The 989,543-nt window shown below is 42.2% G+C and overlaps 1 protein-coding gene and 1 pseudogene across 3 annotated transcripts; both read right to left on the bottom strand.

Annotated features, from left to right (window-relative positions):
• Positions 1-16,823: 16,823 nt before the first annotated feature.
• LOC144595861 (partitioning defective 3 homolog B-like) lies at positions 16,824-933,812 on the bottom strand. 3 transcript variants are annotated; one of them, XM_078403665.1, is made up of 23 exons: positions 932,776-933,812; positions 862,103-862,204; positions 646,446-646,617; positions 587,556-587,680; positions 539,395-539,474; positions 534,150-534,236; positions 523,858-523,983; positions 522,644-523,011; positions 512,667-512,806; positions 488,678-488,806; positions 454,256-454,441; positions 452,532-452,702; positions 437,738-437,843; positions 434,242-434,347; positions 432,945-433,072; positions 423,969-424,013; positions 386,908-387,114; positions 368,502-368,736; positions 278,252-278,356; positions 231,566-231,850; positions 137,778-137,910; positions 70,155-70,231; positions 16,824-21,639 (listed from the first exon to the last, which is right to left on the bottom strand). In XM_078403665.1, the coding sequence occupies exons 1-23, from the start codon at positions 932,893-932,895 to the stop codon at positions 21,243-21,245; spliced, it is 3,630 nt and encodes a 1,209-aa protein (XP_078259791.1). In that variant the 5' UTR covers positions 932,896-933,812; the 3' UTR covers positions 16,824-21,242. The 3 variants fall into 3 exon arrangements, with proteins under 3 accessions (XP_078259791.1, XP_078259793.1, XP_078259792.1); XM_078403667.1 differs by lacking the exons at positions 862,103-862,204; positions 932,776-933,812 and adding an exon at positions 850,456-850,546; XM_078403666.1 differs by lacking the exons at positions 862,103-862,204; positions 932,776-933,812 and adding an exon at positions 663,570-663,630.
• Positions 724,603-724,842, bottom strand: LOC144595862 (U6 snRNA-associated Sm-like protein LSm6 pseudogene; annotated as a pseudogene).
• Positions 933,813-989,543: the final 55,731 nt, after the last annotated feature.

Below are 989,543 nucleotides of genomic sequence, written 5' to 3'. Positions count from 1 at the left end.
GTATGCGTTTTCACACTCTGTACCTCCTTCCTGATGGGAGAGGGGAGAAGAGGGGATGACCGGGGTGAGGCTCATCCTTGATTATGCTGGTGGCCTTGCCAAGGCAGCGTGAAGTGTAAATGGAGTCAATGGAAGGGAGGTTGGTTCGTGTGATCGTCTGGGATGCATGCACAATTCTCTGTAATTTCTCGTGATCTAGGATGAAGCTGTTCCCATCTCGATAAAATGCTTTCTATGGCGCATCTGTAGAGGTTGGTGAGAGTTGTTGGGGACACAGCAAACTTCCAAAGCTTTCTAAGGAAGTGGAGGCGTTTGTGTGCTTTCTTGGCCATTGGTTCCATATTGCTGGTCCAGGACCAGTCGCTGGTTTTATTTACTCCTTGGAACTTAAAGTTTTTAACTATCTCAACTTCGGCACCGTCAGCGAAATGTATGTGTACGGTTTCGCTTCCTGAAGTTCATCACAACTCTTTTATCTTGCTGACATTGAGATAAAGGTTGTTGTCTTGACTCCAGGTCACGAGGTTCTCAATGTCCTTCTTGTACTCTGTCTCGTGACGATTTGATATCCGGCCCACAACGGTGGAGTCGTTCGTGAATTCATAGATTGAATTGGATTTGTACTTGGCTGCACAGTCGTGATTGTAGAATTGAGATCCAGATACAATGGAAGTCTTGCATATGGCCGCATCACAGGCACTTTGGCGCAGACAACATACAAAAACATAACTTACACGTAAATCCAGCAAGCCAGTAAAAATAAATAATAAATATTAAAAAGGTTGTGCAAAACCAAGATTTTAGTGTAAAAAAAATTAGAAACAAAAAGTACACAATAGTATAAAAGGGGTTAAGAATCAAGAGTGTTTTATTGTCATATGTCCTGGATAGAACAATGAAATTCTTACCTGCAGCAGCACAACAGAATATGTAAACAAAGTTAAATCTTGTTTATCAAGGTAAATCTTGGTGTTCCTTTGCCGAGGTAGGATTATGGCTGTGCAGATTGTCGTAGGAAAGTAGCTGTTCCTGAATCTGGTGGTGTGGGACTGCAGGCTTCTGTACCTCCTGCCTGGTGGTTGCAGAGAGACGAGGGCATGGCCCGAATGATGCATTTTCTTGATGATAGGTGCCACCTTGGAGTCATAGTCATAGAGCGATACAGTGTGGAAACAGGCCCTTCGGCACAGCTGCATTAGTCCCACTTGTCTGTGCTTGGGTCATATACCTCCAAACCTGTCCTATCCATGTACCTGTATAACTGTTCCTTAAATGATGGGATAGTCCCATCCTCAACTACCTCCTCTGGCAGCTTGTTCCATACACCCACTACCCTCTGTGTGAAAAAGTTATCCCTCGGATTCCTATTAAATCTTTTCCCCTTCACCTTGAACCTATGCCCTCTGGTGCTTGATTCCCCAACTGTGGGCAAGAGACTGTGCATCTACCTGATCTATTCCTCTCATGATTTTGTACACTGTAAGACCTCCCCTCATCCTCCTGTGCTCCATGGAATAGAGACCCAGCCCACTCAACCTCTCCCTACAGCTCACACCCTCTAGTCCAGGCAACATCCTCGTAAACCTTTTCTGAACCCTTTCAAGCTTGTCAATATCTTTCCTATAACATGGCGCCCAGTACTGAACACAATATTCTAAATGCAGTCTCACCAACGTCTTTTACATGAGGAAGCACCTTATGTTGATGCTCTCGATGGTGGGGAAGGGTGTGCCCGTGATTGACCGGAATGAGTGGCCAGAGGAAGTGGTAGAGGTTTGTGTAACATGGTCACAATGTCAGAAAATCACAGGGACTAAGGAATTTATTATAAATATTATCCATGCGAGTGGTTTACTTCTCACAAGCAAATCCTCAATGCAACTTTTCCTCAATTATAGAAGTAAATGCTATGACTCAAATGTCCAGCCCCAGGAGACATGATTCTGTGTTGCTGCCATCTCCTCCAGACACCTGGTTTTAACTATAATCCACCCTCCCAGGTGTGAGCTGCTGCATTTTTATTTATTTTTTATACAGAGGCTGAAACGGGATTAAAAAGTCAGCTGTCTCAGCAAGGAAATTCTGATGAGCAACTTGATAAAGGGAATGGGAATGGGGAACATCTCCAAAGTAATTACTCAGACACCATGTGCTGAAAATGCCTCAAAACTGGTGTCAGCCTTCACTTTCTCTGAGTTTTTAAAAAAAAGAGCAATTTCTCCACTGAACATGATGTGCGTATTTGAAGTCTTTTGGTAGTTTGAAAGTTCAAGCTGTGACTAACAGGCACCTCAAATCTACCTCAATTTTGTTCAGAGGACATAAATACACTTTGATACAGCACATTGCTAAAATTAAACCCTGACTAAGTGGGTTTGCATTGGACAGGTTTTATCTTGAAGCTACCTCTACCTTGTATTCAGGGAGAGTGCTGCTGCTGCTGCTGCTGCTGGTCTCATGGAGAGCTGTGGGTATCCTTCTTGTCTCTGTTATAGAATCCTATTAGGGTTCAAGTCATACATGAGTGAATGGAAAAGAAAATCCAAAAGCTACATTCCCAAGGAATGCCAGACTGTCTACGGTGTCATCTTTCAGCGTGTTAAAGGTAAATCCTGTCCAACTCAGATACATCATTCATATTGACATTCTTTTCATATTTCATAAAGATGTGAAAGGACAGAATTCAGTACATCAAGTCCATGCCAACCCTCCCAACAATCTTATTATATCCCAATTCTCTTTCACATGACCATTGATGATTCACCAAGAGGTTTCTTCCTTTTGTCCTGGGCAATATTTATTCTTCAACATACGGACGATGTGACCAGTTATTTCTTGTTATCTGCGGAAGAAAGTCGAATGCGATGTTTCCTGCATTACAACAGTGACTATATTTTCAAACTAGTTATTAGGAAGTAGTGAAGATAGACTCAAAGTGCTGGAGTAACTCAGCGGGTCAGGCAGCATCTCTGGAGAAAAAGGATGGGTGACCTTTCGGGTCGGGATCCTTCTTCAGACTGAAGTGTTGTGTATGTGGCCAAGTCCATCACACAGACCAGCCTCCCCTCCATCCACACTCATGCTGCCTTGGGAAAGCAGCCATTACAATCAAGAACCACTCACACCCCAGCCATTCCCTGTTCTCCCCTCTCCCATTGGAAATGTTTGAAAGCATATACCACCAGATTCAAGAACAACTTCTTCCCTGCTGTTATCACATTACCAAACTGACCACTCACATGCTAAGGATGCATTTCTGATCTTCCCATCTACCTCATTATTTTATTTGTACTTTCTCTGCAACTTTAATACTGTATTCTGCACTCTAGTTTCTCTTTTGATGTAGTCATGTATGTTAAGCTCTGCTTGCAGAGCATGCAAAACAACATTTTTTACCTTGGTGCACGTGACAAGAAATAAACCAATGGCCATACCATGGCATGATTTAGGCAGGTAACTTTATTTCGTCGGGTATGAAAGGTCTGTGTTGTAGATTTTCCCTGATTACGAATGGAAAATTTGAGAGGGTAATGCAGATTTTTGCACTTCCAGGCAAACCGAAAGTAGAGATAAGTATCAGTTCAAGAACCACAAGCAATCCAAAGTCTGAAAAATGTATTTCTTCAGAGAATGGCAGGGAGGAGAATTCACAACTAGTGGACAAGATGATTATAAATTAGGTGAAATTAGATAAGGATTCCGTGGAGGAGTGCAAATGACGACGATGGTCAGATGTAGGGAAGAGAGTGGGGGAGCAATACTCCAGCACAAAGCAGTGGTCATGAATGTTGTGTTACTGCGCTGTAAATTCAGTGTAATTCCAGGGATGTCCAATTCATTGTGGATGAACATTTTGTATTTAATTTGCAGATGTTGAAAATCTGAAATAAAAAACAGAAAATGCTGGAAACACGCAACAGGTCAGGCACTGTCTGTGGTGAAAGAATCAATTATTCTTGCTTCCAAGACTCTTTCTGGACTTGAAGCATTAACTGTCTCTCTCCACGGATGCTGCCTGACCTGCTGAGTGTCTACAGCAGTTTCTGTTTTAATTCATCGTGGAAGAGGCTATCTTTCCCCACAAAACAATTTAAAAATATATTCTTTAGGCAGTTTCACCGCTGTTAAAAGGGTATGTGTTTTGTGCATCAACAATCTGGGTTATATTCTTCCCATTAGGTCCTGCCTGTCGTTGCTCCATTCCCAAAGGTGTCCGTACTTAGCGGAGATGCATTTCTGGAAGCAGTGGTATCTCACTCATTCCTTCTGCATGCTGAACCATCTTGCATTGGATGTCCAGTGAACGATATCAGGCATCCCCTCTCAACCCCAGCACATTTCCACTTGACTACCACTGCTGTCATTAAAAGCCATTTACTTGTGTTCAGACATTCCCTTTCAACTAAAAGTAAACCTTTTCACCTAGAAAGTGGTTCGAATCTAGAGCGCAGATTGAGATGGTGGTGGACGCAGCTGTCTGCCTAACATGTAATTATCCAATTGAACACTTGAATTGGCAAGCCATAGAAGGAATTAACAAATGCACATGCTCACTGACAAGCCAGGAACTTGCTTCAAAGGTCGAGGACTTTGAAGAAACTCCTGCTGGTGTTTCCCTCTGTACCTACACCTGTCCCCGTGCCATTAGACTTGGTGACTGACGGTAAATGTCAGCTGAGTGAAAATCATCTCCCAACTGAACACGGGGGAGACTAAAGCCATCTTCTTGTTTCCCATCAGGAGCTCTCACCTCCGCCTTTAATTGTCGTTAATTAGTGCCAGTCAGAGCTTGGTTGGCAACTCTCTCACTGCTAAACCACTCCGGAGGTGAGCACAAGATCCTGGTAGTTTGACGTTCCTGTGCAGTTCCAGCTGCCTTTCACTGTCACAGAGTCACACAGCACTGAGTGTGACCCAGGCCCTCGCTAACCATCAAACACCCATCGCCATTAGTCCTATTTATCAACACTTGCTCCATTCAAGATGATACTTAAGTCTTCTGAGAGTATCTGCCTCCACCACCTCCTCAAGCAGAGTGTTCCAGACTCCAACCACTCGCTGGGTGAAAAGGTTCTCCCTCAGATCCCCAAACGTGATCCTGTCTGACCTCTTATAAAGATCACACAGCACCAAAGGACAAAGGAGATTTCCTCATGCCTTGCTTATCCCTAAAATAAAATTGCTAAAGGAAATCACACAATTGTACAAGGAAATTATATTTTCTTTTATTTCATTGAATTGTGTGGAACCTTGCTGTGACCATTTTGTCTGCTGTAAAAAAGATACAGGATGCTAGGGTAACAGGCAGCATCTCTGGAGAGCATGAATAGATGATGTTTCGGGTCAGGACATTTCTTCAGAGGATTGTGAAGGGGGAGGGGGGAAGAAAGAAAGCTGGAAGAGCAGAGGCAGGCCAAAGCCTGGCAAGTAATAGGTGATACGGGCAGATGGTGGACAAAGCCCAGAGATGAAAAGATAATAGGTGTGAGACAAAAGGATTGAAGAGTTGTGAATTGTGAAGCTAGAGGACGGAATGTAGGTGGAAGGGGAGAGATATGTGAATCTAAGTGGGGCACAGATGAGAGGTGGGAGAATGTGTGGAGAAATAGGTGGTGTTTGGTGGTTACCTAAAATTGGAGAATTCAATGTTTATACCATTGGGTTGTTAGCTATCAAAGTGGAATATGAGGTGCTATTCCTCCATTGTACATATGTCCTCACTGGCAATGGAGGAGTCCCAGGACAGAAAGATCAGTATGGGAATGGGAAGAGGAGTGAGTTAAACTGGTTAGCAATCGTGAGATCCAGAAGGCCTTGGTTTACTGAGTGCAAGTGCTCGGTAAAATGCTTGGTCTCGCCGATGTACAAGAAGCCCCATCGGAAACACTCTATACAGTATATGAGGTTTGAGGAGGTGCATGTGAACCTCTGTCTCACCTGGAAGGACTTCTGGGGTCCCTGCATGGTGAGGGAAGGGGTATAGGGACAGGTGTTGCATTTCCTGCGGTTGCTGGGGAAGGTACCTAGAGAGGGGTGGCATGGGTGGGAAGGGATGAGTAAACCAAGGAGTTGCGGTGGGAGCAGTCTCTGTGGAAGGAGGAAAGGACTGGGGATAGGAAGATGTGACTGGTGGTGGGATCATGTTGTACATGACTGACAGAAAGATGAGGACTAGGGGAAGTATATCATTGTTCCGTCTCAGGGGAGGGGGGGGGCAAGAGCAGAACTACGGGACAAGAGGAGACACAGGTAAGGGATTCATCTATGACAGCAGAGGACATCTCGGATGTCCGAGAATGGAAAGGCTAACCTTGGGATCAGATGCAGTGGAGGCAGAGGAATTGAGAGTAGGGGACAGTGTCTTTGCAAGAGATAGGTTTGAAGGAAATGTAGTACAGATAACTGTGGGAGTCAGTAGGACTATCAGTCGATAGTCAGTCCCCTGTAATGAAGACAGAGAGATTAAGAAAGGGCAGAAAGGTGTCAGAGAGGTGCAAGTAAATTTGAGGACAGGGGTATATTTAGGGGTAAGTTAGTGGTAAAGTTAATTAAATCAATGAGTTTTGCACGGGTGCAGGAGACAGCACCGATGCAGTCATTGATGGAGAAGAGAAAGAATTAGGGGATGGTGCCAGTGTACGTTTGGAAACAGGACAGTTCGACATAACCAACAAAAAGGCAGGCATAGCTGGGGCCCATACGAGTGCCCATGGCTACACCTTAAACTTGAAAAAAGGGAGAGGAGTCAAAAGAGAACTTATTGAGGGGGAGGACAATAGACAATAGACAAAAGACAATAGGTGCAGGAGTAGGCCATTCAGCCCTTCGAGCCAGCACCGCCATTCAATGCGATCATGGCTGATCACTCTCAATCAGTACCCCGTTCCTGCCTTCTCCCCATACCCCCTCACTCTGCTATCCTTAAGAGCTCTATCCAGCTCTCTCTTGAAAGCATCCAACGAACTGGCCTCCACTGCCTTCTGAGGCAGAGAATTCCACACCTTCACCACTCTCTGACTGAAAAAGTTCTTCCTCATCTCCGTTCTAAATAGCCTACCCCTTATTCTTAAACTGTGGCCCCTTGTTCTGGACTCCCCTAACATTGGGAACATGTTTCCTGCCTCTAATGTGTCCAATCCCCTAATTATCTTATATGTTTCAATAAGATCCCCCCTCATCCTTCTAAATTCCAGTGTATACAAGCCCAATCGCTCCAGCCTTTCAACATACGACAGTCCCGCCATTCCGGGAATTAACCTAGTGAACCTACGCTGCACGCCCTCCATAGCAAGAATATCCTTCCTCAAATTTGGAGACCAAAACTGCACACAGTACTCCAGGTGCGGTCTCACCAGGGCCCGGTACAACTGTAGAAGGACCTCTTTGCTCCTATACTCAACTCCTCTTGTTACGAAGGCCAACATTCCATTGGCTTTCTTCACTGCCTGCTGTACCTGCATGCTTCCTTTCATTGACTGATGCACTAGGACACCCAGATCTCGTTGAACTCCCCCTCCTCCTAACTTGACACCATTCAGATAATAATCTGCCTTTCTATTCTTACTTCCAAAGTGAATAACCTCACACTTATCTACATTAAACTGCATCTGCCATGTATCCGCCCACTCACACAACCTGTCCAAGTCACCCTGCAGCCTTATTGCATCTTCCTCACAATTCACACTACCCCCCAGCTTAGTATCATCTGCAAATTTGCTAATGGTACTTTTAATCCCTTTGTCTAAGTCATTAATGTATATTAAGTCCTATCACGCATAGGAGAGTGTCAGTAGAGGGAAATTGATTGGGCCTCTTTTCACAGAAGAACCGAAGGGTCTTGAGACCTTCCTGAGTGAGGATGGAGGTGTAGAGGGACGGTGTTCATGGTAAAGATGAGGCAATTGGGGCGTAGAAATTGAAAGTTATTGAAGAGTTGAAGGACATGTGAGGTGTCTCAGATGTAGGTCGAATGAGACTGGACACAGGGGGATTGGATGGAATCGAGGTATTTGGAGACGAGTTCTGTGAAGCAGGGGCACATTCATTTCCGTCACCATCAATGTGATCGCTGCCACCAGTCACATCTTCAGATCCCCACCCTCATCTGACTCGCAAAGACTGCTCCCTCTGTATTCTTTCCTCTGGCTTAATAATTTGCAATTCTTCAATCCTGTTTTCTCACACCTTGTCTTTTCATATCTGGCCTTTGTTCAACCATCTGCCTATCAACCCCCCTCCCCCCCCTCACCTATACCCATCAATGACTTGTCAGGCTTTGTCCTGCCCCTCCTCTCTTCCAGCTTCCCCTCCCCCTTGACATTCAGTCTGAAGAAGGGTCCAGACTCGAAAAATCACCTATCCATGTTCTCCAAAGATGCTGACTGACCCGTTAAGTTACTCCAGTATTTTGTGACTCCCAAACAATTCCAACTACCCTAACCATCTTTTTGATTTGTCTGAAATTCCCATTCCATAAATTCAAGCTCATTTCAAATTCACCCATGAACAGTAATTCCTGGTTCTTGCTCCACACAACATATATCAAAGGTATGAATATTGATTTCTCAAACTTCAAGTAAAACCAGCATTCCCTCTCTTTCTATCCCTCCCCCAGCCAGGTGGCACCAGCTTCTCATTTTCATCCAACAATCAGCTAACAATGGCCTGTTTCTTTTATCATCGTTACTCTTTTGCATATCTCACATTCATTGTTCTTTATCTCGCTACATCATCGTCTATATCTCTTGTTTCCCTTTTCCCTAACTAGTCTGAAGAAGGGACTCGACCCAAAACGTCACCCATTCCTTCTCTCCAGAGATGCTGCCTGGCCCGCCTAGTTACTCCAGCAGTTTGTGTCTATCTTCGGTTTAAACCAGCATCTGCAGTTCCTTCCTACATATATCAAAGCCTTATCATCAACAAGATAAGGTTTAAATTTCCTCACCATTAAATCCCCCATGTGACCTTGATCCAGTCCAAATATTTGTGACTCTGTATTTCCAAACTATCTCTAGATTCTCAGCCTTTCTGAAGGGTACAGAAGATTGGAAAACAGACTCCCTTATTCAAAAATGGAGAAAGACAGAAGGCAGGGAACTAAAGGCCAATTAATTAACACTGATTGTTGGCAAGATTTCCAAGTCAATTATCAGAGGAAATAACTAATCATTTAGGAAAGCTGCACACAATCAAATCTAGTCAAGGTAAAAGATAAGGTAAACCATGTCTGACAAATATGTTCGAATTCTTTGAGGTTAAGAAGAATTAATAGAGTGGAACTTAAAGATGTATTTATATTTCCAAAATGCATTTGACAGGTTGCCACGTAAAAGGCTGATGCATAAATTTGTAGCTGATGTAGAAATTTCAGGAACTTATAGACAATCGACAATAGGTGCAGGAGTAGGCCATTCGGCTCTTCCAGCCAGCACTGTCATTCAATGTGATCATGGCTGATCATCCACAATCAGTACCCCGTTCCTGCCCTCTCCCCATACCCACTGACTCCGCTATCATTGAGCTCTATCTAAGGGGTCCAAGTCCATAAGTTCCCGAGAGTGGCAACACGTAGATAGACTGGTAATGAATGCACATGGCATGCTTGGCTTCATTGGTTGGTTCATTGAGGGTAAGAGTCAAGAAGTCATGATGTGGAATGATAGGACTTTATTTGGCTGCATTTGAAATATTGAGTGCAGTTTTGGCCGCCCCATTATAGGAAAAATGCAGAGGCTTTGGAAAAGATGTGGAGGAGGTTTACCAGGAAGATAAAAAGAGACACAGTGTTGGAATGATCAACAGGTCAGGCAGCATCTCTGGAGAACATGGATAGGTGACATTTTGGGTCAGGAACCTGTTTGTCAGGCTGTTTGTGGTGAAGCAGGGATTTGAAATAACGTCACCTCCCCTCTCCCTCTCTTCTTCATCTGTGAGAGGGACAGTTTAAAGGAGATGTACAGAGCAAGTTCTTTTACACAAAGGGTAGTGAGTGCCCGGAATGCACTGCAGGGCAGTGATTGAGGCAGGTAGGACAGTGGTATTTAAGTCTTTTGGATAGGAATGTGGATATGCAGGGAATGGAGGGATGTGGATTATGTGAAGGCAGATAGAATTTAGTCTTGGGCATTGTGGGCAGAATGGTTTGTTCCTGTGCTGTGCTGTTATATGTTCAATGTTCTAATATTGGACGTTTGCAATATGGTTAACCAAAGAACCTTAAATACTGGAAAAGAACAATGGAAAATTAGGCCAACCTGGTGAAGGTAACTTAAAGGTAATTTTACAATGAGCATGGAAGGTTGCTATACCATATATGGACATATGCATGCTTGGCTGAATGTGAACCTCTTTAGACTTTAGAGATACAGCGCAGAAACAGGCCCTTTGGCCCACCAAGTCCGTGCTGACCAGCGATCACCCCATACATTAGCACTATCCTACACAACCTTCCCCCCACTGGCTGCGACCTTCCCCCCCCCCCCCCCCCCATTGACGAACTGTACACTGCAAGGGCCAGGAACTGAGTGGGCAAGATCATCTCTGACCCCTCTCACCCTGGCCACAAAATCTTTGAAGTACTTCCCTCTGGAAGACGACTCCAGACTGTCAAAGCAGCCACAGCCAGACATAAAAACAGCTTTTATTCCGCGCGTAGTAGTTCTACTCAATAACCAAAGTCTATGGTCTCTTTTTTGCTCTGGTTTATTTTCACTCACATGTTTAGACCGTAATGTTGTATCCTTATTGTTTTGATGTGTTTATGCTTTATTCTAAATTGTTAACTGTACGTTTGTGTTGTCATTTGTGAGCGGAGCACCAAGGCACATTCCTTGTATATGCACATACTTGGCCAATAAACTTATTCATTCATTCATTCATTCATTCACATTAGGGACAATTACAATGACAGAAGCCAAATTAACCTGCAACCCTGTACATCTTTGGAGTGTGGGAGGAAACCGGTGCACCTGGTTTCCTAAGTGGTCACAGAAACCTACGTGGTCACAGAAAGAACGTACAAACTCCATACAGCCAGCATTCAGGATAGAACCCAGGGTCTCTGGCGTTGTATGGTAGCAACTCTACTGCTGCACCACTGTGCCACCCTCTCCTCACCTGCTCGAGTCCCAGGTTGGAAGTAATGAAGGAGGTGTAGGGACAGGTGTTACATCTCCTGTGGTCGCAGGGGTAAAGTAGCTGGGCAGGGGATGGGCTGGGTGGGAAGGGATGAGTGAGCCAAGTAGTTGTGGAGAAGTAGTCTCTGCGAAAAGCAGAAAAGGGTGGGGACACGTTGTTAAATGTGGGTTGGGTGGTGCTTTAAGACCACCGAGACTGGCCACAAAGAGACTGAGCATTATTAATATATAATTGATTCAATCTTTTCTTTGAGCTTCTTCACTGAACAACAAAAGCGAAAAGATTGCATCTGCGCAGCGCTGGAGACGGCACAATGAAGTAATTAGCTTCTGCATATTTCAAGCTTCTGCCAGGCAGAGATCTGGTTACAAACCACCAAAGCAACTGATGAGCACTTGAGGCTCACACTTAATATAATCAACAGGCAGTTCACTTCCCAACTTCACACACCTCCAATTTCCCTTCAAACCAGGAGATCAATATTCGGCTGTTGAAGGAGTGTATTGTAAATTGAATCAATGATGGACTTGCTTTAACGCGTGCTAGGAGATGGTTCCTTTATTGCTGTGATTGGTGAATTGAGACAGCGCTCGCTACATTTCATTAAAGAGTGCAAAGCTTCCTGGCTGGGAAAAAAAGGCTGAATAAAATAGAATCTGAAGAGGTGTCCAGCGTGCAGAGCTGTCAGTTATTGTCCAGCATTACACCGGGATCTCTGAGTTAAGCCCTGCGGTGTGTTCTTTATGGTCTTACAATTATGCTACATCCAGCTGAGCCACCAGGGGATGCTGTGCATACCTGCCACAAGCTGTTGAAGGGGACAGTTCAATCTGCTTTAGTTTCCCCCTTCCCCCCCCCCCCCTCCCCACCTTTAGTTTTCATGTCAAGCTGTGCAATGACGTTCTTTATTTGAAGAGACGGTCTCATTAACCTGGCTCATTTGAAGTGTAAAATATCACACTGTCACGAAGGATCTGCATCCTTGTTTGAAGCACTTCAGAGAAGAGCTGTTCTGCACTAACTGTTAACTGAGCTGCTGATCCTCGCTCCTGCTCTCCTCTCAGTGGGTTGGGATTGGGTTTATTATTGTCACGTGTACCAGAATACAGTGGAAAGCTTTGTTTGCATTTTATCCAGTCAAATCTTCCTATCCGGGAGAACAACCAGTGTGTACATAAGTGCAACAGGTAGTGCAAATAGAAAAAGGTACCAAAGTGCAGAATATTGTGTCACAGCATTATAGAGCCATACCTGCCACAGAAACAGACCCTTTGGGCCAACTCCTCTACACTGACCAAGATGCCCCATGTACGTTAGTCCCATTTGTCTGCTTTTGGCTCATAAACCTTTCCCATCCATGTACTTCTGCAAATGTCTTTTGCACAAAAGTGGCACCATGGCACAGCGGTAGAGTTGCTGTGTTACAATGCCAAAGACCTGGGATGGATCCTGACCATTGGTGCTGTCTGTACGGAGTTTGTACCTTCTCCCTGTGCCTGCATGGGTTTCTCCGGGTGCTCCAGTTTCCTCCCACACTCCAAAGACGTACAGATTTGTAGGATAATTGGCTTTTGGAAATTATAAAATGTCCCTAGTGTGTAAGATGATGCTACTGGACAGGGTGTATAAGAAAATAACTGCAGATGCTGGTACAAATCAAAGGTATTTATTCACAAAATGCTGGAGTAACTCAGCAGGTCAGGCAGCCTCTCAGGAGAGATGGAATGGGTGACGTTTCGGGTCGATACCCTTCTTCAGACTGATGTCAGGGGTGATCGCTGGTCAGCGTGGATTGGTGGGCCGCAGGGCCTGTTTCCACGCTGTATCTATAATTCTAAAGCAGTCTTTCAAATGTTGTTATTATATCTATCTCAAGTTCTCCCTCTAGAAAAACACAAAGTGCTGGAGTAACTCAGCAGGTCAGGCAGTATCTGTGGAGGGAACGATTAAGCAACGGGATGGGACCCTTCTGCAGGTTGCTGTAGTCGGGCGGAGAAAGCTGGAAAAGAGAGGTGGGGATGTGGCAAAGTCAGACAAGTGAAAGGTGGACCCAAAATACTGGAGTAACTCAGTGGGACAGACAGCATCTCTGGAGATAAGGAATGGGTGACATTTCGGGTCAAGACCCTTCATCAGACTTCTTCTTCAGTCCGAAGAAGGGTCTCAACCCGAAACGTCACCCATTCCTTCTCTCCAGAGATGCAGCCTGTCCCGCTGAGTTACCCCAGCATTTTGTGTCTATTTTTTCTTTTTTATGCACTTTCCTGTAGCTGCAATACAATATTCTTTTTTTTAGTTTTAGTTTTAGAGATACAGCACGGAAACAGGCTATTCAGCCCACCGAGTTTCACCGACCAGCGATTCCCGCATATTAACACTATCCTACACACACTGTGGACAATTTACATTTATACCACGCCAATTAATCTACAAACCTGTACGTCTTTGGAGTGTGGGAGGAAATCGAAGATCTCAGAGAAAACCCACGCAGGTCAGGGGGAGAATGTACAAACTCTGTACTGACAGCACACGTGGTCAGGATCAAACCCGGGTCTCTGGCGCTATAAGGCAGTTGTTCTACCGCTATTCCATCGTGCTGCCCTGCAATTCTGCACTTGTTTATTTTTTCTTTTGCTAATGTACTTGTGTATGGTATGATTTACCTGAACGGCATGCAAAACAATTTTTAAATAGTATCTTGGTACACATATCAACAATAAACCAACACCAATACTTAAAACGTGTAACTGGCTGCAGATTTGGATCCTCTGAATTCATGAAAGGTGCTGTTGAAATGAAAGGCTGTCCATTCTTTTTTCTTGCATTTGCCAGATAATCCCTAAACCCTGTAACTAGTCTTTATGTATCTCCCTCACCTTTATAATGACGCACCTTTGATCAAGCTTGTGCTCATCTGTCCTTAGAAACCCTAAATGGCTCTGACAATCATGCCAGCTTTATCTTCTTGGGAGAGGCATTAATGGTGTTACATCAGATGCAAGTTGTTAGGTATTATTTGTGCACTCCAATCTTTCTCAAGATTGGCATTTCAATCCAGTAACAAAGGAATACTGCACTGGTAGTGGTATTGTCTTATGAATGAGGCAATTTATCTTGCATCCATCTGTACTGCAGGTAGACGTAAAAGATCCCATGACACTATCCCCAAATCCCATGACACTATTTTGAAAAGGTTATCCCTGAAGTCCTACCTAATACTTCTCTCTCAATTAAATGTAGGTTTTCTGCTTCCTATCCCAGAGCTGTTTGTGAGAGTTCGTGCAAAAGTATTTCCACATTTCCTATCCTAAAACAGTAACTACAGTCCAGAAATATTTTATTAGAATTTTGTGACGTCCTATAATTGTGATGGGTGCCATATGAATATAAGTCTTTCTTTCCACTTTAACTGGTCTATTACATTGCTATCTGGTTTGTGGCACCATCACTATCAGGTATTAGCAGAATACTTTGTGCTGAGTATGTTGTGAGTGAGTGTAATTTAGTTGTTATCTTGGTTTGTCCTGTGAGAATGCTGTTGTTCTTTTCTCTTGCTGGAAACCAAACAAGTATTACTGAATGTATGCCTGCTGCACAAACAATTATTTGTACTGAACAGAATGTTTGGATGGAGTTTGTACATTCCCCCTGTGAAGGCGTACGTTTTCACCGGATGCTCCGGTTTCCAAAGACGTACAGGTTTGTAGGCTAATTCCCTTTGGTAAAAAAATTGTAAATTGTCCCTAGTTTGTAGGACAGTGAAAGTGTACGGGGATCGCTGGTCGGCGCGGACTGAAGGGCCTCTTTCCATGCTGTGCCTCCAAACAAAAATGTAGAATGCACAGCACTGGTATATTGGGAAGATTTAAAAATGTTCTATTTCATTCAGTTAGCTCCTTTATTTTTTCACCTTCTCCACAACCTAATTGTTCATTTCGGGAAGGGAAAGCTGAAGGACCATGCGGCATTGGGAGTCAATAGCTTCAAGTTTCCAAGCGTCCACATCTCTGATGATCTGTTCTGAATCCAGCACATGGATGTCATTACAAAGAAAGCTCACCAATGTCTCTAGTTCCTCAGTTTTGAGGAGATTCAGCATCTTGCTGAACACTCCATTGAACTTCTACAGGTATTCGGTGAAGAGCATTGTGAGCAGTTACATCATGGCCTGGTTCAATAATGCGAACACCCAAGAACGAAAGAGGGTGCAGAAATTGGTGCACGTTGCCCTCGTGAAGGTAACTAATATCATCAAAGACTCACACCATCCTGGCAATGCTCTCATCTTGCTGCAACCATCAGGAAGAAGGCACAGGAGCCTGAGAACAACTTTCTTCCATCAATCATCAGGCTCTTGAACCACCCTGTACAACCTCAACAACAATCTTACCTCAACACCGAAATACGATGGACTTTGTATAATGTTGCACTATGTACTTCGAGTTTGCATCATTATGACCTGGTTACCCAGTACAATGGATAATTTATTGCAATATTGTTTATTGTGTATTTATTTGTTGCATGATTAGTCCGTGTAAGGTTGAAAATAGTAAGAAATTCATTGTTCAAGTCCCTGTGCACATGACAATTAAACTCTTGATTCTTATTGTGCAGAGAGAAACTGCAGAGGAAAGGAATAAGTGAGGTTGGGTCTCGACCCGAAACATCGCCTATTCCTTTTCTCCAGAGATGCTGCCTGACCCTCTGATTTACTCCAACCTTTTGTGCCACTCTTGATTCCTAAGCAGGGTGAGACTGTGGATTATGTTGAATGCAAGATTGAGAGCTGACAGATTTTGGGTTAGTGCTTCATCTAAGATATTCTCTCACCAGCAATCAGCTGGTTCAGTTTTCCCTCCCATAAGATGAGACCAGACAGTTGATGCTGTAAAATAAATGGTCTTCAGTTAGCCTGGAGAGATTTAAGAAAATATTATGCCTCCTTACTCCAAAAAACATGCAGAGCAATTCAACGCATTGAAGTGAGTCAGTCCTGTGTGTCACAGTGGCAGTACTGCTCCTGGGCCACAGGGTCAGACCTCCAGGGGTATGATGGGATGTAACCTGCTCAGATGCCTGAAGTGAAATGGCAGCCCTGCTGGGCTGGCAGGAGTGAAGCTGCTCAACATTGGTGGAAGAACTTTTAAAAAAGAACTGATGCTTTTAAATTGGCAAACTATTTGTGAAAAACATGGAATGTAGGTGATGTGTTTCCCTGAATTAGTAAGCAATGGCACAGCATAAAGAGACCCTTGGCTGATTTATGTAGAAAGGAACTGCAGATACTGGTTTACACCAAAAAGATAGACACAAAATGCTGGAGTAGCTCAGCTGAACAGGCAGCATCTCTGGATAGAAGGAATTGATGATGTTTCAGGTCGAGACCCTTGTTCAGACTGAGGTCTCCCTCCCCAGACCCTCCCTCAGTTTGAAGAAGGGTCAAACTTCATTCCTTCTGCCCAGAGATGCTGCTTGTTCCGCTGAGTTACTCCAGCATTTTGTGTCTATCTGTTGGCTAATTTAATCAGGCTTGCTGAAATTAACTAGGCCTTGCCTAAAGCAGAATAAACCAATGCTCAGGTAAATAATGTTGTTATAGAAAGTGTGTGTATGGTTGGGGAAAACAATTAATTGACTCTGTTAATTAATAATAAATGTTTATAAAAAAGAAAAAAACAAAAGCACAAGAGGTGGGAGAAAAGTTCTCCAAATCAATTAAAATCCATAATTCCGTTACACTTTTGGCTTTCATGTTGAATTGTTTCAGTGACTTAAGGTTGTTGTAATTATTCCCTACAAGGACTCATACAGAATTTCAGTATCTGGACAGTCTTTATTATCTCATGGTGTCGAGCCATTCCAACCCGTTATTGGATTGAATATCCAGAAGTCATTTACAAGCGATCAACAGCAGTCGTTCTGAATGGCAGACCAGATTCTACATTTTAGTCATCAATTAAGATTATATTTGAAATCACCCTGGATTATCCGTTATTCCTTACCTTTAAAATATCAACATTTAAGTTAGATTCCAGGCACGATGAACAGAAAACTAGTCATCAGATGCAATTAGGAAAGTCAAGCTGAAGTTCTGGGTAGAACACTTTGTCAAAAACTTCTTTACATTTTCATTAGATTAGAAAAAGCAATCACACGCGCCTATTCAATTCTTCTATACAGGAGATATTTCAACTCTTAATAACAATGATTGCAGCCTGTTCTTTGCTCCTGAATCTCCATTATTCTCTACTTCTGCTGCAGCATTTCATCTCTCTTGAGAACTGAGCTTTCAAACGTTCACCTGAGGATATTCTGAACAGGCAGAGTTTAACAAAGTGCCGCAACTGGGCATCCATCACGGTGTCATCACACGAGCGAGGAGAGAGATTTACTGAGCTACAGCTAAATTTGTCAAAGCTCCAGACCTTCAACAAAAAAAAAAGCAAATAGGAATAGGAAAGAAATAGCAGGTCATTGCAGATACTGTGGCATAGAGACAGACCACTTCTCTTATGAAGGATAATGGGTTAAAACTGTAATTTTAATGTTGCAGATTTATCAAGGCATAGGATAGGGGCTGGTACGACAAGGGAGACTTTCCCTTACGAATAGAAGAGGTGAGGGAATTTTGTAGATGACAATAAGAGAACAGTGGGAAATATTTCCTCAATAGGTAAGTTCAGGGTAAAGGATCACAACAAAATTAGAGCAGTCATTTGGATTGCACAAAGAATAGTAGAAATCTGGAAATCTGCCTTTGGGGTGACTGAAATTATTAACTCAAGTGATTTTTCTTTTGCTAAGGAAGTTTGATATTCAGGATTAGATGGAAATCAGTACAAATTTGCCATAATCTAGCCAAACAGTAGATCATGTTTGAGGGAATGAATGGCTATTCCTTTTTCTTTGGGGCTACACAATTGTGCAGCTAATGGAGCACCCGCTTCACAGCTCTAGTGACTCAGGTTCATTCCCCACTGAGGGTCCTGAGTGTGTGGAGTTTACCTTGTTACTGCGTGGGTTTCCTCCGGGTGCTCTGGTCTCCTCAAACATCTCAAAAAGACGTGCAGGTTGATAGGCTAATTAGCCATTGTGGACTTCCCTTATTGAGCGCGAGAGTAAGAGAATCTGAAGGGAGTTGATGGGAATGTCGGGGAGAATTAAATAGAATTAGTGTAGCTTTAGCGTAAATGGTGCTTAAAGGTCAACGCATAGTGGGCCGAAGGGCCTGTTTCTATGCCGTAGGTTCCCAGGAGCCAAGAATCACCTGTTTAAGGAGTCTCCTTGATTCTACTCACAGATTAGGTGAAGTATATGGTTATCAAAAATAAAGATATAGTGGAACGAACTTGTGGAATAAAAGGTCTTCTCCCATTCCCATGATGTCACAGGCTTTTGTGTTTTGCAAGATCCACTCAAGGTGACCACAATTCAATTAGAGCCATCTCTTTCTCTCTATTGCTCTCTCTTATGTAATGATTCTGTGGTGGAAAACCACTTTAATGAAATACTGGCATACTGAAACCACATGTAATGGATTAGTTAATCAGGGCCGAATGGGTCATCATAAAATGATAACCAATCACACACTGAAAGCTTCTCGCAAATGTAAATTGTTCCATTGCTGCATCATTCAAAGGCCAATCAAATTGTCATGAAAACCTGCACAAAATCCCAGAGGGAATAGATTTATCAAGCAGATGTTTTTTTCATTCTTTGAACAATAATAATAATTATTATTGACTGCATGATGAGGGGAGGGCAGTGGGGAAAGAGTGGGTGAGGTAGCATTTCTTTCCATCTCCTTTTGTGTCCATTTTCTGGCTACCTCATCCTCTTGGTAAATTTTCACGATTTTCATCATCAGTAAACTTCAATACATTCAAAACTCCGCTGCCCGTCTACTCACCCACTCCCCGATCCGTGACCATATCACCCCTGTCCTTTACAAACTCCACTGGCTCCCCATCCCCCAGAGAATCCAGTACAAAATCCTCCTCATGACCTACAAAGCCCTCCATAACCTGGCCCCATCCTACCTGACTGACCTCCTCCACAGGCACACTCTCACCTGCACCCTCCGCTCTGCTGCTGCCAATCTCCTGTCCCCCCCCATCCGGACCAAACTCAGATCCTGGGGGGACAGGGCTTTCTCCATCGCTGCTCCCACCCTATGGAACTCACTACCCCAAACCGTCAGAGACTCCTCCTCACTCACCACATTCAAAACATCACTGAAGTCTCACCTCTTCAGCACTGCCTTCAACCACTGAAGGTCACCTCACCTTCTGTCTCCTTTCTCTGTTTGTTTACTTATTTATCTATTTATTCACTTCTCTATGTTCTAGAAATCCCTGTAAAGCGTCTTTGAGTGTTTGAAAAGCACTATATAAATGTAATGCATTATTATTATTATTATTATTATTATTATTATTATCTCTACAGCTAAGCAGCGAGCGACTGAGGTACATGGAACCAAGGGAGGTGACAGCAGGTGCATCTCAGGGGATTTGCAGCCATATCTGTTCTTCGTGACCCTGGGCATGAGTGAGTGAGTGAGAGGCGCAGATAGCTGGGTAACTTAACAGCAGCAGGTTGACTGATCCGGTCCCCCTTCCACACTCAGAGGCAATCTGGCCAAAATGATCTCGCTCAGCACAAATCAGCAATTAGACCTTTCTCATTTGTTTGGCTCAGTCACGATACATACAATTCACGAGTCAGACACACTGATGAGAGAGTATGACTGGAGGCCTTTTGTCATCAGATCTGGCATCATGCTGTCCTATTTGATACTAACTGAAGTTGCATAGCGACCTGGAGTTTAATTCTTTCTCGCGGCGTATTTCTTTTGCACAAATTGCGCCGTAAGCCCCAGAAATACATTTTCTATTTAATTACAGGTGAAAAAAGCCATTTTTAATTAAACTTAATTACAAAAGCCCTCTTAGACTGACATTTATGGCTGTCCTATATATTTTAAGCCAACTGCATGACATCATTACATGGTGACAGGGGGCTGATGATTCCCTGGAATGTACTAAACTGCATCTCTTAGCAGATGGAAAACAGGCTTGGAAACTAGCAGTCACTCTGAAATCACAAATTATATCTTGCTAACTACAGATATTACAGGAGTATTGACATATTAAAAGGAATATTATTGCTTAGTTTGCGGAGACATAATAAATTGAATAGCTGCAGCTGAATGAGGCTGGGAGTGACGTAATTTAAAAGCGATGTTGGAAGACTTATCAACTCTTGGGTGCTGCCGATAACGGAGACTACTTTCTTGAGAGATGATAAGAGGGTGGATTAACAATAAACATTCACCATATACCATATCAGGGAAACTGGTTAAAAATTGTAGCATTCATAATGTTTCTCGTTGGTTAATACCTTAAAGTAGCAATAAACAAGCAGAGTTGGTGTCACACTTCTAAAGTCTGTACCACAATGACTTGGCAAAGTTCCTCTTGACTGAAACTATGCAGGCCATTGGAATCTCGGCGTGGCATTCATACCAATAATATCTTGTTCAATCCTTCACAGAACGGTCGAAAACCTGCCTATTTATGAATGGCAAACCTTCTCAACATATAATACAAGAATACGGGGAGAATACCTAGAAGAGGAGGTAATGATTACATTTGGTTCAATAGTTCATATAAAGTCTTTAAAAACTCATCTGAAGCATGTGATCAACCTCCAGCCCAGTAACATGTCGTTAATACATTTATAAGGCATGCCATTTTTAATGTTATACAGAGGCCCAAATACCTTGCAGTCAAATCAACATAGCTGTGAGGTGATGTTCTGAGAAAGAATCGGCAATTGCATTATCAGGTCCCTACTATGGGAAGCGCATCCCCCCACTTCAGGGTTCATTTCATTCAGCTTCTTTCTGTAGCAATGTCCGAAAGCCCGGTCCGGGTGGATGGTGCTTCATGGTTTATTTTCATTCTTGTTTCGGGGACATATACCTATTCTTAAAAGAGGGGATAAAATGGTCCTTCTCTGGCTGATGGGAGGGGAGCAGTGGGGGACCATGCCTGTTGACGTGCCGCCCTTGTGCGATAATGCAACGTCTTGGCACCACTTCCACGCTAGACAGCCGCAGTCATGCCATTCTTTTGCCTGGGGTCTTGATGCCGGCCATCCTGATAGGGATACCTGTATCGCTCCGGGCTACCCTCCCTGTACGTCACCTTGCCCTGGTCGTGGTAGCGAGGCATCTTAAAAGTCTGCGTTGGGGACGGAGGCACGTCATGCCTATGGGGTCCCTTGTACTGCGCTGGCGGATTGTACACTGCCTCCCGCAGTCTGGCACTGCTCACGTAATCCGGGATCCTGGGATCCAGTCGAGCGTCGGCAGCATTCCGCGGGTAGTTCCCTTGAGGCGGGTATCCAACGGCATGGTGTTGGGTGCTTAGGTATCTGGGAGGTTCTCTGTCACCGTAAGAAGCTCGGAGCTGATATTCCTCTGGGTCTCCAGGAACATGCCTAAAGTAAAACAAAAACATTGGTTTTACTTATGACCTGCACACAACTCGTCACTCCCCACCCCCGTGCTTGCTGACCTGCCCTGGTTCCGACATGTACATTTCTTATCAAGGACCAATGTTTAGGTTTATTATTGTCACATATACCGAGCTACAGTGAAAAGCTTTGTTTTACATGCTATTCAAACAGATCAGATAATCCTATACATAAAAAAACAATCAGGTCAAACTCAAGTACAATAGATAGAGCCAAGGGGAAGATACAAAGTGCAGAATATAGTTCTCAGCATTGTAGCCCAGTTCCATCGACAAAGTCCATTGTCTGCAATGGGGTGGCGGTGAATTGGACAGGACCATAGCTCATGAAAAGATCATTCAGACGCTTGATAACAGAGGGGAAGGATCTGTTCCTGACTCTGATCGTGCACACTTTCAAGGTTCTGTATCTTCTGCCCGGACGGAGTGGGGAGAAGAAGAAATGACCGGGGTTGGACAAGCATTTGATGATGTTAGCTGCTTTTACGAGGCAGCATGAATGCAGATGAAGTAAATGATGGGAAGTCTGGTCTGTGTGATGGACTTGGCTACATCTGCAACTCTGCAATTTCTTGCGGTCTTGGACAGAGCTGTTCCTAAACCAAGGTGTGATGCAACCCGACAGTATGCCTTCCATGGTGCATCTGTAGACGTTTGTCAGTCACCTGAAACATGCTGAATTTCCACAGTCTCCTCAGGAAGTCGAGCCCTTCTTGGCTGTCACGTCAATGTGGTTGGTCCATGATAGATAATCTGCACAAGTCCCTTCACAGCAATAAACCCTCCTAACCTCTGTCACCTTCTCCAGCCTTAGAACCTTTGAAATGGCTACAAACCCAACTACTTGCAACCTCACATTTTAACTGCTGTGTCACTTGTGGTTCTCTCTTTTATGCAAAGTCTCCCGGGTCTGGGATTTTCTTTCTAAATCTCTTTAGCTCTTTTGTCTCCTGGCATGTGTCTGCTTTAGGGATACAACAGGATGAAGATGCTAGAATGTGGAGCTGGCAGCAATCTGCAGGAGGAACTCGGAGTTGAGCAGCATCTGGAGTTGGGGAAAGGGATTGTCAATGTTTTGGGTCAAAACCATGCAATACGACTGAGCCCGGAGATGAAATACTCTCCAGGTACATGGATGAGTGCAACTTCAACAATACTCCAGAGGCTAGACATCATGCCACATCTTCCAACTCATGACGTCTACCAGCTAGAAGGACGACAGCAAAAGCAACGCCACCACCTAGAAGTTGACTCCAAAGCTACATGCCATCCTCATTTGGAAATATATCACCGTTCCCTCACCATACAACTTCATCGATAACAGCATTTAGTGTATACCCACACACACCTCAAGGACTGCAACAGATCAATAAGGCAGCTCATCAGCACCTTCTCAAGGGCAATTAAAGATAGGGAATTAAATGCCTGTTCAGCCTGCAAAGATCAAAGCCCTAGAATAAATTAAAAAAGACCATTTGCTGGTCTTAAAAAACACTTTGATTAGTAAGGGTGTCGGGGTTTATGGGGAGATGGCAGGAGAATGGTGTTGAAAGTGAAGGATAGATCAGCCATGATTGAATAGTGGAGTAGACCTGATGGGCCGAATGGACTAATTTTGCTCCTAGAACTTATGAACTTATGAACCATTACAGATATCCCAGAGTAGTGCCCCACACTGTTCTGATGAAGTATCCCTGCCCTGAAATGCTAACCATTTCTCTTTCTGAAGATGCCGCATGACCTGCTGAGTTTTTCCACCATTTTCTGTTTCACTTTCCCATCTTCATTTAAGTATTAACCCTTTGTGCTACCCATTCCTCCCCCACCCTCTGCGATCTAAATCTATCTTGTTTTATCCCTTTCCCAATTCTGAGGAGTCTTCAAACTGAGAGGCTGACTCTGTTTTTCATTCCACAGATAATGTCTGACCTGCTGTTTATATCCAGCATTTTTTGATTTTATTTCAGATTTCCAGCATCTGCAGTTATTTTTCAATGATCAATATTGGCCTTGCCTGGTTATAATAGATAGGCAGATTTACTTTTCACTGGATTGCAGGCTGCACACAAACCTTGTTAAACACACTAGCAAAATAAGTTTAGGATATCGCCACAGAACATTACCCGGTCCACACTTCAGTCATACCATTCATACACCTGGCTTGTTGGCATTTGGAATAAAATTATAAATGAGGGTTGAGATGGAGGCGGAGGGGAAGGATGTGCAGGAGGAGGGGTGTGAGAAAAGAATGGTCCATCACATCGTTTACTTTGTTGTTTAAAAAAAAAAAATTTGAACATTGTTTGTTTTTATTATGTCATCGATTGAGTACTGTTTACAGACCTGTTATGCTGCTGCATTGTTCCGTTTCAATACATATGACAATTAACCACTCTTGACTCTCTTTGTCTCCTTTCCACCATCAACATTATCCATGCCCCTCCCTCAAGATCGTATGGTTAAATGAGGAACTGAATGGAGTCCGAGGACAGAGTCCTCCATTGTCAGAGTGAGGCTAAACGCAAATTGGAAGAACAGCATCTCATATTTTGCTTGGGCAGCTTACAGCCCAGTGGTATGAATATTTATTTCTCGAACTACAAGTAACCCTGGCATTCCCTCTCTCTCTATCCCATACAATTCTCTATTCCATACAAGTCGCACTAGCTTCTCGTTTTCACCCAACAAACAGCTAACAATGGCCTGTTTCCTTTATCATCGTTGCTTTTTTGCATCTTTGATTCATTGTTCTTTATCTCTCTACATCATCGTCTATATCTCTCATTTCCCTAATCCATAGCTAGTCTGAGGAAGGGTCTTGACCGTCCCCCATTCCTTCTCTCCAAAGGTGCTGCCTGTCCCAGCTGTTCATGTCTTTCTGCAGTCCCTTCCTATACATTTAAAATAAAGCATGCAAGTTAAACAGTTCATTTTTGGGCAGACCCTAAAAACCCAAAGAGGGTTCTCCAGGGTTGCGTGGGGATTGTTTCACGAGAATATTATAGGCAGGCCATGTCAAAGAGAGCTCAGTGGACATTAAGGATGTTAACCAATGATGGAGAATTTTAGTCATGAGGAAATTTTGCCTAGGCTGGAGTTATTTTCTCGAAAGCAGAACTGACCTAGGGAAACAATTGAGCTCCATTTCAAATATAGGGTAAATAAAAACAGCAATAGCAAGGTAATTAACTATGGGTAATTGAGTTAGAGGAGATTTAAGGAAAACAGTTCTCACCCTGAACAATTTTTGGACCTCGCTGATTGAAAGATTGATTAAGGGAAAAATACATTTAAACATTTCCAAGTTGTAGGAATGTTGCATTGACCTGTGTATTTCTCTAATTCAATCTTTCTTCTGGTTAAATGGTGGAAAACTACTGTCTGGAAACTTAGACACTTCCAGTAAGAATAGAGCAAATGCAAGAATTCCTGCATTTTCTGAGCAAACTGCAGAGGCAGAATAATGAATGCATGTCTTGAGTGAGTGTGGTTTTTGAAGCTGACCATGTGGGTAGATGATGGGGAAGCGAGGCGTTACACCACATTACTTCAAATGGTGATTAAATAGAACAAGATGTCCCTGCCACTACTTCTCAGTGGATTGATAATGCAGTATTTTATAGCATAATGCAACAGGGGATATTAATTGAAGTGTGACAATCACGCAAATGCACAAGACATGCATGATAAAGATCTATATTAATGTCAAAATATCTTCAACACACCAGGGCATCGTAGAGCTTATGAATGTGTGCCGCTGGTGCTGCAATAATAGATAATCAATTGCACTAGAAAAACAGGGATGGCTAGTTATGACTTTGTGTCTCCTTTTGTAAACCAGCATGTTTAGTTCTTTGTTTCTGCTATGGGTTTTTATATTGTATCCTGTTTTTTCTGCGGAGATAGTACGGCACCTCTAAAATGTTAAATGACATTATTTTGTTTTCCGCCACATGACACATATGTTTATTAAAAGTGCATACCTGCACCATTTTATCTGTAAATAAAGGGTACTTTTTGCATCAAAGCACAGGATGAAACTCTCTGGTACCAAGTCCCATGGTCTGACATGTTTTGAATGTGTAGTACAAATTTAAAAAAAAAAGTTTCGTTTATTTTATTGTCACGTGTACCACTGTAGGGAAAAGCATTACTAAGCTTTACTAATTAATTAATTATGTACTAATTAATTGATTCTAACTAAAATCTAACTATTTTATAACCGATTAACCAACCAGTGCAACTTTTGCATTCTCAGTCAACAACATTTCCAACATACAGACTTTGGGTTACGGATAGTTATCCGAACCCTCAAATAACCCAGGGAGTGCGTAAAAGAACAGCGTTAATACGCACAGTTCCCTGCCGAGAGGAAGGTAATCGGGAACATTTTCTGTGGCCTGGCACCAGTCGAGTCCCAATGGTGCCGGACTGGAGAGTTTCAACCTGTTCCCAAATGTACAATATAAATAGCTGTGGAGGTAGATCTATAATTTGAAGGTTTCCATGACTGGCAAGCCCCCAACTTACTGTTCCCTATTCTATATCTTAGCATGGCAATCTATTATTGTAATGTCTCTGAAGGATATTGTTTACTCATTTCCTTTGGTTACATTTCATGGAACACCTGTGATCTTTTGCAAAGTATGATCAACAACTGATCTGTTATTTTGCCTTGAGATTTAACTCTGCCAAGCACAGTGCCCTCCATAATGTTTGGGACAAAGACCCTTTCTTTAATTATTTGCTTCTGTACTCCACAATTTGAGATTTGTATTAGAGAAAAAACAATCACATGTGGTTAAAGTGCACATTGTCAGATTTTAATAAAGGACATTTTTGTACATTTTGGTTTCACCATGTAGAAATTACAGCAGTGTTTATACATAGTCCCATTTCAGGGCACCATAATGTTTGGGACACAGCAATGACATGTAAATGAAAGTAGTCATGTTTAGTATTTTGTTGCATATCCTTTGCATTCAATGACTGCTTGAAGTCTGCGATTCATGGACATCATCAGTTGCTGGGTGTCTTCTCTGGTGATGGTCTGCCAGGCCTGTATTGCAGCCATCTTTAGCTTATGCTTGTTTTGGAGGCTAGTCCTCTTCAGTTTTCTCTTCAGCATATAAAAGGCATCCTCAATTGGGTTAAGATCGGGTGATTGACTTGGCCTCTCAAGAATTGACAATTTTTTAGCTTTGAAAAACTCCTTTGTTGCTTTAGCAGTATGTTTGGGATCATTGTCTTGCTATAGAATGAACTGCCGGCCAATGAGTTTTGAGGCATTTGTTTGAACTTGAACAGATAGAATGTGTCTATACACTTCAGAATTCATTATGCTGCTACCATCAGCAGTTGTATCATCAATGAAGATAAGTGAGTCAGTACCTTCAGCAACCATATATGCCCAGGCCATAACACTCCCACCACCGTGTTTCACAGATGAGGTGGTATGCTTTGGATCTTGGGCAGTTCCTTCTCTCCTCCATACTTTACTCTTGCCATCACTCTGATATAAGTTAATCTTGGTTCCATCTGTCCACAATACCTTTTTCCAGAACTGTGGTTGCTCTTTTAAATACTTCTTGGCAAACTGTAACCTGGCCATCCTATTTTTGCGACTATCCAGTGGTTTGCATCTTGCAGTGTAGCCTCTGTATTTCTGTTCATGAAGTCTTCTGCGGACAGTGGTCATTGACAAATCCACACCCGACTCCTGAAGAGTGTTTCTGATCTGTCAGACAGGTGTTTGGGGATTTTTCTTTATTATCGAGAGAATTCTTCTGTCATCAGCTGTGGAGGTCTTCCTTGGCCTGCCAGTCCCTTTGCGATTAGTAAGCTCACCAGTGCTCTCTTTCTTGTTAATGATGTTCCAAACAGTTGATTTTGGTAAGCTTAAGGTTTGGCTGATGTCTCTAACAGTTTTATTCTTGTTTCTCAGTCTCATAATGGCCTCTTTGACTTTCATTGGCACAACTTTGGTCCTCATGTTCATAAATAGCAGTAAAAGCTTCCAAAGATGATGGAAGGACTGGAGGAAAGACTTGTTGCTGAGAGCTCTCTTATACCTGCATTAAGGAGGCAATTATTACACACCTGAGCAATTACAAGCACCTGTGAAGCCATGTGTCCAAAACATTATGGTGCCCTGAAATGAGGGACTATGTATAAACACAGCTGTAATTTCTACATGGTGAAACCAAAATGTATAAAAATGGCCTTTATTAAAATCTGACAATGTGCACTTTAACCACATGTAATTTTTTCTATTATAAATCTCAAATTGTGGAGTGTAGAAGCAAATAAATAAATGATGGGTCTTTGTCCCAAACATTATGGAGGGCACTGTATATTTACACTTCCTCTTGTTACTAACGTGGCCTGCTCAATTGGGTTTTTATGTGCTCTACTGGATTCAGTCTCTGGCTGGCTGTTTTGACTATGGTACAGATGGGAGAGGATTCTTGCTGGGGCCTCATCTGCATGAAACACATCACACCCGCATGCTCTTTGCTGTGACCTTATGTGAGATTATACTGAATGCACAGGTCAAAAGCAGTCTGTCTGGCCCAACTGGTTACGTATCAGAGAAGCATCTTTCCAATTCTCTTTATCTAACCTCGCCAGCATATCCCTTTATGGCTTTTCATCTTGTATGCCAACTTTTCCCCTCCTTGAAAGAATCCATGACATTTGCTGAGACTATTCTATATAGTAGAATAGTCCATATTCCAACCACTTTCCTGGTTAAAACATTTCTCCTAAACTCCTCATTGGGATGTGAAATTAACTATTGTACAGTAAACCCTCACTATAACAGACCATAGGAGGGGAGTAGTGTCCATTATTGCGGATTGTCCTCTATAACCGAGTAAGGGATTATCGAGCAATAGAGTATTATTGCACAAGTACTAGAAACAAAGAACCATAGATGCTGGTTAATACTTAAAAGGACACAAAATACTGGTGTAACTTAGCAGATCAGGCAGCATCTCTGGAGAACATGGATAGGTGGTATTTCAAGTCGAGACCTTTCTTCAGGCTCCCAGTCTGGTACTGGGCCTGGAATCCAGGTGAGTTGATGGCCCCGGACTGCTGGCGGCTGGGGGAGAGGCGAACATCGGCAGTTATTGGTCGCGACCTGCGGGCAGCCAGAGTTCAGGTAAGGGTCGGCGGTGGGGGTGTTGGCAGCTGGCACGGGTAGGAAGAGGCTGAGGAAGCTGTTTGGGTCGACGGTGGGAGCAGTAGGCCCAATGGAGGTGTGGCGGGGTGAGGAAACCCTGTCCCGCTCTAAGTCAGATTCCAATGACCAACCGCCTGCCTGGAGTTCAGCGTGAAATGACCCCAGATGTTTACAATAGTAAATGTAACATCTCTAAGTTTGCGGATGACACCAAGCTGGGTGGCAGTGTGAGCTGCAAGGAGGATGCTATGAGGCTGCAGGGTGACTTGGATAGGTTGGGTGAATGGGCAGAAGCATGGCAGATGCAGTATAATGTGGATAAATGTGAGGTTTTGCACTTTGGTGGCAAGAACAGGAAGGCAGATAATTATCTGAATGGTGCCAGATTAGGAAAAGGGGCGATCCAACGAGACCTGGGTGTGCTTGTACATCAGTTACTGAAAGTAAGCATGCAGGTGCAGCAGGCAGTGAAGAAAACTAATGGCATGTTGGCCTTCATTGCAAGAGGATTTGAGTTGAGGAGCAAGAAGGCCCTACTGCAGTTGTACAGGGCCCTGGCGAGACTGTACCTGGAGTATTGTGTGCAATTTTGTTCTCCTAATTTGAGGAAGGACATCATTGCTATTGAGGGAGTGAAGCGTAGGTTCACCAGGACAATTCTCGGGATGACGGGACTGACATATGATGAAAGAATGGGTCGACTGCGTTTGTATTCACTGGAATTTAGAAGGATGAGAGGAGATCTCATAGAAACATATAAAATTCTTAAAGGATTGGACAGGCTAGATGCAGGAAAAATGTTCCTGATGTTTGGGGAGTCCAGAAGCAGGGGTCACATTTTAAGTATAAGGGGTAGGCCATTTAGGACTGAGAGGAAAAACTTTTTCACCCAGAGAGTTGTGAATCTGTGGAATTCTCTGCCACAGAAGGCAGTGGAGGCCAATTTACTGGATGTTTTCAAGAGAGAGTTAGATTTAGCTCTTAGGGCTAAGGGAATCAAGGGATACGGGGAAAAAGCCGGAGCGGGGTACTGATTTTGGATGATCAGCCATGATCATATTGAATGGCGGTGCTGGCTCGAAGGGCTGAATGGCCTACTCCTGCACCTATTTTCTATGTTTCTATGACATCGACCATAAACATGAACTCCATTTCTAACCTGCTTAACCTGCTGAGTGTACAAAGTTCTATTTACCAGCTAAACATGTATTTTTGTAACTGCAAGCTAAAATCCTAAAATTTATTTGTTACATTGCTTAATGGGGTTAAGTGTTGATGGAAGCAATTGCTTGTCAATTTCAGTGTATTGTCAATTTCAATGGCCTCCGTTGTGTAACAAGCCGCCAGTGTTCTTAAAGAGAGAGTCCGCACTAACCAAAATCTGTTACAAAGAGGTCTGTAAGAACAAGGGTTTACTGTATACTCATGGCCCACTGGTTTGAAAATATTTTTCTCTCGGTCTGTATCATTAAACCTCTGTAATCCTAATGGCCACTGTCCACACTGCCTTCTTATGTTATGCAGATTAGAGCAATGCACAATGTTGGGTGCTCTAAACAAGATTATGAATGCATTTTACAGGACCACTTCTTACCATTCTCTCTTTACAAACGAACAATAATGTTCTTGTGGCTTATCCTGCGACCCCTTACTAATCCGTACAGTTACATTTAGTGATTTTATATCCATGCCACTGGAACGCTTTGCACCATTTTAAGACTTTTAATTATCTCAGGACAAGGTGAGCTCATTAGTCCTTTGTCCAGAAAGCAGTGCTTCACAATTCAGTGTTGGCATGTTGGTAATTTCTGAATAGACACAATGCCAGTATTAATCCTCGTAGAAGGCTACATCCCGCACTATCTCTTGCTTACAGCTTGCACAATGGCTTGAGTGAGTAATGGATTGAGCTACGTACAGCGAGAAACTGAGATGTAAAGACCCAAGGTAGCCCAAGTCTGGCATTAAACAGTGCTACTAGATCTGCAGCAATGTTGCAATACACCTTGTGTAGGAAGGAACTGCAGATGCTGGTTTAAACTGAAGATAGACACAAAAAGCTGGAGTAACTCAGCAGATCAGACAGTATCTCCGGAGAAAAGGAATAGGTGACGGTTCGGGTCGAGACCATTCTTCAGATGGGTAGTCAGAGGAAAGGGAAACGAGAGATATAGACGATGCTGCAGAGAGATATAGAACACCTTGAACTCTTATGGCTGCAACACTTAGAAGTTGAACTTAAGGCTGCAACACTTAGACATGAGGTTGCAACATCTAGATCTCAGGGTCAAGCTTACAAACACTTGGCTTGAGCTGTTAAACTTGTACATCTGACACTGATCATTTTAAGTTTGCTTCAGTTGAGGCTACACCACTCAGACCTGAGCTGTTATAGTTGTATCACGTGCCTTCGGTAGTCAAGTAGATATTACTTGCTTTTGGCAGACTGCACTGCATCATTTTTTGACAGCGGTTCAAACTGAATTGCCTAACCCTCACACAAGTAAGAGTACAACATTTAGACCCAAGCAATTAAGGTGGAAACAATTGGCTTTAATAGTTAAGATCACAAAATTATTTGAAAAATTAAGAGTAAAGTCAATACTTGATTATGTTGTCATCAGCAACAAAATATTAAAGTGCATCATCTTTCCAATGCAGTGTTCAAAATAGGCACCAAATCCATATTAATGTGGCTCAGAAGAGAAACTTTGATTTCTCTAGCATTTTTCAGAACCAGCATGCTTACAAATAATTAAATTATTTAAATATGCAGTCTCCTGTAATAAGGAAATGCAACACATCATCTGCTCCCAGCACAGTCCCTTAAGCAGTTTTTTTTAATTGGCAAAGAGAGGAACTTGGTTGTTTCTCCCGAAAACACTCGCCCAAGACAGGACCTCTATTTATTGGGCCATCATGAAACATTTGTGTGTGCCACGAATATAATACAAAATTCAAGTAATTTGCTCAAAGTCATTGTGATTTTCTGCAAGGGTATTTTGACAGATTAATTAAAGGGGATTTCTAGAATAAATTGTAAATTGATTAATTGTAATGTAATTGTAAATGGCTCCTGGTGTAGGCTGCTACTAGGAAAAATAGGAAGGTTTAATTGTTCAGGGTTTATCATCAAACCCGCTGACAAGGGAGGTGCCGTGGTAGTCTGGCGCACTGACCTCTACCAGGCTGAGGCCAGGCGACAACTCTCAGACACCTCCTCCTACTTATCCTTGGACCATGATTCCACAGACGAGCACCAGGCCTTAATCTCACACACCATTTCTGATTTCATTACTTCTGGTTGTCTGCCTTCTGCAGCCTCCAACCTTATCGTTTCCCAGCCCTGCACAGCCCGGTTGTATCTTCTCCCCAAAATCCATAAACACAACTGCCCTGGCAGACCCATTGTTTCTGCCTGCTCCTGTCCCGGGAAATGATTTCCACATACCTCGACTCCATCCTATCCCCTCCTGGTCCAATCTCTCTCGATTTATGTCCAAGATACCTCATATGCCCTTCATCTCTTTAATGACCTGCTTTCCGAGGCCCCGCTCCCTCATCTTTATTATGGACATTCAGTCACTCTACTCCTCCATCCCCCACCAGGAAGGCCTTAAAGCCCTCTGTTTCTTCCTCAACTGCAGAACCATCCAATTTCCCTCTACTAACACTCTACTCCGCCTAGCGGAGCTGGTCCTCACCCTTAATAACTTCACCGCATGGGCCCCAGCAATGCCTGCCTCTTTGTAGGGCACATTGAACAATCCCAGTTAGAGGCATACACTGGTCCTGTCCCCAAACTCTATCACCGTTACATTTATGACTGGACTGGTGCTACCTCCTGCACCCATGCAGAACTCATGGACTTCATCAACTTCACCACCAATTTCCATCCTGCACTCAAATTTACTCGGACAATCTCTGACACCTCCCTCCCCTTTCTTGATCTCACAGTCTCCATCATAGGAAATAGGCTCTCGACTGACGTCTATTCCAAACCCACTGACTCCAACAACTATCTCGACTACACTTCTTCCCACCCTGCTTCCTGCAAAGACTTTATCCCCACTCCCAATTCCTCCGTCTACGCCACATCTGCGCACAAGATGACGTGTTCCATACTAGAACATCCGAGATGTCCTCATTCTTTAGGGAACGGGGGTTCCCCTCCCATCATAAATGAGGCCCTCACTCATGTCTCCTCGGTACCCTGCAGCTCGGCCCTTGCTCCCCCGCCCCATAGTCGCAACAGAGACAGAGTCCCCCTACTCCTTACCTTTCACCCCATCAACCTTCGCATACAACACATAATCCTCCAAAATTTCCACCACCTCCAACGGGATCCCACCACTAGCCATATTTTCCCATCTCCACCCCTTTCTGCCTTCCGCAGAGACCGTTCCCTCAGCAACCCTCTGGTTAACATCCCTTCAAACCCAAACCACCTCCTCCCCAGGTACCTTCCCCTGCAACCGCAGAAGATACAACACCCTGTCCCCATACCTCCTCCCTTGACTCTGTCCAGGGACCCCGACAGACCTTTCAGGTTAGGCAGAGGTTCACTTGTACCTCCTCCAACCTCATCCACTGTATCCGTTGTTCAAGATGTGAATTCTTATACATCGGCGAGACCAAACGTAGACTGGGCGATCGTTTTGCTGAACACCTTTGCTCAGTCTGCCTGCACATACCTGATCTCCCAGTTGCTAAACACTTCAATTCCAATTCCCACACAGACCTTTCTGTCCTAGATCTCCTCCATTGTCAGAGTGAGGCTAAACGCAAATTGGAGGAACAGCATCTTATATTTTGGTTGGGCAGCTTACAGCCCAGTGGTACTAATATTGATTTATCTCACTTCAGGAACCCCCGGCATTCCCTCTCCCTCTATGCCTCCCCCACCCAAGTCGCACTAGCTTCTCGTTTTCACCAAACAAAACAGCTAACAATGGCCTGTATCATTGTTACATTTTGCATATCTTTCATTCATTTTTCCTTATCTCGCTACATCATCGCCCACATCTCTTGTTTTCCTTATCCCTAACCAGTCTGAAGAAGGGTCTCGACCCGAAACATCACCCATTCTTTCACTCCAGAGATGCTGCTTGGCCCGCTGAGTTACACCAGCTTTTTGTTTTCAACTTAAATGTTCATGGGCACTTAAGAGAGTAGTATGCAGGGAAAAAAGTGGGGTAATACAATTGCCTTGGGAGTCAGCATAGCCTTAATGGGCTGAATGGCCCTCCTCTATGTCATAAGGCAAAAGACATTTGCTAATATAAAAAATATGAAGCAACAATGTTGCATCCTTCAAGATCTATAAGGAACAGTGCTTTCCTGTGATGGTACCTGGCGATAGATATTAAAGATATTATAGTTTTTATTCAATCTAAAAACTAGATATTCATGTTTTTTGAATTTTCAACATGACATAGATTACTAAAATTTCAAAAATAAAATTTCTTAATTAAATTAAGAAGTCAGACTTAAGCAAGCTTTAGCTTAAGCGGCTTACAGGATGATGATCCACCATAAATACCAGCGGCAAGGAACAATATGCATTTCAGCACCTTTATGTCTACAAAAAAAGCTCTGACAATGAGTGATGAGTGAAGGAAGTATCAGACGTAGAAAGGGGTGGAATAAAAGGATGAGCATTTTAACCTTGACTGGACAGAGTGAATATTGTCTCAATGGCCAAGGCACAGGAATGCTGTACTGGTGTGTGAGGGCCTTGGCAGAGGGCAGGAATTGTGAATTATAAGGTGAGAGATTGGCAGCAGCTTGAGGCTCTTTCAGAGGAATAGCCACAATGAATAAGTAATATTCTTTCAATTCATTTAGCTTCAGTCAACGGCTGTGAAATCAGATAATGCTGCAATTTAATCTAATCCTTAGCAATCCTGCTCATAGAAAAACATTGGATCTACCCCTCCTCTGCTAATAGTTGCTCACCTCCTTGTATTTTAAAATTAATTCTTCATTTGCAAACTGCCAGTAATACTAATTCTGTTTTCTTTAAAATATTTATTATGTAATTACAATTTAAGTAGAACTTGCCTGTGACAATACAAGTAGAGAGTTCAGACCACAAATGTGAGAGGGAGTAACTTGTGTAGTGATTGCAGGCAGTATTCAGTGCCAAATTTCCCTTATTTTTCAGTATCAAACCCTAAGTTCACATACATTATGGGAAAAGGGTAAGCAAACATGGCAGGTTGCAATTACACACTCCTGCTAATGCTCCAACACTTCAATTGTGGGAGTGGGACGTTACGACATATTGTTTGACTTCTACAGGCAAAATATTTCTGAGCCATATCCTTAAAATAGCAGAAGAGATTAGAGATATGCATAGAGCCAATGGAACAAAGTGCACTGATGTTGCGCAGAAGTGATAGTTTGTACTGGATGCCAAAGCATGATCACCACAATGTTGCAACTCAATGTCAAATAATTTCCCAAAGTAAGTGGAACCAATGGGACATTGTTTGACAGAGCAACACCGCTGCAGAAACATGGTTATTCGAACCTCTTAGTTGAAAGGCAGTATGCAGACAAAACCTAAAGGCCAGGTTCCAAACAATCACTGGCTTAGGCAAATGGGTGGACCATGCACTCAGCATCCCAAGGCTAAAAGGCCCCTACCAACCTGCCTTTGCACAATATCATAATGCCATCTGGTGACAAATGTTCAGCTCAGATGTGGATCAAATCCCATATTTCAGAAGTCACCTTTCAACAGAGGCTAATATTGATGATAAAATTCACCTTTGCCTTCAAAGGCCCTGCATAGCCTAGGGTTGATTGAGAGTAATTATAATTGGAACAAAGGCTTCATGCCTGGCACAAAATCTCTGGTCCACTGGGCGGCAGTGATCCCTGTATCTACCAAAATACTTTTGAGATCTGGGCTACCAACAGCTGGCTTCTCAAGGCATGAATGAGATACCATCAACACTGTCTCAACAATATCCTCCAAGTTCACTGGAAGGAAAAGCAAACCAACATCAGTTTCCTCGCTCAGGCCAAAGCAGGAGCTTTAGCTGCACTGAGGTCCTGTTTATATTCAGTTTAGTTAATAGTCATGTGTACCAAAGTACCGTGAAAAGCTTTTGTTGCACGCTAACCTGTCAGCAGAAAGACAATACTGACTTCAATCGATCCATTTACAGTGTATAGATACATGATAAGGGAATAACATTTAGTGCAAGGTAAAGACACTCAGTCATTTAATTTCTGTTCACATTCCCTACATTGGATCTATTCCAAATGCTGGCATGGGAAGTGATAACCACATGGTTAGATGGGAAGATTCAAAACACAACATCCCCATCGACTCCTGGGAACCTCTGGCCCATGACTACTTCAAGTGGAGAAAGGAGCAATCAAGAACTAGAGGTCAGTGGGAAAGTCAGTGGGACACACAGTAAGCTAGAGGTCAGTGTTCAAGTAGAAATTACTGTCAAATGCACGTCTAACGATGAAAATCTTGCTTGTAGCAACATCACAGGCCTATAGACTCAGACATTACACAAAAATATACATTATATACTGTATAAATTCTTCATAACTTCTACAAGACACTGAAAGGAAAACTGCAAAATGTAATTAATGCAAAATGTAATAAAAAAAACACACCCATGGTAGTGCAGAAGGTAGTCTGTAGTGTTCTGTTGCTAATGATTCTAATTAACAAAGTAGAAATGAATAAAATTTTGGTTTCTTTTGACAGCATTCTCACTACTGGCATCAATAATAATGGCAGCGTGAACACCAAATGCAAAATCTAACTAGCACGGCTCACACAAAATCTGCCCAAATAAAAAACATTTTCAACTCTATACTAAAATATATATTATTAATCGGAATGAACCAGCCTACCTTTCAAGGCAGACCCTCAAACTTAACCCACACTTGCTATGTATACTACCTGTCACTGAATTGGTGGGTGGTGGGTTCAAATCCCACTCCAGTGATTTGAGCACATAATCCAGCCAGACAATCCTGATCAATATTTGTTCATCAATCATAAAAGAAGTCTGAAGTACGGTCTAAAGAAAGGTCCCGACCTGAAATATCACCTCTCCATTTTCTCTAGAGATGCTCCCTGACCCACTGAGTTACTCCAGCACTTTGTGCCTTTTTTATCTGATAGTTTCTAGAAAAGCAAATGAAAATTATGTCGGCAAAATTAGTTGCAGCACCCGTACATCTCAACTGTGAGAGCACATTAATTGGCTGGTCAAAACACGGGGGGGGGCTTCTGATTGTGCTCACGGAAGCAATCACAGGCAGTTCTGCTATAACGCGATACTTATTAAACCAGCAGAGATTTCTTCAGCCGTCACAACACACAATGCATAAAGCAAAGATAAGGACAGATTCAGGTCCAGATGAGTTCAGGTTAATCTAGACTCCTTGCAGCATCGCAAGGGCACACAGTCAGTTCTTCTCAGAACAAGTCTTGTAAACTTAGATACTAGCCAATTAACTGGCCTCAACAATCTCAGAATTTTGGACATTATTTAAGTGCGGAATTATAATCTGCCAAGTTTGCCCCATCAATTACTTCTGTTTATCAAACTAACTATGGGCCAAATGTCTGCCATATGAAATGAGCCATGCATCTGACTTTTAAATACAAATACCTTGCAATTGCTTTGAATTTCAGGACTCCTCATATTTGCAATAATGACTTATGGTGCAGGAAGAAACAAAGAATTTTTGAATGTTTATTCAACCCTTCTATTTCCCCTTTTTGAGGCCTGCCCCATAACTTCTGTAAATTGAAGATAGACACAAAGTAACTCTGTGGGTCAGGCAGCATCTCAGAAGAAATAGGATGGGTGACGTTTCAGGTCGGGACCCTTCTTCAGACTCTATCTTCTGTAAATTTTATGGCATTTAAATTAAAAATTCCAAATCTGAGGTTTCTGAAGATGCTTCACCTGATGTTTAAATGAATTCAAGTTTAAGAGGTAAACTAGTGTGTGTTCAGCACTTTGTACAAATGCCTCAGCTGATTTACACTTGTTTGGATATATTGTGTTAGAATTGAAAAGAAACACAAATTTAACTCGACATCAGCATGGCTCTATTTTGACTGTCCGTCAAACTTTCTGGCATTCAAGGATTCTTTACACGTCTTGCTTGAGAAGGACATCCAAGTTTCAAGGCTGGTCAAAACACAGAGTGGACTTCTGAGTGAGCACGGAAGCATAGACCTGTAGATTTTTTAAGCAACAAATGGGGGCCATGATGGAATATATGAATATGAATATGAATTCATATTCATCATATGAATGATCATATCATTCAGTCACATATGATGAAAGAATAGGTCGACTGGGCTTGTATTCATTGGAATTTCGAAGGATGAGAGGGAATCATAGAAACATATAACATTCTTAAAGGATTGGACAGGCTAGATGCAGGAAAAATGTTCCCAATGTTGGGGGAGTCCAGAACCAGGCGTCACAGTTTAAGAATAAGGGGTAGGCCATTTAGGACTGAGATAAGGAAAAACTTTTTCACCCAGAGAATTGTGAATCTATGGAATTCTCTGCTACAGAAAGCAGTGGAGGCCAATCACTTGATATTTTCAAGAGAGTTAGATTTAGCTCTTGGGGCTAAAGGAATCAAGCGATATGGGGAAAAAGCAGGAACAGGGTATTGATTTTAGATGAGCAGCCATGATCATATTGAATGGCGGTGCTGGCTCAAAGGGCCGAATATATGTTCTGTTTCTATACTCACACTATATGTTCTTTCCTTAAGTTTGAATGCCTTGCCTGCATTCACACAGAGAACCACACATATTTTACATGCATGGAAGGAGACTAATTGGCTGATTGTGTTGATGGCAGAGCTTTCCAGCTTTTTATCCATAGCCCTGAAAACCACCCTTTCACTGGGATATATCTAATTCCCTGCTGAAAGTCAGTAATGAATCAGGCTCCAGCGTTTTGCATTGCAGATCAACAACTTACTGCACAAATATTCCCTCTTTGGATTTATTCCTTCGAAGCTTATCTTAAATATATGCCTTCCAATTTATGACCTTCCTGCCATATGAACACAACAAATAGAAGCAGGGAAGACAACATGGTACACAGATAAAGAAGCATAATGTGCTATTCTAAGCATAATCACATGAACCTATTTGGATATTCTGCGATATTCCATTAGATCCACTTGTCAATCCCCCACCTTCACTGCCACTGAAAACTGACTGGTTTTATTTCATAAGGTCATAAGTGAAAGGAGCAGAATTAGTTCATTTCCATGAGTTCTGCAGGAGGTAGCCCCAATGCAATCGTCAAACTTCACTACCAATTTCCATCTTGCACTCAAATTCACTTGGACCATTTCCGACACCTCCTTCTCCTTTCGTGATCTCACCATCTCCATCACAGGAGATAGAATATCGACTGACGTCTATTACAAACCTACTGACTCCCACAACAATCTAGACTACAATTCTCCCCACCCTGCCTCCTATAAAGACTCTATCCCCTTCTCCCAATTCCTCTGTCTATGCCGCATCTGCGCCCAAGATGAGGTATTCCATACCAGGACATCCGAGATATCCTCATTCTTTAGGGAACCCTTGCAACCTCTCTCTCTCTCTCTCTGTCCCTTCGCCACCCTAGTTGTCGTACTAGCTTTACTATCATCCTGTTGAGTTAATCCGTTTAGTCGTTGTCATGTCCTTCCAAGTCATGCCCCACATTTCTTTGATTTTCATTGCATTTTGCATATCTTCCATTAATTTCTCCTTCGTACCATCGACATCTCTCATTCCTCTTTCCTCTGACTCTCAGTCTGAAGAAAGGTCTTGACCCGAAACGTCACCTATTCCTTTTCTCCAGAGATGTTGCCTGACCCGCTGAGTTACTCCAGCCTATTGTGTCTGTCTTCCGTTTTAACCAGCATCTACAGTTTTGCACTTCTCCCAAGACCTTGACAACCCACCTGAAGTGTCGTATTCTGAATTGGATCCATTTATGACTGTAAATAAATGTTTTATAAAAATGTATTTAACTTTTTGCTTTTATATAATTGGCACTACTAATAAAGACAGAAGTACTTTCTTGAATTGCCTTTGCAACTTGAGTCACCTTCGAAAAGGATGTGTGGACACAAACTCTCACACACCTTTCAAAGTAGCACAGTTTAATTTCCATCTTCTCATCTGCCCACCACTTCCAAATGAAATGCATATAAGATGATGACAAAGAAATAAAATAAAAATGTCACTGAGCTGGCTAGTAAAAGCAACAATTAAATATAGAATTTTGAATATAAATCTCCATGTGTTCAAACTGTTTAGTTTACCATTTGGTGCAGCAATGGTTTGTCAATATGAAGTTCAGTTAAATGGAGAAATGAGAGGAGCTGGGATTGTTTGAGCAAAGGGAGATAAGGTTTTCAAAACTATGAGGGCATGCAAAAGAATGAATAAGGAAAAATATTAATATATCTGCCAGAAAGGCCAAGAGCAGATTTAAGATGCAAAGAAATTCTGATGAACTGTAACTCATAATCTGATATCCAAATATTCAGAAGTCCCAAAGGTTCTGGCTCACTGCACAATATGAGTGAGATTGCAGTCAGGATCACGAGTGCAGGCAGAGTTAAGGCCAGGGTCAGCAATGCTAAGAATCAGGAATTTAAGTAAGTTTGCAGCCGGAGCCAGGGTCAGGAGTGCTTATGTATGTTAGCTTGTTTTAACCAACTCCAGCAAACAAACTGAAATGCACTGGGTTCTATTTCAACGTCTCTTTAAACTCACCAAGGCTCACTGGAAAATGTATTGTACTGCTGTGCAACATGTCGAAAAAGTGAAACTTAAGTGTGTTTGGGTATTACTTGGAGTAATATTAATTACTTGGAGTAGTATTACTTGGAGTAATATTAATATCCGGGAAATCTGCCAGTCAGATGGATTATCAGAGCTTTAATGTAGAACATAACATAGAACTGTGCAGCACAGGAACAGGCTCTTCACCCCACCAAGTCTGCACTAACCCTGATACCAATCTAATTCCCATCTGCCAGCAAATAGTCTCTCTCCATTCATGCATCTGTCTAAATGCCTCATAAACATGCCTATCGTTTCTGCTTGTACTATTTCTCCTGGTAGCAAGCTCCTCATAAAACCCACTACATAATAATACACGCCTTCCACATCCCTGTAAACTTTCTCCTCTCTCCTCAAGTCTATGCCCTCTAGAATTCAACATTTCCATTCTGGGAAAAAGACCGACTGCCTACATAACCTCCGCTTACCATAATTGTACATATTATTATCAGGTAGCCACTCAATCTCCGCGATCCAGAGAAAACAATACAAGTTTGCCTACATCATCCTTCGACATTTGTGTCACCTCCAACGTGATCCTACCACCAGTCACATCTTCCCATCTCCACCCCTATCCGCCTTCCACAGAGACCACTCTATCCGCAACTCCTTGGTTCACTCATCCCTTCCCGGCCAAACCACCCCCTCCCCAGGTACTTTCGCCTGCAATCCAGGAGACGTAACACCTGTCAGACCTCCCTCCTTGACTCCATCCAGGGACCCCCAATTGTCCTTCCAGGGGAGACAGAGGTTCACATGCACCTCCTCTAACTTCATCCGGTGTTCCTGATGTGGGCTCCTGTACATTGGCAAGGCAAAGCTTAGACTCGCCGATTGTTTTGCTGAACACTTATGTTCGGTCCGCCAAGGCCTACAGGATCACCATATTTGCTAACCACTTTAACTCCCCTTCCCATTCTGACCTTTCTATCCTGCCTGAGCATCCTCCATTGCCAGAGTGAGGCTACATGCAAATTGGAGGAACAGCACCTTATATTTTGTTTGGGTAGCATACAACCCAGCGGTATGAACGTTGAAATCTCTCATTTTAGTTAACTTTTACAAACACCTGCAACTCCCCTTCCCTCACCCCTTCCTCCACTAAAAATCCATTAACCAATTCCACAGTTTGCAACTACATATCATTCTTTGGCTCACACCTGTCTCTAGTCAAAAAACAGGGAATCTCCTTTCCCGAGGTCACCTGTTGCCAGCCCTGATTTGGCCTGATTTTTTTCCTCGCATCCAGTCTCGCTCTCTCTCTCCCCCCCCCCCCCCCTCCTACAATGAGTTTGAAGAAGAGTCCTGACCCAAAGCATCACCTGTCCATGTTCTCCAGAGATGCTGCCTGACCTACTGAGTGATTCTAGCATGGTGTCTATTGGCAAGTTTGTCTAACGGCTCCTTATAGCTAGTATACTCCAGTCCAACAAACATCTCTGTTGAACCTCATCTGCACGCTCTCCAAAGCCTCCATATCCTTCCTGCAGTGTGGTGATGGAAACTGCACACAAATGTGGCTGGACCAAAGTTTTATACAGCTGCAGTATGAATTGCCAACTTTCATAGTACCCTGACAGATGAAGGCAAGCATAATGTACGCCTTTTTTTTAAACCATAATCTACTTGTGCTGCCACTTTCACAGTTATGGTCTTGTTCCCCAAGATCCTTGTGTACATCAATGTTCCTTTCACCTCCCAAAATGCAACACAGTACATTTGCCCAGATTAAATCTCATGCCATTTCTATGCCCAAATTTTCAACAGTTCTACATCCTGTTGTATCCTCATTATCCACAACTGCTCCAATTTATGTCTTCAGCAAACTCAATAATCAGATCACCATCGTCCCAAATAATTGATATATTAAAGACACTGGTCCCAGCACTTATCCTCGCAGAACACACAAAGCTCCAGTCAGAAAAAAACACGTCCACCCTGTCTTTTGGATAATCTCAACTACCCTTCTTAAACAAAGTCTTCTGAGACCTCACCTGCAGCTAAAGAGGATACAAAGATCTCTTTTAAAGCCTCAGCAATCACTTCCCTTACCGACTTCAGTATCTTGGGATAGATTCACCTTATCCACCTTAATATTTTTGAAGACACCAAACACCTCTCCTTTCTTAATATTGACATGCTCTAGCGCATTATCATGTTGATAATTGGCAAAGATTCAGAGAGATTAAACAATATAGGAAGTTGTTATGATCCCAAACACATGGCTTGAAACAATAGTGAAAGCAGACGTAATTGCAACTTTCAGAAGAAAAATGAATATACAAAATAGGGCTGAATATTCTCCTTGTGTGTATGTCTAGTGAACTACCCAATGGCATATCACATGCATTTTTAAATCCACATGTATAATTTAGCATTTGAATGGTTAATAACACCTGCTTTACGCCTCTAGGTACAACCATGCCAAACATGCCAATTAGAGTACCTGTACAATAAGAGTTAAATATACCATATTAGTGACTTAAAGCAGAGATGAGTTTAGAAGCACTTCCTTTTTATTACAAAAAGGATCTTTATCACAAAGCATAAAACCAAATAAAAAGAAAATCACAGCTTTGCAAATCATGACCTGCAGTGCTGACTTTAAATGTCACTTTATTCACACAAAGCAAGGTCCTGGCTCATCAAAACCAGTTTCTCATGTTTTAAAATAGGTTACAAAACCCCCCTCAAAATGTAGATTAAATGAATGGGAGTAGGTCAGAGAGAAGCAGAGCATGTGCTGGGTGCTCTCACATGCATGGACAGTTTTAATTGCAACGTTTAAAGTGTAATGATCTTTAGAATATAGGAAACGAAGCACACATTGCAACTAATGTTCAAGCACTGAGACAGATAATTTTTTAAGGAGCATAGTTGCGAAAAGTGAACATTAATGACCACCCATTCAGAAACATAAGTAATAGAAGGAATGCTTGGAGAAGGGAGATTAATGATGAACGCCTAAAGAATGCATCTACTGGCTGGGTTCTGTCTCTCCTGACCCTCAGTTTAACTCCCCTCACTGTAGTTCCAGATGTACTAATGGCCAAAATCTGAAGACAACCTGCGAGTTACTCTTCAGTGGAGATTAATGGCCAAATGAATTAAAAACAGAATATTAGGGAGAATGAGAAATATAAATCAGGGGAATGGGATTGAAGGATTGCTCGTCTGGGAACCTGCATAGACCTAATAGGCCAAATGGCCTACAGAGTTGTTATAAGATAATGGAAACCAAAAGGTTAGAACTTACTGAAGGGCTTGTTTCCATGCTTTATGGCTCTATGACCCTTATGGACATGTATTCTGTATTTGGAATTTCTAATAAATGTTTATTTTTTGTTTTAACATAACTGTTTTTCCTTCATCAGCCAGGAAATCCAAGTACTGGATGGGTAGTTGTTCAACATAGAACCGCATTTAGTTTTTCTCTGAAGCACATCTCCTTGAAGGCCAAGTTCTTGGCCCTCTTTTACTTCCATTCCACTTCAACTGGGCCTTTGTGCAAATGAATGAAATTGCCTCTCTTTTAAAGTAGTATTTTTGTCTTTGGTTTTATCCTTTGGCCTTTTCTACACCAATTTTAAATGTAATTAAATAATGATAATCACTATTATCCAGATGTTCTCTTGCAAAAGGGTCTCTTGAAAAGCATGAATGTGGATAAATCCCTTGGGCCTGATATGTAATTTCACAGGTTATAGCACGGTGCGCAGCGGTAGTGTTGCTGCCTTACCGCGCCAGAGACCCAGGCTTGATCCTGATCACTGGTGCTTGTCTGTACGGAATTTGTACGTTCTCCCGAAGACCTGTTTTCATGCTGTATCTCTAAACTTAAACTAAACTAAACTAAGCAAGGCAAGAGAGGAGATTGAAAGGGCCTTGATGAAAATGGTTGAATCCTTTTTAGCCATTGGTTGGAATGCCGGAGGTTGAGGGGTGACCTGATAGAACCAGATAAAATTATGATTGATACGACATGGATAGGTAGACAGACAGAACCTTTTTCCTCGGGTGGAAATGTCTAAGTATAGAGGGCACAGCTTTAAAGATGGAAGGGGCAAAGTTTAAAGGAGAAGTACTAGGCAATTTGTTTTGCTACATAACAATGGTGGGGGCCTGGAATGCGTTGCCAGGAGTGATGATTGAGTCAAATATGATAGTGACATTTTAGAGGCATTTAGATGTGCACAAGGATATGCAGGGAATGGATGGATAGGTATCATGTGCCGGCTGATGAGATTAATTTATCTTGGCATCATAGGTAGACACAAAATGCTGGAGTAGCTCAGCGGGTCAGGCAGCATCTCTGGAGAGAATGAATGGGTGACGTTTCGGGTCGAGACCCTTCTTCAGACATCTTGGCATCATATCTTGGCATCATGTTCAGCACAGACATTGTGGGCTGAAGAGCCTGTTCCTTTGTACGTTCTAGCCTTTGAACCACCTTACCTCAGCACCAAAATAGTAAGGACTTTCACAAGGTTCCACTATAGTCTGGTTACATAGACTAACTGATAGTTTTTTGTGTTATTCGTTATTATATGTTAATTTGTCGTGTTGTTGTATTCAATATGCCTGTAAAGCAGCAGCAAGTAAGAATTTCACTCTTCCAGTCCCGGTGCATGTGACAATTAAACACTCTTGATAGTCAAATTTCAGACAGAATACAGAGCAGCGAGAAATTAGAAAAGGATATATCAAAAAGGAACAAAGAGAACGTGGAGACAAATTAGCAGACAAGGCGAATCAATACCCAAGGGTTTGGGACAAAATCGTGCAGTTGCAAAGGATATGAATGATATACTGAATTAGTGCTGCATCTGAGCTCACAAAGGCAATTAGCGTTGCAAGATGTGTAGACTTACTCGAAGGAAAGTAAAAGTATAGAGTAAAACCTAGTGTTAATCCTTACCATAACCTGAGGGAATCAAAATAAAATTATGTTTGAACTGCCATGCATGTCATGCCAACAAAATACTTTGATATTTTGCTGTTAAAATAATCACTTTTTCTTTCACGGTTGTGCGCCACTCTAAGTTAACTGGTCATTTGGACCAGAGGCAATGTATCCAGAATTGCAGAAAAACAAAACTAGGATGGATAATAAAAGCTTTGACAGCAATTTTTCAATTCACTTGGATACGGGAATGGTCACATTGTACTTGAGCTTTGAAACATTGCACCTTGATAGAGAAAAAGGGGAAGATCACCGTGACAACACAGACAGCTGGCCCAACATCGGGCGTGGGAGATCTACACACTGCCATTGTCAAACACAACACAAATTTTCATTTGGAGAATAAGTCAGATAACATAGATTTGAACTAGGCTTTCCCTCAAAACAATGAAATTATCTTTCTTTCGAAACATTCTTTGATTTTTATCTTCAGCCTTTTGCATAACAATTTTAAGTTAAATTAAATTATGACCATGATTATCTGGCTAACATGATTCAACTCTGATGAAAAACCACACAGCGTAGATCATTGCAGTGCCATGAATATAGATTAATTCTCAAAAAGCCTTTGATAAAAGATAGCCTCATAACAGATGTTATTGAAAAATAGCAGAGAGCACGAAGGAGGCTCCAGTCACTTAGGCACTGACCAAGAGGTAGAGGGTAGAGGGAATGGATTTTGAATGTTTTCCTGAATGGAAATATGCGGCAGAGACTGTAGAGGGTGATTATTAGGACAATTGTTTTCCTTGTTTTATAAATGATCAGGAATAGAAATTCCAAGCCCGTGTAGTTTGGCAAAGTGGTGAACAGCAGATTTTGGATGGCACAGAACTTCCTTCAACTAAACGAGAGCAAGTCTGAGGTCATCCTATTCGGCCCCCCCCGACTCCATCAAAACGATAACAGGCAGCCTTGGAAGCCTATCCTCCCTGGTCAAACCACATGTCAAAAACCTTGGCATGGTATTTGACTCTGCATTAAACTTTGACAAGCAAGTCAAAGCTGTGGTAAAAGCCAGCTTCTTCCAGCTTCGTACCATAGCTAAAATCAAACCATTCCTCCAATTTGACGACATTGAAAAAATCATCCACGCATTCATTTCCTCCCGCCTAGACTACTGCAACTCCCTATACACTGGGAACAGCCAATCATCTTTGTCCCGCCTGCAATTGGTCCAAAACGCCACAGCGAGACTCTTGACGGGTACCTGTAAAAGAGACCACATCAACCCGATTCTGGCCTCTCTCCACTGGCTCCCAGTACAGTACAGGATCAACTTCAAGCTCCTCTTATTCACATACAAAGCCCTAAACGGGCTTGCCCACCCCCTCCCCCATATCAAAAATCTTCTAATCCACCACTCTATCTCCAGGTCCCTCAGGTCGGTCGACCTGGGGCTACTGACTATCCCGTGGTCTAGGCTTAAGCTCAGGGGTGATCGCGCTTTTGCGGTTGCAGCTCCTAGACTGTGGAACAGCATCCCTCTCCACATCAGAACTGCCCCCTCCATCGACTCCTTTAAGTCCAGGCTCAAAACCTATTTCTACTCCCTAGCGTTTGAGGCCCTCTGAGGGGGCGCTATGAACTGTTTATGTATGTGCTGTTATGTTTGTGTGCCATTGTTTGTTTGTTTCTTAGTACCTGAACTGATGTACAGCACTTTGGTCAACGTGGGTTGTTTTTAAATGTGCTATACAAATAAAATTGACTTGACTTGACTTGACTAAACTCATTTCCCTGACTGAGAAAGGCCAGCATGCTAAAAGCTTTCTTCGTCACCTTATTAACGTGTGACTTCACTTTCAGCGAACTATGTACGTGTTCACTGTGACAACCCTGCCCCTTGACTTCCCAAAATCCAACATCTCGCACTTAAACTCCATTTGACCAGCTGATCAAGATCCTGCTGTAATTCTAGATAACCATCTTCCCGGTCTACGATAACACCTATTTTAATGTCATCTGCTAATTTACTAATCATGCTTTGTATATTCACAATCAAATTACTGATATAGCCAACAACCAGCAATGGGCATCCACACTGACCTGAGACACACCACTAGTGAGGGGCCTCTAATCCAAAAAACAACCTTCTACCACCAACCTCTGCTTCCTACCATGAAGTCAATTCAGCACCCAGTTAGCTAGCTGTCCTTGGATGTCATGTAATCAAACTTTCCTAACCAGTTTACTATGCTGAAACTTATCCAAGGTCCACATAGCCTATGTCTATGGCTCCACTTTAATTTTCTTGGTTACCTCTTCAAAAGACTTAATCAAATTCATGAGACATGATCTCCCCTGCATAAAACCATGCTCACTATCACTAATCAATCCCTGTCTTTTGGAAAAATTGAGATCATCTGTCTTGGCCTTTTACCAGGTTCCCATTCAACACAAAAGCCAATCTTCAACAATTCAATTCATTCCACATGACATCAAGAACTGCCAAGCAGTTTGGAAACAGAAAAGTTTAAGGCTCTGGCAATATTTTGGCTGTAATGTTGAATAATTGTTCTTGAGAATTCATCCGTCCTGCTAAGCATTCCAGCACAACTACAACATGGTATCAGTTTGATCATGGGGAAACTGCCCAGATATCCCATCTCCACAAATAGAAAGGGAAAATGGAACCCTGGCCCATTAGGCAATTGCCAGCTAACTAACACTGTCAATGTCACCATTGTAATTATTTGCCAATATCAGCTTTGCAAAGCTCAGTTTGTGTGCCTTCTGTACCAATTGGATCCAGACTTCAATAACTCTTTGATTCGAACATGGACAGTGGAGCTGAATTCCAGAGGCGAGCTGAGCGATTGCCCTTGAAATCAAGGCAGCAGCTGAGAGAATGAGCAATCAAGAACCCGAGTGAAACTGGAATCAATGTGAACATTTTCCATGGGTGGAGTCACGGCTAGTACAAGGAAGATTGCTGTGGTTGTTGAATAAAGCGCAATCAATTCAGCCTCAGGACTTTGTTGCAAGAGTTATTTTAAGCTGCATCCCAGACACAACCACTTCCAACACTTCATCAATGGTGTTCCTTTCAATCATCGCAAGGTCAGGAATGGGGATGTTTGCAGATGATTGCACAGTGTTTTTTCCCCCCTCACAACTGATCAGATGATGAACTACTATGCAGCAAAACCAGCAGGCACACGTTTAAGTGTAGGCCAACGAGGCACGCACCACTCACACAGTGCGAGTGCCAGGTAATTACCATTCCCCTCCCCAAAGTAAAAGGTAGTCTAACTCTCCTTCATTAAATGGCATTTCCATGACCAAATCCTCCACATAAATATTCCAGTGCTCACCGGTGAACAGTAACTTAACAGACCCATAAATGTGAATATTTTGGCTGCAGCAACAGGTAAGCATCTCATTGTGAGGGACTTGCTTCCCTTGCTAGAATTTACTAAATATAAGGTCGCTGTATAATGGAATATCATTGCCCTGTTGAGTGCAGTTGCAACAACAGTTAAGCAGCGCAACACCAAAGGCAAACAGCTCACCCGCATGTTACTCACTCACCAACACTCGCACGCCATGCCTGTAGTGTGCAGAATCTGCAAGATCTACTGTAGTAGTGTACCAAGACATTTGCAACCACATCTCCAAACTTAGGACCTCCACACTTAGAAGGGCATTAGAGGCAAGAGAATATTATCTCCAAGTCCCACACCTCCATAAATTTAAATTATCATCATTGTCACTGGCTCAAAATCTTGGAACCCTAATTCCGACTGCACTCTCAACGCATGGATTGCAGCAGACCAAAATGACTCACTCGGGGGACAGACAATAATTATTTGCTTGGGCAATAGTTATTCACAACAATGCTCATATTTCCTGGAACTACAACAAATATTTAAAGAAAATTAAAGGTCATAGAAATAAAAAAATAGATAAAATAAAAATTAGGAAGTTAAAAAAAAAATTCCCTCCTCATGTTGTTGTCAAGATATGGAACATATCTATCCTGAAACTACAAAAACAAATTTATTTGAATTCATAAAAGATATGGTGACACAGTACAACAGTCCTCTGCCAGTGTGCAACTCTAAAATGGACTGTTACCAAATAGCTTCCTTTGGTGGTCGTAGAATCCAATGAGACCAATGATTGACTTTTTGAAGAAGTGAGCAAAAAAGTTGATGAGGACAGAGCTGTAGATGGTGTACATGGACCTTAGTAAGGCGTTCGACAAGGTGCCGCATGCTAGGCTGCTCTGGAAGGTTGAATCTCATGGGATTCAAGGAGAGATAGCCGAATGGATAGCAAATTGGCTCCATGGAAGGAAGCAGAGGGTGATGGTGGAAGGTTGCTTCTCAGAATGGAGGCCTGTGACTAGTGGTGTGCCACAGGGTTCGGTGCTGGGCCTGTTACCATTTGTAGATGCACAGTCTTTTACCCAGAGTAGGGGAATCGAGGACCAGAGGACATAGGTTCAAGGTGAAGGGGAAAAGATTTAATAGGAATCTGAGAGGTAACTTTTTCCACACAGAAGGTGATGGGTGTATGGAACAAGCTGCCAGAGGAGGTAGTTGAGGCTGGGACTATCCCATTGTTTAAGAAACAGTTGGACAGGTACATGGATAGGACAGGTTTGGAGGGTTATGGACCAAGCGCAGGCAAGTGAGACATTGTTGGCCGGTGTGGGCGAGTTGGGCCGAAGGGCCTGTTTCCACGCTGTATCAATCTGTGACTCAATAAGACAATTATATGGTAATGATCCTAGAAATCCAAAGACATTTAAAAAAGTTCATGATAATTTAATAAAAGCATGAAAATAATAGTCTTCTTGTAAAATACAATCATGATGTGGACCACATGATGAGTCTGGATGAATACATTATTTTGCTCTACTTCATCTCTAAATAGTAGCCTTTCTATTCAATATGAGGTGGTGTCTATACCCAGCTCTGTGGCTGGCCTGAAGCCAGACTGTCATTTAGCGATTATCACCGGATATTGCTGCAGAAGAAAAGTAATGAACTTTGTTGTAATGCTTCTCTTTGCCCTAAGGATATTCAACTTGGTAACATCAACATTCTTGGCTCACGTGCCAGGATTGGGCTCTGGGAAACAACCCAACAAGGGTGGATTGGGCGGCACAATAGTGCAGATAACAGAGCTTGATTCTGTTCTGACCTCAATGTGACAAGTGTGCAGTTTGCATTTTCTCCCTGTGAACTTCTGCATCCCAATGATGTGTGGATTGGTAGGATAAATGGCCACTTTAAATTGCCTGTTATGAGTAGGTAAGCAGTAAAATGTGGAGGCTGTTGATGGGAATGTGGGGAAAATAAATGGGATGAGTGCATACGGGTGCTTGATGACCAACTTAGACTTGCTGGACCGAAAGGCCTGCTTTGATGCTGTCTGACTGTGTGATTGATTTTGTTACTCCAATTGCCTTACAAGTGTCAAAGACCTCATTGGAGTAAAGTGAGGTAGATGGCTTGAGGAAAGAATTCCAGAGTTTGGAGCCTTTGTACTGAGGGCAGTGATTAAAATTTAGGATGAGAAAGAGACCAGAGATGAATGAGAGCCGATACCCTGAGGGTTTTAGGGGTTGGCAGGAGCTAGAAAGCTCCAATAGATACAAAGAATAAGTATTTCAAAACTGAGGTGCTCCTAACTGGAGAGCCAATGTGGATCAGGGTGTAGAAGGGTGATGGGTAGATGGTAAGCAGAAGTGAACAGTTTTGGTAAACTAACTTAATCTAATGTGATATCAAGAGACTGCAAGTATTTGAATCTGGAGCATTGGCTAGAGAACTCCATCAGGTCAGGCAGCATCTGTTGAGGGAAATCAACAAATGACATTTTGGGGTGAGACCTTTCTTCATAGTGATGGAGTCAAGGGGGGGACTAGCTGATGGGAAGAGATGAGGGGAAGGAGTGGGGCAAGAGCACCACCCCTTCCCTTTGCCTCTTTTATTAGCTATCTTTTATTAGCCGTCTACTCCATTGGTTTGAAGAAAGATCCAGATAGTCTGTCCATCTGAAATGTTAAATTAAACGACACGGTAGAGAGTTGGATATTTGAAGTGCAGTAGTAAACCAAGACTGCGGCTTTTCCAAGATAGAACCATTAAAGGAAGTTGGAGAGAGGTGTGTGTAAACAAACATCTGCCCTCCCACACATACAAAACACAGACAGAGGCACACACAAATAGAGAGAAAACAAACCTGAATTTCTGCAATGCCTTTTATGAACATTGCAAAATGTTTTACAGCCAATGATGTGAGAGTCACAGACACACACAAATACCAAATGATACCACTATGCCAATATTAGGTGGCAACTGCTTGTCATCCTGCCAAACTGCACAAGAGCAACAAGAGTAGTTTTATGATGTGTTACACTTATTTTCCAACTCAAAACATGTTTAAAACGACAGACTGGATGCTGGCCTCGCAAGCTGTGGGCCTACTCTGGGGAGAGGAACTGGCCTCAAAGCTGCAGTGATGAAGCAGTCCTCAGCTGCTAACCCGTTGCTATGGCACCCAACTTCACTGTAGACTGATGGCTGTGGAGCTGTGTTGCTAGGATTCTGCTGCCATCGCGACAGGCTAATCTTCGGCAATGTGACAGAACAGTACGGTTGGCGAAAGCGTTATTTTCAGCTGCCGTCTTTTGGAGGGAAACAATTTCAGGGCTCAAAGCTCGAGGGAGGACGAGAACCAAAACTGACTCCTCTTTTCCAACATTTGCCCCAGTAGGTGTTTGTCCAGATTTAGTCGTCCAGATCGACTTTAATACAATATTCAGAATTATCTTGAAAGGATAGTTATCGTGGAAGCAGAGCCAAATACAGTGATAATGCCAGTATCATTGCTATTTCCCTAAACAACAGGTTCCCTAAACAACATTATACTGCTAACATCAAAACATCCCATGGCACTTCACAGGAACAATTGGATAAAACGTTTCACTGGGCCACTTAAGGTATCAGGGCAGGTGCGCTAAACTCTGTTTTTGTTTGCTCCAAGAGGATTAGGGAGGGAGATGATTAAGAGGGAGTGAGAATAATATAGTTCAGAGGCTACACCTGAAGGTGCAGCACCAATGGTGGGCAAAGGAATCTGGAATTGCTCAAGGCCAGAATGAGATTAGTGCTGAGATCTTGGATGGTTCAAGCAGTGAGTAATGACAGGGGACTATCGTTAATAAAAAGGGAGCACTGGCATTGTTTACGTATTCATCCTGAGATATAATCATGGGTATCTCCTCCATCCAGGGAGGAAAACATACTGTGGTTGAAATTATTGTAGAAATGTTTTGTAAACTCGTCCCAGCTCGAGGGTAGTTTTGTAAACTCAAATCCCACCTCTGATTCAGCCTGTTGTCTGTTTAACCCGAGCACTCAATCCAGACTGAAATTTCAAAGTAGTGTCGAGAGAAATAGACTGAGAGATGAGGCCTAGTTAGCTTTCTCCAGCTAACAAATCCCCCTCAACACTATCTTGAGGAAAAGAGGGTCTTCATTTCAGTTTCTGGTCGATATTTATTCCTCATATATCATAATAAATATGTATCATCTGGCAATTACCACAGTGTAGTTGTGTGCAAATTAGCTGCTGTTTTCCATTACTGGAGCAGCGACAATAAATGGATTCAATTGGCTGCAAAGCACTTCAGATACCCTTAAAAGACTCCGGTCCTTTCTCTCCCAGCACAAAAGTAACCATCTGTTCTTCTTAAGATACACAAGTCTCCATTGCTGAGCGTCAATGTAATGCATCTCATCAAATGGCGTTCGTGTCTCATCTGCTTTCTGAAGAGTTCTTGACCCCTATTATCTTGACAAGGCATCACATTTTTCAATTAATAAAATTAAGAAGCTAACAAAAATGGAAAAGCAGTGGCATTATTCTCTGACCTACATGTAATCATCATGTGACGTTTCTGCTTGATAGTAGATTTTCAATCGTCTGCTATGAAGACAGGAACCCTTTTGTTAAATCAAGATGGACCATCCAAATGCACTGCGTTCTCCTTCAGAGTTATCAGCCATCTCCCAATGATTTCATTATTTTAAGTCAATTTTATAAAAGAGAAAAATAAACTGTGTATGTGAGACTAAATTGACCAGCCGCTGACTCCTTGACCTTCAAAGACTTGTAAAATTGTATTTTGCTCTGTTAGCCTAAGGTTTATATTAATGGGCTTTAAATTTTTCTAGCAATCTCTCTGCACAGGTCACCACCAATACATACGAGTGTTAAAGATTAGTATTCAAGGTGGGCAAGCTGCAAACTGTAATCGATCTCAATGCTGGTCAGTATAACAGAATGATCAACGCAGATTGCCACCTCTGCGAATAATCAGCGTTAGTCAACAATATGCAAAGATAAAATTAGAAAAATGGAAAGTGTGGTCACCACATGTGTGATCAATATTGGCCACTGGAGTGCTGGTGTAAAGAATGGCCGATACTGATCATTATGTGTGAGACTAATCATTGAAGGTCACGCTATTTGAGTGGTCAAAGCGGTGGTAATTATATGTGTTTCATCTGTGAACAGTCAAAGCTGGATTCTCATCTAATTTTTAAAAATTATTTCTTCACTCATGCAAAGTAAACATTGCTGGATTGTACAACAGCACTTACTGCCCATATCTAATTGCCCTCCAGGAGCAGTTTTTGAACATGGTCACTACAGCCAAGGCTGCTCAATGCTGGCCATTGAGATGGGTTACATCTATCAGCAAAAGCTGGATAATACTGGGCATGACATTTGAGAGTGCTCAATGCCAGTCATGGATCTGTGCAACCAGGGAGCACGCACACACCTCTGGGAACTGAATCACATGACACCTTTGTTGTTACTGTGGAAACTGCATTTAAAATGTGGTTAAAGAATGCACACTTTGGATGAGAAACTCCCACCATCAGGATCTGTGTTACAATTAAGCTCAGCTTGATACTCTGCTGATGATGCAGTACTTCCCAATTCAAAATTCTCAATATGAATGGGTCTCATCCTTTTACTTTGTACTTTTTTTAATGTTAAAAGGTGGTGGTGATGTAAACTACAAAGCTCTTTATCCTATAACTCAACACAAAGGAACAATACAAGCCTCGTTGTACACAAATGATCAGAGTGCCAGTGGGTGTTTTAGGCTGTCTCGTTATGCATATTTAAAATTGGTTCACCGTATACTCCATGGCGCAGAATACTAATCCACCAAGTGGATCACAAAGAGTGGTTAACACAGGCCCACAGTGCATCCTAGACTGTGATACGCAGAGGGTCCAGGGTGCCACTAGACACTGGCCCAGGGTGCATCCCAATTAGCTCTGGGCCGGTGTCACTGGGCTACAGCACCTCCCAGGCAACTCATGACACCGGTTCAAAGCATGTCTCACTTTGGTCCATGGCGCCTCCCTGGCAGCAATCAACATTGCTCCAGAGCATGTCCCAGACACCGCTTGATGCCGATCCACTGCACATCCCACACTGGTCCAAACAGCACTCAGCACAACATTTCCTGTTTCATCCATCCCTCTATCCAAAAGTTTATTTTTTTGCCGCTGTAATTGTTTACACTTGACAGCCTTTTGCCTCGATGCAAACTCCAACATGTTTGTCTAACAGGAGGCAGCAAGGCACTGAGCTACAGTCCATCAACATCCACCCATCCATTGCCAATGGAGCACTCTTAGAAGATAAGTCATTGAAATGCTATTCAATGTTATTTCAGCTGGACCAAGGAACCCACTTTCTAAATCATCCAAACCCAGTTGCAACCTGATCAACTAATCAAGTCTTAGTTTACGAAACCTCTTCCAGCTACAAAATGAAAAATAATTCCATTCCCACATTTGTATTTTTCGGAAGGTAAACACAATTGTATCCTTGAAGTGAATCTAACAGGTGACAGGAGGGGAGGAGGGTGCTACACCAATGCAGGAGTGGGTTAGGCTCAATGGGTCCACTTGGTCTAGTAAGAATTAAAATTCAAGGAAGATATGCCCTGACAGTGCCATATTTTTCAAGGTGCTGTTATTTTATTAGTGTGATATTAAGCCAGTTCCTCGCACAAGAATAAAGCATGCATGCTACTAATCCACAGAACAGTACTTGAAGTACTGGCTGATATTTATCCGAATAATATAATTTAAAGACTAAAGATAGACACACAAATCCGGAGTAACTCAGCGGGCCAGGCAGCATCTCTGGAGAAAAGGAATTGGTGACATTTTGGGTCGAGACCCTTCTTCAGACTGAGAGTCAAGGGAGAGGGAAACGAGAGATATGAAAAGGTACAAAGAACAACTGAATGAAAGGTATGCAAAAGGACAAATCTTGTTATAATCACATTGTTGCTTACACAGTATCACAAATTGCCCTTTATGTGCCCAAACTTAACCATATTTTATTGCCATCAAATTTTACTTTGGTAGAATGTGTTACAGATATACAGGCTCCATTGTCAATTGATGAGCCTGTAATTTTAGAAACATGCCATGACTAAGCCCTTTAAAGGTTTGGAGATTTTTGCCTTTGTGCTGATTGGAGATTTTATATTGGAGAAAAATACACGCAGAAACCCCCTATCCAAGCATCAGACACCACTTTCCCGAAAGCATCAAACTAGAAATTTATGAGTGTTAAAACAGAGTAGCACAGGAGAGCCATTGCACATGATTTTTATATGGACTCCACATGCAAGGGCTTGAGCGTGAGAATTAGGAAACTCATTGATTTCTCAACTCAAACCTAGTAACCATGAGTACGATGGACCAAAGATTGTTTCAGGGACTGTAAACAAAGTCCAAATGAAAGTGAAATGCAATGTGCAATGAATAGTGATTCACCATTCAGTTCTTTACTGTCCAATATGCAAATTGATCTGGACCCAATGGATGCAAAGGAGGTTGCAGATGAAACACACATTGGCTGTGTGGATGATAGTGAGGAGTTTTACATAGATACAGAGACAATAGGTGCAAGAGTAGGCCATTCGTTCCTTCGAGCCAGCACCACCATTCAATGTGATCATGGCTGATGATCCACAATCAGAACCCCGTTCCTGCCTTCTCCCCATAACCCCCTGACTCCGCTAGCCTTAAGAGCTCTATCTAACTCTCTTTTGAAAGCATCCAGTGAATTGGCCTCCACTGCTGTGTCAGAGAATTCCACAGATTCAAAACTCTCTGTGTGAAAAGGTTTTACCTCATCTTGGTTCTAAATGGCCCACCCTTATTCTTAAACTGTAGCCCCTGGTTCTGGACTCTCCCAACATCGGGAACATGTTTCCTGCATCTAGCATGTCAAATCCCTTAATAATTTTATATGTTTCTATAAGATCCCCTTTCATCCTTCTAAATTCCAGTGAATACAAGCCCAGTTGCTCCATGCATCATATGTCAGTCCCGCCATCCCAGGAATTAACCTCGTGAACCTAAGCTGCAAGAATGAAAGACGTGCAGGTATGTAGGTTAATTGGCTGGGTAAAATGTAAAAATTGTCCCTAGTGGGTGTAGGATAGTGTTAATGTACGGGGATCACTGGGCGGCATGGACTTGGAGGGCCGAAAAGGCCTGTTTCCGGCTGTATATATATGATATGATAATAGCAAGAATGTCCTTTGGACTGCAGGAAATAGACAGTTTGGTTAGTTAGGCAGAAGGATGACAAATAGGGAATGTAAGATGCAACAAAGGTGGGGATTATGCAATAAATGGGAACACATTGTGTAGTATGAAGCAGCAGGGTGATCTGACCCATAATAAATGTTTCGATGAGCATTTGAAACATGGACAAAAGGCTATGGTTGAGTGTTGAAAATGGTATTATTATGGACAGGTATTTGATGGCTGGCACAGAGATGGCTGGTCAATGGGTCTGTTACTGTTGTAAGACTGTAAAGAAGCCGGACAGGTAAATAAGGTATTTAAAAAGACATGGGGGAAGTTTGTTTTTTAGTGAAGACATAGAATAGAACAGCAGGGAGATTATGCTTATACCACTATCTGCATACAGTTAGTTTTAATTTTATAGATACAGTGTGGAAACAAGCCCTTGTTTCCACACCAGGTCAATGCCAACCAACAATCACTCGCACACTAGTTCTATCCTACAACCTAGGGACAATTTACTGAAACCAATTAACCGACAAACCCGCATGTCTTCGGAAGGGGCGAGGAAACCGGAGCACCCAGAGAAAACCTATGAGGTCACAGAGAGAATATATAAACTCCGCAGAGAAAGCACCCATAGTCAGGATCGAACCTGGGTCTCTGGCATAGTAAGGCAGTAATTCTACCACTGCATAATTGTGCTGCACCAGTTCTCGTCACCATATCACAGGAGAGTTGGAAAATACACCGCAGAGGATGCAAAAGAAGTTGCGAGGATGTATTTAGATAATGTTTGTTCTTGCTATACGATGCATGGAGCTAATTTAGGGAAATGGAATGGGATTATATGCCAGATAACCAGATATTACAACTTGAGGTTTCAACAATCACTAATAAGGCTGGTTCATCTCGGAGGTTCACGAGACTGGGTGGATCATGGGAGTACAGTATCATGAACACAATGTGGTTCAGCCACTGCCCTGCATTGGGTCTTCTGAATCTAGGTTCATGACCACCTGTGTCCCCAGATTCAAAAACGATCTGGAAACTTCCACCAGCAAAGTCGTGCCACTAAATTATAACCTGCCACTGACTCCTCTCCTCAACCTAATAAATGTACATTCAGTGAATGATCATCCTTCATTGGATGCACAATGGAATGAAACAAATGGCTCAGATCCCATCCTCTGGATCGTTTATGATGGTAAGGCATAAAAACAAATTATTACGATGCAGTGTGTCCACCTGTGACTTGTTAGTGATTTATTATCAAATCAAAAAATCATCTCTCCAACGCGGGAATGCGTGTGAACAGAATGAGAGTAGAGTTTGTGATCTTGTCTACCCTCATGCTGAAGTAAAGAATTACAGATTTCCATAGTACTTTGGTCAATATTTAGCCAACTAAAGCATATTATCCGATTCAAGCATGTTGATGGGTATAGAGATATGCTGAATTACCTGAGGCACTTCCAATAAGCCATAGTATTTACATTTCTAAAAAGAACAGCAGTGGAGTTGCTCCATAGAGCACCAGAGACTCCGGTTTGATCCTGACCACAGGTGCTGTCTGTATGGAGTTTGTATGTTCTCCCTGTGACCGTGTGGGTTTTCTCCGGGTGCTCCAATTTCCTTCCATGTTCCGATGATATGCAGGTTTGTGGGTTAATTGGCTCTGTAAATAGTATCTAAGGTGTAAGATAGAACTAATGTATGATTGATAGCTGTTCCGCACAGACCCGTTGGGCCGAATGGTCTGTTTCCACGCTGTATCTTTAAACTAAACTTTAATTGGTTATGAAGTATTTTTCAACATCCTTGTCATGTTTTTTTTTGCAGGCAAGTCTTTCATTTAACATGTAATGGAGAGAAAATGCCAGCGTGCTTCACTTGTAAGGACATGTGCATGCGAGGTTCCAGGTTTGCAATGATACTTGACTCCATTAAGCGGTTTTTTATCATAACTTAAGCCATTTAGGAAAAAAAATCTCAATTATTAAAATACATTCCTATGTCTATGTTGGATGACACACATTAAATTTTCCCAGCTGTAGATTGTGTACATCTTAAATAAATGATTCTATAAACACCTCACAAGTCAATGCCAGATTAGGGCAGCTGTATTATGTTTGAAATTTTATCCTGCAAGTGTTTTCTAATTAAGAGGGTTTATGTCAAAGGTGAGCACAGTCAGGCAATGAGAGAGGAACACGAGAAACTCCAAATAAATTACTCCCGGGACCGATCACCGTTTGTTCACAGGAGCTAAAACATCAAGCTCATCTTCTGAATCTAGGGTGCACGAAAGAATCCATGACACCCTTTAAGAGGACATATCGTCTGGATTTCTTTCACTGTTCTTTGATTTGTTGGACAGCTTTTATCTCAATGTCATTAAAAAATCCATTTTGTTTGGGTCATGCATCTCATTGAACTATTTGAGGGACCATGTCATGTAACTTGAGTCGATTTCAAAAGGGTGATTGATTAGTTGTCAAGCTGCACATAATGCTCTCTGGGTGTAATTCGAGAGGAAATTCCACAAATAAACCTTCCCTTCCTTTTTTCCCCACAAGGCACAGACCAATGATTGACCAACAAGATGTAGCTTAAAACCTTATAGCCTTATGTGTGACTTTAAATATAATTAGTGTAGGAAAATAACTGCAGATGCTGGTACAAATCGAAGGTATCACAAAATGCTGGAGTAACCCTTCGCTCAGTTCGCCTTAACCAACCAAACGCAGGCTCGGCGATCGTTTCGCTCAACACCTTCACTCAGTCCGCCTTAACCTATCTGATCTCCCGGTGGCTGAGCACTTCAATTCCCCCTCCCACTCCCAGTCTGACCTTTCTGTCATGGGCCTCCTCCAGTGCCATAGTGAGGCCCACCGGAAATTGGAGGAACTGCACCTCATATTTCGCTTGGGCAGCTTGCAGCCCAGCGGTATGAACATTGACTTCTCCAACTTTAGATAGTTCCTCTGTCCCTCTCTTCCCCTCCCCCTTCCCAGTTCTCCCACTGTCGTCCTGTCTCCACCTATATCCTTTCTTTGTCTCGCCCCTCTGACATCAGCCTGAAGAAGGGTCTCGACCCGAAACGTCAGCCATTCCCTCTCTCCTGGATGCTGCCTGACCTACTGAGTTACTCCAGCATTTTGTGATACCTTAAATATAATTACATTAGGAGTCAGCTGTGTCCCACTTCAATTCAGAAAACCTGAGCTCAAATCCAGTAGCACACTAAGTGTTACACCATCAGAGGTTCTATCTTTTGGATGTAACATTTCATCAAGACCTAGTAACAGGTTCTACTCTCGTGTTTCAAGAACACCAGAAGAGCTATCACTGAAGTCCTGTCTGAAGTTTGCTCCTCGACCAACAAAGCTAAAACAGATCAGCTGGTCATAATCACATTGCTACTTATGGGAATTTTCTGTGTAAGAATCATCGGCTGTGCTTGATGCTGCTGTTACTGTTTTTTAGGAAGTCCCCCAGAATAGAGGATGATATGCTTTCACTACATTTTTGTGGGATCCCTGGATTCAGAGGAGGCCAATGAGATAACTTGCAGGATCCTCCATAGGTGGTGCAGGAGATGGCTGAAGGACATGCAAGTGGGCAGTACATGAGGTGGTCTGCTGTTTCTATCATTTCTGCAGGGCCATCATGTGCTCCCGATGTATGTCCGTGAGATTCTCAACACCAATGCAACTGCTCCTCTTCCACTTGAATGGTCATTAGCCAGGGATTCTAAAGGTTCAATGAGGAATAGTGACAAGTTCATAAGTGACAGGAGTAGAATTAGGCCTTTCAACCCATCGAGTCTACTCCGCCACTTAATCACGGTTGATCTATCTCTCCCTCTTAACCCCATTCTCCTGCCTTCTCCCCATAACCTCATTCACCCATACTAATCAAGAATCTATCTCTGCCTTAAATATATCCACCGGCTTTGCCTCCACTGCCTTCTGTGGCAAAGAATTTCACAGATTCACCTCTGTCAAAATAAATTCCTCCTCATCTCCTGCCTATAAGAACATCCTTTAATACTTCAAAAATATTCACTCACTCTGAATTACTGTAGGGTCCCCAAAGTTCTAAAGAGGCCATCGATATCAAGGTTTCTACTTTCCCTTTAGCACCATGTTGTGTTCATTAAATTTCTAGAGAGTATTCAATGGAAACTTCAAGAATCAACACTGGCACAGGCAACAGTGTAGCAAATGAACAGCAATATACACTCATACCGACAGTACTGTGGCACATCTACTGCTGCCTCAGATAAAGGGCTACAGTATCTTTTCACTCTGACTACAGAATTGCATATCTCAAAATAATCTGAGTTTGCCACCCATGTTGGAAAAGCAATTTATTTTAAAATGTATACTCCAAAATAAACTCCCTTTTTTGTACAAATATATTTTGGGATGAGGAAGACAGATAAACACAATGAGAAGCAGGAGCAGGATATTCAATACCTTTCAGCATGAACATGGCTGACCTTTGGTATCAACGCTACCTCCACATTTCTTTAATTCCTTAATATTCAAAAATATATCAATAGCTGCCTTGAATTTTAAAAAAGGCTGGAGATATACAGGGGGACAGTTAGCATCGGCAGAGAGAGAAATAGACAGCTTTTCAGGCCTACTCCAGCATTTTCTAAGCCGAATATCAGTGGTCAAGCCTCCACAGCCCTATTGAGGAGAAAATCCCAAAGATTCACCACTCTTTGGGCAACAAGATTTCCTCTTCTCTTAGTTACTCCTCTATTAATTACACTGTCAAACCCTGAAATATATATTTTTAAATGCCTTTTATTCCTTGAACTCTAAACATTATAAACCCAGCCCGCTTAATCTCTTCTCATTGGACTAACCCCACCCATCCTGAGAATCAGTCTGGTGAACTTTGCTGCACAATTTCTGCACAAGTTGATCTTTCATAGAGATTGGTTCTGTACATTATCTTCCAGAGATGATCGCACCAGAACTCTACAGGTCATCTCTGGGCAACAAACAGGTTCTGTTTTTATGGATGTCCATAAGTCGAGTTTGCCCGTATATTGGAAAATACACAAAAAAACAGTCGATATGGTAACCATACCCACATAGTAATGTAATAAATGGCATTAAAATATATGTCGGACAAGAAAGAACAATTACAGAAGTAGAAAGTTCTGCTGTTTATAGGAACAAAATGTACATCAGACTTTTGAATTTAATAATATAATAGGAGCTTGTTAAAATGTACAGGTGTCAGACGATCTTAGTCCAGGGACTGCCTGTATATCATTTCAGTGAGACAGCTTTATGCATACACTCAAAAAACAACAAACCAATTGCCTTCTCAAATGGTTGTACAAATATGTACATTAAAAGGGTTGCATACGTAGCATTTTCAAAGCCTAATCTTAATTCATTCTCCACACATCAACCAGTCTGAACAATACAGGTGGAAACATTTCCCTGTAAGTTGAGGATTCAAACACCATAGACCCAAATTGCTAAAGAGAAGCTGGAACAACACAATTTTTGGTGCTTGCTGCTTGCTAGATTTCCTACATTACAACAGTGGGTACATTTAGAAAATTATTTCATTGGTTTTAAAGTCATTTTGGGTTCTACAGGACTTGAAGACACAGTATAGATGTAAAATCTCTTATCTTTAACCTCTGCCAGGAAAATAAATGCGAGAGCAGGAGCGAGCACATGTGCAGCTGTGTACTTTGCTACTTATCAGTACTGAACCGGCAGCCACACTGAGCCAACAGGTGTTTGCTTTAAAACATTAAAAACCTATTATTTTATTTGGGGATATTTTGTGATTGAATTGTCAATATTGTTGATACGGCCACCCACAGCACACATTTTTTTTCAATTAAGAATTTGTCTTTAGTCTTTAAAGTTCAGCCACAACATCCTGAGATAAGCATTCCTCAATAACAGAGCTTAACATTACTTCTCCACAAATCCCATAAGCTCACTAACCTCATGAAAAACAAGCATACTTCCTTTCCCCCACTTGGAATTCTCCAATTTTCTTTGGTAAACCTACACAGTTTGAAACATCTGTTTTCTGGATTTGTGCGAGAGATTATAATTCTCCTGGCCGTGCTTAAGGTGAAATCTACATCCCCTTTCCTGGCAGTTTTTTCCTCTCCCCCTTCCCTCTCTCCCAACAAGTAATAAAGGGACACAGCTCAGAGCACCTTTAAATAATGTAATCGGAAAGGATATCCCATGACAAAGTTTAAATGGAGCAGATTTTCATTTACTTCTGCTTACTGGCTTTTGCTATTGTGTTGTTTACTTTGTCACCAATGTCGACTGATCTTGAGAGAGTGCTGCCTAGGTATGTAAAGTTGTTCACTAACAAAAGTCTCTGACTGGCCAAGGTATGAAAACTTGTTCACTACTGAAAGCCCCTGACCATTCACAAAGATGTTTGATTCTGTGTATGAGGTGTTTGGTGCACATTGAGATTCAAAGACTCTCTTAGAACATCTCTGAAGAGATGCCACACTGACACGCACCACAGCAAGCAATGGAATTGCCGCGTTTGGCATCTCCGCATAAAAAGCAGTGCCCACTCATATGAGGAAACTGGAAAGGAGGAAGCAAAAAGGAAAAGGGAATCTCAAAATTCAACAACCACTGATGCTACAGTGGCCTCTAGACCTCTGTTACCCATGTGAAAGGAGTTTTCTAGCCCTGATTGGTCAAATCAGCCATCTATGCACACATCGCAACATCATAGACAAGATGTCATGGTCTTACTCGGGAACGAGTGGTAAATAATCCACTCATTGCTGTTTATTAATGGGCCCAGCACATTGATGCAATCATATAGAATGCCCATCAATGACTCTACTTTCTTAGTAGCTGGAGGAAATTCTGTATGTGGACAAATACTCTATCAAACTCCTACTCTCTCGAATGGTGGAGAATAGATTGACTGGTTGCATCACAGGCTGGTTCAGTGACTCGAGTACTCAGGAATGAAGGAGATTACAAGAACTAGTCATTGCCTGGTCCATCAGGAGTACTAACCTCCCTACGATCAAAGGGATCTATAGGAGGTGCTACCTCAATAAGGCAGCCAGCATCAGACCCACACCACCCTGGCCACACTCTCATTTCACTCCTATCATTGGGAAGAGGGTGTAGTTGATGAAAATCATGAGCAGCAGGTTCTTTCCAGCGATCATCAGGCTTTTGAACACTGTATAACACCCTCAACTATGAACTTCTATGGATTGTCCATGTTTGCACTAAAGACCAGACTTTTTAGCACTAGTATTGGAATTATTAATTTATTGTTTTTTTGTTTATAATATGCCATGTGTACAGTGTTTACAGTCCTGTTATGCTGCTGCCAGGAAGAATTTCATTGGTCCATTGTCAGTACATATGGCAATAAAACACTCTTGAAAAATGTATACTTACTGGCCGAATTGGGAATGATAGGAATATGAAGCAAATGTGCTCATCATATGACACCGAGAGTTTACCATGTGTTGCAACGTGTACGGGGATGGCTGATTTGGTCAATCAGGGCTAGAAAAAACTCTTTTACACAGGTAACAGAGGTGTAGCGACACTGTAGTATCAATGGTTCTTGAATTTGTGATACATTGGCACATCATTCTGTAGAGCTCTGGGAGCTGGGACAATTAACCATCATGTTCATTTTATTTAACTCTGAGCTTTGTAGTTGAGAAGATCCCATATTTTATCAATTCAGCCAGGATTGAAGGTGATTCAGTTATAAGGAGAGACTGACTCTTCCTTGAGGCCGAGGCAGCTGAGAAGTAGTTGTAGAGGCATATAAGATTAGGAGGAGATATAGGCAGAGTAGATAGTAAAAATATCTTTCCTTTGTGGTGATGTCAAGAGGGCACAGATTTAAGACGAGGTGCAGGAGGTTTGAAAGGAATATGATGTGAAATTCTTTCACACAGAGAGTAGTTGGATTCTGGATTATGGGCTGCCTAAAGTAGTGGTGGAAGCAAACCCTCCAAAGACATCAAAGAAACATCTGGAGAAGTACTTGAATCCCAAGGCATAGACTGCTATGGACCTAATACGGGTAAATAAGATTAGTGTAGTTAGGCACAAGGGAACCACACGTCTGTTTCCTTGCAGTACAATTTTTAGTCTGTCAGCTGCTCCTATTCAATACTGAAGGCTGCTGAAGAGTGGGAGCACTGGGGAAGGTCACCATCACAGTAATATTCCTTCCCCCTCCTCATCCTCCAGTCAGAAAGCTATTTGGTATTCAATTTTTTTCAAAGCAGCAGGAAACAAGTGAAAAAATTACCAGGTCTCTGGTGGAGATACGTATTCCTTCCATAGCCATGGGTGAATTGCCTGAAGGCAGAGGGTAGCTAATAATGTGCCTCTATTTAAGAAAGGCAGCAAACACCAGAGAACTACAGACCAATGAGCCTCACGCAAGTGGTGAGTACGGTATTGGATTCTGAGAGATGGGATCTTCATGCTTTTGGAATGGCAAGGACTGATTGGGGCTAGTCAGCATGGCTTAATGTATGGGAAATCTCATGAATGTCTCATGAATTTGAATGAGCTTTTTGAGGAGGCGAGCAAGAAGATTGACGAGGGCACACACAGTCAGGGGATTGGGACGTCATGTTAGAACCATATAACTTGTTGGTAGTAAGGCCACATTTGGAGTATTGTGTAATGTTCTGGTTGCACTGTTATAAACTTGAAAAGGTGAACAAAAAAAGATTTATGAGGATGTTATGGGTCTGGAGAGTTTGTGTTATAAAGGAAGCTGGTTAGGCTGGGTGTTTTTCCCCTCGAGTGTAGGAGGCTGAGAGGTGATCTTTTTGAAGTTTACAAAATCAAGAGGGGCAGAGGTAAGGTGAATAGCCGCTGTCTTTTCCCTGGAGTAGAAAACTAGAGGTCATAGATTTTAGGAAAGGTGGGAAACATTTAAAAAGGGACCGGAGAAGTAACTTCATTCACACAAAGGGTGGTGTGTAATTGGAATGAGCTGCCGGAGGAAGTGGCAGAGGAGGAACTTGGACTGGTACATGAATAGGTAAGGTTTGGAGGGATATGGGCCAGTCACAGGCAAGTGGGACTAGCTTGGTTAGGCAACTTGGAGGCACGGACAAGTTGGGCGAAAGGATCTGTGTCTGTGCTCTTTGACTCTATTGCTCAGCGATACATTTCTGATGGAAATACGCTGTAGCACTAAGACGTGTAGGATGGTTGGCTGGAATTAAGATGCAGGTCAGTCATTCAGTTGAATGGCAGAACACATTTGAAAGAGGTTGAATGGTTAGTTCCTGTCCTCGTGGTCCATGCATGTCCAATGCACACTAATGCACGTGACTCAAACATTGTCAGCATCCTCACACACATGTGCAAATTAATTTTGCTTAATTGTGGAGGTGGGTGGGAGGGAAAGGAAGTGAATTAGGAAGGGTCAATAACACTAGATGACAAGAGGACAAGAGATCAGAATACTTACGTGTCCATGTGGCTGACTACACATGGAAACCGAAGGCAGAATGGAAAATTATATTGTAACTAAATTCAGTTCTCAACTTGGCATCTGCTCACAAACATTGCCCCTGGAGAACACCAGATAATTCAGGTGTTGGCATTGAATGAATCCCCTCACCTTTGCTTTATTCCATGACAATGAGACAAGAGCAATGACTACTCTTGGCTTTTTTTATTCTTGCGGTCTGGTCCACTGATATCATTGACTGGGGACAGAAGACAAGTCATGTGAACATTCATGCCAAAATCGCACGTCCAATGTGCAAGGGCACAGTGTGTCCAGATGATGTCTTGATTGAAAATAAGCTTCCCGCTTTAAAAAATATTTTTTTTTTAATCCCCATATTGAAACCTGTATTATGGAGCTCATCTTTCAAACCTGAGACCTTAACGCAGAATTTATTTTTCAAGTTACAAAATAAACACATCTTTCCTGTCTTATAATATTTGCTGGAACAAGTTTGTGAGTGCGCATTTATACTGATCAAGGTGAGAGATTGCTGGCAGGGTAATGAAACACATTCTTTGCTGAAGTGTGTGATAGCATCAAGCAATCCCAGGACAGAGATACTTAGTTTATGTAAAATTCATCACCCCTTCTTTACTGTCCCTTTAATGCACCATTGCCCAGCCCCAAGGATCATAGTTTGTAGTGTTTTAGTTTAATACTCTCGCATCAGGCAAGTCTTAACAATCTCCCTGAAGGAAGCTGCCCGATTACCTTCACACCAGGGCCTGTTTGAGGTTCTGCACTGAGATCAATGAGGCATTCAAGTTAACACTGTGTAAACCCTTGGGAGATAAGACAGGTATCAAAGAAAAATGGTTCACTAGCTGGGCAGTCTGTGGACAAGTTCCCACAATGCATTTTGTGCTTCCTGCTCCCATTAGTGGAAAGCACAAAATTCTAATCCATTGTGCCTGCCAGAAGTCCCTTCCTTTGTAATGTTATAAACTAAAGAAAACTGCCTGGATTGAAAACTATTGGAGTGATAAACTATTCATAGAAGATGGAGTATAGAACAGTTCAGCACAGGTATCGGCCGTTCAGCCCAGAATATTGGTGCCAAATACAATGCCAAGTTAAACTAATCTCCACTGCTGCACATGATCCATATCCTTCCATTCTCTGCATTGCCATATGCCTAATCCAAAAGCCTCATAAATGCCACTATCCTATCTGCAAGATCCAGGCACTCAGCAGACTGTAAAAAAAAAAAATTGTCCCACTCATCTCCATTAAACTTTCCATCTCTTATCTTAAAGCTATGCCCTCCAGTATTTCACATTTTCATCTTGGAAAAAAAGATTCTGACCATCTAACGTTATTTGCCTCTCATATTTTTATATACTTTCACCAGGTTTCCCCTCAGCCTCCATCGCTTCAGAGAAAACAATCCAAGTTTGTCTAACCTTTCCTCATGGCTAATATCCTGTAATCCAAGCAGCATTCTGGGAAACCTCCTCTGTTCACTTTCCAAAGTCTCCACATCATTCCTGTTATGGCTCCAAATGCAATCTAACCAAAGTTTTATACTGCTGCAACATGACTTCCTGACTCTTATATGCAATGCCTCGACTGGTGAAGGAAGCATACCATATGCCTCTGGATTCTAAACACTGACTGTCCAAGAAAGACATCCAAAGGATCTGAAAGAACATGCTTTCAGATTTCTATGTTCAAAGCTGGTTGACAGAGATATTGCACCACAACTGAAATGCTATAATGCTGTAATATTATATCCTGCACTCTGGTATTTTCCACTTTGCACCACCTGTTGTATGTCTATGGCTTGATGCATGTATACATGCATAGTATGATTTGACTGGATAGTGTATAATGTTTTTCATTGTATCTTCGTACACGTGACTAAAGAAAAAATACAATACAATAAGGTAGACAATTTATGCACAGCAATGTCCTGTAAACACAAATATGACACAGTCCAGGTAACCTCCATTATTTATCAGAACACAAATGGGAACTTGCTTGCTCCTTTTAAAACAGTACCACATCCCCATGAAGGCAGGGAGCAGCTTAACAGATTTTCTGCCGACATTCATGCTCAAATACCTGAAGTGGGACTTGAACTCACATTGTTCCAACCCATGAAACCAGAGCTCTACCAAATAGATACCTACTCAGGGGAAAAAGTTACCTGTCAAATTCCTTGACAACCTTCTCCTTTGATCTATAACAATCCAAGAGTTCACACAGATTGGCATAATGAAGCCTTTGTAAAAAAAATTTTTTAGTGTAACAAAGAATGTTTGGCTAGATGTTTTTCCAAAACATAGATTTGATGTGATTTACCATGATTAATTTCTTAGCTACAAACATATTGATCAAATTTGGTTGTCAGTTAATTATGGGATCAGATTTCATGCTTTATTGGAACAATGGGCAGATATTTACAAAGCAAACACCAAAATGTCATCCAAGTTTCAGGTGAGTTTGATGTGTTGAGGAATTTTCTCAGACTGTAGTGCAGTGCAAGGATAACTAATGGTATTCACTAACAGCTGGATTAAGTAACATTTAGGAACAACACAAGGACTTCAAATACAGGCCGAGAGAACTGTCCTTTGCTGCCGGACTCCTTGGAGTAGAATATCAGAAAGCAACAAAATCAGGAAAATATCATGCAAAATGAGATGTCACCAGAATTTTGATGTACTTCGCAGACAATATGTTAGATGAACAGTAAATGGTGGGTTGGTACCTACTCTATCCTTAAAAGGCTCAATGGATCAATTGCCCAATCACATATTATATTTTCTTGGTGTCATTTACTCAGGATTTCCTCAACCAAAGGGACAATGCTACTGGTCAAAGGTAGACACAAAATGCTGGAGTAACTCAGCGGGTCGGGCAGCATCTCTGGAGAGAAGAAATGGGTGACGTTTCGGGTCGAGACTCTTCTTCAAACTGATGTCAGGGGAGGGGGTGGGACAAAGATAGGATGTAGTAGGAGACAGGAAGAAAGTGGGAGAACTGGGAAGGGGGAGGGGAAAGAGAGCGACAGAGGAACTATCTGAAGTTAGAGAAATCAATGTTCATACTGCTGGGGTGTAAACTGCCCAAGCAAAATATGAGATGCTGTTCCTCTAATTTGCGCTGGGCCTCACTATGACAATGGAGGAGGCCCATGACAGAAAGGTCAGACTGGGAGTGGGAGGGAGAGTTGAAGTGCCGAGCCAACGGGAGATCAGGTTGGTTAAGGCGGACTGAGTGAAGGTGTTGAGTGAAACGATCACCGAGCCTTCGTTTGGTCTCACATGCTACTGGTCTCACATGCTACTGGTCAAAGTTTCCTTACCTTGGCAGCGTGGTGTACTGGTGTTCTAGTTCTTCAAATCTAGATCGACCATTTAGTCCTTTAACAGGAAGCTGTACCTGTAAACAAATTTATTGAATGTTAATGACATTTCAAGCATGATGTTTAGACATAGCCACAAATATGTAAGATAAATATCCTAACAAACAAATTAATCACATTAACAATTTAACCTAATTACCTAATCAATTCCATTGACCAATCCAAGCAGCCAAGGCATCAATTAGCTCTTTAACCAAATCCAGTCAACCATTTCAAGTTGCTTATGTTAGCAACTAATCAACCAAATTAGCTCATCAACCACCAGATCACTCAACTCAGTTCATCCTCTGAATAAACTATGTCTGTATGAGTCAGCTATTTATTCTACCATTGGTACTACTATAGCAATCAAGCCCAACTTAATGCAAGGAACATGGGTTGAATTATGTTAGATCAGATGATCTTTACCAGAGAGTTGTAAGTCATTGGAATCATTTGCTCATGGGTGTACTGTGATTTGATCCTCTGTACAAATCAAGAGGAATTAGAAGCAATTATTTTATACAGGAAACTCTCGTTTTAATAGACCCCTTTGTAATAGATTGTGGATATAGCGTACGGACCTGCTGATGCCACCCCCAGCACGCACTGCCTCCCCGGACGCTCGGAACACCAGCTTCTGTGCCACCCCCAACTCGCAGAGTGCACCAGTGAGACCTTCGTCACTCACTGCACAGTCCAGTGGACACAGCTGTTATTGAAGCTCACATTGTAGGACCAGCACTTTCTTCAGGCTGTCGCAACCGACAGGATGCCCTTAGTCACTGTGGGGCTCTCAACCCTCCCACCTATTGCTTCTTCCTGTCGGCCATCGCTTTATCTGCTCCCTGCTCGAACACCACAGCCTCCTCATTCTCCTGTCACTCTGTCTACTTGGCCTCTCCCTCCCCCCCCACCCACAACCACTGTCTCCTACTCCTTCTCCCCCAGTCGCCAACATACACAACCTTGGAAGCAGCAGTAGGTGAGAGGGGAGGGAGCCCAATGGTGACATTGGTTGCAACAACAGCCGCATCAACCAGTGAAGAAGGACTCAGTGCAGACCGCCGGCATTGGTGCCTAGTTTTAAAGTGAAACTACACAAAGTGCTGGAGTAACTCAGCAGACTGGATCAATCTCAAGAAGGGTCCTGGCGTCACCTATCCATGTTCTCCAGAGATGCTGCCTGACCCGCTGAGTTACCCCAACAGCTTGTATCCCTATGTGTATTAACCATCATCTGCAGTTCTTTGTTTCAATTACATACAATGATAATACCTTACTCTGTTACAACGGACAATCAGCAATAATTGACACAATCCCCCCCCCCCCCATATGATTTGTTATAACAAGGGTGTATTAAGCAAGTGATTTTATAGAAAGCACTTCTTCCAAGTGTTGTCCAGGAATAAGTCACTCGGCCGCGGGGACTTCCATCCCCTTGCGGGGACTGTGCGGGTCGGTCGGGGACGAGCTGTCTGTCCGTGGGCGTGGGGAAGAGAGTGGAAGTTTTGTTGCCTCCATCACAGTGAGGGGGTGTTTGGAGTCACCGTGATGGATGTTTGTGTTGGGGTCATGTGTCTTGTGTTCTTTTTTTTGTGTGACTGCTGGAAAGTAATTTCGTTCGGTACCTCGGTACCGAATGACAAATAAAGCTCTGTATTCTGTATTAACCATGAATTTGAGCTGCCTCCCGGTTTCTAGTGAAAAGTTTAATTAATTGTTCTGCCATAATCAGTGCAAAGGATTTCAAAAATGAAAGCATGCCGTCAACTTAAATAACTGTATAACATCTGCCTAAAATAAACATTTAACTATTTTTAATTCTTTAAAACCAAAGAGGTGGTCAAAAATAAAACAAAGCCCATACACCGTGAAACCAATAAAATTTTAGCAACATTTTAACCATCCAATTAATCCAAGAATGATCTACCAATCAACATGCTACAGCACCAATGCTCTGCTCCTGTTGGAACAAAACTAAGTGGATCGTGACACAGTCAATTAAATGTCATTGTAGAGGAGTAATACAGGAACAGTAGAGGCTCTTCTGCCTTTTCCACAATTTGGTTAGAGAATATGGCTGATATGCATCTTGATCTACTTTGGGCTTTAACACCTTGTCTAACATTTATCTTAATCTGAACATTTTATTTGACCCAGTCAAGTTATATTTGTCCGCTTTCAATTGATTGAAAGTGTGGTAACTATTTTTCCTCAATGACTATTAAAAAAATCTATAAACTTGATAGTCTTTTTCTTACCCTCTGCTTGCTGCAGAAAGTTAGACAGAACAATGCTCCAGATACTGTTGCCAAAAAATACAAAATGGACCACCACCAGAACAAACTCTATAATACTGGTACCAGCAGGCTCATCTCAATGAATTTTTAAAAAACCTATGTCGGACGTGAGACCTTTGTTGTTTTTCCATTTCTGACTGGAGCCCCCCTGGTACACTCACTCTCAACGAGGAATTGGTAATGAGAAGGAAAGTATGTTCAGATAACCCACAAACAGCTTGAAACTTTTATTACCAACTGAGAGATCAAAGATCTGCACAAACATCTCACTCTGTCAGCATGCACAGCGTTTTTTGGAACATAAAGCAGAGGATTCTTGATGGTGGGGAAAATAGGCTTTCTGAGCCAAGCAGTTCTGGAGTTAATGCGATAATAAAATTCAGCAAATGCACAATACTGCAGAAAAAATATATTAGGAAGAATGTATAACCTTTCAAGAAACAAAGTTGAGGGTTTAGACTGAATATCCAGATGGATAGATTTGATTATTATATTAACAGTTTAACAAGAAATGGACTGGTTTTAGTTGATTTTATTGATTTTAATATGAAACCAATATGAATCATGAATTATGAAATTATTGTGTGCCACTGACATAATTTTAAATATGAAAAAGATGTTTTGATTGTTTTGAATAATCATAATATATTTACTAAAATAAATGCATCTTGATTTTGATGGAAAAAGTAGGTAACTACTTATCCATTCAACTATTTATTTAAATAGGCAGGCAGAGGAAGATGCAGTCCTAATCAGAGCAAATGGGATTAGTGTAAACTAGACCAAGTGGACCAGTTGGGCCCAAACCTCCCCTGCATTGGTGCAGCACCCTCTCTCTCCTCTCCTCTCTCCCCCCTCCCCTCTACCCCCCCCCTCTCCACCCCTCCCCTCTACCCCTTCCCATCTAACCCCCTCCCCTCTACCCCCCTTTCCCTCTACCCCCCACTCCCCCCCTGCTCCCTCCCCACCCTTCCCCTCCCCCCCACCATCCCCCTCAACCCCCCTTATCCTCCCTCCCTCCCCCCCTCCCCCCTCCCTAGGAGATAGATTTAAACTTTAAAATGTGAATAACAAAAATATAACACCGATTTCAATGAACCTTCTTTCATTAGCACCAAAGGGATGTCGGTGAGTAAGGTGGGCCTAAAATTGTTTCGCTGTCGTGTACCGTTTTGGCTGTAGTTCCGGAACAAACAAACGAGAGTTTTAGTATATAGATTGGCTAAAATGTCAGCATGGATGTGATGGTCCAAAAAGCCTGTTTCTATGCTGTACAACGCTATGGTAATATTGTATACAGTCATATTTAAAGGTCGGCAGTGAAATTAATCAAGTGAATGGAAATGTACTCTATAAATCTGGAAGAATCAGTCAGGATGGTTTTTCAATGGTTCTTTTAGGTTCCTATTCTATTTCATTGACATGGCACAATACATCAAAGTTTACTTCAAAATGTTTGAAATTTCTGTAAATAAAAAAGAAATTGATTAATAATAGTGGCAGCCCTTTAGAGGCAATTATATCATTCCAATAGTCTCTTGCTCTAATTTGCTCGCACAGCCACAGTACCTTTGGTCTCTTGTACAACAACTTTTATTAATGTTGTGCTATTATAGCTGGACAGATCTCCCACATTTTCTTCACTGGTGAGGGAGATCAGGCCTTCCGGACTCGAGGGACTGTTATAGAGAGACCAGACAGACGAGGAGCGTGGGAGATAGAGGGGTAATCTTATGGATCAGGAGGGGCATAGATAGGGTGAATGCACACACCATGCTAGTATGGAGAAGTAGGGAGAAAGAGTCCTTTGTGATTTCAAAATCCCCGAGGAGGAGGATAATGTGAGGAGGATAATGGGCAATTTTCAAATGTATGAGTTCCACAAAACAGCATCATATAATATATGCTCCAGATGTTGGAATCTTGAGCAAACACAAAGTTCTTGAGGAACACAGCAAGTCGTGCAGCATCTGTGGAGGGACTAAACTCATAACCTTTCAGTTCTGGATCCTTCTTCAGATTATCTCGGAGTCTGTGTGGAGTTTGCACATTCTGTTTATGACCACGTGGAATTCTTCGAATGCATCAATTTCAGTCACAAAAATGTGTGGATTGGTAGATTAATTAAGAGACACAAAACACTGCAGATGCTGGAATGTTGAGCAAAACACAAAATGCTTGAGGAACTCAGCGGATCAGGCAGCTGGACTGAAGACTGGAGTGTGAAGAAGGGTCCCGACCCGAAATGGTGTTTGACTATACCTTCCACAAATGTAGCCTAACCTGCTGAGTTAATATCATCATCAGTTTTCTATAGCACACAACTAAAGCTTTTCACTGTACTTCGGGACACGTGATAATAAACAAGACTGTCCTACACTGAACTGATTGTAGTGACCGGGAAGTGCATATGTCAGAAATATATAGAAAAATAGAAACATAGAAAATAGGTGCAGGAGGAAGCTATTCGGCCCTTCGAGCCAGCACTGCCATTCATTGTGATCATGGCTGATCATCCACAATCAGTAACCTGTGCCTAACTTCTCCCCATATCCCTTGATTCCACTAGCCCCCAGAGCTCTATCTAACTCTCTCTTAAATTCATCCAGTGATTTGGCCTCCACTGCCCTCTGAGGCAGAGTTCCACAAATTCACAACTCTCTGGGTGAAAAAGTTATTTCTCACCTCAGTTTTAAATGGCCTCCCCTTTATTCTAAGACTGTGGCCCCTGATTCTGGACTCCCCCAACGTTGGGAACATTTTTTCTGCATCTAGCTTGTCCAGTCCTTTTATAATTTTATATGTCTCTATAAGATCCCCTCTCATCCCTCTAAACTCCAGTGAATACAAGCCTAGTCTTTTCAATCTTTCCTCATATGACAGTCCCGCCATCCCAGGAATCATTCTCGTGAACCTACACTGCACTGCCTCAATTACAAGGATGTCCTTCTTCAAAGGACACCTTGGCGGCACGGTGGCACAGCGGTAGAGTTGCTGCCTTACAGCGAATGCAGTGCCGGAGACTCAGGTTCGATCCTGACTGCGGGCGCCGTCTGTACGGAGTTTGTATGTTCTCCCCGTGACCTGCGTGGGTTTTCTCCGAGATCTTCGGTTTCCTCCCACACTCTAAAGACGTACTGGTATGTAGGTTAATTGACTGGGTAAAAATTGTCCCTAGTGTGTGTAGGATAGTGTTAATGTGTGGGGATTGCTGGGCGGCGCGGACTCGGTGGGCCGAAGGGCCTGTTTCCGCACTGTATCTCTAAAAAAAAAATCTAAAATAAAATCTAAATTAGGAGACCAAAACTGTACACAATACTCCAGATGTGGTCTTACCAGGGCCCTATCCGACTGCAGAAGAACTGCTTTACTCCTATACTGAAATCCTCTCATTATGAAGGCCAACATGCCATTAGCTTTCTTCACTGCCTGCTGTACCTGCACGCCAACTCTCAGTGACTGGTGTACAAGCACACCCAGGTCTCGCTGCTTCACCCTTTACCTAACCTGACACTATTGAGATAATAATCTGCCTCCTTGTTTTTGCTGCCAAAGTGGATAACCTCATATTTATCTACATTATACTGCATCTACCATGCATCTGCCCACTCACTGAACCTGTCCAGGTCACCCTGCAACCTCCTAACATCCTCTTCGCAGTTCACACTGCCACCCAGCTTTGTGTCATCTGCAAAATTGCTAGTGTTACTTCTAATTCCTTCATCCAAATCATTAATATATATGGTAAATATTTGCGGCCCCAACACCGAGCCTTGCGGCACTCCACTCGCCACTGCCTGCCATTCTGAAAAGGACCCGTTTACTCCTACTCTTTGCTTCCTGGCTGCCAACCAATTCTCTATCCATGTCAACACCCTACCTCCAATACCATGTGGTCTAATTTTGCTCACCAATCTCCCGTGTGGGACCTTATCAAAGGCTTTCTGAAAGTCTAGATACACCACATTCACTGGCTCCCCTTCATCCATTTTACTTGTCACGTCCTCAAAAAATTCCAGAAGATTAGTCAAGCATGATTTCCCTTTCATAAATCCATGCTGACTTGGATTTATCCTTTTACCGCTATCCAAATGCACCTTTATTACCTCTTTAATAATTAACTCCAGCATCTTCCCCACCACCGATGTCAGGCTAACTGGCCTGTAATTCCCCGTTTTCTCTCTCCCTCCTTTCTTGAAAAGTGGGATAACATTAGCTATCCTCCAATCTACAGGAACGGATCCTGAATCTATTGAACATTGGAAAATGATCACCAATGCGTCCACTATTTCTAGAGCCACCTCCCTGAGTACCCTGGGATATGTGGGGAATGTTGTAGGATCTTCTGAGCGTACTTTTGAGAACTGACAGGGTTTTAGAAGAAGCCTCCTCTGAGAAACGTTACTTCTGAAATTTATGCAACCAGGCATCACAAGGAGGAACAGTGCCAAGAAAACTATATTTCCCTCTATCTGTCACCCATTCTATTAAGTAATTAACTTGCTAAAAGGATTTGTTTCAACTCTTGCACAGATATTTTCAGAATATTATTTTAAGACATAAATTTGATGTGGCCTCACTCAGTGGAGCTCGGAGCTTCATGTTTCTTTTTATTCAGTGTGAGGGGGAAAATTTGACAACACATTATGAGTGGCACAAAAGAATTTGAGAGATAGAATTTGTGAATTTGAATTGTTTAGCCACTTGACTGTCAGTCAGGGACACAAATATTTGTCAGCACGAGACACAAATATTTGCACTGACACATATTTAATATCCATGGTGGCAAATAAGCAGCTTCCATGCACCTGCAAGTATGCACTCTTCCGCATGAATGCAAGTATTCCAGCAATGGGATCAGGCACTTTGCCAGGAACAGCTGGGTATCTGTGCAATGAACAAGTCGCCTTCAGTAAATGCAAGGTTGGCATGCAGAGAAACCGGAAGAAGAAAGTGGCCTATAATAAATGCCACTGGCTTCAGATACATGGACTGGTCTTGGCGGCATATACATATAAGCAGTGCTATTTTGTGATGGTATGCACCAGTACAGTGTACCAGCACCTGTAAAAAGTTGAAAACCAGATTGATGTACAGCAGCGAATTACCTTGTGTGAACTATTGTATGTGTACTGGCACCTTTCCTGTCTACAAAAAAAAGCCCTGCCGGAACATTGGGAATGTTTATAGGAAAATAACTACACATGCTGGTACAAATCGGAGAACCATTCCTTCTCTCCCAGATGCTGCCGGACCTGCTGAGTTACTCCAGTATTTTGTGATACCTTGGGAATATTTATAGTCAGGGCATGGATGTGGCTTTTTTGGAGGTACTTTCGTGATGAAGATGATAAGCCTCACTCCAGAGATTGTGATGGTGAGCATCTGCCTTGTGCAGATGGTGGGCCGAAGGGCCTGTTTCTGCGCTGTATCGCTAAATCTAAAAAATCTTTCTCTTTTTAAATTCCAGCTATGAATGGTTTCTTCAATAAAACTGTTTCTCTTTCCATAATTGCTCACTTAAGAGTCATACGACACAGAACAAAATACTTTGGTGCACCACATTAGCACTGACCATCAATGACATGAATCCTACACTGAGCCCATTTTATTCTCCCCACATCAATGGTAGCTCAGTGTCACGGCTGGTTGAGCTGCTGCCTCACTGTATTAGACACCTGGGTTTGATCCTGACCTCAGGTGCTGTCGGTGCAGAGTTTGGACGTTGATTGCATGGGTTTCCTCTGGGTGCTGAGGTTTCCGCCCATATCCCAAAGACGGTTCAGTTCAGTTCAGCTTAGCTTATTGCCATGTGTACCGAGGTACAGTGAAAAGCTTTTGTTGCATGCTAACCAGTCAGCAGAAAGACAATACATTATTACAATCGAAGACTGTTCTCCAGTTCTTCAGTTCTGAAGAAGGGTCTCGACCCGAAACGTCACCCATTCCTTCCCTCCAGGGATGTTGCCTGTCTCGCTGAGTTACTCAAGCATTTTGCATCTATCTTTGGTTTAAACCAGTATCTGCAGTTCCCTCCTACACATGATTACAATCAATCCATTTACAGTGTATAGATCATGATAAGGGAATAGCGTTAAGTGCAAAGTAAAGCCAGCAAAGTCTGATCAAGTCCGAGGGTCACCAAAGAGGTAGATCGTAGTTCAGGACTGCTCTCTGGTTGTGGTAGGATGATCCAGTTGCCTGAAAATAGCTGGGAAGAAACTGCAGGTTTGTAGTTAATTGGGCTATGTAAATTACCTCTAGTTTGAAGGGAGTGGGAAAGTAACATTAAACTCGTGTGAACAGGTTATCGATGGTCAATGTGTTTCCATGCTATATCTCTAAACTAACCAAAACATTCTCATCCACTCTCCCCAGGTTCTGCCATTCACTTGCACACTAGGGGCAATTTACAGTGGCCCATTAATCTACCGACTTGCGCATCTTTGGGATGTGGAAGAAAACCGGAGCACAGGGAGAATGTGCAAACAACACACATAACACTGAAGAAAGGGATTGACCTAGGAGGCAGGAGCTGAGAGGCAACTGCTCTTTTGGCTGCACCACTAAGGTTTTCCAGCAGTTTCTGTTTTTGCGTCATTATACATACACAAAGGTGAGATGGAAGATATGCCTGCGTATTAGGGGGTTGAGGTGGCAGGGAAAGCATTCCTCAGCAGAGATTAGGGGGTTGAATGCATGGCAAGCAGGAGATTTTCTGAGGGACCTACAAACCTGTCTATATCCACAGGACGATGGTGGAGAGAGTCCAAAACTTCAAGTCTCTGGGTATAGATATTTCTGATCTTTCTTGGATGCAGCCACACTGATGCAATTATAAAGAAAGCATATCAACGCCTCTACTTCCTGAGAAGGTTGCAGAGATTCGATATGTCAGAGTGGACTCTCCTGAACTTCTGCAGGTGTGCAGTAGAGAGCATATTGACTGGTTGCATCACGGCTTGGTTCGGCAACTTGAATGCCCAGGAAAGATGAAGACAGACAATTAAAAGTGGTGAACACTGACCAGTCCATCATGGGTTCTGATCTCCCCACCATCGAAGGGATCCACAGGAGTTGCTGCCTCAAAAAGACAGCCAGCATCATCAGAGACCCACACCACCCTGGCCACACACTCATTTCACTTCTGCATCAGGAAGAAGATATAGGAGCCTGAAAACTGTAACTTCCTACAGCCATCAGGCTATTAAACACTACAACCTCCAAATAAGCTCTGACCTGCATAGTCTTGGGGCATAGGTTTTGTCTTTTTGCACTGTTATTGTTTTTTTTATGTGAATGCATGTGTGTGTGTGTGTGTGTGTGTGTGTGTGTGTGTGTGTGTGTGTGTGTGTATGTGTATGTGTATATATATGTGTATATATACATATATATATATATATATATATATATATATATATATGCATTGAACATTTTTTTCTTGTTTATTATATTGTTTACCGAGTACTATGTTTACACATTCTTTTATGTTGCAGCAAGTAAGAATTGTATTGTTCTGTCTGGAACATATGACAATAAAACACCCTTGACTTGTTGTGAAAGTTAGTGAAAATGAGTGAATTGTGAATAAAATTTGGTAAAAAATATGCAAATCCCCTTTGCTTTTTGTATGACCGTAGGGTTGAGGAGAATGTGCTTTTTTCACAATTGTTCAAGAAATAAAGATCTTATCCAGGAGTAATTTCTGTAAAAGAATTTAATAGATTCTCTCGAATCTTTATTTGTTTGGTAAAAGATTTCAACGTCTAGTTTTCTTTAGTCATGTAAATGATTTATAGTTCCTGTCTCAGGTTTGAATATTGGATTCTGAATTGAAGTAGCAAGACACTTAAAAGCAATCTTGATCGAAAGCTATATGTTGTTTAGGTATTTATCATTATATCACCAAGATATTGAATATGACACAAAGATGATTGTAGAGGAGATCGAGCTGAACAATATTATATTGCTATTCGGTGTGAAATTGGGCTTGAAAAGTTAGTTCAAGTGATGATAGCATTAAAATTTATGTTTTAAGAATTTCTGATTGGGATTGAATGACTCAGGTAGTTAGGATTCTTATGCCATCTCAGGACCTGGAGAAATGGAATAGAAACAAGTCATCCTTGACCCTGACAGATAGCCTAAGCAGAGGTTAGCGCAAGATTTCAGGCTACGATCGAGCTTTTTCAAGTGCATGACACCACAGAGATGAATGGGAATGGCCAACTCAGTTCCAAAGTCGGTGCAAACCCACATCATTAGGCTCCACTGATCCGACAGTTGCCGTCGATTGATCAGTATGGCAAATGGAAAATTCAACTTTGCTGGTGAAGCAATGCAGGAAATGTTTACTCTGCAACCTATCTGCACAGTAAAATTATACCTGAGATGCTAATGCCAATGCAACTGCATTAAAATAATATTTCCTAACCTACGACAATCACGCAGAAATTCTAATTTTTATTAAATATTATTAAAGTAGAAGTTTTTGTTATCTTACGGTAGACCCACCTGCCTATCTGTGCACATTGAGAACAAAATCTGATGTACAAATGCATTACCATGGCTTACTTATTTGACCAACATTCAATCTTGGATGGGCTTGCATTTCCTCCATTTAAACAATGAGAACCTACATGTTCAAATTCCATTTCCCAACACATATTCCATATCCCTCCCTAGCATCTGCCCCAGCATACACCATGTCAATTCATTTCAAACCTACTCTTCCATTCAGATCTCAGCTGAGCCAAGGACACACGAGTACAGTTACCTAGTATTCTGATTATTAATTTGTTGTGTTAATGATTATTATATATTTATCTGTGTATCATTGTGTTAAAAGGTCTGTTAAGCTGCAGCAACTAAGAATTCCATTGTTCCGTTGTCGGTACATGTGACAATTTTGTTCAGAACTAATGCTTGCAAATTTCTCCCTTAAACCCCACTCTTTTACCTATCAATCATTCTTTCATCTTTAAATGCTATTTGTTCAACGTGACCGTTCTGAAAGCAGAAATGTATCCCATTGCAATCTGTAAAGTTCCTCACTGTACAGTTACAGATGCTGGGGCATTGACTAATAAGGAATACAGAAGGGCATCTCCAAACAATTAGGTGCCAACTGAGCAAAGGTTGTAGCCCAGTACCATCTGCATGCTAGCAGCAAATATAGCATATAGTAGACAAAGCTAAGCAGTCCCACAAATAAACCAGGCAAAGGTTCTGCAACCACACCATCTCTCATTGTGAATGATACTGAACAGTTAAATACCTGGCAGTGGGAGGCAGCAGGGTCCATGTGAGTGATAAAGTCAAGGCAGAAGTGGGTGATCCATCTCGGCTCTCCTCTGAAAACCCCGCCAACTTAGAAGCCAGTCTTCAGCCAGTCTCATTCACTCCCCGTGTCGTTAAGATATGGCTGAGAGCACTGGATGGTAGCAAAGGCTGTGGGACCAGACAACATCCCAACTGAAGTACTGAAGACATGATCTCCAGAACCAGCTGTGCCTCTAATCAAGCTGTTCCAACACAGCCACAACACTGGCATCTGCCCAACAATGTGGAGGATTGCCCAGGTGTGTTCTGACCACAATAAACAACAAATGCAATCCATCTCATTACCATCTAACCTGTCCACTCTCAAGCATTAACAAAGTAATGAACTGTGTTGCCAACAGTGAAATGAAGCAGCTACTTACTGAACAGTAAACTGCTCACAGATGCCTGGTTTGGTTTTGCCAGGACCAAGGCTCTAAACTGCATCACAGCCTTGGTCTGAACTTGGACTGAGGAGCTGGATTCCAGAGGAGAGGTGAAAGTGAATGGCCTCAATATCACGTCACTGTTTGTCCAAAGACAGCATCGAGGAATCCTGGTCAAACTTGCCTTGATAGATACCAAAGCAAAAACACTCCTATGGTTGGAGTCAGACCTCACTCAAAGGAAGATGATTGTGGTCGCCAGAAGTTGATTGGTCCAGTCCCAGAACTGCAGTCCAGGGATTCCTCAGGCTAGTATCCTTGGTCCAACATCTTTAGTTGTTGGAAATGAGAAAGTTTACTGATGATGCCAAATGCCCAATTCTTTTTTACAACTCCTCAGAAAATAAAGTAGCTAATGTTTCCATACAGTGGAGCCAAGTCAATAAAGTATCACTTAATCAAGTCAGACATTCAGATATAGGTTGATAACTGGCAAGGCAGACTTGTGGTACAGAAGTGCCAACAATGACCTTCTCAAAGAAGAGAGAATACCATCACCTACTGCGGACATTCAATGGCGTTAGCATTGAGGAGATCCCCACCATCAATATTCTGAGGAGCTCCCACTGATAAGTAGCTCCACTGGACAAGCCATAAAGACCATGGATACAAGGGTAGGTCATAGGCTGGGTCTCTTGCTGTGAGTGACTCATTCCAAACCCTAGACACAAAAAGCTGGAGTAACTCAGTGGGTCAGGCAGCATCTTTGGAGCAAACGAATGGGTGACGTTTTGGGTCGAGACCCTATCTGAAGAAGGGTCTCGACAGAAAAAACGTCACCCATTTCTTCACTCCAGAGATGCTGCCTGTCCCGCTGAGTTACTCCGGCTTTTTGCGTTTATCTTCGGTTTAAACCAGCATCTGCAGTTCTTTCTTCCATACTCATTCCAAACCCTGTCCATCATCCGTGAGACACAAGTCAGTGGCATGTGGAACACACTTCATTTACTTAGATGAATACAGCTCCAGCAATATTGAAAAATTCTCAGCACAATTTGGGGTAAAGAAATCTGCTTGACTGGCTCTTCATCCATCTGTATTCAATCCCTCCCCCACGATGATGCAGTGTGTGCTATGCACTTGCAACTACTTGCCTAGGAAGTCCAACGGCATGTGCTGAATGCATGGGTAGTACCACCAAGAGAACAAGAGCAGCAGGCTCATGTTAACATGACCACCTCCAGGTCTCCCTCCAACATCAACCCGAGTTGGAAACATATTGCTGTTCCTTCATCATTGTCGGGTCTAATGCTTGGTAGTTATCAACGATATGGGAGCACCTTCACTGAAAGGAGTGGAAAGAAGGCAGCTCACCTTCCCGGGGACAATCAGAGATGGGGAAGGCTTTGCCAATAATGCCCAGATGTTGAAAAATGAATAAATTACAAAGGATTTTGATTATCCTTTGCTTGGGCTGGCATTCAATTTTTGTACATTATACCTCTGGAATACATCTGGAGTTGATTTTACATTTAAAAGGTGCCATAAAACAACAGCACAGAGATTTGGATCAGAAGGCATGCCCAGCAACATCACAGGGTTGCACAATGGCAGAACTGGAAAGCCCAAATATCTTAGGAGATCCTAGGATAAGTCCAATTATAGAATCATTCAGAATTGAAAGAGACCATTGTGTCGCTGCTGCACTTCTGAAAGAGTTAACTATTTAATCTCACACTAATGTTCTTCCAACATAGTTCTGGAACTGTTTCTTTCAATTACTGGTCTGATTCCCTTGGAAAAATAACAGTAAATTTGCTTCCACAGGCAGTGTATTGCAGACTAAAACACTTTTATGACATGAAAATGAACTCCGCTCCCTCCAGATTATTTTAATCTCAAATCTGTGTTCTCTATTGGCGAACAGAAATAGCTTTCTTTACTAACAATATTGAACTCTAATAATTTTAAACGTCTTTATTAAAATGCCCCTTCCATTCATTGCTTTCCCTATCCTTCCACATGATTAAAAACAGGGGCTGATGCAATTGCTTTTTTTTTTTTTTTAAAGGCTTCACAAGAGACTGCAGATGCTGGAATATTGAGCAAAAGATAAAGTGCTGGAGGAACTTAGCAGCCAGCCATCATCTGTGGAGGGAAAAGCACAGATGATATTTCGGGTCGGGGCCCTTCTTCAGACTGATGATGGTACTCGACCCAAAATGTCTCGCCTCCTGAAACTTCACACCTTATCAACTGCAAACAAGGTACAAATCAGCAGTTTGCTGGAATATTTTCTTGGATGAGTATGATTGCAATATCAAGACAATAAAGACCACAGACAGTGGAATCTTAAGCAGTAAACAAACTGCTGGAGGAGCTCAATGAGCTAGGCAGCATTTGTAGAGGAAAATGGACAGACAATGTATCTCCTCCGCCTAACCCATCGGCCAATCAATCCCACCTATCACTTGCCTGCTCTTGCCCCAGCCCTTCCTTTCACCCTTCTTGCACCTATTTTCCCTCTGGGCCATCAGTCTGAAGAAGGTTTCCAACCCTGTCCACTTCCCTCCACAGATGCTGCCTGATCACTGAGTTTCTCCAGCAGTTTGTGTTGATTGCGATATTACTTGAAAAACCTCACACTACATTTAGGAACCTATCTTACCTGAGAAAGAGAAACTAGGAAAGGGATCAGGCCATTTGGCCTATTGAATCTATTCTACCATTCAATACCATATTCTCTAACTCAATACCCTATTCCTGTTTTCTACCCATGACGACTTTGGAGTCATTAAATCTAACTGCCTCATTGTTAAATATATTCAGTGAGAAAGTGAGGTGTAATTAAAAACATAATTCTGGAAACACCAGGTGGTCAGGCAGTCCGTGGAAAGAGAAACATAAAATGGATTCAGTTTGGAGACCCCTCCTTAGAACTGGGGTGACTTGAGTGTCTTCAGTATAAAGCACAGCTACCACTGCTTGATAAAGCATGGACACGGAATCAGAAATGGATAGATCTGGAGGATCAGTGTGCTTACTTGAAAAATCTTTTAAGAATGCTCTTTCATCCCAAAATTGAAAACTTGGGGTCAGAAAATTCACTGGATGTTGGGGGGAGTGGTGGGGGGGGAGGGGGGGGGGGAGGATAGTTTAGCTAAACTAATTCTTTCCCCAATAATGTATATGCATGCTGTTGTTTTGGGTATTTTAGGTCAATTATAAAGGGTTGAGTAATCGAATGTGGAACTATTTTACATTTCTTGTATTTACTCCTCAAATCATGAAGTCAATCCACAAGAATGAGTTTAGCTTGTTCTCACTCCCTGTCTCTTGCTGGGTGGCATTCAACTTAATCCTATAATTCCACACAGCGCTCCTGTTTCTAAATTTCCCAGTTTCCACAATCAGTACCAGATTTAGCATTTCCTCTCCATTTCTCCACCAATCTTTCCCACCTTTTCCCCGCAGTTAAAAAACAAGAATCAATTTACTGGCATGTGCACAGAAATAAACAGTGCTATATTGCAAACTACCCCCTAAAAGTCCGAGGCCAAAGTTCAGCGCGGCTTACACAAGTTGCTTTTGTGAATGCTTTCCAATGCAACCTGCCAGAGCCCAGAACAATGGCTTCTTTCTGTGAGCTCACACATCCTGACCAAAGGCAGTCATACTTTTCAGTGGAACATTTCAAGCCTCTTATCAAAACAAACATAACCACAGGACGCTCCCTCTTGGACAGACGGTCAGCTTCAATTTGCACAGGGTCTCCTCTTTCACAGAGATACAATGCTTGACAAGTGTGGTGGCTGAGCTGAAAAAACCCCTGCTTGACAGTGGATTGACTGTGCGCAGGGATCATTAGGAAAGCAATGCGCCTATCCAAATTAAACTCCTTGCCGCTGGTGCATACACCCAGCAGGCCTGGCACGCTCTTCAGAACCCTTGGTTACATGCATGTGAAGGGGTTTCTTGTACCTCTCTGACTGCAACAGCTCCAGCTTGACTAATGACCTCTCTAGATGTTTTAGGTATGTTGGAAACCACTATCAATAGACAAAGAAACCAAACCAGGGCTGTCTGCACAGTGTCAATTCACACATCTCAAACATGTCCCCTACTCAAAGACAGGACCTCCGAAGCCAATAGCTTCTCTGTTTTAAAACAAGCGCGTTAGTATTAAAAACACTCCTCTTTTTAAGAATATCTCTGTGCAAAGACATGTACCTTCTGTTTGTAGGATGATAATGACATAGACTAAATATTTCATGCTCTCTTACAACTTTTTCCAATCTCAAAAAATAGTTCTGAGCTTACTAGACAGCCCAACCACCAAAGTATTTTAAGAGACTTCGGATTTCAGTAAAGGCTGTAATCAAAACAAGTCCAACTCTTAATATGCCAGTGAATACATTAACAGACTCCAAATCCTATGTGACGCTTTTCACACTTCAAGATGCTGAGGACTAAATAAAGATCACAGTGAAGAGTGCAACATCTGGCCCACTCCACCACAGATACCTTCGAAAAGTTGTGGATTTAATAAAGATAAACGCGAGTCTCTTGATGCGTTCTTCATAAGCCAGCCTTATTCACAATCATTGGAGTATCTGGAGGCTCAGTTACACTTCCTAACTTGCAATAGAAATCTTTTCAAGTGTTAATTGAGGTGGATACTAATCCTTCATAAAGTTACATCACAAGGAAAAACATAAATGAACAAATGCACAGCAGAACTTGCATGTTTCATTCTTATACATTCACGGTCCCTGCAGGACCTGCACATCTTTAATCCATAATTGCATAAACTTGATACAGTGCTCCACAGTAAAAATTTAAGTAAAGCTTAATATTTCTGCATTTTAAAAGATATTAGACCAAGTGGACCCGTTGGGCCCAAACCTCTCCTGCATTGGTGCAGCACCCTCTCCTTCCCCCCCCTCCCCCCTCCCCTCCCCTCCCCTCCCCCTCCCACTCTCCTCCCCCTCCCCTCCCCACTTCCCCTTCCCCCTCGCTATCCCCCTCAACCCCCCTTATCCATCTTCCTCCCCCCTCCCTCCCTCCCCTTCCCTCCCTCCCTCCCTCCCTAGGAGATAGATTTAAACTTTAAAATGTGAATAACTTAAAAAATATAACACCGATTTCAATAAAACTACTTGCTTTACCATTAAAGCGATGACGGTGAGTAAGGTGGGCCTAAAATTGTCAAGCTATCGTGTACCGTTTTGGCTGTAGTTCGATCACAAATAAACAAACAAACGATAGTTTTAGTATATAGATGCTGTTTTTACTCAGTATTGTATTTGGAATTCAATTCCAGGAGCCTATTGTCTGGTACTGTGCTCCTGACATTGAACCCTGGTGGAAAAGACAATTTAAAAATAAAGATATAAGCTGTAGTATGCCTTCAGATTGTAATGTATCATGGGACTGATGCAATTGATAACCCTCTCATGTATTGTTCACATGGTTAAGTTATTGTATGGAACTCAGTGGCCATACTTTATGCTTGAAATATCTATTTTCATTGTGTGGAAATTGAGCTCAAAAATAAAGTTAAACATAGAGCAGAACATTGCTCTGAACTGTATAAGAAAATAACTGCAGATGCTGGTACAAATCGATTTATTCACAAAATGCTGGAGTAACTCAGCAGGTCAGGCAGCATCTCGGGAGAGAAGGAATGGGTGACGTTTCGGGTCGAGACCCTTCTTCAGACTGATGCTCTGAACTGCCCTGCCTCTCTACAAGACAAAGGTATCTTATCAGTGTCCCTTACATTAAACAGCATGGGTGCCTTAATTAGCACTGGGTTATGGGCCAAAACATGAAAGCTTTGTCTACTAAAGTACACTAAAGACAGCATTTAATTGCTGTTAAACATTTGTCTTGACATTGATGTCATGGCATTTGTCTTAGCATGGATTAAATTTGATTGTGAAGTCTTAGGCCTTCTAATATTATTTATTGAAGAGCTATGAAAATATTTTCAACATTTTCCGTGTGTTCTTTCTTAATCTAACCTTATTTTACTCTCTTCTGTGATTTCTCCTTGAGAAGGTTGTGGTGAATGGCTAATCAAACTACTGTGGGACTTGTAGTGAACATGTTCCTACAAAGTTATCGGGGATGAATTTCAAAGTTTTTAACCCAGCCGTAATTAAAAAAACACAATGTGTTCAGCGGGTCTGGCGGCATCCATGGACGACATGGATTGGTGACATTTCGGGTTGAGACCCTTCTTCAGACTGATTGTAATAGGGGGATAAAAAAGGAGAATAGGTAGGGGTGACAAAACCTGGCAAGTGAATGGTGAAAGCCCCCCTTAAGATTACCCAACCTCTCCCTATAGCAGTCCCTCCAGCCCTGGCAACATCCTCATGAATCTTCTCTGCACTCTTTCCAGCATGAGATATTCAATTTGTTGCTCAAAAAGTAAGTTACTTATCAAAGCACAAGCAGGTTCTGATGTACCCATACATTCATAGTATTTACAGAGCTGGTCCAGTTGTATTCTTGGCCACCGGTAAACACTTTGATGCTGCCAGTGATGTCAGAAACAGTCGATTAAACTCTCTCTCTTGATGGAGATGTTGCGTGGCATGAACATCACGTTTCACTTGGCACATTTAATTTAAATTTAATTTTAATTTTATTTGTCATATGTAGGCTGGCACAGGGTCAATGAACTGTATTTGACAAGACAACGGGTCACCTCAGCAGTAATATTCCAACGATAAATAAGATAAAAAAGACATTAGTAAGATAAAAAGACAATATTAAAATAATCAACACATATGATGTGAAATGTGTTTCTTAAATGCTGCTTAAGTCTTGTCTGTAGACATGAACTGCTTCAAGAAGGGTCTCGACCCGAAACATCACCTATTCCTTTCCTCCAGAGATGCTGTATGACTCGCTGAGTTACTCCAGCTTTTTGTGTCTATCTTCATTTTCTAAAGAGTTGTGAATTGGATTGAAAGGTGAAACCATCTCAAACTGCACTGCCGACTTTGTCACAGAGGTGGTCATTGATGAAATGACCAAGAAACTGCTTTGAGAAACTGCTACAGAATTTCTGGAGCTGAGGTTACTACCTTCCAATTAATATCTCATTTTATATTTAGTGTGTTGTGGGTGGGGTTCGAGTTTCCCTCTTGACTTCTATTAATTTACATTTTTCTGGAGCTCGCTGATGCAGTACTTGGTCAAATGCTGCCTTGGGCCATTGCCTGAGCAATTCAGTTGTTTTGTCCATTTTTGGTTTAAGGTTGTAATGAAGCAGTTTTATGATTTTTGCCAGAAAAGGGTTAGAGGTGTCACATGGAGTGAATAAATAGGAAATGCCAATTAGACATCAAGGCTAGTTGATCCACTATCAAGATCAGAGGCCAAGATTAGGAATGACCATCAAAGGAAGGATAGAATAGGCTTAACCAGGAAGGGGATGGAGAGTTATGCGGAATTGTTAGCTTCCAATTGCTACTTTCAAAGAGGAAAAATTCAAAGGAGGTTGGAAAAAAGAAAGGAACATTTCAAAGCGTGTAATTTAGAATTAGTAAAGACAAATTAAAAAACTATCACAGATGTTTGATTTAGTACATAGTATTTCCGTTAATGATGCAAAATTTTAATTAGCAAGATTTCAGGAGTGCTTAGGAGGCGAGATATCATTTGAATATGATATTTAAATTTTTATCATTTTAGTTTATTGTTGGAATAAAGGCAATGCTGGCAAAGACACATTTATTGTTCATCCCATGTTCAGGAGACAGTCTTGGGTCATCTCACAGACGTGGTGTGGCAGTCCTGTGATGTATTAGACATGGAATGTTTTTATTATCCAGCTATTTAAAGAGTTCTCAAATCTCAATCTATTCAGTATAAATTTTACTGCACACCAAAATGCCTATGATTTGCATGCATGAAAACAATGGAAAATAGGCTCTGTTTTACATAAGAATGAAATGTTTCTTGGGAGCTCATTTATAGGTTAATCTGACAAACAATGGAAGGCACTTTATGACTGTTGCGTTAGATACAACTATACTCAAGGCCCAATTGTTGTGGCTTAGCTAAATCTATCAGAATCCTTCCTAGCATTTGCAGAGGCCACAGATTTAAGGTGAGGAATAGGTGATATAGAGGGGGTTCTGAGGATGTTTTTCTTGTCACAATGAGGGTGGTTGCAATCTGAAATGAACTGTCTGAGATGGTGTGGTGGCAGGCATTCTCACATCACCTAAAAACTATCTGGGCAAGCATTTGAATTGTCAAGGCATAGAAGGTTAAAGACAAGAGCTCGGAAGATGGGAGTGGTATGGATTACGTCTGAAGAAGGGTCTCCCGCTGAGTTACTCCAGCATTTTGTGTCCATCTATGGATGGATATTTGCTGGACAGCATGGACTGACAGGCTGAAGGGCCTGTTTCTGTGCTGTATGATATCCTGATTTATATTGACCATTCATTTGTAAATGTGTGATCTTATTATGCAATAACTTGGCTGCATTTTAACCGCACATCACGACAATCAGTCCAAATCGAAGTAATTCTGTGTTAAACATTTTATTTTTCTGAAAGCTATATAATAATAAGATAAAATGCTAAGATTAAAATGTACAAAAAACATAAACAGGAAATAAATGCGGGCAAATATTTCACGAATATCTGATGTTAGGAACCTGAGGGGTAACGTTTTTACACAAAGGGTGGTAGGTGCATGGGACAAGTTGCAGGAGGAGGTAGTTGAGCTATGTACTAAGAAACATTTAGACAGGTACATGGAAAGGAAAGATTTAGAGGGATATGGACCAAACGCATGCAGATGGGACTAGTGTAGATGGGGCATGTTGGTCAGTGTGGGCAAGTTGGGCTGAAGGGCCTGTTTCCAAGCTGTATGACTCTAATTGTTCTAATTGCTGTAATGTTAGTTCCCAACCTGTGCATGAACAAAGATGGACCACTTTATATTTTATAGTACCTTTCCTGGACTCAAAACATCCTGTATGAATTATTAGCCTATATTCCAGTGTGGGGTCACTATTGCAATGTAGGAAATTTGCTAACTAAATTGCATATAGCAATTTCTATACACAACCAGGTTAATCCCTGGGATGGAGGGACTGTCATATGAGGAAAGCTTGGAAAGACTAGGCTTGTATTCACTGGAGTTTAGAAGGATGAGAGGGGATCTTATAGAGCCATAAAATCATAAAAGGACTAGACAAGCTGGATGCAGGCATCCAGAGATACCGCCTGTCCCGCTGAGATACTCAAGCTTTTTGTGTCTATCTTCTGTTAATATGTTGCTGGCTCATGTTGGGTCCTTTGGTTTTAATAAGAACATTTTTACATTCAGATCCCTCTTGGGATCAACCCTCTGGCCATAAACCACTCCCAACTCCCGGTCCACTTCCTCTATGCTGACTGACTGTCCTGCCTTCAGCTGTCCAGACACCACCCAAAGCTTTCCGTCTACTTCTCTTTCCTCATTAAATCCATTCCTTAAAACATCTCTTTGACTAAGCCTTCCCTGTCCTAATGCGAAGAAAGGAACGGCAGATAGTGGTTAATACTGAAAATAGGCACTAAGTGCTGGAGTAACAGCGGGACAGGCAGCATTTCTCGAGAAAATAGATGATTGACGTTTCAAGAAGGGTTTTGACCCAAATCGACACCCATCCTTTTTTTCCAGAGATGCTGCCTGACCTGCTGAATTACTCCAGCACATTGTGTCTATCTGCCCTGTCCTAATTTCTCCTCGCAGGATTCATATTCTGCCTAAAATGCTCCTATGAAAATGATTCAAGCACATTAAAGGTGATACTTAAATGCAAGTTGTTATAAATATAGCTCTGCACACATACATTCAGACACACAAGTATGTTAATATTTGATGCTTAATTTATCATTTACTAATATTCTAATGATCCTTTTTAAATGTAAATGAAAATGAAATGAAGGAAGTGTTCTAATTGGATTGAGATTATTCAGCTTCTCTAAAGCAGGCTGCTTAAATCAGATGAGATAAGACCCCATCCCGAGAGGCCATACTGCTTGACTTGCTGGGACTTTCCACAGTGGTTTCTACAACAATTATAGCAAACTGCAATCCTTAAAAGGATAACAAAACTCATTACGCTTTTGGCTCTGGCTTGTGCAAGACTGAAAATGTGACATAGTGAGGTAGAGTCACACTGTTTTATAAGCAAGCTTAACATTGGAAGAAACGCACATCGGTGTTTGTCAACAGTAGTTTATGGTGCAGCTAAACTCATGATAATCTTTCAAGAACAGTGTCACCATCCTTATATAGCGCCTTTCACATCCCATCTAGTGAGTCAAAAAGCAGTTGTAGCCAACAAGATACTTCTTCCCGAAACGTCACCCATTCCTTCTCTCTCGAGATGCTGCCTGACCTGCTGAGTTACTCCAGCATTTTGTGAATAAAAACCTTCGATTTGTACCAGCATCTGCAGTTATCTTCTTATACTTCTTAAGTGTAGTCAATGTTAGAATGTAGGAAATAGGGCAGCCAATATGTACAAAGCAAGGTGCCCCTGAGCGGCTCGATAATGACTGCATAAGCTGTTTTTACTAATCCTGGGCAATGATAGATATTAGTCAAAATACTAGGCATCATTTGCCTGCTCTTTTTTGAAATATTGCCATAGGATCTTATGCAACCAGTTGAGAGAGCAGGCAGGGTTAGTGCCTTGGTGATACACTAAAAGTGACAGCCTGGATTATGATGCTTATCTGGAATTGGACTTGAATTCACAACCATGCTCAGAGGTGCGAATGTTACCTACTGATCCACAGCTGACAATTAAGAATTAATTTCCAGAACACTGCTGCAAACCAAATTCCAGGAACTAAACGTACAGTAATAAAAAATGTGTTTGAAAAATAATTCATGTGAATAATGTTATTTTAGTGAGGGGATAAATTAAAGAAACATCCGAGTGGGAATCGAATGATAGCTAATCATGTAACATGGAGTGTTCACATTCACCGATTGTAGTGGGAACACAGAGGATGCATCTGTTGGAGGGCAACATGAGAATGTGAGGTCAGGATTATCAGAGGCAGGTGCTCATTTAATGAAACCTCCAGGAATAAGTTCAAACAAATTTGGCAAATTAATATGGTCAACGGTTGATTTAAAGTGATTTTTATTTTATAGCTGCAGAGTCAGCGCTTGAGACACAAAAAGATGTCTAAAAAGAGGCAAAGAAAAATTGGGGGCAATGATTGGAGGAAAAAAAACAGATAAAGCACATTGATCTTTTGTAGTTTCTATATATTTGTACTAATCTTCTCACCTTTCTTCAATTTGCTGACTTTTTGCTGGAGCATAATTTCACACATAACTTTACTTTAGACTTTAGACCTCAGAGATACCATGCAGAAACAGGCCCTATGCCCACCCTGTCCACGCTGACCAGCGACAACACTGTAAACTAATTCAAACTTACACACCAAGGACAATTTACAATTTAACCGAGGCCAATTAACCTACAAAACTACTTGTCTTGGGATGTGGGAGAAACCCACACGGTCATATGGAGAATGTACAAACTCCATACGGACAGCACCCGTAGTAAGGATCGAACCTGGGTTTCTGGCGCTGTAAATTGGGAGCATCCAAATTTCATTCCTATTCTCCAGGTGATGTCCACATCTTTTTACTTCCCGAAAACTGCAGCAAGAGGGTTGGCTATTTTCTCTCTCCCTCGTATTGTTTAATTGAGGCAGAATTTCCACACCCAAGCTAAGATAGAACTTTAAGTTGTATGTGAAGCCTCTTAGCCTTGATGACAAGAAGTACTCAACAACTTAGAAAACTGAAGAACAAGTTCAAAGTTTGCAGTTCTACCTATTGCAGGATGTGCCAAAGCACCTTGCAGCCAATGAGTCGTTGTAACAGCCACTGCTATAATGAAAGAAATCAACCACATGGTGTGTATCTGGAGTCATCTGTAGACCAGGCTGGTAGATTTCACAAAACACAGAACATAAAACAGCCAGCAGTGTGCAAGAACAGGCACACCACTCGCTGTGTAAAAAACCTGCCCCACACATCTTCTTTACACATTCCCTCTCTAACCTTAAAACTAGGCCCTCTAGTCTAACCAACCCACCAACATTCATGTCCATGTCATTTATAAAAATCACAAACAACAGAGGTCCCAGCACAGATCCCTGTGGAACTCCACTGGTCACAAAACTCCAGCCAGAATAACCCCCATCCACCACAACCATCTGTCTTCAATGAGTAAGCCAGTTCTGAATCCAAATGAACAGGTCACCATGGACCCCATGTATTTTAATCTTTTATGTCAGTCTACCATGAAGACTTTATCAAAAGCCTTATGAAAATCTATTTAGACAACACCTACTGCCCACCTTTGTCACCTCCTCAAAAAACTCAAATCAAGTTGTACATGATCTGCTGTGGACAAGGCCGTTTTGACTGTCCCTAATTAGCCAAATGAGAGAAAATCCTATCCAGAAGAAAACCCACGTGGTCACAGGGAGAATGTACAAACTCTGCACAGACAGCATCCGTAGTCAGGATTGAACCCGGGTCTCTGGCGCTGTGAGACAACAGCTCTATTGCTGTTCCACCATGCCACCCTACTTCCCTTCTACTCTACTTCCCATTTTATACAAAGGAACAATATTGACTTCCTCCTTGGTTACTCTCCAGTTCTCCAGGACTTCATCTGTGGCGAGAGAAGATACAAAATTCTTCCCCTCCAATCTCCTCCCTTACCTCTCTCAATAACCTGGGATAGATCCGATCAGACCCTGGGGATTTATCCACGTTAATGGCCTTTGAGAACTGCAATACCACCTCCGTCTTGATCTCAAACTGCCCTAGTATTTTAGTATTCCCCAAACTGATCTCATTGTCCTCCATATCCATCTCCTTGGTGAATACAGATGCAAAGTACTTAACTTGTATCTCACCTTCATCCTCTGACACCAAGCATAAATTCCCTTCTTTATCTTGGAGTGCTCCTTCCTTGTCCCTGGTTACCCTCTTGATTTTAATGTACGAACAAAAACCTTGGAAATTTCTTTAATCCAACTTGCCAATGCATTTCATGGCCTCTTTTGGCCCTTCTAATTCTCTGCTTGAGTTTTTTCCTGCTTGCTTTATCTTCCTAAAGGGCTTTGTTTGATTTCATCTTTGTAAACCTTGCATATGCTTCCTTTTTCAAATTTACAACCTCTGGTCATTCAAGATTCCCTTAGCTTGCCATCCTTATCCTTCCTCTTTACTGGAACATGCCAGTCCTGAACTCTAATCAACTGGCCTTTAAATGACTCCCATATGTCAGATGTGGACTTACCCAATAGTAACTGCTCCCAATTTACGCTGCCTAGCTCCTGCCTAATACGCTCCTGCCTAATAATATTGTATTCTGCCTTACCCCCAATTTAGTACTTTCCCCAAAGTCCAGACTTATCTATATATCACTAAAACTCTCATCTTGTCTGTTTGTTTGATTGTGCGTACCCGAAATACAGCCAAAATGGTACACGAGAGCGCAACAATTTTAGGCCCACCTTACTCAGCATTGACCTGCGGTTCAAATGGTTGTTATATTTTTAAAGTTATTCACTTTTTAACCTTTAATAAATCACTTTTTAAACTAATAAATTTGATTGGCTCTACCACCTCCCCCCCACATGGCGTCCGGCGCGTCCTGATTGGCTCCTGCTGCTCCTCCCCACATGGGGTCGATTGATTGGCTCCGACCTCTTGCTCGACGCCCGATTGGTCGCTGTTCCGGGTCCCACATGGGGGGAGCGCCGCCGCCGCTGCAAAGCAATGGCCGTTGCCGTCAAGCTGCCGCTGCAGGAGAGGTTTGCGCCCGTGTCCATGGGTTGTTCTGGCCGCCGCGATGGCCGCCTGGGGCCGGGATGAGTGGCTCCCTCTCCCTTTTCCTCTCCCCCCCGGGGAGTGGCTGGCAATGGGTCCACGGGTCATCGGTTTGGGGAGGGTTGCAGGAGAGGTGTGGGCGGAGATTTTCCGGGGTCGCAGGAGAGGTTTAGACCCAACGGGTCCACGCCCATTTGTCTTTATTAATAACTATCTGAGAACTTATGGAGTAGTAATCATTGTTCCCAAAAAGCACTTCCACTGAAACACTTCCCAATACAAGCTAGCTTCCCAATACAAAATCTAGTATGGTCTCTGTTCGAGTTGGACTATCCACATACCATGTAAGACCATACCATATCTATTTCCTCCCCTTGTGAACATTAATAAAGCAGATGAGTTTTTTAATAACAATAGAATAGTTTTGCGGTCTTCATTACTACGATTTAGTATTTCGAGATTTCATAAAATTACAAATTAGTAATGCAATTTAAATGCTGTGATTTGAACTCAGGTCTCTGGATTTTTTGTATAGTCTCTCAATTGACAACTTAACCAGTGCATCACCACTATACCCAGGCGGGACAGTGGAGAACCAGCTCTAAAGCCATTTCTGATTAACTCGTGGGTTAACTTGAGGAACTATTATTCAGCCTCTTTCTCAAGCAATGCGATTGATGTACATGAAGATGGCTGATGTGCGAAAGCATTAGACTTTGGAATCTATGGAGAGATAGCAACAATGGTCCAGGGTTGTGGGGGAGAGTGGGGCTCTCAACGGAGCAGCAGAAAGTGACTCTCAACTTAAGGGCCAATGAAAATGCCCATCGTGAAAATATCAAGGAAATAAATCATGTGCAAAAATAAATCATCTGCGAAATTATGAAGATCCTGGAACAGGAAGAATTGCAGATTAATTTTGGGAAGAGAAACTGCCTACCCTAGTGAGAATAACAAACTATCAACTCTGATAAAAGCAGAACTGGGAGCAAAAGATGAGTCAAAAGCTCTCATATGCTCCTGAAGCCAATGCCCTCTAGTTTAGAATCTTCAACCCTGGAATAAAAGTGTGACCGTTCACTTTATCAATGCCCCTCACGTTCTTGTACACCTTAATGAAGTCATCCCCTCAGCTTCCTACACTCCAAAGAAAAAAGTCCCTTTCCCTATAACGCATGCCCACAAGCCTAGATAACATCCTGGTAAATCTCTTCTGCACTCTTTCCAACTTAATGACTTCTTTCTTATAGCTGAGTGAGCAGAACTGCACTTGGTATTCCATCTGTGGTGGACGTACATAGAAACATAGAAACATAGAAACATAGAAAATAGGTGCAGGAGTAGGCCATTCGGCCCTTCGAGCCTGCACCGCCATTCAATATGATCATGGCTGATCATTCAGCTCAGTAGCCTGTACCTGCCTTCTCTCCATAACCCCTGATCCCTTTAGCAAAAAGGGCCACATCTAACTCCCTCTTAAATATAGCCAATGAACTGGCCTCAACTACCTTCTGTGGCAGAGAATTACACAGACTCACCACTCTCTGTGTGAAGAAATGTTTTCTCATCTCGGTCCTAAAAGACTTCCCCCTTATCCTTAAGCTGTGACCCCTGGTTCTGGACTCCCCCAACATCGGGAACAATCTTCCCGCATCTAGGCTCTCCAACCCCTTAAGAATTTTATATGTTTCTATAAGATCCCCCCTCAGTCTTCTAAATTCCAGCGAGTACAAGCCCAGTCTATCTAGTCTTTCCTCATATGTAAGTCCCGTCATCCCAGGGATCAATCTGGTGAACCTTCTCTGTACTCCCTCTAAGGCAAGAACGTCTTTCCTCAGGTTAGGAGACCAAAACTGCACACAGTACTCCAGGTGCGGTCTCACCAAGGCCCTGTACAACTGCAGCAGAACCTCCCTGCTCCTAAACTCAAATCCTCTTGCTATGAATGCCAACATACCATTCGCTTTCTTCACTGCCTGCTGCACCTGCATGCTTGCTTTCAATGACTGGTGCACCATGACACCCAGGTCACGTTGCATCTCCCCTTCTCCCAATCGGTCACCATTCAGGTACAACTGCATCATGATGGCCTGACTTTTGAACTCATTATCCTTCCTAATAAAGGCAAGCATGTCAAATGACTTTTTGTCACCACACTGTCCTTCTGAGTCACAATTTTAGGGAACTGTGCACCCTTCCAGATCTCTCTGTTCTGCAGCACTCTCCAGAGCTCCATCATTTACCGTGTAAGTCCTGGTCTGGCTTGATATACCAAAATATAACACGTCACACTTGACAGAGTTAAATTCCATTAGCCATTCCTTGGCCCACCTTTCCAATGGATTTAGATCCTGTTTTAAACTTAGCTTTCCTACCTCACTGTCTACTCTGCCACCAGTTTTGACGTCATCTCAAATTTACTAGCAATGGTAACTACATTGTCATCCAAATCGTTAATATATGGAACAAAAATCAGGGGACCAAGCATCGACCCCATGGCACCCCACGGGTCATAGAGTTCCAGTGAGAAAAACAACCTTCCATAACTACCCTTTGACTCTTTCTGCCAAGCCAATTTTGAATCTTATTTGCTAGATTTGGCTTGGACACCAAGTGGTCCAACCTTCCAGATTAGCCTGCCATGTGGGACCTTGTCAAATGTCTTGCTAAAGTCCTTAAGGACAACATCCACTGCCCTGCACTCATCAGTCCTCTTCGCAAACTCTTTGAAAACTCTTTCAGATTAGTGAGACACAGTTTCCCACACACAAAGCCATTCTGATTGAGTCTAAGCTGTCCATACCTATCTAAATGTCGGTAAATTCTGTCCCCATGGATACCCTCCAATGACTTTCCCACCACTGATATCTGGTTCACCAACCTGTAGTTTCCTGGCTTGTCATTGCTGCCATTCTTAAATAATGGTGCAATATTAGCCACCGCTCCGGAACTCCACCCGTGGCTGAAGATGATGCAAATATCTCTGCAATGGCCTTCCAAATCTCCTCCCTAGTTTCCGACAAGGTCCAAGGATGCCTTGGGATTTTGTTCACCTTAATGTCTTTTAAACTGCCAATACCTTTTTGGTAATTTGTATATAATCTAAGACGTCACAACTCCTATGCCTCAAGTTATTATTTTCTCCTCAGTAAAAATAGTAGTATTGATTTAAAATCTCCCCCCTCTCTTGGGGTTCTACACAAAGATGGCCCTGCTGATCTTTAAGGAGACGTATCCTTTCTTTAGCCCCCCCTTTCCCTTTTACTCTTAACATACCTGCTGAATCTCTTGCCATTTTCTTTATCTTGCTTATCAGCTTTATTTCATGTTCTCTTTTTGCCCTCCTGATGATTTTCTTAAATGTACCGCTGCCCTTCTTGTATTCACGGAGAGATTCACTTGATCCCGACTGCCTAACTCTGATGCATGCCTCCTTATTTTTCCTGACCAGAGCTTCAACATCTCTCGACAACCAGGGCCCCCTCAACATGCCCGCCTTGTCCTTCACACTAACAGGAAATGCAGCCTTATACCTTTGCTATCTCATCTTTGAAACTCTCCCACTTGCCAAACATTCACTTACTTACAAACACACTCTCCCAATCGACCTCTGCAAGTACCTGCCAAATGCCTCCAAAATGAGTTTTGCCCCAGATTTAGGGTCTTATCATGTGGTCAAAGGTTCCAAAGTGCTCCTCAACTGACACATCAGTCACGCTCCATCTCGAACCCTGAGGAGGTCCAGTTTTGCACCATCTCTAATGGGGCCTCTTTATATTGTTAGAGAAACTTTCTGGACATATTTAACAAATTCCTTCCCAACCAAACCCTCTACACTGTGAGTGATCCAGTCAATATTAGGGAATTTGAAATCTCCAATTCATAGTACCCAATTATTTTCATACAATAGACAATAGACAATAGGTGCAGGAGTAGGCCATTCGGCCCTTCGAGCCAGCACCACCATTCAATGTGATCATGGCTGATCATTCTCAATCAGTACCCCGTTCCTGCCTTCTCCCCATACCCCCTGACTCCGCTAGCCTTAAGAGCTCTATCTAGCTCTTTCTTGAATGCATTCAGAGACTTGGCCTCCACTGCCTTCTGAGGCAGTGAATTCCACAGATTTACAACTCTCTGACTGAAAACGTTTTTCCTCATCTCCGTTCTAAATCGCCTACCCCTTATTCTTAAACTGTGGCCCCTGGTTCTGGACTCCCCCAACATTGGGAACGTTTCCTGCCTCTAATGTGTCCAACCCCTTAATAATCTTACATGTTTCGATAAGATCCCCTCTCATCCTTCTAAATTCCAGTGTATACAAGCCTAGCCGCTCCAGTCTTTCAACATACGACAGTCCCGCCATTCCGGGAATTAACCTAGTAAACCTACGGTGCACGCCCTCAATAGCAAGAATATCCTTCCTCAAATTTGGAGACCAAAACTGCACACAGTACTCCAGGTGCGGTCTCACTAGGGCCCTATACAACTGCAGAAGGACCTCTTTGCTCCTATACTCAACTCCTCTTGTTATGAAGGCCAACATATTCCATTGGCTTTCTTCACTGCCTGCTGTACCTGCATGCTTCCTTTCAGTGACTGATGCACTAGGACACCAAGATCTCGTTGTACGTCCCCTTTTCCTAACTTGACACCATTCAGATAATAATCTGCCTTCCTATTCTTACCACCAAAGTGGATAACCTCACACTTATCCACATTAAACTGCATCTGCAATCTTCCCACGAATCTGCTCCTCTCATTCAAGCAAGAGTCCTATAATACATTCCCTTCAATGATTATTCCCTTCCCATTTCTAAGGTCTACCCATGTAGTTTTACTGAACGATTCCCCAAGAGAATCATGAACTCAATCATGGTTTTGATTTTCAAAGCTGATCTAAAAACTCATTCCTATCAAAAAGAAAACGGTGGTTCTCCAGAAAGCCTCTTCATTAAATTTGCAAGAATTTCTCCTGAGAGCATGTTTGATTGTCACTGATGAAAAGGGACTGTTCAGCAGGACATTACTTTGTGTTTGCGCAGAGTTCTGGCCAACATTTCTCCTGCCATCAAGACCAAGATACAGACTATCAATTTCTGTGGAGCTTCCAACTTGATTGCTCTATTTCCTACATTTAACCGCTTCTGCTTCTTTGTATTTCTTCGATTACTATTTTATTTTCAGAGTTAGCCCATGACTCTCCATCTTTGACATACTTCACAAGTGTAAGAGCCATTTGTTATTTGCTCTAGAGTCCTTCCACATTGTCACTGACACAGAGCAAAGCCCCAAGGAAAACCAGTGGCAGTGTAGAATTCCAGGAGTGCCCTTTAGGAGTACTTTGTCTGTGTTAATAGGAGCGAGGAACCAGGAGACCAATCCCCCAGTCTTGGAAATTCCCAAGCATAATGGATCCTTTTGGTCACTTGCTCTAATATTTGCGTAGGTGATTTGTTATTAATTTTTCATTTGTTAGTATTCTTGTTATGCATCCTGAAATATTAAAAAGGATAAATAAATGCATTTTGCTTTTGTTCTCTGTTTTTCTCTGTCTCTGTCTCTATCTCTAGTACGCAGACACGCAAACACTTCGTCTGTTCACATATATAAATACCAACATCATTTGCAGCAAGTTGCAATCATTTTATTTTTAAGGCTACTAAAGTTGTTCCCTGGCTTGAAGGGAAAGTAGAGGAATAGACAAGATGAGGAACAAATTTTACATTATTTTTAACAAAAACAGAATATGGTGGAAACACTAAACAAGAAGCAGTATCCAAGAGGAGAGAAATAGAGTCAATATTGTAGGTCAGGAACCCTTTACCAGAACTTAATGTTTACACGGTTCCTGTATCTGAAGTTAACTGCAACACTGCAGCACCTCTGGTGTATACTCAGGCTAACAATGGTATTGAGTAACTTGGAAAGCTGTTATCAATTTGTGTGTACTCTTGTGGAGAAGGTCTCTTCATTATTGCACAAGGGTGAAAAAGAATATGGGAGAGCAGGATCTTGCACTCCAACAGACTCCGAGCTGTCAATATCCACACAAAAATATGAGCAGCAACATTAATAAATCAATAAGAGCATAATATATTGAAAATCCTCGGGCAAGAGATCATTAATCAGATCGATGCAAGAGTACAAAATTCAGCTCCCACGTCCATTCTTGCAAGCCACAGTTTTATACATTTTGTTTTTTTAAATAATCTTTGTGTTTACAGTTGGTAATAGATTTTATTCCCAGCACAGGAGAGAAACAGCAAGCTGACACATTCAATACATTTAAAGAATTTTACAAAACAGAAAGCATTTAAAATGTGCAGCATGCTTAGCAGTTACTGAAAGGGATAAATTCACATTTGAATTTACCAACTGGGATTGGCCTTTTGCAATCCTGAAGTCATTTAACGTTTAAAATAATCTTTATAATAATTCCAGCCTTGCGCACTTAGTCCCAGGTACCATTCAGCTGCCCCGGGCTGCTAATGGAATCTTGAATACAGTTTGTGGGGAAGTTTTGGATCTGCAGTTCCAAGGAGTCATAGATGTGTAAGGAAAGAATCAAGCCAAGAAAAAAATCAAGAAGAACTTATGCAGTCAGAATAGTGAGGATGGGAAGCTCACCAGGTGGTGAGAATAAGACTTGGCAAAAGGTGTATGGATAGCTTGGATGCATTTAAGCTTGCTTGTGGAGGAAGAAGAAAGAGTTAGAAGGACATATTTGAACAGGATAGCATGACAATAATTTATGTGGAGCAGTATTAATCTGTTGGGCCAGATGGTCTGTTGGGTCAAATGGCCTACTTCTGTGTTGAAATCCTCTGTAAATCCAGGGTGAATTTTGAAACTCTTCTCTAAGATTTCTGCTCACAAATTAAGATATTCCGGATGAAAGGGACAGATCCAAGTGAGGTTCCATTGAAGTTCTTACATTTCATTTTCATTCTAAAATATTCCCCTTATTATCTCAGGAAAACTATTTTTTGCTTGGAAAAGTAAAACAAATGAAAAAGACATTCAGTTGACACCTTTGTTATTAATGATAAGTGCAAAATGCACACCCAATAACTCCCAGGTTGAGGTTATCCATTTCGGTGGCATTAACAGGAAGGCAGATTATTATCCGAATGGTGCCAGATTAGTGTGCTTGTACATCAGTCACTGAAAGTATGCATGCAGGTACAGCAGGCAGTGAAGAAAGCCAATGGCATGTTGGCCTTCATTGCGAGAGGATTTGAGTTTAGGAGCAAGGAGGTCTTACAGCAGTTATACAGGGCCCTGGTGAGACCGTACCTAAAGTATTGGGTGCAATTTTGGTCTCCTAATTTGAGGAAGGACATCATTGCTATTGAGGGAGTTCAGCGTAGGTTCACCAGGATAATTCCCAGGATGGCTGGACTGACATATGATGAAAGAATGGGTCGACTGGGCTTGTATTCACTGGAATTTAGAAGGATGAGAGGAGATCTTATAGAAACATATAAAATTCTTAAAGGATTGGACAGGCTAGAGGCAGGAAAAATTTTCCTGATTTTGGGGGAGTCCAGAACCAGGGGTCACAGTTTAAGAATAAGGGGTAGGCCATTTAGGACTGAGATGAGGAAAAACTTTTTCACCCAGAGAGTTGTGAATCTGTGGAATTCTCTGCCACAGAAGGCAGTGGAGGCCAATTCACTGGATGTTTTCAAGAGGCAGTTAGATTTAGCTCTTAGGGCTAAAGGAATCAAGGGATACGGGGAAAACGCAGGAACGGGGTACTGATTTTGGATGATCAGCCATGATCATATTGAATGGCTGTGCTGGCACGAAGGGCCAAATGGCCTCCTGCACCTATTTTTCTACGTTCTATGTTTCTATATTTAGTTGAGGGATATGAAGATACCAAGAGAACTTCCTTACATATTTCCCAAAATAGTGAAGTGAGGTCTTTATATCTCAGGGAGTGGGCAGACATAGATTGATATAACATCTTCGTAGACAGATGTAATTTCCAACATCACCTAACTCTCTCAAAGACGTGTGATCTGCACTATAAGAAGGTTTCCACGGAGGGCTTTAAATCCATGCTCTTCTGACTAATGGGTGAGAGCCCCAGAGGGGAACCAGGCCACCCAGACATAGATAGAAGTGTCAGAAGGTAAATGTTCTTTCTTCACATTTCCCCATGATGGTCTGGACAAGGCAGCCGTGAACCTTGAATCTGTTGAAGCTCCGATGTGGAGATTGAAGAAGTTATTTAATTCTCTGATTGTTTTAAATCTTGAAAGCAAATAATCTGGAAGAATAAATGGTTTATTTTCTTGTGTGTTGGGGAAGATGAAGAATGGCACAAACAATTTCAAATATAGATTAAGATGGTGCATCATGTTATGCATATTGATTATACAGAGCGTTGCAAGCTTGACTGTGCAATGACCCTTGCAATGCTCATTTGAATGCATAAGCCATTTATACATAATGTGAAGGCTATCTAACCCATTTAAACCCACTTAACCGCGCACAGGATAATGGGATGGGCAAAACACAGCTGATGCCAGATGCAACAGACTGTGGAATGGTATGATATGCATAGTGTAATCCAAAAGTGATCACCATTGAGGGATAAGGGCATTGGAAATTTCAGACCTTTCCATTGCAATTCTGATTGAAAAATACCATTCTATTCAATTATTAATGAACTTATAGAATACATTGAGTCTGAAAACACTGTCACTCATTTCCTACTCGCCACCCCCACTTCCTGAGTATAGCTTTGTCTTTATCAAATTCAAACATTTGTGGAAAATTAGCATTCCCTGCTACATATTCAAACCTTGATTACAAGGCAGGGAGAGGGGCCACCAGGGCCTTGTTGCTCCATCTCATTAAAAAAAACAGTCTTTGAAGGCACTCTGCTTCAAATGAGTACGGCTTAGTAGACAGACAAGGCATCGTAAAGCAGTTGAGACTGATTTACAAAAGCTACACGTTAAGATTCAAGACTTCCCTTTTAATAGAAAGAACTATTAAACTTAATTTTGTCACACAGTTGCACAGGACACTGTGCCTATCTGCACTAATGGATGTGTTAGCTGTGGCTCATTAGTAGCACACTTCCTAATGAATCAGAAGGTTATGGCTTTCCACTCAAAAAATGGGCAGAAATCCAGGTCAAAACCACACCATTTCATGAAATTGGGGAATTTAGTCTATTCACCCAGACAATCAGTTAGAACCACATTGAATGTAGGAAGGAACTGCAGATGCTGGTTTAAACCGAAGATAGACACGAAATGCTGGAGTAACTCAGCGGGACAGGAGACACAAAATGCTGTTCTTACTGTCTCCGACTACATTTTATCTTAGTATGCTTTGTTGTTATCTTCTCCCAGCTAACAATGATCTATTCTACATGCTCCTTGAACCTCATTCCCTTTGTCCTATTTTCACACCTTACACTTCCTTATCTATGTATCTCCTTCTCCCCTGACATCAGGCTGAAGAAGGATCTTGACCCGAAACGCCACCCATTCCTTCTTTCCAGAGATGCTGCCTGTCCCACTGAGTTACTCCAGCATTTTGTGTCTATCTTAGGATCACATTGAGTCTGATGGGAACTAAAAAGATAGATGCTGGAAGACTTTATAGTTCCTTTACAGGGACAAGAGACCGCAGGAATCTGGAGCAAAAAACAAAATGCAAGTAGAACTCAGCAGATTAGACAGCACAAAAGGGATGTGTCAATCAGTCCTGATGAGGGCTTTAGCTTGCTGCCATTAAATATCCTTTCTGTTCAATATATAACTTACTAAAATATCCTTCAGTGTGTTTCATCCATAACACTGGGGAGACGTGTAATCATCTCCACACAAAATATATAGAAAGCATTTAAGAAAGGCCAACCAGCATCTATGAAATTATCCGCAAAGCAAAAGTAAAATTGTGACTGATATCTAAGTCACAGCTAATCTTACTGTAGATGTTTTAAGTATTGGATATTGGGTGTCTACATTACGTACATAAGTATGTACGTGCACTTCTAACAAAGCTCCACATTTGTCATTGCATTGGGCTACATCCGTCTCCATTCCATGGTTTCCTACAGTTTATTCTGTAATGCAGAAAGGTCAAACATATTGGTTGCAACATCATTCTCATGATTGGAACCAAGAACTGTCAATTAGTTTCAGAAATACAGATACTTCTTGACCTATGTAAGGGTTCTGTAAACCATTATGTAAATCAGATTTTACACAAGTTGGAATCACCTTAAAACTAGGTAGAAACAAAGAACTGCAGATGCTGGTTCATACACAAAAGGACACAAAGTGCTGGAGTACTCAACAGGTCAGGCAGCATCTCTGGAGAACATGGATAGTTGACGTTTTCGGGTCGGTATCCTTCTTCAGACTGATTCAGTCTGCTGAGTTACTTCAGCACTTTGTGTTGTTTCATCTTAAAACTAGGTGGTAAAGCCACTGGTCTGCACCAACGATCCCTCTTCAACTGCTGCCACACCGTCCGGTTGACGGGGCTGTTGTTGCGGTTCACGTTGTAGCCCCTGGCTGACAGTGCTTTCTTCAGGCCGCTGCCACCAACAGGCTGCACTTGGTCTGCCTTGGGGCTCCCTCCCCTCTCATCAGCTGCCGTTTCTGCTTGTTGGCCATCGCTTTGCCTGCTCCCCCCTCCACCATCACCTCCCCCTCCTTCTCCTGTCGCTTTGTCCCCTCTGCCTTTCCCCCCTCCACCGCCACCTCCTCCCCAAGGTGGAAGACGTTGGCGACTCCGGCCAAGGAGGAGGAGGAGGGGGGAGCAGGCAAAGTGACGGCTAACTGGAAGAAGCTGCTACTGGTGAGGTCCAACAGAAACCAACACAGTAATGATTAATTTACTTTCTGATTCCATCGTTTGAAGGACAGCGATGTGACTTCCTTGTTCTTGAAACAGTTTCTCGTAGTTTGTTCTTTTCAATTTTGGATATCCCTATTAAATCCCCTCTTTACTTTCAGTGCGGTAAGACCTGCTTCTTGCAGTTTTTCCCCTTAACTGATGTTCCTTAAGGAATTCCCCATGGAATCTAATGTCAACCTACTTTAATGTCACTTCTGAAAGATGACATTCCCATCGTAATGCACTCCATTTTGTGCTCAGATTTCTAGAAATGGGACCTCAATCTGCCACTTTCAGCTTCAGAGATGAGAGTGCTTTCAATCAGTCTAAACTAACCCTATATTTACTCTTGGGTGACTACCAACTGGAGTATGGTTCACAGTACCCAAAAGCTACAATATAATTCAAGTTTTCAACTGTGATTCATCTGCCTTGTATTGACTATTTTGATTGTACATGGAAAATAATCGGATGTTATTATCTTAATTATTTTATAATCATAGCCAGGCAAACCCATTGTCCCCTGGGTAAGAATATTGTAGATTAAAGCCCACTTTATGGACAATCTAACCTTGTACTTCCAATCCTTAAGGGAGGAGAAAATGAACCGAGTTAAGTAACTAGGTAGGAGTAGGCTCGGTTGTGCGATTATGGTGCCACAGTTCCGAAAGATGGCAAGGGGTTCTGAGAGAGCACAGATTGGATTTACACCAGGAATAAGGAACATCAGTTAAGGGGAAAAACTGTGAGAAGCAGAAGTCTTACCGCACTGAAAGTATAGCGGGGATTTAATAGAGATATCCAAAATGGAAAAGAATAAACTAAGAGAAAATGTTTCCACTGTCAGGACCATCAACGGGAGGGAACAATTTAAGATAATTGATAAACGATCAGAAAATAGAACAGAAAACAGCACAGTACAGGAACAGGCCCTTTGTCCAACTTCTCTCTGTAGCTAATATCCCCTGGTAAACCTCATCTGCATCCTTTCCAAAGCCTGAGTAGAATTTTTTGTCTTTTTTTTTAGGTTTTAGAGATGCAGCATGGAAACAGGACTTTCAGCCCACCGAGTCCATACTGGCCACCACCTATCCATACACTAGGCTTTTCCTACACACTAGGGACAATTTACAGAAGTCAGTTAAAATGCAAACTGTACATCTTTGGAAAATGAGAGGAATCCGGAGCACCCGGAGAAAACCCACACGGTCACAGGGAGAATGTAGAAACTTGGTACAGACAGCACCCGAGGTCATGATCAAACCCAGGTCTCTGGCGCTGTCAGGCACCAACTCCATCATTGCGCCACAAATGGTAATATCTTTTTTCCCATGGTAAGTTAAGACGTGGACTGCACCTGAAACAGCAGTGGAAGAAATTTCAAAGAAAACTTTTAAAAAGTTGATTAATACTTGAACAAGAAATCTATATAAGCTAATGGGACAGAGCATGAGTGAAACAGCTCTAAATACCAGCAGATTGCAATGATCAACTGGCCTCCTGTGCAAAAAGATTCCTTGATTTTCTGTTTATAGCCAACAGAGGACATCGTTATCTGAGGCCAAATTCATATCTGGGCCCCAAATATCAAGAAGGCATTGTTCTGCATCACTTAGCACCCAGTTCCCATTGTTCTTAAATAATATTCATGATTTGGAACCATTTCTTGTGCTAGTTCAAGTTACAGATTTTGTAAAAACATGCTCTGTAAGAAAATTTAATCATCGAACAATGAAATCTGCGTGTGGTGCTCAACAAACTCAGGAGCGAAAATAACTTATTTACCTTTCCTTGTTGTATTTTAATCAATCCTGTCCTTTAATCTAGCACAATTTATTTTTGTGCTTTCCCCTGCTCTTACACTTTCATTTTCTTTCCCAGCATATCTCAAAAATATCATCCAATTCTGAAGTAATGTCACTAACTTTGATCAGTCTGTAAAAGGGTCTCTCGACCTGAAAGGGTCTCAAACTATTCATTTTCTACAGAGATGCTTCCTGACCTGCAGATTTACTCCAGTACATTGTAAACCAGCATCTGCAGATCCTTGCTTTTTCATTAACACCGTTCTTCTCTCCACAGATTATACCTCAACTTCTAATTTTTCTGAAATCTGATACAGCACTGGTTTGGCACAGAAGGAAAACCAGCTGAGGAACTGTTCAGACTTTCTTTTGCTGCTGTCTTGGCTAGAGTCAGCCTGTTTTTAATCACAGGGAGATTAATGTAAAAGCAAGACTTGGCCTGGGAAGCCCTGCAACACTAAAGGCCACAAAAGGATTTGGAAGTATTTACAAAGCACTTTTCTCTTCTTAGCGTTCAGTATTATTAAAGTACTTGGCCAATCTCACAGCTGGGCCTCAATCTTACATGTGTTTCACCAGTGCCGCAATCTCACACCCACTGAGGAGCAGATTTTACACTATTGTGTCAGCCCTTAAATCAACTGTGAAATACAAGACAAAAACTCCCTTCAATCTCTGTTGGATGCTATATCAGATTAATTTTGATGGATTTAATTCAGTTATGCTCAAGGAAAATGAAACATTTACCTTTGCATCATACAATTTCGTGACCCGAGTATGTCTCAAAATGATTTGCAGCCAATTAAATGTCTTTTATAGTTAGGATGCTGTTATAGTGCAATAAATTAGGCAGCTGATTTGTATAATGCATAGTCCCACAAACCACAGGGTTGGCAATAGTAACAAATAATCTGTTATGGTGATGTTGGGTGAGAGATAAACATGTCGAGCCCGCTGGATCTAGTGACGATGCCCTTTTACAGCTTTTAGATTTAAATTTAGTTTCGTTTATTGCCACATGGACTGAAGTACAGTGAAAAGCTTTTGTTGCATGAAACCAGTCAGCAGAAATGCATGATTACAATTGAGTCATCCACACCATATAGATACATGATAAAGGGAATAACGTTTATTGCAAGATAAAGCCTAAAGTTTAGTTTTAGTTTAGAGATACAGTGCGGAAACAGGCCCTTCAGCCCAACGAGTCCAAGCTGACCAGCGATCCCCACACATTAACACTATCCTACACACACTAGGAACAATTTACACTTATACCAAGCCAATTAACCTACAAACCTGAACGCCTTTGGAGCGTGGGAGGAAACCGAAGATCAGGGAGAAAACCCACGCGGTCTCGAGGAGAACGTATAAACGACGTACAGACAGCACCCGTAGTCGTGATCGAACCCGGGTGCAAGTGCATAAGGCTGCGCCACTGTGCCGCCTAGTCCGATTAAAGATAGTCCGAGAGTCTCCAGTGAGGTAGATAGTAGCTCAGGACCGCTCTCGAGTTAATAGGATAGTTCAGTTGCCCGATATTTCAGTTACTGGTAGTTCAAAAGGATGCTCTACGCTCAGCTGATTTGGCCCTATTTAAACACTCATCTGCAAAGTGGCACTCACAACAAAGCATCAACCTTTAGATATTGCATTGCAGTGTTAAATCAAGTCAAAACATGTCAAGTGGAATTTATTGTCATAATGCACAAGTACGGTGAGAAACAGGTACAGGGAAAATCTTGTTTTCAGCAGCATCACAGGTACAGAGACCCAGACAACACACAACGACATACATTTTACATAAACTATACAGATATTGCACGCAGAGTTCTGCAAGAGTAAAAAGACTGCAAAAATCAAGACACACTACAAACACAATTAGAAAAACAATCAAGTGCATGGTAGTGCAAACGGTGTCCATGGTAGTCCCTAGTGTTCCATTATCAAGATAGGATTAGTTTAGTTCAGTTTAATTTACTGTCACCTGAATCAAGATATAGTGAAAAACCTTTGATTGTGTTGTGTTCTATCCAGTCAGTGGATTTTCCCTCTCACTCCATCTCCTCCCCCTTCCCAGTTTTCCCACCAGTCTTACTGTCTCCGACTACATTCTATCTCTGTCCCACCCACTCCTCTGACATCAGTCTGAAAAAGGGGTCTCGACCTGCAACATCACCCCTTCCTTCTCTCCAGAGATGCGGCCTGCCCCGCTGAGTTACCCCAGCATTTTGTGTCTACCAGTGGAAAGACTATACATGATTACAACTGAGCTGTCCAGTGCAGATTGATTCAAGAACATGATGGTTGTAAGAGGACACAAAATGCTGGAGTAACTCAGCGGGTCAGGCAGCATCTCAGGAGAGAAGGAATGGGTGACGTTTCGGTCGAGACCCTTCTTCAGACTGATGTCTGGGGGGGGGGGGACAAAGATAGGATGTAGTAGGAGACAGGAAGACTAGTGGGAGAACTGGGAAGGGGGAGGGGAAAGAGAGGGACAGAGGAAAGAGAGTAGCTGTTCTTGAACCTGGTGGTGTGCATTTTCAGGCTTCTGCATCCCCTGCTCTTTGGTAGAGGGAATGGGCCGGATAGTGGGGGATTCATAATAACAGATGCCACCTGTCTGTGGCACTGCATCACGTAAATGCTCTGGATGGTGGGGAGGACCGTGCCCAAGATACACCATTCTCTGCAGCCTCTTGCATTTCTGTGCATTGGAATTGCTTTCAATAGTGCATTGTATAAGTTTGTTAGAGTATTTGGTAACCTGCCGAATCTCTTTAAATTTCCAAGAAAGTAGAGGCGCTGGCACTCCTTTTTTCTTGATTACGTCTATGCGCTGTGCCCTGGACAGATCATCTGAGAGGTTAGCACCCAGGAATTTGAAGTTGCTGACTCACCAATGAAAACTGGCATGTGGTCTCCTGATTTCCCCTTTCTGAAGGTTATTGGCTCCAAATTATTTTAAGCAAAAAATGACAATGCTGTAAATATGAACTAAAAAACAGAAATTGCTCAGCAGTTTAGATACGTATCTTTAGCATTTTCTGTTTTATTTTCCAGATTCACAGCATTCTGCATTCTCAACTAATCAATGTATCCTTCTATACTCTCTTGCTTATCAAGAATCTATCTACCTGTTTTAAAAATATTCACAGATTTGCTTCCACCACATTTTGCAGAAGAGAGGTCCAAAGTCATATGACTCAATGAGTAACAAAATTTCGCCTCATTTCTATCTGAAATAGTTGAATCCTTATTTTTTTTAAAGTGATCCTTCCCTAGATTCTCTTATGGGAGACAACATGCTCTCCACATTCACCCAGAGGGATTCCTAAGGATCTTACAGTTTTCTTTGAAAATAACTTGGTATTCATGCACGTTTGAGCATAGATAATATTTAGGTCATCAGTTGGCAGTTATCTTTCGAAACAAAGGCACAGCAAATAATTTAATTCCAGTGTGTGATGCAAACTCACTTTTGCACAGTAGGTTGTAGCCAACCTTGACAGCCCTGACTGACAAACTGTTTTATTAACCATGATTCAAGCACTGCATTAGTACAGGTAAGACAAATGTCATTGTTTATATGCTTCCCTAAATCAATACATTTCTCTAGCTACTCTGGTCCCACTCTGTTTGTCACTGGGAGGGGCAATGCCTTTTTTGACTCTGGGAGCTGTTTCCTCAATCCTAGATGGATTCTATCCATCTGAAGCGCAGTGGACAAGAATTTCTCAGAGTGTCAAATCCACACAACTCTAATTCTACCTTGCCAATGGAATGCTGTGGACCACCTCTTGCACTACCGGGGGCATGTTATTTTCTAATTGTGTTTTGCACTAATGTCTTGTTCTTTGTTCAGTTTAGTTTAATGTCACCTGCATCAAAGTACAGTGAAAAGCTTTTTATTGCATGCTAACCAGTCAGCAGAAAGACAATACATGATTACATTCAATCCATTTACAGTGTGTAGATACATGATAAGGGAATAACGTTTAGTGCAAGTAAAGCCAGCAAAGTCCGGTCAAGGTTAGTCCGTGGGTCATCAAAGAGGTAGATAGTAGTTCAGCACTCTCACTGGTTGTGGTAGGATGATTCAGTTGCCTGATAACAGCTGGGAAGAAACTATCCCTGAATCTGGTGGTGTGCGTTTTCATTCATCAATACCATTTGCCTGATGGGAGAGAGGAGAAGAGGGAGTGGCCAGGGTGTGACTCATCCTTGATTATGCTGGTGGCCTTGCCGAGGCAGCGTGAGGTATAAATGGAGTCAATAGAAGTCTCCTTTTCTTTTTCACTCTTACAGAATTTATGTGTAATACTATGTACAATTTAGGTATAATTTGAGGCTCTGTGCGTTGTCTGAGTCTCTATGCTTGTGACCCTGCTGCAAGCAAGTTTTCCATTGTAGCTGTACCGTTCTTGTGTATGTGACAATAAACACCATTTGACTTAGTCAAGGACCTTCTGCCCCACTTGTGATAGTCTCTGCAGTTCCCATATTGGCTTCATCAACCATCACAAAACGTAAAAGAGTGGAAGCAAGTTATCCTTGATCTGAGATGCTCCTTTAGAGAAGATTCCTTGGGCAATTCCAGTTATCATTCTGCCTTCCCCATTTGTACCTCTTCCTCTTCTGTGGTTTATCCCCTCACTTTCCTAATTGCCTCCTCTTTCACTTTGCACCCTCTTCCCTTTTGTCACTAATCTCTCTTGCCTTCCCCCAATCAGTAATATTCTTCTAACTACTGATGCTGCCTGATCTATTGAGCTTTTTCCAGCACATTTCCGTTCAAATCAATATTTAAAATCTGAATCCTCTGCGGCATTTTGTTTGTGTTTTAACTGTCTGTCTTTAGCCATCTGTCCATTTTTTACTGGCAGATATAATCATAGCTTTACATGAACAGCCATAAGAAACTCAGCTTAGCTTTGAGTTCAGTTAGACTGGAGAGTTGCCGAGCAACTAAAGGCAAGCTACAGTGCATGGTGATTGGTCGCAAGGCATTCCACCTTCACATGGATATGTTTTTTAAATAAATTATTTTGTTTATGAAGCAACTTGACACAGAATTTTATAACACCTTATGAATTGCTTCTCACAAAAGCATACCAAAAAAAAAGTTGAGACAGAGCATCTAACATAGAGTATAAGAAAATAACTGCAGATGCTGGTACAAATCGATTTATTCACAAAATGCTGGAGTAACTCAGCAGGTCAGGCAGCATCTCGGGAGAGAAGGAATGGGTGACGTTTCGGGTCGAGACCCTTCTTCAGACTAACATAGAACAGTATAGCGCGGGAACGGGCCCTTCAGCCCATAATCTTTGTGCTGAACGTGATGCCTAGCTGAACTGATCTCATCTGCCTGCACATGATCCATACACCTCTATTCCCTGCACTTCTATGTGCCTATCTAAAAGCTTCTTAAATGCCACGACTGTATCTGCCTCCACCACCATCCATGACAATGCGTTCCAGGCCCCCCCACGAACATCTGTGTAAAAGAATTTCCTCGCATATCTCAAGAAAACTTTCCCGCTGTCACCTTTTAGCTATGCCCACTAGTGTCGGGCATTTTCTCCCTGGGAAAAAGCTTCTGACTGTCATTTACCAATGTTTGTCCAGTGTTCATTTTTATCATAAAGCTGTAGAGAAATACAGTGTGGAAACAGGCCCTTCACGCCATCGAGTCCACAGTGTTTACCTGTGCTTGCCCAGATGGTAGAGCCACTGCTTCAGAGCTCAAGAGTCTGAGGTTCAAACCTGATCTTGGGTGCAGTCTGTGTGGAGTTTGCACGTTCCTCCTGTGCCGCATGGGCTTCAGTTCCCATCTCAAAGACATGCGGGTTAGCCAGTTAATTTGCCACTGTAAAATGCCTCCATTGTGAGGGTGAATGGTAGAATCTGGGAGGAGTTGATGAGAATGTGTGCAGAATAAAAAATGGGATAGTTGTCATGGAGACGATGGCCAGAAGGGTCTGTTTCCATGAAGAGAGCACTCACCGTGAGTGTGAAGGTGGCGTGTCTCTCTGTGGCTCTGTCATAAAACTAAACACTGAACAACTTCTGCAACTTCCAGTTATCTGCAGGTGTTGCTTTGGGAAGCCTGGGCCCTGGAGTGAGTTTGGAATCCACCATCTTCAAACTCACTCGCTGAACTAACGGGGCTCATGTTGTCGATCTCCTCATGGTGAGCCCTGTCAACTGACCTCGGGCAGGCGAACGCCAAAAAACAGAGACAGCAGAAGCAGAAATAGCAGAAATAACAACGAACAAATAACAACATCCTTCAGCCCAAATGCAACCTCAGTTGCTGCAGCTTGGCGCCAACCCGGAGCATGCGTCCTTCGTAGGGCGGGCACCTACGATGTCGAACCGGATGGCATCACCCTGCTACAGCTGAATGCGGAAGGCCTCACCAAGGCGAAGAACACCATTATTGAACATCTGCTACAGACCCACAAAGTCACTGCAATCTTGCTCCTAGAGACTCACAAAAGTGACAGCTCCCATCGGAAGATCCCTGGTTATACCCTGGCCGCCTACACCAAGAGCGACACCCACGGGGTTGCCACTTTTGTCTACAGCGCCTGGAGGGCGTTACATAACTTCTGCTGCCTCAAACGCAAGAAGAAGAGAAGAAGCTGAACTAACGATTGAAGCAAATAAAACATACCAAAAACATTTTAAAAAAACAGGAACACTCAGCAGGTCAAGAGAGAAAAACAGAGTCAAAGTGTTTATGTCGATGAAGGTCAATGACTCTGTTTCTCTCTACTGAACCTGACTGACTGAGTGAAGATTTTCTACATTTTTCCTCCGAATTAGGGCTGATATCTGAAGGAAATTACCCATTTGTGGAGCTGTTAATCAGCTCTGATAGTTTAATTCTCCCATCACATGCAGGAGTAATTTAAACAGAACTGGTGCCACTGAAAACGTGGGACGTCAGTCATGTTCACGCTGTCATGACCCTAAATGAGAAGTGTCAGAGGTGAACTCGATTCTGCAGGCACATACCGTGTCTAATTCTCCCTCACTCTACAATGTTACACTCTACAGCTAGTGCTGCTGGCTCTGCAGCTCCAGCAACCCATGTTTGATGCTGCGTGTGCAGTTTGCATGTTCTCCCTGTGACTGTGTGAGTTTTTCCCTCAGATGCTCTAGTTTCCTTCCACATCCCAAAGATGTGCAGGTTGGTGGGTTAACTGGTTACTGTAAACTGCCTTGCTGCAGATGTGTGGGAGGAAAACCAGAAAGGTGTCAATGAACATGTAGGAACAAATAAAATAATGGGCTTTAAGGAAGCAAGTGGGGGAAATGGGGTTGATGAGATTGCTTTGAGAGCCGGCAACGACTTAATGGGTCAAATGGTCTCCTGAGTAATAGGGAGACATGAAATTATGAAAAATTTGCACAGGCTCACATGTCCAGCAAATTATAAGCAGGGGAGAGTACACGGAGGTAGGGAACTGGAGCCTTGCTGGTCTCTATTACTCATTCATGCAATGTCCATACAAGAACAGAAGTAGGCATTCCAATCCTTGCTTGCCTGTTCAGCGTCATTTACTGAAGAGAGGTTGGTAGATTCTATAGATAAGGAGACCAAGGAAACCCTCACCACAGTTTCTATAAAGAGCTGAGATATACGTTCAGGATCTAACGGGAGGGAGGCAGGTGCGCATCAAGAAGGAACCTTCTGCCTCTTGCATGAGGTCATGTGTTAGGGATGACCACCTTTCCAGGATGTTAGGGCTCACGTGACTATAAATTAGAAACTAAATTAGTGGATAGGGATTGTCCTCACGGGGGGAGGAGTATTTCATGAAGTTAGCAATGCGCAAACATTTGGAGTTTCCTACATTTCATTCAAAGATGGAAAAAACCAAAACACATGTATCATGACTGCGTGATGACATAAAAGTGAACATTTACTGAATAGTTGATGGCATAACTTTCCACGGTGATCGCCAAATATACTTGTAATTACATATTGTATGTACTTATTAACTCCTTAGATGGTGGACTTAACAATATGTCAACTGACTAGTGTCAGAAAGAGAGGAACAACTGCCAACTCCCTGCTGCATTGAACCAAAACAGAAATGGTTACTGGGGAGCAATTTCACGACTGTAAACCTCCTTGTATTGTACACTGTTCAGGCTTCATGCCAGTTGTCTATGGCATTATTGAACCACTGCTTCGGCATGAAACCTGAACGGTGTACAATGCAAGGAGGTTACAGTCGTGAAATTGCTCCCTAGTAACCATTTCTGTTTTGGTTCAATGCTAAGCAATCTCTTTCCTAACATTTTGTATGACTTGAGTCATCAGCACTTTTTAAGCAATGAGACTGTTGCAAAGAATTACAATTAACAATAGTTTCAGTCTGTCTCTGTCAAAACCTGAATAGTTAGCTAAAAAGGTACTTGTTTGCGACAAATAACATGAAGAACAGAGTATGAATAGCAAAAAAGAACTGCAGTTGCTGGAAATCTGAAATGGAAACAAGAAATACAGTAAATACTCATTGGGTCAGGCAGTTTCTGTGGTGAGTGAAACAAAGTCAATGCTTTAGGTCAATGACCTTCATGAGAACGGGAAAAGTGGAAAACAAGTGTTTTCGAACAAGAGGAAGGGGTGGAACAAACAAAGGAAATTCTATGGTAGGGTGAAGACCATGGGAATCCAGGTAATACAATTGTTACTCTCTAGGGTGGGATGCTCAAAGCTTTACAATCAAGGCTGATTCATCTGCAGGAGATGGGAGTAGAAGGGGGGGGGGGGTTGAATGAGGGCAGAAGAGCAAAGGAAACCAAATTTTGAACTTTGAGGTACAGATGTAACTTGTCGCAAATCAGAAATAAAAGAGAATGCTGGTGATACACAGCATGTCAGATAGCACCCGTGAAAAGAGAAAATCTGAGTTAATAGTACAGTGGATGACCTTACATCAAAATTGACCTGTTCTGACAAAAGCAGGGGTGGCCGGTTCACCAAAATTCTGTCCTCATTTGTCCCTCCCTTCCACACCTCTTCCAGAAAATTAGTTGTGATGAACAAGCATTTGTCACACTTTCATAGGTGACATCTACGTAGATGACAGAAGGGGTGGCATAGTGGCACAGCAGTATAGTTGCTGACTTACAGTGCCAGATACCCGGGTATGATCCTGAGTACGTGTGCTTGTCTGTACAGAATTTGTACGTTCTCCCACCCTCTGCGTGGGTTTTCTCCAATATCTTCGGTTTCCTCCCACACTCCAAAGATGTACAGGTTTGTAGGTTAATTGGCTTGGCATGAATGTAAATTGTCCTAATGTGTGTAGGTTAGTGTTAGTGTGCGTGGATCGCTGGTTGGTGTGGACTCAATGGGCTGAAGGGCCTGTTTCCGTGCTGTATCTCTCAACTAAATTGAACACATTGACAATATATAGGTCACTTGGACTTCTTGTTTCCACCTAGGTTTCCACCTTACCTTTGTTCTCCCCAAATCTCTCACCATTTAAAATATATACAACCCCCCCCCCCCGGTTTCCCACTCCTGATAAAAGCTAATTGACCTGAAACGTTCATTTGTCCCTCTCTCCATTGATGCTGCCTGACTTGCTGAGCTTTTCCGGTATTTTATGATATAACGAAAATAAGATGTATCTCTTTTCATTTATTAATTTATTAATAGGCATATTTGTTCCTTTATATTATTTTATTACTATACAACATGTTGTGGCATCGGCGTGAGGATGTGGTGTTGTAATGAATGAAGAAACGTGCATTTATTTAACACATTTCATTTGTAACAACATCCCAATGTGTTATGTAGCTAATGAAGAATTTTTGAAGTGTGATCACTGTAGTAAAGTAGGAAACCCATCAGCCAATTTATACACCACAATTTACAGTAATGAAATAAAATACCAATTATGTTTTAATGATGGTGTTGAGAAAAGAATTGAATCAGATACATGTCTTTTCAAAACAGTACCACTGGATCACATATGTTCACATGTGTAAGCAGGTGAAGCTTTGGTTTAAAGAAGTAAAAGACGGCAGCTCCGATTACGATGCACTACTCAGTATCGCACAGGGAACGCGGGGAGAATAACATGCTCAAATCTCTGGATTAAAATATTATTTCATGTTGATTCCAAATAAAAGTCATTTAAATTTGCTAAGCACCGTTCTTGATGATATCATCAGAACATCTGGGCCAAGAAGCTACTGTATCCAACTGCAAAAGGAAGCTGAATAACTATTTTGGGACTGGGTCATTGACTATGTACACATAATTATCACACATTATCTCACCACTGAGAACATATTGACATGTACCTTCCAGCTACTTCCCCTTACACAGGTGCAATATAATGCAGAATATTCCAATACTTAGTACCAGCTAACTGTTGCCTGCCCCCTCCCTTTTACCCCCCCCCCCACCAGAAACCAACCAATGAGCACTCTGACTGACAGCACTGCAGAAAGAAAAACTATTTACAGTGGAAGCAGGGCTAGTATCTATTTTATTGCAGTAAGCCTCCATTAAACAGTTAAAGTAATTAGCTCTGAACGTTCTTCCCATTTCTTCCACCCCGATGAAGCATACCTACCCTGCAGATTCTGCATGGAAACAGGCCCTTCGGTTCATTGTGTCCACCTGACCATCAATCACCTGTTCACACTAGTTCCATGTTATCCCACTTTTGCATCCTACACACGAGGGACAATTTACAGAAGCCGATTAATTTATAAACCTGCACGTAGTTGCAATGTGGGAGGAAACTGGAGCACCTGGGGAAAACACAAGCAGTCACAGGGAGAACGTACAAACTCTACACAGTCTGCACCCGTAGTCAGGATTGAACCCAGTTCTATGGCAGTGAGGCAGCAACTCCAATGCTGTGCCATATTCAATCTATATACCTTCCATGGGTTTACATACCTCTGCTAGATTCGCTCACTATTCCCTTTGTTCCAAGTTAAAAATAATAGAGACCTGTTTTCTAAATTGTAAGAGATTGGTGGTTAGAGGGAGCATGGCGCCTTTGTCGATGAATCCACTGCCAACTAATATTCAGGCACATGAAGCAATTAGGAAAGTAAAAGGTACAGTATGTGGCTTTGATTGCAAGAGGAGAAACATTTTGCTCCAATTATATGAGTTCTTAGTGAGATCACATCTGGAACATTAAGTACATGTCAGCCTCCCCACGCAAGGAAGGATACACTTGCAATTTTGGGAGTAAAGTATAGCAGAGATTCATCAGATTCAGAACATAGAACAATTTAGATTAGTTTTACAGTTTAGAGATACAGGCCCTTCAGCCCACCAAGTCCATGCCAACCAGCGATCCCCGCATATTAACACAAACCTAGGGACACTAGGGGCAATTTTTACATTTACCAAGCCAAATTACCTACATACCTGTATGTCTTTGGAGGAAACCAAAGATCTTGGAGAATGTATTTTGTGTGTTTCGTTGCTTTTTATTGGTATGACTATACGACAAATCAAATTCCTCATATGTTGTAAAATATACTTGGCTAATAAAGCATGATTATGATTATGAAAATCCACGTGGTCATGGGGAGAACATACAAACTCCATACAGACATCACCCATAGTCGGGATTGAACCCCGGTGTCTGGCGCTGCAAGCACTATAAGGCAGCAAGTCTACCGCTGCACCACCATGCTGCCCTATAAAATGTTCGGCCTATGATGTCTGTAATGAACATAATGTCAAGTTAAATTAATCCCTTCTGTCTGCACATGGTCCAAATCCCTCCTTTCCCTGCATATCCATGCACATATCTAAAAGCCTCTTAAACGTAACTATTCCACTACCACCACTGGCAGCGTATTCCAGGCACCTACCACTCTCTGCATAAAGAGGCTTGGTCCACATATCTCCTTTAAAATTACCCCCTCTCACCTTAAAGCTATGCCCTCCAATATTTGACATTTCCACCTTGGGAAAAGATTTTGACTATTTAGCCTATTTATACCTATATTAATTGTATAAACTATTAGGTTTCCCCTCACCTGTTGATACTCCAGAGAAAACAATCCAGAGAAAACAAAAGGAGAAGTTTGTTCAACTGAGCTAATAATCTCTAATTATTGCAACTTTCTGGTAAATCTCTTCTGTACCCTCTCTTTTCTTTTTGGAAGGAGATGAAGAGGAATTTCTTTAGTCAGAGGGTGGTGAATCTGTGGATTTATTTGCCACAGAAGGCTGTGGATGCCAAGCCAGTGGATATATTTAAGGCAGAGATAGATAGGTTCTTGATTAGTACGGGTGTCAGAGGTTATGGGGAGAAGGCAGGAGAATAGGGTTACGAGGGAGAGATAGACCAGACATGATTGAATGGTGGAGACGATGTGCCGAATGGCCTAATTCGGCTCCTATCACTTGTGATCTTTTGATCTCCAAAGCCTCTACAATCCTCATCAGGATGACCGGAACTGCACACAATACTCCAAATACGACGAGATGTGCACACAATATTATTATCAACCCCAATGTCTAGGATATGGTATGAAACCCGAGCACCTGTAGAAAATCCATGGGGTCAGAAGGAGAACATGTGGAGTCCACACAAAACAGCACCAGAGGTCACGGTTTATTCCTGGGTTGGCAGGTTTTATATAAGGTGGGATGTAAGCAGACTGGCCCATAATTCTTGAGATTAGAAGAATGAAATATACAAAAACCTCAAAGGATGGCAGGATGTTTCCCAGAAGTCGATCCCTCAAAATATGGGATTGGCCATTCAGAACATGAATACCCTTAGGAGTCATGGATTTTCAGTCACTGCGGATATTGAAGAGGATCCATTAATTTTTAGATATTAAGGGAATCAAGCCAATGTGATCAGTGGAGGAAGGTGGTGATATAGTATCCAATCTACCATGATTGACATGAGGTACAAAATGGCTTCAACCTTTTCTTATGTTCTTCACTCCATCTTTTCAGATAGCTAAAGTCCCTCCATTCTGGAATAATTTTCATAAAATTCAGCACCGTTTCTAAATCTTTACCTCTTTCCTAAAGAGTAGTGTTCCACTCTGGATACAATAATGTTGTTTAATATATATTTACAATATATATTAATGATTTAGATGATGGGATTAAAAGTAACACCAACAAATTTGCAGATGACACAAAGCTGGGAGGCAGTGTGAACTGCAAAGAGGATGCTAGAAGGTTGCAGGGTGACTTGGACAGGTTGAGTGAGTGGGCAGATGCATGGCAAATGCAGTATAATGTAGATAAATGAGGTTATCCACTTTGGTGGCAAGAACAAGGAGGAAGATTATTATCTCAATGGTGTCAGATTAGGGAAAAGGGAAGTGCAACGAGACCTGGGTGTCCTTGTACACCAGTCATTGAAAGTAAACATGCAGGTACAGCAGGCAGTGAAGAAAGCTAATGGCGTGTTGGTCTTCATAACGAGAGGCTTTGAGTATAGGAGTAAAGAGGTCCTTCTGCAGTTGTACAGGGCCTTAGTGAGACCACATCTGGAGTATTGTGTGCAGTTTTGGTCTTCTAATTTGTGGAAGGGCATCCTTGCTATTGAGCCAGTGCAGCGTAGGCTCACGAGGTAAATCCCGGGAATGGCGGGACTGTCATATGAGGAAAGATTGGAAAGACTAAGCTTATATTCACTGGAATTTAGAAGGATGAGAGGGGATCTTATAGAAATGTATAAAATTATAAGAGGACTGGACAAGCTAGATGCAGGCAAAATGTTCCCAATGTTGGGGGAGTCCAGAATCAGGGGCCACAGTCTAAGAATAAAGGGGAGGCCATTTAAAACTGAGATGAGAAAAAAGATTTCACCCAGAAAGAGTTGTGAATTTGTGGAATTCTCTGCCACAGAAGGCAGTAGAGGCCATTTCACTGGATGAATTTATGAGAGTTAGATAGAGCTCCAGGAGCTAACGGAATCAAGGGATATGGGGGAAGACCAGCACAGGTTACTGATAGTGGATTATCAGCCATGATCACAATGAATGGTGGTGCTGGCTCGAAGGGCCAAATGGCCACCTCCTGCACCTATTTTCTATGTTAATAAATGTTGATCTTGATTTCTGTACTATATTCTGTGTCTCTATTTATAAAACACCATGATATTGATTTATTTTCTTGGCCACTTTCTCAACCTAGATACCACTTATGATAAACATCGCACTATATGCATATGTTCTTGTATTTCTTTAAAAATTATGCTCTCTATTTATATTGCCTCTCCTTATTCTTCCCACCAAAAAGGGTGGAACAGTGTTGCAGCTCGTATAGATGCTGGCTGACAGCGCCATGGACATTGGTTTAATCCTGATTTCTGGTACTGTCTATGCGGAGTTTACACATTCAGTTGTCGCAGTCTACGCAAAGAAGGATGTAGCTAAGATTCTGTTTCAGCTAAAAGTTGACCTAGAGGAGGTATCAGAAGGATCAACTGCAGTTACTGTATAAATCACCTGATCCAGATGGGATTCCTTTGGGTGCTCTCCCACATCCCAAAGTCATTGGGCTTGATAGGTAGATTGGCTGCTGTAAATTGCCCCTGGTATGTAGATAAGTGGAAAAACCCGATGAAAATAGATGAGAATGTGGAGAGAATGTAAAAATGGGATAATGTAGGATGAGTCAGCATTGCCTCAGTGGGCTGAAGGCCCTATTTCCATTCTGCATCTTTCTATGACTAAAGTGTAACACTTTGCATTCCTCAGCATTAAATGGCATCTGTCCGCAATCACCTACTAGCCTGTCTTCCCTATTACTATCCTGCTCACATTTCACTGTGCCTCCAAGTTTGTTGTCACCTGAGATTGAAGATTATGCCTGCTGCACAAGAATCCAAATATTTAGTAACCATTATTATGAAAAGCAGTAGTCCAAACACTGAACCATGGGAAACTCTACTGAAAACTATTACTATTCCGTTTCCTGTTACATAGCCAATTTATATCCTTGCTGCTGCGACAGCTCTTTTTATAACATTGGCTTTCAATCTTGATGATTCGCTTATTACATGGCACCTTATCAAATGCCTTTTGGAAGTCCATTTAAATCAACAAACACATTTCCTTCATTAAAACCATTGTTACTGTAAAAAAAAAACTACCAGGTTCAACATGATATTCTGTTCACAAAGTCATTCTGGCTTGCTAATTGGTTGAAACTTGTCCAAGTAATTGTTGAAAGTCTGTCCCTAATTATCATTTTGAGAACTTTCCCTCGCTGTCAAGGTTAAATGGACTGATCGGTGGTTTACTGGGTTTGTCTTTACACCTTTTTTGAGCAAGGATGTGATATTTGCACTTTTCCAGTGCTCAAGAACCACCGTGGAGCGTTTTGATGCTTGGAAGGTAACAGCTAAGGCTTTTGCAATATCCTCTCAACCACCTAGGGCGCATCCCATCTGGATCAGGTAATTTATACAGTAACTGCAGCTGATCTTTCTAATACCTCCTCTTGATCAACTTTTAGCTCAAACAGAATCTTAGCAACATCTTCCTTTGCTTAGACTCCATCAACACCTCCTTCTTTGGTGTAAAGATCGTTCGGTATCTTAGTCATACTGTCCACGAACAGATTTATTTTTGGTCTCTTGATCAGTTCCTCATTGAAAGATATTCAAAATCCAAAAGGACATTCCTAAAAGTTATTTTTGGATTCTTTTTTATGTTTCCTACCCATCTCTTCTCATCTCCTTTCTTTGCCTCTCTTATTTCTTTCATTACCAGCCTTCTGAAGTTTAGGTAAACGGTCTGGTTGTCACTTGTGTTGAAAACTTAATGTCCGTCATTTGTTTCTTCGTTGTTGTTTGCTTTTACTCGTCAACTTCATGGCCAACTGGATATGTCTTGTTTTAATTTCTCCTCCCTTTCACCCTCCACTTTAAAAACCTTCTGCTGCTCAATTATACTTCTGCCAGCTGTTTTGACTCAGATTTATCAAGACCAGATTTGTTTTAATCCTAATTCCACCTCTTACATTATTGTTTTTCTCTAATTATACTCTTGTCTGTTTGTCTGTGTGTGTCTATGTGCCCATGATGCTGCTGCAAACACCATTTCTCACTGTCATTCAGCAATGACACATCCCTTGTTTGGCCAAAAAGATACCGAGCGAACAATTTATCCTGATTACATTTCACAAACTCTTCCACTCTGATGCTATTGCTGTACCAGTTCATATTTGGGTAGTCAGAATCCCCCATTTTTGTCACCCTATGGGTTTTGCATACCTCTGCAACACACGGCCAATTTTTTTAATAGATTTTGCTCCTCAGCACTATTCCCACGAGTTGGCTGACTATCAAATAGTCCCCACAGTATTGTTTCTTAACTCTAAACAAATAGTTTCACTACTGGATCGTACCAGGACAGTTTCTCTTTCCAACACAGCAATATTCATATTAATCAATACTGCCATTCATGTCCTTTCTACCTTCCTTGTTCTTCCTGTGCACCTTGTATCCAGAAATATTTAGAACTCATTCCTACCTTTTCTCAATCAGGTCTCTGTGAGCCCCAACAGCATAGTTATCTCAAAAATGTAATTGTGCCTATAGTTCCCTCAATCTAATTTATTTGGCTTTGTGTATTTATGTGATGCAGTTTAAATTGGTTAGATCTCCTTGTACTCTCTCTTAGTCTTATCTAAAAACTTGCAATTTCTTGTTCTTGTGCTATTCATTTCTCCCTATCTGTTGTGCATTTTGTTTCATTTTCAATTCTGCCCATCTCCTGGCTAAACCTCCCCATACACTAATAAAACTCTCTGTGAGGAATTTTGTCCTAACTCTGTCACGGTGTGAAATCGGCAGTCTGTTCAAGTGCCATCTACCCCTGAATTGGACCCAATGTCATAGGACTCTAAAGCCCTTCCTCATGTATGATCTCCTCAATAATACATTTATCTGGATCATCCTATTTCTAGATTCACTACGATCACTGAGTTCCTGCTTCTTAAATGTTTTATTAGTTTCTGGAAACAAAATCCACTTTCTGATTCCTGCTGGGTTTTTGGGTCAGGGAAAGTATTTCTTCATTCTGTGAAAGTTAAGATCAAGTTCGGAGAGTTGGCAGCTCTGCTGCCAATGGAAAAAGTGAAGCCCCTTTCATTATGTGCATGGGAAAAAGAAAGAATGCATCTTGCAGTCACATCATACCTCACAACTGCTCTTGGGAAGTCCCAAAGTGGTTCATTATTCATTTTGGAATACAGTCACTGTGGTCACACTATGTTAGTGAAAATGGGGCGGTGACATAGTGCACAGAAAATGGGCCACTGTGAGGTGAATGGCCACTAATTTTGCACCTCCATGTTTCAGGATCCAAGTAGGACATAGGCAATCTGCAAGCCCATGACAAAACGCATAGTAAAGAAAGGTTTTAAACAGGCATAAGGAGAAAAGTTATATACAAAGCATTGGAGCTTTCTGCAAATTGATCAAGGTTTAATACACCTTTCCTGAGAGAATGGAAAACAAATAAATGGGCAACAAGGCAACTCTTGGTACAGTGCACTTCTTGATTGGAAATCTGAATAAGCAGTTAGGATACATAAATAATGGCTGAGCTTTTATTCTCTGAACACATGACAGGAAAGTGCAAGTTTAGCACAAATATCAATGGTTCCTCATTCCCTGCCTCTCAAAGAATAATGAAGGGCAAAGCTTGTCTCAGGCTCTGTGGAAAGTATCACAAACTTCCACAAGGAATGCTAGAATATGAGAACGTTCCCAGTTGATATTCAGTGGTCTTAGTGAGCACCGGATTCTTCAAATACCAATGTAATCAGCTTGTAAGTAAACAGCATTATATGTCAGCTGTCGTCACCGGGGGTGTTTTAGCTTCTAGATGGGAGGCTTGTGGGCTCCAGGTGCATGAACACAAAATAAGGCGCCATGCTGCAGAACTGCTGTGTTTTGACTTTGGCATTATTTAAGATTAAGTCAACTCTCTCTCAAATGATTGTAAAGATGTCAGAGCACAAAGAACAGTGGAACCTTCATAGTACTAGTACCTGGAGTATTGTGAACTGTTTTTTGTCTCCTTACCTAAGAAGCAATGTGCTTGCCATACAGGGTGCACTAAAGATTGACACAAAATGCTTGAGTAACCCCTGGGACATGCAGCATCTCTGGAGATAATGCAATGGGTGATGTTTTGGGTTAAGACCCTTCTTCAGCACACTCTATGGATTCCAGGGGTAATGGGTTGTTCATATCAGGAGAATTGAGTAAATTAGAACTGTAATCCCTTGAGTTTAGAAGAATGAAAGGAGATTTCATCAAAACATACAGAAGTCATGAAGGGATTGACAGGTTGGACACAGGACGGAGGTTTTACCTGGTTGAGAAGTCTTGGACCAGAGGCTAACTTTCAGAATAAAGGGGAGACAGTTAAGAACTGAGTAGAGATGTGGGTTGTGTTCATTCAAGGCAGTGATTGATTGGTTTCTGATCTTTAAAGGAATCGAGAGATAGTACTGGAAAATAACTCTGACCTAGAAGATCAGTCCTGATCTTGGTAAATAGCGGAGCAGACTTCAAGGGACAAGTTAATGACACCTGCTCCTACTTATTTTGCTCTTACATTTATAACTAATATAATTTTTTTTTAATCATACAAAGTGCTGCAGTAACTTAGGGGTCAAGCAGCATCTCTGGAGACATGGATGGGTGAGTTTTCATGATGGGACCTTTCACAGACACTGAGTTACACCAGCACTTTGTGTCTTTTTTGTAAACTGGCATCTGCAGTTCATTGTGTTTTCATAAAAATGGTTTGATATTTATCACATTGGTATTTGTAGAAGCTTGCTGTGTATAAACTCGCTGTAATGTTTCTCACCAGGACAATGGTGTCCGCCTGCAGTTGAGAAAGTATATAATTGACTATAAAGCCCCCTTTGGGATATCCTGAGTTAATGACCCTGTGTTCTGGTCCACAGGTTTCCAGCATACTAATCGTCCAGTGCACCTACGACTCACACACAGCAAAGCAGTTGCTATGCACTGCAGTCCCTGATGAACAAGAAAGTAGCGGAACAGGGAGCCCTCATAAAATCCACTTTTACTGACAGCTTGGTTTAAGTGAAATTTTATTGAATTCACAGCCTGTGTGCTCCACTCTACCCTCCTTCCACCTTACATCATCTCATCCTATCAACACAACTCTAAATCCTTTTTCCCTCATCCACTTAGCTGGCTTCCTCTTAAAGGCATTTATATTAATTGCCTCAACTATTTTATTTTAACCACTCTCCGGCTGCAGAAAGTCCTCCAGAATTCACTTCTGGGAATATCAGTGACCAATGTAGATTTATGACCCAATATTTGGAGATGTAAGTTCTGGGTTTGGACTAATAAAATCAGCTTTAAACTCTCGAAATGCATGCAAAATGGTGCGGGTAAAAGAACTGTCATCTGATCTGGGAACATTGAAATTGCATTAGAATACAGTGAACACTTCATCATGATCCAAAGGCAAGAAAACACCAGAAAAAGAACATTCATTAGAATTCGGCTGTAATGAAGTTTATTTCCTGATTTTCCTCATGATAATACTGACTACAACTAATGATAAAACTGACCCGTGCTCATAATTAAATTTCCCTTTGGGAGCTGACTTATGAAATGGATTGCCTTGTTTTCTACATTAGATCAGTATCATTTCAAAAGAATCAGTATCGATTCAAAAGCATCTCGTCTACTTCCCACACATCTGCTCTCACCCCTCTTTATTTGAACATGACAAAAACAGAGATTCCCTGGTCTCCACCCATCATCCCACCAACGTCAGCATCCAATAGATCGGCAATTAGAATTTTTGCCAGCTCCAACAATATTCAATGCCAGACCTATAGGAGTGTTTGAAAAGCGCTATATAAATGTAATGCATTATTATTATTATTATTATATTTCCTCTCTTTGTTTTTCACCATTTCAAAGGGATTTTCCCCCTTGCAAGTTGCTGGTCTGCTTTTCCTTCCCAACTCCCTGATTAATAGCACCTTCCTATGCAACCTATCTTCTTCTCTTCCCACCATCCAGGGACCCAAACATTCCTTCCACATAAATTCATTTGCACTTCTTCCAGTCTTGTGTTCTGCATTCAGCATTCACCAGGTGTCTCTTCTTCACTGGGGGCACCAAATTGGGTGACCGTAACACTTGGGTACGGTCTGATTGATGGCTCCTGAGCTTCTGGTTGCTTGCCACTTTAATTCACCATCCCATTGCCCACCCCAATATATTGGTCTGTAGTCTCCTGCACTGTTACAATGAGGCTCAGTGCAGGCTGGAGAAACAAAACGCCATCTTCAATCTGGGCACATTGCAGCCATCGGGATTCCGTGTCAAAGTTATCAGCTTTAAGTAGCTCGATTTCTGTCTCTATTGGAACTGGTAATTTTTGCCTGTTACCCATTTGCAATTCTGACTCAGTTTATTTCTCTCCATTTGTATAGCTTCCCCCCAAGGCCATGACCTCTGTTGGTCCAGCAAAAGTGATAATCCAGCAAGGGCCTGGAAATCAGAGTGCCAGAAAATCAGTGGTGGACCTGTAATAAAATGTTTTGTGGCATTCGTTAATAACTGGATGCAGTGTATATTCTATAAATTTAATTATGGTTAGTATTAAAGGGATTATTTAATGAAATGATACAATTATAGCAAGTGTATGCCGAGCGATATAGTACGAGTTTTGATAGAAACAGATATTTCTGATTTGGCTTATGAGAAAATGGCTTATGGACAGTACTCAGGAAGAGAATCCTTTCATAATCCAGGGACTGCCTGTATATAAACCGCATGTGCAGACACTAAGGTGCCAATTCACTCTCACACTAACCTTCATTAGGTCTCAGATTAAGCTTCCAAATGTGGGCTCCTGAGCGAGCTGGCTTCGGAATGACAGCGATATGATACGGGAGTATCACTTTTCATCACACAGATTTATTTTAGTTTGATGCTATTTGATGTGAGCAGACTTGCAGATGGGCAGCAGATGCATTAGCCTGGATTAATTCCAGACATAAACTACCAAAAAGTGAGCACACGCACACACACGCACCACCATTCCTCTTTGGAACAAAAATATACCAAAATCAAAGGGCTTTCTTTTCCTTAGCCACCTCCATGCTTAAGAGAAACAAACCGCTGTGCCTTCTCCACAGTTCAAAGGCAAGTTTCCAGTTTCAGCAGATAAATTGACTATTTAAAGGAAGAAGAGAAAAAGGGATGCATTCATATATAGCATTACCAAAAAACCTTGAGATGTCCTAAAATACTTAACAGCCAATGCAGTAATGTAAAAGTGCATTCAAATAATTTGTGATTCAATGGATGCAGAATGTTATATGTGCACAGTGCCCTCTCACAAACAGCAACGATTGAATTTTTGTTGAGTGAGAATAAAAACAAACTGCAGATGCCAGAAATCTGAAACATAAGCAGAAAATGCTGCAAACTCTCAGCTGGTTAAGTAGCATCTGTGGAAAGAGGAACGGAGTCAATGTTTCAATGTAAAGTGTTGGCTCAGGAATAAATGTTGGCCAAAACACTCAAAAGAAGGCGTATGCGTATCCTTTAATAATGCCATAGAAGATATAAAAGAAAACTCCACTATCTTTTCACAAAATAGGCGGAAGACATTTCATGTTCCCGTGACATCTTATTTCATGTAAAATCTCAGGACTACCTCATCTACAAGCTGTCTTATCCAGCTAAACTGCACTTCCTCAGTACTGCACTTGATTGCTAACCTAGATTTTGTCATCAAACACTGGAACGGACTTTAAATAATTTGCACTTGTTCAGAGTTGAATATTCTATTGACTGGACCTCAGGTAACATCCATCCAAAAACAAACTAATTGATTGTTTTGTTTGTCCAACAATACAAGTGCAATATTATTTTCCAGTTAGTCACAATTGTCACTCACAGGCTAACATTACAGCCCAGTTACAATAGGCAGGCCCTCAATAGTTACAACTACTCGAAAATGGAATTAATTGCAGTGAAAAGGCAAAGGTGGAAGCAGATTTCTAAACGACACTGTCCAGGAAGCTAGACGTTACTGTGAATGTCAGCCACTTAAAGCTGCCAACATAGGTAAGACAGGCAGACAAATAGGGTAGTCTGACCCACATGTCCAATCAGAGCTACCCCTGTGACAGTCTGTCTTAAGCTACCCTAAAAATGCTAATCGACACAGTAGATTAAATTCTGCTGTTTTAGGCTAATGTTACTATGAAAGGTAAATGAACAGGTCGAGTAAGTGAGTGGATAACCCACTGGGTATATTGTTCAGTAAATGCTTTGAAAGTTTAAAGCATTTTCTTTGAAGGAGAATTCTGGCCTTTGGTAGTGGGAATAAAGGTATAGACTATTTTCTAAATGGGGAGACTTGGGAATGCTGGTGTAGGGTTCCCAAAAGGTTTATTTGCATGTTGAATCGGTTGTAAGGAAGGCAAATGCAATGTTAGCATTTATTTCAAGAGGACGAGAATATAAAAACACCAATGTATTACTGAGGCTTTATAAGGTACTGGTCATACTGCATTTGGAGTATTGTGAGCAGTTTTGGGCCTCATATCTGTGCTGGCATTGGAGATGGTCCAGAGGAGGTTTACGAGAATGATCCTGATGATGATTGGGTTAACGTATGATGAGCGTTTGAAGGCACTGGGCCTGTACTCGGTGGAGTTTAGAGGGATGAGGGGGGACCTCATTGAAATTACCAAATAGTGAAAAGCCTAGATAGAGTGGATGCAGAGAGGATGTTTCCACCAATGGGAGAGTCTAGGACCAGAGGGCACAGTCACAGAATAAAAGTACATACGTTTAGAAAGGAGATGAGGAGGAATTTCTTTAGTCAGAGGGTGGTGAATCTGTGGAATTCATTGCCAAGTCGTTGAGTATTTTTAATCGGAGATTGACTGATTCTTGATTCGTAAGAGTGGCAAAGGTTATGGGGAGAAGACAGGTGACTGGGATTGAGAGGGAAAGATAGATCAGCCATGATTGAATGGCGAAATAGACTTGATGGGCTGAATTGCCTAATTCTGCTCCTATAACTTATGAACATAATGCAATTTTTGAAACAAATCAGTGGAGTTCCCCCTCGTATTCTGCCTCCTATTAAGTCCTGAACCAGCATTGTTAAAGTACCTAATAGCAATTTGTGGTTTCTGGACTTGCTGTATGTAATTTGGTTGCCATGTTATTTTGGAAAAAAATAGAACAGGCATCACAATAGGAGAATGCTTAATTGGGTTGGTGGGGAAGTGAAGGCATTGTAGAAATTCAAGTCTTTGGACAAATCTATCCAGAAAAATACAGATATAATCCTTGGGATTCTCCAGAAATGCTGATGCCTTCCGCGACACTCCCTATGAATACATTCAATGGGATTTCCTGTCCTCACTGTACAACGCAGTGTCAGTAACACAATTTGATAATATTCTATTTTAGTATTAATACATTGAAAAAACAAAACTAATTTAGTCACACAGAAGTAAACATGGAAACATAAGGAGTAGAGAATTCTCGAGATACTGTTTACAACACAGGAAATGACCACTCCACACAAAGAAATAATCATCTTACACACATCCTTTGGTCTGTGGAATACCAGTAAAAAGTATTGGCAAAGTATGTATGAAGTCTTCTTATTCACTTGGCTATGAAAGTTTAAATAAAGGTGATCACTTCCAACAGTTGAGCAAGAGAAGGGCATTCATATTCTGAAATATTCTGTTGAAAAACACTCAATAAATTCCATCTTATACTGATAGCAGTGGACAGCTGTGGATAAAGCAATATTGTACCTTTATAAATGACTTTTTCTGGAACTTTTTGTTCAAATACGATTTTTTTAACTATTTCATTATTCATGATGGCTACTTCCCTGGCGACTCCACTTACATTGGTTGTTATCTTTCCCCCTGGGAAGCATCCATTTTATAATGGCTATGCAATAAACTGTAGCACTTGTGATGAAGTCCTTTCTGCTTCATGCATTCACTCCAATGATAACTTCATTAACTAGTCTACCATGACCAAAAGCACTCATCTGCCATGACATTTCAAGTCCAAAGCTCAGCTTGCCAAGAAAATGCAAACCCTGACATCCATCTCAGAATTATGACACAAGACCGTAAAACATTCAGATCTTGCAGGGAGAGAAACAGAATTAACATCGGGTTGATGACTTTTTAAACAGAACTGGGAAAAGTTAAGGGATGAATAAACTGGAGAGAAAAGGGGGAAGAATAGAGAGCATAAAAGGAAGGTCTGGAGAATAGAACTGATTGAATGACAAAGGTGGTAAAGGCAGGTGATTATCAAAAGGTATGTCTGGGGAGACGTAATAGGAGGCGATTAATGAAATCTGGAATGACAAAAAAGGGCAAAAGAGTTGAATGCGAAATATGAGCTACAAGGCTTGAATGGCTGATTATCCGAATCTACTGAATCCAGTTATTAATTCTGACGGCTGTAACACTTCCAGCTTGAAAATTAGGCACTGTTCCCATGGCCTAGGTTGGGTTTATTGAAGCAGCATAGAAAGCTGAAGACAGACAGGTCAGAGGAGAAGATGGATGAAAAATTATAGTGACAAGCACCTGGAAACACCCTGAGACTAAAGGAAGATGTTCTGCACAGCAATCACCCAATTTTGTATTCGCTTTCTGATTGTCAAGCAGCCTAGAATGCAGTCATGAGCATAGAATGCAGTGACTTAAGCTAGAAGCAGTGCATGTATTTGCAGAGAGTGCTCCAACATTATGCATTCTGTTTTGGATTTCCAGTAGCTGCAGGATTTTGTGATCAAAATATGATAATTCAACTCGGTAGGGTGGCGAAGCGGTAGAGTTGCTGCCTTACAGCGCTTGCAGCGCCGGAGACCCGAGTTTCATCCCAACTACAGGTGCTGTCTGTATGGAGTTTGTACGTTCTCCCCGTGACCGCATGTGTTTTCTCCGAGATCTTTGGTTTCCTCCCATTCCAAAGACGTACAGGTATGTAGGTTAATTGGCTTAGTGTACGTGTAAATTGTCCCTAGTGTGTGTGGGATAATGTTAATGTGCGGGGGTCGCTGGTTGGCGCAGACTTGGTGGGCCAGAGGGCCTGTTTCCACGCTGTATCTCCAACTCCTGGTGCTCTGTTGGACCACATAATCTCATATTTATTAGCAACTGTGAGCTCATGAACTAGTTACAAATTATGTTTGTAAATTTCCACCAGTCTGTTTGTGACACTGTGTATCAGTACGTCCATGTGTATGATCATGGGGTGAGTGGGTCATGGTTCAGTAAAAGCTGGTGGTGTTTGCAATCATTATTAACTCCTGATCTTGGCAAAGCAATAAGTAAATGTACTGAAAGGAGCTCCAAAAAACAGCAAAAACAGTTAAGTACACTTGGGAATCTCATCATTGATTATAAAGCAATGAATACAGATGTCTCACTGAATATCACTTACGCATACCCATTAAGTGGAGCAAGTCATCCTATATTTATCACAACCTTATGCCCAAGAAACCTGTGGCTGCCTGACCCCCTTACATTATGGCAGGTTGACCTCTGGCATCTGATGGGAATAAGGAAAGTTTAATCTTTAAGTATTTTAAGCATCACTGTCTGTGTCTGTTAACTACTATTGGCTTGCTGCCTATCTACAAACGTCTTAATTATAAAATAGTCATCCAGTAATTTCATTTGCTCCTTGGCCTCATACCTCCCCAACTGTGACTTTATCCAATGTTACAACCCTCCGAGAATGCGGCTTTGCTCCAACTTTGGCCTCCCACGCATTGTTAATTTACCTCACCCACCCACTGATATCTCTCCAACTACCTTGGCCCCAAGCTCTGCATTTGTGTCTCTAAACCTCTTTCTTTAATATATACTACTTTCACCAAGATTGTTTACATCATCCAGACTAGAAGGCATAGCTTTCAGATAAGAGGGGTGGTGCTGGAGGAAGTTGAGATAGTGGTGTTTAAGAGGCTTTTATATGCAGGGAATGGAGGGATATGAATCATGTGCAGGCAGATGAGATTAGGTTACCACATCATGTTCGGCACAGACATTGTGGGCTGAAGAGCCTGTTCCTGCCTCTTCCTGCCCTGCACAGTTCTTTATTTTATGTACATTAACATGAACTTTTGTAGCTTGCTATCAAATTTTATCTGCCTAGATTCCTGTGAGCCGGTAAATTAACTGCAAGTTGCTGTTGTCAGATACAAATCAGGAAAAATCATGACAAATGTAACAAAATATTCAGATGGTTCAAGGTCCATCTGAAGACTGCGATGCACTGACTACAATAGTAGGAAGCAGGCATGGTCTGAGGAAATCCCCTGGCTGATGTCTCTGCAACAAGCCATCAACATTGTTTTACTGGTGAACAAACATGATCCCTTGATAAAACCCATGAAAAGTATTTTCTCATCATTAAAATGAGGGAATTAATTCTAAAAAATATAAACACCATTCTGCACAGCTTTTCTTTCACACCCATAAGTCAAATTCACATGGCAAATTTAAACAAATTTGTCCAATATTCCTGCAATCTTTAGCTCCGGTGGACAAATGGTAAAGAAGTCATTGTATTGGTTCCCTACTCTGGTTTGATGTTTTCATGCAGGTTTTATTACGTGGGCTGTTATCTCCACGCACCACATCCACTTGATCAGATTTCATCACCAGGCACATCTTCTCCTCACTCTCCCTCTTAGCATTCTGAAGGGACTGTGACTCTCCACCTCCACCATCCACTCCCCTTCCCATGACCCTTTCTCTATACTTCACCTGGTCTTTACTTCATCTCCTGCCACCTTCCAGGGACCCATTGAGATGTTCCATGTGAAGCTGTGATTCACTTGTGCTTCTGGTGGTGGTGGACGTTCGTAGACGACGACAGCATGGCTGTGCCGTCTCATGTCTTGTGTGATCGAGTGTGGCTTACGAGTCTGATGCGTGAGCCACACACGCGGGAGCAGTGGGGGCACATGAAGGCCGCTGTGTGAGGAATTAGGGCTGCAGCCTTCCTCCTGTCTCTGACACTAATGAGTTGGCTTCGGTGATTGTCTTCGAAACTGCTGACCGCTTTCCTAGTGGTTGTATGCCAGCAATTCCCTCTTCCACTTGCACCTACCAATGAGGTATACTCCATTTGGTGCTAAAGCTTTGAGATCCAGTACTATATGAAGTGCCCTGCTCTCCGCTTTATTGGAGAAAATTTAATGTTTATTCGGAGACTTCTTTAATGAACGCCTCCATTTGCTCCACAAGATTATACTGGGCTTCCACTTGGCTGTCGCTTTAATTCTCTGAGTCATTCCCTCTCTAATCTATCTGTCCTCAGCCTAATATACTGCTCTGATGAGCCCAATGTAAATTTGTTAACCTCATCTGGTGTCTAGGCACGTAGCAACCATTGCGACTCAATATCAAATTCAACAATTTCAGGTACCTTTTTGCCTGTTTGTATCTGAACTAGCCAGGGTTATATATTTGTAATATTTACTCCGTTTCTCTCTCTCTCCACGGACACCACCTGACCTGCAGGGCATTTCCAGCATTCTCCTATTGGATTCAGTTTCAGTAATTGGGATTAACTATAATGAGAGAGTCAAAGAGAGATACAACATGGAAACAGGCCCTTCAGACCAGCGAATCCATCCCGACTATCAACCATCTATTTATACAAATTCTACATTAATCGTATTTTTTTATTCTCCCTGCATTCTTATCGACTCCTTATAGATTCCACCATTCACCTACACAACAGGGGCAATATTCACTGGTCATTTAACCTATCAACCTACACATCTTTGGGATGCAGGAGTAAACTGTAACATCCGGAGGAAACTCACTTGGTCAAAGGGGGAACGTGCATACTTCACACAGATAGCACTGGAGGTCAGGATCGAACCCAAGTCTCTGGCACTGCAAGGTAGCAGTTCTATCAGCTGTGCCACATACGTTGCCAGCCCTGGCCTTATCTTGTCAGAGATATTACCTTCTCCAATGGTTCCTTTTTTCACTCTTTCTTCCATCTGAAATGTTAACTCTGTTTCTCTTTCCAAGGGCAAGATGCTGCCTGACCTGTTATGTGCTTCCAGCATTTTCACCTAAATCCATACAATTAAGCCTATTCCAATCCCTGTTATATTAATATAATTAGTAAATGAAATGTTCAAAGGAAGCACTGCATATAAAGTTCTATCTCAAAGGTCTTGAGTTCTTTCATCTTCATTTCAGTATGGAGGATTATTCCCCTCAGATTGAGAGAGGTTTGTATGGGGATAATTAGTCGCCTCTTCTCCAGTAAGGAGTTAGTCACAGTATCATTCTTAAATGCTGTGGTCAGCTATACAGAAACACATTGCTTTCAAAACCACCCAACTGCCAGTTACTATATTGAAGTAATTGTTTGTTTTCCTGGTATTTGGAAAGCCTGCACTGTTTTTCTTTCCCTGCTTAGTAAATCAAAATAAACTGATTTGAACTGCTTCCCCTGCACTTGGGGAGGTAAATCCCCAAAACATGATGCCCTTAAGGGATAAACAAAAAAACATTGCTGTAGAAATGGTCGGAAAAACATTGCCTTGATCTAAAGTTAATGCTCAAAAAAAGTCTGTGGATAAATAATACAGAATTCTCAATGAGGTATCCAAATAACCATCCATCTGGGACAAGTCAAGAAACCATATGGTGGCATAAGTAAATATTTATTGTTGCCTACTGCTGGCCAAAATACATTCGACCTGTGCTGTTCAGTTCCATTCCAGTTTGCAAAGCACATGCTCAAGACAGCTGTGATTGAAATCAGCGCAACTGGTACTTAAGTTAAGGCCACTGTAGATTTTTACTTCTGTCCGGTTGCATGAGAAGCCAGACCTGTTTGACTGGGTTAGAGCATGGTAGTGATCCCTTCACAGAAAACCTATAAGACTTACCCAAGTGGGCTGGTAGTCTCCAGGCCGCCACCTGTCTTCGTGCTCTTCGTACGATGGAGCAGCACCTTCCCTCCTGGCCTGGTGATACTCCTTCCTCAGCTGGTGGATACGTTCCATGTTAGTTGGTCTTGAACTGTAGAGAACAATTGGACATGTTTAGAAATCGACCCTGTTCATCCTCACAGATACTCAAGAATTCACTGTTAAACATCATGGAAGACAGATCAGTAATTTCTCCTTTTTTGGAGAATGAAAATCATAGCATGGAAACAGATCCCTTGGCTGACCAAATCCCTGTTGATGACCACCCATGCATATTAATTGTACATGAATCCCACTCTTATTCAGCTCATATCCTCATCAATTTCCACCTCCAACACCCCCCCCACCTCAGATTTTATCACTAGGGGCCAATTTACCTCCCGATTAACCTACCAATGAGCTAGTTTTTGAGTTGTGGGAAGAAACCAGGCCTCGCAGAATCCCACACTGACAGCACCTGACGTCCAGTCAGGTTTATTTACCATACATCGAATCACACCTTTTTGGAGGTTTGTTCCCTTCTTCACTTTGTTGTTAAGTCACACAGGAGGAACAGTCTATCTCTCATTAGGACCAGGGCCATGGAATGTTCCAGGCTAGAGCATAATTCCTCTTTGGCCTCATTCGTTGCTCCAGCTTGATGTGAATGCACTGATGACAATGATATGCTTGTTCCACATTAGTGAATCAGAAGGTCATGAGAAGATCAGACGTTGTTTGTCACCTTCTGCCAGTAATATTTCACTCATTCTGGCCATGTCAATGTCAAAGGTTTGAGTTCTCTGATGGTGATAGCAGTATAAAGTTCAGATGAGTCACTACTGGAGTTGTTCAGGAGGGTTCCACTATTCCTGGACCGTTGTTGACTTTATATTTTGCCAGAAAGGCACTTTCAGCTGTATTAATAAAATTGCAAGAGGCTACCATCTTTAAATGGTGAGTGGTCACCGTCTTTTTCCCAGGATGGAGAATCTAAAACTAGAGGGCATAGCTTTAAGGTAAGAGGGGAAAGATTTAAAGGGAGATATGAGGAGCAACCTTTTCACATCCAGGGTGGTGGGTATTTGTAACATGCTGACAGAATAGATGGTAATGGTGGGCATAATTACAATATTTAAAAAACATTTGGACAATTACTTGGATATGAATGATTTAGAAGGAAATGGGCCAAATGCAGGCAATTTGATCAGCAGGGTTGAGTTGGGCCAAAAGGCCTGTTTCCACTCTATGGCTCTGAATATATCAATGTATCAGTAAACAAACAATTACATTGCATCATGATAGCTGATAGTGCTGGCACATGGGTGAAACGATGTTTGTAATTATGGAAATAAGTTTCTGTGGAAACTTGATTGGCAACAAAACCAACACAACAACCTAACTGCTCCCAAATCTGAACCCTCAGGGTTTTACCATTTAAATCAGGATTCAGTGCGTGTTGTTTTGGAAGCCTCTCATTATCGTAGCAGGATTCAGTTGTGGCAAGACCATTTTGTTACTGGTGTTTTCCAGATTTTGTGGATGTTGTAATTTAAAGCAGTATTTCTACCTCACATCAATTGTATCACCTCAACCACCAAACCAACTCAATCATTTCAATAGGCATTTCTGAACTAAACCTACAAACTGTTGCTACAAATCGAGGAATGTATGAGACTACACAAAGACCTCCAACTGACCAAATACATCAGTTGCTAGATAAAGATAGGCAATGCACAGTTCTACCAAAACATCAACAATCTAAGACCAAGTTGGAGGCCTACTTAAAGAATCAGCTCCCTGCCTCTGGGGAAGGAGCTGGATAAGGAGAAAGGATTCATGCAGGAGCGAGGAAGAAGATATGAGGGAATATTTGTCTGGCCATGTCAAAATGACAAGAGAAAATAAGTGAATCGGACAAAAAGCTACCTAGAGAAAAAAATGGTGAAAACAAATCGTATAGGAGGGAAACGCAGAGGCACAAACAGTCAACATTTTCACTTTCTCAATGCAGGAGATGCCATAGGAAATGTAAGTAGTAAATGGAATCACACAGTACAGGAAGGCACCACATTTGCTCTGTTTGTGGAGGAAAAGTCATTTTTGTTAAATAATAATGATTGTTAAGGCTTCAAACCCAGGGCTAGTCAAATACAGCTAGCAGGCAAATTCAAAAATAAACAAATATATTAACTGCAGCAGTCCACCAGTGAAGACAGCACACATCAAGCGAAAATAAGATGCATACCACATAAAAACAGACATTACCCTCCACAACCAATTACATGAATGGTAACCCTGATCACAGCATACTGAAATGTAAAACATCTGTTTTATAGAATTTTAATAAAGCTGCATTCATCACAGTGTACAAGCATTTTTCTTTCTTCAAATGCACGGGACAGGCATTTCTGTCGTTATTACTTGCAGCCGAAGCATGTCACGCATTTTTAATTTAGAAGAGATGACCTGCAGCTAGCATGAGGGAGGTTCTCTCAGGCAGCATTCGCTATCTATATTATGAAAAAGCTATTAGCGATCCTTTGTTGTGTTCAGGAAAATAGACAAGGCTGTGGAACGAGGGCCATATATTTTAAAGTTACAGTCAGTCACAAGTCGCTGGCAAGTAGTTTTAAATAACCCTACATTTATCTCTTCACAGCAATCTCAGATTTATCTTCTCACAATGGCAGAGGAGCAGAGGAAAATTATTCTCGGTAAACAAACAGAAGTGTATTATCCAAAGGGTATTCCATATGGAAACAGTGAAATGATTAGAGTAAGTTACATTTGGAATATTAAATAGAGTGGAGGGAGTCGCACCACAATGAGACGGAGGGCATTATCTGAACAGCTATAGGTTGGAGGGCATCACCTGGACAACAGTGAGGTGGAAGCTGTAACCTTCAGTAAGGTTCAAGTAGCTACCTGGACAACAATATGGAGCAAGGAGTTACTGATGCCTTGATACTGGACCCTTTAAATCCTGATATATAAAGAAATCTTCCCCTTTCTTTCTCCTACCATGGGCAGAATATTCTGTGTCTGCGAGAGCATTGTGTGCATTGTTCAGTGCTTAGTTTAGAGATACAGCGAGGAAGAAGGCTCTTCGGCCCACACCGATCAACGATCGTGCATTAACTAGTTCTACCCTACACTCTATGGACAATTTACAGAAGCCAATTAACCTACAAACCTACATATCTTTGGAATGTGAGAGGAAAATGGAAAACTCAGAGAAAACCCAGGCGGTCATATATAGAACGTACAAACTCCATACAGGCACAACCACAGTCAGGATCGAACCTGGGTCTCTAGCTCTGTAAAGCAGCAACTTTACCACTGCACCACTGTGCCGCCCGGCGTGTAAAGGAATGGTTGAACACTGCTAATGTGGGAGTTAGCCACCTGTGGTTTCATGCATAATATGTGGGATGATGTAACAGAGAGGAAAATGAATGTGACAAGGCATAACTGTAGAATAAATTAATTATTAGATGTGACAGGCCATTCCAATTAATTGGGTACGTACAGATGGCAGGTACATGATAAAACATGGTCTATGTGTATTATAAAACATATATCTTGCACTTATAAAGCCACGAATGTTTAATAGATACAGAAACATTTCATAGAAAGAAGCAGATCTGGAAAAGAACAGGAAATCGCAGAGATCAAAAATATTCACCAATTTCCTGGTTGGAGCCTTTGCGAAGATTTTTACATAAAAGTGATGTGGTTTTCGGGAGAGTTCCATCACACAATGTGAATAAGTCCTAGCACAAGCATTGGGGCAGAGGGGAAGGATGTTGGGGTGGTGAGGAGAGAGAGATCACAGATGTTGATACTCACATGATTTACTGCATCCTTTACTGCTTTATGTTTCAGTCCCACATACATGTCCTACAGTACTCATTAGGAATGTTGCTGAACAGAATTAGCATGTCATTTAAATGATGCAATTATGTTGTGAGAGTTGTGTGGTGCTGAAAAGTTCCTAATTATTTCTGGGTCAATCTGAATCACTAGAGATCCCTGCCTTATGATCCTGATACACTTTTGGGGTTACCTGTATTCCACATTCTTTGGAGTAGTATGGGAGAAATTAGACCATGCAATCCCAGAATATATGTTATTAGTCTCTGCCAGGTCAATGTCGCCTTCTCAGTGCAGCTTGACTGGGATATATACGAGTTCAGGTTCAAGTTTATTGTCATATGCACAAGTATGATGAGGTACAGGTACAATGGAAAAGGCCAAGATCCCTTTGATCCCACTCTAGAGCAGATCTGCGATCCCCACAGCCTGTTTCAACAGGTGGTCTCTGATCCACTGACACATCTTGATTGCTAATCTCTCACACCCATGAGCTTATCAACCAGCGCCCACCTGATTCAATCACCACTTATCCACAAAATAGTGGCATTTTATAGTGGCAGAACCAACCTGCACCTCTTTGGGATGGTACAAACATCCCAGACAGGCAGCACCTGAGGTCAGCATTGGACCTGGATTGCTGTTAGGGACCAGCATCGTTATGCTTAGGAAGGAACTGCAGATGCTGGTTCAAATTGAAGATAGATACAAAATGTTGGAGTAACTAGGCGGGACAGGCAGCATCTCTGGAGAGAAGGAATGGGTGATGTTTCGGATCGACGAGGTTTTGGGTTGGACCAGTCTGAAGAAGGGACTCGACCCAAAACATCACCCATTCCTTCTCTCCAAAGATGCTAACTTTCCCGCTGAGTTACTCCAGCATTTTGTGTCTATCTTTTTCATCATTATGCTCTCCACATGTGGAGCCAATGTGGACCAACAATTCCAAGTTGGATGAGTGAATAGATCTTGAACACCAGATCACATTACCTGCCTCAGACTCTCCATGCTGGCTATAATTTCAACTTGGAAACTTGCAGATGCCCTGTTAAGAGTTAACTAAAGTTGTTGGCTGTAATTTGGAAAGAAGGCAGGCTTCAATAAACTGCCTACTGAGAATGATATCTAATACAATGTTCCCAACACAACATCTGTTCTAAAATAGCTCCCCTTCAATCTGTGAGCCTATCTCACAGACATTATGCACGGTAAAGTACCATTAATGGACCACAAATAAATCTACCACAACTGTACAGTCAGATCCCAAGGAGGCTTTAAAAGACGCTAACGTAAAGTCACTAGGTTTGGTAAGATCAGAAGTTTAATAACTAACTGCCATACTGCAACAAGACAAAACCTGTGAATAGTGACTCCTGCCTTGGAAGGACAGGTCAGAATAATATGAAGTTACTAAACTCCAACCATAAGACTGTAAGGACGGGATTATACGAATAATACGATTAATTTGGGATTATACGAATACGATTATACGAACACACGCACTGCGCGTCACACAAATATATGAAGCAAAAGAAAATGGGCTGTCATGAATCTTTTAAGTATAATAGAACTCCATTAGCAAAGCTCGGCAGATAATTACGCCTGCCATTTTGATTAAGTAGGCACAAACAGCACTGACTAACAACACTATCAATATTAAATTAGATTTGAGCCAGTGTCTGACTGCTTGAGTGTTCAGTCTCTACTCTGCAGAGTGAAATGAACTGTGCACTGCAATAAATTATCTTTCGCTGTTGTGCTTATTCATTGAATATATTTAAAAGCGGTAAACCAAGAAGATGAAGCATCTCATTCTACCAGCATGCTGCACTGCACAAAGTTTATAGGAGCATTATTTTTCCTGTTTTAGGTTACTTGGCATTTTTCATCTCTCTATACACCACAAACTCCAGGGTTAGTGTACAGTCAGTCAGGGACAAATGCACAGCTTATTCGGGACTTTTAAGGGATTTTCCTGTTCTGCTTTGGACTGAGGAACTCAACCTCCTTCTATGATGAAAACTTCCATTGATATCAATGTACTAAAAATGTCCTAAGGAGTGATGCCCATCAAAATCTGATACTGAGCCAAAGAATTCAATGATTGTTCAACAAGGTAGGTTTCAAGAAATATAACACTCTTCCTCTTTCCTGATCATGGAGTCAGTGTCAGCTATTCACAAACAATCATTCTGGCACCCTACTTCTCAGGGGCTAACTTAATTTCTCCCCAACATTTCATTCTCTCCCCTCTTCCTGCACCCAAACCACTCCATCAGAGGTGCTGAGTCTTGTAAACAATTGAGTTCTGCAACTTCCAGCTGCCTTCCAGAATTTTATCCAAATGGGCAACCAATGTGGGATGAGCTTAGAAAGTTGTCCTCCTCTTCTCAAGCAGTTTCTCAGGATCAAGGCTGACTTACTTCCACTCTGGTTTTGTGGGTTCTGAAAAGGCTAAGAACAATGTCGAAACCATTGGGTTCAACTAAAAAAGCAACTGCCTTCTCAAGACAAGAGGCATGGGAAAACGCAAGCCCCAGTCAATGGTGTTGCCCACCATGGGACAAGCAGAGAGACTTCATTAGTGAGGATTTCTGGTCCTGCCCACGATCCAGTGATCAATACTGTAAAGATGCTGCTGAGGAATCATTGGGTGCTGGCAGCATTAGGTTCAAAAGCAATGCCTCGTCTATTCAGTTTGGAGAGTACACAGGATCATCCTTTAATTAAGGCAGGAGAATGAGATCAATGCCTGCAAAATACTTGCATTTTAATAGGATTGTACAGCAGAAGGAGACCAGACAGGCACTATACAAATAGACCCATGGCCCTGCACTTTGTCCACAGCACTGCAATCTTTCCATTACAAGTGCAGTACAATTCCAATAATCTGGTTTCCAATGGTTCAGAATCTGGATCACCAAGCAATGCTTGCCATGCTCCTTTCTGTCACTGAGGCTCTAGTTCCTGCACTCACTTTAAACTTAACTTTGTCCCGCCCCTCCTGACATCAGTCTGAAGAAGGGTCTCGACCCGAAACGTCACCCATTCCTTCTCTCCTGAGATGCTGCCTGGCCTGCTGAGTTGCTCCAGCATTTTGTGAATAAACACCTTCGCTTTAAACTTAACTGGTTCACTGATAAATTTATATTAGACAACATCTTTTAAAAAAGTGAATAAAAAATTGTGCTGGGTGTTACATTCAATAGTCTGAAAAATCTGCTGGTCTGGCACTACCAAAGTTCAGAACATGACAGATCCATGGAATTATTGCACCAATCTTTTTGAATATTCTAATTGAATCTGGTCCCAACTTCCAGATCAAAACACAGTTCAAAAATATACTATGATAGACACAAATACTGGAGTAAAACTCAGCAGGTCTGGCACCATCTCTGGAGAAAAGGAATAGGTGACCTTTCGGGTCCAGACGTTTCATCAGACTCAAATATCTTCAACTCAAATACAAATATCCTTATTTGTCACTCATTTCCGCCAGCTTCTTTTGCAAAATATCTTTGATTACTTGGCTAAAAATGTTAACGAAAGAGTAAATATTGTGGTCGCATTTTAATCACCAAAAATTGTGGTGGCAGCACTTTGACTTTTGAAAGTATGTTTTTATTTTACGCCGTCTTTATTTGTACAGCGTATTCATTTGACAGCTCCAACATAAGCTAAATTGTGAACATTTTGATAATTGAAATTAACCCCTGGTGCCTGAAGTGTCTGTAAAGATCTTGTGACCTTCTTCATCTTTCGTGGTTATGTTTCCAGAATTCCTCACTTCATGTAGGTTTAAGGGCCCTCATGCCGTAATTAAACTCCCTCTGTGGGTTGTGAAACATGAACAAGAGTTTTAACCACATAATAGTTTCTGCAGATTATATCAGCCAGACAGATGGAAGCCAGATGAGTCACCTGATTTCTGCTGGACGATGGAATGTCATGTTGTTTTGCATTGAGCAAGAGGGTGGGAAAGACGGGAAAGTATAAACTTGCTCTGAGTTTTGATCACAGAATTTTAATGCTAAAAAAAATATGTTTCACCGAAACTTTATTAAACAGGCTGGGGAACTAGAGAATGTGCAAGAGATTACATTAGAAATTATAGTCAACAAATTGTGTCTTCTTTCTCCAAAGAAGGTAATGCTGATAATTGGCCGAATATAAATCATTAGATTGCAAAAGGGTTTAATATGGTGAATGTAAATATGTTTCTACCCGTGGGTGAGTCAAAAGAATGGGCTATAAATATTAGATGAATAAGGGACAAATGCGCAGCTCATTTGGGACTTTTGAGGACATTTCCTATTCTGTTGAATCTGGTGAATCTCTGCTGCACCCTTTCCAACTAAATGACATCCTGCCTAATGCGGGGTGACCAGGACTGCATACAGTACTCAAAATATGGTCTCACCAACGACTTGTACAACTGCATCATGATGACCCAACTTTGCACTCTGTACCCTTCCCAACAAAAGCAAGTGTGCCAAATGCCTTCTTCACGGCACTATTTCACCTCACTGACCACTTTCAGGGAACCATGCACTGGTACTCCCTGATCTCTCTGTTCTGCAACACCCATTTACTGTGTAAGTTCTGCACTGGTTTGACATAGCAAAGTGTATCATCCCACTGTTAGAGTTCCATTTGCCAATTCTTGGCTCACCTTCACAAATGACTTAGATCCTGTTGTAACCTTAGATATCATTCCTCACTGTCTACCGCACCACCACTTTTGATGTAATTTGCAAATTTACTAACGATGTTAACTACATTGTCATCCAAATCATTACTGTAGATAACAAACAGTAGACCCAGCACTGACTCCTGTGGCACTCCACTGGTCACGGGCCTCCAATCAGAAATGCGAACCACCATAACTACTCTTGGACTCCTTCCTCAAAGCCAATTTTAATTAAATTCGCTAGCTGGATTCCATGTGATCTAACCTTCCAGACGAGTCTACCATGCAGCACTTATCAAAGTCCACAGACACATTGTCCACTGCCCTGCCTTCATCAATCCTTTTGGTGTCCTCTTTAAACAACTGTACCAGATTGGTGAGATGTGTTTTCTCATGCACAAGGCCATGATGACTATCCCGTACCAGCCTGTTCCTATCGAAAAACAGTCCCTAAGTGGTAGATACTGTCCCTAAGAATCCCCTCCAACAACATTCCCACCACATCATGTCAGGCTCACCGGCCTATATTTATCTGCCTTGTCCTTGCAGCCCTTCCTCAATAATGGTACAACATTAGCCACCCTTCAGTCTTCTGGAACTTCAGCTGTGGCAAATATCTCTGCAAGAGCCTCTGCAATCTGCTCCCGACCAAGGTCTGAGGATGCATTTGTTCAGACCCTGGGGATGTGTCCTAATTAATGCACTCTAAAACTATAAATACCTCCTCATTGGTAATTTGCATATGATTGAAGACATCATACCTCTTATGCCCCAATTCTTAGCATCTATGATATTCTCCTTAATAAAAACAGATGAGAAATATTGATTTAATATCTCCCCCATCTCTTGCGGTTCTAAACAAAGGTGGCCATGGGGACCACCAATCTTTCCCTAGCCAGCCTTTTACTCTTAACATACCTGTAGAATCTAATTGATGTTTTGGGACCTAGTTGTGCACAAACTGTCTGCCACATTCCCAACAATATAACGATGTGTGCATTTCAAAATCACGTCATTCACCGTAATGAGTTTTAGAATGTCCCATGGTTGCAGAATTTGCAGTACAAGTGCAAATATTTTGCAGAACAGCATACAGCCTTGGTGCAGGAGAGATGCAGAGGAAAAACTTTAAGGGGTTTGGTTGTAGGGAGAGAAATGTTTTAGGTTTGAAGCAATTATATAGGAGACAGCATGAAATCTGGAGCAAGGAAGGAGAATACTATAAAAACAAAATGTGAATAAACTCTTGGGGACCATTCTATTTAATTATTATTCTGTTAGGGCTCCCAACTGGATATGCTTTTCACAAAATGCTAACAACTTGACTGAGCTATTCAAGGGAATTAGATTGACGTTATCCCATTGATGAAATCCTTGAATTTCAATCCTTTCCAAAGGGAGAGGCCAGTTCCGTTCTGTTAGTTATATAATAGTCCTTGCACTTCTTAAGTAACACTTACATTTATGGGAAAACATCCTCCCCGGTACGGTATCATCTCCCAGGTCAGTGAGACCTTTTGAGCCAAACATCTGGGATTGACAATTCAGACTGTACAAGATAGTGGGGGTGGGATCCTGCCAATGTATTTAAATGGCAGGATTTAATTGAAAACATTCACTCAAATGTCAACTTTACAGCTGGCTTGTATTATGTCTAAGTGTTAGCGCTCACAGAGAGCACCTGGGCCACAGAAGGAAAGTTGTGGGGGTGGGGGTTAGATGGTAGTGATGGGTGGTGTCAGAAAAGCAGAGGGTATTAGCACATTTAATTAAGTACAGAAACTGCACCATCTCATGAACGATGCAAAACTTTCCCGTCAAAAAACCTCACCAATCAACAATTTATTCAAATGACAGATGGTCATAACCTAACTCTGACTGTTTCAAAGATAGGCATGAAATGCTGGAGAAACTCAGCAGGTCAAGCAGCATCCCTGGAGAAAAAGGATGGGTTGATATTTCAATTTGGGACCTTTCCTTTTTCTCCAGAGCTGCTGCCTGACCCACGGAGTTACTCCAGCACTTTGTGTCCATCTTTGGCATAAACCAGCCTCTGCAGTTCTTTGTTTCTACATCTGATTGTTTCAGGTCATTTCCTAACCTGACTTTTACAGAACGCTCCTTACCATACTTTGTCTTACTACTACCTCTATAACCCAAAGTACTGTTTTTGGTAGCTTATCTTTTTTCAATATTGTTTATAATTGCCAATTCCTAATATCCCTCAATGTGTATGACACAAATATTGTTCGATCCAAATGCAATGCCTCGCAATTGTAAATGTGCTGTAAAATGTAAGCCTAAACTGTTGGCCATTCACAAGATGTTGGATGCAAGCCTCCACATCTGGGAGCATTTCCACTCGAGTGTTCTCCCCAAATTCACAGTGTTTTCACAGGATGCAGTTGAGAGTTCTGTGCACATCTGGATGGGTGGTTGAGGGGGTAGGTGAAGTTAGAAGGATGAAGAGTTGAACATGAGTTACTAAGCAACTCAGAACACACTTGATATTGTCGACTCCAGAGGCTGCAGATGCTGATATCTTGAGTAAAATAAGGATGGTGGAGAACTCAGCAGGTGGAGGGAATCCACAGACAACTTTTTGGATTCTGACTCTTCTTCAGACTGTACCTGATATTGCTCTTGCTTACCAATCATTGGCGCTTTTCCTAATGGAGAAAAAGAATGAGTCTGCAAATTCCAAATGCAGCCTATCCATTCCCACCACAGATGGTGCCGGATGCGCTGAGTTACTCCAGCACTTTGTGTTTTGCTCAAGATTTCAGCATCTGCAGCTCCCTGTGTCTCTATTGTTGTTAATTTACCATTTTTTAAATTGGATTACAATCAGGAGGTGCTGTTGAATTCCTCAAAGGGATAACCAAATCAATGGAAGTTTAAGCCATTTATTGCTCAACAATGTATTTCATGTTTATACCCAGTATTTTATGAATTGTAGTCACCATACAATGCACTGATTGCTTCGTAATTAAATATTTAACAAATAAAATTGCTCCTGCTCAGTAAATTGCCCCACTTGTGTCATTTAGCTCTCCCTCTGAGCAGATATTACAATCCTGATTACATTTCCTTAATTCACACACAATATCTTCCATTTTGCAAGATCCAAAAGAAATCAAGAATGTTTTTGTAAATGCAAATGAATATGGAGAATATAAAGAATTAAATAATTCCACAAAGGAGTTCTTTTTGCTGTTTATAAATAACCTAAATTTCAATAAATACGATCCACACTTATCTGATTCGGTCGGGTTCAATGAGTACAGATTTACACATCATTTTTTATTGAAAACAAGTTAAAGGCAATGCACTTAGTGCGTACTTTCAAAGCATTTCATCTCTACTCTCTAATTATCTCTGCTTCATTCCTGAGGCAAGTGGACAAGCTACCCTGCAGTCAGGTCTCTGCTACGTTCGACCCAGATTCAATACTCAGGGTCCTGAAGGAGATCAGGAACAGTTACGCATTGAAACATAGAAAATAGGTGCAGGAGTAGGCCATTTGGCCCTTCGAACCAGCACCACCATACAATATGATCATGGCCGATCATCCAAAATCATTCCCCCGTTCCTGTTTCCTTCCCCATATCCCTTGATTCCGTTAGCCCGAACAGCTGTATCTTCCATACAGAAGGGAAGAAAGGATAGTATAATATGTGTCTTTGATGACATCAGTGATTTGATAATGACCAGATAAGCTACTTTAGTAAAACAAAAGGTCGGAAAAGCCCTCCATACTTTGTTTTATGCTGGAAAATACTCAGCAGGTTTCTGTGGCGAGAGAAACAGAATTGATGTTCCAGACCAATTATCCATTCTATGTATTTTTCTGCAGCACATTGCTTCATTTACTGGTTCTTTCCTTCCAGGAAGAGTCAAGACAATCAAGTCAAGAGTGCTTTATTCTTACATGTCCCAGCATGGAACAATAACATTCTTACTTGTGGTAATGCACAGAATAAATAAGCAAAGTACTCTGTAAACACCATAATAAACAACAAAAATGTTCAGTATATAAAACAAACAAGTGATAATAGTGCAAAGGCAAAAACAATAAAAACAATGCCCTCCAAGTCTATGTAGTTCAGAGATTAGTTGGAGGTTGTAGTATTTAATAGCCTGAAGGTTGTTGGGAAGAAGCTGCTCCTGAATCTGAATGTTCCAGTTTTCAGGCTCCTGTACCTTCTTTCGGATGGCAGGACTGAAATGAGAGTGTGGCCAGGGTGGTATGAGTCCCTGATCTTGCTGGCTGCCTTTTTGAGGCAGTGACTCCTGTAGGCAACATTGACTGTAAAGAGATTCTTCTTTTCCCACCAATGGGACATTTGTTTTACCTTCATTATTTTTCTCTTCTCATTCCCGATCTACCAAACTAGCTCTCACAGTCACACCTCTCCCCTTAGTTATTCTTTCTCACTCCAATATTCTGCAACGATCCAAGCTAAAATTCCATCATTTTTTTAGTTTGATTCTCCACCCACCTCCACCTTGATTACAGATGACTCCAAAGTATTTAGCAAGAATTGCTGCTCTCACTTCATCCTGATTTTCAATGAAATGTTATTGATGTGACCCAGAGCAAACTGCTTCCTTCTCCCCAGATGCTGTCAGACCCATTGAGCACTTCCAGTATTTTCAGATTTCCAGAAAATAAAAATAAAAATTGCAGCTGCTGGAAATCTGAAATAAAAATAGAAAATGCTGGAAATGCTCTTTGCGTCAGCAGCATCTGCCATAAGAGTGATAGTTAATGTTTCTGGTCCTGGACCCTTCAACAGAACTGGAAAGAGAGAGCAAAAAGACAGTTTTCAGTAACAAAAAAGGATGGGGAAGGACTGGGTAGAACAAGGGAATATCTCCAATAGGGTGAGATCCAATGGCTTGATGTAGATAACTAAACCAGAATTATTTTGTTTTGTGTCTGTTTTAGGGATATAAGTTAATATTGATTTTGGTACAATCCCTGGTCTTTGTTATAGTAGACCCATGAGATTTTAATAGATGTATTCTCTTACAAACAGGACAATGTTCAGAATAGATTAAAAAAAAGATTTCAACTTTCATTTTATAGAATATACTTTGCAAGCTTATTTTTTAAATGTTTCTGCAGAATTAATAATGCTTAATTCTGTAACAACAAAAAAATGTCAACACAAAAGATTCAAAAGTATTTCAATGTTATTTACTTCCTGAAACAATTTTGGATATGACGTCTGCAGTTCCACAATTCATGAGTAACTTCCTCTTTCCAATATTACTGGAATAAGTAGCCAGTTAGCCAGTAATGTTGTCCAACAAACTGCATCAGTCAATGGAACTTATGTCACGAAGCTTGAATGTTGGTTGCCTAGTTTATCTGAATAATAAATTCTAAATAAGGCAAATTCTGCTATTGCAAACTTGAATGCAATAATGGATGAGGATAGTGAAGCTGGGTTATCAATAATTTCTGCAGAAGGGTCTGAAGAAGGGTCTCGACCCGAAATGTCACCCATTCCTTCTATCCAGAGATGCTGCCAGTCCCGCTGAGTTACTCCAGCATTTTGTGTCTATTATCAATAATTTAACTGGCTCTCTTCCTCTGGTGTTCCCGGGAAAAGATATGCAGAGGCACTCTCTGTCCCAAAGATAAATGATCATGGATCCAGGTAACATTACACCATTATTTATTTTGCATGGATTTCTTGACTACATTCCAAGGTCTAATAACTCAATGATTATTATATTCCACTTCCGTGCCAATTTGAAATAACGGAGACGAATGCTAAAAAATAAATTTAAATATAATTTATAGTTTAATGCAAGGATCTTTGCATCTTTCACTTGCCCATGTGAAGAAAGCATTGAAACAGATCCATGCCCTAAGCAGTTTCTTTGAGTTATGAGAAACAGCAGTAAAATATAACACTGAATAATACATAGTCCAGGCTTCAATCTGGTACTAAAGGAACACTGCATTATCTTTTGGCTGAAACGTTAAACAAAAGGATAGCTTTTACTATTCAGGTGGATGTGAAAGATTCCATGTTTTTCTAAAGAGACGGACAGAAGTACTCACTTAGACAACATTCATTCAGTCTCAGTAACTAGCTCCAAGTCTGGTAGTTTATTTCACTGCTGTTTTTTTTGGATCTTGTGCAGGCATTAGCTGGCTTGTTCACCTACGTAACAATATTGACTGGACTTCACAAGTCATTAACATGCTCACGAGCACCTTGGGGCACAAGAATCATGTGATTTACAAATGTGCCTCTTCTTCCATGGCTTCTTCAAGGCATCTTGGTGGTGCAGTAGGCAGCGCTGCTACCTCATAGATCCAAAGACCCAAATTGGTCCTCAGCTTGGGTGAGGAGTTTGCATGTTCTCCCGATGGCCAGATGCCCAGGATATGTCAGTTTCCTCCCATATGCCAGACATGCTGGTACATTAACCAGCTGCTGTAAGTGACACACCCTAGCATAGAAGGTGGTAGGAGAATAAGGGTGGAGCTGATGAGTGTATTACAGAGAATAGGTAACAGGGACATGGGATTATTCTGCTGGGAGCTGTCATGGAACTGATAAGACTTGAGTAGCATGATTGCTAGATTTTAGATTGCTATCAACACATGAAATAGCATTGGGTAGAACGATGCAGTAAGATACAGATGATGGAGAGTAAATCAAGAAATGTCAGTGGACAACAACTTACAAATTATCTGTGAAAAGAAAAAGAACATTAAAACTTTTGGGAAAAGAATCTTCAGACATCCAGAACTGGAATTTTAACATCCGTTTGGATTTGTCAGTCATTCAATTTCATGTAAGTTCATTAAGAAGGGAATATACCTTCACTGGTTGAAAAAATAGCAACTGCCATGCAAGATATATATGCACATAGAATCATAGAGCACAAAAACAGACCCTTCAGCTCAACATCATGCCGACCAAAATGCCCCATCTAAGCTAGACCCATTTGCCCGTGTTTGGCTAATATCCCTCTAAACTTTCTGGTAGACACAAAACTTATTTAGACTTTCTGGTGACTTTTAAATGCTGTTATATTGGCTGTCTCAATTACCATTTCTGACAGGGGAATAGATTGGGTGAATGCACAGAGTATTTTACCTAGGGTAGGGGAATCAATAACCCGAGAATATAGGTTTAAGGTGAGAGGGGCACGATTTAATAGGAACTTTAACAGGAACCATACCCACCACCCGCTGAGAGAAAAGGTTGCTCCTCAAGTTCTAGACAAAGCGAAAAGGAGGTTTCTTTGAGATGTTCAAAACTCTGTGCATCCCTCTGCAATTGGATCCTCGACTTCCTCATCCACAGACCACAGCCTGATCGAATTAGCAGAAATACTTCTTCCTCATTAATAATCAGTACGGGAGCACCTCAAGGCTGCGAGCTCAGCCCCCTGCTCCACTCACTCTACACTCATGACTGTGTAGCCGGACGCAGTGCAAACTCCATCTTCAAGTTCACTGACGACACCACCGTTGTTGGATGAATTACAGATGGTGATGAGTCAGAGTATAGAAGTGAGATTGACTGATTGACCAAATGGTGCCAGCACAACAACCTTGCTCTCAATATCAGTAAAACCAATGAACTGATTGTGGACTTTGGAAGAGGAAGGATGAGGGCCCAGAATCCAGTTTTTATTAACAGGAGAGGGTCAAAAATGTCAAATTCCTGGGCGTACATATTTCCGAATATCTTTCCTGGACCCAGCACACTGATACAATTATAAATAAAGCACATCAATGCGTCCACTTCCTGAGAAGATTACGGAGATTCGGTATGTCAGAGAGGATTCTCTTGAACTTCTACAGGTGTACAGTAGAGAGCATATTGACAGGGTGCATCATGGCCTGGTTCAGCAACTTCAACGCACAGGAGCGGAAAAGACTGCTAAATGTTGTGACCACTGCCCAGTCCAACATCGGCTCTGACCTCCCCACCATCGAAGGGATTTATCAGAGTCGCTGCCTCAAAAAGGCAGCCAGCATCATCAGAGACCCATGCCATCCTGGCCACACACTCATTTCACCCCTGCCATCGGGAAGGAGGTACAGGAGCCTGAAAATTGTAACGTCCAGGTTCAGGAACAGCTTCTTCCCTGCAGCCATCAGGGTATTAAACACTACAACCTCAAATAAGCTCTCAACTACAATAGACTATTATTATTATTATTATTATTATTATTATTATTATTATTATTATTATTATTATTATTATTATTATTATTATTATTATTATTATTATTATTATTATTATTATTATTATTATTATTATTATTATTATTATTATTATTATTATTATTATTATTATTATTACACTACTATTGTTTGTCTTTTGAGTATGTGTTTGTATTTATATATATATGTGTGTACTTGTGAGTGTGTGTATATATGCACACTGAACTTTTTTTCTCTCGTTTATTCTATTGTTTACAGTGTACTATGTTCACATATTCTGTTGTGCTGCAGCAAGTAAGAATTTCATTGTTCTATCTGGGATGTATGACAGTAAAACACTCTTGACTCTTGAACTATGTTTTTAATTTTGATAGTGTTGATAGGGAGAAAATCTGCAGAAATAAAACACCAATTTTAGAGACACAAGAAACAACAGTTGCACAAGAATATTGAGCAAAAGACAAAGTGCTGGAGGATTCCAATGGGTCAGGCAGCATCTGTGGAGGGAATGGATAGACAACGTTTCGGTTTGGGAACCTTTGGGCTGATGCAGATTTCAGATGTCAGACAAAAGAACACAAGGGAAAATGAGCAGCAAGGTGTTTACATAGTGAGTAGTTATGATCTGCAATCCACTGAATGAAAACAGATTCAATGCTCACTTTCAATAGGATGTATACTTGAAAATGAAAAATACTGCAAGTATATGGGAATATAGTAGAACTGAATGGATAGCAGTTTCAAAGAACTGGTATAGGAATGATCGGCGGAATGCCTGCATTCTGTGAAGTGTTCTGTAACGCTGGAGGGATTGTGAATAAGTGACATCTCAAGATTTTTAGTTCAGGACAATGAACATGTGAAATCAGATGACTTTATGCTCAAATACTCCAACAAAATTGTAAACTTCAGTATGTCATGTTTTATTAAAAACACACACATCAACACAGATGGCAGCTATAATGGGTATTAGAGTAGACATTTTTATAAATCCTATTACAAATTTGTCACCAAAACATGCTTGTGCTTTCAATTACTGCCTTGCTTGCTACAAGAAATATTATTTGTCATCATGCCTTACTGAAGATATAATCTGATGTTAATTGGAGCTTGCATGTAAAGGAATAAAATATTATAAAGCACTTCACAGAAAGGTTATCAGACTAAAATTGGACCCACAACTACATACTTAGTACAGTGAGAAGAGGTTTTAAAGAGCACGGGATAAATCGGGAAAAGTTTAGGAAATAAATTCCAGGAAGATGATATCTTTGAAGGCATAGCCACAAACGGTGGGTAGTAGGACAAGTAAAAGGCCAGAATTGGTGGAACGTGTAGCTCTTGGAAGGTAACAGGGTGAGGGATGTGAAAAGGATTGTGGTCAGCATGCTTTCCTATTGAGCTGTCATATTTCCGAAGAAGAATGGTGAGACTCATTACCATTTACAACTTGATGACTTGTGATCCAAGTTCACGGAAAGAGGGATATAACTTCACATGTGGTTCCCCAAATACCACATGAATTTGAAATCCTAGACATTCCTGTACTGAGTACACTTTTGAACAGGATTGTCAGAAAGCACTTGGAAAGTTCTCGCATGGGAAATAAATAAGCCTGTATGTCTTTACCTATAAAAGGCAAATTCCCAGTCTCAGTAAACAGTTGACAACATGCGCTCACACACACACACACACATATATATATATATATATATATATATATATATATATATTTATTTCCCATGCGAGAACTTTCCAATATATATACACACTTTATTTTGTGCATTTTGTGTAATGCTTATACAAAGCCATTGCTGCTCTCCACAAGGGCTTTTCCAGAGGTTATTGACCGGGACAATGAATGCACCCACTGCAGAAACTAATTAAGTTAATGAGAGTACGTTCACCAGTGAGTCGCTGGTCTGACATGAAATGTCTGCAACTTAACAAAAACCCAGAAAATCTTTATATGTTTTGATGTTTATTGCTTAGACACATTTCATTTCAGTCCATCACAGAAATCTTAAAATCTAAACTCGTAGAGATTTTATGTGAATTGATCATCTTTGGGGAAAAAAACACAAAGCGAAATAACTGTTTCTCATTTCAACTCTCTCCCTTAAAATAATATTCTTTGCAAAAAACCCACAGGAAATGTGCAGAGCTGAACGGGCTCTGCCCTTTGGACTGTTGACCCAACTACAAATGATTGAATGGTGTCTTGCTGACTCACCATAAACAAACACACTATTATCATATCATATCATATCATATATATACAGCCGGAAACAGGCCTTTTCGGCCCTCCAAAGTCCGTGCCGCCCAGCGATCCCCGTACATTAACACTATCCTACACCCACTAGGGACAATTTTTACATTTTACATTTACCCAATTAACCTACATACCTGTACGTCTTTGGAGTGTGGGAGGAAACCGAAGATCTCGGAGAAAACCCACGCAGGTCACGGGGAGAACGTACAAACTCCTTACAGTGCAGCACCCGTAGTCAGGATCGAACCTGAGTCTCCGGCGCTGCATTCGCTGTAAAGCAGCAACTCTACCACTGCGCTACCGTGCCACAATTGCCTGAGAATTAATCATCATGAATGGGTACCATGATGAGTAAATTTCTTTGGTTCTACAGTTGGCATATTGTAGCCCTGTGAAATGAATATTGAAAGAGGTTGTACTAAAACACAAGGACTACGTTCCTTTCTTCAGAGTAGCTAGGGTGTTACAGCACACTGATTGCTTTTTACTTACCTTCAGGGCAGGCAGGAAGAATTATCATCAATGCATTGACTTTTACACATCCTGTCCACCAACTACATACCCATTTGTCTTTTGGTTCATGATGGTTATGGTAAGAAAGGAGGACCTAAAACTGAACTCATTCTGAGCACCAATCTTCCCAAGACAGCAACTTGAATGAATCCTCAAGAATTAAGAGCATTTATTGGTCATGTCCAGTGGATATAGGCTAGAAATTATTACAGCAATTTCACAGGCACATTAGACACAACAACAACAACAATAATACATACATTATCTGTTATACTACATATGGTAGACCATGGTAGACCATTGAGAGAATGGACTTTTATAAGTACCTGGGTGTTTACCTGAACAATAAACTGGACTGGACTGATAATATTAATGCACTGTATAAGAAAGGCCAGAGCAGACTGTACCTGCTGAGGAGACTCAGGTCCTTTGGCGTGCAGGAGGCACCCCTGAGGACCTTCTTCGACACTGTGGTGGCATCAGCCATTTTCTATGGAGTGGTCTGTTGGAACAGCAGCATCTCAACTGCTGACATGATGAGACTTGATAAACTGATCAAGAAGGCTAGCTGTGTCCTGGGATGCCCCCTCGACTCTGTGCAGGTGGTGGGAGAGAGGATGATGATACTGTCACTGCACTGAGCAGCTCCTTCAGTGACAGACTTCTTCACCCCAAGTGTGAGAAGGAGAGATATCGAAGGTCCTTCCTTCCTGCTGCCGTCAGACTGCACAACCAGCACTGCTCCCAGCAGACCAGTAAATAAAGATCATTACCGTTATTTTTTTTTTAAATGAATGCTTATTTATTTTTGCTATCCACTTTGCTGCTGTAACCCTGCAAATTTCCCCGTTGTGGGACATTTATTATTATTATTATGATAGCACAAAAACCGAAGTACGAAGAACAACCATCACAATGAAAAGTTTGTAGACTTCTCAATATCTGGCATGAATCAAAAGTAGTGATACAAGAAACTGCAGATGCTGGAATCTTGAGAATAAAAATTCCCTGCATTTGTATGTTGCCTTCTTGAACTTAACGCTTTCTAATGTTGGAGTACATTTGGTGAGTGGTTGTGATGTGGCGCAGGTGAGAATTAATCTGCACCTGATAGGATTTCAAGATAGTGATGTGATGATCACCATGTCATTTGTTTTAGTGACATGGTTTAAGAATAAATATTGATCTGGACACCAGGTGCCACGCCCCGTCACGCTTCAAGATAATGAAATGGGATCTTTAGAAAAGAATTTGAAGGCCAGGCATGGCCTTGGTAAGTACCTCAAATGAAAGACGTTTTCATGTCGGCACGGTGGTGCAGCGGTAGAGTTACTGCCTTACAGCGACAGAGTTTGATCCTGACTACGGCTGCTTGTCTGTACAGTTTGTACATTCACCCCGTGAGCTTCATGGGTGTTCTCCGGGATCCCCAGTTTCCTCCCAGACTCCAAAAACATACAGTTGGTAGATTAATTGCCTTGGTATAATTGTAAATTGTCCCTAGTGTGTGTAGGATAGTGATAATGTACAGGGATCGCTGGTCGACGTGGACTCGCTGGGCTGAAAGACCAGTTTCCACGCTGTATCTCTAAACTAAACTAAACTAATCTCAGTGCTGTTTTGGAATTTAAGATGGCAATTCTATGCTCAAGCTTCTAGATTGGGGTAATGAATCCACTATTTTCTAATTTGGAAGCCACCCACAGCCAAAGTATTATTTAACTTCTCAAAAGAAAGGACCCTTCTATTTATTAATTTATTTTTATGAACTTCCAAGGGCATTTAGAACTAGCTCAAGAGACTGGCTTTGGTCTTTCCATTGTTTTCCCCCCACAAACATTGAGTTATAGAAATAGATCATAGAATTTTACTGCACAGCAGGAGGCCTTTTGGCTCAGTGTCAACACCCACTAAATGTAGACAAACCTTACTTCCCTGGCCTAGACCATAGCCCTGCTGGTTATGACTCTTTAAATATGGTGATGACAGCGCACACTGTTACTTGAGGCCTGAATGCAAGATTAAGAGTCAAGTTGTAAAATGTGTGAAGAAACTGGAAAACAAAAAAAAACTTTGCAGTTGTGTCACATTTTAACATGGTAACACAATCCCAAAGCCCTTTGTAGGCATTAGTGTGTGCTGGAAGAGATTGGCAGGGCAGATAATCATTTATTCATTCGCAAGCGGATCATGTATTAACGTGCTCTCCTAATATGCCCATTTAAGATTCCTGTTCATGCCTCTGCCAAGAGGGATATTACCAGAGACACGAGACAGCAGATGCAGATATATGGAGCAAACACAATCTGCCGGAGGAACTCAGTGGATCATGCAGCATCTGTGGAAGGAAATGGACAGTCAATGTTTCAGGTCAGACCCCGCATTAGGGCTGAGGGTAGAGAATGAAGATGGCCAATATAAAGAGGAGAGGGGGAGTGCTGAGACAGGGGCTAGTGATTGATTGCTGGAGGAGGAGTAGATGGAGCCAGGTGGAGGAGGGATGGTCAGGATTCGGAGACAGGTGGATGATCGGTGGAGCGGATAAAAAAGGTCAAATGGAGCCAGATTGGGGGGGGAGGTGAGGATGGAGTGGAGACAGCATTAAGAGTGATAATCAGGAACACTAAGGCTCCCTGTTCTGGAATGTGATTAGTAGGGAGGGTAATGTTGGGAACTGTTAGGGGAGAAGTGAAGGGCAGATAGAACCAGAATCAGATAGAGAGGTGGGAGAATCTGATGGTTGAAATGTATGGATAATAGCTGGATGGGACCAGGATAAAAGTGGGAGATGTGAGTTGGAGAGGGACAAAATGGGAGGACTAGAGGTGGACTGGAAGGATAGGAGGGGAACACAGGATGCAACGGTTACCTGAAATTGGAATATTATCAGACACGATGTGACATAATTAGCCATTTGGGATGAAAACTAAAAGTTCACTCGACAAGGCAAGCTTAAATGATGAGGGAAAGGAAATTTAGAGCTCAAGATGTAACTACTTGAAAGTTAATGTGAATTTGATGGTGAAGGTCTGACACTTGGCTAGTGAGTTAGTAGTGCCCTTGTAATTCTGCAGCCTATGATTGGGTGCAAATTAAACACATTCTACACAGGGCTGTGAATTCCAAATCAATACTTATTAGATCTGCATGGAGACCATAAGTAGCAAGGTGTAAATAGGCTGTCACAGGGAGCTCAGCAAAGCAACATCAAACCAGTAAATGCCTTTAATGAGGATCTTATAAACAACGAGGAAACATACAAACTCCAACTGGTATGTGGAGATGAGGAACGCAGAGCCAGATCTGTCCTTTTTGTTTGCTTTGTCATCCAATTATTGTCATCCAACTGACCGCGAACGCGAACTCGACAGGTACAAGTGGCCACTTTAAAATGAGAACCCTTCCTTCTGTTCCTGTTGTAAAATCACACTTGCAACCATTACACTGATGGAGCACCATTAAGGTAACTGAACAATGGAAGACACCAATGAGCGTTATCAAGGAGAGACGGAGCATCAGCTGCTAAAAAGCACACTGCTTTGCAGCTAAACTTGACATCAGAAATGATCAAGAGGGCAGAAATGCAGGGCTGCAGGAAGTTACAGAGATGGGGGAATGAGTCAAGGAGGAAGCTAAATACGAGGATTATTATTAAACTGAGGCAATGTTGAACCCAACAGCCAGAGCAGGTCAATGAGCAAATGCGTGTGGGTAGATGGGACATTATACAGGCAGCAGAACTTTAAACATCCATGTCCAACTAGGATGAAAGACGGGTAAACAGATCAACTAGACATTGGAATAGTCAAGAGTTGACAAAACGAATAAGTTTCTACAGCGGATAAGTGCTTCAGGTAACAGCAATGTTACAGAAAAGATGTTTAGGTTTAAGTTTATTTTTTGTCACGTGTGCCGAGGTACAGTGCAAAGCTTTGTTTCGCATGAAACCAATCAAATCAGATACCATATATAAATACATTCAAGCAAGAATAACAGTTAGAGCAAAAGCAAAGATACAGAGTGCAGAATATAGGACTCAGCATTATAACGCACCCGTTCCATAGACAAAGTCCAATATCCGCATCGGGGTAACGGTGAATTGACAGTATCCTAGCTCATGGAAGGACACATACACATCTTAGCATGAACACGAGTTTGCCAAGATTGTGAAAGGCCTGGGTTTGCTGCAGGCTTTTGCCAGGGCAAGAAATAGAATTGAGAGGGAATGGAATTTCAACTGTTCCAAATAATCAGAAGGACACTACTGCTCATTCAATAAAGGATGTCAAACAGTCCGAGAAAACTAGTCAAAGAGAAGAGGGGCAGCAAGATGGAATGAGTATCAGCATCACACATGTGTAAATGACATTGTGTTTTTCACCAATGTTTCCTGGAGGCTGTCGATAGATGAGAAATGCAAGGGACTCACAAATTAAGTACTTCAGATTAGCGACGTGGCAGGGGGAAGAGAAGTAATTCACTGGCTGTAGTATATGGGATAAAAATGAAACCACACAAGTATGGTTCCAACCATATCAATAGTGTGGGACACTCATTGGAGAACAATCTTGTGGTAACCATTTCTTATCACAGCAACAATCACGCAGGTTTACGTCTTGATTTCATCCTTAATTTGATCCTGCCATTAACTCAAGACCCTGACCTTTAATGCAAGGGCGCCTAAATGAGAAATACATTACTCCTCTCCATCTCATTTCTAATTTTCCAATCATCCAGAGTTTCTGTGATTCCTCCATTTCTGGCATTTTGCCCATCACCTGTTTCCTTTGCACCCTTCACTGGCAGATGTCTCTGCATCTCCTGAGACCCTATGTTTAGGAAACCTTATCTAAATCCTTTTATTCCTTAAAACCCATGTCTTTTACTAAAAGCTCTTACCTATCCGACGGTGCCAAACTTTGAAGATGTTCCCATGAAGGACCACACAGCATGTTAAAGATACACTAGGAAGTTGTGATCTTCAGTGAATTTATATTCAAAGTATTATTTTGAATGTAAATGGTCTCACAAAATGTCCTGTGTGTATAGACCGTAATCAACAAAGTGGATGGGAAGTCACAATTACATAGCACTTTATTGGACCTTTCAGTAAACCATCAAGCATCTAATGTGCAACAAATTACTTAATGATGCAGCTGGTGTTGGTATCAACCATTATGAACAGGGCAACGTGCCACAATGGCCTTGCTAGTAAAGAGCTACATAAAGTCTAAATAATTTCTGCATAACTCAGCATCTTGCAAGATCAGTAATAGAAAATGATTCAAAGTCCAATAATTAATACTGGAATTAAATCTCCAGTAATAGAAAATGATTCAAATTCCAATGCGCCAGTGCTTAATTAATGTCATCAGTCTAGGTCTTCATTGTGTTATCCAATTTTTTAAATACCACACCTTAGAAGAATATAAAATTTCTATGAGAAATCTGCTATGAGAACCATAGATGGGGGAGAGAGTCAGAATCTATTTCCTAGGATGGAAAATCAAGTACGAGAGGCCATAGCTTTAAGATGAGAGGGGCAAAGGTTAAAGGAGACATGCAGGGTAAGATTTTTTTATATAGAGGATGATGTGTGCATGGGACGTGCTGTTAGGGGTGGTAGCTGAAGCAGATATGTTAGTGGTTGATGCCAATGTGGGAATTGCAGATTCTTCTACAGATACGGCAGGAGGTGCCTGATAGTGCAGGAGGACAGGTAGGTTATGAGCTGGTGCTTTCCTCCCACTTCTGTCTCCTCCCGATGAATGGATTCAAGGTTCCCTCTGCAATCTGGAATGCTCCTTTAATATCCATTGCATATATTCTTGAATCATTTCCACTGTCCCCTTGATAATCTCCTTCTGCGATCGAGCTGAGAACAGGTGTGGTATCGGGTGTGTGAATGACATGGGCCACCAACATAGCTGACTGAGCATAACTAGAGACTCGGTGCTGCAATTGTGGACTATGATTAAGACTGCTCTTACCAGTGGATCCTCCTAATTTAGGTGTGCTAAAGCAGAAGGACACCTCTGGTTAGTTGCTCCTCTCTTCTCTCTGAATCAGGGCATGCTGGGTTCAAGTCCAACTCCAGGAACTTGAGTATAAAATTAAACCCAACATCCTTGTACATTACTGGGTATAAGCTTACACAGATGATTTGGGAACATGTACAGGCAGTCCCTGGGTTATGTGAGGACTCGTTTTCTGATAATTGTCTGCAAGCTGCAAGTCAGAAAAGTTTGTTTTCTGTAGCAACCCACATCATACTGCTCTATGTGTAGTTGCTATAATTCTTTCATTTCATTGCATATTCACCATAATATTACCCACAACGAAACTAATGGAACATATACTGCATCCAGTCACTAATGAATACCATAAAACATTTTATTATTAGTGCCTGCTCAAAAAATGCTTTAAAATGTTTCAGAGATTTTAGGTAAAGTCTGATTTCCTTACATAAGATTATTCATTATCTGGGAAGCCTGGTTTTTAGTTTAATTTAGTTTAGTTATACAGCGTGGAAACAGACCTTTCGGCCCACCCAGTCCATGCCGACCATTGATCGCAGACACACTAGTTCCATGTTATCACACTTTCTCATCCTACACACTAGGGGCAATTTTACATGGGACCAATTAAACTACAAGCCTGCACATCTTTGGAATATGGGAGGAATGCAGAGCACCCGGAGAAAACCCACAGGGAGAATGAGCAAGCTCCACACAGCACCCGAGGTCAGGATCGAATCGGGGTCAATGGAGGCAGTAAGGCAGCAGCTCTACCGCTGCACCTCTGATCTTATTGAGGTGTATAAAATCATGAGAGGAATTGATCGGGTAGATGAACAGTCTCTTACCCAGAGTTAGTGAATCAAGGACCAGAGGACATAGGTTTAAGGTGAAGGGGAAAAGATTTAGTAGGAATCTGTGGGGTAATTTTTTCACACAAAGGGCGGTGGGTGTATGGAACAAGCTGCCTGAGGAGGTAGTTGAAGCTGGGACAATCCCAACATTTAAGAAACAGTTAGACAGGTACATTAATAGGACAGGTTTGGAGGGATATGGACCAAATGTTGGCAGCTGGGACTAGTCTAGCTGGGTCATGTTGGCTGGTGTGGGCAAGTTGGGCCGAAGGGCCTGTTTCCATACATATACTCTATGACTATATGACTCTAAGCACAAATCCTTCATTCTTTTCTTCAGAAAGATACATCAGACACTTTTTTCTGATACCTCAATAGAATAAGATTACAGGCAGTATCATAGATGACGAATCTCAGCCCACATGAGCTCTAAACTATGGAACACTTGGGAAAACATCAAGAGGAGCACCTGAGTATTCTATTCACTAAAATATGCATGTATGCATTCGAGCCCCCAAAGTCAGTTGTGATCACAAAAGTGGAAGGGAAAGTGATATTTCAACACAGGGCAATTTCATGTTCGCATTGGAGCCCAAAGAAAATTAACATCAAGTATTTCTGCAGATTCAGACAGTCAGTTATTCCTGGTTGTCAAGTCAAATTGAGTTTACTGTCAAATGCACAAGTATGGTGAAGTTCAGGTACAATGAAGATCTTGCTTACAGCAGCATCACAGGCACAGACTCAGACAAGATACAGAACATCAATTATACATAGGTTACACATAAATTCTAGAAGTCAGTGAAAAGAAAGACTGCAAAAACATCAGTGTAAACATACACATTCAGAATACATATACATCAAAGCTACTTCAGTTGTGCTAGTGAAAGCTAGTGCACAGTGCTTATGAATTGAGGGGAAACAAGCAATGAGATAGATAATGTAACCTGTGGCAATAGGCGTGGAGACAGAGGAAGCGGTAAGGAAACAGTTTGAATAGGGCAAATCAGGTTTCTGACTGCTAAGCAACAGTGGAGAGTATAGATAGATTCATGATTGTCTGGTGATAGCCGACACTCTCAGATCCTCATGCTTCCTGCTGCAGAATGAAAACTAGTGCAAATGTTAATGGATTGAGGGTCGTTCTATGAAATGGGCTGGAGTACCAGCTGAGCCTCAGGAGAGAAGTGTTGGCCTTAGAAAGGGTTACAACACAGATTCATCAAAAAGATAAAGGGCACATTAAAGGGTTAAATTACAAAAACTGTTTGCATAAACTGGTGTTCTATTCCTTTGGGTTGAGACGGTTGAAGGCTGATTGAATGGAAGTATTTAAATTATTAAGCAATTTGATGCAGCAGATAGAAATAATTTCCTCTGCTGAAGAGCGCAGAATAATTGGGCATCCTCAAAATTAGAGGCAGACCACATAACAAGGAAACCCACATGTTCTTAACACAAGGGATAGAAGAAAAATGGAATTATCTCCTCAAACAGCAATGTATAATGGGTGAACTGAAATTTTCATGATAAAAATTGATAGATTTAGTTTTGAGGTAAGGTTTATCAAATGCTACTTGATTTTAGGGGGCATCCCTGCTGTTGGAGAGCTCTATCATCACTGAGGCACAGGCTTCTGGGCTCAAGTCACACACTTGAATCCAGGAATCCAGACTGACAATCCAATGCAGTCCTGAGGGAAGGGCAACTAACAACTTGCTGCCGAGATAGTAAACCAAAGATGAAAGATGCAATAGCAACATTTCAAATTGTCCTCAGTATCCAGCCCAGTATTTATCCCTAATTAAATACCAGTAAAACAGATTATCCAGTTATTCAGTCTGAGGAAGGGGCTCGACCCAAAATGTCACCCATTCCTTCTCTACAGAGTTGCTGCCTGTCCCGCTGAGTTACTCCAGCATTTTGTGTCTATCTTCGGTTTAAACCAGCATCTGCAGTTCCTTCCCACACATTCAGTTATTATCTCTGCTCTTCGTAGGTTATCACTAACTACTGTATTACCCATATTACTGCATCCACAACATTTCAAAAGTACTGAAGATAGACACAAAATGCTGGAGTAACTCAGTGGACAGGCAGCATCTCTGGAAAGAAGGAATAGGTGACATTTCAGGTCACCATCTACAGACTGAAAATCAGGGGACAGGGAGTCTAGAGATATGGAAGGGTAAGATGTGAAAACGACATAAAAAAAGAAGCTGCTAAGGAAAAGTAGAATGGTTCGTTGATAGATAGATCAGCCATGATTGAATGGCAGAGTAGACTTGATGGGCTGAATGGCCTAATTCTACTCCTATCCCTTATGACATAAACTAGTAAGAGAACTAGGACGAGGGAGGGACGGAGGGAAAGAAAGGGTATTTGAAGTTAGATAAATCACAGTCATGCCACTGGGTTGGAGCATGCTGAAGCAAAATGAGTTGCTGTTCCTCCAATTTGCGTGGGCCTCACTCTGACAGTGGAGGAGGCCCTGGACAGAAAGGCCAGTGTGCGATTGGCAGGGGGGACTATGGAATGGCCAGAACAGAGCCATATAAAAGCATCTCCCTTTGTTTCTTTGTATGGAGCTAAGGCAGCTAGATCAGGTCGAGGTGTAGATCAGCACAATCTACTTCAGCCCTGGCTCTGAGGTGCTGTGCTGGCATTAAATGCACTGTCTAAACCTGTGTAGATGAATTGTCAGGAAAGCACCCCAGCAAAAGTCTGTGCTTCAACACACGGAACATAAAGAAATGCAGAAAAGAAGATGACAACTGCAGAGAAGATGTGCGGACAAATGAATAGTAATTATTATTAGAAAGATTTGCTACAGTGAGCCAATCTAACACAATTCCTCTACTGATTCAGATAACATCCATTTGCAAAAGTAACAAGGGAGGTGGCAGGAAATAGAGTACAGCATCACACTGCAATGATTTTATGACAGTAGCTACTCCATGCGATTGTTACAATTAATCAAATTTATCTGCTACTGCGATTTTAGAAGCAGGGAAAAATTGGCCATTGCTAAATTCTTGCTGATGGGTTATATTTTTACGATCCAATGTCAGGCTGAATCTATTACTTTCAAATTCTAGAAGCTTTCCTTGATTTGCCACCCGTGACTAAGATGTGAAATGATATCCAATGTCATTCTGTGTAATGTATAGTTTAATTATCAATACTATAAAGTTCCATGTAGCGGAATGAAAGAATTACGTTGCTAACTCACTGATGAATGGACTTCATAAAGCAGTAAACTCACCTGATGAGTAATTAAATAATGGAAATAGTGCGTATTATCTATCATTTGAAATAATGCATCCCAGCTCAGTTTTGTGTATTAACAGAATTTATATTCAGGAATTCTTCATCCATATAAAAGAATGACCCACATTCATTACATATCAAGAAGAAAAGATGCTGGCATGGGTAACTTCACCAACTATAATATATCCTTGCAGCTGCACGGAATTTGTAACTAGTTTCAATTTGCCGCACAAGAACGTAATGATACAAAATTGATAACAGAGCGACTCAATGTGATATGGGTGGGTGATGTCTGTAAAGAATTTGCATGCTTTCCCTGTGACCACGTGGGTTTTTGCAGGTTTTCTGTATGGTCATCTTCGAACCCGAAGGACGAACAATAACAACAACGATATTTTCCCACATCCCAAATTGTGAAGGTTGGCAGGTTATTTGGCCACTGTAGGTGAGTGGCTGAATACGGGGAAGAGTTTAGTTTCCTTTTCAGGTGTAACAAGGTACAGTGAAAAGCTTTTGTTGCGTGCCAACCAATCAGCAGAAAGACAATACATGATTACCATCGGGCCATTCACAGTGTACAGATACATGATAAGGGAATAACGTTTAGTTCAAGATAAAGCCAGTAAAGTCCAATCAAAGATAGTCCGAGGGTCACCTATGAGGTAGATAGTAGTCTCTAGTTGCGGTAGGATGGTTCAGTTGCCTGATAACGGTAGGATGGGTCAGTAGGCTGATAACAGCTGGGAAGAAACTGTCTCTGAATCTGGAAGTGTACGTATTCACAACTTCAGAGGGGAAGTTGATGGGAATTCAGGAAGAAGAAAAAATAGGAAATGTGTAGGTAGATAGGTAGGTAGATGTACATGTACCTACCACATGTAGGTGGATAGATTCTTGTTAAATAAAAGGGTGGTACGGTGGCAAAGTGGTAGAGTTGATGCCTTACAGGGCCAAAGAGCCGGGATCGATTCGGACTACAGGTGCTGTCTGTTCAAAGTTTGTACGGCGTGACCGTGTGGGTTTTTCCCGGGTGCTCCGGTTTCCTCCCACATTCCAAAGACGTACAGGTTTGTAGGTTACTTGTCTTCGGTAAAAATTGTAAATTGTCCCTAATATGTAGTGTATGCCAGTGCAACGGGGATCTCTGGTCGGCGCGGACTCGGTGGGCCGAAGGGCTTGGAACGCATTGCCAGGGGTGGTGGTGGAGGCAGATACGATGGGGGCATTTAAGAAGCTTTGAGATATGCATATGGAAGTGCGGGGAATAGGGGGATATGTGTGCATGCAAAGATAAGTTTGATCAGGCATCATGTTCAGCATGAAGATAGACACAAAAAGCTGGAGTAACTCAGCGGATCAGGCAGCATCTCTGGAGAGAAGGAATGGGTGACGTTTGGGATCGAGACCCTTCTTCAGACTAATTAGGGATAAGGGAAACGAGAGATATAGACGGTGATGTGGAGAGATATAGAATAATGAATGAAAGATGTGCAAAAAAGTAACGATGATAAAGGAAACAGGCTGTTTGTAGGGTGAAAATGAGAAGCTAGTGCGACTTGGGTGGGGGAGGGATAGAGAGAGAGAGAATGTGTGGGCCAAAGCCTGTTCCTGTGCTGTACTGTTCTACATTCTATTTGTGTAAATGGGTGGTTGTTGATTGGCATGAACTTAAAGGCCTGTTTCTATGCTACACGATTCTATGAAAAAGTCGTAGAGCTAAGATGAGGAGGAATCTGGCTGTTCCAGCATATGATGTGAAAAAGGTTTGAAGAATGCCATTGTAGCAAATAAATAGGAAAGCTCTTAGCACATAACTGTTCATTGTTGGGGGGATTGAAAACAGAAGTAGTTAAATTTCACATATAAAAGGCAGTAAGTGAGACCACATCTGGAGTCCTGTGTGTAATATTGGTCTCCATAACATGGAAAGATGTTGGTGCATCGGAGGCACTCGAGACTGCAGATCTGGCTGAAACTGGAGCAAAAAAATGAGAGCTGGAGGAACTCAGTGGTCAGGCAATATCTATGGAGGGATATAAACAGTTGATATTTTTTGGTACATTGAAAGCAGTTCATACATGTATACATGGAATGGGCAAGTTGACTTGTGAGGAAAGCTTGGACAGGCTATATCTCCAAGATATAGAACAATGAGAGGGGACTCGAGTGAGGCATACAAGATCCTGAGGGGTCTTGTCACAGTGGAGAAGAACAGAATGTTTTCTCTTGTGGGAGAATCTAGAACTGCTTTAAAATAAGAGCTCACTCTTAAGATAGAGAAAAGATGAGATTTTCTTTTCAGAGGTTATTGTGATTTTGGAACTCTTCTTCAAAGGCTGTTGAAAACAGGACCTATGACTATTTTTAAGGCAGAGGTAGATATATTCTTGATAATGATAAAGGCAAAAGATTAACAAAGTTACTGTGATTGCAGAGCTGATGTTATAATAGATCCATCATTAAATGGCTGAGCAAGGTGGGGAGGCTGGGTGACCTTTTCCTGCTCCTATTTCTTATGTTTGTCATGGATGCATAGAGACACACAGTGTGGGAACAGGCTATTCAGCCGAACACACCCACGCTAATCCCATCTGCCTGCAATTGGCCCACACTCATCTATACCTCAGTGATGCAGGTGCTCATTTGAAGACTTCTTAAATGCTGTCAGTGACCCACTTCAACCACTCTCTCAGCCAGTGCAGTCCAGTTACTTATATCCCACGTATATCCTCTTCGAATCTCTTCCCCTTTACCCTAAATCGATGTACTACTGTTTTTGCCTGATATGGGGAAATGTTTTTTGTAATCAATCCTATCTATACCCTTTATAGTTTTATAATGCTCAATCATGATCCCTCTTAATATTGCCCATCTGGCCCTGGGAATTTATCCACCTACACACCTTTGGTATCAATTAGCTTATTTTCGTTTATTGACCCTTGCACAAGATCTTCACCTTCCTCTATGCTATTTTTTTCAAATATAAAGTCCATTTCCCAGATGAACATTAATGAAAGTGTCCATTTTGGACCACTCCTTTCCCTCCTGGCTTTGGACGCAGCTGGGCCCATTGCCCCCACCGTTTCCCTGGTTATTCTTTTGCCCTGAATGTACTTGGAGAATGCCTTCAGATTAAGCATAATCCTGTCTGCCAGTCATATGTGGCCGTCCTAATTTTCTTTTTAATCACCTCTCTACACTTTTTGTACTCCTGATGGTTCTCCCACATCTTTAGTTCCTGTCATATGTTTCCTTTTATCTCTTTATCCAACTTTCAATGACTTTGGACATGGAATGGAATGGAATACTTTATTGTCACATGTGACAAGGGACAGTGAAATTCTTTGCTTGCATGCCCAAACCTTGCATACCCAACCTACATGCAAGGTTCAATTAAATTGTTACCCCTAGCTTTTGCCCTTACAGGAGCATGTCCCTAAATTCATGCTATTTCTCCATTGAATTCTTCCCACAGAGAAGATGTGGACTTGTCCAGCTAGTTGAGGCTCCCATTCAACCTTAGTGATGTTCTGTCTTATATGACAAGGTTTAAGATGTTTATTTCCGATCTATTCCTATCTTTATCTATCCCTAAAATATATGGAGCTATGGTCACTATTTTTAAAATGCTTCCCCACTGACACTCCCTCTATTTCACCTGCTTCATTCCCCAGGATAAGGTGGTATTTGGAGTATTGTGAGCAGTTTATTTGGAGTTTTGTGAGCTGTTTTAGGTTCCAAATCTGAGGAAGGATGTGCTGGCGTTGGAGACGGTCCAGAGGAGGTTTACGAGAATTATCCAAGGGATGATTGGGTTAACATATAATAGGCGTTTGACGGCACTGGGCCTGTACTGACTAGAGATTAGAAGGCTGAGGGGAGACCTCATTGAAACTTACCAAATAGTGAAATGCCTGGATAGAATGGATGTGGAGAGGATGTTTCCACTGGTGGGAGAGTCTAGGACCAGAGACCATAGCCTCAGAATAAAAGGACGTACCTTAGAAAGGAGATGAGGGAGAATTTCTTTAGTCAGAGGGTGGGGAATCTATGGAATTCAATGCCACAGGAGGCCGTGGAGGCCAAGTCGAGGGATATTTTTAAGGTGGAGATTGATAGGTTATTGATTAGTTAGGGTGCAAAGGTTATAGGGAGAAGGCAGGAGAATGGGGTTGAGAAGGAAAGATAGCTCAGCCATGATTGAATGACGGAGTAGACATGAGGGGCCGAATGGCCTAATTCTGCTCCTTCAACTTGAGCATGATAAGGTCAAGTGATGCTCCTTCCGTCATTGGTCCATCTATCAACTGCGTCAAAAAGCTCTGTTGAACAAATTTCAAAAATTCCACCCCCCTGAGTCTTTAATGTTCAGGCAATCCCAGTTAATATTCTGGAAATTAAGATCCCCTGGAGATATAAACCAACTTTTATTGCATCTCTCTGATATCTGCCCAAGTATCTGTTCTTCTATCTCCGGTTGACTGTTGGGAGATCTGTAATACATCCCTGCCCTAATGCAACTATTTCTGCTCTAGGTGGTTCACATGCATGAAGCTTCCAAAATATTCAGCAATGGTGGGCAAAGGAAATCTGGGAACCACAAGAGGCCAGAATTGGAGGGATGCCGAATTGGAGGGATGCCAGAATTGGAGGGTTGCCGAATTGGAGGGATGCCGAATTGGAGGGATGCCGAATTGGAGGGATGCCGAATTCTCAGAGAATCACATGACTGGATGAGGTAATAGAAATGGGGAATTAGGGGCTGTGGAGTAACTTAAACAGTCTCAAAAATTTTACCTTCTCTTTTTTTTAAACTTTAATCTTTATTGCTTTTATGCATACACAAATAAAACACACATATAACAACGAAACTTACAACAGTGCAGCGTTCAGTTTACAAATGAATGATGCAGTATACATAACTATCTTCTTATTAAAACATTTTCCAATAACTTACATTATTGTCAATAAAATTATAGTGTTTATGTCTTTATTTCTATACCTAATCCATTTTCCCCATTTTATGTTAAACTGGTCTTCTTTCACTCTTAGAGAATACTAGACCAAGTGGACCCATTGGGCCCAAACCTCTCCTGCATTGGAGCAGCACCCTCTCCTACCCCCCTCCCCTCCCCCTCCCCCTCCCCATTTCCCCTTCTCCCTCTCCATCCGCCTGAACCCCCCTTATCCACCCTCCTCCCCCTCCCTCCCACCTCCCCCTCCCTCCCTCCCTAGGAGATAGATTTAAACTTTAAAATGTGAATAACTTAAAAAATATAACACCGATTTCAATAAAACTACTTGCTTTACCATTAAAGCAATGACGGTGAGTAAGGTGGACCTAAAATTGTCGCACTGTCGTGTACCGTTTTGGCTGTAGTTCAATCACAAATAAACAAACAAACGAGAGTTTTAGTATATAGATGTCATTTTCTCCATCACAAATATTTCCTGTACTATGTCTAACCATTGTCTAAGTCTGGGTGTGTCCGCTACAAGCCAGTTTCTTGTAATGGCCTTTCTGCTAGCTGTAAGTAGGATTTTAACCAAGTGATGATCTTGCTTCAGCACCACTGTAATTATATTACCCAGGTATAAAATGGAACACTTCTTGGAGACTATATATCCTAATACCTCCTTTAATACTGAATTCACACCGTCCCAAAATGATTCTATTTTTGGGCAACTCCAGAAGATATGTGCATGATTTGCATCTGTACGGCCACATTGCCTCCAGCATGTTTGTTGCCTTAGAATTTGCTTGCTTTTTATGTTAGGCATAATAAAGAAACAAATCAAATTTTTCCAATTAAATTCTCTCCATTTTTGTGAATTAGTGGATGTCTGTAGTGTTACACACATATGATGCCATTCTTCTTCTGAGATTGTGATGTTCAATTTTCCCACTTAAATTTTACATAAAATGTAGTTTTAGCTTGACATTCCATTAAATTATGATAAAGTTTAGAAATAATCCTTGATGTTTTTTGATGATACGCATTGACTATCACTTCTACAACTGGATTCTTTTCTTCTGGTGCCTCCCTTTTTAGTTTTTTGTTGTAATATTCTCTCAGTTGGAGGTATCTAAACAAGTCTTGGTTCCGAAGTGCAAATCTGTCCTACAAATCTTGAAAACTTCTTACGTCTCCGTTTTTAGTAACAGTACAAAATGCAGTCATTCCTTTTTTCATCCACTCTTTAAATGTTGAGTCATACATCCCTGGTTTAAATTCACTATCCAAAGCTATCCATCTTAACACTTTTTGTCCTTTATTCAATTTAAGCTGTCTGGTAAGAGTGAACCAGGTTTCTAAAGTAAATATCGTTATTGGATCGATTATACTCCTGATATGTCCAGGAAGCGGTTTTTCTCCCAAGAGTGTTTGGATGTGGAAGTTAGGGATATATGTCTCAATCTCTTCCCACCCAGCTATGTAGCTATCCTCACACCAATTAATTAGTGGTCGAAGTTGGGCTGCATAGAAATATATCCTAAAATTTGGAAGTGCCATTCCATCTTTGTCCTTTGGCAACTGGAGTGTAGTGTATTGAACTCTGGCCTTCTTTCCTCCCCAAATAAATCTAGATATTAATTTATCCCATTCTGTGAATTGTTTTAGTGGTACCTCTATTGGCAGAGATTGAAACAAGTACAATAACCTTGGCAAAATATTCATTTTCACCACATTTATCTTACTACTAAAATCCATTGGGTAGGTGGACCATCTTTCTATATCCTTTCTTAAGTTATGTTTTGATGTGATTATAATTGGCCCCATAAAACATTGATATATTTTTCATTATATATACTCCTAGGTATTTGATTGGTTTTGAATCCCATTTAATATTATACTTGTGCTTGATTTCTTCTGGAAGAGCACAATTACATAGGAGGATTTGAGTTTTTGAAATATTCAATTTATATCCTGCATAGAAATTAAATTTCTCCATGATCCCCATCATCCTTGGAAAGGAGGTGTTTACATCCGTGAGATACATCATTACGTCATCTGCAAAAAGGCCAATTTTATGTTCTCTGTCTCTTATAGTTACTCCCCTCAGTTCCCTATCTTGACGGATCGCTTGAACCAATGGATCAATATATATAGCAAACAGGGTAGGGCTAAGACAACATCTGTCTCGTTCCTCTTCCTAACACAAATCTCTCAGTTAAGGACCCTTTCCCCCTTACTCTTGCAGTAGGTTGCTGGTAAATTGCTTTAATAACTTGAATCTTCGGTAAAGCCAAATCTTTCTAGTGTTTGATATAAGAATTCCCAATTAACCCTATCGAAAGCCTTTTCTGCATCTAGGCTTATCAGGACAGCGCGCGTACTTTCCTTTTGAATCTTATGTATTATATGTAGGGTTCTTCTAATACTGTCCTGTGTTTGTCTGCCTATTATAAAAACCAGTCTGGTCTTCATCAATTAAATCTGGCATGAACTTTTCAAATCGTATGGAGATAATTGAAGAATATATTTTATAGTCCACATTTAGAATTGATATTGGTCTGTAGTTGGGTCAATTTTCCTCGTCTTTGTTCTCTTTGGGGATTAATGTTATAATTGCCTCTTTCCATGATGGGGGTGTCTTGCCTTCTTTGATGATCCAGTTAAAGGTTCTCAGAAGAAGTGGGTTCAGCTCATTCCGAAATCTTTTATACCATTCTATAGGGAAACCGTCGCTGCTTGGGGCCCTGTTTGTTTTTGTCCTACCAATTGTCTTCTCTATCTCCTCCAGTGATATTTCTGCTGTGATTGTTTTATTTTGTGTCTCTCCAATACAGGGCAGATCTATTGTACTTAAAAAAGTTCTCATTGATTCCCCATCTACTGTAGAGGGTTGTGTATATAATTCTTTATAATATTCCTGGAAGATATGTTCTATTTCTTTTGGATCACTCTTCAATTTCTGTGTACAGGGGTCCTTAATCTTGTGTATGGTGTTGTCAGCCTGTTGTTTGCGTAGCCTCCGGGCAAGTAATTTAGTGGATTTAGGGCCTAGCTCATAATGTGCCTGTTTTACAAATCTTGCTTTTTTTCTCCACCTCTTGACCCAATATTCCATCCATTTGTCCCCTCAAATCTTCTATTTGTTTATGTTCTCTGGTCCTTATTATTTTTGTACTTCTGTTCTAAATCCTTCAGATCTAATATCAACGTTATATGTTTTCATATCTTACCATCTCCTATATAAAGTGATAACAAAATAAAAGAAATACTACACCAAATTAAACAGGAGGATATTACCTAAATGCATATGCTGGTTAGGAGACTCGCCTGTGAGAGTTGAAATTTGGGAGCAGTTTACAATTGTTAGGTTGTTAATTTTAATCAGACAGAAAGCCCTGGAGCATGTGAACATGCATTCCTGGTTCTGTGTGGTTCTGACATGGGATTAGTCATTTACAATCATTTAGCAAAGCAGTGTCTGTACAAATTCTTCCTTTTTGAGAGATAACTGCTATCCCCTGGTATGGTACGTCTCCTTTTCCTGTCATCTGCAACAGCAAACTTGCGTAGCAGAACTTTTGATGGTAAGGTTCTGCATCCCAGATCGATTTGTGGAGGAAAGGAATTCCTCACTTCATCAATTACTTTAAATACTTCTCTCATCACCATCCACACTCCTGTCAAGAGGAACAGTTTCTCCCATTCACTGTCAAAGTTATGAGCAACAGGAATCCTAGGATTTCACATTGGATTATTTTATTGCCTAACAGAAACTGATCAAGCAACAACAATTAATCAAGAAGTAGAAGAACCAACTGTGTGGAGTTTGTACGCTTTCCCAGTTTTTCCTATTTTTCTGGTTTCAATAGACAATAGACAATAGGTGCAGGAGTAGGCCATTCGGCCCTTCGAGTCAGCACCACCATTCAATGTGATCATGGCTGATCATTCTCAATCAGTACCCCGTTCCTGCTTTCTCCCCATACCCCCTGACTCCGCTATCCTTAAGAGCTCTATCTAGCTCTCTCTTGAATGTATTCAGAGAATTGGCCTCCACTGCCCTCTGAGGCAGAGAATTCCACAGATTCACAACTCTCTGACTAAAAAAGTTTGTCCTCATCTCTGTTCTAAATGGCCTACCCCTTATTCTTAAACTGTGGCCCCTGGTTCTGGACTCCCCCAACATTGGGAACATGTTTCCTGCCTCTAACATGTCCAACCCCTTAATAATCTTATATGTTTCAATAAGATCCCCTCTCATCCTTCTAAATTCCAGTGTATACAAACCTAGTCGCTCCAGTCTTTCAACATAGGACAGTCCCGCCATTCCGTGAATTAACCTAGTAAACCTACGCTGCACGCCGTCAATAGCAAGAATATCCTTCCTCAAATTTGGAGACCAAAACTGCACACAGTACTCCAGGTGCGGTCTCACTAGGGCCCTGTACAACTGCAGAAGGACCTCTTTGCTCCTATACTCCACATATTAGAAATATGCTGCTTGGTAGGCTAATTGGTAACTTAGTCTGTAGTGAGTGGAATGGATGAGCATGTGAAGGATAATGGAAGGACAATATCAAAGGAAGATTATTCTCAGAAGAAGCCCAGATATGATGGGCCAAATGGCCACCTTCTGTGTCACAAAAAAATGTAAGACAAGATAAAAGAGACTCAGTGGAACTGCCATCTGCCAGTCTCAGAAAGGATAGATCCAACGATAGAAAAACATGATGATTTTGGGAGTTTAGAAAATAGGGATATTGATAGAGGGGTCACTGTTATTTCCGCAAGTGAACAATTTAAGTTGATGGACTACTGGCTAATGAGAATCCATAGATCTTTCTAAATAATAGTAAAAGAATTTCTGCAACAGTGGTGTCAAATTGAAATGGGTCATCTATGTATTACAAATTCTTATCTTGGGTATTTGTGGGTTTGTGTGTTTGTGAATATATATTTTTTCGAAATATAGCCACAACAGTACGTGATAGCGCGACAATTTTAGGCCCACCTTACTCACCATTGTCCTGGGGTTCAAATGTTTGTTATATTTTCAGTTTTTCGCTTTTTAAACTTAAAAAATCACTTTTTAAACTTTAATAAATCCCTTTTCAACTTTCAGTTGCCGGTCAGCCGTGTTCGACGTCACAATGGGAACCCAACAGCCACCCGAGGGTCGAGGGCGGGATGGGATCTGTCCAATGGGAGCTCGTAACCCGCCCGAGTTCCCCTCCGTCTCCTCCAGCGCCCGCTTCAACCAACAGTGTCATCGAGTCCCAGCTCCCGCCCGGCCCCAGCGCCCCCGACCATCACCGGACTACAACTCCCAACGGGCAGCTTCTTATCATCCTCCTCCCGTGCGTCGACAACTCAAACAACAATGGCGGCTGGTCACCTTCTTTTCCTCCTCCCCCTGCTCCGTCATCTTGTGTGTGCCTCCCGCCGCCATGCTATACGCCGGGAGGTGTAGTCCACGATCCCGCCGGGCCCCAGCGCCCTGGACCATCATCGGACTACGTCCCCCAGCGGGCAGCACGGCACACACACACACATACACACGCACACACACACGCACACACACACACACACACACACACACACACACACACACACATCTCCACGCTAATAGCAGCTTCTTTCTCTCTTCCTCCCACGTCTCCTCCAGCGCCCTCTTCAACTGACGGCGCCGTCACAATGGGAGAAGGTCCACACGTGTGCAGTTAGGAGCTCAAAGGGGGGGCGAGACCTGCCCGAGTGATGGGAGTGGCGGTCAATTAGGGGGTCTGGAGGGGGGGGGGGGGGTGAGGAGAACTCTCCTGTTGCTGCCCGCCCGGGGGGGGGCGAGTGGCTCCCTCTCCCCTTTCCTCTTCCCCCTCACCCGGCCCCGGGGGAGTTTTAAGGGGGGGTTGAGGGGGGAATGAAGTGGGTGAATGGGTCAGGGGGGGATGAAGTGGGTGAGTGGGGGAAGGGGGGTTGAGGGAGGATGGAGTGGGAGTGGAAAAGGGGGGGAAGAGGGGTTGAGAGGGGATGGAGTGGGTGTGGGGGGGAGGAGGGGGGATAAGGGGGATGGAGTGGGTGAATGGGTGAGGGGGGGGTGGAGTGGGTGAGTGGGGGGAAGGGGGGTTGAGGGAGGATGGAGTGGGAGTGGGGGGGGAGGGGAGGGGAAGAGGGGTTGAGGGGGGATGGAGTGGGTGAGGATAAGGGGGATGGAGTGGGTGAGTGGGAGGGAGGGGGAGGTGGGGGAAGCAGGGAATGGGGGGCAGGGGGAATGGGGAGGGGAGTGTGCTAGACCAATGCAGGAGAGCTTTGGGCCCAACGACCACCCTTTTCTATTTTTAACTAAATAATAAAATTTGTTTTTGTTTTTGTAATAGCACCACCTTTGGTTGGAGGATTGTAAATGATTAAATAAACCACAGTACAGCTGTGCAGTCATGTTCCGGTCAGCAGTGAGTTAACTTGTTATTCTGTGTCTGAGCTCAAGATATCACAAATTGGCGACGAGGATGGGATCGTCGATTCCCTAGCTTTACTTGTTTGTGTAGATAAGGAATTCTACAGAGGCACGGAGAAGGTTGTATAACTTTTGGTGTCAAGGAAAGCTGGAAATTGGGTCACAAAGTTGAATTCTGTGGGACTGTTAAAAAAAAAATCTAAAATCCAGTGGATATATTGGAAGATTGGGTGAGTTCCAGCAAAGCTGGGAAACGTTCAGTGCAAACATCGAACGTTTAGAGATGTTTTTTGCTGCAAATAACATCACTGAAGTAGAAGTTTCTGATGCAGAATCAAGACGGTTGAATGAAGCAACTCAAACTAGGAAAAGAGCAATTTTTCTCACTGAAATGGGTCCCGATGTTTATGATACAGTAAAGAATTTATTAGCTCCAGCCAAACCAAAGGACACGCCTTTGAAGGATATTCTGAAGAAGTTAACAGAACATTATGACCCTAAGCCCTTAGAAATAACTGAAAGCTATCGTTTTGGAACGAGATGCCAACTTCCAGAGGAGGATATTAGTAACTTTATCGTGACACTCAAGAGGTTATCAATTCATTGTAATTTTGGAAATTTCCAAGACCGGGCGTTAAGAGACCGTTTCGTGTGTGGAGTGAGAAGTGAGCAAATCCGAAGTAAGCTGATGACGGTGTATGACCTGACCTTTGAAATAGCTTGTAAAACTGCTTTGTCAATGGATATGGCAGAAAGGGGTTCTAGAGAAGTCCGGGCAACTTCTAGGCAACCAGCGGATGAGTTGAACAAGCTGCAGTCCAGCAAACTAAAGACGGATAAGTCGACAAAGACGTCAGAGAATCGTTATCCATGGAAGGGTAGCAAGACGACTGCAAAGTCATGCTATCGCTGTTTGGGCTCACATCTAACACAGTCTTGTCCATTCTTCAAGGCAGAGTGTTACTCGTGTCACAAGATGGAACACCTAGCGAAGGCTTGTTGAAAGACTAAGCAGAAAAAAGGTTCAACAACAAGTAAGAGCTGCATTCTGTGGATCAACTGCAGGCAGAGGAAGAGCTTCTCGATATATACACCATCTGCAGCAATGAGCTAGTAAACCGGAAGACAAAGAAGGTGTCCGTGCAAGTCCAGTTGAATGGAGCTCATGTTAGCATGGAAGTCGACACAGGAGCCTCTGTGAGCGTGATTCCAGAATTTGTGTATTGGGAGAAGCTGAGTCAAATTCCTTTGAAAGCGAAGCGAATTGAGCTACGTGGTTACTCTGGAGAGAAGATTCCAGTGTTAGGATGCTTACATGTACCAGTTAGGTATAAGTTGCCCCTCGTAGTTGTAAAGGGAGACAAACCTGCATTGCTTGGTCGGAATTGGCTGCAGATCTTGAAGCTTAACTGGAACGAGATATTCCTTGTTCGTGAAGAATTCAAGTGTCCGTAGGACATAATCAAGCAACATCCAAAGGTGTTTAGCGACCAGGGAGAGCCAATCAAGCGGTACAAGGGGAAACTACGCGTGAAGCAGGATGTGACACCAGTGCATTGCAAACCACGGGTTCTGCCGTATGTTCTTAAGGACAAGGTTGAGAAAGAACTGAAAAGACTTGAAGCTGAGAACATTATCAGTAAGGTAGAGAGTAGTGAATGGGCAACACCCATTGTAGTTGTACCTAAACCTGATGGTAGTGTTAGACTTTGTGGGGATTATAAGGTGACCGTAAACCAGGTACTTGAAGATAGCATACCAGATACCCTATCAATGGCAGAGGATTTGTTTAGCACCCTCACAGGCGGCCAAGTCTTCACAAAAATGGACTTGACAAATGCCTACTTGCAGTTAGGTGTAGATGACGAATCTAAATCCAAGCTAACTATTAACACGCATTTGGGATTGTTTCAGTTCAATAGGCTTCCATTTGGTATATCATCAGCCCCAGGGATTTTTCATGGGGTAATGACACAAATTCTAGAGGGAATTGAAGGTGTGGTGTGCTACTTGGATGACATCCTCATCTCAGCCCCTGACCAGGCAGACACATGATGAAAGGTTGGAAGTGGTACTCAAACGACTTGAAACACACAGAGTAAGAGTGAAGGCACAGAAATGTGAGTTATTTCAGAACTCGGTAGAGTACTTGGGTCATAAGATAGACAAGGACGGTCTACACCCCACCAAGGGTAAAGTTGATGCAATCAAAAATGCGCCCAATTCCCAGAAATATATCTGAGATCCGATCCTTTTTAGGATTAGTGCATTATTATGGGAAGTTTGTGCCAAATCTGTCCACCTGTTTACATCCCTTGAATGAGCTTGTGAGAAAAGATGTACCATGGAAGTGGACACGTAAATGTGAACAAGCTTTCAAGTCATGTAAAGCTCAGTTGGCAGAGAATTCAATGCTTGTTCATTACGATGTCAATAAGCCAATGAAGTTAGCATGTGATGCTTCACCATACGGTGTTGGTGCTGTGATCTCTCATGTGTTAGAAAATGGAGAGGAAAGGCCAATAGCATTTGCGTCTAGAACACTCAATGCCAGTGAGAGAAATTATGCACAAATAGAGCGAGAGGCTCTTGCATTGATTTTTGGCATGAGGAGGTTTCACAAATACTTGTATGGCAGAAGGTTTGTAATGGAGACAGATCACCAGCCGTTGACAGTGATCCCAAATCCAAAAGCACACATACCAACTCTGGCAGCAGCCAGAATGCAAAGATGGGCATTGATATTGTCTGCATACCAGTATGACATTCAGTATCGTAAGGCAGCAGAGCACAGCAATGCTGATGCCATGTCTAGATTGCCTTTGGAATCGGAGGTTACCCCAAACAGAGAGGACTTGTTTTACTTCTCTCATGTAGATGAGTTACCTATCACATCAGGGGACATTCGGAAGGCTACTCGCACTGACAGATTTTTGTCAAGAGTGCAGGAATATATTACAAATGGATGGCCACAAAATTGCCGAATTCAGAGGCAGAACTGAAACCATTCTTTGTACGTAGGAACGAACTCTCAGTAGACCAAGGTTGTATCATGTGGGGAGCGAGAGTTGTAATACCTGAAAAATATGGAGTAAAATTGCTAGAAGATCTTCATGATCAGCATTTGGGAATGTGTCTAACAAAGAGTCTAGCTAGAAGCTATCTATGGTGGCCTGGTCTAGATAAGGACATAGAACAAATGGTGAAAGAGTGTAACACATGTCAAGCAGTTGGAAAGAATCCACCCACAGTACCGCTACAGCCATGGAAATGGCCGGTTAGAGTGTGACAAAGATTACACATTGACTTTGCAGAGTTAGATGGACAACAATTGTTCATTGTGATTGATAGTCACTCCAAGTGGGTTGAGGTGTTTTCGATGAAAAAAACGACATCCAGCAAAACGATAGACATTTTGCGAGGGTTGTTTGCATCCTATGGATTTCCAGAGGAAATGGTGTCTGATAACGGACCACAATTCTGTTCACAAGAGTTTGCACAATTCATGAAGGGAATGCTGTAAAACACACTAGATTAGCTCCATACCATCCCACTTCCAATGGAGCAGCAGAACGCACAGTGCAAATTGTGAAGCGTACATTAGTCAAACAACTGCTGGATCCAAATCCAAAGAAAAGACAGTTGTCTTTGTTTCACAAACTGGCTAACTTTCTGATTACATATCGAAGCACACCTCACACCACTACTGGTCAAACACCAGCTGAACTGTTCTTGAAAAGATAACCCAGAACAAGGTTTTCACTGTTGAAACCAAACTTGGCTCAAACAGTAGAAGAGAAACAGGAGAAACAAAAAGCATATCATGACGGAAGTAGAGTAAAGGAAAGGAGTGTTGAGTTGAATCAGAAGGTAAAGATGAAAAACCATCATCACAAGTGGGTGAAGTGGTTACCTGGAAGAGTAGTGAGAAAGTGTGGACCACGGACATACTTGGTCAAGATGCTTGGAAGTGGAAAGGTGAGAAAAGTACACATTGACCATGTCATGCCTATGCAAGCACAGACAGGGTTGAAATCAGACCAATTAGACGAGTCAGATAATTGGGTTACCACTCAAGTACAGGTACCAGATGAACCAGAAATGGTACAAGAAGGTACACAAGTTAGTGAGAGTTTGAATCAGCCTGAAAATGGAGGTTCAAGTGGGGTTGATAGTCAAACAAAATTGACTGATGGACTGGAATCTATGAATGTAGGTCAAAAGGAAGTCTTGACTCGATTAAAAATGAGTCCAAGTGGTTCTAAACAGTCAGAAACTTTTGGTCAGGGAAGATATCGAGAAAGAAGGAGAAACCCAGTGGTTAGGTTAAATTTGTGGTTATTTCCTGAAATGTACATATCATTGTATATGCAACATATAGGCATGATGCCCTCATTTTATTCAGGTTATATAAAAGTAAACTATCAGACAAGATTGTAATAATTTCATACCGTTGGTTATATTTAAAAAAATGTCCACCAGGAAATATATATTTTTAAATTAGGGTGGAAAGAGTTGTAATAGCGCCACCTTTGGTTGGAGGATTGTAAATGATTAAATAAACCACAGTACAGCTGGTCAGCAGTGAGTTAACTTGTTATTCTGTGTCTGAGCTCAAGATATCACAGTTTTTACTGCTGTTATTTATGAGGACAAGTACACTGTATAGTATTTTTTAAACAGTAATGTTGGCAACTTAGGAGAGAAGGGAAAATAGATTTTAAAAAGGCTGAGAAATAAAAGGGGTGATGGCAGTATAGCAAAAATTATTACAATCAACGTGATTGACTTTATTTGTTAATTTTTAAATTGTGTTTATAATTTTGACACACAATTATGTATTCTACTCTGGATTCTGAAAGCGCTGTGCGAAGAGTAGCAACTTGAGGCATGTGGTCAAAGGCACAACACACCCTGGATTTGCATGACTTGCAGAAAATGCCTGAAGCTATTTTTTTCCTGGGTTATGACATTGCTGTGATATTATGGTTCCAGATGTTTGCCCCTGGTGCAATGGGAGATTAAACCACACCAGGAGGACATTTGAGTTTGAGAGCAGCTGAGTTAGTCAGTCCCATTCCCTTTCTCCTACCCTGCAAACTATTTTTTTCCCTCAGTGGCCAGTCTAATTCCGTTTGGAGCCATTTCCACACAGCTTTTCGGCAGTGTCTGCCGGACATACCATCTCCAGTTCATCATTTCTGGTTGGGCAGAGTAGGATCAAGAATCATCACAGTACCTGTGTACAAGAGGCCAGTGATAGAGCATAGAATAGTACAGCACAGGAACAGAACCTTCGGCCCACTATGTCTGTGCTGAACGTGATACCAAGCAAAACTCTTATCTGCTTGCACATAATACACATCCCACCATTCTTCACTACTCTATCTACTTGTGTTGCCATTTTCCAGAGAATTATGAAATTGGATTCCAAGATCCCTCTATACACCAATGCAGTTAATAATCTTGCCATTTTTTGTACATTTTCCCCTTACATTCAATCTTTCAAAGTGCAACACTTCACACGCTCAGATTAAATTCCATCTGCCATTTTCTGGATCAGTTTACCATGGAGCACTTTCTCAAATGCCTTACTAATATCCATGTAGACCATATCCACTGCCCTACCCTGGTCAATCACTTTTGTGCAAACTCAAGCACAATAGGTAGAGCAAAGGGGGAGATAGATGCAGAATATAGTTCTCAGCATTGTAATGCATTAGTTACATGGACGAAATTCAATGTCCTCAATGGGGTAGCGGTGAATCCAACAGGACCCTAGCTTATGGAAGGACCGTTTAGAAGCCTGATAACAGAGAGGAAGAAGCTGTCCTGAGTCTGGTAGTACTCTCTTTCACGCTTCTGTATCTTCTGCCTGATGGGAGTAGGGAGATGAAGGAATGTCTGGGGTGCGACAAGTCTTTGATTATGTTGGCTGTTTTTCCTTCTTAATTAAAGAAACATTAGCTACTCTTCAGTCCTCTGGGACCTCACTTGTGGCTACTGAAGATGCAAAGATCTTTGTCAAGGCTCCTGTAATTGTTTCTCTTGCCTCTCTCAATAACCTTACATCAGGCCCAACGGATTTATTCACATTTATGCTCCTCTAGAGCATCTTCCTTCTTACATCTTCCTTCTTAATCTCAAACTGCCCTTGGTTAGTCGTATTCTCCACACTGGTTTCACTGTCTTTTATGCCCTTCTCCTTGGTGAATACAGATGCAAATTACTTGTTCAGTACCTCATCTACATCCCTTGACTCCAAGCACAATTTCCCTCCTTTTTCCTTGAGCAGTCCTATCTTCTCCATGGATCGATCCCCTCTAGTTTTTAATGTAAATATAAAAAAAGCTTTGGAGTTTTCTTTATTCCGACTAGCCAAAGCCATTTTGTAGCCCCTTTTGGGCCTTCTATTTGCCTCTTGAGTTCTTTCATCCTTTCATAATATAATTCTAACAGGCCCTGTATGATTTCATCTTCTTAAACCTTCCAATGCCTCCTTTCTCCTATTGACCAAATTTACAACTTCTTAGGTGCCCTTACTTTCTTTACTTTCCATCCTTATCCTTCCTCCTTACTTTTTTAAAACTTTTTAGAGATACAGCATGGGAAAACAGGCCTTTCGGTCCACCGAGTTCGCGCCTACTAGCGATCCCCGCACACTAACATTATCCTACACACACTAGGGATAATTTACAATTATACCGAGCCAATTAGCCTACAAACCTGTATGTCTTTGGAGTGTGGGAGGAAACCGGAGAACCCGGAGAAACCCCATGCAGGTCATGGGGAGAACATACAAACTCCTTATAGACAGCACCCATAGTCATGATCGAATCCGGGTCTCGGCGCTGTCAGGTAGCAAATCTACTGCTGTGCTACCATGTCACCCCTACTGTTACATGCTGGTCATGAACTTTGATCAACTAGCCTTTGAACATGTCAAATGTGGACTTATCCCCCCCAAAATGTTCCCAAAGTACCTTCCTAAGCTCTTGTATGGTAACGTTGATCTGACTGTAATCCTTTTAAGGTCACTTAAGATCCTGCCAGATATAATGAATGTCCACTCAAAAGAATTACTAGCATGGATTTATATCTCGAGTTTTACCAGCGCCTCCCATTTCTAGAAAGCAAGTGTACATTCAACACAATAAGAAACACTCCACAGTAAGAAATGGACCACCATAAACAATGTAGGGAAAGCAAACTGATAAACAAAATGAAAAGATGACAATAATTTGCATTAATATAGCTCCTCTCAAATAACAAACTACCCAAACGTACATTCGAGGAGTATTAAAATAAAATTTGACACATGGCCTAGGAAGGGAACATTACTAATTTATTTCAGCACAGGAGGAAACCATTTGGTTTCCAGCACAGCAATCTCTTCAATCCTATTCTCCACACCTTGTTAAGGAAGAGGGAGTGAGTTTTAGGAAATTGCAGAGATTATGTCATAAGGTCATAAGTAATAGGAGCAGAATTAGGCCATTCGCACCATCAAGTCTACTCTGCCATTCAATCATTACTGATCTATCTCTCCCTCCTAACCCCATTCTCCTGCCTTCTCCCCATAACCCCTAACACCTGAACTAATCAAGAATCTATCTAACTCTGCTTTAAAAATATCCATTGACAGCCTCCACAGCCTTCTGCGGCAAAGAATTCCACAGATTCACCACCCTCTGACTAAATGTCTATGACACTGGGAGACGCATGGGTATTGGTATGTTTGTTATTGTTCACATGTATTGAGATGCAGTGGTAAGCTTTGGTTTGGATGGTTTCCATGGAAATTATCCATACATGTTTACAATCAAATCACACATGAGTACAACAGGAAGTGCAAAAAGAGAAAGGGATCAGAGTGAAGAACACGGTGTTACCTGGGCCTTCTGAAGGAGTATGTTAAACACACACACATTATAACAGACTGTGGGAGCGTGGGGGGAAATGGTGCCCGTTATTGCCAATTGTACTTTATAAACAAATGCGGTATTATCATTGTATGTAGTTGAGGCAAAGAACTACAGATGATGAGTAATGCTCAAAAGGACACAAAGTGCTAGTAACTCAGCGGGTCAAGCAGCATCACTGGAGAATATGGATAGGTGACATTGGGGCCCTTCTTCAGACTGATTCCGTTTGCTGAGTAACTCCAGCATGTTTCACCTTACAACCTATCGCTGATACTGCTGGTCTGCACCAGTGAGCCCTTCTTCACCCACTGCACGGGCTGGTGACACGGCTTTTGCTGCGGCTCACATTGTAGCCCCTGGGGACAGCGCTTCCTTCAGCCCATTGCCACTGACAGGACACACTCGATCACCATTGGGCTCCCTCCCCTCTCACCTGCTGCCGTTTCCAAGGTGGGGGGCGGGGGGGGGGGGGGGGGGAGAAGCCGAGTGGCCAGAGCGATGGGAGAAGGAGGAGGCGGCAATGAACGGGGAGTGGACAGAGCTACACTGACAGGAAGCAGCAGCAACAGGTGGGAGGGATGGGAGCCCCACGGTGACCTGTTGGTGGCAGGGGTCTGAAGATAGCGCTATCCCCAGGGGCTCCAACGTGGCCCGCAACAACAACGGTGTCAACCGGATTGTGAGGTGGGTAGAGAAGGGCTCGCTGGTGCATCTTGCAAGTCAGGGGCGCATTGGAAGATGGGGCTCTGAGCAGCCGGGAGCGATGGGAACAGGGGGCGGCATCAGCAGATCCATCCGCTATCCAAAATCTGTTGTAAAGGGGTCCATTAAAACAAGGGTATACTGCATACACATATACGCACATCCTTAATGACTACTGGGACTGTCTGTTACCCTGCAAGTGACCACCTAGAGGTGCCCCATATAATGTACAGCATGCAGTGAAGGCACTGTTCAAAAGATAGTGACCTGTCCTCTCAGTTATTACAACCCTGCTGTGGAAATTGATCTTGCAAAAGGTAAAGGCAATAAAATAATTATCGGAAGCAATAAAATAACATACTGATTGTCTGGTAAGTAAGCACATTTTCTGTTGGATGATCTCCAGTACATTCCTCATTTCATTCACCTCTCACTGTCAATTGTTCAATTCAGAACGGCTCTTAGTTCATTCTCCAAATTTGCCAACATGTCTGATCACCAAAGGAGTAGCAGAGAATTACAATTAATACTTGAATCGCTGAGTTGAGTGGGGGTGGGGAGGAAAGAGAAATGGTGTAAACCAGCATCTGCAGTTCCTTCTTAAACAGAAATGGTACTCAGTGATTCCCGCAAATCAGCCACACTCTCCTGACAGTAAGATGAAAGGTAAACTTAAGGTGGGGCAAATATCGCTTCTGTAATTAAATAAGACCTCATGCAGATTATCATGAGGGAAGGAATCCAAGGGTAGCCAATGCTTCTTAACTCATTGCCCAGAATAATCTACACTTTAAAAAAGGTTGCAGATGTGGAATAAAAAGACTGTACTCAAATGCAAACTTCTTTTCAGGTTCTAACCATATGTAATAACTTGTAATCAAGGGTATAAGAGCACATTGTGCTTTTATTGTATTTACTATTCACGTTTCTGGATGTTGGTAGGTTCAATTTTAAAATAGACTGTGAAGAGCTATCCTTACATCTCTATATATATCCGATCAGCCAAACCATTATGACCTGATGAGCCAAAACATTATGACCACCTGCCTAATATGCTGTTGGTCCTCCGTGTGCAGCCCCATGCGCAGCAGGGTGCTATGCACTGTGTATTTTGACACATTCCTCCCGTGACCACCATTAAACTTTTCTGTGACTTGTGCCACAGTAGACCTTCTGTCGGTTAGGACCAGACGGGATAGCCTTCGTTGCCCTTGCGCATCGATGAACCTTGGGCACCCAACACTCTATTGCTGGTTTGTGGTTTATCCCTCCTGGGACCACTGTCGGTAGGTACTCACCACTGCTGACCGGACCCCACAAGCCTTGCCGTTTCTGAGATGCTCTGACCCAGTCGTCTGGCCATAACAATTTGGCCCTTGTCAAAGTCGCTCAGGTCTTTCCTCCTGCCCATTTCTCCTGCATCCAACACATCAACTTCAAGAACTGACTGTTCACTTGCTGCCTAATATATCCCACCCCTTGACAAGTGCCATTGCAAAATGATAATCAATGTTATTCACTTTGCCTGTCAGTGGTCATAATGTTTTGGCTGAACGGTGTATATATAAAACAGAACGCTTCATAAAGCCACGTGTTTTCCTTTTGCGGGGGTGGGTCACGGTAATCCTCTCTGCACAGCCCTCACACCAACATGTGCAGCCAAAAACACAGCTACCAAACTAGAGTGCACATGACCTGAACAAATCAGGCCTTTGCGCATTACCCAAGGAGTGCATTTAAATCATTAACATCATTGCACTAATTCCATTATTACAACAGACGCACTGACTGCCTCTCACAAATGATTTACAGTAATGTTAGTCATAAAATCTTACACGCAATGAGAGTGTGAATATATTTTAAAACGAACTATATGGACATAGGCTCTCGAACTACTCGATGCCAATGTGAATTTGATGTAATCTCCTGTAGACAATGTCAGCTTTAAGGAACAACTCTAACCTTTATGCTTCTTTTAAAAGAATGACCTTTACTCTCAACATATTCCACTAACTCTCTTTAAGGATAGCTCCAACCACAGGCCTTCCACAATCTAAAACTATTCGCATCTACACATTGTATACATCCTTAGATGTTGCATTATTAAATATGTAAAACAATTATATAAGACCAAATTAGGAGAAATAACCAAAGGATTGGTCAAAGAACTAGCATTTAAGGAGATCATTGAAGAAAGGGAATGTTGAAGAAATAGGAAAAGAAGACAAAGCCATATATTCAGACAGCTTGTGTTGAATCGGCTTAAGGTCAATAGTCAATAGTCAATAGTCGTTTATTTGTTACATACACATAAATGTGTAGTAAAATGAAACATTACCCGCAGTTGAACAATAAGACCAATAAGATTAATCAATAAAAATGCAATAACACATACAATCACAACTAACACCAAACAAAAAGAAACATCCATCACAGTGAGTCTCCTCCAGTCCCTCCTCACTGTGATGGAAGGCCAGAATGTATTTTTCTCTTCCCTGCCGTCTTGTCCCGCGGTCAGGCTGTTGGAGTTGCCACGTCGGGGCGGTCGGGGCTCCCGATATTGAAGCCCCCGCTGGGCGGTGAAAGGTCAACGGCCTATTTCAGGCCGCGCCGGACGGTGAAAGGTCCGCGACGGGCCGACCCAAGCCCCGCGATTCGGGGCGGGCGAACACGCTGCCTCTGCCGCTGCCGGAGCTCCCGATGTCGGCCCCCACCCAGGGGTCTGCGGGCTTCCGACGTCCACGCGGCCCGCGCCGGAGCCTCCGGAGACAAGTCGCAGCCGCGCCCGCAGCATCCGCAGGCAGCCAGCGCCGCAGGTGGTGAGTCCGGGCCGCGGGCTCTGCGAACCAGAGACCCAGGTGGTCCCAGGTGCATGGCCGGTGGTAGGCCGCAACGGGAACGGAGACACGACACAGAACAAAGGTCACGTCTCCGTTCTGGAGAGAGAATGTTACAGTTCCCGTTCCCTCCCCCCCCCCCCCCCCCAAAACATAACATACAACACTACATCATATTAAACTACAATTCAGACAAAAACAACAAAAAACACAAAAGACAGACGGACTGCAGGCAAGCCGCAGCTGCGACGGCAGCAGGGAAAACTAGAAGCCAGCAAAACTGCCAGAGCTGGATACGTGTGGAGGTAGTCAGGGATTGCAGGACTAAAGTGTTTTACAGAGTGGGAGTGGGGGAGTGAAAAGTGAGGGAGTGGGAGGATTGAGAGGAGCGAGGGGGTGGGAGAAGTGGGAGACTGGGGAGCAGGAGAGCAGGAGAGTTGGGGAGTCGGAGAACGGAGAAAGAGAGCATGGGAGTGGGGAAGTGAGTGGAGTGGAAGATTGGGAGAGGGAGTGGGGAAGTGGAAGAGTGGGGGAGTTGGAGAGTGTGGGAGTGGGAGGATTGAGGGGCGCGAGGATGGTGGGAGAAGTGGGAGCGGAAGAGCACAGGAGCAGGAGAGTGAGGGAGTGGGAGAGTGGGAGGGTGAGGTGTGGAGGAATGAGGGAGTGGGACAGTGAGGGAATGGGGGAGTGGGAGGGTGAGGTGTGGGGGAATGAGGGAGTGGGAGAGTGAGGGAGTGGGAGAGTGAGGGAGTGGGCAGGTGAGGTGAATGAGGGAGAGGGAGGGTGAGGGAGAGGGTAAGTGGGAGGGTGAGGTGAGTGGGGGAGTGGGGATGGGGAGGGTTAGGGTGAGAGGGGAAGGATGACAGAGTGAAAGTATGGGGGAGCAGGGGAGGGAAGGGACGAGGGGAGAGGAAAGGCAGTGGTACAGGGTGAGGGGGTGAGAGTGAGAGGGAAGGGAGAGTGAGAGGGGAGGGGAAGGGGATTGAGAGGGGTAAGAGTGAGAGGGGAGGGGGAGTGACAATGGAGGAAAGGGAGAGTGAGGGGAGGAGGGAGCGAGAGGGGAGGGGGTGAGAGTGAGGAGAAGGGGGAGCGAGAGGGGAGGGGGTGAGAGTGAGGGGAGGAGGGAGCGAGAGGGGAGGGGGTGAGAGTGAGGGGAGGAGGGAGCGAGAGGGGAGGGGGTGAGAGTGAGGAGAAGGGGGAGCGAGACGAGTGAAGGAGGATATGGAGGGATGTGCACAACAATGAGAAATTTAAATCAAAGGTGTTGTTGGGCAGAGCATCAATGTGAGTCAGCAAATGATTGATAAACGGGATAGTGTCAGTCCTGAGCATCTCAGGCAGAGAAACTGCACGTTAATTAAAAAAATTCAGTCAATGTGTTCGGATTACAGGAATCCCGGCATAATTGAATTTGGCCGAAAATATTAGGCAAAGGTGAATAAGTACAAGTTTCCCTTTCCTCTGACTCTCAGTCTGAAGAAGGGTCTCGACCTAAAATGTCACTTATTCCTTTTCTCCAGAGATGCTGTCTGACCCGCTGAGTTACTCCAGCTTTAAGTGAATAAATGCATCATCCTGTATCTTCGTGGATAGGAAAGGTTGAGAAGGATATGGGCAAAATGCAGGCAAATGGAATTAGTTTAACTGGGGATCTTGGTCTGTAAGGGTGGGTTGGGCCGAATGGCCTGTTTCTATGCTGCATTACTCTATGACTCAAATCAGCTTCGTATCTGCTAATAATGGTTGCTTTCAAATGATTCACTGCTAACCAAGATGATTTTGCAAGGTTCTAGCAGTCTACCAAAGCCTGTTGTGAGGGAATAATTCATACGTGTAGTCGGTGTAAATGTGACCTACATTATTTTTTGACTCAGGTGGCAAAGATATCAAAAGAACAGACTCTTTTCGTCTCTGAAAAGTATTGTTTTGAATTATTGCAGAATGAAATTTTACAGAAGCATTTAAGCACTGAGACGTTAGACTTGTATTTGCTCCTACATTGGATATAACAGATTTTATAACTGGGTGGGGGCAGATGGGGTGGATTTTCCTGAGTATCCTCACCAACCCTTGGTCTTTAACAAGCACCATTATTAGTCAGTGTCAAATTGCTGCATGATAGGCTGCATGTAGGATTGTGCTGCACATAAATTGCCTGCCACATTTCTTACATCATAGCCACATTTCAAATTGTTCTTCATTGGTTGTAAATTGCTGTTAGATGTCCTGTGGTCATGAAAGGCTTCCTACAAAATGAGGCTTTCTTCCAAGCCAGGATTTTACTTTTATATAAACCTCTGCAGGAGTGCCATGCTATTTATTGTGCAGCCAGAACATAACATTCAAGATCGCAAAAAAACGCCATCATGCTTTGTGGACAAACGACAGTGTAAATACATAAAGCACCATTTCTTAGCAAAATAGTAAATGCTACTACTGGTATTATTCAGCTGCAAAGGTACACAAAAAGTGTTTCTGCATTAATGCTGACGGTAAGAAGGTAAAACTCCAAAAGAACAATTCGAGAGCCAAACTAAACAAGCAGGCTCAAATGATGATGATGATGATGATACACAATGAAAACAAACACCACCATTCAGAAAATTTACTATGCATGAGATCTACTGATTTTCAGCATTGTAACAACATATTTTATGTATTATGTGACACTACCTGAATTATGCAGTGATGTAAAATACTCAAAACGTGGATGATATTGCATACGGTGCCAAGTGGACCCGTTGGGCCCATTCCTCGTAGAGGGGGGACAGGGAAGGGAAGAGGGTGTCACTCACCTCGGCCCCTTGGCACCAACGCTGCAGCCAGAGCGAGCCGTGGACCCAAAGTCTCTCCTGTATTGGTCTCGCACCCTCACCCCCAACTCACCCATTCAATCCCCCCCTCCTCCCCCACTCACCCACTCCATCCTCCCTACCCCATCCCCACTACCTCCACCACTACTCTCCATCCACTCCCCCACCACCACTCCCTCCTCCCCTTCCCCCACTCCCCCCTCCCCTCCCCACACCCCCACTTCCCCAACTCCCCCTCCACTCCCCCCTACCCCTTACCTCACCCCACCCCCTCTCCCCCACCATCACTCCCCCCTCCCCTCCCCAGCCCTACCCCCCCCTCCCCAACTGCCCATCTCCCCCCACCCCCACTCCCCCCCCCCACTCCCCCTCCCCCCAACCCCACTCCCCCCCAACCCCACTGCCCCCGCCACCCCCACTCCACTTCCCCCTACCCTCACCCCCCCACCCCCACCCCCACTCCCCTTCCCCCAACCCCACTCCCCCCCAACCCCACTGCCCCCGCCACCCCCACTCCACTTCCCCCTACCCTCACCCCCCACCCCCACCCCCACTCCCCTTCCCCCAACCCCACTCCCCCCCAACCCCACTGCCCCCGCCACCCCCACTCCACTTCCCCCTACCCTCACTCCCCCACCCCCACCCCCACTCCCCCTCCCCCACTCCCCCCCAACCCCACTGCCCCCGCCACCCCCACTCCACTTCCCCCTACCCTCACCCCCCCACCCCCACCCCCACTCCCCTTCCCCCAACCCCACTCCCCCCCAACCCCACTGCCCCCGCCACCCCCACTCCACTTCCCCCTACCCTCACCCCCCCACCCCCACCCCCACTCCCCTTCCCCCAACCCCCTCTCACCGGCGGCAAGCCTTGATCATATGAACGGGTCCCAACTGTGCAGGCGCGGACGTTCCGGAGCTGAGAAAAAAGCGGCAACCCTCCCTCTACTGTGCACGTGCCGAAGCTGAGCACAAAATCGCAACCCTCCCCCAACTGCGCAGGTGCCGGAGCAGAACTGGCAAACCTTGATCATATCAACGGGCCCCAACTGCGCAGGCGCGGGCGTTGGGTTCCTATTGTGACGTCGTACGCGGGTGACGGCGACTGGTCCCAACTGCACAGGCGTGGACTTCCCATTGTGACATCATACACGGTGATGGGAGAGGAAAGTGATTTTTTAAACTTTAAAAGGAGATTTTGAAAGATTAAAATGTGAATTCTTTTTTTTAATATAACATTTATTCCAACCCCAGGACAATGGTGAGTAAGGTGGGCCTTCAATTGTTGCGATATCGTATACCGTTTTGGCTGTGTCCAGTCCCAAATAATGTACAATTAATATACACACAAACAAACAGTTGTAATAATATATATAGATAATTACTTCAGATTGCATCATAGGAAAGGAATTCATACAATTAAAGAGAGGCTGCCTAACAGATAGATAAAAAACATAAATAAATCAAAGCTTCCCAATGATTCATTGGTTCACGACACTGTTGTATGCTGTTAACCTTTTCTGAGCAGAAATTACTTCCAATTTAAGATGGTTCACCAGTGCCTCTCTTTTTAAATTCTCATTCTTGTATTTAATGCATTCAAGGTCTTACCCTTACCTACCTACGTAACAGTCCTCTGATAACTCTCCACTCCATTATTTATGATTGGGTATTTGGGTGCTCTAGATCCTAAGCTTTGGAATTTTCTCCCGAAAGCTCTCTGCGAGGTTTCTCACAGGTGTTGGCCCCAATCATGGACCTCTTTGGGCAGAGACAGCGCACGGAACAGCCAGAGTGTTGAGGATCAGTGCATCCCTGACTTTAGTGCTTGTGCATTGCATTAAGGGTGTAAGGAACACATCTAACCTCCCTTCATCCACGACCAGGAGCACTGCATAAATATCCAGATCTGAGAGGGCACTTACATCTCATATGACTGGATGGCTGATGTACGTAGCAATAATCCAATCACTTGTATTTGAGTGCAAAATAAGATGGGTGCTTTTGTTTCACATTAACCGTTTCAATTCATATATCAGTTTATTGTTTTTAAAAATAATTTGAATTCTTTGCATTGCTTAAATTTATAACAGCTTTGATGTCTGTGGTGACCAGAGACATTTCAAAACAAATATAAAAATCTTTAATAGCACTCTCTGTCAAAGGCCATCAACGTGATCTGGGGCCGGGTCTCAGGATCAACAGCCAGGGGTTTGGTTGGAACGAGGTCCATTAGCTTTATAGGATCGAAGATGCCATCACAGCCTGGATGGAGTTCAACATTCCTGTGGGGCCTCAGGAAGTTAGTGTGGCTGGGATATCACAGGAAAGGTTTAATTAGAGGTTAAAAGTGGATTGAGGAATAGTAAGAATTTTAATGCTATAAATACAAACATAAATGGCTAGAAACACTTAACAGGCCAGTCAGCATCTGTGGAATGAGAAACTAATGTTTAAGTTGACTACTCTTCAGACAACCAATCCTTTCTCCTGGACCACTTGCCCAAATATTTCAGATTGCCATGGTAAGTTTCATGATGTTAGTCAGTTCAACGAGTGTCCACGAGGAGAGACGCTGTCAACATTTAAAAGGGGTGGCACGGTGGTGCAGCGGTAGAGTTGCTGCCTTACAACGCCAAAGACCCAGGTTTGATTCGAACTACGGTTGCTATCAGTATGGAGTTTGTACGTTCTCCCTGTGACCGTGTGAGTTTTCACCGGGTGCTCCAGTTTCTTCCCTCACTCCAAAGATGTACAGGTTTGTAGGTTAATTGGCTTCTGTAAAGTGTAAACTGTCCCAGGGTTGTAGGATAGTGCAGGTGTATGGGGTGATTGCTGGTCGGTACGAACTTGGTGGGCCAACGGGTCTGTTTCCATGATTTCTAAAGTCTAATGTCTAAAGTCAAGTCAGTGACTGTGGCAGACGTTTGTTGGTCTGATGATAAAATGAACTGCATTTCAACATGAAGAATGACTAATTAATTGTGGTCCAAAAAGATCCGCGCCAGAGACACCATTGGCCTCGGGAGTGATTGTGGGATAACTGGGGCAGTGACAAAACAAGTCAAAGAGCAATGATAAAAGATGCCATAACATAGGATGTTCACATAACAAGCCCTGAGAGATTTTTTTGGCAATAGGCTGGCCCAAGCTGGGAGAACTGTATTTCATCAACATCACTCTTGCCTCTGAATGAGATGGTCAGGTTTCATGTCCTGTGAGACTCTTGCACAAAATTGAAACTGATGCGTGGTGTCGTAGTCATGAAGAGATACAGCATGGAAACAAGCCCGCAGAGTCCATGTCAACTACCCATTTACAGTAATTCTACATTAAATTCATTTTATATTCTCTTCCTATTCCCTCCAACTCCCCCCACATTCAACCATTCATTTACACTCTGGGCCAATTTGCAGCAGCCAATTAATCTACTAGCCTGCATGTCTTTGGGATATGGGAGGAATCTGGAGCATCCAGGGGAAAACCAACTCAGTCACGGGGAGAATGTGCAAACTCCACACAGACAGCACTCGAGGTCAGGGTTGAATCTGTGTCTCTAGTGCGGCGAGCAGTTGCTCTATTAGCTATTCCACTGTGACGCCCCCTAATTTACAGCAGCACTGTGGGTGAGATGTAGCTTGCAAGCTACAAATCTTTGAATATGGATTAATCCAGGACATTATTTGAAGATGGACATGGACCTTTGTGTCCTGGTCAATATTTTTCTGTTAATTAACACCATTGCAAAAATCTAAAAATGGATCAGCTTTCCGTGGAACTTGCCTGCATGCAAAATGGTTGCAGTATTTGCTCTTATAACAGCGACAGCAATAATTAATTGTAGGTAACGTGCTTTGACCTGCGCTAATATACACAAGTAGCTGTTATGCAAATGCAGCCTTTATATTTTCAAAAATAACATTGTTCTTTATTATTTTTATGGTAATGGAGTGTGGAGATGTAGGGTTGGAAGGCATTGTGGGCAATTCTGGGCAGCACCTGTCAAAGAAGATAAAAGTTTGCGAGGGGCTGCATAGTTACTTCATAGATTTGATGCACTGAGATCGGGAGTGTCAGTTATTCAGAGTGGAGAATCTGGGATTCTCCTGGAGAACACTAAATGGAAATTTACATTTGGGACTTTCCAAATTATGAGAGAGGATGTTTCCACTGTCAGGAATGTCAGTAAGTCAGAGCAAGGTAGAGGGGTGGATAGGAAGAATTACTCTTCACATTGTATAAGAAAATAACTGCAGATGCTGGTACAAATCGATTTATTCACAAAATGCTGGAGTAACTCAGCAGGTCAGGCAGCATCTCGGGAGAGAAGGAATGGGTGACGTTTCGGGTCGAGACCCTTCTTCAGACTGATGATACTCTTCACATTGTCTCTTTAACCAACAACGATTGTCCAGCAATGCCTCTGGGAAAGAAGAGGGCTTTCTGATGGGATATCAAATTTGAAAGACCTCCCATCCACTTTCTCCCTGCTTCAGCCAAGATATTCTATGGAATATTATACCTCTAGCTGGGATATTATACCTCTAGACGGACAAAGACTGAAGAGCACTGTACGAGAGAAGAGAACTATGAAATATTGGTCAGGGGAGCAGTTACCGGACTGGCTCAATTCAAGTCTATTGTCATCAGCACAAGTACGGAGAGGTTGAGGTACAATGAAAATCTTACTTACCACAGCATCACAAGCACATAGACACACAAAATCATAAATGATACATAACTTGCACGTAACATTTCTAAAAGAAAGATGGTTGAAAAAAAACAAGGGTAGTGTGGGGTGACAGTGAGACAGCAATTGTAGTTGTAGCGAAATGGATCCAGATCTCTTCTGTGGCAGGAGTAGATTTACAGCATAAATATGGTGAAAGGAAATGCTATGTATTCATTGAGGGAAGTCATTGCAGTCTTCCTTGACACCAATACGATAGATGCCATTTGCTATGTATTCATTGAGGGAAGTCGTTGCAGTCTTCCTTGACACCAGTACGATAGATGCCTTTATGAAGCAGGTGTAAACGTCAGACCACATTGAGGTTGAAGATGCCCTTGAATACTCCAGCCTGTTGGTCCGCTCAGGTCTTTGGTACGCCATTTGGACTGGACACTTTTCAAGGATTCACCCCTTGAAGGATGCTCTGACTTCTTCCTCAGACTGAAATTACGAGATTGAGACTGAGAGAGAGAGTGCTTTATTGTCATATGTCCCGGATAGAACAATAAAATTCTTACTTGCAACAACACAACAGAATATTGTGCAGGCTTATGCAGGTATGCCATTGTTCTCACTTTCAAAGCGCGCATTTCAAATGTGAGCTCATGCCTCGTGCAGCTTATGCTGCGGTTTTGGCTCGTAGTAGCTGATAGCGTACAATCCCGGCTAGAGCTGCCAAGCATCCATCTGAAACTCCATCTAGCTTAAAACTGTTTCTTTGCACTCTTGGTGATCAGGAGGTCATGTCTGGAATTCCTTCAGTCGGTGGAATGGGCCATGTTCAAGGATTTGTCAGTGGGCCTGAATGAAAATGCCACAGTTGTCAGCAACTTCATAAATATACGTGTGGATGCATGTGTACCTAAAAAAACATTCTGAGCCTTCCTCAAACAGAAGCCATGGATGAACCAGGAGACCTGTAATCTGCTGAGGGCTAGATCTCTGGTTTTTAAAACTGGCGATCCAGTATCATACAAAAAGTACCTTGCACATGTGACAAGAAACTCAACGTGATTTCTGGTTCCCTCTACAAAACGAGAATCCTGGCAAGAGCTCACTTTGTAGATTCAATGGGCCAAATGCAGGACAATGAGTCACTTCTGGGAAGGATACGGAAGAGCAGGTAGAAATACTGTCCAGCTGAACCTCCACCCTGATTGGGGAAACCAACGCCTATTTTCTATGGCTGTTTCCTCCATGTGAAAAAGATTTGGGTTTTGAGTAAACTTAACCCCAGGAAAGCTGAACTTTAATCAAAATACTGATTTTGTATTACCAACCATTATGATATCTTCAAGCTAATGACTAATTGTTGAACACAAATAGGACTGGATCATGTAGTTTAATGAAAGTGATTTGACAGCCAATACAGGCACTTAATGGAAAGTCTTAAAACTTTGAGAATGGGTTGCTTAATTTTTTGAATTATTTGAACGAGATCCTCTCAACGGGAGTATTGTAGAACAGAATAGCTGAAAGGGGTGTGAAAGCATTTTCAAGCTTCCTAAACCTTTGAGGAGTTTCATTTTTGTTAATACTTCATTTGCAGTGCTCTTTTCTGTTAAGATAACCAGATGTGTCACTGCAATTCAGTGCTTGGAGACTTTTAATAGTTTATTCAGCTGCTCGGCAGTGTGCGAAACTGTGAACTTTAGTCCTGACCTCCGATCAGAATGTTATTGTGTTGTAGGGTTGCCAATGATCTAAGATTTTCCTAGGATCTCCAGGAATTAATGATTAAACTCCAGGACATTGATGGAAAGGACCCAAGAGAAAAATGTACAGTGCCTTATAAATAAGTAATGAGCCATTTCACTATCGTTGAATGTCTCTCCTTATTGGCTATAAACAATATTGGAGATGGAATACATATTCTGTAATTTAACATCTGGCAGGTAACCAAGAATCATTACTGGGGTTACGAAGGTCAGTCCACTTAGTATTAGTTACCTTGCCGGAGATGCGATTGTTTTCCGGATCATATCTCCGGTCGCTCTGCGGCCTAACATCATGGAGCTGGCGGCCTTGCTCGAGACTGACTTTGAGCCCCACCGCGGGGCCGTGGACTTACCATCAGAGCCTGCGATCTCTTGCCGGGGATCGACACTCCAATTGCTGCCTGCGGATTTTAACATCGAGGAGCTCGCAGTCTTGGGTCGAGACTGATGTCGGGAAGCTCCAAAGTCGCAAGAGGTTCGACCAGCCCCGACCGGGGTCCGATCACCCGGCACGGGGAGCTGATGCAGGAGCTTGATCACCCCGATGCGGAGGGCCCGACCACCGGCTACGGGAGCCAGGATCGTCCCATCAACGGAAGGCCCGAGGCCCCCGACCATGGGAGAACAAAGGGAAGAGATTGAACTTTTCTTTTCGCCTTCCATTACAGTGAAGAATGTGGAGGAGTCACTGTGGTGGATGTTTATATTAAAATGTATTTCGTGTGTTTTGTTGCTTTTCATTGGTATGACTGTATGGCAAATCAACTTCCTCGTATGCTGCAAAACATACTTGGCTAATAAAGTATGATGATTATGATTATGATTTGGAGTACGGTGGTTAAAAACGGTTCGGCGGTAATAAGAGAAAAAGTTTCATTTTATATAGGATCTTGAACAGCCCTGGGTTGTTCCCAAGCACATTACAATTAAAGTACTTTCGCAAAGAGAACATAACACTGTAATAAACACTTAGAGAAAATACTTCCTTGTCTTGTCATCTCCATTCCGCCTCAGGGGATAGTTTAGCCACGAATATTCATTATAAGCCAACCAACTCCCAGCGCAATCTTCAGTGCACTTCTTTCTATCCTGCTTCCTGGAAAGAATCATTGCATTCTCCCTGTTTCTCCAACATATCCGTTCTGATGAAACTTGCACAACAGTAGTTCTAAGATGTCTTTCTTTTTCCTTAATCATGTCCATTTCTGATTCACAATTGGCAGCATCTCCTCTATTTACTGCACTTCTACTCTCCACTACTTTCCTCCCATCCAGAATAAGGATAGGTTCTCTCTGCTTTCATCTTTCATTCCACCAATCTTCATATTTATTGGATCATCCTCCATCATTTCTGCATCTTCAACGAAATTAAACCAACAAGCACATCATCCCCCCCCCTCCCCCCCCACTTACAGTATTCCAAGGTTCCAAGGAACTGCACTTCACGATGGAACCACAGGAAATGCAAGACCTGCCCGTTTAACCAAAACATTCACAGTGAAGCAGAGAGTCATACAGTAAGGAAATAGGCCATTTGGCCCAACTCACCAAGATGCCGATCACGTTAGTCCCATTTGCCATGTGTGACCCATATCTCTGAACTTATCCTATCCATGTACCTGTCCAATGTTCCTCAATAAGGTAAAGCATTTGCACATCTTCCAAACTAGTATATTGCATTTGGTACTCACAATGTAGTTTCCGCTACATTGGAGAAACCAAATGTGGATTGATAACTACTTTGCAAAACACCACCATTCAGGCTGCAAGGACCACCGTGTCCACCCTATAGCATGGCATGTTAATGCTACGTCCCATTTCCATTTTGACCATTCTGTCTACGACTTCCTCCAGTATTTCAACGATGCCAAGAATAAACTCAAGGAACAGCACTGCATCTTTCATCTTGGCATGTTGCAGCCCTTGGCACACGCGACTGAACTTGCCAACATTGAATGAGAAGCCTTTTTATTTCGCTACTCACAGATGTGGCTGTGCCTTTCTGTTTCAATTTCCATTTTTCTCATCTATCTTTAATTGCTATTTTTGAAAGTAATTGGACAACTTTGGCAAGAATCCTATCACACACATTCTCTTTGTTCTCCCCACTCTTCCCCTTTTCTGCAACAGGAAACATTATTGACCTGAAACAAAGACTGTTTCTCTTCCCACAGATGTTCCTTAATCTGCAGAGTACTTCCAGCATTTTCTATTTTTGTCCGTAATAAACACGGGAACCAATTTGGCGATAGCATTGCAACAATTAACCAGATCATAATTTCTTCTTCTGATATTGACTGAGAAATAAATATTGATCAAGGCGCTGGAGAGACCTGCCAGGCAGTTCTTCAAAAGAGTGCCAAGGGATATATTTAGTGTCTTTGTGAGAAAACAGATAGATTTTGACATAATAAAACACCGTGCTAGAGTAACTCAGTGAGTCAGGCAGCATCTTTGGAAAACATAGGTGGTGACATTTCAGGTTGGGATCCTTCTTTAGACGAGACCTTGACTTAATGATTGCTTCAAATGATGACAGCTCGGACAGTGCATCACTCCTTCAGTGTTGGAGCATGTCTAAAATCCTTGACCTTCCGACTTGGAAGTGATGGTGCTACTTAGTGAGCATCGGCTGATGCCATAATATGATGTAAGAGCGATGGTGGGAAGTGATTGTCAAACTGTCCAATGTTGTGAACTCAACCACGCTAGAAAGCTGCAATTATGTAAGGAATTGAGGACCAAGAGGCAAAACACCAATCAAAATAAAGCTGGAGATGAGGACGAGGGAAAGATAATGTAATTTGGAACTTCAGACCAAACAAAGGCTTTGAAAAAATAAACAGCATCAGTTTGTTACAGAGATTAATTTTGTCAAGTCAAAACCATGAAGTGTTCCCATCTCACCTTTGTTAGTGATGTTTGCACCCAGCTTTGTTGTAATGGGCCAAATGACGTGAACAAGAGCAATAATAAAGAGGAAGAAATCTTCAAGCAATTTAGTTTCGACCTACTAGCTAACAGTACAGTCAGTAAACTCTGTACATCAACTGTGTAATGAGGGCTATAATGAAATATTATACACAATGAGCAAAACGTTATCCTGCTGTATTCCTTGAAGGAGACTATACCACTACCTTATATTTAAGGAGCCTCAGTATTCCCATCAACAGATCAAAATATTTCCCCGCAGGGAAGCAACAAACAGCTTAAAGGGTAATAATCTCATTTGCAAATGAGCTGAAGAGATAAGAAGCAGTAAAAGGGAATGAAGTACAAATGATCATTGATCATGAATGAATAGAAAAGGCCAAGAGATTTCCATCACGATCCCCCCTGTCCATCAAAAGACCACTTTTTCCCTCAAGTAGTTATTATGCACAAATTATTCAGACAACATATCTGAAAAAGCTTTGAGTTTCCAGAAATTATCTTTCTTGCAAAAGTAAACAATAATTATTGTGATAATGACTTACGCAACATATTGCCTTGGCTGATATGATTTGTGGCAATGGATTAAAATTCCAAATCCTTTCACCTGGTTGGAGAGGATTTATGTTGCAGAGGATGAAACATGCGGCATTTGTCACACCCCATCAACGGAAAGTACCAGGGAACTAATCAAGGTGAAAAATGCACACGGGATTTAGCATGGAGAATTGAATGAGTTTTGCAACTGAATACATTCATTTTGTTTATTTCAAGTAATCTTTGTGAATTATTATTCGGAATTGGCAGAAACAGTCCATTTGGTATAACCGGTCATTTGTCAGTGCTTATGTTTGACCAATAACTAACAATCACATTTTCCTTGAGACACAAGCAACTGCAGATGCTGGAACATTGTTCAAAACACAAAGTCTGGAGGAACTCAGTGGGTCAGGCAGCATTTACGGAGGGAATGGACAATTGACAATTCGGATCAGGACATTTCCTCGGACTGACATATTTTCCTATTCCCTTTTCCCTCGTGTACAAGATTTACTTTGGTAAAATTGTAATTCTTCTCTGTATCTTTCTTCATTTCTAAATGAATGCAAGCTCTCCCCAATGAAACAAGTCTTCCTTTCTTTGGACACACACTGCTGTATTTTCCGGCACCATCACGTTGAGGTTACTCACTTTAGGTGTCATGACTATGTTTTCTCCTCTCCCTTGCTAAAGAAGCACCCCTTCCCTGATGACTGCTACTGCTCCACAAAGAAATGGCCTGAAATGTCTTGTCTGCCAATTTGGCAACTCGACAAGTTTTGCTTTCCCACTGTTAATTATGTTATTCAACAGCAAGTCTCAAGCAATTAGGAAGCTTTTCAAAATGAACCTGCTCATGCTTTTAGATTATTCCCGATCTTTTAGTGTATCCATGATATCACTGCCAAAACTCACTTGAAGAGGTTACAAAGGCATGGAAGCTGAACTAATACTGGTAGAGATATTTAGTAATTAATATTGCAAGCTTCAATGGTCCTGTTATTTCAATTGCATTTAGTGGTTCAATTCCTTCACACATTTTCAGGCCACTTATCTTTGGTATCCTCTGAGCCAAGATACATAAAGAACAAATGCTTCAAATGTTGGAAATAAAATGACTGCATATTAGATCATGCTTGTAAAGTTAACGAAAAAAACTCACCCACCAGTCCCTCTCTTTGATTATTTAATCTACGGAGGGTTTGCAACATTATCTGCATTTAATTACCGTTTTTAGGGAACGAATTAATAGAGGGACAAGTAGAAGACATTCTTAGGGTAGAAGAAACAATTTAAAACTTAACGAACAAGAAATTAGGAAATAGGATATTGTCAAGCTTGAAAGGGTTCAGAGAAGATTTACAAGGATGTTGCCAGGACTGGAGGGTGTGAGCTATAGGGAGAGATTGAGTAGGCTGAGTCTCTATTCCTTGGATCGCAGGAGGATGAGGGGTGATCTTACAGAAGCATACAAAATCATGAGAGGAATAGATCGGGTAGATGCACAGAATCTCTTGCCAAGAGTAGGGGAATCTAGGACCAGAGGACATAGGTTCAAGGTAAAGGGGAAAAGATTTAATAGGAATCTAAGGGATAACTTTTTCACACAAAGGGTGGTGGGTGCGAGGGTATGGAACGAGCTGCTAGAGGAGGTAGTTGAGGCTGGGATTATCCCATTGTTTAAGAAACAGTTAGACAGGTACATGGGTAGGACAGGTTTGGAGGGATATGGACCAAGCGCCGGCAGGTGGGACTAGTGTAGCTGGGACATGTTGGCAAGTTGGGCCGAAGGGCCTGTTTCCACACGATGACTCTATGAAATAAAGGTACATTTATGCACCGCTTCCCACTTTCTCAGATCTCATTGTTCCTCTGAGTGAATCACAGTGGGTTATTTTAAAAGATCCCCCAAAAGTGAATGGTGTCATGGTAGCACAGCAATTACTGCTGCCGCCTCATAGCTCCAGCTCCAGCTAGCCAAGTTCAATTCTGACCTTTGCTGCTGTTTGTAAGGAATTCACATGTTCTCCCCATGACCATGTGGATTTCCCCCAGGTGCTCCAGTTTCCTCCCAAGACCCGGTTACTGTGAATCACTCCTCAATGTTGGCTGATGATGAAAATTCAAAGGGGAGTGAATGGGAAAGTATAAGAGGGAATAAGTTGCAAAGTTTAAATAAATAAAGAGGGGAGAATGGACGAAAACGGATCGTTTCCTGGGAATCCGCATGGACCAGAGGACCAAATGGCATCTTTATATGACAATGGTCATAAATGTATTTGTGACATTAAATGTTAAATATTGGTCTGGACACCAATTCCTGTGCTTTTTGGAAGTTATTTTACAGGACCTCCATTTAAGGACTCATCCAAAGCATGGTACCTATGTTCTATTGCCCTTGTTCCCTCAGCAATCCATGGTGCATCAGCCTAGATAACATGCTTGTCTCCAAAATGTAATAATAGTCATCTGATGAGGGTGCGAGATTCTTGCCAGTTAACAAGGTTTGTCAGCCCGATGACGACTTTGTGTCTGTGGATTTACAGTCGTGCGGCAAATGCCTCCAAAGGCATGCAAGGGTTTTGCCCAAGGCTGAGGCTACAGCTTAAGGAAACCTTAAGGAGAAAGGGTGCAACAAAAGTTCTGCTTGGAAAACTAATTACTTGAAGTGGGTTAACGGGTGAGCAGGATCATATAAAGCATCAAGCAGGCAGACAATTTTAAAAGTATTTAAGAAATGATACAAGATTAATGAATTGTCAGCACACTGGCATTTATTTCACAACTTTAGTGCCCAGATATTACGTATGCCTCTGGATTGCAAATTCAGTTCAGCACCAACTGCATGACCATCGCTTTAAACTAACATGTTCAGTTTGAAAATTCAAAGTATAAGTAATATTCATACCCATTTATTTCTGTACTGGTGAAATTACAAAACCATCTATTATAGTGAAATGTGTATGCCCAAGAAAATAAAGCAAATAAAACCTGAAGCCTTTGGTTGCATCATTCAATCATGCTCTGAGTAAAACATATATCTTAAGGAGACAGGTTAACTAGGTGGAAGATAGATAGCAGATGGAGACACAATGTGGGGTTATCCATTTTGGTAGGAAGAACAGAAAATCAGAATATATTTAAATGGTGTGAGTATTAAATGCTGATGAGTAAAGAGATTTGAATGTTCTTGTATTAAAATGGCAGAAGGTTAGCATGCAGTAGAAAGGAAGTCAAATGGAAAGTGCCCTTTAGTGCAAGTGCAAGGTGGAAGGGCAGATATTGCAGAGAAAGCAGGGACTCTGCAGAAGGACTTCGACAGGTTGGGAGAGTGGGCAGAGAAGTGGCAGATGAAATGTAGTGCAGCAAAGAGTGGAGTCATGCATTTTGGTAGCAGGAATCAAGGCATAGACTTTGAACAATTGTGAGCAATTTTGGGCACCATATCTGAGGAAAGATGTGCTGGCCCTGGAGAGGGTCCAGAAGAGGTTTACAAGAATGATCCCAGGAAAGTGGGTTAACTTATGATGAGCGTTTGATGACACTGGGCTTGTACTGGCTGGAGTTTAGAAGAATGAGGGGGGGACCTCATTGAAACATACCGAATAATGAAAGGCTTGGATAGAGTGGATGTGGAGAGGATGTTTCCACTAGTGTGAGAGTCTAGGACGAGAGGTCATAGCCTCAGAATTAAAGGACGCTCCTTTAGGAAGGAGATGAGGAGGAATTTCTTTAGTCAGAGGGTGGTAAATCTGTGGAATTCTTTGCCGCAGAAGGCTGTGGAGGCCATCAATAGACATTTTTAAGGCAGAGATCAATAGATTCATAATTAGTACCATTGTCAGGGGTTATGGGGAGAAGGCAGAAGAATGGGGTTGGGAGGGAGAGCCATTATTGAATGGTGGAGTAGACTTGATGGGCCGAATGGTCTAATTCTGCTCCAATCACTTATTACCTTATGACCTAAGGCAGATGCCAGAGTAAGGAATTCTTGCTGCCATTGTGTATGATTTTGGTGATACGACACTTGGAGCAGAGATGACAGCTTTGTTCCCTTTTTACTTTAGGCTATTTACTTGGGGGCATTTCCGGAGATGTTAAATTAGTTAAATTAGATGTTAATGGTGGTCACAATATTATAAAACGTAATTAGCTAACTGGTGGTTTTAATGTTTCAATAAAAACATTGATTTATTCTAGTTTACTATTCCCTAGGGATGGAACAAGAATCTACCTCACATTGTGAAATTCCACAATTTTTTGCTGTGAATTTTTATTTTCAGTACATATGCTTGAAGTGTCTGAGGATAAATGCTCTTTACTGTAACACTGTGAACTTGTATGGAGTAACAAATTATAATCAGATGCTCTTGTTACAGCAGCTTTCTCAAGCAAAGTAATCAATTAAAAAAATACATTGCTTTTCCAGCTGTTGCTGTTGTTATTCCACCCATTCCTGTGCAAGGAATTAAGAGCAGTTTTGGGCCGAAATGTGTACCCTTAGTGTGCAGTCATATTAATTTTGCACAGCTCAAAATTAGTGCCAAAGGGAAGACTTTCAGCTAATTTGCACATAGCAACATCTCACAATCAGCAGTGAGACCAGAGAGAGAATCGTCCTTTTTACCCACGTAAAAAAAAAATCTAATTTAAATTATAATCACCCAAAATTACCTGGATGGGCGTTCCACAAACTTTGTTTTAGACAAACTAAAATTGCCCTTATAGTCTTGGCAACCAGCATCTTTAATAACAAGGGCTTGGATGTCCTTTGTGCTGAAACAATGCTTTGTTCTCTCAAATATATCGTAAGATATTAAGGAGAATGTTGAAAAGGAATCAAAAGAGGATCAGGTTGGAAAAATGGGCAGAGATAATAAAGAGGATATTAAGAATATTTGGAAAGCCGGGGACTTTTATTTCTTCTCTATGGAGTTGTCCCAGGGAGGAAATCCAAAGGGCAAGAGGAAAGCCAACCAACAATTGAAAAGGCAGACTTAAAAAATGGACAGGTATTTTGAGTTAAAAACAAAGGCGTGGGGCTAAAGGAGACCAATAAAATTAAAAAGAGCTGAACATAGAATGGGGGATTTGAATGCATGAATGAAGATTCTTGGGGAGTTAGAAAGTGCAGCTTGAATGTGGTAAATGCAGATTTAACTACTGTTTCAAATGGAATTAATGGTTCAAAGACAAACAATGATAGGGCTATGTGAGAGAACTGAGGAATAGGACTCACTGGAACACTCCAAAAAGAGCTGGAACTAACAAATGGCCAAATGGCATTCTGTGCTGCAATGGTTTCAGGCTTCACAACCTAAGAAGGCCACTAAATTGCACCAAGGAAAGAGATTGGAAACACAAGCCTCTGAGCAGTCAATGATGAAAATTCAGCAGGTCAGGCAATACCAGTGAAGGGAATGGATAGGTGACATTTCAGGTTGGGACCCTTCTTCAGACTGATTGTAATAGGGGGGAGAAAGCCAGAAAAGAGAGGTGGTGATGGGAAAATGCTTGGCAAAGCCGGGCGACTGAGTGCAGCAGCTGGTAGAGCTGCTGCTTCACAGCACCAGAGACCCGGGTTTGATCGTGATTTTGGATGTTGTCTATGTGGAATTTGCATATTCTCCCTGTGACTGTGGGTTTCCTCCGGGTGCTCCGGTTTCCTCCCACATCCCAAAGACATGAGTGTTTGTAGGTTAATTGGCCTCTGTAAATGTGATGTGAACATGGGATACGATAGAACTAGTGTGAATGGATGATCGATGGTCAGCATAGACTCGGTGGGCCGAAGGGCCTGCTCCCATGATGTTTCTCTAACCTGCACTAAACTAAAGTGATAGGTGGATACAGGTAAGGAGGATTGATTGGAGTAAGTGGCAAAGGCTAGAGGTGAAAAGGAGACAAAAGGGGATCAGATAAGGAGAGAACAGTATGAGTGCAACATATACTCAGAGGCAGGGATATAGATGGAAGGAAGGGAGGATGGGTGATGTGTGTATGAAGGAGGGGAAACAATAAAAAGATGCCTTTGTCTCTGTGACTTGCAGATTGTTGAATTGGCTGATCGCACAGTATAGCTGGAGACGTCTATCACAAGATTTAAAAAAGTGTAGATTAGTGCTTTAATAGCTGCAACAAAAGAACCACAGGAGCCTGGAGCTCAGGAGGTTCATCATGTCCACACAGTCTGAAGTTAATCACAGTGCCCAGCTCTCTCCATCAAGCTGTATCCTGCTCTAAAGGAGGGTAGTGGCTGATAGATTGGATGCTGAAGGAAAATTCACACAATTATGTAGCATTCTGCATGCATGAGGAAATTATGGTAGAGAGACAGAAGTGGTGGTGGGAGGAAGGAGAGACAGAGATAGAGACAGCAAGAACAAGAGAGAGACAGAGAGGCTTGAGACTGAGAGAGGTGAAAGAAGGAGAGAGTGAGTGAGGTAGAGGTAAGATGGGAAAGAAGCAGAGCGAGAGAGAGAAAGAGGGGGAAAAGGCAAGGGAGAGGGAAAGAGAAAGAGACACACGCATGGGGGCAAGAAGGAGCCAGGGGGTGGGCAAAAGGTTGTTGTGGGGGATTCAAATGGCCAGGCAAGGGGTGGGGAAAGATGACACTAGGCCAGGGGGCAGAGAAGAGAGACCCAGGTGGGCAAGAGGAAATGTAGGATGTGAGAGGTTGCCGGAGAGCTGGTGAAAAAACAAATTTACTGCATTTGGTGTTTTGCCAAACACTTGCACTCAGTTTGCCAAGGCCTGACTGATATCCCAGTTGCTAAACATTTTAACTCAACTTCCATTCTGACTCTCTGTCTTGGCCCTCCTCCATTGGCAGAGTGAGGCCACATGCACACTCGAGGAACCAGGCCTCATATTCTACTCAGGTCACTTACAACCTAATAATATGAATATTACATTCTCCAATTTTAATTAGTTAAACTGTAAATAATCCCCTTTTTTTCTTCATGCCTTCCCTCTCTTTGTGCCCTATCTGGACACACCCATTTCTCCCCTTTTCCCTCACCTTGCTCGCAGGTATCGCACCCGCCAAGCTTTGCAGAGAGTTCTTCACTCATAGGCTGGTGTGCAAGGCCCCATCGGACGGCAAACATCCTTTGCACCACCTCGCCCAGGATTCACAGCAACTGGGACCTCAACGCCTGTCATCTCGTCACCCTTTCTCCCATCTTGCAGCGACCCTCTGTGGCTCCGGTTTCAAGATACTAGGAGCATGGAGAACCAGCTGGGAACAGACATTGCAACCTCCTCAATTCACTGTCGTATCAACTATAACTAAAATCCAACTCAAGGGTATCAGCCAGTGACAAAGGAACCTAGTTAGAGTTATTGCATGCAGCTTGGCGAGTCAATGCCAGTCCCCTTGGGCTAAGAAGCATTCAATGCAGGAAGTTGAGCTTGGAGACACAAGGAATCTAGCTGAAAGGCTGGAATCTTGATGAAAACACACTGAGCTGGAGGAACTCTGGGTCAGGCAGTACCTGGTGAGGCAATGAACAGGCTACGTATCGGATAGGTACCCTTCCTCAGACTGATAGAGGGGGAGGGAGAGGGGGGCGGGAGTTGGAGAAAGTTAAAATAGAGAGGTGGGGGCGGGAAGTTGATTTTACTTCTTTGTGAGCTTGGTGCTTGGTACCTCACTTGGTGGTGGCTGCAGCCAACAGTCCCCTAAAACGTTATTATTATACAAATCCTAGTCCACGAGGAGCAGGATAAAATGAATAGTTTCTATGAAAACACGCTCAAGGCACAATTTTCGCTCAGCGATGATTTAATTATGATACTTTTAAAAGAAACAAATCCTGTCCTGAAGTTATTCATTACATTGCTCTATCCCACTTACAATAATTACTGGGAAGATTTCATAACTATGGTTAGTGCACAGGTTTTTAGGACCCCTGTCATCTTTGTTCTTCCCTGGTCTGTTGCAATTATGGGCAACCGATGTTACTGTTGTTATGGCAACCCCTCCCCATCTACTCACAACATTGGTTTCATTAATCAGACAACAGAAGCCGGCTTTTATGCCTGATATTGTTGCCAAGAAGGAAGACAAAGCGGGAAGTCCCAGGAGGCTGAAATAAGTGACCACTGATATACTGAGCAAATATTGAAACTAAACATTGCCGACTGTGAACATTGATTGCATTTGCCGTAAAAGTAAGGCAATAAACAGAATGCATTTCTGGTCGAGGTTTTAACTGTTTGCTACTGCGCTGAGTAATTTATTTTCTTCTGATGGTAGGATAGGGAAACTGAAACTCTGAGAAAGAAATGCGTTAGCACCTCACATCGTCAAAGAATATCCCAAAGCAGTTTACAACCAATTTTTTTAATTGAGTCAGTGCCATGACTATCACAATCAATTGGATACAACAAGCTGCAATAGATTTATGAGGAGAGGTCATTGACCTGAAATGCTAACTGTGTTTCTCTCTCTAGAGATGCTGCTCAACTTTCTGAATATTTCCTGTATTTTGGATTTTTATTCCAATGCTTTAATAATAATCAGATAAGCTACTTTACATGTCGATGAGAGGTAAAACTGGGATTTATCAAATAGCAGGGGTCAACTTTTTAACTCAAACTTTCCTCATCTTCAAATTGCCAATACAATTACATGGAAATACCTATGTACAAAATAAAAACAGGATCAGAATAGATTCTGAGGTCATGTACACCCAGTAGAATTACATTCCACCACAATCTTTTAACATCATAGCCTACCTGATACTTGCCTTGCTCTATCATGGCTGTCATCAACACCAGTTCAATGAAGAGTGTAAAAAGACATACCAAAATGCAATGAAGGTGTGCCATCCTGGTGAAGCTGCAAATAAGAACTACAAAAATAGCATGCTGCCGATGCAATTAACAGATTCCATAACCAATGGAGCAAAGCTCAGAAATCTTGCCACATCTAGCTGTGAGTGATGTCAAACAACACCACAGCTAACAGAAGGAGGAGCAAATGCTAATAACCAGGTCTGTACGTGACAATTGTAATATTGAATACCAACAATCACTGAGGTTTTATAACACTTGAAGAATTGCGTTACATGACCAAATTTCCTCACTTCCTGGTTACAAAGGTTAGTGTGGGAAGTTCCAGTCTGTCTGCCTCTGTGGAAGAAAACCTCACCCAGACACCAGAGCCATTTAAAACAAATAATGAAATGGCCTGTTGTTATTGAAATGCCAACTATTTTCCATTAGCTTTGAGAATTAATCAGAAAAGTGTCAGATGAACTGATAAACCTCAGACATTGTGCATGTGCATGAATTATAGTATTGAATGCTGAGTATGAACTTGTACCAAGGAACAACAAGCTGGGAAATTCAATTGAGTTAATACAGGGAACAAATAGAGCTGTTTAAGTTGCTAGACTTCCAGGAAAATAACTTGCCTGAAGAATTGTGAGAGTTGCAGGAAGAATTGACACTGGATATTGAGCTAGCAAATAAACCAGAACAGTTGAAAATAAAGATGTTATTGTATCTCATTTGTCACATATGAGAGCACTGCACTATCTCATAAGGCCTCAAAAGATACCCTGAAGTATATATTAGACACATGACAAACCAATTGTAACCTGCCGAGAACCAGCAACAGAGCATTGTTGGGTACTTTTTTTAATATATCAGAGCTAAGGTTGTTTTCGAGATAATTGAAGTTTAGCAAACTTGAATTATACGCTTATCGGATATTAAATTATTTGAGGGAAGGCTAATCCAATGGAAAGGGTAACCCTTGAAAAGTATATATGGCAATGCAAAGCTTGGACCAATGCAAAGTCCAGCTAGAAATGTCGGAGAGACAATGTCATTGAGTTTAAGCAGAGAAGTACATTTGGAACACTTACATTTCAAAAGAGTATAGTGTAGTAGATGGGATTGATTAAAGTACGCAACAGACATCATCTTTGGAAGATTATTGAAGGTGCTTGTTTGACAAATACAGATGGTGCACCACTAACCGTGTAGAACAAGAACACAACAGAGAGAACAGCAACCACACAGGACTAAGTCTGGAAGGATTGTCCTCAGACTCAAGTATCCAGAAAACATTGCGTCAGGATAAAGCAGACCGTGACTGGGGAGTGATTTTAGATGTATTCTTTAATTTTGATCTTTCATTACTAAAGAGAGGTCTAATGTGTATTTTATGTAATGCTACGATAACAAAGTTCTGTGTGGAAAGTTCCAGAATCTGTCTGCCTCTGGAAGAAATTCACAATGAATCTTCCCTGTTGCTAGTTTTAATTATTGACTGTTTTCCATTTTTCTGGAGAATGTAAGAGAAAGATACTCTTCTTTCTTCTGTCATTTAATATCACAGGTAATCTTCTATCTCAATTTCATCTTCATGCACTTCCCCTGTTTCACGATTCCTTTAATAACCAAAAATCTATGAATATCAGTGTTGAATATAAGCAGCAACTGAATAAAGGAAATATCTTACTTAGTTGTAAGCCTTAATAAGGTTCCTAAGTAATTCATCCTTAGTTAATGCAGTCTTTCATTTCCTGTTACAAGAAGAGCTGTATTCTTAAAATTTAGTGAAGTTTACTTTTACGCAGATAAGCACGTTGCTGGGCAGCAAAATAATCCAGTGAATTGAGAAGTTGAAGCAATGCTTTCTTTTCTTCCTAGGGAGGCTATTTAATTGCCTTGATGGAAACAAAATGACAAGGTTACTGAGAGGTATAGAAAGCCACTTCAGTCACAGAAACATGGCTCAGTCCACAGTGTCAGATGAAGGATCGCATTCTCCATCTCTCTTAAATTAACCATGATAAATCTGAAAAGGCACTCCAGGCAGAGATATGCTGCATTTCTTAGTAATTTGTCTACTTCGCCATCCTGAATCCTGAATGATTAATAGCACTCCTTCAACTTTAAGTCCACGCCTAATGCATTACAGAAATGGCTAGTGATTTTAGAAAGAAAAGAAGTGCATTAACCAGCACCTATCTCCTTGCATTATTACCAAAGTAAGAGAGATGCTCACTTGCTCAAGATGATGGTCCCCATACCTTTTGTCCTCAAGTCTCCTCGTGCTTAAGATTAATCTCCAGGGCACTACTGGTGGTAATCGGGACGAAAACATATTGATGATTTTTAAAAGTAACAAAAATCTTTCAACATTTTTGATAGTTAGAGACATGTTGGAGTTGGGAGCAAAGAAAGTGGTTTATTTGACAGTCTAATTGGACATGATAAATTGGTTAACTTTCACATTGGTATAGAGAGGTCAATATGAAAGTCAACCAGTGGGAAGGTGTTTTGGCTGAGGAATGAGTGTGCCTGTGAGATGACTGAAAACAGGGATGCACGTAATAAAACGAAAGAAATAAGAGGCAAGAGCAGGCTGTTCTATCTCTCCTATCCACTCTGTTGTTCAATGACCAAAGCAGACCTTTGATCATCCTGTACTAAACCCATATCCCATGATCCCCATACATCCAAATATTTGTTAATCCTTGTCTTGAACATAGTCAGTGACTCTTGGGTGGAGAATTCCAAAGCTTCGCCAACATATAGGTGAAGAAATTTCTCCCCATCTCTGTTGTGTTTGACCAACCCTAATTTGAAACTGTGACCCTTGGTTTTTGACATTCCAGGCAAAAGAAACATCATCCTGTATTGGCCCTAAAATGAAAGCTCCCGAAATACATTCTACCTAAACGCACGCTCCCTAAACATTGCCATGATCTAACTCCTGATCTTAATTTAAATTCCTTGATTCTTTCATTTTAAAATGATAATGCCATTAGTCATCATAACTAATGATGTATTCACTCAAATGTAATTCCAGAAGTGGTACAACATAAGGTTGATAACCTCAGAAACAGTTGGGCAGTGTAGAAATGATTTTCGTGAATATTTTAAAGTCAATTTGCCAGAGATCACAAGACTTTAATCTCATGTTATTTGTGTTTTCAAATCTTAAAATTATATTTAAAATTACACCGACTCACCACACTTTCAACCTATTCTTTCATCCTAGAAGATTTAACTTTTGTTTTGTTCTGTGGGTGCCCAGTATGGAGAACTCCCAGACAATTTAATTCTTAATGTAGCCGAGGGATCAAAAACCTAAAAGCCCAGTCTCCAGTTCATCACCGGGTATGTGGACAGGACAGGTTTGGAGGGATATAGACCAAATGCAAGCAGGTGGAACTAGTGTATCTGGGACACGTTGGCCGGTTTGTGCATGTTGGGCTGAAGGGCCTGTTTCCACGTTGCATGACTCTATGACTATAACAATGATGATGACTGAGGAATGACTCCCAGATTTGTGAAGTGGTTCATTTTGCCCTGGTCTCACTATGAACCTTTATTGCCAGAGAGCAGTGCGGCACAAGCTACTGTCAATACATTCACATCTACAAGACCCTCTACATCTGTCCATGGTGTACCACAATGCCCTCTGACAACAATGGTGGACTGCAAGACTGTGGATAACGTGGTTATCTACTCTCTCCTATGTGGCAATAAAGTGCCTGGGAAGTGGCAAGGTAAGTAGATTAACAGTATCTGGATAAATCACCTAAGCACAGAATGTTATAAATGCTGGTGAATGGGATTGGTTTTAGAATGGTATTTGATAGTACGCATGGACATGGTGGACCAAAGAGTTTGTTTCAGTGCTTTATAACTCCGTGACTCCTTCCTGATTGTCTTACCAGTCACCTCCATTCAACGAAATTTACAGTGACAAATTAACCAATCGATCAGCACATCTTTGAGATCTAGAAGGAAACCAAATGCCATGCAAAACCCATGTGGTCACAGGAAGAACATGGGAGAGATTACATTAAGGTAGCGGTCAGGATTGAACCTGGTTCACTGCTGTGAGGCAGGATTCTCCTTAATTGTGCAGAAAGTAAAGCAGTAAAGTACATCCAATGCTGTTGGCTTACTCAAATTACTATGCAAAGGAGGGAGGGGTGGAGTGGACAGAGAAACGGAAGAAGACGATGGGCGAGCAGGGAATGGACAATGCCACCGCTGGCTGCAGCAAGCAGTCGCTGGTGAGAGGGGAGGGAGCCCCATGGTGACTGAGCACGTCCTGTCGGTGGTGGAATCCTGAAGAAAGATCAGCCATGATCACATTGAATGGTGGTGCTGGCTCGAAGGACCGAATGGCCGAATGGCCTCCTCCTGCACCTATTGTCTATTGTCTATTGAAAGAGCTGACTCCAGAGGCTACAACTTGAGTCGCAATAACAGCCGCAACAATAACAGCCACAACAGCAGCCACTGGACCATGCAGTGAGTGAAGAAGGGCTCGCTGGTAAATCTTGCGAGTCAAACGGAGGAACCCTGAAAAAGCCTACGCTCCAAGCGGCTGGGGAGCTGGTGCGAGTTAGGGGTCCAGACGTCCGCTATGACCAAAATACGTTTTAAAGGAGTCTGTTATACACATATATATGTGAGTGTATATACACATAGTCATGCACACATACATACATATATACATATATATATATATATATATACACATACACATACACACACACACATATACTAAGTTTTTTCATTGTTTATTATGGTGCTTACTATGGTGCTTACTATGTTTACTATTTGTTGTGCTGCTGCAATTAACAATTTTATTGTTCTGTTTTGGGACATTTATCAAGAAAACACTCTTGACTCCATATTTATTCCTAGATGGTCACCCTCTATCTTCTTCTCCCCACAGAATACAGCAAGCCTTTTATTTTTCTTTATAGATTCATACAGCATGAAAACAGGCCAGAGTTTGTGCCATCAGCACTCATTTACACTAATCCATTTTATTCTCCCCACATTCCCATCAACTCCTCCCAGATTCTATCACTCACCGACACATTCGTGGCCATTTATCGACCAACCTGCATGTTTTTGGGATGTGGGAGAAAATCTGTATGCCGAGACATAAACAGCACCGAAGGACAGCATTAAACCTGGGTGGCTGACTGGTGACGCATAAGCTCTGCTCGCGTCAACGCTGTATCACCATTGTTGACACGATGAGAATGAAACACATTTGCTGGAAAGGATGACAAAATGCTGGAGTAACTCAGTGGGTCAGGCAGCAACTCTGGAGAAAATGGATAGGTGATGTTTCGGGTCAGGACCCTTCTTCAGACTTGGCTCAAAACATCACCTATCCATTTTCTCCAGAGATGCAGCCTGACCCACTGAGTTACTCCAGCATTTTGTGTCTATCTTTAGTATAAACCAGCATCTGAACTTCCTTTTTATTATATTGCTGGAAAGGACAGTAGATAATGATGATACAACAATCAATTTTAAAAGGTAACTGGATACCAACTTAAGGGAAAACATTTCAGAGTTATGGTTAAAGAGTGGGATAAATTGGCTGACTTCGTCAAATAGTCCAAAAATGCTGCAGTTCCGTTCACTACACCAATCACTACATGTGCTAGAATGGTTAACACTTTCACAATCCTCTTGTTTAAGCTTCCAAAATTCTTCATTTGGTCTGTGGTGAATGATTTCTTCATTTGCTATTTTGTATTTATCCCTTTTTTTGGACTCGCCTACAGTTACCCCAGATCCAGGCTGTCGAATCGCTTTGGAATGACCACAATATGCTTGATGAGCCTTAATTGAACTGAACAGAGACCTTTAAAACAAATGTCTTAAGTTGCTTAATCACGGTGGCGGCACAGTGGCGCACCTGTAGAGTTGCTGCCTTACAGCGCTTGCAGCACCACTGACCCAGGTTCGATCCCAACTACGGGTGCTGCCTGTACAGAATTTGTACGTTCTCCCCGTGACCGCGTGGGTTTTCTCCGAGATCATCGGTTTCCCCCCACACTCAAAAGCCATACAGGTATGTAGGTAAATTGCCTTGGTAAATGTATAAATTGTCCCTAGTGTGTGCAAGATAGTGTTAGTATGTGGGGATCGTTGGTCGCCGTGTACACAGTGGGCCAAGGGGCCTGTTTCCATGTTGTGTCTCTAAACTAAACTAAACTCACACATTTCATCAAACGAATGAGAAGATCACAAGATCTGAGGCGCAGTGAGGTTACGGCAAGCTACAAAGAGTACCCTAGAGTTCACGTAATATTTTGGGCTGATACAAGTCCTTTCTTATCCAAGATCCTGGGCACAGATAGGAGTAAGGTGTTATGAACAATTGTACCTTTTCCATTTGGCGGTGATCACTGTCCCCAGAAGCAATACATCAGTGTTCACACTAATTTATCACTAATTTAGTTAGCAAACGGATCTGGTGAAATAACCATTTAATTGATCTGTCAACTGACTTGCCCTTGGCACATAAGACCTGTGACCAGCAGCCGATTTAAGTCACACAGATCAGTCCTGCTCTGCTGCAGTAATCAGTTAATTGAAGACAGCAATGACCAACAGTCAATTGAAGCCAATTAAAACATAAGACCAAGTGCATTAAATCAGTCAGTTGAAGAATGGCTCATTGCCTGGCAATCCTACTTCTTTTTGTGAGGCTGCAGGATGGCCTGTTCCAGTTGCTAATTGATTACAATCAATAACTCTGTTTGATTTTGCTGATTCATCAGAGATTTATTTCATGTTGCAGGTTATACTAATATCTTTGCACAGAAATGTAGATAGAACTTCAACATGGCAAAACGAGTCTGTGAATGCATTTTTCTAATCTGCAGCAGAAACTCTCTGTGACTCCTGGCTTCCATCCTAAAAGCAGGTGGGTTATCCACATAGGTTACTTTAGGTATAGAATCTATCAAACTAATTTTGTGGGTTGCGGCAGGTATCAAATTGTTCCGCATGTAGGGATTGGGACTATTTGTATTTGTACTTGGGTAGAGAAGAGTAATTCTGATCATTCTTTATTAAAGATCTTTCAAGAGTCCAGGCTTGAAAGTGAATTGAACCTCTGAACTAAAAGGAGTTGCAGAAGAATTGCATTGGGTTCTTCAGGGAAGCAATTTATTAATTTTCCTCTTTTCAAATTTGCAACATTGCTATGTTTGTTCATTAAGGCAGCTGACTCTTCCCAGTACAAGAAAAATAGTAAAAGGGACTGCTAAAGGACCAGAGACAAACATTGCCTTCCAACAGTTACACATTTCCAATAAAAATCAAAATGTACAATATGAGTTTCATTGAAATTAGAAAATGAATGTAGTGCAGCAATATTCAAAGGGGAAATCATGTCGACTCAGTCGTCGATCATCTCCAGAAGGTATGGATAATGTTTCAGGTTGCTGCATTTCCCCAGACTGATTTCAGTGGAGCGGAGCAGTGAAGAATGCTGAAAAAGAGGTGGGAGCAAGACAAAGCGTGGCTGGTGATGAGTGGGTATAGGTGAAGGGGGTTTTGATTGGCATATGTATGGATAAAGACCAAAGATAAAAAGGAGACGAAAGGGTGTCAGATAAAGAGAAAAGAGGAATGAACTGTAAGGTCAGAGGAAGGGATATAGGTGGAAGGGGAAGCGGGATTGGGATGAATGAACTGGGTGGGCTAGGTGATAACGAGTTATACAGACAATGAAACTCAACAGGACGACAATGAAACTAGTACGATGACTAGGGTGGAAGAGGGACGAAGAGAGAGGGGATGCAAGGGTTACTTGAAGTTAGAGAAATCAATACTCATAGAAATGGGTTGGAAGCTGCCCAAGTGAAATATGAGGTGCTGTTCCTCCAACTTGCTTTTGGCCTCAATCTGACAATGGAGGAGGCCAAGGACAGAAAGGTCAGTATGGGAATGGAAGGGGAGTTAAAGTGTCTGGCAATTGGGAGATCACGTAGGTCAAGGAAGACTGAGTGAAGGTGTTCAGAGAAACGATTGTCTATGCTTGGTCTCACCGATATATAAGAGTCCATACCTGGAACAATTGATGCTGTAGATGAGGTTGGAGGAGGTGCAAGTGAACCTTTGCCTAACATGAAAGGACTGTTGGGTCCCTGGACAGTCGAGGGAGGAGGTACAGGGACAGGTGTTCCTCTGCCCCACCTTTTTTCCAACTTTATCTCCTCTACTACAATACGTCAATAGAAGGATTCCAACCATTCCATGTCTTCCAGAGATCCTGCTTAACCCGTTGAGTTACTCCAGCACTTTGTGTTTTTTTCATATTAAAAAAGTGATTTGCATAACACCAGTTTAGCATAAAGATAGTAATTAAAATCTTCTGAGTTATTCTGCTCATCTGATGAAATTCACATTTCCATTCTATTCCTAGGCAGCCTAAGCATAGAAGCAGAATTAGGCTATTTGACCCATCAAATTTGCTTTGCCATTCTATCATGGCTGATCTATTTTTTCCTCTCAACCACTACTTCCTGCCTTCTCACCATAACCTTTGACACCCGAAGAATGAAACATACAATAGAAGCAGAATCAACACTATTTGTCGTCAGTGAATGAAAATGCATTAATAATAGGGCCAAAGTACAAAACACCAGCATGAATTTTCAACAGTTCAAATAAATATGAAATAATAAATTTCATTGGAATGATATGGCTAATAACATTACATTGACACCACACTTTGTATAGACACAGGGGTAAATTGTGTTATCTGAAATAACTTTATTTGTTTGGATCTGAAACAAATGTTGTTCATTTCGGTTGGTTAAATGGTCAAAAGCCCTTTAAAAAAATTAAATGAATCAATTGTATGTAGATTTTCGAAGTACAACAGATTGAACTGACAAAGCAAGAGATAAGTAATATTGCAGAGCAAATAAATGGGAGGGATTAAGTTCAGACTGGAGCTAATTAGATTACATTTGCTTCCTCCTAAACGTAAACAAAATGCAGGCGTTCTCTTGACTTCTGTCAACCATCTCATACATCTGACCTTTACTCTTTTCATGTTGTCGTTTGCAACCGTCACATTTCCACTTCTCTTTCCTCCCTTAAGGCATTCCTTAAAACCCACACAAATCAATAATCTTTTGGCCATCTGTCCTAATACATCCCTTTTTGGTTTAGTATCGACTTTAGTCCAGTGAGGAACCTCTCAAGAGCCGTTAGACCTTTTACAATTGAAAGCATGTTGCACGCTCATCATTTGAGAAGAGGTGCAGACTTGGTTGTGATGCCTACCCTAGTGAAATAGTCTAACAATCTTTTCTCTTTAAGTTCATCAAAGAACATCCTTTACAGGCAGTATAGACCTTTTTCATGGGAGAAGAGAGTGTTTCTACAGACCTGAAGGAGTTAAACAAGCTTTACTTCTGCTGCCAGTGTAGTTAAGACTAAACTATATTCCACAAATACAAAAAGGTTAAATATATCTAACTGATTGATAAATCACCTACCGCAGTGGAACGTAATTGCCCAGATGCTCCACTGAGTGTCCCGAGGGCTTGGTTAAGTTAATTTTGTGAGACCTAACCCGTTTGCATTTCCTTTTGTCTCATAGTGGTTGAGAGCCAAAGGCAAGGAATGTTTTTGTACTTTGTCAGCTGGTTGTCTACTTGGAGAGGTGATCCATTCATGTGAAGTGACATTCCCATCTGCATTCAAAGGCTATTACTCAATCAGATTCCACTACTGGTCACTATTTCAATCCATGCCGTGAGCACCACATGAAGTTTGGCAGTGTATGGAAATGACAAGAAGGTTTCCACTTTAAGAAAACAATACCAATATTGTTTTCCGAAATCAACACAATATAAAAAATGAATTGATACCACTACTTCTCTCCAGTGCTCTTAAAGTAAGAGCTGGAAAGAGGAATACATTTCAAAATCAGTTTGTCCAAACAGTTTAATCCAGACAAGTATGAGGTGTTCCTTTCTGGGAGGCCAATTATAAGAGGAAAGTATAGAGTACATTAAAGAACCCTTAGGATGGTGATGTACAAAGTGATCCTATTGTGTGAGTTCAAGGTTCCCTCTCAGCAGCAACACGTGGATATAGCAATATAAAAGGCATATGGCTTGCTTGCATCCGTAGATTGGGTCATTGAATATAAATGTCGGGAAGTTGTGTTGCAGCTGTATGAAACGTTAGTTAGGCCACATTTAATGTCTGAAGTTCTGGTTGTCGCACTCTAGGAAGGATGTGGAGAGGGTACAGAAAAAGTTCACTATGATGTCACCTGGATTACAAAGCATTAGCTTATGAGAAGAGTTTGGACAACTTGTAGTGTTTTCTCTGGAGGGTCGGAGGCTGAGGGACAATGTGCTGGAAGCATAGAAAATGAAGAGAGGCATAGATAGTGTGGATAGTTAATCTTTTTGCCAGATTGTAAATATCAATTATTACAGGGCATAGGTTTAAAGTGAGGGGGGTGAGCTTAAAGGAGATTTGCGGTGAGACACGGAGAGCGGCAGGTGGCAGGAACACTGCAAGGGAGGAGATGGAAGCAGATACAACAGTAACAAATAAGAGGCATTTAGAAATGCACAAGAACAGTCAGGGAACAGAGGCTACAGATCTCATTCAGGCAGATGCTATTAGTTACAGTATATTAAAGAACCCTTAGAAACATTAGATGTCACGGTTGGCATTGGCATTGTGAGTCAATATGCCTGTCCTCTGCTTTAATGTTCTACGTTCTAAACATCTTGCCCAATATTTATTCTTCAGTTACAACATATTTTTCTTATTTGCATTTACATTGGCTCAGAGTTGTGTCACTGTCATCCATGCGATTCCTACGTTGATGGCGGGCAATTTCAGAGAAAGCTTGCCACAATGATTGGAGACAAGTCAATTATTGAGAGGAGCCCAAATAACCTCCTGATTATCCTGGCACTCATCTATATATGAGGTCAAGCTTTTTGGCCAAATAACCTGCCAAACAGCACTCCTCTGGCACATGCGAGAAAATCAGATGAAAGGGTGCACACTCCAAATAGATAGCACCCGTCAACTAGGACAAACCAGGTCCATGAGGGAACAGTGCTAATCTCAGCACCATTGTGCGACACATGTTCCATTGAATTTCCTCCTAGGTTTCTCCCTGGTTTAGGATTAGACCTTAAGTAATAGAAAGGTCCTATAATGGTAGACGTTTGGCAATGCCACAGGATACATGAACATGTTCTCCAAAGAACAGTTTTGCCCCTAGCAAGAAAAGGATGACTGTCAGGAAGGTTTTTCACGTGACTGTAGGCATAAGCTATGGGCACTACCTCCACCCACAGATTGAATGTGACTGTGGGCATAAGCAATAGGCACTACCTCCAACCGCACATTGAAAAGGTCTATTCCTATGGCCATTTACATGAAGACAGGGCAATTTGAAATACTTTACTGTCAAATATGCATTTCTGTACATGGGAAAAGTAAGCCAATTGACATACAAACAGGTCCCACAAACAGCAATTTTTTACAAAAACCAAGTTCATGTTTTAATGAATATTGAGGAATAATATTAGATAGTACAAGAAGGTAAAGACTCCTGCTCTTCAAATAATGCTACATCATCTCCATTTCCTCGCATTTGCTCTTATTCCTCACTCCTTCATATATTTATTTGGCTTCTCCTTAAATTCAAATCTGTTATTCATCTTAATTGTACCATGTGGTGGCAAATTCCGCATTCTCACCAATTTGTCAAACAGCTCCTTATTAACAGCTCCTGTTAATCCCAGAGATCCAAACACTCTTCTCTGAGCTGTCAATGCACAGAATTTCCATTTCACTAATACTGAGATAACCAGAGTACAAAGTGCTCTCAAATTATGTCTTTTAATGTTGAACTCACTAGAAAGCTAGTTTAGCAGCTATAAGACATGCAAATAATAAATCTTCCTGCTTATTACGAAATAAACAGAAATAGTGATCTGGCGGAGCAAAATTTTAATAGTGGAATCAAACATAGCTAATTCCTATCTGACCTGAGCCCAAAGACACATAGGAAGGAAAACTGCAGATGCTGGTTTAAATCGAAGGTAGACACAAAATGCTGGAGTAACTCAGCGGGTCAGGCAGCATCTCTGGAGAGAAGGAATGGGTGACGTTTCGGGTTGAGACCCTTCTTCAGACTGATGTCAGGGGTTGGGGCGGAACAAAGATAGGATGTAGTAGGAGACAAGAAAACTGGTGGGAACTGGGAAGGGGGAGGGGATTGAGAGAGAAAGCAGGGACTATCTGAAGTTAGAGAAGTCAATGTTGATACCGCTGGGGTGTAAACTGCCCATGCGAAATATGAGGTGCTGTTCCTCCAATTTGCGCTGGGCCTTACTCTGGCAATGGAGGAGGCCCAGGACAGAAAGGTCAGATTGGGAAAGGGAGGGGGAGTTAAAGTGCTGAGCCACCGGAAAATCAGGTTGGTTAAGACGGACGGAGCGAAGGTGTTCAGCGAAACGATCGCCGAGCCTGCGCTTGGTCTCGCCGATGTAGAGAAGTTGACACCTGGAACAGCGGATGCAGTAGATGAGGTTGTAGGAGGTGTAGGTGAACCTCTGCCTCACCTGGAAACACTGGGTCCTTGGATGGATTCGAGGGTGAAGGTAAAGGGACAGGTGTTGCATCTCCTGCGGTTGCAGGGCAAAGTACCTAGGGAGGGGGTGGTTTGGGTGGGGAGTTTCGGAGGGAACGGTCTCTGCGGAAAGCAGAAAGGGGTGGAGATGGGAAGATGTGGCCATTAGTGGAATCCCGTTGGAGGTGGCGGAAATGTTGGAGGATAATTTGTTGTATGCGACGGCTGATGGGGTGGAAGGTGAGGACAAGGGGGGCTCTGTCCTTGTTACGAATAGGGGGAGGGGGAGCAAGAGCGGAGCTGCGGGATATTGAGGAGACCCTAGTGAGAGCCTCATCTATAACGGAAGAGGGGAACCCCCATTCCCTAAAGAATGAGGACATCTCCGATGCCCTAGTATGGAACTCCTCATCCAAGGCGCAGATGCGGTGTAGATGGTGGAAATGGGAGTAGGGAATAGTTTTTACAGGAAACAGGGTGGGAAGAATTGTAGTCAAGATAGCTATGAGAGTCAGTAGGTTTGCAGTAGATGTCGGTCACTAGTCTGTCCTGTGATGGAGATGGTGAGATCCAGAAATGGTAGGGAGGTCAGAGATGGTGCAAGCAAATTTATGAACAGGATGGAAATTAGTGGTGAAATTGATGAAGTCAGTGAGTTCTGCATGGGTACAGGAGGTAACACCAATGCAGTCATCAATGTCACGTAATTCCTTTGATACATAACCTAAACACTGTTGGGTTGTAGTTGCGTAGCCAGAAAATACACAAGGGAAAGGATTCCTTGGAGTAACAATGATTTCTTCCCCTTGTCTAGAAAACAATTACGGGACAGGAATGAATTTGTCTTGACTTTGACTGCAGACTTTTTAAGATTTAAAAACAATAATTGCTCAATAGTATTAGAGTGGGCAAATGTGCTTGTTGCGAAAACAAATTTAATATTCACCAGCAATTAAAAATGGTAAAATTCCAGGTGTTAGAAATTCGAAATACAAACAGTGCATGTTGGAAACCTTCTGCAGGTGAGGTAGCATCTGCGGAATGATGAACAGAGTAAATCCTTCAGGTCAAAGAACCTTCATTAGAACTGGGAAAGTGAGAAAGCAAGTTATTTTTTATTTGTACAGTGTGGGAGAGGTTTGGATGGAACAAAGGAGAACTGTCTACAGTGTGACCAGGTACGTCCAAGTGAACCCAATGTTTAGAAAGTGTAAGAAGATAACTGCAGATGATGGTACAAATTGAAGGTTTTTATTCACAAAATGCCGGAGTAACTCAGCAGGTCAGGCAGCATCTCGGGAGAGAAGGAATGGGTGGCGTTCGTCTGAAGAAGGGTCTCGACCCGAAACGCCACCCATTCCTTCTCTCCCGAGATGCTGCCTGACCTGCCAATGTTTAGAAAGCTGCTTATTCATAAATTAATGAGGGAAGTAAGAATAGAGAAAAAAACAAAGGGATATATGAAAGCTGTGTAAGCCTGTTGACAGAAGCTAAAGCCAAAAGGAAAATGCTGGAAATACCCAGAAAGCAGACAGCATGGAGAGTAACTCAAATATTACATATGGATATCTTTACAGCAGAACTGGCCAATTTTGAGAGAAACAGAGAATGCCAGTTATCTGAAACTGTTTAGTTTGATATCAAGTAATGAATGCTGCATGTTGCCTTAGAAGAAGATGATGTGCCATTCTTCAAGCATGTTGAACTAGTATAGGAGTCCATGGACAGATAGAACAGAGTGGGATGGGGAGAATTAATCTGACCTTTCAGCAGAGGTAAGGAAAAATTGTATTTAAAATGCAGACAAGCAGAAGGATGGGGAGAACAACGCGGATGTCTGTGATAGGGTGGATACCTAGGTTGCCCAGGTGACATAATGCTTTCAGAGCTGTTTATTTAATGAATGAATTAAGCTAGTGAAAGGAAGAAAAACAAAAAAAACTGACCATTTCTATTTTGAGGTCATTTTTTACATTCAGTTTTTCCGATAGTCTTAAGAAACGAAAAATTAATTCAGGAGAATAATCATGAAGATATTACAATAACATTTAATTTTGAATTGATTTGTTCAATCATTGTAAAACATCTTTTTTATTTGAAAAGCACAGTGGAGCACTACTAGAGGTACTTACTGCCTTGTAACTCCAGCAAACCAGGATCGATCCTGATCCTCATTGTTCTCAGTGTACAGTGTTCTCCTTGTGCCCATATGGGTGTCTTCCCATGTCCCTATAAACCCGTGTGGGTTGGTAGGTTAATTGACTATTGTAAATTGTGCCTCATGTGTTGGTGAGTGCTAGAATCTGGGGGATGTTGGTGGGAAAATGCAGCAGATTAAAATGGTTAAAGTAGGATGTTTGTAAAATGGATGCATGGTGTTCAGTATGGACTCGATGGGCTGAAAGGCCTATTTTAGTGTTGTATCTCTTTATAATTCGGTGACCCTAAGAGTTCAGTGACTAAGTTTGATGATTGAAAGCAAGGGGACAACGGTGGGTGAAACCTCTAGGTATATACCTATCTACAGTTTGAAACTTTATCTGCTAATTATTAATTGGCTATGCCACTGATGTGTGGAGATGGACAGGTGCCATATTTCTCCAAAGAAAAGGTGCAGGATCTCAAAGACAGATTATGAATGGTAAAGTTTGGAATTTCAACAGAGGTTGAAAAAGCTCAGCCACGGATTCAAGTGTAATATTTCCTGATGTACATGACTGTGGTAAGTCAACATTTTCTTAATATGACTTAAGGGAAGCTAGTGGAAATAAATGCAGCCAAGCTTCAAATGCCTATGTTTTTTGAAAGCCAGCACCAATTGCTTTGGAATAAAATATATATTTGCATGTCTGACGTTGTGAGGACTGTTATGGTTGGACTCCAAATTCTATTTTGAAGCTTCTGGGTTTCAACATCTGGAGCACAGCAAGAAAATGATGAAAATTGTTGCACTCAAGAGTAAGTGAACAGGAGAAAGAGGTGGAGCAGTGGGCAAGTGAATGGAAAATTAGTGAAATGGAAACCTGGGCCAGAACAGAAGCTTCAAAATCAAGATTCCAGCTTCGAAATTGGGCACAAGAAAACCTCTTTTGATCTAACACAACTATGTTTATTTATGGGCACCACACCCTGAAAAACCACCACAATATTTTGCAGTCAAACACGAGTCAACCAATGGCTAACGAGTGACATGTTTTCTTCAGCAAAACCTTCAAGGAATATAATTGCATCATGTTTCTTTAAGCTTCCTGCACTCCCGTCCGGCACGGCTCAAAAAGCAACACTCCCTTCTCTTATTCTGAAGGTGACTCTACACGACAGGTTTCATAAACTTGAGTAAATAATATGAACTGGCACATCGTGCAACACCTCAGTATTGCAGTAGTCACACGTTCTGTGCAATTATTGGATAAGACTTTAAGCCAAGGGATTCTTCTGTCCTTTCAGTTGAACAAAAAAAATCCCAAGGTGATATTTAGAACAGCAGGGGAGTTCTCCTTAGTTTCCTGACCAATATTTATACATTAACCAGAATCATTAAAAACAGATGGCCTGGTCATTATTATATTGGAGGAACAGCAACATAGTGGTTCAGACACTGGACTTGTAACCAGAGATCTGGACAAATGATCTGTATATACAAGTTCAAGTCTCCACTGGGGAACTGATTATCATTCAAGTTGCAGATAGTGAAGATGGTTGTGAAAGATTGCAGCAGGATCTGGATTGATTGGCCAGGTGGGCGGAGGAATGGTTGTTGGAATTTAATACAGAGAAGTGTGAGGTGTTGCATTTTGGGACATCTAACAAGGGCAGCACCTACACAGTGAATGGTAGGCCTCTGGGGAGTGTTGTAGAGCAGAGGTATCTAGGAGTGCAGGTGCATGGTTCCTTGAAGGCCGTCGCAGGTAGATAAGGTGGTCAAAAAGGCTTTTAGCACATTGGCCTTCATCAGTCAGAAGTTGGGAGGTCATGTTGCAGTTGTATAAGACGTTGGTGAGACCGCATTTAGAATATTGTATTCAGTTCTGGGCTCCATGTTATAGGAAAGATATTGTCAAGCTTGAAAGGATTCAGAGAAGATTTACGAGGACGTTGCCTGGACTAAAGGGTGTCAGCTACAGGGAGAGGTTGAGTAGGCTGGGTCTCTATTCCTTGTAGCGCAGGAGGATGAGGGGTGATCTTATAGAGGTGTATAAAATCATGAGAGGAATAGATTGGATAGATGCACAGTCTCTTGCCCAGAGTAGGAGAATCGAGGACCAGAGGACATATGTTCAAGGTGAAGGGAAAAAGATTTAATAGGAATTTGAGGGGTAACGTTTTCACACAACGGGGGATGGGTGTATGGAACAAGCTGCCATGTGAGGTGGTTGAGACTGGGATTATCCCAACATTCAAGAAACAGTTGGATAGGTACATGGATAGGACAGGTTCGGAGAAATATGGACCAAGCGCAGGCAGGTGGGCCTAGTGTAGCTGGGACATGTTGGCCGGTGTGCGAAAGTTGGGCTGAAGGGCCTGTTTCCACACTGTCTCACTCTATGACTATGACACCTAATGAAAATAGTTTTTACTTTGTAGGAGACTAAAATTGCATACATTCTCAGTTCTCATAGCCCTGCTAGGAATTCAATTCTGTATCTTCCATTGGGACCGCGCTGGCTCCAAAAACATGTTCTAGTGTAAAACTCAGTTGATGTCAATAATAATGCATTGCCCAGTTTATGAATCCAGCTTCAACTTCAGCCAACGGTCTGAAGAATGGTAGTTCTTGTTTACTCATAAGGGAAACAGTAATAGGTGGTGGCTCAATGAGTAGACAAGAACTGTTACTTTTACAAGGCCAGCACTCAGCACATGTTCCTTTTAAGGCTACTTCAGAATACTCTGTAGTTTTACGGTTTATACTGCACACAGTTCACACTCGAAGGCGTAGTCTTCCCAGGCTTTACAATAACGTTTCTGCACACAAAACTGACTTCCACTGGTGACCTGTTCATGCCATATCTTGCTGAATAACATGGAAGTCAAACACAGAGGTCATGGGTAACTGCAGGAATCTTGTGGAAGGGTTCTTGAGGCTATCTGTGACAACTATGAAAGGTTGAAAAAGCCCTTTTCCAGCCAGAATTACAGGGACATGTGCTCAAATATTTCCCTGAGGTGCAAAGTCTATTTAGTTTATATTTCATCACAAATAATCTTCATTGAGATCTGTGACCTGCAAAGATCTCAAATACAGTTTGCACATGTGCCTGGCCTGTTCTCACTGTCCAGGTCAAGGTCACCTTCTCTCTCTGCTTCCCAGCTTCAGTATCATTCTAGGGCACTCTCAGAAACATCTCACAGTTGCTCACAGCAGTGTTAGTATGGTCATCCAAGTTCCATACTCAAGCATTTGTTGATTTTTCCTATAGCCCACAACAACAGGCACCAGGATTTGTAGTCCAAAGTACTGGTTATCATCAACCACACACATCCTCCTGTCTGGAATGCCCAGCTAACACCCCAGAGGGCCACCAATCTCCCCCACTAGGGAGGACATCCTCCATTCACCTTTCCAGGACCCCCTCTGAGAGCCTGCGAACACTTTCCCTCTGATCTCTCATCCTTGCAGCACCCATTAGTGAGTCGGCACTCTCCAGTAGTTGACAGGGCTGCTTACATTCTGCGTGTTGGGTTTCAAGTGCCTGGCACCAGAGGCTGCAGCTGTGTGGCTGGCTGCCAGCAGCCAGGCACCACTGCAACAGATGATTTGAATAACACGTGTTGAAGCTAAAAACCATTTGTTGCACGAGGTTTTTTGACAGTGTTATTTTGTAACTCTCACAAAGGAAGTTCCCTATTTTCATGGCATTTAAAATAAAAACTAAACATTCACCAGGATCTTACTGCGACTGGAGGGCTTCAGTTATAAGGAGAGGACAGGCTTTTTATGCTGGAGTGTAAGAGGCTGAAGGGTGATCTTATAGAGCTATACAAAATAAGGTGAATGGTCCTTGTCTTTATTCCAAGAGTAGAGAAGTCCAGTACAGGGCATAAGTTTAAGATGAGAGGGGAACATTTTAAATGAGACCCGAGGGGTGATTTCGTCATACAGAGGGTAATCCATATATGGAACGGGCTGCTAGAGGAGGTGGTGGAGGCTGGTACAATTATGACATTTAAAAGATACTTTGATAGGTACATGTGTAGGAAAGGTTTAGTGGGATCTTTGCAGTCAAATGGAACTCGCTCAGTTACAAAACCTGTTGGCATATATGAGTTGGGCTGAACTGCCTGATTCCATGGTGCATAAGGGAAAAGAACTTCAGTGCACCAATAACACCATGCTGCCTTTGCACATGTAAACAGGAATTTGTAGGCCTATATGTTTAGGTATGGCTCGCCCACTATCGATTATCTAAACGTTCAGTTTTCAATGCTGAGTCTAGACAGGAATGTTATGGACTGGTCAAAGCAGAAGTGGTAAGAAAACAGAAGAGACGGTGCATGTTTCCAATCTTTCAACAGCACTCAGGACCAGAACCTAATCCAAATTTTCTTCTTCTCAATTCCAGGGATGATAACGCATTAAATAAAATCTCCCACCACCTGGAATCAGTTAGCTCAACACAAGTAAACATTTTAAAAGTAGGATATTTATTGGAAGTAAACACAGATTCAAACAAATGTGAAGATCAGATGTGATTGGCAATTTCTCGTAACATGTTAAATTTACATAATTTTCATCAATTCTCTAAAGAAATCAAGGAGAAACTGACTCAAAGTGCTGGAGTAACCTAAACCCTGAAGGCCCCCAACCCAAAACATCACCTCTGCATATTCTCCAGAGATGCTGCCTGAACTGCTGAGTTACTCCAGCACTTTGTGTCTTTTTATGTAAACCAGCATTTGAAGTTTATTGTTTCTACAGGAGAAACCGATTTGGTTTACAAAGCTCCAGGTGCCAGCTCCCACAACTGAAAGTTAAGCAAAGTGTGAAGCATGCACATCCAGAGAATATGTTTAATACGTATATATCAATTACCTTTCAGGTACAGGAGGCCGCTGCTTGTTGATCTTGGCGTACAGTTCATCCAGGTTCTCTGGTTCTGGACTCAGATTTCGAGGTGGGTTCATTAGGTGCAGCAGTGGGGAAGGGGGCTTGAATCCACCGTGGGGTGATGGTGGCTCGCGGAAGTGATTCACTCGGGCATAGTTCGGATCCATGTCATCGTCTTCAATGTCAGGTACCGAGAGACCAGTGGAAGGAAGTTGATCATACCGTTCTCGTGCCTGCTTCTCTCTGAGCTCTTGATGCTTGGCTTCAATCCTGGAAATATAGATGAGCATGTTATCATAAGCTATGTCTGATAACCATACTCATAGAACAGTATAGCACAAGAACAGGCTCACAATGTCTATGCAGAACATGTTGACAAAACCATCACTTCTGTCTGCACATAATCCATATCCCTCCATTCCATTAATATCAGTATGCTATCCAAAAGTCTTTAAAATGCAAAAACATCACCAGATGTTTTCTAACCTGGGAAAAAGATTCTGACTGTCTATCCTATCTATGCCACTCATATGTGTAGCAAGGAATTGCAGATGCTGGTTTAAACCAAAGATAGACACAAAGTGCTGGAGTAGCTCAGCGGGACAGGCAGCTTCTCTGGAGAGAAGGAAAGGGTAATGTTTCGGGTCAAGACCCTTCTTCAGACTAAAGTCAGGGCAAAGGGAAATGAGAGAGAAAAGGACATCCTGGGGTGTATGAAGGTAGATAAATATCCTGAGGATGCTGTGGGAAGTTAGAGAAGAAATTGAGATAAATGAATCATCGTTAGGCACAGATGACTGGTGACCGGAGGGTGGCTTATGTTGTGCTTCTATTTAAGAAGGGTTGCAAGAAAAAGCCTGAGAACTAAACCAGTGAGCCTAACATCTTTGGTAGGTAAATTACTGGAGAGGATTCTGCAGGATAAGATATACATGTATTTGGATAGACAGGGGCTGATTAGGGATAGTCAGCATTGTTTTGTAAATGGCAGATCATGTCTTACGAACTTGATTGACATTTTTAAGGTAGTAGTGAGAAAGGTTGATGAGGGCAAGGCCATAGACCTTGTCTATATAAACTTCAGCAAGGCATTTGATAATGTTCCACATGGTAGGCTGCTCCAGAAGCTTAGACCGTATTAGCTCCACGGAGAGCTAGCTAACTGGATACAGAATTGGCTTAACGTTAGGAAGCAGAGGGTGGTGGTGGAAGTGTGTTTGTCAGACTGGAGGCCCGTGAAAAGTGGTGTGTTGCAAGAATCTACGCTGGGTCCTTTGCTGTTTATGATAATCTTTGATATCTAAGATTTGGATTAAATTGTACAAGGCACGATTAGTAAGTTTGCAGATGATACCAAAGTAGGTGGTATTGTAGACAGTGAAGTTTATTAGCAGGCGTTTGATCAGCTAGGCAAGTAGACTGGGAATTGCAATGCAGTTCAATGCAGATCAGTGCACGGTGTTGCATTTTGGGAAGTCAAACCAGGGCAGAATCGTTACAGTGAATGGCAGAGCCCAGACGATTGTTGTAGAGCCGAGGAATCTAGGAGTACAGGTACATATATCCTTGAAAGTGGCATCACAGGTAGATAGAGCAATGAACAAGGCTTTTGGTACATTGATCTTCATCAGTCAGGTTACCGAATATATGTTAGGACGTTATGTTACAGTTGTACAAGAAGTTGGTAAGGCCACATTTGGAGAACAGTGTTCAGATTTGGTCACCCTGCTAGAAGAAGTACGTCATTAAACTAGAAAGAGCGCAGAGAAGATTTACAAGGATGTTGCCACGACTTGATGGGGCTGACTTAAAGGGAGCGGTTGGGAGGCTCGAACTTTATTTCTCGGAGCGCAGAAGGCTGAGGGATGATCTTATAGAGGCGTATAAAATCAGGAGCGGAATAGTTAGGGTGAAGGCACAGGGTACCTTTTACCAAGGGTAGGGAATAAAAAATAAGAGGACATAGGTTTAAGATGAGGGACAAGATTTAATAGAAATCTGAGGGTCTACTTCTTCATTCAGAGGGTAGTGGATAAATGGAATGAGCTGCCAGAGGAGGTTGTTGAGGCAGGTAATATAACAGCATTTAAAAGACACTTGGAATATTACATGGATTGCTCTCATGTTTCCAGTTTCCTTTTGTCAAACTTTATAGCGATAATGAGGTTCCAAGTTAAGATGATAAGGTTTTGTATTATTGCAGTCAGCTCAATTAAGAGTATGCGTTCTTTGATAATGTTCTCTTCGGGACTCTCCCATTAAGCTTGAAAGATTTAAGGCATTAAACACATATACGAGAGTTGAGAACAGTCCCATCAGTTGAGAAATAATTCAGGAATAGGTGAAAGCTGAACGGGGCAAGGGTAATAGTGAACAGAAACAATTGTAAGAGGGTAATGCTGTCAGCCTAGATGAAGCAATTGAGGTAATAAAGGATTGATGTGAGGTAATATACGAATGCTACAATATCTACTAGCTAGTTAGTGAAAAAATATCCTGAAATTATTCTTAACATAAATGCCCATAGTATTCCACTGTGAATTATACAGTAATGGGAAATCCAGATATGACTAACAAGGTTGCTGTGTTTTCACAGATTGGAATACAAGCAATGCTAAAAAAAACAAATTGAATTTTCTTTCGCAATATACTACTCTAGAATTCTCAATGCCTAAGTTTATGAGTGGTTTCATTGAATTCTTGGACACCGTAACTGAAGATTACAAACTCAAGCCCAGCACAATTTACCCTCTGACTCATTTTGTCCATGACTTGAAACTGCAGGGGGTGGATAAACAAAGCAGGCAGTGTCCAATGAATATTTCTGAGATACTCAATGAGGGAAAAGTTAATTTTGAGTAGTTCAAACTGTGGCCTCACAGCTCCAGTGACCCTGAGTGATATCTGTATGGTGTTTGCACCTTTTCTCTCTGTGACGACATGGGTTTTCTGGGTGTTCTGGTTTCCTCGTATATATCATGGATGTGTTGGTCAGTGGACCGACTGCTATAAATGTTCATTTATGTGTGCGAGTGGCAAAATAATCAAAGGGGAGTTGATAAGCATATAAGGGAAAATAAAGTAGCAGGTTTACATTGAAATAAGGAGAGGGAAGGGGTCTGAAGAAGGGTCTTGACCCAAAACGTCACCTATTCCTTCTCTCCAGAGACTCTGCCTGTCCCTCTGAGTTACTCCAGCTTTTTGTGTCTATCTTCGGCCTGAATCTCTGATGGGAGCTGGCAGTGTTGTCGTAAGTAAAAACATCCTTTGCCATCAATGTTTATTCTTTGTTACATTTTATTTATCATTCAGTGAGTATTTTCTGGAAAATATATATTTATTCAGATAATGTATGATTTACAAAACCAAAACATTAAATATTTGGAGTTCATCAAGCTGTAGTTACAATCGTGCCTCCGGTCAGACGGTAGCAGATTCCAGACCCACTCCAATTCCACCTCAAGACAGTGCCGGGTGTCAGCTTTGCACTTGGTTTGGTGTAAGAGATTTCATGTCGCTGTTTCAAAGAAAACCGCATCATTCCTAGTTAATAATTATCGCAGACAGACCACTAGAAATAATTACTTGAACATAGAACAGTACAGCACGGGAACAGGCCCTTCACAATGTCTGTGCCAACCATGATATGACCAACTCATATCTGCCAACACAAAATCCAGATCCCTCCATTCCTTGGTTCCAACCCTATCAATGCCTATATACTAAAACTCTTGTTTGTTTGTTTGTTCCTGAACTACAGCCAACACGGTACACGATAGAGAGACAATTTTAAGCCCACCTTACTCACCATCATCCCATGGTCCTATGGAAGATGTTTCATTGAAATTGATGTTATATTTTAAAAGTTATTCACATTTTAAAGTTTTAAAAATCGCGTATGCGCAGTTGGGGCTCCGTTGATGTGGTACTCACATAAGATGGCCGCCGCATCCGCGTGTGCACAGAACAAACGTGTCCGCGCATGCGCAGTTGGGGCTCGTTGAGCAGGACTCGGCCGCCTGTCTCTTGGGGGCAGGAGAGCCAGGCCTGGTGTGGGGGAAGCAGCCGGAGCCTGGGCCTGGACGTGACCGGGTAACCACGAGCCTGAGGTGGGCCAAGGGGAAAGGCGGCAGCAGCACCGGCAGTGACGTCGGGCGTTGGTGGAGGTGGAGACTGAGGGGGGGAGGGGGAGGGAGGAGGGAGCTGGGGGGGGGGAGAGGGAGGGGGAGAGGGGAGGGGGAGTGGGCGGGATAGGGGAGGGGAAGTGGGGGGGAGGGAGGGGGAGTGGGGGGGATAGGGGAAGGGGAATGGGGGGGTGAGTGGGGGAGCAGAGGTTGCTGCACCAATGCAGGAGTGGTTTGGGCCCAACGGGTCCACTTGGCCTAGTAATTTTATAAACTTCTATCAGGTCTCTCCTGAGCCTTTGGTGTTTCAGAGAAAACAATGCAAGTCAGTCCAACCTCTCCTTATAGTTAAAACCCCCTAATCCGGGCATCATTCTGATAAACTACTCTCTTCCCAAAGCCTCCACATCCTTCCTGTGTTGGGGCACCCAGATTGCATGCAATACTCCAAATGCGGCCTAACCAAAGTTGTATAAACTTGCATCATGACTTCCTGATTCTTATACTCAGTGTCCCAACCACTGAAGAAAAGCATACCATATGCCTTCTTTACTATTCTATCTAGTTGTTTTGCCATTTTCCGGGAGTTATGGACTTGGACCCCAAGATCCTTCTTTACAACAATGCTGTTAACAATCTTGCAATTAATTGTATATTGCCTCCTCACATTCAAACACTCAACACTTCACATTTGCTCGGATTAAACTCGATCTGCCATTTCTCTGCCTATTTCTGCAGCTGATCTGTATTCTGCTGTATGCCTTGACAGCCTTCCTCACAGTCTGCGATCCCAGCAATCTTGGTGTCATCTGCAAATCCATCTATGCTTACAACCAAGTCATTTATATATATAATCTTAAAAAACATAGGACTCAGCGCAGGTTATTGTGGATCCCCACTGATCACATACCTCCAGCCTGAAAATTGTCCTTCCACCTCAACCCTTCTTTTTTCTATCACTAAAACAGTGGTGAATCTATACTGTTAATCCTGTGCATCTTAATTTCCTGGATCAACCTACCATGTGGAATGTTATAAAATGTTTTACTCAAATGCCTCCCCTTGTAGCTAATATCCTCCAATCCAGGCATCATTCCAGTAAAACATATCTGCCCTTTCAAAGACTCCACATCCTTCCTGTTATGAGGTGACTGGAATGGTTTGCAATGCTCCAAATGTGGCCTAACCAAAGTCCTATAAAACTGCATCATGAGTTCCTGTCTCATCCACTCAACACCCCAACCAATGAAGCCAAGCTGACTTAATGCCTTCCTTACTGTTCTATCTACATGTGTTGCCACTTTCAGGGAGTTATGGATGGATCCCAAGATCCCTCTGTACATCAATGCTGTCTTTGGGTTATTTGCACACTGCCTTTTGCTGTGGAAAGTTGTAATATTTCCTGCTTTACAAAATCTCTGCATTTCAGTGGTTAAAGTTAATGGGATGTTCTTGAGGCTTTATTTCCATTCTCTTCTTCCTCCGGCCAGAGATCTGGTTCTCCTCGCTTCAAATGCCCCATCTATATTATCCTTCAACTGTATCATGCTCTTCAAATCCAGCCCAATCTCACTCCAAATGAGGACTTCACAACTTCCATTCACCAACCACAGCAGCTATTAAATCTACCGTGATCTCAGCATGACACTATGAAAGTGCACGAGGGCTTTGGAGAAGGTGCAGAAAAAAAATTACTGGAAAGGTACTGAATTTGAGTGATTACAGTTCAGTCAGTGATGACTTTGCTCCTCAGTCTCCCTCTAAGCCCAACACACATGTTTGATAACAGACCCCAGCCCTCTCAATGCCACTCAGAAATTGACGCCGGTCTGAACCAACACACTGGCGCCATCTATTCTGATCAGGGAACCAGCTGTCAGACATTTGATCCCCTATCTACTTCAGTCAGATCATACAGCTCGACAAAAGAACAAAGTGGCGGGGAGGAGAGGGGGAGGGGGGGGGGGGGGGGGGGGGGGGAGGCGGAAATGTGCCAATTGTTTGACATGAGATTTCCAGAGAGATTAACTTTCTCCCAAAAAATTAGAGGAAAGGAAGTGGGGAGAAAATTCCATAAAGTTCTTTTCAAGAGAAACAGCACAGAAGCATGTCTGTCAGCCCAACTTCACGCCAACGATCAAGCACCCCTTTTTAAAAAATAATCCTACTGTAATTTATTTTATTCTCTTCACATTCTAAAATCTTTCCCCTCCCCATTCTCATCTTCCACTGCTCACCTATATTCCAGGGCCAGTTTATAGCGGCCAATTAACCCGTGATCTCGAAGATAGACGACACAAAAAGCTGGAGTAACTCAGTGGGACAGGCAGCAACTCTGGAGAGAAGGAATGGGTGACGTTTTGGGTCAAGACCCTTCTTCAGACTGGCTGAAGTTTAAACCAGCATCTGCAGTTCCTTCCTGCACAATCCATCATCTTGCACGTCTTTGGGATGTGGGAAGAAAACAGAACACCTGACCAAAGCCAGTCACATGGAGGGTGTGTAAACCCCACATCAATTGAAACTAGACGTCAGGATTGAACCAGGGAGGCTGGAGGTGTGAGGCAGCAGCACAACTCTCTGGCCAAGTGGGAGAGATATTGGAGATTTTGACATCTCCTTCCATAACAGATTCCACCTACACAAAATAAAGAACTCAACTTCAGCTCTGCATGCATCCGCTGCCTCCCCTTCCCTCTTCCATCCATGTCTTCTCACCCTCTACCTCAGATCAACCATCCAGAAATTCTGACCTTAACACATGTATGTTTCAGGCATCCAATCATCTACATCAAATAATTGATTTCCAAATCCAGCAAACTTCCGCAGTGAAAAACATTTGGATTTTCACTGAAAATGGCGGTGTTAGTAGAACCACGACACCGTGAAGCAACTGGCCACAATGATTGAAAACATTCGAAAATATGAACATGAGAATATTTAGCGCAACATGATACATGTATAAATTAGAAGACCGACTTCTGAGTTGCTGTAGTTCATCACCAAACAGACACATTACAAATACAAGACGCGGCACATTCCATTCCCTGGGATGGTCATCTGTTAATAATCACCACTACACAGGGTTGCAGAGCACATTAACTTTTAGTTAGTCATTGTTTGAATTCTTATGCCTGGGATGAGAGAGTTATTTTTATAGTTGCAGCAACAATTTAACATGAAGCACATGTCAACTGTCAGGAAAGGAAATACTGATACAAGTGTGCTAACCAAAGTATCAAAATATTTCCTGCTCCCACATTACAAAATCTTCTGCTTTCTATTTTTTTTCTAAACTTTGGGAAGATAAACTACTGACATTAGTTAAAATAAAAAGTAGGAGGAATGCTTGAGCACAGGGGTATCAATCTTATCTATATCAGTTCGACTGGCACCAGAAGTGGGCCGAATAATTCGACGACTTTCAGATGGAACCAAATTTGAGGATCAAAGGGACTAAAAACATTAAGTTTACACACAGGCGAATGAACAGTAAAAAGTATGGATAATATTTATGAGCACCACAAACTAATTTCATTCCTCTCCAACAAGCTTTCATGTTTCACTCCTATTTCTCATGCTTGAAATGTTTCTGCTGTGGAAGATATTCTGCTGAAGTCTGATGCTTGATTCTGAAGATGATGGGGGCCTGAGAGAGGTAGAGAACACTCAACCACGAATAGTTCTTTCTGAAGATTACTATTCTGATTATGGTTTTCATATTCCCTCATAACATAAAAGGAAGCCATTTGGCCTATTAAGTCTGTGTTGACACTCAGAGTAATCCCATCAATTCTATTTAATCTCTTATTTGCCTGTAACCTATTCTCACACACCCCCTTGATTCTATCATCAGTAACCTACCTGGGGTAATATAAAGAAGCCAGATCTTTGGGATGTGGGAGCAAAAGGTAGCAATGGGGACAACCCCACACAGACACAAGGAAAATGGGCAAACTCCTTGCAGAAAACACTGGAGGTTTGGATCAAACCTGAGTCTCTGGAACTGTGAGGCAGCAACTCTGACTGCATCAAATTTAAATTTTATATAGATGGTATCTCAGGCATCCATGGGCTTTAAAAGATGCTTGAACTTACTTTGTTTATCCAAGACCTGAAGCAACACTGTTTTCCCTGTTGAGTGTAGTTTCTAATTTGGGATGTTCTGAACTGTTACCATTGGGTTTTGTGGAATGCTTTCCCCACTGGAATCCAGATTTGCCCCCAAAAACAACACTTTGCAAACCACGTATCTCACATTTCAAACCAGCTATCTCACATTATTTGTTGATGTCACACTGCTTCTAACATCCATTAACACTAATCATCTAACTTAATTAAAATCACTCAAGGGTCAACACTACTTTCACGGGTTGCTCCTTTCTCCAGAAGATACACTTGTTTAAAAGCCACTATCCCATCAGCATGAGCTGCGCTCTACCATTTTCCTCAAATAACCCATTACCAAGTTGTAAAAGTAATGGAATAGTGGGAGAGTCTAGAACTAGAGGTCATAGCCTCAGGATTAAAGGACGTTCTATTAGGAAGGGAAAGAGGAGAAATTTCTTTAGTCAGAGGGTGGTGAATCTGTGGAATTCTTTGCCACAGAAGGCTGTGGGTGCCAAGTCAGTGGATATTTTTAAGGCAGAGATAGATAGATTCTTGATTAGTACAGGTGTCAGAGGTTATGGGGAGAAGGCAGGAGAATGGGGTTAAGAGGGAGAGATAGATCAGCCATAATTGAATGGCGGAGTAGACTTGATGGGCCGAATGGTCTAATTCTACTCCTATCACTTATGACCTTATGAACCAACCCCCATGCACAATGAGCATTCTAATGAGGTACCACTGAATTTCCATGAGAAGCAGATATACAAGTTGCTTTTATTATTTGCTGGCAAGGGGTGCTGTAGATATTCCAGTACTGTTAGTTATACCTCATGACTGATTAATATAAAAGAGTAGACCCTATATAAAATATGTGACCTATGTGAAGTGTGCAGTTCAAACAAGGCAATGGAGTTCTCAATAAATAATTACCCACCAAACAAGGGATGACCTGGAATTATAATGGGCGATTCAATTCTACTCAGACTCATTGGGAGCTTGAATAACGGTTTGTAAGTGCCACGTGGTTGCCATAGTATAGAGTGAATGGTGGAGTAAGGCATATTAATTCAGGTGGGAACAGATTAACATTAATAGTGGGGCAGAAGTGAATAAAAATGGGGATTTAAAAGTACATAAAAAAAGGGAGAAAATTGATTCCTGTTAATCCCGTTCAAAGTGATTGGCAGCGCCTAATTAGTCACTGCGGCAATGCATTAATTCAAAAAAGCTGATCAATGAAGCCGTGTTCATGAGGTGATTAGAAAATAGTTTCTGTAGCTTGATTAACATGAAAACCGCTTTGTGAGGAGGGTAAATAAACGTTTACGCATGCTTAGACAGTACCTGCAAAACCAGGATAAAAATATTTTTTTCATCTGCACAAAACGAAAAGACAAAGGAAGACAAGGCAATAGAAGCACAGTTGATAGATGCAGCACATTCTTCTTTCTGAATGCTAAGTTTTGTTTACAAATAGAGGGACTAAGCTTAACATTCTTCACTGATACTTGCGCTGGTAATGAGATAAAAATGGTATCATAACTTTCAACTATTCTATAAAGTGAATTGGAAATATTCATAACCAAAATGTATCTAAGCAATGCTCTTTACTTGTACCCAAACCATTCTTCCCCTGTCTTGAAGCACGATGCTGATACAGAGAGCAATGCACGTAAAATGGTACAAGGTTTTCCACTGGCATTAAATATTGAACAACTAAACATGTTTTGCAGATCTAAACTAGAACAAATTACTTTGGGAGCCAATAATAAATGTGGTCAGACGTTTGACAGCAATATTGAAAATAGCTGCTGGTATTTAAATAAAATAATGGGATTCCTAAATACAGACCTTGCAGAATTTATAATGAATTTTGAAATAATAGCACACTTCTCAAAATGACTCGAACATTTCATAGGAAATGCCTGGTGCAGATTTGATGAGGAACTGTACTGCAGTAGAGTGGCTAAAGGAAAATAAATCTTCAACACCCACAGTAAGGAAAATAGAAATGGATTTCAAAAATCCGCTTGAGGTTTCTTTGATCATACTCTGGCACAGTTTCACTACAGCAGTGTTGAACTAGTAAGCTGAACCAAGATGAGCTTCTTTCCTTTCTGCAATTGAGCACACATGTACTTCTCTCTGTTTCTAAATATTAAGAAGTGCTGACTCTTACACTAGAGTCAATGACACATTTGAATAATCTATACACACTGGATTCCATTTTGATCACTTTACTCCCTGCATGCATGTGTGAGAAAGGATTTAATATGTGGGTTGGGATGACCAAGTGTTTACATAGGGCTTTATGTGGTGAAATGTCTGCATCAAGCCATTGCTATCTTTATAAAGTATGCTGCAAGAGGAGAACCAGTCCAATTCCAGCCTGGTTTCAATGTCTGGCCTGGGGCACAAGATTGACTGGTGAATTCAATGCTTGTTCGATAGCCTCCTTGTGTTTTAATGTAAGAGCCAAGTGGCAGGTATCCGAAGTGTAATGGTTGTAACAAATGATACTCTGAATTTTACATGCCATTGCTATTTCCATTAGTGTAACAGAATGACATGAGGCGTAGAATGCCACTGTACTTAGCAGGCAATCTGCAGGCAGGAGTTTCCACATTTTTGTGGCATATCCTCCCCAAAAGCTTTGCTATTAATGTTTAAAAATTCATGTTTTTTTCCACCATACAGTAAAAGACAATGTGGGATTTGAATATTCAGTCGTAACTCTGGTTTGACAGACATAACATATTTTCCCCTCCTATGGTCCACTCTTCTTCAAAGCTGAATCCTGTTGGCATATACCCCCTGGATTTCACAAAACGTGGATGATGCATGCTATCTGCACAGCATTTAACAACAAGGGGGTCAAACTTAAGCTGAATTTATTTTCCAACCATTTATATTTAACTTGCATTCATTTGAGGATGTAACAATAAAATGGATAAGGGAGAGCCATTGGACGTAGTGTACCTGGACTTTCAGAAAGCCTTTGATAAGGTCTCACATAGGAGATTTATGGGCAAAATTAGAGAACATGGTAATGGGGGTAGGGTACTGACATGGATAGAAAATTGGTTGGCAGACAGGAAACAAGGAGTGGGGATTAACGGGTCCCTTTCAGAATGGTTGGCAGTGTCGCAAGGCTCAGTGCTGGGACCGCATCTATTTATAATATACATTAATGATTTAGATGAAGGGATTAAAAGTAACATCAGCAAATTTGCAGATGACACAAAGCTGGGTGGCAGTGTGAACTATGAGGAGGATGCTATAAGGATGCAGGGTGACTTGGACAGGTTAGGTGAGTGGGCAGATGCATGGCAGATGCAGTTTAATGTGGATACATGTGAGGTTATCCACTTTGGTGGCAAGAACAGGAAGGCAGATTATTATCTGAATGGTGTCAAGTTAGGAAAAGGGGAAGTACAACAAGATCTGGGTGTCCTTGTATATCAGTCACTGAAAGCAAGCATGCAGGTACAACAGGCAGTGAAGAAAGCTAATGGCATGCTGCCCTTCATAACAAGAGAAGTTGATTATTGGAGCAAAGACGTCCTTCTGCAGTTGTACAGGGCCCTGGTGAGACCACACCTGGAGTATTGTGTGCAGCTTTGGTTTCCAAATTTGAGGAAGGACATTCTTGCTATTGAGGGAGCGCAGCGTAGGTTCACGAGGTTAATTCCCGGGATGGCGGGACCGTCGTATGTTGAAAGACTGGAGCGACTGGGCTTGTATACACTGGAATTTAGAAGGATGAGAGGGGATCTTATTGAAACAAATAAGATTATTAAAAGATTGGACATGCAAGAGGCAGGAAACATGTTCCCGATGTTGGGGCAGTCCAGAATCAGTGGCCACAGTTTAAGAATAAGGGGTAGGCCATTTAGATCGGACATGAGGAAAAGCTTTCTCACCCAGAGAGTTGTGAATCTGTGGAATTCTCTGCCTCAGAAGGCAGTGGAGGCCAATTCTCTGGATGCTTTCAAGAGCGAGTTAGATACTCTTAAAGATAGCGGAGTCAAGGGATATGGGGAGAAGGCAGGAACGGGGTACAGATTGCGGATGATCAGCCATGATCACGGGTGAATAGCGGTGTGGGCTCGAAGGGCCGAATGGCCTACTCCTGCACCTATTGTCCATTATCTATTTAACCTGGATATTTGAAAGGGACAAAATTAGGTGGGAAGTAATCGATGAGCAATGCACACCAAAAGTAGGGTGAATATGTTATATTCTGAGGAAACTTTGCCTGTTTGGAGAGAGAAACTACAAGCTGGGATTCAGGGAAACAATTCCAGAAGGTCCTGTTGCAGATGTTAAAATCAAGACTTTTTAACAGTATATTTCAGTGCTTTACAATTAAAGAAGTCGTTTGTGAATAATTTCTGTGCCAGAAATGCAGCTGCCTAGGTAAGCGTTGTAAAAACACAAATTAGCCAATGACTATTTCAATAATGTTGATTGGGGATAAATATTAGCTACAACACAGGACAGAACTACTCTGCTCTTCTTTGATGAAATCTACATAATCACTTACGCCTACCTGAGAGGACAAGTGCAGCATGGTTTAACATTGCAGCTATAAATGGCTCCTCCAACAGCACAGCATTCGCTTGGTATCACATTACATGTGGCGGAGATCTAGTACTCACGCATTTGGAATAACCACAACCATCTGATCCAAAGTAAAAATGCGTTATTCCAGCACAGCTATAAAACCAAAGTCAGTGAGAGATGAACACAAGCCCAGATGATAGCCACCAGAGGTTGGATGAAAAGCCAGAGGAACACTTGGACTTAGATAAAGGCAAGGCACTGGACACATTTGTAAAAAATGAATGTTCAATCTGAAGTACAAGGAGGGAAACTGGGACCTGATATGGCACAACATCCAGGCAAGGGAATCTGGATAAGGTTCAGTTTGCGTCATGTGTGGGATGGAAAACAGGTGACGTGTACTAAAGAGACGATAAGTCTTGAAGTAAGGAACAAAAACATGCCATTTGTAGAAGTAAAGCATCCGAAACAAGCTGAAAGTAATGTAATTAAAAAGAAGCCAAGGACGACCCATACGAGGTATTTACCATAAAAGCATGACAAAAAATGCTGTAGTAACTCAGCGGGACCGATTTCATCTCTGGAAAGAAAGAATGGCTGACGTTTTGGGTCGAGCCCCTTCTTCAGACTTCCTGTCCCACTGAGTTACTCCAGCATATTTTGTCTATCTTCGATTTAAACCACCATCTGCAGTTCTTTCCTACCATAAAAGCATGTTTTGAGCAGAATCATAAAGAAGGAGAAAGAACACAGTTACAGAGTTTAGAAAGGGAGTTTTAAAGTTTTGGGATTAAACGACTTCATTGGCTATATGTTTCAGCAATGCTGAAGATGATATAAACAGGAACTGTAGAGGAGAATTTATTTCTTTGATATTTCCTATGCGACTCCACCAATTCCATGTCAGCCTGATATCGAGTGGGGAGTTTCAGTAATCTTATGGTCCCTGATTTGAAACATTGTGCATGATTAATGCACATTGTTACACTCCAGCACTTTCATCATTTATTTGATACTTCAGTGTTGGTGCCACAATAAGTTGTGCAAAAAATGAGTAATGCCACTAAGAATTTGAATTAATTTCTTTTTTTTCCAGTTCTGTTTAAGCTCTGTTTAAAAAATAACATGTTCCCTACAGCTTAAACAAAACTGGAAAAAAATAAAATTAATTCAAATTCTTAGTGGCATTATTCAACCATTTAAGTTTGCTGTTCAAAACCATATTGCAGTTTAAATCTACATGCTGAGAAATTGTAGTGCAGCTAATGAACACCCTCTGAGGTGCTTGCATGGTGTACCAACAACAATTTTAGCTGTGGGTCTATCAGTAGAAACTATTGCCCAAGGCCTTGAACATTACTGATGACCCTGCAGATACTTGTGAAGAAACATGTGCCACCTAAGATAAGCTCAGTGGGAGAGCACCTGTAAGCATACAATCTGATCAGTTCGGGAGTGAGAAAGGGATTCTCCATAAACCATTGCCTGATCAGGAGGATGGGGATCTAGGAGAGGGTCTGGGGAATCTATGGACTGATGGCATGGGGGAGAAGAGCAGTGAATGGTGGTAGAAGGACTTGAGGAATAAGAGATATTACGTGACATGCCTTGGTGGGAAAAACTCAGCACCATGAAGACCCAAGATAGACAAAAAAATGCTGGATTAACTCAGCGGGACAGGGAGTATCTCAGGAGAGAAGGAATGGGTGATGTCACCCATTCCTTCTCTCCAGAGATGTTGCTTGTCCTGTTGAGTTACTCCAGCATTTTATGTCTATGTTTGGTTTGAACCAGCATCTGCAGTTCCTTCCTGCACCATGTCGACCCAGGTGGATATGTAACGTTTCAGGTCAGGACCATTCTTCAGATTGATTGCAGGGGGGAGTGGGAAACAAAACTGGAAAAGAGAAGGGGCCGGACAAATCAAAGCCAGCAACAGATGACCTCAGGCAAGGGGGTTTCCTGAAAGGCAGTTTGTTGGATAAAGAAAGGCTAGAGATAGAGACAGGCATCAGCCTAAAGGGATGTATAGTTGTGAACTGTGAAGTTTGTTGAAAGACTATTAGTGAAAGGCGGTAGGGTGGAGAATGGGGAGGTGGGGGGAGAGGTAGAGCTAAGTGGGGGTGGGGAGGGGGGGGGTAGTGTTAGTGGGAGAAAGGAGAGGGAGAAGAGGTGTTTGTATATATGACCGAAGCAAATGTAGATGTCATCAGACAAACTCTATCCTTGTTGTATCTGGGAGGAGGGGGACCAAGAGCAGAACTATGGGACAAAGAGAAGACACAGGTGAGGGATTCATCTGTGACAGCCTGGGGGAAACCACCTCACTAAAAAATAAGGATGGAAAACATCATCTTGAGAGCGGATGCATCGTAGATGGAGGAATTGAGAATAGGGGATAGCCTATCTGAATCTACGACAAACTTACTACATTTTATACATACTACACCTTCTACATTGCCTACTATATTGTCTGCCACAAACCAACACACTTCCACAGTTATCTGGACTACACTTCTTCCCATCCCGCCGCTTACAAAGACGCTAACCCCCTTTCTTACATGCCCCCACATGCCATCAGTCTGAATACGGGTCCTGACTTAAACCGTAACCTATCCATGGTCTCCAGAAATGCTGCTGGACCCGCTGAGTTACTCCAGCATTTTCTGTCTTTATTTGGTAAATCAGCATTTGCAATCCCTTGTTACTACACCATGAAAACGCAATTACTTCAAGAGTAACCAATGACATTGTGAATTCATTTTCACCAGAATGCTCCAAAAGACACATTTTAAGGGAATCGTGCAATTTAAATGCACATTGCACATTAGAGAAAGCCAGTCAAGTTTCTGAATCAACGTGGAGCGACCTGAAGATGATCCGAATAGCATTTAGTGTTGCAGCAGATGCACCTTTCATTTCATGGCACTGGAGTAAACTGCAACCCTAGATCCTAATTTCCACTTTGGAAGAATTTATTTGCTTTACTTGCCCATTGCACAATACGTCTCTATATCTAAGGCTCGATGCACAAATAGAAGAATTTATCTAATGCACTGGTTTCACTTCTGCCTTACCAGCACATTATATGTGACACAACATTGACCAGCACCTCTCAAATTTGATACCATGTCCATTCCAACATGCCTTATCTCAATAATGCTAGCACAGGATAATTGAACTGAGTGGGGCTAATATTAATTTAGCACAAAATCATTACTACTATGAAGTTTCAGCCATTTTGAGCCTTGACCTATATTGGACTGCAAAGTTATTTTGCTGGATTCCATTTGCATATAACCTGATGTCATTTTCTTGAGCTTACTACATGAGATTGCAATGGGAATAAAATTGAAAACCACAATTTCATTATGAGCTGTAACATTTCTGCATTGTGCAAGTATATTCCTGGGAGTTATGAATTAAAGAAGCCACCTTTAACTGTAATTAATATTAATAATGAAGAGCAATGTACCTCAAGGGACATGTACAGTGAGCATTAAAAACATCTAAGAGCTGTGAATATTAATTACTTATCCAGGTTTTCCCCCATGCTCAACCCAAACATACAAAATGGATCTGAAAGTGACAGTTTAAACCATGTAGGTCCTTCATTTGTCAAATGAGCATCAGTGGAATATAGTCATTAACCTTGAACAATTAGGCCATTGTGAATTAATAAGAACTTCTGATGCAAACCCAGTGCGGGTCACTTGTACCATCACTGATGTTAATTCAACTCCCTTATGCCATTATCATCCCCCCAGCCAGTACCATGTTAAAGATCCCATCTTCATTGATATTAAGCCATTTTACATATACTGTCAGATTCCTTCCAGCCATTCCTGGGTCAATGGTTTCATCTCTAATGATAATAATCCATTACACTTTCACAGCTAGGACTAGACAATTCCTCCTCACTATTAACATAAACACCTCTGCTTTTAAATCTCTTATATTGTAAGGCTCTGTGGTTCCTTTAAAATCAGCATGCCATCATTTTAAAGGAAGATCAGAAGTCATAGTAAGTTAGTGAGCTAGAACACTTTGGACCAAGCCTGCTGGCAGGAATTCATAACACCCCACCTGTGTGTACCTGGCGGCCTAACTCACTCCTCCCATGAGTCTGGCATGAGCCCAACAATGAGTCCAACAATGGCAATTGGGCAACAGGCAACATGGCCCACTTGCTACCCCGGATACCCCATCCCAAGGCACTCATGGAAAGGAACTTTAACTTCTGTCAACGCATTATTTAATATAACAATTTTAAAATATCTCTGACTCTGAGACATATAGGCACTATGAAGTAGGCAACAAAAAGATGAAACATTTCATTAATTAAAGTACTCCCTTGCATTTGTAATTTGTGGGCCTAACATTCCCATTGAGGTTTTGAGGTTTAAACTGGCGATGGATTGAAAATAAGATTCCACTGCATAATCCCATTATTTCTCCATTGTTGGAACTGGATATTTCTTCCACACTTAGTCCCCCAAATTTATCTGTTTGTCTGGACATCTCTCTCTTTGAATTGGTGAACACTGCAGTCCCCCATGAAGCCACTAGCCACAACCAGCAAGATTCTGCTCATCGTTAGTGTGGTTTTTGTAACTGTTCAGATTTCTACAAAGCAGTCCCTTTGAATGAAAACCTCTTTAGTCTGGTACACAGTTCTTAGTTTACAATCCAATATAATACTATCTTTAAATATGAATGGACTACAACTTTGTATTCATTAAAAATGTCTTTTCATGAACAAAATGATGGATGGTAAGAGAACGCCATAGTTTACACTGGCATATTTGCAGCATCCAGATAAAGTCTTTCATGAATTATATCCTTCATTTTAAATGTGTGGACTAATCTGCAAATTAACGATCTATGTACAAATCTGAAGGATGACATGATCTCCTTTCCAGCAAGCAGGAAGCCCAGACACAAATACAGTTCATATCTTCACTTACACACTCTGCTAAATAAACAAATCCACACAGTTACAAAATAACCCCTAACCCACTGAACAAACAGCATCGCTGCAGTCATACTAATACTTATTCTCCCGCAAGCAACAAATCTGTAAATTCAACCTCATTTTACTCAACAGTAACAATAACATACAATATAACCCATGCCCTGTTAAAAAAAATGACATCTTCAGTTTGCAATGCTAACACATGATTAAAATTCGGAGTTGGGCAGTAATTGAAGAATGAGGTATGAAGACAGTGGAGCAGCGGTAGAGTTGCTGCCTTACAGTGCTTTCAGCGCTAGAGACCCGGTTTGATCCGGACTAGGCATGCTTTCTGTACTGAGTTTGTACGTTCTCCCCTTGACCGCTTGGGTTTTCTCTGAGGTCTTCGGTTTCCTCCCACACTCCCAAGAAGTACAGGTTTGTAGGTTAATTGGCTTCCTACAAATATAAATTGTCCCTAGTGTGTGTAGGATAGTGTTAATATGCGGGGATTGCTGGTCGGCGTGGACTCAACGGGCCGAAGGGCCTGTTTCTGCGCTGTTATCTCTAAAACTAAATCAAAAAAATCCTAAAAACAGAGAGAAAATGCGTTTGTTAGGGAAGGAATTTCATAGATTCTCCTGGAGGCTTAGGGAGGGAGTTAAGAAAAATCAGACGTGGGAAAGATAAAAGAAGGATTTGCAGGGCAGTTAGGGTAGGGAAGAAAAATGGAGAACCATGCAACATGCTGGGAGAAATCGGATGAGGGTGGCGTGGCAATGAATGGGTTTGAATACGAAAGCAAAAATGTTGAATGTAGCACAGTGACATGAAGCTAGAGGAGCTTAGAATTATGCATTATTGAGGTTGCCGGTCAGATGGATACACAAATTTACAGAAATACCAAAGGAATTCTCCTTCGTGTTCAGGCCAATATTTATCCCTCAAGCTTTGTCACTTACCATTTTGCTATTTATTATACAATGGCTTGTAAGAGCTTGCTACTAAAAGAGTGCTGGTTTCTATTTGTGTAAACAGTGACTAAACTTCTGAAAGTATTTTGGAAAATCCTTTAGCAAATTTGCAGATGATACTAAGCTGGGGGGTAGTGTGAATTGTGAGGAAGATGCAATAAGGCTGCAGGGTGACTTGGACAGGTTGTGTGAATGGGCGGATACATGGCAGATGCAATTTAATGTAGATAAGTGTGAGGTTATTCACTTTGGAAGTAAGAATAGAAAGGCAGATTACTATCTGAATGGTGTCAAGTTAGGAAGAGGGGATGTTCAACGAGATCTGGGTGTCCTAGTGCATCAGTCACTGAAAGGAAGCATGCAGGTACAGCAGGCAGTGAAGAAAGCCAATGGAATGTTAGCCTTCATAACAAGAGGAGTTGAGTATAGGAGCAAGGAGGTCCTTCTACAGTTGTACCGGGCCCTGGTGAGACCGCACCTGGAGTACTGTGTGCAGTTTTGGTCTCCAAATTTGAGGAAGGATATTCTTGCTATTGAGGGCGTGCAGCGTAGGTTCACTAGGTTAATTCCCGGAATGGCGGGACTGTCGTATGTTGAAAGGCTGGAGCAATTAGGCTTGTATACACTGGAATTTAGAAGGATGAGGGGGGATCTTATTGAAACATATAAGATAATTAGGGGATTGGACACATTAGAGGCAGGAAACATGTTCCCAATGTTGGGGGAGTCCAGAACAAGGGGCCACAGTTTAAGAATAAGGGGTAGGCTATTTAGAACGGAGATGAGGAAGAACTTTTTCAGTCAGAGAGTGGTGAAGGTGTGGAATTCTCTGCCTCAGAAGGCAGTGGAGGCCAGTTCGTTGGATGCTTTCAAGAGAGAGCTGGATAGAGCTCTTAAGGATAGCAGAGTGGGGGGGTATGGGGAGAAGGCAGGATCATGAAGGCAGCCATGCTCGCATTGAATGGCGGTGCTGGCTCGAAGGGCTGTATGGCCTACTCCTGCACCTATTGTCTATTGTCTATTGTCTATAATCCAGTGGTCACAAAGGCACTAAGTAATTGATAGTCTTTCCATTCTTTGGCCAATGAAAGCAAACTGACCTTGTTTTTTTGGAATAGGGACGGGTCATTCGGATGCCACATGACTTGTACCATTCCATGACACTCTAAACAATGAGGGTCCGTTGTGGAACTAATTCATAGTAAGTTCCTTGAGCAATTCAATACATTGCACATTAATCGGCATGCGTTGAACTGTTTGCACTAAATTCCACAATTACCTCCCCAAATCGCTCCCATTCAATAAACTTCTCAATATCTACTTTGGTTATCAAATTACTTCTTTGTACACTTGTTGTGATATTTCACACATGGTTTGCTGTCATATTGTTTGATAATGTTATGATACTGCCTTTGGACATCTTGCTTTATTAAAAGTACAGTAGAAATGCAAACTGTTTTTAAATGTAACATCATGTATTTCTTTTTAATCAGATAATTAACCCTGGATTCATTCCTCTTCAAAATATTAGGGAGTGATGGATTAAACATTCACTATGCTGAAGTAATACTCTCAAATATTAAGCTGCATTGCTTGTATGTTAAACGAGCAAATCTTTTTTCAAAAAAGAGAGGAAATGCAATGGCATGTTAAACATTACAGGCATGCCTCTCTGCCATAATATTGGGCATTGAGCTTTAAAAGAGAGTGATGCTCTTATCGTCATCTTCCAAGGTTCTGTGGATAGGAATCTAGCAAAAGCGACTCCACTATTAAGGCAGGAGAAAGAAAACAGGGACCTGCCGACCTTTTAGCCTATCATAACTGGTAGGGAAAGTACTAGAATCAATTATAATGTAACAATAGAACACCTAGAAAAGAATAATAGGATTGAGTTTTATCAAAGGAAAACCATGCTTCACTAATTTACCGGAGTTCTTTGATGTTCTGACCAGTAGAATGGATAATGGGAATCTGAAGATGTGGTGTATTTGGATTTTTGGAAGGAATTCGACTTAGTTCCACCCAGGAAGTTGTTTAACTTTCTTGGAAAACACATGAAATATACAGACAGAGATTGAGATTTGGTTTTCTCACAGAAAGCAAAGAGTGGGAATAAACAGATTGTTCTTAGTTAAAAAAAAAAAAGTGCTGGAGGAACCCAACTGGCCAAGTAGCATCTATGGAGGGAATGGGTGAATGACGCTTCAGGTCGGGGTCCTTCTTCAAACTGAAGGAGGGTTTCAACCCATAATGCCTTCTGTCTATTTCCCTCCACAGATGCTGCCTGATCTGCTGAGTTTCTCCAGTACTTTGTTTTGCTCAAGATTCCAGCATCTGCAGTTTCTTGTAACTTCTCAGTGACTTGGCTGAGGGAACAGAATATCATACTTCTGTTTGCTGATAATACTAAACCAGGTGGGATGGCAAGTACAGAGAAGGATATAAGGAGGCTTCAAGGATCTTGTGAACAAGCTGTGAATTGGTGAAAATACAACAGGTAGAATACAATGTGGATATTTGTGACATCATCCACTTTGGTGCACATAACATAAAAGAAACATTTGCTAATTTGTGATAGATCAGGCAGTGATAATGCTCAGAGGTTGCCATGTATGTACATCAAGTTATAAGGGCAAGTAGGCCTTTGTCATGAGAGAATTTGCGTACAGGGGTAATAGAGACTTTTTCCAATTATACAGGGGCTTGGCGAGACGCATCTGGAGTCATGTACAATTTTGTTCTTCTTACCCAAGAGTGGATGCACTTGTCACAGAGGGAGTACAGCAAAAATCAACTAGACTAGTTCCACCGATGGTGGATTTGGCACGTGAGGAGAAATTGAGCAGACTAGCTCTGCATTCTCTAGATTTTAGAACAGTCAGTGGAGATTTCACTAAAACATACAGAATTCTTAAAGGTGTGTGCAAGCAAGATGCAGGAAGAATATTTCACCTGTGTCTAGAACCGAGTTACTGGATCATAATGAGGATAGGACCGGGATGAGGAGAAAATTCCTTTATAGAAAAACTTTGGAATGCTCAATCCCAAGAGGCCATGGAAGCTTGATCATTATGTTCATCAATAAACTTCTGGAAATTTAGGAAACAATGGACATGTGGAAAGTTCTGGAAAATGGTTATGAGACAGAAGATTAACCATGATCTTAGTAAATGGTGCAGCAGATTCAAATTATCTGATGACCTACTCTTGCTCTGATTTCTTTAAATATATGGAATAGCACAGTGTCCAATAGTCCTTGCTTCAGACATACACTGCCACAATTTCCCAACTCTTTCTCAGTTACTTCAACAACTGCTTCAGGGCTGCCTCCTGCACCATGCAGGTCATTGATTTCATCAATTTTACCACTAACTTCCAATCCAACCTCAAATTCACTTTGACTATCTCTGACACCTCTCCCCTCTTTCTCCATCTCTCTGTCTCCCACAGGGGGTTGATTGATTGATGTCTACTACAAACCCACCGACTTCCACAGTCTGGACTATCCTCCTCCTGGACTACACCTCCTCCTTCCTTCAAGGATGCCATCCGTTTCTCTCAATTTCTCCATCTCAGCCGCATCTACTCCCAAGATGAGGCTTTCCACTCAAGGACATCTGAGATGTCCTCTTTTTTTAATAAGCAAGATGGATATTAAAAATTACAGCAGGATCTTGATCAGTTGGGCAATTGAGCTAAGGAATGGTTCATGGGGTTTATTGCAGATCAGTGTGAGATGTTGCATCTTGGGAAGTCAAACCAGAGCAGAACTTTCACAGTGAATGCCAGGGTCCTGGGTCATCTTGGTCAGCACGGACAAGTTGGGCTTAATGACGCTATGAAGAAAGATCCCAACCCGAAACATCACTAATCCATGTTCTCCAGAGATGCTGCCTGACCCACTAAGTTCTCCAACACTTTGTGTTTTTTCTGTAAACCAACATCTCTAGTTCCTTGTGTCTCTATAGATTAGTACAGCATAGGAACAGGCCATTCTGTCCACAATGTCTGAATCAAACATGATGCCAAGTTAAACGAACCTCCTCTGCCTGCAGGAGATTCACAACTCTCCAATCCCTGCATATCCATGTGCAAACTAAAAAACTTCTTAGACATCACAATCATATTCTTAAGCTCTTATGTCTGTTTTTATGTAGCTATTGTAAAATCACCTGTCAAAATGGCATGTACTGTAATTGCACAATCTGCGATTCGATAGAACTTTACTTATCCCAGGAGGGAAATTAATCTGCCAATTCATAAAAACACAAAATACATAAAACACAAAATACATGAATGATGAAATTAAAGTGACGAGTAGAAAGGCTTGGTGTGTGTGCAAAGATTGGGGGGGGGGGGGCGGTGGGGGGGGTGGAGGGGAGTCAGTCTCAGTCTACCCCACGACAGAAGGGGGAGGAGTTCTAAAGTTTGATAGCCACAGGGAAGAAGGATCTGTGGTGTTCTGTCCTGCATCTTTGTTCTCCATGTGTTTCTTCGGCTCTTCTGCTAAAGTTATTGAAACTCCATGGAAATTAACCTACAATTCATTGCTATTCCTACTAGGTGCAGAAATGGTCATTTACATATGTGGCCATTTATGGCTTGTTAGAATTTAATTACTCTTAAATAAATACACTGAGTTCAAAGAAGTGCAAAATGAAGACGCCACAATCATTCTGGATTTGGCGCACGTATTTCTGGAGAGGTAATTTATTCCTTTACACCATTTTTTAAAGAAAATTAACATAAATATTAGTGTGTCACAAATGATAAGGTGGCTTGTGGGACGGTTGGCCTAGAATTTCTGTAACATCAAGGTGTAATTTATGCAATAGTACAGTTTCTTTCTAGCATTAGTTACCAAATACTGCTGATATTTAAGATCATTCTGTTGTTAACTTTTATTCTCAGCATCCAAGAAGAGCTTTTATAGGTACAATGATAATGTGGATGCATATTAACTAATTGAACCAAAAAAATTGTAGTTCAGTCCAGCATTATTTGTCAGTGGAAGGTCATGTCTGACTTTTAGGTAATTATCTAATTTATGGCACAGAAACAGATTACTTGGCCCATGCTCATGTCAGTGGCTCACACCAATTTGCTTCTGTGTTAAAACAGCCAACTGGCAAAACACTGCAGTGTTGTTGATTTTCCTGGAAGTTAACTTCAGAATAAAAAGGCAGTGCCTCAGATGAAGAGGAAGAATGAAGGGTAAAAATGCCTTTGCATATGTTGCAAACCTAGCTTTTTCCAGCCTTCCACTTCTGCCTCACACATTCTGTGCATGAATAACTGAGCTGATCGCATTTATTTGAAAATGTGGAATGGATGTGTATAAATACTCTCCTCCATCGTATATTCACGGAGCGTACAGCAGGAGGAGGCATCATCCGTGCAGTGCTTGGGTCATTTGTAAACAATGCTGAATACTAAGGCTGAGCAATGGGACACCATATTTTTCTTGCTGCTAATGCATATTTAGTAGATTTTTCTTGGTGTCTTGGACGTACCTGTTGACTGGTGCGTTTTTTATATAAAGTTCTCCCTTATGCACAGAATGGGTCTCTTAAAAGAAGGCATTTTTCACCATAAAATTCTTTAATTTAGAAATATGCCATTACTCATATCATTCATAGGATTCTTTAATTTAACAAAAAAAAATCCAGTACAAGCCATTTCAGAGTGCCTTGAACGTGTGCCATGTAATCACTTACTGAAGTTGGCTGCTATTGCATTTTTTTTACCAATTAAATAAAAGCTTCAATAAATAATGTGAAAGGTAATAAAGTCCAATAGCCTCTTCAGTCTCTGAGGATATAGATTCAATAGATTTTATTTCACTTTCATTCAAGTCTGTGGGAAAAAGAAAGACATTTTTATTCCCCAAAGTAACACACTCAACGAGCAAAAGCAGAGGTTTCTCTTAACTTGCAACTAGTCAAAGAGTCATCCTTGTAAAAGACAAAATCTATTTCTAGTCTTGGGTAGAGGAAGCAACTTACATCTTCAGTTTAACCCCTGGCCTTTTATGGACAAAAGATTACATTGTTTCTCAAATCAACTACACAAATGGATCAGAGAGAGCTAAAAGCATATGCCTGATAGAAACAGATAGAGGCAGAGAAAGAGAGATGGAAAGAGAAACAAAGAAAGAAAGAGGGAGACAGAGAAAACAGGATATCAGGATGGTAAGTATATTAATACCAGAATTAGTATTACATAAATCATTGTGACACTGCCATAACATAACAAGACGCATGATAACATTCTTTTAGTTGTACGCAGAATATTGGCACCACAAGAAGGCTAGTATTTAATGGCTAATTCCTAATTGTCCTTGCGATGGCGAGAATGGGCAGACTGCATGGGGTAGACACAAAAAGCTGGAGTAATTCAGCAGGACAGGCAGCATCTCTGGATACAAAGAATGGGTGACTTTTCGGGTCAAGACCCTTCTTCAAACCCTTCTTCCGTCTGAAGAAGACATATGACTTCAGTCTGAAGAAAGGTCTCAACCTCATTCCTACTATGCAGAGATGCTGTTGTCCTGCTGACTTACTCCAGCATGTCTATCTTCGGTATTCTTATGAGAGCTATTTTTGATGAATCCAAGTCTGACAAGAATTTAGAACTCAGCATTCGATGGAAGTTGTTTGTGAAAACCGACTGAGCATCAGAAAGAAGGCTTTAAATTTCAGACACTGCATCATGGGAGCATAGGTCAAGAATGACAAAGAATGCTGTAAGTGGTAGACATTGCCCAGTCCATTACATGTACTGATCTCTACAAGGGATCTACAGGAAGCACAGTCTGAAGAAGGCAGTTAATGTAACTAAGGACCCGAATCACCCAAGCCATGCTACCATCAGGAACGTTAGAATCGTTAATCCTAGTTTCAATAACAGCTTCTTCCAAACAACCATCAAGCTCTTGAACCCCCTCCCCCCTCCCTCCCGCCCCCCCCCCCCGCATAGTCCTAACCATAACCCTATCTTACAACTAAACTATTATGGATTTTGCACAACAAAGGTTGCACGGCGTAGCTTAGTTTGCACGATTATGGTCTGGTTTACCAAGAATATCTGACAATTTATTGCATATTTATTCAAAGGTTCAAAGGCCAGTTTTTTGTCATGTGCACCAATTAAGGTACAATGAAACTCCAATTATCATACAGCCATAGTAAAAAAAGCAACAAGACACACAACTACATAAAAGTTATATATAGTGTATTGTTGCGTTTAAGGTGGCTATAAAGCTGCAGCATGTAAATGTTTCATTATTCCAGACCCAGTGCATATGGCAATTCTTGACTCTTGAATAACTATTTGATTGTCACCATACAGAATCCACTGCATTTTTATTTCTTGTTGTGCTACTTGAGGGCACATGAGAATGAGAAATGATACAAATTGGGCGGCACGGTAGCGCAGCGGTAGAGTTGCTGCTTTACAGCGAATGCAGCGCCGGAGACTCAGGTTCGATCCTGACTATGGGTGTTTCACTGTAAGGAGTTTGTACGTTCTCCCCGTGACCTGCGTGGGTTTTCTCCGAGATCTTCGGTTTCCTCCCACACTCCAAAGACGTACAGGTATGTAGGTTAATTGGCTGGGTAAATGTTAAAAAAAATTGTCCCTAGTGGGTGTAGGATAGTGTTAATGTGCGGGGATCGCTGGGCGGCACGGACTTGGAGGGCCGAAAAAGGCCTATTTCCGGCTGTATATATATGATATGATATGATAAATTTCTTCTTGCTCACCAACAAGCACTGTGAGGCAACAATTAGTGCTCATGTGGTCCTGTGCTCCTGTGTTTAATCCAGACCCCAGGGCAGGGCCGTCTTAACGCATGGGCCTGATGGGCACTTGCCCGGGGGCCCACGAGCATAGGGGCCCCATGCTGATCTGTGTATGTTAAGTGACTTGCAATAAATAAATACTTTAAAAATGTAGGTTCAATAAGTGCTTTTTTCGCAACATTTTCGGTCACTAAGTGCTTCTCACAGCGATCTGTAAGTGCTTTTCGCAACAATGTAGCACCCTAAGTCCATCACTAAGTGCTTTTCGGTAAGTGCTTTTCGCCGGCACGACAGGGGGGGGCTGGTAGGGAAAGGGGGGTGGGGGAGAGTAACGGTAGGGGCCCCAGTACACTGCTTTGCCCGGGGGCCCATAATGCTGTAAAAACGGCCCTGCCCCAGGGGCTGTCTGTGACGAGTTTGCACACACTATCTGTGACCGTGTGGATTTCCTTTAGATGTTGCAATTTCCTCCCACATCACAAATATGCGCAGGTTGTTAGGCTAATTGGCTGCTGTGAATTATTGGAAAACAAGCATGGAGGAATGAGAACCAATAGGATTGGGCTGCTCAGAGCGAATGCTCCAAATGACCTATTTCTGTACCAAGTAGGAAAGAGAAGCATAAGACAGAATCATATCTCTGAACTTTTGGTTATATGTCTGCATGTCATTTGTTGAAGGTGGTGGAAAGTGTTTCCAAAACCAGGAAAAACGATTATGCTCAGAGGGAAGCCGTTCTCCTCAGCCCCTGAATATCATTGCAGGGATCTTCAGGAGAATATCCACCGTCTGCTCCGCTATTCCATTAATTAAATCCACTCCATTAAACGATCGTGAGAGGTTGCCATCTAATTATTCCACAGTGTTTAGACCCATTCATAACACATTGGTTAAAGAAACCGCCAGGTATCAACCTATAGCAGGACTGATTACTGTCCAGACTTGCTAATAATGGGGAAGCAAACTTTCAGCCACATTAAGCACTAATGACCATCTCAAACAAAAGAAAAACAATGGTAATTTTCCATGGTCTTCACTGTTCTTGCATTGCAGAGTCTGCCAGTATCAAAATGTTTGGGAGTTCACTTTTGCTTGGAACTAATCTCGACCAAACACATCCTTGGAACAAAATAAGAACAGAGAATGGTACATTCAACATATGGTCCACCCCCACATCTCATACGTGCTCCACAATCTATATTTCACAAAGTAAGGGAACAATGGAATATTGATTTATCTGCTATGTAAACAGTCACATCATGACTATTATTATTATTCTTATTATAATAATAATAATAATAATAATATGCCTTTATTGTCATTGTACGAACAGTACAACGAAATTAGAAGTGCTACATCTGAAACAGTGCGACTGTGCAAATCTTTCAAAGACAATCGCACAAACATAGGAACCAACACAACAAATACCAATATTAATAAAAACCAATAAAAAACCTAATAAATAATAAATGAGTTTTACACCTAAAATGCTGAAAATATTAAAAAAGTGCGACGAAAGTGAGAGTCACATCAAGTCAAGTATTTCCATTCACAGTTCTTATGGCCCAGGGAAAGAAACTGTTTTTAAGTCGGTTTGTTCTGGTCCTTAGGCTCCTGTAGCGCCTCCCAGAGGGCAGGAGAGCAAACAGTTCATATCCTGGGTGTGTGCTGTCCTTAATTATATTTCTGGCCCTGTTTAGACAACGCGAGCTGGAGATGTCCTTCAGAGAAGTTAGTGGACAGCCGATAATTTTCTCTGCTGTCTTAATAACCTTCTGGAGGGCCTTCTGGTCTGCAATTGAGCAGCCAGCATACCACACTATGGTGCAGTATGCCAGTATGCTCTCAATGGTGGAGCGGTAGAAGGTCACCAGCAGATTCTCCTTCAGTTTGTTTTTCAGGAGCAGTCTTAAGAAGTGCAGTCTCTGCTGTGACTTTTTAAACTACCGCTGTAGTATTTGCAGTCCAGGAGAGGTCCTGGGAGATGGTGGTCCCCAGGAACTTGAAGGTGGAGACCCTTTCCACTTCCTCCCCATTTATAAGAAGTGGGGTAGGAACTGCTCTGTGTCTCCTAAAGTCCAGTACCATTTTTTTTGTCTTACTGGTATTCAGTGCTAGGTTGTTTGCCTGGCACCATTTGGACAGAGCACAGACCTCGTCTCTGTATGCAGACTCATCTCCTCCAGTGATCAGACCGACCACAGTTGTGTCGTCTGCAAATTTGATGATTGAATTGGAGGGGTGAATAGGAGTGCAGTCGTGTGTATACAGAGCGTAGAGGAGGGGGCTCAGCACACAGCTCTGCGGGGAGCCAGTGCTGAGCGTAATGGTGGAGGAGCTGTGGGGGCCGATCTTGACAGATTGTGGGCGGTTTGTGAGGAAGTCTCTTATCCAGGCGCAGATGAATGGGGAAAACCCAGGTTATTATACAGCTTGTCCACTAGTATGCCTGGGATGATCGTATTGAATGCCGAGCTGTAGTCTATGAAAAGCATTCTTACATAGGTCCCCGGGCTCTCTAGGTGGCTCAGTGCAGTGTAGAGGGCTGTATTGATGGCATCTTCTGTAGATCTGTTTGCTCGATAGGCAAACTGATGAGGGTCAAAGCTGGGAGGAAGGATGGCGTTGATGTGTTGTGCCACAAGTTTCTCAAAACATTTCAGAACAACCGATAATATTATTATTCTTGTTACCATTTTTCACCAGGGTGGCAGGGTGGCACAGGGGTAGAGTTGCTGCCTTACAGCGCATACAGTGCCAGAGACTACAGGTGCTGCCTGGATGGAGTTTGTACGTTCCCCCCGTGACTGCATGGGTTTTCTTAGATATCTTCGGGTTCCTCCCACACTCCAAAGACAGACAGGTTTGTATGTTAATTTGCTTGCAATAAATGTAAATTGTCCCTAGTGTGTGTAAGATAGTGTTAGTGTGCGGAGATTGTTGGTCAGCACGGACCCGGTTGGCCGAAGGGCCTGTTTCCGCGATGTATCTCTAAATTAAACTAAACTAAAGAATTTGGCAACATCCATGATATTCCTATTTTTTCTATTACAAATCTCAAATTGTGGAGTACAGAGGCAAATCTGTAGAATAGAATCTGTAGAATGGTCTCGACCCAAAACCTCACCCTTTCCTTCTCTCCCGAGATACTGCCTGACCCACTGAGTTACTCCAGCATTTTGTGCCTACCTTCAATTTAGACCAGCATCTGCAGTTTTTTTTCCTACAAATAAAGAAATGACGGGTCTTTGTCCCAAACATTATGGGGGGCACTGTTCATAACACAATGGTAGGGAAAATGCTATCACAGTAACAGCACTTATTCAAGGTCTAATATCACTATTCCAGCCTATGTAGGAATGGACAATAAATCTGGTCTTGGCATAATTCTGCTGTCTGCAAAAAATATATTTTTAGATGCAGCTTCATTCATTTCGTAGTACATCAAAACAGAAATTGGTAGTAATTGTGGAATTTACAATCACATGGACCTCACCATGCAGAAAAATGTTAAGCCGATGTTTATGCCTCTTTTGAGGATGCTCACACCTCACTTTACTTCAGTATATGCTCTATTTCTTTCTTCCTGTGTCTAAATAGCTTTCTTCTAACTACTGTACCTATTGGTTATTCACAATCATACATATAGCAAAGAATATAATGAAAACCTAAACTGCAATCTGGTTGTGTTTCATTAATAAAATTTAATTTCAAATTTGTCAGATAAATTCATAAAATATATAAGTGACTGGTGATGCTGGAATTTGGAGCAAAAAGTAAACTGCTCGAAAGCTCAGTCAGTCCAGATGAAGGGTCTCGATCCAAAGCACCGACTGTCTATTTCCCTCCACAGATACTGCCTGATTTGCCGAGTTCCTCCAGCATATTTTTGCTCATAAAAAAATAAGCATTTGATCACATGAAGCTGACCTCAGAGGACAATCCTGGATGTGAGATGGTTACAAATTAAATTGATGGTCAAAGTATATCAAGTTTTTAAAAATAATCATTGATAATTCTCAGAAATGTTATATATCATGTAATAATAAATCTTGACACTTAGATGAAAAATGTTCTTGGCAGCTTTTTATCTAACATAGAATAATTCTACTGCTTTTGCTTATTTTAAAAGCTACTACTGACCTTTCAGAAACAAAGAAGTCTCAAATATCAATCCATCAGTAGCTGCATATCAAGAGAATACCACTGGGAGACTTGCATAAGGTTGGGTACCACAATTATTCATAACCAGTGACGGCCACTGAAAAGTGAATTCAGTAGCAAATGAAAGCTGTGCTTTTAGATTTTAAACAGTTTGATTCATTGAAACCAGAACTGAACCCATGTTTTCTAATGGAAAAAAAACTCGTGCAAAATCTAGGTTAATGGGATGGTGCTTCAAATTATTATGGGTGGATTTTTTTTGATTTAAGATGAAGAATGCTGCCAGCAGAAGGACATTCAGTAGTCTTTCTTGAGTTGAGGAGATTAATTCTGCAACGTCATGGACAGACTGTACTGTGTGACAGAACTGAAAGTTTACTTAAGAATTCTATCAAGGTTCCCTAATCCACAAACAAGGCACTTAGAGGATTCAGTCCACTAAGGATGAAACAAATTCAATAGCAGTGGATTTTGTATTCTATGCCTCAGGCGGCACAGTGGCGCAACAGTGGGTTTGCTGCATTACAGCGTCAGAGACGTGGTTTCAATCCTGACTACGGGTGCTATCTGTACAGAGTTTGTACGTTCTCCGTGATCGCATGGGTTTTCCCCGGGTGCTTCAGTATATTACCCTTAGTGTGTAGGATAGAAATAGTGTACGGGTGATCGCCGGGCAGTGTGGACAGTGGGCCGAAGGACCTGTTTCCATGTTGTATCTTTAAACTAACCTAACATTAACTAAAATGTGAAATGAAACATCCTGTACCCATCCAGAAACTTTCAAAAAAAGGTTTCATCGGTGCTGAGAATCCTATTCAGTTAACCTTTTGGACCCAATAATTAACCATCTGTGAACTCAGGGAAAGTGAGCAAGCATATTGTTTTTACAGTAATCACTTGAGGAGTTGCCACGTCAATCCATTCAATACGCTGGTATCAAAGCATATAAAGGATTACAAAGTAATGCTAAACTATTATTGGCTACATCTCAGTTGGAATATTTGGTTCAGGTCTGGACACTACATGTTGGAGAAAAGGCCTTGAAAAGGGCAAGTAGGGTATTTCTCTATATTCTGCGGAGCGATGAGATAAGCTGGGATTGTTAAAGAAGGTTAATAGAGGTATTCAAAGTAAGAGACAATTTAATCAGAAAAAGAACCAGATTAAATAGTAAAGGCACTTACTATTCCGTTAGTGCCTGAAGCAGACAGCAACAGGGGATTTGTTAGATATTTGATAAAAGTGTGCAGATCTGTGGAGTAAAATATGGAATTGACAGAAGATAGATACAAAATGCTGGAGTAACTTAGCAGGTCAGGCAGCATCTCTAGAGAACATAGATAGGTAACGTTTTGGGTCGCAACCCTTCTTCAGAGAGATCAGCCTGTCTATTTTCTCCAGAGTTGCTGCCTGACCCACTGAGTTACTCCAGCATTGTGTATCTATCTTTTGAATAACCAGCATTTGCAGTTCCTTTTTATTACATGGAATTGACAGATTTGTCTTTCAAAGGGACAGCACAGATATGATTGGTCGAATAGTGTCTCATCATAAAATATTTAAGAAGGAATAGACACAGATTCAGAGACGAAAAGATGCATAATAAAAGTGTGGGGGGAATGGGGGGGGGGGGGTAGAGCAAAATAGCTAAATTGGGTAATTCTAGAAAACATGTATGGGAATGCAGGATTGGAATTAAACTGCAGTGAAGATAGCCTGTAATTTGTAAAGACTGCATTAATTAGCTGAGGAGTTCAATATTAAGTGTTTATGTTATCTCTAGTTAGAGGCAAATTGCAGCTCTTAATGTGAAGGTGCGGCTTTGGGAACTGGTGGAAGTCCTTTGAAAGTGAACCACTGCTGTGATAAAGGGAGACCAGCAAAATGTACTATGCTTAGATTTCCAGAAAGCATGCCACATCAAAGCTATTGATGCTGGTTTATAAAAGGAGTGAAGTGTCGGAGTAACTCAGCAGGTCAGGCAGCAACTCTGAAGGACATGAATAGGCGAAGTTTCAGGTTGCGATCTTTCTTCAGATAATTGTAGTAGAGATTGTAGGGAGAAAGCTGGAAGATAGATGGGGAAAGGGCAAAGCTAGACCAGTAATAGATGGAGAAAAAAAGAACTGCAGATGCTGGTTTATACTAAAGATAAACACAAAGTGCTACAGTAACTCAGCGGGTCAGGCAGCAACTCTGGAGAAAAAGGACGGGCGACATTTCGGGTCGGGACCCTTCTTCAGATTGAAAGTAGGGGTGGTGGGAGGATGGGGAAGTGAAGAGCCAGAGGCAAGAAAAGACCAGGACCAATCAGGGGCGGCCACAAATGACTTCAGGCAGTCTAGGAAAGATGTGATCTCAATACCGAAACAATGTGGAGAACTGTGTAACTGGTAACATGATTAGGGTGGAGGAAGAGGGAAAGGGGGAGAGGGTGGGGAAGGGGAGTGAAAGTAGAAGTTATTTAAAATTAGAGAATTCAATGTTCATACCACTGGGTTGCAAGCTACCCAACTTAAATTAAATCCAATTTGCGTGTGGCCTTTGGTAATGGAGGAGACCCAAAACAGAAAGGACAGCGAGGGAATAGGAAGGGGAGTTGAAATGGTTGGCAATCGGGATATCCCATAGACTCTAGACGGACCAAACGTAAGTGTTCAGCCAAATGGTTGCCAAGTCTACATCGGTCTTGCCGATGTACAGGAGTCCACATCGGGAACACTGGATACAGTAGATGAGGTTAGAGGAGGTACATGTGAACTTCTGTCTAACCTGAAAGGTCTGTCGGAGTCCCTAGATCAGGGGTGCCAAACTCATTTTAGGTCACGGGCCGGAATGGGAAAAATGCGACTTCATGTGGACCGGATCAGTTGTGCACACGTGAACACGCATGTGCATCTCCCACAGCTTTCGTTGCCTTCGTTTTTTTCAACCTGCTCTCATGTGTTTCAGTCTCTGCTATAACTACAAAGTGTTTCATTTTATGAATTTTGTTTCTTCTGAAGAAGATTGCCTAACAGGCATTACTTTAATGATTGGTATCTAGGTCCTAGATCGAGTGGATGTGGAAATAATGTTTCCAGTAATAGGAGAGTTTAGGACCAGAGGTCACAGCATCAGAATAAAAGGTCACACATTCAAAATGGAGATGAGGAGGAATGGGTGGTGAATCTGTGGAATTCATTGCTACACAGTGGTGCAGGCCAAGACATTGGGTATTTTTGAGGCAGAGATTGATAGGTCTTGATTAGGGTGAAAGGTGCGGACCAGGGGAACTCTTTGTTACATGTGGGGGGAAAGGGAGTGATAGCAGAACTATGAGACACAGAGAAGACACATGTGAGGGCCTCACCTATGACAGAAGGGAGGAACCCACGTTCCCTGAAGAACGAGGACATCTCGGAAGTCCTAGCATGGAACACTTCATCTTGGGAGCAGATGTGGCGAGGATGGAGGAATTGAGAGTTGTGGATAGTATCTTGGCAAAAGGCAAGGTGGGAAATAGTGTGGTCCAGATAGCTGTGGAAGTCTGTAGGTCTGTAATAGATGTCAGTCAATCGTCTGTCTCCTATGATGGATACAGAGAGAGGTGTCTGAGATAATCCAGGTGAATTTGAAGGCAGAAAGCAAGTTAGTGGCGAAATTAACAAAATCCATGAGTTCTGCACTGGTGCAGGAGGTAGTCCTGAAGTAGTCGTCGATGTCGCGGAGAGAGACTTGGAGGATAGGATCAGTGTATTCCTGAAATTAGAACAGCTCGATGTACCCGACAAAAAGGCAGGCATAGATAGATGCACGTGAGGGGTGGGGGTTTGATTAGCAGATGGTTGTACAAAGACCAGAGATGAAAAGACAAAAGGCCTTGAGATAAGGAGAGGGGGGGCGTGAAATGTATAGCTGGAGGGATATAGGTGGAAGGAAATGGGGGGAAGGAGAAAAGGGATCCGGAAAGATTGGACAGAAGATTGACTGGCCAGTAGAGATTGGTGCTGGGCCTTGGCTTTTTACAATTTATTTAAATGACTTGATTGGAGGCATCAAAGTTACAGCTACTAAACTTTCCAGCGGTTGATAAAAAAGTAACCCATGAAGAGACATATGGGTGACTAGTAAGTAAACCATGAAGAGGCACATATATGGGTGACGAGTAAGGGATTAGGGATAGGTTAAGTTCGTCAACATAAGTCTGGCCAATGGAGAAAAAGTATGGGAAATGTGACGTGTTTTAGCTGAACAAGTGGAAAAGAAGAGGTTCATCCTGGACGACATCTTGCAGATACACTTAGCAGAGGAAAGAAACAGCAAGGACAAATCAAGCTGAGTAAATCCAATAATAACATTTCAAGAGGCATAGACAGCATAGATGGTTAGTCCAGATAAGTCAAATACTAGAGGGCATAGGTTTAAGGTAAGAGGCTCAAAAGTTTAAAAGAGATATTTCTGCAAGTTAGACATGTTTTTTGTTACACAGAGTATGTTTGATGTCTGGAATGCACTGCCAGGATGATGGTGGAGGCAAATAGGATAGCAATATTTAAAAAGCATTTAGACAGAGCGGTAGAGCTGCTGCCTTACAGCGCCAGAGACCCGGTCTGACATCAGTGGTGGGGAAGATGCTGGAGTCAATTGTAAACGACGAAATTGCGGAGTCAGCATGGATTTACGAAGGGGAAATCATGCTTGACTAATTTTCTGGAATTTTGTGAGGATGTAACTAGGAAAATTGACAGGGGAGAGTCGGTGGATGTGGTGTACCTCGACTTTCAGAAAGCCTTCAACAAGGTCCCACATAGGAGATTAGTGGGCAAAATTAGAGCACATGGTATTGGAGGTAGGGTACTGACATGGATAGAAAATTGGTTGATAGACAGAAAGCAAAGAGTGGGGATAAATGGGTCCCTTTCAGAATGGCAGGCAGTGACTAGGCTCGGTGCAGCTATTTACAATATACATTAATGACTTGGATGAAGGGATTAAAAGTACCATTTGCAAATTTGCAGTTGATACAAAGCTGGGTGGTAGTGTGAACTGTGAGGAAGATGCTATGAGGTTGCAGGGTGGCTTGGACAGGATGTGTGAGTGGGCGGATGCATGGCAGATGCAGTTTAATGTGGATAAGTGTGAGGTTATCCACTTTGGTGGTAATAGGAAGGCAGATTATCATCTGAATGGTGTCAAGTTAGGAAAAGGGGACGTACAACGAGATCTGGGTGTCCTGGTGCAGAAGTCACTGAGAGGAGGCATGCAGGTACAGCAGGCAGTGAAGAAGGCCAATGGAATGTTGGCCTTCATAACAAGAGGAGTTGAGTATAGGAGCAAAGAGGTCCTTCTGCAGTTGTACAGGGCCCTAGTGAGACCGCACCTGGAGTACTGTGTGCAGTTTTGGTCTCCAAATATGAGGAAGGATATTCTTGCTATTGAGGGCAAGCAGCGTAGGTTTACTAGGTTAATTCCCGGAATGGCGGGACTGTCGTATGTTGAAAGACTGGAGCGACTAGGCTTGTATACACTGGAATTTAGAAGGATGAGAGGAGATCTTATCGAAACATATAAGATCATTAAGGGGTTGGACACGTTAGAGGCAGGAAACATGTTCCCAATGTTGGGGGAGTCCAGAACCAGGGGCCACAGTTTAAGAATAAGGGGTAGGCCATTTAGAACAGAGATGAGGAAGAACTTTTTCAGTCAGAGAGTTGTAAATCTGTGGAATTCTCTGCCTCAGAAGGCAGTGGAGGCCAATTCTCTGAATGCATTCAAGAGAGAGCTAGATAGAGCTCTTAAGGATAGCGGAGTCATGGGGTACGGGGACAAGGCAGGAACGGGGTACTGATTGAGAATGATCAGCCATGATCACATTGAATGGTGGTGCTGGCTCGAAGGGCCGAATGACCTACTCCTGCGCCTATTGTCTATTGTCTATTGTTTCGATCCTGACTACGAGTGCTATCTGTACAGAGGTTTACGTTCTCCCCATGACCTGCAAGTGTTTTCTCGGGGATCTTCGGCTTCCTCCCACACTCCAAAGACATACAGGGTTTGTTGGTTTAATTGATTTAGTATTATCCCTAGTGTGTGTGGGCAGTGTTAGTGTGCGGGGATCGCTGGTCGGCACAGACTCAATAGACAATAGACAATAAACAATAGGTGCAGGAGTAGGCCATTCGGTGGGCCCAAGTTCCTGTTTCCGTGCTGTAACTATAAACTAAAGTAAACAGATACATGAACAGGCAGGAAACAAAGTTGATATGGGACTTGTGCAGGCAGATGGGATTTGTTTGGATAGGCATCATGTTCGGGCTGAAGGGCCTGTTCCCGAGCTATACTATTTAATATGGAAGCGATGCATGAACAATTTTAATGAACTTACATGGGTCCTCATGATGAACAAGTTCAATTTAGAAATGGCACTAACCCATCAAGCGGAAGTGGCGGCGCCTAACGGCTGCGGCTCGCTAGCAGTCTGTTCGTCTTTTTTCCTTTTTTTTTTGTTGTGTGTCGGTGTTGGGATGGTTTTTTGTTTTTTTTTGGTTGTGTATGTGTGGGGGGTGGTGGTGTGGGTGGGGGGGTGGTGGTGGGGGGATGGGGGAAACCTTTCTCTTTTAGGTCTCTTCCTCACGGCGCGGGGTGCGGCTCGGTCGCGGGGCCTTCCATCGCCCGGTGCAGCTCGGCCGCGGGACTTTTCATCACTGGTGCGGCTCGGCCGCTGGACTTAACAGTGCCCGGTGCGGCTCGGCCGCAGGGCCTTCCATCGCCCGGTGCGGCTCGGCCGCGGGACCTAATATCGCCCGGTGCGGCTCGGCCGCGGCTCGGCCGCGGGGCTTAACATCGCCTGGTGCGGCTCGGCCGCTGGACTTAACAGTGCCCGGTGCGGCTCGGCCGCTGGACTTAACAGTGCCCGGTGCGGCTTGGCCGCGAGGCCTTCCATCGCCCGGTGCGGCTCGGCCGCGGGGCCTTCCATCGCCCGGTGCGGCTCGACCGCGGGACCTAACATCGCCCGGTGCGGCTCGGCCGCTGGACTTAACAGTGCCCGGTTCGGCTCGGCCGCGGGACTTTTCATCGCTGGTGCGGCTCGGCCGCGGGACTTAACATCGCCCGGTGCGGCTCGGCCGCGGGGCCTTCCATCGCCCGGCGCGGCTCGGCCGCGGGACTTAGCTGCGCACGGCTCAGCCGCGGGGCCTTCCATCGCCCGGCTCGGCCGCGAGACGTTTCAGCGCCTGGTGCGGCTCGGCCGCGGGCCATCCCCTTGCGGGGACTGTGCGGGTCGGTCGGGGACGAGCTGTCTGTCCATGGGCGTGGGGAAGAGAGTGGAAGTTTTGTTGCCTCCATCACAGTGAGTGGGTGTTTGGAGTCACTGTGATGGATGTTTGTGTTGGGGTCATGTGTCTTGTGTTCTTTTTCTTTTTTGTGTGACTGCTATGTAGTTTCGTTCGGTACCTTGGTACCGAATGACAAATAAAGCTCTGTTGACTGTTGACTGTTGTTGATCTAAGATCAACATTCTGTGTCAATCAGCATTCAACACTTCTGTTCATGTGCTTTAGCTTACACCAATATGTTACACAAGTGCTATACACTTAGCACAGTTGTAAATCCTGCACCCACCTTTGGAAACACTGGCAACTATTCAACCAGAATAGTTATAGCACCAAAATGCATCAGCTGTGTACTCATTCTCACACCTAATCAACTGCAGAAGAAGGCAGCACATAACAGGAAGCAGTTGGAAAAGATCCAGGAGAACATGCATGGCTGCAGGTCTTAATCTACCCGTGGAGACAGCAAGACACAATGCACAGTAGGACGGAATATTACTGAGGCCATCACCCCAAAGGGAGCAAAAGGATTCATTGGTGGCAGTTTCTGCATAACTTTGATGCTTCAACCTTAACCTCACTCCTTGTAAAACATTCAAAATTTCATCAAATAGGAAAATTCCAAAAGAGAAGGGCAGGAGATATAATCCAGCAATTTACTTACAAACTGTCCCTGTAAAAGATGCTGGAGGTGGAGGAGGGTTGGGGGGAGTGGGGGAGAGGAATTGATGTTATGTTTTGTGTTTAATGGCTTTCAAATTGCTTCTGCTGTGCAGTGCACTGTTCCTGCACTCCAGTCACACGACATCAGTGTGGGTGCCAGTTGTGCGGCCTCATATAGCATGCCGCAACACATGGTTCCAAAATATGGGAACACTGTATCCCCATTTCTTTTTTTAAATTTAATCCTTTATAATAATCTGTGTATGATTAAAAAAAGTATAAACTGTTGTTTTCACTATTTCAATTGTAAAAAAAACTTGTGAAATTATTGCTTTTCTATTAAGTAGGTTTTCTTGATCATCAGATTGAGCTTGATGTGGTTTTCTGTTTATCCAGCTCTGTTTATCCTAACTTTGTCTTTATTCAAAATCTGCAGCGCAGTATCTGGCTGGTGCTTTTATGTTCTTTCTACTCGTAAATCTGGTTATTATACCAGCTGTGTTCCTTGTCTTTTTTAACTCTTGTGTCTTGACATATGATGGTATCACAGATTCTGGCAATGAAGGTGCTGTGCCTCATGATGTCCATGTAGTTGCAAATGTTGGAAGTGTCACTGGGTAAATTCTCAGGTCCACCAGGTCAAGTGTTGGCCAGATATGTCCCTGTTCCTTTTCACTTGCTTCCCAGTCTCCATCTCAATGATGTATGATGTGGGAGTCTCAGGTTTTTCAACAACTTTTATAGGTGTCCATGTTTTCAGGACTGGATCCTGGGCATGAACATGCTGTCCTCTCAGCAATTCTGACAACATTTTGGCAAATCTGCTGGGCGGCACGGTAGCGCAGCGGTAGAGTTGCTGCTTTACAGCGAATGCAGCGCCGGAGACTCAGGTTCGATCCTGACTACGGGTGCTGCACTGTAAGGAGTTTGTACGTTCTCCCCGTGACCTGCGTGGGTTTTCTCCGAGATCTTCGGTTTCCTCCCACACTCCAAAGACGTACAGGTATGTAGGCTAATTGGCTGGGTAAAAATGTTATTAAAAAAAAAAAATTGTCCCTAGTGGGTGTAGGATAGTGTTAATGTACGGGGATCGCTGGGCGGCACGGACTTGGTGGGCCGAAAAGGCCTGTTTCCGGCTGTATATATATGATATGATGATATGATATGATACTGGCCTCCTTCAGTTAGTGCATCAGTCAGTATGTTCTCCTGGTCTTGTAGAGGATGTATTTTGTTTGGCTGGGTTGTTTTGTACTTTTTGCCATTCAGTAGCTCTGCTGGCGATTCCATGACAGCTTTTAAAGGTGCTTTGAGTGACAACAAGGCATGTTTGGAGTCTTCCTTTGTCTCTCGGCACCTGATGAGCATCTTCCTCATTGTCTGCTCCTGTCTCTCTATGAAACCATGTCCCCTCGGATACTGCGGGGATGAGGTGGTGATGATGAATCCATGGTCTTCTGCCCACTCCTAGAACTTTTTGAAGGTGAACTGAGTTCCATTATCACAAATCACATTCTGAGGTATCCCCTGCTCAGCAAACAAGATCTGCACTGTTGTAGAGATTGTTGATGCCCTCGGTCATTCATCTTTCTGATGAATGGGAACTTTGAGTAGTAGCAGGCTACAATTAAGTGCCATTCTTGGTTGTAGGTGAACAAATCCATACCCAAGGTGTGCCACGGCCTTAGTGGCATCTCAATAGATATTATGTCTTATTTCTGTTGTGTGTTTCTGTATTTCTGGCATATATGACATTCAGACATTGAGGTGGCTTCTTCTGTTTTCCTGCCTGTGAGAGCCTTTTGCCTGGTTGTAGCTTCATGCTATGTCAATGGCATTTTGGAGGGTCAATTTCTAAACCCTTCTGATGAGAGACTTCTGGACATCTTTGTGAATTGTCTGCCATATGAATTGGTCGAACACCCTGTCATTCAACTCTCGCTTATCTCTGAACTTACATTTCAAGGCAACTTCTTCAGTTTTGTGAGGTAATCATCCACAGATTCATCATTAGCTTGAGTTTGCCCTCAAAAAGTGTAGCAATAATGGGTCTGTGGTTCGAGGTATTGTTCAAACTTATCTCTTTTGTCTTCCCTCTATCCTCCTCTTGCTCAAATATCCAACTGTTGTACAACCCTAGTCCCTTCTCTCCTGTCTGGAGAAGCAGGTAACTGGCTTTCTCACCTCCACTAGCACCGTTTAGCACACAGTTGAACATAAGGCTACATTTCTGTCTAAATCTGGAGATGGCATCCACTATATCAGTGGCTTCCCAGTCCATTAGTGTCGCTAGCACGGGCGTATTCATCGAGGCCATGTCTGTTGCCATGCTCTTCCAAATGTACGGTTACGATTATATCGGTTACATAAATATAAATCTACAATGTGTTATCTTGCTTGTTTTCACCGGCAAATAGCAACAGAAAAAGTCAGTCTTTTGTTGAACGTTTGAGACTTTGGTAGCTGGTTAAAACATGTTCAACACTTGTGGCCATCGTAAGAATTGTAACCGCTGTCACCATGTTATGTTTTGTGGTTATAAATTCTAAATAAAATAGAAAGAACAGAGACAGCACATTGTGTCGGGTTTCACTTTTTAATGGCTTTCAAATTGCTTCTGCGCTGCAGTGCACTGTTGCTGTTCTCCGGTCACACGAAGACAGGATGGGCCAGATGTGTATCCTTATATGGTGTGTCACAATATGCGGTTTCAAAATATGAGAATACAGGAGTTGAATCCTTTGGTCTGGTTATTTACATGTTTTGTTACATATGGTTATTATGGAGTGTTTTAATGGAATGTAGAATTCAAAAGTTGCAATCACATGTCAGAGCAACTTTGTCCACTGGCCGATTCCAAGATTCCACTGTTCTGCATTTTGCTTGGTGGCTTAGCCCAGCACCTTTACCAAATGCCATCCTATGCCCATCATATTACGTGCGCACACAGTTCCCTAAAACATAGGCCTTATGGTCTCCTGGCGAGCCTTGGCCCTGTCCCAACGGCAGGCCTGGCTCGCCCGTGGCAGAACCGTTGGCGGCACGGTGGCACAAAGGTAGAGTTGCTGCCTTACAGCACTTGCAGTGCCGGAGACCCAGGTTTGATCCTGTCTACAGGTGCTATCTGTACGGAGTTTGTACGTTCTCCCCGTGACCACGTGAGTTTCTCCGAGATATTTTGTTTCCTCCCACACTCCAAAGACGTACAGGTGTGTAGGTTAATTGCCTTGGTATAAGTGTAAATAGTCCCCAGTGTGTGTAAGGTGGTGTTAATGTACGGGGATCGCTGGTTGATGTGGACTCTAAACCAAACTAAACTGGGAACCCACCCAGAGGGGGAAGTCGCCGAGCCTGGCCCCTGCTCACCCCTGAAGACTGGGAATCAGAGAGGACGATGGAGGGAGACAGCGGTGGACACTGGATATAAGGCCCGGTAAGAAGAACCAGGGGATCTTACTATCTGCACGCTCAAGGTTGGCTGTGGGAGGCACCCCCAGGGAACAGGGGCTGAAGAGGGCCATGTAAGGAGAGGGACGACTATGGATGACCAGAATGGAGACAACAGCTGCAACGGGCCTTCGTGGCCAGCTGCAGCTGGAACTAAAATGACGACTCTTGCATATAGACTCAGTGGGCTGTTCTGTACAATCTGTATTGACCAGAAGATAGGTCTTATTTATGCTGATCTGTATGCACAACAGTATTTCACTGTACCTTAGTACACATGATAATAAAGAAACCAGTGAACCATTATGAGGCAAAGACATAGCTGAAAAGTGAGTTGGTAACTCACTATGAGCTTCTGTGTCAGGACATCTGACCAACATACATGTAGATAGACACTACAATTCAGAATTTACTAAGAGTTATATTCATTCCACACTTGAAAGCTCTTTGCACAAGGGACACAAGAGTCTGTAACTCCTGATTCTGAAGGCTAATCTGTAACTGACCTTGTTGATCATGAAATATTGTTAACGACCCCTCGATAATTCTTGCAAATCCCCTATTTTCACCTCACTGTTGAATTCCTTGAATCCTGCCCTGATCCAATATTCCTCCCTTCGATACTCTTTTTTTATCTCTTTTTTGTTACAATACTCATTTAAATCTGTCCCTTTGACCAGGGTTTTATTTTCCTATTGTAAAATTTATTTATGTTCCTCTATGTCAAACATTGTTTAATAATATTCCCATGAATTTCTTTGGGATGTTATACAATGTTACAATCGCGACTTAAATGAAAGCTACTGTTAAATTAAACATAAATAAAGGCGCCACAAAAAAATAACTTGTATTCCAATTAGTTGTTTTGAATGGAATTAAAACCATGTTCTTGGCATTCGTGACAGCTCACCCTCTCCCTGTACTTGAAAATTATATTAACATCTACTCTTGCAATAACTAGTTAGTTATTTTCTTCAATTACAAAATGGCTGTAAATTCAGGCAGTCCATGCAACAATAAAGGGCTTTTAGAGTGCAATTGTTTCTGACAAAAAAGCACTTAAACATTAATTCCCCGACCATTTGTGTGATTATGTTTGTATAGATGATTAAATATTAGAAAGATTTGTTGGGTGCCATGGATGTTAGTGGTTTGTAATTTATAGGGCAGTACGTCTCGTTTTTTGATTGAAGTTCTTACAGTGACTCCATTCCTAGATCAGATGATCCTGTTTTTTTAGAGGACAGACACTTAAAGTGAAGTAGATAGATTTATAGCAATGAAAAACCTGTCTCTTAATCAGTAGGATACAGGTTCAATTTTACCCAATTCCAGAGCCTAGTATACCAAATCTAGAAGGATAAACCAGTACACTACTTATAGAGGACTGGGCAGGCACAGGTGTCATTTTTTCGATGAGTCATTATACAGAGCATTTTTGCTTTTTAAGATGGACATGAAAAAAGATCCTACAGTGCAATTTCAAGCAAAACAGAAGAATGGTCTCTGGAGTCCAACCCAGTATTTAGTCAGGCTTCTTCTTGAGACTCCATGAGGAGTCTGGTGTCAGAGCATGTTAAGAATCAGAGAGGCCATTACCACTTGCTCTTCTTACTACGAGCAAATTGGCTGACATGTTTCCTATAGTACAACAGTGACCACATTTCACAAGTACATCACTGGTTATAAATCCCTTGGGACATCTTGATTTGTTCATCAACTAACAACACTGTGTAATGTCAGCTCCCCCATTAGACTTCATGAGGAGTCCAGTGTCAGAGCACTATAAGAGACTGTAAAAGCCACAGAGGCAAATCATTACCACATCTTTAGGACTTTCGCTTTCCTGTTTCAAGGGAAATGTCTACAGTGCCTGACAAAATCTGGATTATTATTGAATTTATATAGTTCTGTTCCATATATATATATCTGAGATTTTGAAACCTGCAGCCAAAAAGGTAAACCATAGCGCCACAATTTTAGCGCCACCTTAATCACCACTCTCCTGGCGACTGTTTTGTAACAAGTTTTATTTAAATTGGTCGTATATTTTTTAAGTTAGAGACATTTGAAAGTTTAAAACTCTCATTTCGAAACACATTTTTTCAAAGTGCTGTGCGTATGACGTCACCATAGGGCATGCACGGCCTCTCCTCACTCGCACAAACAAGATGGACGCCGTTAGCAGAACCGTCCGCCCACAATCAGGGGCTCCTCTCGACCCTCGCTTCCCTCTCCCATCTCCCTCCCCTTTCTCCCTTCTCTCTTCCCCACAACCGCTGCGAGTAATTCCAGCTCGGCTAGGCCACATCCGCCGCCGAGCTGCCCTTTTGAGTAGTCCGGCGCTCCCTCCTCCTCCCTGCACACTTGGTAAGTGGTTTTCGCCGCCAACGGCTCCACGGAGGGGAATGGGCGTGGGGGGAGAGTGGGTGGAGGGGAGGATGGGGGTAGGTGGGGGGAGGAGAGAGGGGAGCTGGTGGGGAAAGGGGGATGGGGAGAGTAAGAGTGGGGCTGGGGAGGAGAGAATGGGGGATGGGGAATAGAGAATGGGGAAAGGGGGGTAGTGGGGGGGGAGGAGGGGGTGGGGGAGGAGGGGGAGGGTGGGGGAGGCGAGGGGGTGGGGGAAGAGTGGGGGTGGGGAGGAGGGAATAGTGGGGGAAAGTGAGGGTGGGGAGGAGGGAAGATTGAGGTGGGGGGAGAGTGCGATGCGGGCAGGAAGAGTGGGGGAGGGGGGATTAGGGGTGGGGAGGGGGGAATGGGGGTGGATAGGGCTGGGGGGAGTGGGGATGGGGGCAGGGGAGTGGCATGGGGGTGCGTAGGGGGGGATGGAGTGGGTCAGTGGGGGGAGGAGGGGGGGATAAGGGGGATTGAGTGGGGTTGGAGGGTGCTACACCAATATAGGAGAGGCTTTGGGCCCAGGGCTCCTCAGTCACACCCTCTCCCCTTGTAATGTCTGTGACTTATGCTAACTGCTGTTTCATGGACAGGACTTCTCTGAACACATTTTAAGATTGTTGGTTAGATGCCAGTGTCATGGTTGTAGTGTAGTAGCTAGCAAGAGAACGAATGCTTGCCAGAGCAAAGGTTGCTACGCATCTTAATGGATGGTGTCAGCATTTCCGGTACTGAGCGCCCACAGCCTTTCCCTGGTATAACAGAAAGTAATCTGGCCTCAGAGGTGGTAGGACTCAAAGAGGAGGCAGAGACAAATTAGTGCTTTTGCCTGGGGATAGATGCAAATTCCTTGTCTCTGGCATTCACTTGCAAGTCTCTGCTAATATCAGTGTCTCTTCTTCACTTTCCACTCGATGCAACAGGGCGGCACGGTGGCGCAGTGGTATAGTTGCTGCCTTGCAGCTCGGGTTCGATCATAATTATGGGTGCTGTCTGTATGGGGTTTGTATGTTCTTCCCGTGACCGTGTGGGTTTTCGCTGTGTGCTCCGGTTTCCTCCCACACTCCAAAGACGTACAGGCTTGTAGGTTAATTGGCTTCGATAGAAAATTGTAAATTGTCCCAAGTGTGTAGGATAGTGCTAGTGTATGGGAATCGTTGGTTAGCGTGGTATCGGTGGGCCGAAGAGCCCGTTTCTACGCTGTATCTCTAAACTGAACTAAAAAAAAGATTGCGAACATTGATCATTTGTGTGCTGGATCTCCTAATTTCTGTTATAGGGAGGGAAGTAAACTACCAATTTGGATATAATTTATCCAAAAATGTTTCAATTATTAAATAACTTCAACCATCACGGTGTAGATCAGCTTGTTCCAGATCAACCGATTTTTCCCTGGCCTTTAGTGACTCACACCAAATCCAAACAAGATGCACGAATATACTGATTGTTTCTATTCTTCAGCCAACTCATATCTTCACATTATTTTCCTTATGAAAATGAGGCTATTTACGGAACCATGAATTGAACGTTACATTTCCCCACATTGCTGAAACTTCTTTAAAAATACTTTGTTGACTGTGAAGTGCTTTGGGACTTCCTGAAGACAAGGAATGCACTATACAAATGCAAATTAGTCCTGAATGTGCAAATGAAGTCCGTCATGTAGATGACAATCTGTTCGTTATGTAAATTCCAAGACTTACTCCTTAAAAATATCCAAGCTGTGAATCTACAACCTATTTCACATTTCCTTCACAAGACTGACTTCAGAATCAAGGAGCCGCAAGCTCGCTCCAATCTGCACATGCGATATTTGGCAACACTGATGATTTACTCACCGTGAAGCAATTAAAAAACTTGAACAGGTAAATTTGAAACTTTAAAAGTTATAAAATGACTTACATGCTTCGTTGGCACTGAAGGCCCTAATGATGAGATATAGTACATCACATATTAACATATCACTGAATTGTCACAAGGCCTACTGAAGTGAGATGTAGGCAAGTTAGCCTCCAAACCAGAAATATGTTTTTCTGTTTAAAGAATCCAATAAGTGATATAGACAATTTTTATATTAAATGTTCAAGACCAAATTGTTACTTGCAGTTGGCTAAAAAATTTCAGATTCTTTTATGTATTCTTGCACAGATATCATACCTGTCACGCTCTTCTTTCATTCTCTCCAGCTCTTCTTCATTCAAGACATCACTTTTATGCTTGGTCTTTTGTTCCTTCCCTTTGTCTTCCTTTTTCTTCCCAAATCTATTTTAAAAAAATGCATTTTCCAGTCATAAGCTTATAGATATTTTAACTTACATTTGCAGCATCTAGATGGGCTGATAACGCAATATTTTAGTGTTGCCATTTACTCAGACCATATTTACTGCCCAAGAGTTGTAACTTATGTGGATTCAAGGGCTTTGGTATTCTGGAACTCCATTTGTTGGAGCTGAGGAATGGTCAGTAGAAAGGGACTTGAATCACACATGTAAGACTGATCCTACCGCTCCCTTATAATCACAACTATATGTCTCCAAGATAGAAATCAGGGACAGGAATTAATCCTTTACTTAGGAAATCAGAATCAAATGTTAGCAATCCTTACCATTGCCTTCACTGAAACTTTGCAATTTAGTGCATAACATACTGTAGAAAAAGAATAGTCCAACTTCTCCTCAGGCTTACTCTGACCATTCAATATCATTGGCGATCCCAAATCTTATCACCTTTCCTGCCTGATCCCTAAAACCTTTTCTTATGTATTTGTGCTGGAATCGGACTCAGAATAAAACTCGGAACGCACCAGTATTTAAACGTGCTGTTGTCATGTTATCGCCATCTTGAGTCTCCCCTGCGCATGCGTACAATAGAGCAAGTCATTCAATATGCATATCATATTCTTATACACAACATTCCTCCCCTTTAACTTGGAGGCAGGTAACACAATTTCATCTTCACTGTATATGATCTTTTACACAAATCCATACTCTGTGACACCAAAACTTATGAAATTTATTTTCCAAAACTTAGCTTGTACAAGTGACTTCTTGTTGCCTACTAAATCAACTAACCTCAGTTTACAACTTTAAACCGGTTTTGGATATATTCTTTAGTGAGAATATTCCTCTTCTCTTATGTATAATAAATGTAATGTAACTCACAAAACAACGTGATCTGCGATCCCAGGTGCAATGTATAAAACCACAATGTGTATATAATTGAATAATACACTGTTAGACAATAGACAACAGGTGCAGGAGTAGGCCATTCGGCCCTTCGAGCCAGCACCACCATTCAATGTGATCATGGCTGAACATTCTCAATCAGTACTCCGTTCCTGCCTTCTCCCCATACCCCCTGACTCCGCTATCCTTAAGAGCTCTATCTAGCTCTCATGAATGCATTCAGAGAATTGGCCTCCACTGCCTTCTGAGGTAAAGAATTCCACAGATTTACAACTCTCTGACTGAAAAAGTTTTTCCTCATCTCCGTTCTTCAAATAGTATTATGAAAACCGTCTTACAATTAGATTCATCATAACACCATATATCAAAACCTGTAATATTACCAATGGATTTTCTTTAAATCAACTACCCACATATCCATGTCTAAAGTCACATAATATCAAACAATAGACCTGCATATCGTAACTAAAATGTGTGACAACCAAAATACATGACACATTGCTTTGTGTATATGTAGGTTCACTTATAAAGAACAAAATCATCAAATCGTTTAGATGTTCTTGGAGTTCTATTAGATATGCGTCTATCTGTCTGTGTTGGATTTTTCATGTGTTCTGAAATATCAGGCTCTGGTTGTGATGTTGTGTTATCACTGTGGGTATCAGGTTCGTTACTCTCTGAAGTGCTTGCAGGATCTACACGATCTGGGGTGCTTCCAGGATCTACACCTACGGTTGGAGTTGGCAGATTTATCAGTGGCGCCTCGCTTGGTTGAACCACTTCTCTGTTGGAAGTTGGTGTGTTCGTCACCTTTTGGCAAGTACTCTCTCATTTGATCGTCATGCCGACGAACGACTCTTCCCTCACTCAACTTTACATTGTACAAGACTTCACTGATGACTTCTGTTATCATTCCGTAAAGCCAAGTGGGACCTGATGTAAAGTTCTTGACTATGACATGATCATTCACATCAAAGACTCGCTTCTTGCTTCCTCGATCTGCTGCCCGTTTCATTGAGGCTTGCTTCCTTCGAACAGTTTTGCTGAGATCGGGTCGCAGACTGTCAAGTTTAGTGTGGATCTTTCGTCTGAACATCAGTTCACTGGGTGACTTTCCAGTCGTTCCTTGAGTTGTGACTCGGTACATCAGCAAGAACTTCTAGATCTTTAGTTCCAGGTCTGATCCATTTGCTTTCTTCACACCTGCTTTCACCGTCTGTACCCCTCTTTCTGATAGTCCGTTGATGGACGGGTGCTTGGATGATGTTTGAATGTGGCAGATGTTGTTGCCGCTGAGGAACTTGGCAAATTCTTCAGACACAAACTGCGCACCATTGTCTGTGACCACCGTTTCTGGTTGCAAACAACCGCCTCAGGGCAATCTGTGTTGCTGCTGCTGTTGTGTGTTTCACCCGAATGGCTTCAATCCATTTGCTGTGAGCATCGACCACAATCAGCACATTCTCATTGTCGAGGCTAGCATAGTCACAGTGAATTGTACTTCACGGTCTCTCAGGGAACTCCCATGGATGGATTGGGGCTGCAACAGGACTATGCTGATTCTGCTGACAGCTTGGACAACTTCTCACTTGTTGTTCCAACTCTTTGTTGATTCCTGGCCACCAGACGTATGATCTTGCCAATGCCTTCATTTTCACAATGCCAGGGTGCGTGCTATGAAGTTCTTCAAGGATTCTAGTCCTCATCTCCAGATTATCTGGGATGACCACTCGTGGTCCCCACAGGATTATGTCATCCTCAACTGACAGCTCTTCTTTCTTGCCGGCAAAGGGCTTTACTTCTTCTGGAAGATTCCTTGCACTTGGCCACCCTTCCATGATGTGGTTCTTCACCTTGGAGAGAACTCTGCCCTTCTTGGTGGCTCTCTTCACTTCCTCTGCATCAACAGGGCATGTGTCCAGATTGGTGAGCATTTTGATGCGTGTCTCTGGTGATTCATCAAGCTCGGCGAGCTCCGGATGATTCCATGGAGAGTCCTCTTCGTGGATCGGCAAGCGCGACAACGCATCTGCATTCTGGTGTTTCTTGCCTTCTCGATGGACTATCTTGTAACTGAAGCCAGACAGGATCATATGCCATCTTGCTACGCGAGCAGAGGCCATCGGGCTGGCAGGCTTGTGGTCTCCAAAGAGTCCCATCAGAGGCTTGTGATCAGTCACAATGGTGAAAGACCTTCCATGTAACTGCTTGTGAAACTTCTTCAGTCCGAAGATTATGCATAAACCTTCCTTTTCATATTGTGCGCAGTTCACTTCGCTGGGTTTGAGAGTGCGTGATGCGAAAGCTATCGGGCGTTCTTGTCCATCTGATTCAACATGGCTTATCATAGCACCTAAGCCATAGGGGCTTGCATCCGTTTGGAGCAGGATGGGTTTGGCTGGATCGTAATGCGTCAGCAGACTGTCACTCTGAAGAAGACGCTTGGATCTCTGGAATGCCTGCTCTTGTTCCTTTCCCCATTTGAATTTGGGATCAGGCTTGCTGCTTCTCCTCCCACTCTTTGAATCTGCTGATCTGTACTCTGCCTTCAGCATCTGAATCAATGGTGCAATCTCCTGTGACAGGTTGGGTATAAACTTCCTGTAATACCCCAGTAAGCCGAGGTATGCCTGGAGTTGGCTTTGGTTCACAGGCCACTTTGCTTCCCGCACCGCATCAACTTTGTCTTGAAGAGGACGAAGACCATTCTTGTTCAGTCGATGTCCGAGATATTCGACTGACTCTTGCATCAGTGCACACTTCTCCTTCTTCAGATGTAACCCATTAGTCTCTAGTCTTGACAGGACCACTTCCAGGTTCCTGAGGTGCTCTTCGTCAGTCTTTCCGCTGATGATGATATCATCAAGGTATGGCTTGCACATGGGAATATCGGCTAGCAGACTCTCCATTGTTCTCTGGAACATGGCTGGTGCGCTGGATATCCCAAAGGGCAGTCTGGTATACTCGAAGAGACCTTTGTGTGTGTTAATCGTGGTGAACTTTCGAGCTTCAGAGTCTAACTCTATCTGATGATAGGCATGGGAGAGGTCTAGTTTAGAGAACTTTTTTCCTCCTAGTTCCTGCAGTAGATCCTCCAAAGTTGGAAGTTGATACTGTTCAACTTTCAGCACCTTATTTGCCGTGAGCTTGTAGTTTCCGCAGACTCTCATTCTCCCATCTGGTTTCGGAACAGCTATGATCGGGCATGCGAAATCTGCTGCCTTCACAGGCTTGATAATGCCATCCTGCAGCAAGTCATCCAATGCGGCATCAATCTGCTTTCTAGCAGCATATGAAACAGGAGCTGCCTTGTAAAACTTTGCTCCCCTGTTTTGGTCTTGTGGATATACCTTGGTTCGGTATCCCTTCAGTACTCCATGGCTGCTGTTATCAAACAGTTTGGCGTGTTTGTTGAGTACTGTGTCCATGGCCTCTTGCAAACTGTGCATACTACTCGGTGGACTTAATCTTTGATCTGGCGTGTTCTGGCTGGCTAGATTTGACAACAATCCAGGGTACTTCCTTAACCAGTCTCTTCCCATTAGGCTTCCACCTTTCTTTACTACCACTAGGGTCAGCGTTTCTGGCTTACTGTGAGGTTCGAGCTGTACCTGTACCGCTGCTTGTCCATAGATGTCAACTTTCTCGCCAGTGTAGGATTTCAGCTTGATGCTACTGGGATCTAGTCTAGGGTCTTGACCGAGTTTGCTGAAGACTTCTTCTGGTACGATAGTCCATGGACTTCCAGTGTCAACTTCTAGTTCTACCTCACTGCCGTTCACTATCAAAGTGGCTGTATACGGGTCAGAGTTCGTCAACTTGTTGATCGATTCATCGTTCAAGTGGCTCATGGTTTCCTCTGATGAATTCGAAGCTGTCTCCTCCAAGTAGTCTGCTTTGTTCTGGGATTGTCCTCTCCTCCGCTGGTAGGCTCTAACAGCCCCACACTGGCTCTTAGTGTGGCCCATTCCAGAGCACCTGAAGCACCTACCATCTCAAAATTTGCACCTCGCTGGCTCGTGCATTTCTTAGAGGAGTGACCCTTGTCTTTGGGTGTCCTTGGATGACACCTTGTCTCCTTGTCCAGACGCCCTCCTTTGAAGCTGATTGACGGAGGTAGGATCCTCGAGGCCTTCCGATCTTCGTGATCTGCTCTAAATCTTGTTTTACAACCTCCATCACTGTCGCAATATTAACTGCGTTCTCAAAGGTTAACTTTGGTGTACCCAACAGTTTTCGCTGGATGTTACCATCTGCACACCCTACCACCAATCTGTCTCAGCATATTGTCCAGTTCCTTGAAATTACACCCATCACTTAACTGCCGAAGCTTTGCTAGGAACTGAGGGATTGTTTCATTTGCTTGTGTGCAGGTATAGAATCGATATCTTTGCACTATTTCTGTTGGTTTTGGCGAGAAATCAGCAATTAAAGCATCCTTACATTCCTGATACGTTTTACTTGCGGGCTTATCTGGCTGCAGCAATGCACGTAGGGTGTGGTAACCCTTGCTCCCTAAACCTGTAAGGAACAATGCTCTTTTCTTCTCTTCTGACGTGATATCGTTTGAAGTGAACCACGCCTCTATGACTTCCGTCCATTCCTCAAAAGTATAACCCGATTCGAACTGGGGCACTTTCCCAACGATTGGATTAGCCATGGTTACACTCTTAATACTCGGTTACACAACAACACTATGTAACTCAATACAGTCACCACTTCATATGCATATGACCAATTACTTGGCGTAACATTCATTCATATATAACACTGCCCAATCGATCAACTCAACCATTAGATCGATTACTTACTTAGGACCAAATCTTGGTTCTAATAGCTTCTTTGAGATATTCTCAATTCTAACGTTAGTCTATCATATTTCACGCCATATACATGCATGCACAAAATATGTCACATCGATTTATTTTCATCAATGATCAATATCAACTGAGTTAATTAAGTCCAGATCTTGCTGCGATGAATTCACCGGTCGACTTGACAGTAGACCAAACTGTACGACTATTTATTCACAAAATGCTGGAGTAATTCAGCAGGTCAGGCAGAGAAGGAATGGGAGAGAAGGAACGGGTGACGTTTCGGGTCGAGACCCTTCTTCAGACTGATGTCAGGGGGCGGGACAAAGGAAGGATATATAGAAGGGTCTCGACCCGAAACGTCACCCATTCCTTCTCTCCCGAGATGCTGCCTGACCTGCTGAGTTACTCCAGCATTTTGTGAATAAAAGGATATATCCTTCCTTTGTCCCGCCCCCTGACATCAGTCTGAAGAAGGGTCTCGACCCGAAACGTCACCCATTCCTTCTCTCCCGAGATGCTGCCTGACCTGCTGAGTTACTCCAGCATTTTGTGAATAAATACCTTCGATTTGTACCAGCATCTGCAGTTATTTTCTTAAATTGTACGACTACATCACATTAATCAGGAAAATATTGGAATCCATTTATCCATTTGGATTTTCTGCTGGATCTGACATACATAAAATCTGTGTACAAAAATCCAAAAATTCTGGTATGAAATATTTGATATTTTTTCAAAATTAATCAAAATAAAACTGGTACCAAAACCAGAATGGATCATTTTTGGAATATCGGAAGGTAACCCTGATTTAAACGTGTTTCAGAAGAATTTATTTAATTACGGGCTAATAATGGGAAAAAAGCTCATACTGAAATTCTGGAAAAATGCGCCCACACCAACAATAAAAATGTGGATATCAAATATGTTTGAAACACTACATTTGGAAGAGATGAGATTCCTCTTAGCAGGTAAAGCAGACCAATTCCAAAAGACGTGGTCTACGTTTCTGGACCTATTACAAGCATGAGGTGCAATAGTAATTTTACAAAGAAATAAATAAATAAATGGTATCAGGACCTGGTAACGGGAGGTAAAACAACAAAACAGACTTGGTTGGTAGTCCCCTTCCTGCGGAGTTTAATGTTATAATAGAGCGATTGTTTCTACTTTTTTTTTTTTTTTTTTTCTTTCTTTTCTAGGGTCTACTTTCTTACTTTACTTCCTTCTCTAACTTCTTTTCCAAGGGGCTTTCTTTTCCCAACACTCTCTTGCACTTCACGACTCTTGCGCACTTTCTTTCTTTACTTCTTTACTTCTATCTTTTTCTTAAAGCTCAAAAAAAGGAAGCGGTATAAAAAATGTATTAAGATATACCTGTTGTATTATTGTAATTTACCGTACTTTAAAAAAAAAAAAAAAAAAAAAAAAAAAAATCTGTGTAGGAAGGAAATGCAGATGCTGATTTACACTGAAGATAGACACAAAATGCAGGAGTAACTCAGCGGGATAGGCCGCATCTCTGGATAGAAGGAATGGGTGACGTTTCGGGCCGAGACCTTTCTTCCAGGGATGCTGCCTGTCCTGCTGAGTTACTCCAGCATTGTGTGTTTATGCATACAATCTTATCTTTTAGATAGGAACCATCATGTGATAGCTGTCGAGTCTAGAAACAAAAAAAATATTGCACCCATCAGCCATGACTGAAACCAACTATATCAGTGCTGTTCTGGAAATGAACTGCAAAAGTAAAAGCGTCCTATTTCCTGCCTGTGCCAAAATGCACAGCCCATTGAACTGGTGAGCCTAGGAATCATTAATTATTTGACCTTGGGAAAGGTTTTTTTTTGCATAGTTATAATATACTTTTGAAAATGATAATACATTTTTGATGTGAACTTTGGTTCAGGATTGTTAAGCTTATTATGTTGGCAATATCCTTACTGTCACCTTGATAGAGGAAGGCAGAACAAGGACCACTGGGACATTTAATGGATCAGTACATTAATTAACTCTAATATAAACTTCTAATGAGTCCACCATTGAAACTGTTACTCTTGACAATCTGTGACCATGAAATTTAATGCTGAGAGATGTGAAATGTTATGTTTAGGTAGGAAAATTGAGAAGAAGCAAAATGAACTGGAGGGCACAAATCCTAAAGGGTCATGAGAACACAGAGATTAAGGGGGTGGGGGTGGGGGCATGTGTACATAGTTCACTGACAGTAGTAAGGCAGGATGAAAAAGTGTTTATAAAGCATACAGGATACTGGCTTGATAAATAGTGACATTAAATACAACCGAAGGAAGTCATGAGGAACTTTAATAAAATACTGGTTCAATATTGCATTCATTTCTTAATACTGTGCAAAATAGATTTACCAAAATGCTTCTGTGGATGAGTGACGTCAGTTAAGGACAGACTGATGTGGAGGTTCTCTCTGGCACAGAGAAGATTCTTAGGGGTAGGACGGAACTGTAGATACTGGTTTATACTCAAGATAGACACAAAATACTAGAGTAACTCAGCGGGTCCGGCAGCATCTCTGGAGAAAAGGAATACGTGACGTTTCAGGTCGGAACCCTTCTTCCTCTCTGGAAAAAAGGATCAGGCAATCTCTGGAGAAAAGGATCAAGCAACCCTTGGAAGCAGGGTTGCGACCTGAAACATCGCCTAATCCTTTTCTCCAGAGATGCCACCTGACACGCTGAGCTACTCCAAGATTCTAAGGCGATCTGATAGAAATTTAAAATCATAAAGAGTATTCTCAGAAAGAAACTGTTCCCATTGGATGAGGAGACATTCAATGAGTGTCTCGGCAAAGGAATCAAAGGTGATGAAAGGAAATGTTCATATTAACACAGGGAGCGGATAACTTCCGAACATAAGAGGATGTAGGCAGATGCAGCCAGCCTCATGCAGTGTTCAAAAGGAAATTGCTTGCATTTCTGAAAGAGAAGAACCCGCAGTGGGTGGGAATTGGGACAATTGAATTGTTCTTATCGAGCCAGTATGAATTCAACAGGCTGAACAACCTCCTTCTGTGCTGCAACCATTCTGTGATTATGCGACACAATTCCTAAGAAAAACTGATAGGTATTCCACCAAAGCCCATTAAAAAGTAAGGCCTGGACCAGGAGTGAATCAAAGATCTGCCCAGTTGAAATAATTTTGTATTCTGTACTGCACCTTAATGCAAGCACACGAACGATAGTTTTTCACCACAGATACAATCAGGGAAAGTGCTTAATGATAAGGAACAGCTTGTCCTGTGTTTTGCTTCAAAAAACACAATGGAAAATCTGTTAGGATCATTCAATCTGCAGCTTATCAATTGTATATGGGCTATTCAATGCTATCTGCATGTTACCTTCAGTATTCTTGCACTGAGTTTTAATAAAATTACTCTTGTGGGAGATTGTGTGGATTAGGTAAAAGGCAATCGCATTGCTATGTTTAATATGAACACCATCTTTCACGTTACGATTTGACAAACAGAGAACATAGCTGGAAGTGTCAGTAGATGACTCACATCACAGATCTGAAGGACTATCAACAACCTCAGTGGCAGGATTGGCTAATTGAATCAGTACATATGCTCAAGCAGATGATATTGTGGAGCCCAAAATCTCTCAACTTCACGCAGTTGCTGTATATTACATTGGCCATTAACAAAATTCACTTCAGCAGATCTGGCAACGTCTGTGCAAACTTCAGTGAGGTAAAAGTTAGCCAAAAATCTCTCTAGCCAGACCTCCATTTGCAGTGTTTACAAACACAGCAATATGTGGCAGATGACAATAATGAGATCAACAACGGTGAACTCGCAAACTTTTTGTTGTGAAATTTTATATATTTCTCCCCTCTTACACTCAGGGGGAGTCCATTGCAAATGGGGGTGCAGAGGATATTAGAACCCCAGTACTCAGATGCTACAGACCAATGCAACATTTGTCCCTGTAAGTATCATGGAGTCATGCTCCACAGGAAGTTGTCAAATGATGACGTGTCTTTGAAAGAGCCAATCAGTCACCCTCATCACGCACTCTCCCCCTAACCATGGAAGATTTTTTACCCCCTTTTCAAGCACACATCAAATTCCCACCTTGAAAATTATGAGCTTTTTCAGGATGGTGTTCAAATCGTACTCATTGAGTGAAGAAAAATCTAAATTCTCCATTGCTTCTTTTGCCAATTACCTTAACATCATATCCACTGTTTACCCAACACTTCAATTGTATCTATCGTAACGTTCCCTGCTCTGAGATAGCAATCATATTTTTTTAGGTCCCGACTGTTCACCCCATATTGACCTCACACAGCCCAACAGTTGAATACGGTGTTTGACACAACACTCTGTGCAGGAACAGAAAGTCCTCATGCAGTCATGAGGCTGATAATTTACTTACAGTGTTCCATTTTTAAGCAGATGAACAACATGAGAGGCATAAAGAGAAATAACATCTTGTTGGCAATGCTCCATGCAGTCTCAAACAGTATTTCATTTCCCCCATCACTAAACTCGAATGGGACATCCACTGCATATAAAAATAACACACACATACATATATGGCATTATATTTATACTCTTCCCACGATGCAAATATATCACACTTTCCCATCTGCTTTCAGTAACAAATTCAACGTCGGCTCAGAACTACAGCCGAAGCTGAATTAATTGAATGAGCAGACGTAAAACAGGGAACATTTCTTAAAGTTTTGTTTATTAGAACTGGCATTTCTCATTGGTGAACAAAATTAATGAGCATTTTCGATTCCTTTTAAAGTAGGGCTACTTAAATATTCAAAGTGAAACCTAATTAGCTGTTTCAGTCATCACAATTTAACTGGCCAACAAAAATATGATTTTCACACAAGCAAGTGCTTGAAGAAACATGTCTGAAGCCGTATATTAATGCAATGGTCGTGAAAATAGAAATTGAATGCGAGGTTCAAATTGTAAAAACATATAACTGTTTATTCAAAATGGCCAATATTGATCACACAGCAGTGAAACTTCACAAGTTGATTTTCTGCAAGCACAAATGTATAGATCATTTATTTTTGAGCAGCAGTGCAAGTGATGTAGTATTCTTTTCATTGCAAAGAGCAACAGATTTCACAAAACCTTCCTTCCATTGAAGGTGGTTTTGAGAAGCCATTCTCATTGTGCCATCAAACACTCATCATAAGTTAACCCACTCATTCCTGGGAACATTCTTGTAAACTCCCCTTGGACCTTCTCCATACATCCATCCTCAGATATGGTGCCCAAAAGTGCTCATAATACTCCAAATGCGGCCGGACCAGCGCCTTTTGGAGCCTCAGCATTAAATCTCTGTTTATTGTCACATGTACCAATTAAGGTACAGTGAAACTCGAAAGACGTGTGATTTTGTAGGATAATTGTCCTCTGTAAAATGTTGTAGTTCGTGACCTATTATTGGAAACAGTCAGACAACCGAGTTCGTTTAATTTCTTTTTTGTGAGAGACTGGATGGAAGCTTTAATCTGACCCTTGTAGTTTTCAACAGCTTCATCTGCCAGCATGAAGCGGTGCTCTCTGTGTTCCCGCCCACCTGCACAAATCACACAGATCAGATTCTTGTCAATTTCACAAAACAGCTTCAGTTCTTCCTGATGTTCCTCGCAGTGAAGTTTACTTTCCTTCTCTGTCCGATTCAGGCTCAGTGTTCGAGCTTTCTCAGCCAGTCTCGCCAAGGCCCGATTCACCCTGAGGGTGCGGTCTGTAAATTCCTCTCTACATTCCGGGCAGGTGTTTCTCTCCTCCCTGTCCCAACTCTGTGTGATCCAGGAGCGGCAGAAGTTGTGCCAGTGACACTGGATCGAAGAAATCAAGGCAGATGGGACAAACTGCCTCCTCGGTCCAACTCTCGACCTGGTCTTTCAAAGCCATTTTAACTCTGCCCGGTTTCGAACCGGGGACCTTTCGCGTGTGAGGCGTGTAGGGAGAGGATGAAAAAGTGTGTAGGGAGAGGATGAGAAAGTAGGCTAGCAGAGAACTCGTGTGAATGGCTGATTGATGGCTAATGTGGTCCTGAAGGGCCTCCTTTAATGCTGTATCTCTAAACTATGGACCCTCCTCCAATTCAAAACTCTTCTAACCAAAGGGAACATCCTCCCTCAATCCAACCTTTCGAGTTCTTCCAGAATTGTGTTTGTTTTGATAACATCAGCTGTATTACTAGAAATTCTATGTAACTGTCCTCATCCACTCAATTGTTCCTTACACACAATCTCACCATCCCCGAGATCTTCCTCTACACAAGAAAAGTATTTCTTGAGTAAGAGCAAAACTGTACACATTACTGCAGTTGCCATCTCACCAAATTACAAACATGCTTTCTTCCTCCAGAAGATCAACATGCCACTTTTTTCTATTCTGTGTGGTGCATGAAAGTGGATGACAACAGACTTTCCCACATTGTATTCCATCTGCCATATTCTGGCCCACTCACTAGGCTTGTCCATATCAGGCGTCTGAAGAAGTGTCTTGACCCGAAACGTCACCCATTCCTTCTCTCCAGAGATGCTGCCTGTCCCGCTGAGTTGTTCCAGCTTTTTGTGGCAATCTACATTTAATGAACCCTGACCATCTCATGCCTGAATGCTTGCTACTGCTCTAACATTGATTTACTTTCAAGTATCTGCCCCCAATCTACTGCTTCAATTCTGAATCTGGGTTCTGTCTGTAGAATTTCCATATCCTCCAGTAGGTTTCCACTGAATGTTCTGATTTTCTCCCATATCCCAAAGGCATACAGGTCAGTAGGTTAACTGGCCGCTGTAAATTGCCCTTGATAGAATTGAGCATAGTGGGGGGAAGTGGGAGGGGGAGTTGATGCGAATGTAGGGAGAATAAAATGGGATGAGTACATGATTAGTGTGCATGGGTGCTTCACGGTTGGCATGAAGGGTCTGTGGTGTAGGACGGAACTGCAGAAGCTGGTTTAAACTGACGATGGACCAAAGATGGACACAAAATGCTGGAGTAACTCAGCGGGACAGGCAGCATCTCTGGAGAGAAGGAATAGGTAACGTTTCGTGGTGAGACCCTTTTTCAGACTAGAGTCAGGGGAAAGGGAAACGAGAGATGTAGACGGTGATGGTAGAGAAATATCGAACAAATGAATGAAAGATATGTAAAAAAATAACGATGATAAAGGAAACAGGCCATTGTTTGCTATGTCTGTTTGTGTGCTGCAAGACTCTCCTACTCCTGGTCTATCTTTACCCTTTTCTAAAGCTATGCTAAATGCAACTTATATGGTCATGGCCAAGAAAACTCTCCCTTAGATACACTTTTACCTGTCTCACTTTATTTCTTAAAATCACACAGATTTCTGAATTCCCTCAACTCTTTCCACAACCTCTCTTTAACTTTCATATGTCACTAAAGAACTAAAAACCACACTGTATCTAATTTCTGTTAAAAAAAGTCACATTTGGCAGGATGAGACATGGAGCAAAAATGGTTCCATCTCTCTCTGACTGTCACTCAACCGGAGTGATAATGCAGCTGTTACGGACACATTGACAGGAAAAGTATTTTTTTGCAGTTGAGAACCAATATATTAGGAAAGAAAGCAGGGCTAATAATGCCAACATTAGCTACGTTCTGCCTTTTATTTTCAGGGACAGTTTACTTAATAGTAACCCCTACAGCTGGAAGCGGCTGATTCAACATTAGTGCCAGAGATGCAAGATGGATTGGATTGCAAAGCTGTCCATTACCTCATAACCAGAAGGAGCCTCCTCTTAAAAAAAGTACAGTAACTGACTGTCAGTTTGGAGTTGTAATATGATTAATATGGGAACCAGACCACAAGAAATAGAAGTATAAATCAATTTAGGTAGTAATGAATGACGTATACCACATAAAAGACATAGGGAGGATGCTTGTCATTTTGGCAGTAATTAATAAGAGCCAGTGTATTTTCAGTGACAGGGGTTCTGGAGCCAAGGGACTCCGCAGTCCCAAGGCAACAAGTAGCAAAGTCTGAGTTCAGGGATGGATGCCAGAGCTTTTTCTGTGTACGAGTGAAAAGCAGATGACATGAAAATGCAGCCAATGAATTTGGAACATTGTATGCATACATAACTCCAGCAGATTCATTTGCTTTCCAGGTAAAATATAAATTTGCATGTGCATGGTATCTTTCACATCTTCCGGACGCACCAGAGTGCTTTATCGCCAATTAAGTGCTTTAGAAGTGCGGTGGAGAAAGTTCTGCAGTGTCACAGCTGTAGAGGTTTGACATGATAACACCTGACCTGTGCCAAATCTGTTCTAGAGGTTATGCGCAGATTAATTTGCTGGTACTGGCAACCCAGAGGTCAGGACTATTAATACTGGGGGATGAGCTCAAGTACTACCTTGGCAATTGTGGTATTTAACTTCAGTAAGTTAAATAAATCTGGATTTAAAAAAAAATCATATTAGCAACAGTGACTAAATTGTTGTAAACATTCATCTATGATTGCTTCGAAATTCCATTTTGTTCGCTTGTATCCTTCAGAAAATGAAATCTGCCGTCCTCGCCTGGTCTGGGATTTATGCAACTCCAGAGCCACAACAATGAGGACACAACATGCTGGGGTAACACAGCAGGTCAGGCAGCATCTCTGGAGAATACGGATGGGTGAAGTTTTGGGTCGAGACGTTTCTGAAGGGTCTCAACACAAAATTTCATCTATCAATGCTCTCTGGGGATACTGCCTGACCTGCTGAGTTACTCCAGCACTTTGTGTTCTGTTGTGTATTAACTAGCATCTGCAGTTCTTTGTTTCGACCTACAACAATGTTGACTCTTAACTGCCATCTAAAGTGTTGCTTGACCCTCTGAGTTCCTGTCACACCTTGTATTTTGCTCAAGATTCCAGCATCTGTAGTTTCTGGCATTGCCATTTGAAATGACCTAGTTTGCCATTCACCACAAGGAAAATCATTCTTGGACAATAAATTCAGACTTGCAAGAAAGCTAGCTATTAATGAGAAAAAAAATACTGAAAATGGCTAGACATTGTTAATTTTCAGCAGTGATTTGTACTTCTTCCAAGTTAGAATAAACCATTTGATGCAACTGATATGATCTCCTCTAAATTGAGTAATTGCTTTGCAAAACAGGACTGTTCACCCACAAGGGTATCTTGGAGCTTCTAGTTGCCTCTCACTTTAATTTTCCACACCACTCCTACACCGATCTGTCCGTCTTCAACCTCTTACACTTTTATGACAAAGCTCAATATAAGCATGAGGAACAAAACTTCATATTCCAACATAGAATATCGCTGCTTTTAACACCCCACAATAAATTCAACTATTTCAGATAATCAGCCGCACAGTGGCGCAGCGGTAGAGTTGCTGCCTTATAGCGCCAGTGACCTGGGTTCCATCCCGACTACGGGTGCTGTCTGTGTGGAGTTTGTATGTTCTCCCTGTGACCGTGTGGGATTACTCCAGGTGCTCCGGTTTCCTCCCACATCCCAAAGATGTGCAGGTTTGTAGGTTGATTGGTTTCAGTAAATTGTCCATTGTGTGTAGGATAGAGCTGGTGTACGGATGTTTGTTGGTCGGTGCCGGCTCAGTGGGCTGAAGGACCTGTTTCCACGCTATATCTCTAAACTAAACTAAACTGATCACCCCTTCTAGCCTTGTATCTCACACTTACAGAATTCACAGACTTCTTCCCCTTTCTTCCAATAATGCACACATATCATTCACCTGCTCCCATTTATACATCCCCTATCTTCTTTCAGCTACCACCATTTTTGTGACTCAATCTCAATAGACAATAGACAATAGACAATAGGTGCAGGACAATAGGTGCAAACCTTCTGAGGACGTCCCAGATCTAAAACATTTACTAAATGATTCTCTTCCTACTCTTTTCACTGACTGACCTGCTGAGTGTTTCCAGCATTCTCTACTTTTATTTCAGATTTCCAGCAACACCAGTTGAGTGGTTTTCTTTCATTGGTCTTTCCTTTGTTTTCTCTGCCCCTCACCACTTGGTCTGCAACCCAAAATATTTTTTATTTCTATCTTTTCCTGCTTCTGACCTAAAACAATAACCCAGTTTCCCTCTGCCGGTAGTACTTGATTTGGTGAGATCTTCCAGTGTTTTGTATTTTATTTTGCCCATTTTTATATATTTTTGAAAACTAAGTAGTAATTTCTTAGTTTGTGGGACACAAAGATACAGCATATTGAGAAACTACCATTTTCAATTCTAATTCCAAAAGGCAAGTGCTGAACAAATTTAAAAAACAGAACATTATTATTACTTAGCAATTGTGCCATCATTCTCATGCACTTTGCCCAAAATCACTGACCTCAGCGATGAATGACCATGTGGAGATGCATATTAATTACACGTATGTGCAAAAATTCACTGGTGTAAATTTCTGTTGCACATAAGTCCAATATGTCACTTGCAATTGGACACCCATCTTTGATGCTAGAGCCAAACAGTTTGTGTGGCATAGAAACAGATCTTTTGGCCCATCACAGAGTCATGCAGCATTAAAACAGACCCTTCAGCCCAACTTGCCCATGCTGACCAACATGCACTAATCCCACCTGCCTGCATTTGTATCATATCCTTCTAAACCTATCCTATTCATGTACCTGTCCAAATGTGTTTTAAATTTTGTGACACTACCAATTACCTCCTCTGGCAACTCAATCCATATCCCCACCACTCTTTGCGTAAACACGTTGTCCCTCAGGTTCCTATGAAATCTTTTCCCTCTCACCTCAAACCTATGTCCTCTGGTTCTTGATTCCCCTATTCTGGGTAAAGGACTCCATGCATTTACTCTATCTATTCCATCTCTGCCTATCCATACTAACTCTGCTTTTTTGCATCAATTCCATATCCTTTTATGCCTTGCTCATTTGGGTACCTGTCACAATTCCTCCTAAATGTCGTTACTGTCCCTGTCTCCACCACCACCTACAGCAGCTCATTCCTAATTCCAAAATACCAATTACCTTTCTGTGAAAAATTACCGCTCAGATATCTTTTAAAGCTCTTCCCTCTCACCTCCAATTTATGCCACTTAAAACCCCCTTACATGGAAAATAAGCACTTGCTACTTACCCTATCTATGATTCTTATAATTTTATATACCACAGTCGTCTTCTCCCAATCTCCTTCGCTGCAGGGAAACTGGACTGAGCCTGTCCAATCTCCCCTGATATCTCAAGTCCCCAATCCAGTTAACATCATTGTGAATCTTTTCTGCATCATTTATAGCTTAATCATTTCTTTCCTGTCGTGTGTGGTGACCAGAACTGCATGTAATACTTGAAGTGCAGCCTAACCAACGTTCTGTACCACTGTAACATGACATCCCAATTCGTTAACATTTCACAGGTAGAGACTCTTGCAGTTTCTCTTCATTTCTTGCTGATTACTCGTATTCTGCCTTTTCACTCTGGGATTTTGGATGATTTTCTGGATTACTATTCACTTGGTCACTCTCCAATTTGTAAAATTCTATCATTTTATAGCAATCCTTTCTATATTGAAATTAATTAGTTATCTTGCCTGATAACTTTATCCAAACAGGTTGGTTTCTCCAGGGACAGTTGGAAAACTGACTGAAAGATGCTATGAATTCATCCTCTGCTTGCTCCCAGCAGAAGAACTCAGGAAAGTTGTAGGTCACAGTGAAACACGGGGAGGGTGGTGGGAATCAGATGCCTAGAGATCTATTTGGCACACAGAGATAGAGGTGCTAGGAGACTAAGGTGGCACGGTGGTGCAGCAGTAGAGTTGCTGCCTTACAGCGCCAGAGACCCAGGTTCGATCCTGACTACGGGAGCTTGTCTGTACATAATTTGTACGTTCTCCCCGTGACCTGTGTGGGTTTTCCCCGGGAGCTCCGGTTTACTCCCACACTCCAAAGATGTAGAGATTTGTAGATTAATTGGCTTGGTATAATTATAAATTGTCCCTAGTGTGTGTAGGGTAGTTTTGGTGTGCCGGGATCACTGGTCAGCGCGCCGATTCGGTGGGCCGAAAAACTAAACAGGGCTTGCAATTGGCAAGGTATTCACATAAGTTTGTGAGGGTAGAAGTTCTATTAGAAAGCCACAGCAAGAGGTGTGTACGTATTTTTAAATGAAACCCGACCATAGCTCGTGCTGAACACTGACTAGCCTTGCTTTGGACCAGGTATCTTTTAAATCCTGCTCACACTTTTCATGAAGACTTGATTGTTCTTGAAAACCTGGTTGTGTATGAGTGGTTCAGACTATCTTCAGGGAGTGCATGCCTGAATGTATTTCGCAGAAGTGGTGCGAATCCTGAGTCATTTACCATTGGATGCCACTGTGTAATACCAGGCACTGTTGCTGCTCCTTACATACAAAGATCTGAGGATCAATTGCTGTCATACATCAAAACCAGGCACGTCCCCAGGATTGAATCACATAATCAACCACATACTGCACGAATATTGTAGAACACGACAGAACTTCTTAGCCACTAACACTACATTCAATGTTACAAAGTATTTATTCTAAGAATCGGACCATCACAAAGCAACTGTTAAACAAACAACCAGGCATACACTAAGAACTGGTTGTTGAGGATACGATAAGGGCATGAAGTGAGCACTAATCCACAGAACCATATAGAACAGATAACAAAAGTTACGAAACAGTTATTCAAACTCATATTTCTGATAGTTAACCTGCAGAAGATAATGCAATGAGTGATTACAAGACTGCCATCAAATCAAAGAGCCCAAAAAGCAATCTGAACTGAGACAATGAGGTATGTTTGTGAATCATTTCAGTCTGTGACTAAACTACAGACTTGAACTCCTCTCCATTATTTGCTACATAATGATGTACAGAAGCTCTGGAATTCCCTTCAGTTGTGCCAGAAATGACAAACAACAAAAACACAGAGGAAAGCAGCACAAGTTCTACAGTTTATCCAGACAGTGTGTGCTATCTTATTAGGCTATCTTATCACTCATCAACAAACTTTTATGATTACAGTTCCTGGTATCATACAACCAGTCTATTGATTAAATATTTGCAATATACTGCACATTGTGAATTATTCTACAGATAACATATTTGTGCCTCCATGTCTCCATGAATTTTTTCCATGTCTCCATTCTGGGTATCCCTTATTTTCTATCCCATAATTAGATTCCAGGCATTGTTGGAAAAATGTTGTATATTTTGAAGAATGATTCCGACCTGAAATGTCACCCATCCATGTTCTCCAGGGATGCAGCCTGACCCTCTGAGTTACAACAGCGTTTTGTGTCTTTCCTCATTTCATGTCATAACCAATTCTCATGTGTTTCTAAGAATTCCATAACACATTGACTGCAACTCAATCAATAAATAATCTTTAAATCTACACAAACAACATAAACTCACTGATTAGATTTGACTCATTTGTCCATTTTTGTATATATAAATTTTCCGAATCCCATAAATTAGATGCCAGTCTGTATTTCACCAATAAGTATGTTATTTTTCATATAAACTAGCTTGACCCACTTGATTGCATCCAAAGTCTAGATATCCTCAAAGTTGGGATTGTGTTTACAGTTCTGCAAAAATAAATTAAAATGTCGACATCTATAACCAGTTGTTCTAATTATAGACAAATTGGGAAATTACCAACACTGCTCGTTTACCAAGTTCATTTTCGGAGAACATCAAATCTGAATAGCATTTTCCAGGAGTACTAAGAAAATGTCTTCAAAGCCTGAAAGTCACAGTCACAAGTATGCTGAAGAATAAAAACAACTTGATGCATTTATATTGAGACACTAATCTCCTTAGTATATATAAAGAAAATATTTATCAATAACATGATTTAAGGTGTAATCTTTGGTGTGGGAAAGCTAATACTGATGCAAAAAATGTTTAGAATTGTTATAGGAGCGAGATGGGCGAATCACTTTCACTACTGCTAATGTTTTGGCTTCAGTCTTTATCTTTAAGGACGTGTTTAACACAAGAAGGATCAAACAAATCCTGATGCCGCAAACTCTTAAATTATATTTACAATCAGATCAGTCATGACCTTATTGAAAACCAGGCCATGGTTTAATATCTAATCTGAAGATAAAGGAGAGTTTTCTCTTATTTGCTGTGTTTTGGTTCCTAATGGGCATATTCCATCTGGTATGAGAGAACATTAAACATGATTTCATACTTGCATTCCATCCAACTTTAACAAGTGTGAAGCAGAAGAGCAGCAGACCTGTAGCACCAGCTACCAACTCGAGCAACGCTGACAATTTGCTGAATTTATTCAAGCAAAAGCTTCAACTGTTGTGGATATGATGGGAATCCGTATATTGTGATGGATACTAGATTAGCCAGAGTAATCTTACATGTCCATCGCAGTTTGTATAATAACACTCATAAGCCACCTGAGAGTTCATAAAAACAACGTAACGTAGACCATCATCCTCGACCTCGAGGAATAGCCACGACGTACAATAACACTTCCCTTTTGCACGATTGCAGTGCTGAGACACTTGGCCTTCACTTATCAAAACAGCATGGATGATGGTAGAATTACTCTGGTTGGGGAGGGTTTTTTTTTACCCTGTCAAATCCGCACAATGTAACCACCTCCACACCACTCTAAAGCACCTCATCAAAGGCTACTTTCTGCTTTTTACTTTTATTTCCGGTAATTTAGTCAAGTGCCCATTAATCCAGTCATCTCTTCAACATTCAATATTATGAGGATTTTAACCACCAAAGCCATCAAACCCTATATACATGTACAACAGTCTGCATATTGTTTGGTATTTATCTGCATCAAAATCACTGGTTGATTGTTTTTCTCTCCCTCACGAAAGGATGCCGAGGCTAAATGTGGTGTACAACATCCAGGCTAATATTTTAGTGCAGTGGTAGTGCTGCCCAGTCAGAGGTGGTGTCCTTCAGATTAGATATTAAACCATGGCCTGGTTTTCAATAAGGTCATGACTGATCTGATTGTAAATATAATTTATTTGGAAATTGGAATCATGTCAGTTGCCAGTGGGAACTCCATGGGGAGAACCTGAGGTTGTAAAGCACAGTTGACCTATATCTGGCCCATGAACACTCAAAGTGGAGGAGGAGTGCTTGGGATGGTATTGAGTACATCGGGTTCATGCACTGGGAGCACACAGAGGTCCAGCATATGTTGTGAACAACTGGACCTCCGGACAAGCTAAGCACTTCTACTATCACCAGCTTCATCTCTGGAAGAGTTTGAGGATTCCACATTGGCCCCATCAACCACAGAACTGGAGTGGATATAATTTATCCTCTTTCCAGAGACATCGACCCATGAGCACAATTGTCAGGAAGGCTCCAGCTCTGATGCTCAATCTATGCTGTTAGCCAAATTCATTGCACGGGCTGATGGGAATGTCAGCGTTTATCTCTGTGTTCCAGTGCAGGAGGCAAACAATGCTACCTGTTAGGAGCAATGCAAAACCCAGCCCATGTTTGCATATATCATCTAAGCTCATGTATAAAGAATAGGCCATCAACCAAAAAAAAGAGGGAGAGAATACGAACTTTCAATATTCCACCATCAAAGGACAAATTACTGAACTAAACAGGTCTAAAAACAGCCCCGACCCAAATTGTTACCTATGTATGTTTTACGGAGATGCTGCCTGACCTGCTAAATAACTCCAGCACTTTGTGTCCTTTTGTGTATTAACCAGCATATGCAGTTCTTTGTTTCAGCATTCTACCGTAACCCAACTGCACATGGCAGTGCAGAAAGAAAATAGAGCTTTCATTTACATCACATTTTTCACCATTTTGAGGTTTGCCACTGCCTCACCGTCACTTTCATCTGGGATTATAAGAATCATAGGATAAATAAAAGACACTTGTGTAAATCAAAAATAAATGGAGGCCTGGCTTTACCCAATTTTTTGTTTTATTTCTGGGCAGTTAATATTAAAAATATGAATTTCTGGTTGGAAGAAATAGATCTTCAACCAGACTGGTTAAAAATGGAAAAGGAAGATTGTTTGCCTTTTGATATTGGTTCGATATTATTTGCCACGTCTAAATTAAACAAAAAAATTTATAGGGAAAACCCTATAATATTTAGTGCTATACGAATTTGGAAACAATTAAAAAAGACATTAAAACTAGATAATTTATCGCTTTTTCTTCCAATTGTGAATAATCCTTTGTTTAAGCCTTCATGGTTAGACCGGGGTTTTACACAGTGGAAGAATTATGGAATTAAAAATATGGGACAACTTTATAAGGAAGGCACCTTTCTGACATTTCAGGAGTTGCAACAGATTTATGGTCTTCGTGGAAATGATTATTTCAGATATCTTCAACTTAGAGATTACGTAAAGTCGAACTCCCAAAATTTTCAAATTAGAAATTCAGAAATTCTTGACGAATGTTGGAACAAACATCCTAATACAGAAAAATTAATATCTTATATATATAATATTTTATTAGACAGTGACATGCCTTCTACGGATTTATATAGACAAAAATGGGAAAAAGAATTAAATCAAGTAATAACGAAAGATACTTGGGAAGAAAGTTTGCAACATATAGATCAGTGTTCACTAAACGCCAGACATTCTCTAATACAATTTAAAGTATTACATAGGTTACATTATTCCAAAACAAAACTACATAAAATTTTCCAACATATTTCACCTAAATGTGATAAATGTCAACATTTAGAAGCTACATTATCTCATATGTTTGCAAACTGTATAAAAATTAAAAAATTTTGGGTAAATATTTTTAGTATAATATCTAAAATGACCAGCACACAATTGGACCCAGATCCAAAATTAATTATACTCGGAATATTAGAATTAGAATTAAATAAAACATTCAGAACAACACAAAAAAACTTTATTGATTATAGTTTAATAACAGGAAAAAAATTAATTCTAAAATTTTGGAAAGGCCCTACGGCCCCCACAATTAAAATGTGGATTATAGAAATGACGGAGACCTTAAACGTGGAAAGAATCAGATTTTCCCTGTTGGACAAACAGGAAGTATTCATTGAAACATGGTCTCCTTTTATTGATTACTTAAAGGGTCAGAATAGTTCAGCACAGGAACCTGACTAGCACTCGGACTAAAGAATGAATGAAATGCTATAATTTGGAATGTACGAATATATCTCGAATGAAGTTTTTGTTATTTTAATAAATTTTTCCATTCCTCTTTAACTAATTTTTTCCTTATTTTTATTTTTTTATTTTTTTTTTTTTTTTTTGTTTTTAGTTATTTTTTCTTTTAAATTGGTTTTTGTTTTTAGTTTTCTTCTCTCTCTTTTCTTTCTTCACTTCATCTACTTCGTTAGCTTTATTTAGTTTATATAAAATAAATTTAAAAAAAAGGGGTAAAAGGTATATAATAATAATTGACAATATTATCAATTCAAAAATGTATGACTGTAAAGATGTAAACAGGTTATGTACCTATCCCCAATAAAATTTTATTAAAAAAAAAAAATAATAAAAGTCAAGTTGTGCAAAAAAAAAAAAAAAAAAAAAAAAAAAAAAAAAAAAAAGAATTACTCTGGTTGGGGAGGGTTTTTTTTTACCCTGTCAAATCCGCACAATGTAACCACCTCCACACCACTCTAAAGCACCTCATCAAAGGCTACTTTCTGCTTTTTACTTTTATTTCCGGTAATTTAGTCAAGTGCCCATTAATCCAGTCATCTCTTCAACATTCAATATTATGAGGATTTTAACCACCAAAGCCATCAAACCCTATATACATGTACAACAGTCTGCATATTGTTTGGTATTTATCTGCATCAAAATCACTGGTTGATTGTTTTTCTCTCCCTCACGAAAGGATGCCGAGGCTAAATGTGGTGTACAACATCCAGGCTAATATTTTAGTGCAGTGGTAGTGCTGCCCAGTCAGAGGTGGTGTCCTTCAGATTAGATATTAAACCATGGCCTGGTTTTCAATAAGGTCATGACTGATCTGATTGTAAATATAATTTATTTGGAAATTGGAATCATGTCAGTTGCCAGTGGGAACTCCATGGGGAGAACCTGAGGTTGTAAAGCACAGTTGACCTATATCTGGCCCATGAACACTCAAAGTGGAGGAGGAGTGCTTGGGATGGTATTGAGTACATCGGGTTCATGCACTGGGAGCACACAGAGGTCCAGCATATGTTGTGAACAACTGGACCTCCGGACAAGCTAAGCACTTCTACTATCACCAGCTTCATCTCTGGAAGAGTTTGAGGATTCCACATTGGCCCCATCAACCACAGAACTGGAGTGGATATAATTTATCCTCTTTCCAGAGACATCGACCCATGAGCACAATTGTCAGGAAGGCTCCAGCTCTGATGCTCAATCTATGCTGTTAGCCAAATTCATTGCACGGGCTGATGGGAATGTCAGCGTTTATCTCTGTGTTCCAGTGCAGGAGGCAAACAATGCTACCTGTTAGGAGCAATGCAAAACCCAGCCCATGTTTGCATATATCATCTAAGCTCATGTATAAAGAATAGGCCATCAACCAAAAAAAAGAGGGAGAGAATACGAACTTTCAATATTCCACCATCAAAGGACAAATTACTGAACTAAACAGGTCTAAAAACAGCCCCGACCCAAATTGTTACCTATGTATGTTTTACGGAGATGCTGCCTGACCTGCTAAATAACTCCAGCACTTTGTGTCCTTTTGTGTATTAACCAGCATATGCAGTTCTTTGTTTCAGCATTCTACCGTAACCCAACTGCACATGGCAGTGCAGAAAGAAAATAGAGCTTTCATTTACATCACATTTTTCACCATTTTGAGGTTTGCCACTGCCTCACCGTCACTTTTGAAGTATCGTCACCACAGAAATATAATGACTAAAACTGAGAGACAGGGTTAATGAATGACTGCTCCAATGTGCATTGTATGGGTTGAACTTTATGTGAAAGCTGAATTAATTTTATTGACGGTAAACAATTGGGTGCACATTTTGCTCTTATTGAAAGGTTGCACAAATAGCTTATCTTTACACATAAAACAAATACTCCCTGTGCTTTTAAAGAAAACAAAGAGAAACTACTGGGTAAGAATGTGAGGATACCAACTCCAGTAATGTGAGTGTCATGGTTCATTGTTCTTTCCCATAACCAGGGTTTCTCATTTGCATCAAATGTCAGGTTGCTCTGCAGGTGGGTTTTATTTTTGCACTGAAATGTCCAGGATGCCAGCTTCTTGACATGGCCCTGGAAACAACATGGTTCAGCAAGCTGAGGGGAAAAACCACTTATCAGGGAGCCTGACTCCATGTGGCTCAGACAAGATAAATGACACACACCAGAAACGTTCAGGCACGTTCACAGATTTTTCATTTATGGAACCATTGGGGGAAAAATCACTGCAGTGCAGCTGCTGCTCTACACCTATCATCCGAGTTGTTGTTCTACACCTCGGAAGTCAGGGGACATTCAAGCCTTGAAGAGAAATGCCAGAAATGCCCACACTCATTTCATTACAAAATATGTTCTCAATGCTTCTTTACTGTGTTTCAGTGGCACTAAATGCTATAATGGAGTTCCATAACTCATTCAGTGCCTGCAATGATTGTAATGGTATTATTTATCCCTTGTAGTAAATGCAACATTTCTGTAATAAATTTACTTAACCATTCAGGTATTTGCAATATTTCTGCGCCATCCCGAAGGCATGCAATGATTCTAATAGAAGATAGACACAAAAAGCTGGAGTAATTCAGCGGGACAGGCAGCATCTCTGGAGAGAAGGAATGGGTGACGTTTCGGGTCGAGACCCCTCAACGATTCTAATAGTTTTGTAAGTAGACACAAAATGCTGGAGTAACTCAGCGACTCAGGCAACATCTCAGGAGAGAAGGAATGGGTGACGTTTCGGGTCGAGATCCTTCTTCAGAGTCTCGACCCGTCACCCATTCCTTCTCTCCTGAGATGCTGCCTGACCCGCTGAGTTACTCCAGCATTTTATGTCTACCTTCGATTTGAACCAGCATCTGCAGTTATTTTCCTACACTAATAGTTTTGTAATATTACTTCGTCCATCTGTTAGCACTTGTATTGAGTATAAAGGTACTATCATAGTACTCCTTAGCCATGTAGGCACTTGTAATCATTGTGATGGTTTCGTAATAGTCCCCCTTACTCCTGTTGGTACTTGCAATGATTGAAATGCATAATGCAATAATGACGCTTCAGCCCTCTAAACATGAAACAGAAATGTAAAGTGTTCTACTACCGCTCAAAATGAGAGCACAATAAATGCAGAATACGTTGTAGGTGGCAGTACGTTAACTAGGTGTTCAAACGGCGTCCGGAGCCTCGTCAGTTCTGAAGTTGTCAGATTGAGTTAGGAGTCACAATCTTGAGATACTCACTGCCGCTAAAGAAAAGACCGCTCTGCATGTCACCTCTCCTGCTATATATGACCGAGTAAGCTGATATGTTATTAATTCTTGTTTTTATTAAGAAAGACTTGGCTCTCTTTTGTTCCCTTTCTGTACTTTTCCTCCCTTAGTCTAATTGTTTGAGTTGTTTCATTACTCACAACATAACCCTTGGGTATTGTAACAGGTCTCCCTCACCTTCATCCTGATATCCAGAAGCCCTTCCCGGTGAGACACAGGTTCACATTCACTTCTTCGAAGGTTATCTACCGTATTCGGTGCTCCTGAGGTGGCTGCCTTTGCAATGGTGAGCCGAAGCATAGATTAGGCATTGTTTCACTGAAAACTCGCCTCAGTTCACCAAGGCTTGCTGGATCTCCTGGTTGCTAACCATTTGAACTCTTCTTCCCATTCTGACCTTGGCCTCCTCCATTGCCAGAGTGAGGCCACACGCAAACTAAAGGAACAGCAGCTCATACTGTAATCCACTTAGGTAGCTTTCAACCCAATGGTGTGAAGATTGAACCTGGAGTAACATAGTGGGAGAGACAGCATCTCTGGAGAAAAAGGATAGGTGACCTTTTGGGTCAGGACCCTTCTTCAGACTGGTATGAACATTGAATTCTCCAACTTTAAGTAATAATTCACATACCCCCTCTCTCTTTTTCCACTGCCACCTCCCCCCACAATTTTGCTTTGTTGATATTACCCCTTCTCCTAAACTCTGGGCAGTTTAGACCCAGTCTGGTTAATTTCTCCTAAGAGAGCAATCTTCGTAAATGCTGGAAACCATATGATGAATTTTCAATCCTCCATCTTGATCACAACGATGTCCTTCCAAAGACAGGACACCCAGATTTGTGGAGAGACAGTCTCATCAAGGTCATCTGTAACTTCAAAGAAATTGTGACCTTTGTTCTCTTGCAATGAAGGCAGGTATGTTTGCCTTCCAATATGCTTGTATCCGTTCATGTTAACTCTCAGTGATTCCTCTACAAAGACATTCACCTGTGAACACCGACATCATTCGATTGCTACCCATGCATAAATACTCATTTCTTTCTATATTATATTCCACCTGTCATGTCCTAATGTATTTATATCGCTTGGCAGTTTTCAAGCATGTTACTCACAACTCACACCGTGGAGAGTGTGTGGGAACGATCTAACTAAGAAATCACAGAAGTTTAAATCTTCTGTGCAGCTTCTCTGGTGCCTTTTGCACCGCATGACCAGAAATGTTCTTCTCCAATTTCATACTGGCAAGAGTGAAGCCATCAATCCTCACTGCATCAATTCCTAGCCACAATCACAGTGTCACTTGATACCAACTCTCCCACCACTCATTTATTGTTCCAACCTGATTTGACTTTTCCACTGCATTCCTGGATCCTCTCTCTTCTTCCACTGCATCCTCCCCCACCATCCCACACATACTTAGCGGAGCTAATAAAAAACTCAGTGCGGATTAGCGTACAGAAATCCAAGATGAGTTGTGTTGTATTATTGACCACCGCACCCAGTTAATCAGTTCAAATTCTCATCATTAATTTCAGATCTCTGTCTAATTTCCCTAATTTACAGCTGCCAAAGCCCTAACCTCTGTATCTCTTTACCTGAATCTCTCCATCTTACTTCCTCCATAAACCCAATTCATTACTCCAGCTCTGTTACCTGGGGTGGAAGGTATCAGAGAGGGAGTGAGTTTGAGTTCGAGTGCATTAAATCCTCAGATGGCTAATGTGATTAGTAGAGATTAATTTTAATACCCAAAATGTAATGAGTTGGAGCCAAAGATGTTAAAAGCTTTGAGAATTTCAAAACTAGATGAGACCCACTTTCTTCCAAGTTGAATGGAGATGAGCCAAGAGACAGATAGCCAACTCACTTATTGGAAGAGGTTTCCGGTCACAGTGATCTCTTCTATTAAGATCGCAAAGCTAGGTACCATAGTTGCAGTGCTATGTAAGTGACTTTGGATGTTCCACGTCGAAAGCCATTTTGCAGATCTCAGCTGTGGATACACCATGAGAATTCTGATGCCATAAGGGATAATGCCAAATAATTGAGTGATTGGATCCAAAATAAGAAGAGATTGAGAGGTTTTTGGGTCACTGGCAGAGATTTTTGTATCATCGCTAGCCACATAAACCAGCCATGATTGAATTGCGGAGTAGACACATTGGGCCGAATGGCCTAATCCTGCTCCTATGACATGAACTTATGAAGTTACTATCATGGAAAACTGGAGGATATCTAATGTCATGCCTTTATTTAAGAAGGGCAGCAGGGATAAGTGGTGGGAAAGCTATTGGAAGGGATGCAGAGAGAGGAGGATCTATCTGCATTTGGAAAGGACTGATTAGGAATAGGCAGCATGGCTTTGTGCATGAAAAATCATGTTTTACAACTTTGATTGTGTGTTTTGAAGTGGTGACCAAGCAGACTGATGAGGACAGGGCGGGTAGACCTTGTCTGCAAGGAATCTAATAAGGCCTTTGACCAGGTCATGCTTAGTAAGTTAGTCTGGAAGGCTAGAACACATGGGATCCAGGGTGAGTTCACTAATTGGATGCAAAACTGGCTTGGTTGTAAGAGGCCTCTGACCAGTGGAATGCCTCAGGAATCGGTGCAGCGTCCTCTGTTGCTTACTACAACGCGCATGTTAGCTTTCAAAAGATTGGCATGCAAGGACACCTAGCACCCGTTGTAAATTCACACTTCACACCCCTGCAACAGTCTGTTCGAACTTCTACCATCGGGCAGATGATACAAGGCCTTCTACGCCCGCACCTCCAGACTCAGGAACAGTTTCATCCCCAGGGCCATAGCTGCTATGAACTGGTCCTGCTGAGCCGGATGGTCACATCGCACAGTGAACCGGCACAGATCTACTTGCACTTTATTCTGTTTAAAACTGTTCTGATTTGTTTCATTGGGTTGTTTAAATTAATACTGACTAGCTAATTAATTTATTGCATCGTATGGGAGGCGCATTCCCAATCTCGTTGTACCCCTGTACAATGACAATAAAGATATATTGTATTGTATTGTATTGTATTTCCCAATCTATCACTATTTAAATAATACTATTAATTCGTGTTTGCTCTGTGAAGTGACTAGTTTCACACTTATCAACATATTAGTGCATCTGTGCCATGTATTTGACCACTCATTCACCTTGGCTGAATTGCTCGTAAACCTTTGTGCATCCTCCTCCCAATTTGTAATCTGACTTGCTTTTGTATCATTCTCAAATTTATAAGTACAGATCTTCCTCAGGCTGGAATGTCAATTCTGTTTCTCTCTGATGTTGGTGGACCTGCTGAAAAATTTCTGTTCTTTAATAACTTCCACAGTCTCCATTGTATTTATGAAATGTAAGCTCTGGCAAGCAGCAATAATGAAGTATTTATTTATGACGTTAGTGCATGAATAAGTATTGGTAAGGATACCGCAGCAAACACTACTTGCATTTAACACAAAAATTTGAATGTCCATCTGAGAAACCAGTTGTCTCATTTGAAAGACTCACCCTAGGGTCTCGACCCGAAACATTACCCATTCCTTCTCTCCAGAGATGCTGCCTGTCCCGCTGAGTTACACCAGATTTTTGTGTCTATCTTCCTTTATTAATGAAGCCTGTCCTCATTTTTGGCACCGGATTTGAACTAGATTTTGTGTTGGGTTTCGTAGTGCTTTGAGAATTGTAATCAAGTTCTCCATTAAGACACATAAGGTATGCAAATTCATCTTAACCTTATGGTTTGCAATTTGTCCTGTTAATCAGTGCAAAGCCATGATCAAGTTTCTTTTTCCACAATAGTCTAAATGAAAATTGGTGAATGATGCATCATCACCTTACTTTAATAACATGAACAGCTCTAGCTCCAATAAAAGCTGAAACCAGTGCAGCTTAACAAATTTACTTTTCACTTTACTATTGCACAGATCATTTGATGCCAAGGCATATGATACAAGAGAAAACCAGCCCAATGCGCAAAGGCTCAATGTGATTAGTGATAGTGGATGGCTAATCATCTTATTAAAAGAGTAAGTACACCCACTGTCAGCCATGGTACAGGCAGAAGGTCACAGTTCAGTCCCATTGACCTAAGCATATGTTATCCTGACACATGCTGAAGCACTGCCGAATTGTCGGAGCTGCCTTCTTCTGAATAAAATGTTAATCCCTAACCTTCTGCACTATAAGGTCGATATTTTATGTGCATTAGTAGTGGTGCTCCTTCACACGAGTTTGCTAGAATGAAGGAAGCAAAGAGGAAAACAGAATCTCAAAAATCATGAAGGGCTAATTCTACAGTATCCCTCCATATCCTGGTGGGAAGGATAACGAGTGATGGACAAAACAACATCTTCTGGATAAGATGTTAACCCAACCTCCCTTCCATTGATTCCTTTTACACCTCACGTTCCCTCGGCATAATCAAGGATTAGTCTCATCCCGGCCACTCCCTCTTCTACCCTCTCCCATCAGGCAGATGATACTAAGCTGGGGGGTAGTGTGAATTGCGAGGAAGATGCAATAAGGCTGCAGGGTGACTTGGACAGGTTGTGTGAGTGGGCGGATACATGGCAGATGCAGTTTAATGTAGATAAGTGTGAGGTTATTCACTTTGGAAGTAAGAATAGAAAGGCAGATTATTATCTGAATGGTGTCAAGTTAGGAAGAGGGGATGTTCAACGAGATCTGGGTGTCCTAGTGCATCAGTCACTGAAAGGAAGCATGCAGGTACAGCAGGCAGTGAAGAAAGCCAATGGAATGTTGGCCTTCATAACAAGAGGAGTTGAGTATAGGAGCAAAGAGGTCCTTCTACAGTTGTACCGGGCTCTGGTGAGACCGCACCTGGAGTACTGTGTGCAGTTTTGGTCTCCAAATTTGAGGAAGGATATTCTTGCTATTGAGGGCGTGCAGCGTAGGTTCACTAGGTTAATTCCCGGAATGGCGGGACTGTCGTATGTTGAAAGGCTGGAGCAATTAGGCTTGTATACACTGGAATTTAGAAGGATGAGGGGGGATCTTATTGAAACATATAAGATAATTAGGGGATTGGACACATTAGAGGCAGGAAACATGTTCCCAATGTTGGGGGAGTCCAGAACAAGGGGCCACAGTTTAAGAATAAGGGGTAGGCCATTTAGAACGGAGATGAGGAAGAACTTTTTCAGTCAGAGAGTGGTGAAGGTGTGGAATTCTCTGCCTCAGAAGGCAGTGGAGGCCAGTTCGTTGGATGCTTTCAAGAGAGAGCTGGATAGAGCTCTTAAGGATAGCGGAGTGAGGAGGTATGGGGAGAAGGCAGGAACGGGGTACTGATTGAGAGTGATCAGCCATGATCGCATTGAATGGCGGTGCTGGCTCGAAGGGCTGAATGGCCTACTCCTGCACCTATTGTCTATTGTCTATTGTATAGGTGTGAAAATGCACTCCTTCAGATTCAGGGACAGTTTCTGCCTGGCTGTTCTCAGGCAACTGAACCATCCTATCAACAACTAGGGAGCAATCCTGAGCTGCTATCGATCTCATTGGAGACCCTTGGACTATCTCTGATCAGACTTAACTAGACTATCTTGCACTAAACATTATTCACATTATTCTCTTTAGCATGTATCAGTACACTGTGAATGGCTCAGAATACTCTCCTTAACTTATCTCTCAACCATCTCTACATAATTCATCTCTCAACCAAAACCTCAAAATGAGAATAACTGATTATCTATCACATTGATGTTTAGGCGAGTTTACCAGAGTAAACAGGTGACCATTTTCCCCTACATTATGGCAGTCACTACACTTCAAAATTCTGCAAAACATGTGGTTCAACGCCCCTTTTGTCCTTCTGCCAGTATACATGAGGGAGGAAGGTGAAGGGTCAGATCACGTCTCTGCTTAACTGATGCATTTTTGAAAACCAAAGTAAAAAAGGGGAAAGAAAAATAATGAAATATAGAGGAGACTAAACCCAGTTAGAGACCAAGGAGATTAAAAGAAATAAAACTTTTGTTTTTTAAATCATAACATGTAAAATCGCACCAATGTAAAACGTTCCCAGAATACAAGAACATCTGTCACAAGGTGCAAGAAAAACAGTGCGGCCAATGACAAAAGATAATAACATAGCAAGTTGCATCCAATTATGCACTAAAAGTTTACCATGACCTCAAAATTAAAGGTGATGAAAGGCTTCATAATACAAACCCTTAAAAGCACTGGCTGTAATGGACTCTCACGTGTATTAATACTAATCACCAATAATCTATGATCACAAATGTGCAGTTGAATAAGTGGCCACATATCCGCCTTATGTAAAAATAAAATAATCACACAGGTTAACAGTTCTTATGAATATAAGTTTACAATACTTCTGTGCGAGAGCATGTGAAAGAATGGCTGATGGGAAGCTAGATTCAAAGGGAAAATTGCAAAACAATTTGAAACAGTTGAAATGAAGGTTGAAGATGAACCTTGTGTATCAACAGGACCAGCCACATAAATACTGTTGTTATAATAGCAGTTCAGAGGCTGAGTATCTTGCAGCAAGTGAAGTACCTCCCAATACCTCCCAGTACCAAAAGCCTTTCACCATCTGTGAGGCACAAGTCTGGATCATGATGCAACCCTCACCACTTTGGGGGGGGGGGGGGGGGGGAGTACATCTACTCCAGTACTAAAGCTTCCAGGACACAGCAGTGCATGTGACTGCCACCCCATCCACCAACTTCCCTCTTGATATTCACTCCCTTTAACACCTGCAGGGTGTGGAAATCAACAAAACACAGTTTTGTGCCGAAGGGATTCTGACAGCACCTCCCAAAATTATAGTCTCTACTGACAAGGAGCTAGGGAGGAGGAGACACATGAACACACAATTGTCTGCACATTCCTCTTAAAGTCACATTGCATTTAAATCCTGGAACTCCCCCGCCACTGGAAGGATTGCTTATGACCCTCAAGAGCAAATTAGGAATTGACAATAAATCGTGGCCTTGCTAGCAGTAATGTGCACGCAGAAAAATGAATAAATACAGCAATTCTGCTTATTGAAAGAGATATTTAAATTCCATCTATGCTGGACAACTTTTATAAAATTGGCTTATTTGCTGCATATATTCCAGAAGAATTACTGTTCAACAATTTTACCTTGTTTAAAACATCTGAATTACATGTATTCCACATTGGTTTGTATTTGCTCAATTACAAATGAGAACATTTAAACCAATGCAGTGGCAATGTACGAAGGGAGCCATCATCCATGTGAGTAATTGTTTTTACATCCAGGTTCAACCACCCCTTGGATAACTCCAAACTACACACAAAATAGCATTGGAAACAGTCCCCTAGCCAAGCAATCCTCATCAATGGTTTACACCAGTCATGACCAATACATTTCACTTTATGCATTTCAAAAGCTTGGATGGGCTGCATCATGTGCAATGCTCCCTCTGTCTTCTCATAGAAGACTGCTCATAATGAATTAATTAGCATTATTTTCCACCTTCCAGTTAGCTTTAAGTGGATTTTTAAAAAATAGAAACATTACCATACTAACATTAGTCAGAAAATTAATTGCACTAATGGCATTACATTTTGGTAAACTCTCATCATGAGATTTCTTCCTATTTAAAGCACCTTAACATGTCTGCATTCTGGTATCCATTACAGCAGCAAACACTCAGAATCAGGAATTAGAGGTTTCAACCTGATGCCTGGGGAGTGAGTATGACTGGATGGCAATAATGATATTATCAGTTGCACAATGCAATATGCAGAATTAGAGAATAGGCACAATTTACAGTAAAGGATCTGCCATTCAGCCAAATCATTTAATGTTAAAGTTTGTGCTTCACACATTTTTGGGAAGTACATCTACAAATTTCATACGGTTATTGCTGTCTGAAATCTTCACTGGAATTACTACCAACTGTCCTTTAATTATGATCACCAAATTTAGACTTTATCTTTATTAACGATATTTTTCCAACAATATCTGCTTGACTTAGGCTACATAAGTAAGTGCATCGATGATGTGGTTCCAAAAGCCACCATCCGCACTTACCCAAATCAGAAACCCTGGGTCGGACGGGAAATCCGTGCTAAACTTAAAGCACGGACTACTGCCTTCAACTCAGGCGGCCTCAACGCCTACAAGGTAGCCAGATATGACCTCCGGAAGTCCATCAGGAAAGCCAAGAGAGACTACGGAAACAAAGTGGAATCTAACTACTACAGCTCGAACTCCAGACGCATGTGGAGTGGATTACGCTGCGTCACAGACTACAAAGGGAAAAACAGGAGCACTGTTCAGCCTACTGCATCACTCTCGGACGAGCTTAACACCTTTTACGCCCGGTTCGATGCAGACAACACAGCGCCCACCATGAGTCCACAGGTGTGCAAGGGGACTACCACACTGTCCTTACAAACGGCAGACGTGAGGCGGTCCTTCAAAAAGGTCAACGACCGCAAAGCTCCAGCGCCGGATGGTATTCCAGGGCGGGTCCTCAGAGCGTTTGCTGATCAACTGGCAGAGGTGTTCACCAACACCTTCAACCTCTCTCTGAGTCAGTCTGTGGTTCCCACCTCCTTCAAAGCATCCATCATCGTTCCTGTTTCAAAGAAACCAGTAACCTCCTGTTTAAATGACCACCGTCCTGTCGCACTGACATCAGTCATCATGAAGTGCTTCGAGCGACTAGTCAAAACTCACATCTGCTCCTCTCTCCCTGACACCTTGGACCCTCTTCAGTTTGCATATAGACCAAACAGGGCCACGGACAATGCCATCGCCATGGCAATACATACACGACTGTACTGCTAAGCACAGCTCAAACAGCATTCTAAAGTTTGCTGACGACACGACCATCTTGGGCCTCATCACAGACAACAATGAGACGGCCTACAGAGAGGAGGTAAAGGCACTAAACAGCTGGTGCCAGAAAAATAACCTCTCTCTCAATGTCAGCAAAACTAAAGAGATGATCATGGATTACAGGAGACAGCGGTGGAGTGGACACCTCCCCATCCACATCGGTGATGCTGAGGTTGAAAGGGTCAGCAGCTTTAAGTTTCTCGGTGTGCACATCACTGAGGACCTTTCCTGGACACTGCACACAGACACAATAACAAAGAAGGCCCACCAGCGGCTCTTTTTCCTGAGAAGACTGAGGAAGTTTGGCATGAACGCCAGCATCCTCACAAACTTCTACAGATGCACCATCGAGAGCCTGCTGACGGGCTGCATTACAGTCTGGTACGGGAACTGTTCTGCCCACAGCCACAAATCACTAGAGTGGTGAAGACGGCACCGCACATCACTGGCAACAGTCTCCTGGCCATTCAGGACATTTTCTACCGGCGGTGTCTGCGGAAGGCACGCAGCATCATCATGGACCACAGCCACCCAGCCCGCAGGTTGTTCTCCTTGTTACCGTCAGGCAGACGATGCAGGAGTATGGCTGCGCGTACCACCAGACTTAAGAACAGTTTCTACCATCAGGCCGTCAGGCTTCTGAACTCATAAACACATTTCAAATCATATATGTTGATTATTTTTAATATTGTCTTTTTACCTATTTTTAATCTTGTCTTTTTACCTATTTTTAATATTGTCTTTTTACCTTACTAATGTCATTTAAAAAAATCTTATTTATCCTTGGAATATTACTGCTGAGGTAACCCGTTGTCTTGTCAAATACATTTCATTGTACCGTTGACCATGTGCCAACCTACATATGACAAATAGAATTTATTATTAATATTATTGATTTAAGATAACACCAGATTAACAGGCTCAATGCCAACCTAAGCACCAGAAGTAACAGAGTTGCTACTAAACTACCTACTCTGTTAATCACAACGCCAGTAGAATCCAGTGCACAGAAAGCAGACCCCATAATGGTTCTCTCTTTGCGACACATTTCACTCAAATACTATACTCTGACATCTGGAGAAATAGCAACAAAGTATATCCACCGATCATGAACAAAATATCAAAGCACATTTCCAAGCAAAGGTATGGGTGTAGATATGAAGGTCAATAACTTGTCTTTGCTATGTTGTGGATCGATGCTGTTTAGAAAGACAATGTTCCAAGTCTATTGACAAGATTGCCTTTGGTTTCTAAGCCACACAGTTAGTAAATAGGTAAAAATTATCTTATGTAACTTTAAAAAATATATGAAAACTTCCAAATAATTAACCAGTTTAATATGGTCCATTAAATGTGATTTTAAAACCATTTTTCCATTCCAAGATAATTCCAATAGATCTAATGCTTTTCCATTTGTTATAGATTAATAAAACTGCATATGATTCCAGGAAGTCAGAGTTGCTGAGTAAACAGGATTACTGATCCAAATACAACACACATGCAAATGCTAATACATTAAACACAGCAAATCCTGCGTCGTTCCAGGGCCTGCTCAGGATGGTCAATATCTTACGTAAAATATTCTTCGTTGAGTGTTTTTCATTAAGTTTGTTGCTGATTTTGTAATTAAAAGTGGCCAAAAGTAATCCTTCATTCTTAGATCCTGCTCCAAGCAAAACATGTTTTGGAAAACCATTTATGTTGTTATGTCAGAACCTGATTGCTTTATCAAATTCCTCACTTAAGCAAATGGTTTGCCCTGGGCTCAGATTTAGTCTCCACAACAGAGCTGGTTCTGTCGTCGTTATTTACTGGATTTTGGCATTAAAAATCCAAGCCACCCTCATTTGCTGGCCTATTGCAGAAAAGAGGAATTTGCAGTCAATATAATCAAACTATTGTGTAAGCCAAAAACTCCATTTAGGTATTGGATAGAATACAGAAAGCACAGCCAGCAAGATTTAACCCCTTCTTATTCCCCTCCCCTGTGCCATACCTGGACTCCCACCTATTTCTCCCCTTCACTCACCCTCTACTCCCTCTTACAAATTTCTTCCCCCGGCTTTACAATCTGCAAACCTGTCTCCTTCACCTTCCTTCCTTTGTTATCTTTGGCCTTTGTTCCAACCAGCTGCCAATCAAAACCCCTTCCATCGCCTGACACGCAGGTCCTGCCTCTCCTCTTTATCAGATTTCTTCTCTCCTGCCCGACAATCTCTGAAGAAGGGTCTCAAGCCAAAATGTCACCTATCCATGTTCTCCACGGATAGACACAAAATGCTGGAATAACCTAGCAGGACAGGCAGCATCTCTGGAGAGAATGAATAGGTGGTTTTTCGGTTTGAGATCCTTCTCCAGGAGTGCTGTCTGACCGGCTGAATTACTTCAGCCCTTTGTGCCCTTTTGTGTATTAATCTGCATCTGCAGATTTTTGTTTCTTAGATCTGGAATTTCCTTCCTAAATATCTACCCTATATTTTTCTTCAACTTACAATGCACCCCTTACCACTTTCCTCTGAAATTGGGAGCTTGTTTTTACCTCCCAATTATCTCTTCCGTTGGTCAGTGTCAAATTCTGCCTGAGTATATGCCTGCCAGAGAATATTCAGGAGTTATGAAGTAAAGAATAGGCATTAATTCAAAAAACCTGTTCACAATTTAACTTCCACTGATACTTCACAACCACAGTAGAGTTGCTGCCTCACAACGCTAGAGATCTGGGTTCGACCCTGACTATGGGTGCTGGGTTCGACCCTGACTATGGGTGCTGTCTATACAGAGTTTATATGCTTTCCCTGTGACCACGTGGGTTTTCAGGGTGCTCCATTTCCTCACCCATTCCAAAGACTTACAGGTTTGTAAGTTAATTGGCTTCTCTAAATTGTGCTTAGTGTGTAGGTTAGAACTAGTGTATGGGTGATCGCTGGTCGACGTGAACTAATTTTTCACTCTGTATCTCTAAACTAAACTAAATATTCAAGCCAGTCTTCTAGTGTGGAACATTCTGATTCTGTACCACTGTAACTGTGCAGTGAAGACAATAAATAAAAGTTCATGCTCATCAGCCATCATTGAAATTATCATGATGAGATCAAGGAAGGCATCCTAAATGAACAGTGGACAGCACAGTAGTGCAATTGCTGCCTCACATCGCCAGAGATCTGGATTCGATCCTGACCTTGGGTGTTTCCGTGTGCAGTTTGCATGCTCGCCCTGTGATCGCTGGGTGCACTGGTTTCCTCCCACAACCCAAAGGAATGCGGGCTTTTGGCTTAATTGGCCTCTGCAAATTCCCCCCCGTTTGCATGGAATGGATGCGAAACATAAAACTAGTGAGAAAGGGTGATCGATGGTTGGTGTTGATTCGGTGGGCCAAAGTGCCCGTTTCCATCTAGTATTTCTAAACTAAACAAATCTTTAAAGGCATATATCCCTGCCGCAATACACAGTTCAGAACGTGCCAGTTTTATCACTTAATATTCTGGCTATTTGCATATTCAGGTGCCCATCCCTCATCCCTCAAAAGAGTTACGTATTGGGTGCCTGGTGGTTTGTGTTCAGAAACCCTCGGACCAGTCACTGGTATCTGAATGTGTAAGAAGGAACTGCAGATGCTGGTTTAAACCAAAGATAGACACAAAAAGCTGAAGAAGGGTCTCGACCCGAAACGTCTCCCATTCCTTCTCTCCAGGGATGCTGCCTGTCCCACTGAGTTACTCCAGCTTTTTGTGTCTATCACTGGTATCTGAATATTCAATGCAGTTCTGCCAGGTAGGATGTACTCCCATTGTAAACATGTAAATCTGCAAAGTTATCTGTCTATACCCAACGTGTATAGAGTTAAGTAGCTGATTATGGCCACTGAAAATGTAGTTAATTGTTATTGTCTTCACATTTAAAAATTATAAAATATTAATGTCATTTGGCTTGGGGGGGAATTCTATGGAGAGGGTCTCCAAGAGAATGCCTGCTTGTCGTAATGAAGAAAGACCTTTATAATTAATTACCAGTGATTCCGTTCACAGTCACAACAATGCTCAATGATGCTTTTTATGACTTAAAGCTATATAAATGCAGCAACATTCTGATAACCAGGACCCTTGAGAGTTTGTTCTGCCAGATGGACAGATTTTCCAGACTACTAAATATTATTTCTAAAAAATTTCTTAAACACGTTTTATTCATATTTTATTAGATGCTACCCAGTACATAATAGTAGTCCCCAGGTTATGCAAGTCCTCTGACCTTGAGAACTGCCTGGAGGCTGATTTTACCAGTCAAAAACTTCTGTTTTCCATAAGTATCCATATCCTTTTGCTCTGCAACCACTTGCTATAATTCTTTCTTTCTTTCAGCAAATATTCACCTTAGCACCACCCATAATTAAACTGACGGATCATATATTATTGATATATTATGATATACGCTATATGTTGTATATGATGACTTCCAGTTGTTAAACAATGTTACGTAATGTTACATATTGGTAATGTGACATAAAAGTCCACACATTTATTTCCCTGTCATGAAATGAATCTGTAGACTTAATCAGATGGTGTATCTTTCCAATGCAGTTTGCTTCTATCATGAAATAGTCATGCATCTAAACCAGGGTCCCAAACATTATTTCAGAATTTTAGTCATTGATTCAAAACAGAGATCAATAGATTTTTGGATGTTAAAGGAATCCGGGGATATGTTAAATGTGCAGGCAAATTATGGTGGTCGTAAATCAACCACATGACAAGCCATGATCTTGAGGAGTGTCATAGGGCGGGATGCCAATTCTTTATGTTCATTGAATTGTGACATCCAAGAACAAACCTCGTGAATAAAGATCACATGAAGGTCCTACTCGAGTGATAATTATGCCAATGAAAACAGATACGCATGTAGTCATAGAGTCAGACAGCATGGAAACAATTCCTTCGGCCCAACTAGACCATGCTAACTAAGATGTCCCATCTAAGCTAGTCCCATCTTCCCGTGTTTGGCCCATATTCTTGGTCTAAATTGCAGCTTTTTGGCTTCTTAACATCATCTCTAGCCTTGATTATGATCTGCACCCATCTATCACCCATCCACCAATCACCCCATCACCTATCACTTGCCAGTTATTACCCCATCTCTTCCTATCTCTACTCTCCACCAACTTTCTCCCCTCTGCTCCATCACTCCAAAGAAGAGTTCTGACCTGAAATGTCTTGTCAATTTCCCTCGACAGATGCTGCCTGGTCTGCTGAGTTCCTCCAGCACTCAGTTCCAGCACATGCTCTCTTTTATTCCCCATCTACCTCTTATCCTCTGTGAAATAAATAAATTCCTAGCTGTCTATAATCCTTAGTATGAAACCTCATTCACAATATGATACACATTCAGTGAGGAATTGTTACAACCAATTACTCCAGCCTAAATCCTCAGACAAGCTTTCATGCACAAACCAGTGGTTTATGATCTGAAGCTTGACCTTCTCTTATGAAACAAATACATGTTAAAAGAAAAACGAACATTTATATAGCAGCCGTCATACCTGGCTATCCACAGCGTTTCAGAACCAATTGCGTACTTTGTGATGTCAAGCCACCACTGTACCACAGATAACATGGCAGCAAGTTTCCATAAATTACCTGATAATCTGCGTGAATAATGTTGCTTCTGAAATATATATTGACTCAAACATTTGTTCTACTAAGTAGGAGAGTGGGATCTTTTAGCTTCAGCCTAGAGAGATGGCATGGTCACACTGTACTACAGGAGGTTCCCCAGTTTACAGCAGTGTTCCGTTCCTGAGCACTGTTTGAAACCTGAACTTTCTGTAAGTCAGAAATGAACAAAAATAATATGTGGCAGAGGATCACAAAAAACAGCTGTGATGGGAGAGAAGGCTTCAGAAATGCCCCATTCCCACCTGGTACAAGATGTTTGCAACCCTGCACCAGCCTGCAAATCCGACCCATTCATCTCACCGCTGTTCTGCCAAATGCTTAATCATATGTGTAGGATGTCAATAAGTCACTTGCTCATAACGCGGGAACGAACTGTACAAGGTTAAAATCAAGTGCCTGGAAAGATTCTTTAATGCTGCCTGCCCATTGTGCACTTCTGACTCTATAAACCATCAGTAAACATTGCATTGATAAATTGCAGTGTCTGAAAAAGCAAATTCGTATATCTTTCAGAATTGACAGAAGCTGGAATAAGCAAGTTTTTCTTTCTATTCTTTATCCTCCTATTCACTTCAGAAATCTCTTCAGTTTAACAAAAATAAGATATTTGGAGGTACTTTTAACCCGTACAATCATGGAAGTCAGCCTCAGCACATCACTGTACTTATGATGGAAGTGCATGGACTTATCTAATCCTCAGCAGCTGCCACGGTTATTTCCAGCTTTCCCCACCCGAGGCAAAAATGTCCATCAAAAGTCAAGTGACATCCAACATTGACACAATGGCAGAACCTAGATGCATGCAGTTTGCGTTAATCAGATTGATACTGACAAACATATAATCTTCAGCTTTGCAAATGGCATTTCTAACTCCATGGCAATCTTAATACATAACGTGGCACTTGCCTTGCTAATGTGAACATTATGAGGGACAATCTGTACACAAAGATGTAAAGAAGCAGGAAAGCCTTATCTGATGTAAAAACCAGGCAGGTCATTATGTTGTGTAGGAAAGAACTGCAAATGCTGGTTTAAATCGAAGGTAGACACAAAATGCTGGAGTAACTCAGCGGGACAGGCAGCATCGCTGGAGCAATGGAATGGGTGATATTTCGGGTCGAGACCGTTCTTCAGGCTGATGTCAGGTGAGTCGGCGGGACATAGATAGAATGTATTCGGAGACAGTAAGACTGGTGGGAGAATTGGGAAGGGGAGGGGATGGAGAGAGAGGGAAAGCAAGGGCTATTTGAAGTTAGAGAAGTCAATGTTCACACTGCTACCCAAGTGAAATATGAGGTGCTGTTCCTCCAATTTTTGCTGGGCCTAACTCTGTCAATGGAGGAGGCCCAGGACAGAAAGGTCAGATTAGAAATGGGAGGGGGAGTTAAAGTGCTGAGCAACCGGGAGATCAGATAGGTTAAAGCGGACTAAGCGGAGGTGTTCAGGGAAATGATCGCCGAGCAACAACATCTCTCTGCGGGAAGACAGGCACAGAGCTGCTTCAATTGTTACAGTTGTAAGTACTTATGTGAAACAGAGTATCATACAGAGTGAAACGCTCCTTAACCAACAACGTGTACTCTCTGGGCATTTTTGCTCTCTTTTGTAGCTCCCTTGTGAACTGCCTCTTAACGTTGCACATCCTTAGGTGAAGGCTTTCTCATTGTGCATCACACTCCCTGGCTTTGTGTTTCCTTGTATGGATCCGCCTGTTCCGAAGTTTGCATGAAATTGAAGAGACTTCAGAGCTGGGAAGAGGAGGAGCACAGGCGATTCAAAAAGCAACCGGTAAAGTAAGGGGTCGGTGGTTTCAAAATAAAAGGCCACCAGGCTTTGGCAGAATGACCATTTTGAAGGCACTGTTTGAGTTCCAAATACAGTGTTTGAGTAGTAAGTGTTGCGGCTTTGGCTTGCGAGGCTTTGGTGAGGAGCATGAGCAGAGGTATATATAATAAGTAAGGTAAGTTAACTTTACTCCACAGACTTTGTGTAGTTGGGGTGGCAGTTAGGACAGTGGTATGCACCTCCTGCAGGATGTGTGATATCAGGGAAACTTTCAGTGACATCTGTAGGAAGTGTGACCAGCTGTAACTCTTGGCTGAACTTGTCAAGGAAACGCAGCTGGAGTTGGATACACTCAAGATCATCCGCTGAGAGCATAACGGATAGGATTTTTAGTGAGGTGGACACACTTGAGGTGAAGGCTGTAGGAATTTGGGTGACTATCTGGAAAGGCTTGACGAGGACAAGGTAGTGGACATTGTGTAAATGGACCAGCAAGGCCTGGCTTTGACAAGGCTCCACATGGTAGACTAATCTGGAAGGTTAGACCACATGGGATCCAGGGACATTGGGTGCATAATTGACTTCATGATTGGAAGCAGAGGGTAATGGTGGAAGTTTGCTATTTGGACTAGAAGTTTTGTAGGTTGCAAAAAAGGTTATCAAAAATAATAGCACACTCGTGATCAGGTAAGAGGGCCGAACAATGACAAATGCCCTTCAATTCAGATAAGTGCATGACGCTGCATTTTGGGAAGTTAAACCAAAGTAGAACTTTCTGCGTGAATGGGAGGGCCTTGGTTGGGGAGGTAGACAGGTTGGTGAAGAAGGTATTTGGCACATTACCATTAATCAGTCGGGGCATTACGTGCAGGAGCTGGAACATTATGTTGCATTTGACTGATCTGAAATAAAGGCACATTTGAAAATTGAAATGTTACTTATCTGGGTGTAAGCACTGGTGGGGGATAATGAATAAACAGGAAGGGCCTGGCGAATTAGGCTGCAGACAGCAGCCTAACTTTGGATGGTAAGTGAGTGGAAAGAAAGCAGCTGGCCAGGAGTGTGTTCAGTCAGTGAAATCAATAGCTGGCTCAGTTTGGGTGAGGCCTCCCACAGCAGATAACCTGAGATCGTCAGAATTGGATACTGTTATGTGACCAGTTAAGAACAAAGTCACATCGGAAACAAAAGAAGGCCATTACAACAATCTGTTATGTTTCAATATCCTGTGGTTGCATCAGGATCATGACCTGATTATTTTTCATTCATCTCCCTCGTCAATCAAGAGTTATCTGCACAAAGTGCATGCTGGCTGCATGTTAATGACCCTTGGTGATCCGATTCCTTAAAATAATTTTTTGCCAAGAATCTGTTTAACTTTTTAATCTCCTTCAGATCTTGTAACACAAATAACTGCACCACTAATCTTACATTTCAGTAATCTTAAATTAAGGACTCTTCCAGGGAAATAAAACACATATCACAACGTGACAGAATTTTGCATTCAATTTGCGACGCTGATCAACTGGAAATGAGAGACTTGAATTTAAATAAAGCCAATTATGTAGGTATGAGGAGTAAATTGGCGAAAGTAGATTGGGAAATTTGATTGACAAGTTTGCCTAAAGATTATCTGCAAAAAAATTCTCAAAGATTCTTATATACTGATACAGAAGGAGGACCCTTGACCCATCGAGTTCATGACAGCTCCTAGCAGAACATTCTACCAGTACATAGACACAAAATGCTGGAGTAACTCTTTAGACTGAAGAAGAGTATCGACTCGAAACGTCACCCATTCCTTCTCTCCAGAGATGCTGCCTGTCCCGCTGAGTTATTCCAGCATTTTGTGTCTATCTTCGGTTTAAACCCCCCATCTGCTGTTCCTTCCTATACATTCCATCAGTCCAATTCTTCTTTGCCTTTTTCTCCTGTAGTCTTGCATCTTATTCTCCCTTGCACAAGCCCACCGACCTTTTTGCTTCTTTTGCCACTTACCTACACTAAGAAGTAACTTACTGTGGCTGGTTTGGGACATGGGAGAAAACTGAAACACCAGGGGAAACCCATATAGTCACAGGCAGATAGAGCATACTCCAAACAGACAGCACAGGAGGGCAGGATCAAACCGGGGTTCCTGGAGCTATGAGGCAGTAGCATGAACTGCTGTGCTAATTGCGCCATCCTGCATTCCAATGAGAAATAACAACTACACAGGAAAAATGATCCATTCTTGGCTAACGGTATTAGATTAAGGAAGGAAGGGTATTACGGGGTTTGGGGCAATCAATGGAGTTGTAGTTAAAGAATAGCATACTGAGTAGAAATAAATAGGATCATGCACAGGTTAGCAAATGGTTGCTAGATTAGTGCCCTAAAGATCAGTCCTCAGCTATTTATGATTTCTACAGATGACCCAGACGTGGAACGCGGTCTAAGAAAATGTGAGGTTACTCACTCTTGCAAAACATAGAGCATAGAAGACCAGAATATTTTTTAACAGTGAAAACAAAGTAAAATTTGACAAACAGTGGGATCTTGTTCTGCTGAATTGCTGCAAAATCTAGAGAGCAGTCCTGACCTACTATTTATGTCATTGAAGACCCTTGGACTATTTTTAATCAGACTTCACTAAACTTTATCTTCCGCTGTGCTGTCTCCCTATGAATATACTCAGCCACCAGATCTCCACAGGTCAAATGGATAGGGAATTACAAAGATTCACTAGCCTCTGGGTGAAGATCTTTCTTCTCATCTCTGCTTGCATCTTTTGAGATTGTGCCCCCTGGTGCTAGACACTCACGCCAGGGAAAGGCTCAGGGCCTGGTCAAGACACTCGCCACTGCATTTACCCTGCCAAGACCCAGAATCATTTTGTATCTTTCAACATGCAGCTGCAAGAGATGCAGAATGTAAACATAAAGTAAAACAGGAATACGATGGTAATCAGTGTCATACAGCAGGGAACAGGCCCTTTAGCCAATGTTATAAAAATCCATGTGAAAGGTGAGATGAGCAAAGGATTAAAAGTAATATATATGAATGCGTGAAGCATAAGAAGTAAAGTGGACGAGCTTGAGGCTCAGTTGGAGATTGGTAGGTATGACATTGTGGGGATTACAAAGACGTGGCTGCAGGAGGATCGGGACTGTGAACTGAATATTCAGGGTTATACGTCCTATAGAAAGGACAGGCAGGTGGGCAGAGGAGGTGGGGTAGCTCTGTTAGTGAGGGATGAAATTCAGTCCCTTGCGAGGGGTGACATAGGGACTGATGATGTAGAGTCACTGTGGATAGAGTTGAGGAATTGTAAAGGTAAGAAGACATTAATGGGAGTTATCTACAGACTCCCAAATAGTAGCCTGAATATAGGGTGTAAGTTGCAGCAGGAGTTAAAATTGGCATGTAACAAAGGTAATGCCACTATGGTTATGGAGGATTTCAATATGCAGGTAGACTGGGAAAATCAGGTTGGTTCTGGACCCCAAGAAAGGGAGTTTGTAGAGTGCCTCCGAGATGAATTCTTAGAGCAGCTTGTACTGGAGCATACCAGGGAGAAGGCAATTCTGGATTTAGTGTTGTCCAATGAAGCAGATTTAATAAGGGAACTCAATGTAAAGGAACTGCTTGTAGTGACCATAATATGCAATTTGAGAGGGAAACAGTTAAACCAAGAATGTCAGTTTTGCAGTTGAACAAAGGGGACTATGAAGGCATGAGAGAGGAGCTGGCCAAGGAAAAAGGAAATGGAAAAGGATCGTAGCAGGAATGACGGTGGAACAGCAATGGCAGGAATTTCTGGGCATAATCCAGATGCAGGATCATTTCATTCCAAAGAGGAAGAAAGATTCTAAGGGGAGTAAGAGGCAACCATGGCTGACAAGGGGAGTTATAGAGATGGAATAAAACTAAAAGAAAAGTATAAAATAGCGAAGAGTAGCGGGAAGCCAGAGGATTGGGCAACTTTCAAAGGACAACAGAAAGTAGCAAAAAGGGCAATAAGGGCTGAAAAGATGAGGTACAAAGCAAAGCTGGCCAAGAATATAAAGAAGGACAGTAAAAGCTTCTTTCGGTATGTTAAGAGAAAAAGATTAAAGACAAATGTGGGTCCCTTGAAGGCAGAAACGGGTGAAATTATTATGGGTATCAAGGAAATGGCAGAAGAGTTGAACAGGTACTTTGGATCTGTCTTCACAAAGGAAGACACAATCTCCCAGATGTACTAGAGGACAGAGGGAGACCTAGGGAGACAGAGGAACTGAAAGAAATTTGCATTAGGCGAGAGATTGTATTGGGTAGACTGATGGGACTGAAGGCTGATAAATCCCCAGGGCCCTGGGGATGGTCTACATCCCAGGGTACTCAAGGAGGTGGCTCTAGAAATCGTGGACGCATTGGTGATCATTTTCCAATGTTCAATAGATTTAGGATCAGTTCCTGTGGATTGGAGGGTTAATGTTATTCCACATTTCAAGAAAGCTCCAAAAAGAGAAAACGGGGAATTACAGACCAGTTAGCCTGACATCGGTGGTGGGGAAGATGCTGGATGCAATTATTAAAGCAGTAATAATGGTGCATTTGGATAGCAGTGAAAGGATTGGTCCAAGTCAGCATGGATTTATTAGTCCTGCTTGACTAATCTTCTGGACTTTTTTGAGGATGTCAGAAGTAAAATGGATGAAGGAGAGCCAGTGTATCTAGACTTTCAGAAAGCCTTTGATAAGGTCCCACACTGGAGGTTGGTGAGCAAAATTAGAGCACATAGTATTGGGGGTAGGGTATTGACATAGATAGAGAATTGGTTGGCAGACAGGAAGCAAAGAGTAGGAATAAACAGGTCCTTTTTCAGAATGGCAGGCAGTGGCAAGTGGAGTGCCACAAAGCTCGGTGCTGGGGCCGCAACTATTTACAATATATATTATTGATTTGGATGATGGAATTAGAAGTAACACTAGCAAGTTTGCAGATGACACAAAGCTGGGTGGCAGTGTGAGCTGCGAAGAGGATGTTAGGAGGTTGCAGGGTGACTTGGACAGGTTGAGTGAGTGGGCAGATGCATGGCAGATGCAGTATAATGCAGATAAATGTGAGGTTATCCACTTTGGTGGCAAAAACAAGGTGGCAGATTATTATCTCAATGGTGTCAGATTAGGTAAAGGGGAAGTGCAACGAGACCTTGGTGTCGTTGTACACCAGTCACTGAAAGTAAGTGTGCAGGTACAGCAGGCAGTGAGGAGAGCTAATGGCATGTTGGCCTTCATAACGAGAGGATTTGAGTATAGGAACAAAGAGGTCGTTCTGCAGTTGTACAGGGCCCTGGTGAGATCACATCTGGAATATTGTGTGCAGTTTTGGTCTCCTACTTAGAGGAAGGACGTCCTTGCTGTTGAAGCAGTGCAGCGTAGGTTCGCGAGCTTAATCCCTGGGATGGAGGGACTGTCATATGAGGAAACATTGGAAAGACTGGGCTTGTATTCACTGGAGTTTAGAAGGATGAGGGGATCTTATAGACGTATAAAATTATAAAAGGACTGGACAAGCTAAATGCAGGGAAAATGTTCCCAATGTTGGGCAAGTCCAGAACCAGGGGCAACAGTCTAAGAATAAAGGGGAGGCCATTTAAAATTGAGGTGAGAAGAAATCTTTTCACCCAGAGAGTTGTGAATTTGTGGAATTCTCTGCCACAGAAGGCAGTGGAGGTCAATTCACTGGATGAATTTAAAAGAGAGTTAGATAGAGCTCTAGGGGCTAGTGGAATCAAGGGATATGGGGAGAAGGCAGGCACAGGTTACTGATTGTGGATTATCAGCCATGATCACAATGAATGGCGGTGCTGGCTCGAAATGGCCTCCTCCTGCACCTATTTTCTATGTTTCTATGTTTCTATGTCCATACCAACCAAGATGCCCATTAATATAGGCCTATATTTGATCCATATCCTTCTAAACCATTCCAAGCCATATAGCTGTCCAAATGTCTTTTAAATGTTATGGTACTTGCCTCAACTAGTTCCTCTGGCAGCACGTTCCATATATCCACCATCGTCTGAGTGAAAACGTTGTCCCTTAGCGTTCATATTAAATCTTTCCCCTCTCATTTTAAAGCCATGCCCTCTTGTTCTTGATTCCCCAGCCCTGGGGAAAAAAACATTGCATTCACCCTATCAATTTCCCTCCTGATTTTTTACACCTCTGTCGGATCACCCCTCTGTTTTCTGCATTCTAAGGGATAAAATCCTTGCCTCCCCAACCCCAGTAACTCGGTCATTTAGGTCCTGTTGGTTAGTATTTTGGCGTTTACAGACGGACTGCAAAAATAAACAATGGCCAACTTTTGCATACAGCTTTTCATTTTGAAAAACCATCTGCCATTTAGGAGAGTGAGGGGTGGAAAGGAAGGAGAGGGAGGAGAAGGAGGGAGGGAAGGGGAGAGAAAGTTGGAAATGGGGCACCGAAGTGATAGGTGAGGGGAAGGGCAGGTGTGGAGGGGAAGGACAGGTGGGGAATGCATCTGCCATCAGAAAGGAAAAGATATTTGTCATGGACCCAGTGTAGCATACCCTCTAGGTTGGTATCTAGGATAAGGATTTTGTCCTTTAAAAAAAATACTGGGTGAAGGCCACATTTGCATTACCATGCATTTAATTATGATGATATTTAAAACTGTGCCCACAAATCCTGTCCACAGACAAAACAAGACTTGAACATGTCGGCATGATTTGAAAACTTGACCTGCTGTAAACAGAGACTGGAATTCAGATTTATTTTTGCGTGGTTTGCAGATATTTGTGGTAGCACAGAATGAACTCTACACAAACTTGTAATGTAGTGGGTAGAAAAACAGCAATAACCCATTGACCACAATAATGGAAACAAGTTCACACAGTGTGTGTGGGTCACTGAACAGACCTCAATGTGAGAAACCCAGTCTGGGACACTGCAGAGTAATGGAAAAAATGTGGAAGAGTGTATGGAAAGATAGTGGTGAAGGTGGGAGAGGGGGTAGTAGAGGGGAGGGGGGTGGGAGAGGAAAGAAGAGGGTGGGAGAGGGCAGTGCGAGCGGGAAGAAGGGGTGGGAGAGGGGGCTGCGAGAGGGAAGAGGTGGTAGGAGACGGTGCGAGAGGGGAGAGGTGGGAGAGGGGAGTGCGAGAGGGGAGAGGTGGGAGAGGGGAGTGCGAGAGGGGAGAGGTGGGAGAGGGGGCTGCGAGAGGGAAGAGGTGAGAGAGGGGAGTGCGGGAGGGGAGAGGTGGGAAAGGGCTGCGAGAGGAGGGTGCGAGAGGGAAGAGGTGGGAGAGGGGAGTGCGAGAGGAGGGGGGAGGTGGGAGAGGGGAGTGTGAGAGGGGAGAGGTGGGAGAGGGGAGTGCGGGAGGGGAGAGGTGGGAGAGGGGAGTGCGGGAGGGGAGAGGTGGGAGAGGGGAGAGGTGGAAGAGGTTAGAGGTGGGAGAGGGGAGTGCGGGAGGGGAGAGGTGGGAGAGGGGAGTGCGGGAGGGGAGGTGGGAGAGGGGAGAGGTGGGAGAGGGGAGAGGGGGTGCAAGAGGGGAGTGGGTGGGAGTGGGGTGAGAGGGTGTGAGAAGGGGTGGGAGAGAGGGGAGAGGGGGAGGGGTGGGAGAGGGATTGCAATAGGGGAGAGTAAGAGGGGTGCGAGTGGTGAGAGGAGGGAGAGAAGGGGAGAGAAAGTTGGAAATGGGGCAGAGGATAGGAGAGGGGAGGGGCATGTGGAGGGAAGGGACAGGTGAGGTATGCAATGGGGAGAGGAGGGAGTGAAGTGGAGGAGTGGCTGAGGAGGCAGGCAGGGTTCAGGGGGTAGGAGGGTTCGATAGGGAGGGGGAGGAGGGAAGGAGGGGATGAATGGGGCTGGGGTTAATGGTATTATGTGTGGAAGGGGCCAGGACGGTTTGAAGGGGCTGTGGGGTTGAAGGGGGCATGACGGTTAAAGGGGGCAGGAGGGATTGATGGGGTTGGAGGGGGCAGGAGGGAGTGAAGGGTCAGGGGGTTGGAAGGGGGCGGGGGAGGGGAGAAATAGAAAAGATGTCAACATGAATTAATTTGGATTTGTGCAGTATCATGTAATACAGTTGTGAACAGCCAGGGAGAAGATTTTAAAAAGTTGGAGGTTCAGATGCAGACAAGTCAACAGTGCCACTGAGTAAATATACAAACATACCCAAAGCCACAAAGGGAGATTGAGAAGAGAATGACAATGTGAGAACAAGAGATAATAATCACAAAAAGATTTCATGAAACAGGCAAGATAGTTCCTATTTCCTGATGTAGTGGATACATCAGAACAGAATGAAGACACATTCGGACAAAGGTCACCTTTGCAGATTAATTAAATGAAATAACAGGCACTGTTTGAAAATAAATACTCACAGCTTCACTGTGTAAGGGAAGCTACTCTGCACATAGAGCTCACACAACAAACATATTTGCTGGGTCATTTCTGACCCAAGACCTTGAAATTACTTCTCAAGTAGAGCTGCACATCAGAGATCCCCTGCAGGAAAAATAACAAATAAATACATCACACAAAATGATCCCAGTTCAGCAACCTCTCTTCCCATCTGCTGTCTGATGTGCTCATTAAAGGGTGCAGACCACATCACAGCTGTAGCTATTTAACTGCAAGAAATGCAACCAAAGGGAACGATGGTCGTTCAGTTAGCAAAATGCAGAAAGATCATAGAATTTACAATTCCCTTTGTCCGCAGCTGGGTAATAATTCTGGGACTGCACCATGGTTTTATCTTTCCAAGCGTGTTTATTTGCAACAAAGGAGCATCTCAAGGGAACGTGCTAACGGTCAGAGCTGTTAATTAGCCCCACTGTGTCCCCTCCCGGGACTGAAAAAAATGAACAGGAAATGTTCACAAAGTGATCATAAATACTTTTGCCACGGGCAACCATACCTCCTTAATACTAGCTCAGTCATCTCAAGACTTCACCCAGCACCCTAATAATAACATTATAAGATTCACAGTAAGGATAGCAATATGCATTTAACACCTACAATTTTGTGTATGTTTATATCCACCAAGCTGAGGGATTTAAACAGCTCGACCTGTAATGTCCATTACTGAAAGACGGACAATACAACTTGAGCAACACGTCATTAAGAGGTCGTCTCTCAACCATGTTTCATTTTCATTGTTCAGTCTAATGAACTGTAACCCTACCAGCGAGTCTGAGGCTTACTACCATCATCTCAGGGAACCTTTTACCTTTGAAGGATTTTAAATGAACTAAATTACAAACCTGACTTGTGTTGACAACCTCCTATCTCAATACATTTCATTGGGAACCCTGATCACTATTGGGGGAGAAGATCATTGATAATTTAGTCGCAGCTGGCTCGAAAAGGTTACTAGTTGTGCAAGTTTAAGGCCTGTTTGCTGACTAACTTCGATAAATGGTCAGCACTTTTCATTTGAAAATTCGGTAGTATTTTGCATTTCTTATGAGCCTTTGTCATTGTATTTATTGTTATATTCATCAATACTGGAAAGGAGATAAAGAGGTCAGATAAATGGTTTGGGGACATTGGGGAGAAAGGGAATGAACATGGACACAAAATGCTGGAGAAACTCAGCAGGACAGGCAGCAGCTCTGGAGAGAAGGAATGGGTGACGTTTCAGGTCAAAACCCTTCTTCAGACCCGAAACGTCACCCATTCTTTCTTTCCAGAGATGTTGCCTGTCCCGCTGAGCAACTCCAGCTTTTTGTGTATATCTTCAATGCAAACCAGCATCTGCAGTTCCTCCCTACATAAGGGAATGAATAAGCAGCATGCTTATGGTTTGTCTTTGGACAGTGACTTGCTGGTGGACTGAATGAAGGTTTGGGCTTTGGAAATGGATGGACATCTTCACATTATTGTTATGAGTGAGGGAAATTGTCTGAAATGTAGGGGCTGCGGCTGGGTGGAAAAGGAGTGGTCACCATATAGGTGGTGACTCACAGGGCTCAGAGACTACGGATCGTAGGATTGGGGACTGCTTCCAGGAATTAGGAATTTCAGAGATAAAAGCAAAAATTGCTGTAAAAACTCAGGTGGGTCAGATTACAACTGTAGAGAGAGAGAGAAACAGAACTAACTTATTTGGTCAATGACTTCAATCAGAAAATTCAAACCATTCTACAGAAAGGTCATTGATCTGAAACATTAGCTGTTTCTCTCTCTGCCTGATGCTGCCTGACCTGCTGAGCATCCCAACATTTTATGCCTTTAACTTTCAATTCTTGCAGCTTATTTGTTTTTATTTCTGTGGTTTTGTTACATGGTTTTAATGCAGGGCAGGTCTGATGCAAAAATATAAGTAGAACATTTAATTAACTTGCAGGTTGGGCAAATGGCCCTGCAACAGCAGATACATCCAGACAACTGGGTCCAAATTCCAGATGAGGTGCCAGACAAGGAAAATGTTGACCGTACCTATGTCCACATACGTGCATGGCCTGCTGAGTTCCTCCAGAAATTTGTTTATTGGCCCCATGTTCCCCAGCAATGCTCAACCAGACCACTGCGCAGGGAAGAATGTCATCTTGTGCAGTCTGACATGGAGGTCCCATTGGAATCATATGGGTGAATCATGATGAGAAGTGCCTGTGCAAAGTTTTGGAGCAACATGAAACAACTTCCAAACACATAAACAAACAGCAATTGAATTTATGTGTTTATTACATGACCTGCGTAGTCCCTTTTCCAAGAATTCAATGAAGTCAGTCTATTATGACCTTCCCCTTTGAAATCTATGCTGATTTTTCTTGTAGTTCTAAATGGGTTTTTTTCATTACAGCTCTAGGGACTAAATAAAAATTCTCTTATTTTATCCCCAGGCACTTCTGCCAATTATTGTAAATCAGTGTCCTGAACCTGCAGGTGCACTTGCCAATGGAAACAGGTTACCTTTATTTAATCAATCGAAACCCTACATTATTTTAAATTACCCTATTAAAGCTCAACTCCTCCGCTCTGAAGGAAACAATCCAAGCTTCTCTAATCTCCCCACATAACTCATTACAGATTATCATTCTGCTAAATTCCCAACATTCAACAAACATTAATTTGGATTCAATCTCCCAGGGATTCGGCAGATAGGATGTTTACACCAGCAAACTATATTAAGAGTGAGTTTGAATACTTAGGTATTGAAAATAATTAGCATTGCTCTAGTGTTAATTTGCTACTTGAGTTCATGTAAAATTGTACGTTCCGTCACTTGATGAATGAAAGTTCAAGAAAGTATGTTTTTAAATATGATAGGAATGTTTCAGCCAAGCAATCTGCCATGAGTTCAGTAATTGAAAATGGACTTGTTTCAATCACATGCATCATTGAATCCAGCAGTGCACACTGTTGTAATGTTGTCCAGTACTAGGATCTAGCACTCGAGTTGTGGACCATTTTAGCCCTACAGTTCTGGAGTGTTAAATTAATCAAAACGGTGGTCCCCAAACAACACGCCTTGTTTAAACTGAAGTGAATTGCCCATTCCAAAAAACTCTCTCACGCCATATCTATGCAGACGTGCAAAGAGTCAGCAGAGCTTTATAGTGTTTCTATAGAGAACATAATTATTATCTGGGTATTATTTATGATGATGCTCTTGTTCATATGATCATCTTGCTCTTTTTATGGGAGATTTCAAGTCAACAAATGTATATCAATAATTTGGGATCCACCATTCAAAAACTGAAGTAAAAGTCCAGGCCTGTTCTTGCAATGATTCAGGTTCATTCATTACAAATAGAAATACTCTCAGCAAATGAAAGACAGACTAGTTAGACCCCCATCAGTCCAGGGCCGTCTTAACGCATGGGCCTGATGGGCACTTGCTCGGGGGCCCATGAGCATAGGGGCCCCATGTTGATCTGTGTATGTTAAGTGACTTGCAATAAATAAATACTACTTTAAAAATGTAGGTTCAATAAGTGTTTTTTTCGCAACATTTTCGGTCACTAAGTGCTTCTCACAGCGATCTGTAAGTGCTTTCCGCACCAATGTAGCACCCTAAGTCCATCGCTAAGTGCTTTTCGGTAAGTGCTTTTCGCCGGCACGACAGGGGGGGGGGGCTGGTAGGGAAAGGGGGATGGGGGAGAGTAACGGTAGGGGCCCCAGTACACTGCTTTGCCTGGGGGCCCATAATGCTGTAAAAACGGCCCTGCATCAGTCCATGCATCATTGTGCTTTCACAGGCATTTTCGATGCACTTCCTGCTGGCTTCTACATTTTACCAACTACTCATTTGTTTTTGCAACCTCACAGAAAGAAAAATCAAACAATACAATCAAACATATCAATTACTCTGATGTACTTAGATCAATTTTCCTCCCTCAGCACAATGGCAGATAGAGACCTCAAACTTTACATGCATTCTAGATGAATAGCGGGGAGAGAGATGAATAAAATAGAAAAGAATGGGGACAAATATTATAAAAGATTCCTTCTGCTGTGTTCACCGGCCTCAACATCTCTCATCAATCATGGTTCCTTGAACTTCCCAGCCTTGCCCCCCACCCTAACAGGAACACGTCTGCCCCTCAACTCTTGAAATCTCATTTTTTAAAGCCTCCCATTTGACAGTCATCTCCCTACCTGCAAACTAACTTTCCCAGTCCATCTCTTTTTTTTTTTCCATTGGAACCTAATCAGATGTACAGCACTTTGGTCAACGTGGGTTGTTTTTAAATGTGCTATACAAATAAAATTGACTTGACTTGACTTGACTCTGCAAGTTCCTGCCCAAAATGCCTCCAAAACATGCCTTGCCCCACTTTAGGATGTTGATGTGAGCCAGTCCTATCCTTCTCCATAATTACTTTAAAGCAACAAGAATTATGGCACTGGAAGCTCAGAGTTATCTTCGTGGTTTGATCAGAAGTACTCTGCAAAGTGGTCACAAATCTGGAGTTAGATTTCTCCAACACAGAAGGAGACCAGATGGTGAGCATCAAACACAATACACCAAAATGGAAGTACAACTGAATCACTACTTCATTTGGAAGATCTATTATGTCTTAGGATGGTAGGTAGGAAAACATTGAAAGAGCATCCCCTGTGGTGCACCGTAAAGTATTGTGAGAAGGGAAACAGTAGTTAGTGGAGATTTTGGATGAACTATGGAGTTGCGGAGGGATTGTTCCCTCTGTAATGTTGAAAGAGGAGGGAATGGAAGATGTTCTGGTGGTGGCAGCACATGCTGAGGGAAGATATTTTAGAGGATGACCCATTGAATATGAGAGCTGGAAGGTAAAAGCAAGAGGAACATTTGTTGCCCTCAAGAGAGTTGAAAGGGGAGAGCAGAAATGGAACAAGCACTATTGATGATCGTGTCAATCATGGTGAGGTGGAAACCAAGATCAAGTAAAACCTTGACATGGAAGGTTCCATTGACAGAATATGAACAATGGAGCCAGAGGAATTGGGAGAATGAGATTGCGTCCTTGCAAGTAGTCGAATGGGAGGAACTATAATCAAGATAGCTGTGGGAGTCCTTGGACGGTATGGATATTGGTGCCAAACCTATCTTCCAAATGAGAGTAGAAGTCGAGAAAGGGAAAGGAAGAGACTCAGATGCACCATGTGACAGTGAGAGCATCTTGAAAATCGATAGCAAAGGTGATGAAGCCTTTGAGCACTGTACGAGAGCAAGAAGCAGCACCAATTTGGTTATCAACAAAGTGAGGGAGGGAGCGTGATAAGGACTGAAACAAGGAATTTTGTTCAGGCATCCTACAAAGACACAGGGCTAGCTCAGAGCCATGTATGTTCCCATAGCTACCATTTACAAATGGAGCAACTGAATAACATTAGAGATTTCTTCAATGTGAAAATGAATTTAGCCAGGTAAATGGGTATGCAGGTGGTATAAGGAGTTTGAAATTAGTTGTGGCTCTATTTCAGGCCATCCTTGTGTGGGATAGGCATGTCAATGGATTGAATGTTCCAGGCTCAAAATGAGCTGGTCGAGACTGATCGTTGAGACAGAATGCTGCCACAGTATTATAGGAATGGACAGCACTGGATAAAGAATGCAGTCCACAACTACCTTCTCAAGACAAGTAGAGATAGCTAACAAACTGCAGGACTTGCTGGCTCTGCTCCGAACCCAAAGGTGCACTTTTAAAAACTGCCTATTGAAGACCCTTAATATATTTTCCTTTGCTCTGTGAATCTTAGATGCTGTGGTTATCTTTGAGTAAGCCACCAATTCATAAGGAGGGGAAAAACTGTAATCACAATACATTTCAAAGGAAATACACAGCTGACTGAATTAGCATAGTAAGGTCAAAAGAGACCTTCTTGGAAATGACACAAACACAAGAAAGAGTTCAGTCAGCCCAAGGTGATTATTATGATGCAGATAATGTGCTAATGCACCTGGAAGATTCAGCTAGTAATATAATAATTGGCACTTTCCCCTGCTTTGAACCAGAATATAATGAATGCAAATAGCCTTTGCTTATTGATGACAAGATTTCAATATGACATTATTAAAAAGTAACATTTTTGAAATTAATTTATTTTTAGTGACGTTACAACTTTAGGATGAGACTAACTGAAACACCAATTAGAAAAAGGCTCCCATGAAGTTCTTTGAAGATAAACAAATCACGGTGAATCAATAATTGTATGCCAAATCCTTCCAAGCAGTAAGTTCAATTTACAGATTTGATCAATTTACTACCTTCCTGCATTTCTCTGATATGAATAATATTCAATACTCCAAGTTCCTCCACTCACAATGCCTCACCATTTCCCTCACCTATGCTGCTGAATCAGTAGCTATCAGACAGCAAAACTGAAAATGGCATGAGCAGGATGGGGAAAAATCATTCCCAGCAACATACCCTTAATTAATTGGCTCCATGCTTTTCTTCCCAAATATAATTTTTAAATTAAAATGTGAACCTTGGGATTGTGTGGAAATTATCTTCCCATTTGGATATTCAGAATATCTGAGCCCAAGAGTTTATCGTTTACTCTAAGTGCAGTGTATTAATCACATATAGTGCCAATTAGGTTTAACACACAATAAACAGATACTGTCCTTTATAAAATTACAATAAAGGCCAGAATTGATCTTATCATGGGAAATAAAGTGATAGAAAAACATTAATTCAAACAGCTTTTACGAACCATTGCCCAACACCAACCCAACCCAAGAAAAAACCCCAGCAATTTTAATGGAAGATATTTTTGTTGCACTGGTGGGCTCTGGTACAAGATTAATCATGCTCACACCACCTTTCCTTCAGTTGCTTGGAGAAACAGCAAAAAATGCACTTCAGGAAACTCAGTATATCTTCCATAAGAGCAACAGTATCACAGGGTTTGGCACACCAGTAAAAATGTCATGAGAAGAAGGAGGACCAAGAGCTCCTTGACTAAAAGCCCAGAGTCAAAGTGCTGAGTGAGAATACCTATACAACAGGGTAATCAAGTTTGCAGCATGTGGTGATTGCAAGTTTGCCCCCTTATGGTTTGACCTGAGGATGAGGCGATTTGTGTTGTTTACTTAGTGTAAGAAAATAACTGCAGATGCTGGTACAAATCGAAGGTATTTATTCACAAAATGCTGGAGTAACTCGGCAGATCAGGCAGCACCTCAGGAGAGAAGGCATGGACAACTTGAACAGAGGTCATAGACCAATGCACCAGAGGAAAGGGTCAGGCAGTAAACAGAAATGGTGACTTAGTGAAGGATAAAACACAAGGCCACTTTTTTCTGAAGCCTCTCGGGTGTGGAGAATGAAAAGTCAGCCATAACTTAGAGATGAGTGTTTTATTAAGGGAATTTTAGTGCTGAAGAAGCTGAAGACTAGGACATTATCTTGCATGAGACTCGGACATTATCTTGCATGAGACTCGGACATTACCTTGCATGAGACTCGGACATTATCTTGCATGAGACTCGGACATTATCTTGCATGAGCTCCTATTCTTATTTGAAATCTACTTCACTGCTTGCAAAAACACACAGATGACAAACTATAATAAATTACTGCCTGATAAACTTGGTCTCATCACCACATGATCTCAGCTTTTCATTATACCAACATGCAAAGTGTGTTGGCTAAGAACAATTTAAAAAAAGCAACCAAAGCACTGAGGTTCATTTCTAAGGATACAAATGGAGAGCAAAAAGTAATTATAAAATTGTTTGAAACCTCAATTACACTACACTGACTGGCATCAGTTCTGATTTCCATTTGGCAGTAAGGGTTAGAAGCACTGGAGGAGATGCAAAGTTAATTTCCAAGGATACAAAAATCGAGAAGTTACAACTAGTGGGAAAGTTTCAAGTCTATTGCATTCCCTGGAATAACTTGGCAGAGGTCTCCACATGGAAGTATTTTATATAGCAAACGAGGAAGAGCTATTTCCACTCGTACAAAACATTAAAATGATGGGCCATAAATATAAGGCGGTCACCAATGAGCTCAAGAGAAACCTTGTTACTCAGAGGGTAGCATGAATATGGAACTATACGGAACAAACATGCCACAAGAAAGAAACAAAAAGTTAGATCATGGAGAAACGAATAAAAGGTTCTTCTGAAGGATAAACTGTATCATACATCTGATACAGAATTTATACAGCTGGACCAACTGAGTTTCTGATTAATGGCTGGAGCAGGAAAGAGATCTATGGATACAGAAGACATCAATGCAGTCTCAATGGGTAGAATGACCTATTATTGTGATTTAGATCAATTTTAATTATGAACACCTCAGTAAAGAGCTTCATCTTATCCAATTTATTCACATTTTCAGCACAGTCACACCTAACAGAAGATCTAATGCCACCCATTCAAGTATTTCCATTTTGAATTGCAGCTTGCTTACAGCTGTTAATTAAAGGCAAGCATTTGGTAATGAGACAAGAAATAAGTCGAAGCTGTTCGTAGACAAACTGAAGAATTGAAACTATTTCTCTCAGAATTCAACAGCAAAGAACAGCTAATTAATTCCATGTAACCATCATCATTGACAGTTAACAAACTGATCAGTATTCATTTGACTTATCTCCCACTTATCACAAGCCTCATGAACTTTTTATTCCACCCAATTAGATGCAATCATTATCTACCTCATCTATTAAGTAGACACCCCACAGCTTAAATAATGCAGGTCTGAGATTCCATGTAGCCAGTGCAAAGTAGAGAGGCACATGAGCCTGAAAACCTCTTTGGATAATTAACGCATGTCCTCATCACAGTTACATAACCCAATGAACAGGAAGGATGAATGCCAGTTAGCTGTAATTTTATTAAATGGGTACTTAGTTGATTGATCACCGATGGAGGTGGAAAAGTGAAAGTCAATCAAAAAGATTTCATTGTTGGAAACACAAGAGACCGCAGATGCTGTAATCTATAACAAAAAAATAAACTGCTGGAGTTACTCAACTGGCCAGAAAGCATCTGTGGAAGGAAACGGACAGCAGATGTTTTGGGTCAAGACTTCCTCAAAGATCGCAAGAGTGGAGGCAAGATAACTGGTATAGGGGTGAAGGGGTTGGGCAAGAGATGGCGGATGGTAGGTGGATCCAGTTGAGGGGTGGATTGTTGGATGGAGTTCGGAGGGGGAGAGAGGGATGGAGATAACAACAGAGGCTAGGTCAGTGATAATTGGAGGTAACCAGAGGTTGTAAATAATGGAGTTTGATTGGAACGGAAGATGGTGTATAGGGCTAAATAATGAAGGTGGGCTGGGCAGATGGCAACAGTGGGGGTGGGGTCCAGATTACAGGAATGTGTGAGCGATGGGCAGATGGCATTTTACACCCTTAAAAAAGCTACAGACTGAACATTTTTCTTGTCCGTCTCCCAATTTACCAATCAATGTCACTATCTGTAGCAAAACAGCCCATCATTGTAAACTCCATGACTACCTGACATCTGACTAGGGTGTCCTAGTGCATCAGTCACTGAAAAGAAGCATACAGGTAAAGCAGGCAGTGAAGAAAGCCAATGGAATGTTGGGCTTCATAACAAGAGGAGTTGAGTATAGGAGCAAAGAGGTCCTTCTGCAGTTGTACAGGGTCTGAGTGAGACCGCACCTGGAGTACTGTGTGCAGTTTTGGTCTCCAAATTTGAGGAAAGATATTCTTGCTATTGAGGGCGTGCAGTATAGGTTTACTAGGTTAAATCCCGGAATGGCGGGACTGTCATATGTTGAAAGACTGGAGCGACTAGGCTTGTATACACTGGAATTTAGAAGGATGAGAGGGGATCTTATTGAAACATATGATTATTAAGGGGTTGGACACGTTAGAGGCAGGAAACATGTTCCCAATGTTGCAGGAGTCCAGAACCAGGGGCCACAGTTTAAGAATAAGGGGTGGGCCATTTAGATCGGAGATGAGGAAAAACTTTTTCAGTCAGAGAGTTGTAAATCTGTAGAATTCTCTGCCTCAGAAGGCAGTGGAGGCCAATTCTCTGAATGCATTCAAGAGAGCTAGATAGAGCCCTTAAGGATAGCGGAGTCAGGGGGTATGGGGAGAAGGCAGGAACGGGGTACTGATTGAGAATGATCAGCCATGATCACATTGAATGGTGGTGCTGGCTCGAAGGGCCGAATTACCTACTCCTGCACCTATTGTCTAAAGGCCGGACGGACTCAATGTTATATTTTGTACCCTTTATCTGTGCACTGTGCAACTTGATTGTATTCATGTATAGTATTTTCTTTGCTGGGATAGCATGCAAACAAAAGCTTTTCATTGCACCTTAGTACATGTGACAAAAATAAACTAAACTAAACTCAAAATTAGGAATTGTCCAAAGGGACTGATGAATCAGAAGAAGAGTCCTGACCAAAAACGTCATCTTTCCATTCCCTCCACAGATCCTGCCTGACCTGTTGAGCTCCTTCAGCACCTTGATTTTTGCTCAGGATTTCAGTATCTGAAGTTCATTGTGTGTTCAGCTAAGAATTCAACTGGATTCAAGAAACTCATGTAATTGTGTTTCACACGTTAATACAGACCAGGAGGTGCATTATTTTTATTTCTAATTTTACTTCTCCCCATCTCTGGCCCAACTAATTGGCATCTCATTCTGTACCATTTGCGAACTGGGACAGCTAAAACTCCTCTGTTTTGACGCTCATCCATGACCTCAAGTTAGAATTAGAGAAGTCTCGAGGTTCTAAAGGGTTATACGCCTGGAGGAGGTGACAGACAGAAAGTAAGCAAGAAGGGATCAGAACAAGAGCTACTGTTTTGGGAGTGTAAAAAGACTAACAAACAGTGTTATGCGTGAATAAGTGTGAATTAGGACAGTATAGCCCAATTGAGTGCAAATCTAGGGAGGGTAGAAAGAAAAAAAAACCATCAGCAAAGTATTGGAATACAGATGGATTTTAAGCAGCTTTTCATTGTGAGACCAAAGATTTTCAGATGAAACTCAAAATTCCAGAAATTTGAACGTTACAGGCAAGGATTTGCCAGTCTCCTGGGTATTCCAATCTGGTTGGCTGTCAGACATGGAAGTACGGCATAATTGTGTTGGAGTTAGTTTTAACCTACATCACCTGAAGAAGGGGCCAAAGGTGAAGAATGATGGAACCCGTTACCTCTCTGGCATACTTTCAATGAGGCCTTACTGTGAAAGGAAATGGAATGGCACTGGGGAATCTAAAATGGGCAACAACATAACAAACTGCTTCAAGGTTTGCAAGTAAAAAATCACATGCTTGAAAAGTTCATTTTTTAAAGCACTTTATCTGAATATGTAGTTTTGGCCCATTAATTCCAATCTTGTTCTTTGTTATTACTTAAAATAACTCATGGAATTACACCCGAGCGTTTCCCATTATTATCCACAGGTGCGAGGACTTTCCTGAACTAATCTTCATCATAAAATAAAAACACAGGCAAAAAGTGAGGAAATAACCTGCAAAGGGGGTCGTGTAACACAGAGATCAGATTCAGTACATTAACAATGTAAACCTGCACACTGGGGAGTCATACGCTTCAAGCATGAAAAAAAACAGGAAAGATATAAAAGCAAGCACCAACACATGAACAGGCAGCAATGCTAATGTAATACATCAACATCAGATTAGGAAACAAAATGATTTGATCATTGTAAGAATAAGTTGTCAGCAAAACCAGGGGAAGCAGAGGAACGAAACCTGGTAACTTGTGTTATTATTTTGTTGTTGAGTTTTTGCCTTAAGGAAGTGTGTGTAAAATTAAACCCTTCCCCTCCCCTACAAGAGGCACCTTTTATCATGTTGCCATACCTCTAATGTATTCTATCTATATGTAAGTGACTGTTACGTTAGCAAAATGAACAATCTTCAGGCCTAATACTACATCAACAACAGAACCATCAAGTCTCTCATTCTCCAATGCTCCAGATAAGACAATCCAAGTTTGTCCAACCTCTCCTCATAGCTAATACCCTATAATCCAGCCAGCTTCCTGGTAAACCTCTTCTGCACTTGAAACACTGTGCCCAAATTGACTATTCCAATGCTTTCTTGGTTGGCATTGAATCCTCAATTTAAGCTCTGCTTCGAATATCCTAACTCACATCAAGCCCTGTTTACCATATAGCTGCACTCACTGGCCAGATGTATGGAAGGGTCCAAATATAAAATTATTAGTTTCATGTTAAAGTCCCTCCATGGCCTTGCCCTTCTTTGATATTCCAATATCCTCTAGTACCACAGAGGTGGAGCCTGATTTCTTTCACCCAATTATTTGGAACATGAATTCAACTGTTTACATCTTAGAAAATAATAGAACAATGTTGGTAATTGAGACCAGCTCATTGCTTATTTATGTCATGGAGGCTCTGTACATTAGTTGCTCCATATCTTTTGTGTTTCTATTACCTAGCAGAAATCTAATAATTTTCAGAATAGCATAGTGGCACTGCTGCTTCATAGGTCCAGTGACCTAGGTTCAATTCTGACTTCTCATGCTGTCCGTGTGACATTTACATATTCCCCCTGTGACCCCATGAGTTTCCTGCAGGGGCTCCTGTTTCCTCCCGCATTCCAGAGGCCAGTTGATACATTAATTGGTCACTATAAAGTGCTCAGATGGATTAGAGGGAAGAAATGGGGTGGTTCGAAGTGGGATGGTTTGAGTAGGGAAGAGTTGATATGCATTCGGGGGATAAAATGTTACAAACATTTAAGTAAATAAATAGAAATGTTGGGATTTCCTTTAAACTGGCAGAGACCTGATGGGCTGAATGGCCTTGTTCCTTAAGAGAATTTGAGAATTATGAATAGGTTCAAGCATTCATAGCCTTTGAGTAGTGATCCCGACTCCCAGTATCTTTATGTGCAGAGATGTTTCCTGATACTACTTCAGAGAGGCCAAGCCCTTGTTTTAAGGTTTTGCACTCTTGTTTTGGAAAATCACCAAAAAGCAATCCATTTTTCTTTATCTATATTATCAAATCTTTTCAGCCTTTATAACACCTCCATAAGATTGCATTTCAACCTTCAAAACAAATCAGTATAAAATCAGGTTTATCACGACCAGCCATCATAATTTAACCCAGTAACCCATAATATCATCCTGATTAAACTACATTGCACCCTTTTCCAAGGCATTGATATCATTTGTTATCCTTAACTAAACCAGTCCTCGTGCTGGAGATCGGACAAATGAACTCTTGAATTCCAGTCCCCCATCTCCTGCTTGCTAATTCAATGAAAGAGTCTGGCCAAGCTTGAATGATCTTTCAGAGACCAGTCAACACAACAGAAATCAAACTGGTTTCACTGAGTCTGACGGTACTGAAAGAAGTCAATCATCCATCGTGTTTGTTCTTGGAACGTGCTGCCTGGGGTGATGGTGGAGACATATGTGATAGTGGCATTTAAGAGCCTTTTAGATATGTACACAGATATGCAGGGAATGGAGGGAAATGGGTCATGTGCAAGCATAAGAGAGTAATTTAATTTGGCATCATGTTTGGCAAAGACATTTGGGCTAAAAGACATGGCGGCCGAGCCTTGCTGCACTCCACTCTCCACTGCCTGCCATTCTGAAAAGGACCCGTTTATTCCTACTCTTTGCTTCCTGTCTGCCAACCAATTCTCTATCCATGTCAATACCCTACCCCCAATACCATGTGCTCTAATTTTGCTCACCAGCCTCCCGTGTGGTACCTTTTCAAAGGCTTTCTGAAAGTCTAGATACACTACATCCACTGACTCTCCTTCATCCATTTTACTTGTCACATCCTCAAAAAATTCCATAAGATTAGTCAAGCAGGATTTCCCCTTCATAAATCCATGCTGACTTGAACCAATCCTTTAACGCTATCCAAATCTGCTGTTATTACCTCTTTAATAATTGACCAGCATCTTCCCCACCATCGATGTCAGGCTAACTGATCTATAATTTCCCATTTTCTCTCTCGCTCCTTTCTTGAAAAGTGGGATAACATTAGCTACCCTCCAATCCACAGGAGCTGATCCTGAATCTATTGAACATTGGAAAATGATCACCAATGCGTCCACGATTTCTTGAGCCACCTCCTGGGATGCAGACCATCAGGCCCTGGGGATTTATCAGCCTTCAGTCCCATCATTCTACCCAATACTATTTCTCGCCTAATGCAAATTTCTTTCAGTTCCTCTGTCTCCCTTGATCCTCTGTCCTCTAGTACATCTGGGAGATTGTTTGTGTCTTCCTTAGTGAAGACAGATCCGAAGTAACTGTTCAACTCTTCTGCCGTTTCCTTGTTACCCATAATAATTTCACACGTTTCCGCCTTCAAGGGACCCACATTTGTCTTTACTAATCTGTTTCTCTTAACATACCTAAAGATAATATATTTTTCTTAACGTACCTTTTTCTCTTAACATACCAGGCTGAAGGGCCTGGTCGTGCGCTGTATTCTTCTGTGAATAAGTAAACATGGTAAATCTAGCTACTGATCCTCGTGCCACTGGAAACAGCTTTTGTTATTTATTCTAATAAAACCTTTGTAATTTTAAACAACACCATTGAGTCCTTTCCTGCTGTCAAATTTGACAACCACATCTTCTTTCGTCTCCCTCTATAACTAAAGTTTCTCATCCCTGCTATCAAACTATTTCTTAACGGAAATGTGAACATCCTCCCTAAACCATGCTTTTTTAAAATAAGAAACCATACACCATTTGAGGATTAAGCTGTAAGTAACCTGCCAAGGTTTTGCACAACCAAAATATTTGTCTGTATATCTTTGCTGGATGTCAGGTACATAGTTAAACTACTGGGGGAGTGCTTATATGCACTTTAAAACTGGAAACACATTCCCAGGCTGAGAGGATATTTAAAAATATATTAAAATTCAACAGGCATGATTTAAACCATCACACTGTGGAAATATTAGCACCTGGCAACATACTCACAGCCACTCCATAACTTCTACTATGAAGTAAAATGTAATATTTCAATAGAATTTCTATTTTTTTCTCCTTTCCTCATGAAAACTCAGAGCTAAACAAGGCATCACCATATTTTAAGTAGTAATTTATTGTCACCTGCACATCACGATCCAGATAACATTGTTCTTCAAACGAGGCCAGAAATTAAGACAACAATACATTAATTGAAAAGGTAGCACACCAAGTCTGATGCACTGTTGTTGCCCCTCACCGTTCTCTCTTGAAGGGTCCTGCTGCTTTCTTGGGGCAGCTCAGATACAAAAAATATTTATTTGTGAGTGTGAGTTCACAGGTTGAATGGCAGTAACCAGCATACCAGGAGGCATGGGGAGAGCGGAGGCAATCGGAGCCTGATAATATAATCTCAGTTTTCTCATGTTATGCCGAAGGCTGGGCGAAATGGATCAGAACTAAAATTTATTGCTGATGTTTCCCTTTCTATCCCCAAGGGTTAAGGTCAGAGACAGAAACCTACTATCTTTCACACTGAGATTGGCCTATAGCACAGACGTGGATATGATAATACGATCTTCTCGATCTGCAAGACTCAACATTACGTCCAGTGATGGATTTCGATTTCGTTTGCAACATAGGAACTGGAGAAACCTGCTTATTCTCTCAAACATATAAAATCATTAACAGGGAGGATGTGAATAGAATCCAGAATTATTGGTTGATTTGAGATAGTCAGCAAGGTTTTGTATTTTGAAGATCATGTCTCAGGAATAAAGAAGTAGCCAAGTCTGTTGACGAAGCATGATTAGTAAGTTTGCAGATGACACTAAAACAGATATCATAGACAATGAAGATGTAATTGAGAATTACAATGGGATCTTGATCAGTTGGGCAAGTGAGCGAGGAATGGCTCATGAAGAAAAATGCAGACATCTACAGTGAATGGTAGAGCCCTGGGGAATGTTATAGGGCATTGGAATATAGGAGTACCCATATGTAGTACCCTTAAGGTAGCATCACAGGCAAATAGGATGGTGAAAAAGGTTTGGTACTTAGGCCTTCATCAGCCAGGGTATTGAGTATACAAAATTGGGACATTGTTAAACCTCTGTCCCACTTTGGTGATTTTTTAGGTGACTAGGCTGTTGCTACATGGTCGCCGGGATCTCGCCTGTATGATCGTGAGTAGTCTCCAAAGACTACTTCTTTCTGGTCGCCACTGGATTTTCAGAATGTTGAAACATTTTCGGCGACAGTGGGATTGACGCCAATGAGTGTACGTCTCCTGACATAGGTGCTGTCGTAAGTTGTCGCCAGGTGACGTAGGTTGACGCCATTGCTGACTTCAGTGAATTCCATTGGCGACCACCTACGTCAACCTACGTCAATCGGCGACAAGGTCAAAACCGGAGGCCAAAATGATGTGAATTGTCTTCAGTTGTCGCCGACAGAGTGGTAGCTTGTCGTAGCTTGTTGCGGGTGGACGTAGTTTGACTACGGTTGTCGCCTGTGTAGTCGAAGGTTGTCGTAAGTGTGGTCGTAGGTGGACATCCTACTCCTGACGATTGGGTCGCCGGTTGTCGGTAGCTTGCCGAAGCATGACGTCGACTAGGTGGTAGGTTGTTGTAGCTTGTCGTAGACATTGTCATAGGGGGGTCCAGTCGTCAGTTTTTCGGCGACCTGCTACAACCATGACAGTCGCCTAAAAAATCGCGGAAGTGGGAGAAGCCCTTTACAGTTCTACAAGGCATTGTAATGGAAGCATTTGGAGTATTGTGCTCAGTTTTGGTCACCCCACTACAAGAAAAATGTCATTAAGCTGGGAAGAGTGCAGGGAAGATTTACAAGAATGTTGCCGGGACTCGAGCGCCTGAGCTATAGGGCAGGCTAGGACTTTATTCTTTGGAGCTCTGAAGGTTGAGCAGTGATTTTTTGAAAGTGCATTGGTTGACAGACAGAAAGCAAAGTGGGTGGATAAATGGGTCCCTTTCAGAATGGCAGGCAGTGACTAGTGGGGTACCGCAAGGCTCGGTGCTGGGACCGCAGCTATTTACAATATACATCAATGACTTGGATGAAGGGATTAAAAGTACCATTAGCAAATTTGCAGATGATACAAAGCTGGGTGGTAGTGTGAACTGTGAGGAAGATGCTATGAGGTTGCAGGGTGACTAGGACAGGTTGTGTGAGTGGGCGGATGCATGGCAGATGCAGTTTAATGGTGTCAAGTTAGGAAAAGGGGACGTACAACGTGATCTGGGTGTCCTAGTGCATCAGTCACTGAAAGGAAGCATGCAGGTACAGCAGGCAGTGAAGAAAGCCAATGGAATGTTGGCCTTCATAACAAGAGTTGAGTATAGGAGCAAAGAGGTCCTTCTGCAGTTGTACAGGGCCCTAGTGAGACCGCACCTGGAGTACTGTGTGCAGTTTTGGTCTCCAAATTTGAGGAAGGATATTCTTGCTATTGAGGGCGTGCAGCGTAGGTTTACTAGGTTAATTCCCGGAATGGCGGGACTGTCATATGTTGAAAGACTGGAGCGACTAGGCTTGTATACACTGGAATTTAGAAGGATGAGAGGGGATCTTATCGAAACGTATAAGATTATTAAGGGGTTGGACACGTTAGAGGCAGGAAACATGTTCCCAATGTTGGGGGAGTCCAGAACCAGGGGCCACAGTTTAAGAATAAGGGGTAGGCCATTTAGAACGGAGATGAGGAAAAACTTTTTCAGTCAGTGGGTCGTGAATCTGTGGAATTCTCTGCCTCAGAAGGCAGTGGAGGCCAATTCTCTGAATGCATTCAAGAGAGAGCTAGATAGCTCTTAAGGATAGCGAAGTCAGGGGGTATGGGGAGAAGGCAGGAACGGGGTACTGATTGAGAATGATCAGCCATGATCACATTGAATGGCGGTGCTGGCTCGAAGGGCTGAATGGCCTACTCCTGCAACTATTGTCTATTGTCTATTGCATAAACTCAAGAGGTGAATAGATAGGGTTAAAGCTCAGTCTTTTACCAATGGTAGTGAAAGCAAGAACTAGGCAGCATAGGTTAAGATGAGAGGGGAAACCTGAGAGGCGACTTCTTTCACTACGAGGTGGGTATATGGAATGAGCTGCCCAGGGAAGTAATTGAGGCAGACACTATAACTGCATTTAAACGACACCTGGACAGGAATGTGGATAGGAAATGTTCATAGGGATATGGACCAAATGTGGGCAAGTGGGACTAGCAGATTGTCATGGATGAGTTGGGCCAAAAGGCCTATTTCGATGCCATATGACTCTATTACTCTCTGACTCTCTGCTCAACGTAAGCACTGTGAAGGATTTACTTGCATTAAGCAGCACCTTCTGAACCCACCACCACCACCGTAAGGACAAGGGCAGCAAAAGCCTGGAGGTCACCCTCCAATCCGCACGCCATTGTGATTTGGAAATATATCGCTTTCCGTCACAATTGCCAGGTGAGATTGCTAACTCCGTGCGTAGCAGCATGGCAGTTACACCCCCACCACCAAGATTCCTGCAGCTCAAGAAGGCAGCTCACCACCACCTTCTCAAGGGCAATTCGGGTTGGGCAAACAAATGCTGGCTCACCCTGCAAAGCGCACATCCATTGAATAAATAAAGAAAAAAATAGATGTACTCTATAATGCAAGGTGTTCTTGCTTTCTGCCACATGTAGAAATATTGTTCTTGTGAAACAGATGTTGCATTGGAAAGCTTCAGACGTAATGATAAAACTAAATGTCTTGTCCTTGTCATGGGGTCAGAGGGGAGATGGGGATTAGCAAATCTACTGTGGTCATACACAAAGAGCAGGTCAATATTTCTAGAATAGAAGTGAGATGGTTACCACCCTACAGATTGGGTGACAGCAACAGAGACCAGGGAACAAGTGGCATACATGTCCTCTTACCTGTCCTTGATAAACGTTGCATGGCTTTACAATTAGAATAACATTTAATGAATTTTACTTGTGAAGTGCAACAGCTATAAAATTAGTTGGCCCATTAGGTTCCTTTGATCTGCCAAAGACCCTAAGTTCTTTTGAAAACCACAATAAGAGATTGTGTTGCTCATTATTGCAGCATACAAGGAGAATACTGTATTACACAGCTGCAGAAATATACCATGGTTCTGCAATTCTTTACTCTAAGTTTACTTGATCAAAGATGACAACTTCAGGCTGATGGCTTGTTCATTTTACATTCTAGCATTTTTTGACCCGCAATTATCCACTCTTTGTGTATGACCACAGTAGATTTGCTAATCCCCATCTCCCCTCTGACCCCATGACATGACAAGACATTTAGTTTTATCATTATGTCTGAAACTTTCCAGTGCAACATCTGTTTCACAAGAACAATATTCTCCAACATTATTTAGTCACCAATAAATCAAACTGCGCTGGATCTTCTCATGACCATCAGTCTCAGCTATGGATTGAATTATAACAACAACATGGCATTTTTGTAGGAACTTCAGCCTAATCACAAAGGTATATAATCTATCCTTACATTTGTTGCAGCAGACTATATCAAAATTTGTTGCCACACTTCCTACTTTATAACAACGACTGCAATTCTATATAGGTCATTATCTGTGAACTACTCTGGGATCCTTGAGATTGGGGAAAACTCAATACAACGTTAAGCATTTCAGGCACTGCATGAACTTTCACTTGCTATGCAGCAAGGTAGAATATTCTCCTTCCCCATACAATAACGGTGTGCTAACTTACCACTCTGTCACGTTCCACAGTGTCACTTGCAGATTACTTTCAATTAATCAGTCGGTGTCATCTCTCAATTCATTAAAATATATCAACTCCATTCACACACACCCTTCCCCCTACATCACATGCCTTATCCTGCCAGCAAGCCAGGTTAATCCAATCTAAAGGCAAACTCCTCGGCCATTAATTTAAAAGACAAGTAATCACATTTCAACGTGGTTTAGGCTTTACCAGACTTTGTACAGTAAGATTGAATCTTATTTTGGATGTAAGTGGAGCTAGGTAGGAACCGAAAGATGCATGGGAGTACACAGAGTTTGTCAGTTTATTTATTTTTCCCCCCACTGTCACAGTAAATCATCTGAATGAGGCTGATGAAAAGCATCTTGGAGATCAGTGTTCTTTAACTTAGGCAGATTCATTTGTTGCTTCCTGCTGCTCCCTACACTTTGCCAAACTATTCGATAAAAAGACAGTAATTGTCACAATTATTCCAGGAGAACCAGTAACTACTCATTAATCAAAGAATTAACTGGTTGGACCATTTTACTCTGCTGCTGGATGTGGGATGATTGGATATCACCACAGAGAACTCAATGAATTGATAAAAAGCTTCAATGCAACCTAAAATTGGAATATGTCAAAACACAACTACTCAAAAATATTACCCCTGAAGGCTGCTAAAATCAGTCACAGCAACTTTTGCCTGGAATCCAATGAGCAACAAAGATGCCAAAGGAGACGTGACGGTGATGCCGGAAGTTGTGCTGCTCTTTCACAGTACCAGGGATTTGATTTGATCTCAGGCACTCTGTGTGCTTTTTTCCATTTGCCTCTCACCACATGGGCAGCACAGTGGCACGGTGGCACAGTGGTAGAGTTGCTGCCTGACAGCTCCAGAGACCCAGGTTCGATCCCGACTAAGGGGGCTGTCTGTATGGAGTTTGTACGTTCTCCCCATGAATGTGTGGGTTTTCTTTGAGTTCTTTGGTTTCCTCCCACACTCCAAGTTTGTAGGTTAATTGGCTTTGGTATAAATGTAAATTGTCTCTAGTGTGTGTAGGGTAGTGTTAATATTGCAATCATGCATTGTCTTTCTGCTGACTGGTTAGCGCACAACAAAAGCATTTCGCTGTACCTCGGCAGACGTGACAATAAACTAAACTGAAACTGAAACCATTAGATTCAACCGTCGTCATGTTCAAATTCCACAGTGATAGGTGGGGAATTTTAATTCAGTGATCAACTTAATCTAGAATGAAAAGTTCAAATCTGTGTGCATGTGACAAACCGGTGACACAAAATGCATCTGGTTCCATTCTCCTTCAGGAAAGGAAAAATGCCGTCTTTCTTTAAAGACTTATATACAACTCCATTCCAACTTTTAACTTATATTAACCAGGATAACACAATTCAATGGCAATTAGGGATAAGTAATAAATGCTCATCAGCACCTTACATCTTACAAGTCACAGTCATGTCACACAAATAATCTTTTGAAAAATCCAGTTCTACCCTGTCCTAATCTCTCTGGGAAATCTTTGTAATCAATTAAACGCTTCTATATTTGCAATTACAGCCTTTCTGTAAAGTTCAGTCATAAAAACAGACACACCAATCACATTCTACCAAATTTGTGTGCTATAACACCTGCTGTAAAGCGCCAACAGCATATATTTGTAGAATCAACACAAAAGGAAGAGCTATTCTCTATGTGGCCAAACTGAAGAAGCAAAAAAAAAAAAATCAGCAGGGAAATTACATTTAGGGATCTTGATACTCTTTCAGTAATGCAGTACCATCTGCGGCCAAGTTGCCAGTCTGAGTGTAGTTGTTGTGGTGAGACAATGTGGCACAACAGGTAAAAATAATAAAACAGCTTTAATAAAGGTATACAATATTAATACTCAAGATGGTATCCCTACCCAGAATCTTATTAAAATACCTGCGGTTTGTTTACCACTGATTTTAAATGCAGCTTTACCCTTTACAGTAGTTTTTCCCTCTACAGTGCCCAATATTATTTCTCCAGCGCCATTATTTCTCTACTGTTGTCACAGTGCAGAGTTCCCAGTAATACAGGTATTTCTTATGAGCAACTTATGTTACTTCAAATGGCATCTTCGCCCTCAATAAATCAACAATTTAATTTAATTTTATGAGAAGACTTGTGTAAATATGCCAGACCAAAGCACTCAATCGTTTCAAGTTGGAAAGTCAGCATGGAATAAACTGAATTATTCTTACACAGCCATGCTAACTGGGACATCAAAACTGCTCCCAATTAAGGGAACACTTTCATGTGTTTATTGAAAATAGGTTTATGATGTGCGGCTGGCAGGATGAAAGGTGGCCTGCACATTTAACATGTGGTTTCTGCAGGGACACAATTAGCATCAAGTGTGAGATGGACCAGGACTGAGTGACCTGGTTGTGATTGATGCAGCAGGGGAAAAAAGAGCACTACTCTGCATCTAACAAATAGTGCAAATGGCCTGCAAGTGATTGATGAGAAGAGAACAGGAGAACTTTAGACTGTATTTAACCTTTCTGTGGCTGACCCGGAGTCATTAATGGAATGGGATGCAGAGAGTTTGGTTGAGCTAACTCATGGGGAACATATGATTGACTGACTGAGTAAAATATAGAGGTAAAACGCAATGAGTGGTATAAATACTGTACAACACAGCTACATAAATACTTTGCTTATTCTACCACCGTGCTTTCAACTGTCTGGACCCTAAACACTCCACATTTCTGCCACTGTCTCTCTTCCTCTATGACGATGTTGCTTAAAACATCTCTCTTTGATCTAGCTCAGTTACCTTCTTAACATTTGTGCTATTCTGTAGAAAATTCTGTCCAATAGTCCAATGGTGTGGCTCAAGGCACGTTACTATATTAAAAACACTGCATAAATGCCTCGTATTGGTATCACTTAGCCTATGTCTTGCCACAACCGTCTAAGAGTGAAATGGTTTCTTGTCTACTCCAGCGAAATACCTTAGGATATTTTAATTAAATGGGGTAAATAAATACACTGAAGGAACATCATCCATTTAATCTATACTGTCATTGACTTGGAGGAAAGGAGAAGAAAGTTAAATGAGTGTTATCCTGTTTCTTGCAATCTATATTGATTGACATGATATTGCACCAAGAAGTTAAATCTGTTAAACTAATCCTTGCTTGTCTGAAGGAGCAAGTAACTGATGCGCAGTGCAGGGCCATGTTTATACCCAAATGTGATTATCTTACTTCAATGATTAATTTTCTCATTTCAAGGAGATAAAATTCATACCACTTTCTCGATATTGGCATAATTTACTCTTTGACCAGTCATCTCGATTAGAAATGTTCTAAACATTTAAAAACACACAATGCAATAGCCTAATTAGCACACTCAATACCTTTGTGTACTCAACGAGACCTCAAAGGAATAAAATGTACCATTCTATGCATCTGATTTGTTTCTTTACCCAATTAATTTAGCCAGATATTTACTCTATTTTAAATATATAACATATAAACACAACACAATATATGATAGGTGTGATTTATATATATATATAAATATATATATATATATATATATATATATATATATATATATACATGCACATACACACACACACATATATATATGTCCCTAAAGAGTACAGACCATAACAAGTTACCAGATACCCTCCAACTATTCAGCATACAAATAATGCTAAATTTGATCTGTGAGTGCTCAGTCCTGAAAAAAAAATGGGAAGAGGTTCCATTCCCAATTGAGATATTGCTTTCATGTGTTAAATGAAAATAGGCTTAATCTGTGAGTAGGCAGGATGAAAGGTTGCCTGCATGTTTAGCATGTAATATCTACAGGGACGCAATTAGCATCGAGTGCAAGATTGAACCAGAAAAAGGGTTGAACACAAAAGGGAGAAAAAACCCTACTTGAAATTTCTTAATGTGCTTCTGTCAGTTCTGAGGTAATTTGTGACCATCCACATAAATTAATCCTGCCAGGGAATAGTAAATTCTGTTTCTGTCTTCAGAGAATCGGTTAAAGACACCACTGAGCCATCTGACATCTCTGATAGGGATGGGGAGGTAGGGAGGAAGGGAGCTTAATGAAAGGCTCACATCTCCAGGGAAGTTCTACCTTCAATTGGACGGAGATCCTCTTTGATCTCAGTCCCTGTCCTCATAAGATCATGTGGCATAGGAGGAAGTTATTTGGTCCACTGGGCCTTTGAGAGATCTGTTCACTTATTTTTACATTCTTTATCAAAGCCCTGTATTGTTCATCTTTCAAATGTTTATTCAATTCACTTTATAAAGTTACCAGTTACTCTGCATCCTCTACATGTTTTTTCCCCAGATTGTAACATAGTTTGTCGTGCAAAAAAAAGTCTTCTCCTTTCCAGACACTGTTAAATCAATATCCATATTTTGGATAATCCTCCAATTGGCAAAATAACTCTCCTATGAGATTGTAATGCAATAACTCATTTAAAACAGTTGCAGCAAGGAAGTGACAATATAAAAAACTTGAACAGGAAATTGTTACACGGCCAAATATATATAAGTACAAAAATAATGTGCAAGAAAACACTGGCTGGTCCATCAAGCATTCCCCGCCCACTTGCCGTTGGAAAAAAATGACTAAACACTTCCTGCACTTATGTCTAAATGCTTTCTACACATTACATAGAATCATGTGGAAATAGCAAAATGAAGAAACCTCATCTGCTCTTTCCATCCTCTCCCCTCCCCTCACCACACCACATGCACACACAAAGTCACACCCCTGGCCAAAGCCTCCGCATTGTACTGAGTTGGTGTCAGGCTTCAGGTTTCCTATCTGTCCCTTACTTGAGCATTTTTTCCTTTTGGAAGGGAGGAGTGAAGTTGTTGTAGGAATGAGGAATGAATATTAGCCAGAATATTCTGGCTAATATTTATTCCTCATTCACCATGATAATCTGGTCTCATTGATGGCTGCTTGCAAACTTAATGGTTGTACTTCCCTTGTTACAACAGTGACCACATTTCAAAGCATTAAGATTTTTGAAGTTATGGCAGGTAGGAAATTAATATTTTTCCTTCTTTTTCAGTACACCACAGTTTTAATTTATAAATTCCAAAGGTTTCTTATCACCTATTTTTGTGCTGCCCCTGCGCTCCTCATTTCTCCCTGCCTATCTCAAATTCCAAGCACCAGTCTCGGGTTTACATTTTTTAATTATTTTTTTACTGTAATTACTTTTAGAACAGAGTAAAAGCTATAAAAGTCATTACTGCACGCCTTTAATTAGCATAACAATCAGCAGTTATTGCTTCGACCTGTCACAACCATTTATCAGTATCACCAGTTAGATTATGACCGCATTAGGGCCAATGTGTATTGACTTTTAACATAGGAGCAAAAGATGAGCTCAAATCATGTGAACAATGATTTATCCTTCAACATTTAAGTTGCCTAACTTAGGGTGAGAAAAATCTTCATATTTTCCTCAAGAAAATGCCACTTGATAAATTTCAGCATCTTGTGAAATACATGTGATAGGAGTGGAACAGTGGATAGCAATTCCTGCCTCAGTCAGGAGGTTGTGGCTTTAACTCTTAATCTTGAGGCAGGTGTACAAAATCCAGGATGCTGCTCCTAAAAAATAAAGAAAACCTTGCAAAATCACTGGAATTCCTAAAACAGTTCATGGCCAAAGGGTATTTGAAATACGGTCACAAGAAAAAATTGAGCGCTAGTTTGTGCAGAGCAAGATTCCACAAACAGCAATGTGACCGTGGATAGTTAATCAGCTTGGAGAATGCTGGTGTATGGGCAGTTTGTGGTGGTGGACATCAATGGCCATGCCAACATTTAATGCCCAACCATAATTGCCATTGAGAACACGGTGATGGAACACCTTCGTGAACCACAGCAGTCTTTCTGGTGAAGATACTCATTTTTTTAAATTATTAGTAACAAGTTCCAGGATGAAGGTCCAGAAATTATGAAGAAAGAGTGACGTGTTCAAGTCACAATATGTATGAATTTGAGATGAAGCTACTACAATGTTAAGACTCCTGGGACTTATGCCTTTGTTCTCCCTGTTGACAAATGGATTTAGGAAATATTGGACTTGAGAAGTACTGTTGGAGTTTCCCTGGTGAGTAAATGCAGTATCTTTGCTTCTTAGTACACACCACTTTGGGGAAAGGTGAACATTGAACAGCAATCACAGGCATCAGAAACATAGAAAATAGGCACAGGAGTAGGCCATTCGGCCCTTCGAGCCAGCACTGCCATTCAATATGATCATGGCTGATCATCGAAAATCAGTCCCCCGCTCCTGCTTTTTCCCCATATCCATTGATTCTGTTAGCCATAAGAGCTATATCTAACTCTCTCTTGAAAACATCCAGTGAATTGGTCTCCACTGCCTTCTGTGGCAGAGAATTCCACAGATTCACAACTCTCTGGGTGAATTTTTTTTTCCTCATCTCAGTCCTAAATGGCCTACCCCTTATTTGTAAACTGTGACCCCTGGTTCTGGACTCCCCCAACATCGGGAACATTTTTCCTGCCTCTAGCCTGTCCAATCCCTTAAGAATTTTATATATTTTTATAAGATCCCCTCTTATGCTAAATTCCAGTGAATACAAGCCCAGTCGACCCATTCTTTCATCATATGTCAGTCCCGCCATCCCGGAAATTAACCTGGTGAACCTACGCTGCATTCCCTCAATGGCAGGAATGTCCTTCCTCAAATTAGGAGACCAAAACTGCACACAATACTCCAGGTGTAATCTCACCAGGGCCCTGTACAACTGCTGCAGAACCTCCTTGCTCCTAAACTCAAATTCGCTCCTAATGAAGGCCTGCATGTACTTGCATGCTTACTTTCAGTGACTGTTGTGCAAGGACACCCAGGTCTCGTTGTAGCTCTCCTTTTCCTAATCTGACACCATTCAGATAATAATCTGCCTTCCTGTTCTTGTCACCAAAGTGGATAACCTCACATTTATCCACATTATACTGTATCTGCCATGCATCTGCCCACTCACCCAACCTTTCCATGTCACCCTGCAGCCTCATAGCATCCTCAAACTGCCACCCAGCTTGGAGATGTTACATTTAATGGTGGCACTTGGACAGACATATGGATATAAAGGGTTCATAGGGATATGGGCTAAATGCAGGCAAATGAGACTAGCCCAGAATGCCAACTTGGTTGGCATGGACAAGATGGGCCAATCCTGTTTCCATGTTGTATAGCACTATGACTCTATATGGGTACACATGATAATAAACCAATACCATACCAGAACACAACTTACTGCAACAAGAGACCACTCTGGGTCTACCAGCATTATGACTAGGACACTGAAAGCCAGTTCTCAGCTTCACCTGCCATCGCTGAAATGGGGGCAAGCTTGACCCAGCAATCCTTCTAATACTTTCCTTGCCTGACCAGCAATCCTTGTTTTTCCCAATATATTCCCTACAACCTATTTTCAGGCTGGCACAGTGCTGATAATAGAGCTGCTGTCTCACAACTCAAGAGACCCTTGTTCAATCATGACCCTGGGTGCTGTCTGTATGCCGTTTGTATATTCCCCCTGTGACCGCTTGGGATTTCATATGCTCCAATTTCCTCCCACAACCCAAAGATATGTACATCGATAGGCTAATTGCTTGAAGTGTGTGGGTGAGGGGTAGAATCCGGGAGGACAAAAATCAATGGGGAAGTGGAGAAAATAGGTTGTTGGGAATATTTGTGGAGAACAAGATTGCATTTCTTCTTTACAGTAAGGAAATATGGATAGTGTTCCAACTTCACAGGACATGTACTGGAGTTCACCATTATAATCCAAACTGGACCTCTGGTGCAATGCAGCAACAGAACGATTGGAAAGAAAAGTGGCCACCTCATTATGTTATGTAATCTGAGCGCTCAAGGATGGAGATGACTTCTTCAAACATTCATTTTTCAGAATTTATTATGCCCTAGGCAATGTGCGCAACAACTCAATGATACAAGTAAACCACTTCAGAGAGAGGTTTGGAGCCAATAACACTGATAATGTCGCGAGTCAAATGTGGGTGGTTAATGTTGTGCCTATCTTTAAGAAAGGTGGTGTTAGAGGCAGGGCCGGATTATGCTAGTGCAGTTATAAAGGGGCCTTACGCTAGCATATTATGCTAACACATGTTATAAAGGGGCCTTAAATACAGGACAAGGTGACATCACCACCCGCGCCCCACGTGACCTCACCCAGCCAGTGGCCACGTGCTCCCGCTACACCAATGACGGCTGCCCAGGCCGGGAGGCAGGTTGCAACCTCCGTTCGGCGAACACACTCGGCTGCGCTCCCCGAACACACTCGGCCCCCTCCCCGAACACACTCGGCAGCGCTCCCCGAACACACTCGGCCCCGCTCCCCGAACACACTCGGCCCCGCTCCCTGAACACACTCGGCCACGAAGCCCCGAACACACTCGGCCCCGCTCCCCAAACACACTCGGTCACGAAGCCCCGAACACACTCAGCCCCGCTCCCCGAACACACTTGTCCTTGCTCCCCGAACACACAAGGCCCCACTCCCCAAACTCCACTCACGTTAATGAGCTCCGTTAGCCTACACTGTCCGGGCCGACAGTGTCGGGGCCTACAGCGGCTTGCGAGCCTAATTTGGGACTCTCAGAGAATGTGTGATGGAGGGGTTTAGTTTAGAGAAACAGTGCAAAAACAGGCCCTTTGGCCCACCGTCCATAACAACCAGCAATTCCTGCATACGGCGGCACGGTAGCGCAGCGGTAGAGTTGCTGCTTTACAGCGAATGCAGCGCTGGAGACACAGGTTCGATCCTGACTACGGGTGCTGCACTGTAAGGAGTTTGTACGTTCTCCCCGTGACCTGCGTGGGTTTTCTCCGAGATCTTCGGTTTCCTCCCACACTCCAAAGACGTACAGGTATGTAGGTTAATTGGCTGGGTAAATGTAAAAATTGTCCCTAGTGGGTGTAGGATAATGTTAATGTACGGGGATCGCTGGGCGGCACGGACTTGGAGGGCCGAAAAGGCCTGTTTCCGGCTGTAGATATATGATATGATATGATATGATACACTAGGGACAATTTTACACATACACCAAGCCAATTAACCTACAAACCTGTACGTCTTTGGAGTGTGGGAGGAAACCGAAGTTCTCGGAGAAAACCCACACGGACACGGGGAGAACGTACAAACTCCATACAGACAGCACCTGTGGTTGGGATCGAACCCGCGTCTCCGGTGTTGCAAACGCTGTGAGGCAGCAACTCTACCACTGCGCCACCGTGGGGAGAATGACGGAGGATTGAGAGAAGAGGGCCGGAGGAGTGGGAGCCGAGGGTGCCAGAGAAGTAGAGACAGGGAGGGCTGGAGGAATGCGGTAGGGCCGGGCCAGAGGAGTGAATAGAGGCGGGACTGGAGGTATAGGGCTGAGAGGGATGGAATAGGGGTAGGAAGTGCTGGAGCAGTGGAAGCTGAGAGGCATGCAAGGTGCGGGTAGAGGAGGTGGTAGAAGAGTGGAGGAGACAGGGCCCCGGAAGTGAGGAGAGAAGGCCGGGGGATTGGTGAAAAAGAGGGCCAGAAGAGTAGAGAGAGAGAGAGAGAGAGAGAGAGAGAGAGAGAGAGAGAGAGAGAGAGAGAGAGAGGTACGGACGGGGAGGGGCTGAGAAAAGGCCGAATGTGAGGGAAAGTGCCTATAGAAATGGAAAGTAAAGGGGGGGGGGGGCATGGAGGGAGGTGTGGGGGAAAGAGGTTCGGAGGAAACGGGAAGAGCATAATGGAGATGCGCAGGGGGGAGAGTGGGATGGAGAAGAGGAGGGAGAGTGGGACAGAAGACTGGGAATAAAGGGGGAAGGTAGATTAGCAGGTGAGGAATGGAACAGTAGCTATTTGGAGGGACGAAAGTCTGGGAGGCGAGAGGGAAGGGGGATTGGGGAGAGAGACGCCCAGGGGAGTGGGGAGGAGAGAGCCAGAGGAGTGGGGAGAGAGAGAAGACCGCAGGAGTGAAGAGAGAGAGAAGGCCCCAGCAAGGAGATGGAGGGGCGCAGGGGTAGGGAAAGAACAGGCCGGAGGTATGCAGAAGAGTGAGCAGTGGAGGATTTGGGGGAGCAAGTGCCACAGGAGTGGGGAGAGAGTGCCGGAGGAGTAGGGAGGAGGGCCGGCGGAGTGGGAGGGATGGAGGGGAGGGTGATGAGGTGGTGAAAGTGGGACAGGGACTTGAGAGAAAAGAGCTGACGAGCGATGAGTGAGAGGGTGGGGATGTGTGGGGAGACAAGGCCAATATTCGTGCAGAGAGGTCCGGAGGAGTGAGGTGTTTGGGTGAGGCCAGAGGTGTGGGGAGTAAGAGGGCCGGAGACTGGGCGGTTGGGCGGTGACACGCCGGCTGCCCATTGGTCAGCGCAGCCCCGCCGCCAACACATTCTAACCGCGGCGGTTGGGGAGCAGCGCGTGCAACACAGCGCCCCTCAGCAAGATGCCGATTTCAAGCATTTAGCTTGCAAACATTTAGTGCGGGGCCCGTAGCAAATGCTACTTTTGCTACTATGTTAATCTGGCACTGATTCGAGGTGAAGGTCTGTAACAAGTGGTCTACCACAGAAAATGGTGCTGGTTCCATTGTTGTTCACTGGTTATATTAACAAATTAGATGTCACTATAAGTGACATGGCTGGAAAGTTTATGAATGACACTAAAATTGGCTGTAAGGTGGACACTGTGGAAGGTTACTGTCCTATGAGGGACTGTCATATGAGGAAAGATTGGAAAGACTGGGCTTGTATTCAGTGGAATTTAGAAGTATGAGAGGAGGTCTTATAGAAACATATAAAATTATAAATGGACTGGACAAGCTAGATGCAGGAAAAATGTTCCCAATGTTGGGGGAATCCAGAACCAGGGGCCACAATCTAAAAATAAAGGGGAAGCCATTTAAAACTGAGACGAGAAAAAAACTTTTTCACCCAGAGAGTTGCGAATTTGTGGAATTCTCTGCCACAGAAGACAGTGGAGGCCAATTCACCAGATGAATTTAGAAGAGAGTTAGATAGAGCTCTAGGGGCTAGCAGAATCAAGAGATATGGGGAGAAGGCAGCATGGATTACTGATTGTGCGTGATCAGCCATAATCACAAAGAATGGCGGTGCTGGCTCGAAGGGCCCAATGGCCTCCTCCTGCACTTATTTGCTATGTTTCTATGTTACCGAAAGATATATAATGGGATGTTGATCAACTGTGCCAATGGGCAGAGGAATGGCATGGAGTTTGTCAGATCAATGCAGGGTGTTGTATTTTGGTAGGACAGACCATGGCAGGACAACGACTTCCTCTACCCGCACCTTGCATGCCTCTCAGCTTCCACTGCTCCAGCACTCCCTGCCCCTACTTCATCCCTCTCACCCCTATACCACGGCAGGACTTACACATTAAATATTAGGGGCCTGGGAAGGTTGCAGAACAGAGAGAGATTGGAGTGTAGATACATAGTTCCTTAATAGTGGTGACACATGTGAACACTTTCCTTCATCACTCAGGGTATTGAGAAGAGTAGGGACATCTTGTTACAGGTGTACAAGATGTTGGTAAGGTCAAATTTAGAATATTGTTTACTTTCCATCACTGTTATAGCAAGGATGCAAAACTGGAAAGGGTGCAAAAAATTACGGCAATGTCACCATGTCTGCATTTAGAGTTATAATGAGAGGCTGAGATTTTATTTCCCTAGAACTTAGAAAGTTGAGGGATGTCCTTATAGAGATTTATAATATCATGATTGGTGTAGATAAGACAAGTAGCCACAGTCACTTCCCTACAATAGGGGAGTCTAAAACTAGAGTACCTTGGCTTAATATGAGATGGGAAAGATTTAAAGAGCCTGCAAAGTTTTTCACACAGAGGGTGGTGGGTATATTACAGTATTTTACAGTACGAGTTTTCCAGTTGGAGTTTCAGTGTAATGAGAGGTTACTGAATAAAATTGCCTTTTAGAGGAGATATTTGCAGCCCTCAGCTTCCTTACGTCTCCATATAATCGGTTTAAAGGGTCAGTACAAGGAATGTTTACTGGAACGTCCAAACTAAGTAGTGGGGGGAGGGGTTAACAAATTGTGAATATGAAGATGAGGTTAAAGGGAATACAGGAGATATTGCAGAAGACTCTCGGAAGAATGGGAACAGAAGTTCTAGAGGGGAAAAGAGATTAAGGGCAGGGCCATTTGTGACCGATGTGAGAGGGGAGGTAAATACAGAAGTTAAAGTGTTGTACTTAAATGCGCGTAGTATAAAAAATAAAGTGGATGAGCTTGAGGCTCAGTTAGTCATGGGCAAGTATGATGTTGTAGGGATCACTGAGACATGGCTACAAGAGGACCAGGGCTGGGAACTGAATATTCAGGGGTACACAACGTATAGAAAAGACAGACAGGTGGGCAGAGGGGGTGGGGTTGCTCTGCTGGTAAGGAATGATATTCATTCCCTTGCAAGGGGTGACATAGAATCAGGAGATGTTGAATCAGTATGGATAGAAATGAGGAATTGTAAGGGTAAAAAGACCCTAATGGGAGTTATCTATAGGCCCCCAAACAGTAGCCTCGACATAGGATGCAAGTTGAATCAGGAGATAAAATTGGCGTGTCACAAATGTAATGCTACGGTGGTTATGGGAGATTTCAACATGCAGGTAGACTGGGAAAATCAGGTTGGAAATGGACCCCAGGAAAGAGAGTTTGTAGAGTGCCTTCGAGATGGATTCTTAGAACAGCTTGTACTGAAGCCTACCAGGGAGAAGGCAATTCTGGATTTAGTGTTGTGTAATGATCCTGATCTGATAAGGGGACTAGAGGTAAAAGAGCCATTAGGAGGCAGTGATCACAACATGATAAGTTTTACTCTGCAAATGGAAAGGCAGAAGGGAAAATTGGAAGTGTCAGTATTACAGTATAGGGATTACAGAGGCATGAGGCAGGAGCTGGCCAAAATTGACTGGAAGGAGGCCCTAGCAGGGAAGACGGTAGAACAGCAATGGCAGATATTCCTGGGAATAATGCAGAGGTTGCAGGATCAATTTATCCCAAAGAGGCGGAAAGACTCTAAGGGGAGTAAGAGACACCTGTGGCTGACAAGGGAAGTCAAGGACAGCATAAAAATTAAGGAGAGGAAGTATAACATAGCAAAGAAGAGTGGGAAGACAGAGGATTGGGACTCTTTTAAAGAGCAACAAAAGTTAACTAAAAAGGCAATACGGGGAGAAAAGATGAGGTACGAGGGTAAACTAGCCAATAATATAAAGGAGGATAGCAAAAGTTTTTTTAGGTATGTGAAGAGGAACAAAATAGTCAAAGCAAATGTGGGTCCCTTGAAGACAGAAGCAGGGGAATTTATTATGGGGAACAAAGAAATGGCAGACGAGTTAAACCGTTACTTTGGATCTGTCTTCACTGAGGAAGATACACACAATCTCCCAAATGTTCTAGGGGCCGGAGAACCTAGGGTGATGGAGGAACTGAAGGAAATCCACATTAGGCAGGAAATGGTTTTGGGTAGACTGATGGGACTGAAGGCTGATAAATCCCCAGGGCCTGATGGTCTGCATCCCAGGGTACTTAAGGAGGTGGCTCTAGAAATAGTGGAAGCATTGGAGATCATTTTTCAATGTTCTATAGATTCAGGATCAGTTCCTGTGGATTGGAGGATAGCAAATGTTATCCCACTTTTTAAGAAAGGAGGGAGAGAGAAAACGGGTAATTATAGACCAGTTAGTCTGACATCAGTGGTGGGGAAGATGCTGGAGTCAATTATAAAAGACGAAATTGCTGAGCAGTTGGATAGCAGTAACAGGATCATTCCGAGTCAGCATGGATTTACGAAGGGGAAATCATGCTTGACAAATCTACTGGAATTTTTTGAGGATGTAACTAGGAAAATTGACAGGGGAGAGTCAGTGGATGTGGTGTACCTCGACTTTCAGAAAGCCTTCGACAAGGTCCCACATAGGAGATTATTGGGAAAAATTAAAGCACATGGTATTGGGGGTAGGGTACTGACATGGATAGAAAATTGGTTGACAGACAGAAAGCAAAGAGTGGGGATAAATGGGTCCCTTTCGGAATGGCAGGCAGTGACCAGTGGGGCACCGCAAGGTTCGGTGCTGGGACCCCAGCTATTTACGATATACATTAATGACTTAGATGAAGGGATTAAAAGTACCATTAGCAAATTTGCAGATGATACTAAGCTGGGGGGTAGTGTGAATTGTGAGGAAGATGCAATAAGGCTGCAGGGTGACTTGGACAGGTTGTGTGAGTGGGCGGATACATGGCAGATGCAGTTTAATGTAGATAAGTGTGAGGTTATTCACTTTGGAAGTAAGAATAGAAAGGCAGATTATTATCTGAATGATGTCAAGTTAGGAAGAGGGGATGTTCAACGAGATCTGGGTGTCCTAGTGCATCAGTCACTGAAAGGAAGCATGCAGGTACAGCAGGCAGTGAAGAAAGCCAATGGAATGTTGGCCTTCATAACAAGAGGAGTTGAGTATAGGAGCAAAGAGGTCCTTCTGCAGTTGTACCGGGCCCCGGTGAGACCGCACCTGGAGTACTGTGTGCAGTTTTGGTCTCCAAATTTGAGGAAGGATATTCTTGCTATTGAGGGCGTGCAACGTAGGTTCACTAGGTTAATTCCCGGAATGGCGGGACTGTCGTATGTTGAAAGGCTGGAGCAATTAGGCTTGTATACACTGGAATTTAGAAGGATGAGGGGGGATCTTATTGAAACATATAAGATAATTAGGGGATTGGACACATTAGAGGCAGGAAACATGTTCCCAATGTTGGGGGAGTCCAGAACAAGGGGCCACAGTTTAAGAATAAGGGGTAGGCCATTTAGAACGGAGATGAGGAAGAACTTTTTCAGTCAGAGAGTGGTGAAGGTGTGGAATTCTCTGCCTCAGAAGGCATTGGAGGCCAGTTCGTTGGATGCTTTCAAGAGAGAGCTGGATAGAGCTCTTAAGGATAGCGGAGTGAGGGGGTATGGGGAGAAGGCAGGAACGGGGTACTGATTGAGAGTGATCAGCCATGATCGCATTGAATGGCGGTGCTGGCTCGAAGGGCTGAATGGCCTACTCCTGCACCTATTGTCTATTGTCTATTTTCTATTAACTGGACTCCTGTGATACAATTAGACCGGTGTTGTTCTCCTTGGAGCAGAAAAGGCAAGGAGATTTGATAGAAGTGGACAAGATCATCGCTGGCATACGCTTGATAAATCAAGTAGTCAGACATAATCTTCCCTGAATAAATCAATTTTTCACAATCCCTGATTAGACTCATAGTCATAGAGTGATACAGTGTGGAAACCAGGCCCTTCGGTCCAACTTGCCCACACCCCACACCTGCCTGCATTTGGTCCATAACCCTCTAAACCTGTCCTATCCATGTACCTGTCTGTTTCTTAAACGTTGGGATAGTCCCAGCCTCAACTACCTCCACTGGCAGCTTATTCCATACACCCATCACACTTTGTGTGAAAAAGTTACCCTTCAGATTCTTATTAAATCTTTTCCCCTTCACCTTAAACCTATGACCTCTGGTCCTCGATTCACTTACTCTGGGCAAGTGCATCTACCTGATGTATTGCTCTGAACTGGATTGTCCTGAGGTTCCAGATCATTGTTGGAGCTTCACTCATCTGGAAACTGGACAACATTCTATCATACCAGTGATTTGAACACTAAAGATGGTGGAAAGGCTATGGGACATCAAGAGGTAGGACACTTTAGTTTAGTTTAAAGATGCAGCGCGGAAACAGACCCTTTGACCCACCGAGTCCGCACCGACCAGCAATCCCCGCACATTAACACCAGTGACAATTTTACACCAAGCCAATTAAGTACAAACCTGTACATCTTTGGAGTGTGGGAGGAAACTGAAGCTCTTAGAGAAACCCACGCAGGTCACGGGGAGAACGTGCCAACTCCGTTCAGACAAGCACCCGTAGCAAGGATTCAGCCCGGGTCTCTGGCGCTGTAAGCACTGTAAGGCAGCAACTCTACTGCTGCACCATTCTCGATGAAGAATATCCAACCACATCTCTAATTTGTGCCGCAGTATTTACGTAGCTAGTCCAGTATATTTTTGGTCAATAATGTCCTGGTGTGATATTGTTTTTGTGCGACTTGGTGATGCCAATGTTGTTGAATAATTGAAAATTTGCAACACAAAGCAGGTATTTAGCCTAATTTGTTCATGTCAATTGAAAAAGGCAACCAGCCTAAATTCAGCATCTAAGAAAGATCAAGGGTAGACGATTAGACAATCTCCAGTTGGTAGTCATCATTGCCTGCTACTTGTCAGCCCATGTCTGAATGATGTCCAGGTTTATCAACATGCATGAATTAGCTGCTTCATTTGCAGAGGATTTGCAAACAGAACTGAACAATGCACATTCATGATAGAACATCCCCACTTTTAACCTTATTAGGGAAAGAAGATTATTGATGAAGATGAAGTTGCTGAAGATGCTTCGACATTATTACTGAGCTGAAAAACTCCTGCAATGGCACGTCCAATTGAGGATTAACCTCCAATAACCACAACTATCACCCTTTGTACGAAGGATGACTCCACATGGTAGAAATTAGTAGGAAAAGGGCAATTTAGTCCACTTTTCTTCAAAACAACGCCATGAGATCTTTCGTACAAAGTGGATGGAGCCTGGATTCAAATAATCAACCAAGTGAATAGCATTCCCTTGGTACTCCAGAGACGCTGAATGGCCTGTCCCACTTAGGCGATTTTTTAGCAGACTGCCGGCGACTGTCAAAGTCGTAGCAGATTGCCAAAATTTTCTTTTACCCTACGACAATGACCACGATAATGCCGAGTCAGGTCGAGAACACACCGTCTTCAGAAACATCGCAAAATTCCCACACTTATCAATGCTTCTCCGGCGTCCTAATTTTCGCTGAAATCGCTGACAAGTCTATAATTACTTGAGAGTTTTGAAATATAACATCTTGAAAACCAAGCTTCACGGTAACAAGGAATAAACTTGATTGACTTCCAGTTTACTAATAGCAGTATTAAGAAATTTAATTTTAAACGTGGTTAAATGGATTTTTGTGGGCATTCTTTGAAAATGTACAGGAGATGCATATCTGGTTTCTGGGTTGCATATCTGGGTTGGGAGCCTACTTTAAATGTAATTGCTGATGGCCATAAACACCACGAAATTCCCACGCTTACCTGACCGTCAAACTGTCGCTTCCAATCTACCTGTCAAATGTCCTGACGGTAAATAAATTGGTTAAACACAAGTATTTTATGGTATCTTCAAATTACTTTACTTAATTTAATATTACATGTTTCTAAATGCATCTAAGACAAGCTAGCAAACCTGGGGACAGCATGTGACAGCGCCCGCAATAAGCAACGATACCTGGCGACAAGCCAGCTGTCGCCGAGAAATTTCAATCCGGTTGATTTCTCAGCGACGTGCCGAGATCCACTACGATTCTTTGAAGACTCCTCACGATCATGCCCGCGACACCACGGCGAACTGTCGGCGACAGCCTAGTCGCCGGCAGTCGCCTTAAAATCGCCTAAGTAGGACAGGCCCTTAAAGATCTTTACAAACAGTTCAGAAGAGGTTTATTTAAAAATGAATGCCTTCTCCTTTCTTCAAACGATTGCACTTTGATTCATGGCACGCAGACAACACTGCAAAATCTGATTAGATTAATGAGTTAACAAAAGTGCTCAAGATGATTGGCTTTCACTAACAAATTAAATGTGTATACGTTCTTTGCTGAGTGTTGTAACTTTATCCACAAGTTCTAGAACTTGCTCGCTCAATATCCAAATCACCCCTTTCAGTTCGTAAAAGATTTTCAAAAACATATTAAAGAATATGGGGAATTCGAACACATTAGGCAGGTATAAATTGTCACAACACACAGTAAACACGTGGATATGCATTTAGCGTATCCGTACTCTCCGTATGGACAGCACCCATAGAATCAAACCCGGGTCTCTGGTGCCGTGAGGCAGCAACTCTATCACTGCACCACCGTGCCACTTTCTCTTTTGTAATCTCTCTCTTTCTCTCTCAAGCTGACGTGGTGTCAATGGTTATGGGGAGAAGGCAGAAGAATGGGGTTAGGAGGGAGCCATAGATAGATCAGCCATGATTGAATAGCGGAGTAGACTTGATGGGCTGAATGGCCTAATTCTGCTCCCATCACATGACCTTATGACATTGGCATGGGAGGCAAATCCTCCTTGGGTGAGATATTATTTTAAAGCCTTTCAGTTAGAATGATCTAAAAAGCACTGCCAGAAAGGATAGTGGACACAGATTCAATAGTGCTCAATTTTTTAATTTATCATAGCCTTGAATATACTCAATAATTGAGCATTCTTCTCAAATAGAGAATGGCTAAAATACAATGCACTGTGTAAGGAAATTTCTCCCTATTTTCACTCCAAAAATGCCATTGCCTTGTTCTACATCTCCTTTTTAAAGAAAAGCACGGTAATGTCAAGCCTGTCATTCTCTTAGAAACCAAAGATCACTTCATAATATTCTAAACCTTTCTGAGTAGAAGCTAATCTCTCGTTTCTCAGTTGCCAATCTGATACTTTTTTTGTTCTGACATATATCTTTGCCTGCACAGTGCTTCAGAAGTAGTTCCGCAATGCCCCTTACAACAGGTGGACTTCTGCACCCCAAATCACTTGTAATAAAGGCAAACAGATTGCAGCATCCCTAATTGCTTGCTGCACTTTGTTTTGCTGTATGTTTAGTCTGCATGAACAAACCTCTTCCAGTGTCACTGCTTCATTTTGTCTGACTGGAATAGTTTGACATTTCAGACAAGCACTCATATTCCCCAAAAGGGTTTTTCAGGTGGGAAGTAGTTATTTTTCATAAGTATTATCGCTTTTCATTTGGAGTAAGGGATTAGAGGATGGGGGTTATTTATGGAAATCACAGGGTAACGATTAATACTAATTCACGGTTAAAAAGTCTTTCCCCAATTCTAATCTATTTGGTGAACTTAAATATTAAAATAGCCAGATCCACAGGTGCTGTCATGAGAAATCTGTCCCTCAGGCATTGGACCCTAAGTTATTATTACTTCAGTGTGCTGACTCACTCACATAGCTCATTTGGAATGAAGCTGGTGACATTTCGGTTGTTTTTAAAAGGTAACGCTGCGAAGAATTTTTCATGTACACCAACAACAATTCGCATTACCCTGGCATCACTCCCACATAGCGAAATATCACAAGAGCTGCACAGTCGACAAGTGAAAGACAGCAACAGGGATAGAGCAGGTGGCATGAGTGCCAGGGGGTGTGAGCACTTGAGCAACAAATTTCCTCGGTGTGAAAATATGGTTCTCAGCATCACTTCCAAATGGATAAATCAGAACATAATGTGTAAAATTAAATCAATTCATGCACCGAAAATCCAAAGACATACCTAAGCATAGCTCCAAATCCTTTCTTCTTGGCTTTCTTTTCTTGACTCTCGTTTTCCTTCTTTTTGTCCTTTCCTTTTGCTTTCGTTTTCACCTTTTTTTTCTTCTCTTTCTTCTTTTTCCCTTTCTTTGTCTTACCATCAGAGCTCTCCACATCTTCAAGCTCAGCGGTCCCCTGTAAAGCGGATTCACTGCCCGGGGTCTCATGGCCTGACTGAGAGCTGTCTTCAGAATCTGCTGTAGGTACATGAAAAGATATAACTGTGTCAAAAATAACTCAATTGTGTAAAACCATTCTTTATTATTTAAAACATTGCATTTTGAACACTTTTGTGGTTTTCCACCACTTGCTTTTTCCGATGCATCCAAATACAACCTCAAATTAAGTTGCTTGCATTAATATCTTGAGGCCAATTATTAAGAATCAGTGGTGGACAGTACAGGTGGGAGCTATAAGAAAATAACAGCAGATGCTGATACAAATCGATTTATTTACAAAATGCTGGAGTAACTCAGCAGGTCAGGCAGCATCTCGGGAGAGAAGGAATGGGTGACGTTTCGGAGCTAGTTATTTCTCAAAAGTATTATCGCTTTTTATTTGGAGTAAGGGATTGGAGGATGGGGGTTATTTATGGAAATCACAGGGTAAAGATTAATACTACTTCACGGTTAAAAAGTCTTCCCCAATTCTAGAACTTAAATAATAAAATAGACAGATCCACAGGTGTTGTCATAAGAAGATTGTCCCTCAGGACACTCTTCCATTTCCATGTTTGTCGGCTACAAGGCTATGGGCTTGATCTCCATTCTTAAGACTTGCTGATGACACTGTGGTGGTGGGCCGGATCTCCAACAACGATGAGAAGGCCTACCGGGAGGAGGTGGCTGATCTGGCACTCTGGTGTCAGGACAATAGCCTCCTCTTGAATGTCACTAAAACAAAGGAGCTGATTGTGGACTTCAGAAGGGCTAAACATCCAAGGACGTACACGCCACTCGAGATAAATGGGTCTATTGTGGATAGGGTGAGCAGTTTCAAATACTTGGGAGTCCGCATCGCAGAGGATCTGACGTGGGCAACGCACATTGCCGCACTGGTGGGTAAGGCTAAGCAGCGCCTTTACCACCTTAGACAACTGAAGAAATTCAGAGTGTCGCTGAGGATCCTTCATTGCTTCTACTCTGGGGCTGTAGAGAGCATCCTGTCCGGCAACATTACAGTCTGGTTTGGGAACAGCTCTGCCCAGGACAGGATGGCCCTGCAGAGAGTAGTGCGTTCGGCGGAACGCACCATGGGAACTACACTCGTCCCCCTGCAGGACCTATACATCAGGAGGTGCAGATCCAGAGCAAGCAAGATCATGAGGGACCCCTGCCACCCCAGTAACGGACTGTTCCAGATGCTACGATCAGGCAAACGCCTCCGCTGTCACGCTGTGAAAACGGAGAGGATGAGACGGAGCTTCTTCCCACAGGCCATCAGGACTGTCAACTTTTATAACCCCAGAGACTAAATTTTTGTCGACACTTTTTGTGCTATGTTTAGTAACTTATTAACTTTATTTATATGCTGTAACTGTAATTCTATTTGTGCACAACCCGCAGGCATTGCCACTTTCATTTCACTGCACATCGAGTATGTGTATGTGACAAATAAATTTGACTTGACTTGACTTGAGGATGTGTACTTTACCATTGTGCTATAGTTGGAAAGTTGTGAATTTTCTTGGCTGAAACATTATAATGGCAGAGAGAATGTTGTCATCACTCTCTCAAGTGAATGCAAAAGGTCCCCTGGCACATCTTCAATGTAGAGCAAGACCACCCTTCCTGGAGTTCTGATCAAATATTTGCCAAATATCATGAAACATAAAGATTCCATCAGCACATCTGCCCTCATTCTGCTAGCCTACCACTATTCCCTTAAATTCCCTTTACAGCATATAATCCCCCAACATTTTTACCACCCCCAACGGGATCCCACTACTGGCCACATCTTCCCATCTCCACCCCTGTCTGCTTTCCGCGGAGACCATTCCCTCCGGAACTCCCCGGTCAACTTGTCCCTTCCCACCCAAACCTCCCCCTCCCCAGATACTTTCCCCTGCAACCGCAGGAGATGCAACACCTGTCCCTTTACCTCCCCCCTCGACTCCATCCAAAGACCCAAACAGCCTTTCCAGGTGAGGCAGGGGTTCACTTGCACCTCCTCCAACCTCATCTACTGTATCCGCTGTTCCAGGTGCCAACTTCTCTACATCGGCGAGACCACCATTCAATATGATCATGGCTGATCATTCACAATCAGTACCCCGTTCCTCCCTTCTCCCCATACCCCCTGACTCTGCTATCTTTAAGAGCTCTATCTAGCTCTCTCTTGAAAGCATCCAGAGAATTGGCCTCCACTGCCTTCTGAGGCAGAGAATTCCACAGATTTACAACTCTGACTGAAAAAGTTTTTCCTTATCTCCGTTCTAAGTGGCCTACCCCTTATTCTTAAACTGTGGCCCCTGGTTCTGGACTCCCCCAACATTGGGAACATGTTTCCTGCCTCTAATGTGTCCAATCCCTTAATAATCTTATATGTTTCAATAAGATCCCCTCTATATTCCCATCCTTCTATATTCCCTTGAAACCATAATGGGAAGTCACAATTGCACTGCTTTTTGTGGGAACTACTTTTCATATAAAATCAAGTGAGTATTGGTGTAGTGTCAATCAGAACAGACATTCACTTGAGGACATAAAACGCTAGAGTAACTCAGTGGGTCAGGCAGCATCACTGGAGAACATGGATAGGTGACGTATAGTGGAGGAAAGAACTGCAGATGCTGGTTTAAATCAAAGATAGACACAAAATGCTGGATTAACAGGGGGCAGGCAGCATCTCTGCAGAGAAGGAATGGGTGACGTTTCGGGTCCAGACCCTTTATCAAACTAGTAAGGGAAAGGGGAAATGAGAGATGTAGACAGTGATGTAGAGAGATATAGAACAAATGAATGAAAGATATGCAAAAAAGTAACGATGATAAAGGAAACAGGCCATTGTTAGCTGTTTGCTAGGTGAGAACCTGACGTTTCGGATCGGGACCCTACTTTAGACTAAAGAAGTCTAAAGAAGGGACCCGAACCGAAACATCAATGATCCGAAACATCACCCATTCCTTCTCTCCGGAAATGCTGCCTGTCCCGCTCAGTTACTCCAGCATTTTGTGTCTACCATCAGCTGTCCATGTTCTCCAGAGCTGCTGCCTGACCCACAGAGTTATTCCAGCACTTTGTGTCCATTTGTGCAAACCAGCATCTACAGTACCTTGTTTCAACAGCCAACTCAATTGAATTGGGTTAGGAGCAATGAACTGAATAATTGAGACTGTAGATAAGAATTTAAACTAAATAGTGGGCTCAAGGATTCTTGTGGGGGAAAATCTAGAAATTTAAAGAGAAAGAGACAAGGGTACAATGTAGTTAAGTGGGGCATTAATAACAATGGAGAGAGCTGAGTGCACCTGCGATTAATCAGAGGGGCTGATATGGACATATAGATTGGACACAGACCAAATGAGCAGTAACAGTGTGAAGGACAAATTCATCAAGTTACAAGGCAGTTGTCTGAATTAGTGTGTTGAAGAACCAATGGACCATTTAAAAAAAAATCAAGTGTACCTAATTTTGAATAATAAGAAAAGGTCAATTGAAGATTATTTATTTCCAATATTTTATGCTTTTCAGATTTCCAGTATCTGCAGTTTTTTAAATATTTGTCCGACAAGCAACGGCCAAGACCACCAGCTCGGCGCCTTGGACCGGGGACACACTCGCCACGGACCGAAGACGGAGGACCCACTGGAAAGCCCGGCTCGTCCACTGTGAACTTGGCCCCGAGCAATTGGTGCCAACGAGACCTGCACCACAGAGAACGAGGGGGTACCCACGAGTGAGGTGGATCGTGGAGAGCGAGGTGGATGGATGGTCGAGAGCATAAGGGGACCCGCATTGCCGAGAGCTACATGACAGGGGGCCACCGAGAACAAGGGGGGGACGCGGTGGGGGGCCGTCGTGATGAAGGCGGATCCGGTAGGGGGCCACCTGTTCCCGGTGCAGCGACAGGCCTGGTTCACTGCTGCAAGCAGTTCAATAACTTTGTCAGCGCCAGAAACGTGGCGACTCTTGTGTACTGCCTAGGTGAGGTCTGCTGTGTGATTTTACCGGGTTGCATGCAAAACAAAGTATTTCACTGTACATGTGACTAGAAAATATAATTGAATTGATTAATAACCGTATGTGCCCTTTAAGAAAGAGCAATCATAAAACATACTGCCATGGAGTAGGGACTCGTTGATGAAGAAAGAACACAAATAAAGAATTCTTATACAGTTTGGGAGACTGAGGGTACGACATGGAACAGCTATTCAGTTTATATCATTGATTTGGATAAAGGGAAGAAGTGTGGTAAATCTTAGTTTCCTGATGATACAGGTGGGGTGGTGGCTCTGTCGGATGTGGGGAATTTGCAGACAGGCTCCCAGTGGATTTGAGGTGGCTAAGTGAGTGGACGTGGACATGGACTTGCAAATGGAATGTTACGTGGGAAAAATGTGAGATAACCCACTCCGATACACAAAAGTAAATATACTAATTGGTGAATAATTGAAAAGCATTGCTGTTGAAAAGAACCTTGGTATCCTTAAACATAAATCACTGAAAGTTAATGCGCAGATAGAGTAGGCAATAAATGGTCCATCTGCATATATTGCAGCAGGATCTGAGTACATAAATAAATGCATCTTCCTGCAATTACATAGGGGCCTGGTGAAACCGCACCTGGAATTTTGTCAACAGATCTGGTCTCACTTCCTCAGGAAGGAAATACTGTGGCAGAGTGAGTGCTATAAGATGGATTCCTGGGATGGGGAAATTGCATCAAAAGATATAAGCAAACTGCATATCCTATTGCATTTGGAAGAATGAAAGGTGATCTCATTGAAATAAAATTATTAGGGGATTTGGCAGGGTAGACACAGGGATGACATTTCTCCACTTCTGCAATGTCCAGAGATTGTGTTCTCAGTCCCAAAATAAGAAATTGTCTATTCAGGACTGAGTTGTGAATTCTGATTTTTAGTTCTGATTTTCGGAAGACTTTTGATAAGGTACCACATATGAGACTGCTAAACAAGATAGGAGCCCATGATATTAGATGCATGGTTCCAGTATAAATAGAAGATCGGCTAATGGGCAGAAGGTTTCGAGTGGGAATAAAGGGGGCCTTTTCTAGTTGGCCGCCAATGACTAGTGGTGTTCCGCAGGGGTCAATGTTGGATCCACTACTTTTCACATTGTGTGTAATGATCTGGATGAGGGAACTGATGGCTTTGTGGCCAAGTTTGTGAATGATACAAACGTAGGTGGAGGGCAGGTAGTGTTGAGGAAGCAGGGACTCAGATCCTGCTGCAGAAGGACTTGGACAGGTTGGAAGGGAGGGCAAAGAAATGGCAAATGGAATACTGCATAGCAAAGTGTATAGGCATGCACTTTGGTAGATGAAATATAGGTGTAGACTACTTTCTAAATGGGGAGAGCATTCATTTCAAGAGGACTAGAATATAAAAGCAAGAATGTAATGCTGAGGCTTTATCATGCACGGGTGAGGCCACATTTGGAATATTGTGAATAGTTTTGGGCCCCACATCTGAGAAAGGATGTGCTGGCTTTGGAGAGGGTCCAAATGAGATTTACGAGAATGACCCCGGAGATGATTGGGTTAATGTATGAGGAGTATTTGAAGTCTCTGGGCCTGTACTTGCTGGAGTTTAGACAGACAAGGGGGGGTTTCATTGAAATCTACTGGATAATGAAAGGCCTAGAAAAAGTGGACATGGAAAAGAAGTTTCCAGTAGTGGGAGAGTCTAAAACCTAAGGGGACAACCTCAGAATATAAAAGACGTACTTTCAGAATGGAGATGGCGAGGAATTTCTTTAGCCAGAGGGTGGTGAATCTGTGGAATTCATTGCCACAGATGGCTGTGGAGGCCATGTCATTGGCTATTTTTAAAGCAGAGTTTTATAGACTCGTGATTAGTAAAAGTGTCAAAGATTACTGGAGAAGAGAGGAGAATTGGGTTGAGAGGGAAAAATAGATCAACCATGACAGAATGGCTGAGTAGCCTAATTCTTCCAAATCTGCCTTATGGTTTTATGGAAAAGAAAGTTCTTCAACATTGTCACCATGTAGTGAATCTTTAGAATTCTCAACTTAAGAGGGCTGTGGAGACTCAGTTCTGAGTACATCCACGACATTAAGAAATGTATTTAACTGGCACTGTTAAGGGCCTGTCCCATTTCGGCGATTTTTAAGATGACTAGAGGTGACTAGGCTGTCGCCGCATGATCGCCGGTGTGTCGCGGGCATGGTCGTGAGTAGTCACCAAAAAGTCATAGCTTTTTTCTGGTCGCTGCGGAAGATTTTCTCCCTACTTGAAAATTTTAGGCGACTGCTGGCTTGACGCCAGTGATCGTAGCTTGTCGTCTCCTGTCGTGGGTTGTCGCCTGGTTGTCGCCAGGTGACTTTGGTTGTCGCCGGTGCTGATCCACCTTTTATAAGAATTTTGTTAGTTTGAATAAAATAAATTTTGGACATTTTGACCAAAGATTGATGTTTGAAGTTATTGTATTTCAGAGTAGTTCCTCAGGCGTCTCTTTCAAATATTTTAATTTCATTTATATCGACCAATAAAACAAACTCAAACACAAGCATTGCACTGCATTGAAAAGCGAGCTCTTTTCATTTATTTTGACATTGCACTGTATTGGGTCTCTTCAGGGACAAGGGCTTCAACCACACAGACCTCTTCTTGGGCTTCTTCTTCCCCATTCTTCTTGTCCATCTGTCTTGCAGAATTTTAAGCATGAGGGCCGCTGCAAGCAGCAGGGCTTGCATTTGATGTAAGAGCAATGCCATCATATGATGCTTCCTGGCAGTCATGATGCAGAATGATCGGAGAACCTACCCACACCTCTTTGGCACCAAAATTACATGAAATGGCTACCGTTGTCATCAGTTGTGACTTGACAGGGTCGTAGCTTGTCGAGGGTTGACTTCTGTTGTCGTAGCTTGTCGTAGTCGCTGTCTTAGGCGGACGTCCTAGGTTGCGACGACTGGGTCACCGGTAGCTTGCCGTCGACTAGGTGGTAGGTTGTCGTAGCTTGTTGTAAACATCGTCGTAGGGGAAAGAAAGTCGCCGGTTTCTCATCGATCTGCTAAGACTTTGGCAGTCGCCTTAAAAACCGCCCAAGTGGGACAGGTCCATTAATCTTCAACTGAAAATTAATTTCAATTTTTAACACAATTTTAATCTTCTTTTTTTATTTTCAATGAAGATTCCAACTTTGGTTTGACTGATAGTGAAGGAATGGGCCGTTGCGTGGAAAGAACAAGCAAGCAAGCATGCCAATGCCATGGCCAGTTTGACTATTAAGTTAGACTGTGTAATCTGCATCTTCACCCCATTTGCCTTCCTTAGTTCCATATCCCTTAATACCCTTGTCTAACAATAATCTATCCATCTCAGTATTTAAATTTGCAAAGCATTCACAACTTAATTGGCTTTTGGGGGAGGTGATTTACGTTTCCACAGTCATTTTAGTAAAGTGCTTTTGATACATAATCCAAACACCCCAACTCTAATATTAAAGCTGTGTTATGCCCCTTGATCAGGACTGCTCATAGCCTCCCTATTTAAGTTTGATTAATAATTACTGATTATAAATTCCAGTGCAGTAAAATGTAAAAAGCAGTGCACTAATCACTTCTTACTGCAAATTTCAGTTATGCCAAGACTTAAGGCTACATACACCATTGCAGCAATGTTGTAGATGGTCTTTATTAAAAATGTGTCATCTGGGACCTTGTCTGGGATTGGGCTGGCGTAAAGAGTTACAAAACAGTCAGTCGACAGGATAATTGAGGTCTGGAATCAGCGAGCAAGTTTAAGTGGCTGAATGTGGTGGAGTCATCCACAATAATACAATAACTACGGGAGCTTGGCCAATTGTGCAACTTCAGTATTGAATTAACCTACCAACCTGCACATCTTTGGGACATGGAAGGTAATCAGTGCACCCAGGGGAAATGCATGTGTTGGAGGGGGAGAACGAGTTATTTCCACACAGAAAGCTCCGAAGTTCAGGACTGTACTCGAGTCTCTGGCATTTGAGGCAACGTAACAAGCTATGCCATTGCGTCGTCCAAGGTCAATGTTGTGTTGGTGGGAAAGCAAACTCAGACCTCCAAGGGGACATCGAACAATAAATGCACCAATTCATCATGTGATAATGACCAGATGCGCACATGCATTGCAGGAATTTAAATGTAACTGATTTAGGAGAAATATATTAACTTCTCATTTGGGGATTTCTGAGTTTCCTGTGGCAGTGTTGAAGCCTCTCGATGGCGGTGGTGGGGCCTCGTGGGTCGACCCATGGTCGGCGGTCGATGAGGGCGGGAAACCACCGTGAGGGGGAAGAACAATAGAGGACCCGGCTGAACAATGGGTGGACTGCCGTGAGGGAGGGGGAAGAACAATGAACAAGGGAAGACCCAGCGTGGGGAGGGGGGGAGGGGAGAGAACAAAGTCTTTGTCTTTGTCTGCAAGCAAAGAATTTCACTGTGACTTGCCACATGTGACAATAAAGTATTCCATTCCATTGTTGTGTTTCATGATTACTGAAGGTGGAGGGGGGGACGGATGTGTGCCATCGATTGAATGCACACCGTCTTTTTCGCAGGGTTGTGTAATCAAGAACTGGAGGGCATAGGTTTAAAGTAAGAGAGGAAAGGTTTAATGGAGTGGTACGTATATGGAATGAGCTGCCGAGGGAACTGGTTGAGGTAGGTATCATATTTAAAAGACATTTGGACAATTAAATAGATAGGAAAGGTTTAGGGGCATAGGGGTCATACCCAGGGAAATGGGACTAGTGTAGATGGCATCCTGGTTGGGTTAGGCCAAAAGGCCTGTTTCTGTGTTGTGTGACTCTGTGGCTCTGCTCGACCTCACCCTTCACCCCCTCTATACCTGGCTCTGGTCAGATTATGTTTCAGTGATCTTTTGAAGGATAAATATTGGCCAGGACATTAGTCTTTGAAAAACGAAGCTGAACTGTCTGTCTCTGCTCTACCTACAAACCTCTCTAAGGGACTTGACCCAGAGCCTACTGGTACAGTCATCACAGGGCTTTGTTTGGTTCTTGTCACAAAATCACAGGGGAAAACATATAAACATCAACACTGGTGCAGGGATGTTGCACTGTGGTTTGTAATACATGGAGTTTGTGGTGGGTAACCACAGTGAGTTTTTGATTGAAGATCTATTAGCCTGACATGTCAGTGTACCATCTGCCAAGCTACATATCTAACAAGGAGTGAAAGATTGATGTTTGTCACGTATAAAGTATGACAAGCAGATCACCTCAAGGAAGGAAACAGTGTGCATGCCTCAGTTGTTATTTTTTCCCCATTGTAAATCAGGTGTAGAGCTACATGCCCATTTCTCATAATCAATATATATATATATTATATACATGCTGTCAGTGGGCTGTCAGTTTTGGCTCTGCAGTAGCATTCTTATTTACAGGTCAGGAGTTTGTGGGTTCAAGTTGCACACCAGTGATTTGAACTCAAAAATCTAGGCTGATGACTGAGCAAGTGCTACGGCATTGAAAGTGGCAAATGCTGCTTGAAATGTTAGAGTGAACCCCATCTGCCTTCAATTGGATATCATGATACAACTTGAAGCAGAGTAGGAAGGTTCATCACATTGTCCTGGACAGTGCATTCCTTTCACAAACATTACACAACTGGTTATCTGTGACCAATTGCAAAGGAGGTGCTATGTGCAAATTAGCTGCTACTTGTCTTTCATTACTGTCTTCACTGATGAACTCCACTACAGGAGTGTTTCACTGATATCCAATATTGCTAAGGGTAATATAGAATTGTAAATCTTTTTTAACATCAGACCTAGACCTAATAGACTTCGACCCAAGTATTGGTCAGAAAACATTGGTAATTTTGGGAATAAAGTTTAATTACATGTGGTGAATTTCCCTGCTCTTCTTCAAAATATCATAATTACATATTCAGGTAAACCATTTATTTTTAAAATTAACCACCCAACAAATAAAATAGCAAATTTGTGGGTGAAAGTGAGTAAAAATAATTACATTTTAAGCATCTCCTCACAACGTAATAGCATATTCTTCACAATGCAATAGCATTTGTGACCTCTCCCTTCAATACTTGTTATTTTGTGGTAATGGTATTGTCCAAACAGTGCATAAATAATTTAGGGATTTGTAATAGAAGGGCACTGACATGGGATTTATATTTCCACAATAGCTTTTACTTTGCCTCACAAGTGGGAATAACAATCCTATTTCCTTCTCATCCAGATTGTTTTCTCATTATAATAACTGTCGGAGCTTTATAAATAAGTAATTGGGTTTGTTTATATGTTATTCTAAAGAGGTGCATTACGAACTCAGAGGGACATTTAATATTCTCATTTATATCACGCAATCCCCCTCGTCACCCGTCTTCAGCGGCACCTAACTATGCTTGTTGTAAATGGCTTTAATGTCGGTACTACCTGCTGAAGGGCTTTCTGAACCACAGATGCGTTTGCTGTCATCCACAGGCCACAGAGCTAAATATGAGCCTCGAGTTCTGCAACCTGAACATGCATCAGGAATTCCAAAGGCTTTCTCTTTTGTATTATTAATGGGTCGCCATAAACCTACTGATTCAATCCCACAGCCATAATCAAGTTGGAAACCACAAGGGACTGTACTCGTGACCAACAAGCCAAGGTCTTTTTGTCGGTGCAGAGGTGGTCTTTGCAGGAGAATCAAACATACAGAACAGAAACAATTTAAAAGGTTAATGGAAGGTTCCTCTTCATCCCAAGGGGCTTAATTTCAAAGTGTTGGTTGAAATTATGCTTGAATTGTATAGTGGTAGTTCAGATCTAGAGAAACTCATGATGGGGTGAAATCTGGAACAAAAATTTGAGCAAGGTAGATTACGCATCTTCACACAACAGATGGCAGGAAATTGGAATTCCCTTTGCCAAACACTATTGCCCTTGGTAATCAATTCAAAATTTCAAAACTTAGATTGATAACCCGATAGTGAAACTGTTCATAAAACCAAGGAGACAAATCGAGCGGAGTTACGGATCAGCCATCAGACTGGCAGGTTGAAGGGGCAGAGTGAGTCGCTACTGCTCTACATCATGTTGAACCAACCCACAGTCATACGTGGCGAGTTAAAATAACAGAAACATTTCTGTTTTTCAAAAAAGAACCATAGCACAAATAGAATAAGGAAAGAATTCAGCTAAATCATAAACCACAAATTTTTTTAAAATGTTAACTCTGCTACAAAAGATTAATTTGCTGTGACCTTGTCTGCAGATATAAAAAAATTAATAATAGCAATGTGTAGCTGAAGTCATTGTGCCTGTCATATAAACAAATGTTGGCTATTACACCACAAGCGGTTTATTATTGGAATGATTTTCATGAATATTGAAAACCGACAAGTGAAAAGAAATGAAACTGCTCATGAGATACCAGTTCCTTCTCATGCGTGAAATAAGCCAGTAATCAACTGCTAGCGATATGAGGAGGAAAGGAATGGTAAGATAAACCATGTCAATAGTCCTGTCTTCAGTGAGCCAAAGTACCTTTGTGATATATCACTTGCCATCTCAATGGCATAAAGATTTAGCTCTGCTTCTGAAAAATAGCTTTCATGTTAAAATATATTTTAAAAAGCAGGAAAATTAATTATGAATTATACCAGATTTGAAAACCATCTTTGATAACCCTTGAGCCTGATCCAAATGTGACTTTCAAACCCTGTTACAAACCTTTTTGTCAAAAGCTAACCTGCAAATTTTCACTGGTATTCAAGTGTAGCTGGAGAAAGTCACCCTCAGATTGGAAGTGCTGAACCTGCAAGATGGTAAAATCTGAGAGCAATAGCTCACCACCAAAATTCAAATCTACCTGCTTCAATGGAGCTAAATTTCAGTAGGGGAGAACAATGTGCAGATTCTTGTGTTTGGTGCTACTAATCAGAGGACAAATTTCTAAGTAACAGCATTTTATTGCACTGAAATGTTTTAAAGCACATTACACAGTGAATTATTTTATGACTGCAAAGACTACCATTATACAGATAAATGAGGCAGGCAAGTTGCCTTCGCTAATGTCCCATAAATAACAAGATGGAATGACCAGATAATTATCACAACCCCCTGTGGAAAGGCTTATGCAGGGCACTGGGATACTACAGAAAGGGAGGTCACTCGGCCCATAGTGTTGGTACCAGCTCAGCAGAGAAGCTGACAATTGGTTCCACTGGCTGTTCTTTCCATTTAGGCATGAAAAGGCATTTTTTTACATATCGCACTGAACTAGCTTCGACCCCACTTTCAGGCAGTGCACTCCAAATCATAGTCATTATTTGCCTGTGTTGAAAATAATTATTTTCAACACTGGCATTTTTTGTCAATTAACTTAATAACGATGTTGTTTGGCAACTTTACACATTTGCCAATGGTTCTAATTACCTTTTTAAAATCCCTTCTGATTTTTGAATATTAAACCTTCCCACAACCTTACCTTTAATCGCTTCATAAACTGAAATTTCCGTCCTGCTAGATCTCCTCGGAACCCTCTCCAAGGACCCCATACCCCAGAATGGGCACAATTTACTCAATGAGGCATAACCATGACTCATAATGGTTTGCCACGTCCCTTGCCTTTGTACTCTATGTCTCTCTATTAACAAACACAGGGGACTTGAATGTTTTATTAATAAACTTATCAATGTCATTCAGAAATTCTTATTTGTGAAACGCAAGTCTCCCTGCTCCTTTGCCACTTTGAACATTTCACCATTTAGTTTATACTGCTTTGCTTCATTTTCAATTCTGAAGTACATCAGTGCACTCCTTTCTCTTACTGGGACATTCACTGACATTGTAGAATTCACCAATACAGTCAAATAGGACAATGTCTTAGAGTTCTGAAAAGGGCATAGATGCACTGAATTAAGTACAAAAAGCATTTACAACGATGATGCCAGATCTGCAATATTATACCTGAGAGGCAAGGATGAATAAGTTAGCAGTCTTTACTTGCAAAAAGCAAAGATCTCATAGAGATGTGAACTTATAAAATATTATGAAAGGGGAGACACAAGTAGAGCATTTCCACTCCAAAGGGAGTTAAAATAAAGGCCATCGATATAGATTGTTATGAAGAAATCAAAATAGGCCACTCAGAAGAAAATCTTATCCGACAGTCTGTGAGTGTGAAACAAGCTACCATAGAGCGTAGTTAAGGTGCATTTAAAGGGTAGTTACAAAAGGATACGAGAAAGAAGGGAATAGTGAATCACACTAATGGAATTGGACAAGGAAGCTGAACAATGACTTTTGCAGAGCACAAATGGCATTGTGCTCAATGGTCTACTTGGCTCAACGGTCTGCTCTGCTATGTGTTGCCCATTTTGTGTAGTTTTAAGGATTAACATATCGTTTGAAGCATTGCAGACCCCCTCCCCCCCTCTTCTTCTTGCTCCATCTCCAGTAGTGGAAGGTGGGGAAAGTTGGCGGCTGTGAACGGTCTGCGAACTCACCAATTGTACTCTCAGAAAGCATCCTAAAGCTCCGCCATCGGCTTGGAAAGCAGGATATGGCGATCGCAGCACACAGAAGAGGAGGAGGGGTGGCTGCTGGAGGCAGGTCACATGGTTGCAATGTTTGCGGATCATGCTGTTGACGAAGGCGGCCGCGGGAGGACCTAAAACATCTGGGCGAGGTTGTGAATTTGTGCACAGCCTGCAGCAGCTGCACAGGGTGGCAATGGAAGGAGCCAACATCATCGTGCAGTGCCAGAAAAATTCCTATGTTATTGATCCATGCTGGCAAGACTCCAGGCTTTAACATGAGAAAATAAGAAATGCACATCTTATTGGGTCAAGATCAGACTTTTCTGAGGCTTGACAATTGCAATTGTTGTTCCCGAAGCGAATCTATTGTACTCACCCATAGTATGATTTAAATAGACAGCATGCAGAAAAAGCTTTTCACTGTAACTCTGCATGTGACAATAAACAAAACTTCAATTTCACCCCTGTGTAAATGGATTAATTACATCATGATGTGTAAGAAAATAACTTCAGATGCTGGTACAAATCAAAGGTATTTATTCACAAAATGCTGGAGTAACTCAGCAGGTCAGGCAGCATCTCAGGAGAGAAGGGGGAGGGGGAAGAGAGGGACAGAGGAACTATCTAAAGTTGGAGAAGTCAATGTTCATACCGTTGGGCTGCAAGCTGCTCAAGCGAAATATGAGGTGCTGTCCTCCAATTTCCGGTGGGCCTCACTATGGCACTGGAGGAGGCCCATGACAGAAAGGTCAGACTGGGAGTGGGAGGGGGAGTTGAAGTGCTCAGCCACCGGGAGATCAGGTTGGTTAAGGCGGACTGAGCGAAGGGGTTGAGCGAAACGATCCCCGAGCCTGCTTTTGGTTTCGCCGATGTAAAGAAGTTGACATCTAGAGCAGCGGATACAATAAATGAGGTTGGAGGGGGTGCAGGTGAACCTCTGTCTCACCTGGAAAGACTGTTTGGGTCCTTGGATGGAGCTGAGGGGGGAGGTAAAGGGCCAGGTGTTGCATCTCCTGCGGTTGCAGGGGAAAGTGCCTGGGGATGGGGTGGTTTGGGTAGGAAAAGACGAGTGGCCCAGGGAGTTATGGAGAGAACGGTCTCTGCGGAACGCAGAAAGGGGAGGGGATGGGAAGATGTGGCCAGTAGTAGGTGACGGAAATGTTGGAGGATGATTTGTTGGATACGCTGGCTGATGGAGTGGAAGGTGAGAACGAGGGGGATTCTGTCCTTGTTACGAATGGGGGAGGGGGAGCAATAGCGGAGCTGCGGGATGTAGAAAAGACCCTAGTGAGAGCCTCATCTATAATGGAAGAGGGGAAGCCCCGTTTCCTGAAGAATTAGGACATCTCTGATGCCTTAGTGTGAAACACCTCATCCCGGGCGCAGATGCGGCATAGACTGAGGAATTGGGAGTAGGGGATAGACTTTTTGCAGGATACAGGGTGGCAAAAGTCTATCCCCTACAGCCCAGCGGTATGAACATTGACCTCCAACTTAGATAGTTCCTCTGTCCCTCTCTTCCCCCCCCTCCCCCTTCCCAGTTCTCCCTCTAACTTCCTGTCTCCACCTCTATCCTTCCTTTGCCCCGCCCCCCTGACATCAGTCTGAGGATGGCTCGACCCGAAACGTCCCCCATTCCTTCTGTCTTGAGATGCTGCCTGACCTGCTGAGTTACTCCAGCATTTTGTGAATAATTACATCATGATAATCAAAACAAAAATTGGCAGATGCCAGCAATTGGACAAAGGGTCCTTAACCTGAAGCGTTAACTCTGTAATTTATATTTAACGGATGCAACGGGCTTGTTGCGTGGTTCCATCATTTTCTGTTTTAATTAAAACTTGATATTGTTGATTCACAAATTCGGGTTTCTACATCTGCTCTTAATTCACAGCATTGTTAACAATGGCAGGTTTGAAGAAAAATGGTGCACAACACCATAAAAGATTTGACGGGTATCGAAGAAATGCTGAATACTAAGGTTTAATGGGGACATCTTGTCCTAGAATCCTGCAATCAATTCCACTGTATTCTGATTGCAGCTAACTTTCACAGTCATTCACCGCTATAACAAATAATGAGATTGGTTTGAGAACCCAGGAGCAGCAGATGAAAGAAAATCTAATCCAAGGTTGTCAGGGAAATTTAAAAGGATAAGTGGGCCGAAGTATCAAGAAAAATACTTCCTCAAAAGCCAAGCTTATGGGTCAATTGGAAACATTAGAACTGAGACTGATAGATTTTGTTGGGTGAGGGCCTTAAAGGATGCAGGACAAAGGCAAGTAAATGGATTTGAGATACAGTTCAGCTGTGACCTAACTAAAATTATGGCACTAGGATATGGCAATGTCAATTAAGAACAGGATAGGCCACTTGGTACCTCAAACCTTCTCTGTCATTCAATGACTGTCTGATTTTAAAATCCATTCCATATTCATGCCTTCTTGCGTGATCCTTTAATACCCCCTTGCTTAACAAGACTATTGACTTCTACCTTAAAAAATTCTCAAAGGCTCCACCAGCCACTGAGTTGGTTCTACCAACCTCCAAAGAATAGTTTCACTAATTCACACTCTTTAGAGAGAGAAAACACAATCATCTGCCTTGAATGAGCTACCCCTTATTTTTAAACATGACCACCAGGGTCATATCGTTACACAGCATAGAAACAGAGCCTTCGGCCAAACTAGGATGCCCTGACTAACCTAGTCCCATTTGCCTATGTTTGGCCGATATCCCTCTAACCCTTTCCTGTCCACTTATCTGTCCAAATGTCATATGTGTTGTTATTTTATCTGCCTCAACCACTTCCGCTGGCAGCTTATTTCATATACCCACTACCCTCTGTTTTGCTCCTCAGGTTTCTATTACATCTTTCCTTTCTTGGAATGGCCTGAATCTTTATTTCTCAATCCTGGCATAAATACATGGTGCATTCAATCTGTCTATATGACTTTATACACCTTTATACGATCATCCTCTGGTTCCTGCATTCCAAGGAATAAAGACCTAGCCTGCCCATCCTCTCCTTATCGCTAGCCCCAGGCAACATCCTTATAAATCTTCTCTGCACTCTTTCCAGCTTAATGGGCATCTTTTCTATAGATGGGTGACCAAACTGAATACAATACTCCAACTGCAGCCTCACCAACGCCGAGTACAACTGCAACATAAGTGTAAGATGCTGGTACAAAAGGTATTTATTTCATAAAATGCTGGAGTAACTCAGCAGGTCAGGCAGAATCTCAGGAGAGAAGGAATGGGTGACGTTTCGGGTCGAAACCCTTCTTCAGACTGATGTCAGGTGGGCAGGACAAAGGAAGGCAACATAACGTCCCAACTTCTATACTCAATTCCCTAAATGATATAGGCCGATGTGCCAAAAGCCTTCATTATCACCCTATCTACCTGCCACGCCACTTTCAGTGAATTATGTGCTTGTACTACTTCTGCTCTATAACACTCCATAGGCCCTTCCGTTCACTGTGCAGGTCCTGCCCTGATTTGATCTCAAAATGGAATATCTCACACTTATCTGAATTAAATTCCTTTAGCTATTCATCGGCACACTTGTGCAGCTGATCATGATCCTGTGGTAATTGTTGATAACCATCTCCAGTCTATGGTATCTCCCATTTTAACGTCAGCAGCAAACATACTGATCATGACTTGTACATTCTTATGCAAATCATTGATATATCTGACAAACAAGCAATGTACCCAGTATCGATACCTGAGGCACACTAGTCAGAGGCATTCTGTTAAAAAAATAGCTTTCCACCACTACCATCTGCTTCCGCCCATTAAGCCAATTTTGTATTAAGTTAGCTAGATCCCCCTAGATCCTTTGCAACTAACCTTCCAGAGCAGTCTACCATGCAGAACCTTATCAAAGGCTTTGCTGAAGTCCACAGAGACTATGTCTATGAACTTACCTTCATCATCATCTGGGTTCCTTTTTCAAAAATCTTTCAATCAAATTTGTGAGACATGACATGACCATACACAAAACCATGCTGACTATCCCCACTAATAGTGACTATTAACCATTAGTTCTAGATTCTCTCCACCTCCTTCCAGACAACAATTTTATATATTTTGGTTTATGAAAATAAAAAGCTATCTCCAGTTCTTGTTGAAATGAAGTATAAATATCTGAAACAATGCAAACAGGTATACTGTATATTCTGGTTCCTCAATAATTCCAAAACCAATTAGCATTCAAAACACAGAAAGTATTCCATGAAAGAGACATTTATTGGCACAGCATGTCATATCTTTCATTGCTATTTTCACCCTATGAAAATATCACAATTCAGAACAGTCTGAAGAAGGGTCTCGACCCGAAACGTCACCCATTCCTTCTCTCCTGAGATGCTGTCTGACCCGCTGAGTTACTCCAGCATTTTGTGTCTCCCTACAATTCAGAACAATCACACTTGTTTAAGAATAGGATTTAGAATGTAGTCAAACTGTTTGCTGCCTTACTATGGATTCATCAACTAATCTTACAAAACTCAGTTGGCATCATGGACTATGAAGCGGCCAAGATTAACGTAGAAACAAAAGTCCTTGGATAGTTTCTCTGCAACATAAAACCAATGAACCAACCCCAATGAAAGGTCAAACCATTAACAAAGGAATAAACTTTGGAGAATGCTTACCATCATCTGGAAGTTCTGGTCCGTCATAAGACTTGTCAATTGCAGCCCTGAAGCTCTCGTTGCAGCCTCGGCCACGGACCATGTGAGGCCGGGGTCTGTGGAAAGGGAGTTCATTCTTCCTGACCTCTGCCACAGCTGTCTGCAAACTCTCGAGAGAGCTCGACTTCTTCAAGCCCAGCATAGGACCCACATCTTTCCCCGTGGAATCTGGGGAGGAAAACAAAAACAACATTGCAAATATATAACCCAAAATGTTATGAGGCAGAACCTAGAGCAGGGCTCACTAAACATAATCTTGTTTACAAGGCACTCGATGCTGATTTAAACCGCATAGTACAGCAAACAAGCTTCAGAATGCAGTTAAAAAGGGTCATACAAACTATTGCAAATGGACCCCCTCTGAAACAAACTGCAACATCTCACAATTAAATCAGGTTTATTCAGTCATTGAAGGGAAATGACCAACAAATCACCATTGGAAATTCAATCCCAGAAATATACGATTGTGTGACAATTGACTTCAAACACAATTGGTGCAAAGAATTACTTAACCACATCCGTTTTGACCAGGAATAAAGGTGGACCTCTGAAGTGTGTTATTTTTCCACCATGGATAAAAGGCAGCGGCTCCTATTTATTTTGGTTAACTATTAGCAAACTGGTTGCACTTTGCAAGCTGGAATGTTTTGGGAAATTCAGCTCAGAGAGAACAGTAATCCAACTGCATGTCATATTTTTTCATATTATTATTTATTTTTCTTTTCATATTTCAGATACAGCGCGGAAACAGGCCTTTTCGGCCCACCAAGTCCGCGCCGCCCAGCGATCCCCGCACACTAACACTATCCTACACACACTAGGGACAATTTTTACATTTACCCAGTCAATTAACCTACATACCTGTACGTCTTTGGAGTGTGGGAGGAAACCGAAGATCTCGGAGAAAACCCACGCAGGTCACGGGGAGAACGTTCAAACTCCTTACAGTACAGCACCCGTAGTCAGGATCGAACCTGAGTCTCCGGCGCTGCATTCGCTGTAAAGCAGCAACTCTACCGCTGCGCTACCGTGCCGCCATCAAGGTTCAATGGATGTACTCTACCCCAGAGACAGGCAGTTGTAAGTTTAGGTTTGGTTCAGAACTAGGTGGTTGTCACTCCAGTGCAGCACTGCGGAAGTGTTGTGCTATCGCACAAACAGCTGGATACTTAACCTATTGAGCCCATTCCACTATTCAACAAGAGCACAGTCGATCTCCAATGCAATGTCCTAGAACTTTCCCATTCCCCTCAGATTTAAAATGAACATTTCACCAAACTTCTACCACCATTACCACGTAGAGGTATTCTCCAACATTCTACCTAAATGGCCTTGGTCCAATCCTCTTTAGTCAGAGTGTAGTTCATCTGTGGAACTTATTGCAACAGAGGGCTGTGGAGGCCAAGTCAGTGGATATTAATAGATGATTATCACATTGTTGTTTGCAGGAGTTGTGTGCAAATTGGCTCACTGGGAACCTCTTAAAAAGGTTACTTTCTATTGTTCATTGTATTTTTTAAGCAATACAGAAATAAAACACACCATATATATTAAATATGATTGACTATATCTACAGGATTTGTTACTAAACTATTGATTCCAAAGTTCAGAAGTTTCAATAGACAACCCTAGATGAAATCAAGCATGTGGTATATTAAATGAATATATAATTAATTTGTGATTTCAGATTAGTCAAGAAAATGTTTCCCTTTTGCTACCTTATAATGATCAGTGGCAGCTGTATACAGAGTGAAAGCATTTTTGCTATTTGTTATACACCAGGAATAATGCTCATCTCTATTACAGAAACCTGCACAGACCCCAAGTACATAGCAGTTTAGTGTTTCCTATTTTTTGTGCTATTTCTACTCCTTTCCTTCTTTCTTGTTAATAACACTCATTGCATACAGGTGGTGAATGGAAAACCTGAGCACTGTTTTTTCCTTTCCCCATTAAAATCACTCCTAGGAAGTGTTGGATACTTCAAATGGTCTCCTTGTAAAGACTGGGGATAAAACCACAAAGGGATTCGAAAGCAACAGGCTGCAGTTTTAGCAGAGTTGGAGATAATGGGCAAGCAACAGTGATAATAGCAGTCTGTGAATGATAATGATTTGAATGAGAGCTTTGATGTACAATATTGAGGAAAAAGAGGTTAGTTTTAAAAATGCCTCAGGCACAAGATTTGAAATAGACCCTCGATTTAATGGACCCCTTTCTAACAGATTTTTTTAATAATGGACGGGCCTGCCTGACGCCATCACAGCTCATATGACCTCCCTAGCTTGGTCACTGTGGGGCTCCCTCCGCTCTCACCATCTGCTGCCTCCTTCTTCACTTTGTCCGTTTACCTCTCCACTGTCGTCTCCTTCTCCTTCTTCTGTCGCTCTGTTCACTAGGCCTCTCCTTCCCCCCTCCATTGCTGCCCTCTCCTCTTTTTCCTTCTCCTCCGAAGTCGCCGACATACTCCACCTTGGAGGGCGTTGGCGGCTGCAGGGGAGAGGCGAGGGGAGGGGGGAGGTCAGAGTGGGGAGCGGGCGGAGTGACCACTGCATCTTGTCGTTGGCGGCTGACTGAGGGAGGAGCTGAAGGCTAGAGGTTGCGTCGACTGGATGGTAGTGTAGCTGATGGGAAGGATCGCTTGACGATAGTGTAGCTGATGGGAAGGATCGCTTGATGATAGGGTAGCTGATGGGAAGGATCGCTTGATGATAGGGTAGCTGATGGGAAGGATCGCTTGATGATAGGGTAGCTGATGGGAAGGATCGCTTGATGATAGGGTAGCTGATGGGAAGGATCGCTTGATGATAGGGTAGCTGATGGGAAGGAGCTCTGGTTCCCCCTCCCCTCACCCCCACCTTATTAAAAATAGATATGGGTTCTTTACCATTAATATTTTAAAGGAGAGATACAATTCTTATTCCGTGCGTTTGATTGAATGTGGGATTTGTTGTGGTCAGTATTGTTTACACACTATGGTAACAACAATTATGTTGCAAATAATTTAAACTAGAAAAGATGAACATCCTTCACAGTGGAATTTCACAATCGGACAATTTAAAACAAAAAAGAGCATAGTGTAATGCAATTATAACATTCCTGTAGAAATCAAAGATAATCAGACAATGCACAATTCTATCAAGATCTAACAATGGTACAGTTGCAATTTTCCACTCTCACCTGTCATACAAAGAATGTCAACAGCCAGGATAATCTGTCCAATCCCTGTACAATTACTTTCACATTCAAGTCTGGCCTTTATGTGAATTTCTACTGTAATTTATCAAAGACGAATAACAACAGCATGTGTATCAAATGCTGATAACAACTTCCTCAAATGACATGGCATAACTTTCCAAGAAAGTCTCATAATACTTCACCATCTCCTCAATAAGGTCCGTTTAATATAATCGGTTTCACACAGAAATTGAGAAAATGCAGACAAAAATGTCATTCAAATAAATGCCAATTACTTTCTTTTTACCGTCATCACCAAGCAGTTAATTCTCTCTTATCTAAATCGACATTCCCTCCTGCACAATGCTCTGATATTCATACAGGAACAATTGTAATTTTTTTTAACCTTTTCCTGAAACCTGTGGATTGATTCACTCAGCCTGTTTACTTTGATAAGTCTTTAGAATATGGCCTATGGCTGAGTAGAAGGGACAGATGAAAAGTTGAAAAGTAGCTGGAATTTGAGGGACATGAAGCAAGTGAAATGGGAAAGACACAAGGGACACAAAGAGAGACAATAAAAAGTGAGGCAAGGGATAAGGGCATGCAATGGGGAAGGGGAGGCACACAAAAATGGCAACATAGGCACGCAAGTGTGGATTAAGGGGGCACGAGAAGTACGGAAGAGGGGAGGTCCATTAAAATATGGACACCCCTATGTTTCCTCTCAGTTTCATTTGCAGCCACTATTCACTGATGTAATTGCTTGAAGATTGAGAAGCAATAAATTTATTAGGTATAAATGCATCTGCTACGAATTAGGTGGAAAAATGATCAGTTGGATTGTGTTGACAAGAAGAAAGCACTGTTGCTTTCCCTTTCATCTCTGGCCACAGCAATGGTGACAATGAATCAAGAACCTGTTGAATTGGATATTATCCCGCTATAGAGTAAAGGAACTTCAAATGAAACATACATTTATCTTCAAGCATCGAGAACTCGGTCAACACTAGGTCAAAATGTTGTAACTCTTCCAATCTAAAAGCACAACTTCTTCACGTGGAACTAAAGTGGTTCAAGGTGGTGGCTCACTATCACCACTCCTCAAAGGCAGTGAGAAGTGGGCAATAAAAGGTGGACCTGCTTTTTTTTATTACCTGTTAGAAACTTGGTACATTCAGTTTCTATTGCAGGCAATTAAATACCATTGAAGTGCAATCATTGCGATAATGCAGGAAACATTGATGTAGGAGAAATGGTACTTGCATATCAATGAACACATATATAATACTAGCCAAACCTCTCCTGCATTGGTGTAGCACCCTCCATCCCCCCACCCCTCCCACACACTCACCCACTCCATCCCCTCTCAACCCCCCTTGTCAACACGTAAGTACAGATGCTCCTCAACTTACAATGGGGTTACGTTCCGAGAAACCCATTGGAAACCAAAAATATCGTAAGTCGAAATGCATTTAACCATCGCAAAGTCGAAGTATCGTGAGTCGAAGCATCCTCAGTCGGGGAGCATCTGTATTAGATCAACGGGCCCCAACTGCGCAGGCACAGCTGACGGGCAGGGCAAGTGGAAAAGGAATTTATTAAAGTTTAAAAAGTGAACAACTTTTAAAATAACAGCCATTTGAACCGCAGGCCAATGGTGAGTAAGGTGGGCCTGAAATTGTTTGCGTTATCGTGCACCGTTTTGGCTGTATTTCGGCTATAAACAATCAAACAAACTGACAAATATACAAGATGAGAGTTTTAGTAATATATACATTATTTCAATTATACATATATAAAATATATTAATCAATGTTCATTAGATATCTATTTAATATGTATTTATCTTTAATATGTTTATAATCAATGAAATAAGCATATCAGTGAATATATATATATATATAAACTAAGCCATGAATTAACCTTCTTTGCAAAAACACATTTGAGAATGCAGGTAGGAGCCTAACTTACATTCCTCTCCAATTTAATTCTTTTTATTGGCAATCAAACAAAAATTCATGGAATATACGAACACTACTGTTAGTGCAAAGGATGAATTGAGGTTTGACACAGAGGCATTAAATAGGAAGGACCACCCACAGGAAGAGAGAGAAAAATAAATCCAACAATGAATGTGAATAACTCTCAAGTGATTACAAAGTTGAAGCAAATCTGGTACCTGCTGGAGCTGTGGACTACACTGCTGGTAATTTCAGGGGAAACGGGTGGGAGAGGGAATTAAGCACACAGCAGGGGACAAGGGAAAAGCAGAGCAAGTCAAATGATTTACATTCCAGCCACAGACCGAAACCTAAAATCATATCTTATGATATCTTTAGCACCAACATGTCTTGGAACCATATCCTTCTTTGAGCAGGGACTGAACTTGGCGACATTTCAAAACCCAATGAAAATAAAATCTCAGCAACAATAACTCAGAACATATGTTGGTGTGGAACAGATGTCTCTCTCTTAACAAGTTCCACTGTTGCTTCATGTACTACAAAACCTATGAGGAATGCTAGCAGGCACAGATGTTTGAAGGTTTACATAGCTTTTGTTATTCTCATCACAGCACTCGCTTTAAGTTAATTGCAAAACTGTTTGTGATTGCACGTGTGGCAGTGATGGCGGTGCGATGCACATTGTTGTGAAATAATAGTGACCTGGTTTGCTCGTTAAAGCTGAGTTTCTAAGCCCGGGATGGGGATTTATTCAAGGCTTCTTTGTGAGAGCAGTAAAGAATATAATGGCAACTCCTTCTCCACAGTGACTGCCATGAGTCAGAAGGCAACACCTTCACTTCAGAGTCAGCAGGCCTCAATCCTGAAATCTGAACACCATGTTTAGGCTGCCATTGAGAGATTGCTGTACTGTTGGAGCCGTCTTTAAAATAAGATTACGAAACAGTCATACATAACAGGAATGCTTCTCTCTAAAATCCCATTCACTATTAATCCCTCGGCTGACATCTAAATTCAAATTATCAGTATCATGTCACATGGATGTTTGCAATAACCTTTCCTGATCTATCGTTCTTTCCAAATTTACAACAATAATCTCACTGGGCATTAAAGATGCTTTATAAATCCAAGCTTTTGTTTCTTACTTTTTACAAGGTATATGAATTGTCTGTAGTGGTTTATTACCTAGACACATTGAAAATAATTTGTATTGCCATTCAGGCAAATCATACCAGAGACGAGTACAATCAAATCATAAAGGTAGTGCAGAATGAGAAAGGAAAAGGGCAGAATATGGTGCTGCAGCAGCAAAGTGCAGATTAAAAAAAGTGCAAGGGCTTCCATGAAATAAATTACATTCTCAGCTTATGACAGGTCCATTCAATAACCTGATAACAGCGGGGGTAAAGCAAGTCCCTTGTGTGTTTGTTGCTTTCCAAAGGTCATTATTATTTTGTAATTCTACACGATTACTGCTTAGATTTAATTAATCTTGAAGTCCAGTGTATGGTAGTGTGGGTTTTTGTGTTTGAGGATGTGGGGGCAGGGTGAAGTTGGAAGAAAATGAATGTAGTATCCATTTGCTTTGCTAATCAGCATGGCGTGAGGCCGGTATAGAGAAACAGAAACTCTTTTCCTGCCCGTCACTCTCTATGAAACCTCACAAACAGTGTTCTCTGGTGTCAAAGAGAAAAAAAAGTTAGGATAGATTTACTGACTACAAGTGTGCCAAAACACAAATACACTTGAAAAGCCAGATTTACTACAGAAAATCCTAATTTATTTAAGGGAGGACTTTCACCATCAGGCCATTATTTAAAAATCAACCAGCTTATTAATAAGATCTACATCCCTTTGTTTTGTTCCATTCAATTATGAATAAATTCTGCAAAGGCAATAATGCAGATGATATCAGGGCACTGGCTTGAAGGGCTCACTGAGTCTATTGGTGCGAAGGAACTGGATTATCATCTGCCTGAGAGTCATTACCTCAGCATTGTTGGTGTGCGCTAATTCATCTTCCTTACAATTTGGACTCAATAGCCCAGAAAATGTCATCAACCCTTGCTCTTTAAATAACAATGAAGTAAAATGGACTAAACAAAAGGATGCTAGACATGATTATAATTTGCACTGAATATTTCAAAAGATTTTTATGACAAGGATTCTTTTTTCATTTCCAATTCCTCTTTGATGGCTTTCTCATCATTATCATAGCTGTTTCTTCTGGTGAATGATAAGATAACATAGATGGTAAAATGTATTCATTAAATAAATTAATGAATTGTCTAATTTAATTCTTCACCCTCCTGATATTGATTCTAATATCACCTTACAGTTGGCAGCTCTGGTTGGATCTGATTTGGAAGATGACTTCCTACCTCCAACTGTCCTTCCTCATGTCCCAACCACAGATCAATCATCACTCCAAAATCACCCATCACAACTTTTGCACACCAAATAGAAAGTGAACATTCTCCACTTTCTCCCATGGTTATTAGCAACCAGACAGGTATTTTCAACTTTTATCGTCGCAGTGCTCCAATCCAGAGGCTTGTACATCAAATCCAGGCTGACACCCTCCCAGTGCAGTTTGTGAGGGAGACCTGGTTTGTCTTTTAGATGTGAGGTTACAAAGCCCCTTCTGTTCTTTCATGTTGACATGAAAGACCCCATTGCAATTCAAAGAGAAGGGATTCTGAAGGGTCTCGACCCGAAATATCACCCATTCCTGCTATCCAGAGATTCGGCCTGTCCCGCTCTGTTACTCCAGCATTTTGTGTCTATCTTCGGTGTAAACCTGCATCTGCCGTTCCTTCTTACATGATTGAGTGGCATGGTCCATAGTTATCCCTCAGCTAACATCATGAAAGACAAAGAGTCTGCTCCCTATTAAAATGTCGTTAAGAGAGCCTTGCCTGGGAAAATAGACTCTCACCTTTGTTTTTTTAACTGCACTACATAACGTATTCTTTTGTAAATATGTATATATACAGTATGTAAGGGCATCATTGGAAAAAATAACAATTTTTTACCAACTCTGACAGGTTACAACATGGCTTGGTTCAGTACAAAAATGCCCAAGAATGAAGGAGACTGCAGAAAGTAGTGGACATTCTCACATCCATTATGGGTACTGAGAAAAAGGAGGCTAATATCAAAGACCCACACCACCCTGGTCACACTCTCATCTTGCTGGCAGCATCGGGATGAGCCCAGGAACCTTTTCCGACAGGTTCAAGAACAGCTTCTTCCCATCAGCCATCAGGCTCTTGAACCACAGTGCACAAACTTAACCATATCCCAACCTCAGCAATGATCTGCAATGGATTTTTTATAGGTCACACCACCTAATTCAACTTGCACTTTTGTGATCTGGTTACCTAGTATAGCTCTTAATTTGTTGTATTATTCTTTATTATATATATTTATTTGTTCTGCTATTCCATTGATGTGGCTGTAAAGCTACCGCAAGTATGAATTTCATTGTTCTGTTTCCAGGGCATGTGATAATTAAACACGCTGGCTTTTGAAATTCCAGCCACCAATTAACTGTTTCCAATGTTGGCACAACATGGCTGAAGTCTGCAACATGTACAAAATTGATTGCAGCATCGTACTAAAACCTTCATTGAACCAGTGATGGTAAAGGAATGGCAATATATTTCCAAGTCATGAGAGCTAGGGGGCATGAGGGGGGTGAGGGGGGGTTGGTGGTATGAGGAGTGATGCTCTTCCCCTACAGCTTCTGTCCAGTCTTTACAGTTGGGAGACATCACAGGTTTGAGAAATGCTTATGTTTGGAGAAGATTTGGTGAGAAGCTGCAGTCGAAGGTGGTTGGTTAATACTTCAGCCATTTTGTGCAAGAGTTTGAAGAAGCTAATGTTTAAACTGGTTGATTAGACATCATTTGTTGTTGCTCGGGATGGTGTGGAAAACATTATACCACAGTCCTCAAGGAAGGTCTCGCTGAGGTACTCTAGCATTATGTTTCACTCAAGATTCCAGCATCTGCAATTACTTGTGTCTATCATAGTTCTGAAGTGTTGTCTGAATAAAGAAAATGGTTTGAGGAGCCAGGAGGCAAGACAATCCCCATGCCAGTCTGATTAATTTTCAATTGGGGGAGAATATGACAACAGCGATAATAACTATGTCAAAAGAATATAGTTAATCTCTCTCTGATTGGAGTTGGCAGTGGTCTGATATTTGGACACTGCTAAATTAATTCTCACATCTCTGCCCCAGTCTGGATAGCATCCAACTCTTATAGTGTGCAGCCATTTAAAATCTTTTAGTCAAGAAAATGAAAATATATGCAAGTTTCCTCTTTTAGTTCATTCACCAAAACAAGGTCAACATCATACGCAAGAAAGAATAACTGCTACATTGAATAGAAATGAGTAGGAAGCATTGCATTCAGTCTTTGAGATTTACTGGTGTGCCTTTCTAACTCTGAAATTAGCAAAAAAACATATGGATGATCATATTACTGGAAATGTTTTAACTGGGGAAATTAATGAAGCATCATGGGGTTGCCCCAGAGTCAAATGAAATCCAAGAAAATGGAGCTTTACTGAAAGATCCCAAACTCATAAAATAGTATAAATGTTTAAACTTTAATAATAATATTGTTGTTGATATCCACTGCTCACCCCTGTTGGTGCAGTGTCCAGCAATCTCTGTACCAGTGGTTAACACATGCTCCTTCTCCAGGACCACCCAGTACAAAATAGACTTTGAAAAATAAGCAAATGGCTGGAATGACCACTCCACCTTTCCAACCTGCATCTGCGAACGGTGACCTCCACTTGGCCCGGGAATGGAGTGTTACAGGCAATGAGGCTGATTATTTCTAAGCACCTAAATAATTGCAACAATGAACTTTCGTTGTCATGGGAAGTTATTTGGGTCACTTTAGAGCCATCTCACCAAGTGCCGCTAACAAATAAGAATTAATCTGCTCTCAATAGTTTTAATGGGTGCAGGAGTTGCAGCCTCTCCCTATTTATAAACCTGGCATTTTTAATGTGTTATTTAAAATCTGCAATACTCTCTTCATGGTGGTTAAGTCTGCTAAGATGAAGAAATACAAAGACATGCTTCTATTTTCTTTTTGAAACTGTAGATCTTCCCACTTGACCGCTTCATGCAGCTCATTATTTTAACAAGTGCCTTGGAAAATAAATACAATACAGGGTGAAGGAAGGTCGAGCGGTTATATAATTGCACCCTACTGCTGATTCCTTTTCAGTGTGCAGTTGTAGAGATGTGTCAAAGTTGAGCAGGAGAAAAAAAGTATTTTCATCACAAAGTATACAACCCCTGACAAAGACGACCTGCAGAGGCAGTGGTCATACTGCCAAGTGGCACTAGTTTGGCTTGTTGCAATTAAACTCAGCATTTGCTAAACTTAAATCAGGATTCACTGTGCAGGGCAATATAAAGCTTTGCAAAGAAGAAGTAATGTAATGGTTTTAGAATTTATACTTTATTTTATCAATAAAATATGCATTGCAATATTAAGCTTGAAACAATGAGTATTTCGCCTTTGCCTTTACCCCGGAGAAGAAAATTAATGCAAAAGAACTTGGGACAGATATCTTGAGGACAGTGCACATTGCATTTGACGAGGTGCTGGAAGCAAGAAAATAAATTGCGGGAATCCTAGCTGAGATATATGTTTATCATGAGATATGGATGAGGTGCCGGATGACTGAAGGGTGACTAATGTTGTGCCTCTATTAAAGACCAGTGAGCCTAACATCTGTGGGAAGTAAGGTACTGGAAAGGATTCTGAGGGGTAAGATATATATGCATTTGGAGAGATAGGCAATGAATAGGGATATTCAGCATGGTTTTTTTATGTGGAAGATCTTGTCTTACGAATTTAATTGAGTTTTTTGTATGAAGTAACCAAAATGGTTGACGAGAGCAATCCATAGATGTTCAGTATTAACTTCAGCAAGGTTCGGTATGGTAGGATGCTCTGGAAGGTCAGATCGCATGGGATCCTGGGAGAGTCAGCAGGTTGTATGCAGAATTAGCTTCTCGGAAAGAAGCAGAGGATGATAGTGGAAGGCTGTTTCTCAGACTGGAGGCCTGTGACTAGTGGCAGTCTTCAATTGGACTGGTGGAAAATGCCAGAACTAATGGAATATATAGATCTCAGAGGGTGATAGGGATGGTGAGATTTCAGAGGTGGAGTGGGGCAAAAGTATTAAATTTCTCCAGCTCAAAAAACAACCTTCCACCACCGTCTGCTCCCTTCCCATGAAGCCTATTCTTTCAAAGGCCTTGCTAAAGTTCAAAGGCCTGGCTAATGGAGTTTAATGCAGATAAATGTGAGGTGTTGCAGTCCAGGTAGTCAAACCAGGGCAGGACCTCCACAGGTTGTAGGGCCCTGGGAGTGATTTAGAGCATAGGGATTGAGCAGTACAGGTAGATAATTCCCTGAAAGTATTCTCTCAGGTAGCTGGGGCAGTAAACACATTGATAGATTGGCTCTCAACAGTCACACAATGGGTTTTTGGATATTACATTGCAGTTGTAGAAGATGTCGGTGAATCCGCATTTGGAGTACTGTGTTTAGTTTTGGTCACCCTGCTGTAGGGATGTCATTCAGCTGGATGGGATGTCATTATGTGGCAAAGAGTGCAGAGAAGATTTATAAGGATTTTGCCAGGTCTCGAGGGTCTGAGATGTAGGGAAAGGTTGGACAAGCTAGCATTTTATTCCTTGGAGCACAGGAGGCCGAGGAGTGATCTTATAGAGGTGTATAATCTTGGAATAGATAGGGTGGAATGCACAGTGTCTTGTACCCAGAGAAAGGGAATCAAGAACCGAGTGACATAGGCTTAAGGTGAGAGAGAAAGATTTAATAGGAACCTGAGGGGCAACTTTCTCGCTCAGAAGATGGTGGGTATATGGAATGAGTTGTCAGAGGAGGTAGTTGAGACAGGTACTATAACAGCAATTAAAAGAAATTGGACAAGTACATGGATAGGAATGGATGAAAGGGATGTGGGGTAAACGTGGGCAAATGGGACGAGCTTAGATGTGGCATTTTGGTCTGCATTAACGAGCTGGGCCGAAGGGCCTGATAACATGTTGTATGACTTTATGACACATATAAACCGGTAAATAAAGGATTTTTGATGGAAATTTGATATTCACTTACAATCACGTAGTTCCTGTAATGTAATTAAAGTTATATTCATCTTATATCCACTGTAGTTTATAACAAAATCCAAAGCTCATCCTAACTTGTGCAAAATAAAAATTCTGCACTTCTGCCCCTTTCCCCCTCTGAAACCTCACCATCCATACAACCCTTCAAGATCTCCACATGACTTAATTCTGGCATTTTGCACCATCCGTGATTTTCATTAGTCCACGACTGGCTGCTACAATTTCAGCTGCCTGAGTCCTTAAGCTCTTGAATTCCTTCCTAAATCTCTTGGCTTCTTGGTACTCTTTTAAGATACTCCCTAAAAATTCTACCTCTGTACTTGGGCAGCCCGGTGTCAAATTTTCCCAGGAAGCTAATCTGCCTAAAAGAAGCACCGTAAGTGGAAGTTACTGATGCTTTGTTAAAAAAATGGATCCCGATCCTGTAAAAAGGACAATTTGTGTATGGATAACACTTTATTGTATCACTCAGAGTATCCTGCAGGATTTCATTTATATTTATATGATGATTTAGCATAGTCAGATGTTCCAGTACACTACATCCAATGAATTACTTTTGAGGTTTGTTTAATTTGTTATGTGGAAAAATACAGCAACAACTCAGTCTCAGGCAGCAGAATGATAAATGGCTGGTTAATGTCTTGTCTCATGGTACTCGGAACATGAGGCTAATTCCACGCTCTTCTTCACATCCTTCTATCTTGGTAAATGGATGGGCTTCCTTAGCATATGAGAGAGATGATGCCTGACACAATGCAACAATTGAACTGAGACGCAAGCTAAATTATATGCCATTGGTGCAAAGATAAAATTGATCATGCAACTTCTGATTCCAGAAGTAGCCTGGATAGAAAAGTATACAATTCCAAAGACTGGAATTACACACCTACATTGCCGCAGTGTTAAACTTATCCAACAAAATAAATAGTACATCCATTACAAAGCAAGTAATCCTTCATTTGTTGAACCCTCACCCTATTGAATGATTAAAAAATGCACAGACACAAAGGCTGTAACTATTGCTTTGCTGAATATACAATTCTAATTATTCATTTGTGCAATGAAGCAACCTTATTCTGTTAAATTTGAATAACAATTTTATTTGCACATTGGCTTCAATATAACAAAAGAGGGCTAGTTGCGTTTTAGAAGTAAATAAAACATAAAAGTGAAACATGTGACAAAAACTTCACCAAAATGAGGTTTATAATGGAGATATACAAAACTTTAGATGCTGGAATATGGACCAAAAATCACACCGCTGGATGAACTTAGTGGCTCAAGCTGTGTCTGTGGATGGAAAGGAATGTTAATGTTTTGGGTCAAGACCCCGCATCAGAATTCAGATGAGGGAAGACAGCCAGTATAAAGAGGATTGCTAAGATGAAGAAACCCAAAGACATGGTGGTTTTTAAAAAAAAAGTATATTTTCCCTCTCCACAATCAATCATGATGCAGAGTCTTGACCTGAAATATTCAACAATTCCTTTCCCCAATAGATGCAGCACAACTTGCTGAGTTCCTCCGGCAATTTTTTTTTTGCAAAGTTTGTAAGTGGACTTAAAAGAGGATAAGTGGGGATGCAGTGAGGTTGAGGGAAGGAAATCTGAATCAGGATCCAGATCTAGATAACTCATTGAGTATGGAGGACAAAGGCAGTGGCGGATACACTCGAGAGCAGAGTTGGTGAAATGCCAAATGTTCTGAGTTGTAAGGCGGGAAGAGTGGACTGAAATAGGAAGGGTGAGGTCTTATTTCAAGTGAACACAAGGTCAAAAATTTTAAAGTCAAGGCTTTCTTGCCTGGAAGATAATGTTGGTTGGCATGGGCAATGAGTGAAGAGGGTTAGGCAGCAGATTTTTGAATGATTTTATAGGTTTAAAGTGAGTGACCAGTTGAAAGAGCATTGAAACAGTTAATTCTGAAGGTTGTAAAAGCACAAATGGGGGGCTTCATGACGGGCTGAAACGGGAGCAAAGATGGAGGTCCCTGTGATGTGGAATTCATAAATATGCCACAACTATTTAGCAAGCAAACTGTACTCCATTAAATGAACAGTAATTCCACAGCCGCCTTTAACCAGATGAATTAAGAAAGTGTGGATAGGTGCAGCTTAAAGATAAAGCATCCCACTAAAACAAATGGCCCACACTGACAGAGCAATAAATATTTGTTTTTGTGTTTCCTCAGGAAATCACAACTACAATGCATGACTACTTGAAAAATTGAAAAGTGTCTTCAACTTTTGATGTTCTTGTTCTTCAGTATATTTTCTTCATATCTTTCAAATACACCTTCTTACCAGTGAAAATATACATTTTTACTTAAGTCAACATTTACAAGATTGCTCTCTGTGGGATACTGCTGTTGTAAGGAACAAAAACATGATGCAAATGGAACCCACAGACCAGACATAAATAAGAGGCGGCATGGCACGGTGGCGTAGCGGTAGAGTTGCTGCCTTACAGCGCTTGAAGTGCTGGATACTTGGGTTCGATCCCGACTACAGGTGCTGTCTGTACGGAGTTTGTATGTTCTCCCCGTGACCGCATGTGTTTTCTCCGATATCTTCGGTTTCCTTCCACACTCCAAAGACGTACAGGTTTGTAGGTTAATTGGTTTGGTATAAGTATAAATTGTCCCTAGTTTGTATAGGACAGCGTTAATGTGCGTGGATCATTGTTTGGTTCCGGACTCAGTGGGCTGAAGGGCCTGTTTCCACGCTTTCCATCCCTTTCCACTAAACTAAACTAAAAAGAGCTCAATACACTGACAGGAAATAAAGGAGAAAACAACCATCTTGTTCTCAATAATTTGACATTTATATTCCGAAGCACTCATTAATTTGGGGTTTAACCAATGGGTCCTTGACTCAAATGATTATATTTATTCCTTCACAACAATAATCATTTATTATGATCTGATTTAATCACAAGACTGGCATAGAGCTCCATTTTGATTGGCTTGCAACGGCCTTTTTTTGGTTCAGTCAACATCCAGAAAATTGAATGCAGAGCTCAGAGCCCAAAGCATCAGCACGGTTTTACAACAGAGATTAAAAAAACCCCAGGCAATTTTATTATGTCAATAAAATACAAGAAAATGAATAATTAGCAATAATGTAGCTGGCTTATATTGCAATGTTGACTCTGACAACTATATTACTTGAACCTTTAATATTGAGTGTACACCATGAGTACACCAAGGGATATTTCCTCTCCATGGAAGCAAGTAGGATTTAAAAAATATTTTTAAACTGAACATTACAAATTCTTTCTGCTGTATTTAAGTAAACTGCAAAACAAATGGGGCTGAAAATAGTAGGCTTTGTCATCGGAATTTATTTAACTTAGATATTGGGAGCAGCCACATTGGGAGAGGGTTTGTGTAAAGATGAGGTGGTGCGTTTTAGGGTGAGTGGTAAGGTTTTGGCTCAAGAGGCTTTGGCAAGGAAGCTAGGCAGAGAGCAACATCAGGCACATTGTTAAAAACCCAAAAGAGCAGTTTTAAATATACTATCTCTCCTGATCACCCCTAACTACATCTGTTTGTAATGGGTTCACCTTGGTCCATTAGAGAGTCAGAGTGGACAGCTATGTGCTGAGCCGGAAGAAATGGGGGAGATATTAAACAATTAATTTTCTTCGGTATTCACCGAGGAGAAGGATATTGAATTATGTGAGGTAAGCGAAACAAGTAGAGTAGTGATGGAAATTATGAGGATTAAAGAAGAGGAGGTACGGACACTTTTGAAAAATATAAAAGTGGATAAGTCTCCAGGTCCTGATAGGATATTCCCTAGGACATTGAGGGAAGTTAGTGCAGAAATAGCAGGGGCTATGACGGAAATATTTCAAACGTCATTAGAAACGGGGATGGTGCCGGAAAATTGGCGCATTGCGCATGTTGTGCCTTTGTTTAAAAAAGGTTCTAAAAGTAAACCTAGCAATTATAGACCTGTTAGTTTGACGTCTGTGGTGGGAAAATTAATGGAAAAGATACTTAGGGACAATATATATAATTATATGGATAAACAAGGCCTGATTAGAAACAGTCAACATGGATTTGTGCCTGGAAGGTCATGTTTGATTAATCTTCTTGAATTTTTTGAAGAGGTTATCAGGGAAATTGATAAGGGCAAGGCTGTGGATGTTGTCTATATGGACTTTAGTAAGGCATTTGACAAGGTTCCACATGGTAGGTTGATTAAGAAGGTTAAATCGTTGGGTATTGATAGTGAGGTTGCAAGATGGATTCAACAATGGCTGAATGGAAGATACCAGAGGGTAATGGTTGACAACTGTATGTCAGGTTGGAGGCCAGTGTCTAGTGGAGTACCCCAAGGATCTGTGTTGGGTCCACTGTTGTTTGTCATTTACATTAATGATCTGGATGATGGTGTGGCAAATTGGATTAGTAAATATGCAGATGATACTAAGATAGGTGGTGTAGTTAATAATGAAGTAGAGTTTCAAAGTCTACAGAGAGACTTGGGCTTTTTGGAAGGGTGGGCTGAAAGATGGCAGATGGAGTTTAATGCTGATAAGTGTGAGGTGCTGCATTTTGGTAGGACAAATCAAAATAGGACGTACAGGGTAAATGGTAGGGAATTGAGGAATGCAGTGGAACAGAGGGATCTGGGAATAACTGTGCATTGTTCACTGAAGGTGGAATCTCATGTGGATAGGGTGGTGAAGAAGGCGTTTGGTATGCTTGCCTTTATAAATCAGAGCATCGAATATAGAAGTTGGGATGTAATGTTAAAATTGTACAGGGCATTGGTGAGGCCGAATCTGGAGTATGGTGTGCAGTTCTGGTCGCCAAATTATAGGAAGGATGTCGACAAAATGGAGAGGGTACAGAGGAGATTTACTAGAATGTTGCCTGGGTTTCAGCACTTAAGCTACAGAGAGAGGTTGAACAGGTTGGGTCTTTATTCTTTGGAGCGTAGAAGGTTGAGGGGGGACTTGATAGAGGTTTTTAAAATTTTAAGAGGGACGGACAGAGTTGACGTGGGTAGGTTTTTCCCCTTGAGAGTGGGGAAGATTCCAACAAGGGAACATAACTTTAGAATTGAGGGACAAAAGTTTAGGGGTAACATGAGGGGTAACTTCTTTACTCAGAGGGTGGTGGCTGTATGGAATGGGCTTCCGGTGGAAGTGGTGGAGGCAGGCTCGATTTTATTATTTAAGAGTAAATTGGATAGGTATATGGATAGGAGGGGATTGGAGGGTTATGGTCTGAGAGCAGGTAGATGAGACTAGGTCAGAGACAGTGGTCGGCGTGGACTGGTAGGGCCGAACGGGCCTGTTTCCGTGCTGTAGTTGTTATATGGTTATATGGTTATATGGTTACTGATCTCTGAGTAAAGAGAATTTGCCCACAAATGAAATGGGCATATTATTTGGCAGGGGGGGGGGGGGACCATACAACAGCTGAAAATGCTGTAATGTCCATGGTGTTGTAATTGGATTCTGTCAGTGAAAACAAGCTGCTTTGGGATATTGAGCTGAGGTTGTTTGAACCTGGTGGGGGAGGGGGGGGCAAAGTGTAGGAAGTGTGGGTTCATAACCGCATGTAAAACAACAATTTACTCAGAAACAGGGAGGGGAGGAGAGATTTTGACTTGCATAAACAATAATCAAAATCAGAACTGTGAAGTTGAAGGTAAATCTATATACTAAAACTCTTGTTTGTTTGTTTGTTTGTTGTTCCTGAACTGCAGCCAAAACGGTACACAATAGCGCGACAATTTTAGGCCCACCTTACTCACCGTTGTCCCTTTGGTGCTAATGGAAGAAGTTTCATTGAAATCGGTGTTATGTTTTTTACGTTATTCACATTTTAAAGTTTAAATCTATCTCCAAGGGAGGGAGGGGAGGATAAGGGGGGATGAGGGGGAGGGGAAGGGGAGGGGGGGGAGGGAGGGGGGTAGGGGTGGGAGGAGGGGAGCGGGTAGGGGAGGGGGGAGAGGGGTTAGGGGGTGGGAGGGGGTAGGGGAGGGGGGGAGCGGAGGGAGGGGGATAGGGGGTGAGAGGGGGGGAGGAGGGTGGGAGGGGGAGAGGAGAGGGTGCTGCACCAATGCAGGAGAGGTTTGGGCCCAACGGGTCCACTTGGTCCAGTAATAATGAAAAATGTAAAACTACAGTTATTACGGATCTCTTTATAATGGATTTCGGTTATAGTGGTCAAAATCTGTTGTAATTGAAGCGTCAGGAACAAAAGATCAAGTTTGTTGTCCCACAGAGTGACCGCTAGGTGGTTAGATTGAATGTTGTCTCAGTCTGTGTTTACCTTTCCTGTTTATTGTGTCTTGGAGAGTGTACATTTATTAGCTGTTTTCCCAATACTGTACATATTTACTCCCCTTACTCAGATAAGCAGATACTCATCAATAATGGACACCATTCAGCCCCCATGGTCTGTTATAACGAGGGTTACCTATATCCTGATACAAATAGTTTTTACTGACACTGATGTGAAAGACTAATCCACCAGATCCATATTTTAACAACACATGGAGGATAAATGACGGAAACATTACTGCTAAACAAACAAACTATGATTTGCATTGGCTGGAGTTATTGCAGTTTAAACCACCACATTGGATTTGTATTGTTCCAACCCTAGGTCATCTAGATAGAAGCCAAAATAGAAAGTCAAAAAAACATAAAAATGGCTGGACTAGGGAGTATTAGCTACAAGGTGAGGTTGGACATACTTGGATTGTTTTCTCTAGAATGCCAGAAGTTGAGAGCTGACCTAATAAGATTATATTAAATTATGAGAGGCAGAGATAGGGGAGACAGTCAAAACCATTTACCAAGGCTGGAAAGATCAAAGCCTAGAGGATAAAGCTTTATGTTTAGAGGGGTAAAGTTTAAAGGAGATGCACAAGGCAATTTTCTTTTTACACCTGTTGCCAGGGGTGGTGGTTGTGGCAGATACAATAGTGGCACATGGATATGCAAAGAATGGGGGGATGTGGATCATGTGTCGGCAGATGAGATTAGTTTATCTTGGTATTACGTTCAGTACAGACATTGTGGACTGAAGAAACTGTTCCTGTCCTATACTGTGTTATAGGTTCTAAAATAGTCGTTCTTTTTCACAGATTCTACAAAATATCCACCAGTTACCCATTGAAGGGTATGGAAAGGCATGTACAGCTATCCTCCACTAATGGGGACCTCATGATAACCCAAACTTAATACATGCCATAAATCAACCACCTTACTGAGTTCAGCATGGATGGTCAAACAAGGTTTGATGCTCAGTAAATAGAGACACGCTGACTGACCAAAGGTTTTGTGGAGGCACATTCAATCATGACATTCAAAAACATCTCATCAAAGCATAAAGTTGAAAAGAAAACATTATAGGGCTGTGGGAATTGGACCTAACTGGAAACTATTTCAAAGAGCCTGCACTTTCATAATGGACTGAAGAGCATGTTTCTGCACCGTATGGTTATTGCCAATTTGTGAAGGTGATTCCACAGAGAGGCTACCACCATACATAATACAAAATGGAATGGCTAATCCTACAGAGCAACAATGAACTTTATGATCAAAAAGAGGCTTACTTTTTTTAAACAAAAATACACTGCTTATTTATTTGAAGGAAAAGATGCATTTAAATCAAAAGATACTAAGTATGTCCAAATAAGTTAGGCTTGCTGGATCTAAACAAATAAAAGACTTTCACACTGCAACAAATTTATATAAAATTCTGACAAATAACAAAGAGATAAATAGACAAAGTAATCTGTTTTAAGTCATCGGACACTAGAGTGAACTATATTGGTTTAAGTTCAGTCTTTCATAGCCAAGGTCTAAAAGCTTCAAACATGCCAGAGCAACAGAAACACAACACTATATAGTCTTTAATGAACATAAATGTCCCAGGAGCGAAATTAGACAAAGTCAGATGCCAAGCCATATTCAATAACGTGCATCTCAACACTTAGGCAAAGAGTAGGTTTTAATTAGCTTCTCACAGGAGGGAAGTTGCGGGGTGGAGGTTTTGAGAGGGAATTCCCAAACTAAAGAACAGATTCCTTAAGGTATAGCTGACAACAGTGTACAGATGACTTCTATTCATTTGAAGTTTTTGCTTTAATTGAAATGGTCTAATGATTAAAATCTGCTGTATTAGTGTGGCAGTTAAGTTACTGGACCAGCAGTCAGAGTTCTGGACCTTTGATCCAAGACATGAATATGAACCTGACTATTGCAGCTGGGGGACTTAAATTCAAGTAATTTAACAAATCAGGAGTTTAAAAAAAAGTTGCCAAAGCAATGGTTGTTAAAAAACCCATCTGGTTCACTAATGTCCTTCAGTGAAGGAAATTTGCTATCCTTACCTGGTGTGCCCTGCATGAACTCATCACCGCCTAAAGTAGTTGGGTCTTAACTGCCTCATAACATTAGGAAAATTAGGGTTGAACAATAAATTCCAGCATTGCCAGCAACATCCAAATCCATAAAATGTTTTAATGTAAACATGAAACTGCTTTAGTTGAATCATCAAATAGTTAAATCTGCTGGCACATGGTCCCTGTCTCAAAAAAAAGCCCCTGAACCATCAGGAACAGCTTGTCCACAATTTTAGCACAATTTACTTTGTCTTGTACTTCTGGGCATACTGCAATCATTTTTTGGCATTATGTAACTGCATATTTCTTCTTTCCTTTGCCTATGTTTATTTGCTGAAGTATATAATGCGGGTAGCGCAATGTTATTGTAGTAATAAGGTTTGTCTGGCATCTGTCTTGGACTCGCTCAAGAAAGAATGACTATTTTTCTAATATCATATTGTTTCAAACTAAATTCTTCAGAACAAAAAATGGCTGATCAGGGAATACAGATTTCTCTGGAGTTGCCAGCAGTGTAGAGGTTAAAAGCAAATGCCTAAGAACAGCTTACCAAATGCTATAACGGATTAACCTGGCAGCTAATTTGTCACTTTTTTGGCAAGTAACTCTCTTTCTTTCCCAAACTGTATATTTAGGGCCCCTACCTTTTGGAAACTCCAACAGGCACATTATTGGGAACAGCAGCTTAAAAAATGTAAACTCTCATCAGACCATTCACCAAGTCCAAAGCAACCAGTAACTGAATATGCTTCGCAGAAAGTAATTGGATCAATATTTATGGTGGTAGCATGAAACCACATGAAAGGAGAATTTTGTTTGTTATTTATACTGGAAACCTTTACTTGCAATAGATTTCAACTTATCTTTCTTTGGTTTTGTCATTTGAAGCCATAATTTAAGAGGTACCATTGTTACTGAAACCCACTGGTTAAAATGTCCAACTGACTCATATATTTGAAAGAGGAGTTCAATTTAATTGTCACAGAATGACTCTGAATTTGATGTTGATTGACATGTGAGAGAAGGGAGAGATGTACTTCCAACCTCACTTAAACAAGATTAAAATAATGATTTAAATTCATTAGCAGTAAAAATGCTTCAAAACAGCCTGAAATCAGAGAAAAGTTTCTCTTCATCCTTCAGTCTGCGTCTCTCTCACATTGTTTCAGATGATTATGAAAGGAACCATTTTGAGTATATTCATGTATCAATGAACCTAAAAGTTTTCGGGCACAAGCTGCAGAAGTTTTCGGACACAGCTGTGGCAGAAGTAGGTGATGTTGAAGGTTCTGCGCTCAGTTCCTTCCAATTTATACTTCCAATTCAATTTCCCCACTTTTCATCCACAAGTGGGACATTTATGGACTGCAAGGAAGTTCACCACCCCAAGAAAAAATATCACAACATTCTTCACTTAATGCTCTTTGTGCATAGTGGCAGAGAGCTATATTTCCTTTATGAAATTATTCCTGGCAACTGAAATGTGGAATTCTAGATGAGTGATCTCAGGTGCTGACATTTGTTTACTTTAAACATTCCACGCCTTTAACAGAGTACATGCTTATTTATCACATTGCTATTTTTGGTAGCTTATTATGCGCAAAATGTGAATGAATGAATGAATGAATGAATGAATAAGTTTATTGGCCAAGTATGTGCATATACAAGGAATGTGCCTTGGTGCTCCGCTCACAAATGACAACACAAACATACAGTTAACAATTAAGAATAAAGCATAACCACATCAAAACAATAAGGATACAACATTACGGTCTAAACATGTGGGTGAAAAATAAACCAGAGCAAAAAAGAGACTACAGACTTTGGTTATTGAGTAGAACTATCACTCGTGGAAAAAAGCTGTTTTTATGTCTGGCTGTGGCTGCTTTGACAGTCCGGAGTTGCCTTCCAGAGGGAAGTGCTTTGAAGAGTTTGTGGCCAGGGTGAGAGGGGTCAGAGATGATCTTGCCCGCTCGCTTCCTGACCCTTGCAGTGTACAGTTCATCAATGGGGGAAAGGTTGCAGCCAACAACCTTCTCAGCTGTGCGAACGATCCGTTGCAGCCTCCGGATGTCGTGCTTGGTGGCTAAGCCAAACCAGACCATGGTGGAGAAGGTGAGGACAGACTCAATGATAGCAGTATAGAATTGGACCATCATTGCTTGTGACAGATTGTGTTTCTTCAGTTGCCGCAGGAAGTACATCCTCTGTTGGGCCTTTTTGACTGTGGAGTCGATGATGGCCCCCCATTTAAGGTCCCTGGAGATGATGGTTCCAAGGAACTTAAATGACTCCACAGATGTGACTATGGTGTTGTTGATGGTGAGTGGGGGGAGGGGAGGGGGATCTCTTCGAAAGTCTACAGTTAGTACCACTGTCTTGAGAGCGTTGAGCTCCAGGTTGTTGCGATGGCACCAGGACGCCAGCTGTGTCACTTCCCGTCTGTAGGCAGATTCCTCCCCATCCTGGATCAGTCCAATCAGGGTAGTGTCATTCGCAAACTTGAGGAGCTTGACAGAGGAGTCTGTGGATGTGCAGTCATTGGTGTAGAGAGAGTAAAGGAGAGGGGAGAGTACGCAGCCTTGCGGAGCTCCTATGCTGAGGGTCTGCGGGTCCGAGATGTGCTTTCCCAGCCTCACATGCTGCTTCCTGTCCGTCAGGAAGTTGATGATCCACTGACAGAAGGGTTCAGGCACAGTCAGCTGGGAGAGTTTGTAGTGTAGTATCTCTGGCACAATGGTGTTAAAAGCAGAGCTAAAGTCCACAAACAGAATCCTGGCATAGGTCTCCTTGCGGTCTAGGTGCTGGAGGATGAAGTGCAGGCCAAGATTGACTACGTCGTTCTTCCTTACATCACAGGAGGAGGCCATGGAGCCTATGATATCCATGCTAGCTCACAGATTTCCCTGTAAATTCTTCTCTCATCCATGTTCAGAAACAACCCTAATTCTCCCTGTATAGGTAGGAAGTGCAGATGTTGGTTTACACCAAAGATAAACACAAAAAGCTGGAGTAACTCGTTGAGTCAGGCAGCAACTCTGGAGAAAAGGTGTAGGTGTCGGTTTGGGTCGAGCTCCTTCTTCAGATTGAGAGTCAGGGGAGAGGGAACCGAGAGAATATGAAAAGGTAGATAGAACAAATTATTAAAAGATATGCAAAAAGACAGAATCACAGAGGGTGTGCAGCGAGAGGGTGTGCAGCGAGAGGGTGTGCAGCGAGAGGGTGTGCAGCGAGAGGGTGTGCAGCGAGAGGGTGTGCAGCGAGAGGGTGTGCAGCGAGAGGGTGTGCAGCGAGAGGGTGTGCAGCGAGAGGGTGTGCAGCGAGAGGGTGTGCAGCGAGAGGGTGTGCAGCGAGAGGGTGTGCAGCGAGAGGGTGTGCAGCGAGAGGGTGTGCAGCGAGAGGGTGTGCAGCGAGAGGGTGTGCAGCGAGAGGGTGTGCAGCGAGAGGGTGTGCAGCGAGAGGGTGTGCAGCGAGAGGGTGTGCAGCGAGAGGGTGTGCAGCGAGAGGGTGTGCAGCGAGAGGGTATTGCAGAACTCTCGTCGGAGAGAGGAGAAATTCTTCAAAGTAGGCATACCTTGAAGAGATTTCACAGTGGAGCGGACAAAATGTGTATTCAGTGAGTAACTTACAGTGGTCAATTAACTTAATCACCAGCCCATCTTTAGAGGGGTAACTAGAGCACCTGAGGGAAACCCACATGGTCACAAGGAGAAGATGAATACTCCACACAGATCAGGATTGAACATGGTCCATGAACTACAAACCCCACCCCTACCATTCATCTGGCCAATGTACAGTTCCATGAGAATAAACATGAGGACTTCAGGGCAAGGTTGCTCTATCAAAGAGATTATGTTGTGTGCTCTGTTTCAAGAGACATGACTCACCCACAGCTCTCCAGACTCAACCCCATCTCTCGCCTCTACTATGAGAAATCGGACTACTTGGGTGTATTCCTTCTTCCCGCGTATAGGCAGCAACCAAAGAGCACAGCTCAGCGATGAGGACTACACAGAGCTGGAATGGGAAGGCAGATGAATGACTCTGGAATTGTTTAGAGGTGGTAGACTAGGCGATGATCAAGGAATCAGCAATAGACCTGAACGAATACACCACAGCTGTTACCGACTTCATAAGGAAACGTATGGCGGAGTGTGTTCCCACGAAAACCATCCAAGTTTTCCCTGACCAGAAGCCTTGGATGAACCAGCAGGTCTGCAATCTTTGAGGATCAGATCTCAGGCATTCAAGTCTGCTGTATAGAGACATACAAGTAGTCCAGATACAACCTCGATGAGGCCATCAAAAAGGCTAAAAGGGACTTTTGCTCTAAATTGGTGGATGAGACGGACATTCCACAGCTGTGGCAGGGCTTGCATGCCATTACTCCTGCAAGGCAAGACCGTGTAGCAGCTCTAGCGAGAGCGAGGCATCATCACCAGACCAGCTCAATGCATGTCCTCGTGCTGGTGAGGGCAGGAACAGGGAGATCGAGGATCCGAATGTGTGGCTGGGAGGCTGGTGCAGGGAGCAGGGATGTAGATTTATGGACCACTGGGATCTCTTCTGGGGCAGGGGTGACCTGTACAAAAGGGACCGGTTACACCTTAACTGGAGGGAGACCAACATTCTGGAAGGCAGATTTGCTAGTGCTACACGTGTGGGTTTAAACTAAATAGTGGGGGGGGGGGGGAAGGGTTAACAAATTGTGAGTATAAAGATGGAGTTAAAGGGGAAGTGAGTACAGGAAAAGTTGCTAAAGACTCCCGAATTAATGGGAAGGAAAGTTCGAGAAAGGATAAGAGAGTAAGGTCAGGGCCAATAGTGACCGGTGTGGTGAATACCGAAGTTAAAGTATAAGAAAATAACTGCAGATGCTGGTACAAATCGAAGGTATTTATTCACAAAATGCTGGAGTAACTCAGCAGGTCAGGCAGCATCTCAGGAGAGAAGGAATGGGTGACGTTTCGGGTAGAGACCCTTCTTCAGACCGAAGTTAAAGTGGTGTATTTGAATGCGCGAACTATAAAAAATGAAGTGGATGAGCTTAAGGCAAGGATGATTTTGTGGGAATTACAGAGACATGGCTGCAAGAGGACCAGGGCTGGGAACTGAATATTCAGGGGTATACGTCCTATCTAAAAGACAGACAGATGGGCAGAAGGGTGGGGTAGCTCTGTTGGTAAGGAATTAAATTCAATCCCTAGCGAGGGGTAACATAGAATCAGGAGATGTAGAGTCAGTGTGCATAGAACTGAGAAAATGTATGGGTAAAAAGGCCCTAATGGGAGTTATCTACAGGCCCCCAAACAGTAGCCTGGATACAGGGTGCAAGTTGAATCAAGAATTAAAATTGGCTGTTGCAAAGATAATGCTATGGTGGTTATGGGAGATTTCAACATGCAGGTAGACTGGGAAAATCAGATTGGTCCAAAGAGGAAGGAAGGATCATTCCAAAGAGGAAGGAAGACTCTAAGGGGAGTAAGAGGTGACGATAGCTGACAAGGGAAGTCAAGGACAGTATAAAAATAAAAGAGAAGAAGTATAACATAGCAAAGATGAACGGGAAGCTTGAAGATTGGGAAACTTTTAAAGAGCAACAGAAGATAACTAAAAAGGCAATACGAGGAGAAAAGATGAGGTACGAAGGTAAGCTAGCCAAGAATATAAAGGAGGATAGTAAAAGCTTCTTTGGGTATGTGAAGAGGAAAAAAATAGGTAAGACAAATGTGGGTCCCTTGAAGACAGAAACAGGTGAATTTATTATGGGGAACAAGGAAATGGCAGATGAGTTGAACAGGTACTTTGGATCTGTCTTCACTCAGGTAGTCACAAACAATCTCCCAGATGTACTAGTGGCCAGAGAACCTAGGGTGACGGGGGAACTGAAGGAAATTCACATTAGGCAGGAAATGGTGTTGGGTAGACTGATGGGACTGAAGGCTGATAAATCCCCAGGGCCTGATGGTCTGCATCCCAGGGTACTTAAGGAAGTGGCTCTAGAAATCGTAGATGCATTGGTCATCATTTTCTAATGTTGTATGGATTCAGTATCAGTTCCTGTGGATTGGAGGCTAGATAATGTTATCCCACTTTTTAAGAAAGGAGGGAGAGAGAAAACAGGGAATTATAGACCAGTTAGCCTGACATCGGTGGTTGGGAAGATGCTGGAGTCAATTATAAAAGATGAAATACAAGCACATTTGGATAGCAGTAACAGGATCGGTCTGAGTCAACATGGATTTACGAAGGGGAAATCATGCTTGACTAATCTTATGGAATTTTTTGAGGATGTAACTAGGAAAATGGACAAGGGAGAGCCAGTGGATGTCGTGTACCTGGACTTTCAGAAAGCCTTTGATAAGGTCCCAGATAGGAGATTAGTGGGCAAAGTTAGAGCACATGGTATTGGTGGTAGGGTACTGACATGGATAGAAAATTGGTTGGCAGTCAGGAAATAAAGAGTAGGGATTAACGGGTCCTTTCAGAATGGCAGGCAGTGACTAGTGGGGTACCGCAAGGCTCGGTGCTTGGACCGCAGCTATTTACAATATACATTAATGACTTGGATGAAGGGATTAAAAGTAACATTAGCAAATTTGCAGAGGACACGAAGCTGGGTGGCAGTGTGAACTGTGAGGAGGATGCAGGGTGACTTGGACAGGTTGAGTGAGTGGGCAGATGCCTGGCAGATGCAGTTTAATGTGGATAAATGTGAGGTTATCCACTTTGGTGGCAAGAACAGGAAGACAGATTATTATCTGAATGGTGTCGTCAGGAAAAGAGGAAGTACAATGAGATCTGGGTGTCCTTGTTCATCAGTCACTGAAAGTAAGCATGCAGGCACAGCAGATAGTGAAGAAAGCTAATGGCATGTTGGCCTTCATAGCAAGAGGAGTTGAGTATAGGAGCAAAGAGGTCCTTCTGCAGTTGTACAGGGCCCTAGTGAGACCACACCTGGAGTATTGTGTGCAGTTTTGTTCTCCAAATTTGAGGAAGGACATTCTTGCTATTGAGGGAGTGTATCGTAGGTTCACGAGGTTAATTCCCGGAATGGCGGGACTGCCATATGTTGAAAGAATGGAGCGACTGGGCTTGTCTCCACTGGAATTTAGAAGGATGAGAGGGGATCTTATTGAAACATATAAGATTATTAAGGGATTGGACACACTAGAGGCAGGAAACATGTTCCCGATGTTGTGGGCGTCCAGAACCAGGGGCCACAGTGTAAGAATAAGGGCCCTTTAGAATGGAGATGAGGAAAAACTTTTTCAGTCAGAAAGTTGTGAATCTCTGGAATTCTCTACCTCAGAAGGCAGTGGAGGCCAATTCTCCGAATGCATTCAAGGCAGTGGAGGCCAATTCTCTGAATGCATTTAGAACGAAGAGGAAGAACTTTTTCGTCCAGAGAGTTGTGAATCTGTGGAATTCTCTGCCTCAGAAGGCAGTGGAGGCCAATTCTCTGGATGCTTTCAAGAGAGTTAGATAGAGCTCTTAAAGATAGCGGAGTGAAGGGATATGGGGAGAAGGCAGTAACGGGGTACTGATTGTGATCAGCCATGATCACAGTGAATGGCAGTGCTGGCACGAAGGGCCGAATGGCCTGCACCTATTGTCTATTATATGCATATTTGATAGGAAGAACACTGATGTGCTTTCTTGGCCCCCCATAGCTCCCCATGGTATTGCAATCTCAGTCAAGGCACCTAACAGCAAGGAACTAGGTCCTTTGAATCTGCACTGACAGTCAAGCACCCTCCATTCTCCCCACATTCCCATTAATTGCCTTCTGATGTTATCAGTCACTTACATACGAGATTTTGTTTACAGAGATTCGAGTTGGATAAACGTCAGGATTTGCAATCAGCTCATGCACAGGCAACACCACAAATATGCTGGACACTTTTGCATAAATCTTACAAAGAAGACTTCAAGATGGCAGACAGTACCTGATCAGTAATTAGGAAAAAAATAATAGTTACTTTTATTAAATAGTAAGCAAGCGTTGAAAAATATAAAGGGCCCCATTGATCAAAAGTGAACTGAGTCAAGCACCTTCAACTCTTACCCTACACGCTGAAGTTTGTCTTCTTTGGAATTGCAACTGGAACTAAGTTCTGTATGATCATCAGTAAACACCTTCATAGCAGAGAGGAGAAAAGTTATTGGTAGGTAGCTGAAAATGGTTGGATTTGGGACACTGTATTGAGGAACCCCAGCATAACCAGGAGCTGAGATGATAGCCCTCCAATAGCCATGATCATCTTCCTTAAACACAAGAATGGGTCCAACTATTGAAGACATTTCCCATGATTTCCAGTCACACTATTTTACTGGACTAATTGGTAATATTAGTAGTGTAATGATGGAAATTTTGGAAAATAGGTTACAATGAGGTTTGTAGATCAGCATTTGCATGGCTGCCCACAGACAACCCCATGATATTGATGCTTGATAATTGATCCTTTATTGATCATGATATTGATAGTTGATAATTGTAATTGGACTTGATGTTAATAGAAAATATTCAGATTCTCTTGGAGTCGTACAGCACAGAAACATGCCCATCAGCCCAACTTGTCCATGCTGACCAAGTTGCCTACCTAAACCAGATGTATTTCCTGCATTTACCCGAATATCCCTGTAAACCTATCCTTTCTCTAGTTTAAAACAGTTATTGCCTGCCACTTTTGCACTGTGTACAGTACTTGGCAGTTTTCACATTGAGCCAAGATATTATTCCAGTCATGATACATGAGTTTATAGACTGCAATTTCATTAGAGAAGTTGCAAATGGATCGATATACTGTTCAGTTTTCCTTGGCAATAAAATGCTTCGGGACATCCAGAGTTGTGAAATGCACTGCATAAATATATAACGGTACAAGTTTTTTTTCTCTCTGTTGTAAATACCACAGTGTGACTGCCCATGATGTGGGGCCCTATCATAAGGTAGCAAAAGTATTGCTCACCAACTTTCCCATCCAGGTCACAGCAGGGGCATTCTGTTACAATCAATGTCACCAGTTATAAATGGCCAAGGACAGGTTATAATTACAGACATGAGGTGAGTTTGGAACCTGAACTTTTGCGTTTGAACTGCAGGTTCAAAGCCTAAACAATAAAATCATCAATGTATCTGGTTTATTTTGTGTTTGCCGTTCTAATTTGAAAGGGGTCCCAAGATCACTGTTTTGGGGTACTTTCAAAGCAGGCTCAATCTCAAGAAGAGCTTGTTCTAAAAAAAACTAATAAAATGCTGTCAAGTCAGCTGCCAGGCTAAATCAACAACACATTTTAACAGCATTGGTATCCCTTTAAGGGAGCCAAAACAACTGAAAATAAATTGGCAGATTTGTCACGGTTCGACATCTGAAAAAAATATACAGCGGCTGGAAGAAAGGCTGGGGTGCTCTAATGAGGTGCAGTTTTCTGTTAATAAAAAATGTACAACGCTTAATCTGGAAGTGAAGAGTAAATGACTGACTTTTTCCTTATTGGAAAGTCAAAGAAGCACACTTTTTAAAAAAACAGCTGGAATTGCTGAACATGAGGCTGTTGCCTTCTCCTGAGTAACTGCATTCCGCATGCACGCTGCCAAACATTAAGGTCTAATCTATCACAGTGAAACTGGAGGAATCACCAGCATTAATAACACCACTCCTCGCTTGCAGGGATGGATTGGGTAACTGAATCCAGCTGCTGCTCACACACTGATCTAATTCTAATTCTTTCAGGTTTCTCTAACAAGACATATTTCGAGAAAATACAGAATGGATGGTAGCTGAGAGTGAATTACAAGGCTGTAATCTAATTGAAGTTGGTTCAGATGGCATTGTAATCTACAGGAATAAAGCTTCAGTGTGGATAATGAACCTCACCTGAAACACACAATTAAATTGCAACCTAGATTTTCAACCTAGCTTTTGGTTTCCCGCTCATATAAAAAACGACACTGGATAATGTAAAACAACAATTGTAATCCTTATGGTGTCCAGCTGTATCGTTTCTAAATTTTTAATACATTCTGAAAATTTGCACACAATGCGTCTCACTGAAAGACTCAACAGGTTAATTCCATGAAATGAAAGTGACGCCATCAAATGTTTGGCAGACAGAGAGATTCCATTGCTGGATACATGAATGGGCTCAACATACTGCCACAAAGCTACTGAACAGATGCTCTGCAAGGGGAATTTCCACCCCACACTCTCACTCCCCTTCAACTGTCACACCTCTTGGCACTTTCGTGAGACTGTAGTACTTTCACACTTTGATGGATGAAGAACAAGTTTCAGAAGAGAGTCCGGCAGATACAGAAACGTGTTTTGAAGAATAAAACTGTAAGCTTAAATCATCGGCGTAATAAATATTTTCCATTCACATGGAAGTTAACAGCTCAAGGAAATGTTCATGGCCCACTGATCTGCCCCAGTACTTTTGTTTCACATGTCTCCACTCCCAGCTGAACTCATCCAAACCAGTTTCCTTGAAATATATCTATACTGTTACCTGAACAATTACTTGTGATATTAAGTGGCACATTCCAGCAGTCCCTGAAAGAGGAAGATCCTTCTGAATTTTGTATTTGATTTACTGGTGACGATCTTATATTTAGATTGTAGTTGACAGCCAGGAATTGTTAAATTCATCATTATGAAATAAATATGTATATATAGAAAACCAAGTTCCATTATCTGAATCACTCAAGACAGTTCTTTACTAAAAATCCAGAATATAATATGAAGAGTGAAATTAAAATGGATTATTCATTGATTGTTCAAATCCAACAATTTACTCAGGCTCAATGGTCAGTGGTTGAATAAAATTAGATTAAATAGAAGAAGTTTTCTCCTGTGTCTACACATTCCCACTGACCCACTGCACTTGAAATTATTCCATTTTTAAATGTGCATTCTCCTCTATAACTTCATCCATAGCCTCACGCCTCCATAACTTTGCAATAATTTCCCATGACTCTTGATTGTGTTATGCTAGTTCTGTTGGCCTGTTTCTAGGCTTTTAATCTCATGTTTGCTGGTTGTCCTGTCCAATTATGTCAGTGTTGCTCAGCAAGGAAACATCAGTAATTGTCATTAAGTGTCAGGTCCAGAGACTCGAGCAAAATAATTGATCCAGGTATTCTACATCCATTCCTAGTCTTGACAAACAGGTCACCTCCTGGTTGGCCTCCCACCCTTAATCTGCAATCTTTATTAACTCGAACTAAATTCTGTTGATCCTTATCTTGGCTCACTAATCTATGGTAGGGTTTGGAAAAACAATGATTTGATTTTTAAACTTTGCATCTTTGTTTACAACCTTTTCTGTGGTGTCAGCCATACACGGTAGCCTTCTGTAATTCTTGGATGGTGACTTGGTCATGTCTGAATTGATCTACCAATGACAGACAGGATCTCAAAGCTTTGGAATTCCCTCCAAACCTCTATCTCTCTGCCACTTTTTCTTATTTTAATATGCGCAAGCTCTACCTCTTAGGGTGAATGGTGATCGATGGTTGGCATGGACTCGGTGAGCCGTAGGGCCTGTTTCCATGCTGTGCCTCGAAAGTAAACTAAACTCTCTGAACAACCGTTTGGTTAATCTTTTGTAGTACATTACATTATTTTGTAGGCAATTACATTATTTTTTTCTACAATGCTCCTGTGAAGCACCTTGAGGCTTTCGCTGTGATAAAGACACTGCAAAAATACAAGTTGTTTTTATCAGTACACTGGTGACAATTTTCTCCGGTGAGTGTTTTCTTGGACATATTTCCAAATCGACATCCATCAGACAAATTAAAGCATGGACATTATGTGAGCTGACCAGACCTTTCCCAAATATGTTCTATAATTGTCCACACTTCAGAAAGCTCCACTTCATGGCATAATACCTTGGTGCATTAATAGTAGTGGTCACATGTCATGTCACGATAATTGCACCTGACCCAGGCCCAAGATTATATTACTGGCACAAACAAATCATTACAGTCAGAAATAAATGAGAACGAGGTTAAAGATTCTTTCCTGAGGTTTTTACTTATATTAGACTTGATTATCCAAGTGCTTTAGGGAAGAGATTAAGATTTGCCACGCACAGCAGTTAGGCATGTTGGGTGTGATCTTGCTGGAAAAGTAAGGACACATGCCGTTATTAGTGTTTAAATTGGCCAAGCTCAGGGGATTAAAAGATATGCTGCGAGTTAAGAATCCCAAGAACTCGTTGGTCAATTTCACGCTAGCCTGCTGTTGCTTTGCACAAATGGCATCTCACCCTTAACCTCTCTGTTATTTTTGTGAATTTCCTCAAATTGCGCATACAAAACTCATTTGTAGCCAGAGCCAAGTATCCCAACAGGCTCTGGGAGGACAGTGCTAGTTTTTAGAGAATGTGAGAGGGAGCAAGAAAGAGAGTGGGAGAGATCCAGAAAGTGAAATGCCAGGACATGGAAACAATGAAGAACAGTGAAGAAAGGTCATGTTATTTACACCTGATGGGAGCATAGCTGAAGACATCTTTTCAGATTTGGAATCCAACCTTGAGTAACATTACAACGAAAATAAAGATGTCTGGAAACAGCTATTTTGTAAACAGACTATGATGAGAAGGAAAACATAAATGGGCAACATTATAATTAAGAACTCTCCAGCCTGACAAGGAAACAATACACATTTTGTTTATTCAGTCCTTGGATGAGTGAATACTTGAAATGATTGACTTAATAATTGTAAGAACCTTAGGATAGTGTAAGAATAAAGGCTTCCTTTAAGAATGAAGGGAAAAATCATCTAAAAGGTTGGTCCATGACATTGGTAGCAACAACCCAGGGAGAACAATCGCAAGAAGGAGGGCCCTGAGTTTGAAGCTTGAAGAAGACCATCCTCACAGTGGAGTGAGCCTGGCCAATTCATTCACATGGGTCATATCTGAATCCAAGCCGTGAGCCTTGTGATTTAGTATAAGAAGTGATAAGATGGAACATTAAATCAAATGTTATTAGGGGTCCATGGTATGTATGCATGCTTAACTCCGGACTGTCAAATCAGCCACAGCCAGACATAAAAATAGCTTTTTTCCACGAGTGGTAGTTCTACTCAATAACCAAAGTCTGTAGTTTCTTTTTTGCTCTGGTTTATTTTCACCCACATGTTTAGACCGTAATGTTGTATCCTTATTGTTTTGATGTGGATATGCTTTATTCTTAATTGTTAACTGTATGTTTGTGCTGTCATTTGTGAGCAGAGCACCAAGGCACATTCTATATACATGCACATACTTGGCCAGTAAACGTATTCATTCATTCATTCATTCATTCATTCATTCATTCATTCATTCAAGTAATTCAAGTGCTAATAAAGATTACTTTGTACAAAATGTTGGTTTAGATTCTTTTGTTCAACATGTCAGTTGATACCCTTTAGAGGTAATAGGGTCAACATATTACAATCTCTACAGCACATTAGGTATGGAAAGTAACAACCTAACTTTCCTTTATCAATATGATAATTATTCAAGCACCATCAGACACCTCTGCCCAGAAAGTGAACAAATCAAGCAGAAGAGCTTTAGGCAGTAAATTGTTCCACGAGAGCTCTAAAATTATATTTACAGAACAATTCTTTCTTACTCTTCCATCTGGACTATGTTTGTCACTCTAGCTTGCACTTCCTTCCCTCTTTATATTTGATGTGTTTCTAATTCATCCTATTTCCTTCTCCAAACGTCTGGTTTCATTCTCAACATTCCTTCCTTTGTTCATTTGCTAACACCCTCGGTATTTTGTCGTCACCTCACATGTCCAGCAAATGACGATGATGATGATACAGGAGGGAGATCGATCAATGGACCAAATGGTGCAAGCCAACAACATTGCTCTCAATGACAGTAAAACCAAGGAACTGATGGTTGACTTTGGAAGAGGAAGGTCGACGATCCACAAACCTGTCTTCATTGACAAGACAGTGTTGGAGAGTGCCAAAAACTTCAAATTCCTCGGCATGCATATATCTGAAGATCTGTCGTGGACCCAACATATTAATGCAATCATAAAGAAAGCCCATCAACGTTTCTATTTGCCTAGAAGATTAGGGAGATTTGGTGTGTCAACGAATCGCCTCCTGAACTTCTCCAGGTGTACAGTTGAGAGCATGTTGACAGGTTGCACTATGGCTTGGTTGGGAAACTCAAACGCCTGGGAACGAGGAAGATTGCAAAATGTGGTGAACACTGCCCAGTACAGACCTCCCCACCATCGAAGGGATCAACAGGAGTCGTTGTCTCAAAAGGACAGCCAGCATCATCAGACCCACACCACCTTGGCCACGCACTCATTTCACTCCTGCCATCAGGATGATATAGAAGTCTGAAAACTGTAATGTCCAGGTTCAGGAGCAGCATCTTCCCTACAACCATCAGACTATTAAACACTACTTGGGGGTGTGTATATACACACACTGAACATTTTTTGCTGTTTATTATGGTGTTTACAAAACACTATGTTTACATATCTGTTGTGCTGCTGCAAGTGAGAATTTCATTGTTCCATTTCAGGACATATGACAATAAAACACTCTTGACTTGACTCTTGAAATTATGACACGAAATAATTATGAACAGAAAGTCTAACTTACAAAATATACAGCTCCAGCAATGTCCACCCGGCTTATGACAGAAATTGATATGAAATTCTGCCATCTGAAATGCCATCCAAAATGAAACTATTTGGCAAAGGGAGTTTTGTTATTTACCAATTAGGGTGGCTTAAAATGAGGGCATGATGCAGATCAAGAGCTAATAATTACAAAAACATCAAGACCCCTTTGGGTAAGGAACTTTAATTACTTGGTTCTGGAAGCCGAGAATCATTTTGTCATCACCCATAAGCAACACAACATGATGTGCGCTTATAAATAGATTAAAAACATTTAAAAAATCTTGCCTAACAAAGTTAAAGGGACAGTGATGTCCTTTTGATAAATTGTGCCGTGTACTGATGAGAATGGGGAATATGTATCGCAACATGACATGCTATTAAATGGATATTACTGCCTCAATGGGGAGTTTGTGGAAGGATCCCTTCTTAAAACAGCCTGCTAAAAACCTCAAGTTGCTTCATCCCCATGTTGATCACCACAGGACATTTGTTCTGGTGCTCAGATTTTTTTTTTGCAAAACAATTTTTATTAAAAAAAATATGTAAGAATGTCATTGTTTTGTTGTCAGTACATATGGCAATTAAACTTGACTATTTCCTGGAGGAATGTGTTGCAGAGGGGAATAATCCAAAAATAAATTAATCATTTGGATTTACAGCAGATCTCAGAACAGACAAGTTTTAGCATTTGGTTATCCTCTCAGGTATTAATCTATGTCACCTATCAAGACAGATATGGACTGGGCATAGATTCCAATACTTTAAAAGAGAACCATTGAAAAAGTGATCAAACAAAGCATAACATAATTAGTAGTTGTGCCACAATGAGGTACAACTCACAGTTGATGGTGCAAAATTCTGCAGAAAAAAACATGCATGTATCATGATATTTCAAAGAAATGATGCCTCTCATTTTCAGACTTGGTTTGCCCGCCAAACAAACATAAAACACAATGCTATCAGTGAACACGTGCACAAAGCGCGGAAAGTGGGAGGATAAGATGATGGAATCGTGGGCACAGATAAGGATAGATGGCACAAGATACAAATAGTGTGAAATAAGGAGAATGTTTTGCACAATGAACCGTTCAGATCCGGAACAGATTGATCAGATATGTACGTGTAAGCAGATTCATGACTTTCAAAAGAGAATTGGACAGGAATTTCAAAAACAAATAAACATTCAAGGCTGAGGAAGAAACCCAGGGAATACGGTTAATTCAGTGAGCTTGTATGGAGTAATGTTCTGAGTAGCAAAGTTTTATGCTGTAAGGTTTTATGTCACAATCTGAATCATAAAAATCTCACTGGAGGTTAAATTTGCATTCCAGACGTTACCGAAAACTGAAGATCATTTCTTTATTTTAAAAATGTTGAATTAAATCAGTGATTTTGTTTGAATAAAATACAAGCCAAACGCTGAACTGACAGACACATTCAAATTTAGATGCTATTATCTTGAGCAAAAAAAAAGTGCTGGAGGAACTCAGCGGGTCAGACTGTACCTGTGAAGAGAATGGACAGACGACGTTTTGGGCCTTGACCCAAGATTTGCCTGTCTATTCCCTCTACAAGTGCTGCCTGAGTTCCTCCAGCACTTTGTTCTTTGCTCAGTGAACTCAGGGAGCATGTGTTGCAAGTAGAATATCTTACCATATTGGTACACAGCCAGAGATCCAACGTTACTCTCATCAGCCACTGGAAAACACAAAGAATTTGTTTTTTAATTTATGGAGAATACGGTAATTTTCCATCTAGATGCAAGTTTGAGAGCTCCAGTCCAATTCCAGAGACGAATACAAAATCTAGGCTGATGCTCAGAAGTGCTGCATTGAGAAGGGCTATCTTTCAGATGAGATGTTAAACTGCATCATGTCCATATTTGCAGATGGACATGAAATCGTATGACCGTACCTCAAAAAAGAGCAGTGTTCTTCCACGTACTTTGATCAATATTTATCATTTAGAATTGCTTAGATATCAAATTAACTGATAATTGTCTCAAGTGCTGTCCAATATCTCATGCAACCTGAGATTTTGTAACCACACTTCCTACATTACAAATGCTCAATAAGTAAAGCATTCGAGATGTTTCTTCCCTTCATATTCTGCAGCTGCCCTTCATCTCTAATGGTTCCTGGATCTCAAATACCTGTTTCCATCACACCATGTCTTCAAGCCCCCATGTTATCTATGCCATGTGCCATCAACTCAAATTCACTGTCAATTTCAATCATCCTCTTAGACTCATTTTGCTTGTTTTCTGCAACCACCTACCTCCACATTGAAACAAATCGTCAAGATTAATACAGGAAAGTAGCCTGCTAATGTTTTAAACAACAAATTAACAAACCGATCGACGAACCACTTTCCACAGATCAGGAACCGGAGTAGGCAGAACGACTCTTTGAACCTGCTTCACCATTCAATAAGATCATGATCTTTGGCCTCAACTTTAAAACCGGCCCAATCCCATAAAACTCAATTCCCCAGAAGCACAAAAATCTATGTTGGCCATGAATGTACTCAATAACAGAATCCATCACTCTCTGAGACTCCAACCCCAATATATTACTCACAGCTCAGTGCATTTTTATACTTTAATGTGGCATTTAATGGAATGTCTTTTGGAACTCTAAATACACTATATACACTGACTATGCTACCGTCTACTCTGATGGTTACATCACCAAGGAACGCTGAAAGCTCTGTTAAACATGATTCTGCTTCATGTTGACACTGCCCAATCATGTTATGTTTTGCTGATTGCTTCATTTTCACTTTCTTTATAATAGATTCCAGCATTTTCTCAACAACTGATGTCAGGCTAACTGGCACAGAATTCTCCGTTATCACTCACCCTCCTCCATGAACAGCAGAATTACATTTCGCCTTTTCAATTAAGTCAGATCATTCCAAACCAAGGGAATTCTGGAAGTTGACAACTAATTCATCTGCCACCTCAGCAGTCACCTCTTCTGGGGTCCTTAAATTTATGCCATTGGGTCCAGGTGCCAGTCTGCTCTATCCCCATTAATTGGTCTGTTACTCTTAGATTGAATGAAAATCTCTGTGTTAATTTTCTCACTCTCTTTTCATCACCTATTGTTTGCTGTGTTTTCAGTATCTTCTATTGCAAGGCAGATATACAAAATTCTGTTTTGCCAGGAAGGCAAATGATTCAGGACGTTTTTTTGTATAAAGGCTGCAGGACCTTTGAGGTGAGCTGGGTACACAAAGTCCTCTACTACCAATGAGTCTTTTTAGTAAATGAGATGTGTATAGCATACACGCTATAAAAACAAAGTTGGACAATTTATGTTAATCTGAGCAAGTAACATGTAACGTCATGAATCGTTCAATGTCCACAGATTATATTTTCACATTGGTGCCTTGTTATTTAACATGCTGAATAAAAAACGTTTCACGATGCTAGCACGGCAGCCGGGGCACTGTGGAACATCAAAAAAAAAGAATTAAAACTGCGTGGGGCAATTAATTAGATTAACATCCAATCATCTGGAAAATCTGTAGGTTTGTCCCACTAATGTCCCAATGGGTCCTCACCAGCATTTATGTTTCACCCAAGCCTCCCCCATCATTTTATCTCATCATTTTAGCATGACCAAAATTTTTACCTACATGTTCAGATTCCTCTTAAGAATAATCTTGCGACTCATCTCAGCAGCTCCTTATGATAAAAATTTTGACATTCTAACAACACATTCAAGAAGAGTGCTTCCCTAATTCTTACCAACTTATGCATATATACATTAAAAACAGGACTTATGAATATATATATTATATATAGGACTTTTCCCTACAGAGCAAACATCTGTAGCTCGATCCTATACATCCCTTCAATACTTTTAGAGATTACAAATATGTCATTACTTAATCTTCTCCAGAACTATTTCGCTTTGTTTATTCAGTTCAGTTTAAACCCAACATTTCTTTCATTCTATGGTAATAAGGAGGACTGTAGGATGAACTTTGAATAAAGATCAGAAACAAGAGCCAACAATATTGTTTTTTGCTAATAGCTCTCTGGGGCACTCCAACTCAATTAAATTGATCTGCAGCGACCAAAAGAATCCTGGTCAGTAAATTATGACATTTTTGAAGGATTCAACTTATTCATTACTTCACATACTCTGTGGCCTTCCCTGCTTACAAAAGGATGGGTGAATATTAAAAGTTAGATGTGTAAGAAGTGTAGTAGCAGGAGTCAGGTAATCGCATGCAAAAGAGGAGATGGGAAATTTAAACTGTGTCCAACATGAATTACTCTCTCACAATAACCCTTCATTGGAAAAATGATATGGAAACTTTGAATGAGGCACAATTATGATGCCGAACAACTTGCATTTTATGGGCAAGGTTCAGCACCAATTGTTGGAAGTGTAGAGTATTCAGAAATTAAAAGTAATATACAATTGCAGGCAATTTTAACCTAACCCAACTACTGGGAAACTGACACAATGAGGGAGCGACATTTAACTCTCACCACCCCCTCCCATCTGCTTCATTTAAATTAATGCAGAGTAATTTCAGGTGCAAGAAACCAACTATCCACCGGGGGATAATTTGTGCAACCCCATTATGCAGAGGCCTAGAGTCTTTTGCCCACCAATCAAAAATAAAGTCCCTGAGAATGATACAGGTGTCCAGCAAACTCAGCCTGGGCAACCATGTTTGATCATGACAATAAATGCAGTGAATGGTGGAAACACTCCACAGGTCAGGCAGCGTCCACTGAGAGAGAAGCAGAGTAATGCAGTCAGGTTGGTGGTGAATTTTCCTCAGATTTGCAGCACCTTTAATTTTTTTTTTGCTTTCTGATGTTAGTCAAAAGGCGGTCTGTCTGTCACCTAATACTTATTGGCATCATTGTTTATACAGTAAACCCTCATTATAACGGACCATGGGGGTGTGGGGTGATGTATGTTATTGCTGATTGCCCATTATAACCGAGTGTTGCATTATCATTGAAACAAAGAACTGCAGATGATGGTTAATACACAAAAGGGCACTGGAGGTACTTAACGGATCAGGCAGCATCGCTGGAGAACATGGATAGGTGACGGAGTAACAGTGGGTCAGGCAGCATCTCGGGAGAGAAGGAATGGGTGACGTTTCGGGTCAAGACCCTTCTTCAGACTGATGTCAGGGGAGGGGGCAGGACAAATATAGGATGTAGTCGGAGACAGGAAAACTAGTGGGAGAACTGGGAAGGAGGAGGGGATAGAGAGGGGAAGCAAGGACTACCTGAAGTTAGAGAAGTCAATGTTCATATCGCTGGGGTGTAAACTGCTCAAGAGAAATGTGAGGTGCTGTTCCTCCAATTTGCGCTGGGCCTCACTCTGACAATGGAGGAAGCCCAGGACAGAAAGGTCAGATTAGGATTGGGAGGGGGAGTTGAAGTGCTGAGCCACCGGGAGATCAGGTTGGTTAAGTCGGACTGAGCGGAGGTGTTCAGCGAAACTATCGCCGAGCCTGCGCTTGGTCCGGCCGATGTAGAGAAGTTGACATCTGGAACAGCGGGTACAATAGATGAGGTTGAAGGAGGTGCAGATAAACCTCTGCCTCACCTGGAAAGACTGTTTGGGTCCTTGGATGGAGTCAAGGAGGGAGGTAAAGGGACAGGTGTTGCATCTCCTGCGGTTGCAGGGGAAAGTACCTGGGGAGGGGGTGGTTTGGGTGGGAAGGGACAAATGGACCAGGGAGTTACGGAGGGAATGGTCTCTGCGGAAAGCAGAAAGGGGTGGAGATGGGAAGATGTGGTTAATAGTGGGATCCTGTTGGTGGTGGCGGAAATGTTGGAGGATAATTTGTTGTATGCAACGGCTGATGGGGTGGAAGGTGAGGACAAGGGGGACTCTATCCTTGTTACGAATGGGGGGAGGGGGAAGCAAGAACGGAGCTGCGGGATATTGAGGAGACCCTAGTGAGAGCCTCATCTATAATGGAAGAGGGGAACCTCCGTTTCCTAAAGAATTAGGACATTTCCGATGCCCTAGTTTGGAACACCTCATCCTGGGCGCAGATGCGGCGTAGACGGAGGAATTGGGAGTAGGGGATAGAGTTTTTACAGGAAACAGGGTGGGAAGAAGTGTAGTCAAGATAGCTATGGGAGTCAGTGGGTTTGTAGTAGATGTCGGTCACTAGTCTGTCTCCTGTGATGGAGATGGTGAGATCCAGAAACAGTAGGGAGATGTCGGAGATGGTACAAGTATATTTAAGAGCAGGATGGAGCAGCAGACTGAATCAGTCTAAAGAAGGGTCCGACGTCACATGGATAGGTGATGTCGGGACCCTTCTTTAGACTGATTCAGCCTGCTGCTTTACTCCAGCACTTTATGTCATTTCACCTTAAAACCAGCCACCGATGTCGCTGGTCTGCACCAGCGAGCCCTTTTTCACTGGTTGACCCGGCTGTTGTTGCAGCTCATGTTGTAGTCCCTGGTGACAGTGCTTTCTTCAGGCCACTGCCAATGACAATATGCACTAGGTCACCCTGGGAGTCCCTCTCCTCTCACCTGCTGCCGCTTCGAAGGTGAAGTATATCAGTGACTCCAGGAAAGGAGGAGGAGGAGGTGGCAGGGGGGGGGGGGGGGGGGAATGGACAGAGAGATGGGAGAAAGATGTGGCAGCACACAATGCAGCGGCCGACAGGAAGAAGCAGTAGCAGGTGGGAGGAGTGGAAGCTGCACGGTGACTGAGCCTGTCTGGTCGGTGACGATAGCCTGAAGAAAGCTCTGTCCCCGGGGGCTACAACATGAGCTGCAACAACAGCCGCGTCAACTGGACCGGGGGTGGGTGATGAACCTTGCGAGTTGGGGATGGCTTTGGAAGCTGGAGCTCTAAGCGTGCGGAAGGCAGTGTGACGCAGGAGCAGCATCAGCAGGTCCGTCTGCTATAACCAAATTCCTTTACAAAAGGATCTGTTAAAATGGGGGGGTTGCTGTATTAAAATCTACAATTTAAAAATGTGAATTTACAAGAGTACTGCCGCCACTTAACAACTTAAATTTTAAAAACTGGTGGACAAGAATATCCCAATGGCAAATATCCAGAATTTAGCAGTCAAGAAAGTATTTCTGTGTCATATTAGACAAGGCGTATCAAATGAATTGCTTGCCCACGTTTTTAACAGGGGGACATTTCTTTTTAAATCTCAACTGGACATTCACTTGAAAGAAAATGATAAAGAGAATGTACCACATCATAAATCAATGCGAAACTGAGAGAGTTCAACTAGATAGTGCTGCCCTATTGACTTACAGCCATTATCCCAACTCCAGCCTCACAGTATTCGATCAGCCACTTCAATATACAAAACTCCTGAACTACTGGAGTTGACCTTTGTAAGGGGGAAAATCAAGACTGAAAGAATTTGTGCATTTCATTGAAAAAAAACTCAGATGTATTAATAAGGTCAAAACCTAGTCGTGTTTGACTTTTTAAAAATGTTAAAAAAACAAATGTACTTCTGTATCTCTTCTGCACTTGCCTTCCTTCACATACTTTCTATCAAATAAAATTTAGTATTCCAATAAATTCCCTCTATCGACCAGCCAGAGAGGGCCATCCTTTTTATTTTCTAAAAGTGGTGCTTTGTCCTGCAATAGGAATATTTGGAAATGCCGTTCAATACTGTGGCAGCACAGTGACACAGCCAGGACAGCAGTTGCCTCATAACTCCAGTGACCTTGGATCAATCCTGACCTTTTGCGTGTCAGTTTACACATCCTCCTGTGACCCCCATGGGTTTTCCCCAGGCACTCTGGTTTCCTCACACATCCCAAAGGTGTACCGGCTGGGAGCTTAATTGTTCACTGTAAATTGCCCCAAGTGTGTGGATAAGTGGTAGAATCTGGAAATAGAGTTCATCTGGCCTGACCTGCTGAGTATTTCCAGTGTTTTGTGCTGTTATTTTTGACATTTTAGATTTCCATCCTCCGTGTTTTTTTAATTTTCATTAAGAATACAAATATGATTTAAATGGGTACATGACGGTCAATGCACACTCATTTCCAGATTGTAAGACTTTGACTCTATGACCCATTGTGACATTGACCTACTTTGACATTAAAAGTGATGTTCTTCAAATTTTATAGGAATTAAGTACGCAGATTCTAGATGTTAAGACTGAGTCATGAGTCGGAGTGTATGGAAACCTACTCTTTAGTCTCATTCATCTATGCCAACTAAATTGCTCCTTTCAAGCTAGTCCCATTTGCCCACGCCTCATACAGATCCCTCTAAACCTTTCTTATTCATGTACCTGTCCAAATGTCTTTTAAATTTTGTTATTGTAACTGCCTCAACTGGTTTCCCCTCAGATTTCTACTTTACCTTCTCATCTATGCCCTTTGTTCTTGATTCCCCTACCCTTGTAGAAAGACTGTGCATTCACCCTATCTATTCGCAATGTTATAGACGTCTACCTCTCCAACCTCTCCCTATAGCTCAGGCCTTTGAATCCCAGCAACATCCTTGTAATTTTTCGCTGTACTCTTTCCAGTGTAATGCTATACCAGGGTGACCAAAATTGAACACAATCCAAGTCTAGCCTCACCAAACTCTTGCGCAACTGTAACATAACATCCCACCATCTGCATTCAATTCCCTGACTGCTGTAGGCCAACGTGGCAAAAGCATTATTTACCTGCCAGACCACTTTCAGTGGACTATGTATCTGTATGCCCAGATCTTCTGATCTACCACATTCCCCAGGGCCCTATTATTCATGAGGAAGGTCCTACCCTGTTCTGTCTTCTCAAAATACACCAACTAAAAATTATCTGAAGTAAACTCCATTTGTCATTCCTCAGCTCACCTGCCTAGTTGAACAAGATCCAGTTGTATTTTTGGATAACCAGCCTCACTGCCTAAATAGTGTAATCTATTCTCGAGTTGTAAATGGGAAATGCAGATTAAAATGATAAACGTATATCCACAATTAAAAATATATGAAACACTCAAAGGCACGTGATTAAGTAAATGTCAATGTTACCACAAAGAAACCTGCAACAGTGGTCCAGTGCAAGGCTTAAAACCATCTTGCAACCAGACCATCAGGAATTATTTTTAAGTGTTTACGGCAATGCACATCATTCACGAGAAAGATTAGTACTTGGTAAGGTAAGTAGCTTTTCCCTTTTCTACAGTCTCACTCCAAAGAAGTTTTTTGTAAAGCTTAGATCATCCTTTCTTGAGAGAGAGAAAGAGAGGTAGAATATTGCAGAGGATATTTCAAAAATCTGGAAAGAAGAGTATCCAACAAGGCACCACTAATTCTCCGTCAGAAAAAAGATTTTTCGATGCTTTCCTCTGCTTCTCAGCCTTCATAACTTTGCAAGATTAATGCAATTAACTTATTTCTAGCAGTGTGTACTGACAACACTGTCAGCCAGTGAGTTGGAGGCAGGGCAAGATGCACATCTGAACCTGCAATTGATTGAAAACGCAGACAATGTCAATTCACACAGAGAACAGAGCATGTTTAAAGAGATGAATAAAACAGAATTTATGATAGAAATTGCACCAGCATCTCCTGATCAAACCTGCAAAATAACTAGAAAAACAATTGAGTGGAATATAATTATTGACAAATTAGTGCTCCCACATGGTCCTGAAATTTAACTTCAGATTTACAATGCTTTACTGGTTTTTGTATCAACGGCAAAGTAAGCATTAGCTGACCAAAGTAAATGCCCTGGAAAAAATAGTGGTTAGTTGCCTTTTTGTACCAAAGTAATCTATCTGGAAAAGGCACTCCAGAATGTGTTCCAGGCTTCAAACCGATTGACAATGAAGAAGCAGTAGTATATATCCATACAGAGGTGCTGTATGACTTGGAGGGAACATGCAAATGGTGAAGTTTCTATATACCCGCTGAACTTGTCCTTCTGGATGGTAGAAGTTTTGAGTATGGGATGTGCTGTTGAAACATTTCTGGAAAATCCCTCCCTAATTCACTATCTTGGAGATGTTCTTTGTCATAGCTGCTATTTGGCCATCTATAATAACAACTTCGGACATCAGTGTCAATTTTTAACAGGTAATTTATCCTGCTAAACTCATTGAGGGACTTTGCTAAACTGAAGGAGCAATATAATCCTGGTTTTTGCTGGCTGGTACATGCATAACGTGTTGAAGTACATTTGTTACTTTAAAGTGGGCCTTTGAATGGTTGTTAAGAGGAAGCGGGAATCGGTGTGGGATCCAGATAGGCAGGTGTGGTTAAACTCCAAAGTGTGGAAGTCCTTCATCATCACCCAGTTTCATTCCCCTGTGGATTGTGCAATGCAGCCTCTCGCCATCTTCAATCAATGTCACTTCAGTGTTATTTTTAACCCTCATTAATGCTACTTTCATCTTATCAAGACCAAAGCACAGACTTCAAAAAGCTACAGATGGCAGGAAGATCACAGGGATATCATCCTGAGGTGGGGGGAGGTGGGGGGGGGGGGGGGGGGTGCAGGGAGCGGTGGTAGGGGTCAGCAGTCCATTCGGTTTGGCAAGTTAAATGACAATAGGTGCAGGTCACTTTCAATTCATCTTCTCTTTAATTTGTTTATTTTAGTTTTATTTTGTGATTGACAGGCTGGATACGTCTCTTACCCAGATCCATGCTTTTGGAGCCGCTGATTTTTCCAGGAGACTGCCGCTTGGTAGAGATACTGGGCTGACTTTCTAAAGCTCCATCAGGGGATCTCTGCTGCAGTTGAGAAACGGAATTCAGCTCCAAGCTGTAGAAAGGATGAGAGAAAAAAATCAGACAAAACCAAACAATATATTTAAAGAAACAGTTTCCGCAACAGAGCTCTCATCAGTTTCCCGCACGATGATATTTCCACACAAAAAACCACAGCACAAGTCCACCATTGTTGGAATCGCCCTGTTAGCTTGTCTCAATGGGTAAGACTCTTAACCCTCAGGCAGAAGGTTTTCGATTCAAGTCCTATTCTAGGGACATGAACATGAGCAGCATTCCAGAAAGAGATCATAAATGAATGAAAGAAATGCCTTGCACGTGTTCTATTACCTAGAGATGAAACAGCCCTTCAAATGATACCCGGTGACATGGAATAGGACTATGGTCTGCAATTATGGTATTCCGTCACAGCTAGATTTCAAAGGAAGATCATAGCCAATCGCATGGCATAAATTATTAACAAACCCAAATGTACCAATGATGAGATTCCAAAAACACAATTGTGTTATTTCTCATTTCGCTGATGTTTGAGTGCCTCGCTCATAATTAGGAAATGCAAGTTGCAAGGACTTGTTTCATTCAAATTGTTAAAAAAAACACACACAAAGTGTTGGAGTAATTCAATGGGTCAAGAAGCATCTCTGGAGAACATGGATAGGTGATGTTTCGGGTCTGGAGCCTACAATCAGACTGAAGGGTCCTGACATCAAACATCACCTATACGTTCTCCAGAGATATTTCCTGACCTGCTGAGTTACTCCAGCACTTTGTATCTTTTTTTTGTAAACTAGCATTTGCAGTTTCTTGTGTGTTCATTCATTGTTATCCTTTTAAATGGGTAAATACTGGCTTCAAAATCAAATGGTTACTAATTAACTGCATTGTTGCAAGGATTTGGACCCAAACTTATTTAATCAATAGCACTACAAGAATCATTGGGTCATTACCGTTTTCCGGGACTTTGCTGTTCATAAATTAAAATAATTTACTTTTGAAATGTTTCCTACATTACTGTAGTAACTCTGCTTGAAAAGTATGGAATAGTTTGTACTATACTTTGGAGATGTGAGAGGTGCATTAATTCAAGACTTTCTTCTTGTAGTCTGAGGAAATAAATTAAAATCCTTTAGAGGATCAATGAATTTCTCCAACAGCTTTCAGCTATGCACTATGCTTAGTAAGGTCTAATTTCTAGTGACAAACCTTTTATCTTCACGAAACAGCCGCATTTTGGGCACACCCATAACTTCGTCTTCATTTGGATGCGGTGGAATGGGAGGCGAAACTTCAATGTCTCCCTCATCGTAGGCTGTCAATGTTAATGAACAAGACTGTAAAATAATATACTGAAAGCAAAGAACTCAGAGCAATTTCCCAAAGAAATTTTAAACAGTAGGAGTGATGATGCATGGGAAACTTTCAGCAGCAAACTGAAGATTGCATTTACTAGATGCTGTGCAATCAGTGCATGTACTAATCCCACCACCTTGGCTGGTAATCCAGGAGAGCGTTGACTTTGAAAATCTTTTTCCCTAAGATATTACTCTGGATTTCTAAAAAGCAACCAAATTCTCACGATTTTGGAGGACAGTGACTCAGTCAGAAGTTGTCTTTGCACATCACCAATGTGTTAAAGCCAGCATCACCAGAGACTAATGACAACATAGCCAAGTTAAGCTGAGAAATAAACAGACATATTACAGCAAAACCCTGAGCTTGGCTTCCTATGTTATTCAAGATAAGCAACAGCATCAGCTACAGTTTTTACATTATAATTTATAAGAATATCTTTGTAGATGGGCTATTGCATGCTAGCCAATCGTAGTGCTTGTTGGTAGTAGTCCCGCCTAGTATGTGCTTTCTAATATTATGAACTCGCCTACGTCAGGCAGTAGATGTAGCAGCTCGGAGCTGTAATGTACTGCAGGTCCTATGATGTAAGTGCTTCAATAAAATGATGCGTTGTATCTTAGCGTGTACTTAAGCACTTTATTACATGGTGTCAGAAGTGGGATTCGAACCCACGCCTCCAATCGGAGACCAGAAGATATTTGCTGGACCCCTAAACTTGGTAAGGAAATGTGTTTTGGTGGAGTTATCCATACAAGCATTGTCTGTACAAAAGTAGTAATTGAGTAAAAAAAACAAACCGATTGATTCAAAAGCATGCTGTGAAATTCTACATGGAAATGCTGGTTGAATTTTGGAACTGGCTTCAGCAAATGGCACCTGGTGCTAGGTCAACTATTGATTTAAACTAAAGCAACTAAAATTTTGCATTGGACTATGGCACAAAGGTTTATGTATACAGCTAGGCAATAGATCAATCATGATCTCACTGAATCACAGGACAGACACCAGGAGTTAAATGGCTTACTTGGTCCTAATGCAATGAGGTTACGCTGGTTTGGTTAACAGTGTGATTTTAAGATAACTTGTACCAATGATGTCTATTTCAATGATTTGCGAAAGGTGAAATAGTTCAGGCTCACAGCTCTGGGTATTTTCCGATTCCATTTTTAAATTTTATCTCATATTTAAAGTACAAAGATTCTATGAAATGTGGAGGAAGTTGAAACTATTACACTCCTTCCAAATAATTGCACAACCCATCTAATTCTTGACCCTACCACACAAACACTGGTCACACGGACAGTTCCTAGTGAGAATCTCACTATTTTCCCAGAGTCCAGAAACATATCTCAGCCTGCATGTTACATCATCAGGATTTCTCTGGCTACTCAGATAATTTCTGATCTCCCAGCAACATAAGAATGAAGTTCTGATTTGGCACGGAAATCACACACAGAACAGAATTACAGGTAATAAAAACAGAAATGCTGAAAACAGATGTTTCCTGACCCATGTGTGCTTCCAGCATTTTTTATTTTATTTTAGGTTTTTAGGTTTTTCGGTCTCTTTTTTTAATCTATGTCAACGAATCAGAGATGTAGACTGCAATTTTTTCAACTTGCAACATCTTCATGTTTATGCATTTAGAAAATGCAACATAATTTAGACATTAACTATTCAAACTTGCCAAAGGGAAGCAAAAACAAATTACAGGAAGAGATCGTTCATCATTGCATGTCATATGGTTGGATCACATTTTTAATCCTGTTCTGAGCTGCAGCAGTCAGTAACCCTTGATGCTAGACACAGGATGACGTAACCTCATCTCCTTCACTTCAACCACCGTTTTTAGGCAAGAGTGTTCCAGATATCCATTATTCCATTTGTGAAGAAGCGATTCCGAACATCACCTGATTAATCTAACTTGAATTTTAAATTTACACAAAAACATAAATTGTAGAAAAAGAGGTAATCTGATCTTTGAGCCTGTTCTCCCATGCATCAAGATCATGGCTGATCTTCGACCTCAGGTGCCATTTTCTGGCACCATTTCTATGCCTCTCAATTTCCTTAATATCTAGAAATTTAAAGATGTCTGTTTTGAATAAACTCAATGACTTAACTTCCACAGTTCCCTGTAGTAGAAAATTCCAAAGGTTTATCATCCTTTGGAATTATTTCTATTTCTCCTCAACTGAAACATTTCACAGCTTAATCTGACACTGTGATTCCTGGTTCTGGAACTCCTTAGCCTGGGAACACATCCTCATGGCTTACAGCGATCAGGACCTGTAAGGACTTTGGAGATTTAATTTACACTTCCTCTCATTTTTTTTACTTTGGACAAGGTGTGCCTGGTCTTCCCAATCTCTGGCAAACCTGGCAAGTACATCCATTCCAAGTGTGGTTTCACCAAGACCTTTTATAATTGTACTAAGACTTCCTTACTCCTGAATTCAAATCCATTGATAATAAAGACCAAAATTATCATTTAATCCACACTACCAATTGAAAAAAAAAGGTTTTACTTTCTCCATCTAATCAAATCCTTTAGTGATGTAAACAGCAGTTAACATTGTGGTTAAATTTAATTACTGGACTGGTTTCCAGAAATGTGAATGATCAACTTGGGGACAGGTTGTAAATCCTAGTCCCTTATTCCAGATTCATAAAATCCTACGTGAAGGAAGGAACTGCGGATGCTGGTTTAAACCGAAGATAAAATAGACACAAAAAGCTGAAGTAACTCAGCGGGACAGGCAGCATCACTGGAGAGAAGGAATGGGTGACGTTTTGGGTCGAGTCTGAAGACGGGTCTCGACACGAAACCTCACTCATTGCTTCTCTCCAGAGATGCTGCCTGTCCTGTTGAGTTAGTCCAGCTTTTTGTGCCTATCTTATGGAATCCTACTATGAGTTTCCATAAATCAGGAAGAAAGTGCTAGGATTACCAGTGGTGATGAGGAAAATCTCATCTGGTTTACCATTCTTTAGAGAAAAAGACTGGCTCTATGTGACGACAGTCTCACCAATGAGGATGACTCTTCACACTGAAATAGTCATCCCTATCAATCAGCTCAATGGGTAAGTAAGGAGAAACAATACACACTGGCCCCGCCAACAACATCCACAAGCATTGAATGAATAAATAAAACTTCAATACGATCAGCCTTTAATCTTGACTATGCACTTGATTGTGCAACCTGCAAACACATGTGCGAGAAAGTATAGATTTACGTGTTTCTGGATTTGGGACGAAGACAGGGAGTTTCTTGCCAGAACCTTCCCTTGGAACTAAAAAGAAACCATGGAATAAAACAATTTATCCCCAGTACCAAGTCCTTACCGAATGTGTCCCTCTCTCGAGGATCAGGTGACTGAGTATGTATGTGGCTGGGATTGTTCATGTGGTAAGCATTGTGGAGTTGCACAACACCAATCTCCGGACGATCCTGAGAACACAAAACAGAATTTTCAGACTTTAATCGAATTGCATTCAAGCACATAATCTTCAACAAAGACATCTTTCTGACTCAATCCTAATGATCACAATTTGGCAAAAGATAAAGTAACATAGCATTCAGACACATTGTCATTCTTCAAAGTCGACAAAATGCCCTCAAAGGCAGAAACACCTGGTGCTGACTTTGTCCAGTAGTGACTACAGTTTCCATAGCAACTTTTTAAGATCAGATTGGCATGCATTGGATTCAAGAGCTCCAAATAATTTTAGAAATTTCTCATCAAGAACATTATTCAGTTCCTTGTTGGATCATCTCTTATCCCACAGTCACAAACTACAATATTGCACAAGAGTGCACTGCAACCTCTTTAATTAGTATCAATAGGGAGAGAGACATGTATTATGAACAATTACAATGAAATCCGATTTAATTTAAAAAAAATCTATATGGTTTGCATATTTTTAATGGTCAAAACAAATCTGAAAATCTAGATTCATAATTAAGTCGAGGGATCTGCCGATAGGTTGTGACTCCAATGGTTTTTATTCAAACAATCTCCAGCTGAGAGCAATCAATATGAAAGTGAAGGGAATGTTGAGAAAGAGAATAGGAAAGGGATAAAAGAAAACAAAATAAAGACACAACGTGAGAGGGAGGTGCCTGGTGAGTGTTATAGCTGGGTTTGCACAAAGAAACTATTAAAGGGAATGGAATGAAATGAGGAGGGGAGTGGGGAATGCAGGTGGAAAGGAGAAAAGGAAGGAGAGGGGGTGGAAAGGAGTGAGTGTAAGAGAAAAGGTGGGAGGGAGGAAGGAGGGCGGGTGGGGAGGAAGGAGGGAGAATGGGGGGAAAAGATTAAGAATGGCGGGGAAAGGGGGAGAGTGACAAGGAAGGGGAGAGAGTGGCGGGGAACGGAAGGGAGGTAGAAGGGAGGGAGAGAGCAGGAAGGGCGGTTCTGCAAAGTGAGTTTAGAGAGTTAGGAAGAAGACTGAAGCAGGACTTCTAGGGTGGTTATCTCTGGAGAGCTTCCTGTACCTCGTGCTGGTGAGGATATTGGCAAGTATGATGTTGTGGGAATTACAGAGACATGGCTGCAAGAGGACCAGGGCAGGGAGCTGAATATTCAGGGGTATACGACCTATCAAAAAGACAGTCAGGTGGGCAGAGGGGGTGGGGTCGCTCTGTTGGTAAGGAATGATATTCAGTCGCTTGCGGGGGGGGGGGTGGGACACATAGAATCAGGAGATGTAGAGTCAGTATGGATAGAACCGATGAATTGTAAGGATAAAATGACCCTAATGGGTGTTATCTACAGGCCCCCAAACAGTAACCTGGATATAGGGTGCAAGTTGAATCAAGAGTTAAAATTGGCATGTCGCAAAGGTAATGCTACGGTGGTTATGGAAGATTTCAACATGCAGGTAGACTGGGAAAATCAGGCTACCACTGGACCTCAAGAAAGGGAGTTTGTGGAGTGCCTCCGAGATGGATTCTTAGAGCAGCTTGTACTGGAGCCTACCAGGGAGAATGCAATTATGGATTTAGCCTTGTGTAATGACCCGGATTTGATAAGGGAACTAAAGTTAAAAGAGCCATTAGGAGGTATTGATCATAATATGATAAATTTTAATCTACAATTTGAGAGGGAGAAGGGAAAATCGGAAATGTCAGTATTACAGTTGAACAAAGGGGACTATGGAGGCATGAGGGAGGAGCTGGCCAGAGTTGACTGGAAAGGGATCCTAGCAGGGAAGACGGTGGAACAACAATGGCAGGCATTTCTGGGAACAATACAGAAGGTGCAGGATCAGTTCATTCCAAAGAGGAAGGAAGACTCTAAGTGGACGAAGAGGCGACCATGGCTGACAAGGGAAGTTAAGGACAGTATAAAAATAAAAGTATAACAGAGCAAAGATAAGCGGGAAGCCGGAGGATTGGGAAACCTTTAAAGAGCAACAGAGGATAACTAAAACGGCAATACGGGGAGAAAAATGAGATACGAAGGTAAGCTAGCCAAGGATATAAAGGAGGATAGTAAAAGCTTTTTCAGGTGTATGAAGCAGAAAAAAATAGTTAAGACAAATGTGGGTCCCTTGAAGCCAGAAACAGGTGAATATATTATGGGGAACAAGCAAATGGTAGACGAGTTGAACGGGTACTTTGGATCTGTCTTCATTAAGGAAGACACAAATAATCTCACAGATGTACTAGTGGCCAGAGGTCCTAGGATGACGGAGGAACTGAAGGAAATTCACATTAGGCAGGAAATGGTGTTGGGTAGACTGATGGGACTGAAGGCCGATAAATCCCCAGGGCCTGATGATCTGCATCCCAGGGTACTTAAAGAAGTGGATGCATTGGTGATCATTTTCCAATGTTCTGTAGATTCTGGATCAGTTCCTGTGGATTGGAGGGTAGCTATTGTTATCCCACTTTTTAAGAAAGGAGGGAGAGAGAAAACAGGAAATTATAGACCAGTTAGGTGGTGGGGAAGATGCTGGAGTCAATTATAAAAGAAGAAATAGCGGAACATTTGGATAGCAGTAACAGGATCGTTCCGAGTCAGCATTGATTTACGAAGGGGAAATCATGCTTGACTAATCTTCTGGAATTTTTTGAGGATGTAACTAGGAAAATGGACAATGGAGAGCCAATGGATGTAATGTTCCTGGACTCAGAAAGCCTTAGATGAGGTCCCACATAGGAGATTAGTGGGCAAAATTCGAGCACATGGTATTTGGGGTAGGGTGCTGACATGGATAAAAAATTGTTGGCTGACAAGAAACAAAGAGTAGGGATTAACAGGTCCCTTTTAGAATTGCAGGCAGTGACTAGTGGGATACCGCAAGGCACAGTGCTGGGACCGCAGCTATTTACAATGTACATTATGACAGATGAGGGGATTAAAAGTAATATTAGCAAATTTGCAGATGACACAAAGCTGGGTGGCAGTGTGAACTGTGAGGCGGATGCTATGAGGATGCAGAGTGACTTGGACAGGTTGTGTGAGTGGGCAGATACATGGCAGATGCAGTTTAATGTGGATAAATGTGAGGTCATCCACATTGGTGGCAAGAACACGAAGGCAGATTATTATCTGAATGATGTCAAGTTGGGAAAAGCAAAAGTACAACGAGATCTGGGTGTCTTTGTTCATCAGTCACTGAATATAAGCATGCAGGTACAGCAGGCAGTGAAGAATGCAGCATGCAGGTACAGCAGGCATGTTGGCCTTCATAACTATAGGAATTGAGTACAGGAGCAACCAGGTCCTTCTGCAGTTGTACAGGGCCCTAGTGAGACCACACCTGGAGCATTGTGTGCAGTTTTGGTCTCCAAATTGAGGAAGGACATTCTTGCTAATGAGGGAGTGCAGCGTAGGTTCACTAGGTTAATTCCCGGAATGGCGGGACTGTCGTACGTTGAAAGACTGGAGCGACTGGGCTTGTATACACTGGAATTTAGAAGAATGAGAGGGGATCTTATTGAAACATATAAGATTATTACGGGATTAGACAAGCTGGAGGCAGGAAACATGTTCCCGATGTTGGGGGATTCCAGAACCAGGGGCCCACAATTTAAGAATAAGGGGTAAGCCATTTAGAATGGAGATGAGGAAAAACGTTTTCACTCAGAGAGCTGTGAATCTATGGAATTCTCTGCCTCAGAAGGCAATGGAGGCCAATTCTCTGGATGCTTTCGAGAGTTAGATAAGCTCTTAAAGATAGCAGAGTCAAGGGATACGGGGAGAAGGCAGGAACGGGGTACTGATTGTGGATGATCAGCCATGATCACAGTGAACGGCGGTGCATGCCCGAAGGGCCAAATGGCCTTCTCCTGCACCTATTGTCTATTGGCTGGTAGAGCAGTGGGCTGGAGGAGGTGAGGAATGGCCAGAAGGTAAGAAAGGGAGGACACAAAAGATAGATGTGGAATGAAAGAGTAGTAAGTGAGAGTGCAGGGATTAAGAATCATAAAACAGATTGGACAGGATGAAACGATTGGAAGAGAAACATAGAAAATGGCTCAGTGTGAGTCAGAAAATTAGTCAAACCTGCAAAGTAAATGCATTCCAGTGGAATGATGCTGGCTAATTGCAACTTGAGTGTTGTGTTGATGAGTTTCAAATGAGTAATGGGGAGAATTCCAAGAATGCCCCATTCAGTTTGATGCTGGCGTGACATTGGCTCTAAAATAACCTTCAGGTTAGTTTATTATCATCACATGTACCAAGGTACAGTGAAAAGCTTTAGTTGTGTGCTATCCAGTCAGAGAAAAGATTATTTCAAAGATCTCCAATGTGGTAGATGAGAGGTCAGGACCACACTCTAGTTGACGAGAGGAATTTTCAGTTGACTGATAACAGCTGGGAAGAAACTAGCCCTGAATCTGGATGTATACATTTTCAAACCTCTGTATCTCTTGCCTGGTTGGAGAGGGGAGAAGTGGGAGTAACCAGGTGAGACTCGTCCCTGATTATGCTGGTGATCTTACCGAGGCAGCGTGGTGGAGATGGAGTTAGTGTAAGGGAGGTTGGTTAGTGTGATGGTTTGGGCAACGTCCACAACTCTCTGCAATTTCTTGCGGTCCTGGATGGAGCTGTCCCCAAACCATGCTGTGATGCTTCCTGATAAAATGGTTTCTACGGCGCATCCTTAGAAGTTGGTGAGGGTTGGTGGGGACCTGCTGAACTTCCTACTCCTTCTAAGGAATTACAGGTGTTGGTGTGCTTTCTTGGCTATAGTTTCGATGTGACTGGTCCAGGACAAATTGATGGTGATATTTATTCCTATGAACTTGAAGCTCTACTTTGGTGCCATCATTGTATACCACAGTGTATGTACCGCTTAACTTCCTGAAGTCAATCAGTCTCGTTGTCTTGCTGATATTGAGGGCTATGTTGGTGTCTTTGCACCAGGTTACAAGGTTCTCACTTTTTCTGTACTCCATCTCAACATTATTTGATATCCAACCCACTAGTGGTGTCGTTTGCGAACTTGTAAATTGAAGATAGACACAAAAGGTTGGAGTAACTCAGCGGGTCAGACATCATCTCTGGAGAAAAGGAATAGGCGATGTTTCGGGTTGAGGCCCACCTTCAGATTGAGAGTCAGGGGAAAGGGAAATGAGAAAAATAGACGGCGATGTGGAGACAATAGACAATATTGTCTATAAGGAGTAGGCCATTCGGCCCTTCGAACCAGCACCACCATTCAATGTGATCATGGCTGATCATTCACAATCAGTACCTGGTTCCTGACTTCTCCTCATACCCCCTGACTCCGCTATCTTTAAGAGCTCTTATCTAGCTCTCTCTTAAAAGCATCCAGAGAATTGGCCTCCACTGCCTTCTGAGGCAGAGAATGCCACAGATTTACAACTCTCTGACTGAAAAGGTTTTTTCTTATCTCTGTTCTAAATGGCCTACCCCTTATTCTTAAACTGTGGCCCCTGGTTCTGGACTCTCCCAACATTGGGAACATGTTTCCTGCCTCCAATGTGTCCAATCCCTTAATAATCTTATATGTTTCCATAAGATCCCCTCTCATCCTTCTAACTTCTAGAGTATACAAGCCTAGTCGCTCCAGTCTTTCAACATACGACAGTCCCGCCATTCCGGGAATTAACCTAGTGAACCTACGCTGCACGCCCTCAATAGCAAGAATATCCTTCCTCATATTCGGAGACCAAAACTGCACACATTACTCCAGGTGCGGTCTCACTAGGGCCCTGTACAACTGCAGAAGGACCTCTTTGCTCCTATACTCAACTCCTCTTGTTATGAAAGCCAACATTCCATTGGCTTTCTTCACTGCCTGCTGTACCTGCATGCTTCCTTTCAGTGACTGTTGCACTAGGACACCTAGATCTTGTTGTACGTCCCCTTTTCCTAGATATAGAACAAATGAATGCATAGAGTCAGAGAGCAGGAAGAATCACAGAGAGGGAACAGCAAGAGAGGATGTTGCAGAGCTCTCGTCAGAGAGAGAACTTCTTCAAAGTAGACTTACTTTGATGTTTAAACCAGCATCTGCAGTTCCTTGCTACACAACTTGTAAATTGAGTTGGATTGGTATTTGGCTGCACAGTCATGAGTGTATACGGAGTATAGTAAGGGGATGAGAACACAGCCTTTGCACGGCTCCAGTGTTGAGAATTATCATAGAGGATGATTTGTCCCCTACCCTCACTAACTAAGGTCTGTTGGTCAGGAAGTGGAGGATCCATTTGCAAGGAGTAGTGTTGACTCCACAAGTTTGGTGATGAGCATGGATGGGATAATGGTATTGAAAGTAGAGCTAGAGTAGACGAATAGGAGTCAGACATAGGCATCCTTCTTATCCAGGTGTTCCAGGGATGATTGTGGGGCTAGGGACATGGCATCAGCCTTGGACCTGTTGTGACAGTAGGAAAACTGCAGTGGATCAAGGCTGCTTGGTAGGCTGGATTTAATGTGTGCCATAACCAGCCTCTTGAAGCACTTCATGATTGTGGATGTCAAGGATTCATTAAGGCATGAGATCTTGCTTTTCTTTGGCAGTGAACACTCCTGCTAGTGTTCAATGCAGTTCCTAAGGACACAGCCATGGACTCCATCTGGGGTCAGTTGCTTTCCATGGGTTCACCCTTAGGAAGGCCGATCTAACTTCTGCAACAGTAACCCTGGTAAACACACATTCAAGCCTGATGGGACATACGTCATCAACCTGCAGGCCTTCTGCTCAAAGCGAGGATAGAATGCATTAAGTTTATCAGGGAGGGCCACAATACCACTTGTGATGCTGCCTGACTTCGCTTTGTCCCAGCCTGAACCTCTCTCTGCCTCATGGTTTCTTTTCTCTCCACTAAGACATTATTAAATCCATTCTTTCTCACCAATCTTTGATGCATACAGCAAAGTTGCATGCAATTTTCATGCCAATTATTTTTCTTGAAACCATTTGGGGAAATCTATTTAAGACATTTTACTACATTAATAAAGGAGTAATAAAAACACAAGTCATTATTGTTCCCCCATAACATTGGATTTTTTTCCCTTCTTATTTAATTCTTTTTCGATAGCCATGACCCAAATTGTTTCCACCATCGTTCAGACAGTGCATTTTACATCAAAACATTGTATTAAAAAAATTCTGAACTTCCCTCTGGTTCCTTTGCCAATTATCTTAAATCTACGTCTTTTAGTTTAACGAAAATTTAAATGAAGAAAAACATCTGGCTCCATTCTCCAATCTCATTGAAAGTTAAGCAGCTTTGTGCAACTTCACTCTTCCAAATCAGTCTCACTGGAAAATTTCCTGTGGAAAGCTTACTGGAATATTTTCATAATATTGGGTCATGGAGCAATGCTGATTGTAAATTTCTTCACGTAACTCAAGAATCTCTGCCCTGTCTATCTTGAAAACTGTTAGGCAAAATGCGATTGGATAAGGTACAGAAGCAAATGAGATCAGCATTGCATCTTTACACACCAGCCTAGACAGTAAAAAGCAAACTTCTGGAGGAACTCAGTTGGTCAAGCGGCATCTGTGGGAGGAAAGGAAATTTTGATGTTTTGGGTTAAGAGCCTGCAACCCAGACAGTAATTGTGGCTGAACTTTACATCTACTAAGCCCAGAGGCATCCAGTAGCAGCCCTTGTGGCACCATGGCTGAGCTCAGTTATCTTGGCATGATTGAACTGAACCGCAATGTTTCCAGTCTGCATTCCTGTGGTGTTATCCCTAGGCAGTTCCTTTGGGCATCAGAAAGCAGAGTTCATCGAATGATATTATGGCAATTGCTGTGACATCAAATCCTTACACACTTTATAAGGAGAATGTTGCATCAAAATCCATTTGTCCTTAAACATTGCTGGCCTAACATTTGTCAATCTTGCAGCGCAATAGACGCAATGTAGTAATCAGTAAAAGGAATCAGACAGCAAGAGGAGGCCATTCAGCACTTGAGGCCCATGCTGTTTGATAAAAACGTACCTGAGAATTTGCTCCCACTACCCTTGATGATAATGTATTTCAGATCATAACAACCCACAGCGTAAACTAAAAGAATCCCTATCTCCCCTCTGATTCTATTGTCATTACCTTAATTCTGTTGTTGAGGAATGACACCCACATAACATGTGAGCTGTAGAAGATGCTCACCTGGAGTATATGAAATAAATCACTATATCAGAAGTTTGTGCCAAAAGAAATGCACTTTCAAGGCCATTAGTTTTTGTCAGTGCATTTGAAAACTAGCCTGCTGCTCATTGTGGATTGCATCATGGTTCTGAGACAGAGGTTATGTAGGCAGGATCTGCAGTTAATTGGCCTCTGCAAATTTCTCCAAGAGTGTAGGGAGTGGATGAGAAAGTCAGATAACAGAGAACTAACGTGAATGGGTGATCAATGGTTGGCGTGGACTCAGTTGGGCCGAAGGGCCTTTTTCCATGCTGTATCTTTCAATTCAATTCAATTCCATGCACTTGTACACATAACCTTTGGTTGGCATTCCAGTACAACACAAGGTCTCATTACACACTAGATGAGTCTTCTTTCTCTCTGAACTTTCAAATGGATCTAAGGTATGCCACAAAGAATAATATTGAAGAAGCAGGGTCATCCTCGACAATATTTATAGCACAATAGTCACACGGTACAGGACTTTTAGCCCAACTTGTCCGTGCTGACCAAGATGCCCCACCTCAGCTACTCCCATTTTCCTGCGTTTCACCCATATCCCTCTAAACCTTACCTATCCATTTATCTGTCCAAATGTTTCATAAATGTTGTTAAAAAAAAGTACCTGCCTCAAATACCTCCTCTGGCTGCTCGTCCCATATACCCACCAGCCTCTGAATGAAAAAGTCGCCTCTCAGATTAGTACCAACTTTTTCCCCTCTCACCTTACACCAATATCCTCTGGTTCTTGATTCCCTACGATAAGGGAAAAAAGAAACTGTGCATCCAATCCCCTCATGATTTTATACACTTTTATCAGATCACCCCTCGGCCTCCTGTGCAACAAGGAATAAAGTTGTACCTGCCCAATCTCTCCCTATAGTTCAGTCCCTCGAGTCTTGGCAACATTCTCGTAAATCTTCTCTTCACTCTTTCCACCGTAATGATATCTTTCCTATAGCAGGGTGACCAAAACTGAGCACAATACTCCAAATGCGGCCACACCTATAATTCAACTCTCATATAATGTTCCAAATTCCATTCTCAATAATCTGACTGATGAAGGCCAATGTACCAAAAATCTTCTTTACCACCCTATCTACCTGTGACTTCACTTTCAGAAAATTGTGCACTTATACTTCTAGATCCCTCTGTTCTACAACACTCACCAGTGCCCCATCATTCACTGTGAAGTTCCTGCCCTGATTTGACTTTCCGAAAACCAACACCTTGTACTTATCTGCATTAGACTCGATTAACCATTTTTCAGCTCACTTGCAGAGCTGAAATCCTGTTGTGATTTTTGATAACCATCTTCATTATCTTCCCAAATGTGTAGAAAGGAACTGCAGATGCTGGTTTAAACCGAAGATAGACACAAAAAGCTGGAGTCACTCAGTGGGACAGGCAGCATCTCTGGAGAGAATGAATGGGTAATGTTTCGGGTTGAGACTCTTCTTCAAACTCTGAAGAAGGGTCCCGACCCGAAACGTCACCATTCATTCTCTCCAGAGATGCTGCCTGTCCTGCTGAGTTACTCCAGTTTTTTTGTGTCTATCGTCACTGTCTTACCACCCACTGTAGTGTCATCTGCAGGTTAACTAATCTTGCCTTACACAATCTTCCAAATTATTGATATAAACCACAAACAGCAATGGGCCCAGCACTGATCCCCAAGGCACACCACAAAATAGAAGCTATTTTCTTTATTAACATAGCTTTATCATGAAACCTTGCTGCACATAAATTGGTTGCTTGAAGTGCCAATACAATTGTAAAAATGTTCCAGTTCATTTTAAAGTCATGAAAGATAATGTAGAAAAGCATCTTTAAAAACCAAAACAAGGCCTAAATTGGTAATATTTCAGTGTTTTGGGGATTGCCTTGCACAAATCTCTAAGTTTGGATTTTGGACTAATAGTCTCTGGTGACTGCTGACTGGTCAAAGTCCGTTTTTATTATATAATTCTGCATGACTCTGACTAATGCTCCCAGCATTTTGGATTTAAATTTCACTATTGCAACCATTATCCCACCATTGTTTTAGGCCTGACATTCCAGAATCTCCAATCTTTCTCAGAAAGCGTCAGTTTATTTTGAACCAGCATCACTTTTCTATGAGGATTAACAGCTGCGATAATGAAATACAGCAGGATTAATAAGTAATAGTCTGCAGCTGTTTACGGCCAGGGTTGAGGTGGGGTAGATATTATTTGCGCTGTGCAATATTCTCAACATTTCTTTGTCTGATTTATCGTTGACATCATTTTTGGTGGCGAATGGCAAAATTTATTGGTCCCTTCAGTGAAAGTAAAGCAGATTTTACACTGGCGCTATTTTAATTTATTGCCTAGGAAACCAGTACCTATTATTTGCACTACTTCCATCTCCCAGCAACAGATTCGTAGACCCACATGAATCGAAATAACACTAGCGGAAAAGCAGCTCAAGGTTGCATGTCATAAAGACTTACTGCACTTCACTGTGATAGGTAATTCCAGTGAATCATTAGGCATTGCTTATTACCTCATTTAGTGACTACTTTCGCAAGATCTCAGCTAAAAATGAAAGTATCCCATTTTTCACTTTATTCCAGAGAATTCATGCTTCATTGCATGCATTTGCCTCTACTTCTTAATGCTCATGGTTTAAACTTGACAACTTTTTCTTTCCTTGATAGAGAAGTCAAGGGCATATTTTTTCAAAGTTGAGGAGGAAATCCAGCTCTGGGAATGTTTCAGTTGTTTAATCACCAGAACAGCACAGGGATTTTGTAGCACAGATTTGACAGAAGCAGGCAGATGTCAAAACAATAGAAATCAGAAGGGAAAATAAGAGAAAATAATCCAATATAAATAAGAAAAAGATGGCATTCCAACTTTCAAATTTTCCCAAGGAAATAGTTCATGGTTTCAAGGCTAAAGACTGAAACACCAGTGTCAACAAGTTAAATATCTTGTTGCTATTTTGATGCACTGCTACCTGTGATGCCTTGGCCCCAAGATCTCGATCTCTCTTGTGAACACTCCAAGAAGCAGCTTAAAAACTGATCTGTTAATCACATATCACTCTCTGATGTAACTCAATCTAATTAATCTTCTTTCAAGTGCTTGAGGAGCTTTTATACTTGCATATATAATATATATTTAATGAAAGAATCGGATTGCTAATTTAGAAACCCAAAAATCACAGTCTATCCATGTTTTTTTCCAGTGATATTTACTTTGTTAATTTCTTTAAATACTGTTCTATGACTCCTTTTATTTCATTGCTTTGTGCTGGTTTCAACCACGAGATACATACAGCACAAAGTTTGAAGTTTCATTCTGTCACTGGTAAATAGTTGTAAAAGCAAACTAACACAAAGAGCAACGTTCTGCTTGGAATTTCTTTTTACATGCTCAAATCATCAGTTACAGTTGCAGTTTTGTTTATTGTCACATGTACCGAGGTACAGTGAAAAGCCTTTGTTGCGTGCTGTCATTTACAGTGTATGATAAGGGAATAACAGGAATAATCAAAGTGGGAACACTTTTCATTTGTTAAATAACAAGTACTTACATAGGTGCCTTCAGAATAAGGAGAAGCAGCTTATGGTACTGCATGTAAAAGTGGATAGAAAATGGCTCTGAACTCAGAAACTAAAGACAGCATAAATAAAATCGAACAGCCAAGTAGTCTTGAGCAGGTGTTATTAAAAGGTGAAAGTGAAATTTAAAAATTAGAGAATGTGCAAGGCAGATTAAACATTTTAGTATTTAGAGACACGGAATGAGAAGCCATTAAAAGAAAAAAAGCAACTAGGTCATGGTTCTCAACTTCATGCATCTTAAAGTGCTTTGCAACCAAAAAATATGCTGGAAGTCGAATCATTGATGGAAGAAAAGTTAGTTAATTCACACAAGCCAGTTACCACAAATATCTACATGATAATGACCAGTTAATCTATTTTGGTAATGTTGGCTAAGAGGTAATCATTGGGCACGAAAACAGCGAAATCTGCCTTGCAGTTTATTTTAACAGTGACAAGAGATCTTTTAGTCCATCTGAAGGAGCAGATGGGGTCTCAGTTTAATGCGTCTGCTAATGTCACCACCTCTGGCACTTGAAAACGTCCAAAGGATATGAAAAGCAAGTTTGTTCATTTTCTACCACCAGCACTGTCAAATTGAAACATGACTCCTTTAAGGGTTTTCGGATACTTCCAAGCAATTTGGACAATAAGCATTTTGTCTCCCCAGTTTGTAATTCACCATTTGCTGAGAGACAGGAGGTTCATTAGATTAAGAGGAATGGAAGGTGAAATTTGTGTACTAAATAAGAAGACAGACCAAGTTAAAGCATCTTTTCCAAAGGCTTTTATTCCATTAAGACACACTATTACTAAATTAAAATGCTGCCCAATGGGAGAATAGAAATGTGCAGAGCCCAGCAAGAGCCTATGCACTTAAAAATTCCTCATCATTCTCTGATAAATTACATGAATCAATTCGATAGTGGCAAATCGGTACTCGCCCTAATTAAAGTATCTGGCTTGTAGAACAGATCAGTCACTGCCCTGTACATTACTGTCCAAACCAATAAAACCATAAAAGATTGTTTAATGGTGTAAGCATTACAGACGGGGGTTGTGATGCAACTGCAAAAGGTCACAGTCCGCTTCCCATAACGGGACCGCCACTGACTAAATTACCATTGAGTACAAAAACACATGCTTGAGTGTGAAAAAAACTTTGTACACACGCTCCTTCATGTGGAAAATTCAATTAATGAAAGCAATTAACCAGAGACCACAGACAAATACGTTCTGGACTTTAAATACTATTAAAATAATTTTATTTTTAAAGAATTAGATTTTTGCTTCAAGTGTCAATGAAAAGAATTTGTAAATATAGTTATTTGCTGGAACAGAAAATCCTTATGTTTACACCAGAAAAAATAGATAAAAAGTAGATAACACAATGTGTTAAAATGATAATACAATACCTACAATGAAGACAAGATATTTGTAATTATTGTTCCTAACAAAAAACCTTTTTATTCTATGTGCTCGGGTTGAGCACCGGTTTTAAAATAACCCCCCCCCCCAGCTTTAAATCAACGAATCATTTTTAAACTGTGAAGTAAGCATTATTTTATAAAAAAGAACAGATTTACAAGTAGCAATTCTGCTAAGTTTGCTGAAAGCTCTCTACTGATCAATTTCTATTACAGCCAACTGAACCAGGCCAATTCACATTACTTAGATCCTGGATTCTAGTAATGTACTGCGTAGGAAGAAACTGCAGATGCTGATTTAAACCGAAGATAGACACAAAAAGCTGGAGTAACTCAGCGGGACAGGCAGCATCTCTGGAGAGAAGGAATAGGTGATGTTTCGGGTCTGAAAAAGGTTCTCGACCCGAAACGTCACCCATTCCTTCTCTCCAGAAATTTTAAAGATGTTAGAGTGCTGTTTTGGAATTCCCTCATACCATGATCTATATTAATCCCCCAGGAAATACCATTAAGACCAAATCTGATTATCTCACTGCAATTTATGGATCTCACTCTGTCCAAGTTGGCAATATAATGATTAAAATTTCAAGAAAGTTAAGGCAAATTCCTGGAAATCCTCAATTGCGCATTGGGCGAGTTCCAAGATTCAACACATTGGCTGCAATGGTTCAAGTTAGTAGGTATTCACTCCTTTCTCAAGAGCAATAAGCAACAAGCCAACAGGTTTGGCCAGTCTGGTTACACAAGCATTATATGAAAAAAAGGAAAAAAAGTATGCATCAGGCTAAAGGAGGAGATTTTAGAATGGATGACATAGTTTCTCGAGTGTTGGTTTCAAAAAGGGGCATGGCGAAGGAAAAAGAGTTGGAGTGGCCAAGAGGGAGCAGCCATCTAGACCTGATAATCGTAGCCTTCTTGTAATGGATATGATAAAGGCTCCTCTAGTTAGTGACCTGAACTGGAAAAAAATATTGGATGGATAGACAAACATTTGAGTCAACACCCTTCTTTAGTCTGATAAATGTCATCTGCTTTGAAACAAATCAGAGGCCTGACCCTCTGAGTTCTTCCAACACCTTTTTTGGTCTAGATTCCAGCATCTGCAGTTTCTTGTGAATCCAGATTATATCAGTGGCAGAAGCAGAAATGAAAAGGTCCAAACAGGAAACTGCAAGAACATTTGTGCTCTCACATGGTAGTCTTGTGATAGCACAAAGCCAAAGTGAATTACACATTCTCCCTTTTGAAAGTGATGTTCTTGTGTGTAATTAGTTGAAATGGTCTTAGCCTAGTTTCTGAGCCATTAAACTGTATTAACTGAGATGAGACCACATCACCCCTTTGCACTCAAGAATGTTACAGCTGAGAGAACATGTCACTACCTTTCCCCCATTTTACATTCACACATGCACAATGCTTTTTGACAACACTATTATCACATAAAAGTAAACATCACATAGGTCACCAAATCCTAACAGAAAGGAAAATTGTTTTTTACATTTAAATCCATAACTTACCTCATGGGGATTCTCCATCCTCCTGGCCACCATTACCTTGATCATTCCTCTGATGTTTCCCTCCATTGACATGGATCGTCGTAATGTTTCCAAGGCCTCGTGGTTCGATTTATCCAGCAGGTGTTCGCTATTAACTGCAATCAGCTGATCATTGATACGTAGGCGCCCGTCCTAGATGTTGGAGAAGGAGATAATATCATATCCCCACTCTGTTCCGGCATTTGCATCCTAATTTAACAACTTGAGTTTATACAGCATATTAAAGTAGTAGCAATAGTTTGAAACAGACCACATTATTAGAACAGATAATGAAAAAAGATATCTGCAGAAGGGTCCTGAGTTGAAACGTCACCTATCCATGTTCTCCAGAGATGCTGCCTGACTTGCTGAGTTACTCCAGTATTTTGTGTCCTTTTGATTATTAACCAACATCCGCAATTCTTTGTTTCCACATGATGAAAAAGTTGTTTTTACGACATGTTTAGAAAAAAGAGGGGGATTTAGGGAGAGGACTGTGTTTGGAAAAATGAAAATAAAGAATGCATGATGAAGGATATGGGTAGCAGATGTTTGTATGATTTTATAGCTAATATGGGGATATTGTGGCAGCTGGTGAAAACCTTTAAGCTTGATCAGAAAGAAGTGCAACCTCAAAGGTGACGTTCTATCTGGCTAGTAACTCCAGTAGTCCTATCCTGTAGTACATTAGCCCTTAAATCCTTGTGTGTCAAGTACAGTGAAATTAGTGAGGGGTGGCACTCTCAAAAATTTCAGTGGTCATTCAAAAGCAAGCAAACTTTAAATGGTCGGCCACAATTCTATGTAATAGCATTAATATTTTAAGCACATAATACAGTGGTGACACATAGGATCCACATTTCAGCTGCCTGAAATGAACTCAAGAGGGGAAACTAAAACAAAAACTCTCAGCAGTCAGCTGAAACAATCAATGAACAGGTCAGTTGCCAGTCCCTTGACCTGGAAAGGAGGCTTGGAGGAAGTCCACACTTCAAAAACTGCAAACATATGTTTCAGATGAAGTAGAAAAATATTAAAATCAACTTCACATATTTAGGTTACATTAATTAATGCAATTAATACATTCAATTAATTTTACTGTGATTTTCATTACTGAAAGCCATTATATCACAAAAGATGCACTAGCTTCAGGTGTAGCTTAATACAGACAAAATAAAACCTAGATGATGAACGTAAGACCAAACTAAAAAAGCTGCAATAAATAAAACACAGCTAAACTTTAAACTCATCTGATCCTTCCACAGTTGGAGCTTAACTGACACAACTTTGCAGAAGTTTATCTCAATCAGATGGGTAAAATGGGAATTGGCTTTATTGACGGGGAGTTATGTTAAGCAAAAAGGTTCCAAGTGAACTTTTCCACAAGCATATAGAATAAAGAGTTAATGAAAAATATAAACACCATGGTTATATTCCTCATCGCTTGCCAGAAAATAGATGTCAATACTGGACTGTTCAACCTGTTGAAAGGAAAAGTTCTGCAATAAAGAGTTTCTAATCTTCAAAGGTCTTCAAGGTAATTTGTGGAACATCCATTCATATCTACATTTCAACCTTAACCAACATGATTAAGAAAGGTCTCAACCCGAAACGTCATCCATTACTTTTCTCCGGAGAAGCTCCAGCTGTTTGTGTCTATCTTCAGTTTAAACCAGCATCTGCAATTCCTTCCTACACATGATTACCTTGAAAGCTGCCCCTCCATGAAGAATAGCCTTAATGAATATGCCAAGGTCAGCTCCAGTCTCTTTCGATTTGTTTCCTTTAAGGCTTATGCCCAGTCCAGCAGAACCGGAGTCATTGAGTGGGATCTCAAAGGTCAGGTGCTCTTTTCTATCGTCGGCTGGGAGGTTACAGTTCTGTTCCCCCTTCTGAAATAAAACAAAGAGATTGGATAGCAGAAGAAAGAACATACCAGCCTATTCATATTTCTAAAAAAATTCAAGGTCAGGTAACCACCATATTGGTGTTAGTTAAGCATTTGTGAAGAGCTCTATTTGAGTTTCATTTCCACACCAGCCCTTCCAATACTCAAAGCCCACTTCAGTGAACTGAATTCATCACACACATTGAAAAGTCATCACCATATTGAACACACTATTCAAGGGCCACCTTTTGGATAATATATAAAACTAAGGTTATATCTGCCCTTTCAGGTGAACAAACACATCACTGTAAAATTCAAGGAGTTTTCAGGCCAACAATTTTCCCTCCAATTACATCAATGAATACTAAATAGAGATAATAGTTATGACAGCATTCCTGATCCTGGGAGCTTGATGTATACAAATTGGCAACTGTGTTTCCTGGCGCCTAACCCGACTACACTTCACAGAACTGTTATGGCACAGAAGGAGACTAGCAAATGTATACTGGTCCCCAGGATAACACGAGTTAAGAAGGAATCCACATATTTCATTTCTTTCAAACCTTCGTATATAATTTAACTAAAGATTAGAACATTCTAGTTTCTAATATTATAAATGGCTGTAGCATATATTGATTTTATTACTGTAACAATAGAAAATAATAGAATCTGAGAAATGGTGATGGTAATGTTCAGGAAATATCATCACTTTTAGGATAACAAACATATCTGTGAGCTAACATGAACTTTCAGATGCCATTAGTACAAGCCCCAATGATACCCTAACTGAAATAATTTATAGATATCTACTCAGTAAAACAACATAAAGCATTCAATCATTGTGTCATCAGTTCATAATTTTCAACAGATATATATAAAAGCCAAGTCAACAAAAGCAATGGAAACAATTGTTTGCACTAATGTTAGACCTATTGGATGGGTTACCGTGAGACTTTTCACACTGAAGCATGGTATATAAATGAGAAAAATAACAAGATCATCTTCAGCACACAAAGCAAAAGATAATTCAGGCAAACGTCATTGTATCATCTGAACAATAATAAGACTGTTCCTTTACTGCTTGTAAGCACAGAAGCACTATTCAAAGCACAGGAGTTTATTGGGAGTTACTGACAGTTTCATTGGTTTAATACAAAAGCTGTATGGCATCAGGAACAAAAACAGTGAACTCAAACCTTCCTGGCTGACAAAGATCCAAGCTTAATTTACAGATACGAATTGCAATGACAACATTTTGAACACAGGTCTACTCAAAGAAGCATTTGTGCATTTATAAAGATAAAGACATCCAAGTTAAGACAGACTTAAAAATATATTATTAAAATGCTGTGCACCTGCATGTGTGCACTGCTCACATAACTACATTGTTAAAGTGCAAATTAAGTTGTAATGCTCTCTTCTACAAACTTCAAGAATGAATAGACAATAGACAATAGGTGCAGGAGTAGGCCATTCGGCTCTTTGAGCCAGCACCACCATTCAATGTGATCATGGCTGATCATTCTCAATCAGTACCCCGTTCCTGCCTTCTCCCCATACCCCCTGACTCCGCTATCCTTAAGAGCTCTATCTAGCTCTCTCTTGAATGCATTCAGAGAATTGGCCTCCACTGCCTTCTGAGGCAGAGAATTCCAAAGATTTACAACTCTCTGACTGAAAAAGTTTTTCCTCATCTCCGTTCTAAATGGCCTACCCCTTATTCTTAAATGGTGGCCCCTGGTTCTGGACTCCCCCAACATTGGGAACATGTTTCCTGCCTCTAACGTGTCCAACCCCTTAATAATCTTATATGTTTCGATAAGATCCCCTCTCATCCTTCTAAATTCCAGTGTATACAAGCCTAGTCGCTCCAGTCTTTCAACATATGACAGTCCCGCCATTCCGGGAATTAACCTAGTGAACCTACGCTGCACACCCTCAATAGCAAGAATATCCTTCCTCAAATTTGGAGACCAAAACTGCACACAGTACTCCAGGTGCGGTCTCACTAGGGCCCTGTACAACTGCAGAAGGACCTCTTTGCTCCTCTTGTTATGAAGACCAACATTCCATTGGCCTTCTTCACTGCCTGCTGTACCTGCATGCTTCCTTTCAGTGACTGATGCACTAGGACACCTAGATCTCATTGTATGTCCCCTTTTCCTAACTTGACACCATTCAGATAATAATCTGCCTTCCTATTCTTACCACCAAAGTGGATAACCTCACATTTATCCACATTAAACTGCATCTGCAATCTTTTTGAATGTATGATAGGTAGAATAATCATTGTCACCACTGTGTCAACGACAACCATTTTGATTTCTATTGGATCTTCAGCAGAACCAATCAGCTCTAGACGCTTCAGAGCAGTATTCTTCAATAAAATTTGCAAGGCTTGTGCTTTCTCAAAGGCTTACCTCTTGCATATTCTGATTTCAATATCTATATCATGCCAATCAGCTGGAACTTCAGGACCAAAGTTTCCCAACTGAACCTCATGCACCTGTGCCTAATTCTTTCCTTGACACTTCTCATATTCTACCTCTTTAACTGAGTTTTGGATTGGCTTTCATTATATCTCTTTGTGCAATGTTGTTAATTTTTTGTTTGCTAATACTCTTGTAAAATGGCGTGGAACAATCAGCATCAATAAGGGAATCAAACGTTCCGGGAAGAAAGCAAGAAAGTGGACTTGAGGCACCCATGATCTTATTGAGAGCCAGAGCAGGTATGACATCGGTATTGGTTTACTATTGTCATATGTTTTGAGATATGAGGTACATGGATAGGTAGGTTTGGAGGGATATGGGGCAAGTGCAGGCAGATGGGACTAGTGTAGCAGAGACTCACTCTCACCTTCCACCCCACCAGCCTGCGGATCCAACGAATCATCCACCAACATTTCCGTCACCTACAACGGGACCTCACCACTGGCCATATCTTCCCATCCCCTCCCCTTTCTGCGTTCCGCAGAGTCCGTTCCCTCCGTAACTCCCTGGTCCACTCGTCCCTTCCTACCCAAACCACCCCAACCCCGGGCACTTTCCCCTGCAACCGCATGAGATGCAACACCTGTCCCTTTACCTCCCCCCTCAACTCCATCCAAGGACCCAAACAGTCTTTCCAAGTGAGACAAAGGTTCACCTGCACCTCCTCCAACCTCATCTATTGCATCCACTGCTCCTGATGTCAACTTATTTACATCGGCGAAACCAAGCGCAGGCTCGGCGATCGCTTCGCTGAACACCTGCGCTCGGTCCGCATTAACCAAACTGATCTCCCAGTGGCCGACCACTTCAACTACCCCTCCCATTCCCAGTATGACCTTTCTGTCATGGGCCTCCTCCAGTGCCATAGTGAGGCCCACCGGAAATTGGAGGAACAGCACCTCATATTTCGCCTGGGCAGTTTGCAGCCCAGTGGTATGAACATCGACTTCTCCAACTTTAGATAGTTCCTCTGTCCCTCCCGTCCCCTCCTCCTTCCCAGATCTCCCTCTATCTTCCTGTCTCCACCTATATCCTTCCTTTGTCCCGCCCCCCTGACATCAGTCTGAAGAAAGGTCTCGACCCGAAACATCACCCATTCCTTCTCTCCTGATGCTGCCTGACCTGCTGAGTTACTCCAGCATTTTGTGAATAAATACCTTCGATTTGTACCAGCATCTGCAGTTATCTTCTTATACTAGTGTAGCAGAGACATGTTGGCCAGTGTGGGCAAGTTGGGCCGAAGGGCCTTTCCACACTGTATCACCCTATGACTATGACTCTTTCATGAAAAACTACAATAAGGAGCGCAATGATTTCATCCTGTTCCTATTTCTTCTGTTCATATGAAACATTTTCTTGGGTAAAAGGGGTATACAAATGCTGTGACTGTATATTAGGCAGGCATAATTAACAATCAAGAAGATTTCCTCTCAAGTCCTGCCTCATCTTCAAGGGACAAAAAGTTCATTAAATAACAAGCAGCCAAGCACTGAGCTAAGCCAAGCTAAGCTCTCAGATGAAACATCCACCGCTCATCCTTCAGTATCTACTGAGCTGATAAGCTGCAGAAAAAGATCATTGTATTTCTTTAAGACGATGTCCACGGGCAACACGGGTTGGTTAATGGACACCAGGAATCTGGAGAAAAAAGCTGAATCAGATGTATCTGAAAAATACTTCACAATGACGTACAAAACATTTCAGATTACGAAAGGAAAAGTCACAACTGATGCAGGATTGCTATTTGCATATACAGAGTTACATGTTACAAACTGAGAGAAAGCAAAATGTTTATGTAAAAGATACCAGAGAGGTCTAAGAAAGCAGTATAAATTGACACAAAGAACAAGAGATATTTCTGGAGAAAGGAGCAACAAGAGTTGTAGTTAAGGCTTCATAGTTTTCTCACAGTTTGGTTCAGCGTGGGAAGTATGAAAAATACACATTTGTTCATTCTGCAGGAAACTGGTTTCAGGCAGCATAGTTTAATAACACTATATATATTTCCTGTCAACCAAAGAATACCTCAACAAGGTCCATCAAGTTCATCCTGGCTCTCAAATCCAAAACATTCACTTATTTCTCTTTAATTTTACTGGTGTCCACTTACAACTCGGAACAAATTCAACAATGGCCGACCACACTACCAGCATATCTTTCAGAAGAGAAAGGGAGAAGAGAGGACAAGAATGGGGAGGAAGGGAGCAGTGGGTGGAAGCAGAGAGGTAAGGTAGGAGAGGGGGAATGGGGAAAGGGGTTAGGAGGGGGGCAGAAGGGAGGGAGGGCAGAAGGGAGGTGGGTAGTGAGGAGAAGGAGGGAGGGAGATGGGAGGAAGAGGGGGAGGGAATTGGAATGGTGGAAAGGCTTATTTATGTCAGAAAGTACCCTGATGTCTTTTTTCATCGAATACCCTGGACAAGTTAATAACGAGTCAGTTCAAAGAAAGTGCCAACTGTAATCCTTCCTCTCAACACATGGGTCAAGTTACCATTAGCTACTAGTCCAGTTGCTGACAGCATGAAAATTTCAGCCAGTTTATATGGCCTCAGTTCATACACAATTAGGAGATTCTTTTCACTCAGTTGTCTCAGTAAGATGTTATTATTTGTGAAGTTTGATTTAAAAAAGATTCCTGTATGCTGTTTGGCAGTCCATTTCATTGGAAACAATAAATCAGATTTTCATCCAACATTCCTTCCTTGTTCTCTATTAGTCACACAAATTGTCCAGAAATTCTTACAAATAAAACTAATTCTGTATCAGTGACAAAAATGTACTGCAGATTTTTGAGGAATAAGTACTGAAAAGGACAATTTTAACAGGTTGCTTAAAAGTCTTTGTTTGAAGTAAACTCACGCTTTGTTACATCCAAATACTTGACAGACAAAAAAAGTTCACATGACTGATCTGTAAATCACAAGATTGGGTTCAAATGAAACAAAACATGACTCTGCACACACAAGACTAATTTTTACAAGAGGATACACAAAGCCTATGTTAAACAACCATCATATTTTCCTGTAAAATAAATACAGATGATCCCCGACAAACGATGCTTCGACATACGATATTTCGACCTTACAATGGTGCAAACGCTGGGCAACGGCAGTGACCCGTAGCTCGCTTCCTGCCACGTGATCAGGTGTATGTTAATGCATTTCGATGTACAATATTTTCGGTTTACGATGGGTTTATCGGAACGTAACCCCATTGTAAGCTGAGGAGCATCTGTAGTTTAAAAAACATTGTGCTGGAAATTGGAAATAAAGAGAGAAAATGTGGAGAAACTCAGTAGTTCAGTCAGCACTTGTGGAAAGAAAAATGGTCAATGTTCTGTGATCCAGATCCTTCAAAAGATTTTTAATAAAGGCTGCAGGGCCTGAGACGTTAACAGCTTCTGTTTCCATTGATGCCGTCTGACATGTTGAGTGGTTTCAATAATTTCTAATATTATTTATTTTGTCCTCTTTACTTTGTTAAACAATGGCGTCACTACCTGTTGTGATTATGTAAATATTCTCCGCAAGCAATTCTTAAAAATTACAAGCAACATAAAGCCTGTATGCAGTCATTTGGGAGAGCAACTCTTGCTGGTGTGCTGAAAAACACCAGCAAGGATGCAAATGTTGTAACCTCTGCTGACAAACACTTCAACTGGGTTTCAGTTCAGTATTTTAAACATACTAAATATTTTTTAAAAATTAATATTCCTACCACAGGGTAAAGAATATTTATTTATAACTCAGCAATTATTTAAATAAACAGAAATGAAACTTCAAGTGGTTTCTGTAAACTCATCTTTAATGCTTTCCCAGTGGCAAAACGATTTATTTAGAAGTTAGACTTCCTCGTGTAATGCACATCAATCAACCATTCTCAAGAAAGAAGCAAGGTTGTTTGTAGTTTTACCAAAGCCCATGAGAAGAAGTATTCTTTGGAGGAATGGATAGGAGAAGAGTTCAGTGATTTTCCATTGTAATTGTGGCAGGTAAATTTAGAGCTATGGGTTAGTGGACAACATTCTGACCACATTATCAGAAAAATTGAAATCTCACTCCAGGAACGAGACAATGTTATCTCCAACGCGAGACTGAGGAAGCATTGCAGTCTCTTAAGTTACGTTCAATTATCTGTGGAGCAAGGAACTGAGTCAATTACCTTCCATTAGAACATTAGACATGTTCTAAGTTGCAGGGAAGGGGAGGAGTGAAAGGAATCTGTGGGAATATTCATGATAGCCTGGCGATGAAGAAACATTGAATGTTAAGTGGTGATGGTGCTGGCTGAGAGAGGGCAGTGAAGGCTGGCTGATCCGTCTGGACGAGGTGTAAATAGAAGGTGAATAAGAGAGGGGAACGCATAAGTAAAAAATGTTGGAAATTTGGAATAAAAGATAGTGGTGGAAATATCCAGCAGGACAGGCAATATCTGTGGAGAGAGATAAAGTAGATGAACATTACTGTTCATGGTTGGTTATCCGAAATTGCAGAACTCAAAGTTGAGTTCTGAAATCTGTAACTTGTCTGGTCAGAAGATAAGACGCAGTTCCTCAAGCTTACACTGGGGTTCAATGGAACAGCACAAGGGGCCAAACTTAAAAGTCAAAGCAGACTGAATGAAGAAATAAAGTGGCAGTCAACTGGAGACAGTAATCACCACTATGTCTCCTTTGTTTTCAACGTTAAAATGCAGAACACATATTGAAAGATAGATACAAGAAACTGCAGATGCTAGTTTACAGTGAAAAAGACAAAAGGTGCTGGAGTAACTCAGCAGGTCAGGCAACATCTCTGGAGAACATGGATATGTGACGTTTTGGTTCAGGACCCGTCTACAGTCTAATTGTGGTGCGGGAGAAAGGAAGCTGGTAGAGAGGAGGGGCAGGACAAAGCCTGGTGAGTTAGGTGGAGGCAGATGAAGGGGTGTTTTATAGGCAGATGGTTCAACAAAGGCCAGAGATGAAAAATGTGAGATAAGGGTCAGAAGTGATAGGAGCAGAATTAGACTATTTGGCCCATCAGGTTTGCTCTGCCATTCAATCATGGTTGATCAATCTCTTCTAACCCTATTCCCCTGCCTTCTCCCCATAACCTCTACACCCGTACAAATCAGGATTGAAGACGTTAAATTTGTGAAGCCAGAGAAAAGAATATAGTTACACAGAGATTCACGTGCACCTCCTCTAACCTCATCTACTGCATTCGGTGTTCCAATGTGGCCTCTTTTACATATTTGAGACCAAGCACACACTCGCTGACCATTTCGCCGAACACTAATGCTTAGTCCGCCAAGGCATCCTGGATCTCCCAGTTGCTAACCATTAAAGCTCCTCTTCAGATTCCCATAATTATCTTTCTGTCCTGGGCTTCCTCCATTGCCAGAGTGAGGCCACATGCAAACTGGCAGAACAGCGCCTCATATAGTTAACAACTGAATGGTATGAACATTGAATTATCCAATTTTAGGTATCCAATTAGGTGAAGCTAATGAAATCATTAAGTTCTACACGGCAGTCCTGCTGCAGTGGAGAAAGGGTTGAGGGATTGTGCCAGTGTACATTTGGAACCAGGATCGTTCAATGTAACCAACAAAAAGGCAGGCATAGCTGGGGCCCATGCAAGTACCCATGACAACGTTTAACTTGAAGAAAATAAAGGAGTTAAAAGAGAAGGCGTGGAGGATGAGGATAACCTCTGCAAGGTGGAGGAGAGTGATAGTAGAGGGAAATTAATTGGGTCTCTTTTCAAGGAAGAACCGAGGGTCTTGAGACCTTTCTAGAAATTCAGAGTTATTTAAAAGGTGAAAGGAATGTGAGGTGTCTCGGAAGGCACTGAAGAGGGCTCTGGTACATCACAAGGTAACAAATAATGCTATCTGAATTAATGTTACTTCACTCATTTTCGATAGCTTCTGTGCCCAATTAATGCAAAATTGTCTGGACTGTCCCACAAGACAAAGTCTCAACTAGTGAGAAGAAGGAGACAGAATCCAAAACTCACATCCAAACCACATTATTAAACTAAAGTGCCTCACCATTTTGGAAGCACTTTGGTCTTAAAATGTGAGAGCTTTTATTTTGCAACACTTCTTGCTTTACTCTTTAAGGGACAGGGTAATAAAAAACCCATCAGACAACTTGATGTAATGTTGATATCCATATAGAGTCATGCTTTTCCTTTAAGACCTAAACGAGACAGAATCTGTTCAAGTTGTTTAGACTTTATGCATCGTTAAATAGATTTGTTTACTTTACATTTGTGCTCCAAAAAGTACTGTAATGTTATTTGTAAGATTTACAAGGATCTGCGACAGCTGATGCTGACGAACAGATTGTTTTTGTCATTCACAGTTGTCTGAACTAGTTGAAAGGTATCCGGCCTTAAAATAATTTTTTTTTGAAAAAAATGCTGTCAGTCTCCTAGGGGAGCAGGGCAGGAAGCTGCGTTTGTGTAACACATCGGGACCTTTTGGTACCTGCACATTGCCCTTGACTGCATCCCTGTCAAAATATCTTGAGTGCTGCCTGGCCCTGTCTGACTGTTGCTGGCTGATAAGAAACCAGAGGTCCCCAGAGTCCCATTTCCAGCCAGGAATTGGAAGCGGTCTCCCAGAGATCAAGAATTCAGCAAAGGAAATCAGTCAATTATATTCTGCTTCCATTACTTCTGGCATACCGCACAGGGGTTACGCTCCACTAGGTAACTGTTGGAGAAATGCCATGGCCTCTGTTGTCTACCAGCAAGAGGGGTGGAGTTACAGTTCAAGGGTCATCTCTCAACCTTGCTTGCACAGCAGGGCCAACCCATTGGCAACTTTTCAACGGCTATTTCAGTCTCCGTCTCAACTTCAAACGGCTCAACTGTGACTTTATGTCTTCACACACTGTGAAATTCTTTCAGGATCAGAGAGAACCATTGCCTCATTATCACAAGGGGATAACAGTTTTCCCGGGAGTCATTAAGTACAGGCACATTTGGTCTACAAACGATCCATTTGGAGTGTGTGTGTATGTGTGTGGTGGGGGAGGAGGGGGTGGGGGAGACTTGCTTCATCAAACCACAGAATGAAGGAGTCAACATACTAAACTTTACCACAGAAAGTGAACACAGCTTTCCAGTTATACCGAATACCAGTGAGAAGAATATCAAATAGTGGTCTGATCAACAGTTTCATAGTAAATTAGAAACAGCACCAGGTCAACTTGAACCAAGAGATTAGAAACCTGAGAATTCAGTTCAATGACATTCCAGTTTTTGTTCAGTATTTCTCAGTTAACAAAATGATAGCTCAATACATAATGCCAACCAGAGCTCATTCAAAACTCTACTGTCCCTAAATTCATCCCCTCGCCCATCTGTTTCCTAGTTCATCTGCTCTGATTATGACTTTCATCCTCATCTTTGTTTTCCAATCTCTTCATGCCCTTGCCCTCCTGATCTATGCCACACCCTGCAGCTTGTCAAGCCTCCAAAATCTCCAGGCATTTCCCAATTGATCACGTGCAACATTGATTTTCATTTATCCCACCCGAGCTCGGCCTCACTTGCCAATGCCAAAAAGGGTAAAATTCCTCCCCTAACATTTCTGCGACTACCTCTCTTTTTTCCTTTAAAACTTTCATTTAAATTTCTCTTTGGCTGAACTTCTGGCCACCTGTGCCAATATTTCCTTGCAGTTGGTGTCAAGTAATGCCTAATTACATTTTTTTATGAAGTGATTGGGTATTTTACCGTTCCAAGACTGGTAAATGAATGCAAGTCGTTGTTTATTTTGGAACCTATACTGAAGTCCAAATGTGGTTATTATCATGACTATTAAGAAACCGAAATAACTGTATTTTCAATGTCACAAAAGTCTACTTTTGGGTAAATAGAAACATAGACAATAGGTGCAGGAGTAGGCCATTCGGCCCTTTGAGCCAGCACTACCATTCAATGTGATCATGACTGATCATCCACAATCAGTTCCTGCCTTCTCCCCCTAACCTATTGATTCCGCTAGCCCTAAGAGTTCTTTCTAAAGTATTGCCAGACCAGGCAATATCTGTGGAGCAAGGAACTGAGTCAATTACCTTCCATTAGAACATTAGACATGTTCTAAGTTGCAGGGAAGGGGAGGAATGAAAGGAATCTGTGGGAATATTCATGATAGCCTGGCGATGAAGAAACATTGAATGTTAAGTGGTGATGGTGCTGGCTGAGAGAGGGCAGTGAAGGCTGGCTGATCCGTCTGGACGAGGTGTAAATAGAAGGTGAATAAGAGAGGGGAACGCATAAGTAAAAAATGTTGGAAATTTGGAATAAAAGATAGTGGTGGAAATATCCAGCGTCTGGACTCCCCCAACATCGGGAACATGTTTCCTGCATCTAGTCTGTCCAATCATTTAATAATTTTATATATTTCTATAAGATCCCCTCTCATCTTCTAAATTCCGGTGAATACAAGCCCAGTCGCTCCATTCTTTCATCATATGACAGTCCCTCCATCCCGGAAATTAACCTCGTGAACCTATGCTGCACTCCCTCAATAGCAAGAATGTCCTTCCTCAAATTAGGGTAGACCAGTACAAACCAAATATAAACAGAATGAAAATGTAACGGTGTTAAACATTAATGATCATATCTTATTTACATATAATTATCTCAGTTAATGTGTTGCAATGCATTACGACATTTACTTATTGTCCCTATCAACATGGGAATGATTTTAACCCAAACAGGATTGTGTGCTGACTAGAAGTGTATTTGAGCTTCGAGAATTGCTGTAAGCAATGTCGATTTTTTAAAAAGTGTTCAAAAACTATTTAATCTCCTTATTATTCATGTAACGTTGGTGATTGGTGATAAATGTAAACCAACTGGGCAATGGGAAACCAGATGTTAAAAATCTACAATCAATCAAAAGTGATCAATCCAAGTTAGCAATCCCAATCCTCGCCTCTCGGGAGGGAACTGGACCGATTTGGGTTCACGAATCTCTGTGACTTTCATCTTATTTGTTACAACCATCCCTGTAATTCTCTATTGTAAAAGTTCATTTCGGACTAATCATAGCTAAAAGAGAAATATCAAATAAAAATAGCTCTTCAATTCACAAAATCTACATGCGAATAATCCCCAAACAGCTTGTTTTATTATAAACTCTCCAATTTAATTTCCTGAGCAACTGTTAGACTAATCACCTTCCCACCTGGTTAAAAAAGTTTTCAGAGCATGGTTCTAACATCACACTTTATATTCTATGTATGACTGCAGGACTCAAAAGGCTTGGGGTTCCAAATACTTACTTGGAGCTTTGACCTGATTACATCAGTGAATTATATAATGACAGTTCCAGTTAAATTTCATGATTCAATAAATTTCATGGGTCCAGGAGGTAATTACGTAGAATCCATAATAATGTTTTACCCTGAGTCGTAGGTTTCAAGTCCCATTCCAAACATTTGTGTGCAAGAAGTTGTCCGACTATTGCTGAGGCAGTCCTGCCTTATGATTGAGTTAGAATAGCCTTATCTTTTCTTGAATTAATATAATGGATCCCATGTCACCTTTTTCAATAAAAAAACATGGGGAATCAGAGGATCTTACAGCAGGGAAACAAGCCCTTCTGACCCAGGGCCGTCTTAACGCATGGGCCTGATGTGCACTTGCCCGGGGGCCCACGAGCATAGGGGCCCCATGCTGATCTGTGTATGTTAAGTGACTTCCAATAAATAAATACTACTTTAAAAATGTAGGTTCAATAAGTGCTTTTTTCGCAACATTTTCGGTCACTAAGTGCTTCTCACAGCGATCTGTAAGTGCTTTTCGCAACAATGTAGCACCCTAAGTCCATCGCTAAGTGCTTTTCGGTAAGTGCTTTTCGCCGGCACGACAGGGGGGGGGGGGCTGGTAGGGAAAGGGGGGATGGGGGAGAGTAACGGTAGGGGCCCCAGTATACTGCTTTGCCCGGGGGCCCATATTGCTGTAAAAACGGCCCTGCCTCTACCCCTCTCCCTCCCTCCATCCCCCTCCCCTCTCTCCATCCCCCTCCCCTCCCTCCCCCTCCCCTCCCTCCCCCTCCCACCCTCTCTCCCCCTCCCTCCCTCGGGGATAGATTTAAACTTTAAAATGTGCATAACTTTAAAAATATAACATCAATTTCAATGAAACGTCTTCCATTAGCGCCAAATGGTGGGTAAGGTGAGCCTAAAATTGTCGCGCTATCGTGTACCGTTTTGGCTGTAGTTCAAGAATAAACAAAGAAACAAATGAGAGTTTTAGTATATAGATGGGTCAAACACCGGCAATAGGACTACCTTGGAAGGAATGGACGAGTTAGGTCTGAGGCCATGTTTACATGCTTTATAACTGCGATTCCATCTCCTCCCAAATGCTATCACTCCTCTACACAGTAGATTCAATTTATGGCAACAAATCAGCATACTAACCCACAGCTCTTTGCAATGTGGGCAGAGAGCAAAGCACTCGGAAGAAACAAATATTGTCACAGGAAGGGCATGCAAAATCCATTTCGACACACCCGAGGCTGCAGGAGCTGTCAGACATTGGTTCTACTAGCTGCACCACCAGCCAATTATTTTCTCTCAACCATTACCATCCAAATATTTAATTATCTAGTTATAATCACTAGTTTTTGAGGAGAATTTGCTGTGCAGAAATGTTGGCTGCAGTTTGTCCTACATTACAAGAGGAACTACAATTCAAGGACACTCCTGTGGCTGTAAAGCTTTTGGGACATTTTGAGTTTGTGAAAAGTGCCACATAAAGACAAGTCTTTCGAAAAATCTTTGTTCCCCATTATTAATTAAATCCCAATGTGTTTGTTGTTATAATGTTCAAACCCTCTTTAAAGTAGACATTCATCCAGTTCTTTTTCAAATGTGTGAGCGACCTAGTATTAACTGTTTTAATCAGCAGCCTATCCAATCTCCAAATTACTTATGCAGTGAAAATAAAATTACTTCTAAATCCAGATTCAAAGCTTGGGAATAAGAGTTCAAATGTAAGAAGGATAAATACCCCAGAGGATTCTGTTGTTACAGCAATTGTTAGAATATCTGAATTGAATGCTCTGAAGATAGAATTTGCTAATCTGTCCTTGACATCACACACTGCTGTCTGGCTTGCATTCCTTCAGGATAATTCAGCAATATGTTTTCTCAATAAATTTCAAATTATGCAAACAATGATAAATTAAATGAGTTAATTCAAGCCCTGGAAATGATTTCACGCCTTATTCCAAAGTGTTAAACAAGAGAAAAACAACAGGGGTAGCACATTCCTATGCGGATTAATTTACACAAGTATTCTCTCTTAAGTAAAAGGTTGCAGATGCTGGAAATGTGAAAAAAAAAAAAATGATGGGCACAGGGAACAATTTGGTCAGCAACTGGAGAAAACACGTTACTAACAGATGCAACTCCTGCTCTGGAATGGAAACAAAAAGAGGTAATCGACAGGGAGAAATCCAGTGACCATGAAGGGGAAATGTAGAAACAAAAAAAATTAAAGACACACAGAGGGGACAGATTCAAGAGTGGAATAATATGCTTGATTCAATCCAAGTAAAAATCAGAAGCAAAAGAACATTTAAGGGCAAAATTAGTGACGTCAGTGAGGAGCATATTAAAATTAAAGAAATAGCATGACAACCCTGGGGATCAGGGATAAGGCTGAATGATTCGGCCAAGGTTAGAAGTTAGTTATAGCTTTGATCAAAGCAGAGGGTTTCATATTGTGATCAATCTAAGTTAGCAATCCTAATCCTAACCTCGCTGGTGGGAATTGGACGGATTTGGGTTTCACATTGCCAAGGAGATAGGAGATGGGCATGCTATTATTCCAGAAGCTGGAAATAATTGGTATAGAGCAGTAAGCCAATTACAAATAATAGAAGTGGCAATGGAAGAAAGGTATAAAGTGGCAGGCCACAGTTAACTAAGGAACAAACAGACAGAGAATAAAAGAGTTTCTCTAATCTATCCCTGCTGCCCTCCAACCAAACAGCTTTGTTTGTTCAAAATCCTCTGAAGTCGAGGATCCTCGCATTGATTCATCTGTGTGGTGTACACCAATTGTCGGCCATGTTTTAGCTGGGCCTCACAAGTCACAATTCCCAACTGCTTCAATAACATTTTAGAAACCTAGGCACAGAACCTAAACGTGCAGTTCAGAGAAAATTTTGGAAACTATCTTCTTGTGTCAGCATATACAGAATCCCTCCAGCATTGACCAGGTCCCTATCAGCATCATCCAGGATCTGCTGAATATACATGAAGTGCAGCCAGACAGGAAACAGGAAGGAATGCTTCAATTGTAACCACTTTTCTTCCTCGACCTGTTGGCCATTGTGTAAACAAAACAGTTGCACCAAGTCAGAAGTCTGCTTTCAATGCAAATGTACAGTTTGAACAACAGTATTATAGAAATCCCTGTAATAGAAGGAGGCAAGACATGAAACAAAGGAGGCATGTGGCCAAATGGTGCACTGATCAGAAAATTTATCATCCCAAAATGTTAAATAATAATAAAGACATCTGTACTATGTCCTCTGGTGGAAAGGGGCACAAATGATTTTGAGCTGCTTCTTTAACAAAGGAACAGGCTGATTTGCAAGGACAGCTTGCAAGGATGTCAATAGCTGTGAATTTTACAATTGTATTTCCAATGAAAGTTAATGCCAGTATTATAAATTCTCTTTTGTCTGGAGATGGTTAACGGCTAGCACATTTACTTGTCACTTATTAATCCTGACCATAATTTTATACAGGTGAAATCAAACACTGAAATTAATGAACATCTCAGCTGAGAATCATAGAGCTGTACAGCACAGAAACAGGCCCTTCGGCCACTCGCCTATGCTAAACAAGTTGCCTAACTGAGTTAGCTCCACTTCTCCCCTCTCATCTTAAACCTTTATCCTCGAATAAGACTCCCCTACCCTGGGGAAAAGGCTGTGGCTTTCCCCCTTATCATGCCTCTTCTGATTTTCTAAAACTCGACAAGGTCACCCTTAAATTACTCTTAAATTACAGATATCTGTTGTGTTGCTGCAAGAAAGAATTTCATTGTTCTGTTTCGGGACTGACTTGAAAAAGAGACCCAGCATATCCAGCCTCTCCTTGCAATTTAAGCTTTCCAGGTAACATCCTCATAAATTTGTTTTGCTACCTTTCCAGTTTAATGTCTCCTTCCCATGGCAGGGCAACAGAACTATACACAGTACACCAAATGTGACCTTACCCATATCTGTACAGCTGTGGCATGACATCCCAACTCATATACTCAATACACTGACCGATGAAGCAGGTATGCCAAATGCCTTCTTCACCACCTATGTCACCATCTTCATGGAACTATGTACCTGCACTGCTAGGTCCCTCTGTTCTACAACACTCCCCATGATTCTACCTGCAATGTCCAAGTTTTGCTCTGGTTCATCTTTCCAAAGTGGCATGCCTCACATTTATCCAAATTAAACTCCATCTGCCATTGCTCGGTCCATTGCTCCAATTGATCAAGATCCCGTTGTAATCTAAAATGAAATGCTACAAAACAAACTTATCAAGTGTTTAATGGATGATTGGATCAGTATGCTAGAATTATCTTTGACAAAATAGTTTGACAAAAGGATTCACAACCTCAGGAGTTCTTCTAGCGGTCTGAATTTTATTCTGTAAAATGAGCCTCCGTATTTATAATGACATCTCTCAGTTCTATTTCCTCCATTTTCCTCAACCCTCTGTCAGAAAGGTAGCAGAAGACTCTTCCCAAGGATGGAAAGTTATTGATAAATAAATGTCAATTCAATGCTGAATAAGTACTTCACAATTTCACCTTCCATCACTTTACTGATCGATAAGGTGGTGGTTTTTCTATTAATTGTAGGCCCAATAAACTGGATCATTTTATACAGTTAAAATGATTTTATACAGTTACAATGATGACAGTGGTGTAGCTTCACTATGGCTGGAGATTTGGATGGTTCTAGATCACAAATCTTCCGTACTAATAGCAGGATGTTTTCCAGTCCCATGTCATTACCAAATTCAGTGGTTTTAGACTTTTCTTAATATCACATCCATTGAATCGAGGATGTAGCAGTCATGAAATAAATGTATTTTTTGCTAAATGCATTATGTTATCCTTGGGAAGAGGCTCCAGCTGCCTTTCTGACAGAGGGGGCTAAGGAAAGTGGTAAGGAGATAGAACGAGTTGTCATTAAAAATAGGGAGGCTGGTTTTAAGGAACAAAAAGCAGAATGCTGAAAGAAATCACGAGGTTGTGAATCCATTTTAACACAACATTTTAGCAAACATAGTCCCAGGGTAGCAATCCAATCCTCCATTAAATACTCTTGACAAATTGGTTTTGTGGCATCACATTTTAGAATTTCCTTCAATTTGGAACCATCATGTCCCACACAGAATTTAATTATCTCTGTTTGTACTACCTCTTATTACCATCAATCACACCTCTAAACAGTACACACACTACTTAATCTAGATGTCTATCTATATGTTCACTTATTGATGAAATACTCCTACTTACAATACAGAAACAATGCCACACTTCTCAGGGATATAAACCCAAGATCAATATTCATCACTTTACACCCGTGTGCCTTGAGCTGCTGCTATTGAAAACAAACCCACATTTACATCTCTATACAGCAATGCATGCGACAAAACAAAGTGCTTTATTAAAAGGGAAAGGAGGAGACAGAGGGAGGAGAGCTGCAGGGTGGTGATCAAAGAGACACGACTTTAAAGAGGCTTTTGGTATCATAAGCCAAAGTAATTTTGGAAAGGAATTCCACTAAGCAGGACACACTTTGTAAAACGAGCCAACCGTGATAGGGTAGGGAATGAAAAACAATAAGACGTCTGGATGTTGGGTCATAAGTGAGTTGGCAACAACAATAAATAACATGAAAGGAATAAAAGAATGTTAAAATCACTGGGGCAGGATGACTAATGGAAGGGAGTGATGATTGTGCAGGATTGCATGTAGGCAGGAGTTCAGGATAGAGAGCCCTAGAAATAAATGTTCTTCTTTCTGGCATCCCCACGCTCTGTTGGTTGTTCGCAAACACACAAGTCCCATTCATCCAGCATTAATCGAACCCGTGTTTTATCATGGCAGCAGGACCTTGACTTTGAAATTCTTATCCCTATTTTCAAATCCCTCACCAGCCTCATCCCTCCCTATATCCCTGATCCTCTGAGATGCTGCTGCAACTCTGAACCCTGTGCACACACAATCAAAATGCAAGACAACTTCCAGCAAGAAAACAATACAGTGGCCAGACTTTCGTTATGTTAAGACAGTAGGGACAGCTCCAGTGAGGGGAGTGGCAGAAGGACGGAAAGGGAAGGCTGCCTCTGAAGCCTTCCCTTTCATTAAAGAGGTGCTGTTCTTTGGCGACAAGAGAGGCTATTCAGTGAAAGCCTTTTGTTTTACAGCTGTCACTGATAATTCCACAGCCCAAGAAGGTGGTAATTAATTATCCTTTAAAGGTCCTTTAAAGACGATGTGTTTGAGAAAGCAGATTTTTTTTTAAAAGGCCCTTGTGTCTCATCAGAGTCCTTTTAACATATTCAGTTACAAAGAATAGGGATTAACGTGATATCCTCTTCTTTGTTTTGATCTGTTTCCATAGACTTAATTTTCTTTCGTCACATCTCACTATTTAAATAGCAGCCTTCAAGATGATGAACAAGAATGGTGGAAGGAATGGAGAACCTTACATTGTGAGGAAGACTGATTTAACAAGCACACAAAGAGTTGAAACGGTACTAGCGCAAAATGTACTGTATTATTCATCTGCACACATACAGATGATGAAGCTGAATTGTCAGTTTGTTTACTCCTCAACATTTTGTTTTTATGAACATAATGATAAATCATTGACGGAAAAAAAATTCAAGCAAATACCCAGAAATAATAGATCCACACATTACAACTATTTTACCTGGAAATGACAAAACTTTATAAAGCACTGCCAATTATACAATAAAGACAACACTATGTTGACATCCAAATACTTACTATTCATTAGTTGAGGTTAAAAAGGAAACTGACACATGGTCATCAATAAATGTCTTAATGGAATCAGAAAATGACATGCATGAACAATGATGAAAAATTTAATTCAGCGCGATTGGAGGTTGAGCAAGCCAAATAATTAATTGGTAGGTGAGAGACTGCATAATGTAACCTTAGCAAATTGCAATTATTTGACATCGTTCACGTGGTCAAACATCCCGAGATACTTCAGAGGAGTGTTCCCCAACAAAGTCCAATAAAAGCAACAAACTGGATTTTGATACAGATCAGCAAATGCTCCACACATTGCAGTCTTGAAGGGGCATGTTAGGGAAGAGAACCAGAGACGAGAAAAAGCCAAGATGAGGTTTATCTCATATTGATGACATAGCCATCAATGGTACAGGGATAAAAATCGGGATGTGTAAGAATTCCAAATAATTCAACAGTAAAAACATGCATCCCTCCGCCCTATTGTATAAGAAAATAACTGCAGATGCTGGTACAAATCGATTTATTCACAAAATGCTGGAGTAACTCAGCAGGTCAGGCAGCATCTCGGGAGAGAAGGAATGGGTGACATTTCGGGTCGAGACCCTTCTTCAGACTGATGTTGGGGGTGGGACAAAGGAAGGATATAGGTGGAGACAGGAAGATAGAGGGAGATCTGGGAAGGAGGAGGGGAAGGGAGGGACAGAGGAGCTATCTGAAGTTGGAGAAGTCGACGTTCATACCACCGGGCCGCAAACTGCCCAGGCGAAATATGAGGTGCTGCTCCTCCAATTTCCGGCGGGCCTCACTATGGCACTGGAGGAGGCCCATGACAGAGAGGTCAGACTGGGAATGGGAGGGGGAGTTAAAGTGCTGGGCCACCGGGAGATCAGTTGCGTTAATGCGGACCGAGCGCAGGTGTTCAGCGAAGCGATCGCCGAGCCTGCGCTTGGTTTCGCCGATATAGATAAGTTGACATCTAGAGCAGCGGATGTCAATCTAGAGAGCTCCGCCCTATTGTTTGCCTTAAGCCTCAGAACCGTATTGAAATGTATTGATGCTATAAAATACATCTCATCCCCTAATTATCTCTTCTCCTACCCTTTCCATAGGTTTTGACAAAGAGCTTTTTACAGGTGGTGAAGATTTTACTGCCTCCTCCTATTGGAAAGGAAGCCGCTATTGTCATTAGAACGAAATAAGGTAACTTAGTCTCGCAAGCTTTTCTCTTCATTGCATTATATCAAGAGTGGTCAACATTGCACTGCATTTCTATCCCCCCTTCCAAAATCAACAAGAAGACTTCCCTGGCGGACTGCCATAATTATAGTGTGCCATCTCAATGTCAGGAGACATGGAGCATTTGTTTAAGTCTCTGGCCACCAGCCAGAGGTACTGATTTAGGATGATCAGCCATGATCATATGGAATGGCGGTGCTGGCTTGAAGGGCCGAATGGCCTCCGCCTGCACCTATTTTCTATTTTCTAAGCATTGGCTACTTGTCTCACCCAGCTGTGGAATTAGGGTGGCGGCTAGATGAATTTAAAGCAGAATGAAATAAGACACACGGTGCCTTAAGTGTAAAACCACTCCTTAGGGCTGCAATGCGCACTGGCAATGGGACGCATTATATCTTGTCCGTGCCTTTAATGACTGCTACCCCTATAGACTGGGAATCAGAATCCCGACCCAGGCGCACCACACCAGAAGCCACTGCTACGTTATGAGGTATGGCTTCTTAAACGGAGATATATGGGCAGCATTTTGTGGGTCCTGACGCTGAAAGGTTCACCAGCAGCTTGCATAGGTGTCTACAAACAGGCTCGCCCATCTGTGTGACATATATAGAAACATAGAAAATAGGTGCAGGCGGAGGCCATTTGGCCCTTCGAGCCAGCACCGCCATTCATTATGATCATGGCTGATCATCCACAATCAGTAACCTGTGCCTGCCTTCTCCCCATATCCCTTGATTCCGCTCACCCCTAGAGCTCTATCTAACTCTCTTTTAAATTCGTCCAGTGAATTGACCTCTACCGCCTTCTGTGGCAGAGAATTCCACAAATTCACAACTCAGGGTGATTTTTTTTTTTCTCAACTCAGTTGGTTGCGCTGTGACCAACTTGTTGGCTGTGCTGTGACCAACAGTAGGGTGGACCTGTTCAGCAGTGGCCGTTAGTATGCTTGCATAACTGGAGTAGTTAGAGGGGGAGCAGGTTAAAATTAAAGAGGCTGAAGTAAATCTACGACAAAGCAAGACTGAAACCGGGGACTACACAATATACAGCGGCTCACCCTAGGAGAAAGATGTTTGTATCTCTATGAAAATCTGGGATGGAAAAAGATAAACATGATGGCCTTCTGACTGAAATCCTGTTTGCCCTTTGGAGATGGCATTGTGGGACAGGCATAGTCAGGAAAACTAAAGGAGGAGGAGGCAGTGAAACCTTCTGCGTCACCTGTGGCACAGCTTTATTCTGACTTGAAAGAGCTTGGTCAATTGTGCATCAAAGGTTAGAGATGGGGATGGGGTTCCAGGGCTAAAGTGCAACTAATCACCAATCCTGGAGCACCATCTGGAAACATGAGGCCACACATTCCGATAACCTTATGATGGAAAAGGAAAAATGTACCAAGGGGAATGGCGTTGGTAGAGACCGGTACAGAGGCTATTCTGATACATGGAAATGCTGATGGAATTATGGAAGAGCAAAGGATATGGAGGCATGGTCACTCTTGTGGTGTGAACCGTTGTTCGATTGTCCATCAGCACCAGTGCACCGCAGACTTTCCCTGTTTTAATCTATCTGAAAAATTACTGGGCACAGATCTGTTAAGGGGATACAGACCCGTTTGGAAAAATTCTCACTAGATATTCAGGGGATTTGGGCTACTCAGCTGCTGGAGGTATCACACACTGCACTTAACAACCTTTCTACAGTATCTGTGTGCCGTCCTTTGGAAGAAAACCTGCTTTGAATGGGGCCCCAAGCAGTTAAGGGCCTTTGGAACCTCAAGGGACCTGGAACTCATGCTCATCTGCTTACTCCACAGAGTATGCTTGATGCCCCATTTGAACTGTAATCCTCAGTAAACTCAGACATTGCTGTTTGGAGATTAAAGCGGTAGGAAAATGGCGAGATAGTGGTTCTGAACTTCTAGTCAGGCAAGTTCCCAATGCAACCACTCGTTAGCCGCCTTTCATGAATTAGCTGCTGACTTGCTAGAGAGACCTAGTAGAAACAGAGAGACAGATCATGGACAACAAGGTCCTACTGCGATCAGACTTTCCTCTCATGACATGAATCCTTTCAGAGACCTCCATCCATCGAGTCAAAAGCTGAAAGAGCTGCCAAAGGGTCAGATGGACAGTGTCAGCAAACTACATGAACAAGTCAATGAAACCCACAGTTTACAGACTCTAACCTGGCCACAGCCCCCACCTTTCCAGATTCACCTATTAAATATTAAATACCAGCAAGGTTCACTGATGGCTCTGCTGTATGGAGGAATGAGCAGCAATGTTGGAAGGCAATGGCTTTTCACACGGCTGATTCTACAGCAACAGGCCTTTGAAGATTCCGGCCAACATGCAGAATTGGCTGCGATCCATCTGATACTGGAAGAAGAAAACCAGAAGAAAACCCGAGACCTTTCAGGTCCCGGGGTGGACGGACAACTCTGAGGGGTTCGGTAGCATGGTTAATGTATTGAGTAAATCCTGCTGAGCCGGATGGCCACAACGCATAGATCAACTTGCACTTTACCCTGTCCAAAACTGTTACAACTGTTCGTTTCGTTGGGTTGCTGCTGTCTAAATTACCTAAATTAGTGCATCGTATGGGAGGCGCATTCCCAATCTCGTTGTACCCCTGGGTACAATGACAATAAAGATATATTGTATTGTATTGTATTGTAAAATAGGGTTCACCAAAGTATTAGGAGAGAAAGTTGAAGGATAAGCCAAAAAAGCTGCCGTACTTCCATTATTAAATGCTTGGGGAGACCGACCGGAGTGCCCCAGGAAGAGAAAAGAACTTCCTACAAGTGGGATGGATGTTTGCCACTGCACTACGACAGTAATGTGTCACAAATGAAAAACTTGAATCCGAAAATGAAAGATTAAAAAAAGGAGTAAACTGTCCTGGCAAAACACTACGCAACCTTGATTTGAGACACTAAAGGTTGTGCAAGAACAGGCTGGTAAGGTAGTATTGCAGTTAGATTACAATGTACTGACTTTATATCTTTATATTTTTAGACACAGCTTAAAGTAGACATGTTATCCTATTGAGATTTGTAGATTAGAAAGACTTACTGCTCAAATGACATATAGTTAGATGATGTTGTAAACTAACAACTACAAGGAGTGGGAGGTAATGTCACGGTTAAATAGGCTTCTCTGCCAAATGGAGTTGTCTGCTAACAGCCCCTATGTCAAGCAGGCTGGCTTGGGGAAATAATCAAGTGCTTAAAAAAATAATTTTGCTCACTTGGAAGAACTAATCCTCATATCATGCAGCTACAAGCACAAACTAGGACAAGACACACTTTTCTTTCCAGAGACATCCGAGATTAGAGCAACTTCTGACACTAGAAATAACTCAGTATAAATATCAGTATGAATGAGCAGTGTTAAAATATAGTTGACTGTTGAATGTCGATTAGGGAAGAAAAGTGGATTTATTGAGTAAATAAATGAATGCTTTGCATGAGGTCACTCAACGCTCCTCAGGTTGAGATCCAGAACAGTTCCAGGACCTGAGGAGGAGTTCAGGGCAAGCCATCATCAGGACTTCTCGACCTGCAGTTATTGAAGTAGTGAAGGGCATGTGAGGTTCATTATTTTATTAGTTTTTATTGTTGTTTTAACAAATGTTTAATTTTTAATCTTATATGTGTGTTCTTTCATCATCTTTGATTGGAATTCTCCAAACCCGTTTTCAAGATTGCATAGACCCAGTGTCTCTGCTTGCTCCTGCCCACCGAATTCATCTACAAATACCTCGATTTTATCTTGACCCCCCTCCCCCGATCAGTCCTTCGGACCTACATCTGAAACATGTCACATGCTCTTCGCCACATAATTAACTTTAAATTCTTAGGCCCCCATCATCTCACCATTACAACAATGCCCAGGTCCTTTATACCTCCATCTCCACTGGGAAGGTCTCAGGGCCCACCAGTTCTTCCTTGAACAGAGACCCAATCTGTCCCTCTTAACTAACCCTCTCCTTTGACTGTTGAGACATGTCCTTAACAAATTATCTTTCGACTCTTCAAGTCAAAATGTAGCCATGGATACTTGCTTGGGGCCCTGCTCTGCTAGTCATTTAGTTTGTTATGTTGAACACTCCTTGTTCCGGCATTATTTCAAACTCTTTCTCCGTCACAACTTCCGGTCGTTGTCCCCTTCCACTTTCATAGAGACCACTACCTCCACAACTCCATGGTTCACTCATCCCTTCCCACCTAACAAGTTCCCATCCCTAGATTTTTCTCTTGCAGGGGATGTAACATTTGACCTTCCACCTCCTCTCTCACTTGCAACCAGGAAAGCCAGCAGCCCTTCCAGGTGAGACAGAGGTCCATGTGCATCTCTTCCAATCTCGTCTTCTGCACATCATTACTCTCAATGTGGCCTCTGTTACATTAGCAAGACCATGCGTGAGAGGCGACCATTTTACTGAACAATTGTGTTTTGTTCACCAAGGCCTGTTGGAGTTCCTGGTTGCTAACTCCTATACCCATACTGACCTTTCTGTCCATGGCCTCCTGAATTGCCAGAGTGAGGCCACACAAAAACTGGAAGAACAGCAACTCATTTTCATTTTACAGCCCAACAGCATGAATGTTGAACTCTCCAATTTCAAGTACTCTTCCCTACACCCCCTCTCCTTCCCCTTTCCCTCCGCATCTTGGTGCGCAAAGATTTCTCCCACCATCCCAGTCATCTTGCTCGTTTCTCCTCTCTTTGTCTACTCACATTCCATCCCCAAACCCCCACTTCCATGTTATCCCTCCGCTTTCCCCATCCCCTGTCCCTTTCCATCCAATTCCTTCCCTTTGGCTTTACTTTTCACTCCTCCTCTTTTGACTCTTTGATACCCTTTTGCTTATTTTCACATCGTCTTTGTCACTCCATCCATCTGCTAATCACCAACCCTACACCCACCCCCCCCCCCCAACCCCCTTTGCCATTTGCCAGGCTTTGTCCTGACCCCACTTCTCTTCCCAAGCTTTGTCCCCCCTTGTTTTAAGAAGGATCCTCACCCGAAACATCGTCTGTCCATTCCCTCCAAAGATGCTGCCGGATCCATCGAATTCCTCTAGCCCCGTGCTTTTTATTCGACTTTGGTTACACAGCCCTTAAAAGTCTTGTTTAACAAATTTTTGAAGAAGATTCCGATGGAATAGAATCAAATAGTACAGAGAGAGGCTATTCAGCCCATTGAACCTTGCCCTGCTCTCCATTCAGTTCATCACTTTTCCCCTGCTCTCACCCAAACATCCATGCCTCCAATTTGCGACTATCAAACTTAATGATTAAAATGATTAAAATAAAAAGTAGTAGATTAATAATAGGCTTCTACCTCTATGCCGCCTCACAAACCATTAAAAATCTGTTTTTACAAAGACGTTTTTCCACAGTCACAAATATATGCAAGGAAGCAAATTAATAAATGACATTGAAAGAAGTGCTCTTAGATCTTAGTCTAACACTACACTCTATGCAGTGAGAACAAACACAGTATCAGCTCAGTTAAATTGACATTTTGCACCAGGTAAAACCAGCATTCATCTGGGAGGAACAATAACTGTCACCATCTTTCATGCTTCTGACTCCCTTTATCTTTGCACTATTGCACACAGCTGCACTAAACTTTGCCTGATTATGCTGAAAAAAAACCCCTACAAATGGGCTCTGTGGTTAGTATTAGCATCCGGCTACAAGAGAATTCACAACATATTTAGATAAGAGAACAAAATAAATGACCTTCAACCCCAGTAAGCATGTGGCCAGGAAAAGCGATTCCGCGCAATAAAATTTAAGGAGGGGTAAGCAAACAATCATGAGGATGGGAAGAGACTGAGATTTCAAAAATGCTCTCTGCAGGAGATAATAATAAAAAGTTAAACAAAAGTCGGAAATCCTTTCCTTCCTTCCTTGTGCAGGAATTAGTGTAAAGTCGCCTGCATCTGCTGCTCACACAAATCAAACCTCCAAACAGAATAGGAGAATCTGACCTATGTGGGTGTGGGTTGGTGAGGAGAGGGGAAGTAAGGGAGACAACGACCAGGCAAGTGGTCAAGGACCAGTGAAAAGGATACAAGAAAAAAAGATTAAAAGACTCCGTGAACACGCAAGTGGATCGATGATGAGAACTATGCTGGGTTGCTGGACACATTAGGGGAAAGTTTAGGGTGATAAAGGAACAAAGACCAAAGCTGAAAAAGAAAAGAAAAAAGGGAAGTCAATGCATTTAAATGTACAAAAAACAAAGTGTGGAGGGAGTGGATGGATGTGTTTAGCATTTTGACCTTTGAACACACAGCCTTGAGGTGCTTTTGTGTTGATGTTATTGAAGAGGACGTCTAGTTGTAAATTAATACTGATTGTCGTCTGCTAATTTAGGGGAGGATCCAATCACATAGGCAGGAACAGAGACCCTATTCTCTTCGTTTGATTATAAATCTGGAGGGATGATAGTGTTGAATGCCAAGCTGTAGTCAATGAACAACATGATGCACGTGTTCTTATTGACCAACTGGTCCAGTGCAGACAGGAGAGGCAGCAAATTCACATCGCCTGTTGATCTGATGTGGCAGTGAGTAAAATTGTAGTGGGTCCAGGTGCAGGTCCAGGTCATGCTAAGGCAGGAGTTGATATGTTGATAATAACACTTCATGACCATGGTGTTAGTGCCCCACGTCATTGGTCATTGAGGCATGTCACCGTACACTTCTTGGGCTGGTATTATTGATATACTTTTAAAACAGGTGAGAACCTTGGACCTTAGTAATGAGAGGTTGAAGATGTCTGCAGAAACTCCAGCCTGTCCACTGCACAACAGATCCACAAGGTATATGAATTTGCTGGCTTTCCTCACTGCACTGGACCGCTTGGACAATAAGAACACGTATGTCCCTCTGTGATTGTATCCTCGACTTCTTCATTGGCAAATTACAATCGGTACTAATTGGCAACATGACCTCCTCCTTGATAGCATTAACATATGAGCACCTCAAGGCCTGTGGTCAGTCCCTTGCCCTATTCCCTCCATTCCCTCCATTCCCACGACAGTAGCCAGCTACAGATCCAATGCCAGTTTTAAACTCACCAATAATACCACTCTCCAATGGGAATTCTATAAACCCCTTTTTCACTGCTCCCCCTCTGTGATTCCTGCTGCTCTTCTCTCCTTATCAACATCCTTTTGTCTCCATGTCTCCCTTAATCTCCTTTTTTCATCTCCTTGTCTGCTTTTCATCTCTAGCCTTTATCCACCCAATATCCACCTTAACTTGTATCCAACTATCACTGCTCACATCTCCTCTTTTCCAGCTTTATCTTCCCCACTACAATCAATCTGAAAAAGGGTCCCGACACGCAACTTCACCTATTCATGTCCTCCAGAGATGCTGCCTGACCTGCTGAGTTATGCCAGCACTTTGTTGGATAATGGGTAACAATAATTTAGAGTACAGGAGGGAGATTGACAATTTGATTGAATGGAGCAAGAACATCAATCTTGCTTTCAATTTTAGCAAGACCAAGGAGTTGATTGTTGATTTGAGGAAGGGAAAGCTGGAGATCCACGAACCTGTCTACATTGACGCACACCAATGGAGAGTCAACAGCTTCAAGGTCCTGGGAGTGCATATCTCTGATGATCTGTCCTGGACCCAGCACATTGATGCAACCGCAAAGAATGCTAGTCAATATCTCATGTTCCTTAGAAGTTTGAGGAGATACGGTATGTCGACGAATAATCTATCAAACGTCTACAGGTATACGATAAAGAGCATATTGATAGTTCCATCATGGCCTAATTCAAATGCCCAGGAATGAGGGAGGCTAGCATTGCCTTGTCCATCACAGGTACTGACCTCCCGAGATTGAGGAGATCTATGGAAGGTGCTACCTCAAAAAGGCAGGCAATATCATCAAAGTAGCCACATCACCTTGGTCATGCTCTCATTTGGAATGGAATTAAATACTTTATTGTCACATGTGACAAGGCACAGTGAAATTCTTTGCTTCCATCCCCAAGGTATGCAAAAAGTCGCCACATACGATACGATACGATAAAGCTTTATTCATCCCCGGAGGGAAAATGGTCTGCCACACAGTCATGACACACAACAAGGTACACGAAAACTTAAAATTAACAGTGGAAACAAAAAGAAAAAGACAAGCGACTGTTGGCTGGCTGCCGTGTGCACAGCGCCTAAACCGGAACAAACCGGAACGAACGAATAAACAAACAAACGAACGCAGACTTATCCCCTGGGAGAGGATCGTTAACTGGAGTGCCCCCCCCCCCTCCCCACACCGGGCCCCCCTTTGTTCTCCCACCGTCCCTCATGGCGGACCCCCCATGCCGGGTCCCCATTGTCTTCCCCTCGCCCCCCTCACGCTTATCAATCGTTGATCGTGGATCGATCGCGAGGCCCCCCCACAGCCATCCTCCGAAGCTCCCGTTGCCACTGAGAGGCGTTGCAAAGTTTCAAAGTACCCCCACGCCAGGTTCCTCTTTGTTCTCGCCCTCCTCCCCCCTCCGCCGACAGTCCCCTCTAGCCGGGTCCTCCATTGTTCTTCCCCCCTCCTCCCGACGGTGTCCCCAGGCCAGGTCCTCCATTATTCTTCCCCCTCCCCCCCTTCAAGGTGGTTCCCTCGCTACCACCGCAGTAACTATAATCTTCTATGGTCTGTGTCTTTGGTTGCTCTGTGGACTTTGGTTTTGCACTATTATGATTACCTAGTACTACAGTTATTAATTTATTAGATAATTTATTATTATTATATTTATCTCTGTTAAATGTTAACAGGCTTGTTAAGCTGCAGCAGGTATGAGTTTCATTGTTCCACCACTGGTATATATATGATAATTAAACACTCTTGATTCTTGTAACTTGAATCCAGTTATAAGACAATTCTAAAAATATGCTAAATGATGAACTTATTAGAAAATGCACGTCAAACTGTGAAATAAGCAGAAGGTAATATAATGCTTGATAATATGCTGCCAACCAGTAATTCGATCAGTAGATCAGGTGACATCGTAAATTGCGCGAGCAAACCTCTAGTCATTTAAAACTTTCGTCAGAAGCTAGAGATTGAATTGTTTTTTTGAACCTCCATCAAACATTTAGAATACTTCACATTATAAAGTAATTGTATCCATTATGGACATGCTGAGTACAGTACAAACTATCAGGTCAAATTGATGCATTGATTGAGATAATATAATAGCAACGTGGAGGAAAAAGACATATGTTAAGTACTGCATACAATATGATTCCAGGTCACCTTATTGTTTTAAAATTCAAAATAGCGAGTCAAAACATGGCGCTAAACCAAAGCTGAAGAGATCGACATCAGGCAGAGCCATGGTAGTAGGGGACTCAATTGTGAGAGGTACGGACAGGGGTTTCTGTGGCAACAAGCGGGATTCCAGGAAGGTGTGTTGCCTCCTTGGTGCCAGGATCCAGGACGTCACGGACCGAATGCAGTGCATCGTCAAGGGCGAAGGTGAGCAGCCGGAAGTGGTAGTGCATGTCGGCACAAACGAGGTCGGGAAGAAGAGGAAAGAGATTCTGCAGCGTGACTTTAGAGAGCTCGGAAGGCTGAAAAGCAGGACCCCCAGGGTGGTTATCTCCGGTTTGCTTCCAGTTCCTCGTGCTGGTGAGGGCAGGAACAGGGAGATACAGAACCTGAATGTGTGGCAGAGGAGCTGGTGCAGGGGGCAGGGATTTAGATTCTTAGACCACTGCGATCTGTTTTGGGGTAAGGGTGGATTGTACAAAAGGGACGGGTTGCACCTCAATAGGCGGGGAACCAGCATTCTGGCGGGCAGGTTTGCCACTGCTACACGGGTAGTTTTAAACTAAATAGTGGGGGGGGGGGATGTTTCAAATGGGATAGACAAGGATGGAGTTAAAGGGAAAGAGAGTATAGGAATAATTAAGAAACACCCCAGAATTAACGGGACAGATAGCTCACAAAGAGAGAATGGCCAAGTGTAATAGGGATCGATGTGGAAGCTGGGATGAGCAAAGGATTAAAAGTGCTATATATGACAATAGACAATAGACAATAGACAATAGGTGCAGGAGTAGGCCATTCAGCCCTTCGAGCCAGCACCGCCATTCAATGCGATCATGGCTGATCACTATCAATCAGTACCCCGTTCCTGCCTTCTCCCCATATGAATGCGCAAAGTATAAGAAGTAAAGTAGATGAGCTGGAGGCTCAGTTATGACATTGTGGGGATTACAGAAACGTGGCTGCAGAAGGATCAGGACTGGGAACTGAATATTATCATATCATATCATATATTTACAGCCGGAAACAGGCCTTTTCGGCCCTCCAAGTCCGTGCCGCCCAGCGATCCCCGTACATTAACACTATTCTACACCCACTAGGGACAATTTTTCACATTTACCCAGCCAATTAACCTACATACCTGTACGTCTTTGGAGGGTTATACGTCCTATAGAAAGGACAGGCAGGTGGGCAGAGGAGGTGGGTAGCTCTATTGGTGAGGGATGGAATTCAGTCTCTTGCGAGGGGTGACATTGGGACTGACGATGTAGAGTCACTGAGGATAGAGTTGATGAATTGTAAAGGTACAAAGATACTACTGGGAGTTATCTACAGACCCCCAACAGTAGCCTGGATAGGGGGTGTAAGTTGCAGCAGGAGTTAAAATTGGCATGTAACAAAGGTAATGCCACTGCAGTTATGGGGGATTTCAATATGCAGGTAGACTGGGAAAATCAGGTTGGTTCTGGACCCCAAGGAAGGGAGTTTGTAGAGTGCCTCCGAGATGGATTCTTAGAGCAGCTTGTACTGGAGCCTACCAGAGAGAAGGCAATTCTGGATTTAGTGTTGTCCAATGAACCAGATTTAATAAGGGAACTCAAGGTAAAGGAGGCAGTGACCATAATATGATTAGTTTTAATCTGCAATTTGAAAGGGAGAAGGTTAAACCAGGAATGTCAGTGCTGCAGTTGAACAAAGGGGACTATGAAGGCATGAGAGAGGAGCTGGCCAAGGTCGAATGGAAAGGGATCCTAGCAGGAATGACGGTGGAACAGCAATGGCAGGAATTTCTGGGCATAATCCAGAAGATGCAGGATCATTTCATTCCAAAGAGGAAGAAAGATTCTAAGGGGAGTAAGAGGCAACCGTGGCTGACAAGGGAAGTTAGAGATGAAATAAAACTAAAGGAAAAGATGTATAACACAGCAAAGAGCAGTGGGAAGCCAGAGGATTGAGCAACTTTCAAAGGACAACAGAAAATAGCAAAAAGGGCAATACGGGTTGAAAAGATGGGGTACGAAGCGAAGCTAGCCAAGAATATAAAGAAGGACAGTAAAAGCTTCTTTAGGTATGTTAAGAGAAAAAGATTAGTAAAGTCAAATGTGGGTCCCTTGAAGGCAGAAACGGGTGAAAATATTATGGGTAACAAGGAAACGGCAGAAGAGTTAAACACATACTTCGGATCTGTCTTCACTAAGGAAGACACAAACAATCTCCCAGATGTACTAGTGGACAGAGGATCAAGGGCGACAGAGGAACTGAAAAAAAATTGCATTAGGCGAGAAATAGTATTGGGTAGACTGATGGGACTGAAGGCTGATAAATCCCCAGGGCCCGATGCTCTGCATCCCAGGGTACTCAAGGAGGTGGCGCTAGAAATCGTAAAATCATTTTCCAATGTTCAATAGATTCAGGATCAGTTCCTGTGGATTGGAGGGTAGCTAATGTTATCCCACTTTTCAAGAAAGGAGAGAGAAAACAGGGAATTATAGACCAGTTAGCCTGACATCGGTGGTGGGAAGATGCTGGAGTCAATTATCAAAGGGGTAATAACGGCGCATTTGGATAGCGGTAACAGGATTGGTCCAAGTCAGCATGGATTTATGAAGTCAAAATCCTACTTGACTAATCTTCTGGAATTTTTTTGATGTTGTGACAGTTAATCGATGAAGGAGAGCCAGTGGATGTAGTGTATCTAGACTTTCAGAAAGCCTTTGATAAGGTACCACACGGGAGGTTGGTGAGCAAAATTAGAGCACATGGTATTGGGGGTAGGGTATTGACATGGATAGAGAATTGGTTGGCAGACAGGAAGCAAAGAGTAGGAATAAATGGGTCCTTTTCAGAATGGCAGGCAGTGGAGAGTGGAAGTGCCACAAGGCTCGGTGCTGGGGCCACAACTATTTACAATATATATCAATGATTTGGATGATGGAATTAGAAGTATAACTAGCAAGTTCACGGATGACACAAAGCTGGGTGGCAGTGTGAACTGCGAAGAGGATGTTAGGAGGTTGCAGGGTGACTTGGACAAGTTGAGTGAATGGGCAGATGCATGGCAGATGCAGTATAATGTAGATAAATGTGAGGTTATCCACTTTGGCGGCAAAAATAAGGAGGCAGATTATTATCTCAATGGTGTCAAATTAGATAAAGGGGAAGTGCAACGAGATCTTGGTGTCCTTGTACACCAGTCACTGAAAGCAAGCATGCAGGTACAGCAGGCAGTGAAGAAAGCCTCCTTTAAAGTGAGTTGGCCATAACGAGATGATTTGAGTACAGGAGTAAAGAGATCCTTCTGCAGTTGTATAGGGCCCTGGTGAGACCACATCTGGAGTATTGTCTGCAGTTTTGGTCTCCTAATTTGCGGAAGGACGTCCTTGCTATTGAGCCAGTGCAGCGAAGGTTCACAAGGTTAATCCCTGGGATGGAGGGACTGTCATATGAGGAAAGATTGGAAAGACTAGGCTTGTTTTCACTGGAGTTTAGAAGGATGAGAGGGGATCTTATAGAGACGTACAAAATTATAAAATGACTAGACAAACTAGATGCAGGAAAAATGTTCCCAATGTTGGGGGAGTCCAGAACCAGGGGACACAGTCTAAGAATAAAGGGGAGGCCATTTGAAACTGAGGTGAGAGGAAACTTTGTGTTGTGAATTTGTGAAATTCTCTGCCACAGAAGGCAGTGGAAGCCAATTCACTGGATGAATTTAAAAGAGAGTTAGGTAGAGCTCTAGGGGCAAGTGGAATCAAGGAATATGGGGAGATGGCAGGCACAGGCTACTGATTGTAGTTGATCAGCCACGATCACAATGAATGGTGGTGCTGGCTCGAAGGGCCAAATGGCCTCCTCCAGCACCTATTTTCTGTTTCTATGTTTCTATACTTTATTCGAGAAATAAATATATCCAATACATGATCCCTACAAGACTCCATCCAACATTCTCGGAGGGTAGACATACACTGATCAGCCAAAACATTATGACCACCTGCCTAGTAAGGTGTGGGTCCACCGTGTGCAGCCCCATATGCATCAGGGTGCGATGCACTGCTTATTTTGACACGTTCCACCCATGACCACCATTAAAATTTTCTGTGACGTGCCACAGTAGACCTTCTGTCGGTTCGGACCAGACAGGATAGCCTTCGTTGCCCTCGCTCATCAATGAGCCTTGGATGCCCAACACCCTGTCACCTGTTTGTGATTTGTCCGTCCTCGGACCACTATCGGTAGGTACTCACCACTGCTGACTGGGAGCACCTCACAAGCCTTGCCGTTTCAGAGATGCTCTGACCCAGTCGTCTGGCCATAACAATTTGGCCTTTACCTCTGCCCATTTCTCCTGCATCTAACACATCAACTTCAAGAACTGACTGTTCACTTGCTGCCTGATATATCCCACCCCTTGACAGGTGCCATTGTAACAAGATAGTCAATGTTATTCACTTCGCCTGTCAGTGGTCATAATGTTTTGGTTGATCGGTGTGCATTCAATACTGTTTACACAAGTTACACAAATTTACCCCCACCCTTGCCACTCATGTGGCCCACTGGCATGGAATCCCTTCCCTTATTTTGAGGGGCATCTCCACCACACCCTGGTCCCCATGTCCAGCAGCGGAAGGACACTAGACTGCGGTCCTTGTCACATTATGATGCTACCTGAACTTTCCAGTCACACATTGCTGCGAAATATCCCACATTACTTTAAAACACATTATCATACAGGCACATCTATCACAGAGTGATCACAACACATTCATCCTCAAGAAAATAACCTCTTCCAGTCTGTTCAATTATATCATTGTTGGTCTGCATCTTACCCACCTTATCTCTGTGCCATTCATATCTTTGCCTCACAAAAAAAGTTCATCAGCCGAACTCAGCAGCCTGTTTGGGAAATGAGTTCCAGATTTCCACTGACCTTTATGTGAAAAATGCTTTTTGGCATCACCCCTGAATGGCCTCACCCTAACGTTAAGGTTATATACCTTTGTTTTGGACTTCAGGCACCAGAAGGAATAGACTACGGCTGCACAAACAGATCTTTTAAAATCTTTTTAAAATTTAAACATCTTTTGGGAGAAGAGAGCTGTAGATTTCCACTAACCCTCAATGGACGCACTCCTTAAAATAATAAGTAAATATACATTACCAATTCTCGGGGTATGAAGACATCTTCTTGGCGTGCAACCACAAGTGAAACAGTCTCTCCATGTTTAGTGCTGCGCAGCATTCCAACCAGTTCCTCCTGAGTTTTCCCCATGATATCAATACCATTCACCTGTTGAAAAATCAGATCTTCACTTACAATTGCAGCGATAATTACAGAAAAATTGTAAGTGAAGCTAATGCAGCTTTGCCTTTTGAGCAAAAATGAAATGAACTGAATAAAAAGTAGCATTTCTCTTTCACTCTCCATGACTTCAGGAGTTCCCAAGGTGGTCTCCAACCAATGACTTCATTTCTGAAGTGTAGTTATCAACATAGGAACCAGGGTGAGCTTTTTAATACATTAACTATTATTATGCAGGCTACAGAACTACAGGAGCAACTTCTTTTTCTTTGAAAGCGAGGAAGGTAATAGGGAAGGATTCTAGTCACAATTAAATTAAATTCTATTACAGGAGTAGGGAGAATCACAGATTTCTATAGAAAAGTGATAGCCTAAATAGCCAGGCTCACTATACCCATCACTGTTATTTTCAAAAATTGAGCTACTCAATTAAACTACTTAAAAGAAAACAGAAATAATTTGCATCAACAAAACATTGTCTTCGGTGCCCATTAACTCTGTTCATTCTGTTCCCTCGTCTGCAATTTCACCCTTATCTCATTAAGTATCTGAAATTGAATCAGACTATTTGCCATCACCAAGCCACATATGATCCTGAAATGAGATGCAGATCTCTGTAGTAACCTATTTTTACCTGCATAATTTTGCCCAACTCCACCTTTACTGAAACCTCCATCTACTGCCGAAACTCTTATCAGTGCCCTTGTTCGTGCCCTTGTTATCGATAGATTTGATTATTCCAGTGCACTTCCAGCCAATATCCCTCATTTAGCTTTTTACAAATTTGCATTATCCACATATCTGTAACCATGTCTCAAAAGGCTACTAGTCACCCATTAACCCTGTGATGCTGATCTCTATTGGCTTGTAGCTAAACTATACCTCAGTTTTAAGTCTGTAGTCTTGCCCCTCACTAACCTGAAAATCAGCTCTGGCCCTAAGACATTGAGATGCATGTTTCATTGGTCCTGACTTTTAATTTAGTTGTTCCTCCATTATAAACTTCATCTATGAATAAGAATAGCAATACCATCCCAATTTTCACTTCTCTCCTATTTCCCTTCTTTATGAAACTCGTCAAAATCTATCCCCTGGAACAAAATCATCCATCCAAATATGTCTTTATACAGTTGTGTCGGATTTTGTTTGATAAAGCTTGGGATACCTTGCTAGTTCACAATGATCAATCACTTATTCTGAGAAAATGCTCCCTTGTTCCTGATGCCCCAGCTAGAGGAAGCATACTCCTAGCAGCTTTCTCCAAATCTTATATAATACAGGGAAGTTTAATGTCAGGAAATGTGAGGTCATGCGCTTCAGTAATAGGAATCAAAAGGTGGATTATTGTATAACTGGGGAGAGACTGCAGATGAGTTAAGATGAGAGAGATCGATCACAAAAAGTTAACAAGCAAGGCCAACCAATAGCTAAGAAGAGGAATGGCATGTTAGCTTTATTGCAAAGATTAGGAAGGTTTTGTTACAATTGTACAGGAAATGGATGAGGCCATGCCTGGAAGGTTTGGGTCCCCTAAAAAAAAGATATAGTAGCATTGGAGGCAGTTCAAAGGAGATTCACCAGGCTAATTCCTGGGATGAGAGTGTTATCCTATCGTGAGGCTAGACAGTTTAGGTCTGGATTGCTTGGAATTTAGAAGAATGAAGGGTGAACTTATTCAACCATGTAAGATTTTAAGAGGGTTAACAGATAATCTCATGAAGATATTCTCGAGTGGGAGAGTCACAAACAAGGAGGCGCTTGGCTATAAAATAAGGGGCCAGTCAGTTAAAACTGAGATGCATAGACATTTATTCTCAGGGGGTGGTGATTCTCATGAATTCTACATCTTGGGGGTGGTAGAGGACAGATCATTAAATATATTTAAGGTGGAGATAAATAAATATTTGCAAAATTGAGAGTAATGGTGAAATGGCACAGAAGAGCTTGAGGTCAGCGTAGATCATCCGTGATCATGTTGAATGGCAAGGTAGGCTGGAGGAGCCTGGTGGCCAACTTCTGCTCCTGTTTTCGTGTGTACTCTGGTGTCTCAATGAAATCACATTTTGTTTATATCAACTTCAGTGGGTTTAGGACATTCTTTACCACTGACTTCCAGAGTGAGGTGGGTCTGAACTTTCACTGCACTAACTCCAGAGCAAGTATATCTTCCTTTAATTACAGAGATCAAAACTGCACACAGTTCTCTAAATCAGGTCTCTTCTAAAATCAGCCGGATTTCAATAAGACTTTCTTCTGTATTCTAGTTCCCCAAAAATAACGGCTGCATCTATTTGCATACACAACTGTTTGCAGCACCTGCTAATTACAAGCATGTCAGCATGCATCATCTCTAAATTTCTCAATATTTAAGAAATACTTTGATATCTTATTCTTCCTATCAACGTGCATAACCTTACAATTTCCAATCTTATACTCTTTCATTCACCTTCTTATCCACTAGTGTAACTTATTTTTTTCCCCTTTCAGATTCCTTAGTGTCTCCTCTCAAATCACGTTGCTCCAGCTTCTTATGATACCGTCTATCCTGGTTATTATGGACCTCCTTATAACAAAGTTTGGTTATAGTGGACCGATGCATCCGTCCTTGATGGCAGTTGACGGGCGACGCACAGCGCAGCATTAGGTAGAGGATAGGCAGCGGTGGGGAGACAGCAAGCGGCAAAACAGTCTTGAAACGCATTGCATTGGGCATGGGTTTGCAGCGGCTGCAACAAAGCAAGTTCCGGGGGTGCAGTGCATGCCACTGCACCTGTGTCGCCATGGCAACACATCCCTTGGTAACCTAATAATAGTGCGAGGCTCCCGTTGCGCTGCCCCCCCTTCCACCAGGTTACTCAATGAGCTGATGCCACATGATGCGCTTCCGGGTGTGGGTGCAGAGAGAGAGAGAGCAGCATGGAAACGGCCTGAGTACTGGCGTGTGGGAACGGGGGGCTCTACGGTTCCCCGGCCTACGAATTCCCCGATTTAAATTCCCCCCCCCCCCACCCCTTCGCCCGGCATTGCGCTTCTTCCCTCCCAGCCTTCAGTTAAACTGGTTAATAGTTACCCTCCTTACTCAGTTACCATCCTTACTGAACAATCGGCAATAATAGACAGCATTCCCCCTCTCCCTCCCATGGACCGTTACAACGAGGGTTTACAGTAAAATTGAACATGTTACACAGACTTATCATCATGCATTATGAGTGGCTGAGGGTTCAGGTCTGATCCCTATGGCACCCAAGTAATAATTGTCTGCAAATAGAAAAATAACCCAGTCATTCAAACTCTCTATTTTCTGTCCTTTAACTGATTCTCAGTTATGCAAATATGTTACTTCTAAATACATGAGCTCTACATCATAATGTTTGTTCGGTATATTATCTCAGCAGGACTGGCAGCAACTCTGGAGAGAAGGAATGGGTGATAATTTGGGTCGAGACCCTTCGTCAGACTGAGAAACACATAAGATTATTAAGGGGTTGGACACGTTAGAGGCAGGAAACGTGTTCCCAATGTTGGGGGGGTCCAGAACCAGTGGCCACAGTATAAGAATAAGGGGTAGGCCATTTAGAACGGAGATGAGGAAAAACTTTTTCTGTCAGAGAGTTGTGAATCTGTGGAATTCTCTGCCTCAGAGGGCAGTGGAGGCCAATTCTCTGAATGCATTCAAGAGAGAGCTAGATAAAGCTCTTAAGGATAGCGGAGTCAGGGGGTAAGGGGAGAAGGCAGGAATGGGGTACTGATTGAGAATGATCAGCTATGATCACATTGAATGGCGGTGCTAGCTCAAAGGGTCGAATGGCCTACTCCTGCACCTATTGTCTATTGTCTATAAAGGGAAATGAGCAGTATAAATACTGATGTAAAGCGATGGAGAACAAATGAATGAAAAATGTGCAAAAAAGTAATGATGATAAAGGAAACAGACCATTATTAGTTGTTTGTTGGGTGAGAATGGGAACCTGGTGTGACTTGGGTGGGGGAGGGATAGAGAGAGAGGGAGTGCAGGGTTTATTTGAAGTTAGAGAAATCAATATTCATACAACTGGGTTGTAAGCCGCCCAAGCAAAATATAAGATGCTTGTATGCCTGAAGAAAGGTCCTGACCCGAGACATCACCTATCCATTTTTTCCTGAATCAAACTGAGTCACTCCAGCATTTTGTGTCTATCTTTTGTATAAACCAGTATATACAGTTTTTATTACATCAGGTCCAGGATGCCTTGTTTGGGCAGTAAATATAACGCTATGGAGCCTCACTTAAAGCTTCCATCATGGCCTGGATTAAATTGAATGTCACTCTTTTCTAAAAGACTGAACTTTAACTCTGTTACAAATGGAGCAGTTTACTTCCAGTGCTGACACATTGATGACAGTCATAAACACAGTCAATCCACTCTGGATGATACAAGATGATGACAAGTTTATCGAGGTGACAAATTCAATCCACATTTTGACCTTTTCATCAATCCTTTTCTTGCAATGGAGGATGCCCAGGAAAGTAAGGTCAGCATGGGAATGGGATAGGGAGCCAAAATGCTTAGCAACCGGGAGAGCCTTTCGGTCCTGGGCCTCCTCTATTGCCAGAGTAAGGCCACATGCAAACTGAGGGAACAGCACCTCGTATTTCATTTGGGTAGCTTACAACCCAATGGTATAACTATTGAATTCTCCAATTTTAGGTAACCTCTAACCCCCTCCCCCTCCATATCCCTCTCCCCTCCCCTGTGCCCCACCTAGACTGGCACCTATTTCTCTCTGCATGCACCCCCCCCCGACATTCCTTCGTCAGGCTTCACAATTTGCAACTCTTCACTCCTTTGGTCTCCACACCTTTTTGTTTCATGTCTGGCCTTTGTCCAACCCTCTGCATATCAACCCTCCCCCCTCGCCTGTGTTCATCTACTAATACCTGCCACACTTTGCTCTGCCCCTCCTCTCTTCTAATTTTACCCACCCCCTACATCACCTACATCAGTCTGAAGAATGGTCCTAACTCAAAACGTCACCTATCCACGTTCTCCAAGGGTGCTGCCTGACCCACTGAGTTACTCCAATACTTTGTGTCTCTTTTTGTAAACTAGCATCTGCAGTGCCTTGTATCTAATCTTTACATGGTAGTGCTTTCTGACATTAGTACTAAGCTGTTTTTTGCATTCATTAGGCTTGTTGGCTCATCTCCTGCAATGCTCATTATTACTTTTCATTCCAGCTACACTGCAAATAAGCACCTACTTTCTCTTCTCCTAGCGCAATTTTTCTGCCATTTTTTTAATGTCCAAATAGCAGCCATTCAAAAGCACAATAGTCAATATTTAACAACAAACTAATTATAATTTTAGCTTCTCAGAGAGGGAGTGCAGGGGTTACTTGAAGTTAGCAAATAGGTGGCTCATCATAATATTCCATGACTCTTTCATTATTTTTTGTTTGCAATGCAGTGTATAAGATTGTGATTGTTTAACAAACGCACTTGAGTTCAGAGAGGAAAGAAAATGGCAAGGTGTTGCAAACAATTTAGATACTTTATCCACAGACCACAAAAAGGGAGGAGCTGGAGTTATCATGTGCAATGCAGGAAGATTCAAGGTGTTGTTAATCTCTCAGCAAGTTATTTGAAATTGAGACAGATTTTATCAAGCAAGACAAAAACAGAATAATAGAAATTACAGGCATATAAAAGCTAAAATAAACTATTTGCTATTTACTTTTGCTCCATAAAATTTGGGCAATACCACAGATACTGGTGGCTTTCTACCCTTCTGGGAATTTGGTAATAGTGCTTCTGAGTGATCATATAAACAAGCAATTATCTTTTATCAACAGCTGAACTGACATCAGCTTGATTTCCCTGCTCAGTAAAGTTGTCCTAAACTCTGTCATTGCAATTATACATGCCCCGAATATCAAAGCCAAACATGTCAAATGCACATCATCAGGTAAAGTGAACCTAATCACTTTAAAAAAACACTTTTCCACTGCCTCCTCCGGTCCCAGACTTGGCTCGGCACCAATTTCACAAGCAGCAGGAGCGGCAATCAAATATTTCCAAAACTTTGGTCGATATTCTCACACCAAATTGAAGACCATTCGTAGACTTTCCAGCTCAATAGCATCATCAGGTTTAAGACATTGGCGCAGAATAAGGACATTCAGCCCCTTGAGTCTACTCCGCCGTTCAATCATGGCTGATTTATTTTTCCCTCTCAACCCTATTCTCCTGCCTTCTTTGCAATAGTAACATAGTGGATTCAAGCGACAAACCAGAAACTTTAGCAAATTTGACGTGCTCATGTAATGCAAAGTGAGTGCTGCATTGTTCAAGGTGTTTTTTAGATGGATCATCATTTTTTGGACATAAATATATGTATATTGACTATGTTTTCTACACTCAATAATGACTACTTAGAAAAATATTTCATAGCCAACAAGTTAATTGAACCATGTTGAGGTTTTAAAAAGGTACCAGAAATATGCAATTCCATCATTACACATCTACACTTCCAGTAAAAGATTCTGAGACAGCAATTGGGAATTAGGGTTATATTCATGTTCTATATCCTATGCAAGTGCAATATCATATATCATTGCCTGTGTTGTGACAGTTAATTCAGCACAGACCAGCGATTAAGCTTAGGCTTTCCAGATTATCATTATACCAATTAATAATGAAGATTCCTTTAAGAGCAAGAGAAAAAAAGAGGGATTTTTCTTCTGCAATCATTCTAGAATATTTCTTTATTAACGTAATTCTGCAGTGAGAATTCCAGTCTATTTTAAGTGGAATCTCTAAACTCTTCAAAATGAATTGGAATTTTTTTGAAGAAGTAGTCTAAACATATTGAATAACCTATGTGAGATAGATGAAAAATATACACACTTGAAGTTCAACACTCAAAAATAAAATATTTCAATGTTTATTTCTATAAATGTATCAGCAAACACATGGGAAAATTCAAATGGAGTAAGATTTAAAGTTTGTTCCATCCGAATTTCACAAAAATAACGCCAAATGTTATGCTGTTCTGTACCCAAGCGGGAACTTATGCAATTATCATTTTCAGGAAATGTAGTCATGTCAGAATGTATATTCAGAGCATAATGAGCGGAAATCAGCATTGCAATTGGGAAAAGAGGAAAAATCTGAGTAGGTGCCATTTTCCTTCCTTATCCTTCTTTATTGACATTCAGAAAGTTAAGAATTTGAAATCTTCAAACCATCATTTAAATATGTTATGATTACTTTATATGCTTAAGAAAATTCAACTGTTAAACCTTTTCACTTTCTAGTGTAATAGATTCCAAGGACATGACGGCCTTCAAAACTATTTAAAAGTCTCAAAATAGAAAGAAGTAACAACCAGAAATCATAACTTTGGGTGTCGAGTTACAGAATCTGAGGCAACTGAAAATGCAGGAAACTCACCTTCTTTGGTTATTTGTACTGTAGAGAGCAGGGGTGCCAAACTCATTTTAGGTCAGGGGTCGGAATGGGTAAAATGCGACTACATGCGGGCCGGATCAGTTATGAACGCGCGAACGCACACGCACATGCTCCCACAGCTTCCGTTGCCTTTGTTTTTTCAACCTGCTCTCAAGTGTCTCAGTCTCTGCTATAACTACAAAGTGTTTCCCTTTGCGAATTTCGTTTCTTATGGAATCCCGCTGAGTTACTCCAGCTTTTTGTGTCTATCTTCGGTTTAAACCAGCATCTGCAGTTCCTTCCTACACATTGACAGACAGCAATCAGGTGGGGGAGGGGAAGGATAAAGGTAGCTACATAGGTTGGGAGGGAACAAGGACTCACCAAAGGGTTGCATTTTGTGTAATCTGGTCAAACAGAGGTGAAAAGTAGACGCAAACAAGGCCAACTGGAAATGTTGGGGGAGTGATCCATGGGGAGGAGGGCGATAGGCAGATGGTGTGGATGGGAGCGGGTGGGTGGGAGGAAACTGGGTGATAGAGTGCTGAGGGGGCTAAGGAGAAGAGGGTGTGTGAGAGAGGACAGAAAGGGAGCCAATCACCTGAAATGAGAATTCAATGTTCATGCAGTTGGTTTAGGTATTCCCAGCGGAATATAAAGTGTTATTCCTCTAGAAAATGCTATCCTGGGATCTGGGCAAATGCAGTAAATGGGATTAACTCAGCAAGGCACCCACTTTAGTTGGCATGGCTGCGTTGGGCTGAACGGTCTTTCCGTGCAGTATATATACACTGATCAGCCAAAACATTATGACCACTGACAGGCAAAGTGAATAACATTGATTATCTTGTTACAATGGCACCTGTCAAGGGGTGGAATATATTATGCAGCAAGTGAACAGTCAGTTCTTGAAGTTGATGTGTTGGATGCAGGGGAAATGGGCAGCAGTAAAGACCTGAGCGACTTTGACAAGGGCCAAATTGTTATGGCCAGATGACTGGGTCAGAGCATCTCTGAAATGGCAAGGCTTGTGGGGTGCTCCCAGTCAGCAGTGGTGAGTACCTACCGACAGTGGTCCAAGGATGGACAAACCACAAACCGGCGACAGGGTGCCCAAGGCTCATTGATGAGCGAGGGCAATGAAGGCTGTCCCGTCTGGTCCAAACCGACTGTGGGAAGACAACAAGCAGGTGGAGGGAGTGTGATGCTCTGGGCAATGTTCTGCTGGGAAACCCTGGGTCCGGCTGTCGAGTTCGCGTTCCTGTCCATAACTCCCATAATACATTTTCCCTGCACGATGGCACATACGCCCCCTTCCCGGGCTAGCAAATAATCTAATGCATACCGGTTCTGCATTGAGAACAGTCACAGGTCCGATAGACCTTCCTTTATCTCGTTTATGGCCGTTACGGTCTTATTCCCCAGGAAGGTGAGTCCACAGACAAGATAGTTACGGTTATTGGCTGCCATAGCTCCTGCGGACCCCCCGAAGGTTACGTTACTCAATATCCCCCACCCAACCGATTGGCCCCGGCTCCTTCCGATTGCGGCCGGTTCCATCCAGTTGGTACAGAACTCCCTAGAGACCCCCCATTTGGTTCTGCGTCCACCGGCGGGAAAGTTTAAACTCCATTGTACTGGGCAGGGTATAGTTCTTGGGGTGAGGATGCCTATGGCTACTGCGGCCGGGGTATCCTTTCCTTTTGTTACCAGGAAGTTTGTTCCTATCACGTGTCCCAAGAAGTAGTACCCGGACTTGGTATAAATTACCCTCGGTGTCCCTCCATCCTCAGGAGAGGTCTTTCCATCACTGCTCCAATTATCGTCACAGGTGAACCGTGAATTGTTATCCACAGAACATATTATAGGGTACATATAGGGCTCTAGAGAGTCTCCCCTTGGCCCGAAGCGGGGAAGGATAGGGAAGGTGTGTTTCTCAATAGACAGGTGAGTCTTGTTTCCCTTCCCGCATACCATCTGCCACCCTCGCTCAAGATCAACACACTGGCTGGAATTATGGCAAGTAATCGTCCCGGCATTGTCACGGTGGCTACATCGGTATGTGTCTTTGGTGGTAAGGCATCTAACAGTGGTTGTAACCCGCACTACCGCACATCCCTGTCCCATGCCCTTCCAGCAATTGGGGTACCCCCGGGCGGGCCCAGAGGTTCTTATACATGTTGCTGGATAGCTCTGGCTTGAAGAGTACTTGAAGGTAATGTTCTTATCAGGAGGTGGAAGGTAGTATCCCTGGATGAAATTACTGGGATCCGCAACTGGGATTGGGGTAAAGAGACCTACCACTGAGGTTAACCGCTGCAATGAAGTGCGGACCATTATCAGAACTGAGGCGAGCAGGGATGCCCAAACGAGGAACGATTTCCTTAAGTAACACTTTAACCACCGTGGAGGCCTTATTATCCGAGGTTGGATAAGCCTCAATCCATTTACAAAAAACATCAATAATGACAACACATATTTATAACTTTGACACCGTGGAAGTTCAATGTAATCCATCTGTAGAGTCTCAAAGGGACCCTCAGGCAGGGGGGTCCTGCCGGGGGGGACACGGGGCCCCCTGACCAGTGTTGTGGCGCAGACATACAAGGCACCGTGTACTTACGCGTGATGCCAACTCTTAGAAACATAGAAAATAGGTGCAGGAGTAGGCCATTCGGCCCTTCGAGCCTGCACCGCCATTCAATATGATCATGGCTGATCATCCAGCTCAGTAGCCTGTAAAAAAAAAAAAAAAAAAAAGAGAGAGAGAGAGAGAGAGAGAGAGAGAGAGAGAGAGAGAGAGAGAGAGAGAGAGAGAGAGAGAGAGAGAGAGAGAGAGAGAGAGAGAGAGAGAGAGAGAGAGAGAGAGAGAGAGAGAGAGAGCAAACAAATAAGATAGATGCGTTCCTCATCTTCACACGGCCATTCATGTGGACGTCAATTTGACACGTGTCACCTACTTAAACGTCATTGCAGAGCAGGTACACTCCTTCATGGCAATGGTATTCCCTGATGGTAGTGGCCTCTTTCAGCAGGATAATGCACCCTGCCACACTGCGCACATTGTTTGGGAATGGTTTGAGGAACATGAAGTGTTCACGGTGTTGCCCTGGCCTCCAAATTCTCCAGATCTCAATTCGATTGAGCAACTGTGGGATGTGCTGGATCTGATCCACGGCGGCTCCACCTCGCAACTTACAGGACTTGAAGGATCTGCTGCTAATGTTTTGGTGCCAGATACCACAGGACACCTTCAGGGGTGTTGTAGAGTCCATGCCTCGGAGCGTCGGCACTGTTTTGGCGGCACATGGAGGACCAACAGCATATTAGCCATGTGGTCATAATGTTTTGGCTGATCGGTGTATTTCCAGGACAGACATATATGCATGCACGTACACTCACATGTGCAAATTTACAAGCCCACACTCATAGACACACAAATTCACACTGGCACATGCACACACATATACACATACACTCATACACATACGCACACTCATATTACCATCACACACGTACATACTCACACATGCACGCCCGCATTCATACAGTCACGCACGCTCACTTGTACACACAACACACTCTACACTCTACGTGCAGCAGGCGGCACAGACAGTGGTGGGAGAGAGTTGATTTCCTCAGGACATGACAGTCCGCATTTGCATTGTATTCCAACTTTTCAATATGTTCTGAGCCAAGGCAACATAGTGTGGAGCTCGGCTGGATTATGTTTATACATGATGTAGAAAGTGGCCTGCCGTGTTGAGATTCTTTATAATTTGAGACACTGACTGTGTATGTGATTGGAATTATGTTGCGTCAATTCCAAAAAAACAGTTGTGCTCACTTTCGATAGATTCTCAAGAACACAAGTCCAGAATACTATCCAGAAGGATTTGGGTTATTAGTAACAAAATGGTGAGTTTAGGGGGGGGGGGAAGTAAGGTAGTGGAACGAGAAAAGATAGAAGCACTGAGAGGGGAAAATTGTGGGAAATTGGTGGGAATGAGTAAAGTGAATCTTAATTTGAAACAAGATACAAATCATCTCCCTTTCAGTATATGTCCTATTCTGTATATTATTAGCCTGATCAAATAATCACATGGGACAAGGATTTTAGGCACAAAGCAAATGGAAAACAATCATTGCCCCACCTTTGCACCAACAATGAAAGAGGTTGTATTTTACCTGTGTCTTGTGAGCTTTACTTTACCTCTATTTAGCACCATTCATGCCTGACCATAGAAGTATGCCTGGAAGGGTTGCCTCTAGCACTATATGACACACTCTCGGGGACTTATTACCTCAAGTCTTCCAGACGAATGACTGGCATAATGAGCAGTACGTATTCCTTAAATCCCAAGCCATGTGCGTAGTTTCGCATGGTTTATTTTTGTCGAGGAATATCTTATACAAATAAAATTGCATTCTACAGTCCTTCTCTTGATCACGATCTCCCATAAGGCACATTGGCCTTCTGAAGCAGGTAGAATAGAATAATGTCCTTCTCTGAGCGACAACTCCAAAGACTAGTTTGCTCGAACAGCAATGTGCACTACATAACATGTTTAAGGCAGCAAAATATGCCCCATGATTCCGCACAGTAACGATCAGGCAAAAAGTAAAAGTGCCAAAACAGGAGATATTAGGTGACTAAGCGGTTGACCAAACAGGAGTCACACGGAGTCACTCCGTGCATTCAAACCACAATTCAGTGTTTCCGCTAGCCCCGACACACAAAGAATAGCGTGCCATTCAAGAAAAAAATGGAGCCTGCTTATCACTCAATTATCTGGTAGCAAAATGAATTTCTTTTTTTAAAAATGTAATTCCTTTTAAGTAGTTTAAAGGTTTCAGAGAAGCTAGTGAGGTAGAAAGGACAGAAGAAATGGCTGCAACCAGGGTATAGGGAAACCAAAACAACTAGACGGTTATAATTACATACTGAACCGTGAAAGGTTAATAGCTATATCTGTTACAGCTCCCTTTAACTTGTTCATAATGAGGATTTTGAAGCATTTTAACTGTCAGAGAAAATGTATTACGAAGAGGATAAAGGTGGAGACATTGGTTGGCAGGTAGGAGGAAGAGACAATTGTGTTATTTCAATGGTAGGGGGACTGTCGGCTTGCGGAGTTACTCCAAGAGACAAAAGTGAGTTAATGCAGACAACCACCACTGTCTGAAAATGTGTGAAGCTCTTCTTTGCCATTGGTGAAACCCTTACAAATAAACATTGAATTCCTGTTTGTCAGTCTCCATAAACTCCACCTTCAATGTGATCCCATCATCAGTCACATATTCCCATTCCTTCCTCTTTCCATTTTCCAGTGACAAAACCCTCTGCAACTGCTTGATTCCCACATCCCATCCTACCTAAACCAACCCTTCCCCAGGTACTTTTCCCTGCAAGCACAGAAGATATAAAACCTCTCCCTATACCTCCTCCTTCACCTCCATCCAGGGACCCCAGCAACCCTTCTCAATGAGACAGAGATTCACATGCACTTCTTCAAACATTTGATGCTCCCAATGTGGCCTCCTTTACATCAGTGAGACCAAGCGTAAGCTAGGTAACTGTTTTGCTGAAACCTTGCACTTTAACCAAGGCCGTTGAATCTCCCAGTTACAAATTATTTTTATTCCCCTTCTCATTGCCAGAGTGAGGCCGGATGCAATCTGGAGGAACAGCACGTCATGTTCCGCTTGGGTAGCTTGCAACTTAACAGTATGAATATTGGATTCTAAAAAGGGCATCACAGTGGCGCAACAGTAGAGTTGCTGCCTTACAGCACCGAAGACCTGAATTCAATCCTGCCTACGGGTGCTATAAGAAAATAACTGCAGATGCTGGTACAAATCGAAGGTATTTATTCACAAAATGTAACTCAGCAGGTCAGGCAGCATCTCAGGAGAGAAGGAATGGGCGACGTTTCGGGTCGAGACCCTTCTTCAGACTGATGTCAAGGGGGCGGGACAAAGGAAGGATATAGGTGGAGACAGGAAGATAGAGGGAGATCTGGGAAGGGGGAGGGGAGGAGAGGGACAGAGGAACTATCTAAAGTTGGAGAAGTCAATGTTCATACCACTGGGCTGCAGGCTGCCCAGACGAAATATGAGGTGCTGTTCCTCCAATTTCCGGTGGGCCTCACTATGGCACTGGAGGACGCCCATGACAGAAAGGTCAGACTGGGAATGGGAGGGGGAGTTGAAGTGCTCAACCACCGGGAGATCAGATTGGTTAAAGCGGACTGAGCGCAGGTGTTGAGCGAAGCGATCGCCGAGCCTGCATTTGGTTTCGCCGATGTAAATAAGATGACATCTGGAGCAGCGGATGCAATAGATGAGGTTGGAGGAGGTGCAGGTGAACCTCTGTCTCACCTGGAAAGACTGTATGGGTCCTTGGATGGAGTTGAGGGGGGAGGTAAAGAGACAGGTGTTGCATCTCGTGCGGTTGCAGGGGAAAGTGGACCAGGAAGTTACGGAGGGAACGGTCTCTGCGGAACGCAGAACAAGGAGGGGATGGGAAGATATAGCCAGTGGTAGGGTCCCGTTGTAGGTGACGGAAATGTTGGCGGATGATTTGTTGGATACGCTGGCTGGTGGGGTGGAAGGTGAGAATGAGGGGGATTCTGTCCTTGTTGCGAGTGGGGGGAGGGGGAGCAAAGCGGAGCTGCGGGATGTTGAAGAGACCCTAGTGAGAGCCTCATCTATAATGGAAGAGGGGAAGCCCCGTTTCCTGAAGAATGAGGACATCTCTGATGCCCTAGTGTGAAACACCTCATCCCGGGCGCAGATGCGGCGTAGACGGAGGAATTGGGAGTAGGGGATAGACTTTTTGCAGGAGACCGGGTGGGAAGAAGTGTAGTCCAGATAGCTGTACGAGTCAGTGGGTTTATAGTAGATGTCAGTCACTAGTCTGTCTCCTGTGATGGAGATGGTGAGGTCCAGAAACAGGAGGGAGATGTCGGAGATAGTCCAGGTATATTTAAGGGCAGGATGGAAATTGTAAGTGAAGTGTATGAAGTCAGTGAGTTCTGCATGGGTACAAGAGATAGCACCAATGCAGTCGTCGATATAACGGAGGTAGAGTTCGGGGATGGGGCCGGTGTACGCCCGGTGTACGCCCGGAACAGGGATTGTTCGACGTACCCGACAAAAAGGCAGGCATAGCTAGGGCCCATGCGAGTGCCCATAGCTACGCCTCTGGTTTGGAGGAAGTGGAAGGAGTCAAAGGAGAAGTTGTTGAGGGTAAGAACGAGCTCTTCTAGGTGGAGGAGAGTGTTAGTAGATGGGGTATAAGAAAATAACTGCAGATGCTGGTACAAATCGATTTATTCACAAAATGCTGGAGTAACTCAGCAGGTCGGGCAGCATCTCGGGAGAGAAGGAATGGGTGACGTTTCGGGTCGAGACCCTTCTTCAGACTGATGTCAGGGGGGCGGGACAAAGGAAGGATATAGGTGGAGACAGGAAGATAGAGGGAGATCTGGGAAGGAGGAGGGGGAGGGAGGGGCAGAGGAACTATCTAAAGTTGGAGAAGTCGATGTTCATGCCACTGAGCTGCAAACTGCTCAGGCGAAATATTCACAAAATGCTGGAGTAACTCAGCAGGTCAGGCAGCATCTCGGGAGAGAAGGAATGGGTGACGTTTCGGGTCGAGACCCTTCTTTAGACTGATGTCAGGGGGGCGGGACAAAGGAAGGATATAGGTGGAGACAGGAAGATAGAGGGAGGGCTGTCGCCTGGGCAGTTTGCAGCCCAGTGGCATGAACATCGACTTCTCCAACTTTAGATAGTTCCTCTGTCCCTCCCTCCCCCTCCACCTTCCCAGATCTCCCTCTATCTTTTTTAGTCAGAGAGTTGTGAATCTGTGGAATTCTCTGCCTCAGAGGGCAGTGGAGGCCAATTCTCTGAATACATTCAAGAGAGAGCTAGATAGAGCTCTTAAGGACAGCGGAGTCAGGGGGTATGGGGAGAAAGCAGGAACGGGGTACTGATTGAGAATGATCAGCCATGACCACGTTGAATGGCGGTGCTGGCTCGAAGGGCCGAATGGCCTACTCCTGCACCTATTGTCTATTGTCTATTGTCTATCTCGCAAAACTATGTGTACTCTCCTAAATTCTTGGTGCTGTCCAAGCATTTGAACATCCATTTTGATTGCAAGGCCATTCACCACCTCAGTGATGCTTGTTTGAAAACCGTCTTCCAAATACTTCAAAGGGCTGGTCATTTAAAACAGAGGAAGGTGGAAGTTTCTTCTTGCACACTTCTTGAACTCTGGAATTCTGTTCCTCAGTAAGTTGTGAAGGCCAGCTCATAAGTATTTGAAGTGGAGATGTGGAGACATTGTGTAGGAGGAGTTGAGGCAAGGATCATATTGAATGGTGAGGCAGGCTTGAAGAGACCAGATAGCCTTTTCCTGCTCCTATTTTCTTGTATATTTTTATTTGCTTTAAAAACCTGTCACAGCCCATCATTTCATGAAAACTTCCAGTAACCTCCCCTACCTCTGCTTCTTGATTTCTTTCCAGCATCTCATATTCTCCCCTGTTAATTGTACTGTGGCTTTATTTCACATTGAAATCATATATGAAATACACTTAGGAGGTAAAATTAGATTGGCATTGATTTATTTATGTGAATTTCTTTACATTAATTTCTTTCATTTCTGACTCAAAACCATTTTCTTGAGTTCCTGTTTAAATGTTCAAATTCTTGTTTCCCAGAGACTTGAAATTATTCATATAAATATCTAGGATACAGCTGTCATTCAAGGGGCCAACTTCCCAAGGATGTTATTGAGGAATCAGTCATAATTAATAAGAAACTAGCCCCATGCTAACTTGTTAGATAACTTGACTGATAATTGGGTCGACAGGAAATCCTGGACAATAATTCCCCTACAGATTTTTTTTAAAGCCAATTAGATAAAATGATGTTCAAGGACCAAATTCTCACATACGTTATGTAATGGGATGGAGTTAAAAGAACAGTGCTTTAGTAGATACTTCAGAATTGAAAGTTTAGTCAAGCCTTGATTTCTAATTCAGGAATGGCATCAGCTTGTAAACACAGCAACTTCCAAACAAACGATAGACATCATTGCATCTTGAATTCCCCTGAAAACCACTAAATGTCTTTTCAACGGAATAGAAAACATAGAAATAGGTGCAGGAGGAGGTCATTTGGCCCTTCGAGCCAGCACCGCCATTCATTGTGATCATGGCTGATCATCCACAATCAGTAACCTGGGCCTGCCTTCTCACCATATCCCTTGATTCCACTAGCCCCTTGGGCTCTATCTAACTCTATTTTAAATTCATCCACTGAATTCACAACTCTCTGGTTGAAAAAGTTTCTTCTCACTTCAGTTTTAAATGGCCTCCCCTATATTCTTAGACTGTGGCCCCTGGTTCTGGACTCCCCAAACATTGGGGACATTTTTCCTGCATCTAGCTTGTCCAGTCCTTTTATAATTTTATATGTCTTTATAAGATCCCCTCTCATCCTTCTAAACTCCAGTGAATACAAGCCCAGACTTTCCAATCTTTCCTCATATGACAGTCCCGCCATCCCGTGGAGTAACCCCGTGAACCTACGCTGCACAGCCTCAATAGCAAGGAATTACATCTAAAGTTTGAAAATTATCAATGTACACCTTTTTTTCTAAAATTGAGATGATTAAGATTGATTTGTAGGTCAGTTTGTTGAACAATGGATGGAAACCAAAAGATTTGAGGATATACTCCCTGCAGATTTCACACAGACTTTCATCTTTCCAAGATGGAAAATCTGACTAGCATGTTTTAGCATGCATAAGTAATTACTTCAGAACGGTGCCTAACTACTCGGGTGGAAATGAGAATCATCAGTTCACCCATTGACCTGACTTCCTAACAAAGAATGAATTCTTAAGTGAATGCTTTCCTCTTCCTGCAATGTGCAGTACTTAAAATCATTCCGCACAAGCATGTGCATTTCCTAATGAAGTTTGAACAGAGGTGAGCTCAGGGAATGAGGTTTTCTCCTCACATTTTACTCTGGCAACAAGAAAAGTTTGAGCAAAATAGTTCCATTTCCCTTCAATCTACTTGAGACAGCGATTACTTCAGCTGTCCATGTCTTAAGCTCTAGATTTGTCTCATTAAACCTCCCTATTTCTCTTCTATTGTCCTTTAAGTTAAACTTGAACAAAATATTTGTGATCAAGCATTGGGGAAATCTGTTCAAATGTGATCCAAAATATATATATTTTTTGCTCAAAATGCTTATTTGGATAATCCTTAGAAACATTACTAAGTTAAGGACATTAAGAACAAGGACAATAGACAATAGGTGCAGGAGGAGGCCATTCGGCCCTTCGAGCCAGCACCGCCATTCAATGTGATCATGGCTGATCATTCTCAATCAGTACCCCGTTCCTGCCTTCTCCCCATACCCCCTGACTCTGCTATCCTTAAGAGCTCCATCTAGCTCTCTTTTGAATGCATTCAGAGAATTGGCCTCCACTGCCTTCTGAGGCAGAGAATTCCACAGATTCACAACTCTCTGACTGAAAAGGTTTTTCCTCATCTCCGTTCTAAATGGCCTACCACTTATTCTTAAACTGTGGCCCCTGGTTCTGGACTCCCCCAACATTGGGAACATGTTTCCTGCCTCTAATGTGTCAAACCCCTTAATAATCTTATACGTTTCGATAAGATCCCCTCTCATCCTTCTAAATTCCAGTGTATACAAGCCTAGTCAAGTCAAGTCAAGTCAAATTTATTTGTCACATACACATACTCGATGTGCAGTGAAATGAAAGTGGCTCCAGTCTTTGATCATTTGACAGTCCCGCCATTCCGGGAATTAACCTAGTAAACCTACGCTGCACGCCCTCAATAGCAAGAATATCCTTCCTCAAATTTGGAGACCAAAACTGCACACAGTACTTCAGGTGCGGTCTCACAAGGGCACTGTACAACTGCAGAAGGATCTCTTTGCTCCTATACTTAACTCCTCTTGTTATGAAGGCCAACATTCCATTGGCTTTCTTCACTGCCTGCTGTACCTGCAAGCTTACTTTCAGTGACTGATGCACTAGGACACCCAGATCTCGTTGTACGTCCCCTTTTCCTAACTTGACACCATTCAGATAATAATCTGCCTTCCTATTCATACCACCAAAGTGGATAACCTCACACTTATCCACATTAAACTGCATCTGCCATGCATCCGCCCACTCACATAACCTGTCCAAGTCACCCTGCAACCTCATAGCATCTTCCTCACAGTTCACACTGCCACCCAGCTTTGTAACATCTGCAAATTTGCAAATGGTACTTTTAATCCCTTCATCCAAGTCATTGATGTATATTGTAAATAGCTGCGGTCCCAGCACCGAGCCTTGCAGTACCCCACTGGTCACAGCCTGCCATTCTGAAAGGGACCCATTTATCCCCACTCTTTGCTTTCTGTCTGTCAACCAATTTTCTATCCATGTCAGTACCCTACCTCCTATACCATGCGCTCTAATTTTGCCCACCAATCACCTATGTGGGACCTTGTCGAAGGCTTTCTGAAAGTCGAGGAACACCACATCCACCGGCTCTCCCCTGTCAATTTTCCTAGTTACATCCTCAAAAAATTCCATAAGATTAGTCAAGCATGATTTCCCCTTCGTAAATCCATGCTGACTCGGAACGATCCTGTTACTGCTATCCAAATGCTCCGCAATGTCATATTTTATAATTGACTCCAGCATCTTCCCCACCACTGATGTCAGACTAACTGGTCTATAATTTCCCATTTTCTCTCTCCCTCCTTTCTTAAAACGTGGGATAACATTAGCTACCCTCCAATCCACCGGAACTGACCCTGAATCTATAGAACATTGGAAAATGATCACCAATGCGTCCACAATTTCTAGAGCCACCTCCTTAAATACCCTGGGATGCAGACCATCAGGCCCTGGGGATTTATCAGCCTTCAGTCCCATCAGTCTACCCAAAACTGTTTCCTACCTAATGTGGATTTCCTCCAGTTCATCCAGCCACTAGAACATCTGGGAGGTTGTTTGTGTCTTCCTTAGTGAAGACAGATCCAAAGTACCGGTTCAACTCGTCTGCCATTTCCTTGTTCCCCATAATAAATTCCCCTGCTTCTGTCTTCAAGGGACCCACATTCGCCTTGACTATTTTTTTCCTCTTCACATACCTAAAAAAGCTTTTACTATCCTCCTTTATATTATTGGTTAGTTTACCCTCGTACCTCATTTTTTCTCTCCGTATTGCCTTTTTAGTTATCTTCTGTTGCTCTTTAAAAGAGTCCCAATCCTCTGGCTTCCCACTCTTCTTTGCTATGTTATACCTCCTCTTTTATTTTTATGCTGTCCTTGACTACCCTTGTCAGCCCCGGGTGCCTCTTACTCCCCTTATAATCTTTCCTCCTCTTTGGGATAAATTGATCGTGCAACTTCTGCATTATTCCCAGGAATACCTGCCATTGCTGTTCCGCCATCTTCCCTGCTAGGGCCTTCTTCCAGTCAATTTTGGCCAGCTCCTGCCTCTTGCCTCTGTAATCCCCTTTGCTATACTGTAATACTGACACTTCCAATTTTCCCTTCTCCCTCTCAATTTGTAGAGTGAAACTTATCATATTGTGGTCACTGCCTCCTAATGGCTCTTTTACCTCGAATCCCCTTATCAGATCAGGTTCATGACACAACACTAAATCCAGAATTGCCTTCTCCCTGGTAGGCTCCAGTACAAGCTGTTCTAAGAATCCGTCTCGGAGGCACTCCACAAACTCTCTTTCCTGGGGTCCAGTACCAATCTGATTTTCCCAGTCTACCTGCATGTTGAAATCTCCCATAACCACCATAGCATTACATTTACGGCATGCCAATTTTAGCTCCTGATTCAACTTGCACCCTATGTCGAGGCTACTGTTTGGGGGCCTGTAGATGACTCCCATTGGGGTCTTTTTACCCTTACAATTCCTAATTTCTATCCATACCGATTCTACATCTCCTGATTCTATGTCACCCCTATGTCACCCCTTGCAAGGGAGTGAATATCATTCCTTACCAACAGAGTGACCCCGCCCCCTCTCCCCACCTGTCTGTCTTTTCTATACGTTGTATACCCCTGAATATTCAGTTCCCAGCCCTGCTTCTCTTGTAGCCATGTCTCAGTGATTCCCACAACATCATACTTGCCAATGTCTAACTGAGCCTCAAGCTCATTCACTTTATTTTTGTATACTTCGCGCATTTAAATACAACACTTTAACTTCGGTATTCACCTCCCCTCTCACACCGGTCACAATTGGCCCTGACCTTACTCTCTTATCCCTTCTCGAACTTCCCTTCCCATTTATTCGGGAGTCCTTTGCAATTTCTCCCGTATTCGCTTCCCCTTTAACTCTATCTTCATTTTCCCAACTTGTCAACCCTTCCCCCCCACTACTTAGTTTAAAGCCACACTTGTAGCACTAGCAAACCTGCCAGGCCAGAATGTTGGTCCCCCTGCTGTTAAGGTGTAACCCGTCCCTTTTGTACAGGTCACCCCTACCCCAGAAGAGCATTTGTAATTAGGGGCCGAGTGGGAAATAGATGTGTTTGGAAATAGAAGGGGTGAAGGAAGAGTAAGCATTAATGGAGAAACTGGAGCTACATTCACAGTGGCAGAATGGGACTGGAGGAGAATGATGAGTTTTATTGTATCGAAGGCTGGAGAGATGCCTCGCAAAATTTCCCATCTTCACATGATGATGACTAACCTTGTGCCATTATGGTGCAACATGTCTGCAGAAATTTAAATATTCAGCTAGGAAAACATGCCCCCTCAATTCAAAGACTGGAGGAAAGATCTCCCATTTATTTGTCTTTCCACATACACTGTGGATTTTAAGGAAATGGCTAATCATGATTTTTTTACAAAGTTAGAGCACTGGAAAAGAGGGAAGAATTTACTTGTTGGTGGAACAAAAAAGAAGGATTTGCAATGACCAATTCTTTGAGAAGAAGGTTAATGTGAAATAAGCCTCATAGACAAGGTGGGTTCAGAGCTCAGACCAGGGAAGAAATCAAGCAGGTGAGAAGTTGAATATGTCAGTGAATGCATGGTCTCAGGCTCTGGTGACTGGTCCTTGACGTCTTTGCTCTCTCTGGAAGCAAGTGAAAGAGTTTACAGGAAGAGGCAGAGCAAAATGCAACAGTCTTCTTGAAAGGATCTACTATAAGTGGGAAGGATGGCAAAATGTTTGTTGGTGCATTTTCATCTTTTCACGCCGATTGCCATATAACCCTGAATAAAACTGTCAGTTACCATTGAATTGGCCAAAGTTTTAAGCCTCACATTCATGTTCCAGAGGAAATAAGATTCATTACACAGCTGATCACTACCTTCATCCGAGGAGGAAACATAAAATGATCACAAACAAAAATAAAAGCTTCTCTGAAGCCTCAGCTGTTGGATAAACGGTTCCTGTTACAAACTAAACCATTGTATTCAGCTAAGACTAATTATACAAAATGGAAATTTGAATCTCTCCATCCTTTCTCACGCAAGAGATTCAGCCCTTCAGGTTTGAAGGGAGACTGAGAATGAATGGAAGGACAAAGGTAGGAGTGGAGCGGGAAGGAGAATGGGATGAAGCAGCGTAGGTTTATGGGGCTAGAGTGACAAGAGATAAAGAGCAAAATGCAGAGTGTACAAATACAAGAGAAGGCATGAGAATTTAAGAGTGTGTGCCTGTGGGAGTGTGAGATCATGCGCACAAGTGTGTAACAGAGCATAAGAGAGCAAGATCACGCACAAGAGCAAGCATGAGAGAGCTGAGCTAAGCCGTCTTGATGGATGAACAAATATTTTTCATAATTTGTGACGTTTTTGTACATATATATGAAAAAATAGATATACGTTAAAATGTCTTCCAAACCTTAGCAGGAGATTGTACATAAGTCTTGGAACACCAATGTAAACACCTTTCTCCTCAGGCTTTGACCCATCCCCAACAGTTATGGCAAGCCATTAAGTAATATTGTACACAGATCTCCTACTTCCTGTCTTGGTTGAATTTCATCTTTGGTCAGCAGGCAGTGTCAGTTAACTTTGTTAACTACTTCAGATTGCAATACAATTTTTGCCCCATTCTGCTTCTTCGCATTTGACGTTGTATTTATTGCTGTATCTATCATCATCTTATATACTGTTTACTCTATGAGCTTCATCTGAACAAAGAGTTTCATTGCTCATTAGTGTACATGACAATTGGTTCTTGAGGTAGTGAAAGGCACTTTCTAATTGCAAGTTTTTTCTTTACATTTGTAAATAAAATGTTACTCCAGATGTTTCTAAAATCACTTCTTGACATTCTTCCAGTTTGAGTAATAAGAACACTAATCCAGTCAGAGATGAAAATCATATACATCTGGAACAAGACATTTAACTTGGAAGCCTATCAGTTTAGGAGCAAGTCAACCTTAATCAGTGATGAAAAATTTACTTGTCTTGAGTTTGCCAATACTAGTTGGGCAAATCCTGGGCTCTTATCACATGGTCATATGATCCCACGTCCTCATACTACCACTATTGGTTTTCACCACGTCTTTCCACTCAGCACCTTGCCTGCCACACCAATTGGAAAATAAATGGGCTGTTCATTTCCAACTCCACCTCCAGCAATTTTCTAACTAAACAATAAATGTGTTTAAAGAAAAATGTAATGATTCAGAAACTCTTTTAATACGTGACTTCAATTTTCTTGTGTTTTAACCCAAACATTATTCTAGAACCTGATTCGTCCCACATTCCAAAGACATGCGGGTTGGTAGGTTAATTAGACACTAATTTGCCCCTCGTGTGGAGGAGAATCTGAGAGTATTGATGAGAATAAAACATGGGATCAGTGTAGGATTCGAGTAAATGGGTGGTTGATTGTGTAGATTTTGTGGGGAAAGAGGTAAATTCTGTGCTGTACCTCTCTTTAACTCTCTGGCAACCTAATATTCATCATGAGCAGGTTTGAGCACACTTCAGCGGAAGCAACCACCCTCAAATAATACTCTCAATAGCTTAAAGACAGGTAGCATTTATGATCTGTCAAGAGAGAAGAATACATATGGAACAAACTCCAAAAGAAGTGAGGGGGTTAAAATAAAATGTATTACAATTGAAATCAACTACATGGTACCCAAAAGAAAAAGCAGTATCAGCGTGTGACAATCTAGAATAACAATGGCAGGGAATTTAATATTGGTAAAGTGCAGCATAAGATGACAGGCATCTTTTGTCAAATGATTCTGGGTCATCATGAATTTTGCATTAAGAAGGGACTAATCAATATATCTGTGTAGCTGGCTAGTAAAACACAGATTTTGTCGTCTAGACCTTGCTTTCATTATGTATACACAGAAGAATTCCTTACCTCTAAGATCCTGTCTCCAGACTGCAGTCTACCATCTTTAACTGCTGCTCCTCTTGGCAGAATATTTTTGACCAGAATAGGACCAGGTCCATGTACACTTGACTCTCTGGTGACTACTGTGAAACCAAGACCTTCTGAACCTGCATGTGGACAGAAATTAAGGGAACGTTGTTGGATTTATTCAATTCAATTTAAAAGACAAGCTTTTAAACACGTCTAAATTCTAGAAACTATTGATACAATTAATGTTTGAATCCATGAAACAATATTGAGAGGTAAAACATCTTGTTTTTTCTAATTAAAAAAAACCAACAACAATTAAAACATGGTTTGCCATATATATCAAATATTAAACTTCTCAAAATCCCCAGTTTATCCAAAATTATTCTACTCGTATCCTGCCACATTCCAATTCCTGTTCTTATATCATGGATTCCAACTAATTTAGTTTTTTCCCATAAAACTCCTTGATTTGATCATTTTGTCCTTGATTTCAAATCCAACCTCGGTCTCATCCTTCCTATCCAACACTCCTTTTAAACTCAGTACAGCCTTGTTCCTCACATTCCCTTTCAACACACCAGGACCACACTTCCCATGCTCCCTGTAACACACTACACTCCCTGCTTTCAACCACTTTCCTCCAGGACAGGCAAGGAACAGAGTTCTCCTGGCCCTTACCTTCCAGCCAAACAGCATCTGTCTTTTATGGATCATTTTTTTGCTATTTTTACCAGCTCCAACAATATTCCACCAACATTGCTCTCCCCTCACTTGTGCTATTTTATAGCAATCAATAGACAATAGACAATAGGTGCAGGAGGAGGCCATTCGGCCCTTCGAGCCAGCACTGCCATTCAATGTGATCATGGCTGATCATTCTCGATCAGTACCCCGTTCCTGCCTTCTCCCCATACCCCCTGACTCTGCTATCCTTAAGAGCTCTATCTAGCTCTCTCTTGAATGCATTCAGAGAATTGGCCTCCACTGCCTTCTGAGGCAGAGAATTCCACAGATTCACAACTCTCGGACTGAAAAGGTTTTTCCTCATCTCAGTTCTAAATGGCCTACCCCTTATTCTTAAACTGTGGCCCCTTGTTCTGGACTCCCCCAACATTGGGAACATGTTTCCTGCCTCTAACGTGTCCACCCCCTTAATAATCTTATACGTTTCGATAAGATCTCCTCTCATCCTTCTGAATTCCAGTGTATACAAACCTAGTCGCTCCAGTCTTTCAACATATGATAGTGCCACCATTCCGGGAATTAACCTAGTAAGCCTACGCTGCACGCCCTCAATAGCAAGAATATCCTTCCTCAAATTTGGAGACCAAAACTGCACACAGTACTCCAGGTGCGGTCTCACTAGGGCCCTGTACAACTGCAGAAGGACCTCTTTGCTCCTATACTCAACTCCTCTTGTTATGATGGCCAACATTCCATTGGCTTTCTTCACTGCCTGCTGTACCTGCATGCTTCCTTTCAGTGACTGATGCACTAGGACACCCAGATCTCGTTGTACGTCCCCTTTTCCTAACTTGACACCATTCAGATAATACTCTGCCTTCCTATTCATACCGCCAAAGTGGATAACCTCACACTTATCCACATTAAACTGCATCTGCCATGCATCCGCCCACTCACATAACCTGTCCAAGTCACCCTGCAACCACATAGCATCTTCCTCACAGTTCACACTACCACCCAGCTTTGTATCATCAGCAAATTTGCTAATGGTACTTTTAATCCCTTCATCCAAGTCATTAATGTATATTGTAAATAGCTGCGGTCCCAGCACCGAACCTTGCGGTACCCCACTAGTTACTGCCTGCCATTCTGAAAGGGACCCATTTATCCCCACTCTTTGCTTTCTGTCTATCAACCAATTATCTTCTTTTTTTTCGCTCCCTTTATAACTCGCTGATCGATTCTTCCATCCCCACCATCCACTCTCCATCTCATGGACCTTTCCCAAGTACCTGTCTTTCATCTCTTCCCTTCCCACATCCAAGGACTCAGTCTTTCCAGGTGAAGTAGACATTAATTTAGACTTCTTCCTATCTGGTGTACTGCATTCCATATTCACAATGTAGTCTCCTCTACAAAGAAGCCACACAGACTGGGCGATCGCATTGCGGAGCAGCAGCATTCAGACCGCAGAGGTGTCCCCGAGTTCTCTTTGCTGGCAAGCTTTCATCCGACATCCCACTGTCTGTGACCTTCTGAACTTTTACAATGCAGCCCAACGCAAGTTTTAGGAACACTACCTCACCGTCACTCTGGGCACATTGTAGTCTTCTAGACTTGAGACCAAACTCTCCAACTTTAGGTAATTCACACTTTCTTTCTGCGTTTATCAGAACCCACTATTTCTGCCTGTCATCCATGTGTGATTTTGACTACAATTCTCTCTCCATTGGTATGATCTGTTTCGCTGGGCAGGCCCACAACCCTGCTAAAAGCAACACAGAAAAGCAACAAGGAAACATAACCTGTTTCTAACTGCAACATTAACCTTTGTGATCTCATTTTATCAAAAATATTCCCTATGTTCTGCCCATCATATTCTGAGGCATCAAATTGGGATGGCAAGAACTGAGAGCTCAATATTCCAGATTACTCAAGATTCCAAACAAACAGGTGCAAAGAGAAGGGAAATGGAGCAGCTACGATAATCAAGAGAGGAATCAGCTTGTTGCTCATTCATGAATTAAGTGCACTGGATAGTGAGATGCAATTAATTTGGGCAAAAATAATGAATGCAAAGGGAAATATAACAGAGATGGAAGTGAGCAATAGGTCCCCAAAGTGTTGCTTTTCAATAGAATTTAATAGAGAGAAATGTGAGTTGTTGCATTTTGGGAAGTCTAACATGAGTAGGCACACAGTGAATGGGAGGACTCTGGGGAGTGTTGTAGAGCAGAGAGATCTAGGAGTGCAGGTGCATGGTTCCTTGAAGGTGGAGTTGCAGGTTGATAGGGTGGTCAAAAAGGCTTTTGGCACATTGGCCTTCATCAGTCAGAGTATTGAGTATGGCAGTTAGGAGGTCAATTGTGTAAGACGTTGATGAGGCCACATTCAGAGTATTGTGTTCAGTTCTGGGTGCCATGTTATAAACTGGAACGTGTACAGAGAAAATTTACAAGGATGTTGCCAGAACTAGAGAATCTGAGCTATAGGGAGAGGTTGAGTAGCCTTGGACACAATTCCTTGGAGCGCAGGAGGACGAGGGATGATTTAATAGTGTATAAAATCATGAGAGGAATAGATCGGGTAGATGCACGGAGTCACTTGCCTAGAGTAGGTGAAACGAGAACCAGAGGACATGGGTTTAAGGTGAAGGGGAAAAGATTTAATAGTAATCTGAGGGGTAACTTTTTCACACAAAGGGTATTTAAGAAACAGTTAGACAGGTACATGGAAAGGACAGGTTTTGAGGGATATGGGCCAAACGCGGGCAGGTGGACCTCGTGTAGATGGGACATGTTGGCTGGTGTGGGCAAGTTGAGTCAAAGGGGCTGCAGGTGGGACTAGTGTAGCTGGGACATGTTGGCCGGTGTGGGCAAGTTGGGTTGAAGGGCCTGTATAGAGTCACTCTCTGACTCTACAATAAAGCATAAGTGAGAAAATATCAAAGGCATGTACAAAAGAGGAACTGCAATTATCATGGGTGATTTAAAACTGCACATTACTTGGACTACTAAACCTGGCAAAGCACCAGTGGAAGAGGAATTTGTGGAGTATCTCAGGAATTAATTCCTGGAACAGTATGCTACCAAACCTGCTCAGGATCAAACTATTTTGGATTTGGTCGTGTATAAAATGGCAGCTTATGAAAAACTGTTATGATTAAGAATCCCCAAGGAAGGAATGATCACACATAGTAGAATTCAAGACACAGTTTGAGGGCAAACACTTGGGGTCCCATTACTAATCAACCAACTTAAATTAGGACAATTATAATGTAGAGTTGTCTGGAGTGGGATGCGTAAATGGACTAAGGAATAGGGTAGTGGATGAGCAGTGGCAGGTATTTAAACAGCTAATTCATAATTCTCAGCTGAAATGTATCCCAATTAGAAAAGAGAATCCCAGGTGAAAGATGAACCATCAAAAGGAAGGGAAGGAGAATATTAAATCACAGATTAGAGCATATGCAGTGGCGAAGGCTAATGGTAGACTAGAGGACTGGGAATTTCACAAGAACCAGTGGCGAGAGACTAAAAAATTAACAAGGAAGGAGAAAATTGATTTGAGAGAAAACTGGCAAGTAATACAGAAACAAACTGCAAAGGCTTTAATAGATATTTTTTAAAAGCGAGAAGGCAGCTCAGGTAAGCGTGGGACCCTAGTGAGAAAGAATATGGAATTAATAATGGAAACAAGAAAATGGCAGAGAAGTTAAATCAATACTTTGCATCAATCTTCATGATAGAGGAGACAGTAAACAGCCGTTTTTCAAGATAGAATTAGATTTAGTTCTAAAGGAATCAAAGGATATGGGGAAAAAGCAGGAACGGGGTATTGATTTTAGATGATCCGCCATGAATATTGAATGGCAGTGCTGTCTCGAAGGGCCAAATGGCCTACTCCTACACCTATTTTTCAATGTTTCTATCCCAAAAAATTCTGATAGACTATTTTCAAACACTATCGAAGAACTTGTAACAATAATTATTGTAGGAACAGAATTTTCCAATTGGACTACAGCAGACAAGTCACCAGACCCCATTGGCCTGTACTCATGGTTTTAAATGAAGTGTCTGCAGAGATATTGGAGCCGTTTGTTGAAGTTTCTCAAAACTCATAGTTCCAGGAAGGTGCCAATGGACTGAAAAACTGCAAATATTCCATTGTTCAAGAAGGGAGACTACATTCTGTTTGCCTAACATCAGCAGTTGACAAGATTCTGAAGTTTATAATCAAGGAAGAAATAGCCAGTCACTTAGAGAATCTTAATGAACTGAAGCCAAATCAACATGGTTTTACAAGAGATAAATCACGTTTGATAATTTTTCTGAGTTCTTTGAGAATGTAGCAAGTCGAGTTGATAGTCAGAATCTTGAAAATGTACTGACTTTAGATCTTGAGAAGGTGTTTGAGAAGATAGCGCATAAACAGCCAAAACACAAGCTAAGAACATGTGGTGTTAAGGGATGTGTGTTAGTGTTTATAGAGGGCTAGTTGAAGACGGTGCCAGACTAAACAGATTTTTTCAAATTGGTAGGATGTAACTAGTGGCACGCCCCAGCATTTTTGGCCTTCTATTATGATTTAGACAATAGACAATAGGTGCAGGAGTAGGCCATTCGGCCCTTCGAGCCAGCACCACCATTCAATGTGATCATGGCTGATCATTCTCAATCAGTACCCCGTTCCTGCCTTCTCCCCATACCCTCTGACTCTGCTATCCTTAAGAGCTCTATCTAGCTCTCTCTTGAATGCATTCAGAGAATTAGCCTCCACTGCCTTCTGAGGCAGAGAATTCCACAGATTCACAACTCTCTGACTGAAAAAGTTTTTCCTCATCTCCATTCTAAATGGCCTACCCCTTATTCTTAAACTGTGGCCCCTTGTTCTGGACTCCCCCAACATTGGGAACATGTTTCCTGCCTCTAACGTGTCCAACCCCTTAATAATCTTGTATGACCTCCAGAAGAGAAAGACTGTAAGGCACCTTTAATACAAGTATCATCCTAAGCATTTTTCCAGAGAAACAGCAGTTCCCGATTTAGCTTGGTATCTGCGCGGAAGTGTACAAATGTGCACACACGCTTAAATCCCAAACTTCTGCACAGCTGTTTGTGATTTCACTCAGAGTCCAGGAGTTAAGTGCAAATTTTCTCAGTTCCCCAGCACTTAAGCTGGGAAATCTGCCTGCTGTTCCTTTGCCAGATCAGACCTGGCACAGGAACAGTGAGGCCATTCACTTGAACACAGGGGATTGGCTATTAGGACAAAGAGGAAGTACAAGGTAATTTACTTTGCGTTTTATTAAGTTGTGTTGAAAACAATTTAAAAGTTGTAAGTTATATGTGTTCTCGTGTTAATTTTCAATTTGTTTTGAATATTGTTAAGCGGATAAGGGATATAAATAATGTTTCATTTTTGAATGCTGGAATCGGCTGTCGATACATTTCTGTAGCCACGTCAGCCTTTTAGCACTGTGCCCTTGATGAACAGATTGGAGCCAACTTCACTGAAGACCTGGTCAAGGTAAGAGTGGGTTTAGCTCACACGATGACCAGTGAGCCAGGCAGCAGCAGGTATCAGATGAAGGGACCCGACCCAAATTGTCGCCTGTCCATTTCCTTCCACAGATTCTACCAGACCCGCAAAGTTCCTCCAGCAGCTTGTTTCTTTTGCTCCAGATTTCAGCATCTGCAGTCTCTTGTGTCTGCCGCAATAGGTATCAGGTGACTGTTTAGGTTTATTTTTGCCACGTGTACCAAGATATAGTGACAAGCTTTGTTTTGCATCCAATGTAATCAAATTAGATAATACTACACATGAATACAATCAAGCCAACTCAAGGACAACAGGTAGAGCAAAGAGAAAGATACATAGTGTAGAATATAGGCCTCAGCATTGTAGCATAACAGTTCCAGCGAAAAAGTCCAATGTCCGCAAAGATGTAGGTTGGAGAATTGGGATTGCATTCTAGCTTATGGAAAGTCATTCAAAAGACCAAGCAGCAGGGCAGTAGTCAGGAGGTGCACACTTTAAAATTTCTATATCTTGTCCATTCCACTGGAATGGCAAAGCACATTAAGTGGACAGAACTGTGTTAAGGGCCTGTTTTCCTCAATCGTTCCTCATATACTGAAGTTCCAGTTACCACAGAAACGAACTGAAAACAGACTTACTGATACTGAGCACTTGAGCAGAAATAAAGGCACAGTTAAAGCAACCTATTTTGTTCTCATCATTTACAGAGCACCAGTTCCTGATACTGAGCTATTTAGCAATTGAATGGATCCAGTTCACCATTTTTCTTCAAAAAAAGACCCTAATTGGCGGATACAATTTGCTTAGGAGATTATGTGTGGTAGGATCACATATATCCATGGAGAATAAGCAGCATCCCAATAATAAGCGCAATATTCCTCATTCCTCATGAGTATAGAAGTTGGGAGGTCATGTTGTAGTTGTATAAGACATTGGTGAGACCGCATTTAGAATATTGTGTTTAGTTCTGGGCACAATGTTACAGGAAAGATATTGTCAAGCTTGTAAGGGTTCAGAAAAGATTTATGAGGATTTTGCCAGGACTAGAGGGTGTGAGCTATAGGGAGAGGTTGAGTAGGCTGGGTCTCTATTCCTTGGAGCGCAGGAGGATGAGGGTGATCTTATAGAGGAATGGAGGAATGGATCGGGTAGATACTTGCCCAGAGTTGGGGAATTGGGGACCAGATGACATCGAGTCTCTTGCCCAGAGTAGGGGAATTGAGGACCAGATGACATCGAGTCTCTTGCCCAGAGTAGGGGAATTGAGGACCAGATGACATAGGGTCAAGGTGAAGGGGAAAAGATTTAGTAGTAATCCGAGGGGTAACTTTTTCACACAGAGGGTGGTGGGTATATGGAACAAGCTGCGAGAGGAGGTAGTTGAGGCTGGGACTATCCCATCGTTTAAGAAGCAGTTGGACAGTTACATGGATAGGACAGGTTTGGAGGGATATGGACCAAGCGCAGGCAGGTGGGACTAGTGTAACTGGGACATGTTGGCTGGTGTGGGGAAGTTGGGCCGAAGGGCCTGTTTCCACACTGTATCATTCTATGACTTTCTATGACTATTAGAATGCAGTCGCAGTGGCAAGACACTATGCCTCCATCGAGGCCTTTGGGGTGAAGTTAAAAAATGAATAATGAATGCATCACATGTATTTGTAATGATTTGATGCTTTGAAATGTTATGCTTAACAAATCAACTACAACACAGAATGGGAATAATGAGAAACATTTGCCATATCCATGTAACAACACAGAAAAAAGTGCTGATCCCAGGTTCTGACTAAAGTGACAGATGAAAAATAGTTAATGAGAATGTTCATTTCCAAAGGGGAAATTTTCTCAGGCCCCAATTGATTTCCAATGCACAGTACACTCCAGTTAATGGGCACCTAGATAATGGGAAATATTCATTAAAAAAAAACATTAGTTGCAGTTGCAGTTCACTGTTTATTCCCCATATATTACCCAGCATTTGCAACATAAAAACAAAAAATAACAACTAACTTCCTTGCCAAAGGCTCTTGTGTACTGAAGTTTCATTCTAAAGAGAAAGTTTACCCGTCTTAATTGTCACGAAAAATAAATTTGCAATACTAAATGTCATAAAAATGGATATCAGTATATTTACCATTGACTCTTGGGGGCTTCTCATTTTATATACTCATCTGCAGAGCATAATAAAAGTCCTAATTGTTATGCTTGCTATTGCCTTTATAACATTCCATAGTAACTGGAGGCAATGCCCAAATAAAGAAAATGTTATGTTAAGCACAAGTCATCCCAAGGCATTTAAAAGCCCATGAATTACTTCAGCAGTCTTGGTTCATTTCCCACCCATTTTACTGTTACTTAAGACCACGATGGGTGCCTCCTCACCTTCATTTTGTACTCTACCAATCTGTTCAACATATCAGCTTCCACTATTTACAGGACCTCCAGCAATTACAGTTTCCTCTCCTTTCCATAGAGTCAGTAACGGGTCCTTCAATCCACTGAGTCTGCTCCCATTATCAGGCACTTTTTTATACTAAAAAAAAGACACAAAGTGCCGAAATAACTAAGCGGATCAAGCAGCATATCTGGCGAACATGGATAGGTGATGTTTCGGGTCGGGATCCTGATTGTGGCGGGGTGAGATGGGACGCAAGAAAGTTAGAAAAGAGGAGGGGCAGGACAACCCCCTCCTCACCAGTATCCACCTATCACTTTGCCCATCCCCATTTCTTTCCCCCTCTCTCCCTTGTACCTCACCTGGACTGGCACCTATTTCTTCCCTTCCATGAGCTTCACAATTGTCTCCCGTTCTTCCCCCCCCCTTTTTCCCCCATTCTCCCCGTTGCCCCATCTGGACGTACCCATTTCTCCCCTCTGCCTCCCCTTCCACTTACATTCATCCCTCTCACTTCATATTCACATGTCAATCCTTTTTTGTCTCACACCTTGTTTTTTTAGCTCTGCCCTTTGTCTAACAATTTGCATATCAAAAAAACCCTGACCTGTATCCACCTATTACTCGTCTCGACCCGAAACGTCACCCATTCCTTCTCTCCAGATGTGCTGCCTGGCCCGCTGAGTTACTCTATCTTTTTGTGTCTATCGCCGCCTATTGGCAAGCTTTCTCCTGCCCTCCTCCCTGCCAACTTTCTTCTCCCCTGCCTCCCTCCCACACACAAGCAGTGAAGACCCGGAACATCACTTATTCATGTTCTCCAGTGATGTTGCCTGACCCACTAAGTTACTCCAGCACTTTGTGTCTTTTATTGTAAACCCACATCTGCAATTCCTTGTTTCAACAGGGGCAGGACAAATATGGCAAGTGATAGGTGGATACAAGTTGAACTGCTGAAGCATAGAGCTACATACTCTAGTATTTGCTAAGGTGGTGCTGAGGTCATTCTCATTATACAACAAATACAAATGTGCATCAAGCAGTGTCTTCTCACTTTTTTCCACAGCTTAGTGGCACTTATCACAGGATTGTTCAACTCGAGAGATTTGTGCACAGAATCTAATCTAACATCCCAGAGTAAAAGAGAGGGAGGGCCAGACTGTAGAAGGTTCAGCCTTTTGGTTAAAACATTGAACCAGGATATTTTTTGTCTGTCAAAACTAAAGAGATCAAGGCCAATGTTTAACTTTCAACTAATGGAGAATGTTATATGGCATTAACACACTGGCTGTAGGACCCAAATAACAATGATTATAATTCATATATTCAATTCTAGTTTGCAGCTCAAAAATACCTTTTTTCAAATCAATTTTAATCTTTTTTCCTTGTTTCTTGCTTCCAAGTCCCCCAATTGATGTTGGTGAGGATGCTTTCCTGGAATGCGTGGAGTGGTGATTGCTCCTCAACTGTTTTGGGCTACTAATCTTCTTTGAAATCAACGGTGAGCTCTCCTCAGCATTATTGGGATAAAACAAATCTGCAGATTTGCCCGGTGGCTTGGAACATAGCGAAGGAGGAATTTTGCTTTTTGAATCATCCTCATGAATGTGGCTTAGAATAGACCCAATTGCAGATTTTTCATAGCGTTCCCTGTTATAACTTGGTACTATTAGGAGTTCGACGGCAGGATATTGTAGTGCTTTTCGAAAAATCTCTTGTGCTCTGCAAATCAAAAAAGAAGAGTTTAATGTTAAAAGGTGCGATTAAGAAAGTTTAGCAACTAAAACATTTCCCACATTTTTCAAATCATTTAATACTCAGGTTAAGTATGCATAATTTTGTAATATCTAGGAATCAATGTAAAGGTAAGCATTCTCCAAATCAAGCACTCTAAGTTAGTGTGATGAAACTTCTGGCACAAGAAATGATTATAATAGAAAATTTATAAATGGCAGCATTGATGCATTTGAGGGGTAACTTAGGCCTCTGTGAACAAGTACATTTAAGAGTGGGGGAGAATTATCATAAGAGTAAGAGGCATACAAAGTATGAAGTGGGGCATCTCCAACTGGGATAAAGAGAATGTAGAGCTGTTCTGTAGAAGTGCACCATGTACAAATTGCACTCATCCAGGCAACCCTGACATCTCACAAATCTGTCATCTCTTGCCAAATCGGAAAAGTAAATAATCTGCAGATACTGAAAATCTGAAAATGAAAACAAAAAATGCTGTAAGCAGTTAAGAGGTCAGGCAGCATCTATGGAGAGAGAAAAACTAAAGATAATGTTTTAGGTTAATAGAGCTTCATCATAAATAATATTCTGAAAGATTAACCCAACTTTTCCCTCTGCAGGTGCTTGCTGTATATTTCCAGCATTTTCTGTTTTTATACCAGGCAAGGTAAATTCTGGGATCTTTCCTGCATCAATTGAAAACGAACAAAAATAGCCGATCACCCAAACAGAAGTCCATCATATAAAATAGTCTGTTTTGTTTCGTAAAGCAGATCTTTTAGAAAGCTTGCAAATAAATTGTAGTCATGCGGGCTGAGAAATGGTCACACTTACTGAACAAAGACTTTGTCCGTTAATTCACTGTCATTTATTTTGATGATGCACTCATTCTCTTGGAGCAGATTCTCTTTTCTCGAACGACTGTTCTCTTCAATACCGCGGATGTACAGGCCAAGGAATCTAAAGAACAAACAAGCAAAATAAAGCATGTAACTGAGTCAGAAAAGAAAATCATCCAGCTGCCTGGCAGAATGGGGCAGGGAAACAACCCTGGTAGTGAATCCACCATCCTTTCAACCGCCTGTTATATTGACAACCACGATATTTTTTGATTGCTTCAAAGGCAATCTCAAGTGTTGCAACATAATTCAACATTATCTTTCAAAGCAATATGTATCAAGCTTTTCGCATTGAAACTTGCAAAAAATATGTTTGTCACAATTAAGATCAATATACCATCAACTCCCCATCTTTGATCTAACCATTGCAACAAAGTCCTTTTTATCTTTTCCAATATTTACAGCATCAATAAACTCAGATCATTTCTATGTAAATAAATTTACAATTGACCCTACTAATTCCCACTCACTCTTATTTTATAACAATTCCAAATTTCACTGCAGAGTATTTTTTGTACTTTGGCATAAACCCCTCTTTAATTATCCCCATTGCAACATAAATATTGTCAACTTCTCGACCAAATCTAATCCAGAGACAGCAGGTCATTCTATAGAAGCAATCTGTTTGTGTAAAATATGCTTCGATTAAATGTTTTTGGTTGCTTTTTGTTTAGATTGAATTGCTGAATCAAAAATGATTTAATGTGCTGAAGTATTAAGATTACAAACTGGCTGCACTGCATAAATGCTGAACAGAAACTCTGACACAAACATAAAACAGAAGACTTGCCATGCATTTTTAAGACTTAAATTTACATCTAAAATTCCTGTTGACAAATTAGTTGCAAATCATTCACAATTCTAGTTCGAAGTCATTTTAAAATAAAGCTCATTAAGAACTATTAATTTCTCCTCCTCCCACACCACGCCACCCTCTGAATCTCCAATCCATCAATATCTCCAGTTCACCTCTAGGACAAGTGACTACGGCAATATATATTTCCATAGACATGAATTTCTCTCCACAATATCATTTTCATGTTGTAGATTTTCATGCAATAAACTCCTAATCTGTCTCTCAATTTCAGAAGACCTTTGGACCATTGGACCCAGCTGCAGGTGCACACTACTTTCTGCCCTTGGTCTCCTCCATTGGCAGAGTGAGGCTAAATGCAAATTGGAAGAAAAGCATCTCATATTTCGCTTGGCAGCTTACGGCCCAGTGGTATGAATATGATTTCTCTCACTTCAGGTAGCCCCGGCATTCCCTCTCTCTCTCTATCCCTCCTCTACCCAAGTCTTTATCTTTGTTACTTTTTTTGCATATCTTTCATTCGTTGTTCTTTATCTCTCCACATCACTATCTATATATCTATATAATAATAATAATAATAATATATTCCTTTATTTGTCCCACACCGGGGCAATTTGCAGTGTTACAGCAACAAAGTGGATCTCTCGTTTCCCTTTTCCCTAACCAGACTAAAGAAGGGTCTCGATCCGAAACGTTCACCGATTCTTTCTCTCCAGAGATGCTGCCTGTCCCACTGAGTTACTCCAGATTTTTGTGTCTATCTTCGGTTTAAACCAGCATCTGCAGTTTCTTCTTGCATACTATGTCCGGTAGACTTACACACAAGACCATCTTCACCAAAATGTCGTGTGGTCATTTCTCAATAGGCATCATTGGACACTGATCGTGGTGAAGTACCCTGACAGTTTTGATCACTTTTCAATTGCTTAGGGACCAGTCATTGTTTGACAAGATCAGCTAACACAACAGATTCGAAAGTGAACCTGGCCGATCTTATTGCAGTCTGTTATTCCGCAAGGTGGCACAGCTGGTAGAGCAGCAGCCTTACAGCGCCATGGACCCATGTTCGATCCTGATCTTGGGTGCTGTCTGTGTACAGTATGCACGTTCTCCCTATGACTACTTGGGTTTCATCTGGGTGCTCCAGTTTCTTCCCAAATCCCAAAGGCTTACAGATTTATGGGTTAATTGGCCTCTGTAAATTGTCCCTAATGTGTAGGGAGGGGGGTGGATGTGAAAGTAGGATAGCATAGAACTAGTGAACACGTGATCAATGATCAGCATGGAACCGATGGGCCAAAGTGCCTGATTCCCTGCTGTACCTTTCAATCGATCAAGGTATTTAATTGCAGGGGGACCGACATTCTGGCAGGCAGGTTTGCTAGTGCTATACAGGTGGGTTTAAACTAAACAGTGGGGGGATGGAGTCAACAACATGGAAGCGTATGTATGCAGCTAACGGGAAATAGAGTGTAGGAAAGGTCATGTTTAAACTAACAGGGCAGGGATGGGAACCAATGCAAGGAGACAGAGGGCCAAAAAAGGAGGACAAAAGCAAAAGGTAGAAGGGAGATCAGAAAAACAAACCTGAAAACTTTGTGCCTTAATGTGAGGAGCATTCATAATAAGGTGGATGAATTGAATGTGCAGTTAGTAGTTAAGGAATATGATATAGTTGGAATTACAGAGACATAGCTCCAGGGTGAACAAGGCTGGGAGCTAAACATGCAGGGGTATTCAATATTTAGGAAGGATAGACAGAAAGGAAGAGGAGGTGGGGTGGCATTGCTGGTTAAAGAGGAGATTAATGCAATAGCAAGGAGAGACATTACTTTGGATGCTGTAGAATCGGTATGGGTAGAACTGCAAAATAGCCACGGGCAGAAAACGCTTGTTGGATTGTATACAGACCACAAAACAGCAGTAGTGAGGTTGGGGATAGCATCAAGCAGGAAGGTATCACAAAATGCTGGAGTAACTCAGCGGGTCAGGCAGCATCTAGGAGAGAGGGAATGGGTGACGTTTCGGGTCGAGACCCTTCTTCAGACAGGGATGAAGAAGGGTCTTGACCCGACACATCACCCATTCCCTCTCTTTTTAAACCAAGATGTAGAAGAACCGACTAGAGGGCAGGCCATCCTCGACTGGGTATTGCGAAATGAGGAAGGATTAGTTTGTGATTTGTTGTGCAAATTCCCTTGGGCAACAGTGACCATAATATGGTGGAATTCTGCATTAGGATGGAAAGTGACATGGTCAATTCGGAGACTAGGATCCTGAACAACGACAGGAGACTTTGAAGGTATGAGATGGGAATTAGCTAGGATAGACTGGCAAATTATGCTTAAAGAGTTGACGGTGGAGATGTAATGGCAAAGATTTAAAGATCGCATGGATGAACTCCAAAAATTGTTCATCGCTGTCTGGCGAAAAAATGAAACAGGGAAGGCGGCTCAACCGTGGCTAACGAGGAAAATCAAGGATCGTGTTAAATCCAAGGAAGAGGCATATAACTTGGCCAGAGGAAGCAGCAAACAGGAGGACTGGGAGCAATTTAGAACTCAACAAAGGAGGACAAAGAGGTTAATTAAAAGAGGCAATAAAGAGCAGGAAAGAAAGCTTGCAGGTGAATATAAAAACTGCCTGTAAAAGCTTTAGATATGTAAAAAGGAAAAGATTAGTGAAGACAATCAGAGATAGGTGAATTTATAAGGGAAACAAGGAAATGGCAGAACAGTTAAAATGAGTACTTTGGTTCTGTCTTCACTAAGGAAGACACAATCTCCCAGAAATACTAGGGGACCGAGGATCTAGTGGGAGGGAGGAACTGAAAGGAATCCACATTAATCAGGAAATGGTGTTCGGTAAACTGTTGGGACTGAAGGCAGATAAATCCCCAGGGCCTGATGGTCTGCATCCCAGAGTACTCAAGGAGGTGGCCCTAGAAATCATGGATGTATTGGTGTTCATTTTCCAATGTTCTCTCTTCTCTGGATCAGTTCCTGTGGACTGGAGGGTAGCCAATGTAACTCCATTTTTTAAGAAAGGAGGGAGAGAGAAAACGGTGAATTATAGACCAGTTAGCCTTACATTGCTATTGGGGAAGATGCTTGAGTCGATTATTAAAGATGTTATAGCAGCGCATTTGGAAAGCAGTGACAGGATAGGGCGGCACGGTAGCGCAGCGGTAGAGTTGCTGCTTTACAGCGAATGCAGCGCCGGAGACTCAGGTTCGATCCTGACTACGGGTGCTGCACTGTAAGGAGTTTGTACGTTCTCCCCGTGACCTGCGTGGGTTTTCTCCGAGATCTTCGGTTTCCTCCCACACTCCAAAGACGTACAGGTATCTAGGTTAATTGGCTGGGTAAAATGTAAAAATTGTCCCTAGTGGGTGTAGGATAGTGTTAATGTACGGGGATCGCTGGGCGGCGCGGACTTGGTGGGCCGAAAAGGCCTGTTTCCGCACTGTATATATATGATATGATATGATATGATAGTCATCATGGATTTATGAAGAGGAAATCATGCTTGACTAATCTGGAATTTTTTGAGGATGTAACAAGTAGATTGGATAAGGGAGAGCCAGTGGATGGGGTGTATCTGGACTTTCAAAAAGCCTTTGACAAGGTCTCACACAAGAGGTTAGTGTGCAAAATTAGAGCACATGGTATTGGGGGTAGGTATTGACATGGATAGAGAACTAGTTGGCTGGAACTAGGAATCAAAGAGTAGAAATTAACAGGTCCTTTTCAGAATGGGGTGTCGCAAGGCTCGGTGCTGGTTATTTACAATATACATTAATGATTTAGACGAGGGAATTAAATGTGACATCGCCAAATTTACAGATGACACAAAGCTGGGTGGCAGTATGAACTGCGATGAGGATGCTATGAGGCTGCACGGTGACGGATCCGTTGGGTGAGTGGGCAGATGAATGGCAGATGCAATATAATGTGGATAAATGTGAGGTTATCCACTTTGGTGGCAAGAACAGGAAGGCAGGTTATTATCTGAATGGTGTCAGATTAGGAAAAGGGGAGGTGCAACGAGACCGGAGTGTTTGTACATCAGTCACTGACAATAAGCATGCGGGTACAGCAGGCAGTGAAGAAAGGTAATGGCCTGTCGGCCTTCACTGAGAGAGGATTTGAGTTTAGGAGCAAGGAGATCCTTATTAAAACTGAGGTGAGAAAAAAACTTTTTACCCAGAGAGTTGTGAATTTGTGGAATTCTCTGCTACAGAGGGCAGTGGAAGCCAAATCACTGGATGGATTTAAGAGAGAGTTAGATCGAGCTCTCGGGGCTAGTGGAATCAAGGGATATGGGGAGAAGGCAGGCACGGGGTATTGATTGGGGACGATCAGCCATGATCACAATGAATGGCGGTGCTGGCTTGAAGGGCCGAATGGCCTCCTCCTGCACCTATTTTCTATGTTTCTATGTTTCTATTACAGTTGTACAGGGCCCTGATAAGGCTGCATCTGGAGTCTTGTGTGCAGTTTTGGTCTCCTAATTTGAGGAAGGACATTATTGCTATTGAGGGAGCGCAGTGTAGGTTCACCAGGTTAATTCCCGGGATGGTGGGACTGACATATGATGAAAGAATAGGTTGACAGGGCTTGTATTCATTGGAATTTAGAAGGATGAGAGGGAATCTCACAGAAACATCTAAAATTCTTAAAGGATTGGACAAGCTAGATGCAGGAAAAATGTTCCCGATGTTGGGGGTGTCCAAAACCAGGGGTAGGCCATGAGGACTGAGATGAGGAAAAACGTCTTCAGCCAGAGAGTTGTGAATCTGTGAAATTCTCTACCACAGAAGGCAGTGGAGGCCAATTCATAGGATGTTTTCAAGAGAGAGTTAGATTTAGCTCTTAGGGCTAAAGGAATCAAGGGATATGGAGAAAAAGCAGGAACGTGGTACTGATTTTAGATGATCAGCCATGATCATATTGAATGGCAGTGCTGGCTCGAAGGGCCGAATGGCCTACTCCTGAACCTATTTTTCCATGGTTCTATGTATGTCAATGAGCCACATTGGGTTGGCTCAAGGACATGGAACAATGCAGTTTTGTTTTGAATTATTTTAGCAGTTAATCATGCATCTATTCAATACACTAAAGTTCAAGGTTTATTACTGCCTTTGAAAAATATTTTGTTTTCTTTGGGAGAAAGAAAAGTCAACGGCTTGCTGAGTAGAGTGCCAAACTAGACCATGATTTGTATACATTGGCCTGGCTTCCATGTTCAACTGTATGCTAAATGCTAACATAATTCAACTAACAATAAAGACAGCACTTCATTCAGGCAATATTTTGTTTCATTGTTCTTCAAAAAATATCCCCCTTTAAGCTCAGTATCAAATAACCTTTTTGAAGATCTTAAAAAGTTAATTAAATTATCAAGTGTAATGTTAACAGAGTTTTATGGTTCAAAAACAAATGCAGCACACTCGAATGAAAAGAAACAGGTCATCGATCAAATAAGTGAACAGGAGACGACATCTAGTTACGATTCAATGCATCGTTGGAAGATCTTTCAGATATTCTAAACTGTCTCAATTTTAGCAAAATAATATCTAACTCCATCCACCTGTAAATACTGTACTGGAAATGAGAGTAAAAACAAGTGCAACAGAGGCAAGGCATACCTGGAACTCCTTAAAGGTTCGCTAATAAAACAGAACTAGTCCCTCAATGTCCGCTGCTTTTCATCTATGGTATCTATTTTCTTTAACGAGAAGGACCAAAGGACTTGGGATTCCACACAAATGGAGAATGAAGGGAGGGAAAGAAGGGAACAGAAAGTTGAGACAGGCACAAGGAATTTAGAAAAATGGGAATGTGTTTGTAAATGGGAAATGGAGTTAAAAAAAATTAAAGAAATGAGAGCCTGAGAAAAGGAGCTGTAACAATAGAGAGAAAATGCAAACATCAAATCGGTGGGTTCAGAGAAAATTAAACAAAGATGGGGTGGTGTGAGGTGTGAAGAAAGACAACAAACAAAATAGGAAAAGGTGATTAATGTGATAAATTATGACTTTAGAAGGGACAGTCAAAAAATAGTTTAATGTTGGTCATTAATCCTATATTTTCCAGTGTTTATCAAGCAGTAGAATTGTTGATGAGGCACCGAGCTTAAAAGCAAAGCAGCAAAGCAAACCAAACCAACATCCTTAACGTTAACAAAGTATTTCAAAGATTTTAGACCTGCTCATTCATATATTTCTTCAAACAGGAGGAAATTTCTTGTCAGAATCTTAAAAAGTCAGAGATATCCAAGTGTTCATAGCTCAATAACATGAACATATGCATTTTAATGGCACTGACAGTTTTCTTCTCAATGAACAATGCTATTTTCATTCCTGACCAAGGACTGAGTTTTATTCCTGAAATTGTGCCCAACAAAAGGCTTTTCATTGAAAGAGAAAGAAAAAAATCCACTGGAATGCGTAAACCTATTTCTAACTCCAGCTACACGATTCACTTTTTCCAGTTATTTTAAACTTCTTTCCTTTCCATTCCTATCATGGATGTTGACTCAAGATATTACTTTCCAAAGGTATTGGACAGCCATCCACACTTTGCCTGGTCAGAGCAATCGTTCAAAAAACACCAGTGGCATTTTGGATGATTTTCCCCAACTCAACAAAAAAAAGTTGTAAATTGTCTGAAGTGGAAAATGCACAGTCTGCTTCTTTGTTCAGCACTATGTCCAGCCCTCCTGGTGTCCAACCCTTGACAACTTTACAAACTTTAATGCAGCAGGTCATTAAATTCATATAATCATTTAGCATAAAGGGTCATTCAGACTACCAAGCCTAATTAAGCCCACTCTTCCACACTACTTTGATGTATACAGGGATCTTGGGATTCAATCTGTAGCTCCCTGATAGTAGCAACACATGCAATGCTTGTGGCATTGAACATAAAAGTCAGAAAGTTATGATGCAACTTTATAGGACTTTGGTCAGCCCATATTTGGCAATTGTGTGCAGTTCAGGTTGCCCCATTACAGGAAAGATGTGGAGGCTTTGGAGAAGGCGCAGAAGAGACTTACCACGGTGCTGCCTGGATTAGTGGATCTTATCTATAAAAAGTGGATGGACAAATTTAAATTGTTTTCTCTAGATCATTGGAGCCTGAGAGATGACCTAACACAAGTTCACAAAATTATGAGGAATAGATAGGGTAGACAGTCAGAACCTTTTCTCAAGGTGGAAATGTCAAGTACCAGAGGGCATAACTATAAGGTCAGAGGGATTTTAAAAAAAGATGTACCGAAGGGAGATTGGCCAAATGGCCTAATTCTACTATCACATGATCTTATGATGTATGGGGCAAGCTTATTTTTCATAACAGAGTGGTGGGTGCCTGGAACATGGCACCTGGGGCAGTAGTTGAAGCAAATACGATAATGGCATTTAAGAGGCTTTTATACAGACTCATAAATGTGCAGAGAATGGAAGGATATGAAACATGTGTAGGCAAAAGGGATTAGTTTAAGTTCATATTCGCCACATACATAGTTGGGTGAAGGGCCTGTTCCTATGATGTATTGTTCTAAATGTACAATTGAATCCATTTTCACCACCCTATCGTTTAGTTTAGATTAGAGATTTAGCGCAGGAACAGGCCCTTCAGCTCACCGAGTCAGCGCCGACCAGCGATCCCCGCACAATAACACTATCCTACACACAAGGGACATTTTACAATCTTACCAACCCAATTAACGTACAAACTTGTATGTCTGTGGAGTGTGGAAGGAAACCAGAGCACCCGGAGAAATCCCATGCAGTTCACAGGGAGAACGTACAAGCAGCACCCGTAGTCAGGATCAAACCCAAATCTGGCACTGTAAGGCAGCAACTCTGCCGCTGCACCACCATACCATCAAGCAGTGTATTCCAAATAATAACTCACTAAGCAAAATACTATCTCATAAGTTTTTCCCTTTTGCCATTATAATACATTATCTTAACTTGGAGGCCCTCAGATTACCTGAAATACTTTCTCCCCATGCACTCATAAGACCCCAAATATTCAACAAGAATTAGAGGAACAAATATGCAGGGTGATTGCAATGAATTGTGTTATCTTCATAGCAGATTTTATCTTTCCAAATATATAGTACTCATATAAGGTTGATAATACTCATGTACGGTATGAGTTGTCTATATAGTATGTAAAACAAAGTTTTTCATTGTGTATTGCTATTTGTGACTATAATAAATTAATATTCCCTTATTCCCTATAATGTAGAGGGCCCAATTAATGTACCAACCAACAAGCTTTTGGGATGTGGATGGCTGGAACACTTGGTTTGTCCCATCTCTTTGTCCCCATTGTGTCAAGAAAACATCACTCAGTGAGATGGAACTACTGGATGAAAATTTTGCGTGTGTAGTTCTGTCTGAGAAGGCGATCAACAGTCTTGATTTTTGACAGAAAAGAACTCCCATGCAATATACAGTATAAAAAGAATAACAACCTCAATTCCCCAAAAGAAAAAAAACTTTCTGAATCCTTAAAATAAAAATCATTAAGATTATTATTTTGTTATGTTATGAGAAATGCTGCTTGAAAGAATGGAGGAAACAGATTTAATAAAAACTTTCAAAAGAAATACATGAAAGGACAACATTTACAAGGACTGTGTGGAAGGAGCAGAGGCAAGGGGATAAAAAGTAAGGTTCCATCAAAAGGCAGTGCAGATGCGACAAACCACCTTCGTCGCTGTCGATCCCTGTAATTCTGTTGTTTACAGGATCGTTTCTTCATCACTTCATAGAAATGCAAATTACGATGATGGATAAAAAAAACAGCCAGTGCACAGTAAAGGAAGGATCAAATGATGTGGTATGATAGCATGCCACACGCTTAAAAGAGTCATGCACAGCATTCCCAACTGCAGGAAAGGCTGTGTTATGTCTCAGGAACTGAGGGACGTGCCTAAAATTACAAAGAATTTAATGTGCAAAATAAAGCCATTCAGCTGAATTGATTTCTGCAAATATTTTTGCACAATACTCTTTCTCTCGCCATGAGTTTTCCATGAAATGCCTCCATTATTCCCTGTGGCAATGAGTTCCATCTCATCATTCCTTGGGGAACCTACATTCCTCCTGAATTCACTCAATGGCCTCCAAAGGCAATTGTATCAATACCAATGTCAGTTGTGACCAAGCTGTAATGGACTGCAAACCTGTAACATTTTGTAAACACAAATATTGACAGAGAAACAATGCTTTGTCAATAAGATTTGCATTAAAGGCCCACTTTATTGAACCAGTGCTCAGCTGCAGCATTGCTCATGTTGGGAGTAGTATAAACATGGGCACCATATGGCATCTGATCCCATGGGATGCAATCACTCAGTAATTTTAAGTACAGATATACTTTTAGATACTTTACCTTCCACTCAGCGTAGAATTAAAGGGCACCACATGAATTCCCAAGGGACCGCCATCTCCAGGAAACTCTACCTTCTTTGTCAAATCACTGCCAAAAAGAAGATGGATGAGGTTACACTCAAGAACAGCTGGGTCTTGACAAAACATAGCTTTTTAACCCATTCGACCAAATAAGTAAACAGAGTTGGCTGACTGGATTATAATGCATCTGACAGGGTCTGAACGGCATTTGAGAAAAAACTTACAAACAAGACAAATGCAAATAAGCAAAACAATGATTGTTCTCGCTATAACTGGGAGAATACTGTAAAATGGCTATAATTAATGCCACAGTTTGGTCCTCAGAAGCCAAGGACATGAATGTTGATACATGGAATTAAGTTTCCTCACAATGCAGCAACAAACCAGAAATTCATTGCCTATGTGTGTAGGGTGGGTGTGTGAGGGAGAAAAAGTGAGTAAGAAAATCAGGTTCAGTACACAATTGTTCACATTATCAGCAAAAAGCATGACCATCAATGCAAAAATATTTAACATTTCAAACTGTGAAGAGGTCCTAAAATAGAACACATACATTCTCTGATAGATTATTTTTCCGCAGCTCCCAAGTGATTATTCTATAGATGTGCATCACAATCCTCCCATCTGTCCTTCAGGTGGATATGCTCACCCTCAAAAACATCAGTTTACACTTGTACAAAATCAAAACAATTTGAGATGCTGGAGAATATGTTTTTATTAGCATGCTTACTTCCTGGCCCATCACGACAGGAAAAGTTTATTATGATCATCTGATCTTCACTTCAAATACCTTGACCAACAAGACATTACAGAGAATTTCCAGTACATTTACTACACAATGAAAAAGATTGGACTTACAATGGAAATGAACATCTCATACCATGATGCCACAGGTGAAAACACTGCAGATCCTCCCTAGGTTGTAAACACCCAACTTGACGTATATAAGATCGAGCATATGGGGGAAACAGCGATGAATGTGGATGGATTTGCCAGCTACTACAGGGCTGTAGGCATCTTCTACTGGTTGGAATTGGGGCATTCTGTGTGCATTCTCTCCCCAGCTGCTCCCAATCCAAGTCAGAAGAATCAGGATGGAACAAAAAGGAACCGCAGATGCTGGTTTAAACCAAAGATAGACATAAAATGCTGGAGCGGGTCAGGCAGCATCACTGGGGAAAATGGATAGGTTTTGTAAGTTGTCATTTTTTGTAACTTTACTTTACTGTCCTGTCCCATAATCCTAGATTCATAACTGATTAGAAATCTTTCTACTTCAGCATTGAAGGTGCCACATAGTTCTCTGTGACAAGGAGTTCCAAAGATGCACAGCTCAACAAGAGAAGAAATCCCCCGCATCTCAGTCATAAATAGACCTCCCCTTATTCTGAGTTTCTGTGTTTCTGGATTCTTCCCATGTAAGGAAACATCCCATGTAAGGAAACATCCTATGAGCTTTTAAACTGTCTAATCCCCTAAGAATCTTACATGTTTCAATAAGACCAGCTCTCAATCTAAACTGAGTACCACTTATTTTAATCTTTCCTGATGGCCAAATCCATTCACATTAAAATTTGGTCAAATAAATAAGTTTTAAGGAACATGGAAAAGGTTGAGAACTAAACTAAAGATGAAGTGCTGGAGTAACTCAGCAGGTCTGGAGGACATCTCTGGAAGACATGGATAGACAACATTTTGGGTCGGGATTCTTCTTCAGACTGTTTGTCGTAGAGTGGGTGAAAGCTGGAAAAGAAGTGGACAAAGCCTGGCAAATGATAGGCAGATGCTGGAAAAAGGGTATTGATTGACTACCCATGTTGGCCCTTATTTCAGGAGGTTGGAGTCTAGAATAGGTAAGTCTTACCGCGCCTGTAACAAGCTCCAGTGAGACCATCTTTATACACTAATGTATTGTTTCAGTTCCTCCATTTAATCAATCAAAACCCCTATCAACTGCATGCATTTATCGTCTGAAGATAGGTCTCAACTCGAAATGTCACCCATTCCTTCTCTCTAGAGGTGCTGCCTGACCCGCTGAGTTACTCCAGCATTTTGAGTCTACCTGAACTCAAGACTTGTCAGGCTTTGTTCTGCCTCCACCGCTTTTCCAGTTTTCTCCCCCCTACAGCAATCAATATGAAAAAAAAGAGTCCCGATGCAAAGTGCCGCCTATCCCTGTCCTCCAGAGAGGCTGCCTGATCTGCTGAGTTACTTCAGCATCTGCAGTTCCTTGCTTCTCTGTAGAGAAATAGGCTTCAGGAAAGGAATTCTACCAAGAAGCTGAATGTATATCTGCCGATAGTGAATTGATTTAAAACAGGTACGTATGTCCAAGAGGCTAAAACTGGAGGAACACAACAGTTCCCAGATGGTTTTAGGGGTAGAACAGTATACAGAGGAGGTACAAGTCCGTGTACAGATTTGAACATGACTGCGTAAATTAAAAAATGATGCATCATGAGTACTTACGATGATCAATGAACTGAATCTTACGATTTGGAATGTGGGTTGGTGCACTGGATGACTGTGCAAAGTAGAACAATGGGAATTGGCATCCTTGGAGATAACAAGGCACAGATGAGGGTATCAGTCAGTGGCAGAGTAGCTGAGGGAACAATTTATGTTCTTCTGTCATTCATGGCTCTTCAGAGACACAAATAGGGTAGGTTACTCACAAAATTAAACACTATAAAGGAGTTTAAGTTTCATGAGGTGAAAAGGACTGGATGCAGAACAAATTTGATTTAAACTGTCTTGCCAATAAATTGCAATCTAGACAGGGATTTCCCCTTTACCCGTCTATGACTTACAATGATACCCATTTTGTGCACTGGAATAGGGTCTCGACCTGAAATGTCACCCATTCCTGCTATCCAGAAATGCTGCCTGTCCTGCTGAGTTACTCCAATATTTTGTGTCTATCTTCGGTGTAAACCAACATCTGCAGGTCGTTCCTATGCACTGGAATGTTGGTTTGGATTATCTGGAATTGAAATGAAACCCGCAGCTTTCAGACTAAAAGATGTGATGCACCACTTCTGGGTCATGATGGTTGCTTTATGTCTCTGAATAAAAGGCTATTCAATTATTAGATTTATAACAAGCAAGTTGGATCCAGACCTCAGCCAATGTTCAAACCTGCACACACTTGGCTTTACATTTTCCTATTAACACTAGTATGCAAGACCTCAAATTCATATTTTCTTTCCAACACCCAATATGCGAAAATTGAAGCATATATCTGTTTTCATCTGATTGAAAGCACTTTTGAATGAAGAGCAAAGCTGTTCAACCTTTAATGTTAGACAACAGCATGGGGATATTTCAAGTCATTGGGCATCTGAGATAAACAAGGACAAATTTTTCCTGCGATGTGCTACGAAATCAGATGGAGAGTGGAGAGTTAATTTTCACACAGCAAGTTGTGATTTGGAATGTGTTGCATGAAAGGGTGACAAAAACAAATCCAACACCACCTTTCAAAAGGCAATTGGATAGGTACTTAAAAATGAAAAAAAAAAAAGCCAAGCTATGGGGAGATGGGAGAATGGGAATAATCAGATTGCTCTTTCAAGGAACAGATATAGACATCTGGAATCAATGGCCACCTACAGTTCTGAGAAACATTGGGTTTGCAAAGCAGAGGGCTACCACTGAATACATAACTTGAAACACATATGTTTCACAGCACGTATGCTTAAAAGCCAATTGCCTTCTACTTGCAACCTTTTTCCTCTTCTTCCTGTCTCAAAATGACAGCTGTTTATGTCTGCACTAAGACATAAAAGCAGAAAATGCTGCAAAACTCAACAAAACTCAACTTTAGCATCTGTGGAAAGAGATACAATATTTTAGTTAAAAAGAGGAAAGCTACAAACATCTTGCCACTGCAACTGCAGTTGTTGCCTTCTAGAACTGAACATCTCTGTCTTTAAGAAAATCCTTAAAACTTGCCCCCTTTTTTATTTTATCCAAATGTTATGTGATCCAGTGTCAAGTTATTTGATCTTTCTCCTGCAAATAAGTTTTGGATATTTTAAAATCACATTAAAGTTGTTGTATCATTTCAAGCTGTTGTACAATAATTTACTCTTTCTCCCTCCCTGACATTAGGCTGAAAAAAAAGAGTGACCCCGAATGCAAGAAATTTGAAAGGATGGATTAATTAAGGACAATCCTGGTAAAGCTTTCATGGCCCCACAGATACGCGATTGCGGAAAAAACAGAAATAGAAAAAATAGATCAGAAAGATTTCTGAAGAAGGGGCTCGACCCGAAAAGTCACTCATTCCTTCTCTCCAGAGATGCTGCCTGTCCCGTTGAATTACTCCAGCATTTTGTGTCTACCTAAGAAAGATTTCTAATCCAGGAGTCAGAAACAAAAACAAACAGCAAGGAGTTCTGGTAAAGGAGCAATTGATAGCCTGCTGTCTGGCAGGAAATGTAAAGTTATCGGTTTATTTTCTTCACAAGGAAATGGAGGAAGATAAGGAGATGCACCACATTTCCCTAGGAGATAAGAAGTCCCACTTCAAAGGTTCAATGATGGGGTGGTGGTGGACATGGGTGGGGAAGACTCTTACGTAAATACAATTGTTTGAGCCGGATGCGCTTGGATATCATGAATGTAATTCCTAAGATAGATTACTGAGCATCATTTTGTGATGGCTTCCATTTTGTGATGGAAATAAAGTGGAAAAAGCCTTGTTTTTGTTCTGTGTTTTCTCACCTCATTATTCTTCAGATATTTGTTCATGCCGCTGTGTGGCTAACTGGTAAAATGTGCTGGTTCACCGAAGGAAAGAAAAGTCAGTTTTTGTCTGAAGAAGGGTCTCGACCCGAAACGTCACCCATTCCTTCTCTCCCGAGATGCTGCCTGACCTGCTGAGTTACTCCAGCATTTTGTGAATAAATCGATTTGTACCAGCATCTGCAGTTATTTTCTTATACTCCATTTTTATAATACTTCTAAAATGTATTTTACGCTATTGGCTGTGAAATACTGTCCCAAATACACTGCTAATAAAGTATTTGTTGAAATATGGAGTGACTGTTGAAATTGAGAAAACATGGCAGCTAATTTGCACATTGCAAGTCCCCACAAAAATTATCTATAACCTTGCAGGAAGATAACAGGCAAGAAAAACTATATAGGAAATAATTATGAGGTGTTCAACGTTCTCCTAGAGACAAAAACCATCGTGGTATCAGTTGACTCTGCCTTACCTTAAAGTGCTTTTTGGATGCGTGACTGGTGGTGTTGGAAGATCTGATCTTACATCATCTATAGGTGCCCAGTTCGGTCTCTGCAAATTTAAAAGGGATAAAGAGTGATTCAAAAATTCCTTCAGATCGTCAGTAGGGGCAATGCATCAACCCAGCGGATATTGTTCAACTCTTACCACATTTCCAGGTGTACATTGCGCTGAAATATATCTCTATTCTCTACTTAGGGAATCAAAAATCAATGCTGAGTTCAATAAATTTAAAAACAAGCATCGTAGAATCACATAGCACAAGTATTTCAATGGATTATTTAACCCAAGCCAAAGAATACATTGATTTGACTCAACATTTAGCAAATCCATTACTATGACTGGATTCTGATTGCAAACCATTATATATATTATAATATTCGCTCTCTCTTGACAAGTTCTCACAAAAGCTATGATATAAAATAAAGTCTGAAAATGTAATTAAATGCCTGTGACGTTTTTCTATAATAAGCTGTAAAATAATCCTTGAATTTCATGAAATGATCAAGACTCGTATAGACTGGAGCCTAAAACTAATCCAACCTGTCTATTTCAATGAGATGAAGTAGAGCCAATTTACCTGTTGCTGAAACTAGCACTAATACAAGGAGAAATCTTTTTTTATTATTGGAAAGTCAATACTTTTAAAAACAAGCTTACAAGTATTATTTGTACGGCACCTTTGATAGATTCAATCGACCCTTTGCAAATGCTAATTAGTTAACTGTTTCTCAAGAAGGAATGTTAATCTAATTAACAGAAAAGGTTTTGTATGTATTAGGTTGCGAAACACCTATGAAGGAAAACTAGGACGCAATCAGTGAAATTAAACTGCTGAACAAAATAAACTCCAAAGATGTACAGATTTGTAGTTAATTGGCTTGGTATAAATGTAAATTGTCCCTAGGATAGGGTTAGTGCGGGGATCACAGGTAGGCCGAAGGGCCTGTTTTCGTGCTGTATCTCTAAACTGAACTAAAAAACTAAACAGAAAACTCAAAAGGCAGAAGAGCCATTTTCTTTGGTCTCCATTACAAAGCTCCAATTCTGAGGCACCTGCTTCAATCTTCTCCCATGAATGGGAACTGGATTGTTCATCAACAATGATGTTCATCCTGTCGATAAAGGCAGGTTTGGATTGTATTTATACCCCGGTATGAGCACCAGGCCTAATCCTTCAATGAAATTCACAGCATTATAGAAAAAGACACAACAATAAATGCTTAATTCCATTTAAGTTCCATTCACCTACAACCAAAGGCTCTCTAACCTAAAAAACAAAGTGTTGAAAGAACCCAGCAGCCTGTCACCAACTGTGGAGGGAATGGAGACTTTTCGGGTTAGGACACTTCCATTCTCTCCACAGATGTCGCCTGACTCTTTGAATTCCTCCAATACTTTCCTCCTTTGCTTTTTGCTCAAAATTATGACATCTGCAGTTTCTTGTGGCTCATGAACTCACATTAGCTCCCAACCAACACCATCCTTCTTTTCAAGTTCTCCATATCCCCACGCCTACCACTGACCTCTGCAACCTTCCCTGGCTAAATTACTATTTCCATTGATAGTCACATCATCATTCCCAAATTTAATCATGCTAACTTAGGCAGACCTTTTTTCAAACCTGCGTAGATAGAAGAATCCCTGTGGAGTTTTTTGTGGCATATGAAAGACAAAGAAAAAGGGGTGGCTGATGGGAATACTTTGACAGCCAGCATCATCTTGATGGGTCTCATGGCCTGTTGTGCCATCTGAAAATAGGAGAAATATGAGAAGTATAACGGAAGTATAAGGTTGTCAAAGAGCAACCAGATTTTGATCGTATCGGAATCAAAAGCAATTGTGAAGTCATGGAGTTGAAGTTGCATTGTTAACAAACCATAATGACTTTGTAAAAAACATAATAAACCAGATAATGAGCCGATGTGAATGTGCAATTACGTGTATAACATGTGAAGCAGATCAGTGGTGGTTATGATCTGCTGTGTCTGATTGCTTGAAGCCTATATTAGAAACATAGAAAATAGGTGCAGGAGGAGGCCATTCGGCCCTTCAAGCCATTCATAACCCGTGCCTGCCTTTTCTCAATATCCTTGATTCCACTAGCCCCTAGAGCTCTATCTAACTCTCTCTTAAATCGATCCAGTGATTTGACTTCCACTGCCCTCTGTGGCAGAGAATTCCACAAATTCACAACTCTCTGGGTGAAAAAGTTTTTTCTCACCTCAGTTTTAAATGGCCTCCCCTTTATTCTAATTATTTTACTTGTGAATGAGTTTCCAGTTTGTAGTAATGGATTCTGTTTCGAAGCAATGGATTTCGCACATTCAGGGGCACTCATGTTCTGAGCCAAAAGGTCACATACAAGCTTCACTCTGGAGATCTGGGTTTCACAGGCCAACAATTCAGTGCAGTGCTGTCGGAGTGCTCCCTGGTCAAAGGGGTTGGACTCAATGAAAGCAGACTGCCTTTCTGATGAAAGGGATGATAGCAGCGCTTAGAAGAGTTCTCCCATCTTCAGACCTATTGTTTATTCCTCAGGAAACATCACTAACACAATTATGTGATCATTATTTCATTGCTATTTGCTTTGCACAAATTGTCTCCCTTGTTCCTTCAAACAGTAATTAAATGTTAGTGGCTAAGATGCCTGGAGGTCGCAAAAGCACTATGCAAACAAATCTTCTTTGTCGAAACACATGCACATATTTATATATTTCAAATTTCTTCAGAAACAAAAGAATGTTTGATCACAATTTAAGCATTGGTCAGATGCACCATAGAGAGCATCCTAACGCATGGAATCCCTGTGTGGTACCTCAGCTGCACGGAGGCAGAAAGGAAAGCTCTACAGCGGGTAGTCCATAGAGCTCAGAGGGCCATCGGAACACAGCTACCAGACTTGGAGGGCATCTACAACACACGATGCCTCAGAAAAGCCACCAGCATCCACAAAGACTCTTCACACCCCTGCAACAGTCTGTTCGAACTCCTTCCATCGGGCAGACGATACAAGGCCTTCTATGCCCGCACCTCCAGACTCAGGAACAGCTTCATCCCCAGGGCCATAGCTGCTATGAACCGGTCCTGCTGAGCCGGATGGCCACAACGCATAGATCAACTTGCACTTTACCCTGTCCAAAACTGTTACAACTGTTCGTTTCGTTGGGTTGCTGCTGTCTAAATTACCTAAATTAGTGCATCGTATGGGAGGCGCATTCCCAATCTCGTTGTACCCCTGGGTACAATGACAATAAAGATATATTGTATTGTATTGTATTGTATATAACAAGTACTATTACATCAAAATAATGAACTTATTAGCTTGCATATAAACAGATCTTTGTATTCTTAGGCTGAGAACATTACAATGTGCTTCACAGGATGCAATTAAATAAAATATGATACCAAGCCACATAAGGCGGAAAGGCTTTGTTGCAACAATAAAGAACAGGTATTTGGATTTAAGAAGGCTCAGGCTTAAGCCTCAGCAGGGAAGAAACAACTGCCAGCATATGCAGAAATTAAAGTGGTATATCTAGATAGAACTGGAGGAATACAGATACCTCAAAAAGGCTGTAATAGTAGAGGAAGTTATAGAGATTGAGAAGGTCAGCATGGTGAGCTTGGAAAACAAGGATATGAATTTGCAATTAAGGTGACTCTCTAACCAATATTAAGATTGCTCGAGGCAGGAACAGGTGGATAAAACCATTAACGACTGTACTGATCGGTGCAATGTAGTAATCATTTCTTTGTGATTTACTTCACAGCTCATCTTCACAATGAGAAATAAAGTCACCATTTACAAAACAGCACAACTGGATACAAGATTGAAGCTGATGGCCTTTGGTTGGAAACTGAAGTCAGTACAAAGTCATTAAAATCACAGAAAAGAAGTACCCTTGTTTGCTGTTAAAAGGGCCTCAAAGGCACTTTGTTAAAATATTGACCATGGGAGGCTGCCAGATTAGGCTATGTTGGCCAACACTACCAAAACAGATCAAAGCCAATCACAGACCCAGTGTTGCTTCCAGTAAAAAAGTACATCAGTGTTATCGGAAGTAGCAACATAAGTGAGATACAACAGGCCAGCCTTAGGGTTTTTTTAGTGCAAATGTAATACATATGCACGAGGAATTGCCAAAATTCAGAACTGCCAATATCTGAGATGGGAATCCAAACTGGCACTTCAGAATGTTTATCCATTTCTTTCTGAGAATGTTGTATAGAACAGTGATGCTCTGTTCTCACTCAGCTCATCTATGACTGCACTCAAAATAGATGACTTCAGACCTAATAATTTGTTTTGAATATGCATGGCTCCAATGATACCCACGGTAATAGGAGCCAGTTTCCCAAAGCTGAAAACAACCTGTGTATTTTTTGAATTAAAAAGGAGAGTCAAGAGACTGCAGATGCTGGAATCTTGAACAAAATGCAGAGCGCTGGAGGAACTCAGCAGGTCTGACAGAATCCGTGGAGGGAAATGGGCAGATGCAGTTCAGGTTGGGACCCTTCTCTTGACTGATGGAGGGGGAGAAAGATGGGAAAAAGAGGTGGTGGTGGGCAAAGCACCATCAGCTGAGCTATGGGTACCGGTGACAGGGATTGCTTGACAGATAGGTGGAGATAGTGATAAAGGACAGAGGTGAAATAGAAACACATTGGTGTCAGTTAAGGAAAAAAGTGGGGAGGTGAAATATAAAACAAGAGAAAGGGATACAGGAGGAAATGGAAAAGGAGGAGAAAAGGGGATATAAAAGAGAAATGGGTGACTTGGAATAGGGATGTAAAAGGGGCAAAGCAACAGCATAACTGGGGTGTGGTTAAAAAGTTGTGGACACTAGGGGGGACTGGGTATGAGAAGAGGAGTTGGGGGTATTACTTGAAATTGAAAAATTCAATAATCATGCTGTGGGATTGTAGACTACCCAACAGAATATGAGTTGCTGTTCTTCCAGTTTGCATGTGGCCTCATTGTGGCAATGGAGTAGCACAGAAAGGTCAGTATGGGAATGGGAATGGGAATTAAAAATGTTAGCAAACAGGAGCTCCAACAAACATAGACTCAGTGGGCCAAAGGACTTGTTTCCACGCTATTTCTCTAAACTAAACTAAACAAAACAAAACTAATGGTGAAGGTAATGATATCAACGAGTTATGCACATGTTGATGTAATGGAAAAGAATTAGGAAATGGGGCCGACATACATTAGGAGAAAAGACTGGGAAAGAATAATATATTCCAACGAATGATCCTTGAGCAGTGGAAGGCAAGACGTATAGTGAGATGTACAGCAAGATTCTGTGAGTGTAGAAAGGATTTTGGATGGCTGGGAAAACATATTGAAATATTGAGATGGATTCGTGGAGGTGTTTACACAAAAATGTAAATAATAAAATTGGGAATTGTGGACACAAACAGTAGGAGAGCATTGGAGCAGACACTTCTGGAGATATTGAAAGCAGAGAATGAGATTTTAGGTCTGGGGCAGATGGAGGAAAGCCTGTGCCATTGAGAGTTGCAGACAATTCCTCTCTTATTTTCCAGACAATCTTATCCATCAGGATTATCGCAAAAAATGGATTGTCTAATCATAATCTCACTGCTGATTGTGGAAAGTTTTTATGGACACCTTTTGCCGTCAATTTCCCTGCAATAGCAACAAGACTACTTAATTTTCAGTGCGACCACGTTTTAGAGTTAATATTCAATGTTTCAGCCAAAACTTGCCCCTTCCAAATGTGTGGCGCTCTCTCAGATCTGCACAGTTCTGCATCAGGACAATATTGTCATTGGTACTGAGTGAAAGGTGGGCTGCACGTTTGGATGGGTGAGATTGGAATGGGTAAAGGGTGCGGAGAAGTCGAGACGGTTAATGACTTGACAGCAGTTGGAGATGAAAAGTACAAGAAAAGGTCGAAGGCCGCAGGTGGTGTCTGTGAGGAGGAGTGATGGAGACGGGGGGATATTGCGGGGGAGAGATGGGTGGGGCAAGAAATCCAGGCCAAAGAAATAGGCACAGAAGTGGTAATGATGCAAGAAGAGCTCAACTTCAAGGCAAGGTGGGAACTCATTTAGCTGTCTGCAAGGAATACAAAGGTAAGGGATCTGCTGAGGACAGAATTATAGGGATTAGCAAATGGACAAATGACAAATTTTTAACAAAGTTCTTTGGTCCTCCAACATCCAGGCTCATCTTTGGCTCATCTGCAACATAATATTGTATAGTCACCTCAGAGAGTCTTTTCAGCTACAAGTAAACACATCACGTTTTAACAACGTGTAGGAAAATAACTGCAGATGCTGGTACAACTTGAGATTGTTCCTCTGTCCCTCTCTTCCCCTCCCCCTTCCCAGTTCTCCCACTGTCTTCCTGTCTCCGCCTATGTCCTTTTTTTGTCCCGCCCCCCCTGACTCAGTCTGAAGAAGAGTCTCGACCCGAAACGTCACCCATTCCCTCTCTCCTAGATGCTGCCTGACCTGCTGAGTTACTCCAGCATTTTGTGATACCTTCACGTTTTAACAACCTATAGATCTGGCAATTTTGTTTAAGTTTGCACAATTGCAATCCTTACTCTATTTGCCAATGAGTAGACCATTGTTTATCTCATGCTGACTCAAATGAGCATCCAGTCAATGAGCCATCCAGCACGCAAACAGGTGCTTTGACCACTAAATCCATGCTATTGAGCACCCATTTACACTTATCCTACTTTATTCTCCATACATTCTCTTCAACTTCCTCAGATTCACCTACGCTGGAGCAATTTGCTCAGTGGCCACTGTATTTATCAACACACACGTCTTTGGGGTGTGGAAGGAAATTGGAGTGCCTGTGGAGGCACACATGGTCACAGGGAGACAATCTACACACTAGCACCAGAGGTGAGAATCTAATCCATGTCTTCAGAGCTTTAAGACATGCATTATGACTCAATGACTCCATGATCTCATGTGTGGGCATTAAATAAACCAGCTGCTTCACTGTGGATATTATATTTAGATTAAAAAATATATAAACTGCAGGAAATTTCCTTTACTGCATAAAAAGCTATATATATTACGACCAAGTCATTGTCAAGCCACTGACTCTTTTTATTGACTGGCTAAACTTGGCAGCATTGAAGAAATTCTAACACCTTCATGTTTGCATTCCGGACAGCGCTCCAGCATAAACATTGTGGTGTTAAAACAACAAAAAGTACTTCATTAAAAAGTATATTGATGTGCCTTAAAACAGTTCTAATTACTCCTTGAGGGAGAAGAGGGAATTCACAATAATCAGCAACAATCTACCAAAAGGACGGAAGGCAGATTTATTTGGCCTTGTATAATCCAGCTGTTGGTTCAAAAGAATACTCACAGGAACATCACCTTGTGGCCTCTAAATATTTGAGCTGCAGCCAATCTTTCACTGCCTCAACATTTCACTTCCCAATCATAATTACAAACAGTAAAATGGAGACATGGAAGCTGCAGAAATTGGAATTTTGAGCATAATATAAAGTGCTGGAGGAACAAAGTGTGTCAGGCAACATCTGTGGAGGGAATGAACAGACAACATATCGGGTCAGGACCCTTCTTCAGAGAGTCAGGATAAGAAACCAAGTGAAGAGAGGAGAGTGTGGGGCAAATCCTAACAAGTGGTGGGAGGATACTGGGAGAGGGGGATAATTGGCAGTCAGGTGGAGATAATGACAAAGGCTAGAATTGAAGTGGAGCCAAAAGGGTGTCAGATAAGAAAAGATGATGTGGTGAAATGTAAAGCCCATCACCCAGCCCTGCTCCATTCTACCCATATCATTCTCGCCAACTTTATTCCTCACTCCTCCTCTTCGTTCCTTATCTGACACACTTTTGTCTCCATTTCACATCCAGCCATTGTCACCATCTCCAACCATCTGCCAATCACCTCTCCCCTCACCTGTAACCACCTATCACTTGCCAGGCTTTGCATCAGCCCCACATCTCTTTTCCAACTTACTCCCCCCCCTACGCTATCAGTCTTAAGAAGTGTCCCTGACCTGTAACATCATCTGTCCATTCCCTCCACAGATGTTGCCTGACCCGCTGAGTTTCTCCAGCACTGTGTATTTTGCTCAGAATTACAAGCAGAAGCGGCAAGCAGTGAGTTACAGCACAATCCTTTGACTCGATATTAAGGGATAAAGAGAGGAGAATTGATAAAGGGATCATGTAGACAGGCAGGGAAGCGAGTAGATGAGCAGAGAAGGAGAAGGAACAGCATACAGAGTAGCAAAGGATAGAGAAAGGGGGAAAATCAACTGGGCAAGAATAATATATTCCAAAGAATGAGCCTTGTGCAGTGGAAAACAAGAGAGTGGAGAGGCATAGTGAGATGTACAGCAAGTTAGGCATGTCCCCAACAACTCTCACCAACTTCTACAGATGCTCCATAGAAAGCATTTTATTGGGATGCATCGCAGCCTGGTTTGGGAACAGCTACATCCAATTCGCAAGAAATTGGAGAATTATGGACCTCCATTCCATTTACACCTCACGCTGCCTTGGCAAGGCCACCAACATAATCAAGGACAAGTCTCACCCCGGTCATTCCCGCTTCTTCCCTCTCCCATCAGGCCAGAGGTACAGAAGTGTGAAAACGCACACCTCCAGATTCAGGGACAGATTCTTCCTAGCTGAACTTCCTCTCATCATCTAGAGTGAGGTCCTGAACAAAACATTATTCCTTTTATCATGTATTTGTATATAGTGGATAGCTCGATTGTAATCATGTATTCATCAATAATCATGCATTGTCTTTCCATTGACTGGTTAGCACGCAACAAATGCTTTTCACCATACCTCGGTACAGGTGACAATAAATTAAACTAAACTAAGATTGTGCGAGAAGAGAAAGGATTTTGAATGACTGGCAAGAACTGTAAGTTGTAAGAGAAATATTGAGATGTAGTCTTGTGTTTACAGCAACCCTATCCTCATGCATAGCACTGCCCTGGAGGAGGTAGAAACATTCACATATCTAGGCAGTGTTGTGGACACCACCGGAGGGGCTGATGCAGACATAAAAAGCAGAATCAATAAGGCTAGGGTGGTGTTTAACATGCTCAGGAAGATCTGGAGCTCAAAATACATCTCAGTCAACACCAGAGGACTGGAAAAATACAAATGTTACTCTGCTGTTCCAGAAGGGAGCAGAGCAAAAGAAGGGAAGCTATAGGCCGGTTAGCCTGATTGCAGTGGTTGTTAAGATTTTAGAGTCCATTATAAAAGATGAGGATTCCAAGTACTGTGAAGCACATGCATGATAAGATAGGCCAAAGTCAGCATGGTTTTATGAAGGGGGCATCTTGCGTAATTGTAAAGTAGTAATTTCATTGAGGATTTGGGTGGCACTGGCTGTTGCAAGACTGATGCTGGGAAGGAAAACTTACTGCCTCCTCCACAGAATTGTATTGCTGGGTTGAAATCGCTCCCATGCACCATTTGTTTACCATGCATATATTTAATAGACAATAGACAATAAGTGCAGGAGTAGGCCATTCGGCCCTTCGAGCCAGCAACACCATTCAATGTGATCATGGCTGATCATTCTCAATCGATACCCCGTTCCTGCCTTCTCCTCATAACCCCTGACTCCGCTATCCTTAAGAGCTCTATCTAGCTCCCTCTTGAATGCATTCAGAGAATTGGCCTCAACTGCCTTCTGAGGCAGAGAATTCCACAGATTTACAACTCTCTGACTGAAAAAGTTTTTCCTCATCTCCGTTCTAAATGGCCGACCCCTTATTCTTAAACTGCGGCCCCTTGTTCTGGACTCCCCCAACATTGGGAACATGTTTCCTGCCTCTAACGTGTCCAACCGCTTAATAATATGTTTCGAAAAGATCCCCTCTCATCCTTCTAAATTCCAGTGTATACAAGCCTAGTCGCTCCAGTCTTTCAACATATGACATTTCAACATTCCCGCCATTCCGGGAATTAACCTAGTAAACCTACACTGCACACCCTCAATAGCAAGAATATCCTGCCTCAAATTAGAGGATCAAAACTGCACACAGTACTCCAGGTGCGGTCTCACTAGGGCCCTGTACAACTGCAGAAAGACATCTTTGCTCCTATACTCAACTCCTCTTGTTATGGAGGCCAACATTTCATTGGCTTTCTTCATTGCCTGCTGTACCAGCATGCTTCCTTTCAGTGACTGATGCACTAGGACACCCAGATCTCGTTGTACGTCCCCTTTTCCTAACTTGACACCATTCAGATAATAATCTGCCTTCCTATTCTTACCACCAAAGTGGATAACCTCTCACTTATCCACATTAAACTGCATCTGCCATGCATCCGCCCACTCACACAACCTGTCCAAGTCACCCTGCAACCTCATAGCATCTTCCTCACAGTTCACACTACCACCCAGCTTTGTATCATCTGCAAACTTGCTAATGGTACTTTTAATCCCTTCATCCAAGGCATTAATGTATGTTGTAAATAGCTGCGGTTCCAGCACCGAGCCTTGCGGTACCCCACTAGTCACTGCCTGCCATTCTGAAAGGGACCCATTTATCCGCACTCTTTGCTTTCTGACTGTCAACCAATTTTCTATCCATGTCAGTACCCTACCCCCAATACCATGTGCTCTAATTTTGCCCACTAATCTCCAATGTGGGACCTTGTCGAAGGCTTTCTGAAAGTCGAGGCACACCACATCCACCGGCTCTCCCCAGTCAATTTTCCTAGTTACATCCTCAAAAAATTCCAGATTAGTCAAACATGATTTCCCCTTCGTAAATCCATGCTGACTCAAAACAATCCTGTTACTGCTATCCAAATGCTCCGCAATTTCATCTTTTATAATTGACTCCAGCATCTTCCCCACCACTGATGTCAGACTAACAGGTCTATAATTTCCCGTTTTCCCTCTCCCTCCTTTCTTAAAAAGTGGGATAACATTAGCTACCCTCCAATCCACAGGAACTGATCCTGAATCTATAGAACATTGGAAAATGATCACCAATGCGTCCACAATTTCTAGGTCCACCTCCTTAAGTACTCTGGGATGCAGACCATCAGGCCCTGGGGATTTATCAGCCTTCAGTCCCATCAGTCTACCCAACACCATTTCCTGCCTAATGTGGATTTCCTTCAGTTCCTCCGTCACCCTAGGATCTCTGGCCACTAGAACATCTGGGAGTTTGTTTGTTTCTTTCTTAGTGAAGACAGATCCAAAGTACCGGTTCAACTCGTCTGCCATTTCCTTGTTCCCCATAATAAATTCCCTTGCTTCTGTCTTCAAAGGACCCACATTTGCCTTGACTATTTTTTTCCTCTTCACATACCTAAACAAGCTTTTACTATCCTCCTTTATGTTATTGGCTAGCTTACCCTCGTACCTCATCTTTTCTCCCCGTATAGCCTTTTTAGTTATCTTCTGTTGCTCTTAAAAAGAGTCCCAATCCTCTGGCTTCCCACTCTTCTTTGCTATGTTATACTGCTTCTCTTTTATTTTTTATGCTGTCCTTGACTTCCCTTGTCAGCCACGGGTGCCTCTTACTCCCCTTAGAATCTTTCCTCCTCTTTGGGATAAATTGATCCTACAATACCTGCTGGGAGATGATGAGGGGAAATGAGAGGAATGATGTTCTAGATGATGGGAGATTTCGAGGGCTAGGGGCTACAGGTAGAGGATAGAGGGTAAGCTATTTAAGAACTCAGTGAAGAGAATTATCTTCATCGTGAGAATGCTGAGCCTCCAGTATTTTCTACCAAGAATGTAATTGAAGTCAAATCATTAAATATATTCAATAAAAAGATTGATATCATTCCTAGGTGAGAGGGATAAGGGACATTGAAGGATATAGGAATAAAGAAGAAACAGGGTACTGAATTTGCCTCCTTCTCTCTTCTTTGTAATGTTTCTCGGATGTAGGAAGTAGGTGATTGCGCTGGCGAGTGTGCGGAGGAGATTCACCTAGATGTGGTCTTGATTGGAGGTTTAGTTATGGGGTGAGATAACAGGTATAACAGAGCTTTATTTGTCGTTCGGTACCGAAGTACCGAACGAAACTACATAGCAGTCATAGAAAAAAAAAAAAGAACACAAGACACATAACCCCAACACAAACGTCCATCACAGTGACTCCAAACACCCCCTCACTGTGATGGAGGCAACAAAACTTCCCCTCTCTTCCCCACGCCCACGGACAGACAGCTCGTCCCCGACCGACCCGCACAGTCCCCGCACCGGGCGCTGAAACATCTCGCAGCCGAACCGGGCGATGAAAGGCCCGCGACCAAGCCTTGCGCAGCTAAGTCCCGCAGCCGAGCCGCACCAGCGGTGAAAAGTCCCGCAGCCGAGCCGCACCGGGCGGTGTTAAGTCCCGCAGCCGAGCCGCACCAGCGGTGAAAAGTCCCGCAGCCGAGCCGCACCGGGCGGTGTTAAGTCCCGCAGCCGAGTTGCACCGGGCGGTGTTAAGCCCCGCAGCCGAGCTGCACCGGGCGGTGTTAAGCCCCGCAGCCGAGCTGCACCGTGCGATGTAAAGTCCCGCAGCCAAGCCGCACCGGGCGGTGTTAAGCCCCGCAGCCGAGCTGCACCGGGCGATGTAAGTCCAGCGGCCAAGCCGCACCGGGATGTAAAGTCCAGCGGCCAAGCCGCACTGGGATGTAAAGTCCAGCGGCCAAGCCGCACCGGGGGATGTTAGGCCCCGCAGCCGAGCCGCACCCCGCGCCGTGAGGAAGAGAAAAGTTCCCCACACCCACCCACCCACACCCACCCCCACCCCCCACACACCACCACCCCCTCCCACACATACACAACCAAAAAATATATATAAAAATCATCCCAACACCGACACTCAACAAAAAAAAGACGGACAGACTGCTAGTCAGCCGCTGCGGTTAGGCGCCGCCACGTGATCTTTTTTGATGTGATTGTTTTCCATGGAGCAGAGGATATTCTGGGGATGGTGGGGGGGGGGTGACCTGCTATAAGTATATAATGTTACGAGAGGCAGAAATAGGTTAGATGGTCAAATTATATTTCCTATAGTAGGGCTATCAAAAAATCAAGGGCATAAGCTTAAAGCGAGAGGACAAAGTTTTCAAGGGGATCCAAGGACTATGTTTTTCTCCAAAGAGAACAGTTGATATGTGGAATGTGTTGCCAGTGGAGATAGTGGAGCAGATACAATCACTTGGTTTAAGAAGCACTTAAATAGGCTAGGATACAGTCCTCATGCGGGAATATGGGATGAGTGTGGAAAGGTTAAAAGGTCGGCAGGGATGTGGTGGACTGAGAGGCCTATTTCTGAGCTCTATGACTGTGATATTTGGGGGCCGCCTAACCTCCACTATTAATATCCATTAGCTATCTGGCATCTTCAGGCTAACCTCTGGAACTAATGCACTTTCACTGCTTTATCCCTTGTTTTAAAACATAAACCACAGCAGCCTCTATGTCTGGCCACTCAGTCATGCTGTGTGTTGCACACTGACAGATCAAGACATATTGATAATGAGACAAGCAAGAGATACTCAGTGCAATGATGCCTTATTTTCCACTTTGATATGTTCTTGCTCTGCATTGAATCTGAACACTTTCTAATAACGATAAACCTAACCTACAGGTCTCTTTACATTGATATAATTCACAGTAATACTGGCATAGGTTTCATGCATTAGATATATTGCACAGAAACAGACTGTTCAGCTCACCTATCCATGTACACGATGATCCTACACTCAAATCTACTCCCACCTTTACTCATCTATATTTATTAATATAGCTTCTCTGGTCCATTCTCCCATACATGCTTGCCAGCCTCCTCTTCAATGGAGCTCTAGCATTTACCTCAAACAATCCCTGTGGTATGCAGGACTAAATTCTCATTTACTTGTAAATATGCATCCAGAGTATCCCAAAGAAAGTAAACCTTATTTATAGAGAGAACTCGGGATACTGGGAATCCAGTCCAAATACCCATTTTGTTCAAGTCTGGCCTCGACCCGAAACGTCACCCATTCCTCTCCAGAGATGTTGCTTGTCCGCTGAGTTACTCCAGCATTTTGTGTCTACCGTTGATTTAAACCAGCATCCGCAGTTCTTTCCTACACATTTTGTTCATTGTTTAGGAGAATGAGGTGAGGTAGAGGCAAGAACAATTACAACATTTATCAAAAAAATATTTGAGCAGATTTAGGTTACGTGGAATCCAAGGTGAGCTAGCCAATTGGATTCAAAATTGGCATGGAGGGAGGAGTCAAAGAATAGTTGTTGGGGGTTGGATTGGAGCCCTGGAGTGGAGGGTTACAGGGATCGGTGCTGGGTCCACTGTTCATTATCTACATTAACAATTTGGATGACAATATAATTAACACTGTTAGTAAATTCCACCAAAAGTGGTAGTCCAATGAATAGTGAGGAAGCATACCCTTGCTTACAAGAGGATCTAGATCAGTTGGGAAGGTTAGCCATGAAATGACAAATGGAATCATAACTCTGATAAATGTGAGGTGTTACACTTTGGGATGTCAACCTAGGACAGGAGGTACACAGTAAATGGTAGACCCTTATTGAATGCTATGGAACCGAGAGATCTAGAAGAAGAGGTGCATGAAGCGAAAGTGGCAGTTCAGGTGGACAGGGCGGTGAATGTGATGTATGGCACGTCTGCCTTCATGAGGAATGGTACTGAATACAAAAGTTGGGACACCATGATGCAGCTATACAAGTTATTGATGAGCTCACACAAGCACTACCAGAAGCGATAGGAAAGATATCATCAAGTCGGAAAGGGTGGAGAAAAGTTTCCCCGGGATGTTGCCTGGGTTGCGGGCTTGAGTTATAGGGATAGGCTGGATTGGATCGGATTTTTTTTCTTTGGAGCATTATCAGCTGAGGGGTGAACTTATTGAAATGTACAAAATCATGAGTTCAGTGGATAAAGTGAACGCTCACAGTCTTTTTCAGGGGCAACCTTTTCGCTCAGTGGGTAGTCCATATCTGAAAGGAGTACCCAGAGGAAGCTATAGAGCCAAATACTATTCCACCTTTCAAAAGATATTTGGATAGGAAGGATTTAGAGGATATGAACCAAATGGGCAAACAGGACTACCCAGAATGCCAACTTGATCGGCATGGACAAGGACGGCTGAAGACTTGTTTACATGATATACATCTCTATGACATTAGGTACATTGACAGGAAAGGTTTAGAGGAATATGGATCAAATGCAGCAAATGGGACTAGCTCAGGTCAATATGGATGAATTGTGCTAAAGGGCCTAAATGAGGCATCAGGAACAATGTTAGAAACTTCTGCTTAGGATCTCTATTGCATTTAGACTGGATGTACAGGATGTGCAAATCATTCACTGAACTGCAATAACTAAATATGTAATTGAGAAGCAGATTCCTGGCACAGCACCATCTGGTGTACGTGATAAGCAGTTCCTTCCTCTCACTACATTGGCCCTTAAATCAATATAACTGAGAGACAAACTGGGAATTCTCACATTGCAATTTGTAAGACTTTAATATGCTGCTATATTCCTTGCCAGGAGAGAATTAGACAAATACTTTCCATAAACAAAAAAGTGTATACAATGAACATGAATAGGTAGACATTTTAAAGAAAGTGGACCTAAACTTGGATTTTTAAAAGCAACTTCTCTCAGATTATCATTTTCAGATTTCATAGTTGTTGCCATTTGTAAGTTATCAGTTGAATGCTTAAGAAACACTTTTCTAAGAACAAGAATGGGCCACAGGAAAAGAAAACACTTCCATACAAGAGAATGCCCCGTCATAAATGGTCAGAGAGATGGAACATTATCTTCCAACAAGTGTATTGGAATGGATTCAGGGACTCAATGAAAGATTTGGGAGATCATTTAAAAGCCATGGAACAATTTTCCAACTGGTTTAACCCACGCATTCCTCCCTCACTGCTGCTCTTTTCCCTGCAATCGGTTTTCTTTGAAGTGTATATCGAATCAGATTTTTCTAAATATGCTTTAATCTGCTTCTACCAAACTTTGAGACATTCATTCTAGGTCATGATTTATACTTCTGGCAATTCTCTTGAATTTATGCCTAGTTGTCTATTCTCCTGTAAGTGGAAATATGTTTCGGTTTCTTATTGTCATGTGTACAGAGGTACAATGAAACACTTTGTTATGCATTCTATCCAAACAGATCAGGTATACCATACACAGAAACAATCAAGGTCAAACTCAAGTACAATAGATAGTGCAGAGGAAAAGATACAAGTTGCAGGATATAGTTCTCAACATTGTAGCGCATCAATTCCATAGACAAACTCCAATGTCCTCAATGGGGCAGAGGTGATTCAGACAGTAACCTAGCTTATGGAAAGAACGTTCCGAAGCCTGATAAGAGATTTATATAGTTTTTCCATATCCATACAAAACCTCTTCATAACACTGAATTCCTCTGCAAAATCTCCCCTTCCTCTTCTCCAGTCCAAGAATACCCCAGCTTCACTAAATTCTCCCCATAACAGGTAGCCACTAATCTTTGGTATCACTCTGCAAAACATGATGAACATACCATTAATGCCCCTCCTGAATTGGACAAAACGCTAAACCAGTGATCCGTAATGATTTAGCAAAATGTCTTCCTCCTTATCGTTGGAGTTAGCACCAGTGCAGCATGATAGGTTAAATCAAAGTTTCCTTTGTTTTATTTTCTTCAATACCTAGTTTGCTGAAAGTGTCGGAGTAACACCAGTCGGATGTTTTATTTTGCTGTCTACTTGCTTCGCTGAGCAGAAATGTTTACATATTGAATTGCCCAGGAGGAACTAACAATGTTGATGACTGTTCACTTAAAGGGCAAACTTTGCTTAAAAAAAATGAAATTTGAGATGTGTTGCAAAGCTTGTCAATTTTATATTTGTTCAGTCAACCCTTTCCCAACACCAATATTGTCTGCATTCACTGAGCAATTACTTTTTTCTTCCACAGGAAGTCTGAGTAGGTGTTTGTTTGTGTACGAACACAGATGATTGTAATCCAGTCTCCTTTGGTGTGATTTCTCTTCTTCTACCACTTAGGCAGTCCGTCGGGATTAAGGATGTCTATTTTAGTACCCCTGTCATACCTTCAGATCTGTTTTCATGTCCTTTTCCTATTTCCACTGAGCTGTATTGGTGGCATTTTCCACAAAGCAAATGGTTGCACTCCGTGGAAGGCCATTAGCTCTACATCAAGCTTCTCCCTCTAGTACAAGACGAAGTAAACATTGTAAATGCTTGGGTGAGACATTAAGACAAGCTCCCATTTACTACAGCATTGGTAATTTACTTCAATGCAAAAAATCTCAAGATGCAATGCAGAAAATTATCAAGAAGACTTCCACAATCAAATTATCAGGACATGCAACACATTGCTGGCTATGGAATCGACGATGAAAAGTCTGTGTCCGTCATGTCTGGTTTGCAAATAAAGAATCCGATAAGTTGCTTTGAGACATGGATGAGAACTCTAACAAAGTCCTAAGTAACCAAACATTTGATTTCATAGAACAATTTATACTTTATTGCTGATGCAATTTTTTACAATATTATACAATTTATACATGTGGATGGGACATGCGAGACACGTGTCCTGTTCCCCATTTGCAGATTTTGTGGCTTTTCTTCCTGGGTGGTCTGGATGACTTAGTACTATTTCATTTCTGTGGGATCTGAGACTGAAAATGAGTAAAACGTGGGACTCACAGACTGCTACATGTGAGGCAGTAAATGTGCGATAGGTGGGGGGTGGGGTAATGGGAGGTGATGAGTTCCTACCAATACTTTTGCAGGGCATCCATTTGCTTCCAACAAAGGTTTTACAGTTGCATATGCCAACTGTGATTTATCCTGCAGCTGGATTTTAAAGAATCCTTTTTTGTTATCTTTAATTAATTATATAGATCAAATGCTACTGCAATGCATTGTTCAGGCAATCTGAGTATCTGCTCCTTAATTCTACCTGCTGCTCAATGTACGCACTCTTCCTCCTCCTCCCTCTTAACCTCTGCTAATTGCTTTGGGAATATTAATAACATGTTATCTTACCTCTAAAAATATATCTGTAATAATTCATAAACATGTCTTGCATGCTTTTTGTAAAGCTGCTGTTTTGGATGTTCAACAAAAGTTTTCTCATGGAAATGGATACGCAGAACAGCATGGACATAGGTAGACACAAAAAGCTGGAGTAACTCAGCAGGTCAGGCAGCATCTCTGGAGAGAAGGAATTGGTAACGTTTCGGGTCGAAACCATTCTTGGATATAATTTGGGACACTCAATGGTTTGTTGGCTACCATATAATTTTTTGAATAAACTTAATATATTGCCAGGTAAAGCAATTCAGCTAAATATTTGCAACTTCTCTCGTCACTGGAAGACTGGAGAATAGCAAATGTTATTCCTTTGTTTAAGGGGAGAAATAGTGATAATCCAGGGAATTAAAGGCTGGTGAACTTCACATTAGTAATAGAGAAGCTACTAAAGAGGATTCTTCGGATAGGATTTATTCCCATTTGAAGTAAAGGAAATTAAGATAATTAGGGGCAGTCAGCATGTCTTTATATGTAGCACATCATGTCTTACTAACTTGATCGAGTTTTTGTGAGGAGATGTCAAAGGTGATCGAGGAAGTTAGGGTAATGGATGTTATCTACGTGGATTTTAGTAAGGCATTTCATTGTCCCCCATGGTAGTCTGATCCAGAAGAATATGCTGCAGGGGTTTCACAGTGACTTGGTCAGAACTGGCTTACTCATAGAAGACAGAGGTTTGTGGTGAAAGGGAATTATTCTGGCTGGAATCCATGACCAGTGGCATTCTGCAGCGATCTGTACTGGAACCTCTTGATTGTGATAGATTTAAATGACTTGGATGTAAATGTAGATGGATTCATTTGAAGATTTGCAGATGACACTAAGGTTGCTGGAGTTGCAGACAATGTGGAAAGCTGTCAAAATATATAACAAGGTTGCAGGATATAGATCAATTACATAAATGGGCTGAGAAATGGCAGATGAAGTTTAATTCGAGCAATGACATAGCACTTTGGGAGGTGAATTTAAGCAGAAGGTATACAGTTGATGGCAAGACCCATCTCAACATTGATCTGCAGAGGGTGCTTGCAGTCCTGTGCCATAGCTCTCTGAAAATGGCAACACAAATATGTGGAGTGGTAAAGAAGGTGTATGGTATGCTTCCCTTCATTGGTCGGAGATCATGTCAGAAAGTCATGTTGCAGCTTAATAAGGCTTTGGTTAGGCCACAGTTGGAGTATTTCGTGCAGTTCTGGTCGCCCCATAACAGGAAGGGCATAGAAGCTTTAGAGATGGTGCAGAAGAGGCTTACCAGAGAGCAGCCTGGATTAATGGGTATTAGATATAAGGAGAGATTGGGATACTTTCTCTAGAATGCTGGAGGGTAAGGGAGACCTGATAGTAGATACAATTATGAGAGGTATAGAAGGGGTGGAAATGTTTCATTGTGAGGCCACAGTTTTAAGGTGAGATGGGCAAATTTATAGATGTGGTGGGGTAGGTTTTTTTTATACAGTGTACGGTAGGTGCCTGCAATGTGCTACCAGTGGTGGTGTTGGAGGCAGATACAATAGTAATGTTTAAGAGGATTTTGGATAGGCATATGGCTATGCTGGGAGTGTTGGGGTATAAAGCACGTGCAAACAGATGAGATTAGTTTATTTCAGCATCATGTTTGGTTCAGAGATTGGGGGACAAAGGTCTTGTTCCTGACCTGGTCTTCTCTATGTTCAATGTTCTTTGTAGCTTAATTTCTGAGAGCAACTTGACAGCACCTTTCACGACACTCTGGCACCTCAAAGGCTAGGCATCAAAACATTGTTGCTACATCAAAATCCTGGGGCTCCATTCTGCATAGTACCATTGGAAACTTATTCACCTCATAGATCAAGGCAGTTAGAAAAAAAGATTCACCACTAATATGATGGCTCTTTCTAATTGGAAATTAAGGAATGGGTCCAAAAAAAACGCATCTCAATAATGTAAAAAATAAACTGCTGGAGGGTCAGGCAGTATCTGTTGATGAAAATGGGCAGATAAAATTTCAGGTCGGAAGCCTTCTTGACTGATCCCTTTAATCCACTTTCCCATCAAACAATCATGCACTTTTTAATTATAGCCTTGAAATACGAAAAAGGTACCAACTGCATCAACACTTCTCGAAGTAAATAGCAAATATTACAACTCAATCAAGCAATATGGATGAATCACACAATGTGCCATTCCAAATCAATAAATCTATTTTTTCTCTTTGGTAGTATCAAATGCTCAAAATCAACAAGGAAAAGATAGTAACATTAATTGGCTGTATTTTCTCATGATGTAAATCGGACTAATTTAGCATACTATGTCTATGCCAACTCACAGAACAATCCCATTCCCCTACTATTTTTCCCTGCAACTCTATTCTTCCCCTCATCCCCCTCAACGAACTCCATTCAGATTTTACCATACAACAACACACTGGGGTCAACTTGTAGACACCAACTGGCAGCGTCTTTCAGTTGTGGAAGGAAATCGGAGCATTCAGAGGAAGCCCATACAGTCTGAGGGAGAACGTAAAACATGGTCAACGCTGGAGGTCAGGATTGAAAAGCAGGTTACTGTGTTAACAGCAAATAAACTTTCCTACTTTTGAATCTTTCGATCACAAGGTCATAAGTGGTGTCTTGGCTGTTGATTACACGAGATTCAATTCAATTCACAGCTCCACGGAAAATGAATACGTTCTAGACTGCATGCTGCAAAATTAAAGCAAGTGTTGTCGAGTGACAGAATATTCCTACTGCACAAAAGCCAAGCAATGAACATCTCCATCGCAGAGTCTAAACATCTATCCTCATGGAGGTTCTGTTTTGATTTGGGCTCCATTTCAGCTGCGATTAATTTTCTGCCAGCCTGGTAGTTCTCTCACCTCAAAGGTGCGAAGGTGCAGGCTTGATCTGCACTCCAAAAGTTGAGAAAGTAAACTAGGTGATATTTCATTGCTGTGCTTAGGGTGGCATCTGCTTCTTAAAATGAATTGAAGCCCTGCCTGACTGCATTAGGTAAAAATAAATAACTCTGTGGCACCACTTGTAAAGAAGTCCAAGTTTTGCTGACTTTATTTTAATGACAAAGGTCTTCTGGGCCTCCATTGGAAACAGAATACTCAGTCATTATTGAGGCATTTTGAAATCTTGCTGTGCATACTTCTGCTGAACCTCGGATTTCATGAACACAGATTGCACTGCCAAAATATCCATTGACTGAGAATACAAAATTGCAAAGTTGCAACAAAATAGGGAGTTTTCTGGTTTTAATTCTATTCAACTGCACGGATGTATCGGTTATGTTGCTCCTTCTGATGCAGTGATCAAGAATCTGTTCCCCCATTAGAAGAAATGTAGTCAAGCCTCTAATGGTATCAGCACTGGCTTCATCGAACATCCACTAAAGATAATTAGTAATCGCACAGTAATCGATTAGCTTGGAAACCTGCTACAGTGCAAAATATCACAAGGTAATATTGTACAATCAGTTTGGAAATCTTCAAATACATGTTAATGAATATATTTCACAGAGCAGTTGAAAACTGATGTGACAGCATTGGAGCAGAGGAAGGAGAGGGTGACTGAGTGGAAAATAATAGCAGTCCACCAAGAGGCAAAAGGCAAAATGTAGCCACGAAACAGAAGTCAGAAGCTGAACTGTATTAAATCTTCCACAAATTATGATCATGCAATTGGCCACTAGTGGATTAACTGTGCTTTTGTGATAAGCTAAGAATTCCAGACGTGCTGCAACAGAAATAATTTCACAGCTTGTCAGTTTTGGTCAAAGTTACCAGAGGACTGAATTCCTCTGTGTGAGAATAGGGGAGAAAGAGAGAGCAAGTGGAACTGCAGCGCATCACTTGCTAAGAACATTGTTAATTTTACCAGCCACAAAATATATGCCCCAAACGAACATCGCCTGTTAGGGATGGGGCAATGATTTTCGGCCTGGTGCCATCAAAGATGGTGTAGCAGACCGTCTGTACAGAGTTTACACGTTCTCTCTGTAACCACGTGGGTTTTCTCTGGGTGCTCCGGTTTCCTCCCACATTCCAAAGATGTGCAGGTTTGTTCGTTAATTGGCTTCTGTAAATTGTCTGAACTAGTGGACGGGTGATCGTTGGTCGGCATGGACTCGGTGGGCCAAAAGTTCACGCGGTATCTCTAAACTAAACTAAAAAGATAAAGAGAACCATGTTGTATGCTTTCTTTACCACCCTATCTATCCAATTGTTTGCCAAGGGAGATATTGCTTGCAATGTGAGATTCCCGTGTATATCCTCTAAGCAATATTCCTCGGTGTCACAAACTGTACACTTTCCCCTTGCATTTGACCTTGCAAAATATATGTCCTAACACTTGTCTATATTAGAATCCATCTGCCATTTCTTGACACACATTTCCAACCGATCTAAATCTGCTGTACAACCTTCCTCTCTACCTAAAGCACCACTAATTTTTGTATCATTTGCAAACTGACTACACAGACTAACTACATTTTCAAGTGATTTATATATATTACAAACAACGGCACAAATCCTTGTGTAACACCACAAGTCAAAGACCTCTGTTCAGAGAAACACCCCTCCATCATCACCCTTTGAATTCTATGACCAAGCCAATTTTCTATCCAACTTACCAATTTAGTGTGGATCGAATTGATTTCATTTCTGATTGATTTCATTTTTCTGGAATTGCCTACCATGTCAAAAGCACCTTGTCAAATGCGTTACTAAAGTCCATGTAGACAACATCCACTGCCCTATCCTATCATATCATATCATATATATACAGCCGGAAACAGGCCTTTTCGGCCCACCAAGTCCGTGCCGCCCAGCGATCCCCGTACATTAACACTATCCTACACCCACGAGGGACCATTTTTTACATTTACCCAGCCAATTAACTTACATACCTGTACGTCTTTGGAGTGTGGGAGGAAACCGAAGATCTCGGAGAAAACCCACGCAGGTCACGGGGAGAACGTACAAACTCCTTACAGTGCAGCACCCGTAGTCAGGATCGAACCTGAGTCTCCGGCGCTGCATTCGCTGTAAAGCAGCAACTCTACCGCTGCGCTACCGTGCCGCCCTCACGTCATCTTTGTCAGCTTCTCAAAAAAACAATCAAATTTGTAAGACAGGTACTCCCACACACAATGCCAGGGGTGGCCACATTGTGGTTACACAAGGGGTTTCCAATGTGATTAGTATAGATAGGCACAATGATCAGCATAGATACAATGGGCCAAAGGTCCTGTTTCTCTATTGTATAAACTCTATGACCCAGAGAGATAGTTACAAAATAAAAACGATGACCTGGATGAAACTTTATGTGGCAGCTGTACAAAATGCAGTGGCGCAGCTTCACAGCTCCAGTCACCTGGGTTCAATCCAGACCTATGTTACAGTTTGTGGGTTAACTGGTCACTGTATATTGCACATGGTGTTAGAATTTGGTGGGAAGGGAGCAATTATTGGGAACATAGGAGAGTAAAATGGGTTCAGGTAAGACTAGTGTAAAATGCTTGATGGTGAGCAAGAACTCAGTTGGCCACAGAGTTTGTTTCCTTGCTATATTTCTTCATGATTAAACTGAAATGATCTAAAATCATTTCTTTAGAGTTGAAATGTTACATCCAACTACATTTCACATGAAACATCCAACTACATTTCACCCAAAGTTGGGAGGAAACCAATCAACGCAGTTCAGCAGATATCCTTCAATCTTATCATCATATCCTCAAAATCTTTTGACCTATAACAATAAAAATGAATTAGAATATAGGGTAAGAGATACAGAAATGCTGATAAATTCAGCGCGCTGAAGATTAAGTAATGATAGAGCACAAGGGTCTCCATTCGGCTCAACAAGTGTGCCAGTTCTTTGAGAGACCTTAGCAATTACTCCTGTTCATTCCACTGCCCTTTTCCCCAAAGCTCTCAATATTATTTCTATTCTACTAACTATCCAAATCACTTTTGAAGGTTGTTATTAAATATACTTCCCTGTGCTTTCAAGCACCCCCCCCCCCCCCCCCCCCCCCCCCCCCCCCCCCATGTGCTGCTTTTTTTTTAAATGCTCCTCGTTTGCTCTGGATGCTTGGTGCCAGTTGGAAGACAAAACAAAAAAAGTTAACATGATTGTGATAAAAACCAAATTGTGCAATGATGTTTTTTTTTCCAAAGAGACATCTTAATGTTTTCAAACAAATACAGAATAATGGAATTTTCACTTATCCCAAAAGCACTGTTTTCTTTACTGAAATCCATCCCAGGCATTTCTAAAGGAAATAGTGTAAATTATGTTTGAGGATTTACTTCGGGAGACATAATCCTGTGTAAATCGCACTGAAGTGAAACTCTTCAGGTCATCTAAACATGACTTAAGATTCCATTCATCCACAAGAAGACTGAACAGATCAAGTTAAAAGGCTGCCGGTTTTATAGATGGAGAAGAGAATGGGACTGGCTTTGATGGTATTGAAATTCTTGATCTTGGAAAATGTAACATTTATAGATTTATGGAAAGTAGGGCAAAAAATGAGCGAAGATGCTTTAGAAGTGGTGTAAATTTTTCTCTACAATGCTACTGTGCTGAGATTGGCCTCTTAACCTGTTAATTAGTTGCTAATAATTATGTAATATAATTATAAGTAACTCGTTTTTAGTGCCTAAATTATTAGTTACTAGTTATCCCAAAATGCTGTTACATATCTTATTTCCTCTGGAATTTTCATCCAGCAAGAGGTTACTGACAATATAATGACAGGAACGAGAAAAGAGCAATCAATTAATTAAAAAGGAAACTTCTGAAGAAACTCAACAGGTCAAACAGCATCTGTGAAATAAAATGATGGTCAGCGTTCTTCCAGCAGCTTATTTTTTGCTCAACATTCTAACATCTGCAGTCTTCAATCAAGGCCAGTTAATCATAAGAGAGAACTGGTTTTGCATAATTTGTAGTCCTAAAGCATTTTAATCCTTTGGGAAAAGTTAATAATCAGAAATCAGCAGAGTGAGGAAATCAATTTCTCCGTGACCATCTCCACCAGAACTGCTTTCCTGTAGCATCCTTCCATGTAGAAGAGTTGAGCTACACCATCAGGTAAAAGTTCGAAAGTGACAACTGATGAAAACAACAATTGAAGAAAAATGTAGGCATACCTTACAAATGGTGGGACTAAACAAACTCCAACGTTGAAACAAAATTGCATTAGCCTTGTTTCACAGGCAGCTAAATATCAGAATCTAGTACTACTTGGTGACCATAGTAAGTGCAGCTGGGTGAAATGGCTCAGATACAATTCAAGTGTTTGTCAAAAGCACGAGTTGTGCATTTTTTTTAAACAACAATGAAAGCTATCAGTTCACCCTGCCTATCCCATACCTTCTCAACAACACACATCTAAATGTTCAGCACCCCTTTGCTTTCTGCAGAACAGCTCATCGTTAATATGTCACTTCCTGAGAGTACATTCATGTCCTAGGGCGAGCTCTGTGCAGATGCTGTCCTTGCAGCCCGGAGGCAATTCATTTCAATCTCGCTCTGTTTGCCCTCATTATCTCCGCCGCTCCTCTGATAAGCACATCTAAAAGCAGTTTAAATTTAACCATGACAGTATTCACTGCCGCGACATTGGCGTGACTGCGTGCTCGCTCAGGATAAAGATATCAAATGTGATTCATTCTTCTTTTGTTTCACTCTTGCCAAGAAATGTAAAATCCAGACGGTTTGCAAGAGACAGGCAAATTGTTGAGACTGTGTCGGAAAATTGGATTTCACAGTATGCTTTCTAATGCATGCAGCAGTTAGAAAGAAAGGGTGAAAAGGTAACAAGAGAAAATGCTCAATAACTGATGGTACTTCTGCTGGAATCATGATTCTTTTTGTCTTCTTCCTGATTTGCAGTATCTTATAATTTATTGTCTTTAAAGACTGATTTATGATACTGCCGAGTCTTCAATTGGCAATTCCATAACAATTCTATGCAGGCTGACAATGTGCAACCTCCAATCAGAATAAACTTATGGAATGCATATCGTAAATAATGCACCCATCAGAAGCATGTGTAGAAGGCAACTGTTTCAAGTGGAAGCACTGAGTCTAATCAAACAGTCTCAAGATGACGTAAAGTTATAACAAATATGAACAGTGTAGGTTTCATTGCAGAAACAGAAGCAATAAGACAACTGATATTAACTGCGACTGGCCATGAATTGCAATGTTGAAGTTAACTTAGGATGGATGTGATTCTTGAATAAACCAGTTACTTATCTGCGGGACTTCCATTAATTTCTTCAACCTGACAGCTAATTAGATTGACAAGCTGGTTGTTCATCTGCCAGTAACTGTCAGGGACTGAATGCCAGAAGGGTCAGCCATTGTTGGCTGTTCATATCAGTTATTTGATCACGGCAGTCCAATCTCTTAATGGCTAGCTGATTGGGTAGGTATGGTTGGTAATGCTACAGAGGGGGGGATTGGTGGGGGGAGGAGGAGTTTGGTGTCAGTCATACAGCGTGGAAATAGGCCCTTCAGCCCAACTTGCCCACGCCGCCCAACATGCCCCATTTACACTAGTCTCACATGCCCGCATTTAGCCTTTATGCCTCTAAACCTATCCTATCCATGTACCTGTCCAAATGCTTTTAAATGTTTTGATGGTACCTACCTCAACTACCTTCTCCAGTAGCTCTTTCCATATACCTACCCCCTTTTCTGTAAAATAGTTGCCCCTCAGATTCCTATTATATCCACCCCCTCCCCCCCCCCCCTCAAACCTATGTCCTCTGGTTCTTGATTCCCCTACACTGGGTAAAAAACTGTGCATTTACCCAATCTATTCCTCTCATGATCTTATACACTTCGACAAGATTACCTCTCATCCTCCTGCACTCCGAGGAATAAAGTCCTTGCCTGCTCAGCCTCTCCCTATAGTTCAGGCCCTCGAGTCATGGCAACACCCTCATAAATCTTTTTTGCACCCAATCCAGCTTAACCACATCTTTCGTATAACAGAGTGACCGAAACTGAAAGCAATAATCTAAATGTGGCCTCACCAACTGAAACATAACCTCCCAACTTCTATACTCAATACTCTGAATAACGAAAGCCAATGAGTCAAAATTCTTTTTGACAACCCTATCTACCAGTGACGCCACTTTCAAAGAAAAATGCACCTGCATTCCGAGATTCCCGTGCTCTACAATATTCCCCAGACCACTGTGTAACTCCTGCCCTGGTTAGACTTCCCAAAATGCAACACCTCACACTTCTCTGTATTAAATCCCATCAACCACTCCTTCGACAACCTGACCAACCGATTCAGACCCTGCTGCAATTTTTGACAACCATTTTCACTCTGCAATACCACCCACATTAGTGTCATCTGCAAACTTGCTAATCATGCCTTGTACATTCTCGTCCATATCATCGATATAGATGACAAACAGCAGTGGGCCCAGCACCGAACCCTGAGGCACACCACTAGTCACAGACCTCCAGAATGAAAAACATCCTTCCACCATCTTCTGTCCCCTTTTTGCACACCTGATTTCCTTTTTTTAGCGTGCTCCACAGTTCCCCAAAGTCTCCAGCGATACACTTGATCCCAGCTAACTATACCTCCTTATTCTTGACCAGAGCCTCAATTTCATTCATCATCCCAAGCTTCCTTATGTTCGCCTACCTTGCCCTTCACTTTTCACTCTGGTGGGTGCTTATTCCCAGCCCATAAACATTGTAAATAAAAAGTGATCTTTTGAATTCAGTCTTTTTGGGTTTTTTAAAAGTTGGAGTTTTAGAGACACAGGGAACTCAGCCTCTGTACGTTACATTTATTAATCAAATTAAAGTAGAATCATGCAGCCTACGAAAAGATATCAGTGACTAACCCACTTTGGGGACCAAGTCAATGGTCCAGGAAAAATTAAGGTGCGGATTTTGAAGAATGATCATGTTAAGCCTGTCTCAGGCATATCCCTGAATCTGCACATCTTTGGAATGATAGCTCTGCGTTCTGCTCACCAATAGCTTCAGAATTATTACATGGAGAATAAAAGCAATGTGGGTTGAAAGTAATTTCCACATAGTGAAATCAGGTCCCAAAATATTTCATTCCAACTGGCTGTTGAATAGAAATACATCGAAGCCTTACGGGGAGGATTTAATACTAAAAGGACAAGCAAATTAAATTGCACTCATTAGGATGGAATAGCCAAAATGATCACTTCCTTTAATGACGTCACTTCTATCCAAAAGCAAGAAAAGGTTGCAATGCCAAAAGAAAAGTCACAAAAGCCAAAAAAGAAATACGTTGAAATATTTTGAATCCCTCAAAAACCTTCTATCTCAATCACCGCTTCTTCCCCTTTGATTAACTCTGTTCCTACAACTTTGGCCGTGTGTACATGGACCATTTTCCTTCACTGTAAAACTCTCATACATGCTTTAAGCTACATCAAGGTTTGGTTGAAATTTCTCTTTTCAGGCACATACCCTAATGTCTCCTTCCTTGGTCCAGTATCAATTTGTATCTGTAACATGCCATTAATATGCTTTAGCAGCTGTACTATTACAAATTTGCAAAAATAAACACAAACCATTGGTATCCAATATGAAAACATCTAGATTTCTCAGCATATTGTTGTTCATATTAGTCTTCTAGGCAATATATATATATATTTAAAGTAGCAGCTGCATAGAACTCAATGCGACTCTGCATTGGCTGGTTCTTTCTTCCTTAAATTAATCCCACAACAATGCTGGTAATCAACCCTTGATTGGTTCATGAATGAATAAATCATCTTGTCAAGGTTGGTCCGATACCCTCTTAATTCATCTCATATAATGAATAAAACAGAATTCCAGTAGACTTTATTCTTTTTGGTATACAAGTATAAAGGAACTATCATGCATTCATTGCATAACAGTTGAATTTAAGGGGCATTTGAACTCTGCTTTACTGAATGTTACCCACCCCGTAGCAGAATTCAGACTTTGTTGTTAGTGGCTGAGTAACATAATTCAGGTTACGTGAGCATTATGGAACAAAATTAACACAAGTCAAAGGCACTTTTAATGGATGGATGCAACATTGACAGGTTAAAGAAAAATTCTGGAATTTGTAAGGAAAATACAACCAATGCCAAAAAGGAAACGTGGGAGAAAAAATGTCCTTGTGGAAAATTCTCATATAATTTAGTTGATGTTGATCAAATGTTACCATTTTGCATGGTTTTGTTTAGTTAACTTTTTTTAAAATCTTTCCTAACTTCACTCAATTCAGAATTATTTAAAAATAAGATTTATTTTCTAATTTTTTACTGCCTTTCGTCCACATTCAGCTTTATTTATCCATTTTGGGCACAGAAAAAACAGTGAATTAATTTGCTTGAAACAGGTTTTTATTATAAACTTTTTTTTCCATTTATCAATCTAAAATCCAGGCATTTGGAGGAAGGGAGGTGGGCTTCCAGATTATGTGTAACCAGAATACCATTTGATATTTTACAGGCAATTAGACTTGTAAAGTCTCTTCTTTGAACAATTAACCGTCCATGGTCCCAAAATGTTAATTTTTAATAATTTTAATAATTTTATTTGTCATATGTAGGTTGGCACAGGGTTAACGATACAATGAAATGTATTTGACAAGACAACGGGTCACCTCAGCAGTAATAATCCAATGATAAATAAGATAAAAATGACATTAGTAAGGTAAAAAGACAATATTAAAATAATCAACATATATGATGTGAAATATGTTTATCAGAAGCCTGATGGCCTGATGGTAGAAACTGTTCTTAAGTCTGGTGGTACACGCAGCCATACTCCTGTATCGTCTGCCTGACAGTAACAAGGAGAACAGCCTGCGTGCTGGGTGGCTGTGGTCCTTGATGATGCTGCGTGCCTTCCGCAGGCACCGCCGGTAGAAAATGTCATGAATGGCCGGGAGACAGTTGCCAGCGATGTGCTGTGCCGTCTTCACCACTCTCTGTAGTGATTTGTGGCTGTGGGCAGAACAGTTCCCATACCAGACTGTAATGCAGCCCGTCAGCAGGCTCTCGATGGTGCATCTGTAGAAATTTGTGAGGATGCTGGCGTTCATGCCAAACTTCCTCAGTCTTCTCAGGAAAAAGAGCCGCTGTTATTGTGTCTTTGTTATTGTGTCCGTGTGCAGTGTCCACGAAACGTCCTCAGTGATGTGCACACCGAGGAACTTAAAGCTGCTGACCCTTTCAACCTCAGCATCACCGATCCTGAGCACACAGCCCTGTGGTGTGCCTGTGTTGAGGATCAGTGAGGAAGAGGTGTGGCTGCCAATTCTCACCACCTGGGGCCTGCCCGTCAGAAAATCGAATATCCATCACAGATGGAGGTCTCCAGTCCAAGATCAAGGAGCTTGGGGACGAGTTTTGAGGGAATAATGCCGAGCTGTAGACAATAAAGAGCATTCTCATAAAGAGTATTTCCTTTGTCCAGGTGGGTGAGCGCAGTATGTATTGCCATGGCGATGGCATCGTCCGTGGCCCTGTTTGGTCTATATGCAAACTGAAGAGGGACCAAGGTATCAGGGAGAGAGCAGATGTGAGTTTTGATTAGTCGCTCGAAACACTTCATGATGACTGATGTCAGTGCGACAGGACGGTAGTCATTTAAACAGGAGGTTACTGTTTTATTTGGAACAGGGACGATGATGGATGCTTTGAAGGAGCACAGACTGACTCAGAGAGAGGTTGAAGATGTTGGTGAACACCTCTGCCAGTTGATCAGCACACGCTCTGAGAGCCCGCCCTGGAATACCATCCGGCCCTGGAGCTTTGCGGTCGTTGACCTTTTTGAAGGACCGCCTCACATCTGCCGTTTGTAAGGACAGTGTGGTAGTCCCCCTACACACCTGTGGACTCATGGTGGGCGCTGTGTTGTCTGCATCGAACCGGGCGTAAAAGGTGTTAAGCTCGTCCGAGAGCGATGCAGTAGGCTGAACAGTGCTCCTGTTTTTCCCTTTGTAGTCTGTGACGCAGCGTAATCCACTCCACATGCGTCTGGAGTCCGAGCTGTAGTAGTTAGATTCCACTTTGTTTCCGTAGTCTCTCTTGGCTTTCTTGATGGACTTCCGGAGGTCATATCTGGCTACTTGTAGGCGTTGAGGTCGCCTGAGTTGAAGGCAGTAGTCCGTGCTTTAAGTTTAGCACGGATTTCCCGTCCGACCCAAGGTTTCTGATTTGGGTAAGTGCAGATGGTGGCTTTTGGAACCACATCATCGATGCACTTATTTATGTAGCCTAAGACAGAGTCTGTGTATTCGTTAATATTGCCTTCTGCTGCATTTTCAAACATCTGTCAGTCAGTAGTGTCAAAGCAGTCCTGTAAGGCCTCATCAACCTCACTGGTCCATTTATATATAACCCTGGAAACCAGTTTTTCCTGTTTTAGTTTCTGCCTGTATGCAGGCAGCAGTAGAATGGAACAGTGCTTACCAAATGCAGGGCGAGGGAGGGGCTTATAACAGTCTCTGAATGGGGTGTAACAATGGTCCAGGGTCTGCTCTCCCCTAGTGGGAAAAGTGATGTGTTGGAAATATTTTGGGAGAACCTTCTTCAGATTGGCTCTGTTGAAGTCTCCCAGAACAATGAACGCAGCCTCAGGATGGGAGTTCTCCAGCTCATTTACAATCCCATACTGTTCGTCCAGGGCTAGAGATTTATCAGCCCTGGGGGATGTAAGCAGCAGTAAGGAGGACTGAACTGAACTCTCTGGGGAGGTAGAAAGGTCTAGCTTTAATGGTCAACAACTCCAGAACCGGGGAGCAGTGTATAGTTAAAATGCAGACATCCATGGCCCATGAAGAGTTAACCATAAAGCACACTCCCCCTCCTCTCGACTTGCCTGAGTCCTTCGTTCTGTCTTGTCGGTAGACGGAAAAACTCTCTGGAGTGACGGCACAGTCGGGTACGCTGGTCTCCAGCCACGTCTCCATGAACGCCAGAACACAGCAGTTCTTAATGTCCCAATGGTATTCGATCCGTGCGCGCAACTCGTCTATTTATTGCCCAGGGATTGCACATTAGCTAACAGAATGCTGGGCAGAGGGGGTTTGTCACTTCTTCGCCGGCTTCTGCACAGAGCGCCAGCACACTTCCCTCTCTTTGCTTTCCCCCTCCGCCTTGCAGGTAGACAAAACACCCAGGGGAGGCCGTCGTCTGTGTTATCAATAGCTGGGTTAAAGTCCGCGTTGGCTGACGTTCCATCTCCAAACGTGTCTGTCGATCATACTGAACATGTGATAGTACAGTATGTGCAAAAAGAGCAAGTAGCAAAAAGTAAATCCACACAAATTTGCTGAGTTGACGGAGCTCTCGTCAGTACAGCCATCTGCATGGCGCACATGGCTCGCAACTGTAACCATGTGTGGTGGTAACCATACATGTAAATTAAGTCAAAGGAAAGAGCTTCTTGAAAAAAAATGAAATGCATGAGAGCATGAAGTTAAATTACATGGAATTTCACAGCTAACATACAGACCATTTGGTCCATATGTTCCATGCCAATATTTATGCTCCACATCAGCCCCCTTCCAATGCAATGCATCTAACGTCATCGACATGATCTTCCATTCCTCTCTCCTGAAAGTATTATTCAATTTTTACTTAAACACATCTATATTATTTACCTCAACCACTCCCGTGCTACTTCGTTCCACAATCCACACTTTTAAAATACATTTGGACAGATGTATGGATAGGAATGGTGTACAGGAATATAAGCCAAATGCTGGCAAATGGGAATAACCCAGAATGCCAATCTGACCAATCTTACAAGCTGTGCCAAAAAGCGTGATTCCACACTGATATATTGTTCAGAACAAGATACATTCCTGATCTGCAAAGCCGAAAGTATGATCTTAGCTGAAGTGTGAAATTCTGCCACAGGATAGAGTCATAATATCTTGCAGTAGTTCCAGCGCACTCAAAACGAGCACACCAGACAAACCTACTTTCATTGATTAGTTAGTCATAAAGTATAAGCACATTAATCTGTTCACCCAGCTCAATATAATCAAAAACAGCATATAAAATATTCAGTATTGGTGCACCGTGTCTGCCATGCTTACTATCTACTGGAAGTGTTGCAGCTACTTGCCAACGTTTCTTCACTAGCATCTCCGTTACAAAACATCAAAGGCATAAGTTGCATGAAAATATCATCCCTCAAAGTTACCTTCCAAACGGTTTATCTTATTGACCTGAACTTGTTCAGTTGCCAGGTCAATTCACTGGAACTCCCGACTCGATAGAATTGCAGTGTCGCTTCACTACCCTGACCACTGTGGATCAAGGTGAAAGCCCAAGAACGTGCGACATATGTTGACTTTGCCAAGGACATCGACCTCCCAAGAATGAACAAACAAAACCATTTTCGATGGCAACTTACATAAAAACCATCCCACAGCCCTTCACAAAATGACGTGTAAAACAGCTGTCAACCCAATAAGAGGAAAATTTGTAAGTGACAGTGAGACAAACAGCTGGTCGGGGAGATGGCTTTTCAGGAAGGCTATTTAAAAATGAGAAAAGGTGGAGAGTGAATTCTTAGGAGCAGTTCCAATCAGGTGAAGGTACTGTCACCAATATTTACTACAAAAAAGCACGGAACTGCAGAAAGAGCTGGAATCAGAGAGTAAGTCATCTATTAAGTGAGCTGCAAAACTGCAGAGAGATACAAAAAGAGAGGAAAGCCATGGCATGGGCTTGAAGGCAACTAATGAAGTCCTAGTTTTTGACTCTGTTTTACCATGGGCGTATGTCAATCAATTTTGCCATAATGAATTTTCCCAAACAACAATGTAATACATGAAAGATAGACACAAAATGCTGCAGTAACTCAGCAGAACAAGCAGCATCTCTGGAGAGAAGGAATGGGTGACATTTTGGGTCGAGACCAAACTATCTGCTTCAGTGGTAATGGTTGGTTAAATATTGTCCACAATGCCAGAGAGAACACTTGCTTCTAACCACTCGCCCACCCCCCTCTCCACCCACACCCCACTCACCCTCCCCCAAAACTCGATGGGTGCACAGCTTAACTTTGCGTTGGAAAAGCAAACCCAACAACACAGCTGATTCTCAGCATTATAGTATCAACCCAAGTTATTTATATAAGTCTTCAGACTGAAATTACTAACTTTTGGTTCATCGGTAGCACCCATTGTAAAATCAAGAACAGGAAACACTGCAGAAATTGAGTAATTGTCTCAAAGTATATATAGTATAAGAAAATAACTGCAGATGCTGGTACAAATCGAAGGTATTTATTCACAAAATGCTGGAGTAACTCAGCAGGTCAGGCAGCACCTCAGGAGAGAAGGAATGGGTGTATATAGATTCTAAAAGTAGAGAGGGAGTTAACATTGGGGTCAAAAGAATGAAGCCAGAGGTTTGGATAAATTGTATTAACACATGTAAGTGCAACAGAAATAGTGCTGCCAATAAAGGAAACGACAAAATGAATAGATATAAAACAGGAGATAAATTAGAGCAGTTTTGAGTTTAGGGCTGAAGAATAGGAGCTCATTCAGCACAATAGCCTTTGTCAGAGTTCCACCATGTTAACATTTTGCATTTGCATAAAGGAATTACATTGCAAGACAGGGTTTGTTGACTATGGTATGTATTGGCTGGAGAGACATTTAATTAAAGGAGGTACAATTACACAGTGTTTGCAGACCTGCTCAGCTTTCACAAAGACAGGCCCAAACTTCAAGTATCAATATCACACACACAGCTCTGCAGGTTACTTACCAGTCACTGACAATCATCATAGCCCCAACAAACAATAAAACTACACTTTTAACAATGTATGTGAAAAAAGAAATACCATAACTAAGGAAATACTTTGAGATAAACAATCAAACAATCAAATCTTGGACAATCCAACTAAATTAGAATTAATGGGGATTTTCAGAAAGGTGGTAATACAATGGAGGCTTCAAAAATGAATTGTGGCGTTTATGTAAAAATTGGTTGAAGGTATAATTGGCAGAGGCAGGGCAATGGAAAGTGTAATTAGAGAGATGGGGGTTGGAGGAATGTGGGAGGTTTTAAGGCCGGAGATGATAATGATGACACAGAAGGGCAAGGTACTTGATGAACTTGAACATAAGAATAAGAATATAAAGATCAAGAGATAATGTTCATAATTTGTACTTCAAGAGAAGCAGTTTTACAAATTTAATGATGATAAAATGAGTTTGTCAGCATACTTTGTATGGGTCTCTGAGGAAGATAGTTCAAACTCCTGAGTCCCAGCGGTAAGTCTACCCACAACATCTTCATTCATCAGAAGGCCACAAGCTCAAAAGGTAAATATTAAATGTTTCCATATTTCTATCATTAATAAATTTAAATTACCTTTGCTTGGGATATACTTACTTTTTGAAACTGACATATTAATTTCTGACAGTTGCCAGACTGAAACAGGTAACTGAGCTGCTAGTAATAACACAGAACAAAACTTGTTTGCTCCCAGTAAGTACTGTGTCCCATCACCCCACACCTAAACCAAATATCTTCCCTGCACCCCAGATTCCCATCCTATGTGTGTCTTTTCAGAAATCCTTTTTTCAACCTGTTGGAAGGATCACAAAGAAAAGAAATTGAGCTAATTTAATAACAAAATGACGAACAGACCTTCATTTAAAACAAGCCGCAGGCTCCAAATCTAAATTACAATTCTTTATGCTCCTGCTGTATTTAATCTGAAGGCTACAGCTCATTCAAAATGGATGCTCCTGAATTTTTATTATAAAACCTGCCAATTTCTGCTAAATAAGTAATAGTCTCCACTGATTGAGAATACGAAATATTGCTTTTAAACATAGACATTGAAGTTGCCTCAGGCTGTTGCTGAACTTGACGCATTGACTTCAAATCCCAATGCACAATAAAATCTCCAGCCACACAGAATATGCATCATTTAGCCCTACTTCAAAAAAAACATTAAATCAAGATACAGCTTCAGGAACAACAACGGCTCCATGCTACGTCACTTGAGTGAGCACATTTATGCATATAGCTTACCTGTAAAATATCAGCATTAATCTTCCTTCTTACCACCTCTGCAGGAAACTTCTCCCTTAGTCAGTGTAAGTGATTTAGAAGGGATCTGAGGGGTATCCGGTTCACCTAGAAAGTGGTGAATATTTGATGCAAACTGCCAGAGAGAGGTGTTGGAAGCAGAGTTTCTAACAGCATTTAGGAAATGTCTGGAGAAGTACTTGAATCACCTTGGCACAGAAGTCTAACCAATGGCCATCCGTACTAATCACATCTTCCAGCAGTTCAGAAATGCTGTAACGGGATTAATATAGATGGGTGTCCACTTTTTGGTGTGGTCGAAAAGTAATGGTAGGCTGAATGGCCTGTTTCCATGCAGTATGGACTCTGACTGATTCCACCACCACCCCTATACAAGATACCTGTTCACCTTCCTGGGGGTGGGGGTGGGGGGGGGATTGATCATTAAAATTGTCAAAGTCAACACCTGGCTGATTGTCCCACGACCATACCTCCACCCACTCTAGCTCACAAAGACAGCTCATAGATTAATCTTGGCTGGAGTGTGGTAGAGAACAACATCACTAATTCACTGGGACATTTTCAACTACATGGTTTGAAGATGGAAGAACCAAATATATCTTAAAAGTTAAAATGTAAAACAAGTGATCTGAAAGACACATTATCTTGCCCATTTTCTTGTGCTGGGAAATGCATTATAGCAGCATTTGGTTTAGAAGTATGCAAAGTGTAATGAATTCTTGTGACAGTGTTTTGTATTTAAAAGTAATTAGTTATGAGTTGGGCATCCAACAAAGAAAAAATGAATTTGAAAACTTGCATTCGTACAATGTCTTTTATGACCTTCAGATGTCCCAAAATGATTCTTCTGCGACAGGTTAGCTTTATAGAAGTAATCACCGGTGTAATTATGGGAAATACTGTATATTAGGTGTATATGCATGTGGATATACATGCATGTGGATAGTTCTAGAGCTTATCAAACACCCCTTAGCAGATGTGTTTATCTGAAAGTCCAGCTTTAAAGCACACTCAGTCTCAAGGCATCCTCACGGTATTTTACAAAACACAAGCAACACCCTTGATAATACATCTGGAAAGGACCAGCATGCAAATATACCAATGTCAGAGCTGTTGGACTTTTTCAGAACTAATACACAAATACATCCAGTATTTCTGCCACTGGCAGTGGATAGGTTTCACAAAAGCTTTCCACTCCACTGTCCCCTTTCCCTCTCAACATGATTAACTGTGCATAGATCAATGCATCAAAAGCATTCCTTAAGTACCCACAGGCATCCAAAATTCCACTGCACAACAAAAGGCCCTTCCATGCTCTGTATTTACAGATGGTTTTCAAATTAACAATGTTTTTTTGAGAAGAGGTGGTTGGGCAAACTTGAGGAGCAACAGATCAAAACAGTCACAGTAAATCATGGAAGGAGGTAGCAACCTTGCTACAAACCTTTGTAAAGGAGAGAAATGAGGAATTCTCAGAAAAGAAATTGGTTGCAGACTCAGAAAAGTGGCATGGCTGCAACAGAATGTGCACTGGTGGTCCATGTCAAGCAGCTGCTATTTTCAGGCAAATGTGTGTGGCCTAGGGTAGAGAAAAGATTGATTTCTGATCACTTAAAAAATGAAAACATTTTGAGTGAATAACAAGGGTCTCCTTTATTATACGGTATTCACTTCACTTGCACTAGCCTCATCCTGGTACCGTTTATTCAATGCCACTCAACGTACCATGGAATGGGATCAGCTCAAAAGGAAAGAAATGAAAGTACTTTACAAGAAATCCTTGACCAGACTTGAGCAGAGGAATGCGTAAACCACTTTTAAGTTCTCTGTGGAAATGATGGGTCAGAAATTCTGCAGCTGGAGATAAACAGACACTTATCAATGTGTCACTGGCCTGCAGTGACACAAAACATATTTATTTTAAACCCACATTCACTGAAATCTTATCAACTGCATTTAATCAAACAGCGACCACAAAAGACAGACAAAAAGTTCTCTCAAAGAAAAGAAAAAAAGGAACACCCAGAAATACCTTTTGTTTTCAAAAGCCAACATGGTTTTATCATGGAGGATTATTATAGTGTTACAGCACATGAAATTGAAGAGTGCTGATACCTTTTAAATGTATGTTTAAGCATGAAATCCTTTGTGGCACATCTTCTGGAGGTTTCAAATATCAGTCTTTTCAGTCAGCAAGGAGAAAATCATCAGTTCTCCAAGCATCCCTGAAGCAGCAGTCTAATGGAGTTAATATATTTAAGGTGCTGAGTAATTAACCCTTTGGATAATTTGTATGACTTTCATAATTTCCAAAAAGTGGTTGATATTGGCAACAGGAAAACACGTGGGTGATGTAATGTGCAATGCTTTGTGTCAAGATAGGAACTTTTTCCCAATACTAATTGTTCTCTCTGTTGAGGGCAGCTTCCGCAGGCAGGCCTTTGATCAAATGAGACAAAATCAAACTTTCTGTGAGCCTCTGATGTAGCTGGGTTTGTCATGGTTCAGCAGGGATCAGTTCTGTCTCTAATTCAGAGGATCATGAGTTCAACTCATGCTCCATAAAATTGGTACACCTCCTGCCCAGTCCACTTGTAAGGTTCCAACCCGAAACATCGAATGACTATTTCCGGTGTCCCTTGTCTGTCATTCTGGGGCTTTCTATGTGCCATTTGCTGCTTCATATCCATTAAGGTTAGATATTTTAAGAGGGCCTCTACAAATGCAAACATTTTGGCATTTTAATAAATGAAACATTACGTACCTCAGGTAGATTTTACAATCTCCACTCTACCCTTATGGTACCTTTGCTTATAAAATGCCCACCAACCACACCAAATGCCCATGAAATCAGCAGCAAGTAAAATAGCAATATTTTGCACAGTAAACTAGAGAGTATTTCAAAATTCTTACGTCTCCTTTTGGAGGTTATAAATATATGCTTGAGAAATAAGTGAAAATGTCTGACCATGGAGCTTTGTCCTATGACTAAGATTATTGTGAAGGTTCAATGTCAACCATTTGCAGTTTCAAATTCCTCCTCAATGGGTCTTTGCTTGAAGAAGCTCTCATCCTTTAAGTCATTGAGAGGTACTGCAAGGAGGTAGGCCTTTGGCCCACTTTGGTCCACTATTAACCAGCCACACACTCATAAATTGCCCTATTTTATGCTCTCCACCTTCTCATCAACTCCCCCTAGGATCTACTGCTCACCTGCACACTAGCATCCAATTAACCCACCTAACCTCACGTCTTTGCGATGTGGCAGGAATCCCATGCAAACACAGGAAGAATGTGCAGGACGCACCCAAGGTCAGGATTGAACCAGGTCTCTGGTGACATGAAACAGCAGTTCTACCATCTGGCCACTGTGCTGCTTTTCTCAACCAGCAATGGCTTAATAATCATTTGGATTTTCCATGAGATATTTTAGCAGCATATTCAATTATTTTTTTAACACTTTTCTGGTGTCATAATTGCTAACTGTTTGATATTACTTTATCAAAAATAATAGAATGATTGATTATTATTGGGTTCTGAATACCTGTTGAATGCTCACCAATCAGTCTTAAATTGGCTTCATGTATCATTGCTGTTGGAACACCCACTCCCCCCGAGCTGCCTACTCCCAGTGAGTGTACATTTGACTGGTAGTAGAATGGAGAGCAGCAGCAGCTCATCACTAGGCATTAATCATTTCTCAGTTGGCTGGAACGGGTACCGCACTGTATACTCGGAGTATATGTATGCTGCAGACAGATGAGACACAATGGAGTTTTAGGGGGAAGATTTAATAGAAGAATCCAAAATGCCTTGACAAACTGTCTTCTCCTTTACAGGAGGGTTGATACTCATAAGGAAGAAGTGAAGTCCTTTTTAGTGAGTTGTGATAATATTTATAAAAAACTGTTAAAGAAAAGGTGCCAGCAGCAGATTCAATGGTTCCTTTTGGAATGGACAAATGTTTTAAAAGGACAGGAATGTCCTTAAAATGCAGGAATATAGGGAAAGAATGCAGGATGAATTGGAATAGAACTAATTTCAAGGAGGATGCACAGATACGAAAGGCTGATATGAAACGCCTACACTACCTCTTACTTTCCCCACCCCTTCGAACCTCATCATCCCCCCACAGTATCTCCTCTAAGCCTCTCTCCACCCCACTGACCCCAGCCCTTACCCCTTTATCCAACCATCTGCCTATCAAATAACCCTCACCTGTGTCGACCTATTACCTTCCAAGCTTTGTTTTGCCCCTCCTCTCTTCCAGAATTCATCCCCCCATCCCCCTCCATCCCTGCCTCCCCTCAATCAGTCTGAAGAAAGATCCCGACATGAACCATCACCTATCCACGGTCTCCTAAGATGCTGCCTGAGCCATTGAGTTACTCCAGCACTTTGTTTCTTCTCTATGAAAGGCTGAGCGACTTCCCATTTTTAAGACTCGAAAATAGACTCAAGATTAGCTTATGTTTGAGCACACTTCCCTTGCTTACAAAAAAAATAAGATCCAGGCAGACAGCATGTGAAATCAAATATCACAAAGGTCAAAGGAAATCTTTGGGGCGTGCCCAGGACAAACATGTAGAATGAGTGTACAGATGAAACAATCAATAGCTATACTCTCTGTAGAACCAAAGTGGGATACAACAGAGAGATTATTCAATCCATCATGTCCAAGCTGATTCTTCCCTCACCATCTGGGGATGCTATTGCAGATTGTGCTGTTTAATGAAGGTTTCAGTGGCGCAGCAGTAGAGTTGCAGTGCCAGATACCCAGGTTCAATTGCTGACTACAGATGCTGTGTGTACGGAGTTTGTGCGTTCTTCCTGTGACCGCGTGGATTTTTCTCTGAGATCTTCAGTTCCCTCCCATTCTCCAAAGACGTACAGGTTTGTAGGTTAATTAGCTTGGTGCGTGCAAATTGTCCCTGGCGTGTGTAGGATAGTGTTAATGTGCGGGGATCACTGATTAGTGCGGACTCGGTGGGCCAAAGGGCCTGTTTCCGCGCTGTATCTCTAAAACGAAAAAAATCTCCTGCCTCCAGACACCACCCCCCAAGACACAACCCCGCTGCCCACTGGCTCACCATTACCCGCTTGGATTATTTAGCACATCCACCCTCATAGTAAAAGACGCACTCACAACTGGAAAGTGAGAATATTCTTAATTCCCCCACTGGGTTATTCTCGCCTGTCAGTTAAACGCTCTTCTCATTTCCAGTATTTTATAACTAATAATTAAAAGGGCACAATAAAATTGGATTAAAACAAATGCTATTTTTAGCACTTCTACAATTTGCTTCCACAGTGCTCTCAGCAGTGTGTGAAAGGTTAATCTTTAATGACGAGTGACTCCAAGTGACTTCTAGAAGGTTCATAATTCTCAACTAACTAAATATAATCCTTCTGCTGCACTCTCTTTCCTTAGATCTGCTTATTGCTCGACAACATTGATGTAATTCACTGATTCTTCAAGTGATACAGCCTTTCAAGACTCACACTTTCCACATAGTTTTAAAAACCATTTTCTTTTGCTCTTAAGATCAAACTTTTCATAAATATGTTTTCCTAAATATGTCATGTTATTTAAAAATGGAACAAATGCAAGGAACCAAATAAACACCTCTTGTACTTATGCTTCAAAACATATCTCATAAGCCGCACCTTGGTGATAGTAGTAAATCTACCATATGTGTTCACTATGGTTCTGTTGTCCCCATTATCTTAGAGACAGAGTATGATATGATGAGTGGCTCACCTCATATTTCCCCCTCAGACTGCCAACCACCTACTAATGCAGTTTTCTCTTAGATGGGTGCTTGATATCATAACCCAGCCATGAAAGACCATACAACCCCTGGCTGGCAGAGCAGCTACCAACTTGAACAACCTCTCCTCTGTTAATTGCATGAATCTCTGAGAGCATCCATTAAAATGCAGGACCAAAGCAATCTTTGATAATACCTCCTATCAGTGAAGCAGATATAAGGCATCTCCAGTCCCAGGTCCAAGTTACACGTCATCTCGAATAGACGTAAGCTCTACCCACAACTTTCTGTAACTCCTTATCAAATTGCATTATTGGCATATCTTCACCACTTGGAAGCCTTGTGGCAGTGGGGCCTCGGCAGCAGTGGGGAGTCGGCAACGGTGAAGCCTCGGCAGCAGTAGTGAAACCTCGTGGTGATGGGGTATTGGTGGTGACGGTGAAGCCTCAGTGGTGGTGGGGCCTTGGCGGTGATGGTGAAGCCTCAGTGGTAGCAAAGCCCCGGCGATGGTGGTGAAGCCCTGGCGGCGTACAAAGGAGGAGTTACAAGTTACTTTGTAACTTTGTCAGCGCCGTAGGTGGCCGCTATTTGCATACCTTGGGTATGCAAGCAAATAGTTTCACTGTGGCTTGTCAATGTGACAATAAAGTATTCCATTCCATTGGTCTACCATTGTTTGTCATCCACATCAGAGATTTGGATGATAACTTTCAAGCCTTAATTATTACGTTTTCAGATGACACTAAAATAGGCGGCATCATAGACAGCGAAGATGGTGATCAAGAATTACAGCATAATCTGGAGCAACTGGGTAAATGGGTCAAGGAATGGCAAATGGAATTTAATTAAGATAAGTGTGAGGTGTTGCATTTTTTAATGTCATACCAGGCCAGGACCTTCACAATGAATGATAGGGCCTTAGTGAGTGCTGTAGAGTGGAAGGATCTCGGAATACAAGTACATAGTTCCAGGAACAGGGCATCACATGTAGATAGGCTGGCGAGGAAGACTTGGCATGTTGTCTGTCATCTGTCAGGGAATTAAGTGTAGAAGTTGGGACGTTATGTTCCAGTTGGACAAGACTTTAGAGAGGCCACACTTGGAGTATTGTATTCAGTTTGGTTATCCTGCTATAGAAAATATGCCATTATATTGAAAAGGATGCAAAGATTTACGAGGATATGGCTAGGATTTGAGAACTTGAGCTATAGGGGATTGGGTCGTTTATTCTTTGGAGCACAGGAGGCTGAGAGGTGATCTTTTTGAGAGGAATAAAACTATGAGGGGAATCGATAGGGTGAATGCATGGAGTCTTTTTTCCCAGGGAAGGGGAATCAAAAACTAGAGCACATAGGTTTGAGGATGGAGGGGAAGAAATTAATAGGAATGGGAGGGGCAACTTTTCCACTCAGCTGACAGAGGAAGTAGTTGAAGCAGATACAATAACAACATTTAAAAAGACAGATAGGAAAATCTGAGAGGCATATGCTCTAAAAATGGGCAATTAGAACTAGCTGAGAAGGGGCATCTTGGACACCATGCACGAGTTGAACCGAAAGGTCTGCTTCCATGCTGCATCACTCTGATTTTAAGTCACCCTTCAAGGTAGCTTTCAAAGGGTTACAAAAACACCAGACTTCATAGCAGCACCAGTATCCCAAAGAATGAATCCTTTTAAACATCCACTTTATTAATTAAACCTGTGGGTGCCAGATTTTCAATTAGTGGTGATGCATAAACTGAATAGAATAAACAGTTTCTATCAACATCCTTCTCAGCCTCAATTTAATGCCTCCTCTAAAAGTCAGTGCAAGATTTAATCAATCCCAGTTTTAGCTGAGAATCTATCAAAATAACATCTTCACAAAGCCATTAAGAAATGCCATATATATATCCAAAGAAGTAATAGTTTATTTCCAAAGCAGCCCTCTTAAACTACCAGAAGGTATTACAAAATGCTGGAGTAACTCAGCAGGTCAGGCAGCATCTAGGAGAGAGGGAATGGGTGACGTTTCGGGTCGAGACCCTTCTTCAGACTATGTACATATCGAATTGTTGGATGTTCGAGACAGTGACATTGTTATAAAGCAGGCTCTCCTGTTCAATCGGAACACAAACTCAGATAGAATATCATGCATTTGCTTAAAGATACACTATTATAATCAAGTGCCTTGAATAAGGCGTGAGCCCGTAGTCATAAAGCACAGAGCAAGTGCTACAGAGTCGAGGCTGACATCTGAAATGGCAGAGTTGATACTGTGAAAGAATTCAAATGGGCTTAAGGATCTTCCTCATCCAGACATATTCTTGTATAGAAAAGAACTGCAGATGCTGGTTTAAATCAAAGGTAGACACAAAATGCTGGAGTAACACAGCGGGACAGGCAGCATCTCTGGAGAGAAGGGTCTTGACCCGAAACACCACCCTTTCCTTCTCTCCAGAGATGCTGCCTGTCCAGCTGAGTTACTCCAGCATTTTGTGTCTACCTTTGAGTCTGGCATGAGATGATCTGAATATTGTCTTTAATTATCATTCTTTCTGTCAATAGTGATGTTCCTTCACATACTCCAAGACAAAGAATGGAATGTGCAAAAAGGTTCTGGGAATCATCCATATGCTGACAGTCCCACCACAAAGATGTTACAATGGTAGCAGCTAATCTTCCCCCATGATAACATGCCCAGTCTGCTGCCAACTCTACATTCTGTCCTGTGCCAGATACATTGTCACAAGCACTTTAACAAGTTGTGGTTAAGTCATTATAAAAATTCATGCAAATGGGATCCAAAATCCAAAAGCAGTTCAGGGGGTTAATTAAAAAAAAATAGGAACAAAAATGGAAATGGGCAAAGGATGTTAGAAAACAATCAAGATTCACTCTATTGGCATCCATCCAGATTGATTCATTTTAGAAGCATCTTCCATTCTCTGCGGAACTGTTTCAATTCTGAATTCTCAAATTTTGACAGGATCCCCTGTCCAGTATTCACCTGTATCCCTACATAATAGAGCATGGCTCCTGCTATTGCGCAGTGGAGTGGAGGGAAGCAAGCAGCTGGAATTACAAGTGTGACTAGTCCTTTTCAGATCAATGCCATAACCTCCTGTAACCTGCCTAGCTTCTCTGCTCAGAGCTGTGAAAGCTGAAGGTGGTTCTGCTACCCTTCAGATGTGCTATACCGGATTCGGGGGAATGAAGAATTTGTCCAGATTCCAGAAATAAATTCCACTCCTGAACAAAAATTCTAAGAACCACTTTGTGTATTGAACTGGTCGATTTATGAGGAAACTCTGTGTTTTTCCTGCTCCAGTGTTTTCTTCTGTCATTTTTCTCATTGCTGCCATTCAGTTTGGTCGGAAATAGGAACAGCAATTTTGAGGGAAAAAAAGCAAACACAGTGGTATGATTGGTGAAAATGTCAACCCTTTCAAGTTGTTAGCTTTCAATGGAACACTTGCTGGTTTGCATGTCAGTCAATCAGTTGGCTGAAGTTACTTATTTGAGCCTTTGAAGAAAACGCTGAGACTTTTTATTCCTGCTGTGGACAGATTTGATACAAGAATCACAATTATGGAAGATGATATATGGAAGACTTTGCTTGTACAAAAGAGATGTGTGTAAGAATGACAAAGGGAATCATCTTCCCAATTATTCCCTTTTACTGATTAATCTTTGACATCGAAGCGCTTTGATTGAGTTATCTCTTTGAATATAAATTTAGGAAAGTCATTTTTAACATACCATTTTCAATGTGACAACAGTGAAAGAGATTTTTTGACATATATTAACACAGAAAAAATATCTAAATAACTCAAATAATATCACAAATTTCAAGGAAATAAACTTTGTGGTATGTAATTAATTTAATTTGAGATGTAAATATTACCTTAAATTCACTGCCAATTACAGCAATATTTGCAAATTAATTTCCTGAAAAATTGGCAATTTTGAGCCTTATTAAATCACAGCTCCCAAGGATGGGAGGAGACATCTTCGATTCTGTTTGTTGTTCAACTGCAAATGCAAACCAAGTTCTCAGGCAAGGCTTAAACATCACCTAGCGAGAGGTGGCAGGTGGAGATAAATTAGCAAGGCTAGAATTGTTGCTTGTACCTCCAAGCATCCAAGCAAGAAAAAAAACATAATTGAATATCTAGGAGAAAGATACTAACTAACTTCATAATATGGATGCACATGAACTCTTGTTTGGCTAATTGCCCCTAACCAGGAAAAGAAGGCATATTTACAGAGCACTTCAGAAGATATTGTTAGGGACGAGTTAAGATGTCATGTATTTTGTGGGGTGAAAGGAGATTACAAAGGTGTGGTGGGACAAAGTCATGGAGTGATTTGAAAACAATGAACATTTTAACAGTCACCTCTTCTACCAAAGCAGACCTTAACCGAGACATGTACCATTTATGAAATGTACCATGGCAGTTTGTAAGGTGCTTTTGATAACATCTCCCAAACATAGAGCTGTACAGCACAGGAACAGATCCTGCATCTCACAACACATGAATTCCACCCCCACAACATCATGTTTAAGTCACCTACAACATTGATTTATACCTGCAGCAATATTCTTTATAATTGCTTTCTCGATCCCAAAACTTCCAACATATCGTAATAGTAAAAGAATTGTGATGTATTTCCAAATCAGGCTTGTGCGTGACAGAGGAATACTTGACATAGAGTTGTTCTCATGGTCCTGCTGTCCTTCTCTGAATTACTGGTAGACGTTGCAGGTTTGGGAGATGTGTCCCGAATAGACATAGTAAATAACTGTCATTTTTGGTGCACCCTTTCCAACTTACTGACATCCTTCCGATAGCTGGGTGACCAGGACTGCACACAGTACTCCAAGTGTCATCTCACCAACAACTTGTACAGCTACATCACGATGACCCAACTTTTGCACTCAATATCCTTCCCAATGAAGGGAAGTGTGCCAAATGCCTTCTTCAGCGCACAGTCCACCTGACCCACCACATTTAGAGAACAATCACATGTATTCCCAGATCTCGCCATTCTGCAACTCTCTGGAGCTCTACTATTTATTAATCTTAAAGTAAAACCCAGTAACAGTACTAAGCATCTTTATTAAATACTTGGTCAGTCTACAGTGGTCACCTCAATTTCATATCATAAACCTTCCATCGGTTGTTCCCCATGCTAATATCACAGTGGAGCATAGAGGAAGTAGGTGTTGTTGTATGGAAGAGAGGGTCAGAGCAAACATAATTTTAGAACGAGCACAGCTAGCGGGTTGGGGGAATGTTGGAAGAAGGCAGGTTGAGGTTTAGCGTGAAGGCAGCCACTCCCTTAACTGGAAACACATTGTGTCTGTCTGGAAACAGACACTGAAGTCAGTGGGACAATAACTCAAGCCCGCAAGCCCAGGTAATATCCTAATGAATCTCCTGCACCCTTTCTAACTTAATAACATCCTTCTTTCAGCTGCCTGACCAGAACTGCACTCAGTACTCCTAGTGTGGTCTCACCAACGACTTGTACAGCTGCATCATGATATCCCAATGTTTATATTCAATACAGTTCCTAGTGTAGAAAAGCATGCCAAATGCCTTCTTCACCACTGCCCAGCTGGCTCACCACTATTAGGAAACCATGCACCAGTATCTTTAGATCTCTCAGTTCTGCAACACTTTCCGGGGACTCTAACATTTACTGCTGCATTCTAAAACGTGTGGGAGAGCAGCACACAAAACAAACCAACATTAAATCTGTTAAACCACAATTAGTTGAAAGCCATTACATTTGTCGTGTAAATAATTCAAAACCAATTTACTTTGAGGTCCACATTAAATAGTCAAGAACTCAAGAACTCTTTTTTTTCCCATTTTTTAAGAACACAATTACATTAGTGCCTAATATTTGAATTACACTTTCTGGCAGCAGAAAAAGTATAAAACTTTGAAATTCTTCAGTTCAAGCTGTTCTGTTAGCAAACAAGGCAACTTTGAACTGAAAAATGATCCTGCTATGCCCAAGAGAGTTGCAAACATGACTCTCATTAACGTTCTCCATGGTGTCCATTAACTCCTGCCTGCTAAAGGTTAACTGGATCCTTAGTTCTTAACATCAATACATGAATCTCCACAACCACTCATGCCTCCCCCCTTCCCCCAACAGCCATGCTTACTGTTATGATTGGCTTCACAATCAGGTTACTGTTATTGGGATCATCAGGTTGAGATGCACCTTGCTGGAACTGAGCGGGTGGTACCAGAGCTGGGTCACTGCTTCGCCGTACGAGGAGTGGCGTGCCTATGGAGAACAGACTGACATCAGCAGGGAATTGCAAAAGGCACAATAACTCATCTTATTAAGACTAATGAATGCTACTTTTCCCTATGGTAAAAAAAACATTATTTGCTTTTATTCTTAAAATATTCAAACCATTTACATTTTCTTTGGCTTAATCGCAGCATGTTAGGTAATTTGGTTTTATCAGGCACAGATAAATCAAGATAACCAGAAACATTATAAGGTTTATAAGCAAGATATAAGCCTAAATTCCAACATACAAGGATGGTATAAAATTTCAGACTCAATTCAAGTGATCCCTCCCTTGGTTTGGCAAATAAACATATCACCAGGGTTGGTTTGAGTCACAAAGATAGCAAAGTAAGTTAAACCACCACAATCTAATGCAGGATAAAGGGTCAGGGCTCCTTAAAATTGGCTTCAGTGGCTTTGTTACACATCCTAACCCATTCACAAAAATAAATTGATCAACATAGTTCTGGCACACAATTGTTTGGTCACCATTATTGAACCAGATGCAACTATATTAAATCACATGGAGATTTCCTTGCTGTTATTATTAACCCTCTATGTTCACTCCCTTGAACAGAGGAGCACAGAGCATCTGCCACAGAACCGGTAATCTACAAATCAACAGATGTGGATGCATACTCTTTAACATGATAATGGAAAGATAAATCATGAATATTTCTCCTTAGCAATGATCACCTCTATTCCTTCTCTAGACCCCATGCATCAACAAGCACAAGTCACTCATTTCTTCCTAAGCCCAAAATTAACCAAATCATACCCCCAACAAACATTCCTAGTAGAGTACATTAACTCACTCTAGTTCTTATAATAGCATATTCATAGTTTGTTACCCATCTGTTGCTTTTATAATTTATTGCATATTAATGTGTTGTGTTGTCGTGTTTAATGTGCCTGTAAAGTAAGAATTTAATTATTCAGATCCCATTACATATGACAATTAAACAGTCTTGACTTTCTCTTTTGTCCTCAAATTGGCATTGATGCCCACATCCTGGTCCATTCCTTCCCGCTAAAAAGCTCACTATTTAAATTTGTTTTACGTTTCTCTACTCCAGCCATGTTAGTGCTCACTGAAAGTTTTATATCTTCAGGTAAATCGTATTCTTTTTCAAAACCATTATCACCACCAAGGAATGGTAGGCAGGACAGCTAGATTGAGTGGGCTGCAGAAGCTGCACCAGGTGCAAGGTCACAGAGACGTTGGTCCAGACAACCACATGTGGAGGAAGGGTCTCCAACTACAACAATTTAAGCTCGGCATTTCACAGATGAACTGGTGGCTGGAGTCACTATGGTGCAGCCAAGAAACGCAGAACTTCATGGATAGCATGTTTCGGGAGTTGATGACACTGCAGCTTAAGTAAGAGTAGGCAGAGAAGGATGAATGACCTCCAGATGGATCTGAAAAAGGAAGCAGGTAGTGCAGGAGGCCTCCGAGTCAATGCCAATCTCGGAGAGACTGTCCTTTTTGGATACTGTAAGGGTAGACGGTCCCGCAGGGCAATGCAGTCGAAGCCTGGAGTGCGGCAGGAATGTGCCTTAAAGGAGGATATGCAAAATGTGTGGATTATGAGAAAATCAAGGGCCTAACAATAATGAGGAACTAAAGGAACTAAGCATTAATCTAGAAGTAGTACTAGAGAAGATGGTGAGCTTGAAAGTTGATTAATCCCAAGGACTCAATGATTTACACCCCAGAAGTTTTCCTTCTCATCAATATTTAGCCTTTACGACACTCTTTCTGTTCACCATTGATGAGTGCACATTCATCGTGTTCAGTCCGTGTTAAGGTTATTAGTTAATTGTGTTTTTTTATTATATGTTATCGGTGTATAGCAAGTAAGATTTGTTGTTTTGCTGTCGATACATATGACAATTAAACACTCGCGCTTGGCTCCATCTCCTTCGGTTAAAACTCTCCCTAAAATCTATCTCAGTGACTCAGCCTTTTTCATCATACATGTAATTTTTTTTGTCAACACACAATTCTGTCTGATTATCCTTCGAGAAAATACTCTGGAATGCATTTCTATTTCCTTTACTGAGTCGTGGATGGATCCCAGTCCATTGCAGCCCTCCCCTCCATCGACAGTTCACTCAGCATAATCAAGGACCATTTACATCCTGGTCATTTCCTCATCTCCATCAGGTAGAATATCACATAGCACAAGAATCAGGAATAGCTTCTTCCCTGCTGCTATCAGACCACTGATAAAGGTCTTCTCAATAAGCAAAGGCTGTAGACCCGATCTCCTTATCCACCTCATTGCGACCCGTGCACCTTTTTGGAATCTGCACTTTGACTGCAGCTGTATCATTATAATGTGGTAACACAATATTCTGCCCTCTGGTATTTTTCACTTTGCACTACCTGTGTACTTGTGTAAAGCTTGATTATACTCACACATATGATATGATTTGACTGAATAACATGCAAGCATTTTTTTCACTGTATGTGACAATAATAAACCAATATCATTATCAAGATTGAATTACTATGGTGCCCTGTGGCTTATTGTTTATTTTGTATTTATGGGGAAAATATGCACTTCTACAATGATGCTCTGATCTGATTGAGAGCAAGGTGTCTGAGCAATATTCAAGCCTGGGTGTGCAATGTGCAGGACATGAATCAAGTAGAATAATAAGCGGTGTTCACACAAATCCAAATACCGTTAGCAATCACTTCACGGGCAATAAAGGACAAATTTACATTGGTCCCACCAAATTCATGGCAGTCTGAAGCACTTCACATCCAATGGAATAACATCTTTCAGCCTCTTGCACCATCCCTGAAATCATGGCTGATTGGTGTACTGACTCCTTTACATGCCTTGATTAAATTCCTCATTCAACCAAAATATATACAATCTAATTTCCCATATAATGGCACACGAGACCCACGTCCTATTGGGAACATGTACTGCTGGTTTCAGAACACGTCCTTGCCATCTAGTTTTATGCACCATTGACAGGGAGCAGGTGTTTTACCAGAATCCTTCCAATAAACAAGACAAATATTTATAACAGGAAATCTCATGGGTTAAAGGACAAATCAAGTAGTGTTGGGAAATCGTAGCTTTGAGATTTATGATCATGACATTGAGAGCAGATTGTTTATTTTATTAATAAAAAAACAGACTGGGTTTATTATTCTGCGAAGCAAATTAACATAGGCTTTACATAAGAGGTCCTCATTCTAGATGAGACAAGATTGGATGGGTCAGATACTAAGCACATTACCACAGAAATGCCCACAGAAACAAAAGTGCAAAGGCAAACAAAATCTCATTGTAACTTTCTTATCCTCTGAGTCAAACTTGGCAATCTGTTTTCAAATTTAAATGTCTGCCTTTGGAAGAGGTGAATGTCATCAACGACATTCCCATGGTAAAATAGCTGCTAACTTCCTAAATCAATTAGCCACATCTCAGTAAGATTGTTATCCACAATTTTAACAGTCTAAGCACTCAGTAAATACTAACACCTCTGATAGCCAGTAATCTGATTTAACATACTCAGGAAGAAACAGAGGACTGAAAAAAGTGGGCAGCAGGTAGAGCTGCTGCCTCACAGCGCCCGAGACACGGGTTCGATCCTGACCTTGAGTGCTATCTGTGTGGAGTTTGCATGTCCTCCCGATGACCACGTGGATTTCCTCGTGCTCCGGTTTCCCCACACATCCAAAAGACATGCTTGTAGGTTAATTGGCTTCTGTTAATTGCCCAAGTGTGTAGGGAATGGATGCAAATGCGTCACCTTTCTTCAAAAAATGGTTTTCCATTCAAAGGATGCTCTCCCAAACAGAAAGTCCATGAATCAAGTATAACAATAGTTTTGTGGGACTTTGTGAACTAAGCCATGGTTTACAAAAGGACACAAAGTGCTGGAATAACTCAGCGGGTCAGGAAGCATTTCTGGAGAACATGGATAGGTGACGTTTCAGGTCGAAACTCTTCTTTAGGCAGATTGTACGAATCCTACTCCGGCGGATCTCCTACCGGTGCTCACAGGTATCGCACCCGCCAAGCTTCACAGAGAGTTCTTCACTCATAGGCTGGTGTGCAAGGCCCCATCGGACATCAAACATCCTTTGCACCACCTCGCCCAGGATTCACAGCAACTGGGACCTCAACGCCTGTCATCTCGTCACCCTTTCTCCCGTCACGCAGTGACCCTCTGTGGCTCCGGTTTCAACATACTAGGAGCATGGAGAACCAGCTGGGAACAAACATCGCGACCTCCTGAGAAATAGGTGGGATTCCAGGGAGGGGAAAAGGTTAGTTAGAGGTTATTAGTGACCAGGAGATTAAGTAAGCCTTGGCAGACCGAATGTTCAGTAAAATGGTTGTCGAGTCTCTGCTTGGTCTTGCTGATGTACAGGGGGGCACATCAAAAACACTGGATGCAGTAGATGAGGTTAAAGGAGGTGCACATGAACCACTGTGTCACCTGAACGGACTGCTGGGGCCCCTGGATGGAGGCGAGGGCTGAGGTATAGGGATAGGTATTACATCTCCTGTGGTTATAGGGGAAAGTACCTGGGGAGAGGGTCGTTTGGATGGGAAAGGACGAGTGAACCATGGTGCTGTGGAGTAAGCGGTCTCTGCAGAATGTGGAAAGGGGCGGAGAGGGGAAGATGGTGGGATCATGTTAAAAGGTTGCGGAAATGTTGATGATTTTTTGGATGCGGAGGTTGGTGGGATGAATGATCAGAACCAGGAGAACTCTGTCCTTGTTCTTTCGAGGAGGAGGGGGACCAAGAGCAGAACGACGGGACACAGAGGAGACCCGGGTGAGGGATCCATCTATGACAAAAGGGGAAAACCCACGTTTATGATAGAAAGAGGACATCTCGGATGTCCTAGAATCGAATGTCTCATCTTGGGAGCAGATGCGGAGACGGAGGAATTGAGAGTTGGGAATCGTGTCTTTACAAGAGGCAGGATGGGAGGAAGTGCAGTCTAGATAACTGTTGGAGTCAGTAGCTTTATAGTAGATCAGTTGATTGTCTGTCATGGTTTAGCCGTTAGCATCATCACATCTTATCAGATGGTCACAGCACCAATTCCCACTCCGGAGTGGGAATGAAATAAAGCAGACTGATGCACACAACCCATTACTATAAGAGCACTGCACAGCTGGTGGTGACTTCAAAAGCAATGTTAATTGCCTTCCTGTGGGGAAAAGATTCTATTCCACAAAAAGCCGGGATGCTCTCCCAATATGTTGGCTGATATTTATCCAGTTGTTATCATTTTCACCTTGTTGTCCTGTTCCATCAAAAACACCAATTTTATTGTGAGGAACGTTTGATAAGATGGCGAGAGATGCAATGTAAATGCGGGGTCTTTTCATACCCAGGTTATTCCCCTGGATCTTTTCATATCCAATACACTTGCTCCATCACCAGTTGCACTCTGAAACTGGGGAATTGGGAGTAAATTTCATATCTGCAGAAGGTTAGCTAAACTTGGCCCCGCAAACTCTTGAAAGAGGATGTTTCAAACCAGAGACATTTTAATTAGACAAAGACATACAAATTTCTGTCGTCTACATTTAGGGAACATTTTTAAATCCCTCAATATATAACAAATTTAAAACTATTTTACTGCTCGTCGCATCTGAAATCAGACTGTCAGAGATTTGCTGCAACAAAAAAGAAACAGACTAAAGATACTAGAGGTATTTTTATTAGTCATTTACAGAACATGGGCACAACTTTCATCGCCCATCCCAACTTTTGAAAAGGTGGTGATGGGCTGCCTTCTCAAACTGCTGTGTGGTGAAGAGACTCACAGAAAATTATTGGGTAAGTTCCTAAGATTTACACCAGCATTTCAACTTAAGTATGAGATAAAAAAGGAACTGCAGATGCTGGTTCATACCAAGGACAATCATGGAGTAACTCAGCAGGTCAGGCAGAATCTCTGGAGAAATTTTCTCCACTTTCTAATTTTTAAATATTTTCTATCCATTTTCTCCATGTGATGCTGCCCAACCCGCTGAGTTACTCCAGCATTTTGTTTCCATCTTTGAACATAAGAAGTAAGGCTCTGCAGTTCATGTTGTTGCCTAATGAGGTATCTTCTGGGAAATCTCATTGAGAGTGGTGCTGCAAGTAGCTGGCAATGTCCTGCAAGTAGTTTCAGGACATTGGGAGATTTTCCTCAGTCATTTTTGCCAAATTAAAATTTAAGCAGAATTTCTTGCTCTAAATGTACATCATAACCATCGGTAAGAGATAGGAGAAGAGAGAACCGTGGTATATTTTCAAGACTGAATGGTTTACATGTATGTGGAATTTTATTAATGAGATAAAATGTATTAAAATGGTCCCTCTGACATACTAAGAACAAGAGAAAATTAGATTTAGCTCTTAGGGCTAAAGGAATCAAAGGATATGTGGAAAAAGCAGGTACGGGGTACTGATTTTAGATGATCATCCATGATCATATTGAATGGCGGTGCTGGCTCGAAGGGCCGAATGGCCTACTCCTGCACCTATTTCTATAACAACTTGTATTATAGATTCTCTTAAACAAAATGAAATGATATAATTGCACATGGTCAACACAATTGCATAATTATATCTGTGCCACATTACCCCCGTTTTACTAAAGGTTTCCCCATTGATCTCAACAATCGATGGGAAAATTATGAATGGGGAATGGCAAGAGGGACAAAAGAGATTACACCTCCTCTTGAGTATTTCATACTGGCAATAATTACATACATGTGGGAAGGATTGCATTCAGCTCCAATCCCTCTGTAATACAATAGCATCTTGGTAAAAAGGTGGAAGATGTGCGATTAATTGGGACATAACTGCGCAGATGAAAGTGTAGAGGAAGACCAGACAAGTTTCAAATGGTGAGAGTGTCTCAGGTTTAGGCTGACAAGGCTTAAAATGATTTCACGTCATCCAATTCCTTCAAGTACAATTTACAACTCCTCCCCCACCTACTACTGCTTGTCAGTGTCTACATTTAAAATGAGAAATTCTGGTTCGATTTGAATCTGCCCATAATGACCAAGAAAGATCTAATACTGATCTCACACCTACATTTAATTGCTGTTCTGAACCCAAACAAAGTGTCAGTAGATACATTATTATACATTAAAATGAACTGTGGAGCCTTGCTTCCTCTGGTCAAATTCATTCTTCACCTCCAATTTATTTCTCTCGCTTTGACTCAGTGACAGCTCTTGCACCTCTTAAGAAGGCTTACCACCACCACCCCCCACCCCCTCTCCCCCCCCCCCCCCCCCCCTAGATTAAAATTAGAATAAAATCTGGGCTAATACTCCAGTGTGGTACTGAGCAAACATTTCTGACGAAAGGTCACCAAGCAGAAACATTCACTGTTTTGCTCCTCACAGATGAAGCCTGACTTGCTGAATATTTCAAGCATTTCAGCTCCAGGAAGGTGTGGTATTGTTAGATGTGTGTAGTCAAACCAAGGAACCTGTCTGCTCACCTCAGTCATTGTAAGAGATCATGTGGTGCCATTTCTAGGAGCAGCAAATTACTTATTTCCAATATTTTAGCTAATAGGACTGAAAAATTAGTCGACCAAAATCCATCAGAGACTCCATGGGCAGAATGGGCTCCTTCTGTGTCATAACAATTTTTGCTTTTCTATTTATCATGCAAGGCCAGCATTTATTGCCCTTCTCTAAATTCCCTCATGAATCCTTGAACTACTGCAGTAGGCACGCAGGACATAGATCCAGCAATGACGAAGGAACAGCTATTAATTTTCAAGTCAGGTTGCTGTGTCACTTGGAAGGTATCCTGTCAGTGGTGGTGCATCCATGTGTCCACTGGCCTTACACTTCTTGATGGTGGACTTTTCAGGTTTTGGAGGTGTCCGTGGAGGACCCGGGAGAGCATCTGCATCAACTTTTTGTACACAGCCATAAATTATTAAGGGGTTGGACACATTAGAGGCAGGAAACATGTTCCCAATGTTGGGGGAGTCCAGAACCAGGGGCCACAGTTTAAGAATAAGGGGTAGGCCATTTAGAACAGAGATGAGGAAAAACTTTTTCAGTCAGAGAGTGGTGAATCTGAGGAATTCTCTGCCTCAGAGGGCAGTGGAGGCCAATTCTCTGAATACATTCAAGAGCTAGATAGAGCTCTTAAGGATAGCGGATTCAGGGGGTATGGGGAGAAAGCAGGAACGGGGTACTGATGGAGAATGTTCAGCCATGATCACATTGAATGGCGGTGCTGGCTCGGAGGGCCGAATGGCCTACTCCTGCACCTATTGTCTATTGTCTAAACCAAGGTTTAAAGTAGAAGAGCTGATGCCAATAAACCACGTGATGTTCAGCTTCTTGAGTATTACTGAAGCGGCTTGAATATGACTGAAGTTGCACTCATCCAAGTGGAGAGTACTCCATATTCTCCCAACTTGGTCCTTGTAGATGGTGGCAAGGCTTTGGGAAGACATGTTGGTGAGTCACTCGTTGCAGGATACCCGGCCTCAGATCTGCTCCTTCAGCTACGGTGTATGTTGATTATTTGATCCATGTTGACCCCTGAGATGTTGATGAAAGGGAAAACTGTAATGATCTTGTCTAGACGATGAGACGATCCTCATGTTGGAGATGGTCATTGCGTGGCCCTTGTGTGACACAGATCCATACCGTACCTCTAGTTATCGGGTCCAAAGATAAATTTCCACAATTTCCAATGATGCTGGATTAATATGAGGGTGGTGGGTATATGGAGCGAGGCACCAAAGGAGGCAGTTGATACAGATAGTGTACCAGCATTTAAATTATACTTGGACAGATACATGGATAGGAAGAGCTTTGGGGGGTCTGGGCCAATTGCGGGCAAATTAGACCAGCTTAGATGGGGCATCTTGGTCAGCATGCAAGCAAAATAAAATTATATAATTGCACATGGTCAACACAATTGCAAAATTTTATCTGTGCCACAACCGATGGGAAAATTATGAATGGGGAGTGGCAAAAAGGGAGGGACAAAAGAGATTACACCTAATCTTGAGTATTTCATACTGGCAATAATTACATACATGTGGGAAGGATTGCGTTCAGCTCCAATCTCTCTGTAATACAATAGCACCTTGGTAAAAAGGCTTAAGACTAAAGGGTCTGTTTCCATGCTGTAAGACTCTATGACTCATCATGAACCTCCTAACTAAAACCCAAAGTGTAGTCATGTGGCACAATCCGTATAGGGCGGCAGCCTTTAAATAAATAACCAATGAGAGAGTGAAGATGTGATGCTTGTTGGACAAAGGGAGAGTAGGAGCAAGACCTAAGCAGGACAAAGACAGTAGTGACAATAAGGTACTGTTAGATCAGAACCAATGACCATGTTTATAATAACCACAACTGCAGCAAACAGGCACCAACTTATGCAAGGATCTGAGGCATAGCGACAATGTGCCAACTACAAATGCATGCATTCTTTCAACTCTACTAATGCTGCACTTGAACCATTGAGGTCAGACTGTCATAATAAAAGGTTATTAGCGGCAAATCAGGCTTGCTGAAGATTCATTCACAAAATGCTGGAGTAACTCAGCAGGTCAGGCAGCATCTCGGGAGAGAAGGAATGGGTGACGTTTCGGGTCGAGACCCTTCTTCAGACTGAAGATTCAAATGTATCATGTAGAAAATTAATCTGATTACAGGACAATTGCTTTCAAAGCTGTAACTTTGAGTTATACGACTTAAATACCCCTCCATTATTCTCATGAAGTCACTCTAGAAACAACTAGACAGATTTACACTCTATCATCACCTTCTGATGCTCACAATTATTCTCATGTCTTCACACTTGTGAGAGCCCCAAAAAGGGTTTCAAACCTCCCAGGATCACCCTGGAGTCTATAGGAATTTAAAGTAATCCACGAGATATTTCTGCAAGATACCCAAGGGAAAAGTAAGACCCAATAAAACAAACTTTTCAAACTTTTCACAAGAACATAAAAAAACAGAAATAGAGCATGCCAAATGGCCCCAGAAGTTAGACTTAATGTATTCCATCACACTCTATGCTGTGCAGCACACAATGGGCACTGCTGGGTTATGCAGCCAGAGTGGCTGGGAGTGCAGGTGAACTGCTCCTGTGAGACAGCAGCTGCCACTTTTCAGCAGGCTATTAGGAGACAAGAAACAAATCCCCAGTTTGATTCAATTTCCGGTGTAGGGGGAATCTGGTCTCTGCTTAGGATCTCTTTGAGGCAACTGTGCTCAAATTAGGAATGCAGCCAAGTGAAGATAGTATATCTGATTTATTCTCTCCCCTTATTCCTCCTGACATCTACATAGTAAAAGTATTTTTTTATTTCAAAAATAAACTTTATTCATAAAAAGATATAGAGTACAAAACAATTGGTATGTCTTTCTTTAGATTCTTTCTGCCATTAAACTAATAAAATATATTTACAATGCACCAAATGTCACCAGAGTTTCCTTGTTAAATGCACACATTACGTTTTTGAGTAGCTGTTACACAGAGCCAGCTGCTCAGTGTCCAGTGGTATCAGGACCCTAGACCACGGGCCTTCCCCACAGTGTCTTTGCAGTGGTTGCACGGAGCTTCAGTGCGTCCCTTTTCACATACTCCTGCAGCTTGGAATGTTCCAGATGGCAACAGCCAGACATCTCGTACACTGGAAGGCCAACAAGTTTTGGACTAACCATAAAATATTAAATTTCAAAGTAGCCAAAAGAAAGACTATTTCATCAATTTAAGCAGGAAAGAATGCAGGTGAGGATTTACGAGGATGTTGCCATAACTATTGAGAAAGGTTGGTTAGGCTCGGACTTCCTTACGCAGCACAGAAGGCTGAGGGGTGATCTTATAGAGATGTATCAAACCATGAGGGGAATAGATAAGGTGAATGAATGGAGTCTTTTTCCCAGGCTAGGGGAATCATGAACTAGAGGACATAAGTTTAAGATGAGATGGGAAAGATTGAATAGGAACCTGAGATACTTTAACAGCATGGATAGGAAGGTTTTGAAAGAACTGGACCAAACGTGGGCAGATTGAACTTGCTTACATGGGGCATTTCGGTCAGCATGAACAAAAATAAGGGCCCGTTTCTGTATGGTATGACTGACTACTTACTCAAGCGAAGAAAGATCTTTGGTTTATATAGTGCCCTTCAAACCTTGAGATGTTCAGAATATTAAAGCCAGTGAAGTTACTTTGAAGAGGAGTCAGTGCTGTGGGGAAACTTATTACCCAATTGTTTATAATAAGCCCCCAAAAAGTAGCAATGTGACAATCATCATTCTGTTTTGGTGGTGCTGTTTAAGAATAGAGTATTGTCCAGGACAATGGAAATAACTTCAGAGCTATTAAGAGAGCGATGTAGGATCTTTTGAATCCAATTGAGACAGAACATGGTTTTCTGTTAAACATCTGCTCTGAAAGAAGTCAAATCAAATAGTACTCACTATGTACTATACTGAAGAGATTGCCTAAATTCAGTTTTGCAGATTTCTGGAGTGACAGTAGAAGTTGTTGCTTTGGTAAATGAGCTAATGCCAGGAGACTGGAATGAGCACAGAATGGAGAGATTTTACTTACAGCTGACCGGATGCATTACCTCTTGCCCAAGAGCACTTGGTGGTGAAATAGGAAATCTAAACATGGATAAAAGCTGATTAATCCCCTCATGCCAATACTATTCCCTCACTATATTGAGCACACACATTCCTTTTGTAAAAAACATTGGGAGTGGGCCAATAAACCAAATAATAATTAAGAATAAGATGAGAATCATCTTAATGTTTATTTCAAACCAAATATAGCCTGGTTCCAATTTTTGTGACAGTTCCTGAATCTGGCATGTAATAATTACCTACTGTGAAATTTATTTAATTTAAGCACTGCAAATGATCAGTGAAACATTTCAGAATTTACAAAAGCATAAATAAGTCTGTGGTTTAAAAGATGATGCTTCAATGGAAGAGCAGTATAATCGTGGAAAGGGTAGGAGGAGGGGTAAGAAGGAGAAAGGAGTTCTCGCCACAGACTTCCTATAGTTAAACGGCCAATAACTCAATCAAAGCCGGATGATTGGGGCAGATGCAGCAGACGTGAAAGGAAAAACTGCAGGGTACATCAACACTATCACTCTTAAAAGGACAGCCGATATAACTACAACAGCAGTCTGTGAATGAATCAACTAGAGACATGAGCAAAACCCAATATTGAAAAAGAATAAAAGAGAGATAAAAATACAAAATTGTTCAAAGCATCAGAAACACCGCTGTAGAAAATAACATAACCTCTAGATCACAAATAACATAGTCTTTTGCAAAATCTGACATGCTCCCCATCTTTTATTGAAGTGAAATAACAAAATGCCTTAAAAATCAGTTTTTTTGGCAACTTTTTGCACACAGTGTGAATATCCCATCACTCCAGGACTTGCAAGGTTCAAACTGTGCATGGCATAAAATGGATATCTGCTGCATTTAGGCGTAAAGTATTTAATTTAAAGCAATGGCAAGCACTTTATTTTTGCAATTAAGTTATTGGCTCTGATGTACCACACCCACTTGCTCGTGTACAAGGGATTACCACCAACTTTACTCTTTTCCATTTTAAGTTTGAGAACAATTCTGCATCCAAACTAATATACTTCCCCAATGCTAGGATTGGAACCACTCTTTTGTCAGAAGTTGTAGATTCAAATCCCACTTCAGGCCCAAAATCTAGGCAAACTCTTCAGTACAACATGATCAAGGCATGCTTTGAGGGAGATAGTAAATCTAAGCTTTCTTTACACTCCCAGGTGGATATAATAAATCTCCTGGCACTATTAAAAAAAAATAGAAGGCAAGTTTATGACACCCTGAGCCAGTATATTTATGACACCCTGAGCCAGTATATTTATGACACCCTGAGCCAGTATATTTATGACACCCTGAGCCAGTATATTTATGACACCCTGAGCCAGTATATTTATGACACCCTGAGCCAGTATATTTATGACACCCTGAGCCAGTATATTTATGACACCCTGAGCCAGTATATTTATGACACCCTGAGCCAGTATATTTATGACACCCTGAGCCAGTATATTTATGACACCCTGAGCCAGTATATTTATGACACCCTGAGCCAGTATATTTATGACACCCTGAGCCAGTATATTTATGACACCCTGAGCCAGTATATTTATGACACCCTGAGCCAGTATATTTCCCAGCCAATAATATCACTCAGCGGATTGATTGTGAGGCACCTTTTCTATTCAATGTTTGGAAATTTGTTGAATACATATTGGCGGAGGGCAGCGATTGGGGAGGGGTGGTGATGGCAATGGACAGGCAGACAGATGGAGATGGGAAAGAGAGAAAGGGACTGAGGGTGAGAATCAGGAGGGAAGATAAGAGGTCATGAGGTAGCGGAGACAATATGGGGTGAGAGTTGGTCTCGTAGGCAGTGAAGGTGATTATGAAGAATTACAGCATGATCTTGATCAGCTGGGCAAGTGGTCAAGAGTATCAAATGGTGTTTAATTCAGATAAGTGTGAGGTGTTGCATTTTGGGGAGTGAAATAAGGCCTTTCACAGTGAATGGTAGTAGGCCTTGGGGAATGGTGTAGAATAGAGGAATCGAGATGTACATAAATTGAAGATAGACACAAAATGCTGAAGTAACAGCACAACGCAGCATATTTGGAGAGAAGGAATGGGTGACGTTTTGGGTCGAGACCCTTCTTCAGATGTCACCTGTTCCTTCTCTCCAGAGATGCCACCTGTCCCACTGAGTTACTCCAGCATTTTGTATCTATCTTCAATTTAAACCAGCATCTGCAGTTCTTTCCCACACACAGAGTACATAAATTGGTTCTGTGAAAATGGTGTTACAAATAGACAGGATGGTGAAGCAGCTTTTGGCACACTGCCTTCATAAATCAAGGATTTGAGTAAATAAGATGGGACCTTAGCCTCTATCTGAAGAAGGGTCCCAACCCGAAAGGTCACATATCCATGTTCTCCAGGGATGCTGCCTCCTTACCAGCTGACTTACTCCAGCACTTTGTCCTTTTTTGCAAACGACCATCTGCAGTTCCTTGTTTCAACCTTATCTTACAGTTTGTACAAGACATTTGTGAGGTCACAAATGGAGTATTATGTTCAATTTTAGTCAGGAAAGATGCCGTTAAGCTAGTACAGTGCAGAGAGGATTTACGAGGATGTTGCCAGGACTCAAGGGGCTGCGCTTTAGGGAGCGGCTGGGCAGGCAAATGCAACTACCTAACTCTATCAACATTGCAGATTCCCAACACTGCAGGTATCTTCGCAACAGCACCAAGCAAAAGTCTTGGATTTATACAGTACCTCTTAGAACAGCACTGACCATTTAGATAACACTTTCATTTCATGCTGTTGTCTAGATACCAGGCAACTGCTTCAGAATATGCTTTTAAAACTGATGAAATGCTTTTAGGATGAAGCCACTAATGAGTGCGATGTTGAAATTTCAGCAGCCAATTTGCCCCTGAATGATTATGGTTGCATAATTGTTTTGTTATCTATGTCTGATTAAGGGATCACTGTTGACTGGAGGTCTTTTATATCACTTGAGTGAGTGGAATTAGCCTTGATTTAAACTTCGTCTTGAAGATGGCTTCTCTCAACACTCCCCCCACCCACACCAGGATCCCATGCTCTCTGGAGGAGTACTTGAATACTGAACTGTATGACTTAGAGGTGACAATGCTATCAGTATTAGTTGCCAGTCAAACAATCAAGTGGAACAAGCTTCACGATGGTATTCAATGCTAGAATATGTGGCTCAGAATGTGCTGGGATAGTTCAGGATTCAAAGGCAGCTTGCATTATTAGAGTGTGTTTAAGGTATTGGAACAGGTAACAAAGCTTTGCTGTAGCAGTAATTTATTTCTTAAACAAACTTGGGAAATCTTTGGATTTGATGCAGAGTCCCAAGTAAAAGGTCACTGTGCATGTACATCAAGCTTTTCAGCGACTAATTGGTGTTGTGCACCTGACATCCTGGCATTGAGGTTTGGGCATATGCCAGCAAATTCTACACGGCTAGTTTCATGAAAATGTTCTAATGCACAGTAACAGAGAAAGAAAGAAACAGAAAATGTCATAGACTAATAGTCATACAGCACAGAAACAGGCTCTTCAGCTCACCATGGTCATGCCAACAATTTTGCCAATCAACACTGATTTGATTTGCCTACATGCGATTCATATCCTCCTAAGAATGAGAAAGAGAGTGAGTGAGTTAGGCAGAGTTTGGAGACATTTCCAGGGAGAATTCCAGAGACGAGCCCAGCTAGCTGAATGCAATGAAAACTGGAACTCTTGCTACAACAAGAGGAATATCGAGATTGCAAAGGTTTGTTGGAGTCATTGGAGATTGCTGGTATAAGAAGAGGTGAGGCTTTGGAACAATTTGAAACTAAGGACTTTTTCAAATGTAGTTATCTGACATTTGTTAAAATATTCAATGAAAATAACAATAATCTTGTTATTTTCCAAGATAGATAAATAAGTGTAGAATCTCACACTGAAACATAAAAGTAGTAATAAATTAATGATGGAAAGGAACCAATTGTGTGGAGGGACTTCAGAAAGTGGGATTGTTTTCCTTCGACCAAAGATAACGGAAAGGTTGAATAGAGCTGTTTAAGATTATGTTTTGTGTGAAAGGAGAAACTATTTTGACTGGCAAAGGGTTCAGTAAGCACAAGAGACAAATTTGATTACCAGAATAACTTTTTCAAATAGACATCAAGGCTACTTATGTTCAAAATCATTCTAGGATTTTGGAATCAAGGTTTGTAGAGTTTAAGTTACAATAAGCACAAGTGAGTAAGTTGCACCTTAAAGGTTTAACATCATTTCTCACTACAAGATTATACAAGCACAGCACAGCACATAGTGCTACTTGTTCAGGGAAATTAAAGTTCACTATCACCAAGTGGTAAGAAAGAGATGCAATCAAAAAAATGTAAAGATACAAACTGTACTGAACACTGGGGCCTTTTGCCATTCAAGATTTAGACAAGTTTTTTCCCCATTGCAAATGATATCTTTCTCTGCAACAGTTTCCACTAATGGAGATAACATTTTCCATTGACAGCTTCAAACAGCTTCAAACATTGAGCTATTTCACTAATTGATTTCTTCTTTAAAAGTCTACAATTGCCTGCCTCTGTCTGTCCTTCCTCCTGGTTGCTTACAGAGATCGAAACAGATAAAGGCCTTCAGTGAGGGTCAGGGGTCATATCAACCTTCTGACCTTTCATCGATGTGTCAAGACAAGAGGTCCCCACAACATAAGAATGCACTGTTGTACAATGACACTATAAACACCAGCAGATGTCAAAGAGCTGTAATGCATTGTAATTATTTATCAGTGTTGCAACCCTTGACATACAGAAACTGATGAACTCTGACTAAAGTGCAGATAAGTTCCACAAAATTAGCTTCTCTCAAAGCAGAATTGCGCCATTTCACTGACTCAAGGCTGAGCTCTGTCTCCAAATGACACAGATTTAATTAACTTTTGCACTCTCTCTTTCCCTCCTGGGGTTAGCAGATCACACTTGGAAACAGCTCCAGAGAATCACGAAGCTCTCCGTTACCTCGTACAGATCACCTTCATTTGCACAAATCTCTATGGACTACTGGCTAACATGAAAGATGCTCGGCAATGCAACTCTGCCTTTAGGCTTTCAGATGAAAAATACCCAGGGATTCCTTATTGTTGATACCGGGCCGCTGATTTTAAATAACATTTTGAAATATGGTCTAAACAACAGCCAATTTATTGCACAGCACGTTCCCACAACTAGTCTGATGATAACAACGAGGCAATGTCTTTATAATTATGTGGGTTGGTATAAACTCTGGCACTTTCACATTCACAACTTTATAGTGGCACAGGCTTGCTGTGTTGCAAGGAAGTGGAGTTATGAAGTAGGATGACACCGAGTAAGATATTCAGTCTGAAGAAGGGTCTCGACCCGAAACGTCACCCATTCCTTCTCTCCCGAGATGCTGCCTGACCCGCTGAGTTACTCCAGCATTTTGTGTCTACCTCCGAGCAACATATCATGGAAGAGATATTCTTATTGCTCTATCAATGGAAAAATAACAACCGTAAATAAACCCTAGCTTCCTGCATGGGACACCACGAGGTCTGGGTCATTTCAACCCCTCTCCCGTGAAAAAGTAGGCCAAGAAGATGGTAGGAAGGGGAGGGGAGTGGAAATAATTTAGTTGAGAAATTTGGAAATTCAATCTAGTTCAATGAAGCTGGTCGGAATATTGCAACCAATCAACAGAGTTGGGTTGGCATGACCTTTTCCTTAAAATGTCACAAGTCACAGGGTTTGGTGTCAACATTACACAGCGGTGTTTATTTTCTTTATTATTGTGCACACATAGCAGGTCTGATGAAAGCAGACCGATAAAACCACACGTGCCCTGCAGATACCAGCTTTAGCTCCAAGCTCAACCTCAATCACTTCAACATATTTAGTATTTCCCCAAGGACGTGACCCACCACTTCACTGTAGTGATCAGAACCAGACCTTGATTACACCCACTTCATTGCTTCCCCTCTTTCACCTCAGGTTGCCATCCCCCTGGATCTGGAATTAAAGATCAATTTCCTGAACACTGTTGGGAAGAACCCCGGGAGAAGAATAACAGGTGTTTAAAAAACACATTTTCTTCAAACACTTTCGAAAATGCTGCAAAAAATATACTCATCAAGGGAAACATGGGCGAACCTTTTTGACGGAGAGAGCAAATTGGAAGTGGGAGGAGGGGACATCTGATGATATCTCCAGGGACAATGACCAACGAGAGTTGGGAATCATGTTTGCATTCTCTTTGATATATTTATCAACTTAAAAATAAATTAGCTGGAATAACTCAGCATACTTCAGCGAAACAGCTACACGCCTCACACCAGCACTGAGGCCAAGACCAAGTTAACTGAGTGTTTCCAGTCTTTTTTATTGTTTTGTTTCAGGTCTTGATTGTTTCAGTTTTGCTCTCTGCTATCTAGAATGAAGTAAGGCAGCACAGGCAGATGGCATTAGGCAAAGTGGATATAACGGCATGGTGCACGGGTATGAAGAAATGTGAAAACCTCACAAATCAAAGGGAATATGCATTTCCCCATTATGGTTCATTACAGTTTCCAAATCATATGGATTTTAAGCATCCTTTGCAAAACAACTAGCCAACACAATAGTCCAAATAATGCATTAGGATTTTTAAATCCATCTCTAATATTTTATCTTTGTTGCTGAAAGTGAAAATTGGGAGAGACCCAAAAGGGAATACTCTTTATCTCTAACACTAGTGACCAGAATGAGGTATTCTAACACACTACATTATTAAAATGAAGATATATATTTTAACCTCACTTTTCATGGTCAGGAAGTTCAAGTGCAAAAAGGCTCATAATTAGAACTGAATTGGCAGTTTAGTTCAGATGCGATTAGGCTGACTTGTGAGAGAAATTAAATTCTCTCATTTTGAGAAATGAAATTCTCTCACAAGTTGCGACAAAAAATTAGAACAAAAAACAGATAATTGCTTTAAAAAAAGCCAGAGAGATGAGAATCTTTTTAAAAGAAAAATCAGCACGGGTTTGTAGATCTGGAATCTGCAGCCTGAAATGGTGGAGGAAGTGGATTCAAAAATGAACTGGATGTATATTTGAGAAGGAGAAAAGCTCTGGGACATGAGGGAGTGAGACTATTTGGAAAGCTCTTTCAATGTGCAACGACATACAAAATGAACAAAACAGCCACTTACTGGACTGAATGATTTTTTTTTTAAGAAACTCTTCTAAAACCAACATGCTGTTGGGAAAAAAAACTCAATGAAAATGATTCATGTTTAGAAATTTGCTGCAATGTTTGCTGCCATCCGTTAAAGATACCCAATTGGGAGAGCTTGCTTCAGTTTTCTTCCTGAGCACCAGCCAAAGCAAGATGTTGATGGTGCTATTTAGTTAAGTGCTTTGTATCTGTCATGACTGAGGGCCCTTTCTTTATGTATTTGCTTATATCTTGCTCGTTGTGATTCTTGGCATGATTGCAATCACTTATTTGGAGATAGATAGATCCAAGTACTCGCATACTGGCATGGCTCCAGTCCACTGTGTGGTCAGCATTTTGCAGCTTCCATGGAAATCACAACACACTCAACACCACAAGAATCTGAACATGATCAGGAGTTCTTGATGCAGCAGTGACTGCATTCCAAAGGATGGCTTGGAGGATCTAGGAGTAATTCTGCAGTATTTTATAGTGGTGGTCTATTACTTTTTCTGTAATGTAAAGACACATGCACCATTTATTGACTTTCATCACCACAGGGCATTCCAAAGCACTTTGCAGTCAAAGTATTGCTTTTGCAGTGCTTTCACTGCTTGAGAATAGCAAATACAACAGAATAGCAATTAGTACACAGCAAAATCTGAGAAACAGTAAAGAACAAGATATTGGTCATAGACACAAAATGCTGGAGTAACTCAGTGGGATAGGCAGCATCTCTGAAGAGAAAGAGTGCATGGTGTTTCAGGTCTGCCCCATTGAGATATTCTAGCATTTTGTATATATCTTCGGAGTAAACCAGCATCTGCAGTTCCTTCCTTCACAAGATATTGGTCGATGGTCAAGGGAGAAATATTTGTTGATACACCAGGGAAAACCACCCTGCTCTTTGTGGTACATGGATATCTCATCAAAGATGGCAATTCTAGCGATGCAGCATTCCCTCAGTATCGCCTTGGAGCATCATTCTCCGATTTGGTCACATATTGCTTCATATTGCTTCGCAGAAATGCTCATTACAAAATTTAATTGTGTTTCCAGGATTGGTAGAACTATTCTTCTAAATACTGATCCCAGGCCACAGAATGCATTCATCAATAAACAGCAGAAGCTATATCGCAAACCAATGTATAGACCCTCCCCGACTTACATAATGGTTGTGCCCACAGACTCTTGCATAAATCAGATGTTACATAACAAAAGGGCTAATGCACACACGGAGACCAGTCTGGAGTTCCGGCGCAGAGTCAGGCGGGAGCTCCGACGCGGAGGCCAGGCGGGAGCTCCGACGCGGAGGCCAGGCGGGTGCTCCGACGCGGAGGCCAGGCGGGAGCTCCGAGACGGAGACCAGGCGGGAGCTCTGAGATGGAGATCAGGCGACAGCTCCGATGAGGAGACCAGGTGACAGCTCCGACGTGGAGACCAGGCGAGAGCTCCAACGTGGAGATGATGTGGGATATATTGAACAGTTTGTGGGCGCCTTATATGTGGCGACTCTTTACATACTTTATGTCTGGTACACAAAACAAAAAATGTCACTGTGACATGTCACATGTGATAATAAAGTATCATTCATGCATCATCCATGAGAACAGCTGACGCATCTGCAATAGTGCACTGCTACTAAGACTACTGTGATGCACAAGTCGGAATTAAAGCTGTGGGCTGAAAGATTTGCTCACGCAAGTGCAAGTTTACGTAAGTCGCCTAATGCGTAGGTCAGGGAGTGCCTTGAATAGTAATGCTGTGAATCCTGTGCTGCAAATTACTGGCCACATTCGCACGTCAACAATCAAGTGGTATTAATAATTAGAATGTAACTCCAAAAATAGCTTGAACAGTTCAAAACTTTTTAAAATAATCATTGCGATCTGGTAAATTATCAATTGAAGGAAGGCTTTCTTCTTAAGGGATTGAGGTTGACCTGCTTCCACACTTATCTTGTGGGTTGTGTAGTAAATTCATAAGTTCGAGGAGCAGAATTAGGCCATTCGGCCCCTTGTCAACTGCCATTTAATCACGGTTGATCCATCTTTCCCTCTTAATCCCATTTTCCTGCCTTCGCCCCATAACCCCTGACGCACAAATCAAGAATCTGTCAATCTCTGTCTTGGCCTCCACAGCCATCTGTGGCAATGAATATCACCACCCTCTGTCAAAAGACATCCTTTCTAAAGGTACGTCCTTTCATTCTGAGGTTATGGTCCCTGGTCCTGGACTCTCCCACTAGTGGAAACATCCTCTCCACATTCACTCTGTCCTGACCTTTCACTATTCAACACTATTAGTAGCTAGTATGGCCAATGTACGAACCACAGACTCTTCCACAGGCAGGACAGGAGGCTGCTGGCAGTTTGTGAGGAAACATGCTTCTTAAACAGACCCTCAGGGTGCTTCCAATGCAACTCTAACTTGGTTGAGGACTCCAAGTTCTTGGTACCATCCCAAACACTCCTTCTCCACTTTGAATGGCCATGAGCCAGAAATTCCCAGTAAACAGGTAATCATTATGCACGTCCTTGCAGTTTCTCTTTGTCTGCCTGGGTTTCTCCTATTATAACAGTGATCAGAATGGTGTCTATTTTGGGAGCCTGATGTAAATGTAATCTACCAGAGGTCTGACACATTTATCTTTGGATGACACTGCCAAATACAGTACTACACTGTTGCAGATGGTCTTTCAAATAATATAATTCCAGGCCCATTGCCCCACTCAGATACAACTTGAAAGATTTATGGCACTATCTCAAAGAAAAGCAAGAATTTTCTTCCCAGTGTTCCGATCAGTATTTCTAATTATATAAAGGCAAGTTACCATGTCAATATCAATGTCATTGCCAAATGTTGTTGTCTGAAAGTTAACCGTATGTTTCCTGCACTTCAAAATGCAAAACATTTAACAATACCCTCTGGTCCTGCTTGGAACAAGAACAGTAGAGCACAAGAACTGGCACCAAAGCCAGAATGGATTATTTTCGGAATGACAGAAGGTAGTTCGGAATTAAATGCGTATCAAAAGAATTTATTTGATTACGGTTTAATAATAGGAAAAAAATTAATCTTAAAATTCTGGAAAAATGCTCCTATACCAACATTAAATATGTGGATTTCAACTATGTTTGAAACACTACATCTGGAAGATATGAGACTCCGCCTGGAAGGAAAATCAGAACGCTTCTATCAGACGTGGTCTGCATTTATAGAATTATTACAAAGATAGGGTGGAGGAGTACCTCGGGCCTTGGTAGGGGGGGGACGGAAAACTATCGAGTTGGTGGATTCCTTTTGCGTGATAAAAGTTTTTTTTTTTTTTTTTTTTTCTTCTTTTTTTTCTCTCTCTATCTCTCTTTCTTTCTACTATTTTTCTTTTAAAGCCATAAAATTATGGGGTACTATGATTGTAACAAGATATATGTGAAGTACATTGATGTATTTAACCTCTAATAAATAAATTTTAAAAAAAATATATATATCAATGTCATTGCCAAATGTTGTTGTCTGAAAGTTAACCGTATGTTTCCTGCACTTCAAAATGCAAAACATTTAACAATACCCTCTGGTCCTGCTTGGAACAAGAACAGTAGAGCACAAGAACTGGCCCATCAGCCCACAAAGTCCATGCCAAAAATAAAGCCAAGGCCAACTCTTATCTACCTGTGCATAATCCATATCCCTCCATTCCCTGCATATTCATATGTCTAACCAAAAGCCTCTTAAGTGCAACTATTGTATTTGCCTCAACCACCAACCCTGGCAGTGCGTCCCAGGCACGCGCCACCCTCTGTAAAATAAAAGATGCCCCACACATCTCCTTTAAAACTTCCCCCTCTCACCTTAAGGCAATGCCCTCTAGTATTTGACTTTGCCATCCTGGGGAAAAGGTTCTGGCTGTCTACCTTATCTCGGCCTCTCATAATTTATATATAGAAACATAGAAAATAGGTGCTGGAGGAGGCCATTTGGCCCTTCGAGCCAGCACCGCCATTCATTGTAATCATGGCTGATCATCTACAATCAGTAACCTGTGCCTGCCTTCTCCCCATATCCACTGATTCCACTAGCAACCTAGAGCTCTATCTAACTCTCTTTTAAATTCATCTACTTCTATGAGGTCTCCTCAAAACTTCTGGCATTCCAGAGAAAACAATGCAAGTCTGTCCAACCTCTCCCTGAAGCTAATACACCTAATCCATGCAACATTCAGGTAAACTTCCGCTGCACCCTTTCCGAAGCTTCCACATCCTTCCTATAATGGGGTAACAAGAATTGCACAAAATATTCCAATGTGGCCTAACCAAAGTCCAATAAAGCTGCATCATATACTCAATACCCCAATCTTTCAAAACAAGCAAATCGTTGGCCTTTTTTACCACTCTATCTACTCTTATTGCCATTTTCAGGGACCCTTGGACTTCGACCCCAAGATCCCCCTGTACATAGATGCTGTTGAGGGTCATGCCATTAATTGTATATTTTCCCCTTACATTTGACCTCCCAAAGTGCACTTTCTGGGATTAAAGTTCATCTGCCACTTCTCTGCCCATTTCTCGAGCTGATCTATATCTTGCTGTATACCTTCCTCACAGTCCTCGACCCCAGCCATCTCGGTGTCATCTGCAAACTTACTAACCAACCCATTTAGGTTTCTGTCCATTTATGTATATCACAAACAGAAGAAGTCCCAGCACAGATCCCTGCAGAACTCCAGCTTGAGTATTGTTCTTTGACCACAACCCTGTGCTATCAGTAAACCAGTTCTGATCGATATGACCTCGCCATTGTTAAATCTAGATCAGCCCATAGGGGAATTTCTCAAATGCCTTACTAAAATCCACATAGACAACACCTCCTCAAAAAACTCGATCATGTTAGTAAGACACAAAACAAATGCAAGTTTTTTTTTCAACTCACTTCCAGTTTGAGTCATGCTTAGAGGAGAGAGCAGATTTGTTTTCACTAGGCTACTTGTGCAGGTCCTCTTCCTTTTGATCAAGGAAACAGAGGTCTGTGATGTACTGCACTCTTGAAGTCATCCCAGAAAAGACCAATGAAAGTACAAAAGAAAACAAATTAAGCCTTTCATTGGTTACTTTATCTCAGTAAAAATCCTAAAACAACATTTTCTTCAGTGTTTTAAATTGCTTTAAATTGTAAACATTACCACCAAAGAGTATACTCTCCCCTAACGAATAGCAAAGACTTCCCAATGATTTTCTCTTTTTCCCCAAAGCTTATCATAAAAGTTGCTCTTTTTCTTTTCTCGTTCAACCTATCAAACGTGAATGCATGTATCACAACTAATGCTCTCCTTCCCCTAATATTTTCCTGGTTATTTTTCATCAATTAAAATATCGTTTTACTGTAACCCCACTTCAATTTCACTTATTTTCCACCACAGTGGTTTGCAATATACGACTAATAATATGATTGATCCATCACTTTTAATCAGTTCAATTAAAGTTACTCCCTCTGCTGGTGAAGTGATCCATGTCCTTGGTATTTGAATTGAGATTTAACCCCTTAAATGTCTTCCTTGCCGAGATGTGAACATGCAATTGGTCAGTTGCCTGGATACTACTATCATTTTCCCCCCTCACTCTTTGGACAGGCAAATGGTCATGACAATAAAAGATTTTGTCGAAAAATAAGTTTCACTTTTTCCAGGTGAAAGTCCAAATACAGAAGTGTAAAGACATAAAGAATACTATTGCATTTTACCAGGAAATACCTAATGTTGCTCAAAAGCTCTGTAAAGTCACTGCAATGCAGTAACATATTTTTCAAGTGGGATATAATGTAGGAGTGTCAAAAGATGCTCCAAAATGGATGCGAGAATGGGCTTGAGATTCTCTCACTCATACAACTGCTGAAGAACCCGTGAATTTATACTCAGAGACTGCTGTGCAGGTAAGAGTTCACTATCATCCAACATAGTGATCAATTACATACTGTTCAATAGCAATCTATATTGTTAGAACTGCAGCAATGCTTCCCGCTCCCTTCTGCCACTCACCCTTCATTCTGACACCTGCGAGATTTTCCAAATCTACTGTCTAGCACAGCTCCTTTGATCCAATACTGGTGGCTTGCCTCCAGCTAAGTTAACCCTCTCGCATTCCTGCCCGATAGAACTCCCTTTCCTTTCCCTCTTAAAATGCTCCTCAAAACTCAATCTTCTGATCAAGTATTTATGCATCCAACATCCCCTTGAGAGGGAGTGTCAAGTTTTATCTGATCAGGCTCCTGCACGACACTTTGGGATGTTTTACTATGTTAAAGATGTCATATAATTGTTTGTTATTATTGCTATTGAACACAGATCAAAGATTGATGAAGTCATAACAGTGTTCTGGTCAGTCCACATAGTATTAACACAAGAGAAACATTTGCACCTTTCTGACAAAGGGTCCACAAAGCTGACATCAGAACTGAGTTAACTGAATTTGGGATAAAACTTACGTGCTTCTTTCAACAGGAGGTTGCAGTAAGAGAATGCCATTGAGGTACACATGATACTGAATGGTGTAGAAAAGGTAAATCCAGAATATCACTTCAAGATAAATTACGCAGAAAGACAGGAGTTCAAATTTATAAAAAACAGATTTGGGACTTATGCCAGGGAGCACTTCACACAGTAATCAATACTTGAAATGGATTTTCAGTTGAATAGTTGAAAGTCAAAACAGTAAAATTATATCCAACAGTACGCTGATGTTTTGGGCACTAGATGAGATGTTGTTGGGTGATTGTTGTTGTGGCGATGATGGTTAATAGGAATAATCACATCTTTGATGATTCCAAAGCAAACTGCCTGAGACTGATTGGTGAAGAGACCCACATAGACACAACGGGCTGAATGTGTAGGAAAGAACTGCAGATGCTAGTTTAAAGCGAAGGTAGATAGAAAATGCTGAGTAACTCAGCGGGACAGGCAGCATCTCTGGAGAGAAGGAATGGGTGACGATCGGGAGACCCTTCTTCAGACTGAAGAAGGGTCTTGACCCAAAACATCACCCATTCCTTCTCTCCAGAGATGCAGAGAGGCAGCATCTCTGGAGAGAAGGAATGGGTGATGTTTTGGGTCAAGACCCTTCTTTAGTCTGAGAAGATTGAGTTTTGAGCAGCATTTTAAGAAAGAAAAGAAAGGGAGTTACTCCCGCTGAGTTACTCCAGCATTATGTCTAATTACAATAGGCTGAAAGTCTTATGTGGTGCTTCCTTACATAAAATATTGCTTGAAATGAAATCTCATTGTAAAATTAAAAACATTTGACAAAGGTGAAAATCTTTTTTTTTTGCCTACCTCTTTCATGATATTACATAAAAGACCGATGACAAAATGCATCTTTGGTAATTATCTCCGCAGTGATACATTTATTGAACAAGGGCTATTTTGGGCCTTAGGGAACAAGGGTTATTTCTTTGACTATAGTTTACAAATGTGATGCATTTCCTGAAGAGGGGTCCCCATGATGAGAGCTCATCCTTAACAGGGGGTTTGCTTGCCTTTTGGCACCTCTCTGTTGGAGGCCCCAGTGGAGAAAACCATTTGAAGTATTATGTATCCTGCAACATGGTGACTCTGCTTAAATGGAGTCATCCCAGGAGAACATTAAACAGCATAACGCGAGAGCAGTGCTGCTGACATAGCTTTACAGAGCACATAACCATTCATATTATTCTTCAGGTTTGAAAGCAAAATCTTCATCTAATGCACAGGCATTATTCGCTGGAGAAAGTTTTTTTCAAATCCCGATAAAGTCACAGCATTGGATATATTTTTTCATATTTTAATATTTCAAATAACTGCACTGTCATAAACAATGCTTTGCTTCTCTTATTACATACTGAACATCCTTTTTACAGGTCAGTGTCGACTAAAACAGGGCACACTAATCTCTTGTTTGGAACCTTGTCAAAGGCTTTTTGAAAGTCTAGATACACCACATCCACTGGCTCTCCCATATCCATTCTACTTCTTACATCCTCAAAAAATTCAAGAAGATCAGTCAAGCATGATTTCCCTTTCATAAATCCATGCTGACAAAGAAGAAGGCTGCAATCCATACGTTTCAAAACATGTACCAAGTACTGGCAGCAACGTTTAATGACACAAGCGATCAGATTATCTCTATGGTATTGATGACAGGATTAAGGTTTGGGACCTCTGACAAAACAAGTTAATTTGTACCATATGTGGTCATACAGACTCTGCGACTGGTTTGACCCTGAGTGGGGTAAAAGAGAACATCACCAACCTCGCTGACCACATCCAGGAAGCCGTAGAGAAGATTCGAAGGGTCGGAGAACAGTACCACGACTACAGTCCTTCGGGAGGATGGTGGCCTTTTGGGATGTTTGGAGGCTGTTGAGTTCTAAATTTCTCCCAGTCCTCCGGTTTGCTGCTTCCTCAGGCAAATTTATGTGCCTTTTCCTTAGATTTAACACCATCCTTGATTTTCTTCGTTAGCCACGGTTGAGCCGTCTTCCCAGTTTTATTTTTTCGCCAGACTGGATGAACAATTTTTGGAGTTCACCCATGCGATCTTCTTTGCCATTGCATCTCCACCGTCAACCCTTTAAGTATAATTTGCCAGTCTATCCTATCCAATTCCCGTCTCATACCTTCAAAGTCTTCTTTATTCAAGTTCAGGACCCTAGTCTCCGAATTAACCGTGTCACTCTCCATCCTAATGCAGAATTCCACCATATTATGTCACTGGAAAGTTTCCAGTCAGGTTTCAGAGCCCACCACAGCACAGAGTCTGCCTTGTTGAAGGTACACAACGACCTGCTTCTCGCCATCGACACCGGCGACTGTGCAATCCTGCTCCTTCTCGACCTCAGCGCAGCGATCGATACAGTGGACCACACCATCCTTATTGACCGTCTCCGGTACGCGGTTGGCATTGATGGCACTGCCCTGAGCTGGTTCGCTTCGTACCTCAAAGATAGGAGTTTCGCCATCAACATAGGCAGTTATTCCTCTGCTCCAGCTAGCCTCTCCTGCGGAGTTCCACAAGGCTCCATCCTAGGCCCCATTCTCTTCTCTCTATACATGCTCCCCCTTGGCCAAATCATTCAAAGGCACGGCATTTCTTTCCACTGCTATGCCGATGACACTCAGCTTTACCTCCCCCTGAAACCCAACAACCAGTCAAATTTAAACAGCCTCTTACACTGCCTTGAGGACATAAAATGTTGGATGGCACAGAACTTCCTCCAATTAAATGAGAGCAAGTCTGAGGTCATCCTATTCGGCCCCCCCGACTCCATCAAATTGATAACAGGCAGTCTTGGAAGTCTATCCTGCCTAGTCAAACCGCATGTCAAAAACCTCGGCATGATATTTGACTCTGCATTAAAATTTGATAAGCAAGTCAACGCTGTGGTAAAAGCCAGCTTCTTCCAACTTCGAACCATAGCTAAAATCAAACCTTTCCTCCAATTCGACGACACAGAAAAAATCATTCACGCTTTCATTTTCTCCCGCCTAGACTACTGCAACTCCCTATACACTGGGATCAGCCAATCTTCCCTGTCCCGCCTGCAACTGGTCCAAAACGCCGCAGCGAGACTCCTGACGGGTACCCGTAAAAGGGACCACATCACCCCGATTCTGGCCTCTCTCCACTGGCTCCCTGTACGGTACAGAATCAACTTCAAGCTCCTCTTATTCACGTATAAAGCCCTAAATGGACACTCCCCCCCCATACATCAAAAATCTTCTAACCCCCCTCTCTAACTCCAGGTCCCTCAGGTTGGCCGACTTGGGGCTACTCACTATCCCGCGGTCTAGGCTTAAGCTCAGGGGTGACCGCGCTTTTGCAGTTGCAGCTCCTAGACTGTGGAACAGCATCCCTCTCCCCATCAGAACTGCCCCCTCCATCGACTCCTTTAAGTCCAGGCTCAAAACCTATTTCTACTCCCTAGCGTTTGAGGCTCATTGAGGAGGCGCTGTGAACTGTTTGCGTGCTACTGTATGTTTCATTTTTTTTCCATTGGAACCTAATCAGATGTACAGCACTTTGGTCAACGTGGGTTGTTTTTAAATGTGCTATACAAATAAAATTGACTTGACTTGACTTGACTGTTGCCCAAGACCGCAAACTAATCCTTCCTCATTACACAATGCCCAGTCGAGGATGGCCTGTCCTCTAGTCAGTTCTTCTACATATTTGGTTTAAAAAACCAACCCATATACATACCAGGAAATCCTCTTCCTCAGCGCTGCTACCAGTTTGGTAGGCCCAATTTCTATGTACTGTAGATTAAAGTCACCCATGATAACTGCTGTACCTTTGTTACATGCATCCCTAATTACCTGCTTGATGCTATCCCCAACCTCCCTACTGCTGTTTGGTGGTCTACAACTGCAACAAGCTTTTCTGCCCTGGGCTATTTTGCAGTTCTACCCATACCGATTCTACACCATCCAAGCTAATGTCTCTCCTTGCTATTGCATTAATCTTCTCTTTAACTAGTAATGCCCCACCCCACCTTCTATTCCTTTCTCTGTCTATCCTTCCTGAAAATAAAATACGCCTGCATGTTTAGCTGTGGTAACAAGTCAAAAAGGCCAGTACCTATTCTTGTGCTTGGTACAACATCTCTCACCTGGGAAGAGCAATGCAGCCAAACAAATTGACAGGGAGACAGAGGTGATTGTTAAATTCAACAGGAGGAGACAAAGTAAAACCATAGGATCCAGGTGGTCTGACATCGTCTGGAGCAAGTGCTGGCATGGCCTGCATTCTCTGTGCCAGCCATAATGCAGCCCTGAGCTGCAAAGATCTGTGGCATACCACACGCTGTTTGACCCAGTCTGTCAACACCAGCATCCCCACACTGAGCAATAGGTCAAAAGAAAGCTCATCAACATATCTTTTTCCTCAGAAGTTTGAGGAGATTCGGCATGGCACTGAATACGCCATCAAACTTCCACAAGTGCATGGTAAATAGCAAAAAGACTGGTTGCATCATGACCTGGTTTGGTAAGTATGAACAAGAACAAGAGGCTGCAGAAAGGGGTGAACTTTGCCCGGACCATCATAGATATTGATCTCCCCACAATCGAAGGGATCTAGAACCTTTGCTTCAAGAAAGCAGCTAATATCATCAGAGACCCACACCATCCTAGCCATGATCTCATCTCACTGCTACTGTCGGGAAGAAGCAACAGGAATCTGAGAACTGTTATCCCCAGGTTCAAGAATAGCTTTGTCCCATGAACCATCAGGCTCTTGAACCACCCTGCACAGCCCGAAACACAACTCCAACCCAGCACCAAGTCACTAAGGAATTTGTAAAGGTTGCATTATACTGCATACTTTAGCTTGCATTATTATGGTCTGGTTATCTAATATAACTGAAAATGTATTGTTTATTATATATTTATTTAATGTGTTGTGGTGTTAATATGCCTGCAGAATTATAGCAAGTAAGAATTTCATTGTTCTATTCTCAGTGCTATGGGCTATCCTGGTGTGCAGGACCCTGATGAGACCACACCTGGAGTATTGAGTGCAGTTTTGGTCTCCTAATTTGAAGGACATTCTTGCTATTGAGGGAGTGCAGCGTTGGTTCACCAGGTTCATTCCTGGGATGGCGAGACTGACAATTGAGGAAAAAATGGGTCGACTGGGCTTGTATTCACTGGAATTTAGAAGGATGAGAGGGGATCTTACAGAAACATAAAATTCTTAAGGGATTGGACAGGCTAGATGCAGGAAAAATGGTCCCGATGTTGGGGGAGACAAGACCAGAACAATTTAAGAATAAGGGGTAGGCCATTTCTGACTGAGATGAGGAAAAGCTTTTTCACCCAGAGAGTTGTGAATCTGTGAAATTCTCTGCCACAGAAGGCAGTGGAGGCCAATTCACTGGATGTTTTCAAGAGTTAGATTTAGCTCTTAGAGCCAGCGGAATCAAGGAATATGGGGAAAATGCAGCAACGGGGTACTGATTTTGGATGATCAGCCATGATCATATTGAAAAGGGCCGAATGGTCTACTCCTGCACCTATTTTCCATGTTTTCTATGATGCGAAAGATGCTATATAAATATCTACAATATGACGATTAAACACTTTTGACTCTCAAGGTCATTTCATTGTGCAAGATCACTGTGGAGGCCAGGGTTTTGCTCCAGGTTCCTGACACAATAGCATGCACCCCAAGCAGATATACTTCTTCAAAATTTCTGCAGCTGTGAGTGTGGAAAGGTCAGTGCTCCATGGGCAAGAGTGAACTTTAGTGTGGATTTTAACTCAGCATGTCAGTTAATCTTTAGGGTCAATAACTTTTCAACAGAACAAACCGGGAATGTTAACTTTATTTCACTCGCTTCGGCTTTACAGTTTTTTGCAAATCTTCCAGTGCCTTCATGAATGGAAACCAGAACCGTGTACTCTCAGTGTAGTGTAACTAAGTTTAACATAACTTGACATAAGTACAGCATAGTATTTCTTAACCAATCCCCAGCAAGGAAGAATAATTCCATTTAGTAGCTGAACAGAAAGCTGGAGCAGTGCACAATACAACATTTTGTAATCCGCAACCTGAATGTCAGCCATTGTTCAAGGTCATTCCCCCTTGGGCACGGGAATGCATTGGCAACATCCTGACCTTTTTGGAACAACTCGTGCGCCTAAACTCGTAAAACATTTTTAAATTGGCAGAGTGAATGGAAATCTGTGGAATGAACCAAATATATATAGAAGGAAATTGAAAATTTTTATTTAGCATCTTTTGCAACATCAGGATATCCCAAAGCGTCTTATAACCACTGAAGTCATTTTTGCAATCTAATAAAAAAAATTAACTACACATACCAAAACCAAAATGTGAAGTCTATATGATGAAAAGCCATCAGCATTCCTCCCACACAACCGCACAAATTTATGGGGATTAACTCATTGGGTCATTAAAATACAGTTTCACAAAATGAGAATCACTATGGTCCTCCGGTGAAGGAAGCTAAAGCCTTATAATTTCTGCACATAACCAGCCACTGTTCTGTAATGAAATCATTCTGTAAAATAATTTAGATCTGCAGCGTCATTTTCTCTGACTGATTCCACTGTTCTTTTGCCTTGGGCTGCAAATATTTTCACTCTTGTTCATCACAGCCCTCAGACTGGCTCCTTGCATAAAGTATTGCCAAAGATGCTCGTGGCTTCATGAGAGCGTTTTAAAAAGATGAACAATTTTTTTCCGCTCCGCCTTCCAAATCTTTTATTTTTGCTATGCTCACCAAAGTCATTCCATTATATTTTGTTAATTCGAATCTTGTACCAATTGATTAATTACCAGAATTATGATCAAACAGAGCAATGTTGTAAGCAGGAAAAGGCAGTTTTAAAATCTGCAGAGGGGGAGAAAAATACCTGTGTAAGATCAGGTCAATCACACTGATAGAAATATATAAGGAATACAGTGATAATTTTGAATATAGAAAGAAAAGATATTCAGGTCAAGTGTAAAGTTGCTGTGCAGCAACTAATTTGCCCATTGCAAGGTGCTACAAACAAATGTGATTTATCAGAAACAAAATCAGCAGAATCTGTCATTCGGCAATTTACCCAAAAGGCAGCATCTCATGCAGACAAAGCTGTCCTGCAGTGACAGGTTTCAGGAAGTGAGGCCCGAACTTTCTGTCACGGAAGTAAGTTCTAACAACTGAGGTGGTTATCGTCATGCCAATTTAGAGATTTCCAATGTATGCCCACAAACATACATAGAATCTACCAGCCGGACATCAGTGGTGGGGAAGATGCTGGAGTCAATTATTAAAGAGGTAATAACGATGCATTTGGATAGCGGTAAAAGGATTGGTCCAAGTCAGCATGGATTTATGAAGGGGAAATTATGCTTGACTAATCTTCTGGAATTTTTTGAGTATGTGACAAGTAAAATGGATGAAGGAGAGCCAGTGGATGTAGTGTATCTAGACTTTCAGGAAGCCTTTGACACAGGAGGTTGGTGAGCAAGATTAGAGCACATGGCATTGGGGATAGGGTATTGACATAGATAGAGAATTGGTTGGCAGACAGGAAGCAAAGAGTAGGAATAAACGGGTCCTTTTCAGAATGGCAGGCAGTGGCGAGTGGAGTGCCGTCAGGCTCAGTGCTGGGGCCACAACTATTTTAAATATATATTAATGATTTGGATGATGGAATTAGAAGTAACACTAGCAAGTTTGCGGATGACACAAAGCTGGGTGGCAGTGTGAACTGCGAAGAGGATGTTAGGAGGTTGCAGGGTTACTTGGACAGGTTGAGTGAGTGGGCAGATGCATGGCAGATGCAGTATAATGTACATAAATGTGAGATTATCCACTTTGGCAGCAAAGATAAGGAGTCATATTATGGCCTTCATAACGAGAGGATTTGAGTACAGGAGCAAATAAGTCCTTCTGCAGTTGTATAGGGCCCTGGTGAGACCACATCTGGAGTATTGTGTACAGTTTTGGTCTCCTAATTTGAGGACGGAGGTCCTTGCTATTGAGGCAGTGCAGCGTAGGTTCACGAGGTTAATCCCCAAGATGGAGGGGCTGTCATATGAGGAAAGATTGGAAAGGCTCGGCTTGTATTCACTGGAGTTTAGAAGGATGAGAGGGGATCATATAGAAACATATAAAATCATAAAAAGACTAGACAAGCTGGATGCAGGAAAATGTTCCCAATATTGGGAGAGTACAGAACCAGGGGACACAGTCTAAGAATAAAGGGGAGGCCATTTAAAACTGAGGTGAGAAGAAACTTTTTCACCCAGAGAGTTGTGAATTTGTGGAATTCTCTGCCACAGAAGACAGTGGAGGCTAATTCAGTGGATGAATTTAAAAGAGAGTTCGATAGAGCTCTAGGGGCTAGTGGAGTCAAGGGATATGGGGAAAGGGCAGGCACAGGTTACTGATTGTAGATGATCAGCCATGATCACAATGAATGGCGGTGCTGGCTCGAAGGGCCAAATGGCCTCCTCCTGCACCTATTTTCTATGTTTCTATGTTAATTTATCTCCATTAATTTCAAATTATTAGATGGAATCTCTGATGCAAACTTCATGCGAATAACTGAAGGGAAATCACAAATCAACCTGGCCTGCTTACCTTTGACCCAATGGGGCCTTCACAGCAAGTCTACTCTTCATGGCCTTTACTTTAAAGGAAGGAAAGAAACTTGTGTATCTTAACTGAGGGAATCTCAAGCCAGATCAAATGAGCTTTCATTCTGCAGTAAAATTCTGTATTAGGTGGGAAATTCAGTGACTGTGTTTAAATGTCATTTATTTGTTAATTCATCCCATATCACTCTATGCTATATATTTTTTATTTCATTGTTCACAGGATCTAGATACTCCTGACATTTATTATTCATGCCCAATTGTTCCTGAACTGAAGTGGGTGGGGAACCAGTTAGGTGGGGCTGCAAACACATACTGGTCAGGTTGGGTCCTACCCTGAAGGATGTCAGTGAACCAAATGAGTTTAAAAACAGTGCAGCAGCAGTGCGCAGTTATCGTTACTTAGACTGCCACTTTATTTTAAATTTGAGATTTTACTTGAATTTAAATTACATAGATAAAATTCAAACGTGTCTCTGCTTCAAAGATCAAACAGTATCCTAGCACATGGAAGGATGACACAGAGGCCTGTGAACAAGAGAAGCAGCTATTCCCGAGTCTAATTGTACATGCTTTGAAGCTTCTGGACCTTCTGCCAGATGGCATTAGGGAAATGAAAGAATGACCGGGGTGGGGCAAGTCTTTGATTATGTTGGCTGCTTTTCCAAAGGCAATGTGAAATGTAGATGGTGTCAATGGTGGGAAGGCTGATCTCAGTGATGGACTAGACTCCATCTACAATTCCCAGAAATTACTTGCGATCTTACGCAGAGTTGATCACAAATCAAGATGTGATGCAAGCCGACAGTATGCTTTCCATGGTGCATCTGTAGAAGTTTGTAAATGTCATTGGACATGACAAATTTTGTTAGTCTCCTCAAGAATTAGAGGCATTGGTGTGCCTTCTTGGCTATCACATGTTTGTGGGAGGGGAAGGGGTCAGTACTGCCAATAGTACAGGAGGTGGGAAACCACAAATGTCTATCTTTAAGGACATTTAATTGCAATAGATATTTGGTAGCATGTTCTAAGCACAAGAATCTTCAGTCTGCAATTGATCCAAACCAGTCACTTTCATGTCTTGCCAAAATAGGCCTCAAGTTTATTTGGAATAAAGGCCAACTTTTATGCAAGAGATCTGCACCATCTACAGGCTACATGCACTCAAATGTTTTTTTTTTAAATAGCATGTGTGGGTCTCTATAAGGTAGCACAGCATTTATATAAAGAATCAGAAAGCAACTTCAAAGACATGTGTAGGAAGGAAATCCAGATGCCAGTTTACACCAAAGTTAGACACAAATTCCTGGAGTAACTCAGCAGGACAGGGAACATCTCTGGATAGAAGGAACGGGTGACATTTTGGATCAAGACCCTTCTTCAGACGGCCTTCTGAAGAAGGGTCTTTTTTTTTATATCAAAAAATACTTTATTCCAGTAATAAATATTTACAAAACATTTTCTTTTCAAAAACTCCATCCGACGTTCCCAGAGGTTATACATTCAATACAGATATTCATTGCCAGATTTACACAGAATCCCTTCCCTTATTTGGAGGGGCGTCTTCACCACACCCTGCCCCCCATGTCCAGCAGCAGAAGGACCCTAGACTGTGGTCCTCCCCCCACAGAGCCTAGGCGTTGGCTGCACCGAGCTTCAGTGCGTCCCTCAGCACGTACTCCTGCAGTCGGCAGCGGGCCAGTCGGCAACATTCCCCGACGGACAGCTCGCTCCGCTGGGAGGTCAACAAAGCTCGCGCAGACCAAAGAGCGTCTTTCACCGAATTGATGACCTTCCAGCAGCACTCGATGTCGGTCTCTGAATGCGTCCCTGGGAACAGTCCGTAGATCACAGAGTCCTCTGTGACGGAGCTGCTCGGAATAAATCATGACTGGGACCCCTACAAACCTCTCCAGACTCTCTTGGCAAATCCACACTCTGTGAAGAGGTGGGCAACCGTCTCCTCTCCATAGCAGCCGTACCGAGGGCAGCGTGCGCTGGTAGTGAGGCTCCGGCGGTGCAGGAACGATCTGACTGGGAGGGCTCCCCTCACCGCCAGCCAAGCCAGGTCTTGGTGCTTGTTGGTGAGTTCTGGCGATGAAGCATTTTGCCAGACAAGCTGGGCAGTCTGCTCTGGGAACCACGCCACAGGATCCATGGAGTCATTCCCCTGCAGTGCCTGCAGGACGTTCCGTGTTGACCACTGCCCGATGGACTTGTGGTCAAAGGTGTTGGTGCGGAAGAACCTTTCCACGAGCGACAGATGGTGCGGCAATGTCCAGCTGACTGGCACATTGCGTGGCATCTGCGCCAGGCCCATCCTTCACAACACCGGGGACAGGTAGAACCTCAGCAGGTAGTGGCACTTGGTGCCCACGTGCCTTGGCTCTACGCTGTGCCTGATGCAGCCACACACAAAGGTGGCCATCAGGATGAGGGCGACGTTGGGCATGCTTTTACCCCCGTTGTCTGCCGACTTGTGCATTGTGGCCCGTCGCACCCAGTCCATCGTCGACCCCCAGATGAAGTGGAAGACGGCCCGGGTGATCCCTGTGGCGTAGGACGGAGGGACGGGCCACGCTTGCACCAAGTACAGCGGCCCCAAGAGCACCTCACACCTGATAACCAGATTTTTCCCTGTGAAGGAGAGGGAGCGCTGCTTCCACAGCTCCAGCTTCTTCCCCACCTTGGCTATCTGCTCCAGCCAATTCTTGTCACACGCCTCAGCCCCTCTGAACCAGATCTCCGGCACCTTCAAGAAGTCAGGCTTGATGGTGAAGGAGATGGAAGATCGGTCAGGCCAGTTGCCAAAGAGCTTGGCCTCGCTCTTCCTGCGGTTTACCCTGGCCCCGTGGCCGACTCAAACTGGTCGCAGACGCTAATCAGTCTGCGGATCGACCCTGGATCCGAGCTTGACCCGGAACGTCACCCATTCCTTCTATCCAGAGATGCTGCCTGTACAGTTGAGTTACTCCAGCATTTTGTGTCTCACTTCAAAGACATGGTGTGTTCCGAATCCCATGTAACAAATGGTATGTTAATAAAAGTACTGCACAGCACAAATAAGTGGTAGAAGTATCAATGGGCCATTTGGCCTTTTGTATCGGCTTCAATACTTAATAAGATCATGGTTGACCTTTGGCCTCACTATCGCTTTTCTGTACAAATATATCTTAAAATTCGTTTAACATCCAAAATTCTATTGATCTCAGACTTGAACAGGCTCAGCAACAAAATTCCATAGTCCTCGGGGACAAAATTCCAAGATTCACAATTCTTCAATTGAAGAATGTTCTTCTCATCTCAGTCCTCATTAAATAACCTCTTCTGAGACCCTGACCCTTGACACACAGTCAAGCAAAATATATCAGTCCACTCGTGTCCTGTGAAAAAGTCAACTCATTTTATACAAGTCCATTTCTTTTTTTAAACTCTATACAGTCATCCCTTATATGCAAGTATATCCTTCTGAAGAATGAAGACTGTACCAACCAATTCTATTTCTGAACAGTTTTATTTACTTTGGCAATCTCTGCCTAAATGACCCAAACATTTTTTCTTTTTTCTCTGGAAATTCTTACATGGGTCACGCCTTCTTCTTCCTCGCAATAGGAAACACAAAATAAATATGTTTGATTCAACAAGATTATAGACATACACTGATGAGCCAAAACATTCTGACCACCTGCCTAATATGCTGTTGGTCCTCCGTGTGCCACCAAAACAGCACCGACCCACCGAGGCATGGACTCTACAACACCCCTGATGGGGTTCTGTGGTATCTGGCACCAAAACATTTACAGCAGATCCTTCAAGTCCTGAGAGGTGGAGCCGCTGTGGATCAGACTTGTCGATCCAGCACATTGCACAGATGCTCAATCGGATTGAGATCTGGAGAATTTGGAGGCCAGGGCAACACTGTGAACACTTTATCATGTTCCTCAAACCATTCCCGAACAATGTATGCAGTGTGGCATTATCCTGCTGATTGAGGCCAGTGCCATCAGGGAATACCATTGCCATGAATGGGTGTACCTGGTCTGCAATGATGTTCAGGTAGGTGGCACGTGTCAAATTAACATCCACATGAATGGCTGGACCCAGGGTTTCCCAGCAGAACATTGCCCATTGCATCGTATTCCCTCCACCAGCTTGTCGTCTTCCCACAGTGCATCCTGGTGCCATCACTTCCCCAGGTAGACTGCGGCCATCCACGTGATCTAAAAGTAAACGGGACTCATTGGACCAGGCGACCTTCTTTCACTGCTCCAAGGTCCAGTTCCGACGCTCGTGTGCCCAATGTATGTGCTTTCGACGGTGGACAGGGGTCATCATGGGCACTCTGACCCATTCTAAGCAGACCCATGCTAAGCAGCCCCATTCGCTGCAGGGTGCGATGCACTGTGTATTGTGAGACATTCCTCCCGTGACCACCATTAAAATTTTCTGTGACTTGTGCCACTTCTGTTGGTTCAAACCAGACGGGATAACCTTCGTTGCCCTCGCGCATCGATGAGCCTTGGGCACCCAACACCCTGTCGCCGGTTTGTGGTTTGTCCCTCCTTGGACCACTGTCGGTAGGTACTCACCACTGCTGACCGGGAGCACCCCACAAGCCTTGCCGTTTCAGAGATTCTCTGACCCAGTCGCCTGGCCATAACAATTTGGCCCTTGTCAAAGTCGCTCAGGTCTTTACTCCTGCCCATTTCTCCTGCATTCAACACATCAACTTCAAGAACTGACTGTTCACTTGCTGCCTAATATATCTCACCCCTTGACAGTTGCCATTGTAACAAGATAATCAATGTTATTCACTTCACCTGTCAGTGGTCATAATGTTTTGGCTCATCGGTGTACATAACAAATCACTTTTTTGAATAATTTTGTTATATTTCATTATACAAAGATAGCCATAAAAGTAATAAAAATGAAATCTAAGCTCACACAATTCACTGATACCAAGTCACATGAAGACTTCCTCCTTCCTTATTTGATGTTTTTAACTTCCCTTCCCCCACCATGTTGTATCTCTTATTTTTTCCCCATCACACCCAGATTATATCTCTCTTTGTCTTCCCCAATTGCTCTTAGAAGTGGGAAGTGAGAGTATTAGAGAATAGCAGAAAGGCAAAAGCACATATTTTGATTGTCAGCCATGACATCCAAAGTCCATAAATGACATGTACTAAAACAGTTTCCTCCAAGTTCCCTGAAGCAGTACTCAGGAATTGAAATGTTGTCAGATTCCTACCCAAAGCAAGAGTGTTGAACAATACTGCATTGTCATAACTGCCCTTTCATGTTAAACTAAGAAAACATCCTCCCTCTCAAAAAGTCAGATTGGATTCCATGGTACTGTTTCCAAAGAAATGGGTATTTCCCATTGATATGTCGACTAGTATTCATTCCAAAACCAATTGACCTAATTATCTGGTTAATTTCAGATTTCTGTGTGTGGGATAATGGTGAATTGAAAATAATTGATGCATTGTAACTGTGATTTTTTTTTTCCCATTTAGTTTAGATACAATGTGGAAACAGGCCCTTCGGCCCACCGAGCTCGCGCCAACCAGTAATCCCGGCACACTAACACTATCCTACACACACGAGGGACAATTTACAATTATGCCAAGCCAATTAACTGACAAACCTGTACATCTTTGGAAGAAATTGGAGATCCCAGATAAAATCCACGCAGGTCACGGGGAGAACGTACAAACTCCGTACTGACAAGCACCGTAGTCAGGATCGATCCCAGGTCTCTGGTGCAGCAACTCTACTGCTGCGCCACTGTGCTGCCAAAATTCATTTAAAATATATTTTAATGCCTGTATCAAAATATGTCCTGAGAATATGAACAGTGCTATGCTATTGGAAGTCTCCTTTAGGATTATAGATGCAGACTAGACGTGAAAGAAACAACTAAAGCAACTTATGGAAAACCATGTCCAACTCAGTTCTCCTTGTCTCTATATTCCAAAGGCAATTTGAAGATAGGAATTCTAATTTCTGTAGCATTTTTTAAAAGTTTATTCCCAACAGCCATGTAAGGATTTGGGGGTCATCAGCAAGCACATAGGGATTTTGAAGATTACATTTTTGTGTTGGAAAATTAACTTTCTCCTCTCCACCGCCTTCAATTTTGATTAGATTAGATAGCGTAAAGCTTTATTGTTGTACTGTAACAAATTGCCTCAGCTTTAAAGAGTAATCTTATTCAAGATAGAACTTTTATCTTGTTCAGAGCCAAAATAAGCATAGCTTTTTAACATCTGCTCTTATCAGTTGGAAGCTGGAAAGTGGTTGCACAACACTTCAAGCTGGCAAGATAGTGAGGTGACTGTCATGTCATCCGACTAGACTGGCTCCAACCAGGTCCCAAGGATAAAAAGCAAATCCCTGTGTCACAGTAATTTTATTTTTATAATGTTACACAATCTGTCTGCAAGAGACAAATAAGATACCCACAAACTGGCAGTAATGGTATCACAAATCACTAAACCATTTTGTGTGCCCAACATTGACAGCTGCTGCTTTCAACCATGAAGAAACTGATCAAAAAGTGAATAATACTTACAAAACATGCTTTCGAGGGAGAAGGGAAAATCGGAAGTGTCAGTACTACAGTACAGCAAAGGGGATTACAGAGGCATGAGGCAGGAGCTGGCCAGACTTGACTGGAAGGAGGCCCTAGTGGGGAAGACGGTGGAACAGCAATGGCAGGTATTCCTGGGAATAATGCAGAAGTTGCAGGATCAATTTATCCCAAAGGGGAGGAAAGATTCTAAGGGGAGTAAGAGGCACCCGTGGCTGACAAGGGAAGTCAAGGACAGCATAAAAATAAAAGAGAAGAAGTATAACATAGCAAAGAAGAGAGAAGATTGGGACTCTTTTAAAGAGCAACAGAAGATAACTAAAAAGTCAATTCGGGGAGAAAAGATGAGGTACGAGGGTAGGCTAGTCAATAATATAAAGGATAGTAAAAGTTTTTTTAGGTATGTGAAGAGGAAAAAAATAGTCAAGGTAAATGTGGGTCCCTTGAAGACAGAAGCAAGGGAATTTATCATGGGGAACAAGGAAATGGCAGACGAGTTGAACCGGTACTTTGGATCTGTCTTCACTAAGGAAGATACAAACAATCTCCCAGATGTTCTAGTGGCCAGAGATCCTAGGGTGACGGAGGAACTGAAGGAAATCCACATTAGGCAGGAAATGGTGTTGGGTAGACTGATGGGACTGAAGGCTGATAAATCCCCAGGGTCTGATCTAGAAATTGTGGACGCACTGGTGATCTTTTTCCAAAGTTCTATAGATTCAGGATCAGTTCCTGTGGATTGGAGGGTAGCTAATGTTATCGCACTTTTTAAGAAAGGAGGGAAATTATAGACATGTTACCCTGACATCAGTGGTGGGGAAGATGCTGGAGTCAATTATAAAAGACAAAATTGCGGAGCATCTGGATAGCAGTAACAGGATCGTTCCGAGTCAGCATGGATTTACGATGGGGAAATCATGCTTGACTAATCTTCTGGAATTTTATGAGGATGTAACTAGGAAAATTGACAGGGGAGTGATGTGGTGTACCTCGACTTTCAGAAAGCCTTCAATAAGGTCCCACATATGAGAGGTTAGTGGGCAAAATTAGAGCACATGGTATTGGGGGTAGGGTACTGACATGGATAGAAAATTGGTTGGCAGACAGAAAGCAAAGAGTGGGGATAAATGGGCCCCTTTCGGAACGGCAGGCAGTGACTAGTGGGGTACCGCAAGGCTCGGTGCTGGGACCGCAGCTATTTACAATATACGTTAATGACTTGGATAAAGGGATTAAAAGTACCATTAGCAAATTTGCAGATGACTCAAAGCTGGGTGGTAGTGTGAACTGTGAGGATGATGCTATGAGGTTGCAGGGTGACTTGGACAGATTGTGTGAGTGGGCGGATGCATGGCAGATACAGTTTAATGTGGATAAGTGTGAGGTTATCCATTTTGGTGGTAAGAATAGGAAGGCAGATTATTATCCGAATGGTGTCAAGTTAGGAAAAGGGGAAGTACAACGAGATCTGGGTGTCCTAGTGCATCAGTCACTGAAAGGAAGCATGCAGGTACAGCAGGCAATGAATGCCAATGGAATGTTAGCCTTCATAACAAGAGGAGTTGAATATAGGAGCAAAGAGGTCCTTCTGCAGTTGTACAGGGCCCTAGTGAGACCGCACCTGGAGAACTGTGTGCAGTTTTGGTCTCCAAAGTTGTGGAAGGATATTCTTGCTATTGAGGGTGTGCAGCGTAGGTTTACAAGGTTAATTCCCGGAATGGCAGGACTGTCATATGTTGAAAGACTGGAGCGACTAGGCTCGTATACACTGGAATTTAGAAGGATGAGAGGGGATCTTATTGAAACATATAAGATTATTAAGGGGTTGGACACGTTAGAGGCAGGAAACATGTTCCCAATGTTGGGGGAGTCCAGAACCAGGGGCCACAGTTTAAGAATAAGGGGTAGGCCATTTAGAACGGAGATGAGGAAAAACTTTTTCAGTCAGAGAGTTGTAAATCTGTGGAATTCTCTGCCTCAGAAGGCTGTGGAGGCCAATTCTCTGAATGCATTCAAGAGAGAGCTAGATAGAGCTCTTAAGGATAGCGGAGTCAGGGGGTATGGGGAGAAGGCAGGAACGGGGTACTGATTGAGAATGATCAGCCATGATCACATTGAATGGTGGTGCTGGCTCAAAGGGCCGAATGGCCTACTCCTGCACTTATTGTCTATTGTCTATTAAATATATGCATGGTAAACAAATGGTGCATGGGAGTGATTTCAACCCAGCAATACAATTCTGTGGAGGAGGCAGTAAGTTTTCCTTCCCAGCATCAGTCTTGCAACAGCCAGTGCCACCCAAATCCTCAATGAAATTACTACTTTATAATTACTGCAATGGGTCCATTATCCTCTTAAATATGTTTAGCTGCGTGTTCCAAATGCTACAGGTCAGATAGCAGTATGGCACAGTAAATACTTGTCTATCCTTGAAAAAGACCAGACCTCACTTATCTCGATGTTTATCGGCTGTCACTACTGACTACGCCAAACTCTTTGTACAATAAAAGCATGGCGATAGGAAAGGAGGAATGAAAAATTCATTTATCTAATCGTCAAATGCCATGTCTCCCTCCCACATTGCCCTCATCTGGCCAATTTAGTGCAAATAAGTTAAAGGCTGGAAGATTTTTTTTAAATTAACATTGGACTGTACAGCTGAAGAAAGACCTAATGTTTCAGAAAAGGTGTAGGACCCAGCAATACTAATCATACAACTAATGCAAAGGTCGTAAACACTGAATTCAGGTCGACACCCCAGAGCAAAAAGGTTATCAACCACCTCAAATTCCGTATAGGCAGACATCCATTAACATGAAGGAGGATCTGAAGAAGGGTCCTGACCTGAAATGTTGCCTATCTATGTTCTCAGTGGGTCAGGCAAAGATACTGGTTGACCTACTGAGTTACTCCGGCACTTTGTGTCATCCATTAACACAAGTAGCCAACCTTTTCCCCCACTATTTCCACCAGACTAGAAACAGTTTTCAGAGATTTACTCATCAAGTATTCTCCCCAAATTTTATAGTTAGATTTCTTTCCCAAGTTGCAGTTTCTGAAATCAAAATCAATGCTTGGTTCCACAGGCAGTTTGATATCACAAACACTGACAAGTACCGGTAAATCAGCTATAATGCAATAGATTTATTCCTAAGAAACCCTGTGTAGTGGTAAAACAGCATTATAAAGACAGCTGCGTCAACGGTTGAAGGGGGGGGGGGGTTAGAGGCCAGAGAATTCCAGACTTGCAATAACAAAGTTATTTTTCCACAGAGGATTAAAAAGAAGCAGGATCTTACAGATGCTCCCCACTTTACGATGCTTCCACTGATGATATTTCGACTTTGCGATGGTGCAAACGGCAATGACCCGTGGCGAGCCGCAGCTCACTTCTGGCCACGTGATCAGGTGTATTAAATACATTTCGACTTACGATATTTTCGGTTTCCGATGGGTTTCTCAGAATGCAACCCCATCATAAGTTGAGGAGTGCCTGTATTAATAACTATAGGTTTAATGTTGTTACAGCAACTAAAGATATAAAAATTGAATGTTACATTGTTTGATATAGTATCATTGCACATGTGTTAATGGAAGCAATTGCCTGTCAATTTCAATCACTACCTGTGATTAAAGTAGCAGCTGTATTGTTCAGAGACAATGGTGTTTGATTACTGAAAGTAGGTTACTTGGAAACATGTTTTTTGGCTCCTTTACTGCTTAAATCAAGATAGTTATTTTTCTGCTTGTCAATTTTTTAAGTAACTTTTAAGTGGTTCTCTGGTACCCGAACTGTAATATCACGTCCCAACTTTTAAACTTAATTCCATGACTGATGAATGCCAGCATTTCAAAAAGCTCCTTCTCCACCTGATCTACTCAGTGATCGAGAAAATAATTCCATCTCAAAAGAACTTGGTCAGTTCAGCAGCAAGAATATCAATTAGCAATTAAAAAATGATTCAGAGTAAGGAAAAACACTTGCCTCTTGCGATTATCTGCTGAATCTTGCTGGAGAATGACAATGGAAGATCTTATGAGAGGGTTTAATGGGGTTCAACTCTAACTCCTGACCACTTGTCCCAGGTTTACAGAATTAGATACATAAGAACACAAGAGTGCCAACCAATCAGTCACCTCTACCACAGCCCCCGAACAGCTAGAAAAGAGCTTCTCTGAATCTTGTCTTCCACCCAGTCTCAATTCTGTTTACCTAAAAAAATACTTTGCAACAGAAATGTATTAACCTTTATTTTGACCCTGTATCTCAACCCCATGTGTGGGGAAGAAAGAGTTAAGTGGGTTTGGGGATTGATAAGTAGAGTAATAGGGTGGTGGAAGAGAGTTCCTGGTATCCAATAATATTTTTATGAGAAGTAAATTCCAGGATATCACCGAAGAGTCAAGCTCTAATTTCACCATTCTGCCCAGTAAAAAATGGACTCCTCTTTCCCATAGAAATGATGCCTCTAATTATGCCCCTAATTATTTACCCCCTTAATTAAACCAGCTCTTATTATATACTCCACAAAATGCAAGCCTATTTTAAGAAACCCCTAATTTAACTCTTCGACTAACTTCTTTCTGATATTTTTAGTCCAGGCTCAAAGACGACCAACATGCAGAAGTTTACCAGAAAACTGCCCACTGCCAAATGATTCCTTGAAGTGATTGAGTTGAAGGAAGAAATTAGAATTGAAAAAGTTGTATAGGAGAAAATCATTGTGGTAAATGCAGCAAATCAAAAAGTAAAAGAATAAGGTTATCTTATTGCTTCTGTGCAACAATACCAAGTCCTATACTTGTAAGACATGGTTTAGGGTTGAGTCCTTCATCATTTGCACATTTCACAGGCTGTAATTATTTTGAAGAGAGGTATTTTTATGCTACATGTCCATAAATATTTATTGGATGTGTTTCGTGCTGTGTTAGTTATGCTCTGTTGCTTAACTGACATCATCATCTTTCTCTTTTAACCAAAATGCTCTAAGCATGACAGCAGGCTTGTGAAACCTGGCCACATGGTGCAAACAGGTTAAAAGCAATGTTCACACTGCACTCACGTTCCTGCAAAAGCAACGATCACACTGCACAAAAATAATCCCTTTAAAGTAGCAGGGTAACAAAGGATACGTGCTTTTGAACTCTCACTGCCCATCTCCAGCAAATAACAAGGTGCTAAAAGTAGTCAGCGGGTCAGGCAGCATCTGTAGAGGGAATGCGCAAAAATCTTTTGGGTCAGATTGAAGAAGAGTTTCGACTTGAAATGCTGTCTGTCCTTTACTTCCACAGTTGCTGCTTGACTCGCGGAGTTCCTTCAGCATTTTGTTTTTTGCTCAAGATTCCAGCATCTGCAATCTCTCATGTCTCCACGCTTCCTCCTCTACCTTAACTGATAAAACCATATCTGAAATTGTGTGCAAGCAAAATTGCAATCAACACATATAGGATGCTTCTTCCACCATCAAAAAAATGAGTTAAAAAAAATCTTCAAAGTGTGACCATGATTTTCAAATCTTAGCAAAACCTGTCCTAATTTATTTTGCTGTGAATGGGACCCGACCACATAACCTTCTGAATCGGAAGCAAGTGTATTGCCTAATGAGCTACTGATAACGCCTGCACCAGAAGCCTGTTGCGAAATGATGGCTTGCCATTTCACTCCACAAGACGATCACTGCGAGAAGTTTCCATCTGGTTACTGTGACAACCCCTCTTGCAGTTTGTAAGTGCTCTAGTCTGCACTTAAACAATTCAATTGAAATTTTAAACATCAGGCCAGGCATCAACTCTAGCAACAGTTGAACTATTAGACAGGTGGGTTGTTTAACATGATGTACAAAGATATTATGGCCGAGAACATCCTTAATATCCTTGATGAATGTCATAGCAGAATTAGGCCCATCGGCCCAACTCATCCATTCTGGCAATTGAATTGAATTGAATTGAATACATTTTATTAGCCAAGTATGTATACATACAAGGAATTTGCCTTGGTACTTTGCTCGCAAGTAACAACACAACATACAGTAAACAATTAAGAATAAAACATTATAATTTAAACATGTGAAGAATGAAATAAAATACCAGAGCAAAAGGGGGCTACAGACTTTAGTTATTGAGTTGAGCTACTGCTCGTGGAAAAAAAGCTGTTTTTACGTCTGGCTGTGGCGGCTTTGACAGTCCGGAGACGCCTTCCAGAGGGAAGTGTTTCAAAGAGTTTGGGGCCAGGGTGAGAGGGGTCAGAGATGATCTTACCCGCTTGCATCCTGGCCCTTGCAGTGCACAGTTCGTCAATGGGTGGAAGGTTGCAGCCAACAACCTTCTGGCTCATCGAACGATTCGTTGCAGCCTCCGGATGTCGTGCATGGTGGCTGAGCCAAACCAGACCATGATGGAGAAGGTGAGGACAGACTCTACTCTACGATGGCAGTATAAAACTGGACCATCATTGCCTGTGGCAGATTGTATTTTCTCAGCAGCCGCAGGAAGTACATCCTCTGTTGGGCCCTTTTGACTGTGGAGTTGATGGTGGCCCCCCATTTAAGGTCCCTGGAGATGATGGTTCCAAGGAACTTAAATGACCCACAGATGTGACTGTGGTGTTGTTGATGGTGAGTGGGGGGGGGGGGGGGGGGAGGGGGAGCTCTCCTTGTCTACTGTCAATTCCACTGTCTGAAGAGCATTGAGCTCCAGGTTGTTGCGATGGCACCAGGAGCCAGCTGTGTCACTTCCCGTCTGTAGGCAGATTCCTCCCCATCCTGGATCAGCCCAATCGGGGTAGTGTCATCCGCAAACGTGAGAAGCTTGACAGAGGAGTCTGTGAAGGTGCAGTCATCAGTGTAGAGAGTAAAGGAGAGGGGAGAGTACGCAGCCTTGTGGTGCTCCTATGCTGAGGGTCTGCGGGTCCGAGATGTGCTTTCCCAGTCTCACATGCTGCTTCCTGTCTGTCAGGAAGTTGATGATCCACTGACAGAGGGGTTCAGGCACAGTCAACTGGGAGAGTTTGGAATGTAGTAGCTCTGGCACAACAGTGTTAAAAGCAGAGCTAAAGTCCACAAACAAAATCCTTGCATAGGTCCCCTTGCTGTCTAGGTGCTGGAGGATGAAGTGCAGACCTAGGTTGACTATGTCATCCACTGATCTATTGGCCCGGTATGCAAACTGCAGAAGGTCCAGCAGGGGGTTTGTGAGTTTTTTCAGCTGGGCCGGCACAAGTCTTTCAAGGGTCTTCATGATTACAGAGGTAAGTGCGACAGGCCTGTGGTCATTAAGACCAGTAATCCTTGTCTTTCGGGGTACAGGAACAATAGCGGAGACTTTGAAGCAGGCAGGAACAGTGCAGGTTTGCAGGGACTGGTTGAAAATGTCTGTGTAGACTGATGCCAGTTGTTCGGCACAGAGCTTGAGGGTAGTGGGGGGAAAACATTGTCTGGTCCTGGAGGTTTCCGGCTTTGTCTCCTGAATAGCTTCTCCACCTCCACAATTTCTATTGTTAGTGATGGAGAAGTGGCCAGACTGATGTTGGGCAGCAAGGAGGGGGTGGGTAGTGAATGTGGACCCAGTCTTTGCAGGCTGGGGTCAGGCTGTAAGTGGGTGTGAAGTGGTGACTGGGGAGGAGTGGGTAGGGAAGGGTCCAGTCTTTGCCGACTGGAGTCAGGATGCGAGTAGGTGTGAAATGGTGATTGGGGAGGAGTGGGTGGGGAAAGGGGGAGGGGGTCAAGATGCCCAAACTAACCAAATTCTATTTGCCTGCTTTTCACACATATACTTCAAACTTTTCCGATCCATGTACCTGTCCAAATGCCTTTTAAATGTTGTTGTTGTACTTGCCCAAACTACCTCAACTGGCAGTACCTCTTGGTGTGAAAAGAATGCCCCTCAGGTTCCTATTAAATCTTTCCACTCTCCCCTAAAACCTATGTACTCGAGCTCTTGATTCCTGTACCCTGGGAAAAAGACTGTGCATTCACCCCATCTAATGCCCTCAGGATTTTATATGCCTCTATAAGATCATTCCTCAGCATCCTGTGCTCCAAGGAATAAAATCCTAGCCTGCTCATCCTGCCCATCTAGCTCAAGCCCTCGTCCTGGCAAAACCCTTAGTAAATCTTCTCTGTGCTCTTTCCAGCTTAATGGCATCTTTCCGATAACAGTGACCAAAACTGAACACAATACTGCAAGTGGGGCCTCACCAACGTCTTGTACAACTGTAACATGACATCCCAACTTCTATACTCAATTCCCGGTCTGATCAAGGCCAACATACCAAAAGCCGTCTTCACCACCGTATCTGCTTGTGACATTCCTTTCATGGCACAATATATCCGTATTCCTCATTCCCTACAATATTCACCAGAGTCCTACTAAGGATCTGCCTGGGTTTGACATCCCAAAATGCAACACTTATCAGAACTCATAACTCCATTAGCCACTCCTCAGCCCAGTAGATAACTATCTTCACAGTCTACACAACCACTTATTTTCATGTCATCTGGAAACTTACCAATCACCCCTTGTACATTCTGATCCAAATAGTTTAAAAAATGAGAAAGAGCATTGTGCCCCATACTGATCCACAATCCTCTCCTTCCTATTATGAAGCCAATTCTGTATCCAGTTAGCTAGCTCTCCCTGGATCCCACCCTCAATGACATAAATCACCATTCTCGATTAATGATCCGCTTTGGCTGATAGAAAACCATTGTGCATATTTATCAAAGTTTTTGCTTCAAAAATTTTGTTTCAAAATGGTCGTATTACATTTATACAGTCCATTAGTTTAGTTTAGTTCAGTTTAGTTTAGAGATACAGCTTGGAATCAGGTCCTTCGGCCCACCGAGAATATGCCAACAATCGATCACCCATTCACACGAGTTCTACATTATACCACTTTCCCACTCCCGACATACTAGAGCAATTTACAGAGGCCAATTAACCTATAAAACCGCACGCCTTTGGGATGCTGTGACACAAATTTTAAACAAGGTCTTCCTGGAAAATTCCACATTTATATTACATTCATAGTGATATATTTAATAAATGTGATGCCCAATTACGTTCATTTCCTGATATGAGCCCCTTACCCTTGAAAAAAAACAAAACACTGCATTTGCTGGGTATCTGAATGAAAACAGAAAATGCTGGAAACACTCTTCTGACAGGTCAGAAACATGAACTCCATTCCTCTCCACAAACATTGTCTAGTCTGCTGAACATTTCCATTCCTTCTCCTATGTTTTCTTTCCTGATAGAGGGATTTTTTATCTGTCTCTAACAAACTTTGACATTGTCCGATCACCATGAAAACTGTGGAAAGTTCCATCATTGCCCAGCTAATGTTACCCCACTACCCCACCCCTCACCCAAACCTAAAACAGATATTTTTAATAAACAAAAGAGACTGGTTAACTGTCCATCATCAAAGTCATGCACAACTGTGAGCCCACTCAAAGTAATTCACCTCCAAAATGGTCAGAAATTGGGCCGAAAAGGCCTGTTTCCGGCTGTATATATATGATATGAAATTAAAACCAGAAATATTATGTTTTTATTAATTTGCAGCCTAATGGGATTAAACATTTATAAACATGCCTGATGAAAATTCTGGAATTTCTCAAATGTTCTCCCAACTAAAAATAATCTCCAACAAGATCAGAACATCAATGTAATATTATCCACCATTTTTCCTGCAAAGCTTGATGACATTCCATTGATGACATTTTTATGATCCCCAACAGGATTCAAATTAGTTTTGCAGAGAATGGTTTTCATCATGTCAAAATTTATATTTCCAAAATAATCTTCCAAGTCTGTTCTTAATCAGACATCAGATGCAGATGCATCTTTCCTTTTAATTAAAGGAATTAATCGGCATAGCAACAACTACTTTTGGTAAGATGAATACATATTTTTCCCAGTCCCGCACAGGATTGGAAGGAAATGTTAAAACATGATACATGAGATGGGTGCAGAAATTACAGCCTTATTCTGTGTGACCTTACAGAAAAACAATTAGAAAGCTCAGCCAATTAATACACCAACAAAAAAACAGAAACAATTTATGCCACATAACCTAATATTGTATGAAGTTCAGATTTAAAAATAATTTCTGATCTCATTTCACACAAACTAATAAATTTAGTTGTAACATAGCTCACACTTCAGTAGAAAAAACAGCTGCTCTTATTTTTCTTGTGATATAGATACTTATTTCCTATTTCCGTATGAATAAATTTGTTACCCGCTCTACCTCTGACAACACTTTTCGAAAGCTGATAGGCCACAGTGTAGGTCTTCTTTTTGACACCAACCCAACTTCAAATCTTATGACTTAACCAACATTTTCAGGACATCATCATCATTTCAGCTCTTGGAAAACCGTGGGTTTGACTATCACTTCAGAGATTTGAACATCAAGTTTAAGCTGGCACATCCACCCATGAGGTGGTGGTTCTCTCCTGCCTTTCAAATGAGATGTTAAATCAAGGTTCCACCTGCCCTCTTTAGATGGAAGAGATGCTCCTTTGACTAATAACTATTTATCCATCAATCTCAGTAAAACGATTATAGACAATAGACAATAGGTGCAGGAGTAGGCTATTCGGCCCTTCGCGCCAGCACCGCCATTCACTTTTAACATGGCTGATCATCTAGTCATGAGCACCTTGCTGTTTGTGATACCATAGAGGCTGTAAATTACTTTGACTCCTTCAGCACAGTGAAGTATGTTCAGAGCTGTCCAGCACAGAAATTTAAGTGGGTCCAGATCATTACTGATGCAGGAGATGATATGTGTTAAAACAATCTTTCAAAGCACTTTATCACAATAGACCTGAGTGCCGCAGGATGGTCGTCACTGTGGCGTCACCTTGCTCTTCTTGGACACCAAATTATGAATGTCCTTTTAAAGCAAATGGAAACCTCGGACCTTAGTAAAAAGAGGTTGAAGATGTCCATGGAAACTCCAGTCAGTTGATCTGCACAAGTTTTGAGAATGCAGCCAGGTATGCCATCAGAGCTTTCCTTCAGTCTGAAGAAGAGTCTCGAAACGTCACCCATTCCTTCTCTCCAGAGATGTTGCCTGACCCGCTGAGTTACTCCAGCATTTTGTGATACCAGAGCTTTACGAGGGTTCACTCTCATGGAGGATCTTCTGACGTTGGTCTCTGAGATGGAAATCACAGTGTTGCCGGGTCCCTGTGAAGGTACATCATTGTTGCAAAGCGAAGACAAAAGCATTCAGCTTGTTTGTTAATGATGCTTCACTGTCACCTGAGCTCACTGTGTCACTTTCTTGGAAGTGATGGTGTGTAAGCCCTACCGCTGTTACTGAGCATCCACATGAGCTTCCAGTTTAGTCCAGATCTGTCTCTGCAATGGTGATGGCTTTCTGGAAGTCATATCTAGGCTTCTGTCTGACTTGTGATCATCTGACTTGACTACCACAAATCTTGTCTTCAGTAAATCGCGGATCTCCTGGTTCATCCAAAGTTTCTGGGAAGGAACATTCCCCTCCATATATTTCCTTATGAAGTCAAGGTTTCAAGGTTTGTTTATTGTCACATGTACCAATTAAGGTACAATGAAATTCAGATTGCCATACAATCATACCAATAAAAAGCAACAAGACATCCAAATAAATTTTTAACATGAACATCCACCACAATGACTCCCCAACATTCCTCACTGTGATGGAAGGCAAAAACCTTGATGTATTTGTTCGTCCATTTTTGAATCCTTGATCATCACCCAGTCTACCATTCAAGCAGTCATAAACTTGAAACTCTATCTCCTCTGACAAGCTTTGTACAATTCTTAACACTGGAGCTGTGCTCTTAAGTTGCTGCCTAAATGCAGGAAAAGGGAGCAAAGCAGGTGGTCTGATTCTTCAAAGTACGGGTGAGGGATGGAGCGTTAGGCAGTGGACTAGCAGTGGGCAAGAGTAGTGGGCGTGCTGACGGTAGTTTGGAAGTTTCTTCTTCAAACTAGCCTTGTTGAGGTCTTTGGCAATAATAGAGAAGGTGTCAGGGTTGTTGACCATGGCATACAATTTCTTAAGTAACCAAATGTCTGTCTGGAGCGGGCTGTACATTGCAGTCATGACAATGGAGATGAATTCCATTGGGAGGTAGAAGGGATGGCATTTCACTGCTAGATTTTCCAGGTGGGGGAGGAGGAGTTGGACGAGACTACCATGTCTTCAACCACTGAAGGTCACCACACCTTCTGTCTCCTTTCTCTGTTCGTTTACTTATTTACTTATTTATCTATTTATTCATTTCCCTATGTTCTCTAAATCCCTGTAAAGCGTCTTTGAGTATATGAAAAGCGCTATATAAATGTAATGCATTATTATTATTATTATTATTATGTCTGGGCAGCGCCAAGAGATTACCGTGAGGCATTCGTCACTTAATTTTCCTAATGATGCATTCTGGCCCATGCGATGGATCGAGAAACCTTCAGGCTGGATGTCAGAGTCTGGACAGCTGAGGGCGAGCCACGTCCCTATGAAACAGAGTATTCAGCATCCCTTTGGTAAAGCAACCTTGTCTTTAAGCACTCAATTTTATTTTCTGGGGCTGTACATTGGCCAAGAGCCTGCTGTGGTTGGGAGGCTGGGTCAGAGACCCTGTCATTTCATTCTTTCTTGGAGGCCACCTCGGTGGCCATGTTTTTGAGCACAATGAAGGCCTCCCCGGTACTGTATTCTGTGCCTGAATGTTGCAGGGTTGCAGTCTCTGTGTCCGTTGGGTGACCATAAGATCGCTTATTTATCTAACGGTCCAGAAGCCTGTTAGTTAGAGCACCAAGTTATGCCACTTTTCTCAGTTTTAAGTTTAAAAAGGACATATTTAAGATTCAGATTCAGTCTGATGAAGTGTCCCAAATGAAACATTGTCTGTCCACAGATGCTGCCTGACCTGCTGAGTTCATCCACCAGACAGACACAAAAAGCTGGAGTAACTCAGCAGAACAGGCAGCATCTCTGGAGAGAAGGAATAGGTGATATTTCGGGTCGAGACTCTTCTTCAGACTGATGTCAGGGGAGAGGGAGATACATAGATAAAAAAGTGTAAGGTGTGAAACCAGGAGATCAAGAAAAATGTACAATGACATTCACACCTTACAATTCCTTTTCTGTCTGAAGAAGGGTCTCGACCCGAAACATCACCCATTCCTTCTCTCCAGAGATGCTGCCTGACCTGCTGAGTTACTCCAGCATTCTGTGTCTATCTTTGGTTTAAACCAGCACCTGCAGTTCCTTCCTACACGAGTTCCTCCAGCAGATTGTTATTGCAGTCTCTTGCATTTCTATATTTAAGATTATCCAGCCCAGTTGCTAGCAAAATGTCACCACAATCTGGCAGCATTTTTCAAAAGATAATCTATTTACCCTACTTAAATCATGATTTAACGTAATTTCTCCATTGGCAGTCAATGAATTTCCACATCATTGGTCACCCGAATCTTAATTCTCCAAGGCTTGTCTTGTCAGCCACCAGCTTACTCACCTCTTGCCTTGAAATTCTCCCAGTTGTCTGGTGACAATTACTTTTCACTTTTTTTTCTGTTAATGTAGTCCTTTTCTGCAGTAAATCCTCATTGTAATGGATCATAGTGGGAGGGACTGGTGTCTGTTATTGTCAGTTGTCCTCTATAACTGAGTACGGTATTGCCATTGTGTGTAATTGAAACTGCAGATGATGGTTAATACACAAAAGGACACAAAGTGCTGGATTAACTCAGCAGGTCAGGCAGCATCTCTGGAGAATGTGTATTGGTGACATCAGGAACCTTCTTCAGACTGATTTAGTTTGCTGAGTTATTCCAGCACTTTGTGTCGTTTCGTCTTAAAACTGGGCACCGATGCCACTGGTCTGCGCCAGTTAACCCTTCTTCACCAGCCACTGCGGCTGGTGTTGCGGCTCACATTGTAGCTCCTGCCGACAGCGCTTTCTTCGGGCTGCCGCCACTGACAGGACACGCTCGCTCAGTGTGGGGCTCGTGATGGACAGTGTGGGGCTCGCGACAGTGTGGGGCTCGCTCGTGAAGTCCCTTTGTCCACTCCGACGCCTCCTCTTCCGTCACTCCCACAGTTGCCGGCATCTTCTACGGTGGAGTATGTCGGCAACAACGGGGAAGAAGGAGAAGGAGGTGGCAGTGAAGGAAGGAGTGGCGGTGGGCAGAGCGATGGGAGAAAGAGGAGGAGGTGGTCGTGGAGTGGCGGATTAGAGGGAGAGAGAGACCAAGTGGACAGAGCGACAGGAGAAGAGGAAGAGGCGGCAGTGGAGAGGGAAGAGGACAAAGCAAGCGCCAACAGGAAGAAGAAGCAGCTGGTGAGAGGGAGGGAGCCCCACAATGGCCAAGCGTGGTCTGTTGATGGCGGCGGCCTGAAGAAAGCGCTGCCCCATGGGCTACAACGAGCCGCAATAACAGCCGTGTCAAACTGACCATGCAATGTGTGCAGAAGGGCTCCTTGGGCACCAAGCGAGCTGGGGGTAACGTCAGTATCTGGGGATGTAAATGGCTGGGGAGGCAGTTGGACCTGGGAGGTGGTATTGGCAGGTCCGTCCGCTATAATGAAAGTCTGCGATAAAGGAGTCGGTTAAAACAAGTGTTTACTGTATCTATTTAAAAGTCTTCATTCTTTTTAACTCCCTCAAATAATCAAATCCATCCTGCTTCAACCAGCTTCATTCCAACCCTTTGTCCTTGCATATCTTCCTCTCACTTCCCAGCTCTGGTCTCCTCTGCATCCATCTATTGTCTCCTCTGCATCCATCTATTGTCTCCTCTGCATCCATCTATTGTCTCCTCTGCATCCATCTATGGTCTCCTCTGCATCCATCTATTGTCTCCTCTGCATCCATCTATTGTCTCCTCTGCATCCATCTATTGTCTCCTCTGCATCCATCTATTGTCTCCTCTGCATCCATCTATTGTCTCCTCTGCATCCATCTATTGTCTCCTCTGCATCCATCTATTGTCTCCTCTGCATCCATCTATTGTCTCCTCTGCATCCATCTATTGTCCTCAATTACAGACCTTACAATCATCACAATCAAACTTTGTGGAGCACTCTACTCAATCCAATATTGAAAGCCTGATTGTCTACAATTAGTTCAAGCCACAAGGGACTGCAGATGCTTTAATCTGGAGCAATAAACATTCTGCTGGAGGAACTCCGTGGGTCAAGCAGCATCTGTGGGGGACAGGAATTGTTGACATCTTGAATCAAGATCCTGCATCAGTATTTCCTTTTCCCCCCCCACAGATGCTGCTTGACCTGTTGAGTTCCTCAGCAGATTGTTTGTTGCTGTACAATAACCTCCTTACCTGATTGCTCTTTCTATTTCCCCCTGTCTGGAATTGATAGCATGCTTGTTGCAATATGATAGTCCCTTTATGTTTGTTCCTCAGATTAACCCTTGAAACCTCTTCAATTGTCCTTTCCAGCATGGTGTACCCCCCTCCCAGTTTTAATTAATTCCTTCACAAATATTGCTACATCTGTTCTATTCTTTTCTACAGAACAAACCCAAACTGCTCCAGTTAAAAATCCCCCCCCCCCCCCCCTCTTGCACATCATCTCGAGGACAGCTCCAGTAATGGCCATGATATCGTCCACCATCAATTCGTCACCCTCAAAATGCTGAGGTACAGCATAAATCTGTATCTGCATTTAGAGAGGTGGAAGATAGTCAAGAACAATCACCATGGATTTGGTTATCACGTATTATTTATGACCCATTAAATGAATATTTCTGAAGAGATAACAAAAGAGGTTCAAAGAGAGCTCTTCATTAGATGTAGTCCACGTGGAAAAGCAAAACAATTTACAGAGCAGATTGATCAGGGAAGTAAAAGCCTACGGGATCCAATGGGGAGTGGCATGTTGGATTAGACATTGGGTTAGTGGGAGAAAGTAAAGTATAATTTTCAACAGAAATTTTACTATCTGTAGGACTGAGTGCAGAGCTCAGTATTGGGTCCTTTATCTTTCATGGTATATATTCATGATTTTGACATTATGAAGTTTGCAGATGATACCAAACTTCCAATTTGTGAGAAAGTTACATTCTAGGCTGCAGTAAGGTGTGAATAGAGCCATCAAAATGGCAAATAGATTCCGGTCCAGAGAAGGGTGAGGTAATACATTTAGGAAGATGAACAAGGTATGGGAATCTGTTCTTTTCTACCCTACATCCTGCTGCATTAAATTAAGCATTCAACTTTAGATTGTCCAACTCAATGTTTTGTTAATTTGCTTGAATAGCTAACATTGGTTACGCAATGCTAAAATTGTGATTGCCAAATCAAAATAAACACACAATATCTATTTTCAACATTACCAAAGAATGTTCAAATCATTCTCATAAGCCTAATGAAAATCATTCTCTAAACTACAGATGGTAGCGGCTGGAAGATCTAAGGTCAAACTCACAGTGGTCAACTGAAGTTAGGGCTGAAACTGGATGTTTTTAAAGCAAAGTACAATTTACATCTATTAAAACAAACACATAAAAAAGGGAAAACTTCACAGAATGGTTAACATACAGTTTTTCACAAATCAGCACTGCAAATTTCCACTGGCCCTCATGGACAGTCAAATGTCAATTCTCACTCCTGAGGAAAACACCATGAGCTTTAACCTGCTGCTTCCTCAGCATGCATCAGTGGACCCATGGTTTCTTTACATAGATAAACAAAGAGCATGTGAAGATTGCAAAAGGTTAATGTGACCCAGATGCTCCTTTTCTTCCCTTCTTAATATCCAACAGTGAGAACATGACCGCAAATTAACTGAGACTTTGCACTGCAAAACCTTCATTTACAAAAGAGGTCAGTATATCAAAACCAAAAAGGCAATCAATAAATTGCACCCAGGTATCATTTCCTTTATTTCCAATTTCCATTCTTCCTCTGGGTAAAGTTGCTAACTTTACCACAACATGGCCAAAAAGCAATAAACTGTCCCCAATTTGTCACTGTTCAAGACTGGGCCTGAGAGCATCAGAACATACAGTTGCAATGTCACTAAACACAGTCCCAACTGTACACATGTTCTCCATTAGCATTATTGCTTAACCATTGGAAAGAGTGACACCCAACCACGGTCCTGCTACTCAACCTTCCCAAGTGCTGGAACACAAAATGAGTACAAATGTGAATTATGGGTTTGCTAACATTGCTGGAGTGAAGATTAGTTCAAGTTGGTTCACATCCAGGAACATTTCTTTGTTTATAAGAGATCTTCAACCCCTCATTGTACTTGTGCAATGAGTCAGGTTGCCACATTGATGTGTGAACTGGCACACCAAGGGTGCAAAATAAACCAGTTAGCAAATGAATGCAGCTTTTTTCCACGAGCAGTAGCTCTACTCAAGAACCAAAAGTCTGTAGCTTTTGCTCTGGTATTTTATTTCATTCTTCACGTTTAAATTATAATGTTTTATTCCTAATTGTTTACTGTATGTCGTGTTGTTACTTCCGAGCAAAGCACCAAGGCAAATTCCTTGAATGCATACATACTTGGTTAATAAAATGTATTCAATTCAATTATTCATTTCAATTCAATTCAAGAAAGATAGGCAGAAAGCATACAATGATATTTATACATTCAGGTAGAGACTGAGACAATGGACTGCAGCAATATCTGAAAATGTAAACCAATTTCCAGGTTCAGTGGATTGAACTAATGCATTTTATAAGTGGGTGAAAGTTGTTGTGGTGACTTTAACCAGGCATAAAATGTACCCGAATGCCAGAAGCCACTGACAATATGGACAACTTAGCTTAGTTTAGTTTGTACCGTGTGCTTACCAGTCAGTGGAAAGACTAAACAAGATTACAATTGAGCCATCCACAGTGTACAGATACATGATAAAGGGAATTAAGTTTAGTGCAAAATAAAGTCCAGTAAAGTCAGATTAAAGATAGTCCAAGGGTCTCCAGTAAGGTAGATAGTAGCTCGGGATTGCTCTCTAGTTGTTGATAGGAAGATTCAGTTGCCTGATAACAACTACCACACTTGTATAAGGGCAAGAGGGTGCACATAGACCCACAGCATTAAGTTCAGCTCAACATGTATTGTGGGAGCAGAGTGCATTGAGTACAGACTAATATGCATCAACTCTGCTTTGTGGAAGCAGTCTACTTACTGGCTTTCAACGCGGAGTGGGTAACTTCGATTTCTCCTGTAATGGGCTGAAAAGCTGCGAGCTGAGCTGCAAGCTCTCTCTCAAACGTGTCCGGACTATGCCTGTCAGTCACGCTGCCATCGGCGACTTCATCCGCACGATGTGCCTTGTGTTCTTCATACACGGCCACAAGCTGCAGGACAACAAATATAAAGTTAAAGAACATTAGCAGGAGTTATTTACTTTGCATCTTGTATGTTCATGGCACCTTCAATCTAGTAATCTTTGTGTTCATTTCACTAACATACTTGACAACCACTTCTGGGAATTTACCCGTGGAGTTTGAGGTTAATGTTGGTGAAACTTGTACTGGTTTGACATGAAATTCCACAATGATATAAACACCCATCAACCAGTATCCTTACCTCCTATTAGACTAATTTTAGATCCAATTTGCCACCATCCCTTGGATCTTGTGGGCTTTTACACCTTTTGGCCAGGATGCCATCTGGCAGCTTGTATATAGACGTACTGAAACTCGTGCTGACCACACACTGGCCTTATCCACCCTCTGATTAAAGGGACAACCAACAAAAAAAAGATGCCATGATAAAATGCAACGAGGTACTGCAGTACCTTTTGCTTCACAAATAAGAATAAAAATGCTGTAAACATATACTTCATGACTGGATTGTTCTCTCTGGAGCATTGAAGACTGAAGGGCAACCTCTTAAGGTATATAAAATTCTGAGGAATATCAAGAAGACGTCCAAAGCATTTTTATTTTTACAGTCAAGAGTGTTTTATTTTCATACTAGACCGAGTGGACCCGTTGGGCCCCAAACCTCTCCTGCATTGATGCCGCACCCTCTCCACCCCCACTCCCTCCCCTCTACACCATCCCCCTTCAACCCCCCTACCTCTCCTCCCCCCCTACCTCTCCTCCCCCCCCCCTCAGCCACTCACCTATTCCAGGCCTCCTCAACCCCCAAAACCTCTCCTGTATTGGTCTAGCACCCTCCCCTCCCCACTCCCCACTCCCTCTCCCCCCACTCACCCTCCCCCTCACTCACCCACTCCATCCCCCCTGCACCCCCCCTCCTCCCCTCACCCACACCTGAACCCACCCCATCACCCCTTATCCCCCTTCCCCTCACCCACCCTGATCCCCCCCGTCATCCACTCTATCCCCCCTCCCTTCCCCCCCGCCCCCGCACCTACTCAACCACTTCTTCCCCCCTTAACCCACCCTCTCCTCACCTTCACCCACTCAATCCCCCACTCCCCTCCCCCCGTCTCCCTCACCCACTTAATCACTCCATCCCCCCTCAATCCCCCTTATTCCCCACCCCCCCCCTGCCGTTGGCACCATCGCAAAGTGGAAATATCGTAAGTCGAAGCATCGTAAGTCGGGGAGCATCTGCATTAGATCAACGGGCCCCAACTGCGCACGCTCGGACCTTCTCCCATTGTGACGTCGTAAACGCAGCTCAGCAGCTTCGGCCATCTTGTTTGACCCTCGGCTGCCACGCTGCACCACGGGAGTAATGGGAGAAGGTCCGAGCGTGCGCAGTTGGGCCCCGTTGATCTAATGCAGATGCTCCCCGACTTACGATGGGCGCCGGTCCTTCCGGCAGGGGGGGAAGCGTATTTATTAAAGTTTATTCAGCAGCAGCAGCAGCTGGATGGCTCAGCAGCCACCCTCCCCCCCCTTCATTGGTCACCATTCCCGTCACTCTGGTGGGTCCTGCCCGCAATGACCATTGTGCCCCCCCCCTCATTGGCCGCCTCTCCTGTTACTCGGTCGGGTACCATTGTGACATCGAACGCTGAAGACGGCCAGGGTTAGTTGAAAAGTTATTTTATTTACTTTAAAAAGGCAATAACTTTAAAAATATAAGACCAATTTGAATGAAACTTGGGTAATACAGACCCCAGGACAATGGTGAGTAAGGTGGGCATATAATTGTCATGCTACTATGTAATTGTCATGCTACTGTGTACCGCTTTGGCTATGGGATCAACGGGGAACAAACATATGGGGCGAACAAGATGAGAGTTTTAGTAATAGATAAATAGATAGATATATATATACACATATGCATACCCACATACTCAAAAAACAAACAATAGTAGTGCAATAATAATAATATTAATAATAGTCTTATGTAGTTGAGAGCTTATTTGAGGTTGTAGTGTTTAATAGCTTGATGGCTGCAGGGAAGAAGCTGTTCCTGAACCTGGACGTTACAATTTTCAGGCTCCTGTACCTTCTTCCCGATGGCAGGGATGAAATGAGTGTGTGGCCAGAATGGTGTGGGTCTCTGATGATGCTGGCTGCCTCATCAGGGATTGGTAGGCGGTGGATTGGAAAGTGTCAGGGAAGATGGTAGAAAAGGATTTGATAGGACCATTTCAGAGGCATTTAAATACACGAGCAGGCATGGAATAGAGGGATGCAGACGATGTGCAGGCAAAAGGGATTAATTCAATTGGCATCATCATCTGCGCAGACATGATGGTGCCTGCATTGTACCTTTTTATGGTGACACAAGGAACTGCAGATGCTGGTTTACAAAAATGACACACAGGAAGCCGGAGTAACTCAATGGATCAGGTAGCATCTCTGAAGAACATGGATAGGTGACGTTTCAAGTTCAGGTCAGGACTCTCTTCAAACTCTCAAAGGGTCCCGACCAAATGAGACAGGCTAACCAATTTCCCACGGCTCCAAACAAGCTCTGGAGGGCTTATTGGTACATCAATGCAAAATAAAAGGTGACCAAACAAATCAATAAGACAAATCAGTAGGGATGCACATCATGAAAACCTGACTACATGGAACAAAGATTCAGCTAATTGGTCTAAGATCCATGGCTAACAGTGAACAAAGTGAAGCATGAACCATTCACATTTCCCAAGATCATTATCATTTGCTTCCTAATGCTCAAATAACAAGATGTGATACTGCAGGTCTTCAGTTCAATCACTTTTAAGGAAAACTTTCAAACAATACCTGCACCTCAAAGAATCATTTGGCTGCCTTGTCACAACTCTTTGTATTTAAATTGTGCTGCTAATGTTGCAAAATGTTCCAGGAAGTTTCACAGGGGTATTGCCGAACACAATTTGACCAAGCTACATAAGCTATTACCGGCAGTAAAAACTATGCAGTTCTTGAAGGAAGCAAATACCCTGGAGAACTGTAGGATTCGAGGCAAGTTCAGATGTAGGAATTAAGAATGATCCTAAAATAAGAACCAGGCCAAGGAGTAGTTCTTCGCGTAGCATGGTGGAAATCAGGAGATCTCAAGAAAGCCAAGCAGGCGGGAGTTAATTGCAAATTTCAAAAGAGATTTTTTTTAGTTGATAAATTAGGTGGGAAATTAAGATGATATAAATCAGCTAATTAAATGGCCCTAGGTAGATTAGGGTGACAATTCCAGAACACTCTAAGCATCACAGGGGATGATAACAAGCTGTGGCTTAGACAGCCAAAGCCATATGCCTTCACAAGAGAGGGGTAAATCAGCCTTGGGAATCTTACACCATCTGGACAGATTAAAGCATAGTTAATAGCAAAACGATCTCAAAATTCCTGGCTCATAAAATAACACGTGCTGACAATTGGGACTACATCAGCGCTTCAGCTTTAGCGATACAGCATGGAAACAGGCCCACCGAGACCATGCCGACCAATGATTACCCGTTCACACGAGTTCTATGTTGTCCCACTTTTGCATCCACTCCTTACACAGCAGGGCCAATTTACAAAGGCCAATTAACCTACAAACTCGCACCACTTTGGGATGTAGGAGGAAATTTGAACACACGGTGGAAACCCATGCAGTCACAGAGAGAACGTGCAAACTCCAGACAGACAGCACCCGAGGTCAGGATCAAACCCTGGTCTCTGACGCTGTGAGGCAGCAGCTCTACCTGCTGCACCACATTTTGATGGGGATGCCAGAAAATGTATTCATTTGATATCATACATGATTGCTTAAATCATGACTTTCGAAGAGATCTCCCTCCCCTCCCCCCACTCACCATCAACAACACCATAGTCACATCTGTGGAGTCATTTAAGTTCCTTGGAACCATCATCTCTAGGGACCTTAAATGGGGGGCCATCATCGACTCCACAGTCAAAAAGGCCCAACAGAGGATGTACTTCCTGCGGCAACTGAAGAAACACAATCTGCCACAGGCAATGATGGTCCAATTCTATACTGCTATAATTGAGTCCGTCCTCACCTTCTCCATCATGTGCACGACATCCAGAGGCTGCAACGGATTGTTCGCACAGCTGAGAAGGTTGTTGGCTGCAACCTTCCCCCCATTGACGAACTGTACACCGCAAGGGCCAGGAAGCGAGCGGGCAAGTACACTGACCCCTCTCACCCTGGCCACAAACTCTTCAAAGCACTTCCCTCTGGAAGGCGACTCCGGACTGTCAAAGCAGCCACAGCCAGACATAAAAACAGTTTTTTTCCCTCAACTGAGTGATTTAAAGTGCAGAAAATCCCTGATATACACCATTTTGGGTTAAAAGGAAGCAGCGTGCACAAATTGGTTCCTTTTTATGTTCCACTTCTCTTGCAGCTCTTCTCTCTTGTGGTATTCCAGACATTGCAGACAGGCTAATGGCCATTGCTCAAATCTACTGAATCCCCCTCAAAAACAATCCTTAAAGTCAATGAAAACCAAATTTAAGTTCTGTTATTTTCTACAGGCAGGCAACAAAGCAATTAAAACATTTACAGCACGGGTTCATTTACAAAGACAATGTTCACAGGAATGTCAGAAAATGTATTCATCAGATGTCATGCATGAAGTGCAGCCACATTCAGCTCACTGTACATTTGAGAAGTTTTGAGAAACCACACTGAAAAATCATTATATTTGAGAGGGCAGGTTAAGACTGGGCTTTCATCAGCCTGTCACATATGCTTCCTTTTAGAGTATTCAACTTTAAGTGCTACTACTCTCGACATCCTCCGGGAGGCGAGTTCTTTTAAAGACAAATAATTCCATTCAGTGCCCATCTAAAATAAAGCAGTTGTGCAGTGTGAGTAGGAAACGTGACCTTTTATTCTTCTCTGGTGCTTTTAGGAATACATCATTGGCAAACAATATAACATTTTAGAACTCACTGTATCACTGATGATTATTTTCACTTCTATTCCCCGATCTCCAAACAAGAAAGGGTGATTATCAACTCAAATTATCCAACTATCTATCGAGGCACAGAATCATTCACAGTCATTCACTAAGGCCCATCATGCTTCACTGCTACCTCAAAACAAAATGTTTCACCACATCACTTTGCAAAAAATAAATGATTAAGTGCACCAACCATTAGGCTATTAAATACTAACTCCAAACTACCGAACTGCCTTGATTGTACTAGGGACATGGAGCTTTGTTTTTGACTTTGCCCCATATTGCTTGTGTGTTTTTATATATTGAACTTCTTTTGTTGCTTAGAATGGGGTTTATTGAGTTCTACAGCATGTTTATATATCTGAGTACTGCTGCAAGTAAGAAATTCATTGGAACAAATGACAATAAAACATTCTCGACTCTTGATTAATGAGTCCTGTATCACAGGAGGACAAATTAAAGGGAGAAGAAAAAACAGGACATCCTAGATTTGAAGTAGAATTGGTGATGTATTGATCTAAACATGGCAACCAAGATGCATACAACAAAATCATACAAGTTTTATGGCACAACAGCGGCGTAGCAGTCGAGCTGCTGCCCGTGCAGTACTCCCTCACATTTGTACTTGTATCACACAGCTCAGGGACCAAAAAAGGTGTTGTCTCCCAGGAAGAAGGATATCCACAGGTGAGTGCTGCTGATAGGCACATTCCAAGAAACAAGAATACATGCTAAGGAATCCAATGAAAGTCTGTGCAATCACAATAAAGGCTTTATGGGGAAGGACCACCGTCGAGAGATTTGCAGCCACTGTATGCTGAGGGGCTTCTTCAATGCTTCAAGAAAATTGCTTAATGAGGAAACATGAGTGGTATTGAACTGTTGATGTAATGAATGTGTAGAACAATGTAATCTGACTGAATTTACTGTATATATATTGAGAATAAAGTATATTTTTTGAAATGTAAAAAGCATACCACCTTGCAGATGATGGTTCCATAGAGAAGTTTGTGGTCAGAATATCTCGGAGTATGGCAAGTATGCATTACAATGCAGGAGCCAGAACCCAGGAGTATGATAGATGATATTGTGCCCATCAATGCATTCTTCTCAACAAGTACCTACGCAGTCTAGCATTGAAGCTCCAATGTGCTGGAAAGGAGGCACATAAACAAATGCGTACTTTGGCCCACCTCCCCATTGTGCTGGATCCCACAGAGAAGAGAAAAAAATTACTACGGGGTGAAAAGATGAAGTAGAAGGGTAAGCTGGCCAAGAATATAAAGAAGGATAGTAAAAGCTTCTTTAGGTATGTTAAGGAAAAAAGATTAGTAAAGACAAATGTGGGTCCCTTGAAGGCAGAAACAGATGAAATTATTATGGGTAACAAGGAAATGGCAGAAGAGTTGAACAGGTACTTTGGTTCTGTCTTCACTCAGGAAGACACAAACAATCTCCCAGATGTACTCGAGGTCAAAGGATCTAGGGAGACAAAGGAACTGAAAGAAATTTGCTTAAGTCGAGAAATAGTATTGGGTAGACTGATGGGACTGAAGGCTGATAAATCCCCAGGGCCTGATGGTCTGCATCCCAGGATATTCAAGGAAGTGGCTCTGGAAATCGTGGATGCATTGGTGATCATTTTCCAATGTTCTATAGATTCAGGATCAGTTCCTGTGGATTCGAGGCTAGCTAATGTTATCCCTCTTTTCAAGAAAGGAGCAAGGATGAAAATGGGGAATTCGAGATCAGTTAGCCTGACATTGACGGTGGGGAAGATGCTGGAGTCAATTATTAAAGAATTAAAAACGGTGCATTTGGATAACGGTAAAAGGATTGCCCCTGCCGCGGACATTTCACCGTCCGGCGCGGCCTGAAATAGGCGGGGGCTTCAATGTCGGGAGTCACGATCGCCCCGACGTGCAGCAGCAGCGGCAGCGGGGCTGGGGTCGGCCCGCTGCGGACCTTTCACCGTCTGGCGCAGACTGGAACATGGCAACTTCAACAGCCTGACCGCAGGAGAAGACGGCAGGGGAAGAGACATGACATTCTGGCCTTCCATCACAGTGAGGAGGGGACTGGAGGAGACTCACTGTGATGGATTACACAACCCCAACTGTGTTTTGTGTTGGTTGGGGTTGTGTAATTTGCTTATTTTATTGCTCTTATTGTTGGACTGTGGGTGACGAAATCTCGTCCAAAAGACTTGTTTTTTGGATGACAAATAAAGGTAATTCTGATTCTGATTCTGATGCATTTACGAAGGGGAAATCCTGCTTGACTAATCTTCTGGAATTTTTTGAAGATGTGATAAGTAAAATGGGTGAAGGAGATCCAGTGGATGTAGTGATTCTGGACTTTCAGAAAGCCTTTGATAAGGTCCCACACAGGAGATTAGTGGGCAAAATTAGAGCACATGGTATTGGTGTAGGGTATTGACATGGATAGAGAATTGGTTGGCAGACAGGAAACAAAGAGTAGGAATAAATGAGGCAGACAGTGGCGGGTGGAGTGCCGCAAGGCTCAGTGCTGGGGCCACAACTATTTACAATATATATTAATGATTTAGATGATGGGATTAAAAGTAACACTAGCAAATTTGCAGATGACACAAAGCTGGGGGGCAGTGTGAACTGCAAAGAGGATGCTAGGAGGTTGCAGGGTGACATGGACAGTTTGAGTGAGTAGGCAGTTGCATGGCAGATGCAGTATAATGTAGATAAATGTGAGGTTATCCACTTTGGCGGCAAAAACAAGGAGGCAGATTATTATCTCAATGGTGTCAGATTAGGCAAAAGGGAAGTGCAACAAGACCTAGGTGTCGTACACCAGGAAGTACATGCAGGTACAGCAGGCAGTGAAGAAAGCTAATGGCATGTTAGCCTTCATAACGAGAGGATTTGAGTACAGGAGTAAAGGGCCCAGGTGAGACCACATCTGGAGTGTTGTATGCAGTTTTGGTCTCCTAGTTTGAGGAAGGACATCCTTGCTATTGAGGCAGTGCAGCTATAGGTTCACGAGGTTAATCCCTGGGATGGGGGGACTTTCATATGAGGAAAGATTGGAAGGACTGGACTTGTATTCACTGGAATTTAGAAGGATGAGAGGGGATCTTATAGAAACATATAAAATTATGAAAGGACTGGACAAGCTAGATGCAGGAAGAATGTTCCCAATGTTGGGGGAGTCCAGAGCCAGGGGCCACAGTCTAAAAATAAAGGGGAGGCCATTTAAAACTAAGAGAAAGAACTGTTTCACTCAGAGTTGTCAATTTGTGGGATTCTCTGCCACAGAAGGCAGACGAGGCCAATTCACAGGATGAATTTAAAAGATAGTTAGATAGAGCTCTAGGGACTAGAGGAATCAAGGGATATGGGGAGAAGGCAGGCACAGTTGTGATTGTGAATAATCAGCCATGATCACAATGAATGGCAGCTGGCTCAAAGGGCCAAATAGCCTCCTCCTGCGCCTATTTTCTATGTTTTCTATGAAATAATGACACCTTGAAGTCACTCTCTAGGCCTGGTAAAATGCTCAGACCATTTATGAAAAATTTGAAAAACAATACTTGAAGATCAACTCTCAACACAGGGAGAGTGTTCCCAGTGCAAATGTCACAGCAATCCACTGATACCAGCACTTTTCTGGGTGCTGAAAACTGGTGCTTCTGGACCCTGTTAATCAAATGTGTGGGCACATCTTTCTGACCCTCAATGGACTCATTCTCCACAATGCCAACAGATGAGGTGCAGCTACAGGAAACACAGAGATTGGGAATTGGATCAAGCATGATCTGGTCCTAATTGTTGAAAGTCACTGGATCCATGTCACTGGACTTCCACAATAGTATGACAACAACATAATCTTTCACTAATTGAAGCACATTTTGAGTAACTAGTCAGTGTTAGTTACAGTGCACTCCGTAATGTTTGGGACAAAGACCCATCATTTATTTATTTGCCTCTGTACTCCACAATTTGACATTTGTAATAGAAAAAAAATCACATGTGGTTTTTGTTGTTTTGACAGTGCACATTGTCAGATTTTATCAAAGGCCATTTTTATACATTTTGGTTTCACCATGTAGAAATTACGGCTGTATTTCTACATAGTCCCCCCATTTCAGGACACCATAATGTTTGGGACACATGCATGCCTTCACGGGCATTTGTAATTGCTCAGGTGTGTTTAATTGCCTCCTTAATACAGGAATAAGTGAGCTCGCAGCACCTGGTCTTCCCATCACCTCTGGAAACTTTTATTGCTGTTTATCAACATGAGGACCAAAGTTGTTCCAATGAAAGTCAAAGAAGCCATTGTGAGACTTAGAAACAAGAATAAAACTGTTAGAGACATCAGCCAAACCATAAGCTTACCAAAATCAACTGTTTGGATCATCATTAACAAGAAAGAGAGCACTGGCGAGCTTACTAAACGCAAAGGGACTGGCAGGCCAAGGAAGACCTCCACAGCTGATGACAGAAGAATTCTCTCTATAATAAAGAAAAATTGCCAAACACCTGTCCGACAGATCAGAAACACTCTTCAGAAGTCAGGTGTGGATTTGTCAATGACCACTGTCCATAGAAGACTTCATGAACAGAAATACAGAGGCTGCACTGCAAGATGTAAACCACTGGTTAACTGCAAAAATAGGATGGCCAGGTTGCAGTTTGTCAAGAAGTACTTAAAAGACCAACCACAGTTCTGGTAAAAAGGTCTTGTGGACAGATGAGACGAAGATTAACTTATATCGGAGCAAAGTATGGGGTAGAGAAAAAAACTGCCCAAGATCCAAAGCATACCACCTCATCTGTGAAACACGGTGGGAGGGGTTGTTATGGCCTGGGCATCTATGGCTGCTGAAGGAACTGGCTCACATCTTCATGGATGATACAACTGCTGATGGTAGCAGCATAATGAATTCTGAAGTGTATCGACACATCCAATCTGCTCAAGTTCAAACAAATGCCTCAAAACTCATTGGCCGGCAGTTCATTCTACAGCAAGATAATGATCCCAACATACTGCTAAAGCAACAAAGGAGTTTTTCAGAACCAAAAATGGTCAATTCTTGAGTGGCCAAGTCAGTCACCTGGTCTGAACCCAATTGAGCATGCCTTTCATATGCTGCAGAAAAAACTGAGGAGGACTAGCCCCCAAAACAAGCATAAGCTAAAGATGGCTGCAATACAGGCCTGGCAGAGCATCACCAGAGAAGACACCCAGCTACTGGTGATGTTCATGAATCGCAGACTTCAAGCAGTCATTGCATGCAAAGGATATGCAACAAAATACCAAACATGACTACTTTCATTTACATGCCATTGCTGTGTCTCAAACATTATGGTGCCCTGAAATTGTGGGACTATGTATAAACACTGCTGTAATTTCTACATGGTGAAACCAAAATGAATAAAAATGGCCTTTATTAAAATCTGACAATGTGCACTTTAACCACATGTAACATAGAACATAGAAAATAGGTGCAGGAGGAGGCCATTTGGCCCTTTGAGCAGGCACCGCCATTCATTGAGATAGAAACATAGAAAATAGGTGCAGGAGGAGGCCACTCGGCCCTTCGAGCCAGCATCGCCACTCATTGTGATCATGGCTGATCGTCCACAATCAATAACCCGAGCCTGCCTTCACCCATATCCCTTGATTCCACTAGCCCCAAGAGCTTTATCTAACTCTCTCTTAAATCCATCCAGTGAATTGGCCTCAACATCAGTGGTGGGGAAGATGCTGGAATCAATTATAAAAGAAGAAATTGTGGAACATTTGGATAGCAGTAACAGGATCGTTCCAAGTCAGCATGGATTTACGAAGGGGAAATCATGCTTGACTAATCTTCTGGAATTTTTTGAGGATGTAACAAGGAAAATGGACAAGGATGTAGATGTAGTATACCTGGATTTTCAGAAAGCCTTTGATAAGGTCCCACATGGGAGATTAGTCGGCAAGATTAGAGCACATGGTATTGGGGATAGGGTGCTGACATGAATAGAAAATTGGTTGGCAGACAGGAAACAAAGAGTAGGGATTAACGGGTCCCTTTCAGAATGGCAGGCAGTGACTAGTGGGGGACCGCAAGGCTCGGTGCTGGGACCGCAGCTATTTACAATATACATTAATGACTTAGATGAAGGGATTAAAAGTAACATTAGCAAATTTGCAGATGACACCAAGCTGGGTGGCAGTGTGAATTGTGAGGAGGATGCTATGAGGATGCAGGGTGACCTGGATAGGTTGTGTAAGTGGGCAGATGCATGGCAGATGCAGTTTAATGTGGATAAATGTGAGGTTATCCACTTTGGTGGAAAGAACAGGAAGGCAGATTATTATCTGAATGGTGTCAAGTTAGGAAATGGGGAAGTACAAAGAGATTTGGGTGTCCTTGTTCATCAGTCACTTAAAGTTAGCATGCAGGTACAGCAGGCCGTGAAGAAAGCTAATGGCATGTTGGCCTTTATAACAAGAGGAGTTAAGAGTAGGAGCAAAGAGGCCCTTCTGCAGTTGAACAGGGCCCTAGTGAGACCACACCTGGAGTACTGTGTGCAGTTTTGGTTTCCAAATTTGAGGAAGGATATTCTTGCTATTTAGGGCGTGCACTAGGTTAATCATATTATGGTCACTACCTCCTAGCGGTTCCTTTACCTTGAGTTCCCTTATTAAATCTAGTTCATTGGACATCATTAAATCCAGAATTGCCTTCTCTCTGGTCGGCTCCAGTACAAGCTGCTCTAAGAATCCATCTCGGAGGCACTCTACAAACTTCCTTTCTTGGGACCCAGAACCAACCTGATTTTCCCAGTCTACCTGCATATTGAAATCTCATAACCACAGTGGCATTACCTTTGTTACATGCCAATTTTAACTCCTGCTGCAACTTGCACCCTTTTTCCAGGCTACTGTTTGGGGGCTTGTAGATAAATCCCATTAGTGTCTTCTTACCTTTACAATTCCTCAAATCTATCCAAAGACGTACAGGTATGTAGGTTAATTGGCTGGGTAAATGTAAAAATTGTCCCTAGTGGGTGTAGGATAGTGTTAATGTACGGGGATCACTGGGCGGCACGGACTTGGTGGGCCGAAAAGGCCTGTTTCCGGCTGTATATATATATGATATGATATCCACAGCGACTCTACATCATCAGTCCCTTTGTCATCCCTTGCAAGAGACTGAATTTCATCCCTCACCAACAGAGCTACCCCACCTCCTCTGCCCCCCTGCCTGTCCTTTCTATAGGACGTATAACCCTAAATATTCAGTTCCCAGTCACAATCCTCCTGCAGCCATGTCTCTGTAGTCCCCACAATGTCATACCTACCTATCTCTCACTGAGCCTCAAGCTCATCCAATTTACTTCTTATACTTCGCGCATTCATACATAATACTTTTAATCCATTAGTCACCTCACCTTTCTCATCGATTCCTATTTCACTTGGCCATACTTTCCTATCCTTTCGTGAGCTTTCTGTCCAGTTAATTCTGGGGTCTTTCTTGTCCTATATGCTCTTTCCCTTTAACTCCATCGTCTATCCCATTTGTCTCCCCCCCCCCCCCCAGCTCCTCTGCCACACATTCAGATCCCGTATCTCCCTGTTCCTGCCCTCACCAGCACGAGGAACTGGAAGCAAACCGGAGATAACCACCCTGGAGGTCCTGCTTTTCAGCTTCCGAGCTCTCTAACGTCACGCTGCAGAATCTCTTTCATCTTCTTCCCAACGTCGTTTGTGCCGACATGCACTACCACTTCCGGCTGCTCACCTTCACCCTCGAGGATGCTCTGCAATCGGTCCATGACGTCCTGGATCCTGGCACCAAGGAGGCAACACACCATCCTTGAATCCCGCTTGTTGCTGCAGAAGCCCCTGTCTGTACCGCTCACGATGAAGTCCCCTACTACCACAGCTCTGCCTGACATCAGTCTCTTCGGCTTTGCTTCAGCACCACATTTTGCCTCGCAGACCTGTCCGCCGCTCAGACAAGCAGTGTCTTCTGTCCCGACAGCTTCCAAGTGGGTGAACCTGTTTTCAAGAGGTACATCCCCCAGGGTCTCCTATACTCCAAGCTTCCTTCCCTTCCTCACTGTCACCCACCTTCTCTCTTCTGGTATCTTCAGTGTAACAATCTCGCTGTCGGAAATTATTACATGGATGTAATAATGTGATTTTTTCTATTACAAATCTCAAATTGTGGAGTACAGAGGCAAATAAATAAATGATGGGTCTTTGCCCCAAATATTATGGAGGGCACTGTATGTACAAAATACAGTTCCCAAACTGCAAACAGCAAAGCAAATAGGTATGGGGGAAAAAGGAGGTTTCAACTATCAGAGCCCATTATCCTCACTTTATTGAGGATTAACAAGTTTTAAATAATGGTCTCCAGATGTTGTTCATAAAGCTGCCTTTACACTGTTGCAACATCTTTTAAAGCTTTTGCCCACAACTCGTGTAACTGTGGGTTTAAGCAATTTAAAAGGCAACAGAGGGGTGAACATTAGAATGGTGGGGTGGGTTAGAGGAGGAGCACTGGTGTTGTCTCCATCCAGCATTCAACTGTATCCAGCACTTTCAGAACAATCCAGGGTAGTTTTACCTCCAGGTTGCTTCCTCCAGAGAAGCAGATAACCTCTTAATGCTCCTTTGCTTTTTGAGGAGCTCATTTACAAAAGGCACTATGTAAATTCAAATTGGTTTTATAATGCGATCAGTGCAGCATTGGTACAAAGAGATAACACACAAAAGCAAACACAAACTTGCACAGTTTAAAGATTCCTTTGTAGTGAGTCCAAAACGAGCGTTATTGTTCAAAGGTCTTTATTCGTAGGTAACCGTAACAAACTGCAACTGCTTACTTTGGACACACACTACTTAACTAGCCAATACAATCTAATCTCATCTCTCCAGCTGGGCGCCAGACACAACTATACCTCGCGCTCCCGCATCCTGTGACTCGTTAGCCCAACCGAGGGTTCGAGACCCCCCCGCTAATCCGTATGTCCCTACATGACCCCCCCCCCAGAACCCTCGAAACCGTACCTCACGGGTGCCCGGACCTCCCTCCCGGAACGCATACGGAGGGGGGAAACCGATACCGCCAATGTGACGGGAGGCGGGGAGGTCGCCGCCGCCGGAGGCGATGGAGGGGCCACGGAAGCGGAGGGCGTAGGCGACGGAGAGCGCTTGATCGGGAACGGGGGCCCGGGCCCAACCATAGGCGGCGGGGGGCTGAGGGGTGGCAAACAAGGCGCCGCTGGCGGCACCCGGGGGGCGGCCATTGGCCGGCCCCTGCGCGGCGGCTGGGCCACCGACACAGGGAGGTCCTGGTCCAAATGGGCCAGCTTGAGCCGGGAATAATGAAACGAGTTCCTGGCGATTACCCACCTGTAAGGTAAAAGTGACACCCCCTCTCTTCAGTACCTGAAACGGGCCCTGATAAACCGGCTGAAGAGGGGGGCGGTGGGAATCTTTCCGCAGGAACACGAAATCACAGTCCCGCAAGTCCGACGGGACGTGGACCGCCGCGCTTCCGTGCCAGGAGGTCGGGACTGGAGCCAGAGAACCTACCCGTGCCCGGAGGGAACCCAACACCGACGTAACGGGTGGTGGCAAAGCGGGGGTGGAAGGGAGGATGTCACCTGGTACCCGCAGGGGCGAACCGTAGACGAGCTCGGCCGAGGATGTGCCTAGCTCGGCCTTTGGGGCCGTACGAATGCCGAGGAGGACCCAAGGCAGCTGGTCAGCCCAATCGTGGCCGGTCAGTCGGGCACAGAGGGACGCCTTTAGCTGCCGATGGAAGCGCTCAACCATTCCATTGGATTGGGGATGGTAGGCGGTGGTCTGCTGTAAGCGAGACCCATACAACTGTGCCAGCGCGGCCCAGAGGGACGAGGTGAACTGGGCTCCCCGATCTGTGGTGATGATAGCCGGTACGCCAAAACGGGCCACCCAATGCAACGCCAGGGCCCGTGCACAGGAGGCCGGCGAGGTGTCCGACAATAGGAGCGCCTCCGGCCAACATGTAAACCGATCCACCACCGTCAGGAGATGAGTATAACCCCTGGAATAAGGCAATGGACCCACCAAGGTCAGCATTTCCATCATCAACTCGGACGGCAGCCGCTGCCCCAGCGCTGGTAGATGGAGCAGCCTCAGAGCCCGCTGGTTCTGGCTCCAGCCGAATTTCTTTAGTAGGAGCCTCTTGAGCCCCACGTACTGCTCCGTTTGGGGTGGACTGGTCAGATATTGACTGACCCTCGCCGCCACCTCCGCCTGCAGACAGCTCACGAGGTGGTGGAACTTCTCCAGTTCGCTATCCACCTTTTTAATATGGAACTGCGACTCCGCCTGTACAAACCACAGGTGCGGCTGATGGGCCCAGAACGGCGGTAGGTGCACCTCGCCCGCGCTCGCTCCCACCTGTGACATTCTGCGTGTTCTTCGCGTTCGGGTCACCAATGTAGTGAGTCCAAAACGAGCGTTATTGTTCAAAGGTCTTTATTCGTAGGTAACCGTAACAAACTGCAACTGCTTACTTTGGACACACACTACTTAACTAGCCAATACAATCTAATCTCATCTCTCCAGCTGGGCGCCAGACACAACTATACCTCGCGCTCCCGCATCCCGTGACTCGTTAGCCCAACCGAGGGTTCGAGACCCCCCCGCTAATCCGTATGTCCCTACACCTTTACATTATTGGTCCAATCTGGGAGGAATCACCAATAGATACTGAAGCAATAATACTAAAATAACAATTCTAGGTATGCTCAATAACACTCACTGCATCAAATGTGTATGACTTCTTTTCATGCTTGTGCTCAAAAGTTCAGCAGGATTGCTATTGCAATGGTAGAAACAAGTAGTTCAAATGTCACAACTCTGAAGCAAGATGAGAAAAACAGCAGACTTCCCAAAAGAAAGGAAATCATTAAAAATAGAAATTTGACACAAATTCCCAAACCAGAAACAAATTTCACAACCAGATACATTTTCGTAGCAGACACGGACAATAACCTGCATTAACTTCTAGCATAAGACATATCCCATACACTTCTAGCATAAGACAGATCCCATGGCAGTTGTATAGGAAGGAACGGCAGATGCTGATAAAATGCTGGAGTAACTCAGCATGAAAGGCAGCATCTCTGGATAGAAGGAATGGGTGACATTTCGGGTCGAGATCCTTCTTGAGACTGAGTCAGGGGAGAGGGAGATACAGAGATAAGGAAGTGTAAGATGTGAAAACGGGACAAAGGGGATGAGGATCAAGGAAGATGTAAAATAGATCATTGTTAGCTCGGAGAAGGTAACAATAAAGCAAACAGAGACAAAATGTAAACAAGGACAGTTAGTCTGGTCAGAGAACTAGGAAGGGAGGAGGGATGGAAAGAGAGGGAAGGCAAGGGTTACTTGAAGTTAGAGAAGTCAATATTCATACCGCTGGGGTGTAAGATGCTCAAGCGAAATTGTTCCTCCAATTTTGGCAGTGCACAGGAACATGTTTAGCCCAATGAACCATTGAACAGAGACTTTATGTATCCTGGAAAGGAAAGAGATTCGAGGCAGAGGTAGACACAAAATGCTGGAGTAACTCAATGGGACTGGCAGCATCTCTGGAGAGAAGGAATGCGTGACGTTTCGGGTCAAGACCCTTCCTCAGACAGAGGACTAAAGGCCGAGGTATTTAAGGAGGGGATTATTTTTAGCTTAAGGCCAAAATGACCAATGACAAATATAATTGGGGCACAAAATAGAAGAAAATGAGAGGAACATTTCTTGGAGGCTGTACGAGTGGAGAAGGTTACAATGAGAGGGTGGAATGGATTTTAAAATAACAGTTCAAAAGTTAAAATTGCAACATTACCAGACTAACTGCCAATGTAGGTCAGTGAGCATTGTGGGGGGGTTTATGAAGAGATTATAACAAAGACACAGGAAAACTATAATGAACAGCGAGGCTACTACCTTGCACATCAAGCTGCTATACAGCACATCCAATGGGCCTAACATTTTTCACTCGTTCAGAGATCGAGACGGATAATCCACAGGCCTCTTGCTGCCAGGCTATCCAGTAGTTGGACCGTATTTCCAAGCTCTTTACTGTGGCCCTAGTTATGCTGCTACTGACTCTGCACTAAATTCAGTCATAAGACTGCAGCTTGGAAGCTACTGTGCATGCCCAGAGGCTGCTGACTCACAACATCAGTTCAAACGATGCCTTTTTTCCTCTCGGCAACATTGCTGATCCAGCAGACATACTGTCCTCACATTTTATTTTAATCCACCAGACAAATATTCCACACTAATAAAAGGGACTAGAACAAGTGGACCCGTTGGGCCCAAACCACTCCTGCATTGGTGCAACACCCTCTCCCCTACCCACTCCCCCCTCCCCTCTCCCCCCCCACTTGCCTCTCCCCCTCCCCCGCCTTCTCCCTCCCCCTCCCACCCCCCTCCTTCCCCCCTCCCCCCTACGGTTGCCTTTCCTGCATTGGTGCAGCAGCACCCTTTCCTCCCCCGCTCCCCCCTCCCCTCCCTCCCCCCCCTCCTTCTCCTACTCCCTCCCCTCACCTCCCTCCCCCTCCACCCCCTCCCTCCCCACCTCCCTCCCCTCCACCACCCCCCTCCCCTCCACCACCCCCCTCCCTCACCCCTCCCATCTCCCCCCTTCCCTCCCTCCCCTTCCCTCCCCCCCCCCCTCCCTCCCAGGAACAACCCACAATGGCGGCCGCCATTGGTGGAGTGGGGGTGAAGGGGTGGAAAGTCCTGTCCCGTCCCGGTGCGGGGATGTTCAGTGGTAGACGGCGGCGACTCTCCCACTGTTGCTGAGCCGCTGGACTCTGGCCGGCGTGAGGAAGGCACTGAGCCAGCTGGGGAGAGGAGGGGGAACGGGGGAGCCGAGGGCAGGCCCAGCCCCAGGCCTCGGCCTCCACCTCCCGCCTCATCGCAGCCTTTCCCCTTGGCCCAACTCAGGCCCTCGGTTACCCGGTCAGGCCCAGGCCCAGACTCCGGCTGCTTCCCCTGGCACCAGGCCTGGCTCTCCCGCCCCCAAGAGACAGGAGGCCGAGCCCTGCTCAACGGACCCCAACTGCGCAGGCACGGACGCGTTTGTTCTATGCACGTGCAGATGCGGCGGCCATCTTACGTAAGTACCAGATCAACAGATCCCCAACTGCGCAAGCACGGTCTTAAAAACTTTAAAATGTGAATAACTTTTAAAATATAACACCGATTTCAATGAAACGTCTTCCATAGGATCACGAGACAACGGTGAGTAAGGTGGGCTGAAAATTGTTGCGCTATTGTGTACTGCTTTGGCTGTAGTTCAGGAACCAGTGAACAAACGAGAGTTTTAGTATATAGTATGGCGAGTCTGGAGGCTCGTTCTTTGTTGAAGAAGTTTATTGCGACAGCAATATTCGATCACAAAGTTTACATAACGAGATTACAGACAACCATTAAAACTAACTGTTCTCTTCGAAGAAGTCTCTCAACTGACTCCTTTAGGCGCCAAAGCCGCACGTGACCACGCTGTCCAATCAGCGATCTCACTCCCTGGACCAATCCCTACTGTCGCACCCACACGTGACCTCGCTGGCCAATCTGAGGGTTCGACATCTAGGACCACTCTCTATGGTCGCTACATGTCCCCCCCCCAGAACCCGAGGTACGGAACCTAGCAGGGAGCCGGATTTCGAGACCAGAACGAGTAAGGAGATGGGCAGCCGGAACCACAGGAGCAGGGGATTCCGGACCTGGTGGAACTACCAGAGCGGGGGGTCCTGAACCGGGTGGAACTGCAGGAGCGGGGGGTCCGGGACCGGTTGGAGCTGCAGGAGGACGGCCTCGCCGAGGTGGTTGACCGACCAGGACAGGGCTGTCCGGATCCAAGTGCGCAGGTTTAAGCCTGGACACCGAGACGAGTTCACTCCTGCCGCCCACGTCTAAGGTGAAGGTGACCGTCCCTTTACGCAAAACCCGGAACGGCCCTTCATAGACCCTCTGCAACGGGGCACGATGGGCATCCCTACGCAGAAATACAAACTCACAGTCCTTCAAGGCAGGGGGTTCATGCACCATGAGACACCCTTGACGCGAAGTCGGATCCGGGGCCAGGGAACCTACGCGTGCCCGGAGTGATGCTAACACTGAGGGAACTGAGGGCAGCTGGCCAGAGGACTCCGGCAGCAAATCTCCGGGTACTCGAAGTGGCGAGCCATATACCAGCTCCGCGGACGAAGCACCGAGATCCTGCTTAGGAGCGGTCCGGATGCCCAAAAGGACCCAGGGAAGTTGGTCTACCCAGTCCGGGGCCTCCAGCCGCGCACTGAGGGTCGCCTTGAGTTGTCGGTGGAACCTCTCCACGAGCCCATTAGCCTGAGGGTGGTACGCCGTGGTGTGTTGCAACCGGGAGCCGTACAGCTCTGCTAGCGTGGCCCAGAGGGTAGAGGTGAACTGTGGCCCCCTGTCGGTGGTGATAACAGACGGAACCCCAAAACGGGCCACCCAATGGAGGGCCAGGACCCTGGCACAAGAGGCAGTGGAGGTATCTGACAATGGGAAAGCTTCCGGCCACCGGGTGAACCTATCCACCACCGTGAGCAGATGGGTGTAGCCCCGGGAGGAAGGTAAAGGTCCGACTAAATCCACATGAATGTGGAAAAAACGGACCGCTGGGACCTCGAACTCTTGTACTGGGGGCTGGACATGGCGTTGGACTTTAGCGGTCTGGCAGGGAACGCAGGAACGGGCCCAAGCAGCTACCTGCTTTCGCAGGCCATGCCACACAAACCGAGCGGCAACTAAGGCAGAGGTGGAACGAATGGACGGGTGCGCCAGCCTGTGAATGGCATCAAACACCCGGCGCTGAAGGGAGGGCGGCACCACCGGCCTGGGACGGGGGAGGGAAACATCACACCAGACTTTTGTGCCCGCCGGCCCGCCGGCCACTTGAGCCAACTTTAACCCTGAAGTGGCGGACTGGTATGCCGAGGCGGTGTCCGCCAGGAGCTGTGCCTCCGCAAGCTCCTGGGGATCCACCTCGCAGTCCACCGCTGAAATGGGGAAGACAGCAGGCCGAGACAGGGCGTCAGCAACGGCATTAAGCTTACCCGCGACATGACGGACGTCGGTGGTAAACTCAGAGATGGCAGTCAGGTGCCGCTGCTGGCGGGCCGACCATGGGTCGGACAATTTGGAAAAAGCAAAAGTTAACGGTTTATGGTCCGTAAAGGCCACAAACGGGCGGTCTTCTAGGAAATACCTAAAGTGACGGACAGCTAAGTAGAGAGCCAGAAGCTCTCGGTCAAAGGCGCTATATTTCAGCTCAGCCGAACTCAGTTGCCGGCTGAAAAACGCCAAGGGCTTCCAAAGGCCACCGACTTGCTGTTCCAAAACACCGCCCACCGCCACATCAGACGCATCAACCGTCAGGGCCGTGGGGGCGGAGGGGCTTGTGTGGACCAGCATGGTGGCGTCTGCCAAAGCTGCCTTAGCTGCTGTAAAGGCCGACTCCGCGGCCGAGGACCATACCAGCTCTACAGGTTTACCCGTGAGGCACTGGAAGAGCGGGCGCATGACCCGTGCAGCTGCCGGGACGAACCTATGATAGAAGTTTACCATGCCCACGAACTCTTGCAGACCCTTCACTGTGGTGGGCCGCGGGAATGCACGGATAGCCTCCACCTTCTCGGGCAAAGGGGTGGCACTGGCAGGGGTGATTCTGTGCCCTAAAAATCGAGAGAAGGGAGGCTAAATTGACACTTGGAGGGTTGGATGATGAGCCCGTGGTCTTGGAGCCGCTGGAATACAGTCCGCAAGTGGACCAGGTGTTCCTGCTCCGAGGGGCTGGCGACCAGGATATCATCTAAATAAATGAACACAAAAGGCAAACCTCGACCAACACGGTCCATGAGTCGCTGGAAGGCCTGTGCCGCATTCTTTAAATCGAAAGGCATGCGCAACCATTCGAACAACCCGAACGGAGTAATCGTGGCAGTTTTTGGTATGTCTTCCGGACGCACAGGGATCTGGTGGTAGCCCCGCACCAAATCGATCTTGGAGAACACCACGGCACCTTCCAGTCCAGACGAGAAGTCCTGGAGGTGCGGTATGGGGTAGCGGTCGGCCATGGTGACGGCATTGAGGCGCCGGTAATCGCCGCATGGTCTCCACCCCCCAAATGCTTTGGAGACCATATGCAATGGCGAGGCCTACGGGCTGTCGGACTGACGGACAATGCCCATTTCGTCCATCTTCCTAAATTCTGCCCGCGCCACCACCAGATTGTCGGGTGGTAACCTCTGGGCCCGGGCGAAAACGGGGGGGCCCTCGGTGCGGATGTGGTGGACCACGCCGTGCCTGGCCGAAGGGGCGTCGAACCGTTGGACGAGCAGCTCTGGAAACTCCGCCAGGACCTCAGCGTATGGGTCGGGGGCCGCGACGACGGCCTGGACAGTTGGGCTGGGCGGGGTGGCGGCCGGCGGAGCGGCGGGCTCATCGCTGCTGGTGGAGGGTCAAAGGTCGTTACCGCGGATATCGGGGACTAGTGAAAAGGCCCAGAGGAAATCTGCGCCTAGGATCGCCTGGCTGACGTCCGCGATAATGAATGGCCATTCGTACGTGCGGATGCCTAAAGCCAGGGACATTGTACGCGTACCGAATGTGCGGATGGGGCTGCCGTTTACCGCGATGAGGGTAGGACCTGTCTTACCCGATCTGGTTTCGAGGTCAGTCGGCGGTACGATACTGACTATGGCTCCCGTGTCCACCAAAAATTCTGTGTCCGTGAATCGGTCTCGGACGTAGAGGCGTCGGTTCTCGCCAATCGCAACTGCCCCTATGTACGATCGGCCGAGGCATTTCCCGAGAAGGTACAAGGTGAGCGGCAGTTGCGGGATTCTCCACCCCATCGTAGATGGTAATAGCACCAGCCGCGCTTGTGCGGATCCTTTTGGCGGGCTTTTGGAGAACTGGCGGGAGACACGGCGCCATCTTTATGCCGCTGTGGCGCGGCCGCTGATGTCGAGACCTTGTTGATCGAACTGCTTCCTTTTGATTTGGACGCCATGAGCGCATCAGCTTTTTCTGCATATGCCACGGGGTCCTTAAAAGAACAATCCGTGAGCATGAGTTTGACATCTTCGGGAAGCTTCTCTCGGAATGCCTGCTTGAACATGAGGCAATTCGTGTGTTCACCTACTAGCGCTAACATTTCAGCCATGAGAACTGACAGCAGCCGATCTCCGAGATCCGGTAGGTGCATAAGCCTCTTAGCTCGGTCATGCCTACTGAACCCGAAGGTTCGTAGTAACAGTGCCTTCATGGCCTCATACTTGTCTTCTGCGGGAGGGTTGACGATGAACCGCATCACCCATGCGGTCGTCTCCGGCGGTAGAGCGCTGACGAGGTAGTAGTATTTCGTCGCATCTGCCGAGATGTTTCTTAAGTGAAACTGGGCTTCGGTATGGACAAACCAAGATTGTGGTTGATGTGCCCAAAACGACGGAAGGTGAACGCTGACCGCGCTTAGCTCCGGTGCGCCGGGCATAGAAGCCAAAAACGAGGCGTCGTGTTCACTCATGGTCGGTGATCGGCTGGATCACGTCTGGGTCACCAATGTGGCGAGTCTGGAGGCTCGTTCTTTGTTGAAGAAGTTTATTGCGACAGCAATATTCGATCACAAAGTTTACATAACGAGATTACAGACAACCATTAAAACTAACTGTTCTCTTCGAAGAAGTCTCTCAACTGACTCCTTTAGGCGCCAAAGCCGCACGTGACCACGCTGTCCAATCAGCGATCTCACTCCCTGGACCAATCCCTACTGTCGCACCCACACGTGACCTCGCTGGCCAATCTGAGGGTTCGACATCTAGGACCACTCTCTATGGTCACTACAATAGATTGCAAAAATTTCATTGCGGGCCACTGCAGGGCACATAATTAAAAACAAAAACAAAAGGTCTGGATATTTTATTAAGTTAATGGTGCCTTCTAAAATCTATTATTAGGTGGATTAATCCCCCAATATAATCTAAATACATTATTGCCGGATCGCCCATTTTCTAATGTATATGATAGACAATGACATCTGCAAATTCACAACACCGCTAAGCAAAAAAAAAGATGCAGCATCTCTAAGAGTCTAAGAGCACATTCCAACAGTCTTGACACTTAACGGCATAGTACTTCAGAAGGTTCTACGCTCTGGAAAACATAGCGATCAATTAATGCAAAGCAAGGTTGCACAAACAGTTATCAGAGAAGACCGAACAGTCCTTGTTCCAGACATACACTGGAACCATCCCCCAACTATTTCTCTGCTACATCGACGATTGTATCGGGACTGCCTCCTGCACCCATGCAGAACTCATTAACTTTATTAACCACCATTAACTTCCACCCTGCCCACAAATTCACCTGGACTATCTGCACCCTTTCTCTCCACTTTCTTGATCTCTCTGTCTCCATCATTCTGACATCCACTACAACCCTCCCAGCTCCCACAGTTATCTGGTCTATACTTCCTCCCACCCTGCCTCTTGCAAAGGTGCTATCCCCTATTCTGAATTCCTCCATCTCTGCCACATCCGTTCCCAAGATGAGGTGTTCCATTCAAAGACATCTAAGATATCTTCTTTCTTTAGAAAACATGGTATCCTCCCTTCTGTCATATATGGATCCCTTAGCTATGTTTCCTCTATAAGGGATCATATATGGATCCCTTAGCCATAGCTCCTCTGGCTCTCCTCCCTCCAGACACAATAAAGATAATTCCCCTGGTCCTTACCTTTCACCCCACCAACATCCGCATCCAACACATCATCTTCCAACATTTCCAGCACCTCCAACATGATCCCACCACCTATCACACCTTCCCATCTCCACCTCTTTCCGCCTTCCCCAGACACCAATCCCTCCACAACTCCTTGGTTTACTCAACCCTTCCCATCCAAACCATCCCTTCCATGGGTACTTTCCCCTGCAATCGTAGGAGATGCAACACCTGTACCTCCTCTCTCGTCTCCATCAGGGGCCCTGACAGCCCTTACAGGTGACAGAGATGTTCACGTGCACCAACCTCATCTACTGCATAGTTTTCCTGATACAACCTCCTTTACATTGGCGTGACCAAGCATAGACTTGCCGACTGTTCAACCGAACACTTGCGCTTGGTCCACAAAGACCTACTGGATCTTCCAGTTGCTAATTCTAACTCCCCTTCCCATTCCCACACTGACCTTTCTTTCCTGGGCATCCTCCATTGCCAGTGTGAGGCTACACATAAACTGGAGGAACAGCACCTCATATTTCACTTGGGTAGCTTACAACCCAGCAGTATGAACACTGAATTCTCCAACTTTAGGTAACCTCTACAAACACCCTCTCTCCCCTTTCTCTCCCATAACCCACCCTCCTTTCTTTCCTCCCACTCCCCTGAGTCCTGATTGACCTTTCACCTACCTTTCCCTTCTCTTCGCCCGCTACCTACAAGCCTAAACAATTCGCACCTCACCAATCCTCTAGCTTCACATTTGCAACTCTCTAGTTCTTTTATCTCACATCTTATGTGTTCTCTTCTCTGACCTTTGTCCAACCATCTGCCTATTAAAATCCCCCCTTGCCTGTGTTCACCTTTGACCTGCGCTTCCACTCTTTGAGCTTTCTTTACCCCCCACCTATGCTATCAGTCTGAAAGAAGGTCCCGACCCAAAACGTCATTCATTCATGTTTTCCAGGGATACTGCCTGACCCACTGAGTTACTCCAAAATTTTGAATCTTTTAATCACAGAAGGCCCTTTGACTAAAGACAAATACCTGCCGGGAGACCAATCCTCCTATTTTTTCCCAAATATTGCAAAGAATGCATAAACATCAGCTTCAGAAGCAGGATGGGGGTTTGAATTGTTTCATTCTCAGGGCCACATTGGATATACAGTATAATTCTGACAATCTTCAATGACTGTTTAGAAATATTTGTGTACTTGATTATTTCAGTCTCAACAAGTGGTCCGATCCAAAATGTCGTCTGTCCATTTCCTCCTCAGATACTGAGTTCCTCCAGCACATTGTGTTTTGCTCAAGATTCCGGCATTTGCAGGTTTCTTGTGCTTCTTTTTGGAAATTTTAATAGTTTGGCATCTGTCTTGCCAAGTGATGCTTCATGTGCTACCATGAAATGCATGGGAGACCTCAATTCTTATGCTCCTTCACCAGGGCGCTTGATCCTGTGTTTCTCCAAGATTCACGAGTACCCTGCTTTCCTGGAAAACTTTAGAACATTGGGTAACACCACTGGTCACAGGTTTGCAATAAAAGTAAATAAAAACTAACTTAAAAAAATGAGTAATATCCGATCATCTGGAAAATCTGCCAACCTGGCACAACCAAGTCACCAGTATGCCACAGATAGAAACAGAATGCTGGAGTAGATGTCCCTCAGCGGGACAGACAGCATATCGGCAGAGAAAGAATAGGTGACGTTTCAGGTTGAGACCCTGCTTCAGACTGAGTCAGGAGAGAGGGAGTCATAGAGATATGGAAGGGTAAGGTGTGATAACACAGATCAAATGGGACGATGAACAAGGAAATGTAGAGTGGTACATTGTTAGCTATGGGAAAGGTGACAATAAGGCATACCATCAGTAATATTTAATCAGGAGGACAATCAAACTAGATGGAGAACTGGGCGGGGGGAGGGGGGGGTGGTGTTGGGGAGCGAAAGCAAGGGTTACTTGAAGTTAGAGAAATCAATATTCATACCACTGGGTTGTAAGCTGCCCAAGAGAAATATAAGGTGTTGTTCCTCTAATTTGCATTGGGCCTCACTCTGACAGTGGAAGAGGCCCAGGACAGAAAGGTCAGTGTGGAAATGGGAGGCAGATTATTCGAGTATACTGTAATCGTGACTAAAGATGTGATGAGAGGGGTGGCACAGTGATGCAGTAGTTACGTTGCTGCCTTGCAGTGCTAGAGCCCCTTGTTCGATCCTGAATATGGGTGTAGTCTATACGGAGTTTGTACATTCTCCCGTGACCGCGTGGGTTTTCTCCGGGTGCTCTGGTTGTCTCCCACACTCTAAAGACTAAGTTGTAAAATTGGCCCTAATGTGTAGGATAGTGTTATCGTGTACAGGGTGATTGATGGTTGGCGCGGACTCGGTGGGTCGAAGGGCCTGTTTCCGCACCTTAACTCTCGGAATCTGCCTGATTCAGTGAATAGTGCAGCAAGCTGAAATATGAGATATATCAAGGATCCTTCTCCTACACTGCCACCTTTATTTTCCACACACCGAGCAGCAAAAACGTTGATAATCATTTTGATTCTACATCGCAAAGGGTTGAAAAATTCATAAGAAGAAACTAGAGCTTTAAAGTGGGAAAAATGTGTGAGCTTCAAAACAAGACAGTTCCCAAATAAGCAATTACAAAGTTCTCTGTTCTTTAAGATTTTGTAATGGTTAAACCATTCTGGAGTAAAAGCATTGATCATTTTTTTTTAAATCAGAAAACTATGTCATTTAATTGTATCACCACCATATTATTACTACAGAATCTAATGATTACTTGCAGCCTGACCTTTTCCTCAGGTTGCATTCTCAGAGATAATAGCCTTGATAATAATATCCATTGTTCAATCACTTTAAAAATGGAAGAGAAAGAAACCTAGTTAGGTCAGGATCTAGAGATAATTTCTTACTACTTCTCGAGATGGGTACGTTCCCTTTGAAATGTATGAAATATATAATCTTGATTAATATGCACATCAAAATGGAGCAACGGTGTTAAGGAAGAAGAAAAATGCTGGAAAATACATCGTCATCTCACTTTTAACTTGGTACTGTGTAATTCTTCCCAACACAATAGAACATGGAAGGAAGATAGACACAAAATGCTGGAGTAACTCAGCGGGACAAGCAAAGGTGGCCCGAAACGTCACCCATTCCTTCTCTCCAGAGATGCTGCCTGTCCCGATGAGTTACTCCAGCTTTTTGTGTCTATCTTCAGTTTAAACCAGCATCTGAAGTTCCTTCTTACACAGAAGGTGGAATGACTTCAGTCATCTCAGTTATATTTGGAGTACTTGAGTACTTTACAGTTTGGGATCGTAAACCATAACCAATTTTTTTTGTTGAGATTTTCATGGGATTTGTGCCTCACTAGCAAGACCAACATTTATTGTGTTAAACTTGAGATGGTGATGAACCACCTTCTTGTACCCGGTGGTGATTGTAAGCACTGCCAGAACTGCCAGGTATGAAATTCTCAAGATTTTGACTTGGTGTTCATGTACGGCCAAGTTGGGATGGTGTGGGGCATAAAGGGAAAGCTGCAAATGATGGCACTTCCCTACTGCCTTTGCCCTTTTAAGTGGTTTGTATTTTCATGATTTTTTTTAATGGCTCCCCAATAGCTCAAGGATGGTCAGCAAAGACAAAAGTTGTTTGGAATAAAAGAAAGGTGTTTTCTCAACCAAATTGAAGAAAAAGGGCTCAAGCAAATTTGCTTAAACTGGACTGTTTCATGCTCCAGGTCAGAAACCTTTGAAGACACATAGGCGAACACAGCCTGAGGCTACATGGCGATGCTACCAAGTGTCATGTTAACTGGCTAACTTACTAAATCAAGCTTGGGCAAGTCAGCCACCAGCATCCAAAATTAAGCAGCACTTCAAAACTGAATCAAACCTGCAGGGAAGACGGGACATTAAAAACTGGCTGAATTCTACGATGCTATACAAAGAGTTTAATTGAGTAGCTTGGAATATGAAAATCTGTCCACTTAACAGAAGATAAATCAACATTACACTATTGTAAGAAAATAACTGCAGATGCTGGTACAATTCGAAGGTATTTATTCAAAAAGTGCTGGAGTAACTAAGCGGGTCAGGCAGCATCTCAGGAGAGAAGGAATGGGTGATGTTTCGGGTCGAGACCCTTCTTCAGACTGATGTCAGTCTGAAGGAAGGATATAGGTGGAGACAGGAAGACAGTGGGAGATCTGGAAAGGGGATGGGGAAGAGAGGGACAGAGGAACTATCTAAAGTTGGAGAAGTCAATGTTCATACCACTGGGCTGCAAGCTGCCCAGGCGAAATATGAGGTGCTGTTCCTCCAATTTCCAGTGGGCCTCACTATGGCACTGGAGGAGGCCCATGACAAAAAGGTCAGACTGGGAGTGGGAGGGGGAGTTGAAGTGCTCAGCCACCGGGAGATCGGGTTGGTTAAGGTGGACTGAGAGAAGGTGTTGGGCGAAGCGATCGCCGAGCCTGCGTTTGGTTTCGCCGATGTAAAGAAGTTGATATCTAGAGCAGCGGATGCAATAGATTAGGTTGGAGGAGGTGCAGGTGAACCTCTGTCTCACCTGGAAAGACTGTTTGGGTCCTTGGATGGAGTTGAGGGGGGAGGTAAAGGGACAGGTGTTGCATCTCCTGCGGTTGCAGGGGAAAGTGCGCGGGGATGGGGTGGTTTGGGTAGGAAGGGACGAGTGGACCAGGGAGTTACGGAGGGAACGGTCTCTGCGGAACGCAGAAAGGGAGGGGGTGGGAAGATATGGCCAGTGGTGGGGTCCCGTTGTAGGTGACGGAAATGTTGGCGGATGATTTGTTGGATCTGCTGGCTGGTGGGGTGGAAGGTGAGAATGAGGGGGATTCTGTCCTTGTTACGAATGGGGGGAGGGGGAGCAAGTGCGGAGCTGCGGGATGTAGGAGAGACCCTTGTGAGAGCCTCATCTATAATGGAAGAGGGGAAGCCCCGTTTCCTGAAGAATGAGGACATCTCTGATGCCCTAGTGTGAAACACCTCATCCCGGGCGCAGATGCGGCATAGATGGAGGAATTGGGAGTAGGGGATAGACTTTTTGCAGGAGACAGGGTGGGAAGAAGTGTAGTCCAGGTAGCTGTACGAGTCAGTGGGTTTATAGTAGATGTCAGTCACTAGTCTGTCTCCTGTGATGGAGATGGTGAGGTCCAGAAACGGGAAGGAGATGCTGGAGATAGTCCAAGTATATTTAAGGACAGGATGGAAATTGGAAGTAAAGTGTATGAAGTCAGTGAGTTCTGCATGGGTACAAGAGGTAGCACCAATGCAGTCGTCGATGTAGCGGAGGTAGAGTTCGGGGATGGGGAAAGTGTACGCCGGGAACAGGGATTGTTCGACGTACCCGACAAAGAGGCAGGCATAGCTAGGGCCCTTGCGAGTGCCCATAGCTACGCCTCTGGTTTGGAGGAAGTGGGAGGGGTCAAAGGAGAAGTTGTCAAGGGTAAGAACCAGCTCTGCTAGGTGGAGGAGAGTGTTAGTAGATGGGGATTGGCTGGTTCTACGGTCGAGGAAGAAACGGAGGGCTTCGAGACCATCCTTGTGGGGGATGGAAGTGTAGAGTGACTGGACATCCATGGTAAAGATGAGGGAGTGGGGGCCTGGAAACTGGAAGTTATCGAGGAGATGGAGAGCGTGTGAGGTGTCTTGGACATAGGTGGGGAGGGATTTGACCAGGGGGGATAGGATGGAGTCGAAGTAGGTGGAAATAAGCTCGGTGGGACATGAGCAGGCAGAGACAATGGGTCTGCCGGGACAGTTCTGTTTATGGATTTTAGGTAGGAGGTAAAATCGGGCCGTGCGGGGCTGGGGAACTATAAGTTTGGAGGCATTGGTGGGTAGATCGCTGGAAATGGTAAGGTCCGTGATGGTGCTGATGACTAAACATTACACTATTAATCTTCGAATATTTTGATCTTGGAAAATTAAGATATAATTGCCAAATTATATATTTTTCCTGCTTGTGAAAATCAGCACACCACAGTTTTACATTAACAGCAAGATGTGCAACTTAAGTCTACATTAATTATTTGCCATTTCTTAACATGGAAAATGACCCCAAAATTGTTTTTTGTAATTTTCCCTCAATAGCCATGTTACCAAAAAAATGTATTCTGATTTCAGACGATCATAGAAAATGGGAAAATAAAATTCAAGCAATACTCCACATGATAAAATAAAATATTTCCCACTTCCCTAAAACTGATTCAGATTAGCTTATTATCATATACGCCAGAGTGCAATGAAATTTCTTGTTCAGATGAAGCTCACAGAATAAAATGTATAATGCAATAATGATAAATACAATAATAACCAAGTGTAAAATTATGAAAAAGTGCAACAAGATATTCAAGTATAAAGATGGAATAACTGAATCAGGTGGAGTTGAGAGGAAGAGTTAGTGGTTCAGGAATCTGATAGCCATGGGAAAGAAACTGCTCTCAAGTCTGAATCTCCAAGCTTTCAACGCACTAGACAAGGGAATGACCATAGTGCTAAGTTGACGATACTTTCAGCCTTTCTATTGCAAAGCACCTTAAAGGTTGCGTAGTGGTGGAGCTACTGCCTCACAGCGCCAGAGATCCGGGTTCGATCCTGACAATAAGTGCTGTTTGTACGGAGTCTGTACATTCTACCCATGACCTGCGTGGGTTTTCTCCAAGATCTTTGATTTCCTCCCACATTCCAAAGACGTACGGGTTTGTAGGTTAAATGTAAAATTGTCCCTAGTGTGTGTAGGTCAGTGTTAATGTGCGGGGATCGCTGGTTGGTGCAGACCATGTGGGCCAAAGGGCCTGTTTCCTAGCTGTATAAACTAAACTAAAAGATGGACAGACTGGAAGGAAGTGACAAGCCCGTGATGTATTTTGTTGCGTTCATGTATAATATCGCTACTGCACAACATCTTCAAATGAACATAATGTGATCCGAAATGGTGATATTTTCTTCAACTTCATTCGCTAACAGTCTAATGGAGATTACTTAAAACCTTGAGTTACTTGGTTCATGAGGAGCCAACCCATTTTCGAAAAACATGGCACAGCTAAAGGTAAGTCTTCCAAACTCACAGAAGATAAAGGATGTTCTTAATAGAGCTCATAATTGTAGGTGTTTTGATAAATAGGGAGATGGATTGATAACCAAAGGATATTGATCAAAAAGCAAGTTTTATGATCTATAATTTGCAAGACTGGGGGGAAAAAGCAGCAGACAGAGGCTTAGCTGATGATCTTTCAGAGAGCAAGTACAGTCACAATGGGCCAAATGGAATTTACAGATGTTGCAAGGAGCTCAGACTTGAATATTTGATATGGGTTTCATAGGAAGGGAAAGGAGTGGCAGGATTCCATGATATAAATCTCTCCCAATAAATTAAAGGTAGACACAAAATGCTGGACTAACTCAATGGGACAGGCAGCATCTCTGGAGAGAAGGAATGGGTGACGTTTCAGGTCGAGACCCTTTCCTTCTCTCCAGAGATGCTGCCTGTCCCGAGTTACTCCAGCATTTTGTGTCTAACTTCGATTTAAACCAGCATCTGCAGTTCTTTCCTTCCCAATAAATTAAGTTTATCTTCCTTTTCCTCCATGTAGCCTTGCAACGTATTCTCTCACTCACGTCCATCACCTCACCTCCCACCCCCACACCCCAATTATTTTTGTCATTAAGCCATAGTCAAAGTAACTGACAGTTGGCAAATAATGTACAAGCACATTATTGCCGTGCTATGGTGTTTTGTTTCTCCTCTCTGGCAATGTGCAAACCTCTAACCACGGACCCTGCACTGCCTGCAAAGGCTTTTCCAAATTGCTGCAATAGCTTTGTGGCTATACAGGGCTGCTTTTCTCATCTTCCTTCCCACACTTCCTATACATATGATCTGAGCGAGAAGTGCACATTAATTCAAATTAACTCTTCCATAAAAAACAGATTCAGCAGCTCCAACAGGAACACTGTCCCGAAATTGAACAATTTAATCCGCTGCATCCCATTCTTACAAGTGGTAAGTTCAAGATTTTTACATATTTCAAGTGCAATTTATTGTGTCTTTTTAAAAAATATCTCATATCACTCTCAATCCATTCTTTCTTAACACTTTCTTTCTTCATCTGCTTTGATTAATTATATTAATTTCCTTCTTTGCCAATCCTCCGTTTCTCTCCCAATGTTTAAATCTCATTGGTTAAGCAGTTAGCATTGGGCATTCAGGTTCAAGATATGTTGTTGACTGCATGGCATCAGTTCACAACGAGCAATTTTTTCTCAAGAAAAATAGTGTAGGAGCCAGTTTAACAAACAAGCAAGCTAACAGATAGCATATTCGAGAAGATTCTGGGTCAAAGAGAGATAGATTCATTCACATCCTACCACTCTGACAATAAGTTATACACAATGCTGAAGATGCAGCTTTGTAAAATGATTTCTGCATATGCTTTCTTTTGCAAGTTTTCTGTCAAAACAGGTGATGATAAGGGAAAAAATATCATCTGTACCGTTAATGAAAATCTGGATTGATGCCCTGCAGGAAGTTCATGTCTCCTACCTGCCTGAAACAATTTACAGGCAGCACGAACAGGTGGACTGCTGAGTGGATGGCGGGGGAGGCACGGCAATATCTCACACACTTGCGTAAGAATCGTGGCAGAAAATAAGGGAATCTGATTAGCTGTAAATTGTATCTGACAGGGGAATCAAAATGCTGTCAAACGCAATGACACGGCTAAGGCATCCGTTCGCAAAGAGCTTACCCCACTGGCAAGGTGACAAGCAGATGTATAATGGTGTCCGCATGGTAAATTAATTCATTTACTTATGATAAAAAAAAATCAAAGCCTTCCGCACCACCATTCCCATTTAAAACCGTGCCAATCTCCCAGCATATCAAGTCAGAATGCAACATGGCTGCCGCTGGGAATAGGAGACACTTTAAATCGCCTGTATTTTTTTTAATTTAATGCACACCATGTAGGTTAGACTCCATGTACTGACTTAATCATTAATTGTAGCTGATTGGTGTCATGAATATCCAGTCCTGAAAAAAAAATCAACCGTTTTTTGGTCTGACTTGTCTCAGGTTAATTACTAAAAAAATGCTGGTATGCTTCATGAGGTATTCAGAAAACTGTTCTGCTTTTCCCTTTTAGATTGACTTTAATTTTTCTATCTATTTTTAAAGCATCCAACCAGCTCTGGAGAATCTCTACAATCGGCTGAAGAGAGGCCATTGTTGACTTTGCTATTGGTCGTCACTGAGAGTAGCCTCTTCTGTTTAATATTGATACCCACCGACCTATGCTATTTTCCACTGCCCATCTCCCCATTGCATGTCAGTACCCAATTATCCCTGTAAATACCATCAAGAAGAGGGCAACAGAAGACAGATTATTTTGCATTGAAACCGTAACCTGTCTATGCTATTGTGTCATCATGGCTCTCCAACTCACACATGCAAACTGTTCCCAATAAAACATCATGATGTCCAGAGATACACCCTCACAATCTGTGCAATTTGTTCCAATTTATTTACACTGATTGAGACCTTAATAAAATATGATCTTATTAAAAACATATGTTCCAATTATTACATTTTTTTTAAATCGACTAGTGTTTGTGCAATCCCAAATTGCAGAATCTCCGACAACATTCATCATCCCTACCATGATTGGTCTCCCCAAATCATGGAGTCACTCAGCACAAAAATAGGCCCTTCAGCCCAACTTGTTCATGCCAACTAAGATGCCCAATATAAGCTAGTCCCATTTGCCCACATGTGGCCCATATCGCTCTAAATCTTTCCTATCCATTCATCTATCCAAATATCTTTAAAATGTTGTAATCGTGCTTCCCTCAACTACTTCCTTTTGCAGCTCATTCCATAGAACCACCACCATCTGTGTGAAAAAGTTACCGCTTAAGTTCCTCTTAAATCTTTTCCCTCTCACCTGAACGTTTTACCTGCACCAATAAGTATAAAGAACATATATCCCAGATTTTTAGTTAATGGTAGTTAAAGTGACACATGCTGCTAGGAGCTTACAAGTGCATAATTCTACAGAGTATCAACTATTCAGGAACATTCAAAGATCAGTTCATCACCACCCCAGTTACAACAACCTCTGATACATATATTGTGGCTACAGAATTAGATAATGTACCACCAACGGCCAAAATCGTACAATTATACAAAAGCTAAACGTGAATGTACTATGATTACTTGATATAAAACATGTTGCCCAAACAGCTCGCATGTAAAAAGCTATTTAGTTTGTTGTGGCTGAATTGCATACAGGAGTAAAATTACATTTCTAATGGTTAATATACCCTGATATCCTTGCTGTGAGACATCGGCGCAATTTGCATTCATATCATCTCCATACTAATAGGATCGATTATGACTGATGTATTGCCCTGTCACCAAATTTAAACTAATCAAATTAAATGGAAGCACACAGATGCAGTAAGCCCATTAAAGTGTATTGTTCTAATATAAACAGGCGTGCAAAAGCACATCACTGGGATTGAAATAACTAAAAGCCTGTCACAGTCAGGTGCCAAGGCCAGCGAAAAAAACCTGACAGCCTGCAGGACACGACTAACAATCAAGAAGGTACAATTTCTTCTGATCACTGTTTCGCTGAACGTCAAATGCAATTTATCCTTTAAGCCCATGAGCAGATCTCTTGGTTAGGTTGAAGTGGAATCCTGTTATAAGCCATAGATCGGAATGGACAAAAGAAGCTTCTGATGACAGAGCAACTGTACAATCGGGTACTTGCACAGAAAGCATGTGGAGCTTTGCAGTGACGTTCACATGTTGCCTCTGTGCTGGAAATCTTGAGGCATTAGGACTATGTGGTTCCTGAATCCTGGTGTATTTATTTAACCACATTTTACTCCACAGATCCATTGTTATTGTGCATAGTTCAAGACACACAGCATTTTGTTTAAAATTAGAAAGTATAAAATTCAACAACTTAGTTAAGGCTCATGTCCAGCAGCTAAACGGGTTAACAAGGCCACATCATTGAATCGATAACAAACCAGCTGGTCCAGATTTTTCCATGACTAAGTTAATTTTATTAAAGTTAGGATTTTAGATTGGCAGGATGTTGTAGCAGTTAATGCTGCTGCCTTAAAGCTACAGGAATCCAGGTTCAGTTCCAAATTTAGAATTTGAGTATTTGCTCCAGGTTTTCTCCCACATCCCCCAAAATATGGTAGACTAATTAGTTTCGGTAAATTACCCCTTAGCGCAGATAGGAAACATAAAGAATCAAAAGGGAGTTGATGGGATCCAAGGAACAATAAATTATAGTAGTACAAGGAAAGGAGGGGGTTACGTGAATAACGGGTTGACATCCTCAAGATTTCTCTTCTTTCTTTCCTCGTATCTTTTCAGAATCTTGTTGCAAATTAGGGGCGAGACAATCATACAGCTAGTTGAGTTGCTGCTCACAGCTCCATAAACCAAGAGGACACAAAGTGCTGGAGTAACTCAGCAAGCCAGGCAGCATTTCTGAAAACCAGGGTGAAATTCTGACTTTGGGTGCTGTCTGTGTGGAATTTGATTGTTCTCCATGTGACGTGCAAGTTTTCCTCAGGTTGCTCCTGCTTTCTCCCTGGTATGTAGGTGAGTGGTAGAATCTTGGGGCAGTTGAAGGGAATGCGAGGAGAAGAAATAGAATGCGTAAATGCATTATTTTTTGATGGGGTCTCAATGGGTTTAAGGGCAAAACTCGTGCTGAATCACTTTGTGATTCCACTTGCAGTAAGCACTAGTTTCTTCACAGTGACTAGAGCTGATTAAAATTCAGAAGGATTAGACTGTGGGTGTGGGTTTTCAAAATGGGTCAAAGGATTTTGTGAAGATACTGTAGGCCATGATGCATTATCATTGGCAAGCCTCTGTGAGTTACAAGATATGATAAACTGCAGCACTGAGATTTCTTTACACATTTCTTGGTATCAAGTAGCCCAAAGTACATGAGCAAATCACACAGTGCTGGAAGAACTCAACGGATCCCAAGCATCTGGGGAGGGAATGGACAGGCAATATTTTCGGTTGGTACCCTTCAGACGCTTTCAAAATCAAGAAAATTACAAAAATAACTGTTCCTTAATTATGACATTGGGTAATGTGATCTGACTTTATCAGAGATACATTCTTTGTTCTACCCATACCCTCTCCTCCACCTTCTCTGCTATCCAATAACTTTATTTTTCTTTCTTAGTCCTGAAACATTAATTCTTCTCTTTCCATAGATGCGGCCTGATTGCTTTTTCTGTTTTTATCTCTATTCCAAGGGACTGCCTTGATTCAATTTGAACCTAGCAAGGTCCCACAAGTAACAATGAGGTAATATCCTGTTTTTGTGATCTTGATTGAGGGTAAGTACTACCTCAATATCTACTAACCTACCCCACTGTGCACTACTTGCCCCATCTGTGGAAAAGTCTGCAGATCTGACATTGGTGTAGTCACCTCAAAACCTTCCAAACTGGAGTGGAATTAAGCCCAAGATAGACACAAAATGCTGGAGTAACTCAGCGGGACAGGCAGCATCTCTGGAGAGAAGGAATGGGTGACGTTTCAGATCGTGACCCTTCTTCAGACTGAGAGTCAGGGGAAAAGGAAATGAGATATAGACAGTGATGTATAGAGAAACAGAACAAATAAATGAAATATATGCAAAAAAGTAACAATGATAAAGGAAACAGGCCATTGTTAACTGTTTGCTACGTGAGAATGAGATGCTGGTGAGATGAGATGGGAGAGTGGGAATGCAGGGGTTACTAGAAGTTAGAGAAATCCATAAGAATAAGGGGTAGGCCGTTTAGAATGGAGATGAGCAAAAACTTTTTCAGTCAGAGAGTTGTAAATCTGTGGAATTCTCTGCCTCAGAAGGCAGTGGAGGCCAGATCTCTGAATGCATTCGAGAGAGCTAGATAGAGCTCTTAAGGATAGCGGAGTCAGGGGGTATGGGGAGAAGGCAGGAACGGGGTACTGATTGAGAATGATCAGCCCTGATCACATTGAATGGTGGTGCTGGCTCGAAGGGCCGAATGGCCTACTCCTGCACCTATTGTCTATTGTCTATAATATTCATACCATGTAGGAAAGAACTGCAGATGCTGGTTTAAATCTCTGGAGAGAAAGAATGGGTGACATTTCAGATTGAAGAAGGGTCTCAACTCGAAACGTCACCCATTCCATCTCTCCAGAGATGCTGCCTGTCCCACTGATTTACTCCAGCATTTTGTGCCTACCTTCAACATTCATACCACTGGGTTGTAAGCTGCCCAAACGAAATATGAGATGCTGTTCCTCCAATTTGCAATTAGCCTCACTCTGACAATGGAGGAAGCGTAGGATAGAAAGGTCAGTGTGGGAATGGGAAGGGGAATTAAAGTGTTTGGCAACTGGGAGATCAGGTTGGTCCAGACGGACTGAGCAAAGGTGTTCGGCGAAACAATCGCCCAGTCTATGTTTGGTCTCGCCGATGTATAAGACTCCACATCTTGAGCAACAGATACAGTAGATGAGGTTGGAGGAGGTGGAAGTGAACCTCTGCCTAACCTGAAAGGGACTGTCAGGGTCCCTGGACAGAGTCGAGGGAGGAGGTATATGAACAGGTGTTACATCTCCTGCGGTTGCAGAGTAAGGTACCTGGGGAGGGGTGGTTTGGGTGGGAATTAAGCCATCTTGAGCCAAGGGACTGAGATAACTTTGAAACAACAACATAGATGGACCAATGTTGCACAAAAGGACACAAAGTGCTTGAGTAACAGCGAGTCAGGCAGCATCCCTGGAGAACATGGATAGGTGACACTTCGGATCAAGATCCTTCTTCAGACCAATGTTGCAGTTTTACAAAGGAAATGAAGTGCCTTCAGCAGAGGCTACGAGCTGAATAGCTTCCTTCTTACGCTGCGTTTTTAATGATTGTACATCAATGATATATTGGGACCATGGGATTTATTGTATGCACAATAATCCGCACCCTCATGCTCCATATTTCACACTCTCTGCAAGCAATCTGGCAAGTTCCACATTTACAACTTTCTTGACTTGGTACACAGCAAACAATGAGTGTTCCACCATCAGGATTGTCATGGCATGACCTGGAATTCAAGGATTATCTAGCATATCTAATAGAAAGTCCAGATTTTCATACAAAAATGGTATGTTTACCAATTTTCCTTGATTATTTTTGTTTATTGAAAATTTTGAGGAAACCATATTTATGTGAGTGAGAGATATTCTAATGGATTTTGTGTGATAAACTCCACTAAGACATGTGGAATTCTGAACCTAGTTATTTTGTTAACATTTACCTCCACTAAAATGGCACCATGGGATACAAACGGAATTGCAAAATACACGCAGGATCAAAAATAATGTATCCTTTTTTCAGTGCCAACCACCATGACCGTAATGTGAATCTGAAACATACTGTTATACAGCATTAGCGCAAGGTATGCATTAGAAATAGCCGTAATAATGAGTACCAAGCATCAAGCTACATGCTAAAATCTCTAAGTTCTCTACGAGGTGACTGAATGAGACTTTCTAACCCCTCTGGGAAGAGTATCTTTCAACCAACAGCCATTTAATCCATTGTTTTCTACCCACCGCAAATCAATTAAACAGAAGACAAAGCACAGCTAAGGGTGCTTTTGTTGTGCCAGATCCAAGATAAATGATCAATTTTGTGTCCATTAGATTGCAGCTGATGTTTTTATAATTTATGTATTTCCATTACATGGTAGCTAAGATAAACAGGCCATTCATTGTGTGGGTAAGGCTCAGCCAAGAATCTAGTCACAAGCATACGGTTGGAAAATTGCACAGCAGCACCTCAGGAGGTTAATGGATCTCGACCCACAAAGAATTAATATTATGATTACATTTAAAAGGACATGCGCAGCAGGACAGCACGGTGGGAGTGGATTGCAAAGAGAGACACATGTTGCAGGATAAATTTGAAGACTTCTCATCATTAAGTAAATGTTCTAGTGGAGAAGTACTATTATCACGAGTAATGTGATTACATCAACCGCAGCAGATGAAGAAAGGACTGAGAAAGAAACAATAACATTGGGATGATTTAATAAGAACTAAGATATAGAGCAATAAGGAAGTTTTAAGGAGCAGGAAGCCATCAAACAAAAATAATTGAGGCACTGGGCAAGCAATCTTCATTGTGGTACCAAAATTTTTTTTTTTTAAGTTCAAAGAAGTGAAACAGTCCTCTACAGGGAGTGGAAAATAAAGGCATATTGCAAATGGAGGAAACACCACTATCCAAGTGCAAAAATCAATACTAAGAATTAAAATCGTTCAAAAAATGATCAGTCCCATAGTAGGGGTAACGCACTCATTTCAGAGAGAAGATTTTGGTTTGCTTTTGGAGCAATTTTCAATGCATAAACTATGCTGACACACATGTTGAATACTGAGGGATTTCAACATTGTGGCAGATATAACTTTCTAGATGAGGAACTAAGTCAAAGGGTTTAAGATAAACATGCTGAAGTAACTCAGCAGGTCAGGCAGCATCTCCGGAGAAAAGGAATAGGTGATGTTTTGGGTCAAGGCCATTCTTCAGACCGAGAGTCAAGGGAGAGGGAAACTAGAGGTCTGAAAAGGTACAAAAAACAAATGAATGAAAGATAAGCAAAAGGACAAATCAAAGCCAGCAATGATGAGAGTCTGGGTTAAAACATGGTCGTAGAGCCAGAGCCCAAGAGGAATCAGAGAGGGGGTGCAGCATGAGAGGATGTTGCGGTACTCTCATAGGAGAGAGGAGGAGAACTTCTTCAAAGTAGACATACCTTGAGGAGATTTCACAGTGGAGCAGACAAAATGTATAGGAAGGAACTGCAGGTATTGGTTTACACTGAAGATAGACCATAGTGTTTTGAGATCCAACTGCGTCAGTGGTCCTCCCTCGATTTTTCACCCAGCATTTATCGCTCAACTAACCAATCATCTGTGAAATCTGACTGTGTATAAATTTGCCGAGTTCCTGCAAAAGGACAATGAATGCACTTCCAACTATTGACCGTAAAACAATATGTGTTCATGAAAGTTGCAACTATTAAATGAATTATTTCCTGTTCCATGTCAACAGAACTCTGGAGTTTAGATGGATGAGAGGGATTCACTGGAGTTTTGAAGGATGAGAGGGGATCTTATAGAAACATATAAAATTGTAAAAGGACTGGACAAGCTAGATGCAGGAAAAATGTTCCCAATGTTGGGCGAGTCTAGAACCAGGGGCCACAGTCTTAGAATAAAGGGGAGGCCATTTAAAACTGAGGTGAGAAAAAACTTTTTCACCCAGAGAATTGTGAATTTGTGGAATTCTCTGCCACAGAGGGCAGTGGAAGCCAAATCACTGGATGGATTTAAGAGAGAGTTAGATAGAGCTCTAGGGGCTAGTGGAATCAAGGGATATGGGGAGAAGGCAGGCACGGGGTATTGATTGGGGACGATCAGCCATGATCACAATGAATGGTGGTGCTGGCTCAAAGGGCCGAATGGCCTCCTCCTGCACCTATTTTCTATGTTTCTGTTTCTATGTAACTCCAAGTTAGAATCGATCTGATAGTTTAGTTCAGTTTATTATTGTCACATATATAGAGGTACAGTCAAAAGGTTTTTGCTGCATACTATCCAGTTGAAGAAAAGACTATACATGATTACAATCAAGTCATCCACAGTGTACAGATAAAGGATAAAGGGTGCAACATTTAGTGAAAGATGAAGCCTGATAAAGTCTGAATAAAGATAGTTCAAAGGACTCCAATGAGGTAGATGGGAGATCAGGACCGCACTCAAGCTAGTGAGAGGATAGCTCAGTTGCCTAATAACAGCTGGGAAGAATCTGACCCTGAATCTGGAGATATGCATTTTAACTTCTGTACATCTTGACTGATGGGAGAGGGGAGAAGAGGGTGTGACCGGGGTGAAACTGGTCCTTGATTATGCTGGTGGCCTTGCCAAAGCAGCATGAAGTGTAGATGGGGTCAGTGGAAGGGAGGTTGGTTTGTGTAATGATCTGAGCTACATCCACAACTCTCTGCAATTTCTTGTGATCTTGGATGGAGTTCTTCCCAAACAATGCCGTGATGCATCCTGATAAAATATTTTCCATGGCATATCTGTTGGATTCAGTGAGGGTTATTGGGGACATGCCGAACTTCCTAAGCTTTCTAAGGAAGTAGAGGCGTTGGTGTGCTTTCTTGGCCATAGCTTCAATGTGGTTATTCCAGGATAAATTGCTTGTGATATTTATTCCTAGGAACTTGAAGTTTTTGGCCATCCCTACTTCGGTACCATCAATATATACCCGGGTGTATGTAATGCTTCACTTCCCGAAGTCAATCACAATCTCCATTCTCTTGTTGACATTGAGAGAGAGGTTGTTGTCTTGCCACCAGGTTACAAGGTTCTCAATCTCCTTTCAGCACTCTGTCTTAGCATTATTTGATACCCGGCCCACTCGAGTTGTGTCATCTATGAACTTATAAATTGAGTTGGATTGCTATTTGGCTATACCGTCATGAATGTGTAAGCAGTATAGTTGGGTGCTGAGAACGCATCCTTGCAGGATGAATTGACACCTATCCTCACTGATTGTGGCCAGTTAGTACTTGTCCATGAAATGGTAGAAATAAGAAGAAAAAAAGAAAAGATGTCAAGACCAACCCTTATCTGCCTGCACATAATCCATATTCCTTCTTTCCCTGCATATCCATGTGCCTATCCAAAAGTCTCTTAAATGCCACTCTCTTATCGGCCTCCACTACCACTCCCATCAGCACGTTCGAGGCACTCACCACCCTCTGTGTAAAAAAAACTAGCCCCACACGTCTCCTTTAAACTTTGCCCCTCTCACGTTAAAGTTATGCCCCAAGTATTTGATATTTCCTTCCTGTAAATAAGTTCTGACTTCACTTCTCATAATTTTATATACTTCTATCAGGTCACTCCAGCATTTGGGAAGAAATAATCCGAGTCTGTCCAACCACTCCCTGTAGTGAATGCCCCCCTAATCCTGGCATCATCTGGTAAACCACATCTGCATCCTTTCCGAAGTCTCCACATCCTTCCTGTAATGGGACCACCAGAACTGACCACAAAAGCTTCTCCTTTTGTTACTTCCCCCTTGCCCCTTCACTCTGCAGGATAACTTTTGATTTTTATCTCCAAATTTTTCTCTTTCTGATCAAAGACCATCAAACAGGGAAGCCAAATTGTTATTACTCTGCATTCGCTGTTTGCCCTAAATGTTTGCACCATTTTCTATTTTTAATTCCAGATTACCAACATCAGCAATACTTTGCTTCTATAATTCCTTTACAATTGCTCCCTTTCCATGCCCCTCCAAACACAAATTTATAAAGAGACCCAAAGATATCTGTTCTTTCCAAAAGCAAACCAGTGCATGGAGTCCCCAGATTCCATTCCTGAGAAGTTTCGCTGAGCCAATATTTTCCCAAGGCAGAAATGTCAATTTCTATGACCACCCATATTATATCACATTGCACACACTCCCTTTAATTCTTTCTTTCATTGAATATTCACACGAACACTACCATAATTAATCTAATGGAATGCATCCAGTTGCTAATGAATACCACAAAATATTTCATTATTATTACTCTGAAAAATTATTTTAAAAAGTTAAAAGAGAATTTGTGTGAAGTCAGATTTCTGCTCGTCAGGTCTTCAATAACCTGGGAACCTCCTTCCTGTGCTTCCGTTCCTCTCCAACAAGAGGACCAGATGGAAAACTCTTCAATTAGATTTTCCTGATCAATATTACATTTTACTTCCTTTATACCAACATCAGTTTGGTTGGCTGGTAGTGGTAGTCGGAGGCAAAATTCAATCATATTGCACGTTGAGTATCAGAAACCATATAACATGACATGCGTGAGTGGTTCACAAATTGCTCAGTGTCTCCAAGAATCTCCAGCGGTCCGTGAAAAAAAAAACTGTATAAAATCAGGAAGGCAGTGATAAATGTAACCAATGTAAAAACGAAAATGTAATTAAAATATAAAACCATCCCAGAATGAGACTGGAATATAATAGGAAATCATAGGGGAAAGTTACAGTTTGCCAATATGAGACACAGTTGGGTTCCTACATTAGCAGACTTGTGTCCCCACACTATCATGCAATTTTTTTTTTTACTTCAGGGGCTCTCATTAAAATAATGAGCTCTTGAAATAATTTATTTTAAATGAGTCACTTTAATTTTGAAGATGTATGATTTTAAAAATTAAAAGAAAACATAATTGTGTTTGATTTATGAATCCACTGATCCAATCTTTCTTGAGCATATGCAACAGCTTAACTTAGCGCAGAGTACTTGAGAAAAGAGAAATGTAACCAAAGGGGACAAGAGCTTCTCTTCATCTCTAAGCAGTCTGTAAGCTCACTTTGACTACAGACAATTGCACTGTAAAAGAACAAAAATGACAAGGAGAAAGATGCTCAGTTAGAAACTTTATCTTGACAGACTTTTCACAAAGACAGATAATCACTTGAAGAGAAATGCTTATCAAAGTGTGGAGACAGAGAGAGTGATGCAAGAGGGTTAAGGATAACAAGGGGAGAGAAGGGGCAAAGCTCCACCAAAATAAAGATGATAAGAGAAAAGAATTGGTACCACACAGAAATAAAAATTACACATGGCTGTATTGTACACTGTTTCAAAAGAAAAAGTTTAATTGAGAAAATAAAAGGATGTATAGAGATATCATGGAGGTGAAGGCAGGGAGAAATAAAGTGATACTTTCATTGTCATTCAGGTAAACTCATTGACAAAGCGAAAAATAAAATCACTGGGCTGCATTCATTAAGTCAAGACAAAGCAAACCAACTCTGTTCTGTTAAATGAAGAGCGAGGCTAAATTGATAACTGCTGTAATTTATGCAGTTCAAGCAGATTTGTGTGTTCCATATGGTGTCCATCTCTGCAAGGCAATGATGCTCCTCAGTACATTTATTTTAGAGTTATACTACATTAGCATCTGACACGCTGCAGGATTATGTTCAGCTAGGAAAGCTCTCCATTAATATCAATACTTTTAACCCCTTTTTCAGTTCACATTTTAACACAATTTTTCATTTGAACCACGCTTTCTGTGAAGCATACACTTCTAGGATTGCACATCTTTATTTCTCCGGCATGCCCTTTGTGGATAGCACAGATTTTACTCGTGCAAGGAACCGAGGCTTCAGAATAGGATTAAATTACTCTTGCTTCATAAAAGAAAAGGGCACAAGTTCTTGTCCTCAAGGTTTATCAGCGTGAGATCAGCATGTCAGCCAATATCCATCTGTTTCTTCTTAATGGGAGGTTTGCCGTTCATTCTCATATCCTTCACTGTTTCTCATGGCACTTACAATCTTCTCCACTTTTCTTGCCTCCCGAACGAAGACTAGGTAAGCAACATGATCCTGGCTAGCTCTCCTCAAACCCAAAGTCATATATCACGACCAAATGACCCGAGTGGCCCTCGATAATTTACTGCCTTTACAATATAGTAAACTGTATTTCTTTTAAAAAGGACACAAAGTGCTGGAGTAGCTCAGCAGGTCAGGCAGCAGCTCTGGAGTACATGGACAGATGATGATTTGGGTCTCAACCCTTCATTTGTGAGTTGAGAAGACTACAAACTAATGTAGCTCATTCACAAAAGATGTAAAACCCTGCACTTGGTATGATGCAAATTTCTACAAGGTTTCTTAGCAGAAGAGAATCCTTGCAACATTAAAAGGATTTGTTTTCTGATTTTACTTTTAATGTTCAGGGTTATTATAGTTCACTTATTATAGTTCACTTATTATAGGTCAACAAAATGGCGGCACTGCCCTAGCAGCTGCCGCTCACCTGCGGTCCATTTGTCTTTGTGTTTTTGTTGTTTTTTTTGTCTTAATTGTAGTTGTGATGTGGTGTTTTTGTGTTTGTGTACTATGTGTGTATGTGGGGGGGAGGGGGAAACTAACACTGTAAATATGTGTCCCTTCAGAACGGAGACCCGAACTTTGTTTTCTGGGCCATGTCTCCGTTCCTGCTGCGGCCTACCATCGGCCCAACTCCTGGAGCTGTCGGCCTCCAGGGCTCTGGTTCGCAGAGCCCGCGGATCGGACTTACCATCAGCGGAGCCGGCCGTCTTCGGAGGCTGCGGGTGCGGCTGCGACTCGCCTTAGGCTCGGGCCGCGTAGATGCCGACATCGGGAGCTCCGGCAGCGGCAGCGTGTTCGCCCGCCCCGGATTGCGGGGCTTGGGGCGCGGACATTTCACCGTCCGGCGCGGCCTAGGATGGCCGCGGGATATTTCTCTGCTGGGCGGGGGCTTCAATGTCGGGAGCCACGACCGCCCCGACGTGCAACAACAGCGGCAGCAGCGTGTTCGCCCGCCCCGGATCGGACTTATCATCGGCGGAGCCGGCCGTCTTCGGAGGCTGCGGGAGTGGCTGCGACGCGACGCGCCTTGGGCTTGGCCCGCTGTGGACCGTCCGGTGCGGCCTGCAACCACAACAACCTGGCTGCAGGCGAGGACAGCAGGAGAAGGGAAAGACATTGTGGCCTTCCATCACAGTGAGGAGAGAGAGGACTGGAGGAGACTCACTGTGATGGATGTTTCTTTGATGGATGTTTCTTTTTTTGTGTGTTTTTGGGGTTGGGTGGTTTGAGTGCCTGTTTGATGCTTTTATTGTTGGACTGTGTTTTTGGGGGTTTTGGGGTGTGTGATTTGAATGCCTATTTAATGCTTTTATTGTTGGACTGTGTTTTGGGGGGTTTTGGGGGGTTTTGGGGTGTGTGATTTGAATGCCTATTTAATGCTTTTATTGTTGGACTGTGTTTTGGGGGGTTTTTGGGGTTGGGTAATTTTGGGTGCCTGTTTAGTGCTTTTATTGTTGGACTGTGGGTGATTGAACTAACATTTTGTTCAAGATGGCCGCGCCGTTGTGTTTGGCTGCCTGCCACTGTATGTTTCTTTTTTTTCCTAGTCAGATGTGCAGCACTTTGGTCAACGTGGGTTGTTTTTAAATGTGCTATACAAATAAATTGACTTGACTTGACTTGACTTTATAGCCATGCACTGCAGTGTTTCTGAAGTCATTGCCATTGTAACTCAAAAAGCATCACAAGTCACCTTCACACAGCAAGATCCCATGGTAAATAACTAGGCAATCTACTTTTTACAGATGTGGATCACAGATGAATTAGGATTCCAGGGACCCCTGCCGTTTCCAGAATCTGAACTGTACTGCCATGGTGACAATCATGCCTATCTATATTAATCTAGTTGCCTGCATTCAGAAATAACCGTCAAGATGCCTCTTAAATGTAGTTACATTTCCTCCCTCCAAAAGCACCTTTCGCAACTTTTTCCAGATATCAACTATCGTGTGAAAAACGTTTTCCTCGGATCCACGTTAAAACTCCCTCTCATCTTAAACCTCTGCTTCCTAGATTTTACACCCCTACCATGGGAAGCAGATACGAGGTAAATGTCCTATGTAGGCTTCTCATAATTTTATACACCTCTATCATGTCACCTCTATCATGGAAAACATATCTACCCTATCCAATCCTTCTTGATAACTCAAGCTCCCCAATCCAGGCAACATCTTTGCTAATGTTTTCTTCACTCTCTATAGCTGAAACATGCCCTTTCTATATTGAGGTGATCAGAACTGCACACAATACTCCAAGTGCAATCTAACCCATATTTTATACAGCTGTACCATGAGGTCCCAATTCCTATACTCAGAGCCTCAATCGATTAAGGCAGGCATGCTTACGCCTTCATGACCTCGACTTTAGAAATAGACTTTAAAGATACAGCACGGAAAAAGGACCTTCGGCCTACCAAATCCACGCCAACTAGCAATCGCCCCATACAGTAACACTATCCGACACACCAGGAAATATTTTACAACTTACCAAAGCCAATTAACCTACAAACCTAAAATCATTGGAGTGTGGAAGAATACCGGAGTACCCTGAGAAAGCCCAGCGGTCACAGGGAGAACGTACAAACTTTGTACCGACAGCACCCATAGTTAGGATCGAACCCGGGTCTCTGGCGTTGTAAGGCAGCAACTCTACAGCTATGCCACTGTGCCTCCCTACCTGTCAACCTGTGATTCCATTTTTGGGATGCACTTGTACCCAAAAGTCTCCCTGTTCAACAATATGTTGCAGAGACCTGCTCTGATTTAACTGCATTTAACAAAATGCATCACCATGGATGTCCGAATTAAGTTCATGTGCCATTCATTGGCCCACTTTCCCAGTTAGTCTAGATCCTGTCATAGCCCCAGACAACCTTCTTCACTATCCAACAAATCATCAATTTTTATGTGATCTGCACTCTCATCCAAATCATTAATGCATATGTCAGAGGAGCCAGCATGAATTCCTGTAGCACAGCACTGGTCACAGGCATCCAATCCATAAACAACCTTCAACTCCTTCCACCAATCCAATTCTGTACCAATTTGTAAACTCACTCTGAAGCGCTAACCTTTCATGTGGGAACTGAAACGCTAATCTTATCATGTGGGAACTTGTCAAATGGCAATTCTCATAGTCACCTTTTCAAGAAACCTATTGTTGTGAGATGTTTTCCCACACACAAAGCTACATTGACGACCCCTAATCAGTCCTTACCTTTCCAAATGCAAATAAATCCTGTCCCTCAAAATAATTTCAAAGACCGTTTCAAAGGGGAGTGAACGTGGACAACAGGAGACCCCGGTCGGTGGCTGTGCCTATTGCAAACAGGTACACCCTCTTGGGAGCTGTCGGGGCAGAAGACGCTTCCAGTCCGAGCGGCGGACAGGTTGGTGGCTCCAATCCAGGCAAGGAGACTCGACCGGGGAGACCGAAGTCAGAAAGAGCCATAGTAGTGGGTGACTCCATTGTCCGAGGTACGGACAGTAGTTTCTGTGGTGGCAGGCGGGACTTGAGGATGGTCTGTTGCCTCCGTGGTGCCAGGGTTCAAGACATCACGGACCAGCTTCAGAACATCCTAGCGAGGGAAAACGGTCAACTGGAAGTAGTTGTGCACGTCGGCACGAACGACATCGGGAGGAAGTGGAAGGAGATACTGCAACGTGAGTTTAGAGAATTAGGAAGAAGACTGAGAAGTCGAGGGTGGTTATCTCTGGATTGCTACCTGTACCTCCTGCTGGTGAGGGCAGGAACAGAGAGATCGGGGATATGAATGTATGGCTGAGGGGCTGGTGCAGGGAGCAGGGATTTAGATTTCTAGACCACTGGGATCTCTTCTCGGGTAGGGGTGACAAATTGGGAATATGAAGATGGAGTTAAAGAGGAAGCGAATACAAGAGAAATAGCAAAGGACTCTCGAATAAATGGGAAGGAAAGTTCTAGATGGGATAAGAGAGTAAGGTCAGGGCCAAACCGGTGTGAGAGGAGAGGTGAATACCGAAGTTAAAGTGTTGTATTTAAATGCGCGAAGTATAAAAAATAAAGTGGATGAGCTCAGTTAGACATTGGCAAGTATGATATTGTGGGAATTATAGAGACATGGCTACAAGAGGACCAGGGCTGGGAAATGAATATTCAGGGGTACACAATGTACAGAAAAGACAGACAGGTGGGCAGAGGGGGTGGGGTCGCTCTGTTGGTAAGGAATGATATTCACTCCCTTGCAAGGGGTGACATAGAATCAGGAGATGTAGAATCAGTATGGATAGAAATGAGGAATCGTAAGGGGTGACATAGAATCAGGAGATGTTGAATCAGTATGGATAGAAATGAGGAATTGTAAGGGTAAAAAGACCCTAATGGGAGTTATCTACAGGCCCCCAAACAGTAGCCTCGACATAGGGTGCAAGTTGAATCAAGAGTTAAAATTGGCATGTCGCAAATGTAATGCTACGGTGGTTATGGGAGATTTCAACACGCAGGTAGACTGGGAAAATCAGGTTGGTACTGGACCCCAGGAAAGGGAGTTTGTGGAGTGCCTCCGAGATGGATTCTTAGAACAGCTTGTACTGGAGCCTACCAGGGAGAAGGCAATTCTGGATTTAGTGTTGTGTAATGAACCTGATCTGATAAGGGAACTCAAGGTAAAAGAGCCATTAGGAGGCAGTGATCATAATATAATAAGTTTTACTCTACAAATTGAGAGGGAGAAGGGAAAATCAAAAGTGTCAGTATTACAGTATAGCAAAGCATTACAGAGGCACGAGGCAGGAGCTGGCCAGATTTAGAAAACATAGAAAAATAGAAAATAGGTGCAGGAGTAGGCCATTCGGCCCTTCGAGCCTGCACCACCATTCAATATGATCATGGCTGATCATCCAACTCAGTATCCGGTACCTGCCTTCTCTCCATACCCCCTGATCCCTTTAGCCACAAGGGCCACATCTAAATCCCTCTAAAAAATAGCCAATGAACTGGCCTCAACTACCCTCTGTGGCAGAGAATTCCATAGATTCACCACTCTCTGTGTGAAAAGAAACTTTCTCATCTCGGTCCTAAAAGACTTCCCCCGTATCCTTAAACTGTGACCACTTGTTCTGACTTCCCCAACATCGGGAACAATCTTCCTGCATCTAGCCTGTCCAACCCCTTAAGAATTTTGTAAGTTTCTATAAGATCCCCCCTCAATCTTCTAAATTCCAGCGAGTGCAAGCCGAGTCTATCCAGTCTTTCTTCATATGAAAGTCCTGCCATCCCAGGAATCAATCTGGAGAACCTTCTCTGTACTCCCTCTATGGCAAGAATATCTTTCCTCAGATTAGGAGACCAAAACTGTACGCAATACTCCAGGTGTGGTCTCACCAATGCCCTGTACAACTACAGCAGAACCTCCCTGCTCCTATACTCAAATCCCCTCGCTATGAATGCCAACATACCATTCGTTTTCTTCACTGCCTGCTGCACCTGCATGCCTACTTTCAATGACTGGTGTACCATGACACCCAGGTCTCGTTGCATCTCCCCTTTTCCTAATCGGCCACCATTCAGATAATAGTCTGCTTTCCTGTTCTTGCCACCAAAGTGGATAAACTCACATTTATCTACATTATACTGCATCTGCCATGCATTTGCCCACTCACCTAACCTATCCAAGTCACCTTGCTGCCTCTTAGCATCCTCCTCACAGCTAACACTGCCCCCCAGCTTCGTGTCATCCGCAAACTTGGAGATGTTGCATTCAATTCCCTCGTCCAAATCATTAATATATATTGTAAATAGCTGGGGTCCCAGCACTGAGCCTTGCGGTACCCCACTAGTCACTGCCTGTCATTCTGAAAAGGACCCGTTTATTCCTACTCTTTGCTTCCTGTCTGCCAGCCAGTTCTCTATCCACATCAATACTGAACCCACAATACTGTGTGCTTTAAGTTTGCATACTAATCTCTTATGTGGAACCTTGTCGAAAGCCTTCTGGAAGTCCAGATATAACACATCCACTGGTTCTCCCTTATCCACTCTACTAGTTACATCCTCAGATTCGTCAGACATGATTTACCTTTCATAAATCCATGCTGACTTTGTCCAATGATTTCACCACTTTCCAAATGTGCTGCTATCCCATCTTTAATAACTGACTCTAGCATTTTCCCCACTACCGATGTTAGACTAACTGGTCAATAATTCCCCGTTTTCTCTCTCCCTCCCTTTTTGAAAAGTGGGGTTACATTAGCTACCCTCCAATCCTCAGGAACTACTCCAGAATCTAAAGAGTTTTGAAAAATTATCACTAATGCATCCACTATTTCTGGGGCTATCTCCTTAAGCACTCTGGGATGCAGCCTATCTGGCCCTGGGGATTTATCGGCCTTTAATCCATTAAATATACCTAACACCACTTCCCGACTAACCTGGATTTCACTCAGTTCCTCCATCTCATTTGACCCCCGATCCCCGGCATTCAATTATTCAATTGGTCTGCCATGTCCTTGTTCCCCATGATCAATTCACCTGTTTCTGACTGCAAGGGACCTACATTTGTTTTAACTAATCTTTTTCTCTTCACATATCTATAAAAACTTTTGCAGTCAATTTTTATGTTCCCTGCCAGTTTTCTTTCATAATCTATTTTCCCTTTCCTAATTAAGCACTTTGTCCTCCTCTGCTGGACTCTGAATTTCTCCCAGTCCTCTGGTAGGCTGCTTTTTCTTGCTAATTTGTATGCTTCAGCTTTTGTTTTGATACTATCCCTAATTTCCCTTGTTAGCCACGGATGCACTACCTTCCCTGATTTATTCTTTTGCCAAACTGGGATGAACAATTGTTGTAGTTCATAACAGTATAACAGTATAACAGAGCTTTACCGAAGTACCGAACGAAACTACATAGCAGTCATAGAAAAAAAGAACACAAGACACATGACCCCAACACAAACGTCCATCACAGTGACTCCAAACACCCCCTCACTGTGCTGGAGGCAACAAAACTTCCGCTCTCTTCCCCACGCCCACGGACAGACAGCTCGGTCCCGACCGACCCGCACAGTCCCCGCAAGGGGATGGAAGACCCCGCGGCCGAATCGCACCGGGCGCTGAAACGTCTCGCGGCCGAGCCAGACGATGAAAGGCCCCGCGACCAAGCCTTGCGCAGCTAAGTCCCGTGGCCGAGCCGCACCGGGCGATGTTAAGTCCCGCGGCCGAGCCGCACCAGCGATGAAAAGTCCCGCGGCCGAGCCGCACCAGCGATGTAAAGTCCCGCGGCCGAGCCGCACCGGGCGATGTTAAGTCCCGCGGCCGAGCTGCACCGGGCGATGAAAAGTCCAGCGGCCAAGCCGCACCAGCGATGTAAAGTCCCGCGGCCGAGCCGCACCAGCGATGTAAAGTCCCGCGGCCGAGCCGCACCGGGCGATGAAAAGTCCCGCGGCCGAGCCGCACCGGGCACTGTTAAGTCCAGCGGCCAAGCCGCACCGGGCGATGTAAAGTCCAGCGGCCGAGCCGCACCGGGCGATGTTAGGCCCCGCAGCCGAGCCGCACCCCGCGCCGTGAGGAAGAGAAAAGTTTCCCCCACCCCCCCCCACCCACACCACCACCCCCCACACATACACAACCAAAAAAAAATACAAAAACCATCCCAACACCGACACACAAAAAAAAAAGGAAAAAAGACGAACAGACTGCTAGCGAGCCGCAGCCTTTAGGCGCCGCCACTTCCACATCCATGCGGGCTTTAAATGCCTTCCATTGCATATCCACCGTCAACCCTTTAAGAATCAATTGCCAGTCTATCCTGGTCAATTCACGTCTCATACCTCAAAGTTACCTTTCTTTAAGTTCAGAACCGTTGTTTCTGAATTAACTATGTCACTCTCCATCCTAATGAAGAACTGAACCATATTATGGTCACTCTTGCCCAAGGGGCCACGCACATCAAAACTGTTAACTAACCCTTCCTCATTACTCAATACCCAGTCTAAAATAGCCTGCTCTCTCGTTGGTTCCTCTACATGTTGGTTTACAAAACTATCCTGCATACATTCCAAGAAATCCTCTTCCTCAGCACCTCTGCCAATTTGATTCACCCAATCTATATGTAGATTGAAGTCACCCATTATAACTGTTTTACCTTTGTTGCACGCATTTCTAATTTCCTGTTTGATGCCATCCCCAACTCTACTACTACTGTTAGGTGGCCTGTACACAACCCCCACTAGCGTTTTCTGCCCCTTAGTGTTTCGCAGCTCTACCCATATCCTCCAAGCTAATGTCCTTCCTTTCTATTGCGGTAATCTCCTCTCTAACCAGCAACGCTACCCCACCTCCTTTTCCTTTCTGTCTATCCCTCCTGAATATTGAATATCCCTGGATGTTCAGCTCCCAGCCTTGGTCACCCTGGAGCCATGTCTCCGTAATCCCAACTACATCATATTCATTAATAACTATCTGCACATTCAACTCATCCACCTTATTACGAATGCTCCTTGCATTGAGACACAAAGCCTTCAGGCTTGTTTTTACAACACTATTACCCCTTATACAATTATGTTGAAAAGTGGCCCTTTTTGATTTTTGCCCTGGATTTGTCTGCCTGCCACTATTACTTTTCACCTTGCTACCTATTGCTTCTACCCTCATTTTACACCCCTCTGTCTCTTTGCTCATGCTTCCATCCCCCTTAGTTTAAATCCTCCCCGACAGCACTAGCAAACACTCCCCCAAGTACATTGGTTCCATTCCAGCTCAGGTGCAGACCGTCCTGTTTGTACTGGTCCCACCTCCCCCAGAACTAGTTCCAATGTCCTAGAAATTTGAATCCCTCCCCCTTGCACCATTTTTAAAGCCATGTATTCATCTGAAATATCTTCCTATTTCTACTCCGACTAGCACGTGGCACTGGTAGTAATCCAGAGATTATTTCCTTTGAGGTCCTACTTTCAAGTTTATCTCCTAGCTCCCTAAATTCACCTTGTAGGACCTCATCCCGTTTTTTACCTATATTGTTGGTGCCAATGTGCACCACGACAACTGGCTGTTCACCCTCCCCCTCCAGAATGTTCTGGAAGGGGGCCCAAGCAGGGAAGACGGTGGAACAGCAATGCCAGGTATTCCTGGGAATAATGCAGAAGTTGCAGGATCAATTTATCCCAAAGAGGAGGAAAGATTCTAAGAGGAGTAAGAGGCACCCGTGGCTGACAAGGGAAGTCAAGGACAGCATAAAAATAAAAGGGAAGTATAACATAGCAAAGAAGAGTGCGAAGCCAGAGGATTGGGACTCTTTTAAAGAGCAACAGAAGATAACTAAAAAGGCAATACGGGAAGAAAAGATGAGGTACGAGGGTAAGCTAGCCAATAATATAAAGGAGGATAGTAAAAGCTTTTTTAGGTATGTGAAGAGGAAAAAAATAGTCAAGGCAAATGTGGGTCCCTTGAAGACAGAAGCAGGGGAATTTATAATGGGAAAAAGAAAATGGCAGACGAGTTGAACCGGTACTTTGGATATGTCTTCACTAAGGAAGATACAAACAATCTCCCAGATGTTCTAGTGGCCAGAGATCCTAAGGTGACAGAGGAACTGAAGGAAATTCACATTAGGCAGGAAATGGTGTTGGGTAGACTGATGAGACTATAAATCCCCAGGGCCTGATGGTCTGCATCCCAGGGTACTTAAGGAGGTAGCTCTAGAAATCGTGGACGCATTGGTGATCATTTTCCAATGTTCCATAGATTCAGGATAAGTACCTGTGGATTGGAGGGTAGCTAACGTTATCCCACTTTTTAAGAAAGGAGGGAGAGAGAAAACGGAAAATTATAGACCAGTTAGTCTGACATCCGTGGTGGGGAAGATGCTGGAGTCAATTATAAAAGACGAAATTGCAGAGCATTTGAATAGCAGTAACAGGATCGTTCCGAGTCAGCATGGATTTACGAAGGGGAAATCATGCTTGACTAATCTTCTGGAATCTTTTGAGGATGTAACTAGGAAAATTGACAGGGGAGAGCCGGTGGATGTAGTGTACCTCGACTTTCAGAAAACCTTCGACAAGGTCCCACATAGGAGATTAGTGAGATTAGTGAGCAAAATTGGAGCACATGGTATTGGGGGTTGGGAACTGACATGGATAGAAAATTGGTTGGCAGACAGAAAGCAAAGAGTGGGGATAAATGGGTCCCTTTCAGAATGGCAGGCAGTGACTAGTGGGGTACCGCAAGGCTCGGTGCTGGGACCGCAGCTATTTACAATATACATTAATGACTTGGATGAACGGATTAAAAGTACCATTAGCAAATTTGCAGATGATACAAAGCTGGGTGGTAGTGTGAACTGTGAGGAAGATGCTATGAGGTTGGCGGATGCACGACAGATGCAGTTTAATGTGGATAAGTGTGAGGTTATCCATTTTGGTGGTAAGAATAGGAAGGCAGATTATTATCTGAATGGTGTCAAGTTCGGAAAAGGGGAAGTACAACGAGATCTGGGTGTCCTAGTGCATCAGTCACTGAAAGGAAGCATGCATGTACAGCAGGCAGTGAAGGAAGCCAATGGAATGTTAGCCTTCATAACATGAGGAGTTGAGTATAGGCGCAAAGAGGTCCTTTTGCAGTTGTACAGGGCCCTAGTGAGACCGCACCTGGAGTTCTGTGTGCAGTTTTGGTCTCCAAATTTGAGGAAGGATATTCTTGCTATTGAGAGCATGCAGCGTAGGTTTACTAGGTTAATTCCCGGAATGGCGGGATTGTCATATGTTGAAAGACTGGATCGACTAGGCTTGTATACACTGGAATTTAGAAGGATGAGAGGGGATCTCATCGAAACATATAAGATTATTAAGGGGTTGGACACGTTAGAGGCAGGAAACATGTTCCCAATGTTGGGGGAGTCCAGAACCAGGGGCCACAGTTTAAGAATAAGGGGTAGGCCATTTAGAATGGAGATGAGGAAAAACTTTTTCAGTCAGAGAGTTGTAAATCTGTGGAATTCTCTGCCTCGGAAGGCAGTGGTGGCCAATTCTCTGAATGCATTCAAGAGAGAGCTAGATAGAGCTCTTCAGGATAGCGGAGTCAGGGGGCATGGGGAGAAGGCAGGAACGGTGTACTGACTGAGAATGATCAGCCATGATCACATTTAATGGTGGTGCCGGCTCGAAGGGCCAAATGGCCTACTCCTGCACCTATTGTCTATTTGTAATAACTTTCCCACCACTGATGCAAGGATCACTGGCCTGCAGTTCTTGGACCAATCCTTGCCAGTATTCTTAAAGACCTAACATTAACTTCCCTCTTGTCATCTGTTACCTGATCTGGAACCAATGAAGGTACATATATCTCTGCAATCTCCTCTCTTACTTTCCCAATGATCACATTGAATGGCGGTGCTGGCTCGAAGGGCCGAATGGCCTACTCTGCAATTATTGTCTGTGGTCTATTGTCTTTTGTACACTCTTTGAAATAGTGCCCAAGTTTTGCATCTGTTTCAGAGAACAGGCATGGACTCATCTGAAAGAAGGCACATCCAACTGAATTCTGCTAGATTGTGCTGGAAAAGGCTGCACAACTGCAATTTGCTCAAAGTGTAATCAAAACAATGGATTGTTAAAGAAAAGTTTTACCTGCAGAACCTGGTGTTCAAACAGAGTCCAGATTAATACGAGCAAAATTCTGGTTGCAAAGGTTCTACACAAAATAATTTCAAGAGTTAGCCTATTTCTAATGAATATGTGCTTGTAGTTGTCAAATCAGTACCAATGGCAGAGTTGCGAACAAGGTCAAAAGCACAATCAATGCAAGGGAAGAGAGCATTGCAGAGACTCAGCATAACATAGCAAATGAGGCATAACGTGTGGAAGCAGTTATATTCTGTGGCCATATGTGCAAATACCACACAGGAAAGATGGGATAGATATTGGTCACCCACTAGTAAAACAATTGTCTCTCCTACCCACTAGCCATCCATATGTGTATACTGAGCACTAGGAAAGAAAATCACTAAAATTAAAAAGAAAAACTACACAATTTCATGCCTTCAGAAAAAGGTTACATGCACTTCTGTATAAAAGCAATGTGAATGCATGCTGTGCATGCGTATACAGATTGCCATGACAACCAATTCTCACGGTTCGAGCCCTTTTGTTTCAAAGGAATTAAATGTCACCGTTTTAAACCCCTTCTAACACCATCATACTGTGCTGCATTACTTTCCAACTTTGATATTTAAATGTGTCATTGATCTCCTGCAGGCTGGTTAAGAGCACAATGGCCTCAGCACCTGTGCAATGCGTCCCTTCCTTTTGTGGAGTGTCACAGAGTTTGGCTTCATGCAGTTTATGCCCTTTATATCAATGTTCATCGTAACCAATTCCTCCAGAAACATGAAGCAGTGCAGACACTTGAGGCTATTAAATATTGTCCTTAGAATCTTTATTTTACTCTTATCTCTGTATTATTTTACATTAAATTAGTCTGGACATTCACAAGTAAGAATGAATATGGAGTTTGCAACGCAGCCCCTCATAATTCCAAATCAGTGATTCATTTTTACAGTGAAACACAAGAACAGTAATGCACCTGTACATTGTCAGAAGTGCAACATTTTGAATGAAACGTTACCCTGAGACACCTGTTCACTCAGGTAAAAGAGCTGAGGAGTTTTCTCTGGTAGCCTGATCAATAGCTGTCCGAGTGGCATCTTAAAATTGATTGCCTGATCATTACGGCTTAACAATCTGTGGCATCTTTTGACATGAGCAAATAAGTTGTCAATCTTCTTTGATGACAACAGTGATTATTCTTCAAAGGAAATTCATTGATTATTAAGATTCCTGAGGTCAAGGAAGGTGATATATAAATGTAAGTTATTATTTCACTCAACCACGATGAACCTGCGATTAGAAAATAAATGAAGGCACTATGCTAAAAACAGGACCAAGACACCAAGGATAGCGGAGTCAGGGGGTATGGGGAGAAGGCAGGAACGAGGTACTGATTGAGAATGATCAGCCATGATCACATTAAACGGTGGTGCTGGCTCAAAGGGCCGAATGGCCTACTCCTGCACCTATTGTCTATTGTCAAAGGGAAAGGGAGCCTGCTTTAGAGTAGAACGTCATCTGTTCTAGAAAAGACACTGACAGGAGAGATCTTGGATTCAGGAGCAAAAAGCAAAGCATACAAGATAAAACACCAACATTGATATAGCAAGTTAATAAGTTTGCAGATGACACCAACCTTGGTCACATGGTTGACAATAAAGAAGGCTATCTAAGATTACAATACAGTCTGAAGAAGGGTCTCGACCCGAAACATCGCCCATTCCTTCTCTCCTGAGATGCTGCCTGACCTACTGAGTTACTCCAGCATTTTGTGAATAAGATTACAATAGATCAATTGGGGAAATGGGCAATGTGATGGCTGATGAAATCTCAGACAACTGTGAAGCGGTTTATTTTGAGAAGTTAAACCAGGTCACGACTAACAAAGTGAATGGCAGGACCCTGAGAAGTTTATTGAACAGCAACACCTTAGAGCACAAGTACGTATTTTCCTAAAAAAGGTGCTAAAGGTAGACAGAGTGAAGGTCACGCGACTATGCATTCCTTCGTCCACTGAGACTTTGAAGATAGGTGTTAGGATGTCATGTTAGAGATGTATTACTCACAGTATAGCATGCAATTCTAGTTGCCACACTGTAGAAAGGATGTGATTAAGCTGGAAAGACTGTAGAAAAGATTAACAGGAATGATATCTGGACTGAATAGGCTGGGTCTGTTTTGTCTGGAGCAGGGGCCTCCAAGCTTTTTAGCATGAGGGCATTATATATTTGGCACATTTTTGCGGGGCGTAGGAAAAAATAAAGAAATGTCAGTTTTATAAATTGAATGAACTCAAAAAAGAACTAAAGTAAAACAAATGGAAGAAATTCAAGCTATCTGGAGTACATGGCAGCTTCCGGCATACGCAAGTAACACATGCAACACATACGTTCTTACCTTGAAAAAAACTCCAAGATGGTCAATTTTTTGTGCTGTAAAAAATGGGGAAGAAGCTGGAGGATCTGGCAGAGGAAGAGGAACTGGGAGAAGGGGTGCAAAGCCCTTGGACGCAAAGTGCAGCTGGGAAGACGTCTGGCCAACCGGCGGGAGAAGGGGAAACGTGGCCGGGAAGGGAGGCAGGCAAGCAAGGCCAAGAAGCAGAGGGCCGCCGACCGGGGGGAGAAGAAGAGGGGGAGAAGGAGGAGGAGGAAAGGATGCGGTTGAGCGAGCTGGGAGAGGAGCAGCTGGAAGAACCCGAGCCGAGGGGCTTGGAGGGTCTGCAGGGGCAGAAGCAGTGAGCGCTGGATGTCGGTGACCCACCGGGGCCTGAGGGCGAAGGGCCCATGAAGCCATGCTCGACGGCCTTGGAGGAGGAGGCGGTGGAAGAGGAGGAGGTGCACGGCTCAGCTTGGCGGCCCCAGCCTCGAGGTGTTGAGTGCCGGCCAAGTGGAAACGGAGCCCAGCTGATGGAGATGGCGAGTGGGGAGAAGGGCTGGAGGACCAGCAGGAGCAGCGAGGGGCCGAAGAGCCACAGGAAGCGAGGCGCGGAGCAAGGGCACCGAGCCTGGAGGAGCGAGGAGCCCAGGAACCGGGAGAGGTGGCGGGACACTCGGAGCGCCGGGAGGGAGCCGGAGACACGCTGATGAGAGAAGACGGGGGAAACCGAGCTGCAGCAGAGAACGTGTTAAAATCTCTTGGCGGGCCGGATGTGGCCCTCGGGTCATAGTTTGGAGACACCTGCTCTGGAGCAAAGGAGCCTGAGAGTTTACCTTTTAGAGGCTAATGAAATTATGACAAGAATAGATAGGGTAGACAGTAATTTTCCCTGAGTAGGGTAGTCCAAAGGGAAATGGCATCGGTTTAATGTGAGAGAGTGAAGATTTCAAGGGGATTTGAGGGGCAAGTTTTTCCATGAATGACGCCCCAGAGGAGGGGGACAGACACAGGTATAATTACAACATTTTAAAGACATTTCAATTGGAGCATGTTTTAGGAAAGGTTTAGAGAAGTTTGGGGCAAACACAGACAAATAAGATAAAGAGAGATAGGCATCTTAATTAACATGGGTGAGTTGGGCCAAAGGGCCAATTTCCATGCCGTAGAACTCTATGAATCTAATGACCTCGAGCTGAGTAAAACATTTGAGGACTCAGTCGTCAAATTTGGCACCGAACCTATGAGAAGATAATATGACAGGTTGCTTGGTTAATGCTACAGTTTTTTAAAGGTGTCTTTCGTTAGAAAAAATAAAAAAATTAAAACGCTTTTTCTTTTGGGAAAGGGGATAGATTTGGAATTCCTAAATTCATGGCAAATAAACCTGAAGGGATGGCTGCCAATAAGAGAGAAAAATAAACTGGGGATACAAATATGACCAGACTTGGAGGAATATTTCTCAGATGGATTGGGGGCTGAAGTTGGATGCCGATAAAGGGAGGGACGAAGCCATGATAGATCGCAAAAAAACTGAATTTTTAATTTGAAGTGGTGCCAGACTGAAAATGTGGCTTTTTATTTCTACGTGGAAGAGAGACAAATGACTGACAGGAGGAAGCCATTCTGCCTCTCGAGACATTCTGCATAGTTGACCTGTACCATAAATCTGTTTACCTAACTTGGTCCATTCCCTTGATGCTCTTTAATAAATATCTATTGATTATCCCGCCACGCAAAATATTTCAGATCATGGTACTCCATATTTCCAACGTATATTCTGTTCCATCCCTCTAAATGGCCAAGCATTAATTTTAGAAAATGCTTTTATTCTGGATTCTTTCCAGCTACCCAACTGAATATATTGAAGGTATCACAAAATGCTGGAGTAACTCAGTGGGTCAGGCAGCATCTCTGGAGAGAAGGAATGGTCCTGAGATGCTGCCTGACCGGCTGAGTTACTCCAGCATTTTGTGATACCTTCGATTTGTACCAGCATCTGCAGTTATTTTCCTACACAACTGAATATCTTAGTCATTTTAAAGATCAGTTGGCAGAATTCGAAGGGGGATAGGGTTACACTTCATAAAGATTGATCATCACCTGAAGGATTAATTATTCTGTTCTATTTGATGTTTCATATTTCCATCATATTCCATTACTTTTGCCTTTTATTTTGTTCATTAAGTGCGACATTGCCAGAGGGGCAAGGTTATGGCTAAACACATTGTTGACCGACGTGAAGAACCAACAAAAGGTGAATGTCGCCAATTTGGACTAATACCAAAACTTGCCAGTTACCATCTTAAATCGCTCATTATTCTGACAGTCCAGCTTGGAGACGAGCACACATTTACAACAGATGTTCCAATCTTTAGGCTTTTTGTTTTTGTTTTGCTAAACATATGAGAAGTTAATTTTTTTTCCTGCCAATTCTAATTAGCAAACATTTCCTTACATTAGTGGTTTCCAGGTCTATGGTGCTTCCTGTTGAAGGTTGACCCAGCCTCAATGTGTGAAGTCGCGCATTGTTTCAACAGTACATAAAGACCTCCTGATGGGACGTTGAGCCTCTCTGTGCTGCCACAGGGGTCAGGGAAATGGACCTCAATCAGTAGCAGAGTATGATCCAAAAACCTGGTGATTGTCCCCACAGAACCTCTGCTTTTATAGGACCTTACATGCACAGGAATACACTTCCACACTGTGGATGTTATGATTAAATTGTAATTCACCACTATTCAAATGAACCACCATGTCATTAAATGGAAATCATATTTATCACCAGCTATTGCATGTTAGCTCAAGATGTTGTAGGGAAAGGCAGTTCACATTAAAACAGTGAAAGGTAATTTCGAAGGCATATCAGAACAAATTTTTAACAAAATGATTGATGGGCATTCAAAATGGGTTTCTAAATTAATGGATATGAAAACCACAAAATCATTCATGGAGCCGCCAGGGAAATATACAAATGTGTGTGTGTGTATGTATTTACACACACACTTTTACATAAAGAGTTTTGAATCCTGATTCATACACATACCAGCGTTCATCCAAATAAAACATCCGACTTGCCAGATGCTTTTAGTTCACTCTCCGTTTCTGGAGGAGCGAGAACAGGTAGAAAGGCAACGACTCAACAGTGAAAATACAAGGTCACGTTCCAAAGAAACATGAGATTGAAGGCTCAACCCCAGAAAAATCTTCACTGAGAGCATCAATTCGTCTCAGATATAGCTAAAAGTTACAGTACTTTTAGGCACCCTGCATCCCAAACCCCTAAGTTAGTGCCAAAATTTCCAAGTATTGAAAGTAAATTTCAGGCATTTCATGTTAATCTACCCTATGACACGAAATCCACATTTATGAAATTTGATTGATAGAGGGAAATAAAGACCATATGACTGTTAGATGGATGGAGGTGGGAGATCATGTGATTAAATATCCGGGTGTATATCCAACCAAAGTTGACAAAACTATTGGGGTGATCAATTCTTCTTTATACCTATTTTCATCTTAGTAGAGTGACAACAACAGTTTTGCACTAGTTTACGATCGTGAAGGGCATTGAGAATATATCCTTTAACAGCCAATATGAATCAGTCCTTTAATATCATCAAGAAACGAGAGTAGAGCAGAACACTTGATTTTCAACTGCACCAACTGCCTCATCTTCATTCAAAAAATCTCAAATCAAAAGTGCAGACAATGCCATCATTTGGAAGGGAAAGGGAATGAATTAAAAACACATGGGACAAACCTCACTTGTGAGGGGTTGCAGGTAATTTATTACAACTTGCAAGTGGTCGGCAGCTGAAACCGATCCAAACATTTCTATCGTGTCAAATGGAATCAATTCGGATTCCTTCCTGTGGCTGTTGTGCTTTGATGTGCCAAACAGAATCAGTTTTCCTGTATAGACTCACAAAGAAACAGCTGATTGAGAAGCTCGTAAATTTGACAAGTCAGAGAGAGAAAAAAAATCACTTTAACTGAAAGTACAATGCCAGATGTTTGCAATGATTATTGTTGCACATCTGGCAGCGAACCCGATTGATATTGGAATTGTGCAACCTCTCACAACCTCAGAAAAAACAGGTAGCCCATTCCCTATATTGGGGACAGGAAGAGAAAGATATTAAGGACACGTGCCTTTCTCTTTAATCTACCCCCTGCTAAATAACACCAACCGCCATCTCTTTGAAGAGGAATTGATGCCACATTTTGGGAGCTTTCACCCAGCATTATGTTGTTGAGTGAAACTGTGGGGAAGATTTGTACTGGAGCAACCGGTCACAGTGAGTGCCAAATCAATTTAACCGTCCACTGTTTCATCCCCCAATGCAAATCAACTGCTCAGCAACTAGAAAGGACTTGACTGCAAATGTCAATCCTCAGGATGTTTTTGAGATCACCGGAATTGAATGATTTGTTAAACTCTGGGATTAAACCATCCTTTTGAAAAAAAAGTATGTTATTTCACTTTATCATTATTACAATGTCACAATGGAATTGTAGAAATTGGACCAGGCAAATTTGCTGCCATACAATTAAACTTTCTGGAATGGCAGTCAACCAGGGTGCAAATGTAGATTTGGAATCTGAAGATGCATGCCTCAGAGATCAGTGCTGGGCCCATTCCTGATTATGGTTTATATGAACGATTTAGATGATAATGTGCAAAGTATGATGAGTAAGTTTGCAGACGACACTAAATTAGGTGTTATCGCACACAGTGAGGAGGGTTATCAAAAATTATAGCAGGATCTTGATTAGTGGGCAAGTGGGCTGAAGACTGGCTAATGGAGTTCAATGCAGATAAGCACGAGGTGTTGTATTTTGGGAAGTCAAACAAGGACAGGACCTTTACAGAGAATGGTTGGGCCCTGGGCAGTTTCGTAGAGCAGAGGATCTTGGAGTACATGTGCACAGTTCCCTGAAAGTGGCGTCACAGGTGCATCGAGTGGTAAAGGTGGCTTTTGGTACATTGGCCCTCGTCAGTCAGGGTATTATAAACGTTAGGTTTTGGTTTTGCCACGTTTGGAGTATTGTGTTTGGTTGTGGTCATGCTGCTATGGGAAGAATAACAGTAAAATGGGAAGAGCTTGGAGGAAATTGATGAGGATTTTGCCACAACTCAAGGGCCTGAGCGGCACGGTGGCACAACGGTAGAGTTGCTGCCTTACAGCGAATGCAGCGCCGGAGACTCAGGTTCGATCTTGACTACGGGTGCTGTACTGTAAGGAGTTTGTACGTTCTCCCCGTGACCTGCGTGGGTTTTCTCCGAGATCTTCGGTTTCCTCCCACACTCCAAAGACGTACAGGTATGTAGGTTAATTGACTGGGTAAATGTAAAAATTGTCCCTAGTGTGTGTAGGATATTGTTAATGTGCGGGGATCGCTGGGCGGCGCGGACTTGGTGGGCCGAAAAGGCCTGTTTCCGCGCTGTATCTGAAATATGAAAAATAAAAAAAAATTTAAATAAAATATAGGGACAGATTGTGTAAACTTGGACATTGGGTTTGGTTGGTATGGATAAGTTGGGCAGAAGGGCCTGTTTCTATGCTATATGGTTCTACGACAATACTCTAACTACAACATTTGCCATAAATCTTAGTGAGAATATTACCATTGTGTTAGATCCATTTTTAATAGCCTCAACAACTACTTCAAGCAAACTTTCTAACATCCGAGAACAGCAGCAGCTCTCATTATTAGCACAAAATTGGGATCAATTAATCATGAATGACTGTGATTTAATAACGCAAATGTCATTTCTCTACATGGGGCCACCATAAGAAAACTTAAAATATATCTATGGTGTCAAATGGAATCAATTCAGATCCAAATGGCTCTTCGGCTTTAAAGTGCTAAAGCATTTTCCTTATTGACTAACAAAGAAACAACAGATTAAGGAACCTATATATCAAATAAATCAAGAATGCTGCAATTTGGCCTTCATTTCTGTAAAAGTAGCAAACCAGTTATTTAACGTTTATAGTCCTTTTAGAGTTATATCTTGCATCAAGAGATAACAAGTGAACATCGAAAAAGAATATAGCACCTACCATTGACATTCCATTACCATGGCTCAGCCCGTAATTTGATCAGCTGTTTCGTTTCAATTCAATACAGAAAAAATGATTGGCACATCAAAGCACTGCAGCTACAGGGAGGGATTGGAATGAATTATATTTGGCAGAATAGAAATGCCTAGGTTTCAGCTGCAGACCAATAACCAGTTGGTCACCACTGAGAGAAAACTCAATTGGACCAGGCATGTAAATGCTATGCCTACAACAGAAGGCCACAGACCGGATATCCTGCAGTGAGTATTCCATCTCCTAACAATGCACGGCCTTTCCATCATCTATAAACCACAGGTCATGAGTGATGAAACACTCTTCTGCTGGTTGGATGAGCTCAATGCCAACAATTCTCAAGACACCACCCAGGACAAAGTAGCCTGCATTTTTGAAACTCCACCAACCACAAAAAACATTCATTCTAGCACTAGTACACAGTGTTCACCATTTACAAAATGCACTACATTTTACCTAATCAGACCACTGACGGTGCCCCTCAAATTTACCACCTGTACATCCGAAAAACAAGGGCAGGAGGTGCATGAGAGGACCACTATTTACAGGTTGCTGTCTAAGTCACGGATTATCATGACGTAAATATATCACTGGGCCTCCATTGTCACTGGGTCGTTTTCATGGAACTCGTTCCCCAATTGCACAGTAATAACACCTTCACCAGAAGGACTACAGCTCACCATCAGCAGATTCTCAAGAGCCATGAAAGACGAATAATAAATGCTTCCATTGTGGTTGATGCACAGATCCTAAGGAAAGAAGTCTCTTGAGGCAACAAGTCTCAACTACAATCATCAAAGCAATGTGTTAAGGTAATTTCACATTCAGTTCTTCAAGATACCCTTACCTTAATACTGCTGCTTTTTTACAAGGAATAATGCAATATTTATATTCAATTATAAATTGAATTGATGTACTGAAGTTCTTGGTCTCTGCACCTACGAAGCTGCTTTTGAAATCTCCCGATTTTGGTGGATATTCTCATCCTATAGATTGCATATGACACACTTAGCTTTGGCTCTGCTGTGTCTCCTGATACATACCCTGTCCAATCAATGAAGGTTGCATGCAGAAGCTACTTTGTCAAATCCACGTATGTCATGTTCCTCATGTTCGCTATCAGCTTTTAAGGTTTAATTTGCATGTATTAATTGATTTTGTGAACCTGGTTCCTGATTCCCAGCATTTTTGTTATCTCTCCATGGCTCCACTGTGACGATATTTCATGGATTGCTGGTTGGAGTACTCACAGTGTCTAACACTTTTTCAACCATGTAACTTGCCCTGTTCCGTCTGGCTTGGAGCCCTCCCAGTCAGATCCTTCCTGCACCGCCGGAACCTCACTACCAGCGCACATTGCCCTCGGGACGGCTGCTATGGAGAGGAGACGGTGGCTCACCTCTTCACAGAGTGTGGATTTGCCAAGAGCGTCTGGAGAGGTTTGCAGGGGTCCCTGTCACGATTTATTCCGAGCAGCTCCGTCACAGAGGACTCTGTGATCTACGGACTGTTCCCAGGGACGCATTCAGAGACTGACATCGAGTGCTGCTGGAAGGTCATCAACTCGGTGAAAGACGCTCTTTGGTCTGCCCGAGCTTTGTTGACCTCCCAGCGGAGCGAGCTGTCCGTCAAGGAATGTTGCCGACTGGCCCGCTGCAGACTGCAGGAGTACGTGCTGAGGGACGCACTGAAGCTTGGTGCAGCCAACGCCAAGGCCCTGTGGGGGAGGACCACAGTCTAGGGTGAGGTGGTACGCTTTGGATCTTGGGCAGTGCCTTCTGTCCTCCATACTTTGTTCTTGCCATCACCCTGATATAAGTTAATCTTTGTCTCATCTGTCCACAAGACCTTTTTCCAGAACTGTGGTTACTCTTTTAAGTACTTCTTGGAAAACTGTAACCCGGCCATCCTATTTTTGTGGCTAACCAGTGGTTTGCATCTAGCAGTGTAGCCTCTGTATTTTTGTTCATGGTCTTCTGCGGACAGTGGCCATTGACAAATCCACACCTGAATCCCGAAGAGTGTTTCTGATCTGTCGGACAGGTGTTTGGGGATTTTTCTTTATTATAGAGAGAATTCCTCTTTCGTCAGCTGTGGAGGTCTGCCTTGGCCTGCCAGTCCCTTTGCGATTAGTAAGCTCGCCATTGCTCTCTTTCTTCTTAATAATGTTCCAAACAGTTGATTTTGATAAGACTAGGATTTGGCTGATGTCTCTAACAGTTTTATTCTTGTTTCTCAGTCTCATAATGGCTTCTTTGACTTTCATTGGTACAACTTTGGTCCTCATGTTGATTAACAGCAATAAAAGTTTCCAAAGGTGATGGAAAGACTGGGTGCTGAGAGCTCTCTTATACCTGCATTAAGGAGGCAATTAAACAAACCTGAGCAATTACAAACACCTGTGAAGCAGTGTGTCCCAAACATTATGGTGCCCTGAAATGGGGGGACTATGTATAAACACAGCTGTAATTTCTACATGGTGAAACCAAAATGTATACAAATGGCCTTTATTAAAATCTTAGTGAAACCACATGTGATTTTTTCTATTACAAATCTCAAATTGTGGAGTACAGAGGCAAATTAATAAATGATGGGGTTTTGTCCCAAACATTATGGTGGGCACTGTATGCCTTAGTGTGCAGAGCACAAGTTCGAAGTATACAGATGACACTAAAGCTGGAGGGGTAGCTAAGTGTGAGTTTGGCTGCAAGTTGCAGCCAAACTCACACTGAGCTATCCCTCCAGCTTTAGTGTCATCTGTATTTTCTGCAACAGATTTCAAGGTGGTAGAGAGAGCATACTGGAATTGGTGGATGTGTGGCACATCAATGAGGTGTTACATTTTAATATTTACAGAATGCAGCCAATAGAAACAAGACACAATCCAAAAAGGGTACCAGAGCAGAGTGGTCTGGGACCAGATATGGTATTTTATTTGTTGGCAGAATAAGCTGAGAAAACATGGAAACTATGGAATATGAGGCAAGGACATTATGATGAACCTGGCCACAGCGAGAATATTGTATCCAGTTCTGGGGTGCCACAATTAACAACGTGAACGTTTTAGACCGGTGCAGAAAATATTTATTATGATACCTGGGATGAAGGGATTTAATTATGTTGACAGGGTGCAGAAGCTGGGGTAGTCCTCCTTGGAACAGAGCAAATCACAAGCAAATTGTCAGAGGAATAAAGAGGCAAATTAATCAATGGACCTAGAATGAAGGTAATTGGCAAAAGAAGTAAAACTAACATGATATAAAGCGATGAGCAGAAAGGTCTCGGATCCATTGTCAGCCGTGGTAGTGCAGGTGTGTTTCAACTGAGTATTCGAAAGGGAGTGAGATAAGCACCTGTAAGGTATAAATTTGCAGGGAATAAGAAAGACCAGAGAGTGGGATCAGCTAGATTGTTTTTCCGGTCAGCCAACAAAGACAAAAAGAGCAGAATAACCTCCTTCCATGTTGTAATCATACTGTGAATATGTGAACCATCAGGGGATTACCCTGCGGTTGCATAATAGATTATCGTATACATAGGCAAAAGCAATGCAAGACTCATGGACCACAGTGACCTCTTCTCCAGCAACTGTAACTTCATTATTAATCAATAGCCTTCGCAACCTACTTGGTTGTTTCCAAAAACCTCATCCACAGATCATCGTAAAACACCCCGGTCAAGTTAGTAACTACTTCGTCATAAACCAGCCATGAATACATCTTCATCAGCATTCTCCTTTGACATGCAGGACTCTGTAACTAAAGGACGACAAGTCAATGAGGTAACATAACAATGGCCAAATACTTGAATGCAAATATATCCACAAGTATGGCAAAAGGAAAATTACAGTGTTGTAAATGAGTAATCGCAAAAACTTTGGCTGTAAGATATTCTAGTCTGAAGAAGGGTCTCGACCCAAAACATCACCCATTCCTTCTCTCCAGAGATGCTGCCTGACCCGCTGAGTTACTCCAGCATTTTGTGATACCTTCGATTTGTACCAGCATCTGCAGTTATTTTCCTACATAAGATATTCTACAAAGTGCACTTTACTTCACCAGAGGTGGCAATAGCGTATACATTCAGCAGTTTGTGACCTATTTTATTTGGATAGTTACTGTACCTCACCCTACATCATGATGGAGGCGTCACATGACTATTTCCACAAGTCATAACAGATAACATATGATTCACTACAAGGTTTTATTTTGCAGTTTATATGCCTCCTCTCCCCACAGCCTAAGGTCTCTGTATATGAGACATAGGGTTGCCAACTGTCCCGTATTAGCCGGGACATCCCGTATTTTGGGTTAAATTGGTTTGTCCCATACGGGACTGCACTTGGCCCGTGGGCTGCTGTAGACCCGGACATTGTAGGCTAACAGAGTGTGTTCAGGGAGTGGGGCCGAGTGTGTTCACCTAACGGAGGTTGTGTAGCAACCAGCCTCCCGGCCTGGGTGGCCGCCATTGGTGGAGCGGTAGTATGTGGCCGCTGGCTGGGTGAGGTCACATGCGGTGCAGGCGGTGATGTCACCTTGTCCCTTATTTGGGACAGAGATAGTTGGCACTGCTAGGGCTCCGGACACTATAGGCCCGGACACTGTAGCCCGGGGGCCGCAGCAGTCCCAAACAGTGTAGGTAGACACACACTGCTGGAGTAACTCAGTGGGTCCTGCTGCATCTCAGGAGAGAAGGAATGGGTGATGTTTTTGGTCGAGACCCTGAAGAGTCATGTCTGAAGAAGGGTCTTGACCCGAAACGTCACCCATTCCTTATCTCCCGAGATGCTGCATGACCCACTGAGTTACTCCAGCATTGTGTGTCTACCTTCGATTTTAACCAGCATCTGCAGTTTTTTCCTGCAGTGTAGGCCCGGGCACCATCTAATGCATTGTTACCCGCCTCCCGGCCCAGGCGGCCGCCATTGGTGGAGCGGGAGCATGTGGCTGCTGGCTGGGTGAGGAACTTGGCAACCCTAATGAGACACAACATGGCATCCGACCTCAGGGGAAACTTCGAGTAATACTGTGGCAACCAGAGGAAGAGGTTAAGTTCAATAACATTAGTCAGCTCTCTCGCATCCCACAGCATTTCCACTTTCCCCAGACAGGTCTCTGAACCTCCTGCTGATTCTGAGCCCCAGATAGACAGCATCAGTTCACATAAGTGCACACCTACTGTGCTTCAGCCAGACAATTCGCATCTGCAACCTGCTCAGTCCTCACCAACACTTCCCGACACCCCATCACCTCTCGAAAACACCTTCATGTGATCCAATTCGGTCTCTATGCTCATGAAAATATCAGTTGATTATATCAACACCTTAGGATCCCCTGCAGTATTTTATTCATCACTGACTGAAAAATCTTCAGTACTGACATTACCACATATGGCAGCTTTGTGCAGGCATACAATCTCTTCTGCATATTAGTCGTCTGAGACTTGATACTGCCCCGAGACCACATTCAACTACACATATACAAGGGATAGGCCACATTTACTAAATTATAGGTTTTGTGAAGTGAGCTGTGAATATTGTCCACAGATCTATTTGTACAGTTCTACATAAGTTCACAATTTTATTTGCCTTGGGGGCCACCATAAAAGCAGGACCTCAAGGGTAGTAATCTCCAGTAATCTCCCTAGAGTGGCTTGGGGATGGGAGCTAAAGGTCAGCATTTGGAAAGATTGATGGGAAGGTAGATTTTATAACTAGCAAGTCTTAAAGGAAATCCAGTCAGGGAGATGTTATGGTGTATGGTGAAACTGATGGGCTGAAGTGCATTTATTTCAATGCAAAGAGTATCATGCCGAAATCTAGATCAATGCTTGGATGCTGTGGCCATTACAGAGACTTGGTTGCGAAAGTGACGAAACTGACAACTCAACTTTTCAGTGTTTCAGTGCTTCAGATATGATAGTGGGGGAGGTAAAAAAGGTGGAGTAGAACGGCTTTCTAAACAAGGAGAATGTCACAGTGGCTTTCAGAGTACATGCTGGAGAGTTCATCCACTGAGAAAATATGGGAAGAGCACAAAAATAAGAAAGGTGCAATCACTCTAATGGGTTTATACAGTAGGCACCCCCAGCAGCCAATGGGAGATGGAACAACAGATAGGTAGACAGATTACGGGAAGATGTAAAAGCTACCGGGATGCCATTGAGGGTGACTTTAACTTCCCAAATATTGACTGGGATTTAGTCAGTGCAATAGACAATAGGTGCAGGAGGAGGCCATTCGGCCCTTCGAGCCAGCACCGCCATTCAATTTGATCATGGCTGATCATTCTCAATCAGTACCCCGTTCCTGCCTTCTCCCCATACCCCCTGACTCCGCTATCCTTAAGAGCTCTATCTAGCTCTCTCTTGAATGCATTCAGAAAATTGGCCTCCACTGCCTTCTGAGGCAGAGAATTCCACAGATTCACAACTCTCTGACTGAAAAAGTTTTTCCTCATCTCAGTTCTAAATGGCCTACCCCTTATTCTTAAACTGTGGCCCCTTGTTCGGGACTCCCCCAACATTGGGACATGTTTCCTGCCTCTAACGTGTTCAACCCCGTAATAATCTTATACGTTTCAATAAGATCCCCTCTCATCCTTCTAAATTCCAGTGTATACAAGCCTAGTCGCTCCAGTCTTTCAACATATGACAGTCCCGCCATTCCGGGAATTAACCTAGTAAACCTACGCTGCACGCCCTCAATAGCAAGAATCATGCAATGGGCTACAAAGGGGCAGAATTTATTAGGAGTATTCAAGAGGGTTCCTGAAACAACGTGTGAATAGTTCAACTCGAAGACGTACCATACTGGACCTTGTATTGAGAAACGAGGCTGGCAAGTGACTGATGTTTCAGTGGAAGAGCATTTTGAGAACAGTGATATCAAATCCATAGGGTTTAGGATGGTTATGAATAAGGATAAGCCTGAACCTTGATGGAAGGTACTGAATTGAGATAAATCAGGTTATGGTATTATTAGGCAGTAGCCAAGGATAGTAAATTGGAAATAGTTGTTATTGGGAAAGTTCACATCTGACATGTGGGAGTTGTTTAAAGACCAGCTGATCAAAGTGCAGGGCTGGCATGTTACAGTCAGGACAAAAGATTAAAGGTGGGCATGGTAAGGGAACCTTGGATGACCCAATAGGTTGTAAATTCGGCATAAAGATAAATGAGGTGTAAATAAGGTTTAGAAATATTAAATTAGACATGGCCTTTGAGGAATACAAGGCAAGCAAAAAGAACTCAAGCAGAAAATTAGAAAGGCCTAAAGGGGCCATGAAATGTCATTGGCGAGTCAGATTAAAGAAAATCCCAAGGCTATTTATACAAACATTAAAAACAAAATGGTAATCAGGGAGAAAGTAGGACCATTCAAGGATAAAGGAGGGAATTTAGGCTTGGAGTAAAAATATATAGGCGCCATACTAAGTGAGTACTTTGCATCTGTATTCATCAATGACATGGAGGATAGTAAGAACAGTGCGAGGAATACTCATGTACTTGGGTAGTTTGAGATCAAGTAGGAGTTGGTGTTGGGACTCTTGAAGGGGATTAAGGCCCAGGGCCTGATGGAATCCATAACAAGTTATTGCGAGAGCCCGGATAAGAGATTGCAGGAGCCTTCATAGAGATGTTTGTATCTTTCCTTGCAGCACTGTACCACCCTGAGAATGAAATCACTGTGTCCAGTTGCTGCTAAATCACTTTACACCTCAAGAAAAATGGTCTTCCCCCATTTTACATATTTGACCTCTGATTTTTTTTCCATTACTAAATCAAGGACGTTTTCTACCACATAGTTATTTAAAAAGTAGTCATCTAAACAGACTAAGCTGTATTTGATGTAAACTTTATAATTGCTTTGCTGTTATAAACTTCGAAGAGCTGGCATAAACTTAATAGGGAAAATGGGGGGTTTTTTGCTGTAAGGAAAACCAGAGTCAAAACAACTGGAGCTTTGTTTGTTTTGTACTATATTGTTTTTTTTATTTTTATTTTTTGTTTGTGTTATCTATTGAGTACTGTTTTTACAAATCTGTTGTGCTGCTGCTGACAGTAAGAATATTATTGTTCCCTTTTGGTACATATGACAATAAAACACTCTTGACTTTCGAGGTGTTCGAGGAAGAGATTCAATGGATTCATGGTAAGCATTCCAACCAATGAGTAGTATTGCCATATCTGGAGCCTTCAAGATGACATGGTGTACAGAGAACAAAATAAGGCAAACAAAGTGAAGTTTCCATCAGAGACCAAGAGTTCACTAATGCAGAAAGTCTTATTGAAAATTTTGAGATGAATTTTAAGACAAATTAAGCGAGCAATGGCTGGCTATGAAAACAAAATACCAGTGAGGAAAAATCAAGGAAATTCCAAGGAAATGTTATAAGGACATAGAGAACAGGAACAAAGTGTGGCCTGATATGAACCAAAAAGATGACTTGTGTGTGGAGGCAGTGTATTGGTAAGGAGTTAAAAGAATAACTGGGAGCTATTTTCATAAAAGAGGGGAACAATGCTGACATTGTCGTTAAGGAAAATGTATGAAATATTGATAGAGAAATGGAAAGTGAGAAGAAAAAGCAGATAAAAATCACCAGGCCCACATGAAATTTATCTAAGGCTGTCAGAAGCAGAAAGGAAGGAATTGAAACAGTTCAGACCATCATTTTTCTAACTTTCCTGGCTTTGGGAATGATGCCCATGATTGAAGGGATTCTTGTGTTGCTATGTTTTTAAAAAAAGGGATAAGCTGAATAATTATAGGGCTGCAAGTGGACATATTATTGGAATCAATTCCATGGGATTGTATAAACGTTCATTTAAAAAGACAAACATCGATCAAGATCAGAGAAGATCATGTTTGACAATCTTGATCTGATTTTTTTGTGGTGCTAGGAAAGAAAGCCAAAGAGAGACAATTCATCTGATGTAGGCTACATATATTTTATCAAGGTTTTTGACAAAGTCCCATATGTCTGGCTGGTCAATAAATTAAAAGTCCACAGGATCCAGGAAAAGAATGGCAAATTGGATCAGTAGCAGGAAGTGAAGGACAATGGTTCACAGAAGGTTTTGTAAATGGTAGACCATTACTAGAATGTTTCCATAGGATCCAGAACTTAGTATATAGAGTTCCCCTGGACCTCATTTTCCACCCCATCAGAATGCTCATTCAACAGAGTGTTCTCTGCAATATCAACCTTCAGAAATTCTACCACCAGATACATCTTCCCTTCTCCTACACTTTCAACATTTCGTAACGACCATTCTCTTTGTGATTCATTGGTCCGCTCCTCTGTTTTCAGTCTACACCCTCCTTCTTACGCCACTTTGCCTTGCAACCTCAGGCCATGCAACACTTGTCCGTTCGCCTCTTCCCTTCCTACCATCCAGGGACCCAAACAGTCTTTCTCAGTGAAGCTTCGATTCAGTTGCACCATCCCTACACCTTTAATAGCTTCTATTGTCTCCTTCCTAGTTTTAACAAAGGGTCTTTAACCTGAAATGTTAACTCTGTTTCTCTCGCACACATGCCACCTGACCTGTTGACTATTTCCTGCATGTTTGGTTTTTATTTCAGTGTTTAGATCCTTGCTATTTGTGTTATAAGGCAGCAACAAAATGAAAGAAATTTGCAGGTGATGCAAAAATAGTTGACGATGAGGAGGAAATCTTCAAATGCTGGAAGGTATTGATAGTATGATCAGTTGGGTGCTCAAATACCAAATGGAATTTAATCTGGAGAAATTTGAGGGGACAATAAGTGAAGAGAAGATACGATAAATGGGAAAATATGATGTACAGAAAGAGGGAGCTTTTGGAGTCAATATACACAGAATTGTTAGGGAGTAGGACAAGACAAAACACTAATGAGATGTTGTTCTTTATTAGTCAAACCATAGATCATAAGAGCAGGGTGTTATGCTAGAATAGTATATAACACTAATTAGACCACAGCTCAAGAAATCCATACAGTTTGGTCATCACATTACAGGAACGATGTGATCATACTGGCATGGTTGTAAAGAGATTTAACAAAGATGTTTCAAGATTAGGAAATTTGTAGCTACAAGAGAATATCAAATAAGCTAGAACTGCTTGTTTATGTAATAGAGGAGGCTGAGAGGAGATGTACCTTAATGTGGAGGTTGAGGTAGAGGTAAAATAGGAAATAACTATTTCCCTTTCTAAGGAGGTAATAAAAAACTAAGATGTAGGAATTTAAAGTAATTGGTGCAATGTTTAGAGGGAAGATGAGGAAAATAATTTTCACCTAGAAAGTGTCAAGGACTTGGTACTCAATGCCACAGCAGTTAGTGAGGCTCTAAGTCTCATCACTTAAATAAGCATTGCATGTGTACCTGAAGAGTGGTGGCCTGCAGGACTATGGAGCTAATGAAGGAAAGTGGGACTGAGCAAGTCCTTTTCAATCAGCATGAGCAAATGGCCAAAAGTGCAAGAACCATTGGATAATTCTCAGATTGAAATGTATTTGTTTCAGTGGATTCACAGAATATATTTGATCACATGAAGATCTTCATTAGGTAAAAGCAAAACATTGCAGATGGTGGAAATCTGAAATAAAACCAAAAATGCCAGAACTGTTCAGCTGGCCAGGCAGCATCACTTTGATGAAAGGTTATCAACCTCAGGCCTGTTTCTCTTTCCAGGTTGCTGACTGACTTTTGCCCAGCATTTTCAGTGTGTATTTTAGCTTGTGAAGTACTTTGGTTAATGTTAATACACTATATTAATGTAGAAAAAAAAATAGGAGCCTATTTATGCACAGAAAGCTCCAACAAACTGAAGAGGTAAATAATACAATTATATATAGTGCTGAAGGATAAATATCCTTCAAGAGTAGGGGAAACTCAAATCTTTTTTCATCATGCCATGGAATCATTAATACTTACCTCAGTGGATATATTGGATAGGAACAAGCAATTGCACTAATTGTACACTAAAGGACACAAAGTTCTTGAGTAACTCAGCAGGTCAGGGAGCATCCCTGAAGAGCATGAATATGTGGTGTTTCAGGTCGAGACCCATCTTCAGAAGAGTCTGAAAAAGGGTCTCGACCCAAAACTTCACATATCCGTGTTCTCCAGGGATGCGGCCTAACCCGCTGAGTTAATGCAGCATTTTTTGTTCTTTTGGATATATTGGGTTCAGGTTATTTTCCCATCCAAAAGACAATGTCTGTGAAAATGCAGTACCCTACATTATGTGTACTGAAGGTGGGTTTAAATCTTTGACACTGTGAAGCAGGAGTGTTACAGCTAAGTCATGGCTAACATACAAGTTAGGTGAAATGAAGTAATCAAGTAGCTAGGTTTAACCTTCCCTCCTACACCACTAGCAGCCTTGGTAATGTTATTCAACCTTTCTCCGATTTCACAATTATTCGATTGCCACATCATCAGTCACCTTTGCTTTGTTCTGATTTCTTCCATTAATGGGGTGGAAGTGACTGGTATCATGTGGCAGCCACACATACAAATACATAAACCTATGTTGAAAAACATAAATCTATTTACTGCAGCTTAAACAACCACATAAAAAGAAACAAAGTGCCATTCTCTCTAGAGTCACCAAACATCCATATATCAAATTAGTGCATAAAACTAATCAGTACTCACAACAAAAAATCATACAGTGGCTCTTCATAACCACGTTTCTCATTGAAAACTGAACTAATACTCACTTACAGCATTCTAAAAAAATCACGATTTAAGGAATAGAGGGAACAGCAATTTCAGAAATCATTCAACTCAAAAGTAAAACCTTAGGATTGGAAGTTTCTGTGACTGTCGAGTGTATGATCTTCAACACAATTCATTACCATTATGGGTCAATATAATCGTCAGCATCCTCAATTTAATTTATATATCGGTAGATCCCAGATTTAACATACAATGAAATTCTGTAAACAATGTCTCAATCTTCTCAGGAATGAACCATAATATAAATCACACAGAGCTGTTCATGACTCACCTGCATCCCAAATGAGATAATTTAATCGGAATTAAACAAATAAGAATAAAAATTGTGAATTCTGTTTATTTTAATTACTCATCTAAACTACACATGGCAAGAAATACTGACATTTAATTAGGAGCCAACCATATTTGTGGGTATATAAGAGCCAGATATGGCAGGGATGTCGGGAGCCCATTTAAAAGGGGGCTTTTAAATCACAATCCAGTAATTTAATGAGATCGCCTTTATTTTTAAAAAATCTTTTAGAAACATAGAAACATAGAAAATAGGTGCAGGAATAGGCCATTCGGCCCTTCGAGCCTGCACCGCCATTCAATATGATCATGGCTGATCATCCAGCTCAGTAGCCTGTACCTGCCTTCTCTCCATACCCCCTGATCCCTTTAGCAAAAAGGGCTACATCTAACTCCCTCTTAAATATAGCCAATGAACTGGCCTCAACTACCTTCTGTGGCAAAGAATTCCACAGACTCACCACTCTCTGTGTGAAGAAATGTTTTCTCATCTCGATCCTAAAAGACTTCCCCCTTATCCTTAAGCTGTGACCCTTGGTTCTGGACTCCCCCAACATCGGGAACAATCTTCCCGCATCTAGCCTCTCCAACCCCTTAAGAATTTTATATGTTTCTATAAGATCCCCTCAGTCTTCTAAATTCCAGCGAGTACAAGCCCAGTCTATCCAGTCTTTCCTCATATGAAAGTCCCGCCATCCCAGGGATCAATCTGGTGAACCTTCTCTGTACTCCCTCTAAGGCAAGAACGTCTTTCCTCAGGTTAGGAGACCAAAACTGCACACAATACTCCAGGTGCGGTCTCACCAAGGCCCTGTACAACTGCAGCAGAACCTCCCTGCTCCTAAACTCAAATCCTCTTGCTATGAATGCCAACATACCATTCGCCTTCTTCACTGCCTGCTGCACCTGCATGCCCGCTTTCAATGACTGGTGCACCATGACACCCAGGTCACGTTGCATCTCCCCTTCTCCCAATCGGTCACCATTCAGGTAATACTCTGCTTTCCTGTTCTTGCCGCCAAAGTGGATAACCTCACATTTATCCACATTATATTGCATCTGCCATGCATTTGCCCACTCGCCTAATCTATCCAAGTCACATGAATTAAAATATGAATTAAAAGCTGCTTGGTGGGATTAAAAATCATGTTTCTGGTTAAATCATCCAGACTGGGGATAGTCCCATAGCACAGTCGTACACTAGTCCTAAGAAGGGTCCCAGCCTAAAACGTCACCTATCCATTTGCTCCAGAGATGCTGCCTGACTTGCCAAGCATTTTTGTGTTTATCTTTGGTAAAAACCAGCATCTGCAGTTCATTTTTACTACACTATCATAACTAGGGTTGCCAACTGTCCCGTATTAGCTGGGCTAAATTGTTTTGTCCCATATGGGACCGCCCTTGTCCCATATTAGGCCGGGGGGGGGGGGGGGGGGGGGGGCTGTAGGCCCAGATGCTGTAGGCCCAGATGCTGTAGGCTCTGACAGTTTAGATCCCGACACTCTAGGTTTCTCTAGGTAGAAAACTAAATTTTCAAGAGTTAAAGAAAAGTTTTGTTACATTAAAAAATGATGCCTTTCAAATCAAAAATCAATCTTCAGTCTACAAAATCATCTAAAGTCTTCTCTTCTGTGTGCTGATGTACAACACGTTGTTGCCTCGAATAAATGCATCTCCATATTTGTTCTTAACCTGACCGTTTACATATTCTATCTGTTCCAGTGCTATGTTCATATAACCATCCAAACAAGCTAAAACACCTCGGTAATCCACACCCGAGTTCAGTTTAACCACCACTGGCCTCCCTATGATTTGTTTTAGAAAATCGCTGGGCGTTTGCTTTTGCAGGCTCATTTTGCATCCTTCAACCTGTGCACGGTCCACTGATGGCTTGATTCGAACGCGGTCTGGACGGTTCCAAACCTCTGCACCCGGAATCTGGAGGTTGCGTAGCAACCCGCATCCCGGCCCGGGTGGCTGCCATTGGTGGAGTGGGAGCACGTGGCCGCTGGCTGGGTGAGGTCATGTAGGGCGCCCAGACAGTGACCTCACCTTGTCCTGTATTTAGGAGTGAGGAATTTGGCAACCCTAATCATAACCCTATTTCATAAATGTTTTATCACTTAGAAAGAAAAAAGTGTCAAAGATAAAAATTGTTGCAGTCCTGAAGGAGTTCTGCAGCATCAGAGATGACTTCTTTCAAATGACCATAGCCCCATCTACCCTTTGATGTGGATGGATAGGCCCCAATGCATTATTCTGATGAACAGGACCCCAGGCAAATCAGACAAAAACAAATTGATCACTACCTCACTGGCAGTTTGTTGGACATTCTGCAACTCTATGCAAATTAATTTCTTCCTTTAAAAATGAAAACTGCACTTCAGAAGTACTTAATTAACTTGAAGCAATTTGAAGTACCCAGTTTATATTTCTCTTTTTCAAACTAAAAACTAAACTGCAATCAAGCAGAACATGGCCAATGTTCTAATACACAGTGGTACACAGGGTGTTCACTTGAGCAATTACCCATTGACCAGCAGGCAAACATGACGATCACCAGACCCCCATCTGCTGTGAGTCTTTGCAGTTCGGCTACCATGCAAGATCATTTTACAGTCGGTACCTTCAATGAAATGAGTGATTAGACTTACTTCTGATGGAAGTTTAAAGTTATTTCCTGTCATTTGATCCATTCAGATCAATGTTAAATATAAATAAATGGAGTAATTTCAAGCCTTGCATTAATGACTTAGTTCTGGATCACACACGACGTTTATGTTGTAGGCATGATTGCACTCATATAGTCAGAAGATGAGAGGTATACTGTGAACAGAAAAACCTTGTCAGTCTTCCTCCCTTCCTCAACAAAACCACGCCTTCAAGCAACAGATGTGAAGCTTTCTCTGCTGGAAGAGACCTTTACTAAATGTGTATTTAATGAGAAACAGGAGAGTAAGAGAACCGAACAGCAAAGATAAAATGAGCAAAGGAGATAATCCAGAGAGAAGAGAGGAAGGGAGAGAACTGGATGAATGAAAACTGCAGATCAGTTCATTCTTCTTATCTGTGCTTTTCTTAAATGAAGATGTTAATTAAATATTAGATTTTGTTCAGCTATTTCCAGCACCGGTGCATGTTTTCAACAGTGCATGGATTTTCTGCCTGTGCTCTATCCTCCTTACTCCACTCCCAAATCTTTGAGGATCAAGACAAGGGATTATCCTCGACATTCCCTTTCTTTTTAAAGATAAATGTGAACCACAACCTATCAACCGTAATTACCTATAATCCGCCTGGATGGCTGCAGGGAATTCTATCCACATTGAGTCATTGTTGCTTCTCATTAAAGTGATACTGCTAGTGAAGTACTTCGAGTCCAATGTCGTTTCAGTAGCAGAGAGGTCACTGACCCCCATCCCACAGCACAATAAAGTATATGGTTCATATATCTGGAAAGCCTATTCATCTCGTCAAAATATTAGTAAATTCCATTATTCCCCAAACTGCACAAGGAAAGTAGATTGGCGTCACACGACAGTAGGCTGCAGCATACATTATACTGTCTAGTTTATGACACATTAATACTGACAATCCATCAGACTCTTATAGATTAGCTGGCTCTAAACAAATACTGTGATATGTACGGAGACACAATTCATTGACTGCCAAAAGGATTTGTAGCAGGGGCGAGGTTCAGCAAGGAGGAGGTCACTGAATATGGAACCGATGGTGACATGGCCCAGGGCACAGACCTCGGTGAAACCCTATAACCCACTGTATTTGTAAATCCTTTTACCTCCTCTCACCCCACCCTTCTACAGATGGTGCATCACTTCAGTGATCTTCATAATTTATTTTTCATTTCGCTCACATGTTTAATTATAATCTATTGCTTTAAGCACCCTAATGCTGGCCTTTGAAGATTAATTGATGGAGCGTATAAGACAGGAAAGGGCCCCATTATTAGTAAGTGCCCGTGAGTAATAGAAATGTTCAGTACCTCCTAGCGAGGATAAACTAGTATTTCTTTAGCTCCAAAATGGTACCATCCACAAAAGTATGGGTTGGCCAGATTATTTCGCAATTAAATGAGCATCCATGCAGGCTCCTCACCTAAAGAGACAATACACAACATAAAACTGCAAAGGTGGAAACGCAACTTTCACATATATGGTGCATTTCATAGCACTTTACACCTGAATACTTTAAGGAGCAGTAAGGAAAGGTTCAGCAAAGTTAAGTAGTATAATCTTCCATGGACAGCAATGTGATATTGACCAGCACATCTACTTCCAGTGAAATTGTTTGAAGATTAAGCATTGACCAGGATGCCCTCGTTTAGAATCTTCCCAGTTTAGAATAAGCCTGCGTTCGTTTGTTCTGGTGAAGGCGCAGTGCACACGGCAAGCAGCCAACAGTCGCTTGTCTTTATCTTTTGGTTTTCACTTTTAATTTCAAGTTTTTGAGTACTTGTTGTGTGTTGTGACTGTTGGTAGACCAATTTCCCTCCGGGGATGAATAAAGTTTTATCGTATCGTATCGTATTTCAATTTAATCTGCTAGCATAGTACAGGAAACAAGTATTGTTTAGCTGGAGAAAGTGACTTTTACTCCCACATACCCTGCCTGTCACTTCTACCTACTATGGTGAACCTGCTTCTTCCAGCTCTGGTTCCTCATGCATCCACAATAGCTTGAAGTGAAAAATTTACATCATCCTTCACTCTTTACTTTTTTGACAGTAATATAGTTTTGTGCTCAAGGCAGAGACTAGTCGGCCACTTTAATAAAAAAATAAAGTGGTTGCTCTTATTTTAAAACAATGGAATTGTGTGTGGGCCAATTTCGAGTTGCCCAAAAGGTCCCTTCCATGTTGAACAATAATAAGTTCTTTAACAGATCACATGGGCCAACTTATAAACTATGATTTACTAAAATAACGTCCAAGAGAAACGATCCACAGAGTTCCCAGAGGCAATAAAATGTTTTATTTTTAACTAATACATCAAATATACCAAGTTACAATGTTGACTTCAGAAAAGGAAAGCCAAGGATCCATGAATCTCTCTTAATCGACAGGACATTGGTGGGGAAAGTTACCAGCTTCAGGTTCCTGGCAAACATATTTCTGACGATTTGTCCTGGGCCCAGCACATTGATACAATGACAAAACAATCTCATCAATACTTCTATTTGCTCAGTCGTTTGAAGAGATTCGGCATGTCACCAAATTCTCTATCAAACGTCTATAGGTATACATAGAAAGCATAATAACTGGTTGACTCACAGCCTGGTTTGCAACCAAAATGCCCAAGAGGAACAAAGGATGTTGCAGAAAGTGGTGGACATTGTCTGGTCCATCATTGGTTCCCACCTGCAAAGCGATCAACATGAAGCCCTCTCAAAAAGGCAGCTAATATGAAAGATCCACACCATCGACAGAAATGCTCTTATCTCGCTACTCCCATCGATAAGAAGGTACAGGTACCTGAGGGCCATGACCTGCAGGTTCTAGAACATCAACCATCAGGCATCAGGCCTTTGAACCACATTGAACAACCCTAACCACAACCTTAACTCACAGCAATATACTGTGGGCTTTGCTTAGGTTTCACTATGCAATTCAGTTTGTATTATTATGGTCTGGTTACCTGGCATTACCGATAAATTATTATATTATTTATTTTTGAATGTTTATTTGTTTTGTTTTGCATGTGCCAGTAAACCTGTAACAAGCAAGAATTCCATTGTTCAACCTACGCACAGCATTATCACAAGGTTGAATACCCACCCCAGCCTTAACACGCGTTCACTTCCCCCTGCCTCCTCCAACCCTGACTTCCATTCACTCCCAATTATCCCCTCCTTCCACCCAACAATTCACTCAGTTGCCAATGCATATCACCATAGAATCTCTATTTCAATCATCACACACTACAGGAAGAATGGAACTGAAGTATAGCTGTTGTCAGTACCAGCTATGCCCATCTTCCCTTTCATTCAGGTTGGAATGAAGATAGACATCAAAATTGTACATAATTAAATCAATTCTGCCAATCAAAGTCACGAGAAAAAATGGTCAGTGAGCATATCAAATTGTTTTATTAGCTGGGTGGGATTAACGTCATCATCTCACACTTGCTCAGCAGTAGAAATAGCTCAGTCTGAAATGACCGTGTATGTCTGCGATAAATCATCAGACGCCAATTCTGACACGATCTGGCTGACAGATGAGAAACATATTTTGAGAGGTAGTAGAGATAACTAAAGCTCACATTGTGACAACCTTGCACGTTCCCTTGATAATTCAATGTATTTTTCTGCATTAAACAAAGTTAAAATGTTCTATAATTTGAATTACGAGAAATTGATTACACTGTATTGTACTCACTTAAAAAATTATGCTACCAGAATCACGATACTGTGAATTCACGATAAGACTGTTCAGATCAACAAACCAGACCACCCACTCTTTTTCGCTCTTTCACATGGCCATCTGCTACAACTGTAAAGCAACAGCTATTCTTTAGATGGTGAAGCCAGATAATTGCATCCAGAGTGACAATGCTATCTATGCTACCTCCTTTATGTTTACACATTACACTTTGATTGTTATGAGTTTTATAGTTTGGCACCACTGTCATGTGTTACAGTTCTTAATTTCTATTTGCACATCTTTTGTCCTTGTTCAGTATGATTTGTGAATGCGCAATATAGAGATGCCCATGTTTTAAAAGGGGGCTCAAGCCCAGGGTCTTTCTATAGGCTTATTTATGACCAATTGGGCATTCCATTTGGTATTCCAAATTGCATTTCTGGGGATCCAGAAGGGCTTGCTTGGCTTAATATACACCGGCGGAGACTTTAGCAAGTTCCTATCAAACAGTGAAGTGCTCATTTGCCTTAATTTACTGAAGGTTGCAGAGCGTTACAGCTTAAAAATCGAGAGCCATATTTGTGCACATGCAATCAGGTTGTTGGATTGGACAAGTGTCCTGGCGATGAACCACATTACTATATTTAGAGTGACATTAGCAAGGCTGATGTGGCAACATCGAGCCCCTACTGATGCAGGCTACTCAACTGCTGAGAATACATGATCCATCACTAATATCTGCAAATCGTCATCAATAATAAACCAACATCAACAGGGCTACAAATGCCCCGCAACTCGTGCTTCCTGGTTTCACTCAGCCTCTGCATTCGTCCGTGTTAGAGAATTCCAGGATTCCCTATTCTCTGGATAAAGACATTTCCTCCTGCCATTTTGTATAGTTCAGCAAGATAATTTCATATTCTTGTAATCTAAGGCCCTAGTCTGTTTGATCTCTCCTCATACGATAAACCACCATCCCAGAAATGAATTTGGTGAACTTCTTCACAATATATTCTTCCTTGGATATGGAGACCAGACTTGTAAACAATATTAAGGAGTAAATGAAAATCAACAACAAAATCTACAGATGCTGGAAATATTAAATATATGAGAAGATGCTAGAAACATTCAGGTCAGTTCGCAGCTGAAGAAACAGTTAACATTCCAGAACGAGGCCTCTTCATCACAATATTCCAGATGCTGTTTCACCGAGGCTCTCTATAATTGGAACAACACATCTCTATTCGTGAACTCAAATGCTCTTTCAATAAAGCAAAGCTCATTCATCTTCATTGACTCATGGATAAGAGTGCCCAAGAATCTCTGAACACAAACATCATTCAATCTTTCGCCATTTAAAAAAATATTCCACCCTTCATTCATTTTTCTAACAAAGTAGATAATCCCATTTTTTTTAACAACATTATATTCCAATTTCCATGTCCATTCACTTAGTTTTGTTTAGTTTAGTTTAGAGATACAGCTCGGAAACAGGACTTTCGGCCCACTGTGTCCGCACCAAATAGCAGTCCCCACATATTAAAGCTATCCTACACGCACTAGGGACAATTTACACTTACACCAAGTCAATTAACCCCTACAAGCCTGTACGTCTTTGGAATGATACTTGACCTATCTATTTGTCCCAAAGCCTCTTTGCATTCTCCACACAGCACATGATGCCGCCCAGCTCTGTAACATCCGCAATCATTGGCAATTCTCCAAATCAAGATGAAAAATAACGACTGGGGTTTTCCAGAGACTTGGCTCAAGTCTTCTAACTCTGACATTATTTTTGTATAGTCTTTGAGTCCACATTGAACAAGGATACAACTTCATTTAAGGTGGCTGTCTGTACAGTTCAGATGCAGCCTGATAATTCATGTTTGAAAATAAAGGAATTTAACAAAATTTCAAACTAAAATAATCTATTGAATGCTTTCAGGAATAAAATCTGTCTCAAATTTTATAAAATGAACATCATGCTCGCCAGCTGTGCATTGCCAAAAAATGTCATTTCACCAAACTGCAAGAGATGCACCACACTGGCTATCAGAGGGTACATCACCCCTTTCACATCGTTGATACAAACTCAAATGCTCTTGGGTATGGAGTTCAGGATTTTGATACCATAAATTGATGAGGGGATAGTGATACATGTCCCATTCAGAATGAAGGACAACTTGGTGAAGAAGTCGGCGGTGCTGGGTGTTCCCATGTGCTCACTGACTTCTTCTGCGTGGAGAATATCAGAGCTTATAAGGTGCTTTCAAAAGTGCATTAGTGAGCTGCTACAGTTATTAAAATTGCTGCGTTGTCAGACTCACACCATTTGGTCAGTGGAAATATCCTATCACAATCTAATTTGTTCATTTCAGGAGATGGAAAAGCTTTCAATCAGGAGATCATTGCAAAAAAAAAATCACATCTCCGAATGTGGCAGAGTTTCAGCTGAGAGGTTGCTCAACGATTGCGATTTTGGTTTTGTGTCCAACTAGAAAAAGAAAGTAAATCCTAAATATGGAAACAAAACTGAAATTTCAACAAGATCAGGGGAATTTGTATTTAGCCTTATGTTTGCATTTATGTGTTTTTAAGACAGGCAAAACGAAACACAAAAAAACATTTAGCTGATGTTATCGTCTTTGTTTTTCAAAGTCAATTCAATCAGCTCATAGCTTGCACTTGGCCTAGACTCAGAGTATTCATTAATCCACTCTTCATAAAATAGGACAAATGCACATTTGCTGGCAAGTATATGGTTTGAATATTCACTACACACAATAGGCTTCATAGTTAAAATTCAGGAAGAACATATGACAAGATTCTCGACAATATGTGATAAGTTCCTCAGTGAGGTGGGGGTGTGGAGAAGGTAAGAGAGCAAGAAAGAGAGCAAGAAAAAGAGGAAGATGGGAACAACCCTGCTAGCTGTGTTCCCTCGTCACAGGATCGAGGAAGACTGGGCCACTGGGACAAAGCCGAGACCATGTGGGAAGCAGCACGAGACAGCCAGTGCCCTTACTGGGGTTAAGACTGAGTGGCCAGGGCAAGCTTGAGATGCCAGCACCTCTTGCTCTCCACAATGAGGGACTGCGTCCATGCACAGGGGACTGTCACCAGGATAATCCAGAGACCACCATTGTTGCCTCTTCCACTCCTGAAGCTGAGCCGCCAGGGTAAGCCTGAGACAGCCAGTGCCCCCTCTCGAGACAAAGGTTAACTACAGGGAGAAACTCGAGATAACCATGCCTCGTTCAAAACCAGTACATGTACTAAGCTGTGGGACAAGTTCAAGATTGCCAGCGCTACCTCACATGTACCCTGGGAACAAGGGACAGCGACCCGACGTGGCCCTGAACCTCCTTACCACTGTAAATAAAATATATCATGCGAGTTCACCTTACTGCAAGTGTCAGTGTATTCACAGATGACCCCGGCAAAATCACCTCCACCAAAATTTACACACTTTCATAGCCTCAGGACATTCTCTCTTGTTTCACACCCAATGTAGTACTTTGGAACTGTCGTTAACCATCTAATTTAGGAAACTCAACCGCCAATTGCAACACAGCAAACTTCCACATCAGCAAATGAGATAAGAAGCCCAATTTCCTTAGAGCTAGTTGAGAAATAAGTATTGGCCTTGAATACTAGGGAAGACAAAATTGTTCTTCAAATGGGTCCACAGGATATCCCGTACATCCACTCAGTTGATGCGGCCTTGGTTCACTGTCTCATCCAAATCCCGTGGCATCTCCCACAACCAATCTCTAATTTGAGAAAAAGACACTGGAGTACTGGAGTAACTCAGCTGGTCAGGCTGCATCACCGGAGAACATGGTTAGGAGACATTTTGGATCAGGACCCTTCTTCAGACTGAGTGTAGTAGGAGAGGGGAAGAAAATTGGAAGAGGAGGGGTAGGACAGAGCATGGCCGCTAACAGGTAAACATAGGTGAGGGTTGTTGATAGGCGGATGGTTGGACAAGGGCCAGAGATGAAATAGAAGAAGGTGTGAGACAAAGGATTGAAGAGTTCTGGTTTGTAGAGCTAGGGGAAGGAATGTAGGGGGGTGGTGAGAGGAGAAATAGATGCGGCCATTAGGAAGGGGGGGGGAGGAGAAAGTGTGGGGGGGAGAAAGTGGGGGGGGAAGCATATCTGAAGAAATGGATGGGGGTGGTTGTTAGAAGTTACCTAAAATTGGAGAATTGAATGTTCATACCCTTGGTTGTAATCTACCCAAGCGGAATATTAGGTGTTGTTCCCCCAGTTTGCCCGTGGCCCTAGAAATCGTGGATGCATTGGTGATCATTTTCCAATGTTCTATAGACTCTGGATCAGTTCCTGTGGACTGGAGGGTAGCTAATGTAACCCCACTTTATAAGAAAGGACGGAGAGAGAAAACAGGGAATTATAGACCAGTTAGCCTGACATCGGTAGTGGGGAAGATGTTTGAGTCAATTGTTAAAGATGTAACAGCAGCGCATTTGGAAAGCAGCGACAAGATCGGTCAAAGTCAGCATGGATTTATGAAGGGGAAATCATGCTTGACTAATCTCCTGGAATGTTTTGAGGATGTAACAAGTAGAATGGATAAGGGAGAGCCAGTGGACATGGTGTATCTGGACTTTCAAAAAACCTTTGACAAGGTCCCAAACAAGAGATTAGTGTGCAAAATTAAACACACTTGGAGGTAGGGTATTGACAAGGATAGAGAACTGGTTGGCAGACAGGAAGCAAAGAGTAGGAATTAACGGGTCCTTTTCAGAATGGCAAGCAGTGACTAGTGGGATGCCACCATGCTCAGTGCTGGAATCCCAGTTATTTACAATATAGACAATAGACAATAGGTGCAGGAGTAGGCCATTCGGCCCTTCGAGCCAGCACCACCATTCAATATGATCATGGCTGATCATTCTCAATCAGTACCCCGTTCCTGCCTTCTCCCCATACCCCCTGACTCCGCTATCCACAAGAGCTCTATCTAGCTCTCTCTTGAATGCATTCAGAGAATTGGCCTCCACTGCCTTCTGAGGCAGAGAATTCCACAGATTTACAACTCTCTGACTGAAAACGTTTTTGCTCATCTCCGTTCTAAATGGCGAACCCCTTATTCTTAAACTGTGGCCCCTGGTTCTGGACACCCCCAACATTGGGAACATGTATCCTGCCTCTAACGAGTCCAACCCCTTAATAATCTTATATGTTTCGATAAGATCCCCTCTCATCCTTCTAAATTCCAGTGTATACAAGCCGAGTCGCTCCAGTCTTTCAACATATGACAGTCCTGCCATTCCAGCAATTAACCTAGTAAACCTACGCTGCACGCCCTCAATGGCAAGAATATCCTTCCTCAAATTTGGAGACCAAAACTGCACTCAGTATTCCAGGTGCGGTCTCACTAGGGGCCTGTACAACTGCAGAAGGACATCTTGGCTCCTATACTGTGAGGACACAGTTCACACAGCCACCCAGCTTTGTATCATCTGCAAATTTGCTAATGGTACTTTTAATCCCTACATCCAAATCATTAATGTACATTGTAAATAGCTGCGGTCCCAGCACAGAGCCTTACGGTACCCCACTAGTCACTGCCTGCTATTCTGAAAGGGACCCATTTATCCCCACTCTTTGCTTTCTGTCTGTCAACCAATTTTCTATCCATGTCAGTACCCTACCCCCAATACCATGTGCTCTAATTTTGCCCACTAATCTCCTATGTGGGACCTTGTGGAAGGCTTTCTGAAAGTCAAGGTATACTACATCCACCGGCTCTCCCCTGTCAATTTTCCTAGTTACATCCCCAAAAAATTCCAGAAGATTAGTCAAGCATGATTTTCCCTTCGTAAATCCATGCTGACTCGGAACGATCCTGTTACTGCTATCCAAATACTCCGCAATTTCGTCTTTTATAATTGACTCCAGCATCTTCCCCACCACTGATGTCAGACTAACTGGTCTAAAATTTCCTGTTTTCTCTCTCCCTCCTTTCTTAAAAAGTGGGATAACATTAGCTACCCTCCAATCCACAGGAACTGATCCTGAATCTATAGATTCCACGATTTCTAGAGCCACTTCCTGGGGATTTATCAACCTTCAGTCCCATCAGTCTACCCAACATCATTTCCTGCCTATTGTGAATTTCCTTCAGTTCCTCCGTCATCCTAAGATCTCTGGCCACTAGAACATCTGGGAGATTGTTTGTATCTTCCTTAGGGAAGACAGATCCAAAGTACCGGTTCAACTCATCTGCCATTTCCCTTGTTCCCCATAATAAATTCCCCTGCTTCTGTCTTCAAGGGACCCACATTTGCCTTGACTATTTTTTTCCTCTTCACATACCTAAAAAAGCTTTTACTATCCTCTTTTGTATTATTGGCTAGCTTACCCTCGTACCTCATTTTTTCTCCCCGTATTGCCTTTTTATATATATATATATATATATATATTAAGGATTTAGATGGGGGAATTAAATGTAACATCTCCAAGTTTGTGAATGACACAAAGCTGGGTGGCAGAGTGAGCTGCGAGGAGGATGCCATGAGGCTGCAGGGTGACTTGGATAGGTTGGGTGAGTGGGCAGATGCATGGCAGATGCAGTATATTGTGGTTAAATGTGAGGTTATCCACTTTGGTGGCAAGAACAGGAAGGCAGATTATCTGAATGGTGTCAGATTAGGAAAAGGGGAGGTACAATGAGACCTGGGTGTCCTTGTACATCAGTCACTGAAAGTAAGCATGCAGGTACAGCAGGCAGTGAAGAAAGCCTTCATTGCGAGAGGATTTGAGTTTAGGAGCAAAGTGGTATTACTGCAGTTGTACCGGGCCATGGTGAGACCACACATGGAGCATTGTGTGCAGTTTTGGTCTCCTAATTTGAGGAAGGATGTTCTTGCTATTGAGGTAGTGCAGCGTAGGTTCACCAGGTTAATTCCCGGGATGGCAGGACTGACATATGATGAAAGAATGGGTCAACTGAGCTTGTATTCACTGGAATTTAGGATAAGAGGGGATCTTCTAGAAACATATAACATTTTTATGGGATTGGACTAGTAGATGCAGGAAAAATGATCCCCATGTTGGGGAGTCCAGAACCAGGGGTCACAGTTTAAAAATAAGGGGTAGGCCATTTGGGACTGAGATGAGGAAAAACTTTTTCACCCAGAGAGTTGTGAATCTGAGGAATTCTCTGCCACAGAAGGTAGTAGCGACCAATTCACTGGATGTTTTCAAGAGAGAGTTAGATTTTGCTCTTAGGGCTAAAGGAATCCCGGGATCTGGGGAAAAAGCAGGAACAGGGTACTGATTTTGGATGATCACCCATGATCATATTGAATTGCTTGAAGGGCCGAAAGGTCTACTCCTGCAACTATTTTCTATGCTTCTATGTTTCTTTGGTAATGGAGGAGGCCCAGAACAGAAAGGTCAATATGGGAATAGGAAGGCAAGTTAAAATGGTTGGCAACCAGGAGATCCCCTGGTGAATGGGAAAGGGGTTCTATCCAATTTTTTTTAAATTCCAGCCAAACATGACTCAAGAGGCAGGAATGAGCTGTAGTGAGTTAGATCTGATGGACAGGATACTTTCAGCAGCAATTGTCTGGGAATGTGATATTCAGTTCAATTTATTGGTGTAGTTATATACGAGTTAAATTTACTTTTAACTTGCAAGTGACGCAAGTTATTAATTGGAAACTAAAATGGAAGCTATTAACCTGATAGATGAGATGGCCTGTAAAATATTTAATTTGAATAATTTATCTTAATATTCTAGAATAAACTGTTAATTTTTTTTACAGTATTCTAACTCAATAAAATGTCATCCGGTTATCCGCGGCTTGCAAAGAAACAGAACAACTTCCCAAATGCCGATGCCGGTATTTATCCTCCTCCACACCACTTTAATTCAACCCATCAAAGTAACCTTTTCTTTTCGCCCTCATTTAACTTTCCTTTTCAATGCATCAAATGAGATTACCACTGCAATGCAGCTGGTGATAATGCCAAGTAATCACATTTATCAGAGAAATAGATCAGAGCAAGGTGATCACCACTCTCATTCACCAATTTCATCTCCTTTTCTGCACCCCAGCCCCACCACATGCAAGTTCAAATAGTGCATTTTAAAAAAAAATGTAATTTCGAGGAATGTCTGTTGAAATTAACAGACCTGATGGAATCAATGTCAGGAAATTGTTGGGAATGGACTGGATTTTGTTCATTATTACTTAAAATTAGCAAAAAGAATCAAACCAAATCTTTCATTGTCAACGCTCCATTAAAACAACAGTAATTATTTAACTTGAAATTCCGATTTTGAGACTGTGATTGCAACACTGATGGCATTGTCTGACAGGCTCATTACCACAGTGACCAAGTGACCCCCAGTTAAAAACTGTGGAATAATGGCACTCTCTTGGTCCTTTTTGAATACAATTGCTATGGTTACAGAGGGTTAGCTGATGATGCATTTGGAATGCATCTTTCTCAAGAAAATCCATGGGTGTACCTGGACTTTAAATGTGTACCTATTATTCTGCAAATTATACCTAGGACATCAGCTTTGTGAGAATTTAATCTTTTATTTCAAAACCATAATGTTTTTCTCTATTAATATATTCAGCCATTTAGTTTAAATCAAACTGGGATTCCTCGATTTCTAAAAGAAAACATCACAATCAGTGTGGATAATTGGTCCTCCTGGAATCGATTCACAAAATTTCAAAAGATTGTATCAAAACAAACTTCAGCTAAAATTTGTAAGAAACAATTGCTTCATAACATTTTTTTAAGCAGGTTCAAATATGCTGGACAAGGATTTTATCAAAGAATAATATCCTCATTTTAAAATTCAATGACGCCTACAATTTAAAACAAGCATATATTTTCTTGGAAAAAAAATGCAGTCCAGAATATTTGAAAGTCAGAGATATAAATGTGATATTGAATGGGCTTAAATCAGCAGTGAAGGGTTCTATTGTCTCTGCCGTTCCATTTTCTTTTTAAAAAAAGCCGAGACAGTAACTATAGATCTATTTTCTGCTACCTGTGCAATGCATATAAATGCATTATTTAACACTAATAATATTCAGCTGCAATTCATAACCACCTTGCCATGCAAACAATCGAATGGTCCATTAACCATTTTTATTCTTTTTTTCCCTCCTCCTGATAACATAATTTCTTATTTGATTTAGTAATAGAATTGACCTGCAGCTACTCTCAACACGTGCTTATAGTATTTAACTCCTTACTTGCCAACTGCACTGTGAACCAAAGAGCTTTTGTGCTGTGATTTTATTTTTGATTCAATAATATTTAAGGGAAAAGCTTTACAATACCTCAAAGGCTCTGCAATAATCTGGGCTTGACTCCCATACCTGCACTCACATCCTAGGTTTTTTTTGCACTCTTTTGAGAAGCAACATTGACTTTACATGCAAAGGCATTCCGGTCGGTGGTGGAGTGAATGCATGCTGAGGATGGAGAATTGAATGCCGATCAAGCAGGCTGCTTACCGTGATTGTGTCAAAGTTGCATTCATCCCGCTAAGTGGAGTGTGTTCCATCACAATGTTCATTTCTGCTTAGTGGATCAGTGAAAGGCTTCAGTGAGACAGGTTGCGAGTCTCTCACCACAGGAAATCCAGCCCTCTGATCAGTTCCTGCAGCCAGGCCATTTGTGACTTGGGCAATACAATGGTGCAGCTGGTGGTGCCGTGCCTCACAGCGCCAGAGGCCTGGGTTCAATCCTGACCTCGGGTATCATCTGTGGGAAGTTTGCACGTTCTACCTTTGGCCACGATGGTTTCCTCCAGGTGCTCCAGTTTCCTCCTACATCCCAAAGGTGTATGGGTTGGCAGGTTAACTGACCGCCGTAAACTACCACTGACGTATGGGTGCATGGTAGAATATGAGGAACGTAGATGAAATTGTGGGGCAAATAAAAACAGGATTAATGAAGAATTTGTGTAAATCGATAGTTGATGATCAGCTTAGCTTCAGTTGGAAAAAAAGCCTGTTCCTGTTCTCTCTTTCTCTATCACAAGCCACTTCCAACAGTAGTCAAGAATGTTACAGTGGAAGCTCAGGCGGCTCTCATTCAAGATTAGCTTGCTGCCACTATGTCTTCGGATAAAAGTGATCAAAGAGTTCTGTAGGCCATTAAACCAGCTCTCCAACAGAGTACTTGGAATGCCGAGGCACCGCTCTAGGGCAGAGACAGAGGCACATGAAACAAGCATACTTTTTATTTACGACAAAGGTATTTATGACCATGAGCCTATTCCTCTGTAGCCTAGCTGTGGACCACCCTTCAGCCCATCTGCAGCTCATGCCACCATGGTGCAGCGTGAACCTGGGATTTCTAGGCAGATCAAGGATATCCAGCAAAGGTAGCTGAAATTCAGCAGTCTTCCATCAGCCACTGAAGTTGCACTGAAATCGAGGACCAGAAAATGCTGAAGGAAGATTGTCACCTGGGTATGATTTGTAACCATTGACTGAAAGCATCTAGTCATTGGAAAGCTGTCATCACCCAGACTAATTAGTTAATGAGACCTAAAAGCATTTTGTTATCAGATTAATTTAATACTGTATTGTATAATTTATTTGATAAACCATATTTAATATGTTGTACCATTATAAGGAATTTGAAATTTAATGAAGATAAAAAATCAGTTATTATAATTCTGCAATTTAAACCGACAGTTTACAAAAACATTAAAAAAAACATCTAGTTTACATCAAAGGAGAGAAGCATGAGAACAGGCAAAACCTGGGTATTTTATTTTAGTTTCCCAGCATTTTAATTTACATGTAACTTAATTATTTCATTTCAACTCTGAACACAAATCTATAACCAACAAGAACAAAACTGGCAAGATACAAGATGAGAACACTCTCTGGCCCTCCCGCAAGAGTAAGAGATGTGAAATAGATGCCTATTAAATATAGTTGATGTCATGTCAATGGGCTTGTTTAAAACACAGCTCAATAACGTTTTTTTAAAAGGTACTAATGATAAGCGCAGACAATATGAAGTTCAGGAAGATTGATTTGTGTGCTTTGTGTGATACTTATTTAAGAGTTTATCAGTAAGCAATTGCAATGTTAATTATTTATACACAAAGCAATTTTTCTTTTAGGAGGTTCTATATTTATCCATGGCTTCATGTCTTTCTATCTCCACACCTGCATTCAGCCAAAAAATCTCTGAGATCTAAAAGTTCTTCCAATTCTAGCAACTTGTGCCTTCTTCACGTAATCACTGGAGGTGCTGTCTTTTGATGTCCAGGTTCTGGACTCCTCAACCTTTATTCAACCAATTTGGAGTACTGCATGCAGTTCAGGTCACCCCAGTACAGGAAGGATGTGGAAATTTTGGAAAGGGTACAGAGGAGGTTTACCAGAATATTGCTTGAATTAGGAGGTATTAGCAACAGGGAAAGGTTGGACAGACTTAAATTGTTTTCTCTGGAACGCCAGAGGTTGTGGGGAGACCTGACATATATAGATACAATTATGCGAGGCACAGATACGGTAGACAGTTAGAACCTTTTTCCCAGGATAGAAAAAAATCAAATACTAGTGGGTTTTGCTTTAAGGTGAGGGGAACAAAGTTTAAAGGAGATGTGCAGGGCAAGTTTGTTATTTTTACACAGAAGGTGGCGAATGCCTGCACCACATCTCCAGGTTGAAGCAGTCGATAGTGGCATTTACGAGACATTTGGATAGGCATTTGGATATGCAGGGAACGGAGGGATGTGGATTATGTGCAGGCAGATAAGAGTTGGTCTTGGCATCATGTTTGGCACAGACTTTATGGGCGGAAAGGCATGTTTCTTGTGCTGTACTTTTCTATTTCTCCCCAAATTAACTTATTTGACCAAACTTTTGGATCATATTTTAATATTTCCTAATGTGGTTCAGTCAAATTATGTTTCAACTTCATATTTACATCGGCGATCATGTCGCTGAACACCTCTGCTCAGTCCGCCTAAACCTAACTGATCACCCGGTTGCTCAGCACTTTAACTGTCCCTCCCATTCCCAATCTGACCTTTCTGTCCTGGACCTCCTACATCGTCAGAGTGAAGCCCAGTGCAAATTGTAGGAACAGCACCTCATATTTCACTTGGGTAGCTTACACCCCAGCAGTATAAACATTGACTTCTCTAAATTCAAGTAGCCCTTGCTTTCCCTCTTTCTCCATCCCCTCCCCCTTCCCAGTTCTCCCACCAGTCTTACTGTCTCCAACTACATTTTATCTCTGTACCGCCCACTCCCCTGACATCAGTCTGAAAAAGGGTCTCGACCCGAAAACTCACCCCTGCCTTCTCTCCAGAAATGCTGCCTGTCCCGCTGAATTACTCCAGCATTTTGTGTCTATCTTATGTTTAATCGTCCCTTCTTTGACAAGCTCTGGAAATAAAGCGTGCTTCCCCTATAGTTTTGTGGTTCTGAGCTGAGTAGAGTCCAATGCAAGATCCACAAATTCTGCCACATCTGCGATTGCATAGGAACAGGGTAGGTGGAGTGGGGATAAGTGTGAGCTGATTGAAATAATACACATTCATCCCAATATCCACATCAGACCTTCATGCCTTCCTGATGGAGAAACTAAAGTGTTTGACGCCTCCCTGGATGCTTTCTCCACCAGTTTGAATGGTCTTGAGTCAGGGATTCCCATGAATCAGTGAAAAACTCCTTTTCAAGGAGGCTTCACAAACACCCCTGAAACATGTCTCTGTTCTCCTAGAAATTGTTTTCTGTCATGGAGCTTGAGAATATTTTGTTAAGTTTGATTAGATTCTCAATACCTTGGATGCTGGCCTGGGAGAGAACATTGATATTGGCCTTCTGTCACCCATGTTACTCAAGATCACATACAGACATCTTCATCTCTTCAAAATTAAGCTTGTGACTGACTTACCAGGAATTTCATAGGTAACCCAAACACAACCGACCTGCAGTTATCATAGCTGGGGAAAAAAAGATGTTTCAACGCCATGGCAGCTGGGGAGTTTACATTCAAATTGTTATATAACAACTGGTATCAAAAGAAGATCATCTCTGTTAGCACAGAGTAACTGTGCAAAGTAACTGTTAGCACGTTCACAGGATTGTTGGTTTATTATAAAAACACGTGTAGGAAGAAGGGTCTCAACCCGAAACGTCACCCATTCCTTCTCTCCCGAGATGCTGCCTGACCCGCTGAGTTACTCCAGCATTTTGTGTCTACCTTCAATCATAAAAACACATCTGGTTCATTAACATCATTCAAGAGAGGAAACTTGCATCTTGCCCCTGTCTGGTCAATATACAACTCCAGACTCATAACTGCTTCCTAAAGGGCATGTCCCACTTAGGCGATTTTAAGGTGACTACCGGCGACTAGGCTGTCGCCGACAGTTCGCCGGGGTGTCGCGGGCATGATCGTGAGGAGTCTTCCAAGAATAGCAATGGTTCTCAGCGCGTCGCTGAGAAATCAACCGGAGTGAAATTTCTCGGCGCCAGGTATCGTTGCTTATTGCGGGCGTTGTCGCATGCTGTCCCCAGGTTTGCTAGGTGGTCTTAGATGTATTTAGAAGCACATAACATTAAAATAAGTAAAGTCAAGTCAAGATACCATAAAATACTTATGTTTAACCAATTTATTTACCGTCAGGACATTTGACAGGTAGATTGGAGGCGACAGTTTGACGGTCAGGTAAGCGTGGGAATTTTCGCGATGTTTAAGGCCATCAGCCATTACATTTAAAGTAGGCTTCCAACCAAGATATGCAACCCAGAAACCAGATATGCATCTCCCGTACATTTTCAAAGAATGCCCACACACTTTTCACAAAAATCCATTTGACCACTTTTAAAATTAAATTTCTTAAAACCTCTATTAGTAAACTGGAAGTCAATCCAGTTTATGCCTTGTTACCATGATGCTTGGCTTTCAAGTAACCCGGGCAAGATGTTATATTTCAAAACTCTCAGGTACTTACCGACTTGTCAGTGATTTCAGCGAAAATTAGGACACCAGAGAAGCATTGACAGCGTGGGAATTTTCGCGATGTTTCCGAAGACGGTGTAATCTCGACCTGACACGGCATTGTCGTGGTCATTGTCGTTGGGTAAAAGAAAATTTCGGCAATCTGCTACGACTTTGACAGTCGCCGGCAGTCGCCTAAAAACCGCCTAAGTGGGACAGGCCCTTTAGTCAGGGACAATCAGGAAGAGGCAATAAATGCTGGCAATGTCATCATGATCCATGTTCCAATACAAATATATCAAAACACATAGCAAGTGAAGTATTCCATGGTACATATCAGAGGTCAATTCCTTCAGACCATCGGAAACCCAAAAGGAGCACCCAGATTAAGATTCACAGCAAATGTAGTGAGAGTACAGAATGAGCTGGTTCACACTGATTTTCACCTAATAATGCAAAGAGTGATCTGCAGTAAATCTGTTATTGGCATGTTGGCAAATCAGTGGCTGACGCTTGCCAATCTGACAAAGCGAATGGCAATTGCCATTGAGCACTGTCGTTTGGAGAAACATGCAATCAGCAATAGAATGAAAGTTACAAAGAGACAGAGTGGGGTCAAGTTTCTCACTCAGTGTAAAATCATGTAATTAAGAATGAATTAAATAATCAATCTAGATATATTTTTCAAAGGAATTCTGGCAAATTATTTTTGAATGCCTGACTATAATCACACACAACAGCATTCATTTGAAAATTTATAATCAGATCGACTTTGGTGAAACCTAAATTTTGGCGGACCACCACATCTTCATCTCTGCAACCCTCATTTCTCTTCCGAAAAATCAGGATTTTGAAAGGGCACTAGTCAGCACTGACAGTCAGACCTGCTATTTCTGATGCATTTTACCAGCACTGCATTGACCAGCTTTCCCTCTGTCCCTTGAGCAAAAACTGCCAATCTTTAAAATGTTTTTGTTTTAATCACCTCTGTTAATTGATATTCAGAATGCAGTCATTTTCTATTCGTGTACATTATCTGAAGCAAACATGCAATTCCTCCAAGGAAAGAAAGCACACAAGCCAGACACCAAAAGACCAGCAGGGACTAAGAAATTATCTGCTGCAATTCAGCACTATGCTGAGGAGCTCTTATGAAAATACTGCTCTTAATGGGACAGCAACTCTATTGATGTGCTTTAATATATCACCTACTTGGGCCATTTTTCTTATAAATGGTTTTCCTTTAAAATAAATCTATTTACTTGATTATCCATTTTGTTCTTCAATACAGAATAAATAAACAAGCCAGCAAAAAAATGTGTCCACCCTTGAAGAACCCAACTTTAGAATGTTGGCTTTAACAATAGTTCAACTCAAGGTATGCTTGCCTTTGAGTTTGTACATTGTGCCTTTGAGTATCAGTTCCCGCATATAATCTTAATAATGGTCTAAAGCAGAAAGGAGATAATGCTGTACTGTCAGAGGTGCCAACTTCCACGGGACATTAAACCAAGACCTTGTTGCCCTCCTCGGTGAATGAGTTAGACCCCATGGAATAACACGAAGAATAGCAAGAAAGTTTAATAAAATTCATAACACATTTGGCCTATTGAACCCATGCCAATTTCTTAGTATCCTGGCCAATGCATCTCCTTACAAATATCACAAAAATACATTATTTGGTTATTATTATAATGCTGTTTACATGACCTTGCTGTCAGCTGCAAAATGACCAAAAATAAGGCACCACAAACAATCGAAGAAAATATATTATATGAAAGAAAGCCGCAAAGGCTCATTTTGACCCATCTTCCAGCACTTGGTCTTCACCCCTGCAGATCGGCTCTTCAAGTAGAATGAATGCAATCGAGATTTCTGCCACTGCCACTCCCTCAGCCAGTGAATGACAGACCCTGGTCTAATTTTCCTCATCGCCCTTCTAATCCTCACACCAAGTACGTCATCTACTTATTTACTTTGAGAACTCCCAGGGAACCTAGGATTAAGGAACGGTTTGCTTTTTAAAAAAAAGAGTTTTACATGTCCCAAGGAACTTTTCTGGCAAAGAAGTTCTGTCCAACCATCACCTTTGAAGTAAGGTAAACATTGCAGCTGCAAGCACAAAATATAGCAATGCGCTAATGACACGAAAATATGCTTCAGAAATACCACAACAGGTACATACCATAACAAAAGTGATATTTCAAGTCGTGACCCTTCTTCAGATTGAGGGATATACACTGACCAGAAAACTGGGGATAACTGCCCAACTCCAGTTTAAGTGGCATCTTTACCTCAGGAAACTGGACTCTGCTCAACCTCATGCAATTGGATCCTCGACCTCCTCATTGGCAAACCTCAGTGAATATGAATTGGCAACACCAGCCCCTCCTCGATGACTATCAACATAGAGCTCCTCAAGGCCATTTGCTTAGTCCCCTGTTCTACTCGCTCCACACCCATGATTGGGTAGCCAGACACAACTCAGGCACCAATTTTAAATTTGCAGATGATACCACTGTTGTTGGACAAATAACAGTGAACAATGAGTCAGACTACAGAAGGGAGATCGATGACATGATCAAATAATGCCAGAAGAACAATCTTGCTCTCAATGTTAACAAGACCAAGGTGCTGCTTGTTGACTTTAGGAGGGGAAAAACAAGGGTCTACAAAGCTGTTGTGCACAATTCCTGAAGATCTGTCCCGGCTCAGCACATTGCCACAATCACAAAGAAAGCTCACCACCTCAACTTCCTTAGAAGATTTGTCAGCGAATACTCTTTCAAACTTCTACATGCGTACGGTAGAGAGCATTCTGCCTGGCTGTGTCACAGCCTGTTTCAGTAACTCAAACACCCAGGAATGAAGGAGGCCGCACTCCAACATTTTGTGAAATAAATACCTTCGATTTGTAGATATTGCTCGGTCCATCACCGATATTAACCACCTCACCATCAAAGGGATCTACAGGATGTGCTGCCTTAAAAAGACAGCTGATCTTATCAAAGACCCACACCACCCTGGTCTCATCTCGCAGTCGCCATGAGGAAGAAGGTACAGGAGCTTGCTAACACCAGCTTCTTCTCAGCAACTATCAGCCTTTTGAACCACAATGCACAACACTAATCACCATCAACAATGATGTACTATGGATTTTGTTTTGGATGAACTTTACATTTTTCACTTTGATCTGGTTACCTCATATTGCTGAATATTAATTGATGCATTATTGATTATAGTATATTCATTTGTTGTGCCGTGGTATTAATGGCCCTGTAAAGCTTCAGCAAGTAGGAATTTCATTGTTCTGTTCCCGGTACTTATGGCAAGTAACTTATCCAAAAACATGCACATAACCTTCTCAAGAAGAGCTCCTGGGAAGATGTAGGCACCTTAATCCTGGAAATGCTTCTCATATCAAATATTGGACCCTGCTTAGTCAGCATTTAAAACGCCAAAATAACATTTCAGTTCAAGATGTATGGCAGAAAATAATTCCAATCAGTGTCCATTTGCGCAAGGCAGTGTGCATTGACATAATTGAGGTGGCACAATAACATGTATTTTGTCAGACTTCAAACGCATTACTGTTATGTTATTTCAAGCTATCACAAATCTAGATGCAAGGTGGCCATGCTACTTTTAGTCATGGGTGTGGTTGAAATAATGGCTGAAAGATAGATGCTGGGTTTGAAGACCAGTCAGATTTTCCTTCCCTTCTTGAAAATTCATCATGATCTTTTATGTCTTCTTAAGATGGCAAGGGACCTTGGGTTTCAACATTTCTCCTCAAAGATTACCCCCCCAACAGTGTAACATTCCCTCAGTACTAAATCAGAGTCTAAATCCTCAAGTCTCTGGTGGGTATCTGAACCCTTCATGTCTGACAAGAGATGAAACTGCTGGCACTAAAAAACAATTTTACTTCGGATGAAAATAACTTTCTGAAGTTTGTATTAAGAAGTATTTTATTGAAATGGTGATGTTGTCTTTGAGTCAGTAATTATTTGCAAATGTGAAATAAAAGCAGGAGAATCTTTATTTATAATTCTAAATTAGTTTTGATTTGCATAATGATCACGGCTTCAAACTCTTGTGACAAATAAGTTGATTTTAAAAAAACACCAAAACTATTTGGTTCCCTGGTCTGAAAAAATGGACAAAATAACACTATGACCTCAGAAGATCACAGCATGAGCCAAAATTTAAAAAAACAAGATGCAGAGGAATACTCCGCAGTTCAGGCAGTATCTGTAGAGCAGGAATTAGAATATTAGTTTCCAAAGGGTCATAAATCTGAAACATTAACTGTCTTTCTTTGCACGGATGCAGCTTGAGCTACAGAGCATTTCCACCACCTTCTGTTATTAACTCAGATTTCCTGTTGTATTTTGCTTTCTAACAGACCATTTTGTTTCTTAGCTAGAAGTAGAAGAGGTGAGAGAAATACTATAACTCAATATGCTTATCAGGCAATGTATGCTGATAAAAGCATCTCTTGTCATTGTATAGTGACCAGACTGTGGTCCTTGCAACCTGGGCAAAGCAGCAAGTTGCTGTTAGTGCTAGTGCAAGTATTCATGCCTCAAGGGATTCAGGACTTGCAGTTACCACACTTTCAAATCCTCAGTGCTTACTAAAGCACTTTCAAGCAGAGTCATCTTTTAAGGCTGTCACTGCTTTAAATGTAAGAAAATGGCAGCAATTTGTATACAGCCGGATCCCACAAACAGGGTTGTGTTAGTAACCTGATAGACCACTTTCATCATATTATTTAAAGGATTATGATTGGCTGCAGATAACAATCCTGCAGTTTTATTTTGGAAATAGTGCCATTAGTTTTTCTTCCTCCCCTGACAAGTCAGGCAAAATTTCAGTTTATCATCTCAGTCAAAGAAAGCATTTCTGACAATGCACAACTCCTTCAGAATTGCATTTTAAAGATCAGCCCAGATTTTGTTCTCGGGTCTCTGAAGTCAATCAGAAGCAAGAGTACCAATATAGCTGATGAAGAGGGTGCAGGTTAGAGATGGGAATGGGGACTGGAAAAGAGGGAAGATATGAAGGAGCGAGAGCAAAAACAATCATTCTTTTTCATCAGGAAATATCAAGACCCTGGTAAATGGCTGATTTTTTTTGCCCAGGAACATCACCAACATAATCACAAACCACTTTCAAACATTCAGTGATATGCAGACTTCAAAAATCCCCCTTTCTGACAGTGCAGGTCAATGTTTCCAGAAAATCTCTTCAGCATTCTGCCCTGGACAAAGCTCATGTTTGCCACATTCCGTAATTGTTGATAAGTGGTTTAGTTTCCCCATTAGAGAACTAAATCGTTTGGCTTGTGATTAAATTTTAATTTACTCTATCCAAGGAGCATTTTGGGATTCCTCTCCCAGTTCTGCCATCTAATCATGTAGCCATGTACTTACAGTATGGCCAAGGTCTCTTTATGCAGGAGAAATGGGGTGTCACACACTAAACTGCAGCATCAGCAAGTGCATTTAATTCACTTCTGGCAATAAAACTGTTTCAATCGCACAGGAAAGATGGCAGCAGCTATACATCAAAGCTAAAGACAGGACAGTCTGGGGCTCTTTTCTCACAAAAAATAGACAAGGCTAAGCAGAGACCTCATAAAGGTCTGAAACTTATGATGGGATAGACAGAGAGAAAATGTTTCCACACACAGTGGACTGAAACTGAGGGCACAAAAACAAAATGGACACTATGAACCCAACAGGGAATTCACAAGAGACTTCATTATCTAAATAGTGGTTTGAATGTGAAACCTACTATCACTTTTTAATGAAGGTGAATAGCACAGAGATATTGTGGGGAAACCACCATGCAAGAGAATGTAACAGAGGATATGCTGGCATGTTCCAACGTCGGGTAAAAGGAAGCTTGTGTGGAGTATGGCGAGTCCGGAAACTTGTTGGTTGTAGGAGAAGTTTATTGCAGCCGCAATATTCGAATACAGAGTTAAACAACAAGGTAAAGGACAACCATCAAAAACTTACTGTCTTCTTCGAAGACTTCGCCGAACTACTATATCGGGCGCCAAACGCGCACATGACATCGCTGGCCAATCAGCGATGTCGCTCCCTGGACCAATCCCCATGGTCGCGTTCACACGTGACCTCGCTGGCCAATCCGAGGGTTCGACGACCTGGACCATTCTCTATGGTCGCTACATGACCCCCCCCCCCCCCCAGAACCCGAGGTGCGGAACCTAGCAGGGAGCCGGATTTCGCGACCATAACGAGTATGGAGAGGGACAGCCTGAACCACAGGAGCCGGGGGTTCCGGACTTGGCGGAACAGCCGGAACGGGAGGTCCTGGAGGAACTACCGGAACGGGGGGTCCTGGAGGAACTGCCGGAACGGGGGGTCCTGGAGGAACTGTCGGAACGGGAGGTCCTGGACTGAGCGGAACTAACGGAGGTTGGCCTCTCCTAGGGGTTTGACCGACCAGGACTGGTTGATCCGGATCCAAATGTGCAGGTTTGAGCCGGGACACCGAGACGAGCTCACTCTTGCCGCACATGTCTAAGGTGAAGGTAGCCGTTCCCTTACGCAAAACCCGGAACGGCCCTTGATAGACCCTCTGCAACGGGGCGCGATGGGAATCTTTCCGCAGAAAAACGAACTCACAGTCCTTCAGGGAAGGCGGTTCATGTACCATGGGACACCCATGACGTGAAGTCGGAACTGGAGCCAGGGAGCCCACCCGTTCCCGGAGAGATGCTAACACTGATGGGACTGTAGGCAGCTGGTCTGAAAGGTCCGGAAACAGATCTCCGGGTACTCGAAGTGTCGAGCCATATACTAGCTCTGCGGACGACGCACCGAGATCTAGCTTAGGAACAGTCCGGATGCCCAAAAGAACCCAAGGGAGCTGGTCTACCCAGTCCGGGCCTTCAAGCCTTGCACTGAGGGACGCCTTAAGTTGGCGGTGGAACCTTTCTACGAGTCCATTTGCCTGGGGGTGATATGCAGTCGTGGGTTGTAACTTGGACCCGTACAGTTCTGCGAGTGCGGCCCAGAGGGACGAAGTGAATTGTGGGCCTCTGTCAGTGGTAATAACTGCCGGGACCCCGAAACGAGCTACCCAATGAAGGGCCAAAGCCCTAGCACAAGACGCTGACGAAATATCAGACAATGGGAAAGCCTCTGGCCACCGGGTGAACCGATCCACCACCGTGAGGAGGTGGGTGTAGCCCCGGGAGGAAGGCAAAGGACCGACCAAATCCACGTGGATGTGGAAAAAACGAACAGCCGGGACCTCGAAATCCTGTACGGGGGGCTGGACATGGCGCTGGACTTTAGCGGTCTGACAGGGAACGCAGGCACGCGCCCAACCCGCTACCTGTTTCCGTAGGCCAAGCCAGACAAACCGAGCTGCTACCAAAGCAGAGGTGGAGCGGATGGACGGGTGCGCCAGCCCATGAATGGCATCGAAAACCCGGCGCTGAAGGGAGGGCGGTACTACCGGCCTCGGACGGGGAAGAGAAACATCGCACCAGACTTTTGTGCCTTCTGACCCACAAGCTACCTGGGCCAACTTCAATCCCGAAGTGGTGGACTGGTATGCCGAAGCGGTATCCGCTAGAAGCTGTGCCTCCGCAAGCTCTTGGGGATCCACTTCGCAATCCACCGCCGAAATAGGGGGAAAAGCAGGTCTAGACAGGGCGTCAGCAACGGCATTAAGCTTACCCGCGACATGACGGACATCGGTGGTGAATTCGGAGATAGCAGTCAGGTGCCGCTGCTGGCGGGCCGACCATGGGTCAGACAATTTGACAAAAGCAAATGTTAATGGTTTATGGTCCGTAAAGGCCACAAATGGGCGGCCCTCAAGGAAGTACCTGAAATGACGAACAGCTAAATAGAGGGCCAAAAGCTCTCGGTCAAATGCGCTATACTTCAGCTCAGCCGAATTTAGTTGCCGGCTGAAAAACGCCAAAGGCTGCCAACGGCCACCGACCTGCTGCTCCAGAACCCCGCCCACCGCCACGTCAGAGGCGTCAACCGTCAGGGCCGTGGGGGCGGAGGGGCTCGGGTGGACCAACATGGTGGCGTCTGCCAAAGCTGCCTTAGCTGCTGTAAAAGCCGACTCTGCGGTCGGGGACCATATCAACTCTACCGGATTCCCTGCAAGGCATTGGAAAAGCGGGCGCATGACTCGCGCAGCTGCCGGGACGAACCTATGGTAGAAATTAACCATGCCTACGAACTCCTGTAGCCCTTTTACTGTGGTGGGCCTAGGAAATGCCCGGATAGCCTCCACCTTTTCGGGCAAAGGGGAGGCGCCGGCAGGTGTAATTCTGTGCCCTAGAAAATCAAGAGCAGGAAGGCCGAATTGACATTTGGAGGGTTGGATTATGAGCCCGTGGTCTTGGAGCCGCTGGAAAACGGTCCGCAAGTGGGCCTGGTGTTCCTGTACTGAGGTGCTGGCAACCAGGATGTCGTCTAAATAAATAAACAAAAAGGGTAAATCCCGGCCCACGCGGTCCATCAGTCGTTGGAAAGCCTGTGCCGCGTTCTTTAAACCGAAAGGCATACGCAACCATTCAAACAACCCGAACGGAGTAATCGTTGCAGTTTTCTGTATGTCCTCCGGTCGCACCGGGATCTGGTGGTATCCTCGCACCAAATCGATTTTGGAGAACACCACCGCTCCTTCCAGCCCAGATGAAAAGTCCTGTAGGTGCGGTATGGGGTAGCGATCAGCCGTGGTGACAGCATTGAGACGCCGATAATCGCCACATGGTCTCCACCCCCCAGATGCCTTGGAGACCATATGTAACGGCGAGGCCCACGGGCTGTCAGACTGACGAACAATTCCCATTTCCTCCATCTTCCTGAACTCTGCCCGTGCCACCACCAGTTTGTCTGGCGGTAGCCTCCTGGCCCGAGCGAAAACAGGAGGGCCTTCGGTGCGGATGTGATGGACCACGCCGTGCTTGGCCGAAGACGTGTCGAAACGTTGAATGAGCAGCTCTGGAAACTCCGCCAGAATCTCAGCATACGAGTCGGGGGCCGCGACGACGGCCTGGACAGTAGGGCTGGGCGAGGAGGCGATTGTCGGAGCGACGTGCTCATCTTCGGCGGAGGGTCAGAGGTCGTTACCGCGGACATCAGGGACCAGTGAAAAAGCCCAGAGAAAATCTGCTCCCAAGATCACTTGTTTGACGTCGGCTATGATGAATGGCCATTCATACGTGCGGAGGCCTAACACAAGGGACATCTTCCGTATACCGAAAGTGCGAATTGGGCTGCCATTAACCGCGATGAGGGTGGGACCTGTCTTACCCGATCTGGTTTCGAGGTCGGTCGGCGGCACTATACTGACGATGGCTCCCGTGTCCACCAAAAATTCTGTGTCCGTGAATCGATCATGGACATAGAGGCGCCGGTTCTGGCCAATCGTAACTGCCCCTATGTACGATCGGCCGAGGCATTTCCCGCGAAGGTACAAGGTGAGCGGCAGTTGCGGGATTCGCTACCCCATCGTAGGTGATAATAGCACCAGCCGCGCTTGTGCGGATCTTTTTGGCGGGCTTTCGGAGAATTGGCGGGAGACGTGGCGCCATCTTGCCGTCGCTGTGGCGTGGTCACTGATGTCGAGACCTTGTTGATCGAACCGCTTGCCTGGTCCTTTGCCTTGTTTTTAGCCGCTATGAGCGCGTCCGCTTTCGCTGCATATGCTTCGGGGTCCTTAAAAGAACAATCCGTGAGCAGCAGTCGGACATCCTCAGGAAGCTTCTCGCGGAATGCCTGTTCGAACATAGGGCAATCCGTATGCTCACCGGCTAGCATCATCATTTCGGACATGAGGACGGAAGGCAGTCGGTCTCCAAGATCCGGTAGGTGCAGAAGTCTTGCCGCACCACCATGCATATTAAACCCGAAGATTCGCAGTAATACTTTCTTCAGGGCCTCGTACTTGCTTTCCGCAGGTGGATTAACGATGAACCGCATCACGCGCGTGGTCGTCTCCGATGATAGAGCGCTGACGAGGTAGTAATACCTCGTGGAGTCGTCCGATATCTTCTTTATATGAAATTGAGCTTCGGTGTGTATAAACCAAGATTGCGGTGCGTGCGTCCAAAACCACGGAAGGTGAACGCTTACCGCGCTTGACTCCGGTGTGCCCGGCGCGGCCATCGCCGACGAGGCGTCGGGTCCCTGCATAGTCGGTGATCGTCCAGATCACGTCGGGGTCACCAATATGGCGAGTCCGGAAACTTGTTGGTTGTAGAAGAAGTTTATTGCAGCCGCAATATTCGAATACAGAGTTAAACAACAAGGTAAAGGACAACCATCAAAAACTTACTGTCTTCTTCGAAGACTTCGCCAAACTACTATATCGGGCGCCAAACGCGCACATGACATCGCTGGCCAATCAGCGATGTCGCTCCCTGGACCAATCCCCATGGTCGCGTTCACACGTGACCTCGCTGGCCAATCCGAGGGTTCGACGACCTGGACCATTCTCTATGGTCGCTACAGGAGTATAAATATTGGCATAGGCTGGCCTGCTGAACAGTCCACAAATGAGCTGCAGAATCTTTTGTATTCCTCACACACAAATTCTACAGTACCCAAAGCAGAGAGCGGATACTTAATGTTGTAAATTGTTCACAAAAAGACCAATGTGCTCGTGTCCATCGCAACACACCAATCACTGAAGGCTGAAAAAAAAATCATTCATCGTAACCTCTGGAGACCATCGGAGGCAGCTGTGCCTGTGGATGATTGGCAGAATGTACTGTGATCTGATTGACAATGAAGACCTCTCTCTGCACATCATTTCAGGCAATCCCTTTGCTCGGCAGAGTTTCGTGACCTGGAGGCAGCCCTGGGCGTGAGCAGCATTACATAGTCCTGTTCAGTCCCGAGTTTTAATGCAGAAAAACTTTTGTAGCATTTTTGCCATCACTGTACTAATAGGGTAAGTGACTTGTCTTTTGTACCTATCATATTGCTGCCTCAAAGACTACAATATCATACCTGCAGCCAAGCTGACAGCCTTTTTAAGCTGAAAAACTAACACAATGTCTACACTTGACATTTCCAACAGCAGAACAAGTTGATTTCAAACAACTTGACAATTTATTTGCTTCGCCTGGGGAGAAATAGGAAGAGGAGAACTGTGAATCACTACAGGCAAAACCAAGCTTCCAAAATACAGACGTGGGTGAAGACTGCACCGACCACATAAATCACAGTTGAAAGAACTGAATGAGTGAAACCTGTACCAACCATATAAGTCACAGCAGACAGGTGTAAATAGCATTACTGCTTCCTCTCACCATCTTCCATGCCTCACTCCTCATTATGAATTATTACTTTTTCCAAGATATCTGTCTTCACCGTGGGAGTTTTCTTTTGCTTCCCACACAAAGAAAATTACAGAACACAAATGAACACTACAGAGGTTGAGCTTCACTTGTATTGAAGCTGTCAAAAGTCAAGAGTCAAGACTGTTTAATTGGCATATGCACTGGGAATAAAACAATTAAATTGCTGCAGCTTTTACAGGCACCTTAATGCAACACAACAAATAAATATACAATAAACAAAAAGACAATATCTTATACTAAGCACATAATGCAACCCTTATACAAAGTGCACAGTAAATCAGTGCCGAGTTCAATGACCAAGCTCCACTGTTTCATTGGGCTGATCATTTCAGTAATGGACCTTTGCCATAAGCATTATTGGGATAGCCCTAGTTTCACAATAACCTTCTGAGATACAATGATTTACACAGGAACAATGGCACCCAGCCAACACCTAATGGTCGTCACTGCTTCACAGAGTGACAAATGAGCTTCTAACATACTCTCCCAACAAATCAGGGCAACCTACTTTAGTTATATTGATTGAGGGATAGATCCGGTAGCAAAGAGTTGAAGGACCAAATCTTCAACCATCAGTCCCCATTGCTCCTACTTTAAATGAGAAAAACAAGATAATGATTTGAGTCCACAGTGTTTGGCAACCAAAAAGTCGTCACATATAAAGAAACTAACCTCACATAAGGAGGGAATTGTGTTGGACGTGTTTGTTTATGCTTTTGTTCATAATTTCTGAAGCTGGATTTGAGGAAAAATTCAGATATGGACTCAAAGAAACAAGAATACAATTCCAGGAATTACAAACACGTTTCCTGACCACAGGTAAAAGAAAAGCACCAGGCTTTCAAGTCTGGGGCCAAAATACAAATAAACCCATGGTGAAAGAAATTAATTTAGACAGGTACAACTCAGTTCACCATGAGTTTCAACCCAATGGACAGATTTCCTCCCAATTCTACACGATTTGACATCACTTAGAAACCACACTGTCGTGGGAGGTGAACAAGTACCTCACAGGTGCAATCAGGCACTGAGACTAATGTCCAATTCTGAGGCATATTTGGAAGGCTTCATTCTATGTCAAGTGTAAGTTGGACTTACAAGTAGAAAAGACAGATCTTCACAACTGAATACTCTTCATTCTTTAGTTGCCCTCTTTGAAAAGGATTGAGCAAAAAGAAAAGAATTGGAAACAAAATTAGCATATCTGCCTTTTCAGAGCTTTTCTGATTATTAAATCGAATAACTAAGGTCACTGTGCTCCAAAAACAAAATGACATGACTGGTGGAGACAGAGCCTATAAGGCTTTCAATCTATTCATTCAAACAAGATCCAGACAATTGGGGCATAACATTTCAAAGATCTTGCCAAAATATCTATTACTAATTTTAATTTGATTGCAATCCTGTAAAGGAACATTATTTCATTACAGGTGACTGTATGAATTTAATACCTTTACGCCTGTTTATTCCTCGACTTTTCTACACAATCATCACAATGTTTCATGCCATTTCACCCCATGCCAAACCTAGGTATAGATTTCAAATGATTCTTAAATACAAAATTAAGGGAGTACTGCACTGAAGATGCTACCATTTTGAACGAGTTAGTAATCTGAGCACTCACATCCAACTCTTATGTTCACGCCAATAATTTTATGTCAACCTACATTGAAAAAGCAAATTAATTGATTATTATTTTATTGTCATCTGCAGGGACATATGATCTGGAAATCAAAGTTCAGATCTAGTTGGGGATGTTCTACATAAACGTCATTCGAAGAACATGGGAAATGAACTAGCATGCGACACGAGCTAAGCTCACTTGAGGAGATAGCAAAATATTCTGCAATTGATTTTTCATGACATTTTAAATGAAATATTCTTGCAATCAACTGAAAATTCAGAAGTTACTGTAATCAGAAAAGCTCATCTATCAGCATGTTCATTATCTTGGAGTAGCATGTCACGAACTACAATCAGAACAGACCTGAAATAATTAACACCTTGCGGTGACTGTAACGACAAATAGTTGCACTTGTGACAAATTTAAATGTCACAATGCATCAAATGACCAACTATCAAACTACTTTGAACAGCAAGCAACAAAAGAAGACATTGGCAGTAGATTAATAGCTTGACCCAAGGATTTAAGGTGATTGAGGTAAAATAGTGAGGTTCAAAATTCAGGTATGACAGGCACAGCTGCAATTTTTGGGAAATCAGTGATCCCTAATAAGGATTCTAATAACCAATTACCATGTCAATCTTGAAAGAGTCAAAGAGTTCTTCCAGGACAATATGACTCAGTGCCCATAAACATAAAATATACAAAGAATTTAACTTAAATATAGATTTGAAAGAATCGTTGCATTAAAATTTATAATTTTTTTGAATGACATTCTGTACAGCAGAATTGTTGTTTACTGCAGCTCGTGAACGATATTTGAAACCAGATAGCAATATTCATTTCATGTGGGCAATTTGTTTCTGATGGAGAAACTGGTGGAAGTGACAGAGGTCAGTTGTGTGGAATAGAACATGTTTTCCTTTGGTCACTCTTGGGTGTCACACACAAGGTTTTTAAGGTGCAAGGCCTGTAAATAAGAACATGAGAAATGAGAGCCATTCAATATGATATTGGCTGACCTGATCTTTGGCCTTGACACCATTTTCTACTCAATCCCCATAATCCTCAAATCCACTGTAGTCGATCTCAGCTTTGAATGCATGTAATGACTCAGCATCTCTGCTCTCTTGAGACAGGGAATTCTGAAGCTTTGCAGACCTCTGTAAAACACAATTTTAAACTATGCCCCGAATCAGTCTGAAAAAGGGTCCCGACCCAAAACTTCGTCTATCCATGTTCTCCAAAAATGCTGCCTGACCCGCTGAATTACTCCAGCACCGTGCGACTTTCTTTTGTAAACCAGCACCTACAGTTCCTTGTTTCTACATTTTCCTGGCCCCGTGCAACTCTTTAGTTAGAGCAAAAAAGTTTACCAAATCATCACAATCTTATCATTTCCCAATGAAGTTCTTGCCTTTTCTTCTTTAAACAAACCCTGTTCGGAGGTTACTTCTATCGCCACATACAATACTAAAGGCAAAGTTATCCTTCGAGTGGTTTGTGTTGCCTTCTGGAATCAATGACCCCTGAGTATATTATTCATTTTTCAGTGGACCCTACCCACTGGAAACAAACTATACCTGGTTAGGAAAAAATAGTACCATAATTACCAAGCTTTCAGAAGTAATGCCTCTGCACAAATGTGACTCTCTGTAAGATGTTAAGGATTCCATGACACGATTGAGGGAAAAATAGAGCACAGACCTCCAGTGTACTGGTTAACGTATCATTACTACAACACACAGCATCATGAAACCTTGCCTAATCATTATATTAGTAGGACCTAAGTGACAATGCTGTGAGCAAATTATCAGCTTAATTTCCCTCAATTCAATGATGATCAGTGATCACACATCAAGAAAACTTGGGTTGAAAATGTTTTGGTCTTTTCCAAGGCGATAAAAGAAATTGTACAAATGAAAGCAAAAAACAAACTCTCAATGCTGAAAATCTGAATTGAGACTATTTTAATGAAAAGTCATTGAATTGAAATGTTGGATTATGTCTCTCGTTCCAAAAATGCAGCTTGACCCGCTATTTCCAGCATATTTGCTTTTATTTAATAGAACCAATTTTTCAAAAACGTTTTCAATTTCTCTATGTTTTAATCCCTCACGTTATTTTACAATTGACAAAAGTGATTTTTATGCCCATTTCCTCGAGATATAATCAAGCCAAATATATTGTTTCACATTGGTATGGGCATTTATTCAAATAGGAGGGCAATTATCCCTTGTGCTGAGCAATATTTATCTATCAAACAGATTTTTTAATTAAAAACACATTGCTGTTTTTGTGAATTAGCAACAGTGCTTCCTGCATTACAAGAGTACAGAAGTATCTCCTTGCCTGCAAAATACGTTTAGACCTCAATGGGTCATGAAAACGCAATAATTGTAATGCTCCCATCTCATGTAGTCCTCATGGAAGAGCAGCTGGGAAAATTCCACCAAATTAAATCAAGGTCCTACTTTCAAAGGCCCCAAGTTCATTAACCGTCTATCATTGTCCATCCATTCTTCATAACAATGTATTGTCACAAGCTCTAAACTGGATGATGAACTTCATTAATTCCTGCTTCATGAACAGGATCTAAATAGAGTACATCCAAGTAAAGTGTCCACACAACTCTGCTGATGGGAATGAGGGAGAAAAAAACATCTCTCTCAACTTTACTATTACACAAACTGAAAAAAACTTCAAGATATAGATAACATGTTAGTCACCACTCACACCAAAGGACAGAGATGCAGCTCCATGATAAAGCTGAGATATTACCCATTGGGAGGAATGAGAAGTAAAATATGATAAATCAAAAAGTGCGAGAGTGCAAAAGATGGGAAGGAAAACATGGTTAGAGGGGAAAAAGCCATTCCAGTCCACTCTCACCTTGCCTACAGATGCAAGCTCAGGAGCAGCAACTGCAGGAGTTTGGGAATATAGCCCTTAGCAGGACAGGCAGCATCTCTGGGGAGAAGGACTGGGTGACGTTTTGGGTCGAGACCCTTCTTCAGAAAGATGTCAGGGGAGTAGGCGGGGGAGGGGATGGAGAGAGAGGGAAAGTAAGGGTTACTTGGAGAAGTCAATGTTCATACCGCTGGGGTGTAAACTACCCAGGCGAAATATGAGGTGCTGTTCCTCCAACTTGCACTGGGCCTCACTCTTGACTTCTCTAACTTCAAGTAGTCCTTACTTTCCCTCTCTCTCCATCCCCTCCCCTTTCCCAGATCTTCCACCAGTCTTACTGACTCTGACTATATTTTATCTCTGCACCACTCACTCCCCTGACATCAGTCTGAAGAAAGGTCTCGACCCGAAAAGTCACCCATTCCTTCTCTCCAGAGATGCTGCCTGTCCTGCTGAGTTTTTTTGTGCATTTGTGTCTACCTTCTATTTAAACCAGCATGCATTGGCAGTTCTTTCGGACACCTTCAGTACCTTGTTGGAATGATAAGGCTGTGCTGCAGCCCAAATCATCTCAAATCTGAAGCAAAAGTGAGGACAAAAAATATTAAAATATCCACACGACATGCCATAATTGATAAATGGTTGGAGGGAAAGAATATATAAAAATGGAACATAATTCATAATTATGTTCATAATTAAAAAATCATAATTGTTCATACTATTCTCAAAATATATGACCTGGTAATTACCACTTTGCTGTTTGTTGGACCTTGCAATAAGGAAACCGACTGTTTCATTTCCTACATTATGTCAGTGATATCACATGAAAAGTACTGAAAGAAAAATTCAGATGCTGGAAACTTAAATAAAACAGAAATACTGGGAACTTTCAGCAGGTCAAGCAGCATATATGAAAAGAGAAACAGAGTTTTAACCTTCTAGACTGAAAAACCTTAGTCAGAATTGAATGATGGTCAAAATGGGAATCGTTTCCCAGTTCTGAAAAAGAGTCTTTGACCTTAAACATTAATTCAGTTTCTTTTACCACAGATGCTGCCTGACTCCCTGAGTGTTCAAGGATTTTCTGTCTTTGCTCGAAGTGTACTAATTGGTTGTAAAACTGAGTGTGGGAGAGAAGCCATACAAATGCAAAAAAATCCTCTTTTGTCCATGCTTTATAGCGGGCTTTCCACACAGCTGTGATTAGAACATAACTAGAAGAGTAGAGGAGCATTAACACTGACATGTGAAAATATTGGGTAAGTGTGGGGTAAAAAAAATGTTGTGATGACCCTCCATGGTTTAACTGCCTGCCAAAATTCTTCACAAAGATTATGGAGAAATAAATTACTATCAGTCCTTGGCATTTGGGAATGCTGCCAGATTCAGATCTATCCTCAGTCCCAAGACTACGTTTCAGTCAACAACCTAGTTATCGATTTATGCATCTGGTGTTTGATGGGTCTTTACATTTCACTAGACTCAGAATGACAAACTGCATTACTGCTCACATTTTTTTTAAAAATTCAAATCCTGAACATTAGGACTCAGCACAAAACTTTTTGTCAAGTTTTATCATCCTTTCTTGGCTTCAGCTCAAGAGAACATCTGCTATAAAGACTGATGAGATTTCAGAATTATCACCAACTTGAAAGCATGGGAGGAGAGCAGTGGATCCCATAAATCTTTTCTTTTCCTTGCTATCTGCATACATGATCAATTATTCTGTAATTATGCTATTACTCTGATACAATGGATCAACCTAAATAACAAAATGAAACATCTTTAAAACCCAAGGAAGCAACCGTGTTACACAAAGGGAACACCATATTGAGCTTCATACGTGGATAAAGAGTGATATAAATCTTCCAATGAATCCTTTGGCCTCGTTTTAAATTAATTAATCAGGAGGTTACAAATTTGTTTTGGGGGTTTCAATATGATTCCCTCTTAAAGGAAGAACATTATCATTTCTTATCATTTCCACACACAGGATTTGATCTCAGGATATTTAGTGAAGAGACAAATGCAAAGAATGTTGGATATACTCAGTGGCTCAAGCAACATGGGTGAAGACCTGCTCAGAACCAGCATTTTCTCTTTTTGTTTCAGATTTCCAATATCTGCAGTTATATTTTGGTTCATGGTTTACTGAGGAATTTGATTAAGGGCATCACCAACATTAACAAAATAAATACGTTGCATAATTTTAATGAACTATTCACAGTATGGTGCAAAAACTAAATCTTGTCATCAGGTAATTTCACATTTCAGCTGGTTTTAGATCTGCCAACTCTGACAATACATATCCCCAAAGGATTCATTATGTAAGCTTCGACTAACACCTGCCCAGTCAACTGCTTTTTCCACAGCTCCAAAATGTTTCCAACTCAAACACAAAAAATGTAAAAACATTTTTCATAACCCAACTGCATTTTTCCTCCAGGTTAGTTGCAAAAGCGTCCAGAACATCCAGTGAATGACATCAGATTTCTACCTTTCATGGTACATTGCTGATGATATGTTGCAATTTTTTAGTCAACACCTTGTAGTCTGCAACCCATTCACAAAATCAATGATTGGATTTTCTTGCAGAGGTTGCCAATATTTTATGAGCATTAAGGCTTGCATTATCTTTGGAATGGCTATTCAGTCCCGCAGAAATTATTTCCATCAACAGTGAAAATTATTGCGGACAGATTTTTTAACTTGGATGTAACTTACTCAATTTCTTGTGTTGAAATTAATGTTAAAAGCTGAAGCACATTTAGTTATTTTATATCCTAAATTTACTCATTAAATTTTTGCTTTCTTATTTTCTCCAAGTCTTAATGTTAAATATAACACAGTTTCAGTGTTTTAAGATACCCATATATGAATTTCAGAGCAGGCCTCATCAATGTCTACATTGGAATGGGAGCTGTAAATATCACACCAGCAATAAAAATGAGAGGCACGTTATCGTCAGCCAATTTTATTAGCTTATTTATATTAGCGTGAAAATATTGAGTCTGTGCAAAGAAGCAAGGCCTTCTTGACATGATGCGAGAATGTGAGCACTTCGAAGCAGCATTCAATTTATTTGTCTGTGCTTGTGGCAGTAGCTTGAAAACATTCATTTTACTTAAAATAAATTGGGCTGCTGTAAAAATAACAAGTGAGTTTTATATGAGCAAATTAAGTCGGTGTACTAACATCCACAATGCAATTTGCAGCCCTCAATTCTTTATTCAGGAAGACGTACAAAAAATTGCTTGAAGTTACTCACTCTCAATCGCGCTGCTGGCCCTCAGCAGAGCAAAACAGAGAAGGGAAGGAACTGTGTAGGAAGGCAATGGCTGGATGAGATTTGCTGGAGGTTGAGATTTGCATTCAATGCCCACTTGCTTTTAACTTACTACAACAAAGAAGATGAGATGGAGGTATTCAATGAGTGGCACTTGGACTGGTGAAGGGTAGAAAATGCAGCATGCGCTCGTCTACATTGAACAATAAACATATGCATATAGACAATAGACAATAGACAATAGACAATAGGTGCAGGAGTAGGCCATTCAGCCCTTCGAGCCAGCACCGCCATTCAATGCGATCATGGCTGATCACTCTCAATCAGTACCCCGTTCCTGCCTTCTCCCCATACCCCCTCACTCCGCTATCCTTAAGAGCTCTATCCAGCTCTCTCTTGAAAGCATCCAACGAACTGGCCTCCACTGCCTTCTGAGGCAGAGAATTCCACACCTTCACCACTCTCTGACTGAAAAAGTTCTTCCTCATCTCCGTTCTAAATGGCCTACCCCTTATTCTTAAACTGTGCCTCCTTGTTCTGGACTCCCCCAACATTGGGAACATGTTTCCTGCCTCTAATGTGTCCAATCCCCTAATTATCTTATATGTTTCAATAAGATCCCCCCTCATCCTTCTAAATTCCAGTGTATACAAGCCCAATCGCTCCAGCCTTTCAACATACATATGGGTTCAATCAATGCAAATCAAGGTGCCGATTATAACTGGAACCGTTTTTGGAGGTTTCATTGCGATTTGGATTCTGGGGAAATCTGGGGATATGCGCGTTAAGCAAGAAAACAGCTTCAGATAGGTGGTCAGCCATCATCACACTGCATGCCGAAGTAGGCATGAGGGAGCGATGAGTCGACCACTGCTTTTGTTCTTTTGTGATTTCTCATCTCTCAACCTTCCCGCCCCATTAATGGTAACTTTATTTAAACCTAACAAATTGGTGTTCAAAGAGGAAGTTCCTGACCCATTGAGTTCCTCCAGTAGTTTGTTTTTTTGCTCCAGATTACAGCGTCTGCAGTCTCTATTGCCTCTAGGATGTAAAGCTTGCGTAATGTGTAATCCTAATTAATGTGCATTATTCTCTTCCATAGTTAGTTCCAGCAACCTGCAGATCTTTAATTTCTGAAGACTCCACATTAATCCGGGAGGAATGACAATATTAAACACTCTATTCAAGTTAGCTACCTGCATGAAAGCAAGAGTTTGAACAAACAGCTAGAAGGATTATTAACAATTCCAGGAAAACCGGCTAATAGAATGGGAAGACAGACAGCAGAGACAACTTCATGTGCATTAGAACGAGGCAAAACATTTTGGTACGGATTTGGAGGTGGGGAGGGGGTTTTATATTGAGGTAGGAGCGAATGCACTGAGGACATATGTGAATAAAGAAATGTGTGGATTGAAGTACACATTGCCCTTCACGTGCAAGTGAAAAGAGATAGAGCCATTTAAACAAAAAGACTTCGGATTTATAAGCATTCACTTAACGTTTAAGAGCAAAGTGGGTAATTTATGAAAACATTAGTTAGACCATGGAATGTGCAGTGTGTACATTTTTTTGCGGTCCCATTATAAAAACGAAGTTAAATCCAGAAAAGCGACAGAGCTTAAGATTCACCAGGATGAAGCTAAAGATGGGAAGCTGTAATTATGAAAGGCTTGAGATACATGGGCTATTTCCACTGTAGAAGCAAAGGCTAAAAAGATTTAATATGAGCATTTAAGATTAAGGAGTTTTTTAATGGAATAAATCTGTCAGAGGTCTGATCGAGCAAGAAATACTTTGTCACAGGAAGTAACTGAGACAGAGATTATTCACATTTTAAAAGAAAATTGGGCACATATTTAAAGCAATGTTAAAGACTTTGCAGAGAATGTCAGGCAGTGAGATAGTTTTGAATGGTTTCTAGGTAAATGCAGACACAGTGGCCCAAACAATCTTGGATAAGGCGGAGATGAAGGCAGGCAGAACACGAGCCTGCAGTCATACAATACCAGAACAAAAACACTGACTGTTGGAGGAACCCAGCAGGTCAGGCAGCATCTGTGGAGGAAAATGGATAGACAATTCTTTTTGGTTCAGACCTGTCTTTCGATTGATGGACATGGGGAGAAAGCTGATGGAGAGAAGTAATGGGAAATGGAGGGGTGAGAGCTGGCAAGTGGTAGGTGGATTGAGTGGGGGGCCTTGCACAATATAGGCATGGTAAAGGTTGATTGACAGATCAGATGGGGGGGGGGAGAGAAGGATAAAACAAGTAACCAAGACGAGAGGTGATAAATGGAGAAGACAGAAGAGTGCAAATGGTGGAATCAGATGAGAAAGGGTGAGAAGTGAAATGTAGAACCAGAGGGATGAATTGTGAGTAAAAGGGAACAGAGGGAGATGGGGAAAGAAAAATGTGGGACATGAAGTAGGGAGAGATGGATGACAAGGGGAAAGGAACGGGGTAACAGGGGCGGTAGAGTAGAAAGGAAGACGTGCAGCGTGAGGGGGGGGGCGGAGCAGGGTGGATGGGGTGGAGCTGGAGAGGGGGTTTAGCGGGACAGGTCAGTATGGGCATGGAAGTGGAATTGAAGTGGTTATTAACCGTTGTCAAAAATCCCACCGTGAATGCTCCTTCTCTACTTGGAATAATCATGTGAATATTGCATTTGTTCAAAGAGATGATAGGGGTGGTCAGATACTCCTGAACAGCCAGGTCATCCTTGGGACACAGAAATGTGTAGGAAGGAACTGCAGATGCTGGTTTACACCAAACGTAGGCACAAAATGCTGGATTAGCGGGATAGGCAGCATCTCTGGAGAGAAGGTTTGGGTGACTTTTCGGGTCAAGACCCTTCTTCAGATTATTGAAGGTCTGAAGAAGGGTCGGGGCCTGAAACGTCACCTATTTCTTCTATCCAGAGATGCTGCCTATCCCGCCGAGTTACTTCAGCATTTTGTGTCTGTCTAGGGACACAGAAAACTGTGCATCTTTGCAATGAGTGCAGGGCAGTGGGGATTGAAGGGAGGGAGAGGAAAGCAACACTTGGCAAGTTGGAGGCTACAGTTTTTACATTGAAATTCACTGGTGCTCAGCGATTGGAAGGTCAAAAATTACTTGGCAATTCCAAAGGCACTCTGAGATGGAGATAGAAACAAACAAAATTATTTTGATTGAACTTTCATACTTATTGATTCTACAGCAGAAATATTTATTCCAAGCAAATTCATGGCTCTAAATTCATGATTTATAGAACCTGGATCAGGTCTCTGAAACCCCAAATCTTTGATGATAATAACTTTATTCACTTATAATTACTTCAAGATATGGCAGATATTGAAAACCAAAAGAAGCTTCCATTCCTTATTGTAACACATAGCAATGAGTGAGGATATATCTCCCAAAATCTCTTTGAAGGGTAGATCTTTTTCCAACCAGATTAATTTTAAATAAAAAAAGACCAAACCACCTTCTGACAATGGAGCAATGTTTTGATCTCTTGTCAGTTGAGTATTCCATGGAAACACATTAGGCAGTGTTTCTCCACGTTTAGCTGGTTGCATAAATATTCTTTCAAACTCAAATCATCCAGCCTTCCAATTAGATTTACCCATGTAGATATGACAGTAAACTATTACCAACATCAAGTAGAAACAGACTCGCACATACACAGTCCACAAGCCTGGAGATAATAAGCAATTTTACCCCCAAAAAATTATATTAATCTTACAGCAATCGAGTAAGTCAGGAACCATGTGTGTTTTTATGACATCCATGATGATTCATTTCTGTACTGGAGAAAGCCTTACAGCCAATTCTATTTCAGCTAAAGCTGTTTGCTGCAGCTAACTGAACGTCAGGGATGGAGGGTATAAAATGAATGGGTAGAAGTAACAGGATACTTGTTCAGCCTAAACATGGACCTCGCTACAAATTCATCTAAGATACACCAACAATTTTTCAGCATTTTTTACATCCAAGGTACTTTGTTGAATGTTTATTGAAGCTAATTAAGGATTCACAAGAAATGGATGAGGGTGAGAAACTTGGGTCTGAAGCCAATGTCACAAAAGCAAATGAAGGTAATAACTGGTAAAAGGATAATTTTGGCTAAAATGTACTGGGAACATGTATTAAAGGCAAAGAGTGACATTCATCAGCAGTGGCAGACATTGAAGGAGATTTTATAAATCTTAGCAAGGTTATGTTCTAGTGAGGAAGAAAGGTTCTGCAAAAATACACATGGCTAATTAAGCACATCAAACATGGTATTCAATGAAAAGAGTTAGAATACTGGAAAGATTAGTGGTAGGCCAGAGAATTGGGAAATTGTTAGAAACCAGCAAAGCATGACAAAGATTGTTTAAAAAAAAGAGGATGATGACAGAATATGAAAGTAAACAGCAGATAATATAAATATAATTATTGAGATTTCACAAATATATAAAAAGGAAGAGGGTAGCTAATGCAGACATTGCCCGAGGAGATGAGACTGGCAAATTAATAATGGGAAACAGAGAAATTACAGGAATTCTAAATGATTACTTCAGATGAGCCTCCATGGTGGAAGATTCTAAAAACACTCAATAGATAATCATCGAACAATAGGGAGGAAAACAATTTATATCACTGGAGAAAAACTATTGGACTAACTAATGTTCTCCCCGTGACCTGCGTGGGTTTTCTCCGAGATCTTCGGTTTCCTCCCACACTCCAAAGACGTACAGGTATGTAGGTTAATTGACTGGGTAAATGTAAAAATTGTCCCTAGTGTGTGTAGGATAGTGTTAATGTGCGGGGATCGCTGGGCGGCGCGGACTTGGTGGGCCGAAAAGGCCTGTTTCCGCACTGTATCTGAAATATGAAAAAATATATATAAAGGCCAAAACGTTCTAGAATTCAAAGGATGTTAAAGGAGGTTGTTGAAGAGATTGTGGGTGGTCACAATTTCCCAAAATTCACTAGATGCAGTGGTTTCAAAAACAGCAAACACAAAGCTACGATTCAGAAAAGGGTAGAAGAGGGGAGCAGAAATCAGGAAACTATGGGCAAGTTAGCCTAACATCTGTCACTAAGAAATCGCTGGAATCCATTGTTAAAAGATAACAGCAGGACATTTGGAAAATCAAGGAGACTAAACATGGTTTTATGAAAGGGAAATTGTAGCATTCTTTGAGGATGTAACAAACAAGATGATAAAGGGAGACCAGCAGATATAGTGTATTTGGATTTCCATAAGGCATTTGATAAGCTGCCACGTAAAAAGGTTACTGCATATAAGAGCAAGCAGAGTTGAAGTTAACATATTGGCGGTTAGGAAAGCAACAAATTAACAGATAACAAAGCCAGATCAAAATGCTGGAGTAACTAAACAGGTCAGGCAGCATCACTGGAGAAAGTGAATAGATGATGTTTCAGGTCGGGACCCTTTTTTAGACTGATTGGGGGGGGGGGGGGGGGGGGATAGGGGAGACAGGAAGCAAGAAAAGACCAGGACAAATCAGGAACAGCAAACGATAACCTCAGGCAGGGAGGTTCCCTGATAGGCTGATTATTGCTAGGGATGGTATGACCCCAGTAGGGATATATTGTTGCAAAATGTGGGACTGGTTAACTGACCTTTAGTGGAGGAAGGGGGAAATGGGCATTGAGGAAGGGGAAGAGCAAGGAGAAGGGGAAAGAGAAGTGCTTGTAGGAGTTACCTAAAATTAGAGAATTCAACATTCATACCCCTGGGTTGTAAGCTACTCAAATGAAATACGAGAAGATGCTCCTCTAATTTGCATGTGACCTTACTCTGGCAATGAAGAAGGCCCAGGACAGAGGAGTTAGTATAGGTATCGGAAGGAGATAAAATGAATAGGTGATGTTTCGGATCGGGACTTTTCTTCAGACTGATGTGGTGGGAAGAACTGAAAGCAAGAATGAACTAGGACAAACCAGGGCCAGCAACAGATGACTTCAGGCAAGTTGGTTTATTGCGAACTGTGGAAATGGTTAACCGACTTTGAATGAAAGAAGGGGAGCAAGGAGGGGAAGAGCAAGGGGTGGATAGTTTTTGTAAATGTCACCTAAAATTAGAGAATTCAACAGACATACCACTGGATGTAAAGAAAATAAAGTTGGGGTAAGTGGATAATTGTTGGATTGTCAATCAGCGACAAGTGTGAGGCCACAGATGGATCAAGGAACCAGTAGCACTGTTATTAGGTTTGCTGATGATACAGGGATCGGTGGGTTAGCAAGTTGTGAAGAGAAAATACAGAATCTGCACAGGGACATAGATAACCCAGTGGAAAAAAAGGTTGACAGATGAACTATAATGTGGGGAAAATGAGGGGTTATCCACTTTAGAATAATTAAAAAGAAAATGATTTAAGATTTCTTGACAAACTATTGCAGTACAAAGGGATTCATTTATGTTCACTGATGAACATCAGTGACAAAATACAAAAACATGCAGTTGTGACAAGTAATTAAGAAGGCTAATGGAATGTTGGACTTTATTCAATAAGTAAGAAGCATCAGATGACTTGATATAATTTCACAGGACACTGAGATCACAGCTCAGATGCCTGCATAGAGTTTACATTTCTGTTTCTGGAATTATACACTTGTATTGGTACTTATATTGAACTTTTTAGTTGTTTATTATGGTGTTTACAGAGTACTATGTTTATATGTCTGTTGTGCTGCTGCAAGTAAGAATTTCATTGTTCTGTTTCGGGACATATGACAATAAAACACTCTTGATTATCTTGACAACATCCATTGGTGTTGTCATCTGCCTGGATATGATCCATATCCCTCCATTGTCTGCCTATCTTAAACACTACTATCGTGTCTACTTCAACCACCAACCCTGGCAGTGCATTCCAGGCACCCACCACCCTCTGTGTAAACAACTTCTTATTGAAACATACATGATTCTGAGGAGTAAAAGACAGGGTGGATGCTGGGAGTATATCTCCCCAAATGGTATGTCTAGAACTAGGCAGCAGCTTCAGAATAGAGCTTCCATTTAAGAATGAGATGAGGAACAATTTATTCTCTCAGTGGGCCGTAAATCTCTAGGATTCTCCATCCAAGAGAGCTGTGGTGGTGGTGAGTGACAGACCTTTAAATCACAAGGGAGTAAAGAGGTCTGGGGAGAGAGCAGGAAAGTAGCATTGAGAAAAGATTGGTTCAGCCATAATCTTTTTGACTGATAGAGTAAGCCCAAGGGATCCATACAGCTGCTCCTAGTTCTTATATTTTTGTGTTGACATTAAACCACAAAATGGAATATTAATACACGTTAGCCAAAAGCAGGATTAAAGATGTGGGTTTTACCGAGAGGGGACTGAAGGATTCAGAGCTTAGAGTCGAGAGCATTCGAACTAGTGATGAGACAGAGAATGGGAGGAATGATTAAAAACCAGAAGGAATACAGTGATCTTTGGGTCCCAATGATGCAAAGGTGAGATTGCTGAGGGATGTGAATATAAAGAGAATTTTAAGAACAAGGTTTTGCTGGTTTGAAAGGTAATGAACATCAGTGACAGAGAAAGGAGGTAGCAAATTTGAATGCGGACAAAAGAACTCCGATGGGATCGTTTGTGAAGAGGAGAGAACAGAAGCCAGTCATGACAATATTGGAAAGGTTGTGTCTCCTCCCTGATTCACCTGCCACCGGAAAATAGGCAATTTACCTGTCAAACAGCCTGTTTTTGTAGTGTGCATGGCAACTGAAGCACGCAGGGGAATTCATGCAGTCACAGAGAGGACATGCAAGCTCCACAGAGACAGCGCCGTAAGTCAGGATTAAGCCTGGGCCACTGGCACTTTGTGACAGCACCATTATTCGCTGCACTTGCGTGTTACCCATCTATTGGAATAGAACAAATTATTCTAAACACATTTTCTCAAGAGGATAGTGAACAAGCATGCTTCACCAATAAAGGAAGCAAAATAACAAAGAATACCAAAGATAGACACAAAATGCTGGAGTAACTTAGTGAGACAGGCAGCATCTCTGGAAAGAAGGAATGGGTGACTTTTCGGATCGAGATCCTTCTTCAGATGTCACCATTTCCTTCCATCCAGAGGTGCCTGTCCCGCTGAGGTACTCCAGCATTTACTCCACAATATTGGAAAGGTTGTGTCTGAAGCTAACAATAATATGGACAAGGATTTCAACAGCAGATGGGCTGAGACAATGGCAAGAGTGGGACAACATTACAAATGTGCAACCCAGTGTGTCTTAACAGAGGGAATGGACATGAAAGAAAGAATAAACAATAAAAAGTCCTAAAGCCTGCTCTGCCTTTCAATGATTATTCTACCTGTTTCATTTCTTGCCTGAGCATCAGATCCCCTGATCCCATGCGCCCCAAAAATATCAGTCTCTGCCATTCAGGCTCGATGAATGAGCATGCATCACCTAAGAAGTAATTCCAAAGAGGTTAGAAACACCCACACAAATAAACCCCCTTAATCTTAATCCAAAATGGCCATTTTGCTCGTCCTGAATCTACACCCCATAATTCAGGATTCTCCACTCAGAAGAAACAGACTTTCGTAAGTCCCTTTCAGAATCTTGGATGGTCACTTCTCATTCTCCAAAACTCTAGAATTCCAGATGCTCAATTTGGTGTCATTTACAAATATCAATTCCATGTACAGTGAAGTTTGCAAATGTTCAGATTTGGTTTCAGCTTCAGTTTAACTAGAAAAGGGTGGTCTAAAACACCCACACTGCTGGTGATCCAGAGCGAACGACTGGCGAGGTTCTCCTCGATGACTGACACATGCATGGATCTCCCATTTGTGCATTGCAGAGTAAAAGCCAGGAATGTACTGGGGGTCATATTTTGGCACATTTCAATTTTTGCTCTGTCCTTTGACTCATTACATAGATGAATTCATTTGAATGGGGTTACTGAATTACAGGGCAAAAAGTAAATTGGATTTGATTATTTATTCATTAAATTAATGCTTTCCATTTAATTCAGTAAAATAAATGTTTTTCAATATTTTCTAACTTCCATTAAATTAAGTTGAAGATTTTTAATTATTTAAATATTTCAACTGTTTTCACAGATGTGTCTTTTCAGCCAAGTTCCAGATCCAGTTTTGTTTCATTCTTCTATCGCCTTCCCAATCACTTTTCCATCCAATTTTTCATTTTTTATTACTATGTCTGGTGTTGCAATTTAAAATTTAAGGTGCAATGTAATTAAAAATCCTTAGAACTTAAGTCATTAAGTTCTGCTTGCAAAATGTGAAAGATGAAAGAATGTCCCTAAAACTCAGAAGAAAGCAACTGCTACCTTCACATTCCATGGGTATATTTGTTTGTGCAGTCAAAATCAGATTGCTTGGTAATGAAATGGTTTGGACTCTGCAAAGAAACATTTCAGGGCCGACATACAATATAACATACCCAAGCAAATGTATTAACCATGAATCGAAAAGCAATGCAGAAAACATGACAGTGATCTGAGAACAGTAGTTATTAAGGCAGCCTCTGATACCATACTGACAAACCAATCCTTACTGACAAACCAATCCTTATTGAAATTGAGTGTTTAGATGGTAGATAAGAATGATATGAATTATTTCGCTTGGCACAGTCAAATCACGTATTTTGTGCCTCATAAGCAAGAATGCAAGAAGTGCAGATAGCCTTGGGTTTGGTGTCCATATTGGATTGCAATTCAGTTTGAAACAATAATGAATTGAATAAAAGCCCTCATTTCATGGGACATGGGAACGGAGTAGACCAATTTTAGATTTTTTTAAAGTGGTCCATTTTGTTTTCTAGCAGGAAGTCCAATGTGTGTGATGGGGTCCTTTGCAGAATATCTCAGAAAATACCTGCAGGTCAAAATGAAGGCTGCTTCACAAACTTATTGAAACTGTTATTTTCATCTGTACCAATGTGCAAAAAACAACAGCACCATATTCTGGAAAGAAGTAGGACATCAAGGAATGTTGGTGAACAGAGACACCGATGGGACCAAGTCCACAGTTCCATGAATGTAAACAATAAGGTAGTGATGAAGTCAATTGGCATGCTTGCCATCATGGGTCAGGGCAGAGAATTAGAATGTAATGCTGCAATCTTGCAAAAAGCTTCCAATAGGTGTTCCAGATATAAACCACACTGTGTAAAAAAAACCTGAACCTTCAGATCATCTAAAATTCTGTCCTCTCACCTTACATCTGACCATTGTCATACGATGGGAAAAAAGATTTTGATTGTCTATCCTTGGAGTATTGTTGTCACAGTTCTTGTCACCACACTAAAAAAGAATGAGACTGCACTAGACAGAATGCAGAGTAGATTCACCAGGACATTGCCTAGATTGAAAGACTATTGTTATGTGAGATTGGACAGACTGGGTTTCTTTTCCCTGGTGAAGGAGGACAAGACCTGATACCACCAGGTTGAGACCAAGCCGGGAGCTCTAAGCTGCACGAAGTTCGACTAGTCCCAACCCCGGGTAGATCGCCGGCGCAGGGGGGGGCTGAGATCTCCCCCCCCCCCCAATGTAGGAGCTGGATCGCCCTGATAAGGAAGGCCTGCCGCCGGCTACGGGAGTCAAGATCGTCCCGTCAACTGAAGGCCCGAGGCCCCCGACCGCTAACAAAGAAGGGAGATTGAACCTTTTTTCGCCTTCCACCACAGTGAGGAATGTGGAGGAGTCTCTGTGGTAGATGTTCATGTTAAAATGTATTTTGTGTGTCCTGTTGCTTTTTATTGTTATGACTGTATGGCAAATGAAGTTCTCCGTATGTTGCAAAACATACTTGGCTAATAAAGTATTATTGTGATTGTGATTGATTGTGATAGAAGTATATAAGATTATAAGAGGCTAAGATAGGATAGACAGTAAAAATCTTTTTTGAATGTAGGGTTATCAAAATCAAGAGAGTTGTTGATACGTGTAACACACTGCAAGAAGAGGTAATGGAGTCTGAAAAATACTACATTTAAGAGGAATAGAAAGATACAGAACTAATGCAGACAAATAGGTGTAACCTAGATTGGCAAAAAGGTTGGTCTAGACATGGTGGGCCTAAGGGTCTGTTTCTGCACTATACTACTTTATGACTGAGGCTTTTGAAAGGATGCAGTTACGAGAACAGCACCAAGAAAAGGGGAACTTCTATGAAGAAACCAGAAAAGCAATGGCTGAATTTCCACATTGATGAATGAATCAGAGAAATAATAGGGCATTCAAAGTTACAAATGGTTTTCACAGAGTAAGGAGGAAATAACTATTTCTGTGACAGAAGGCTCAATCGCCAGAGAGATTTCAGCGCGTTGTTATGACCTGTCCAAAAGGGTAGTGCAGGTGACTCAATTGAAACTAAAAATGGAAAAATAAAACAATACAAGGTGATGACTAAAAGGCAGGCGAATGGGACCAATTAGATAATGCTTTTCAGAGACCCAGTAAAGGCTCCATAGGCTGGATTTCTGTCTCATATTTGGAAATAGTGAAGGTTTGTGCTGTTGCTAGGTTCCTGTGACAACCTGCAGACAGGGATTCAGCAAGTTCTCTCTGTGACCTATACACCACTCAAGGCCCAGTCTGCCTCCATGCTCTAGTCTCAATAACTGCCGTGAATCCAGCATTACAACAGCACCTCGAAGGATGAAAAGTAGATATCCGGCTGCAAAGAATCCCTGACCACAGACGGTCTCATGGACCATGCCTCTTCATTGTGAAATCAAAGTATAAATGCAAACATTTTTCTTCTTAAATCTTCATCAATTCACTGTTATTTCTCAGAGAAGACCATTCAGTTAATCTTTTCTTATTCTCAGTACTACTCCACAAAAACACTTTTCTCTCATTTCCTTTAAACCAGCAAGTTCCATCATAATCCATCCTCCTACCACCTCCTCCCTGATTCACCTGCCACCAGAAAATAGACAATTTACCTGTCAAACAGCCTGTTTTTGTAGTGTGCATGGCAACTGAAGCACGCAGGGGAATTCATGCAGTCACAGGGAGGACATGCAAGCTCCACAGAGACGGCGCCGTAAGTCAGGATTAAGCCTGGGCCACTGGCACTTTGTAACAGCACCATTATTTGCTGCACTTGCGTGTTACCCATCTATTGGAATAGAACAAATTATTCCAAACACATTTTCTCAAGAGGATAGTGAACAAGCATGCTTCACCAATAAAGGAAGCAAAATAACAGAGAACACCAAAGATAGACACAAAATGCTGGAGTAACTTAGTGAGACAGGCAGCATCTCTGGAAAGAAGGAATGGGTGACTTTTCGGATCGAGATCCTTCTTCAGATGTCACCATTTCCTTCCATCCAGAGATGCCTGTCCCGCTGAGGTACTCCAGCATTTTGTGTCTATCTTCGGTGTAAACCAGCATCTGCAGTTCCGTCCTACACAAACAGAGAACACCAGCTGCAATCCATTGGCCTGCGGTAGCCTGCAACTATTGCAATGAACATTCGATCCCATCGCACCAATGTTGAGGGGGTGCATGTACAGAATCGTGCAGTGGCCGTGTGTGTTAAAATGATACATTCATATTCCGTCCAGGCTTACACATGTCCAGTTACCCCAGTGACAGTCAATCTTCCCTATTGTACAAGTGAGACAAATGAGGAACAATGCTCCATCAGTATCTGTCAACCGGCAATTGTAAATTATATTTTGCCGCAGAAGGAATGGCAGGCATAAAAACTGTCACAGCATCAAAGCAAATAACACAAAGTAGAAGGGAAAATTTCACAGACTGCTTTATTTGAACATAAAATAATTCTTTAGAGAAAAAAGGTGAAGGTTATTTTCACAAAATTACATTACCGTGCAAATCGAGTGACAGATAAACTAATTATTTTGACCTAGAATATAATCATTCCACAGGATGCACATTAGTTACTTCAATTGCAGTACCTACCTAAAATATACAGTTAACACTCCTAAATACAATATAACACTGCCCCCTACAGCACTTGACTTTGTAAAAAAGTAAACAGACCAGCAAAACAGCAGTCAAAAGCTGCCTTTATTTACACATACATTTTGCATTATATAGCATCTATTTCATATCAAAACAACCCCAAGATGCTGTACGGAATCATTAACCAATAAAACATAAGGCAGGACCACATAGAGATATTGGGACACATATTGGGACAAATAACAAAAAGCGATGGCAAAAGTGTAGGAGCTGTAGCATGGAGAAACAAGAGACTGCAGATGCTGGAATCTTGAGCAACAAACAAGCTGCTGAAAGAAGCATCCCAACCAAAAATGTCGACTATCCATTTCCCTCCACGAATTCTCCCCGACCCACTGAACTCTTCCAGATGTTTAGGTTTATGTTTATTATTATCACATGTGCCAAAGTCCAGTGAAAAGCTTTGTTTGCATGCAATCTAATTAAAGCAGATAATACAATATATAAATATAGTCAAGCCAAACTCAAGTACAAAAGATAGAGCGAAAGGAAAGATAGAGTGCAGAATATGATTCTCAGCAATGTGGCGTAACAGTTCATAGAAATAGTCTAATGTCCACAATGAGGTCGGTTGGAGAATCAGGACTGTACCCTAGTGTATGGAAAGGAGCTGATAACAGAGGGGAAGTAATGCGGAGTAATGCACTATCAACCTTCTGTATCTTCTGCCCGATGGCAGCGACAAGAAGGAGGAATTACCTGGGCGTGAAATGTCTGTGATTATGTTAAATACTTTCCCGTTGTAGTGTGGCGTGTATACAGAGTCCATGGTTGGGGGTCTGGTCTGTATGATGGACTGGGTTACATCCATAACTCTCTGCAATGTATTGCCATCTTGGGCAGAGCTGTTATGCAACCCGATAGTATGCTTTCTACGGTACATCTGTAAAAGTTTATAAGAGTCATAGGAAACATGACGATTGTCCTTAGTCTCCTCAGGGAGTAGGCATGGTGTGCTTTCTTGGCCGTCCCTTCAATGTAGTTGGTCCATGACAGATCGTTGGTAATATTTACGCCAAAGAACTTGAAGGTCTCAATCATTTCCATTTCGGCATCATTGATGCTGATTGCGGCGTGTACCCCTCCATGCTTCCTGAAGTCAGAGGGAGAGGTTGTTATCCTGACACCAATTACTATGTTCTCAATCCTCTCCCAGTACACCGTCACATCATTGCTCATGATTCAGCTCACCCCAGAGGTATCATCTGCAACCTCGTGCATGGAGCTAGAGCAGAAGTTGGCCACAATCATGAGCATATAAGGGGTATAGTTGGGGACTAAGAACAATTCCATGCGGGATACAAGTGCTGAGAATAATTGTGGAGGAAGTGTTCCCACATATTGTCACTGACTGGGGCCTGTTGGTCAGAAAGTTGAGGATCCAGTGTCAGAGAGGGGTGCTGACTCCTCGGGTCAGGAGTTTGGAGATGTGTTTGGATGGGATTACGGTGTTGAAGCAAAGCTATAATCAATAAAGATGAGTCTGACGTTGGTGTTGTCTAGGTATTCCAGAGATAAGATTAGGGCCAGGGAGATAGTGTATGTTGTTGACCTGTTGCAATGGTAGGGAAAATGCAGTGGATCGAAATAATATGGGAGGCTGGAGTAAATGTGTGCCATCTACCATTATGAAATGCTTCGAGCATTTCACAATGGTAGATGTCAAAGCCATTGCCGGTAGTCATTCAGGCATGCAACATTAATTTATTTTGCACTGCGATAATGGTTGTCTTCTTAAAGCAGATAGGGACCTCAGAATGGAGTAGTGAGCGATGAAAGACATCTATGAATATCTCTGCCAGGTGATCCGTTCATGTCCTGTGGATATGTCCAGTGATTTCAACCAGGCCAGTTGTTTTCTGCGGATTCTTTGCCAGAAAGACTAATCTCACCATCCATCAACTAAAACCGGTTAAGAATGGGACCAATCAAGTGAAGTCACACCTAGCTGGAATTTTCAGGTCAACTATTACACTTTGTGCTCCTCCCTCATGATCATGGACAGATCCTTTGGCACAACTCTGAAAAGCAGCAAGGCGTTCCTGGCATCCCGAATCATCTTCATACCTGAATGATCATCACAAACAAACCGAAATCCTTTATTATTCCTTTCCTGATAATGAGGTGGTGCTCTGTGCAAACTGGCAACCATGTTTCCTTCATGATATCAGTGACTACGCATCAGAAAATATTTTTTTGACTATAAAGCGTTTCACCAATGTCTTGAGATTTGACATTCAATTCTGAAAAGCGGCAAGAAGCTTGAATCTCTGGGTATGACAAGTAAGCAATTTGTTTCAACAACACAACCTGTGCCAAAGCTTTCAGAACTTCTGTACTGACTTCACTCCATTGTTGTGCAACACAAAATTTGCAGTGTAACGACATAAGGCAACAGCATTGGGAGCTGTAGTTTTAAAGAGTGTGTTTTAGCTAGTGCTGCAGTTAATCATACACTAACAGGACAAACAAATGCCCACAAGCTTGACGCCAAGGTATTCAAGTAACACTACTTAACATCGAGGCATCCAAAAGTAAATAAGCATAAATATTACATGTAATATACTCATGGACTCCACCTTTATCCTGCACAGAATTCACACCAAGGACTTGATACTGATTAGAAAAAGGCTGCAAAGTAAATTCCCTTGCAGATTATCACATGTAAGAAAATAACTGCAGATGCTGGTACAAATCGAAGGTATTTATTCACAAAATGCTGGAGTAACTCAGCAGGTCAGGCAACATCTCAGGAGAGGAATGGGTGATGTTTCGGGTCGAGACCTTTCTTCAGACTGATGTCAGGGGAGCGGGACAAAGGAAGAATATAGGCGGAGACAGGAAGTTAGAGGGAGAACTGGGAATAGGGGGGGGGGGGGGGGGTGGGAAGAGAGGGAGAGTGGAACTATGAAAAATTGGACGTCTATGTTCATACCGCTGGGCTGCAAGCTGCCCAAGCAAAATATGAGGTGCTGTTCCTCCAATTTCCGGTGGGTCTCACTATGGCACTGGAGGAGGCCGATGACAGAAAGGTCAGACTGGGAGTGGGAGGGGGAGTTGAAGTGCTCAGCCACCGGGAGATCAGGTTGGTTAAGGCGGACTGAGCGAAGGTGTTGAGCGAAACGATTGCCGAGCCTGCGTTTGGTTTCGCCGATGTAAAGAAGTTGACATCTAGAGCAGCTGATACAATAGATGAGGTTGGAGGAGGTGCAGGTGAACCTCTGTCTCACCTGGAAAGACTGTTTGGGTCCTTGTTCCCCCCCCCCCATTCGTAAGAAGGACAGAATCCCCCTCGTTCTCACCTTCCACCCCATCAACCAGCGTATCCAAAAATCATCCTCCAACATTTCCGTTACCTACAACGACCCCACTACCGGCCACATCTTCCCATCCCCTCCCCTTTCTGCGTTACGCAGAGACCGTTCCCTCCGCAACTCCCTGGTCCACTCGTCCCTTCCTACCCAAACCGCCCCAACCCCGGGCACATTCCCCTGCAACTGCAGGAGATGCAACACCTGGCCCATTACCTCCACCCACAACTCCATCCAAGGACCCAAACAGTCTTTCCAGGTGAGACAGAGGTTCACCTGCACCTCCTCCAACCTCATCTATTGTATCCGCTGCTCTAGATGTCAACTTCTTTACATCGACGAAACCAAACGCAGGCTCGGCGATCGTTTCATTCAACACCTTCGCTCAGTCCGCCTTAACCAACCTGATCTCCCGGTGGCTGAGCACTTCAACTCCCTCTCCCACTCCCAGTCTGACCTTTCTGTCATGGGCCTCCTTCAGTGCCATAGTGAGACCCACCAGAAATTGGAGGAACAGCACCTCATATTTTGCTTGGGCAGCTTGCATCCCAGCTGTATGAACATTGACTTCTCCAACTTTAGATAGTTCCTCTGTCCCTCTCTCCCCCCCCCCCACCCCCTCCCTTCCCAGTTCTCCCTCTAACTTCCTGTCTCCACCTATATCCTTCCTTTGTCCCGCCCCCCTGACATCAGTCTGAAGAAGGGTCTCGATCCGAAACGTCTCCCATTCCTTCTCTCCTGAGATGCTGCCTGACCTGCTGAGTCCAGCATTTTGTGAATAAATCACATCAAATAGTGTCACTGCAAAGAAGTTAAAATGGAATCAATTAGAGTTAACCTCCACTGATAAATGGGTGTAGGTGCATATGGTGGCAGTTATTTTTTTTAATTTTACTGTTGTTAGACAATATTATATACATTGGAAGTGATGCCAATCATCAGCTCATAAAACCACAATGAAAACTCACAAGTGTTTTTGCTGCCTTTCCCTGCAAAGGACATTTTTATTCTGGTGGGATCACACAAGTTTATTCTCCACCACTCCATTGTACAAAGGAGATAAATAAATGATGAGCCCACAGTAGGGCCAGCAAAATCTCACCTTTTCTTTCACTTTCAATGCACCTGGGGGGTTTAATGACGTCCTTTGACTCATGCATGTTCAAAAAGATGCAGTTTAGAATGTGTCCAGCATGATTATTATAATGTCTTTTATTATCTGAAAAATAACTCGAAATACTGGCAATAACTCGTGTTGTTGTCAGTCACTTGAATCTTAATTCCATTTTGTACAGTCATGCCACCCTTCCTACCCTCAGCATCATGTTTAAAATCAGTAAGAAAATAAAACAATCTCACAGATAACAAAGAACAAACATCTGTCAACACATTTATGACAGTAATTCAATCTCGGTTTATAAATTACTCTCAAGGTTTGCGCAGTCATCAGCACCACCCAAAAGTCTCGTTTTGCAACCCTCTCTGTCATCCATCAGAGGTGATGCAGACCCATGAACATATGGTTTATATTAGTTCATTTAGTTTTTTTAAGGGAGAGATTTACATTTACACATGCATGCATTTATAAATCTGGTAATCACCGTCAACATTGCTTTGGTGTTGATTTTAGATTGGAGAAAGGAATACAGCACATTTGTTCAGTTGAATGCCAGGGAAACACAATAAGCCGAATAATCAAAAGAACAGTCAACGTACATCAATAAACAGATTCGGCGAGTCTCGAGACAGTATGCCTCTTTTTCAGAAGGACTGTATATAAAGAAAGGATTCAAAGCATCCCCTTTCAGTAGTTTGATGTCAATTCTGCAGCAGAGCACTGTTGATGCTCTAACCTAGTAATAAACTTTAAAGTAAATTTAAGACGGAGAGAAAAAGATCAGCTTGTTTATCAGTCACCTGGGTCTGCTCTGGGAAACCGCAATGGTTATTTATTGCCACACTTGTGATTAAATTCCTGTGTGGATACAATTGCCCAGGTTTCCCACTAATTCAATATCAAGCAGTTAATTTATTGCAACAGATACCCTGTAGAATCCTAGATCTCTGCTCAAAACTCACTTTGCTTCTCTGCTATCTTTTCGCAAATAGGTGCACAGACTGAACTTTGAATTGAAGATAGACACAAAAAGCTGGAATAACTCAGCGAGTCATTCAGCATATACTTGAGCAGTGGTCTCTTCCTCACTCGATTGGTTGGACTTGCTTGGGCTGGAATGACATTTTATTAGAATTAAGTAAGCGCCTTGATGTAGAAACATAGAAACATAGAAAATAGAGCCGCAGCCTTACACACAAAATGTTACTTCTCATGGGAACTGGAGAAAGTAAATGAGGGGGGAGTCAAAATAAACTGGTGCCCAAAAATATGATAGGAAATTGAGTAATAAATGTTTTTCTACCATAACTTAGCAGAATAAAACCAGAGAATTAGTTCTAGTACATTAAAGGAGTTCAAATGAGATAATGCAATATTCACACAAATACTGGTAAAATTACCACATAAGACATTCCAGGGATTACAGGAGATCGTTGTGTCAAAAAGCCTTGTCACTGCAACTATCTATTTACTCTTCAAAAGAATGTGCCTAATCTGAACTGAACTAAAAAAAGAACCGAAAAATATTAATGAATAACCAAAAATGGGTACAATCATCACCGCTAACAGGAGTGCATTTATTAAAAGTTCTGTAAATTCTGAAATCTCATTCCTTTCAAGCTTCTTTTGGCTGTTAATCATAAATTTAGGAAATTGTAAGCATGAAACGATAGAAGAAAGCGCGTAGCACAGCAAGGACAGAGACAAGAAGATGAATGAATGATGAATGAGATAGGTATCAAGCCCTTTCAATACTCCAGACTCCATTATAATCCAGCATTATAATTTCACAAGGATGTTATAGACAATAGACAATAGATGCAGGAGGAGGCCATTCGGCCCTTCGAGCCAGCACCGCCATTTAATGTGATCATGGCTGATCATTCTCAATCAGTACCCCGTTCCTGCCCTCCCCATACCCCCTGACTCTGCTATCCTTAAGAGCTCTATCTAGCTCTCTCTTGAATGCATTCAGAGAATTGGCCTCCACTGCCTTCTGAGGCAGTGATGTCGCCAGGTCTCAAGATTCTGAGCGAGAACAGAGGTTGGGCTGACAACGGCTTTATTCCTTGGAGCACATGTGTCTGAGCGATGATCATATCGAGATGCATAAAATCACAAGTGGAATAGATAGGGTGGATGCACAGAGGCTTTTTCCCGGGCTAGGGGAAATTAAGAACGAGAGGGCATAGGTTTAAAGTGAAAGGAGAAACATTTAATAGGAACATGAGGGAAATCTTTAGTTGAGGAAGGTAACAATAACAATATTCAAAAGACATTTGGACAGGTACCTGGATAGGAAAGGTTTAAATTCCTTAATACATCAAGGTCACAAAAGGTCCTATCAAAATGCAGATTAGGCTTCTGCAGATGTTCTACTTTAGTTAGCATTTGAGAACTAAAGCACCTTTATTTTCCCCTTAGCAGCAAAGGCAACAACTGACTGTCCAGCAATAAACCAATTTAAACTTCAGAGAGCCAACCTGATGAGTAAATTCCTGCGCAACTGGTTGCACCAAAACTGCTCTCTTGAAATGTTTCTTTCTGGACCTCCACCTTTATCCTGCACAGAATTCACACCAAGGTACAAACGGTTCTGAGGAACAAAACCATGTCATAACCAGGGAAGGACCTGCAAAATCACGATACGTTATCCCGCCTTCAATCATTCATAATAGGTCACCCACAGGCAACTAGCAATAATAAATAGCTATCTTCTCAGATTAATCAGAAACTGTTCTCTAGCTCACAGGCAATCAGAACAAAATCTGATTTAATCCCCACATAGTAACAGTAGCATTCATCCATTAATCTAGATAAGTATTTGATGTACAACTATTTGTATCAAACCTAGATCTGATCAGATTTAGATCTTTGTGAGGATCTATAATTACATCTTGCACTTATCTATGGTAAAGGAACCTTCACATTTATCAGACAAACTTGATATCAAACCAGACATATATTTTAAGCATCTTAGAGAAGGAAAGCAAGGTAGAGCAGATAGAGAATATAACAATGGAATTACCCAGCATAGAGCTCATATAATTGAAAACAGTGGAGCAATGAGCAGCACAGTGATGCAGCTAGTAGAGCTGCTGCCTCACAGCTCCAGTGACCAGGATTTGTCCTGACTCTCCAGTTTTGTTTATGTGGAATTTGTATATTCTTCCTGTGACTATACAGGGTCCGCCCAAATAAGAGTGGCTCAGAGATCTTTTCACGTGCCAAGAACGTGCTGGTTAATGAATTAATCAGCTGCTGTAATTTACCACTAGTCTGCAGGTGAGTAGAATCTGGTGGGTCATGCTTTCAAGCTTTTGTATCTTCTGCTCAGCCGGAGAGTCGAGAATAGGGAATGGCCAGGGTTTGAGTACTTATTGATTACGTTGGCTGCTTTCTACTTGCTTCTCCCCATAAATTTATAACACGTACTCAATTCTAGATTTAAATAGAGAAGATTTGGCAATGCAACATTGTAAAATTATCAAAGAAACTCAAAAGAAGAGCAGTGCAATTAAATATATTGTGTGAATAAAATTAAAATAAGACTTGTCTCATACTTTAACTGAGCTGGTTGTAGAGGACGAAGCCAAGTATTTCAGTTTAAAAATATCCCTCAATAAGTTGAAGTTTCCATGGTTACCAAGCAAATTAACCATAGGGCCTGCAACCAGTTCCTAATACAAAAAAAATGCACAACCTTTTCACACTGGCATCACTGAATGAATTTTCATGTTAAAAATCCATTTCAAAAACCAAAGATTCTTCAAAATATTTATGTTAAATCTTTTTCCATTTTATTATCCCTCAGTCAACACATGAAACAGCATTTTGATTTTAAGATTCAATCCAAATCTCATCCCAATGTGCGCAATTTTTAGGATTCATGAGTTCCCTTTCCCATACAATCTGTTTAATGCAAACATCCACATTCTTGTGGAATGAAGTACAGGCAAAAAGGAGAATCAAAAGACTACATGAGGTTCCATTGAGACTTAAAGACGTATGCTGCTATTATTCTGCACAACCAACGATGGACAAAATCTACTAGATATAAACTGGCACTGGGTTTACGTAAGAGGGAGGGATCAAACAGTAAGAGAAAAGATTATATTTCAAACCTCCAAGTATGCCAACCAGGCAGAATTTCTGAAATTTGTTCTTTCCCCAGCTACAAACGATTGTGCATGGCAATTTTTGCAATTGCTTCAAGGACCAGACGCATTGAACAAGTGCAAGCTAAGGGAGAAAAAGACAGGATAGTCAACAGGCTTGCCTGCACTACAAGACAGGATAGTCAACAGGCTTGCCTGCACTACAAGACAGGATAGTCAACAGGCTTGCCTGCACTACAAGACAGGATAGTCAACAGGCTTGCCTGCACTACAAGGCAGGATAGTCAACAGGCTTGCCTGCACTACAAGGCAGGATAGTCAACAGGCTTGCCTGCCTGCACTACAAGACAGGATAGTCAACAGGCTTGCCTGCACTACAAGACAGGATAGTCAACAGGCTTGCCTGCCCTACAAGACAGGATAGTCAACAGGCTTGCCTGCACTACAAGACAGGATAGTCAACAGGCTTGCCTGCACTACAAGACAGGATAGTCAATAGGCTTGCCTGCACTACAAGACAGGATAGTCAACAGGCTTGCCTGCCCTACAGGGCTGGAAGATCATGATCAGCTTGTCGAGCTTTTGCCAAAAACAAATTTCTTATCTGCAAGGTGGGGGGGGGGGGGGGGGGGGGGGGGGGGTGGCATGTATTTAAGAACATCACCACCTCCAAATTCCTATCTGGGTCTCAAACTATCATGATGAGGACACCACTTCTCTCTGCTTAGTTCCACTGGTTAACAATTCAGGGACTTACATTTTAATACAAGACAGCAGAGCATAAGAAGCTCCACTTCTTAAGGGTAACTGGGGATATGCAATAAATGGTGGCCTTGCTACTGACATTCGCAAACCACAGATTGATATGGATCAAGGCAGCGTTTGATGAAGAGGACGTTCATCAGCTAGGATATCAGAATAATTCAAATATTTCTCTCTCCTTTTTCAAACAAAATATGTTTTGCAGGCTGGAAACAAAATGAAGCACAATGAGAATACCAGGTGATTTGACTTATAGCTGTTACTAGGCTACTGCACAGGCTAAACTGCCATCATTGGCAGTCGCCTGGGCTACAACATATTCAAACTGAAGCTCCTTCACATCATTGAGCTCTGCAGTTCCCTCCAGCCAATCTGCAACAATCTCATTAGCTTTCAATCTAATTTATATGTGCAAGAGAAACAATTTTACAAGATTGCTAATTCAATTTTAATTCATCAGAACAAATATATTTTTATTAACAAACAGCACATTTCCTTTCAAATAATGATGAAGCAGAGGACAGGAAGGAGATTGAGAGCTTAGTAATATGGTGTTAAGACAACAACCTCTCCCTCAAGGAGATAGTTATTGACCTCAGAAAACGTGGTGGTAAACATGTCCCAATCAGCATCAATGGTGCCTAAGTGCAAACGGATAAGAGCTTCAAGTTCCTAGGCATAAATATTACCAACAATTTGTCCTGGACATTAAAGTTATGGGCAAGAAAGCACACCAACACCTTTACATCCTCAGAAGACCAATAAAATCCAGCAACTCCTACCAATTTCTAGAAATGCACTGTAGAAAGCATCCTATTAGGTTGCACAGCTTGGTTTGGGAGCAGTTCTGCCCATGACCACAATAAATTGCAGAGAGTTGTGGATGTAGCCTTGTCCATTATAGACCACCCACATTGACTCCATCTACACCTCACGTTCCTCAGCACAACAGCCAATATAATCAAGGACCTTTTTCACCCTGGTCATTCCCTCTTCTACAGCTAGGTGGCACCGTACATGGCAAACGTGCCAACAGCCTGTCTCGTCTATTTCTTCTTTTGCTGTTTTGGTCTGTGTTTACTTGTATGTTTTTTGTGAATCTTTCGTTTTTGTATTATGTGGGGATGGGGGGGGGGGTTAGTGGAAACCTTTTTTAGCCCTTTCCTCGACGGAGATGCGACTTTTTCATCGTATCTCCGTCTGCATTACGGCTTTAACATCATGGAGCTGGTGGTCCCTTTGTTAGGGATCGACTGCAGGAGCTCCAACCGAAGGAGCTACGATCGCCCCGATGCGGGAGCTTCGCTCGCCGACTGCAGATGCTTCGATCACCCTGACTGCGGAAGTTTCGATTGCCCCGACCGCGGGAGAAAAGGAGGAAAGAAAGAATAAGTTATCTGCCTTCCATCGCAGTGGGGAATGTGAGGTCGCCGAAAAAACAAGATGGATGTGCTGCCTGCACTGGTGAGGACTCAAAGGGAGTGCCATAGGTGCAGTGATCTCGGTGTTTCGCGGGGACATGGCTCCATGAGGATGTCCCGGAGTCAAGTGCGAGTGTGGACGGCTTTGACTGTTTGGGCGGACAGGGACTGCAGAGAGAGTGATCGCGGTCGGTACAACTCTGGTCACATCACGGTGAAGGAGCATGTGTGTGGCCCGGTCATTGAACTGATGGCTGTGGGTCTCTGCTTACACTGTGTGCCCTGGGGATTCTCACACGCCGTTGTGGTTGCTGTTTAAGTCTATGTTTCATTTTTATGTAGTTATGTATCTTGTTGCTTTTTTTGTTTGACTGTTGGCAAATCAAATTCCTTGTATGTTTACATACTTGGCTAATAAATTAATTACAATTACAATTATCCTCTCCCGTCAAGCACAAGACACAAAAGCTTGAAAGCACTTATCTCCAGATTTAGGAACAGTTTCTTCCACTCTGTTATCAGACTATTAAATGGCCCTCCCATAAGCAAGGGTGTAGCCCCATCTTTATGCTTATCTCATCATGGATATTGAATCTTTTCTCTGTAACTGTAATGCTACAATGCTGCAAAACTATATTCTACACTCTGGTATTTTTCTCTTTGGACTTCCTCTTATACGGCTTGATTACATTCATGTATAGTATGATTAATTTGACTGGATAGCCACCCAAGCAAAGTTTTTCCACTGTATCTCAGTGCAAGCGACATTAATAAACCAATAACTAAAGGACATTGCTGTTGAAAGAGTTAACCCGACTGATGCGAGTTCCTTTTTAAAATAAACGTGAAAGTTATCTTGCAACAAGCTGCAATTATGCCGTACTTACGTTGCATGGCACAGAACCCCGTGATTATAGCCTTGAGCTGCATTTCCTGGTACCCGTCAATATGTTGTGCCATACCTAGTCACAGCTGATTTACACTGAGTACAGTCTTTACAAAAGGTTCTAAAATTGGAGTCCCAGTGGCAAAAGGGAACAGGAAGCGGTGACAAAGAGCAAAAGCTCGTTTCCAAAAATTGCACCACAAATTGCTCTAATTATTTTAATGGTCACACACAAAGGATCTATTGACAAGCTCCCCCTCCCTCCCCTCCAAAATCCCCAGTGTTATATAGTACCACCAATTGGTCAAGCTAATAATGTTCAATTTTTACCTACCTTCCCTCTCCCCTTGAACCACAGGCTGGTTGCAACACAAATAAAAGTTTGATTGATGCAATTTAAAATCCATTTTTTGAACAGTCACAGCTTTCACAAACTCAAATGATGCAGGCTGATTTTTAAAGAACATGTTTAATTCTTTCAGTTATAGAATTCCTACATAAACCAATGACGATCTTTCAAAAAATACTTTAACGGATGCAAAACATTTGGGGAAATACAGTTCTTTAGTTCTGCTTTTGAAAACAAAGTATGCCAAGATGATCAATCACTGGGCAGTAGCTGAACAAGGATGGGAATGTCGTTCAAGGTAAAAATAAATCATAATTCTGATCACTTCAGTTCATCTCTAACATCCACAATCTTTTGATATCACTACGTAGAAAAAGGTACATTTTAAAGTACTGGCTTCAAATGTTAGATTGACCTCTCTCAATCCGGACCTTCCAGCAGATAAATAATATATCTGCACCTATCACATCAAATATCTTAAAGGACACAAAATGCTGGAGTAACTCAGCAGGTCAGGCAGCATTCCTGGAGAACACAGATCGGTGACGTTTCCGTTCAAGACCTTTCTTCGGAAAAAGATAAGAAAGGAAAGGAATTTTGTATCTTTGGCCATTGTTCCAATCAGCTGCCGATCAAAACTCCCCTCCCTTGCCTGTGTCAACCTATACCACTTCACATGGGTCCTGCCTCTCCCCCTTAACAATTTTCCTCTCCGCCCCTACCATCAGTCTGAAGAAGGATATTAACCAGTACCATCGCCTATCCATGAACCAGCATCTGCAGTTCTTTGATCGACCAAATATCTTATCAAAAGATCTTAGAGAGGCAGCTCCCTTTGCGTTAATGCTCATGGGTCTTGGGAGCTCCACTTCTCCCAAGGAGAGGAAAGATGGTAGGATAATTGAGGATTCTGTCCCTATTGTATGGAAAAGTGGTAGCACCTGAGGACAGTTGATGGGAATGTTGAGTGAACAGGTTACAGGGAAATAAGTAGGTGAATAAAATTGCTCCTTAAGCCAGTATAGACTAAACAGGCCACATGGCCTCCTACATAACAAGGAAAATATGAAAAAAGATACAAACCTCTTTGCTTACTATATCACTTGCTTTGACCAAGCCTCTTTTGGTCTGGCAAAGTATGGGTCAGGAATGGTGCATTATCCTGTCGAACACGATCTACAGACTTCACATTCATCAGGAAGCGGCTACAATCCACACTAAAGTAGATGGCGCATTCGAGTTCAGAGAGTACTGGAAATTCAACTTCTGTTGCTTGGATCATCCCAAATAGTTTGTTCAAAGGCTAGATGGAATTCTCCATCCTCAACCAACTCTAAAAGATAGCCATGTTTCACATAGATGAAACAAATATAAACAGGTTACACCGAGGGAGGGGGAGCCATGTGCATGCAGATATTTGACATCAAATATAAGGGAATACATTCTGTACTTTTGGGGTAGCATATTGGTTCAGCAATCTATGGAAGCTATACTTTAGAGGATGAATGGGGAACAAAAGGTGTGGTTGAATTTTAGTTTTGATAAGTGATTGGAAAAGTTTGATTTAACAGCAATGGGGGGGGGGGGTGGGTCTGACAAAGCAACAGGCAAAGCCAGTCACAATTTAAATTCCAAAGACTGAAGTTGAAGTTGCACTGCCTACAATGAGTCTCAATTATTTCGATTTGAAAGGGTTAACAATCTCAGAGCAGACACGTGGGGAATTAGATCATAATGAATACAGTTCAATTTTTAATCTCATAATTTTAAAACATTTGCACAGACCAGACCACCTTCAATTAAAATTCCAGCCCCAACACAAAGAGAACTCAATCATGTGAACATCTGGTTAAACATCAGAGTTTGAACATTTCAGCCTGTCCAGTGTCTGTAACATTTTCCCACATGACAGTCATCAGGATAAGAGGTCCCTACTATTAGAAGCTTCAAGAAGATGTTACCCACACGCTTAACAGAACCCCTGCCCTGAAGACTCATGTTTGCCTTAGATTCATTCATCAAAGAATAGGTCTAACATTTGAACCATTTCAATTGTGAAACCATATTTTACTTTTTTTCACGAATCTCTCATGTAAAGATGCTGTTTTAATCTTCTTATTTCCTTTCTCTTCTGTAACACCCCCTTTCCTCCGCCATATACAGCTGACTGCACAGTTGGGACAAGGATTAACTAACTCCATCCTAGCCTATGCTGAATTCCTGCACCTTATCAAGGGAATGACTGATGCGTTTGTGTTTTTCCAGTTTGTTGACCCCCGACTACCAGACTGCATCACATCACCATTTCCTCTCCTCCCCAGTACCCTAGTCATCTGCTTATCAACTTTGCTTCAAGCAAAATAACAGCCATCAATGTAGACATTGAACAGACCACTGCAAAATATGTCCAATTAACTTCTTAAACTTCGTATTAACAGTGCCAAAATGCTATCTGTGTGCACCAACAGTGGCAACTGCACAACAGCAAACAGGAGTGGGAGTTGAGCAATCAGAAAAAATGAAGATTGAAGCCAGCAAACAACTGAAGCAGAACCAACACTTCACTCTAAGGTCATGCTAGGATTTAGGTTGAAGCTCTGAGAGAATTTGTTATTGAAAGGCACTGGTAGCTTGGCAAATAGAATTATACAGCATATTAAAACATTGTGAGTTCACGCATCACCTCCGTGTATTAAACTCCAAAGGAGCATTTCACGCACCAACTAACACAATACAACAGAATTTACATAGGCATGATCAAAAGTTTGGCAATGGACAATTGCATAAGGAGAGGTAGAGATATTTGGGGAAGGAATTCAAGAGCTAACACTTTGGCAGCCAAAGACAGTGGGAGGGAGAAGGAAATTACGATGCACCAAAGCTCAAAATTGGAGGAGTGCAGAGATCTTAGAGGACTGTAGGACTGCAGAATGTTCTAACGGTAGGGTATAATGAGATCATGGAGGACCTACAAAAGCAGCATGATAGAAGGCAGGAACGGGGTACTGATTGAGAATGATCAGCCATGATCACATTGAATGGCAGTGCTGGCTCGAAGGGCCTCCTCCTGCACCTATTGTCTATTGATAATAAAAGCCAAAGACTTGCCAGGATGACTGGGGAAGAGGAGGACAAGCAGAAATTGGGGCAATAGGGTTCACGATTGGAATGAAATTCTGAACTGTAGGTGATGTAGAAAGGGAAACTCTTTGCTTCTAATCACATCACCACCTCCCCTCCTCCACCAACACCACCACCATGTTCTCCAAAAATCCAAAGACTGAGAGGGGTTATTCTTCCCACCCTATCAATTTAAGCACAGTCAGTAGTGCTCTCACCTCTTGTCAGAAAATTGGAGGTTAAGCCCAAGACCAGAATATTGAACATACGTTTCAGACAAAGCATGGTAATGAGGAATCACTATACTGTGGGATGTGTCATCTTTCAGAAAAAGCTGCCAAATGTCGAGCGGCATGTAACACACATGGACACTGTGCATGTGTCAAAAATCACAAAGAGGAGGAACTTGAACAAAAGGCAATAGTTTATTCAACCTTAAGCTAATTTCAGATCACAAAATATATTCCCTACATGGTGACACAGATTGACTATTTAATCCTTAATGAAATATTTGAAGTTGTTCTCTGTATTAAATGCCTGGCCATCTCTTTGACAGAATATCGTTATTGGTACTAGTATTTGTATTAGCATATTATTGTTACATGTACCAAGATACAATGAAAAGCATTGCTTGCTGTTCCTGCACTCAAATCATACTATGCTTAAGTATAATCAAAGCATATGCAGGAACAACAGGTAGAGCAAGGAGAAAAATAACAATATGCAGGGTAAAGCGTTACAGTTATAGAGAAAGCACAGACAAAAAAGGAGCAATGTTTACAATGAGGTACATTGCACATCAGTACCTCTCAGATCAAACAACTGGTTACATTTAAATATTTCTCATCTCCCCTTTGGTTCTTTTGCCAATTACCAAAAATGTTTCTCCCAAGGAGTTTTGCATTGTGGAATACAACTGACAAATTAATCAATTTTATTCTCCTATTGTAGTCACCACATGTGCCAGCCATGGGGATTCTTCTGTTCGTTGATCTCAACTCAGCAGAACTGCAGGGACCTGCTGTATGTTTAGATTGTATGTCACATTATATCCAATCACAGTTTGTGGAGAGCTAAGTAGTTTGCACTCTACTTGTGAAGAATAACATGGGTAAAAATGTCCAGTCATATTTTGTCCCACAGGCTTTAGCTGACATTTATGACAGCTAAAAGCAAATTGCAATACTACTTTGTATTGCATTCTAGTCCTTACTTCACAAACATCTTATTGCATTGATGAAGTAATTTGATACCATGTTCTATGAGCTCACGTTTAGGAAATACAATTTATTTCACAATGATGAAGGAGGATGAAAGTCATGACAGAGGAAGCCATGATGTGACGATGTAAACTGTTCAGTAACCATTCTATAATCTCAAACATTTACTTTGAACATAATACTTTGTTTAGAACTGCACAGTGAAGTCAAAATAAATAACAAATGAATCAATTTATATCTCATATGTGGAATTTAATTCCAACCTCATCCCACCATTCGCATTTTATCCTAAACTTGTTTCAGCTCCCAGCTTGGACATTCTTCTCTGCAACATTTTTAGCCTTTCTTCCCTTTTAGCCTTCCACCGGGTGGCGTCATCAGCGATGGCAGCCTCGCCAACGGTCTGTCTCACTTTTCATTTTTTTGTTATTTTTAGTGTGTTTTGAAAGGTATGTGTTAATGTTCTCTGGTTTGTTTTATGTGGAGGGTGGGGGAGGGGGCGGAGGAACTTTATTTCAACCTCTTACCTTGCCGGAGATGCGAATGTTTTCCGGATCGTATCTCCGGTCGCTCTGCAGCCTAACATCATGGAGCTGGCGGCCTTGCTCAAGACTGACGTGGAGCCCCACTGCGGGGCCGTGGACTTGCCATCGGAGCTTGAAATCCCTTGCCTGGGATCAACGCTCCAATTGTGGCCTGCGGATTTCACCATCGGGGAGCTCGTAGTCTCTGGTAGAGACTGATGTCGGGAAGCTCCAAAGTCGCAAGAGGTTCAACTCGCTCCGACCCGGGATCTGATTGCCCGGCGCGGGGGAGCTGAGATCCCCCCGATGTGGGAGCATGATCGCCCCGACGCAGAGGGCCCGACCGCCAGCTACGGGAGCTAAGATCATCCCGTCAACGGAAGGCCCGAGGCCCCCAACTGCAGGAGGACAAAGAAGGGAAAAGATTGAACTTTTTTTTTCACCTTCCATCACAGTGAGGAATGTGGAGGAGTCACTGTGGTGGATGTTTATGTTAAAATGTATTTTGTGTGTCTTGTTGCTTTTTATTGGTATGACTGTATGGCAAATCAAATTTCTCGCATGTTGCAAAACATACTTCGTTAATAAAGTATGATTATGATTATGATTCAACCCACTTTCATGGCCAACATTTTGGACACCTATAGCAATTTCTTTATGTTGCTTGGTGTCATATTTTGTCTGTTATTGGTGAAATGCCTCAGGACATTCCACCTTGTTAGGCGCAATACAAGTTGTTGCCATTATTATGTTGTGCATGTCCATGTAAATTTCAAGTCCATGTAAATGTGTGAGTTTTTAAAAAAATCTAAATTTTGGGAAAGAGATGGTTCCCATCAATGGCAAATCCCAGTGAAAATGAAGGGGACATTGGAAACTGACAAGATGCAGATCAAGATCCGCACTCATTGCTAGCAATCTGGGGGCTACAGCACTTAATTCAGAAATTAATCAATTGCAAATGTGCCAACCCTCCACAAAAGAGAAAATCTAACTGGAGTGCGCAAATCAAAAAGAGAAACATGATTGGGATAAATCACATGAGGCACCTGAAGGTGGTAACATTAGATTGAATTCTGTGAAGGAACCTACTCATCGCCCCAGACATACTGCAATAGCATGGTCAAGCACTGTATAGACCTTAAGTGCAGTAATATAGCAACTTAAGTTAAGGTTTGGAAAGTTAAAACAAAAGCAATCATTTGTTGTAAGTGCAAGTCAGACATGACCCACGCAATTCAAACTCAATTATTTGTTCCATGTAATTGTTTCAACATTATACTCTGTCACCTCCTGGAAATAAAACAAATTCACTCATGCACTTTTTTTCCTTTGTATTTCCAAGCTGACAATTCAAGAACATGGAATTACATTATAGGAAGACATAGTAGAGAGGTAGTTCTTTCCATTATTATAGCTGTGCCTGATCTGGATCGAGCCATCCAATTAGTCCCACTCTGCTACTTTTTGCCAATAGCCATGAAAATTTCACCTTTTCAACGTATCTAACTCCCTTTGGAAAATTGTTATTTAATCTGCTTTCACCACCCTTTCACGCAGTACTTTTCAAATAACCAGCTCATTGTACATAATCATTTCAAATGGATAGCTATCCAAATGTGTTTATTATTTACCAACTAACCTGCCACCAAGGAACTTACGCACAAAGAATTTTATCTAAATATTCTAATTCTCAAGTGCCAAACTACTAAGGACTTTCTATAAAGTTGCACACATACCTCAGCTTGCTTTATTATGGTCTGGTTACCTAGTAGAACTGATAATTTATTGTATTATTGTTTATTGCACATTTATTTGTTGTGTGTCGCGTTAATGTGCCTGTAAAGCTGCAGGAAGTAGGAATGTTATTGTCTCGTTCCTGATGCATATAACGCTGTTGATGACTCAAATGTTTGATTCATTTTTAATTAATATGGGTGGTTCCTTATTTTCTCATATGCAATTGCTCTTTGCTTAACTGTGTTAGGTTTGTTGCTATTCACCCACAGAGAGAATGGTGCCCGTATGCACGAATGAATCTGCAGTCACCCCCCTCCCCCAACCCCCGCCACCTGCTTAGAATTCCATTCTGTTTCTCCCCAATCAACAACCAGAATCTCATCAAACCACAAGTAATAGAAAAGGCTGTGAGCAGTGCCTGTGGAGCCCCTGCTGGGCCACTTTAACCATCTGCAGTGCCTGCTGACGTTTTTGCTGCCAACAGTGATAACTCAGAATGCTTGGTTCTCTGCCATTTTGAGCACTTAAAAATTATTTGACTTAAAATATACAACAGGACCCCTAAGACTAAAAGAGGAAAAGATAGAAAATGAGAAAGATTGTGCACAGTGCTAGTGATAAATTCTGCACTTTCCACCAGAGGGCATGTTTTTAAGGGAGGCATTACATTACCCCTCAAACGAAATAGCCACATCGAGTGACACATCAAGTTGCTGCCTGAAAGGAGATGAATGGGTAATTTTCCCATTAATCATACCCCGAGTTGGTTCTGCTGCAAGTGACCAGGATTGATTTCAAGCACAAATTTTCAAGATTATCTTCCATCCATGCTGCAGCTTCAGCCCAGAGTACTGTTTGCTTACAGATAGTGGGAAGACCTTAAATAAATTTGTCTACTCAGCAAACAGCGTCAGATGGTCTGCAGTGCAACTTCCTCTGCCTTCATTTAATCGATTGGCAAAGTAATGTCAATAGATGCGTCAATCAAAATAGTGAAATCAGATTTTAACTATGACAATAACCTGCGCTGATGTAATTTCTCTGATGTAGTGGAATATTGCAAGGTGCAATACTTGAATGTTATCCAACAAAATGTGTCATTTCAATACAGGTGCAACAGTCACATCCACAAAATGTAAATGTACTCATGTATGCCTTGCTCATAATAAACAAAAATCTAATGCACCCAATGAGTTTTTTTAAAGAGATGTTGAAGTTGATCGATGTGGATAGGCCGGTAGATGTTCTCTTCAGACATTTTAGTAAGGATTTGATAAAGGATCCTATGGTAAGCTGATCAAAAAGATTAAGATGCACAGGATTCACAGCAACTTGGTTGTATGGATTTCAGAACTAGTTTACTGATAGAAGATAGAGGATTGTGGTGTAAAGACAATATTCAGGCTGAGGTTTCTGTGACCAGAGGAGTTCCATAGGATCTGTGGTGGCACATCTGTTATTTACAATATATATATTTACACCTGTATATCTATATATATGATACTGGAGAGATTTTTTAATGTTATTTTCATTTGTATGCAAAAGTGTATTCTGTTTACTTGATGGGAAAGTTTTGCTTGTGTGTGGTACTTCATATAGCCATGTAATACATAATATAAACTTATGGTTCCAGACTTTCTTCAACTGTTGTAAAATTAAAATTTGTATTTGATTTTTATCCATAATTGGACATGAAAATGTGACATTTTTTACACATCATAACTTATGTGAAAATATATACCTATCGTAATGGCCTACATTTGTCTAGACACATTTTTTTTGAGGACCTTTAATATGCCTTTCCAAACCCCCGACTTTGCTATGTCACGCTTCTATGTCCCAGTATCATATTTATACACATATTCATTTGGGAGAGTCAAAAATATCATGCTCATGTACGTAACTCATCGTGTCCTGAGAGTTGCGTATGTAAGATGCCGTTGGTAATCATGAAAAATGAATATTTTTCGGATCGATATTCATTTGTTTCTATGATGCTCAAGCCAAGTAATAAAAATACATGTCCAAAAATTCTTAACTCAACATACTTTAAAGCAAAGGAGACATACTGTGCTTACTTTGTTCTCCGTGTCCAAATCGTTACGTACATAAGCAGGCATCATTAACCCGCTGTTTTCATGTCTGGTGGATCTGTCAACTTATAAAAACATTTACATTGCTGTCATGAAAGAACCCGCGGGTAAGTGTAGTTTGTCAGTTTTCTGCTGACGATGCTGCAGCCTGATGACCCTTCGTGTCTTCGGAGCGTCTGCTGGTTACGTACAGGAGACGTTCAATTGTCCAGCGCTATCTTCCTAATGAAAGCATTTATGCAGCCCATCGGACACCATCCATCTGCGTTTTGAAAGGTAAGATTTTGTTTGTATTTTAAATGTATTTTGGGGGAAAATACTAGCTGAGTCAGGTCGAGATTACAGCGTCTTCTGAAACATCGCGAAAATTCCCACGCTGTCAATGCTTCTCCGGCATCCTAATTTTCATTGAAATCACTGACAAGTCGGTAAGTACTTAAGAGTTTTGAACTATAACACCTTGTATGGGTTACTTAAAAACCAAGCTTCACTGTAACAAGGAATAAATCGGATTTACTTCCAGTTTACAAATAGCTGTATTAAAAAAAAAAAATTTAAAAGTGGTTACGTGGATTTTTGTGAAAAGTGTGTGGGCATTCTTTGAAAATGTAAGGGAGATGCATATCTGATTTCTGCGTTGAATATCTGGGTTTGGAGCCCACTTTACGTGTAATGGCTGAGGCCAAAAACATCGCGAAAATTCCTGCGCTGTCCAACTGTCGCCTCCAATCTACCTGTCAAATGTCCCGACGGACAAAATAAATTGGTTTACTGTCCAATTTTATTGTGGACCGCCACGTATAGGGATGTATAACTACTTTAATGAATTAGAAAAAAGAAGTTCTACCTTTGCAATCAAATGCCATTGAGACACCATGTTACATACGTTAACACTTGTGTGGTAAATTTTACATTACCTGAAAAGACTACTTGCAGTTGTGGAACTATCTTCTTTCTTTTTGATAGAGTCAGACGTTTGTCAAACATGTAAATAAATGTGTTTGCATTGGTTTTAGCAACAATTAATTTTTGAGTGTCTATGTCACACTTCTATGTCCCAGTATCATATTTATACACATATATCTATCTATCTTCTTATATTACTAAAACTCAGATCTTGTGAATATGTTTGTATGTTGGGTTTGTGTATGTATCAGTGATTTCGGCAAAACGGTAAACCGTCGCGCCACGGTTTTCGAACAGCTTGATCGCCAACCTCCCGACTGACCGGCCGTGATATTTTCATTTAATTTGGTCGCATATTTTTTAAGTTACAGAGGTTTTAAAGCGCTGCCCCCCCGATTTATCGAAGGTTTTACAGAAGGGGGGCGCTGTGGTGCGGATTTAGTTTTCTGCCATTTCGGCTGATTTCGGGAAAACGGTAAACCGTAGCGCCACGATTTTTGCACCGCCTTAATCACACCGCTGGACGCTTGCCATAAATTATGTTTTTATTTAATTCGGTCGTATATTTGTAAAGTTACAGAGATTTAAAAGTCAATACTTTTTTTTTCTCAGTTATTTCGGCTGATTTCGGAAAAAATGGTGAACCGTAGTGCCACGATTTTTGTACCGCCTTTATCACCGCGCTGAACGCTGCTGGAAAATGATATTTATATTTGATTCGGTCGCATATTTTTTAAGTTACAGAGGCTTTAGTAAAAAAAAAATTAAAAACAGCCGTTTTTTCAATTGCCTTCAGCGTGTGACGTCAAAAAACTCGCGCAACCCCCCTCCTACTGATTTATTGAAGGTTTTCAGCGTGGCGCTGCTGTGCGTCTGTGCGTATGGGCTCACCTCTCCTCTCTCCCCTTGCTTCTCTCCTCTCTCCCACATTCTGGGGGAGAGAAAATGGGGGGGGACTGAGAATGGGGACTGGGGAGTGGGACAACAGGGGTCCTGCGGAGGGGACTTGGTGGTGGGGGAAAGAGGGGTACTGGGAAAAGGGGAGGTCCCCCTCCCTCCCCTCTCCCCCCTCCCTCCCTCCACCCAAGGGGAGGGTGTGGGGAGAGTAAGAGGGGCTGGGGGAGGAGAAAATGGGGGGTGTGGGGACGGGCCCAACGGGCCCTCTTTGCTAGTATATTGCTAAAACTCTCTGTTTGTCAGTCTGAGATAGACGGTCTTCTGAAGAAGGGTCTCGACCCGAAACGTCACCTATTCCTTCTCACCAGAGATGCAGCCTGTCCCGCTGAGTTACTCCAGCTTTTTGTGTCTATCTTCGTATATGTAATGTATTATATACACATATAAACACATGTATATACATGTAGACACATACTTACAGTAAACCCTTGTTTTAACGAACACTATATTATAACGGATTCTGGGTATAGGGGATGGTCCTGCCAATGCCGCCCCACGCTCGCTCCATCTCCCCGACTGCTTAGAGCCCCAGCTTCCAAGGCAACCCCCGACTTACAAATTGCACCAGCAAGCACTTCTTCACCCACCCGGTAGTCCAGTTGACACGGCTGTTATTGCGGCTCACGTTGTAGCCCCTAGGTATAGCACTTTCTTCAGGCATTCTTCACCGACAGAATGAGCTCTGTCACCATGGGGCTCCCTCCCCTCCCATCTGCTCCTGCTTCTTCATGTTGGCCGCTGCTTTATCTGCTCCACCTCTTCCTCCTCCACCGCTTCCTCCTCCTTCTCCTCTACCTCTTCTCGTCACTTTGCCCACCCAGTCTCTCTTACCCACCCAACGCCACCACGGCCAGCTCTTCCACCTCCTTCTCCCGCAGATTCAACAACATACTCCACCTTGGAAGCGGCAGCAGAGGTGAGAGGAGAGTTAGCCCCATGGCAACGGAGCACGATGTCATAGGCAGCGGCCTGAAAAAAGCGCTGTCACCAGTGGCTACAACGTGAGTCACAACAACAGCCGCATCACCGGACTGTGCAGCAGCTGGTGAAGAAGGGCTCGCTACAGCAGACCAGCAGCATCGGCGCCTAGTATTAAGGTGAAACGACACTCAGTGCTGAAGTAGGTATCACAAAATGCTGGAGTAACTCAGCAGGCCAGGCAGCATCTAGGAGAGAGGGAATGGGTGACATTTCAGGTCGAGACCCTTCTTCAGACTGAAGGAAGGGTCTCGACCCGAAACATCACCCATTCCCTCTCTCCTAGATGCTGCCTGACCTGCTGAGTTACTCCAGCATTTTGTGATACCTTCGATTTGAACCAGCATCTGCAGTTACACTAAATGCTGAAGTAACTCAACAGACTGAATCAGTCTGAAGAATGTTCCTGATATCACGTATCCATGTTATCCAGTGATGCTGCCTGACCCGCTGAGTTACTCCAGCATTTTGTGATCTTTTGTCTATTAACCATCCTTTGGAGTTCTTTGTTTCAACTACGTATAATGATAATACCTTACTCGGTTATAACAGACAGTCAGCAATAATGGACACTATTCCCCCTGCATCCCATGGTCCATTATAATGAAGGTTTACGGGTATGTTTGCGGATGACACCAAGATTGCTGGAGTTACGGGCTGTGAGGAATGCTGTCAACGTACCGAGTAGGATATAGATCAGCTACAGAAATGGGAGGAGAAATGTCAGATGGAGTTTAATCCAAGTGTGAAAGTTGTACTTTGGGAAGTCAAATGCAAGGAGAATATATACAAGCAATGGCAAGACCATTAACATTAATAGGATGATAAACAAAGGGATCAAGGTCTAAGTCCATAACTCTGTGAAACTGGCAATGCAAGTAGATAGTATGGTAAAGAAGGCATATGGTATGCTGACTAGTGTAGACAGTCAGAATCTTTTGACCACCAAGGTGGAAATATCGAAGCATGGAGGGCAAAGCTTTAAGATGAAAGGGGCAAAGCTTAAAGGAGATGTGTGGAGCAAGTTTGTTTTTTAAATACATGTTGATGCATGCCTGAAACGTGCTGCCAGGAATGATAGTGGAAGCACGATCGTGGCATTTAAGAGACTTTCAGCTTGGCACATGAATATGCAAGGAATGGAGGGATATGGACATGTACAAGCAGATGAGATTTGTTTATCTTGGCATCATGTTCTGAGGCATTGTGGGCCAAAGGGCCTGTTTCATTGCTGTACTTTTCTATGTTCCATGTATATACGCTTTTTTTTAAAAAAACTACTTAAAATATAGGATAGGTTTACACATTATACAAGCACCCGAATGTGTAGCCAAAATGGCTTTAAGGCAGGCTTGATAAAAGCGTTCAGGGTTGCACAATCCAGAAACAGAAGCATCTCAAGAGATTGCAACAAGTGAAGATCACTGGTAAGGCCAATGCCACGAAGAAACTAAGGCACTGACAGGGTAAGAACAATGCAACTCAGTGACCATGGGAGAGAAGAATGAACAGGAATTCACAGTCACATGTTTCTCCATACACATCAGGTCCAAGTGCAAAGGGTTAAATGCAACCTCAGTGATTTATTCCAAAGATAAATTGGCATCTGCTCAGTCAACCAATTAAAACCTATCAGGCGCTCTGCTGGATTCGCAGTGGCCGCACTTAATAACCAGAAAGTTTAGGCAAGACATTATCTCCTGTATTGTTTTCTCAAATCATGAGATGAAATGAAAATGGAGTTGTTCAACAGTAAATGGCAACCTTCCCAAATAGCCCTTCTATTCAATTATATTATGTCAGCCATTTATTTAATTGATTAATCAAACTAGCTGATGTGTTTCCAAGAGTACAATAATGACTACACTTCAAAATTACTGAACAAGCTGTGTAATACTAAGCTGTTTTCAAGTTGTGAAAGACATCACCACAAAGCATGTGGGGAGTTGCATTTTGGGAAGTCAAACCAAGGCAGGAACTTCACAGTGAATAGTAGGGGCCTAGGGAGTGCTATAGAGCAGAAGAACCTTGGTGTAGAGGTATATAGTTTTGGTCGAAACACTATAGGAAGGATGTCATTAAGCTGGAAAGAATACAGAAAAGATTTGTGAGGATATTGCCAGGCCGAGGGGCTGGACAGGCTAGGACTTTATTCTCTGGAGTGCAGGAGGTTGAGGAGTGGTCTTACACAGGTGTATAAAATCATGAGGGGAATTGATAGGATGTATGTACAGAGTAGCTTACCCAGGGTAAGGAAATCAAAAACAGAGGATATGTGTTTAAGGTGAGATGGGCAAGATTTAGTATGAATTTGGAAGTGTCTTTTAAATGCTGCTTATAATATCAGCCCCAACAAGGCAGCTCGTTCCATATATCCACCACACTCTACATGAAGAGGTTGCCCATCAGGTTTGTATCAAATCTTGTCCTTCTCATCTGAAACATATACATAGAACATAGAACAGTACAACAAAAGAACAGTACAACAAAAGTACAGGCCCATCAACCCACAATATCCAACGAACATGATGCAAAGGCCAATTCTTATCTACCTGCACATAATCCATATTCCTCCATTCCCCACATATCCATATGCCTGCCCAAAGGTCTCTTAAATACCACTATAAGATCTGCATCAACCACCATCACTAAGGAAGACACATACAATCTCCCAGATGTTCTAGGGGACAGAGGATCTAGGGAGACAGAGGAACTGAAAGAAATTTGCATCAGGCGAGAAATAGTATTGGGTAGACTGATGGGACTGAAGGCTGATAAATCTCCAGGGCCTGATGGTCAGCATCCCAGGGTACTCAAGGAGGTGGCTCTAGAAATCGTGGGTGCATTGGTGATCATTTTCCAATGTTCAATAGATTCAGGATCAGTTCCTATGGATTGGAGGGTAGCTAATGTTATCCCACTTTTCAAGAAAGGGGCGAGAGAGAAAACATGGAATTATAGACCAGTTAGCCTGACATTGGTGGTGGGGAAGATGCTGGAGTCAATTATTAAAGAGGTAATAATGGTGCATTTGGATAGCAGTAAAAGGATTGGTCCAAGTCAGCATGGATTTATGAAGGGGAAATCCTGCTTGACTAATTTTCTGGATTTTTTTTAGGATATGACAAGTGGAATCTGGGCACATACAAAGATCCAGCAAGACCATATGAAGGTGAGCTTCATCGCAAATAAGTCATACCTTTTGAAGGTGAGCTTCATCGCAAATAATCCCATCTTGCTCCTTTATAACATTACCCAACCCTCCTTTTCAGATAACCTTGTGTATCTGCAGAATTCACTATTCTCATGCCGTTCAGACTCCACTCCATCTTCCAAAAATTGGGCTAATCTAAAGGCTGTAATACCCAAATTTGTAACACCCTATTCACACACCACTACACATTTGCCAGCCTTTTTCCAATCGGGAGATATTATAAGAAACCACAATTGTGCACACTGGAATCTGAAATACTTCAAAGGTTCAGTCAAAGCACCTCTTAAGATACCTTGAAAAACTGATCAGATGAAAAGAAAAGAGTATTACCAATTCAAGGGATAGTCCAAACAGTTAAAACATCTCTTTAATTGGTCAACAAATCTACTCAGAGAGGATGAAAGAAACTTGGAACTCTTTTGCAAAGGTAATTAATGCCAGATTAATAGTTAATTTCAAATCTGATTCATTAACTGAAGGCATAAAAGGATGGAGAGAAAAGGTCTTAACATAGAATTAGGTTATTGATCAAAAACGGTTTTATTGAATGAAGGGATAAATGGCCTATTCCTCTTCCCAAATTCGATGTCATTTTTAATTTAATTCATGGCCCCACCATCCATTCTCTGCAATCTTCTCCTCCCCTCTTAGATAGATGCAGCCTCTATTTCAGGCCTTTTACTTCAACAATGATGGCCCACAGTTGCCTTGGACTCGACCTCTGAAATCCTCACTCTAATCCTTGCCACAGCTCCTTAAAACCTATGGCATTGATCAAATTGGTGACCAAATTTATTTAGATCTGGTGTTAATTTTGTTTTGATAATGCTATTCGTATCTATTTTTACATCAGTAGATGAAAAAGATACGAGGATTGTCAGAGTACTGTTGGGACCAATAAGGGACTAAATAAGGAGATTTTGATGGAGAGTGGAGGCATAAATTCCTATTAATACCAGGAAAAGCATCTTTCCAAGTCGTGGGTACACACAAAAACATAAAAGCTGATGAAAAGGAGGCACGAGAAAGGCCAACAGAACTTAATCGATAACTTCTGGTTGCAATCTTGCAAAGTGGAAATTGAGACACTGCAAAGGGAGCATAAAGAAAGATTTAAAAGGATTGACACCCAAACTGCATGATTATAATCATTCATGAAAGGAAAAACTAGCTGAGAATCTTGTGTCTCAGAAAGAGTTTATAGTGAACACTCGTTATAATGGACAGCAGAGGGAGTGGTGTCCGTTATTGCTGATGACTGTAGAAGATGGTTAATGGACAAAACGACACAAAGTGCTGAAAGTAAGCATGCAGGTACAGCAGGCAGTGAAGAAAGCTAATGGCATGTTGGCCTTCATAACAAGAGGAGTTAAGTATAGGAGCAAAGAGGTCCTTCTGCAGTTGTACAGGGCCCTGGTGAGACCACACCTGGAGTATTGTGTGCAGTTTTGGTCTACAAATTTGAGGAAGGACATTCTCGTTATTGAGGGAGTGCAGCGTAGGTTCACAAGGTTAATTCCCAGAATTGGCGGGACTGTCATATGTTGAAAGAATGGAGCGACTGGGCTTGTATACACTGGAATTTAGGATGAGAGGGGATCTTATTGAAACATACAAGAGTATTAAGGGATTGGACACGCTAGAGGCAGGAAACAAGTTCCTGATGTTGGGGGAGTCCAGAACCAGAGGCCACAGTTTAAGAATAAGGGGTAAGCCATTTAGAACGGAGATGAGGAAAACCTTTTTCATCCAGAGTTGTGAATCTGTGGAATTCTCTGCCTCAGAAGGCAGTGGAGGCCGATTCTCTGGATGCTTTCAAGAGAGAGTTAGATAGAACTCTTAAAGATAGCGGAGTCAGGGGGTATGGGGAGAAGATAGGAATGGGGTCCTGATTGTGGATGATCAGCCATGATCACAGTGAATGGTGGTGCTGGCTCGAAGGGCCGAATGGCCTACTCCTACACCTATTGTCTATTGATTCAGTGGGTCAGGATCTCTCGAGAACATGGAAAGGTGACATCTGGACCCTTTCTCAGACTGATTCACTCGGCTGAGATACTCCAGCACTTGTGTCGTTTAATTTTGAAACTAGGCGTGGTTACAGTGGGGCTCCCTCCTCTCTCGCCTGCTGTCCCTTGCGAGGTGGAGTATGGTGGCGACTATGGAGGCGGCTGTGGGGGGAGGATGAGAAGGAGGTGGGGCAGAAAGAGGCCGATTGGACAGAGCTACGGAAGAAGCAGGCAGTGGTAGTCATGCGTGGAGCGGATAAACATCAGCAGGTGAGGGGGGTTCGCTGGTAAACCTTGCGGGTCGAAATGGACGGGGAGACAGTGGGAGCCGATGATGTCGGCAGTTCATTCCATTCACATTCAGTTTACATTTTATATTTGTTTTCAGTAAGTTTCTGGCACTCCATGGTGCTTTAGACACGAGGGAGGGGTGTCTTTAGTGGGCCAGGTGTGCATTGTCCTTTCACTGTCATGTGCCTCTGTTGGTACACAAAAACAAATAATCCAGAAAGGCTCTGGAACCGAGGGTGCTGGAAAATCTGTGTTCAACCTGTATAAAAGTCTAGGCTTGCATTCTAGTACAACACTCAGGGAGTACTGCACCGTTGAAAAATCAGCTTTCAGGATCAAAGACAACTCACTGTTTAAAGTTGCATTTCAATGTGGCTAAGGATTTATTCATTTATCCATGAAACAGACCCAAAAGAATTAACCAGCATGAACTTTTAATTAATAGAATTAACTATTCATTATCACTTGTAGAAATGTACTTTTGCACAAAGAGGCACCTTCACTTCCTACACACAGATAACATTCATCCTTGATTATATAGGAGCATGAAAGCCTACATCTAAACAAACCTGCCAAGTGAAGGAAAAGATAGATAATCAAATGAATGCGAAGGGAGTAGCATGTTATGTATGCTCTTAATGTTAGAGGAGAAATGATGGAAAACTCAAGTAGAGCATAAATGGTGGTGGAGCTGAATGAAGGAATTCTATACTCAATGCAATGTTATGTAAGGCACTTGAGTCTGAATGAGATGCACCTTGGCTGTAGTGAGACATCAGGGCAGACACAACATGCTCTTGAATTCCCTTTTAAACACAGTACGATTGAGAACATTCCACTTTTTCAAAAATAAGGTAAAACCGGACAATTACAAACCAGTCAATTCATCCCCTGATGAGGTTAGGAGTGTATCATATAAATAATCCACGAGAAAGTCAGTAATCAACGATAGTCACAGATACATCAGGAAGAATCAGCCCAGATTTGTTCAGCGCAAATAGTGTTTAACTAACATGATGAGAATTTTATGATGTGGTAACAGAGAGCTTTCACAAGGGCATTTGTTATTCTGTTGTATGTGTGGGCTTTCAATACATGCTTATTAAATGGCATAACTGAATCATATGGGATACATGTAGTGAATTAAAAGCAGAGTTTTTGCTCCAGGTCGTTTTATCGCACTGGAGGAATCTACACATTGGTATTTGGTACCTGGACTACGACTGTTGTTGGTAAACAGTAATAACTTTGAAGTGGCAGGCACGATTTTGATATTTGCACATAGTACATATCTCAAAGATAGTGTACAAAGTAAGGAAGTCTTTGCTGGCATGGTTGGAATGGTCAGGCACAAATCAGATGGAATTCAAAGCTGAAAGATGAGAGGTCAACATTTTTGTTGAAGAACGTACATAAATTTAAAGGACTGAAAGAACACAGGGGTTGTCTGTGCACACAAGACAAGTTAACAAAGCAGTCAATAAAATATATTATGGCCAGTGCTTTATAAACAGTGCACAACAAGTCAGAAGATCATGCTATTCAATGTATTAATTACACGTGTGTCCAAGTCTCTCTCTGAAATTAAGTTCAACTTTTATATTCACACCACTGACATTTGCAATATGGTCTTTAGCTGAGACTCAAAATTTCCTACAGAGATAGTCAACAGTAACAGTTGAAATTGTCTGTATTTAGCTCCAAACTGTATGCAAGTTTAGGAGTTCGGCGCTTGCACACACAAATATGGAAAACCCAAAGTTACTCACAGTTGATCACCATTGTCATTCTCACTGTGCTTCAATGTTTGATTCTTCATGCAATCCTAATGTTTTTTTAAATTCATAAATATACTTTGTTCAAAAATATATATACAGGAAATAAAATCAATGCATGTCTTTCTATATATTAACTGATGATTTCTATATATCACACAATACATACTCTTGGAATGCATCAATGCCACTCATGTTTCCTCGAGCAGAACACTTACCTCCTGTGCTTCCTCGGCAGTTAAATTATGCTACTTCACCAGGTAAAAACAAGTAAAGGTTCAATGATTCATTTAAAGATGAGGCAGGGAGGCAAGTTTCAGAGTTTTTTAAAATATCTAATTGTTAACTTGAAGTCAAGTCGAGTTTATTGTCATGCACAAATACGGCAAGGTACAGTTACAGTGAAAAGCCTTACTTGCCGCAGCATCACAGGCAGGTAGACTCAGACAAACACAAAAACAAAGTATACATAAATTATACATAAATTACACAAAATTTGAAAGGACGGCAGGGTGGCGCAACGATAGAGTCGCTGCCTCACAGTGAAAGCAGCGCCGGAGTCAAAGGTTCCATCCTGACTACGGGTGCTGTCTGTACGGAGTTTGTACGTTCTCCCCGTGACCTGCATGGGTTTTCCCCGAGATCTTCAGTTTCCTCCCACACTCCAAAGACGTACAGGTTTGTAGGTTATTTGGCTTGGTAAATGTAAAAATTGTCCCTAGTGTATGTCGCATGGTGTTAATATGTGGGGATCGCTGGTTGGCGCAGACCCGGTGGGCCAAAGGGCCTGTTTCCGCGCTGTATCTGTATCTCTAAACTGCAAAACAAAACAAGGCAATTTTGCAACGCACAATTAGAAAAAATGATGTCAGTGGAAGAGGTGGACCATAGTGTTCTGTTGTGGAGGTAGGATTAGGGATGTGCGAGTTGATGCAAGAACTTAATAGGGTAGAAAAGTAATTGTTCCTGAACCTGGTTGTGTAGGACTTCTGGGTTCTGTACTTCCTGCCAGATGAAAGATGCCGCCTTCTTGAGGCAGCACCTTATATAGAAGCTTTATAGGAAAGCTATGTCCGTATGGAAAGGAAAGATATGTCCATATGGACCAGGCTGAGTCACCATCTTACGCAGCTTCTTGCCACTATACCAGGTCATGCTGCATCCAGTCAGGATACTTTCTGCAGTACAGTACAATACATATGATACACCTTTTTCATCACTCTTTCCTCAAAGAGAGATGAAAAAGATTTTTTTAAGGCAGAGGGATTGATTCTGGAGACACATGGGAGTGAATATTTATAATACAAAATAAATACATTATTTTGTATGGAGTAGAATGCAGAATGATATTACAATCGTTTTGGGTGATCTTGTTATATGGCAAAGCTGGTTTGAGAAGCCAATTGCCCTAGCTCACCTAATTTAGACATTCACATTTGAATGTTTTAAAAAATTATTTCTTGTTTTAAGATATTTAATATTATGTTTGTTTCTTTTTCTGTTTTTTTCTCATGTGGCTGCATGGTAATTCTTATATCACTGTACCTTAATTGGTACATGTGACAATGAAAGACCTTTGAACCTTTGGTTTTAAAGCTTTTTAATGTTTTTCAACGATATCACGAACCTTCAAACTGCTTGACAGCATTCAGCCTAGAGACGGCCTTGACATATTGTCAAAATATTTCTCTGGGATCATCACTGGTGTATAATGCTGCCAAACCTGCAACAGGGCTCCAATTGTCATTGGAAGATACAATTAAGCTAGCAGCAGGCAGCAAATCTGACAGCTGTGATTAACTCCAAGGAAATTCTGGAGTATTATAATCAAACAGGTGGGCTAAAAGCAAGGAGCCAGCAATTGGATATTGCTTGCATATCTTCTTTGGATGTTGTGGCCCAGGTTGGGGAATTGTTGTTGTCAGATACGAGATTCATTTGGCCATGTAACACACACCTCAGTGGTACCACAAAATGTCTGGGGCATACCCATGACCTGTGCGTACAAAAAAATAAATTACAATACACATTCTATTGTAAGACATCTGCCAAAAAGGTGAGCAAATAAATCATTCTATTTAAAATCTGGTCAGATACCGGAATATCACAGCATATTTACAAGTAGAAATTATTTGTTCAACATGTATTATTTCTGTATTAACATGAAATGGCATCTAGAATTAATTAGGGTGGAACATATACTAATATACTATTACACTAATAAGCCAGGTTAGTTTGAGATCAAGGAGGAGATGGCTTTGGGTTTCTTGTAAAGAGTTAAGGAGGGTAATCCTCAGGGACAAATGGGATCTATCCCAGGTTATTGAGATCAGGAAGAGAGGAGATTGCAGGAATCTTGACAAACATCTTTATATTTTCTCTAGCCACAGGCAGGATCCTGGAGGAATGGTGAATAACCAATGTTGTTCCTTTGTTTAAGTAGTAGCGATAATCCAGAAAATTATAAAGTGGTGAGGCTGAGATCAGTGGTAGGGAAGCTATTGGAGAATTCTTCAGGATAGGATTTGCACCCATTTGGAAGAGAACAGGTGTGCCTGGTCACAAATGTAGATGGGTTGATAAGGAAGGTTGGAGGCACCCAAAATTGGTAGAGTTGGGGACAGTGAGGAAGGCTGTCAAAGGATATAGAGGGATATAGATCAGCTGCAGATTTGGGATGGGGGGGGGGGGGGGTTGCCAGATGGAATTAAATCTGAGCCAGTATGAGATGTAAGGGGAAAGTATACAGTTAATGGCAAGACCCTTATCAGTACTGATGTAAAAAGGGATATTGGGTTCCAAGTCCATAGGTCTCTGAATGTGACAACACATGTAGCTAGATATGGTAAAGAAGGCATATGGCATGCTTGCCTTCATCAGTCGAGGCATTACATAAGAATCAGGAAGTCATATTAGAGCTTAATAGAACTTTAGGTTCGGCCAGACTTGCAGTATTGTATGTACTGCTAGTCGACCTATTACAGGAAGGATGTCAATAGACAATAGACAATAGGTGCAGGAGTAGGCCATTCGGTCCTTCGAGCCAGCACCGCCATTCAATGTGATCATGGCTGATCATCCATAATCAGTACCCCGTTCCTGGTCTCTCCCCATACCCCCTGACTCCGCTATCATTAAGAGCTCTATCTAACTCTCTCTCTTGAAAGCATCCAGAGAATTGGCCTCCACTGCCTTCTGAGGCAGAGAATTCCACAGATTTACAACTCTCTGACGGAAAAGGTTTTTCCTCATCTCTGTTCTAAATGGCCTACCCCTTATTCTTAAACTGTGGCCCCTTGTTCTGGACTCCCCCAACATTGAGAACATGTTTCCTGCTTCTAGCGTGTCCAATCCCTTAATAACCTTATATGTTTCAATAAGATCCCCTCTCATCCTTCTAAATTCCAGTGTGTACAAGCCCTGTCGCTCCAGTCTTTCAACATACAACAGTCCCTCCATTCCGGGAATTAACCTAGTGAACCTACGCTGCACTACCTCAATAGCAAGAATGTCCTTCCTCAAATTTGTAGACCAAAACTGCACACAGTACTCCAGGTGTGGTCTCACTAGGGCCCTGCACAACTGCAGAAGGACCTCCTTGCTCCTAGACTCAACTCCTCTTGTCATGAAGGCCAACATGCTATTAGCTTTCTTCACTGCCTGCTGTACCTGCATGCTTACTTTCAGTGACTGATGAACAAGAACACTCAGATCTCTTTGTACTTCCCCTTTTCCTAACTTGACACCGTTCAGATAATAATCTGCCTTCCTGTTCTTACCACCAAAGTGGAAAAACTCAAATTTATCCACATTAGGCTGCATCTGCCATGCCCACTCACACAATCTGTCCAAGTCACCCTGCATCCTCATAGCATCCTCCTCACAGTTCACACTGCCACCCAGCTTTGTATGAAGACAAGAGAGTCATTGCCACAATGATGCCTGGATTGGAGGATATTAATTCTAAGGAGAGGTTGGATAAACTTGGATTGTATACGCTGGACCTTCATAGGTGCTGGACCTTCCTCCCATGGTGCAGTGCGCCGCAGAGGGTCCAACAAGATGGCCATCCCCGCCGCTCGTGGCAGGAGAAATGGGGCCGAGGTCACTCTCACCCACCCACGGTCCCGGGAGATGTTCCCCGCCTGGCAACGAGTCCACGGTTGGGCCGAGGAGGGAGGGAAGGGGGATGGGGAAGGTGGTGGAGAGGGGAGGGGGAGGGTCGTGGGTGGAGGGAAGGGGTGAAGGGGATGGGGAGGGAGGATAGGGAGGGGGTCGGGGGGATGAGCGGATCGGGAAGAGTGGAGAGGGAGGATGGGGAGGGGGTCGGGGAGAGGGGGTCGGGGAGAGGGGGTCGGGGAGAGGGGGTCGGGGAGAGGGGGTCGGGGAGAGGGGGTCGGGGAGAGGGGGTCGGGGAGAGGGGGTCGGGGAGAGGGGGTCGGGGAGAGGGGGTCGGGGAGAGGGGGGGTTGGGAAGAGGGTCGGGGAGGGGGAGGAGGGGGGTCGGGGGAGGGGAGGGAGGTGCGGAGGGGGGGTGGAGGGAGAGGGTAGGGGGTGTGGAGGGAGAGGGGAGGGGGTCGGGGAGGGGGGATGGGGAGGGAGTCGGGGGGATGGGGAAGGGGATGGGCGAGTGGGGGGGAAAGGAGAGGGGAGGGGTGAGGGGGGAGCGGTGAAGGGGAGGGGTGAGGGGGGAGCGGTGAAGGGGAGGGGTGAGGGGGGAGCGGTGAAGGGGAGGAGAGAGTGCTGCACCAATGCAGGAGAGGTTTGGACCCAACGGGTCCACTTGGTCTAGTCTCCAATAAGAGTGTCTAACCATCTGCCCTTGGCATTCAGTGGCATTACAATTGAGCAGTCCCCCACCATCCTAGGGTAACTACTGACCAGAAAATTAATTGGACCAGCCACATACTATAATTGAACAATGTAACTATAAAAGCAGTTCAGAGGCAGGGTAAACAGTCATCAGTAACTCACCTCCTGAAAACTCTTTTCATTGCCTTAAAGACACAGGTCAGGTGCGTGATGAAGTACTCCCCACTCACAGCTCCAACAACTCCCAAGATGCTCAACACCATCTAGGACAAAGCAACAGGCTAACTATTCATTCCCTGCACTACCAGTGCACAGTGGCTGCAGTATGAACTAGCCATCAAATGCACTGCAGGTGCTCTCCTTGGCTATTCCAACAGCATCTCCTAAAGCTGTGTTCGTTGTCACCAAGGACAAGGACAGTGAGCCCATAGCAACACTTCTGCCTGCAGTTTCCCCTCCAAGTCACACACCACAATGACCAGAAAATATATCACCAGCTCATTGTCATCACTGGATCTAATCCCCAGAAATACCGTACATCATCATTGGAGTGCCCACACCAGAAGATCTCCAACAGTTCAAGAAAGAAGTTCACAACACTTTTGAGGGGCAATTAAGAAATGCGCATTAAATCCCAGTCAAAAAAATTATGCCAGGTCCCAATAAAAATAATTGAAATTTTAAATAAACCTGCCACCATCAAAGATGATACTCCTCCATATCAAAATACCAATTTTCTTAAAATTCATATATTGTTGAACAGCCAAACCTCATCAGTAAGTTTTCACAAATGTTAATAACATGAACGCTCTGTTAATCTATAATTTAGCTCTGAAATTAGTTGTGGGAATCCTGCCAAGTCACCAGGAGAACAGTCCAATTATCCCCAATTGCTATCATGAGATTTTTACGGCAGAAGGAATTTTAATTTCCTCCTCAAAAATAAAACACACCCAAGTACTGTGCTGTGCCACTGAGGATGCATCCTTCCCTCATGTCACCCTGCCTATAGGTTCAAAGGTCCGAAACTCACATTAAAAGCACAATAAAGGGGTTCATTCATGAACAATTACACACAGAGTTATTCCATCCTTACAGTAGTACAAGATGAACAACAGCAACTACTGATCACAAATTTGGTCACAAATTAATAAGTAGGTTACCAGCTACTTTATAAAAATAAGCAGAAAATACTCAAAAAGGCGATCAATATCTGTGGCAAGATCGGAATTCACGTTTTAGGTCAACCTTAAATGTTTCATAGCTACTCTTTGCAAAGATGCTGCAATACCTGTTGAATGCTTCCAGCATTCTCTTTTTTAATTTCAAATTTCAAGCATCTGTTTTTGAAATAATAAAAGGCATTTGTGTAGCTTAAGGGGGGTTGCTTTTCCATGGCTAATTGATACAATTCCAGATGTCAGTTAACTCAGTACAGTTAATCCAGCAAACAATTTCCCTCAGTGCTTTTCTACAATGTGACTGTTGTTCCTTATTCTCCTGATGGAAATACAAAGAGAAAAGGGTAATAAGAGGCTTAACAAGAGATCACAAATTGATTTGCCTTTTTACACTGTACCCGGCTCATTAAAAAACTGTTTCTTTACTTCACTATTGTGATTTATAAATCTAAATCAATTGGAAGTATTGTTGGATTTCATAATCCATTTGGGAAAATAAGTAAATGCTGGATTGGGGCATTCAGTCAATTTTAGTTGCTCCTTTTTGCAGGTTGTTTCCTCCATATCCCTTTCTTGCACTAAACCTACATCCCTTGACTCCCTTTAATCTATTAATATCAGATTACAAGAGTGCAATTAGATTGTTGCTTTTCTGGAGGTTTGGAAATTCTAAATTTGCCCAATTCCACATTTTCTGCCTCTCGCCCACCAATCAAACAAAAACAAAAACATGGTTCCCCTTCTAACCCACTCCCTTGCATATAAACTTTTCATCAGGTGACATAAACTAAGGAACGAGAAACCAGCTGCTGGAGGAACTCAGCAGGTCAGCGATGGAGTGAAATGGGCAGACACCATTTCAGATTGGGGCCTTCCCTTGGCCTGAAATGTCGTCTGTCCATTTCCTTCGATATGCTACCTGACCTGCTGAGTTCCTTCAGCAGTTTGTTTTGTTTTGTTCAAGATTCCAACATCTGCCATCTCGTGTTTTAATAATTATGTAATTAAAATGAATATAATGTGTGATCATAACATGGGAACAGTTTTGTTGGAGGAACTCAGAAAGCATCAGGACCTGATGGTGTTCCTGGTCGCTTTCTCAAAACTTATGCAGACCAACTGGCTGGAGTTTTTGCAGACATCTTCAACCTCTCCTTACTGAGGTCTGAGGTTCCCATCAGCATTAAAAGGGTATCAATAATGCTGGTGCCCAAGAAGAGCAAAGTGCCATGCCTCAATGACTTAGGGCTAATGGCACTAACATCCATGGTGATTAAGTGCTTTGAGAGGTTGGTTGCGGTGCATCATGGCGCAGCGGTAGAGTTGCTGCCTTATATCGTCAGAGACATGGGTTCAATCCTGACTATGGATGCTGTCTCTATGGAGTTAGTGTGTTCTCCCTGTGACCACATGGGTTTTTTTCTAGGTGCTCTGGTTTCCTCCTACATTCCAAAGACATGCAGATTTGTAGGTGAAATGACTTCTGTAACTTGTCGCTAGTGTACAGGATAGAACTAGTGTTTGGGTGATCGTTGGCTGGCGTAGACAAGGAGGGCCGAAGGGCTGCATCTCTAAAACAAAATAAAACAAATATTAACTCCTACCTTAGCAAAAGCCTGGAACCATTACAATTTGCCTACCACCACAATAGATCCACAGGGGATGGGATCTTGCTGGTTCTCCGCTCTGCACTAGATCACTTGGACAATAAAAACACATTGGTCAGGCTGTTGTTCGTCGACTAGAGCTCAATGCTCAACATTAGCATCCACTCCAAACTTGTTACCAAGCTCAGGGAACTGGGTATCTGTGCATCCATTTGTTACTGGATCCTCAACTTACTTTTCAATAGACCACAATCGGTACAAATTGACAACACTTCTTCCTTGATAACCATCAGCACTGGCACACCTCAGTCCTCTGCTCTACCACACCATTCCTATGACTGTGTAGCCAGGCACAGGCTCTCCATCTTTAAATTCACCGACGTCATCACCATTTTTGGACAAATTACAGGTAATGATAGAAAATCGGTGCAGGAGGAGGCCATTTGGCCCTTCGAGCCAGCACCGCAAGTCAGAATAAGTCAGAATATAGGAGGGAGATCGATCATCTGACCGAATGTGCCAGAACAACATCCTTGCTTTCAAGATCAGTTAGACAACGGAGCTGATCGGTGACTTTGGAAGAGGAAGGCAGAGGATTCACAAACTTGTCTTCAATGAAAGGTCGGTGGTGGAAGAGAGTCAACAACTTTCAGTTCCTGGATATCCATATCTCTGAAGATCAGTCTTGGATCCAGCGCTTTGATGCAATCATAATTCGGTATATTGATGAATCGCCCCCTTCTACAGGTGTACAGAAGGCCTTCGACAAGGTCCCACATAGGAGATTGGGGTACAAACTTAAAGCACACGGTATTGGGGGTTCAGTGTTGAGGTGGATAGAGAATTGGTTGGCGGACAGGAAGCAAAGAGTAGGAATAAACGGGTCCTTTTCGGAATGGCAGGCAGTGACTAGTGGGGTACCGCAAGGCTCAGTGCTGGGACCCCAGTTATTTACAGTGTATATTAATGATTTGGACGAGGGAATTGAATGCAATATCTCTAAGTTTGCGGATGACACGAAGCTGGGTGGCAGTGTTAGCTGCGAGGAGGATGCTAGGAGGCTGCAGAGTGACTTGGATAGATAGGAGAGTGGGCAAATGCATGGCAGATGCAATATAATGTGGATAAATGTGAGGTTATCCACTTTGGCGGCAAGAACAGGAAAGCAGAGTATTACCTAAATGGTGGCCAATTAGGAAAAGGGGAGATGCAACGTGACCTGGGTGTCATGGTGCACCAGTCATTGAAAGCAAGCATGCAGGTGAAGCAGGCAGTGAAGAAAGCGAATGGTATGTTAGCATTCATAGCAAGAGGATTTGAGTATAGGAGCAGGGAGGTTCTGCTGCAGTTGTACAGGGCCTTGGTGAGACCGCAACTGGAGTATTGTGTACAGTTTTGGTCTCCTAATCTGAGGAAAGACATTCTAGCCTTAGAGGGAGTACAGAGAAGGTTCACCAGATTGATCCCTGGGATGGCAGGACTTTCATATAAAGAAAGACTGGATAGACTAGGCTTATACTCGCTGGGATTTAGAAGACTGAGGGGGGATCTTATTGAAACATATAAAATTCTTAAGGGGTTGGAGAGGCTAGATGCGGGAAAATTGTTCCCGATGTTGGGGAAGTCCAGAACCAGGGGTCACAGCTTAAGGATAAGGGGGAAGTCTTTTAGGACCGAGATGAGAAAGCATTTCTTCACACAGAGAGTGGTGAATCTGTGGAATTCTCTGCCACAGAAGGTAGTTGAGGCCAGTTCATTGGCTATATTTAAGAGGGAGTTAGATGTGGCCCTTGTGGCTAAAGGGATTAGGGGGTATGGAGAGAAGGCAGGTACAGGTTACTGAATATTGAATGGCGGTGCAGGCTCGAAGGGCCGAATGGCCTACTCCTGCACCTATTTTCTATGTTTCTATGTTTCTAGTAGAGTGTGCATTGACTGGTTGCATCGTGGCCTGGTTCAGTAACTCGAATGACCACGAAAAAAAGAGATTACAAAAAGCGGTGGACACCACCTGGTCCATCACAGGTACTGACATCCCCACCATCGAAGGGATCGATTGGAGGGACAGCTTCAAAAAGGCATCCAACATCACTCATCATCAATAACTCATACCACCCTGGCCATGCTCCCATTTCACTCCTGCCACTGGGAAGAAGGTACAGGAGTCTGAAAACAATGACCTCCAGGTTGAGGAACAGCTTTCTCCCAACAACCATCAAGCTATTGAACATGCAGACACCAACCAAACTTCAAACTACGAAATGTCCTGGTTGCACAAGGGATTTTCTTTTCTTTTGCATTCATATTTTTAAAAATGTACTGAACTTTTTTTCATTTTTTTAATCCATTGAATGCTGTGTTTACAGACCTGTTGCGCTGCTGCAAGTACGAATTTCATTGTTCTTTTTTGGTACATATGACAATTAAACACTCTTTACTTGACTCTTGTTGTTGAGATTCCAGCATCTGCATTTTATTGTGCCTACATCTTAATACTGAAAGCTCAGAGTGAGGTATAAAGCTTTCTCCCACAGAAGAATGTGTCTCACAGTTTCTTTGGTTCGGCCATTATTCCTTTGATGTTTGCTTTCTGCTCTGATTTTTAAAATAGTATTAGACCAGCGGTGAAAAGACATAAAGAACCTTCCACCACCTTACAATCCAGCACCTTACACTCCATAAAGGATTTTAGAACCAATAAAGTATTTTTGAAGTCTAGTTCCCATTTTAATCTGGAAAATACTTGGCAACTTTGTGCACAGCAAGGTAGCAGAAAAAGCTTTGTGGAAAGTGATCAGATTTTATGGCTTAGCTTTATTGGTTGAAGGAAACATTTTAACCAGGGCAATTCTTCGCAAAGATAATACAAAATGATTCTTTCCATCTACCCAAAATGGCATATTGATTTAATACCCCATACAAAATAATAAGCTACAAGAAAATTGCGGTACCTCGGCATTACATCTGGAGTCTCCACTTGGACTACTGATCCACGTCTCCTGCATGAGACACAAAATCACAACCCCCTGGCTCAGGTGAAAATGCGACCCATTAAGCTTCCCTCAACACACCGTAGAACAACATAGTCAGGAAGCAGCTGTCAGGATGTACATGCAATAATACATAAATGTAGAACCATGTTTTGGAAACAAAAAGTTGGACATGCAAGAATCGTAATTAGCATTTTGCAGTCTCCCAAGACAACATCTCAGAGTACAAAATGTGTAGAAAGGAACTGCAGATGCTGATTTAGACCAAAGATAGGCATAAAATACTGGAGTAACTCAGCAGGGGAAGGGTCTTGACCCGAAATGTCACCCATTCCTTCTCTTCTGAGATGCTGCCTGACCCGCTGAGTTACTCCAGCATTTTGTGATACCTTCGAAGTAACTCAGCAGGTCAGGCAGCATCTCTGAAGAAAAAGAATAGGGGATGTTTCGGGTCGAGGCCCTCCTTCTTTTGTGTCTACCTCAGAGTACAAGTTGGAGAACAACGATGTGCAGGCAGCCTCTGCAAGCTATACCTCATTTATTCAATTTGCAGAAAACTAGCAGTAGGTGCAATGTGCAAATGTCCTATACTTTGTCTATTTAAGAGCGATATATTTTTTCATCTTTCTGGTGGCTAATTTATTTACTTCCTGCTTCTGTTGTAGTGCATCTGTGCCTAAATGGATCTCTTCTCACTCCCTTGTTCTGTAAATTAGCAAGATTTGCAGATACCTATAATTACAAGTCACATGCTGCCTTGGAAACTAGCAAAAGATGAATCTAACTTGAGCATTGAAGCAAGTGTACAGCTGCATTCTTGTGCAGCCAATTCCACTTTAAAATAATGGAAGATAGCACATATATAAATGTTTGTTTCAAAACTATATATAGCTGCAGTACAAGAAAACCAGACACCCAGCTGCACAGAAAGGCTCAATTTGAAACACACCTGCAGTTTATCAGCAGGACACAACATAAAACAGCCAGTAGAACAAGAGGCTTTCACACAGGAATGAACACTTCATGGCTCATGTCACATGTCACTTGGAGAGGTGATACATCCACAGCTCTTTTGTAACTTACAAATAATAGGGTGGGCAAAGTAGCCTGCCATGACCAAGGAAAGAGGTGGTCAGGAGAAAGCATAGGGAACATAACAAATAAATGAAACGCTTGCATTTATGTAGCCTCTTGTGTATCCTTGGGTCATTCAAAGCACTGCATGGCTAATTAGGCAGATTTCTTGTAAAGTAGAAATGTGTATAATAGTCAACAGAATTTTGATAGGATCAAATGAAATTAGAAATTGTTATTTAAATAGAAACACGATAGTTGTGTGGATTCTCTTCTTTAAACCATGAACTGTGTTTAGAGTCAGGGTCGTACAGAACGAAAACAGGCCCCAGGGCTCATTTCATCCATGCCAACCAAGATTCCTCATCCAAGCTAGTCCCATTTGCCCATGCCTGGCCCATATTCCTCTCAACCGTTCCTATCTATGTATCTGTTCAAATGTTTTGTAAATGTTATTATTATTGTACCTGGCTCAACTAAAATTTCTCCTTGTGTTCCCATTAAATCTTTCCCCTCTCACCTCAAATATATGCCCTCTATTATTGATTCCTCTATGCTGGGAAATAGACTGTGCATTCACCCTATCTATTCTCCTCGTGATTTTATATACCACTGTTAAATCACCTTCAGCCTCCTGCATTTCAAGGAATAAAGTCCAACCTGCCCAACCTCACCCTACAGTTCAGGCTGTCGAGTCCTGGCAACATCCTTGGAAATCTTTGCACTTTTTCCAGCTAAATGGCATCGTTTCTACAGCAGTGTGACCAAAGCAGATCATAGTACTCAAAAGTGTGGCTTACCCAACACCGTCCCAATTTCCATACTCAGTTTTCTGACTGAAGGCCAGTATGCCAAAAGCTTTCTTCATACTATCTACCTACTGGAGCTATATCCAATGCCCTCCATAATGTTTGGGACAAAGACCAATCATTTATTTATTTGCCTCTGTACTCTGCAATTTGAGATTTGTAATAGAAAAAAAAATCACATGTGGTTAAAGTGCACATTGCCAGATTTTAATAAAGGCAATTTTTATACATTTTGGTTTCACCATGTAGAAATTACAGCTGTGTTTATACATAGTCCCCCCATTTCAGGGCACCATAATGTTTGGGACACAGCAATATCATGTAAATGAAAGTAGTCATGTTTAATATTTTGTTGCATATCCTTTGCATGCAATGACTGCTTGAAGTCTGCAGTTCATGGACATCACCAGTTGATGGGTGTCTTCTCTGGTGATGCTCTGTCAGGCCTGTATTGCAGCCATCTTTAGCTTATGGTTGTCTTGGGGGCTGGTCCCCTTCCGTTTTCTCTTCAGCATATAAAAGGCATGCTCAATTGGGTTCAGATCAGTTGATTGACTTGGCCACTCAAGAATTGACCATTGCTTAGCTTTGAAAAACTCCTTTGTTGCTTTAGCAGTATGTTTGGGATCATTTTCTTGCTGTAGAATGAACTGCCGGCCAATGAGTTTTGAGGCATTTATTTGAACTTGAGCAGATAGGATGTGTCTATACACTTCAGAATTCATTCAGCAGCCATAAATGCCCAGGCCATAACACCCCCACCACCGTTTCACAGATGAGGTGGTATGCTTTGGATCTTGGGCAGTTCCTTCTCTTCTCCATACTTTGCTCTTGCCATCACTCTGATATAAGGTAATCTTTGTCTCATCTGTCCACAAGACCTTTTTTCTAGAACTGTGGGTGCTCTTTTAAGTACCTCTTGGCAAACTGTAACCTGGCCATCCTATTTTTGCGGCTAACCAGTGGTTTGCATCTTGCAGTGTAGCCTCTGTATTTCTGTTCATGAAGTCTTCTGTGGACAGTGGTCATTGACAAATCAACACCTGACTCCTGAATAGTGTTTCTGATCTGTCGGATAGGTTTTTGGGGATTTTTATTTATTATAGAGAGAATTCTTCTGTCATCAGCTGTGGAGGTCTTCCTTGGCCTGCCAGTCCCTGTGCGATTAGTAAGCTCACCAGTGCTCTCTTTCTTCTTAATGATGTTCCAAACAGTTTTATTCTTGTTTCTCAGTCTCATAATTCTTTGACTTTCATTGGCACAACTTTGGGCCTCATGTTGATAAACAGCAATAACATTTTCCAAAGGTGATGGAAAGACTGGAGGAAGGACAAGGTGCTAAGAGGTCTCTTATACCTGCATTAAGGAGGCATTTAAACACAGTTACAAACACCTATGAAGCCATTTATCCCAAACATTATGGTGCCCTGAAATGGGGGGACTGTGTATAAACACAGCTGTCATTTCTACATGGTGAAACCAAAATGTTAAAAAAATCTGACAATGTGCACTTAAACCACATGTGATGTTTTTTATTACAAATCTCAAATTGTGGAGTTCAGAGGCAAATAAATAAATGATGAATCTTTGTCCCAAACATTATGGAGGACACTGTATGTACTCCTAGATCCTTCTGCTCGACAATGCTCCCTAAGGCCCTACTGTTAACTGTGATGACCCTGCCCTCGTTTGACTTCCCAAAATGCAAAACCTCACACTTTTCTGAATTAAACTCAATTTGTAATTGCTCAGCCTACTTGCCCAGCTGATCAAGATCCTGCTGTAATTCTTAATAACTATCATCTTCTCTGTTTACAATACCGCATATTTTAGTATCATCAGTTTATCAAATTAAAATAGGAAATGAAGATTAAAATTATAAAGTTATATCCATAATTAGAAATATATGGAACACTAAGAAGCATGTAATTAAGTAAATGTCAATATTACCACATTGAAACCTGCAACTGTGGTCTACTGCAAGGTTTTGATTTATCTTGCAGCCCTCCATCGGGAATTTTTTTTGAGAGCTTGCAACATTGCAAATTATCCATTAGAAAGATTAGTGCCTGATAAGACAAATGACCTTTCTCTAATTTACAATCACACTGCAAAAAAACATTTTGATAGCTATAGATTGTCATTCGTTACCATAGGAAGATTATTTCAGAGAGGTTGGATACTATGGACGCTATTTCAGAAGACAACAGGAAGCAACATTCATCATTTTCTAGTGTCGCACACATCACTTTTCAACACATTTTCACAAACAAAATATAAGGTTTGTTCCAATCACCAATCAATTGAACCATCCAGTTTATGGCAAGTCTATGCTCCATTCAAACATTCAACTAGCCTCTTCATCCAGCCACTGGAGCTTATCATATCTGGTTCTTCTTCATGTTTATCCAGCTTTCTCTTAGATGTTGTGATATTATCCATTTGTTTTCACTACCGAAGTTAGATATGCAACATTGCACAAGCCTGGCGTGACACCTCCAAGAGGTGATATTCCTGATATCAAAGACATTTTGAAAGAAAGATTCTGCTAAAAATGATTCTGGATCTTTCCTCCCCGACACCAAAACCCAAAGTGCGTGGTGCAACACAGGCAGTTTGTAGTTTGGCGTTTAGTCGGAGGTCGTAGTGTTCAATAACCTGATGGTTGTTGGAAAGAAGCTGTTCTTCAATCCGGATGTTGGTTTTCAAACTCTTAGACCTTCTTCCCAATGACGGGAGTGAAATGAGAGCATGGCCAGGGCGTCGAGACCTTGGTGATGCTGGCTGCCTTTATGAAGCAGCGCTTCCTACAGATCCACTCGATGGTGGGGAGGCCAGTCCCCAAGATGAACCGGGCAGTGTTCACTACTTTTTGTAATTTCCTTCATTCCTCGGCATTTGAGTTGCCGAACCAGGCATGATGTAACCAGTCAATATGTTCTCTACCGTACACCTGTAGACGTTCAAGGGAATATTCGTTGACATATGGAATCCCCTCAATCTTCCAAAAAAAGAGCCAATGATGAGCTTTCTTTATGATTGCATTAATGTGCTGGGTCCAGAATAATTCTTCAGCGATATGCAAGTAGTTGTGTTCTCATCTTTTTGCTGCCCTTTCCTTTCTAGTTTGTGGAGTTAGTGGGTTTGGATGTCTTCATTACACTCATGAAGAGTGTTCCCCACATCCCTCAGCCAATATTACTGATGCAAATTGTCTAGTCAATATCAGAACTCCACTACCTGGAAGTTGCTCTTCAAGACGCACACTATCCTGACCTGGAAATATGTCAATGTTCCTTCACCGTCGTTGCATCAAAATCCTGGAACACCTTACCAGATAATATTGCAGACGCACCCACACCTAAAGGATTGTAGCAGTTCAAGAAGGCAGTTCACTAGCCCCTCTCAAGGCAACCAGGGAGAGCAATTAAATGCCAGCTCAGTCTGCGAAGACCACAGCCCCTCAATGCATAATAAATGAAAATCTTGATATAAAACACAAGAATATTTGTGTCATCCTCCCATTTCAGTATTATGATGCCCAGCACTGCCATCCATCTTTCTTGAATCTTTCTACCACATGCCCCTAGTATTACTGTTTTCATCCTTCGTGCCCCATGTGTAGAACATCCCGATGAAGCAAAAAGTCCGCAATAAGATCGGTCATTCATGAGACACTGGTTCATTATAACAAAGTGGGACTGACAGCAAGCCGGAGCCTGGGGCTCTCAGAGTTACTCGATGGGAGGAACAAACAGCTCCACTGTCTGTTCATTCATCCGAGCTATCCCATAACCAGCCATGAACTCTATGCTGGGAAAATAACCTGATATTACATTTAAAAACGTAGATGTTTTTGTTGAAGACACAGCTTTTGTTCAAAAGTACACATTTTTTAAAGTTAGTGCCACCTCAGTTATAAAAGGAAAATGTTTTTGGAGGTCCTCAAGTATTTTTTTCTTTCTAAGGATACTAGTTCACTACAGTCGACCCTTGTTATTACAGACCTCTTCATAACAGATCTTGGTTATAGCGGAGGGTGCATCCCTGCAGTAATCAGACACTGCTGTCTCTTTAAGAACACAGGCTGCTTGTTACACTGCAGGAGGTCATTCAAATTGACAAGCCATTTCTTCAATTGATAATTGTGCAATGATACTCTGTTAAACAATATAGCAAGCAGCCTTTAGTATTTTTAGCTTGCAGTAACAATACATTTTTTGCTGTTAAAAATAAATGTGCATTTTAAAATAACTCATTGTCTCTCGGAGTGTCTGCGAGGTGGATGGAGCAAATCCCTTACTCAGTTATAGCGGACAATCAGCAATAATGGACACCTTTCCCACCCCTGTAGTCCGTTATTACGAGGGTTTTCCGTGTTTCATAAAATCTTTCTGATGAAAGTTGAAAACGTGATGAAAAAACTTTAAAATATTTTAAAAACCAAAAAGAATTTACTGCTTTTAAATACATTAAATATAGCATTATTATGTGCCAAATATACAATACTCTACCTTTGACATCAGTCCCATTGTTTTTTTATGAAAGTTATTATTGAGCTTTAATAGCAATGTCCCAAACCAAATAAAATATTTCCAATTGCAAGAGACTGAGAAAAATGAAGATCTCTAAACTAAACTAAATGAACGAAACTAAAGATTATGATAATTGGCTAAAGAACCAGAGGTGTTTATGATAAAACATGCAGGAAATTATTATCTTGAACACTGTCAGAAAGGACAATGAAAGCAGACTCAGTTATAACTTTCAAAAAGGAACTGAATAAATAAAAAAGGGAGAAAAATGTAGTCTTATAGGACAGGTGTAAATAGTCAGAATCTATTGTCCTTGGAAGAGCTGGCACAAGCACAGTGGGCCAAATATCCCACATGATTCCAAGTGTGCCATTAAATTGTGCGGCAAAAATTGTGTATTGCTGTCTCATGAAACTTAACCCCAACTCCCACGCCCTTTTGTCAAAATTGCATGATGGAATGTTTATTTTCCAATTTTGCAATGAAAGTTGGAACTTATTAATACAATAAACGCAATGTAACAAAAACCTGCCAGATTACCCATAAACATTAGAGTAAATTTAGCAATCCCAGCAGGAAAACCATGTGCAAAGGAAACATGGGTCAAAGATACAACTCCAATCCACACTGAAAAAAATCCATTAATCCAATCATCACACATGTACACACATGTTCCATAAACACAAATACACACGTGATCACACGCATGTATGTCACAAAGTTGTGCCACTAGAGTTGCCCTGTGTGACTGGGAGCCTCTTTTAACATTAAACAGTTGGAAGAATTAATAAATGTAATTAGTTCTTTCAAACTTGCCTATTTTCAGAGTGTGGAAAATGTTGACACAACTAGTTATCAAAAAGGAGCCAGCTTAAAAAAATTGCTGTGTTATCTCAAATTCAGATTAGTTTTTGTCATATACAACAGGGTGCAATAAAATTCTTTGTTTGCATGAAGGTCACAGAGTAAACAGTATACCAGGTACTGAAAACAACAAATACAACGGCTATACCAAATGCTCAGCAATTTAGCTGCTTGGATTGCTGCCTCTGACAACCTTCAAATTAAATTGCCCCATAGAGGTCATCAATATAGTTCAAAGCAAACACATCATCAAGAACAACTAACCTGAGAGAAATAGGACAATACAAAATGTTCAAAAGAAAGCCGATCATAGATCAACTAATATTTTACCTCAAAGATAGACACAAAAAGCTGGAGTAACTCAGTGGGTCAGACAACATCTCTGGAAAGAAGGAATAGGTGATGTTTTGGGTCAAGGCCCTTCTTCATCTATGTTTTTATGTCATAGCAATTAAACCTTCCTCTGTACGTCCCAACAGAAGACAAACACATTTCTTAAACACATCAGACTGCAAGAACAGCTCTAATTTCCATCCAAATTGTCAATTCAAAGTGACGCCACTGTAAACATTCCTCACAACTGATGAGCACATAAAGCAAGTTGCCCCAAACATCTAAGTTGGTTAAAGTGAGATAAGCCAGGAGGAGCAATGTGTTGAGTGGGCCAGGCTGGGACCCATATGGAAAACCTAGACTCAAGGAACTGCAAATGGTGGCCAAAAAAAAACAAAGAATGGGTGACGTTTCAGGATGTTTCGGGTCGAGACCCTTCCTCATCTGCAGAAGGGTCTCGACCCAAAACTTCACCCATTCCTTCTCTCCAGAGATGCTGCCTGTCCCGCTGAGTAACTCCAGCATTTTGTGCCCACCTTCAATTTAAACCAGCATCTGCAGTTCTTTCCTACACATCAATATTATCAATTTGGTTGTTGATGTACACGGATTGGCTAATTAAAGGAAAAAAAAGTTTTGAACAATGGAATGAATGCCTTAAGTGACTGATGGCAGGTTGGCAGAAGGGTAGAAATGGCATGGAGGGCTGGAGTTTGGCATGTTGGAATAAAAAAGATACTATTTTTGGAAAATGAGCAAAAGAACCAATGATTTTGTTTAATGGTCTTGAGACAACCAAGTTTATGAAGAAATAATTTCGCACTGTAGCCACTGTGGTAATGCAGAAAATACAGCAGGTAATTTTTACCTGGCAAGGTTCTGAAAACACAATGTGCCCCATAATGTTTCTAGTTTTCCGAATAAATACTGGGGTGAATGCCACTGCTCTATTCAAAGTAGCTGATGGCATTTGGTGGGTGTGTCCTGGTCAGATGGTCCTAAACGTCCTCAGAATTGGCAAGATGATATCAGTGATCTGTATGTGTAACATAAATTAATGGAGCTGCACACATTACTATACAGATGGAACGATGCTGAAGCATCTTTCGAGCACTTGATTGGGGAGTTTAACTGTTGACATAATACATCTTAAAATACATTAAATAGAATATAATTGACATGGTCCCACTGTAATTGTATTTGAGCGATGGGAAATTAAGAGGGGTGGGGGCCTTAGGAAGTGGGTGCAGAAAAGGAAGATGGTATTTGTATTGCTTTATTTTTCTTCCTCCTTGCTTCAGTTTTATTATTGTTGTTTTTAAGTCTGTGTGAAGCAATCCACAGACTGTTTGATGGAGTTGCAGAAGTCTACTTCCTGCATTACTACTGAAACTACTGAAACAAAATAGCACAAAGGGGTCAGGGTTTCTCTTGTGTGGCTAGAAATATTTGTTGCCAAAGAGCATAGAATTACTTCTCCAAGGAATTTGTGTGAAGGAAGTGGAAATGAAATATTCTCTTTGGGCAAGGCTCATATTGCTATGTGTTCTGTACCCGTGTTAACATAGTTACTTATCCCTAGGGTTGTGTTTTTATATAAATACAATTTGATTTGTGCAACATATTATCCTCCAACATTTTCGCCACCTCCAACGGGATCCCACTACTGGCCACATCTTCCCATCACCACCCCTTTCTGCTTTCCGCAGCGACGGTTCACCCCAAAACTCCCTGGTCCACTCGTCTCTTCCCACCCAAACCACCCCCTCCCCAAGTACTTTCCCCTGCAACCGCAGGAGATGCAACACCTGTCCTTTTACCTCCCCCCCTCGACTCCATCCAAGGACCCAAACAGTCTTTCCAGGTGAGGCAGAGGTTCACCTGCACCTCCTCCAACCTCATCTATTGTATCCGCTATTCCAGGTGTCAATTTCTCTACATCGGTGAGACCAAGCGCAGGCTTGGCAACCATTTTGCTGAACACCTCCGCTCAATCCGTCTTAACCAACCTGATCTCCCGGTGGCTCAGCATTTCATCTTCCCCTCCCATTCCCAATCTGACCTTTCTGTCCTGGGCCTCCTCCATTGTCAAAGTGAGGCCCATCGCAAATTGGAGGAACAGCACCTCATATTTCACTTGGGCAGTTTACACCCCGGCGGTATGAACATTGACTTCTCTAACTTCAGATAGTCCCTGTTTTCCCTCTCTATCCCCTCCCCCTTCTCAGTTCTCCCACTAGTCTTCCTGTCTCCAACTACATTCTATCTTTGGCCCGCCCCCCCCCGACATCAGTCTGAAGAGCGGTCTCGCCCCGAAATGTCACCCATTCCTTCTCTCCCGAGATCCTGCCTGACCCGCTGAGTTACTCCAGCATTTTGTATCTACCTTTAATACAGTTTAATTTTGTTCAGTTGAAGACCTGACTGGAGATGCAGATGCTTCACCAATCTCATGATTATGGTCTCTGCCTATTAAAAAATATAAAATCGACCTGAGACACTACTTATGGTTTCTATCCATTAAATTCTTAAATTGACTGGAGCTACTCTGCTGGATGACAAGCTCAACTAATTAGCAAATGTCAGTTCATTCTTTCTTGGCTTAGTTCTACCCTTGGGCTAGTGCCAAGGAGTTTCAGCAGCTCCTAAAGTCTGCAGTGTGTTTTTTTCTGCTGAGATCACAAAACATAGTTGATTTCAAAAACAAAACAGGCTTGATGTACGTTTAATTCCTCCAGTGCCGCAATCCCAACTCACCCATTCCCCACCAGCTCCTGCCCCACTGTTATTCCATTCTTCAACAATTAGTCATTTTCCTACCTTATCACATAGAACAAAACCAATCAGTCCAACAATTCTATACCAGTTTACATTAACTTGCCCTGTCACCTTTTCTGCCCACAGTCTTAATTGTACTACCCACTTACGTACGTGGGATAACTCTTGGTGGCCAATCAGCTCACTGACCTGCAGGTCCTTGGGATGTGGGTGGAAAACAGTGTCCCGGTGGGGGGGGCGGGGCGATACCCACACAATCACAGTGAGATCACGCAAACCCCACAAAATGCACATGCAAGATAACTTTACCAAACTATTTCCATTTGATATCTTGCCTTTATCTGGATGTTGTTTGAAACCTAAAGTTGGGAAATACTAAATAGCACAGACAAATAGTTTGTAATAGTTATCAAAGGAAAATGATTTAGGAGCAAGTGTTTTTTTCTTTCTAAGGATACTAGTTCACACTACAGTCTACCCTCATTATTATACCTCTTTATAATGGATTTTTTCATTTGTAAACTTTTACAAGGTTGGTTTCTTGTTTCCGCTTTGGGTTTGCTCCAGCCCCCTCCGCAGCCCCCACCCTTGCAGTTCCTCAGACCTGAACTGCCTGCTTCTACCTCCTTCCTAACATCCACCGACTGGGCTCTGCTGGCTGACACTTTTTTTTGCCTGCTCAGAACTCATCTCCAAATACTTTGATCCCTTGTCCAATCCCTTCCAACCTACATCTGAAATACCTCACAGGCCCATCAACTATTCAATAACTTTCAATTCCTAGCCCCCATAACCTCATCTTTTCCACAGATGTTCAGTCCCTTTACACTTCCATCCCCCATCAGGAAGGTATCAAGGACCTTGGGTTCTTCTTCGAACAAATACCCAATCAGTTTCCCTCGACTAATGCATATGTCAACTAAATTGTGCACAAATGCATCAGTCAATATGGTAAATATTTCTCAGAGATTAAGCCTTGCATTGGTAGAAGGGTCTGCAGTTAATTAACACAGCATAGCCTCACGATGCCTGATAAACCAGTACATTTAGAAGGGAATCCTTGACTAAAAATGAATTCAGATGGAGGAAACTCAGAGGGGAATGACAAAGTATTTGTTTCTTCCTCTTCAGAATTAAAATATTTTAAAAAAGGAATAAGAAAAAACATCCAAGTTGCCAAGCGAAGAAAAGAGCACGAAGAATGCTCTCACAGCCGATCAGTACTGTTATATATTAATCATTTATTTTCTGTCTAGTTAGAAGAAGCCAAATACTTATTTCAAAATGCTGGATATCAAAATAGAAGATAAAGTGCCAAGTAATAGTTTAAGAATTCCAAGAAACCAGGGTCAACGTATATGAGATTGAAATGAGCATTATTCCTGCTCCTGGCTCCTCCAAGTAACACAAAAAAAGTACTCCTAAAGCAAATTTATGCACGTCCAATATCTTTAAATGTTCCCGATGTATTGATTTTCCTCATTCTTTGTGTTATAATTAGATTTGAAGATGCCTTTCCAGCAAGATACACAATGTAATATGCAGAGAACATTGGAGGGAAGGAGTAGTCTCACGGAGTCGAGAGAAAGAACAGTAGTTCCACAATGAACCGAGCAAAGTAGATTATGCAAGATCCATGTTACAGGCTTAAAGATCATCTTCCCATTTTTCCTTAAACAACTGAGGCACGAAAGAGAAATAAAAAAATTAGATTGTAAACATTTTAATGAAATGGCAAATTGTTTGATCATTCCAAAGTTCCAGGCAGCAATAATCACTTATTTTATCATCGTCTCAGTATCTTTCACAATAGATTTTTTTTTTTAAGTTCCTAACTGATCGGGTTATACAAGGTTTGGCTAAGGTGTAGTAGAAGAGCCAATTGTGATCTGATTGATGTGGAAGGAGAGAATTGTGGGGTAGGTTTCACAATCTGGTATCAGGAAAAATAGGAAGACTATTGGATGCGGACTGGCAAAACATAGTCTCATAGACCATTGCACTACTGGGAGTGCTTGCAGCTAAACATGAGTGAGGAAACAGTTGAGCAATTTTCCAAGACAACTGGAATCAAAAATTCATCTGCACACATTTTGCCATTTGACTCATTAGGATGTAGACTTGACTAGATTCATTGCTAACACGGAATTAGATTTCACCAAATAATGTGAGATAAGATTTTTGTGGAGATCCATGGGTATCAATATTATTTGCCATATCCAGCTGCCTTCAGTAGGTGCTACTTCATCTTGACCTATTGCCGTATTGGCACCATACAACTAAAGGGCTTGCAAAACAACTCTGGAGCCACCTCTCCAGTCTCCCACCCTCTGACTACCACCACAATCGGTATGAAGGGTTCTGACCCGAAATGTCACCTATCAATGCTCTCCAAAGATCTTAGAAATGTTGAGTCACTCTTGTACTTTGTGTCTTTTTTTTGTAAACCAGCATCAGACAAAGCCCACCTCCATCCGCACACACAGACCACTTGGGAGGCTGAGGACTTGCGCATGAGGTCATCAGCACCCGAGCCACATCTGCAGTAAGGACGTAGTGGTGGTGGGATTGCTGGGGAGGCAGAAAGTTGGGATGGCGCTGAAGATTATGAAGGGAGCTTCGACCGAATGTTTGACAAGAACCTGCAGGACCTGATACACGGCATCAGGAACCACAAGGACGACGAGGTCAAATATAATATTTTAGGGGTGGCACAGCTGGTTGAGCTGCTCACAGGGCCAGGCCAGAGACCCAGGTTCAATCCTGACCTCAGGTGCTGTCTGTGTGGAGTTTGCACGTTCTTCCTGTGACTATGTGGGTTTTTTTCTCCAGGTCATCCAATTTTCTCCTGCATCTCAAAGATGTGTGGGTTGGAAGGTTAATTGGCCTCTGTAAATTGCCCCCAGTGTGCAGGGCGTGGATGCAAAAATGGGATAACATAGAACTAGTGTGAACAGGTGATCGATGGTCGATGTGGGACTTGGTGGCCCAAAGATCCTGTTTCCATGCTGTATCTCTAAAACTAAGACGTTACACACATATTGGTTTGGTTGGATAAGGACAGCAGGTTTACTTCCCAAAAGGAAATTGGTCAACCAGTCAGTCTGATAACAGTGTTCTCACTCATACCGATGCCCATTTGTGTTAATACTTTTTACGTTTTTCCTCCCCAGATACACTATTCAAAGCCTTTCTTCTGAAAGCATAAAGACTTATTCATGTAAATTCTAATGTGCTGTAGCAATGTTGAAAGGCACCAAATCATGAATGTGTCAGGAAAAGATTTTTGGTTCAAAGTACCAATTGGTGGCCTCCTGTAACTGAGCTATTCCATGAACTAGTCATGAATCACAATGCTCAAGATATAAAAACAAAGCACTTTAGACGTTTTTTATTTGGAGAGTTGTTGTTTCTGGCACTATCAGTCGATCCTGAAGGGTTAAACAGACTCCAGCATAAATATGAAAGCTCCTCATGTGCACAATCTTCAGTCCAACTAACTAAATTAAATGTAAACTCCATGAGACACATTGTTTAATAATGAATGCCAAGTATAGCATGTCATAAAATGTCTCACTTTCTAGAATGCTTCTTTAGGTATGTGAAGAGGAAAAAAATAGTTAAGCCAAATGTGGGTCCCTTGAAGACAGAAGCAGGGGAATTTATTATGGGGAAGAAGGAAATGGCAGACGAGTAGAACCGGTACTTTGGATCTGTCTTCACTAAGGAAGATACAAACAATCTCCAAGATGTTCTAGTGGTCAGAGCTCCTAGGAACTGAAGGAAATTCACATTAGGCAGGAAATGTTATCCCACTTTTTAAGAAAGGAGGGAGGGAGAAAACAGGAAATTATAGACCAGTTAGTCTGACATCAGTGGTGGGGAAGATGCTGGAGTCAATTATAAAAGACGAAATTGCGGAGCATTTGGATAGCAGTAACAGGATCGTTCCGAGTCAGCAAGGGGAAATCATGCTTGACTAATCTTCTGGAATGTTTTGAGGATGTAACTAGGAAAATGGACAGGGGAGAGCCGGTGGATGTAGTGTACCTTGACTTTCAGAAAGCCTTCGACAAGGTCCCATATAGGAGATTAGTGGGCAAGATTAGAGCACATGGTATTGGGGGTAGGGTACCGACATGGATAGAGAATTGGTTGGCAGACAGAAAGCAAAGAGTGGGGATAAATGGGTCCCTTTCAGAATGGCAGACAGTGACTAGTTGGGTACCGCAAGGCTCGGTGCTGGGACCACAGCTATTTACAAAATACATTAATGACTTGGATGAAGGGATTAAAAGTAACATTAGCAAATTTGCAGATGACACAAAGCTGGGTCGCAGTGTGAACTGTGAGGAAGATGCTATGAGGTTGCAGGGTGCCTTGGACAACTTGTGTGAGTGGGCGGATGCATGGCAGATGCAATTTAATGTGGATAGGTGTGAGGTTATCCACTTTGGTGGTAAGAATAGGAAGGCAAATTATTATCTGAATGGTGTCAAGTTAGGAAAAGGGAACATACAACGAGATCTGGGTGTCCTAGTGCATCAGTCACTGAAAGGAAGCATGCAGGTACAGCAGGCAGTGAAGAAAGCCAATGGAATGTTGGCTTTCATAACAAGAGGAGTTGAGTATAAGAGCAACGAGGTCCTTCTGCAGTTGTACAGGGCCCTAATGAGACCGCACCTGGAGTACTGTGTGAATTTTGGTCTCCAAATTTGAGGAAGGATATTCTTGCTATTGAGGGCGTGCAGCGTAGGTTCACTAGGTTAATTCACGGAATGGCGGGATGGTCGTATGTTGAATGACTGGAGAGGCTAGGCTTGTATACACTGTAATTTGGAAGGATGAGAGGGGATCTTATTGAAACATATAAGATTATTAAGGGGTTGGACACGTTGGAGGCAGGAAACATGTTCCCAATGTTGGGGAAGTCCAGAACCAGGGGCCACAGTTTAAGAATAAGGGGTCGGCCATTTAGAACGGAGATGAGGAAAAACTTTTTCACTCAGAGAGTTATAAATCTGTGGAATTCTCTGCCTCAGAAGGCAGTGGAGGCCAATTCTCTGGATGCATTCAAGAGAGAGCTAGATAGAGCTCTTAAGGATAGCGGAGTCAGGGGGTATGGGGAGAAGGCAGGAACGGGGTACTGTTTGAGAATGATCAGCCATGATCACATTGAATGGTGGTGCTAGCTCGAAGGGCCAAATGGCCTACTCCTGCACCTATTGTCTAATGCATTGTCAAAATTACAATTACACTATCTGACTTGAAGCGAAAACAAGCTGCTTCAAGCAATCTTTTGAGTGTGTAGAGATGGTCAGTGTTATCAAAATGGAACTAAAGTGCACAGTGAAGAATTAATGTATTGTGCTGTTTTTGCTAATGATAACCAGATTCTTGTTAGCTATACTGGGAACGTTATAAATGTGGCATGTAAATTGCCTTCCAGCTCTGCTAACTGGCTTCAGCTGTAAGCAAACCGTCATCTTGATGCTCCATACTAATATGTTGTAACACCAATGGACTCCACCCATCATGGGGAAATTGCAGGAGAGTGAGTAAGTTGGATCATGTGGTGAACAAAATCCTCACGGATTCATGGCCTGAAGAATTACCATGATATTCTATCTCTGCAATTTATTGGAGTGGGTAGATGAGGAATAGTTACATTTTAAAAGTAAAACTTAACAAGTTTAGAGACAAGAAGGAGGATGCAACTGATCATATATTTCATCAGAACACAATTTAAAAATGTTGCTACATTTTATGCTGGCTTATTCAAAGTCATCTTTCCCCAAGTCTTGAGCCCAGTTTAAGTACTTTAAATCATATTGTTTTCATTTTTCTTCACTGACTTCTGTGTGTGTTGTCTTAATCTACACACAGAGGCCACTGATAACCAGTTTGGATGCATTCTGTTTTACCCTTTGCTGCGAGGACAATCTTGCAAGGATAAATCATGCAACAGTGCCTCCTACAGTCATGCTCAAGGGACACTAGTCCAAACCAATTATTAAATGGCTGTTCTGCAATAAAGAGAGAGAGGGTTTGGGAAAATAAAGCAGTAGCCAAACATGCAATAGCTTTCACAATATCCAGTGCAGTCTGGCGCAGGGCCTAGAAAAATCTAACATACATTTGATTTGGGAGACGGGGAGTCAAAAATGTCTTGCACAAGGTCATGTTGCAAAAGATTTAAGGTCTGAAGACCAAAAACCATCTGCACAACAAAGATTGCATAGAAATGTAATACATTTGACTGTGTCATTTCATTTCAGTGGAATTGTACTACAAGCAAAAAGAGTTCCAAAATAAATCAGATGGAAAACCGGACCATATAAGGTAACAAATCTTTTCATAAATTTTAGCATCTGGAACATCGTCATTTTGCTACAGAAAAACAGAATTGGAATTGAAGAGTAATTGAAAACACATCACTTTGAACAGCCTTGTTGCAAATTCACACAGGGAAGTCTACTCAACCTTATTCAGGTCCTTTGCCCCCACCCCAAGCTACAGTGACTGCTTTCCCACTCAACACACGCTAAGAAAATAGATTCAATGCTGAAGCACCACAGATTATTCAGAGCTACATGTTGTTAACAGTTTGTCAACATTAAACATTTGGAGATCCATGGTTGGCAGGTCAGACACACTTGCAAGGCCTCAATTCTAAATGTCCAAATTTAAAACGGCAGCTTCCTCACTACAACCGAGTCAGAAGAGAAAATGCAAACAGGCAAGCATAATGTGAAGGCCTCAGAGATGGCGTTAACATAAACATTGGAAGCAAATTGGGAGGCCCTGGTGAGGCAGAGCAGGGATGGATAACCTGGAAGGTACTAAACTGCCTCTGCACCTAACATAGCAGATCAAAGGCTGACATGGTGAAATGAGGAAATGTCGCCAGATACATGATCTACGAGCTTGATAAAAGGCAAACCACACCACTCCTTTCCATCCAGCCATTGCTCAAGCATAGATCTTGCACTCAGCCAGATTTGGCTGTCGTCAATTTGTGAACTCTGAAAAGGTCTTATCGATTGAAAGAAACCTGACTCTGCTAGGTGGATGTGACACGTGAATCAATTTGTGAAATCTTGTTTTTGTACCAATCACTACAAAGCTAATCTGTGAGATAATTCCCTGCGCAACTTTCGCCCAAAAATCTTTAGATCTTTGGTCTCTCAGATCTAAAATTAAATTCATTTTAGGAACGATTGTCATTTGTTGAAGAGTATGATAGTTCTCTACCGTTCTCCACATTAGAAATGTGTTCACTTCGACAAGACCATCTTCAAGGTGAGAGTGACCATCAGCACCCTTTATCCTTGCAACTGCAGTGTTTTTTTGTCACTCTTCCAGCATTTATCTTTCTCATCTCTCCCCCATTTTCAATCATCACCTTCTATTTGCAACCTTCGACAGATCAGTTGGGATTAACAAGCCTTTGATCTCTCGGCCAAAACCACCACCATTTGTGCAGTTTAATCTCGCTTCAATTTTAATCTCTTCAATTTGAACATCTTACCAACAACTAGAGAACCATCCTGAGCTATTATCTACCCCATTGGAGAACACTTGGACTATCTTTGATCGGACTTTACCATACACTAAACGTTATTCCCTTTATCATGTATCTGTACACTGTGGATGGCTCGATTGTAAACATGTATTGACTTTCTACTGACTGGTATCATGCATCAAAAGCTTTTCACTGTACCTCGATACTCGTGACAATAAACTAAACTCAAATTCTTCATTCCCTGTGCTCTCTCTAAGCTTCCTCCTCCATTACAAATGAAAACATGGTCAAGTTCTAATGAATGATCATCCACCAGGAATACCAAATATTTCTCTCTCCACATTTGTTGCCCAACCTCCTGAGTATTTCAACATGTTCAAAATTGAAGTTGTAATCTGCCACAGTTACCCCCTTCGGAAGGTTTTCTATACAATGTATTGTGATGGTGCGACATCACTCACAAGGATATTCAGATCGTGGGCAAAGTGCCAGAGTAGAAGCACAAGTAGTGTGTTGGAACTGGGTGTGGCAGCTGAGATTGGTTTATGTTCTATCACTAATTTTGAAGCTACCTTCAACAGCCTAGAAGATTAGAATAATTTAAAGCAGTTGAAGAAATCCAGGTTTTTTTGTGATCGACAAAGATCTAGGAATGGATGATGCAGGAGCAGCAAGGGTCTTTGTATGGCTACCCAACACTCAGTGATCATTGGATCTTATTTGATCCTACGATGAGGACCACATCCCTCCACTTTTATGTGACCAACTCAGGAAGCTTGGGCAGGGGATAATGGAAGTATTCACCGATCAGACTAATCTGTATACAATCAAGGCAGTGTCTCTGATCGCTGGAGATGTGCAGTAAATCAGCTGTGTATTGTCTATGAATTTAAGCAATAAAAATGAAGCTAGTGAAGCATATGCAACTGCTTATCAATGCTGAGCTGACAGGAATGCTAAAGACTCCTACTTAACCGCAGGCAGTGAATGGCTGCCTGCATCTTACCCAACTGTGTCTTCAGTAAAATTAAGCTGACCACAGACAGTTAATTGAAAGCTGCCAGGAGGCACATTTTTAGTTGGTTGTCAAATCTCCATGCAAGTACCATAAAGAGTCCCCTGTTAGTATTGAAAGAGAAAAGAGTTGACCCTGTAACAGAGTATCCCAGAACAAATTTTGCTGCCTTCCCCAAAGGCTTTCAGATGATCTACAAACATCCTGTGGCATCAAAGAATTACAAATGAGAGGTAGCAGTAGAAATGACATAAATCTCCTGGCAATTTATTTTCAGGAATGATGCAGAACTTTTGTGGCACCAAACAATTTGAGGGGCTCAGTTTCTCAATTCAGTGGCCATTCCACAAATTCAATGACACCAGCAAAATTCAATAAAGGGAAGTTAAAACAAAATAGTTTAAAGCCTCATTTTCTCTGTGCCAGAGAGGATTGGACAAGTTTCACGAATTATTGAGAATCCTGGCATTATTTAATAGCTTGTGTAATAGCGAATCTCTGCTTCGCTCATTCCAAAGCCAATATATTCCTCCCAAGGTGTAATCGATCTGAAACATCAATGCCCTGTCTCTTCTCAAGGATGCTGATCTGCTGAGTGTTTTATTTAAAATATCTCCAGCATCTATAAATTTTTACTTTATAAAACCGTACCTTCCAGTTATTACATTTTTATCCTCTATTTCAAATTATCGTCCGAATATTCCTCTGCTTCACATCATTATCCAATTACCATTGTTTCATACTTTCATCCAGTTATCTACCTTCACTTCATTTCTTTACCCAGCCATTTTCTTCCTCTGTGAAATATTGTTAACTAATTACCTTCCTCCACAATTTCCGTTCTCTCTATGCTTTGCTTCTTTAAAGAATTTTAAAGATATGACAGTCTGTGCAACTGCACAAGTGTGAGAGCATCCCATAAATGATATTACCTAAGGCAGGTCATTCGTGACGTAAAGGAAACAGGCTTGTGGCAGATAAGTAGAAATCTGGATGTTCAGCTGTATTACAAAAGCCATTCATGAACAGGCTCAGCAGTGGAAGCTCTTCGTAAAAATCTCATCTCTCAATTTCTGGTCAGAAAATACCTGCCATGGTAGGTCAAACCAGCACAAGATCCGTTCCAGGAGTTAGTGTTCACATGAGGGATCTTCCGTGTTACCCAGTTGAAAAAATATTTTCACTTTGGAATACACGTGGACAGAGACGTATCACTGGATGAAATAATCCTGACAGCTGCCAGTGAAGTAGGCATAGACCTACGTATTTACAAACGCTGTGCGAGGGGAATTCCATGGTTGACAAAGATGCCAGATGTTGATAGGCAGTACGAAGGGGAAATCATGCATGACAAATCTACTGGAATTTTTTGAGGATGTAACTAGGAAAATTGACAGGAGAGAGTCAGTGGATGTGGTGTACCTCGACTTTCAGAAAGCCTTCGACAAGGTCCCACATAGGAGATTAGTGGGCAAAATTAGAGCACATGGTATTGGGGGTAGGGTACTGACATGGATAGAAAATTGGTTGACAGACAGAAAGCAAAGAGTGGGGATAAATGGGTCCCTTTCGGAATGGCAGGCAGTGACCAGTGGGGTACCGCAAGGTTCGGTGCTGGGACCCCAGCTATTTACGATATACATTAATGACTTAGATGAAGGGATTAAAAGTACCATTAGCAAATTTGCAGATGATACTAAGCTGGGGGGTAGTGTGAATTGTGTGGAAGATGCAATAAGGCTGCAGGGTGACTTGGACAGGTTGTGTGAGTGGGCGGATACATGGCAGATGCAGTTTAATGTAGATAAGTGTGAGGTTATTCACTTTGGAAGTAAGAATAGAAAGGCAGATTATTATCTGAATGGTGTCAAGTTAGGAAGAGGGGATGTTCAACGAGATCTGGGTGTCCTAGTGCATCAGTCACTGAAAGGAAGCATGCAGGTACAGCAGGCAGTGAAGAAAGCCAATGGAATGTTGGCCTTCATAACAAGAGGAGTTGAGTATAGGAGCAAAGAGGTCCTTCTACAGTTGTACCGGGCCCTGGTGAGACCGCACCTGGAGTACTGTGTGCAGTTTTGGTCTCCAAATTTGAGGAAGGATATTCTTGCTATTGAGGGCGTGCATCGTAGGTTCACTAGGTTAATCCCCGGAATGGCGGGACTGTCGTATGTTGAAAGGCTGGAGCAATTAGGCTTGTATACACTGGAATTTAGAAGGATGAGGGGGGATCTTATTGAAACATATAAGATAATTAGGGGATTGGACACATTAGAGGCAGGAAACATGTTCCCAATGTTGGGGGAGTCCAGAACAAGGGGCCACAGTTTAAGAATAAGTGGTAGGCCATTTAGAACGGAGATGAGGAAGAACTTTTTCAGTCAGAGAGTGGTGAAGGTGTGGAATTCTCTGCCTCAGAAGGCAGTGGAGGCCAGTTCGTTGGATGCTTTCGAGAGCTGGATAGAGCTCTTAAGGATAGCGGAGTGAGGGGGTATGGGGAGAAGGCAGGAACGGGGTACTGATTGAGAGTGATCAGCCATGATCGCATTGAATGGCGGTGCTGGCTCGAAGGGCTGAATGGCCTACTCCTGCACCTATTGTCTATAAGGTAGGATAAAAATCAGTGAATGTGATCTTGCAGACACAAGGAACTGCAGATGCTGGAATCTTATAAAAATACCAGAGTATCGCAGGAGGTCAGACAACATCTCTGGAGGACATGAAGAAGCAATACTTCAGTCTATATCTAGGTAGGAATCAACCATTTTGGAAATATGGTTGATCTACCAGAAAGAAGGGCTCCGACCCAAAACGTCACTAACCCATGTCCTCCAGAGATGCTGCTGGCCCGCTGAGTTACCACAGCACTTTGTGTTCAATGTCATATTGCACATTGTTCCAATGCAATATGCTCTCGAAACTCTCACAGTGACACATGCCTATTCAAGCCAGAGCAATGTACATCCCAGTATAATTTCCATTCCCTTGTCCACCATTCTTGAGGTGGAAGACCAGTATTTCAATGACATTATTGATTATTATCCAAAACTGTCCATAACATTTACATCGAAGGTAGACTCAAAACGCTGGAGTAACTCAGTGGGACAGGCAATATCTCTGGAGAGAAGGAATGGGTGACGTTTCGGGTCGAGGCCCTTCGAAACGTCACCCATTCATTCTCTACAGAAATGCTACCTGTCCCACTGTGTTAATCCAGCAATTTGTGACTACCTTCGATTTAAACCAGCATCTGCAGTTCTTTCTTGCAGGTCACGCAGCATTGGTGGGGTGAGAAACAAAGTTCACTCTTCAGATCAGCGACCCTTTCTCAGAACTAGGAAATGTTAGAAAGGGAGGGGAAAAAAGGAAATGTTATGTAAGGATGAAGATAAAAATGTTCAAGGTAATATTTTTTTTTTTTAAACAATTGGAGATAGAGGGAAAACTTAAGAAATAAATCTCATCTATGAACAGAGAAAAAAAGGTGGTGAACTGATATTTTTTCCCATTCTTTTAACTTTATTTAAACATTACTTCAAGAGATTATAAACAAATTCTTCCTGGAATTCCATGTAAACACTGTACGGCATGATAGTTTTGACTGAAAATGTTGACCATCCACAGATTCTGCTCAACGAGTTCCCCGAGCAAATTACTTCTCACTCCAAATTCCAGCATCTGCACTTGTCCCTCCATAAATACTATAGGGCCTTAGTGCAGTACATATTTGCTCTCGAGGGAATGGAGTGAAGATTCACTAGATTCTTTAGTTTGAAGCAGGGCCTTCGGCCCACCAAGTCCACGTCGACCAGCGATCTCCACACTTTAACGCTGTCCTGCACACACTAGAGATGATTTACAATTTTACCACGCCAATTAGCCGACAAACCTGTACGACTTGAATGTGGCAGGAAACCAGTGCTCCCGGAGAAACCCCACGTTGGTCACGGGGAGAATGTACAAACTCCGTACAGACAGTGCCCGTAGTCAGGATCGAACTCGGGTCTCTGGCGCAGTAAGGTAGCAACTCTACCGCTGCGCCACTGTGCCGCCCCCTTGATTCCAGGGCTGGAGGATTTGCTATAACAGAAGTGACTGGGTAGATGGGGGCTTTATTCTTCGGAGTTTACAAGAATGAGAGATCTTATTAAAGTATACAACATTCTTAAAATACTTGACAGGCTAGATGGAAAGAAGATGTTTTCTCTGGCTGAGTTCAGGAGTTTATCAGTCATGAGTCAATTCTTTATCTATCCGGAGTGGTTCTGGCTGGTCAGCTGGAAATTTGTTGGCAATAGGGGGTGGATCATTTAGGACTAAGATAAGGAGAAATAGCTTAACATAGTGGGTGGTAAACCTTTTAGAATTCTATTCCCAGGAGGGTTATGGAGGCGGTTGTTCTGTTTATTCAAAGCACAGGTCTGTGTGTTTCCGTTTATTCAAAGCACAGGTCTGTGTGTTTCTGGACATTAAGGGGATCATGGGAAATTAAGAAAGTGCTGGGAAATAACATGAATGGTAGAGCAGGCTTGAAGGGCCAAATGGCCCACTCCCATCTCTTATGTTTGTGTCCATGAGCATTCCTTGTCCATTTATTTAGTTAATCAGTCATGAACCACCCTTTAACTATCCATAGTAGATCTATCTGATCAGTTGGGAATTTCCTGAGGCAGTTAATCACTCTACCCTCTACCCACTCGATCCAATTTCCCATCAACAAATGTCAGGTTAGTTGGTGTATATTTCCTCATTTTTGGGAACAGAGAATTGGAAAAAAATGTTTAGGTTTATTTTTGTCACATATACTGAGATAAAATGAAAATCTTTTTCTTTTGCATGCTATCCAAACAGATTAGATATACCATACAGTAGAGTTAAATCTATTTTTCTCAACACATCAGTGAACCATACTCTACCTCCACTATAAATAATGCTGCAAAGTAACTATTCCACATATCTTTCTGAACTCCCTTTGTGTAGATTTAATGGTTTTGTGGCTTTCCCTTTTATCTTGCAACTCTCCCAATTATCCAGATCAGTATCCTTTTTTCCTTTATATTCTTTTTCTTTTAGTTGACGTTGTCCCTTGTCTGTTAAATTCTCGGTATTTATTTCTTGTATGTGTACTATAGTAAACCCTCTCTATAACAGTCCACACCACGTGAGATGGTGTCAGTCATTACCGATTGTCCGCTATAACCGAATGACGTGGTTAATATGTACAGTACTATTGGATAAACAGCCAATAAACATACACTACACAATAAACAGTAAAGGACACAAAATACACAATACTTTGGGACGGCACAGTGGCGCTGCCATATAATTGCTACCTTTCAGCACTAGAAACCAGAGTTCTAGCCTGACCTCTGGTGCTCCAGATGGCAGCGTGGGTTTTCTGCTGCGTTGCGGAGACACGCAGGTTTGTGGTTTGGTTGACTTCTGTGGGTTGCTGGTGGAGCTGCTGCCTCGCAGCGCCTGGGGCCCAGTTTCAACCCTGGCCTCGGGTGCTTCCTGTGGCCACTTGGGTTTCCTCCGGGTGCTCCAGGATAGGTGCTATCCTGCAAATTGACTTGTCCCAGGTGTGTGGGGTGGAGTTGGTGTGTCAGGCTCCCAGGCAGTGGGGGTCCGCAGGTTCGCCCAAAGTCGGGGTCGGGCCCGGGTCTCTGGTGTTGTTGGGCTGCCGGCGGTTTGCAGAGTTCACTGAGGCCAGTTGAGCTGCAGATTTGCATGTGCTTCCGGTGGTGGGGGCTGTGGTGCCCGAAGGAATCCCACGCTGTCACAATGTCTTTGCGTTTACAATGTGGGAGGAAAGATAGAACCACTGCAGTAGTTCTATCCTACACACTGTGAATTGCCCCTTGTGTGTATGATAGAACTAGTGTATGGGTGATCAGTGGTCGGCATGGACTCAGTGTTTCCACGACGTATCTCTAAAGAAAACTAAACAAGAATGGTTAAAAACACCATACGCTCCATCCACCTAGCGGTCATTCGGTGAAACGACGAACTCCGTCTACAACAGATTCAGTTCTCTATAATCGAAAGCAGTTGTGAAGAGGTCCAATAAAATGAGGGATAACTGTACTGCATATCACATCACATTCTTACCTCTTAACACCACCATCACCTCTGCTATGTTTCAGTTTCATCAATTCAAAGTCAACCACACCCAAAACTAGAATCTTCGTGGACGATTCACTTTTCTCATTTTCACATACTACTTTGAACTCAATTGTATGACTGATGTAAGAAAATTGTTCAAGTATTGTAATGTTGTTGATTAAAGCTAGCCCTGCACTTATTATTAAATCTATAGTGGCATAACCTGGGATCTTGGTATTAGCTTTTAAAATAACTTATTTGTTAACGCTCCATTATTTAAAGCTTTCAGACAGAGGCTAGTTTGTTTCTCTCAATCTAAATGAATGTTAAAATCTATTATTAAAACCACCCTTTATGACATGGGTTGTCAAATTATGTATTCATACATTCTGCACATCGCAGCTGTTACACAACATGTTTATACAGAACAGCAACTTTTCTATTTCCTAAATCTACCCATGAACTCTTCAAGTCTCCCATACCAATGATATAATTTTATTATCATGAGGCTTTAGCTCCACCCGGCACATGCCGAACCACCCCCCCCCCCCCCCTCCCATCCACACACCACCTTAAAGCCTACCACTTTCCTGGTACCCAGGATAATTCGTTCCCTGTTTTGACTCTTTTGCCATCATGTGGCAATAATAGCTGGCTTATCACTCTACCATCCAGAAGACAGGAACCAGTTCTTGGACACCTCCTCACACAAGCCCCTTAACCATCTCCCAGATCGTTACTGATATCATCACCTCTGGCATCTACCGCCACAGGTTCTAACCTTATAGTTCCCCAGTCCCGTACGGCCCACTTCTATTATCTGCCCCAAATCCACAAACAGGACTGTCCTGGCAGGCCTATTGTTTCTACATGCTCATGCTCCACAGAATTCATCTCCAAATACTTTGATTCCACCCTGTTCCACCCTTGTCCAGTCCCCTCCGACCTACATCTAAGGCACCTCACATGCTCTTCAACCACAACTTTCAATTCCTAGATCTCCATTGCCTCATCTGTACCATCTGTACATCTGTCTAGTCCCTTTACACCTCCATTCCTCACCAGGAACTTCTTGGGTCCCTCTGGTTCTTCACTGAACAGAGACTCAATAAGGGTCTCGACCTGAAACGTCACCTATTCCTTTTCTCCAGAGATGCTGTCTGAACAATTGAGTTACTCAAGCTTTTTGTGTCTATCTTCAGTTTACACCAGCATCTGCAGCTTCTTCCTACTCAATGAGTTTCCCTCTGCTGACACTCTCCTCCACCTGGTGGAACTTGTCCTCACCCTTAACAACTTCTCTTTTGACTCCTCTCACTTTCTTCAAGTTAAAGGTATGGCCATAGGCTCTCACGTGGGCCCCAGTTATGACTCTTTTTTTTGGTTCCAAACGCACCATATCCCAATTCATTCTTCACTACATCAATGACCGCAAGAGGACTGCCTGCTGCACCCATGCAGAACTTGTTGATTTTGTTAACTCTAGCACTAACTTCCACCCTGACCTCAAATTCATACGGTCATAAGTGATAGGAGCAGAATTAGGCCATTTGGCCCATCAAGTCTACTCCGCCATTCAATCATGGCTGACCTATCTCTCCCCCCTAACCCTATTATCCTGCCTTCTCCTCATGACCCGATTCCCCTACTAATCAATAATCTATCTACCTAGCCTTAAAAATATCCATTGACTTTGCCTCCACAAAGAATTCCACAGATACCATCCTCTGACTAAAGAATTTCCTCCTCATCTCCTTCCTAAAGGAACGTCTATTAATTCTGTGGCCATAACCTCTAGTCCTAGACTCTCCTATATCCTCTTCACATCCACTCTATCTAAGCCTTTCACTATTCGATAAGTTTCAATGAGGTTCCCCCTCTTCATTCTAAACTCCAGCGAGTACAGGCCCAGAACCATCAAACACTCATCCACTCATTCCTGGGATCATTCTCGTAAACTTCCTCTGGAACGTCTCCAGAGCCAGCACATCCTTCTTCAGATATGGGGCCCAAAATTGTTCACTATATCCAAATGCAGCCTGACCAGTGCCTTTTAGAGCCACAGCATTAGATCCCTGTTTTTGTATTCTAGTCCTCTTGAAATAAATGCAAGCGTTGCTAGCAATTCACTTGGATTATCTCAGACACTTCTCTCATCTTTCTTCATCTCTCTGTTTCCATCACAGCACTATTTACTAACCTCTGCTACCAACCCACCAACTCCCAAAGTTATCTGGACAACACCTCCATCCACCCAGCCTCGTGCTATCCCCAACTCCCAATTCCTCCATCTCCACGGCATCAGCTCCCTAGAAGAGGCATTCCATTCCAGGACATTAGAGATATCCACTTTCTTTATTAAATGTTATTTCCCCCCAATGCCCCCCACCCCTGCTGTTGTTGATGGATCCCTCACCCACATTTCCTTGGGATCTGTCGTTCAGTTCTCACTCTCCCAGGCAAATAAAGTTTCCCTGGTCCTTGCCATTAACGCCACCAGCCTCCACATCTAATACATCATTCATCAACATTTCTGCCACCTTCAACATGATCCCACCAACAGTCACATCATCCCATCTCCGCCACTTTCCATTTTTCACAGAGACCACCTCCTTTGCAACTCCTTGGTTCATTCATCTCTTCCCACCCAAACTATCCCCTCCCTAGGTACTTTCTCCTGCAGCTGCTGAAGATGTAACATATCTAGATGTCCCAATCTCTCCTCCCTTTCATCCATCCAGGGACCCCATCATCATTCCAGGTGAGATAGAGGTTCACGTACACCTCCTCCAACCTAATTTATTGCATTCTGTATTCCTAATGTAGTGTCCCTTACATCAACGCGACTGAACGTAGACTAACTATTTTAACTCCGCTTCCATACTGACCATCCTGTCCTGGGCCTCCTCCATTGCCAGAGTGAGGTCACATGCAAACTGGAGGAACAGCACTTTGTATTCCACTTGTGTGGCTTACAACCTAAGTATGAACAATGAATTCTTTAATTTTGGGTAACTAACCTGCCAGTACGATCCCCTGTCTCCTTTATTTCCTCTCTTTCCTGTGGTCTACCTGGTTGCACACCCATTTCTCCCTTCCCATCCATTCTCTTCCACCTATATTCCTTCCTCTGGCTTCACATTTCATGTCTCCTCTATCCTTATCTCACACGTTGTCTTTTCCTCTTTGCCCCTTATCCAACCATCTGCCAATCAATAACCCCCTCATCAATATCCACCTATCAGTTGCCAGGATTTGTCTCACCCCTACCTCTCTTCCAGCTTTCTATCCCCAACTAGAATCAATCTGAAAAATGGTCCCAACCCAGCTTCTGGGTCATCTATCCATGTTCTCCAGAGATACTGCCTGGCCCGATGACTTACACCAGCACTTTGTGTCTTTTTTCAATTAAACTCTCTAATGTGGATTCATTTTACATCTTGCTCAGTTTGTTCACAATAGTCAGCCTCATCCTCAAACATTACTCACAAATTTCCTGTTTCTTTCTTCTTTGTTTACATCCTTCATTTTTCTATTTACAATAACTATAAATTATTTTTCTAAGGTAGATGCAGAAAGCAATTTTTTCTGACTGTTGAGTAGTATTTAAGACAATTGTCACAAAAAGAAAAATGATACACATTTTTTATTTCCAGGCTGCGATTTGGAATAGACTCTCTAAAAGAGCAGTGGAAGGAGATTTAGAACTATCTTACTGAAGGAAATTAGATATACTCGAAAATCTGGCAGAGTTCTGTGGAAGCGAAAAAAAGGAGTGTAAGTAAATAAGACTTTTTTTGCCCACTCAGATAAGATGAATGATTTGAATAATAAAATATCTGCATGCAAGCAGCACACTAATTCTGTCAACTGAATTGGGGGTCTTACAATGCCCAGACAGCATTCGTCACCTTCTGTGGTTTATACTTGCTTCACATCACGAATGCAAGTAGCACCACAATAACTAAAATACACTATTTTTTTGCATCTGTATTCCTAATCCTCTCCTGACCTTTACAGATTGATTTTCTACTCCTGTTGTCTTCTTGATCAGGCTGTGACCTGAAATCAGTATGCATAGAACCTAACCAAGTTTATGTAGCAATGTACACAACATCCAAATTGTGCCCTTGGTCCACTCCAATGTGCCTGGACTTCAGGCTGTGCACTCTAATGAATTCCAGGCCACACAGAAACAATAGCTGACGTTTCGCAAAGGAGCATAAGAGCAGAAACGCAGGAAAATTAAAAGAAAAGCAACCTTACAGGATGGCCCTAGTGAGCGATGAAAATGTGGAAGATGGACGAAAATAAATTGATATGTTAGAAGTACCCAAGCTAACTGGAGTCATACAAGGAAACAGGCCCTTTGGTCCAACTTGTCCCTGTGGACCAACATGCCCCATCTAAGCTTGTCCCATTTACCCGCATTTCGCCCATATCCCTCTAAACGATCAAAGTTTATGTAAAATTTGGTTAAAAATGATTATCAAATCTACATCAGTAAACTACTTCCACTTATTCTGCATATGAGACTTCTGAAACTCAATTAAATGACACATGTTGCTCACCCCAATTTTTTGCAAAATTAAAAATGTGCGATTATATTAAATACCTGCCTCAACTTTGGTCCCACCTATGAATGGAAATATCTGTCAACATACAATTTTAATTATTTCTTCATTTATTCATTGCTCAGTATGCGAGCATCATTGGAAAGTCCTGCAGCACATAATCCCTACCCCTCAGCACCCTTGAACTGATGGCCTGCTTGGCCACCAAGGATGATATTGACATGAAAGCTAAACTGGATAATACTGGCAAACCTTCTTCCCCTAGTGATTAGATGGATTTTTACAACATTCGGGTAATTTTATGGTCAGCATTACCAAGACTAGCCCAATTTCTTTATAATTCTCAGTAATTAATCTGAATTTAAATTCCACATCTGCCATGACGGGATTTGAAATTGTATGTTTGAATTATTAGCCCAGGCCTCTCTCTGGCTTATTCATTCAGTAACTTAAGCAACACATGTTCTGCCCTAAACATCACAAATTGTGGGGAACGATCGTGTTAAATTAAAAGTTACTGAAATAAATGCAACAATTAGTGTTGAGCGGTGTCACTGACTATGAGAGAACCATTCTTCTGACATGATACAACAGGAACTGCTGGTTACCTTCAAAGACCACCTTCAACAAGCCTGCTATAAATTTAGAGAGTATTTTGAAACAGATCCATTTCACATAATTGGCTAATGTTCAACAAAAGGGCTGTAAGATCTCAGGCAGACCAGGAGACCATAATTCAGGTAACTCACTCTACAGGATATGGATCAAGTCGTGCATCATGAGGAACTTCTGCCACATTGTACACAAACAATACCAAGTATCATCACACAAATTAGCAGCTTTTAAATGACTAAGGAATGCATTTTATTCAGCAGACAGAGGAGGGGCAGGGAGATCAGTGAAAATGATCCCTACTGCCAAAATAGCAGCATTGCTCTTTTGTGAAGCTAACAGGCATGTTTTATTTCATGCCAATTCGAACTCAATCCAAGTATAGCAGGTCCAGCCAAACAAATTCTCCCCAACTTCCCTGTCATCATAGGAAGAATTATAATAGGAAGAATTATAAATAAAGTATATAATTATTCATCACCAAATTATATTTAAGCTATTATGTTTTTGTTCCCTTCACCTCACCCAACTGGACACCATTTAAAAATTAAAACAATTGCGTGTTAACAAAAAATAATACCCATAGGGCAAATAATGTTGCAAAAGATTTATGACTCAATTTATGACAATTTGGCAGTTACAGGATACAAGAAAGAAAAGTGTCAAAGTCAGTCATGAATAAACATAACATCTCACTAAGGTGAAGCATTCTCCAGATACGCCTTGGGTTAAATGTGGTCAGAGAGTTCAGCAAACCAGCCCATAATACACAGTTTACAGAATACTAATGATTACATTCTTTCAATCGTGAGTTTATCATGCTTGAATTCTGTTAACTACATTGTTTAATCATTCAAGAAATTTAGCAATTTATAGAAATGTGGAAAATAAATTTGTGGGGATGAACCTTACGGTGTGGAGTGCAGGAGGTATGGGAGGAAGAGCGATGTGCATGGTCATGGCAGGAATGGCACAGCCACCAGAGGAACAGGCAGGGGAGGAATGGTGGGGCTGGGTTGAAAGACAGAGAGAGGAGGGTGTCTGCCAGAGAAAAATAAGTGTGTGGATACGGATATTATTCGAGGTCGGGTTAGTTATTGTATTCCCAGCTGTTTTCTTCCATAACCATAGCTGTGTTGGGAACCTGGCCACAGGGTATCAGGAAATCACTTAACGTCCATCTTGTTGTGCACTTCACACATCCATGAAAACTCTATGACACCGCGAACAAAGCAGAACTGAAGGCAGAAATAAGTTAATCAATGAGATTAATCAAAAAGCAAGACCTGGTTTCCCATGTTATACACCGTGTCAGACTATTAACAGGGACGTTTAGCAATTGTGGCTATCATCAGCCTACGAATTACCAATTTCAGGGAACTTTGTACTTGTATCCCTCTTTCTCTCCATCCTGCAACACTCTCCAAGGCCTTGCCATTCACTCTGCTAGTCTTGTCCTGGTTTAACTTCGCTAAATACAACCCTTACCACTGTCTGAGATCAATTCCATCTGCCATTCCTCAGCCGACTTTCCAAATCTTTGAAAGAGCTGTCAAATTGTATTGTGTGCAGATCTAGTTGCCCAGCTGTAGGAAGGATATCATTAAGCTGAATCTTTTTTCTTGGGTAAGGCATTAGAGGACATAGATTTGAGGTGAGGGGATTATTTAAATCGGAACCTGAGGGGCAGGTTTTTACATACAAAAGGTCCTGGGGATATGGAATAAATTGTCAGAAGAAGTGGTAGGGGGTGTGTACAATTACAACATTTAAAAGATGTTTTGACAGATGCAGGGGCAGAGATTCAGAGGGAATATGGGCCAAATGGGACAAGTACAGTTGGGCAGCTTGAATGTTTTGGAATGATTTGGGTCAATGGGCCTTTTACTGCACTATATAATTCTGTGGATCTATTAAATCAGGTTGGTTCAATGTCAATATGTAAATCTTGCAACTAATTGTAGAGCTTGATTGAAAATAAGTTTAACTGGTAATTTCTGATGCACACAGCACAATCTCTGCTTCTCTTGCTTCAAAAAAATGTTTTTGGTCATGACCAACTTGGAAAAATATAAAATATTCAACAAATAGGAGAAAGACTATTGAACCAGTAACTATTTGTGTTGTCCTGCAAGGCCATGAAAATGGATAGAATTGAAGAATGTACTGAATGGATGCAAGTGCAGGCTCCCATATGTCAGTCTACCACACGCCAAGTTTAAGATAGTCAATCGGATGTGACAAATAGAGATCAAAGCATTTCCTACTGGGGAGTGAAAGGGAGGAGAGAAAGGGAAAATGTGATGCAATTTCTGAGGAACTCTGGTTTTACTTAGAATCACACTGGCATGGACTGACATGCAGGTTATCTGTCCAGTGGCTAGTTGGTATCAGAGAACTACATGGCATAATGGAGCTCAAAAATAAGGAAAAGTAGAATGTTTTCATTTGAACAAAATAAGAAAAATAACAAATTAATAAAAAGCAAGTTAACCGAACAGTTCCGAAAATAATTTTAAGCCCAAAGAATAAAAAGATAGAATATTTTTTCCCAAGAAAAATTGGCTATGACTGCAACGAACCATGGCAGACAGGGTTAATAAGATAGCACCTGCCAACTTGCACACATTGCAGAATATCACACGTTAAACCTCCTGACATCCAGCTGCTATCTCACAGAAGCTTTCAGCACGCATGGGAGTGCTTGTTTAAGCTACTCCAAAGTGTCATTTTTGCTTTGGTTCATTATCAGTTCTTACTTTAAAAAAATTGATGTTAAAAATAAATGAATTGTGATCATTGCTTAAGCTAGGTGTTCCCAGAACAAAAGTGCAGGTGGGCAACTTTGAAGACTGGTTAAAAGGAAATAAAAAAGTTGGCAGATGCAGTAGAGTTTGACTGAGACTGGATTGTTTAAATTAAAATACAGGATTGAGTCAAGATATCATGCTTAACTCAAAAAATCAATAATTTTCCATTTCTAACTGTTACAATTGTTAAGACTGACAATTTATTAAGGCACTAATTGTTGAGACATATTCTTTAATGCCCTTTGTAAGGCAAGTCAAATTACTTAATTTTCATGTGCAACAAGTTTTTAAAGTTGCAAGCTGATAACCTCCAAATTATATTTTATATATATATATATATGGAAAACAGACATCCGATATGTAATTGAAGAAGACAAACAACTTCAAATGGCCTAAAACTTTCAGATTAGCCGAATGTGAAATTGAGGGTGGGGTCATGGAGGAGAGAGGGAGGAAGACAGGATGAGAAAAAGGAAATACTTTTCACAAACATTTCTCAATACTCACTAGACAGTTCCTGGGCCAAGTTAAGATGTGCATTCAGTGGCTCATTGCATGGATCTTCAAGAGATCCATCCAAGCAGATTGTCTACCTCTCTGCAAAGGTTACATTCATGACCAGGGTGTCCCAAAACAAGGGAGCAGGACTTGTTTGCTGGAGACCTGCTCGGACCAGTTGACACTGCTGGGGGAAAGAGTGCATCCTGGAGCCAGATGATAATATTTTGATTCGAGTGCTTTCGGAGTTAGAAAGTTATTTTTAAAGTAAAAAAAGACAGAAGTAAATGCAGCAACTGCGTAGCTCAAATGAATTCAAATGGCAATGCAGATACCAATGTCTTCCTATGAAGCTAATGAAGGAGCAGCACAGCCGAGGAGGAAATCATAGGTTGTACGATAAACTTTGAACTGCCACTTGCCTAAATTTTGCATGAGCTGGTTCAAGAACCTGATGGTTGTATGAAAGTAGCTGTTTCTGAAGCTGATTGTGTGTGACTTTAGGCTTCTAAACCTCGTATCCGATGGTAGTGGTGGGAAAAAGCTTGGCGGGATGGTAAGGATTCTTGATAATCGATGCAGTCTTCTTGAGGCTGTGCCTCATGTAGATGCTTCTGATGGAGGGGTGGACTGTGCCCATGATGAACTGGGTCGAGTCTCTGCAGCCTCTTGCTTTCCTATGCAATGGAATTGCCATACAAGGCCATGGTGCAACCATGATGCTTTCTACTCTACATCTGTTGAAAATTTAGTTTTTAGAGTATTTGATGACATGCCAAATCTCTTGCAATGAGCAATAGGCAAGAGGAAAAAAAAGTGCTGAACAGACTTCCCCATAAAGTATTGTGCTCATTTAGATTGGCTGTAAACAAATCCATTAGCCATACATATGTAGAAAAGGAAGTAAACACTTTAATTTTATTACCATAGCAGGCATCATTTATTGCTGTTGGATATGATCATGATACCTGGAGAAGCCTATGGAGGGCAGCAGAGTGTACCAGGTTTGCACGGCAATCCTGCTGAGAATTTCAAGCTGAACAACAGAGTATTCAACACATGATTGGAAAAAAAGTAAGTTCCACTATTATTTTTAAACATAAAAGTTCTCTCACCTGCAAGTTAATGACGACAAATACGCTGAAACTAAAAGAACACCTCTGCGGTTGACGGCACCTTCCATTCTGGAAATTTGAGTACAAACTCCAGGCTGACATTGTATGAAATTAACGAGGAAGGCCAGCCAGCAATATTGAAGACCAATCTATCATTTATGATATGATAGATAAAGGAAATTCTGCACCTTTCAGCAATAAAATAGGTTAAAACTTTCACATTGCTGTTTGCACTTCCCATTAAAAGTAATCACACTTCAAAACACCTGATTTAACCCACCATCTAGTGACCTGACTGGTCAACAGTTTCTGCCCTCACAGACCTTGGCTAACCTGTGAATACTGAGAGCATTGTCTGTTTTTACATTAAAATATATGGTTATTGCTAAAGCAAATTGGTAGCATTCCGAGTTTGTGATTCTCCAACTTAATTTCCAGTGATTGTACCCCGTTCAATGCTTGTAGTTCCAGCTCTTGCGACACCCTGGCTTTCTTTCACATTAACTGTCAGTTGTTGCAGTCTTATTTTCTTGGCAACGCCATCTATTACCCCTTTGCCTGGCAGCCGGTCCCGCCTTTCAAAACCTGACAAAAATGCTTTCTTACATTCTTCCTCGTTATTAATGTCTAGCATCCATTTTCCCTCGGGAAGTGCTGTGTGATGTTTTACAATGTTAGAGATAACATGGAAAACAGATGGCAATATATTTAGACAACCACTGTTCCATTATGAATAATTTCCTATACTCTGTCCATAGCTGATAATAAAATCTACAGAAGAAGCAGAGGACTGTAATATTTCTCACTGAAATAAAATTGTCTGTAGTTTTGATTAGTGAAAGGATGTTTCCAATGGCAGTAGGATCGGTAACTCGGCAATCAAGGTAATTGGCAAAAATGCCAAGGGAGATGAGAAACTTTACTTTTATACAGCAAATTATTACAATCTGGAATGCATGCCCAAATTTTAGTCAAAGCCGATTTAAGAACAAAATGCATTTTGAAATAACCTGGAAGAAAAGGAAACATTTGCAGAGCTTTAACAAAAGATTACAAGTGTGGAACTAATTGGATTTCCCTTTCAAAGAGAAAAGTTTATAGCCTTTTGAAAAACCGGATTGCCCCATATATTTTTATGCCCTGTGCATAGAAACAGAAAATAGGTGCAGGAGGAGGCCATTTGGCCCCTCGGGCCATTCATTGTGATCATGGCTGATCATCCACCATCAGTAACCTGTGCCTGCCTTTTACCCATATCCCTTAATTCCACTAGCCCCTACAGCTCTAACTCTCTTTTAAATTCATCCAGTGAATTGGCCTCCACTGCCTTCTGTGGCATAGAATTCCACAAATTCACAACTCTCTGGGTGAAAAAGTTTCTTCTCACCTCAGTTTTAAATGGCCTCCCCTTTATTCTTAGACTGTGGCCCATGGTTCTGGACTCCCCCAACGTTGGGAACATTTTTCCTGCTTTTCTAGTTCTTTTATAATTTTATACATTTCTATAAGATCCCCTCTCATCCTTCTAAACTCCAGTGAATATAAGCCCAGTCTTTCCAATCTTTCCTCATATGACAGTCCCGCCATCGCGGGGATTAGCCTCATGAACCTATGCTGCACTACCTCAATAGCAAGAATGTCCTTCCTCAAATTAGGAGACAAAAACTGCACACAATACTCCAGATGTGGTCTCAGCAGGGGCCTATACAACTGCAGAAGGATCTCTTTACTCCTGTACTTAAATCCTCTCGTTATGAAGGCCAACATGCCATTAGCTTTCTTCACTGCCTGCTGTACCTGCACGCTTACTTTCTGTGACTGGTGTGCAAGGACACCCAGGTCTCGCTGCACTTCCCCTTTACCTAAATTGACACCATTGAGATAATAATCTGCCTCCTTGTTCTTGCTGCCAAAGTGGACAACCTCACATTTATCTACATTATACTGCATCTGCCATGCATCTGCCCACTCACTCAACCTGTCCAGTCACCCTGCAACCTCCTAACATCCTCTTCGAAGTTCACACTCCCACCCAGCTTTGTGTCATCTGCAAGCTTGCTCGTGTTACTTCTAATTCCATCACTCAAATCATTATATATTGTAAATAGTTGCGGCCCCAGCACCGAGCCTTGCGGCACTCCACTTGCCACTGCCAGTCATTCTGAAAAGGACCCGTTTATTCCTACACTTTCTAAAACTTTGTTGGAGTACTGCAAATTCACGAATCTAAACAATAAAACAAGTCGACTAAGCCGTTATTCATTTTACAGTCACAAAGAATTGCCAGATTAACTTCACACAGAGTGCAATTGCATCCCAGACTCTATGCCTTGATCTTTTGTCAGATTCTCCAGTTAAAATTGAGCTATGAACTTAACACAAATGCCAATACTACCCATTGCCTTGCACAATGCTACCCATTGATCCATGCTATTGTCTTCCTTAGCAATGCTGCTCCTTTGACATTATCTAGTATATTGTTGATAAAATATCCAATGTATAATTAGTTGCCCCTTCTTGTGACCCCTGCTTTCATCATTCTCCCTCCAACACAATTGCTCATTGTCTGAAGAAGGGTCTTAACCCGAAACGTCCTTTACTCCAGAGATGCTGCCTCTCCCGCTGAGTTACTCTAGCTTTTTGTGTTTATTTTCCGTAAACCAGCATCTGCAGTTCCATCCTAGCCGTTCATTCATTTGTTCTGTTTCTCCTGATCCTGGGTAGATTTGTGCTCTGATACAAAGCACCTTGGGATTTCTCCAAAGTCCTGAACATGGAAAGAATCTAGTGTTTTGAGGACTGGTAATTTAGTACAAACTATTATGCCTATACAAAAGCTTTCATACACTATTTCCCAACATCTGAAAAATTCCTACATTAAATGAATCTGGTCAGTGTTCAACGTTAATTGCATGATTAGCAGTCTGTCCGAGTCTGCAGCACAAAATTACTCGTAAGTCAGGATCAATAGGCAGTTGTGTTAAGAAAAGTTACAAATGATAAGTGGCAAGAGATAAAAAAATCTTGCACCAATGTAGCTCTGAAATTCTTTCCGATGAACATGCATTGCAAAGAGTGAAGGGACATCTCATACCCAATCTATTGAAGAAGGGTCTCGACCCGAAACGTCACCCATTCCTTCTCTCCCGAGATGCTGCCTGACCTGCTGAGTTACTCCAGCATTTTGTGAATAAATCGATTTGTACCAGCATCTGCAGTTATTTTCTTATACTATTCTTAAACATGGTGTCCTCTTCATGATAATGATTGTAAATCCATCCAAAAAAAGTAAATGAAAACCAAAATTTGCAATGTTGGAAATCGCTAAAAATTCTGTTCTGACAATGGGTCACCAACCTGAAACGTTCAACCAGTTTCACTTTTCCTAATCTGCCGAGTGTTTCGAACATTTTTTTTTTAATTTAAAAAAAGGACTTAATACAATGAATCATTGCTGTGCCCTTCATTATTCATTTTGCCATTGAAATATAAAACAGAACAGTACAGCACAGGAAGAGGTCTTTCGGCCCACACACAATGTTGGTGCCAAACAAGATGCCAAGTTAAACTGTTCTCATCTGCCTGTTCATGATCCATATAATAAGATCATAAGATCCTAAGTGATAGGAGCAGAATTAGGCCATTCGGCCCATCAAGTCTACTTCGCCATTCAATCATGGCTGACCTATCTCTCCCTCCGAACCCCATTCTCCTGCCTTCTCCCCACAACCCCTGGCACTACCATGTGCCTATCTCAAAGCCTCTTAAACACCACTATTGCATCTGCCCCCACCACCACCCTGGCAATGTGTTGCAGGCTCCCACCACACTCTGTGTAAAAAAAAACTTGCCCCACACACATATGCATTAAACTTTCCACCTGCCCTCCAGTGTTGGACATTCCCTCCACACCCCCACACCCCACTCCTGGGTTCTGGCTGTCTATCCTATCTCTGCCTTTGATTTTAAATACTGATCAAGTTTCCCCACAACCTCTGATGTTCCTGAGAAAACAATCCAAGTTTATTCAACCTCTTCCTGTTGCCAAAACCCTCAAGTTCAGACAGCATTCTGGTAAGCCTCCTCTGCATCCTCTCCGAAGCTTCCACATCTTTCCTGTAATGGGGCAAGCGGAACTGCATGCAATAATCCAAATGCAGCCAAACCCAAAGTCCAATAGAGCTGCATCATGACTTCCTGACTCTTATGCTAGCATTGAAGGCAAGCATACCATATGCCTTCTTTACTACCTAATCAACTTTGCTGCCACCTTTAGTGAGCTCTGAACTTGGATTCCAAGATCCTTTGACACATCAATGCTATTAAGGGTCTTGCCATTAACTGTCTTCTCTCTCCTTACATTCTTCACTCTTCACTCAACAACTCGGTGGTATGTTATTGAGTGACGGGAGTGAGGGATACGGAACCAGCTACTTTAGTTCTGAATATCCTTCACAAACTACTGCCTCTTACCTTTGCTCCTTTAACTTGCTCTCTGGTCAACGCTTTTCCCATCTCCTTTAGTAGGTCTAAGTCCCTCAATATCAAATTAGATTAAAATGAAGCATCATGAGAGGTTTTTTTTAAATGCCAAGAAGCTTTACATAAATGCAATTGGTTTTAGTAGTTATGAATCTACCGCAGATAAAATCAGCATTCAATCACAGCATGTTGGTGAAAATGCTTCCCAATCGGCACTCCTGATACTGAACCAGAAGTTGGCATCTGGTAGATAGCTCCTCAAGAAGAATTGGCAGACAAAATTTGTTGCTCTTTAATTATCCTCCAGAAAATAATGGCATCATTGTGTCCTCAGTAAGAGAGTAAATGCATTGATATGAAACAAAACAAACCTTAGTTTGCTATTTTTGGCAGAGGTGCCAAAATAAATCTCTTCACAAACATTTCCATCAAAAGTGGTCCATTTTCGACACTCCCTCAGCTTTGCAAAAGCAAACTGAAATCATAAATATCATTGAGGGTACTTAATAAAATTGTACACTTCATGGAAATCCTTTCCACCCTGAATTTTAGAAGAGAGAGAGAAAGAGAGAGAGAAAGAGAGAGAGAGAGGTAGAGAGAGAGAGAGGTAGAGAGAGAGAGAGGTAGAGAGGTAGAGAGAGGTAGAGAGAGAGGTAGAGAGAGAGAGAGGTAGAGAGAGGTAGAGAGAGAGAGAGAGAGAGGGAGAGGTAGAGAGAGAGGTAGAGAGAGAGGTAGAGAGAGAGGTAGAGAGAGAGGTAGAGAGAGAGGTAGAGAGAGAGGTAGAGAGAGAGGTAGAGAGAGAGGTAGAGAGAGAGGTAGAGAGAGGTAGAGAGAGAGAGGTGTAGAGAGAGGTAGGGAGAGGTAGAGAGCGGGAGCACAGGGAGGGTGTCAGAGGGTCCGGTGAAGACAGTCTCTCTTTCTCTGACAGTCTCTGTCTCTCTCTCTCTCTCTCTCTGACTCTCAAGTGTTGTAGTTGCTGAATGGCCTACTCCTGCACCTATTGTCTATTGTCTATTGTCTAGAAGCCCCGCATCCCCGGGGTGAGCGGCGGCGGAGGCGAGGAGGGAAGTTTCCTTGGGTTTGTTGTTTGCGAGGGGGCGCTGTGATCTCTCGCCTTGTCCCGGCTCTGGGTCAGTGGCGATCCGCTCTCCAGTGAGCCTTCGCCGGCAGCTTCTGCCTCCAGTCCCCGCCACCGCAACGGTTCCACGGCTCCAGGACAAGTTAAAGATTCGGGGAGAGTTGAGGGGAACTCGCCGCATAAAGCAAAAAAACCTACAAAATCATCATAGTTTTTACTAATTAATCATATATACACCAAATTAACTGTTTTGAAAACAGTATTTTCTTACCGATATGGAGAAAAACTGGAAAAAACGGATGAAATTAAGGTTTGTTTACATGGAACAGATGAGCTGCCGATGACCTATGACCTGCGCATGCTCAGTCAGAATACCGAACTCGCATCTTTGTAGTTAAATAGTGATAGTAATATGCAGGGTTAATGATGGAAGTAGTGACAGAATACAAGGGACAATACAATTTAAGGTTAATCTTGGAGTCACAAGAAATTGCAGATGGTGGAATCTTGAGCAAAACACAATGAGTTGGGTTAACTCATGCAGCATCTCTGGAGAGAATGGATCAGCAACGATTTGGATCGAGACCCTTATTCAGAGTCCTTGCACTTTCTACGAATAAACATTTAACTTGAGTGAAGGCAGGGGCGCAAGAGACTACAGATGTTGAAATCTTGAGCAAAAATCAGTGCTGGAAGAAAGCTCAGAAGGCCAACTGATCATTCTGAAGAACAGTCCAAATCTAAAATACTGTAGTATAAGAAAATAACTGCAGATGCTGGTACAAATCGATTTATTCACAAAATGCTGCAGTAACTCAGCAGGTCAGGCAGCATCTCGGGAGAGAAGGAATGGGTGACGTTTCGGGTCGAGACCCTTCTTCAGTCTAAGATACTGTATGTCGATTTCCCTCCACAGATCCAGTCTTGCCTGCTGAGCTCCTCCAACACTGTATTTTGAATAAGCCAGGGTACAGTCAGGAGACAAGTGTAACACACAGCTCCTAAATGAGGTCCCATTTCACTGCTAACATTCAGGCTTACAATCCCCATCATTAAAATACACCTGTTTATCATGCAATTAAAATAACAGATTCCTCTGAACTACACTGGTTCTCAGCCTTGCTTAGTATTCCGAAAATGCAACAATTTGTTCTATTGCTATCCATTCAACATTAATTTCATCAGTGTTGCATCATCACTGGAAATTAGTCATTTAATTGCCGTTCAACAATTCCCACTTTTTTTATTTAAAGGCCACACCAATTTCAATCACAGTTCTGAATGAGCTCCATGGGTAACTTCATCATCAATTAATTTCTCTGTTGGATATAGTACATACCCCTCTTTTATTTTTAATTGACCTACAATTGGGCAGATGACAAGATACGAGCTTAATGAAGGGAGCCAGCATTACAAAAAAAGAGAGAAAGAGAAAAATCAATGGTATGAATAAAAAAAGTTGAAACTATGTTAAACAGATCCAGGAGCATTGACTACACAATTGAAGTCCAAGCATGTTTAAGCGGAATATGCTTTGGCATCCATTTCCAATTTTGGGAAACAATATTTTATGATGTACAACTCTTTAGTCTAAAGTCTCAAAAATATATCCAATAATCCATCAGCAATCTTACTGAACAATGGCTTTGCGAATGTAATAAAGTCTTAATAAATTGCAATATAAACCAATCCATTTATAATTCTGTTATCCTGGCTCTTGCATTCCAAAGCAGACACAGCAATTGTGACAAGCTCATTCTGAGTCCCAAGCACTTAACATTAAAAAAACAGAAGAAAAGAAGTAGATTTATATAACACCTTTGTTATCCTTGAAACACAATAAAGCACTGTATAGACAATTATATATTTTCAAGAGGCAGCCACTCACAGAATATTTAGTGTATAGGGAGTACATTTGGACTGTCAAATCCAGAACACACCATCTAAGAACATGGAGGCACAAGGCAGCAAATGCTTGAATTTTGACCTGCTGAGTTCCTGCAGCAGATTGTTTGTTCTCCATCTCACAAAAATCATGGCCACAATGTCTCCCTACAGTTTAGAAACTTATTTTTCAGATATTTTTTGAATAGCTCCTCTTTGAACAGTGTAAATTAATCTGCTTCCACCATGTTTAATATAAACCACACACTGTATAAAAAAAACTTTCGTTCATTTCAGTTTTAGTTCTTCTGCTAATCACCTTAATTCTGTGCACACTGGCTCTTTACCTTTTCGTTACTCAGAACAATTGCATTTGATCAAATCTTTGAATCATAGCCTCTCTGCCGTGTTTTCTTTTCTGCAGCTAATCAGGTAAATCATCCCTATATTTCTAATTTTGGTATCATCAATATTGTTGTAATGCAACTAGACAATTTAGAGGCAACAAAATCCCCCTCAAACAACAAGATAATTGTCATTAGTATTTGCACTCATGTTGGATGCTGCATCATTATCTGGCCAAGGCACCACGAAAATTCAACTTCTCATCCAACATGGACATACTTAAATACTGTTTGGGGACAAAAAGGGCTCCAGTTCAATGCTTCATTTGACAGCTCTGTCACTGCAACACTGCGTCATCAATGAACTAAATTATGAGCCTTGACTGTGGACTAAAAGTTCTGGAGCATAAACCAATAATCTTAATGCTTGGTAGTGAGAATGTTGATATGTGTCATGGAAGAGAAATGGCACTGGGACAGTTCAGTTCAAGGAAGCCACCTTTGGCTAGACTGTGTTAGGCATACCCTAGGGACCTTAACAAAAAAGTGCAAGTTAAATATCTTTCAGTCTAATGGAAATTAAAATAGGTAAAGAGGTTAGTTCCTTAAAACTGCAGTTGTATAGGGCCCTGGTAAGACCACATCTGGAGTATTGGTCTCCTAATTTGAGGAAGGACATCCTTGTAATTGAAGCAGTGCAGCGTAGGTTCATGAGATTGATCCCTGGGATGGCGGGACTGTTATATGAGGAAAGATTGAAAAGACTAGGCTTGTAAACACTGGAGTTTAGAAGGATGAGAGGGAATCTTATAGAAACATATAAAATTATAAAAGGACTGGACAAGCTAGATGCACTAAAAATTTTCCCAGTGTTGGGCGAGTCCAGAACCAGGGGCCACAGTCTTAGAATAAAGGGGAGGCCATTTAAAACTGAAGTGAGAAAAAACTTTTTCACCCAGAGTTGTGAATTTGTGGAATTCTCTGCCACAGAGGGCAGTGGAAGCCAAATCACTGGATGGATTTAAGAGAGAGTTAGATAGAGTTCTAGAGGCTAGTGGAATCAAGGGATATGGGTAGAAGGCAGGCACGGGTTATTGATTGAGGACGATCAGCCATGATCACAATGAATGGCGGTGATGGCTCAAAGGGCCGAATGGCATCCTCCTGCACCTATTTTCTATGCTTCTAAACTAACTGCAGGTTCTTTCAATGTGAAAGATGCATCTTCTGGATGCGCTGTGACGCATCCTCAGTGATGTGACCTGGGGTCCTGGGGTGTTTCGGGTCTCACAACATCAGACACCCTCGCCCAGGTGACCCAGCCGGGGTTGTTCAGGCCCCGACTTGCATCCCAGCAGCAACTGCCCACGGATCAGCCCTCTTAATAACTACTCTGCAGGGGTTGGGAAACTCTGGTGCGTAGAGGGACTGGGCTCTGTGGGGTGAGTCCTGGCCGGGCTCCTCCTGCGTCTCACCAGGTTCAAGGCCTGTGCGCTGCACCTCGTTCTCCTTCTCCGAGCATTTCATTCTTGCCTGATGGCATAAAACCTTTCCGTAGCTTCTTGGGCTTCTTTCTCACGAAAGACACAGACTGGGGTGCCAACCCATCCTGTCCCAGGTGCCATCTTTCCGTGCCATCAACTGTCTCTCCAGTGGTCACCAAACTATTCTTGGTTGTCACCCAGTCTATTCCTAGGTGCCACTGGCTGAGCCAGACTTCAATGTGAAAGATACACAGTACTTAATTTGTAAACAAAAATAATTAGTTTAGTTAGTAAATCCAAATGGAGATATCTAAATGGCTCATTTTATATTATCCCATTATTCATTAGTAGCTTCTTGGTACATCCTGACTGTTCAAGATAATTTTTCAATCTGTGTAATCATCAAGAATGAAAACAGTGTCCTCACTGGTAATCCATGGGTTCTCACTTTGATCAGAACCCTTTCAAATATTCTCCATTTGTGCAAAGGAAACTGGAGCTACTTTTAGATTTGGGTTGGTGCTGTTCTGCCAGATTCTGTTGCTTTCAACAAAATGATACAACTTCACCAAAATAGAAAGTTCCTTGTTCTGAAATGCTCACGGTCCAACTGCCAAAGGGAATTGTGTCACAGGTAATCAGATTTAATTTATTGCCCGGAGAGAATATTTTCAGATATACAAGTGAAGCAACTACTCACATTACTTGGTTGGGCATAGCATGTGATAAATTCAATGCCATGCATAAAATAAAATTGTACCAGTTTGCTTACTTTGTTTTACTTGGTTCATGAACACTCTTGTTCTAATTAAGCCAACTGATAGACTTTTTTTTTTTGCCTCTATATCCATTATTTGCCTTTATTATATAGCAAATTTTGAACACAAACTTTTGAACAAGTGTAAAACACGGAGGGCATCACGATTCCATTGCTTTCCTTACCCTGTACACTATTACAGCCAATGTTACTTGAGAAGGATCACCAACTTTGGATGGCAGTAGTCCTTAATGATTTTTCATGTTTTGGTTTCTCTAAACTTATTTTCTATCCCTAACATTTTTATAATTCTTTCATTTTCCCTCAATTGTTTGGTTTATGCTGTGTGGCTAAACACGTGAAATTGATTTTTTTTATTCTTAGTATCTCGTCCCAACTAGAAGACCCTTTCTTCAGTTCTGAGGTGAATAGTTCAAATGCAATACTTTCTTCGGTCAAAAAAGATTTACATTTTGTCATGTGGGTCAATGAGAACTGAAATTAAACCTTACCTTATCTTTGTCTTCCACAACATCTATCAGTACATCATCTGGATCTAGTATCCCTCCATCCATATACTCCAAATGGTGAATCTTTATCGAATATCCAGTATCCTTCACAAAGAAAGAGTACAATTTTAATAATGCAAGTAGCAGAATAACAAGTGGATACGTAGCAGTTTCATCATTAATCCTGGAACTTCCTCCTAATGCAACATATTAAGGTGTCTCCTCAACTGTTATCTTTCCAAAGTGGGCAGTCTTGCCATTGACATGCATATCCCAAGAATGAATTTAAAAATCTAAAATTTTGACCCAATTACAACAATTAGGGGCTAACCAAAAGCCTTTCATGGACAAAGAAATTCACTCTCAGTTAAGGTCCAGTGTCTCAAGCTTTCAAAAAGGATGACCCCATCCTACAATCTAGCCAAGTATGATGTTCACAAGGTTATCAGGGATGCCAAGAGAGAATTCCAAAACAAGGTAGAGGATCAATTAAATCATGCAGATGCCAGATGACTGCAGCAGAGCCTGAATAGCATTATGGGCTAGAAATTGAAATTAGGGGCAATCTCTAGCATTGATACATTTCCACTGGATGAGCTCAATGCCTTTTTGTGCCATTTTGAACAGGCAAACAAAGCTCCATCAAGACATGTCGTCTCACCCGCCATTGGCACCATCTCATATAACATGGTGGCAGAAGTCCCAACTGCTTTCACTTTACACTCTAAAATATTTGGAAGCAGCTAGCCTGGATGGAGTCCCTGGATGGGTTTCCAAAATTGTACACCAATCAAATGGCCACAGTCTTTGCAGACATCTTCAGCTCACTTAAACAATATTCTATCTCACCAACTCAAGGAAATCTCCATAATTCCAGTCCCCAATAAACATAATAAGACCTGTCTGAATGACTACCACCCAGTAACTCTAACATTGACCACAATGAAGTGCTTTGAAAACTTGTTAAGGCCCACATCTGTGCTAAACCCCTGGTTAATCTAGACCATTTACCATTTGTGGTATAAGAAAAATAAGTCGATGGAGCACGCCATCTCATTGCACAACATTCAGCTCTGTATCACTGTGACAATAAGAACATTAATGTCAGGTTGCTCTTCATTGACAACAGCTCAACCTTCAACACCATAATATTAAATAAATTAATCTCTAAACCTCTGGACCTTGGACTCAAAGCATCCATCTGCAACTGGCTTCTGGACTTACTGACTAACAGACCTCCATCAGTTAGAATTGGTCATAACATTTTCTTCACCCTAACCATCAACACTGGTGCTCCTCAGGGTTGCATGCTCAGTCCCTTGCTTTCTTCCCTGAAGCCACATGACTATGTCGACACGTACAACACCAACTAGATCCTTACTTTCATGGATGATTCCACTGTTGTTGGCTGAATCAACAAGATAGAGTGAATGGTATAGAACAAAGGATGAGTGGATGGTATAGAACATAACAAAGATAGGTATCTAAAATTACGGCATAATCTTAATCAGTTGAGCAATTGGTCTGAGGAATGGTCAATGGAGTTTAATACAGAGAAGTGTGAAGTGTTGCATTTTGGGAAGCCAAAGCACACCAGGACTCTACATAGTAAATGACAGGGCTCTCGGGAGTCTAGTAGAACGGAGAGATCCAGGACTGCAGGTACATAGTTCCCTGAAAGTGTCATCATGGGTTGATGGGTTAGTCAAGAAGGCTTTTGGTACATTGACCTACATCAGTCAGGGTATTGAATATAGAAGTTGGGGTGTTAGGTTACAGTTATGCATGATGTTGGTGAGACCGCATTTGGAGTATTACTTTCAGTTTTGGTCACTCTGCTGTAGGAAGGATGCCGTTAAGCTGGAAACAGTACAGCGTAGATTTACGAGGATGGTGCCAGGACTTGAAGCCCTGAGCTTTCAGGAGAGGGTTGGGTAGGCTAGCATTTTATTATTTGTAGTGCAGGAGGCTGAGCGGTGATCTTAGAGCCGCATAAAATCATGAGGGGAATAGATAGGGTGAGAACATAGAGCTTTTACCCAGAGTAATGATAACCAAGAACTATAGGACATAGGTATGGGGTGAGTGGGGAAAGATTTAATAGGACCCCAATGGGCAACTATTTCATACAGAGGGAGGTGGATATATTGAAAGAGCTGCTGGAGGCGGTAGTTGAGACAGGAACTATGACAACATTTCAAAAACATTTGGACAGGTACATGGATCAGAGAGGTTTGGGGGCTTGTGGGACTAGCAGAGATGAACATTTTGGTCAGCATGGGCAAGTTGAGCCAAACAGCTAGTTTCCGTGCCATACGACTATAATTCCAACCATGTGTTATGGTGTCAGAACAACCTAGTCCTTAACATCAGCAAGACGAAAGAGTTTGTTGTTGACCTACGGAGGTCAGCTGGTGAACGCAACCCTGTCCTCATCAACGGACCTACTGTAAAGATGGTCGACAGCATCATTTTCCTTTCATCCATAATTACCAGCAATTTTACCCGAGCCCTTCATCCTGATACAGTCAGCAAGAAAGCTTATTAGCATGTTTACTTTCTTAGGTGACTGAGAAGATTTCTTTATGTACTGCAGTTTGGTTCTCACTCCCCCTCCTCCAAGATGGAACAAGAATAGAGTTCTCCTGGTCCTCAACATTCATCCCATGCCTTCGTATCAAACGCATAATTCTCTGGTATTTCCGCCACCCTCAACTTGATCCCACCAGCAATGACATCTCCTCATCCCTTTCCACAGAAACCACTCGAAGGCTCCAGAACCAATATCCACTCCCACACCCCTTTCCAGGTGTTGCCACATGCTCTTACTCTTAACTCTACCTCATTTGGCTATCCATTATTCCATTTCAGTATTGCTTTTTGCACAAGATTTGCATCATTCTGCTACATTTGTTGTATTTATTGTTGTTTTATCATTGCAGTATATTGTTTACTCTGAGCTTCATGCGAATGACAAGTTGTATTGCACCATGGTGAATATTACAATAAACTAAACTAAGGAACTTGCTGTACTTTTTGATGATTCATAGCTTTTGGAGATAACCGAGATTCACCCAGTGAGCTGTGAATCTGTGGAATTCTCTGCCACAGAAGGCAGTGGAGGCCAATTCACTGGATGTTTTCGAGAGAGAGTTAGATTTAGTTCTTAGGCCTAAGGGAGTCAAGGGATATGGGGATAAAGCCAGAACGGGGTTCTGATTTTGGATGATCAGCCATGATTATAGTGAGTGGCGGTGCGGACTTGAAAGGCCGAACGAACTATTCCTGCACTTATTTTCTGTCTATGTTTCTAACTTCACATTTGACAACTAAGTGACGAATTTGATGAGATACCTACATTTGCAAAGCATAATTAATTATTTTAATTTGGGAAAGGATTAATATAGGTCAACTGGAGAAATCTTTTTGCCAAATATCTTCAAACAATAATGTAGATTTCACAAACTGCCCGTTCTACTAAAACAGTCACATCACTATAACCACTAAAGATCAAGGCAACCAACTTACTTTAATTACCACAAAGCAATGTTTGTATAATACATCATGGGGTTTGTTTTAATTGCCAGTAGAATATTATGCTGATCTATAACTAATGCTGAATCTTTCCAAGATTAACAAGCCCAACTTCAAAAAAGAAACACTCATTCCTTGATGGCCTTAAAATAATACATTTGCATACAGACAATGAAATTGTGGCTCAGTGTCAAGATGTTTCTCTGTTAATGCAGCTTGGGGCCAATTTGCCACATTAAAATGTTAATGAAATGCAAATTGTTGTTGTTGTCAGCATGTAGAACAGATTTATCCACACATGTTGATCAAATATTATCTGCACATGTTGGCGGCAACAACAAGGAGGCAGATTATTATCTCAATGGTGTCAGATTAGGTAAAGGGGAGGTGCAACGTGACCTGGGTGTCCTTGTACACCACTTACTGAAAGTAAGCGTGCAGGTACTGCAGGCAGTGAAGAAAGCTAATGGCATGTTGGCCTTCATAACGAGAGGATTTGAGTATAGGAGTAAAGAGGTCCTTCTGCAGTTGTATAGGGCCCTGGTGAGACCACATCTGGAGTATTGTGTGCAGTTTTGGTCTCCTAATTTGAGGAAGGACATCCTTGTTATTGAGGCAGTGCAGAATTTTTTTCACCCAGAGTTGTGAATTTGTGGAATTCTCTCCCACCGAAGGCAGTGGAGGTCAAATTACTGGATGAATTTAAAAGAGAGTTAGATCGAGCTCTAGGGGCTAGTGGAATCAAGGGATATGGGGAGAAGGCAGGCACAGGTTACTGATTGTGGATGATCAGCTATGATCACAATGAATGGCGGTACTGGCTCAAAGGGCCAAATGGCCTCCTCCTGTACCTATTTTCTACCTTTCTAAAATAATTGACTTGGTACAAATTATGAGACACATTACGGTATTCTTCTTTTTAAACTATACTTTCTAACACCGCAAAACTTATTATTGGGCAGCACATTGGTGTGGCTGGTATTGCTTCCATCTCACAGAGTCAGATTTGATCTCTCGTGCTATCTATATGGAGTTTACACATTTTCCCTAAGGATTTGCTGGTTTCACCTGGATGCGCTGGATTCCACAAATATTCCAAAGATGTGTGGCTTGTTAGGTTAATTTGCCCCTGTAAGACCAGGTAAGTGGTAAAATCTGGGGAAGTTAATGGGAATGTGGGGATAACTGGTTAAATTAGTGGAAGTGTTGGAGAAAGAATAGCGAGGGATAATAACTAGTAAATAGGGATGTTGATTGGGCTAATGTAGCGAGAGGGAACCACAGACAAAATCTAAAAGTAGAGACATGGAATGCAGCAGTGATGACATCCAAGTTTCAGGAATGGCATTGATTATGTTATTGCATAAACCCATCGTTGTTACTGAAAACTGTCTAACCCAAGTAGACTTGTGAATAATCATTTTATTCTGTAATCAAGACCTGGTTTGTTACCTAATTAAGTCTTACTGTTACCTCCATTCTGTAATCAAGATCTAGTTTTACTGTTAATCAGGTTTCTGTGTTATCTTCTCACCTGAGAATGTAAACTGTACCAAAGTCACACTCAGGAGATCAGCTTTGACTGGTCTCCTGGTTCGTACCAGTTTTAATAAATCACCCTTTGCTTCGAACACCAACTCCTCGTGGCCTTTCCATTTGCTCCAACAAGTGGGTAATGGGATTGCTCAGTGAACCAACATAGATTCAATGGGCCAAAATGACCTTCTTGTAAAGAACTTTATTGGAAGGAACTATGCTTAAAAATATGGTATTCTATTACGTACAATATTTATATTCTATTGGCAAGACACTAAACCTATGATTTACATCTATTCCGAGAGTTGTAGCACAGGCTCATTGTAAACAGTGGCAGGAGGGTCTTCAATTATTTTCCTTCCACAGATAGCCTATGCAATTACTGTGCCAAATATTCCGTCTGTTCCTTTGCATATAGTCCTGCACCCTGGATTGTTGGATTGTGCCTGTTTGCAACATTCAGTCATGTTCAGCTATTGCACCGGAAGACCAGCATGTTTCATGCAGACCAAAGGGTGTGTTTCTTGGTTTGATAATCTTCCAGCTGGTGTATGACCTTTTGAAAGCCTAGAGAGAGCAAGGTTCAGTTGAATACACCGGCTTCATATGCACCTTAACAAAGACCACCGTATCTCTTTCAAGGCCTTCTTGGCAAATGCACATTCCAGTGGGAGATGGATGGATGATAGACACATCCACAAGCACCTTGTGGATAGTAATGCGTGATGCTGAAACTCTGACAACTGCATAAAAGGCATGAGAGTAGATGCTTCTCAAGAGTCAAGAGTGTTTTATTGTCATATGCCCCAGATAGAACAATGAAATTCTTACTTGCAGCAGCACAACAGAATATGTAAACATAGTACACTGTAAATAATCAAATAAACGAGAGACAAAAATGTTCAGTGTGTGTCTATGCACACATACTCACAAAAATACATATATGTACACCAATCAGCCAAAACATTAAGACCACCGACAGGTGAAGTGAATAACATTGGTTATCTTGTTACAATGGCACCTGTCACGGGGTGGGATATATTAGGCAGCAAGTGAACAGTTAGTTCTTGAAGTTGATGTGTTGGATGCAGGAGAAATGGGCAGGAGTAAAGACCCGAGCGACTTTGACAAGGGCCAAATTGTTATGACCAGTTGACTGGGTCAGAACATCTCAGAAACGGCAAGGCTTGTGGGGTGCTCCTGGTCAGCAGTGGTGAGTACCTACCAACAGTGGTCCGAGGAGGGACAAACCACAAACCGGCGACAGGGTGTTGGGCGCCCAAAGCTTATCGATGCGCAAGGGCAACGAAGACTATCCCGCCTGGTCTGAACCGACTGTGGGAAGACAACAAGCCGGTGGATGGAGTGTGATTCTCTGGGCAATGTTCTGCTGAGAAACCCTGGGTCCGGCCATTCACGTGTGCGTCAATTTGGCACGTGTCACCTACTTGAACATCGTTGCAGACCAGGTACACCCATTCATGGCAATGCTATTCCCTGATGGCAGTGGCCTCTTTCAGCAGGATAATGCACCCTGCCACCCTGCACGCATTGTTTGGGAATGGTTTGAGGAACTTGATGAAGTGTTCACAGTGTTGCCCTGGCCTCCAAATTCTCCAGATCTCAATCTGATTGAGCATCTGTGGGATGTGCTGGATGGACAAGTCTGATCCATGACGGCTCCACCTCGCAACTTACAAGACTTGAAGGATCTGCTGCTATTGTTTTGGTGCCAGATACCACAGGACACCTTCAGTGGTCTTGTGGAGACCATGCCTTGGCGGATCCGCGCTGTTGTGGCGGCACACAGAGGACCAACAACATATTAGGCAGGTGGTCAGATTGTTTCGCCTGATCAGCGTATATAGGCGCATATATATATAAAAACTACCTCAAAGAAGCTCTGAACTGTGCCGATTATTATTGCACTATTACTGTTTGGTCTTTGTGTGTACATGCATATATATATAAACATGTACACACAAAAACCAAACAATAATAGTGCAATAATAATCGGCACAGTTCAGAGCTTATTTGAGGTAGTTGTTAATAGCTGAATGGCTGTAGGGAAGAAGCTGTTCTTGAACGTCAACGTTTTCAGGCTCCTGTATCTTCTTCCCGATGGCAGGGATGAAACGAGTGTGGCCAGGGTGGTGTGGGTCTCTGTTTATGCTGGCTGCCTTTTTGAGGCAGCGACTATAGTAAATCCCTTCAATGGTGAGGTGGTCAGAGCAGGTGATGCACTGGGTAGTGTTCACTACTTTTTGCATGCCACAAACCAAGCCAAGTCTTAGTGCTGGTAATGAGATATATGAGTCTTAGCATCATACAACATAGAAAAAAAACTCTTGAGTTATTGAGTCCGGGTTGACAGGTCCAGGGATAGGAAAGGTTTAGAGGGATATGGGCTGGTGTAGATGGGGCGTTGTGGTCAGCATGGGCAAGTTGGGATGAATGGCCCGTTTCCATGCCATATGATTTTACTCAGAAGATTGTGAATTTGAGAGTTCTCCCAATGATGGGTGGAGGAGAAGAAATAAATGGCAAGGTCGAAGTCGGGAATGCAGGGTGACACAGTTTCATTGGGGTAGATTTGCTGCCTTACAGTGCCAGAGACCCGAGTTCGATCCAGACTATGGATGCTGAATGAACAAAGTTTGCATGTTCTCCCTATCACCACATGGATTTTCTCAGCATGTCTTTCTCACACTTCAAAGACATGCTTTGGCTTTGGATTTATTTTATTTTTTTAATTGTCCCTAGTGCATAGGATTTAGTGGTCGCTGGTCGGCATGGACTGGGTGGGCCGCAAGGCCTATTTCCGTGCTGTATCTTTAAAGTCGGACCTTGACAGGAATCAGAATGCAGCTACCATAAGAAAAACGAAAAAAAGAATCACCAATTAATTTTCATTCTCCCCACTCCGTAGTGATTGCACAGAGCAGGCCATATTGGCAAGAGAAAGAGTTTTGTTTTAAAAGCGTCGCCATGGCAACATATTTGTACGGCACACTAGTTCACAATCCCATGCAAATAATTAGTAACTGTCTAGTCTTGATCCAGCTTCTATTTTGGTTACTAATGGTTCCATGCTTCCAAATTACAGCAATTACCCAAAAAAGATCCACACCAATTGACACAGTTTCATGACAATTCACAACATTGTTCAGCTACAATAGTTTGTGCATGCTTTCACGTGCATTGTGAGAACTCAATTCCTTTTCTTGGCCACTAAATCTACGCAAACCGTTCACTGAATATTTGAGAGGAAGAAAATTAAAAGGAAAAGTTTGGTCAAAATAGTTTATTTGACAACGGTTACTGTAGAATTCCAGCTCCAAGACTAAATTTGAAAGAAAGGATATCGAACTATTGGCAAAGGTTAAGAGAAAAGATTTCCTTGGACGATGTCAGAACGAGGAGATTATGCCGCATCTGAAGTCTAAAACAGGCTGAATTCCTTTCTTTACAGTAATATTGCAAATTTTCCAAAATTGTTGAAGTCTTTGACAAGGTATTTCTTATGTTTTGCTTGTTATTTTTTCTTACGGCACAGGAGGCCATTCGGGCCAGGGCCTCCGCTGGCTTTCAGAGTATACAATCCATCCCACGTTACAGATATACAGGGGTTTTTCTGATTCTCAAAGTACAGAAACAAAAAGACTTACATTTGCATTGCACCCTTGGCATCTCTTTCAGGAGATCCGCTTTACAGCTAATAGTCATGACATTATTTGTGTAATGTGCAAATAGTCATTGACATAATTTGGAAAAGACAGGAGCCAATTCCCTCACAGCAATGTATCATGCTCAGATAATCTCGTTTCAAAAAACAAAAACAAAAAATGCTGGAGACACTTAGCAGGTCAGGCAGCATCTGTGTGAGGAGAAACTGGTAAAGGGATACGTTCGTTTTTGTTGCGCCAGAGGTCAAATATCAAACATTTATGTTCAGACATGCAACAGGATGAAGGAGGTACCACTGAAAAGGAGATTAAATCGATCATCGTGGATATTATTTCAGCAGTTTGCAGGAGGGTGCTGTCCCCACTGTACACATGGAAATATATGATCCAACAATATGATCCAAGAAAAGACGAGACTTGTATTCACTGGAGTTTAGAAGGATGAGAGGGGATCTTATAGAGACATATAAAGTTATAAAAGGACTGGATAAGCTAGATGCATGAAAAATGTTCCCAATGTTGGGGGAGTTCAGAACCAGGGGCCACAGTTTTAGAATAAAGGGGAGGCCATTTAAAACCGAGGTGAAAAGGAACTTTTTCACCCAGAGAGTTGTGAATTTGTGGAATTCTCTGCCACAGAGGGCAGTGGAGGCCAAATCACTGGATGAATTTAAGAGAGAGTTAGATAGAGCTCTGGGGGCTAGTGGAATCAAGGGATATGGGGAGAAGTTGGGCCCAGGTTACTGATTGTGGATGATCAGCCATGATCACAAAGAATGGCGGTGCTGGCTCAAAGGGCCAAATGGTCTCCTCCTGCACCTATTTTCCATGTTTCTATGTTCTAATGCTTGATCACCACTTTTGGTCGAACCAAAGTTTAAAAACTTCTAGGATATTAAAAGGTAAGTAGATGTTGATTTATATATAATTAGTTTTAAAACAGGACAGGGATTGACTTTTTTAATACTGGGTTTTGGCGAGGTCATTCTCTAATCTGTGACAACTCTGTGATACTGGAAGCTCATTCTATCCTTGTTCACAACCATTTCCTAGCAAAGGGCATTCAGACAGCAACCAGATGCAGAAATTCCTGCAAACCTTCTGCAGAGTACGTGGATTGTACAAAACCTTGCAGGACATTTATCAGATGGTCTGATCATTTAAAACAGGGTGACCAGAAAAATCAAAGCACTTTAAGGGATTCAAAGCAACATAGAGGGAAATCCAAGGTGCTGCTTTATACCAATTCCATCCATTCCCGATCAGTTTAACCTTACTTCATCAAAAATCTATTAATCTCAGTATTCGGATGCTCTATTGATCCCAGTCTCTGCAGCTTTTTGGGGAGGACAGAGTTGCAGATTTACACTGCCTTGTTATGTGAATAAAGTGCTTCTTAACAACCCTTTAACAGTCCAGCTCCAATGTTAAGGCGAGGTAGCTTGCTCTATGCACCCACACAAGTGAAAAATGTTCTAAAGGGCCTGTCCCACTTAGGCAATTTTTTAGGCGACTGTCAAAGCCGATCGCCAAAATGTTCTTTTACCCTATGACAATGCCCACGACAATGCCGAGTCAGGTCAAGATTACAACGTCTTCGGAAACATCGCAAAATTCCCACACATATCAATGCTTCTCTGGCGTCCTAATTTTCGCTGAAATCACTGACAAGTCTGTAATTACTTGATAGTTTTGAAATATAACATCTTGCCCGGGTTACTTGAAAACCAAGCTTCATGGTAACAAGGCATAAACTGGATTGACTTCCAGTTTACTAATAGCAGTATTAAGAAATTAAATTTTAAAAGTGGTTAAATGGATTTTTGTGCGGAGAGTGGGCATTCTTTGAAAATGTACGGGAGATGCATATCTGGTTTCTGGGTTGCATATCTGGGTTGGGAGCCTACTTTAAATGTAATCGCTGATGGCCATAAACATAGCGAAAATTCCCACGCTTACATAACCATCAAGCTGTCGCCTCCAATCTACCTGTCAAATGTCCTGACGGTAAATAAATTGGTTAAACACGTGCTTCTAAATGCATCGAAGACAACCTAGCAAACCTGGGGACAGCGCCCGCAATAAGCAACGATACCTGGCGACAAACCAGCTGTCGCCGAGAAATTCCAATCCGAAATCCACTACAATTCTTTGAAAACTCCTCACGATCATGCCCGCGACACCCCGGCGAACTGTTGGCGACAGCCTAGTCGCTGGCAGTCGCCTTAAAATCGCCTAACTGGGACAGGCCATTAACATCTCTTTGAATCATCTTAAACACATATATATATATATATATATATATATATAATATATTATTATATATTATATATATTACTAAAACTCTGCCCTCAGCCCACTGGAGCAGGCAGTGGCATGCAGAGCAGTCTTTCCCAAAGTGATGCACCAAAATCCTCATTGGTTACCGACTGTCAGGAGTGCCTGGCTATGGATCCGAAAACCTCCATGGCCTCCTTGCATAAAGGATATGCCACCTGCCATCAGTCTTTTATCAGTCTATGTCCTCCCAATATCTAGAAGCACTCTCTTTCCACATATTCTCATTGCAGCATCCATTCATTCAACAGTGATACTGCCCTGGAGCTGGAAGATCATTGCTTGTCTAGTTGTGAATGCTCTTTGAGAACTGGCCGCAAGATTGCTCCTGCTGAGCTGATAAATACGAATCAAATATGAATACAAATCAGAAGATGCCACAATGACATTGACAATAACAGTTTTACTGCAGTGTAACATGGGGAAACTGGACAATGCTGTTCTGTGAAACTCACAATTAAAACTCTTGTGCTTTAGGGATTTTCCAAACCATTGTGTGCAGAAGGGCCCATTCATGCGCTGTACTTTCTATGTCCTATTAGAGTGATCCACAATGCTATTTTAATAATTAAACATTGAGGCCAATGCTTTCTTACAATCTACCTGGAAAGGGCAGTTTGAAGTCCAGAGGTGGACTGATCAGAACAAATTGATAGAGCTGATATTTGTGTTTTGAAGTCAGTGGCAAAAGATGATTAATTCAGGTCAGCATTATTTTATCTATCAAGGAGAAGAGAGAAATGTAGTAATCAGTCTTTTAGAGCAGTAAATGTGGTATAAAATGACTTGTTTCCAGTCTAATTAAAGTATATAGCCATGTCAGGAAATAAGTGGATACCCACCTCTTACAGTTCAAATAGTTCTATTGCTATGCTCAAAGTAAGGAATCTTTACAAGATCCCTGGGTCTAGCCACCTCAATGTCCAGTGAATGAAAGATAAAATGCACATTTAACTATGGGGAAGTCCTCCAATGGAATATTTCTATCTGAGAATCTGTCTCGTGCAGAAACCTCCAAAAGTATACAGTAATTGCACCTGAATCACAATTGCCACAGGATAAATACAATGTGCCATTTTAATACCAAATGATTGGGAACAAGCCTTGAATAAAATTATTTGTATCACCCATTGATTTAATCCTGGGATCAAATCTAATTCCTGAGAATCATCACAAATCTAGGCTGATACTTCAATTAGTCTAGGTACTTTCTTTAGCAAAGATATGTCAAATCACTACCATTTGTTGAATGGTGCTGTGCACTAATTGGCCATTGCATTTCTTGTACCTGAGAAACACATCATAGACTTCATTGGGCTTTAGAAGAATGCAGATAGAAGAGTTTCCCAACATACACATCTCTTTCCTTTGTAAAATATTCTGGCTTGTTTCAAGGTGCCCATTTCAGAGAATCCAAGCTATAACAAAACGAGTCATCTCCTAATTAGTGCTGTTATTATCCATCTCCATTGGTAAATTCTCTTGCAATAGGCTACCATATCAGTATGCCATAAGACAATGAATCAAACTTTATCAGGATGAAAAAGCCTCTGGCTTAGATGAAGTTTGGAAGAGGAAGAGGCAAACAGTAGAGTAAAATCCTATTCCACCTCAAGTATGTTGAAAAAAAACTTACATTACAAAGAAATCTCTTCAGTTTATGAGCAATAATATCCTCTTTAAGTCCTTTGATGCATAAACCATCTTCAACCTTGCAGATATTCAGACAGCACTTGCAAGACAAAGCTGTATTTATTCAAGGCTGAAACTCTCCTTCAAACAAGGCAAGATTGAAACCTTTCTGTGACTGTACTTCAAAAAGCAATACTTCATGGATTGTCACTTCATTATATTTTCTCCATATTGGTTTCTCTGGGACATATATGTTAAACCTGGTTTGCCGCATTGAATTGCTATGTGGCAATATCTGCAAGCAGATACTTAATTGTGCTGGATGCAGACGACCACTACTGCCGGCCCTCTGCACCCTTCGACTAGACAACAAATCCAGACACTTGCTAGGCCTCAGGCCACATCATGCAGAGGGCATACACTTAGACAGCAGGCAAGGGGTCTGACTGCTGCCTTCAGTCAAAACAGCAGCTAAATACAAGACCTTTAATGGAGAGGGAGGCTGGGGAGGGAATTGGAAAGCATGAAAAGGGTAGGGGGTGTCAGGGATGCTTATGGAGTCCTGAGAGGTGGGGAATGGAAGTGTAGTTATTGGAGTGCTAAAGGGTAGGCTGGAGAATAAGGCATAGGGGGTTGGGGGACCAGGAGACAGATCAGATCTATCCACCTGACTTTGTGCTGCTCTAACATTTTACATATCCTTACAACATAGGAGACCATTCAGCCCACCAAGTTCATGCCAGCACAAATCAATCCCATTCCCCTACTTATTCTCCCACACTGCCCATTAACACGCACCTACAGTTGGAGCAATTTAAAAGGGACAATTCATCCAACAACTACCTTCCACTGCACACGAGTCTCCTGGGTGTAACCAACAAGGCCTGTGATTACTGGACAATCTATTTTCCACTCCTGCAAACTGGACAGTCAGATTTCCCCTAACTGTGGGTTACCTGCCAAGTGAGTAGCTCTTAGTCATGTGAACAGAGAACAGAGAACAACCTTGCTGGAATTTTTTCCAAAACCTTTTTTTTCCTTAGAACTAGGTGCAGGAGTAGGCTATTCAGCCTTTCAAGCCAGCACTGCCATTCACCGTGTTCATGGCTGATCATCCACAATCAGTACCCCGTTCCTGCCTTCTCCCCATATTCCTTGACTCTGCTATCATTAAGAGCTCTATCTAACTCTCTCTTGAAAGCATCCAGAGAATTGCCACTGCCTCCACTGCCAATTTGGCCTTTTGCAGTTCTACATATTCTATGTATTTTTGCGTGTGGAGTTTGTTAGGGAAGAGAAATCGGAAATGGAATTGAGCAACATATAGGCTGATCCTGTATGCCAGGAGTTACTTGGGGATGAAGCAAAGCCTAGGAGGTAGAACTTGAGTTGAAAATTGGCCAAATTATAGAGATGTATTTCATTTACAAATTCATACTACCCTCTTTCTCACTCACCTCCCTAAATATCCCATTATCAAGTATTTTGTCCAAATGATGCTATATATTAACAAGGCACTCCACTCAAAGAAACTCCCACTAATTCAATTATGTTATGGTGCCATGACCAATCAAGAGCCTCAGGAACAAGAATTTTTACAACATTCATAACTGTCAGGTATCTGTCAAATGCACCTTAAACCTTAAGATGCATATTCATGTACTGTAGGTTTTCTCATGAATATCAGCATGGAACACGGCAAAGGCAAGGATAACCACATGCAGGACCTTGGTTAGAAAATACCCCCAGTGTACACTAGTCTACAATCAACATTATTAGTGGTATATAGTATTAGACAAGCTGCAAATAAAAATATTCACAATTGTTACAAATTCATGAATATAGCCGACTTATAAGAGTAGGAGAAAAGTGAAGAGGAAAGACCCAATAGACATCATACTATTATAGGAAATAAACTAATTGATTCCTATGAATAGCATTAAGACAGTTTGCCTCAGCACCACTTTCCTGTATGAATCCCATATCCCTCCATTCCCTTAATATCTATAAAAACATAAAAGAAGGAAATCGTTGGAAGTATGAGAGATTTCATAAGGTGGATGTGAAGCAGATATTTCCAGTCTGAGATCAGAACTAGGGATCCAAAAACGTAGTTACCAAAAAATAAACGATTCAGGAGAAACATCTTCTCACAGCAGAACATCTCAAAGGTGCAGGAAAAATGGTAATTAGAATATATAACTTTACAGCAAGAGGATACAAGGCCAGGAACACAGGTACATACGAGGAAAATCTGAACAGATTCATTGGACAAACAATGGAAGGTTACATTGATAGGATTAAATGAAGTAGGATGAAGGAAGCTTGAATGGATTCTAAATGACAAAGATGGATAAAATGCCAGAAAAGATGCAGACCTTAAATAGCATGCACCATTTATCTATGATGTCGACTGACATTTTAATTGGGCCCAAGGACACTCATTTCCCAATGTGGGCAATACAAATGAGCAGCAGTAGAAGACAGGATTTCTGCCCAATCTATACTCACACCTTCCTCTCTATCCCATCCTAGTTTCGACCAGAGTCGAACAAAATCAGATTCAAAGATATGATCCTTATTCCATCAAAATTTTGCAGCAATTTTTTGAGGTTGCATATTGTGAAGTCTAACATGGGCAGGACCGACACAGTCAATGGTAGGGCTCTGGGGAGTGTTGTAGAGCAGAGGGATCTAGGAATGCAGGTGCATCGCTCCTTGAAGGTGAAGTCGCAGGTAGATTGGGTGGTCAAAAAGGCATTTGGCACATTGGCCTTCATTAGTCAGAGTATTGAGTATAGAAGTTGGGAGGTCATGTCGCAGTTGTATGACGTTGGTGAGGCCGCATTTAGAGCATTGTGTAGGTCTGGGCGCCTTGTCATCGGAAAGATGTTATGAAGCTGGAAAGGGCACAGAGAAGATTTACAAGGATGTTGCCAGAGCTAGAGGGAAGTATATAAAATCGTGAGGAATAGATCGGGTAGACGCGCAGAGTCTCTTACCCAGAGGACATAGGTTTAAGATGAAGGGGAAAAGATTTAATAGAAATCCGAGCGGTAACTTTTTCCACACAAAGGGTGGCGAGTGTATGGAAAAAGCTGCCAGAGGAGGAAGTTGAGGGAGGGACAATCCCAACATTTAAGAAACAGTTAGACAGGTACATGAATAGGACAGGTTTGGAGGGGTATGGGCCAAACACAGGCAGGTGGGACTAGTGGAGCTGGGACATGTTGGCCAGTATGGGCAAGTCGGGCCAGTTTCCACACTATCACTCTATGACTCTATGACACAAATTAGACTAATTCAGGCCACTGGGAACAGAATTCCCTTCTCCCTAACATTAAGGTATGAGAAATAATTAGAAGAGTTCAGTGAAACAATTTGGAGTTGTTTTAAATCTGCAGTTGGAAGTAGATAGTTGTTTTTTGATCTACATTTATTAACACAATCTTATTTCTTTACTCCAGTTGATTTGAAAATATGACTTTATATGTACATACACAGTGCAAGAGTCATCGATACACGGTCCCAATGACCAGAAACTGAGATGAACCAGACACAAATACTATACTTCAAAAGGAGATCAGAGGCTGGTATTTTACAATAAATTACTCGCATCTTAATACATTCCAAATACTTAACATTAGGAAAGCATTCGATTATCTCATATTTTTGTGGTTTAGTGCAGCTCTAATAACACAAAAGAAGCTTGACATTTGCAGAATTAAGTAATTGTGTGTTGATCTATCACTCAGACAATCAATCCATCAATCCCACCACCAACATAACGTGGCTGCAATTTGTTCCATCCGTGCAAAGTGTATGGAAACAACTCACCAGAGCTTCTCTCGGCAGAACCGCTAAGGTGCATGGAATACCACCCCTCCAAGTCAGAGACCACCCAGACTGGTCCTAAGCACTGGGCCTGCCTATCTAGCAGAACTGAAGGAGCATCCTCACATCAAAAATCATATTTCAAAAGTGGCTATATCCCCTCCACATGCAACTAAGGAAAGGCAATATATCAAGAGATTCAAGATTCAAGATAGCTTTATTTGTCATCCAATATTGGACGAAATTCAGTCACCCACAGTCCAACAATAAAAGCATTAAATAAGCATTAAAATTACACAACCCCAAAAAACTCCCAAAACACAGTCCAACAATAAAAGCATTAAATAGGCATTCAAATTACACAACCCCAAAACCCCCAAAACACAGCCCAACAATAAAAGCATTAAATATGCATTCAAATTACACAACCCCAAAACCCCCAAAAACACAGTCCAACAATAAAAGCATTAAATAGGCATTCAAATTACCCAACCCCAAAAACACACAAAAAAAGAAACATCCATCAAAGAAACATCCATCACAGTGAGTCTCCTCCAGTCCTCTCTCTCCTCACTGTGATGGAAGGCCACAATGTCTTTCCCTTCTCCTGCTGTCCTCGCCCGCAGTCAGGTTGTTGTGGTTGCAGTATATATGCTGGCCTTGACAGCCTACCAACATTACAGAAAATGCAACAAATCAGCAATGAAAGTAGGCACAAAACAGTTACTTAGTCGATGAATTAATTATTTTAAAAAGTGATATAATCTAGATTGATTGGTATTCCGTGCAAGACTGCTTGAGATCAGTTCAGTTTATTGTTCAGTTTACATCCACAATTCGCTGCAATTTATTCCGGTCCTGGATGGAGCTGCTCCCAAACCAAACCATGATGCATCCTGATAAAAAGCTTTCTATGGTGCATCTGTAGAAGTTGGTGAGAGTTGTAGGGGACATACCAAACTTCTAAGGAAGTAGAGGCGTTGGTGTGCCTTCTTGGTCATTCAGTACGAGTCCAGGAGAGGTTGCTGGTGATATTGACTGAGGAATTTGATGGTAGACACAAAAAGCCGGAGTAACTCAGCGGGTCAGGCAGCATCTCAGGAGAGAAGGAATGGGTGATGTTTCGGGTCGAGACCCTTCTTCAGACTGATGTCAGGGGAGGGGGCAGGACAAAGATAGGATGTAGTAGGAGACAGGAAAACAGTGGGAGAACTGGGAAGGGGAGGGGAAAGAGGGACAGAGGAACTATCTGAAGTTAGAGGTGGAATTTGAAGTTTTCGACCATCTCTACTTCGGCACCATCAATGCAAACTGGGGTATGCGTACCCCATGCTATGCTTCCCGAAGTCGATCACTATCTCCTTTGTCGTGTTGACGTTGAGATAAAGGTTGTTGTCTCGACACCAGGTTCTCAATCTCCTTCCTGTACTCCGTCTCATCATTATTTGATATCCGGCCACAATGGTGGTGTTGTCTGCGAATTTGAAAATTGAACTAGATTTGTACATGGCTGCGCAGCCTTGGGTGTACAAGGAGTAAAGGGGGCTGAAAATGCATCCTTACAAGCGCCTGTGTTGAGGATTATCGTGGAGGATAATTTGTCCCCTATCCTCACTGATTGGTCAGAAAGTCAAGAATCCAGTTGCAAAGATGAGTGCTGACCTCAAGTCCTGCAAGTGTGGTGATCAGCTTGGATGGTATAATGGTATTAAAGGTAAAGCAGTAGTTTATGGATGTAGATGGATGCTAACTGTTTGACTGCTTAGAGATGATCTGACAAAGATGGCATTTCTGATCGGCTATGAAGAGTAAAAAGGGCTTGTTGCTCAGGGAGATTTGAATATTCAGGAACTCAAGTAAAATTACAAATCACCAAAGCGTTACAAGAACAAAAGCTGGCAGGTAGTGGTTGGAAATATTTAACTGCTTTGCATAAGGTCGCAGGCAGCTTTTCTCCTTTACAACACTTTCTCTGCTTGGCAGTGTTCCCTTGCTTTATACTTTTCACATGCCCTGCAAGAACAGTGATTGAATAAGTGGGAAAGCAATGCCTCCCCTTTCCCAGTCTAGTCTGAAGAAGGTAGGGTTCCTACCTGAGGTGATGTTTCAGGTAGGGACCCTTCATCAGGCACCAATTTCTACCTTTTCTGGTGAGAGAACTTTTGCGCCTTGGTCCCCAGCTCAATTTACTACACAAAGTCAAGCAAAAATCCTGAACACGTATTTTGTACATGGCATTCGGGTTTAAAAAATAATAATTTAGGAGATGTGACCACCATTGACAATGCTATCATTTATCTCCCCTGAACTGAGAGACTGATAGTAAAAATTAACTAATTGATGTGATGTGATGTGATGAGAGTCACTTCCATGCAACAGTGGATAAAGGCTGCAGAATGTATTCGTTCATGAACCCGACAGGTTTCTACGACAACCTAGTGTTAGTTCCATGGTTCCCATTACTGGGCTGTACATTGTGCATCACTGATCCAAAGCATTAGCTTGTCTTCTCTCTCCACAGACATCGTCAATCCTGCTGAGCGAGTCCAGCCTTTTTGTTTTGAATTTGGTTGAGGCATTTGGCAGCAATCCAGTGAACTCAAATTCAAATCCCACCTGGGTAGTCTGAAATTTCAACATTTGATTTAAAAGAAAATCTAGAAGTTAGAATTGTAACAGTGATCATGCGATTGCCAAGAAAACATCTGCAACTGATTCACTCTCTTCCTTCAGTGAAGAAATCTGATTCACGACAGGCTCTGTCCAGTTACAACCCAAGGCGCACAAGCCAAAATAGAGACATAAAAGACTACAGATGTTAGAATCTTGAGCAAAAAAACAAAGCTGCTGGAATCCCCCCTCCTCCCCTGCAGGTCAAGATTTATTGCACCTTTTGTATTGTTGAAGAAAACGGCACACTGGCAATTCAAAATTAGTATCGGCCTTGCCATCAGTTCCCACATTAAGAAAATATATTTAGCATATTATTGCACTCTCCAGATTATTTGGTCTTTTTAAAAAATAAAATAGCATATGTAGGTGCAAAGGTTGTTTGACTGAATGCCAGCAACATTCTGTATCAGATCAAAATTGATTTGCATTCAAAGAACAATATCGTCAGGTTTAGGGAACGAGAAACTAAAACTGGATAGAATCCAGGTGCATTCTTGAAATTCTCGTGAGGTTGTTGCAATTTACAGAGCATTGCTGCACCCACAAAACAATAACTTGTTTTTCCTCTTACAAGATTTTTCTCAGCCTTTGCAACAGGTTATTTACTGTAAAACAATGAACAGAAGGATAATTGACGCTAAATCAAAGTTTTGCATTTTATTGATGTTACATCATTGCTGTACCATGGTCTTCAACTGTTGCGCAACTTGGACTGTACTGTTCAACAGTAAGCACACCCTGTCCATTTGTATTCTGTTAGCTGGAACAGTGTTATGCCATTTCAGTCACTGATCCTGTCTCGTTCGCCAATTTGCAGTCCATTTGCAGTCTTTATTCCATATCCATAACTACCTTAAATAATAAACTATCAATGAGTTTTGAGCCAATTATAAAACAAGTACATTGCCCATTCTAGAGCTGGCATTCAGTCAAACAACCTTTGCACCTACATTCATTTTTTTGTATAGAATCATATAGCAGAAATCCCAAGGATCTTTAAATAAAGCCCATATGCTATTTTTTAATAAAATATTTTAAAATAGCATTTGTTAAAAGCACTTGATTTTCATCTTAGTTTCCAACTTTGATCTGGAGATTATTTTAACAACTTGGGCACAGTATCATCCTTCAGGCTGTCCACCCTAACTGTACTTCACACCAATCTCCATCTGGAAATGTAAGCATCAGAACAGTACCATGGTTTTGCAGTATTGTTCCTTGGCAATGGACAAGTTGGGTGAGCAGGAGAGCACTTAGCCATTTTTGCTTCTGTTCTTGACCTACATAAAAGGAAAATCAGTATTTCTGAATGATTCTGCAAACATGAAGTAGCAGGCAATTCTTTTTTAAGGAAGACGACAATTGGAATGAAAGTGTATTAAAAATGCAATAGATTTCCAGATTACTGGGAGGACTGCACAGGAGTATGTCCCAGATGTACAGATCAGGAAATTTCAAGTATTCAAAGTCAAACTGAATTCAATTGCAAGAATCACAGGACAAAGCAGGACATTCAGCCCAACTGGTCTGTGTTTATTCCACACAAACACCTTCCAGCTTCTCCTTACAATCCATTTATGCTGTTGGCCTTAATTACTGGGGTGGTGATGAAACATTCTAATCATATTTAATACTTTCTCTCTTGTCTTTACGATAAAGCTATGGTTTTCCAGGTGTTCAAACACCTCAATTAAGCCAAACACCTTCCATCAACCATTAACCATCCATTTGCATGAATCCCAATGTTCTCCACATTCTCAGACTCTTACCACTCTCCTGCATTCACGGGGCAATTTACAATGGCTAAATAACATGTCATGCCTTTGGCATGTGGGGGAAACTGCATCATCCAGAAGAAATCCATATGGTCATGATGAAAACATGCAAACCATGCAGGCACCATCCACGTTTAAGGTTGAATCTGATAGTGTTGGGATGTGCCACCGGCCAGTTTGAAATGCCTCCCAAAAACATCAACCTCATTAACCATTATTATATTGGAACCTTGTATGCACACTAGGACCTTTATGTCACATTTTCCACATTACATGTGACTGCACTTCATGGACGGTGGTTGATATTTATATTAGCGCACTACTGCAGAGCTTTGGCAACGTGACTGCTGAACGAACAGTTGCAATGCACACATTGATTCTTCTGCCCTCTTATAATGATTAGGTTATTTGATTGCCACTGCAGAGTTATGCATCTTATTAAATTATACTTGCTGGAGAAATCACAGTAATCAACATTTTCCCATCTAAAAAGTAACTTTCAATCATTGATGATCTGATAGCTTACATATAACCTAGTTGTTTGGTCACATACACTTTTTTTTAAAAAAGATTGAAAATCATAGGCTACCCAAAGGTTGCTCCAAATTGGTTTAAAATGTTTTATTCACAAAATGCTGGAGTAACTCAGCAGGTCAGGCAGCATCTCGGGAGAGAAGGAATGGGTGACGTTTCTGGTCGAGACCCTTCTTCAGACTTAACAGGTCATCTTCAGTACCACAAATACCTAAAGGCACACAAGACTACAACCTGAAAGACCAGAACAACTAGAATGTTGTGTAGGAAAATGACTGCAGATGCTGGTACAAATCGAAGGTATTTATTCACAAAATGCTGGAGTAATTCAGCAGGTCAGGCAGCGTCTCAGGAGAGAAGGAATGGGTGACGTTTCGGGTCGAGACCCTTCTTCAGATGTTGTGTTCATGTTACTCACTCCTCATTATAAATTCAATTGAAACACTAAACTGGAAAGCCCCTGAAAATAGGTGACGGTTGCAATCTATGATTAACCAGAATCTGGGATCCCTCCAGGGATAAAGAAAGTTCTATCGTATCGTATGTTGTGCTATGCTGATGCTCACCAAGCTGTTGCCTGGCTGTGTGTGCAAAGTAACACCATTGTTGGTTACTGTTAGAGCCAGCTTCAAAATTTTAAGAAGGGAAGAGCATTTTTATTAGAATGAATTTTTTTCAATCTTGCAATTGCTTTTCGGATCGTATCTCCGTTTGCTCGGCAGCCTAACATCGTGGAGCTGGAGGCCTTGCTCGGGACTGACTTTGAGCCAAACTGCGGGGCTTGGACTTACCATCAGAGCATTCGATCCCTTGCCTGGGATCGATGCTCCAACTGCGGCCTTCAACATCGAGGAGCTCGCAGTCTCGGGTTGAGACCGACGTTGGGAAGCTCCAAAAGCCGTACGACAAGCCCTGACCCGGGGTTGATTGTCCGGTGCAGGGGAGCTGTGATGCCCCCCTGAAGCAGGAGCTTGATCGCCCCGAAGAGGAAGGCCCGCCGTCAGCTACAGGAGTAAGATCATCCCGTCAACAGAAGGTTAGAGGCCCCCGACCGCTGGAGGACAAAGAAGGTTGAACTTTTTTTCGCCTTCCATTATAGTGTGGAATGCGGAGGAATCACTGGGGTGGATGGTCATGTTAAAATGTACTTTGTGTGTTCTGTTGCTTTTTATTGGTATGACAATATGGCAAATGAAATTCCTCATGTGTTGCAAAACATACTTAGCTAATAAAGTATGATTATGATTATAACAATATAGTGTACCTCCAATGAGCATAAAACTCGGGATTCTGGCAATTAAGAGAATTTGATGCAGCAAAGGGAAGAGTTGAGATTCTGCTACTTTATTTCTATCTAATAATTCCATCAACAAGGTTGATCCGCCAGGACATCATCCCATTTTTGTACATCTTCTGCTCTGTGAAAATTCCAGGACAACCATAGGTGTGACTGGAGGAGCCTAAACTCTATCCCTTTTGAACTTAAATAAAAGGTGTTGTCACTCAGTCCATCTATGAAACTCATGGCTTGGTGGGTAGCACACAAGTCCCTACTGATCTTAAAGTGACAATGTCAAACTGGGCCCAGGAGATTTTGCATAAACCTGGGAAATATCACCTAGTGGAATGCCATCAGGATTCCTTAACAGGTTAATGGATTGTCGATGTTTTTACTGTAAGCTGCTAATCCAACAAGAGAGGACATCACTCTGGCTGAATGAAAGCAAGCAAGTGGAAGAAGCGAGAAGTTGTTCAGATATGGGAAAGATCATGGATAAATTGGAGAAAACGCTCCAAATTGGGGTATTATCATTCTTTAGCAAAAGTGAACTGGAAACAGCCACATGAAGGCAAATCAATTTCAGAGCAACAAATGTCACTGAAGGAGACGTTCAGCGAAACATGTCTCCACGAAAAGAGTGGGGCTACCAAATTTAGAGTTCCTACATGCATAGGAAACAAAACAATAACATAAAGCTTAGATGAAACCAAGACACCAAGAGGATACTGCAAATGGAAGAGTGAAATTAAAAGGGAAATTAAGAAAGGAAATAGGGTATGCAAATAAAACGGCAAGTGAGGAAAATTCAATGATGTTTTAAGTACACAAATAATGTTTAAGTACATAAGGAGAACTAAGAAAAGATTAAGACTTATAGAGACCAAAAAGACAACCTGTGTGTGGCCAGTTGGTATGGAAAGGTTGTTAATGAATACTTTGTACCAGTCATTTAGAGAGAGGGCTTGCACAGAGTAAGGGAATACACGATTAATAGGAGGATTGTGGAACAAAGGGACTATTGTCTTATGCTCACAGATCCTTGCAGTAGGACAAATTAGTTAAAAGGCACATGGGATGCTTTCCTTTGTGAGTTGAAGCAATAAATAAAAGAGCATAGAAGTTATGCTGGAACAGGTTATAACATTTGTTTTCCCCCAAGATTTGAGTTTACGTCACCACTGTACAGGAAAGATGCCAGTACATTAGGAAGGTTACATACAAGATTTACAAGAATATTATGAGAACACGCAAAATGTAGCTGTGAGAGAGATTGGATATGCTCTGTTCTATGCAACAGAGACAGCTGCAGAGAGACTTAACTGGGAGGCCGAGATGGTGTAAATAAGGATCTTGGAAGAGGAGGGCATAAATTTAAGATAATTGGTAGAAGGATTAAAAGGATACGCAAAAGAAATTCTCCCAGAGGGATGGTGAAGCTCTGGCTTTTATTCTCTGATCAAATGGTGGAAGCAGAAACCATACATGAATAATTGAATAGCCATGATTTACAACATGAGAAATTACATGCTTCATGCCTCTCAAACAGTGGAAGATTTGGAAAAAAAACTGGAAGTACTGAGACATTTCTAGTGGGAGCGAATAAGAGGTCAATGCCTTGAATGAAGTAAAGTAACTGGAATGCATTGCAACCATGTTTAATGGCCTCACACTAGAGGTCAAGGTCAGTGAATGCATCTTCAAACCCTAGTCATAACACCAAAACCTCAAGTTATCTTGCAACAATACCCAACTATCGCATTGCAAGTAAAATTTAAATGCTTTACCATCTTACACATTGACCACTACACCCATCCTTGTACCTAAACCTCAGAGCTTGAAGGCACTGGTACCACCCAGCTATTAGTCACCTCACAAAAATAAATTTTACATAACTCACTAACACGTTTTCTTCTCCTTTCGCAGGAAAATAGGTAGTTCAGAAGAGTAATCAGGTAATCAAAAAAGGCTCAAGCACATCTGCCTCACTGTGAAAACACTGGGTGGAAACACTGCTCATCACTGGGTCATCCATCAATGAAGTTGCAACTGGCAATAATAACAGTTGCTTCTAACTGCATCATCCTCGTCAACAAAACCAACCTGTACACTAATTATGACACAGCAGGTGGCCATTTGGCCTATTGAGTCCATGACAGTTCACCTTCTTATTTCCTTGTAGCCATACAAATTTGTTTTGGCCCCTTCTGATTTACAAGCTGCAGAAGGTGGAATCTTTCTACTATATTTGTACATGTGAGCTAGAAACAAAATGCAAATGTATACACTGGGGTCTAAGTTTAATAAACTGAAACTTACCCTATTTAGTACAGATAACAAGATAAAGGCGTTGCTAGAATCTTTGACACACAATCAGGATGGTCATTTTATAAACGTTGTCCATCTCGCTGATGAAATCAGAGGACAGTTCTTTACTCTTTACACATATTTATTTCCCACTTTGCAAGTGCCAGTATATCATTTTTTGAAAAACAAAACTATAGACATAACAAAATCAAGATCCCTCATTATCACATCGACTTGGGCATAGAGGTCCTTGCCCACCATCAACTTTGTCACATCTCATTCACTTAATCCACCAAGCTCTAGTCGCCAGCTCCCAATCCTGTCACAAACATGGGCAATTTTTCCGACCCCTGCTTCAGCTACACATCTGACCCACATTCCAGACTTAAACCTTATCAGTGTTTCCATTTCACTACTGCTGTTGGTGGAAAGGCTAAAGCGGAGATGCAATTGATCAGAACAAACTCTCAAGAAGCTTAGATTCCCACTTGGCTCAGAAACTTAACATGTCTTCGTCAGTTTTCTTTACTCAAAAAATGAATATTTCACTTACTTCTCACATGGATCAGCAAGGACACTACTGCAAGCATCAGTCCATGTATCAGTTGGTGAGAGTCGGTTTAGACCATTTAGCATTTCATTTGAAAGTTGGTGAAAGCTCAAAGTGCAGTTCATCAACACCATAATGAAACATCATTTTAGAATACCCGCACAAGATGTAGGGTGGAAGATTAATCCAAAAACTTTAATCAAGAAAGATACCAATACAGCTCAATAACTGCTCTTGACCTATGATGCGGTAACATTAGCTGATGGATGTTAGATTTGGAGACTGAGATGGTACAGTGCCAAGGATCAAGCGTGGAGGCACAGGAAACTCTTTGACTGACTTAATGGATGGGGCTGTTCATTTGTTTGCCATTGCAAAGCCTTGCCTAGCACCATTGAGTATTTAAAGTTACACAATGTCAAACATGACAGAGCCTTAAGTCACCATAACTTCAACAAACAAATTAGTGTCTAATTATTCTTTTGGCATCATCCAAGAAATTAGTTTAAACAAATGGTTTCAGGGCAAATATGGAAAAACAATCTGCAGTGTGCCAGTTGACAGAGTGCAGTACTTGGTCAAATAAGCAGGCATGTCTTTGCAATGAAGTGTTGCACTACATGATGACAAAGAGAGATTTGGATGTTGACAGCTTGTGGTATATAAATCATGTTCAAACTTATAGCAGATGCATTTGTATTTACAATGACTGACTAAAAGGAAGAATATGACAGAGGGTAACGGGTGCAAGGGCACTAGTAACAATCGGATCTTCAAAGGGAAACCATTTTATTTAGTATGTCATTGACATATTGTATAGATGGAATCCTAGTGTAAATTAGAAGTGGATCTGCACCAGTACTGAGAACATTCTCCAATGGAAGAAAAATCATTGGATACCTCCTCAGCCAGGAAAAGGTAACTACATTAATAGCAAATTAATATGTCCAAATAGCAGCAAGAAGATATTCCTCTACATCTAGCATGTTCTGGCATACATGAAGTCTTTAACATTATTTCCATGATTTCTACTTGTAAACTTTGCTGCTATCCCAATTTGTCCATTACTTGCTGATCTATTGTGGTGCCCATTTAACCAACACTTTATTGTAAAATCCACATCCTTGCCTTCAAATTCCTTGTTGGTCTTCAAGTCCCTCAAAGTCTTGCCACTCTCTCTCTCTCCCCTTAATCAAAATAATCTGACATATCCGAGCTGCACTAACTTTGTCCTCAAATTTGAGCAAACCCCCTTTCGCAGCAATGCCTTCAGTTGCCAAGCTCCCAAAGACCACACCCTATTTTTCTCTCCTTTAAAAGATGCTTATCACTTTTGGTCACCTTCCTAATATCTCCTTATGTGGTTCAGCACCACCTTTGGCTTGACAATTATTTCTCTAATGTGTCTTGGGATAACTTACTGTGTTAAATGTATTTTCTCAATGTAGATAATTATTGCAGACCCAAAAGCTTAAATTCATTTGAGGTACATATGTAGTTGCACTACCTTAAATAAGTAGATCTCAAAATGTATTTAAAAGACAGTGCACAATGATTCTCCAAGAGATGAGGTTATTTGACATTAAAATTAAAATTTCCAATTTTGTTCCTCAGTTAAATAATCTCATGCACAATTTTTTTACATCACACATTTCTCAGATATTTCAAATTGTGAGAGATCCTTATTTAAGTACTTTTGAATTATACTTTGTTATTAACGTTGGTGGAAAAAAGCAGTCAATTGGTAAACAATCTCACACAAACAGTGATAAGGTGATAATGATCAGACAACTTGTTCTTATTCTGTTGAATGAGGAAGAAGTATTGGCCAGGATATCAGTGAAAATGCTCTTACTCTTTGTAATAAGGCCACATATCTTTTACATCTACCCAAGAGGTAAACTGTAATCTCAATCTCATCAGAAATATGGGAGGTCTAACAATATAGCATTCCCCTGAGCACTTGGGTGTCAACTGGACCTTTGTATGCAAGAATCTATTGTAGAACCAAGGCAGTGAATTCTCCTCCATTCTCCGATTGGAGTCAAAGAAATTGATTTTTCGCAAATAACATCAATGTCCAGAATCAATAAGCCAGGCAACAGGAAACCAGTTTCAGATATTAAGTCATGTGGTTTAGATCATGGTGGTAGAACCAATATTCTCTGCTCAAACAATATTAACAAAGCTGGATAAAATGATTAATCTTCAAATTAGCTGTGGTTTTGCAGACTACTCTCTAATTTATTTTCAATGGACTTTTTGATGAGACATGCTGCGGTGCAATTCGGGGGAAAAGAGGTCTTGTACGTTCACTGCAGAATGTCCTAATGTAGCTTAGACCCAAGTAGTACTTTGGTTTGTGGTTATAACATACAGCGGCCTCCATAATGTTTGGGACATCAACCCATCATTTATTTATTTGCCTCCATATGCAACAATTTGATATTTGTAATAGAAAAAAATCACATATGGTTAAAGTGCACATTGTCAGATTTTAATAAAGGCCATTTTTATACATTTTAGTTTCACCATATGGAAATTACAGCTGTATTTATACATAGTCCCCCCATTTCAGGGGACCTTAATGTTTGGGACACATGGCTTCACAGGTGTTTGTAATTGCTCAGGTGTGTTTAATTGCCTCCTTACTGCAGGTATAAGAGAGCTCTCAGCACCTAGTCTTTCCTCCAGTCTTTCCATCACCTTTGGATACTTTTATGGCTGTTTATCAACATGAGGACCAAAGTTGTGCCAATGAAAGTCAAAGAAGCCATTATGAGACTGAAAAACAGGAATAAAACTGTTAGAGACATCAGCCAAACCTTAGGCTTATCCAAATCAACTGTTTGGAACATTATTAAGAAGAAAGAGAGCACTGGTGAACTTACTAATTGCAAAGGGACTGGCAGGCCAAGGAAGACCTCCACAGCTGATGACAGAAGAATTCTCTCTGTAATAATGAAAAATTCCCAAACACCTGTCCGACAGATCAGAAACACACTTCAGGAGTCAGGTGTGGATTTGTCAATGACCACTGTTCGCAGATACAATATTTACAGTTTGCCAAGAAGTACTTAAAAGAGCAACCACAGTTCTGGAAAAAGATTTTATGGACAGATGAGACGAAGATTAACTTATATCAGAGTGATGGCAAGAGCAAAGTATGGAGGAGAGAGGAAACTGCCCAAGATCCAAAGCATACCACCTCACCTGTGAAACACTGTGGTGGGGGTGTTATGATCTGGGCATGTATGGCTGCTGAAGGTACTGGCTCACTTATCTTCATTGGCCGGCGGTTCATTCGACAGCAAGACAATGATCTCAAACATACTGCTAAAGCAACAAAGGAGTTTTTCAAAGCTAAAAAATGGTCAATTCTTGAGTGGCCAAGTCAATCACCCAATCTGATCCCAATTGAGCATGCCTTTTATATGCTGAAGAGAAAACTGAAGGGGACTAGCCCCCAAAACAAGCCTAAGCTAAAGATTGCTGCAATACAGGCCTGGCAGAGCATCACCAGAGAAGACACCCAGCAACTGGTGATGTCCATGAATTGCAGACTTCAAGCAGTCATTGCATGCAAAGGATATGCGATCAAATACTAAACATAACTATTTGCATTTACATGACATTGCTGTGTCCCAAACATTATGGCGCCCTGAAATCAGAGGACTACGTATAAACACTGCTGTAATTTCTACATGGTGAAACAAAAATGTGTAAAAATGGCCTTTATTAAAATCTGAGAATGTGCACTTTAACCACGTGATTTTTTCTATTACAAATCTCAACTTGTGGAGTACAGAGGCAAATAAATAAATGATAGGTCTTTGTCCCAAACATTATGGAAGGCACTGTATGTGTAAATTGTGCATGGCTAACTATTGCTGCATCGTCAAGGTAGGTTTATCCTTTCCTCTAGTGCTGCCAACTTGGCGTTTTCTATGTTGGTTTCCTCTGGATGGTGAAAGCAGAATGAGAGTGGATTTGGTGGGCAAGTGAAGGAGAATAGGTTTCAGGGCGATAAGATGAAGAGTAGAATTGCCCCTTGCAGCAGCGCAGACTTGCTGGGCTGAATGGCAACCAATATTCTCAGAAAATGTGAGAAACATGACCAGGGAAGAACATAGAAAATGGGAATAATCTACCAGCTCAAAAGAATTAAACTTGGTTCACTATTTCATAGGGTCATACAACGTGGAAACACTCCCTTCAGCCCAACTTGCCCACACCGACCAACATGTCACATCTACATGTCCCATGTGCGTGTGTTTGGCCCACATCCTTCTAAACTTATCCTATGTACCTATCTAAATGTTTCTTAAATGTTGTGATACCTGCCTGAAATACATCTTCTGCAGCTCTTTCTATACACCTACCACCCTTTGTGTATTTCTGTGTATTGCTGTATTTGATATCGTTAATATACTCGGCTCGGCACTTGTGCACTTGTTTTTTATTTGAATGGATATTGACCAACATGAATTTGCAGGCAATTCATTTTTTTCTACTCAAATGATATTTTAATCAGTTATCTCAGTGAATGGTTTAGCATTTATCTGCAGTTATTGACAGTGATTCTAAATTGAATTGCAATTATATATATTTTTTAGATGCATAACATAAATTGATAGGATATCCAAGTACAGGCAATGCAAAGTTTGATGTGTTTAGTTTTAGCTTAGAGATATAGCATGGAAACAGGGCCTTCGGCCCACCGAATCTATGATGACCAGCGATCACCCTTACACTAGTTCTATATTACCCCCGTTTTACATCCTACACACTGGGGCAATTTGCAGAAGGCAATTAACCTACAAGACTACATGTCTTTGGTATGTGGGAGGAAACCAGAGCACCTGGAAAATACCCACACGGTCACAGCATTAAGTTAAATATCTTTTAAATGTTTTTTACATTACCTGCCTGAACCACTTCTTCTGGCAGCTGATAATACACAGTACCATCCTCTGTGTGGAAAAGTTGTTTCTCAGGTTCCCATTAAATCTATCCCCTTTCACCTTAATCCTATGCTTTCTACTTCTCGATTTCCCTACCCCAGGAAAAAAAATGTGTGTGCATCCTACCCATGACTCTCATGATTTTATGCATGTGTATAAGATTACTCTTCAATGTCTTGTTCTCCGAGGAATAAAGTCCCAGCCTGCCCAACTTCTCCCTATTATTCAGTCATGAGTCCTCGCAACATCCTCATAAATCTTTTCTGCACTCGTTAGCTTAATGGAATCTTTTCTATAGTAGGGTGACCAAATCTGAACACATTAGTCTAGGCGCAGCCTCACCAACATCTTCTACAACTCTGACATAATGTCCCAACTTTCATGGTTGTCAAGTAAGACTCTCCCATCTCTTTGCAAACTGGATGTCAGTGATTCTGATCTACAGTTGTTCTTTTTTATTTTGAAGAGGAACATTACACAAGAAGAAAGAAGAATTACACAAAATTAACCAACGAACAAAGCAGTGACAATATTCACCTTTTTTAGAATGGTGAGATCTGGGAACTTTTTGGAATCATAATATTTCCATTATTTCCATCTCAAAGCAGGGATGCAGAGGTAAAAATTACTTTTGAAATTTCTTCAGTAATACCTTGAAAATGTAGACTAGTTCAACCATATGCTGATAAGGAAGCGATTCATCTGGGGTTGAATTCGGCTGGAGCCATGATTTAATCGGCACTGAGATACATGACAGCTTGTGTGCATTCAGTGGCATTTTATCTTCTGTTCCACGAGCCTTATAACTGTGTACAGCAACTTGTTTGATTCTTCCATTAAATGCTCGTTGACATTCCACACACACTACAGCCTTGTTCATTCTCTTCGTAAATTCCTCAAAAGAATTTAATTAAATTAGTCAAGCATGACCTGCTTACTGCAAATCTGTGTTGACTGTCCCTGATTAACTATTACCATTTTGATGGTTCATGTTGCTCATTTTTATCTCCTTAGTAATTTTCTTACTGCCAACATCTACCTCGCTGGTTCTTAATTACTTGACCAATTACTCTCATTGAACAAAGGTTCATGAATCACTCCCCTCCACTCTTGTTGGAGAAATTGATGATTAATGTCTCCTGCTCTCCCTTCACCTGTTCTACTTAACTATTTGAACTGCAGACTCTATCGGAATTCAGTAACCCATCAAGCCAAGTTTCATTAACCTTTTAATACACTTTTCTTTCCAGATTTGTCCGTCTTAGAGAATGCGACTCGACTCAAACATTAGAAGGTATAGTTAAAATAAATATTCTTGAGAGCAAATTATATTGCCAAGGTCCTGGGAATAAGGCACAAGAGAACAACACCATGTGAAAGGGCAGTTGCAATATTATTACCAGAAGAGGGCTGGAAACATACAAATCACTGACTTTTTTTGCATTATGGACCATAGATGAAGCATCTTTCAAGGATAATTGTTGCAAAAAAACTTGAGGCACATTTTCATCTATTATGTTCATAGGTTTTTGCAAATTACACTTTTGATATGTGTAACCAGGGACTAAATGAGATGAATGAATGCTGTCATCAGATTAAAAAGGCACTGACTGAGAAATATAATTTTCAGATTTTCTTTTTATTTAGATTGCCGAATAATCATTTGGTATGCAAGCTAACAAACAAGACACTAGAGAAACACCATTTAATGCAGTGGATTTGTCATTTGAATAGACAATGATTATGGAAAGGAGACCACAAAAATATGTGGTCCCCAAGATGTGGGCAGGGGTGGTAATGGTGGCCTGCTTGCATTCTTGATGTTGATATTTCAACTGCCATTACTGGGAAATCATCATGTCAAATGAGTACCACAGAGTGGAAGGCTATAGATTGTGAGGGTGGGAAACAGAAAGGAGGTCTTGCTGCAGGTTTAAATAGCAGCCTCAAGGCCATTCAAGATCACCCTATATTGGACTTGCCACAGGTTCAAGAGTCAGTGTTTTATTGTCCCAAACAGAACAATGAAAAATTTACTTGCACAACAGAATATGTCAACATTGAACTCAGTAAACAACATATAGATATATCTATGTCTACCTCAGGATAGGAACCAATATAGTCAAGGACCTTTTACATCACAGTCGTCCCTTCTTCTCCTAACCTCTCCTAACAGGCAGACGATACCAAGGCTTGAAAGCACATACCACCAGTTTCAGGGAAAGCTTCCATCCCACTGTTAACAGACTTTTGAATGGTCCACCCATGTGCTAGGGGTATAGTCCCAATCTTCCAACTTACTTCATTACAGGCCTTGTTCATTTGGTTCTGTAACTGTAATACCACAATGATGTAACATTATATTCTGCACTCAAGTATTTCTCTCTTTGCACAAACTACCTATTGTACGTGTGTTAGACTGCTCATCTATAGTACAATATGACTGGATAGCACACAAACAAAGCTTCTCACTGTATCTCGGTACATATGACATTATTAAATCAATACTAGTGGACAGAGATTTTTGTCCAATTTGAGAGCCAAGAATATTAGCCCTTGGATGGAAGCCTTGACAAAGGATTCAGCTACTCTTCAGTGGGGATTTAAAGATTCAGAAGGTCCCAAGCAGAAGATGACATCAAACCTGAACTGAGTTGTGTCAGCTGAAAGCAAGAGAGGTCGAGAACCAAGGTGGCCAAGTTGCGAGCACTCCTAGCTCTCCAGAGGAAAGGTCACTTGCTTTCAGCTTTGAAATGGTCAGCAAAGAAAAAGGAACACCCAGAATCCATGGGGAGTTGCAGTGTTTGGTGATGCAATATCAAGTGCATGTGAAGGCTAGAAGGTACGAAATAAAGAAAAATGAAGTTTTAAATTGTTTTATTGAATGTGATAATTGAGAATACTTTGGAAATGATACAAATATATTTAATGGGGGTATTGGACTCAGTTTCATTTTGGTTATTAAAACTGCTATTTACAAGTGTGATGTACTATTCGACTTTTAAAATGCGCTAAAAACTGGCGACTCTTGAATATGGACACAGTTGGTTGTTTCTATGCATTATGTGCTTAACCAGGGATAGTATTTATAATCTTACATTATACAATTCAGTATTGTACAATAATCTTACCGATCTGTATTCCAAAAAGCAGTTTCACTGTACCTTCGTATGTGTGATAAAGAACCATTGAACTAAAAATACCACATTTCTTTCTGTTTGTAACTAAATCAGCATTTCATTCTCTTAATTTAGTTTAGAGACAGTGTGGAAACAGGCCCTTCGGCACCAACCAGTGTTCCCCAATCATTATCCTACGCACACAAGGGACTCTTTACAATTATACCAAGTCAATTAACCTACAAACCTATACGTATTTGGAGTTCACAAGTTCACAAGTTCTAGCAGATATACAAGTGTGGGAGGAAACCAGAGATCCCGGAGAAAGCCAATGCAGATCACAGGGAGAACGTACAAACGTCATACAGCCAAACACCTATCGTCAGGACTAAACTCAGGTCTCTGGCGCTGGAAGGCAGCAACTCTACCACTGCGCCACCATGCCGCTCCCAATTCTTCCTTTGCTTTACGACAAATTTCCTTTTCCTTCTCCCCGAGTAAAATGGGAATCACCAATAATTCCTGTGATCAAATTTTGTCATAGGCATTTGCTCCAATTATGCTCTTTGGAATTATTCATCAGTGGAGACTTTTTTTAAATTTCCCTTGCCTCACACTACACATTCCGAACACAGCAATGATAATAATGCTCCTCAATCCAATAAACTGTAAATTCTGGGCGAAAACAAGCCATTTTCATTTTGGGGCAAAACAAATATACAAAACAAAATGCATTTCCTTCTAAAATTGTACCAATGCAAATGTATTCTAATGAACTTCCAAATTCCAAGAACAGATCAAAATCCAGAGAAAAAGGTTTCAGAGAATAAGTTTGACTGGGTTCCAAAACCATACAACTTCTACGCCATGCTTCTTAAGGAATCCCCTCGATTGCAAACACTATGCACATTGAAGCTACTCAAAAGCTTCTGTTGTTATTTTTTGATGCCGTGTCCACTTTGTCCAAACAAAACAAGCTTCAATAACATCTGCCTACTCATTTAGACAGATGGTAAAATGCTTAAGAGTATCATTTTGCCATCAGAGGATAGATTACCCTTCGTGCCAAGTTAATTCCACAAGCTAATATACGCAAGTACTGGAATATTTTCATTTGTTTGCTTTTCTATTGATTGGTTTTCAAAGTCAGAGCATCTATCATTATAAAGCAATCAGCAGTGGAAAAATAAGCTATTATGAATATCACAAACAAATCTCCTATCCTCCCTTAATCTATAACAAAATAGAATGATTTACTTGATATTGAGTTACATAGAAATCAGGAACTTTACCACTTCACACACTGTGGTGATCAACTTAAATGGGATAGTGTAAGAAAATAACTACAGATGCTGGTACAAATCGAAGGTATTTATTCACAAAATGCTGGAGTAACAGTGGGGTAACATTGTTCCTGATTGTTTTGCACCAATTACCTTCAAAGCAGAATTGGCCAGAGTTGTAACAGTATGTCAAAATGTGCCAGATGAATTATTGTTGGAGTTCATCTAATGAATGGCCATTTCGGCAAGGACTGAGTGCTGACAGTCAAAGTATAGTGTCCAACAAGGAATCAGTTGATTAATGGATTGAAGTGGAAACACCGATGAAAGAGTCTCCAGTTTGTGATCTGGTTTTTCTCCAGAACATTGCCATGTACATGCAAGCAAGGCTAATTTCTAGTCAATGACCTTTGTCATAACTGAAAAAGTGAAGGTGACACACTTTTGATCCAGACCTCATGCTATCTTTGTGAAGTTTGCAAGTTCTTCTGAACTGCTTGGATTTCCTCCATGTGCTCCACTTTTCTCCCTTAGTTCAAAAACCTATTGGCTCATGGGTTAATTGACTATTCAAAGTTAGTAGACCGAGTTTTTGACAGATATATTAATCCATATTACCAAGCTTGCTGACTTTACAGGCCACAAACCAAAACTTAATTTTTAATGTATGGACTTCAAAATGAGAAAAATAATTCTTCACGACTTTGATTAAAACGCTTGTTATTTCAGTTTTGATTTTAATTTTGGGGACCTCCCATCTTTACAGTCTGTAAAAATGCATTTTAGCTGAGCGCAAAGATAGTTCCATTTTCTGTCAATGAAGATTCTGCAATATATTTCTTTGATAACAACATTGTTGCTGGACACCAGAGATTCCTTCAAACAGGTGCTTCACAGCAATCAGCATTGGAAACAAGTCTAAACCACAAAGATCATTTGAATATTGTCTATCCCAAAGTGCACTGTTGAGTCATAATTGACATTAAAACCTGGCCTGCAGCTTCTAAGTGCAGAAGCCACAGAAAACAATAAATACACGGGAAATGCCAAGCAAATATAAAGCTGAACAAAACCCCCATCATAACAACAATTTGGCAGGAGCAGTCTGTTCTTCTTCCTCCCCTCCCACCTAAATCAATTACATGTAAACCAGAAAAACACAATCGATTGCAGATGCTGGAATCTTGAGCAAATCATCAATCTGAAGGGCCCAACCCAAAACGTCTGTCCATCCCCTCCACAGATGTTGCCTGACTCACTGAGTTCCTCTAGCACATTGGTGTTTTGGCAAATGTAAACCAGTCTTCTTTATCTCCAATTTAATTAGATGTGTCCTTTAGAAAATAACATGTCATACCTAGTTAATGGAAGTTTTGTACTTAATATTATTGATTGTTATTGAAACAGGCCCTTCGGCTCACTGAGTCCACGCCGACCAGCAATCGCACATTAATACGATCCTACGTACTAGGGACAATTTACAATTTTACCAAGCCAATTAACCTACAAACCCGCACGTTCTTGGAGTGTAGGAGGAAACCTGAGCTCCCGGGGAAAACCCACACAGGTCACGGGGAGAACATACAAACTCCGTACAGCCAATCACCTGTGGTCATGATCGAACCTAGGTCTCTGGTGTGTATGGCATAAACTCTACCGCCAGGCCACTGCACCGCCCTATCGAAGGTATCTTCTTCAAAATTTCAACTGGACCTGGAAAGTACCTATGCAAGCAAATTTATTTGCTTTTGTTTTATCCAGTTTTACTCCAACTGTTAGTTCCCACTTGAGAGATACTCACTTTGCACCAAGCCAACTCCTCTGGTGGGAGTGGAATTTGAATACAGCATAGGAATACAAATTCCACTCCCACCATTGAAACAAAAAGGCTGCCACTGTTTACATGCTACACAGAGTAAGTGAGGTAAGCAAAATGACTGGAATTACTGCCAGTGCCACTCACTTGGTAATCAGTTTATTTCAAATCTAGTGTGCCTTTAATCTCTGTACCGGGTAAAAAGTGGGAAAAGATGAAAAGGTATTTTCAGTATTGTGGTGAGATTGGAAATACATTCCACAGATAGTTTACAGTATCAAAGGTAAACAAAAATACTTGCCCATTCAACTCCCTTCTTGTGCACCAGCCAAATTGCACAAAGGCAATGTAGATTTTTGTTTTTCACCTTTACACGAGGAAAGCTGGAGGCCCAGATGGTATATCTGGGCGAGTACTAAAGTCTTGTGCTACTCAGCTTGCTCCAGTGCTCACCACAATATTCAACCTCTCCTTGGCCAAGTCCGTGGTCCCTGCATGCTTCAAAAGATCCATCATTGTACCGGTGCCAAAGAATGCCTCTCCAGCGTGTTTAAATGACTACCGACCGGTGGCCCTCACCTCGGTTGTCATGAAATGCTTTGAGAGGCTAGTCAAGAAGCACATCTGCGCCCTCCTTCCTCGCAACATGGACCCACTACAGTTCGCATACCGTCCGAACAGGTCCACGGATGATGCGGTCTCCCAGGTTCTACACACCGCTCTCTCTCATCTGGACAGCCAGGGGGGCTATGTGAGGATGCTGTTCATTGACTTTAGTTCAGCATTCAACACAATAGTCCCCAGCAGACTGGTTGAGAAGCTGCTGGAACTGGGGCTTAGCACCCCTCTGTGTGCCTGGGTCCTGGACTTTCTCACTGCCAGGCCCCAAGTGGTCAGGATGGGGGAACACACATCTAGCTCCCTCACCCTAAACATAGGATCCCCCCAGGGCTGCGTCCTTAGCCCCTTACTGTACTCCCTGTACACACATGACTGTGGGGCCAGGTTCAGCTCAAACTCCATCATCAAGTTTGCTGATGACACTGTGGTGGTGGGCCGGATCTCCAACAACGATGAGAAGGCCTACCGGGAGGAGGTGGCTGATCTGGCACTCTGGTGTCAGGACAATAGCCTCCTCTTGAATGTCACTAAAACAAAGGAGCTGATTGTGGACTTCAGAAGGGCTAAACATCCAGGGACGTACACGCCACTGGAGATAAATGGGTCTATTGTGGATAGGGTGAGCAGTTTTAAATACTTGGGAGTCCGCATCGCAGAGGATCTGACGTGGGCAACGCACATTGCCGCACTGGTGGGTAAGGCTAAGCAGCGCCTTTACCACAACTGAGGAAATTCAGAGTGTCTCTGAGGATCCTTCATTGCTTCTATTCTGGGGCTGTAGAGAGCATCCTGTCCGGCAACATTACAGTCTGGTTTGGGAACAGCTCTGCCCAGGACAGGATGGCCCTGCAGAGAGTAGTGCATTCGGCAGAACGCACCATGGGAACTACACTCGTCCCCCTGCAGGACCTATACATCAGGAGGTGCAGATCCAGAGCAAGCAAGATCATGAGGGACCCCTGCCACCCCAGTAACGGACTGTTCCAGATGCTACGATCAGGCAAACGCCTCCGCTGTCACGCTGTGAAAACGGAGAGGATGAGACGGAGCTTCTTCCCACAGGCCATCAGGACTGTCAACTTTTATAACCCCAGAGACTAAATTTTTGTCGACACTAATAGTAACTTATTAACTTTATTTATATGCTGTAACTGTAATTCTTTTTGTGCACAACCCGCAGGCATTGCCACTTTCATTTCACTGCACATCGTGTATGTGTATGTGACAAATAAATTTGACTTGACTTTCAAACTGCAACCATCTCCAGACTCATTCAGACTCTGGATCTCCACCCTCACTCAGACCCCTTTTCTTCTCTCCCTACCTACTCCCTTTCTCTGGAGCTTAGAATTATTTTTTAACTTTTCCCAGTTCTGATAAGTCATTGATATTAAACATTAACTTTAGTATAGTTTTTTAGAGACATAGTGTGGAAACAGGCCCTTTGGCCCACCAAGTCTGTATCGACCAGCAATCACCCAAACACGTGTTTTATCTTGCACACAAGGGACAATTGACAGAAGTCAATTAACCAACAAACCTGCACATCTTTGGAATGCGAGGAAACTGAAGCACCCGGAGAAAACCCACGTGCTCACGGGGAGAAAGTAGAAGCTCCGTACAAACAGCACCCATAGTCAGGATCGAACCCAGGTCTCTGGTGCTGTAAGTCAGCAAATCTATTGCTGCACCACTGTGCTGCTCTTTATTTCCCCATAGGTGCTGGCTGAGCTACGAAGTATTTCCAGCAAAATTCCCCTTCACATGTTCAGTGTCTGCAGTATTCTGATCTTGAATAACAGAGGTAGTTTATTGTTGAATTTTACAAAGGATAGTTGAGATGAATTGTGCAGTTTCATTCAAATCAAAAGCATAATAACATTAAACGAGAAAGGAATAGAAGGAAACAGAGATCAAGTGAAAAAATGTATGAGCAACAGGCTTTAGTTCGGTAAAATCGCCTACTCCTGTAAAACTAAGCAATTTACAGCATCATTCACTGATGCACCTCAAGATGGGAAAACAAATGATAAATGCAAGTATTTCTTCTTCACCTTTACAGAGCACTTAGTCACAAAATTGTTATGAAAACCAATACAATTGCAACAATTTCCTTAATAAAAACACTCCCACTGATTTGAGATTTTTTTTCAGGCTGTGCTAACTCCACCCTGGAAAATGAATGAAAAACAGTATTTGTAATGTTGGAATAATGTCAATTATCAATGACCTCCCATCAAATTGACAGAGAGTATCGTGGAACAGCAAACCACCGCCTCCTCCTCCAGCTCACATAGCACATTACAACTCACACTTACAGCAGCTGTGCCCTGATGGGAGGCTAGCATACATGATGATGAAATATGACATTGCATTAAGAAACATTCACCCCCACCATCACAAAGTGTACGAAAACTGCTTACATTGGGAGCATCTATACAAATAGAATATTTGTATAGACGAGATCGTTCCTGGGGTAGTTTGCTATTCTCCCCCGCAGAACAATCTACAGTATTCATTCCCAAAGTACTATTCACAAATATATTATGGTGGAATAATAGACCAGAGCATTCTTCCAAAGAAATTACATAGATCTGAAATTTGTCGGGTGGCGTGCTAGCCTGTATATGACTGACAATGGAATAGGCAAGTACTCAGGATCACAAATGGGGTTACTTTCATAAAGTGATGTTAAATGTACCTTATTACCAGGTCAAGAGAGGCCATTGGCAGGCAGTAAAATGAAAGGGACATAATTAAAGTGTCTATCAAACAATACTAGAACGCTTGATCACATTTATTCAACAATACACAAAAACAATAAAGAAAAACAGTATCAACCCGAGCAGTTATAATGTGTGCAAAATATTTAAAAGACAATGTAGTATTTTTTGATGCTGTTACTATTGTAATGTTAGAAAGATGGTCGCCAACATAAATGCAACCAAATTCATGCAATGTGTGTTTTTTTGTGATTTTGGTTGAAATAAATTGGTTCAGCTACCAGATAGAACTCTCCTTCTCCACATAATGCCAAATAATTCACTGCGAACCCAGAAATAATATCTTTAACAACTCGCCTTAAAGACTGGCAATAGTGCAAGGGTAATAACGGGTTAACTTTTCCATTGACATAAAGAATGCTGCTGGAGTAAGGAGACTCTTTGGATTCCCCAGATTTCAGGCCACTTTGTTAGATACTAGGAGAAACGGAAGGACTTCAAAAGATAAGGGATGACTGGGTACACTTAAGTGATTGCCTGGTGATACAAGAACCTTATTAAGATCATGTGTGAAACCTTAAAATGAGAATCTCCAACAGAAAGAACCAAAACTTCAAATTAGAAAAATTGGATTTTGTCATCATGTTGGGCTATCATCGATTTGCACTTTCCTAAGTTCCAAGCTTTCACCCAACCCCCCAGGGTCACTTCATCACCAACCTCAGCCTACAAGTTGCTGACAATCTTCCTGTTTTTACACCACCCCATCATCAACTCAACTGTTTCTGTTCAGTCTTGACCATCATGGTCCTTCATTCTTTTCAAGTTTCAGCTCGCCCAAAACACTGCTGCTCACATATCTTAACAAATCCTACCACTTGCTGACAAACATCAGCTCACATTCTCCACCAAGGGATCTAGTTGCAAATATTTTTATCATTTGAGAAATCAAAAAAATTACAAATGTTGGAGATCTGAAATAGAAACAGTAAACAGAAGAAACATTCAGCAAGTCAGGCTGCATCTTTGGAAAGAGAAGCAGATTGAACATTTCAAGTAGAAAATCCTTTGTAAGAACCTTGACTACCTTGCAGCATCAAACCCATTTAATCTCTGCTTTCCACATTAATCCCCCTGGAAATATCCACTCCTCAATCTCATATCCCTTTGAGCAAGCCACAATCTTCAGTACCATCCCTTCTCCTTGATGTCCTCATTCTTTCCCAATTACAATAACCTCAATATTGGTTCTATCATCATGCTCTCTCCAGTGCCTGTAGATCCCTCTCACAGTGCAAGTATTAAAGCTGTACACTGGCAACGTAAAAATGAACCATAGCTTCCATTTTCCCTCCAAATTGTTTTTCCTTAATAATGGGGACCCCACGATCTTGCATGTTTATTTCTAACGATTTGTCAGAATTATATCCGAGTTCTCTTTACTACCGTTCAACTACACTCAACACTACAGATGTCTTTGGCTGTCACCACCTTTAGGAGCAGGGGAAAGTAGTACATTAAAAATAAAAGAAAATACACTGGTCAGACACACAAACCTCATGAATAAACATGGCGGCAACCATGGCAACACAAGAACTCAGCTAGGTACAATGGATTGAGCTTTATATTCCATAAAAATATATATTTGCAGATTTAAAAAGTGCAGAGCTCTACATCGCACTAGCATGCTAAAAGGAAGGTTGCTAAATGGAACACAAAGCTGTGCATTGTTGTCTGGTCAGTGAACTGGCAACAAACCTCATTCTTCCATTCCAGTTATTTTATCTTGAAAGATAAAGACATGACTAATATTACACTCCCCCATCCAGCCACAATACCGAAGGCAAAGTAGAAATTTAAAAAAGAGACAGATCTGGTCTACAATTTTCACACTCCAGGGGTTTAATGAAAAGACCAAAAAATGTGAATAGAGGAAAGCTTGATTTCTGAAAAATAGACTCTAGCAACTTTAGCCCTGCAAGCATGCAAAGATCACAATTGTATTCTTCCAGATGAGATTAAAGTCCAGGAATAGTTCTTGGTGAAATCGACATCCCCACAGACTCTTGGGGTAATCTATCCTTGACTGTTTAATGAAGATCCTTTGAGATAGTACTCAGAACATGAAGGCCATGAATTTGGGTGTACTACTGGCCCTGCATAAGCAGCAGGCAGAGTGCAACCCCACAAACCAGTTGCACATTCCAGAGCAGCCTTTACCTGCTGAGGAGACTCGGGTCCTTTGGAATGCAGGGGGCACTCCTAAGGACCTTCAACAACACTGGTGGCATCAGCCATTTTCTATGGAGTGGTCTGCTGGAGCAGCAGCATCTCAACAGCGGAGGGGAAGAGACTTGACAAGCTGATCAGGAGGGCCAGCTAGCTCTGTCCTGGGTTGCCCCCTTGACTCAGTACAGGCAGTGGGGGAAGAGGAGGATGATGATGACAAAGATAACATCGCTGCTGGACAATGACTCCCACCCCATGCAGGACACTGTCACTGCACCGAGTAGCTCCTTCAATGGCAGACTCCTTCATCCCAAGTGTGTGGAGAGATATCGGAGGGCCTTCCTTCCCGCTGCTGTGAGACTGCACAACCAGCACTACTCCCGGCAGACCAGTCAACAGACCAGTCAACAGTAACAGTAAAGGAAAAACACAGTAAATGACAATTATCCTTATCTTTATTTTTATTTGTAATGAATGTCTGCTGCTATCCATTTTGCTGCTGTAACACTGCAAATTTCCCCGGTGTGGGACAAATAAAGGAATATATTATTATTATTCATTGGTCACCACCTGTCCAATTTGTGGATGGTTCTTATGTTGGCTTCATGCGCCATTTCTGCATCCATAAAACTGGAGCCGAAGTCAGCCATCCTCGATGTCAAAGGAATGTACAAGAAGAAATTAAATGAAATAGAAGTAAATTATTGCTTCACCAAGAAGAGTTTTGGGTCTCTGAACTATGAGAAATGAGCAGAGCATCTATTTTGTTTGCATGGGAAGATGACAGAAGGGATGAGAGTATTGACACATGCAGAAGGGCATTGGGAAAGTAAAGATTTATTCAGATTGCAGGGAAAGGCACATGCACTCAAAATTATGCAGAATGATCTATTGAAAGTAGAGGCTGGTGTGTTGGAAGCCAAAGATAAAAGAAACCCTATCTTTGGTGAGAGTATGGGAGAATGGAATCGTTAAACAGTTAGCATGGATCAAAAACCTTCTTGGTACCAAATCATAGCTAACAAAACAAAGCAATGGCTTCTTCTGTCATGAAAGATGGTGAGAAATTGAGATATGAATTTAGTTTAATCAGCAAATCAGAAAAGTAGAGTAGGATTTCTGGATTAATGATTCTACATTAACTAAAATATCAACTGGTGAAACAATAGAACTGAAGCACTAAAAGTTGTAGGTTTATCAAGTAAACATCTCCAAAACTAAAAGACAAGATAGTTGAGCGTTAGCATTAGAAGTTGAAACACAACAATAAAGGCTGGATCTTGAATTGTGTATGTCAGTGCATGTTTTTTCAAATGCAGACACTGTGCATGCTGCACAATAGTGACCTAACAATTAGAGTCACATCGGGTTCTCAACCTTCTCTGCAGAATTTAGCAAATAAAAGTTGGCCAATTCCCCACAGGAACAGAGGAAAAAAACAAAAAACAACATAACAGTTATGAACGGAAGATCTTCTGGTCCACAAGGGACAAACTTAAAGCACACGGTATTACAAACTTAAAGCACACGGTATTGAGGGTTCAGTGTTGAGGTGGATAGAAAATTGGTTGGCGGACAGGAAGCAAAGAGTAGGAATAAACGGGTCCTTTTCGGAATGGCAGGCAGTGACTAGTGGGGTACCGCAAGGCTCAGTGCTGGGACCCCAGTTATTTACAGTGTATATTAATGATTTGGACGAGGGAATTGAATACAACATCTCTAAGTTTGCAGATGACACGAAGCTGGGTGGCAGTGTTAGCTGTGAGGAGGATGCTAGGAGGTGGCAGAGTGACTTGAATAGATTAGGCGAGTGGGCAAATGCATGGCAGATGCAATATAATGTGGATAAATGTGGTTATCCACTTTGGCGGCAAGAACAGGAAAGCAGAGTATTACCTGAATGGTGACCGATTGGGAGAAGGGGAGATGCAACGTGACCTGGGTGTCATGGTGCACCAGTCATTGAAAGCAAGCATGCAGGTGCAGCAGGCAGTGAAGAAAGCGAATGGTATGTTGGCATTCATAGCAAGAGGATTTGAGTTTAGGAGCAGGGAGGTTCTGCTGCAGTTGTACAGGGCCTTGGTGAGACCGCACCTGGAGTATTGTGTGCAGTTTTGGTCTCCTAACCTGAGGAAAGACGTTCTTGCCTTAGAGGGAGTACAGAGAAGGTTCACCAGATTGATCCCTGGGATGGCAGGACTTTCATATGAGGAAAGACTGGATAGACTGGGCTTGTACTCGCTGGAATTTAGAAGACTGAGGGGGGATCTTATAGAAACATATAAAATTCTTAAGGAGTTGGAGAGGCTAGATGCGGGAAGATTGATCCCGATGTTGGGGGAGTCCAGAACCAAGATTCAAGATTCAAGAGATTCAAGATAGCTTTATTTGTCATCCAATATTGGACGAAATTCAGTCACCCACAGTCCAACAATAAAAGCATTAAATAGGCACTAAAATTACACAACCCCAAAAACCCCGTCCAACAATAAAAACATTAAATAGGCATTAAAATTACACAACCCCAAAAACACACAAAAAAAGAAACATCCATCAAAGAAACATCCATCACAGTGAGTCTCCTCCAGTCCTCTCCTCACTGTGATGGAAGGCCACAATGTCTTAAGGATAAGGGGGAAGTCTTTTAGGACCGAGATGAGAAAACATTTCTTCACACAGAGCGTGGTGAGTCTGTGGAATTCTCTGCCACAGAAGGTAGTTGAGGCCAGTTCATTGGCTATATTTAAGAGGGAGTTAGATGTGGCCCTTTTTGCTAAAGGGATCAGGGGGTATGGAGAGAAGGCAGGTACAGGCTACTGAGCTGGATGATCAGCCATGATCATATTGAATGGCAGTGCAGGCTCGAAGGGCCGAATGGCCTACTCCTGCACCTATTTTCTATGTTTCTATGACCCAGCTGACACATTCTTGTACGTTAACACGATTTAGGTCAGTAGCAGGTTCATTAGAAACCACCAGAAGCTATGCCCATTATAATCGTACAAAATACAATGACCAAAGAAGAAAGTATTGTAATAATGGATTTTTAAGCAGAATTGCCAGGAAATTAAAAAGCAGAAACTATTACAGATCAATGAAATGACTTGAAGGTTCCAGTTGCACCAACTCCACCCAGACATATACCAGCTCTATCATTGATGTACCAGTGTTTACTGCTGGTAAAGGCAAAGAGCAGAAAATAAGTGTCCACTTCCTTCCACATAGCACCTGGAAACCATTACTGCACAAATGCAAGAGTAAGAAAATGCACGAATACAAGTTTAGATAAGAGAACAGCTATAAATAAATTAAGCTCAAGACTGCGATTATTCACCTTGGCGCAGAAAGAACGATCAAGAGTATCTAAAAGAGGTGTACAGGAACACATCTGGTTTAAATAGGAAAAGCTCCCCTCCATTTACCCTATTACTAAACATAGCACAAAAAGTAAGGAAATTTGTGTTTGGTAGATTATTTCTTTGTTGTAACAATGCTCCTTGGCAATAAATCTTATACCATTGGAAAGCCTGTTTATTTCCCTTTTAAATGGTGCCACATTTGTAAGGAACATGCATTTGTGGGATGAGCAGCAGAGCTGAGTATGTGGGTTGCGCCCATGAAAAATCTGCCAAATCTTTTCTGCCAATGCCAAAAAGCTTATTCTGCCATTGACTCTTGTTCGGTGTCGTTTGGTGGATTGGATGATTGAAGTCTGAAGAAACAAGACATATTGGCAATTTAACAATTTATTCATTTAATAAACAGGAGCCTCAGTAGCGTGTGGAAAAACCATACACAGCCACAACAGCCTGGCACCTCCTCCTCATGCTAGTCACCAGCCTGGTCACACACTGTTGTGGGATGGCATCCCATTCTTCAACCAGAATTTGTCGCAAGTCAGCCAACGTGGTTGTGTTGGTCACTCTGGCACGAACAGCACGCCCAAGCTGATCCCACAAGTGTTCAATGGGGTTGAGGTCAGGACTGCTGGCAGGCCATTTCATCCTCTCCACTCCCAAATTCTGGAGGTAGTCTCTGAGAAACCCTGTTCGGTGGGGGCGAGCATTGTCATCTTGGAGGATAGAGTTCGGTCCCAGACTGTGGAGATATGGGATTGCCACTGGTTGCAGAATCTCATCTCGATATCTCTCTGCGTTGAGATTGCCTCCAATGATGACAAGCCTCGTTTTTCCAGTGAGGGAGATGCCGCCCCACACCATCACACTGCCTCCATCAAAAGATGTTACTCTATCGGTGCAGCAATCAGCATAGCGTTCTCCGTGTCTTCTCCACACTTTGACCCTATGATCCAACTGCCGTAGGCAGAATCTGGACTCATCGCTGAACATAACGTTCCTCCACATGTTCAGGTTCCAGTGCACGTGTTGCCGACACCAGCGCAAACGGGCCTGACGGTGAAGGGCAGTCATGGCAGGCCTCCTGGCAGCCCTATGAGACCTGGCAGCCCTATGAGACCGGAGATCGGCTGCATGCAGTCTGTTCCGAATTGTCTGGGCAGAGAGCCGTCGGCCATATCGTCCTGCAAACCTTGACTGCAAATCTGTAGAAGACAGCCTACGGTTCCTAAGTGCTGACAGGGTGAGGAAACAATCTTCTTCGGGTGTCGTCTTCTTGGGACGCCCACTTCGCGGCCTGTCTCTAACATCCCCCGTTATATGGTACTTGGCCTTCACTTTGGAGATGGTACTAGGGCTCACTCCAAATAATGCCGCAACTTGGTTTTGCGGAACACCAGCTTGAAGTTGCCCTATCGCACGGGCCCTATCCAGATCAGTCAAACGTGGCATGCCGATTCTTGGAGCAGACACCTACACCTAAACAGATGTACAGCACTTTGGTCAACGTGGGTTGTTTTTAAATGTGCTATACAAATAAAATTGACTTGACTTGACTACTGACCACTGTAGCAGGGCCCATGCTCACAGATGCTGCCAATCAGGTGCCAATCAGGCAAAAAGAAACATCCATCACAGTGAGTCTCCTCCAGTCACCTCCTCACTGTGATGGAAGGCCAGAATGTATTTTCTCTTCCCCTGCCAAGGGTCTTCTCCCGCGGTCAGGCTGTTGAACTTGCCACGTTCCAGGCCACGCTGGACGGTGAAAGGTCCGCAGCGGGCCGACCCAAGCCCTGCGAATCGGGGCGGGCGAAGACGCTGGCGCTGCACGTCGGGGCGGTCGGGGCTCCCGACACCGAAGCCCCCACCGGGCAGAGAAAAATCCCGCGGCCTATTCCAGGCTGTGCCGGACGGTGAAAGGTCCGCAGTGGGCCGACCTAAGCCCCGGATTCGGGGCGGGCGAAGACGCTGCCGCTGCTCCCGATGTCGGCCCCCACCCAGGGGCCTGCGAGCTTCCGGTATCCACGCGGCTGAAGCTTCCGGCTCCTCCAGAGGCGAGTCGCAGCCGCTCTCGCAGCGCCACCACAGCCTCCGAAGGCAGCCAGCAGGCAGGCAGCCAGCTCCGCAGATGCGAACCAGAGCCCAGGAGGTCCCAGGTGGAGGCCACCATTTCCAGGTGTTTGGCCGATGCGATGGGAGGCCGCAGCGGGAATGGAGACACCACCCAGAAAAAAAAGGTCGGGTCTCCGTTCAGAAGAGATAATTTTACAGTCCCCCCCCCACACATCGCACACAACCGCAAAAAACACCACATCACATCAAAACACTACAATTAAGACAAAAAACACAAAAAAACATAAAAGCCAAACAGACTGCAGGTGAGCTGCAGCTGTTACTCCAGCACTTTGTGTTCTACCCTTAAAAAAAATGAATTAAGATCACTCCATCAACCCTGGTGCAACAAATCCAAAGAAACTGGAATATTTTATTCATAAAATGCTCTTTCATATATTTCACTGCCACTCTTGGTAAATTAATAAATTTGAGGAAAGAAAATAAGATTTTTCTTTTAAATTCAAAATTAATAAGTAAACATTAGCTCAAATAATCTATTATTCATGCCTCAAAAGATCAGGATGTTTCACTGCCAATTTGCAAATAATTGGTTTATATGCCTACCTTTCCTCAAGATCCATTTTCACAACAATCTCTAAACTCAAATTCAAGGTTTTTGTAATTGACCTAACTAACTGGTGCCAAAAAATCTGAACTGCATTTTCTTCTGTTCTTTCAACATTTTAAACATTTATAAAAAGGACCAGCCAGTCATTGCAGTCTGGTTGATCAATTTGACCACTCATCAGCCACTATGCTGCCCTCAACCCCCAAACTGACAGTTCACTTTATATAAAATATAATTAATTAATATTAGTAATTGAACTGAATTATAGAAAAGCATATGTTTCTGCACAAAATTACTCAGGTTAAATAACTTCGCAAACACTTTAAAAATTCTGCTTATTAACCATTTCATCCAATCACAATCTCACAGATGATCAGCCATCAGTAACCACTGTTCTCTTTAACTCACACAGGAAGGATGCTTAAAAGGGAAAAACAAAATAAATATTTCCATGTGTTCATAATCATAGTGTTTTAGCACAGAAAAATTGTTTTGAAAACTCCCACTGCTGCAAGCTCCCAATATTCCTCCTACGTTGTTGTGCCAAGTGACTAAGCTGAAACTGGAAAATACCAAGTGAAATTACATACGAAAACACAGCAATTCAAATGAAAGATTAATAATCAAGACAAACTTGTTGGGAAAGCTAGCTTCACCAAATCAAATTAAAATGTCAAAGTGAAGAACTGACAGACAGTCAAACAAATGTGCCTTGTTTACAGAAACAAGGAGATAATTTACAAGACAGTATTTAAGTAGTTTTCACACTTCACACACGAAAGGCTGGATACAATAAAATATACTCTGGAGCAATACAAATGATATTTATTTTATTTCATATTTCAGATACAGCGCGGAAACAGGCCTTTTCGGCCCACCAAGTCCGCACCGCCCAGCGATCCCCGCACATTAACACTATCCTACGCACACTAGGGACAATTTTTTTTTTTTTTACATTTACCCAGTCAATTAACCTACATACCTGTACGTCTTTGGAGTGTGGGAGGAAACCGAAGATCTCGGAGAAAACCCACACAGGTCACGGGGAGAACGTACAAACTCCTTACAGTACAGCACCCATAGTCAGGATCGAACCTGAGTCTCCGGCGCTGTATTCGCTGTAAGGCAGCAACTCTACCGCTGCGCCACCGTGCCGCAGAGATTTAAAAGTTTATGTAAATATCATAAACTAACATTAGGAAACAAATGCTTTTACATCAAGGACTCATACCAAACAAATTTACAGGACTTTTAGTCTGGAGCTCTGCCATTAAAACAAAACATATTTACCAATTAAATATGATCCAATTTTGTAAATCATGTTTTTTCTTTCCCTTTCATGTACAAGATCCTCTCTATTACTTAAACTTCTCCAGAACAAAGTTAAACATCGCAACAAGTGCTGTACTTTAACAAGGGGGCCTATAAATAAATGTATTTCAAAAATTATGGTTTTGCAAAGTCACAAGGACATTTTCCTATTTAAGTAAGTCAGGCAGCTCAGTAGTAGAGTTGCTGCCTTATTGGGTCAGAGATCTAGGTTCGATCCTGACTACAGTTGCTGTCTGTATGGAGTTGATATTTTCTCCCTGTGACCGCGTGGGTTTTCTCTGGATGCTCGTTTCCTCCCACTTAGCAAAGACGTGCCGGTTTGTAGGTTAATTGGCTTAATTCACACTGTATCTTCAAAACTAAAACAAAAATCATTGCCAGCCACTGCCAGCACATTGCAGCAGTCTGCTTATCTATTGGATAATCATAAAAATTCAATTGATCTATTATTAGCTCAAGGAAGAAATCCACCCTCTTTATCCAGTTGTGGTCCTGTCTCTAGAGCAGTAATGATGATAGTGATTTGGCCCCAGAACAGGTCCAATAACCCATGTAACAAAAAAGGGGTGAGCAAGTAACAGTTGTGCCAGCGGCAATCTTGGCCTTATCAAGGGGAAAAAAAAATACTAATATCACATGGATCCTAAATTGATACTACCAATTGGGATAAATCTGCAAGATTTCCTCCAAAGGCTACCTTACAGCCACAGCACCACAGTTGCCTAGCACTTACAGCCCAGGAACAGTCCACCAAGCCCATACATATGCCAAATGCTGCTCTTGCTTACATTCCACAAGGGCTTCTTCCCACAAAGTTCACATTATTTCCCAAACCTTTCTCCCTCAAAACCTATTCAACTTCCATTGGAATATTGCACTCCATAACTGCATCCATGCTAGTTGACTCCACAAAAAAATCACATTTCCACAGAGCAACTATCGTGAGACACATTTTCTCCTTCCATCTTTTGTGTCTTTAAGTCATTTTATTACTGTTATATTATTTACATTTGTTGTTAAAAAAGGTGACATTTACATATTCCAAGAATACATTATTCTACCTCAAAGCAGATTTGCATCCTTGAAATACAATCAAATGAGCCAATCAAGCTCACACAACATAAGCTATTCATTCGTTATCTGCCATTTTCTGCGCAAACTTATTTGCCTGTCATATACTCCTTTAAATCTAATCCTCTTAGCAAACATTTAATTACATGTCCCCAGCATTTAACGTTGAACCATGCACATGAGTTTGGAATTCACCTGTGAAAAGCCCTGTTTTTTTCTCCCGCACAATGTTTCAAATACCTGATCAATGGAGGTACCATATCTTTTCAAAAAATTGTGATTCTCACTTTCTGATATATATGAATAGGTAGAGAAGCTTGGTGAAGTTTGATATTATTGAGACATGGAGGGAACAGAGTGATGCTGAGTAAAGAAGACATTGTAGCCCATCTGTTTCACAGGCAGAGTTGAATTGGACAGAACCTTGCTTGTGGAAAGAATTGGACAGAACCATGCAGTAGTAAATTCACTTTCAAAAATCTAACAGGCTCCAGGTATAATTTGAGAACCTGAAAGGGACGATATGCATTCAAATTATTTCTTCTCCATAAGGAGGGTCAGGGAACAGAAACAGTAATGTAAAGCTTTAAGTTACAGATGAAGCACTGCACCCATTACACTGGACTTCGCAAAGGCTTCAGAGATTTATTCATCCCAATCAGGAATATAAAAAGTCAAATGTACCTGGGTATTCTTGCCTCTTCTGCCGTGTGAACTCAAACTATAAACAAATGCAGAATTTTACAAAAATCCCTGATTCACATTCTTGAATTATGTGAAAAATGTGATTTTATAGGACGCCTTTAATGTGACAGTATCTCATCACCTCGTTAGGTTTGAAAGATGTACTTTTCATTCAATGTTTCAATACAATGGGTAGGAGGACTAGACACAAAATGCTGGAGTAACTCAGAGGGACAGGCAGCATCTCCAGAGAGAAGGAATGGGTGACGATTTCATCTGAAAAGTCATTTTATTCAGCATCTTTCACGGACATTATGACACTTCAATTAAGTCACAGCTGGCTGTGATGCTGATGTAATGTAAGAAATGTGAAAATCTGCTTTCGGATGTAAGATGAGTAATATAAATTGGTCAAGTAGCTGTGCTTCTTCAAAACCATGTTATGCACCATTTTACATCCACCTTTGCCTGAAAGACTAAACAATGCATCCCCCACCATGCAACATTACCTCATTGCCGAAATAGAACAAAAAGCCACTCAGCAGTTCAGGCAACATCCAATGTGAAAGAAACCGAATGAGTGTTTCAGGGCTCGATGACTGAAACGGAGAAGTGAGAAAACAAGTTTGTTTTAAGTTGCACACAAGGAGGGAAGGTAGCACTGTTCCTTGTGATGTGCTTTGTTGGAGCAGTATAGGAGACAAATGCTGGAGTCCACCTGGGAAATAAACACAGTGCAGTCCTCAGGGCTCAATACTTTCTCCAGCAGGCTCTCATGTTTGTCTCATTGCCGGCCAGTACCATTAAATCCCCAAGTTTTTCCATCTTCACACAGTTCTTGCCCTCCTGAGTATTCCCAAATTATCTTTGATTTCACATTCTCAGGCACTGGTGTGCTCTGCATCTCTCAGTTCCAATATTGTTTTTTCCTCTTGCATTCTGTTCTGTCTTGCTTCATCTCTCTCCATTTACACAGGGCCGGGTTAAGCTAGTGCGGGGCCCATAGCACATGTTATAAAGGGGCCTCAAATACGGGACAAGGTGACGTCACCGCCCACACCCCACATGACCTCACCCAACCAGCAGCCACGTGCTCCCGCTCCACCAATGATGGCTGCCAGGGCCGGGAGGCAGGTCGCAACCTCCGCTCCCCAAACACTACTCGGCCCCGCTAATGGATGGGTTTATTTTAGAGATACAGCTCGAAAACAGGCCCTTAAGCCCACTGTCCGTACCAACCAGCGATCCCCGCACACACTAGGGACAATTTTACACATACACCAAGCTAATTAACCTACAAACCTGAACGTCTTGAGTGTGGGAGGAAACCAAAGATCTCAGAGAAAACCCACGCGGTCACAGGGAGAACATACAAACTCCGTACAGACAACACCCATGGTTGGGATCGAACCCGGGTCTCCGGTGTTGCAAACGCTGTAAGGCAGCAACTCTACCGCTGCACCACCGTGGGGAGAATGATGGAGGATTGCGAGAAGAGGGCCAGAGGAGTGGGAGCCGAGGGTGCCAGAGAAGTAGAGACAGGGAGGGCTAGAGGAATGTGGAAAAGGTAGGGCCAGAGGAGTGATTAGAGGCGGGACTGGAGGTATAGGGCTGAGAGGGATGGAATAGGGGTAGGGAGTGCTGGAGCAGCGGATGCTGAGAGGCATGCAAGGTGTGGGTAGAGGAGGTGGTGAAAGAGTGGAGACAGGGCCCGGGAAGTGAGGAGAGAAGGCCGGGAGATTGGTGAGAAAGAGGGCCCGAGCTTTTGGGATGGGTGAGAGGGAGTTGCAGGATTTTGGGAGTATGGGCCAGAAGAGTAGAGAGAGAGCGAGGTACGGACGGGTAGGGGCTGAGAAAAGGCCGAAAGTGTGAGGGAAAGTGCCTATAGAAAGTGCCTATAGAAAGTGAAAGTAAAGGCCAGAGGAGGGGGACGGGGGGCATGGAGGGAGGTGTGGGGGAAAGAGGTTTGGAGGAAATGGGGAGAGCGTAATGGAGATGCACAGCGGGAAGAGTGGGATGAAGAAGAAGAGGGAGAGTGGGACAGAAGACTGGGAATAAAGGGGGGAGGTAGATTGGTAGAAGAGAGGACTGGAACAGTAGCTATTTGGAGGGATCGAAAGTCTGGGAGGCGAGAGGGAAGGGGGTTTGGGGAGAGAGACACCCAGTGGAGTGGGGAGAAGGAGAGAGCCGGAAGAGTGGGGAGAGAGAGAAGACCGCAGGAGTGAAGAGAGAGGGAAGGCCCTAGCAAGGAGATGGAGGGGCGCAGGGGTAGGGAAAGAACAGGCAGGAGGTATGCGGGAGAGTGAACAGTTGAGGATTCAGGGAAGCAAGTGCCAGAGGAGTGGGGAGAGAGCACTGGAGTAGGGAGGCCAGAGGAGTGGGAGAGATGGGGGGTGAGCAGGGGGGGGGGGCGTGATGAGGTGGTGAAAGTGGCCCGGGGACTTGAGAGAAAAGAGCCGATGAGCGAGGAATGAGAGGGCCGGGATGTGTGGGGAGACAAGGCCAATATTCGAGCAGAGAGGTCCGGAGGAGTGAGGTGTTTGGGTGAGGACAGAGGTGTGTGGAGTAAGAGGGCCGGAGACTGGGCGGTTGGGCGGTGACACGCCGGCTGCCCATTGGTCCGTGCAGCCCCGCCAAGTCACATTCAAACCGCAGCAGTTGGGGAGCGGTGTGAGCAACACAGCGCCCCTCAGTGGGATGCCGATTTCAAGCATTTAGGGCAGGGCCCGTAGCAAATGCTACTTTTGCTACTATGGTAATCCGGCACTGCATTTACACCACCTCCAGGCAGAACAGCCAAAATTAATAAGCATTCACCAGCCACTAAGGCAACACCAACATACATGTCTTCTGCATTCCTCCAGTCTTAACCTTTGCTCTGCACACCTTTCTCTGCTTGTTTTCTCATTTTTTCAGTTCTAATGAAAATCCATCACCCTAAATATTAAACCGGTTTTCTTCTCCACAGGTGCTGCATGAGCTGCTGATTATTTCTGGCAAGTTATGTTTCTATTTCAGAATTTCAGTACTTGCAAAGCTTTGAGATCAACTTGAATGTCTGTCAGTACCTGAACGTCATACCATAAAAGCTTGCTAACAAAAAAAGAGTAAGTCTTAAACCCATGAATGTCAGATTTGGAGGTGGGAGACCTGTCACTTGAGCTAAGGCTGACACCTACAATTATTGGGCACAAGCTTAAGGTAACTGACAAAAACGATCAAGGAGGCAAGTTAATTTGAGAAAGCAAAACAGAGGAGGAGAATGATTTTCTTTGTAACTGGTGACACATGCAATTTTATGGAAACAATTTAGAGAAAAGGGTAATCAATATCTACAAGCAATACAGATTATTGGCAACAAAAATTGTGGAGATTCATTCTAATCTGAAATGTACCGACTGAAAGAATGCAGTAGCTTCAATAGGAGTTTTTACATACAAATTATATACATGCATAAAAAAAAATGCAAGGTTATAAGAGCAGAGGATTGGCAATAATTAGTTTGTTCTTTCAGAGTAAGCAAAGTCACAATGGGACATATTGCCTCTTCCTATGCTGTATGAATGTGTTCAATAATTCCTCTCAGCAAAACACATTTTGTCACCAATGCAGTTAGATAAGGCAAACAAATTGTGAAACAAACATCATGCTTAACTGATTAAATTTCCCCCTCTGCAAACCATTTGACAACATTCAAATTTCAAACAATACTCCCACAATAGCTTCCATGAAAAATACATTATGAATTTCATACTACAAGTAATGTCCTAGCAACCTATAAAGGCCATAAAAGAACCTTCTATGCAAATACAAGTTCACCAAGGCAAAGCTATAATTACAATCTGAAAATAATTATGTACGACTAGGACATGGAAAATACATCTATTTCCTTCCCATTCAATTGTATTCCATTCCTGCATCTGAATAAATTAATTTCTATTAATTCTGACTTTCAGCATACAACAGAATTCCAGTGCAACAGTAAACAGAAATTCATATATTTCAAAAAGGAAAGCATTTCATTCTATCTTCGTTACAAACATGCAGCAAAATCATCATCAGTTTGAAAATGGTTATTAATGACTGTAAACAATTTTCTCAAATATTTCCTCCTGAAAAATTTGCAGGTTTCCATACAATCACTCAAGAATATTGCTTGGCAACATGGAGGGGGGCTCCACAAGTGGCAGTAAGTACATTCATTCCTTGGAGTTTTGCATTTGAGCTTCAGAGTGAGAAAGTTAGTTGACTTAATTATTTTCATCATATTTATGCAGCAAGAGAGACTGGTTTGGTTGATGGCGAATTCTACTTGATGCATACATAGTCAATTCCTACTTACAACTCAATGCTTAGGAATAGCTTAGATAGATGGAAAAGGAAATTGAGTGGTGCAAGCATTTTAGAATATAATTCAGTGAAATGGTAAATATCAACATTGACTGGCTAGGCTAAATGGTCAGTTTTCATACTGCCACTGTGGTACAGCTAGGAATTGACTGATTCTAGCTGTGACAGAATGCATTATATAGAAACATAGAAAATAGGTGGAGAAGGCCATTCAGTCCTTCGAGCCAGCACCGCAATTCAATTTGATCATGGTTTATCATCCAAAATCAGTACCCCGTTCCTGCTTTCTCCCCATATCCTTCGATTCCGTTAGCCCCAAGAACTATATCTTACTCTCTCTTTACATGCAAGTTCAATCAGGAATCCCATCTCTGAATGAGTCCAAAGTCTCAAATGATCCCAGTGATCATTGGTTTTTATTAATCCTACTTACTGCTCATTTTGCCTTTATTTTTAAAGTTTAGTCACCAATCAAGGTTTTTTTTAAAAATAGAAGATGTTCAAGAATGGATTATAGCTTATATCAGAGTCAGCTAAAGAAGATTGCAATGATAGGGCAGAGCAAAGCCATGGAGGAATTTGGAAACAAGGTACTTAGCCAGCAGCAATGTCAGCCAGTCGGGGTAATGTGTTAATGGACCTTGGTGAAAGTCAGGGCATAGACAATGGAATTTCTGATGATCTCAAGTTAATGGAAGGTAGAAAGAGGAGAGATTGGGAACAGTTAAATGTAAAGGTGATAAAAGGCTTGAATGAGGATTATAACAGAGGCCAGGGATGAGTTATTCATTTGAAGCTGTGGAGGAAATATCTTTGTTTACGATAACAAAGATGGAATTTCTAAACTTCATCTTGGGGTCAAATGGTCCAAGGTACAAGCAGCAGTTCGGATACAGACAGATACCAACAGGGTAATGAAGTGTTTCAATGGGCATCAAGATTTGTGAGATGAACTGAAATTAATGTATTTTCTCTTGGAAATAATGCTCATGTTTCAGTATTATATAAAAGAACAGGTAAAAAATTACATCATTTAGCTCAGTTAGAAGCAGTGTAATTTGGATAGGTGGGGTAGGGGTTATTACTTGAAGTTGGATAATTCAATGTCCATTTGGTTGTGTTGTAGGCTCCCAAGAATATTTGGTATTGTTCTTGCATGTGGCCTAACTCTGACAGTGGAGGAAGCCAAAGCAGAAAGGTCTGAATGGGAAGGGAAGTTAAAATGGTTAGCAACCAGGAGATCTAGCAGGCCTTGGTGGCAGACCACATGTTCGTTGAAATGGTTGCCTAGACAACGCTTGACCTCACTAACATAGAGGAGGCCACATCTGGAGCACAGACTACAATAGAATGGAAGTAAAGGAGGTGGTGTAGGGAAAGGTGTTATATCTCCTACAGTTGCAGGGGAAAGTGCCCGAGGAGGAATTGGATTGGGTGGGAAGGGATGAACGAACCAAAATGTTGTGGAGAGAATGGTCACCAATTTTATTCCCCCTATTTCATCAGTCTGAAGAAGGGTTCTGGGCCAAAATGTCATCTGTTCATTCCGTCCACAGATGTGGCCAGACCCACGGAGTTCCTCCAGTGGTTTACTTTTTGTTCCAAGATTCCAGCATCTTCAGTTCCTTGTGCCTTCAGACCATCTATATCTTTTGCAGTCTCAAGCTTTCCTTTTTAACCTTACTACTTTTTTTTCCTATCTTCAGCAAATTTCATTACCAGTCCTCTATAATCAGACAAAAAAACATTGTGACAATACAAAAGGTATGAATTCAAGTGCCTGAGCTCCATGGAAGACTTCCAATCACCAAAACATCTATCAATCATGAATTTCTATTTCTTGCTAGTAAGCCAATTTTCAAACCAATTTGTTATTTCTCCCTTAGATCCCTTGGGGTTTTATGTTATTTGGTCAGTCAGCCGGGGGAGATATTGTCAAATGTTGACAATTTCAAAAATATTAGCTTCATCCACCTTGTTACTTTCGCCAAAATATCCAATTAATTTTTCTGAACGCAGTAACACAGGTAGATGATAATATTTGGTATGCTCGTCTTCTTTGGCCAGGGTACCGAGTACAGGAGTTGGGATGTCATGTTGCAGCTGGACAAGATGTTGCAAGGCCACATTTGGAGTACTATGTACAATTCTGGTTGCTCTGCTACAGGAAGGATGCTATTAGACTGGAAAAGGTGCAAACATGATTTACATGGATGTTAGCAGATCTGTTGAGTTTGAGCTATAAGGAGAGGCTGGATAGGATGGGTCTTTTTTCTGTGGAGCAAAGGAAGCTGAGGAGTGAACTTCGAGGTTTATAAAAATCTTGAGAAAGAAATAAGGCGAAAAGCTACAGTCTTTTCCCCAGGACAGTCTAAAACTGGAGGCATAGGTTTAAGGTGATGGGGGAAAGATTTAAAAGGAACCTGAAGGGCAACTTTGTCCACACAGGGTGGCATGTACATGGAATGAGCTGCCGAAGAAAATGATAGAGGCCGGTACAATTAAGACGTTTAAAACACATTTGGAAAAGCACATGGATAGGAAAGGTTTGGAGGGATACGAGCTAGACAGAAAAAAAAGCAGCACGGTGACACGGCAGAGTGATACAATGGTGCAGCAGTAGAGTTGATGCCTCACAGCACCAGAGACACGGGTTCAATCCTGGCTAAGCATGCTGTCTGTACAGAGTTTATACGTTCTCCCCGTGACCATGTGGGTTTTCTCTGGGTGCTCTGGTTTCCTCCCACATTCCAAAGACATACAGGTTTGTAGGTTAATTGGCTTCTGTAAAATTGTAAATTGTCCCCAGTGGGTAGGATAGTGCTAGTGTATGGGGATCGTTGGTCAGTGCAGACTAAGTGGGCTGAAGGGCCCGTTTCCACGCTGTATCTCTAAACTATCGAAGTCGGGTAACTTAGTTGGCATGGATGAATTGAGCCAAAGGGCCTGTTTTCATGCTGTACAGTTCTATGACTCCAATTTAATCAAGAAATATCTTCCCTTCAAACCATACTCAATGTTCCTCATTACCTTTGCTTTTCTAAAGTATCATGATTGTAATATTGAAAACACAACAGACAATTTGCCAATCTCATTAAGATACATAAAATTCTAATGGTCTTTGAAAAGGTAGAACGTGGTGTAGATCTTGCTCTCAGCTGGAAGACTAGAAGCAGGGATCTTTGTTTCAAATTGGGGGTTAGCAATTCAAGACTGTGACGAGAAGAAATTTCTTCCCCCAGAGGATAGTAAATTATTGAATTGCAGAGCAGGCACGAGGGGCCGATTGTTTCTTTTACTATTTTCAGTTAAATGATCTGAAAAACAGTTAGAATTAGTTCTTGAATTCTTGCTACAAACATCCATCTGAATTAACGGTTGGGGGATAAATCCTGCTCATTATAATGAGAAGAGATTCTCCGTTCTTTGCAATAGTGATGGGTTTTTTGTTAAAAACAACTACCTGAGCAAGCATTCAGGGCCTGGGGTTAAATCTCATTCAAAAGTTGACTGTGCCTCCCATGAATACAGTTGTGGAGAGACAGGCTTGATTTTTATGCTCAAATCTGTGGAAGTGTACATGAGCCTAGAACCTTTCAACTGAAAGGCAAGAATGATGTAGATTGGTCATATTCAGATACAAGCTAGCCCCAGGTGGAAGCAGACCCACATTGTCTATGTAGTCCACACGTTCGCTTGCATTTGAGATTGGGGTTGCAATCAGCAGAGGCCCTGGCTGACATGTCACTCTCAAGGTATTAACAGTAAACACAGACTCTGATTGTATCAGAGTAACACTACCCCCACTACACACACCACCTTCCTATGGTTTCCTCCATCAATACATTTTCATCAGAAACAGATGGGAAAACGAGAAATCATTGCCCCTTCTGGTCCTAATTCATATTGTTACATATCAAATAGGTTGCCACAAGTCCTGTAATTGAACACCTCAATTGGTTATCAAGGACTTTATGACTTTAAAGTCATGAAAACTGCTGTGTACAAGCATTTTATTTTGACAGCTTGCCAAGCCTACATCCATAGTGATGCAAACATGTTGACTTTAAGACTATTGGCAAGCAACAACCTTACTCATATTCAAATAGTTGCAAGAAGGTAAATTTTCCAGCTGACGTATATGACTGTGTTATATTTTATTATGAATAAAGTTTACTTTTTAAATAAAAAAGTGTCAAGTACCACATCCAATCTGTATACCTTGGGGATTGGAAAAAAGGCCAACAGAAAGTCAGTAGTGGTTTCCATTCCCGACGATAAACTTTCATCATCCATTTCTTTAGGGCGATTCATTATAGTCGACGTAATAGAACTGAGCTAAGGTTTCCAGACTTCATTTGTGTTTCAAGGTTCATGATCCTAACTTCATTCTTTGTTGTGAAACAGGTATTCAACCATAAATTAATAAAAAAGTACAAAATAAATATGTAATAACAACCCTAACCACTACCCTACCTCAACACTGAATTCCTCACAGCCCTAACCCATAACCCTACCTCGGCAACAAATTACTCTGGACTTTGCCCTACTAAAGTTGCACTATGTACTTTGGCTTGCACTATCATGATTGGATTACCTAAAATAAGTGATAATTTATTGTATCTGTATTTGTTTTGTTGCTTTTAATATGCCTCTAATGCTGCAGCGTTAGAATTTCATTGTAGCCACAAGAAACTGCAAATGCTGCCATCTTGAGTAAAATGCACCGTGCTGGAGTTTCTCGGAGGGTCAGGCAGCATCGAGCTTCTCGGAGGGTCAGCCAGGGAACGGGCAGACAACAGAAAAGGAGACAAAAGGTTGTCAGATAAAGATGAGGAGGAGTGAAATGTAAAGCCACAGGGTGGGTTTTGAGTGGATGGGACGGGCGGAAAAAGGGGATAAAAGGAAATAAAGGAATCGTTAAGCTACCCATGTGGAACACAAGGTGCTGTTCTTATTCATACTATTGGGTTGTACACTATTCATTGTTCATTATTCCAGTCATGGTGCATATGACAATTAAACACATTGACTCTTGTCCGAAGACACAATACGACACTGAGATACACAAGGACATATTAAGCTACGTGACAATAACTATGGTCAGAACTAGATTTTGAAGATGATTTTAGGAGGGAATTTCAGACCTTGTGAACAATGAACATCCACAGGAACACTCCAATAACCCGGCATCCTCGGGTCTTTGGCAGTGCAGGACTGGCAGATTTCTGGACTATTGGATCCCATCTTTCTGTTAATATCCCAACCCACCTTGAACTCACTTTATTGTACACATATCGCCTACAGATATTGTAACAAATTTCCCAGTGAACCAGGGAGCGTAGGAACTGTGGCCCCGGTAAGTAGACAGGGAATCGGGCAAACATGACCTGTCAAGTCAAGTCACGTCAAGTTTATTTGTCACATACACATAGTGCAGTGAAATGAAAGTGGCAATGCCTGCGGATTGTGCACAAAAAAGAATTACAGTTACAGCATAAAAATAAAGTTAATATAGAGAAGCCAAAATTTAGTCCATGGAGTTATAAAAGTTAACAGTCCTGATGGCCTGTGGGAAGAAACTCCATCTCATCCTCTCCGTTTTCACAGCGTGACAGCGGAGGCGTTTGCCTGATCGTAGCATCTGGAACAGTCCGTTACTGGGGTGGCAGGGGTCCCTCATGATCTTGCTTGCTCTGGATCTGCACCTCCTGATGTATAGGTCCTGCAGGGGGACGAGTGTAGTTCCCATGGTGCGTTCTGCCGAACGCACTACTCTCTGCAGGGCCATCCTGTCCTGGGCAGAGCTGTTCCCAAACCAGACTGTAATGTTGCCGGACAGGATGCTCTCTACAGCCCCAGAGTAGAAGCAATGAAGGATCCTGAATTTCCTCAGCTGTCTAAGGTGGTAAAGGCGCTGCTTTGCCTTACCCACCAGTGCGGCAATGTGTGTTGTCCATGTCAGATCCTCTGTGATGTGGACTCCCAAGTATTTTAAAATGCTCACCCTATCCACAGTAGACCTATTTATCTCCAGTGGCGTGTACATCCTTGGATGTTGAGCCCTTCTAAAGTCCACAATCAGCTCCTTAGTTTTAGTGACATTCAAGAGGAGGCTATTGTCCTGACACCAGTGCCAAATCAGCCACCTCCTCCCGGTAGGCCTTCTCATCGTTGTCTCTCATCGTTCTCATCTGGTGAGGCAGATGGCAAACCACTGGTATTTGAAAATGGTTGGACAACAGATGAAAGTAGTTTTACTGTATAGAACAGGTGCTTCACATGAAATGCCTAATTAAAATATATTTGACCGAGTTATAGAAAATGGTAACCAAAGGCTCGTTCAAATTTAGATTTGAAAAAGGGCATCATAAAAAGAGTTCATAAACAGAAGATTAAAGGGAAGCAATTATGGAGCTTGGATCCCAGGCAACAAATGCAGAATGATTACTGATCAGGGATGCACAAGAAGATAGAATTGTAAGAGCACAAAGATCTTGCTTATGGAACTGGAGGAGGATACAGCAGAAGAGAGGAATGTCATAACCAAGGAATTTGATGAGAAATTTTCAATTGTGTGGCTGTCAGACCTCAAATCCCTGTAGGTAAACAAGTACAAAGAAGATGAGTGAATAGGGCTTGCAGAAAGATTTAGACAACAAAGTTTTACACAAAGTGAAGTGTGGACCAGCAAGAAGATCAATGAAATAGTCAAGTATAGGGATAATAACGGCATAAAAGAAGGTTCCAACAGCAGGTGACAAAAGGGAGGGTTGATAATGTATGACATCACAGCAGAAGTAAACATTCTTGATAGACACAAAATGCTGGAGCAACTCAGCGGGACACGCAGCATCTCGGGAGAGAAGGAATGGGTGACATTTCGGGTTAAGACCCTTCTTCAGACTGATATCAGGGGAATGGGCGGTACAGAGATAAACCGTAGTCGGAGACAGTAAGACTGGTCTGAGAACTGGGAAGGGGGAGGGGATGGACAGAGAGGGATAGCAAGGCCTAGTTAAATTTAGAGGTCAATGTTCATACCACTGGGGTGTCAGCTACCCAAGCGAAAAACGAGGTGCTGTTCCTCCAATTTTCACTGGGCCTCACTCTGACAATGGAGGCCCAGGACAGGAAGGTCAGTGTGGGAATGGGAGGGTAAGTTAAAATGTTGAGCAACCGGGAGAATCAGGTAGGTTTAGGCGGACTGAGCGGACGTGTTCAGTGAAATGATCGCCGAACCTGCGTTTGGTCTCGCCGATAAACAGGAGTGCCACCTGGAACAGCGGATACAGTAGATGAGGTTGGAGGAGGTGCAAGTGAACCTCTGCCTCATCTGAAAAGACTGTTGGGGTCCTTGGACGGAATAGTGGGAGGAGGTATATGGACAGGTGTTGCATCTCTTGTGGTTGTGGGGGAAAGTACCTGGGGAGGGCGTGGTTTGGGTGGGAAGGGATGAGCTGACCAGCGAGTTGCGGTACGAACGGTGTCTGGAAAGGGGTGGAGATGGGAAGATATGGCTAGTAGTGGGATCCCATTGGGGTGGCAAAACTGAGGATAATGTGTTGTAGGCGACGGCTGATGGGGTGGAGGGTGAGGACAAGGGGGACTCCGTCCTTGTTACAAATGGGGAAGGGGTAGCAAGAGCGTAGCTGCAGGATATCGAAGAGACCTTAGTGAGAACCTCATCTATAATGGAAGAGTGGAATCCCTGTTCCCTGAAGAATGAAGACATCTCCAATGACCTGGAATGGAACACGTCATCTTGGGCGCAGATGTGACATAGACGGAGGGATTGGGAGTAGGGGATCGAGTACAGGAAGCAGGGTGGGAAGAAGTGCAGTCTAGATAGCTATGGGAGTCAGTGGGTTTGTAATAGATGTCAGTTGATAGTCTGTCTCCTGTGATGGAGACGGTGAGATCTAGAAATGGTAGGGAGATGTTGGAGATGATGGATTAAACCATTCTCTTTCAGTTATTCATTATTTATATCTGGTTGTTGCTGGTATGACAAGAATTTAGACAATAGACAATAGGTGCAGGAGTAGGCCATTCGGCCCTTTGGACCAGCACTACCATTCACTGTCGAAGGTATTTATTTCACAAAGTGCTGGAGTAACTCAGCAGATCAGGCAGCATCTCAGGAGAGAAGGAATGGATGACGTTTCGGGTCGAGACCCTTCTTCAGACTGATGTCAGGGGGGCGGGACAAAGGAAGAATATAGGTGGAGACAGGAAGATAGAGGGAGAACTGGGAAGGTGGAGGGGAAGAGAGGGACAGAGGAACTATCTAAAGTTGGAGAAGTCAATGTTAGTACCGCTGGGCTGCAAGCTGCCCAAGCGAACTATGAGGTGCTGTTCCTCCAATTTCCAGTGGTCCTCACTATGGCACTATAAACTTTTTGCAGGAGACAGGGTGGGAAGAAGTGTAGTCCAGATAGCTGTGTGACTCTACCTCCGCTACATCGATGACTGCATTGGTGCTACTTCTTGTACCCATGCAGAACTCACTGACCTCATACACATCACTTCCAATTTCCATCTTGCTCTTAAATATACTTGGACTATCTCCTACATCTCCCTCCCGTTTCTGGACCTCTCCATCACAGGAGACAGGTTACTATAAACCCACTGACTCGCACAGCTATCTGGACTACACTTCTTCCCACCCCGTCTCCTGCAAAAAGTCTATCCCCGACTCCCAATTCCTCCGTCTACACCGCATCTGCGCCCGGGATGAGGTGTTTCACACTAGGGCATCAGAGATGTCCTCATTCTTCAGGAAACGGGGCTTCCCCTCTTCCATTATAGATGAGGCTCTCACTAGGGCCTTTTCTACATCCCACAGCTCCGCTCTTGCTCCCCCTCCCCCCATTCATAACAAGGACAGAATCCCCCTCGTTCTCACCTTCCACCCCATCAGCCAGCGTATCCAACAAATCATCCGCCAACATTTCCGTCACCCACAACGGGACCCCACTACTGGCCACATCTTCCCATCCCCTCCCCTTTCTGCGTTCCGCAGAGACCGTTCCCTCTGTAACTCACTGGTCCACTCGTCCCTTCCTACCCAAACCACCCATCCCCGGGCACTTTCCCCTGCAACCGCAGGAGATGCAAAACCTGTCCCTTTACCTCCCCCCTCAACTCCATCCAAGGACCCAAACAGTCTTTCCAGGTGAGACAGAGGTTCACCTGCACCTCCTCCAACCTCTTCTATTGTATCCACTGCTCTAGATGTCAACTTCTTTACATCGGCGAAACCAAACGCAGGCTCGGCGATCGTTTCGCTCAACACCTTCGCTCAGTCCGCCTTAACCAACCTGATCTGCCGGTGGCTGAGCACTTCAACTCCCCCTCCCACTCCCAGTCTGACCTTTCTGTCATGGGCTCCTCCAGTGCCATAGTGAGGCCCACCGGAAATTGGAGGAACAGCACCTCATATTTCGCTTGGGCAGCTTGCAGCCCAGCAGTATGAACATTGACTTCTTCAAATTTAGATAGTTCCTCTGTCCCTCTCTTCCCCTCCACCTTCCCAGTTCTCCCTCTATCTTCCTGTCTCCACCTATATCCTTCCTTTGTCCCACCCCCCTGACATCAGTCTGAAGAAGGGTCTCGACCCGAAACGTCTCCCATTCCTTCTCTCCTGAGATGCTGCCTGACCTGCTGAGTTACTCCAGCATTTTGTGAAATAAATTCCTTCGATTTGTACCAGCATCTGCAGTTATTTTCTTACACTGCCATTCACTGTGATCATGGCTGATCATCCACAATCAGTACCCCCTTCTTACCTTTTCCTCTTATCCCTTGCCTCCGCTATATTTAAGAGCACCATCTAACTCTCTCTTGAAAGCATCCAGAGAATTGGCCTCCACTGCCTTCTGAGGCAGAGAATTCCACAGATTCACAACTCTCTGGGTGAAAAAGTTCTTCCTCATCTCCGTTCTAAATGGCCTACCCCTGATTCTTAAACTGTGGCCCTTGGTTCTGAATTTACTGCCCATCCTTACTTGCTCCAATTTACAGTGTGCTGAAAACAGCATTTCAGAATCAGCCACTTGACTGGGTTCAAAGATGCACTTAGACCATATAGGGCAAGGCAAGTAGATTTTCCCCAGTGAAGGGTATTAGTAAATTGAATGGGTTTTTACAACAAATCGATGGATAGGTCAGTGTACAGGAGGCAAATCAATATCCTGGTCGTGTGGTGCCAGAACAACAGGCTTGCTTTTAATGGTAGCAAGACCAAGAAGCTGATTGGTGACTTCGGGAAGGAAAGCCAAGGGACCATGCACCTGTCTTCATTTGCGGGATGGCTGTGGAGAGCCAACAGCTTCAAGTTCCTGGTTCATAGACCAGCAGATAGATGCAATTACAAAGAAAGCTCACAAATGCCTCTACTTGCACTTTATTCTGTTTTAAAACTGTTACAATTTGTTTCATTGGGTTGTTTAAATTAATACTGACTAGCTAATTAAATTTTTGCATCGTATGGGAGGCGCATTCCCAATCTCGTTGTACCCCTGTACAATGACAATAAAGATATATTGTATTTCCACTGAAGTTTGAGCAGATTTGAGCAAATACTCTTGTTGAACTTCCTCAGGTGTATGATGAAGAGCATTCTGACAGGTTGCATTACTGTCTTGTTTGGTAATTTATTGCCCCAAAACAAAAGGAAAGTGTAACAGAAAGTGTTGGCAATATCAGTCCATCACTGGTACTGCCCTCCCTACAATCGCAGCCATTTACACAAAATGCTCCTCAAGAAGGTAACCAAAATGAAAGACCCATACCAACCTGGCATAATCTCGCTGATACCATCAGGAAGAAGCTACACAAGCCTGAGAACTGTTAGTTCCCGGTTCAAGAATAATGTCTTCCCATCAGCCATCAAGCACAGTGCACAAGTGGTAGAGTTGCTAACTCACAGCACCAGAGACCCGAGTTCAATCCAGACATTGGGTTCTGTCTGTATGGAATTTACATATTCTCCCTGCGATTGCCTAGGTTTTCTTTGGGTGGTCCGGTTTTCACCCACGTTCCAAAAATATGTGGGTTTGTAGATTAATTGACCTATATAAATTGCCCCGAGTGTGGGAGTGAATCAGAAAGTGGAATATTATAGAACTGGTGTGAATGGGTGATGACTGTGGGTAATCTTTCATTTCACTGCACATTTATGTGTATGTGACAAATAAATTGACTACTGACTATTGATGATAGCATGATCTCTGCAAGCCAAAGGGCCCGTATCCATTCTCTCTCCAAAATTTAAACAAAAAAAACCCTGACCCTACCACAACACTGAAATATTATTTGTACTGCTTAGGTTGCACAAGAATACTTTGGCTTGCACTATTAAGATCAGATTCACCTAGTATATTTGTATATATTTATTTGTTGTGTTGGTGCATTTAAAGTTCCTGAAAAGCGGTACCAAATAAGAATTTCATTATTCCAGTCATAGTGCATATGACAATTAAATACTCTTGAATCTGGATACAACTTTTGCCCTATCCATCTTTCCCACAACCTAAAAGTAACTTGTTTCTCATATTCCCACCCTATGATGAGGGGTCTTCATCCTGAAGTGTTCACCCGTTTCTTTTTCTATAACTTCATGAGTGCTTCCAGCATTTTCTGTTTAAACCTGTGAGTTACGAGTCCAGTCACTTAACTATCATCCTATTACCATTCTCAAATCAAGTTGCAAATAGTATGGGCCAGCTTTTGACAGTTGGCATCGTTTAAAAAGGTGGCTGTGTCATATAAACAATGTTTTTCCACAAATGACTGGTGGAAAATTCAGCTCAAGCATCATTGGATACCAGACAACAAAAAAGGCAAAAACAGAGACAATTACAGGGTCAAAAGTGGTAACAATAATTAATTAGTGCAGCACCTCAGGGATAGGTCCTGGGTCCATTGCTGTTCATCATCCACATTAACAATTTGAATGAGAATGTACAAGGCATGATTAGTAAATTTGCAGATTACACTAAAATAGATTGTATCGTAAGACAGTGAAGATGGTTAGCAAGAATTACAACAGGATCTTGATCAGCTATGCAGATGGGCAGACGAATAACAAATGAGGTTCAGAGAAAACAGAAACATAGGAAAATTGGGTGCAGTAGGCCATTTGGCCCTTTAAGCCAGCACCACCATTCAATATGATCATGACCGATCATCTAAAATCAGTACCCCATTCGTGCTTTTTCCTCCATATCCCTTGATGCCTTTAGCCCTAAGAGCTCAATCTAACTCTCTTGAAAATATCCAGTGAATTCTTCTGTGGCAGAGAATGTCAGATTCACAACTCTCCGGCTGAAGAAGTTTTTCCTCATCTCAGTCCTTTATGGCCTACCCCTTATTTTTAAACTGCAACCCCTGGTTCTGGACTCCCCCAACATCGGGAACATTTTTTCTGCATCTAGCCTGTCCAATTATGTGCTTCTATAAGATCCCCTCTCATCCTTCGAAATTCCAATGAATACAAGCCCAGTCGACCCATTCTTTCATCATATGTCAGTCCTGCCATCCCGGGAATTAACCCAGTCAACCTATGCTGCACGCCCTCAATAGCAAGAAAGTCCTTCCTCAAATCAGGAGACCAAAATTGCACACAATACTCCAGGTGCAGTCTCACCAAGGCCCTGTACAACTGCAGTAGGACCTCCTTGCTCCTAAACTTAAATCTTCTCACAATGAAGGCCAACATGCCATTAGTTTTCTTCACTGCCTGCTATACTTGCATGCTTACTTTCAGTGACAGATGTGCAAGCACACCCTGGTCTCGTTGCACCTCCCCTTTTCCTAATCCAAAACCATTCAGATAATAATCTGCCTTCCTGTTCTTGCCATTAAAGTGGATCAGCTCACATTTATCCACATTATACTGCATCTGCCCACTCACCCAACCTATCCAAGTCACCCTGCAGCCTCATAGCATCCTCATCGCAGCTCACACTGCCACCCAGCTTTGTGTCATCCGCAAACTTGGAGATGTCATATTTAATTCCCTCATCTAAATCGTTAATATATATTGTAAATAACTTGGGTCCCAACACTGAGCCTTGCGGCATTCCACTAGTCACTACCTGCCATTCTGAAAAGGACCTGTTAATTCCTACTCTTTGCTTCCTTTCTGCCAACCAATTCTCTATCCATATCAATACACTACCCCCAATACCATGTGCTCTAATTTTGCACACTAATCTCTTGTGTGGGGCCTTGTCAAAGGCTTTTTGAGTCCAGATACACCATCCACTGGCTCTCCCTTATCCATTCTACTTGTTACCTCCTCGAAAAATTCCAGAAGATTAGTCAAGCATGATTTCCCCTTCATAAATCCATGTTGACTTTGACCGATCATGTCACTGCTTTCCAAATGTGCTGCTATAACATCTTTAACAATCGATTCAGCATCTTCCCCACTACCGATGTAAGGCTAGCTGGTCTATAATTCCCCATTTTCTCTCTCCCTCCTTTCTTAAAAAGTGGAGTCACGTTAGCTAATCTAAAATTGTCACCAATGCATCCACGATTTCTAGGGCCACCTCCTTGAGTACTCTGAGATGCCGACCATCAGGCCCTGCCTTCCGCCTTCAGTCCCAACAGTTAACCTAACACCATCAATTCAGATAAGGGTGAGGAGTTGCATTTTTGGGAGTCAAACCAGAACAGGACTTTCACACTGAACAGAAGAGCCCTGGGAAGTGCTTTAGAGAAGTGGTTTTGCTTACTAAATAGTGGCTAAAAGACCAGAAAGAATGCACCCGTTCTCCTTTAAAATAAGATCGCTGAATAGCATTTTGTCTATAGAAGTAAACAAGATGAGATGTCTTTTCCAAAAGACAGTACCTCTGCCTGTGTGGCATCTTCTCTACACTGGACTGCTGTGACCACCTAAGTGTCTTGTCAAATGTCTAATTAATAGCTCAAATAAGAGACTGTACCCACTGCACCAAGTTGTGTATATATATTCATGAGTTCACCTTTTTGCAAAGTTCAAAATCATGAGCAAAAAAACCCCACATAAATGGGCAACATAGCAAAACCAACCAGCAATCACTGAATAAGATGGGATTAAATTTTCATTGATGAAATTCATTTTTAATCCTCACATGATGCAAAAGTGGAATCAAATCTATTTAAAAACTAAACCTCTGGTGTCCCCAAGTTAACATAAAGAGATAGAGCACATCAGAAGATTAAAGTTGATTCTGAAAATGGAGAATGTTGATATGCATCTGTTTTTAAAGTACAAATATTACTAAAATAATCTTTTCTTAAGTTTCATTTTGAATTTTATTGAAAGATGCAGTTGTGCAAATATTACAAAGAACAGAGGAATAAAAGTCAATGGTAATTAGATTGGATGAACAGGTTACGACGAAGTTATAAAGGATGATAAAAACACGAAGCTCCTGGCCCTTAATATTAATTCAGGGATTTTTTAAAAGAAATCAGAAAAAATTTAGCCAAACTGTTTTAAAAACAAGACTCACAATGTTATGCGAGTTAGATCACAGATCAACACGATCACATTGAAAGCCTGAATTGGCTTAATTGTAATAACCTCCTGCTGTCGATGGTAAATATAAACATACTGGGGCGAATGGCGTGCGGCTGTATCGTGACTATAATTACGCTCCATACTCACAGTTGAAACTGTCAGTCACCATGTTAGATGGCAGTTTGCTCACAGGTAAACAATTTACCCAGTGTACCTTACCTTACACTATGAAGTCCGGCATTCTTACCTTGGCGGTGTTCTTGCAGTATCTCTGGACGGCTTGGTGAATGAGCTGCTTGACGCTAAGGGTCCCGTCCCCGCAAGGCACCACGATGCCCGTGCGGCCGAACTGCACCGTCACCTTCATGCTGGCGGCAGAAGCCGCGGGGAGCGCAGGTGAGTGACTGATGCCCGCACACCTGTGCACCTGGGCGCGAGGGGCCGCTGACAAAGGCGCTTCGCTCCGGAGCCAGGTGCTGACAATCCTCCTCTCAACTCCACTTAAAGGCTCCTCATCCTCAGACAATGGAAACTCAGATGAAACCGTCTCTTTGGTAACAAAAGTAGTCTAAATAAATTCAAAATACTTAATCCTTTCTCCAATTTCCGCCCTGGTCGTCTGTTAAGTACTTGGATGTTCTTTATCTTTCTTTTAAAAAGGGGCAATTTTCCAGAAAATGCAACTTCATGGAAGTCGGTCGTGGTTTGTGTTGTTGCTGTATTATTTATCCCTGTTATTGGCGTTGCTTCTCTTCCCCCGTTTACAACGCAGGTGCTTTCAATATGAAGGAGGTTTGGTGCCCAGAGCGCTGGTCCACCCACACGGCCGGAAGGAGCCGACTTCCTCTCCCAGGTGAAGTGAAGTGAAGTGAAGCGGGAGAGTGGGAATGGGATCCGGGCAGGGAGAAAGAGGGGGAGAAACTTTCTCCGGCCGCCCTCACTTTCCAAACAAAGTCCAACACAAGACTGAGGTTCTCAGGTCTCTGGCTTAGATACGCGCGGGGTCAGGTATTAGTAACTCACCACGTCTCTCTGATACCGAAACTATTCCTTGTGTGGAGGACGTGGGGGGTTGAGCTCCTGCTGCGGGTGCTTTCGGTTTTCCAATGCTTTTTGTTCCTCCTCACAAGTTTCCGAGCTCCTTGAGAGACCTTTGTCCCGGATCTTCTGTCAGTGTCGTTTCTCACCGTGGAAAAAGCTCGTTTGAAGGTCCCTTTTTCCCCGAAATTCTTCCGCGAAATACTTTTCGCCAAACTTTTCCCTCCCGTGGCCGCAGCGACAACAGACACACCAGGCCTCAATCTCTTTCTCCCTCTACACTCAATCAGAAGTTAACCCTCTGCTCGCCAGAACTCTCTTCTAATGCAACTTTACAAGGGAATACACATCATTGCCTGGTCGTAAGAAGAACATAAACGGCAAAAACAAAATGCAGATTTAAAAAAAAAAAGTATTTTGAGTAGACAGGTTAGTTCTTGAAGTATCTCGAGCAACCTGGTTAAGAGCAAGGATAGACATAAAATGCTGGAGTAACTCAGCTGGACAGGCAGCATCTCTGGAGAGAAGGAATGGGTGTCGTTTCGGGTCGAGACCCTTCAGACACTCATCAGCTACCACTAAATCGGATTATTGACAGAGGAACCAATAAGGAGACGAGACGAGATTTATTTTAAATGGATTTTTTGTTTATTTGAATATATTTTGTGATAACTGAGAAGTAAAATTCAAAAGCTGTTTATTTGGAAAGGATATGGGTGGCAGGGGTGGAAATACAAGGTTAAGTGTGTTAGGCACAAGGAACTTCAGATGCTGATTTGCAAAATAAGATACAAAGTGCTGGAGCAACTCAGTAGGTTGGGCAGCATCTCTGGAGAACATAAACAAGTGATATTTTGTGTCGGGTCTCCTAATCTGAGGAAAGACATTCTAGCCTTGGAGGGAGTACAGAGAAAGTTCAACAGATTGACACCTGGGATGGCAGGACTTTCATATGAAAAAAGACTGGATAGACTCGGCTTATACTCGCTGGAATTTAGAAGACTGAGGGGGGATCTTATTGAAACATATAAAATTTTTAAGGGGTTGGAGAGGCTAGATGCGGGAAGATTGTTCCCAATGTTGGGGAAGTCCAGAACCAGGGGTCACAGCTTAAGGATAAGGGGGAAGTCTTTTAGGACCGAGATGAGAAAACATTTCTTCACACCGAGAGTAGTGAGTCTGTGGAATTCTCTGCCACAGAAGGTAGTTGAGGCCAGTTCATTGGCTATATTTAAGAGGGAGTTAGATGTGGCCCTTGTGGCTAAAGGGATCAGGGGGTATGGAGAGAAGGCAGGTACAGGTTACTGAGCTGGATGATCAGCCATGATCATATTGAAGGGCGGTGCAGGCTCGAAGGGCCGAATGGCCTACTCCTGCACCTATTTTCTGTGTTTCTATGTCTCATCTTTAGGCCAAGTGTGTTATATTCTTAAGATTCTATCTTGCATCACAGAAGACTTGCTTTTGCCATGGCATAAGTTTGTGACTCAAGTATATTATAATCAAAGTAGAACACTTCAAGTAGCCCTTGCTTTCCCTCTCTCTCCATCCCCTCCCTCTTCCCAGTTCTCCCACCAGTCTTTCTCTTTCCGACTACATTTTATCTCTGTGCCATCCACTCCCATGACATCCGTCTGAAGAAGGGCCACGATCCAAAACGTCACCCATTCCTTCTCTCCAGAGATGCTGCCTGTCCTGCTGAGTTACTCCAGCATTTTGTCTCTGCCTTAGAACCTTGCATTGTAGTCTCTTGAAATGTGGCCATCACTGCATGCCATATGATTTCACAAACTGCACTGTGATAATAAACATAACATTTACTTCAATTATGTTGGATGAAGATAAATATTGGCAGATCAAGAGAAAGTTTAACTGCTATTCTAGTCCTAATGCTGCTAAGTTATATTATAGAATCATTCCTTGAACATTCATGTTGACTACTTCGCCAAACACTTGCACGGTCCGCCAACGCCTGTGGGTTGCTAACCATTTTAACTCCCCTTCCCATTCTCGTACCAACCTTTGTCCTGGGGCTTCTCCACTGCCAGAGGTATGTCATATGCAAACTGGAGGAACAGTACCTCATATTCCAATTGAATAGCTTGCAACCCAACAGAATGAACATTGAATTCTCCAATTTTAGGTAACTGATCAAAAACAATCCTTTCCCATTCCATTTGTATATCTGCCTCTGGATTCATATTTTCTGCCTATTCTTGTAAGGGTTAACATTAGGCGTCACTGGACGTTTTTGCGACTAGACTCTCTCCCACCTTGGTGAGTGCAATAAAGAGGTTAAACAAACTGGGTTGTCTGACTGTTTCTGTTAATAGTCACGAACTACAACATTCTCACTATCTTAACCTATTATCCTCTTCCCATCTCTGGCGTTTGCCCACCATCTACCCATCAAACCCCTCTTCTCCTGCATCCACCCATCACTTGCTAGGTTTTGTCCTGCTACCACCTCTGCGAGCTTCTGCCCCCTACTGCAATCAGTACGAAGAGGAATCTTCACTTGAATTGTCACCCATCCTTTTTTTCCAGTTTCTGCCTGAGTTTCTCCAGCACTTTGTGCCTTTTACTACACCTGCAGTTCCTTGTAGTCACCTATTGTTTTCATCCACTGTTTTAATGCTGGAGCATAGCCAACTATTTCAGAAAGCTATTTAACCACATTGGCACCACAGGATTTTACACCACAGGTAACCATGACTTGAACATGTGGTTTTCAACAGTAGTAAAAAAAAGTGGTTCAGCACCGGAATATGACATTTTGCAAAACATTAATCTCATTATAATATGTTTGCTCCTCAAAGAGAATAATCATCAGGAAGCATGCAGTCAGCTGCAGTACAGTTGCTGTCCCATTAGTAGGTGAGAATGCTATACAAAAACATTTGAATGTTCATAACCAATGCCAGAGCCTTGAGTGTCATACAAAATGCAGTTCTGACGGAGTGCTACACCATCAAATGAACCATCGTCTAAAAGTCATCAATCATGGGGCTTTCTAGCTACGAAGAGGAGCATGAAAGATCCCTCGAATTGTCTTGCAGAACAGAATTGATTTCTCCAATTTTCTGGGCAATATACTCCATGCAACATCAGGAATTGCATTTCGATTTGTGGGACTAATTATTATGCATAATTCGATTGCCATATTGCAAATGCTGTATAGTTACTACAATTCAAAAATACTCAATTGACTATAAAACTCATTCAGGCATTCTGAATCCCTGCTTACAAATGAGTTGTTTTCTCCCCCAGTTACAAGAGACTTTGTGTATCAATTTACTGAGCCACTCTTAATTTTTTTTGCAATGGAATAGACACTGGCTTTGTGTACCATCACCAAAATTTGGTGTCCAAATGTAGCCCTGGCATGACAATAATCATGTTAATCAAATTGATGTCTACAAATATTTTGAATTTCAACTTCAATGTTGCACCCAACAGACAGACTTAACCAGCTAACAATTTCCTGCATAATTTGAGTCTCTGGAGAACTATTTCTGGACACTAATTTTAGCTTTATCAAGAGATCACACTATCAACCAGATCAGAAGCTTTCAATTGCTTCTTATAGACAATAGACAATAGGTGCAGGAGGAGGCCATTCGACCCTTCGAGCCAGCACCGCCATTCAATGTGATCATGGCTGATCATTCTCAATCAGTACCTGCCTTCTCCCCATACCCCCTGACTCCGCTATCCTTAAGAGCTCTATCTAGCTCTCTCTTGAATGCATTCCGAGAATTGGCCTCCACTGCCTTCTGAGGCAGAGAATTCCACAGATTCACAACTCTCTGACTGAAAAAGTTTTTTCTCATCTCAGTTCTAAATGGTTAAGTTAACATCTTCAGCCCAAAGAAAATAACTTCTGATGCTTTTCCTTCCCAAGCTACATACATGAGTGGGTGGCAGTGGTATTTGTTCTCACATTTAACCATTTATGAGAGAGACTGCAGACCATGTGCTGGAAAATGGGATTTATGTCGATGGTTACTTTATGGTGGCATGGACATGCTGGGGTGAAAAGTTATACAAGCATGATTAGTGAAAATGTTATTAATACCTAAATTTATTTTGCAACACTGACTCGTGTATCCCATAACAATGAAGGTTACACACATATCTTGCCAATTATAAGCATCTTTTTCATTCTCGACTAAATTTTCCAATTCAAAATCATGCAAATGAAAAGTTATGAAATTCGTGGTAGATGGAGTTTCATCCAGGTAAGTGTGAGATGGAAGGTTAAATGTTAGGGAGAAGTATACAGTTAATGCCAGGACCCTTAACAGCACAGCACTAATCTGCAGAGGGATCTTGAGGTCCAAGTTTGTGAAATTAGCACCACAAGTAAATAGAGTAGTAAAGAAGGCATGTGGTGTGCTTGCCTTCATCAGTCAGGGCATTGAGTATGAGGAAGTCATGTCATGGCATTATGAAACTGGTTGTGCCACTTTTAGAGCGTTGGAGTGCAGTTCTGGTCGCCCCATTACAAGGGTATGGAGGCCTAGGAGAGAATGCAGAAAAGGTTTGCTGGTATGCTGCTTGGATTAGAGAATATTAATTATAAAGAGAGGTTGGACAAACTTGGATTATTTTCTCTGATGCATCAGAAGTTGATGGGTGACCACATAAATGTTTATAAAATTATGAGAGACCGGGCCAATCGGAGTGTTGACAATCAGAATTTTTCCCCAGGCCAAATGACAACAAGAGGGCACAGTTATAAGATGAGATGGAGCAAGTTTAAAAGAAATGTGGGGTGTGTGCTTTTTACACAGAAAATGGTAGGTGCCTGGAAAACAATGACAGGGGTGATGGTGAAAGTGAAATATGATAATGGAATTTAAGAGACTTTTAGATAGGAACATGGATGTGGCTATGGATTGTGTACTGGTAGGGATTTGTTTAATTTGGCATCATGTTCAGCACAGAAATCATGAGATTAAGGGCATGTTCTAACTAATGACTTGCATTTAATTTGTATGATTTCTGTGGCCAGTTTAATAACAGTGTGGATACGATACGATATAACTTTATTTATCCCAGGAGGGAAATTGATCTGCCAACAGTCATAAATCACAAGATACATGAAATTAAACTGATGAGTGGAATGGATTGGGGATGTGCAAATATTTGGGAGGGTGGGGGGGAGGGGAGGGTTGAGTCTGTCTACCCCATGACAGAAGGGGGAGGAAGGACAAGCAAGGGTAAAGAAGGGACAATGCCATAAAAACAGGGAGGGTTATAAAAAAAAGAGAAAGAGATTAAGTCACAAAGTCAATAAAAGCACTTTTAAAGAGTTATCACTTATCACAAATGCCTTGCACGGAGCAGGGTCCATTTAAAATTAAAAAAAAGTCTAGGAAATGTTGCTTGGGGTATAAGCACTATCCTCGTTTAAATTACTGCATGGAGTTTCTAGTGACCTCTTGAAAAATGTCACCTCTCATAATGCAACAATTCTTGCTGTATTAAACTGGCCTCTTTTTTTTTTGTAAACTCTTATCTCTAGGTGATTTGAGCCAGAAATCTGCTGATCTAAATGCACCAGTCTAAATACAAAATTGCGCTCAATATACAATTAAATATTAAATTATTAATTAAAGAATAATCGCTTTGGGTGCAAAGGAAATATTTAATACATGCATCTGTCCTATCTCCAGCACCAAAAAATAATACCAGCTTTTTGTGCATTTTTCTCTTTGCTTTTGGAGGAAATTTATCAAATGCATTCATTTCAGTTACACACAATCCTACTGGGTCTACTTTCTCCCAATCCACCCATCTCCCAACCTTTCTAAATGATTTCATGGTTAGCTTTTCACAACTTCTGATGTCTAACAAAACTGGTGCCCACTCCTCTGAATGTAAAGTGGGTGAGTTCAAATTCATCGAGGATTCTTCGAGCAAAACACAATGTCAACATAAACCGCAGGCAAAGAATTGAAAAAAATCTGCTGGGATATTTGCTTCTAATCTGGGATATTTGCTTGTGCGGCTGAATGACCTCAAAATTCAAGGCACAAATGAGAATGTACATTTGAGTTAAGTGAATGCTGCACATCAGCAGTGGAAAAGAAAACTATAATTATTTAAGAAACTATTTATTAACAGGAGCCCTGATACGAAACTCTATTAAGAAGAGTTTGATATCACAGATGTCCACTGTGGTTTAGTTAAGTTAGTCGGTTGCACATCACCTACTTTTGGAATAATCCCATGCAAAGTGCCACACCCAACTGAAAGGCCTGACAAGGGTGCATTGTATAAATGGGATTACAAAGTGATCAAGATTAGGAAGCAATAATATTCCAGGATAATTAACTTTGAAAGACAGGCAAAGTAGAAAATTAGATGAGGTAACCATGATGATAGAGTATGTAGTAATGGCAGCAGACATAACAATGTTGGTAAGGAAAATCAAGAAGTACAATCAGTTTGGTTGGAGCTAAGAAAAAGCAAAGGGCAGAAAACATTGGTGGGATTTATTTGTCGGACCCCAGACAGTATTGCACAACCTTATGTAAATTAGGAATTTAGATGTGCGTGTAATTGTGCACTCCAATTTTCACAGGGAACATTAATCCACATTGAAACTGGGAAACCAATAATTGCAGTAATATTGTGGAGGATGAATTCACAAAGTATATAAGCAATAGTTTTCTAGATCAGTATGGCAAAAAGCCAATGAGGGATTTTTTTTAGATAGTACTGATTAATGAGAAAGGGTAATTAATAATCTGCATTTAAAGAGCTTCTTGGAACAGTAATCACAATATGATACGATTTAGATAAAGATTGCAAGTACAAACTAACCTTAAATCTAAATAACGCAGATTACAAAGGCAAAAGGCATGAGTTAGATATGGTAACTTGGGAAATCACATTTGAGCAAACAAACAAAACTAACTTGTAAAGACTTGCACTAAAGTTTGACACAAATAAACATCCATCTTGAAAAACAACCTGAGGATTGGAAAAATGTCAGAATTTCCAGAAGAAGAACCAAGGCATTGGTACAGAAATAGAAAGTAGAAGGACGGAGCAATCCAGCATTGTAAGAGCTGAAATAGATATGCAAACAGAAAATGATTAGTAAAGCTAATGTGAATCCCTTACAAACAAAGACAGAAGAAATAATATTGGGGAGCAAATGGTTGTGAAATAAAATAAATTTTGTGTTGGTCTTCACAGAAAATGACATAGCAACACTCCAATAAATAATGGAGGAGACCCTGTCCCGAGGGAATAGGGAACTCAAGCATCAATAATCAAAATCTAGTATTGGATAAATAAATGAGACTGAAAGCTATAAATGCCCAGAATCTGATTGCAAGCATCCTTGGGTTTTGAAAGAGGTGCTTATGGAGACAGTGGATGGACTGGTTGTCATTTTCCAGAATTCCACAGATTCTAGAATGGTTCCAGTGGACTGGACGGTAGTAAATGTCACTACTGAGAGGGGAAAAAAAGGAGAGAAAATATGGCCCATTTGTTTTCTATGGGTTCCCTTTCAGAAAGGCTAATCTGATATCTGCGACGGGGACCTGTGGGAATAGCTGTTGGGGCGGGTGACGTCATTCCACCGACTTTCTGTTCAAAGCAAGCATGGAATGAATTAAACTCGTCGGGGAGAGATGCGTTGTTGCCCGTGATGCCACCTGACTTGCAAGTATTTTACCTGAATTGCATCACTTTCAAAAGTATGACATTCCCTCACTTCACTGAACTCAGCAAAGGGTGGAACGTGGATTTGCAACTTTTTGACTCGGAAGTAAGACTGCTGTGAGCATTCCACTCTTGAAGAATAGAGTTAACGATACCAGATCCTTCATGTCTTGCACTGTGACTTATGAAATGTTCAACAACTTTGTTATTATAGTGATGGTAACTTTTTTTTAATGCAGTAATTTTTTTTATGAAGCTGCAGATTGTATTCAATACATTTGTAGATGTAGCAATTTCCCAATTGATCACCTGGTGGTTTCTGTACTTTGTGAGATTGCAAATGAATAAGGTTGATTGAATCCAGGCCCACTGCCAAGTTTGAGTTAAGAATCCCAATCAATAAAATATGTCAGCTATTATGGGACTCCGTAATTGTACAAGTACTAAATTATTTCTCACAATTATGTTGTCTTGCTCACTCCAAGGAGCAACAGATCCTGCATTTTTAAATGAAAGTAACATTAAATTCAGAATTACCTATTTCTACTCCTGTCTCAATCCATCTGCTGTATAAATGCTCGACTATTCTTTTGCTGCCACCACTCTTGACTCTCCTTGTTCTGTTGGCCTGTCCCTCCTATCATCCATCTGCGACAGTGGAATTAGAGATGTAAAGATGTATTACGGCTCTAGTCATTTAGGAAAATAACTGGTGCTGGTACAAATTGAAGGTATCACAAAATGCTGGAGTAACTCAGCAGGTCAGGCAACATCTCTGGAGAGAAGGAATGGGTGACGTTTCGGGTCAATACCCTTCTTCAGACTTCAGTCTGAAGAAGGGTGTCGACCCAAAAGTCACACATTCCTTCTCTCCAGAGATGCTGCCTGACCTGCTGAGTTACTCCAGCGTTTTGTGATACCTGAAGTCTCTAGTCATACTCGCTTGGCTTCAAAGACATCAGACTCTCAATACAGACATAGGTGGTTGTTGGTGGTTGATTAAATATCATCCCTTTCCCTATACCTGGCATACTTTCTGATTGCCAACTTCTAACATAATAATTGAAGTCATAACATTGTCAGCAAAGAGGCTGTTGGAGATAACTGATATTCCATCTCAAACTGCCTGAATTGAATGCTTTCACGATCTTTAAAATAAATCATCCATAACATCTGGACATTTAAGTAGTTGCAAGGATTGAAGATGTTTTGAGAGATTAAAGAATGTTCACCAGAAGGATTTGTCAAAATGTCCTGCCTTATAACTGGAATGATTTTTTAATAATGAATTTATCAAGACATCTTGCATCAACTCAAATCAAAATTTGATTTCATGAATTTAAAAATGAAATGGTTGAAATACGCGGGATGTAAAATGTGGAGGCAAAAAAAGGGTTGTGGAAGTATACACAACTAAGAACGAGCACACATAAAATAGGTCAATTAGCTTCCTTCTGCTTAGTAAGTTTATATGATTTGGAACTGTTGAAAGTTTCACTTGATCACTATTTCCAAATCGAATCTCAGGATTTTTCTGAAGATTGAAGTAAACTTGAATGCTCTGAGTTGGAAATTTATTTTTAAGTGAAAATCAAAACAAAATTATAGATTTTGGAAATCTGAAATACAAACAGAAAATGCTGGAAATACTCGACAGGTCAGGCTGCATGAGTGGGAAGATAAATAGAAGTAACGTTTCAGGAGAAGGCCCTTCATCAAAATTGTTTGTTTTGAACAGTTTTGTTTAAAATTCAGTAGGTGAAAACGAAGTTGCCAATTTATCACTTTGTACACACATCTAACTTGAAACCCATTTTTATTGTCATCAAATCATCATGAGATTTTGTCACGTTCTTGCTTACCAAGAAGCCCAAAGTCAGTGCATTACCTGTTGCTCAGTTTGTTGTGATCCCACGTCAATCAGAAGTTTGTGGTTTCCGGTCCACATTAAGAACACAAGCACAGCATCCAATGTAGTACAGACGTGGAACTGGTTTAAAAACAGAAAATGCTCGATCCACATGCGAAAGGAAAGACATTTAAAGGTTCAGGTTCAGGATCTTTCATCAGAGAACACAAAGTTGTGATGAAGGGTTCCAAACTTTAAACATTAAATGTTGCTCTTTCCACAGAAGCTGCCTTACCTGCTGAGTGTTGTTAGCACTTTCTGCTTTTATTTCAGATTTTTTTATTTTCAGAGGCAATACTGTACGTCTAAGATACTCTTTCAGTCAAAATCCTAAAACTTTTCTCTTGGGGATCAAGTAACAGCTTCTTCAGCAACCTTCAAAGAGCAAGAGAGTTGCCCTTGGTGACCTAATTTGATTATCAAGTCGGTTGCTTCACTGGAATTTCTGGAACTTTGTTGTGGTCAAATAGTCTTCTGTGTGTCCTAGATCATAAAAGTGACCACACATCAATAATGCTCAGTAGAACTGTAAGTTGTATTGCAATGTGCTGTTTCTGAAAGGTTGTGTGTATTGTAGATGTTTTTTGTGCATGAGTGTGTTCACTCCACAACAATGTGATATGTCTTGCACGACCTTGGAATTGTTCCATGTCAACAGTTCCTGCGAAGATCTTACAACAGAGACAGAGCAGAGTTTATACCACTGGATTATATCTAAAAGATGGAAATATTGTAATCCATTCCTTTCAAACTACATCTTGGTGAATTATACAGATACAGTAACATGTACGGTAGCATACAGCATCAGGAAAATATGTTCAATTCCCACTTAGAATGCAAAATATGGTATTAGTAACCATTAAACTACCTGATTGGTGTAAAAAATGGTTCACTAATGCAATTTAGGGAAGAAAATTTATCTTCCCGGATTCAATCTGATCCACAAATGAGTGAGACCCCATCTTGGTAGTTGATTCATAATTGCCAAGCAAGACCCTATAAGGACTGCCATCCTGGAGGAATTCATTAGCTCAAGAAAACTTCACCCTGCTGTAGGAAAGATGTTGTTAAGCTGGAAAGTGTGCAGAGAAGATTTACGAGAATGTTGCCTGGACTTAAGGGCCTGACTAAAAGGGGGAAGCAGGGCAGTCTAGGACTATATTCCTTGAAGTGTAGGAGGATGAGAGGTGATCATATAGAGTTTTATAAGATAACTAGACCAAGTGGACCCGTTGGGCCCAAACCTGCATTGGTGCAGCACCCTGTCAACCCCCCCTCCCCTCTCTCCTCAATGCCCCCTCCTCTCTCCCTTCTCTGCCACTCCCCCCTTCCCCCCTCCCTCCATCCCCTCCCCTTCCCCTTCTTTTAAACTTGTGAATAATGTGAATAACTTAAAAAATATAACACCGATTTCAATAAAACTACTTGCATTATCACTAAAGTGACAATGGTGAGTAAGGTGGGCCTAAAATTGTTGCGCTATCGTGTACCGTTTTGGCTGAAGTTCAGTCACAAACAAGATAACAAACGAGAGTTTTAGTATATAGATGAAGGGAATAGATAAGGTGACTGCACAGAGTCCTTTACCCAGTGTTGGGGAATACGATACGATATGATAGAACTTTATTTATCCCAGGAATGAAATTGATCTGCCAAGTCATAAAAACATAAAATTCATGAAACATGAAATTAAAGTGACAAGTGACAAGGCTTGGGGAATGTGCAAAGATTGGGGAGGGGTTGTCAGTCTCAGTCTACCCCACAACAGAAAGGGGAGGAGTTATAAAGTTTGATAGCCACAGGGAAGAAGGATCTCCTGTGACGTTCTGTCCTGCATCTTGGTGGAACTAGTCTGTTGCTGAAAGTACTCCTCAGTTTGACCAGTGTCATGGAGGGGGTGAGCTGTATTGTCCAGGGTGCTCTGCAGTTTGAAGAGCATCCTCCCCTACAAGACCACATCCCATGAATCCAATTCTGCCCCCAGGATGAAGCCAGCCTTCCTGATGAGTTTATGGAACCCATTGGTGTCCACAGCTTTTGCCCTGCTGCCCCAGCACACGGCAGCAAAGAAGATGGCACAGGCGACCACTGATTGGTGGAACATCTGCAGCATCTTACTGCAGACATTGAAGGAGCGGAGCCTTCTCAAAAGGTACAGCCAGTTCTGTCCCTTCTTGTACAGGGCCTCTGCGTTCCTGGACCAGCCCAGTTTACTGTCCAGGTACACTCCACAGTATTTGTACTCCCTGGCAAACTGTACATCCATACCATTGATGGAGACAGGGGACAGGGGTGTTCCTCTCCTCCTAAAGTCCACCACCAACTCTTTAGTCTTGTCCAATTCTGAATCAAGAACCAGAGGACATTGGTTTAAGGTGAGATGGGCAGGTTATGCTGAAGGGCCTGTTTCTGTGCTGTATGATTCTATCTCCCTTCAGCTTCTGTCGCTCCAGAGAAAACAATCCAATTTTGTGCAACCTCTCCTCATAGCTAATGCCCTCTAATTAAGCCAAAATTCTGGTAAATTCTCTGCACCTTCTCCAAGGCCTCCACCTATATCCCATAATGGGGAACCAGAACCACACACAATACTCCAGATTCAGCCTAACTAAAGTTGTTTCAGCTGTGACATGACATCCTAACTCTTAAACTAAACGCCCCACCCTATTCAGGCAAGCATACCATATACCTTCTTTCCCACTCTACTTATGTTGCCATTTTCAGGGACTAATGGACTTGCCCCCTGAGCCCCCTCTGTTTATTAATAATGTTAATGATGCTCTTGCCATTATCTGTACACTTCCCCCTTACATTCAACCTCCCAAAGTGCAACGCCTCACACTTGCTCAGATGAAACTCCTATTACCATTTCGCCCCCCATTTCTGTAACTGATTTATATTCCTCTGTATACTTTGACAGCCTTTTTCAATGTCCGCAACACCACCCATTTTGGTGTTATCTGCAAAAGATAATCCAACTATCTTCCCTTTTTGGTTAAAGCATTACTGTTAACAGTTCCCACACCATCAATACTCTGGAGTCACACTCGTCAAAACTGTAATTGAACCAACCATATAATATGACTGGAAGAACATTTTGTACATGTCTTTTATGTCAAAGACAAAATTATTGATACAACCATATTTTGTCACAATACACAATACAAGTGAGGAAGGTGATGTAATATTGTCCACCTGTCTTGATTAATGCAGTTCCAATAATATTTAAACAGACTGATATCATTCAAAAGAAAGTAGACTGTTGCACACAATGCACAAACCTAAATATTCACCCTAATCCTCCCCTACCAACAAACTACAGTAGCTTGTAACATTGAAAAATGCACAGTCATAACAAACCAAGGCTATTTTTACTATACTTGGAAAACCTATGACCTTTATTATGTAAAAGAACATGGGAACATCATCCCCTCCAAGTTTGGCTCCAGGCAAAAACATCTTCCCTTGGAAATATACCAACATATTATCCTTGTCAATAGTTAAATATGCTGGAACACTAACAAAGAACAATTATATATCTTGGAAAGCAGGATCAGTCAAAGTCAGCATTGATTTATGAAGGGGAAATCATGCTTGACTCATCTTCTGGAAATTTTTGAGGAAGTAACAAGTAGAATGGATATGGGAGTGCCAGTAGATGTGGTGTATCTGGACTTTCAAAAAGCTTTTGACGAGGTCCCACACAAGAGATTAGTGTGCAAAATTAGAGCACATGGCATTTGGGGTAGAGTATTGACATGGATAGCGAACTGATTGGCAGGCAGGAAGCAAACAGTAGGAATTAAGGGGTCCTTTTCAGAATGGCAGGCAATGATTAGTGGGGTGTCGCAAGGCTTGGTGCTGGAATCCCAGTTATTTACAATATATATTAACGATTTAGATGAGGGAATTAAATGTGATATCTCCAAGTTTGACACAAAGCTGGGTGGCAGTGTGAGCTGCGATGAGGATGCTATGAGGCTGCAGGGTGACTTGGATAGGTTGGGTGATTAGGCAGATGCATGGCAGATGCAGTATAATGTGGATAAATGTGAGGTTATCCACTTTGGTGGCAAGAACAGGAAGGCAGATTGTTATCTGTGGTTTCAGATTAGGAAAAGGGGAGGTGCAACAAGACCTCGGTGTACTTGTACATAAATCACTGAAAATAGGCATGCAGGAACAGCAGGCAGTGAAGAAAGCTAATGGCATGTTGGCATTCAGGCAAGAGAATTTGAGTTTCAAAGCAAGGAGGTCCTACTGCAGTTGTGCAGGGCCCTGGTGAGACTGCACCTGGAGTATTGTGTGCAATTTTGGTCTCCTAATTTGAGGAAGGACATTATTGTTATTGAGGGAGTGTAGCATAGGTTCACCAAGTTAATTCCCGAGATGGCATGGACTGACATGTGATGAAAGAATGGGTTGATTGGGCTTGTATTCACTTGAATTTAGAAGGATGAGAGGGGATCTTATAAAAACAAATAAAATTCTTAAAGGATTGGACAGGCTAGATGCAGGAAAAATGTTCCCGATGTTGGGGGAGTCCAGAACTAGGGGTCACAGTTTAAGAATAAGGGGAAGGCCATTTAGGACTGAGATGAAGAACATTTTCTTCACCCAGAGAGTTGTGAATCTGTGGAATTCTCTGCCACAGAAGGCAGGGGAGGGCAATTCACTCGAAGTTTTCAAGAGAGTTAGATTTGGCTCATAGGGCTAAAGGAATCAAGGGTTATGGGGGTAAAAGCAGGAACAGGATATTGATTTTTAGATCATCAGCCATGATCATATTGAATAGCGGTGCAGGCTCAAAGGTTCGAATGGCCTTCTGCTGCACCTATTTTTCTATGTTTCTATAGCATACCATCATCTCAAGACTTCAGTGGGTCAAGAATGGCACTCCACCACATCCCAAAGTAATCAGTGGTGATGGCATTAAATTCTGCCAGCAATATTTGTCTATTTTTACTCTCCTTTTGTTGTTGATTATCTCAGCCTCTGTTTCACCACAATTCCTGAATATAAGTCCTCACTAAATCATCAGTCAAAATAATCTATATACTTCTGATCAAGACAAAAGCCTTGCATTTTAGTTTATTTTTTAGTTTAGAGATACAGCGCGGAAACAGTCCCTTTGGCCCTCAAAGTCCGAGCCGACTAGTGATCCCCACACACTAACACTATCCTACACACACTGGGAACAATTTATAATTTTATCGAAGCCAATTAACCTGCAAACTTCTTGCCGTATGCTCTTTCATATCCACCATCAAAAATCCCAAATCTTTGAAAAGAATGAATGAATGCTTTATTGTCACATGTGACCAGTAAAATTCTTTACTTAAACACACAAGGTATGCAAATAGTCACCAGATAAAGGGCAGTAACAAAGTCACAAAGTATCCACGCCAGGTCCTCCATTGCTCTTCCCCCTCCCTCACGGTCCACCCACGCCAGGTCCTCCTTTGTTCGTTCTCTCGGCGATGGCGTCCTTGCTCCCACGTGGTCCGTCCTCATCCATCGGTCGGCCTCTCCTATACAGTCGTCATAATGACCACTCCACTATTGCCGCTGGGTCCTCTCCGGACACCTCCATGATGCCAACCCCAGCCCCAGCCAAGGGCTCCATCGACCCAGGGGTCGGCCACTGGCTCCACCGACCGAGGCACCATCGGCCGCGGGCTCCACCGACCCGTGGGGGTCTGACTCGCGAGGCCTCTTTGCAAAGTCTTCCACCAGCAATCATAGTCAATGAGCATCTGCCTTTTAGTAGATATAGGCATGACATCAATTAACAATTGATAGCTTTAAATAATGCCAGAATTCACACAGTTGGAACATATATTAATAAATGGCACAGTTAATGCTAGCTAGAGGCTACAATTATGGTAATAACATGGGAACACAACATTTTTTGTCAAACCGACACAGGGTCAAACACACATGGCTTAATCATTCATCCTAATTCCATCATATGCTTGAAAGGGATATCCAACTCTGCTCCTTGCACTGCTGTTTATTAATGACAGAATATGTTTCATGCTGATAGTAGACCTCAAATGACTTCTACTCTTCCAGTTTTCTATATTAATCAGCTTTTTATTGCAGGTCAGTGACTGCTGGATGACAAACACACCTGCATTTTTTCCCCTGTGCATGCCTGGAGGTCAAGTGTTGCAATATAGGAAATGCTCAGCAGCTCTGGTCTGAGCATTGAATCATCACTTCAGTCTTTCTCCACGATTTTCACAGTGATTCTTCCCAAAGTCCCATTCTGTTGCTGAATGAAGCTGTTTTGTTAATATCTTTACAAACCTTTTTCTATCTGAGATAGAGCTTTATATAATCCTCCATTTTCAACCCTTCTCAACTCATAAAAATCAATTCCCTAAATATCAAATGCATTAAATTCCTAATTCTAATATAAACATACTTTTGAATGTGCTGAATTTCTGCCTCTACTTGCCTTTCAGGCAGTTAAGTTCCAGACCCCTCATAGATCATAATTTCTTGCTTCTTGACTGCTCAGCTCAGCAGTCTATTTATTCTGTCTTGGACCCTTACAATCTCATACATTTTATTTTGTCCTGCTCTTTTCCAAAGCTTTTACGATCTTTCCTCTTGGCACCATTCTCATGAATCTCTTCTTTGCCCTCTCCAGTTCATCCACAGCTTTCCTGCTCTAATTTTAGATAACCTCTAAGTAACCCACCCACACAGAGAGTGGTGAGTCTGTGGAATTCTCTGCCACAGAAGGTAGTTGAGGCCAGTTCATTGGCTATATTTAAGAGGGAGTTAGATGTGGCCCTTGTGAATAAAGGGATCAGGGGGTATGGAGAGAAGGCAGGTACAGGTTACTGAGCTGGATGATCAGCCATGATCATATTGAATGGCGGTGCAGGCTCGAAGGGCCGAATGGCCTACTCCTGCACCTATTTTCTATGTTTCTATGTTTCTAATATGGTCATTAAAACTGCACTGAATACTCAAGTGTGGCCGAACAAGCACTAAATACAATTCTCGCACAATCATGTTGCTCTTATAATTCAATTTTTCAAATCTAAACATTTCATTGAAGTACTCAGGCTGGAGTGATTTTAAGAAAATACTTTTATTTCCTCAATTTCAGTCTATTACAGCTAAAGGAAACTTAATAACAATGTAATGACGTTAATATTAGCCCAGTGCTTCCCCTTAGTAAATTTTAAATAAACTTACTTACTTAGTCAACTTCCACTTTCCAACATCCTGCTCACCCAAATACTTCTTCAAAGCACCCAATTTTGGTCCCTCACACAGGTCTGGACACAAAATGTTGGGGTTACTCAGCATGTCAGGCAGCATATTTGCAGAACATGGATAGGCGACGTTCCAGATCGAGACCCTTCTTCAGACTGATGGTGGGGTGGGGGGGGGGGGGGGGGGGGGGTGAAGAAGGAAGCTGGAAAGGTGAGATGCAGGACAAAGCATGGCAGGTAATAGGTTGACACAGACAAGGGTTTTTTATTGGACTGGCAGATGGTTTGAATAAAGGCCAGATATACGAAGAGTAGGTGTGAGACAGGTTTGAAGAGTTGCAGATTGTGTAGTCAGGGGGAGAAAAGTAGAGGGGGAGGAGTAGTGGAGGGAAGAAATAGGTGGGAGTTCACAGGGGTGAAAGTGGAGAGAGGAAGAAGGAAGGTGTGTGGGAGAAAGGGTGGGTTACTTAGAGGTTATCTAAAATTAGAGAATTTAACATTCTTACCATTGGGTTGTTAGCTACCCAGGCAGAATATGAGGTGTTGTTCCTCCAGTTTGCATTTGGCATCACTCTGGTAATGGAGGAGGCCCAGGATAAAAACGTCAACGTGGGAATAGGCAGGGGAGTTAAAATGGTTAGCAACCGAGAGATCCAGTAGGCCTTGGTAGGGTGATCATTTGTGAGTGATGACCGGAAATGTCTTTGATGAATGATTACGTGACACCACGAGTATGAAAAGCACAGTTAGTGACTGTGCTGCCTTGGGCTGAGCAGCTGCAGTCCAGAAAACTGGCTGTTGGACAAATGAGATGAGATTGCTGGAGAACCTGTGGTGGTGGAGAAATATTGACACTGAAATTGAGAGATGCTCTCTGAGATGCTATACAGTTTCCAATTCAGTAGTGCCACTGGCAGCCATCTAGGGCTGGGAACAGAAATGAGTACTGTAGCTAGTGTGACCCAGATCACGCAGCTCTTATTACTCCTCCTTATGTGGGCTATCGACCCAGTCAATGCATTAGTCCATTCCCTGAGAGCAACCATGAGACGCCGGTGGCAACCAATTGCTCTAGAAGGCCAGGAGTCTGTCCCCTGGTGGCAGCAAGATACTGTATTCCCATGAGTTACCCCTTTGTCCCCAAACAACAGCTATCTGCTGCCAGTTGTTTGGTTGGACCTGACTGCATGTACATTGAGGCATAAAGATTTTGGATGGGATGTGGCCATACACAAGAGGTATAAAGAAACCCATCTCATTAACTATGTGCCAGGAGAGTATCAGTGAACCGGATTTTATGGTCCCTGACTGGTGAGGCTTGCTTCAGACTCCGCAGAAAGAGTTAAGTTGAGTTTAACATAACATAACATAACATAACAAAACTTTATTGTCATTCGGCACAAACACCGAACGAAATTTCAGCAGTCACAAGACACAGCAAAAAAGAAAAGAACACAGGACACACGACCCCAACACAAACATCCATCACAGTGACTCCAAACACCCCCTCACTGTGATGGAGGCAACAAAACTTCTCCTCTCCTCCCCCCGCACCCACGGACAGACAGCTCGACCCCTACCGAGGCAACCGACACGCACAGCCCCCGCAAGGGGATGGAAGGCCCCGCGGCCGAGCCGCCCCGGGCACCGAAACGTCCCGCGGCCGCTCCGGGCGATGTTATTCCAGCGGCTGAGCCGCACCGGGCATCGAAACGTCCCGCGGCCGAGCCGCACCGGGCACTGAAACATCCCGCAGCCGAGCCGCGCCGGCGATGTTAAGTCCCACAGCCGAGCCGCACCGGGCACTGAAACATCCCGCAGCCGAGCCGCGCCGGCGATGTTAAGTCCCACAGCCGAGCCGCACCGGGCACTGAAACGTCCCGTGGCCGAGCCGCACCGGGCACTGAAACGTCCCGCGGCCGAGCCGCACCGGGCACTGAAACGTCCCGCGGCCGAGCCGCGCCAGCGATGTTAAGTCCAGCGGCCGAGCCGCGCCGGGCACTGGAAGGCCCCGCGGGCGAGCTGCGCCCCGGGGAAGAGACCTAATAAAAGAAAGGTTTCCCCCGCCCCACCCCACCCACACCCACCTCCACCCCCCCACACCCACCCCCACCCCCCCACACATACACAGCCAAAAACAGAAACAAAAACCATCCCAAACAAAAAAAAAGAAAAAAAGACAAACAGACTGCCAGAGAGCCGCAGCCGTTAGGCGCAGCCAACTCCTCCCGAGTTTATTGTCATATTCACGAATGCAATGAGAATCTTGTTTGCAGCAGCATCATCGGCACATAGACTCAACATACATTAGAGAGTCAGAGTGGACAGCTATGTGCTGAGCCGGAAGAAATGGGGGAGATATTAAACAATTTATTTTCTTCGGTATTTACCGAGGAGAAGGATATTGAATTATGTGAGGTAAGCGAAACAAGTAGAGTAGTGATGGAAATTAGGAGGATTAAAGAAGAGGAGGTACGGACACTTTTGAAGAATATAAAAGTGGATAAGTCTCCAGGTCCTGATAGGATATTCCCTAGGACATTGAGGGAAGTTAGTGCAGAAATAGCAGGGGCTATGACGGAAATATTTCAAACGTCATTAGAAACAGGGATGGTGCCGGAAGATTGGCGCATTGCGCATGTTGTGCCTTTGTTTAAAAAAGGTTCTAAAAGTAAACCTAGCAATTATAGACCTATTAGTTTGACGTCTGTGGTGGGAAAATTAATGGAAAAGATACTTAGGGACAATATATATAATTATTTGGATAATCAAGGCCTGATTAGAAACAGTCAACATGGATTTGTGCCTGGAAGGTCATGTTTGACTAATCTTCTTGAATTTTTTGAAGAGGTTACCAGGGAAATTGATAAGGGCAAGGCTGTGGATGTTGTCTATATGGACTTCAGTAAGGCATTTGACAAGGTTCCACATGGAAGGTTGATTAAGAAGGTTAAATCGTTGGGTATTAATAGTGAGGTTGCAAGATGGATTCAACAATGGCTGAATGGGAGATACCAGAGGGTAACGGTTGACAATTGTATGTCAGGTTGGAGGCCAGTGTCTAGTGGAGTGCCCCAAGGATCTGTGTTGGGTCCACTGTTGTTTGTCATTTACATTAATGATCTGGATGATGGTGTGGCAAATTGGATTAGTAAATATGCAGATGATACTAAGATAGGTGGAGTAGTTGATAGTGAGATAGATTTTCAAAGTCTACAGAGAGACTTGGGCCTTTTGGAAGGGTGGGTTGAAAGATGGCAGATGGAGTTTAATGCTGATAAGTGTGAGGTGCTGCATTTTGGTAGGACAAATCAAAATAGGACGTACAGGGTAAATGGTAGGGAATTGAGGAATGCAGTGGAACAGAGGGATCTGGGAATAACTGTGCATTGTTCCCTGAAGGTGGAATCTCATGTGGATAGGGTGGTGAAGAAGGCGTTTGGTATGCTTGCCTTTATAAATCAGAGCATCGAGTATAGAAGTTGGGATGTAATGTTGAAATTGTACAGGGCATTGGTGAGGCCGAATCTGGAGTATGGTGTGCAGTTCTGGTCGCCAAATTATAGGAAGGATGTCGACAAAATGGAGAGGGTACAGAGGAGATTTACTAGAATGTTGCCTGGGTTTCAGCACTTAGGCTACAGAGAGAGGTTGAACAGGTTGGGTCTTTATTCTTTGGAGCGTAGAAGGTTGAGGGGGGACTTGATAGAGGTTTTTAAAATTTTGAGAGGGACGGACAGAGTTGACGTGGGTAGGCTTTTCCCTTTGAGAGTGGGGAAGATTCCAACAAGGGGACATAGCTTCAGAATTGAGGGACAAAGGTTTAGGGGTAACATGAGGGGGAACTTCTTTACTCAGAGGGTTGTGGCTGTATGGAATGGGCTTCCGGTGGAAGTGGTGGAGGCTGGCTCGATTTTATTATTTAAGAGTAAATTGGATAGGTATATGGATGAGAGGGGATTAGAGGGTTATGGTCTGAGTGCAGGTAGATGAGACTAGGTCAGGGAGAATGGTCGGCGTGGACTGGTAGGGCCGGACAGGCCTGTTCCATGCTGTAGTTGTTATATGTTATATGTTATATGCTAAAACATAAATTAATCATAAATTATACATAAATTCTGCAAGACAAAAAAATTAAAAAACTGTAAAACAAAAGACATGTTTAAACACAATTAGAAAGACCAGACCATAGTAATGCAAGAGGTGGTCCAGTGTGCCTTTTCCATTGTTGGATTAGAGTGGTGCGGATTCCTTGCCACCGCGGGCTCCTTCATGTTCCTCATGTGCTGTCAGCAGACCTGGAATTGCATCAACTATTTCCACTTGTATCTCCCGCAACCATCCCAATGAACTCTCTTCAGAAGTATTCTTGGCTTACTCCTGGAGATGAAAACAAATGTATCGTTTTTGTATTCACTTCCCCACTGCTCTGTTTCAGTTGTAGCCTGCTATTGCCAGGTTTCTCTCCATATGTTAAGCAGTTCCCACATCAACTTTGTTCATCCCAATCAGTTGTGTTATTTGAAATGGGTGTGATTAAGTGAAGTGCAATGACAGGGTGTGTATTTTCGCCACCTCTGTGGAGTGCTGTATCTGTAACAGGGTTGTGGTGAGGTGTGTGATGAGTGGGGATGTATTTATGGTTTCCTTAGACAGTAATGGGAGGGCAAAAGTTAGACCGTAGTATATAGTACAATGTGTGTGTGTGTTTGTGTGTGTGGGGGGGGGTGTTGGTTAGAAAACATAATTGGCAAATTGTTTTGGAATTATGGAATCCCATTCTGCTGCTAACTACATGGAATTCACTTGGTGATGATTTCGGTAGCCTGCTTCTTTTTAAACGCTGGTCCTCTGTGTAGAAAACATGACTTATAATTTCCACAATGCCCACAAGGAAATAAAGGTCTGTGTCAGTGAAGCAACAGACAAGCTCCTTTCCCTTCGTGCTGCGTTTCAAACTAAACCTTACAACCATTAAAATTCTGAAGTTGTAACCTGACATCCATTGTGCATAAATGGATCAACAAGTACATGGTATTGAACAACCAATCATCAATAACCACACATTACCAAGGTCATGCACTCAGAATGTTCCCATTATATTTATTATGCCCCAGATGTAACAACGTGTAACTACATAGCATAGTCTTGCACAACTTTTTTTGAGTATATTGAATTAATAGGCTGCAACTTTTGGATGAAACATTGAACTAAAGTCCTGTTTACCATCTCAGGTGAACGAACATAAATCGTCAGGTTAACACTTCAAGTCAATGAAATTTCATCAGAATCGGAGAGAAGATATTTACCTGAGTTTTAAACTCTGTTTTGCTAATGCCAGCTGACCTGTTACTGTTCGTGTATTTTCTGTTTCTTTCGGAATTCCTTTACCCACGGTATTCCACTTATGTGTATATGTATTAAGATTGTACTTATGTGTAAAAGTATTAAAATTGTACTGTGTAGATGAAAGTGGAGCACAATTCTTTCCTGACATGTAAATGATTTATTTCTAAACTAACAAAACTAAAATGGATGATATTTGCTCAGGGCATATTGGCTGCTGTGTTTCCTGCATTACAACAGTTACGGCACTATAAAAGCCCTTTAAGATGTTCTGTGCTGCGAAAGGCTCTATGCAAAATCTGGTTTAATTTCATTTATCCACCTCTTATCCTTAAATTATGCTAAATAGTGATACTCATTAATGGTACTCATTAAATATTTTTGCACACCCATTTGTTTGAATGAAATTTTGCACTGCTCAAGGTGTGTAATTGCTGGAAATATAACAACCAGAGCAGGAGGAGGCCATTCCGGCCATTGTGCCTGCTCCACCATTCAATAAACTCATGGCTGATATTTTACCTCAGTGCCACATGCTTGCACTAACCCCATATTACCCAATCCCTTAATTTCTAAAGATCCATCAAACTTTTCCCTGACTATACACAGGAGCTAAATCTTTACAGCTCATTGGGCAGTCAGTTTGAATGATTTATAGGTGAAAAACTATCGTGTTCTCCATGTCCTCAGTGGATGTCCCCTTATTTTGTGGCTGCTACCCTTTCTTCCAGACATCCCTGCATCTATTCCATAAACCGTGCCAGAATTTTGTACACACCAATGAAATCATTTTTCATACTAAACTCAGGAGAGTACAGACTCAGTCTGCTCTCAGCACTTGAAAAATTACTCTACACTTCTATTTTTCCCACCAATGATTTTCATTTGCCGTTTCACTGCCCATTCATTTAACCTGTCCACATCTCCGGAAAGCCTCTGTGTTTCCTTTCCATTATGCCATCCAGCTCTGGGAAATTGAATACTTTCTTGAACTTGGCATCTCCTTGCCCTACCAAATTTTCAAGGTTAAGTATGAATGTAAAATAAATCTTCCACCAACATGCACCACCATCATGCCATAACCTAACCCTCAAAAGACTCAGAGCAGAAAGAAGAAAGGCCCACATTTCATTTTGCACCTTTAACAATGTAGGGATGTTCTAAAGTATTTTATAGCCAATTAATTACACTGAAGAGCAGTCGCTGTTTTTTTTATGAGTAAATGCATCTGCCAATATTTGCACAGCAGGGATTGCAAACAGCAGTGAGATAAATGACTCGATAATCTGTTTCTGATGGTGTTGTTTGATGTAGGAATATATGAATTCAGCGATATAAAGTATAGGATTTTGCCAGTCAGCTTTACTGAGCCTATTCTGACTGAATTACAAGCTGATCCATATCTCAATTCTTCATCTATATTTTCTCCATAAAACATGGCACCATTATCCAACATAAATTATCACTCACATAATAACAGTGCATAAATATCACGATAATTTCAAGTCATTCTTACTTCCTCAGCCTCACGATCCTTGAGGAGAAAGAATTGTTGATTCCCACTTGTACATGAGAGAGTTCTTGGTTTGACTCTAAAATGGACTATCTTCAATTTTAAGATTATGCCTCCTGGTTCTGACTTCCTCCACCAAAGAAATAGTGTTTCTGATTTTCATGGCAGTGGCAAGTTTCTAATGTCCTCTGCTGGTCTACTCACAAGACTGCAGTTACCTTGAATGGACCTCTCTGAGTGATGTCAAATCCTATGAGGTCAACAAGGCCTGGTGTAATAAAAGAGATCAAATGACAGGGCCTGAACATGCTCTACTGCTATGCTTTGATCACCTGTTATCCAATACCGCAGCTTTAATGGAATCAAATAATGTTGAAGGCTGAGCTATAGTCAATGAATATCTTCCTGACATTGGTGTTAGTTTCATGGTCATCCAGAGCTGTATGTAATGCAAGAAACCTATTATTTCTTTATGCAAATTGTAAGGCATCTGGAAGACTGATAGCAATGTGGGCTTTACCAATCTTTCAAAACACTTCATTATGGTTGATGGTGGTAGTCATTGGGACAGGTCACTTTTTTTTCTTGAGTGGTGGAATAATGGAGGTTTCCTTGAAGCAAATGGGGGCAGAACAGACAGCACAATTTTATCCCATCCAGGCTCTCCATCCAGGCCACCCACTTTCAGAAAGTTTACTCTCGAGAAAGCAGATCTGACTTCTGCCACTGAGATGTGTGGGACCAAGCCAGAGAAGAACGAAGACATGACTAGGTGGAGCTTTGTTTGTCTGTTCCTTTGTTTTCTTTAATACATAAAAGGCATTAAGTCCATTGGGTAGAGATGTATTGTTGCTAGAGATTACCCCCAATTTTAACATACTGTCTGTATGGTATTCAGGCCCTGTCACAGTCGCCAAGCAGCGACATGATTAAATGTTTTGCATTTGTATCTCTGTCTGTGAACCAGCAGAAGCAGCAGCAACAAATAATCAGACTCACCAGAATGAGAGGGAGGGATGGAATGATAGGCATACCTGATGGCCGTGTGGCAATAGATCAAAGTCATTGGAAATGATAGGCTATCAGGGTTCGTTGTCCCGCGAGAATCGACGACAGAGTATAACTCCTCCAATGCCACCTTGGCATGGGCTTGAGGTGCTATGGAGACAACCGACAAGATGGTATTGGTGAATTTCCTCAGTGGCATTTGATGAACACGTACTCCAGGGGAGCAGAGTTGAGCTGAGATGATCATGTCAGTGCATCGGGAGCACTGACCTAAACCACAGCGCCACTGCCTTTCCTTTTGCCTGAAGATTACCTGAAGAGGGCGTGCAGCGTAGGTTCACTAGGTTAATTCCCGGAATGGCGGGACTGTCGTATGTTGAAAGGCTGGAGCAATTAGGCTTGTTTTACACTGGAATTTAGAAGGATGAGGGGGGATCTTATTGAAACATATAAGATAATTAGGGGATTGGACACATTAGAGGCAGGAAACATGTTCCCAATGTTGGGAGAGTCCAGAACAAGGGCCCACAGTTTAAGAATAAGGGGTAGGCCATTTAGAACGGAGATGAGGAAGAACTTTTTCAGTCAGAGAGTGGTGAAGGTGTGGAATTCTCTGCCTCAGAAGGCAGTGGAGGCCAGTTCGTTGGATGCTTTCAAGAGAGAGCTGGATAGAGCTCTTAAGGATAGCGGAGTGAGGGGGTATGGGGAGAAGGCAGGAACGGGGTACTGATTGAGAGTGATCAGCCATGATCGCATTGAATGGCGGTGCTGGCTCGAAGGGCTGAATGGCCTACTCCTGCACCTATTGTCTATTGTCTATTGTCTATTGTCTATTGTAAGATTCTATAGTCCATACGATAAATGGATACACCTCAGGTTGTATAGCAGGGTCAGGTGAGACATGGCCAGGTTTTGATGAAATGAAGAACACAACATTCTTCGATCTTCCTTTGTAACAGTAGCCTTGTTCAAGTGATTGAACGTTAGGTTGGTATGCTGGGGCGGAGAGGTTGAAACCCTCTGTTTCAGCCAGACGTGGAGCCTCAGATATGGCAAAAATACTGTCATACCTGCCATGCTTCCTTGCTTTGTTAGTACTCACAGCTGTCCAATCTAATTTCATTTTATGCTCTCCCGAGGGGATGTTCATCCTACTGATGTTGGCTGGACTCAAACTCAGGACACAGGTGGGACCATGGGACACACTGTGGGTTAGCTTCCAGTCACAAAGTTGTTGGATTGAGTTTTACAGCAGATAATCTGCACTGTCTGCAGTGATATAATTACATGGTCCCCCATACTCCCTTGCTAGATGCAAAATATACCATAGTAGTATCTCTAAGAAGGGGAATTCTTTCTTGTTCAACATTACTCTTCCATAATACTAAGATCGATAACGTGTTCATTGTTGATTGTAGAACACATCTTGGTCGCGATTTGCAATTTACCTTAATACCTCAGGTATGGCATAGAACTCGTAGTCTACCAGGCAGTACTGATCCGAGCTCCAATATGCTTCTAAGACCTGGGCTGTCCACCGCAGGCATCTCAATGCTCAGGAAAAATACCACCAATGCTGTCACTGAAAACCTTCCAAATACACTGGAAGGATAAGAGAACCAACATCACGGTCATCGCCCAGATCAACGTCCCTCTGCTCAGAGTCATCTCCAGATCAATGTCCCTCTGCTCTGAGAATCTTGTTACTTTTAGTCTGCTGGCCAGATTACTCACATGCCCTGAAACCAGACTCCTGAAGTAGACATTTTGAGCAGGTTATCAGACAGACAATGTAAAACATTTGAGGATGTGCTGAAAGTTTCCTTGAAGAAATGTGGCATCTCCTCTTGATTCCTGAGGGCCACTGGTTCATAACCATTGAAAGTGAAGAAGGAGCATTCAGAATGCTGTTGAGAACCTCGAGGCTATGGTTTAAGAGCTTTCTGTAAGTAGCAGCAGCGATGGACTACCTCACAAACCTACTCACCTGCCTAGCCCATCAGTCAACACCTGCTGCAAGAGTCTGCAGTTCCCACATTGGCCTTATTTGCCTTGTCAGAAACCACAAAAACAGAGTGGAACAAGTCATCATCAATCCAGCCTAAATAGAAGAAGACTAAAATACTTAATTATCACTGAAAATATCCTGAAGTTGTGCAAATTTCTATAGAAATGCAAATGTTCTTCCTTTCACCAAGTTTTCCACTAGTCTGACATGTTTTTGAAGCTTTGTTACAGAAAATTAGGGCCTGTACGTCCTTGGGATGTCATTCTTTCAGTTATGATTACGGTTCTCGATTTATTGATTTTAGTCTATCAAGTAACGGGCTCCACAGGAATTACATCAGGAAGGAGTAAAAGAAACACAAACGGCTTCCCTGCCTGCCATCTTAATGTCTAAGCCCTAAATTGTTACTTTACTACCTGTTAAAGCTTGAATCACTGAAAGAAAATGTTGCAATTATTTAGAATTAGCAAAGAATATCTTTGAAGCTGCAAGTATTTTTGGGTACAATATGGTCAGTGTATTGAGCAACCAGAGTCTGAAAACGGAAGTGTTCTTTATAATGATAGGCTTGCAAGTAAGATTGCTTTTCTGAAGCATAAATTGTTACAACAGATATTACTCTTTCCATATATTCATACAACAGATTTAATATCCATACATGTAGTTCTTTTGATTGAAGAGACACTTTGTGGATAATACTAAATTAGAGCAAATTATTGTTGCCTTACAGTAGGAAGCTATTTTGGCTACTCATACATTATTGCTGATCTATACCTCAATTCCATTTTAACCTACCTTGCTTCAATATGTGTTTCTAATCTTACCTAACAAAAATTGCAGTTTTGACATTGATTGTAAGCATAATTCTATGGGACAGAGCGCCATATGTCGACTACCCTCTATGTGAAGAATTGATGCCTGCTATTACCCCAAATAAGGTGAGCTCCAATTTTAAAGTTACACCCCATGTCTGCCATTCCCATTCCAGAGGAAATAACTACTATCAATTCCATTAACACCCTGAATCGTCCTTTATGTATTTTAAACAGTTTCAGATTTCCAGCATCTGCATTGTTTAATATTTTCAATTTCTTCCTGAAGTCCAAGGAAGGAATACTCTACTCTAGATACAGTCAAACCGGAGTTTGGTTCATTAGTGTTACAGATACTGAGATACAGTGAAGAATGTTGTTTTGCATGCAGATTATACAATTCCTGGGTACAATCCAAGTAGATCATACCATACATGAGTACAATCAAACCACAATTACAACAGGTTGTGCAAAAAGAGAACCAAAACTGATTACAGAATATGGTGTTACAGTTATAAAAAAAGTGCATATTAAAAAAAATCCAAGAGCCACAGATTGAAATATCTAGACAAGTACTGTAGTCTGATAACAGTGGGTAAGATTCAGTTCAGCATTCAACACGATCATCCCACAGCACTTGATAAGCAAATTGGGTCCACTGGGCCTTAGCACCCCGTTGTGTAACTGGCTACTGGACTTCCTCACTGACAGACTCCAGTCTGTGCAGGTTGGAAACAACATCTCCAACATCATCTCTCTGAGCACCGGTTCCCCTCAGGGCTGTGTCCTGAGTCCACTGCTGTTTACCCTGATGACGCACGACTGTTGTGCCAGGTTCAGTACAAACCACATCATGAAGTTCGCGGATGACACAACAGTGGTGGGCCTTATCCGGGACGGCAATGAACTGGCTTACAGGGAGGAGGTGAAACAACTGGTGGACTGGTGCAACACAAGTAATCTGGTCCTGAATGTCGCAAAAACAAAGGAGATCATCGTTGACTTCAGAAGAAAACGGCGCACACCACTCCACATCAGTGACACCGCGTTGGAGGTAGTCAGTAGCACTAAGTTCCTGGGGGTGCAGATCACAGACAGCCTGACCTGGTCCCTAAACACTGCACCACTAGTCAAGCGAGCCCAGCAGCATTTGCACTTTCTGCACCGGATGAGAAGAGTACACCTCCCCCATCCCATCCTCACCACTTTCTACAGAGGCACCATAGAGAGCGTACTGACCAACTGCATCTCTGCCTGGTCTGGGGACTGCAAAGCCTCAGACTGGAAGTCTGTGCAGAGAGTGGTGAGGACGGCTGAGAAAACCATTGGGACTTCACTTTCTTCCATCCAGGACATTGCACACAAACGCTGCTTGTCCAAGGCCAAAAATATCATTAAAGACCCCACCCATCTCCATCATGGACTGTTCACCCTGCTGCCCTCTGGTCAAAGGTACTGCAGCATACGGAGCAGAACAGCCAGGTTCTGCAATAGCTTCTTCCCCCGATCCATCAGACTCTTGAATTTGCAATGATCCGCCGCCATTATTTTATGTGTGAGTTACTTATTTATTTATTTTTCTTTAACCAATTTTTATTATTTGGTGTTACATTGTGAGCGAGTTGCAACGGAATTTCATTCAAATATGCACTCGTCTGTATAGTTTTGAATGATAATAAAGTTATATTCATTCATTCATTCAGTAGTCTGGTAACAGCGGCTAAGAGGCTGTTCTTGAATCTAGTGGTACGTATTTTCTAGTTATTGTATCTTTTGCCTGACGGGAGAGGAGAAAATAAAGAATGACAGGAGAGCTGGTGGTCATTGATAACGTTGACTTCTTTCCTGAGGTAGTGTGAAGTGTAGTTGCTTAGGGGTAAGATTGGTTTGCATGATGGACTGAGGTAGATCCACAACTCTGCAATTTGTTGTGGTCTTGTGCAGAGGTAAATTGGAAAATCATGAAAAACATTCTGTACATCCAGGACTGTTCGGGGGTCTGGTGGTAAGTGCTTTCAAGCTTTGGTACCTATTGCCTGATGGGAGAGGGAAGAAAAGAGACTAACCAAAGTAGGAGTTATCAAGTGTCTCTGCTATTCCTTTTCTTCTTCTTATTGGCTGCGGAGCCAATCAAATAGATCTTTTTTTAACTGTTTTGCTGCTGCTCTGCTCTGTTCCATCTCTGGGCTGGAAACTGACTTGATGGGTGAAATGTAAAAAACAGCTGGAAACTGACTTAATTTGTGAAATGTAAAAAATGGCACATCTGAAGTAAAACCAGAAAGTGCCAGGAACAGGTCAGGTCACTTCTATGGAGAGAGAAGTAAAATAAAAACCCCTGTTCGAATGAAGGACACATTCAAAACAGAGATCAATAGATTTATAGAATTATGGAATCAAAAGATATAGGGATTATGTTGGAAAATGGCACCATTGTTTAAAAAAAATCAGCTCAAAGAGCTAGATTCTAAGACACTTGATGTCTTTAGATATGAGGCCCAAAACTGCTCACAATATTTAAATGTGGCCTGACCAGTGGCATAGAAAGCCTCAGCATTACCTCTAGTCCTCTAGAACATTGCATTAGTTTCAGGCCCTGTCACAGGTGGCTTTGGAGAGAGTGCAGAAGATGGGTGTTGGAGGTTATGGGGAGAAAGCAGCAGAATGGGGTTAAGAGGGAGAGCTAGATCAGCCATGATTGAATGGCGGAGTAGACTTGATGGACCAAATGGCCTAATTCTACTCCTTTCACATGATCTTATGATAAGATATTTACCAGAATGCTGCCTGGATTAGAGGGTATTAGCTATGAGAAGAGATTGGACAAACTTGCATTGTTTTCTCTGAAGCATTGGAGGTTGAGGGAGATTATTTCAAAGTATACAAAATTATGAGAGGCATAGACCACCGGGTAGACAGTCAGAACCTTTTTCCCCAGGATGGAAATGATAAAGATTAGAGGGCATAGCTTTAAGGGAAAGGAACAAAGTTTAAAGGGGATGTGTGGGTAAGTGTTTTACAGGGAGTGGTGGGTGCCTGGAATGTGCTGCCAGGGGTGGTGGTAGAGGCAAATAAAATAGAGGCTTTTAAGAGGCTTTTAGTTAGGCACATGGATATACAGGGAATGGAGGGATATGGATCATGTGCTGGCAGAGAAGATTATCTTACTGTGGCATTATGTTCAGCACAGGCATTGTGGGCGACGGGCTTGTTCCTGTGCTGTACTGTTCTATGTTCCAAGAATCGGACCTCTCCCATTCGTGAAAGAGTCAGTGCCCATATTGGCTAAATCAGGCACTACAGAACCAGTGTGGAATTAAGTCTCCCGAGAGACCGCTGAGAACATGATAGCGAAGTTGCCAGCCTGACCTGACAGCAGAGATTTACTAAATCAATTGTCAAAATCCTAATATATTTTACTTTTGTTAATGTAACCTCTCTTCCATTTCACACACTTATCCCTCCACTCTCTCTACAGCAGAAAGAGAATTGCTTTGCAGAGTGAGGTTGCCAGGCAACTTATTCCCTGAGCCTTAGTGAATAACTGAGCAACTTGAGCAACGAAGAGCTTGTGCAAGGCTGATCTCAGCTGACCTCTTCTTCTCTTTATCCATTTCCTTTCTCGTATTGGCAGCCACTCATGTCCCATCCCAAGCTGGAGCACAAAATTCATATAGCACTAAAACAGACCCTTCAGCCCATCAGACCAGTCCCCAGCAGGCACCTATTTACACTAATCCCATTTTATTCTCCATACATTCGCATCAGTCCCCCCTACATTCTGCTACTCACTTACACAATAGGTAGCTCTATTAGCTGCACTACTTATTTGATTACAGTGCAAGAAACATCCTTTTACATAAAAGGCCCATTTCATTGTGTAGGTGTGTCTTGCTATCACCCAAGTAGCTCAGATGTTTTGAATTCAAGCACTTTCAGAACTCTGGGAAAGTGTGAGGGAATGGTACTGGGTAGACAGCACTTCAGAAGGCTGTGGTGGGTTTCGCTCTGTGTGCTAAAATTCTATGATCGCTGGTGTAGTCAAAGATTCAATTACTGTAAACCACAATGTGTCAGAACACCCTTTCCAGTGTGCCCAATATTATAATATACATTAAAAAATTACCAGGCACCTGATAGCAAACAACAGATGTGAATAGACATTATATCTCGCACCGCTTTAGATTCAAAGAATGCTTTGAGAAGGACAACTCATAGGATCCCCACCAGCATCAGGTCTTGCTCATTTGAAGTATTGTTTTTTTAATCCACAGGCCACATCTGTAATTTAAATGATCACTTGCTTCCTGTGTCATAGGGCATTCCAAGCAACCTTACAGTTCACAAAACACTTTCAAGTCAATTTATGCTCAGCAAACTGATAATGGCTTGATTATATGTGCTGGACATTTTGGTTTGTTGAGTGATAAATATTGACCACAGTAGTCTATCCTAAGATCTGTCAATGGAAGAGATTAGCAGGCAATCAAAAGTAAAGGTGTCCTCAAGGCTTCCTTGAAAAAAAATGCAGCATTCCCAGTGATTCCTTTGATCTCTGGCCCACGACTGCTCAAAGTTGAGTAAGATCGTTTTGGTCAAAACTGAGTACCTTTGGTCCAGATACCAAGAACACACGGAAGCCCAAAGTGGTCAGCTTGGCTTTGAGCGTGGGAAATTGTATCTCACCACTTTTTGACAATGCAAAATCTTGTGCAAAATCTTGTGCATGATTACAATGGAATTTTGAATAACTGGGACAAAGGCAGATGGAGTTTAATTCAGATAAATGAGAGGTGTTACATTTTGGGAAGGAAATCTTGGACAGGACTTACACATTAATTAGTAGGGCTCTGGGGGTTGTTGTACAAAGAGCGATATTAAGCAGCAGGCACATAGTTCCATTAAGATGGCAACACAGGTGGACTGGGTGGTGAAGAACACATTTGGCATGCTTTCCTTCATCAGACAGGGTGTTGAGTACAGGAGTTGGGACGTCAAGTTACAGCTGTACAAGACGTTGACAAGGCCATGTTTGGAGTACTGTGTACACTTCTAGTCACACTGTTATAGGAGGATGTCACTAAATTGGAAAGGCAGCAAAAAAGATTTACGAAGAAGTTACCAGGTCTTCAGTGTTTGGGCTATGAGGTTAGACTTGATAATCTGGGTATTTTTTCCATGGAGTTTAAGAGGCTGAGGGGTAACCTGATAGAGGTATTGGGGGTAGTGTGTTGACATGGATAGAGAATTGGTTGGCAGACAGGAAGCAAAGAGTAGGAGTAAACAGGTCCTTTTCAGAATGGCGGGCAGTGGTGAGTGGAGTGCCGCAAGGCTCGGTGTTGGGGCCGCAACTGTTTACCATATATATTAATGATTTGGATGAAGGAATTAGAAGTAACACTAGCAAGTTTGCAGATGACACAAAGCTGGGTGGCAGTGTGAACTGCGGAGGATGTTAGGAGGTTGCAGGGTGACCTGGACAGGTTGAGTGAGTGGGCAGATGCGTGGCAGATACAGTATAATATAGATAAATGTGAGGTTATCCACTTTGGCGGCAAAAGCAAGGAGGCAGATTATTATCTCAATGGTGTCAGGTTAGGTAAGGGGGAAGTGCAGCGAGACCTGGGTGTCCTTGTATACCAGTCACTGAAAGTTGGCGTGCAGGTACAGCAGGCAGTGAAGAAAGCTAATGGCATGTTGGCCTTCATAACGAGAGGATTTCAGTATAGGAGTAAAGAGGTTCTTCTGCCATTGTATAGTCAATTCAAGTCAATTTTATTTGTATAGCACATTTAAAAACAACCCACGTTGACCAAAGTGCTGTACATCTGATTAGGTTCCAATGGGAAAAAAAATGAAACATACAGTAGCACGCAAACAGTTCACAGCGCCTCCTCAATGAGCCTCAAACGGCTAGGGAGTAGAAATAGGTTTTGAGCCTGGACTTAAAGGAGTCGATGGAGGGGGCAGTTCTGATGGGGAGAGGGATGCTGTTCCACAGTTTAGGAGCTGCAACCGCAAAAGCGCGGTCACCCCTGAGCTTAAGCCTAGACCGCGGGATAGTGAGTAGCCCCAAGTCGGCCGACCTGAGGGACCTGGAGTTAGAGAGGGGGGTTAGAAGATTTTTGATGTGGGGGGGGGTGTCCATTTAGGGCTTTATACTTGAATAGGAGGAGCTTGAAGTTGATTCTGTACCGTACAGGGAGCCAGTGGAGAGAGGCCAGAATCGGGGTGATGTGGTCCCTTTTACGGGTACCCGTCAGGAGTCTCGCTGCGGCGTTTTGGACCAGCTGCAGGCGGGACAGGGAAGATTGGCTGATCCCAGTGTATAGGGAGTTGCAGTAGTCTAGGCGGGAGGAAATGAAAGCGTGAATGATTTTTTCTGTGTCGTCGAATTGGGGGAAAGGTTTGATTTTAGCTATGGTTCGAAGTTGGAAGAAGCTGGCTTTTACCACAGCGTTGACTTGCTTATCAAATTTTATGCAGAGTCAAATATCATGCCGAGGTTTTTGACATGCGGTTTGACTAGGCAGGATAAACTTCCAAGACTCCCTGTTATCAATTTGATGGAGTCGGGGGGGGGCCAAATAGGATGATCTCAGACTTGCTCTCATTTAATTGGAGGAAGTTCTGTGCCATCCAACATTTTATGTCCTCAAGGCAGTGTAAGAGGCTGTTTAAATTTGACTGGTTGTTGGGTTTCAGGGGGAGGTAAAGCTAAGTGTCATCGGCATAGCAGTGGAAAGAAATGCCGTGCCTTTGAATGATTTGGCCAAGGGGGAGCATGTATAGAGAGAAGAGAATGGGGCCTAGGATGGAGCCTTGTGGAACTCCGCAGGAGAGGCTAGCTGGAGCAGAGGAATAACTGCCTATGTTGATGGCGAAACTCCTATCTTTGAGGTACGAAGCGAACCAGCTCAGGGCAGTGCCATCAATGCCAACCGCGTACCGGAGACGGTCAATAAGGATGGTGTGGTCCACTGTATCGAACGCTGTGCTGAGGTCGAGAAGGAGCAGGATTGCACAGTCGCCGGTGTCGATGGCGAGAAGCAGGTCGTTGTGTACCTTCAACAAGGCAGACTCTGTGCTGTGGTGGGCTCTGAAACCTGACTGGAAACTTTCCAGGATGGTGTTTTGGTGCAGGTAGGGCACTATTTGGTTTAGGATTGCCTTTTCAAGGACTTTTGACAGGAATGGCAGTTTGGAAATGGGTCTGTAGTTGCTAGGCAAGGTGGGGTCTAGGTTAGGTTTTTTCAGTAGGGGCTGGACCACCGCGTGCTTGAAACTGGTTGGAACAGTGCCAGTGGCCAGAGAACTGTTGATAATAGAGAGGATGCTGGGACCGGCTATTGCAATGACATCCTTCAGAAGGGCAGTGGGGGCAGGATCAAGGGGGCAGGTTGCAGGTTTCATAGGGCCCTGATAAGACCACATCTGGAGTATTGTGTACAGTTTTGGTTTCCTAATTTGAGGAAGGTCATCCTTGCAATTGAGGCAGTGCAGCGTAAATTCACGAGATTGATCCCTGGGATGGCAGGACTGTCATATGAGGAAAGATTGATTAGGCTAGGCTCGTATTCACTGGAGTTTAGAAGGATGAGAGGGGATCTTATAGAGACATATAAAGTTATAAAAGGACTGGACAAGCTAGATGCAGGAAAAATGTTCCCAATGTTGGGGGAGTCCAGAACCAGGGGCCACAGTCTAACAATAAAGGGGAGGCCATTTAAAACTGAGGTGAGAAGGAACTTTCTCACCCAGAGTTTTGTGAATTTGTGGAATTCTCTGCCACAGAGGGCAGTGGAGGCCAAATCACTGGATGAATTTAAGAGACAGTTAGATAGCGCTCTGGGGGCTAGTGGAATCAAGGGATACGGGGAGAAGTTGGGCACAGGTTACTGATTGTGGATGATCAGCCATGATCACAATGAATGGCAGTGCTGGCTCGAAGGGCCGAATAGCCTCCTCCTGCACCTATTTTCTATGTTTCTATATTTCTAGGTATACAAAATAATGAGAATCAGAAATAAGGTGAATAGCCACAGTCTTTTCTCTAGGGTAGGTGAGACAAAAACTAGAGGGCATAACTTTAAGGTAAGAAGGGAAAATTTTAAAAGGGACATTTACACAATGGGAAGTGTCAACTTGGAATGAGCTGTCATGGAAAGTTGTAAATTCGGGTGCAAATCTGACATTTTATACACACTTAGACAGTTACATGGATAGGAATGATTTGGAGGAACACAGGCCAGGCACAAGCAAATAGAACCAGCCTGGTTAAGCAATTTGGTTGGCATGAACAAGTTGGGTCGAACGGCCTGTCTCCATGCTGGAAAGCTCTTGACTTTATAATTCCGGGAATGTGGCTGTAATTCAACTGTAACTGCGGTAAAAAGTGACGGCAACAATTGGCAAAGAAATGTTCCCCAAATGAAATGTTCAGGGACTGGGAAAGAAAATCAGGCAGCAACAATTTACATTTCTGTCGTGCAGTGGCCTTTGTAAAATGTCGTAAGGCATTTCACGGGTTGTTTTCAGACTGAGCCACAGGAGTTTAAAATGGGTGATTGAAAAGTAGGGTCGAAGAGATTGATTTTAAAGAGCATTGTAAAGGAGAGACAGATGGAGAGGTTTCGTAGGAAATTCCAAAGCTTTGTACCAAGGTAACTGAAAATAAAGCTGCCAAGGCAAGTTAAATTTGAGGCATGGAGGAGGTCAGAGCTCAACAAACATAACAAGCTCAGAGGGTTGTAGTGGTTATGGAGATAGGGGAGTGAGGGCGATGAGGGGTTTGAAAAGGAGCATGAGAACTTTAAATTCAACACATACAAGAATGGTAAATCATCAAATGTTTTACAGACTGTTGATTCACGACTGCTAGAATTTTCATTGCCATGATTGCTGCTTTCAAATGTATCTGTGTTTTTAATGCTGAGCACATCAGGCGCAGTCAATAATCTGACAGCCTTCAAATATTGATGGCAATGCCACTGAAAAGAACAATCCATTCTGTGTAAAATATAATCTTTCTTCAGGGCTTTCCGTTGTCTTTGATTAGACTGAGCTGCTGGATGGGTGATTAAATGAGCCTTGGTACAAAAAATTTGCAAATTGGCAGTTTTAATCCCTAGTTTATGGAAATTATGATTTGAGCATAACATTTCCCAATAAATGAGTTATGGATTTATCTTGGGTCTTGGCTGCTTTGGGACGCAGACATGTGCATTTAGAATTTAATTTGAAATAAATCGGGAGAAGTTTTCACATATCCTCAGTGTGTTATGAGGGTTGTTCGAGTCCTACCTTTGCATTCTTCTCTCCCTGCCTGTCCATAGCTGGATAAGGCAGAACATACTTAGGCTATAAAACCAGAATTGTTGAATTCAATCACTAGCATCTGCTAGATTAGCATTCTTGCACCATTCTTGCCACAGGAAAAAAATATATATATTTCTATAGCTTTTATCACAACCTTACAATATAAAAAAAAATGCTATTGAAAAACTTTTGTAGTGTACTTATTGTTGCAACATCAACATTCTGCACAAAACCAAAAACTATGCAAGGACCACAAGGACCACTGGTTTAAAAGTAAATATTTCATTATGAACACAAGATCTTCCTTCAAATTAATGCCATGAGACCCAACTGAAAACAAACAGGGGTATTAAACAAATTGCTGCTGGAACTCAGTCGGTCAGGCAGCATCCTTTGACAGAGATGAACAAATGATGTTTCAAATGAAGAAGGGTTCTCAACCCTAAACTTCGCCTGTCCATTTCCTTCCACAGATGCTGCTTGACCCATGAGTTCCTTCAGCATTTTGTTTTTCACTCAAAAGTCTAGCATCTGAAGTCTCTTGTGTTTCCAAGCAAGTGTCTCAGTATGACCTCACTTGAAAATCATCTCTTGCAACATTGCAGCACCCCACCCCATCAGTTCTACCCTAGACTTTCAGCCCAAACACTTGCCTGGATACTGACTTGAAACCAAAACTCAGTTAAATAGACACAGAAGAGATCGATTCAGCCCAACAGGCACATCCCATTAGTTACATGCCTCTGCATTTCCTTGTAACTTTGCAATTTATGCTCTCTCACGTCCATCAAGTCCCATGCGAGCACAGAGAGAACATGCAAATTCCACTTGAACAGCACCCAAGGTCAGGGTGAAACCTCAGTCTTTAGAGCCACAAGGCAGCAGTTGCTTCATCATGTTGCCCTTTTCAACAGCTGATGGTGTTGCCACTGTGCCAAGAAAAAACAATGAGCAGGATTCTACCATCTCATCTTTGGAATGTGGGAGAAGTCACAGAGACATTACAGCATGGCAGAGTTACACCGATCATCAATGACCAGTTTACACTAATCCTACACAATCCCATTTTATTCACCCCACATTCTCATCAACTACCCCCAAATGCAACCGCTCACTTACACACTGGGGGTAATTTACAGTGGCCAATTAATCTACCAGCCTGATAGTCTTTAGGAATACAGGACGAAACCGGAGCACCTGGAAGAAACCCGGGAGGTTGTATGAAGAACATGCAAACACCACACAGACAGCACCTAAGGTCAGGATGAATCTCAGGTCATTGGAACGGCAAAACAGTGGCTGCATTACTGTGTCTTCCTCTTCAACAACTAACGATCCTGCTACTGTGCCTAGAAAAACATAGAGCAAGATTCTCTGGTCAGCAGTCAGCACAGCAAACATGCTGCCGACCTCAAAAAAGAAACATAGACTTACGATCCCAGCAAGAACGTTCAGGATACTCAATGTAATCCTTCACAATGATGTCCATAAAGCCGCAAGTCAAAGCGGGAGCCCTATCTCCAACAGAGCAGGGTGACTGCTGCTGCTCCACTTGGAGGAGGGATGGAGGACTGGAGACACAAGAGAGAGGGGGACTGTTGGATGCTGAGAAAGGCAGGGAAGGGAAGGGGAGGGAGGGAGGGAAGGGAAGGGAAGGGGAGGGGAGGGAGGGGAGGGGAGGGGAGGGGAGGGGAGGGGAGGTAAGGGGAGGGAAGAGGGAAGGGGGAAGGGGGAATGGAAGGGAGGGAGGGAGGGAGGGAGGGAGGGAGGGAGGGAGGGAGGGAGGGAGGGAGGGAGGAAGGAAGGAAGGAAGGAAGGAAGGAAGGAAGGAAGGAAGGAAGGAAGGAAGGAAGGAAGGAAGGAAGGAAGGAAGGAAGGAAGGAAGGAAGGAAGGAAGGAAGGAAGGAAGGAAGGAAGGAAGGAAGGAAGGAAGGAAGGAAGGAAGGAAGGAAGGAAGGAAGGAAGGAAGGAAGGAAGGAAGGAAGGAAGGAAGGAAGGAAGGAAGGAAGGAAGGAAGGAAGGAAGGAAGGAAGGAGGAGGGAGGGAGGGAGGGAGGGAGGGAAAGGTGAGGTGGATGGGGGAGGGAGGGAGGGAAAGGCAAAAGAGAGGTGCAAGAGTGGATGGGGATAAGTAGTAAGGAGCGGGGGAAGCAGTACAATGGATGTTCAGAGGGACAGCAGGGAGACAGCGAGGGGAGGGGCTGTGCTAGGTGGTTTCAACAAAGGGAAAACAGAAGCAAGGAAGGGTGACGAGGAGGGGAGAGAAAGAAGGGGAGGGGAGTTGGATCTGAGTGAAGGGGGTGGGGTGGCAGAGATAGAGGTGGAGATATGGAGAAGAGATAGGAAATGAGGAAGGAAAAATTAGAAATTGTCGTGCACAATATCACGGTGGGCTACCCATTTTGCAAAATCATTTCTGACCCAGGCACCCAAAGAGGACTTGGCACAGAATCACCCATGATTGTATAGAGTGGTGAGGAATTTTATCACCTTCTCCTGCTTCTGTTTCTTACATTCTCTGGTTTTTGGGCTTGGCTTGGCCTGGCCACTGATACTGCCTTCCTTGGTCCAAGAGTCTAAATTGATAATCAGGAGTGGTCCTGAAGACGAAGCGGTGTATCTCAGCAATGATTCAGTGTCTTTAGGAGAGGAAACCAACAGGAGAAATCTCTTTTTTATTCTGAACAAGTTGTGCCTTCTGTCAGCCTGTGAAATGCTGCCTCCTGCAGCCCATCTTCAGTCACTGCACAGAGGGAAATTCTGCCTGAACGTCAGCCTATTTTTGGGGGCATCTGATTAATTAAACCGTTAAATATTTAGCAGGTCAGCTCAACTTGTTAGTCGTAAATAACATGCACTTAGTGGGAGGGCAATGCTGTTTAATAAAGTGATAGACAGGACCCTGGAGATTTCACATACTTAAGCATACCATAAAATATGTTAGTCAAACACAGCAGTAAAATGTTTAATTATTTAACTGTCTGCGCTGTTCCTACCAATGATAAAACAGATCCGAAAATAAACTTGATGGGGTGGTGGAGAGGTAGTGGAAATTCCCCATAGTTCAGAGCAAGAGGATAAACTAACAAAGTTTAAGGGTCAAATGGCCTCAAAAGGCTTTATAAAAACTTCCCTGTAATTAGTTTTCCATTCTCTTTAAAAGTCTTCTTGAGGAGTTACAAAACAAAGAAATGGAAGAAAAATAAATGAATGAAAGATGGAAAAAGCAAGTCGGATTCATAAACCAGAACACATACAAAGAGATTTCTTTGAAACTCAGACAGAATAATGTTGTTTTTAGATATTCTTCCCATCTAATCATAATCATGATCCCCAAAAGCGCCTTTCTGCAACAAAGCTTTTATAAGAAGCTTACAGCTTTTATGAAATGTTCCAAAAATATACCAATGGTTGCAGATTTTGAATCCATTTCATCAGCTGTGATTGAATCTCTCCCTTGTAGTTTAGTGGAACTGTCTTTGTTATCCAAACTCAGTGTTTAATTCTACCGGGTTTCTTCTGTGTATGCCTGGATACTTATTAAAGGGTATTTTTTTAAATACATTTATGTAACACATTTCACTGTGACTCAAAGTGTTTTACAACTAATTCATTACTTTTGAGGAAAAGCCATTTCATGAATAGTAAGCACATCAGTCAATTGGGATAAAGGAGAACTCAACCATTTATTCAAGTAAAAGGCAGTGAACTTTTGAATTTGTCATTCCACTGGCTTGCAGAGTTAGGCACTGAGTTCGTTCAAAAGAGATTTCTGGAATTTTAGGGAATCAAGGACCATGGCACTTAGATCAGCTATGATCTTAATAAATTGGTGGAGCCACCTTGAAGAGCCAAAGGGCATACTCCTGCTCCTACTATTTATGTTTTTGCGTTATCAACTAGTTTTTAATTTAGTTTAGCGAAACTGCCTGGAAACAGGCCCTTCGGTCCACTGAGTCCACGCCAACCACCCTTTCACACAAGTTCTATGTTATCAAATTTATGCATCCACTCCCTAAGTACTAGGGACGAATTAACGGAGGCCAATTAACTTACAAATTCGTACACTTTTTCGATGTGGGAGGAAACCGGAGCACCCAGGGGGAGAACGTGCAAACTCCACAGGTCAGGATCAAACCCGGGTCTCTGGCACGGTGAGGCAACAAGTTATGAGACATTGGCCAGAAACAAAACGTACTTTGTCTATATTGGTTGGGAGATAAAGGAAGAACTCTGCAGTATTTCTTTGAGATGGTGCCATGGGGTTAATTCTCCAAGATTTCTGCTTAACATCTTATCTAATGGGTAGGTCTTTGGACAGTGGGCTCTCGCAGCAGGTGGTGAATCTCTGGAATTCTCTGCCCCAGAGTGTTGTTAGAGGTTTGATCATTGAGGGTCATTAAAGAGAAGGTAGATAAATATTTGAAAAATCAGGGAATTGTGGGCTATGGAGAACTGGCACAGAAGAGAGGATGAGGCCTGGGACTGATCAAGCATGGTGAGGTGGTATGCATGGTGGCATTGATTGATGAGGTAGGCTTGAAGGCCAGAGTGACCTACTCCTTCTCTTGTTTTCTTACAGGGTAACACTACTTCAGTGTGACAGTGGAGTGTGAGCCTGCCTTTTATGCCCAAATTTCTGAATCTGGGATGACTCAAAGCTACCCACTGAGTCCCTGCTGATAAATAATCATCCTTCACTGCTACTCCAGAACATACAATGGATTAAAACATGAGTCACCTGAAATGGACAGGAATTAGTGACTGCACACTGCTTCCAAGAAAGTGTTCATTTCCCTCTGTTCTTGGGAGCAGACAGGAAAGAAAGATGTACTCCACTAAAACAAATTCTGGCCTTGCTTTTCCGATTGACTCATGAAGCTCAGGAGTGCCACACTTCAGCTAGAACAAACTGCTGAGATTTGTTGCTAAGGCCAGTATGTGACAAAGCATTTTGGACTGTATAAGGAGGCCACTTGGCCAAGGTCTTGGGATCAATTGAGCAATGTCAGAGGTCACTGTGGAGGGATCATAAGCACATTTGGGGAAGCGCATGGGGACACGTGGGCAAGGTCATAGAGCCACTTGGGAAATTACATAATGCAGCTAGGAGTTAGACTGTTAAGAAAATGTTATGAGAATTGGGAAGGTGGGTGGGGTGGGGGGGGGGGGGGGGTGGAGTGTGGTTGGTGGTGGGAAACTGGAGGAAATTAAAAACATCTGGCTGCAGGCAAGGTTATATTTCATTACTGGGCCAAGTCAGCATCAATTTCTGTTATTTCTTATGGAATTTGATAATGACCCTTACATTCCTTGCCTGTTACAAGCCCGTCAGATCCTATTGCTTCAGTGAGTCAAATAAACCAAAAGTGTGTCTGAGTGCAAACTAGCTGGGCTTCAAGCTCTGCAAAGGCTCCAAACAGCTTCTATGGTCTTGTTCCTTGTTTCTTCAAATGCTACCTGACCCACTGTGTTATTCCAGCACTTTGTGTCTGTTTTTTTAAACCAATATCTGCAGTTCCTTGTTTCTGTATGGCCTTTTTGTTTGTTGGGAGATCCAGAATGAAGTAGATCTTCACAGGAAACATCCCAGGAATCATGAGATAAAGTTGGCAAACAGTTTTTAGTAAGATGGGAAAAGAAAAAAGGCCATTCAACCTCTCAAGATGATTTTATCACTCACTTTGATCATGGCAGAACTGCACCTCAATTCCCACTGCCCAGCACAATTCCTGAATGGCTTAATTAACTTTCAGTATTTCCCTTGTTCAGGACTTCCCCATTCCTGTAATTATCTTAAGTACTTAATTACATCACCTTGCATCCTTTCTATTTGAACAATGTTGCATGCAAATATGGGATGGTTTGCACATGGAAGTCAGAGGCATTCCTGGTCTTCATTTTGGATAGAATCGGGCGTTACGGTGGTACAGGGTGGAGCTGCTGCTTTACAGCGCCAGAGACCAGGGTTCGATCACTACTGGTGCCGTCTGTCTGAGTTTGTACGTTCTCCCCATGACCGCGTGGGTTCTCCCTGGGTGCTCCGGTTTCCTCGCACATTCCAAAGACGTGCAGGTTTGTAGGTTAATTGGCTTTGGTAAAGCTTGTAAATTATCCCTTGTGTGTAGGATAGTACTCATGTAGGGGTTCGTTGGTTGGCGTGGAGTCGATGGGCCGAAGGGCCTGTTTCCATGCTGAATCTCTAAACTAAACTGAAAACTAAAAGCTGAACAAGATATAAAGTCAAAGACACTATTGGAAATATGTCCTGCTCCCTCCTGTAATCAATATAGGGTACATTTTCTCTTCATTTTCTGGGGACGTAAATAATGCTGGCAAGTCTGTTGAACTTCCTCTAACATGTTTGCCTACTTAACAGTGGTCAATACGCTACATTTCACTTGGTACAAGGGTTTAAAATGCCTCACTCACATGAAAACAAATTGCTAAAATAAGGAACTCTTTAAAGTTGCCTTTTCCAAACTCTTTTTCTGAGAGAAGTGCTAGCATACCATGACATGACCTTTACTAATTCAAAGCCCTGATGCCTGCTTTTTAAATCTAATTTATTAAAATAAAATCTCCTTTTTGTCCAAATCCTTTCTGAACATGTTAAACCAAGAACAGAAATTGCCAGAGACAAGAGCACTTGTGCAAAGAGCATAGTGGTTGAAAATTTACATGAAATGTGGCCTTTCTCTAGATTGAAGGTTCCTGAGCTGAATAAGGAAAATAAATAATTTACATTTATGCAGCACCTTTCATGGCAACAACTGTAACAGAGCACTTGACGGCCATCTGAGGCAAAACATTCCAAGGTGAATCATAGGACTTTTATTACACTGAGTCACGTAATGAAATGTTAGGATAGACAAGTTTCATGGATCATCTTAAAAAAACAAATAATAGATACACGGAGAAATTTTCAGGAATGATTTCCAGAGCTTTAATCAACAATGGCTAAACGTAAAGCAGGCAATCCTGAAACAATGGAAACCAGTTGTCCAGAGTTGTAGAAACATAGGTATGTCTGAGAATTGTGCATTCGAAAGAGGTGAGTCCATCACAGAACTCCCGTGAAGATACCCAGCGTAAGTTATTCACATTTTAATGTTTAAATCTATCTCCTAGGGAGGGAGGGGGAGGGAGGGAGGGGATGGGGGGAGAGGGGGGGAGGGAGGGAGGATAAAGGGGGTTGAGAGGGATGGAGTGGGGGGGAGAGGAAGGCGAGGAGGGGAAGGGGAGGGGGAGGGGAGGGAGGGAGGGAGGGAGGGAGGGAGGGGGGAGGGGGGAGGGGGGAGGGGGAGGAGACGGTGCTGCACCAATGCAGCAGAGGTTTGGGCCCAACAGGTCCACTTGGTCTAGTCTTAAATAAAGATTGCAAGAACTCAGAACCAGGGTAAAAAGAATAGGGAAGTGGTGGGCCAACTTTGCCCAGGATATTCCAACTCTGGACAATAGCCATGCTGTTCACAACTGAATATTGCTGCACCATTTTGAACGTTGAAAAGATCAAACTTGCCTACTTAACTGCTGGATTCCAGGCTATGCTTCCTATCTTGGAAGTATAAATTAGTGGGTGATGTAAATGGGTGCTTGATGATCAACGTGGATTGCTTTCACACTGTATTACTATGACATTGCCACCTGCTGTAATGTGCAATTCTGCAATGTGCTGCCAGAAGAAATGGTTCAGCCAAATAATAGATATATACTTCAGGATAGATAGATGAACATGACAGATGAACAAATAGAATATAGTGATAGAATAGGATTACACGATAGAAATAATTGGTTGGTGCATTTCTTGAATTAAAACATTGACAATGTTAAGTATTTAATTAGCTGTAAACATCTCTGCAATATCATGAAAACATGAAAGATGTGTAGAATTGGAAGCTTTTCTCTTTTTGTAGAGCAGGAGCAGAATTTTAGTAAACTTTCCTCAGTGCCAGGAAGAAATCTATACCTTCTCTCGCGTACCTTCAGTCTGAAGTTAAAGTATTTAAATGCGCGAAGTAAAAAAAAAAGTGGATGAGCTTGAGGCTCAGTTAGACATTGGCAAGTATGATGTTGTGGGAATCACTGAGACATGGCTACAAGAGGATCAGGGCTGGGAGCTGAATATTCAGGGGTACACAATGTACAGAAAAAACAGGCAGGTGGGGAGAGGGGGCGGGGTAGCTCTGTTGGTAAGGAATGATATTCACTCCCTTGCAAGGAGAGACATAGAATCAGGAGATGTAGAATCAGTATGGATAGAGATGAGGAATTATAAGGGTAAAAAGACCCTAATGGGAGTCATCTACAGGCCCCCAAACAGTAGCCTCGACATAGGGTGCAAGTTGAATCAGGAGCTAAAATTGGCATGTCGCAAATGTAATGCTACGGTGGTCATGGGAGATTTCAACATGCAGGTAGACTGGGAAAATCAGGTTGGTAATGGACCCCAGGAAAGAGAGTTTGTGGAGTGCGTCTGAGATGGATTCTTAGAACAGCTTGTACTGGAGCCTACCAGGGAGAAGGCAATTCTGGATTTAGTGTTATGTAATGTACCTGACCTGATAAGGGGACGAGGTAAAAGAGCCATTAGGAGGCAGTGACCACAATATGATAAGTTTTACTCTACAAATTGAGAGGGAGAAGGGAAAATCGGAGGTGTCAGTATTACAGTATAGCAAAGGGGATTACAGAGGCATGAGGCAGGAGCTGGCCAAAATTGACTGGAAGGAGGCCCTAGCAGGGAAGACTGTGGAACAGCAATGGCAGGTATTCCTAGGAATAATGCAGAAGTTGCAGGATCAATTTATCCCAAAGAGGAGGAAAGATTCTAAGGGGAATAAGAGGAACCCGTGGCTGACAAGGGAAGTCAAGGACAGCATAAAAAATAAAAGGGAAGAGGTATAACATAGCAAAGAAGAGTGGGAAGCCAGAGGATTGGGACTCTTTTAAAGAGCAACAGAAGATAACTAAAAAGGCAATACGGGGAGAAAAGATGAGGTACGAGGGTAATCTAGCCAATAATATAAAGGAGGATAGTAAAAGCTTTTTTAGGTATGTGAAGAGGAAAAAAATAGTCAAGGCAAATGTGGGTGCCTTGAAGACAGTAGCAGGGGAATTTATTATGGGGAACAAGGAAATGGCAGACGAGTTGAACCGGTACTTTGGATCTGTCTTCACTAAGGAGGATACAAACAATCTCCCAGATGTTCTCGTGGCCAGAGATCCTAGGGTGACAGAGGAACTGGAGGAAATCCACATTAGGCAGGAAAAAGTTTTGGGTAGACTGATGGGACTCAAGGCTGATAAATCCACAGGGCCTGATGGTCTGCATCCCAGGATGCTTAAGGAGGTGGCTCTAGAAATTGTGGACGCATTAGTGATTATTTTCCAATGTTCTATAGATTCCGGGTCAGTTCCTGTGGATTGGAGGGTAGCTAATGTTATCCCACTTTTCAAGAAAGGAGGGAGAGAGAAAACGGGAAATTATAGACCAGTTAGTCTGACATCCGTGGTGGGGAAGATGCTGGAGTCAATTATAAAAGACGAAATTGCGGAGCATTTGGATCGCAGTAACAGGATCGTTCCGAGTCAGCATGGATTTACGAAGGGGAAATCGTGCTTGACTAATCTACTGGAATTGTTTGAGGATGTAACTAGGAAAATTGACAGGGGAGAGCCGGTGGATGTGGTGTACCTCGACTTTCAGAAAGCCTTCGACAAGGTCCCACATAGGAGATTGGTGGGCAAAATTAGAGCACATGGTACTGGAGGTAGGGTACTGACGTGGATAGAAAGTTGGTTGACAGACAGAAAGCAAAGAGTGGGGATAAATGGGTCCCTTTTAGAATGGCAGGCAGTGACTAGTGGGGTACCGCAAGGCTCGGTGTTGGGACCGCAGCTATTTACAATATACATCAATGACTTGGATGAAGTGATTAAAAGTACCATTAGCAAATTTGCCGATGATACAAAGCTAGGTGGCAGTGTGAACTGTGAGGAAGATGCTATGAGGTTGCAGGGTGACTTGGACAGGTTGTGTGAGTGGGCGGATGCATGGCAGATGCAGTTTAATGTAGATAAGTGTGAGGTTATCCACTTTGGTGGTAAGAATAGGAATGCAGATTATTATCTGAATGGTGTCAAGTTAGGAAAAGGGGACGTACAACATGATCTGGGTGTCTTAGTGCATCAGTCACTGAAAGGAAGCATGCAGGTACAGCAGGCAGTGAAGAAAGCCAATGGAATGTTGGCCTTCACAACAAGAGGAGTTGAGTATAGGAGCAAAGAGGTCCTTCTGCAGTTGTACAGGGCCCTAGTGAGACCACACCTGGAGTACTGTGTGCAGTTTTGGTCTCCAAATTTGAGGAAGGATATTCTTGCTATTGAGGGCGTGCAGCGTAGGTTTACTAGGTTAATTCCCGGAATGGCGGGACTGTCATATGTTGAAAGACTGGAGCGACTAGGTTTGTATACACTGGAATTTAGAAGGATGAGAGGGGATCTTATCGAAACGTATAAAATTATTAAGGGGTTGGACACGTTAGAGGCAGGAAACATGTTCCCAATGTTGGGGGAGTCCAGAACCAGGGGCCACAGTTTAAGAATAAGGGGTAGGCCATTTAGAACAGAGATGAGGAAAAACTTTTTTAGTCAGAGAGTTGTGAATCTGTGGAATTCTCTGCCTCAGAGGGCAGTGGAGGCCAATTCTCTGAATACATTCAAGAGAGAGCTAGATAGAGCTCTTAAGGATAGCGGAGTCAGGGGGTATGGGGAGAAGGCAGGAACGGGGTACTGATTGAGAATGATCAGCCATGATCACATTGAATGGCGGTGCTGGCTCGAAGGGCCGAATGGCCTTCTCCTGCACCTATTTTCTATTGTCTATTGTCTATTGATTCTGTTACGGAGAGAAAAGACAGGGCGGGAAGAGTGAAAGATAGGAGAAATCCTGGAGTAGAAGACAAGAAGAGATTGTTGAAGAAAAACAATGCAGGGAACTTGCTGGAGCAAGCACTGCCTATTGCAGTTGTGGACTGATCCAAATCATGCTGTCTGATGCATTGCTGTGGAGTCAGGCGGGTACAGTACCTGCTGTGATATGGAATTCCTTGAAAGCTTCCCGACTGTGTGCTGATTGTTGTGCTGGTAGGAGACCGACTGGTTCCACTTTCTTCAGAGTGCCATAACCTGTCGTAATAAATAAAAAGCTGTTTTTCTTTCATCGCCAGAATGACAATTTTAACCACTGCACATTTCTGACGGAGCAGCAAATGGGAACAGTCCCTTGGAAGTAAATAGTTATGAAAGCAGCAACAGTGTGCTGTAGGAAGTAAGACTCCAGTTTCCCACAAGGTGAGAGACATACTCATATCAGCGGGCCATAATCGTAACCAAAATATTTCAAAGTAACATGCCCTGGTATATTTTTAAGGCACGTTTTCACTTTATCTGACAAGCATGTTAGATTAAATTATTGTGGAAAAAACTTAAATTGCAATAATTAAGTAAATGCAATTTATGGTTTGACTGAAATATTTAATGAGGTTAGCGGAGAGAAAATAAAAACACAACCCTTGGAGAGTCCCCAAAGTCTAGAAGGAGGTATCATCCATTGATACTAAATGTAAAACAGAATGCTGAAGGAAACCGTTTCACACATAAGGTTGCAAGACTGTTGAATGATCAACTGAAATTAGCGACAGAAGCAGAGACCATGTCAACACTCAACAGTAGGTTAGAACGGAATTTGAAGGAAAGAGGAAATATGAGAAACAGAGTAAGAGATCGGAAAAGGACCACACCTCATGTTAAAATAGAGAATGGACACAGACTGGATTGGTGCTGAATGTATGTTTTCATGTGTCAAGGTTTCAAGGTCAGTTTATTGTCACATGTACCAATTAAGGTACAGTGAAATTCAAATTACCATACAGCCATACTAAAAAAAAGCAATAAGACCCACAACTACATAAAAGTTAACATAAATATTCACCACAGCGGATTCCACGTTCCTCACTGTGATGGAAGGCTATAAGGTCCAGTCTCCTTCCTCTTTATTCTCCCGCAGTCGGGGCAGTCGAACCATTCGCACAATCGGGGCAATCAAAGCTCCCGCAGCTGGCCGTCGAACCCCCCACGTCGGGGTGATCGAAACTCCCGCGTTGGGGCAGTCGAAACTCCTGCGGCTTGGAGTCCCCGATGTCAGTCTCTAACCAGTGACTGCGGACTCTGCCATAATAAAGTCCTGCAGGCTTCCACGATTGGAGCCCCAAAGACGACCCCCAACAGAAATCGCAAACTCTGTGATGGTAAGTCCACAGGCTCCCACCGTGGAGCTCCTGGTCGATCTCCAGCAAAGGCCGCCAACGCCACGATGTTAGGCCGCAATGTGGACGGAGCTACGATACGGAACAAATCGCATCTCCGTCAAGGTAAGAGATTAGAAAAAGTTTTCCCCGACTCCCACCCCCCCACCCCTCACATAAAACAAGCTAAAGAACACTAAAAAAACATACATTTAACACATACAAAACAGATACAAAGAAGCGTAGGTTCACTAGGTTGATTCCCGGAATGGCGGGACTGTCGTATGTTGAAAGGCTGGAGAAATTAGGCTTGTATACACTGGAATTTAGAAGGATGAGGGGGGATCTTATTGAAAAGTATAAGATAATTAGGGGATTGGACACATTAGAGGCAGGAAACATGTTCCCAATGTTGGGGGAGTCCAGAACAAGGGGCCACAGTTTAAGAATAAGGGGTAGGCCATTTAGAACGGAGATGAGGAAGAACTTTTTCAGTCAGAGAGTGGTGAAGGTGTGGAATTCTCTGCCTCAGAAGGCAGTGGAGGCCAGTTCGTTGGATGCTTTCAAGAGAGAGCTGGATAGAGCTCTTAAGGATAGCGGAGTGAGGGGGTATGGGGAGAAGGCAGGAAAGGGGTACTGATTGAGAGTGATCAGCCATGATCGCATTGAATGGCGGTGCTGGCTCGAAGGGCTGAATGGCCTACTCCTGCACCTATTGTCTATTGTCTATTGTCTATTGAAAGGACAGTTATACTGTTGGCGAGGCAGCCATTGCTGGCGCCATGTTGAAATAATGCCAGGTATTCTCAGTTTTTCTAACCTTTATTTTACCCAACAGTCTTGAAACCTATCTAGTGTCTGATATCTCAGTGGTAAAACTTTTTGCCTTAGGACAGAGTCCGGCCCACTCCAGACAACAGGATCTAATGGAGAGGCGTCTCAGTGCGACGTAACTGTTACAGGTGAAATATTTTGGTTGAGGCGATGCTTTTTTGAATGAACTTAACCTGCGGCACTATTCTGAAGATCAGAGGAAACATCCTTTGTGTCCTAGGCATTATTCATCTCAGATGAAGATGGGTCCTGACCTGAAACGAAGCCCATCCATTTCCTCCACAGATATTGCCTGACCTGCTGAATTACTCCAGCACTTTGAGTTTTGCTCAAGATTCTAGCATCAGCAGTTCTTTGTGTCTCCATCTTTATCTCTCAATTACCCTCACTCAAAGAGTTCATTTAGTGTTTAATACATTGCTGTTAGTGAGATAATGTTGTGCACAATTTTAATCATCAAGTTTAACATTTGGATTGTTTTCTTCAAACTTAGATTGTTTTTTCTGGAGTGTCGGAGGTTAAGGAGAGAACTGTTAAAAGTGTATAAAATTATGAGATGCAAAAGGAGAGTAGACAGTCAGCTCCTCTTACACAAGGTGAAAATGTCAAAGACTAGCTTCAAGGTCAGAGGAGAAAAGTTTAAAGGACATGTGCGCAATAATTTTTTGTACAGTGTTGAATGCTTGGAACACCCTGCCAGGGGTAGTGGTGGAAACAGATATGATGGTGGCATTTAAGAGGTTTTAGATGGGCACATAGATATGCAGGGAAAGACACAAAATGCTGGAGTAACAGCGAGTCAGGCAGAATCCCTGGAGAACATGGATAGGTGTCATTTTGGGTCGGGACTCTTCCTCAGATTGATGGCAGGGGTGGGGGGAGAGGGGGGGGAAGAAAGCATGAAGCAGTTATTCCAGCATTTTGCGTCTTTCCTCGGTGCACCAGCATCCGCAATTCCTTGTTTCTATATATGCAGGGAATGTATCACATGCAGGGAGAGGCAATTAGTTTAACTAAAGATCAATTTCAGCACAGACTTTGGACCGATAAGTCTGTTCCTATGCTGTGCTCTTTTATGTTCTATGTTCCAACATTATATTATATGTTTCTGATTCATGGCCTCATCTTCGACCGAGAACCTGGAAGTAAGTCGATTCTGAGAGTCTGCCAAAGAAGAAGAAAATAAGAGTAAAATTATAGCGGTGACGGAACTTCAAAATTGCTTCAGGACACCCAGAGGTAATGACGGGTGCAATATAATGCAATTTGTTTCTCTCGCTAATCCATGACCAAACAAGTTCTTAATTATCCAGTTATATTCCTTCAATATTTTTAAAGCAAATGGACATGTTCAAAGAACTTGAAAGACCTTGTGTGATTTTATTTTAATAACCCAGTGATTTGTTTCTCCTGAACCTTTGCCATAGTGTCCTGAGATTAATCTTTAATTGCTAAGATCTCCACTGGAATCTGAAAGAGTTGCTGCACCTTATCGGGACCACGCTGTCTAAGTTTTACTTCAAAGACCATGAAATGAAAAATGTGCCTTCGTCTCTCTCAGTCCAATACATTGAAGCCCAAATTTTATTCCAGGATATTGAGAAAACATTAAGAGTAATCAAAGATTCATTGCTATGCACAGGTGCCCCATGTGCAGCCAACAATTTCCATGTGCATATTTGTAATCTAATAGGCTTATTTCACTCATGTCTCCCCTTCCTGTCTGGAAACCCATGACAGGTCAAAGCCCTCATGTTACAGAATTAGAGCAGAGTGGAATATGGCCTGATCAGGCTACACAGTAAGTCAGTCACAGGTTCAATGTTTTGCGTGCCTGGTTGTGCTAAGCTTTACAGTGCCTTGCCTCATTAATCAAAAGATATTATAGAAGGTCAGAGGGAACTGACTTCCCAAAATCTCTGATTAATGGCAGGTACAGAAGTTTAGGATTATTTTCTTTTGCTCTAATCACGTGGAAAGCATTCTTCTCTGCCAACTCTCCTCATCTTTACATTGCTGTGGATAGGGGAAATAATTGTTTTGACTCACTTTCTCCTGTGTTATCTTCCAGTAAAGGTCAAGACTTTTCCCACTACCACATTTATATATAAACTGATTATAAAAATAACAAAAGAGCTCATTAACTTAAGGTAGGTTCTCCCTTTAAACATGATTTAAACGTTGCTCAGAAGTAATCAAAGCTGATGGCTGTTTTATACCGTCATAATAACATACCACACCATGAGTAAGTGACAGCCATGCTTCAATGGATGAGACTTGCTCCTCTCAAGAGGGTTTGGGTTCTTGGCACCTTCCTGAAAATCAAGTACAAATCCTGACTGACAATGGGATCACATTGCCAAAGGAATGCCATATTTGAGGAGGTGCTGTCTTTCTAAGGCCCATCTGTCCTCATAGTTTTAGAGTTTTAGAGATACAGCATGGGAACAGGCCCTTTGGCCCACCATGTCCACACTGACCATTGATCACCCGTTCACACTAGTTATCTCACTATACGGGGATAATTTACAGAGGCCAATTAACCTACAAACTCACACATCTTTGGGACATGGAAGGAAACTGGAGCACCCAAGCGGGCACAGGGAGAAAGTTGCAAACTCCACAAAGATAGAACCCGAGGTCAGCATTGAACCAAGATCTATGGTGCTTTGAGGCAGAAGCTCTACTGCTGCACCACTGTGCCACAAAGATCCACAGAACAATTTTGAAGAGCAGTTCTGTTCTCCCCAGATTTTTACCTCTCAGTCAGCACCTGAAACATGTGATCTGTGTTTCTGGGACCTGGTTGACCACAAAATGTCTCCTATATTTAACAGGCAGCTTAATACTTTTCAAGATACTGTTATGTTAAAGAGCACTTAAAATTATTTTGGGGGCATCCTGTGGAGGTATAAAAACCCAACATGAAGCAAGTCTCCCACCCAGATGTTGCTGCATTGATTGGAATATCCCAGGCTCCCACTGTAGCCTGGGACATGCTGGTCAGTAAGGGAACAATGGGAGGAGAGTTCATCAGTTTGAATGCCTGACAGAGAGTAACGGTCATCTGAAGAAGGGTCTCGACACTAAAAGTCACCTATTCCTTTTCTCCAGAGATGCTGACCCACTGAGTTATTCCAGCATTTTGTGTCTATTCACAGTAGTAACAGTAGTTGTTTCCAAAAATGGTGATACTATTATGATTCTTGTATATTTCACAGTAGAATTAATACAATTGACATTTATCTGTCATCCTCATTTGTTATGTGGCAGTTCCGCTGACTTCTCCCTACTTCACGCTGAGTGTGTTGCCGCTGAAAATTTTAATCCCCTTCCCCACCTCTCACTGCCTCAGGTTGTGTCAAGCAGATTGAATTGCAAATCACTGTTTATTTTAGCAATTCTGATCTGTGCCTTTTTTTGTTGCTGCCAAGCTTGTTGAAACTCTAGTCATCTCAATTTAAAGGGGAACATGTTATAAAACAGGCAATTGGGTTTGGAAAACTTCTTTTTGTCATTTTGCAAAAATAATCCAGTGTACTGATGTCCCATTTTGTGACATCACGGGAAATTAGGAATTGTGGGTAACGTAACTCAATGACAGAAGAAAGATTTGGATTTATGACGCAATTAAACTGTGCTACAACTAAGCACTTTTGAAATGTAGATGAAAGAAGCCTACAGCAAGGTCTTGCGAACAACAATGGTCAGAAAAATCTATTTTCATCACTTTGGTCGTGGATGACTATTTGTCGGGACACCAGGGGGATTTCAAGGCTTGGTTTGACATTTCCTCTGAAAGGCGTTACCTTTGGAAATGGGATCATCAGCCTGGATTTTGTGTTAAAATTTTGGGAGTGGGACTTAAACTGGCAACCTTCTGGCTCACGTGTGAATGTGCTCTCTGTTGTTACACAAAGGGATAACTTCCACCTGACACTAACTCACACATCGAGATCCTCAAACAAAGATGACAATAGATTTTACTTCCTCTTTTAGTTCTAACAAATAAATGACTGATTCTGACAGTGGTTTTATCAACAGGCAGCTTCCATTTGTAACTCAGCAGTTCCGTACTAGATTGCCCCTAGCAGAGTAAGGTATGGAATATATTCAGCATTCATTACAATCTGTGATTTTATGGTGTGTTTGTATTTATGAGACTTGATGCAGATCAATTTCTATTTTCCAAACTTGTTCCCTGCTTTAAAATCTGCAAGTTTACAGTTCGCTCTGTGGGTGTTGATTTTTTTAAGTGTCTGCTGACATATGTGATCTTTCACACGTATGTAGGGCAGATGGTGTTTGCATATGTTAGATGCTGCATGCATGCACATATTCCCTTGCTCTTCCATTTATTATGCGCGATGGGTGAAAGGTTTGGATCCAAGGCAGCTTGTTCCTGAACCTGACTCAGAGACGGAATTTGCTGATTTCTCATTGGGGTATAAGGGGTTGAATTGAGGCAGATGCTGAGTCTGGTTCTATATCGAAATGTCAGAGTAAATAGGCCATTAAGAGATTAGAGTCTTCGCAAAATGATGTTTTCATCTTTTTTAGAATCTTTTTACACTGTAATGGCTCAGTAGCTAAACATGCTGTCCATTCTGGTCTTGATCAAATATATTACAAAGATCTTAGCTACTCTCAGTCTATCCGTTTTTAGTTTGCCAGTCTCTTCAATGAGACTATCACAGTTAGCAATCATGAGGTAGTTAGGAGATAAAAGCAAAATACAAGAACTGTCAGCTGAGTCGTGGCATCCAGTGGGTGTATTCTTGCCCTTCGAGTCATCAAGTCATACAGCACAGAAATAGGCACTTTGGTCCATTATGTTCATGTTGCCCTATCTAAACTAATCCTATTTACCTATCTTATGTCCGGAATTCTGAGTCAGGAGATAAGAAGTCCAAGACCCATTTCAGAGACTCCAACACAAGATCTAGGCTCAACAAATAATCTGCTGAAGGAACTCAGTCAAGCAGCATCTGTGGGTAGAAAGGAATGATCAACATTTCGGGTCAACACCCTCAAAATCTAGGGTAACGTCCCCAGCACAGTGATGAACAGTCAGGGGTGTCACCTTTCAGATGAGATCTTTAACAAAGCCAAAGGCGAACAAAGTAAGAGAAAGAGAATTTCTTTAGTATCCAAGGCTATTTTTTCGATCCCACAGACAACACAAGCATACAATAGACAATAGACAATAGACAATAGACAATAGGTGCAGGAGTAGGCCATTCAGCCCTTCGAGCCAGCACCGCCATTCAATGCGATCATGGCTGATCACTCTCAATCAGTACCCCTTTCCTGCCTTCTCCCCATACCCCCTCACTCCGCTATCCTTAAGAGCTCTATCCAGCTCTCTCTTGAAAGCATCCAACGAACTGGCCTCCACTGCCTTCTGAGGCAGAGAATTCCACACCTTCACCACTCTCTGACTGAAAAAGTTCTTCCTCATCTCCGTTCTAAATGGCCTACCCCTTATTCTTAAACTGTGGCCCCTTGTTCTGGACTCCCCCAACATTGGGAACATGTTTCCTGCCTCTAATGTGTCCAATCCCCTAATTATCTTATATGTTTCAATAAGATCCCCCCTCATCCTTTCTGGTCATTATCCCACCTGATGGTTGTGTTTGTTCTAGTAATATAGTGACTCTACCTCACAGAATCAAATTGCTTGGAATATCCTGACGTGAAAGAAGTTATCCAAAATCAAGTCCTTCTTTCCGATGGTAAGTGAGTGATCAGCTGCTCATCTCCTTTCCCTCCGAAGTATATCAGTGTCTTTCTCAACTGGTTCTATTCAGGATTCAGTTTAGAGAGGGGATGCTGGGATTTGTCATTGTAAGAGCTTGTATTTCAGATTTTTTTTCAGTTTTGAACCATAATGACAGATTAATGAGCAAGGCAAGCTATGCTCAAATTTGTTGCATATTCAATCCAACATGAATCTCAATCTTATTGCCACTGTCCTGGTGGGGCCAGAATGGAAAACAAA

This window comes from Rhinoraja longicauda, chromosome 8 (assembly GCF_053455715.1).
Source record: "Rhinoraja longicauda isolate Sanriku21f chromosome 8, sRhiLon1.1, whole genome shotgun sequence".
NCBI classification, from domain to species: Eukaryota; Metazoa; Chordata; class Chondrichthyes; order Rajiformes; family Arhynchobatidae; genus Rhinoraja; species Rhinoraja longicauda.
This window is presented reverse-complemented; position numbering and strand designations above follow the sequence as displayed.

Bases quoted from the DNA above. Each gene is read 5' to 3' on its own strand.
- LOC144595861 (XM_078403665.1), bottom strand. From the start codon at position 932,895: ATGAAGGTGACGGTGCAGTTCGGCCGCACGGGCATCGTGGTGCCTTGC. The intron at 434,348-437,737 runs GTAAGGACTTGG...TAACATTGACAG, and splicing joins TCGAGAGAGGGACACATTCG to CCTACGATGAGGGAGACATT. The intron at 368,737-386,907 runs GTAAGCATTCTC...ATGTACCTACAG, and splicing joins ACCAGAACTTCCAGATGATG to CAGATTCTGAAGACAGCTCT.